Below are 1,142,632 nucleotides of genomic sequence, written 5' to 3'. Positions count from 1 at the left end.
AATGAGGAACTAATGAAACCTCACTTTCTCTGTGATAGCTAAGCCTGGTTGAATGATTCTGGTTGAATAATTCTTGTTGGGATAACTTTAAATAAATTATGCAGTAAACACCTTTTTCATTATCCACCCAGCTTTAGATATATCACTTTCATTTTCCCTGCTGGCTTGACTATGGGACCCTTGGCCAGGATAGGAATAAATGATGGCCAACTGCTGCTGGGACCATTCAGATAAGAGTTACACTTGTTTCATGGGAACATACACGCGCACACTGCATTCTAAAAATCAGGAGCACATGAAAACTGAAGTTACATAAAGAATCATTTGACATGGATGTGGATCATGAAAATTACTCTAATATATATTACTAGAACTAGCACACGTAACATAGATAATGGACTGCTTCATGTTGCTGTAGTAACAGTACCTTTTGTATTTCTTGAATTGTTTTAGGGATTTTAATTTAAAACAGTAATTTCTTCCCTTGGGTATAACAACACATTGCCATAGTACAAGACAAACAGGAGGTTGCCCATAGGTTATTATAAGAAAATATACAATTCAAAGCTGTGTACACTAGCTAGTAAAGCCTAACAGTGACAGATATAGTCTAAGGCAGGGGTTTTCAGGAGAGTACCCCTTCTGGTGAATACCCCTCCTGGGGTGTGGGCAGGGGGAGTCCCCCAGCAGCCAATCGCCAAGCAGGGGGGACATTCCCCTCCTTCTGGATGTGGAGCAGGAGTTGGGGGGGCCCTGGCGGTCAGTCACCAAGCGGGGAGGGGGGTCCCCTGGCGGCCGAATGTGAAGTGGCAGCAGCAGCACAGCAATGCGCGGGTGCATAGCAGCAGCAGCGGCGGCACTTCCCAAGTACCCCCACTTCTCTGCACTGCCACCGCATACCCCCTGGGGCCTTGCCAAGTACCCCCAGGGGTAAATGTTACCCCGGTTGGCAACCCTTTGTCTAAGGAGCCAGTTTACAAGATGAATGCTCAAAAACTACTTGTACAAACAGACATGTGCAATTATCAAACATTTCCGATTCGACTTCTGTGAGTAAAACATAAATTCAACCAGAAGATATTATCAGGGATGTTACTAGAGCTTCCAGGTTAATCAGAACCTTATCTGTGCCCGTGTAATACTTCAAAATAGTTTACTAAAATGCTATAGAATCATGAGCCCTTTACCCAGTTTAACTGGTTTAGTTAACAGCACAATACCTGGACTCCTCACTTTACCTAACAAGCCAGCTAGAATTTTAAATGCACATAGCAATATAAAAAGTGCTCATCTCCCATTTCCAGTCCGACTGTGGTGCTAAAAAAAGTTCAGATTTCATTATAAATTGTCCAAAGTTTAATTAAAAGATGTGCCTAGGTTTAACACACACATCCAAGTTCAGCTTTTATTTGCATAGTGCAAGCCCCTCAATTCATTCATTTAACAAAGGATGTGGCTTTGTGTAACCTTTTGTTCTACCTCTAAAGGCAGCCCTGATTTGCTTCTTATTTAGAGAATTTTGGAGAGCTCCACTAACTTCCCAGCTTTCTTGAATTACTGGTCAAGTCGTTGTAATAATTGTTTACAGTTTCATTGTGACACAGCTGAATCTCATCCTTAGTATTTGAAAAGTGCACAGTGGAGGTGGATTAAACACTCCTTGAAAAAGTCTTTCAAAGATATTAGTATAGACCAGGGGTAACCTTTTCAAAGCCACTTCGAAATCAGTGGGAGTTCAGTACCTAAATGTCTTTGAGGGCCTTAGGTGCCTAAATCTTATTGCAAGTTAATGGGGTTAAAGCCCCTAACAATTTTGGAGAAGGACCACAGGGTTCTAATCATCAACGCACTTTGAAAATTTTAAAGCTAAAAGTCGTCTGAATGGCAATAATTCACATGGCATCATCTCAGGCCAGGTTCTTATGCCTATGTCAACCATACAACGAACCCTATAGCACTTGGCATTAATTGTTAGCAGAGAAGCCAAGAACTCAATGAATTTGGAAACTAAACTGCATTCTCTCTGCTCCGTTAGCTGCAATCTCTCAACTCTGATTTCAGGCATATTAAGTAGATTGTGGGTACATCTACATGTGCAAATGCTTCAGGGTGGATTGAGTCTAAAGTAAACCTACCTCAGGCAGCTGCCTAAATGTGCGGGGAAGCAGAAGCAGATTTGCTGTTCATGACAGCAGTCTACTCCTGCCCCTGCCAGCCCTGCATCAGCCCCCTGCAGCAGTCAGAGGGAGCTCTAGTCACCTCCCGGCCCCATGACCATGGACCTGGCGCTGGGAAATCAGGATCTCCTGGCCCTGTGGCCCTGTGATTGTGGAGCGGGGAGCTCCCTGTGCCAGGCAGGCGGACATAGTCCCCACCCAGACTCCCATGGCAGAGCCTGCCCCAGCAGCAGGCAGCTCCCAAGGGCTGGGAACAATATCCCTCCCATACTGCCTGACTGACGAGCACATTTGCTCCCCATTGGCTGTCTACACATGCTGTACTGCACAGTAATTACTCCTGCATAAATTTGCTACTTGTATTTACAGTAATTTGTTCTAATCCCTAGTAAAGTGTCTCATGTAGACATGCCCACTGTTAGGGAACTGTAGGCCATGTCAGAGTAAAACATCATAAGCACTACAACTGCTTCAGAAAGCAATAAATAAAATGTTTACGTATGTAGATCCCTATTTATCTAGCTGTATTTTACTTAGTACACCTGAGTTTATATCCATCCAATATAAGACAGTAGGGAAATTATTTTCATAAGCCACACTAAGTTTATATAAGTACAGTAGCTGAAGAAGATAAAGAGATAATGATAATTTTGGGTCATGGCATCTCAAAATGCATTTAGCTACTAGTGCAATATATTTTGGAGTATTTAAAAAACTTGTACATTCTGATTAATTCTGTGAAATATCTATTATTTTGGGAACACTGGTATATACTGAATTAGCTGTTGCAGATGTCCCAAACCTGGACTTGAATGGTGTAACTGGAAAAATTAAGTCATTAACTTGAACAATATGATAGCTACAGCCTAGAGTTATCTATGTGGGTGAGTGGGTTGGAGCATGGGAAATCCTTAAACAGAAAAAAAAATTAAACTGTTAGAAACTACTGTTAAAAAGGGCCATACTGAGTGAGAGAGGACATTTTCAGTACCATTTGAAGAAACTAAAGGGAGTTAGTTCAGGAGTCAAAAGGGAATCCATGACCAGGAAGACTAAGTCAGAGGCATGGGGCCCAGAGGGATGGCTGAAAGTACTAGATGAATCCTGTAGAATAATCAGGGGAGTTATGAACTCCAAGGCAAGGAATAGCATAGAGCAGAAGTTGGCAATGCTTTCTAGCAGTTGGCCAGAATGACCCAACTCAGGTCCAAAGTGGGCCAGTGCTAGGACCTGGCTGCTGCTATTGCCATAACTTCTCCCTACCATTTATCGCAGCATGAGTAAAGCCCCTTTGGTGCCAAAACACTGCAAAATCCTCCTTGCTCAGTGGGCCACATCCAGTGCCTCCATGGGCTAAATCTAAATCTGGCCCATAGTTTGTAATGTTGCCAATCCCTGGTAGAGATTTTTCTTTTTTTCTTTTTTAATTATTAACAAATCCAACTGATCAAATAACAAATTGAGGATTTAGAAGATGCATCCAGTCTCCTAAAACAGGGCTGTCCAACTGGAAGTCTACGGGTTGCATGTGGCCCAAGAGTTAATATGCCTCCATGCTCCTAACTATCTGCTACTTCCCCTGTTTCTCCAGCTGAAGCAGTAGCTGAGATCTCTAGCCTCCCCCTCCCTCCTCCAGCTTCTATTTCCTGCCCCTGCCACAGAGGGACAGAATGGTACAGCATAGCCCATGATACTGGGGGAGCCCATGGCCGGGGAACACATGCACACAATGCAGTGGCAGGATTGCACTTGTGTGCATGGTGCAGTGTTGGGGGGTGGCATCTGCACACACAGTGCAATGTCAGGGGGTATAACTATGTGGAATGTGGGGGGAGGTTTGTGCTGGTGTGGCCCACATGGCATGTAGCCCCCGCTGGTGTGGTTCCCGGCCACTTAGAAGTTGGGCATCCCTGCCTTAAAATGTACAGTGCTCCCTTAACCCAAGTCAGTGTCCCCAGAAGTTGGTTGTTTTGGGGTTTGTTTGTTGTTGGGTTGAGGTGGGGGCCGGGTCTTCCTTTCAGTCTCTGACAAGTTTCTTGATGTTTCTGTCAATGTCAAGCTTTTGTATTTTTTCATCTCTATATAATAATTCATGCTCTTTTTTGTCTAAACTCTGCATAATACAAATCTCACTATATTCTACTCATCTTTGCTTTTAAATTTAGTCGTAAGTATTAGCTCCTAGAACTGCACTTCCCTTCAATATTCAAAAAACTTTCTGAAACTTTCTGATGTGGAGACAGGAGAATCTTTTTTTAGCAAATTTCAAGTGTTTCCACCAGATTTCCAAGTAAGCATCTTTTTTCCTTCTCGTCTCTAGAACATGGACTTGATCAGAGAACTTTTCTACTCAAACTTCTTTAAACCAATCAATGATTTTAGGGGTGTCACTTCTCTTCCAGGCTTTTGCAATTGTAATTCTTGCAGCCACTAAAAGATGAATGATCAATTATTTATGGCTCTTAAGTTACAGAGTTCTCGGGAATGTTCAATAAGAACATTAAGTGGTGTTGTGATAGTTATTTCTCTCACCATGTCGCCAACCTTCTTGCAGAAAGGTTTAATTCTGGGACACGTGTACCATACATGGTAGAATCCTCCTGACTGCACTCCTTCCAGCATTTGCCTGTTCCTATACCTTAAATATGTTTATTTTTAAGTAAGATATCTTTGATATAAGATTTTAAAATAACTTTCTTCTGATATTGTGCAGATGAGTATGTGAGCACCATTGACAGATATGTATTTTTCATAGATCTGTGTATTTCTTTGTGAGTAAATTGCAACTGGTTTAGAAATCCCACTGCAAATTTTGTGTATTGCTTGTTTTAACCATCATGCATCCCTGAAGGTTAAACTAAAATTAGTTAGAGTATCTGTGAGGGTGGAGCCTGGCAAAGGTGTTCGGTTCATAGGTTTTAGGAGATATCAAGTCTTCAGCATTGATCCTAGAAGCTGGAGCAGCTGAATTCCAGGGTCCCATTCCTTAGAAGTGGTACCAGCAGAGCCGTCCCTAGGGGTGCGTGGGGCCTAGAGCAGATCAGCCTGTGCTGGGCTGGGGGATGGCGAGTGGCTGGGGGGGGAAGCAGCTGGAGCACAGAGCCAGCAACCGCAGTGGGGCCTATACAACACTGTCCATAAGGCCCCACAAAGCGTGGGGCCCAGGGCAGTTGCCCCAGTTCGTGCCCATGTAGGGATGGCCCTGGGTACCAGACACACGTTGTCCAAGAAGCCAGAGACCATTGTTGGAGCTTGGCCAGATCCAGAGAAGTTTAGGAGCCCATGGATCAAGTGAGTGCATCAAACACAATGGCCGGATGTATGTCTAGCAGGGGAAGTTCACCCAGAACTAAAGCAGCCTATCATTTTACTTGAATAGCACTATTGATGCAAAGAATCATGAGCACAATTCATATTCTAAAAATATTTAATTTCCTGAATTATAGATGTCACTGGGCCTGCAATTAGCTAGGGACCAGAGGCTTAGTTAGCAAGTGGTCCACTCTAGACAGAGTGTATGTTGGGGGCCCTCAAAGACCCCGCAGCTGCTGCTGCCTTACCACACAACTGGCAGGGCAACATTGGATAACAAGTTGAGGACACTTCCAAAATCAGACTGTTTATACCTTCTGACCAAATGTTTTACATCCATTAGGTGAGAATTTTGGAGAGATTTTTTTATAATGTTCTTGCTTCCTGTATTTACAACTTGATCATATACCTGAACAGTCTATGAAAGCTTTTCCATTAACGTCAGTGAAAGTAAGATCAAACCCTTTGCTTCTTCCGTTGCTTCTCATGTAGCAAAAGCTTGAATGATCTTTTGGTGTTAAGTTTGTTACAGCTCTTTAAAGCCAGCACTGGAATTGCTGCTTACCCCATTTTGATAGCAAGTATATTATGGGTTTATTGTTTTGGGTTTTTTTCCAGGTCCAAATCAAAAGTTTATTCTGTGGCAGTCCTCAGACTAAGCTACCCACAAGATAGACAAAAAGGACCAAACTCAACATAACTGTGGGAATGGTTAGCTTGAAAACTCTTTTAAGATGGTTTGTATAGCCAGTGACCTCACCCCTTCTTTTTCTTCTATTCGGTCTATATTATCTAGCTTTTTCACTATGATCCTTTATCTTTCCTCCTCTTTCTATTAATACTCTCCTCGTTCCCCTTTATTTATTATACCAAAGTCTCATTTCTGCAGTTCTTTTTGTTTCCTCAGACCCTTTGTTTCTCATTCCCATGTGCATTTACACATTGCATTTGTCACTGATACTTAAACTACCTGTCTTGTGAATTAGCCTTCTCTAGGCAGTTGTTTGTTTTTTTAAATGAGGGAAAGGAGGTTGTGTGTCTTGTGACCGACTCAGTAAAGTCAATGAGTGGCAGATTTAAGGCACAAGAGGCAGAAACTCATTTTAATTTTTTTTACTATTTTGGACTTTGAGTTAACTATTTTTGCATTTAATTATAGATTTGTTGAAGCTGAAATTTCAAAGGCAAAACCAGGTAAACTGGTTGAGATGGAGAACTAAACAGAGTTTTGAAATCATGTTGAACCAATTCCAAAGCTAAGGAATGTGGTCTGCTATTAGGATAATAGTGACTGAGGGCAGTTTTACATGTGCTACAGGGGCGGGGACTTTAATTAGCGAGCAAGATTCACCTCTTCTGCTTCTGTTTAGCATCTCTATAAAGATGTTTACAATACAATAATAATTACAAGGGTATTTTGGATGCAGGTGTTGTGGTAGACGTAGTCTTTCTGGACTTCAGGAAGGCCTTTGACACTGTCTCTCACCCCATTCTCATTAAAAAGCTAGGCAACTGTGGCATTGATGCCTATACAGTCAGATGGGTCACAAATTGGCTGAGGGGCCGCCCAGAAAGTGCTGGTGGATGGGTCATATTCGACCTGGAGGGCTGAGAGCAGTGGGGTCCCCCAAGGCTCGGTCCTTGGGCTCGCACTGTTTAACCCCTTTATTAGCAATTTGGACGAGGAGGTGGAAAGCATCCTGTTCAAATTCACTGACGACCCCAAGATCTGGGGCGAGGTGGGCATGCTAGAAGGGAGGGAGAGGATACAGCTGGACCTGGACAAGTTATAGGGGTGGACAAATGAGAATAGGATGGGATTCAATACTGACAAGTGCAGGATACTGCACTTGGGCAGTAAGAACCAGCAACATACCCACAGGCTGGGGAACTCCCTTCTCGAAAGCACAGTGGCAGAAAAAGATCTTGGAGTCATTATCAATTCCAAAATGAACATGGGCTGCCAATGTGAGGACATGGTCACTAAGGCCAACCACCCTTTGTCCTGCATCCACAGATGCATCACAAGCAGGGCCAGGGAGGTGATCTTCCCCCTCTATGCGACACTGGTCAAGCACAGTTGGAGTATTGCGTCCGGTTCTGGGCGCCGCACTTTAGGAGAGATGTAGCCAGCGCCAAGAGGGTCCAGAGGAGAGCCACTCGCATGATCTGGGGACAGCAGGGCAGACCCTACGAGGAGAGGCTACGGGACCTGAACCTGTTCAGCCTTCACAAGAGAAGGCTGAGAGGGAACCTGGTGGCCGTCTACAAACTTACCAGGGAGGACCAGTGGGGAATAGGAAAGACCCTGTTCCCCCAAGCACCTCCCAGAGTAACAACGAATAACGGCCATAAATTGTTTGACAGTACGTTCAGGCTGAACATTAGAAGACACTATTTCACAGTTGGGGCGGGTAGGATCTGGAACCAACTTCCAAGGGAAGTGGTGCTCGCTCCTACCTTGGGGGTCTTTAACAGGAGGCTTGACAGTTACCTAGCTGGGGTCATATAAGCCCAGTATTCATTCCTGCCCAGGGTAGGGGGTCAGGCTTGATAATCTACTTAGGTTCCTTCCAACCCTATATCTATGAATTTATGAATCTATGAGAGCTATATTAATGCTTGCAGGTACTCAAATGAAAGTTGTTATGTACAGTCAGCACAGTTGTGTAAATTTCCAGAAGCGGAAATATTATACCTGATTTTAGTGAACCTGATGCAAAAAGGAGGTTGTGACAGATTTTCTTCTACATATTCTGCCTTTGTAGCAAGGACATAGAGGTACTTCTGAAGAGATAAGGCAAGATGCCATATCCCTTTCTCAGTTACACACCTGGTGCATCTACATGCGCATTTTTACTGCACAGTAACAAATTACTGCATAGTACAGGTGAGCATCTACATGTGCATGCTAGGGCTGTGCAAAATTTTGACAGGTGTTTTGTTTTGAAGCTGTTTCAACACATTTCGAGCTCAAAACAGCAAAATCAAAATGAAACAAAAAGCTTTGAAACAGCTTTTAAACTAAATGAGGGCACTCGAAATGTTTCAAAACTTTTTAAATGTTTTGAGTTTTGAAGCAACCCAGTGGTGGGAGGTGGGGGAGAGCCAGGGCTGTGCTCCAAGTGGCTTTGCCAGCCCCACAGAGCTCAGCCCAGTGGCGGGAGGTGATGGGAGAGCCAGTGGTGGAACTGTTCCAAGCACAGCCCTGGCTCTGAGCACAGCCCTGGCCAGTGGCTCTCCCCCACCTCCCACCACCACGCTCAGGTCCATGGGACTGCAGAGCCTCCCGCCACCAGGCTGTGCTCACCAGGACTGCGCTTAGAGTGCCTCTGCCACTGGCTCTCCCACCACCTCCCGCCACTGGACTGAGCTCCATGGGGCTGGTGGAGCCATTCAGGGTGCAGCCCAGCGGCAGGTGATGCAGAGAGCCAGGGCTGAGCCTGGGGCCGGCAGCAGTCTTCCCGGCACTGGGCACAGGCTGCACCCAGGACCAGTCCCAGGTGGTGGCAGCAGCAGCCTCCTGTCATCCCACATGCAAATCCAGGGGCCCACACCCCCAGAAGGAGTCCAGCACAGCCCTCCTGGGGGGTGTGGGCCACCAGATCTGTGCGCTGGGTCACAGGAGGCTGCCATTGCTGGCAAGTGACATGAGTTTTGCTTTTAGCAGTTTGATGTGCAGTTTCCTAGAAACCCCAGCACCTATCTCCTTGAAACTTTCGTATGATTCATGCCCTCAGAAGGGGCTCCCAACCCTGCAATTTTCATCCGAATCAGGCGAGAAATGAAAAAGTTATAGGCATTTTCATGATTCCCCATTATAGCCTGTGGGTGAAATGTTGAAACATGTCGAAACAGCAAAACAGTTCCAATGAAATTAAATGGAACAGTGCTTCAAAACAAAACAAAACGATGAAACAAAACACTGTCCCTTCGAAATGGTGAAGCAGAAGTCGAAATGAAACAGTGCTGTTTTACACAGCCCTAGTGCACACCCATACTGCACAGTAAATATGCAGGTATTAAATTTACATCCAATTAGTTACTGTGCAGTAACACACGTGTAGACGCCTTACTGCACAGTAACACTGTGTGTGCGCACTGACTTGGAATTAACTTTAGTCCTAAGTCAGTCCACACACAGCATTAATGTGCTTTAACACCTACACATGTAGATGCCAGCCTATTCCCACTTATTGGAAAGTAATTTACTGCGCAGTAAAATTAAGCTGGAGTAAATGCACATGTAGACACACCCATTGAGAGTTTCAGCACTGGCGTTTCATCATTGCTACTAAAGAAGAATGTGCTTCTTAGCTTTCTCTTTCTGGTCTATATATAAAAAACTGGAAAACAGAAATAGAAAAGAAAAAAGACTTTCTTCTTCCTCCCATTTACCCTGTTTGGGTCAGCTCTTGCAGCTCTTAATCACAGGCAGACTTTTGTTGCAGTGGGGAATATGCATTTTTCAAAGGAATGCAGGTGGGAAAGAGGCCGTGTCTAAACTTTGAAATGCTGGAATAAAAAAGCAAAAACTGTGTGCTGGAACTTGTGCAAGAAAAGTGGGGTGACAAGTGTTGCGATCATTTCCTCTCTGCAGGAAATTTATTTTCAGCCAACCTTGTGAGGCTGTCTGCTCAACTGGTTGGCATTTCTTTATCTGTTTATCTGCAGAAGGGTATTTTTTTCAAAGTTGCTTTCAACCAGTTCCTACATTTCCAGGAATGTTCTAGACATCCACAGGAAGAATTCAAGTCTTAGAAAAATCAAAAACTAACAGAGAGAAAATGGGGAACACAGATTTAGCACAGTCACATCTTCAAGAATCTTTGCAACTGTCCACAGAAAAAAAAAGGCTGACATTTTATTAAAATCAACATTAACATTTATTAACACCTTCCAAGAAAACAATGCCCCTAAATCATCTCTGCATATCCTCCATACCTGACAAGGTAAGGGGATGGGAAATGAAGGCATGCAACATAGCTACTGCATACAGAGAGAATGAGAAACCCTAAAATAGCGGGGAAAGGGAATGAGACAGAGAGAGAATGCCTAGTAAGAGGTGAGTGGGTGAGACTGGTATGTGGGCAAGGGGAGAATGTAGATAATGAGGAGAAGAGGGTGAGGGATGCACACAGAAACACTGACAAAGAGGTAAAAGTGGAGGGACTCTTGTAGAGCAGGAAGGGTGAATGAGAACCACTGGCAAGCAGAGAGGAGATTTGGGGCTAGGAGAAATTGCAGGGAATCCCTGAAATAAAGGGGGCTAGGAAAGTGGCACAGAGAGAGCTTGTGGGGTGAAAAGGATGGAAGGAGGCTCTGGTGTGTGCAATAAGCTTGACCTACGTTCAGAGGCTTTTAGCAAGCCTACACCCAACCTGCAGATGAAAAATGTGACTGAGGAATGGTGAAATCTCATGTTCCACTGAAATGTCTGAACATCAGAAATGTTTTAAATGACTCAGTGTTTCACTAAAATGTTTCTGTGACTCAACAGAAATGTTCCGCTTATGCAGACAAGTTCCACAAAGTATGGGATGAATAAAGAATAAGTTCCTTCTGGGAAAAATGAGCAATTCACTTCCGGGGTAAACAGATTCATATTTCTGAATATTGCTTACAATTCACAAGCCTCTAAACACAAGCTGATTTATTTTAAAAGAGGTTGTTCTTATAATGGAGCAGATGTTGCTATTTTGTCCCCGAGTAAATTGTACAATGCTATGTTCAAAATGAAAAATATACATTTGTAAAGATGATAATGCTGAACCATTTTAAGTGGCCCTCCATATGACATGAGTGTGAAAACTAAATAAGTTATAGAGGGCATGTTATATTGGAAAAAAAATGACTAATACCTCAGGTTATATTTAGTGTTGTGTTTTTGTGTGTTTTATTGTCTGCTTTTGGCCCTTTATCCTTAAGACTTTGCACAGGCAAAACTCCCAGTAAAGTCGGTGGGAATTTTGTCTAAAAATGGAGGGACTGCAGAACTGGACCCATTCGTGGCAATTATTTCATTTTAAGATAACTCTCACTATTCTGTTTTTCCTGAATGCATTTGTCTACCCATAGATGAATGAATTTACTACTTTTGCTAGACAGCATTATGTTTTGTGATCTATAAAATGCTTCTGCTTGCTCTTAATCTTACTAAGTTTCCTGATTCTACAAACTGTTCCATGCCCATGAGTTTTTATATATATGCAGCGCTCCACTTAAGTTGACAGGACTTTGTATGAACACAGGAAACCAAGCATACAAAATTGCTTGCAGGATCGAAACCTAAATCTTATTGAATAATAAACTAAGGCCTCAATTGTGCAGAGTTAGAGAGGTGCTTAGCCTGAGAACATACAAATAGAGTTAAAAATTAAATGTCTACCTAAATGTTTGCACCAGAGCCAGAACTGGGACCTGAATTGGTAAATCCTATTGGTAAATCCTTTTCATCCCTCGTGTATGTTTTCCTCTTATGGCACAACCATGTGGTTGGACTGGTGATAGGGATGAATACTATTTATTTGGAAGGGAACGGTGGGTGGTTCAAGAGTTGTTTCACTTAGTTGATGTTCCACTGCTGTGTTTAGATTAAATGAAATATATAAAATAATGAGCTTATAAAATATATAAAATAATTACACCTCTATTAGGATAGGATGTAACATGCAGGTCCTGGATACTCTACATATTAAGTCACATAAATCAGTATGTTCATGTGCTCAGTGTAACAGTCTATTTGGCGTGTTCCTTTTCCACCTGTATCTGCACTTTTTGAAGGATTGTTATTCTCAGCTCATAGAAACTGCAGAAAATCCACTTTCTTCCCAGAGAAATAGAGTGAAGAAATTATCAAAAGATATACTCGTTACCTACATAGTTTGAGGTCTGCAGCTTTGTGAAGGAACTTTGAAATTGGAAAATGAAGTTGACATCAAGACAACTGGCCCTGCTTTCTGATGACGGCTGTAAGACTGACACTGATCTACTCTTTGTCCCCTCCACAGTCCACTTGCTCTTTTTTATAACTTATTATGTTTCAGAATGAAGCAAGTGTCCACAAACTTCACCAGGAAGACTGTACATTCACTCACTGAAATAAAACCTTTTCTCTGGGTAGAGTGGGTTAAATCTTGAAAATAACCCTTCAAGTTTTCCGTAGTTTTGGGAGCACAATATTACAGATTTAGCATTGAACTGCTTGTCATCTAGATACAAACAGTGCTTGCAAATGTTTGCAAAGCATTTGCTTGCAAAAATATTTGAGAACTCATGGCGCTCAGGTGAAGTACCTGAAGACTGGAAGAAGGCCAATGTGGTACCCATCTTCAAGAAAGGGTGAATAGATCCCAGGAATTACAGGCCAATCATCTTGACCTCAATCCCTGGTAAGATTCTGCAGAGAATTATCAAGGAGACCCTTCTGGATAAGCTGGCTGAGGGCAGCATCCTGAGGGATAGCCAGCAAGGGTTTGTCATGAGTAGGTCTTGCCTGACCAATCTCATCTTCTTCTGTGACCAGGTGACGTATCACCTGGACAAGGGAGAAGAGATTGACATCATATATCTGGAATTTAAAAAAGCCTTTGATCTGGTGTCCCATGACCTCCTTATGGAAAAATTGGCCAACTGTGGCCTCGGATATAGTACAGTCCAATGGCTGGGAAATTGGCTCCAAAGTCAGACCAAGAGAGTAGTAGTCTATGGCAGCAAATCATTATGGCGCTCTGTGACCAGTGGCGTCCCCCAAGGCTCTGTCCTTGAACCAGTTCTCTTTAACATCTTTATCAACGATGTGGACATTGGTGTCAGAAGCACACTGGCTAAGTTCACCAATGACACTAAACTTTGGGGCATAGCATCCACACCTGAGGACAGGCTAGTGATCTAGGCTGACTTGGATAAACTTAGTAAGTGGGCAATCACAAACCTGATGACGTTCAATACTGATGAATGTAAGGTGTATTCCACATCAGGGGGAATAAACCCGCAGCATACTTATAGGCTCAGCAGCACTATGCTTGCTAGCACCACTGCTGAAAGAGATCTGGGGGTTTAACGGGGGGCCTGCTCCAGGCCGATCTCATTGTGGCCCGCCCACCTGTTCCTGGGCTAACTGCCCACATTCTCATCTGCCGTGCCTTGTTGTTAATTAATTAAAGATGTAATTAAGCGGGAGGCTGCCCATTTCCTGCCCCAATGCCATAGGGCGCTATCTGCGGCTCCATTCCTCCCCTACACCGCAGGCCAAGCCTCGCAGATGGCATCTTGATATCACTGGCCCCCCCACACTGGGTCCCAGAATCCTACTAATTGAACCCCGCCTGGATTCCTCTCCTCAGGCGGTCTCATCCGCCTTCATACTGGGCAGCATAGCTCCCTGAACCACTTCCCCTTCGGGTGTGGTCCCCCCGGGACCTTTGGCTCTACTAGCCCTGGCCCACCTCTAGGCCAGTCGGGACCCCAGGTGCGCAGCTCTTGGGCGTCCCTCGTGGTGGGCCCCTGGCCCTTTGACCCTTCTGGTCCTGGACCCAGCATTGACCAGTCAGGGGAAGTCCAGACAGGGCTGAGTCTATGGCCCTTTTCTCTCTCTCCGGGGGTCCGCCCTCCAAACAAGGGGTAACCCACCCAGTTGTGGGGGCTAAGGGTTAAGGTGCCCCAAACCGCCTTTCACCAGGGTGGTAACTGGCCTGGTATTTCCTGGGGGCTCCCACACCACTGGGAGCCCCACCAAGCCACCCACTCCCAGCAGGGTGCAGTTTTGGGTCATACCCAGGACCAGAAGCCTTATCATCCCCTACAGCTCCTCCCTTACCTCCAGATGATACCAGCAGCCCTCCAGCCAGGTGGTGTTATTGCCTGACCTCCAGCAGCAGAACTGCCCTGTTTATATGGGCAGCCCCAGATTCAAAATGGCTGCCCTCATCAGGCACCTGGCAGCTGCCAGCTCCAGGCCCTCAAAGTGGCAGGCACAACCAGTGCCCTGCCACAGGGGTCATGACTGACCACAAGATGAACATGAGCCACCAATGCGATGTCGCAGCTGGTAAAGCAAACAAAACCCTGGCTTGCATCTATAGATGCTTCTCAAGTAAATCTCAGGATATCATCCTCCCACTGTACTCGGCTTTGGTGAGGTCGCAGCTGGAGTACTGCATCCAATTCTGTGCTCCGCAATTCAAGAAGGATGTCAAGAAGCTTGAGAGAGTCCAGAGGAGAGCCACGTGCATGATCAGAGGGCAAGAGAATAGGGCTTATGAAGAGAGGCTGAGAGCCATGGGACTCTTCAGCCTGGAAAAGCACAGGCTCAAGGGGGACCTGGTGGCTCCTTATAAATGCATAAGGGGTGTACATTAGGATCTGGGAGAACATCGGTTCACCAGAGCACCCCAAGGAAAAACAAGGACCAATGTTCATAAACTCCTACAAGACCATTTTAGGCTGGACATAAGTAAAACTTTCTTTATGGTCCAAGCCCCCAAGACCTGGAATAGACTCCCTCCAGAAGTGGTGTAGGCACCTACTCTGGACTCATTCAAGAAATGCTTGGATGCTTATCTTGCTGGGATCCTTTGACCCTAGCTGACTTCCTGTCCCTGGTGCAGGGGTCTAGACTCGATGATCTTTGAGGTTCCTTCCAGCCTTAACATCTATGAAATCTATGAAAAAAAATTAGAGAAAAGAAGACTGAGAGGAAAGGGATTTAATAGCAACCTTCAACTACCTGAAGGGTGATTCCAAAGAGGAGGGAGCGAGACTGTTCTCAGTGGTGGCAGATGACAAAACAAGGTCTCAAGTTACAGCAACAGAAGTTTAGGTTAAATATTAGGAAAAACTTTTTTACTAGGAGGGTAGTAACACACTGGAACAGGTTACCCAGAGGGGTTATAGAATCTACACCCTTGGAGGTTTTTAAGACCCAACGAGACAAAACCTTGGCTGGGATCATATAGTTGGAGATGGTCCTGCTTTAAGCAGGGGGTTGGACTAGATGATCTCCTGATGTCCCTTCCAGCCCTCATTTGCTATGATTCTATTATGGAGCTTATGTGCAAGAGCGAGCACGGGGGTACATATTGCATGAGGTATCTATGCCAAACCAATTCTGCACACTGGCTGCAGCGCATGGGGTTGGTTTGTGGACCTGATCTGGCACAGCCCCAGAGTCAATGTGCAGGGCTGGCACAGATATCACATGTAGCACATGCCCTGGACTAGCAAAGCACATCTCCTGTGCCATGAGTAGCACCTGTGGCACCAGGTCCAACACATGCTGCGTGTGGCGCATGTGTCAGAGCTCCATGGGCCAGATCCAGCCCGTAAGCCATATTTTTATCACACCTGCAGTAGAGATTGGGTAACATCCTGTATATGTATGCCATCCAACTGGAAAATACAGGGATTGAAACTGATTCCTGGGCTTCAGTGTTTAAAGTAGATAGAAACAAGAAGAGCAGTTCACATCTAGAAGACGAGTCCAGGGGGAATATGAGCTGTAGGGAGACTTAAGTCACAGAAAGCAAAGGGGAATTTCTTTTCCTCTGCCTGTTTATAGTGAATAAAATAAATCTGACTAGTTTACAGATCAGAAGCATCTCCCCTTTAATTTTCTGTTCAATTTTTACATTTGAAACAGGTCTCTGAATATGCTCCACCCTGTTGTTTTTCTGAAGAGCCTTCTGGTTTTCATTTTAAATCCCAGCTGAGATGAAAGGTGTTCTGTTTCCTCAGTAATCTGCATTAGATGGCAGGCCTAAAATAAAGACTTCTCAGGTATTGAGAGAGACCTGTAAAGGGTTTGTTAAAAGAATAGGATGTGTGCCCTCTTACCTTATTTTATAATGTACAAAGCAAGTCTGAATAATTTTGCTTTGTTCATTTTAAAGATGTGTCACCCAGCAACTGAGAAGATAGTTCTATTTTTTTTTTTTAAAGGAAATTGAAATTGTAGAACCTCAAAAAATGGCAGGTAGACATAGGATCAAGCATAGTACTTAAAACTATCTTTTACTTTTTTCTTTTGCTTGACTAACCATCAAGTTTATGGTATCTGTTTATTATGTCAGTAAACAAAAAGAGCTTATTTACAGGCCTGCTTGAAGTTACCCCAATTTAGCTACATTTCAGAAAATACATTCTATTGCACAGAAGACTCTCTCAGCCAGTTAATATTGTACAAGGAGAGTAAAAGGGATACATTAAAATGGGTTAAGGCAAAGGGTACTTGTAAAGGTTAGCAGTTCAAGAATTCCAAGAGATAAAAGTCCAGTGGTCCAAGGATTTTGAGGCCCACTCTTGTTTTTCTTGTTAATAAATGATCATGTGAAGGTTGTTTAACACTTGTTTTATTGCCAGAAGCCAGGAAATGAAATCGGGGTGAATATCACTATAAAAAAACAAAGCAACCAAATTCACGGCTGTGTCAATTACCTTTTTATATATGTTTTTGGTATATCCAATTCATTCTAATAACCTGAACGTTTTAAAAATGAGACAAATACAACAATGTAGCTGAGACAACAGTGAATGGTTACAGTGGCAGAAGTGGCGCATGGCATCATGGATCGGGACCTGAATTGGCCCTGTCCGGACAACAGGGTGGAAGAGAGAATTGCTGAGGCTTAAAAAAGGCAAATTTAACAACTGAACAATCACAAGCCAACCGGTACAAATCAGATTGAGAGAATGATAACTGAAACTGCCTTCTTTAGAAGAAAATCCCATTAAAGTGTCAGTACTCCAAAATGTGTCCATCACATTGTCTAACCCAATAGATTAGCATGATAGTATAGATACAGAATCTAAAATTACACAGTGTAAAAACAATTTCCCCTGCCCCAAAATCAAAAACGTTAAGATGTAGAATCTTCCTACAGATACTGACATTCTGCATTTTCATTTCAAATACATTTCTTGCCTACATTATTATGACTGCCCTTCCTGTCATTTTCAGAGGGGTCTACATGAGCCAGGACTAACTATGCCTATTTTTAGGTGGGTGCTTTTAACCTAAGAACCTAGGGCCAAAAAACCTAGCACAAAACATCATCTGCAGTATGAAAAATGCTAAGTCTGTAAATGTATGTACTTTGCATTTAATTAAGAATAGATGTGTTAAATATCTTGAACTGAAATTTTAAAGGCTCTGAACTACCATAGCTGAACTGAGTAGTGAAGAATTCAAATGGGGGATCTGAAACATTCTGAACAAGTTGCAAAACAAAGGTGTCTTGGTAGGGAACTGAAGGGTCTTTGAACTGAAAAAGGGCAAGTCACTTAGGGCCTGACTCCAAACTCATCTTTCCCTTGAGTTGAGTAGGTTCAGGAGTTGAGCATGCCACTTGGGGATCAGTTTTTAATTTCTCAGTACATCTGTTTTCCTATCTACAAAATGGTTAGAAAGGTATCTCCCTCGCACGGTTACTATGGAGTAAAATTACTTAATGTTTGAAAAATGCTTCTGAGATTTTGTGATGAAAGAGTTTCTTGGATCCCTTTGAAATTCCATTTCCATTTCATGTTTGCTAATAGCTATTCACTGGAGATGATTGAATCAAGTATATGTTTATTTCTGATTTTGTACAAGAAAACCTCTATTCATAAGCTACTGTACAATTGCAAAATAACATCTACAGCAAATGGATGAGAACATGCACTTTAAATATTTTAAAGCTATAAAATGGCTATAAAATGGGTGACCCTGTTTTTGTAATCACTTGTGCACATGTTCATTTTTTACTTTCAAATTCAATATTGGACCCAGCTGTACCGCTTGTTGTTTAATCCCTCCCTGCTGTCAACACAAAGGGATAAACCCTGTCCTCCGTTACACCCATGCAATCCCTGTTGCACAGAAATAGCAGATGAAAGAATTTGGCCTGCAAATGAGTAAATATTGAAGCCCAAATCTGCTCCTTTCATGGAGAAACCCCATTGTCTGCAAAGGGAGATTTGGAAAAGAGCCCCCAAATCTGCATCTTAGCATTTAGCTTTTGCTCTGGTAGCAGGCCAAACACGTCCTGATGTGGGAATCATAAAAGACAAGGACTGAAAGGGTCTCAAGGTTTACTGGGGGTCTTTTGTGCGACTCCCAATAAATCAGGAACTACACAAATCCTATCAACAAACCGGGCTGGCATATAAATAAAACAGGGAGAACTGAATTCCCCAGATACCGTTTCAACCAATTTACGGGAAACAAGCCGTGCGCCGTACAAGTGCAGGTACGATCCAGATCACTTGTACCCCATGTTCCCCTTGCCGCATGGGCATCCTATTTATCTTGCACTGGGCAGGCGCCAGCTTAGGAAATGCCCTGAGGTTTGAAACAATCAGATAAAGAGGATGGTTCTGACCTGAAGCAGCTTAGGGCAGGGGCATCCTGCGGGGGGGGATAAATCCAGGCCAGCAGGTTTGGAGCTGACTCTGGGAGCTGCTGACATTGGTCTGGTTTGGGGGTCAGGGCTCCCCGAAGCAGGTAGCAACAGGGGCGCAGCCGCCCCGCCCGTGGCGCCCCAGCACGCTGCCGCGGGGCAAGAGGCAACGGCGGCGGCGGCGCTTCAGGGCCCGGGCGCCGGGCGGGGCGGGGCGGGGCGGGGGAGAGGCGGCTCCTCCCCCTCCCCCTGAGGTGAGATGCGGCGCGGCGCGGCGCGGCGCGGCGCGGCCGGAGCTCGTCCTGTGGAGGTGAGGACCGAGGAGGTGAGCGCGTCGCCCCTCGCGGCCCCATCTCCAGCATCCTCCTCCTCGCCATGGCCCGGGCCCGGCGCCGGGCCTGCCCCGCGCCGCCCGGCCGCGTAGGCCTGGTGCTGGCTGAGCTCTGCGGCGGGGAGCGTCGGAGCCTGGGCGCCGCGGCCGCGCCAAAGTCAGGCGCAATGGCAAGGCAGGGCAGGGGCAGCCCCCGCCGCGCCGCCCCGCTCCTCTGCGGGGCTCCAGGGCGTCCTGCCCCCGCCCAGCACGCGGCCGATGCGGCCCTGCCCCCGTGTCCCGCAGGCCCCGGAGCTGTCGAGGCGCCCCTGCTCGGGCGCCCGTGGCGCTCCCACCGCACCATCTCGGCAGGCTGCGGGCTGTGGAGCCGGTCCGCCTCCAGCGCCCATCGCCGCTAGCTCCACACGCGTGGGCCGCGCCGGCCCATCCTCGCCTCCCGCCCGGATACCTAGTGGCGGGACGCGCTCAGCCCCGTGAGGCTGCTTTGCGCCCTGCTCCTGAGAGCCACCCGGGACTTCAGCTGGTGGCTCCGCCACAGAGCTGTCCCCGCGGGAGGTACCTGGGGGGCTTCACGCAGGCTCCTCTGACCCCTGCCCCTTCTGTGAGTGGAGAGACCCTGGCACGTGTGGGGCTGCAGCCCCTTCGCCGCCTCCTCCAGCACCTCCTGTGGAGGTCCCGGTTGCAGGACTCTGGCATAGGTGTGTTCCCGCTCCCCACCCGCAGCCCCACCAAGGCCCGAGACCTCCTGGGCACCCTCCTCCTGGCCCTAGCCAAGCTAGCTATCTGTCTGGCTAGGAAGGAGGCCCTGGCTGGGAAGGCCCCCAGGGACTGCAGAGCCATTTTCCTGTCACTCATCTGTTCACATCTCCGAGCAGAATTTTATTGGGCAGTATACACTGGCTCCTTGGACTTGTTTGAAGGCCAGTGGTCACTGTCCAGAGAGATCTGCTTGGTGTACCCCCTCCCCCTCTTGGTGCACTGGTTTTGAACCTGTGACCTTCACTCCCATCCCTGTTTTCTCTTTAGTTGTCCCCCAAAATCAGTTGACATACCTAGTAGCTCCCATAATAACAGAAGAGGCTAACAGTTGCTCAGTGGGTATCAAGCCCACATTAACCCTATGTGTCAACTATGTCTCAGACTAAAAGCTTGTTTGTACCGCCTCCATGCCAAGTCCAGGATTGCCACCAAGAAGGGCCTCCTGCTCACTTGTCTCTCTTCAGTCCCCATCAAAATTCCAGAAATTAGGCATTAAAGTGGCCCTGAGTGCGCAACCCAGCACACTGATTGTCTCTGTCTTGAATGTGCTTCTTGGCACGCACGCAGCAGCTCTAAAATAAGCTACCTCTTTTTTGGGGGTTTAGTATATGCCGAGTGGATGAAGCATGCTTCCCAGTAACAGTCTTGGGCTCCTCACCTGGCAGGACTTGTAAAAAGCCAAACAAAGGCTGGTAGGGAGAGAGAGACAAGAAATGGCTTGTCCAAGATTATTCAGTGATCAGTGCCAGAATTGGAAATAAAGCCTAGGTCATCTGATACATACCTAGTGCCCTAGTCCAGGGGTGCTCACTGTCCAGCTCACAGGCCAAATGTGGCCCACAGAGCCTTGGTATCCCAACCACGGTTAATACTGCCACCCACCCTGCTGCCAAAATCCTAAGCCCCATGTGGTGGGTTGCAGCCAGGCCACCCACCCCTTCCCTCTGTGCAGCTGTTTTGGGGCCAGCCTGTGCCATCTTCTCCGCTTGGTCTCCCACCCCCACAGGTCCAAACCATGCTCCCTTCCCTCTGCCCAGCCAAGATGGGGTTGAGCCATGCCTCCATCCCCACCATGGGTCTGGGCTATGCCTCTTTTCCTCCTGCCTGGTTAGGTTGGAGCCAAGTCATGCTGCCTTCCTCCCACAGGGTCAGGCTGTGCCCCTTCCCTGCCTGGGGCTGGATCAGAGCTGGGTCATGTCCCCTCTCTTGCTCACTGAAGGTCTGGATTGGGTTTGGGCTGATGCCATTCTTCTTGCAATGCTGGATGGGGTCCTGTTTCACCTGCCCCAGGCTCTGGATTGGGTCCGCAGATCAGATCCAGCCCATGGAGAGACTGGGTACTGCCCATCAGGCCTAGTGGGTAAAAAGGTTGAGGACTGTTACTCTGGTCAGAAGACTGTAGATCACAAGTTATACCAGTATCACTGAGAAACTTTGGGCCAGTTGCTTGTAAGAGGGGAAATTGCTCTGGTGTCTTTTAGATCGGGGGTAGCTAACCTATGCAGATGTGCCACGGGTGGCATGGGTAGTTTATGTGCTTGGCACAGAGCAGACAGGGGAGGGGCAGGCAGCGCAGTGGCAGGTAGGGCAGGGAGCTGAAAGCAGAGAGGCAAATCAGATAGGGACCACAGGCCAGGTCCTTTTTTTCTCTGTTTTTCCCCTTTAATTTTTTATGTTCAGCATTCATTTTTTTTTCCCTATTATTCTGTCTCTCCCTTGAATAGTGAACCATTACTCTGTAGGAATGATTTTTCAACCACTTATGCAACAACCTTATGGTAATTATATTCAGACCATATTTCTTTACCTTGCTTGTGTGAATATCAGAACCCCTATGGAAATCAAGATACATTGTATCTACTTCTTTCACTTCACCCACTGAGCCAGTTACCCTATCAAACAAATATTAGATGGGTTTGATATGATTTGTTGTAATAAAGTTATGCTGATGTTTTTATCACCTTACTATCTTTTAGACACTTAACAGTTGGTTATTTAATAATTTTTTCCAGACTCTCCAGGGATTTAAGTTGGGCTGCCTGGTCTATAATTCCCTAAACCCTCCTTTTTCTTTCTTTAAAAGATAGGTACTATTTTTGTCATTTTTCAGTCTTGAGGGACTTCCCCTTCCACCAGTGGTTAAGAGGTTGCATGGGCTAGTTCCTTGAGCATCCTAGGATGATTTTCAGCAATTCCTGCAGATTTGAACATATTATCTTATTAAATATTCCTTAGTTTATTCTTCCATACTCTGGCCTGAACTCCTATCTCCTTGTAAAAAGTATTTTCTTTAAATATCTGGTCCAAATAAACATTTTTGGAAGGAGCAAAGCAGAGAAGGCATTGAATACTTCAGCCGTGTCTGCATCACTTATAATTTGCATTCCTCTGTTAAATAATGGACCTACTTTCCTTTATTATTGTCCTTTTAACACAGGCATGTGAAACCTCTTCTAATGGCCATGTCTCTTCCTAGCTGAAACTTTTTTGTGCATAGGCTTTCTGATTTTATCCCTACGCGCTTTTAATATTTTTATACTCATCCTTACTTATGTGCCCTTGTTCCCCTTTTTTAGTATGATTCCTTTTTGATTTTTCAGGTCATTAAATAGCTCCTGATGCAACTATAATGGTCTTTTATTATGTTTCCTATCTTTTCCTTGCATGGAGTATTTGGCTATTGTGTATTTAATATAATTTCTTTTAGTAACTGCCAGCTCTCCTGCACTCCTTATCCCTTAGATTATCTTCCCAAAATACCCTGCATACTAGTTTCCTGTGTTTGTTGTAGTCTTTTTTTTTTTTTTTTAAGTCCTCAGAAAAAGAAGGCATAAGAGCAACGTTGTAAAGACTTTGTCACCGCAGCTGAGTGGTCCCCGTCTCTCCCTGTGCTCTTCTGAATCATCTCATAGGAGTGCAAGGAGTAGGGCTGTTCTGCAGGGGTAGAGTCAGGAAGGTTCTCACTATGGAAGAATCCCTCCCCCACCCCCCAGCCAGTCAACTAATTGGCAAATGGGGGTGCATTATCTCAGGGTGGGAACCCTTCCCAGCAGTCTGTGGTAGCTGCTTCTTTTCAGCAGTGGCCAAGTGCCACTTGACGGCCTGTCCCCTTCAAGCAGAGGAGAGGACAGGCTGTCAGGTAATGGGCTCCCATAAGGGTGGAGGTGGCCCAGGGAGCAGCCTTCATGTCCCTGGCTGGAGAGCTTCCCTGTGATGCTCTCCAGCCATAGGGCTGGAGAGACATTTATACAGTCCAGTTTCCAGACCATTATTCTAGTGGAAGAAATTTCTCCTGGTAGAGTTAACATCTATACACAGCCTCTGAAGCCCATAGTGTTAATATCACATCTGTTGCATGCATGATTTGTCTCATACTTTGGCCTAAAGTACCATGTTTCATTCCCAGAGCAGAGAATGTTGGTTATAAAATTTAATGAGCCATTGTTGATATAGGCAATCCTTGAACTTACAACACAATTGGTTCCTGAAAACTGCGTCTTAAGTGGAAACATTGTAACTCAGAACCAATTTTCTCATAAGAAACAATGTTATAAATGGGGGATTGGTTCCTGAACCGAGGCCCAATACCCTATTTTCACCAAAAATACCCCAGAATTTTGTACTCGATCAATTTTAGAGTAATATGGCTACATTAACGTATTTATATTATAAATAGCAATCATGTTGATTTGGAAGGACTTCTTTGAGGTGACTTCGCTGGACTTTTTGCAAGGCTCTTAGTTGGACTTTTTGAAGGGTCCTTGGCTGGAGTCTTCTCAGGAGTCTTGGCTGCAGGTTTTTCTGGAGTCTTGCCTGCTTGCTTAAAGAAAGTGTCCAAGGAAGTTTGGACAGATGTTCTCCAGGGAGATGAGTGATGCAGCAAACTTGTTCGCTGGCATGGTATCGCATTGGATCAAGCATTGTAAAGTCAAAACTGATGTCATAAAGTTGAAACAGGGTGTCAATTTATAAATGTTGTAAGCGCGAAACATTGTAACTTGAAATGTAAGTCGAGGACTGCATGTATTTTAATTGGGTATTACCATAAAAATCACTTTCTTTACCTTGGAATAGTAAGAGTGGAAATGTTGAATCAACAATGATCTAGGAAATATCAAGAGGTAAGGCATTTCAGTGATGTCTTTTATTGGACTAACTGTATATTTGGGAGAGCTGTTGGACGAGCTTTCAGGTATCAGTTGATTAACTAATGTGGAACCTGACGGCATTATAGATAAGATATATAGATTGATAGAGGCATCTAGAGAAAAGTGGCCTAAAAATAATCATCAGAAAAATAGAAGTTCTTGTGGGTTGTGGAGATAGATGGGAAGACATAGTAGTGAGGGATAGGACCTATGTCAGATATACACATCAGGTACTTGGGATCTGCATTAACTGACAAAGACAACTGTGGTACATAAGAAAGAGAAAGGCTTAAAATAGGATGGAAGAAGTGGAAAGAAGTGTGTGTGACATTCCAAAAAAGATTCCAAAGAAGCTGAAGATAAAAATCCTTCTCATAGTGGTGAGATGGAGTGGAAACTTGGGTGATTACTAAGGAAGTATGAAAAGGCATGTGAGTGAATGAAGATGCTAAAAAATGTTGGGCATTTCACTTAGAGATAGACACAGAAAATAAGAGACCAGTGACCTGCTGTGCGTGAAAAACATTGTTGAGAAAGCCAGGGAGGTCCAATGAAAATTCCTAAGGAAATACAGAGAAAAGTGGGATGAAGAAGAAGATGAAGAGAAGAAGAAAAAAGAAAGTCTGAGCTCAAGGTGGAAAACCATATGCAGGGAAGATTTGAACAAACTGGGGGTAAAAAATGATTTGAAAAAATGGAGCATGAAGGAATGCAGAACTGATTGAAAGGGGGCGGGGGGTTTGAGCTTCTGTAAACAGGATGGCCTAGACCAGGGGTAGGCAACCCCTGGCACATGTGGAATGCAAAGGCATTTTGCTTGGAATGCGCGCCTTGGGAAAGGGGCCGGAGCTGTGCTGGCACAACAAGGATTGGACCCCTCACAACTCAGGGGGCACTTGCCTGCCTCTACACTAATGCCAGGAGCTTGGGGAATAAGCAGGAGGAGCTCATCCTCCTGCTCAGTGCAAACAATTACGATGTCATAGGGATCACGGAGACTGGACCATGGGTATAGATGGCTATGCCCTGTACAGGAGGGATCATGTAGAGAAAAGGGGCGGGGGTGTAGCTCTCTATGTCAAGGAAAGCTACGCGTCCCTGCAAGCCGATATTGGCAACCAGGGTGGACGGCTGGAGACCCTCTGGGTTAAAATCCGTGGGGAACACGGCACAGGGGACACAATGGTGGGAGTCTATTACAGACCTCCCACCCAAAGTCCTGAGCTTGACCAGGAGTTTGCCCAGGAACTGGCTGAGGCAGCTTGCTCCAGGACCATGGTTGTCATGGGTGACTTCAATTACCCGGACATCTCGTGGGAGGATCGCTCAGCAAAATCTGAACGGTCGCAGAGCTTCCTCTCATACGTGGATGACCTCTACCTGACTCAAGAAGTCTATGGGCCAACGAGAGGCAAAGCGCTGCTCGACCTGGTGCTGGCTACTGGGGATGACCTAGTCGGCAACCTAGTGATCGATGGGAAGCTGGGTGACAGTGACCACAAGCTGATCACCTTCACCATCTGCCGAAAAGCTGGCAAGTCGGTCAGCAACACGGAAGTCCTTGACTTCAGGAAAGCCGACTTTGACAAGCTCAGGAGGCTTGTCAGTGAGGCCCTAAGGGACTGCAACCACAGGGAGAGGGGAGTTCAAGAAGAGTGGTTGCTCCTCAAGGGAGCTATCCTCAATGCACAAACTAAGTCTATTCCATCTCGGAGGAAAGGCAGCAAGAGGGCACAGCAGCCCCCCTGGCTCTCCAGGGACCTAGCAGACCTCCTGAGGCTTAAAAGAAAGGCCTACAAAGGATGGAGGATGGGAGTCACCTCCAAGGAGGATTATTCTGCACTGGTCCGGTCCTGTAGGGAGCTGACCAGGAAAGCCAAGGCTGCAACTGAACTCCAGCTAGCTTTGAGCATCAAGGACAATAAAAAGTCCTTTTTCAGATATGTGGGGAGCCAGAGGAAAAGCAGGGGCAATGTTGGACCCCTGCTGAACCAGATGGGGCAACTGACAACTGACGCCCAGGAAAAAGCCAACCTATTAAATAGGTACTTTGCGTCGGTCTTTCATCAGCCCCCTGGGACGCCCATGCCTGCTACAGGGCCGGGAAGTCCGGGTGAGGGTGATCCCCTGCCCTCCATTAATGCTGACTTCGTGAAGGAACATCTTGAGAAGCTGGATACCTTCAAGTCAGCCGGCCCTGACAATCTTCACCCCAGGGTACTCAAGGAGCTGGCAAGCATCATAGCCCAGCCTCTAGCGCAGATCTTTGAAAACTCTTGGCGCTCTGGTGTAGTGCCCGAAGACTGGAAGAAGGCCAATGTGGTGCCTATCTTCAAGAAAGGGAGGAAAGTGGATCCAGCTAACTATAGGCCCATCAGCCTGACTTCTATCCCGGGGAAGATCTTAGAAACGTTTATTAAGGAGGCCATCCTTAATGGACTGGCCGACGCCAACATCTTAAGGGATAGCCAGCACAGGTTTGTTGCGGGTAGGTCTTGCTTGACCAATCTCATTTCCTTCTACGACCAGGTGACCTCTCACCTGGACAAGGGAGATGAGATTGATGTCATATATCTTGACTTCAAAAAAGCCTTCGATCTGGTGTCCCATGATCGTCTCTTGGAGAAACTCCAATTGTCGCCTTGGGTCCTCCACGATCCGCTGGCTGGAAAATTGGCTCCGGGGTCGGACCCAGAGGGTAGTAATTGATGGAAGTCACTCATCGTGGTGTCTTGTGACCAGTGGGGTCCTCCAGGGCTCTGTCCTTGGACCCATACTGTTCAACATCTTTATTAATGATGTGGACACTGGAGTCAGAAGCGGACTGGCCAAGTTCGCAGATGACACCAAACTTTGGGGCAAAGCATCCACACCAGAAGACAGGCAGATGATCCAGGCTGACCTGGACAGGCTCAGCAAGTGGGCGGATAAGAACCTGATGGTGTTCAACGCCGATAAATGCAAGGTTCTCCACCTTGGGAAAAAAAAACCCGCAGCATCCTTATAGGCTCGGCAGTGCTATGTTGGCTAACACTATGGAAGAAAGAGACTTGGGGGTCATCATTGACCACAAGATGAACATGAGCCTGCAATGCGATGCTGCAGCTAGTAAGGCGACCAAAACGCTGGCTTGCATCCATAGATGCTTCTCAAGCAAATCCCAGGACGTCATTCTCCCCCTGTACTCGGCCTTAGTGAGGCCGCAGCTGGAGTACTGCGTCCAGTTTTGGGCTCCACAATTCAAAAAGGATGTGGAGAAGCTTGAGAGAGTCCAGAGAAGAGCCACGCGCATGATCAGAGGTCAGGGAAGCAGACCCTACAATGACAGGCTGAGAGCCCTGGGGCTCTTTAGCCTGGAAAAGCGCAGGCTCAGGGGTGATCTGATGGCCACCTACAAGTTTATCAGGGGTGACCACCAGTATCTGGGGGAACGTTTGTTCACCAGAGCGCCCCAAGGGATGACGAGGTCGAATGGTCACAAACTACTACAAGATCGTTTCAGGCTGGACATAAGGAAGAATTTCTTTACTGTCCAAGCCCCCAAGGTCTGGAACAGCCTGCCGCCAGAGGTGGTTCAAGCGCCTTCATTGAACACCTTCAAGATGAAACTGGATGCTTATCTTGCTGGGATCCTATGACCCCAGCTGACTTCCTGCCATTTGGGCAGGGGGCTGGACTCGATGATCTTCCGAGGTCCCTTCCAGCCCTAATGTCTATGAAATCTATGAAACTCCCCTACTGTCCACCTCTGGCACACCAACATCTTACAAGTTGAGATTGCAGGTGTTTTTGGCACTCTGCCCAAAGAGGTTGCTGACCCCTGGCCTAGACTTTGCCACTGCTTATGTTTCCTAACTGGGCAAGCTAAGGAAGAATGGTATAACAGAACACAATCCAGGGCCAACAGAGTGGTGTGTTCTCTTGGTTCCTTTCCTGAAAGCAATAAGGAAGTAGAAGTATAGTTTTCCAATTGCAGAAAATATACTCTCAGGTAAAATACTCCTATAAGGATATTATCTTTTTTTGAAGTTCTGAAAAGATTGGTTCTTCACAATGGGCTACAACTTGTCAGCGCTGAATTCCAAGGTTAATAGAGACAGTAAAACTGAGCCACCATCATCCACCAGAAAATAGGCTGGAAATGGGAACAGTAAATTACTAAGAGTGTTCTACAACAAAAATCACCATACTTATTAGTTCTGCTGATCAAAGGGCAGTCCTCATGTCAGCCACTTGAGTAATTTAGTGGATTGGAGTGATTGCCTTTATAAGAAAATCTTTGTCCTGAGTGACCCACTTAAAAGATGTCAAATCTAAGAGGCCCCACACTTTTTTCTTTCATTTTCAATATGTATCTTATAGCTTGCCAAAACATAAACCTTTTAATCACCTCCGATAACACTGGAATAGAAAAAAATGGACAACACTGGGGGGTTTTGTCTTTAATTGTCATTGTTCCTTGAGATTCTGTGGTTGATCCTGCCTAGGTATACAGCATAGAAGAAATGGTTGACCTACACAGCTTGTTCTAATAGAGTTTAAATGTCACATAGCTGTCAAAGCAATGATTTTCTCTCAGTGCAGCCTTAGAGAAAAGAAATAATCCATTGAATGGTGTCCTAATGCATAGGGACAGAAGTTTACATTTTTTAAATATAATAATTGAACTGGAAAGATTTGTCTTGCTAAGTAAAAGTCCAGTTCTGGACAAGCGGTAAAGCTGGACATTTGTCTGGATTTATAATTATTTGCTATTCTTGTTCACAAATTCTTGTTAAAAGTTGCTTATTTAAATGGAAAAAAGGGTATGAATTTGTAATGGAAGAAATTACAGGAAGGGGAATGGGTATGAGGAAGATAGGAACTGTGCCTTTAAGGCCAGGCTGCGCTGGCCAGAAGGAGTGGGTTCTAGGACCACATAAGCATCTTGAGGAAGAACTTGGTAGATGGGCTTATGCAGAGCTAGGGAGAGGTACTCCCATGAAGAAATGGATCCTCAAGTGTTCTGGTGCACAGACTGTTTGTGATTTGGGGATCATTTGGGCTAGCGAGCCTAGGGAAACTGTTGAGAGGGAAGATCTGGCCCTGCAACTGCTTGGTGGGGGGAGTAAGGGGGAGAGAGTTGTCTGGCCCTGTGAACTCCTGTCGGGGGGAGGACAGAAACAAGGCTTACCAACACCAAGTATTGCACGGGCCTGAGCACAGACAGTTGTATGATATAAAAAAAATGAAAGAGAGGCATCCAAAGGTTGCTCTCCATTTAAATTGTTATCTACTTCTTAACAATTAATAACATAAAAAAAGATGCAGGTGAGGAAAGCTAAGCTGCCAGGATTTTGGACAGGCAGACAGATAAGAGCTGACAGTCTCAGCAGTAGACAACATTGGAGTCTTCATGAAGTGCATACTTTTTCTTTAAATTTGTAACTGCCTGGCAGAGGAAAGCTTAAGAAGCTTCTAGGTCAGGGGTAGGCAACCCCTGGCACACGAGCCAGAACATGGCATACAGAGGCATTTTGCTTGGCATGCATGCCTCAGGGAAGGGGCTAGGGCTGCACTGCCAAGATAAGGATTGGGCCCCTTGTAGCTCTCCTGCCTTCCACCCTGGCACATCTTACAAGTTGAGGTTGCAGGTGCTTTTGGCACCCTGCCCAAAAATGTTGCCAACCCCTATTCTAGCCAGATATTCTTTATTGAAAGAGGAAGGGGAAGTGAGAGAGGGAAGGGCTGAAGAGCTAGGGCAGTCATTCACAACCTTACTAGGGCCATGGCACCCTTCCACCACATCTTTAATGTGACAGCATCCCCAGATGAGAAGCACTGCTGGTGCTGCCTCAGTTTACTTCAGTGCTTCTCAAATGGGGGGTTAATGCCTGCAAATAAAACTGCCCCATTCCTGCTGCACACCCAGGCCAGGAAGGGCTGTGGCACATGTGCTTTAGGGCTGTGATCTAGGGGTGAAATTTAATTTTAAAAAATTACCTGTTTAACCTCCTTTATTTATATTGGATAAATGATTAACTAATAACACAGCTACTGCTGGGAGCCAGTCCCTGGGCCCTTTTGGTGGGGTGTGGGGAGGCCTATTTGATGTGCCATGGGAAGGTCATGGGACTAGGCCCATCACAGGAACTATAAGCCTCCCTTACTAAGGGAGCCCACTGGGGACACATCAACTAAATAAGTGGGACAACAGAAAACAGGAATAGGACTGAGGTCATGGGTTAAGAACTACATCATTGGATGAGGACACCGAACAGAGCACACCAGCCAGTACCCGCTGCCCCCTGAAAGAGTCAAGGAAGCCTGTGAATACCAACCAGTAAAACTCTGTCTAGATACATGAACAAAGTAGTACCTGAAAAGCATCCCTACACTCATCTGAGCTCCTCCAGGCCAGAGCCTCCTTCCAGGTCTTATAGAGGTGGGGTGGGGGGAGGAGGCTGTGGCAAACCCAGCCAGACTCAGCCCACCCTGAAAGGGAGCACCTGTGAAGAGCCGTTAATGGCTTAATTAACAAGTCATTAGGCTGCCTACTGTTTTCCTCTTTAATCTCCTGGGCTAGGAGTATTAGTCCATCCCTTCCCCTTTCCCTTCTCTTTGCTCCTCCCTCCTTCTTGCCAGCCTTGTCATCTGCTGGGGCACTGCCTGGTTTACCTTTCCCTCCTACCCTGCCAGATTGTACTCCGCCCTGTGCTAAACAGTAACTGGGTTTATCAGTTAAACAATCATTTAACCTTTCACATCCCCATTCTGATCAGCCTAAAGTAGGCAGGTGCAACCTCATACTCTGCAGCTCCCAGTCTGGCTCACTCTATACTTCATCCAGAAAGAGAGGTATGTAGGTGAAACTGTCCTCCATGCCTCTGTTTCTGGGAGAACATAAGAGGAGCCAGACTGGGAAGAGCTATAGCTGAGCCAGTTCCCGCTATCTGAGGCTGATCAGCAGGAGTGTGTGCAGGGCAGTCTTACCTGGATTCTGCAACCATGGCAATGCTTGAGAACCGCTGGGCTATGGGGTAATTTGGTTTTTGTTGTTCTGCTAGAATTTCTTGGTCAGTGTTACAAAACAGAGACTCTTCTTGATTTTTTTTTTTTTTTTTTTTTTTTTTTTTTTTGGTCATTCTCACATGATACTTAGCACTACTGAAAAAAAACTGACCAAAAATAATGTTCAGAGTCAATATAGATTTGCTTCAGCTGAAAGCATCTTTCATTTGTTGCAGTATTGCGTGAAAAAGTAATATAGTGAGCTATAGTTTTTTTAATCCTTTGGGCAACCTGTACAAATGCTGCTCATCTACTTGCTTAGGGCAAGTTAAACATCATTAGTAAGAGTTCATTTTTTTTTTGCTAGGCTTGAAAGTACTGAGTGATGAAGTATTGTTCCCAGACTGATTTACAGTCAGTCTTGTGGATGTGTTTGACCTACAGGTACTGCTGGTTAGTTCTTAACTTGGCATGCACCCAGGACCAAGACCAGTTTTGGAGATATCTCTGGATTTACAGTTTGAAGACTCTGACTTCAGACAGTAAAACTTACTACAACTGAGCTGTTCTGTTTAGATTAATGAGTCTAGTACTATTTTTTTAATATATACTTATCCAGCAGAGTCTATTTGAGATATAAAGAATAGCTTGTACATGCTATGAGAGACAAATTATCTCTGCCTTTCTGATAAAGGACTATTTAACCTCTTCAGTATTCATGCAATAGGATTCTTTACACAGCTAAGGTGCTAGAGGACTAGTTGGATTTCACTCTTCGTTAGAAAGCTAGGAGAGTCTGATGAGTCACATATCTTGCACTTACAAATTGTAGACTTACTTAGTTTTTGTAAGCTCTGTGGGGCAAAGACCTTTTTTTTTTCTGTGTTTGTACAATGAGTAATGAATTTTATTTACAGAGAAAGGATTATCAGTGTTAGCCTGAAATGACCAGCTGAGTCAGGGATACATAAGCTTTTGTGAGCAAGGGTTCACTTTGCCAAATGCTATGAAACAACATGAACAACGCAGGCTACCAAATAAGAGAGAGTAACTTGAATACACAAGACAGGGAAGGGAGGGAGCTTATTTGTCTTGTAGCAATCTTTGTGTTTTTGTAAGTGCACGCAGCATCACGTATATTCAGCATCCCGTGCTTCAAAATGGCAGTAGGGGTGCTTTAACTAAAGCTCATTCAACAAGCTTTAGTTAAAGCATCCCCGGTGCCAATTTGAAATGCAGGGATGCTGAATACATATGACGTGGAGGCTGCTGGAGCATGCTAATTAGTATACTCCAGCAGACTTGACTAATCAAATCTGCTGCAGCGTGTGCTAATTAGAACACATTGGAGCAGAAGTCAGTTATGTGTAAGTGCCCAATGATCCAACAATTGGGCCTTCCAAACTAGCTGTTTCACTTCAACACTAGATCTCTGGAGGTAGCCCAAATCTTGAATGCTATTGGAAGGTTTCTGAACAAACATTATAATCCAAATAATAGCAAATAAAATACTCTATATATGGAGCTTTGTCCATAGTTCTTATGACACTGATCCCACAAGGTTGGGAAAGAATTATTACCTCAATTTTACAAATAGGTTAACTGAAGTACATAATGGTTAAGTTCAAAGTTTTAAATCTGGATCCCCTTAACTAGGCCCTTAAAGCCATGTCTGGGCATCTATAGAAGCAGTTTCAAAGGCAAAGCTAATGAAGGGACCTGAAATTTATCCCAATGTAACTAAGACTATATTGTATAAACAAGAGCAGGATCTAGCCCGTTATCTTACGCTTCTCCTCTCCCCTCTGATCATTAAGCATCAGCTTCCTCCAATTCTCCACAAAATCTCATAGTTGTTAGCAAAACAGCACCTGAAATAGCAACTGTATCTCTCTCTGCCTCATTGCCTCCCATAGCATTTCAAATATATTTGGAAATACATATTCACTTCCTTGCCTTCTGTTTTAATTTTCCCTCCTCTGATATTTTTGTCTGCAGCTATATTAGTTAAGCAACTATAGCATGTTGTGTTTTGGGTTGTATTACTGACATAATACAGAATAAGTTTAATTAGTGCATTCTGTATAGAGGAAAGCAAATTAAACAAAAAAGAAAATGATAAGTTAATTAGACCCACTGAATTTGTTCTGAGGGCTGTTTTAACAATCATAGCATGTTGCAAAAATGTATAATGCTGTATATTTTTGTTTTCTTTCAAAGGAAATCATTGTAGGCTTGGTGTCTTGGAAACATGGAATCGATCTCAATGATGGGAAGCCCCAAGAACTGCAATGAAACCTTCTTACCAAATGGTGTCAATGGTATCAAGGATGCCAGTAAGATCCCTGTAGGCATAATTGGAAGTGGAGACTTTGCCAAGTCCCTGACCATTCGGCTTATCAGATGCGGATACCATGTAGTCATAGGAAGCAGAAACCCCAAATTTGCTGCTGAGTTCTTTCCACATGTGGTTGATGTCACTCACCATGAAGATGCAGTAGCCAAAACTAACATAATTTTTGTTGCCATACACAGAGAACATTATGCCTCTTTGTGGGACCTGAAGCATCTACTTGTTGGTAAAATTCTTGTTGATGTTAGCAACAATACAAGAGTAGATCAGTATCCAGAATCCAATGCAGAGTATCTGGCATCACTTTTCCCAGATTCTTCCATTGTCAAAGGATTTAATGTAGTGTCAGCCTGGGCGCTACAGTTAGGACCCAAGGATGCCAGCAGACAGGTACAGTTTGTGTTTTGCCTTCATATGATGTGTATGCAGGATGAAATCATAGCTCCCTGATGCCAAGAGGCAGAACTAGCACTTAATGTCCTCTTCCCAAACATGTCTTTTTTGTGTGTTTCCTAACACTTAAACAAGGATAGAAGCTGTATTTCCCAAATACTTTTGTTTAAATTTTAGTGATGCCATCAACTTTTGCGAAAGAGGTGCAGAAATTTGAAAGCTTGACTCCAGGTCTTGGGATATAAGTGGAAATGTAATTGGAAACAAATTGTTTAAAATTAGAAATTACTGAAGGCTTCTGGGCTGCCCCCAGTCCACCCAGTTAATGAAAAGGAAGGAGGCAAATATGGCTATATGTGACTGTTTTCTGATCCAACATGGCTTGAACACTTCTTGCTCAATGTATACTTTATGTGCCTCCAACAAACCCCAAAACACTCCTCCATAAAGTGGAGCAGCTTTAAATTTTCTTTCCTTTTCTGTAGGGGTGCACTGATACAGATTTTTGGGGCCGATACTGATAGCCAACTTTTAAGGAGGCATATCAGCCCGGCAGCTTGAAGAGCTGCATGCAGCTGGTAAGTCTGATGGGGTGGAAAGGGAGCGGAGAAGGAATGGGTGTGGGGTCACAGATCAAGGCCCCCACAGTGAGGGAGGAGTGAGGCAGGGCCTGGGGCATGCGCTGCCCAGCCAGAGTGGGGTGGGCACAGGATGGAGCTGCAGCTCATCCAGAGGGTGCAGGGAGGGGGGAGCAGCTCCCACTGCTGTGTGCCACTCGTACAGGAGCTGCTGGTCTGGCGTCTCATCTGATGGTCATCCAGGAGGGGATGGGGGGGGGGGGGGGAGAAGAAGATGTTCCCCTGGATCTGTGCCGGGTGGGACAAGGCAGGCTCTTTCTGGTGGGGCAGGGCTGCACACAGGGCTGGTAGTGGCAGAGCTCTGAGGGGGCTATGGGGGAGGAGGCTGCAGCCACCCCAAAATTTGCCATAGACCCTCCAACCCTCCTCCCAGCACCACTGCCACCCACCCCTCTGGGAAGACCTTGGCACAGCCCTGGTCCCAGCCCATTCTGTGCAGATGGGGGGCACACAGACCCCACCCTCCCCAATACCCTCCTGGACAAGCTGCCAGACAAGCAGCTCCTGCACAAGCGGCATGCAGCAGTGGGAGCCGCTCCTCTGGACAAGCCGTGGCTCCATTCGGTGTCTGCCCCAGTCCATCCAGGCAGCGCTTGCGCCACGGGGCAGTGGGTCTCATTAATTTATCATTTTCTTCTTTGTTCAATTTGCTTTCCCCTCACTGTGGGGGGTCTTGATCTGTCCCCTACCCTCTCCCCTTCTACCACACCAGACTTACCAGCTGCATGCAGATCTCCAAGTTGCCTGGCGATGCTCTTCACTGCCTACATGCTTTGCATGCACAGGTCATTTGTTGGCCAGATTATCAGGCATCTCAAGCCAATTTCCAGTATAGACAATTTTCTTTATATCAGTGCCGATCTGGTATCAGACCAATGTATTGGTACACCTCCACTTTTCTGGAGTTTTGTATGCAAGCTCAAGAGCCTGACCTTTGCTGCCGTTACTGATCGTGTTGGTGCAGAAGTAACTAACTTAGCATGACTCTCAGTGCCCAGGTTGACTTTTCAAGTCTGGCACTTAAAAAACAAGCATCCTTTTATTAAACTGAGAACATTTTATGTGGAATTTAGTCTGATAATATAAAAATAGGCCCCCATGTATGCCTTTTTTTAGAAGCCAGTTTCCAGACTAGAACTGTCAGTAGGTAACTTTTCTTCTAATCGGGATTCCATTGAAGTTGGTTTCAGAGCTGATGATAAATGGTCAGAAAAGGTGATGAGAAAAAGACAGTGCTGGGCAAAGTGTACAAATATAGATGATAAAGGAGAAAAATACAGAGCTTTAAAACAGCACATTTCTTTCTCTATATAATGAACTAGCTCTTAGATTCTGCATAGATGGTTGGGGGAGGAGGATATTCTTTTGCTTTTAAAGCCCTAGTGATTCAAACACACTTGTGGGAGTTGACTGTCAAATCAAATCATTGTTTAAAATATGATTAATTAAAAAAGAGAGGTCAGATATGTCTCCTGCACTGTTTTTCATTGCCGTTGCGTTTGTACTGGGGCTATCAGGTAAGCTTCCTATATTAAGGTAAAGAAGGGGGTCACTTACTTGAGGGATAATTTTAAATATAACCCTTTAGGTTTCTTCTAATCTGGCAGACATTTTAGTGTGGTAAATAGTAGGCATCTTGCAGTTAGCTTATATTAACTGAAGGGAAATAGCATTTTTATTTAGGTAATTTTGTCACTAAATCAGTTTGCTTTACTTTAACTTGAATTGTTTAGGGATTTTTTGTTGTTGTTGTTGTTCCAGTTTTCCTCTGAAGTTGTCTTGTGATAGTGATGAGTAGTTTGAATGTTAGTGCTCTGATTTGAGCTTGCATGCCTGGAAATTGTTGATTTCATTTTTAAAGGCATCTCTGTGACTACAAATAATTAACTTGACTTTTCCAATAGGTCTATATATGCAGTAGCAATGTGCAAGCTCGCCATCAAGTCATTGAACTTGCTCGTCAGTTGAATTTTATTCCCATTGATTTGGGAGCATTGTCAGCATCAAGGGAGATTGAAAACTTACCTCTACGACTGTTCACACTGTGGAAAGGGCCAGTAGTGTTGGCTGTTAGCCTGGCCACTTTTTTCTTCATCTACTCCTTCATCAGAGATGTGATACATCCATATGTGAGAAATCAGCAGAGTGACTTTTACAAGATTCCCATTGAGATTGTGAACAAGACTTTACCAGTTGTTGCTATCACGTTGTTGTCTCTGGTGTATTTATCAGGACTCCTGGCAGCTGCTTATCAGCTTTACTATGGCACTAAATATAGGCGATTTCCTCCTTGGCTGGAGAGTTGGTTGCAATGTAGAAAGCAGCTTGGTCTACTCAGTTTTTTCTTTGCTACAGTACATGTGGCTTACAGCCTCTGCTTACCTATGAGGAGGTCAGAACGATATTTGTTTCTCAATATGGCTTATCAACAGGTAAGACAGACCAATTTCTTTATATAATTAAAGTAGAGTTAGTTGGTTGTGTTTCTGACCTATGCCAGTATGTTTGAATGCATTTTATAGGAGGACAAGGTTCCTTGGGTGAATTTGATATCTTTTATTAGACCAACCCAAATGGTTGGATAATAGTTATTAAGCAAGCTTTTGGGTTCAAAAACCCTTTGTCAGGCTAAGGAAGCTTCAGCAGTTGGTGTGTGCTCTTCCTGGATGGAATGAAAAGTAAAGAAGCCAGGGGCTGGGTTGGGCTGGGCTGGGGAGTCAGTTGCCAGGCAGACTGTAATGTATCAAAAATCCAATGTCTATGTTTAGTCCCTGATCTCTAGTATCCAGCAGGTTGATGAAATGGAGCTCATAGGCTCGTCTCTTTATAGGAGGACAAATTTGTAGGTCTGTGTTTTGACTGATTGTTGCCCAGTGGGGAGGGAAGATACGTTTAGCCATCCCACCTGATGAATGTCTCATGTGAGACCAGTCACAACTAGGTCCCCACAGCAGGAAAAGTTAAGGATCTGTTCCTTCTTTTTCCCCATGAGGGATACACACATCATCCATTCCAAAAGAGGTTGGGAGAAAAGGTAAAATCAAAGGAGCTCTCTTAGTATCCAAGATATTTGTCATCTTGGTATCTAAGAACCTAACGGTATTTAAAAAGCAAACAAAAACATTAAGTTGTTTCCCTACCACTGTCATGGCAAGTGTGTCCTTATTTATATGTAGAAGCTTTAAGAGTGGATCCTGTATACACATACAAAAGCTCTATAAAGTGATTACTTAAATCCTCTACTGAATTGTGGACACTTTTACTACATGCCGGTTATTTAATGGTTCATAGCTACACTACATAGCAATGTAAAACAGGATTATCCCAAGAAAATGTGTGTTCCTACTAGGAGTGTAAATACCATTTAAAAAAATTATCCATTTAACCTCCTAATTATAGTACTTAAACAGTTAACTGATAGCACATTCCTATTTTAGTGACTTATGGTTGGAATAGCCCAGCCCCTTCTTCACTGTACACCCAGTGCTGCACGGGCCCTAGGCCACTGGTGGGGAGCCATGGGCAGAGGATGGTGGGAGTAGCCAAGCCACTGGGGGGTACTACCCTGCTGTGGGGGCAAGGGGTAGCCCTGACTCAATGGGCAGGGGCTGCAGATGTAGCCAAGGCTGCATACCTCTCTTGTGCCTGGAACCTACTGCCATGGGGAGTGAGGGAAGCGCCAGGCCCCCCCACAGGGGTTGGGCAGGGCCTTCCCCACCACAGCAGTGAGACTTTTAGCCCCCACAGTGGGTCTGTCCTGTGTCGTCGTCATCCCCCCCCCCCCCCACAGTGGCAGGGCAACAGGCTCCCTGCACCTCCTGTCATGCTTGTGCTGCAACAGCCCAGACCTGGAAAGCTTCTCCATGCTCTCAGGCTGGGTCCTTCCCAGCTTGCCTTATGGGAAGGGGAGGGTCCAGTCCCACTAAGACAGCCTCTGCTAGGCACACTGTGTCTTTCTTCCTCCCGCCCATGGCGCTGGGGCTGTGCACAGCTTGATCCAGCCCTGAGGCGGGGCTGAGCGCATGGCTGGCTCAGCCCAAAAAGGCACCATGTCACCTGGAGCAGGTGTCACCGGGTCTGAGGCTGCTGTTGGCCCCTCGCTGTGGGATCACGCTCACTGTGCATTCCTGAGGAGCAGTAACGCAGCAGGGCGGCCCGGCAGAGATCCTGGGGGGAGTGAAAGGGCTGCAACAACCATTTCCCAGGTTGCAGCTGCTGTGCTGCTGGCCCTCAGGAACACCCTGGAGCTGCGCTCACCACAGGAGGGGCCAGCAGCAACCCCTCAGTCCCAGTATTGCCTGTTCCAGCTGTTGCGGCGCCTTCTTGGGCTGGTGGGGGAAGGATGCAGTGTGCTCAGCAGAGGCTGCCCCGCTGGGACCAGGCCTCCCCTTCCACCAGGGTGAGCTGCGAAGAGGCCTTCCAGGTCCAGGCCATGGTGGCACAAGCGCACTGGGAAGCTCAGGGAGGCTATCACACTGCCTAGGCCCCATCACTGCAGGGGATCTGGGCAGACTCACTGCAGAGCCAGGAGTCTTGCTGCTGTGGCTGGAAGGCCCCGCCTGACTTCTGCAGGGGACATGGTACCTCCTTCCCTTCCTTCCCTCCCTCCCTCCCCATGGTGATGGGATCTGGGTGCAGGAGAGGTCTGCAGCCCTGGCTCTGTCCGCAGTCCGAGCCCTTGTCCATGGGAGCTCTGCAGCTGGAGAGCGCTCTTAGTGGCTCAGCCGCACGCATAGCTCCCTGCCTGTGACTCACCTGCCTGAGGCCCACGCAGCCCTAGGCATGCAGTAAAGACACAAGGGGCTAGGACTGGGGCCGTTCCTGCCAGGAGTTGCTAAATGGTAAACAGTATAAATATAATGATCGATTGGCTGTTTCCATCTCTAGTTCCTACTAGGTTTGCTTGAGAGGTGAACATTTTGACCCTCTAACTTTTTTTTCAGTCTATAAGTTAAAAAAAAAAAAAAATGTTGCTATGATCTGTGCACTCCAGTTACTGGCAACAGTTACTGACTCACCATACCCAGCAGCAGTTGGTTTTACTTATGCCCAAAACAATCTCTGGCAAAACAGTCAGCCAGCAAAAGGTCTGCTTTTCCAGTTAAAACTAAGGTTTCATAAAGTAGCATTTCCTTTCAGCAAATAACATTTGTACAGCAGACTGATGTAATAGGGCAGAATTAAAAGAAACTAAGGCAATGAAAGCAAAATAATGGAAAAAAATAAAGGGTTAAATGCACACATGTGGAAAGAAAGGTTAGAACAGGAGTGGGCAAAATACAGCCCATGGGCCAGCACTGACAGGAGCCAGGGGCAGTAGGATCCAGGGGAAGCCAGCAGGAATCAGGGAAAAGCCAGTCCAGCCCCGCACCCCACCCAGAAGTCTGCCCGTGGCTGCTTTCCCTGTACAAAGCTGCCCCAGTGCCACCTGGCCCCCAGCTGAATTGCTGGACTGCAGAAGCAAGTGCACCAGTACCAGGAGGGGTGTGTGTGTCTGCAGTGAGGTAGGGCGAGAGAGACCAATGAGGCAAGCACAGTGTGCATGAGTGTGTTTGTAGGGTGAGTCTCACAAGCACCCCCCACCATTTACCCATACCCCACCATTCACACATTCACCCATACCCCACTTTGCACTGCTATACATGCAGACCCGCCCCCCCCCACACACACACACACTGTCACACAGCCCAGCCACCCTCCCCGCCCATACACAGTCCCACACAGACCCACCTACCCACACACCACATATTCACACACACCCTGCCACAGCCCCCCACATCCCCACAATTTACAAGAGGAAGACTTAATTTTAAGCTATTGTGCAATCACCTCTATGTACAAACGCATGAAACAGGGACAAAAAGATTTTTTTGAATCAAATTAATGAATGTTGTAGATGTTTGATTTTTAGAATATAATTTGGTATTTTTCTGGTTCTGAGATTGCAAAACCCCTTGTTGAAACGAGTACTTCCAGGGGCAAGGAGAGGGACTTTTTGTGGCAAAGGTCGGGGGTTAAGGAGCAGGACTTCTGGTCCCAAGATGGCAACCAGGGCCGGGGCACCTGTCAGGAGATGGGGCTACTCATGTGGCCCTCAACAGCTTGCCAAAACTTGGTAAGCGGCTCTCCGCCTGAAATAATTAGCTGCCCCTGGGTTAGAATCATAGAAAGTTAGATTCATAGATGTTAGGGTCAGAAGGAACCTCAATAGATCATCGAGTCCGACCCCCTGCTTAAAGTCGGACAATCCCCAACTAGATCATCTGTCTAGCTGGGTTTTGAAAACCTCTAAGGATGGGGCTTCCACCACCTCTCTGGGTAACCTGTTCCAGTGCTTTACTACCCTCATAGTGAGAAAATTCTTCCTAATATCCAACCTAAACTTCCCCTGCTGCAACTTGAGACCATTGCTCCTTGTTCTGTCATCTGCCACCACTGAGAACAGTCTAGCTCAGGGGCAGGCAATTATTTTAAGCAGAGGGCCACTTACTGAGTTTTGGCAAGTCATCGAAGGCCATGTGACAGGCAGCCCAGGGCAGATTAATATTAATTTTCTAATTTTTTTAGGGGCCCTGTGGGCCGGATAGAATGGCCTGGCAGGCTGCATCTGGCCCCTGGGCCACATTTTGCCCACCCCTGGTCTAACTCTATCCTCTTTCAAACCCCACTTCAGGTAGTTGAAGGCTGGTATTAAATCCCCCTAAGTCTTGTCTTCTCTTCTCTATACTAAATAAGCCCAGTTCCCTTAGTCTTTCCTCATAAGGTCATGTCCCCCAGCCCCCTCGTCATTTTTGTTGCTCTCCGCTAGATTCTCCAGCTTGTCCACATCCTTTCTGTGGTGGGATGCTCAAAACTGGACATAGTACTCTAGATGTGGCCTTGCCAGTGCTGAATAGAGGGGAATAATCGCTTCCCTTGACCTACTGGCAACACGCCTACCAACGCAGCCCAGTATGTCGTTAGCTTTCTAGGCAACAAGGGCACACTGCTGGCTCATATTCAGCTTATTGATCACTGTACCCCCCCAGGTCCTTTTCTACAGAGCTGCTGCCCAGCCAGTCCACCTCCAACCTGTTCTGGTGCATAGGATTGGTCTGTCCTAAGTGCAGGACTTTGCACTTGTCCTTGTTGAACCTCATGAGATTCCTTTTGGCCCAAAACTCCAATTTGTTCAGGTTACACTGAATCTTAACCCTATCCTCCAGCATATCTACTACTCCCCCCACTTGGTGCCATCTGCAGACTTGCTGAGGATGCACTCTATGCCATCTTCCAGGTCGTTGATGAAGACATTTAACAAAACCAGCCCCAGAACTACCCTGGGGCACTCCACTTGATACCAGCTGCCACCTAGACATTGAGCCATTGATTTCTACTCTCTGAGCCTGATGATCCAGCCAGTTTTGTATCAGAGAGAGAAATAAGGAGAATTGGAGCTATAAAATACATAAACAGAATTCAGCAAGGAACCTTAACTGCTCAGGCATGTACTTTTCAGTGGACTTTTATGAAGTTGTTAAACTTTCTATAACATGAAAATATCACACGTCAACATCTGTAGCAGCCTCTTGCAGAAATTGATAGATAGTTACAGATTGTAGTCCCCTTGAAACTGGAAATCTATAAAATCTAATTAAGTATACAAATGCCTTGACAGCTAAAGAACTGAATTGTTTTTTCCCTCATCTGGATACCTTCAAGCTTATCCGTCTTCCTTATGTTTGACATTAGCGAGAGAAGACAGAGGGTAAATTGGCAATATACACAGAGAGCTGAAGCAATACTGGGAAATGATGATTTATTTTTAAATCGGCAAAATACAGAAAGAATGAAGATCCATCCAGCTTGCATTATAGAACTTAAATTGCTGAGATCTGAAACATGGACATTTTTCTTTAGAAAACTGCAGAATTACACTTTACTTCATGGGATGATTGCTATAAATATACAATATATCATGCTTCAGTTTCCTTCCCCTGTTTCTTTCTTAGCCTGTTTTTAAATTTAATACAGTTCTGGGATGAGCAGTGATGAAACAGAGAGCTTTTTCACCAAGACATGAGGAAAGCTCTAAAATATTTGACCAAATTTTGTTTATCCTGTTTCTATTCTGTTTTCTTATGAAACTAAGACTGGAGGTTTTTTTCTGAGCAAAACAACTTTAGTAGTGTTAAATATTCTAGAAAATAAATGGAATCCCTTATGCTCTCTCATCAGGTTCATGCAAATGTTGAAAATTCTTGGAATGAGGAAGAAGTGTGGCGAATCGAAATGTATATCTCCTTTGGAATAATGAGCCTTGGGTTGCTTTCTTTGCTGGCAGTAACATCCATCCCTTCAGTAAACAGTGCCTTAAACTGGAGGGAATTCAGTTTTATTCAGGTATGTTATTGTGTTCAAAAAAGAATTTCATTGTCAATAAGAATATATTTTAATATTGTTTCAAACCACAGTTTGCTGTACATTGAACAGTGTGTTTTCCCTCTGAAAATAACTAAAAATGGCACCTTCTTAATAGGCACACATTATTGAATATGGTAGGACACTTATATGTGGCCTTACCTCTGTGACAAAAATAAGTATTTCAAGGGTATAGGTTGTAGCCGTGTTGGTCTGACATAGGCGGACAAGGTTATTTGGATAAATCTGATATCTTTTATTAGACTAACTCAAATAGTTGGAAACATTCTTCCTTGCAAGCTTTTGGGTACAAATACCCTTTGTCAGGCTAAGGAAATGTCTGCAGTTGCTTCCTCAGCCTAACAAAGGGTATTTGTACCCAAAAGCTTGCAAGGAAGAATTTTTCCAACTATTTGAGTTGTTCTAATAAAAGATACCAGATTTACCCAAAGAACCTTGGCTGCCAAATAAATATTCAGCACTTTTCACTCCTGTTTGTATGAGAGAGCCAATACAGCTCAGACTGGATGTGCTTTTGATTGTTTCAAGAAGAGCCATTTGAACCTTTCTTCTGCCTTGACACATTTCCCTTCTCCTTCCTTGAACAGAGGTGCATCTGCAGGGAGACCTAACCAGCATGAGACAGTAAGGCATACACAAGACACGTAACCTCCATTAAATTCCTGAAAGGTGTCACCATTAATGAAATTATTTGTGTTTTTACTTCTGGTCATTCATCACTGTGGTCACTGATATGAAGTATTAGGCTAAAGGCAGACAAGGTTATTTGGGTAAATATGATATCTTTTATTAGACAAACTGAATAGTTGGGAAAATTGTTCTTTACAAGCTTTCAGGCGCAAGCACCCTTCTTCAGGCATAGGGAGAGTCTGCTAGTCTTTGTCTGCTCTTGCTTGTCAGACATGTCTTTTCTGGGAGACATCCTGAAAAAGTGTGTATTTTATTAAGGTTTTGTGCCCAGTAGAAGTCTTGTCTGATTAAGATCTCCTGGATAGACCCATTATAGTTATATTGCCTTTTTCTTAGTCCTGTCACTATTGGCTGATTCCTACCCACATAATATACTGCTTTAATATTTGCTTTACAAACTAGAGACATTTTAAGGGGAAGAACACTTCACTGAATCCAGGTATTCTGCCTGTAGGGGAACACCTCCCACTCTCTCCTTTTATATTTTGACCATTTGGGGATTGCAAATAAAACCTATTAGGAAAGATTGCTGAAAGAAAGTATCGAAGTAGTGTTTCTCATGACTGACTTGGCTGTTCCTCTCCCCGAAAAATGGTACTCGCTTTTTGACCCTGACTGAGGAAGGGATTATATGGTTATTTCATATTGCTGTGACTGCCCTCTTAGATTTTCTTCTTCAGGAGCTCTCTGTCTGGAACAGTTCTAGATCCCATATGTAGGTATGAATTCCATTAGTAAACTATGCAGTTTATATATTCTTTTTTTCCCTGTACCCAAATTTCCAAATTTGGACCTCAAGTCACAGGATAGAAAAGTACATGCAGACAAATAATTACATAATTGTTCTGTGGTTTTATAGCATGGCATACTATAGTTATTTCCACTGTAATAAAAATCCAGCCTTCACACACACAGCTCTGATTGATGGGTGAAGCAAGCATTCATAGAATAGTTGTGCGCCCCTTGAAATTGTATCACATACTAAAGAGGATTTAGACCATTCTGTTTTTTAATGATCATTTTTATCACCATTGTTTAGCCTGTAATGGCAATAGTGATTTAAACATGGGGGCATTTCTTTGGGATTAATAACCAACTACAATTTAAGGATCTAAGCTACTACTTAGGACTTTAGATGCTTCCCAAATAGCCAGACCAACACAGTTACAACCAACCTCCAAACTATCCATTAATTCTTAAGAAATGCCCCATGCTTCAATCTTTATTTCATAATAACTGATTTTATAAGGATCAATTTGCCAAAAAAATGGAGTTTTCCTTTCAAAACCAGTTGCATAATGATTTAAATTCCAGTATCATACAGAGTGCATAAGCAGAGTATGATAAAAAAAGCAGTACCTAGTAGAGCTCTTCTTTACCACTGTAGTACAGTACTATAAAGAAAATTATGTTAATCCTGGCTGAAGTCCGAGGCATGAGCAAGAACCAGTTATCTAAATGTGGCTTTTCTCAGAGGTGATGGTTGAGCAGCATGGCAGTAATTTTACTCCTGGAGCTTTCCAAAGCAAAGACTGCTGAATACCTCCCCTCCATGTTATGGATAACCTTTATTACAATAGGCATAGCCAGTCTCTGACCTCAGTGTTCCCCATCCTGGGAGCCATACACCAGGGAAGACACCATTACTTACTAGTTATACTGAGTGTAGCTTTCTTCTCGTTGAGGCATAGTCTACACTGCAGTATTGTACCAGTAAAACATGCCTTATGTCAACTTCCTTTGCATGGATTCAGAATCATTCTATAAAAGCCTTAACTTACCTTGGTCAAATTAAGCTGCATCCGTGAATAACATAAATTCTGTAATATTACTGTTCTTCCACTACAGTAATGATGAGCCTAAACTGTCTTATATGTACCAGTGCAAAAAGTCCTTCAGCCTAAATCCCATAAAGACAATTCTGGTCCCAGTTGTGAACTCTGCTTCCCAGGGGTCACTGTGTGGAATTTTAAAATTCCTAGTATGCTTCGTAAGTATCTTACTTCTGGTTGACCCACTATTGTGAACGCACCTTTGCTATCATAGCACACAGCTATGGCACCAGATAAAGCTGTGATGCAAAAAAGTTCAGGCAAGTCTCATGCTGTAGTCCAGTCTAGGAAGTAAGTCTTGTATTTCCCTTCCAAATAAGGAGGAGCAGTGCAAAGCAGGCTGTAGAGTGGCCTTAGGAATTGAGGTGCTTAGGTCAACATGGCAAGAGACATGCAAAAGCTGGGTGTGCAACAGTGAAGGGCAAAGGTGAAGGATCTGCAGCAATTGTACCAAAGGGCAAAAAGGCCAACAGATAACTTGGAGCTGCTCAGCATTCTAGCTCCTGCTCAGCAGTGCTGGATGACATACTGAGCAGGGACCCTACTACTGCAGTGTGAATGGCAGCTGGCAGATCAGTGTCCAGGGAAAGGAACCCCAGAACTGCACACAGGAGAGGAGGAAGAGAAGATGAAGACTGTGTGGAGAAGCAGAAACTTGTGAAGAGCTGCTGAACCAGACTCAGGCTGAGAGAAATGGAAATCAGGTAGGTGTATTAACACTTTTTCTTTTACTTCATTAATTTGGTCCAAAACTTCCCCTGATTACCATACATTCACTTCTGAAAATGGGGGTTGGATGCACATGGGCCAGGCATTGCCTTTTGAAGTTGCTGGTTGTATTTCAGGAGCATGAATTGGCAGTAATAAACAAAATAATTGAGAGAGAAACTACTTGAATCACCCCTAAACATTTTGAAATGTTTCCTTTTGCAAGGGCAGGCAGAATTTCTAGCAACCTAAATTAATGCATTGCAAACAGGAAAAGAAATCCACTGAAACCAATACTTGATCACACAAAGTATGTCAAAAATTTAAAATAATGGTTGCAAGCAGTCCAGTAGCTGTTTGCTTTGACAAGGTGATATTTATGAATGGAACTGTATAGTAAATATATCATATGAACATAAAAAAAACACTGTGCTTTCTTTTTTCCAGTTTGAGTCTAAGTTCCAGTGGCATTACTTGCATGTTGTGTTCAGATTCTTGGAGTAGGAATAGGTAGATATTAGGGCTGTGCAATATGGAAGCGTTCCGCTTCAACTTTTGTTTCGAATCGAAACGGCTGTTCCATTCCGTTCCATCGAAACGTTTTGCTGTTTTGACCCTGTTTCAGTGTTTCACCCATAGGATATAATGAGGAAGGTCAAAGCAGGCTATAACTTCATCATTTCTGGCCTGATTTGGATGAAACTTGCAGGAATGGTAGCCCCTTCTGAGGGCATGAAGCGTGCCAAGTTTCAAGAAGATAAGTGCAGGGGTGTAATCTTCCATGTCTTTCTCTGGTACGTCTTGTATGGGGATTCCTCTCTAACCTCGCCATTATTCTTAGGGATGAACAGCTTGATTACGGGAACGACTTCAGGTCGGTTCACCAAGGGGCCTTTCCTGCCACGTCTTTGATAATGATCGCTTTCAGATTGGGAGTACGATGCTTTGGTCCCATCTCCCCTTAGCGTTCCCCCTTGGTCGTTCCTGTTGCTCTGCCTTTGTGGGGCTCCAACCTCCCCTACACCCTGCCTAACGCCAACCTTGATGTCGTCATCTGCGTTGTTGAGGCTGATGTCCTGTGCCGTCTTTGATGCTCGGGTTCCTGAAATATGATAGCTGCCGGGTGTGAAAGATGTTGTTATCCCAAGTGCTTCCCCCGGCCTTCCTCCTTCCCAATTGCGTGTGGTCCGGCTTCAGTACCTGTCCGTCCCGCACTGCATTGCCTCTGCCCCAGGTTCGGTACTTGCCATCCATCCGACTTGTCTGTGTCCCAGCTCTGCTGAGTTCTGCCGGACTCCAGTCTGTGGACCACTTCTTGGGCCCCTTCTGGCCCTGCGCTGTCATGGAGACCCCTTCTTGGGGTATCCACCAGGTCCCTTCACTGGGACTGCTTATGTTCTCTGGCCCCTCTGGGGACGCCACTTCCAGTCCCCCCCCACTTGTCTTCCACTGGGCTTTTTATCCTTGATCTGGAGGTCTGGCTGCCCAATCGGTCCCGGCACGCTGTTACAAAGCATGCCTACACCGATGGGGTTGCCTATCCCAGCTCTCTTGGGCTTGGCTGTTTTTGTTTTTTTTTTCCTTTTTGAATTTTCCCACAGTGGCTCCGCCCGTTGCGGTTTCATTTTCACCACTTTGGTCTTCCCACGCAGCGTCCCGCTGCCTTCTCTGCCTCTCAGGTAAGTCTTTTCCACAAGGGGGTTCAGAGAAACTGCACCCCAAAATCCCGAATGCAAAACTCATGTCACATGTATGTGTTAAGTCACAGCGGGGTCAAAACTGCAGGCATGCTAGCCCCTGCTGCAGCCACGAAGCCTGCCAAGTTTCAAGGAGATAGGTGCAGGGGTTTGGGGAAACTGCACCTGAAGCCGTGGACAAGCAAAACTCGTGACGTGGGTGACTGTTTGTGTTAAGACGCAGCAGGATGAAAGCTGCAGGCCTGCTAGCCCCTGCTGAGGCCACGAAGAGAGAGAAGTGCAGAGTCCCAGAACCCCTGCAACTATCTGCTGACAAGTAAAACTCATTTCATGGGTGCTTGTGCAACTGTCTGTCTTGGGGCACATTGAGGGGGGGAAACTACTGCAGGCCTGGCTGCTAGGCCCTGCTGCAGCCACGAAGCCTGCCAGCTGTCGAGAAGATAGGTGCAGGGGGGTTCTGGGGCCCTGCACCCCTAGCTGCTGACAGGCAAAACTCATGACATGGGTGCTTGTGCAACTGCTGCCTCTCGTCAGGCAGCAGGACTGAAACTAGGAGTAATGGTCACAATCTCCTGGAAGATCGTTTCAGGCTCAGCATTAGGAAAAACTGCTTCACAGCTAGGGTGTCCAGACTGTGACCATTACTCCTAGTTTTCCCCAAGGGTGCCCTGGTAAACAGTTGTTCACCAAGCCCTAGATGTACGCTTCTGATGTAGCGGTAAGCTGCTACCAAGTCCCCTCTCAGCCTTCTCTTTTTCACGCTGAAGAGTCCCAGGTCCCTCAGCCTTTCCTCATATGGCTTGCCGTGCAAGTCTCTGATCATATGGGTAGCCCTTCTCTGGACTCTCTCAAGCTTTACCATGTCCTTGTTAAGGTGCAGAGCCCAGAACTGGATGCAGTACTCCAGCTGCGGTCTCACCCGTAATGAGTAGAGCAGGAGAATCACTTCTTTGCAATGGTTTTACTGGAGATGCATCAATTGAAGCATGCCAGCATATTGTTGGCCCTGCTGGCTACAGCATCGCACTGCCAGCTCATGTTCATACTGTGGTCAATTATTACCTCCAGGTCTGTGGTGGCAAGTGATGGGGGATCTTCAGTCCTGCTGCCTGATGAGAGGCAGCAGTTGCACAAGCACCCATGTCACAAGTTTTGCCTGTCAGCAGCCAGAGGTGCAGGGCTCCAGAACCCCTGCACCTATCTCCTTGATAGCTAGCAGGCTTCATGGCCTCAGCAGGGGCTAGCAGGCCTGCAGCTTTCACCCCGCTGCGCCTTAACACAAACAGTGTCACCCATGTCACAAGTTTTGCTTGTCTGCAGCTTGAGGTGCAGTTTCCCCGAACTCCCTACACCTATCTCCTTGAAACTTAGTAGGCTTTGTGGCCTCCACAGGAGCTGGCATACCTGCAGTTTTGATCCCACTGTGGCTTAACACATACATGTGACACAAGTTTGGCTCTCAAGATTTTGGGGTGCAGTTTCTCCAACCCCCCTGCGCCTATCTTTTTGAAACGTGGCACACTTCATGTCCTCAGAAGCAACTACCATTCCTGCAAGTTTCATCCAAATCTGGCCAGAAATGACAAAGTTATAGGCTGTTTCTACCTTTCCCATTATAGCCTATGGGCGAAATGTCATAACAGAGTTGAAACAGCGAAAAGTTTCGACTTGCCTTGTTTTGTTTCAAGGCTGTTTCGACCATATCTGTTCCATTTCGATTTTGCTGTTTCGACCTTGAAACAGCATCAAAACAAAGTTGGTGGCAAAATTTCACACAGCCCTAGTAGATATGTTTTGTTCCTGGTCTGGGGACTTGGTTTTTAATTTGCTCACAGCCTGAGACAATGGGGATGTTTTTTCTTATCTGCTAAGCCTTAAATCTAACTGTATCTGTTTGGAATGTTATTTGTCAGTGACCATGGGTAGGCTGTCCAAGAGAAACACTCCATCCACACCAGTTGAAAAAGCGACTAATTAAAAGGAAGAAGAAATGGACCAGAAAAGACATTGTCTTTGGGGTTGTTTTTTTTTCAAGAGCACCTTGTTTGGGGGGTACACAACAAAGGATGAAGAGAATGTGCACTGGAGGAAAGGCAGAAAGAACAAGAGATACACTAAGAACCAAGACACCATGCAACTCCTAAAACAGATATTGCGAACCATGAAGCAGTGAAACAACCAGACTTGCATCCAGCAGCCATTGCATTGCATGGATAATTCTTTTTGGGACCTAAGGTATATTAACCCTTCCCACCAAGCAAATGGTATTCCTTCCACTCAATCCCAGTGGAACATAAGATGAATAGATGTGAATGTATGTACACTGATCTGTGATTCATGTACAAACAATCTGTGTGTGACACTTTGTTTCCATTTTAAATATTTTAGAAGTATTCTGATGTATAGCACTGCTCAATAAAGTTTTACTTTTGTGATGTGTATGATTTCTTTACTTTGTCTTATAAACTTACCATGCAACTCACAAAACAGATTCACAAAATAGGTAAACGGTTCACCTATAACTTATGTACAAGTCAAATACAAAACATGCACAGAGGTGCACAAATTAATGTAAAGTTAGTACACCGCCTGACTAGACAGCACAGTGTCCAAGGCTGCCTTTAAGGCCTCCTTCAGCTGTACAGTGTCTCAGTGTGTTCTTACGTTTTCCTACATCTGGCAAACAGTCTTTCTACTTTCCTCTCTATCTTGTTAGTAAATTTCCCCTTTGGCTTTATAAATGTTGTAGGAAATGCAACATGGAGCATAAGAATAAGGATATTGGCTTATTGAGATGCAGCCTAGTCATGTGGCATCCTCTAGCATCCTTTCAGTCTACCAAATACGTACTCCACGATTCATCCTTTCCTTGCTGCTGTATCTGGATGACAGCTATTCCACCTTAAAGACTTTTCAGCATTAAACTGGTTATTTGCTTATTAATAGCAATCCAGGGTCTACAAGTTTCCATAATATAATTGCCACCTTTTTTTCCACTGGCAAAACAGCCCTCATTTTGGAATGAGCTTAATACACAATTGTGGGAAAATGGATTTCCACCTTTCAACATCTGCAGCTGTTGTGAAACTATTGATGATCATCTTAAATTTGCTTTGTTATCCAGTCAAATTACTCAGTGCTTCTTTCAGAGGACTGGAAGTACCTCTTCTCTCTGTGTAGTGGGTCAGCTGCTATCTGCTGAATCAGTTCATTCATACGCTTCAGTTTTCCTATTTTCACTGCTGCACAACCAGTCATTATGAAGTTGTTTAAGGTCTGCAAGAGAATCAGCTATCTTATCTCTGTATCAGACATAAGAACCCTTCTTCTGCTCATATCCACATTTCTGTCAGCAAGATGGCACTGAGTCTGAAAACTGGTACAAAGTACCTATGAGAATTTTGAAAAACAACAGAAGATTTTTTGCGTGGAATGGAGGGAACTGAACTGAACTCCAAGTTTCTGCAATTCACTGAGAAGTGCTAGTATCCCACATACTGCTGCAAAATCATGCCAAAGGGTTGCATAGGGGACAGTACATATCTTTGCTGATGCAAGGCATTCTAGTGAAATTACAGTGTCAGCAGCTGTATGCCAGTATAAACATTACTGGTAAAATTTCCTTTAAAGTGTGGGCATGGACCGACACTGTATGGAGAGCTTCCATTTATTTATTTATTTATTTTCAGAATATATGGCTACCCTCTGTGCACCTAGATATACCAACAGGCATAATTGTGTGGTTCTATGCTCCAAGGGGCAGCAAAACATGGGGTGGAAGCTGCAGGTGTGCTGGCAGCAGCCCTGGCAGCAGCTGGAGCAGCAGTACGTGGTCTGATTTCTGCTCCCTCTACCCAAAACTTGGTGCCCCAGTTGACTCCCCTCCCCAGTTGCTGGAGGAACTGGCCCATTTTGTCTAGTTTCTTTGGGTCTTTTTGATTTTGTTTTCTTTAAATAAATGATTTAGCACATCTAAAATGTTGATGTATCCCTGGAAGTTGTTTTGTATGGAATCATGCATAGAAAATGGCAGCTTGCAAACACTGAAAAATCTTGCCCCACCCTGTTCCTCTTATGTCACTGAATCTTTCTCTCTCATAAGTTTAGCCTCCTTCATGAAATTACATGAACCTTAGGTGGACTAAAATTAAATGTGTTGAAGTTAATTAGTTTCTCAGGTTGTTCTTTTCTTTAATGAAGAAGAGAGAGGTTAGGTCTCTGCCTCTTTGTTTTCACTGGAGTTAAAAAAACCTTGGTAGCCAGTTAACTTTTGGACTAGGGACAGAAGTTACACACAAACCTGTGTAAGTGATCAGAAACTGCTTTAAACCTGTAACAGAACAGAAGTTCAGTGCACATAAACCAGTTTCAAAATGACTGAAACCAATTTGAGATAAACCTGGTTGAACGTAATATCACACCTAACTAATTGAGGTCAAACAGGTTTGTGGAACTTCTGTCCCATACCCCTTTCTGGTTCAAGTTAAATCAGCATCTCAGCGTGCTCTGCAGCCCTTGGCTGGGTTGGGCTATCTGTTCCAGCTAAGCAGGGTTGGACCCCCGCCCCTCTTCTTCCTAGCCAGAGCGCTGTCACTGCTCCGGCTGGCTGAGAAGCGGGTGGGGGTGTGAAACCCTGCTCTGGAGTGCAGCTAGGTCTGCCTGGCAGGGGGGCAGCAGACTTTGCCAGGTGTACCCAACCCTGCCCCCCCACCCCCTCACTGCTTCAGGGCAGGAGTGGGGGTGTGGCCAGATGCTGGTAACCTGTGGGGAAGAGGGGTTTAATCCCCCCACTGCAGGCAGCAGTGGTGTGGGTACCGACACAGCGCTGGCTCTGTTCCATGCTGAAGATCCCCTCAGGCAGGGCCCACACCACAGTGCCTGAGCCAAGTCCCTCAGAGGAGTGGTGAGCAGTGCCCGAAGCCAATGCGTGTCCGGCCATGGGGAGGGGACAAGGAAGGAGGGACGCAACTCAGCTGCAGGTGTGAAGTGGGGGTGGATAATGGAGGGCAAATTATGGAGCCTGACTCACTGCTGCCTCCCACTGTGGCAGTGCAGCCCTAGGGAGTGGGGGTTAGCACCACCACCTCCAGCCCCACACGGGGGCTGCAGTTTGCAGGCAAACTGAATCTGGAGCGTGGCTCCACACCCCCTTCCCTCTCCTGGCAGCAGCGGTGGAGCAAAACATCTCAGTGGGCACAAGTGAAGCACCTGTCACCCACTGATTGATCATGGCAGCACTGGGCACTGCTTCCCCCTCTCCCTCCAGGCACACCCTGTCTGGGGCCTATGCAAGCCGGAGTGAGCATTTAAAACCCTCCCCAATCTTACTCAGGCCTGCTGGGGCCTGGCTACACCTCCCCCTCAGCTTAGTATCCCTCCAGCCAAGGGCTCGCTCTAGCACCCCAGCCCCCAGCTTCTGGCCTGAACCACTGCAGGCATGTGGCTGCATTTCCAGATTCAAAAGTGAATGCCTATTCACTTGCAAATTGGTTCAATCTACGCAGCTTAGACTAACCTGCAAAGATTGAATCAATTCAGGATTGGGCTTTTTGAATGTCTGTATCTAGACTTCATGTTCTCCATCCTAAATGAATGATGATTCTATTCATTTTTTTCCTAATGGAGTTAAACATGCCATCAGTTTTGGTGATGAAAAGTTTCTCTTCATATAATAAACTTCATGGTTAAAAAGACCACAGTCATTTCTAAGATAGTTTGGAAAGCTTAGAATGTGGGAAAATGCATTTAGACTGGAGTCTACAGAATTCATGATGGGTTGATTGAACTCTAGTGTTTCATGGCCTCTCAGAATTTGAGTCTGGATCAGGTAGGGAGCACCACCCCTACACTCCACGTTAGCCTGCGGGCAGGAAAGGCATGGAGAGAGGTGAGTAGTGGTCTCCACTTTGACTGAGCCTTCTATTTACCTGTTGAGCTGACAGTTATTAATGCAAGATGCACCCTTAAGGTTGTCATGGTTAACTCACCCCTTTCTCTCCAGAGAATGAGGATTAAGAGGAGTCCTCAGTTCTCCTACACCGCTGCACTGCTTGGTACTTGGGACTAAATAGAGCAATCTAGTCCTATGTTCTGTTTTAAAAAAAAAATCAGAACTCAGATCTGATATTGCAGCACACGTCTTATACTGATATTGTTCCATTAAATTCACAGGTATTACCCCTTGTTTACATCCATATGATTCAATTGACTTCTGTTAAATGAGGAGAATTTGGTTACTTCTTATCCTCAAATTTTAGATATGCAAAGTACAGTCAAAAGTCAGGGGTGGCTTAGTTTTCAGCGCATTTGAACCCAAGACCAGCCATATTACAACTTTTAAATAATGTTATAAGATTTTTGGTTTTTAAAAAAAGTTGAGCCTGGAAGAAATTTCAAAGTGGTATGCTCTAGTTTTCTAATAATGGATCAGATTTTAATTTCTGTTTCTTTTTCCTGTCTTTTTTCCTCCCAAAAGTCTACACTTGGATATGTCGCTCTGCTCATAAGTACTTTCCACGTATTAATTTATGGGTGGAAAAGAGCCTTTGAAGAGGAATACTACAGGTTTTATACACCACCAAACTTTGTTCTTGCCCTTGTTTTGCCTTGTGTTGTAATTCTAGGTAAGATCATTTTACTCCTCCCATGTATAAGCAGGAAACTGAGAAGAATTAGAAGAGGATGGGAAAAAAGCCAGGTTATGGAAGAAACAAGTGGAACTGTTCCACATGTCTCACCAGAAAGGGTAACAGTGATGTGATGACAACATAGAACTTATTAATACTATTATAGATGTTGCTGTTTCTGTTTTAAAACTTGTATTTTCAGGACTTTGTATAACTGAAGTGTAAAACTTGCTATAGCTGGCATATGATAAAAGCCCTTAAGTATGGTATGAACAATTTATTTTTCCTCAGACAATTACAAAAAATATTTTAGTTTTAAATTGCAAGAGGGCAAATGATATGAAGTCAGGATTTTTTTATGCTGTTTTGCACATTACAAACAAAAAAGTTTATTTTTTATTAAAACCTTGTTTTCCAGACAGCATTTCTTTAACTAAGAGTGTTATGTTCCAGACAGTGTTTTTTTTAATAGCATATTTTCCAGACAGAGCTTCTTTTATTAAAACTGCACTTTTAGTTAGTGAATCCAGAATGTAGACTAATAGATTTCATTAATTTAGAAAACAAACATGATGTGAAATAATGCAGATTAATTTATAAAGTGTTATTGGACATGTACAGTACATTTGTGTAGCTTGACAAGGATTTTTCATCTTTACATTACTTGAATATGTAATTTAAAAAATGAAATTATGTTCTAATGATGCATATTGTAACTAAATGGAATAGCACATATATATAGGATTTTAGACATTTAACTGCAGGTGACTTTAACCTAAAGCATCTAATGAAAATTCAATACAATACTTAGAAAGTGTTGAGTTACCTGTGTAAGTGTCAGCTAATGGTCATTGAAAAAAAAGGAATTTCAAATGCCAAAAATTATTTAAAAAATAGAGTTCTGAGAAATCTGCCACAACAAAAAAAATTCCAATCTCCTTGGTAACATTTTCAATATCTAACCAAGTATGGAACCAACATAACATTGCTGTGATTTCAGTTTCTCTGTTGGAGTTTTACTTCACATGAATTTTCCTGACTACATCTAATAACCTTAATATCTTTTAAATTTTCTTTTAGCAAAAATAATCTTCAATTTCTATATAAAATTTTCATTTTTACAGCCAGCATTTATGGAGCATGTGCTAATGTGACTTTTTTTAAAAATGCAATCAAAAAGTCCTATATATCAAAACTTTAACATAACTTGATGAACCTATAAAAAGAATGTTTTCCCTTTAATCCTTGAAATTCTGGTTGTCCAGGGAATTCTAAGGAACATTTGGAATGATTTAACCATTGCTATCATATCATGTTTTATTCTTCTCTAAACAATTGTCCAAACTCTTCCCCTTGCACTTCTGCTACTCATACTGAAGTAAGTAGAAGTTCTTAATGCATTCAAGTCTAAATTTGGTCCTGGTTTTATGTAAATTGTTCTTTTTTCTGTGCTTTAGCCTTATCTAGCATTTTCTCTTAGCTGTACTATTTTCAATTACTTGTCTTCATTTATACTGTCTGTTATATAACTATGATCTAGGACAGCATAGTATGTATGTTTAACTTTCAAATGCAAGTAGTCTCACAGGTTTTATTAGTCTTTGTTTGCAGTGAAATCAGCAGCCCCACAAAATGTATGTATCTGGGGCCAGATTTTGCTCCCAGTTACATCAATGTAAATGTGAAATAACAATTAAATGTAAATTATGTTTAGTTTCTTTACAAAGAGAAGAACCCAAAAACCAGATTTATCAATATTCAGTGTAATTTCTAAACTTGTCAAACAAAAGAAGGTTAGAAGCATAGGATCGTAGAGTTTCTCTAGGATTTATCAGAATCCTGAAAAATCTATTTCAGTTGTGGACCACTTTCACATGTTTTGTTTGGTCAAAACGCAAACTCACACACAAAATGAAACTCAGGGTAGAGATGCATGGATGCTGGGTAAACTGTTTGCATTACTCTACTCCAGGGGCTGGCAACCTTTAGAAACTGTGGGCCAGAACAATCCGGCTCAGCACAGGCAGGCTGGCTTCAGTAGAGTGTGTGTGGAGGTGGGGGTGGGCAGGATGCCTGTACCTGTGCCAAGGCCATGCAGCTGGGAGCTGCGCCCATGCCATTGCCACTTTTCCCTGCCCCCCACTCCCTTACTGTAGTGCAGGCACAGCGTCCAGCTAATTGGGAACTGAGCTAGGGCTGGGCAGCTATAAGCTACATCCATGCTGCTGCCACTTCTTTCTTCTCTTCCTCTCCCCCCCTTACGCCCTCCTTGTGCTGCAGCTAGAAGCTGCGCGGCTCCAGCTCATTTCCCCTCTGCACAGCAGCCAAGGAGTCAGGGGCCAGAGACAAGTGGCAGTTTTGCAAGTACAGCTTCCAGATGCCCAGCCCTAGTGCAGCTCCTCACTGCTCAGCGCTAGCAAAGGCATAGGTGGAGGCAAAATCATCTGGCTCCACAAGCCAGATCCAGCTGCTCCACAGGCCATATATGCCAACCCCTGCTCTACTCTGTTAAACTAGTTTTGAACATCTTTAGTCATCTTTCTTATCCAGTGAGAGCCCAATTAGAGTTTTTCACAGAAAAATATGGTTTTGTCATTTTTCCCTGTTAATTTCTTTTCAACTTTTTTCAAAAAAACAAAAATGAAAAAGGGGAGGAGGGTGTACATTTTTCCAAAATATTCAAAAATGTTAATTTTGGGAATTTCTGGGGGGGGGGGGGGGGGGGGGGGGTTCTGATTTTCATCATCATCCTTTTTCTTCACCAGAAAAGAAAGAAATAGAAAAGTAAGAACAATGCAGAAAACCCACTTTCTATCATTTTTTTACTTCCCTACCTTTCATGTCATGAAGCTGACTTAAAACTTCCACCGGAAAAATTCAAAAGGAGAGGAAGCAGTTTTTCTGATTTGCTAAAAAATTCCCCCTCATTTTCACTTGAGAAAAAGGGAGGAAGTAAAAAAAGTAAAAGACAAAAATTTAAAAATATATTCTCAATTGAATTTTTTATTTTGTTTATAAAAAATGTATCTTTAATTTATTAAAAATTGAAATTAAAACTATTATATGACTTAAAAATCATTCATGTATTTTAATTTTTTTAACTGGATCATCTAATCCTTTTTTCATGGGTAGTCAGGAAGTTCATGGTGGTGTTATTTCTAATAAAGACAGAAATGAAGTTTCTAAATTGCATAAGTTTCATTTAAAATGGCCTAGTTTTCCTTTATAGGCGATGAAATTTATTGCTGTGCAGAGGGCCAGCACAAGGCAGGTATTTAGGTTCCAATCTTAACTTTTGCATATATATGAAGATCTTTAGATATAAAAATAGTTCAGCTGCTTAGAGCTATTCACTTGCTTAGATTTGCTCATGTACACTGGTGTTTGCAATGGGTCCCATAAACCTTTTTTTTCTGATTCTGTGTGATGCATAGGTCTTGTTACTTTCTCCCTGCATGGTAGTGGGTTTCTTCCAGCATGCAGATGGGTGAGAAGCCACTCTGCTAAGCTGGGAAGAGGACTGTGCTTACTTGCCTGTAAGATGGTGAAGAAAGATTTTGTCACCATTATTCCATTGAATTCCATACAGGAAGCTAGTGTGAAAAGATAGGAATGTTTACCCTAAGTAAATTACAATAAATTCTAACATATTAGAATGTATGCTTCTAGCTACACATAGGCAACTCTTTTGAAATCAAGACTGTTAGCAGTGTAGCTCAGAACATGGCCATATATCTCCAAATAATTGTAGAACTAAAATTACTAGGTCAATATTTAATACACACAAATTATTTCATAGTAATTCCACTACTAATAAGCCACTAATTTCCATATCTTGTTCAATGCAAATGTGATGATGCTGGAGCAACAATTATGCATTACTGCCATAGTTTCTTTAGTCTGTGGTAGGCCATCCATACACTTGCAGTACATTTAGAAATATATTTGAAATAATTCCTATGCAAAAGGCATATTTAATTCTTAAAGAAAAATACCATGCCATGCAGCTCAAATTTAACATATTTAAGAAGTAATTAAACTATCTCATGATTGTGTTCTCTCAAGACTATTTAAACTCATTAGTTTTGGATCACAAGATGCTTCTTAAAGAAAATGTCATTTTTTGCTATATGTTTTTACCATATGTACAGGAGATCCAAATATGTTTCAACTATTTGAAAATTTAAATACTGAAGCATGAATAAGTAGATTATATTTTTAGTCAAATAAATGAAGACATTTCATTTGAAATGTGAAATAGTTATATAACATATGGAAAAACATATGAAATTGAAATAAGTAGGCTTGCTCTTAAATATTTTGTAGTGTACTCTATTTTGAAGACTGAATCTATTCAGCAAAAGAAGCTATACATTAATTCTAAGAGTAAAGTGACAGACTTTTACCACCAGCAGCAGTACCTTAATTTACCACACATTATGGATCACAGCATACAAACTTTTACTCATATAAAAAATCCTTATTTCACATCAATCCTTAATCATGTTGATTTCTTTAAATGATTTAGATAAGTACTTCTCAGATGAGTCAAGATTTGAAGATCAGGTCCTAAAATCAAAATGTTCACTATGAGTTGCCCTTAATTACGTAGCTAAATCCATTTTTAGATATCTCAACTATTTAGGTGCTAGATCTGTGTTTGGATGCCTTTACAACCATCTGTGGGAATCATCTATTTTTATGCAGCATTATGTTAACTGTTTCTTGGTTGTAGAGAGATGCTATATACGTAATAAGAAAATAATTTTGACTTCTCTTCATTAGAGCCTGACACTATAACAAAATACTGGTTAATATGCAATGCAATACCATTCACATTTTATTAGAAAATGCACATTTCTATGCAATAAATCATTGGAAAGGCATTTGAGAACTTGTTCTTTGTTGTTTGTGAATATTAAGGTATATTTTCTTATCCACAGTGTGTAAAATATGGTCTCATAAATATATTTCATATTTGTTCTGAATTTCACAGTGTAATTCTATAATGTACAAATTCTGATTAAATCAGCTTGTCAAACTTGAATTTTAATAGCTAAATGATTATGAGATTCTTTTGTATTTTGTTGTAAATTCATTGCCTACTTAGTGGGTGAAAATGTTGTATTTACTTGTATACTGGTGCCATGTCTGAATTTTTGTTCTAAAATTGTACAGTATGTGATGTGACCACTTGAGAATGTATGTTTACCTTTATTGATAAATGGGTTATAAAATATCTTGTACATGTTCAGTGTGTAATTAGCTATAAATGCTGCCCTAATAGCATTAATAAAAACAAATAAGGAAGATTTTTTTGTTCCCACATTTCACAAATATTAATATAGGTAGGAACCTGAGTTCTTCTAAATCTGATAAAATCAAAGGTCAGAAATTGTCAAGCACATAAGGATTAGATACTTGAGTATGATATTTTCAGCAGTTCACATGAATATGCTCAGTGGTAGTAGATGCATATGCATAGTTCTTTGCAAACAATGCATCTCTGAATAGAGAAGTTTTGCCATTATTGGGTGTTTATCCTAGATCTTATAGTATTTCCAATAAATGTATTAAGTCATTTGCAGTTCTGATATTGTACCACTGTGTACTGCTTGAATTAACTAGATTGCAACCTTTAAAATGGGTAACAAATTGAACTTAAGTAAAGAGTGACCTCCAAAACCATTGCAAATTATTTATCATGCCTAGCTGACGATGTTTTACAGTGGAAAAAATAAGTCTCCTCTGTGCAGCTTAGTAGTTCTCTCTATCTGTAGTTGTGTATTCACTCAGACTTTGTTGATGTGTTTGTGTTATCTGTCCAAACAGGGCTATTATAAATTACTGGTAGTGCTTTTGCATATTTTTCCATAGAAATCTGTTTTACACAAAGATGAATAAAAAGTTAATGTTGAATATTTGGCTTTCTTCTGCATGTTAACATAAGTCCTTATTTTTATTTTCTCTAAAATAAATTTGTTCTCTGGTTAACGTGTCCTTTGATAGGAACTGACTCTGAAGGCACAAAGTACTTCTGAAGAGACCGTTTTTCTTTAGCATGAGCTCAATGACAAGCGTTAAACAAATACAGTTGGGAAAAATTCCCCGTATCATACTAAAGGATTCAGTTCCTTTCTTTTCAGAGAGCACAAAAATGAATGTTGCTGTGCTCTCAATACACATTCAGTTCACTTTCCAGGATCAATGCACCTAAATCTTAGGTAGAGAGAGACTGCTTAGTATAAGTTTGTTTGCCAAGCTGTGTTTTTCTTCCTGTTCGGTTGCAGGTGTAAGAAAGAAGTAGTGCTTATATAGGAAAACAAATTAATAGCTTCTCAACTCCCACACTCCTCCTCTCTGAAAGTGTTATATATCCTTCATTTAGAGAGCCTTACTCCAGAATATGGGAAGAAATAAATATACATTTAAAGAGAAATCCCTCCCCTGTGAATACAGTAAAATGACTCCCACCAGGGTTATTGGAGCTAGGAGTTGATCAGTGCACAAACTAGTAAACTTGCCAGGTTTCACACTAATTGATGTAGCCTTCCCATACTGCTTCTCTCTGCAAGAGTATAGACCAGTAAAACAAAACCATCTCTTACAAACAATGGAACCCCGCTGTCTGATAATTTCCATATCCAAAATAAAGTTCTCTTCTTGGGTCTTGACTGTCATACTCAAGACAGTTTCTTCCTTGATGTCTGTCTTTTCCCAGTTGTTTCTTTTAATTTGCACATCATTTCCCTGTACATGATGGCGTTTGCTATTATGATTTTCTTCCCAATAGCATCCAGACATGGGCGACTGGTGCCTCCTGAATCTGGTGGAGCATCCTCAGTGGCCAATCGTGGGGAGGGGTGGGCCCCCAGTGGCTGATCACCAAGCCTGGAAACACCAGTGGAAGTGCAGCCAGAGGACCGACCCTCCACCCCCCACATGGGTATGTCACTGCAGGGCGGAGGCACGTCGAGCACCGGCTGACATTGCCAGTGGGGCAGTAGGGACAGCCCTGTCAGGGGGCACATGCCTCCCCATGCCTCAGCTATGCAACACCTATGCATTCACATGTTCCAACTGATATTAGTACCCTTTGTACTAGGTGCTGCAAAAGTACATCATGTAAAACAGTCCCGCCCTGAAGATCTTATCAGCTAAGTACAAACCAAGAATTGGAAAGAAAATAAAGGCAGAGAATAAATCACTTGCTTAGCAAAGTCAACAGCTGATTAGTGGCAGAGTAGGAAGTATGAATCCAAGTGTCATAACCTACCCATTAGATAATCTTTTCATTCCCATTGGGTTTTTTTTTAATTTAATTTAATGAAATTTAACTCAGGCACATATCTTCACACTCAAAAGAGAATTTGTGTACAGCCACAACGCAAACACTCATCAGTTAATATTTGTGAAGTGCATTAATATTTTCAAATGCAGTGCACTATAGAAAGTATAATTACTATTTGTTAATTGAGAAAGGTGGGTGTGCAATACAAAACAAGTTGGTTATTTGGAGCAGTAAATCGTTCATTAAATATTTGTGTGGTTGACTACTGGCTTCTTGGGATGGACGTTTTCCAGTTTTCCTAAGGCAGCAGAGCTTCTGGAGGTAGGTTGTACAATGTTGCTTTCATCCCACTTAAAAAAAAGTTTGGTTCATGAAGGAAGTACAGTGTGAGCAAAAGAACCCTTGCAATATGATCTTTGGAACACACAGCCAACAATTGTCCCATGACCTAAGCTTATAATTTACAGGATGTATTGCCCCCAACGGTCATTATACGTTTGTCAGTAAAGTGTACACTGTTAAAGCTATAATATACTGGCATTTTGGGGGGTTATTTCTTAAGCTCAGAAAGTTTACAGAAACATACACAAGACATGAGTAAATACCTGGGCAACAGCCCAAAAAGTGTCTATATAATCTGATTCATTCAAGGTTAAATTGGTTGCATTTCTATAAACACTGTTAAAATAATCTATATTGGGAAGACATGGGCAACTGGTGCCTCCTGAGTCTGGGGGGGCACCAGCAGGGCACGACCAAGAGGCAGAGAGGTTCCCCCAGCAGCTGGTTGCCAAGCACTCCGGTGGCACGGCAGCAACAGCGGCAAAAGTGCCAGCATTTCCACCACCAACGTGCTGCTGGTGGAGCCAGTTTTAGGGAGGCACAAGCACTCTCCGTGTCCCTCTACCAGCTGGAGCTCTCACTGTCAGGGCACCAGCACTCTCAGGAGGGGCACATGCCCCACCCATGTCCCCCCTAAACATTGCCTATGGAAGACATAGTTTAAAAGAAATGTCCATATTCAATAACTAAGCATCACTTGAATTTTAGACTGTACATCAAAGTGTGGTTATCCATTTTCAAAAAGATAAATTCAGACTTCCACAGGTGCAAGGAAAGGTTACAAGGATTGTTCAGGAAATGGAGAGCCTGTTTTATGAGAGAAGACCAAAGGACTCTAGCTTGTTTAGTCTAGCAAAATGAAGGCTGAAAGGAGGCCTGGTTGTTCTTTATAAGTATATTACTGAGTAAAATTCAGGAAGGAAAAAAAACGCTATTTAAGCTGAAGGGCAACATTACCATTGGGACAAATAGAAATTGATTGGCCCTCAATAAATTTAGCTTGATCAAAGACAGTTTGTAACCATCAGAGGAACAAGTTTTGTATCAACTGTATGATAAGAGGACAAAAATTATTTTGAGATGGGTTTGAAATATTTATGAATAATATATGACATAGTTGTCTACAATAGCAAGGGACTGAATTCAATGGCCCAGTCACATGTTCCTGTGAATGCACAGTGCATCTCAGAAGGTAAAGGGTGCTAAATTGTCTTTTGTGTTCCACAAACCAGAGTCCATTTGATGCCAGGCTATACTCCCAGAATATTGTAGTCATCAGGCCTATTCAGTCTTGGCATGTCTGCTAAGAATGCCAGCAAGGGGTGTTCATTATGGTGATTATTTTTGTGATGTGGAATCAGTGTTCTCTAGGACACCATTTTTCCATCCAGGCAAAATGATGGTAACATAATTTTAACAGCTGCTGAACTGAGCATGATACTAATGCAGTTCTCACTGTATAATCTTTAATAATTCATACCTTAATTCAGAGGCCCTCTCTTACAGAACATGATGTGCAACTTAGTCATGCCAGAGTTTATCATTCACTAGCTGGGTTTATCAAGTAGCTAAAAACCTATGTGGTTGTAAATATGTAACAGTGAATTCATCCTTCTGGTGACATTGTAAAAAAAGTCTGTGAACTAAACAAATCCCAACTCTACATCTTTAAGAGATTACAGAAATAGAGTAAAAACAGCTTCACAATATATGACAGCTGCTTCCATTGATTCAGTTGTAATGTAAATGAACAACCAGTTAGTTGCATTCAGTGAGATTGCACTAGATGCAGCCAGTATAGAATTTGGCCCTGTGTATTCTTCTGCCCATTACTAGAATAACAGTGGCAGCTCAAGGAGGAAAAAAGATGCTTCCCGTCTTGATTTTGGCAACTTCTCTGTATGCCTACTCATGCCAAGACAGCTACTGAAACTGGGAACTAAGTTGGTAGAGAGTGTGTTTGTGGAGGAGTTGAGCATATGTTTGTGAGAGAAAAGTCAGGAGGAAGTGGCAGAGAGCATGTGTTTATGTGGAGAGTTGTGTGAATATCTGGCGTGGGTTGGAAAATATGTACAAAGTATAGAGTGGTACATACAGTCTGGCATATATTTTGTGCATAGAGATAGAATGTGTGAAGCATATGCTTTCTGTGAGATGTGTATAGGATGTCTGAACATATGAAAAAAGTAAGATATAGGTGTTCTATGGGGAGTGTACAGGATGTATATGAATGAGACAGGGAGTTGTGTACAGAAAAGGGGTCAAGACTGTTCTAGTGATGGGTGAAGCTGGGCAGTGTTCCAGCTACCTTAGTGATTGTGGATTCTCCCGCTGCTGGAAACTGTTTGAAGACCCAAGTAGTTACTACTATATCAGTTACATTCAGTTTATATTTTCAGATTTTTTCTTTGCAACCATAAGCAACAATATTTCTAATGAGTGCTGAGACCAATATCTTTGTGTGATTCTGAAAACTTAGGCCAGATGGGTTTGTCTACACATTCAATTAATGTGCTTTAGGTAATGTGCATTAAATCTAGTGCCTCTGTTGTGAAGTACTAGAAAAATGCGCATTAGCTAAAGAGCATGGGTTTTTGGGGATGCTTTACTGTTCATTAAAATTGACTAATGTGCATTAAAGCACACATGTAGATGCACCCTATGAGGTCCATCTATCTCTCTGACCAGGTGTGGGTTGGAAGATGTGTACAAAACGTAGTATAGCATGTGCAGTCTGGTATATATTTTGGGCACAGGGATAGGATGTCTTATTCTGATCCCTGCCCAAGAGTATATCCAAATTCAACTAAGGAATTACTAAATCTGAGGAGCCCAACAGACTACATGCAACTGCATTTTGAAGAGCTCCATAATCTGCTGTGAGTAGTGTCTTGTGCTGGCAGACATGGAACTTAGGTTGAAGGCAAAAGATAGAAGAGCATACAGGTCAGGTTGATGCAACCCCAAAAAGGGATGCAATTCAGATTCTATACTGTCTTGAGGAAGATAGGGGAGTAAGCAGTATAACTGTAGATAATATCAAGGATAAGTCAACACATCTAGAGTTTCAGTCAAATAGCATGAACAGTAATGAGCAGCTGAGCAAGGACAAAATATAAGTGCTTCTACACAAATGTCAGAGGCCTAAAAAAGATGGGTAAAATAGAATGTCTGATATTAAATGGTGACTATGACATAACTGGAATCTCAGAGACTTGGTAGAAGGAAGTAATCAATAGGATAGTGTTATAACAGGTTACAAATTATATAGGAATGAGAGTTGGGCATGCAAGTAGAGAAGTGACACTATGTTAAGGATAGTATAGACAGTAACAGCATAAAAATCTTTCTTGAAAGGAAAACTACTGTAGAATCCCTGCAGGTAGAGATGCCATACTCAGATAAAAGGAATACAGAATTAGGATTGTACTAGCAGCCATCTGCTTGGTACTATTTGAAGTACCAATGAAGGCTACTATGAAATGCACAGAGGATTAGAGAAGCTGCTAAAATGGGACAAGCAATAATTATGGGAGATACCCTCACATAGGCTACGTAAACACCTCATCAGGGCAAGATATGGAGATAAAATTTCTGGATGTGATAAATGACTGCTTTCTAGAACAAGTTATCTTAGAACCCACAAGAGAAGACCTGATCCTGAGTAACACACTTCACACTGGCCACTTCAGGAGAAAAATGACTGGGAAACAACCAGGGTTAAATCACTCCTGGGAGAGTTTGTCCTGGGAAAACAAACGTCTGTACATGCTGTAGCTTATCTCAAAAGAGAACATAGTCCCCCAGCATTTCCTCCTCCATCCCATGAAGATAATAGCCCTTCCTGGATTCTGTAGCTCCAGCAGGAAGCAGAACACCCAACGCCCCCCTGCCCCCTTCACAATCCTCACATTGTGCTGCAGGGAGACAGGAGCTAACCATGGGAGAAGTCTGGGTCAGCCAATCAGAACTGTTGCCAGACAGACTGAGGAAGCCTGCATGGCACGCTGAGATGCCCCTACCCCTGGCTGTACAGTGGCAGCACTGCAAGCTGTCCGATTTTCAGGGATCAGCACTTGAATGCTTGTACATGTGGCTCTGGGTAGTTTTCTTTACCAGAACAAACCTGGGAGAATTCTCCCAGATTATTTGAATATGTGTATGCAGCCTGAGTAGGCAAAAAAATGGCAGCTGAACTTCAGTGTTGACAAGTGCAAGGTAATGCACATCAGGAAATATAACTTCAACTCTAGGTACACAGTGCTGAGGTCTGAATTCACTGTTACAACTCAGAAAAGAGAGCTTAGAGTCATTGTAGCTAGCTCTCTAAACACATCAGTTTAAGAACTGCCGGGGAGAGTACCGTTGTATGGGGGCAGAAGAATGTAAGGGGGTGTTTAATAATTTATGTGGTGGGAAATTAGATGTAAATCTGGAGGTGTGGAGGAGTGCTGTGGTGAGGGAGGACACATCCTGTGTAAGGGGACATGTGCAGAGCTGGTTGAAAGCTACGAAGATGCAGTTCAGTTTCACTATATTTGGCTTAATACAGTGCACAATACTGAATGCAAATGGATTCGTTCACACTAATATTTAGAGAATGACTACTCTCCATACAAATACTACCATTTGCATGGAAATAAGGTATTCAAAATTTCCTATATGGGCTTCTGCTGCAGTCAGCCAGTCAGGGACTGAATCAAGCAACTGCAAGGAACTAGGCATATGGTTAGCAGTAGAAGTGAGTAGATGGCAGGTATTTAATAGACTGAAGATTGCCCAAACTGTTTGCCAAATATTAGGAAGAGGGGAAACATAAACAGGAATTTGGATTGAAGAATGAAATAGTAATGCACTGAAAAGAGACCTATGTTCTTTGGATGGTTGATTTGCAACAAATAAGGCATAGACAGCAAGGAGGAAGATGTGTCAGGTGAGTTGCAGGAGATCTATCAAAGTAAAGTTACACCATATACTTAGATCACACTAAATCTACGGATCACATATGGTTCTTGAATGACTCACTAATTTGGACTTGATTTGGCTGATGTGACTTGGGACACAAAAGTTTTCCTTAACAAAAATTAAATAAAAAATGAAGTGGCATTAAAGTTAGAACATGCTGCCAGCAGTCTTGCTATGGGTTAATTGTTATGGGTTAATTCTGTTTTTTGCCTGCACAGCTCTGATTTGCCACTAGAGGGCTGAGGAGCAGAGGTGTGGCTATGCTTGGAGGGGGCAGGGGTGATGCATCCTGGGATGCTGGAGGACTCATGTCTGTGGAACCGACTGAATTTTCCTTAACGGGAGCCAAGTGGCATGGGCCAGAGTTTGCAACCTCGCCTGAAGTGGCCTAACTTTGAGATGCTCAGAGGTTACTGTGCACAAATTAATGAGCTTGAACATGCAGAAGCTCACATTTTAAGTGACTTTGGTGCAGTCTAAGTGTAACTTCACTCCCAAGACTCCCAGAGGCAGCAAGAAAAAGTTGGGTAGCGGTGAGGCCTTAAGAGAGGACTAACTTTGGTGGCAGGTGTTGTCCATCTTTATTAGGTCAAATGAGCGGGGAGGCTTGGGAGGGAACCTAGGAATAGACAGGTTCATGGGGTGGCTTTTAACTATGTGTGTGCGCTATGGATGTGTGCGCACACATGCACGCACACACACGAGAGATCCTTCAGGGCCAATCCCTGGCCCAGGTCTGAGGAAGCCGGTGCCCAGGGGCAGCTGCTACAGAAGAAGAGCGGGCTTCATCACCCCCTTACCTGAATGCGCGGTCAAGGGCGCCGGGCGGGGCGTGCTCGCGCTTTACGGGGCGCCCTTTCCGCCGCCTGGGAATGCGCGTTTCTCGCCGGGCAGCGGCTCTTCCGGGCTTCCGTAGGCGGCTTTCCCCGCTGCCATGGCGACGGCGCCCGGCTTGTGTTGGTGCCGCTGGGGCTCCCTCGCGCCGCTGCCATGTCCTCGCTGGCGCGGCCCGAGCCCGCCCGGCCCCTCGCCCTGGCCCCGGGCCTGGCCCCGTCCCGCTCCCCGTCCTGGGCCGCATCCCGCTCCCCGTCCCGGCGGGCCGGCGCGGACTGGCGCCGCGACAGCTCGGCCGCCCGGGCGGCGGGCGCGGAGGTCGGCGCCGGCCAGGTGAGCGCGGGCAGGGCGGGCGCTGTTGGGAGACTCTGGCGCTGGTCACCCGTGTGACAGGAGGGCCTGTGGGGGCCGGCGGTGTCCTCGCCGGCTTTAGAGCGGCCTCAGAGCTGCAGGGCTGACGTGGGGCAGGACCTGGACCCGGACTCTCCTCCACACCCTGTGGTGGGAGAGGGAGGCAAAGACACCGCCCTGGGGCTGCGGCTTCCCTCACTCCAATCCTGGGAGAGCCGCGGGGGGGGCCGGCAAAACTGGAGGGGGAAGAGGTGGAGGGTGGGAGGGATGGAGGGGGAAGTGGGGGGGAGGGGAGATTTAAATAGAAAAAGACTACAATCGTCCCTGTGTCTCAGTGAACTGGGATTGGGTAGGAGCAGGAGTGGGGTTGGGGGCAGTAGGGGTCGTGCTGCCTGGGACAGGGGAGCTGTCCTGGCCCAGGTGGGGAGACCCTGGGGCTGGACAAGCTCCAGGTCCTGCAGCTGCGTGGGGGAGCCGGGGGGAGCCTGCTTCTCTGGGGCTCTGAGCTCAGGCTGCAACAGATGAGGGCGCTCCATGCTTTGAGCAGAGGGGCAGGAGCTGGGCCAGAGGACAGAGTCCCCCAGAAGCAGCCTCCCTGGGGCTATGTTCTGGGGCTGAACTTGTGCTTCTCACAGCCAGACCATGTGGCTGGGGAGGAAGGCTTCCTGGGCTCCATGGTCTGTCTCTGCAATTAAGCTAAGAGCTCTCAGCAGTTGGGGAGGGGGAGGAACCACTAGTTTTGGAGGGTAGCAGGCACAGAGTAGTGGGAGGCTGTGCATCCTGGGATGCTGGAGGAATGAAAGTAAAGCATTTTATCTCCACTGACCATTCAAACAATACTCTGAAAAGACATGGGTAAAATGTTTCCAAAATAACCCTCCTTTTGAGTGGCTCATATTTAAAAATATTTATGGCAGAAATAACCACTTCACACATTTCCCTCCCCTTTCCCCCCTCCCCTCCTATCTTTACCCATTTTGTCTTCCTAACTTCCATTAATTTGCATTTTCACAGACTTGTTGTAATTTAGCTTCTTTTCTACCTTGGAGAACACATAAGAGCAATAGAATCTCCCAATGCCTGAAGAAGGGTGTTTGTGCCTAAAACCTTGCAAAGAACTTTTTTCCAACTATTTAATTGGTCTAATAAAAGATATCATATCTCCCCAAAGAGCCTTGCTTGCCTGTGGCAGTTTAACACCCCTTAACTAATGAGTGATCTTGTTCTGAATGCATTTATAACATTTTTAAAGTAACTTGTGCCTAAGCCCAGAGTGGCCTTTTTCTCTTTTGTTGTTGCTTTTAAAAGTGACTGGTCCACAGGATTGCAAAGAGTGTCTGGATTTTTGAAGCAAGGGCAAAAGGCTTCACAACTCCCTTTCTTTGTAAAATCTAGTCGGTTATGGCTCCCTGCAGAAGCTGACAGCAGTGAGCCTGCCAGACACACGGCTGCTGGGGGAAGCCTTGGCCTTTATAAAGAGGCAGGCTGTAGGGCTGATCAGAAGGAAGAGGGAACACTACAAAAACAGGGAATGGTAGAAGTGGGGAATCTCCCTTGTAGCAGCCAAGAGGGGGGATAAAACATGGTATAGTAGATTTCCCTGCTCTTCATATGGATCAGAAAGCTTTTGAGGGGGAACAAGAGAGAGAGTAAGCCCTTTCTTTCAGGAACTGAAGGGAGGATGCTTCAGACATGTGAAGGCAGGATTTTATGCAAAAAAACAACCCTAGCACCGGGACCTCTACAGCTCCAAAAATGGATTAAGTAGTAAAGGGCTGCAGCCACCAAGGTCTTAGTCTACACTTGTAACACTGATCTAAAGTTGAAACCCACCACTTTTCCTATGAATTTATTTTCCCTTTATCGCAAAAATAAAGTACTTAAGATAATTGCAGGTATTTATTTCAATGAGTGATGTTCCATATACATGGGCATGCTTGGGCCAATATGAAGTTCTGTATTACAGTTCCTTGTTATAACATGGGATAGATCAGCATTGTAAATGTGTAGTGTGATAATTTTAAATGTATTTAAGTTCAGTCATGGCAAAACAAAAGCTTAAGCCAACTCCATTTGTCCCCAATAAGGACCAAACCTGTATTATTTAAAACAACTTTTAGTTATCCAAGTATCAGTACAGAAGTCTCTAACATATCTAATAGAGTGGTTCTGAATGTTTTTTATACCAGGACCCATATGTAAACATTGAAGGCCAGTCCCGACCCAGTGCCTCTCACTCCCGACCCACTGCCCCAGCCCCCCAGTGTGTGGGGTAGGGGGTGGGTGTGTGACGCATGGGTGGCCCCAAGCAGCCCCTTGCAGGCTCAAACTGACAGCCTGCAGGAGAAAAGCCATGGTTTCCCATGTTTTTCTCCATTTTTAAAGTTTGTTTGCAACCATTTCATATATTCTCGCAACCCATGGGTTGAGAAACACTGATTTAATATAAAGTCAGTGTCTTGTGATCAGAAGTCTCAACAGCAGCCAAAAATAGAAAACCCACAAGTTCCAAAAACATTCAACGGTAGAAGCATGAGAGATTTCTCTTGTAATCTGAACTTTATAAAGGAAATGACTTCTCAGCTCAGCTGTAATTAGTGCAGTGCTTCCATTGGCCTTTAGAAGTGCCACCATCCCAGTCTTCATTTTTAGTTGCTAAAGTCTGAAAGGGCTGAAGATGTACTGTAGAAAACTTAAAATGTCTACACTAATTACAGATATTCTCACCAAGGAATTAATTCAAAGGCCAGTAAAATCCATGGGAAGATTCCATTAATTTCAGGAAACATGAATCAAGTTGTGAAGCCATAAAACCAATTATCTAGGGGATGTTGATGAAGGCTACAAATGAATAACAGAGAAAAGTGTAGCTTTTCTAGATAAGCTGGGGAAGTGGTAAATTAGGGGATGTATAGATCTGGACCTCCATCTAAATCATGTTAGAGAAAAGCCCTATTTTTGCATAATAAGACTATGATTCTACAAGACCCCTAAAGACTTGTGGTTAGAGCCACAAAGGGACTTTGTTGTGACATTTAAAATCATGCAGTTCCAGGAATAGATTATGCAGCCCTGTCCTGGGCACTTCAGAATAGCGTTCACAACAGCCAACATGCTGTCCTCTCCTAGGACTCTACATTGTACAAAATATAAAAACAGTCCTTACAGGAAGTACTGGAATCCAGTATTCTCTTCCGGAGTGTGACTAATCATTAAGCTAGATAATCATTCTCCTTCTCTTTGGCCTAAAGAATCTTGAATTTTTTGCTGCACATTGGCATAGCTTCAGCAGGGGGAGTAGGATAGAGAGTGCCCTCATCTACAGGCCTAGCAGGTGGGAAGTGGATTTTGAAGGTGGCAAAAAACAAAGGAGCACAAAGAAACCCATCTGCTGAACTATTTTAGCTATCACTGAAGTACTGTAGCTAGTTACTGAACTCTTGTGTAAAAAAGGTTTATCATCATAAGCTCTTCCTCCTGCAGGTGTGTTTAAAAGAGGTGACCAGAGCCACTGTGTTTTCCATGTAAATTAGCTCTCACTCTTCAGAGTATACCTATTCCACCTCTCAAGGAACATAGGCAAAGGAATGCCTATTTAAGGATTCCAACCAAGTATAGGCATGAGGTTAGGGCACCTATACATGTGCAGAGAGGCTGCTCTGAGTAGACTCGATTAATCATGTCTTCTGAAGCGTGGTAATTATCATGCTTCAGCAGACTCCAGCATCATGTGTATCAGCATCTACAAGCTGAAAAATGGTGGGGGTGCTTGAACTAAAGCTTGTCAAATGAGCTTTAGTTAAAGCGCCCCCACTACCATTTTTCAGTGCAGGGGCCCTGATTCACATGATGCTCCGGGCACTTTAATTAGAGTGGATCTCAGAGCCTCTCTAATTAAAGCATCCCCCATCCCCAGTCCCTGGAACATGTCTATAAACACCCTACATACCAACATAGACGTACTTCAAGGTATGCACAGAAACAGACCTTTAGAATAATAGAATCATAGAAAAGTAGGACTGGGGGGGGGCCTCTGGAAGTCTTCTAGTCCAGCCACCTGCCTGAACCAGGATCATCCCTATCCAAACCATCCTACACAAATCTTTTTCTAACCTGCTAGCAAAGCTACACAGTCAGCCCTGTTTTTGTTTGTTTGTTTGAATTTTCCATATTTCAAGCCAAAATGGTCAAAACAATTCCAAATCCATGAGTTATTAGAGCCACTTATGGTTCTGGACTACCAGCAAGCATCCTCCACCCCCACCTGGGGCAACAGGTATTCCCAAATCCTTTGGCAGGCATCCTACTTGCAGGCCTAAGCCTTGAGGATTGGGGTTCGGATGCCCCTGAGTTTCGCTTGCCCTTAGCCCCAAGGCCCCAGGAGTAAGCTAGGGAGGAGTTTCCCATTTCTTTAAAGTAAGCATAAAGCCAAGGTTAAGTATGCATTACCTACACTGGTACTAGTATTTCCCCTAAGTAAGCATAAACTATGCTTGATCTGAGCCTTCAAGCCCTGTTACACAACCACAAGGCATAGCACCCTAACCTGCTGCAGGTAAATCAGGAGAACAACAGTGGCCAATGTCCTTCTGTTATAGATGCCTTTTGGTAAGGTGCCTTCCTACTGAAAACATAGGTGCCTAAGGGGTCCACCAATGGGGCTTTTTCAGGATTGTAGTCTTGGATTTAGGCACCTACTAACTCCCAATTCAGGTGCCTAAGCCCTTTTCTGGATTTGGGCCTCAATTACTATGTACAACATCAGTAGAAATTTTCAGTGAGATTATAATTTCCCCTTCATATTAAACATGTTTAATTTAAGATTTTAAAATGTATAATTACTAGAAGAAATTAAGAACTATCTGTTTTTTGTAGGATATTCAGCTGCAGTCTCTGGATCTTAATCGCATCATCAAGCTGCTTGAAGAGTCAAACTCAGTAAGTACGGCCTGGGGGAATATATTTATGATACATTTTTATTGTATTTGATAATTAATAAGGTTAAATAAAACACTTGCTGTGCTTCATTATACAAGCAAAAGTAAGCTAGTCAAACTTGAGCTTCAGTGATTAGGACTACAAGCTATGGAACTGGAAGAATTATCCTGGTAGAATTACAGAATAAGACTTACTTTAAACATCTTTTTGCTGTAAGGAGGTAAATGTGCCCATAAGAATTTATGATTAAATACTATATCATAAATAGGTACCTTTCACAAAAAATTACTGTAACTGTACATTTATAAAGAATTGAGAAATGGCTATCCGGCTGGCTACTTGAAACCTACCATTAAGGAAGAATTACATCTAGAGTTGTGTAAGACATAACAGGAAAATTATAATTGCCCATATTAACTGCTAACAGTTCTCTAGGGTTTGAACTGAAGGAGAGAACAAAGCTCGGGAGTTGAAAACAAATACATTCAAATAGATGCACAGAAAAGCACCAGCAATTATGGCATGGACTCAATAGACTTTAACAGACTGTAAGGAAGTTGGACGTGTTTATGACTAGGTACAAGAGTAAAAAGTTGCAAAAACTGAATCATTTATAACTTTTAAGCAGGAGCTTAATGCATCAAAATACTAAGTTTTGGATTGATACTCAAAGGGAAACTACTCTCTTTTTCCCTTTTCATATACATCAAGAGGAAGCTGTATATGATTTACATAAGATACCTTGAGTAAAATTGTGTGATGCACCTTTTAGAAGTGCAGCATGCCATGATGCAGGAGGAAGAAAGCCTGCAGAATTCTGACTTGCCAAACAGCCCTGATAGTGCAGCTCTCTAGGGCAATCTAAATTTTACAGGAGCTTCACTAGGAGCCAGAGGTATCCAGAATAGTGAGAGGAGCATACTATAATTCTGCAACTGCTTTACCCTTAATCCAGGGGTGGGCAATAATTTTGGGGTCCTCTTGTGGACTGCATCTGCCCCCCTACCCCCGCCCCCGAGCTGTAGCATGCCCTGATTCTTTTTTCTCTCCCCCTCACCTCTTTCCCTCCCCGCACCTCTCTTCCCCACTTGCCCCCCTCAAACTGTAGCATGCCTTCATCACCTCTCTCTTCCTCCCACTCCCCGGAGCTCTACCATGCCCCAATCCCATCTCTCTCTCTCTGTCCCTCCCCCCCCCCCAACTCCCCACCCCCCAGCATAGCTGTAGCATGCCCCAGTCTCCATCCCCACCCAGATCCTGTCAGCCCCATCTGCTCAATGCAGTAGATACAGCCCAGGGTGGGCACCAGCATCAACTGTGGATGCACCCAGCAGGTTCTGGATGGGGATTGTGGCATCCACCTGGTTCCACAGCTGATGCCATGTGTCAGTGCTGGGAGGAAGCAGTCCTGCCCACCTGCCCTGGGTAGCAGAAGCCATCTTGCCTAGAGCCAGAGCCGCTGACCACCTGCAGGCCAGATCCCATGAGTTGGTAGCTGTCCACCCACAGGCTGGATACAGTCAGTTGGCATGCTGAATTCAGCACATGGGCAAAGTTTTGTCTACCTCTGCCTTAATTCCTTACCCAACACAACCCGTTTACTAGGATTTGTGAGGGGCTCTGCATAAGATAGCTACACAGATCATGTCCTAGGAAATTTCCAACAGCAAAAGGGGCTGGAAGGCTGTAGCAAAGAAGAAAATCTCTCCCAAAATGTTGACAGCTCTGAGGGAAACTTGCTCCTTGAAAAAAAACTTGTGAGGAAATTTGAGAATTAGGTTCCTTAGTGTGGGAGGAATAACTCTGTAGGATTACAGCTAATGGAAATTGCAATGGCAAATCAGAGGATGAGGCCATTCAACCCTTTATCCTCCCAGCAGAAATGGTTTAAGGCAGAGAAAGGTTAAAAATATTCCTGTTCTGTGGTTCATTTTTATATTAAACTAATTCCTTCTTGAACCATTCAGGCTGCTAGCCTGTTTCATGAGACATGAAATGTAATTACCTATATAGGACTTGATTCATCAAGCTACTTAAACACATCCTTAACTTTAAGTGTATGCATAGTCAAATTGACAGGACGTAATTACTGTACATTGCAGAGCTACAGATATTGCTCATTATAAGGCTATTCAGTATTCTTAGTCCAGCTATATAATATCTCAATTATCTTTTGAGCTATTGAGTTCCATAACTTAACTCTGTGTCCTACAAAGCATTATTTCCAAACATTAAGGATGTACCTAAATATTGAGACTTTGTGCATAACCTCCTTAATATTCAGTGGGTACATCTACACTTGCAATTAGTGCACATGAATAAACTCTAGAGCTTATTATTTTGGAGTTTTTTGCTCCCAGGTTCACCGTTTGAACGTGCGACCAGGAGCAATTAACTCCAGAGCAATCAACTCCACAGTTTATTTATATGCAGCATGTGGAACCTGATCAGAGCAGCCCCGGCTGGTAGTGGGCTCCGGGGGTCAGCCTAGGGCTGCTCTGACTGGGCTCAGTGCGCTACGGAGGGATTGGCTGGAACATGAGGCAGCTTCCCCCACTGAAGCATCCTCATGCTCTAGCCAGCCAGGTTAGCACCTATATGTGTGTTGCTGTGCACAGAAAACTCTAGAGCAGGGTAGTATTTACAAGTACTACCCTGCTGCAGAGTTTATTAGTTTTCTGAACCCTAATAGTGGTGCATACATACATACTGAGACATTTACTTTGGAGCTAATTAGTCAGCTCTACTGTAAATGTCTCATGTAGACGCACCCAGTGTTTCCTATTCAGCTATTCATCTTGCGTCTTAATTATTACTAGGGCTGTGCAAAGCTTTGGGTGCTGATTTGATTCGGAGAAGATTCAGCACGATTCAGCGGCTGAATCTCCGAATCTGAATCAAATCGGAAGACCAGTAAAAAGGTTGTAATCGATCTGAAGTTCTCTGGATCAATTCAGAAAAGATTCGGAGAGCTTTGGAGAGATTTGGAGATTTGGGCAGTCCCTGCCCGCCACCTGAGGGAGGACCTGGACTCTGTGCCGGTAAGTAGGTGGTTGGGGGGGAGGGGCTGCTGCAGCCCATTGACAGGGCTGGGAGAGTGGGCAGGTGTCGGGGGCCACTCGGGGGGGCTGGGGAGCAGGCAGGGGATGTGGCCTGGTGGGGGTCTCCCCATGGTCCCCTCCTCCAGCCCCCAGCGCTGTCCCCTACTTACCAGCATGGAGTCCGGGTTCAGCTCCCTGTGGTGGTGAGAGGGGACTGCCCAAATCTCTCCAAAGCTGTCCCAGCCCCATCGATAGCAGCCTGGCCTGACCCCAGCATCCTGGCTCTTTAAAAAAACAAACAAATAAACAAGCCCCGCACTCACTGGATGCTGCAGCAGCCATTGGGGCTTCTGGGGGCTCATGGCAGAGGCCCCCCCATGTAGCACGGGGTAGTGGGCTGCAGTGGGGATTGCCCCCTTGCTGGGCAACAGCTGGTGAGTGTGGGCCTTTTTCTTAAAGAGCCGGGACACTGCCTGTGCAGCAGCAGGTAAGGGGCACAACCCTGCGTCTCTGCCCCCCTGCTGCCATGTGGGCAGGAGATGCCTCATTAGGGCAGCGTGGAACTCACAGTGTCAACAAGCTTCCCCACACAGCCCTGCTCTGCCCTGCCCTCCGACTGTGGAGGCCCTGAGGGAGGGCAGTAAGGCGGGGAGCCTGAGTCCGCAGTGGACAGCTCGTCCCTGCCCCATGCACAGATCTGGACACCAGCAGGGCTGGGGGGCTGCGGGGGGGAGTGAGGGACCTTTCATTTTAATCATGGATTTTGTGGATTTTATCAGAGAAGTTGCAAGTTTTTTTTATCAGGGAAAACCAAGATCCCTGCTAATCAAACATAAGGTCATAGAATCACAAAAAAAGTAAGCCTGGAAGGATCTCAGAGGTCTAGTCCAACCCCAGGATCATCCCTGTTTAAGCCATTCCACTCAAGTGTTTGTCTGACCTGTTCCTAAAAACTTACAAGAATGAAGATTACTCAGCATCCAATGCTTAGCTACTCTCTTAGTTGCTAGTTTTCATATTCAAGACCTTTCACAAACTATCTACACCTGGCTTATGTTACTGAAATGTTGAAAAAACATGAGACTCTTGCCTCTAATCAGCCAGTGATGCCAACATCCACGTCCCACAAGCTAAATGTTCAAATAAGCTTCATACTTACTTTCATGTTGTCTCTCCTTCTTGGGGTTAGTTGCTTGTAAACATTCAGAAAACTATCCCATTGTCCCTCTTCAAATCCTTCCTTAAATTCCCATTTGCTTTAGTGCTGATCCAAGACTTGCCAATATGCTTTTTATTGAAAGGTGCAGGGTTATATTGTAATATTACTAGCCTGTGATTGAAAAATTTTCAGTGAAGGCAGACAAGAAGCAACAAAGGGTCATGGCATAACATAGTTACAGTGACAGAAAGCATATTCAGAGCAATAACCTGCCAGAAATGAATGAGAATATGTCACATAGTTGCCTGCTGTACCGGGAGACTGAACTTGATGACTCAGGAGGGCCTGTCAGTCCTCCTTCCTATGAAGTATAAAATTTCTGAATAAATCTTTGCTATATCAGCGCATCTTTAATTAATATAAAGATGACTAATTATAAAATTAAAATGCTATCCCATAATTTTATCAAGTCACTGTATTGATAATGCTGATGCTCTGCTTCACTCATCTGATAGTGTTGTTAACTAAAGGTATTGTCCAAGGATTTAATACAGTGGGACCCACACGTTCAATAAACAAGTCTGCTAGGTTGAAGAAATGTTCATCTGAAAAATGTGGTTTGATCAGGAATCTGATCCTGCTGCAGAATACTTTTCGGATTTCATATCTAGTGACTGCTTTATCTTTTTCCACTTGCATTTCAATGCAGAAAAGAATACATAAGCTTATTTAAGGTTTAAAGGACCAATGCAATCATAGCTCCTTTTTCCCCCCCTCAGAATAATTTGGAAGAAAAACAGCTGCAAATTCTCCAGAAGGTAGTGACGCACTTCGAGAATGGGCTTGTATCCTTTTTTCTACTCTTCGGAAAAATAAAGTTCAAATAGGATGTGGTGTTTTGTGCTTGTTAATATTTTAATTTTTCATCAAAGTGATTCAAGTTTAACTGTATTTCATGTAGAAAGTCTTCTCTAATAGCAGCTGTGTTCACCTCTGCTTTAATTATTGGCACAGAAAAGGATTTCACATGGACACAGCATCCCTAAGGTTGTTTAGGGGGAAAAAAGATTCTTGGATGCTCAGAAGCACCTGCCACAAAGCTTCAAAATCTCAGTCAGCATAATGTAAAATGTGATGACTGCACATCCAACTCAGAACAGACAGGTGGTCTAGTGCTAGAGTGATTAATGTTATGGAAGTGCAGATATCAGCAACAGTGACTGCTGGGCATAAGATTATATTTTAAAGAAAAACAAATCCAGAATAGCTAGCTGAGAGACAGTGTGAAAATTAACAATGGCAATCACAAGTAACAGATTTCTAGGAATTGCAGGTGATACTGCAGTGCAAAGATTATTTGTGTTTGGGACCAAGTTTTCAAAGTTGGATGCTTAAAATTAGACACAGTTCTAAATCTACCTTGTATATGCCTCCAAGTAAGTTTTGCAGTGCCTCAAATCTAGGAACCATGTTCCAACAGACTAAGGCATTTAGGATCCCTATAGAGTGAGTGGGGAAACCTAGGCACCTTCCAACCACAAACCAGCAGTAGGCACAGGGATGTGTCTGAACTCTACTCTTCCTTTGAACATAGATATCTGCCTCAAAGCTACATATTAAGTGCATATGTTGTTTCAGGATCCAACCCATCCCAAGTGGGAAGCTTACTTGAATCCATATGTCTAACAGACAGCAAGACTGACTACAGGATAAAACATAGCACCTTTCCTTCACTCGCGTTGCTTTGTAATGAGCTGCATGCATCGTATCAGCATCAAACACTTGCTTTGTGGCCATCTAACGAATCAGGGACTTAAGTATCCCTAGCACCAGTCTGGATTACAACAGAAAGTAGGTGGAAATTGGGTATGTAGGGGACAAATCTGGATTGTCTAAGGGGATGCTGACTGATTTGGATCACTTTTGAGAATTAGGTGCCTAAACCAGATTCGTTTTGGAAATTAGGTACTCAGAGGGCTAGAACAAATCAAGAACTTAGGCACCTAAAGCAAACCTAAGCAGAATTTAGGTATCTGAGTCCAAAATTAGAATCCATCTCCCCCTTTTCTCCTTAGTTGTGAAATAAATCTGGAAGCATCTTAAGTCAGTGGGTGCTTCCATGTTTAATTATTTTTTAAGTTCTATAGACTGCTAGGCCAAAATCCAACTCCATCTATAAAGTGGTAAGTACTATGCATGTGGCTAACTTTAGCTGTATAAGTAGCAGTTAGGTCTTTATACACAGATTTTAGATCTTACTCCCTCGGGGAGGATATGTAACTCCATGTGAATTGCAAAAGTGGAGGACGTGGATTCTCCTGCCTTTTAGTCTAGGGGCTAGGACACTTGCCAGATGTAGGTTCTAGGCCCCTAACAGCCAGAGATGGTTTGAATCTGTATTTCCAACTTCCCAGCAAAGTGTCCTATCTACTAGGCCCTGAGCTAGACAGGGCCAAGAGTACCCTCTACCTCTTCTATTGAAACTAACCCACTGAGTAATCAGGAGGAGAAGATATGTGGAGCTGGAAAGAGAGCCAGCCAGGGAGAACATTGTAGCTTTGTACCCTAACCATTAAGGTACAGAATGGTGCTGCTTGTTTCCTTTCTCTGGCCCAATTAATCTTGAATTTGCTGAATACTTGGGCACCTAAGTCCTTTGTTGCATTTGGCCAATAAACCCCCATTTAGAAGTGGCCCAATCAGAGTTGTTCAGTGCTGACAACTCCAAGTGAATTGGTAAGAAATTTAAATTAGATCTATAAATGCTACATAGCTCTTAAAATCACTAGCTGCCTCAATAAGAATTTACATGCCTCATTTTAGCCATCTAACTCTGAAATGTGGGCCGGAGTTGTTTCTTTGTAATGCTGGAGAATGTTACAGGAAATATATTTCCATTTTTATTTCTAATGCTCCAGAGTTCAAACAATTTAATTTTCCTTAACTATTAAATATTAAAAGCCTCTTAAGGACTTAGCAGAGATATTTAAAATTCTTAACCTATGTGCAGAAAAAATTCAAGACCGGGAAGCTTTCATTGAGCCTACATGTGAAATTCTTAAAATATGTGGGTAAGTACCTCAACTTCCCTTTAATAAAGAGCACCAAAATTTTATATCATATGTTACAGAAATAATTTAAAATGATTTACCCAGCACTCCTGAGATAAGCAAGCCCATCCTCCTGGTCCCCAATCTTTCCTTCTCATAAAATGATTTTTCCTGGGGTCTGATTTCTTTAGGTACAAAAAAACCAATTTTAGTAGCTCAGTAACTATGGAGCTCTGTACTGCAGCACTTTGCACTGTATTATAATTAACCCCTGGGTGCCAGGAAGCAGGGTTCCCACAAGCCTCTCATTGCCTGCAGTGGGTTAGTTTGGGACAATTGCCCACAAGAGATTAAACAATAAGTCTTGTTAAGGTGTGTTTTGTTGTTTCACAAAGCTCCCCAGGTGACTTAAAAGCCTCAGATGAAGCAGAGGGATCTTAATAGCTTTAGGTAAGCTTTATGAAATGACAAATCTTAGGTTGGTTTGTTACAGAGGGAAAATGCTGAAGCAGTTTGAGGTTTTTGTATTTAAAATCTACTTTAGACATCTGACTTTTAATTACAGAAGTTTTTTAACATCTGCAGTTTCACATAGTACTTCATATTGTATTGGCAGATCCAGAATTAAAGTGCCATTGTTATTAAACTCCCAATTATTAAATTGCAGAGAAGAAGCAGAAGAAAGTACTGACAATTATGAAACAAGTGACATTTAAATCCTGATTTGTAAAAATCTTTCTGCATTTCAGCTGCTAAATGTAACAGTTATACAACATTGCAACTAAATTTCTTACTTATTCATGCATAATCAGTTGTGCTGTTTTGCTTTGCTGCCACACAGTGGTAAATGAAAGTACATCATAAAGTTTTAATTTCCTTCTGTGTATAGTAGCAACCTGAGAAAAAGTCATGAGAAGTTGCATAACACAGAAAAAGTAGTATTAATTCATGTGAGAAGAAAATGGTAATCTTTTATAACCCAGGCTTTGCTTTAATTTTTGTCTGTTTGAACTTTTCCCAGACTTCAGTGCTTCTTCTAGATAGGGAGATGAAATCCATAGCTAAAAGGAAAAGATATTGCTTGGAAATATCTTTGAGCAGCTGGTCCCATTACTGATAAACTTTTCTACTTTTTCACTACTGCCCTTATTTGTCTTCTGTCTTGTCCATGCTTCTTTCTTTTTTCCCTCTTCTGTCTCCCCATTTGTTCCATTATTTTTCTCTCCTTTCCTTCCTTTCCATTCCCAATCTTTCTCTAGAAAATCTTACAGCACAACTGTCTGCATCCTGATATGCAGAGAGTTTAGCATAATGTTAGAATATTTATCTGAGTATTATGGCAATAGTGAGCATTTATGTATTTATGCAGCCTTCCAGCCCGTGGAATCTTAGGGTATTTATAGACATTCTCTGGGAGGTGGGGGTAGGGAGAGGGGCACTTCCCTATGGTGGGGGTAGGGAGAGGAGCACTTTCCCCACGGTTTAGGTCTAAATAGCACAGATCCGAGAGCCATGCTAATTAAAAGTACCCAGAGCGTCACATGTGCAGCACCCCATGCTGGAAAAGGGTGGCAGGGCACTTTGAGCTAAATCTCATTGCACAAGGTTTAGTTTAAAGCGCCCCGCTTCCACTTTTCAGCATGGGGGCGCTGATACATGTGACGTTGGAGTCTACCAGAGCACAGTGATTAGAGATTACCATGCTCCAGCAGACTCAATTAATTACAGCACGTCGGAGCAAACCTCCCTGCCCATGTATAGGAGGTTTTAATGTCACCTAAATGGTAATGCATTTGTTCTAACAATATCCTGTTTTAAAGAAAGGATAGTGTTTAAGTTAGGTGGAGTCAAATTAATGGTTCAAAGTTTCCATATTGCTGGAAGTCCTACCCAAATAAAGGTTCCTTTTTCTATCTCTGATGCACATGCTTGGCTGTAGCCTGGGACTTGTAGCAGGTAAGTTACAAGGTTTAGTAATTGCTTCCCTGTGGAAATTTTACATGCAAGTGAAATTGCTTTAGTGAGACTGTCACCTATAATGTCAAGTAGTACTGGAATAATTTACAATAAAGGCATACAGTAGAGAGAAAGCAAGTTCAAGTGAGATGTTTTTCAACTTTTTTTAGCAGTTTTGAAATAATATTGATTTATACAAGGAACACTGGTGTGTACCATGTTTATGGCTAAGTACAGACATTTGGTGAGGTTAAACTGGATTCAAAATGGCCACCTGATTCAAACTTAACTGATCTTGGTGCCAACCTTACTCTTACAGACCTGGTGTCAGTGACTTGCAGTCAGTCTAAACCTGTAACTATATAGCAGTTCCATGCACACAAATCAGTCTAAAAATTGCAGAACCCAGTTTAAGATAAATTTGGATCTATGTAGTATCAGACTTATTCGGTTTAGGTCTAAGTGGTGCATGGAATTTCTGTATACTTTCCTTGTGCAGCCCCTGGGTTGGGAAAATCCAGCCACTGGCCCTAGCCCTGGGGCTGCTCTTTTCACCCCACCTCCCCACTGGGCTATTTTTTGCCTCCATGGCCCCTTGCTTCCCCCTAGCCAGCCCTCTCAATCCCCATCCCGCAAGCTGCTCTAGGTGGAGCTTCTTTTATCAGTGTTTCCTGTCAGAGCTGAGCACATAAGTCCTGGCATGGGGAGGGGCAAGAGAGATGAGGATGTGGTTTGCTGGGGCGGGGAGGGGAGAACGGACATGACATCCTCCCACCCGCAGATAATGCAGGCCCCCCCGCCTGCAGGTTGCACCTGCCCCACTCACCCCACCCATGGGTTGTGCCTGCCCCCTACCCCACCTCCAGGTTGCACTGGCCCCACCCACCCCACCCATGACTTCCCCCCCTACCCTTCATGGGTCACACCTCTCTGCCATCCCCTAGCAGACCCCCAATCCTCTCCAGCCTGCTGGACTGCCAGCCCCACCTCTGGCTCCTCCCATCCTGACTTACATGATATTAGGAACCATTTTGATCTGATTTAACCTCCCCCTAATGCCCCTGAACGTGTGTACTTAGCTCATATGTCTACAGCCATGTATTTCCACATCCAAATATATAATGGTCAGATCATGAAAGCAGAATTAGTATTATAAAGAACACACTTATCCTAGGAAAAAATGTTTTAATTCCAAAAGAATTCCATGAAATAAAAATTAAGATATATATTTTCATTGACTTGCTGGCATTAACATTAGTAGACTTGTTTTCTGCTGTGTTTTAAGTGCAGTCCTAATAATTTGTTTTCACCATTTTTTGCAGGTTACCATTTTTAAAAAATAAATTATCTGATGAAATAAACTATACCAAGACAGTCTCAGAATCAATTGCACAACTTGGTAAGTTAAGATTACTATGCTTCAATAGCACCCAGTATAATAAAAATAACTACAATTGTTAGCTCTATTTTAATTTAATCTTAATATAATTTTGTTGTCCAATTCAGGTCATTGCAGCCTAATAAGCCAACATATGGAATTGCTTAGTATTTAGAATTTTTTTTTTTTTTTGCGAGCAACATTAATTGTGAATCTTTGCAAAAATCTCAAAACCCTCACTGACTATTTATCTTCTTCCCAGTAGGTGAGGCAACCCATGAGGGTTACCTACATATGCCTATTCCTGTAGCTTAATCAGCTGACTAAGTTCATTCTACTTTGAGAAATTTAGAATTGTAGGAAAATAGGGCTGGTAGGGACCTCATGAAGTCATCTAGTCCAGCTCCTGCTCAAGGCAGGAACATGCGTGACTAAACCAGCCCATGCAAGTGTCTAAGCTGCTCTTGATAATTTCCACAGATGGAGATTCTACAGCTTCTCTACATAGCCTGTTCTAATGCTTGGCCACCCCTATAGTCACAAAGTTCCTCCTAATCTCCAAGCTAAATTTCCTCTGCTGCAGTTTGAGGCCATTGCATCTAGTCCTGTCTCCTGTGGCCACAGAAGAAAGCCTATTTCCATCCTCTTTATAATCACTTTGCAGGTATTTGAAGACTTATCAAATCCTCCTCCCCACTCCCCTTTAGTCTTCTTTTCTCTGGACTAAAGAACCCTAGTTCTTTCAGTTTTTCCTCATAAATCATGCTTCTCAGGCCTCTAATCATTTTTGTTCCTCTCCACTGGATTCTTCAATCTGTCCGTATCATTCTTGAAGTGTGGGGCCCAGAACTGGATACAGTGCTCCAAGTGAGGCCTCACCAGTGCTGAATACAGCAGAAGAATTATTTCCCACGATTTGCAAGTAACATTCCTATTAAGGCAACTGAGTATGCTATTGACTTCTGTTGCAAAAAAAAAAAAAAAGAGCACACTTTCATCTGGGGGCTAGACCCAATGATCTGTAAGGTCCCTTCCAGCTCTTAACAGCTATGAAACTTACTACAAATCTTATGGTCTGCTATAAGCCCCAGGTCCTTCTCTGCAGTCTACAGCCAAGCTGGTCATTCCCCAGTCTATATTTGTGCATGCAGGACTTTGCACTTTTTTTGTTGAATTTCATCTGATTGATTCTGAACCATCTCTCCGGTTACCCAGGCTATTCTAGACCCTGGCCCTAGCCTCCAGTGTCTGGAGCTCCACCAAACTTGGTGTCATCCACAAATTTGCCAAGTGTGCACTCTAATCTCTTTGTCAAACTCATTGTAAATTATAATTTCCTTTTATTTCTGACAGGTTACTTAATGAGGGTGCCAAGTTCTCAAGTCAGGATACAAATTTGTAAATGTATCATTAGCTTTTATGATGCAAAACCACCAAGAAAACAGCTTTCAGGTAATATACACCATTTCAAAATCTCACAAGAATGATACAATCAAATGTCTGTGATAAAATAACTGCAGCAATTACATTTATTAACTATATAGCTTGGAAAATGTGTAATCAATATAATTTCAATAGGAATATATAAAATGTAACTTAAAATATCTTTCAAATATTACATTATCAAATATGTATCCAGTGACCGTATCTGACTGCTAGGAGAGTATATTCATGTTTAATTTGGTCCTGCATTGTTTATAACAGTTGGGGTTTTAGATTAAATGGTGCAAAAATTCTGGGGAGGAGCACAAACACTCTGAAACATGGGTGATATCAAAGGAAGGAGTAGATAGGTTTGAGCTCCCAAATAGAAAAAGGTTGAGGGTTTCTATTTTGGACATGTATTGTTTCGAGAGAGAGTGTGATCTCCTCCTGTTTATACCAGGTTGCAGACAGAGCTGGCTTTTGTGGCTTGCAAAAAAACTTTTGGCACCAGGTATCTGGAATTGTCAAAGTACATGTGCCAGTTTTTATTGTTAAAAAATAAGCTTCCTGTTTTGCAAATACATCCATGCATGCTTTATTTTACCCTTGTGAGTCATTTCCCTGACTTTGACTGAGTATTGAAATACTGGTTTATTTTTTTGTGCGTCTATGTTTAGAAAATAAGGCAAATTATCTCAGAAATAAGGAACTGCATTTTCCCTTGGTAAACACTATTCCCTAATGTGCATGTGTCTTTCCCCTCCTCTTCCTCCCAGTGGGATTGTGTATGTGTTAAAAGTTAACCGTGCATATAAATATTTGTAGAAACACAGTTTAAGTTGAGGTGTGATCCTGCAAGGTGCTAGGCATGCTGGCCCAGATCCAGAAAAGCACCAGCATACATTTTTACTTTAGCCACTTGGGTATCTGTATTGAGGTCAATGAAATTGTTTACATGCTGAAAGTTAAGCATCTGTTATTTAGCTGCATCAGAGGCAGAATGTTGAACACATGTCAAGCATGAATCCTGGGTGATTCATATTGTTGAAGCTATTGAAGGCATTGGGAAGTGGAAATGTTTCTAAAGAGGAAGTAATGGGATATGTTTGCCTAAAACAGAATCTTTTTTTAAAAAAGGGAAAAGTATTATTTTTTTAATTCTAAAAATATCCATTCTTTTAAGAAAACGTTCAGGCAATTTTGTATTGTTTGATAAGGTAGGCCAAGGTGGCACCTTACAGACTAACTGGTTCAGAGAGGCCGAGAAGGCAGCCTGTCCTACCTTCTGCCTGACTTCAGATTCATATGACTAACATGGCTAACCACCTCTTTATTGTTTGATAAGGTGGGAATATATAGAAACAAGCTGCTTTTTCCGATACTTCTGTCCCTTCTTCCGCTACAGAAGTGAAGTATGAATATGTGTACACATGGGCAAAAGAGAAACAAAATTAGTTGTAGAAATTCAGATTGTAAGCCATGTGATGTTGGTGAGTCATAGAACTACATCATGTTGACTAATGTGATTAATGTGAAGCTAGGGACCTGAAGAGGCCCAAGTTCTACTCCAGGCCTACTAGACACCTGGGCTGTTTGCAGACAGAAAAACAAATCAAAACGGCGCTTTAAACTTGACACACTCCTGTGCTGAGCCCAGCACCTGCCCAGAAGAGGCAGTGCCTTAGTTGCTTTCCCAATATCTGTAGAGATCGGATGCTTTAGTGGGGCTTTTTTGGCACTTTTATCTAATAGCCAAATGAATTGGTTTTAGCTAAAAGTGACAAAAAGCACCACTGAAGCGTCCAACCTTTACGGATGCTACAGAGCTGGGTTGAAGTAATGCACTGCTGCTTCTGGTAGAGCACATTTTTTGTCTGTTTGTTTGTTTTCCATGTCTATCAGGACCCCTGCTGCTCAACCTGGGACAAATCACTTCACCTCTCTGTGCCTGTTTCCCTTTCTGCCCTTTCTCAATATTTCCAAGCAGAGACTGTTTCTTTATGTTTGAAGAAAGAGGTGGTGTGTTACTCTGAAGATAGGCAGAATATAGGGCAGAGTAGCACCTTAGGAACTAACTGGTTCAGAGAGGCATGAGACTATCAGATACTAGGAATGGACGGATAGAAAGGAAAATGTTTTATAGAAGGCAGTGGCACAAGGAGAGGGGAGGCTGCTAAGAGAGGTAATCAGGAGGACTAATTAGTTCAATTAAGAGAAACAGGTTATTTAACACCTGGAGGGTCCTTGGAGTAACAAATAGTCTGGGTAATGGGATAAGAATCCATGGTCCCTGCTGAGACTAAGGTTAATAGGATGTCATCTGTAGATGATATTTGTTCTGCAATTCCACATTCAAGTTGTTTTTAAAGTTTTTGTCTGTTGGTTTGTTTCTTGCTGGGGTTGGGGGGTTTTTTGGGTTTTTTTAAGGACAGCGACCCTGAGGTCAGTTAATCTCTAGGGAGAGTAAAGTGTTTTGCCATGGGCTTTTGTGTGGTTTTGGATTTGATGCCGCATCTGTGTCCATTTATTGTTTTATGTAGGAACTGTGTTAGTCAGTATAGGAAGTAAAGCAGGGGTGGGCAAAATATAGCCCGCAGGCCAGATCCAGCCCACTAGGCCATTCTGTCTGGCCTGTGGGGCCCCTAAAAAATCTAGAAAATTAATATTTATCTGCCCCTGCCTGCCTGTCAGAGATGACAGGAGCCAGCAGCAGTAGGACCCAGGGGGAGGTGGCGGCAGGACTAAGCAGCCACAGCAGCAAAGGGACATTCAGATAAGAAGGGGGGAGGGTAGCAGGGGAGGACCGCAGGAGCCGTCCCAGCCTGGCTCCGAGGACTGGAGCGATCACCTGCGGTCCTCCCTTGCCACCCTCCCCCCTCCCTATCTGAATTTCCCTTTGCTACTGCAGCTGTTTAGTCCTACCACCAGCTCCCCCCGCGTCCTACTGCTGCTGGCTCCTGTCTCGCTGCAGCCAGGAACCACATGGTGCCAGAGAGGCCGGTGGGCGGGGGAGAGCAGGGAAAAGGGTTTGGCTGGAGACAATGGATTTAGTGGTGTGCTTGGGATGAGAGCTGGTAATGTAGCAGTTGGCTTGTTTTTGGTACAATGTGGTATTTTTGCGGCCATTGCAAAGTTTCACAGCGGTGTGCAAGAAATAAATTTGCAGGGTAAGAGTACTCAAAGGGTTAATCTGAGGGAGGGACAGAACTTGTTAAAGTCCTGGTAGAATTTCTGTAGAGATTTTTCCCATGCTTCCACATAAGGTAGATGTGTTTGAACAGCACATTGAGCAAGATAGAGCCATGATCTTAGACCATGCTTCTAGGCATTATTGTAGCACAAATGTGTACTACAATACAAATGTACTACAATACATCATCACCACTTTTTAGTTATTGGAAGTTTCACTTTTTCAGTAATTTTAGAACATTGAAGATTATCTTCCTTTTGAAGGCAGGATAAATATTATGTTAATAAGAGAAACTATGCATGTCTAAATACTTAAATTTTCAACATTTGTTTGTACAGGTTATCAGCGAACAGTTGCAAACTATAAGATACAAATGGCTGAATTAGGAGGATTAGCAGAAACTCTAGTTTTGTCACTGGCATTAGTTGAGAATCAACTTGCTGAGAAGTTATGGGTACTTAAAGCCTTACAGCATCTTTCCAGCTCTGGTTAGTACAAGATGTTCTTTTAACAATCTCATTATTTCAGATCATCAAACATTCTGTTCTTTATATACACCTAAAACAATTACCAAACTACAGGGAGTTAATTATTCAGACTTTTCTAATTCCAGGAGTAAATTGCAAACTTATGATGAAAGCCCAAGCAGCCAGTAGAATCTGTTCTCATCTAAATGATGTTGATCCCTCTGGACAACTACTGTTTCGTTCATCAGAAATCTTATGGAATTTATTAGAAAACACCCCCCAGGAAGAAATTGTTAATCAGCTCAGTAACTTGGAATGCATATAGTAAGTCTAAGGAAATATTATGTAAATAAGCATTGCAATTTTGAAACATTTTAAGATAATGTGTTTCAGGGGATGGCAGAATTGGGTATTTTGGGACGGGGTGGAGTTGTTTCAAGTATATTGAAAGAAGGGACAAAAGGATAGTGGAAGTCATACTCTTACCAGTAATTATTGCTGTCCTGATCTTGCATAATGGAATCACTGAAGAATCAGACCTTAAATAAATGAAGTATATTAAGGTTGAAGTATTATAAAATTGATAATAAATTATGTTATAAAATACAAGACTCAGTCTCCTATCCTTGCCTGGGGTAAATAGGTGGTTTCATTAATTAACAAGCAGAAAGAGATGGTTAGCCATGTTAGTCAGGCAGAAGGCAGGGTAGAGACTGAGCTTTCAGGAGCAAGAGCTCACTTAATAAGATGCTATGAAAGGACATGCAGAAAGCAGGCTCACAAGTAAATATCGCTCCTATGTGATAACTTGCTCTCTGCATGTCTTTTCAAAGCTTCAGATGAAGTGAGCTGTTGCTTATGAAAGCATAAGCATTTCTGGCTTACTTAGAATGCATTTTAATGAGGGAGCAAGGTACAATTAAGCATTCCCCTGCTTGATTAAAAAGATTTTTTAATAAATTCAGTGCAACACAAAACTATTCAATTTTAACTCAAATTAGGTACAACTAAACACAAATCATTATTATTTGGTGAATTCCTGAATTAGATATTCATTAGGCTGTATACAGTTTTTTTAAATAAAATATATTTTAAAATATATCATTTTAAATAATTTTTAAAAATTAACAGTTATTTGGTTTGTACCTGAACTCTAATCAAGACTTTGAAAAGTATGATGTGGAAATTGAATTCTTCAACACTGGTGCTATAAAAATAGAATGTGAAAAAAGGGTAAAGCTCTGACTTTCATTTTCTTCAAAGTGCCTTAAAGGAAGTATTTATGAATCTACTTATGCATGGTTTCCGCCATTATGATCGACAACTAAGAAATGACCTCTTAGTGATAGCCACCCTCATAGCTGAAAACCTTGAAGCACCAATGATTGTAAGTATCTCTGTTTTGAGTATTACAGGCTTGTAATCTGTCCATTTAGAATGAGTCCCATTTTCCTAGACTGTTCCTGTCGTATAGGGGATCTTACATATTGACTGGAAAATTTTAGGTTTATTTGTATTACAGTAAGCTTCCCGAGAAGTGGGAGTTTACCTAACTACACAGTCTCCTAGAATAATCAAAGTCATTTACTGTACATTTCAAGTTTTCTTTTCATTCTCTGTTTTGCAGGTTAGATTTATAATTTCTATGTAGAATCATCGCAGACTGAAATTAAGCAAACACGTTCCAGCATATTTAGATCAACTGCCTGCTATTTTTGGACTACATCACTAGGAGGCTTACATTCAAAGATGTTTCTGTGCAATTCGTATAATTTGAAATATAGCATAACAGTATTTCATTAAGGCTTCTTCTTTTTCCAGTAATCATTTTGGAATGTTCATTGTAATTTAAAAGTGAAATAAGCAACTATAAAAGTTTTAAAATATATTTTTGACTGCAGGTAGAGTTAGACGCATAATAATTTTTCCCTTTTCATCACACACAATGGGGCACTCCATTGAGATACCATATGTTTTATGACAGCCTGCATATCAACTCAAAGGATGCATCCAGGAGAGAAAAAGAGGAAATGAGTGCTGTCATTCATTCTGGGAAAAAACGTGTATTCTGTGATGGAAAAACAATCTTTTCAGTGTGGACTAGTTTTGTACTACTTATTAGGGATATGAAAGTTTAAACGATTAATCATTTAAATGATAAGTGCAATGACAATTGGTTATCTTGGTTATCTTTTAGCTGGGGTGGGTGCAGTCTATCAGGGAAGGGGGGAAGGGAAGCTGTGCAGTGCCCAAGCAAGAATTAAAAGGCAACAGAGCAGGCAGGAGAGAGGGAGGGAGGAGTGAAAAGGAGGAGAGAGGGAGGAGAGGAGGGAGAAGGGGGCCTAGTGCCCATAGCTGAAGAGGAAAATGGGGAGCAGTCTAATATCTTATCAATTAAGTGATTAGCTGCTCATTCACAGGTGCTACCTCCCTCCCAGCACAGGGCTTCACTTGGGCTGTGTTGTCTGACTGGGTTTGCCCCCATCCCCACCTCTCCCCCAGTCAAAGGGCCCAGAGAACCCAGAGCAGCTCCCAGCAGTAGCTGTGTCTGAGCTGTTGTGTTGTCAGTTAATCATTTAACCTACTGCTAATATAGTCATTTTACATTGTTTGTGGTGTTCATGCAAAAGGCGCAAGGGATGGGTAGGCAGAAACATTTTCTAACACAAGGAGTGGATTGAGTCTAGTTTTGGTAATCTCAGAGGAATTCTCTTCTGAAATTTTCACTTTTTAGTAATATGTCATCTCAGATAACTACACAAACCTCAAATTTATCATTTAACACAGGGGTGTTGAACTCATCTGGCAGGGCCAGATGAATGATCCTGGACTGGTCTATTGGCCTACAGATTCCCCCCTTCCCCACTCCCATATCAGATCCAGTAGCTTCTGCTCCAGTCAGTTCAGGACTATGCTGCACATGGCTCCTGCTCATGACTCCTTGTCTCTGCCAAAAAAGAACAGTCTGTCACTATCCTTTTTATCCCCAGCCTTCAGGTATTTGAAGACTGTTACCAAATCTTCTCTTAGTCTTCTCTTCTCCAGAGTAAATCATCTTGGACCTTCCAACCTTTTCTCATAAGTCTGTTTATAGACCTCTAATAATTTTTGTTGCTCTCTGCTAGACTCTTCCCAATTTGTTCCTGGCTTTCTGATAGTATAGTGCCCCAAACTGGATACAGTACTCCAGGTAAGGCCTCACTTGTGCCAAATAGAGTGGAAAAATGACTCCTTTTTGACTTGCAAGAAGCACTCCTATTAATAGGCTGGACGAACATCTGGCCAGGGTCATTTGACCCCAATACTCTTTCCTGCCACGGCAGGGGGTCGGACTAGATGATCTCCTCAGGTCCCTTCCAACCCTACCAACTATGAAACTATAATAGAACCCAATGTGTTACTGGGGGGAGTTGTCCAGTAAAAGCACATTTTTGGCTCATATTCATCTTATGGTCCACTGTAACTGCCAGGATCCTTTCTACAGTATTCCTGCCTAGCCAGTCATTCTCCAGTCTGTATCTGAGCATGTCATTATTCCATACCAAGTACAAGACTCTTGCACTTGTCCTTATTGATTTTTATTCAGTTAATTTTGGCCCATTTCTCCAATTTATCAAGGTCATTCTAAATCTTAATCCTACCCTTTGGCATATCCGCAACTACACCAAGTCTACAAATGTACTAAATGTATGCTCAATCCCATCTTGCAAATCATTTAGAGAAGATATTAAAAATATTTTACTCAAATAGACCCTGGAGAACCCTATTTGACACCTTCTCCGAATTAGACATTGAATCATTGAGGATCACTCTTTGAACATGATGATCCATAATACTAGTTATATACCATATTTACTCATATACCACCTGCACCTTTTTTTCCCCCCAAAAATCAACCCCCCAAAATTTGGGTGCATGTTTCAGGCAGGGAAGCTGATTTTTCTGCCTGGAATGGAAACACTTTGCCAAGCAGCAACAGTGGTATTTCTGTTCAGGCAGTTAAGAGTCAATTGTCTTAAGGAAACATTGGCTGCATCCAGACGAGCTCAGCCATATGATATGCAGTGCTGCAAACACATTTGCGGCATCGCATACTGCACATTTAGATGTTCTCCGCGCTGCTTTTTTTTTTTTTCCTGTGGGTTTTTTGATGCCTGGATATCCCGGGGGGTGTGGGTTGTCAAAAAACTCGTGGAGAAAAAAGCGGAGCAGCGCTTGCATGGGCAATACACGCTGCTCAAAAGCAGAGCCGGGCCGCCGGCTGCTGACTAGGCTCCAAGCAGCAGAATCACTGCTGCTGCAGCCCTGGGTAACCCAGGTAAGGCTGCAACCCAAGTAAGGCAGCTGGGTATAAATGGTAAGTTCAGGCAGGTACCTGGTGAATCAGGTACAACCTGTCTGACATCTGATTCACCAGGTACCTGCCTGAACTTACTGTTTACACATTTTTTCCCCTTTCCTCCCCTCCCCTCTTTTTCTACCCATTGCCTTCCTAACTTCCACCTATTTACTTTTTCCACAGACTGTGTCTTTTCTACCTGGGAGAACTCAGTACTCAGTACTACAGCAGAGTCTCCCATGCTTACCTTGTGCATTCCTTCACCCATTATTTTTGCCTCCCCCCCCCATTCACTAAGAGGAGGACATACTTGTAGTATTCCTTTTGCTTCTGACATACTTGTACAACTTAAGCTATCGCCAACTCTCCTGGACAGTTTTTCTTCTAAGATTTGTCTCCATGGGATCTTGCCCCCCAACTCTCTGAATTTGAATCCTCAAATGTGAAATGAATTATGTCTTGTCACAAGTAAATTGTAAAATTGCATGTAAAAATACATCTTAGACTATCTGAGTAAAATTCTTGCTGCTACATTGTAAAATTCTTGTATGGTAATCATTCATCAGTTTCCATCTGAGTTTACTAATTAATTAATATTCTGAGGAAAATATTAATGTTTAATAGGCCAGTACATTATCTTTGTTAAACAATTGTTAAATCATATATCATAAATTAAACCATTTAAATCATAAATAAATGGCCATTAAATTAACACTGAACATAGTAAAAAAACCATTTATTATTTTGAGTATTGCAAAAGTCTTTTGTTTTCTTTTAATCTGGCAAACAGACTTAGTAGTGATCATTGCAATTTTGTTCTGTTTACTAGAAGTGTGAGATTTGGGTCAGGCTTTGTTGCTGTTTTTTTGGATTTCAGATTATTGCTCAGAAAAATATAAGCACAGTTTTTCCTGGTTGCATCTTGAAAGTGAGAAGTGCTGACAGACATGTTATATTTCTTTTGATTTTCTGGGCCAGTTCTATGCTGGTCCTGGCTCTGTCCCTGTGAGTCTTGACCGTAAGCCCTTTTACTTATGGTTCCTATATAAGCATTGTTAATTCTAGTATTTGAAGGTACAGATCACATTTACAAGTATAACTTGAACCCAGATAAATCAAGGTGTGAACAAATGCATGCACAAAAAATATATGCTCACAAATGAACAGGGATTGAATCACTTAGTGATTGAACTATAGCTCATTGTCAGAGCATTGTGTTAGTCTGTGTTAGATTTGACCAGTGAAAGCTGATCTTTCTTCTGAAGCTTCCACATACTTGTATGTATTTTTTGTAGAATGAGATTTGTTTGTACCCTTAGACCGAATTAATAAGTGATTGCATCCTTAGTTAATTACAATGCTACAAAAATGTATTACCTATTTTTGGTAAAATACTGAGTGCACTGACAAAAGATGAATGACACTTTGAGGTATTGTCAAGAAGAAAGTAAAACATAAAATGAAAGTACAGGCACTGATCTAATTAAGCTTATTTATTTTTGTGTCCATTAGGAAAGTGGTTTTACCAAGCAGTTAATACTATTAGCAACATTTAGTGAAGGTAAGAAGTTTCGTTTTAACTAAAAATATTTAACATGCAAAATGCATATATTATTTCTTAAATGTCATCTTGATCTTTGTGTACTTAATTGTAATTTGGCTATAACTTCCTTCACAGTTAAAATCTATAATCACTTGTCAAGAGGATTTAAATTTACCTACAGTTACGAGGATTTTGAGATGAAAAAGTTGCTGTTTAACATTGTTGCAGTCTTAGCTAAGGATCTCTGTGCTGTACAGGTAAGTCATAATTGAAGAGGTGATATAAATAAATAAGAAAGGGCCATAGTGATCAGAGCAGTATCTTTTTACTATCCGTATCAATGCAGCCCATAAATAATGTGTCCCTCTAATTCTAGAATTCATAATCTTACAGCATACTTACTATCAGACCAAGTGCTGTCGCTTTAGTGTGATATATAGTTCCTATTTTTAGAGGTGATGCAAACCTATTCCACAGTAGGAATATTGCCTGTTGCTAGGAAGTGAGTGCAGAGCAGTGCTTAAATGCAGCTGAAGACCAGGACAAACTACATTCAGAAACCACAGTTAACTGAAATGGTGCAGAACCCGAACTGTCTTCTGTTTACATTTGCAATGGAACTGTATTTAGCACAAATTTAGCTGTACTTGTTCCTGATTTTCATTGCAAGCAGTGGGTAATTTTCCTGTGTAGACCTGTCATGTCCTGAGTACTTTCTTGCATAATAACATTATGCAAGAAAATGACTTAAAAGAAATTAAGAAAATTATTATCACTTATCATTTAGAACAATCTCAGTAGGAACAGGGCTCATCCACTGACTACTGATAGGATGCAATAAGCTAGGAACTATGTATCTTCCTGGTTGCCATTTGCTAGTTTCTGAAAGATGCTTTCCAGAGAGAGTTTGGGTTTTAAAAATTTCAAAGAGGGAATTGCAAATAACAGAGTTTAAAAGCTGCTTAAAAATAAGTAGCCTTAGATTTTTGCTTATTTACAGGTGACCACTTGTATCCTATTTCTCTCTTGAACCTGCAGCTACTTAGTGAGGGGAAAGTGATCCTAGCATTATTTTATTATGTAAAACCAAATGAAAAGCCTGGTGTTCATGATTGGTCTGCTGCCCAGTATGAAGAATTACAGCTTCATGCAATTGCTACCTTAGCTTCAGTGGCTCCTTTGTTAATAGATGACTATATGACCTGCCAAGGGAATACTCGGCTCCTTATGTTCCTGGAATGGTGTGTGGGCCAAGGTGAGTAGATGTCTATCTCCATCACACTCCATAGACCTGAAAATGCAACTCCTCCGGACACATTTATTTTGTTAGAAAAAGCATTACGACAAAACGCAGAGTACATTTTTATTTAAATGGGGCACATGAGACAGTAATCTGTTTTCCTATTTTTGAAAAACATTCAAATTACAAAATTAGTTAAATTATGATGAATTTTTGTACTGAAGAAAGCAAGCAGCTGGTAACACTGGCTAAATCCAATATGTCATTATTCAGTACTCTCCACTTTTCTACACACTGGATGTGTCTATATGTGCATATTAATACATATGAATAAACTCCAGTGCAGTAAGCACTGAAATGTATTGCTCCTGGGTGTGTTTTTACATGTGTACCTGGGAGCATAGCATGTTGAGCCAGGTAAAAGCAGCCATGGTTGGCAGGGGGTCCTGCAGATCAGCCTGCCAGCCTGGTGCTGTTCCCCCCAGCTCAACATGCTGTGGAGGGGCTTGCTGGGGCACTAGAGTGCTTCAGGGCAGAGCTAGCTGGCAGGCAGTCCTCACACTGAAGCACCCTTGTGCCCCAGCCAGCCAGGGCAGCGTCTACATACATGCTGCTGTAGAGAAAATTTGTTTACTCCAGCCTAATAGGGGCACACATGTAGATGCACGATGTTTACTGAGTAGCTAATTAGTCTACTGCACAGTAAATGTCTCATGTAAACATGCCTGATGCTCAGTACATGCCTGCTGACCTGCTTTTTTTATGGTCTTTTTGAGTACTTCCTTCACCTAAGTTTGACAAAATTGGTTACTTGTCTTTTCTGATGGGGACAAATAATCAGTGGAACAAGACTGAGATCACCAGACGCGCTTAATGTGTCATATGGGAGCACAGGTTTCCAGCTGCAGATTGTAACATTAACCGGCACTAACTAAATTGTTGGAATAATTAAAAACACATCTCTGTTGTAATAAAAACAAATGTTATCTTAATAGAATATGACATGATTAATAATATGAGAATCCCAAAAATAATATTATTAGAAAACTATTTTTAAACAAGAAAGGTTTGTTTAAATCTTGTTAGCTCTTGTAACATTAACAGTTAGTTATTTGGTTTTGGTTTATTTAAAATTTGTAATCCATCATCTGCCTTTTAACACATCTTTATTCTGAATATATGCTGTGTTACAAAGGAAGGTATTCATTCGGATTTTTCTACAGATCCCTTCTTTGGTCAAGGTAACAGTTTCCATGGTACAGGTGGTCGTGGCAACAAACTTTCACAAATGCGCTACAGTCTGAGAGTGCTGAGACCTGTGGTGTCCCTTTGTGACAATGCTGTGAACCTCGATCTCTGTGATCAGGGAGCAATTAGCCAGCTGTTAGGTAAAGCATGATTTATGTTGTCATATTTATAAAATGTATGGTTATTCCTCCTTTGGTAGTAGGATGCACAAAAATCCATCTGTGTTCTTGTGCTTTTAGTTTTTAATACTTATCAGCTGACTCTTTAAACATGTGAGTACACAGGCATACTATAAAAGCATTAAGACAGTCCATTTAAAATTTAATTTATTTGATTTATTTTAATTTTGTGGCATTTCAGCAAATACATTTAGTTTTAAAGCAATTATGTATAGAATATTTTCTGTATAAACTGATGGCAAACGTAATCATGAACAAGGAGACCCATTGTATTTTAGCTCTTCACAGACATCAAGCCAAAGGATTCTTCAGTCCCGTTGGGAAGAGGCCACGAGTGTAAGAAAGAGAGTGTATTACTATCCTCATTAAGTAATTCTACAAAGTGGGGGTGGTGTTTAACACATGAATACCTACAATAGTAAGTGTGCTGAGAATAGATTGCTTTAGATAATACTTTTATGCATACTTGACTGAACTGATATGAATCAATGATGTAGGTGGTGATTGCAGATATTCCTGGGTTTGAACCATCTAAATCGCCATGTAAATTTACATGCATGATTACAGCTGAAATCCTGTGTTTGAAATAAATGGCAGAAATCCTATTGAGGTTAGTAGGAACAGTTAGATACCATTACCCTGATACTCATTTATACTGTACTCTGGAAATGAAAAGGGACTCAAAATAAGCAGAAATTTAATTAAAGCTCACTTTACAGTCTGTGTGCGCTGTCAGATTGGTATACAGCGGCCTCAGTATAAATAAGAGGCTTGTGGTGTGTCTGTTGGCTAATAAGGTATGTATAGCAGAAAATAAATGAGTGGCAGAATAAAGGCTGTTCAGTCCTGAGACCTTTCCATATTCAGTAAGTTGCATCCACTGTCACATTATTTATTATTTTTAATACGTGTCAGTTCTTAAATTAAGAGTTGTATTAATTTTATTCTTTTTTAAAAATAAAACCTTTCAGTAATACAGTAGAGTCAGAATTAAAGAAATCAAGTATCAGAATGATCTGGGAATCAGGAGATGGCCTATAATATAAGGTCCATTGTAAGGAGAAAGACTATATCCACAGATGAAATTCTGGCCCCATTATAGACAATGGCAAAATTCCCATTGAGGTCAGTGAAGCCAGGATTTTGTGCCTTATATTCATCACAAAATGTTTGGATGCAACATTTCCATGGGAATTCTTATTAAATACTGTAAAAGCTCTGTTATCCAGCATCCATGGGGAATGGGGGTGCCAGTTAATCAAATATGCTGGTTATCTGAGAGCTTATCTCCAGTGGGTGGAGGCATCTTTGCCAGTGCACCAGGGCTTTCACTTCACGGCATCAGTGTGCCAGGGGACGGAGAGGGGAGCCCCGTGCAGGCTGCTTTGCCCCGGGCCGTGGTCCTCAAGGAAGAAGTGGGACTCAGAGAAACCAGAAGTGCCATGGTGGGACTTAGGGTTTCGCTTTTGCTGCATCAATCCACTGCCATAAACAACAGATGCCATCTATAACAGATGCCAGTTAATGGAGTGTTCCAGGTGGTAAAGTGCTGGATAACATAGCTTTACTATACATAGTTTAATTAGCTTCAGTCCACAAAAGTAAAGATTACAACCTAGTTGTCTTCTTGAGTACTATTCCTTGCTTAAGTGTATTCCTGTGAATGCAGGTGAGTGCACTTAATGGCTCAGGAGGTGCCCTTCCAGCCCTACATACAGGTTGCATGAACTTTTGGAAAGCTTAGGAAATATATATTTTATGGTGGATTGTGGTAGACTGGATTGGAAAGTTGATTTTAAAAATATGAGCCGTAGCTAGATACAGTTACAAAGGAACATGAGCAATAGGACATTCACATTAATAATTAATTTGTAGATCTCTTAAAGTATGCAGCAAACATATCTAAAGAAAAGGAAGATGCCATCATACTGGAGATTCAGACTGATATATTACTCATCCTGTCTATTGTTTGTGAGAATGATCTCCACAGAAAGGTTTGTATCCTTCTGCTTTATTCAAATAAGAAAAGTAAAAATATTTCTTTTCGTTAAATCACACTCTTGGTTTTCTTCAAAGGCAAGTGTCATTTGTAACTGATCACTTACAGGTTAAAGTTGATTGACAGCTAACATAAGAACAGGAATTACATTTCTAGCAGGAGAAATGCTGATTTCCTGCTAGAAACTGGGAACATATTTATGTTTGTGCAGTTTCTTTCAGGGGAATCCATGCTGGATCTAGGAGAAAGATCTTCCTTTTTCAACCAGGAAGATCTCTCTTGTGCAGGAGCAAGTGCCTGTACCCTTCCCCACCAAGATTGCCACCCAAGACAAATGAACTCCTGTCTGCAACCAAATATTTTTTACTAACACATGTTTTACATAATGTAAATGTAACCCTTCTTCTAGGACATGGACAAGGGCTAGGTTCAAACTTGGGGTTTAACAGCAACCATAATAAAAACATTGCCCCTGACTGCACCCTGTACCACACTGCCCCCCCCCACCCCGCCTTAACCCCACCAGCCCCACTCCCCCTGTCGCAGCACAGACCCCACCCACTAAAGGACTACTATCTGCATACCTACGCCTAGCAGCGTTACAGGCAGATGAATGCAACAGTGCCAGTACATGGATCAGAATTGGGGAAGGAGCTACAGACAGTCCCATGAGCCACAGAGCCCAAGAGCTCAGATTGTTGCACTCCTGTTCAAACACCAGATGGCTCTGTTGTGCTCTGTCTGTGCTTCCAGGCTGCCTCCCACAAGGAACACTTGCAGCTACTGCCATGGAGCTTCAGTCACACTCTGTCAGCTTTGTGGTTCTTATGGATGGCTCAATTTTATTTTTTTTATTTTTTTATTATTATTTTTTACAGATTTTACAGACAGGTGTTTTTAGCCTAGTTATTTACAGAGTGTCTCTAAATTTGTGGATAGTTGGCAACCCTGTTCCCTGTCACTGAACTTTTCTCCAGGCCTGGGACAAGTCAAGTGGAGGGAAAATGCTCCTTGCACTTTTCCTAGACTGGGGAACATGGATGTGGGGAGCGGTGGTGACTTGAATCCTTCTGGTTCTGGGAGGAGTTGAGCAGTGCAGAAAGGCTCCCCATGCTTCACCCTGGTCTGGGGAATGCATAGGGAGCAGCAGCAGATCAACTCCTCCCAAGACTGGTGGCAGCAAAATGTTCCTTATGCATTTCCCAGATCAGTCAGCTTGGTTTGGGGAAGGTGTGGGGAGGGTTTTCCTGCCGAGGACCAGGAGGAGTTGAGCAGCAGCTGATCCCCGCACTTCCCCCAAACCTAGTTTGGGGGAGGCACCCCAAGAGAAACAGAAAGAGGAAACAAGCATTTGTCCACATCCTAATTTTCAGTACACTTACTTTTTAATTCCCATTTTCTTTTTGTGCTTAAGAGAAAGAGACTGAACCTGACTAGAGTTCTACATCATTCTAAATAATGAATGGAAATAGGCATGTTTAGGTAGAGTGGTGAGTTTAGAAGAACTTTTAGAATCACTATCTGAAAAATTTTAAGTTAACACTTTCTATACAAGAAAATGTTTTTGCTGTAAGTTGTTAACAATGACAATTACAGGCACAGGGAACATGATTTTGTGTTTACTTCTTTGAGATTTTATTGGATGTAGACAAAATAGGAGAAAAAGAAAAAATTAGGAAGAATATGGCTTAAATTAATGTCTCAACAGGAGCTCTTTGGCTGTGAAGGAGTGGATATACTTATCCCATTACTGAAGATGGATCCTAAGAAGTTCTATAGTGGATTAGGTCACAATCGACTCCTTTTTAGCACACTGGATTGTTTGTGGTTAGTATTGAATGATTTTAATGATGATTGTTAAAAAGTAAGAAACCTTGTATTTTATCTTTGCTGTTGCTTTGCTGTTGCTGTTGCTCTTCTCTCAAAAGTCAATATATTTAGCTCACATTATATTCTAGAAGAGCACTCAGTCATTGGCTTGAATTCCCTACTCAGCAGGCAGAAAGCTGCCCAAGTAGAGTGGTCGAAGCAGTGTCTGGCACACCACCTCTGCTACCATTGGTATTGGCTGAAATCAGCATAACCTGGTCAAGGCCTGTTTCTGCCTCTACTGGCACAGTATTAGGTTAATAGAAAAGTGGTGTAGAGCTGCACTAACAGAGGATGTAATTTCTGATAGGCAAAGAGGTGCTTTCATCTAAACAGAAGGAAACAAATTGAAAGGAACTCTTTGGCACATGGGAGGTTGCTACTAGAGTTCCTCAAGGATTGGTCTTTTCATTAGTGAGCTTGGCATAAAACTTAAGAATGTGCTAATGATAGCTAACTTGTGCTACTACAAACTTGCCAATATGAAAGACAGCATCAATACAGAAGAAGATTATTCAGGAAGATTTGGATGGTTTTAATGACTGGTATAGAAATGGATTGAAATGTAATAGTACAGAATACTGTAAACTTACTGGCTTGGGTCCCAGTACCGGTCTGGACACAGTAGCTTGGAGTTTAACAGGGGCTGCTAAACCTGCCTGAGAAGCAGGGAAAATACTTGGGCAATTTGCCATGCTAGGCTCTGTAGTCATACAGCCAGATTGCTACAGGTACCTAAGATATAACTAGCTTTAAAACTAGCTCAGGTATGTCTACAGTACACTGCAGTTGCAGTGCCCTAAAAGAGGTTTGCTTATTTAGCTTAGCAAAATAAAGAGGATATAATTGCACTCTACAGATCAGGGGGGTAAATGCCAGGGATGGAGAAAAACTACTTAATTTTGACTGAAGAATAAACTGGTATAAATTAGACAGAAATATACTCTAGGACAGAAGGAGTTTTCTAACAGTCAAAAGAGTAAGACTCTAAACACTCTCCTAATATGTGAGCAAGCAAAACTCAGGTAGTTTTAAGATCAAAATCAACACATGTATTAATGAGGTTAAATCACATGGGTTCTGGCAGCTGCAGAAAATTAGACTCAGGGGGTGCTTCTACATGAGACGCTGATTACACAGTAGCCAAGTATTGCTGGTGATATGAAGCATTACTGGGCAGCATTCCTAATATGCTACTTTGCAGTATTATTAGGCTACTGTACAGTGTGTTATTTATTGTCCTTCGCCAGCGAAGAAGGTTGCATCCAGCGGGGTGGGGAGGGAAGAAGAGAGAGAAGAAATGGAAAAAAAACCGAGAGGGAGAAAAGGAGAAAAAAAGGGGAAAAGGAGAGAAGAGAGAGAGGAAAGATAAAGGAGGGGGGTGGAGGCTAGGTCATGTGGGTGCGTAGGTGACTTACAAGCCCAATCTTTGCCTTGAACAATCTGCTGCAGCAGGGGCAGGAAAGCGATGAGGACTGGGTACAAGAGGTTTTCGTTTTCCTGGCCACACGTTTTTTCATTGCTTCTGCCGTGCATTTCTGTTCAAAGGCCAGTGCTCCATTCTGGATTGATGACCTCCAAGATGGACGGTCATGAGTGATTTGCTCCCATGACTCCGGATCAATGCTGAAACTCTTTACGGGCACCTTTAGGGTGTCCTTGTACCGCTTCTTAGGTGCACCACAAGAGTGTACTCCATTTGATGGTTCCCCGTAGAAGATTTTCTTCAGCAAGCGAGTGTTGGGCATTCTTGAAAGGTGGCTGGCCCATCTTACCTGTGCCAGTTTCAGTAGAGTGTGAATACTGGGGAAAGCTGCACAGTAGTGTTACTTAAAAGGCATTCACCAGCACTGCTGTGCAGAAGCATCACTTAAAAGGCATTCACCAGCACTACCACACAATAATCAATGTGCAGTAGCATCTCACATAGTCACGCCCAGGGAGTCAAGAGGTCCCTGCTGTGAGCTTAGGGGAAATGGAAATGTGTTCCCCTGATATTTAGTATGACATATGATATTATTTATGTAGCTCAAAAGTGAATGATCTCCTGGTTGGTAGAACATCTCCTAACGTGAAAGGTATTCTGCACATTTAAATTATTTCCATTTAAGGTGCTGTGTCATGGGATGTTACATTGCAGAGGACTATTTTCTCGAGAAAGAGGGCATTTTTCTCCTTCTGGATTTATTGGCAGTAGGTATTATTGGGGAATAACAGCAATATTAAAAAACAGCAACTCCTTTTTGCTTGTTATTGTTACTTCTGGGGTTATTATGTCTGCGTGCAATATTGTGTGAATTACAGAGCAGTTAATTCAGAGTAAAGCAGGCAGACATCAGTTCACATGCATGTAAACTATCAGACACGTTTCTCGCTGATCTTTATCTTTGAAAATTAATTTTTCAGTATTAATTCCAGATCCAGTAAAAACAATTAATCATGTGAGGAGGGTTGGCACCTATTTAAACTGTGCAAAAAAAAAAAAGGCGGGTCTTCTGCAAAAAACATTTTGTTTTCAATATTAAAGACACTTCTTAATGTGTACTAAATATGCTGGCTAATTCATGGGGGAACAGCATGTACTCAGCTGTTCACACCTTGGCAAGGCTCATTACCTTGTTATTCAAGAGCGTCTTGCCTCTAATAGCGGCTTTGATATGACTGACCAACCCAGTCTTTTTCAGGACTGCCATTACAAGCCTTGAAATTGACATGAACTTGTCAGTTTTAAGGCTGTTTAATACTAGCGTGCACTGATAGTGGTTGATGACAGGAGGCATAAAGGCTCATCACACAGGTCTGGCAGTTTTCTAGTTGCCAAATTTACTTTGTTATGTACAACTTAAATTTGCATTTTAATGGAGCTTTTATGTATAGAAAAGTATCATAAGTCTTCATTCAGGAAAACATCCCTTTTCAGGTAAAAACTTAAGTTTTTAAGTCCCACTGAAGTCAGTAGGGATAAATTTAAGAATGTACTTAGATGTCTTTGGGTTTGTCTGCACCACTGCAGCAGTAGGTCCTGGCACCAGGAGGTCAGACGCATTGTAGCAACCCAAGTCCACAGGTACACTTTAAATCACAATTAAGTCAGTGAGACTGCTCCAAGCTCATCCCTAACAGCCATTCTTAGGTCCTCTGGGGACCAAGTGCTGAAGACAGCGAGCCCAGAATGGTCTTACTGTCATATTTTCACTTTGGAGAGTGTCAGCAGACTTGGGTACATGGAACAGGAGCAGGACATTCTTAAGCCCTCTGGTGCAAGGACTCACTGCTGCGGTCATGTAGACAAACCCTTTGTGAAGGAGAACCATTGTGTACTTGTGGCCAGATTTTAAAACAGGCCATCTAAACTGCTCAGGCACATTTGAGTGGATGTAAAAGTTTTGAGCCAGTAATTTTTTGTGGCAGTTTTTGTGGAATCATGCGCTAGGAGGATTTCTGTCTGTCACTGAAGGCAGAATTTCATTGTATTCCAAACAATTTATAGCTCTTTTCCTTTTTCCTTGACTAAGTTAAAGCAAAAGAACATGTGCAACTTAATCCTTGGAATATTGGTTGAATTTTGTGACAATCATAAAACCGCTTCTCACATCAACACCTGGCGAGGGCACAAAGATCAGACGGCAGCTAGCCTTTTAATCCAGTTGTGGAGACAAGAGGAGAAGGAACTGGGAGTCAAACAGGACTCAAATGGAAAAATTATTGGTAAGTGGTAGCAGAAATTTTAACCAATTGTGATGCAGTTCTATTAAATGAAGTGGGCAATTAAGTTTTTCTTCTTGAAAACAGAATCTTTTCAATACATATTAATTATAGTATATTCTGAACCTTGGCATATGGGATTGTGTATCTGACCAAACTCAAAATACTTACGTGAATGTTTCAGGGGTATAGGGTATAGCTGCGTTGGACTAAGGACATAGGCAGACAAGGTTCTTTGGGTAAATCTGAGATCTTTTATTAGACCAAATGAACTGAGTTGGTCTAATAAAAGATATCAGATTTACCCAAAGAACCTTGTCTGCCTATGTAAATGTTTGACTTTTGTTACACAATCTTGCCATTAGGTGGCATCTTCTGTTTGATGTAGGACTGCTAGTATCTTTAACTGTTCATTCATTTTGCATGCTTCACAGCTTTAAGTTTTTTTCCTTAGCTGTGTATCAATTGTGTGTCCTAAAAAACACTTATGCATCTCTTCAAAGTTTACTGGCAAAGTATTTTTTTCTGATATTGAGAGCTTTCTATGAATGGCATTTTGTAGTGATACAAATTATGAAATAAATCAGGAGGAGGAGTGATTTTATTATACCAGAAAGTTACCTAGCTATGCAGTATCTCCTGGGCCAACTTCTGCCCCCTCTTGCACCAAATCTGTGAAATTTAGTCCAGGTTTACATTGGTGTGCCCTTAATAGCATGGGCCTATTCCTTTTCTAGATTGAGTGACAAAGGATAAGTGATGTAATAGATTAGTCTATTTCAATAGAAAGTGATGTTTTTAACATGAATTATTAAAAGTACTGCATCACGTGCCCCTTGTTAGGACTTCTCTTATCCTTTTCTATGTTGTAAAATGATTAGATCCAAAGAAACCTTTGGTTACCAGTTTCCAAAAACAGCAAGGAGTGATGCCGATGTCTGCCAACTGCCCCAGCATTGCTATCCTGGAAGTCTCTGAGAATATGAGGGCAAAAATTTATTCTTTATTGTATAAAATAGGTAAGTGATATGAGTTGTATCTTTATTTTCCAGTTTTTAATTAATCTGTTTTTTCCCCCAAGCAATACAACAAACATCCTTTGTTTTATGATAGTTTCACATTCCTTCAGAGCACCACTTGTAAGGTAACAAAACAGCATGGCAAAAGGTTAGAGAAAATTTAAGATGTTTTTACAGCAGTCCCACTTGGGATACCCCTCTGTGAAACCATGTCACCTACCAGCTCTTTGATCAAGTCATGGAAAACTCAAAACCCAGAGTTAACAAATTTATTTTTATTCCATGGCATTCTCTGTGTTAAGATGTTTCAGTACTCAATATAACATAATGAAAAGCATGCACTAATAAATGCATGCTACATTTAGCCCAGCAGCGTATCTTGTAAATGAAATTCATAAAAAGATTTGGGTAAATACAGATAAAAAATCACTTAGTTATTAATTGGACACTTGGTATTCTACATGCACAAAGTAGAGAAAATTCAAAATCCCAATAACTGTATCTCGCCTCCTTCCTCTCTGCATATTTAGTCTTAGCAATATTATGTGCAATGTTGGAATCTTGATGTTTGAAAGGTTGAGTTTAGGTTTGGTACAAGAAACAAAGTCTCTATAATATTAGTTACTCTGGCTAAATAGCTCCATTCCTTCCTCAAGTTGCTTCATCCTGCTTCAAGTAAGGAAGGTCTGAGCCACATCTGTCCTTTGTGGGCAGTGACTTAATTTAACCATAGGAACACTTTCCTGGCACACTAGATAGCAGGAACAGGCAGGGCAGTATAAGTGCTCTGAAGGTTGTTTGTGCATTCAGCAGGGAAATGTTGAAAGAGATTAAGTTGGTTATAGGGAAGGAGTTCATTTATCACCAGAACCCAGCACAGGTAACTGAAAGGATTAGAAGAGTGACTGGAGGAGTGTGGTAAAGATGCTGTACATGTTAGTGAGATTATTTTTGCGTTTGGTGTTGATTTAAACTAGAAGAATTACATGTGGTGAAGTGCTCTATTTTACACAAACATGTGACATCATTCATACATTAATTTAACGAACGGGGATTTTTTTAGGCTTCGAAAATTTGCCTGGTTTGTCTGCTAAGGATTTTGTCACGCTTGCCATCATACGTCGTTATCTTGACTTTAAAGTGAGTATTTAAAAATATATATTCCTGTTATCTTTTTCAAATGTTAATAAATACAGTCCTTGTATTGCAGCAGCATATCTAACTTGAATATAGTGGATGGTAATAAATTTTAGTACAGAGGCTGTCAAAAGTAAACTTAAGAAGAACGAGGCAGAAAAAACGTGTTTTCACTTTGGCACAAGCACACCCCATGCCTGCAGTATGGCACCTTATAATGTGCTGTATTGTGGCTCCTGATAAGACTTGCTTTCTCTTGCATGATAAGATGTGGCTGCAGGGTATGAATGAGGTGTAGCAACTCTCAGGGGCTGGCCATTATATTCATAGGTTGCTTTAACTTGTGCTTTTTTGTGCCTGGAATAAACTTTTGCTTGGGGACAATCAGTGGAAGCTTTAAGTATTCTGTGGCCAGCAAGTTCAGATCTATAACTGATTATGTTCAATCCCCAAGATTCATTTATAACAACTTATTCCATTTGTAATTTGCTTGGCAGGTAGGAGGCTGGATATGTTCAGAGGGTAGGTGAGCTAGCGAGACAGCAAGCTTTGCTCTTGTAATGTATGGGCTTACAGCTGTTTACTTGCTCTACTACTTTTGAGCTTCTATGGCACCTCATCCTTTTGTGTAACTTGTATGAAAACCTACGATTGCAAAACCTGGGAGAAGATGTTTAGATCAAATAGACAAAACTTTACTAAAGCATAACTTTGAATAATGATTCTGAAAAATGACCTTAAACAAAAAGGGGAGAAAGAATCTAGTTGCATTTTATTTTGTATTGGGTAGGTTTAAAAATAAATATCAGCATTTTAAATACCCTGTGCTCTGTTTAATGTAAAGGTTGGGGAAGTCTGGAATGAAGTGCTTGCAGAACTAAAGGAAGAGGAGTTCAGACCAGTGACTCCTGATCAGGAAGCCTTGAAAGTTATTTCAGAGGTGACAGAAAGTGTTGGAAAGATGGTTGCTGCTCTTCAGACTGAAATGCTTGAAAGTCACCAACATCAGGAACTCCAGGAGGAAGAAAAGATTTATACAAAAGTAAACCAGGGAATATTTTAAGAGGCATTTGTAGCAGTGTAAATTATTTTGCTGATGACTTATGAAAATTAGATTGTCTCAATTTACCAAGTTCAAAATCCCATCATACTAGTGTTATTTTAAGGTATTATTTTCAGATAAACAGCTGAATTTAAATACTGTAGTTTAAAAAAGTAGCTGAATTTTAATTCTTTTGTTCTATATAATTTTGTAAATCATTAGGGATCAATGAGAGAGAAAACAGTTACGTAGTGCATCCACACTGGTACAATCAGAAATAATGATTGTACAACTGAACATTAGGGATAAAACCTATTTCATCTTTACACACCAAAGTGGCATTTGTGTAGCTACATCATTGCAATTGTTGGCACTTATACACAGTTTGAATTCTGTTTCCACATGTGGTGGGATCAGGATCACCCTGTGAGCAGTTAGGACACTTCCCTACAGAATGGAACCCATGTTCTAGACTTCTGTCTCCCAAAGACGTTTTAAACTAGCATCTCCTGCTTGCTAGCTAAGGGCATTTATATACATTTATACACATATATTGAGATCCAGTGCACTGGAGCAGGCACGATTAATCGAGTATGGTCTGCATGTGAGCTGACGCGCGCTGCACTGTGTTGCATGCAGTTGTATAAGTGGCAAAATGAATGTCAGTGCTGAGAAAACAGCAGCGGTACATTTTGAACTAAAACATCCTCAAAACAGCATGCCATCACCATTTTCTCAGCGCTGATATGCATTTCACCACTTATACAACTGCACGCGCCACAGCACTAGGTGCTTTTAAAAGAGGCCAGCGCTGCATCATAAGCATGTATACAAATGCCCTTTGTGCTCTAATCATCAAGTCATGAGCTAAGCCTTGTCCAAAGCACTTGCCAGCCTTTCTCTTAAAGCTGCCCCACTGTATTTGCACTTAATACTGGATAAACAGCAGTGGCATAATTTCTTCCCCATTGTAGGTAGGTACAGAACTCAGGCCTCCCTCCCATCTATGACAGTATCCATTTAATTGAGCTACCCTCGCTCCTACTTATTCTCCATCTCCTGACCCCACATATCTTCCTATCCATGCTGTCCAGTGGGCCAGCTTCCAGAAGAAAGCTGGGGAGTGTTCTGGGAAATGCTTAGCCCATGTCCTGGTGATTAGAGCACTGATCTTCATCTCCTGTTTCCCAGCTTTAAAGCCATCTCTGAGAGAAATAGGCCTAAAACTTGGGTCTTCTGCCCCCTGGGCAGGTACCTTAACTGCTAGGCTGTTGGGCTAAATTAAGGTGAGCATTCTTCTCTGTCAAGCACCTACCAGTTGTGTTTCTTTTCTGTGACTTTTTGAGATCTTCCTAGTGTTATGTGCATGACTAAGTGATTCTGTTCTACTTGGGCAGTCTGTGCAACCATAGTACAGCATTCTAGGTAGGCTCAAAATGGATATTCAGGGCATAGCCACTTGGGATCTAAACTGTGTAAGTGCTAACAATCATTTGCACAGCTACATAAGAGGCACAGAGGCATATAAATGTGAAATAGGACTTTGCTGTAAGTGAGACCCACAGCTGTCTAGAATCTATTTTCTGGGCATCCTGGGATATAATTCATATCATCTTCCAAACTATGGAGTATTTTTCAGAAATTGGGTCCATGTTTTGGAGTTTCCAGGTCCCTTCTCTGGGATCCCTCTCCTCCAGGTCAAGCTTCTCTTCTAAATCATAGGGTCTGTTTTCTTTCCCCTGCAGCTAGTTTCCTTTACCATCAAAGCATCCCCTCTCATCTCTACCTTTATTCCTTCCATGAGTCCTTTTGTCTGAACCCCCTACCAAAAGTTTCTTAGATTTTGCTTTTTAAGACCTAGCACTAATACCTGATCTCTTTCTTATGCTCAAGCAGAAAGTCTACCCTTTCAAACCTCAGCCCCTCGAGGAGATGTTGAAGAAAGCACATTCTTTTAAACCATACTCTAAGGATGTTCAAAGTCTTTTTCATTGTCCCTGACCTAGGAAATACAGAAATAGCTCTAATAGCCAGTAGATAGTGGATTCCATTCAGTAACTCAGGAAGATAATAAAATCAACCAGAATTCCTAAGTTGCCCCACAGATACCCCAAATTGTCACATCGTTCTGTCTAGGCTTGCAGGGGGAACAGTCCTCAAGATTTGAGTTTGGACCCTGTTAGTTATAAAGAGAATCCCAACAGTCTAAAGGACTGTATCTGATGTGCCAAAAATTGTGCTAGAATTTTTCTTACAGAAAAGTATTCTTATAGTTTGTTTCAGCAGATGGCAAGCAATGTGTGACAATCTGAAGTTAGTTTTAAATTTAAATTATTTGAGACATGAAAACATTAAGGTTATCATTAAGGCAACATTAAGTAAAATTAATTCATTAAAATGGCTCACAGAACACTTTTAATAATAAAATGTTGCTGGGTTTTTGGTTGTAGCCATGTTGGTCTAAGGGCATAGGCAGGGAAGGTTCTTTGAGTAGATGTGATATTTTTTATTAGACCAACTGAGTAGTTGGAAAAAAATTATTGGCAAGCTTTTGGGCACAGTCACCCTTCTTCAGGCATAGGGAGTCACTGGTGGTCTGAGTCTCCAAGGAGTCTCAGACCAGCAGTTGTGCTGGAAAAAGAGGGGTGTGGGGGGGGAGGCAGATCAAGGCCTCTGCAGTGAGAGGCTGTGGCAGGGGCAGGCGCTGCCCAGCTGGGGTGGGGTGGAGGGGTGCAGGACAGAGCCACGGCTCATCCAGGGGGCATGGGAAAGGGGGGGGGGGGGCTCCAGCCACTGCTTGCAGCTCATTCAGTGGCTCACTCACTCATCCAGCAGCTCCCGCCACTGCTTCCGCCGCTTGGAGGGCATGGAGGGGCATTTGCTCCTGGATCTACACGGGGTGAGTGGTGGGGGCACTGGGAGGGGGGCTATGGGGTGGCTACAGAGTTTTGGGGTGGCTGCAGCCCCCCCCTGGCAGCTCCTCCCAGCACCACCACTTGCCTGGTGCCAGCTACAGCCCACCCTGCCCATGCCCTGCACAGATCTGGGGCACATGGGCCCCCCCCCCATGCCCTCCCGGGGTGCGTGCAGCAGCAAGAGCCGCCCCTCCTCCCATCGGGCAAGTTGCGGCTCCATCCTATGCCATGCCCCGCCCCAGCTGGGCAGCGCCTGTCCCAGCCCCACTCCCTCCCTCACTGCAGTGGCCTTGATCTGCCCCCCCACACCCCTTCCCTTCCCCTGCCCCTTCCACCACAACACACTTACCAGCTGCATGCAGGTGTATTGAAAATCAGATCAGTATTAACCAATATGCCTCCTTAAAAACTGGCCATTGGTATCATCCCCAAAAATCTCTATCGCTGCACCCCTAATGAATACACAAGGGGAGGATTTCTTCCGTCTCAGAACTGCAGACTTCTCAAATGCAAGCTGCTGTGGTCCCTTCAACATTTTGTAGTCGGGCAGTGAAAAGGTAGTTTATAACTAAGGTGGCGTTGCTAGTTTCTATGATATCGTTCTCTAATATTCTACTTCTGTCGGGTACTAGAACAGCACTGATACCATTAAGTAGTTTAGACAAAAGAGGTGTCTTGCATTAGGAATTGTCAGAGGGGAGTCCACAATATCAGGGGAACCCAAAATGAGAAGGTACGCAAAATCAAATGTGCTGTCAGGAATAAGGAATGCAGGAGAACCAGTGGAAACAGAATGTGCATTACATTTCTTCAAACCTCTTTCATGTTGTAGATTCAAGCTATCCATAAGCAAAAAGAAATGGTGAATAAATCTTGGGAAAACTTTTTGACTCGGACATCAAATTATGAGGCTTTAAAGGTAAGAACCTTTTGTGGAATTTATATTGCCCATGTGGTTATAGCCATTGGAAGATTTCAAGCAGAATTGATTACTAGGAAATACAGTTGGATTTACACCAGACTTCAGTAATACTGTGATATACATAAAAATACAACAGAAATACAACAGAAATATTCATAAAAATACAACAGAAATTCTTTTTTCAGAGAAGACTTAGTGGCCAAACTATGCAGGTCCCTAATTACCCTTGTCCTAAAATCCCAGGCACAATATGTGAATTAGGAGCCAGAATTTCTTTAACTTTGTTTTAATTAAATTGCATCAAAATTGAAATATTCCTGTAGAAAAGCAAAACACTAATTGGCCTACTTCCTGTCCTGTAATGGTCTCATGTTTTTAAACCAAATTGTTTAATTTTCAAACAGATTTTGATTAATCAGGTATTATAAATAGCGCATTCACAATATTTCTATTTCATAGATTTACAGATTTCTAGATTTCTAGAGTCAGAAGGGACGTGGTAGATCACTGGGTCCGACCCCCTGCTCCAGGCAGCAAAGAGCGCTGGGGTTAAGTAACCCCAGCCAGATGCCTGTCTATTCTCCTCTTGAACACCTCCAGGGTAGGGGAAAGCACCACCTCCCTTGGAAGCCCATTCCATATTTTGGCAACCCTTACCATAAAGAATTTCTTCCTTATGTCCAATCTAAATCTGTTCTTCAGTTTGTGGCCATTATTTCTGGTAACCCCTAGGGGCGCCCTGATAAACAGAGTGTCCCCTATTCCCTGCTGGCCACCCCTGATGAGTTTGTAGGCAGCCACAAGATCGCCTCTCAACCTTCTCTTGCGGAGGCTGAAGAGGTTCAACTCCCTCAGTCTGTCTTCATAGGGTCTTACCTCAAGGCCCTCAACCTTATGAGTAGCCCTCCCCTGAACCCTTTCAAGGTCATCCACATTCCTCTTGAAGTACGGCACCCAAAACTGGATGTAGTACTCCATCTGTGGCCTCACCAATGCCACATAGAGGGGAATTATCACTTCCCTAGACCTGCTCATGATGCACTTGCAGATGCAAGAAAGAGTGCAGTTAGCCTTGCTTACCTCATCACACTGGTGACTCATGTTCATTTTTGCATTTTTATTAAAACCATATAGAAATGACCTTCATGTTTTATTTTGCATGTTCTTTGTCAGGCTGCATATGATGGAGTGCTGTTTTGTGATTAAAAATAACTTATTTTTCTAAATATCTTTAGAAAGCAAAAAGACTTCAGGAAAAATCAGTAGAAGCTTCTAGATCAAAGTCAAGGTCACAAAATGCAACCACCCACTCAACTGAAGTAAAAGGCCTAAATACAACAGTAAGTAAGGTTCCCTTTAATTCACTTTATCTTACAAATTAATAGAAATAAAATAGTGTAATTACTGTAGGCTTTACGTTAGTTGCACAGATGAAGTGTTCCCAGTCCATTTTTTTCCAGTCCACTATTTCCTGCTTCCCACATTTGCTTTAAGTTTCCTGATGATGAGGTCCAAACTTGTGAGATTAAAGTGCTGCTTCTGTAGCAGAAAGATGCCTATTACAAATTAGTGTATCTTGATGTCTTTGATACTCCAGGAAAAGGGCACTTATCAAAAGCCTTTTCCATCTGTGTGGCTATCTCATTCTGAACCTGCAATAAAGATAATAAAGATGTCCTGAAAGCATTCTTGAAGGAAGAAATGCTTTGTTCTTTTACTAAGTTGTCTATACAGTGCCCCACCCACTGTAGCTGATATGTACCTCTTCAACCTCTGATAATTCACAAGCATCAAAGATGCATAACTGGTCAAAGAGGAGGTAGGAAAGTCCTTCTAAGGAAAAAAAAACTCAGAGACACTAGACCTTTGTTTACTAAGAAGACCTGCTGAGCACTTAATCTGTTCATTGAAGGCTTCTTTTCCAGTTGTCCATTCCTTCATAAATGGCTCATTAGTTGCACCTGATGAAGTTGACTATGTACATGTGTATATGTTCCACAGAAGTGTTTGGCAGTTTTTTAGCATCTTAGGAGAATGACAAAATACCTGGATTTGGTCTCTTGACAATCTAGAAGACTTCCTGCTTGATTATTTTTAACTGAGTTGGAGTTAGAATTCCTATACCAATCAATGAGCACCCCACTGATCCAGCCTTGATTTCTTACTGACCTCAGTTTCTATGCAGAAGGAAAACAGCACAAATGTAGCAAATCTTTTAACATGGATATAATTACATTGTTGTTGTTGTTGTTGTTGTTATATAAAGAAATGAGACAATTTTGGTCAGCCTGAAAGGCAATGATCTCTGCACAGCATTAACCTAATTGTTATCAAGTTTGTTTAGGCTTTACAGCAAAGCAGGGCTTCAAGGAGGAACTTAAGCATGATAATAAGGGAAAGATCAACTTTGTAGATGTTTACAGGGAGCTTTTCCTGCATGTAAGAGGCAGCATGGAAGAAATCATGAAGATGCTAGGTCAAAAATGTAACAAGTAGGTGATGGAGTCTGGCTTCATAGATAATGCCCTAATCCAAAGCTTCTCAAACTGTGGTCCACGCACCACTACTAGTCTGCAAGCTCCATTCAGGTGGTCTGCAGAAAGGTTGTGAAACAATCGAGAATATCTGTACTTGGTCCTGCACTTGACCTATTTTTTCTGACAACAGAGATCAAAACTGTTTTGATGATGATGCAAAAAAAGTTTATTAAGTGGTCTGCCAAAACCTTCAGCAATTTTCAAGTGGTCTGTGAAAAAAAAAGTTTGAGAACCACTGCCCTAATGCAGAGAAGTAGCAGTTAGTATCTGGCAGTGATAGGATAGTGAATGAGTGATATCGTGGGCATAGCCATGAAGTATCTTGAAAGGGGAGACAAGCAGCTTATGTTTGATATGATAAAGAAGAGGAAGCCAATGAAAGACAGGGAGACACAGTCAAACTAACAGGATAGGAAAATGATATTTGTAGTAGAATTCTGCAGGGATATGAGTGGGACAACAATACAGAGATGCAAAATGGTAATAGCTCAAGACAAGAAATTTAGTGGTGTGAGTAAACAGGAAAGGTTGTATATTAGAGCTGTTATGCAAAAGAATCTGCAAGATTTAGATGCATCTTGGAAGAGGACCTAGAGAGAAGTATATTGTAAGATTTGATTATAAACCTTAACTGTAAACCAATATTTTCTGCATAATTTGTCAAAAAAATCCACCCAAAATTCACCAGAAAACTGTGGTATTGGTGAAGCTGAGACTGTTTCAACTTCCATAGAACAAAGAAAGTTCAAGAGAAATTAGTCCATTATGCAGAAGTAGTATAGTAAAAAAAATAATGAATTCATCAGTAGAAAGTCATGTTCATCAGCAGCACTGCATAGGGATTGTGAACTGCAGGCACGTTTAGCAATCTACGGTATCTAGTCATGGAACAGGTTTATCCTCCCTAGCTTGAACATCTTCATTAAGTGGAAAGAGAGGAAGCTAAGATTGTTTTTGTGAATCAACCAGAAATGGCCACTTATGCATAAGGAGCAGTTCACTTCCTGGTTGGTTTTGCGGGGGGGGGGACACATGGACAGACTAAAAATAACTGTGCAATAGTGAAGAATTCCAAACCTCCCCTCAGCTTCAGTTCAAGGTAGATTTGCTATTCACAGGCCTTAACCTGTTCTGTGTACAGAGTAGTAATGAGGTAGAAAGCTTGTGGGTGTGTTGATATTTGGGTCTTTCACACCCTTCTTCCAGATAATGCTCCATATTCTTTTCCCCAACTTTCTTCAGGAATCTCTCTCTCAAAATATAGTTTGTTCCCAACTAACATGACTAGATTAAGGAAAGTGATCCTGTTTTGTCTGCTGGGGCTTGTTAGTCCCCTATTCAGTGTGTGCCCTAGTGTACCTTCAGAGAGGGAGAGATCCCATTTTTCCTGCAGAAATGCAGATGCAAGATATTCCACTCATCCAAAATGGCAAAGCTTCTGTCATACACAGAAGCAAAACTTGTGGTGCCTAAGGAACATTATTGTTGAAAACGTAGATAATTGTACTTAAGTGGTTGGGTGGAGATTTTTGTGCATTGCCCTCTTGGACTTAGGCACCTAAATTCCACGTGAGCTTCATTTCAGGGACTGAGAGCTGCTTTGATCTAGCCTTCAAATATTGGCAGAGCAATAGATCCAAATAACAGAAGATAATGCACAGTATTCCATTCTTCTAATGAAGTCTTGGTTTTCTTTTCCTCTGTACTTGGGATTGAATACAAAGGCTGAACAGCATGATCCATAAAGAGACCAGCTGAGAAGCCACTCAATCTATATTATTGATGGAGCAATTTGTGTATTGAGTTTAAAGAGTATTGGAGAAGAGCTAGGAATCATTCAGAATGCATCTCCAGCTTCTGAGTAATATTTTCAAAAGGCTAGGCCTGTGATGAAACTCTCATTTCATTTTAAAGACTAACATGAATGTCAAACAATTTGTTTTGTTTTCTAGGTTGCATCTGGTCGCTTAGTAACTGTAGAAAGTACGCCTTCTCAATTAACTGGAGGGCCACTGGCTGATACAGACCTTTCTCTTGGAAAGATCTCTGTTCGTGGAGGAGCCTTAAAAAAAATCAAAGGAGTTAAAGTGTTGGACCCATTCAAAAAAGATTCAGTATCTATAAAATAAACACTGGCTGGGAGTATTTCAGACGGTGCTTTTTATTTTTTCTTATTCATACATATAGTATATTTTAGGCGGCCAAATATTTGTAAAATATAATCTATTTGTATTGCTTTGATAAAAATGCATAGAAAATACTATGAAATGAATAAGTATAGATTAAAATATATTTTGTTTTATACACAGTAATGGAAACATCAAGGTGTTTATGAATAAAGAAGTCCATGCAGTATGTCGCAAAGCTATTGATTCTGATCTTTGAAACCATGTGTACCAGAGAGTGTTCACTCTGACCTGGTCGGTACCTGGATGTTTGCCCCTCAGGGTATCCTACGCTGATATCTAGGGATGACTTTGAAGACTGTCCTCAGCCAGTCAGGCCACATATGCCACCCTGTTCATATCTATATCAAACTTTACATCATGCACCACAGACACACGTCCTGATGAGTGTGCACGTGGTTTGCAACACCTCAAACCGCGTGCAGCACACATGTGCACGTTCACATGTGCACTGCTAATTTGCAGCGCGGCAGGTTTTTTGACACTGGGCGATCCCAATGTCAAAAAAAAACACTGCTAAAAAGATGGCGAGGCGCACACAACAGCAGCGTGTGCCAGTCAGGATCTGAGCAAAACTGAGCGTGTGCCATGCTGTGGCTGCCAGTCAGGATCTGAGCAGCTGGCTCAGCACCGCTGCTGCCTTGGGAGGCCCCCCAGGACCCCAAGTAAGGCTTCTGGGACAAGCACAAGTGCTGGCCCCAGCCTCACCTACCCCACACAGGGCAATTTGCTACACACTGGAGCATGCATGCAGGGGGAATACCCAGGGACAAATAGCAGTGGCACAAATAGCCACAATGTGTCATTGCTATTTGTCCCATGGGAAACACATGCCCCTGCACATGCGCACACATTGTGATGTGCCCCAGTTTTCCATACTCCGCTGTTTAAATGCAAAGCTGATCGATCCCCTCTAGTAATCAGTCTTGTCTTTCCTTCTGTGCTTGTCTTCATAAAGAAGAAATGAGATGTAAAAAGACAGGAAACCCAGAACAAGAAATTATAGCATTATTGCTGGCAGACTGCCTATGCTTAACGCCTGCAATACATAGGTAAGTTCCAAACACACTGCAGAAAGTGGGGAGATCAGTGGTGAGTGAGGTCAGAGTTGAACTTATAGCCTGAAGTTCAGCAGAGCTTCCAGGGTTGGGATAGACCATTAGGGGTTTAATGTATAGATGGTTGGCAAATATGAAAATAGGGAGGGATTGAAGTCGACCTTACCTATAAGCATAGACCTGGCTTCAATTTCCCCTCTTGTCATAAAGAATGCACATTCCACATGTTGCAATTACAGACTCCTTTCCTTGAGGATTATAACAAATACTAGCCAATTGCCCAGCATGAATGACAGAGTGTTTCAGGAAGTGTTTACATGGCTCACCCCGCTCCCCGCCGCCCGCTCACCCTTTGGGGCTGGTCATGCAAATAGTCCCTCCACCGCCACCACTTCCTCCTCCAGCCTCTGGTGCGGCTCCCTCCCCCCCACCCGCCTCCACCTCCTCCCCCAGAGCAGCAGGGTTTCCCCCCACCTCCTCCCCAGAGCAGCGGGGCTCCCACCTCTCTGCCTGAGGCAGCGGCGGCTCCCTCACTGCCTGAGGAGGCGGAGCTCACGCAACCAACTGCTGCTGGCCCTCTCAGCAGCACATGCACAGCTGCCCAAAAGCATTATAGACAGACAAATACACAGACAGATAGACTAAGCCCTTTATTATATTAGAATATTTAATTCTTGACCCTTCTTGACAACTATGGTCCTTTTAATCTTTAGTGTGTCAGTGCTCCATTAGTTTGTTTGACCTCTTCCCCAGGACTACCCACCTAACAGTGGCAGCCAGGATTCAAAAACCAGTTCTTTCAGCTTCCAGTTGAAGAATCACTCGCAAGTTTTCTTGTGCAGGTGGTTTCTCTCACTCCTAATTTCCAGTACGCTGTTCTGCCAATGTAGCTCCAGTTCTGATAGAAGAACTTTCAGTATGTCCACAGTCAATTTCTTCTGTGGCGGGAAAATCTCTTACTGTCAGCAGAGTTGCACCACCTATCCCAAGCAAAAGAAGACTTCTTCTACTGTCTAAGAGCTGGTAAAAAGCATATGTAGATGTTCCTGGGCCTTCTGGTTTTAGTGGTCCCTTCTGCAGTTGATGCTTTCTCTGGGTACAGTTCATGCTGTGCTGGCCCAGATGACCCAGTGGAACTACACAGAGCCACCATGGATATGTATGTGCTCTGGCAGGTTAGCTGGGGAAGCTGGCTGTCTGCCAGTGCAACATCTGTCTTTCAGAACTCAATAAGGATAGACAGAGTCTAAGCCTGGAATACCCCTGGAATATCCTGCTAGTCTTAATCCATCAGGTCTTTGCTGAATTACCACAGACTCCTGGGCAAGTAGTTTTGCCAGTTCTAGTCTTGGCCTTTGTAAAGAGACCTATCCCATCTCTATGTTCCCTCAAACGAGCAACAGTACTTTCCATCCAAGTAACGTGATCTGACATGGGCAAAAGGGCCCTTCACCCATTACTGGTATTCCCTGTGACCCCATCTGACATTGCAATTTGCTGCCACCCAACTTTGATAGTAAGAGAAAGTAAAGCATTCACTTTGTAAAATGTCAGTAAAAATAAATGGGGAAAACCTTGACTTGGTTCTGCAGATTTTAACTCCCTACTGTAATTCCTAGGAAGAGGGGTATGTGCATGCACATGCAAGTGTGTGTGTTCACAGTCCAGTGGTTAGTCCAAATAGACATTTCTCACAATTCCATATAAAGCAAAATGTAACAATATAATACTTTGCACCAACACCATTTAATCACATTTAATCCTATAAGTACCTACCTATACGTGCCTTCCATTAAAGACAGCAGCAGTTTCTTGTGCGGAAGGATTGTCAGCATATGTCTAAAATATAGCATTGTAAAGCAAGGCGGATAGCTATGATTATTTCAGATGATTTTAGCTGATCCATGCCAGTCTACAGGGTCTGAGATGTGCTTGTTACTTGTTGATGCCATCTGATTTGCTCCATTAATTTTATAAGGGTGTGGGGGGGGGGGGGGGAGGGTGTTCAAATTCACCCTGCAGAAAATGTAGCCATACTTTATTAAATAAATATTTCTTTGCTTTCTTCATGTGAGAGAGGCAGGTTTTCTAATCTAGATGAAATCTTTGCTATCTTGTGAAATCTGTGTGCGGGATGACAGCAAGCTGCTGCTGCCACTGCCAGCCGGGGCCAGCACTGGGTTCTTCTTGATGCGGGCTGCACCGGGCAGACTCAGGTGCTGGCGCGGGCCCCAGCCAGCAGTGGCAGAATGCTGTCATCCTGCACGCAGATCTGGGGGCCTGCGCCCCCCGGGAAGAGTCCAGCACCGCCCCGCAGCCCTCCCAGGGAGCGCGGGCCCCCAGATCACACGGGATGACAGCAGACTGCTGCAGCCGGCAAGTGATATGAATTTCGCTTGTCAGCAGTTTGAGGTGCAGTTTCCCAGAAACCCCTGCACCCATTTCCTTGATACTTTGGCAGGCTTCATGCCCTCGGAAGGGGCTACTATCCCTCCAATTTTCATCTGAATTAGGCAATGTATGACAAAGTTACAGGCATTTTCATGATTCCCCATTATAATCTATGGGCAAAACGTTGAAACAGTGAAACAGTTTAAATCAGGGTTGGGCAATTATTTGGGGCGGAGGGCCACTTACTAAGTTTTGGCAAGCCATCAAGGGCCACATGACAGGCAGCCAGGGACAGATAAATATTAATTTTCCAAATTTTTTAGGGGCCCCGCGGGCTGGATAGAATGGCCTGATGGGCCATATCCGGCCCCCGGGCTGCATTTTGCCCACCCCTGGTTTAAATGAAATGAAACAAAACAGAGCAGTGCTTTAAAACAAAACAAAACAACAAAAAAAACTGTTTCTTCAAAACAGTGAAATGGAAGTTGAAACGAAACAGTGCTGTTCTGCACATCTCTAGTACATATCACTTGCTATTCCTAGCAACTAAACATCTGCTACATTTCTATAATGCATGTTTAGACATATATGCAGTGTTTAGTCCCCAGAAGTTGCTAAGCTAAAAGCTATATTAATTTACTGCTTGTTTAATTAACAGTTGACCTTAAATGAGAGGCTGAAGCATAAGCGAATGCTTTTTGCTTTTAAAAACCACAAAACAATATTGTGATCAAGGGTATTATATAAAAATACAGAAATGTGGGCAGGATAAAATAGGACTTCTAGTTCTGTACTGCATATCTGCCTACAGTTAGTACAAATACTTTAGCCCTCAGACTGAATGCCTATGACATCCCTTATATAAAATACAGAAATGCTGAATTCCCAAAATCATAGACAATTAGTATTGGAAGGGACCTTAGGAGGTCATCTAGTCTAACCCCCTGCTCAAAGCAGGATCATTCCCAACTAGATCATCCCAACCAAAGCTTTGTTGAGCTGGGTCTTAAAAACATCCAAGGATGGAGAATCCACCACCTCTCTGGCTAACCTGTTCCAGTGTTTACTACCCTCCTAGTGAGAAAGTTCTCCCTAATATCTAACCTAAACTTCCCCTGCTGCAAATTGAAACCTTTGTTCCTTGTTCTCTCATCTGCCACCACTGAGAACAGTCTAGCTCCATCCTCTTTCAACCCTCCTTCATGTAGTTGAAGACAGCTATTAAATCCCCTCTCAGTCTTCTCTTCTGTGAAGTCATGTGAATTATTTTATCTGTAGTTACTATGGCTTATAAAAAAGCATTAGACACAGCGGATTGATTTGCTTACATACATGCAAACCTTTGCATGTGTAATGGGGCCAAACCCTGTTGCTGAGAGTAGGGCTAGACAGTAGAGTTAGAAAGCTACAGAGCCCCAGATAATAAATGGCTGGCAGCTAATTAGGTAATGGCCTCCTGAGATGTCCTCAGTTCAAAGGGAGGAAGAGGCAGTGGGCTATAAAAGCTCTGCACCAGAGGCAGAATCTGTCTGACATTGGCAGTAGCTCCCTACTGGGAGTTAAGGGAAGCAGCTCTGGGAGATGCAGACTGGACCAAACAGTGCTCATTAAAGGAATGAAGAAGCCACATTGGAGACAGAGAACTGTGAGTACATCCAGGAAAGCCTGAGTTGGGAGATGCCATCATGACTTGAGTATGAGCTGGAGGAGAGGCCTGGAGAAATGTACCCCAGCTGCAACTGATTTGTTTTGGGCTGGATTTTTGTTAGTTATAGCTGCAAGACATGGGAGTGGGTGAAGGGGTGGAAGGAGGCCACTGAGGGCGCCCTGGGAAGGCACTGTAGTCAACAAGGACTATTAGAAGTTGGGGACTCAGCTTGATGGGCAAAAGCCAATGAACTGAACTGAGCCTGAGGAGTGCAATCCTGGTGAATTAAGGGGCTGAGGGCCCAGAGGAATGGAGTCAAGGAGTGAAGGAATCACTGTAGTGGTCTTGAGCAGTCTCCTGAATTTAAAATAACATCAAAGGCATGGCAGGAAAGCACAGAGGGGCATACCCTGATTAACTACAGAGAAGAGGAGATGGGATTATAGTGGCCACGAGGAGGTGCCACCCCCACCTTTTCACAGTGAAAGCTGTTACAGCAGTAGTCGCCAATCAGTTGATCGTGATCTACTGGTCAATCGCGGAGCCTTTTGACAGTTGATCTCAGTCTGGGGGGGATGAGTTGTAGTGGTTTCGGGAGCAGCTCAATGCCACTTGTGTCCCACCACTGGGCTGAGCCACGCCCCCTGCCCACCCAGCGACGGGACATATGTGGTATCGCGCCACTCCTGGAGCAACTACAGCGGGGCTTGGAGTGCAAAGCCCAGCATGCAGCAGCAGCCGCCTCCTCCCCATGCACAGATCGGAGGGGGCCTGCCCCCCAGGCCTCCACTGAGGTGCGTGCAGTGGCGGGAGCCTGTCCCGCGTGCCTGGACAAGCCACCCAGGCTCTGATTTTCCCACCACCCAGCCCGGCCAGGGCCCCACTCCCCCCCTGTCCCTGCCTCTGCCCCACTCCCTCCTTCACTGCAGGGGCCTTGATTTGCCCCACCCCTTCCTGGTGAAGATCCTGGGTCATACTTTAATTCAAAAAAGTGATCTGGTATTTAAAAAGGTTGGAGACCACTGTGTTACAGTATGCTAGTAAATACAGCAGGTTTACTGAAGTAGTCCAGTAGCTTCATTACTAAAAAGGAAATCTTTACCACTACACCTGTACTGCTATAGGCTATTTGAGTTGATTGCTTTCCCCTCCCTGCTCCCTTCTCTCCCACCATCCCCACAAACAATGTGCAGTCAGGCAATTGGGTTTCACCTGCATTTATACTTCCTGGTTGCTGTAATCAGCTGTGGTTGTAGGACTTGCTGCTGTTTCTTCTTAGGCTATCTAGCAAATATATGAAAATGTATGGCAGGACAGCCTCCTGGCAGACTCTGTGAGGAGAGGCTACGGGACCTTAACCTGTTCAGCCTTCGCAAGAGAAGGCTGAGAGGGGACCTGGTGGCCATCTATAAACTTACTAGGGGGATCAGTGGGGAATGGGAGAGACCTTGTTCCCCCGAGTGCCTCCCGGAGTAACAAAAAATAACGGCCATAAGTTGTTAGAGAGTAGGTTCAGACTAGACATTAGAAGGCACTACTTCACAGTCAGGGCAGCTAGGATCTGGAACCAACTTCTAAGGGTCATTTGACCTAGCTGGGATCATTTGAGCTCAGTTTTCTATCCTGCCCAGGGCAGGGGGTCAGACTAGGAGATCTGCAAGGTCCCTTTTGACCCTATATCTATGAATCTATGAAAGAAGAGATGGTAGCTGTGGTGTTCTATCTGTGATGAGATGAGGTGAGCTTAAGTCGTATGGGGGAGAAAGAAGCTGAAAACGAAAAATTATATTGAGCAGGGACAGGATCTGAAGAGAAGCAGACTGGGGCTGAGGTCAGAAAGGATCAGGAATACAGGAGGGACAGGGAAAAGGTGAGGGTAGTTAAGACTGAAGAAAGCAGATAAAGGGGAGGGCACACATTTTCGAGGAAGTCATGCCTTTTGCTGTCCCTGGGATAACTCCCCATTTCATTTGTGGCAATGAAAATGCTCCCACTTAGGACAGCACTAAAATAATTTGTCATGCCAAAAATCCCATTTAATTAAATTGTCCTTTTTAAATGTAAGCACTCTTCCCACATAAGAATAATAGTAAATGCTTTAACATTATTATTAAGTGTATTTATTGTTACTGGTCCTCAGACTATTTTATTAGGTATCCGCTCAATACTCTAACTTATTAATCCAGCCTAGACCACTTTGTAGTGGGACAACGGCAGCATGCTGAAAAAATGTTGGGGCCCATTCTACAGGGTGGTGAGCCTCTTCTTTACAAGCTGAAGTCAATGAGAACTGAAGGCAGAAAATGAAGTGTTTTGCAACATACAACATGCATTACAACTGTTGTTCAGTTCAGTAATTGCATGTAAATAAGAGTGACAGTTTAATATTTGTGCATTTTCAATCTGGTGCAAATGAAGTAGATAAAACAGCATTTTTTGATATTTAAGGATGAACACCAATGAGTTGTTGTGTTGTATATGGGTGTGTGCACATGCTAACTTTCTGACAGTTAAGCTGACTTAACTTTTTTAAGCCGTCTTAAGTATCAGCTTACACACATGTGGAGCAGAGTTGACTTAAATGTGGCACAAGATAATATACCAACGAGGTGACTCATCTTGACTCACATTAGTTAAGTTGACTTAGCTCATAAGATGGCTGCCCCCATGTCAAACTGTATGTGTGTACGCTCCAACATGGCTAACTTAAATTGCCATAGTTAAGTTGCCTTATTTTAAGTTACCTTAGTATGTGTGTAAACACTCTATATGACCAAACTAGAAACCTTAGCTAAATTGTTTTTATCCTCCAAAAATGGCACTTCATATAGTATGTCATTGGGGAAGCATACTATAACATTGCTTTTTAAATAGAGGCTCAAATTAATGTATTAGTTCTGCAGGTGCTGGTTTTAGATGCTTCATCAGTGATCACTGTATACCTAGCTGATAAATCAAAATGAAGACACCAGTTAAAATTCTTCTTTTGGTTTATGATAGATACAACAATTTGGAAATATTTTGTTGATTGGATATATTGCAGAATTCAACTGGTTTCTGTTTGTTTATTTCTTTTAACTTTAAGATTTCATATTTGCTTTCCACGTGTACTGGAAACTTATTAGTACATGCTAATTCTTGGGGACAGCGTAACTCGGGAATATTTGTATAAGGAAAAATTAAGTATTTTATATAACAAAGTTTAACATTTAAAAAAAAAACAAGGGCACCTTTAGAATATTTGAAGTACAGTATATAACCTCTAGCATGTCCAGAGCTTATTTATTTATTTATTTGTTATTTTCAACAGAAAAAAGGTGTACAAGTAGACTTTTAAACTTGCATTGTATTCTCTGATGATCAAAATCAGTTAGTTGTATTATACAGGGATAGACTGTAAACTCGCAGCGTGCCCTAAGGGGTAGCAAAATAGTTCTGCTGCCCATAGAAAAGTCTAAAGAACATATTGGTGTCTCAAAGTCATAGTTCATTACTGTTTCCTTTGCTCTGGGAGAGACCAGTAACATGTTACCTTCTCTTCTGTGCTACTTCATCTCTGCTAGTTACTATCTGGTAGAGAAGGCAAAACCTCTCATCTTCCCCACTTCTGCCCATGTATTTTATGCCCTTTTGCATGAGACTGCTTTCCCACTATGCTGCAATTAAAGATTGCAAGGATACACTATATCCCCTTAGTTGCCTACCTAAGTGCACAAGACGATGTTATACAAAATAAATAACTGGCCCCTTTGTGTATCAGATGTACTCCATTTGAAAATAACAAGATATACAAATGGACAAAAATGAGAGTACAACTATAACTCAGTCCTGGTTGCATAGAAAAATATTTTAATCTATAACCTAGACTAAGCAATGATAAAATATAAACTTTAGAGGCTGCACAAGATTCTACATCACATGTAATCTCTCCCTTTGAGTTAACATTGGTACTTTTTTATTGATCTTAAAAATGAAATGTATAAAATGTGCACGTTGCCATTGCACCTCATTGTTTAACATATAAAAATATATAGGGTTTCCATTGTCATTAACATCTTAAAAAAGAGAGTTATTTGAAAAGATGAGTCTACAAAAATATAACACCAGTTTAAACAGACAGTTTACCTGAGAGAACAAAAGTATTGACTCAAAATACATAAGCATTCACATTTGCAGTGGGGAAAAAGGCAACCTTGGTACATTTAAAGAAAAGGGAACATGTTGACAAAGTGTCTAAAGTACTCATCAACTTATCAATTATCTTAAGTACTTAGTTCAGCAGGAAAGGAAAAAAAAAACCTTAAAACCCATGAAAGGATCTTATAAGCATCCACAGTACATGCTGTGCATTTATGCTCCTTCAGTTTGATGTCATCTTGCTGAGGTATCTTCATTTTTTGTCTCCCCTTTTAACCTAAAATTGATTGGTGAAAGCTGACCCTGCAAGATTAGGAAAGAAAGCTAGTTATTGACAAAGAAATATATTTAGCTATGCTAGGGTAATGCTGTGTCCACTTTGACACACACATGTAGTTGACCCATTTTCAATCTAAAACCCTGTGAGTATGCATTGGAGAAACATTCTATGACAATAAATTTATGTTTAGGAACTTAGGACTGGAAGGGACCTCTTGGGCCATTGAGTCCAAAGAACATGCTAGCTCGGAGACTGGTTAATAGGATATAAAACTGGCCACCTGTAGGCTGTCAATTCAAATCCATCCCAGAGCCATACTGGCCAGCATCTGTTGCGATTGGATGATGCACAGTAGCCAGGTGTCCACATTGCCACACCAAGCACTAATTAAGTATATCTAAAATTTCAGGAGAAAGGATAATACTTGAATGGGCTTGAATCGGAACCTCACCTCTCATCCTTAAGGTGACCCCTCTGGGTCAGAACTGAAAGAAAATTGCTATGAATCTTTCGCTTTTTTAGTAATTTGTTTCCTATATGTGTGCTGTGAGTAAACAGAGGAGTTGAGTCTCTAGCCCTGGTAGTCTAGCCCCAAGTTTTTGTGAGCACTAAATTCATACACGCATTTTTAAAAAAGAACATAAATTTAGAATTACAACATCTTAAGCAACTATGACTTCCATATCATAAAAAGGCTTTAATTTAAAGAAGCAAGCATACGTTATTTAATGAAAGGTGGTCAAAGAACTTGATGGGGTTATTAGGTCAAGTTGGCTAAACAGAAGTGAAGGAACAAATATTTCAGTTTTAACAGCTAGCTATTTGCCAGGCTAGTATTGTGCAGTAAATTTACCTGCTGAGGTTCTATGTGAATATGAGGAGAAATACTTGGTAGATGTTAATTGTCTTCGGCCCACTCCATGGGACCTTGAGAGCACACAGTCTACATACATATCCCAGAAGTTCTGGGCCAAATCATTGAAGAGTTCATTATGCTTGGGCTTAGGCGATTCTTTTAAGAACATCATGAAGTCCCAGAGAGCAATGACAGTATCTGCTACCCTCAGTTTCTTCATTTCCATCAGCCCATGAGAGGAGATCTCCCAGCATTGATGGTCAATCTGACCTAGACTTGCAGGAGTTTCTTTCTGATATTCTGGACTGGCATAAACCAAATTCACCATTAATATCCAGCCCAGTTGAAGGTATAACTTTCTTCTATGTAAAAATTCCATGCTCCAACTAGCCACCTGAAAGAAAGTGCAAGAAGCAATAGTAACTTTGCCCTTGTTTAGCCCTGTCTCATATAGCTTTAAAAAAGGTATCCCTGAGGAATGCTTTCTAAATTGTGTTCATGGGTAACATTTAACATTTACATAGCACTTACCATTTTCAAAGTGCTAAATAAACATTAGCTAATGAATCCTTACAGCATGACTGGAGTAGCTCTGCATGATTACTTCTATTTAACAGATAAGAAAACTGAGGCAGAAAAGTTAAATGACTTGGCATAGGTCTTAGTGTTAGTATTAGAGCTAGTTTTGGAATTTATGAGCACTACCACTGCTTCTGCTTCTGCTTCTTTGCTTAGATTACTATGTCATCATATCTACTAGTTTAATTATTACTAGATGCTTAACAAATTGTGACAGTATTTTACTTAAAATGACTGCAGTCATATTGCAGTCATCAGGATTACAAAACTTAATTTGCATTGTTGGAATCCCTGTTTTTCACTAAATTATAATTCACACTGGTGGTAACAGAGGAGAGAGTGAACAGTTGCACATGTATGGGTGTGTGTACCAAATGAGCTTAGTCAGTGGTAGTTGAAGAATAACAAAACCAACATGGTCTTTTTTCAGCATTACAGTAATATTCAGGAAATGCTTATTACAACTCTTTGCAATTTATCTGCATGTGTAAAATCTGGAGAGATCAAGATGAAAGAGAAATTATCCCACAGTCATAATGAAAATCCCAAATGTTATATGCTACCCTACATACACTGTCATGCTCAACTGATCTCCTCTGGGAAATAACAACATGCAGTTCCCCAGGAATTATCCATTAGCACAGAAGAGGGTTCAACAGCACAAACTGAAGCACCTGAACTGATTTTATTTTTTTTCCTCAGCCCCTCCTATTGTTATGCTAAAGAAACTCATAAAAAGAGAAAAATGAATGCAGAGAAGACATGAGGAACAAAATGAAAAATATTTAAGCACAGTTTCCCACTTTGGTATTATACATAAATTCAAGTCTAAAGATTTATCTGTGGTGGCACTTATACCACATTCATCACTGTATCTGAGGTTTTTTGCCAATTCCAGTAGAGAGAACAGCAATAATGTGGGTAGGGGGTGGGGAGGATAGTAAAAAAAGGTTGAGGTGAGGAATACAAATAAGGATTTGGGGCATTTTTTCATTTACACAGAATTTGTTAAGATCCAACCATAGTTCTTCCAACCAGAGCAAGTTTGGAATCAACAATAAGAACAGTTCACACACAACTTTTTCAAAGTGCTAACAACACTCACTCTCACTGCAGCTATATAAGATAGATGCACCATGTTAGTGTTTGTTCTAATTCTTTTCTAAACTTTTCCTTGTTCTCTGTGTTTTAGAGTTCTGCTGGTTAGATTTTCTTCTGCCTAATGATATTTTACAAAAAGTTTCTCCAAGAAGCATTTACTTTTGGCTGTGTTATGAAAAACACATATTCAGTGAAGCTGTAGTGATGAATGTACCCCTGTTCCTCAATTTCCTTTTACTAGTACAAATGTTGACAGCAGCAATGTGCTAGTTCAGGGGTGGCCAACCTGCAGGACATACCACAAGTGGCACAAGAAGCCCCTGTGAATGGCACATGGCAGAGGACAAGAACAAGAAAAGCAGTCAAGCACCAAGGACAAGAAAAGCAGTCCAGCAGCAGAAAGCAGAGCATCAGAGCAGCCAGGAGAAGGGCGTCGGAGTAGCACTCATGAATGATGCAGGGCTAAGGTGTGGAGCGCCTGCCAAAAAAAAAACAAACTAGCCCCCACTGTGTTAGTTCATGGATTATGAAACAGTGCAAAAAATCCACCAGCTGTAAGGTCACTAGAATTATTTTTTGATCATTTGACTAAAGTAAAACACTAAAATGATAAATGGTCATTGCCATGCAAACACCTCAAGGAGCAAACCCTTTAATAGTCCTAGATGTCAACATTGTAGGTTATGAACTAATAATGTCTGCTACTCAGCCCCAGACAAATAATTTCACAAAGGCAATGACTTGAATAATAAAGTGAAAGTTATACTTACAGAGTTTCTAAGGTGCCAGAAAATATTCTACCCCTTGAAAAAAATGGTGATCAGCTACTTGAAGGAAGGAAATAATCCTGAACAAGCTGCTAGAGTAGACAGAAACTGGTAATGCTCTAAGGATGCTGGGATTATACTTCGCAGACCCCAGAAAGACACTGACACTGGCAGAAACAGCAGCAGCAACAATAGCAGCATTAACTCCAGCCAGTGTGAAAGGAGGGGAGAAGGGGCTATTGATCTGAAAGTCCCGCCTCTACCTACATCACCTTCTGTGACTCAGTCTTGCCAAAGTCCCACTCCTTTTCTGGGTGTGTGGAGGGGTAAGGCATAAAGTGTTGGTCAGAGGTGCAAAACTGTAATGAATAACCAATAGCTTCTCTTCAAGTATTAATATGTATGACGACTCCCCACATCCTGAATTTCAGCTTGCCAAGATATTTTCAAAGCTGCTCCTAGAACCCAGCTCTCCGACATAGGTTCTGTCCTGACTGATCTCTTCCTACAGAGTGAGCACAGGACATTTATAGTGTCTCATTTCCTATATATCTGAGCTGATCAGGGAAAAAACCCTTCCTCACCCAACCTCCCACAGTCAGGGTAGTAATTTCTTGCCTCACTTTTAAACTGGTCCTTCTTTATTTAGAAATCTAATTCTGCAAGAGAAGATGCACCTCCTACAAGACTTCAGATTCATGGAAAATGAAAACAGAACCAGAGAGATTGCATACAGAGATCCCATCCCAGTTTCTAATAGTGAAATCCTTAATTTGGGATTAGGGCAGACAAGGTTCTTTGGGTGAATCTGATATCTTTTATTAGATCACCTCAAATAGTTGGAAAAATTCTTAGCAAGCTTTTAGGTATAAATACCCTTCATCAGGAATTTAATTTGGGATTATTTTTTTAAAGGCTTCCCTAATTTTTTTTAGTAAATTATACAGCACTTTTAAAGGTCTCCAATCTCTGCCTCAGAGAGGTTAATTGTTTGCAGGTTTCAAAGGGACCATTACAATCTTGGTCTTGTATTTTTGCAACAGTTCCTAAATCTGCTCCACAAAACTGAAACAAGAGACCTGAACTACAGGTATGGGAAAAAGCTCCCCCACACAGCAGAAAGCAAACCTTCATGGGTGACTGATGCCTCCTGAGACTGAGGGGACATAGTTTGTGGCTGGCAGGGTGGCAAGCAGCGACCACTCACAGAAGCTGGCAGAGGTAGTGGTGGCGGCATGATGAGCAGCGACCACCCTCAGAAGCTGGTAGCAGCCAATCTCGGGGGGGGGCACATCCCCCCCCGCCCTTCCAGTCACCTATGCATAACGTCTACAGTTGTTTTTACTGATACTCTTTCTCTGTTGCTTATTCATTACTGTTGGCAGCTGTCTGCTGCAAAGAAAAGCTGATAGAATCATAGGGTTGGAAGGGAAGTGTCATCAGATCCAACCTCCTGAACAAATGTAGATATGTGGAGGAAAGAAGTTTGGAGTAACTAATATATTTTTAAAGCCAAACAATTTCTCTGGTAAAGTGGGCAGCATTTGCTACAGGAATTGCTTTGGAGTGTTTTATGTAACAACTTTTGCTGCTATTCACACTGCAGAATAGTCAGAGGTTTGATTCACACGTGCATTTGAAAGTGTTCCTTAGTGGGAAGAGAGGCTTCCTAAACTATAATATTGTACTGGATCCCCTGAAGTGAGTCAGGGCTCTGAGTTCATATGACTACTGCAGAATGCGTAACAACGTAGGACACAGAATGTTCCTAAAAACGTTATCATGGTGTCATTGTCATAGAAGCAGAGGAGGCCTGTGGCTGGGACTAAGCCTCTTCCTGGTTAAAAACAGGTAGTGTCATGGTACTGAATGAGACCATATGAGTAGTGGTTTCTTTGTGAGGCAAATGAGCCCCCAGCTTACTTAAAACTGAGCACTTCTTCGCATTGGATGACCCAAATGACTTGAAAGATATTCTATTCACTGAGGTTATTGAAGCACAGAGATATGGGTTATTCTTTATTGAGTAAAGAGATATGGGACCTATGCCCTGAATGTCTGCTGTGGGCCAGTAGGAAAGGTTCTTTGGGTAGATATGATATGTTTTATTAGACCAACTAAATAGTTGGGGAAAAGTTCTTTGCAAGCTTTTGGGCACAAACACCCTTCATTGTGGGCCAGTGTTGCCCAAGTCTTGACAACTCCAAGCAGGTGGGAGTTGGTTCTTGCAGAAACCCCATCAGGATTCACAAACTAAGCATTCTCTCATCCATCTCCTTTGCAGACCATATCAGTAGGCATTCTTTGGGCCTTGTTAAATGTTAACTTTAAGTGACTCCTGGAGCTCTTAACTCCTAGATTGTTCACACATTCACACCTGAAATTAGTTTTAAGCACACTTTAGGTGGCTTAACGTTATGCCACATCAGGCCAGGTTTATTTCTGATCTGTGTTACCTGGCTTGTATTCCTTTAATGTGTGACCAATCCCCACATATGAGTCTCTGAAATTGCAGTCCTCCAGCATCCTGAGATGCAGCATCCCTCCCCCACCCTCCTGTTCTGTGCAGATAAACTTTCCTGAACTCTACTCTGCAGGGAATGGTTCTGGCACCAAGACAACTCTCCATCCCACCCCCAGGGGTGTGACCTTACTACCCCAGGCATGCAACCCAATGCAAACAGCCTGCAAAGTACATGCCAGTTAGTCAAGTCACAGGGCATGGACAGGTCCACAAGTGGGATCTAGGGAGGGTGGGCAGGAACAAGGTAGGAGACCAGATCAGGTTCTCACAAGCTGGGCCTTCCTTCCCAGGACAGGGGCAGTAGCTTCCCCAAAAGTGCCTTCCCTCACCACTCCCACTCCCAGCTACTCTAGGAAGCATGATTCTAGGATGCATGCTTAGGGTTACCATATTCCCAGTTCCAAAAAAGAGAACATCTGTCATGCAGGGGAGGGGGGGCAGTGATATGGCAGTGCCCTGCCCTTCCCCATTCTGTTGCCCTTCACTCCCAAGCCCTCCCCCCAGTGCCCATCAGTCAGAAGCCACAGGCCCCCCAGCCTTTCCAGTGCCCCTCGATCCTGACCCACAGCCCCCTGTTCCCCCCCAGCTCTGCCCCTGAGAGCACAGGCACCAGTCCCAATGCCGCTGAGCCAGCCATGCAGCTTCCTGCTGCTCCCTCCTGGCCCTCTTCCCCCTACCTCTTCCCCTGCTGGAGGGCATGCATCTGGGGCATGTGCCTCCCCCACCCTGCTGCAGCCCTGGACCCACCCTGCCCACCACTCAGACACACACACATACACACACACACACACACTCCCGCCCCCACAGACCTACTTGCATCCAGCTGCCAAGCTATTCTCACCCCCTGCCTGGCTAAATGCAGCCACGTGTGTACACCGTGCCTCCGTTCGCCCTGCCCCTAGCCCCAAGCAGCTGCTTGCTGGGGCAAGCTGGGAGCAGAGCAAAATCCCAGACATTTGATCATATTTAAAAAAAACGCCCAGACCAAAATCAGAGGATCTAAAAAGAGGACATGTCCAGGAAAACCCAGATGTATGGTAGCCCTATGCATGATCCCCACCCTCACACTCCAATCCCAAATTATTAAAACATGAGACCTTCTTTAATTTACGTCCTCTTTATTGTTTTTTAAATTTCGTCACTTGTTTTTATTTTATCATTCAGGGGCTGAATTGCTTAATTTCACCACCCTCCCCCCTAGCCCACTTCCTTTCCATCTCCCATTTCATTATCCACCCCCAATCCTGTTAATTCTCTGCCTGCCAGCTTCATGTTCCTGTTCTCCCCCACCCCGCTTCCCCTTCTCCTCCCACCTAGAGCAGGGATAGAAGCCTGTCCTGGCTCACCAGCCCTGTAGTAGAAACTCACATCTGTAGCTCCTAGTCAGGCCCCTGCTTACCAGCACTCTAGTGGCAAGTCACAGCTGTGCAAGTTGAGAGACGAAGGTTTTTAGGTTTAAGGTAGGGGTGGGCAAAATGCGGCCCGCGGGCCAGATGTGGCCCTCCAGATCATTCTATCCAGCCCGCAAGGGCCCTAAATAATTTAGAAAATTAATTTATATCTGCCCCTGGATGCCTGTCATGTGGCCCTCAATAGCTTACCAAAACTCAGTAAGCAGCCCTCTGCCTGAAATAATTGCCTGCCCCTGGTTTAAGGTGTGTCTGCTCCCAACTTGAGCTAGCACTAATACTGATCAACATTTGAGCAGCTCAAAGTGCAACATGTAACAAGGCCTTTAGAATATGTCTAAACCAGGGGTTTTCAACCTTTTTTCATTTGCAGACCCCTTTGGAAATTCTGAATGGAGGTGCATGTTGACACTGGATTTACAAACCAGTCCTGATACCTTGTTCCTGATACTTTCTTTAAACCGACTACACCTCCGTCCATTTGATAATAGGCAAATTTTATTAATACACAGTGATAGAATATAAGAGCGTTGCAAGCAAAGCAAACAAAAAGATTACAGAATACAATACCAATTATTTTCCAGTCCCAGAATTTCACAAGCAGAATAGTGCGTTCAGCCGGTGTGTGAGCACCACCCCGTGGTTCTTTGCTTGAACGTCAGGCGTCAGCAGTCTTGGAGGTTGAGGGCCAAAGGCAATTTGCTGTTTTGGAAACTCTTCCTTTTGTATTCTTTTTTCCCCTTGATGACTTTTCATTTCTAGGCATTGTTGATCGGTTTCCCTGTGCTTGTCATACTGTCCATGTTTTGTCAGTCAAAATTTTATCTCCACAAACCCATCACATGCATACATCTTAGTCTAGTCATTTGCCAGTGTCTTAATTTGGTCATTTCAACCAAAACCGGTAATTGTAGGAGTTTTGCAACTGGTGACTGTGACCTGTTCCAGTTCTGCAGGTTCCTATCTCACTACAGGTTTTCAAGGAACACTGTGCTGCACGTTTTCAATTTCCCAGAATTTATGTGCCTGTTTGTCTGCTAGCTTTGGACACAGTGTCTGCTTCAAAGGCTGAGAACATGAAACTTTACTTTAGAAACCGATTAACCCTTGCTGTTTCCCTGGAGCATTGTTCTAATGCAATATTTATTCTACCTACAGGCCAGTTTCTAAAAACAGATTTCTAAATATCATTTTCTAGCCATCAGTGTGGAGCCCTTTGAGTTGTAAGTGTGGGTATTCACATACTTTTGATTGATCATAGTCATCTTTTTTGGACCCCCTAGACAGTCTGCAGACCCCCAGGAGTCCATGAACCAGAGGCAGAGGTGACCCGAGCAGGGTGTGGGGCCTGGGGCAAATCAGCCCATGCAGGGCCCTGCCCCTGCTCCGATCCCACAGGCCCTGGACCTGGAGAATCTGCTGCTGCCATCAGTGGCAGTGGGGGGGAGGGCAGCGAGCAGCCAGACGCAGAGCCACCGCTTTGCCCAGCTCCATGCCACCACTGCTCTGCCTGGCTCTGCGGGGCCCCCCAAAGCACAGGGCAGATTCTTCAGGTCCAGGGCAAAGTCACCCCAATTTGCCTCCCCAGGGACAGCCGTGACCACATGTTGAAAACCACTGGTCTAAACCCATGCAAGACAGTTGCCAGCAGCACTGGTTCCCCTTTTTACCCAATCTAGTGGCTAGAGTACTCACCCTGGATTTTGGAGACTCAGGGTTAAATCTCTCCTCGACCTGAAGGGATGTTAACACACATCTCAGATGAGAAATCAAACTACTGAACTACTCCATCATTTTTTGTGTGAGAGCGCTGTGTGTTTCTTGTAAACCAGCTGCATCACAGTCTCTCCTCAAAAACGTCCTTGAAGAGTTTCAAGAAATAAAGAAATAAAGAAAAAAAAAATATTCTGGTAGCAAGTCTATTTAAAAAACTGGTTTTAGTTGCACATCCAATCATTATAGTACACGTTTCTAACCAGATATTGTAAAGCACTTTACATGTTAATTACTGTTCATATACTGTATAGTAATTCAATAAACCACAGGTGTACTGCATGATGACAGCTTTATAGGAGATGTTGTAGAGAATATAGAAAATAGTTGTTTGGAGCACTGCAAAGACAAACCTGAGGCTGCCTCGTAAGCACAGTCCTGCACTTTACATTATTACTGGTCAGGGTATAATTATAATGAGTCCTTGGAAAGAAAGCAGCTCCTCCACAATTGCTCCTAACACCACCCTAGGTTGGCTGGTGCATTCTAGAAGTAGAAAAAGGTCAACATAAATACCAATGTCTCTTCTTGCAGCACCTGCTTTTCCCTGGGGTCTTCCATCCAAGCACTGTGCCAGTCAAACTCTACAACATGCGTATATCTGGCAAGAGCCTAGCACAAAATAAGACTGCTGCAACACAGGTGCCCTGCTCAGTCTCAGATGAGGTCTGATATATCTAACTCACTAAAACATAGCTGGTTCCTTTTGGAATTTCAGTGTGGCCAAGGAGATCAAGATAATAATTGAACTCAATTCCATTTCCATACCTTACTTTATATGGGCTTGTATAAATTAATAATAATGTATACATTATTATTAAGTATAAAGCATTTGAGGACACAGAAGATACTGGCTAACTTAGAGTTTCTGCCCCAAAGAACTTCCTGTCTGTAGTGGCATGAATTAATAAAAAATATGGGGAAAGTCTATAGAAAGACTAATGCTATTAAAATGTCATGTGGCATGAAAGACATGGGCTGTTCTTTTACATGGAACTATAATAATTCTGGGCAGAAAAACAACTTGCACAATACTAAAAATATAAATTCAAACATGCTTTGAAACTGATGATACTCGGCCCTAGTTATTTACTAGCAGCTTTTAAAGCATTAATAGACGGAAAGAAAGTAAAAACCTATTTGGGCTAACAGCTGGAAGGCTGATACAAGGACTCAATGTGGTCCTACCATTTGGAGAATTACGCAAAAACACCATTAGATGCAATCTTGAACTCCTAGAGATTAAAGCATTAGATTGTTGAAGCAACCTACTAACCAGAATAACAACATTCAGAAAAATCTCCTTCATAACACTAGGTAAAAGCAAAAGAGAATAGATTATTCTTCAAAGTTATCAATGATGTGTTTAGATGTGCTTTCTCTAGATAGCATCAAACACTACATTTCTGGATATTTGTGGCCTGGAAATATTTGCATATGTGTGATTCCAGTTCATTATGGGCAATTTTTACTATAAAATTGGGCCAGCTCAGTGTACAGTGTTCTGCTGTGTGTGATCAGTGTCTGACCTATGCATACTGGTTCTACCATATATAGGTCCATTAAAAGCTTTTATGCCTACCATTTACTTAAATCTGTCTGTTCAACCTAGGCTGACCTTCCCATTCAGTCTATAGGCAGAGATAATAGAAGAGCATAAACAGGCTATGTAATGCTAGCCACAAGCCACATCTCATTGTTGCATCATCTACATTTTTTAAATTTTATCCTATACTGTTTTTCTATAACTAGATTACAGTTTACCAAATTGAGGCAAGCTCTCTTTTTTGCTGTTTTGTTTATATGGTGTCAAAGCTACCTGTAATATGTTTGACCAATTTTAATTGCTCTTGCCCAAATTTCTTTGCATAGCCATTCCAATACTTATCTAAAATCCTGCCACTTATAAATGAAGGGCCAAAGGTATTTAAGAGAAGTTTGAGGTATTTAGACACGTAACACAAGGTACAGATAGGTGCCTTGTGGTATTTTCAAATGTGACTAAATCGCTTATGTGTATTTAGTTCAGTCTGGCCACTGATCCAGTCTGGACACTAAGAGAAGGATTTCCATTTACTTCAGTGGAAAGTGTCATACAGACTGTTAGCATACCTGCTTTTTTTTTAGCTCTAAGACTGGGCAGTACCCATAATGGAACTGTAGAGATTAGATTACTTGGAAATGGATTTTTCTTATTCAATTAAACCTTTCAAAGTAGTAAATGGAGGTCCTTGAAGGCTAATGCTGAACATTTGTTTCCTTGTACTACAGTATTATTTGTTTGACAGTCTAACCCTTATGCTTTATAACCTATGTTAGGTTTCCCTTTGCATAAAGGTGAATACTTGTAATCACACAGAGCGCCATGTTCACGTTCCAACTTCTGTCCTGTTCATGGCATCTCTACCCAGATACTGGAGTCAAGTTCCTTTCCAGATTGTTTTTACCAGTGAGGAAGCTTAAAATACATTTAACTTGAAAGTACTGTGTTTTCCTTCAATATATTTCTCTTTCATAGTCACAGAAAGCTCTGAAGATTAACCCCACATGACCTAATTTTGGGGCCATGGGGCCGTGTCCAAACAAGTGCGACTGTGCGGTATGTGGCACCGCAAACAAGTCTGCAGTGCCACGTACCATACATTTAGATGTTCTCCATGCTGCAAGGGATATCTGTCTGCGCGTGTGCTGTTCCACTTTTTTTCTGTGCATTTTTTTGACCCATGGATATCCAGCGCTCAAAAGAACTTGCAGGGGAAAAAAGTGGAACAGCACACGCACAGGCAGCACACACTGCTCAAAAGCAGACCCAGGCCCCCAGAGCTGCACTGCAGCTGCCAGCCAGGCTCCAAGAAGCAGACTCGCCACTGGTGACATGGTGCACCACTGTTACTCGTCCCCGGAAACCCAAACATCCACACTCATCTGGTTGTACCCAGGGGAACTTTCCTTGGTTAAGAATTGTCAGGCTGGGTAAAAGACAACTGTAGCTCTTATACTGAGTCTTAAATTGGTTACAAATGAATTTAGGCAAAATAAAATGTTTCTCTTCGAATTCTTCCACGCTAATTTTCTGCAGCATTGATTTTGAAGTTCTTTACTCTTTTTTTGTTCTTACTGTAATAGTTGAAGTAGCTCCATCTAATGATGAGTTACAATATTACAGGGCATATTCTTACCTCTGGTTAAATCTACTTTTCTCTGAAATAAAAAATAAATATGCGTAAACCTCATTTTAAAATAATCTGTAATTGCTTCTTATTTCACTCAAAGTCAAACATTTTGAATATCTGCTCTTTTTTTTTTTAGAATTTCAAAGCATAAGCTATGTCTACTTCCCTGCTTTGTACTGTGGTGTTCTGAAAGTTTTCGGAAAAGAGGAAACTAGAATATTATGTAATTTGTTTAATTCTGCTAGGTTTGAATACAAAGCTATGTTAAAAACACTTTTTGATTTAATTTTTTAAAAGTGAGCCATTTGTGTTTGCACAAAGTAAAATAAACTTGAGTACACAAGCTGCCAATTAAAGAAGTCGAAAACTGAAAGAGATTAAATGTCTAGATAGAAAGGAATTTATAATTTATATTTATTAATGACATGATAGAGCTCTTGCATAACCTATTACTCTTTTTATGGGAGAAAGGAGATAAAGTAGTAATAATTAAGGTTTGATATAGCATCGCCTTGGCAATTTTCCAGCTTTCAGGGTAGTGAAATACCATGTGAGGTTGTAAGCAAAGTAGAAAAAACAGGAGGGGATATGCTACATAATATAAAATACATGCATTTATTGCTGTTACATAAATTGCTTTGGATCATTTTAAAGAACTAATAGTTATCCGTATGACTGAATTCCCTATGCTTACACATCTGCACGGGGGGAGGGGAGTACGAGGGCAGGGGAAGCTGTGGGCCACCAAACCATGTGGCACCCACGAGGACAGCCCAGCCTGAAGAAGGAGAACATTGGGAACCTGAAAGCCATGGGGAGGCCAGCACAACAGAACAGGTAAGGAACAAGAAGGTAAGAAACAATGGGCCCCATGGGACTGGGAGCGGGGGGGCAGCAAAGGCGCCAGTCGCAGGGCTCAAGTGCCTATATACTAATGCTAGGAGCATGGGGAACAAGCAGGATGAACTAGCGCTCCTGCTTGCACTAAACACCTATGACTTAGTGGGGCTAACAGAGACCTGGTGGGATTCATCCCATGACTGGGCGGTACATATTGAGGGCTATAGATTGTACAGAAAGGACAGGTCGGGGAAGAAAGGGGGGGGGGGTTGCACTTTATGTCAGTGAGCAATATACATCAACCCTCATCAAGACAGAATCCGAGGCTGAGGAAGTAGAAGGATTGTGGGTTAGGCTACATGGGGGGCAAGGAGAAAGGGATTTGGTGGTAGGGGTCTGTTACAGACCCCCACACCAAGGGGAAGAAATAGATGCGGGGCTCCTGAGGCAACTCTCGGAGACCATAAAAGCTAAAGAGGCGGTAGTCATGGGGGACCTAAACTACCCAGACATCTGCTGGGAGACGCAGACAGCAAGGTCCCATCGCTCACGCAGGTTTCTAACTTGTGTACAGGACCTCCACCTGACACAGGAGGTGTATGGTCCCACTAGGGGGAATGCCATACTGGATCTGGTATTGGCAACGGGAGATGACATGATAGGGGACCTCCAGATCGGTAGCTATCTGGGAGACAGTGATCACCTTATGATAGAATTCAACATAAGGCGGCGAGTGGGTAAGGTAACTAGTAGGGTGAAAGTGCTAGACTTTAGGAAAGCTGATCTCATTGCACTCAGGCGATTAGTCAAGGAAGCACTGCAGAGTAGGAGTTTTGATGGGATGGGTGCCCAAGAAGGGTGGCTGTGCCTAAAGGAAACGATCCTTTGGGCACAAAGCAAGACGATCCCCGAGCGAGGCAAAAGAGGGAAAGGGGCCAGGAGGCTTCCATGGCTGACCAGAGAAATCCAGGGCAGCCTAAGGGCCAAAAGGGGAGCACATAAAAAGTGGAAACAGGGTGAGATCACTAAAGATGAATATACCTCCTCTGCTCGTGCTTGTAGGGAGGCAGTTAGGCGGGCCAAAGCTACCATGGAGCTGAGGATGGCATCCCAAGTAAAAGACAACAAGAAATTGTTTTTTAGATACATAGGGAGTAAAAGGAAGGCCCAGGGAGGAATAGGACCCCTGCTAAATGGGCAGAAGCAATTGGTGACAGATAGAGGGGGGACAAGGCTGAACTCCTCAACGAGTTCTTTGCCTCAGTGTTCCTAAGCGAGGGGCAATGACAAGTCTCTCACTGGGGTTGTAGAGAGGCAGCAGCAAGGCGCCAGACTTCCATGCGTAGATCCTGAGGTGGTGCAGAGTCACTTGGAAGAACTGGATGCCTTTAAGTCGGCAGGCCCGGATGGGCTCCATCCGAGGGTGCTGAAGGCACTGGCCGACGTCATTGCAGAGCCACTGGCGGGAATATTTGAATGCTCGTGGCGCACGGGCCAAGTCCCGGAGGACTGGAAAAGGGCTAACGTGGTCCCCATTTTCAAAAAGGGGAGGAAGGAGGACCCGGGCAACTATAGGCCAGTCAGTCTCACCTCCATCCTTGGTAAAGTATTTGAAAAAATTATCAAGGCTCACATTTGTGAGAGCCCGGCAGGACAAATTATGCTGAGGGGAAACCAGCATGGGTTTGTGGCGGGCAGATCGTGCCTGACCAACCTAGTCTCTTTCTATGACCAGGTTACAAAACGCCTGGACACAGGAGGAGGGGTGGATGTCGTATACCTGGACTTCAGGAAGGCCTTCGATACGGTATCCCACCCCATACTGGTGAACAAATTAAGAGGCTGTGATGTGGATGACTGCACAGTCCGGTGGGTGGCGAATTGGCTAGAGGGTCGCACCCAAAGAGTCGTGGTGGATGGGTCGGTCTCGACCTGGAAGGGTGTGGGCAGTGGGGTCCCGCAGGGTTCGGTCCTTGGACCGATACTCTTTAATGTCTTCATCAGCGACTTGGACGTGGGAGTGAAATGTACTCTGTCCAAGTTTGCAGATGACACAAAGCTATGGGGAGAAGTGGACACGCCGGAGGGCAGGGAACAGCTGCAGGCAGACCTGGATAGGTTGGACAAGTGGGCAGAAAACAACAGGATGCAGTTCAACAAGGAGAAATGCAAAGTGCTGCACATCTATGAATCTATGAATCTATGAATCTGACAATATAAAACATTATGTAAGTAGGACTCATTGCAGATAAAGAGTTGAGTCAACGTACTAGTGATAGTCAGAGCATCACTGATTACCAGTATGTGGCGTCAAGAAAAAAAATTGTGATTTTTCTACAATCAAGCTTGATGATTATTATGTCCCCAGTCCCGTTACAGAAGTTCTAATATGGCACACCCACTCAATGATTCAAAAGCCAATGCAAACAAAGAGAGGAAGATGATGACAAAATTGGTTAAACCCTGGCAAAAAAAAGTTATTTTGTAAGATCAAAAAGATATAGGGAAGAGGGTTTGACCAAAGCAGTAAAGTCAAGCAAACTTCAAAAACTTTGGAGTTTTAAATGCTTGAGCTATAATCTTAGCAATCTTAGCATCTTGCTTTTGGAAGAACCTTTGGAATGACTTGTTTCAAAGGCAATTATTGAATTCATGATCAAATTATTGTATTGGTGGTGGTGTTATGAACTTGTAGTGTGAGAGCAGATTGAGTGCTATTATCAGTGAACTTGATCCTATGATTTACTGAGCATCCTTTTAGTATTCATAGATTTAAATAGCCTCATTTTCCTGTGCTTGTCAGATTCAATTTTGATTAGTTTAATGTGGTAAATTTAACCTTACCATTATGGTTTCTCTGGAGTAGTCTACAGACAAATGTAGTTTGAGAGGAGTTGACTTTTTGTTTGAAGACAATGGGAACAGAGGGTACTCAGCATAAGGCCCTTCTAATAACCTCTAGAGAGAGCATCTTGTAAAACAAGTTGACTGATGCTATCAATAGTCATGATGACTCAATGGCATTAAAACCAAACAGAACTGAATGTGAAAGAGGAGAACAACAAAGTAATGAGAGCACTCAATAATTTGTACTGGAATACAAGTAAAGAACATGGGTTATGGTGCTACATTATTTATAATCATTAGTGAAGGCACTTCTCATATTGTGAAATGTATTTTGTACAATGTGATCTAAAAATGTTGTCTTGCTGTTGCATTTGCAGAACATTTCCAGGTCCCACAAAAGATTTTTACAAAATACTAACACAGAAATGTGATAGTTATAAGGATTAAAGCTACTTTAAGCCTAGACTACATGTATAGTTGATTGCTAACAACAACAAAAAATGGCAGTAAAAGCAGACAAATGATTATTAATGTAGGGAAAGGCTTTTCAAAGTATTTTTCATTATGTGTAGGTGGAAGGCAGTGGATCAGAAAAATGACTCAATTAATTCTCAGGCTTTCTACGTAGACTACTAAAAAGTACCTTTTCAATATGATGCTTAAGAAAGAAAAACATTACATATTGTGGTATTCTATTCAGTTAGGGTATTTTATTCATCATGTCCATCAAAAGACGTCAAGGAAGGTCATCTAGAAAATCAAGATTCCTGATGTGTCGTTATCTGCACAATAACTCAGTTGCAGAATAAACATAGCTTGTTTTACTTAAGATCGAGAGAGGAAGCATGGTCTACAGGGGCGAGCAAAATGGCCCACAAGAGATTTTATCCAGCCCATAGCAGGTCCCTCAGTCCCACCTGGCCCAGGCACAGGGGGCAGCCCAGGCCATGGGGCATGGTGCTGGTTCCACCGCCCCAAGCATAAAGTGGGGCTGGGGCGATACAGTATCAGACTCTGCTTCCCAGCAGCCCCAGCAGTGGCAGCTCTTTCTGGCTGCCCCTGCCTGTGTTGCCACCGCTGCCGGAGTTGGCCCCACTGCCTGGGAACCCTAGCCTGTTCACCCTGCACCTACTGCCAGGGATGCCAGACAGAGCAGGCATGCAGGGTCTGCATAGAGACTGGCCCAAGACCAGGCAGGGCGCACTCAGGCAGGTGGATAGGATGGGGCTGCAAGCAGGCAGGGAGTGGTGCCTGGGGATGGGCAAGAGGGGGCTGGGATCACGGCATGGTGACAGTGTGGGGCCATGCTAGGAGTGGATCATGGTTCTGCCCCAGGCCCTGGCCCCATGCTGTCACTGCCCTGCAATCCTGGCCCCTGCCCTGGCCTCAGCACCACCTGCCAGTCCTGCTCCTAGACATTGCTCCCCGCCTGCCCACAGTCCCATGCTATCCACCCTGCTCACGGGGGTCCTGAGCCAGTCTCCATGAAGACCCCTCCCACCTGCCTGCTCCATCCAGCGTCTAGTAATCTACCACTTACGGAGTTTTGGTGAGTTGTTGTGGGGGGGCAGACTGGCCTGCAACAGCTCACCAAAGCTCCTTAAGTGGTCCTCTATCCCAAATCATTGCCCACCCCAGCTCTATTGGGAAGCACTGGACTGGGATTCTGGGAACCTGGATTCTATTCTTTACTTCTCCATACATGTTTTTAAAAATCAAATGTTAAATATAAACTATGGAATAAAATAGTTTAACAAGGGCAAGGAAGATTTGAGTTGCACTGAGTGAAGAAAATATATTTAACTAGCATTTTTTTTAATCACTCTGGATTCATTTGGCAATCAGTAGAAAAAATGAAATTATAGTGAAAAAGTATAATAGGTGGTGGAAATATGAATGAATTACTTTGCATATATTTTGCATACTTCATTTCCCCACTCTGAAAACTCCTAAATCAGAAAGAGACAAAAACATATTTTTAGATGGTTAATTGAATTGGAGGAAAACATTTTGTTGGCTACAAATGTCCAACTCGGGATCCTTAAAATTCTGGTTTATTAGGCGGATTGAAGCACTGTAATGAAGTTAAGTCATAAACCTTGGGGCTGGTCCCCACACACACACACGCACACATGCACACACACACAGTAGCAAGCTATAAGAGTCAGGTATACCTATCCCACAGGTGCTGGAGTCTGCCGTTGAGGCTTCTTCCAGAGTGGTGTTATCTTCCAGAAGGGGGTCGCCGACTGGTCCTTCTGGCTGGACAAGTCGGGTGCTGGTCAAGTTGGAGATCAAGAGGGCGCCAGTGTGGGTCACTTTTCACTGCTCTTTATCTGTCCTTGGCAGACTTTGGTGACTCCCCAGTTTTCAGGTTTGCCCAATCCAGGGGTTGTTGACCCTCGTGGGACTTCCCCTTCGATGGCTACTGGATGGCATCTGTCAGCCCCAGGGGTCGTCCGCATGTACGTGCAGGTTTGGGAGTTCATTGATGAGTTTTGAATAGGGCTCTGGGAGTGGTTGATCTGGAGATATTCAACCCAAAAGTTGGTCCCTGGCGTTGATTAACTCAGACTAGGGCTTCTAGCCCTTGAACAGTGAAGTTTAGAGATTTCCCGGTTGCTACATTGTCTTCTATTGATTTCTTCCCTTGGTTGATCTGCAGCTTTCCTAGGTGTTAATTCCTTTCTGCTACTGTGTTACAGGGGTTTAGGTTGTAGCCATGTTGGTCTAAGGACATAGGCAGACAAGGTTCCTTGGGTGAATTTGATATCTTTTATTAGACCAACCCAAATGGTTGGAGAATAGTTATTAAGCAAGCTTTCGGGTTCAAAAACCCTTCGCCAGGCTAAGGACGCTGCAGCAGTTGGTGTGTGCTCTTCCTGGATGGAATGAAAAGTAAAGACGCCAGGGGCTGGGCTGGGGAGTCAGTTGTCAGGCAGATTATAATGTATCAAAAATCCAATGTCTATGTTTAGTCCATGATCTCTAGTATCCAGGAGGCTGATAAAATGGAGCTCATAGGCTCGTCTCTGGGAAGTGTTGTGTAAGTTTCCCTTGAGGATCAGGACTGAGAGATTGGAGAGAGAGTGGCCCTCCTGTGAGAAATGTGCCCCCACCGGTAATTGGGTATTTCTGTCTTTGATAGATTTCCAGTGTGCGTTCATTCTGGTGCGCAGTTGTTGTCTGGTCTCTCCTACATATCTTCCATCAGGGCATTTGGTGCATTGGATGAGGTATATTACATTTCTGGAGGTGCAGCTGTAAGATCCTGGGATGCTGATGGCTCTGTTGTGAGGTGTAGTAATAGTGGGGGTGGTGGAGATGTGTTGGCAGGTTTTGCATTTCTTGTCATGGCACGGTCTGGATCCTTTTGGTGTGTTCTGGGCTTGAGGAAGTTTGCTTCTGGTGATGAGGTTGGCGAGGTTCGGTGCTTGTTTGAAGGCTAGGATGAGTGGCTCTGGGAAGATCTTTTTAAGAATAGGGTCTCTGTCTAGTATGGGTTGCAATTTTTTGAGCATTTTCCGTACAGGTTCAAGGGAGGGGTGATAGGTCATAACCAGTGGTATGTGATTTGTGGGCGTTTTTCTTCTATACTGCAGCAGTTCTTCACGTGGTATCCAGGTGGCTCTTTCAAACGTGCGATCTACCTATCTGGAGGAGTGTCCTTGCTGGGTGAAAGCCTTCTTAAGATTGGTGAAGTGGAAATCCCAGGTGTTCTCTTCAGTACAGATGCGGTGGTATCTGAGGGCTTGGCTGTATATCACAGCTTTTTTGGTGTGTTTTGGGTGATTGCTGGTTCTGTGCAGATATGTATGTTGGTCTGTGGGTTTCTTGTATACTGTGGTCTGTATTTTACCCTTCTGGATACTGATCCTTGTGTCTAAAAAGGGGATGTTGGTGCTGGAGTATTCTAGAGAAAGTCGGATGAAGGGATGGTGACTGTTGAATTTCTGGTGGAACTCCATCAGAGATTGCAGGTTCTCACTCCAAATGATGAAGATGTCATCGATGTATCTTAAGTACAGCAAGGGCTTGATGGTGCAGTTCTTAGGGAAGTCATCTTCCAGGTGGTTCATAAAAAGGTTGGCATACTGTGGGGCCATTTTAGTGCCCATGGCTGGAGGAAGTGTTGATTATTAAAAGTGAAATTGTTGTGTGTGAGGATGAAGTATATAAGCTCAGTGATATCTTTGGGTCTGTATTCTGGGTTGTAATCTTGTTCCTGTAGATATGTAAGGCAGGCTTGGATGCCATCCTGGTGTGGGATGTTGGTATATAGGCTGGTAACGTGTTACGCATTCAATCACTGATTCACTCACTCTTTCAGGGGCCTGCCTGATACAGGGAAGCTGCAGTTTGACTCCTGCCCTTGTTAGCATTGTTATAGTGTATAACTTACTTCTGAAATTAAACACATTTAGTTGAAAGGTGAGGAGTATACAATATAAGCTACAAAAGTAATGCCATGGCACACAAATAGATAAAAATACCAAAATACAAGGGGAGATATAAAATGCACACATACGAATTTTAAAACACAATTCCTTATCTTAAAGTGAAAGAAAGAGGAAGGAAGAAAAGGTAGAAGAGGAAAAACATATCCAAGGAGGGGACAGCAACTGCAAGCAAGAGGAAAAGGGGGCTTTCTGCTACAATTTGACAGGGCAGGTTTTTATAACAGACTATGGTTTTATATTTACAATATCAATTCAGTCATTGCTCAGTCCACAGTGATCAAATGTTGAAGTCTGATGGTGGTTCAGTGTTTGAGTGAAATGATGTGTTTACGATCTACCTTTTCTTACATTTTGTACAGCAGATAACTAAATTATTGACCCAACTATTCAGGAACTGGGAAATGAACCCTTCGCTATTTCGAGGTGTTGCAACACCCCGGAGTTGCTTACTATCTAAACTAGAAAGACTCAGAAGATGCCTGCTGAACTGGGGAGCCTAGAGGAGGGACACTTTTAATATATGCTGTTATTCACTCAGTGCTTGTAAGGACTGTTTTTTCCTGAGAAAAATCCGTTGTGTTGAAAATACACCATGGCTGTGTATTGACATATTAGGAAAGACTTGTTAAGACAACACCTCCAAACAGCAAACGATCCGTTTCCCAGTTCCTACACCCGTTACTCCCATCACAGCCCCGCTGCTTGAACAACGATCTTGCACACTGAGCCCGAGACCGCGCCCGGGCCCGGGCCAGAGCAGACCGCCCAGGCCGGGGTGGGCCCAGGGGCGGTGCTAACCGGGTCCCGCCCCCTTCCGCCGTGATGCCACCGCGCGGGTCGGTTTCCGCCCCGCCCCGCCCCTCACGCGGCCCCGGCGCAGCATGGTGTGGGCAGGCCGCGCGCTGCTGCGGAAGGTCAGTGCGGGCTGGGCCGCGGCCTCGGGGGCTGGGCGTGAGGGAGCCGCGGGACGGTCTCCACTCCAGGCAGGTCTCTGTGGCCACGACATGGCGTGAGCCGCCCGAGGCGAAGCGGGCCGCGGGGGGTGGAGCGGGGCGGCCTCTGCCCGCGCGGCTCCGGCAGCACCGAGGTGTCTGGTCCCCAGCCCGGCTCCGCGGGGCTGCCCGCGCCAGGAAGCAATTTGCCCTGCCGCCCCAGGCCACAGAGGGGTCCGGAGCAGTGGGACAACAAGCCAGGATCACCTCTTGTGCCGCTGACGTGACCCCAGTTGTCTCCCTGCCCCGTGCGGGGCGCTGGACTCGGTGATGCTGCCAGGCCCTGTCCAGTCTTTGACTCTACGAGTCTCCTGTCAGGTGTCCACCCTGCAAGGCCTGGATTTGATGCCACATGCAACTGATGCAAATCAAACCTGCTGTCTGTTTTTAGCCCCGCATGCAGTACCAGGCAGTGATGAAAGCAAAGGTTTCCCTTAGTAGAAAGTGCAGAGCTCTCCTGGAGTGAGGGGGACTTGGTACTGGGGTCCTGAGCTGGTTATTGCCAGGATGATTCTTGTTATTAACCTTTTTATGTCCAGAGGCCGTGGAAACAGTCTCTGACAAAAGAGTGTGCAGTGTATGTTTAAGCAGTGATTAAAAGACTAATGAAAGAGTTCATGTTATTTGTCAGTATGGCAACTTCATAGATAATGTGAGAGTCCATGTGAAAGGAGGCACTGGCGGAATGGGCTACCCTCATTTCGGTGGAGAAGGAGGGAGAGGCGGTGACGTCTGGTTTGTAGCTAGAGAAAAAATTAACTTGAAGAGCATTAAAGCCCGATATCCCCACAAGCGGTTTGCGGCTGGAAGCGGAGCCAACAGTAGGTAAGGGTGTCACACATGGTTTGATGGAAATAGTTTTAATTTGGAGGAAAATACCCATTGTTTGCTTTTAACCCTGGTTTAACTTGTGATAGTGTCAGAGCACTGAAAGGTGATAAAGGAAAAGATTGCGAAGTTGATGTGCCTCTGGGAATTACAATCACCAGTGATGATGGAAAAAAGATTGGTAAGAACTTTCTATCCTCTTTTTAAAGCATCTGTATACAAGACGGGTGGCATCTAGAAATTAGTATCTAACAAAAATTTGGCATGCAGCTGACTAATGTTTCTTGTGAGCCGTTTAATCTTAAAAGACAAAACGGACAGATTTCTATGCTTAGACAAGTATGTTCAAGAGACAAAAAACACGTTGAGGAAACTCCCAATAACTGAGGATCCTTCCAGTAATGTAACTATTGGTCAATTTGTATCATTGGCTAGAGCAGTGTTTCCTAACCTCTTCCAGCCTAAGGTACGCTTACATTAATAAAAATTTTCTGCAGCACACCTGTTACAGATTTTCAGATGTTGTATACCATCGTTGGCACCAGAGGGGGTAGGGACAAGGAGTCCAGGGCATAGACAGTCTTTGCTGGTGTTAGATGCCAGTGTTAATGGGATGTTTCTGTGCCCTGCATGAGGCAGCCATCGGCACCACACTTTCTGGCGATGATGCCCCTGTTTTACTTGCCTGGGAGACTAGCAGCATGGCATAGAATCACAGCATCCTAGAGCCGAGGGGCTGGCAGGGACCTAGCCCAAGCCCTGCCTGTGCAAACCATTCCAGAAAAACTCCATGTGCAGAAGCTATGTCGTCACCTCTGACACAGCAGCGGGCATCACCCCTGGCATGTAAAGCAGGGGGACTACAACAGCCAGTGTTCTGCTGCTGCAAAGGTGGTGAATAGATGCTTGAGACACCCCAGGCAGAAGCCATACCCCACTGCAGAGGAAGGCAAACACCCGCCCCCTCCCCGCCCCCCCAGTCTGCACCAATCTGAGCAAGGGATAAAATTCCTTCCTGCCTGCAATACAGTGTTGGTCTGGCCCTAAGCACAGGGGCAAGACCCTCCAGCTAAGATGTTGCATGGCTGGTACCAGCAGGAGCATTGGCACAGGTCAGTCCAATCCCCACCCCCAGTGTGGCCTCTGGGAAGCACCCAATGGGTACCTCTGGCCTTACAGAGCCTAACATACCTCTGTAAGAGCCCTGGGTGGGGGGTGCTCAGTGTTGTATGGGACCTGCGTGGCCTCCCCACTTGCCCCACGCTACCCTGACTTGGGACGGGACCAGCCTGACTTGCATGTGCTGTGGCCCCTCAGCACCCAGCTTCTTGGTGGGGCCGGGCCTGGCAGCAGCTCCTTCCCCCTCCTCAGGTGATTCCCACTGGTCCCAGGCCTGCCTCCCCATGTGTTCACGTTGGAGCCACGCAGCAGCACTGTGCCTCCCAACCCCTGCCCAGGGGCGCCACCCCTCCACGGCCTAAGTCTGGATCCAGCTCTTTTGGGTTCACTGTGCGTCCAGGGCACGCAGAAGATCTGAATTAGATTCAGCTCCTTTGGATTCTTCCCTAGGCATTGGTGTGTGACAAGGAGCAAGTTCGAAGGAGTTGAGTCCGACTGAACTGAATCTGATTCGGGACTTTGATGCGGAACAAAGACTGGATCCAAATCAAATTCACTTCATTCGCATTCAGTTCTTGCAGCACACCAGGGAGCTTTTCATGGCACACTGGTTGAAAAGCACTGTGCTAGAGTACAAGAAAACGAATTAAAGGTTAAAACCAGGTTAGATTTACTCTGAGCCATTGATCTTTGGATAACTGTTGTTTATCTGCTACAAAACATGGTTAGAAGGATGAAGGTCCTTGCTGAATTTCTGCCTCTTGAGAGCTGTCTCAACTAAAGTTTAAGACTTACTGAAAAACAAGCACCTAAAATAGATTGTCATTCTCAAATTTGAAATATTTTGATTAATAAATTATAGATATGTCTAAAAACATTTCTAACATTGACATGTGTAGCTTTTCTTGTTCAAACAACATCCAGCTAACTTCTGCAGTTTTTATAACTTTTGCTATTATATACTTAGGCTAAGCACAGAAGTTGCATGTAGACCAGTTTAAGTGATTGGAAACTGGTTTAAACCTGTAACAGAACAGAAGCACATAAACCACTTTCAAAATCACCCAAATGGGCTTAAGATAAACCTGGTTGGATGTAGTATCAGACTTAACTGATACTACTCAAACCCTTTTATGGAACTTCTGTTCCAGATCCCTTCCCAGTCCATGTTAATTTGCATTCCTCCAGCATCCCAGGATACTTTGCAGCCCTGGCCTATGCTGCCTGCTCCATTGGAGCAGGGACTGCCTCACCCCTCTGCTCCGTAGCCTGCTTCCTGCCTGCATCTGTCAGCCCATAGGGGCAGGGGAACAGACTGCCAGATCCCCTTGGCCAGGGTCTACACAACACATGAGAGGAGGGAAAGCCCCTATGGTGGGTGCTTTTCAGATCGTGGCAGCCCTCTCCCCCTTCCCAGGTGCTGATTGCTTCAGCTGCTGCCACAAGAGAGGAAGAAGGAGTCCTCCAGGCTGGGTGCCTGCCCATGTAGCCTAGTGTGGGGTCACTGGGGAGCCCCTGTCTTGGGGGGCTTCCCCTTGCCCCAGCCCAGAGTAGCCCCAGGGAGCTGAGAGGAATTCTTCCCCTCCCAAACCTTGCCTTAACCTTTGCTGGTCTCAGGCAGCTTCAGGAAGCAGAGGGAAATTCTCTTGTTCCTCTGCAGCCAGTTTTCCCTTTGCTGCGAGTCTCAGGCTAACCTAATGCAGGGGAGCAAAGGAATTTCCCTCTGCTTCCTGGACTATCCATGAGACTCCAGCAGCTAAGGCAAAGGGCAGGGACTCCCCAGTGCCCCCATGCTGGACTGCAGGGACAGGCACCTGGCTGGGAGGACTGCTTCTCCCTCTCTCCTGTGGCAGCGGCTGAAGCAGTCAGCAGCAGGGAAAGGAAAAGGGTGGGATTCCTTTCAGCTCCCCAGGGCTGCCTGGGCTGGGGAACCCAGACTGGGAGAGAGCTCCTGAGGAGGAGGCTCCCCCAAGGTGGGTCAGCACCTGGACAGGGGGCTCCTCAACCCCCTTTGGGGAGACAGCAGGGGGTTGGAAGCATGTACCAGAGGAGCCAGTTGTGGACACTTGGCTGGGCTGGCAATGGCCAGCAGGCTGAGAGAGATGCTCGAGAGCTTCCTGCCTACTGGCCTGCGTCAGTGCAAACCTCCCCCTGCCTTTCCCAATTAAAAACTGAATGTCAGTTCAGCAGGTTAGCAGTTCAACCTGTGCAGCTTGGAGGAAGCTGCCTAGTTTGAATCAATTCAGCCTCAAGCTTTTTGACCATCTGTAAAGTAATATTTTGGAAGAGATCGTATTTTAAGCATACAGCTGAGTAGCAGGTGTTTCCAAAATACCATACTATTTAAGACTTTTCAAGGGGTACTAGCTTTAAAGTGAAACTTAACCTAGTAGAATTTAGTGCTGAGAATTTGAATTTTTGTTGCACGCTTTTTTTCTGATTTAAAAAAAAATACATGCACCATGACCCTGTACAAGGGGGCTTATATGGAAGCCTTGTAGAATTTCTCTTAGCAGATTTACTTACCAATCACGATTTGTAACTGTTGCAGAAGAGCTGTGTTGTTTTCTGACTGGTGACTTTTTTTCAGGAGAACTTAATAAAGCAGGAGACAGATTATTGGTAGCTCGTGGTGGTCTTGGTGGTGATTTGGTTACGAACTTCCTGCCTTCCAAAGGCCAGAAACGAATTGTTCATCTTGATCTCAAACTTATAGCAGATGTTGGCTTAGTTGGGTGAGTACTGTAGTTTTTGACCGTGTCTGAGAATTAAACACTTAGAATCAAAGGAGGTTGCAAAGAAGTTTTTAAATTTAGGGAACGGGTGACAGTATGGCTAAGTCTTACTATTTAATATTTTAAGAATTCATCATTAGGTGTCATGCTTGCTTGGTTTGGTTTTTTGGGGGTGTTTTCTACAAACATAAATTTTACAGTTATTGTGGCTTGGTCATAATGGTTTGAATAGTAACTAGGCTTAATACATTGGTTTGAATCCAGGTCTAGTTGTTGTTAGTGACAGTGCTAACAAGTGACTGTTCGGGGGGGGGGGGGGGGTGTATACAGGTGCAAATGGAATTGTGACTCTCAGTCCAAGCACTTTGATAGGAGAATAGGAAAGCTTGGGGTTTCTTATGTTTTTAGTCTGGTACTTCTTACTGCGACTAATTAAAAGACAACATTTTTAAATTTGTTTCTTAAGGCAAACCCAAGAAGTGTTTAACACAGTAAAAGTATGCTAGTACTGTTTATTTACCATAAATTAGTTGTGTTCTATTTTCTGTTTACAATGATTTGCCTGGAAAATTTGAAGGATGCATTTTCTGAAAAGCACTTTTAACTTAAAATGGGCCAATCCATTTACTTTTGATGCTTGGAAACTTAAATATAGGCTGGTGGTTTTACTTTGGGTTATGTGATAGTATCGCACATGGAAATGTTTCTTTTGTACTTACATTTTGTAACAGTGGTTGTGGGGGGTTTTTCTGTTAAAACCTAATTTTAAATTGTATTTTGAGTTGCTAGTTTCCCTTTAAAAGCATAGAAAGAATCAGTGAGTTTTCTATTCTGTTATCTTGCCCAGATTGAGTCAACCTCAGATATTCTGTTAGTGCTTGTACTTTGATCTTTTTTGAGTTTGTTACTCTTAGTTGTTAATATAATAAAGTGGTTTGCCATTAGATCAGACTAAAAAAAATCATGTTGTTTTGAGAGAAGATTGTCAGGGCTGGGTACAGATTGTGATGTATAAGAGAGGTTGAAATTTTAACTTCAAAGAGATTATATTTTTCCTCTGGAAACCATACCACTTTCTGGAAGAAATGGAAAGAGTGACATTTTGTCATGTCTCTTGGGGTTCTTCCAACATTGGAAAACATTATTATTATTATTTATTTGCTTTTTAGAATCAAATCCTGTCCTATCCAGATGGTCAGAGCAGCTTTAAATAAACCAGCATCTTACAGATAGGATTCCCTCAAACAATACCCCAAAACCCAAGAACTCCAGTTTTTCCTGCTCCCTACCACCTCCCCTCTAGTGCCCCCAAATATCTGTACTTAGCTTATGAGTTAGATTATTTTCTGGGAGAGGCAAGGATTTCTCAGAGCAGTATCTTTTATTGGACCAACTACATAGTTGGTCTAAAGTTAAACAAGCTTTCGAATGCAGACATTCTTCATCAAGCCAGTGATCAGCGACTTGATGCAGAATGCTTTGCATTTGAAAGATTGTCTAATTTTGGACAAACTATGTAGCTGAGTTAATAAAAGATATGGCCCTAAGAAATCCTTACCTCTCACAGAATATCTGGGCCATCATGCTTACAACATCACTCTTACACTACTGTTATTTTCTAATTCATTCATTGTTAACAGAATTAAGTTAGTTCTGATTTCAAGATGCTTATGAATTTTGTCATCTTCAGATTATGGGCTTGATTACTCCAGTACTCCCTTACTAAAAGCAATAGTAGCTCAGGTCTAATCAAAGGTGGTATTTGATTTATAGGTTCTTTTTATTGCTGAAGTGTTCATCTGTCAGTGGTTCTACATTGAATTTTCAGGGTTTTTAGCTAGACAGAACAACATTTTATTAAAAAAAATAGCAACAGGATGTAGAAATTGGACACACAAACCTAGAATCTCTCATACTCTCTTTCTTCCAAGTTACATTGGTGAAACTTCCTTTATAGTTATTACATCTAGAATGGAATATTCTCTTATGATTTTCCCTACAGGTGTAAGAAACAGTGGTTAAAATAATATTCTAATATCACTCCATAATTTAAATTTACCGTAAACAAGTTCATTTCTCAGATTTCAGGAAGTCTTATTTTGTCTGTGCTGTGCATAAATTGTAATTGGTTCAAATTAAAAAAAAAAAAAAAAAGCATGTAAAATTCTAGTATGGTAAATGCAGTAGGCACTACCAATAGTTATCATCTCAAAGGGCTTTGCTGTCTAAACAGTATTGACTTTAGATAAGAATTGGAGATCTTTACTTTAGGCATTCAGGAGTACAGAAAAATGAGAAAAGTTTGTTTTATTAATTTGATGCATCAGTGCATATATTAAGGTATAACATATAGCGAATAACTATTTATAAATATGAACTTTCCTTCTAGATTTCCAAATGCAGGAAAATCCTCCTTGTTAAGCAAGATTTCTCATGCCAAACCTCAGATTGCAGATTATGCATGTAAGTACAGTCTGTTTCATTGCTTTTATGTTGGTCAAGAACATACGGCGTTTCTTATGACTTGATTGCACACTTTCAAAAATAAAAGAGGAGTGGGGGGGAGGTTTCCAAAGGTATAGGAATACATGTGTTGCCTATCAAGGATAAGGAAATTTTAAAGTAATAAAAGTGTCATAGAGTTATAGCTTAGGGCACGTCTGTGGTTCTAGGCAGCAATAGAATAGCTAGAGGTGGTTGAAGAGGGGCCAGGTAGCAGGGGGGACAGGGGAATTGGTGGGAAGAAGTAGCACAGAATGGAGGCAAGGGTTCACCAAGATAGACTCACCTATGCTGCTGCTCCAGGAGTTACAGGCTTCAGCTTTGTGGACTGGATCAAGGATCCAGACAGTGATATATTGGGGCTCTTGGATCCTGGTGGCTATGTGCTCAGGAAAAAGAGAGAGCAGAGACAGCCCCCACGAACAAATTATGAATTTTATATCTTTGCTAATCATGGCACTTAATTTCTTGGCTGCCGGGACTCTAGGGCCCTCTTGCCTCTACCCCCTGGGACCCAGACACCAGCCAGAGACCATAACTGCAGAGTGCACAGATCTTACCAGATATGGCTCTGGTCCTTTCCCCACCCATCAGTGCCCAGGGCAATGAAGAAGCTTGCTATATAACACCAGACTGAGACACCCACATGTACTAACTCCTAACTGGAAGCAGCATAGCCCTGTACAGTCAACTCCCTCTTTTTCCATAAGCATTGCATGTGGAAGTAGAGTTGCCACTGGTAAATCATGCAGTAAAACAACACTTGTCTTCCATTACACTCCAGTACCTCCAAAAGTTGTATTTATTTGTCAGATCATATTGCTGTCAGTTTTGTTGGAGAATTTCCATTAAGCACTAGTAAGATGTTTAAGCAAATGCAGTAGTGCCTGCCTGCTGCTGCTTCTCCCTGTCTGCTTACCACTCATCAAATATGAAGGAAACAGGCAGAATAATTTACCATCTAACATGACTTCCATGTGGGATTATAAAACCTTCTTCTGCCAGTCATATGGATGGGACTAATTGGTGTCAAGGGGGCCAGTCCCATTATTTCACAACCCCCCTCCACCCCCCACTCCAAACTAGTCAAAGCCTTTAAAAACTGGTAAACTATGTGCATGGTGACCTTACCTGCAAGACTTTACTGGGGGGGGGGATAACAGTTTTGTAAATCCAAAAACTGCAGATTTGTTATCTTGCATCCATTTCTTTTACCTTTCAATTCCAGTCTCATCGGTTTTTGGACCCAGTCTTCATTTTAGTTCCATCTGCCTTTTTAAACGTCAGTTCTATCCAACTAAGAAAAGACAGCAACAAAAACAAGCAGAATTGCTGTGAGATACTGTACCTCACATTTTGTATTTATACATCAGTGTCCTGTAAGCTCTTTGCAATCCTTAAAAGCTTGGTGGAAGCAGTGTGAATGGCTGTAAACACCGTGGCTGCATTTTACCACTGACCTCTCAAAATTGACGGCAGCAAAAGGGAGACGGAAGAAAAAAAGGATAGTCACCATGAAAAGAATGGGGGAAAAGTTGTTGGATTAAAACTTTAAAAAGTGGCATTAATTATTAACAGTATTTTGGTTCATATTTGAGCCTTCATATCTGTTACTGAGCAGCAAAAATCGCTACAATGTCATTTTATCTTTCATTGTACAATAATTAAACTAGGGAAAATGTCACAGGAATAAGAGTAATTGATTCCAATAAATAAGGCATGAAGATTTTGTATTAAAAACTGAATGTTTTGTTTTGTTTTTTGTTTTTTTTTACTTCCTGCTCCAGTTACAACAATAAAACCTGAACTTGGAAAGATTATGTATCCAGATTTTAAACAGGTTAGTATAGAAAGTCCCTTTCTAGATGTTATACATAGCGTATAACTGACTAGTTAAATGTCTGTAGTGCTCCAAACCTATCAGTTGTTCTACTGTAGTGGAACCTAATTCTGGAACATAACCTTAAATTAACTGGGTTTTTTTTTTCCCTTTTCTTGCCAGAGAAAATTCTTGTAGTTTTTAACTGTGTGAAATTAGGAACTATTTTTCCCCCTCCCCAATAGACTTCTGATTCTTTCTGTTTACAAAGTGTTAGAATTTACTAATAGTCTAGCATCTAAATCCAGTCAGCCTTCCTGTTCCACCTGCACATCTAACAAATGAGTGCTTTTAAGTTGCTCAGTATGTACTAGGAATATATTACCAACCCAGAGTCTGAAAAAAAGAAAACTAAAAAATCTGTCCTGAGTTTGGGTTTCTTTAGAAAACAGCAGAAATATATGGGTTTGCTTTCAATATAAAACTAATAGTTTCTGTAGTATTTTGCCCTAGAAATTTGAAGTAACACTTCTTGACATTTTTGTTGAATAAAAATAAAAGGAAAGATTTTTTTTTTTTTTACCTCGCAGCCTTGTATAATCAGAGGAGAAAAACTTGCTACATACTACACATCTGAGTATCTGAACACTAGTGCCTTATTTCCCTGTATTAAAATCAGTGTAACATCACTTACATTTGCTATCCTTGTATATTCCTTGTCCTGCAAGGAATTTCCAGTGATCTCAGGAGAATGTTCAGGATCAGACCATAGATAATTTGACAATGACACCCAAGGGGTATGTGTGACTCTTGCATCTCCATATGTTTTTTTTATAGTAAGATAAGATTTGTCTAAAATATTATATAGAATGTCTGTTCACACATGTTTGGGTTTTGTATGTTAGAGAAATGCTAGGAAAGTAGAGAATTTTGATTTTGGGTGGTTTGGTTGCATGAAATATAAAACTGAAGCAGGTGTAGAGGAAACCATCTTACTTCAAGCAAAATGTGATTGTTTGTATCTTTTTTTCATATGCTACTGTTAATATTTAAAAGGTAGTATTTTTCTGATTGACCTAAAGAAAACCTTTATGCTATTCCTATGGAACTTGTTAATCCTAAATAGCTGATGAATGGGTGGTGGGAGTTTGACATCATGACTAACCACTTCATTTGTTTGTTTTCTTGTGCATTGATTAAAATACTTTAGAAAACTGAGGTAATCAGGCCAACATCCCTGCCCAAGATTTTGAAGGTGTGTAGGAATTCAATGCATTCCCTAAATTGGGACTATTTAAATCCGATGGGCTCTCAAAGCTGTGAATGGGAGCTAGGGTCTACCCTTCATGTGCACAACTCACAATAGGAATTAATCGTAAAATGTGTCCCATAATTGAAAGAGAAAATTGGCAACTTCTAAAAAGAGGAGAAATCTGAAACAGCCTAGACTTTTGCAACAGATAACAGAATAGTTTTTAACCCTGGAAAAAAGGGGCCTTCTGGAAATCAGTAACCATTACTGTCTGGCATATCTTTCTCCACTGAATACCCAGGGACAGCTTTTATTACCCAAAACTGTCTTATCACTAAATTCAGCAGGAACTTCTCATTAATTCTGTAATTTTTTCCATTTTTCTAAAACTGTGATACAGCGCTAATTCCTGTTTCTTTTCACTCACAGATGCTCAGTTGGTCTCTACATACCTTTATTCCTACCATAGTTTAAATACATAGATTATGTAAATAAATATATACAAATACATAGTTAATGTCTCTACTGGCCAGAGGCTAGCCTGATGGATGAGCAGGAGTTTGCTCACCAGCAAAGTGCCTCATAGAAGGCCAGTCCCATAGTTCTGGGGTTGGGGAGAGAGTAGGATGTTGAGAGTCCTAGCATATATTAGCCTTGGGACCTTCTCAATGTTCAGCCCTTAAATCAGCCTTTGGGTTTGTCTATATTGCAAAGCATCTGCTAGCAGACAGCTGTTGCTACAGGGGAACGCACCAGAGCTTGTTTCCTCGTGCACAGGCAGAAGTGGTTCCACTACAGTAGCTGAATTGTCAAGGACCCCACTGCATTTTGGTAGGCATCAGCTGTTCAAGCAGGCTGCAGCTGCTGGTAGAAAATCTGGGCATATCTACCTGTGTTTTCTAGCAGGGTTCCCATGGCAGGAGAATTGTATCACTTACAGAGTAGATATTGCTCTCCTGCCAGAATGAGAGCTCTCCTCTCGTAGGGATCTGTGTGCACTTACAGTGGATATATTTGCAGTTTGGCTGACAGAACTTACATTTTGCCGGCAAAACTACTGTAGCCCAGGCCTCTGGCTAATAAGGGTCGAGTAGTTTTGCAGCCCCTGTATTCCTGACTTCTGGACTGGAAGACGAATCTTTTGCTTCCTCTGCTTGCTTATTCCCATTCTAGAGCCCTGTAACTGAACTGTTTTCCAGATGGTGGGTAGTGGAGGGGTCATTTATCTCCTGCCTATCTAAGACAACAGACAAAAGAGCATCTGGCACTTATTTCTGATGGAGCTTGAAATTTTCTCAAGCAGCAGTAGTGTGAAAATGATAAGATTCTTGTCTGCTTTGACACTTAACTGAACAGTTCATTTTATCTTGAGAAAAAAATGAGTTTGCCCACAGACCCAGGAGGACAGTTCTGTCTAAATTCACATTTAGAAAAGTATCTCTGCAACTGTAAGGAACATGCTTTGTTTTCTAGTCCAGTAGCATTTTAAGTCCAGTCTGGACTAGTGGCCTAATCTTCCCAGTTTCTAGAGAGCTTCTCTTCTCTAGTGATAAATGAATTTTGCAAGACCTTGCTGAAATATTAATACTTCATTTTCTAAGTTGCTGAGAAGTAGCATCAGAAGTGATGTTTCTGCCATTTCTTTGTCTAAATTAGACTTATTTTAAATGTGTTGCAAAGGCTTGTAGATATTGCCAGTGAATAAGGAATAAATAGCTGAAAAAGTGTTGTCTCAGAGGTATTTGTGGGATACCTATTTTGTTTTTTCTCGTGAATATAGATATGTCTGGAGTGTTGACCATTTAAAAAATCTTACTGGGTACTGTTTTCCCTCTGAGTATCTTCACTTTTTGTATTCCTAGATCTCAGTAGCTGATCTTCCAGGATTGATTGAAGGTGCTCATGCAAACAGAGGAATGGGTCATAAATTTCTCAAGCATATAGAAAGAACTAAACAACTTCTCTTTGTTGTAAGTAAATATATTAATGTCAACGGCTGCTTGAATTTAGCTTGTGAATCTGTTTAACCATTTCTCCGTATTTAGCCTACCTGCTCTTTTTGGCACTGGTAAGGATTCACTTAGAGTAAGCATCCAATTTTGCACCCCATGTTTCAAGAAGAATGTGGAAAGAGTCCAGGGGAGAGCAACACAAACTATTAGATACCTGGAAAGTATGATTTATGAGGAAAGGCTGAAAGAGCTAGGATTATTTGGTCTGGAGAAGAGTTGGGGGAGGGGAGGGAGATTTGATAAATCTTCAACTACCTGAGGGACAGTTATGGAGAGGATGAAGATAGCCTTTTCTCTGTGGCTGTAGGGGATAGAACTAGGAGCAATGATGTTAAAGTGAAGCAGAGGAAATTTAGATTGGCGATTTAGAAAGAACTTTCTGATTTTGAGGGTGGTCAGTTATTGGAACAGCCTACCTAAAGAGGTTGCAGAATCTCTGTCCCTGGACATTTTCAAGAACTGGTTAGATATACACTTGGCTCAGATAGTTTGTTTTAGGGATGATCTTCTTGAGCAGGGGCTGGACTAGGGGACTTTATGAAGTCCCTTTCAGACTTATTGTCTTATCCTATAAAACTTATGATCCTGCAAGACTAAATGTGATGATTCTCAACCAGGATGCAGCACTGCCACAGGCTGTGCTGTGTAGTTTTAGCACTGTTGGATGTGCAAGCATGATTCACAAGATAAACCCAGAGATTTCAAATACAGATCTCTAAAATTAAAATGATTTTGACCTGTTGTGGTCTTTCTGAGTTCTTTGCAGCAGGAAAACTTCTCTGTTGTTTTTCTACAGTCAAAAAACAATAGAAAAATAAGACGTAGCATTTTGTGAAGGCACCTTGCATCTAATGAGAGATGCCTTGAATCTAAAAATGGTTGGGAACCACAGTCTTAATGTAACCAGATTTCAGGGAAAAAAATATTTCTTGCTGTTCTTGTGGTTTATGGTAAACATATAATTTAACACAGTGTGTGTTATGGAAATCTAAATAAACTGATGGATATTAATGTAATGAAGGCTGTTACAAGTTTATTAAGGATTGCAGAGGGCTGCACTTAACCCCAATGACCCAGATGGTCCCTTCTTCTCCTATGTTTCTTTTTTGCATTAAGATTCCTATAAAAAAGTATTCTTGGGCCTGGGTTTTTTAGACAATGGTAGGGCTTGTGGGGAGGTAGTTCCTCATGTTACTTTATCTTTCTTTTTAGGTTGATGTCTCTGGCTTTCAGCTCTCTCTTAAAACTATGTTCAGAACAGCTTTTGAAACTATTCTGCTTCTTACAAAGGTAATTTCTTATCTCCATAAATAGTAATGGTGTACCCTGCCAAGGAAGAGTACTGGATACTTCTTGTTTGAAATCTTAAAGCTAGGGGCAGATATTACACACAAACCGGTTTAAGTGATCAGAAACTGGTTTTAGCCTGTAACAGAACAGATGTTCAGTGCATATAAACCAGTCTGAGAATAGCTGAAACTGGTTTGAGATAAACCTGGTTGAATGTGGTATCAAACTTAACTGATTTGGCTCAAACCGGTTTATTCAGTGTCTGTCCAAGACCCTTGCTGGTTTAAGATAAACCAGACACCCCCAGCATCCTGGCAGGGCTGGCCCCTTCCCTCTGCTCCCTGGCTGCAGCTCCAGAGACTGTGGGCTGCTTCCCCCCTCCCCTCACCACTCCCTGCTAAGCAGGAATTCCCCCCTCCCCTCTGCCCTGCTGAGGAGGTGTCTGTGTAGTAGCTAGTAGACCATATGCTGGCTACTGTCCATGCTGAATCAACAGGTAGTTGGTAATGTCCCTCTGTTGTTTTCTTAATTGGATGATAAACACTATTATCAATTCCCTGCTGGGCTAATCAAAGCTCTTGCCTGAACCTAGCCACAGCCTCTCAGCTCCATGCTGTGGAAGGAAGGGAGGGGGTACTCTAGCACCCTTGGGCTTCTTGTCTGAGCCACCGCAGGTATGTGCCTGCATTTCTGGGATGTCTGTCCGGTTACAAAACTGATTTAGCCTAGCCAGGTTAAACTAACCTGCAAAGATTGGTTAGGCTCAGGGTTTTTGAATGTCTGTCCCTAGCCTAAATGTTTATTAGGTGGCCGCTGGGTTAGAAGATATAAATGAAGGCCAGCTAACAAGTAGCTGGATTTTTTTGGACTGATTAATCCTTTTTGCTAGCAACTTTAAAAGGTTTGGAGCAATTCAGGTGTGCTTTAGACCAGTGTTTTTCAACCCGTGGTTCACAAAAATATATGAAAGGGTCGTGAACAAACTTGAAAAATGGTTTCTTTTTTAAAGGAGAAAAAAGTGGGAAATCATTGCTTTTCCCTTTCAGGCTGGCAGAGTTCTAGCCTGCAAGGGGCTGCTTGAGGACCTCTATAACCCACACAAACCGCCCTGCCCCCCACACTTCAGGGCTGGAGCCTGGGTCTGGGGGGCAGTGGGCCAGAAATGAGGGCCACTAGGTTGGGACTGGCCATTGATGTTTACAAATGGGTCCTGCTGTAAAAAAGGTTGAGAATCATTGCTTTAGACACAATTGCTTCCTTACTTTCTATTATATGAAGTGATGCTGTGAAGTCAAGCTGAAATAAAAAAATTGCACGTTTTCAGTCGCATACATGACTTAGTTTTCTGAGGAATGGAAATGAGTATACTACTAAATCCTAGGCTTCAGCTCCATTAGGTCACAAAGTTGGTCCCAAGAGCCTGTTCGGTCTTCAGCTTTGCAGAAACATTTCCCTGTTGGGGACTAGTTCTGAATCTCATGCCTTATGCTGTTATGGGTTTTCATCATCACATGTGATTTTTAAATAATATATTTAAAGATGATGTTGAGCTTGTACTGATTTTTGTTTCTCAAGTCCTGTAACTTGTTTTCTGCGTTAGCGTATGCTAATATATATTTCCTTGCTGTGTGATTTGCATTTTTATTATTTTTGGTATGAGCCACAGAAGAGGGTCGTATACATTTTCAAATGTAAGAATATAGAAGATAGTCAAAAGTTTCCCTTCTTAAAAAAGTTGTCGTAGACTTTGTCTGCTGAAAGTTTTCTGAACTGTAACAAAATAGGAATAAATGTTTTATGTGTGTCCTAATGCAGATATGAATAAAAAGAACAAAGCTGTCCATCATCATTATGAGAAATGAGTCAGAATTGTATATGATGCATACCTACAGTGAATGCATGTAAACAAGGTGAGCGTGTCTACACAAGCAATTAATGTGACTGAATATACTCCAGCTTACTTTGAGCCAGAGTAAAGTAATTCCAATGTCACCGTCTACACATGCACTTAAGCACAGTAATTTATTATGCTGCCAGATAGTCTCATCAGTTACAAGTAGTATCTGGCAGCCCAGCAAATTAGTCTACTACACCCTAATTGCCACGCCTGTGTAGACAGTGACACTTTACTTCACAGCAAGTTAATCTGCTGCACAATAAAGGTTCTCATGTAGACATGCCCACTGAGTTTCAGTGAACATTTGGTTCTTTTATCAAACCACTCATGTGCTTCAGGTCAATGTACTAAAGTAAATTTCACTGCCTTGTCAATAGTATGATGTCCTTTCAGTTGATTGGGAGGGAGAAAAGAAAACTAAAAAGTACTTTTAAAGTGAAAAAAAATCTTACAAATGCAAATTAACCTTTACTTTAAGGAGCTAGAGTTATATGATGAGACACTTCAGACAAAGCCTGCTCTTCTTGCTGTGAATAAAATGGACTTGCCTAATGCACAGGATAACCTGCATGAATTTATGAAACAGTTACAGAAGCCTCAAGGTAAACTAAACTAATACACTGCAGCTTTTTTTTTTTTAAGTGACCCACTATATATTATAAACAAGTTGATTGTAAGTATTTTCAGAAGTATCTGCTACCTGGTGATAAGCTGAGTAGTAGAATAGGCAAACAGAGTCTTTAATTAAATTGATTTAAATATTACAGAAAAATAATGTTGCTCAGTTTACACCTTTGCTAATTAACAACTTCCGATGACAAGGAGATTATTTAAATAGCACAAATGGAAATATATTTTATTAGGGGCTGACTCATTAATTTTATACAAACAAAAAGTAAGTGTCCTTGGCAACTTTCCTTCCTTCCTTCTGCCTTCCCTTTGGGATCACAAAACAGCAGAATACACTGATATTTCTCAAACCAAGTGACCAAGAAACAAATGTAGGTAGGGGAGGGAGGTGAGTGTTGGAAAGCAAAAGACCCAGAAGTTTGGAGAGGGTTTTTTTTGTCCTGAGATTCTCTATAAACCAATGCAAACCAGTTCCTCATCAGTCCTTGGAAGGTGTCAATTAGACAAAACAGTAACACTGAAAAAGATTTCTTCATTTAAGGAGAGAATGGTGCCCACTACCTCATAAACTAATACCTTCCCCCCTCTGATATATACTGCATATATTACACAGTAACAACATTAAGAAGTTCTTTTTGCCTGCCTTTAGATATTTCTGGGATGTCTAGTTAGAACCTGAGTACAAGTGTTCAGAAGCAATACATAAACTAGAAAACATTACACAATTCAATAAATGCTATCAATACACTGACACAACTGCAGTATGTGCTAAATCCATATACAATTTTGATTGTCTAGTACATAAAAAAAACCTGTGTAAGCACAAGTAAACCTCACATACCACAAAAATGTGTATTTTATTCACTGAACATATATTTATAAGTGACAACAGTTGTATGGAAAGAAATACGTTCATATAGATGTACAGTGGAATCCTGATGTGAGCTCCACAAACAGAGGAAAAGTCGTTGTCCTCTCTGTCTGTTTAGGAAGGGTAAAAGGAACCTAAATGCTCAGTTTTTTTGGAGGAGAACACCCCCCCCCCCCCCCCCCCCCGGGCACAGACAGCTCCTAAGGATCTGCTTGAAATCCCTGTTACATAGGGATCATCATGTAGTCAGGGTTGGGTTACCCTCCTGTGGAGATTTGGGCAGCTACTTATAAGCTTGCTGTGTCTTCAGCCTTCATGGGTGTTAGGCTGGAGTGGGATGACAACATCCTAGCAGATCAACCTTGAATTGGGAGAGCACAAGGGTGGCTTCTGACTTCCTTAGTCCCTCCGTGTCCTTTGTGCTCAGAAGCAAAGATCAGAATCATATCCTGAGGGGAAAAAAACATACTTTTAATGCAAAGATATAACTGCAGTTACTAGAACTTCTAGGGCATTCCTGTCCTTCTTAAATTTGATATATTTTAAAATAAATATTTTACATGTGTATATATTGCAGTTGCAGGGGCATGTCTATATGTTCATTAATGTGTTTTAGGTAATGTGCATTAGATCTAGTACTAGATCCATTGTGAGATACGAGAAGAATGCACATTAGCCTATTTTAATGCACATTGGCTGAAGAGCATGGTTTTTTGTGATGCTTTAATGTGCATTAAAATACAGACAGTCCTCGGACTTACGACACAATTGGTTCCTTAAAACCATGTCCTAAGTCAAAATGTTGTGACTCTGAACCGATTTTCCCATAAGAAAAATTTTATAAATGGGGGGTTGGTTCCTGAACCAAGGCCCGATACCGTATTTTCACCAAAAATAACCCAGAATTTTGTGCTCAATCAATTATAGATGAGTAGTATAGCTACATTAGTCTATTTATATTGTAAATAGGAGTCATGGATTTGGAAGGACTTCTATGAGGTGATTTTGCTGGACTTTTTGAAAGGCTCCTGGTTGGACTTTTTGAAGGGTTCTTGGCTGGAGTCTTCTCAAGAGTCTTGGCTGCAGGTTTTTCTGGAGTCTTGTCTGCTTTCTTAAAGACAGTGTCCAAGGAGGTTTGAACAGATGTTCTCCAGGGAGATGGGCAACACAGCGAACTTGCTCTCTGGCGTGGCGTGGCGTGGCGTCAGATCAAGCATCGTAAAGTTGAAACTGATGTCAGAAAGACAAAACTGTGTCAATTTATAAATGTCGTAAGCGCTGTTCATTGCAAGTCAAAACGTCTTAAGTTGAGGACTGCCTGTAGGCTAGTGTTAATTAAAGCACACATGTAGACGTGCCCCCTTGTGAACAGCTTTATGCTCATTTAGCCTACAATATCCATCTAAAGTCCAGTTAGTGAAGATTTTTGCTTTATAGTTTAAAGAAATACTGTGCACTAACCATAAGTGTTGGGGTTTGTTTTTTTTAAGACTTTTTCCACTTGCTGCAGAAAGAGATGATTCCACAGAGCACCATAGAGTTTAAAGATATAATCCCGGTCTCAACACTTACTGGAGAAGGAATTGAGGAACTGAAAACCTGTATAAAAAACTCACTAGATGAAGAAAATGAGAAAGAGAATGAAGACTATCACAAAAAGAAACTTTGCATTTTGCAGGCTTTGGAAGTATAGCAAATAATTAAATGCTGGAATTCATTCTTGGGTGGATGCTGGCTTAATTTTTGGACTTCTGATTGGATGCCAAATCTATATGTTGACGAGTGTACTCGGCCATCATGAAATGGAACTTGACTTCATTGTTCCCTGAACCTGTGCCAGTATGGTTTGAACTCTTACCCTGTCATAAAAGCAAACCTGAAAAGTCTAACCTGGCACATGTATTGTGAGGATTACATTTAATTTTAAAACATTTCCTAACATTGTGAAGGTTTTAATAATATAGTACAGTAATATATAGTGAATTTTCTTAGAAACAAATGCATAATTCTTCATACACATGGTCTTGTTTTTTTTCTTAATCATAATGAGTACTTACAAGATTCTTGCACACTCAAGCTTTGATGGAGACTTCTTAAAATAAAGGCATTGTTTGGCCTATGGACTAAGATACAGCAATCACTATTCATTTAGCATTAAGAAACAAATGAGGTTTTTTCCTAAAGCATTTTAGCTTTAGAAGTTAAGTGCAGGATGATGACTTATGCCCTGTATGCCTGTCAAAGCACCTATGCTTTGGTTTCCTATTTTATGATTGCTAATTCTCTTTCAGAAGTGGAGAATCTGCAAATCTGATTCAGTGCAGAACATCTAAATACTAAAGGGATATTAATATATTTTTAAAATGTTTCCTAGATGAAGTATAGGGTTATGACCCCAGATCATTTCATTCCATCTCCTCTCTACCCTGTTGACAAGGTCAGCTCAACTGTCAGCCTGTGAGGGATTCAGTTGCAGCCTTGGTCTCCCACTTAGGTGCCACTGCCCCCCATTGCTCTAGCTGCAGAAGCAGCTGGGGTCTCCAGGCTCTCTCTCCCTGTGGCTTCCCCTACCTTGCTCAGGGGATGTGGCAGTGTAGCATGGCACAGCCTGTGGTGATGTGGGAGCCTGTGGCCTGGGGTGCCCAAGAAGCACAGCACAGTGGAAGAGCCCACGGCCAGGGAGCTGAGTTGAGATGGAGTGCCTGGGCACACAGTGCCTCAGGGAAGAGTGAGAGGGGGACCACAGGAGTATGGAGTGCAGTGGCAGGAGGGTGGGGGTGGCACAGGAATGTGTAGTGCACCCAGGGGTTGGGGGGTCACAGGAGCACGCAGTGCAGGAGATTGGGGATCTGTTGGGTTGCATGCAGTGCAGTAGGGGTCGTACTGTGCATTCCCAAGGACCCAGAGCCCTGCTGGTACAGCCTGTGGCTACTTAAAAGTTGGACAACCTGATCTAGAGTGTTTGGCTGCTGGGTAGAGCAGAGTTAGGCAGTGAGTTGCACCCTGGTTCTATGCTGGCTGCAGCCTCTACAGTTGGGCTTCGCAAGCTTTTCTGAATTTTGCCAAGTAGATGATAAAAATCCTAGCATTATCTGAGGAAAAGAGCAGAAACATGATAACATGCTGCAATAATGTAGGAGATGATTGCTCTGGTTCCATATTTCCTGGGGACTCCTGGTTCTCTGGGGGGAAGTTTAGCATGAGGACATGAGCAATTCCGCAGTGCACAGAGCATGAAGTGTAGGATCTGTTCTCCATCTTTTGCACAGAAATAAGTTTGTATTATTTGGGTGCCTTTTATGAACTGATAAAAATCTGATGAAGTGTAACAGGCTAAAGTTGGTGCATGGAAGAGGAAGACATGCTAAAGGACTTGAATTTTCCATTTCTGTTCGTATCTGGCTGCTGCTGCGCTCTACTCATAGCAGTAATACGTTCTGTAAGAACTAGGCTAATCTTTGTTTTTCAGATGGATAATAAGACTAAGTAAAATGTCCAAGGTCATGTTCAGTCTTTAATCAAAACTTCCAGATGCTGCTTATATTAAGGTGCGAGAGAGGATTACATCTGAGCAATGAGTAAACTTCCTTTTCTTGAACAGAACTATACTTTTCTCAAGAGTATTTGATTCAGATTTAGCATAAGGAACATGCACACTAAATGTTAGTTAAAGAACAGCTAAAAGTTCTTCATTGTACATTTTCAAAGGTCCACTATAAAGCAGCTGCAAATCAAAATCAATATTGGATACATCAGACTAGTATAATAAAAAGAAGTATGCAGATAAAATCCTCCCTCTAAATTTTTTTTAAAGCAATTACTGGGAAGGAAGGGTGACTAGTCATTGCTACTCAATTCTTTTATCTTTTATATGGATGAAGTTCTTGTTTCTTTCTAATTATCTTTTTTTGTCAATATTGGGGGTAATAGATGCTCTCAACAGGAATTGAGCACAGTGAGTCAAAGGCTCAGAGCACTTTCTTCATTGCAAGAGAATTTTTTACATGGGGACCTCATCATGCTCACTAATTTGCATACTGCAAAATGTGGGAAACAATGATTGCTTGAAGCTATATTTCAAGATATCTTGGTGAGCCCTATAGGATTTTTGATGTACATTTGTAGTTTCAAAGCCTTTATTATCAAAATGGAACAAAATCCAGCTGTTTATTGCATTAAATAACTGGAGAAAGAAGTTGCCCTGATTATAATTAGCCATTGGACATCGATTATGTGGGTGGGCCAATCTGCTGTTTTGTATCTTGCATTCTAATTAAAGGGAACTCTGCTGTAAAAACTACCTAGTGCAGTAAACATCCATATTTTATTGAACCCACTGTGGGAAGGAAAATCCTTTTGCTTTCATTTCAGATCTTGAAATGTTTGGGGGTTTTTTAAGTCTTTCTGATAACCTTTCCTTTTCCTGCCAGCTTGGTTGCCACCCTTACAGACAGCAGGACTCCTTTGTAGCTTAAAAAGTGCCCTTATGGAAATTGAGGTAGAAGTTGTACATCATTTTTTTTGCAGTTCAGATTTTTAAAGTGAGGTTTAAAACTGCCTCTCTAGCCAGTTGGCATGGGAAGCAGTGTTTTCTTTTAGAAATGTGTGGTAAAGAAAGCTGACAGGCTCTGACTGATACGGGGAACATCTTACAGCAGGACAGAGCTCTTGAGAGAGGATGCTGAGGTGAGAAAATAGAGAGGAACGCATTGGAGAAACAAGGCCCACTTCAATCCCTGCCTCATGAGTGGCTTGTATTGTGCTTTCAGATGATTTTGGAGGCAGTCCAAGACGTCAGTATCCCTTTCCTGCGTTTTATTTCCCCACCCTCCCTTTGTTCTCTACTATAAAACACAGGCACAAACTATTGACTCTTTAGGATTTTTATTGGAAGGTTTAAAATTCTCTTTAGTGTTGCTGTTGTGGAAAAGAATTTGAAAATATCACCCCTTTAAAATCTCAGGTATAACAAGGGGAAAGAAAAAAATAACCTAATCTCTAATGGTAACAGAGCTGGGTTTTTTGGGTTTTTTTCTTTTTAACTGCTGATACTGGAAAAGAAACCTGGCTGAGATAATCCAATCTGTATGCGTAAGAGGTGGCTTTTCCTAGTTTAACGCATGATTTATGAACAACAAAAAGCCTAAATCACTTTTAACAATCCTTGCCTGCTAACAAAGCAGAAGGCAGGGCAGGATGACACCTTAGACAATAATAACTGGTTCAGAAAGTCCTCAGCTTTCATAGGCAACAACCTACTTCACCAGATGATAATTTTAGCGCTTTATCACATTACGCAACAGTGGGATGGCAGGAATAGGCTGTAGGAGCAGATTCTCAAGGATGTTGCCTGGGAAATGCTGGCAAGAAAGCATTCTGGGGGTTGTAGTTTTTGATGTCACGAAGTTAAGCACCCTGGGAGAAGCAGGACTACAATCCCAGCATTCTTTGGGAAAAGCCACGACCTCAGGAAAGACTGGGAAAGAAGCAGCAACACCAGCGGCTCCTCACTGCAAATAAAGTGGTGTGTTCGTGAGAAGGTGGTATGTATAATTAGTAATCGTGCTTTGCAGTTATTTACTTGTGTTGCAGCCTTTTCTGTTGGAGATCAGGTGAATTCTGCTGTGTATAGGTAATGGAAAAGGGGGATTGTGTGCGCCCAGGGAGTGAAGCAGCAGAGCAGTGAAAACGGTGTATTTCTACACATCTAGAGAATGAGATGAAAGCTTAGCTATCTAGATTACCAGAGAGAACCAGGATCTCTCCTTGGCACTGGGTATTTATGTGGAAATGTAACTAAAATAATATGTATTGATGCCTTGTAATACAACCAGGCTGAGATTGTTCTGATGATTATTTCTTCCTGATTCACACTCTACCCCACACGGCACTGCCATTTCCCGGGCTGGCTGTAGGCTGTTAACCACAGTTTCTTCATCCCTTCATTGCTCATAACAGTGGGTGTCTACATTGTTGTTTTTACGCTTTGAAATACGCTCTTTCCTAATCTGGACTCTCAGCCCTGCTTTATTATGAGTTTTAGGTTTCTTATCCTTGCTGGTACATATTTAGTTTTTGCTGTATTTTTACCTATACACCCATTTACATCTTAGATCATTTGGTAAATTAAATGTACTTGGCTCTGTCTATTGAACATGGTTAACCTACTGAATAACAATGTTCCCTTTAGGCCTATGTCTCCGTATCTGTGATCCATATAACATTACAGTTCTTTAGTGGAATCAGAACCCGTGGTAGAAGTGATAGGCAGGCAAGGTTTTTTGGGTAGATGTTTCATAGTAGTTAAGGGTCAGAAGGGACCTAAATAGATCATCTAGTCTGACCCCAGACAGGTGTTCATCCAACCTCTTTTTGAATTTACCCAAGGTAGGAGCAAGGACCACTTCCCTAGGAAGTTGGTTTCAGATCCTAGCTACCCTAACAGTGAAATAGTTCCTCCTAATCTCTAACCTGAACCTATTCTCCAACAGCTTCTGGCCATTGTTCCTCGTCACCCCAGGTGCTGCTGGGGGGAATAGGGCCCTTCCTATTTGCTGCTGATCTCCTCTAACGAGTTTGTAGGCAGCCACCAAATCCCCCCTCAGCCTCCACTTGCCGAGGCTGAACAGGTTCAGGTCCCTCAGCCTCTCCTCATAGGGCCTGCCCTGTTGCCCTCCAACCAAGCGGGTGGCACTCCTCTGGACCCTCTCAAGGCAGGCCACATCCTTCTTAAAGTGTAGTGCCCAGAACTGGACGCAGTACTCCAATTGTGGCCTGACCAATGTCACGTAGAGGGGGAGTATCACCTCTCTGGACTGGCTTGAGATGCATCTTTGGATGCACAACAAGGTGCGGTTGGCCTTGCTGGCTGCGATCTGGCATTGGCGGCTCATGTTCATCTTGGAGTCGATAAAGACTCCAAGATCCCTTTCCGCCTCTGTGCTCACAAGGGGGGAGCTCCCCAGCCTGTATGTATGTTGTGGATTCCTTCTCCCCAGGTGCAGCACACTGCACTTATCCACATTGAAGCCCATCCTATTACCATCCGCCCACTTCTGTAGTCTGTCTAAATCTAATTGCCGCCTCTCTCTCCCTTCGAGTGTGCCTACCTCTCCCCACATCTTGGTGTCGTCGGCAAACTTGGACAACGTGTTTTCCACCCGCTCGTCCAAGTCACTGATGAAGATGTTGAACAGTGTAGGCCCTAGGACCGAGCCCTGGGGGACCTCACTATTCACATCCCCCCAGGTCAAGTACGACCCGTCCACCACCACTCTCTGGGTGCGCCCCATCAGCCAATTTCTGACCCATCCAACTGTGTAGGCAGCAATGCCACAGTCGCTCAATTTATTAATGAGAATGGGGTGAGAGACAGTGTCAAAGGCCTTCTTAAAGTCCAGAAAGACTACATCCACAGCGACACCATCATCCAGGGATTTAGTTACCTGGTCATAAAAGGCAATCAGGTTGGTCAGGCAGGACCTGCCTTTGATGAACCCGTGTTGATTTCCCCTGGGCATGATCTTCCCTGCTAGCCCCTCACAGATGTGATCCTTGATAATTTTTTCAAGGATTTTCCCCAAGACGGATGTGAGGCTCATGGGCCTATCATTTCCTGGGTCCTCCTTTCTCCCTTTCTTATAAATGGGGACCACATTAGCTAGTTTCCAATCTCCGGGCACCTGGCCCGTGGACCATGATCACTCGTACAGCCGGGCCAACGGCACAGCAATGACCCCCGCCAGCTCTCTCAAAACCCGTGGGTGGAGGGCATCAGGGCCCACAGATTTAAAAACATCCAGCCCTTCCAGAAGATGTGATTTCTTTTATTAGACCAACTAGATGTGTGAAATTTCCCCCTAAGAGAAACTTTACAATCTTTGCATTCTCCTATGCCTGAGGAAGAGTGAGTGGGTGTGTGCCCAAAAGTTTGCAAATAAAGAATTTTTTTTGCAAATATCTAGTTGGTCTAATAAAAGATATCATCTCTACCATGAGTTCTGATTCCTTTTGCCTGTAGACCAATATGGCTACAACCTGTATCCCTGAAAGATAGAAAGAAGAGTTCTGTAGTGGTGAATTTGACTGGCTTTTGCAAGCCTCATATAGTGGGGGTTTGGGTTGGCAGGTTATTTTTTTCCTTCTCCACTTTCTAGCATTGTGGCTGAATGCACATTGCGTACACAAGTTATTCAGCACCCAAAAGTCATGCAGGGGGTGACTGAATATTGGGGATAGAGCTGGTTACATACTCCTCACTAAATAATGCATCTTAAAAATGGTGTTTGGCACTAAATACATTCTTGGTTTGTTGGGGGTTTTTTTGCTTTTACCATCATTCATTCCACTGGATAGATGTCCAAATAATATTGACCTTTTTTAACTAAATATATCAAATAAACAATTTTACCAAATATCTGGCAAGCTCTGTTGAGGGTTTTTTTTTCCCCTACTATGGATCCTGGATCTTTAAAATATAAGGCCAGAGAAAATCTGATTTTTGGAGTGCTCTTAGCTTAGCTGATCCTCAACCAGGGTGCGAGGGATGCAGTGAGATGCTTTGAAGATTGTCACAGAAAGTGTGAGGAAATAAGGGAAGTGAAAGAAGATAAGCAGATAAGGACAGGCTCAGGCTATACCTGCCTGGACCCTCTGAAAGGAGGCAAGCACTGAAATAAAATTAGTTTTTGAAATAGGGTGATTCTCAATTCACAAAATTATGGAGGGGTGCCTTGAGTCTAAAAAGGTTGCACATCACTGCTTAGAGATTTGTGGGTCAGATACTAAAGAAGGGGATGTAAAGGGGTCTAACATCACAGTGAATAGAATGCACGGATATCCAGACACATGAAAAAACAGTTGTCTTCGCTACAACTTAAAACTAGTTCCTAAGCAGCTGGGATCTTTAGTTGTTCAGGATCAATGTTGTTCAGTCCAACAGTGACTGCCTCGACTACTTAATATGGTACAAGCTACTGTGTCTTTCTCTCCCTTGTGGAGTCTTTATTTATTTTAATTTTTTTAGCCTAGCAGCTAAATCAGATATGACCCTTGAACCGTTTCTTGATTTTTGTGTCTGGGGCAGGATGGAAACTTGTTCATACAGGAGGGCCTTCAACTCTGAAATCGGCTTTCTTTTTTGCTTAAATAAAACCTAAGATTGAATAACAGAAGTGCACATTAACAGACTTTTAAAATTAAAATATATATATTTATATCTATATATGCATCCTCTATCATAGACTTCCATCACACTTTTTTTTAAACCACCTTAAGAAACCTGCGCACCCGTTACAATAACCGCACTTGCTCCCCTGCGCCCACCTGCACCCACCCTCTGCCCTTCCCAGCCCAAACAGTCCCTTAGTCCAAACCCCAATTTGGGGTTTCCCTTCTCAGATCATTCTCTGTCCTTGTCACTGTTGATGTCATTGTCACTTCCGCTGTTTCTGATCCTGTTGTTGTCCTCCTCATTGTCTCCAGGTCTAGTTGTGTCATTGTCCCCTTCATTTTCCCTGTCCACTTCCCTTCCCAGGAGGACTGTGAATAGCCTGTGCCATGTGTCCCTTTTCCAGGTGGAATTGGCTGCATCCTCTCCCACCACTTTTCGGTAGTAGGAGTGGAGTTTGATCTGAAACATTTTAACACAGTCCGTTTGCTCAAGCTTAGTGTGTACATCAGGAGGTTCCTGCATTGCCACAGGGCCCTCCTGATGCATGATACAAACTGGTCGAGGTGGGTTGTCTGGGACCTCTGATGTTTAGTCAGGTGCCTGTATAGCACCTCCTCCCTTGTCATCAGCCTGACTCCTGTCACTTCCTCAAGGAGCTGGCTTACCTTTTCTCATGCTCCCTTGGCATAGGGGCAGAGCCAAAAGAGGTGGTCAGTGGCCTCGTTCTCACCTTGGCAGCTTGTGGTTTAGTAGGAGGCTCTGTTTGTGAGCATAGAGTCAGTTGGGTTCAGGAGCTATGGCAAAAGTTCTTAGTTTAGGGAAACTGAACATAAAAGTAATATTAAATGTACATAAAGCATATGTTTATAGATACCATTACCATATTCATTTTTTCATGAAAAAAATCTTTGGGTTAACAGCATGACGTGGCCACAAACACTTGCAGTTTTGATGTTTTCTCCAGTACAACAATAGTTCTTCAAATGTGATCTGCAGAGTTGTTCTGAGAATTAAAATATGCGGGACCAGGGCAATGGGTGTAGTGGGAGAAAAGGGGTCCAGAAAAAGCTATTTCTCTTCCAGTGCAGTCTTTAAGTGAAAACATTGGAGAACTGAAGAACAGAACAGTGGCATAATCTATATTCTAGCCAATGGTTTCTACATGCTGCCCCAATGCATCTTATTTCTATGGACTTGTTATCCTTATTATTTCAAGGGCATTTTAACACAAAACCTAAAAGAAAGAGAACAGTTTCCTTTTCTCTTCCCAACCATTAACTCAGAGAAATGTCATGGATTTGGAAGAATCAAATCCCTCAAATAATGACAAAATTGTTCTTTTAAGTTGTTTGTGATCTCCAATTTTTGCTTCTGCATGACTGCATTCAGCCTGGTCACCAAGAGTTAATTTGAAATATCCTTTATCCTACGTTCCTGGTGATAAGCATAAAGGATCTGAATAGCTCTGGTGATATCTGAGAGTTTCCATAGCAGTACAGCTTTCTTACATTGACATGCCTCAGTATCAGGGTGGGAGCTGAATACTCTTTGCACCTAGAGGGAATTAAGTAAAGGTGGAATGATCCTGGAGAGAGAATCTCTGGGAACAGGGGAGCGTTTAGGGTATTTTTGGGTTGGGTTGGGTTTGGTTTGGTTTTATATAGAAATATAGGCAACTTACAGGACAGTAATGAGCTTGGCCTGTTACTGCTGTGTTTGATGTAGAATAGGAACTCCCCTTATTCCACTTCAGTTGCTTCTGAATTATTCTGTTAATGCTATAACTGGAATTGCATGAAATTAAACATAAAATTGACTTTTTCTCATAATATTCTCTTTTCTAGATCCAATAGAACTTTTCTGCTAAGAGTTGCCAGATTTTCTCTCATTTGGGTATACTATTGGTGAGTATTTATTATTTCTTCTTATGAAGGTAACTAACCTGTTAAGTAGTATCAGCAATTCAAGCCATATCCAACCTAACAGTACCTTCTGTATAGAATAAATGTCTACTGTGTGTGATCCAAGATGCCTACTATACTGAACAGAATGGAGGAGTGAAGTGGTACCTGGAGAATGAAGAAAGTTATTTCCTTATCTCAGATTGGTTTGACTATACTATGAAGAGGGAAAAAGGGTTAAAAAGCAGATGCGTGTAGACTGTTTTCCCAGTCAAGAACTGTAGGGTTGTGTGAATAACAGACCTTTTCAGTTTGGCTTGCTGAACTGAAAAATTAAACTGCAGTTTATTAATACATGCATTTACATAATGTTGGGGGGGTTCCATTTCTCATTTAAAAGAAAAATGAAATATTTTCCTTTCAGCTTGAACAGTGTGTGTTTGACTCGTAACAAAAATGTTTAATTTTTATTTTGGACATTTTTAACAAACAACTGGAAATGGAGGGGTAGCCTTAGGCAGAAAGCACACTTTTACACATGCTCTGGGGGTGGGATGGGGGTGGCTCTCATTAGAGTGGCTCTAAGAGCCTCTCTAATTAAAGCACCATAGTGTCTCATGTATCAGCATCCCTGAGCTTCAAACTGGTGGTGGGGGTGCTTGAACTAAAGCTCATCCCCGGCCCCTGCTCCAGTCGGTGTCCCTGTGCTTCTGAATGGTATGGGGGCTTGAGCTTTAGTTCAAGTGCCCCCATCGCCATTTTGAAGCACAGGGATGCTGACATACAAGATGCTGTGGTGCTCAATTAATTTAGTCTGCTCTGATGCGCTGGCAATATTTTGTTAAGTAATGACAAGCATTTTGTTATTAGGATCTCAAGACTTAATATTATTTTTGTGCCCCCAGACAGGTGTGCAACAAGTGATTAAAAAGAATAGATATAATTTTCAGAGGTGCTGAAATGACTTTGGAATCTACTTCCTGTTGACTGTCAGTGAGAAGTCTTCTAGAGTACACTGATTTCGGTTATCTTGGAGCATCTATCTTGAAATACCTTAAGCAGGCGTGTTGTCACTATGTCTCTTGGTCTTTATTGAGGACTGCTTTCTGCCAGAGGGCTTCCTATAATGGGATACTTTATTAGGGTGTTTAACAAGGTTGCAAGTAGGAAACGATCAGAAACACAAGCATGTGCACAGATTAATGAATTGCCCTGCAACAAGGGCGTAGGACTCTTACTGTTTTGTTTTTCCAACTCCTTTGTTTAATAAAATGGTTTATTAAAGAATTGTGGTGGTTCTATGAGTCATGGGATGTGTATTGTCCACCCTGCTTTCTGGAAAGGATCTCAAGTTGTGTACCTATCAACTGGTAAACTCAAGATGTTTTAATCATTCTTTAACAGGACTTCAAAAAAAGATTGCAAATGTTACCCCGGGCTGCTGCTGCTTGGAGTGAGGATTAAGGAAGAAATGTTAGTACTTACTGACTTTAAAACTAATTGAAAATAGTGCATTAGGGTTTGATTCTCTGTGGCCTGGGACCTTGAGTTAGTGCTTCTGCCTGTACATAATGTGCACATTTAAAAACAAAAACAAAAAAACTTTATGCTTGCTTTTTACTTGTGCTGTGCTAAAGTAAGGGATGATTCAAGGTGCAAAACCATATTGAATTAGGCACTGAAGTTTTCTCTTCTGCTCTGCTTTGAAAGTCCACTTGTCGTTGAACCTTTTTTCTCTCTCAGGGGTTGTCATCTGGGGACAAACATGGGATGCCGGGATGTCCATGCAGCCACAGTGCTGGCCTTCCTCAGCGGAACAGCTTCCGTAGCAGGACTCCTTGCTGCAGTTTTACTCCCGAACTGGAGACAAATGAGACTGTACACGTTCAACAAGAATGAGAAGAATGTGACTGTGTACACCGGACTCTGGATCAAGTGCGCACGCTTCGATGGGAGCAGGGACTGTGTGATATATGACCCACAGTGGTACACAGCAGTTGATCAGCTAGATTTGCGGGTGCTACAGTTTGCCCTGCCACTTAGCATGCTCACTGCAGTTTCAGCTCTCTTTCTGTGTTTGGTTGGCATGTGTAACACAGCCTTTGTAACCAGCGTGCCAAACATCAAATTGGCCAAATGCCTTGTCAATAGTGCAGGCTGCCACCTTGTGGCCGGCCTCTTGTTCCTGCTTGCCTGTGCCGTGTGCCTCACACCATCCATTTGGGTCATTTTTTATAACAACTACCTGAACAAAATATATGAGCCAGTTTTCACTTTTGATATCTCAGTGTTTATTGCCATTGCCAGTGCAGGCGGCCTGTTTTTCACTTCAGTTCTTTTATTCCTGTGGTACTGTGCATGCAAAAGTTTACCTTCCCCTTTCTGGCAGCCCCTCTATTCCCATGCACCCAGCATGCACAGCTATGCCTCTCAACCCTACTCAGCTCGATCTCGGCTGTCTGCCATTGAGATTGACATTCCCGTTGTGACACACACCTCTTAAATGAAAGATTGTTCTGCAAGTCAGACATTCATGCTCCCTCAAACCTTGGGAGTTGCAGACTTGATTTTTCACTGTCTTGCATTGTGTTTTTAGATGCTTATACCTGGACAAAGCAGGGATAACATGCTACTATTCAAGAATCAAGGCAGTAGAGAATCGGGTCCATGCTATTAAAAGCCTGTTTACTTTTTACCGTTTCTGACCAGTCCCTTCCCTAAATTTACTACTGACAAAACTGACTGCTGCTAGTGCTGTACCAACTTGCTATTTACCCTGTCTTCTTTTATATAGGCCTCTTTGCATATCTAATTTTCCTCCTCCTAATTCAAACCAAAGGGCTTTCTGGACCTCTTTGCTGATACAATCTATCACAAGGCCCTGATTCCGTAACAAGGACCATGCTGACTATACCCTTGCACCCATGCACTGCCCATCAAAAGACAGGGGTCCAGCTTGGCACTTCTCATTGCAGGCTCAGGGAATAAAATTACACAATTTCAAACAACATGATCTGCTACTTGGAGCGGAAAGGTGGTTAGGAAAAGGGCCATGAAGTCTCACATGTACATGTGTTCTGGGATGTGATCTCCAAAAACAGCATTTGACAAACTAATTCAATTTAGTAGCAGTGCTTGGTTTTTTTTCCCATTAGGTGTACACAAAAAACACCTGCTTATGAACCTAAACTATGGAATTTGTGTCAAATTACCCTTTAATTTCAAAGGAGAACTTGATTTTAAAAAATCAGTTCAACTAAGAGTTGCATGTCCTTTGACCTGGGATCACTCTTTAGGCATAAGAGGTTGTGATTTTTTTTCCTTGCTCCTTTTCAGGGAATTCTCATTCTGCATGGATTTTGGTAAGTTGTTAGCCTTGTAAGGTCTTTCTTGTTTATGATATAATTTAAACACCACTTGTAAGTAAGCATACTGTTTAGAAACTTGAATATTGTATTTTAAAGCCATCATTAAGCAGAACAAGCCTAAAACGAGAACTGTTTTAAAGCATCATTCTATCCTGGGAAAGAATGTCATCCAGATTCCAAAGTGCAGTGCGTAAAACGCAAACATATTTGTGGACTATTCAATACTGTTTTGTTGTACTGCACTGTACATATGCTATCACCAGGCCTCTTTGAGAAGTGGGCTATAACCCTGGAGAGATATTCATCATGTTAGATGTCTTATGTATATATTAATGAAAATGAACTTACGTACTTGCAAAAGTGATGTTAATGGAAAGCTTTAAGCAGAGGTGGTTGGGCTTTTCAGGCTGCCGCTTATTGTTTTACATATAAAGCCTTCACATCTTCAGCCTTACTCCTCAGCTCTTCCCTGTTCAACTATTTTTGAATGAGCATTGTTTTCTAGGCTGCCTTTTTCTTGCCAACTCACATTTGAAGACGTGCACTGTCATCAGAAAGCTTCCATCTTCCCTACAGTAAGTGCCCCAATCACCTATGAGCATCATACACAGCCCAATAGGCCACGATTTTCAGAAGCAACCAGTAATTATTGGTTCCCAATTTAAGATGCCTTCAAGGGATTTGACTTTTCTTAAAGAGCTGAACTTTTCCCACTCCCTAAACAAGAGTTTCTCAAAATTGGACATCTCCATTCATTTTTAAAAATCTTGACCCTACACTACAGAATAATATTGTCTGTACAAACATTTCCGATGGATTCAGATTATGTTCAAGATGCGGTTCCAGTCTGAAAAGTAGCAGTGTGTTAGTGGCACCAAAATGTTCAGTGAGTGCTTGCTTCATCATGTCCTTAGTAAGTTTGCTCTGTTGACAATTTAAAAGAAAAGAGGCTTCTTATTTTTTGTCCCACAAATTCTGGGATCTGGGAGCCAGACTGGGATCTTTCCTTCCCCTGTGGTAGTTATAGACTGTGCAAGACAAGCTGTGCCCTTGTGTGAATTTCATTTCTAATGACAGTACATGGAGATGAGTGACACTGCCTTAATTCTTCGACTTAAGGCTAGGTTTGCAGGGCAGAGAATTAGAAAATAGATTGTTTGTGCCCTTAACTGCAACACACTAGATGGCATCATAATACACACAAAAACATGGGACCACTCCTATATGATCATTTTTCAAGGAGGAGCAATGTTTGATGTCATATTCATTATTCTGCTACAGACAGTGTTGCCATTTGCTTCAGCTGTGTATGCTGCTACCAGCTTGCTTTGGGCATTAAAGCAAAGGAGACGCTGACCACGGGCCCCTTTCCCCCATCTTCTTCCTGCATTTTGTATGCCTTACTCTGAGTTTTCCAGTAAATATTCCACAGCCCTGGCCCGTGTCTCTTCTGTTTTTTGGAGCCTGAACTTGCAATATGCGAAGCATTTTGGAGAGATGCTGAATGTCTTCAACTTCCATTAACTTTAAAAGGTGTTGCACATGCTCTGGAGGTAGTCAGCACCTTCCAAGTGAGAGATGTCAAGGGAAAAGAAGAAAATTGTATGGAAGATTGTCAGTTGAAAGCAAATGCATCTGGTGTTTTGATCTATATATTTATATTTTTACATTGGGGCTTTTCTGTTTTTGCCAACTGTTTTGCATTGTGCACTAAATTCCTTACTAGTATTAGTTGCTGCTAAGTTGATATAATGTAGCTCTGAAAATTGTACATTTCGAAAAATCTGAGATGGGCCTGAGCCATGGAACTCATGGATCCCAGTGTTTCATGGACTCAGATTAGGGTTTTGGTCAAGGCTATATATTAAAAATATTATGTTGCTTGTTTAGTTAATAAAAGCACGGCACAGTCCTCTAATAAAAGATGTTAATATGAGCTAAAGATCTTGTCTTAAGTAAGAATGAGTCAAGTGCTGTGCTGTATTTCTCTTTGTTTATGAAAATCTGTATTTTTCCAGGTAGAATTCCATTCTGAGTTTCAGTAATGTTTAATTAGAATGTGGATTCTTTTTATGTAAACCAGAAAATATGTATTTTTAATAAAGTGTTATACAGATATGGCTTATTTTAGGTGTTTTGTATTTTTCTTGTTTGTGTATGTATTAAAGCCATGTACTTGACCTTTCCCTAGTCATTTTAAAAATCTATGAAAATATCTGCATACTTTATTTTTCTATAAATTCATTCTGTTTGTTGTTGGTTCACTTACCGACTAAAAGGGTAGAGATTTTTTTTTTAATTTTATAATGATATTGACTAGGAATTTAAAGGGCTAATTCCCAGGATTTTTCTTTGGAAGATTTTTTTTATTTATTTAAATTTTTTGAATATTTCTTGAACTTGGGGACATTTTGTCTCCCACTATGATGTCAAAGGGCATGGTTTGATTAAAGTCTCTCCAAAGCTAATCAAGACTGCTGGGGAAACAGAAGTGGATAGCAACCTCAGCAGCAGCAACTATGATGCAAGTGTTGGGGAGGTCAACTAGGAGCCATGTCCCTCTTGATCTGCTGCTCACAAACAGGGAAATATGGTAGGGAATGTAGTAGTGGCTGGCAACTTGGTATCAACAACCATGAGAGGATTGAGTTCAGGGTCCTAAGGGAAGGAAGGATAGAGGGTAGCAGAATAAGAACTATACTTCAAAAAAAGCAAACTTTGACTCACTCAGAAAACTGATGGGCAGGATCCCAAGGGAAGCCAGTGTGAGGGGAAAAGGAGTCCAAGAGAACTAGTTGGACTTTAAAGAAACCTTACTGAGGGCACAGGAATGAACCATTCTGACGTGCAGGAAGATAAGCAAGTATGGCAGAAGACCAGCTTGGCTTAGCAGGCCATCTTTAGTGAGCTAAAACAAAAAGGAAGCTTATAAGAAATGGAAACTTGGACAAACTTAAGGAGGAGTATAAGAGTATTGCTCTGGCATGCAGGGATGCAATAAGAAAAGGTTTTCAACTATTTAGGGAAGCTGGACACATACTAGTCCATGGGGTCAGACGCAACGTACTCAAGGATGCAGAAGAAATTGGCCAGTGTGATTGCAGAGCTGCTGGTCATTATCTCTAAAAACTTTTGGTGATCAGGAGAGGTCATGGACAATTTGAAAAGGGCAAATATAGTGACTATATTTAAAGAAGGGAAGAAGGAGGATCTTGGGAACTATAGACTGGTCAGCCTCATCTGAGTCCTTGGGAAAATCATGGCACAGGTCCTCAAGGAATGTATTTCTAAGCACTTGGAAGAGAAGACAATTAGGAACAGTCGGCATGGATTCACCAAGAGCAAATCATGCCTGACCAACCTGATTGCCTTCTTTGATGAGGTGACTGGCTCTGTGGATGTGGGGAGAGCAGTGGACATGATATACCTTGATTTTAGCAAGGCTTTTAATACAGTCTCCCACGGCATTCTCACAAGCAAGCTAAGGAAGTCCAGGCTGGATGAAGAGACTGTAAGGTAGATAGAAAACTGGCTGGATTATCAGGCTCAGACGGTAGTAATCAGTGGGTCAATGTCAATGAATAATTAGCACTCTGTCTCAAATGGAGTGTACTCTTAGGGTTGGTCCCAAGGCTGGTTTTGCTCAATGTTTTCATCAGTGATCTGGAAGATGGGATGAGTGCACCTTCAGCAAGTTTGCAGATGACCTAGTTAAAGTAGAGGGGCATGAGTCACTGGAGATTATTAAGGGTTAAGTAGAAAGGTATTGAGTGCTACAGCAGGGTTGTTATCAGTTTTGCTATTTCAAAGAAAACTCTTCCCAGTAGATAACTGGCTTACATTCTGACTTTGGTTGGAATCCAGAAACCACTAACTATGGGCATGTTTTTAGATATCTAGATTTCTCTGATAAGCAAACATTACTCTGTGTCTTAATTCAGGGATACATCTGCTCATGTCTTGCATTATCTCCATCATTAAAGGGGAATAAAACTTTTGCTATAGTATTTTTTTTTCAAAAACAGAATTAGCCATTCATTTATCTATTCAGAGATGAAGAGGTTGGCTATACCACAAAATATGTGCAGTCTTATGACAACAATTAGATAAAGTTATACCAAAATAATATCATGAAACAACTTATCAAGGGGTTATTTGAGCTACTATTCAAAACATCTGACTTTTTTTTTCTTTTTCCCTTAAAGAACATTTTATCAAACACTTATTACTTCTAAAATCATGTTCAAACTTGAATCCTATTATTGTTTGGAGAGGAAGTTAACAAGTGCTCTTGTGATAAATACTGAAAATCTAAAGAAATTAAGAAAAATTAAAACAAAAATATCTATCTTCAATAAGAAAGTGCATTTTCAGTTTTGTGTTTTTCATTCACTTTTTACTTTTTCAGTAAGCAAAGAGAAGTAAAAAGAATGGAATAGAAAAACTAAAGATAAAACTATGATTTTGATGACAATGTTTAAAAACCTCTAAAAAGTGTGGTTGTTCTTACATCAGCTAATGCTGTACTATCAATTTCCTAATAAGGCAGTGTGAAATGGCACCATTCCATTTTGCCTTGAGTTTCGACGATTCAATGGAACAGCATTCCATTTTGAATTTCATTTTGAGTCAAAACAGCTGTTCCATTCCATTCAAACAGAAAGGCTGTTTCAACACTGTTTTGACATTATGCTGGGGATGGGAAGGCAGCCCAGCTGGGTTGCTTTCCCATTCCTGGGGCTAGATCACGCCAGGAGTGGCTGGCATGATCTAGTGCGGGGGATGGCGAAGCAGCCTAGCTGGGCTGCCTCGCTGCTCCCAGCATGATCTAGGGATGGGGATCTAGTGCAGGGGATGGGAAGTCAACCCAGCTGGGCTGCTTTCCCATCCCCGGCGCTAGATTGCGCCAGGGCAGGAGGCAGCTCAGCTGGGCTACCTCCCCATCCCTGGGGCTAAATCGTGCTGGGGCGGCTGGCATGATCTAGTACGGGGGATGGGGAAGCAGCCCAGCTAGGCTGCCTCCCACCTCTGAAGCAATTTAGTACTGGGGATGGGGATCTAGTGCTGGGGATGGGAAGTCAACCCAGCTGGACTGATTCCCTGTCCCCTGCCCAACCTTGCACTGAGGATGGGAAGTCAGCCCAGGCAGACTGACTTCCCATCCCCAACCTATGGTCAAAATGTTTCGACTAGTCTTGTTTTGTTTAGAGGCTGTTTTGACAGCCTTTGTTTCATTCCGATTTTGCTGTTTTGACCTCAAAATTGATCAAAACAGTTTCGAAATGAAATGGCCGGCGGAATTTCTCACAGCCCTGTTTCCTAATTCTGTCTGGTGCATCAGTCCCAGTTACCTAATAGTCAAGGTGGTCCCTGAAGCATCATATGATTACTTTCAAAGAAGATAGTGTCCTAACCAGGGGGACCCAAGAGATAGGGCTTCTGAAAACTATAAATCCTGATGGTGGAAATGCAAGCTGCTTACTATGCACTCCTAAGGGAATTTTCTGTCTACTTCCTTTAGAGCTATTGGTGTGAATGTTGGTCAAAATAGTTTTGGACCTAATGCAAATAGATTTGCATCCCTTTCTAGCATCATGTGGAGCTGAGCCCTCATTCCTACTATCAACTACTAGAGGACCTTTGGCTCAGCCAAAAGGAAAATGCATTAAAAAAGAGGTCTCATCACACCATTCAGAGAACTCCAGTGGTCTCATCACACCATTCACCATTCAAGAACCCAGTGATGCAGGTTTGGTTTATTCATTATATTTTTGTTCAGCATAAATGCTACAAAATGTCTCTGAATTAACTGAACAAGAATATAATGAATATACAAAACCTGCATCACTGTGGATTTTAGGTCAACAGTGCTTCCTTCAGCTTCCCAAGAAGAAAAGGGTCCTCATAACAGTTTATTTCCCTAGAAACATTCTCTTTTGTTCTAAGTGCCATTTATTAAGACTACAGCATGGCATGCAGAATTCTTGTGTCTCTCAACTGTCTTTACTATGCAAAGAAATTTCCTGGGTCCTAACTTCTCTTACTAACCCACCAGTACTTATCTCTCTTACAAAATACATGGTCAAATGATATATTCTCACTTAGACGACCCAGAATTAGTATAAGAGTCCCCCAGTTTCTGTACTGCCTCTCACAGACGCCACCCAGCACAGGCCTACAGCTGAATCTGCTTCAATACTATAGAAGCAGAAGTGTAATATTTTAAGTTTGTGCAGGCTAGCTGCCGAAGATAAAACTATACACTCTCTCTACTGGTAGTGAAACACTGTTTCTAGAGCTGTGTTTTCTGCTGCTTTGCATTGTATTATGATTTATAGCAGTGATTCTCAAAGAAGGTACTGCAGCACCCTGAGGTTTGAGATCTTTTTCAAGGGTGTTCCAGGGTTCTGTACAATATTAGCAGTAGGTATATAAACACCCACACGTGATCCACAAAATAAACCCTGAGATTTAAAATAGGAATATGTGTCAAATGACCTGTTGTGGCATTTCTGATTTTTTTACAACAGAAGAATTAATCTATTGTTTTTCCATAGTAAAAAAAAAATGAGTGAAAGCTAAGAGCCGGCATTTTTCAAGGGGTGCCTTGAGTCTAAAAAAGTTGAGAACCACTGACTGATTGTCTTTAGAGACAGCATGTGAGAACGCATAAGTGAAAGAAAAAGGACAAGAGTATTTTTTCCCTTCTTTTATTTCTGAGCAGGACTGTCACATGTTTCTCTTCATTAAATCTTTTCCCCCCTCTGCTTTAGTTGTTAGTATATGTAAACCAAATGTTTGTTTTTCCTTAACAGTTAAATTATTATGTAAGGCTTAAGGTAATTGTTTTACTTGCTGACAAGCTTATTCACAGTCAGACCACCTTAGTTCTGAGTGGGTAATGCATCTGAGGGCCTCCTTCCCCAGTTACTTATTCTGAGCTATTACTTTGTAGTGCCTAGACCAATTCAGGTAGTTGCTTTTGTTCCTTGATCTTCTAACCTTTGTGTGGGCTTGTCAGGGAGGTTAGTCTGTTCCTTAGTTTTGGGGTTTGCCATTTCAGTTCACCCTCCATACCTGGTTCCCTAGTTTCTATGCTCATCTAAGACCATGTCACCATGGTAAATTTGCCATCCCCAGTAGCAGCACATTGCATTACTCCAGGTGGAAGGCTTACATTGCAGTGTAGGAAACAGTACAGCATAGCTACAGCTGTATGGTGCAGCAGGCAAATTAATTAGTTTGGTGCAGACTAATAGACACTATTAGCCTGCACTCACCAATGCCAAGTAGCCAATCCAAAGCACACCGCTTCCATTTAGGAGGAAGCCTGCTCACAGCTCGGCAGCATTTTGAAGGCATTCCTACCAGGTATAGTAAGTTTACTATGTAGATGTAATCTCAGTTACTTTACTGCAGATCTAATTTCGTATCCCCTTCTACTACAGAAGGGGACAGATTCTTTTTTCATTTTCTTTCACATACACATCTTTTTCCTTCCACATCTCCAACTCTAATGTACCTTTTTATCAAAAGTAATGACTCTGCTCTCCTGAAAATATAAATGGTCTGTATGGACAGAAGGAGGCTATGCAAGTCTGCAACTCAAGGCCTTCCCCTGGAATTTGCATACTGGGGCATGGCTTGTTCCCCCTACCCACTCTTTTCCACACTGGGGGAAGAAGTCAGGGTACGTTCTCTTAACTTATGGAGCGTAGTAGCCTCTGTTGGTCTCTCTCCCCACAGCATAGTTTGTCTTGTTGTCTTCAATTGTACTGAGCTTCTCCAGAGGTTAAAGCAGACATTGGGGGATATAGAGGATCCCAGCTGGACCCTGTGTTGCAGTCAAGAACAGGATTTGAACCTAGTGCAGTTAAGGATTGACATAACACCTCATTCAATTAATGAGAGAAAGGCTTTAATAACTATACAACAAACAAGCTACAGCACTAAATGACAGAAAAAGACTCCTTTCCAATAGTCAATTAATGAACTATCACAAAAGTCCTAGTATATGTTAGCTGCAATAGTGTCTTTCACCAATGCAGGCAGGAAGCGGTTTCGGTTTTACAGCCTTCACTGGGCATGGATCCAGTGCCCAGAGTGATCAGCTGGGTGCAGGTTAGAGTCTTGCAGTGATTTCTTTCTCTCTCCTGGAGCACTTGCCAGCAACTCTGTTTCATTCTTATAGTCTTTAATTGTATAGCTTCAAAGCATTCCACCTTGACATTTTTTTGATTAAGTCCAAACAAAGCAGGTAGAAAGGGACCATCATATTATAATTGCTAACTGCTCAGATCTCCTTTTGGGTTGTCCAGTTGTGAACCTTGTTTTTGCAAACTTTTGATCAGTCCAGAGCTTATACTTCAAGCAAATGGCATGGGTCTTGATTGACTGAATGGGATACCTTAGGGCATCGATCACAGGACCCTGTTTTGAGTAGTTGTTTTAACAGTGGTGCAGAACCCAAAATATTCTGAACCGGTGATGGTCTCTGGAGACATTTGCAAAACCCCAAGCAGATATTGAATGCCTGTTCTGAGAAATATGCCTTAATCAAGGGAGGATGTGTCAACAAGAAGGATAGTCACATACGAATATGCAGTTATTTATGATTGGTTTTCCATAATAAAACATTGGGTATACTTGCAACTAGTACAGGAGGTTAAATCAATTGGGATTGCTTCATCTTGCATGGTCCCAGTCACGATCTTGTATTCTTGTGCAAGATACACTCTTATTTTAATTTGATCATTTGAATTTCATATGTGGGTCCAGCCAAGCTTTCACAGTCATCACCTCACCTCATCCCCTTGCTCTTTTGTTCTGGTCTTTTCAATCTGCAGAGTTGGAACACTTCAAATTCTCTGCAGAGAAACTTCCACATGATTGGGTGGAATTGGGAGCAGGCAACTCATCACCACTGTTCAAACTCTAGCTGTTGGCCTGTGCCACATCTGCATATACAGATGTGAAGGGAAACATGGGGCTGTTCAGTAACAAGACTAAACGGGACGTTGTTTTCTCCTAAAAATAAAAATCTCCAAGGAGCAGATAACCTGCTTTTTATCAAGTCTAGTGTTTACAAAGGAGTCTAAACTAAAGCAAGGCACTGAAACACAAATGCAAGGTACATAAGTTAACTTGACTGTTAATGCTTGTCTTGCCCAAGTATATGGACATCATTAAATTCACCAAGTCCTAAGTCATTGAAAAAATCATACTCCAGGTGCTGACTGGTAGGGTGAGGTCACTACCTCACCGCTAGTATTGCTGTTAATTTTCAAGGCAACAGTTCTGTTTCAGGTAGGGTTTGTAGAACTATATTGCTAATGCTGAAAGCAAGTATCATGTTAACTGAGACAAACTTTTCTTTTTCTTTTCTTCTTCAAAAGTGTGTGATATGGGCTACTGCTATGGTGGCGATTCTGGGTTAAATGATCCAGTGATGTGCTCTGTGTTGCAAATCCCATATTCCTATTTAAAAAGGCAGAATTTTAGTTTGCAAATAAGAGAAAACAGATGCTAATTATTTTTCTGCTTACTGCATGCATCTGTACAAGGAATTCATATAAAAAGCTGAGGACAGAGGGAAATAACTGAACATACAACATTTTTTGGCTGGAAAAACTGTGTCTGATGCCAAAAAAAAAAGAACAAACCAGAACTTTGTTCCAGAGTCTGAAAGCTTTAAAATCCTAATTTAGTATTAGACATTGCCTGCGCAAGTCCACATTTTTTAAATAAGAATCAGTCAGCCTTGTCTGCTGTTCGTTCTTTGCAAGCAAAGATGACCACATCCAGTGGGGAAGGCAGGGGTCAGGGAGAGAGAAGAGAGAAAGGAAGAGGCAAAGAAAAAGGGATTGGGGAAAAAGAGAGGAGGGGGGTGGAGGCTAGGTCACATGGGCACTTGGGTGACTTATAAGACCAATGTTTGCCTTGAACAATCTGCTGTAGCAAGGGCAGGGGTGTGACAAGGAATGAACATGAGAGGTCTTTGTTTCCTGGCCATGTGCTTCCTCACTGCCTCTGCCATGCACCGCTGCTCGAAGGCTAGTTCTCCACTCTGGACTGATGACCTCTAAGATGGATGATCATAAGCAATTTGCTCCCATGACAACAGGTCAATGCCAAAACTCTTTAGGGTGTCCTTGTACCGTGATGTGTTTGATGTGCCGAGAAAGCATACTCCATTTCACAGTTTGCTGTAGAAGATTTAATTTGGCAGGCGAGTTTCAGGCATTCTTGAAAGGTAGCCGGCCCATCTTGGCTGCACCAGTTTCAGTAGAGTATGGATACTGGGGAGAGCTGATCTTCTGAGCACCTCAATGCCCAGAATCTTGTCCTGCCACTTGATCTTTAGTATCTTTCACAGGCAGCACAGGTGGAAGTGGTTTAGTTTCTTGGCATGACACTGGTAGATGGTCCAGGTTTCACAGGCATAAAGGAGGGTTGGGAGAATGATGACTTTGTAAACCTTCAGTTTTGTCAACATTCCAATGCCTCTGCAGTCCCAGACTGACTTACAGAGTCTGCCGAAAGCCACGCTGGCTTTTGCTAGCCTCACATTGACTTTGTCGTTGATGTGGACAGCACAGGAGAACATGCTGCCTAGATAGGCAAACTTGTTGACCATTGACAGTTGTTGACCGTTAACTGAGGCGTGTGGTTCCTGGAGTGTTGTGCCAAGCACAGAATGAAAGCATCACTTCAGTCTTCTTCGTGTTGCTAGTGAGTCAAAAGCTGTTGCAGACTGATGGGAATAGGTCCATTGACCATTACATGTCAGCCTGTGAGCCTGTACATAACACGCAGTCGTCAGTGAAGAGGAAGTCATGAAGCGTGGCTGTCTGAACTTTGGCGCTCGCTTGGAGCCTGCGCAGGTTCAAGATGTCTCCATCGAAATGGTACCTGATCCTCAGCCTTGTCTAGCATTTATACATTTAGCATACATGGTTATCAGAAAACCCTTTGGCATCATTTCTTTGAAAAATTGGGGAGTCCTAAATGGTAACAGTCATTAATATGCTGCCAAATTCAACTTAAACATGAGGTTGACATTTGGCTTGTCATTTTAAGTTATATTATCTTAACCATAAATCTCACCACAAAATACTGTAATTTAATCAAGGGTTGAAATTCAGTACAATGAACCATTATGCACAACAATGCGCTTGGCAGTGGTAACTGACATGCAACATTTTTTTTTTAAGTACTATGCATATTTTTCAGATTCCTTAGGAAATCCTGACTCTGCTTTGTACATGTGACCGAAGTCTTAGCAATTGAGGTCAACACCGTTTCCAAGCACATCTTGCCGCCGAGGCATAAGAATGAATTGTTTTTACCTGCCTATTAGGATCACAGAGCGAAACATATTTGATATGTTTTAAAAAAGCATGTTTATTCATGAGATTCTAGCTAACTTACTGTGAACATAATGGGCAAATTTCATTCTTGGTTTAACTTCAATAATTACATGAGTGATAAATTTGACCCAATGCATACAGAAAAATTGTAAAATAAAGAAAATGCATTATAGTAACTCTTCCTCACAGTGCAAAATCTTGATCCTGCAAATACATGCTTTGTTGGGCATTTACAGAATTGGAGTTTAACTGGTATGGTTCAAAATATCCAGTTTATCTACATCAAATTATTTAGATAACCATTAATTACACAGTATTATATCTACATTCCTTATGGAAAGACGGTGGTTTGGTTAAGGCAATGGAATCAGTCTCAGAAGGGTAAATCTTGAGTCTGTTCTTTGTTTATACATGTTACAGGTCTTGCGCAATTAACTAGTTAATTGTACAATTACCTCAAGACCAGCTATGTCTGCAAAGTAGCTATCAAATGATAAAAAGCTCAAACCAGCTATTAAGTTTGACCTCAAAATGTGTACTAATGTTATAGCTGGTTGCTATCAAATTTAATTTGCATGTGTAGCAGGGTCTCTTCCCTTCAGCCACAAGCCCTGTCAACTGACAGTATTCCCAGCTGCAGGGGTACGCTTCCCCAGCATGAAAACTCCAAGCCCTGGGGATTGTAGTGCTGTGATCCCCAGAGCTGGCGGAGGGGGAGAGGGAAGAAATCTCCTGCCCACACGGGGCTCTTGTCCAGGTCCTCACCTGCAGCAGGGACTGGGAGTTCCACAGTTGACATATTGTGCAGTCAGGCATGAGAGCTGCAGGGTCTCTGGGCCCTGCCTGCACGTGGCCCCATGGTTGAGAGCTCCGTTAACAAAGGGGGCTTCCAGCCATGGGAGCCTGCTTCTTGCTAGTGCCAGGGGAGCCCAGGATTGGGGTCCCCCTGCACAAACAACATGGTGCAATTGGATCTAACGCACAATCCCACAATCATGTCTCCTGTCTTGCATGTGTAGCATGGCAGGAGGTACAATTGTGTGGATCACGCATTGGATCCAATCATGACTTTTATCTGCATGTATAGAGGTGACCACAGACTTTCTGCATGACCTAGGCAAATCATTTAAACTCTCTGCTGCACTTTCAGTATCCATAAAATGAGATTATTAATAATGTCCTTTCTCACAAGGCGGTGTTAGTTATTTTTCAAAGCTGAATTTATTCTTAAAGATGACTATGTAAAAATTGCTTAAGCACATCTGCTCTTTATTTGAATACTTTCATGTCTGGTGGCTCCAAATGGATTAATAGATGGATGTTTACTTAGGGGCTTAAATTAAGCAGAAACTTAAGTTCCCTTGATAAACTGACATTTGTCAGAAAAAATCTTAAACATGTACACACACTCCTATAAAACTGGAGCAACCCAGATGGGTGGAGTGGGGGGGAGGGAGAGAGTAAACTGGATTCTGATAAGTAATGGCCATTATCAACTGAATTGTTCCAATAAGTCTTAGCTACGTAAACACACTGAAAGTGATTGATTGAAAGTAACAGAACTTCATGACGGAGGACCAACTTTGACCTCTAGTTACCCTTGGCTCTGCAGAAAAAAGAAGCAAAAAAAAAATCATGTTAGATCTCAAAGCACAGGCTGAATTTGCAGAACTGACCGTTAAAGCATTATTTTATACTGGCAATTGTTTATCATTGCTTTTTCAAATACAAAACAGAAAATTTTTTTAGAAGTTCTGAGGGCTTTTGTTTGATATTCTCTTCTTATCTTTTTCTTACTGCCTGCTGCTAATTCTAAATCAGGTTTCCTGAGAAGGGATAATTTTTTCATATGTCTTTATTACATTCTATTAGGATTTATAGCTGTTGAAGGACTAGTTGCCCAATCAAGAGCAAAAAAAAAAAAAGGTGATTCATTATTATAGGTATAACTATTCTAAGAGAAATGGAGCAGCTCTTCATAAAGTATATTGAGTCTCCTACCAAGTTAAATCAGAAGAGACAGATAGTTATAACACTACCAAAGAATTCTTAAGTAGTTGTCTTATTTTAAGTTGTCCATGTTTGTCACATCTTTTGTTCCACTTGAAAGATGTTAGAACTAATGCATTAGATGAATATTAAAGAAAAAATACAGTCTCCACATTGAAATCTGAGCTGTGTTATGTGAAGGCATTCTTAAGGACACACACAAAACTATCTGAAACATAGCATTTAAGAGTTAGCTGGATGACTCTTGTTCTACTTCAGCCAGGACTCAGTACACAGAACTGAAACTTCAGCTGCGCTACATGTCTCAAATGATTCAAGATCCATCTATATGATGCTTATAAAAACTTGCATGGATTATACTTCTAACCAAAACATTATGGTAAAGTTAGCTTGAGGATATTTAGAGCTTCCTCCCTCCTGTAAGCAAATCCTAGTCAGTCTCTATGTATGTTCCTTGGTGTTTCTTTAACTTCTTTCCTCCCTTGCTTGTGATGATAACAATGTATATCACCTTTTCATCCTCATCACGCTCATGTGGTTGAGAAGAATGGGTCTGGTCATAGCAAATCTCTCTTTGTTCCACGTTTGTTCAGCACCTAGCACAAATGTGTTCTGGCCCAGTGTAAGGAAGTACAGCCTTCAGGAGCTGGAACCTCCGTGACAGGTAGGCAACAGCGTGTAAGCTGTTTGGCTGGAGGCCCAGAAGGCCAGCTGCTACTGAAGAGCATTAAAGCCGGGTGGAGCTACAAAAAAGAGTTAAAGTTCTGAGAGCGGAGTGCAAACGGAGATGCTGGTGCATAGGGAAAAATACAGAGCCTGTATCTTTCTTCCCAAGATATGAGGAAAGACTGCAAGTTTGTGTTTGGTTTTGTTTGCTGTTGGCACACTGGTTTGATTTGTTGCTTTCCTTTTACTCTGGGGAGAAGACCATCTCCTGTAAAATCAACTGGCTGAGAGAACTCCCTGGACATGGTGCTGACTGACCTCAATAAGGAAGTTGGGTACATGACCTGCTTACACCCAAAAATATAAATGATACTAAAATTGCAAACTCTTGACCATTCCAAAATCAGGATTTAGGCCCCAGTAAAATGTGACTTTGAAAAAAAAGTAAGATTGAGGTTTTTGCTTGCTTGCTGTTTTTGAAGCCTGCTCAGTATACTTCCTGTTCTCAAGCCTCGCTCGCAACCGTAAGTACTAGAACTCCTCTTAAAGTGAGAGCTCATACTTTGTGACTGGGGTGCTAAGAAAAATATAAAATGCTGTTGTGCTAAAGTCACAAAAGTTGACAGCATTCTTTTCATTGCCTTTTGTTCTCCAACCCTGGCTAGAAAACAGTTCTGCCTTCTTACAGGTAAGAAGCCCTGAGCCCCAGCTCTGCTCTGCTCTCCCACCTCTGGTCAGGAAGTTGTGCTATGGCTGTAACTCAGATATGACTCAAGTTAGTGCTATCTCTCTTCCTCCTGTCTATGATCTTGACAAAACATATAAGAACAATTGGTGTGTCGTGACAATACCAAAAGGAGTAAGTGTTACTTCAGATACTCGTTTCCTTGAAATAAATTTTGCAGTCTCAACCCTACCTACTATTATTGTTGCTATTGTAATTTCTATTGCTATTATTATACCATGCTTCCAGCACATCCACTGCTGCTTCAGTTCTACCCATTTCTGTGCCTCAGCCAGGTTACAGTTTTAAATATTTTCATCAGATTCGCCTTTCCCATAGTATGTGGTAACTGCTCCTCCACTCAGATCATCCCATGGCATCATCTACCACATTACCTATCATGGTTCAAATTTGAAGGAACTGTCTGAGGAGATAGAAAAGTAGACACCTAGCACCAAGCTCCATTATCCATCACCAGATGGAAAGCACAAAGCAACAGGAAATAAAGTTGATGCTAATGAACACCAGATCTTACCTTCAGCAACACGCATCCTCATCAGCGATGAAACACTCGAGGATAGCATGCATCACTAAGATCTGGCTAGATGACAGTGAGACCTGTGTTACACTGTTCTCCTAGGATACTTGGCACATCATAGGCCCAAACAAGACAAGAAGACAGGCTGCACTGCATTCATCTTCGCATCAAACATGAAAACCCAAGAGATTTTGCCTCAGGTAAGGCAACTTGTATTTCTTTCATCTGGAAATTTAAACCAAAACCAAACCGATCACAGATTTTATCCTCATTTACAGACTGCCACCAACATAGGGATTTATAAAGGAGCTTGCCAATACCTTGTAGTTGACAGTGGTGAAATATTCCAGACTTGTCATCCTGGGAGATTTCAACTGGCATATCAACAAAACTGCATATGCAAAAGCTCCCAAATGCATTTCTTCACATGTCTCTTTGGAAATTTCACAGCTGGTCTGTGATCCAAGCTATGTGGTGCCCTGGACCTCCTCTTCAGTCTCAATGTTAAGATCAAAGATGTTACAAGGTCTCCAGTAGACTGTGTTAAGTCAGTGGTCAGAATCTTTCCATTCTCACAAGAACAGAAAAGATCACTGAGTCTGATTTGACCAATAAGATTCATGTTTGCAGGGCCTTCTGATAAGCAGCCTCCATCCACAGGACAGAAATCTGAAGAAAGACCTACTGCATCACTATTACTGAACACTGAACTCAGCCATTGTTATGTTGGGCCCTTGGATCTCCCTTTTTCCCCCATCACCCACACAAATCTCCTTAAATGTCTGATACTGTGTGTTGGATGAAGAAAGAGAAACACAGATTCAAGTGCCACTGGCAGAAAACCAAAGCGGATTGAGACAGGATTAAACATGATCTCCAAACTTAAGCTAGGGCTGTTTTTATGAGACCTAGAAAACCTTCCTGTGCACTTCTACTGAAATTACCAATTCTATTCCAGAGTGTAGTGCTGCTTTCTCAATTCCAGCTGCCTACAACCTGCATCAAACCAAGGCACAACACGCTGCAAAGAACAAAAATCCTTTTCTGAAAAGATCATGCACATCTGAGTAAGCATTTCAAGAACCACTGATCTGCTCCATGCATACTTATCTACTAGGGAGCCTACGTTCCTGGAGCCCAGCAGTGAACACAGGGGAGGAGGGCGGCACAAAAATACTTGCCACTGCAGCTGGTCATGCCACGGCCAGGGGCAGCATGGTAGCATGTGTTGCTGCTGTCCAGGGCGGCATCCTGGAAAGGACTTCAAGGCGCCCCCCAACAGCCATTGCTCTCATTCCCAACTGGGTTCATGGCCAAGCTCCACGGAGCTCGGCCATGAACTCGTGTCACGGAGGCTGAGTGAGGACGCACCCGGTGCGTGGCAGAGGACGGTGCCTGGACACCAGGGTCGCTCAGCCAGGGCCCCACCGCTGTGCGCTCACTTGTGGGAGTGAGAGAACTGGGGGCAGTGGAGCAGGGGAGACAGAGGGATGTTGCGGAGAAGGAAGGAGCAGCGCAGCCCTGCACCCCTCTGCCGTCCCCCGCTGAGGCAGCTCCCGGGCGCCAGGGGCTGGGAGGCAGCCGGGCTCCCACGGCGCAAGCGCAGGCTTCCCCGGCGGACGCCGCTAGGGGCGCTGCGGTGTGCTCGGCACAGCCCAGCGGCCAGCTCCCAGTGCGCGTGCGCAGACGGCGGTTGGCGCCGGGATGGAGGCTCTGCGGCTCTGGGCTCTGTGTCTGCCGGGCTTGGCCCTGATGCGGATCTGCGCGGCCACCCGGACTCCCCCGGTGCCCAGCACAGGTAAGGACGTAAGAGCCGCCGGGCCTCGGGCAGCCGCTGTCGCCACACCTGCGTGACGTCAGGCTCGCGGGGCGAGCCGCGTCTGACGTCATCGCAGCGTGGTGAGGGGGTTCCTGGCCGAGGGGTGCCGCCTTATGCCCTCGACTCGGCCCCTCCGCAGCCCGCGCCTGCAGGGCTGGATTGGGGCCAGGCCACATCCTCAGTTCAGCGCTGAGCCATGCCCCCCACACCCGGGTTGTAGTCGTGCCGTGACTCCGTTCCCGCCCCGCCCCGCCCCTCCGGGCCCGGTCAGAGCTGGGCTGCCCCCGACCTCCCCTTGCGGCCAAGCCCTCCCCGCCGTGCACAATGGACCCAGTCCGCACCTGGACTGAGCACCATCCATCTGGCCCCAGGGAGGAAAAGGTTGGGCACTGTGGAACTAAACTCTTCGTAAAACTGCCGTCAACCCGATGCACTGCAAAACTAGGAAGAGTGTTTTGCGTTTGAAAGCTTGTCTAACTATCCCAGCTATGCTGTTGGTCCAGTAAAGGATATCCTTGCCTCTCCCATTAAAAAATGCATCTTAACCATAAAGCCCCTCGCTGCTTTTCTACATGCACAGGTTTTACTGTTTTAGCTCTGCTTGGGGCAAGGCAGCTCTTTCACTTTGTAGCTGTGCTAGCTCAGAACAAAAAGGAATGGGGTTGGGAACCAGGGCTCCTGGCACTATGAAAATACAAAGCACGTTCCTTTCTCTCCCCCCTATATCTCATCCAAAGACAAGACCTTAATCTTGTGAAGTATTGGAGGAATACTGCCAATTCAAGCTGTTTATATCAACGGTATTTAAAAAATAATTTCTAGGAAGTCCAGTGACATTTGAATTTCCTTACTAATATTTATTTCTACTTGCACTGATTGGTTGAAAGACCAGTGCAAACAGGGAATACTGTTTCAACATTCACAAGTAGTGAAAATGAACCTGAGCCAGGAGGTATAAACTTAAAGTGAGCAAACTAAAATGATGCAGAAAAGGAGTAGGTATTACTGTTTTGCAGGTTGTTCAGTCATAATAATAATGTTACAACTTGATGCTGTAACAACATTAAGTAAATATTTTTTAGTCAGCTGTGACCCAAGTTAAGAGACAATTCTAGTTTTTTTCCTATTGTAAATAATAGGTTGCTTGGTAGCTGTTGAAAACTGCTGCTTTGTAAGAAATGGTGGGTAACATGCACAGATTGGTTATGTGCTTTCATGTGTGACGTGAGTTTTGTCTGGGTGCTCTTTATCATTATAAATCTAAGGTAGTATTGATTGATTATGTTACTTAGGCCCCAGTCCTTAGTTTATTGCTGTATCTTATGGAACAGGAAGGGTGATGGGGAAATCACCCAAGTTTCTTGCACCCTTTTTGTTTTGCTTATCTTTACATAGTTGTATCTAGTGGATGTTTGATTGCTTCATTTTACTGTGAATGACTGTTGGTTATGGAAAAAGTTATCTATTTAAAATAAATTATTAAAAATCTATGATCGGCTACTGAATTAATCAGCTTTTTGAACTTCATGGTGATGAATTTTTGTAAGTGTAATTTTAGGCTTTTAAATCTTCCTTTAACAATTCCTGTTGTGTTTTTTGCTGACCAGTTTGGTCTCCCATCTTCAGAAAATGTTGTTTTGGTCCTTTTATCCCATTCCCCATTTGATTGAGTCCCATTAATAGGTTTTGTGTTTCTAAACTTCTTAAAAAAGAATACTTAAGACTTCTTATGGAAAGAGGCAAATTTATAAACAAAAATCATGGTTAAGTTTTGCTAGGGTTCTGCTTCCAAAGCTGCAGAACTCAGAATTTAATCTAAATGGAAGTAAAACTTTAGAATTTCTAAGAGATATACACAGTCTCAATATCCAATGAATAATTCTTCCATATTGGTTTGGGGAAAGTAATTCTTTCAAAGAGCTTTCTTTTCAAATTAAAGCTAAGCATGCACTTAACTCCCCCCCCCCCCCCCAACAGTGTGGAGATAGATGAGTGTTTCGTATTTTTTTTAGCTTTTATTTCAGTAAAATTGTAACAAATGTTGATTTAAAATATATTCTGTGTGTATGTGTATATACAGACCACAAGTGAGGTGGTATATACAGTAATTGAAATGTTTTCAAGGTATACTGATAAGTTACAGTATTTGACACTTGTAAAAATTGCAATATCATACTAATATATTTTCTTTTTTTGTAGCATGCTCTGATTTCTCCAACAAATCCTGTGAAGAATGTCTAAGAAATGTTTCGGTAAGTTTTAGCATCCTTTTTGGAGAGAAACTCTGGTGGTGATTACATGTAGCAAGATAGTATTGAAATGTCATATTTACAATAAAATAGTGACTACGCAGGATGGGCTAAAAGAGAGTGGAAAGGAATGTATGAAACAATGCAAATCTTTAGAAAAGGCTCTGTGTTTATGCAGCTAATGGAAATTAGGAATTGTATATTGGACGAGTGGTGCTGAAGCCATGATGGTTCAGAAACATGAAAGAAGTATGTTTTCAAATGGTAGCTATTCAAAGATACCATTCCTAACAACTGACGTGGAAGATTTGATTTAAATCAAATTGATTTAAACCATGATTTAAATCATTAGTCAGAAAGCCTTGATTTATTCATTCATTGTTTTCTGCGAAAAATGAATTCTTGTTGTTTGATATAGCCTAAATACATATTATTCACAACTTAGATAGATGTAGGTTTCATTTCTAGAAGGTACACCCTGTACATTTTAAAGCAGTGATTTATTTTGATATTTTTTCAGATTAATTTTGCAGCTACATCAGAGAACTGAAATATGACATTTAAATTGTTTTATTTAACTAAAACAAGCTTATGTATTTTGGATATTTTTCTTCAACAACAAACATGTATAATTATTTTTTACAAAACAAGCAATATATATTTTTGAATTTTTAACTATTTTAGTTATGTGAAATGTGTTTTTAACAAAAATCAAATAGATTATTTTAGCCAGGTCAACATGAGAAACTTAAAATACTGGGTTAACTTAGGCTTCACCTTCCTTTTCCTATTTAGAATCATAGAAAGTTAGGGTTGGAAGGGACCTCAAAGGTTATCTAGTCCAACCCCCAGCTCACAGCAGGGCCATCCCCAAATAGATTATCCCAGCCAAAGCTTTGTCTATCCAGGTTTTGAACCCCCCACCCCCACCCCAAGGCTGGAGCTTCTACCACCTCTCTGGGTAACCTGTTTCAGTGTTTTACTCCCCTCCTAGTGAGAAAATTCTTCCTAATATCTAACTTAAACTTCCCTTGCTGCAACTTGAGACCATTGCTCCTTGTTCTGCCATCTCCTCTTCTCAAGACTAAATAAGATCAGTTCCGTCAGTCTTTCTTCAGAAGTTGTGTCCCAGCTCCCTCACCGTTTTTGTTGCTCTCCATTAGGTTCTCTCCAATTTGTCCACATCCTTTTTGTAGTGGGGGGGCCCAAAACTGAACACAGTACTCCAGATGTGGCCTCATCAGTTGTGAATACAGAAGATTAATCACTTCCCGTGACCTGCTGACAGCACACCTACCAATGGAGCCCAGTATGCCATTAACCTTCTTGGCAACAAGGGCATACTGCTGCCTCTTATTCAGCTTATGGTTCACTGTAACCCCCAGGTCCTTTCTGCAGAGTTGCTGCCCAGCCAGTCGTGGGGATGGGATTGTTCCATCCTAGGTGCAGGACTTTGCACTTGTCCTTGTTAAACCTCATGAGATTCCTTTTGGCTCAACCCTCCATTTGTCTAGGTCACTCTGAATCCTAGTCCTATTCCCTAGTATATCTACTAGTCCCCCCACTTGGTGTCATCTGCAGACTTGCTGAGGGTGTACTCTATGCCATCTTCCAGGTCATTGATGAAGACATTGAACAAAACCAGCCCCAGAACTGACCCTTGGGGCACTCCATTTGATACCTGCTGCCAAGTAGACATTGAGCCATTGATTACTACTCTCTGAGCCTGATGCTCCAGCCAGTTTTCTGTCCACCTTCCAGTCCATTCATCCAGCCCATTTAATTCATATACTAAAACAGAAAGGGCAAGCATTCCTGTTTTTTCTCAGTTCCCACCCAATTTCTCAATTTAGAATGAATTAATCCAAAGGAAGAAAATACTTTTTCTATACCTTCAGAAGGGGCTACTGCTGTTTAAAAGCTGGATTATCACTTCAGCAGTCTCTGATGGATTCAGGTGCTTAAGTAACTTCCACCAGTTTACTGGTGTCACTTTCTTTAAAACCTCATCAGCAAACATATACAGTAAACTCTGTGTTAATTGGCACCTTACAAGCTGGCATGCTCTGTTAACCGGCATGCTGGCTTGTAAGGAAAAGTGAAACCGGAAGTGCTCACCGTGGCAATTCCAGTTTCTCCGAGCCCCCACGGCCCAGGGCAAAGCAGCCTGCTCTGCCGAGCCTTCATGGCCCAGGGGCGTAACGGGCTGTACGGGGCCTGCTTCCCTGTCCCATGGGGCCTGCAGGAGGGGCGGTGATGCTGTGGGAGGGGAGGTGGGATGCCCCAGACACAGTAGGAGAAGCAGCAGCCGGGGCCACTCAGCCAGCATATTTTGTTATCTGGCATCCCCCATTCCCAGAGCTTTTACTGTATTTCTTGAATGGTTTACCTTTAGCCCTGGAATTTATTGTAGTTAGTATTATGGAGGGATGATTGCTGGATGCCCATGTCATAGCCAACTCCTCTTCTTCAGCAGTTAAGTATTGATCCTGGTATCATGTATTGAGACTATTGGAAAGAAAATGAGCTGGAGGTAGTGCTTGATCCATTCATTTTTAAAATACCTATAATTTAACTCTGTCACTCTGTATTTCTCTTTTCAAGGTCTCACTTGGTTCCTTCCAAATTTCAACAGCATCAGCAATACAAGCAATTTCCTTGCATTTTGTTTAAGGCTACAGAAATAGGTTGCAGGATAGCAGCATACATTCTACATTTCTCTTTAGCCCAGTGTTGAGAACTTTGGCTGACAGCTTCATCTATTTTGTCACAATTTTGCTCACAAATTGCTTTCAGATTAGGCCAGTCCTCAATACATCGCTCAAAACAGTCCACTTCTGAATTCCACCGCACATCTTGTGGGATTGTTAGTTTAGTTGCTCCTGCTCTCCTCAGAGCAGCTGCTGCAAAGCGGTTGTTACGGAAGTATTTTGCAATTTCAACAACATTGGCCTTTATTTCCGGAGGAGCACTGAAGTCTTTGGCTAAGAGGTGCAACAAAGGTTGGGGCTGTCTTGTCTTCTAGATTTCTTCTCTTTGATACATTTGCAGCATTGTCTGTGACAGCTGTATACTAGACATCTGAATTGTTTTCAGTTTGTTATAGCTTTTACTGCTGCTGCTTGTAAGTATTCTGCTGTGTGTGCATTTCCTGATGTATCAATTGTTTCTGTAAGGTAGACAGTCCCTTCTTTTGTTGTCAAACAAGCACATATTACTGGATCATTGTGGACATTGCTCCACCTGTCAAGACTCAGGTTAACAATTTCCTCCTCTAGACTTTTTGCACACTTCAATTTCTTTCTCATACACTTTATCTAGCAGTATTGCCTCATACTATATCATTAGAAGTTATAATCCCTATTCTGTGATATCTTTGATCTTTAACATATCTTAAATTTAAAACTATCTTTATATGGGTTTATTTTTTTTAAAGCATCTTAAAAATTAAAAAATATGATTAAATAAAAAACCTGTTTGTTTTTTTAAAAGGTGATTAAATAAATATGGTTTACATTTTTTTTAAATAATTGATTTTTATTCACCCTGAAAACCGAGTGCCAGGATAGATCAGTCATTTTTGGTCTCTTTTTAATAAAACTAATAATCCTCTGTTTTTTTCCTGTACCACTATAGAAGTTTGTCTAGTGCTCAAAATGACAAATTTTAAAGCAAGATGAAATATGCTGGTTTTTGCTGTGTTGGTAGTCTCTCACTGTGTGTTACTACGTTCTGCTACCTACCTAAGTGAGCACAACAATAAATAAAGGTGCTCATCGTCTTTAAAACACGAGAAAGTAGATATGAGTTGCCAAAGATGAGCTAGTGAATGCTGATGAATTCATTATCACTGACTTGCCTCTACAGGCAGCTTTCATAGTGTAGCTGTAGCTTGTAAGCACTAACAAACTGGCATGTTGATAGGTGTATTTCTGATGATACTTGCACACAACTTTCATCAACACCAATGAGTTATGCACTCACACTGAGAAGGGAATAAATCCTTGGGGGAAGGGTGCTGAAGACACCAGGAAAAATATAGGCAAGCTGTGTTCAGAATATGTCAAACCATTGACAACACACAGATTTGCTTTGATGATGGAATGATGGATGATTCAGTGAGATGCAGCAATGTCATCTTGCTGACCTTGAAGAGGCAAATATAGATTTGATTTAGCTAATTTGCATGTACATGGACATAAAATACAAAGATAGGTTACTACTAGAATTTATATGCACAATATAAAAGCATAAGATCATTAAAAATAACTTCTTTTTCACTGTTAAGGTAGAAGAATACCCATGTCATACTGTCTGTAAAATTGTTGGCTGTAGATGACGTGAAATAGAGGCTTCCATTCTCCCTATTCATAAGCGTAGTGGTTGATGGTGACTGGAACAAGAAGTTCTAAAACAATAGATAAAAAGAATGCTACTATTTGACATTCTATATTTAGGTCTGTCAATTGGGTTTTTGTTCAGAGAAATTGGTTTTGTAAATTCTCACTCTTAACTATTCCCATCATGATTTATTTTGTTCAGAATTTAGTCTTTGAAGCTTATTACTAAAATCAATTCCAGATGTTTTTGGGTGGAGGGAGGGAAGCAAATTGGCTCTAATTAATTGTCGGGTGATTTTTTTAATAGTGATTATAATTATCTGTGTGACAGAGATAGTAGCTTTATGTATGCTGTAACTTTAATTACAAATAAAGTAGCATTTTGCAGTCATGAAGCTTAGATTTATTATCATCTATAATAATTATTAGTGTTTATTATCCAAATGAGTATAGACTAGGACCACAATTTCTCATTAATTTCGGTGGGAACCCACAGGGGGTCTAGTACTAGATCACAGTTTAAATTTGGGTCTTAAAATTCAATGAGGGCCATAGTATGTGATTGCTACCTAAACAAAGCAAAATATTTTCAACTTTTGGTTGCAGTCTGTTGTGAATTTGAGGCCCTATATTAACAGTTTGGTTAGCTTATTATCTAACTAAGAGGAACACAATAAAGCAGTTCCTGGTTTGTCATAAAAAATGAATTACTGGAAGACGTTTTCTTTCCTTTTAACCCATGGACTGATCGGATGCCAGATCTGCTTCTGCCTGTGTGGCTGTATGCATTTGTAGTTACATGAGCAAACTTGAGGAAAGTGGTGTAGTTGACTTTTCTGTGCTATTACTTAGTCACCAGTAGTTTAGCAGTAGCTCTCATTATCAGGCAAGCTTATACTAACTAGCCTGACTGTTCCCTATATTAGACAGTTCTCTCTGCATAAGTAGTGATGCTTATTTTGTTGACTGATTTCTCTAACATCTTCAGTTAAAATTGATTCTGTAAGGATATTTATTTGGAAGAAAATTAGGTTATTCTGCCTGCTTAGTTGGTAAAATACCTGTTATTAAAAAAAGGTTCTTTGAAGCAGTCACACACAGATTACGAACTGCTAAAATCAGTATATTGTCTTTTTCTCTTTCAACACTGCTGAGAAAATCATTATCTAGTTAATGCAGATATTCTACCTGAGGCCTACATGAGGCTTTCTGCTGTGAAGGGAACCAAATTATATATTGTTTAAAACTAGATAGTTGCTTCTAAAAGCTATTTTCATGGTGCTTCAGTTGCATCATTAGTTTAAGCGTAAAATTTCTTCCTAGCCTATGTCTTTTAAAATGTATCTAGAAATGCCTGCTATTAAAATGTCTAGGTTTATTTCTGCACTAGTTCAGTTGAGTAGTAAAGGGATTCTGAATTAGAATTAGTGTTATTTTCCTAAATAAAAGCTAAGATGAATTGGAATGAAGGAGAGGGTATGTTAATACCTTAACAGAGTTGTAATTATAGCAAACCCTGGAAATTCAGACTTCTGATTAAATTTAAAATGAAAGTCAAATGTTTAAAGCATGGGTGGCCCCAAGCATCACTGCAGCCTTTGTGTATGGCTTGGGACAGACCAGAGAAGGGACATGTAGCACAGTGGCAGGTAGGGCAGGAAGTAGGAAACAGAGCAGCAGATCAGGCAGGAATCACAGAGCAGGGATCAGCGGATTGAGAAGGGGACTGCAGTGGCACTCACGGAGGGTGCACAGCTACTTTGCACACCTGCCAAAAAGGTTGGCTTCCACTGCTTTAAGGAGTGCAAATGTACAGTTAGGGCAACAAAGTAACTGCTTTGTCCAGGTAGCACCTAGCCCAGATGAAACAGTTTTAAAAAAATGATGTTGTTTTTTTCTCTTTGTTTATGGTATTACATGACTAAATTAAAACAACTTGTAACTGTGCTTTTCCATTACTTAATAAGGTTCAATGATCTGTTTGTTTGTGTTTGTTTTGAATGTCATTGGTTTGTTGTTGGGATTATTAGACCATTCTCCTGCTATATTTACCCTTAAATTGTTGAACTTGTACTAAACCCTCAGTTGAATAGGATGGGGTTCTTATTTAGCAAGCATCTGTTTTGAAACTAGTAAAATTTTAAATACACAAACTAAGAAAAATCCAGATGACCTGTTGCCATATGAAAAGTATATTAATCTTATTTTCTTTTCCTCTTGAGGTCCAAATTCACCAGATAATGCTCTAGCTACTTTACCATATCATGGAATAGCACAAAGCAGTCCACATCCTGGCTGTCTTCCTGACTTCTTTGTTCTCCTGGTTGTGCATATTTCATTTTCCATTCCTGCTTTCTACTACCCCCTTTCTGTTGTACACAGCCCGCTAGTATTCCCTATCTGTCCTTCCTATTTAATGCATCTAATGTAGTGGATAGTTGCTAAATGTTTTTGAAGAATAAACATCATTTTTGGTGTTACTCGTCCTGATGGTAAGTTCCCTTTCCAGCAGAGAAAGGTGAATGTTTCAAGACAGGTGTTTGTGATTCACTGCCCTTGTTCAAAGTGGCTGTGTTCTACCAGTAATTTCAGTTAGAATGAGGCTGCAGACTTTTCTAAGTAATGACGTCCTCTTGTAGATTGACCATCATCTTGATTGTTTCCAGTGGTAAAAAAATGACAAAGTTGCCCTCAGGAAAGATAGTGCCCCCCATTTTGTCAGGAATCAATCATCTTAACAACTGGTTGGCTTGCTGTGTCTTTGGGATCAAATGGGAGGTTGTGACCATTTTTAAGGAATACATTTTTGTTAATGGTAGCCTGTAGCCTCATGTCTATAAAGAACAGTAAAAGAACAGATAATTGGGGAAATCTCTGTAGCTGATTTCTACATTATCTGAAGAAGTAACTTTAAATGGTTTTGAATAAAAGTTAAAAAAAAAAACCCAAAAAACCCACGTACTAATACAATAATGATAATGTACATATAATATATGTAGTCTAATATAAATATTTTTTTATACGTTATTCATAACATGTTATAAGGCTGCTGCACAGGATTTCAGTGAGTTTTAGCTGTATGTTTGGTTTGAAGGTTTTCAAGATTAAAATACGGTAATTTAAAGATTAAAATCATTTTGGGCAAAACCTCAATACACCGTACTAAACTTTATCTAAAAAAACTACTGTTCACTGAAATTATTAAAATTGTACTATACTTGGAGTAAGTGCTGCAGTTCTATGAAGAAGAGAGCATATTATCTCCATAAAACTCAATGGTATTGGGGGTCTTCATTTACAATTAGCTATATGGTCAGTAGGTATAATATTTCTGTATTCTTTTTTTTCTGCCCAGTGCCTTTGGTGTTACACACACAACACTTGTGTGGACTACCCTGTAAGGAGTATTCTTCCATCCTCTTCGCTGTGTCATCTCTCAGCTGCTCGGTGGGGAGTTTGCTGGTGTAGGTATAATTTCACTTTTATTAAGGATATGTGATAAATCATTCTTTAATGTTAATATATTCTTATTACAGTCTGAAATCATATTGACTAACAAACAGCTTTATTGATTCAGATGTCTCATACAAAGAATATCATTTTAAATAGTATGTATTAACAAATCCAATATATTAATACTTTATAAATACATAAACACAAAGGAGGCAGAAGAGCTGATTGAGTCTTGAAACGGGAAGATTTATAACCATAAAAACAATTAGAGCCTGGATCAGCCTTTCCATAAGAATAATGGGAGCAAAAGAAAACTTCCCTTTTAATGCAAAGCTTGATGAGCTTATGGAAGTGATGTAGTTTCTGTAATATGAAGGGACTGGATTTAGTAATTTAGTAGATCTCTTCATGGCCGATGTTCACAACCTTTTTATACTTTAGGCTTCCCTCAGAAAATGCCAGCTCTTAGCTTTCACTCGTTTTTTTTAACTGTGGAAAAATAGTAGAACAATTCTTCTGTTACAATGACTCCAATATCAGAATGTTTTTGGTACTTTAGGTTCCCATTTGGAATCTATAGTATAGATGTATAGATTCCTATTTGGAATTTATAATATACCTTCTCTGGGTTTATCTTGCATATCATGTTAGATGTGCAAACACCTACACAACTATCTGATGTTCACTGTTAGTTTCTTACACAAAATGGTTTACTGGAAAGACATGTTACTTCTTTCATATTTTTTTACTATGGAAGATGTTTGTAATTATTTTAGCTAGCATCTGCATTTTTAAATTAGCTGTAGCTTAAACACAAGATGAAAACTTCATGGTGGCATACCTTTTTCAGCAAAAAAACAAAACAAAAAAACAGTTGCCAAAAGGAGCATTTCCCTGGGAGTTTTTTTACAAATTCCCCACTGCAGTGTGCCGTACGGATATATGATCTCATTGAGTTTGTCCCCTTCAGATACAGGAGGGAACTAATTGCCCCATGAGCAGGATACTGTTATTTCTCTCAGCCGCAAATTAAATGAAGCAGCACCACTTACTTTCAGCAGCACTGAACCAGAAATGAACATGAACATTGAAAATGCATTTCACTGGTTGCATGTTCAGCAGCATAATGGTGGGAAGATGGGGAACAAATTGGTTCCAGATAAAACTATCTGGAACCTGACATGCTGATAAATTATTGGCCAATGGTGAAGAAAAGGAGGAAGTGAAAGAAATATCAGTTTGAAATAGTTTGTATTTTTTCCATGAATAATAAGCAAATAAAATAGGTGGGAGAGACAGAAAGCTGCAAGTGAATATTGGTATTATTCTGTTTTATTCTGTTGAAAAAAAATTCTGCATAGTTGGTTTAACACACAATTTGGCTCTTTGGTGCTTCACAGGAAGTTGCAAGATAGTGTGTGGTATGTTTTATGACAAACTTTATTCAGTTTCTGAATTGTGCGAGAAAATATTTTGGAGCATCATAAGAATAAGGAATATAATATAGTTGCATAGTATTTCAACTCAGTATCTGACTTGGAAATAGAAAGGGAAGTGGAAATATTGAATGATGAAAGATTTTTCCAGTGCTGAAAAATCAGTAAGTTTACTATAGAAGTTTACTCAAAGATTTAAAATATAACTATCTGTTACAAGAATAAGCATGAATGAAAGCCATAATCTTTAGTCCCTTGGATGTATTCCCTAGGATATTTATGTATGTAGTCCAAGATGAAAAAAACTTTTAAAATTGAGCTAAATTGTAGAGCCCATAATGATAAATTAATGTTAATAAGGATTACATGGGTATTGTAACTGTCCAAAGCCAAAAATTATAAAACGGGGTGGCTAGCCTGTGGCATGTATTCTACACAAGTGTCACGGGCAGCCTCTGTGTTGGGCATGTGGCAGCTTGGGGAGGGGACAGGCAGCAGAGTAGCAGATGGGGAAGGATGCAGAAAGATCAGGCGGTGGAAAGGGGTTAGGCCACTAGAGGAGGGGTAGAGACAGGAACTGGGGGACCAAGAGTCCCACAGGTGAGCAGGAGCTGGAGCCTGAGTTACCAGAATCCAGAGGCAGAATCGAAGACACAGGCCAGGTCAGAGTTCTGGGGTCAGGGACCAAGTCTCAAAAGCCAGAGTCCAGTGGCAGAGCTAAGTAGCAGGGCTGTGCGAAACAGCACAGTTTAATTTTGAGTTCCGTTTCGACATTTCGAAGGGACAGTCTTTCGTTTAGAGTTTTGTTTTGAAACCACTGTTCCATTTTGTTTTGTCAAGTGTTTTACTGTTTCAACACTGTTTTGGCGTTTCACCCATAGGGTATAATGGGTAAGCATGAAGCTGCCTATAACTTTGTCATTTTTTGCCTGATTTGGATGAAACTTTCAGGGATGGTAGCCCCTGCTGAGTCCATGAAGCCTGCCTGCTAAGTTTCAAGGAGATAGGTGCAGGGGTTTCTGGGAAACTGTACCTCAGGCTGCTGACAAGCAAAACTCGTGACATGGGTGACAGGAAGCAGGCCAGTTAAAACAATGCTGCCTTTTATACTGTTTCTCCATCCCTCTCCCAGAGCAGTGGGATTGAAAGGGACCTCAGGGAAGGATCACAGTTACTGGCCAGCTACAGAGTCAATGAGAGCAGTCCTTCCCTCTGCTTCCCTTCTCTTCCCCCTCCTTCTCCTTACTTTCTGTTTTCCTGCAGGCAAGCCCAGCTTGAGCTTTGAAATGTGAAACATTTCAAAACTTTTAAAATGTTTCAACTGCCCTTGCTTTGTTATGAGGCTGTTTCGAAGCCCTTGGTTTTGTTTTGATTTTACTGTCTTGAGCTCGAAACAGCGTCGAAATGAAACAGCTGGTGAAATTTCATGTAGCCCTAGTAAGTAGGGTCAGAAGCCAGAAAACCAGAGAGCATGAGATCCCTGGAGGTTTACCAAGGTGGACTTTTAGACAGAACTATAGCTGGCCTGCAGTTTTCTGCAACAGGTGGGCTGACATGAGGAGATTGCTATCCTCAGCAGCTGAACCAGAGGCCATAACAGAAACCCTCTGGTTCATCACCTGGGGTGGGGCAGCCAGTTAGAGCCTCAGACTGGTTTGGCCAATTAAACAATTAGTCCTGCCTGGGCTGTCTGTTAGGGCCCTTGACACTCGGGGAGCATGCAGGACAAATTTGTAGCAATCCTGTTCAAAAGGTTGCTTCCCCCTTCCCCTCCACTTGTGTTATAAAACAAGAAATGTAGAGTTAAGGTTACACTTATAAGAAATTTAAAATATACCGAGGTACAGAATTTTACAGTTAAGTAATTCAGGCAACCTCACTTACACTCTCTGTAGTCACTGTGCAGTATTGTCACTAATTAAGGCATTTTAGTTGTTTTATTGTTGTGCGAAACTGATTTTTGTAGACACACATTAGATCTGACTTGTATCCAAGTTTTTTTTCCCCTTGTATAGTGTTACCACAGGGCAAAGTTCAGGTGGTTTGGCTACATTAATGGCCATAACATTACTGTAGTATTACTTGTGTAGTAAAACTAGAGAAAATCAAAAGAAAATTAAAGACAATGCTATCATGGGATCTTCATAATGATTCATAGGTACAAATATTAATCTTGACTTTACAATTTTTTTAAATAAAGTGATTTAGGTGTTTGACCAAACTACCCTGCCTTGAGCAGGGGACTGGACTAGATAATCTTGTGACCTATCAAGGAAAGTAGTGGATTCTCCATCTATTGATATCTTTAAGTCAAGACTAGATACCTTAGGCTAAAGTATGCCTTTAACAAACACAAGTTACTGAGGTCAAGCTGGAACCTCAGTGCATGGAAGACTCTCTCTGTAGCATCCCCCAGACTATATTCTTCAAATCCCACCTTGTTGTTTTCTTTCTGTGATGCCTACAAATAGCTCAGCCATGGTTTGGCAGCTAGTGAGCTGTGATCACTATGCTGACTGGTGGTGTTTTATTGTGTCCTTGTTCTACCCTGTCTGGTATAACCGTCAGTCATGCCTGCAGTGCAGCGCTTGCTTTGGCATCTTGCTGTCTGTTATATATTGACTGAGGGTTCTTGTCCTTCATGGAAGTGTTTCCACATGGGCAAAGTAAGTTGGTCGTGGCCACATGCTTTGTCACCACAGGTCTGCAGCTCTTAGCCAAACTTCATGGTATATACTAGATATAGGAGAGGGAGAGGAGCACTTTTCTTATTCTGGTGTATCGCTAATAGTAGTAGAGTTCTTATTTGAAACTGTATAAAATACTGATCTTTTAACTAACGTCTACTAATGCTGGAGAGAATGTGGTGCTCAGAAACAAAAGGTGAGATTGAAAATCACTAAGATGTTTAGTCAGGGAAGAAAAAAGTTGTTATCGAGAAGCTGGAGAAATAATACTATCTTCTCACCTATAACTTGTACCTTTTCCCACAAGCCAGCTGGGAAAAATTGGGGTTTGTTTTATATAGGAGAAAAAAGGGCTCTCCACATGTCCAGAAATTTGGCAGAGGGAGCAGGTTGTTGGCAGCTTTAATTGCTGCACACTGGCTGTGGGAGGTATGGCAATTAAGGCTGCCACCACTCTCTCCCTCTATTCCACCTGCTTCACCACATTTCTAGATCTGTGGGGAGCCTCTTGTCCCCAACTTCATGTTGAATTGGGATGGCATACAGCGTTGGTCCACAACCAGACCTGACACTCCAGATCTAACCCAACACATGGCTCTAGAGCCAGTGCGCAGTCCTGGACTTGGCACGCAGCCCCAGAGCCAATGCGTAGGGTCAGACCCAACACACAGCACTGGTGTGCCAGATCGGGCTCCACTGCTCCATGTGGCCCCCAGCCCCAGAGACCCCAGATCTCTAGCACTTACCCATACTTCATGGTAAGATTTTTTTTTTAATTATTATTCCTTCTTGAGAGCTTTCAAAAATAGGTTGTGTGTTATTTTGGGGGAAGGATGGTGTTATATGCAAGAAAACATGGTGAATGTTAAAGTCTTATAAATTGTTTAAATGTTCACTTTACAGTAAACTTTGAGGCCCTTATCATCGCCATAGCTGTAATAGCAGGACTCATCCTAGTGTCCGTAATTGCTTGCTGCTGTTACTGCTGCTACTGCAGAAAGTCTACTCGGGGGTAAGTAGTTTTTTTTCCCCCTCCCCCGTTAACTTTGGTTATTGTGATAATTCATATTCCCTAATAGTCTGAGTACAACTCAGTCTGGAAGATTTAAAAAAAAAAAAGGAAAAAAGAGAGAGAGAAAATAGTCTTCTGTATCCTTCCGATAATAACATAACATGGAAAAGGTTATTAGTTATATTAATACATTATATTAATTTGGTTGTTACCCAGATTTTTTTCCAAAAACTTAAGTGAAATTTAAATATTTTTAAAACTTTAATATTTATTTCATCAAAAGATGTCATATCTATTAGATAAACTCCAGACTAATATTCTTTTGTTTAGCTGTGCATTAACATTTTGATTTAGTATTATTCATTTGCAATTGGGGAAACAAATTCATGGTATAGCTGCTTCAGTATCTGAAGATTGATAGCGTTGCAACATCCTTCACTTATTTTAAATGACTGTCATCTGAAGTTTAAAATGTAAGTTAATTGAAAAAAATCAACCAACACAAAAACAGGCTACCAACACAGGAGAATGCTTGGTTTTGCAGGAAACCATCTGGTGGTTCTTAACTGGGTTATGCAAGATCCTTTTGCGGGTGCAGCACAGGCACTACCATTGTGTTGGCAAGGAGAAACTGCCCCAGGCACCTCATATTCGTCTAAAGGAGGCAGGAGCACCCAATCCTGCCATAGCCCCATGTTCCTCCTGGAAACAGAGGCACGTGAAGCCGGTGGACCTGGGATCAGGACCTTAAAAGGGTTCAATGAGGCCAGGTGATTCTGCTGGCTTTAGGCTTATCTGGTTCTGCACAATGTGTGCAAGGCAGTTGTACCTGGCTGTGGTGTTGATGGCAAGACCCTGGTTGAGAACCACATGTGTAAGCTGAAGCAGCACAAAAGTGATTCTCAGCAGGGGTAACCCGAATCTAAAAATGTTGAGAACCACTGACTTACACCATTCCAAATACTAGAATGTGCTCTGTATATTATACAACAAAAGTCTGTGTGCTGGAAATCATTCTTTGATATAGGTACACATCCAGCTGAAGTATCTTGAAACTTAAACTAGTATGAATTACAGTACACTTCTATGAAATGCAAGCTTGGATTAATAATTAAAGGTTTGGCAGAACTTAAAACTTTTAAGCTTTAAATCCAAAGTACAATTTTACAAGTACATTTTGATATTTAAATGTGTAAAGTGGATTAGCTGGTATGATGTACTTGTAACTTCTAGGATCACATTTAAGACCATCTTACTTAAAATAGAGTGTTAAGTATTTAGTTACAAGTAGTATGACTGGAAGTAGAATTGCTCGCATTGATGCATTAAGTATTTTTCTTAGAAAGTACAGTATTCAATATCTATTTCTTCAGATAATACTTGATTCTTTTTTTAAAGGTGCCAGTGAAATGTCTTTGAATGAGAAATAAATATTTAGAGTCTAGACGTAATGGAACAAGTAACCTGCCAATGTCAGCTCTTGCCACAGCAAAAATGGGTCAGCATGAAAAACAAAATCATATCATTGGGCGGCATTGTTCATAGCATTTAATACTCAGACATCTGATTCTGCTCCAAAGTCTCTTAGCAGGCAGGTGGTAGAATCTCTTAAGAAATCACCTATTCAAGGAGGTGGTATTTTCTTTTCTTCAAGGCTATTTCTTGGGTAGTCTAGCTGTAAAACAATACCTTAGTAACAATACTTTAGGAAAAAGTTTGTGAGAATGCCTAACCAACTTGGTCTCAAGCAGATGTCCCTAAGATTCAGTAAGGAAGCGGTATCTAAATTGTTTTAATCCTATTTATATGTCCTTGCTTTTTTTTTTTTTTTAAACCCAGTTTATATTCACAGTGGGGAAACCCAGAAAGCATTGTTTATTGGGACTTCACAACTGTTCTGAATCTTTGAAACTGAAGGTAAAAGAGCAGTCAATCTCAGTTAGGTCTGTTCCTATCCCTAGAGCTATCAAGAGAAATAAGGGACCTACTTCCTACACGTGCAGCAGATTCCATGGTTTTGTACACCAGATAATTCATGTGCATTGCTTTGGTTTCAACTGTTTTGAGCTGTTACTGAATTTGTGCTGTTGCATAATTTTCTTGGTGCTAGTTCCCAAGTTAGTGAAATATGGTCTGTTTCTACTTCCAGGAAGTAGATCTGGATTATGTAGGTTTTTTTGTGTTTGCAGAGCACACCTGTATGTTCTGCCTGGTGGAAACTGAATTACCACACTGAAACTGTCGGTGTAGGGCTTTAGCATTTTAGGGGTCTATAATGCCAGGCACTGAGGCTTTAAACTTTTTGGAGAAAGAAGGCTTTATGTGCTCTGCATCTGTGTCCCTTGGCTCCAGAGGACCCTACTTTAGAGCATGAAGATCTCTGGGGATTGCTTTTTCAGTATCTCAAGTGAGGTCTTATTTTGAGGAGGTGTCAGTGCTGCTCTGTACTGCCAATCCAAACCAAGGTGGGGAAAGAATATGACAAGCTTTCAATGCCATGGAATTTGACAGGCTTAAAAGATGGAGGAGCACCATCAGCTTGAATCCAGAAAGCACCTTAGGAACTCTAATCCCTATTCTACTGGTGTTCCTCAAGTTCTTTTCCTGGTGCAGATACCTAGAACTCCTAGGTTCTCCTACTTTTTCAGTTGATGGACCTGTCTGGCACTTGCTGCACTTGCAGTCTAGCTCTCTTCATGGTTTTCTTCAATTGTAAAGATTTGCTAAACGAATGCCACATGTCAAATGAATTTGGTCAGTCTGCTAAATTACTTCTAAAATGCAATGTTTAATTCTAGATTAGTTGACTTATGAGGGGTTTGAAGTACAAAAAAAGGAATGCTTTTTAGTAATAACAGTAGAAGTGATAGTAGTAAATAATACTAGGTATGGTGGTCTTAGAGTGAGATTTAGAAGCTTTTTGGTTTTTATATATTTTGGAGTGAAATTGTCAAGTGAGACACTTATGTTGTTTCTGCCAGTATCTTTGATAAAACAGTTTTGCAAAACAGGTTTGAGGTTTTTGTTGTATGATAGATTTCACCTACCATAGCTGTTCCAAATACAGAATACTTAAATGGGAATAAAAGAAAATTTTATTTCATGAAAGGGACTGAACTTGTATTGGATAAAACCAAACTGTCCCACTTGCCATTAAAGATTACTTTTTGCTTCTTTTTTTCTCTTCTGTTAATGTGACAGGCCCACACAAACAGTAGAGTGGAAAATTAGACTCAAACTTACATTAACAAGTACATAATTCCCTGTAATCAAATTTAGTATTCATGAGTGTTGTTTTTAGGAATAGTAGGTGTAAACATTTGTTGAACTTGTGATTTGCAAGTTGAATGCCCCTAAATGAACAGTTAAATTCAGACTGCCACATTTGGTGTCTGTGTGCATCTCACCTCCATTAACACATTGTGTGACATGGTATAATTACTCTGTCTTAGCCACTGGGTGTCACTGTTGCTTCACTTAAATGCTGCTGAATGTGCACGTATCTGGTACTCTAAGTCTCCAATTTTCAATTAGCAGATGTTTGATATGAATATTTACAAAGTTTATCACATCTCCAAATGGTACATTCAGTTTTGTGAGATAAATAACACCTGGAGAAATATGGTGAAAGCACCCGTTCACTAAATCTAGATCTCAAAAGAGTTGCAATTGATTGTGTCAGAGGTGAAGAGGAGAAAAATAAGATCCTTTGGCATTTTCTTCAAATATGAGGTCTGGAAAACATTTATTTGATAACAGTATAAATATTCAAGTGTTGCAAAAACAAAAATACTTTAGATTGACAAATTGGTAGCATTTTCCTTTCAGCCCCACAGGACAGACTATAAGTGTAGCACAGCTGCAGTCTGTAAATTAGAGCAGACTAAAGCCTTTTCTTGAAGCCAGTTTAAGAAATGGCCAACACACATATTTTCAAGCATTGAAAAAATTGTCTTCCCTTCTCTGACCTTCTTTTTTCTAATAGACCAAGTGAAGAGGAAGAAAGATTAGCCAGAGATCGAGAAGAGAGACGACTGCAATCTCTCCAACGGTAAGTTTTGAAAACGTAATGAGTAACCACACACTTCTTGCTAATATAATTATTATTCAAGTAGTAACCTTAGCTATAAGGAACTGCAGTGTTCTAATAAGACTATAAATAGTTATTTCTGCAATAGTATGATTCTGAAGATAGATTTCAAAGGCTGGATAGAAGCAGGATATATTTGTTTCCATTTGGCTAATTTGGTGCATCTACTCCCAATTGAAGGCACCATAAAATGGCAAACCGGTCATATAAATGTTCTGCAAATTATTTAGAACATCTTTATGGCTGGCATCCATGTTATCTTAAATTGTGTGCATGTGTATCACCCTTGCCACTTATGCTCATATTTATCGTGGCATAAATATAACGCATGGAGGAGGTTTATGACAACCATTTCGTGATTTTTGTTTCAACTATGCAAACTTTATATAAATGCAGGGAGCTGAAATAGTTATTTAAAAAACAAGTTTCTTGTTTCCTTGTCTGAACTCTTTTTATTCCTGGCTCATCTAAGTCTAAATCTGCCCCTTCTCCCCCACAAATTGAAGAGCAGATGCATCAGTTTAATCACTGCTCAATTTAACCCACCCTTGGGGAAGTGGGAGGTAGCTGAAGTGCTTCCCCTTCTAGGGAGTGTAAATGCTGTGCCCAGCAGCTCAGGTGAATCGGCAATCAGCTGATTGCCTGCCCAGGCAGCTCTGAGTAAACTTGACCTGGGACTGTCCAGGATTGGGGCCAGCAATTGGCTCATTGTTGGTTCCGGTCCCCAGAAGGCTCTGGGTCTGGAGCTGGACTTGGGGCTGTCCAGGCTGGGGCTGACCATCACCTGAATATTGTCCCTGCCTGTGGGGCTGCAGGCACCTGGCTGTTAATTTGCAAGTACAGGGGCTCCTCTGGGCTCCCCCTGCACTGGCAAGTAGTAATGGTATAATTGGGCTCTGATCTCTGATCCCAAAATTGCATAGTCTGCCATGAATGTGTGGCATGACAGGAGGTGCAGTTTTGGGATCAGGATCAGATTCCCATCACACCATTAAATTAACATGTGCACCAGGGCCCCTAACATGCTAATAACCATGCCAAGGTAGTGTTTGTGTACATCTTTTTCTTGTTAAATTTGTAGTTTAATTTCATAGCTCTTATACACAATCATAAAATATTGGTTGCTATGGGAACATGGACTTCTGAATACCTAGCTTTATTTTTAACTGTACACTTAACATGTGCTTTACATTCATGTTTAGTTTTGGAAAGTAAGTTTTGTGTGGCTTGGTTAGTTTTTGAAAATCATGCCCTACTATTCAGAATAGGGAAGGGAATGAGTAGAATTTAGGCATTTTCCAAGTCGTCTTAGGATCAAAGAAATTGTGTTTTCAAGTTGGCTGGGTAATATATTTTTAAACCTGACTGTGCAACTAATATTGATATTTTGAACCCTTTAAAATGTATTAGTTGTTCATAGTTTTCTGCTTGGTGCAGACTTGCTTAAAAATATTAGCCAAGATTGCTAATCGATCATCTCAGAATGAAGTTTCCCCCACTTGTGTCCAGAGAAGAGTGGGTGGTTAACTAAGAAAAACTCATGTGTGGTAATATTTCAACATTTGTCTGTGCTGGGTTCTGATAATTGAAAATTCGATTCTTATGTGTTTTTTAACAAGTAAATATAAAACACTCTTTCAGTTAGCCTTCAGTTAAAAATGAAAGATGAAACAGGAAAAAACATCATGTAGTAGCACTCGTCTTTCAGTATTCATTGACAGGATTTGCACATTCTTGGTGCAACTACTTCAGTGCGACACTTAATCATGCAGATCCTAACTGCAATATCAGTCATTGCGAGCAGGGAGCGTATATAATGATGTGTTGGAGGGGATGACACTATAATTCATATTGCTGGGTTTGAGGTTGCTGGTGCACTTCAGTAGATTGGATGACTATTACCTTTCAATAACATCCTCTTTTTGTAGAGGTAGAAAACCAGGAAAATCATAGGGAGTTTTGTGTATGAAGGTAGGCTAGCTCTTTGTTTAATGGTATTATGTCACAGAGAATCATGGGCCATGTTTCTGTAATTTGCAGAAAATGTCCTCTGAGGATCTGTTCGTCCTTAGTAACAGACAAGATTGGGCCCTTAATGAAGAATGGCAAGTGACTGCTTTGAGTATGCTATACTCTTCAGGTCTCTGTAAAATTGTCTACTCCTTCCCTTCCCTATTGTATGGCTAAATAAGCCTATAAACCAGGACATAACTGTAATTGATAATAAAGGTATTCTATCTATATGTTTAACTGCTATGAACAAATAAGGTAGAAACATAAAAATAAAGTGGGTTGGGTGCCTGGTTTGAGAGATGTAACCATAACCTCAGTTTTTCCAGCATTCCATGTTAAAATTATATAACATTTTTAAGAGTTGATGTTCACTTAAAGCTGCAGACCTAGTATATTTCATGTGTTTGTTGCAATTTAAATGCTCCCATGATTGGCTGTTGAAGAGCTTCATCCTTGTAAATCATACTCTTTCACAGTAGGGCAAGCCTGATCTAGCTGACCTCAGGAACTTGGGAGCTGTGAGAGGGGAGGCAATGGGAGCAAATGGGCAGTATGATCTAGTTAGTTGCATACCCTGGTTCGTTGCTACACTTGCCCGCTGTGTTGTTTAAAGGTGTCGCAGTACTGCAGATCATATTGGGTCCTGAGAAAGTGAGTCCTTCTTTTGCAAATCTCTGTAATACCTCAACCTCAAGACTTCGTTTGTACACCTTAAATGTGACCCCTTTTTTATTTCTAATGCTGGCTGCTATAGAACTGTGGCTCATGGAAGGAAAGATTGAGAAGAAATGATTAATAGGAGGCATAAGCATCTTCAGAATGGGAGAAAACTTGAACTACTAATGATAGTGTTGGTCAGATATTTTTTTTTCTGAGGGAGTGGGATTCGGGGCGGGGGAAGCAGTGTTGAAAACTTCTTGAAAGTGGAAAATATCTTCTTGTAGATTAGCTAGAAAGATTGTGCTGTGCAGCAGTATTCCTTTCCCGCTGACTGACTGCAGTTTTGAAAACAGAGCTGTCTCCGAAAAGGCAGAGAAAATGTGAGATGCCATGAGAGTAATCATGGGGATTTGATGTGGTTTGACCCTAAGTGCTAGAATTCCAGTGTCTTCCAGTCCTCCAGAAGAAAAATTCCAGAATACCTAAAGGCTGGCAGTGGAACAAAGAACCATGAGATAGACATGTAGTGTTCTGGCTTGGTAAGTTGAAAAAGTCAGTATGTTGTATTACACACTGATTCAGAGGCAAGTAGATAATAGCTGCATGGATACTGATATTGCAGAATGGACAATCTGTTCATAAAACCATAAAATAAAATTAAGCAAACCCTAGGCAGGAAATAAGGTGCCATCTACAGGACTGCTTAGTGCCAGGTTGCAGCTCCCCAATCAATGTTGGAAGATGAAAGGGAGAAGAGAGGGAAACAAAGTGTATCTGCTAACTTCACTGTGAAAACTTTTGTGGTTTGATAAACACATAAGATTACCCATTTTGAAAGTACAAAGCACTGGTATGACGAAGTTGTGTTTAGGCACCAAACATTTGCTACCTTGTCAAAAGGCCGTGTGATTCTTTTAGCTCAGTCTGTCAAGTTCACTGAAAAAATGTTCAAACTGCCTTTGAAAATTTAAGTACAAGTATCCTTTGCTTTTGTTCTAGCCCATTATGTTTAGGGTATTTAGATTTTTTTGTTGTTGTTCTTTCGGGATCTAAATTCTGCACTTAGAAACACTGTTTGAATTTTAGTCCATTATTTTTGTGAAATAACTTATAAAGGAAAAACTTCAGAAATACAAAATGTTGTAGTAATTATTTTATGGGCATTAAGATTATTGTGTGGAATCTTTAATGGAGGAGAGGGGAAGGAAAGCCTATTTCAGACACTTGTGATGTCATGGCAGCCCTGAACACTGATTGTGATATTGCTCACCTGACCACCAGTCAGGGAATGAATTGAAAATAGTACTTTAAACTGGCTCCCTTCTTTGCTTCCAAAGAGTCTGTGATGAATGACTGCTGCTCCTTACTAAGAACTTTGACAAGCAGTCTTTCAGGACTCATTTCCATCACTGCTACTATTTAACATCATTAGATAGTCTTTAAGAAATGTTGTAAGTTGACTGGGACTGTGATGTCAACAACATGGAAAAGATGGGTAATTCTCTTTGGTCTTTTTTTCCCTGCCCAGACACCGCTGTGTCCTAGCTATTTCAGTGTGTGAGGAAGCTTTAAGCCTAGCTGAAACCCAGCTGGCAGAAACTGTTCAGTTTAGCATCTTTCCTGGATTCAGTGGAACCTTATGAGAAACAGGGGAGTGCTGTCATCCCAACTTGTACCAAAGGCATATGTTGTCTTGCAGCTGAGTGCACTCTGCTTGTATCATTCTGGAGTTATTGTTCACACTGGACTCTAGCAGCAACAGTTCCCCATGGCATCCTTTTTTAAGTCCCATTCATATCAGATGAAGTTTTATTTTCCTTGTGGGCAGTCACCAACTGTCGGAACTTCTGTATTTGTCTCTGGTCTACAATATTAATGCTTTTTCTCATGCCCTGAAATAGGGAGACTATTGTTGATCTTTAATGATCTTCTAAGGGTATGTCTACTCTGTAGTTCAGAGGCAGGCTAAGTCTGGCCTGCAGGCTGGATCTGGCTGGCAGTGGACTCCATTTCCCAACAGTCCCTGCCCGTGTGGCTGGGGCTGGCTTCCCTGGAGACTGTAGCAGTACCTGTGCTGTGATAGCATGGGGCTGGGGTTTCTGTGGAGCAGTGCTGGCAGGGTGCGGAGCTGCTCTGGGGCTGGGCTGGGATCTTGCAGCAGTGACAACATGGTCTGGAGCTGGGGCAGAGCTGCTATCTGGCAGCCTGCATGCTTCGGGCAGGGGCGTGCAGACAGCATATTGCAGCTCTGCCCCGGCTCCTTGTAGTTGTGACAACATGGTCTGGTGCCAGGATCTGCTGCCTCTGCCTGGAGCATGCAGGCTGCAGATCACAGCTCTGCCCCCGCTTTAGATGATACTGTAAGATCCCAGCCTGACCCTGGAGCAGGTCTCCACCCTGCTGGAGCTGGTCTTCACAGAAACTCCAGCCCTGCACTACCACAGTGCATCTGCTGCTGCAGTCTCCATGGAAGCTGGCCCCAACTACACAGGCAGGAGCAGCTGGGAAATGAAGTCCACCTGCTGGCCAGGTCTGCCATTTTACACACTTGTACTGTAGTTGCTTCTCACCAGGGTAAATTAGCCTGTAATACGCTCCATCCTGTTGCTAATTGATGCCAGTACCAAGCTAGTTAACTTCCAAGCAACTTAGTTATTGCTTCATTGAAGTCAAGTTATATGTACCCTAAATGATTATAATTGGATCCTGATGCTGGATTTGGCATAGATACCTTGCAGATCACCACTGCTGCTGAAATGCACTAGAAGACCTACAGTTTCTAGGTATACTGATTAGCTCACATAGTGATTTTGATCAAGTGAAAATGTAGTCTTGAAGAAGATATTTGACTATCAAAAGCTCTTTCTAGAAGTAACTATGGAAAGAACATATTTTCCCCTATAAAAAAACAGGGCCTCACTGTGAAAATTCCCAGGGAATTTGGAAAGATGACTTAGTCACATATTGACTACACACAAAAAAAATTCAGCAGCGGAGTCATTGTTTTGCTTCAGTATACTTGAAAGTGAGATGATAAACTAGCTGCTGATTTACAGGTTCAGCTTCATGTTTCACATGTGAAATACACTGGGGCTGCTTGTAGATTGTTTTGTATGTCTTCTTTTCGTGCTGTGTATTGAGATGATGTATTTCAAATTTCTGGATGCTTATGTTGCATCTGTATTTCTGGCAGCCTCCTCTCAGGTGTTTTCATCAAAACCATTAGCACTCAGGTGGGATTTCAGTGCATTTTGGAAGGGCCCTGGCACATGCTTTATTTAAGATGTGTTTAAAGTGTTAATGGCACCATAAACAGTAACCAGGCCACACATTAAAACCAGTTTAGATCATGATAACATAGCAGGTGAGCCACAAAATTATTCTACCTATGATGTGAACATCTCTGCACTTTGCTTGCATCACGCTTTAAATTGAACACATAGCATGTTGAAGCTGACCCACAATCCCCACACACAGATGAGCAAAGAGAGAGGTCTGGCAACCCAGAGTTTAGGATACAGCCATCTCCTACCTGATCAGTGGTATTGGGCTGGGGGCAGCATTGGGTCCTGGACCTGGTGCCCCTGTCTGTTTCTGGGAGGCAGATTTGGGGGGGGGAGGTATTAGAGGGTGTCCCTGATCTTGGGCTAACTGCCTTGGATCTTTAAAAGCAGGCGTACAGCTGGGAGCCCTAGCTGCACACCTGCTTTTTTAAGTTCCGAAGGCACTGATGGAAGCAGCACCTGGGGAGCCAGCAGCTTTACTTCCCAGCTGCAGGCACCGTTTCACAGTGGGTCCCAACTTGCCAGCTGTCCTTGCCCCACACTGTGCATCTGAGTCCATAAAGTGCTTTAAAGAGCACCACTGAAGCAGCTTCTCCAAGTTTCTCCCCAGGGACTTTAATCCCATGCTCAGCAGTGCTGGCAGCACAGGATCAATAACTCCCAGCAGGGTTTAAAGACCCTAGTGGAAGAAGCCCTTCAGCTCCGTCCCCACAGCCAGGAACCTCTGATCCCCTGCATCAGGCAGTCCAGTCAGAGCTTCAGAGCATGGGGTTTTGACAGTCAGCTAATTGTCAGCCCTGCCAGGACAGCCCTGGTCCCAGACCAGACTTTGGGCTGTCCAGCTGGGGCCAAGAATTAGTTGATTATTAGCTCCAGCCTCCCAGACAGTACCGGGGACTCAAACTGGATTACGATCCCAGGCTTCCCCTTCAGTAGCAAGTAGTAATGGCATGATTGAGATCTGATAGGTATCAGATCCCAAAATGGTGCCTTCTGCCCTGCATTTTGGGTTCAGGGATCACATCTGAGTATGCCATTAAATGAACACATGCGGGGGGCTTAAAACAATAATCCTGCACTGAAGCTTATCTAGCATTTTGTAAGATTCATGTTTTAATTGCTGAAATGAATGACCAACCAATGCATCTACCTTACAAGGGTTAATTAGACATGGGAAGCAGTGTTCAGGATTCCTTTTCGGACCACCTCCCTTATTTGGAGAGAGCACTGTTGTCTTCAGGAAGGGGCATTCTGATGCCTATATGGGAAGATATGTATGTTCAACATTCACCCAGTCCATGGCAAGTGTCCACCCTCCAGCCACCTTTGGTCAGTTGCAACTGGGAGCTCCCAGCAGCATTCTCTTTCTTCTTGTTGCCACTTCTGTATTGCTAGGGGCTTTGACAACTAATAAAGGCAAAATGTTGCTTTAATAACTTGTACAAAGAAATATATTCTTGTGTGAGGAGTTTGTTTAGGCCGTATTCCCTCTTCTTGTTACCGTGAGCCATCTATCTATTAGTTCAGTAACAGAGTTGAACAACTGACATAAATGCCAGCTTTTTTTTTTTTTTTTTTTTAAGTAAACTTCCTGTGGCTGGTTGCTATCCAAAGTTCTGCAACCTCATCTCTGGTTTTGAATCAGTTTCCTTCTCCTAGGCTGATTGTTGCATAAGCAACCAGCTTTCCTGGATTTAAGAGCTGGATGCATTTTCTTTCTCATAGGGCAAGTTGATCTGCGGGACCTTATTCCATATTATTTGATGCATTCTGTCCCACCATTAGAAAGAGATCTTTCTCCCTTCTGTCGCATGGAGATATCCCTTGTTGCTGTTTATCCCCAGTGTGAAGGTTAATTTAAAAATTGGTATGTTCAAAATTACCTTGGCATTATTAGCTTTAGAGTAAGAATGACAACTTGACTACCTTTGTGGACAGTTCCCATGTTTACTTTTATGGCCCATATACAATACTTGAATACTTTGACCACCTTTGGACTTGGTGGGTGATAAACCCCATCTATAGGAGAAGCACAGCTTCTGTGGATCTGTTTTTATTGTAGTAATAATGGTTCATAGTTTTAGGGACTGAAAGGGACCTTACAGACCATTGGGTCCAGTCCCCCTGCACGTGGGCAGGAAAGACTCCTGGGATCAGATGATCCCAGCAAGACGAGCCTCAAGACGTATTTTGAAGATCGCCAAGGTGGGTGACTGTACCACTTCTGGGGGGAGCCTGTTCCAAACCCTCGACACTCGGCATGTAAAGAAGCTTTTCCATATGTCTAGCCTGAAGCAGTCTTCAGTCAATTTGTGCCCATTATTTTTTGTCCTCTCCTGGGGGGGCCTTGGTGAAGAGACGCTTTCCCAAACCCTGATGTACACCCCAATATACTTACAGGCTGCAACCAAGTCGTGCCCCCCTCCACCCCCCCACCCCGAGTCGTCTTTTCGCCAGGCTGAACAATCCCAAGTCCCTCAACCTCTCCTCATACATCTGGCCTCTAATCATGCATGTGGCTCTCCTCTGGACTCTCAAGCTTCTCCACATCCTTCTTGAAGTGCGGCACCCAGAACTAGATGCAGTACTCCAGTTGCAGTCTCACCAAGGCCAAGTAAAGCACGAGAATGACTTCCTTTGCTTTGCTCAAGATGCCTTGGTGGATGCATGCCAGTGTTTGGTTAACTCTGCCAGCTACAGCATCACATTGGCGGCTCACGTTCATTTTGTTGTCAAATCATGATACCCAGGTCTTGTTCAGTTGTGGTGCTAGCAAGCAGACCAGTGCTGAACCTGTAAGTGTGTTGTGGGTTCAGGTGAAGAGATCTATTTTGTGTGCACTTGGGACATCTGGTTGTTATTGTTTGTCTAGTCTACTACTCAGGCTCTGGTGTTCACTAAAATTCTGCATGCATCTGATAGCTTTTGTTCTATTTTTCAAGAGAGCTACAAACCTGATCTGGCAATAAAATGATAGCAAGATGACACATACAACTTGTAGGGGAAGAGAGCAGAGTAGCTGATAAAGAAAAAGATGCAAAGTGAAAACTAACCACCACTGACAGTAGACAAAGTAAGACTTCCTATTGGTCTAAGAGGAGAGGCTTTTTTAAACAAAAAAAAATTTTAGTATTGCTTTGCAATATCTCCAGATTAATGCTTGAATGAATGATACTACTCTAATTGCCATGGTGCAGACTGTTAACAAACGGAGCTGATTGAACAACATGTCTTACAACTAACTTCCATGATTCAAGCAATAACATAAGATTTTTTTTTTCCTTCTTGCATGTCTAAGCTTGGAAATTCCACCAAAATGTAATTCTTCTTCTGGACAACTCTACAATGACAGATATAGGGAAAGAGAGTTCTCAGCATTTTTGGTGAGGGGGGAAGGCGGGTTGGGGGGAAGGAGGGGGGTGTATATGTGTATGTATATTGTAGTGGATATCCATTTGCTCCTTCTAAACAGCCAGTGTATCACAATGTGTACCCAATTTCTGTTTAAGAGTAACTGAAGGACAGTAACAGCTGCCTCCACAAAACACAGTTGATGGGCCTAATTTTAGTTCTAGCAGTATAGTGTCCCTCCAAAGGAAGTCAGAGATGGTTTATCCAGAGCATCTTCAGATTTGTCCTGTGTGGTCTACCCTACTTAATCATGCACATAGATGTAGTTTATTAGTATGATGTGTAGATTACTAATGCATATTTTAGTTATAACATCTTTTGAAAATAACATATTTTGAAATACACTTAAACAAATGATAGGGTACGCTTGCTGTTTTTCGAATAGTAGATGGATTATTAAGTTCCATTCTGGAGGAAGATGAATTTAGGTATAAGCTGTAAAGTTTTCACATAGAATCTGGAAGTATGGACTTTGCTATATACAGCAATGAGTAACAAGTGAAAAGTGAGGTGCAGCACTTGCCTTATTTTTGCCTGAGTGGCTTGCTTTATTCCCTTGGCTACAAATGATTTCTGTTTTTCAAGGAACAGAATCAGTTCTCAGTGCAGCATTCCCCAGGGGGAACAGGACCTGGCCTGAGTTTCATTTCAGACTTCTGTCAGTGTGTGGGCATTTTACCACATTATTGAAAAAATGTTATGCAATAAGTATGACAAATAGCAGGATCTAAGGTTCCTTATACTTGCAAAACGTTCTTACAACTTTCTAGCATTTAATTCCCATGTTTGGTATCTCTTCTCTGTAGAATTAGGTCCTGGTGATTTGAGAACCTGCTTAAAATACCATTAACTTGCAAATTCATAAGACATATAGATTCTGAGAACTGAAATTCTTGTTTTTGGAGGTTTACAGTGCTATGGAAGTTTTTTGTCATTTGTACTCTCTTCTGAGGTGAGCCATCGGAGCTCCAGACTCTCTCCCCACTATTTTGCCCTGTACCCATGGGGCCATGGGCAGATCTTACCTATGAAAGACTCCTCTTCCCCTGTCAAGCCTTCATCTCACTTGCCCCTGACCAGACCTTGCAGCCCAGCAGAGGAGAGTCCTGCCAACTCCTGTCCAGGCTCTAAACCTGCCGGGAATTTCAGAAGATCTTTGTCTCTGGAGAAACAGTATGCCTATTTATGTTGGTTACCTTGAAATCAGTTTTATCTTACAGCAGGCATCAAAGTATGAAATAGAACAGATTTATTACAGAAAAGCATGTAAAAAAAAAAAAAAAAAAAGAATTTGGTAGCTTTGAAGCCAGGTAAACAAAAGATTACCTCACCTTGCTCTTCCTAACTGGAAGAAGCCTTTTGATAAGTTCTGTTAGTGTTTCTAGCAGTCTAGCCCCTACTGGACAGAAGAAAATCTCCAGCTTCTTGCTAGAGCCCTCTACCTTTACTCTGAGATTCAGGGAGTTTTGTCTTTGGTTGTCCTTTGCCATGGCCTCCTCCCTGATTCTGTCGTAAGGATCATTTTTCAGTACCTTTTCCTCTTTCTTTTTTTAAATCCAGAGAGAAAGCCCACTAGCCCCTGTTTGGGACTCCCTTCCCCCTTAATATTTGGCTTCCTTGGTGTCTTTCTTGATATGCCTCTTAGTGGAATGGGATGTAAGTGGGAACTGTTATGTAAAGAGTTTTGCCTCCTCCCTGTCTTTTAGGCATTCAGCCGACTAATAGCTAAAGTACCTGTTTCACCTGATCTGGCTATAAAACTATATTGCTGGTCTTTTTGAACAAGTTATGCTACAAAAATGCAAAAATATAGAATAACACGATCCATACAGCCATAGAAGTGATAAAAATTAACACAGCTTATTGTTAGTTTTTGAAAAAGATCAAATATGAGCATAAATCAACTAGGAAGAATGCATCTATGCTTGTGGGAATAATGTGCCCCATAATTAATTATATGAGTAATTGTGACGTGTTTCTTAGGCCATGGGCATGTAAACAAATGGCTTTGAGGTAAACTAGAGTATGGAATTACAGCACATCAGTTAATTCATGCTAATTGTGCCCTCAGTTTGATCCGTGGTAACTGACATCATTTTCATTCAAGGGAAGCCAGATTCAAGTTTAGTACAGGGAAAGATTTGCACAATGTAAGTACTGCTGAGTAACTGGCACCAAAATTTGTTTTATAGCCAAGTTTACCTTGTAGTAACTTTTTTTTTTTTAGTACCCTTGTCCCTAGTTATTAGAAACTGATCTTCGAGGCATACTAGCAGCCTTGAGGGGATAGCATCTTGTGAAATGTAATGCAGTTGTGGAATTTCAAATGTGACCTTGTAATCTCAATTATCTGTTGGTTTATTGCTTGAATATTTATAGCTAGATGTAGCCATCTTGAGTTTAACTACTGTTCTGTGGGTAGTTGGCACTGCTGTTGAGTTTAGTTTGGAGCTAGCTTAGCAAGAGTAGAACAGGTGGTGCAGTTGGTCTTGCCTAAAGGCATACCCAGAGCTGTCTTTTACTTACAGTTACATCATAAGCCACTTGTATACAAAGGTAAGTGGGGTAGCCATTTAAATTGTGCAAGGGGCATTAGCCCAGGAGCCAGCAAAATATAGCCTGTGTACCGGATCTAACTCACCAGGTGACTTCATCCAGCCCTCGGGCAGGAGCCCACCTATCTAGGTCTTTGGCTTTTGGTGTGATTTTTGTGTGCCTCTCTATTTTTAAAGCTAGATTAATACTTCCTTGCCTTCCTTATGAGAGATTTAAACTATTGCACTGTTTTGAACACACAAATGGTATAATTATTATTATTTAATTTTTAATATGCTAGCTAGTATAATTGCCTTTTTACATGCAATTTAGAGAAATTCATTAGAAGATACCACATTAGTACAGTTTAATGACTGCAGTGATAACTCTTAAACTTTAAATAATGGCTTATACCCTGTATAAGCTAGTGAAATAGAATTGTGATTGTTTTCTAGTTGTATATGTTTGCATTGCATGTTTATTGCAAGGGGATGTTCTGAGGAAAAGCACAGTTGTAGTTGTTAAATAGTGCAGATGGCTAGTCATGTTATTGTTGTTCTGGAGGCAAGTTTCGTTATTTACAGCTCAAATATTGGTATATACTAGAAATATGAATTAAACATTTTAAGTTATTGATGGACTATAAAAGCAAGAACTGCGCTCTTAAGGGAATGAACTAAAGTACCATTAAACAGGTTAAAATCAGAATGTTGGGACCAATAAGGGAGAATAATGTATGGAGATATAATAAGGAATTGTAGCAAGTCCTATGATAAAAGTAATATAGAAAATGTGAAATCCTGGAGACTTCAGTCAGCAAGACATAACGTTAGGCTGATGGGAGGTAGTCTCTCTTGGAAAGCCATCTGTATTATAGTTCAATCTTGTGGATGACCAAGGGAAAGGAGGGATTATATAAGCAGTATGAGGTTCTCACTATAAATTAAGCAACATAAAAAATGTGCCCTTGACAAAAGATTTAGGGGAAAATTGTGAGGGCATCCAAGGACTGCTAAGGTCAGTAAAGCCAGGGAAAGGGAGGAAAAAGGAGTAACTGTAAAAAGCTATAATTCATCCTAAATGCAGGTTATTGACTAGTGGCATTAACCTCTGTTATCACTTACAGTTCCTAAATATCTGCTTAAATTAGACTCAAAAAGTACATTTAACTATAGGGTCTGCTTCTGCTTCCATTAGAAAGACTGTGATTACTGGCTGTGTTCCTGTTCAGTATTTTGTTTTAGGCTCATCATTCAGGGTGTGAATGTATGTGCATTTTTTACTGCACTCCATTGAAACCCTGCTTTGAATACAAGAGTATTAATTTACTCATGAGCATTTTTACAGGAGTTATTACCTGCCGCAGCATTGGAGTGCTTTGCAAATAGTAATGGTTTTGTCTTTCTTGTAGGGTGAGGTGATGGTATTCCTAATTGACAATTTAATAGCTCTTTATATCTTTATAGCAGAGCTCTGATTATTCGGTTGCTCGTGAGTATTCAACATGTCTACATATTGGGTGCAGTGTCACGTATTGGGCCCTCAAACTTAAGGAGCTTGTAGTTTATAATAATCTGACAGAAGTTTTTCTTAGACTTGTCCAGCATCACATAAACCTTGTGGCAGATGTGAGGATAGAATCTGTTTCCAGTGCAGTATTTGGTTAACCTTGAGACAGGTCTTTCCCTACTTACACACCCCTGCCTCACTTGCTAAACATCAAGGATTCACAATGCAAGCTATTTGGAACCATCTGCAAGTTGTGTTTTCCAGTGGAGAGCCATTTTGGCACATTCAATGTTACTGAATCTCTGGGCCACTGATGTTCCTCTGGTGGACAAGTTGTGCTTCTCAGTCTCTATTTTCTGCAGTGTATAAGAGCAGAAGTCTTGTAGTTAGTAGTTCCCTTCACTAGACAATCTTAATTCATCCCCAGAGTAAACTAATCCTTTTCACTGAATGAGGTGGTAGTTGTGTGGAAAATAGTGTTATAGTATAGTTAAAAGCAGAGTGATAAAGCATATGTCCAAGGGAGCTGACTTATGGCTACACTGGTAAGCTCGGTTCTAAATTTCTTAAGTGCATAATTTTGTGATCTTAACATTCCTTTAATTTAGTTTGAATGTAGTTTCCTGCTTTGGTAAAATAGCAAACTGGGGAAAAAAACACTTTTATCAGACGGACTCATAGTAACACCCTCTTATCTACCCCTGTTCTCCCCCGCATCATCTCCATGGTTGGGACCTTTCAAAGCACAGCACAACCCTCTACTATTTGTTCTGATGGAGTAACTAGTGATGATAATGTTAGTACTAGTGGAATATTGGGATTCAAGACTCTTGCATCCAAATCCAAATGTGTCTAGTGATTATGGGCCCCATGTCTTACCTTACACTTGATCTCTTTCATCCCTTCTCCCTTCACCCTCAGTCCTCCCTCTCTTCCCCTCTGTCCCCTTCCAACAAGTCTTTCCTTCCACCAAATTCCTCTCTGTCATCTCTCTTCCCTCAAGTTTCTGATACTTCTGAATTTCACTCTGATTTATTTTATGTGTTTCCTGGGCCCCAGCAATGTGGACATGGAGATCAAAGCTGAGAGAGTCTCTCTGCTAACATTACTAGTAGCACTGAATCTCCAGCCTCCCTGAAGGAACAGTTGCAGGAAAGGGCTAACTCAGTCCTACAGGGAACATGCTCAGTTCCCACATGTGCAAATTCTAGTTGGCAAATAGGAACTGGGGGAGGGAGGGTGAAGTATGTATGGAGTAGATGGACCAAGACAAATTTAGCTGCTAGTCAGTGGGCACATCTACATAGGACACTAACTGCACAGTAGCCTAATACTACTGCGCAGTAGCATGTCATGGCAAAAATTGTGCTAATATGCTACTGTGCAGTAGTATTAGGCTACTGCACAGCTAGTGTCACTTAAAAGCTGTGCATTGGCACTACTGTGCAGTATACTGCATCTTGATTTCATACGTGGTTATACAAGTACTAAACTTAATGTGCAATAACTATGGCTCATTAATGACTGTGTAGACATGCCAGTGAGTCCTTAATGAGCATGTGTGAACTTCAGTTAGAGGCTCAGTTTGGTGAAATGTGAATGGATTTTTATTGGAATAACAATAGGTACATCCCTGACACACGGTTGGCTCTTGCCAAGCATCAAGTCTCCACTCTAAAGCATAGAGGCTCCAGTGTGTTTTCATTAAAGAGTTGTAAAACAAAAAGTATCACTTCCGTAAATTTGTTCGTAGAAATGGCAAAAATATGTCCACCAACTATTTCTCCTCCTTCCCCTCTCCCCTGTGGTATCCACCTGAGGCAGACACTTGACATAGAAAATTGAAACATGCTTGACTAAAGTTTTGGAGCATCATACGCATCTGAAAATAGAACCTTATATAATTGGAAGTGCTAGGCAACCATAACTAGGCACATCCCTCCCAGTCTGACTGTAATGATGGCATAATATCTTTAATGTTGTTCTCCTTTCCATGTAGGACTGTAGACATCAGCTGTATTTTCATTTCCATTCACCATGTTGTCTGAACAGTAATCATGATACAGCATTCCTTCTTCTGGTAGATTTTTGTTGGTGTTGAATTAGGATTCTGTATGCCTACAGTCTTCATATAGTTGTAAAATTCACATGCTTCCTACTGGGCAACATAGTGATATCTGTGATGGTGGGTGGGTGGATGAATGGATCTGTCAATCTCTCTCTCAAATAAAAATAAGGGGAAATATTTAAATAGATCTAAAAGGCAATGAATTTACAGTCCTAATTAATTATTTGATTTGCTAATAGTGGTCAGTTTTAGATGGGAATGGTAAGTTTTTGGATTTGATTTTAAGAAAGTGTTAATTATTGCACACTACTAAAAATCATGCCAAGAGGCTGCCAACTAGTTGTAATACCATGCTGATAATATATCTTAAAACAACCTAAGATATTAACTTGTACCTTATTTTAACAATATTTTTAATAACCTTTATAGGAAACAGGAAAGAAAAGTGAAACATGATGAAATACGCAAGAAGTATGGTATGTATAGCAATCTTATTTCAGTATTTGGTATCTGAATAAACTCTCTTCCCTCTCTCCACATTGCCTGAATAAGATTGTTCTGTCACACAAGAGGTAGAGCTTTTCCCGTGTGGATCATTAGTTCTGTTTAATACCCTGGGAAGTCGCTGCCATCTGACTGTTTTGTGAGCTAAGTGCAGTAAGTTAGTTGAGTTTAGCCCCATTTGCTGTGGGTAATAATTTGAATTGTTGTTAGCATTCGTGGCACAAAAAACAAGGATTAAATAAGGTTTTGGAACTATTTTAATTCCTACAGTTAGCTTTTTAAAACAGATTTATAGCACAGTAGTGAAAACAGAAGGCATGACCATTGATTGTGCTCTGCTTTTTATTTGTGGAGTTTGTTATTCAGGACTGGTGCCGTTAGCACTCTCTAATTTGGCTTGTTATTGAACTGCTGGTGCCATGCACTCAGATATATATGCGGACAAGATGCTTTATTTTCTTATCATGTAAATTACACTGTTGTGAAAAGCAGTGACTCTGGAGCTATGAACACCACTCAAAACTGTTCTGATTTCCAGTGTCTTATTAAGCTGATTGGCAGGGGCTGGGAATGCCTGTGTCAGTCTGCTGCAATTCCTCTGGTTGATGCAGTAGTGTTGTAGATGAGCTCTAAAGGGAATTACATGGAGGGAGGAACATGCGGTGCTTCAAAAAACAAAGAGGCACTGGGAGAGAGGGTACATCATAATGACTCTTAAGATAGAAAGGGGGAAAATTATTATAGAGAAAAAAGGCAATTTTAAGGGTACTAGTTCACAAGCGTTAATTCCTTGACAGTTTGACATTTTTTTGACCTTGCCTTCAAACTTCTGTTCTATATGAAAATGTTTGTTTCAGTTACGTGACAAAGAATTAGAATTCAGCTTTTGGGTTTTTTTAGACTAATATGCCATTTGAGCCTATGTTTCCAGAGACTCCCTGGGGTCAGCCCTGCTAGGTACTAAGCATTCTGGCCAATTTCAACAAAGGATTAAATATTGCAGGAGTACTACCACTGACTTCATTTAAATTAAGCATTTTAGGTGCACTGCTAGATATGGTCAGAACAGTCAGCACCTTGAAGAATTTAGCTGTATAAGAGTGTGCACATGTCCATGTGTGTACTGGTAGAAATCTACCACACTTAAAAGCTCCTTAGTGTTCCCAGTGAAATCAGTAGTTCTGTCATTGACTTCAATGACAGCAAACTCTCACTGAAAGTATAAGCTTTGTCTTCTAATTAACATATCAGCCCTATCATTTCTGCACCCAGTTACCTTATTTGCAAATGTGATGCACTGTTTCTTGTAATTAATAGTCTTCTCTAAAGAGGTATCACACTGGTGCATGAAGTGTTATGCACGTAGTTGAGGAGGAGGTGGCAGAGTGAAAGGAGAGAGATTATTTAATGTCCTCAGCTGACATTAGACCTCTGCTAATATGTGGAACTTAGTCTGATATCAGAACTAATGCAGAATTGGTTGGCACAGCAGTCAAAATACAAATGCATTACTAATTCTCATCTTGAAATACTATTGTCCAAATAATTAAATGAAACATAATACAAAAATCTTCGGCACTGCCTGGAATCTTCTTCATCTGTCTTTATTTTTAGCTGTCTGGTAAATACATACGTTGGCATATCAAATAGTATAATAAAAATTGGTGCAGAAAATTGTGGAGACACTAGATTATTTTCCACACTTATGCATAGTAGAGAGGATTCACTGTTAAATAGGCAACAATAAGTGGCAGAATGACAATGGCTTTGTTAACCTGACTCTGTAGATTAAGATGATCATGCCTGAAATGTCAGCCCTTGGTTGGCTTTAAGGGAATGCCTTTTTCCCACTTCACCCACCCTATTTAAATGGTAATTACACATTTATAATGCATTGCAGGTGTCGCTTACTCTTGCCACAGTCCTTTGGGAGCACTGGAAGCAATAGAGCTTTAGGAACTGGGAATACTCATTTTGAATTGTTTCTTTGTTGCAAAATTTGTCCATATTTTTCATTAGCTTGTATATGAATGCAGTTTGATTGCTCAAATTATATGTTGACTATTAGCAAATTTTAAAGTAGAATTTAGAGTATTTTCTAGCTTTTACAACACACAAAGGAACTGTGATTTAATTGCCCCACATTTGCTACTATTGTACACTAAATGTACCATCAATAATATGGTGCTTTGCTCACCACATACTTTTGGATTTTGTCTGGTGATAGTGGAAGAGCCCTACCTCAGAGATAATAGAGGACATCCTTTTGTCTTCGGTTTTGCAAGTCGGTTCCCTTTTATAATTTTGGGGTTGCATGCTGCTTGCTGCTTCTTAAAGTGTGCAAAGGCTTTTGATTAGTCATTTTAATGATGTATAATTCTATTTCATTTCTTTTACGTATGACATTCATTTTATGTTCAGCAGTTCATCATAATAAAAACAGCTCTGGATGGGTATATTATGTTGACCTTATATGGTATTTTGAATGCATTGCAGTCACATAGCAGTGGCATCTCTTGTAAATCACATTCCTTTATTTTTTTTTTAATTATTTTTATTAACTTTATTTTAGGAATTGAAAGCCAGCAATGTACATAATGAACTTCAAGGAGGAAAACAGTGGTGTAGTCAGTTTTGAGGGGAAGTAAGCCGTCACTGAGAAAAGAGAGCAAAAGCAATGTATGTGTTGATCGCCCAAGTCCAATCCAGCTGAATTTTTGCAGCATATACATTGTGTTGCACGTTTGGATCAAATCTGTGGTTTTAACTACATTGGTGAAAGGTTGAAATGCACTCTCAGGTGATTAGCATTGTATGTTAGCTCAGAACTGAAGATTGTAAAAAGAGGTATTTAGACTTGAACATTTGCCTTGCCAGTTCCCAGCGGTTGAGGAGAGGCTTTGTCCTTTCAGCCTGACAGAAGAAGAATGCTTAACTGACCAATAGCTGTCAAAGACCAGAGCAAGGTAGCCATAGTAGTCTGAAGTAAGGCAGAGAGAAGTGTAAAGATGCAACTTGTAGACTAACTGAATCAGATTCATAAGCTTTTTGTGATGAGGAGCTCACTTCATAAGATACTGTGACGGCATCTATGTCCCTAATTCAGTTAGTCTGTAAGTTGCATCTCTACACTGCCTTCTCCTAGACCATTAAGGTAAGTAAAGGTGTCCAAAGACTTACTTCATAAGTCAGCTGAGGGTGCTCAACTTCTAGCTTGCGGGCTGAATTTCCTTCTCCCCCACCTTCTCCTGTTCTGCATGACATACCCATCCTGGATTGGATCCATTGGCTGGATCCAGCCTGCAGAGGAACCAGACACTGACCGTCTGGCCTGTAGGACAGAAAGGTTGAGCACCACTGAGTCAACTAACAAATTAAATTGGTTGTAAATATTAAACCCAAAGAGTAAACAAAGATAAGATTCATGGAACAGTCTGTTTCAGATTCTTACAAACTTTCTCTCTTCCAAACTCAGAAGAGGAACTTGGGACTTCCAAACTCACAGGTTACCTGGGAGGATCTTAATTTGTCTAAAGACACTGGCTTCATTGAGCCTGAAATATCAAAGCAAAAGATGGGTATTTACAACTTATATCGAGAAGGAAAAACAAGACTCAGAGAAGCTTCCTGTGCCTCGTTCAGGACAAATTGAATTCAGCCATTAGGTCCTTTTACCATTAAGCTATGATATTCAAGATGTACCAAATGGCCCTGGCTTTTTGCCCCTATACCATTTATTCTTATTTTTAATAATGGTTCCCCTGGTTTGGGGTTTTTTTTTGTTTGTTGTTTGTTTTAATTGTTGGTGTTCATTCATCATCCATGATACATTTTCACCATAAAAAGCCAATACAAGTGCCCCACTACTACCCTTTCATCCCTATCCCTGCATTCTCAGGTTAGTGAAAAAAAAATTTAAGTGCTCATGCATGAGGTGTAGAAGGCAGGAATGGGCTATAAAATGAAAACAAAGGGAACAAGACATCGAGGGTACGTTGCACCATGTGTTATTCCCTGTGGAAAGTAACCTTATATTTCTTCTCCTAATTCTTCGTCTCCTAGTGTACGTGGGCTATACTAGCAGGGGCTGCACCATTGGCATGCCTCCCACGCCCGCTGTGCTGCATCACATGCCTGACACGCAACATCCTCCTCCCCACTCTGTCATGCACATGGGCATCCATGCCATGGTCTTCCCCCAGCATTGTGGAGTTCACTGTGTCACCACCTGGGGCTGGGAAAGGAAAGGAAGAGGGAGTTCAGAGAACCAAGCTGCTTTTGCAGCTGGAGCAATAGGGGAAGCAGTAGCTGGATGGGAGCTTGGGAGGCCATAATATAATGCTTTGCAGGCCTCAAGTTGGATAGCTGTAATTTAGGGGATCAGAAAAATGAAGTCTCTGCCCCATTTCAGAAACTTATTTTGGGAGCATTTAATTTTTTCCTTCTAATCAGGCATGTTTAATGATCTCCATTATCTACTCTGGACCTGACCAGTAGGTTTAGTCCTCAGCTCTTTAGTTCCCCTACCCTGCCATAGCATAAAGAGGAAATGGCATTCCCTGAAGCAAAAATTGGTTACAAAATACAGACACCTAATTTGTGGAAACTAAAATTAAAGGCATTGTGAATAGCCTCTTCAGCAATAGTAGTTAAAGAAAAGATTACCTCTGCTATGAACTATGAGACCTAGTAGTCTGAGATGTCACTGGTTGCAGTTAGAAGGCTGCTTTCCCTTGCAGTATTGCGTAGTTAAATACCTTTCAAGACTCTCACACCTTCCTCTGAAGAATTTGGAATGGCTCTAGTGGAAACTATACTGTATTCTGTTAAATTTTGTCTATATAACCCGTCAGTGGCAGTGCTAGCTGTAGTTTTACAATATTGCTTTTGGATATATCATGTAAAATACATATTTTAAACCAGTTAGATGAAAAGCAGCTCTTAATAAGCATGTGAGGCAGGAGATAGAGCTAATAAATAAGAGAGGGGGGAGAATCCCAGAAAACTAAATGGTGTGTGTGGTGGGGGGGGAATAACGTTTCCTAGTGTTCATTTTTAGCTACAGCATTTGTCACTGCATCCAGCTTCCCACTGGTTGAGGCAGCTAAACCTTGATGTGAACCCTTTTGATTAGCATACGGTTATCTTTTTTATGAAGATTTCAAAGGATTTTATTTCATCAGGAAGATGCTTTCATCCCAAAGTTAATTCTGTCACTGGATCTTTATTCACTGTAAGGAACAGTTTTTAGAAGTTAGATTCTCAGAGTTCTATGTGGATTTTAATGAGTGCAGAGAATGTATAGTCTTCTGCATGAGAAGTGTAATAATACACTTTTACTTCTAGTATTGCTACTTGATCCTACATAACTAACTGTTGTGTAAGCTAGTGTAATTACTTTTTCTTAACGGCCACTGGCAAGGCTTATTTAGAAAGTAAAAGAAAATTCTCTTTACATTCAACATGTTATTCATTAAAGCTTTCCAAATTTGCATAAGGATATGATAATACCCATAATTTTACTGCTGTACTTAGATTGTCAAGGCTTTGTAACACTGTGAATGATTTCAGGTGATAAATTGCCTAATTGTATTTTTAATGTATTAATTGGAATATATGAGATAATGATGTAAGAAACAAGCATACCTGTTCTGTCAAGCCATGGACATTACTTTTATGGGTCTGGTGAATTGTTCTAATACATTGTCCAGCTGCCAAAACAGATGATAATGAACCCTTGACAAGTTGATGAAAATTCTGTTCGTTTTTATATATAGGGTCTTAACACATGTAGAAAAATGTCATATTTGTTTAGAGAGAACTTTTTTTGTCAACTAAGTTGGCCTTAAAAATTGAGAGCTATATTTCAGATGCTTCAGATAGTTGAGGATGAAAGTTAAAAAAATATATATTAGTCCAGACTGAGTTTAGGAAATAGGTCTTGGTTTTGCAGCGAATGTAGTCTGAGAATCTGAAAACCTCCAGTTTAATTCACAAATAAAGACATCAAATCAAATTTCATACATTCCTGCCTTTGAGAGAGAATGTTTTCCATATTGATCTATTTCTCTTAAGTTATGAATGTGTTAAACGCATCTAATTATCTTGATGATTTACTGAACTGCAATGTTTTATTGTATTGAAATCTATACAACCTGTGTACTTACATTTTTTAGTACTTGCATATCTAGTTTTAGCTGCACATTTTTGTAGTGCTGCAGAAAAAAAGTGAATTCTCCTCCCCACACATGGATTGGGCCATCTGTAATGCAAGCATTAAGGATCAAGTAACTCTAATAAAACATGTTTTTGTTATATTTTAGGTAACGTCAGTGAGTTTTAAATAATTTTATTACTGTATTCTATAGCCACATTCTTTTCAGAACATAAAATATGTAGTTAATATACAAAAAGTAACTTTGTTTCTTGTTTCTCTCAGCTAGGTCAAAGCAGAGTATATTCAATTTTCTTGAACAGTTTTGCAGACCAATTTGGATGATGCTTGAGTTTTTTAGTTAGTCTTCTATAAGTAACAGTCATTTTGTACAAGAGCTGGTTTTTTTATTCTTTATGAGTAAATCACATGAAATACTTTCAGTTTGAATGACCAACAGGGCTTGTAGGAATTTTCCATAACCAGTACTTTATGATTATATATCATGAGTTTTTTGCATCCATTTATTGAATATTATGTTAGTCCAGTGGTGTTTAACCTTTTGGCCCCATGAGCCAAATGAGTGGTTCAGGGGTGATCTCAAGGCTGGATTGGGCCCTGCACCCCAGGATCAGGCTTGCACTCCCAGATATTGACTATACCACCTCTGCCCAGCCACACATGATGAGATTGGGGCTCTGGGACCCTGCCCTGCCTCTACCAGGGTTCCTGTGGTGGGTTGGGGCTCTGGCACGCCATGCCACCTCCACCTGGCTCCACACATGGGGATCAGGCTCTGCAGTCCGATGCCACCTCCTCTGGTCTTACATGTGAGGTTAGGGCTCCAGGGCGTGTATTGCCTCTGCCAGGCTCCATGTATTGGGATTAGCCCCTGTCTGGCACTTGCACCCAGCCAGACGACAGGAATTGGGTTCTAGGGCCCCATGCTGCCTTGCATGCCAGATTTAGTGCACAGGGCCATGTCCCACAAGGCATCCCACAGACCCATGGGGAGCTCTGTGGGCTAGATCTGGCTTGCGGGCAGGGGGTTGAGCATCCCTGCACTAGTCAGTTATTATTATTGGCGTCGTTAATGGGGAGCTCCATGCTGTACATCGATAAGGCTTGAAAATGTATTGATCACTAGCAAGTAAAACTGGAGAATTAGGAGGTATAGTCCTATCTGACAGTTTGTTACATGCTCTATTTACTGTGCCTGAAATAAACAGGGTGGGCTGGACCTGTGACTGGAGCTCCATGCACTTATTTCCTTACTTGCGTCAGGCAGACCTGTGAAATGTTCAGCTTCTAGTTATTGGTGTGCATAGCCAGCCCATTTCTGCCCAGGGAAGACAGAACTTTTGGGAAACCTTGTGGGGATTGGGAGCAAGTGGTATGGTCCTGTTTCCTCCTTCCACTTCTCTGGTCCTGACTATTGTAAGATGCGAACTTCATCTTTCCATACTCTTCCTGGCCCAAAATAAATTGAGTAGAAAAGATTGTACCCCAAATCTTATAGACACCTAAGGAAGAAAAGCACCTGCATGCCTAAGGCTGATATGCAAGGTAATAGCAGACCTTTTGCTCCTTCATAACAAGAGTCTTCCCCTAGCACCTTTGGGATTTGTTCATCTTCAATATGCTCTTCCAGTCAGTGAATGCCTGTTATGTTTCTCAAGGTCTTCTTGAAAATTAGCACTGTATGGCATAGTGATTGTTGCTGAACTAAGCTTTAGAGAAGATTATATCCAGCGATTCAGTATATTTTTGATGGTTTTGCAACACTTTCCATGGCAATATTCTGTTTTTTTATGATGAAAGCACATAGTGAGACCTAGGTTAAATGACACATTCATTCTTGTCCCTAATACGTTTAGTGAGTTTATGGATGATTTATACCTGTCCTTAGAGAATATTGCCTTGCATTGCAAAATTACTGCATATAACTTATTAAACTTGGCAGGTTTTTTGTTCAGGAATGAAAGAGAATTAAGCCAGCAAGCTAGCGTGATAACCTCCAACCTTTAAAAAAGGATGATCTTACAACAAAGCAGAATTTATTGATCATATTGAAACTGCTTCTACTTAGCCATTTCCAGCTTGGTTTAGTTTATGACAAAGAAAAAATGCCAAGTTAGCTGGTGTCCTTCACAAATGAGAGATACTATTTCTCCTTGTTAGGAAAAAAACTTCTTTTTTTCATCTTTCTTGATGAATTATTCTTCGTATGGAATCCATGATTTTTGGCTAAGAAATAAAACAACTTACAAGTTTTTTTTTATTTCAGGCTTTACTTGTTCTTTTAGTTCAGTAAATTGAAGAGGTACATCTCCTACCATAAGAACAGGCATGTTTTATTTTATATAATGCCTTATACAATTAAGTCAATAACTAGAGGTCTTAATAAATGCTGTCTTATTTCCTCCAGGTCTTCTTCAGGATTCAGATCATCCTTACAGCAGATTTGAGAATGAGTAGAAACACCCACGGCTGTAAAATTTAGGATCCAGAAGAAGCATGGCCTTTTATTTTGCTTTTAAGAGGTCTTCAGGATCATTTCTTTTCCTCAAGTTTAAAATTGTGAAATTAAGTATTCATAAATCTTTACTAAAATATGTATTTTTATCTGTCTAATTTACCTTTTTAGCACTAATTTTTATGAATCTTTTTGATTCTTGAAATATTCACCATGTTTGCTGCCTGTAAATGTGAAATGTCAACTTTCCTCTTTTTATTTTTCCTTTAGGCATCAGATTTCTAAGGTTTATCATGTATTGGATTTGACACCTTAAGTTACTTTTCTCCAGAAAAAATATCTTTTGTTTCTATGTTTATAAATAAAATTTTTCTTCCTAAATCTGTTTGTACAGATAAGAGATAGCAAGAGGAGAAGAACTGTTTGACACTAGAGAAATATGTGGTTATTATTGTTGGCAAGAAATAATTACAGTAGACCAATTTTTCAATACCAAAACAGTATATGAAAGTAAAGATGGCTAATGTGTGAGGTTTCTTATTAAGTATAACTTGATATAGGAGTGAAAGTGTTGGTATGTCATCAGAGTATGCCCTTGATATGCAGAAAAAGCACTTCATTAGCAGGACTGACAAAAAAAATATTTGTAATATGTGCAAAATCTGAATGTATATGTGTGTCTACGATCGAGAGAAAATATCAGGCTGTGTAAACATTTTGTGCTGTGAACAAATCTCTACATTAAAATTACCATCTATTAATAAGATTGCTTCAGCTTAACCGTGTAATGATTTTGTAATGTTTTGGGGTTTTTTTAAAGGAAATTTCATAGCATTGTAAGTTCTTTCTTTATTAGTGGATTCTGTTCCATGTTTTGTCTCTTTATTAACAGGCCTTTGAGCATTTCAGATACGTCAGCAATCAGAGGCTGATTTTGACCTTTCTCCCCCTCTTTTCAACTAATGTGAATTTCCAAGTATTCTATAGAATTGAAATAACCTAATTTATTGTGTATTACCTTCTATTAAATAAATTTACAGTACTGAAGACCTGTATGTGGTGTTTTAGCAACCTCCCTTGAAAATAATTTTTAATTGAACATCTTGAATTCAGCTTCTGTTGTTTTTATGATCCTAAATAGGACTTCAGTGAATAAATACACATGAAGGAAACATTCAGTTGTAAGGTTTAAATAGAGAAGGATGGTAATTTTGGTTTTCTCTAGAAGAAAAATCTAACACCATGTATATGCAGCATGAAGTAAGTATTGCCTTAGGGTGATTAGGTTGCCATTCCTTGCAGTGTCGAGGTACTTGCGTATACTTCAGCTATCTATAGTTCTACAACCTGTCACTGCTCTCAGACTTGTTTTCATTTCCATCCTTTCACATTTTCCTTCTGAGAATATATTTCCAAAGTAAATATTGTTATTAAATAGTCCCTACTATGGTAATGGAAGTGTTATGAAATTGAGGTATACTCATTTTTATTTGCTCATAATTCAGCCAATGGCCAATATTGTATTAGTCCACTGTGCTTAGCTTCATATGTTTCTTGAACTGTCAACTGTTCTCAAGTCAAAAGTACTATGCAAGTGGCTGTCTTTGAAGAATGATGGTGGGTGATAAGAGCAAGTTGATAGTGTGAAAATAAAGCATGCTGTTTTCCCAAGATGCCCCCTGCAAAAATGATGGAGGTCTGCCTGCCATCTCGCAATGCAAACAGTGATATTGTGACTTAATAGAACAGCATTTTTCTTGTTAACCTCCTCCAATATCTGAGCAACTGTCAGGTACACCAATAAAACAGAAAAAAACAGTTTGATTTTAAAGAATATGCAGTAGCTGAAGAAGAACAATATTTTGTGCATATGGAACCTGGGTTTTTTCTACCAGCTGGCTGGATTTTGAATTTAAATATAGGGTATGGAAAACTGCTATCTCCCTATGAAGCATGTTAGTCTCTTGAAAATAGCAAATTATACCTTGATTAGCACATTAACACATAATGCATGTGCCCTTTTTGGTCTGAATTACTAAATGGCATATACAGCAGTCAAGTGTATATATAATTTCTTAGTTAAATTTTAGTATTGTGTGATCCTGCCTCCTTTGAGGGCCCAGCAAAACTCTTTCAGATATTAGGGGCATCTCTATGTGAAACAATGCAGTGCTGTGCAGAAATGCCCAAACTAGTTTGGACACTGGAAGCCAGTAGCCATGTCAGTGCATTTCAAGCTAGCTCAGGTATCTCTCCACAACATTGTACTGTGCAGATTAACCCAGTGAGAATGTTATGGATTGCAGCACCAAAAAACTAATAAAAAGTACAAATTCTTGACAATCTACCCAAAACACTTTTCCATTGCATGTGCCATTGCTGTATTGAGAAGAACTTAATAGTATGGAGCACATTGATATTTTATTGTGCTAATTTCAGTTTTCTTTATACTATTTTATATTTAAGTATTCCATATTATTGCTACCGAAAACATTAGTTTTGGCTTATCAAGATTGATGGTTGATGGTCTTTCTATTTTATTTTAGTTACAAATAGAGTGAAGTAGCTTTAGACAGATGTAACAACATTTTTGTCAGGTGTGTGCTAGATGCCTTTGTTCATTTTCAGTAACAAGTTTCCCCTCCCCCATTCTATGAACAAAGCAAATGATGAAAGTAATTTAAAGAAAACTAAAGGAAAAGGAACTATGTAACCGCACCTCTAAATCTGGTGATACAGTGTTGATTTCTAAAGATTCTCACAATAAACATCTTCCCTTTCATTTGCATTGTTTCTTGCATGCTTTTATTTATTTAGAAACTCTTTGCAGAGCATTTTGAAAATCAATGTGCTATAGGGATCATAGGGACTGGTCTATTTATTGTCCAAGTAAAATGCAAATATTAACCTAAAAACAGAAGAGTTATTAAAATATAAACATAAAATGTGTTAATCTAAAGAAGTTAACACAGTACATCTTTTTTTAAAAGGAACCTGGCAAGGTAAATCTTAAATTGAGTCCCTCACAACAAATAAAGTGCACACTGACTGGTTTCTTACACACACTGTTGCTTAGTTTTCAAAAGATGAGTCTAAGATCAGAGGATATGACCACAGCATTGAAAAGGCTAACACATCAAACTACTGGTAGTATACTTATATATTTAGAAATGCGAAAGTACATGGATGAATCTTCTTACTGAAAATGTTCTTATGCATGCATAGTAGCGATCTTGTGTCAGTGATTTACATATGGTATTTTTGTCATCTGGTCTTTCATTTCTTCCTCCTCAATTCGATAGGTTCACCAAGGTGCCTGAATGGCTAACTTGATACAGGCAGTCCTCGACTTATGACTTTTCGAGTTATGATGAATGTCACTTAAGACGTTTATAAATTGACACCCTGTTTCAACCTTCTGACATGGGTTTAGACTTTATGTCACTGGATACAGCTGTGTCCAGCTGGTAAGTCTGGTGTGGTGGAAGGAGTGGGGGGGGGGGTGCAGATCAAGGCCCCCCCCATGGTGAGAGAGGGGCTGGAGCTGGGACAAGTTGCTCACCTGGCAGCTAATCCGGGAGGGCATGGGGGGGCGGCTTGTGCCTCTGGATCTGCATGGGGCAGGACTCCGGGCAGGTGGTGGGTCCTATGGGGGGGGGGGGGGTTATGGCAAATTTTTGGGTGGCTGCAGCCCCCTGATAGCTTCCACCCCACTGCCCGCCCCAATCCGGGGTCACCCTCCCTCCCCCCATGCCCTGCCACCATTTGCCTAGCCAGGGTAGGGCAAGTGCAGGACAGAGCCATGGCTCGTCCGGGGGGGGGCAGGGGCGGTTCTTGCCACTGGTGCTGCTCATCCGGAAGCAGCTCAGCAACCCCATCCCATGCCGAGTGGTGGTGGTGAGCAGTGGGATGGCATAGCCCAGTGCAGCCCAGTTCAGCCCTGGCGCTGCCCAACCCGCTCAGTCCCCGCACAGATCCAGGGGCACATGCCTCCCCATGCCCTCCCGGGCAAACCACCAGACAAGCAACTTACCCCAGCCCCTCCTTTGCTGCGGGGGGGCCTTGATCTGCCCCCCACATCCCTTCTCTTCTCTCTCCCCTTCCACCACACCAGACTTACCAGCTGGATGCAGCTGTATCCAGCATCGTAAAGGAACCAATCCCCCATTTATAACATGGGAAAATTGGTTCTGAGTTATGATGTTTCTACTTAAGATAAGGTTTTCAGGAACCAATTGCGTCTATGTCTGAGGACTGCCTGTACTCCAGATTAATACTGAAGCCTTTCTCTGGATTTGCCACAGAGCTACTGCTGCACAGTGACAAATTATTCGTTGTGTAAGCACTCATTGCATTAACAACGTCTCCACTAGTCTCTATTGACTGACGGTCAGTTTGTTTTTCAGGGAAAGATCAAGAGTATCACTAATCAGGTTAACCTCCTGAAGCTAAGAGGTAGATATATGTGAGAGAACTTAACCATATCCTCCTTTAGAGCATGCATTTTGAACTACTGTTCTATTTTACATCTGCTGCTTTAACTGTCAAACTTTTGGTTATTAGTGGAAAATACTAATGTTGAAATACAATACTTAAAAAATTGTTCTTTCTGTTGATAATTATAACAAATAGGAGAAGAATAGGAAGTAAAGCTTTTAATGCTTGTAGGCAAATATTTACATTAGAAGAGCCTGAGCTGTTTTGGAAAAATAAAGTTAGAAATAAAGACCACCGCTCTAAAATTTTTGACTGCTAATTATTTCCATTTTCATCTTGGAATATTGTCAGCTGTAAGCAGATAGACAAAAACACTGAGAAAAAAAGGCAGCTTGTATGCATTATGAATAAAAACATGTTGAAGGGAAACATGGGAAAAGAGACCTGTATTTATAATGGGTAAAGCAAAGCCTGTTTGTAACTACTTGCTTGGATAAATTGTTTGGGATCACTTCAGCTGGGTGGAAAAGAATACAACTTGTATAATGCCATGCTTTAAAGAGATAATCTGTGTAAGTTTTAGTTATTTAAGTTTAAGTTGCCTAAGGTTAAACTGAGCTTGCCAAGATACTGTTTTGTCAAAAACAAAGAATAAGAGACTATTTTTAACTATTATTTCACCATTTTGAATCTTCAAGCTTATCTGAAATGCATTTGCCTTTCAAGAAGAGTGCATAGTGTTGCAACTGGAGTTCAATGAAAATGTATGAAATATCTGTTTCAGATAAACAGAAACCCAGGATCCTTTGTTAAAAATCACAAATTCTCTGAATTTTTTTGTTTATTTTGTTGTTTTTAAAGCGGATTCTCAGATTAAAAACCCAAAATCTGTGATTAAAATGAAAGGCCGCTACATATATTCAACTGGTATAGATCTATATATGTCGAGCTATATCAGTTGAATACAATGTTTTATTGATATATTACAATTTTAAAGCAATTTGGAAGCCTACCAGTGCCTCAATCATTTATAATAAAATAAATTCTAAATACCTATGTATTTTGGCATTTGATTTTGGGTTTTTCATCATGGAAAATCAGAGCTCCTGCTGAGACCACTCTGTACACCCCAGGGAATTATGCACAGAAAAATTCAAAATTATGTACAGGAAAACTCAAAACTATGCAAAAGTAATTACTTTTATTTATTTATTTATTTTACAAATTAAATTAAACTAAATGTAACATTATTTGAACCTTCTTTGAAATATATGCAGGTACTTTGTATGGTTGGGGTGGGTGTGGGGGTGGATTTTTAAAGGTGGGGGGATTTGTGGGTGAGGGGGGCTTGTGAAGGGGTGTGGTGTTGGTGTTGGTATGGGAGTATGTGGGATTTGTGGATGGGTGTGGGTTTTTGGGGGTTGTGAAGGGATGTGGCAGAGTGTCTGGGGCAGAGGTCTCTGGGCAGGTGTGAGGCTTGTGGTGCACAGTCCCCACCACCAGTGGCTCAGCAGCACCAGGTCCTTGGGGCACTCATGGCCATGGCAGACGGAGCTCCCAGTGGCACCTCTGGCTGATTCCCAGGGCCTGCACATCCTGGCACATGCCTTCACACCAGGTTGGGTTTGCTCCATGGCAGCACATGTGGATCATAGGCTCTGCACTTAGAAGCCAGTCACCATCAGGCTGGGTGGGCTCCATGCTTTCATGTTGGGGCTTCCAGCACTCTAGTGAGAAGCCACATGTGGAGGCAAGCAGGAGCCCACCTGGCCTCATGGCGTGTGGCTTGGTGTCTTCATGTGCAGCTTCCCACCTAGCCTGATGCTATGCAGCTCCCAGTCCATGCACCACTGGGCCGGCCCTCCACATGGGCATTCCAGCACTCCAGCAGGAAGCTGCACATGGAGGCACAGAGTCACATGCCATTGGGCTGAGTGGGCTCTTGCTTGCCGCTTCATGCGGCTTCCCGCTGGAGTGCTGGAAGGCCCACATGGAGGGCCGGCCCAGCCCTGCTTGATGGTGCATAGATGGCAGCAGCAGCTTGGCACCCACCCCAGCCTCCAGCAAGTCGCACTGTTCTTTGAGCTGCAGTGCCATGCTGTGGCCACTTGCCTTGCGGGAGTGGGCGGTAGGGCAAGTGCCCTGGCTGTTCAACACCACTAGGCACACAGATGAAAGACCCTGCCTGTCCTCCCATCCCTAGCCCTGGCAAGGCTTGGGATTGCTGCCTGGGTTCTCCTGTGCTGGCCTGGAAGTGCCTACAGACACCTTCCTGATCCTTCAGCCCTCACCCACACACCTCTGCTCTGGCCCTCACCTGCCCTGCTGGCTCTTCCTGCAGCCCCAAACCCCCACCCTCCCTAGTCCTGGCAGTTACCTGCATCTGACCCACAGAGCTCTCCCCCGGCCCTGTTGGTGCCTCTCAATCCAGACCTGCAGCTCCCCTGCTCCCCCCAGCCCTGCTGCGTGGGGTCCCCAGCCCCCTGTGAGCTTTACTTACCCAAAGGCTTCAGGAGGGGCAGTGAGCCTGAGCTAAGACCTGACTGACTCAAGAGTCTCAGGCTTTGCCCCTGCTGTTGGAGCCAGACCTGATTAGTCTCCAGTTAGAATGGGTCAATCAACAGCTAACCTAATAGCCCAGTACAATGGGGGCGATTTTTGGCCCCTCCTGTGTTTGACGAGCTAGCCAGAGGTACCTATCACCGCGTTACTAGCCCAATGACTTGGCCTGTGCTGTGGCTAATTAATAAAACTTACAGACAAGGGAGCTGAGCTGCAACAAATAAACGGTTTATTAAAACTCAGGTAAGTATTAACAGCAACGACAAGGAAAAAGGTAACACAGGTAAGCAGATCTCATCCTAGTATTTCTATATAACCCTTAACAATCCTAATAAATGCACAGGTAAGCCGATCTTATTCTACTATTTCAAGAGAATTCTTAACAATCCTAATAAATGCACACAGGTGTGTGGGCAGGGTGATACAGGTGCCTTTCATCTGTATTGCAGGGATCAGATCCCTGTTTCCTCATGCCCGGAGGAGAGGGGTTATACTTACACCAACAAGAGCATTGCAAGCTGCTACTTATGTGCACAGCATACCTAGGGGAGAAAGTCTGGGGAGCCAACTCAAGCAACCCTCAGCTGTAGATCACCAGGAGTAGGGAGATGGAAGTGTGCTGGAGTCAAATGGCGTGGACTTCTGCTGCAGTTGTCCGGATCAAAGGCCTCCCCTGAGGTGCTCTCTATTGCTTGCCTGGTTCTGCAGAACACAATGTAGGCCAAGCAACAACACCAAACGTTCAGCAGACATGACACTGCACCAATCGTCCACAAAGCCCACCTCCACTACTTCCATGCACAGACACTACCTTTACCTCTCACTGAACACCATCCGGAGACAACACACCCGCTGTCCCTCATGCACTCACTCGCCCACAGCCACATACATGCACAGTTATGTCAATCAAAAACCTTTATAAAAGGGCATGCCAGGGCTCTGCACATGGCTCTGAGGTTTGCACTGGGTACCATTTTCCAGTGGCTTCTAGGTGTTGCTGTGCATGCTCCTACTTCAGAGGTCAGAGAAGGTTCATCTCCTGACCTACTTATAGGGGTTGGGTGACAATACCATGGACTCAGAACCATTTTGGCTCCAATACTTCCCCTCTCCTACCCCCTTGGGTCAGGGTTAAGTGTTTCCTGCCCTTTTTGCAAGAAGCTCTTGCAGGCTGGGATTCTACCAGCCTGAAGAGAGCTCTGCAAATGTGGGAAATTCACGTTTCTCCCCTTAAAATGACAAGCTGCTTTTTTTTCTCAGTTAAAAGGTAAAATCTGCATTTTCTTTCTGTTTTTCCATGGGAAATGGAAAACCCAGATCCCTGCAGATAACACCATTTCAATAGAAGTGCCGCTTGCCTGTGCTAGATGTTAACAAATTTGAATCTGCAGAACCTTAAAACCCTGCAGCCCAAAGTAATCCTACAGTAATCCCTTTATCGAGGCACAGCTCCTTCCAGATCCCTGAAGGGTTAAAAGATTTTGTAGCCTGGCCCAACAGTTAGGAAATCCTGGCAAAGATAGGTTAAGTGAGAAGGGGAGAGAAGAAGAAGACAATCACCTCTTAAGGAACATTATAAACACAAGAGGTTTTCTATATATAATGTGAGGAATTGCACTTGTTGCACTGCTGCGCCCACCTGCGAGAGCTTGTCGCTCGCCGCCACCACTGCCACCGCACCTGCGGAAGGTCGCCATGCTGCCCCCCGCCTCTGGGGGCATGCGTCATTCATAGTTTCTGGTATGGTGTTGCAATATGAATCCCACACTGGCAGTTTTTTTCTAATGCTGCCCTATCTCAGATTACAAAAATGTACTTTGGTCACCCATGCGGTACATTTAAATACCTTTAAAACTTTCTTTTATTTTCAAAGCTTTTTAATTCTATGTCTATTGAAGCCTGTTAAAATGTCTTCCTTGTGTCATATTCACTTTGGACTCAGCATGAGAACAATAGTTTATTAAAAATTAAGTCATCCAGATTTTATATCACACCCTGAGCTCTCAATTTCCCAATTCTAAGAAAAAAAAAATTGCTTTCCCTTTTGCATAGGTCATGTTTGAGCCGCCTCATTGTTTTAGAGAGATTGCATTATGCCTTTATTGCTCTGCCTCTGTATTGTATTTCACCGAATACAAGAAATATTTAAATAAGTGAAATATGAGCCACTGGGAAATGTAAAGATGAGAAACGGGTATTTTACCAATTATTGTTGCGGCCAAATGCATTTGTAAAATGAGAATATACTTCTAGGTATGGCACACCTGTATGTATATCCTCATTTTTCAAATGCATTTGGCCTCAACAGTAATCGGTCAAATACCCTTTTCTCGTCTTTACATTTTATTTCTAAAAGTTCATATTTCATTTCAATATTTCTTGTATTGGGTGAACTATAATGTGTCTGTAATGGAACCCCTACATAAAAAGCTAATCCTGAGAAGTAAAAATGTTATAAAAGCTCTGTGTAACAGTAAGGAGAGGTTACTGTAAGCCTTTCCTGTATGAAGGTTTAATTTATCTTAATGAATGTTATATTGATCCAACTTAAAAGGGACCTGCTGAAGGAACAAACAGGAAGAATTCAGTGGCCCTAAATAAGGACACCCCAAAACACACTTGAAAAACGGTGGGCACAGTTATCAATTCTGAGGATCTTGCATCCTGTTTCTTAACAGATGACAGGGCTATATTGTCAAAAAAGTGACTTGAGCTTAGGAAGAGGGAATGATCAAAAGTAACAAGCAGGTGCATCTTAACTATTTTAATTTTCTCCTTAAAGCCAGCATAAAGAAGCAGTTCCTTGAGTGGGCTGAAGTTTACAGGAAATGGATCTGCAAGGATCCTCATGTGGAAGATGTTTAGTTTCTTGGTAAGCTACATGTGTGCATATGATGTGTTTATTTTGACTTATTTTTCTGAGTGCTTTTGCTCTAATAGGTAATATTTGTTTTTAAAAGGCTGTCTAGTCACTGGATACTACTGCTATTACCCTTGAAGGAAGAGAATTGCAAGGACAGGACATGTCAGACATGCTGAGGTAATTGCAGCTGATACACAGGAGACTCCAATGACAGAGGGCCTGTCTTGAAAGCAGGAGACTTGCGTAACTTCACCTCGAGGCAGGTGATGGTAAGAGGCCTGTGAGGGGGTATGTTTGAGGAGCGGAGGAGGATTCAGAGATGCAGTTCATTCTGGCACTGTAACAATAATGTTGCTATGAAGATGCATATTTACTCGGGCAATTAAACATTTCCTAATCCTGTTTGCTGTGCTTCCAGCTGGCACTCAGCATCTTGTCTGGCTGGGATAAAAGAAAAACAAATAAACTTCTGTTCTTGCACCTCCAATGACTGACTTTATCCTCTTCTTGTATCATACTTTACTATGTTAAAACATGCACAGATTAGACTTTCCAGTAATAGTAATATAATAATTATATCGCCATAGTAGCCCAAGGGATAGATCTGACAGAATTGGAAAAGATACTGAGCATAGACATGGAACTCATTTCTGACTATCTCCACAAGTGGCACTTAAAGCTGAGCATCAATAAATCAGTATTATCCCTCTTCCACCTGGACAATCTTCGAGCCAAGAGCACACTGAATATCAGTAGGCAACTACATCCTTCCCCATGAGCAGATCCCAACCTACCTAGGAGTTGCATGAGACCATTCCCTCACCTGTACACATTCAAAAAGTCAGCAGTAAAGTCCCTGGATGGGTAGCTGCTTTAAGATATGTAGTCGGCAGGACATAGGATGCCAACTTCAAAGTGCTCAGTACCACTGCACTTGCACTGTGCTTCTGTATGGTCCAGAAGTTGTCTCACTAAAAAGCTTGATGCTGTACTCAGTGTGGTAAGATTCGTAAGAGACTGGATCTCTCTCTCTCTCACACATACCCATCAGTACGGCAACAGAGGAAAGAGATGAGAATCCCCTGCTCCATCAACTGTTAAGTGAAGACCCAAACAGATGATAGCTTAAGAGGTTTCAAAGCTGTAAACCGTTTATGCATGAAGCCCACAAGCTCCCGAACTTCCCTTGCTCTAACTTGAGATGGTTGCTCCTTGTTGATGACAGAACAAGGAGCAATGGTCTCAAGTTGTAGCAAGGGAAGCTTAGGTTAGATAGGAAGATTTGTTTGTCACTAGGAGGGTAGTAACACTCAGGTTACCCAGAGAGGTGGTGGAAGCCCCATAGAGGTTTTCAAAACCTGGCTAGACAAAGCTTTGGCTGGAATGATCTAGTTGGGGATGGTCCTGCTTTGAGCAGGGGTTTGGACTAGATGGCCTCCTGAGTTCCCTTCCAACCCTAACTTTCTGTGATTCTATGAACCAAACCTATAGGCAGCAACGGAGTGGGTGGAGCATGGAGAAAGATCAGACCCATTCATACAGTGTTTCATACCAACACCAAACAAGTCCTCCCCCATTGAGCACAACCTTGACAGAGAAGTGTGGGTCAAGCTGAACTGAGATCTTGAAAAAGACTCTTCAAAACAGCGCTTCACAAAAAACAGCTTGGACAGTCCCCTGTGTGAATACAATGTCCAACAAACAGCACAGCACTTAATTGTAATCTTTACAAATGCCCAGATAGGACAGATGAAATCCATACATTGAGCAGTAATACCAGACAGTGACTCATAGAAGTTGATATCTGATGCCACATGATAGAGAGAGAGACAGATTCAGGGTGTACTTGATACTCAAAGTGACTTTGCTTATTCTAAAGCCTATTTATCTGCCAAGCAAGCACTTGACTCAAAGCGACAGCTCAAAAACTCTGCCCTCTGTTGCCTTTCCTTATTGAGAAGTAAGTGCCATATCAGCAAGAGAAAAGTCATCTCAAAATTATATTAATAGTCTATACTGATGGTGCAGGCATTCAATCGGGAGAGAGAAACTCATTAAACTGCTGAAATTTGTTGGCAGTTATCTAAGTCTGGATTTACCTTCAGTCTCTGCCCTTAACCTTTGATGTATTCAAGTGGCCTGGAAACCACCACCACTTAGCAATGTATTTTTAAATTGTATACTAAGAAGGGCCAGTTGTGTTTTGAATCCTTAGTTGTTCTTTGTACCACAGCAATCCCTCAAGGTACTGAGCTCCTCCTACTCCTGAGCAGAGTGAGAAATAAAACATCTACCTTGTGGAACTGGGACATAATAGAGATAAAATAAATGCTGAACTGTAAGCTTTGGGGGGAAAAAATCTGAGGTTTTATTCTGCTCCCAGGTTGCTCTATTCCTTATCTCACCCCCTGACCACCAAAATCTATACTACTTAATTCTGTCTTGTTAATACAGTTGGCACTTTGGCTGCTTTTTTTTTTATCTTGCCTCGATGCCCATTCTTCCTCCCCTCATTTCTCCAAAGCCAGTCCAGTTTCTATTCTTTCAGTGTCTATCATTCCAATATTTCAAATCCATGGTAGAGTCTAAGCAGATCTAGTCAATAAGTCAGAAGCATCTCAAAGTGCCCTAGAAAAGCCTTTAAGTCTGGGAGATGAGAGAGGAGAGTTTCTTTTCAAACTTGAAATATCTTTCTTAATTCTCCACAATTTCCTGGAAGGTGGGTTCTAGTGTCTAAGAACAGGAGGTTTTTGCAAAAAATCCAAGACAGATAGAACAAAGCTGAAAAAACCTGGCACTTTGTTTAAACTCAGTGGCCATGTCCAGACAGGCATGGACATTTGGTTCCCTGGGGACAACCAGCAGCAGGACACCTTGTGCCACTGCTATTTGTCCCCAGGGAACACCTGTACAAGGCATGCTCTGGTGCACAGCAGGTTACCCTGGGTGGAGTAAAACAGGCTGAGGCAGCCCTAGGATGGCCCCAGCAGCCTTACCTGGGGTCTTGAGAGCCTCCTGGGGCTGCAGCAGTGGTGATCCTGCTGCTCAGAGCCTGGCTGGCAGCTGTAGTGCAACTCTGGCTTGGCCAGGCTCCAGCGTCGAGCAGCACATGCTGGCCCCACATGTGCCACTCCACGTTTTTTTGGCATGGTTTTTTTTTTTGCCCCCTGGATATCCAGGGATCACACCCCCCTCCCCCCCCCCCCCCCCCCCCGCTCCCTTGTAGCATGGAGAACAGTTGAATGTGTGATATCTGGCACTGCAGACATGTCTGTGGCACCAGATGCCGCATGGCCACGCTCGTCTGGATGAGGCTAGTGTGTCCCCATGATGAGCCCCACACATGACCAGAAGAGGCAGTGCATTACTTCGACGCGGCTTGCCCAACATCTCTAAAGGTTGGGCACTTTAGTGAGGCTTTTTGACACTTTTATCTAACAGCTGATTGAATCAGCTTTAGCTAAAAGCATCAAAAAGCCCTGCTGAAATGCTTGATTTTTAGAGATGCTGCACAGCCAGGCTGAAGTAACGCGCTACTTCTTCCAGCAAACCATGTTTTGTTTTGTTCTGTTTTAATATCTGTAAAAAGCCATGATGGCTATGCTCTTTTCTAAGTCACTTGACTTGTACTTTTCCGCTGTTTCAGTTTATTAATGTCCAACTTAGCATTTGTTTGCTTCCACTCGTTCGCCTACTTGTCAGCCTGTACGCAGAGGATTGCTTATCCTGCTGGCTTTTGTAATGGAATTTCCTCCTTGAGGAGCTTCTCATCAAGGCCTCTAAAGCAAAGTTTAGTCCTTTAAATAAACAAACAACCCCGCCCCCCCCCCGAATCCTTCTGCCCTGTCATGGACTCTAGGGCCGCACCAGACGGGCCAGCACATGCCTGTTGCACGGTTTCAAAGCAATTCAAGGTACCACAAGAGGCATGCTGAGAACAAAAAAATGTTCTCTGCACTGCATATTTACAGTGCGGACTCTAAATTTGATACAAAGAAATTCTGGTATTAAAAAAAAAACGCTGGAAAAAAATGTGGTGCAGGGCACTCTCAAGGAGACCCTGAGACAACCAGAGGCTGGGTCTAGACACTCTAGCACGTGGCCAGAACATCTCTATGCCTGACACGTGTCCCTACTACTCCAGCATGCTGTCTCAGTGTGCTGGGGGAAATTGGAGTGGGGCAAGGCTACAGCAGTGGATCAGACCCAGGCTCTGTCCCAGGTAAGTAGGGACATGGGGGGAGGGTCTATGTGGGAGGGGTTGGTCCCCTGCCTGCCTGCCCCACCCCGCACAGCCCCCCACAGCAGCAGCAGCAGCAGCGGGCCATCAGGGCACTTGTGGCCAGCTCCTGGCAGAGACCCCTGGAGGCTACACATGACACACAGTGCTGACCCACTGGTGCATGCCCTTGACCAGGACTGGGCCAGCTCTTTCTGTCACCCAGGCTTCTGGCACTGCCTGCAAGACCCATGCACCTTGGGCTGGGCCAGTCCTGCCTCCATGTGCCCTGCGCACCATCAGGCTGGGCTGGCTTCTTGGAGGCAGGACCCAGCCTAGCCTGAGGGCGCATGCGGTTCCAGGAGCCCAGGTGACAGCAAGAGACAGCCTGGTTCTGTTTGAAGGCACATACCAGTAGGCAAGCTGGCACTGTGTGCCATGTACAACCGCTGGGGGTCTCTGCCAGGAGCTGGCCATGCATGCCCTGACAGCCCACTGCTGCTGCTGAGGAGGGGCACTGCATCATGTGGAGGGGGGTGGACTCACCCCCACACAGTCCCCCACACACCCACAACCCCCTACAATCCACCCCAAACCCCAGCCTCCCACCCACAAACCCCACACCCACAGACCCCCTGCACAAACCCCACACCGCCCCCACAAACCTTACTCCTACAAACCTTACACCCACCCACCAAATCCCACAACCACCCCACTCCTCAAAAAATCCACCCCCCACCCCTCTTCCCCCCCAAGCCCCACATCCCTCCCACAAATCTCACACTCTGCATGCCCAGCCGCCAGACAGGATGGGACCTGCTGGCGGGAGCCACGGCTTCAGAGGCAACTGCATTCCTGCCTTGTGCCTACACTGGTGCTGGGACATGCTGGGGACTGGGCACAGGTGCAGGGAGCAGAACAGCAAGGGCTGGCACTGCTCAGAGCCACAAAGCAGCCAGTGGGACAGATGCAGCTGAACTCATGTCCTGGTGCTGGGATGGAGCTGCTGCCGGGAGGAAGCTAGTGGGGGCAGACAGGGGCTGCGGGTCAGGAGTGAGGGGTACTGTGAGGGGCGGTGGGTTTGGAGTGAGGGGCGATGGCATGGGCATCCCAGTGCTGCTCAGTGCCCTGCATCCTGGTGAGTGAAGGGGGCAAGGGCAGCTCTGATTTTTCAATGATAAAAAAACAAACTCCAAAGTATATAGATATTTAGAATTCATTTTACTATGATGATCGAGGCACTAGTAGACCTCCAGATTGCTTTAAAATTGTAAATATATCAATAACAGATTACCCAACTGATCTCTCTATACACAGAGGAGTTTCCAGACCCAGATGGGGACCATACAGCCATCTGGGATGTGGTATGGGCACTGTAGCAGAGCCTTTTGAACCTCTGGGCCAGCTGCCAGTGGGCCATGTCTGCACAGTTGGTCTTTGTGCAGCACTGCTGTCATGTCTTCTAGTGTCCCCACTCTGCCATCTGGGCAGCTATTACCCAGAAGATGTACTTATTGCAGTTGCCGACTTTGAACTGTCAAAGTGTGTTCTCTTTGCCACAAATTGAGCAGGTCAGCTACCTCATCTGCCCTCCAGCTGGGTCCCTGGTGCTGGCCCTGGCCAGGCTCCTCTGCCCAGGTCTTGCCACTTGCCTCACTAGCAGAGATCCTGGTGTTTCCTGTTTAAAAATTGCACATTCTCTGATAAAAAAAACTGTCAAAAAACCCTCCCAATGACCTTCTGTCATTAAAATACCCCAAATCTGTCTGTGTTCTGCAATTAAAATGAAACACCACTATATATAGAGCGATCAGTTGGCCAATGTTTTATTGATATACTTAAAATTTTAAAGCTGTTTGAAAGCCTGCCAGTGCTTCTATCAGCATAATAAAGAAATTCTAAATATCTTTACACTTTTGCATTTGCTTTTGTTTTTTTTATCATAGAAAAATCATGGCTGCTCCTGCCCCCTTCGCTCACCAGGATGTGGGACACTGAGCAGCACTGATATGCCAGTGCCCTGCCCCTGCCCTTGCCCCTCACTCCCAACCCACAGCCCCTCCAGTGCCCCTCACTCCTGACCCGCAGCCCCTGCCTGCCCCCCGCTACCTTCCTCTTGGCAGCATATCCATCCCAGCACCAGGACATGAGTCCAGCTGCATCTGTCCCACTGGCTGCTTTGTGGCTCTGAGCAGTGCCAGCCCTTGCTGTCTGCTCCTTGCACCTGTGTCCAGTCCCCAGCGATCCCCATGCCATTCCTGGGAAGCCCCTGACTGGGCTCAGAGATTGGGCTGGGCAAGCCCCTGTACAGGCTGCTTTAGGTGGAGCAGAGGGACTCCTAAGTGTGGCTCTGGTGGTCTCTCCTACCCAGAGTGCTCCCCCACCCCATCCCTCTCTGTCTCTCTCACACACACACCCCTGCTGCCACCTCCCTCCCTCCCCCCCCCCAGCCCATCACACACCCAAGTGGTTCCTGGGACCAGGAGCCCTGACAGGCTGGGGCCGCATGTCCCAGCACCAGTGTGGGCACGGGGCAGGGCTGCAGTGTGGCAGTTGCCCCTGCAGCCACAGCTCCTGCCAGCAGGTCCTGTCTCATCCTGTCTGCCAGCTGGATATGCAGGGTGTGAGATGTGGAGGGGGTGGGATATGGGGTTTGGGGGGGAAGAGTGGAGGGTTGTGAGGGTGAGGTTTGTGGGGGAGAATGGGGCTTGTGCAGGAGTTTGGGGGTGTGGGGTTTGTGGGTGTGGAAGGGACTGCTTGGGAGGGGTGGGTCCTCCACCCGCCCCCGCATGGTGTACAATCCCCGCCTCCCCACAGCAGCAGGAACAGGTGTCAGGGTGCTTAGGGCCTGCTACTGGCAGAGCCCCCTCTTGTAGCGCAGAGATACTGGGATTTTCAGGTTTCAAAATTAAAGTCCGTGCTGCAAATATGCAGCACAGGGAACACTTTTTTGTTCCCAGCGTGCCTCTTGCAGTGTCTCAAACTGCTTTGAAACATTGCAACAGGCATGTGCTTGCTCATCTGGATGTACCCTAGAAAGGCAGCCTCTTTTACTCTGGCCCCAGCACAGCAACTTGGTTCTTCCTTGCAGCCAGCTGTTTGTACCAGGGCGCCTGCTCTTTTAAGGGTGTAAGCAGCCTGCCAGGCTGCTTGCAGGTGGCAGGTGGGACCTAATGAGGGACTCACCTGACAAGAAGAGTGCTCAGGCCTGAGCTATAAGAGGCCGGAGCCTGTGCCAGTCAGTTATTTTCTCCCCGGCAACCACGAAGTGAAGAGTTCTTGGCTGCAGGGCTCCTGAAGGGACTGGATTTTGCTGAAGGACTCTGCAGCGCTGGGGACAGAGGCAAGTTCCCTGGGTTGAGGAAGACTGGACTTCTACAGGCAAGTGGCCTTTGTTTGTGTTAAGTCTGGAGAGGGATTGAGGGTTGAGATGCTTCTTGTTTATTTAAGTTATACTGAGAGTTTAGCCTTGAGCCCTGCAGTGGCAGGCTCAAGGCCTATTTAGAGAGCCAGTAACCCAGGACCCCACAGACTGAGAGTAGGGCTCAGTAAGGGGTCCAGCAGCTTAGGAAAAGCTAAGACCTGGACCAGAGAGCCTATGTGCCTAGGGAAGGGCTGAGCTAGGCCAGAGAGTCCACGAGCCTGAGCAGGCTAAGCTGGACTAAAGGGTCCAAAAGCCCTGAGTAGGGCTGTGTGGGGGACCAGGGGTCCGACAGCTCAGAGGGAAACTGTAGAGGACCAGGGGGCCTGAAGACCCAAGGGGACCCAGTATACAAATAGTTAATATCAAAGAAAGAGAACACCTGTGAGGTTTAGGGTGTGGTGTAGGGGAGGAAGCGGAGCCATGCATTGAGCCCTTGAGGCTACAGGTGCCCTGGAGGGGCATAGATACGCATGAAGCCCTTGAATCTACAGGAGCCCTGCAGGGGCACAGGACAGCCAAGAGGGGCCACTGAGCTTAAGGGGTTGGGGTGGGGGGGAGGGTCTCAAGGTGGCTGAGTATCCAGGAGGGAGCCAGGGGTACTGTAAGTGGACTAAGGCTCACTCTAAGGCCCATGGGGAGCTTCCCTTATTTAATTTCTAGTAAGAACAAGGCATGTTGGACGAGCAATTAAGGGAGGGCTGTTATAGAGACTGAGCTGGACAGGGGTCACATGGCCACCAGGGGGCTTCACAGCTGCCCCTGGGGCACGAACCTGTCACACTTCCTTTCATAACCTGCTTACTGCTCTGGGAGCTTTGGGACTCTTCCCTGCTTACCTAAGTGCCCCACCGCTAGGCTCTCTTAACAGAGTTGACTGTTCCTCCGTAAAGGGACAGAGACCCATGTTACAATGCCTAATAGAACATTTGATGCTTTGTCAATTCAAGGGTCTCATTTCCCACAGGTTGAAAATATTGTCTAGTACCCCAAATATGTAAATACCCCCAGAATAGTTCCTTAACCATGTGTAACCCAGGTGGCAGCCTAATAGTTGCCACCCCTGCCCAACATCAGGGATGGTGTGATGAGAGTGGGGCAGGGCTTCTGGTCAGCACCAATTTACTTTCCAGCCATCCCCTGCTCCCTACAGAGCAGCCTGTGGTCCCAAGAAGATCTAACACTTAACTGATTTAACTATTTACAAGAATAATAGGAAAGGTTATTTACAAGGGAACTTAACTGGCATAACCAGAATCACAAAACAAACCAGAATGCATTAGTCAACCCTTGACTCGAGAACCACAGGTAGGGTAACTAGCAGCTTTCAGCCACTGCTGAGATGCTACCACAAGGAAGCAAGGTGTGCCCTCCCAGCAGCTCCAACAGGCTTCCCAATAAGTGACAGACTGCAACAGGTTAAGTTCTTCTGATCTGCAGCAATTAAATTGTATCAAACCCCAACCCCTCAAAGAGGCTGAAGTGTGACCCTCCCTGGCAACCAAAAAGGCAAGCAACAAAGTAGGCTCCTGCAGCAATCAGCATGACCCAAGCACAAAGCTCAGGGACTCCATCCAATGACAATCAGCTGCAGAATAAGGGACAGGACTGAGTCCCCTCTGGGGCAGTCAGTGACAGAGGGTCAGCAGCACAGGCAGCTCCCAGGGGTTGTTGCTATAAACCCCTGCTCTAGATGACTGGCTGGGCACCCCACACGCCTCGCAGCTCGCCAATCCCACTCTGAGCGCCAGCCTGTGCCCCGTGGGGGACCCTCGTCTTGGTGCTCTGCTGTTCCTCAGGGTCCCAGTGCCTTGCCTGCTGCTGTCCCGTTTCCCCAGGGAAGGGAAGGTGTTTCCTCAACTCACCGGCCCAGCTCCCTGCTCTGGATAAGGATGCCGCCTGCACTCCTGGCTGCTGCTGCTTCTTCGCAGTGGAGTGGGGGGGCCGACTGCCACCCCTAGCCTCCAGGATGCCCGGCACGTCCAGCACACTGCGATGGGGTCTTGGGGCACCAGCTCTCTGCCACAAGCCCTAGCTGCTGCTCCCTCTCTGCTGCAGGGCTGGAGGCACGGTCGACTGCTGCTGTCTTCTTCTCCCAGGGCCTTCGAGGCTCTTCAGAGGGGGTCTCTGCTCCCTCTGCTGGGTCAGCTCACCCCAGCTCTTCTTAGACCTCCTGCATTGTTCCCCAGAGTCACTGTCAGCAGCCCCCACATGCCAGTTCTGCTGCTGCTTTTATCCTCTCTGGCATACTTTGCATGGCATGGCAAATACACAGTTTTTTTCAATTGTATTGCATTTGAACTTTCTTAACAGTTCCTAGAATTTATGATGAAGAATTTAGATAATCTGTCTCTGCATATTATGTTGATTTCCAAAAGAAAGTGGACTGCATGGCTGTCCATCTCCATTAGTTTCCACTTATTAAATCTTATCTATGAAGGCATGATACATTTTTGGAGAGTGAGCAATGTTTGCATGCTGTGCTGTGTATCCTGCCTGCACACTATCATGACTAAGAAATCCTCTACTTAGAGTACAGTTTTATCTATTCCTCTTTACTGTTCACAAAATTTTAATTTGGTTGAGAGTCATGGTACCATACCTCTGTCTGTCTGCGTACAACTTGTGGAGTCCAGTTTAATGTTGAGATCTCTTTTGATTGAACAGATTTTATGTCATAAATTGATGTCGCTATATCTTATGAATGTCTCTTACTCTGTTCTGCTTCATCATCATCATTACTCTGTAGCAGGGGTGGGCAATTATTTGGTCTGGAGGACCACTCAGGGAGTTTTGGTGAGCTGTTGCAGGCTAGGTCAGCACCCCACCCTTCCTGCAACAGTTCACCAAAACTCCTTAAGTGGCCCCACGCTGTCACTGCCCAGAGGTCCAGGACCTGCCCCAGGGTCTCTGTGGAGACTGGTCTGGAACCTGCACAGGCAGGACATGCTCATTCAGGTAGATGGGATGGGGCTGCAGGCAGGTGGGGAGCAGCATTCAAAAGCAGGATGGGTGGCAGGGCTGGGGTTGCAGCTGGGGCCAGGATCACAGGATGCAATTGCTGGGCAGTGACACTGCAGGGCCCGGGCCCGAGGCAGAGCTGCAATCCACTCCTGGCGCATATCTGCCCTTGGAACCGGCGCCCATCGCAGGGATATGCGGGCAGTAGATTGTAGCTCTGCCCTGGTCCCAGCCCTGTGCTGTCACTACTCCATGAGCCTGGCCCCAGTTTCAGCACTGCCTGGAGCCAGTCTGGCTCCCAGATGCCACTCCCCGCCTCCCTGTGGCACCAGTTGATTGTGCCCTGCCCACACGGTTCCAGGCCGCTCTGTGGGGGCCCCACGGACAGCCTGCTCTGTCTGGTGCCCCTGGCAATGGGTGCGAGGTAAACAGGCCAAGGCGCCTAGACAGTGGAGCCAGATCTGGCAGCAGCAGAGATACTAGTGGTGGCAGCAAGAAGGAGCCACCACCATGGCTGCTGGGAAGAGGAGTCCAGCTGCCAGGCCACCCCAGCCATACTGCATGCCCCGGTGACAGCAGGACCGGCTGCACACACCATGGCCTGGGCTAACCACCCCCTCTGCCCCGGACCCCCCCTCCCCCGCACCTCAGCCAAGCAGGGCTGAGGGACCTGCTGTGGGCTGCATAAAAACTCTTGACAGGCTGGATCTAGCCCATGGGCCATATTTTGTTTACCCCTGATCTATAGGAATGGGGGTGGTACCAGCATCTTAGCTATGAAAAGACTGATTGTCCGTGATTTTTTTTTCCATCTTAGCTATGAAAAGACTGCGGGATCTAGCGGGGTGGGGCTGGCTCCCTGCCACAGCCCACAATCCTGGAGGCCAGGGGGGACCTGCGCCTCCCATACTTGTGCGTGCAGCAGGGGTGGGGGCAGGTGTGTGCTGCAGGCTTGGGCTCCCACCCTGCTGCCCTTCCCCGGGGCCGCCTCATCCCAGTGGGTACGACCCAGTGCTGCAGAGCAGAGCAAAAGCTGCTTGCAGCTGTGAGCTTCGTGCTACCCTGGCGACCTGCCCCCGCATACAGACCTGGGGGGGGGGGAGTAGCCCCCCCCCAGCCCCCAGAGAGTGCACGCAGCAGTGGGGAGCTGGCCCCAGATAAGCTGTCCACAGCCCCATCCCACTTCCTGCCAGAGCCCTGCAGCCATGCATTTGGAGAGATACTCTCTCCCTCCTGCTCTCCCTTCCTATGGGGGCCTCAATTTACCCTACCCCGCCCCCCACACACACACTTACCTGAGGGAGCTGCTCTCCAGACTGCCTGGGGTCATGTGCATGTACTGCCCTCTTCCCACTCCCCACAGACGCCTTCAGGCTGGAACTGTACCAGTCTGCAGACAGCTCGCTGCAAAACTGCAAAATACATGGGTTTCTCTACTAAAATGAGAAATCCACGTTTCACTCCAGTAAAGGGGGAAATCCTCATGTTACCCCATTTTTTCTGTGGGAAACAGAAAGCCAGGATCCCTGGAAATGATCAATGCCTTGGGGTACATCATCGGGTAATACCACCTCCCCAAGTAGCTTGTTGCCACTGGAATAAAGCCCGGGTGCTTTGCTTTTGTTTGGTGGGAGCAGTCCTCCAGCAGCAATCTCACAATGCCTTGAGCTGACTACTCTGAGCAGGAGTTTTGAACTCGACTGACTGAGATTAAATTGACTAGAAACCTACTCCCTCCTTTAAATATCCCCCTTGGTTTTGGAGAAACCAACCACCTGCTGGGCAGAAAGGTTCAGTAGTAGGGTTCTTATGCAGTAGAAAGAAAGGACCTCTTGCAGTAGAAAGAAATGAACACTGATACCCCATGCTACTGCCTGCAGCAAGAACAAGTGTCAGATCACAGCCTTTGGGAAGGAGCTGTACAAGTACCAGTGGGTGTACCAAGGGAAAAGAAGGTGACTCTGGTAAATGCTTCAGTGCATAGCATGTACTCCCTACCTGGTTTGAAAATGGGATGGCTAGAACAAAAGGAAGCCTGGGCAGCAAGTGCTGGCGTGTTTAGCAGAAGCCCACCAGCCAGTTAGCAGTAAAAATTCAGGGCTCCAAGTCGTCTGCTATGTAAGGCCTAGTGGTCCCCTACTTGCTACACCGGAATTTCCAGGTAAAAAATAAAGGTAGTGTGTGGCCGGGAATGACGGCTGGCGGTGTTCTAGAGCAGGGGAGACCAACCAGTGGCACAGGTGCCACAAGAGGCACAGGCAGGCCGTGTATGGCACGAAGCAGTTCAGAGAGGGGACAGGCAATGTAGTGGCAGATAGGGCAGGGAGCAGAAACCAGAGCCTTAGATCAGCTAAGTTGCACACAGCAGGGAGCAGAAAGCAGAGCTCAGGCAGGGTAAATGGATTGGAGCGGTCCTTGGGGAGGGTGTGGGCCTTACTTGTGGCATGCCTGCCAAAATGGATAGTCCCCACTGGTCTAGTGTGTGTTTATGGTTGAGGGCCACTTTGCTATCCTGCCACAGGCAGACCTGTCCATTGGGCTCACTTTGTTTTCGTTTTTACTGGGAAAAACCCCAGATCTGTAAATACAACTTGGTTGCAAGCATCCCAGACCTAGTCTCTTCAGTTCTGTGCCGTGCTGAGGTGGGAAGCAAAGGCAGCTGATGGTCTGTTGTGTTCCAGTTTGATTCCAGCAGGGAGGACTTTGCTGCTTGCCCAGTGCACACGTCCCTGCAGAGAATTTTGTTCACCTACACAAAAATGTCCTTTTTATTTCCTGAGACAACCTCTGGAGAGTACTCCATAAACTCCTGTATCCTTCTCTTGAGGTTTCTGGGTAAAGCTGGGTTGTTTTTTCTACTGTGCTACCTTCATAACTATTGTGTAAGTTGTATGCACACCCAAAAGCAGAAAGACATTTAAAAATAAATCTAGGTTTGTAAAACAAATAGAAACAAGGCAATTTATAGCTAGGGCTAAATTGCCTTCACCTTTTGATTTATTAAACGTTTTATATTTCATAGCATCTAAAAGCTTCTATTGGTCAGACCCTAATATGCTGGGCAACCTCTGCCATAAAGACCTTACTACACACATGCTCTTCCATTGACTTCATTGGAACTTGTTTATCCATCCTGAGAAATAAGACCAGCAAGATTTACCTTGGTTTGCCTTGTAATACCTAGAAACAAAAACAGTCTATGTAGCATTAGGGTACAACTTAGTGGTTATGCATTCTTGAAGGTTTAGGCACAGGCCTAAACCTTCTGCATAGCCACATAACAGGGGAGAGCAGGGATAGTAAAGGTATTTTTTGGATATCGTCCATTTTCCTTAATTGTGGTCCATCTGTGTATTGGGTTGGTCCTCTCAACTAAGTTAGTGCACAAGAGCAACTTGAACTTGCAATGAATACCAAAAGTCCCTGGGGGCAGTAAGGCAATTGTTGTGCAGAGCAGGCCCAGCTACAACCTTTTCTCTGGTTACAACCTGTGTGGCGGTAGCTGAAATGGGAGTTGGTGGTGTACATCCTTTTGAGATCATCATCGTTGCCTTTAGAGATAGTTTCATGGTGCAGCTGCACTGTAAGCTGGCTGCATTTCAGAATCCTGCTACTGAACCCTCAACTGTGAATTTACAATTTTGAGGTTTTGCTGAAAATATTACCACTCTTAATGTAGTTTTTATTGTACAATTTCCTTTGCGCAAGTCTAGCTACTTACCATGAACTTATAATTAATACAAAAATCCTAATAATCTAATCAGAATGTGTAAAGATATTGTAAAAATCTTTATTAAACTGTGTGAAAGAATGTTTAAAAAAGCCCTCAGCAATAGTGACCAGTCATTAAGGAGGGAGGAAAGATGTATAAAGATTTATTGTATGTAGATACATGTAGGTACTCTTAAACTGAACTTCAACGAACTATCCCCATTTTATAAATGTAATTGCTACACTTGGGCAATTATAAGACTATAAAGAATAAATTAAAAAATGTTATCTGTAGTGCATGTTAATCTATTTTTTTAGATTGGGACTTTAAATGAACACATGAAGAATTAAAAGAATTTAGGTTCTCCATATGACATTAAAATTAAATTTAGATCTTGTATTGATTCCTATTAAGAGCAGATTTAAATGCAATAGAGGAAACATCTTTTACTTTCACTTGGGGAAGAATTAATAAAATAAAATAAAATAATGAAGTAATTTAATTAAAATAAAGGGATTAATAAAATTAAATTAATGACATTAAATAATATATTATATATCCCAAGGTTTGACTGCTCACATGCTGCATTCCTGTTCCTGAAGAATATTTAACTCCTTTTTATAAAAGAGATGTGAAAACAGATTTTTTATTATTATTACAAATTATACTTGCCAATTACTTAAGGAGAGTTTCACTCTTGTAAACTTGAGGTAATTTTCCACTTTCAAAATTCTGGTTTCTCTTCACGTAGATTAAGAAGCTGGATCCCAGTGTTACTGTTGTTTGCTATCTTTGTGTGAAACGGTATTACTTGTATTGTACCAACACTGTAATAATTGCTTTAAAGAAAAATGCAAAGGTTTACAAAGAAGTTTCTTAATTATGGTCTAGGCGCTGGGTATAAATTCCATACTAAATGTTCACGGGAGTTTTTAACATGCTACTAAATTATACTAGATAAGCAGTAGATAAATGTAGACGTGTTCACACCTGAAAGCTTGCTTAACGTTTTTTTCCAACTATTTAAGTTGGTCTAATAAAAGATATCAGATGCACCCAAAGAACATTGTCTGAATTGTTAAATCATCATTTATTACTTGTCATTTATTACTTGTCTTATTTTTCAGGTAACTACATCTTGGTGACTACCATGATTTCTGATCTTCATTTTACTTCCATCCCTGTTTCCTCTTGTCACAGAGCACTGAGGTGCCCTGCTCCCAAAGAGGGGAAAACTGCTAGGGAGGAAGCCCTAACAGGAAATAAGGAGCCCAGCTGTGGGCTGCCAGGGCAACCAGGGAAGGTCAGCTGACCAGAAGGGGCAGGGCCTGGCTCCTTTATAAACCCTAGGGGCTGGGGCCAGAGGCAGTTCCCTGACAGCTGCCAAAGAGGAAGGAGCTCTCTGCCCTGGGAGAGAGGGGAAACCTGATACAGGAGCTGCACCCAACATTGCTGGGAGTTAAAGGGTCACTGGTAGGGCCGGGTGGCTTCTGTTTATGTTATAGCTGAAGGGCTTGCATTTATGTTGTTGTTTGTGACCGGTGGTTTGGGAGAGGCTATTAGGGGTTGGAGGAGGCCTCATAGGGAACTCACAGAGGAGTGTGAGGACCCCAGTGCCAGTGAGGGCGCAGCATTTGGGGTGCATAGACCCCAGCCCCAGAGAAGGGCAGTTGAGAATCCCCAGAGAGGGGGCATTACTGAGAAGCCCCAGTGAGGGCATGGTGAGCCCCAGAGAGCGGGCGGCCTTATTGAGAAGCCCAGTGCGGACATGTTGAGCCCCGAGAGGGGGTGGCTTGACAGAGAAGGCCCCGAGTGGGGACAAAATCCCCAGAGAAGGGGGCAGTTACTGAGAAGCCCCAGAGGAGGGGGCATTATTGGGGAGCCCCAGAGAGGGGCGGCGTAACTGAGGAGGCTCAGAGAGGACAAAAAGGGACCAGATCATAATTAGAATGAGACATAACATCTATTCCATCGAGGTGTGGACTGCGGTGTAGGGGAGGAAACGGAGCCGCAGATAGCGTCTCCTGGCAGCGGGGCAGTACAAGGGCAGCCTCCTGCTAATTAATTAACACCAATTAATCAATTAACAACAAGACATGGCAGGAAAGTAGGGCGGTTGCCCCCAGGAACAGGTGTGTGGGCCACGTTTAGGTCGGCCCAGATCGTGTACCTGTCACACCTCTCTGTTTTTTCTTTCTAGTGGTAACTTCCAATTCCATCACCAACACTTTCCGCTTGTTTCATCCCCAACTATTAACCATTCTGTCTCCTAAACTGGATGGCATTGCAGTGGTTTGTATTTCTTTTTTTAATAAAAGCTAAGATTCTATAAAATTAAGTCCTATATTAAGTGGTTCACATTAAGTAGTTCAGGTGTTAGACACACCAAAACTAGACAATGAAATCCAATCAAAGCTGGTGATTGAAAGATATATTTAACACATGTTGTCTTCAGTTTCATAGGCTAAATAATTTTAATTCAGTAAGTTTCTACTTTCAGCAGATATCAAACAACTAATTCCTATTTTAAAACATGTTTTTAGTCATACAGATGAAAAAAAAAAAAAAAAAAGGAACACAAATTGCATATATTTTTATCAAGGAGTATAAAGTCAGGTATTGACTAGGGATTAGGGTTTTCAAACAGAAAGGCCTTTTCCTAAATCTCTTTGAACACAACAAAGGAAGACCTTTCATAGAACCCTTCAAATTATTCTCTGAAAGATCTATGGTGCTGAACCTGAGTTAGATTATTTAATACAGCACACCCTTGAGTATTTGAACTCTCCATTATGCAAAGGGCAGCTAACTCGTGGTAACATGTAACAGAATGTTCTCATTTGAAGACTTATTTAATGTTACTGCATTTCTGCTCTGGAGTTTGATAGTAACTTGTAACTGTTGGGTTGTAAACAGATGTCTCATTTGAGGCCGGTCTAATTTGTCCTGGGTTTTGACTTGGATACATGGCATGCAGCCCATCCAAGCTGCATTGTTAGTCCTTTGGCAGTAGATGGCCAGGGGAAGCACACAGCCTGACGGACTTGTCCCTGGAATAAATGACAATTTAGTTTAAATGAGCCACAGTCAACAGGGAGGGAACTGCTGGCACATTTTACCTGGCATACTTCACAGGTACTTGAAAGTAGGACCATGGGTATGAATGTCTGTATGCTCTGGGGACAAAGGGCCTTTGTACATACCACAGAATTGAGCTTTAAAGCAGCTTAAATGCCCTTTTGCACTGCTTTTATGGTGGTGTTGTCTGCACACTCAGCGGCGTATTCTGCTTTAAATGACTTTGGTACATAGCAAGATAAAACACCTAGAAGGTGTTTTAGTTTGCTACCTAACAAAGTGCAACAGTGCATGGAGCACTGGAAGCTGACATGCTTGGGGCTTGGCGGGCCCCACGGAGCTCAGGGGTTGTGGGACCCGGCAGCAGCCCGTGCAGGCAGGCTTCACTGAAGGAAAACAAAAACGGGGAGTCTGATCTCTTTTTTGTTTGTTTTGTTTCTCTCCCAGAGTCTGTCTGCCTGCCTGAGCTGTGCAGAGGGCCTGGTGCTTCCCTCCACGGCTGCAGCGCCCCCTGTGACTGCCCAGGCTGGGTGCTAGCGGGCCGGTGCCGCCGGGAATCCCGCGCAGCTCAGGGACTGCTCGGCCCACTGGCAGCTCATCCCCCCCCCAGCCGCCAAAGAGGCATAAGGATCAGACCCCCCACCCTTGTGTACATGCTACGGGGGATTATTTTGGTTTAATTCCCCCTAAATTGAAGTGGTGTTTTTTTAAAAACCCACCATTTCAATTTAGGGAGAACAAAAACAAATTAAACCCCCATGGCGTGTACAAGCAACCAAAATATTTTTCTCTTGGGATAAATGCAGTGTCTGTTTACAGTAGTATTTATTGTATATTCTTCTCCTCTGAGCTTTATTTAATACTGCACCCTTACTTTTTAAGTTTGATACACTAACCTGTAACTGGCTCTCCAAACAAATTCAGCTCTCTGAACAACTTTTCAGTTGGTGCTTCCAAAGGGATTCAGAAACCTAGGGAAAACTGCTCAGATGACACATGCAGAATACAGTACAGCCTAAATTGTTATCAGAATAGACTGTTACGTTGCCATCAAGGCCAGGCCATGAACCATTGTAGAAGAGCTCTGTGGTTTAAAGTTTAATTGTGTGCCACAAGTTTCAGTTAGGTCACTGACCCACTAGAGTGGTGACTGTGGACCTCCACATCTTGATGCAGAAGCTGAAAAAGTTATGTGGTTTTCTTGTAAAACCACCCTATGACATTCAAAAATACTTTAAAAAGAAATCTAGTATTCCTCCCCTCAACTCAGTATTCCTCCCCTCAACTCAGTTTGGTTGAAATTATTAAGTATAGAGAGCAAGTATCTATCCCACAAAATCTTCAGGTTTGCACAATCCAGTGAGGCCTTTGTATGGGCACTGGGAGTAGTTAAAGTGTTTAGGAGATCAGTGCAGGCTTTGGGGTACATTAACAAAGCAGATGGCTTGCAGCTGTGGCTGTGTTCTGTGATCCTGCTTTTTGAAGTGCTCCCCCTCTTTGTCCAGGATGGCTACAGGGAATAGTACCTGTATTCATAGTCTTAGAGGAACCAGTTGAGACATGTGGCAGAGACACACTTGAGCAACCACAGTGCTGTGTGGAGCATTTGTGGAACCCTGTGGCAGCAAACAGATGGAAGTGAGACTGCTGACACCGCTGGTATGTTTGCTGGCTAATGTTCAATAACTGTAGGATGAGGTCATGCCTGGTCCTGCTGCAACAGGGATGCCTTAACAGATGGTGGAAATGAATCCCCATGGTCTGGTGGTTCCCGCTTTCCAGTGTTACTGGAAAGCATCCCTTCTCTTCCTGAATGACGAGCTTCAGGGTTTTATACTCTCAAGTTGAGGATCTTTGTGTGACTACAAAGGGATTACGTCTTCCAGGGACATTAGGTTCCTTTCTTCCCTTTCAAAAATTCTGTGTGTTTTTTGCTGTTTTGTGAAAAATATATATACCATTTAAACAATGAAAACTTTTGAAGATTTCTATTTTGTCAGTCATTCCCCCCTCCCCCCCTAAATTTTAGTCAAAATTTTTCAATCAACCCTACCTAACTAATTCCTGACTAAATCATTTCCTGGCTAAGAGTATTTATGGTGGTAAGAGTCACTTTCTTTCACATATCTCATCTGTCTTATCCCCATGGGATTTCCAGGTTATACCTACACTTCCCTGTTATGGTACTCCTATTTTAATCTCTTGTTGCTATAGCAAGGATGGCGCTATTTTTTGAGAGATAAACCAGCTTTCCATGTTCCGTTTCTGTGATTCTCTCCTACAAAGGAGAAATCAAACATTAACAATTCATACAGTGTAAGGCTGGTTTCTGTGACTGAAGCTACCTATGAGCAAGAAGAACTGAAAGAGCAGATGAGTCCAGTAGTATAAGTGATCTTGTTGGGTTTAATTGGGGTATAGTAACAAGAAGCTTAGTTCACTTCTTGTGGGATCTTTGGGCTCTACATGCAATTATAGAAGCCTCATTTTTGACCTCAGGGAGACCCTGTGCTGGCAGTGATTTGTTCAGAACCAGAAATCGAGAAACATTTTTCTGCAAGATATTTTATTTAGCGGGGACCTTGTCAAGCAAGGCATGCCCAGGAGCATTTCATTTTGCAGGAAACTTATCTAGGGAATCGTTCCTCAGAATCTGTTTTTCTTATTAGAGGAACATTTGTTTAAGACTCTGGATGAGTCTTAAGGAAGCATTTATTTTTTGGATTATTGAGAGTATTGATAGATTTGCACAAAATAAATACATTAGCACATAACAGATACATCTTTGGCATTGCTTAAATCACCCTCCTACATTTCTTCTCTTACTTTGTTAACTGGATCACATAGTACATCTTATGAGTTTTATCATATCTATAAAGAAAACGAGCATAAATCTCCAGGAAAACTAGAATAGAAAATGCTGCATGACTTCGCTGAAGTTATGCAAGGATAAGGTTGAAGTCTATGAAGGATACAGCCTTACACTTTGTATTTATTTCTTTCCCAGTGATAAGTGGAACATAGATTCTGGAATTCCTCTGTATTAGCATTACACAAAAGCTATTTTTCTATTTAATTTCCTTGTCCTAGTGGATCTTTTTTTTCTAAAAGCAAAAGGAAATCTGAAGCTGTTACTCATTTTGGGAGTCATACAGATCAACCTTTGCTGACTGAGCTTGTAAATTGCTGGAACTGAAAGTATTTGGCTTGTGCCTATACTATATAGCACTTTTGCTAGATCAATTTATCTAAGCACTTTATCATTGGCCTAAGCCCTATGCTAAAGTGCTTAACTCTGGGCCTCTTTGTGATGTTGTTATGAGAATAATAAAGCACTGATCTACGTACAGTGTTTCAAACTGTATATTTTACACCAAACTAACATTTAAAATGAATAATCCTATTTCTTAGGTAGTGTATATGACTACAAAATTAAGATCTTTAACATAGTTCTATAGTGCTATTCAAATTGCTGATGTTTAATCTTTTTATTTGGAATAAATATAACCTAATAGAAATTCCTAAGAATATATTGTGTAAATATATGATTTAAATAAACTAAGCTCAGTCAGTTGTGATACTGTGTGTACTTTGGGCTAAATTCACCGCTGATGTAGAACATGCATCTCTCTACTAATCAAAGGCTCTGACAATGATGAATTTGATCAAACATCTAATTATTTTAGGCCTTTTTAATATCTAATTAACTAAATCCACATTCAACAACTACCATTGTGGTACTGGCAACTCCCACTTTCATATGTGTTCATGTATTTAAAATTTCCAGATTCCTCCTTCCTAGGATCTCTAAGAGATGTTTTTCCTCTCCTCACAGAGCAAAAACAAACTCTCCATCTCATATTTTGATTGTTGTAACTACCACTTCTCTAGGCTTGACAAATGCTCCCATATAATCAATCTGACCACCTCACCCCCACACCTGGCTATCCTTCTGTCTGCTGGCTCCTCATTCCCCATTACATTCAGCACAAGGTATTTTTCTTTATTTTAAGACCTTTCACAGCTTGCTTGTGTCTGGCTATTGTTTGTTAATGCTGCTGAGCCATCGCTCCCTGCCTCTGGTCATCCTTATAAGCAAGGATCCAGGTTTTCCATTTGCCATGGGGGAAAAAAGCAGATTTATTCCTTTAAAGGAGTAAAATGTGGGAAATGGCAGGTTTCCCCTTGCAGGCTGGCAGAGTTCCAGCCTGCAAGGGGCTGCTTGGGGCTGGGGGGAGTGAGGGGGCAGAAGGCACCATGTGCATGTGTCCATATGCATGTGGCAGTCAGGCAGTGTGTGGAGAGCAGTTCTTGCAGCTTCCCTTGGGTAAGTCTATGGGGGTTGTTGGGGCACAGGTGATGTGTAGGGAAGTGGGGGGGCATAGGTGACACTTCAGGGAGTCATGGGTGATGTGGCGGGGGGGGGGCAAGTGCCCCCCCTCCCCCAGATTTTTGTGCCCACAGCAAGACGTGGGGCTGCAGCCTGGCTTGATCAGCTCTGGACAGAAGCTGCCCCCTCAGCCTTGCAGGTATGACCAGGAAGGAGCTCCATGCTGCTATGGTTGCCAAGCTGAGGTGCCCCCTACCCACTCAGCAGCAGCTGGGGGCACAACTCTGCACTGCTGGTGCCGCTACCACACCTCCCCTGGCAATGCCAGGACGGCACTCACTCCCATGCCTGGTCCTGCCCACTGGGCTTCCGAGGTGGCTCCTGCCCAGAGCTGTAGCCCTGCATCCTGTTGTGAGGACAGAAATCTGGGAGGGGCACGTGCCTCCCCCGGCCCCTCAACATATTGTCTGTGTCCCCCTTAAACCCCCCCAATGCATTACCTGTTCCCACACCCCTCCTTCCCCACACATCCACCCCATTCCCTACCCACTGGGGGGCTGGGGCCAGGGAGCAGTGGGTCAGGAGTGAGGGGCACTGGCAGGGTCCAGGGGGGCTGTGGCTTTGGAGTGAGGTGCAACAGCATGGGCAAGGGCAGGGTGCCAGCACATCAGGACTGCTCAGTACCACAGCAACAGGGGGGGACAGCTGCAGCTGGACCCGCATCCTGGTGAATGAAGCAGACAGGAGGAATTCTGATTTTCCATAATAAAAAAAAAACAAACACCACAATCAAATGCCAAAATATAGGTGTTTAGAATTTATTTTATTATAATGATTGAGGCACTGGTAGGTTTTCAAATTGCTTTAAAGTTTTTTTTGTGTGTGTGTGTGTGTGTACAGGCAGTCCTTGGACTTACAACACAATCAGTTCCTGAAAACCGCATCTTAAATCGAAACATTGCAACTCGGAGCCAATTTTCTCATAAGAAATGATGTTATAAATGGGGGATTCATTCCTGAACCAAGGCCCAATACCCTATTTTCACTAAATATACCCCAGAATTTTGTACTCGATCAATTATAGATGAATAATATAGCTACATTAATGTATTTATATTGTATATAGAAATCATATTGATTTGGAAGGACTTCTTTGAGGTGACTTTGCTGGACTTTTTGAAGGGCTCTTGCTTGGACTTTTTGAAGGGTCCTTGGCTGGAGTCTTCTCAGGAATCTTTGCTGCAGGTTTTTCTGGAGTCTTGTCTGCTTTCTTAAAGAAAGTGTCCAAGGCAGAGTGTGTGTGTGTGTGTGTGTGTGTGTGTGTGTGTGTGTGTGTGTGTGTGTTAGTGGGATTTCATTTTAATCATGGAAAAATGTGGATTTGGGATTTTAATTGGAGAATTTGGGACTTTTTTAAACAGAGAAAACCAGGATCCCTGCTTATAAGACCTTTTCCTATCAGACTAGTTTTCCCTCAGACACCTTTCTGCTCATCATGGCTGAAATGGGCTCTATGTAAAATGCCTCTTTAAAACTCATCTCTGCTATGATACTGATAGATCATTCCATCATGGGTATGTAGTTGTTTTGTTGTGATCACTGCTTATAGTTCATTTTACTGTTGTTTTACCTTTCTTCATCTGCTATAGCTACCTGTTGTATCGTATCATGTTCTTCAAATATAAGCTCTTTAGGACTTGGACCATCTCTTCCTTATCTGTATGCACAGTGGGGTCCTTATTACTAACTGGAACCACTAGGAGATACTGTGAGGCAAATAATAAATAAACATGTAAATCCTGTTCTGTGGGATTTTCAATCCGGGTTTGAGTTGGATTAATTACAGCCAATACAGTGGAAGTCTGTCAGTAATCTTCAGTACCCTGACTGCGCTTTTGTACTGCTTAATTTTGTGCAGTGCTTTGTTTCCAGAGTGATAGGAGTTATATAAAACTTTGAAGAGGGCTAATATCCTAGACCTCCCCTGAGCAGGGATTGGCATGTGGGTTGAATTATGTTTAAATAGCTTAGGCGCTGAGTTTGTGACAGAAATTAATGTACATCACAGTAACTTGAGCAGAGCACAAAAAGAACTGGGATGTGTGTCCTGAGGAAAAACTAAATTAAAATCTTTGGGCGTGAAAGGTGAGTAGCACATCTCTCCACACTGCAATATGTGCCCAGAGGCAGGTTTATTTTTTGCCTTCCCCTTCTTGTGGGTGAAGATCAGCCTTGGCAGGGAGCTGGCACATGATCTGTGCAGACTGCATTTCACTTGAGCCTTTTTCAAGTCAGTTTCACGTTCTGGTCCAGTCCTGCAAGATACTGAACAATCCTAATAGGGAGTTCATCAGATTCAGTCCCCACAAGGTCTAGGCCTACATGTTCTTTCTGTAACATTATTGGCAAGGAGAGGAGGGGAACTGGTATGTTACCTATGGTTTACTAACATTATTGAAAATACGTTATTCTCTAAATTAGTTTTGTTTTCTTACGATAACGGTGAAAGGGGATAATTTTAAAATGATCATTATAGCTTCACAGTTCACACCCAGTCAGTTGGGCGGTGTGCTTATGCACACACATACTTATAAAAGAGTTGAACTTAAATTCAAATTCAATTGTAGATGAAAAATAACGATTGTGTAGGAGGTGTAGGTTATAGCCGTGTTTTTGAACCCAAAAGCTTGCTTAAAAATTGTTTTCCAACTTTTTAAAGTTGGTCTAATAAAAGATATTGGATTCATGCAAAGAACCTTGTCTGCCGATTTGTGTAGGAAGCACCCTTCATCCAGTATTTATGATACGATGAATATGATTCACACAAATGCATCCAACCGGATCATCTTTAGTCCTCTTGCCATTTTATTTCACATCATCTTCATTACAAGAATATTTGTGGAGCATTTCAATGAGTTTAGAGCTTTGGGATCTGATGTCATAAGGGTTGAGGCCATTTCATTAGAAATCACATTTTCTCTTTAAGCAGCCCTTTATCAGAATGGCACAAGAAAATTAGCTGTTTAAAAGGTTTTTCATTTATTTCACAGGAACAACATTAAGCTGTAATATGATGTTGCTAGGTAATCTTAAATTAGAAAGTGTCTCAGCTTGCAAATTCCTGCAAACCTAATGTACTCATATTTGCTCTGTAGAACCCTTGAGCTTGCATAACTTGTACAGTCACATGATGTGACAGCTTTGGGGTTATAGCTAGAGTTCTGTTAATTAATTTGAAGTGTGTAGGTTTCTGACATAGAAACTCATGATTTTTACACTCTTTTCCTAGGCAGGGTTCGCTCTTTATCTGCTTTTTTGGGCCAAAACAATAGAGACTAAAATGAAGAAATAAAAGATTGGTCACTTCTGCTTGGGAAAGCAGCCTAAAAGAGAACAGAAATTAAGATAATCAGATGATAAAGGTGTTGTGACATACTGGAAGCCATTTTTAATGCTTCAAAAATAAGATAAGCACAAAGTAGAACATAAAAGACCCATATATCATGGTTCATAACAAACTGACCACTAGAGGGTACTACAGAGAGACCAAAAAAAATCATGATTGCCTCCAGCCAAGGGGGTCACATCTATCAGGCAGTCTTATCCGGTGGGGAAAGGCAAACTTATCATTTGTCCTTGGCTCATTTGTGAGGCAACTACCTCATTACCTACTTGGCATAGAGCAGGATCTGAACAAAGCTGTAATCAGGGTTGAGAAGATCTGAAAGGAACTCCACAGCCTGTTTGTACTGCAGTTATCAACAGGGATGCGCAAGGTAAAGAAACAAGATTTTTTTTTTTCTGGCAGATAAAGAAATATCATTACTTTGCAGCAGCCACCAACATGGCAAGGCAGCATACCTTTGGATAACAAATTAAAATATGGACATGGATTACTCATGTACTCTTCTACCATTATTGCTAAGTTTAATTTTTGTCACTAAAACCTTTTGTTAGTGAAGCTTAACAGTCACATCCCCAAGGATATAACTTGCTTTGTAGTATCAGACTGGCTTTTGCCTCAGGTAACAAGAAGTAATTCTGGATTAAGTCTTACTAAAGGGCAAAGTGAAAGGTGAGATGCTAACAGGGGGTAGTACTGTATTTTCACATTGATCGTAATTATAGGAGGGTCACTAAAGAATTGCTGCATTACCAAGTTAACACAGCTCCTAGCATTTCTAAACCCTACTGTCCTATCAGTATGATCTTTTCAAGGTGAGCAGTCTGGCCTAAGGGACCAGTCCTCAACAGGGGAGATTTATGAAGAGCTACTATGCGCTGTCAGGTAGAAGCCTGACAAGCCTGTGACTTCCAGATCAGCTGCTCCACTTGGCAGGCCTGTGCTTCTGTAAAGGTATTTCGTACCCTCTCTCTCTCTCTCTCTCTCTCTCCCTCCCCCAGAGTCTGTTCACCTTGGGTAAACACCTAGCCATGACTACTTGTTTTCCCAGCACAATGATCTGTGTGCACAACAATCAAAAGATTGAATTAACAAGTTCCTTAGACTAGCACCCTTTTAATTTGTTTATGCACAAAGTTTTGAAATCCAAGCGCTTGATTCAGTGCAAATATAACTATAACAGAAATGTAATCTACGTGCATCCCCTTTAAAGAATCCCAAAGGAAAAACCTTGCAAGTGGGAGAAGATGGTATCTGATCATTATGTGAAAGTGCAGAGCACATAAAACTACTTACAATCAATTACTAGCACTTACCTTGAAATCTATAGAGTGCCCACCTTTGTATTACATCATCAGTTGCCATCTGCACCCAAGGTCAGAGCTTTAGTTTTAATTGTCTGTATCTTACCCTACAAATAATGAATAGACCAATTTTGTACATGCAGAAAGGAGACTTAAATTATATTTACTGCTTGGTGTTTATCACTGATTTGTTTATGAGTTTGGACAATAGAGGTATTTCTATACATAACGTCTCACAATAAAGTGGAAAAACAAACTGCAGATCCTACTCATCTTCACTCGTAAGCAACAAAACCAACCCCTTCCCAACATGGAAATGATTAAGTCATTTGATCTATGTTATGCATTGATGCTAATATTTCCTCATGTCCAGCTTTGCAGTGAAGATCCTGGAGGTTTTGGCAAAAGTATGGGTTTCTCACCACACTGGTTAATCATTACATTTTTTTACAGTGATTCAGCTTGACTCAGCTGCATTGGCAGAATTCAAGATCTGGACTAGTTGAATTCTTCATCCAAACCTGGCCAAAGAGATGCTTGGGGTAAACAGTGACTGATTTCCCCCCCCCCCCCCCCCCCCCCCCCCCCCCCCCATTTGTGGATTTGTGTTTTTGGGGTGTTTTTTGTTTTTGTTTTTACTGTGTTTTTTTTTTTATAGATTGCTGCTAGGGGTGATACTTTAAACAAATCATTAGGTTTCAGGTTTATATAAAATCCTCTTTATTTATAAGTGTGTTAAAATTGTATAGGACATTTTTGATGAAGGATACACAAATGATGGGGTCTACTGAAATTATAGCAAGGCTGATGTTCATGCCTTTAGTTTTCATTTTTAATTTCCTTGGTACTCTAAGTTTCAAGGTTTAAATACACAAACTACAGCAGATAACTTGCTGTTCTGAGAAAATAAACAGTCACCATTACAACTGCATCATTGTGGCTTCCTAACTACACATTTGCATCTTATGGGTTTCCTGAACTGGGTGACAGAGAGGAAACAAAAGGTCACAAAGCTGCTTGCAGGTTTCAGAGCTCAATGAGTTTTCTTCCACCCTGGTGCATTCAGAAACCACAAGGATTTCAGGGCTAGAAGCAAGCAAAGAATTTTCTTTCAAGCAAAAAGACCCATGGCAGAAGAATAAAAATTGTAGCGTATGTGTGTTTTAAAGACTTCTGTACAGGCTTAAAATGGCCCTTCATCTGGAAGAGCATGTATAACCTTTCTGTTGGAATCACAGTGAAAGAGTAGTGGGTTGAAGACTTCTCTTTCTTCACTGCAATTGCACTTCAGTTATCAGATAGGCAAAGCTTTAATCAATTTAAAACAATGGGAAGGGGATTATCTGAAGAACGGATTGCAGAACATAAAGTCCAGAGCAACCAATACATGATAAATATAAACAGTACACAGCTTACTGTTGTCTTTTGCCTTCTTTAATTCCTGTATTTTTCATTTTTCTGATCCTTTCTGGCACTGTTCAGTGTTTGGGAAGAGAACCTGATCTCTAGCCTCAACCTTTTTTTCCCAAGTTAAACACATGAAAATTGATTGCACATGATCCCTCAAGTTTAATGTAAAAGAAGTATTAGTCACGCCCTCAAAGACTTTCTCTTCAGATGACTCAAGATTACTAACATGTATATTCATTTGCTTCCAAAAACAATAAGGGCTCTTGTACCCTCCCTAGAGAGCCTGAGAAATGTTCGGAGAATTTTGTACAATATATTCGATTAGTAAAGAGACACTGAAAATGTTATTCTATAAATGATATATTTTTAATTCCTGCTGCTGACACTTATGAATTTATATGACTTGTTATTACTGTACACCATCATTTATTTTTAAACAGTTCATATAAAATATGGACAAACAAAAAAACAAATAGACTATTTTGTTGTTCAAGTTTTAGAAACCTATAGGCTACATTTCTGCAATTCTTTAATTGTACAGGTCTTTCAAGGTTCTAGCTAATGTAGAATGTAGCTGCATATAGCTAATTAACCAGCACGTATATCTGTGCTCTGGTATCTTGCATTGCCTACTTACCCATCTCTAGATCAAACTGAATTGCTAGTTGCAATATATAAAGACCACATTAACACTCAGAGGCCTCAGTCAGGAAGAGAGGCCCCCACTGTGCATACTGTGGATGCCAGAGATGGTCAAAGTAGAAACTGTCCAGTTCATTATTTATGGTCTATGGGCAGAGTACACAGTTAGGGTAACCTACTCCCCTCTAGCTAGAGTAAGAATAAATGGGAGGTTTAGATAAAGACCAACAGTAAGACTTTTTCTACAAACTACTACAGAAGTACTGTAGAGTTAGCATATTTCCAGGTCCAAAAGAGGGGATACCTGTCATGCACTGGGGGAAGGGGAGGAGGGAATATGACAGTGGGGGGCAGTAACATGCTGGTACCCTGTCCCTGCTGTTGCCCCTCACTGCCAAGCCACTGACTCCACCCTGCCGCTGTCCCCTCACTCCCAAACCACGGTACCCTGCTCCCCTGAGCCATGATGATGCCCTTCACTTCCGACCTGCAACTCCCCCCCCCCCCCCTCCCCCCGTCCCTGCTGATGCCCCTCACTCCCGACCCACAGCCTCTTGCTGGAAGGGCCCCAGCTGTTCCTGTCCTGAGTGGGCTAGAGTGTGGTGGCTTTGATTCATGCAAGTGTTGTGGCTTGGATTCATGCAGAGTATGTCTGGCCCCAGTGCAGGGTGGAGGGAAGAGGAGGGGAGACTTGTGGCATCTCCCACCCTGGGATGGGTTTGCCATGCTGTGCCGGACAGCCTGGCCATGGCCCCCTTTGCCCTCCTTTCCCCTCTCTCCCCCCACCTGTCCTGGCAGTTTCTCTTGGCTGCTCTGCCCCTGCAAGCACAGGCACTGCCCTGGCTGGCCGCAGACTTCCCCGCTGCCCTCAAAGATTTCCTGCCTCTTTCCCCCACTGGAGGGGTGGGCAACACTTCTGCCCTCCCTGCCGTTTTGCAGCCTCAGCCTCTGCCCCTCTGCCCTGACCAAATGTCCAGGATTTTGCTTTGCTCTGCTGGTGGGAGCGGGGGAGGGCAGTTGGAGGCACCAGGGGGCACCACATGAGTCTGTGCACACCTCTGCAGCTGCAGGCTCTATGCTCCCTGCTGCCTCCCATTGCCCTCCCCCTGCTCCCACAAGTGGAGCAAAGCAAAATCCTGGACATTTGGTCAGATTTAAAAAACCCACCTGGACGGAGATCAGAGGGCTCAAAAAGAGGACATAGCTGGGAAAACCCAGATGTATGGTAACCCTATTTAATGTTAGTTTTAACATCACTCTGTGAGAAAAATTTGGTTCTCCTTGGGACTGCTTTTTCTGTTTTTCCCTTCCCACCCTCTGCTCTGTTCCTTCCTTGCCTTTGTATCTTTGTTCCTTTGTTCTCTGTGGATTTCCTTCACTTCTTATACCATTTCACATTTCCCACCTTTGCCTCTAGCAACTAAGTAGTTGACATGAAGGTATTGTATTAGTTGGTACTTCAAAGAACTCAACAGGGGACAACACATTTCACATCATTGAGAACCAGGTTTCACAGACAGAGCATGTCTCTACATAGGGAAACGTACCAGCATTACTGCACTGCTGTTGCTGTACTGGTTTACTTCTCTACAGTGTGAATATGTCCTCTGGAACACACAAATACATCTGGGTACGTACATATTGTGCATGTTATGGAAGCCTGTCCCTACCTCAAAGAGTTTAATTTTGCAGATGGCCTGTGCCCGATTACCTCAGTGCTAGTCTAGACAAAGTGCATTTTAAATTGAGTTAACACTTCTTAGTATCCAGCCAAGGTGCATGTTCCTATGAAACATAATTGTGTTAGTATATATCAAAATACAAGTTGTATACACTGGGGTTTTGAAATGTATTAGCTGAAAAGGTGGGTTTTTTTTAATATTTACTTTGTAACCTAGCATAGCCACACCCAGATTTCATCTCCATAGGCTGAAAAGATTCATTTCCCAATAACTCAGCTCGACTGAATCTGTTTAACATGATCAAAAGTCCTGGACACTCGTTATGATGGGAACTGGGCCGCTTAAAGCCACTGGGTCTATTTTTGAAACACGAAGAAGCCCAAGTCGGTTGTAATTGAAGAGCTCAGCGTGTATTGCATAGGCCTTGTGTAGATTATCGTCTAATCTGGGAAGAGATGGCTGCAACCTCAACCAAGCAGCAGCCTGCTTTGAAGTGAAGTGTCTGGGTGCACGAGCTGGAGTTTTATAGAGGTAGGGACCGGGCTCAGAGGGAAGAAGGGGACATGAAGTTGTGGCAAGGGCTGGACTTCAGGGGGCTGTTGCAGCTCCGAGTAGGTATTGGCTAAACCAAGGTAAGATGGCTCGTGTGGGATATGGAGGGGATGGAGGCACTGAGCCTGGCATTTTGTTTTCTGGTTTATGTACCTGATGACAGTATATATGTAAAACACATTTAATTGTAGTTGGGTAATACCTTTGTGTCTTGTTGGCCGATACTAGCTTTTGTATATGTTAAGTTGTACGTGATGTCGGTTGTCATGTTAGGTATTATATAATCCTTGAAAATTGTAACTTCTTCTGTTGCGGTCGTTTTAGATGCGTATTTGGTTTAGGTGCGTATTTGTTTTCTAATTAAATGTTAAAAATAAAAGTCCCACCCTCCAAGCAGGGAAGAGCCAGCGGCAGAGGACAAGGAGGGAAATCCCGGCCTCCAAGGGAGACCTGCAACTTCTGCCGGCGGGCCTGTGGCTCGAGGACCGGACTCTTCAGCCACCTCAAGCCCCGTCAGGGAGCTGCGGCAGGGACCGTGCTGCAACGGGGGACGGTGGGAGGTCGCTGCCCACAGCCAGAGGAGCCTTCAAAACAGGCTTGTTAGCAGGGGCAGCCAGCACCGCCCGCGAGAGCCCCGGGAGCCTGCGTCCTCCCCCCCTCCCCGGCGCGGCGCCGCCCGCCTTGTCTCCCCGCCGCCCGCCTGCAAGTCCGCTGAGCCGCAGGGAGCTCCGGCAGCGCGCTGAGCCCCGGCCCCGCCCCGGGCTCCCCGCCGCCCAATGAGCGCGGCGGGGCGGGGGCAGCCCGGCTCCGAGCTGGCTGAGACGCCGCAGCTGCTCGGCCCGGCCCGGCCCAGCGCAGCGCCCCGGCACGGCCCGGCCCGGCCCAGCCCCGAGCCCCAGCAGAGATGAGCGGGACGGCGGCTGCCTCGGGCACCACGTAGGACGCCGCCCCGCCCCGCCCCGCCCCGGAGCCGAGCGGAGGCGTCTCCCTGCCCCGCGGGGCGGCCCGTGTCGGCGCGCTCTCCGTAGCCCCCAGCCGCTGCGCTGCGCTCGTTGCCGGGCGGGCGGGGGCGGCCCGATGTGCGACGCGCTGGACGCGCCGGCCGCCGAGAAGATGGGCAGGATGAAAAAGTTGCGCCGAACTTTGTCCGAGAGTTTCAGCCGAATCGGTGAGTGGGGCCGGGGCCGTGGGGGGCGCGGGGCGGTCGGGGTGAGGGCGCCGTGCGGGTCCCCCGCTCTCCCCGGACAACTTCGCCCGCGCCTGCTTGGACTCCGCCGGACCCCGCTCACCTGCCGAAGCACAGCCCCGCTTTCATTACCCCCTTTCTTGGGTGTCTCTCGGCCCCTGCTCTCCGGGATCTGCTGCCAGTCTCTCCACTTATTTCCTTTTTTCTTAAAAAAACAACAGACCAAACCAAACCAAACCTCATCCCCTGAATAACGTTTGGGAAGGAACAAAGATCTCTGGGCTGCTGCTTCAGCAGGCGCCTGCTGCTGGACTGGCTGCACGTTGAGTTATCTCTGGTTTCTTTCTTTCTTTCTTTTTTTTGCAGTGAACCTTTCAGGGCTGTGCAGAGCGCCCCAGACAAAAGAGGTGGCAAAACAAATGATTCCCCATTCCCCCTCATCCCCCCTTTCCTCACAGGACGTCTCTGACATTCCTTCAAGGCTGAGGCACAGACAGCAGATGATAGGAGATCAGTGATAGTTAGGAGGGGAGACAAAAGAAGCCTGTCTGTCATCTCCTGCTGCTAACCCTTGTCAGTCTCTCCCTGAACTAAAACACCTAGAGATTGTGTTATTTTACCAACACCTCCCACCTGACCTTAGTTATCTTCTTCTGGTACCTCCAAGCTGATTTGTTTCTGGCACCCATTTGCTTTTTGCCTTTAACATTGTCCTGTGCCGGTCCTCTTGGGGCGCTTCAGTTTTATGCTCTGTGCTTAAATTGATCTTTTTCACTCAAATTGGCATTTTCGATTCTTGGTACAATAGACTGTTCTTGATCTAGCGTCTGAAGTCTGAGTCAACTAATATGTCATTGTTAGTTCCTGCTGACAGCATGAGACTAATCACTGACAGCCAGCAAGGGAGCAGTGCAACTTGGAGTTGTCTTGGCTGGCTTTGTGTCCCCTCCGTCCCGATTCTGAGCTGGGGTTAGAGCAGCTGGACGTCTCCTGGATGTTATGCCGGCTGCTGGTGGCCCTGAGGGGCTGATATAGCAGCCTGGAATGACTTGCCACAGCCACACCCCCTTCTCTTTGTCATTCCTCCGACACCAACTAAAGACACGAGGACGGCTGAAGAGCTGTTATGCTGTTCACTCTGCACCGCTCTGCCAGATGATTCCCATACAGTGGTTTGATCCTTTTGTGGTTGGCAGTGCCAATTTTAGAGGGGCTTTGTGCCAGAGGCAGAATATGAAGTGCTGCAATTCTCTCCTACATCCAGGGCATGTTGTAGCCTCTTGATAATACACATCAAAAAGATGTTGAATAGTATAATGCTGGTGTGCGTGTGTGTAATAATAATAATAATAATAATAAAAATGCAAGTCAACATCTTACACATGCTCATTTTAAAGAATTGCTGATATTTAAGTGAAAGAAAAGATCTGAATCCAGGCACTTTCCCCTCGTCTTTTTCTGGGACAAAAAAGGAGTGGAAAGAGCTAATTCATATTTGTGAAGAGAAGGGGAAAAGTGCTCCAAAGGTGAATGCCAAATTCCAAATCTGGAACAAATATTTATAGCCCTGTTTTATATTTTCTTGTATCACTGTGAAAATAGTATGTATTTATAATCACATACACATCCAGAGCAAATAATGTGCTTTTTAAAAATAATTTATGCTTGCTAATATATGTATCTCTTCGACCTGATTTATCAGGTAGATGATAGTTCAAAATAAATAATTATTGAATGGCTTGGCTTTGCTTTTTTTTTTTTTTAAAGCAAAGACCATTGTTGGTTTTTAACCAATGGTTGTCCAACACTGGGCTTCTGGGTAAAGCCCTGACTGTAAAGAGTTCTGTGCGAACTTAATTTATGCTGGGGGCAGCCCCATTGACTGCAGGTCTCTGCAGCATTGGAGCTAAAGTGAGCTGGCTTCTACAAGTTTTACTGCAGTGCAGCTTCTTGGTGACTACCTCTTTTGAGCATCAAGTCACACGGATCCTCATCCCGAGCTCATTGGATTCCTTAGTCAGAATCCAGTATTGTTTATTGGACTTTGAATCAGGCCTTTTTAGAGGAATTTTAAATTTAAACTCATCTTGGAAAAAATTGGTTCAATTAAATACATAAAGAATGAAGTCTATTAATCTTTGGAGACAGCAAGGGGTGTTACAAACACACAGCTACTTGTTATGTACTACTATGCATTTACTCATTAGTTGATACTGATATGTGAGCTAGTTTCTTGAGTTTATTGTCAAATCTAGGTTTGTTTTTCATGCGCTGATGCCCTCAATTGCTACACATTAGATGTTTGAATGACATGTTTTTAGAGTTCATGCCAACTGCGCTTCCCTCTTTATGTAATGCAACTTTATCTATTTATTCTTAAATATAAAAACTTTTTTTAGTTTACTTGGGATCTTTGGCCTGGGTTTGCTGCACAGATTTGCTGTATTTTGTTTGCGGTAATCCCAGCTTGCATAGTTCACACATCTCATGTGCAGGATAAAAGTTCATTTAGTAATTTTGTTATTAAAATCCAGCTACACCTATCAAACTTGTCCATATACAGTTAGTCATGTTTTGGCCTTGGCCATTTAGCTGCTAGAATGTTTTCAGTCACACTGGTATTCTTCATACATGAGTATGGGGTTTGTGGACAATCACTTTCGCATTGCCCAGGGCCCCAGAAACACACAGACACGTACAGCCCAGTGCAGCTTTGCGTTCAAATAACTTTCACCAATATCCCAGGAAGTTTAAAGTTAAGGTAAGTACTGTTCTGAACTCACACTTAGAGGCTAAAGACAGGAAAAGTAAAACAACCCTAGAAGTAGTCTTTTAAATTCTAATTTCCTGGGTTTTTGTTCATGTATGGGTTTTTTTGCCTTTTCCTGATGATGTAATATTTCCTGGTGGGATCATACTTTTAGTAACTTGTTAAGGTTAATATAATTTTGCTTTGTTTTTTGTTCTGAAATCCATCACTTCTCTCCAAATAGGCTGAATTCCAAGTATGGCAGGTCTCCCATAAATAATGATTTGTTAAAAGACCGAATGTTCTTTTTACCTTTTTTGTTGTTCTGCTGTAGTTTCTTTATGGGTTTTGCATGGTATTTTTTGAGTAATAGAATGAAATGTAAAGTAACACTGTAAATATAATAATTCAAATAATTTATAAATGTTCAAACTGTCTGAATCCAGTAGTTAATGACTCAGACCATGACACACAAGAACAGTGAAAGTATAAATAGTCATTATGAATAGTCATTCTTAGAACATTGATATAGTAGTTCAGATTTTTTCCTTTAATAGGTATTATTGGTGTAGAGCTAATGGCTTTTCAGAAATTAGTCACCAAGCATAATGGTTGTCATGTTGGAAAGCTGTAATTTACAGTTATCTGAAGGAGTTTATCATATCATATGAAGCTTTTTGCTAAAAGTTGCTTGTAGACTTCTTAAACCGTATGGTCTTTCTTTAATGTTAGTGTATGTAAGTGTTAACCCTTCTGGCACATTACTTAACTCTTGTTGAGAAAAGGGTGCCTGGAAGGTGTGTGCATTGCTGATGAAAAAGGCACCTGTGCCTGAAAGCTTGTAAAGAACAATTTTTCCAACTATCCAGTTGGTCTAGTAAAAGATAATACACTTACCCAAATAACCTTGTCTGCCTGTTGTTGATATAATACTCTGACTTTACGTGGTACTTTCTGGTGCATAAAATATGATAAAAAGTAAAGACTGCCCAGAAAAAAAGATGTATATTCATCCATGCAAATAATTTAAGGTTAGTTATTTACATATAAGACTTGACCCTGAGCCTTGGCTATGCCAGATCCTCCCTGGTGCAACCAGATTGGAGAGGAGCTATAAAACCATCTTTGTAATCTCCAGGGCTCAAGTTAAGGGGTCACTTCAGTGTCTAGCTTAAGCTAAGATAGCCTCTGGAGCCATTACAGTGTACTCTGCTCTAACATAGCATATGAACTGAAAAGGCCATTAACTTACCTGGAGTGCACTTTTCCCAACCCCAGTGTAAACAATCAGTGTTCCCTAAGTACCAAGTACTGTCAGTACTATGGCATTAGCAGCCTTGAAGCTGCCTAGCTCCCCTCCTTTTTAAGGTTTGTAATAATCACTATGGGGGCTGCTATTAGAGGCCTTGAAAATGAGGGGAGAGAGCAGCTGTGAAGCTGACTAGCTCCTGTCATTTCTCAGGACTGCTAATAGCAGCCCTTTGACAGCTGCTTCCCCTTTACTGTTTCTGGTGCAGTTAAAGGGAATACGATTACTTACAAAATGGATTGTTAAACTTCTGGTTAATGTGCAGTTAACTGGGGTATAATTCAGTTACAAAGTAGACAATGAATCTGAACATGCTATATACTCGAGTGGTTTATGCTGTTAGCCAGTACGCAGACAATTGGAGTTTGTGGCTGTATGAATAATAGGCAGCAAATAGAGACTTCACTGGGGTATGCAGTTAAGTGAATGATGCACGTATCAATATAATGCCTATAAGTGAACTTCCCCACCCCATTCATGATCCAGTGCCTGTGCTGCCTGCATAGGCACCCATTCTAGCTGGTTCAGGATCCACACCACACATGGCTGGTCCAGGATTGTGCCACATGTGATTTCTGCTTCAGCCAGTCTGGGACCTACATTAGATGCAGTGCACATGGATACCTCAAGCAGCACAGCTCCCAGACTGGCTGTAGTGGGCAACATGTGCAGCATGTGTTTTGGACTAGCCAGGGTGGGTGCCATGTGGATCATAGTCCTGGACTGGTGGAGTGGGTGGTGTATGCAGTGCGGATCCTGGATTGGCAGGAGTGAGTGCTGTGTGCCTCTTAGGCCCTGTGTGTGGGGCTGGTCCAGCAGTGTGTGCGACAACTTGGGCCCAGGGGCAGCAGTGGGAGCCAGATGATGGGACTCCACAGGCCATATTTGATCCGCAAGCCATATCTTTGATATCCCTGCTGTAGATGAATAGGATTGTTGCAACATGGTCCCTGTACTTGGGGACTAGCAGACAGTGGTGTACATCTCGTTCTGGGGTCAGCAACCTTTTCAGGCTGAAGGTTGGACTGACCCAGTTTGGGTAAGAGGTGGGTTGGTGCCTGGAAGATGGGTGTTAGGTTCTAGCTGCCACCACCGCTTTTCCCAGCAACTGTAGAGAGAAATCACCCAACACTGCTACTTTTCCCTGCAAGGGGCCATTGCTCATCACTGCAGAGGCTGGGAAAAACAACTGCTGCCAAAGTCCTGCGCTGCTGCAGGGAAAAAGCATTGGCCAGATTCAGTCCGCAGGTTGAAGGTTGCCGACCCCATGTCTAGTTATACCCCACCGTCTGTCGCTATAGACTGGCCCATAATATCTACAGTACCTGTTCTTGAGAGATTATTTCATTATGCTGGAACACATCTTGCTTCAAACAGTCTGTCTTTGCTCATTCATCCTACAGTATTTGCAGTCTGCTGGATGACAGTCTAGATGTGAGGTATACTGAAAAAAGTTTGTACTACTTGTGTGCTGATTTAAGACTTCCTGTATTGGGATTGCAGCTTTTTACTGTTCAGTGGATATTAAATACTATAATGTTTCTACCAGTTGAAAAAAGACATTGGTTGTAAAAACTATTACTTCTACTAATAAATGTACTAAAAAATAGAAATTATTCTTTATGATCTTCTAAGAAATATAAATATTTACACAGTTATTAGTTTCTTTTGCTAGCCTTTTGCTGTGTGTGATTTGGCAAACTAATTTGACCCTCTTGTACATGAAGTTCTAGTTCCTTGATTTGACAAGCAAAAATGTATAATCCCTTAAATTAATGTGTTCCACAGTATGGTAAATAATTTAATTAACTGCGCCTGTTAGTATTTGAACATCAGACAAGAGGTTTGACTGATTAAATGTGTGTCAAAAATAATATAACAATGAGATAATTATGATTATTTAGTAGAATAATGCTTTAAATGTCAATATTGTATGGGATAAAGTTTTTGTCTAACAACAACAAACAAGAACCAAATTAAAAATAATATTGGTATATTTATGCTAGAACCAAAACAGAAAAGACTTCAAAACATAATCTATGATTTGATTTGTGGGATTTTTTTTTAATGCTGTTCCTTCTGACATGGGTTTCTAAGTGGATGAAATGAAGGAAGACATTGCTGAATGTTTTTGGTAAATTAAAATGTCTGTTAGAATTTGGCAAACAAGGTTCTTTGGGTAAATCTGGTATCTTTTATTAGACCAACTCAAATAATTTGAAAAAATTTCCTTTGCAAGCTTTCGGGTACATATACCCTTCATCAGGCTGAGGAAGCATCTGCACTTGGTCTGCCTTGGCCTGATGAAGGGTATTTGTGCCTGAAAGCTTGCAAAGAAGAAATTTTTCAACTATTTGAGTTGGTCTAATAAAAGATATCAGATTTACCCAAAGAACCTTGTCTGCCTATATCCTTAGACCAGGGGCGGGCAGTTATTTTGGGCGAAGGGCCGCTTACCCAGTTTTGGCAAGCAGTCAAGGGCCGCATGGGTAGCCCTGTCCCTTGACAGGTGCCCCACCCCCTGGTCACCATCTTAGGACCAGTGTCCTAATGTCTTGGGACCAATGTCTCAGGGCCAGCACCAGTGGGGCCCAAAGTGGGGTGCAGGCTGGCAGGGGTCTGTGGAGCCAGGCTAGGCTGCACCAGCAGGGAGATGGGGGAGCTGGCCCAGCTCTATAGAGCCCCTGCCAGCTGGGACCTTGTATTCCTGCTGCCCTGCTCTGGGCCCTGCCGGCACTGGCCCCAGGACCCCAATGCAGGCCCTGTGCTCCCACTGACTCCCGCACCTGCTCACTTTCAGTGCACCCCCCCCCCCCAGCCCCACGGTACAGGTGGGAGGCAGCATTCAGCCCTGACCCCCTGCTCGTTGGCAGGGAAGGAGCTGGTGCTGAATGCGGGGAATAGTGGACCCTCCCCCACCCTGTGGCCAGTGCTCCCTGCTGCAGCCATTTGCAGCCCACGCGAGGCTGTCCTGGGCAGACACAGGCAGCCCCACGTGGGCTGTGAGCAGCTCCAGTGTGGGGTGCTGGCCACAGTTGGGTAGGGGCTGCTTTTCCCGCACTCAGCACCAGCTTGTAACCCGTCCCCACTGCCAGCCTGGGCCCCGCACTGGCTCTGGGCTTGCCCATCGGGACTGCGCTGTGGCGGCAACAGCTGTGGACCCCCCACTTGCCGCGCTGGGCAGTGTTTGCCACTGCTGCCTCTGGGCTGCCCAGTGTGCAAGCTCTGGGTGGGCAGTAGCAGCAGCAAACACTGCCCGGCGCAGCAAGTGGGGGGGCCACAGCTGCTACCACCATGTGCAGCCCCCGATGGGCGAACCTGGAGCCAGCACAGGGCCCAGGCTGGCAGTGGGGGTGGGTTACAAGCTGGTGCTGAGCGTGGGAAAAGTGGCCCCTTGCCCGCTTGTGGCTGGCACCCCACGCTGCAGCCTCTTGCAGCCCACGTGGGGCAGCCTGTGCCTGCTTAGGACAGCCCCATGCAGGGTGCGAGCAGCTGCAGCAGGTAGCGCTGGCCATGGGGCGGGGGCAGGACTGCTTTTCCCCAGGCTCCTTCCCTGCCCAGGGTCCTCCCCTGCCTTCCCCCTCCCCTCCGCCCCTCCCTCTTTACTTGAGTTTCCAGTGCTGATGGGGCTTCCAGGGCTGGGCGGGCCCTGCTGTTGCAGGAGCCCCTCTGGGGCTTCCCCTGGGTCCTACTGCCCCTGGCTCCTGTCATTTTTGACAGGAACCAAGGACAGATAAATATTTATTTTCTAAATTTTTGGGGGGTCCTGCAGGCCCGATCCAGCCCACAGGCCATATTTTGCTCATTCCTGCCTTTGACCAAAACAGCTACAACCTACACCCCTGTTACAATTTGGAGTAGTTAAGTGTAACTGCCTGGATATTAATTTCTCAGTAATACAAATCTTTATCACCTCAGCTAATAAGAATTCACATAGCTCATATACCTTTGGTCAGTGGGAACTAACCTTTTGGGCAGGCATGCTACAAATTAGCCCTGTACCCTCCTTGAGTGCCACTGTGATCCCCTTCTCTTGCCCAACCTGTTGTTCTGCTTTTTAGTCCCTGATCAAACTGTTGGTGTGCTTTATGCTCTCTGTCCAGTCTGCTGCTGTGCTGCCTGTCCTGTCCCCTATCTGCTGTATGACATGCACAGAGGCTGCCTGTGCCACTTGTCTTGGTGTGGCAGGCCACCTTTGGTGCCTGCCACTTTAAGGGCTTGATCAGGCTGCAGATTGGCTTGCAGGTGGGAGCAGACCCAATCAGGTCACATGCCACCCAGGAGACTACCTGATTGGTGTAGGGCTAGGCAGTCAGGGTATACGACAGGCCCTGAGAGCAGAGCTGGGCAGTTGCAACTGAGGAGCCAAAGGGTCAACATCTCTTGGCTGGAGTACTGCTGTTCCCAGAACACCTGGAGGTACAGGATAGGAGCTATGTGGATGGAGGAGGTTCCTGGTCCTGGGGCATGACCTAAAACTACACCCTGCTGGGGTTGGATGGTGTGGTGGGGCTGCCTGTGGCAAGGCAGTCTCCAGGAAATGCCACACCTGTGCCTCCCCAGTGAAAGGTGAGTGTGGGGCACTGGAAAGCCTCAGACCCCGCTGCCTTGTAGGTGACCCTGTGGGGGGGAAAGGCTAGGGGAGCACACCCTGACAGAAGAGCACAGGGCCAAGGCCCACAGAATGGGGTCCATGGGTTGTAAGGCCCAGAAGCCCTAGTGAGGGGGTGGAGTGAGAGCCAGGGGCCGCGAAGAGCAGGGTCCATGGGGGGCCTGAAGGACTGTGCATAAGCTGGTTGGAGTAGAGGCCCAGTGAGCAGCAGAGAGAATGAGTGAGCCAGTGAGGGTGGAACAGTGGGCCCAGGAGGAGTCCAGAGTGACTATGTGGTTCACAGGCTCGCAGAATGAGAATAATGTGTGGAGGGGCCTGAGAAGGTGGGACCTGTATGAGAGGGAGGGCTAGCTACCAAGAACTTACCTATAAAACTTTGGCTGGTCAATGCTGGGGCCAGGACCAGGATGGTCGAAAGGCAAGGACACCCACTGTGGGGGATGGCCAGAAGGTAGAGGCCTGGAGTCCCGACTGGCCTAGAGGTGAGGTCAGGGCCTGTGAGGCTAAAGGTCCCGGAGGGGTCCACTGCTGAGAGAGAAAGGGGTTTAGGGGGTTTTCAGCCCAGTATGAGGGCAGAGGTTAGGCTGCTTGAGTAGAAGGGATTTAGAGTAGGGTCCAAATATCAGTCTGGAATATAGTGAGACCTAGTATGGGGCTGGAGCCATGTACTGATGCCATCTGCGAGGCATGGGGCATGGTGTTGGGGTGGTACGGAGCCGTTGGCATCAGGACATTAAATGGGCAGCCTCCTGCCTAGGTTTTCAGTTGCGTCAAAGGCATGGCAGGTGAGTCAGGTGGGTAGACTGCCTTAGATAGGTGGGCAGGCCAACATTTGGACTGGCCTTGAGATAGCCCCCTGTCTTAACTGTTCAGGGGAAGTCAACAGAGAGCAGGCTCATGGAACCTAATTCCTGAATGATCTGATCACATTATGTAGGTAAATTATTGCATCCTTGACCTGCGGATTGACATACTTCCAGCAGGGATTTGAAGAAATTAACTATGGTTACATTTCAGGAGAATTATTCAGTAGATCCAAGGAAACTCTTTCAACTGATTAGCTTCTGCCAGAGCTGAAAAACTACTCATAACTCCCCCCACCCTCCCATTTGCATTGTTACTTCGCACTCCAAATCTTTTTTCCATCTTAACTTTTCCTTTATCTGATGTTGTTTGCATGCAAATAAACTAATGCCATATCTGATATTTGTGCTTCCACCTTAACATAAGTCAGAGAGTATGATGAATGCCTGTTACCATGCATGCTCCATTGTATTGGAATCATTGAGTTTTCTATAAACTGACAGCATTATTAGGTATATTTGATAGGTGTGAACTGCAGAACACTTCTTATATTTCAGTCAGGCTCTCCTTGAAGAGTTTTCATGCTCAATAGGAATTAAAGTAAAAATCTGTGGATTCTTATTTTCCTTCACCATGAGAAGATAGCTAGATTTGCATATTTATGAAAAATATTTCTTGGAAACATACTGTGCAATTCTGCATTCCATTTATAGTTTCATATTTTGATTATAAAATTGTTATTCAGTCTAGTCTCTTCTTTCCTATTACTACGGGAAAATGTTGCTCTATTTTTCTCTTTCTTGAAGTTGGCTACTTTATGCTTATTGAAATGCATGACAGATAACTATTTCTCTCTCCCTTTTATTTTAAAGCCTTGAAGAAAGACGATAGCAGCTTCGATGAGGTACGTTAAATATCTTTTTAACTTACCTAGTGCAGATATGTTTAATGGATTCATTTTTCTCACTAATGCTAGAAGTAACTTTTGGTCAATAACACTGCCATTTGTGTATGTATGTACAAGTTGATAATTTAAGGTTTGGTTTGTTTGTATTTTACTTCCTGAATTGTTTCCACATTGAGTCTTTTATGAAAAGCATTGAGCTGAATGCTTGTTTCTAAATATAATAAAATTCATGTTTTTATGTATATTACCTTTCATACACAATATTGCAAAATATTATGTAGACTGAATGAGTTACATTACTGTGAACCGCTCATAGGTAGAAGCCTACCAAGACTGGGGTGGCTGCCACCTAATTTCGTGGTTTGAGTGCAGCACTTGGCACTGTTTTCACAACAGGCACCCACCCCCCCCAATGCCTCTGGCTGAGGGGCCCTGGAAGTCCTGCCCCTCCATGGAGAATGACAGATGGCCCCAAACTGGGGCTTGTTAATGCATCAATTAATGGCTTCCCCAAGCTTAATCCCCTGATCAAGCCCATGGAAGTCACTAATTGACATGTTATTAAGCAGTCTAGGATGGAGTTAATGGTTTTTGTGGGCTTGATCAAGCCCATGGAAGCTGTTAATTGTAGAGGTGCACCAATATTGCCATCAGCACCAGTAAAAGGAAAATTAACATTATCAGCAACCGGCTTTTTTGGCCTGTGTAGCTGATAATGTCACTGGGTGGGGTGGGGTAGGTGGCCGTGGTGCTGGGAGGGGTGGGCTATAGTCACCCCAAAATTCCCCATAGCCACCTGTCTCAGGGCTTCCACTGCCTGCCCTGCTCCTATCTGCTCTGAGTGGTGCCCTAGCCTCCCCCCTGGTACAGGCTAGTGTAGCCCCTGGCCCTGAGCTCACAGTGGGCAGCCCACACTTGCCCTGTGCACAAATCGGGGTTGGGGGGGCATATGCCTCCCATGAGGGTGTGCGTTGGTTAATAATTGGCCATCAGTATCAACCAAGAAAATCTTTATCGGTTCATCCCTAATTAATTGCTTCCTAGGCTGCTTAATATTATGTCAATTAATGGCTTCCATGGGTTTGATCAGGGGATTAAGCCCGTGGAAGCCATTAATTGATGCATTAGCAAGCAGTCTAGGTTGTGGTTAATGGCTTTCGTGGGCTTGACCACACACCAGGAGCAGGAGGCAGCTCCTTGCACAGTGCTGCCAAAATACATGGGTATCCTGATGGGTGGGCAAGCAGGCAGTGCCAGGCTAGGCATTTGCAATGTGATGCAGTGCAAAAAAAAAAGGGTGGGGGGATTGGGTTTCTTTGTAAGCGCCCGGTCTGGCCCCTGATTGCCTCCTGGACTGAGCCTAAGTCATGGGCTCAGCCTCCGATTTGCTTCGCCTCTCTCACCTCTCCTTCCCACTATGCTTCGGGATGCCAGGGCTTCCTGCCGTTTTTTGTTTTACAGTTACCTTTATTTTTTTCTTTTCCTGCACTCACTTGGCAATTTTTGCATATTTTCATGAATTGCTTGCTTTTTTATGGGAACCAGGCTATTTCATGGGGACTGACTGAATTTGCCATCAGCACCAATAAAAGGATTTCCACAAAAATCGCAAAAAATATGATTTCGATAGGTTCCCTATTCATAGGTCTTACAATAAACAGTAGAGAAATATTGTAACGTAATAGAACGTGTAGATATCTTTTGAAAGGGGATTTCAAATGGAGATTTGTCTGTTGGGTTGTTGGTTTTGGTTGTATTTTCCTGAAATGAAACCTGAAGCAATGATTATTTCTGATTTTAGGAAAAAAATCAGAAATCAGTTTTCTGCCAGTTCAGTCACCTATATAGTAGAATAAGGCTGGGTAAGATGGTGCACTATAAGACAGTTAATTTTTTAAGGCAGCCACTGATGCATGGCATTTGTGGGAGTTATGCAAGTGGTTCAGAGTGAGTTATTTTGGACTACAGGCTTAGACAGTGAAGGCTGTATCCTTCAGCATGAGAAGATGCTCCCAGGGATCTTGGTTTTCTCTGATTTAAAAATATCCCTAATTTTTGGTTAAAAAAGTAACTCCAAATCCATATTTTTCCATGATATAAATGAAATGCCACTAATACATAGATGGCTATATAGTGGTGTTTCATTTTAATCATGGAAAAATATGGATTTGAAGTTCCTTTTTTTTAACCAAAAATGGGGGATATTTTTAAATCGGAGAAAACCAGGATCCCTGAATTACATAATCAATAATTAAGCCAATTATCAGGTGCTGCTTTGCTTTCCCTCTTAAACCTGTGGTGAAAGAGAATGGAAGTGTCTTATATTTCTGACAACCTGAATTATCTCCTGCATTATGTGGAGGGAATGAGAACTTGGATAATAACCAAAACATGCTTTGTATTTTAACTGAAGCTATCATGCTGTCATACAGAAATGAATAAGGGGGCAAGTAGATACTTGGCAATGGCTGGGGCTATATTCATTTCCTCCTAAATCATAGGGTTGAAGGGACCTTGGATCATCTAGACAGTGCTCCCTGTAGAGAGACAGGATTTGACAGACTGGACAAAACAGTTTTGGCCCTGCCTGTTCAAGATGTATATCTGTGGACTGGTACATTTTAAATGGAAGAACACACAGTATAGACAAGGTGAAATGAGAACTGTAAAAGAACAGAATGAGCTCTAACCCAGAAAATGCCCCATGCACCCTGTTATGCCCCCGAGCATGGGGGCTCAGCAGCACAGGCTGCTTTGTCCCAGGTCATCGGGGCTTGGAGAAACTGGAAGTGCCAAGGTGGGCACTTCCAGTTTCACTTTACCTTACAAGCTGGCATACCAGTTAGTAGAGCATGCCGGCTTGTAAACTGCGAGATAACACAGCTTTTACTGTAATTTACTCAAATAGAAGTTGACCCTGTTATAAGATGACTCCCCACTAATTAAATTCTATATATGGAAATGTTATAAATTTGTTTTAATTTTCCAAGTATAGAATCTAATTATTGGAGGTTTGCCTTGTCTACATCAAGGAAACTAAATCTGGGGAGTCAGGTAGCCCCTTTGCTCTCTGCTTTCCCCAACTTTTTCTCTCTGCAGCCCTTTTCCCCTCTCCTTACTGTGAGACCCTGCTGTCCTTGAATACATGGAAGTGAGAAGCAAATTTGAAAACAAATAAACTTGAAACAATCTTTATTAGCCATATATCCAGTAATAATGACATCTGTTCCTATGACTGGTAATACTGACAAGGAGAGAAATGATACAATTGAAATTCTCAAATGGTTGTCCCAAAAACATTTTAAAAAATGTTTTAATCGACATTACCATTTTCTTGCTAATGTGTATAGTACTGATGCAGCTGAAGCGGGGGTGGGCAATTATTTCGGGTGGAGGGTCGCTTACTGAGTTTTGGCAAGCCGTCAAGGGCCACATAACAGGCAGCCAGGAACAGACAAATATTAATTTTCTAAATTTTTTTAGGGGCCCTGTGGGCTGGATAGAATGACCTGGTGGGCTGCATGCGGCCCGTGGGCCGCATTTTGCCCACCCCTGAGCTAAAGGGTTATAGTCATTATGGAAAGCCATGGTAACAGGAGTCATCAATAGAGAGAGAAAGGTACCAGGTGTCCTCCTCTTTAGGTTCTGTAGGTCACCTATTGTGCTATGTGGCAGGCCAAGCAGCGAAATAGGAAATGTATCTTGTACTTTCAGAACTGTATGCTGCCAGTATAGAGCCATGCCAGTGGCCAGATCTTGTACCACAGCTAGACTTTATGTACAACTAATGCTTGCTTGTCCTTAGTCCTTTAAGGGTTAGGAGTAAAAAATGAGATATGATAATCTGTCCAGTTGGAGTAGAGCAGGGAGTATTTGGTGGTCCGTAGATACTGCAGATGGAGTAGATGAAACAAGGCAGGTGGTACAGCCCTGGGGATGCCTGCTCTGCTGCCCTGTCTGCTGTGTTGTTAATCCCCTGAGCTATTGTAGGCCAGGTTTGGCCCATGGGCCGTTGGTTGCCAACCCCTGTGTTATATGATGATTATTCTGTGCAGGTGAAATTAAGATTGAAAAATCATAAGCATCAAAGCCTATATGGATCAGCTATGTGAGATCTAACTTTTTTAGTGGATATAATATATAAATCATTGTTGACAAACATATTTTCCAGTTATTCTGGATATTTTTTATTACTGGTTCTGGGTAGGTACTACATTTTTTTTTTTTTTCCCCCTACCACATGCTCCCAGATAAGAACCACATTTTGTTTTGGTAAACCAGAATGAAGAGAAAAATATTTTTTCCAGAGTCATAGCTGAATGCAAGCCACAGTCTATTCTTCAGCATCACTTACTCTCTCCTTGCAAGCCCTGCAGCTGAAGCTTTAACTCCGTCTGAGCCACTGCTGAATTGGCAGCAGCTTTTGGCTGCCACATAGCAGTGGTTGTGCCAGGGTTAAGGCTGTAGCTGTGGGGCTTGCATTGAGAGGGATACTGAGGAGTAGACTCTGCTTTTCTTTCATATGGATGGGAAGGGAGCACAGGCCCTGGCTGCCATTCCAGCATCCCCATGACTTTATTTTGGTGCAGAAATCTCCTTCCTCATTTAAAATGTGCACCTCAGTTTTGGATAGCTAATTCTTGGGAGAAAGGTGCATGTAGTATGTCAGTAAATGCAGGCATATTGATCAGTAAGCAAAACTGTAATAGAAGGCTGAAATAATACTGTGAAAGAATTTTGAGTGCCTTTTAACTTTCATTTACTTTGGACATGAGCTTTTGTTGCAACTGTGATTAAACTAAGCTCTTTTTTCCCTTTTCCTTTTTAATGAGCCTTTTCTATATATTGTAAGCATAATCTTGCTTACCTTCCATGAATACCCTTAAACTTATGTGCAACTGTGTGTCCTAATTAATTCCATGACTCTCCCTGCGCTCTCATTGGGATGAATCATTTGAATAGGATTTGGACTTAAGTTGTACTGATTTGTTAATGTTCATAGTAATTTCAGATCCTGGAAGGTTCTGCATTGACATTATGGGGTTTCCCAAGAAATGTCCTGTAGTAATGAGATATTCTCTATCTCTCTCTCTAATTTTTAAAAAAACTGCAACTGTCCTTTAAGAGCTATAAACCTGCTTTGCCAGTACCTTTTTGATATACAAATCTTCTACTAGTTAGTAAACTGTATCAGCATTACTGTGGCTATGGATTTATAAGTCTGTTCTCCTAAGGAGTGATCTAACACCTGCTGAAGATACCTTCAGTTGGTTTCAGTGGTCTTCAGGTCAGGTCCGTATGGCTTAATATTTTTAAAAATCTAGAAAATTTAATATTTCATTTTATACTAGTTGGAATATTCTTTTATGTCATTATTACTGCCCCCAGATGTTTTTTTTTCTCTTGTTCATACACTGCCTCCCTAAGAAAAAGCTACAAAATAGTTCAAGGTCCAGTTTGTTTCCTTTTTAGAGTTACTTAAAGCAAAGCCAGGGAATGGCTTACTTCTGATCCTGGGTTCTGATGTGGCTGATTTAATTTAAATCCTGCTGTTTTGTCTCCTCCATTCTCCTTAGTTGGAGATTTCATTGTGTGGGCTCAAATCTCTCTCAATCTCAGAGTGAATAAACTTGTCCAAAGAAAACTGCTACATGCAAAGACCTGTTTGCAGCCAAGTTTTTAGGCCTGTGTATCTTTATGGCATTCATTCGACTGCCAGAGCTGTTTTACCCCTACGTTAACCTAAATTTAGATCAGATTTTTTAACCAGATCATTCTAATGAGCATAGTTTGACCTCCTGCATGGCATGTACTGTGAAATTTCTCTTATTAAATCTTGTAGTGGTAGGAACTAGTCTTCTTGCTCATATAACTGAACCTAACCAAGCCCACTAATGTCTCTCTTAGAAAGATGCCTTGATTTGAAGACTCAGGCTTTCAAGATCACATCCTTAATTAATTGTTCCAGTAGCTGATTACTCTTGCTGCATTTCTGTTTCTAGTTTGAAGATTTCTAATTTTAATCCCTAGCCATTGCATCTTATTCCTTTGTTATTGTGGGGTTCTATTGGCCTAGAAGACATCATTCCTTTATATAGATACTTGCAGACCTTGACCTAGTGACCCTTCAGTCTATTACTTAAACCAAAATGGCACAATTTGAGAATAAAAAAAAAATACATATTTTTTTCAAAGAATAAAAATCAGTCCAAAATATGAAATGGAAACGGTTTTTATAGTGTTGGAATGAGGTTGTAGTCATGATGGTCCAGGAAATACATGGGAAGCTAGAATATTTTTTGGGGGTGATAACTCTGCAGTTGGCTCAGTACATGTGTAGGCAATCTTTTGAGAGCAAAGTATTCTTCTTCATGTCTCTGTGCTTGAAAGCTTGCCTTACTTCTCTTTCAGCCATGCGCTTGGTGCAGCCAAAGTTTTCATCCCTCCAGATATCCTTGTGTTCCACAACTGTTTATATGTTTATAAATCAATGCATTTTCCATGTAACTTAATCAACTAAAGAATCTAAGGAAGGTCCAGCAGCCTGAATAATTTGCTAAAGGAAACTTGTTCAAGCCCAGAGCAAATTTGTAGTAAGATGGTTCTTGCTGGAATTCATTAAGCCAACCAAATGAAAGTAAATGTGACTGCACTTAAGTTACAAAGCATGTTACAAACTATTTTTGGGGAAAGAAGTTTATCTGAATGGTTTAGGTTATTGATAGTGGATTATAGCAAATTGTGCCATTGGCTTGCAATTATATTTTACTATTCCTTTAGTTATACTTAAAAAATTGTGAAGGGCATCCTGATGAGTACTGTTGCTGACTGAACACATCTAAGGCGGGGAGGGGGAAGAGGTGAAGGTGGAGGGGGGGTGGGGAGGGGAGGAAGAATCTTTCCAAGTTTTTTGATCTTGGAATAATCTATCTGATGGAAAGAAAGACAGCAAGCTGCTATTTCTGTACTTCATATAAGGTAATATTGATTTTTGTACGTGAACAATGTTTTTTTGTTGGTTTGAAGGAGGTCAGACTTGTGACCCTGTCCAGCAGCATGTCTTTAGGCACTCAGAAGTGAAAAGGGAGAATGTAGTGGCAAAACAAAGAACTGTAGTGAATGAGAGGAAGATGAATTTGAGTGTAGTATGTGGAGGAAAGAGCTGGCAGAATATTTTTTCCTTGTTTATCAATGTAGCAAAACTGTGTGTGATGCGGAAGAATTGCTTCCCTTGATTTGCAAGTGAGTACTCCTGTTAATATAACCCACTATTCCATTGGCTGCTTTTTTGCAACAAGAGCACACTGTTGGTTTCCTATTCAGTTTATGGTCTACTGTAACCCCCAGCTCCTTCTCTGCATTACTACAGCTTAGCCAGCCTTTGCACTTGTTGAATATTATTTGATTGATTGTGGACCATTTATCCAGAATGACCTGGATAAACGGAAACCTAGCCTTACCTTCCAGGAAGTTTGCAACTTCACTCAACTTATTGTCATCTTCAGACTTGCTAAATGTGCATTCAATCCCATTGCCCAAATCATTAATGAAGATGCTGAATCAAACCTACTTAGACAGGCCCCTAGGAACACCGCTTAATACCTCCTCCCAACTAGACATTTAGCCATTGATGACCACTTATTGAGCATGATGATTCAACCGTTTATGGCATCAGCATGTCTTCCTCTGGTGGGTTTTGTTTTCTAGCAAGCACTTAAGCATTTGCCACAGGCTCCATGGGAAATGGGCTGTTTGTGTCTGTAAGTTTTCTTCCCCATACGGTTATGTTAGTTTTCCTCTCATCCAGCTACTATTGCTGCACTAGTCCACCAGATCCTCCAAGGGAGGGGAGTCTGCAGGCAGTTGGTACTGCTGCAGGCCTAGTAGGTGTCACATCCCAGGACTGTTCTGGCAAAGTAGGAAACTGATACTCTCTACTTTTTTTTTTTTTTTTACTTTTGCCCTCATCTAGGATTATTGTGTTCAGTTGTGAGTACAAATATGTTTGCTTGTTGGTACAGCAATACCAGTAGAATGGAAATACTTTTACACCCTTAAAAGGTAATTTTCATTTGCTTAAACATTTTTCAGTCTACTTTTGGAGCTGAACTTTGGCATGTTCATTCCTTTTTACTTTTGAGCAAGAACGGTTCATGTATGTCTGAGGGAAGAAAGTGAAAGGAAAAAAATCTCCCCTTAGATTGGTGTAATTTTAAAAAAATAGGCTATAATGCTTCAGCAATTCAAGGCAGAAGCTTGAAATAGCTGTGCTGCACATGTGCCTTTTCCTAGTCTATCGAAAACTAGCCAACTTTGAAAGTTGTGATGACTTGAAGAAAAGAAACTTGCATGTTCTCACTCAGTGTTGTCATGTGAACACTAACTCATTTATTTACCAACATTTTGCATGGAACCTTCTTGCCCCTTTTTCCAGTAACAAATGTATTGCACATGGAAAGAAGGACTCTAAGATGTAAGTCTTGCAGGATAAGAATCTGAGTGGAGCAATCATAAAACCAATCAACAAGTAGTTGAAAGGCAAACAACTAGAGGCACCTGGATTATGACAATCCAATTATCAAATTCACCCAAGGAACCTTGTCTGCCTATGTCCTTAGACCAACACAGCTACAACCTAAACCCCTGCAGTTACATGGGAGCTTTTGAAGTTTTGAAATATGGTTTCATTCCATGTTAGGACAAACCCAAAGCCTTTCAAATGTATTTGCCAAGCCAGAATAATCAAAACGCCCCTTATCATTTGTAAACCTGAGCTTTTTGAAACATGGGTTCAAAGATAATATGGTTGAAGCCCTGGCCTGGTTTTTATTCCAGATCATCACATTTGATCAAGTAGAAGTCTGAGTCTGTCTGCTACATCCGAGGCCAGTTCTTTAAACATGGCCTAAGAAAAGTGATGCACTTTTTAAAAAAACTTTTCCAGTTGTGGTCTTAAAGTGTAACAGTAAAGAAACTTCATTTTGTGACAGGATGGTACATACTGGCAGGCAAATCATAACAATGGCATTATTACATATTCTAAATGGCATGTTCTGTAACATTGTGTCAGATCACTTTTCAATAAGTATAGACTATTTTCTTAGTATGAGACAAAATCGTAGAATGAATATCGTTAATAGTCAATAGTAACTGTGAGGTTAGTTCTTTTTTCTTATTTGTAAATAAAGAATGACAAGGATTTGTATTATTGTCTGATTATATGGCTTCAGCTATTTTTTTCCTCTGGAAACAAGGAGAGGTAGTTAGCTCTGTTAGTTTGAAGTCGAGCAGAAAGCAAGGCATGGTAGCACCTTAGACAGAGCTGTCCTTATGGGTGAGTGATGTGGGTGACTGCCCAGGGCACTGCAGTCAGGGGGGCAATACACAGGCATGTACACACGCATGTATGCACACGTGTGAGCAGCCTGCACTCACAGTAGTGCTATTGCCACCCCCCCCCCCTTGCTGTGGCCCACCCAGTCCCTGCCCCAGTCAGGAAGAGCGGTACCCAGCTCAGTCCATCCCCACCGCCAGCTGCTGCTCGAGAGGGGCTGAGCTGGGCACGTGCGGATAGGATGGTGCCTGCTCCAGTCTGCCCACCTTGCTACTGCTATGCAGGGAAGCAAGTCTCCTGATCCAGCCCAGCAGCTTCCACTTGGGCTTTATTTCTGAAACTTTTGCTAATACTATTGCATAGTTAAACTATGTACTAGGGTACATTGGGCACCATTTTCCCTAAGGCCAGCCCTGACCTTAGAGTACTTTTTAAAATTTGGTGGCATCCATGGTTGAAAACCACTGTTGTAGTGCCTCAGTTTAGCTCAGCAGCTCTCAACTCAGCTCAGCCCAGGGCTGGAAAGCATGCTGGGATGCTGGAGGACTGTGATTTAACTTGAACCAGGAAGGGGTCTGGAACAGAAATTTCATAGATTTATTTTGAGACATTCTGGAGAAAGAGATCAATTCTGACTGAGCCTCACAGTAAAATAGTCTGCCAGAGTAAGGACAAACTCTATTGTTAATATATGCCTTGATATGTAGGAGTAGAAATCAGTCTGAATTGCTGTCTTTGTGAGAGAAATCCTCTGGCAGTCTTGTCTAGGAGCTGGATATTAACATCATCTGTATTCTGAAAGGCTGATGGACTTTCCTGGTTGAAGGCATTGAAGGAACATTTCAAAAGTGGATAAATTTCTAAGTTTATTTTCTTCCCATTTGTGTGTTATCAATTGCTTTCAGATATTTTTGTCACTGAAGGTTAAGCAAGAGCCTGTGCATTCTATAGAGGCAAACTGAATACAGACTCCTGGCTCCATTGATATTGCGATTGTATGCTTATATAAACATCCTGGTTGTGCTGATTTGAGCTGTTCTTCCCCCATCATCCTCTTGTTCTCTTGCAATATATTACTGTCTTTGAAATTTAGTAATGATCATGTGAAATGTTTTGATTGCATGCTAAAACTTTTGTTGGCTTGTCAGTCTTACTGGCATTCATTTCAGTTTTTCTAAGTGTGGCAACTTTTTCTATTGAATGAGGTGATTCAAACTTTTTATGCCTAAATCTGTTATTTTTGAATGTACAATGTGAAAGAATACATACTGACTAGAAATGAGAATATTAAATATTGGAGCTACCTTGAATTCTAGGAAAAAAAAGAAATACATCTGTTTCCAATAATTGTCAATACATAATAACCAGAATCATTGGAAATTCATTAAGGTGCCTGGTTTCTCACATGTTAGTTATGCAATCAAAGAGTTAATTTCTTCTGTTGCATCCTGATGTTTAAAAAATTAATTTGAAGCCCTTGAGAATTAAAAAAAAAGAAAAAGAAAAAAAAAGAAAAAAAATTGGCTAGCCTCACTAATTATTCAATACTCACTAGGCCCCACAATGGTTAGTGGTCAACTGTCTGCTACTGATTCTTCTTAACATGTTCTACAGGCTTTATGTCCAGGTACAGAAGCTACACTTGTTGCACGGTAGGTGTGCAGAAATCACTCTCTAGGCATAAACAAATAGATGGTTCGAGCGTATTTAGTGCTGTAGAAATGGTGGATCCTGCTCTAAGGGCACCTATACATATGTCTGACACCTGCTTCAAAGCATTCTAATTAGAACTCGTGGCAGCAGACTTGATTTAAACGAATCTACTAGAGCGTTCTAATTAGATCGCTGCAGCAGCCTTAGCATTATTCAGCGTCTCCATGTTTAAAAATGGTGGCGGGCATGCTTTAACTAAAGCTCATCCAATGAGCTTTAATTAAAGTGCCCCCACTGCCATTTTGAAACATGGGATGCTGAATACATGAGACACTGTGGGTATTTTAATTAGAATGGCTCCTAAGTGCCGCTCTAACTGAAACGCCCCCCCACCCTGGAGCACATATAAAGACATTCTAAGATAACCCTGGTTCAATGGCGTATCAAATGTCAATGCTGTAAGATAGTGCTGTAACGCACGTCTGAACCACATTCCATCCCAACTCAAGGTAGGTTGCATTCTGCTGACATCCCATGGAGCATTGGGGTATCCTGCTCGCCTCCTTCCCAGGGTGGTGGTGTAGCCTAGGCCAGAGCTTGTCCTCTTCCTGAGCACCAGGCTGGCCCTTCCCCTGGGCTCTTACTGACAGCCAGCAAAGCCTTTGTCCTCAGCTTCACTGGTATTCTCCTCTGGGTAGCATAGAGTTATCCACACAAAGAAAACCGCTTATTGAGGAATTTCTCATATTGTATCTTACCATGGGTGCAGGTGAGCAAGTGCTGAATGTGGGTCTGTGGCTATTTGGCCTCTGCTCATAGTTGACCTGTCTTAAGTACTGCTTTGTCTGCACTGATTTTTGGCAATGGGCAAGTTCCCTAATGGAAGTAAAAAAGGCACTTGAACATGCTCAAAATCTGCAACAGCACACTTACATAATACCATACATATTGGTATGTGTATGTACTACTTTCAAACTTGTCTGGGGAAACCAAATGCATGTGTAAAACATAGATTGTGAGACACACCTGTACTGTCTGTGCCCAATACAAGATGCAGGACCAGAAACCCACAAGTCCAGCTCATAGACACGAAGTCCCAGAAACCTTGGATGTATTCAGTGGCCCATAAGGAAGTGAACAGTGTTTCTCTGTTTTCAGATAAATTGTCTTAAAGCAAATTTCTAATCATTTGGTCACTTGAGTAATGGTTTGGAACCATGTGCACTTGATAGAAAGCTGGTCCAGACAGTTTGTTACAGAGTTTGAGACTGGTGCTGGGAGTTTGATAGATACTTATGTAGGGCAGCTAGCTTTTTTTGTCAAGTTCCTACATTGTTTTATTAGTTACCGTTGTTCAGTTGTCACTTTTCCTGGCTATATGAATAGTAATATCCAATGGGAATACTACATTAAGTCTAGCAAGACCTTCTTAGAGCAACCCCCTCACCCCCATTAAAAAAATAACCCCCCCCAAAACCTTCTGGGGCACAGTGTTTATTGTTTAGTCCTTTAGGAAAAACATTCTTCAGTGGGAGGAAAGAAAACTTGTTCCCCATCATCCCAGTCTGCTGCCTCCAAAAGAAGTAGTGATCTTATTTTTTCTTCTGAACCCAGTAGATTTTTTTAAAAATCGGAACAGAATATTGGAAGCCAACAGACAAACAGTATCACTTTGCTGAAGCTCTAGTGAGTGGAGGCAGGTTCACCCATTTACCAGCTCATGCTCTGGAAAGGATGACTTAGGATCACCATATACTTGGTACAGGCAGTCCTTGACTTGCAACTTTTTGAGTTACAATGAGTGCATTTACGATCTTTATAAATTTACATACTATTTCGAGGTTCTGACACCGGTTTTGACTTTACAACGCTTGGCACAGCTACCTCATGTTGGTAAGTCCCTTTTGGTGGGGGAAGGAAGGGGCGTAGGGGGGCACATTAGTGCCCCTGTAGCGAGGGAAGAATTGGGGCTGGGGCAAGCACTGCCCCGCTGAGGCGGTGGGGCATGTGGAGGGGGTGGAGCAGGTCCTGCCGGTCTGAGACCTGCTCATGTGGTGGCTCATCCGGTGGCTCTTGCTACTGCTCCTCCTGCTGGTTCAGGAGGGAATGGGGGAGTGTGTGCCCCTGGATCTGTGTGGGGTGGGTGGGGCTGGGGCTGTACTAGGCTGTGCTCCAGACAGACTGTGGAAGGTGCTGGGAGCTGGGGCTATGCCCTCCTGCCACTCACCCAGATGGGGCATGGTGGAGCCACTGTGCTGCCTCTGGATAAGCAGTGTGCAGCAGTGGAAACTGCCCTGGCCTCCCTGCACCTCCCAGATGAGCAGTGGCTTTGTTCCGCAACCCCTGCCCCACCCTGGGCAATGGAATGGCAGCTATGTGGGGGCTGCAGTGACCCTAAAATTCATCTAGACCCTCCCCCCCACCCCTGCTACCTGCCTGGAGCGCAGCCTGGTGCAGCCCTGGTCCCGCCCATCCCACCCCAGTCCAGGGGCACATGCCCATGCCCTGCTGCCACTTGCTCAGCCAGGATGGGACAGGGCAGGGGTGTGCGAAACAAAACTGCTACTTGTCTGGGAGATTCGGGGAGCCTGGGGTGGTTCCTTCTGTGTGCGCCGCTTGTCTGGAATCAGTGCATTGGCTCCGCCCAGCCCTGGCTGGGCAAGTGTCAGGAAGGCATAGCCCCCGCTCCCAGTGTCTCCCGCCGCCTGCCCAGGGTGCAGCCTGGTGCAGTCCTGGCCCCGCCTGCCCTGCGCAGATCCAGTGGCACACTGCTCCCCTGCCTTGCCCCACCATGCCTTCCCAGACCTGTGGTGGGAGCAGCGGTGAGAGCTGCCGGATGAGCCTCCAGGTGAGCAGCTCCTGGACCAGCGGCTCGCAGTGGCGGGAGCCACTCCACCCCCTCCCCATGCCTCGCTGCCCTGGCTGGCCAGCGCTTGCCCCAGCCCCAATCCCTTCCTTGCTGTGGCCATGTTGATCTGCCCACACTCCTCTCTCCTTCCTCCCTCCCCCACCACAACAGACTTACCAGATGGACGCAGCTGTGTTGAGCGTTGTAAAGGAATCAATTTCCCTTTAATAACATTGTTCCCATGGGAAAATTGGTTCCGAGTTGCAACGTTTCGACTTAAGATGTGGGTTTTAGGAACCAACTGCATTGCAAGTCTGAGGACTGCCTATACTGTGTCAGCAGTCCATCAGTTCTTTTTTAATTGCCTCATTAGCTGGAGCCCTAACATTACCAGTCAATCAGAGGCATTGTATTATTGCAGGACAGTCAGTGGAGCCACGATCCCATGGCCTAGGACAATATACTGCTTACCAAGAAATTGTTTGAAGATTTTAAAAGCATTAAATGTTTGCACTCAGGGAAGTTAACACTTCCAAGTGTGTTTTTTCTTAAGTGGTCTAATGGATAATGCAGTGAACTTTAGGTTGTTTTCTTTGTTGGTTATTTTTTTAAAGTTTATCTCACAGTCTTTTAATTGCATGCAAGTTTTTGAAACTCTTTATTCCACACTTAAATCTGAAATTGGGGTAGATTTTCCTTGATTTCAAGTGGAGCAGGATTGGGTCTTTGTACTGTACTGTTTACTCTATAAGGTACATCTCTAGCCTGGTCTTGTTTTGTCTCTTTGCAGTGCATTAGAGACCTTGCCTGAGATGGGTAATTAAAAATACTACAGAAGAGGGAGAGAGAATATAGCACATTCAGGGGTAAATGAAGTCCACTAAGTCTTATCAGGTGAAGCTGGTAAGGTTCACCCCAGCTCCATGTGATTGTGATAGGGGGAGGGGCATCAAGGGGAGCAAAGGCCACCCCCTGCAGTCATAGCCCTCAGGCCATTATAGCTGAGAAGACCACAGAGGGGTTGGGACCCCCCACCACTACCCTCCCCTGCTGAAGCCTGGAGCCCAGCCAAGCCCCCCTCCAGCCCCACCTGCTTGGGCACTTAAGAGAGCATGTCCCATTTAATGGGATCATAAATCTGTCTAATTGATACGTCCTTACCATTTCCGTCAGGATCAAGCTGCAGTCCACAGGAGATTCAAGCCTAAGCATAGATACCTCAGGCACTTGAGTGTAAAGAGCTCCCCCTTCCCCCGAGGCACTAATGGAAAGGTATTGATAATGTTTGAGCTTAGCAGGCAAAAGGGTAAGGAGCAGTTTTGGCAGAGAGTACCTCCAGGTCAGGTAGTGGAGATAGCTATATGGTATGTCTGACAACTGCTGTAGAAATGATAAAAAGTTCCTTCCTTGTCAAAACCCCCCCAGAACACCCTCCCTCCCAATCCAGGAAAGGGAGACATGTGATGGAAAGATTCCTGCATGGGAACCCTTTTCTCAGCCGCTTGGCTCTTGCTGCCTGGGTGACTCCTGGGTTTCACACCTGGACGGGTTAGTCTTGGCAGGGATAGGCAGCCCCCTGGCTTGGGCTGGCTGCCTGACATCAGCCCTGGGCATTGGCAAGGGCTGCAGGTCCATGATCCTTGAAGTGGGGAGACATGGCCTCAGGGTCTGAGGAGCCCGGGGTCCCATGCTGGAGGGCCAGAAGTGTTCGGTGCCCACTGTGACAATGCCTCCTGCAGCTCTGAGACAGACATTGGGTCCAGGATCACACAGCTGTCCATTTCCTACACAGAGAAGTCCCTGGTCTTGACTGAAACCCTGAAAATAAGGTGTCAGGTCAAAAGCCCCTAACCCTCTCCTCCCCCCCAAGGTTTTGTGTATGTTGAGTTCAGGCCCGGTGGCATTCCCTGCGACTCCAAACCCTTTTCCAGGTTCTGTACCCAGTTTTCACCTCCGCCCTGCTGCTGCCGCCAAAGGTTTGCAGCTTTGTGTGAACTGGGAGTAGGGACCAGGTTCAGACACAGGCAATGCTCAACAGATTTTCTTTAATAAACAGAGGAAAAGTTTGGCAAACACAACATTTTAAACTGTGGCATGTCTCTTCCTCATGCTGCATTCCCCCACACTCTAGTATGTGCCCCTGGAAGAGGAACAGTGTCCAGGCAGTCTGCGTTGTGGGCAGCTATGCCCATAACACAGGGCTCGAGGAACCTGCGGCAGGAGACCCATGGCCCAGTGCCAGGTCATGGGCATTCTAAATCCCTTGGTCCTACTCACTGATATTGTATTGATCTTAAAATCAGAAGGTAACCCTATTTTGGAAATTCAATAATTTGAGGAGTTTGCTCTACCAATATGTGGAGAATGGATTTTCTTTCATTCAAAATATGTTGCAAGAAATATATTTTTGGGGCTCTGAGTCTTACTTTGGTTCATATTATCTTTCTGAGTTAACAGCTGAAGCACATTATTTCTTAAATATTTATAGCATTTGTCATTGTAATTAACTTTGGTAGTTACTCCCTTATATTGACTGTTTTTTTTTTTCTGTGTAGGAATTCCACATAAATTCCTACCACTTCCTTCCCTTTCCACTTTGTTGTTCCTGCATCCCTTTTAATTTGCAGTGATTGACCATTGCTGACATAAACAAGATTTCTCAAGGTTTCTTTTCCTTCCCATATACAAATATCTTAGTAAGGTCCTATTTTAAGATGCATTTTTTCTAAATTACTTGTCTTTTTTTCTCACTGTCTATATCTTTCAAATCCCTAATCTGTTATAGTTGTGTTGTCCCCTTTTTTTATTGAATTTTTATTGCAGTAAAGTGTCGAAAATTGTGCATTATATTTTGCATAGAGGTTCATAATTGTCAATCAACACTTGCATAAACAATTCTTTATTTTCTCTGAATATAGACTTGTGTTCTTTTTTCTTTATGGCTTAATCTTTATAAGATTCACTCAGTTTTCCAATATTCTTTGGCTGAATTTCAGCATTATGTAGTATTTTCCCTTTCTTCCATTTTACTTCATTGCAAACCTGTTTGCTTTCCATACCATGAAGATGCTAATTATTTATGTTGCATGTCTCCAATCACATCTTCTCCCTTGCTTAAAATTAAGGTAAGAATTGTTCTCTGCCTAGTTCCTCAGGTAAGGAATTCATCCTATGCAATTTTCCAAATTGTTTGTTCCCCTTGGTTATCTAAATGCCTGATATCTCCCATGATTTCTGACTTGGTTTCATACCTCTTTGATTTATCTTGGCTCCTCATACAAAAAAAAAAAAAAAAAGAATGAGGCAGACACCCAGGCATTCTAGATCATTAATGCTTATTGTTGGGATATGCAAGTCCTTAAAAACTGGTTTTGCCAGACAGAAGTGTGGTTTTACAGGATAGCTGGCTGTTTTCAAAAGATAACAAAGGGTCAGATAACATAAATAGGTGTACATAATTTCCAGGCAAGAAGTGACACAGGACTTAATGTTAGGTGAAAATGCTTAATGTTGTCCTGAATGGATAACAAAAAATCCATAAAGCAACAGAGAGAAGACATAAAGGGTTATAGGTTATATAGAAAAGCACCTTGAGAACAGCGCACTTCAATGTTGAGGAGGGTAATGCTGAGTCTTTGGATGTTCAGACTACAGGAAACTGTGGGGTAAACAGGATGGGTTGGGGCAGTATTCAGTGATGTGACATACTGGCATCTCTCTTAAGGTGCTTTATTCTTCAGAATCTCGTTAAGAAAACAAACAACTGAAACCCCCTTAAATGTTTAGTTCATGTGATTTGTGGAAAAAAAAAAAAACTTCATAAAGGTGTGAACAGGAACCTGGAGCAACATCTGAGAGGTCTGATCTTTCCCACTCTCACTGTGGTTTTAATTCTTTGGCAGTTTTAGGGTCAACATTTAAAAGTTTCTTTTCCTGTTTGCCCCCCCTACCCCTCACTGTCATCTTCCTCCCTATCTAAAAATAAAAAGAGGAACATAGGTCTTTGCAGGTTATTCTGAGTGGTGTCTCATTTAAGTGGTCATTAGTATGTTTTTTCCCTTCCCCTAGTTAAGAAAGAATTGAGCCTGAAGGGCATGTTCAAGCCCCAGTGACAGGGAGTTAAGATGAAGATGCTCACTGGTAAGACGAGAGTGTGCATGGACGTGTTTGGAACATATTTTCTAATGTAAGCAGTATGTCACTTTGCCAAGATGCATGGGTAGAATTTGACAGGATATCACCACCATTTTTCCTTTTCATTTTTATTTGTGGTGGGAAATAGAGGGATGGGATTAAATTCAGAGAAATGCAAATAGATTGAAAATGCAAATGACCAGATGACTGTATTTGCATTTCTTCAAAGACAATGGAGTTTGGTTTGAGAAATATTTAGGAAGCAACTAGTAATTACACTCAGCAGTTGCTTCTAACCTTTCCTTTTATATGTCTGTTTTTCTTGTTCTTCTGTTTTCTTGATTTTTTTTTTCTTCTTTTTTTAAACCTTTTTTTTATTAAAACTTTTTTTGGTTCTTAAAGGTTTTATCTTTATAAACTTAAAAAAAAACTGAACTAGAAACTCTTTTAATCTGTAGTTCATCCTTTCCTGACCACAGTACTTTTCTATCTTCCTGAGGCCCCTTTTGAAGACAAGTTTTCTAGTTCTGCTTGGCAATCCAGAAAAGCAAACAGTACAACACACATGGCTGCTTTTAAAAAGGTGATTGTTATCCTTTTTATTCCACATTGTAGCAGAAGTATAAAGGAGAAGTTACCATGAGGAAGACATGCAAGAAGAAAAGATCACTGTTTTCCTTCCTAGCAGGGTTTGAGCTATATTCCTATTTTATGTTCTTCAGTAATGTTGGCTTTTGTGGGAGTTTTTTGCATGAAAGATTATGGCATTTATTGATCTCAAAGAGTATTAAATGATCCCTTCCACAGGGATGAGCCTTAGCAGTTTTCCTTCATTTAGGGATTATATTGCTTTAGCATAGTCCAGCAGTTTTTTTGGGGTTTTTTTTGGGGGGGGTGGGCAGGGGGACTCAAAATGGCTTATTCACAAAGGGGAATGTTTTCATTCAAAAGCTGTAGAATAAAAATTGGAGTTTCCTAACAGAAGAATGTCAAGCTTCAATTTTTCTTTCTAAAAGACCTCTTTTAAAGGGGAAGAATCCAGAATAGGAGAAAAGGTAAAACATTTTTTTCCATTTTGTCACTGAGGATGCTGGCAGAGGTTAATTTACTTGTGCAATGGGAATTTCAGAATTTTTTTGCAGATCTGACCTTGCTTAGAAAAAGAGGGGTCTTGTGCTACCAGCTCTCACCAGAAAAAGAGGGGAGCTGGTGAGCTGACTTCTGAGCCTTCTTGTAGCTTCCCTGTCTCCAGGAATTCCCTATGGACAGTCCAACACAGAGCATAGTACTTGAAAAGGTGTATGGGCTGCCCCAAGGCTGGGGTTGCTTACAAGATGCTTAAGGGGTGCAAGAGCTGACTAGGGGGTGTTTGAACTTCCCCTCCCACCATAGGTGCCAACTTGTATTTTTGTTGGTGGGAGGAAGGGGACCTAAGATGATGGACATGTTATGCATTTCAGGTGACAGCCCTGTTCCCAAGGAGGGCTAGGGCTCTTGTGTCTCCATGTACTTGGCACATCTGCCTCCCACTGCTGCCTTTCTGGAGAGGGATGGAGGGAGAGCAGAGCACTGTAGGTTTGAGGAAGACCTAAATAACATACCAGCCAATAAAATTAGTGTGTGATACTTGTCTGTTGCAGAAAAGTTACTTATTTAATGAGTATCTTCTTTGAGATGGGTACTTTTTTTAGTCAATGGATACATTGCTTTAACATCTGTCCTGTTAGCATTTAACACCTTGTGCTAACTGTACAATAAATGTAACATATGCCAGCGGCCTGAAGCAGGTCATTGCTGGCTATGAGGACTGTTAACATTAAAATTGTTGCCTTTTATGTCCTGGCTTTTACATTGGCCTTGTTACATTTACCGAGATATCTTTTAAATTGGAGTCCCTCAGCATGTTTTCCAGCCCTGGGCTGAGCTGTGCTGTCTGCTTCAGCAGAGAAGGAAGGCACGGACTGCAAATCCCGAAGACCTTGGGGGCAACAGGAAGAGGAAGCAAACATACAGCATGCTGGCTATGTGCCAGAGCTGTGCTCTAGCACCCTCCAATTTCTGGCTTGAGCCACTGCAGGTATGTGGCTGCATTTCCTGAATCAAAAGTGAATGTTTGTCCAGTTGTTCCTCAATTTAATCTCTGTAGTTTAGACTAATCTGCAAAGATTGAATCGATTCAGCCTTGGACTTTTTGACTGTCTATACTTAGCCTAACTACTGTGATTTGTCCCACTGAAGTGTTGTTATTAGGGCTGTATGAAACAGCTATGTTTCAATTCGGTTTCAGATTCAGCCATTTCAGAGGGACAGTGATTCGTTTTGGTGTTTTGGATCACTGTTCCATTTTGATTGGGCTAAATCTGTTTTGGAGTTTTGATGCTGTTTTTGTGATTTGGCCATAGGCTATAATGCGGAATCACTAAAATGCATATAAATTTGTCATTTCTTGCTTGATTCAGATGAAAATTGCAGAGATGGTAGCCCCTTCTGAGGTCATAGATCCTGCCACGTTTCAATGAGATTGAGGTGCAGTTTCACAGAAACCCCTGCACCTAAGTGTTCAAAGCAAAACTGGGATTAGAAGGGACATCGTAGGCACTGGTCAGCTACAGGTGTCAATAGCAGAGTAGTCCTTCCCCACCATCTTCTCCTCCCTCTTCTTAGTTTCTGTTTCCCTGCAAGCCTGTCTCTGAAACTCCGACATTTCTGAAACATCTCCAATGGTTTTGTTTCGTTTTGGAGATGTTTCGGAGCTTTCCGTTTTGTTTTGGATTTGGTGTTTTGGGCACTGAAACACCGCCGAAATGAAATGGCTGCCAAAGTTTCGCACAGCCCTAGTTGTTATGCTACGTAAAGACCTGATTCTAAAACGATTCCATGTTTGGAATTCTTACTGAAAGCAATGAGAATAAATTGAAGAATTTTGCTAGTGTTCTTCACAAGTGCCTTCTCAGTGCATCTTCTGCCACATACCACATTTACTTGAGCTATGACAACCCCTCAATATTTAGATTCTGTACATAGAAAAATTATAAATTAGGTATCATTTTCCATATATAGAATCTAACTATTGGGGTGGCATCTTTAATTCATTCTCTCCCACTGCTGCAGTGGGGCAGGCCAAGCAGCTTGCCCCTGGTTTGTCCCCCCTCCCCCGCCCCAGCCTCAGGCCCTCCCTTCCCCCTCCACCTCTGTTCTTCCTCCTGTCCTTCCCCCACAGCCTCTGCTCTCTACTCTTTCAAACCCCCTTACACTTGTTCCAGGCCAGCAGATTTCTTCCCCATTCTAGCCTGGGGCATGGCACCAGCCCAGCCGGCATAGCAACCACTCCATCTGTGTGCCAGTGCTGCTGGGGCTGGGTTCTGTGCCCCAGGCTGCAGCATGGATGGAGCAAGGGTAATGGGGGGGGAGAGAGAGAGAGGCAGGAAAGGGGACAGAGGCTGCGTAGTTGGGGAGATGAAGGTAAGAGGCTTCAGGGGGGAGGTGGTGGGGTACAGAGGTGGCAGGGGAGGGGGGCCAGCAGCAGCTGCAGCTATGGCTCTGGCCCCAGGTAGGGGCTAGAACCCAAGCCACGTCAGCCACCTGCCTCCCTATTGCCCTCATACTCGCTTCTGAGACCAGGGGCTTACCCCCACCTTGTTAAATGAGGGTGGGGTGGGGACCTCGTTATATAACTGAGTAAATATGGTAATTTCTCCTCAAGGGTTGAACCTGGGAATTTCAACAAGAAAATACAGGCCTTTGTCACTTAAGTTAGAGTAACTCGGTTAGCTGCTGTTAATAACATACTCTTATTTTTATGTGGAGGGCTACAAGATGTGTTTAATCTGTTGGTTACACACGCCCACCTGTTTTTGAGGTCTGTAGCAGTCATATGCATAAACAAAGCTAAAATGCCCTGTTGTGAGGACTGCTTCTTTCTGAATCCACTTGTCCTGTGACTAGTTTCTTGCTAGAGTTAAATAAATTGTGTTCCTAATGTTAAACATGATATAATTGAGCTGCTGCCTGATCAGACTTGAGGACTTAAATTGGGGCATTAGTATTGTGCTGTAATACAATTTGATTGAATACATCTTGCATAAATTAAGAACAGGCACTGAGTTTATTTGCATTTTCTGTGTGGTGTTTTGGAAAAAAAGAATACTTGCATTAACAGCTTGCATGTTTATAATTAATTAATGACTCTCTGGAGATAGTTTTGCTACTAAAGTAGCTAATTATTGGGTAAAATGGTTAAAGTTTAATATCAATACAGAAAATAGAAAAACAGTTAAAGGGTTGTGACTTATTACCACCTTCTAATGTTGGCTTGTAATGGACCATTTTCTCTCTACAGCAAAGTTATGAACCCTCCCTCCCCCTCAAAAAAACAAAACCCAAACAAACAAAACTTAAAACCAAAAACTCCCACACAACAAAACAATCCTTGCCCCATAAAAAAATCCTTGTTAATGTGTTCTGGTGTTTCTAAACTAATTATTTTTGTTTTGTGCCACTAAAGACTCTGTTAAACAGGCATTTTTTGGGTGTGATGTGAGTGAATGATGATTTTCTTTTACACTTTTATCTTGAATGATGATGGTCAAGACAAGCCCTAAGAAGTCATCAAATCCAGAATCTCTGCCCTCTTTTGCATTATCATCCCTCCTTCTTTATCTTTTCATGTATCTGACACTTTTTTATCTTCTTTAGAGAAAATTTTAGTTGGCCTTTGAATTCACAATAACAAGCATGTCTCTTCTTATTTAGAATCTAGATAATGACATCCAAATACCAACTGCTCTGGAGCCTATGTACTTGTTGTCAGCCTTGCAGTTAAATCTGTTTCATTGTGAGGCCATCTAGAATAGATGGCTATATTTATACTTTAATTTTTGATCTTGCAAAGACAGAGAGAACATTTTCTTATCTTTGCCCACTCAGAGAAAGCTTCATGGATTTTGGGGAAGACGGGGTGGGCGCTACTCAGATTGTGTAAATCCATGTAGGATTCAAGCCTTGATTTGTAACGTGATATGGAGTCTGCGTGCTTGATCCTCTTATTGTTGTATCAGACAATAGCTCTTGACTGGGTTAACACTGCGTCAATTGCTGAGATGCATTTTAGCAGTCAGTACCTATGTGAGAGCTGATTAATATGACTGAGTGATAAATACTTTCTCTTGTATTACAAAATTCTTATTCACTGTATTTTTCTTTCAGGTATCCAGTGATTTATTTTTTTGTGGCAATAAAATGCTTCTCTGGCTATAATTCTTTCAATTTCAAATAAAGGTCACGTATTTTGGATATTTTGGATACGTGTCAAATTGATATCATTTGTACCCTTCAAGAGCAACCTTTCCAGACTTCTGGAGGAGGAGAGAAAAGGAGTGCATCTGCCCATATATCAGTTTTTCCCCACACACTGATACCTAAACACTAGAAGCATTATTATGAAATTAATGCAACACTAAACCTTTATATTACAGACTAATTTGTAAAGATTATTTACAAAAACACTTCCAAATGGGTAGGTCTAAATAAGTGCACTTTTAAAAAAGTACTTAAATTAAGTTGTAAATATTTAGAATACTATTTAAAATCTCTGACTGCATGAGATACTTTCAAATTTAGTTGTTTGTTTTGAACTGAAAAATGAAAATTAGATACTGGTTAAACAAAGCTAATCACCTGTGTCACTCATTTTAGGAAATTAGTAAGTGCAGTAAAAATTTGATGCAAACAATTCACTCTTTGTGTACATGAGTATACTGAAAGTCGTATTCTGTACTTTCAGTATAGTCATGTATAAAAACTGCTACAAATACCCACAAACTACTACCCCAAGTTCTCTATCTTTTGCTTCCCTCCAGTAAAATAGGAACAAAGGCAGTCCTTTGATACATAGATAATGCAAAGTTTGCTTGTGTGTTATTTAGAGGAATGAGTTTTTTTTCCCCCTATAACTAGCAAGCTCCCACCGCTTTGGTTGCAGGGAATCTGCCATAGAATCATAGAGAAGTAGGGCTGGAAGAGACCTCCAGAGATCATCTAGTTCAGCCCCCTGCCAGAGGCAGGATCATCCTTATCCAAACCATCCTATACAAATCCATAATCTAAACTCTTAGTAAAACTACTGCCAGCCCTGACACAGCATAAGATGTAACACTTTAACTTGCTACAGATAAAGCAGGGCAGCTAATGTCTTTTTTCATCTATAAAAAGAGATCCCAGGTAGAGAGCCATACCCTCAGCTACAGAGGAAGGCAAAACCCTCTATAGTCTATACCAATCTGACCATCAGATAAAATTCCTTCCTGTCCCCAAATAATGGCTCATCGGGGGGACGTAGGGAGGGAGGGGGGGCTTCCACCACTGTGCACACCCCTGGTGGGGGCATGTGCCCCCTGGATCTGCACACAAGGCCAGGGCAGGCTGCTGTCGTGGGCTGGGGGCTGTGCTTGGGGCAGGCAGCAGCAGCACTCGGAGCAGGGCTATGGGGGGTAGGGGCTACAGCCACCCCAGAACTTGCTGTATCCACTCCTCCCAGCATTGTTGCTGCCGCCCACTCTGAGCACAGCTCCAGCCCAACCCCACCGTTGGGAAGAGCCCAGTGCTGCCCCTGGTCCCAGCCTGCAGTGGCAGCTGGCCCTCGTTCCATGCACAGATCCAGGGACCACACATCCCCCAAGCCTTCCCTGGGGGTATGCACAGTGGTCAGAGCCACTCTGCCTTCCCTGAGCCCCCTGGATGAGCCACTTGCAGCTCTGTCCCGCACCCCTCCACGCCCTGGCTGGGCAGCATCAGCCCCACTCCCTCACCACAGGGGCCTTGATCTGCCCCCGTCCTGCCCACATGCCCCTTCCCCACAGCAAACTTACCAGCTGGATGCTGCTCTTTAAGCTGCCTGGCTGCATATTGGCAATCGGATTGGTATCAGCCGATATGGCTCGTTTATAATTGGCCATTGGTATAAGCCTAAAAATTCTTTATTGGTGCACCTCTACTGTTCACTTGTTAGGTAGGACCGAAAGGGTGATTTTTTTTTTTTTTTTTACACTTACACCCTTTATACTTTGCCCCAAATAGCTTAGAAATTAAACAGCAAAAGCCAACAAAGGACTAGAAGACACGGGGCACATCTACGTGTGCCATTGTGCTTTTTTTAATGCACATTAAATTTAGTACCTCCAATGTGAGGTACTAATTTAATGTGCATTAGGCTGCCCTAATGCTCAGTAGTGCAAATGCACATTTTTTAGGTGACACTTAATGTTCAGTAGCCTATTTTACTGTGCATTAGCATCATAGCATGGCCATGCAGTTGGTCTCATAAAAGGTATCACTCACAAAAATCCTTGCCTCTTGTATAATTCCTGGATCATCATGACTACACTACCATAATATATGAAACCTTTGCAAACTAAACGCCTTGTTGGTGCATCTAATTACTCTTTCCTCTTCAGATTTTATTTAATACTGTGTTCTTGCCTAGTAAAAAATCAGTTACCTGCCAGTCTTGGTCTGCTGTGCATTGGTTGTCAATGGGGCCAAGAACATGAGAAGGATGCAGCTGTTTACACAACTATTAGAGCTGGGTGCAAAATAATTTTCCTATCCCATAAAATATTTTGTCAAAATCTTCTGTTCTGCATCAGGATGGACTTTGGTCAAAATCAGAGGTCTGCCTTTGCACCCTGCTCAACCCATCTCAGTACAGCAAATAACCTAATGGCCCAGTGTAGCAGGGAGCCAGAGGACTCCTGTTACTTTAAGAGGCTGCTGCAGTGGGCTGAGCTGCTCTGTGAGGGCTGGCAGCTAAGAAGTGGACTAACTGCTTCTGAGCTAGCTATAGCAAGGAAGGAGAGCAGTAAGCTGCACCAGGGGAGGGATCTAGGCAGTTCAGAAGTATGGTGCCACAAGCCGCTGAGTTGAAACATAGTAAGAGAAGGTAGACAGGTCATCAAACTTAAAAGGAAACCCCTGTGGGTGGCCCAGGGAATCACCTGGTGGGAAGGGATGGGACTTAGTACCAGAGACAGGCGGGCAGTCTTGCCCTGCAGGTGACAGAGAAAGGAGCTCCTGCCCAGGATGGGTGCAGGAGAGTGGCTGGCTGATACCTGAGCTGCCATGGGACCTGCAAGTAAGGAGCTGTATAGCTCGCAGGGATGTAGAACCCAGTATGGGGATAATTTTAATTACAGCCAGGGGGCTTGTATTTTTGCTTAAGTGGCTGCTTGTTTTTGGTTGTTTGCTCATGTTTAGATTGGTGGACCAGAAGTGGCTAGAAGGGCTGATGAGGCTACTGTGAGGTGCCTGAGGAATGCATTGGGACATTTGCCAGAGTGGGGTGCTGGAGGGGTGCCCCAAAGCTTAAGCTGCAAGGGTGCCCGAGTGGCACATGGTATAGTGAGCCCTGCCAGGGGCTGGACTCACAACACTGGCAGACAAGGGCCCAAGAGTGGCAGAAACCAGGGCCAGGGGCCCAGAGCCCAAGCGGGGCGAGACAGAGGCTGGAACCTGGAAGCTGAGGTAGTCTAGTAGACCTAGGCTGAGGAGACCAGCCAGAAAAAAAGGGCCAAAGCCAGGAAGCCTGAAGACCCAATAAAAAGCTCAGAGGCCTGAGGTAGGCTGGCATAACTGGAACCATCTGTGAGGCATAGGCATGGCTGTAGGGGTAAAAGGCGGCCACAAATAGTGCTTAAGGCAATGGGTGCCCCAGAAACCCAGGTGGGCCAGGAGGCCTCACGTAGCACTAGAGGGGTAGGAATGAGTTCAGCAGAGACTGAGAGGGACTGGCTGGTTGAAAGATGTATGAGGACTTGCACTGGGGCCTGTTTACAGATTAAGTCATTACATCAAGATATGGCAGTTGAGAGAAAAGGGAGGGCACCCAGAGAGCCGGAGTGTGCCAGGAACTATGTGGCCACCAGGGGTTGTCATGGCCTATTCCTGGGGGCTTGAACTTGCTACACCTGGACACTCAGTTGGGGAGTGAGCATATGTCTGTATTGAAACCCAAGATAAATGGGAAAGCTGCTCTGAAGTGGGTGGAGTTGATGTGTAGAGTGTGAATGGATGAGTGGGGATTGCTAGGTAGAATGGGGAATGGAGCAGAGTTGTAGGGAAGTAGGGCTGGAAGGGACCTCCAGACCTAGTCCATCCATCCCCCTGCCTGAGACAGGATCATCCCTATCCAAACCATCCTATACAAACCATAATTTAAACTCTACATAAAACTACCATCAACCCTGACATAACATAGAACTAGCACCCTAACCTGCCACAGGTAAAGCAAGGAACCGTAGCAGCCATCATCTTGGTCTATAAAAAAGTTGTCAATATAAGCTCAGGAGGTCCCAGGTAGAAGGCCATGCCCTTCGCTACAGAGGAAGGCAACCCCCCCCCCCCCCCCCCCCACAGTCCATACCAGTCTGACCATTCCTTCCAGACCCCAGATATGCTGATCAGTCTGACCCAGAGCAGACGGGCAAGACCTAGCCAGGAACCTGGCTTTGGTCCCATCAGGAGCATTGGCACACCCCAGTCAAAGTCCCCAAACTTGGCTATAGCCAATACTCTCTGGGAAGGCTTCTTGTGGAGGAAAGTCTCTGAATTTGATTGGAAATTCCACCCTAAACTTAAGAAGCCTTTTTCTCAGTGAAAGCTTTTTTTAGTGGTGGGTTCCTATGAAACTGTAATTTGAAAAAAAGCAAAATTGTGTGTTTTTGTTTTGGGGGGGCTTTTTTGGCCAAAAACATTTCATTAGAAATTTCTTGACCAGTTCTAATTATTGTACATTGCCATTGCTTTAACTGGGACTAATGTATTTATGATCAGAAATCGCTTCATTACATGTTCATTATAACATTTTAAAATACTGTTTTGGTACCCTCAGCTTATTATTTTATCCTTTTCATGATACAGGTTTCAATTTTAGAGTCTCTTGTGTATGGTGAATTAAAATGTGTTGTAGCTGTAACATATGATAAGCTATTATGTTTTTCAAACAGGTTAGCCTTGGCATCTACATTTGATTGTCTGAAATACAGTTTCATTTTCTTTTTTTGTGTATGTTGGGGGTTATGCTTTAAATTTGGGGTGCAAGATAGATTTTGGGGGCTGATACTTATAGCCAATATTTAAGGAGGCATATTGGCTAATACCGATCTGATTTCTAATACAGCTGCATGTAGCTGGTAAGTCTGTTGTGGTGGAACGGTGGGGAAGGAAAGGGGCATGCAGTTCGATGCTCGCCGTGGTGAGGGAGGGGGCAGGAGCAGGTGCTGCTCAGCCGGGGTGGGGAGGGATATGGGATGGAGCCATGACTCATTGAGGGGAGGGCTCCCACCGCTGCGTGTACCCTGGGAGGGCACAGGGGGCATGTGATTTGCATGGGGTGGGTAGGCTGCAGCTGCAGGCTGGAGCTGGGGCTGTGCTGGGCTCTCTTTGGCAGGAGCTGGGCTCAGGGTGGGCAGCAGTGGCGCTGGGAGGGGGGCTATGGAGGGGGCTACAGCCATCCCAAATTTCACCATAGCCTCCCCCCTGTAGCCCTGCTCCCAGCACCACCGCTGCCCTCCCGGTGCAGTCCCAGCTCTTCCCAGCTCATGGGGGGAGGTGGGGATTGAACTGGGGCTGCACTGGGTGGGTGGCGGTGGCACTGGGAGTGGGGCTATGGGGGGAGGAGGGTATGGCAAAATTTGGGGTGGCTGCAGCCCCCTCTGTAGACGCCCTCCCAGTGCCGCTGCTACCTGCCCCGAGCCCAGCCCCCACCGAGAAGAGCTTGGCTCAGCCCTGGCTCCAGTAGTAGGAGTCGCACCGCTTCCCCACGAGCCACAGTTCTGTCCCATGCCTCCACCCTGCCCTGGCTGGGTAGCACCTGCCCCTGCCCTCTCCTTCCCATACTGCAGGGGGCATTGATCTGCCCCACCATGCCCCTTCCCTCCCTCCTCCTCTTCTACCACAACAGACTTACCAGCTTCACACAGCTCTCCCCGCTGCTGGGCTGTGCTCCTTGCTGCCTGTGTGCTGCGCTGCAGCTGCACACATGCATGGGCATTTATTGGCCAAATTATTGGCCATGTCAAGCTGATTTCTGATACAGCCAATTTTCTTTATATCGGTACTGATCCGATACTGGACCAATGTATTGGTGCACCTTTACTTTAAATGTGTAATATTTATCTGAAAAGTGAGCAGATCTTTTATTAAAGAAAATAATTCTAGATTGCAGAACTAATTGCTACTTCTTGTGTTACTTTAAAATATTTATTGCAGCTACATTCAAATCATGTACATTAGAGATGGCTTTTTAATATATTTAATATCTGGGTGCCATTTGCACTGCTGTCTTTAAGGATCTGTCAGCGTTTCCATTATAAATTAGCATTTGCCCAGGTTAATAACTCGGCTATAAAAAGTAGTTCTGAATAGAAATGTGGCATATAAAGGTTTAGTTTAGGTGGAAATTTAGAAAATATAGGCGCAAGGGGGATTTAGTTCTGTTTTGAACTTTGAAACTTTTATATTTTTCTTAATGTAGCCAAAGATTTACTTGCTGAGACCTTAAAATAGTTATTTTGATAAACAGCCCTGACCAAACTTCAACTACGGGTAGCAACCTAGTACATGTAGTAATTTTTAAAAGAAGAAAAATAACTTGTATTTGAGAAGAAAAAGATATACAGTGTACTTTTTACAATAATATAATATAAATCATTTACAGGCTATGGATTACCTGCTTCCCACTGCAATATCAGATGTAAGGTATTATTTCCAAAGCTTGTTAATTAGGAATGTTATTCCCATTTTGGTACTTCATATCGTTTTAGTTGTTAAATATCTGGAGGCCTCATAACTGTTAGTGTTAACAGAAAATCTATTGTGGAACTGGGCACTGAACCCCAATATAAGTATCTATTCATGTCTTAATTGCAAGACCATCTCTTTCTTTTTTGTTAAAATGTTGAAAATAATATTCTCCCAAATTAAGTAGGCCAGCAATTTAGTACCTGCAGGGAGGAAAGGGAAGAGGAGGGGGGAGGGCAGGCAAGGAGAAACTCTCCTACAGTTAAAAAAATAGAAAAATGATGGAATTTTATGATTTAAAATATTAGAAGTGACATTTGTATGAAGTCAGGAGACTTGACATCAAATTCTCTGACAATGATAATGTCATTATGGCACACACGCAAGCTGCTAGGATGAATGACTCTCTTTGGATTATATAAACTTGTCTATTAACTGAAGCCTGGATTCCCAGAAAGAGAGAATTAATTCTCCATTTAAGAACTTGTGCATTGTGAGTGACGAATGGGAATTCTCTTGTACCTCCAGATAGTAAATCATGCATATGAAGTAAGGCACTATGGAAAAGGAAGAATTTTCTTTCCATAATTAATGAGGAATTTGAAGGACCTTGTCTCTGGAGAGAATTTAAGGCTTTCTGGATTTGGTGTGGGTTTTTGTTTTTTGTTTTGGTCAGTTTAAGGTACATGTAAGCTACCACAACCAGAAAGTTGGCAGGCTTCCATCTGGGGACAGTGCTTAAGAGGGAATCATAGAAGTAGGGTCGGAAGGGACCTTGTAGATCTTTAAGTCCGACCCCCTGCCTGGGCAGGAGGGAAACTGGGCTCAAGTGACCCCAGCCAGATAGGCATTGAGCTGCTTCTGAAAGACCCCCAGGGTAGGAGCCAGCACCACTTCCCTTGGAAGTCGGTTCCAGATCCTAGCTGCCCTAACTGTGAAGTAGTTCCTACGGACGTCTAATCTAAACCTACTCTCCAACAACTTGTGGCCGTTATTGCTTGTTATCCTGGGGGGTGCTAGGGGAAACAAGGTTTCCCCCAAAGCCTTCTGGTCCCCACTAGTGAGTTTATAGATGGTCACAAGGTCCCCCCTCAGCCTTCTCTTGTGAAGGCTGAACAGGTTCAGGTCCCGTAGCCTCTCATTGTAGGGTCTGCCCTGCTGGAATGACTTTGAGAGATGAGATATTATGAGAGGTGATACATTAACAAGAAAATTTGTTTTTTAATCTGTAGAATTTGTTTTAACACCCTCACTGGTACTTTATGCTGTCTCTGTTTTGTTACTGAATGCGTATGACAGAGGTGAGGAGACATGTCAGTGTCTATGAGTATTAACTGGAGTTTCAAATATTGAGGAGCAAAAAGACACAGCACAATCCCCTCCCTTCCTCCCCACACCCACATGACTTAACACTTTTCATAGTGCTCTAAAATGGGAAGACTAGGCTTTCGTCTAAAAAATCCAAACAAAATCTGAGAATGGCATACAGTATTACAATGATTACTATTCCTTGATTTTCCTGAAAGTCACAAAGTCACAACTACAAGAACATGCATAACAACATCCCTCCCCCTGTTCCCCCCACCCCCCTCCAGTAAACCAACAAAAAACAAATCTTTCCTAAGTCTGTTGACAGGGAGTCCTATAAGATGTGAAAGTCTGTGATGTTTGATTTGGAGAACCTAGGACCATCCAGGGAGGACCATCTGTTGGCTCCATCTGATCAAAGACTTCTCTAGAAACGGATGAGAAATGAAATCTATCGGTTACCCCAGGCTTCTGCAGTCAATACAAGCCATGTGCTTCTTACTGGTAAATGGGGATGCTGCTGCAAGTACAGATAATGGTTTTAAAGCTGCTTTAATGAGTCAGGTAGCATACTGTACCAGTGTTTTACTTGATCTTTCCCATATCTTATGAGTTGCAGGTTTGAGAGCCTATCCCAGGAGAGCCATGAGTAGAATTTGTGAGACTATGTGATAAATCTATTGTTTCAAAATTTTGAGCTCTTCCCCAAATTGAAATATTAAAACAAAAGGATTTTTCTCCCATACTTTTGACAATTGCTTTTTATGTTAACATAATCAAATGTGAAAGAAGTGGGTAGCCAGGTTTACCATATAGTCAGGCAGACAGTAAGGCAGGGTGGTGCCTTAGAGAACTAATGGCTAAGTACAGATAGTCAAAAAGCCCAAGGCTGAATTGATTCAGTCTTCTCAGGTTAGTCCAAGCTGCGTAGATTGAACTTGTAAGCAAATGAGCATGCATTCACTTTTGATGCCAGAAATACAGCCATATGCCAGCAGTGGCCCACGCCAGAAGCGTGGGGGCACTAGAGCACACCTTCCTGCTTGACTGGAGTAAACAGCTTGGGCCAAGGTTAGCCTGCCCACTCTGCAAGGGGAGGTTTGCAGTGAAGGTGCAAAGCATCCTGGGATGCTGGGGGACTGTGAGTTAACTTGGAAATGGAACAGAAGTTCAGTAAACTGACTTAACAAATCAATTTAGACTGATACTACATCCACACAGGCTTATCTTAAACTAGTTTCAGCCATTTTGAAAGTTTGTGGAGTAAATTTCTGTTGTGTTACAGTTTTGAACTGTTTTCCTATCACTTATATTGGGATATGTGTAATTTCTCTCCCTAGCCAATTGGTTCAGAGAAGGATAAACTTTTGTAGGCAATAACCTACTTTGTCATCTGTGATCTTACAAAGTAGTGTTTATTTAAGAACTTGCCTTTCTGAACCAGGTGGCCCTTGAGCTACCATTCTGCCCTGCCCAATGTGAAGAAGAGTATTGTGAGTAGTGAACTCATCTTTGAGTTGGCTCTGTCCTTGGGTCAGCACTATTCAACATCTTCATTATGATGTGGACATTGGTATCAGAAGCAGACTGGCCAAGTTTGCCAGTGACACCAAACTTTGGGGTAAAGTATCCACACCTGAGGACAGGAGGGCGATTCAGGCTGACCTTAATAGACTCAGGAAATGGGCGGATGAGAACCTGATGGTGTTTAATACCGAAAAATGCAAGGTTCTCCATCTTGGGAAGAAAAACCCGCAGCATGCCTATAGGCTTGACAGTGCTACGCTGGCTAGCACTATGGATGAAAAGAACTTGGGGGTCATGAGTGACCACAAGATGAATGTGAGCCTTCAATTCGATGCTATGGCTAGTAAAGTGAGCAGAATGCTGGCTTGCGTCCATAGATGCTTCTCAAGCAAATCCCAGGACATCATTCTCCTGTTGTACTCAGCCTTGGTGAGGTTGCAGCTGGAGTACTGTGTCCAGTTTTGGGCTCCACAATTAAAACCAGATGTGGAGAAGCTTGAGAGAATCCAGAGGAGAGCCATGCACATGATCAGAGGTCAGGAAAACAGACTGTATGATGAGAGGCTGAGAGCCACAGGACTCTTCAGCCTGGAAAAGCACAGGGTCAGGGGTGATCTGGTGGCTGCCTATAAGTTTATCAGGGGTGCTCAGCAGGATCTGGGGGAACGTCTGTTCACCAGAGCATCCCAGGGGATGACAAGGTCAAACGGTCATAAACTTTTCCATGACCGTTTCAGGCTGGACATAATAAAGAACTTCTTTACTGTCTGATTCCCCCAAGGTATGGAATAGATTGCCACCAGAGGTGGTTCAAGCACCTACTTTGAACGCCTTCAAGAAGCATTTAGATATTTATCTTGCTGGGATCCTATGACCTCTGCTGACTTCCTGCCCCTGGGGCAGGGAGCTGGACTTGATGATCTTCCAAGGTCCCTTCCAGCCCTAATGTCTGTGAAATCTATGAAATCTTTAAATCTCTCTCCATATTTCTCTGTGCCTTGCATGATGGGGGTGATGGTCATGATTTCACATGCGTGGGTGTTATGGCTGTGTTCCAGGCAAATTGATATAATTTTGGAGTAAGTGCATCATCTAATGGAAGATGAAAAATTCAGACCTAATAGACTGGTGGGTCTTTGTAACACTTTTTCCATTTACAAATCTTTGGCAATGCAGTGACAAATGTATCTAAATGTATATTTCAGTGAGTAAAGATGACAGTGTTAGTATTTCAAAGGTTTTTTACAAGTGAATATCAGAACCCACTAAAGTTGAGACCCTCTACATGCTTGGAAAGAGGAGGATCATAAGCATCATTAGGTGTAAATGCTTTTACTTGATCATTGGGAAATATGCCTAAAATGATGTGACACGTATTCTTTCTTACATAATTTTGAAATGGATAGGGAGGGGATGAAGATGATTAGCTGTGGATGGTTTAAATTGGGGGGGTCCCAAGTTTCTCCACACTCTCCCTCTTTTTCATAAGAGTATTACCTATTTGGGACAAACTTATTTCTTTCAAAAGCAAAACAATTACAGAAGTAGTCCAGGAACTACAGGGATAAATTGTCCCTGGCAGTGAGAGGAAGGTTTCAGAGCTGGGAAGACATCTTATCATTTTTAATTTTGTAATGCAATATTAATAAGGGATTCCTGCAAGTTCTCTTTATCACTTACTCAATACTTAATATTTCTGTAGAAAAAAGTTAATGCCTATATGTGTTGCTTTTGTTTTTCATATCAGAGCAATAAGTGAAGCTTTTCCCTCCTTTTTCCTTCTGTATGCAATGGGTCTTCTAGAGATAAGTTCACACTCTCCCAGTTGTTCATTTAGCACGCAGTAAAATGTACTAGGAGTGTTTCCTCTGGCATTGGTAGCATTGTCAGAGGAAGGGGGTGATAAAATGTGAGGCGGGTGGGAGGGGGGGAGTATTTTTTTTTTTTCCTCCTTTTGTTCTGATCTTGGTGCCTGGCACACCTTTGCTGTTAGTGGTTTTGCTAAGCAAAAATGCACTCTTTGCTTGTAAGGTATTCTGTGAGAGTTGGTCATTTTGCAGGACTGATGCCAGAGAGTGTCACTGTTAATGGGTTCCTGGCAGCCTGATCAGCAGGGTTCCTGGTTTTCTTTGATTAAAAATTGTAAATTCTCTGATTGATAAGTCAAAATCCGTGATAAAAATTAAAGGCCCCCCCCCCTCCCCGAGCGCTGCTGGTGCTCTGCACTCCCTGACAACAGACACAGACATGCAGACATAGATGCACACACAGACACTGACACCCACCCCAGCAGGTAAGGGTGTGTGGGGAGGGGGAAGGGATGGAGCAGGGCTGGGGAAAGGGAAGGTACTGCGGGGGTAGATCAAGAAGGGGAGGAGTGTGCCCCTGTGCCCACTCCTAGGAGCAGGGCCAGGGGGTGAGGGCAGGGGTGCCCTCTGTGGGCCACATATGTGCTGGCCGGCCTGATGTGGGCTTTGCGCACGGAGGCTACCACTGCAACTCTGCCACTGTACCCTGCGCTACCATCCCATGGCCACCTGCACAGTTTTGTGGGGAAGTGGTGCAGAGTGTGGCAGCAGTAGTGCGGTGGCAGCCACTGTGTGCGGGCCACATATGTGCTGCCTGGCCAGGGGAGTGAAAGGGGAGCTTGCACACAGTGGCCGCCACTGCACCACCGCTTATGCCCCATGACTGGCTGCACGGCTCTGCGGTGGTGCGGAGTGTTAGCAGCTACATGCTGGCGGGGGGGTGGAGTTTTGCGGGCAATTGATGTGGGGTGCAGTGTGGTGGTGCCCGCCATGTGCGGGCCGTGCCATGTGCCTTCCAGCCAGCTGGCCAGGGAAGGGGGCGGGGGGCCAGCTGCACAGCTCTGTGGCCATGGCTCTGCAGTGGTGGCAAGGGTTGGTGGCTGTGGGGGCCGAGGGGGGCTCGCACACGGCGGCCACTGACACTTACCTGTGGAGCCATGCCAGCGGTGACGGGCACTGCGTGCAAAACCTCCCCGCACTGCTGCTGTCACTGTGAAGCCATGCCCACGGAGCTGTGTGACCGGCTGCAGGGTGGCAGCAGCAGTGTGGTGGCGGCCATGGCTGCCACACAGTGGGGATGGTGGTGGTGGCTGCCACCACCATCCCTTGCCACTGCTGCAGAGTCATGGCCACGGAGCCATGCAACCAGCCACATGTGTCCCATCCTCCTCCACTCCTGGCTAGCCAGCTGGATGGCATATGTGTGGCCCACACATGGCGGGCACCACCACACCATGCCTTGCATCACTTGCCTGCAAAGGTCCCGCTGAGGGGCACGTCTGCTCTCATCCCCTGGCCCTGCTCCTGGCTGCAGTGTGCCGCCTGGGGCTGGCAGCATCCCCTACTCCCCCAGCCCCCTTCCCCAGCCCTGCTCCATAACCCCCAAGCCCCACTTACCTCTAGGATCCAGGGGTGATGGGCGAGTCTGAGCCCGAGCCCAGCCTTGGCTGACTCAGAAGCACAGGCCCCGCCCTTCCCTCTCTCCCTTCCCATCTGGGTAGGGCTAGGGGTTTCCCTCCCTTTCTGCAATCAGCTCTTGCAGGCTGGAGCTGTGCCAGCCTGCAAGAGCTTTTTGCAAAAGCAGAGAATCCATGGATTTCTCTGCTAAAAGGGGAAATCCATGTTTTCTCTGATTAAAAACAGGGAATCTGTGGTTTTCTCTGTTTTTCTGTGGGAAACGGAAAACCTGGCTCCCTGCTGATTAGACATAGTAGTCCTGATGTTTTGTGGAGCCAAAGATATTTGGGGTTTTTTGTTTTGTTTTTTACTTAGTGCAGTTATATAAAGTTTGGTTCTACACAAACAACACACTGTTTGTTTTTAAGGCAATTTGTATTTCCTTATCTGAAGAGAGTTGAAGTGCAATTTGTTTTGAAGACAATATATTCTGATAACAGATCTCTTTATATTAAAGAGACTTCTTGAAACTCAGTGTAATCTTTCTTTCAATCAGGCTGATTATGTGATCTGCCTCTTTCTGATTCAGAGCCTAATTATTCAGGAAGCATCTTAAGATTCAGATGCATACAGTGTTTTGGACAAGTCTGCTGATGTCTGTAACAGACAGTACTAGGGGAAAAGTAGCTTACATTCATATTAACTTTCCAGGCCAGTGCTGGGTATCCTGTTTTTTGGCTAATAGGCCAACTAATCAGAGCAGGAAAATGGTACTGAGACACAAAACGGGAGAAAACCTTGCTACAGAGTACAGAATACATCTTCAGATGCTGAGGAGAATCCTGGTAACTAACGCTAAATGAGCTGTTTTTGGCTGAAGCTCTTGTCAGCGCAAAGCAGCTGCTAGTTTTGACCTTAAATATTGAGGCGTGATTGATTAAATAATAGCAGGGTGTTAATATTGATGTTGAAATGTGTATTAAGCACCTGTTAGAATGCATTATGAATGTATGCAGCTGCATTCTAGCATCTGAAATGGGTAGAGTGAAGATGCATGGCCTGCATTGCAAGTGAGATGGTGAATCTTTGCTAATATAAGACCAGATAGGTTACTTTCACAGGTACATGATGCACATACCCATTCGCTACTGTATCAACAGGGCTGTGTTGGGCTGACTTTATTTTAGTAATGGAATTTAATGGGCCACTATACACATGTTCATATCCTTGCTTCCTTAATTTATACCCATAACTACATGGGTATAATGCATTCATAGTTGTTAGTTTCATAAGCATGTGAAACTTCCTGTGCTAAACATTTGCTTATACAAATATTAAGTCTGTACCAAAATTTAATGTGTGATGTCCTCTCCATAGATGAGTCTTTTACAACAGCTAACTAAAGGATTAGCTTCTATAGTACAAGTAGTAGAGGCTCATGTATTTCATATTGGATGTCCTGAGTTCAAGTCCTGATGATGAACTGTAATGGTAGCCTTACTTCATTTGTAGTCAAGGGCTAGGGACAGAACTTACACATAAATTGGTTTAAGTGATCAGAAACTGGTTTAATCCTGTAACAACATAAGTTCAGTGCATATAAACCAGTTTCAAAATGGCTGAAACTGCTTTAAGATACTACATTCAACTAGGATTATCAGATTTAACTGATTTGGGTCAAACTGGTGTATGGAACTGCTGTCTCAGACCCCGGGTTTACATTTAATCATAGTTTCCCAGCATGCTTTTCAGCCCTGGGCTGGGTTGGGCTGCCTGCTCTAGCTAGAGCTCCAGCTAGCTGAGATGGAGGTGGGAGACTACAGGCACAGCAGCATCTGCTCGCTGCTCAAGCAGGGATCCTGCCTCCCCTTTCCTACAGAATAGACCTCAGCCAGTATCTGGCCATGATCATGCCATCTCCATGCTAGCTAATGCTGAAAGGTGTATGTGTGTGTGTCTGCAATTTTCCTGGGACAAAGACAGACAGAATAGTGTCCTCTTAGGGCTTTTTGGAACTAATCAGCAGGTCATCTAGTAATGTCACTCCATTTCTTCCTGGAAAAAGCTGTTTAAGAAGAGTTTGAACTAATGAGAGAGGCTTTGTTTTCTTGATGGGCTAATAAGCTTTGTGTTATCAGCTCCTTGCTGGTTTGCTTGCTTCAAAGGCTGCAATCTGTCAGTGCTCAAGAGGGAACAGAGAGAGGTGTGAGAAATGACCTGGTTTGCAATGAATGTAGTGCCTGTCAGTTTGCTTCAGGGAGAGGGAGATTGAAAAACTCAGTATAATCAACAGATGCATGCAGCTCCTCCACTCCCCTGCCCCCCACTGCTTTGCCTCATAATGCTAACTGGAGGCTGGGGTCTAGCAACACTCCCACCCCTTGAGCAGCAAGCAGGGGGGAAAAGCCTGGCAAGGGCTGCTTCCCCCCTCCCCCTCCAGGCACACCCTGGCTGGGGACTGTGCAGTCCAAGGTGGGGGTTTAAACCCCTTCCTAATCGGAGAGTCCTGCTGGGGCCTGGCCACACTCCTCTCCCCCCCCCCCCCCCCAACACTTTGGAAGGGAAGGGAGGACTCACTTTAGCATCCCACGACTTCTGGCCTGAGCCACTGCAGGTATGTTCCTGCATTTCCTGAATCAAAAGAGAATGTCTGTCCACTTGCACATCAGTTTAAGCTTTTCAGGTTAGACTAACCTGCAAATATTGAATCAATTTAGGCTTGGGCTTTTTGAATGTCTCTTGTTACGCATGATGACTACATGGAGCAATCGCAGACCACAAATTGCCATCATTCTGAGGATTCTCTACAAATGAAAAGGAGTTGTTTTTTAAGGCAAGTCACTAGGACTAGTCCACCAAATGCCATTAAACCATTCAGAGATTTTAGGAATGAGGGATAAGGCTCTATTAAAATTCATATGAACTTGAAGAAATGTTTAAGTTGTTCTACATTTGACATTGTACAAATCAGGATAATTTATTTTTAAAACTGAAATGAGACTAACGCTCAGCATATTTGCAGCGTAAATCTGGAGTGCATGTGCATAAATGTTGGTGAAAAAGAATGTTTTTCCACCTTTGAATTTCAGATTTATCAGTGGACATTTCTATTGACTCAGAATTTTTGCAAACATTGGTATGTGAAAAAGTAGCGCATTTAAATATTCAAGGAATACTGTTGTATTAACTATATAGTTTTCTTCTAATGCGTGTTTGCATAATGTATTAGTTTGGAATGAGCCGTAAAATCTGTTGCTAACTTTCTCCTGAAGCTGTGCACAATGGAACATTGCAAGTAAATTAGCTTTTTTCAAAGTGGGATTAAACAGCATTATGGAGAGGGGAATGCTAGTGTAGTGATTCAGACATTAAGCCAGGGAAGCACTGGGTTCAACTCTTTCAATTCTCTTCTGCATTGTAGACTATTTCTGACACATTACTAATCACTTGGGTTGTCTGTGCCCCAGTTCTCCCTCTGTAAATGGAGATATTGTAGGTTTCCTACCTCTCAGTAATGTGAAAATAAGTACTTTAAAGATTGAATGATACTTAGATACTATATAGATGGGAGCCATGTAAATAGAACTGTGGGAATAATTACATTTTTTGGCTCAGTGCCAAAATTAGTGAGAAAATAATATATAATATTTCTTTAGGGTTTTTTTTGATAAATCAAAAAATAATTAAGAATTTTAATTGGACATGGAGTGGAACCTGTGTGTCCCCTCTTTCCAGAATACCTCAAGCCTACAGAGATGTGCTTTTTCTCTTCTTCCTCTGAGAAAATTAAATTTTTTACACATGTAGTTCAGATTCAGCAGGAGACTGAAAATAGCTCCAGCCCTACTTAAGCAGAGAGGGGAGTTGAACCTTTGTCTCCCATTTGGTAAAAGGAGAGTGCTGCCATTTTCCCAGTTCCTTGATTTTATGCATGACACCCATTTCCCTTTGCATGTTTAGCCCCAAGATCAAAACGATTAGCTTAAGCAATTCTGAAATTGTTTAATTTCTAAATTAGTTTTGCTTGTCCCAAACATACATGTTTTAGATAATCATTTATTTGCTTGACAAAACCAAAAAAAAGGCCTAACTTTCTTTATAATTCTCTCCAATACCAGCTGTAAAAGGAGGGTAGTCAGAGTCTCTATGCTGTCCCCTGCCGCCTCCTTCACCGTGCCAAGCTGCCAACAAGCACCCTCAGATTCTCGCCCGCCACAACTTTGATGTCATATGTATTTTATAGGGAGGCTGCCGTTTGTACTCTTGGCCACGGTTCTCCTGTTATCACTCGTCCTGTTCCTGTATTGGGTGTTCTATACATCTCAGCCTTATGGGCTATGCATGGCTCCAACCATCCCTATACCACACCCCAAGCCTTGCAGATGTAACTGACGTTGTTCGGTCTCTCTCGCTGCGCCCTCTCTGGTGCTCGGGCTCTCCGCAGCCCCGTCTCTCTCGCTGCTCCCTCTCTGGCGCTCGGGCTCTCCGCAGCCCCGTCTCTCTCGCTGTGCCCTCTCTGGCGCTCGGGCTGTCCGCGGAGCCGTCTCTCTCACTGCGCCCTCTCTGGCGCTCGGGCTCTCCGCGGACCCGTCTCTCTCGTTGCGCCCTCTCTGGCGCTCGGGCTCTCCGCGGACCCGTCTCTCTCGCTGCGCCCTCTCTGGCGCTCGGGCTCTCCGCGGACCCGTCTCTCTCGCTGCGCCCTCTCTGGCGCTCGGGCTCTCCGCGGACCCGTCTCTCTCGCTGCGCCCTCTCTGGCGCTCGGGCTCTCCGCGGACCCGTCTCTCTCGCTGCGCCCTCTCTGGCGCTCGGGCTCTCCGCAGCCCTGTCTCTCTCGCTGCGCCCTCTCTGGCGCTCGGTAGTTGCTGCCCCTCTCTGGGGCCTCTCCGGCACTCAGGCCCTCCGTGGCCCCGTCTCTCTCTGCACCCTCTCTGGCGCTTGGCAATTGCTGCCCCACTCTGGGGCTTCTCGCTGCCCCCTCTCTCTCTCTCTGGGGCTTCTCGCTGCCTCGCCTCTCTGGGGCTAGGGTTCCCACACTGCTGCAGGTCCCCTATGAGGCCTCCTCCATCCCCTCTTACCCTCACCCAAGCCACTGGTTACAACCAGCAAACAAAACACAAGCCCCTGGGCTACAACACAAACTCCAGCTGTCTGGCTATAACATTAATCCAGCCACCCCTAGGGTGCTCCATCCTTTACCAGTCTCACTGCTGATGCATTCAAGCCTCTTCCCTCTGCTCGTGCAGGCAGAGCTCCTTCCTCCTTGTCTGCCAGCAGGGAACCACCTCCTGGCCTGCTGTCTGTGATTTATATAGGAGCCAGGCCCTGTCCCTTCTTGTCAGCTGGCTAGGCAGGTATGGGTCATTAGTTCCCTCTAGTTGCCTCAGCAGCCGGCACCTGTTATCCTGGCTCTCCAAGTAGCAGGCACCTTGCTACACATCTCCCTCCTTAAGATTCCAACTCACCGGGCTGGGTCTTGGTTCTTATCTGCTGCACATCTTCTGTCTCAGTTCTCTCAAGTTCAGACTCTTGTTCTTTGACCTCTTCAGCACGCAGAGGCGGAGGTTTTAAGGCGCCTCCTACCCGCCTTTTACCCAAGGTGCACCATGTGGGATTTTATGGGATGTGCCCCTCTGCGGGCAGTCCCCCCACATTAGCCAACCTTGGTAGGTTACGCTCCCTGTTGGTCGAGCTTCAGCCCGACTCTCGGTGGTTTTTCTCCCTCTCTCTACTCTGGCCCATCTATGTTCCATCCCTGTATACCCTGGTCTCTTTCCCAGGGTGAGTTGTGGGGTTTCTTGTCTCCTTATGCCTTTCTAGAGATCCTGAAGCTTCCCCCAGATCTCCCACTGCCTCCTCAATGCCTTCTGGATATCTTCTCTCCAGAACTCTACCTTACCTCTGTTGGTGGACCTTCTTCCCGGTCCCTTATACACACCTTCACATATGCTATGCTCCCAACTTTTTCTTCAATGAGGCTTCTTAACATCCACCACCTGACCTGTCTAGAGAGGCCATTTACATAAATCTGAGGTCTCTTCTCAGATTTTGATCCCCCTTTAGGTGGTAGTTCCCTTTTATGGGGCCCATCTTTGACCCGTATTGCCCCAGGCCCCGGGTTGCCTGTGTACAGTCCTGGCAAATTAAGCAGGAAGGCTCCCTCCTTGGGGTCATCTCTTCACCCTTCTCTGCCTCTACCAGGTCTACTTCCCTTGACTGCCCCCGACTTGATGCTGTACTGTTTCCCTTGGCTCGTCGTCGGAACAGTTCCTTCAGCTGATGTTTTAGCTAGTTCATCTCCTTTGCATGGTGACCCTGCCATTGGTCCCATCTCCGGTTCCAATACTCTAAGATTGCCAGCAGGGACTGCTTTTGTAGGGTCACCGAGTTCTCCCCTGTGGATTTTTCCTCCCCATTGTTTATTCCGGACTGTCCTGTTCCAGCCTCCTCCCTAGGATCCTCTGGGCCTAGGTCTCTGGGGAACTTTGTTGGCTCGAGATACTCCATAGTTCTTGATTGACTGATTTCTAACAGTGCATCTGCCTCCTTCAAGGACCCCTTCAATATTTCCAGCTCTCGATACTGTTCTTGATGTTCGTACTTGGCGGCCCCCAGGTGCTCCGCTAGTTGGGTTCCCAGAACCTCCAACCCTTCCCGCGTTCTGTCCATGGTATTTAAGGTTTGAGGTTTCTGGCCTGCTCCTACAAGGCTTGTTACCCGTCTTTTGTCTGACCTCTCGGCCTCCCCCAGGTCTTGGATCTTTATAGCCATCTCGTCATTTGCTTCTTGTAATTTTTTTCTCTCAGTCTCCAGCCCCTGGATTTCTTGCCTCATTGTTTGCACTTCCAGCTGTAACTGCTCATTCTCTACCCTTGTCCCCTCTTCCTTAGCTAGGCTATCTTCTAGAAGGGTTTTAAGGGACTGTACCTGTTGCCCAAGTTTATCTTTTTCCCCCTCCACACTCCTTAACTGGGTCTGTAACTGGTCATTTTCTCTCTCTCCTTGGTTTTTAGCTCCCCTTCCAGGGACAGCCTTTGCCTATCCAGCATCTCATAATTCGCCCTAAAATTTTCATTTGTTCCATCTCTCTCACGAGTACCTTGTCTACCTCTTCGGCCTGGGTATGGCTTTTGACCAGCTTTTCCTGCAATTCCTGTGCCAGATCTTCTGCACATGTACTTTTCTGTTGCCAGCTCTCTAGCTCCTCCTGCAATTCTCCTATCTGATCCTCCTGGCTATGGACTTCCTTTTGGAGGACTCCTATTAGGCCTCTGGCTACTTCTAATTTCCATAGCGCCTCCTTTTGTTCTTCTGCCTGTTTGGTGCTGGCTTTCAGAGACCTTGCCCCCCCGCTATCATTTCCTCCTGCAGTTTTTTTCAATTTCTCTTCCCTGTCCCGGCTCCTCTGAGCCTCCTGGGAAATGAACCGTTCAATTGTCTGCGTCTTTTCTGCTTCTATTGTCACTAGGCGCCTGATTTCTTTTGATCCTCCCTCTTTCTTGCCAGACTGTACCTGCAGCTCTAATGCAGCGACCTGTGCCTCTGCTCTCTCTCTTTGGGCTTTTGCTATTCCTAGCTCCCACTCCAACTGAGTCATCTTCTCCTCCATCTCATCCATCCTTAGTTGCCAGTTGAAGTTTTCCTGTCTGTGGTCTCCCATGCTTCCTGCCTTTCTGGGTTGGGGCCTCAGTCTTACTCCGTGAGACTCCTGGCAATGGGCTTCCTACTTCCACCCCACCTCACGAGCTGTGGCCCCCCTCCCTTTCTATAAATCCTTCTTCGGTTCTATTCTCGCCCACAGGTTCATTCTCCTTCCTTCTTTGTGCACGGCCAAGCTTTCCCGGCCAATGCACCACTGTAACAGGAGGATGGTCATGGTCTCTGTGCTCTCCCCTGCTGCCTCCTGTACCGTGCCAAGCTGCTGACAAGCACCCTCAGATTCTCTCCTGCCATGACTTTGATGTCCTATGTATTTTATAGGGAGCCTGCCCTTCATACTCTTGGCCACGGTTCTCCTGTTATCACTCATCCTGTTCCTGTATTGGGTGTTCTGTACACCTCAGCCTTATGGGCTGTGCATGGCTCCAACCATCCCTGTACCACGCTCCAAGCCTTGCAGATGTAACTGCTGTTGTTCGGTCCCCCTCTGGTGTTTGGGCTCTCCGTGGCCCCGTCTCTCTCTCCGTGCCCTCTCTGGTGCTCAGGCTCTCTGCGGCCCCGTCTGTGTCTGCGCCCTCTTTGATGCTCAACAATCGCTGCCCCTCTCTGGGGCCTCTCCGGCGCTCGGTCCCTCCGTGGCCCCGTCTCTCTGTGTGCCCTCTCCGGCGCTTGGCAATCGCTGCCCCCTCTCTCTGGGGCTTCTCGCTGCCCCCTCTCTCTCTGGGGTTAAGGTTCCCACGCTGCTGCGAGTCCCCTATGAGGCCTCCTCCATCCCCTCTTAACCCTCACCCAAACCACTGGTTACAACCAGCAAACAAAACACAAGCCCCTGGGCTACAACACAAACTCCAGCTGTCTGGCTATAACATTAATCCAGCCACCCCTAGGGTGCTCCATCCTTTACCAGTCTCACTGCTGATACATTCAGGCCTCTGCTTGTGCAGGCAGAGCTCCTTCCTCCTTGTCTGCCAGCAGGGAACTGCCTTCTGGCCTGCTGTCTGTGATTTATATAGGAGCCAGGCCCTGTCCCTTCTTGTCAGCTGGCTAGGCAGGTATGGGTCATTAGTTCCCTCTAGTTGCCTCAGCAACTGGCACCTGGGGAGTTATCCCGGCTCTCCAAGTAGCAGGCACCTTAGTGCCCTGCTACACCAGTTTCCATTTTGTTCAGATAAAGATATCTGCTATTCTGGAAGTCTGTATAATAGATATACAGTCAGCTAATTAAAGATCATTTTTCAATTACAGGTGGTTTCTTGGATATCCTGTATGATTACAATCTCAAAAGTACTAAATTTTTTATATTATTTTAGTGTGTTTTATTTTCAATTGATGTCAGCTATCTTTTGACGTAGCTGTTAGTAAGCTGTTTTCCTAAGGCTAAGAAACATCAGAACTGCTAAGAAGTTCAATTTTAGTATATGTGCTGCCGAAGCAAGCACAGAAATACACGTTCGTCAGGAGATTAAGGCTCAAATTCTGACCTCTTCCCTTCAAGTTTACTTATCCCAAAGTTTGTCACTGTTCTTTCATATAGTGCATTACATTCACATCTTTCTGATCTGTAGATACTTAAAACTTAAAATTGTGCTAGACATTCTTTGTTCCCCAAATTGTAAAAAGACTACCCAGGGAGAGAAGTCCACTTTAGATGCAGATAGGAGGGAAGCTATATAAAGAAGATACTGTACTGGCCAATTACCATTGCATAAGATATTTTTGGCTAATTGGAGAGAGTCCAAGGAAAGCAACAAAAAATGATTGGAGAATTGGAAAACATAACCTATGAGGAAAGATTGAAAGGGCTGGTTTTGTTTAGTCTAGAGAAGAGAAGAATGAGGGGACATACAAGTCTTCAAACATAAAAAGATAATGGCAGAGGCAGGTTATGAAATATGATCTTATCTCCAGTGTGCATGAAGAAGTAATGGGCTGAAAATTACAGAAGTGGATTTAAGTTGTATATTGTGAAAACCTCCTAAGAACAGTTCAGTGGTGAAATAGATTACTGAGTACCTAATAAAGTGGAATCACCTTATTAGTCATTTTTAAGAGTAGGGTAGATGAATCTGTGAGGAATGTTTGAAATTGAGTTGCTTCCTATCATGAGGTTGTGGGATTGATTAGGTGACTTCCTGAGATCCCTTCTATCCAGTATTTTTGGTTTTATGATTTTCAGGATACAAGAAAGTTGTGAAATCACAGTATTACCCACAGTGGTATGTACAGTTATTAGCCACATCTACTTAAATCTTGCACCACTTGAATTGAAGGTAAAAACATGTTTGGTGACAAAAAACACATTTAGAAGTCCAGTCCTTATAGCTCAGGGCTGACGTGCAAAAATTCTTATTCTTGTGAAGTCTTTACTGAAGTGTGCAGCATTCTCCAGATTCAGGCCGTACAATCTCAGTGAAAATGTGGTATTGAATACCTAAGAAATACTTGGTGTCTGTGTCAGTAATATGTAGTAAAGATTTAAACTCAGAATGTGGAGGTGCGCAAAGAAGAGGGACCAGGCAGCATTAATTATTCTTTAAAATTGGAATATATTGGCATACATCAAAATATTGAGGTAGACCACTGTAACTACAATCTAAACATGATGCAGTATAGACACAAAAAGGATACTTTAAATAACCGTGTGATTTTGTTAGGAGATTTACATAAAGCAGGTGGGGATGTAAACAAAAAAAGGAAGGAATGTAAGCAGATACAGAAATAGGACATTTAATTCACTTGCCATTTACAACTAGAGGAAATTACTTACACAAAGAACAAATAGTAAAGGACTGAAGAGTGGTGGAGAATAGGGGATATAAGGAGGATTTTGTGGTGACCCTGTTAGCACAATTAATGGCTGCATCCAGATGAGCGCAGCTCTTCAGTATATAGAGCCAAAGACGTGTCTGCGGTGCCACATACAGCACATTCAGCTGTTCTCCATGCTGCAAGGGAGCAGTGCAGGGTGGGATGGGGGGTGTTGGCCCCTGGATACCCAGGAGTTTCCTGGGGACAAGTAGCAGCAGCACAAGGTGTCCCGCTGTTGGTTGTCCCCAGGGAACCAAACTTCCATGCTCATGTGGATGCGGCCAGTGAGTTCTGGTCTACATGGGTTTTTCTTTTCTAGTTTCACTTCATGTAAGATTTGCTTTAGGCTATGGGTTAAAAATAACTTGGCACATAAATTCAGAACATAACTTCTTTTAAGGTATCAAATATGTGAAACTAGAGTTTGGATGTTTGCCACCAAAACCATGAAAACCATGTAGGTTTACTCTGAAGTTTTTTCGACCCAGATTCTCTGAAAGTTTAGAAAACTTTTTATGATCATGGGCTGACTTTTCAGTCTTGTGCTGAAACCCCAGGCCAGTAATTTTGAGTTGCTTTTGTGTTGTAAGTTGTACACAGCTGTGGCCACGTTATGCGACCTGGAAGCATTCTGGTCCCAAATTCGAGCAATGGGTACTGTGAATATAAATTATTTAAATAACACATATAGGTTTAATGTTATAAGAGACTGTATGGAGATCCACTTGAAAGTCTGGTCAGTCCATCTCTTCGGTATATCCGTGTGTGTGTTTTATGTACAGATAGATGGTACTAATATTTAGAAGATCAGAATTGTGCTGGAATTCAAATGTAAATCTTTTAATGTATAATATGTAAAGATGTTTATACTTTATACATCTTCCAGAAGAAAAATTAGTTTGGTCGGGTTAAATAATTTTCCAGCTGTTATTAACTGGACTCTTATCTTTCTAAAATGTTAAAATTTAAAAGTATTTTTAAGCAGATATTTCAATATGCATGATTTACTAATTCTCTGCAGAAATCATGATCTAATACATTAATCCCCTTACAAAAATTACTATAAAATTGATTTTTTGCCTTTGTGTTTCTAGAAAGTTATGAAGTTCAGAGTATAATGAACAAGTATAAAAAAGTTCTGTAAGAAAGTAAACTGAAGGCTTTTGGTGTTTTGTTGGCCTTGAGCCAGCAAGCTTGGCTTCTACTACAAGGAAGCAGTGATTTGTCTTTTAATGTGTCATTTTATTACCAGATCATATTAAGTACCTTTTATATGGTAAAGAAAAGCAGTGGCTTGCTAAGTGTAGTAGTTGTAGTTTTGTATTTTACATTCAGTGGATAAATTTGGCAACAAAGCTTTTTGGTGGTTTGAATAAGAATTGAAACATTGGGGCTTGTTCTTATTTTATGTAAATTTATGGTATAAAAAATACTGCAGTGCTCTTGGCTAATCCTATTCCAGCCATTATTTTGTGAAGGATGTTCCCGTATTATGTTAAAGTTTGATACACTAATGAGCACAATGTCCTATGGCAGTTTTTTAATTTAAAAGCAGTAGAACAAGCAACAAAAATCTCTTGCTGAAATTGGCTTCTCTTTTATATGCTTCATAAAATATTTGTGCATGCTCTGGGAGAATTTGGTACCTGCCTTGAGTTTGTGTTAAAATGCTGTCATCTCAATTTGAGGGCAAGGAACAATTCAACTTATTCAAAGTGTCCCCTTGCCTAAAAATGTCCATGAGCAGAGTCCATGGAAAAGGGACGGTCTTATCCCAGAGAATTTGTAAAACATAGGCTGGAACTCATTTAAAACACTTGGCATCCTGTTTGATTAAACTGCTTTTTGTTACGATTAGCAATTAAATGCCAGTTGATGATAAGATTATATTTTTGCCCATCATTGGTGTAGCTGAAATGGACAGGGAATTGCAGTTCAGTAAAGCCTGGTTGATGAGAAGTTGTTTCCTGTAATCTGTACTGTAGTCAGACTATATCCAGGGTTATTCTTTTATGCAGGATAGTGAAATAGTTAGGCTATTTCAGCCTAACTATTCAGTACAGACACAGTGCACACACCCATTTAAAGTGATCAGAAACAGCTCTAAACCCATAACAGTGCAGAAGTTCAGCACACACAAGACAGTTTCAAAATGGTGGGACCCAGTTTGAGAGACCTGGATAGATATAGTATTAGTCTTAAATAGTAGAGCATTATATTGAACTTCTGTCCCAGATCCTGTAGCAAATCACCTTAGTTTGCTGTCCTCTGGCATCCCAGGCCTCCCTCACAGCACTGGACAAATGGGGATGTCCGGCTGCTCGGCTGGGCTCAGAATTCTCTGGCAGCCAACTGGGAGGCATGTTGAACACCCCCCAGCCTGCTGGCCTCGGCCAGTGGAGACTGCCTCTGTGCATCTCCCTGCCCCCCCAAGGGTGAACGCGAGTTCTGTTCACTCCCAAAATTATCTAGGGTGCTTAGAAAAAGATGCAAAAATTAGTACAAATCCACCTTGAGTTTGTTGAACCTCTGTACCTAGCTTTAGAATACATTTATGCCATTCTGAAGATTTTTTGTTTTAATTAAGCCACTTGCAAAATAAATACTTACTGTATTTACCTGCATTAGCTGTTACTGGCCTGAGCTGAGGCCGGAGCAGGGCTGGAGGCTACCAGACCCAGAGGGTAAGTGGAAGGGGGTGATAGAAGTAGTTGGGGGGGGGGGGCACGAATGCTGGTTTATGTTAAATAGGGGAAAAAAACTCCCCTCTTTGATTTGAGTAAATATACCTTCATTTCTTGGAGGTTGGCATTGCCATAACCAACTGGCACTGTCCCACAGAAAATTATAAGTTCTAGGCATGCCACAATATTAGTGTTTTTGCACATGAATGGTGCTCTCTGACTAAGATGAAAATTTTTCATTAAAGAAAGAGTAGCGCACTTGGAAGGATAAAAATCTTGGTATCACACCAGAAACAACTAATTCCATTCTGAGTCTGCTTTTGAACTAGCTATGTCAGTTTTCCAGTAAAGCTGTGTACATTTTTCAGCACACCATTTACTTATCTTTTAGAGTGGGAACTAGCACCTAAGTTGTCCCTTGTTGCATATGGGTGATTTAACAGCCAGACTTTGTCTTGGACCTGATTCAATTATTCAGAACAGTTTCAACAGAAAAATTTGATACCCCTTTACAAGAATGCTTTAGGACTTAGTGGTTAGGGCATTCTTCTGAGCACTGGGAGACACAAGTCCATACCCTAACATGCCTCAAACACAGGATTTATAAGGGATAAGACCACCTTTCCCACTATTTATGCATTGTGTTAAGTCCCCTTTGTGGTTCTGGCTCTTGGTTTCCAAACTTACTTGTTTCTCCCTTTAAATTAAAAGAACACTTTAAAAGGCCAGAAATTGTTTTGTTGTTCTGTTTGAATCAGTTATTTGTGTGTGCTTCTTGCTTTCTAATTAAGCAGGTTAGTAGAACAAAGAGCCTTAAATGTTTAACCATTCTCACATCCAACTATGAGAGAGGTTTTTTTTCAAACCCAAAGCTGGGGTTTAGAAACAGGTAGACTTAAACAGGACTTTGCAAAAATGTGGTCCATAGCCGTATTTATACTAGTTGACCAACTTAAAATAAGTACCATTATATTTATTTTATCATGTATACTGAAGTAAAGATAAAGAAGCTAGGAAGAACCACTCAATACACTTGTAGTGTAGGAACCATTATCTATAGCTATATATTGATAAATCTTGTATTAAAAAGGAGATATTTTTACCTCTTCTCTTTTCCAGCTTTGCCCAGGCAATGCTACATTTTTCCTAGGCCTCATAAAGCATGTGTCCACTTTAGGTAATAGAACATGAATGACTAGTACCTCCTGAGACTGTTGGAGGTGAGCAGGTACTGCCTGCAGACAACGGCAGCAGCGGCAAGCAGGGACCACCGGCAGGTGGTGGTGTCGGCCGCGGTGAGCAGGGACTGCCTGCTGACACCAGTGGGGGTGGGGGCGAGGGTGGGGTGTGTGCCCACCGACGGTGGCGGCGGCCAATTGGGGCGGGGGGCACATGTCCCCCCATGCGTTGCCTCTGTATTAGAATGAAATGACTGAGACATTGTAGCAAACAGTTTGGCTATTTTTAGGTCTTATGTTCAGTAGCAGCAAAATGCTTTATTTAATATTGCACCTGGCTGCTTAAAAAACCCATTAATTGTCCCAATATCTTGCATACCTTTCTTCTCCCACTTACCTCATAATTGCACTTGTGTGTGTGCATACACATATTCAGTGTTATACACTCACTTTCCTCTCAAAATGCCTTTTGTCTTTCCCTCTCATCTTCACACATCTGGTTGTCCTGTTGTTTTTCTCTCAGCTTGATTACTTTCATTTTTAAAGCTCTGTTCCACAAAGTACGTAATTAAGCAATAAGACACGACAGGGTGTGAATAGTGTTGTATTAATTGAGGGGGAGAGAGAAACCAAAGGAAAACTAGAGAGAGAAAATACCAGCTGGCACTCCATAGGTATGTCATTTGCAATTCATTTAAAGGGAAGCTAATCCATTGGGTGGAATTTTACATTTAAAAGCGATAGCCAAACCTGTTCAGCATTTGAATGCTGCCACTTAGATCAGTATATTCATTCTACTTAAAAGTGGGCAGCATTTTATTGCTGGTTCTGCTCTTTGCTTTTAGTCTTAATTACTTTGGTAAATAATACTATCCCGTTACTACAAGCATAGCTTGTACTGTACAAGTGTATTGACTGCTGTGCAGAGATAGGTGGCTTATTTCAAGTGCAAGTGAATTGCAGTATACTTATAGCTGTGTACATGCCACTATTCTGCTAGTGGAAAGTAGACATCAGTAATGCTATCCTGTTTCCACATGGAGTGACTATAAAGCTGACTGAGTGGAACCAAATTGCAATGGCTGAAAATGAGTGCAACTGAAAAAAGCAAAGGGACTATTTTCTAATAAGGTTTGGTAAAGATGATACAACTTTAAAAACTTCTGCTTCTCTTTAGTTGAAATCCTGTAAATTTAAGTTGCATTTCTGAGAGAGAAGGAAGTGGGCAAATATAAACTTTTCTTTATGTAAAAGAGCAGGTTGGAAGCAATAGTGGCAGCTGTTAAAAGCAAATGCAAATAGCTGTAAGTAGAAACAGTTTGCTGTGTACAACTTTCATTGCTCCTACTATGCTTCTTATTTTTGAGTGCCATCTACTGGAACCTTATCTAGTAACTAGATACATAAAGATATATAGCACTTTTGTAGCAAGAGGCATCAAAGTCAGTCATATTTGTGAAAAATTATATAATATTACAAATATTATGTTCTGAATCAAGCTGAGTCTGTCCAGAACAGCTTTTTGGGACATTACTGTTTTGGGCTTCAGAGCTATCCAATTGTAATTTTATATGCCATAACTATGAATTAAAATGACAAATGCATGCAATTCTTTCTTCATATCAACAGATAGTTTAGCTCAGGGGTCAGCAATGTTTTTGGGCAGAGCACCAAAAACACCGGCAACCTTGATTTGTAAGCAGTTGGTACGGTGGGGGAGCTGCGAGAGGCCCAATCCTTGTTGTAGCAGCACAGCTTCAGACCCTTCCCCAAGGCACGAGTGACAAGCAAGATACCTTCATGTGCCACACTCTGGCACCCATGCCAGGGGTTGCCAACTTCTGGTTTAGCTTCATTTTGATGTTATTGAAAGGTACTGGTTTATTGCTTCTTATGAGCTATGAAAGTATAGAAACAAAGGACCAGAAGGACACTTAGGCTAGGTACAGACATTCAAAAGCCTGAGGTGGAATCCATCCAAATTGCACAGTTTTCTGTAAGTGACATAGTTTAGATTGGTAGTAAACAAAACACACATTCACCTTTTCATGGCTGGTTGCAAATCTTAGACTGGGCTCCACCATTTTTAAACCAGTCTACGTATGCTGAACTTTTGTTCTGTTATGGGTATAAACCAGTTCATGATCAGTTATACTGGTAAAAGTGTAATGTCTGTACCTGGCCTTAGAGGAGGATGATGAACACAGTAAGTTATTAGCTTGCAGCTAGCAACTCACTTCCAGAAGATACCCTCCTATTAGTCCTTATTGTCTTTTGTATTTCTGTAAACAACACTTGATTCATGCTCAAAAGACGACCTGGCATTTTTGCTCTTGCTCTTGTGTAGAAAAGTCTGACAGAAGGCTGAGAAGTGAACAAACTAGTGGGCTTCACCATGCCCTTCTAAATATCTTTCTTGTTTTACAAAAGCTGTTGCAGAGAATTAGTAACATGAAGGAATAATTGATGCATCCTAAAAGTTGGGCATGAAGAATAATTTCATAAATACCTGGTATGGCTTGTGGGCAGATGTGTGTGTACATACCTATTTGTATAGAATTCTCTTTATTCTTTGGCCAGTGTGTGGCAAAAATACGGGGGCCTGCAGAATGACTTTGTTTAGATGACAAGGTTCTTTGGGTAAATCTGATATCTTTTATTAGACCAACTAAAATAGTTGGAAAAATTCTTCTTTGCTTAGGTGAGAAGTGAGTGGTCCAGTGCAAGGTTCCTTTTTACTGTACGCCAGGCTTGTTTCCTTTAAGAAGCAGTGTGATTAAATTGTACACAAGCAGCTGTTCTTGTGGAAATCCCAGACAGGATACTCCAGCTTCTTCCCCAATAGCTGCTGTTTTACCTCTTCTCTCCAGGGACCCAGAGAGAGTCCTCCTTGCTCACTTTAACTGCTTAATAAACAGCTTTGTTCTAACCCTGTATTTGAGAAAAGCAAAACCCCATTAGCACTGTAATCCTTTGAGGCCATAAGGCCCCAAGAGGTGAGCGTGGGCTACTAACATCTAGATATTTCTCCAATGACTGAGTTGCCACCCAAGTTGTTTCTGGTTTTTTTATTATTTTTCTTTTTCAAGTAATATTTTATGTGGGCAGTGCTGTACTTGCTTCTGTACTTTTTTCATGGGATCCACCCTTTTCACCTTTTCATTTATATAAACACAATGAGTAATATTCAGCACAGTTAACCCCTATCCAAATCAATGAGAATTGCACGTGGCTACCTGTGAGCAGTATATGGCTATATTTTGAAATGTGTTGGAGTGAATTCATTTATTCAATGTACACTGCAGCGAAACAGCTTAAAGAGGGTTGTCTTAATCTCTTGAGAGAGATTCTTTTTATGAAATGAATAAATAATGAAAATAGCTAAGTCATATTTTTAATTAGAGCTAGAACAGAAAATTATAGTATTTCCTCAATAGTATTACATCCTGCACTTTGGAACTTTGAAGTATAGGCCTATGTAGCAAAAAAATGTTTTTAAAAATTTCTTCCTTACAGCACTTCTACTCAGGTTCTACGAATTTTGCTTGTTTAAAAAAAATCTGTCCATTTTGTTTGCCATCCCCCCTTCAGTTTTCTGTTTTTATGAGCATCCAAGATTAATTATGGGTGTAGCATTGTATTTGACTGACATGGGTAAGATATTGCATTTTTTGTAAGTACAGAAGTAAGAAGGCATATTTATCTAATGTTCTGACTTGCAGTGCAGATGCTGTTACATGACACCTGTTGTAAACCTACTTTATGGCTAAGTACAGACAGTCAGTTCAATGTGTGCAGGTTTTTCTAAGCTGCATAGATTGGATCAGGAGAGAACAGAACACATGGTTCTCCTTTGGTGGGGGGAGGAAACAGATGCCTGCACTGGCCAAAGACAGAAGCCGGGGCCGCTCCTACACACTTTTCAGCATGCTAGACATTGATGGCAGCTAAGCGTAGCTGCGCTGGGTCTATCCTTGATTGGCTGTGGGGCACATGCCCCCAACCCCCTGCAGTCATTGTGGACCCTCCCTGCTCTGAGCCCTAGGCTTCCAGAGCATGTCCTGGCATGCTTGGCAGCCCAGCCAGTGGTGGCATGGGGGAAGCAAGAGCAGGGGGAGGGAACTGAGGTGTCAGCTCTGTCAGACCATAGCCCCTCTGCCCAGCCGTGGCCCCCAGCTATGAGGGGCACAGGGATGGTACTTGGGGAGCCAAGATAGATGTTTCCCTCAGGATCTGCACAGCCCTGGCTGGGCCAGCACAAAGCCTGGAGCTGGTGGGAGGTGTGAGGGAGCCAAGATGGATACTTTCCTCAGGGGCTGAACCATGTTGGCTCAGCCAGAAGGCAGCCCAGAGCTGTTGGGGGAAGGGGGGAGCCAACAGCTTCCTGTTAACTCCCCCCCCCCCCCAACACTCCTTGCCAGCTTCTGGGTGTGTGCTGGCTGAGCCAGGGCCATGTGGACCCTGAGGGAAGCATCTGTGTTGGCTCACTTTGCACCCCCCACTCCGCAGTCGTCCACTCTGGGCTGTGTGCTACCCAGAGACGGGAGCCATGGCTGGGTGGAGGAGCTGTGTGATTGGCTCTGTGACAGCCCGGGGCAGGGCCAGCTAAGCACTGGGCTGGAGCAGCAGTGTGTGAGCTGTGTTCCAGTGGGTCTCCCTGAGGAGGGGCACCACAAAGCATCACGGGATGTTGGGGGAATGCGAGGTAAGTTGAGTCAGGAGGAAATCTGGAACAGAAGTTTGATGGACCAGTTTAATTTATATCAGTTAAGTCTGATACTACATCCATCCAGGATTATCTTAAACCAGGTTTGGTGATTTTGAAACCAGTTTTTGTGTGCTGAACTTCTATTCTGTTACAGTACTCATAGCTTATACTGGCTTATGTGTAATGTCTGTCCCTAGACTATGACAACTTAAATCTGAATAATGCAATGTGATCTCTAAAGCTACAGTTCTTATTGCAACAAGAACCGTAAAATGTTTTCTTCTTCACTGTTAACTCCTGTGGTCTCATGACTGGGAAATTGGTATTCTTGGATAACCGTTCTCTCTTTACCACTGATGTGCTGCATCATTCCTCGTTTCTGTATTTTACTCAAGTATATGACAAGCAAAATCATTTTCTGGATTTGGATACATCTTCATTTGGTCATCTGGTCATTTTCTGGATCTGGATAAGTCTTCATTTGTAATTGTTCATAAGATGGCTGAGAGGCTGGAAAGGCACCTTGGAAGGTCAAAGTAGTAAATGTTTTCTCCCACCGTTTCTTAATACTTTTTTCTCTTAAGCATTCTTAGCATTAAGGTTGACTATGAAATCTTACTTTTGGGGACTTTGTAGGGAGTTTGAGAAGGCAGGGAAAAACCTAACATGGCAAGAGACCTGAAAATGCAACATATTTGTGCCAAAGTCATGTAAAATTACACTGGTGTGCCCATGTAAATTATACCAGGAGCCTGCATGGACAGATGATTAGTTATTCCTGGTTTGCACTAGGCATTATTACAGTATTTTAGCACTGGCTGGTAGGGAGTGGGGAACCTTATAGTAAACAGAAACCCTGAGATGAAAGTGGACACAATACTTACACTGGTGCAGTTTTACTCTGGATTTTTCTGGGAAAACTCAAATACTAGACTCGAGTAAAGTTACATTGGTATAAAGTAAGCTTGTGCAAAGCAGCAAGTATTCAATTTGACTTTGGATTTGACTGATTCGGAGGGACAGTGATTCAATTTGGTGATTCAAATCACTGTCCCAATTTTGATTTGGCCGATTTTGGATTCAGAGATTAGGTCACCAAATTGGGCTGAATCTCCTCTGAATCGAACAGATGGTGGTGGCAGTGTTGGCAGCAGGGGCGTGGTGGCAGTGAGCTGGGCCCCACCCCCCACCTGCTCCCTAGTCCTCCCCATGGCTGCCCTGCCCGGACCCAGAGTCCCGGCACAAAAAGAAAGAAAAAGAAAGAAGCCCCACACTCAATGGCTGCAGCAGCAGTGATTGGGGCCTCTGGGGGAACATAGCAGAGCCCCCCCCCCCCCCCCCACACACACACACACACACACAGTGTGGGTCAGTAAGGATTGGCCCTCCCCACCTGGCACCCACGTGGTAGCTGTTGCATTGCATGGGTGCAGCGTGGCTCGGCAGGGAGCTGCACAATGCCCTAGACCTGGGGTGGATCCAGCACTCATCTAGAGCCTGGCAGCGCTCAGCCTGCGTGGCCCTGGCTCCCAGACAGTGCACGGAGCCCCTTGGCACCCTGCCGAGCTGCGGTGCACCTGCGCGATGCGACAGCTGCTGCATGGGTGCCAGGTGGGGGGCTAATCCCCACTGCCCCGTGCTGCACAGAGGGGGTCTGCCACAAGCCCAGAGGCCCTGATCACCACTGCTGCTGCAGCCGGTGAGCGCGGGGCTTTTTTTGTTTGTTTGTTTGTTTGTTTGTTTTAAGTGCCAAGATGCTGGGGCTGGGTGGGGCAGCCATAGGGGGTGCTGGGGCTGGGTGTGGGGGGGTGCTTGGGAGGGCCAGGGGGGATGGGATCAAGCGGGGGTCCCCCCATGGTCGTCTCCCTCCTTCATCCCCCCCACCCCCTACGTACTAACACGGAGCCCAGTCCAGTTCCCTGTGGCAGTGAGCGGGGACCACCTGAATCTCCAAATCAATTTGGAGGCTTTCAGTTCAATTCAGACCTTATAAGGGGTCTCCCGATTTCAATTCAGATTTAGAGACTCGGCTCCTGAATTGGGCCGAATCCCTTCCGAATCAAATCGGCTTTCAAAGCTTTACATAGCCATGGGGTGAAGTCTTTTTGTGTGTCTGGTCTTTGCTTATAGTAATGTAAATGCCAATTGCACTGATGTAAACATGTCATATATCCAGGACTTTAAATCAGTAGTTACCTCACTGAAGTAATTTAATTACACCAATGTAAAATGCAGGGAGAATCAGGCCTCAATGCTCAGTTTGTACATGTGGAAGTGTCAGGAAATCCCGGTTGCCATTGAGAGAGTATAGCTCTCAGTTTATACAAGGGCATCAGCTTCCTAGCCAATTTAGCAGACTTGGGAGACCACCATCTGGAAGAGAAATGGAGCATATCCAGCCATTCCAGGAGAGAATCATCACTGGTATCAGACACTGAATAAATGCAAATGGTGATTTGCTAAATTACTAAATAAAGGGCTGACACATCAGTACCTTGATTTTTCCCGTAGGGATGCTTTCACTGAAACATCACTCTTGTCTGAGAATAGAAGGCTGCCTAACAGACAGTAACAACTAGGTCAAAGTTTATGGATTTTTCTGTAGCTGTACTTGTCTCCAATGCATACTTGTATAATTTAGCTAGCTATTATGTCAGAGAATGAAAACAATGGATAATGAGATTGCTAGTAACAACACACAAATCTCCATGGTGGGGTAAATAAGGTCTGGGAAGTCACTCAGCTGTTTCCTTTCCAGACTTTCCAGCTCCCCACAATCCTATTTCACATCTCTTAGTCCCCAGACTTTTTTCCCCAGAAGCTACCAAGCTGTTTCATCTCCACCCTGCTCTCCCACTGTTGTGTACATCTCCTCTGGACAACTCCTGGATGTTGGGCAGCTCACCTTTTGTTGATATATCAGCAAAGCTATTCAAGTCCATGAATGCTAAACATCCATCTTGTATAGTTTTGAATGTCCTGTACATAGCCAGCCCTGGCACTCAACCTTTCATTCTCTGTGAAAAGAACAATGTGGTAAACTGTCATGCAATATTATAATTGTGTGGATGCAATTGACACAAATAGCACAATAAAACCTGTAATCCATCTCAGCTTTATAAAGGAGTGAACTACTTAGCAATAAATGTAAATATCCTATTTTACAACTTTTAGCCAGCATCACTTTGTCCCGTATATTTTCATTAGCAAACTAGATTGAACTCCTTAATTGTGTCATTGTAAAATGAATCTTACAGACCTCAAATCTTTTGTATAGCCTCTGAATCTATTCTTGCTTTTGTCCTTTAACTGTGGACATGAGAATTAGGCAAAATATTCTAATAGTGATTTTGCTGGTACCATCTAGAGTGAATCCTTTCCTTATACAATATTTCTTTCCTATTATGCACTTTCAGCAAATAATTATTTGAAAGCATTTTAATAAGACTGTCTATTCATTTATAACCTCTAAGATCATATGATCCAAAATTCTGCTTCCAGAAAAGATATTATTGTTTAATACTGATATTAATGGTAGTAATGCTTTTTTTCTAAATATGAAGCCTAAGAGGTTTGTTTTAGAGCAATGCCACATTCACTTATTAATATTTTTATTATTCTAATTTTCCATGCTTTATTTTTTTGTTGAGTTTTCATATAATTTCTTGTGGACAATGAGGATAACTAGGAGTTTATAATTCTTGAGAATACATGTAAAATGACATAGATAACAAATTGTAATTGAGTGATTGTTTTACTTCGGTATCAATAAGTGTTCTACAATTTGGAAACTTTAATCAGAAGAATGTTGAGGCAAATTTTGTCCCTTGTTCTACAGGTACAGACTCTTCAAGATTATTAGGACTGCAGTGTTCATTTGTAGCCATGAAGACATTCTAGGTATTTTGTGATGAATAATGCACATTTTGTGATGAATAGTGCACATTTTTGCACTGTGTAGTTTTGCTTTGTGATGGCTTTTTCTATGCTTTTGCTCAGAAAGGAGCTTACTGATGGTAAGGTTACTACACATAAAAATGGAAATAAGACAGTTTGGATAACTTTTTGGGATGAGAAGGTGACAGATTGTGGATGGGGGCAGAGCAATAAATATGATGTACCTTGACTTTAGTAAGGCTTTTGATACCATCTACCAAGACATTCTCATTAGCAAGCTAAAGAAATACAGACTACATGAAAGTAATGTAAGGTATATAACTGGTTGGATCATTGTACTCAATGAGTAGTCCTCAGTGGTTCATTGTCTAATTGGGAGGAGGTTTCAAGTTGGTTCTGTCCTGAGTTGGATATTATATTTTTGTTTAACGTTGTTTAATATTTTGGATGATGGAATTGAGTGCATTCTTAGCGAATTTACAAACAACAGCTTGTGTGGAGTTGCAGACACTCTGAAGGGTAGGGCTAGGATTGAGAATGACCTGAATATACTAGAAAAATGGTCAGAAAACCATCAGATGAGATTCACTGAGGACAAATGCAAAGTCCTGCACTTGGGACAGAATAACTGCATGTACCAGTACAGACTGGGGAATGACTGGCTTCAGAGAAGGACCTGGTAGTTAATGGTGGATCATAAACTGAATATGAGCCAACAGTGTGCTCTTGTTTCAGAAAAGGCCAACAGTATATTCTAGCCCCTAAAACAAGCAGCAGCAGTGGCAGGAATGTATGTCAGTGGGCATGTCTACATGTACATTTATGCTGGCTTAAACTTACTACACAGTATATTACTGCGCAGTATGCCAGACTAGGCCGGCATCTATATTTGCAGGCATTAAAGCGCATTAATGCTGTGTGGACTGATTTAGGACTAAAGTTAGTCTGCCAGAGGTACTTAGACTAAAAACGGTTGAAAACCCCTGTGTTAAGTGATTATTTCTTGTGCACAGTACTCCAAGAAAGCTTAAGTTAGCTTTAGGGCACAACAATTAATGCTACCTATACAGGATTGCCAACCCAAGACGCTTTTTTTTTTTTTTAATTTATAATCTGCAAACTTCTTACTGATTTGCTTTTACTGACATGTTTTACACAATGTAAATGTAACCCTTCTGTCAGGCCCTGGACAAGGGTAGTGTTCAAATTTAGGGGTTTAACACCAACTGTAATAAAGAAAAGTTTGGTTATCAGTAAAAAGATTGCAGATTGTCATTTAAAAAACATTCTTGGGTCAGCAGCCCTGCTTGACTGCAGCAGTGGTTTTAAACCCTTGTGTCCCTATCCCAGGGGTCTCCTGCTCCTCCCCACATCCTGACACCCATGACTTCTCTCCACATGGTGCTCCCCTCACCTCCCCAACTGGCTCACTCCTCTTCTCCTCCCCTCCCTCCCCCCAATTCTGGCACAAAACCCCAAATAATGACTGCTGTATGCCTTCCTGCAACGCGAGCTCTGTTACAGGCAGATAAGTTGCAGCAGCACATGGCTGAGCGTGAGGGAGGATCTATAGAGACTCTTGTGAGCCACAGAGCCCTGACAAGAGCTCCCTTCAGGTACTGTACTCCCATTTAGATACCAACACTGCCTCCAGATATTTTCCCCGTGCTGAAGCTTCAATCTAACTTCAGTTGCTTAGTGTTTTTACAGATGGCTCCATTAAAAATTTTTTTTTTTTACAGTTTTATGAACAGGCATTTTAGGCTTGTTTTTTATGGAGTCTCCTGAAATGTATAGATATTTGGTAAACTTGTTTGTTTACAAATGGGCTGGTTCAAACATTTTCAGGAGAGAATATGCATAATAGCTGTTGAGCTTTCTTGTTCTTTCCATTTTCCCCATCTCTGAATCCCTCTGCTTCATGTAACTTTTATTTGGTTCATTAGCATACAGTAATTTATTACTATTCAATTTCTGACAATATCCAAATTGACAAACAGGGTGCTTTAGGCTCTGCATTTCTGTCCATCTCTTTTCACATAAAACCTAAGATTCCTTCATTTTCTGGACTTCTTCAGAACTCAGTTCCATTTACCTCTCCTTCTCATTGCCAGAGCATTGTTGATAACCAGCCTTCAATCTTTTTTTCCCCTGCTTTTGGCTTTGTGCCACCTTTTTTGCTTCAGTTCCTTTTTCCTGGAATAATCTTCCAGTGAGCATATGCCAAGAGCTCCTTATTTATTTATTTATTTTTGTTCATTGAATCGTAAAACAGTTGAAATAGAAATGGATGGGACCCCCCCCCCCCCTATTTGTTCTAGTCCCCTGCTCTAGACAGAATCATTCCTAACTAAACCATCCCTTAGGTATTTGTTTTCCAAAGTCCCACTAGTGTAACTGTTGAATGATTTCTTCTAGCTACAACGACCATATGTCACTTAGGTTTTATATGTGTAGTGGACTAAGTAATGTTTATAGAACATTAACTCACTTCACTAAATAGGAAACATGTTTGTTTGGCATGGTTTTAATTTTCTACTTTGCTTTAAATTATGAAACGGTTTTACCAATAAACACAATTTAAAATAGCATGTGTATCTGAGCAGTACATATACATTAGGTATACTAATTGATATTTTGGAAGGTATGTCAGGTCTCTGTAAAGCTGATATCTGTTCTGTGCAAAAAGCAGCTTAATCCATTAGGATATCAGCCATTTGAATGGATAACATGTAAACAGAGAATTCCAACTATGCCAGCTGTGCAACTGAAAAGCAGCTGGAGCTGTAGAGGAGAACATTTGGCAAAGCTGAGGGATGGCAGAGGGACTTGTGAGTCAGCCATGAATGTAAACATTTGTCTAGTTTAAATGATTAGGAACAGTACTTCTGTACCTTGATTATTAGCTGATTAGAAAAAAATGGAGCTAGCTTTTTAACCTTCCTCTTTTCTTTTTGACAGGGCAGGTAGAAGCATTACATACATAGTACATTTGTACCTTCAGTGAAGTCTCTGGAGCAGAAGCAAGATTTATCTTAACATTGTTTCCTACACAAAATCTGTACATGAGCTTTAAGGATATGAATATTTAAATTCTAATTAGTTACTATTGTCCCACTAGTGTAGGACAAGTGTGTTTTTGAGCAAGAGCCTATTTTTGAAAAGTGCTATGGATTATGCAGGTAGGTCACTCTGGTAAACAGAGAAGTGGAATGAGAGGTAATTAAATAAAATGATCACCAAAATACATGAGGTTGTGCTGTTCTGCTTTCATTGGGGGGGAAGGAAAATATCCTGCAACCCAAACAATGAAACTAGTGGAGATCCAGAAAGAAACAAAAAAACAATGTAAAAGGGAGAGGTTAAGGGGCACAGAGTTTAGGGCAGGAACACTTATATGACATGCTGCCTTTGTCATTGTATTTCTTCAGAGGGAGTTTACTGTATAATTTCAAGCTCAACACATAATACACTTCTGAAACAAAGCAGGCATAGAGGAAATGATTGGAGAGTACATAGAAAAGAAACTTTATTTCTTTACTCTCTTGACCTTGTTCTACTTCATTTTCAGAGTCAATCAGATCAAAGTTATCAAAATATGTTTATACAGTTGTTTTAGAGCTTTCATTTTTACAAAGTTAAATGGAAAATATGATTTCTGAAAGAATGTTCCCTAAAATGAGAAAGGAGACTTTGAAGTATTTCAGAGGCTCCTGTGGTTGGGTTATGTATGTGCAGTTGCCATGCAAGCTATATGCTACAATCTCAAATCTCCTTCATGTCTACCTAATTAAATAGCATTTAATTTAAATTGGTGGAAATGAGTGAAGTCTAGCTTTTATAAGCAATGTTATTTCACATACATGGATGTTTGTTCATTATCTCTTCTGTATATGCTGCTGGAGGATAATCCTAGTCCATTTGAGAAGGACAGTGATGAAAGAAGAATACTTTAATTGGAATTGGATTTCAGGAAAAAAAAACTTTTCAAACTGTAAGAATAGTAGGATAATTGAACAAGCTGTCCTGTGAGGTTGCCTGAGGGTCTTCCATGAAGTTTTTCAAGAAGTAGCACTTCCCTAAGATGGTTTAGGAACAGCAAATCCTGCATTTCTGTAGGGCTGGAGTGGGTGGACTAACTGATCTTCTAATTTCATTCTGTGATTTGAAGTGGTTCATTCAGGTTGGAGATTTTGGGAAGAGTCTCATAAAGGCAGCTTACACCAGCTCCCACCCTGCTTGCTGGAAGCAATGTTGGCATCAGCTTTGGACGGAGCTGGCAGGTTCCCACTGTGGATTAGGGCATCTGCTCAAACCCCTGCTCAGTGTAGAAGGGCAGTCTGGAGTCAGTGCTGGTGGTGGGGGCCCCCGGCTGAGCTGCCCCTGCTGAAGCTACTGCCCATACCCACACCAGCTCCCTGCCTGCTAGTGGCCCTGTGCCACATAGGGAAGTTTGGTGAGCTGCTGTGTGGGGTGGAGGGGTGCTGACCTGGCCCATGACAGCTCCCTAAACCTCCCTACGTGGCTCTTGGGCCCAAATAATTGCCCACCCCTGGTCTAGCTTTATTCTCTTTGGAACTACCCTTCAGGTAGTTGAAGGCTGTTATTAAATCCCACCTCAAGTCTTCTCTTCTCCAGACTAAATGACCCCATTTCCCTCAGCCTTTCATAAGGCATGTGCCCCAGCCCCATACCCATTTTTGTTGTTATTTGCTGGACTCTCCAATTTGTCCACATCCTTTCTGTAGTAGGGGGCCCAAAACTGCACACAGTACTCCAGATGTGACCTCACCAATGCCAAATAGAGGGGAAGAATCACTTCCCTTGGTCTGCTGACAACACTCCTACTAATGCAGCCTAGTATGTTATCTTTCTTTACAACAAGGGTGCACTTTGACTTATATTTAGGTTACTGTGCAATGTAATCCCCAGGTCCTTTTCTGTAGAGCTGCTGCTTAGCCAGTTGGTCCCCAGTCTGTTGTGGTGCATGAGATTTTCTTCCAAGCTCAGGACTTTGCACTTGTCCTTATTGAACTTCATGAGATTTCATTTGGTCCAATCCTCCAATTTGCCTAGGTCTCTCTGAATCCTAGTTCTATCCTCCAGTCTATCTGCTATTCTCCCCAGCTTGGTATCATCCAGCAACTTGCTGAGGGTGCACTCCATCTCATCTTCCAGATCGTTGAGGAAGATCTTGAACAAAACCGGCCCCAGGAACAACCCCCGGGGCACACAACTTGATATCAGCTGCCAACTACACATGGAGCCATCAATTTACTACCCTTTGAGCCGGACAATCCAGCCAGTTTTCTGTCTGTCTTACAGTCCATTCATCCAACCTGGACTTCCTTAGCTTGCTGGTTAGAAGATTGTGGGACACCATATCAAAAGCGTTGCTAAAGTCAAGGTATATTACATCTACTGCTCTCTTTGCATCCATAGAGCATCATTTAATCAGAGAAGGCAATCAGGTTGGTCAGACATGACTTGCCCTTGGTGACTCCACGTTGACTGTTCCTAATCACCTTCTTTTCCTCCAAGTGCTTAAAAAAGGATTCCTTGAGGACCCACTCCATGATTTTTCCAGGGATTGAGGTGAGGCTGACTAGTCTATAGTTACCTAGATTCTCCTTCCCTTTTTTTAAAGATGGGCATTATATTTGCCCTTTTCCAATCATCTGGGGCATTTCCTGATTGCCACAGGTGTTCAGAAACAATGGCCAGAGGCCCCGCAGTCAGATCAGTCAACTCCTTCACCACCCTGGAGTACATCATGTCCGGCCCCATAGACTTGTACATGTAGATGTACAGCTTTTCTAAATACAGGCAACCCCCACTTAACACTCTTAATTGGTTTCGGAAAAACCAAGGAATTAATGTAAATAGAGATAATTAGTTACTGCCACTTCTTGCTGCAGCTTCTTATCACTGCCACCTCTTCACACCCCTCTGCCTGCCTGCCGGCTTCTCTGGCCTCACGTGCCAGCCCACACATGCCAGCCCTGAGCTTCTGCTGCTGCACCGTGGGCCCCCTCCAGCGCTATATGCTAGCTTCATGCTTCTGCCGCTCCACTGTGGGTCCCCACTGGCCCTGGCCTCAGGCACTGGCAGACGCCCCACACTCACGCCTGCCCCTAGCCCCCACTCATTGCTTCTCGCCGCTGCTGCTTCTCCCCACCCCATGTCCACCAGCCGCTCCGGCGGTGTGTGCCAGCCTAGCCCCCCCACCCTGCTGCCCTGCCTTGGGCCCCTGCCAGCCCTGGCCCTGTGGCACCAATGCAGGCTCTGTGCTCATTCCCGCCCGGCCACTTGCTGCCACTCACCACTTCTGGCCGTTGCTGCTGCTTTGCTGAGTGCTATAACAAAATTGGCTCAGCTCTAAGTGAAACCAGGTATTAATTTTAAATGAGTGCTATAGCGAAATAGCGCTAAGCGAAACCACATTAAGCAGGGGTTGCCTGTAGTCCCTAACCTGTTCTTTTGGTACGGCCGGTTGCTCATCTCTTCCCCAAACGTTGCTGCCAGGTGCAGCAATGTGGGAGCTGACCTTGCCTGTGAAGGCTGAGGTAAAAAAGGCATTGAATACTTCAGCCTTTTCCGCATCATCTGCCACTAGGTTTCCTCCCCAACTCAATAGGATACCCATACTTTCTCTGATCTTCCCCTTGCTGTTGACATACTTGTAGAAACCCTTCGTGTTACCCTTCACATCCCTTGCTATCTGCAACTCTGGTTGTGCTTTGGCCTTCCTGATTGCATCCCTGCATGCCCAAGTAATACTCTTATATTCCTCCCTAGTAATATGCCCAAGTTTCCACTTCTTCTTGTAAGCTTCCTTTTTGTGTGTTAGCTCATTGAAGAGTTCCCTGCTATGCCACGCTGGTCTTGTGCCATATTTACTAGTCTTGCTGTGTGTTGGGATCTTTTGTTACTGTACCCTCAGTAAGGTTTCTTGATAGTACAGCCAGCTGTCAGGGGCTACGGACAAATGTTACGTGGAAACTAGTATAAGTGATAAGAAACTGGTTTAGACTGTAACACAACAGAAGTTCAGTGCACATAAACTGCTTTCAAAATGGCTGAAACCAGTTTAAGATCAATCTGGATGGATGTAGTATCAGACTAACCTGATTTTAGGTTAAATTGGCTTATTAAACTTCTGTCCCAGATCCCCTCCAGACTCAAGATAATTTACGGTCCCCCAGCATCTCACAATGCTTTGTACCTCCCCCACAACCTCCCCCCACCCCCACAAGTTGGTCAGGCTAAGCTTGCTCATGCTGTCTGCTGCAGCCAAGCAGGGAGGCATGCTCTAGTGCCCCTGGCTTCTGGTCTCATCCACTGCAGGCATGTGACTGCATTTCTGCAATCAAAAGTGAATGTCCATTCACTTGCTTATTGGGTCAGTCAACACAGCTTAGATTAACCTGCAAAGATTGACTCAATTTGGCCTCAGTATTTTTGATTGTTTGTACTTAGCCCTGGACTCCTTTTCACTTCTGTGTAGGTGACTGGCCTCCCAGGGAATCCCGCCTATCAGTTCCCTGAATGAGTTGAGATCTGTTTTTTTTGAAGTCCAGGTCCTTACTCTGCTAGTCTCCCTTTCCTTCCTTCCTTCCTTCCTTCCTTCCTTCCTTCCTTCCTTCCGCTTTGGACGCTTCGGACCAGGCTCGCTTGGAGCTGCGTGGGGCGATCCCGAGCGTAAGACTCCCCGGCTTCCTATCTCTTTTCTTCCTTCACTCCCACCTCTCTAAAGGTCTCTAGCCTCTGTTTATTTCGCTTTCTGACTCTTTTCTTGCTTTTTTGCAGCTTTTACCCCCACTTTTCTCTCCTCTCTCTTCCCTCCCCCTCTGCTTCCGGTTTCTTTGTCTGTGAGACGCTTCTCGCAGCCTTCTCTTTTACTGTCTCTTTCCCTCTCTTTCTCTTTTTTCTGTCTGCTTGTTACGGGGAGTTACCTTTTCCATTAGCCTGCCTTCCAGAGGTGCTCTTAATTAACCCTCCATCCCCCCCTCACCCTTTAGTTTTCCTTTTCTTTTTTCTTTTTGCTGTTTTAACCCCCCCCCTCCTTCCCCTGCCGCTTTTTTCCCCCCCCCACCCTCCTCCCCCTTTGTGGGGAGCTCTCTATTATCATTTGCCGCTTGAGGGGTGCATTTTCCCCCCCCCCCTTATTTTGTTCTATCCACGCTTTTTTTTTTTCTTCACCCCCCAAATCCCTCCCTCCCTTTCAGTGGCTTATCTTCACTTTCTGTTTTGGCCGCATTCCCGGGAGCTTGGCCTTGAGCTCCTGTGTTTAAGTTTTCTTTTCATTCCCTTAGTTTTTTTTGCTTTGCAGTTTAACCCTGTCCTAGTGAGGATGGCTGCTCCTACACCTGGCAGTTGGCATGAGGATGTCTCTCGGGACCTCCCGCTGACGCATGGCCTGAGGGTTCATGCCCCTCTCCATGTGGGGCTTGAGGTTTGCATGGAGGCTCTGGCTGCGCTCCTGGGATGGCGTACGATCCGCTATGCGGGTCGTGTGAACACGGTCCCGATGATTTATTTGAGCACGCCTGCCTTGGTTGACAGGGTGTGTGCTGAGGGCCTAGACATTGCGGGCATCCACTACCCTGTCACGCCCCTAGAGACTCAGGCAGTGAGGGTGGTGATCTCTAACATCCCACCACATGTTTCTGATCGGGAGCTGGCCAGGGGACTCGAGGCCTATGGAGTTCTTACGAGTCCTTTTCGCCGGCTGCCGATGGGAAGCAAGGACCCTCAGCGGAAGCACGTCCTGTCGTTTCGGAGGCAGGTCTTTATGCTCCTCAAGGAGGGCCCCCAGTCTCTACCTCGCTCCCTGAGCTTCACGCTCGAGGGTCGGAGGTATATTATCTATTTGTCTGTGGGAGAGACTACGTGTTTTAAGTGCGGCGGCTCCTCCCACCTGGCTGCTCAGTGCCCTCAGGGCAAGGCGGCCGGACCATCGCCACCTGCGGCAGAGCCGAGAGACGGCGTGTCGACTTCTGGGACACGCGGCAGGCCCAGGGAAGCAGGGAGCTCTTCCTCCCAGCCTCCTTCCACCCCTACTCCATCTCAGGGGACGGGGGGCTCTGGTGTGAAACCATCGTCCAGTGGAGAGGCTGGTGCTACTACCCAGGCCCCGCCGCCGCCTCCCCCGTCTGTGGCGCCCCCTGCCCTCAGTGCGGGGGCCCCGCCGGCTGGGGGGGCAGGGCAGTCTGGCCCGTCCCCAGCACAGGGGCAGCTGCCCACTACCACCAAGAAGAAGAAGAAGGAGGACAAAGAGAGGAAGATGAGGGGGGCCTCTCAGGATGCCCTGCCCTCCTCGGCCGGTGCCGAGGGACCCCCCACTAGAGAGCCTGGCCCCGCTCTGGCTGCCATACCACCCACCCCGTTGGATGTAGCCGTCGGCGGGGTAGACTTGGCGGAGGGGGAGGGGGCTTCAGGGGTCCCTCTCCCCTCGCCTGTCCCCCAGCCTCCGGAGTCGGGCGGCGGCGGGGATGGTGGCGAATGCCTCTCTTCTGGTGGCCTGGCCTCGGGGGTGGCGGGAGAGTCTGCTACCCCCTTGGTCATGCCCCAGCCTGGTGGATTAGATGGAGAAGTTGACGAGATGGAGGTCCAGCTCACTGAGTCTCGCAAGAGGCGTCGTGAGCGGGATGGCCTCTCCCCCCCCAGGAAGACAGGGAATGCCCTCGTGGAGCCGGTCCTTGACTCGGACGATGAGAGGCGGCTGATGTGTCTAGACATCGAGGGTGTCGATGCTGCGGTTGCGGACGAGCTCCCGCCGGGGGTGCGGACTCGACGCTCTTCCTTAGGCAACATCCACCCCAAGCTGGCGGAGCCCCCCTGGGTCCCTCCAGACTATGGGGGACTCCTGTCCTTCTTGAAGTTAACTAAGGGGCAGAGGAACGTAGCAGGACGCATCACTCAGTGGTGCACAGACCCCAAAGTGTTCGTAAAGGGTGCCAGGGCAGCTGCCAAGCTCATGCAGCGGGATCTGGGCACACGCCAGATGGCTTACCGTTTGGAGAAGCTTGCCCAGAGGGTGAGAGCTGAGTGGGACTTGGGCGGGTCCCTCGACTAGAGTAGGGCACAGTAGGCCTTCCTTGACCTGTCTGTACTGCCTTGCTCTGCTCTTGGGTGCTCGTTCTTCCACCCGTACCTTGCTTTGCTCTTCCTCTCCCACACCCACATCCATGGCAGACACAATCATTGGCACCTTCAACATCAACGGCTGTCGAGACTCGGTGAAGCGCGAAGCCGTCCTGGAGCTCCTGCGACAGAAGAGACTGGCCGTCGCCTTCCTTCAAGAGACGCACTCTGACAGATTCAACCAGGCGGCCTGGCGGGCTGCCTGGCGAGGACAGGTGTTCCTGAGCCATGGCACCAACCTTAGCGCTGGGGTCGCGACTCTCTTATCACCACAGCTGCAGCTTGACGCGGCGGTGCCGCGGGAGGTCATCCCCGGCCGCCTGCTGACCGTCCGCGTCACCCTCGCACAACACCGCCTGCTGCTCATCAACGTCTACGCGCCTTCCGATGGTCAGGAGAGGGTCGTTTTCTTCGAGACCTTGGCTGCCCTCCTGCGCGACGCTAGCGAGGATGATGACCTGCTCCTCCTCGGTGGGGATTTCAACTGCACCACTGCCCCGCGCCTCGACCGCACAGGGCCTGAACCCCACCTGCCCTCCGCTCGCAAGCTGCAATCTGCCTTGGAGGGGGCAGACCTCGTGGACATCTGGCGAGCCCTGCATCCTGATGCGCGCCAGTACACCTGGGCCAGGATGGGTGCCGGTGGTGTCACCATGGCTCGCCTCGACCGCCTTTATGTCACCAGGCACCACCTGCCACTCCTGCGCAGCAGCTGCATCGCTCCCTCGGGTCTGTCAGATCATGACCTAGCCTTCAGTGAACTGAGCCTGCCGGGGAGAGCCTGTGCGCGGGCACCTTATTGGTGTCTCAACGTCAGCCTGCTTCAGGACTCCTATTTCCGGGACTGCTTTGCCCACTTCTGGAGGAGCTGGGAAGCTGCGAGATCGAGCCACTCCTCCTGGAAGCTGTGGTGGGACGTGGGCAAGGTACAGATCCGAGCCTTTTGCCAGCAGTACACCCAGCTGGCCGCGAACGAGACGCGCCGACGTATCCGGGAGTTGGAGGAGGACGTGGCGGAGCTCGAGGCTGCTCTGCTGGCCGCTGGCAGCGACGCGGCACTGAGCGAGAGCCTCCGGTTCCGCAGGAGATGTCTGCGCGACCTGGCGGAGAGCGCGGCCCGCGGCGCGAGGATCCGCGCCCGTTGCCAGGAACTGGCGGAAACTGACGCCCCGACCCGCTTCTTTTTCAACTTGGAGCGGCGGAGGGCAGCGAGCAAAGTCTTGGACCATCTCAAGACTCCTGAGGGCCGGGTCATTACAGAGCCCGGCGAAATACGCGAACATGCCGTCGCCTTCTATCGTGACCTGTTTGCGGCCGAGCCGTCGTGCCCCGAGGCCACGCGGGAACTCCACGAGGGCCTACCACGTCTCGATGCCCTGGAGGCCGGAGAGCTTGAGCGGGACTTGTCCCTGGAAGAGCTGGCGGCCGCCACGGCCGGCCTCGCCTCCGGCAAAGCCCCGGGCCTCGATGGGTTGCCTGCTGAGTTTTACAAGACCTTCTGGCCTCTCCTCGGCCCCAGCCTCCTGCGCGTTTTCCAGGAGAGCCTCGCCGACAAGGTCTTGCCGATCAGCTGCCGCCGAGCGGTGCTGACCCTGCTGCCCAAGAAGGGAGACCTGGGCTACATGAAGAACTGGCGGCCGGTCTCCCTGCTGTGCGCGGACTATAAGATCCTGGCCAAAGCGTTGGCCACCCGCCTCCGCACGGTCATGGCCTCTCTCACCGGGCCCGAGCAGAGCTACTGCGTGCCGGGCAGGACCATTCAAGACAACCTGTTCCTGCTGCGGGACCTACTCACGGCTAGCGAGCTCTTTGGCCTCGACATCGGCCTCATCTCTCTAGACCAGGAGAAGGCCTTTGACCGGGTGGGCCACGCCTATCTCTTCCGGACTCTGGAGGCCTTTGGTTTTGGGCCCCTCTTCACCGGGGCCCTCCGGGTCTTGTACCGAGACATTTCCAGCCTGCTCAAGGTGAACGGTGTGCTGTGTGCTCCGTTCCCCGCACGCAGGGGCATTCGTCAGGGGTGTCCGCTGTCGGGCATGCTCTACTCCCTGGCCATCGAGCCGCTGCTGCACACGCTGCGACGCCGCCTGAGTGGTGTGGCCCTGCCAGTGGCCACCGGCCCGTCCGCTAGGCCTCGTCTCCGGCTGTCGGCATATGCGGATGATGTCACCGTCTTCCTCAACACTCAGGAAGACGTGCGGGCCCTGGCGGATTGCCAGCGTGCCTATGAGCGCGCCTCCTCCGCCCGCATCAACTGGGCCAAGAGCGATACTTTGTTGCTTGGCGCATGGACTGGCATGCTCCCCCCGGACTTGCCGGGGGGGCTCACATGGCGCCGCGAGGGCCTCAAGATCTTGGGCGTGTTCCTGGGGCCACCGGCCTTCATGGCGCGTAACTGGGACGACCTCGAGGAGGGGGTGGAGGCCCGCCTGCAGCGGTGGCGCTGGCGCCTGCCCAGCCTTTCCTACCGGGGGCGCGTCCTTGTCATCAACAACCTGGCGGCAGCGACCTTGTGGCACCGGTGCGCCGTGCTCGACCCCCCACCGGATCTCCTGGAGAGACTCCAGCGCAACCTGGTGGACTTCTTCTGGGATGGGCGCCACTGGCTCCCACGAGCCGTCCTTCACCTGCCTGTTGCCGAGGGGGGCCAGGGTCTGGTTGACCTGGCCAGCAGGGTGGCGGCCTTCCGCCTGCAGGCCCTTCAGCGACTGCTTTACAGCGAGGAGCAGCTGCCATGGCAACAACTGGCGTGCCGGTTCCTACAGAGGGTCGGCGCCCTTGGCTTTGACCGGGAGCTCTTTTTGTTGACACCCACGCTCCTGAACTGGGCGGTGCTTCCGGCCTTTTATCGCAGCGTGGTACGAGCCTGGCAGGTCGCCTTCCGCCTCCAGCCTCGAGCCCGGACACTGTGTTTCCCGCAGCTGCTGAGGGAGCCTCTGGTGCACAACTCAGCCCTGTGGGGCTCCGTGCCGAGCCTGGCCTCTGCCAGCCTCACGGCCACCCTCATCCAGGCGCGTGTCCTCCGCCTGCACCATCTCCTGGACCCCGCTCGGTCAGCCTGGCTCTCGCCCGAGGCGCTGGCCGCACGGCTGGGCGTACGCTCCATCCGCACCATGGGTCATCTCCTGCGTGACATCCGCGCCGCCCTCCCGCCGGTGGCGGCGGCCGCCTTGGACGAACATCTCCGTGCGCGCCAGATCCCGCGGGCCGCGGATGCCGCGAGCGAGGCTTTCCCTTCGCTGCCGGTCACCCCGGCTGTGGCCGCGGAGTTGGCCGGTGGGCCGGGCACTCTGTTGCGGCTCCCCATGCCTCCCGATAGTGACACGGGTTGCCCCTTTGCTTCTCTATCGCGTAGAAGCTTGTATGCCTGGGTGGTCTGTGTCCGCCATGCTCAGGTGCTGGCGGGACGCCCCGATACACCGTGGCGACGGCGCCTGGGGCCACCGGCTTCCCCACCGGCCCACCCGGCGTGGCGCACATTGTATAAGCCGCCGACCGCCAAGAAGACTGGCGACCTGCAGTGGCGGTTGCTGCACGGCATCCTAGCCACTGGCACGTTTGCGTCCCACTTTGACCCAGCCGCTTCGACGGCCTGCCCCTTCTGCCCTGGGGGCGTGGAGGAGGATCTCTTTCACGCCTTCCTGGACTGTCCCCGCCTGCGGCCGCTCTTTGCCACCCTCGAGCTGCCGCTGCGGGCGCTGGGCAGGAGCCTCTCAGAGACCACCTACATATGCTCCTACCCGTACCGGGCGGCCGAGCGGGGCGCCATCTGCCTGGCCAACTTTTTGCTGGGCCAGGCCAAGATGGCCGTCCTCAAGAGCCGCCGTAACCGGCTTGCCGGCACCGGCTCAGACGATGCCCCGCGGCTCTTTGGCCTCCTAGTGCGGGCGCGCCTCTCGCTGGAGTTTGAGCACGCTGTGCTCCGGCGGGGGGTGCCCGCCTTCGAGGCACTCTGGGCCCTTGAGGGAGCGCTGTGCCACGTGGAGGACGGCCGTCTCAAATACGCGCTCTGATGTTGTGACCGGTCTGGGCGACCGGGCGGGCGCGGTGGCGGACTGTGGCTTCCGGCTTGTGCCGTGCCCTGGGCCCTCACCAAGCTGCTTTTGTTCATTTTCTCGGGGTGAGAAGAAGAAGGGTTTTGTACGTGTACTATGGGACAGGGAAGGGTGGAATTGTTCGTTTCTCGAGGGCTATATACATAAATAGCATGTTAGACACGATGTGTATTACTGCGAAGGTGTTTGTCACGGTGTGATGTTCTGAATGTCCGGGAATGGTTTCTCTTTGGTGTGGTTTGATGGTTTTTTTGCTTTCTGTACCTGATCTTTTGTGAAATAAAGTTGTCAAAAGTCAAAAGTCCTTCCTTCCTTCCGCTTTGGACGCTTCGGACCAGGCTCGCTTGGAGCTGCGTGGGGCGATCCCGAGCGTAAGACTCCCCGGCTTCCTATCTCTTTTCTTGCTTCACTCCCACCTGTCTAAAGGTCTCTAGCCTCTGTTTATTTCGCTTTCTGACTCTTTTCTTGCTTTTTTGCAGCTTTTACCCCCACTTTTCTCTCCTCTCCCTTCCCTCCCCCTCTGCTTCCGGTTTCTTTGTCTGTGAGACGCTTCTCGCAGCCTTCTATTTTACTGTCTCTTTCCCTCTCTTTCTCTTTTTTCTGTCTGCTTGTTACGGGGAGTTACCTTTTCCATTAGCCTGCCTTCCAGAGGTGCTCTTAATTAACCCTCCATCCCCCCCTCACCTCTTAGTTTTCCTTTTCTTTTTTCTTTTTGCTGTTTTAACCCCCCCTCCTTCCCCTGCCGCTTTTTTCCCCCCCCACCCTCCTCCCCCTTTGTGGGGAGGTCTCTATTATCATTTGCCGCTTGAGGGGTGCTTTTTTTCTTTTTCCCCCCCTCTTTTTTTGTTCTATCCACGCTTTTTTTTTTTTTTTTCACCCCCCAAATCCCTCCCTCCCTTTCAGTGGCTTATCTTCACTTTCTGTTTTGGCCGCATTCCTGGGAGCTTGGCCTTGAGCTCCTGTGTTTAAGTTTTCTTTTCGTTCCCTTAGTTTTTTTGCTTTGCAGTTTAACCCTGTCCTAGTGAGGATGGCTGCTCCTACACCTGGTAGTTGGCATGAGGATGTCTCTCGGGACCTCCCGCTGACGCATGGCCTGAGGGTTCATGCCCCTCTCCATGTGGGGCTTGAGGTTTGCATGGAGGCTCTGGCTGCGCTCCTGGGATGGCGTACCATCCGCTATGCGGGTCGTGTGAACACGGTCCCGATGATTTATTTGAGCACGCCTGCCTTGCTTGACAGGGTGTGTGCTGAGGGCCTAGACATTGCGGGCATCCACTACCCTGTCATGCCCCTAGAGACTCAGGCAGTGAGGGTGGTGATCTCTAACATCCCACCACATGTTTCTGATCGGGAGCTGGCCAGGGGACTCGAGGCCTATGGAGTTCTTACGAGTCCTTTTCGCCGGCTGCCGATGGGAAGCAAAGACCCTCAGCGGAAGCACGTCCTGTCTTTTCGGAGGCAGGTCTTTATGCTCCTCAAGGAGGGCCCCCAGTCTCTACCTCGCTCCCTGAGCTTCACGCTCGAGGGTCGGAGGTATATTATCTATTTGTCTGTGGGAGAGACTACGTGTTTTAAGTGCGGCGGCTCCTCCCACCTGGCTGCTCAGTGCCCTCGGGGCAAGGCGGCCGGACCATCGCCACCTGCGGCAGAGCCGAGAGACGGCGTGTCGACTTCTGGGACACGCGGAAGGCCCAGGGAAGCAGGGAGCTCTTCCTCCCAGCGTCCTTCCACCCCTACTCCATCTCAGGGGACGGAGGGCTCTGGTGTGAAACCATCGTCCAGTGGAGAGGCTGGTGCTACTACCCAGGCCCCGCCGCCGCCTCCCCCGTCTGTGGCGCCCCCTGCCCTCAGTGCGGGGGCCCCGCCGGCTGGGGGGGCAGGGCAGTCTGGCCCGTCCCCAGCACAGGGGCAGCTGCCCACTACCACCAAGAAGAAGAAGAAGGAGGACAAAGAGAGGAAGATGAAGGGGGCCTCTCAGGATGCCCTACCCTCCTCGGCCAGTGCCGAGGGACCCCCCACTAGAGAGCCTGGCCCCGCTCTGGCTGCCATACCACCCACCCCGTTGGATGTAGCTGTCGGCGGGGCAGACTTAGCGGAGGGGGAGGGGGCTTCAGGGGTCCCTCTCCCCTCGCCTGTCCCCCATCCTCCGGAGTCGGGCGGCGGCGGGGATGGTGGCGAATGCCTCTCTTCTGGTGGCCTGGCCTTGGGGGTGGCGGGAGAGTCTGCTACCCCCTTGGTCATGCCCCAGCCTGGTGGATTAGATGGAGAAGTTGACGAGATGGAGGTCCAGCTCACTGAGTCTCACAAGAGGTGTCGTGAGCGGGATGGCCTCTCCCCCCCCAGGAAGACAGGGAATGCCCTCGTGGAGCCGGTCCTTGACTCGGACGATGAGAGGCGGCTGATGTGTCTAGACATCGAGGGTGTCGATGCTGCGGTTGCAGACGAGCTCCTGCCGGGGGTGCGGACTCGACGCTCTTCCTTAGGCAACATCCACCCCAAGCTGGCGGAGCCCCCCTGGGTCCCTCCAGACTATGGGGGACTCCTGTCCTTCTTGAAGTTAACTAAGGGGCAGAGGAACGTAGCAGGACGCATCACTCAGTGGTGCACAGACCCCAAAGTGTTTGTTAAGGGTGCCAGGGCAGCTGCCAAGCTCATGCAGCGGGATCTGGGCACACGCCAGATGGCTTACCGTTTGGAGAAGCTTGCCCAGAGGGTGAGAGTTGAGTGGGACTTGGGCGGGTCCCTCGACTAGAGTAGGGCACAGTAGGCCTTCCTTGACCTGTCTGTACTGCCTTGCTCTGCTCTTGGGTGCTCGTTCTTCCACCCGTACCTTGCTTTGCTCTTCCTCTCCCACACCCACATCCATGGCAGCCACAATCATTGGCACCTTCAACATCAACGGCTGTCGAGACTCGGTGAAGCGCGAAGCCGTCCTGGAGCTCCTGCGACAGAAGAGGCTGGCCGTCGCCTTCCTTCAAGAGACACACTCTGACAGATTCAACCAGGCGGCCTGGCGGGCTGCCTGGCGAGGACAGGTGTTCCTGAGCCATGGCACCAACCTTAGCGCTGGGGTCGCGACTCTCTTATCACCACAGCTGCAGCTTGACGCGGCGGTGCCGCGGGAGGTCATCCCCGGCCGCCTGCTGACCGTCCGCGTCACCCTCGCACAACACCGCCTGCTGCTCATCAACGTCTACGCGCCTTCCGATGGTCAGGAGAGGGTCGTTTTCTTCGAGACCTTGGCTGCCCTCCTGCGCGACGCTAGCGAGGATGATGACCTGCTCCTCCTCGGTGGGGATTTCAACTGCACCACTGCCCCGCGCCTCGACCGCATAGGGCCTGAACTCCACCTGCCCTCTGCTCGCAAGCTGCAATCTGCCTTGGAGGGGGCAGACCTCGTGGACATCTGGCGAGCCCTGCATCCTGATGCGCGCCAGTACACCTGGGCCAGGATGGGTGCCGGTGGTGTCACCATGGCTCGCCTCGACCGCCTTTATGTCACCAGGCACCACCTGCCACTCCTGCGCAGCAGCTGCATCGCTCCCTCGGGTCTGTCAGATCATGACCTAGCCTTCAGCGAACTGAGCCTGCCGGGGAGAGCCTGTGCACGGGCACCTTATTGGTGTTTCAACGTCAGCCTGCTTCAGGACTCCTATTTCCGGGACTGCTTTGCCCACTTCTGGAGGAGGTGGGAGGCTGCGAGATCGAGCCACTCCTCCTGGAAGCTGTGGTGGGACGTGGGCAAGGTACAGATCCGAGCCTTTTGCCAGCAGTACACCCAGCTGGCCGCGAACGAGACGCGCCGACGTATCCGGGAGTTGGAGGAGGACGTGGCGGAGCTCGAGGCTGCTCTGCTGGCTGCTGGCAGCGACGCGGCACTGAGCGAGAGCCTCCGGTTCCGCAGGAGATGTCTGCGCGACCTGGCGGAGAGCGCGGCCCGCGGCGCGAGGATCCGCGCCCGTTGCCAGGAACTGGCGGAAACTGACGCCCCGACCCGCTTCTTTTTCAACCTGGAGTGGCGGAGGGCAGCGAGCAAAGTCTTGGACCATCTCAAGACTCCTGAGGACCGGGTAATTACAGAGCCCGGCGAAATACGCGAACATGCCGTCGCCTTCTATCGTGACCTGTTTGCGGCCGAGCCGTCGTGCCCCGAGGCCACGCGGGAACTCCACGAGGGCCTACCACGTCTCGATGCCCTGGAGGCCGGAGAGCTTGAGCGGGACTTGTCCCTGGAAGAGCTGGCGGCCGCCACGGCCGGCCTCGCCTCCGGCAAAGCCCCGGGCCTCGATGGGTTGCCTGCTGAGTTTTACAAGACCTTCTGGCCTCTCCTCGGCCCCAGCCTCCTGCGCGTTTTCCAGGAGAGCCTCGCCGACAAGGTCTTGCCGATCAGCTGCCGCCGAGCGGTGCTGACCCTGCTGCCCAAGAAGGGAGACCTGGGCTACATGAAGAACTGGCGGCCGGTCTCCCTGCTGTGCGCGGACTATAAGATCCTGGCCAAAGCGTTGGCCACCCGCCTCCGCGCGGTCATGGCCTCTCTCACCGGGCCCGAGCAGAGCTACTGCGTGCCGGGCAGGACCATTCAAGACAACCTGTTCCTGCTGCGGGACCTACTCACGGCTAGCGAGCTCTTTGGCCTCGACATCGGCCTCATCTCTCTAGACCAGGAGAAGGCCTTTGACCGGGTGGGCCACGCCTTCCGGACTCTGGAGGCCTTTGGTTTTGGGCCCCTCTTCACCGGGGCCCTCCGGGTCTTGTACCGAGACATTTCCAGCCTGCTCAAGGTGAACGGTGTGCTGTGTGCTCCGTTCCCCGCACGCAGGGGCATTCGTCAGGGGTGTCCGCTGTCGGGCATGCTCTACGCCCTGGCCATCGAGCCGCTGCTGCACACGCTGCGACGCCGCCTGAGTGGTGTGGCCCTGCCAGTGGCCACCGGCCCGTCCGCTAGGCCTCGTCTCTGGCTGTCGGCATATGCGGATGATGTCACCGTCTTCCTCAACACTCAGGAAGACGTGCGGGCCCTGGCGGATTGCCAGCGTGCCTACGAGCGTGCCTCCTCCGCCCGCATCAACTGGGCCAAGAGCGATACTTTGTTGCTTGGCGCATGGACTGGCACGCTCCCCCCGGACTTGCCGGGGGGGCTCACATGGCGCCGCGAGGGCCTCAAGATCTTGGGCGTGTTCCTGGGGCCACCGGCCTTCATGGCGCGTAACTGGGACGACCTCGAGGAGGGGGTGGAGGCCCGCCTGCAGCGGTGGCGCTGGCGCCTGCCCAGCCTTTCCTACCGGGGGCGCGTCCTTGTCATCAACAACCTGGCGGCAGCGACCTTGTGGCACCGGTGCGCCGTGCTCGACCCCCCACCGGATCTCCTGGAGAGACTCCAGCGCAACCTGGTGGACTTCTTCTGGGATGGGCGTCACTGGCTCCCACGAGCCGTCCTTCACCTGCCTGTTGCCGAGGGGGGCCAGGGTCTGGTTGACCTGGCCAGCAGGGTGGCGGCCTTCCGCCTGCAGGCCCTTCAGCGACTGCTTTACAGTGAGGAGCAGCTGCCATGGCAACAACTGGCGTGCCGGTTCCTACAGAGGGTCGGCGCCCTTGGCTTTGACCGGGAGCTCTTTTTGTTGACACCCACGCTCCTGAACTGGGCGGTGCTTCCGGCCTTTTATCGCAGCGTGGTACGAGCCTGGCAGGTCGCCTTCCGCCTCCAGCCTCGAGCCCGGACACTGTGTTTCCCGCAGCTGCTGAGGGAGCCTCTGGTGCACAACTCAGCCCTGTGGGGCTCCGTGCCGAGCCTGGCCTCTGCCAGCCTCACGGCCACCCTCATCCAGACGCGTGTCCTCTGCCTGCACCATCTCCTGGACCCCGCTCGGTCAGCCTGGCTCTCGCCCGAGGCGCTGGCCGCACGGCTGGGCGTGCGCTCCATCCGCACCATGGGTCATCTCCTGCGTGACATCCGCGCCGCCCTCCCGCCGGTGGCGGCGGCCGCCTTGGACGAACATCTCCGTGCGCGCCAGATCCCGCGGGCCGCGGATGCCGCGAGCGAGGCTTTCCCTTCGCTGCCGGTCACCCCAGCTGTGGCCGCGGAGTTGGCCGGTGGGCCAGGCACTCTGTTGCGGCTCTCCATGCCTCCCGATAGTGGCACGGGTTGTCCCTTTGCTTCTCTATCGCGTAGAAGCTTGTATGCCTGGGTGGTCTGTGTCCGCCATGCTCAGGTGCTGGCGGGACGCCCCGATACACCGTGGCGACGGCACCTGGGGCCACCGGCTTCCCCACCGGCCCACCCGGCGTGGCGCACATTGTATAAGCCGCCGACCGCCAAGAAGACTGGCGACCTGCAGTGGCGGTTGCTGCACGGCATCCTAGCCACTGGCACGTTTGCGTCCCACTTTGACCCAGCCGCTTCGACGGCCTGCCCCTTCTGCCCTGGGGACGTGGAGGAGGATCTCATTCACGCCTTCCTGGACTGTCCCCGCCTGCGGCCGCTCTTTGCTACCCTCGAGCTGCCACTGCGGGCGCTGGGCAGGAGCCTCTCAGAGACCACCTACATATGCTCCTACCCATACCGGGCGGCCGAGCGGGGCGCCATCTGCCTGGCCAACTTTTTGCTGGGCCAGGCCAAGATGGCCGTCCTCAAGAGCCGCCGTAACCGGCTTGCCGACACCGGCTCAGACGATGCCCCGCGGCTCTTTGGCCTCCTAGTGCGGGCGCGCCTCTCGCTGGAGTTTGAGCACGCTGTGCTCCGGCAGGGGGTGCCCGCCTTCGAGGCACTCTGGGCCCTTGAGGGAGCGCTGTGCCACGTGGAGGACGGCCGTCTCAAATACGCGCTCTGATGTCATGACCGGTCTGGGCGACCGGGCGGGTGCGGTGGCGGACTGTGGCTTCCGGCTTGTGCCGTGCCCTGGGCCCTCACCAGGCTGCTGTTGTTTATTTTCTCGGGGTGAGAAGTTGAAGGGTTTTGTATGTGTACTATGGGACAGGGAAGGGTGGAATTGTTCGTTTCTCGAGGGCTATATATATATATATATATATATATATATATAAATAGCATGTTAGACACGATGTGTATTACTGCGAAGGTGTTTGTCACGGTGTGATGTTCTGAATGTCCTGGAATGGTTTCTCTTTGGTGTGGTTTGATGGTTTTTTTGCTTTCTGTACCTGATCTTTTGTGAAATAAAGTTGTTAAAAGTCAAAGTCCTTCCTTCCTTCCTTCCTTCCTTCCTTCCCTTTCTCTGGGTCCTGAACTCAGTCATCTCATGGTTGCTGCTGCCCAACTTGCCATCCACTTCTACTTTTCCCACCAATTCTTCCCTGTTTGTGAGCAGCAGACCAAGAAGGGCACTTCCCCCTAGCTGGGCTCTCCAACGCTTGCATCAGAAAATTTTCAGGATAACTGAAATCCTCTATGAGAACCAGGGCCTGTGATCGGGACATTTCTGGTAGCTGTTTGAAGAAAGTGTCATGTACCTCATCTTCCTGGTCTGCTGGTCTATAGCAGACGCTCACCATGACATCACCCTTGTTGCTCTCCCCTCTGACCCTAACCCAGAGACTTTCAGTAGGCTTGTCTCCAGTTTCATACTGGAGCTCTGAGGAATCATTCTGCATTTTACATAAAGAGCAACCCCCCCTCTTCTTTTCCCCTGCCTATCCTTCCTGAACAGTTGATATCCATTCAAGACAATGCTCCAGTCATGCAAGCTATTCCACCACGTCTCTGTTATTCCAGTCACATCACAGTTCCATGACTGTGTGAGGTGTTCCATTTTTTCCTACCAGCTTCCCCCACACAGTTATCTCCCAAGTCCTTAACCTTTATCCATTAAGACAGGAAATACAGTTTATTCACTTGGGCCCCGGGCACACTTAATTTATGGCACAATTAACATATTTTTGTGCCATAAATTACAACATGCCACACATTCAGCCAATTTGTGGCATCATAAAATGATGAACTAGCCAGAAAATGTTCCATGTGTAATATAAAACGTTTTGTGGTTGCTTCACAAATTGAACCAATTTAATTTAAATTGAATATGTGGCATGTGTTGTATCCCAGACTGGGGCTGCCCCAATCCAGGCTGACAGTCATCTGATTATAGGCACTAGCTCGGGTCAACCCTGGGATTTGTGTAGGTGCAGCTTTCAAGTCCTGAACTGGGACCTGGAGCTGTCTGTGTCTGATCTCGATGCTCAGTCAAGCATCAGAATCAGGCACAGGGCAGTCCCAAGGTCCAGGGTAGAGTTGCCACCTGCCCAGTCCACCACCCAGCAGTGACACATGTGGAATACGAGTAAGTTTATGCCTGTCCGAAACCCAAACATTGAGTGTCCTATAATGCCTGTCTGGCATAGCAGGATACACAGTGTTTGGGATGGGACATGAAGTCCTCAGATCCCAATGATGCCATTATTTAATATCTGCTTGAAACCCTGGAAAAGTTAAAAATAAATAAACAAAACAAACAAACAAACAAAAAAGCTTGACAGAATATAAATTACATTCAACTTTGGTTTGAATGTAGGAGGAAAGGGAATATTGCTGTTTGTACAATACACTCAACGTATTGTATTAAAGTATTCTGGGGATCATGGAAATATGCATTATTTTTAATGCAGCTGCAGTTAACTTATTCCAAAATAGCATGCAACTGTTGTTTTTATTTCAATTGAGATATTTTAATTACATACAATATTACTTGTAATAAATAAGCCTATTTTAAATTTTTTAAATTATGATATTGTATGTTAAATTGTCAAACTTTTCATAATTTATTATGTTTTTAAAAATCTAAATAAAAATTCATTGTACTGAAGGAAGTCACTGGCTAAGCTCCTGCTGAAGTGCTCAAACAGTTTCTCACGTGCAATATCCTTTTTTGCATGTGCAGAGATGATGTTTTATTTTTTTTCTGTTTCTATTCAGCTAAATCAAATAGCACATTCAGTTGAGAAACTAATTGAAAGTCAAATAGACAACAGGGTAGCTTATTTTTCCTCTTCTAAGTTATCAGTAAAAATAAGGTCTGAGAGTATGAGATCTACTAATGCTAAAATCTTACTGCATATTGCCAGAAACCAACAGAGCTATTCATTAACTACAAGCAGTACTTCCTTTGTTTAAATGCAAAACATGTTTTAATACATTTTTATTCTGACTTATCTAAAACATTTAAGGTAGTCTTACATGCAAAGTACTGCATTTTTAATTGAATTCTAGTTTCCATCCAAACATGTAATCGTCATTCAGAATTTCCTAACATAATACAAGTAAATTGAAAATCTGAATAAATGTATGTAATTATTAATATGGTATATTCTCTTGGTTAGCCAAAAGAATGACTACATTTAGTGTAAAGAGCATAGCTTGTTGCATGACCATATATTTTTCATACTCATTGCTGTTTCCTAATAAGATTAATCTTGATGTTTTAAAGCAGGGGTGGCTAACCTGTCGCAAGTGCCACAAGTGGCTTGGGCCGCCTCTGTGTAGGTGCAGACAGAAGTAACTTATGGAGCTTTGCAATCCCCATCCTCCCTTATTCTGTGGGTTCCCAACCCTGGGGGAGTCCAATACACCCATCCCAGTTTCCAGCACTGGCTGAAAAAACCCCAACCAAACCCCCTTTGCTCTCTCTACCCCTTCCATTCTGAAAACAGAGCACGGGCTAAGAGGTGGTGCAGCTAGAAGTTACTGAAGCTGCTCCAATTTGGAGCATCTTCATCTGAACCCTCATGCAGATTCAGATTTTTGTGGGATTGGGCCCTTTTAAAGCACTTTGCAGCCATGCACTTCTGTTAGGTCATGGCTGTAGAGTGCTTTCAGGGGCTAGGTTGGCGAAAAGCTGTCACTTCTGTCTGTGCCTTGTGTCACATGTGGCAGATCAGTAAAGGAATGAACAGCACAGTGATAAGACAGATAGGGCAGAAAGTAGAGCAGCATATCACGTAAGGGAAGGGGATCCAAGTGGCACATGACCAGGATATAAGGCTAATTTGTGGCATGCCTGATGAAAAGTTTGGATCCTGATGACTTAAAGCTTGATTTAAGAACGGTAAATTAAGTCCTGCGTTGGTTTATGGTAAAATTGGATTTCCACCAATGGCTTTTATTGTTGAAGACTTCAAATACCTCATTGGTTTCCTGTAGTGGATCCCTGTACGTACCTGAAGTCACAGTGGGGATACAATTGAAGTGCTGTATATGGGGATGAAGATGATGAGTTGCAGTGCAGCAAAGAGACTGATGCCTGTGTATCATATTAAAGCTTTAAAAAATGTTCATTTGGGGCTTGGCTTAATTATTACAATCCATAGGAAAAAAACTAATTGATTTAATAGATTCATTCAATTCTGCATCTTCTCCCCAAAGTTGCCTTACTACTCCGAAGTGATAACTCTTGTGAGTGATAAATGTTTTTTCCTGAATTAAGTAAGTATATATGATTATTATATTTTCACATGTGTAAAGTACAGGAGATATGTTTAGCGTTCAACTGATCTAAGATGTTACACTGAGGTGTGATTTCAGGATTATGGAGAAAATGAGCCACTAGAGTTTATTTGCCTCTCTGCTATGATACCATTACACGTTGCAGATCTGTTAGGTGTGTTAATAATTTTCTTTAATGACACTTCTTTGTGATTAATATATTAAAGTTGCTTTTGTGATGGTCATAGCTCATTAAGACACTTCCTAAGTCTGTATCAATCAACATATAATTTGAGTTTTTCATTTGCAGTTCTTGCTTCATTTTGCCTAGCAAGATCCCTCAGTGCTGGGCTGGGGGATTGGTGTGGGGAGGGGAAATGTATACCAAATGAGGAGACAGGGTTGGATTAAGATTCATTGGGGCCCTGCGTGTGGGGCCACCCTGACCCGTGCCCTGCCCTGCAGCTGCGGGCTCCATCCCTGGCTGGCACAGCAGGAGCAGCGGCCTGAGTGGGACATGCTGCCTCCAAGGCCTGGGGAAGGAGCCGCAGCCGCCCCTGTCCCTACCTGCAGGTCCATGCTGGAGCTAGTGCTGGGGGTCCATACAGGCAGATGGTCCGTATACTAGCTATTGAGAAATGACCAGACATTGACATAATAGGATGCTTACATTTCTCTGAGAACTATCTAAGAATATTGTAATACATTTCCTCATAGGCTAGGTACAGACAGTCAAAAAGCTCGAGGCTGAATTGATTCAGTTTTTGCAGATTAGTCTAAACTGTACAGATTAAATTGTAACAGGAATGAACAGGCATTCTTTGATTCAGGAAATGCAGCCAGATGCCTGCAGTGGCTCAGGCCAGCAGCCAGCAGTAAATTTGAGCAGGTGAAGGGATGGGGTAGGGGGTGGGAAGGGGAAACGGGGGAAAGGAACATTGGGAGGACAGATGCTGAGTTGATGGTTTTCTACCGACAACCTTAATTGCACTTTTAAAGATAATGTTAAACCGAGGGAAAAATTAAGAATGTTTAGTAGAAAATATTTATATTCTGTACAGTGACACACGGAAGGAAAGTGAAGGAATTGCTGCTACTTGAGAACATAAAATCGAACAGTGGAATACAATTTGTGTAGAAGGCCAGTGCTAAATATAGTCATTGAACTGTGGTGGAAGACTGCACCTAAATTTACCTCTGGCTTCTGTGCATCTTGTGCTGTGTGATCTCAGACAAATCATTTAATTTCATTGTCCTTCAATTTTCAGACTGAGGGAGAAGTATTGGCTCTTGTTCTCTAGGGTATTTAGGATAAATTCATTAATGTTAACAAGGTGTTCAAACACTATAATCATGAGGGCCCTAAAATTTGTGTAGATTCATATTAAACATGTTTCTATGTATGTACATTTTTCTTTTTTCTGATGATGCAAAGTAGATTTTACTCATTTCCCTAAACCATATGACTACAGATTAGATGAGTGATAACTGATAAACCTCATGAAAGATCAGAAAATAACAAACCTATTTGTTACAATAGGACTTAATGGTTGTCGCTTGCTAAAGTAATTTTAAGAATGTGACTATAATTCTTCTGCTCCAAAGATGCAGATCTTTATCTGTCACATTTAGAAGAATCTTTGTTTCTTTTAGAAAATGAGTAACTTGGTTAGGGCTCAGGACAGAAGTTGCACACAAACCAGTTTAAGTGATTGGAAACCAGTTGCAACCTGTAACAGAACATAAATTCAGTGCACATAAACATCTTTCAAAATGGCCAAAACTGGCTTAAAATAAACCTTGGGTGAATGTAGTATCACACTTAACTCATTTAGGTTAAACAGGTTTATGGAACTTCTGTCCCAGATTCCTTCCCAATTCAAGTTAACTCAGTCAGGGGGAAATTTTGTACTTTTTTTTCCACAGTGCAAACAACCTTTATTCTCTCACATGTACCTTCTCTTCATCATCCTTGCTAAGACAGCAAAGGAAGGAAAAGAGCAGTGTCCTAAACTTTTTGTCAATGTCCTAAATCCTTCCAGCCCACCTGTTCTTGATGTCTTACACATATTAGAATATGCTAATTGTATCCACTTTATGGTTCAATCGATTCTTTTAGCACTTTAACTTTTGAAATCTAGTTCAATTATTTATAACAAGGACAGTATCATGAGGTCCACGTTATCAAGAAATGACCCTATAATTATGAACTTTGTTTTTACTATAAGGAATTCAAGCTGTTTTGCTTACAGTTTATCACAATGGGTATAGTTTGGATGGGAAATGTATTTACCAGCTCCATATTACACTTTCTAGCTGATTACAGAAATGAGGATTTTTTTTTAATATTCAACAGCAGAAAGAAAAAAAGTATTAGAAAATGTTTTATGTTTGAAATATCCAAATCCTTAAAAAAAGTTTTGGTAATTCAGTGAAGTCACTCACATGTTGTTGTCTTATAATGATACTGGACTGCTCTGTAAGCAAGTAGAATGCGAATTGTATCGGCTTGCTGCTGTGGAAATAAACATTGCGACTTTCTTCATGATGCATTTAATCTGTTAGCTGTGATGCTAGAACATATTTTGTGTGTTAAACTTTAACCTGATTTCTCTTACTACATGAATAGCAATCAGTCATATGTCCAAATAGGAGTATATTACCTGAGAAAATTAAATGGGTTGCCAAGGATGAATCTTCTGAGTCTGGCCCACTGAAATCAATGCTCCCACTGACCTTAGCAGGTATAAGATCAGGCCCTTTCTGCTTTTATAATAGTTGATAAGCTGAAAACTGTATTTGCAACATGGTTATGTCTTAAAAGAAAAGACTAATTTGGTTTTGCTGAGGGACATTGTGCAGTACCTTTTATCTCTGTCTCGTCGTGTTTTCTGTTCTCAAGATTATGCCTTCTTGATGCTGTTTACTACCATACTTTTTCCAGTTATGGTTTGGCTTCTGGTAAAAAGAAACCTAGTTTATTTGCCTGGTTTATTTCAATGTTTATATGCTTATGTTATACTTACTGTTTGTTTTATAATGACTTTGTGGTTTAAATACATTAGGTATAATTTGTACTATAATACTTTACCAGATATTAGGTTTCCCTGTCTCACATTTGTATATTAGGGTATGTTATGGAAATTTGGGACTGTTCAGTCTTAATTGGAATTCATTATTTTTATCACTGATTTAATGGTTATATTTTGAGGCTCTGGTTAAAGAACAGCTGTTTGATAAGGGGAATGCTTAATGTTGTTTATATTACCTGGGTATGGAATGAAAAGCAGCAATTAAAAAATGTAAATGAATATTTCTGGAAAATGACCCCAGGGATGCATTTGATGTATGTTGTTTCTCAGTGTGTATATGTAATGGAGGCATATTACACAATTAAATATTCAATAGTATTTTGCCCCCTGTGCTCTCAAAAGTGGATCTTGAGAGGAATACAAGCTGAGTAAGGGCAAATGTTTTAGTATTAATTTAATGCATCTTTGAAATACGCAAATATATCAAACAAAATACACCAACTCTGAAACCTGTAATTCCAAGGAATTATAGGTTATAGGAATCATAAGATGCCTACTTCTAGGAACCCCTCTCACAGTCCCTTCACATGCCTGACAACACCTCAAAGTCCATGTAACTTTTAAAATTCACATTGAAATAGCATAACAAATAACTGTGCAGATTGCATATTCATTGGTATTAAGTGGTTTGGAAAGCTGCTTCATATGCCATCTGATAGATAGCTGTTAGTAGGGTGGCAGAGTAAAAATAAAATAATGATAGTTAAACTACACAGGTATTGGCCAAGAATTTATTTCAGGTCTCTGTAAGCAGTTCTGAGAACCTTTACTAGCAATCGCAATATAAAGCAGTGCTCAGTAAACCAATGTTATTAAGCTATGCTTTACTTGTATGGTTTTGAATTGCTTGACTTTCAGTTGCCAGGCAGCTTTTTTTAAATAGGCTTTCAGAAAATCAATATGTGGATCATTTTTGGTTTTGCAATTGTTCAAAGCAGAAGCATGTCAATAGGGAAACTAATATAGGGGTTTGTCTGATTTAGGGATTACTCCAAAGTATCCTTTACTACAGAATGAATGCAGTCCTGGTTTTTCTTATCAGCTTTTACTCTCCATAGTTGTAAAGGTACAAAAATACTAGAGAACTGCTGCACTCCACTCCACGATAGAAGAGGCTTGTTAGGAAGCAGAGAGACCATAAAGAAAAACTTTACTCAGTCAGGTTTGCTTTTAGGCCATTCTTTGTGTCCATGTTAATAGATCAGGGGAATCGGTGTAGGAGTGACAAGACAGTCTTTTAACTGCTTGGTTTTGGTTTCCAAAAAAACAATCATAATCAAAAGCACAGCTCCAAGCAGTCAAATGACTGCTCTTGTTGCAGGCCAGAACAGGTGCACAGCTTGTTTTTTGAATGTTAGGCTCCCTCTATATTTAAGTCACAATTAACATGTTAATTATGGCATAAATGGCAACAATGCTGCCTGTGTCCCCAGTTTAAGGCACCATAATATAGCAGCCCAGCCATAAATACATTTTACTTTATATGTTGGCCCAGAAAACACTGAATGGATCCAGACCATGCCATGACAAGAAATGCAAAACCTGCCAACACATCTCCACCACCCCCACAATCACTACACCCCACAACAGAGCCATCAGCATTCCCGGATCTTACAGCTGCACCTCCAGAAATGTGATATATCTCATCCAATGCACCAAATGCCCTGATGGAAAATATGTAGGAGAGACCAAATAACAACTGCACACAAGAAATCTATCAAAGACAGGGATACCCAATGACCTGTGGGGGCACATTTCTCACAAGAAAACCACTCTCTCTCCAATCTCTCAGTTCTAATCCTCAAAGGGAATTTATACACTTCCCAGAGACGAGCCTATGAACTTCACATCATCAACCTCCTGGATACTAAAAATCATGGACTAACTATAGACATTGGATTTATGACACATTATAACCTGCCTAACATCTGACTCCCCAGGTACCTCTCCACTATTTATCCCACTCTCCCCCGCCACCCAGCCTCTCTCTCATCCACTGACTCCTCAGTTTACATCTTTACTGACTGCCTGTCTTGTATGCATACCAGCCCAGCCTCTCTGGCTTCTTTACTTTTCATTGCATCCAGGAAGAGCACACACCAACTGCAGAGACTTTCTCAGCCTGATGGAGGGTTTTTAAACCTGAAAGCTTGCTAAAATTCCCCCCCCCCCCGCCTCCCCTATTTAAGTTGGTCTGATAAAAGATATCAGATTCACCCAAAGAACCTTGTCTTCCTGTGTCGTTAGACCAATGCGACTACAACCTACAGCCCTGTAACATTATATGTTGATCATGTTTATGGCTAGTTTTTATGGGCTAGGGCCAGCAATCATCTAATTGTCAGCTTCAGCCATAGGACTGCAGCAGGGTCTTGAACCAGGAATGGTGTGGTTTGGGGCCAATTTGACCTGTTGACACCCAGCAGGGGAAGTCTGGAATCAGGATCCTGGGCTCCCCCTGCACCGGCAAGTAAAAGGATGTGTTTGGGATCTGATCCCCAATCCCAAAATGTGTGGCATAGCAGGAGGCATGAGTGTTTGGATCAGGGATAATATCACACAACATCTTTAAATTAACGTATGCTGGGTGCTTTAGCATTCTCATTAAGGCCAGAGCTGGTCTATAGTTAAAGACTGCCTCTTCCTTACCATTGAAAAAAACCCTATTTTAGTTGCCTTCATTTGTGTTTTAGTTGCCTGTGCTGAAAGTTTCCATGCTGGTTACCTGCCACAGGATAACTTTATTTTGGAAAAACTCAGTTAACATTTTCTAGCTTTTACAAAACTTACAGTACGGAAAAATGCATGGTTTTTCCTGCATCAAATCTCCCCCCCCCCCCCCAAAAACAAAACAAAACAAAACAAAACAACTTACCATTTTGTTTAGACATTATTAGCCCCAGGCCATGGAGAAAGACTTGAAAACTGGCAAGTGGGTTTATCTTGGTAGAAGGATTGTGTGGGACATGCCTCTTGCTGTCTGTGAAAACTTTCCCACGCTGGAGTCTTTGAAAAGTCTCAGCTGGCACATGCTCAGTAGAGACTTGTTAGAGTGCAGCTAAAAATCTCCAAAGAGTCAGTGCACACTGAGCATGTGCCAGCTTTTCACAGCTCTACACACCGGCAGAACTGTGTGTGTGCGAAGTTGATGACAGATGAACTGAGTTTCTCTCCATTCCAGGCATGCAGGGGCTAAGTAGGACTTTCACTGAAATTTCTTTTCCTTCCAGTGGACAATATGTCATTGATTGCATGATCTGAGAACAGGGAAATGGTCTTTCCTGAGGTCTCTGTTCCCATTTTATGGATGAAGGTAGGGGGAGGATGAAGCAGTCTAATATTAATCTACTGTACAAGGCTGAATGGGGGGAAATTTTGGGGAGGATTTTGGCCCCAACACAAGTTAGTACATAATTTTCCTTCTAATACTCATTTCCATATTGGGTTTCCAGTGTTTGAACTTTTGCAATTTAATCACTTTTCTAATGCTATTTGATATTTTTCTGAAAGCCCCAGCTCCTGGAATCCATTGTCTGCATGAGAACCTTGGTTCCAGTTATTTCTTAAGAGCCTTTATGATTACAGAAAAAAAGCCTGAATATATGATTAAAAATGTATCTCACAGGCTCAGGCACCTGACTGCAAATAAGACCCTAAAATTTGTGTGCATTTAATAAAGGTTTAAGTCAGTTGCATTTTTAGGCTCACCTCATGATTTTTGAATACTTGGGATTGAGGTTTACCTTTGTAAGAGTGGAAATATGGAAATACTAATTTATAGATGCTTTCTTTAAAAAAAAAAAAGAGAGAAAATGAATATTTAATATCAATAAGCCATCTAAGCACATATCTTAGTAGGCTATTAGGGCTCATGCATGTGATTCCCGTAGCACAAGGGGTGTCAAACATGCATCCATGTCATCTTGCTGGGCCGTGAATTTGTGGGCTGGGTGAGTTGACCTGCTGCCAGAATCTGGGGTACAGAGCCCTATTGGTGGCATGTCGGCAGTGGAAGGACGAGTGATTGCTGCATTCATCCCTGCAGCTCCCTTTCATTGCTTATCCCAGTGCTGCTGCTGGTTCCAGATCTGGCCCCCAGGTAGATCTGTGGGCTGGATCTGGCTGAGGGGCTGGGTGAGTTTGACAACTCTGCTATAGCATGACTGCACTCTACATTTATACTGAAGACATCTTTAAAATTTTGGGAAGAAATGCTAAAATAAGGACTACCTAGTTCAGTAGTTCTGTTATCTGGCATCCTTGGGGAATGGGGGGTGCCAGTTAAATATGCCGGTTATCTGAGAGTTATACTTATCTCTAGCCTAGCGGGTTGGAGGTGTCTTTGCCTGTTCAGGCTGCTGCCCCTCCCGCCGTGTCCAGTGTGCCAGGGCTTTTGCTTCCTGGCATCAGTGTGCGGGGGGACTGGGAGGGGGCCCCCCGCGTAGCCTGCTTTGCCACAGGCCGTGGTCCATGAGAAAGAAGTAGGACTCGGCTCTCGTCAGTGAAACCAGAAGTGCCATGGTGGGACAGATGCTGGTTAATAGAGCATTCCGGATTGTCAAGTGCCGGATAACAGCTTTTACTGTATTAGGTGGGAGGCACTTTTGTTTCTCTTTGCTATTAGTAGGTTGTTGCCAACTTCATGGTTGTGAAAGTAAGACAGTATAACTGAACATCATTTTATAGGCCATGTGTGAAAGAAGCAATGGTTATGGGATTAATACTCTATTTATAGAAAAATTATGCTGCATATGCAATGACCAGGGCTCTTAGGTGCTACAGTAATGCAAAAAGTTCATGGTAATGAAGTTTGTATCATTTAATTGGTTCTAGGGGAAGCAGTTCTTTTGTACAGTAAGTAAAAACACACAAAATATGTTGGACTTGCTTCAAAAACATAAGAGTATGCCCATGCTTTGACATACATAACAGGGTATAAAATGCAGATTCTAACACAAATAGGAACCTGACAGGAACATTCCTCATTATAAATTTTCTTGCTGTTTTTGTTTCTTAAAGTTATACACATTATCTCTTCATACCTCTGTTCACCAGTCGGTCTTGCCTTTCCTACATCATTCCTCTTGTTTCTGTGTTTTCTGCCCTGTCTATGTGGAAGAGTAGGGCAGTCAAAAGCAACCCTTTCTGCTCTGTGTTTGTATAGGATAATGAGTTCCTAGGTCATGCTGTGGCTTGTAGGTTGCAATAATACAAATAATAATAGGACATCTTATTAATTTGTGAGGGAGTTTAGAAAGATCCATCATTCTCTGTCATTGATCTCTGTTTAATGGGGAAAGTTCATCTATCAAAAATTCAAAATAATTTAGTGTTGGGTCTAAGCTGGGCACAAAATGCACATTGATAAGTTCATGCCATGATTGAAGTCCCCAGTTCATGCTGCTGTTCAACCTTTTCTTTACATAGCAGTTACTGTCCCATTGTGGGAAATAAGATAAGGTGTAGCGGCTCTCCTAACAAAGAACATTGCATATTATTCATTTTTATTGCAAGTGGATACTTATGGCTCCTTTATTATGTTACAGGTAAATATCCAACCTAACATTTTTATATGTACAAACCTTTTCTGTTAATCTTGTATAAAACCAGCCTATAATGAGGTACAGTGCATTCTTTTCAAAGATCTTACGAATGGGATTACTAGGGTATGGATTCTAATGATCAAAGTTAGCATGTGACCACAAAGACTGCCACACTTCAGGACGGTATTGTATTGATGCCTCATTTTAGTAACAGAGCAGTTTGAAATGATGAATATTTTTATATAACATTTTTGCTTAGGAACTCGGAAAGATTCTTAGTATTAAAACAGGAAGTATGCCTTTTTAGTATTGTAATACATATATCTAAGGATTAACCAGTGCATGTTTTTCCCATTGGGTTTTTGTTGATATTTTGTTTGGTTTTATTTTCCAACCTCTCAGACAAATGTCATCAGTCTAGGAAACCCAAAATTGTTGTTTAACTTGTTTCATATTCATTGGGAAATCCTGGCCCTGGTGAACTCAGTGGAAGTTTTACCATTGACTGTACTGGGACCAGCTCTTTTAAAAACTTTTGGCTAGAGATGGAAATTACACATAAACTGGTGTAAGTGATTGGAAACTGGTTCAAATCTATAACACAACAGAAGTTCAGTGCACATAAACCTCTTTCAAAGTGGCAAAAACCAGTTTAAGATAAACCTGGATAGCTGTAGCATCAGACTTAGCTGATTTAGGTTAAATAAGTTTATTGAACTTCTGTCCCTCTAGATTCAAGTTAATTCACAGTGCCACAACATCACATGATTCTTTGCACCTCCCCTGCAAACACCCCTCTTGCAGGGCAGACGGGTTAGCCTTGGATGAGCCAGTCTGCTCCTGCCTAGCAGGGAAAGTGTGTTCTAATGCCCCCTGCCTTCTGGCCTCAGCCACTGCAGGCACGTGTCTGTATTTCCAGAATCAAAAGTGAATGTTTGTTCACTTGCTTATCAGTTCAATCAGTGCAGCTTAGACTAACCCACGAAGATTGAATCGATTCTGCCTCATGCTTTTTGACTGTCTATAGTTAGCTTTTGGGTACGCTTTCCATGATTTATGGAAATGAAGATTCTAATTTTTTGAGGATGATTAGAATATTTATCTGGGTAGAAGAATGCAAGAGAGGGTTGTACCTTAAAAACTAGCTTGATTAGAAAGATATAAGCTTTCATAGGTAACACTATGCTAAGGTGAAAGGCAAGACGTTAGTTTTTAAGGTGCCACTCCTGCCTTCTGTTAGACTTCAGAATAACATGGCTAATTGCCTTTCTCTGGGTGAAAGAAAAATTGAGATTGTTGGCTTTATCAGGTGTCATATTTTGTTCAGATGCATACAAATTACTTAGTCAAGAAGGGAGATTTGAAACTACATATTTCAGTGGAAAAAATATAACTGATATAGTTGTATTGGAAGAAATCTGAAATCACTCTTTAAATCAAGTCAAAACAGAAACTTTTGTCCTCCCTCTTGCCCTTAATATTGTACAGCTAGATGCCTGTGTGGTAATTAATTATTAAAAGTGTGCTATCTCAATTTTATTGACCTCTTTCAGTGCTTACTGCCTACGATATGAAAGTAAGGCCCATAAAAAGCTCTCTTCTTAAGGTGGACATTTTGGGCTTTTTTAAGTATTTGAAGGACAGGCAAGTAAATGTTTTAAAGCTTTAGAAAGCTCATTTAGAGGATGAATCCTGCCCTAAACTCTGCACCTATAGGATTCTTCATTATGGTTGCTTGCAGATGTTAAAAAACAAACCAACAAACAAAACAGCAAAAAAAGCAGTGCTTTACTTAGACTTGATGTGTTTCCACACCAAGCCCATCACATGCCTAGAAGAAGCAGTGCCTTAGTTGGACCTGGCTCAGCAGCATCTGTATAGGCCGAGAGCTTTAGTGAGGTTATTTTGGTGCTTTTATTTAATATGTGATTGAATCAGATTTAACAGTGTGGGTGTGAGATTTTGCATCTGTGTTCAGTCAGTAGAAGATGATCTTTTTAATGTGGGGAAAAATGCCTCTTTTTTTTCTTAAAGTATGTGTCAGCTTGGATCCCAGTCTGCATCATGAATGCAAGGTCAGCAACTTTACTGAGTATTAATGTTAGTCAAGGCCAGGCATACATACACCTGCTGTTTCCTTATGTGCCTGTGTGAAGCTTGCAGAAGCTCTCTATGCTCTCATCTCCCTCAGGACTAATGGCTTGAAACAGAACCCTGCAGTACCTGACCTGGTATGTCTCAGTGGCCGATTCAGTGTTTTAGCAACACCTTTCAACGTTCTTTTTCAACTGAACATTTTAGAAAGGGGGAACCCACCCCCTGTTTTTCACTTACTGTACGTGCTACCATCCTGGTTCAGTCCAAGCCATTGGGTTTCAAATCTATTCTTTGTTTAGTCTTATGACCCTGATTGATGGTTACAGCAGATACCCTTTCTGCGTCAGGCAAGGAAATATTTCTGATAGTTGTTCAGTCTGCTTTTCATCCTTGTCCCACATCAGAAAATTCCAAGATATGAGCTCAGATTATATTTTTTTATGCAAGCAGTGAAAGCTGTGATGATCCTGAGCAGCCAGTAACTCCCAAACTGGTTTGTACCACAGCAGGCAGGAATTATACCGGTGTCAGCTGTGGAGAAGTGAACATTAAGAAAACATTGGAATCTATAGCACTAGCTCTAGCATCAGGGTGACGATTACCTTGTAATGGCTCTCTGGATATTGGTGGTCTTGGGGTTGTTAGGCTTGGCACTTGCCATGAGATAGGTAGATTTAGTGTCTCCCAGTTTTGGAAGATGCCACCTTCCACTGAACAGAAGCATAACCATAAGCATGGCTCATGAGCATTCTGTGGAAGTGTTTTGCTAGGAAGGCATGGAGCACTCATCCAGAGACAAGCTTTGCAAGCACCCTTTGGTACTGAAGCCTGAGGACAAGGTGCGTGAAGAGGGTCCAGGAGAGTACCAACTTTTAAGGGCTAGATACATAAGTGGACCCACCTCAGATGTGAGGTACACACTAGCAGAGAAATTACCATCTCTTGCTTCTGTAATAGAACAGAGACCGGGGGGGGAGGAGGTGGGGAGGGTCAGGATCTCCTAGTATTGTGAATGTATCCAGTGGCATGACTGGCTGGCCAGCATCCATTATGAGTTGCCCCCTTAGTTTAAGTGGCATTTGCTTTTTTGGGCATCTAGAAGGCAAGTCCCCTTTGCACTGGGTGAGAAAAAGCAGGAAGTCCTGATCACCTGTAACATCAGTTGCTAGGCCCAGCAATCCCAAGGGAGGACTTGTGAGCATGAAGAGACAATTTGAGAGGCACGCCATAAACTTTATCAGCCCCAAATGAATCATCTGCTTTATGAGATGGTTACACTGAACCCAGCTGATTCCACTGCTGATGATTTTGAGATTTTCTAAGACTTGCTGACAAGAATTGTCAAAATTTGAATTTGATTTGTGAAAATCTTGGTCCAAGAAAATGTACACAACCTCTTAGACATCCTCAGTGTCTTGGCATCATTGGGAATTGCCCCAATGATTATTTAAAGTGTTCTTGAGTCAGCAGGACTCCCACTCCATTCTTACTTCTACTAGGTTCAAAGTGAGTAGAGAGTATCTGGTACTCCCTCAAGTGCTTTGAACATTTTTATGCTTATGTCATTTTAGTGTCTTGGTAGAGTATCTGCAATCTAAGAAAGGACCAGGTCGAACACCAAAAAGATAAGAACCCTAGGACTGTTGCAGACATGAGGTGAATTTATCTGTTTCTCTTCAGCTTCAGATTGTGAATTACCGTAAACTTTTTGTGAAGTACAGCTTTTAGGCATCCTGAAAAGAAAGATAATCCCTTTTCTATGTAGGACCCCCTGGTTGTGGAAAAGAGATAAAGAAGTCTATCAAAAGGCAAAATGATAGCCAGACAATGTGATGCTCTGGGCAGCTCTGGACGTGTCTGATACAACCACTATCATTTTGATATGGTACGCCACTTGGGTGTGTGCAACCAGTACACCGAGATACAAACAACTGTAGAAGATTCCATCAGTAACAGGATAGTGATGGACTTTACTACAAAGGATTCTACAACTTATCCTTCTCATTCCTTCCAGCTGTCTTTGGGCGTTCTACAGGGCTCTGACCGTTTGCCCATTCTTTTCATGCCTTATTTCTGGGTAAGTCAAACGAATTGAACTGTCTTCCCTTCAAATAAAAGCCAGTAGTTTTCAGTTCATCTCCACCCTATTTTTATTTTCATTCAGCATCAGTGTTGACTTGGCCCGCTGGCCTCACGCTCATTTCAAAATTTGACATTTTTGTTCTTTATCTTGTGTGAATGCCCCATAAACAGTTGTGATGCTTCTTCATTGTTCTTCATATTCTTTATTAAAAGCTATCTTGTAACAAGGTAACTATCAGGCCCAGTCACCATGCCAGCCCACCTCCCTGTTTGGGCTGTCTGCCTGCCTATACTTTCCTGCCATGCCTTGATGTAAACTATAATTTGTAGAGGTGCATTGCTACATCGATTTGATATTGGATTGGCACTGATAAAGAAAATTTAATATATCAGAAATTGGCCATATCAGGCCGATAATTTGGCCAATAAATGCTCTGCATGCGCACAGCCGCAGCGCAGCACAGGCAGTGAGGAGCACATCCTGACAGCGTGGAGTGCTGCCTCCAGTTGCTAAGTCTGGTGTGCTGGAAGGGGAGGAGGGAGGGGATGGGGGTACAGATCAAGGCCCCCACAGTGAGGGAGGCGTGGGGCAGGGGCTAGGGCAAGCACTGTCCAGCTGAGGCAGGGCAGGGGCTGGACAGAGCTGCACAGATCTGCGGACAGCACCCCCACCCCCCCATCCTCCTGGATGAGCAGCAGAGGGAGCTGCCAGATGAGGAGGCAACTGCTGGATAAGCTGTCAGATTAGCAGCTTCTGGGTGAGCAGCGCACAGTGGTGGGAACTGTCCCTGTACCTCCTGGGTGAGCCGTGGTACTGTCCCATACCCACCCTGCCCCAGCTGGGCAGTGCTTGCCACAGCTCCCTCACCATGGGGGCCTTGATTTGCTCCCTCCTCAGTCCTGGGCTGGATATCAGAAATCGGATTGGTATTGGCTGATATGCCTCCTTAAAAATTGTCTATCGATATCGGCTGCAAAAAACCTCTATTGGTGTACCCCTAATAAGTTGTTTATTTTTAAAGCAGGAGGCTGCCTGTTTTAAAGCCTGATGCCAAGGGCATATTACATGGCTTCAAACTTCCCCTTATACTGTGTTCCATGCCTCACAGATGACATCCAAATTCCACCACCACTCCCCTTACGGGGAGTGCTTTGTTCTCTGGCCTAACTAGGCCTCAGGCATCCTTGGACTTGCCTTGGCCTTAACTCACACCCCCTTACTGGGGCCTCCACTCCAGCTACTCCAGTCAGCTTGTGTACAGTCCTTCGGACCGTCTTAAGACCCTACTCTACATGGCTGCCGGCTGTGGCTAGTCCAGTCAGCTCATGTGCAGCTCTTCAGACCGTCTTAAGGCCCTACTCTACATGGCCGCCAGGTCGCTACTACTCTTCCCCCTCACTAGAGCCTCTGGGCCTCAGGCGTCTGACTACTTACTTGGTCCCCACTCAGCCTCCGGCTGTTCAGGCCTCAAGTGTCTGTCGACTTACCTGGACCCTGCCCCAGGCCCCACTCAATGGGCCTGGGCCCCTGTGCTTTTCTGTCAGGGTGTGCTCCCCTAGCCTTTCCACTCCATGTGGTAACCCACAAGGCAGCAGGGGCTCAGGTTTTCTGGCGCCCCATACTTACAGTTCACTAGGGAGGCACAAGTGTGACATTTCCTGGAGGCTGCCCTGCCAGAATAAGCCCCAGTACACCATCCAGCCCCAGCAGGGTGTAGTTTTAGGTCATGCCCTAGGACCAGGAACCTCCTGCCTTCCCTGTAGTTCCTACTCTGTCCTCTGGGTGTTCCTCAGCAGCAGCTCCAACCAGGCAATGCTCTGCCTCTGGCTGCGTGCAGCAACTGCGACTGGCTTTACTGCGCAAGCCTGCTCTTACTGCTGGCAGCTGAGCCCTCTTCCCCAGTCACTGCTGGCCATGTGGCTCCTGACTGGAGAGTGCAGCCACCAGCAGGCTGCCTGTGCTGCCTACTCAGGCGCTTTGAGTGTCAGGCACCACAAGTGCCCTGCTGTAAGCAGGCAACTAAAGGTGCCCTGCCACACTCTCCTTTGCTGTGTTAGTTACAAAAATACGATAATGATTAAGCTGCTGATGTGCTGAGACTGCTGCTCATCATGCAGACTGATATATCATTGTTTCCATCTGTTGTTTTGTTTTACACTTTTATTGTAACTTCTTTGAGGCAGGGACTTTTTGTTTTGTTCTGTGAATTATTTTATTTTATTTTTATTATATTTTTTTCCATCCATTATAAGGATTGTTACAATACTAGAAAAAATAATGGGAGCCAGATGAAAGGGAGCTAGACTGGATCTTTAGATACCATCTTACTGCTTTCCTTTACATATGGTCCAAGATCATGGCCAGTGCCAGCAATATGTCGTCCTCCTGTATCCCAGCCCCCTCCCTCTATCTCTCTGTCCCTCCCCAGATGATCTAGCATACAGAACTCTGCTGTCCCAGGCTGACAGAGACCCAGGGAGAGCTGTGGGTAAGTTGGGAGCTGTGCTGCGGAGGAGATGGGTGAACAGGGAGGTGCTAGGGAGCTGTGGTGGTGGTGCAGGTGGGGGAATGGGGTGGAAGACAGGTGAGCAGGGAGCTGCTGGGGAGCCATAGCAGTGTTTGGGATGAGACAGGTGAGCCAGGGAGCTGTTGAGCTGCAGGTGTGGAGTAAGCAGGGAGCTGCTGGAGAGCTGGGCAGCCATGAGGCAGACATAGAAGATCTTAGCTATGTCACTGCTTAGCAGCCCTCTGCAAACAGGTCAGAGTTGAGCAGGTTAGAGTGAGTATTAACCCTTAATGTGTGACCGCTTGTACCACATGCTAACTTTAATACTGCCTAATGTTCTATAAAATCAAAATGTATCAAAACCATAATAGCTGCATGTTTCCTTATTTAGAAGAACGTAACAACACCCTTATTTTTAGCTTGCACATCACAAACGTACCACCACTTAAGGTGGTGTCACACATTCATTTGCGGCAGTTACAAGTCATTGGACTGCTTTGAGGGATTAAAGTTAGTACATGTTAGGGTGGTTTCAAATCTTCACTTGCAATAGTTGTAAATTCTTGGAATGTTGAGGGCTATTAAAGTTTCTGTGTGTTAAGAGATGACCCTCACCTGAAAAGGAACAATTTTGCAATGCAAAGGGCACTTAACACTGTTTGAATATGCATCTGCTTGTGTGTTAACTGCATTTAGTAAGTATAATGTTGAACATGGGGTGGGGGGGAGAAAATTCTCCCCTCTCCCTACTAACCTTCCAGGTGAGGTTGTCATGTGACCAGGATAGTGTGTTGTAAGAAACTTGCCATACCTTCACCCTGTGGATAATCAGGAATTAATTTATCAGGGTCTGCTTTTGTCAGCAGCATTTCTAGGAAATGGAGTTTACATAAATTTGAGCTATACAAATTGGCTTATTAAATAATGTCACATGGAACTGCACAGAATTTGTTGGGGGGTCTCATTTGAATCATTCTGTTCGGTAGGTGTTGGGAAGCTGATTGATTGTATCATCTTCATCCATTCAAATAGAGATAGGAAGAATGTGATCTGTTGTTTTATGCAGAAACACAAGGTTGCCCATTAAATATAAAGTAAATATCCTTAAAGTTTTCTTATGTGCTAACTATTTGCTCAGTTGGAACACTTGCTCCTTGACTGCATGTAGATGCAAGCCAACGTTGTAAGCTATAGCAATGGTACTTTTAAGTTCATTTAATGTTCTCCAAAGCTGATTTTACCACACAGTATAAGGATTACAGGCTTGTTGTCATATACCTCTTCATTCTCCTCTGGCAGTTTTTTTTTTTTCTTGATGGTGAATTTGGACAAAATGGGTTTAAGGATCAGCACCTGCTGAAGAATGTTTGAATAGAGGCAGATCAAAGGTCATTGCAAAATTGATACAGTTAGGTTTTCAGTATGCAACCTATTCCTACTTCCTGACATCTGTATAACAGATATGCATGAAGAAAACCTATCTTTTAGTTTTGTAATCACAGTAGCTTAAATTTATTCAGAGAATCTCTTTGTTTTCTAAACCACAGTTCTGAGATTACCTCTCTTTATGCCTGTGGAATATAGAAATAAATCAGTTGTCGTGAAAAGCATTGCTTTCAAGAGACTACCTCAAAAATGAGAAATGAGAAAAAGAAATCCAGGATATATTGTTAAAATACATTAGCATTTTAATGTATAGCATATTTAAACTTGCTATGGTGATAAAGATGAACCTTTCTTTTTGTGTCAAGTCTTACTTCTTTTATGGTTTGGCTTTCTTCTCTTAGCTACTTGAATGCTAAAGATGCCTTTGAAATGAGATCTCACTGGCTTTAGTCCCTGCATGAGATCAGCTGTAAGAATAGATGTAATTTGAAAAAAAAAGAATGTTCAGTGAGATGACCCCTTAAGTCTTGCAAGCATTTTGGTAGATACCACTAGTTCTTTAGAACTGTTCCTGAAAATAGAGATTTATAACTTTTATGTCTGCAGCATTCTTTCAAAACAACTGCTGTCTAAAGTGCTGATGTCTGTTCTTTTGCAGACTGCACAAAATTCTAATTGTGACAAATATGAAAATAGTACTTTACATACTTTTTAGGAGGCTAAGGTTTATGGAGATTGGTTGCTTTTCATTAAAGTAAATTGGCTGTATGATCTTTCTACTTGCCATCTTTCCTACAGTGAGTACATATATTGAATTTTACTGATTGTAAATTTCTTTGCGGCATTCCTGAGAATAGATTCCTGGCTAAGCCATGTGTGTGCACAGCTATCTCTCTGGCCAGGGACAGATATTAAAAAATCCTGAGCCTGAATTAATTCAATCTTTGCAGGTTGGTCTAACCTGCCTAGATTGAACCAGTTTGCAACTGCACAGACATTCCCTCTGGACTGAGGAAATGCAGGCAGATGCCTGAAGTGGCTCAGGCTAGAACAGGGGTGGGCCAGATGCGACCCACCAGGTCATTGCATCTGGCCTGCAGGACCTCTAAAAAATTTAGAAAATAAATATTAATCTGCCCCTGGCTGCCTGTCATGTGGCCCTTGATGGCTTGCCAAAACTCAGTAAGCGGCCCTCCGCCCAAAATAATTACCCACCCCTGGGCTAGAAGTGTGGGGGGGTGCTAGAGCAGCCATCCCTTCCCTTCCATAGTGCTGATCTGAGGGTGGGCATGGCCAGGCCCCGGCAGGATGCTTTGATTAGGAAGGGGTGTAAACCCCTGCACTGCCTGTAGTCCCAGACTTTTCCCCGCTCGCTGCTCAAGGAGCGGGAGTGTTGCCAGATCCCAGCCCCTGGCTAGCACTCTGAGGCAAAGGATGTTTACTCTGGTGCATAGCATGCATCTGTTAATGATATGGGGCTTTTCAGTCTTCCTCTCTTTGCTTCTTCATACTGTCTGCAAACCTGACAGGCGAGGGAGCTGGCAGGGGGCTGATAACGCAGTGTTTATCAGCCCATCAACAAAACAAAAGCCTTTCTCATTAGTTCAAGCTCTTAAACAGCTTTTTCCAAGGAAGGAATGGAGGGACATTACCAGCTGACCTCTTGATTAGCTCCAAAAAGCCCTAAGCGGACATTGTTCTGTCTTCATGTCCCAGTGAAATTGGACACACACACACACACACACACACACACATACCCACACCCATTAGCTAACATGCCTGGGGTCTGTGCTATGGGAGGGAGGGAATCCCTGCTTGATCAACAAGTGGTGAAGGGGGCGTGGGGCAGGGAGAAGTCAGGCAGACTCTGCTGTGCCTGCAGTCTCTGCCAGAGCTCTGGCCAGGGATCAGAGAGGCAGGGCCAGCCCTGTTCTCTGGAGCAGACAATCAGGGCTGCAAAGCATCTGGGTTGCTGGGGGATTCTGGTTTTACTTAAACCAGGAAGGGGTCTAGGACAGATACTGCATAAAATGATTTGACCCAAATCAGTTAAGTCTGGTACTGTATTCAACCAGGTTTATTTTAAACTGGTTTCAGCGATTTTGAAACTGGTTTATGTGCGCTGAACTTATGTTCTGTTACAGGGTTAAACCAGTTTCTGCTCACTTAAACCAGTTTATGTGTAATGTTTGTCCCTAGCCTCTGTCTAGAGCTCTAATCTTTTTATATGTATGCATGTGTGTATATGTGGGTGTGCATGTACACACCCATATACACATACATATTATATAACTATATTATATACGCCGAGATTTTTGGACTAGTGGTTCACACTTAATTTATCAAGTAACATGAATAGCTTGGACCAGAATGAGAGGCAGTATATAAAAGGAAAGCCCTAAGCTTTTACATATCTTCCTGCATTTGAATACATAATGCACTTTGTGCACTACAAAAATGTAGCCAACTCTGTAGTGAAATAATGCTGTAGTTGAACAGAATGTGCAGCTGTACAACATTACAGTTAAGTACAATAAGCGAAAGTGTAATGTATCCAATTGATAATGAAGGAGGAATTTAGCTAGGCAGGGTATAAATTATCCAAATTGGAAATTAACCACAAGTCCTATCCTTTTGTGAGAAGCATTGTACAATGTGTGACCACGGTGATTATGATCTTTGCGTTACCTCTTATTTAAGATGTGTACCTCAACAATATAGTGTTATTTTAATGCCATGTTGGGACATGAATTTAAATACTGTCCTAAAGAAAATACTTTCACCCTCTAAATTCCAGAATTTCTTTATATACATTTGTTTTTGGGTGGGGAAAAAAGATTAGTTTTCTAATTTGTAGTAAGGCTTACATCATTTGCAGTGCTAGCTGTTTCTTTCTTGGTCTCTCTGATAAGCCTCTGGCTCTTGTTGCCTGGAGGTGGAAGATCAGAGGTCTTTCTCTCTTTAGATGGAAACTTTTTATGGACATTTCTATTGAATTATAGGGTTGAAAGAATGATTGGGACCTTCAGGTCCCTGTTCAGGTGAAGGATTTTCTTATTCCTAAACCATCCTAGACAGATAGAAGTCCAACTTTTTTGAAAACACCCTATGAGGTAGATTTTACAGCATCTCGAAGTGGTCTAGGATTAGAAAGTTTCTCCTGAGATTTGATCTCAATCTGTTTGATTGTTGTTTAAAGCCATTGCCATATGTCCTGTCCTCTGTAGCAAGGGAGAACAATGTTTATGCATCATTTTTATGGCAGCCTTCCCAGTATATTGAAAACTGCTAATTTATCTCCTCTTTCTGTCCTTTTCTCCAAACTAAACATGCCTAATTCCTTCAACCTTTTTTCTCACAGCTTGCTTTCCAACTTATGTATTAGCTTTGTCATTTGCCTCTGTATCCTCTTCAGGTTTACTACTTGTTTCTTATTGTTAGTTGCTTAACACTGGCCTCAAACAGGTATTCGTTTCTAGTAGTATAAGTTTCAGAGAAATTTCCATTGCTACAAATCTTTCTGGGAGTGGAAGCAGTACGGGCATTCATCCTACAGCTACCCTGACTCCCCTGCTCTCTGTACCTTCCACAGATCAGAGTGAGCCTAGTTTGGGGAACGCACGGAGAGCAGTGGCTGCTTAGACCCCTCCTGTATCAGTCCAGGAGGGGACTAGAGCAATGGAGTAACCACCCCCAATCTGGTTTTCTAGATGGGAGGGAGGTTGGGAAGCTTCAGGGCTGCTCCAGTTCCCAGTTCAGGCTCGGGCTTTTTGAATATCTGTCCCTAGCTTTGGGGAGTAGGTGGGGAGTAGTAGATAGTTGTGCCTACTTTCCCCTCTTGCTCTGTGGGAGCAGCAGGAGCAGCGGAGCAGTGGACCCCCTGCACCTTCTCCAAGCTGGAGTTTTACCACAGTCTGGAGAAGTCAGAGGAGTCTTTCCCTGCCACTTGAATCCTTCGGGGGACCAGGAGAAGAGGAGCAGCAGCTTCTCATGCCTTCTCCAGACGTGGGTGACCTTGGTCTGAGGAAGGCACGTGGAACATTTTCCCACTACTCGATGAGTCATGTATTTTTCCTTCAAGAAAGATTCTCCTCAAGAGAAGGGGAAGATCTTTCTCCCACAGGAGGCATGTGCAAGAAACTTGTTGAACACCTGTACGCTTGTAGTTTCTATCACAAGAGCAGCGATTCTCCTGCTAGAAATGACACCTGTATGTGGCCACTGGCAAAACGCTGGTATAAAAGTGCTTCTGCTGAAATACTTGGTTTAAAAGACTAACATAAACTGTACTGGTAACAGCTGGAGTCAGCAACCAGCCCATGGAGCCTTCAGATCCAGCTCATGGACATGAGTCTTCAGTGGCATTGGGTGGCAGGTGCTGGTGGTGCTGGGGGAGGAGGCTTCTGACAGCAGTCATTTTCCCTGTGTTTGATGCAGGGACAAGTGGCAGTGGCAGATGAAATGGGAAGTGGGGGGAGGGGTAGATAGTGGCAGCAGGCAGTTTCCCTGTGCCAGCACAAAGGAAAGCAGCAGGTGTTTCCCATACTGGTGGTGGGGAAAACTGGCAATGGCGGCCAGGCGGGTCCTCTCAAACTGACCCATTCCTGACTCAAACTAGGTTAATCTGGGCTGCAGATTTAAAAGGCTACCCACCACAGGGTAAAAGCATTTTTTGTGGGCGTGAGCTGCTTCTGTGCTAGGATAGTGCAGCTGTCTTGAAGTAATCATATCAGTAAACCATTAACTTTTTATTGTTGACCCAACCTGAAAATTCTGGTGTTGCTTCTCCCTAGTGAGAACAGCCTAAAGGTATGGGGCTACTTGCTCAAGCACTGTCTGTTTTATAATCCTTACAACATTTACATGACTATTTAAAAGGGTTTTCCCTTTCTTTCTCTAGGCCTGTGCAAAGCGCCTAGTATTTGCTTCGTATTCAGATTTGGCCCATTAGGGGGACGTTGATTTGGTTTAGTGATTCGAATCACTGCCCCAAATTGATTCGGCCATATCTGACTCGGAGATTTGGCGGTGGCCAAATCAAACAGGCCACAGCCCTCACCTGCTCTCCCAGCCCTGTCAATGGCTGCCCTGCTTGGCCCCAGCATCCCAGCTCTTAAAAAAAAAAAAAAAAAAAAAAAAGCCGGCATTCACTGCTTGCTGTCAAACCCCACCGCCCTGCGTGGGGGGGCTCTGTCATGAGCCCCCGGGCCCCGCCCGCTCTCCCAGCCCCAGCGTCCCAGCTGTTTAAAAAAGCCCCCAAAAACCCAAAACCCCTCCAGTCACCGGCTGCTGCCAGGCAGGGGGGGCAATCCCCACAGCCCCCGCACTGCGTGGAGGGGCTCTGCCACGAGCCCCCAGAAGCCCCAACAGCTGCTGCAGCAGCCAGTAAGTACGGGGCTTTTTTTTTTTTTTTTTAAGGAGTCCGGAGCTGGGGCCAGACGGGGCAGCTATTGATGGGGCTGGGAGAGTGGGCAGGGGATGGGAGCTCATGGAAGAGCCCCCCACACAGAGCGGGGCATTGGGGTGTAGTGGGGATTGCCCCCCCTACCTGGCAGAGCCAGTGTGTAGGGGCTTTTTTTTTTTTTAAAGAACTGGGAGCTGGGACTGGGGGGAGGGGGGGTTGGGAGGGCGGGGGGTTTGGGGTGCTCGGGGGGCTAGGGGAGCAGGCAGGGGGTGGGGCCTGATTTGATTCGGATTTGGAGATTTGGCCACTGAATCAGGCCAAATCTCCTCTGAATCGAATCAGCACCTGAAGCTTTACATAGCCCTACTGTATACCTAATCCCCCGAGGTAAAAAATCCACTTTCCATTCATGAGACAAATAAACCACAGTAGTGTCGAGCCAAAGTGTCATATAATAATCATCAGGAGCACTATACATTTGTTACAATTTCATCTAACTTGTCAATTCTTGAAAGGTAACCATATATGACTGCATGTTTAATTTTCCTTGGTTTAGGTCACTATGGACTTTAGCTTTTATTTTTATGGTGCATATGGAGCACCATTATTTTTGTAGAAGTTTCTAATTAATATTTTTCAGTTGGATGATGTAACTACTCAACACTGACTATTAGACATGGAACTGGATTAATCTTATGTAAGTAATTAGTTAATTAAATTGATTAAATCTGAAAGTGACTTGGTCCAATAAAAGAGATCATCCTAAGGAATCCTTGCATTTCGCTTAATTTCAGGACCATCATTACTCTTAAACTACCAAAAATTATGAAGCATTTTATGTAGTTATACATACATGTCAGGGTTCTCCAAACCTTTGAACTTAAATCAAAAAAATATTTTGAAGCTTTTTTCAAAGCAAAATATATTTAGTCATGCATAAATGATTCAGAAACTAAACTGTATAAGATATTTATTTGTACCTTAAAGTAGCAAAGACATTTAACGATGAAGCATGACCCACAGTTGCCTTTTTACTGACAGTGGCTTTTTAAAGGAAGCATCATGAGGGAGAATGTAGGTGTTATGGCTGTGCTCAAATATTTGCTTTAGCAAAATAAGTTGAATAGCACCCTTGATTCAAAATAACTTTAAAAAAAAATGCAGTACATTCTCCTCTAATAACTGTATCATTGACAGTTTCTAGGCCAGGTACAGGCATTCAAAAAGCCCAATGTGGAATCAGTCTAAGTTGCACAGTTTTCTGTAAGCAGCATAGTTTAGATTGGTAGTGAACAGAACACATATTTGCACTTTGGTGTGATGGGGCGAATCTTAGACTGGGTTTCGCCATTTTTAAACCAGTCTGTATGTGCTGAACTTCTGTTCTGTTATGGGTATAGACTGGTTTTCAATCCCTTATACTGTTAAAAGTATAATGTCTGTACCTGGCCGTAAGGTGTAACTTGTACATGTAGGCATCTGTCCACTTTTGTCACAGTTGATTTTTCTTTTTTTTCTTTTTTGTGGTCGTGTCTTGTTTATTACATGGCAAAGGGTTTAATGAGAAGAAAGTGTGATCATTTTGTGAAAGAGATTATATTTCATGTTTTCCTGTGATAGCAGGCGACTGGGTGTGATAACCCAAAAAAGCCGTTATTGTCCTATGTTTGTAAATATTTTTCAAAGATTGTCTAGTTGTGTTGGGAATCAGTCAAGTTTCTCACTTTTTGTTCAGCATGTAGCCAGACATCTGCTATCTTTACTTTTCAAATTGTTGAGTACATCACTATATTTTTTTTTTTGACTGTTTGCTGCAACAGTCAAACTTTTGATTGAACATTGCTCTCCTAACTGTTCTTCCTTAGCGGCCATGAAATTATTTTCTATATGGATGTACAGAGACCACAACCTATCCTGATAACTATTATTGGAGTGCCCAGTGAGTTGCCCTTCTTTCTCCAACCCTGTCTTCCAGGGTTTGGAAAAAAACAACTCAGTTAATAGAAAAAGAAATTATGAAAACTGAATTTAAAAAATACGAACATACAGAAGTATTTTTATTGTCATTCTCATCACTATATTAGAAATATATTAACATATGCAGTATTAATAAATATTGCTATTATATTAATAAATCACGGATTGCATACTTGGTTGACTTACTGTCAGAGCTGTGCCATTATGTAGGTTAGAGCTGTCCAACTGGTGGTCCTAGGGCCACATATGGTCCATGAGCGGTTAATTTGCACCCCCTGGGCTTCCATGCAGTTATCCCTCCCCTTTATTACTCCAGGCTGCAGCAGCAGCAGCTGGGGTCTCCAGGCTCCCCCACCTTCTCCAGCTGCTACTTCCTGCCACTGCCTGGGGGCGCAGGGTATTGTGGTGCAGCCTCCAGAGCCCCTGTGTGATGTGGTGCAGTTGAGAAACCTGCAGCTGGGGACCTGAGGGGGGTTGAGGCTGGGGGAGCCACGTGCTGTGTGGCCCAGGGTCAGTGTGTATGCTGCCCATAGGGCATGTAGCCCCCAGCTACTTTGCTTTTATCCTATTAGAGTAATAAATTCTGTTGTAGTTCTAGTCAGTTTTTAGAAAACTAAACAAGTTTGGTGTTAGATTTTTTTTAAGTAAATGTGTTAGTTCACACAGAGAATTTCCTTAGAAATGTCCCCCCCCCCCCAACACATGCAAAGCCTGCCTTATGCAAACCTCCTGTACTACCAGGGCCACCTATTAGATAGGTTTCCAAATATCATTCTTAATTCCAAACTTTACTGGTTGTCATCCAGGTTTTCCAGCCCCACCTTGCATCTGTGGTACCATAAGCAGCACCAAAACATTTCTGTGCTAGTAGCTAAACTTTGTTTAAAGACAGTTGAGGAATGGGACTGGAAGTGTTCTGAGCTAGCTCTTCTATCATCACAGTGTAGACATACCTTTTGTTTTCACAGGTCTTCAGGCTGCCTGAAATAAATGCTGGGTATGTCACTGGCAGTCTGGACTTCTACCATTTCAGTGAAATTTGCTTTTCAGATTCCTTTCCCACCCTTCCCTTTCAGGTCCACAGCTGTTCTGCCAGGGAAATACAAAAGGTATAGAAATATGAAAAATATGAATGCTATAAATACTTGGCCTCAAAGTTTCATTCCATCCAGGAAGAGCACACACCAACTGCTGAAGCTTCCTTAGCCTGATGAAGGGTTTTTGAACCCGAAAGCTTGCTTAATAACTATTCTCCAACCATTTGGGTTGGTCTAATAAAAGATATCAAATTCACCCAAGGAACCTTGTCTGCCTATGGCCTCAAAGTAGGCTTTTCTAGCCTTTTCCACCTTAAACCCCATTTTCAAAGGCAGCATGTAGCATGGCATTTGAAAAGTAGATGAAAATAACTTCTGAAGATGTTCAGATGCTGAAGCAAGATCTTATAAAGTTCATATACTCATTTGAGTTTTCTGATTGTTACTGAAGATGTTGCTATCTGACAAATTTATTCAGCTCATTAACAAGTCTGGGCCTTGATTTAAGAAGCATTAAAGCCTGTGTTTAAATCTTACTGATTTCCGTGGAACTTGCACATATCAGAATGGAGGTGTACTTGCTGTATAATTGAATACCTTGCTTAGTTGGCAGACAAGGTTCCTTGGGTGAATTTGATATCTTTTATTAGACCAACCCAAATAGCTGGAGAATAGTTATTAAGCAAGCTTTCGGGTTCAAAAACCCTTTGTCAGGCTAAGGAAGTTTCAGCAGTTGGTGTGTGCTCTTGCTTAGTTGGGGCATCAGTGTTGAATCACTAGGATTTGATGAAGTTGGATGAAGAACTACTTTAGTCTACTGTAGTTTTTCAGAGCTATGCAACAATACTGTTATTTTGGGTAGGGCTTTGCCTTTGGTCCGAGTAAAGCAGAAGATATTTCCTTAAGTCATCTAGGGTGATCTGTGTTTAATCCACCTCTTGTATTTGGGCTTATGCCTTATTATTAACCCTCTGTCAGTCAGTCTAGTTAGTAGTCCCTTACCTCCAGCGTGGAGGTTTACTGCCAGTCATTATCAAGTATACAGTATGCATTGACCAGTAGGGGTTGCTATGAGAGCAGGGGATGCAGAAGATATGCTGCCTTCTTTTGAGATACCATAGTTGGCAAGCCTTGCCCACACTGACCTCTTTCCCATGTACCACACCCAGCTTATGTGGGGCTCAACAGTGAGTTCCAATCAGAAGGTAGATGGTTTGGGGGTTAGTTATTATTTTATTAAATTATTTTATACATTGTGAATTTTTATACATTGTGAATTTAATATTAAGTCGGTCATTACCCAACTTAATATTTTATTAAGCTGATAGCATATCCAAAGATAAAAGCATATCCAAAATGCGGGATTACCAAATGTATAGTTTGGTAATCCCACAATTTGGATATTCTTTTATATGAAATTTATAAAACAACTGTATGCATTCTTAATTAAATTGAGCCACAGTACCCCTACGTTCATTTCCAGATGCCCTTAGATTATTATTTTAACATCATTTGTTACTCATGAATTTACTGGCTTCCTTTGGTACTAGGACAATAATTGCATTTGGCATGATTAGTTGTATCCTTTCGATTAAATGGTTTTCCTCAGTTCCTATGAAATCATCATTAGCTATTTTGGCTCTAGTTCTGTGTTCTGTTGGAGCAGCACTACGCTGTAAATCAGTATCTTTTCAAAAAGACACTGCCTTAAATTGCCTAGACAGCATATGCATGGTTACTTTGGCTGCAATGCTGCTGCAGAGCCTGGATAGTCTGCCTTCCTGGGAACTCCACAGGCAAGTCCATCAGATTTGTAAAAATATCTTTTTAGAAAGAACATTGTATTGCTGATGAAATTTAGACAGAGAAATACTGTGCCTTCAGTATTCTTCTGTACTTTTTATATTACACTCTGCTGGGATTATTTTGTCTTTAGGGATTTCTTTGTTTTCTGCTTTAGATTTCCCCCTTTCTTAGCTGTAGTACAGCCGCATCATTTCAGCTTGCTAGTGCAGAAAGATGTTGTGAATTCAGTTGCTGAATGAGCCCGGCCTGACTGCAAACATTAACATTGCTAGAGACATGTTAAAGAGTTGCAGGTGAATCTAACCTGAGCCAGACAACAGCAAAACGGTAAGGTGGTGTTTGTTTAAAAATACAGGATTAATTGAGTGTTGGGGGTGGGTTTCTGTTAAATCTGAACCCTAGTTATCACATGCTTCCAACTTGAGCAGGATTCATTCTGTGCATGTCAGGGTGGTTTTCTCGGAATACTTAAAACCTAGACAGATGAAATGTGGTGCTTAGAATGCCACATGAGGCTACCGAGTGTCCAGCCTCGTGAGACTCCCCTCAATATCGCTTTTGGTTTGTGAATATCCATGAAAAGGTAGGAGAAAGCACAAGCTATGCTTCTTGTTGTTACAGCTCTGTATCCACCTCCCAAGCAGCCTTATTTATAAAGAGGATACTATAGACAATTTTGCTAATGTATGCTTGGCTGAATGCCCCCTGGGACAAGTGAGTGAAGGACGTGACCAACGACTTTTTCATCTCTGCAAACAAGTCTCTAGACCCTGCTAGATCTGACTGGCATAAATGTCTTTATTAGAAATTTGCTTAATGTAGGAAAATATGCTGGATACCATGTTGAAATGATCTTTAGGGGGATATAGGCTGTATGGTGGGGGGTCAGCATATTTTCTTGGCTTGATACCTTGTAGCTGTTTTATTATTATTTTTTTTTTTAGTGAAGGTAGTAATTTTCAGTAGTTGTTCTTGAATGTTTGGTGTATAAGTGTGTTGGCAGTGTTTTACATCTTAGTGGAATATTTCAGCATGTATGAAAGCTTGGGCAGTAGCATGCTTAAAAAAAAAAAAAAAGCTTGCCCAGTCATGAACAGGAGCTTTAGAATGGAACCATTGCATGACATTAGTTGTCAGTACCTCAGATCACTATGCTGATTGGCAGATAACATTTTTGAGTTGTACAACTCGAGCCATAGATGTCATTTTAACTGAAAGGTAAACAAATTTTTTAAAAATCTGCTCTTGTAGTATACTTCAGTCATTAAATGAGACCAGCTATGGTGACAATGACAGTAAGGAAATACATGTATTATGGTATTTCTGATGAGAACAAAAATGAATCTAATTTTAGGAAAAATATTTTGATATTATTTGCATGTTGCATAAAGAAAAGCAGGTTAAAATTAGCCATAGAAACAAACAGTAGGGGAGAGAGAAATTAGTAGTAATTTGATAATGAAGCATAGTATTAATATCTATTTGCTTTTTAGGTGCATAATGGATGAAGTTTAAATTGAGAAGGTTTATTCTTAGACACTGTTGAGTACTTTTAATGGGTAAAAAGTAAGGTCTGTCTCTAGATAATTTTCTAAAACCTTAATTATTCAAGTTGTTATCTAGGTAGTGCTTTCCTTAAAGGAAATAGAAGAATCTTAAAATGTACATCATCATGTAGTAAGTGAGAGTGATATAAAGTAGGATGTTATACACCCTATTTGAACCTTGATGTGGTTTTGGTCAACTAATCTAAAGCATTTCTGTTGAAATAATTACCTTGACTACAAGAAGATTTTTCTTGCTTCCACTGCTAGTCTTCATTTATAGCATAAAAATGCATTCAGATTTGCATTATCTTGTGATAGATTGAAGTGATTTAATTATTTGTGTTTACTTTCACTTTGTGTAAGGAGTTAAAGTCCAGAAACTTGAAAGAGAGCTTTTTGAGCAAATGTTAAAACAAGATTAAAATATATATAACCATTTGATGAACAACAGTGATATTTTTCATCTCCTATGCTTCTATCAAATGCACTATTTTCTCAAATTTCTTCCACAAAAACTTGATTTTTATTTTCTTATATAGAAAAATAAAACCAGCAGTTCTATTCATTGGACATTAACTCTCTTCAAGGTTTTCCTCTCTTGGTTTTTGGTCCTCTGAACTTGAAATCAGGGCTGTTCTAGAGCCTTTTACACAAGAATTTTATTTTCCTACACCACTGGTTAATTGGTGTTGATTCCAACTTGCTTTAAATTTAAAAGATTATATATAAAGGGAGAAATTTAGAGAAAAGTTAAATTAAAAACAACTTGGGTGACAGGAATATATCCGATGCATTGTTGTCTAGATAGACAATGTTGAATGCTGGGTTGAGATTATCAACATGTTCATCAGTATGTTGAGCCACTATATAGGTAGGTCTACTTCATCATGCTGGGATGTAAACAGCACACTGTATCTCTGCTTCAGATCCCCTCTTGTCACTTCAACCTTCTTTTAATGGACAGGGTGCTACAAAGGAAGTGAAAAAGACGAGATCCCTTCATCAGCCAAATTTAAATTTGAAAATAAAGCATTCAGTCACTGTCCCTCTTCTTGTGATCCCCAGATTATCCCTTATTAGCATCCTAGAGAATCTGGGATCTTCTGTATTATCAGACGGTAAAGATGGTCCTCTAGTTAGCTAGAATGAAGATAGTGAAAGGACCTGTTTCCATAGATACTGTCTTTAAAGAAAGGGATTTTTTTTTAGATTCTTTTTTGACTTCTCTGAATCAAGTGGGAGAGATCAAACTTTAAAAAGTTGACTTAAAAAAACCAAACCCCTTGGCATAGGTACAGCATTGCATCTTGCCCCAGAACCCATTAGGAAGCCCTCAGAAGGCCTGAGAGTCATACAGGAAAATGCTCAAGTTAGCATACTTCCCATTCATCTTACTGTGTAAACCCTGATAAATACTGGATTCTAAAACAACCATTTCTAATCATGTCTCTAGGCTGTAGGCTGTCCTGGTAAAAGCAAAACCTGAGTGGGGGTTGTTTTGAAGATGGACATAACAGTTACCTCCTGTATAAGTAAGCATTCCTTACCTCTAGTAGGCAATTTTTGTTTCCTGAGACCCTGTAGACAAGAAAATTGATAGTACTAGTAAAAAAGCTTGTGATTACTCTGCAGTATAAATATCCATAGCCACTCACCACTTGCTTTTGGTTCAGGCACTACTAGAATGAGTCACACAGCTTCAGTGGAATCCAGCCATCACAGGTATTAGATTATTATTGTTTAAGGAAAATCCTTGCTTGCTGCCAGCTGGCATTGAATTTTCTGCATTGCATAGCCTGAAGCATATTGGCCTTTGTCAACAAGTGTGGTCAGTAGCTATTTGTTGAAGAGTTCCTGTGAAGTGTTCATCTTCCATCAAATTGAGTTTTGGCAAATATAAGATGGCAACAGTCCCATATAAAAAGTGTAAACTTTCTGGAATAAAATGTAAAGAACTGTGTGTTTAAAAAATAGGTTCTTGACTTCAGTTCAGAGTTACCGACCAATTTGCAGACTAATCTCCCTTCCAAGTTCTTGCAAGGCAACAGAGTGCCAGGATTTGGCAAGCCTGGTTTGTGAACCCTGATTTTTCTGGTTTATTCTTCTGAAATTTCCAAGGAGTGTATCTCTGCCCATAATGGTGGTTAACTCGATCCAGACTTGAAAAGGCTGTCTCTCAAGGCTTCTGGAAAGGAAAAGTAGAGCATTAGATATATCTAATGTTACACAGGTACTTGTGATTACCCATATGTACAAAATGTCCCTAATGCTTATTCCTGGACTTGAGGACAGCTTAGCTCTTGATTTGAATTTGAAATTAAGGATTTTGTCACATAGATCTGCTCTGTTATAAATTGGCTTCCAGTATCTTTCTGGTACAAATATGCATGAAGAGGAATGTTTGTGATTACAAAGTCAACTTTACAGATAGCTTGTTGTGGGCTCTTTTCTTGATTACAGCCCCTTTGCTTCATACTATAGTAGCATATGATATTTCCCCCCTTAAAACAACAGTCTATTCCTTTGTATATTTAGAAAGCCTTCCTTTATATGTATATATTTTTTTCTTACAGTAAATAAAATTGTTCATAACAGGGGTTTTTTTTTTTGCATCTCTCCTTGCCTTTGGGTCAAGTTTGTCATCAATTTTCAGAGTTTCAGACTGCATCTTGTGACAAAAAATGAACGACATAATGCCTATCATTGGGGTAGCACATAGTCCCAGAACAATATATAGAGGAGAAACTAAAGATGTTGGATGGCTCTTTTTAAAGATAATCCCCAGATGACACTAAGCCTTCAAGACCACCCTCAATAGAGGCATAGAAGTATAAGTTGACAGTCAGCTAGCCTTGCCCTGCTGAGTAAAAAAAAAAAATAAAAATTAATACTCCTAGTTCAATGAAGCTTGATTGTAGGAAAAGTAAAACTTTTATTTTCTACCCTTACTCTTTTGGATGCAGTGTCATGCCCTGTGGAGTTGTGGGAATTCTGTAAAGTTCCTATCAGTGCTGACTCCTATCATGGTTTCTAATTGGTTTTCCTTAAAATGTCACGCTCACCAGAATGCTGACTCTTGAGTATTTTTGTGATGGACTGGAATGTATGGTTACAGTAGAACTTAATAGCTCCTTCCAGTGGCTATGAGGCTCACTAGAGCCCTGATAGAAAAAATTGGTAATGTAATAATGGTGAAACCAGTAGAATTTTATAAAAACCCAATAGTGTTCCATAATAATTAGTCTATATAAATGAATGGAGGATATCCATTTTGTAAGATTTTGAACCATTTATAGAAATCTGTAACAGAATACTTTTCTGTTGGACTATTATGGACTATTAAAAAAAAAAAAAAAAAAAAAGAACCAAAGCCCTGTAGAAAGGTGAATATTGTCTATTAAATTCTATAGGACTTACCCATAACAGAAATTACTGAATCTTTTTGATTTAGAAGGTATTTGAGCACACATAATTAGCATAATGCCCTATAAAATGTACTTTGTTAATGTAGTTTGACAATTAATGTATTTAGTGTTTGGATAGTTCTTGTTATGCTAGTGCAGAATATTAAATATTTGAGTTCTTGCTATCTCACTTTATTAAGTCCTTCCTGTTTCTTTGCAGTACATAAAACATTTTTAAAATTTTTTGGCAATGTATAAAGTATGGATTGGCTATACTTGACTCTGCAGTGTTGCATAATGGTACTTATAGTAAGCATTTATAAGTACATACTGGTCTGGTTGTTGGCCATGGAAGTAGCATTTCAAGGGGAATCCTATAAAGTACTGAGATGAACTGTTGGAAGTTGGAGCTTCCTCAGTCTTACAAAGGCAGTTGAGCAGCAATTTATTAGCACTGAATTGGCAGTATGACTCAGACTACCTTAAGTGATGCAAGTTACAAGATTACAAGTGGCATATGGATAGGGTAATAGACTTTTAGTGAATCTGAGGATTTGTTGTGTAAGTTGTGGTAAGTTTGTGTAAGTTGTGGATCTTATAATAAACTTGAAATAGGTTTGGAGGCATACATAAGAACATAAGAAATGACATTTACTGAGTCATCTGGTGTACCTTTCCTCAATTAATTTGTTGAATAACTTTTTGAACTGGGGTAAGCTATCAGTCTCCATAACATCTTATGGCAACAAGTTCTACAAGCTAATTGCAAGCTTGACCTTCTAATTTTAAATGAAAACCATGAGAAATTTAAACAGAATATTAATTGGAAACATGGGAATTTTGACTTCTTTTTTCTGTGTTTGGATTTTTGGAGTTAGTTGGAGGCTTAGAACTTAGAAGATACAGATCCTGGTTTTGGGGTACAAACCTGCACAGATTGGAGCCAGAGACAGTGTTTATCATCACCCCTACAAACAATATCTTCTGGAATTTCAGATATGTTCCTTATTTCTTTTTTCTGTTCAGCAGATTTGTAGCACATTAATGAGTGCATCACAATAGGTAATACCAGTGTAACAATCTAAAAGGCAGTGTTGTTTTCCCTCCTTTGAAATATCATCTAATTTTATTGGAAATCACATTGCTCATATACAATCTTTAAGCCATTCACAGAAGTCATTTAATAAGAATACAGCTGTGCTTACTTTTGATGAGCTCTTATTACAAACACCACCAATTTGAAATTTTATATATTCCTAAAGAAAAAAGATAAAATACAGGGCTTATGATATTCAATGTAACCTCAAATGTTACTGTTATAGTACAGCTTTTAGCATAGTCCTTAGTTTTGGGGCATGGTGTGTTTGCAGAGAATTGTGCCATTTCTTAGTACAGCATATTACATAATGAGAAGCCTATTTTATTATGGTAGCATACACTTTTTTTCTTTGAAAGTTGATGTGCTACTGCAAGGCCAAAGAATCTGCAGAAGCTGTTGGAAATTTCTGTTGCAACTTTTCCTTCCAAATCTGCAGAGTTCTATATCCAGGTCATCATTAATTGTTCAAAGTAGTCACTGTTTAAAAAAACATTTTATATATTCTTGAGGCCCAGACACTTGTGTTATTTAAGTATTTGTTCATGTAGACCTTTTATGTAACCTGAAGTCTCAAACTTTGTTTCTGCTTTGAACAGAAGAATTTTATGGCAGAAAACAGAACCAATGGTTCGGTACCATTTCCTAGTAGCTAAGATGAAAAGCAAATTGTCCCACAACTCAGAAGAATACTCAGATCTCAGATTTATGGATCAGTCACTCCTGTCCCAGGAGAAACCTAGAGTGTACCCATCCTCAGAAATTTTCTCCCAGAGAAAAAATGGCCAAGAGGAGTGAACGTCTGTACACACTCTTCTTTGAGAGAAGCTATAGCCATATCCGTAGCAGGTCTCCAAGGTGAACAGCCTGTGGCATTTTAGAACAGTGTAGGTAAAGGAAGTTGGCAAGCCTTATCTGTATCTTTGGGATATGGATTGTCTCTAAGGTCTGAGTCAGTCACGCTGGGGAGCAGAGCAGGGCTGGGCACAAGCCGTGGCTGGATGCTGTGCCTATCCCTCCTGGGGTGGGGGGGGGGGCAGGTGGTAAGGGGCAACTCTGCATATGAGCCGGGTCCTTCTTATGGATCACACCAGCTGCAGTGGGCATTACTTGCCTCTGCCCCTCCGCAGGGATGGGATAGCAGCTGACTTAGAACTGGTGCAGATCAGGGGAATCCAACTGTTTAATTAAAACAAAGCACTGCAAAGGCCTGCGGTAGGTATTGATGCAGTGTGATTCCTGCCCCATGCTCTGAATGTCAAAGTGAAGAAATTCAATGCAGTGCAGGTAAACGACAGGAGTAATTATGCAGCGGTTGCCTGGCAGGTGGGGTGGGGTGGCCAGGGGCTGCGCCCAAGGGGACTATTGGCGGTCCCTGATGTACTCCTGGGTTGGAGCCGGCTTAGGATGTGGATCGGCACCTCTGTTGTGGAGCCAAGAGTTGCAACTTTGTGAACCTGAAGGATACGGAGGATACCAACGGGTGGGACAAGGATTGAAAGCAGGCCTCAGCAGAGGGATAGCCCAGGATGGTAGGGACAGAGGGCTCACCAGAGTACAAAGCTGAAACCTTTTGGATTTGACAGTACATCATAGAGGCTGAGCCACTCTCCCTCAGCCTTGTGTTGCATGAAGTGTAGGAGGGAATGATGTTGGGAGTACAGAGGGCCTGGGCCCTTGTCCGCTGCTGATAGGGGTGATTCCTAATAACCGGTGGGGGAACGACAGATTTGGAAGCATATGCCGAAAATGTTTTCTCTGCCCAATATTTGATTTAGACGTGCCTGAGGCATTGGTACTGTGCTGTGAAGGGTGAAACCTGAAGACCGGGGCAGGATGGACTGAAGGGAAGATTTGCCAAAAATATTTCTGTATTTATATTAAGGGGGTTACCCAGACTTCGCCTGCAGGAGCTGTCCGCACCCCTAAGGCTGCCTGGGACTCAGGCCGTGGAGCCTGTTTTCTCCCCGCTCCCTACCAGTTGTGTTGCGATTCAGGCCATGGAGCCTGATCCTCAGTGGGGGAAAAAAATCTTGTAATTACCCCCCATCTGGCCGTGAGGTGTCATGGCTAGGTGGTGCATGACGACGTCACAAGGCTCTAGGCAGTCTAGAACCACATAGTCTCCTGCTCTGCAGCCGTGTTGCGTGGGGTGCTGCCTGAATCTCTGGGGTGGTGCAAACCCTTAGTAGGTGGTGCCATTCCTGGACACTCAGGGTTTCAGTTAACACCTAGGAAAACCGCAGATCAACCAACAGAAGAAATCAATAGAAGACAATGTAGCAACCGGGAAATATCTAAATGTTACTGTTCAAGGGCTAGAAGCCCTGCTCTGAGTTAATCAATGCTGGGGACCAACTTTTGGGATGAATATCTCCAGATGGACCACTCCCAGAGCCCTATTCAAAATTTATCAACAGACTTCCAAACCTGCACATACATGCAGATGACCCCTGGGGCTGACAGATGCCATCCAGTAGCCACCGAGAGGGAAGTTCCACAAGGGTCAACGACCCCTGGATTGGGCAAACCTGAAAACTGAGGAGTCACCAAAGTCTGCCAAGGACAGATAAAAAGCAGTGAAAAGTGACCCTCACTGGCGCCCTCTTGATCTCCAACTTGACCAGCACCCAACCTGTCCAGCCAGAAGGACCAGCTGGTGACCCCCTTCTGGAAGATAACACCACACTGAAAGAAGCCTCGATGACAGACTCCAGCACCTGTGGGATAGGTATACCTGACTCTTGTAGCTTGCTACTGTGTGTGTGTGTGTGTGTGTGTGTGTGTGTATGTGGACCAGCCCCAAGGTTTATGATTTAACTTCATTACAGTGCTTCAATCCGCCTAATAAACCAGAATTTTAAGGATCCCGAGTTGGACATATGTAGCCAACATTATTTGGTGGACAATGCGGGCACTATTCTAGGATTATTAGCGGATTGGTAACTGGGGAGACCGTGTCTCCAGATAGAACCCACGTCCACGGAGGTGGGTGGGCAATAGTTACCCAGGGGGGTGGGCAGACTCAAGGAGGGTCTGGATTTAGAAGTCACCCAAGGGGGTGGACTAGGATTTAGACTCGCCCAAGGGGGTGGGCAGACCCAAGGAGGGTCTGGATTTAGTAGTCACCCAAGGGGGTGGACATATCCCAAGGAAGGGATTTGGTTGTAGAACTGCAGGGGCAGGGGCAGAGTTGGTTGGGAGCGCAAGGGCTCACGAAAACTGACAGGCTTGAGGCATGTTGAGGAAAATGTCTTTGTTTAAAAAAAAAACAACCCTAAGGTTGGAACAGGAGGCCAAGAAGATAAGTGGGTATGGAGGGAGGAAATTTCCCCTCTCCATAGGGAGATTCTGAAGGGTGGACCCAGCCCATGGAGGGAAGATGTGTGCACCTCAGGCTTTTCCATAGGGGACATTGAAGCCCAATTTGAAGGATTTTGCCTTTCTGAAAAACCCTCAGTTCAAAGACAACACAGTGCCTTGGTGTGGCTACTATGGCATGCTGTAAAAAGAGCAGTTGAGGAAAAAGCTCAGTGAGCCTCTGAAATTGAGGAAAAGGAGGAGCAAATCCAAATTCTAAAAGATAGATGTGTCCAATTGGAAACCAGTAATCAAACTCTAAAGGGTTGTCTCGGAACTTGGAAAATGAAAATGATCTATTGAGAAAAATAAATCAAGACAATGCCCAACAATTGGAATTATTGGACCAAGAAAAGGCTAGCTGAGAAGCCTTGCAAAAATTGGTAAAGACAATGGCTAAAGACCAAGCCGAGAAGGGAGCCAAGGTCAACCATGGCCCCTGTCTAAATACTATTAACTGTTTGAAAGAGGAACTCCAGGAGCGCAGCCTGCAAGTAGCAGCTGTCATCCAGGGAGACCAAGCCAGGGATCCAGACATCCCCTTCAATCTGGGAGAGATTTGGGGTGGGGAGATATGGGGAGATCCAGAGGATGCAGGGGATCCCTCTCCAGAAGACCCTAAGTCAGATCAGGAAAGGACCTTGGTGCCCGAGGAGAGTGCAATCACGCGGACCTCAGTCACTCGGGATGCTCAGGGAAAACCCACGGAAACCACACAGGTAACGGTCCCCCTCAGTCGAGCTGATCTAGCAGCCCTGGGCAAGACCCTGGGATCTGCTAACATTAGGAATTTGGGACAGTGGTTGCAGAAATCCCTCAATGTAGTGGAGTGTAATGCTGTGGCACACAAATAGATAAAAATACCAAAATACAAGGGGAGATACAAAATGCACACACACAAATTTTAAAACACAATTCTTTATCTTAAAGTGAAAGAAAGAGGAAGGAAGAAAAGGTAGAAGAGGAAAAACATATCCAAGGAGGGGAGAGCAACTGCAGGCAAGAGGAAAAGGGGGCTTTCTGCTACACCTGCGGCTCACCTTGCTCATTATCAGGCTCTTCTTCCTGGTCTTCAGCCCCTATATTGTCTTTCTTTTCCTGGCCTGTCTCTCTCATTCTTTCTCTTGCTTCATCTCTTCTTCTGTTCTCTGTAGGGTGTTTTCTTTCTTCCCCAACCCTACCTCCATGTCTGAGCTGTTTGCTGCTCCTCCTCCCCTTCTATTCTGTCTCCTATCTTGTGCTGATAGGAGAAATTTCTCCTCCTCCTTCTCTGGTTCATCCTCCCATGGGGTTTCTCCCACCATTTCTACCTTAGTGCCCAACCCGTTCTCTCCTCTGCTGTCCTCTTCCAGGTTTTGCTCTTCCTTAGGGGTGTCTAACTATACTTGCAAAGGTTTTGGGGCACCTACAATACAAGTGTCCCTCTCCCTTGCAAATAGTGTATTTTAGGAACTCCTGGCACTTTGCTTTTATATGCCCCAACCTTTCACATCTGTAACATACCATGAGTGGACAGTTTTTGTTTTAAGAAAGCAGTCAGGTTCATGAGATTCTGTTTGTACCTTCACTTTCAAACTGTACTTTAATTATTTATTCACTTTCACTCTCCTTTAATTATTTCAGGTATCCTTCTCAAAGTTCAGTCATATCTTTTTTCCCCCTAATTCTTCAATAGTGTACTTCAGTTACTTTTTCCCTTTATTTTTAAAGCTACTGTGAACACAACTACTATAAAATCCCTGATATCTGGCATGAGTGGGGAATGGTAAAAATGCCAGTTACCTGAGAGCACAGGGTTTCTGCCTGGATGCAGAGCGGGGGTGGGGGGATTGGTGGTAGCCACATGGGGAGCAGGGGACAGGGGGTCCCAGTGGCTACATGTTGAGGTGGGGCCAGGGGAGGTTGCGGCAGTGGCCACATATGAGGTGCCCCCCCCCAAAGTGTCTGGCCAGCTGACTGGAAATTCTGGTTACTAGAGTGTGCCGGTTAGTAAAATCCTGGATAACAGGGATTTTACTGTACCTTTTCCCTATCAGGCTGTCCAGAGCTTCCTGACTGTTTTGATTTACATTTTTCCCTTAGTCTGCTTTACTAAGATAATTGCAGCTTTTCACAGGTTTCATATTCTTCATTATCTTAAACATAACCATACTGTTCTCCCAATATTATATGTAAGATGCTATGATATTATATACCAACTAGATTGCACACAATACACTGCTGCCTACCTTTTACCTGTGATATACTATTTCTTTATCTGGCCAGGGTAAAATACCAGTGTGGAAGGCAGCTGACTGAAGTTGAGCCTGAGTAAAAAGGGGAGGGGGGTAAGGGTGAAAGTTGGGAAATGTGGTGAAAGGAGTCTGCCTCCAGATTTGATGCATCTCTGTGCAGTCTAGAGGTGGTTGGGGATCCATTGCTGCTGGACACACAGACAGTGATGATTCCAAGAATGTTTTGTGCCATTTATAATTAGCCAGAAAATGGAATAAAATTAAATAAGCACTGGTCACAGTAATCCACCCCTTTGTGACTTTCAGACCGTATTGTTACACCTCACTACCTAAGAATGAGCACTACTGCATTGAAAGAGTTTCAGTTGGTCTGGAATACAGCAGACTACTTCAGCAATAGCTGCCAGCAGTCCAAGTGCTCTGCTCACTGCACCAGCTTTCTTACTGAACACGTGGCCAAATTACAGGCCTTTGAGTTGATTGTAAAAGGCCTTTCCCCATCTAGAATTGCTCCAAGATTATTTCAAAGAGCACTTTTTAAGATGTCGACCTGCTGTAAGCTGTGTCAGGAGCTGTGGAGATACTGGCTTCAGTGATGAAGTTCATTGGAACAGGAGTGGGGCTTTTGTGGCACCACCACTAAAACTTTGGATTTCATTAGCAGAGCAAAACATACAACTTAATATGTTTTATGCTACTCTGGAGTAGAAGTTCCTAATGGTGAGCAAGGTGAAAAGAGTCTAAGAAAGCTTTGCATTCAAGTCCTATTGAAAAACATTTGGGAACTATATATTAATTTGTGCCTTTTGAGGGCCTTCCCTGTTACAGTTACTCTCAGAATTTTAGCAAAAATAGGCATTGTCCCGTTAACACCTCAGACACTATAGTCTCTCAAATGTTAAATATTGTTTGGATGAGCTACTGTATTTTTGTGTGCGCTTTGAACCATTTCATGTTCTGAAGAGAGGCATGAAGGGTTAAATACAAGACCACTTTAAAATCAGTACTATTTAATATTAAAAAATAATAAATTAATACGACATTACTAATGATGCATGTACGGAAGTCAAATTGCAAAAACTTGAATAATTTTTGCACTTGCAACCATCTGTTACAACAGGCGGTTGAACTGATGACAATATTCTTGGTTGGGAAAGTGATTGAAAATATATTTTTAATCTTTATTTTTAAATGCTGTTCATATGGTTACAGAGGAGAATAGAACCAGTTACTGAGTAACTCGGCAAAGGAGTGTAGAAGCTTTGCAGTAGGCAAACTTAGATGAAAGAGGTAAAAATCCACTAATTTAAATTACATATAGTATGGAATGAGTTTGGAGTACAGAGACCTATTTCTGTGCATTTCTAAAACACTGTACAATCATTATTTGAAAATTGTACCAGCTATGAGACAAACTATTGAATTTCATTTTTATTGGTATGCATACCCAGTTAATTCAGTCAAGTTTCTGAAAGCCCTGTTAATGTAGTAATGTCAAACCTCTACCACTTTCTAGAGATTTGGTTTTATTAATGAATATATACATATATAATGGATATGTGTTTTGTCCAAAGTCACAAGGCAAATAAAATGTAAATTGATCTTGGGTGTCAGGAATTACCAGTTTTGTGCTTGCTTCAGATCACACTAATCTTTAGAGGCTATTGTAGTGCAGTAAGCATGTGCATGTAGTTTTTACTGAAGCTGTAGAAAAGGAAGCTGTACAGCATGCCAGCTAGCAAAAATTGCCTTTCGTGACTGAAGGGGTCCTTGATTGCTCCCTGAATCAAGTAATATATTGAATATGTGCTGTTAATGGATATGCCTGTGCTTGTCTATATTCACTTAATTTTGCAAAAGCTCTTCAAATCAGCATAATCTAACACTACATTAGTGTATCTTAAGACGTGGCAGAAGATATGAATGCTTCATAATAGAATTAATGAAGTAATTATCAAAGAAGTCCATGGGAGGTAATCACTGAAACCCAAAGAGCCAACAAATCTACCGTATCACTAACAACCTAATGCTTGGGAGAGAGTTTCTGTCCTAATCTACTTCATAGTTCAGTAAAGTTTCTGTAAACTCTGTTAAGGCAATAATGTCAAAACTCCACTGCTTTCTAGAGAGTTGATTTTATTAACGAAGAAAACAGTAAGATAACATTATCATAGCTTTTTTGGTTTGGAGTTCCTATCACAGGTCTACTGTGCTCAAATATTAGACTGTCATGTATAGGTCAGGGAATGAATCACCTGAATCTGTGATTTAGCTGTGCCCTTAATCTTAGCAAGAACAATACCTGTTCTCTGGATGGGTTAATTGAGGCAACCATGTAAATAGAGATAATAGAAAAACTTGCAGTTCAGAAGTTCTTCCATGTGGCAATTCAGTCACCTTTTTACATTTTGTATTCTTCTAGATCAGGGATAGGCAGACTTTTCTGGCTGTGGGCTGAAATGACCCACTGTGGGTTGGAGATACGTTGGAGGCTGGGTGCGAGGACCCTGCTGCCACTGCTGCCTGCCTCCATGATGGAACAGGTAAAGTGCCTACAAATGGCACTTCTCCCCATGGTGGCATAGGGAGAGCACCTGAAGCCTGTGCTTGTCTCTGCAGCCAAATGCTGCCAACACTCCATATCTGTGCTCTAGATCCAAAGGCTCTGCTAGTTGGATTCAGCCTGTGGGCTATAGCTTTCCAGCACCTGTTCTAGATGGCAGAGAATGTATATTTTTAACAATAGCTGTGATTTAAAAAAAAAAAAAAAAAGAACAGTAGTTACTGGAGTTAGCCTTTGACTTCTAAATCGCTGACCAGCTGGGCAGTGGGGCAGCAAGGGAGAGCTGGCAGGAGCTGAGAGATGGATCGGGAAGACTTTCCCGCAGCTCTGCTCCTGGGCAACTCTACTGCCTCCTCTGCTGGGGAGAGGAGGCAGCAGAGGGAGGCTAGTAGGAGCTAACAAAGCTCCCTGCTGCTTCCCCAATCTGGGGAGTGCCTGGTTTGGGGAAGAAGAAGGGAGTGGTGGTTGCTGCTCCCATCACCACCCAGTTGACAGGAGGTAGGGGAACAACTACTCCCCACACCTCAAAATTAGGTGGTCTCGGTCTGTGGAAGGCAGGAAGCATTTGCCTTAGCTTCACTCTTGGTTTCCAAGAAGTCCCCAGCAGTCTGAAGGAGTTAAACTGGAAGAAAATGTATAGATCTTCAATCTCCTAGAGGTGATTTAATCCTGTTCATTGCTGCATTATTTTTCTGTGAAAAGCCTCAATATATCTACACTTTTGGTTTCTGCTGGGAGAATGGCTTTTCCCAGTAAAAACTGAATGTCTGTGCCTGGTCTAGGTCAGCTGGAAGCAGCTTTCAGTGAACATCTGGTACTTCAAGCCTTGTCTGATACCTGCTATGTCTGATTTTTTTTGTATTTTTCCTTAACATTATTTTCTGTCTTTTAAGATTTCTGACCCAAGCTCATGTTGTCTATTTACATGCCATTGTAACGAGGTGTGCATCCATAAAAATTTTCATGGCCCATACTGATGGCTGATTATTAACCAGCCATAATAGCTGATCCAATAGCCGATTGACTGCAGCCCGGCAGCTTGGAGAGCAGCCTCCTGACAGTAAGTCTGTGGCGGGGAAGTAGTGTGGGGAAGGGAAGGGGTGTGTGGGGGGGGGTAGATCGAGGCCCCCACAGTCAGGGAGGAAGTGGGGCTGGGGCAGGGGAAGTGCTGCCCAGCCAGGGTGGTGAATGCCATGGGTAGCTTGTCCAGGGAATGCTGGCGGGATGGGGAAGGGAAGCGGCTCCCCGCTACTGTGTACACCCCAGGTGGAGGCATGGGGAGAATGTGCCCCCTGGATTTGTGTGTGGGGTGAGGGCGGGCTGTCTGTTGTGGGCTTGGGGCCAGGGGCTGTGCTGGCCTCTTCCTGGCAGGTGGGCTAGGCTGGAGCAGTGCTCAGGATGGGCTCAGATGTGTGGGGCAGGCAGCAGTGATGGTGCTGGGAGGGGTGACTATAGGAATTTTGGGGAAACCATAGCTCCCCAAGCCCCACCACAGTGCTGCCACTGCTGCTGCCTGCCTTGTGCAGCTGAACTCACCCTGTGCCCCCCTACCCTGAGCTCAGCCCCAGCCCTCCAGAAAGAGACTGATGCAGCCCCTGGCCCTGAACCCACAGTGGGCAGCCTGCCTTCCCCCTACACACAAATCCAAGGGGCACATGCCCCCATACCTCCCCCTGGGGTGTACACAGATGTGAGGAGCCCCCACCTCCCCTCCCTGGATGAAGCCTCTGGCTCTGTCCCACTCCTTGCCCTGGGGTTGCATTCACCACCCTGGCTGGGCAGCATCTGCCCCTGCCCCACTCCCACTTTCTCTGTAGGGGCCTTGATCTGCCTCCTCCATGCCCCTTTCCCCCAACAGACTTACTGGTAGGGCACAGCTTTCCAGGCTGCCAGGCTGCATTCCTGGCCACATGCATGCATGTGGCATTTATCGGTGACATTATTGGCCAAAAAAATGCAATTGTCAATAATGTTAATTTTCCTGTTATTGGAGCCAATCTGATTGTAACACTTATTGCTTCCTCCTAGCCCCCCTCAACTGGTTGTCTTTTTACCTCTTGCCTATCTTCATACCAACACACAATTTACCCTTTGAGCCACTTATGCAGACCTTTCAGAATCCTCATTCATTTTTTTGACCCATCTGTGCCCTCATTCTTACCTTCCAATGGTTAAATCTGTTTGCTGGAGTTGGTAATGTTGCCCTCATATTGCTAAATACATTTAAAGGAGCTCCTTGGGAGCTCTGCACTTGCTGCCACCGGGGTCCCACGGCTGCGCTCCCACCGCTGCTGTCGCCAGAGAGGCCATGCCCCGCCCCAGCTCGGTGGCAGTGTGTTCATGAATGCAAAGCCTTATTCATAAGTTTTGCCATTTGCGGGGGATACGAGAACGTATCTCCCGTGAATGGCAAGGGTCGCCTGTATTTAGAATCCTATAAAACTGCATAGTCCTAGCTTTATATTTTGTATTAAAGCACATTAGAAAATAAAATACTTTCAAGGTAAGAAAAATTGAAGACCAGATAGGAATTTGAGTGACAAATAATGTAGAGCTTTTGCTGTACAATTCATAATACTTATTTGACATTTCACTTGAGAAAATTTAAATAGTTTACAAAGCTAATTAGTCCTCATAGTTTCTGTTTGTGTTGGGAATATGTAATTTTTCCTGTCTTACAGATGAAGAAATAGAATGTTAAGAAGTTAGGTGACTGACTTCACGGCTTTGTTTTGGTTTTTTTTGCCTTAGGTGGAAAAAGAACTCAGATTCTCAAAGTATGTCATGTCTTTTCATAGTTATTCTCAAGGAACTGAGCAGACAGAGTAAAACTTCATAAGTTTCAGTTTGAATAAGTACTCCTCGAAAACTTCATTAGGATATACAATAGCAAAGATTTATTTGTATTAATAAAGGCAATGCTTATGTAGCCTTGGATTAAAGAGGAAAACAGGTCCACTGGTCCACTCTTTCCTTGGACATTTTCTCTGGATAGGTTTCTCTGAGCTGTGGAGAAATCTGGAGTTCCTTTGTTTAACCAGAGTATATTATTTAATGCAGAGTTTTTTCATATTTGTTTCTTTTGGGGCTACACCAATCCTCTTCCATTTTATACCTAGCAGAGTTTTTCCCTATTTGGTTATACTTTGGAAATACACCAATCCTTTTTCACTTCCTTATGTTAATGCATCTTATGACTATGCATGTTTAATGTCATTGCTACATAGATCAAACCTACATCAGGTTGTAACATGACACAACCTGTTACCTATACCCCATGAAACACAGGCCTACATATGTTATATATACTATCCACATACTCTGGATCTTAAAAATGGGAGAGAGTTACCCAGATCCCATTTTACAGAGATCAGAGATTTCAGGCAACAGAAACAAAATTAAGACAAACATCATCTTCAAAGTTTCATATGTATTGGATGAGGAAAATGCATACACTTCATTTTTGTTTTACAATGCTACATGTGGGAATTCAAAACCTAATATAACATGTTTTTCTAAAATGTATGGAAAGTTTCATAGTTTCATAGTAGCTAGGGTCAGGAGGAACCTGAACAGATCATCTAGCCTGACCCCCAGAGTTTGTACAACGTTGTGGCATGTTTCTTACTTCACTGATTATGATGATGTTAATGCATGTTTTTTAAAGTGGTAGAATGTTGAGTTTGGCAAAAATATGATCCTGTCCTGAAAACCTTGTTCTTTCGAACAGTTGCTACTAGAATTGTACCCCCCCTGCTGGACAAGCCACGGCTCTGTCCTGTACCCTGCTCCTCTGCACCCCGACTGGGCAGCACCTGCCCCAGCCCCAGCCCCACTCCCTCTGTCACCACAGCAGCCTTGATCACTTCCCTAGATTTGCTGGAGATGCATCAATTGATGCAAGCCAGAGTACTATTTGCCCAGTTGGCTACAGCGTTGCGCTGCCGGCTTATATTCATATTGTGGTCTGTTGTTACCCCCAGGTCCCTTTAATTCATGGTACTGGCCAGTTTGTTGTTGCCAAAACTGTAGGTGTGCAGGGGGTTTTTTGTCCTCAGATGGAGCACTTTACATTTCTCAACGTTGAACTTCATTTGATTTTGATCTGCCCAACTTGCCAGCCTGTCTAGGTCTGCCTGTATCTGCAGCCTATCTTCAAGTGTGACCATGCTTCCCCGTAACTTGGTGTTGTACATGAACCTGGCCAATGAGCTCTTCACCCCCACATGCAAATCATTGATAAAGATGTTGAAAAGCACTGGACTAAGCACTGACCCCAACTATGACTCATTTGACAGTCCAATACACATCATTGCAAGTACATCTATACACACCCCGTCACAATATCTGCACCACATTCCTGGGTGTCTGCGCATTTGCTTGTTCATTACCATCACCCTTGCCTGTCACATACAACCTTTCCCCTAAACCCTAAGCTCACCTTGTCTCCCACCCGGCTGCGTGCTCCCCTACGCCTGTCTATTTCTTAGTTCTTTCAGTTGTCACTATCATCAGTTGTTGTCACTTTCTTCTCTCTCACCATCTCTGCTGCCACTCCTGTCATCCTCATTGTCATCGCTCTCTTCAGGGGTCCCATCCCTGAATAGTCCTCTTCCATGCGATCCCTACCATATCCTCCCCAACATCTTCCATTGGTTTCTTGTGGTATCCTTGCATTTTGCTTATTTCCATTTTGCCACAGGCCTCTATTGAGAGATTTGTGCATCTGTGTATGAGCAGGTTCCTGGACTTCCACAAGGCATTTCTAAAGCAGGAAATGAATTGGTCAAAAGTGGGCCATTGGAATCCCCTGCTGGTTGGACAGGTGCCTGAACAGTGCCACTTCTCTGGTCAGGGTTTGGACGCTTGTTACTATCATAGTACAAATTTATGGGTTGTTTTTTTTTTGGTGTTTCTTTTTTTTTGCTCAAATATTTATTTCTACATCTATAAATAGATATATAACTGTACCTTTAACAACCTGTCGTGTGACCGCTGTGGTTCACTTTACAGTCCAAAACACACTTTTAGAGCTACACCACTCTCAGTCCCATTACAAAGACCGCACTGCATGCCCATGCACCCACCATTGTCACCCTTAAACTGGCACAATTATGCAAAGGACTACCTCAGTCCTTCCCCTCTCCCTTCCTTCCCTTCCCATCTTCCCCATTTGTTTGTTCAGTCCTTTCACTCATTGCCATCCTCATTGCTCTCTTTAGAGGGCTTGCCTCCGAAAAGTCTATGCCAGCCCTCTCTTCCATATGAGGCCTGTCATCTTTCCTATCGTCTTCTACTGTCTTCATGTAGTATCAGTACATCTCACTCAGTCCAATTTTAATACAGCCCTCAACTGGGAGGTCTGTGTGTCCGTTTATGAGCAAGTTCCTGGTCTTATACCGGGTGTACTTGAAGCAGGAGATGAATTGGTCGAAGCAGGCTGTCAGGACCGTTTGTTGCTTAGTTAGGTGTCCAGACAGAACTACCTTTGTCATCAGGGTTATGAACCCTATCGTCACCAGGTGTATGTGAACTCTTCAACACCTTTTTGGCATATGGACAGTCCCAGAAGAGATGGTCAAATGTTTCTGCCTCCCACCGGCACGATTGCCTGGGACAGTTGAATGGGCCTCTGCCCTGCACTATTTCATTATGCCTGCAAGAGGACTGCCCTGTGGACTACCTGCCGGTTCAAGTCTCTCTGTGCCTTCTGCAGGTCCTTGTGAAAGATTCACTCCTACATGGCCTGGCAGCTGTTACCAGGTAGGGCCATAGGAGAAACGTTACCACCTCCTGTATCTTGTGGTGGTTCACCAGGGCCTCTGGGGCCTTGTTGTGCAGTGTGTATTTGTCCCGGAAGTGTTTCAGGGCCTTGTAGAACCATGGGGACTCCATGGCCCACGGACTCACATTGGCTGTCATGTATACCTGACACTGTTGCAATAGTTGCCCTGCAAAATACTTTACAAAGCTGGCTGTTTGGAGTCTGTCCCTGTTTCTGGTTTGCAAATCTGGCTCTTGTACTTGGCTCAGAGGAACAGCCAGACATCTGGCAATTCTCCACCAGTGGATTCTCTGGGCCCACTCCTTCACCAGCTTCTGGCACACCCTCCCCAAGGACCCACATGAGCTTCTTCAGGCAATCCTGCATGGCCCCCAGGTCCTGTGGTCATGCAGTGTAGAGTTCCTGGTAAAATGCTGCTGCTATCTCCAGCATCTTGTCATTCGACTGGTTCTCTAACCCTGCTCTGTCTACCAGTCATCACTTCCTTCTCGGTTTCCTATATCTTGCTAAAATAAGCGGACCGCTTCTCCCCCTCCTCTATCCAGGGGGCCTAGTTTAGGAAGATATTCTTCCTGGCCTGTTCCCTATACCAGGTCCTGGCCTGTTCCTTATACCAGGTCCTAACTCCAAGCCAGCTGCTTGCACAGGCCCTGCAACTTGCAATTTAGGCATTCGTGCTGCCTTCTCTGGTTCCATGTTTGCCTGCTTCTGGCCTTCTGGAATAAGTCTCACGTTCTCTTTTTTAAACTACTCTGTGTGGTTCTGGTGTCTGGATCTGAGGGTTTTCCATCCTGTGTAGTGCTGTCTGAACTCCTGCTGTATCTTATCATCATCCAGAAGGGTCACGTTCATTTTCCATACACCCCCTACACCTCTGCCTCTCTTTGGTTGCCTCCCCATTTCTGCTTTTGCTGTCAGGAGGCAGCAGTTCAAGAAGCAGGCTGGTGTAGATTTGGCTGTAGCTACCATCCACCCTTTTGGGAGAAAGACAAAGTCTATACATGATTTAGACTGGCCCAAAGGTCTACTCGAGTGAAATTTCTCCCTGGTCCTTTGGCTTCTCTGCTTGCATCCACCATGCTGTTCTCATGGACAGCTTTTCCCCGTTGCCCCTGTCTCTAGTGGGTTATGGAATAGAGAAAATCCCACACAATTTACTGATTCGTTTGATGCACTGGGTGGGGAAATTTTTAGCTACTTGCACGATTTCACAATGATTACACACTTAATTCATACAACACAATTTTATTTTAAAATTCTTTGCTACACATATAACACTGCTTAGCTTTAAGAAATACCACAAACATTAAGAACACAATAACTACATATATCAGAAACAATGCTCCAAATGTACTTCCTTCCCAAACAATTACGATTACAACTCAAAGTTAAATTTGAATCAATACTATTATTTTCATAATATACTTACAATCCTAGAATTCTGAGAAGCCACACATCTAGATATGCTTTCATTCTTCAGTAGTACAATTTAATGGGTTGGCCTCAGTAGTACGGTTCAATGGGCTCGCCTCAGCAGTACGGTTCAATGGGCTGGCCTCAATACTGATAGGACTAAGTCCCCTTCCTTCAGTCCCTTTCGAGTGCTCCGTGGCTTCAGCGTGAACTAAGAGATTTGTGTTCATGGAGAGGGTGGTTCAGGTGATCAGTCTGATCCGGCCTACACTTGCGATTCTTCCTTCGTTGAGGTTACCTCCAAATTGGGACAGTAGGTTATAGTTTTTATTGAGTGAGTTGCCATCTTGGGCCCCTCCTACCCAAACCTGTCACTACTCCCAAATTTGGGCTCGGATCTTTCTCAACAGATTCTTTTGCTTGGTAATTAGTTTCTTTTGTTGATCATTTAATTACTTTGAGGAATTTCCATATCACTGAATTGACTTTTATTTCCAATCTTTTAAAAGGCTCCTAGGATTTGATTTCTTGGAATGTGGGATGTTTGCTTAAGGGTCATTTTTAGGTTAACTTTGTTAAAGGCCTGTAAAGATAAAATTCAAAAGTTAAGACTTTGAGCAAAGTCAGGACCTTCCGCACGTAGACCAAAACACTGGCCTAGATAAGAGGATAAATCTTGTCTTCTTCCTAAACTGGCTAATGGGCAACTATTACAAACATTCAAATATTACATTCAATATGACAGCCCCCCTCCCCCCCCATATTTATTTCTACACCCACACACACACGTGTGTGTGTGTGTGTGTATGTGTGTATATATATATATAACTGTACTGTTAACTTGTCATGTGACCACTGTGGTTCACTTAACAGACCAAAAACACTCTTTAACTATTTTAGTCCTATTACAAAGTTTGCACCCATGCATCCATCACCACTCCCTTGAAAACGTCACAGTTTCATAAAAGACGCCTTCAGTACCCTCCCTCCTCCCAAATCCCCCTCCTGTTTGTCCAGTCCTTTCACTCATTGTCGCATTCATCACTGTCATCTTTGCTGTCCTCACTGTTTTCCTCCTTGTTGTTCTCTTCGGAGGGCTTGCCTCTGAAAAATCTATGCCAATCCCCTCTCTTCCATATGAAGTCTGCCATCTGTTTCCTGTCATCCTCTTTTGTCTTTTGGTAGTCTCAGTACATTTTACTCAGTCTCATTTTAATACAGTCCCTGACTCGGGTCTGCGCTCCTCTTTATGAGCAGGTTCCTGGCCTTCCACAGGGCATACCTGAAGCAGGAGATGAAGCAGGCTGTCGGGCCCTCTTGCTGCTTAGTCAAGTGCCTGCAGAGGACTGCTTTTCTAGTCAGCGTTCTGAAACCTGTCACCATCAGGAAGGGTGCTCATACTTTCTTTGACACCTCTCTGGCTTATGGACAGTGTTTGTAGGAAGCTGCTTTTAGTCCAGAGCCAAAAGGCTTATAACTTACCATGTAGATCAGTGGTTTGGCCCTAGCAGAGTCAACAATGTTTCCAGCCATTGTGACCCCACAGCCCTGCACTGCTCAGTATATGTGTGCGCTCCAGATAATCCCCCCCCCCCCAAAGGATCCACTTGCTAATTATCTCCTCACTTGTGAATAGAACCAGGTGTTCTTTTCATGAGTCCCATTACCCTCCAAAAATTTATATGCAAGTGAGGTGCAAGGCTGCCTGGTCTACCTCTGCCCCATACAGGGTAGGGCTACACTGATCACATGTGACAGGCTGAGGGCTGAGAAAGGGGGCGACAGAGCCTCTCATCTACATAGAATTTAGGGGATGTTTTCCAGACATTTAAAGCTGGTGAAGAAAGAGGAATAATTAAAAATGGGAAAGAAAGGCACTGCTCAGCTATGGGAGTAAAGAGGAAGTTGAGATGTATTTGATGTAGTGGTTCATTGTTACTTGAAAAAAAGTTGATGCGGGGGGGGGTTGAGCACAATGAGCACTATATTTTATTCAGATGAGCTGTGCTGGGCTTGTCCTTGTGGTAAGTTCCCATTGTTCTTGGCCTTTTGGCTCAGATCCAGTGTAGACTGCAAGGGAAATACCATGATCACCAAGGTGGTTTTCCTACTGGCAAGGAAAAACCACGAATGTGGCAGGGGGTAGTAACATGAACATGGTAATGGATAGTTAGCCTCCCATTTTCACTTCCAGTGGGAGGATCTTGGCTATATGCTGACTTTATGGAAATGAGAGACTCCTCCCTAGCTTGCTGCTGCAGCCATACATGGCTGAGGGCAAGCAAAACTTGGGGACATCTGGACCCCAAGTCTCCAAACTTGGGCCTGCACATAGGATGCCTACCAAAGGATTTGGAAGTATTTGAAGCCCCAGGCAGGGGTGGAAGATGCTTGTCGGTAGCAGGGCCACATATGGTTCTTGAATGACTCGCAGGGATTTGGAATTGATTTGGGGGATTTGATATGGGACACAAAAATGTCCTTTTAAAAAAAAAAACAAAAAACAAAAAAAAGGGTTCCCATCAGCATTTTTGGCACCAAGGAAAGGGTATTGGGGCTTGTGCTGACCTGTCTAAGTACAGGTCTAATGTTGCAGTGCCTCCAGGCCCAGTGCTAGGATCCTTCCACTGGAAGTCGACTCCTCCAAAACCGTTTTAGGTTGGATGTAAGAAAAAATTTCTTTACTGTCCAAGCCCCCAAGACCTGGAATAGACTCCCTCCAGAAGTGGTGCAGGCACCTACTCTGGACTCATTCAAGAAACATTTTATCTTGCTGGGATCCTTTGACCCTAGCCGACCTCCTGCCCTTGGGGAAGGGGGCTGGACTTGATGATCTTTAAGGTCCCTTCCAACCCTAACGTCTATGAAATCTATGAAGTGGGAGGTTAACCATGAGGCTTTTGTAGGAAGTCCTATCTGCAAGCAGATAACTCTCCACTACACAGTGTCATTTTACTTTTATTACCTCAGTCAGGGTACTACTCCATGCCATGTTCGTGGCTTTCCCCTGCCAGTAGGAAAACCACCTTGGTGGTCACAGTATTTCAGCCTATCTGAAGGACAAGTTAGTGCAGCCCATCTGAATAAATCATATGGTAGTATCCATTAAGCACATTCTACCTGACTGCTGAGTCATGGTGAGCCACTACACTGCATACATTTTTACTTTCTTTTAACTCCCACAGCTGAGCTGTGACTTTGTTTCCTATGTTGTTCAATGATTCCTGTTTCTTCACCAGACTTAAATGCCTGGCAAACTTCACCAAATGGAGCCCCAAACATTTCACCCAGAATCCCTCTGTTGCCCCTTCTCTTGGTTTATTGCATATGATTAGTATGGCCCCAAACTCCATAAGGTAAAGCCAAACCAGGTTGCCTTGTGCCTCATCTGCATATACATTTTTGCAGCATTCCAGGTCTTGTGACAAAAACACCTGGTTCCAGTCATGAGTGAGCGTTAATTAGCTCATAGATCCTTTGTGGGTGGTATCTGGAGTACATGCACATACTGAGCAGTGGGATTACGATGGCTTAAAATGCTTTTGACTCTGCTACGGCTCAGTCCAATGAATGATGTGATAAAGTGTAAGCCTTTGGCTGGGGATCAATATAAGGCATAGTTTGTAGTACATAAAAGTAGGTGCAAAAGTGCTGCTGAGAAGTGGGTTGATGGAGTACCTGTCGTAAAACTTGCAGCAGTTCCCAAAAATGTTCCTTGCATCAATTCTGGATAAAACAAGTGGATGGGCACTATATGTAAATTGCTACAGTTACAGTCATGTTTGTTTGGTCATTGTTTTCAAATTTGGTTTTCACTTCCATGTTCTCAGGAAGAGCAGAGTATGACAGTAAGAAGAGGGAGAAGAGGCTGTAAGGGGAAAAAATTTGGGGGGAAGCAGAGAGCAAAGAGGCTACATAATCCCCCAGATTTATCTTCCTGGCTGTAGCAGTGGGAGGGGGACAAATACAAGGCAAACCTTCAATAATTAGATTCTCTACCAGGGAAATTATAACAAATAAATATATAAATTCTCTGTATATAGAATCTAATTATTAGGGGGTTGTCTTATAATCAGGGTTATATTCTATTCAGGCATATATGGTACTTAGTATTACATGTACCTCAATTTACCCTCCTGAGAGCAAGGCACAAAACAATGAGAAAAAGGGTATCTCTATGGAAAAGACAACTGGATGGGATGCTGATCAGGAAATGTCCAGTTGTTGGCTCAAGCCAGGTTAACAGGGGTTTTCTCCAGGACTGGGACCATAATGTCAGAGCCATGGAATTGTTAAAATCACTGGTGCTGGGAAATGTTAAAACATGTTTAGGATACAGAAACTGAGGAACCCTACCTACTTTTCAAGAAAAGGGTAAGATTTAGGTAAGGTCCGGGAATGTAGGCCTTTTGTTGTTTTTAACTGTTTTCTCAATTTGTTATAGGTTTTGGTGAATAAACAATAAATTGCTTTTTAAAAAGCTGTTTTTGCATCACTTTAATTAGCCAATATTTCCCCTCCAAACAAGAAATCTCCTTCGAAGCCAGAGAGAGCCCTATCTAGCTAATAGGGGGCCCTTCAACTAAGAAGTCAGGTTGACTAAATAAACTGAAAAGTTGTACCTTTGGGAAAGAGGTGAAGTCTGGATGCTGATCAGTATTACAGAAACACATAGGGCTGAGAGGGGGTTTTACCTCTGGAGTGCTGCAGGCTGTGTGGTTATGACTTGTTCCAATTGTCCTTTTATTTTGTTAGGCAATAAACCAATTGGTGAGTGGAAAGAATTTTCAGTGGAAGGCATGCTATAATTCACAATGAGGAAATTGAATTATGGTAGAATGCTGGTTAGATTTGCACCTTGCAGACTAACCGAAGTGCGTGTGTGTGCATGTGTGTGTGTGTGAGAGAGAGAGAGAGAGAGAGAGAGAGAGAGAGAGAGAGACCTAGTACAAACTTTTTGTGAGCTGAAGTTGACTGCATTAGATACTGTAAAAGGACATTCAGAAAGCAGAGTATAAGATGGAAAGACTCTTTACAAGAAGGTTCTGAGGGAGGAATTAAAGAACTGGAAGCCCATCACTGTCCTGAACTTTGACTGTAAGCTGCTGGCCAAAGTCTTGGCTGAGTGATTTAAATTCATCTTAGGGTCTATCATCTGCAAGGACCAGTTGTGCCTAGAGTTGGGACACCAGCTCCATGGTGCCCTGTTGCAGCTTCAAGACATGTTCCAGCTTCAATGGGAGAGAGGGCAGAAGGTCTCCAGATCTAGATTCAGCATGGAGAAGGCCTTTGAACAAGTATTCCACTGGTTTGTCTTTGAGACGCTGAGGAAAATGGGTGTTTCTTCAGCATTCACTGTCTGGATAAGGATGCTGTATACAAATGTGGGCAGTGAGGTGCCGATTAACCGGTTCCTGAGCTTGCCAATCACGGTAATGTTGTGGGTCTGACAGGGCTGCTGCCTCTCCCTGATCCTCTTTATCTGCGCAATGGAACCCCTAGCTCAGCAGATCAGGCAGGACCCTGGGATCAGTGGCGTCATGATCCCTGGTGGCAGTGGGGAAGAGACCAGGGTCCTGGCCTATATGGACAACCTCAGCATCCTGTACAGAGAAAAATAGTCGAAAGAGTGCCGAAGCACATGTAGGTCAATGAAGTGGTTGTGGGGGCCAACCTCACTGTGAATAAGAGCACCTGCCCAGCATTGGGCAAACTCAGGAATTTGTCTATGGGGGGCTTTGTCTCCTGCAAAGGGGTCAAGATCATCAGGGTAGAGTTTGACCCAGAGTTGAGTGGCTAGAAGGCATGGGAAAAGACAGAGGCCAAAGTGAAACAGAGGTTGGGTCTGTGGCACATGTGGCATCTCTCTATGAGGGAGTGGGGGGGCACATGGTGCTCATGAAGGCAGTGTTGGTACCAGTGCTTCTGTACACTGCAGGTGATAAGGGTTAAGAGAGGCAGCACTGTATATGTACCTGACCAGACAACAGGGGTCCTCATCAGACCACCATGATCAATTATTTTCCTTTGTCAGGAATGCCCTGTGGAAGACCAGGAGCCTCCTGACGTACTGGCACACACAGCTCTTAGTTGAGGACTGTGTTAAAATGTGACTGAGTGAGCTGCAGACCTACTGCCAGAGGACAGTAAGAGAGGATCACAAAGGCAGAGATCGCCTGGCAGAGTTGCCACTGGCATAAACTGTTCAAAGATATCTCCCCGGGGTGGGGGAGAGCGATGATGACGAGGAAGAAGATGGAGACAGAGAAGGAGAAAGCAAATCGAGTGGGTCAGGTGACATCAGCAATGAGAACAGTGACAGTGATGATGACAGAGACAATAGCAGTGACAGCACCAACAACAGCAATGTGAACTAAATGACTAAAGACTAGAGACTAAGGGAAGGAACAGAGGAACAGTATAATTGTGATGGTTAACGGAATACGGGTAGGTGTGTTTTTTTGTAATGGAAGCACTGAAGTGTGGGTGTGAGGATTGTAATGGGTGTGCAGGTGCATGTATTGTAACAGGTATGTGTTTTTATAAATGTGTATGAGTTTTGAAGACTGTTAGGGTTATCTTTCTGTTTATAGAAATATATTTTTCCAAAAGAAGAGAGAAATGAGAATGTCTTGCTGAATTTGTCCCTTTACATGGGATCTCTTGAGCATATATTGACAGTATTTCATACAAGTGGGACATCGGCTGCTGTGGTTCCCCTGCTTTACCTGTGGCAGGTTAGGGTGTTGGGTCTGTGTTAAGGTTGATGGTATCTACCTCATGTAGAGTTTAGATTATGGATTGTATAGGATGGTTTGGATAGCGATGATCCTGCCTCATGCAGGGGATTGGACTAGATGACCTGTGGAAGTCTCTTCCAGCCCTGCTTCCCTATGATTCTATGAAATTAGAGTATAGCCATGAAGAAAAGGGGTTAACAAAATGTTCCTGTTTTAGACCTGAATTATAAATTCTTCAGGGCTGGGACTCTTTTCATTTCATTTGGCTAGTACATTCCTGCACTATGAGTAAATGAATACTGTTGAATGAATACTGATGTCTCTTAAGATAGAGGTTCAAGTCTTATCTATGTGCTGAATGGAAAATTCTCCACATCTGTTCAGAACCTCATTGACATTATTGTTCGCTTTGCCTAGATGCAGGTGGTTGAACTTGCAGAGTTTATTGCAGGACTGGAACTTGAGCCACTTCACCTAAATCAGGGCTGTCCAACTGGCAACCCATAGGCTCCTGTCTGGTCACCACTTGCCCAGTCATTCCAGCTGCAAGCGCAGCCAGAGTATCTGGGCTCCCTATCCCTCCTCTAGCTTCTGCTTTCTGTGGTGGGGTGGTGCAGTGCAGGGAGCTGAGGATGAGCATGGGGCTGCATGAGTGCATAGTGCAGTTGTGGGGGGGAGAGGGGTGCCTGTGCAGCCCAGGAGGTCTGTGGGGCTCCTGGGCACTTACAAGTTGTATAGCTCTGCCCTAAATCAGTTGTGGCCAACCTTTGGCAGGCATGCCTGAAGTTAGGCCTGGCCCCCTCCTTGTCACTCTGATCCCTGTCCTGTAGCGGCATACCTGATATAATTTGTGTCCTGGGTACTGGAATGGAGGAGGTAGGGAGGCTCAAGCATTTGGCCACATGGAGTGAAGGGGGGATAGGACACTGATGTGAGACAGGTGTTACTGCTGAGAGCTTTGTAAACTCCTCCAGGGCCTTGTAACACCAACATTTTATATGACAAGTGAAAATCCGAAGGCCTGAATTCAGTGGCCACCCTTCTCTAACCTTGAAGCTAACTTGGCTCTCACTGGTGATCTGTACATCTCCTATCCTGCCCTTGCTCCACTCCACAGAGCTGAAAGCTTGAGCACTCTTGTCTCCATTTCAGTGCCTCCTTTTAGTAAACAAACACTCAGGGCTTGCCTGCCACACAGCAGCTGCGCATGCTGCAAGTTAGCTGTACCTGATTTAAATTTTTGGTGGTTTTACCAAAACCCCTTGACCTTGGCATCACACCAAATAATAGTGTGTTCTCTAAAAACAAATGTTATGTATCTAATGATTATATCATAATTTGAAGCTGTGTAGAGGTGCCAGTTGCTTTCAACCATATCAAAATTTAATGCGTGCCTATTTCTTTCCTTCCTTTCCACTCCTAGGAAGGACAGTAAAGAATAGAGAGGTCTGTCTTCCAGGTGCAACCATTTATGGAAATGACATCCTTATACGTCAGGAAATGTTTTTGGGGTGTAGTTCATGCTATGTTCCTAGTAATTAATAATGGAATCCCTTTGGGTTAATAGCACAAGGTACTGTCTTTTACTCTTCAGCCTCTTGTTTACTCTAGGGGAGGAGAGAAGGATTTAAAAAAAAAAGGGGGAGAAACAGGAACTGAATTTCCCTCCAGGCTATTGCAAGCTTCCTAGCAGAAATATCTCTAGTGAAATTACTGTGATCAAGCATAATTCATGTATTTAAAAGCTTTAGTTCTGACATGCGCCCTGAAGTTCACTTTCAATCGAATAGCCTTTTTAGTGAAAACTGCACATTGAATACAACCAATAGGGAAACATATTGCTTTGGTAGAAGCTACTGAAGGCGAAAAATAACATTTAAAAAAAGTTTAGTGTAACATGTTGTTGTTTAAATATTAATATGAAGCAAAAGATTCTCACTTTGCTATTAAAATAATCTGAAAATTGATTCTGTTTTAATTGTTTACTGCTTTAATCTGTTATGCAGTTCATAGTTGTTGCATGAAAGTTTCTGATGGTGAGGGTCACAGTTAATACAGAGGTATCCATTCCTGTGCATTGCCTACACTGTAGCCCTGATTTAACATCAGGTGGTCAGTGATTAGTGTAGCTGCACCATTGTTGATTCCTCACTAACAGTGTGCAAGGGCAAATTTGAGGCTTGAAAATCCTTATCTATGTTGAGGGATCAGTACCAGTGTGGCTACCCTAAATGCTGAATCAGAGCTGCTTCCAACTGTAAACCAGAACTAATTTTTATCTGGAAGAACCAGCATTGGCAGGGACCAGCATTGAAAGAAGCATAAAATGTATTTTAAGTGAGTTTTAATGTGATGTTTATTTTTTTATTATGTTAACACCTTGAAACCCCAACTGAGATCAATACCCCATTGTGCTGGGCATCAAATTATAGATTTATAGAGTTCATAGAGCTTAAGGCCAGAACATAGGTCATTATATTTCAACAAGTTACTTCTGCATTGAGTTTGACTTGTTTGGTTACAGCTTATTGCAAGAGGGTGGTCTGCCACTTTAAAGGAGAGCCAATAAACAGCCAACCTTGTGCTGCAGAAGGCATAGCTGGCAGGTGAGAGAGAGAGATGATACTTAGGACAGAGTCTAGCTGAGATGTTTAGAAGAACTCCAAAGGGGCACCGTGAGGAGGGAGGAGGAGAGTTGGTGAGGAAAGCTCTGTTGCAAGGTGATCGAGTGATCCTGAGCCAAGGCCTCTCTCCTGAGGTTAGGAAGGAGAGTTTACTTGGTGGGTTTACCTGGATGTCGTTCCTGTGTGTTTGAATAGCTCTTATATTTAGAGAATAAAAACAGTTGGAGAGGCTGCAAAATAGACCCTGACCAGGAAACTAGAGTCTGGATTATAGGCAACCCCTGCTTAGCGCTCTTAATTGATTCTTGAAAAACTGGACATTAAGTGAAACAAGCCTTAAATGAAACCAAATGTATTTGATGACCCAAGATGGCGACCACAGTTGTTTTTAATGACCCAAGAAAGCGACTGTGAGCATTATAGCGAAACTTGCTGAATGCTAAGTGAAATCAGGTATCAATTTAGAATGAACGTTATAGTGAAATAGCACTCTGAAACAGCAGTAAGCGGGGGTTGCCTGTACACACTTTGTACCTTACTGTAATTAGTACCAAATGAGAGAGACACTAACACTCCCATTGATAGTTTGTTCCATCTTCACTATAACAACGTGTGGCCTGTTTCCATTTTGGATTTGTCCAGCTTTGACTTCCAGCCACTAGTGGTTCTTGTAATGATAATTGAAAGACACTTCCTAATTTAGAATTGGGGATGCTTCTTCATTTAGGGAGTAGTAGCCAGTTACTTACCTAGTAAGACTAGAAGAGAGGACTGCAGAAGCTGGTTTATTGCTCCACAATGAAACTTACTGTTTAAATTCTTCTTATTTGTACATGACTGTCTTCATTAAACCTGTGATCATTACAGTTATGCTTTTTGTCAGCTACATTTAAACAGCCCGTTAGTATCCAATGTTTCCTCCTAGAAGTTACTTACAGGCTAGTCTCATTGGTACCATTCTGAGGGTATACTTACATGGAGCTACTGAATCATGAATGACCCGGCGGCAGGAGTGCAGCGGTGGTGAGCGGGGAGCTCCCACAGACAACGCCAACGCTGTCGGTGGCAGGGGGGGACCAGGGTTCAGTGACCACAGCAATGCTGTCCGCAGATTGCTCACCACACACAGTTGCCGCTGGGGAGGTGTTGGCAGCAGGGTGGCGAGCGGCGACTGTCCTCAGGCCTTTTGTAGGGGACGCCTTTTCGTAGGGGGTGCACTGCCATGCTCAGGGGGTGCACGTATACCCGTGTGCACCCCCTATGTGTCGCCCCTGCACTGAATGACTCCGGTTTTGGGTACATGTATATGAGCTGCTTTTAAACTAGTTAGCTTGGATAGTGCTAGGAGTGTAGCCATGGCAGCACAGAGCTCAGTTGAAAAAAAACCACTATTCTATGCTCTGCTGTACTGGCTATGCCAGCTGTAGTGTCTGTAAGAGCTAAATTGTTTTCCTGTTTTTATCCACTTTTCCCTATAGTTTTGTCCACTTTTCCTTATGTATATTTTTCCTTATACTTCCAAGAAATAAATTCCAACAGTCATCCTGGGAACTTACGTTGAGTTGATTGTGAGCTATGATCCATTAATCCCCTTAAGATTCTTTGCTTTCCAGAATACAGTCCTGCAATGTGTAGTATGGCTTGTTCCTGGATGCACAATTTCTTGTGTTTGCCTGTAGTAAAGCACATTCTGTTTGATTGAGTCTAGTTGGTCAAGTTTTCAAGATCACTTTATGTGGCTTCCACTCTGCTGCCTTTAATATTCTCAAATGCTGTTGGCAGGATTTTTTTGGTTGTTTTTTTTATGGTAGCTTACAAATCATTGATACAAATGTTGAATAGCAAGTATAGTACCGACTTTTGAGAAACCCCACTAAAACATCCCCAGTTAATGACTGTTTTCCATAGACCATTACTCTTTGAGATGTGTAAATTACTTGGTTCTTAATGCATTTAAAGTATACTTTAGTGGTGATGTATAGTTTTTAATTAAATGTCACATGGTATGTACATATACTTATTAAAAGAAGAATTTACAATCTGTGTAGACAATTGTAGATTAAACAGACACAATATAGGGGTGGAAAAAGGACTGTGGTCTCTTCTTATGGATAGAAAATGGAGAGTACATGGAGAGAGACCTCATGAAGGTAGCACCGAAACCTGTAAAAAAGCCCGGAACGGAATGCACAAGTCTTGAGAGCAAATCTGGTTCCTCAGCAATGGAGGATGCTTCCTCTGTGATGCAAAAGCCAACATGAAATATGGCAAAGTTCAGATGATTGCTCATGGTCAAGAGAAAGCTATGTCCCAGATCTGCTACAGTTTAAGATACCGTTTTGGTTACTCAACCCAAAGCCTGGTTTATATAAACAGATGTTCATTTGTACAAACCTTGTACAAATAAAATATATGAAAATTGTCAAGTATTTCTTATGTTAGGAAAAGAATGCTACTTTCAAAGCTGAATTAGGTTTGAATCTCTATATTCTACTGCATGGCATATGTGTGACCTAGTAACCCATCTGATAAAATGAAAGCTCTTTTCATTCTCAGGAAAAAGAAACTCAAAATAGTGTGCTAAGCTATATTGATATATATTATAGTCAGTGACTTAGTGTTGACATTTCAAACCTCTTCTTTTAGATTGCAGAAAGGGCAGAGTTTGTATGGGCATAATTGACTATATGACACACAACATTAGGAATAATGTACGTTTTGTTAAAATGATTCATTTGGTCAAATAGCATCCTTTTTTGAGGTTTTGTGAGGCAGATATAGAGCTGCATCCTTTGGAAAAATGCAGAATTCTGGTGCATGAAAAGTTTAATAGAAGGTTCTGTTGATCCCCAAAATGCTTTTTAAGCAGATATTGGTGAAACTCAGTAAACGATGCCCAATGGTCCCTTGGGCCAATCCAGACATTTGGGGAGGTTAAATCAGGTTCAAAGTGACCACCTGATTTAAACTTAGCTTGTCCTGGTGCCAACCTTACACTTACAGATGTGGTCTCAGGTTTAGATGGATTGTTCAGCAATCCATCTAAATCTATAACCGTATAGAAGTTCCATACACATAAACCAGTCTAAAATTTGCAGAATCTGGTTTAAGATGAACCTGGATCTATAGTATCAAATTTACTCGATTTAGGTCAAACGGGTGCATGGAACTTCTGTATACTTTCCCTGCACAGCCCCTGGCCTGAGCACCAAGCCACTGACCCTAGCTGCTCTGTTCACCACCCCCTCCTCCTGCATGGGGCTATGTTTTGCACCCTTCCAGCCCCTTTCCCCAGACCAGCCAGCCTGCTCAACCCCCATCCCACAAATGACTGCAGATGCAGCCATTTTTGTCAGGATTAGCTGCTGCTGGAGCTGAGGAAGTAAGTCCCAATGTGGGGGAGGGGAGGGAGGAATGGGTCTGTAGGTTTGCTGGGGGGGATGGGTCAGGGAGCTAAAAGTAACCTTTGATCTTTCCCCCACCTCCTCCCCCCTATGGACCCTGTGAGCTCCCCTGATCCTGCCAGACACTCCCAGACTACAGCAAAATCTTGTGGGTTGTGCCTGTCCCCTTCCCACCCTCAAGTTGTGCCTGCACCCCATTTGGGGTTTTGCACCTCCCCCTCCCCTCTGAAGCATGCCTGTCCCCCAGCCTTCATTGGTCATGCCTTTCCTCATCCCTTGATGGATCCCCAATCCCCTCCAGCCTGCTGGACCCCCAGCCCCCTTTTAGCCCCCCATCTTAACTTACCTGATATTGGGCAGCTATTTTGAAACTATTTAACTTCCCCCTAATGCCCCCAAATGTCTGTACTTAGCCTTGATGCATACACTGACCAGTTATTTTCAGCAGTGTATGGACGCAGCTGGTTGCCCACGGTAGAGCAGAAGTGGTGAACACGAGCACACAGCTGCTGGCAGCAGCCACATTTTTTTGCACCCCCAACACCCCACATAAATTTGTACCTGGGGCAGTTGTTCCTATTCATTCCCTGTGTTATGCCACCACTTACTGTTAGTGGATTGTAAACTTTTACAGAAGAGAAAGCACATTTATTGCAATTAATTAATTAATATGCTGAAGAACACACTAAGAAAAAACAAACACTTGCCTGTGAATGGATGTTTGATTGCTAAAACAAGCTAACGATGTACATCTTTCACAGAACAGACAGGACAGAAACAGTAACAGTCTTTGCTTTTCTACTTCACAGACTGTACTCCTCATCTGGAATCAGGGCATCTCTACAGTGAAAGTAGTAATCTTGTTTCTTTTCATTCCATAAGCTACTCAACCTCTACGAAAGTGACAAATTTGCATCTGTTATTGGTGGGTGTGTGGGGGTGGCTGTGGGTGGGTGTGTGTGTTTAGGTCAAATAAGTGACCTAGAGGTGAAAAAAATGCCCCTTAAGATTTCCAAACTATTTCCATTATCAACTGAGACAAAATCGATGGCAGCAGATCTGTTGGAAATGTACTTTATTTAAGTAATAAGGATTTGGGCCACATTAGAACCTCATAATGGAAGTTGATACATTTCTCAGCATAAAATAGTGGCAATAAGCAGTAATTTTGACATAATTATTTATATTATAGTTGCTGGTTTCATTGTTTACAGATGCCCGTTCTCAGTTTAATGAAGATAGATATGTTTTACTATCTTTTAAACTATTTGCTTTGCTTTGTTTTCCATTCTTTAGTTTATAATAGCTTGGAAATTTGTAAGGAATTTTTCCCTTTACTGATTTGTTTTCTTCTAAGTTTAAAGATGTGTTGATAAAACATGAAGGGAAATTTAATGTTGCTGTTTAAAACAACTTCAGCTTTGTTAGAAACATTTTGGTTGATTTACCAGCATCATAGGTTGGGAAAGAATAATGTGAAATATATAGAATAGCTTTTGAGTATGTGTGTGTATGGGAACGAGAGGGGAGGTTTCTTTAGAAGGGAAGGGACTTGAAAACATGTTTAAGAAAACCACTGTTTTTAAAAAGAAACTTATATCCGACAGCTTGTTAAATCCTTGGAGTTGTTAAAATACACTGCACAAATCTAGAACTCTTGGTTCCAAAATGATATCTTTTATTAGACTGACTGAGAAACCGCAGAAAAAAAAATATTTTTTTTCAATTTTCCAGTTGGTCTAATAAAAGATATTATTTTGGAACCAAGAGTTCTAGATTTTTTGCATTTCTTTTTGTTTCAGACCAACATGGCTACCACATACATCCTTAAAATATGCTGTACTTTCTCTAGTAACTTGATTTAAAAACAAAAAACAGGCATTTTTAAATTAATAGTTGCTTCTTCTCTTTGGTACCAGTAATGTTTTAAAGGAAGTTGTTTGTCATTGAGAGGTCATCTAAGTAAGATGAAATGTGAATCCTTGTCATTCCTGAGTTGTAATATTACTAATGTGCCTTTAATTAGAGTTGAACAGGTATGTGGTAGTTCAGATTGCTCAATGTCTATTGTCATTTCCTTACTTAAATATTTAATTAGGAAGTCTTTTGGATTAACATGTCACCTTGGAGTTTTTGGAGAAGTATGGTGATATGCAGGAATGTTATTATTTTTTGTGTTGTTGTTCTGAATTGTATCCTTTATTTCTATGAACAGTCAAAATAAATTGGATTCCAAGCAAGCAAGCCATAATTATAATTATAAACAATGTTTTGCTGTTGGAAAATGTTTGCTTGCATCAGTCAGAATCATAGAGGAGCAGGGCGGGAAGGGACCTCCATAAATCATCTAGGTCAGCCCTCTGCATCAGGCAAGATCATTCCTATCTGAACCATCCAATACAAAGCAGTTATAATTATAAGGTAGTCATCCTGTATAGACACAATGCTATAAAATTGATCTTGGGTATGACACCCATTTTATGTCATGCTTTAGGGAGTTTTCAGAGTATAATTAATGAGTTCTTGATACAGCATACACCTACCACTTGCTTACCCATAGATATGAGAATAATCATATTGATATTAAATTATCGCCTCCCCCAAACTCTTAAAGATTTTTTGTGCTTGTTTTGCATTGTAGATTCCTTTTCATTTGCTGCCTTTCACACTTTTAGGTGCCCTTGAGTAACTTTTTATACTTTTTGCGACAACCAGGAGGGCTGACAATGATCTAATTTTAAATAAAAACTGAATCTCTTATATGAGTTTAGGATACAAGGCTTCAAATTTTGCAGTCAAATCATGTAAACTGGAAATTTAAACTTGTGTGTATAAAAGGTAAGTATGTGTATAATTGTTTATATGGACAGGGCCCAAGGCACAACCATAATTAGTTCATTCTGAACACTCCAAGAAGAACAAATGAGAAGTGCACTTCTTTGCTTTAGCATGCTATTGAGCTGAAATCTCACATTTCAGTGCTCTGGTATTGATTTATTAATTTGATTTTCTGAGGCATATGGTGATGATGACACTGTCTAAGCAATATTTAAAAAAAATACAATAATTATATACTGGTATTGGATCTTTGCAGTGTGCCCCAAAAGTATGTTTGTAAACTGGCATCATTTATTTTAGTTTAGTCTCATCCAATTTTAACCAAATGGAAATCAATACTGCTTGTGGATATCAGTGACTGGATTGTAGAATTAAGTGAACTGGCATTGTTACAAAGAGCAGCCTAAGAAAAGTTTAGATTAAAATAAACTTGTATCAAGACATTTATTCTGAATTTATCAATTTATATCATTATGTGAATTGTATGTGGCTACCTCCTTTGTTTTCTTTTTCCCAATCTTCATCTATCCTGTATTACACATGTATAAACACAAGCTATTGTTTGATGTGTGCGTATGTGCGCGCATACATGTACGTATGTAAAATGCATGTTTAGATAATGGAATTGCAGAATGTAAACAGTGTTCCCATTACATTTGACATTTCTTTTTCTTTTTTTAATTTCAGGTGTGTAGATTCCTGTGGTTCTTAATGTCCATCATAATCAATGTATATTATTTGCTCCCCCCCCAGATATGTGTCACAAAGATGTCTACACGGAATTGCCAAGGAATGGACTCAGTAATCAAACCCCTGGACACAATTCCTGAGGACAAAAAAGTCAGAGTTCAGAGAACACAGAGCAGTTTTGATCCATTTGAGAAACCAGCTAATCAAGTAAAGAGAGTTCATTCAGAGAACAATGCGTGTATTAACTTCAAAACTACATCAACAGGGAAAGAATCTCCTAAAGTCAGACGGCATTCTAGTCCCAGCTCTGTAAGTCTTACCCTACCATCATTATCTGTACAAATACCAGTTTCTGATACTAATATACCAAATACTTAAATGAATGACTGTAGAAATCAACACTTTTGAAAGTCTTTTTTTCCTGGTATTAAACATACTGCTAAAAACATTGTTTAAAAGAAACCCTAACATTACATTTAATTAGTAATACCGTTTGACACTTTCCAGCTATTTGTTAGTTTCACTCATAATTTTCCTGATCATTTTCACTTTTGGTTTTGTGTGTGCTACTACAATGCTGAAACATATAGCTTGTTCTTGTTTTCAGTGGAACTTTAAAATACAACTTAGAAACATTTTCTCATAGGTTTAGATTTTATAAGAGTTCATTTTAATGAGACCTAAATCTTGAATCAATTTACAGTATTTTATACATTTTAAAATGTACTTTTATTTTAAATTAAATATAAGTGAAAAAGAATGTTATTTTGCAAAACAACCATGATTCATGTGTGAAGAAAGAATGAGAAGGGGGTTATTTTATCATATTAGTTTCTCTGTCCAGTCAAATGTAATACTTCAAAAGAAGCTAGGTAAATAAAATATCATATCTTTTATGAATCATGCCCAGATAGATGTACCACAGGAGACCTTCACAAATTATTGAAAAATTGTGTTTTCTTTTTTGCTGTAGGAGGATAAATCAATAGTAATGTGACCTTTTGAGAGAGAGAGATTATAAATTGAAGAAGAATGCTAAACATTTTGAAATTTGGGCAGGAATATAATTTAAAAAGGTTGATTGTCTTTCTGCTGTGTCCTCTGGATAAAACAGTGGTTTGACCAAATTCTCACTTTCTAAGAAAAAATATCAGAAATTTATCTTCTGTAGCTGAGCTTTGTTTAACTTGTATACTTTGCAGATAAAAAATTATGCCTCTAGGGGACTGTTCTTTTAAGGAAGGGTGACATTTTGAAAGGAGCTATCCATAGCAAAATAAATTTGCTTTTCTGTTGAAGTGTCATGTTCTACAGCTACTGCCACAGATGTCTCCTGTATGTTCCAAGTCGGTCAGTTAGAAGGTGTTCTTCAGATTGAGCATTTAGCAGCTAAAAAAATCACTACTATATCTATTCTTTGTTTAAAAATTTCAGAGTAGAATAGGGTGCTTACTATTTCTTCTTATTTTCCATTCCTTTTTAATAGTATTTTAAGGTAGTTCTGTGCAGGTTTCTCACTGCCTGAACTACATTCAGCATTCTAGCCTGAATGCTTGAAGAGTAATATATACCAGAAATGTAAAATATCTATCAGATAAAGCAAAATGTAAACAATAACCGAATCTCAGCTAAATCTCAGCTTCTCTCATTGAGGACAATTATTCAATTACTACTTCAGAATGGGCACCATTCTGCTATAAGTAACTGCAAAACTAAATATTCTTTTTAGAGCTCTCCAGAAAGGAAGGCGTGTGTTGGTGTTTGGGGGAAGGGGAAGGGGAAGGGAAAGAGTGGTCTTTCCAACTCCAAACACCACTCCAGACTCTGAACACCACTTCAAGGCTATCTCTGTGGAAAAATCACCTTGCTGTTGCTGTGTAGTTTTTAAATAATAACAGTTTAATTTGGCAGTGATCTGTTGGGCCTCTAAGTCCATCTCCCTTCTGATGCAGGATTGTTCTGCGTTCTGACTATTTTTTTTTAAAGTCCCAAGCAATAGGGCTTGCACCATTTTTCTGTGGAAGTTATACACCAGTCTAACCAAACACAGTGCTGGAAAACTACCGTAACACCAATCAACATTTTATTTTTCAGGCATTGCTTTTCTCTCTCTACTTTTATACTGCTTATGGCACTGTATATTTGCAACTTTCAAATACTGGAGAGCTTCTGTTATGTGTTTTCCCGCTTTCTCTTAGGTATGACCTAAATGAATTTTTTAAATCACTGACTTTTTGTTGCTAATATTCTTTAAAGTTCTGTCAGTTCATCCTTATCTTTTTGTTAATAAAATGACCATAATTAATATACCAGAAACCTTGTAATCATTATTAGGAGTCTACCCAACTCGAAGAGGTAGGCAGCTGATTTTGTGGGCAAATCACTGGGCCACTTGCCATTTTTGCAGGCTGATCATGGGGCCCACCCCTCACACCTCTGATTGCTGGAGAGGGCTGTCTGTCATGCAACCCTGCCCCTTGCTGCTAATTGGTGAAGAGGGCCGGGGCCACATGAGAGGCAGCCCTCTCAGTCACTCATCAGCAAGGGGCGGGGCTGCAGTCATCTTGCCTGCTCTCCTTTGTGCTGGCAGCCCCCCTCCCTCTTTCCCTCTGATGGGCTGTGCAGCCAGTATGACTGCTGCCTTCCACTAAGGAACCAGCATTTTATTTTTAGCAAGTTTTTTGTGGGGGCAGATTTCACGGACATTTCCCAATTTTGCAATATCTGTGAAATTGCAATTTGTGTAGGTCCCTAATCCTCCCCTCAGAGTGGGAGTGGCTTTCTTTTTTCTTCTTGCTCTTCTGTTGCATATAATTTGTTCTTCACTGTCAACCTTGGGTCTCATTCATCACTACTGTTTTCCAGGTTTCTCCTGCCCGTTGATTTGAATTTGACATGTTTTTACAACTGTATCAGATGGCCTTTTTTCAAACCTCTGATGTATTTGTTGTAGATCCCTTTATAGTAGTTATACACACATTTTTTTCTCCAGACAACCTGATTTTTAGCATGTGATCATGTTTCTCAAGCATTGAGACATTTTCTGTGTGTGGTTCCATTTGCAGGCTCTTTCTGCTGCCTATTTGTTCAAATTTATGTTCTCTATTTCCTTGTCTAAAAGCAAGTTTAAACAAGGAGCTCTACTTATTTAAAAAATAATATGCTCAGTATTTCACCGCGTCTCTTCATTAATTACATACCTATTCCAATTCAGTGTGTGGGACCATTTCTCTGTTGTGCTTCCTTTATTAGGTTACATCTAGAAAAGCCTGTGCCCTAACTTTTGATTGAAATTAACTCATTCTCCTTTTCCATTGCTCACATTTGCACTAGCAGACTATTAGCTGGTGCCTCTCACACTTCCCTATTTACAGTAAAATATATTTTGGTTTCAAACTTTTCAGGAGCCTTTTAATGAAACTGTACTGTTGACTATATGTTCTTTTAAACTCCAGCGTCTGTTTTTTTGGTCTCTCCTAGGATTCCCATCTCTTTGTTGATTGATTTTTCTGTTGGTTATAGTTTGATTTTAATACTTTCTCCACATATACTTTGCTGGATTAAAGTTTTAACTAGTAAACATACATTTGCTCTTAACCTCACACACACATACACTTCCACTAACTTAATTGGGATTTCCTTATGCTTATGTTTAACTTTTTGCATAGAGACTTGCAGAATCAGTCATTGCAAAGGTTTGACATGGGTTTGACTCTCTTGTTACTTAGCACACACTTGTGGTTTAAATCCCTGGGAACTTAACATTCTGTGTTTTGAGTTTGTGGCTGAGTTGCTCCAGCTTTCTTTTGGATTTCTTCTAATCATTTTGTTTTTTATATGTTGTATTTTTGTGTAAAGCATACAACCTCATTATGGAATTCTGGCTTGCTGGTTCTGTAAATACTTCTGGCATGTAGATTATACCCATCTAGATTGACATTTCAGATACAAGAAGCACCCTACTAAATGTGTTATGCCCTTTGTCATAATCACTGTAATTTCAGTTTCAGTTCTGGTTCTATGCGTTTCTTTTAAGCCTTCCATTTATTCACAGCTACTCTGACAGATGAATAATAACTTTATCCTTTTTTTCCTTGTTGTTGTTTCATACCATTTCCTATTTCTGTCTTGCTCAGTATTATTGAAGTGCATGCCAGATCATTTGAATCTGGCCAAAGTATTCTTTCATCCTTTTGCATATTACTGGTTAAAAGCAGCCTAGATCACCTCTTCTAAGAACATAAATAAGATGTGTCATGCTAGGTCAGACCAATCGTCCATCTAGTTTTACGGTGTCCTATTTCAGACAGTGGAATACAGTAGCTCTTCCCAGTCCACCCAACATGCTTCCTCCTGGAAGCAGAGACCTGGGGGACAGCACTGTCTGGGTGACCAGGGCATGAGCCCCGGGCAAACCATGAGGAGGTCATTGAAATGGAGGTCTGGGGAGAGTGGGGGGAGGGTGGAAGTGCTGGAATGACAGTAGGGAACTGTGCTCACCCAGAAGCTGTTAGATCCAGGTCGGGATTACCTTGGTAGCCTCGCTTCTCCCTCCTCTCTGTCCTCTGCTTCCTGACAACAGTTACTGTGTTAGCCTGTTCACAGACAAAATAAGACTGTTACAACCAGAATAAGGCTTTACATGCATATCATTGGCACCTCTGAGATGGTTAATGGAGGAGAGGGTGAATAAGGCTGATGTGGGGACATGGAGGAGAGTCTCTACTGTGAGCCTCCAGCCCCTGGGTGTGCCCATGCTTTTGCAGGTAAGATTCTGCTTGTTTGCCCTCAGCACAACCCACTGTCCTCTGTCTTCCCCTCTTCTGCCTTGGGCACAGAAATACCTATGATGAGATGACTCTGGATGTGGGGAGACCAGTGGATGTGGTGTGCCTTGATTTTAGCAAGGCTTTTGATATGGTCTCTCACAACATTCTCACAGGCAAGCTAAGGAAGTATGGGCTGGATGAATGGACTATAAGATGGATAGAAAACTGGCTGGAGCCATCAGGCTTAGAGGGTAATAATCAATGGCTTGATGCCTAGTTGGCAGCCGGTATCATGTGGAGTGCCCCAGGGGTCATTCCTGGGACCGGTTTTGTTCAGTGTCTTCATCAACAATCTGGAAGATGGCATAGAACCCTCAGCAAGTTGGCAGATGACACCAAGCTGGGCTGTGCGAAACAGCACCATTCCATTTCGACTTGCTTTTCAATGGAATGGTGTTTCGTTTCTCATTTCATTTCGGTACAAAATGGACAGCGGTTTCGAATCGAAACAAAATGCGAAACAAAACACTGTTACGTCAAAATGCAAGTTCCATTTCGTTTCGCTGAAACAGTTTCACTGTCTTGACGCTATTTTGATGTTTCGCCCATAGGCTATAATGGGGAAGCATGAAACAGCCTATAACCTTGTCATTTCAAGACTGATTCGGATTATACTTGCAGGGACGGTAGCCCCTTCGGAGGCCATGAAGCCTGCCAAGTTTTAAGGAGACAGGTGCAGGGGTTTCAGGGAAACTGCACCTTAGGCTGCCAACAAGCAAAACGTGACATCGGTGGCACTGTGTGTATTAAGGCACAGGGGGATGAAAACTGCAGGCCTGCTAAGCCTGCTGTGGCCATGAAGCCTGCCAGCTTTCAAGGGGATAGGTGCAGGTGCCTCTGGGGCCGTGTGCCTCTGGCTGCTGACAGGCAAAACTCGTGACATGGGTGGGTGACACCAAGTGTGTGCTAAGGTGTGCCCTCACTGGCACTGGGGCCTCTACACAGCAGTGTGCCCCAGTGGGGTCTCCTTCTCCCCTACAGCCTCAGTCCAGTCCACCACTTTACATGACAACAGGTATAAAATAACTTAGTAACTGAGCACTAGCATGGTAGCACCAGCAGCATTTCAGGTAGCCAAACTGTCAGAGCCCTTCTTTCCTTTCAAGTAGGAGCTGCTTCTTCTCCAGCATGCCTGTTAAGGTGCATCCTCTGTGTGTGTGTGTGTGTGTGTGTGTGTGTGTGTTACCCTCTGGTCAGGCTGGGGTGAGGGGAGGGAGGGGGATATAGCAGCACAGGTAAAAGTGGAGAGGTACCTGGGGAGTCAGATGTCTGGCAGGTTGTAGTGTGTCAGAATTCCACTTTCTATATTGAGTTAATGAGTTTCTGTACCTACTACCTAGGAGGCTGATGATGTAAAGTTCATAGGTCTGGCTCTGAAAAGTGGTTTGTAAATTCAAAAAAGCACCTAACCTCATCACCGGAACTGAAGCCAACTTCCTACAGCTCAAAACACAAAACCTGCCAACTATCTCCAGTACCCCCACAAACTGCACACCAGAATATATCAAAGACAACAATGCCCAACTACCTGTGGGGGCACATTCCTCAGCAAAAAAACACTGTCTCCAGTCTCTCAGGCCTGATCCTGAGAGGAAACAATTTACAAACCACTTTCCACAGCCGGGCCTGTGAACTTCACTTCATCAGCCTCCTAGGTACAGAAACTCATGGACTCAGTATAGATTAGACAGTGGAATTTTGACACACTGTAACCTGCCGGACATCTGACTCCCCAGGTACCTCTCCACTTTTACTTGCAGTCCTGCATCCCTCCTCTCCCCCTTTCCCCCACCCTAGCCTGTCCCTTACGTCCTGACACCTCCATTTCCATTTTCACTGACTGGCTTTCTTGCCTGCATTGCATGCCAGGCCAGCCTCTGGCTTCTTTACTATTCTTTCCATCCGGGACCAGCTACCTGCCTGATAGTGGGGTTTGGTGGTTCTGGACCGCCACTATAGAAGCCATGCCCTTGGCCCACATTGGCAGTGCCTGTGGTGGAGGAGACTGGCTAGTGGTTATGTATAAAAACAAATACAAATATCTTTCTTCCTATATACATTTTATAATGCATGATATATGCTGCAAAGCTTTAAATGTATAGAAATAAAGTATAAATGTATTTCCCTTCCTATATAAATTAAATTCTATAGTAATTCTATCCAACATAAGAATAAAATTAAAAAGAATAAATCAGTGAATAGACGCACCAACTGCAGGTGCTTCCTCAGCCTGACAAAGGGTTTTTCAGCCCAAAAGTTGGCATCCCAGGCAGCTAAGCTGAGCTCACCTGGAGTCTCACAACTCCATTGCAACCAGCAAGCCTCAGGCCTGTCAAAGATGTGACAGGCCTGGGATTTCCCCAGCCAGGACTGTGTGTGCATGAATTAGCTGGAGGTCATGGGGCCTCCTACCTGCCTTTCTCCAGGGGATCATTGGTCCTGGCATTTATGGGGCTGCCGCAACACCAGCAGTGTCACCAGGCCTCCCTACCCCAGCAGAGTGCAGTTTTAGTGGTCATGCCCAGGACCTGTGGCCTCCTCCTTCCACATAGCCCCAGCACATACCTCCAAGTTTGTCCTGGCAGAGGAGCAAGCTCAGCAGGGACATGTTCTTCCCCTGCTGGCTGGTGATGCAGTGAGTGCCCCTTCCAGCTGAGAGTGGGACATTAACTGGCTTTTAAAAAATGAAAAAAGGAAATAGGTGTGGACGGTGTGAGAAGAGTGGCATTCAGTCCGTCTTCACCTGGAGCTTGGGGAACCCCAGCAGCAGGAGGCTCACCTTCAGGAACACCAGCTGCTCCACCAAACTAGGATCCATGAGGATGTGGTGGGGTGTCCCTATATCCCCAGCAATGCTGAACACCCTCTCACTCAGAACACTGGTCAGTGGATAGGACGGGTGCTTGCGAGCAACCATGGCCGGATCCAGCCACATCTGGCCGCAGCTTGCCCAGTAGGTCAAGGGGTTGCACAGCGGTGCCTCCGCATCCTCAGCAAGATAGGCAGCCACCAAGGCCCGAGTGCTACCTGCCTGATGGTGGGGCCTGGTGGTTATGGACCCCACTATAGAAGCCATGCCTTTGACCCACATTGGCAGCGCCTGTGGTGGAGGAGACTGGCTGGTAGATGGCGTGCTAGCATGGGACAATGGATCCCTCTCTTCCATGTCCCCCGCCTCCGCCATTCTGCCTCCCTGACTCTCTTCACCAGCACCTCTGTCCACTGATTCAGGGTTTGCCTGCTGCATACACTGCCCTTCACCTTCAGGTCACACATGGCGGCCAGCACATAGACCATACTGGACCACAAGAGATTGAGCCATTTCCTGATGCCCTCTTTCAACCACCTCACTAGTGCCTGCACGTCTGGTGACAGTGGCTTGCCCCAGCCAGGAACATTGATCCCCTGGAAGCGCTCCATTTGGCTCTGAAGTTCCCTCACTATGGGAATCACCTGGCTAAGGAGGGCATCACCAGCGGTGAGGGTCTCAGTGACCTTAAGGAAGGGCTTAAGGACCACCCAGATCTGGGAGATGGTATCCTACTCAGCTCTGTTTAGGGGGCCACTGATCCCAATTTCCCTGAGCAAGGGCATCTCATGGATGGCCTTCTGTTGCTCCACCAGCCTCTCGAACTTCGGGTATGTGGAGTTCCACCGAGTCGCCACATCCTGCATGATTTTTGTGCTGCAGGATGTGTAGCTGTTCATTTGTCCCAGAGCATCTTGACCCCTTGATGCTCTGGTGGAAGTAGCCTGCCACTGTTAGGCCTTATGCCCTTTCTACCCTCTCACCCAGGTGCCTGTTACTGATACTTTCACTCTATGGCGTTGCACCGTTAGGCTACTGCCGCCTCAGCGATCCAGCTTCTCCTGAAACAAAAGTCTCACCGGGAAAAGAAATCCCGGGGCGTGCTCGACTTTTGATAAGAAAAAGCAGATAAACCGGTCGTCAGTTAGTCCGGGCAAAGCTTATCTACGGCAGTCCCATCTGGGGTGCCAAAAACTGTTAGGCCCCAGCCCAAGTCTGGGTTCGTGCCTGGTATGCAAAGGCCAGTAAAGATACCAGGGGTGAAAGTATAAAAATGATTTATTGCTAGCAATAAAAGGTGCGAGCGGAATAATCTCCCAAGACAAGCACAAGCACATTCAATACTGAGCCCCTTATATACCAGAGGTTGAATCTTCATAAGCATCCTTGTTTGCTAATTGGTTATAAAGGAGTGACGCAAGGAGTTCTTTACTGAGCATGTCTCTATACCTGTGTTTTAGCTATGTATCTCATTAACGTACATATATGTTCCATTAGCATATATCTTCCCCGCCTCGGGGTGTGATTTTTAGTATTTTAATGAGCTCTTTGCTCCAGTACCTCTGATTCTGTTTTTTGTTTTCAAGCTTCCTCTATCTAAGACTGTCTGCCCCTTATCATTGCAGATGGGCATTCGACACACAACATTCACTTTTGCTTAGGCTTTGCATAGTAGTTTCTAGGTCAAACCTTACACCACCTTCCTGCATTTCAAAATGAGTTTGCTGGTGGTGCTGTCCCCCTTCAGGGCATCCCTGACAACAAGGTGCAACTTGTGTGCCGCACAGCAGATGCCAACAAAGTTGGTGTTACGGACCGCCTTGACCATATTGGCCCCATTGTCAGTGACCACGAACCCGAGAGTGAGCTCGCCCTGCCCAGTGAGCCACCCCTGCAGCAAGCGGTTCAGGGCCCCCTTGATCTCTGTTGCTGTGTGGGACTCATCCATCACCTCAGCTTGAAGAAGTGCCCACTGATGGCCTGACTGGTTACACCAGTGCCCTGTGAGGGAGAGGTAGGCATGATCACCACCCTGCCTGCTCCCGATGTCTGAGGTAAAATGTAAGGCCACCTGTGGACCTGCCTTCCAGCTCCTCCCTCATACTCCCTGCATGCCTCATACAGGGAGGGCACCTCTGTTCTGCTGAAGGTGGTGTGTGCAGGCACTTGGTATGATGGGGCCACAAGCGCCATGAGCCACCTGAACCCTGGCCACTCAACTAAGGAGAAGGGCTGGCTATTGACAGCAAGCATCTCCCCAATGCTTTGGGTGATCTTGCCCCTTTAACACATCCCGCTTTCTGTCCACCTTTCCCCCACTGTTCCAGGGTGGCCTGCCTCTGCTTTGTGGGGACGAAGGCTTTTAAGTGAGAGGGCATGCTCCTGCTGGTGCCAGGCTGAGGAGGAGCAAGCGCAAGGGGGTGGTGCCTGCAGAGAAGCATCAGCGTCCTCATGGTGCTCATGTTTTGTTCCCTTGCCCCAGCTGGTTTTGGCTCAGCAGTGCAGGCAGATAGGGTATGTGGGATCATCTGCCAGCTCAAAATGATCCCAGACCACACTACTTGCTTGTTTCTGGGGTGCGGGTGCATGTGTGGATGCTGCTGCACATTCCTCCTTCTCAGCAGGCAGAGGCACAGCAAGAGGAGGAGCGGACTCAGCTGAGCTGCTTGCCTCCACCTGTACTTTAACCTCCTCTGAAGTGCCTTCTGGGGAAGGAGACCTGGCTTTAGGGGAAACTTGATGGGTATGGAGCACAAACTCAGATGATTCCCCCTCTCTGCCCAGAATTTCCCTTGCTAGGGCACTGAGATCCAGATCCAGCACCAGCTCTTCCTCTGGCACTGGAAGGCTCAGCATGGGAAGTGAAATAGGGGTGGAGTAGGCTGCCATGCTGGTGCTGCTGCTTGTTGTTGTCATGGTGGTGGTGGTGGTAGGGCGGGTTATTGCTGGTGCTCATAGAGGGGATGCAGTCTCAGGCACAGGCAGCGACACTGGCACTGCTCCCTTCTCCTTGCTGCTTGTAGCAGCCTCATCCCTTCTAGCTGGAGGAAAAAGGCTGCATCTCAGTTTGATGTGGGGGTGGAACTTACAGCTCTCCCTCTACCCGCTCTTCCGCCCCTCCCTGAAGGCTGACCACCTCCTTTCTATCAGGCTTCATGGTGTGTTTCATGTCTTCCTTTTCTATAAATATATAAATGTATTTGCATTCCTATATAAATTAAAAAATAAAGGTGTGGTGCAGTGAAAGAATGTATGAAACCAATAGAAATAGGTCTTTTTCCCTATATAACTTCAAAACTGTATATCTTTCTCCCTATATGAATTAAAAAATGTAGGTGTGGTGCAAAGAATGAGTGTATAAAAACAAATATAAATATATCTTTCTTCCTATATAAATTCTATAATGTATGATATATGTTGCAAAGCTTTAAATGTATAGAAATAAAATATAACTGTATTTCCCTTCCTATATGAATTAAATTCTATAGTAATCCTATCCAATATAAGTATAAAATTCAAAAGAATAAATCAACGAACAGAATAATAAAAGCAACTAGAAGAAAAAGGTATTCTGAAATCCCCCTTGCTAGGCTAGCAAGTAGGGACTCCTTTAGAAGATCAGTGCTGCTAGCCCTAGTTGTCTGATGCTGAGCTGCTGGAAGATGCAGCTCAGTAACTGACACTAAGGCAGAAAGGAGGGCAGTTGAAACAGTGTTGCCTTTTATGCTGTTTTTCCATCCCTCCCCCAGAGCACTGGGATTGAAAGGGACCTCAAGGAAGGATAACAGTCACTGGCCAGCTACACAGTCAATAATGAGAGCAGTCCTTCCCCACTCTCTCTCCTTAATTTCTGTTTCCTTGCAGGCAAGCCCAGTTTTAGCTTTGAAACTCGAAACATTTTGTTTTGAGGCTGTTTCAAAGCCCTCTGTTTCATTTTGATTTTGCTGTTTCGAGCTCGAAATGAGTCAAAACAGCATTGAAATGAAACAGCCGGCGAAATTTTGCACAGCCCTAGTAGATATACAGGAGGGTAGGGCTGGGATTCAGAGTGACCTAGACAAATTGGAGGATTGGATCAATAGAAATCTCATGTGGTTCAACAAGGACTAATGAAAGTGCTGCACTTAGGACAGAGTACTCCCTTGCACCAGTGCAGACTGGGGGCTGACTGGCTGGGCAGCAGCTCTGCAGAAAAGGACCTGGGGGGGTTACAGTGGACAATAAGCTAGGCTGCATTGGTAGCAGTGTTGCCAGCAGGTCAAGGCAAGTGATTATTTCTCTCTATTCAGCACTGGTGAGGTCACATCTGGAGTCTGTGTTCAGTTTTGGGCCCCCACTACAGAAAGGATGTGGACAAATTGGAGAGAGTTCAGTGGAGGGCAACGAAAATGGTGTGGGGGCTGGGACACATGACTTATGAAGAGAGGGTGAGGGAACTGGGTTTATTTAGACCAACTCTATAGCTGGTTTCTATCCAGCTTTAATTTGAATGGTGTAGCAGGGCCTGTTGTCTTCAGAAAGCTATCTTTTGAGTTCTGCTCTAAATTCTAGGATGTAGATTGGTAGGATTTAGAAATCAATGGTCAGAGTAACACACTGGCTAAGGCCCATCTTCTGTGCATCTTGAATATGAGTTGACAGTGTTCTGGGGGGTGGCTGTAGAACAGTGAATGGCTAACAGTTATTTACTGAGTCCCAGAATATAACAACAACTAAAGGGCATGCACTAAAACAGGGCGGGCAAAATGTGGCCTGCGGGCCGGATGTGGTGCATCAGCTTTCTATCCGGCCTGCGGGGCCCCTAAAACATTTAGGAAATGAATGTTTATCTGCTCCTGGGTACTTGTCGCACAGCGTTCAATGGCTTGTCAAAACTCAGTAAGTGGCCCTCTGCCTGAAATAATTGCCTGCCCCTGCACTAAAATCATTTGGAGGCAGGTTTAAAACAGAAGAGGAAGCAATTTTTCCACAGGGAGCACGTCTACAAGAGATGCTTAATGTGTAGTATCTTAATAACAGTGCGCAGTAGCATGCCAGGCAGAAACCATGCTAATACGCTACTGCACAGTAGTGTTAGGCTACTGTACAGTAAGCATCACAAAAAAACCTGTCCACCAGCACTACTGCACAGTAACTGTAGTTATTGCACATTTAGTTAGTACTTCATTAAGCAAGTACTAAACTAAATACACAATAACTACTGTGCATTAATGAACGTGTAGATGTGCCCAGTGAGTAGTTCAGTTGTGAAACTCATTGTCATGTGAGGTTCTAAAGGCAAATATAGCCAAGTTCAAAAGAGGTTTAGAAGAATTTGCAGAGGACAGGTTCATTGGGAAATATTAAACAGAACAGCCAGGCATATATCCTCTGAGAGCCCCAAAACTATGATGATTGACACTAGGGAGGGTATAACAAGAGATGGATCACTCTAGAAATGCCTTGTTCATATACGCTCCCTCTAAACCAGTGTTTCTCTACCTTTTTAGACTCAAGGTACCCCTCCATAACTTTTCCAAATCTGGTGGAACCCCAATTTAGAACCACTATTTCAACAGCATAACTAGTTAAAATCATAGGACATTTATACACACATTTTTTGATCCTGCAATGTACCAGAGATCTAGCGCTTTGGAGCAGGCTCGATTAACCTGTCTGCTCCACACACGAGCTGATGCGCAGTGCACTGTGTCGTTTGCAGCTGTAGAAGCTGCAAAATGTGTCAGCTCACAGAAAATAGCAATGGTACACTTTTGAACTAAAGCACCTTCTATATGTTTTAGTTCAAAAGTGTGCCACGGCCATTTTATCAGTGCTAACATGTATTTCACTGCTTATACAACTGCAAATGTTGCAGCACCAGGAACTTTTCAAAGTGCCCAGTGCTGCAGCACTTGCATGTGTAAAAAATGCACGCAGGAAATTTGGAAGGGACCTCAGGAGGTCATCTAGTCCAACCTGCTGCTCAAAGCAGGACCATCCCCAACTAGATCATCCCAGCCAAAGCTTTGTTTAGCCATGTCTGAAAAAACCTCCAAGGATAGAGAGTCCACAACCCCTCTGGATAACCTGTTCCAGTGTTTTACTACTTTCCCGGTGAGAAAATTCTTCCTAATATCTAACCTAAACTTCCTTTGCTGCAACTTGAGAAAATTGATCCTTCTTCTGTTAACTGCCACCACTGAGAACAGTTTAGCTCTGTCCTCTTTTGAAACCCCCTTCAGGTAGTTGAAGACTGCTATTAAATCCCCTCTTAGTTTTCTCTTGTCTAGAGAAGACTAAGAGGGGATTTTACTGTTCTACAGCCACCCCCCAGAACACTGTCAATTCATATTCAAGATGCACAGAAGATGGGCCTTAGCCAGTGTGTTACTCTGACCATTGATTTCTAAATCCTACCAATCTACATTCTAGAATTTAGAGCAGAACTCAAAAGATAGCTTTCTGAAGACAACAGGCCCTGCTACACCATTCAAATTAAAGCTGGATAGAAACCAGCTATAGAGTTGGTACACATTTTCAAGCACTAACTTTATAGCTGGTTACCTCTTTATACCTGGATAGTCACTTTTGTCCTATGATGATTACTTTGCACATACAGCTGGTCTAAATATATTGAGCAATTAACCAGTTAATTGTGAAATATATCTAACATCATAGGTGATGCATAGGGAGGCATGGGGGGGCACATGCCCCCCTAAAATTGGCCCTTGCTGAGAAGCACCAATGGCACATCTGGTTTGCCACCAGCACTACCACTAGCGGCGGTGATTGGCCGCTGTGGGACACCCTTATCCCCCCCCCATTGGTGATTGGCTGCTGGTGCCCCCCCAGAGCCTGGAGGCACCAGTCACCCATGTTTAACATGTAGTAGGGGCCAACCAGACCATCCATGAGAGGACATCTTTAGAACTTCCCATTCTTGTCTTACTAGCTAATACAGCTATATGGCAGTTTTCAATTTTTTGTGTTTCTGTGTGAAGATCAAACTGGCTTCACACGCATTCAGCTGGTGGCATTCTTCTTCCATGTACCCCGTACCTTCTGTTAATGTTAATAGGAGGTAGTCTTGCATGTTGTGAGTAGGAACAGTACACAGAGGAATTTGTAAAATCTGAAGCTCTGTTTCTGCTCATGGTTTCTGCCATTCAGATATTAAATACATTGTTTGTGATCATTAAGCACCTTTTCTCATTTAAATTAATATTGCACCTCTCCACAGCTATGCAGAACTCCTGGGCTGTTAATTAGTGCTGTAGCATATAATGAGAAATAAGTACATGAGTTGTTTTTTGGTCTGCTTAGAATTTGCAAAGGAAGCTTTTAACTTTAAAAACCTTGTGATGTGTATACTCATTTTGTTAAACTATGGTATTTTATTTTGTTCTTGTTCTTCCACTTTTATTAAAGATCAGATTTCCCTGCATACAATTTCATATTATTCCTAGTAGGACAAGTTGATGGTGTTTTGTTAATATACATTAGAATTCCTGTTTGGTTAATCTCAGTCTATTCCTTTGGGCATGACAAATCTGTACATAAAAGTATGCATATAGCCGTCTAGATAAATCATATTGTTCTTCATTCTAGGACAACATAAAATTTAGCAGGCAAAATAATGGGACTTAGATCAACTTGATCTAGTATATTTTGGAAAATGAATTCAAAATATTTTGATACTACACCTATCTTGTTAGTTCCCTCATCAGTCTTTTACAATCTAACTACTTTAAATAAATGCTTAACCTATCTATTGGGTAAGACACACACATGCACAAAATTATACCCAGTTATGCCATAGAAACAATAAACAAATTGGAGAAAAAGAACACAATTTTTTTCATATATATATATATATATATATATATACTCCTTAGCCGCCTCTTGCAGGGAGCAGGGCTGGGGGAGAGGGGAGTGCCCCATCCCCACCATCCTGGTGGCACTCCCCCGCTCCACCACCTCCTGTTCGGAATTCTCTCGGAGACCTCTGCTTGCTTGTTTCAGACAACCAACCAGAATGCAAATAAAGTGTTATGGACAGACAGACTAAGGCTTTCCTAATAGTAGAATGTCTTAGTTGAAAAAAAAGGATTTTCAGTGTTTGACGGCCAAATGTATGCTCCTTGGACGTTTGACCAAAACTATATTTTCTTAGCCTATTGAGAAGTATTCTTTACTTTGACAAATAGCTTATTTCCATCTAGAATGCAATACTGCATTAACTGGTGGGGTTTTTTTAGATCTAGCTAGTCCCTTTGTATTCCTTTTGCAACCTGTAATGTCTATGGCATTGATCTGTTAATTAGAAAACATTTCCAAAATGTGCACTTACTGTTTCACAGATTAAATAAAATTGATTTTATTATAACTAAATGCAGTAAAATCCTTATTTGCTGGTAGCATCGTGTTTACAGAAAATTTTAGCTGTTGTGCTATATGTTTAAATCAAATTAAATGGATAACCTACGTATAATGCACTACTGTGTTTTCTCTAGCACTTTCTGAGATTTGTTTCGTTTAAAAGGGGTTTTTGGGAAATAGAAATCTTTTATTCTGGTGTAACTTTCATTTTATTTTTAGCCAGATGCTGTGATTTTGAAACATTATATATGGTATTCATATAAAAGAAATGCTTCATGAATTGACTATTTTTAATAAACATTTGAAATTTGCTATATAATAACTTTTCTGTAATAGAAACTAAATCTGTAGAGTGGAAATAATCTTTCCTACTTGCAAGCTTGCTTGGCACTAAATTGTCAGTAGGAGGGCAGTGGAGAGCATGCTGTATTCGGAGCATGGAACCATCAGCTGCTACATACCTCTTGATTTTTAAGTCAGGGCTATCCAGCTTCTAAGCAACAAGGGCCACATGCTCCCCAGACATCCCCTTTACTGCTGCACTGTGTGCCCATGCAGGTACCTAAATCCACTGCTGCACTATGCACTCATGAGGCCCTGGGCTCACACGTAGTTCCCTGTGCCACACCGCATTGCACTGTTCCCTGTGCCACACCGCATTGCACTGTGCCACACCCTAAGATGGGCATGGAAAGTGGAAACCAGGGGAGGGAGGGGGAGCCTAGTGACTATGGCTGCTGTTGCAGCTAGAGCAATGGTGGTGGGGAGGGAGGGGGCGGGGGACTGTTGATTGGGCAGGAGCCCAGGGGTCACAAGCCCTTGCCAGAAAGATAGCCCTGACTTGAACATTTCCTATGTCTTTCCCTAATTTGTGGTCAATTTGTGGTTATTTCTGAGGGTAATTCCAAGCTCCAAGATATTCATCTACATATATGGTGACTTCAGAAGGGTTGCCTGAGAAAATGACCCTCAGGCAAATAGTTCAGCTAAATATGAGATCTGAGAAACTGGGCCTGACAGATAGTTCTGAAATGAGACAAGAAGAGTTGATCCAAAATCTTTCCCAGGCACTTTAGTAATCAGGAGACTAGAGGAAAATAAGTGGTAGCAAAAGACTCCCTCTAACCCTCTTGCAAGGCTAGGGACAGATGTTCAAAAAGCCTAAGCCTGAATTGATTCAATCTTTGCAGGTTAGTCTAACCTGGTTAGGCTACATCACTTTGTAATCACACAGACATCCTCTCTGGACTAAAAAAAATGCTGGCACATGCCTGCAGTGTCTCAGGCTAGAAGCCAGGGGGAGCTAGAGCAACCCTTCCTTCCTTCACAGGTCTGAGTTGAGGGGGGCATGGCCAGGCCTTGGCAGGATGCTGTGATTAGGCAGAGGTCCCTCAGCCCTTGATAACAGAGCATTTATCAGCTCTGTTATCAGCATTTTAGCACCCCATCAGAAATTAAAGCCTCACTCTTTAGTTCAAGCTCTTCTTAAATGGCTTTTTCTAAAGGAAGGAATGCAGGGAAGTTATTAGCTAAGCTGTTGATTAGCTCCAAAAAGCCCTAAGCAGACACTTTTTGCTCTGCCTTACACAGCATTAGATAGCGTACCACATGCTGGCTACAGTCCGTGCTGTGGGAGAGAGGAGGAAGGGATCTCTGCTTAAGCAGTGAGCAAGGGGGGCACAGGGAAACCAGGCAGAATGTGCTGTGCCTACAAGTCTCTGTCAGAGCTGCAGCCACGGAGCAGAGGGGAGGGGCCAGCCCTGCTGTAGAGCAGAGTGCCTGGGCCAGGCCAGAGAGCATGCCAGGATGCTGGGGGAATCTTATTTAACTTAAACCAGCAAGGGGTCTGGGACAGATATTGCATAAACCAGTTTGACCCAAATCAGGTAAGTCTGTTGCTGCATTGTACCAAGTTTATCTCAAACCAATTTCAGCCATTTTCAAACTGGTTTATATATACTGAATGTCTGTTTTGTTACAAATTGAAACCAGTTTCTGATCACTTAAACCAGTTTGTGTGTAATGTCTGTCCCTAGCCCAAGAGTTGAGTGATGAGCATTGCGGAGCTTCCTTCTAGACCATGACAGTCCTGAATTTGGGTGGGTGTTGGAGAAAGGGGTGAAAATGGGGAGTCAGAGCTCTCATTTGCAACTGCAGTTTGGCTATTCATTTCTCTTTGTGTCCCTTAGGCACTGTCCTTGGAAAAAGAGTTCATTGTAACAAACTGGCACCTGTGTTGGTTTGAAGTTGGCTTTATTTTGCCTTTCCCTTTTCTCTCAGATTTTCCATAAAATGGATTTATTTCTCTTACAATGTGTAACAAAAACAGACAGGTCTTCAATTTTCATTTTGAATAATTTACAGTGGATTTGTGAGCATAATATTTTTCCCCTGAGGATAATTTTTTATTGAAGTTTAATATCCTGTAGTTAAAAAAAAAAAAAAAATCTATTTAAAACTTAGGCTCAGGAGTGTGATTGTAAAGTGTGACATTCACAAGCTGTTTTGTGGGTATGAAAAATGCATGAGAACATAACCCACACATCTTGTATAAGAATAGTCAGGTGGCTCTGGATGTAATTTTCCATTAAAGTTTCCTTTACCAAACTGTACAATGGCTCTGAAGAGTTACTGGAGAAAAAATGGTGTTCCCATGGGAATGAAACACAGACGTCCTCACTACAGGATTCCAGATTAAATCTGTTCATTTACATACATTACAGGGTAATTAAGTGGTCATTTGAAGTGACAGTTAAATTGACCCTTCTGGGATGCTTTAAAACAGATTCCCCCCATTTCTTTTCATTTTAATTGCTTATAATACCACCCCTTCATTTCTCCCTATTTAGCATACTTTTTCTTCTCCCTTTTTTGCTTCAGGCTTCTGTGTTCTGCTGATCAGCAACAAAAATTACCTCTTTCTCATAAATCTGACTCAGTAAAGATTTCTCTTTCATTTATACCTGTGTAGCTTCTGAGCATTGGGTGGCTTGTCAGTAAATATTACGTTTTTGACCTCATCAAAATTACTCTTATTTTGGTGAAAGCCTTGGTGAGGGAATGCAAACAAGTCTATTTTTGTCAAGCCCGTGAGGTCCCTTCCAGCCCTGGTGTCTATGAAATCTATAAAATCTTGCTGTCATTCAGTCCCCTGAATTATAGCTGTGACCTTTGCATTCAAAATTCAGTTTAGTTTAGAGTATATGGTAGAAGTCACAACATTTGTCAAGGTGATATGGGCAAAGGAATTTCAAACTCAGATTCAAGAGGGTGAAAAATTTTCACCTGTTTTTAGAGAGACATACTTTAATTACATAGGTAACCTATGCACAAGGAAAAGAAACCTTGAACAAGACTATTTAAACTGGCAGATTCCTCTTCAAAGAGGGAGGGAAATAAACCTTGATCTGCTAACTTACTATCTATAATTAATACTTTTATATTTTTGGGACAGGTGGTAGATAAAAAGGTTGTCTCTCTCTGTCATCAGCCAAGGTAGCTAGAAAAATAAATAGGTAATTGTCACGGCGGGATCCTCGCGGAGGGCCGTGATCTCCTTGAGACCCTCTCACAGCGCTACTCCGGCCCGAGGGCACCCTCCATTCTCGCCCGCCACGTGTTGATGGAATATGTAATAGGGAGGCTGCCTTGTGTTTCCTCGGGCCTGTCAGCTCCTGGACCCCTCGTGGGTCTCCCCGTACAATGGGCGCTACCCAAGCGCCCTAGCCTTATGGGCTATGCGTGGCTCCTACCTCCCCTGATACCACGCCCCAAGCCTCGCAGATGTAATAGACGTTGTCCGGTCTATACGCCTGCTTCCCGGGCCTCCTCTCTAATGTGGCCCACTCTGGGCTCCCTCTCTTGCTGGGACTCTCGTCTGGCCCACTCTGGGCCTCCCCTGCCGGTGTGGTTCCGCCCCGGGACTCCCCAGCGGGCCTCCGGTCCTATGGGCCAACCGCACGGATACCCTCCCTGACTCTGGCTCCCCGCGCTGCTACTCCCTGTCTTCTCAGGGGCAACCGCAGCGCCCTGCCTTGGTCTGAGGGGGATTGCCGCACTAGCCTGCGGCCGGGCTCGCTATGCCCGTGCGCCCACACTGGGCTACTCAATAACGTACAAGGGCGTTCCCCCTCTCTGGGGGCTCGCCATGCCCGTGCGCCCACACTGGGCTACTCAATAACGTACAAGGGCGTTCCCCCTCTCTGGGGGCTCGCCGCGCCCACACTGGGCTACTCAATAACGTACAAGGGCGTTCCCCCTCTCTGGGGGCTCGCCGCGCCCACACTGGGCTACTCAATAACGTACAAGGGCGTTCCCCCTCTCTGGGGGCTCGCCGCGCCCACACTGGGCTACTCAATAACGTACAAGGGCGTTCCCCCTCTCTGGGGGCTCGCCGCGCCCACACTGGGCTACTCAATAACGTACAAGGGCGTTCCCCCTCTCTGGGGGCTCGCCGCGCCCACACTGGGCTACTCAATAACGTACAAGGGCGTTCCCCCTCTCCGGGGCTCGCCGCGCCCACACAGGGCTACTCAGTAATACCGCCCCTTTCCTGGGGCCAGGGGGCTATGTTCCCCCGCACGCAATCCGGGGTCTAGGTCCCCGTCCGCAACCTACGGGTTGCGCCCGCGACCCACTGTCTGCGCTCCTCGCCGCCAGCTGCTCGCTCAGTGGCGTGCGAGCTGCGCCTTTGTGGTCTATGTTCCCCCACACGCAATCCGGGGTCTAGGTCCCCGTCTGCAACCTACGGGTTGCGCCCGCGACCCACTGGCCGCGCTCCTCGCCGCCAGCTGCTCGCTCAGTGGCGTGTGAGCTGCGCCTTCGGGGTCTATGTTCCCCCACACGCAATCCGGGGTCTAGGTCCCCGTCTGCAACCTACGGGTTGCGCCCGCGACCTACTGGCCGCGCTCCTCGCCGCCAGTTGCTCACTCACTGGCGTGCGAGTAATTGAGGCCTCCTCCAACCCCTACAGCCTCGCCCAAGCCTCCGGGTGTAATAATACAAACACAAAGCAAAACCACAAGCCCCTAGGCTGTAACACAAATGCAAGCCGCATGGCCATAACTCCTCATCATAGCTCAAGCCTCCAGGGCTATCATGAGCTGTACTTGCAACTTAGGCTCCTTCCCATATTTCGGCCGAGGGAGCTCCTGCCTCTCCGGCTGCTGGCAGAGAACTGCCAGCCTGGCTTTGGCCCTGGGCTTTATAAGGGCCAGGCCCTGCCCCCTACAGGCAGCTGGCTCCCCTTAGTTGCTCTGGCAACCCACAGCTGTGCTCACTTGGTTCTGCCAGGGCTCTCTCCCTGGCAGTTTCCCCTCTCTTAGGAGCAGGGGCACCGAGGTGCCCTGCGATAGTAATCATACCAGGATCATGCTACTTTGTTATAGTTTCTTTTTTTCCCTGTTTGAAATAAGGATACATTCTCTGAGAAAAATTTCCTTCTAACATGGTCATTAATTCTTCATGGGCTAATCCTTCCTTCCAAAGTTGCAGGTTTTGTCTGACCATCAGGTTTCTGAAATACGGGAGCTGCAGCTTTAGATGCTTGGAGGTACAGGGAGGACTCTATAAACAGTTTTCTGGGAAATATAGAAATATATATGTATAGCTTGATGATTTTTACAACCTTGATTCTGAGGCCCTAAGTAAAGTTACCTGAATTCCTGTTTTAACGCTTGCAGTTACTTTTTCAGCTCATATAATAGGTCTGTGGACTTCAGCTTCATTGGAAGTACTATTGTCTCTTATATTATTTCTTATATATTTTAGATTCCTGCTTTTATTGTCAAGTATAAGCATCATCCAGGTTTTGATTAAATTCTCTATTCAAAATTGATATGGTAACCATACTTTTTTCTTCCTACCTGTTACTGTTTCATATTTCTGTTTATTTTCTTGATTTGGATTGATGCATTTGCTGTGATTTAGAATGGGAGAGTCTTTACTTTTGACCAAAAAATGGGCCAGGGTTGTGTTCAGTACATTCTTTTCTGTACATTAAGTATTTTTCCATTTGATAGAATAATGTAATTATTGAAGGCAATCTAATTATTTGTGAGGGGAGTTGCCTTAAATTCATAAAGTCATCTTGGATTCAGATAAATACAATATGTGTGTAAATCTCTACAGGATGTGTGACTTTATATCATACCTAAAAAAACATGTTTCTTGGAAAACATGGAAAATATTGCACAGAAGAAAAATGATTGATACACAAAGAAGGATCAATTTTCAGGGGAAGCAAAACTGTCCTTTTCTTATTCACAGTGAATCCTTCAATGCACAGCTGGAATATAATAAGCAATAAGGAAGAGTAACAGTGAAGGAGAAAGATCAGAGAATAATTATGGTTGAAGTCTTCTTACCCAGTGGGATAGTTGAATTGGCTGAAAATATCTAACTTTACAAGAGCTCAGGTCACAGGCAATGAAATTGCTTGCATGCAAAAAGTTAAGTCGGTCCGTTAAATCCTTTCAAGATCAGGGCTTTACCCAATAGGTAATAGCTTCAGAGTGGGAGATGCCTTTTGCTATGAGATCAGTGTTTTGTTTTGTTTGTTTTTTTTACAGCTCCTGTAAATCACTTTCCTAAATATTCACTTAAATTTTAAAAGGAAAATAATTGGGCCAAATTCAACCTTTAGATGAACTTTGCATATTTGTAATAACTTATGCTCGTGAGCACTGGTGACACATAAGGGTTGCACGTGAGTGCATGCGCACCCCCTGAGATCAGCCATGCACCCTCTGGAAGTGCCAGCCGTGAAACCAGAAGTGCTGGTGGAAGTGCACTTCTGGTTTTTCCACTGGCTCGGCAATCAGCTGCTGGGGAACACTCCTCTCCCCCCCCCCACTTGGGAGGCACCAGTCACCCATGCTTATTTGGGACCAAAATCAGTCTTCACATGTATAGTCAAAGGTACTTCTCATACAGAATACCTGTAGTTTCTTATCCACATATTCCCCATATTTTATGACAGCTGTTCTTCAAAAAGTTACAGCTTTGAACAACAATGACTAGAATATATCCACTCACTGTGGATTTAAGATGAGATTTTTTTGTTGTTTATTTTATGGGGAGGAATGAAGAGCTGAAAAGGGAAAGAAATCATTACAAAAATTTAGTTCAATAGATCAGATATGTTTATTCTAAGGACTTTTCAGTGTTCTGTGTATGACATTCCTATCTTTAGAATTGTCTTACTGTAACAAGTGAGATGAATTTTAAACAGAAAAGAGTTTATAATACACTAATACAGGGTTGTCAAATATATGGCCTGTTGGAGTCTTATAATATGGCCCGTGAGTCACTGGACAAGCCCTATGTGCTGGCCCCAGACCTACATGCTGCATGTGGTGAATGAGCTATAGACACAGCACCACACCTGGCACAAAGCACAGGGAGTTGATTCAGAGCACTTGCTGCATGCAACACCCTGGACTGACCCCCTGTGCTGCCTGCAGTGCTGAGTCCAGCCTGCCTGTTGTGGGCAGTGTACACCCTGTTCCAGCCGCATGTGCTACATGCCCAGCAAGCCCTGGGGTGGGTGTGTGCTGTATGTGGTAGGCTGGATCTGAGGCTGTAGGTGCTATGCAGGGGCCAGTTCCGATTCAGCTTGCAGATCAGCCCAATGACCCTTATCTGGCCCATAGGGCTGATGACTTTGACACCCATACACTAGTACAATAATGATATAAGAGTACAATCGCAATACAGAGAAAACCTGGAGGCATGCATTTTGCTCTCCAGAGTACTAAAGAATAATCTGTATAAAAATGAATAATAAAGGCAGGAAAGAAACAAACTTAGATTATCTGCATAATTTAGACTAAAAGTATGATAAAGTTTTACCAGTTGTAGAAATTCTTTTTTTTTTTTAAACATGTCTACCTCTGCATCCCATACAACCCAGATATTGCAGTATTTTACTTCTGCAGGGAAATCAAAATATACAAATAAATAAAATGGATTGTTAAAATGTATTCTGTAGAATCATAGAATCATAGAAGTAGGGTTGGAAGGGACCTTGTAGATCTTCAAGTCCGACCCCCTGCCTCGGCAGGAGAGAAACTGGGCTCGAGTGACCCCAGCCAGGTAGGCTTCGAGCCGCGTCTTAAAGACCCCCAGAGTAGGAGCCAGCACCACTTCCCTTGGAAGTTGGTTCCAGATCCTAGCCGCCCTAACTGTGAAGTAGTTCCTATGGATGTCTAATCTGAACCTACTCTCCAACAACTTGTGGCCATTATTTCTTGTTATCCCGGGGGGTGCTGGGTGAAACAAGGTCTCCCCCAAACCCTTCTGATCCCCCCTAGTGAGTCTATAGACGGTCACAAGGTCCCCCCTCAGCTTTCTCTTGTGAAGGCTGAACAGGTTCAGGTCCTGTAGCCTCTCATTGTAGGGTCTGCCCTGCTGTCCCCAGATCATGCGGGTGGCCCTCCTCTGGACCCTCTCAATGTTGTCCACATCCCTCTTGAAGTGGGGTGCCCAGAACTGGACACAGTATTCCAGCTGTGGCCTGACCAGTGTCGCGTAGAGGGGGAGGATCACCTCCTTGGCCCTACTTGAGATGCACCCGTGGATGCACAATAGGGTCCGGTTAGCCCTGCCGACTGTGACCTCATATTGTCAGCCCGTGTTCATCTTGGAGTCAGTGAGGACTCCAAGATCCCTTTCTGCCTCCGTGCTCTCAAGAAGGGAGTTTCCCATCTTATAAGTGTGTTGCCAGTTACTACTGCCCAAGCGTAGCACCCTGCACTTGTCCATATTGAAATGCATCCTGTTTTTGTCAGCCTACCCTTGCAACCTATCCAGGTCTTTCTGCAGTCTTTCCCTCCCTGCTAGCATGCCCACCTCACCCCGGATTTTGGTATCATCAGCGAATTTGAACAGGTTGCTTTTCACCCCGTCGTCCAAATCACTGATAAAGAAATTGAACAGCTCAGGCCCAAGGACTGAGCCCTGGGGGACTCCGCTGCCCACTTCCCCCCAGGTCGAATATGACCCATCCACCACCATCCTCTGAGTACGACCCTTCAGCCAATTAGCAATCCATCTGACCGTGTAGGCATCGATGCCACAGTCACCTAGTTTTTTAATGAGGATGGGGTGAGAGACAGTGTCAAACGCCTTGCTGAAGTCCAGAAAGACTACATCTACAGCGACACCTGCATCCGATGCTTTTGTGACCTGATCATAAAAGGCAGTCAGGTTAGTCTGACATGACCTGCCCCTAATGAAACCGTGCTGGTTCCCCCTCAGCATCACCCATGATGCCGGCCCATCACAGATGTGCTCCTTGATGATGTTCTCAAAGAGTTTCCCCAGGATTGAGGTAAGACTGATGGGCCTATAGTTGCCCAGGTCCTCCCTCCTCCCTTTCTTAAAGATAGGGACCACATTGGCTATCTTCCAATCATCTGGCACCTGGCCCGAGCACCACGAGCACTCGTAAAACCGTGCCAAGGGCCCTGCAATAACCCCTGCTATCTCCCTCAACACCCTGGGGTGGAGAGCATCTGGACCTGCTGACTTGAACACGTCTAGCCCCTCCAGAAGCACTGTAACCCGGTCCTCCTCAACCGTAGGTCTTGGGGCGTTCCCCTCGAGTCCATCTTGAATCATGGTGGGGGAGTCCCGGTCCCTGAACAAGAAAATGGAGGTGAAGAATTAGGTGTACACTAAGTGAAATTCAAACATTTGCCATCTTGAATTATAAAATGTAGTCTAGAGCAGGGGTGGGCAACCTTTTTGCCAGCGATGGACCCTGATTCCTCCCCTGTCCCTGCCACTGTGTGTTCCTGATTTTCCATCTATCCCCTATGGCAGGGGTGGGCAATTATTTTGGGAGGAGGGCCACTCACAGAGTTTTGGCAAGCTGTCGATGGCCTCATGTCAGGCAGCCAGGGGCAGATAAATATTAATTTTCTAAGTTTTTTAGGGGCCCCACGGGCCAAACAGAATGGCCTGGTGGGCTACATGCTGCCCGCGGGCCACATTTTGCCCACCCTTGCCCTATGGCTATAGAAATGGCTGTCTCCATCCTCTATATATTCCCCCTTCAGGTATTTGAAGACTGTTACCAAATCCTCCTTCAGTCTTCTTTTTTTTCTCCAGATTATGTAACCCTAGTTCTTTCAGCCTTTCCTCATAAGTCATGCTTCCCAGGCCTCTAATAATTTTTGTTGCTCTCCACTGGACTCTTTCCAACCTGTCCACGTCTTTCTTGAAGTGTGGATCCCTGTCTTGCACACAGTACTTCACGTAAGGCCTCAAGTGCCAAGCAAAACAGAAGACTTACCTTTATTTGCAAGTGACAATCTTGTAAATACAGCCCAGTATATTGTTGGCTTTTTTGCAGCAAGATCAAACTATTGGTTCATTTATTCAGCTTATGGTTCACTGCAGGCATGGATACAGAGGGGGTGCAGTAGTATGGATGTGCCCCTCTTTCAGTTGATGATGCTACAGGTGCAGCTGCCGGGGACTTAAAAAAAATAATTTAAAAAGTCCCTGAATGGGGTAAGGATTCCATTCCCTTTCTTTCCCTTCCTCTCCATGCTCAATGACACTTCCCCTCCCAGATCCTTCCCTCTCTCTTGCTCTTCTTTCCAACACTCAGGGCCAGACACAGACATGGGCAAACAGGCAGCTGTCTGGAGCCCAGACAGAAAGGAGTCCCAAAAATGGTAATTTTTTCCCATTGTCCGGTTATTATCACGGCCTCTGGCGAAGGGGGGCCCAATAAAAGTTTACCTGAGGCCCCCAGGAGTCTAGGTATGGTATTGCCATCACTGTTGCTGTCCCTGGCTGCCCTGGGGGCCTGGGGGTGGCGGGGCATGGAGGTAGGGGAGGCTCCAGAGGAGCTCCTGGCTGCTGTACCCTGAGCTCCATGGGGAAATGGTTTTAGCCAGGGACAGACGGGTTCGCGGGAGTGTGTTTTAGTTTAAAGGCTGTGCAGGTTGTTGAATATGGGTGAAGATGTGTGAAGAAAAGTTTGTGAGATGGTGTGTGTGTGTGTGTGTGTGTGTATATAGACATATATTTTTACAAAAAAAGCAGCTGCTAGTGATGGATGGAGCAAAGCTTCCCATGAGGCAGAGGCAGTCAGAATGGTCATTTCTACTGAATAATCCAGTAGATAAGGCCATCTTGTTTATTCTGCTAAAGTAAGATCTTTTTCCTGTCTAATACCTTGTGTGGCGAAGGCAGCAGGCCCCCAATTGGGGAGTGAGTCAGTTACGTCTTTAAACCAGTATTTTTTGGCAGCTTATGTATGGGCAAGTGAGTTTGTGATTGTAGGACTAATAATTGCTGATTTACTGTGTGATAATGGGTTAAATGCTGCCTGTTTCTTATTACTGTCTGAAAGCATTAATAATTCTTATGATGCCTATACTGTAGTTACTAGGACAGTAAATGTACTAAATGTTGTTGTGAGAATAAGCAAATGACATGGGAGAAAATGCAGGGAACCACACTATATGCTATAAGCTACTTGGAAATCTAGTGATGGAGGGACCTCAAATAGTTGTTTTGATGCTTTTACAAATGTGTATTGTATTTGGTAGGCTGCTAACTATCAGCTTCCCTAAGCACATGCTGCCTAGTGATAACCTCTCATAGGGCAGGAAGTAGCGGAGTAGTTGGTTGGATTGGACCATTCTTCTTTGGGTCTGGCCTTCGTGCCCAAAAACAAATTTTAGGTTAGAAGTTTACATATCAGGAAAGCTGTAATGAACAACTTAGTATTTCTACCCTTGCTCCAAATTGCTTAGGGTTTGGCTACACTGCAGACTACTGTATAGCCTAGAGCTAGCTCAGATGCTGAATGCAGCATAGCCACCCACAGCTCTGTGCAAGCTAATTGACTCTGCTGTACTTTCTATTTGGATGTTCATGAGACCTTGCCAAGCTAGTTTGCATACTAGGAGCAGTGGAGCCACAGCAGCACAATACTCAGGATGTGCTTACCATCCAGGTATTTATTTATCCAGTTCCTTGGGTAGATTTTGCAACCTGTATTGAGTTATACGTCACTTTGACTGCACTATTCTCATAACCCAGATTAACCTGGTATGTCTGTTCAAGCAGCAGTCACATCTTTGAAGGCCATGCAGACTTACCCTTAGTATCCTCCTATAAAAGAAAGGCTTTGCATTCCGTTTCAGTAGGAATCTAAGTATACTGAAAAGAACACTTGGCTTTTAACTAATTTAGGCACTGCACTGATGAACAGCACAGTGCTTACATACCTTTTAAAAATATGGGCCCCTATTCAATTTTCATTGGAAGGTTTTGCAAAAGACTTGAAAGAATCTTCTTTTTGTTTCATTTTGTTTTTGTTGTTTTTCAGTTTGTTAAAGTCAGATTATTAATACAGTGAAAGTATCTCTAGCACAGAGGATGGCAGTGTTTTTGGGCAGTGTGACAAAAACACCCACAACCTCAACTTGTAAGATGTTGGCATGCTAGGAACGGATGGTGGGGGAGCTGTGAGGAGCCAAATCCTTGTTGTGGCAGCACAGCCCCAGCCTCTTCCCTGCCATCTGTCCATAGGTGTGTGCACCTTCCACTGGCAACAAACTGGGTCAGGGCTCCATGGACCCCAGTGCCGCTGTGTTCAGCCCTCCTGCTGCCTGCTGTGAGCAGCTCGTGCTCCATGGCAGGTGGCAAGGGCCTGCCCAGAGCCTGGGCTGGCTGCGGCAGGTGGTATGGAGGTTGCAGGTGACTGCACTGGGGTCTGTGGAGCTCTGGCCCAGAACCAGTGGCAGGCGCATATGTGCCTTTGGGCAGATGGTGGGGGAGCCATGAGAGGTAGTGCACTCCTTGTGGCCATGCACCCCAGTCCCTTCCCCACCCTCTACTCCGAGGCATACTTGCCGAGCAAAATGCTTTTGCATGCCACGGTCTGGCATGTGTGCCGGGATTGCCGACCCTCGATCTAGCAAGCCTAATCCAGAATCAGGCTTTCATTGTGCTGGACATTATATAAAACCCCCCAAATTATAGTAATTTCCCCAGAGAAATCATGGTCACTGGACTTTGCAGCATTGTTCTTTCAAGCCAGTCTAGCTAGGAACCCTCTTTCATCCCCTTCCACTCCCCTGAGGATGAGTCCTTTAGAAGCAAGGGGTTTCCTATGTTGAGAGAACCTCTCTGGCTCTTTGGCTGGGGGGACTGTGTAAAAGTACAGTTTTCTAAAACTTTCCTATAACTATTCTTATTACATGTGGGACTTTCAGAAACTTGTTTATATCTCTTCCAAGGGTAGTTGAGTGCATCAAATGCATTTAATTTTTTTGTGGTTGAAAGATTATTTTTAATGAACCTTTTTAAATGGACCCAAGTTTCATTTATATTTTTGATTTTCGGTTTTTTGTTTTTACTATTTCTTTTCCTCAATGGAAAATTAAGATAAAGCTTTAAAAAAAGTTTTTTTTCCCTTTTACATTTTTCCCCTCTTTTTGAATTGGAAAATAGGCAAAAGAATGAGATAGGAAGGAATTTGGTAAAACAAAATCTGAAAATAAAAAACAGCCATAATATGATATTTATAATGAGGTTAATGCATAGAGCCAGTGCACTAAAATGATTGTTTGTAAACTTTAGTGCCAACTCATGGACCTCTTTGCTAGGCACTGTACAAATCGAGAATTAACAAAGATTGCTTTATACATGTTAATATTTTTCTGAATAGACTGTTTAATTGATGATAAACTATGCGTTTTAAGATGATGGGAAACTTATCCATAATTTACTTTTTCTTTTTAATTTTGGCAGTTTTAAATTGAATCATTTCAAGTAAATTTTTGAAGGCATGCTATGAATTTTAGCTCTGTTTGTTAGCTTTATTTTGGCTTGCATAAAAGCTTGTGCTCACATTTTCAGCTGTCACTAGAGGAAATAGAGCTAAGTCTACTAATAGAGCTGGACATCAGGAGACACTACTTTACAGTTAGGGCTGCCAGGCTCTGGAACGGACTCCCAAGGGAGGTGGTGCTCTCTCCTACCTTGGGGGTCTTCAAGAGGAGGCTGGACAGATATTTGGCTGGGGTGTTATGACCCCGGTACTCGCTCCTGCCTGGGGCGGGGTGTCAAACCTGATGATCTGTTTAGATCCCTTCCGACCTAAGCACTATGATACTATGAAACTGTTCATGGTAACTGAGAATCTGTACCATAAGTTTTCATTGAGTAATAATTTGTATTTAGCATTGTTCATTTGCCCAGACAGCAGATCTAAAGGATATTAAGAGACCATGCTGTATACATGTGCCTTGCAGGTAATAATTATATATGTAAACTAAACTTTAGTATATTTTGAGAAGTGAAAATGTTTCTTGGAGGGACCATTCCTTTAAGAGAGTTAGCACCTTCTGGAAGGCACTCAGTTCCCCAGTGCTGTTTAATATAGTTTTTACACTTTCATGTCAGTAACCCTGAGTGATCTCTTGGCCTATTTTATGGGACAGCTTAAAATATGTACTTATGTCTGTTAAAACAGATAGGTTGGCTTAGTCGGAAATGATCTGTTACTGCACGTAAAGCTCTTACATCAAAAGTGAAACAAAAACCACCTTTTGACTAAGAGCAAAGTCCTTTTGATGGTTCCATCGAAGCAAGACTATGGTTGAAAGAGGCAACTGCCATCTGGAATGTTGAATGATATTTATTTGAGTAGCCTATTAAACATTCTACATTAGCTCTGCTCAATGTCACTAGCAAGCAGCATTAAAAAAAATCAAACATAATCCCATCAGTTTCAGTAATGACATTTGATCTTTCACAGTTTAAAGTGGCTAATGTTGGTGTTCATTCTGAAAGTTCCATCCTTTTATTTTTGTTTAGCCTACAAGTCCCAAGTTTGGAAAAGCAGACTCTTATGAAAAACTGGAAAAACTAGGGGAAGGATCATATGCCACAGTATACAAAGGGAAAAGCAAGTAAGTTGGGTGTTTTTCATTTTATTTGGGGGGAAAAGGTTGATAATTATTGCATGTGCTTGGACCAGGATCCTGCAGTTGGATGCAGAATTCATGAATGCATGCTGAAGCACCATGGACTTCATTGCATCTTGATGCTAGAGTATGGGACACAGATCCCAGTGCAGCATTTAGATCATGGGTAATATTCTGTGTCAGACAGCATTAATATGAAGTGAATAGAATTTCATTTTGCTAATTTTCTATACATATGAATAGATGGGGTGGGATTTTGCAGATATGTGGTAACCTACCAAATATATAGTTTGGAAAATTTTTCGTGTTCCAGGTCATATTAGCCAGATCAGTTCTGAATCCTTTTGACTGAGCGAAACTCAATCGTTCAAACACCATATGTAGCACTGCAACCAGCAAGCATCCTCTAGCCTAGACTTTTCAGCTGGGGGGCTCAGGTACTTCCAAATCCATCAAGTAGGCATTCTGCGTGTAGGCCCAAACCCAGAGGGTTCAGATGCCTCTAAGTCTTGCTTGCCCTCAGCAAATGGCCGCAGGAATAAGGTAGAGAGGAGTCCCCCCACTTGCATAGAGTAAGTGTGTAGCCAAAATCCTCCCACTGGATACTGGCCGGTGAGAAGCTAATTACAAGACTTTCATAGTGTGTCCTGTCTGCAGTGCATTTGGACAGAGGTGCATCCTCCACTACGCAATGCCAATAAAATCCATTTTGGCTTGTGTACCAAACCAGTGCAACGACTACACTTTAGCCCACAAGAGGCCTACCATAAGGATAGATTAGTGCAGCCCATCTGAATAAGATATACCATTAAGTACAGTCCCCCTCAGCGCTGACTCTTTTTCCAAGTCATGGTGAGCCACTATACTGTATACCTTTTTACTTCCTTTTTATTCCCACAGCTGAGCCATGCCTATATTTTCCATTTCCAATCATTTCTGTTTCACCAGCCTTAAATGTCTGGCAAACATCATGAAAAAGGGTCCCAAACAGTTTACCCAGAATCCCTCTGTCTCCCCCCCTCTCTCTGGTGCATAGGATTAGTGTGGCCCCACACTTCATGAGGTAGAGCCAGACCAGGTTGCTCTGTGTCTCATCTGCATATACATTTTTGGAGGATCCCAGGACTCTTGACAAGAAGACCTGACTCCAGTCATGGGGGAGGGGGGTGGGGTAATTAGCACATTGGTTCTTTGTGGGAGGGGTATCTGGAGTACACACACATAAGGAGCAATGCTGAGCTGTGGGGTCACTGTGGCTTGAAATGTTGACTCTGGTGGGCCCCAGCTCCAATGAAAAGTATGGGCAATTGTGAACCTTTGGCTCTGGACTAATATCATTCATAGTTTGTACTACGTGTAAGTAGGTGCAAACATGCTGCTTGAAACTGTGGTCAGACTTGCATCAGTTAAAAAAAAAAATGACATGCATCAATTCTGGATGGTCTAAGTATATGGGTAGTATATGCAAATTGCTACAGCCATAATTAATTTCAATGTCATTTGTTTAAAAATTGCTCACTTCCACATGCTCAGGGAGAGCAGGGTTTGACAGTAAGCAGAGGAGGAGGGAACTGCAGTGGGAAAAAGTTGTGAGGAATCAGAGAGCAAAGGGGCTGACCCTCCAGATTTATTTTTCCTGGTCTACCCGGGGGAGGGGGGGGGGGGGGGAGAGAGGGTGATGACAAATTCAAGGCAAACCTTCAGTAATTAGATTTTATAACTGGAAAATTATAACTTAATTGTAAATTTTCCATATATAGAACCTAATTATTAGAGCGTTGTCTTCTATTTAAGTAAATCTGGTACTGAGTACATTAAATAAACTTTCTTTTGAAGTATAGATATTATGAGAAAACCATATAAATATTCAGCCTTATGGTTTAGCACCAAAATCCCATGATAAAATCAGTCAACTACTGTGCAGGTATAATTAGCTCATATATACAGATTTCCAATAAATCTGAAATCAAGAAACATAGTTGCAAGACATATTCTGTCAGAATCAATAGAAGTGACATGAAATTCATTTAAAAAAACCCCCAACCCTGGCTCTTTCAGTAATGAGCCATGAATATATTATATAAACTCAGATTGGTTAGAAATACTCCATTTGTTTTAATAGAATTAACCTACAGATCTATTAGAAATACTTCATTGATTTTAATGGAAGTGAATAATGAATTAGACTTTTTTTCCTAAATCTCTCACTTCTCCATTTTAGTGAATTCCAGAATCAGCACATGGATTTTAACAGAATTTTTTAAGTATATTACAAAAAAACCCCTGCCAATGACCATGATTTATGCTGTAAAGTCAAGCATTTGAAAGTAGGGAAATCTAAGGGTATTTAGATTGCCCTTAATGTTTTACTACTAATGCTCTGTGCACACCCAACCTGTGCATCAGAGGCAGTAGTCTTCCTGTGGGTGAGATTGTGTGCTTAAAAGTTTAGTTATTAATGAATTGCACAAGGATCACCAAGACACCTTGCAACTTGAATGTTTCTCCATCCAACCTGAATAATGTCCCTTTAACTGCATTTTAAACAGTTATGTTTTTAAGTATTATATAAAAGAGGAATGTTTGTAGTGGAGTTTAGTTCCAGTTGTTTTCTGTCCCATCTAATTATGCATCATCAGCAGGGTTTGGATCTTGTACCATCTAATAGGAAGAGAAGGCTGTGTCCCAGGATAGATCATAGGTTGTTGGGTCCACAGCTGCCCTTCGAAAAGGCAGGCAGGGGGGAGTACAAAAATCTGTCCCAGTATGGTTGCATCTTTGTCCCTTGAGGGATCTCTTCACTCATGTGATTTCCCCAAGGAAGGGTCACTAGGTAACAAGGTTTATGCTGGCTTTGCTGTTCTGTCAGCTTCCTGCTGGATAGGGTGGGTACTGTTGCTTTGATGCAGCATGTCCCTCAACTCTTTTGCTAAGTACAGACAGTCAAAAAGCCCAAGGCTCAATTAATTCTATCTTCGCAGGGCAGTCTAAACTGTGTAGATTGAACCAACATTCACTTTCAATTCTGGAAATGCAGCCTGCAGTGGCCCAGGCCAGAAGCTGGGGGGTGCTAAAGCACACCTGCTTACTTGGCTGGAGCAGACAGGTTGAGCCAAGGCTACCCTGCGGACCCTGGGGGTTGGGGGTGGGGGGGTTGCTGGGAAGGTACAAAGCATCCTGGGATGCTAGGCACCTGCGAGTTAACTTGCATCTGGAAGGGATCTGGGACTTAACTAAATCAGTTAAGTTTGATACTACATCAATCTAGGTTTATCTTAAAATGGTTTTGGACATTTTGCAAATGGTTTATGTGCATTGAACTTCTGTTACATTATAGATTTGAACCAGTTTCTGATCACTTATACTGGTTTATGTGTAATTTCTATCCCTAGCCTTTATGTTGAGTAGAGCTGATGAAAAAATATGGGATTGTTTTTGTTGGTTATTTTGTAAATAGCTTTCATATTTTTTGGTTCAAATATCTGAGTGTCAAATTGTTAACTAGTTCTAATGCTCACTTATTATTTTGCCAAAATATTTCTAGCAGTTGTCTTTAAAAATAGCTGTAGGAAACAGAAGAATATTGGGTCGTACTGAGGCAGTTTGAATAACAATGGGTGCAAGATGTTTGCTGCAAAGCTGACTGATTTAGCTCCCCTGTAAAGTGTTAGCATCTGCACGTACGGTACTATTAGGCTGGAGTAAACTAGTCAACTCCTCCGTAGGATAGTACTGCCCAACAGAAGTATTATATTATGGTGGAGTTATCTTCTCCGCTGCAGCACACATGTAGATGCTGACCAGGGCTGTCTGGGTCATGAGCAGGGATCCTGGTTTTCTCTGATTAAAAAAAATCCTGAATTTTCAGTTAAAAAAAAAAAAAAAAAAAAGTAACCCCAAATCCATATTTTTCCATCATTTAAATGAAACACCACTAATATACTTATTAGTGGGAAAACCAGGATCCCTGGTCATGAGGGTACTGCCTGCTGGCTAACTCCTCACTGTAGCACCCTGATGCTGCAGCCAGCCCCTCTGCAGCATGCTGAGCTGAGTTGGAGCAGCTCCAGGCTGGCAGGCTGATCCCTGGGCCCACTGCCAGTCAGGGCTGCTCTGCCCCAGCTCAATGTACTGCGGTCCCAGGTGCACATGTAAATGCTGCAGCTGGAGTAATAAACTCCAGCACAAGTGTGCCAAAGTTTGCGTCAAATTCATTTCACATGTATATGTGCCCACTATGTTACATCTCCTCCATTCCTCCAAAATTTCAGCAGAGTTGTTCCTACTATTTATCAGCAGGAAAACGTGGCAAACTATAGTCCAGGTTTAATGTTGTATTTTCTGAGATATTCTGAGCTCCAGCAAGATAATACAAATGGAGGCAATGTTCCCATAAGCTCCAGATGTGTTTAGATATACAAGTAAAGTACATATAAATGGAAGAATATTGATTATCTAGTACTACTGTTGGTTGGAAAGTTTTGCTGCTAGTGACATTCCTTGATAATAAAGAGCTTTCAAAGCTCTATGCTGACATGCATGTTTTTCAAAGATCCTATGAACGTACTCAGATAAACACAACATTTTGATTTATAAACAATGGCTTGTAGTTGTTTCAAAGGCAAATTGTAAAATTTCTCCAAAATTAGCACAAGCCTGCTCTCCTCTTCAGCAGTATTCGTGCAAATTTGTCATTTAACTTATCAATTTTTATATTAAACTTTTGGTATTGTGTACATGTTTGTCAGCTATAGATGGTTAGTGTTTCAGGACAAGGGACAGTTTCTTTTTCTAACTTCTGTCATCCAAATATTTATTGGTGGAAGTATAATACATCTTTCACTTCAACACTCTTAATGATCATGGTTCCTAGTATGAACTTTTTTGTATTTTAAGCATCACATTGGTATGCTTATATTGTGGTATGGGGTTTTATTCCTTGCTTGTCTGCTTTTTTTGTGTATTGCTGCTCATGATGCTCAGTGACACCAGCTCCAGTAACTTTGTGCTTTATTGAACAATAAATCTTGGTGATATATACATATGCCTTTCAGTAGTTCTAGTCCCAGTTTTTTCTTTTGAAATCTATGAAGAATCTTTTTTTCCATCTGTTGCTTCTCTTAAAAATGTTTTACATTTTGAATTAGAAACTGTGTTGCTCTTTTATCAGGGTATCATATTACAGTTTTAAAAACATTTAAATAGAAGTTGGTGGGGTTTGTACTAATTTACAGATTTAAATTAGTAAAACTTGGTTAAATGAATCTTTTCATGTCTATTTGAGAGAGGCACTTTTTAAGCTCTAGTGACCTGGGCTAGGGACAGAAGTTACACACAGATTGGTTTAAGGGATCAGAAACTGGTTTAAACTTGTAACAGAACATAAATTCAGTGCACACAGACCAGTTTGCAAATAGCCAAAACTAGTTTAAGATAAACCTGGTTGAATGTAAACTTAACTGATTTGGGTCAACTGGTTCATGGAACTTCTGTCCCAGTTCCCTTCCTGGTTTAAGTTCAATCAGAGTCCCCCCACATCCCAGCATGCTGTGCAGCCCTGGGCTGGGCTGTCCTGTCTGCCTGCTTCAGAGAGCAGGGCTGGTCCCACTCCTCTCCTCCCTAGCTGGACTGAGAAGAAGGTGGACACTGCAGGCACAGCAGCATCTGCTTGCCACTCAAGCAGGGATCCTCCCCTGCCCCACCCCCCCAGCATGGACCCCAGCCAGTATCTGGTTACAGTCACACCACCCCCATGCTAGCTAATGCTGACAGGTGTTTGTGCATGTCTCCAATTTTACTGGAACAAAGACAGAATGGTGTCTGCTTAGGGCTTTTTGGAACTAGTTAGTAGGTCAGCCAGTAATGTCCCTCCATTCTTCCTTAAAAATGCTTTGCAAAAAGCTGTTTAAGATGAGCTTGAACTAATGAGAGATGCTTTGTTTTCTTGATGGGCTGATAAGCGTTGTGTTCTGATACGCTTGTGCTGGCTTGCTGTCAGTGTTCAAGAAGGGACAGAAAGAGGTGTGAGAAGTGATCTGGTTTGCAGTGAATGCAGTGCCTGTCAGTTTGCTCCAGACACTATGAAGAAGCTGGGAGAGGGAGATTGAAAAGCTTGGTATCATCAACAGATGCACTCAATCTACATAAGCAGTTCTGCCCCCCACCCTGCCCTTTGCCTCAGCGCTAGCCAAGGTCTGGCAACAGTCCCACCCCTTGAGCAGCAAGTGGGGGCAGCTGCTTTCCCCTCCCTCTCCAGGCACACCCCAGCTCGGGACTGTGCAGGTCAGGGTGGGAGTTTAAACACCTCCCTAATCATATCATCTTTCTGGGGCCTGGCCCATACCCTCCCTCAGCTCAGCACTATGGAAGAGAGGGAGGGCTTGCTCTAGAACTCCCTGCCTTCTAGCTTGAGCAACTGCAGGCATGTGCCGTCATTTCCTGAATCAAAAGTGAGTGTCTACTCACTTGCAAATTGGTTCAATCTCTGCAGGTTAGACTAACCTGCAAAGATTGAATCAATTCAGGCTTAGGCTTTTTGAATGTCTGTCCCTAGCCCTGAAGACCAGAGGGGCAAATCAAGTTTAGGAGAATGAAAAAAGGAATAGGTAAGGTAGCTTTCATCCATGCTTTAAAACAAATTTGGTTGAGGCATCAAGGACTGAAACTTAGTTTTTTGCATGAAGTAATTAAATGAATGCTACCTTTCTTTAGTGACATTGCATTATTAGCTCCAATGCTATCTACTGCACGCAGACTTATGCAAGAGACTTGACAGAACAAGTCAGGAAATGTTCTTACTGCAGAGCACTTAATTATATCAGGCCTGAGGCTGCAAAGAATAGTGTGTGTGTTTAGTGTTACACACCTGAGCAGTCCAGTTGGGGCTGTCCACACATACAACCTTTTTTCAGGTGCAAGGACTACAAAGTGCTCTATAAGAATGGATACTATGTATTAAGGAAGGGTAGATGTATGAAAAAGAGAGGAAAGATTAAAAAATGGCCCTCAGTTTATAGGCACATGCTGCTGGAGAATGGTATCATTAGCATTAGAAGACTGGCAAAGGAATGCACAACTATAGCTGTGCTTACTTTACCCTTCTTTCTCAGCCTCCATCTACCAGCAGTCATTGGCTAATCTCTATTCCCGTTGTGTCACTTGCCAAACTACAGCTTTACAAAATGTTAAATTTTTCTTTTTTTGCTTTTTTGTTTGCCTTTAAGAGAACATTTGACAGCATTGAACTGTTTTAATATTTTACCTTGTTCAGGTTCCAGTTTTGTGTTAAAATGCTCATGTTGAAGTTTATTTCCTCTGTTTCCATGCTAGCTAGTCCAGTTCAGGAGTGATATTGTCACTCAGTAGGTTGGAAGATGCTCAGCTGATTCTTAAGTGAGCTATTTTGTAGATACAGTTCAAAGCAAGTAATTTGCCAGGCTTTAGCCATATGGCTACCTCTAACTTTAATGAGAGTTCAGTGCCTAAAATTTGGTTAAATGCTTTGAAAACTTATGTCCAAGGAAAGCATACAAGCTGCTCTTCTCTCAGCTTCCTTGAATAGACAGCCATGGAATAGCAGGTGCTGTAGTTTTGCCTTAGGCTAAATGTTGATCTTAACCTAGAGATGCATATGGTGTTTGAGGAGGGGTAGAACATTTGTTTCTCAAACGGTGACACTTTAAGGTCATTTGGGATTACTGGTCCTCACTCGTATCCAGCTCTTACTAATGGCTCCATGTGCCACACTTTGGGCAACCGCTTTCGCCCGTGGGCTGGACTTAGTAAGGGGGGAATTGTTCTTGTCATTAAGAGCTGTTCTCTGATCATCACAATTGGAGCTGTGATAGAAGAGGTTTATTTCCCAGTGGCAAGCTGGTGGACTAAGATGACAGTAACCATGACTACTGTCTTATGGATTGCCTCAGGAGAGGTGAAGGCTAAGGGAGTAAACCCTGACAGAAAATCTGGAGTGGAGCCCTTAAGGCGGTTAGGTGATTATTTAGTATTCTTTCTAGCAGCTCCTACAACTTTCCTGGTCCCATGTCATAGTGGGTCCACTTTTTCACTGAATAAGTTGGCAAAGTCAAAAGGGTGATTCTGATGCTTGGTCCACTTTTGATCACTTAAGAAATGCCCAGGCTTTTGCACTCTAGAGTAGTTATTCCAGTTTCGCCAATACGTTGAAACAAATGGGAGTCAGCAGTTACCGGTTATAAGTCATAGGTTGATTGGTGTAGTTCCAGGCACTAGGGGTTATTTTTTATGGTGGGAGAGGTCATTGCACCTCATTGGAAAACTACCACCTGCCTCAAGCTGGGCAATCCCCAGACAATAAGGTGTTTTCCTGCCACAGTCTGCTGCTTCAATGACTACTGTGGAGTTAAGAGATTCAACTTGAAAGCAGACTGCTATCATGCACCAACAGCTACTACAAAAAATGCACAGCTTCCCTTCTTTAGGTCTACCATCCTTTTGCTTGACCATGAATATTTCAAGTCAGCCTTCCCCTCAGTGTTTTTGTAAAAATGAAATGAAACATTTGAAGTGTGCTATTCAAGTGTGGAAATATGTAAAATATATTAAATGCATTATGGAAAAGGAACTTTAATATCCCCTTTTTGGTTCTTCAGGTGTTGCTTTGTTAACTTATAAAATATGCATCTTTTGGGAGCTTAAGTTTTACATTAGAAATGGGTTTTCTGAGCTTGCATGTTGTGACTGTTTACAGTTCTGGTTTAATAGAAGCCCATCATAAAATTCCTGAGTCTGAATTTGAGTTTAAAATCTACTTTAACAGAAATTTGAAGTAAAAGAATTTTGACACATTTTAGGGAATAAACATTATGGGACAAATTCCCTACTTAAAGGGATGACATTTGATCAGATAACAGTGGGACATTTGATCAGATAACAGTGGGAGGTAATGACAATTTATTTAGATATTGGCTAAAGCAGTTTTGGCTTTTTTGAAGGACTTCAAAGACTTAATTGTCATGTATTGCATTTCCAGAGAGGAACTGTTCCCTAATTTTTAAGGTCTAGTTTTTAGTTTTTAATTCATTACCTCCACTGAGTGAAGAATACTTTACAGTACCCTGATGTCATCTGTTAAGCTCAATATGAGCTGCTGGAGAGTTGAAAATGGGAAAATATGGAATTAAGAACATTATTTTTCAGGACATGATTTTAAAATTACCTTGACTGTAGAGTATTTCACATTTTCCAGATTCGCCTGGTTGCGACACAAAATAAAATAAAACAAAAACAAATATCCTTCCTTTCCCCTTTAAATTCCTATTCTGAACTTAAGCTGATAATAAGAATTAAGAAAAGCAAAGCCTATGCTCACAGTTTGCAAATCTATACAGCACAAAGTTGATGATTTCTTAACTGAAATTCATTATAGCATGTACAATAAACCAGCACGTAGGTAAACTCCTGCCTGTATATGTATTGCGTTAAGAAGGAGACAAGCAGGCTAGCCCACTCTTGGACTTGTTGACATACATATTTACATGAAAGGGCAGTTATTTTCTAAAGAAGAGAAACCAATGCTGCTTTTCCACAACTGGCCTTACATTAATAGGTTGGTGTGTTTCCTTGAGTATGTCTGTTGTTCTTCACACTCAGAGCAGGAAACCTCTACTGTGTATTTCCTTCCTTTTCTCTGCCAGAAAGTATCTGTTGGATTGTAATAGAAAGCCCTAACTGGAAGTGTGCATACCCCAGATGTTAGTTGAAATCTAGAATTACTTGAAATGAATATTTTTAAAAACAGCCTTTGATGTAGAGCTAAGATTTCTGCAGCTGCTTCCTAGAAAAATGATGGAAGTGTCACACTGTTTCTCTGAGCAATGCTGTGAACACATTTGTCAATTTTGCTTCTTCTAATCACTTGGCCTAAACTTACTGAAGACAGCAAAGGTGTTGTATTTTAACTAAAGCTAAGGATCAGTATGCTTTAATTCAAGGGTGGGTAATTATTTCGGCTGGAGGGCCACTTAACGAGTTTTGGTGACCCCGCCCCTTGACAGGTGTCCCTCCCCCTAGTCACCATTTCGGGACTGGAAGTCCCCACTTCCACAGGAACACAGTGTGGGGGGCGCATGCAGTTTCTGGGTTCTCCTCCAGTATACAAGAGTAAGACTTCATTTTTAGCTATTATGCAACTACCTCTATATACGTGATGCAAACGCACATAAATCAGAACAAAAATGTTTTTTGAAATAAAATTAAAATACGTTATGTATATGTTTGTTTTTTAGTCTATAATTTGTCTTCTTTCTGGTTCCAAGACGGCAAACCCCTGTCCCAAAATGAGCACTTTCAGAGGCAAGGGGAGTGACTTCTGGTGGCAAAGGTCAGTGGTTAGGGGTGGGATTTCCCATCCCAAGATGGCAACCAGGACGCAGGGTGCCTGTCAGGGGGTCGGGCTCCCTACGGGTGGGGCATCTGTCAAAGGGTGTGGGCCCTTGACAGCTCTTCAAAACCTGTTAAGCAGCCCTTGAGCCAAAATAATTACCACCCCTGGCCTAGACTGTACCTGTGTCAAAACGCACACTATGTTGCATATTGTTGATGACTGCTCACTGACTAAGCTCAGGAACTGCACATGGCCACTGAGGACACTATCACATGGCTTGGCGATTACGCACATGCTGACTGAATGCTGGTGGTATTTGCTTGCGCCAGACCACTGCCATTTGTTCTTCTATCGTTCCAATTCATACAGTGGATTTTCTGGATACATTGCTGATAGTAACATTCAAAAGCTGTCAAATGTTTCTGATATGTTATTCAAGTTTCACATGCAGCAGGCTAGGGATGGTGATAGCCTGGTAGACAAGAAGTTTGATTTGGGTCCTGATGTCGTGACTATCAAAGACATGATTTTGGAGGTGTCCAAAGGTATCACTGGCAGATGCTGTTGTCTATATCTACTTTTTGGGAAAGGTGGCTACTGAGGCAAGGAAATGCTTAACATTCTCCAAAGATTACCCTCTAATTGTAATTTGTAGAGGAGCAGCTGATTGGTTTGAGATAGATTGATAAAGTATCTTGGTTTTTGTGAAGTTGGCAGAGAGTCCAAGCATTTCATATGCTTCACAGAAGCAGTCAAGACTGATCTGGCATTCTTCAGTTGAATCAGCACACACAACACAATCATCAGCATATTGAAGATTAGTAATTCAAATGTTGGTTTTCTTGGATTTGTACTGTAACTTGTTGCTGGTAAAAGAGATTCCTGCCCGTGCAGTCCTGGATGCTGACTCGAGATGGAAGTCTATCAGCAATGAGTTGCAAAATATCTGTGATATAGATGGAAAAGTGTGGTGCAATGGCATGTTTTTGCTTGTTCTAATAGTGAAAGGGTTCATTTCTGAGCCATTGCTTAGGACTGTTGCTGTGATGTCAGGAAGGAGTCTGATAATGGTAACAAATTTTGGCAAGCAGCCAGTGGGAGGCAGCCTGGATGTCATGCAGGAGACAGCCAACACTGCGGATGGAGCACATGCCCAGCTGGGCGGTCAGGGCCTCGGGCGAGACCCAGGCCAACCAAGTAGGGTCAAAGAGATGGCCCAGGCAGAGGACATGCATCTGGATGAGGGTAACCGTGAGGCTGGCGGAAGCCAAGCTCAGCACGGGATGCTGCAGGGCTGGGTTGTGCACCAGGGGCTCCCTCAGCAGCTGTGGGAACAACGGGTGGTAGGCCTGGGGCTATAGGCAGAAGGTGGCCTGCCAGGCTTGTACAATGCCATGGTAGAATGCCAGAAGCACCGTCCAGTTCAGGAGCATGAGGTCCAGCGGGAAGAGCTCCCAGTCAAAGTAGAGAGCCCCCACCCTCTGCAGGAACCATGACACCAGTTGTTGCCAGGGCAGGTGCTCCTCGCTGTAGAGTAGTCACTGAAGGGCTTGCAAGTGGAAGGCAGCCATCTTGCTCACCAGGTCGACCAGGCTCTGGCCCCGCTTGGTGACAGGTAGGTAAAGGATGGCTTGTGGGAGCGAGTGGTACCCATCCCAGAAGAAATCTACCAGGAGGCACTGGAGTCTCTCGAGTAGGCCCAGTGGCGGGTTGAGTACGGTTCACCAGTGCCATAGGGTCGCTGCCACCCGGTTGTTGGTGATGAGGACCTGTCCATGGTAGGAGAGGCTGGGTAGGTGCCAGTGTCACCATTGCAGGTGAGCCTCCACCCCCTCCTCAGGGTTGTCCCAGTTGCGTGCCATGAAGGTCGGCAGCCTCAGGAACATGCCCAGGACCTTGAGGCCCTCACGGTGCCAGGTGAGGCCCCCCCAGGCAAATCTGGGGGGAGGGGTCATGCTGGTCCATGTGCCAAGCAGCAGGGTATCACTCTTGGCCTAATTGATATGGGCTGAGGAGGCACACTCATAGACTCACTGGCAGTCCGTCAGGGCCCACACATCTTCCTGGGTGTTGAGGAAGATGTTCACGTAATCTGCATATGCCGACAGCCAAAGCAGAGAGCCAGTGGACGGGCCTGTGGCCATTGGCAGTGCCATGCCTCAGCAGCCTGATGGCCAGGGCGTAGAGCATGCCTGACAGGGGGCAGCCCTGTTGGATGCCCGTACACATGGGGAATGGGGTGCAGAGCAGACCGTTCACCTTGAGTAGGCTGGAGATGTCTTGGTACAAGACCTGGAGGGCCCCGGTGAAGAGGGACCTGAAGCCAAAAGCCTCCAGGGTCTGGAAGAGGTAGGCTTGGCCTGCTTGGTCTAAGGTGGTCTCCTGGTCCAGAGAGATGAGGCTGGTGTCCAGGCTGAAGAGTTAGCTGGCTGTGAGTAGGTTGCGCAGAAGGAACAGGTTGTCTTGGATGGTCCCATCTGGCATCCAGTAGCTCCTTAGGCCCATTGATGGTGCGGAGGCAGGTCATCAGTGTCTTGGCCAGAATCGTGTAGTCCGCGCAAATCAGGGAGACTGGCTGCCAGTTCTTAATGCAGCTAAGGGGTCTTGAGGTGATCTAAGATTTTGTTCCCTGCCTGCCGCTGCTCCAGGTCAAAGAAGAAACAGGTTGGGGCATCAGTTTCTGTCAGCTCATGGCAGCAGGCGTGGATCCTCGCTCCATGGGCAGCACTCTGCGCCATGTCAAGTGGAACTGGAGGCTGTCGCACAGAGCTGTATTGCTGCTCGCGGCCAGCAGGGTGGCCTTGAGCTCTGCCACATCTTTGTCCAGCTCTCGGATATGGCAGTGCAGTTCATTCATGGCCAGCTGGATGTACTGCTGGCAAAAAGCCCAGATCTGTACATTGCCCATGTCCCACCATATGTTCCAGGAGGATTTGCTTAGTCTTGCAGCCTCCCAGCCCTGCCAAAAGTGGGTGAAGCAATCCCAGAAGGAGGAATCTTGGAGCAGGCTGACATTGAAGCACCAGTAAGGCACCTGTGCGCAGACTCTGCTGGGCAGGCTTGGTTTGCAGCACGCCAGGCCATGATCTGAGAAATTAATAAATCTGATTCCTTGGGGATCTGCTCCATAATTTTTCCAGGGACTGAGGTGAGACTGACTAGTCTGAAGTTCCCTGGATCCTCTTTCTTCCCTTTCTTAAAGATGGGCCCTGTATTTGCCCTTTTCCAGTTGTCCGGGACCTCAACTGATCGCCATGAGTTTTTAACGATAATGGCCAATGGCTCTTCAGTCACATCAGGCAACTCAGCACCCTCGGCTGCATTGCATCTGGCCACATGAACTTGTACACATCCAGTTTTTCTAAATAGTCTGTAGCCTGTTCTTTCACCGCTGAGGTCTGCTGGCTTCCTCCCCAAACTGTGCTGCCCAGTGCAGTACTCTGGGAGCTGACCTTGCCTGGAAAGACTGAGATAACAAAGGGATTGAGTACTTTGGCCTTTTGCTCATTATCTGTCAATAAGTTGCCTCCCCCATTCAGTAAGAAACCCACACTTTCCCTGACCTTCCTGTAGCGAAGTGAAGTGTTTGAGTTGCCATTTTTAATTGTGATATAATGGGCATTCTAAATTTTATTGCGACTTTTGGAAGCTGTAGATCTTTTTCATAATCAGGTCATCATAAATAGCTGCATTAAAATAGTCCTTAATGTATTGTTTATTTCAAAAGATCAGAAATCAATCAAAAGAATAACTGTCTAGATTTTTAAAGAGTTGCAGTTAAAAGTTTGTTAACAGTTGAACAGAGATTTTTTAGTATCACACTGTGCTTTTGAACACTTATAGAAAAAAGCAAAATAGTAAATATGTAAGCACCCCATTTCTGGAACAGAAATATATAGTATATATAATGTTAATAATATAGTCCATGTTTTCACAGGTTTCTGTCAAGCAGTAATGGTGAAAAGATACATTTTGCTATTGCAAAAACCAGTTTGTTTTCTGTCAGTTGTCTTTGAAATCTGACCAATTTGCATCTACACCAGATTTTACCGAAGTAGAATGCTGACAGAGGGGGGATTTATTAAAACTACCATCTATTTCCAGCTTTGAACATCAGCGTATAAAGTTACCTATAGAATTTGTTTTTGATGTTAAGGCATTTTCATTATATAGGAATTCGTATTTTTGATGCGAATGAATATCTCTGTATTTACTAAGATTCACATTTTTATACAAATGAGTTCCCTGAGATATGAAAGTAAAATCAGGAATGTTATAACAGTACAAATGCCATCTGCTGATTTTTCTTCCTTTACTGAAATGTTCCTAAACTCTGTGTTTGCTAGAGCTGTGAGCTAAGCTTCAGCTTTAGCCAGCAATAACATTCTATACGAAATAAACAGACTGAGGCAGATTTTATAGATTCATAGAGTCAGAAGGGACCTCAGTGGGCCATCTAGTCTGACCCATTTTATGTGAATCAAACTCCTTAAGAGTATTAAATTTAGGACATTCACTACATCTGAATGTAACTGAAAAAATTGTGAAAATATAGTATTGTTCCACTTTTACTTTTTTGTTCTTGTATATGCATTATCCTCAGCAAAACCAATTAGCCCTCAGTTGCTTTATACTCATTAGCATTATATTTTGTTGATGATGCATTGGAGCATTAAATTATTTGTGATCTCTTACATTTTCCAATAAATAGTAACATTTTCTCAAGGTAATTTATTTGGGTGGTGTTCCATTTGGTACTTCGGAAAATGCAGTATAGTGCATGTTAGTTTATTAAGGTTTTTGTTTTGAAGCATGTTGTTGAAATAGTCTGAAGCTCATTTATAATTTTAGAACACACATAATTTGTTGTGTGTCACATAAAATTTATATGAACCCCTATTTCTTTATTGTCTACCATGCAAGGCATACCAAAACAGTTTATAATAAAATTCTAAAACCTAATTATTTTAAAATATGGAAAGGATAGTAGCTATGATTAACATTTTAAATTCTCATGAGCCTAAGCATTCTGTTTGTCGGCTGATCATGATTTTTATACCCAGAGAATCAGAATGAACAGTGTCCCTATCAGAGAATTATTTCAAGTGACATTTACAGCTGGGAAGAACTCCTGTAGCCCATCTCAAAGAATATTTGGATAAGGGAGAGGAAAGAAGGAGTTAAGTGCAAGCCTATTAGTTTAGCAGAGAACAGAACCATGCAGTGATTTATATGTTAGAAGACCAGGATTTAATAATCAATATTCTGCTTTATAAGAGGTAGTAAAACAATTTGCATCATGGATGGGAGTTGCTGAGAAAAGAGAAGCAATCTGGCAGCAAAATTATTTACCATTCTGAAATGTTGTGAAACCATGTTTTGAGTGGGGAGAAAAGTGAGTATGGATTTGGAATTAATCCATCTTGATGTCAGAAAAGGCCATAACATGGCTTATTGTCAGGTTACCTAAATGGTTCTATGCCCATTAGTACTTTCTACTTAGGTTTGAAAGTAATAATCAAAAGTACTGAACACAAGGCACAGAACCTAAAGATTAAGTCATTCATCTGGGTGGTCTTACTAGAAAAGATTCTGTGATTACCATCCAAATAAATCAAGGGCTAATTTTAATAGGCTGGAGAGCTACTTTGCAGCATAACAATTTTCTTCAGTGTAGATTTTATGGAAATTCTATGATAGCCACATCTGCACTTTTGACAATGCATGGCAAGACTAAGATTGCATCACTAAGAACAGCTGGAGGATGAAAATACATCCACTTATTACTATGAACTGATTGATAATGTAGTTTCTGTTGTCCCCAAAATGCACATTAAAGAATACTCCCATTTTTGCCTAATTAACTGGAGCAAGATTAGGGTAACATTTGGGGGGTATTTTTTAAAGATAACAGATGGGTATCTTTGAAATAAATATTATAAAAAGGAAGACATTGCGATTGCAGAGCAACCAAGTGCTCCTTAGTTAAATCATTTTAACATTGGTGATAGCGGTCTAGCTTTCCATCAAAGCAATGACAAATAGCACACACAGTGGTAATGATAACCAAGGCACCTAGCAGATGTGCAGTTAAAGGCATGATGGGATTTGATGTGTGATCTCCACAATCACGCTTCCTGCAATGATGTGGCATCAGTTCCCAATTCTCCATATTGCCTGCACTGGAAAGTAGTAAGCTCCTGCAGCTGGGAGTCCCAGCAGCTGATCTGGTCTCCCAGCTGCAGGGGTGCAGTGGAGCCCTGATGTGCTGCAGGGATGCAGGCTGGGAGCACTGATGTGCTGCTCCTCCCAGTGGAGAAGGTGTATTGGAGTCAAGGCTTTCGGATGCACCCATGCAGCTAGGAGCAGCAGCTGATCATGGCTCCCAGCCTCTGCCACGTTGGAGCCCTTAACTCTGATGTGTCCCCAGGGCTCGGAGCAGCAATCAGATGAAAAGGAAGAAAGAAAAGGGCTCCCATGCACCCTGGAGATTGGGAGCCCTGACTACACATTCAGTTAATGGCGTAATAGGAACCAGCCATGAAGTTCTTACACATTTTTAGTGTAATAATGTTGCGGCTTATTTCTTGTTTTATTATGCTATTAATTGCATTAATGTGTGGCTGGGTAACCATCTAAGATGTGATTAACTGGTTAATTATGTCCTAAGTGTAACTTGTGCCAGGGGCCTAAGTGAGACAGTTCAGTTGCCTCATCTACTTTATTTGGCACTGGTGAGACCTCATATGAAGTAATGTACCCAATTTTTGGCCCAACACTTTAAGAAAGGTGTGGAAAGATTGAAAAGAGTCCAGCACAGAATGACAAAAATGACTAGGGGCATGGGAGGCAAGATTTATGAGGAAAGACTGAAACAACTAGGGTTATTTAATTTGGAGAGAAGAAGAGTGAAGGTAGGGGTGGGATCTTCTAAATCTTCAAATACCTGAAGGACAATTATAAAGAGGATGGAGATAGACTGTTATCTGTGGCCTTAGAGGTCAGGTCTAGCAACAGTAGCCTGAAGCTGTCTCAGGATATTTAGGTTGGAAATTTGGAAGAATTTTCTAACTATAAGGATGGTAGAGCACTGGAACAAAGTAGACAGACATTTGGCTGGGGTGGTTTAGTCATGGATGATCCTGCCTTGAGCAGGGGCTGTACTAGATGACATCATGAGGTTCCTTTCAGCCCTACATTCCTATGATCCAGTTTAAGAGCACTATATATGCTTCCTATTTCATCAATATTAATTGTGTAGTTTTCCTACTTTAATTTCTAATTGGTGGTAAAATTCCTGGGTACACAGAAGATTGACCAGTGGTTCTCAACCTCATTAAACTGGAGCCACCCCTTGTTAAACTGAAGGCACCCTTTGGAAAATCCTGGCTTTTACTTGCTTTTGACCATGGAAAAATAATAGAGTCATTCTTTAGTTGGAAAGAGTTCAGACCACAGGAAGTTCCAGAATGTTTTTGTCACTGTGGATTCCTTATTTGAAATCTCTGGGATTAGCTTGTGAATGGTACATCGTTCTAACAGTGCTGATATTTAGCGGTATCTTTAAAAGAATCTTATGGCACCCCAGAGTGCTGTGGTACCTTGGTTGTAAATCACTGAGATTAGACAAATAACCTCAGAATTATAAGAGCATAAACATAAACCTTCGTAAAACTACCTCCCCTATTTACTGTTTTTTATCTTGTATTGCAGTCTCTTAGCCTGCCCATCTCCTCTTCTACTAGTGGCTCCAACTTTAATATATTGTTTGTCTGCTTCCCTCTTTGTCCATATTGCCATATATAAATGGAATACCTATGATGATCTTCGGCTGAGAGACTCCCACCCTTGCCTCGTTTCCATCCTTCCTGAAGATTTGTTTTTCCATTGACACCGTTTGAAAATAATCCTCTTAGTCCGGCACCTGTATAATATGTATCTTCAGATTTTTATGTTCTCTAGAAAAGGCTGTATCCTGGGTGCTAAGTACCACAGAGAGTAATTGTGGTATATCTTCTCAGTGCATATGCCATATAGAGATACCATGTTAGTCCTGGCACAATGCCATGCTGTAGAATTTCCCAGGCTAATAAGTCTTGCTTTTTAGTGCATCTGATTACCCCGGGTGCAGTACCATGCTGGTATAGCTATATACTAGGGCTGTGCAAAACGGCACCGTTCCACTTTGACTTCCATTTCATCATTTTGACAAAACAGTGTTTTATTTCGAGTTTTGTTTAGTTTTGAAAGCACTGTTCTGTTTCATTTTGTCTAAACCGTTTTGCTGTTTCGACATTTTGTCCGTAGGCAGTTTCATGCTTCCCCATTATAGCCTATAACTTTGTCATTTCTAGCCTGATTTGGATGAATCTTGCAGGGATGGAAGCCCCTTCTGAGGGCATGAAGCCTGCCATGTTTGAAGGAGATAGGTGCAGAGGTTTCTGGGAAACTGCACCTTACCCCCCCCACTCACTGATCAGCCAGTATCTCCGCCGGGTGCTTGTCTACTGGCTGCTGGGGAACTCCTTCCTTCTTGACCAGCTGCCGGGGGTACACTGACCCAAAAAGGTTGAAAACCCCATGTATTATATAATATTACACATTATAGTGATAATTTAAAGTGCTAATAAATGTGAAACTCAGATTAATTTTCAAATTGACATTATGGGATTGTGTGCATGTCTACAATAGTAATTTACCGTGCTAAAAAGTTAACAGTTACCTCACTGCTTGGCACACTGCTGCTTCTACTTGAAGTACTGTGGCCACATTTATTCTGCTCTTCCCCAACCTGTGTAGTTCTGCTCACCTCACCGCTGCGCTCAGGCAGCTATTCTGTTTTCCAGCCAACAGGTAGCATGCAAGAAGCAGTGGGAACTGTTTCAACACTGCTGCCTGACACTGTGAATTAGCAGTTTAGCCATTCTCTTTTTTCCAACAACGGCTTGTGACTGGAAACATCACAGTTCTTGGATTCCCAATTGGAAGTACTATAAAGAGGCCTTCAAGTTCAGAAAGCTGCTGAACAACCCACTCCTTGCAAAACAGGCTTTTAAAAGAGTCACCAGTTTATTATGTGTTTGTACAGTGCCTGATGCAACAGAACTCAGTCTAGTTGTAACCTTCAGGTATTCTCATCACACTGTAAATGTTAAATACTAATAATAAATGTTAAGGGGAAGAAAAAATACTGTAGCAATCCTGTCATTGCAAATACTTTTAAGTACAAAGATTAAAAACTAAAGCCAAAGGGAACATTTAGATTGAAGATTTAGGAGATCAGCTGTTCATGTCATCTTGCTTTAAGATTCAGACCAACATATTGCAATAAGGAATAGCCTCCATAACTGCCAGTGTGTGAAAGCTCTGTAGGCTTGCTGGACTCTGCAGTTGCAAAGGCTATTTCTGCTTGTAAAGAAGGAAATGGTAATAATAATCACTCCTATTTGCAGCTATACAGTGCCATTTTAGAATCCTACACCCACCCTAACCATCCTTTTCAGACCTGGCAAATCTTTAAACGTTCTAAAACAAAAGCAACTTCTTGAGGGAGAGAATATAGAAGATGGCATTGGTTATCCAATTCCATTTTTGACAAGTTTTCACCTGGATACATTTTCTGAATAGACTGGATTTACAGCTAATGAGTCAATTTACAGTTGAATGAGACAGAAATGTTTTTAATAATATAAATGTTAGAAGCTGGAATAGAGTTGAAAAGAAGTTGGGTTCATTAGAAAACATTTTAAACATAATACAGGGGAGTCATTGTAATCTAAAACTAGTCCAGGCAACTAGACTAGAATGTACCATAAGGAAGAATCCTGCTCGCCCTAACGAGAAATGATCAGGATGACCTAATAGGTATTTTCCATCTCAAGTTTCCACGACTTAAAAGGTAATTATTATAGCATCTCATACAATTAGAAGAGCACAATAAATATTAAAATGAAGATACTGCATGTGGAATGACTGATTTGTAGTTATTTCTCTTGTACTAAATGATTGAAAGATGAACAGATATACTAAAGCCATTTTTCTACAATGCTATACTTTCTTTTAACAAAGCCTTCAGTTAAGTGCTATGAAAGAAAGGAAACAGAGACTGACTCATAGAAAACTGAGATCACTTCTTGGATTACATATGAGTGTGAATATTTAAAGTTGACATTATGAAGGTTATGAAGTGTTTTTTTGCTGTGCCACAAGTGAATCATTGATACTGACAGGAAGAAAATGAATACATGTGGGGAAAATTAGCTGTATTATTGACATATTTGGGTTTTTTTCCTTTTTTCCTTAATTTTGTCTGTTTCTCTCTTTTCTTCATTCCTCTTTCCTTCCCAGGGTAAATGGGAAATTGGTGGCATTGAAGGTGATTAGATTACAAGAAGAGGAAGGAACTCCATTTACAGCTATCAGGGAAGGTATGCACTCATGTTTAATGATTGTTTGTGGTTTTTGTTATAACATTGCACTTGTTCTTTTCAATGCCACACTATATTGAATAGCATGAGACTTTAAATTATATGGTTATGTTTCCTGTAGCAGGAGATTTTGGTACTTTAAAAATCGAATCCTCCCTCCAGTGTAGGAGTTCTTGTTAAAAAAAACAAATCTGTGCCCCTACTTTGTTTATAAGACCTGCTAGTGTGGGTGCAAATGACATCGTGAATAGAGCATGTGTGTGTTTGGGGTGGGAGTAAGAGTATCACTGATAAGATTTGAAGGAGTTTGGTTCAATATCAATGTTTATTATGAAGCTGCACCTAAAATAAGGACTGATTTAACTTTTTATTTACTTGAGGTTGCATTCCATGAATATTTCCCTCTTTTTTTCACTGAGGTCTTGTAAGGTTCAGAGATAAATATGGTAACCCCTTTAAAAGCAATGCTGACTGATTTATCTTCTTAGTTAACTTCCTGTGCATGGTTTCAGTTGTTTTGCCCCACTGACTCTGTTCTGTCTGGCTTAGGAATGACTCTTATCTAGCTGAGTATGAGAGGTCTGTTCATGCTTTCTGCTCCACTCCCTTTATCCTTCCTTGTCAGCCTCTCCAGTGTTCCCTGATGACAGCTTCTTTATCTGAGCCTGGCTGCTTCTAACTCCTTTTCAGAAGTCAGTGTACATGTCTTCTTTGTACAGGCCCACTGTGTTAGAAGGTACTAAAGATGGGCATGGGGGGATAAAATTACAAACAATTTACCTTGCAATCACTGATTTAAGTTCAGCTAAAGAAGTAGTAGCTAAAGTCAGAACTTTTTTTTTTTTTTTCCAGCTATTCAGTAGTCTGTCTAAAGTATGTTGATAACCTCAGTATAATTGCCAGAATAGGGAGGAGGGTCCAGAGTACATCGAAACGTCAGCCAAGATTGGTACTTTTATCTTGGCAGAATAAAGCAAGCCTTTCTTAAGACTGAGCCAACTTCATAACGAAGGTGATCCCCCTGCCCCCAGGAAGGAGGAGAGGGGAATGAAAAGAGACTCAGTGGGCACATCTACACATGTGCTTTACTGTGGAGTTGACTAATTAGCTTGCAGTAACGTATCCCCCATCTACACATACAGTGCTATTAGGCCAGAGTAAACTAATTAACTCTGCCATAGGATAGTACTGCCTGATACAAATACTATTCTATGGCAGAGTTATTTAGTGTACTGCATTGCATATGCAGACAGTGACCAGAGCTGGCTAGGGCACAAGAGTGCTACAGTGCAGGGGCTGCCTACTGGCTAGCCCTGTACTGTAGCGCTCATGTGCCCCAGCCAGCCCCTCCACAGCACACTGAGCTGGGGCAGAGCAGCTCTGGGCTGGCAGGCTGAGCCCCTGGACTCTGTCAGCTGGGTCTGTGCTGCCATGGCTCAATATGTAAATGCTGCACCCATGAACAATAAACTTTGGTACGAACTGTGCTTGAGTTTATTCAGCCTTCCTAATTGCATGTGTAGATGCGCTCAGTGATATGCTGTTGTAATGCTATTGTGATGCAGGTCTGCCATTGTCTCTTATCTATAGTACTGCTCGAATAATAATAGAGTAATCTCAGATACATACATATTTCAGTGCAAATATAAATAATATTTACTTTTAAATAGTTTTCTTATGGAGTCATATTGGTAACTAGGTGTATGTAAGACAACTACTTCAAATGTTAATATCATACTGTGATTGAGCTGCTAATATTTCAAGTCTGTAATTTTTTTGCAAGTTAGTGAATTTAGTACACATTAGACTCCCTTGCCCCACCCCCCAACAAGAACCTCCCAAAACAAACGGACCAAGGGTATCAAACATATGGCTTGTAGGCTGGATCCGGCCCACAGAGCCATATTGTCTGTGCTGCAGGGCTCCTAGAGGGACTAGGAATTGAAGTTTGGTGCTCTCCATTGAAATCTGGGGTACAGAGCCTCGTTGGGCGAATGACAGGTGCATTAACAGATGGCTACCCCCTGCACAGAAGGGACAGAGTAGGGAGAAAAGGTGGAGGGGTAGCTCTCTACGTGAGAGAGCAGTACACCTCTCTGGAGGCTGACATTGGCTTCAAAGATAAGCAACTTGAAACCCTCTGGGTCAAGCTATGGTGGGGGAGGACGACGACGAGGTGAGAGAAACCTAACTGTAGGCCACCAAACTACTACAGGCCACCAAACCAAGGGGAGGAGCTAGATCTGGAGTTCTCTTGAGAACTGACAGAGCTGAGCATGCAAGGGACTTGGTTGTCATGGGTGACTTCAGTTACCTGCACATAGATTGGGAGGAACACTTGGCTAGGTCAGATCGTTCATGCAGCTTCCTGACTGTGATTGAGGAGCTCTTCCTGACCCAGGAAGTGCAAGGGCCAACCAGAGGTAATGCTGTCCTAGACTTGGTCTTGGCCAAGGGATATGATCTGGTGTGTGGTTTGAACATTGAGGGTAACCAGGGTGACAGAGACCATGAAATGATCAGGTTCACCATCTGCCACAAGGTCGACAAATCAGCCAGCAGGATTGAAGTCCTGGACTTCAAAAATGCTGACTGTGACAGTCTCAGAGAATTAGTAGGGGAGGCAATGCAGGACCAGGAAAGGAAGGCAAGTGAGGTGCATGAAGAGTGGTTGTTGCTCAAAGATATGATCCTTGAAAGCACAAAAGAAAACCATTCCTGCCTCCTGGCTTAATAGGGACATTGCTGTCCTCTAAAAAAACAAAAAAGAGATGTATGCACAGTGGAAGCTAGGGATGGTCCTCAAGAAGGACCATACAACAGTGGCCAGCACTTGTAGGGAAACTATCAGGGAAGCTAAGGCGGTGACTGAGTTTAGGTTAGCCATGGGAGTGAAGGACAATAAGAAGTTCTTTAGGTATGTAGGCAATAGAAGGGAAACAAATGGAAGTGTGGGACCCCTGCTTAATACCTTGGGACAGCTGGTAACCGACATTCAGGAAAAACTGAACTCCTGAATGCCCACTTCAGTATTTCACTGGACCAAGGGGAAAGTCAAGCGAGATAAGGCTCATAGGGGATATGCCAGGACTGATAGCCTCCCCACTGTGGATGCTGAGTGGGTGCAATTCCAACTAGAAAGGCTAGATATTTATAAGTCAGCGGGACTGGATGGACTTCATATGAGAGTGCTGAAGGAGCTGACTGAGGTCATCATGGAACCCTTGGCAAAGCTCTTTCAGAATTTGTGGTGCACAGGGGAAATCCCTGAGGTTTGGAAGAGGGCCAACATTGTGCCCATCTTCAAGAAGGGGAAGAGGGAGGACCCGAGCATCTATAGGCCAGTCAGCCTAACCTTCATCCCAGGGAAAATCCTGGAAAAGCTTATTAAATAATCTATTTGTGATACACTTGCGGAAGGTAAGATTCTGAATGACAGTCAGCATGGCTTTGTCATGGGTAGGTCTTGTCTTACCAATCTCGTCTCCTTGTACGACCAGGTCTCTTGCCACCTGGACATGGGATACAAGGTAGATGTTATATACGTAGACTTCCAAAAGGCTTTTGGTCTAGTATCCCACAATATCCTTGTGGGAAAACTGGAAGATTGTGGACTCAGCTGCTCAATGGTTCAGTGGGTAGGAAGCTGGCTACAGGGTAGGACCCAGAGAGTTCTCATGAATGGATGTGTCATCCTGGCGCAAAGTGGCCAGTGGTGTCCCTCAGGGGTCCATGCTTGGACCTGTGCTTTTCAACATCTTTATCAATGATTTGGATGTGGAGTGAAAAGCTTGCTGGCCAAGTTCATGGATGACACCAAGTTATGGGGCAGTGTGGTCATGTCAGAAGATAGGTTGCAGATACAGGCAGACCTAGACAAGTTCGAGAGATGGGCAGACTGGGACCAGATGAAGTTTCTAAGTGTAAAGTGCTCCATCTGGGGGCAAACAACCCTCAACATACATACAGGCTTGGTGGTGGCAGCTTGACTTGCACCGTGGCCGAAAGGGACCTAAGGGTAATGATTGACCGTCGCATGAATATGAGCCATCAGTGCGAGGCAGTGGTCAGGAGAGCAAATAACATGCTGGCATTTATTAACTGATGCATCTCATGTAAAACTAAGGAAGTGATATTCCTGCTGTACTCAGCACTGGTGAGACCGCAGTTGGAGTACTGCGTCCAGCTCTGGGCGCCACACTTCAATAAGGACATGGAAAAACTGGAGCGGGTCCAGAAAAGAGCCACCCGTATGATCAGGGACTTGCAAGGCAAGCCATACGAGGAAAGGCTGAGGGACCTGGGCCTCTTTAGTCTAAAGAAGAGAAGGTTGAGAGGGGACTTGATAGCAGCTTACCACTATATCAGAGGTGTGCATCAGGAGCTTGGTGAACAATTGTTCACTAGGGCACTCCTGGGAAGACCAGGACCAATGGATACAAACTCTTGTAAGGCTGCTTCAGGCTTAATACCAGGAAAAACTCCTTCACAGTCAGGGTGTCCAGACAGTGGAATAAACTCCCTCCAGAGGTGGTACAGTCACCTACCCTGGAGGTTTTCAAGAGGAAACTGGACAGTCACCTCACTGGCGTCACCTAACCCTAGTTGTCTTCCTGCCTAGAGCAGGGGTGCTGGACCCGATGATCTGCAAGGTCCCTTCCAACCCCTAACAATCTATGAATCTATGAAAAACCCCTGTAGGTCCCGTCCCCCCTGCCACCCTCACAACATCCCTCACCTTGATGCCAGTCTGGCCCCTGAGGAGCTCCATGGTTCAGATCTGGCCCAGGGGATGGGTGAATTTGACCCATGTCTCCTAGGTTAGGTGTCAGCAAACTATAGCTCATGGGCCTGATCCATTCCCATTGAGCCCCTGGATATGGCCCATGGATGTAGGACTTTGGCTGCGGGTGTTGTCCTCCTATTGCCTCTGATCTGGGATGGGTCACTTTGGCTTGCAGCCAGGAAAGGTTGCCTACCCTGTCCTAGATTTACTTTGAACTCGGGCCTGATCAAGCAAAAAAAAAAAAGTTATAGCAGTGCATGTAAGTTAGCATATGCTAGTGCTAGTCCAGTATAAATGGCCTTAAACTGGTTTACTTTATTTTCCTTTTCACATCAGAATAAATTCTACTGGTATGAACTGCATACAGACTAGGGGGACTAGGAGGGTGAAGGAAATTTCCTGCTTTAGCTATACTTATACCATTAAATAAGAGAAAAACCTGGACATGTTGAGGGGAAATGTGAGAGGTTTGCTTCATATATTTTCATTTTTGCTGGACACAAATCTTAGCTCAGAACCAGAAAAGGTTAGCAAAATAGATTGAATGGTAATGTGGTGAAGATAATAATTATAAAGATGTAGCAGAACTGTGTCAATTGATAATATCACTAATTTTAGAAATAAAAATGGAAAGAACATAGATGAATAATTAATATTGCACTCTTGAAGATGCCTGATGTGCTTGACTGAAAAGTGTTGAGGCTATAAGACTATGAGCTACTTAGATCTGATTGAAGAGTATTTTTTGGGTCTTCACTTGCTGATTAAAGCCTACAATTTGGATTAGAATACCTGGAACTAACAAAACTACACTTTACAGATGAGATTGAATTCTAATTTCAGTTCTCTATATAGTAGTGTTATCTAATCTAAGGCAAAACCCTGTGTTATATCATCATGAGCCAGGGGACTGTGGGGGGCAGGGACACAGCACACAGATTTCTTTCTCAAGTCTTTCATAATGGCTAGGGACACATATTCAAAAAGCCTGAGCCTCAGTTGATTTCAGTATTTGCAGGTTAGTCTAACCTGGCTAGAATGAACTAGTTTGTAACTGGACAGACATTCTCTCTGGACTGAGGAAATTCAGTCACATGCCTGCAGTGGCTCAGGCTAGAAGCCAGGGGGTGCTAGAGCAGCCCTGCCTTCCCTTGCACCTGAGCAGGATGCTCTGATTAGGGAGGTCTGTGTTTACCATCCCAGGCTTTTACCTGCTTGCGGGAGTTTTGCCAGACCCTAGCCCCCTGCTAGCACTCTGAGGCAAGGGGAGCAGGGTGTGCAGTGCATGCATCTGTTGATGATACAGAGCTTTTCAATCTCCCTCCCTGCTTCTTTATATTGTTTGCAGCAAACTGACAGGTGAGCAAGCCAGCAGGGGGCTGATAATAGTGTTTATCACCTGATCAACAAAACAATAACCTCTCCCCATTACATCATACTGCCAGGATGCTGGGGGTGTCTGGTTTATCTTAAACCAGCAAGGGGTCTGGGACAGACATTGCATAGACAGGGTTGAGCCAAATCATTTAAATCTGATACTGCATTCAGCCAGGTTCATCTCATACTGGTTTCAGCCATTTTTAAGATGGTTTATGTGCACTGAATATTTATTCTGTTACAGGTTTAAACAAGTTTCTGATCACTTAAACCAGTTTATATGTAATGTCTGTCCCTAGCCAGTGTGAAAGCCAGACAATTTTTTTTTTGTTTGTTTGCTGACTCATGCTCTATTTTCTTATTTTTCAGTGTATATCAAATTCAGGCAGAAGTCCAGTTATTTATAAATTAAAACTGGTGTAAATTAATTGTTTAACATCTCTCATGGCACCTTGTGTAAAGCTGTGGGAGAAAAAAATGTGTGTATTGTGTTCTTGTTGGAGATGATGTGTGATGTTAATTAGAGGGAAGTTGCAGACAGAAATCTTGAGCGGTGCTCATGCTGAGGGAATTTTGTAGTTGGCTTGTGTGTAGAGAGAGGCATATTGTTGCCATTGTGACAGCAACAGAATGAGACTCAAAGGAAAACAAGGCAATAAGGAAAAAAGATTAAGAAATGCAGCAAAATAAAGGATAAAAAATGGAATCTGTGACTGAAGAAAAAATAAGTTACTGGGTTTATGCAAAAGCAGAAGGAAAGGCCAAGCTAGTTCTGTAAAGAACAATATATTGAAGAATAAAAATTAAGAAAAGCAAAGCATCATAAGAAACAGAAAATAGTAAAATGGTGAATTTGTGTAAAGGCCAGATGTGCCCCTAAGAGTTTCAGAGAAAACGCTTTGCTTAGAGAGTGATTCTGCTTACACAGCGTCTATTTTCAATGTCTTTTTTCCCATTTATCTTAAATAGAGATATTTGCATGAGAATAGGATCATGTTTACAAGTGCTCATCTGTTCTTGCTCCTTTGTTGTCTCTTGAATTCATTAGGGCAAATTCAGAAGAGGGTCTCTGTATGTGAGTTATCCCAACTAACACTTCCTAAGAGTTGTCCAACTTGCTTACTGATGTGCAGCTTTCTGGATCCATTCACCTCTGACTTCATCTCACTGAATCTAAGTGTTTTTTTTTTAATTTACTTCTGAGGAGCCAGAATAGAGATGATTATAGTAAGAAAAGCAGCTAACAGGAGAGTGTAAATAGATGACAGTTATAATAGGCCACCTTTTAGCCTACATCATCTTCCGGCTACATGACATCTGAATTACACAAACTCAGTACTGCTTGCCAGTATATAAATTGTCACCCTACTATTCCACTCTGTATTATGTCTCAGACATCCATGTTTTTTGTGGAAATGATTTATTTGCCTATGTTGTATAAAAGTTGTATTGGCCAATGAGAATGTTTTTGTGTTAAGTCAGGTACAAGTTTTTTAATATTGCAATCACTATCTCAGTGTGAAATATTGATATCACTAGGCGTCTCCAAAAGGGTGATATTGAAATCACCCTACAGCCACCAGGCCAAACTTTTATCTTATATATTATTCCCACTTAATTTCCTGTAATAACCTTAGCAAAGCCTCTGATCGTCTAGATGAATAGTTGAACTGTAATGGAAACTGTTTCTTGAAACAGCTTTCTTTCCTGATCTTTCTGTGGTTTTTTATCTTATTCAGTATTGAGTAATGGCATTCCTTATGATCAATATGAAACTATTTTTACAGGTTTTCTCCCTCTATGTATATGTGGACAAACATCTTCTGGTCTTTCTACTACCTTGCTTTGTGGAGCTGAGGGCCTTGATAGATGTCCACAAATCCCTCCCTAATTTACATTGGTTTTGCATACCGATATAAAATACATTGGGATCAGGACCAGCCTATCCTAATTTAGGATAGGCATGTAGCTAACCAGGTGCTTATTACTGCTAGGGACCAGATGTTTGCATATAGTTACCTCAGAATAGACATGAGCACATGAAATCTAGGCCCTGAACATATGGTACATTTATGCCAGTGTGATCGGTCCTGATACAAGTGTAAAGAAGGAGCCAACCCACGGCATATAGCCATAATCTGACGTAATTTCCTTCATAGAGTTAGCGAAGAAGAGCTGCATTAAAGCCACACTTGTGTAAGTTAGACCGCTGCATGGGATGTGTCTTCACTTCCATCCCAGTGTACCAGTTTGCTCAGTGCAAACAGGCTATTACTGTCTCTCTAGAACTTGCTTGCTCAGGCATCTGCCTGCACTGAACTGTCTGTGCGTCTGTTCCAGACATCTGTATAACTGACCCAGTATATAAAAGCTATGTAAGTTATACTACATTAACAGATCATGTGCCCAGGGCCTAAACTGGTGTAACTTACATTATTAGAGTTTTACCCTAATCCTTTCTCCATCAGATTGGGCAAAGTTGGGTTTTGCATTTGCTGTCCACTACATTTTTTTTGACACCATTGCAATGTTGTCAAAACTTGTGTAACCATTTAATCTCTCTAGGGCTTGACTCTCTTTTACTTTGAAGTTCCAGGCCCTTTAACTGAAGTTAATTGCTATGGCAATTTAACTCTGCCAATGCTCCCCTGCTGCCAGTTTTTCAGACCTGTGGGGATCCTCATGGGCTGCATGACAGCTCCACAAGTCACATCTGGCTTGTGGGACAAAGGTTGTATTTTGAAGCTTTCAGAGTGTGTGCCCACTGAGAACACCCTAGCTCTGAGTGGGCCAGTGGGTTGCCAGTGCATTACAAAATGGCAGTAATACATTCTAGTGTAAGGATTTGTTTGTGTAAGTGTCCTAGTTCTGCCAACTGCTTTGCATTGATGAGCACTTACTAATGATTCCTTTTGAAACTTAGTTCTTTAACCTAAAGCTTCCATCAGAAGTTCAGTTGCAATAAAGTACTGGTCACAGAGTATTTGAATAATTTTAGAACATGTTATGATTTATAGAAGATTGCCTGAGGACCCACTTGATTACACATACAAAGAAGATTAGCTAAGACCTTGAAGATACAGCTAGGAATATTATTTTTTTGTCTTGTGATACCACCTGTCCTTCCCAGGGTGGCACACCATATAGATAAAAAAAAAAAATCTACTGGTATGTTAGAAAAGTAAAAATATGGCATGTGTAATATAAAGTATACATTCCTTTAGATCAGATCGTTGTTGGCAATCCCTTGATTGGAGGAGGATCTCTACCATAGCTCATTGATGGGTCTTGAGGTGACTTAAGTGTCCAATCCTTGAGCCACAGATCCATCCACAGAAGTAGCAGGTCTACCTGCAGGGGAGAATAGGCAGCAAGCTGGGATACCTCTCCTTTTCCTTCCTCCGCTCTCTCTTCTCTGCTTTGAGGGCAAGACACCTTGAAATGGACTGTTGTTTGGTTGAGGTTGCAGTACCCTTGGAGTCAGTTGGCAACCAGCTTCTCCCAACTCTTGATGTTAGCATCTGTTTTCTTGAGGTATGCTTTCAGTGTGCCCTTGCAGTGGTTCCTCTGGCCACTGTGAGCTCTCACACTGTTACCAGGCTGGGAGTAGAGTACTTGTTTTGGGAGGAGTGTACATCAACTGTTCACCAGAGCACCCTTGGGGAAAACTAGGAGTGATGGTCACAAACTCCATGAAGACCGTTTCAGGCTCAACATTAGGAGAAACTTCTTCACAGCTAGGGTGTCCAGACTATGAAATAAGTTCCCTCCAGAGGTGGTGCAATTGCCTACCCTGGAAATCTTCAAGAAACTTGACAGTCACCTTGCTGGGGTCACCTGACCCCAGTTGTCTTTCCTGTCTGGTGCAGGGGGCTGGACCCGATGATCTTCTGAGGTCCCTTCCAACCCTACAATCTATGAATCTATGTATAAAACTTGGCTAGGAATCAGTGGTGACACATAGGGAGTGCATGTGCACCCCCTGAAGAGCGCTGGTGTACCCCCTGACAGCCAGCATTCCCAACCAGGGGGGACAGGAAAGAACGCTGGTGCCCCCCAAGAGTGCCAGCTGGGGCGCCAAGAGAAGTGATCCCCGTGGTCCCCTGCGGCTAATTGTGCCCACCCAGAAGTGGTGGCGGTGCACCTGGAAGTGCCAGTGGTGGACCGCTGCCACTTCCGGGTCGACGCAATCAGCCATGGTGGACTCCCTGCCTCAGTTGGTGCGATTAGCCGCAGGGAGACCCCCTCCCCAGTTGGCACGATTGGTTCTGGGGGACCCCCCGGTCGCTGACTGGCTGCTGGCGGGGGGGCAAGTGCCCCCGCTAACTCAGGAGGTACCAGTCACCCATGCTAGAAATGATACAGAAGAAACCTTAAATTTGGGGAATTTTCTGATTGAGTCTTCGGTTTCTCAGCAAAGTTTCTGTGATATTCACTTTTGCATGTTTATAGTTGTGTGCATCTGTGTATTTGCTTATGTATGCATCTGTGACACACAGAGATGTTAAGAGTAGAACTACTTGGAGCCTAGGGAAGTTGCAGAATCTCCCATCCTTGTGTGTTGTTTCCATCAGAAGCACTTCCCTCTCCCTTCAGGTTTTTGTTTTTTGGAGTGGATTTTTTTTCCTTCTTGCAGAATCCTTCCATCCTTTTGTTCTGAATTAGCTGTGAGGCTGGTAAAATGACTAAAATGGGCAGGTGATGTGCTGACAGTGTGTGTCTGGCCATCATAGGAGAAGATGGTTATTTTTCTTGTTGCCAGTTGGCAACTATCATCTATGTGGCTCCCCTCTGTTTCTGCTTCTAGTCCCACTTGGCTTCATTGCAAGGGGACAGGCCAGTGTCATTGCATAGCATTTTTTCAGGCTGCCAAACTGTACTGTGCTATTTGCCCCTTCTCTAATATACTGACTGAATGATTGCAGCCTCTATGCAGTTTCTTGAAAGCAACAGACACGGGATAGTGTCTACCCATATCACCTCTTTTGTAGGCTTTTTGCTGTTAATATTTGCAGCATTCACATTTGTTTTCACTTCCCAAGAGTCCCTGTTATTAAGTATATTTCACTTCATAAACATGAGACAATGAGGTTCTCCATTAAGAATCTGAACTTTAAACAAACTTTGCTAGGAAATGTCATTTAAGAGGTTCTCGTGCATCTGAAAGGTCTGAGTCTTCTCAAGATTGCAATGAAAAAATGCCTGATAATTTGCTGTTTCTTGTAGCTAAACTCACTGCAAAGAATAGGTGTTTTTTTTTCCAGATTATCCTACCCACAAAAATCATGACCTTCCTTTGGCTTTTGTTCAAGGGCTCAATTCAGGAAGGAAAAGAACGTGGTCAAACTTTTTTTTTCAATGGTTAAAAAAAACCTTTGTAACTTTGCAGTAGCAGGAATTCTTTCCTAGCCTCTTTATTTGCTACTTTAATTATAGGGTTTTTGGTCTGGTTTTCACTTCCTTTGAGGGAGGTGTTCTTGTTTCTTCAATGTGCATTTTGAATGTGAACTATAAAGGATCTTGTGCTGAGGCCAAACATAGCACATTACAGATCCATTAACCCAGGAATGCCATTAAGTCATCTGCTTCCCTCCCTTCCAGAAATTAATCTGAGTTATGGTTTTGGCCCAAATTTGAATTGCAAGGCTTTTCTGATTTATTGTTTAATTCTCTTGTCTTCCCAGAGCTATCTTTGTGGGGCAAGTGTAATATTTTCTTCTCGCTTTTAATCTGGGCATCAAAATGGTTGCTTCAGTCATTTAGAAGTGTTTTTGGGGGTTGTTTTTTTTTATACACTCTGGTTGCCTTCTATTTCCCTACTGCTGCATGAGTTGGAGGGAGCAAAAAGCTGTATTTGAGAACATGGAGGAGAAAGTCAATTATGGAGGCTGCTCCCTCACTTTGTGCAGTGGCCTTGCTATAAATATTTTTGCAAAACTTCTGTGTGATTTGCATGTATAAGTGGGAATAGATGAGAGGACAGGCATTCTAAGCTGTGGACAGGTTTAGCTTCCTTTGACCCTGTCTAAAGCCTACTTAAAAATAAAAGACATGTTAGCTCTGTTCAGATCAGCATTAGTTTCCCCTCTGCGCTCTCTGACCTTACCTCTATTTGAGAAACTAGTGTGTGCAATGCTGGCTGGAAGCTGATGGCAACAGAGATGTGAGCCAGTTATGCTGTTGTTACTTGGAACAGATAGGAGGAATAGATTACGGAGGAAGTTATCTTTTGATCACCAGTCCAAGCATTTGTGTGGACCCATGGTATAGTGACAAAATTAGCCCTTGACACCTCCATGGTCAAGACAAAACTATTGGTTCCACGTAGCAGTGTCCCTGGTCCTAGTCACTTTTTCAAGTTAGTGTTCCTTTGCTGTAATTCTTACATGTGAAAAGAATAATTTGAGTAGCAATACTGTTGGCATTCTGTTCAAGCGGTGATTGTGCACTGACCAGCATCCAAAATACTATTAATCTTTGTCAGGATTTCTTTGAATGTTTTATTTATGTTCTCCCACTGTTGTGTCCTCAACTTCAAAAGTATCCAAGCAAGATGACAATTAAGCTTTTTGAATCAGTTGACTTAACTTATAGTTTTTCCATGAGCCTTTTGTGTATGTTAAAAAAAAAAAAAAAAAAAAAGTAACAGGCAGCAGTTGAATCCCAGCAGAACTGATTTAAGGTTTAGGCAAACATCAGAATAAGCACCGTGGGAGATCTGCTTCCTGGGAGAAACCTCTGACCAATTGTTACTTTATTTTTTTTAAAAACATGAAAATCTGTGGCTATTAATTACTAACCACAGTGGGATATCAAACTGCTGAAATGCATGTTGTAATACAAATTTATATGCAGATTTAAAATATTGTCTAGGAGCCTTCTTTTCATTACCACAGCGTGCAGTGGATGAAAGACTGACATCATATTTTCACAAGGCACAATATTCCATATGGACTTGAAGGGATATGTTGTTGTGCATCTTGTATGTGTTTGACTCAAAAAAAAAAAAAATGAACATGGTCAAATACTTTGCTGACAGTTGTTTACTAGCCTTGATCAACATTGAGAACAGCCAGTAAGAATGAGTGGAATGTGTATGTGTCTGGCCAAGTTCAGGCTCTAGCAGTGACTGTGACACTCCCTGATGACCACGCAACCTTTGCCCTACTCTAGGATGCCCTTCCTTTTTTAACTTCCTTGCTCTGCCTTGCTGTATTTGTTTTATTAAAAGGAAGGCTGCCTAAGGGTCCTAGAGCAAGCTCCAGTTCATCTGACCACCAGCAGGTCCCTCCTGGACCCCTGCTGGTCTTGGTCCTACCCCCACCTGAGTGGGCCCTCTTGGCCTGCCTGTGCCCCAGGGCACCTGTACACTTAAGGGCTATTCACAATCTCTGACCTTCCCTATAGCTGTGCCCATGCCTTGCAGGTGTTATTGTACAACTGATCCCTTGTCAGGACCTCTTTGGCTCTGTCTGAGGCCCCCCGGCCCTGTCTCTGACCTGCTTGGGGTACTGAGACTACTTTAGATCTGTCTGGCCTCCCTGGCCCTGTCTGTGCTAGGTTTCAACTTCTTCCTAGGCGACAATCTCCTTTAGGCTTCAGCCTGCTCTGTGTTTTGAGCCCTTAGCCCTGGCAGGACTCAAAACACTCTTGTGCCCTTGGGCACAATTGGGGCCTCTGCCAACCCCTGGTAGATCCATCCCAAACTGCCAATTTAAACTGTAATGAAAGAATAAGCCTGCTAGCTATAACAGTCTAAACCCACTCAAGGTCCAAGTATCAGCAGTAATCTATGGTCAGGGCAGCAAGGCTTCCCTAATCTGTATCTCTCTGAGACACCAGTGTCCTACTAGCAGTTCTCCAGGCAGCTCAGAAGACAGCCAGGTGTCTTCCTGCAGTTTTTCTGACCAGGAGCTCTTCTGCCTGTGGTTTGCAGGGTCAGACCCCCACCTCCTTTGATGTGGCTCAGTCCCAGGCTTTTATGCTGCCTAAGCCCTGCCCCTTCCAGTCATGTGGTGCTTCAGCCTCACAGGTCTTTCTCGTTGGAGCCTGATGGCTGGTTGCCACAGCAGTTTATGACTGATGCTCTAGTGCAGGGGCAGGCAATTATCTCAGGCGGAGGGCCGCTTACTGAGTTTTGGTAAGTCAACAAGGGCCGCATGACAGGAAGCCAGGGCCAGATAAATATTAATTTTCTAGATTTTTTAGGGGCCCTGTGGGCCGGATAGAATGGCCTGTGGGCTGCATTTTGCCTACCCCTGCTCTAGCAGCTCCTTGCTGCCCAAGCCAGGCTCTGTCCTACTGTCCTATTGCAGAGCAGCTAGTTCTGCAATAGGCAGTCATAGCTGTTTGTCCTTAGCAGCCTATTCCCTTGCAGCCAATGTACACCAGGCAGAGTTCTCCTTACTGGCTGCAGGGGCATCACTTCACTCTAATAGGCAGCTTCCTGCCTGGGCAGCAGTGTTTCTTTGCTGCTTTCCCTCTTGTGGCTAACCCCTCTCAGCTGTATGGACCCCATCTGCTGCCATTTCTTCCCTTAAAATAAGAGGAGCCCTGGACTCTCTGTTACAGTATGGGAGGCAGAAATGGCACTTTTTATGCTCTATTTGAGATACAGTACATGACCAAGAGGCTGCTAGCAGGCATTCACGTAAATATGCAATGGGATCTGATCTTTGATTCCAACAGTCTTGCCTCCTACCATGCTACATGTTTGGGTGATTATAGGGATTAGGGACAGATCCCAATTGCATGACTACTAGCAGCTTTGCTGCCAGTTATAGAAGATGAAAGGCTTCTGTGGTTTCTCCCCACCAGGAGCTTAAACTCCCACTTCCAGCAACCTGTCCAGGGCTGCAGCATGCTGGGGCTGTCAGGCATCTGGGGTTTAAAATTCCCATTGGGGGGCAGCCCTCAGTTTCTCCTGCTAGAAACCTTTGTCCTCTGTATCTAGCAACCCTGGCAGCCTTGATCCTCTGTGCCCAACAGGCCAGCAGGGGTGGAAGGAGGAGCCCCTTGACTCCACCCACTCTGGGTGGGTTAGAGATCCAGGTCTGCCTCAGGTTGATGTAGCCTATCAGGCTCTGGGCTGGTTGGGGAGCTGGGACTGTCAGGGTTTGATTTCTCCATTCAGGTGATTGTCAGCATCAGCCCCCCACAGCCTTGGTTTGTAGACATGCCACACATTCAATTTAAGACGCTATACAAACTAGCCAGAAAGACATGGAATATCTTTGTGATTGGTTTGCTGTTTTATGACACCTTAAATTGTGTGAACATGTGTCACTGTTTCATTGCATTGCATTTATGGGGCTATTAACAACAGCTAATCATGCTACGTGTGCCAGGGGCCAGAGATCTGTTCTTTTCCTTGTTTCTAGATGCAGGCCTTAGTCATAAAGAAATAAACAAACTTCTTTGCAGTCTTATTCAGGAAGTTTTGCAGTGAGCTTTCCTTATGCAAAGTACATGCACTGTTTATTCAACAATGCAGCATGATGCCCTCATTCTTCAAACAGGTATAAATGGTGAGGGTAGAGATGTGTGCATTTGTTACTGCTGGGTGGCACAAGGTTTTATGAAATCTTTGTTTTGGTCAGTGCTTTTTAGTACATTGTGAGTTTGAATTCATTCCAAAGCATGCAAATGATAGCTTGCTTTGTAAGCAAAACCTACAGTTAAGGGGAAAAATGCATGCTAGGTACAGTCAGTAATCCTATTCCAAACCACAAGCATTATTCTGCATTAATGTCTACATACCTTCTTGTATCAAAGGGAGAATGAATCTTATTCACAGGAGATAGGGCTATGCTTTACATGGCAATTCCCGATAACTAGGAAAACAGGTAATCCAGAAGAGTACCTGTTTTCCATTTGGCTTTGTGGTTTTTTTTTTTTATAATTCCACCCTTTTGAAATGAAGAATCAGTTCTTCCTTGCCTGTGAAACCTACTGTTCATACAGAATCTGGGACTTTCTCTTTCAGAAACTTATATACATTCCTATATTTAGCTGGAGATTTAAATCTGTGCTGGTGAAATGAAGTGATCTGGACAACATTTTCAGCAGTCTGCTCCTTTGTACCATTGTAACCATGAGATTTTACAGCAGTGTGATATCATATTGAAGGAAACCTATACCACCAGTTCATCCTGCTAGGAAGGAGTCAGTAGTTACAGTCCAGAGTAAAAAAAAGCTGCAGCAAACACCTGTTATTAAATTTAGGGATAAACACCACCATTTCATAAAAGAAATTGCACGGTATCATACTATTTTCTCATTCCTGTTTTTGATATCTAGGATTCCTTTTCTTTCATTTAGGTTTTGCTGGCTGCTAGAGGGTAGGTTATGTAGTTCTTCAGAGCCATAGATAGGACCTTTTTCTTCTCTAGGGTTTCCTCTTAGACTCAAGATTGCCCAGCAAACATTTTAGGTCTATTTTCCTAGTTTTTGCCTACAGGCTGCAGTGAACCCCAGAATGCCAGGGACATGCTTGGAAGGCAGCTACAGAGAGCTGAAATACAATCTTAATATTGGTACAGTATGAAAGAAGTTACTGCTTTTCAGCGGTGCAGAGCTGCCTGAGACCTGGGGGCTGCACATGGCTAATGGAGCTGGCCTGGCCTGCTGGTGCATGCCTTCACACAGGACTGGGATGGCTCCTGCCATGATCTGGGGCTCCCAGCACTGCACACAGAAGCCGTGTACCATTGGGCCAGGCACAGAGAAGCTCAGCCCGATCCGATGGTGCACGGCTTCTGAATATAGTGCTGGGAGCCCAGGGTCACAGCAGGAGCTGTCCTGGTCCTGTCAGAAGGCATGCACCAGAGGGCTGGGATGGCTCCATTCTCCATGTGCAGCCCCCAGGGCACAGGCGGGGTCGCACTGCCACAGGGCTGTGCCTGCAGATGGCCATGAGCACCTCAACAGCCTGGCTGGCTGTTGCTGCCAGCAGCAGGGGCTGTGCACCATGGGTGGTGGTGGAGGGTGGGGTGGGGGCTGTGGCAGTCTCCCCTCAAATCTCTCCCACAAACCCCACCCCCTCAACCGCCCCCCCACCTCCTGCACCCCTTCCCCCACCCCTGCAAACCCCACATCCCCCTCCATATCTCACACACTGCGTGCACTGCTGCCATACAGGATGGTGTCCTGCTGGCAGGAGCTGTGGCTGCAGGGGCAGTTGTCCCCACATCCTGGTTAGTGAAGGGGGCATGGGGAGCTGTTTTTTTATGATAACAAAACCAAAAGCAAACATCAAAGCCTATAGGTATTTAGAATGTATTTTATAATGATGATATAGGCACTGGTAGGCCTCTGAACTGCTTTAAACTTGTAAATATATAAAAAAAAAAAATTGCCCAACTGATCTCTCTCTCTCTCTCTCTCGACAGGCAGGCAGGCAGGCAGGCAGACAGACAGACAGACAGATACTGGCATTTCATTTTAATTGTGGAAGAACATGGATTTTGGGGTATTTTCATGAGTAAATTTGGGATTTTTTATCAGAGAATTTGTAATTTTTAAACAGGGAACTCCAGGATTCCTGCTAGTGAGGTAAGTGGCGGGCCCCAGGCAGAGGACCCTGCCTAGGACTGGCATTGGGGACCCAGCTGGAGGGCAGATGAAGTGGCTGACCTCCTGGCCATTTGCTGTAGTGCCTGTACCAGAGTCCAGGTGGTTGCACGGTTCCCGTTCAGGTCTGCCAGGTGTGCAGACATGGGGCTGCAGGTCCAAGGGGCCAGATGCTGTTGCAGGTGTCAGCAGGTCACAGCCAGGTAGCAGCCCCTACCTGGGGCCACTCTAGATCAGGGCTGCTGCAGCAGCAGTCCAGCTGGCAAGGGGGGCTAGTGTCTTCAACACAGGGCTACTGGCCAGGCCTCAGAAGCTCCTGAGGGTGAGTAGCCCTGTGGTGCTCACCAGGGCAGCTTTTCATACCGCTGGGGCCATCACAGTTGCTGGCCAGCCTCTAGCTCCCCCAGGCTGAAGAACCAGGAGTAGCCGGGCAGGGTCAGTTTGCCCCAAGTGGCACAATTTGCCCCACACCAAAGTGCATGTTCAGGGACATGTGCTGAGGCACAAATCTCTGGCACAGATTTGGCTGCTGGTATTTGAGCTGCTGCAAGTGCACCTGCCTGCATGTGTGGACACAGCCAAGGAGTCCCTACCGCTGGAGGAGGGAAATGCAAATAATTCCCTCCTCGGATCCTGTGGATTTTACCTGAAAAAGATGCTAAAACTCCAGGTAATATGTTGTATGTCTCTCAGGCCAGGTAGCGGTATAAGTGATCAGAAATTGGTCTATACCTGTAACAATAGAAGGTCAACACACACAACTGGGTCTATACCTGTAACAGAACAGAAGTTTGGCACACACAGATTGGTCTAAAAATGGCAGAACCTAATCTGAGATTTGCCTTCCCCAAGGGCAAATGTGTGTTCTGTCCACTGCAAATCTAAACTACGCTGCTTACAGAAAACTCATAACTTAGATTGATTCTGCCTCAGGCTCTTTGAATGTCTGTACCTAGCCTCAGACTGCTCCAATGGCTTGACTGGGGCTTTTGAAGTCAAGGAGGAGTCCAGTCCTTGGTAGTAGGGTTCTTGTGAAGCTGTCCTACTGGCAAAATGGAAGCAGGTGCCCCTAGTATTCAGTGGAGGGGTTCTACCCTTCTCTGTACCATTCCAGAGTAAGGGAAAACCTCATATCCCCTCTGAAGTGGATGATATGGGAAAAATCTTGGTGAGGACTCTCTGCCCTTTTACCCAGATTCTAACATGAACACAGATTGTGCATCCTAAGATACTTTAACAAACTGAAATAGAGCTCTTGAAAAATGAAAAAAAAAGAAATAAATTGATAAATACACTTCAGACTTGTGTTTAAAACATTCAAAATGAATGATTTTTTTCATTTCTCATTTTTTTTTCTAATTTTATTAAACTTCTTTTAAAAATTTACTAAAACTCCATGTATGTAATTTTAAAATAAAACTTATACCTAGATGGATTTTTGGTTGACTGAATTGGAGAAAACAATATATTGGTATTTGGTTGCTGTGTTCTATCAGTTCCATTCCTAATAAAAAGGTAATAAAAACTCTTGTAATTAATACTTTAATTGGTACTCTCCCAGAAGAATATAGACTGAGCGGAATGGAATTACAAGCCTTAACCTGAGGAAAAACGTCCTATTACAGAGGACACTGAAAAGGTGTCCCAGTATATATGCCTAGGGTGACCATCTGTTCTGGGCAAACCTGAACACTTGCAGCTTCCCAGCTGGTTGGTCAGAAATCCCGGAGAAGAATCTGGTGGTGATGCAGAGTGGTATGGCGCATCAGGCAGGCTGCTGGGCAGGACTGAGGTGGGTAGACTGTCTGCTCCAGTCTGCCCATTTTGCCTGTCATGGTGCTTGCCTGCTTGGTGCACCATGCTGCTCCATGTCCCTGCTAGACTCGGCTCCAGGACTTTTGACCATCTAGCTGGGACCAGGCTACGGAAGCTAGGAGTGTTCAGATTTACCCAGGATGGATGGTCACCCTACATATATGTCTCAATTGATTCAGAGTTTTGGGGCTTGTTTCACCACATGATGAAGTGTTTCTCAGGAAATCTTGTTTGGCTGTAAAACTAACATGGTTGAAATATTGGCTTCACATCAAGATTGTTAAAAGAATTAACATTGGAATCACTTGAGGCTCTATTCACAAGGAAGAGGACTATTTACATAATAAAAAATGCATGATTTCACAAGTCATCAGAGAGGGTGAAGATTGTAGGCCTGGTTCACTAATAAAATTCAAGTGATCAGTGTTGATGTATTGCTTGCACAAATAAGCCTAAATCTATATTGGTTCAAACACCTATACTGAACACCTTCAAGAGTAAATTGGATGCTTATCTTGCTAGGATCCTATGACCCCAGCTGACTTCCTGCCCTTCGGGCAGGGGGCTGGACTCGATGATCTTCCGAGGTCCCTTCCAGCCCTAATGTCTATGAAATCTATATAAAGGCAGAATAAAAAAATTGGGGGCCAGTGCTAGCAGTGAACAGGCTAAGGTTGGAATTAGATAAACAGAATTCTCACTACTCTAATTATAGGTAAGAATTGGAGCATCTTTTACACCTGGGCTATGCCTTGAAGATTGCCTGTCTTTCTAAAAACGTGCTCTAGCTTAACCAGGAGATGGGAGGTTGTTGTTGAGATTACTGAATACAGTTCTGTGGCCTGTTTTATCCAGGAAGTTAGACTAGATGATCAAAGATTGGCTGTCCCAGAACTTCAGCTTATTCCTGTTTCTGGATTGGATCCATTAATTTTTGATCCACTTAGTCACTTACCTAATAAACACTTTTTACCCAAATGTCTTGCATTCTCTCATGCAGTGGCATTTTGGATCTTTTATTGGCAGAGGAAAGGGAGTAGAATTTCATGCTCAATAGTTTCTGACCAGATTTTATTTGCAATTTAAGTGTGCTGTGTGACTCCTATATAAACTAGCATAGAGTAAAAATCTGTTTTCCAAACTGCTTCAAATACTTTATTTTCATGAAAATATGTTATAAGATAGAGAAAGTATGATTTTAAATGTAGGGAATGCAGGTGCTGGCATTCACTTTTTGTCTGAATAGCTGTGATATTTACAGTTCAGCTATGCAGACATATCAAGCATATCAGTTGAACGTATTTATGGGAAAGCATTTAATGAGAACTAGGCGAATCCTCTTGGGAAACATGGAAAAACTTTAGCAGCAGTTACTTGGAACTTTTACTTAACAATATACTGTATTCTAAGAAATAATGTTAGAAATCTGTATGTGCCTGTCAAAGACATTTTGTAAATTGCATACTTTTATTTTTATGGGTCGAATGTTTAAGTGCTGATTTTACACCAAATGTGCAGCACATGGTATAGTTAATTATAGTACAGTTTAATTCCTTTATTGTGTGTTTGTTATTGATATACTTGTTAGTCTGAATGAGAGTAGTTATTTAAGAGCTCTGAGACCCCTCGGGGTGTTTAGAAACACAACTTAGCCCCTGCTTCAGGAAAGTAATTGAGCTTGTACTTACCAACAGTGCCACTGAAGTCAGTCATGCTGCCTTAACTTTGTAACATGAAATTACTTGACTTATTTTGTGACAGAAATTGCCCCCATGGCATGTATGGGAGAGTGCATAGCTGTCAGAAGGATGAGCACAGTGCTTCAGTTATTTGATTAAAAAAGAAAAAAGAATTAAAAGAGAACAGAACATGGTACAAGGCTGTTTGGTGAAGCTTTTGGCTGACTCCCATGACACTGATGACTTTTTAAGAGGATGGTAATTGGCATATAACCCTATTATAGTTACTGATATAAAATGGATACCTTTTTGGATTGAGGGGTCTCAAGTTTTGGTTATGGCCAGATATACAAGTTTTTTTCTTTTATAAAAAAGGTACTACTTAATTTTACAAGTGAAATCTATTGAAAAATATTTTCTATAATACACTTGTTAGAAGGGGAGGCTGTTTCCAGGAACCTATCAGCATTGTGGTGCCCATTATTTTTTGTGCAGCTGTACTTTAAAGTGTTACCCAATAGAGACAGTGGGTGCATCTACATGAGATGTTTAGTGCGGAGTTGCCAAATTAGCTCTACGGTAAATGTTTCGGCATCTATAGTGCTATTAAGGCAGAGTAAACTAATTAACTCTGCCCCTGCCATTTGGGGCTGCTCTGATCCAACTTAATGTGCTGTAGTCCCAGGTAGATGTTCAAAAACAGCACCCGGGAGCAATAAACTCTGGTGTGATATGTGCAGGAGTTTATTGCTATGCATTAATAGCATGTGTAGATGCACCCAGTGTGTCATCAAAGGTGCAAACAAACATTTGTAAGACCTGGCTTAAGTTTATATATCTTAGTTTAAATTGTGGGGGGCAGGACTGGGAGGCTTGGAGGGTGGTTGCAGGTCTGTGGTGGGGGTTGGTAAATCTATGGGGGTTGCTACCCAGTAGGGGGTGAGGTAGTCTGGGGGGTAAAAATAGCGCAGTTGGGGTGGGGGAAACAGCAGAGCGCTAGGGTTGTGGTGTGAATGCGTGCAAATGTTCTCTAGTCCAGGTTAACTATCACTAGATTGGGTTAATCCTTTAATGATCTAAAGTTAGCTGACCTCTGACCTGAACTAACTTTAGATCAAGCGTGCCATTTTTAGGGTAACCTAAGCCCTATTAACGCTTGAATGCCAGGGCATTTAGATTGGCCTAAACTCCGTTAGGATGATCTAAATGTAAAGCTGGTACGTACACAGAGCCTTTAAGGAGATTGTGAAACTAAATAGAAATTGCATTAGTCTCTGTCTCAACCACAATTTTAATTTATAAAATGTTATTTTTTTGTAGTCTGCTGTAAAACATGCTATTATGAGGTTGTAAGAAGGTGTTCTCTTTACAGTCCTTTAGCATTGTAAACAAAACAAAAAAGGAGGTTTTGATTCTCCATACACACATTAGGACTAGGGACATAAATTACACACAAACTGATATAAATGATGGGAAACTGGTGAAAATCTGTAACGCAACAGAAGTTCAGTGCACTTTCAAAATGTGCACATTTTTTGAATGGCTTTCAAAATGGCCACAACCAATTTAAGATATACTTGGATGGATGTAGTATCAGACTTAACTGATTTAAATTAAATCAGTTTATTGAACTTCTATCCAAGATCCCCTCCATATTCAAGTAAAGTCACAGTCCTCCAGCATCCCTGGATACTTTGCACCTCCCCTGCAAACACCCCTCTCAGGGTGGGTGGGCTAGCCTTGCCCAGGCTGTCCTACTCCAGGTGAGCAGGGAGGCATGCTCCAGTGCTCCCAAGCTTCTGGCTTGGGCCAATGCAGGTACATTGCTGCATTTCTGGAATCAAAAATGAATGTCTGTTCACTTGCTTATCTGTTCAATCTATGCAGTTTAGACTAACCTGTAAAGTTTGAATTACTTCAGCCTTGGGCTTTGTGACTGTCTGTACTTAGCCTAGGAATCCAGTAGGGCTGTGTGAAACCACCATTTTGTTTCAACTTCTGTTTTGCCATTTTGAAGGGACAGTGTTTCATTTCACTGTTTTGTTTCATTTCAAAGCACAGTTCAGTTTCGTTTCATCAAAACTTTCACTTTTTGACGTTTCACCCCAGGGCTATAATGGGGAATCATGAAAATGCCTACAACTTTGTCATTACTTGCCTGATTCAGATGAAAATTGCAGGGATGGTAGCCCCTTCTGTGACCTGAAGCCTGCCAAGTTTCAAGGAGACAGGTGCAGGCATTTCTGGGAAACTGCACCTCAAATTGCAAAAGCAAAACTCATGTCACTTGCCGGCAGTGGCAGCCTCATGTCATCCTGCACACAGATCTGGGAGGCTGCACTCCTGGGAGGGCTGTGGGACTGTGCTGGACTCGTCCTAGGGGTGTGGGCCCCTGGATCCATGCTTGGGATGACAGGAGGCTGCTGCTGCCATCTGGGACTGGCACTAGGCTCAGCCCATATCCAGCTCTGGGAAGACTGCTGTTAGCGCTGCCCCAGGCAGCAGCGGCAGCCTCCTGTCATCCCACACGCAGATCTGGGGGCCCCTGCCCCTGGGAGAGCTGTGGGGCTGTGCCAGACTCCTCCCGGGGATGCAGGCTCCCAGGTCTGCACGCAGGAGGCTGCCACTGCCTCCTGGGACCGGCGCTGGGTGCACCCTGTGCCCAGCTCTGGGACAACTGCTGCTGCCATTGGCCCCAGGCAGCAGCGGCAGCCTCCTGTCATCCCGCACACAGATCTGGGGGTTCATCCCCCCGGGATGAGTTTGGCAGTGCTGGGAGGGCCGGTTGAGTTCTGTCAAGCTGGCAGAGCTGCTCAGATTGGAGCCCTGGCTTTCCCTGCCCCTCACTACCAGGCTGCACTCCGAGTGGCTCCACCAGCCCCATGGAGCTCAGCCTGGTGGGGGGAGGCGGTGGGAGAGCCAGTGGCTTTGGCAAAGCCACTCGGTGCGCAGCCCTGGCAAACACAGCCTGGCGGTGGGAGGCTCTGCAGCCCCATGGAGCTGAGCCTGGTGGCAGGAGGCAGGGGAGAGCCACTGGCCGGGGCTGCTCTTGGAGCTAGGGCTGCGCTCAGATCGGCTCTGCCACTGGCTCTTCCATTGCTAGGCTGAGCTTTGTGGGGCTGGCGGAGCCACTCAGAGTGCAGCCCTGGCTCTCGCCCACCTCCCACCACCAGGCTGAGCTCCATGAGGCTGGGAGAGTCAGTAGGAGCACAGTCCTGGCTCTCTCCTGCCTCCCACCACTGGGCTGCACTCCAAGTGGCTCTGCCAGCCCCACATATCTGAGCCTGGTGGCATGAGGTGTGGGAGAGCCACTGGCCAGGGCTGTGCGCAGAGTGGCTCCTCCACTGTCTCTCTACCACCTCCCACCACCAGGCTCAGTTCCATGGGGCTACGGAGCCTCTAGCTGCCAGGCTGTGCTCCAAGCAGCTCTGCCACTGGCTCTACTGCCGCCAGGCTGACCTCCATGAGGCTGGCGGAGCCACTTCGAGCACAGCTGTGGTGAGCACAGCCTGGTGGCTCACGCTGCCAGGCTCAGTTCCATGGGGCTGGCAGAGCTGCTCATAGTGCAGCCCAGTGGTGGGAGGTGGGGGAGAACCAGGGCCACACTCCCAGTGGCTCTTCCAGCCCCATGGAACTGAGCCTGGTGGCTTGAGGTCGGGGAGAGCCACTGGACAGGGCTGTGCTTAGAGCCAGGGCTGCGCTCCAAGCAGCTCCACCACTGGCTCTGCGCTGCCTCCTGCCTTCAGGCTCAGCTCCATGGGGCTGCGGAGTCTCCAGCCACCTGGCTGTACTTGCCAGGGCTGTGCTCTGAGCGGCTCCACCAGCCCCATGGAACTCAGCCCAGTGGTGGAGGAGCCAGTGGCAGAGCCGCTCGGAGCGCAGCCCTCGTGAGCACAGCGCGGTGGTTGGAGGCTCCGTAGCCCCACAGAACTGAGCCTGGCGGTGGGAGGTGGGGGAGAGCAAATGACCAGGGCTAAGCTTTCCTTAGTAACCAGAAGAAGCAAAAAGTTTCTAGTCAATCTGTAACTTGAGTCTTAAAAACATTTAGGACATCTTTATTTTTTTTTCACGGAGACTAGGAGCACTGGTCTTGTGAAATAACTGGGCTGGGGGGGCATGGAATGCTCTTTCTGTTCACAAAGTTGCATCAGATAATTTACTGCAATTCCTGTCAGAGTAAAAAAATTAAATATAATGCACATTTCAAAATGGGTCTTGCTGAAAGTACCTGTTGCTGACGCCAAACCAAAAATGATACCTTATTGGAAAATCACTAGTGATATGTATCCTTTGGGAGTTACAACATCAAATCTGTTCTGAATTCTACTAAGGTTTGGAAAGCACTTTTGTAAAGATGAAGCGTCCAAGATAGTTCACCACCCAGAAAACAACGAAGATTATACCTGAAGTATACCCCAGGCATTGTAGTACTGTAGTAGAGAGTCAGTCTTGACAAATCACAAGGGTTTAGAAAAAATAATAAATGCTGATTTTTTTTTCTATTTGCATGTTTTCTTTGTGTCTTCAGCGGCTGTCTCAATTTTTCAAGTTTTTCTCTGTAACCACAGGGGTTAGAAACTTTTTCTTTTAATGAAAGTTGAGTTTTTCCTGTATGTACATGATTTCATGGAACTGGTAATGCTTCATCTGCTTGCCTTGGTTGCTTATTATGATTCTTCTGGAAACAAGATTTGTGAAGTAAAGTAATATTTTTATTGGACTAACTATATAGGTGGGAGAGAGGTTAGACAACCTTCTTGTGCCTGAAAGTGTGACATCTCTCCCACTTGTGTACTTGGTCTAATAAAAGATATTACTTCACCTTACAAACCTTGTTTCTTACATATTCCTTAGACTATCACAGCTACAGCAACACTATTGCATTCTTCTAGTTTACTCTCTTCAGTTCTCCCACCAGCTTAGTGCTTGCCTATTATGCTCCCACCTCCTTTCCTAGCAAATAAAATTCTGCAACCTCTTTTCTCCCCCACAGTAATAACTGTGTATTAGTTCCTTTTCCCTGCTAGCAGTTGCTAGTTGCCATCTTTTCCTGATCTGTTCAGAGCCCCTCTTACTTTTTTCCAAAAAAATCTTTTCCACCTTTCTTGCTTGGCTTCTTTCCTCTCTCTTTGCCTGTTTTGAAGCCCCTCTTCTTGCTGCCTACTTGGTTGGGGATCTCTTTTTCTGCCAGCTTTGTATTGCCCTGCTTCCTGCCATCTCCATCTTCCCTCTTCCCATTCTGTCCTCTCACTCTCTGTGTTTTCTCTTCTAATTGTCATTTTACCAGCTCAGCTGCTGTTTCTCACTCCTGTGCTATGTCCCATAACTCCTCATGTTTCCATTCTATTTAACCATTTGTGACCAACATATGTGATGCACACAGTTTTGTATATTTGTGTATTATGAACTCTTTATTATGCAGGGCTGGTAGTCATCCTGTAAGATGTTACCTCCAGTGCAAACCCTTTGTTTAGTCATGCCTCATCCTTCTTGCAAAAGAATCTATTCTTCCTAATAGTTTGCAAGTTGCTTTGTCTGGCATCTTAGACATTTGGAGCAAATTGGATAAAAGCTTGAAGGAAAGGATAAAAATGTTCGTTTTGTTTGCTTTGAGTGCTCTTAGGCAGTATCATTTCATTTTGGTGTAGGATCATTGTGATGAGCTGTTGAAATGCTTGATCTGACACAATAGGAAAATAGAGCCCTGCATATAACCAAATAGTAGGACAGACCTGCCCTGGGAAGTAGTGGGGATCACAGGCGTGCAGTTGTGCCATGCTGTCCTTGCCTTCTACAGTTCCCTCTCTGCAGCCCTCCCTGCTACTTTCTTTTGCTTGTGATTATCTTCACCACAGAGTATGCCCCTCTCCATTGCTGTTGGGGATGGGCCTTGACAGTGAACGTAAATGCAGGAGAATTCATTCTCTGAGAGGTGGGTGTAAATTTGACAGCCTGGGGAGAAAAAGGTGCCAGTTGTTGGGTTTGACAAACCTGACCTTTTCTTTGCAGGTGGCAAGCATTTTTCTTGGAACAGTGTCAGGCTTCTGATTTAAAAGATAGTCCTGCTTATGCTAATGAACCCAGGTGCCTATCCAGTGAGGATACTTAACTCTCTGGCTAGGTACGGACAGCCAAAAAGCCCGAGACTGAATTGATTTAGTCTTTGCAGGTTAGTCTAAACTGCACAGATTAAATTGAAACAGAAGTGAAGAGACATTTACCTTTGATTCAGAAAATGCAGCCACATGCCTGTAGTGGCTCAGGCCAGAAAAACTGGGGCGGGGAGTGTGTGCTAAAGCAAGGCTCTCTGGCTGTGTGTTCACTTCCTTTTCCTGCTGCCCCCAAGCTGTCTGGGATTTGCAGTCCAGAATTACAGTAGATCTCTGCAGGTTTGCTCATCACTTCCTTTTCCTGCTTCCAGGTGCCTTTGGCATTTGTAGTCTGTAGTTGCTGCCTGCAGTAAGTTTGAGCACGGGAAGGGGTGTTTAAGCTCCCTCCCTAGCCCCAGACCCAAGCTGGTTTGCTTGGGGGTGGGGTGGGGGAAGGGGCAGACTGGGTGCATCCCCAGCTGGGCTTGCCCCTCCCAACCCCCTTGTCAGCCAGCCCTCACTGTTCCAGCAAGAGAACAGAGGGCAGGGCCAGAGCACAGCTCAGCCCAGCGCTGGAAAGCATGCTGCGATGCTGAGGGACTGTGATTTAATTTGAACTGGAGGGGTCTGGGACAGAAGTTTCATAAACTAGTTTGACCAAATCAATTAAGTCTGATACTACATTCAGCCAGGTTTATCTTAAACCAGTTTCAGCCATTTTGAAACTGGTTTATGTGCACTGAGCTTCTGTTCTGTTACAGGTTTAAACCAGTTTCTGATCACTTAAACTGGTTTATGTGTAATGTCTGTCCTTAGCCTCTGGCATCAAACACTATTTCAATATGCAGATCTAGACTAAAATATGCCTTTGGCATATTGGACATAATCAGTTCCTTGATTTTTAAAGCAAAGCTTTCTGGCATATGTTGAGCTAGGGATATGATACTCCTCACTTAATAAGTTCCCGCAGAAGTGTAATTTATTGTTAAGAAGTCTCTGATGTAGCATGCACAGTAATTAGCCATGCTGGCAGAGGAGTGAAATTCATTAGCATCTGTGGGTATTTTTTCTAATTGAATTGCTGTGACTTTTTTCAGGTCAGGCTATGTTCCCTTGACAAAGACAGTGAAACCTACAAAATTGGGTGGCTTTCTTGAAGTCCTATTTGATTTATTCAGGATGAAGTGATGTGAAGTAAAGGTGATGTTTTGGCAAAGAGCTTTAAGAACTACATCATATTCTGGCCGGGTTTTCCAGCAGAACAAGATATCCTCATTGTATCTGAGAAGACTGGGAAATTGTTGAATGCCCTTCAGTAGCATCTTGATGATACAGATGAACTTGCTTCAAAAGTTGCTTTTAAAAGCTGATTACAGCAATATGTGTTGAGAAAGTTTTCAGATAGAGATTGGAGAATTACTTAAAGTGGAGGTAGCTTTCTTTTGAGATCAAGCTTTTAAAACTACACCACCACTATCAATATATGAATACTATCATTAACTATTCATGAGGGATGGCATTCTCATTGTATCACACCTATTTGGAAGGCTCATGCCTACACACAAATAGATATGTTGCCTTTTTCTTTGGCTTTCACTTGGCAGGATCGAAAAAGAACAGTCTCTCCCCTGCCTGTGATAAACTGCTCCTCCATTATTATTTCTCACTCACAATACAGTGGCACCCGGAGGCCCTGATCAAGATCAGAAATCCTTTGTATTGAAGCATTGTATATACACACTTAGGAAAACACTAGCTTGGCTCCAAGGTGTTTAGTCAAAGAAGTTTGAGTTCTTCCTTACCTTGTCTCCTTAGGGACTCTGTGAGATTGTTGCTAGACTTATTTATCTATGTTAAACAGATGTGGCAATATTTCATTCTCCCTGCCCAAGTCTTTGACAATTAAAAGCTGAAATTTTGGGGAAGCATATGAATCCACATGTGCTGTAGTTTCTTTTCCCTTAAATCCTCCACGGCCTGAGCACTACATTGTGCAGGCTGACCCCTCCCCCCCTAACCAGAAACAGCATAGCCTTGTTTACATCATGATGCAGATGGGTTAATTAGTGGTGTCTCTGAGTGGAGCTAATTAACCTGTCTGCAGTGCCATGCAAATATGGGTTTCCCTTCTCTTTCTGCTTCTTGGTTCTGTGCAAAGCATGTAAGTTCCTTTGTGAATCCTGCTTTTCATTTCCAAATTGAATTTGCTCTATGTAATAATACAAACGTCTGAAATCAAAATGGAACAGGTCAAACAAGGTGGATTTATTTTATGTTTTTATTCCTTTTGCAGTTCATTTATTTTTCTCAAGAAGGGTATCCTTTTTTTTTTTTTTGGTTGACATGACTATGAAAACCTAAAGATTTAAAACCACAGTTTTTACATTAGAATGAGTACATCTTTTCCTGTCTAGGACTTATAGCTCTACTGATTTATTTAAGCAATTATGTAGCAGAATATTTTCAGATTCTTATAAATTTAAAAATTTTAGTAGGTTTGAAAGTCATGAGTGATGTATTGTCTGTTTACAAGGTGATGCCATGATTTGCATCAAGGATTTCTGCTCATTGGTGCCTAGTATGTGGGGGCCAATGTCCCTGGGCCCCCTCAGGAAGAGGCCACCCATCCCTAATTCTGTGGGGCAGTCCTGAAATGGGAACATCAAGTCCCGGTCCCAGGCTGAATCAATCAGGGATTTGTCTCGGATTCCCAGTATCATGCAGATATCTGGGTTTTATTTTCACCATGGAAAAATACGGGAAACAGCGGGTTTACTCTCCCAGGCTGGCAGAGTTCCAGCCTACAAGGGACTGTGGGGAGTGGGATGCAGGGGATATCACATGCATGTGTGTGTGCACACACATGCACTTGGTCAGGAATATGGCTCCAGGCAGTGGTGGAAAGCAGCTTCCCCAGCCGCCTGCAGGTAAATCTATGGAGGGAGAAGAGGGCCCTACTGCTCTCCCCCCACCATGGCGAAGTGCTTTCTGCCCACCCAGCAGCAATGGCACGGCTGGCACAGAGCTCCCAGGGTGAGGGCAGCAGGGCAGGGAGCCCCAAACCCGCAGCAGGCAGTCCACACCCATCCCTGCTCCCTGTGGGCTCTATTGGGCTCTGCTCTGGCTATTTTATGGGGGTTGGGGGCGGTTATCTTATCCCGCTACACACTGGGAACAATAGCATTTGGTGCCTGTATCTCTGCTAGTAGATAAGTCAGTGGTTCTCTACTTTTTGAGATACAAAATGGCAACCATTGGCTTTTGCTTATTTTTTGACTATGGTAAAATAATAGAGTTCTTCTGTTGCAAAGAACTTGGGAGACCATAACAAGTCAGCATGTTTTTGGCACTATAAATTCTTGTTTGAAAGCTCTGTTTATTTTGTGAATAATGTTGTGTAGATGTTTTCACACCTAACTGTGTTATTAATGTACCCTAGAAATCTTTAGAAGGATCAGATGGGACTTCAGGGTGCCCTGCACCCTGGTTGAGAGGTCATGTGGGAACTTGTCAAAAGCCTTGCTGAAGTCCAGATAAACTATATCCACAGCATTCCCTTCACCCACTCAAGTAGTTACTTTGTCAAAGAAAGAGATCAATTTGGTTTGACACGATTTGTTCTTAGTAAATCCATGTTGGGTACTTGTGATCAGTCTTTGCTCCTCTAGATGCTTGCAAATGGACTTCCTGGGCACATCTACATGAGACGTTTAACTGCACAGTTGACTAATTACCTATGCAGTAAATGTCTCAGTGTCTACATGTGCACCCCTATGAGGTCACGTGAAACTAATACTCTCTTCAGTAGGCCCTGCTGCAGCGTTTTTTCATGTGCAGCAGTGCACATGTAGATGCTAAGCTGGCTGGCTGGGGCACAAGGGTGTTTTAGGCTAGGGACAGACATTACACATAAACCAGTTTAAGTGATCAGAAACTCGTTTAAATGTGTAACAGAACAGATGTTCAGAGCACATAAACCAGTTTCAAAATGTCTGAAACCAGTTTGAGATAAACCTGGTTGAATGTAGTATCAGAGTGAACTGATTTGGGTCAAACTAGTTTATGCAATGTCTGTCCCAGACTGCTTCCTGGTTTGAGTTAAACCAGATCCCCGGGATCCTGGCACACTCTCCAGACTGGGCGGGGCTGTCTGCTGGAGCAGAGCAGGGCTGGCCCTGCTCCTCTCCTTCCTAGCTAGAGTACTATTACTGCTCTGGCTGGCTGAAGGACTACAGCGGCTGCCACGCTTCCCCGCTTGCTGCTCAAGCAAGGATCCCCTCTCCCATCTTTCTCTCATGGCAGGGACCCCAGCGCAGGGATCTGGCATGTAGTCATGCCCCCCCACCCCCCCATCTTAGCTAATTCTGAGAGGTATTTGTGTGGATCTCCAGTTTCACTGGAATAAAGGCAGACAGCTTGTGGCTTTCCAAATGCACCCTGCAGATAAGAAAAGCTTGAGACTACTGTGAGAAATGTTTTCTTTCGTAGGGCTTAATGGGCTGAAACTTTGTTCTGTCAAACAACCTGCTGGTTGTAATTTGTCAGTCTTCAGGAGGGGGCAGAGAAAGGTGTTAGGCATAACCTGGTTTGTAGACAGTCTGAAGAAGCAGGGAGATGGAGATTGAAAAGCTCAGTATCAACAGATGCAGGGTCTGACAACAACATTTCCACCCCTTGAGCAGCGAGCAGGGAAAAGCCTGGGACTGCAAGCAGGGTGGGGGTTAAAACCTCTCCCTAATTAGAGGTCCTGGGGGGGCCAGGCCATGCCCCCCCACCAGCACTGTGGAAGGGAAGGGAGGACTGCTGTAGTGCCCCCTGGCTTCTAGCCTGAGCCACTGCCAGCATGTGCTTGCATTTCTTCAGTCCAGTGGGGATGTCTGAATGTTTACAAACTGGGCAGGTTAGACTAACTTGCAAAGATTGAATCAATTCAGGCTCAGGCTTTTTGAATATTGGTCCCTAGCCCTTGTGTGGGGGCTATCTGCTGGCTACCCCCATGCTGAAGCATGCTCATGTGCCAGCCAGCCCCTCCACAGCACGTTGAGCTTGGTCAGAGCAGCCCAGGGCTGGCAAGCTGAACAAACAGTCAAATTCCATTCTCATAATTTATTGTTGCATGGCAGCACAGTGGGGTAGAATTAAGGTTGCTTTCCGGAAATAAGTATGGGTTAATGTCACCACATAACAGACCCTCTGCCAGCTGGGGCTGATGCAACCCGGATCAATATGCTGTGGTCTGGGTGCATGTGTAAACAGTATGACCAGGAGTGTCCCAGGAGCAATAATGCTGTAATGGCACATGTAGACGGGACTCCTTAGGATATGCTCCAGTAGCTTCCCTAGTATTGAGGGTAAGGCTAACTGGGCTGTAATTCTCAGGTCCTCCTTTTTGCTCTGAGGATGGATACTTTGGGAGATTTTAGCGTTAAGTCTAGCAAATTTATACTGCACAAATGCTAGCTACAGTTTTTCAGAGGCTGATAGCCAAATTTGGGCAGATTTTCTCACGGATGACAACAGAAACAACCTTGACACAAAAGGTTAACACGTTTCTAGACCTTGCACTGAAGCCAGGAGTATTAGAGAGTTTTGGAAAGTTCACCTAAATTTGTTAATGATGAAAATCATATTTTCCTTAATTTTGTTGAGAATGTTAAACTGTTTGGCTGAAATTTCCAAATTAAAAAAATAAAATAGCTGAGGCAGATGAGAAAATTTCAGCTTGAGTAGCTAAAATGTGGCAAAGTTATTTGCAACTGAAAATAGGGCCATGTAATAGGAAGTGTGAGAACACCTTAATAATAGATTCTGCTATAAGCCTTGACAGTAATGAGTATAACCAATAATTATTATGAGTTTTTTAAAAAAAAAATTGGAAACAAGCAGTAAAATTCCATACTCATAATTTATTGTTGCATGGCAGCACAGTGGGGTAGGATTAAGGTTGCTTTCCGGAAATAAGTATAGGTTAATGTCACCACATAACAGATGGACAAGACCTTGGTTATTACATTTGTCTGTGTTAAAATAAAATGGTTACTTGCCATGTATAGTGTGAGTGGGATATCCTGGCATATGTCAAATATGTTCAACACATTTTCTCACTTTCTGTGGATTTGTTTTAATTGTTTCATTGTTCAAAATAGTCATATCATATGAAGTTATGTTAATCATTAGGTGGGGGTCATGTCATGGGCACAAAATTAGCTGTTTTTACATACTGGAAGAGAAGGACAGAAATAACTAGTTTACTTTAAACTGTATCTCTTAAGTATCACTTTATTGACTTGTCACTGTCAGCTGTGGCTGTCAAGTCTGTGAAACTGAGACATTCCTTCAGCCTATCAGTCTTGTTCCAGCACCTCCCTATTTTCCTCTGAGGGCCAGCTGTTTTTGAAATAAGCATCAACATTGTTTTTGCCATCAATTTGCTTGAGGGAAAATTGCTGGAATTTTTAGAAGCAAATTACAAAATTAAACTGAATAGCCCATAAGGCTTAAATATGTACATGGTCTCCTAAGCAGTGACACGATCATATCATTCTTCATTGTCATTTTTAAATATAACTTTACAAAGCCTGTAGCCAATCTGATTTTGTTGGGCAGAATTTATATTCTAGTGTTAATAAAAGGGAAAATAACATGAGAAAATAAAATATAAATCACATATTAATTTATATGGAGAGGCCTGTCTGTTCTTTTCATGTTTCTTACACATACTTTCTATTATCATTGATATATGCTATGAACCATGAGGATAAATGGCAAATGAATGACAAGGTTAGGATGGAGACAAGACCTAGAGATCACATGGAGCATCCATGTGAGCAAAGGATGCTGGACAGCACATCCATTCCCCATGTGTTGACAGATGAACCTGACTAGTGAGCCAATGCATTCCTTAGATATGTGAAAAGAATACTTAATAGCGTCTTTTGAAATAATAGGATTGTTGAGGGGAAAGAGAACAAATACGTGCAGCAAAATGTGTCTATTGTTGATGGAACAATATCACAAGCAATTACCACGGTAATATACAATGTCAAATATTACAGAGAATCATAATTAGAGTATTATTCAGGAACAATAATTTTGATATATATGTTCATATTATGCTAAATGTCAGAAATTGTGAACCCCTTCATGAATGAAGAATTAAGATGTGCAAAATGTATATGTTGAAATCAGGAGATGAGATGCAAAAGCTAAAATAGACACAAAAACTTGGCATTAGAATATTTCTATATTCCTAGTTAAATATGTTGTTCATCATCACCAAAACTGCTGTCCTTTGGAATTTCTAGCTCTTCTTTTATATTTATTTGTCATCCTGTCTAGCACTGAGTCTTCCTGTTTCCCTACCTGTCTCTTGTTATTATCTTCTGTTTCACCAACTATACCAGGGCCTGTTTGCCAAGCTTTCTGTATCTCAGTGATTTCTGTGTTTTTTCTCTGTATGCTCTTCGTTCTTCAAGTGGTCTACAGAGCCATTGTTTTCAGCACTTGGATTCTCTCAGAATGCCTACTTTTAGTATGACATGGAAGTTTCCACCTACATTATCTACTTACCTGGTTAATCTAGAGAGAGAAAAAAATGTACCAAGTCACCATTTAAATCTTACTGAAGTTGTCCTTGCCAAACTTTCTCATACTTTTTTCCTCTTTCTTAAGGACTCATTATTTCCCATGTGAAAATAGTTTCAAACTTTCTTGTCATATTCAGTTTTGAGGCATTTAGCATAGTGGTTCTCAATCTTCTTCGGTGCAAGGCATTCCTCATTAGACACAAGGCACCTCTCCTTGGATTCAAGGCACCCTTGGAAAATTCCAGCTCTTAATTTTCTTTTTTTTTTTTTAACTATAGAAAAATCATAGCGCAATCATAGAGCATAGAGAGACCACATGTCAGAATGTTTTTGACATTATGGATTCCTACTTGAATTCTCTGGGTTTATTTTGTGAAACATGTTTGCGTACTTAACAGTGCTAATATTGTGTGGCACCCTATGGCATCCTCAAAAGGATCTCAAGGCACCCTGGTTGAGAATCACTGATTTAGCAGATTGCATGATGAGGGAAAAAATATAATGCAAGTTTTGCCACTGGTAGTTATATTCTATACCTGGAAAATTATAATAAATTTATAAATTGTCCATAAAAAGAATCTAATTATTGGGGGAGGGGAGTCACCTTATATTCAGGGTCATCCTATATTCAAGTAAATATGGTAGTATTTTTTACTAATTATATACATTTGCAACCATTAATTTACTCTTAATGTACTTAATTTACTTTTACTCTTAATATAGTTATTATTCATGCTAGACTGTACTTTAATAAATCCCAATCTTTTCCTAATGTTAGTTCCTATTACTTTAATAGTAAACAAGATCAGTGTTTAATATTTAGTATATATAGTTTTTAAATAACTTTATAAAATAATGTTAATTAAATCCATTGCATTTTCCATCCACAGTGCCTTTCTTCTGACCTCTAAATTGTTCCACAGGAGCAAAAAATGATGTCATGTTAGTTCCAATCTTATTTTCCAGCTGTTAGCAAAAAGACATATTGAACCTTGCCCACCCATAAAAATGAAATTGACATCATCAGTTAAAGGTTTCTGTTTCACATTCATCCTAAAAAAATAGTAAAACATATGCCACACGTCTTTTTTCCTGCAGCCTGAAGTGTATGCTGACAAAAATAATATCACTCTGCATTTAATGCATTGTTTTTGCTGAAGGACATGCCTCAGTGAAAAATATAATGAAAAAGTAATTTTTAAGGAAAAATGTCTTTATACATAAAACTCTTAATCTGTAAGTAGGATGGTAAAATATGCTTGTAATTAAGTTTCACAGTAACCAATTTATGACCTTTCCTTTTTGGTCTAGGACATCCCTAGGTTCTTAAAGCTAATACAGAAATGTTTTACATGTGCACATGCATGCACCTACACATATACCCCCATTAGAATGTAGCTGCGACTATAGTAGAGTTGCAGCATTGTTGTCACGATGGCCCAGGAAGTAGATGAGAATCAAAGTTTTTTTTGGTGATAATCTCTTATTGAAACAACTTTATATTTGGGAAAGACAGACAAACTTTTGGGCACAAGTGCCCTTTTAGGTATGGGAAAGATCTGAAGAAAGGGCTTAGTGACGGATAGCAGGGACAAGGCAGAGCTCTTCAATGAGTTTTTTGCCTCTTAGATTCATAGATTCATAGACTGTAGAGTTGGAAGGGACTGCAATGGATCATCGTGTCCGACCCCCTACCCCTGGTGGGAAAGAGGAGCGAGGTCAGATGACCCCAGCCAGGTGACTATCTAGCCTCCTCTTGAAGACCTCCAAGCTAGGTCATAGCACTACCTCTCTTGGAAGCCCATTCCAGATTCTGGCCACCCTTACTGTGAAAAATTTCTTCCTAATATCTAACCTAAATCCACTCTCAACTAAGTGGATTTAGGTTAAGCCTCTGTCTAAGCCTCTGTCTTAAACAGAAATCTGGACGAACCCTCAATACGCATCACGGACATCAACAAGGGGAACATCAGCCAACAAACGGTCGCTGCCAATATGGTAAAAGGACACTTGGAGGGACTGGACATGTTCAAATCACTGGGACTGGAGGGACTTCAGCCATGGATAATGAAGAAATTAGCGAGTGTCATAGCCGAACCACTAGCAAGGATATATGAGCACTCATGGTGCTCGGGTCAGATCCCAGAGGATTGGAAGAGGGCCAGTGTTGTCCCAGTCTTTAAGAAGGGGAGGAAGGAGGATCTGGGGAACTATAGCCTTACCTCTATCCTGGGGAAAATCCTAGAAAAAATTATCAAGGAACACATCTGTGGGAGCCCGCTGGCTAATGTGATGTGGAGGGGCAACCAACATGGGTTTATAGTGAGCAGGTCCTGCCTTACTAACCTAGTTTCTTCTTACGACAAGGCCACCAAATGTTTAGATGCAGGAGTTGAGGTGGATGTTGTCTATCTGGACTTCAAGAAGACCTTTGACACGGTATCTCATACCATCCTTATTAATAAACTGAGGAGATTTGCCATGGATGATTATATGGTAGAATGGGTAGCAAACTGGCTCAGGGGTCACATTCAGAGGGTGGTGGTGGATGGGTCAGTGTCAACCTGGAAAGATGTGTGCAGTGGAGTCCCTCAGGGCTCAGTTCTGGTGCCGGTGCTGTTCAACATCTTCATCACTGATCTGAATGAGGGGGTGGGAAGCACCGTGTCCAAATTTGTGGATGACACTAAAATATGGGGTGAAGCTAATGCCCTGGAACGGAGGAACCAGATCCAGGCTGACCTCGACAGGTTGGGGAAGTGGGCAGAGAACAACAGGATGCAATTCAATAAGGACAAGTGCAAGGTGCTGCACCTAGGGAGGAAAAACTACCATCATACCTATAGGCTGGGAGGTGACCTTCTCAGCACCACTGAGGCAGAAAGAGATCTTGGAGTCACTGTTGACTCCAGGATGAACATGAGTCATCAATGTGATGAAGTAGTCGGCAGAGCCAATCACACCTTATTGTGCATCCATAGGTGCTTCACAAACAGGTCCAGGGAGGTGATTCTCCCTCTCTACGTGGCACTGGTCAGACCACAGCTGGAGTACCGTGTCCAGTTCTGGATGCCGCGGTTCAAGCGGGATGTGGACAACCTGGAGAGGGTCCAAAGAAGAGCCACTCATCTGATTGGAGGCCTGCAGGGAAGGCCTTATGAGGAAGAGCTAAGGGACTTTAACCTTTTCAGCTTCTCCAAGAGAAGGTTGAGAGAGGACCTTGCGGCGGCGTACAAATTCATAAGGGGGGAGCAACACAAAGTAGGTGATAATCTGTTTACCAGGGCACCCCTTAGAATAACAAGGAACAACAGCCATAAGCTACTGGAGAGTAGGTTTAGACTGGACATTAGAAAAAAGTTCTTCATGGTCAGGGTTGCCAGGATCTGGAATGGGCTTCCAAGGGAGGTGGTGCTTGCCCCATCCATGGGGGTCTTCAAGAGGAGACTGGATAGGCACCTGGCTGGGATCATATGATCCCAGATTTAGTGACCCTTTTCTTGCCTGCCAGGGGCAGGGGGTTGGACTAGATGGCCCACTGAGGTCCCTTCCGACCCTAGAATCTATGAATCTATGAAAGGTGTGTGCACCTGAAAGCTTCTAATATCTTTCAAACATATGGTTGCTTTAATAAAACAAAGCTGTCCAACACTAGCTCGCAAGCCATAGGTCACCCATCAGATGGGCTCCCCCTACCCTGCCTCATATAGGCCCCCCTGCAAGTCATCCGTTACCCTCTGATGCCACTACTGCACGAGCAGGCCCCCTCCCATCACTTTTGTGTGAGCAGCCTGAGGCTCCCCCTAACTTCTACCACCACAGTGGTGATCACCCTCCCCATCATGGCCACCACTGCATGGGTAACTAATGTCACCCCTAACTCCCTTGCTACTACTCTGCAGGCAGTCTCCCCTCCTCTGGTGATGCATTAACAGTGTATGCCTGCCACTGTCAGTGCCACCCATCCAAGCCTCATGCCATTCTGTCCTGCCTCAGACACCCTGGGCATTGCTGCCACAGCAGCCAGAGAAATAGGAGAAATGACAGCTGAGCTGGAGCCCAGGGACCATAATGTTAAACCTTTGTGAGCCAGATGTGACCCACAGGCTGCCTGTTGGATAGCCCTGCAAATAAAAATTATCCCCCCAAAAATCTTACCTTACTTCTCACTATGAATATATATAGCTAAGGGAATTTGTCACAGTTTGCTGCATCAAGGGAAAAATCCTGACCCCAAACTTGATTTCAGTGGTGGTAAGAATTTTGCTACCACTGATTAACATAAATTCATAGATTCATAGATGCTAGGGTCCGAAGAGACCTCAATAGACCATTGAGTCCCTGCCTAGGCAGGAAATAGTGCTGGGGTCAGATGACCCCAGCCAGATGCCTATCCAGCCTTCTCCTAAAGACCCCCAAGGTAGGGGGGAGCACCACCTCCCTTGGAAGCCCATTCCAAATTTTGGCCACCCTTACTGTGAAGAAGTTTTTCCTGATATCTAGCTTAAATCTGCTCTCTGTCAGTTTGTGACCATTGTTCCTTGTTACCCCAAGAGGCGCCCTGGTGAACAGAGCATCTCCGATCCCTTGCTGTGTCCCGCTAATGAATTTGTAAGCAGCTACAAGATCACCTCTCAGCCTTCTCTTGCAGAGGCTGAAGAGGTCCAGGTCCCTCAGTTTCTCATAGGGCTTGTCCTGTAAGCCCCTAACCATACAAGTGGTCCTTCTCTGGACCCTCTCAAGTCTATCAACATCCTTCTTGAAGTGCGGTGCCCAAAACGACGCAGTACTCCAACTGCGGTCTGACCAATGCCACATAGAGGGGATGCATCGCCTCCTTGGTTCTATTTGTCATGCATCTGCTGATGCATGATAAAGTGTGGTTAGCTTTGCTGATGATTTCATCACACATCGATCCTGGAGTCCACTATGACTCCGAGATCCCTTTCCGCTTCTGTGCCCCTTAGAGGGTCACTTCCCAGCCAGTAGGTATGCTGGATATTTTTGCGCCCTCGGTGCAGCACTCTGCACTTGTCCTTGTTGTACTGCATCCTATTGTGTACTGTCCTCTTTTCGTACCTGTCCAGGTCTGCCTGCAATCATTCCCTACCCTCTAGAGTGTGGACTTAACCCCTCAATTTAGTATAATCCACAAACTTGGACAGAGTACACCTCACACCCACATCCAAGTCACTGATGAAGATATTGAAGAGTACAGGTCCAAGGACCGAACCCTGTGGGACCCCACTACCCACATCCTTCCAAGTTGATACCGACCCATCTACTACCACCCTCTGGGTGCGACCACTAAGCCAATTTGCCACCCACCGGACCATGTAAACATCTATGTCACAGCCTCTTAATTTATTTATGAGAATGGAATGAGATACCATATCGAAGGCCTTGCTAAAGTCCAAGAAAATGACATCCACCTTTACTCCTGTGTCTAAGTATTTTGTGACCCTGTCATAAAATGAAACTGGATTGGTCAGGCATGCTATAAATCCATTCTGGTTTCCCTGCTGCATTATTTTTCTTGCTGGACTACCACAAATATGATTCCTCATAATCTTTTCAAAGACCTTTCCAAGGATGGAGGTGAGATTGACTGGCTTATAATTACTCGGATCCTTCTTCCTCCCCTTCTTGAAAATAGGGACCACATTGGCCCTTTTCCAGTCCTCAGGGACCTGATTCAAGGACCACGAGCGCTCAAACAGCCATGCTAGTGGTTCTGCTATGACACCGGCCAGTTCTTTCAGTACCCTCAGATGCAGCTCATCCAGGCCTGCTGGCTTGAACACATCCAGTTCATCTTGTGACTCTGCACCAAGTCAGCATTGCATCGACAGTTGGTAGGCTGATGTCCCTCTGATGCCCATCTAAGAGCCCATTAGGAGACTTATCTTGAGCCCTGTTCAGGAACACTGAGGCCAAAAACTTGTTGAATAGCTCAGCCTTGTCCCCCCTCTCTGTCACCAATTGCTCCACCTTGTTCAGTAGGGGTCCTATGCTGCCCTGCACCTTCCTTTTACTCCCTACGTAGTTAAAAAAAAGACTTTTTGTTGTCTTTATGGTTTGTGTTGCCAGCCTCAGCTCTGTTAGTTGCTTTGGCTTTTCTAACTGCCTCCCTGCATGTGCAGGCCTAGTAGGTATACTCCTCTTTGGTAGCTTCCTCCCGCTTCCACTACCTATATGCCTTCTTTTTTGCCCTTAGGCTCCCCTGGGTTTCCCTGTTTAGCTAAGCAAGTTTTTTTGGCTCCTTTCCTGCTTTTCCCTTGTACTGGGATTGTCTAACTCTGTGCCCAAAGGATCTTTTTCTCCAGCTACTTCTGATCTCCCACTTGTGCGGGCTGGGCCCCGAGCCCGCCCTCGTCGCCATGCGCGGCAGTGATTCTGATCCCATTCTGGCCGCCATGGGCAAGCCGGGGGCGAACCGGGGTTGTACCGGACCCGTCTCCGGTGCACGTGGGCTGTGGCCGTCAGCCTGGACATGCAGGGTGGGAGAAACTGCGGGATCATTTTGTGCACGCGAGTTAGAATTAGTCACGGAGGCATAACGGTTGATTGAAAAGATTGTTTACTTACACCCAAAGATGGTATCAGTGTAGGCTGGACAAGTTTCCAGGCACAGCTCCTGCTTGAACCCTTGTTTGAGGATTCTGACAAACTCAGTTGCTCCCACGGAGTTTGCTAGGCTCCGTGGGTTTTCTTATTCGGTTCCCAGGCCCCCAGAGCTGTTAAGACTCCGTGGGTTCGAAAATTGGGCTCGGTCCGGTGTCTGTTCCCTGGAGTTGTTGAAGCTCCGCGGGTCTGGTTAAGTTGGGTTCAAAAAGTTTCCCCGGAGTTATTCAGGTTCCGCGGGTCCGATATGTTTTCCCCGGAGTTTGCTAGGCTCCGCGGGGTCTGAAATTATAGGAAAGGGATACGTCCAGGGATTGTGCTCGGTGACGGGGAGAGGCGAGAAGCAAAAAGCTCCGTAGATTCGGTTCTATTGCTTCTCTTGCCTGCTTAGGGGAGGCGCATCTGGTCCGCGAGGGTCCATAGCGCTTGGAGATCTTCACACAGAATCTCTCTCTCTTCCTCCCTCCTCCGGCTTGGGCGGAAACTACCCAAGCCTTTTGTACGGCTAGCAAGCCAATCACTAGCCGCCACATGTGCCTAAATTAGGAGTCGGCCAATAACATGGCGTGGACCCTAATACAAATGGCGGGAACTTCTTTACAGCGTGTATCACTATGATTCAAAAGAGATGCACACTGCAAAGAAGCTGTAATTTGGCGGGAAATCCCCCGTTGCACCAGAGTTCTCTCTTGCAGCAGAGAGCTCTACCGTGCAAAGAAAGCGACTAAAATGGCAGGAAATAATTTAGCGGTTTCGAAGCACACACACAAACAAAAAATCACAACTTTGGGTTGTGACACCACTCAGCTTCTTATCTGCTCTGTTACCTGCAGTCTACTGGTGCCCACCACTTCCCATGATTCTTGAGGTGTGAACGAGTATTCAAATGACCTGACTTGGGTTAGGAAGCTTACTCTGAGTAAATCTAAAACTAAATCTGAGTTGGGTTCTGATAGGCAGGAGGGGCTGGCAGATCTGCGGGGGTTAGTGTGTGTGTGCGTGTGTGTGTGCGTGTGTAGCGGGGGGGTAACAATAACTCAGGGTGGGGGTAGAGGGGGAGAGGTTAAAACACCAGAGTGATCTAAATGTAATGCTTGCATATACCCTTAATATATTTTCTTTCCGTTCCCCCAGTTTCTCTCTCCCATCAGTTTCCAGTCACAGGTTTTAACCCTGACTCAAGGTCTGATTTCTTCATAAATTTTCTCTGTTTAAATAATCCAGCTTCCTCTTTCATTCTGCCTCTACCCAATAGATTGCTCATTTAGAACACAAAGGAGACAAATGCCTGAACCCATCACAGGCCAGGGCTGCAATTGCAGGGAGAGCTGTGTTAGCCCCAGGCTGGAGCACATCAGATGGGGCAGAATCTTCGGGGAGTTTAGCCATTAAAATGTAAAAAATCTTTACTGAGAGGCTTGTTAAAGGCTTATATCTTGGCCAAATTAATGCATATTTTCATGAGGATGACAAAAACCAGAAAGACCACCCCTGACAAATTTCAGGCATCTGCTCCAAAATGTTGGCGGTTGTGGGGAGCGGCAGGGGAACTAGAACTGTTCACAGGGAAGGTTGTTAGAGTGTTTTAACGTGTGCTAAATATTTTTCCCTAGGCTACTTTTGAGAAACAGCAGAATTGTTTTAGCTGAAGTTTTCCAAATTCAGCCTGAGGCAAAAGCCTTTACATGTAAAGTCTTATCCTGAACAGTTACAGGTTAGCAAAATGGTAAGCAATTGAAAGCATGGTCTTATTCAAAGAATCGAACACCCTGAATAGGTAATGCATCCAACTCCACTTACGATCTGTGCACATCCAGAGAAAAGTTAACAAACCCAGAGGTCAAATATGATGTGTCAGACTATTGCAAGAGATGACTTTGTTGTTTTATATACACAATAGACTGTTTTTATTTTACATCATTATCTTCTTGAATACTGAAGTGGATGATAAGCCATGACTGGTTGTCACTCAATATAGTTAGCATATTATAAGATTTTTTTTCTGGCATTCTGACTTAATAGGCAAATGAGATTTCATTCTTTTTAAACCTTCCTCTTTACTTGCACATAGTCTAATGCATAATCTATACACTACATAATGAATGAAGTTATATCAACCTCCAGCAAATGTCTGAATGTAATTCATTTAAATGAACGTCTGCTATTTTATATTTGTCTTATTATAATACCATATTTTAGTGCTTTGTAAGGATGTCACGACAAATCTATTACTACGTTGAAGCAATTTCATCATGGCAAGAGTGCTAGATGAGCAGGATGCCTCAAAGCCTTTTCCTAGAACAAATTGCGGTAAACCAGAACATATTCTTGTGCTTATCCTCATAAGTGTTTATATGCTGCCATTCTGATGGTTGCAATTTGGGTTCCTGATAAAGGAGTCTGATGGAGGTCTGTTTAATTTGCATTGACTCTATGTGAAAATATTCATACTTGGATTTGTTTACAAACTTTTGTTTGCTGCTGATTGTGCCTTAGATGCTCAATGGGAATTGTCAGATTGCTTTGCAAAATGCATGCTTGCTTTTGGACTGGCCATAAATCTCAGAAAGCCCATGACCATCTATTGGACTGCTCCTGCAAAGCCTTATGTGTCACCAGAAGTCAAAATTGGGAAGAATTCCACTCAGTCCTCAAATTTAACCATCCTGGTAGAGTTCTGACATGTGATAACTATGAGGCAGACAAAAAGCAAAGGCATTCTATTCCAGACCAAACTGAAAGTATACAACTGCCATATCCAAAATGTTGACTATTTATTTCTGGGCCATCTCCAAAAAGCTATGAAAGTGAGATGGCAGGACCACATTTAAATCATGGAAATTGTCCCGTGGGAAAAGATGATTGGCATTTGAAGCACGGTACAATGGTCCAGCTAAGGTTGTCAGATGACACCTTACCAGTGAAGCTTCTGTAGGTCAAATTGACCTCTGGCTAAGAAAATCATGGAGTAACTCAAACACTTTAAGCACTCTTACCTTCCCAGAACTGGGAGCAGCTTTCATGAAACAGGATGCTATAGCACCAGGTAGCCTAGTAAGATAGTGTTTTAAGCCTTTTTTTGAAAGCCAGCACATCAGAGATGCATAGCTGTAATATTAAAGAAACTAACTTGATACATCTTAATGGCAGGAAAGCCCATCCTTTTTGATGATGGAGATTGGTTAGGAAGAATTTTAGTGCTTTACAACATTACCTGATAATTTGTCAAAACACACAACCCCAGTTTACAGATGGATATGTTGAAGCGTAGTGAATTTTCCAATATGATAATCAGAATAAAGAGTAGAGCCCAAAATGCCTAATCCTACTCCAATGATCTCATCACTGGATATCCAATTTTTCTTGTATTATACAGTGCTTGTTTTAAGAATGTTGCACTGTCAGGGTTAGATCATCAAACAGGGACTTCACACAGATGTGTTTAAGTATAAAACCACACCTTTGCTTACTAGATATTAACAGTCTGAACCTTACCAGGCAGTTAATCACATCTAATGCTACTTTTCTTCAGCAAAATAGCTTATTGTTCTGAAAGATAAAATACCAGCAAATCCTTGATGTGAGGGGAATAAAGACCTTTTCCATTAATTATAATGGTTGTTGTTGACTCTTTACAGAAAGAATGAGGTCCAATGAGGGCCACTTTTAGATCTGGAAGAAGTCACTAGGATGAAATGACCTGTAAACAGGTCAGTCCACTGAAATCCCAGTTACAACCAGGCCCTCATGTGTTGCTTGTATTGCTGTCCCTTTCCTGGAATTGCTCACAAGTGTTTTTAAAATTAGTACAGCATCTCTTGCAAAGGATGTCAGACAATTACTGCCTCAAGTAAGGTAGCATAGAAACAAACTAGTTTTGTGCATCTGCTGGTAGAATATCTTGTATCCAGTCCCATTCAGCTAGAGGAATCCATGGGTTTATGTGATCTTGCCTGATGTTCAGGGTTTTAACTTAATTGAAATATAACCTGAGCATTTCAGGATGGTGAGGATCTCCCCTCGGTTATATTATACCAGAAGCGTGGGGAAGCAGTGTGTGGGAATGTATGTACTGGTTTTATTAGCAGGAAAGTTTCCTACAACTCATTTTCCCTGGTCATTACAAATGATCTAGACATGGGTCAACAAAAGCTTTATTTTAATTTTGAAGAACTTGGTTTGCCTATTTTAGTCAAACCATTAGAGTACAGCTTGGGAAGGAGGGAGAGGGGAAAGATCAGGAGAAAAAAGTTCTGGTTTGGGTCCATCCCTTGTAACAGTTTATTTTGAAGTTCTGATGTAGCTGTTTCATTTCTTTTTTGTTTCACTAAGCACTTTTACATATTCTTCCACCTTAACTTGGTGACAAAACGTCTGCATCATGAAATGTCATACAAAACCATAAACAAGTTTTTATTTGCACCTACATGTAGGTAAACTTCTGCAAGCTTCTGAAATGCTACTGTTCAAGCATGCTTTCTATTGTCTATGCTGCCTTAAACGTATATAATATAAAAAAAATCCAATCCAACAGTGATTTCTAGTATGTGTGCTTTAAGTGTGCAAATATAGATATAATAGGCAGCCTTTTTTATTTTTTCACATGCTTAGTAGGACAGTCTTCAGCAGCTCAGAATGAGCATTAGTATACCATCCACAGAAAGTAGTATGATGCAGTATCTTTCATAAGTGCTTTATCTCATTTTTTCCCACCCTCCTTGAATCTTCATCAATTCCTATCCTCTATAAAAATTAAGAACATGGTTTCATATAGGAAAAGCAGTTATCCTCCCAATTAATGTAATATTTTGCTCCCAAATACTACCTTTTTTTAAGGTTCTAGCCTCACGTGCCTATTATGCTTGCTTAAAATTCATTGGGGAAATGAATTAAAAATGCTGCCATCTGTTTACCTTACATTGGATGTGAGGCCAGAAAATGCCAACAGTATTAAAGTAATATAATAATTTTTTTCAGAGTAAATGTACAAATTGATGTTTTCTTCTGCTGATCTTATAGTTTTTGAAAGGCTGTTTCAATAATATTTTAATTTTTTTAAGGGAAAAAAATCTTTGCTGTATGATCTCTGTAAGTGATAACTTCCAGATTGGTTTGGCATTCTGGTGGAGAGTGTTTTGTTCTAGTTGTAACAGCATGAATAAGAGCACCTGATTCCTTGTTGAGCCCCAACAGCAACTGCACTGGCAGTTTCACAGCTAAATTCAGGTCTGTCACAGAGACTGATACTGATGGATGGTATAGGCTGCTTTCTACCGTTGGATTACTTGCTTAGCTTCATCCTTGAATTAGTGGAATTTGTACAGTTCTCTCCACCGCTGAACAAAGACTTGCATAAAATGCCTGGTGAGATTTCAACAGCAAATATTTGTGGCTGTTTATTTTGAAAAGATGTGTGTCTGAATCTCTGCATGCTCAAGGAATATCAAGATTTTGAAGTAGTTGTTTTGCAGGGGAGCAACAGTCCACTAATTAAATGATATGTTTTACACTTTGGGCTAAAACAGAGGGTTTTTTCTTTTAAAAAAATATATATTTTGTTATGTTTTACAAGGATATGTTTTCATAATTTGAGGAAAAATAGAGTAATGGAATTGGACTCCAGTACTGTTTCCATTGGTTCCACTGGTATAAATGCAGAATAAATTTCTGAGTTGCATTAGTTATTCTGATTTTTGTACTTTAAAGAAATCTTAATAAGGGCACAGAAATGAACCATCCCAATGCACATAGACCAGTTTGGCATAGCAGGGAACTCTTCAGTGAGCTAAAGCACAAAAAGGAAGCTTAAAAGAAGTGGAAGTTTAGACAAACTACTAGGAAGGAGTGTAAGAGTATTGCTTGGGCATACAGGGATGAAATCATGAAGGGCAAAGTGCAATTGGAGTTATAGCTAGCAAGGGACATGAAAGGTAACAAAAAAGGTTTCTACAAATATCAACAATAAAAAGATCAGAGAAAGTTAAGTCCCTTACTGAAGCAGGGAGGCAACCTAGTGACAGATGATGTGGAAAAGGCTGAAGTATTTAATGCCTTTTTTACTTCAGTCTTCAGAGGCAAGGTCCCAGACAGCACAGTTTGGGGAGGAGATGAGCAGCTGACCATGGCAAAAGAACAGGTTATGGACTATTTAGAAAAGCTGGACACATCCAAGTCCATGGGGTCAATTAGCTTCACCTCAGTCCCTGGAAAACTCATGGGGCAGGTCCTCAAGGAATCTATTTTTAAGCATATGGATGATTAGGAACAGTCGGCATGGATTCATGAAGGGCAAGTCTTGCCTGACAAACCTGATTGACTTCTATGATAAGAGAACTGGTTCTTTGGGTGAGGGGACAGCAGTAGATAAGATATACCTTGACTTTCGTAAGGCTTTTGATATGGTATCCCGCAACATTCTTGCAAGCAAGCTAAAGAAGTACAGATTGGATGAGTGGACTGTAAAGTAGATAGAAAACTGGCTGGATAGTCAGGATCAAAAAGTAGTAATCAATGGCTTGATGACTAGTCGGCAGCTGTTATCAAGTGGAGTGCTCCGGTGATCTGTCCCAAGGCTGGTTTTGTTCGGTATCTTCATTAACGATTTGGAAGATGAGATAGAGTGCACTGTCAGGAAGTTGGAAGATGACAGCAAGCTGGGAGGAATAGTAGATATGCTAGAGGGTAGAACTAGAATTCAGAGAGACCTAGGGAAATTGGAGGATTGGACCAAAAGAAATTGCATGGAGTTCAGTAAAGACAAGTGCAAAGTCTTGCACTTAGGACGGAACAATCCTATGCACTGGTACAGGCTGGGGGCTGACTGGCTGGGCAGCAACTCTGCAGAAAAGGACCTGGTGGTTACAGACAACAATAAGCTGAATAAGAGCCAACAGTGTGCCCTTGTTGCCAGGAAGGCTAACTGGGCTAATGCATACTGGGCTGCATTGGCAGGAGGGTTGCCAGCAGATCAAGGGAAGTGATTCTGTCCCTCTATTTGGCACTGGTGAGGTCACATCTGGAGTACTGCGTCCAGTTTTGGTCCCCCACCCCCAGAAAGGATGTGGACAAATTGGAGAGAGTACAGCAGATGACAATGAAAATGGTTAGGGGGCTGGGGGACATGACTTCTGAGGAGAGGATGAGGGAACTGGGCTTATTTAGTCTGGAGAAGAGAATACTGAGAGGGGATTCAATAGCAGCCTTCAACTACCTAAAGAGTGGTACAAAGAGGATGGCGCTAAATTGTCCTCAGGGGTGGCAGATGGCAGAACGAGGAGCAATTGTCTCAAGATGCAACAAAGGAAATTTAGTTTAGTTATTAGGAAAAATTTCCTCACTAGGAAGGTAGTAAAACACTGGAAGAGATTACTCGGAGGCTAGGGACAGAAGGGGCTTTTTGATCCCCTTTGCCCCAGCGTGCCAGACAGGCCGGTGTCTGGCCATACCCCCCGCCCTTCCTCTTGAGCAGGGGAAAAGCCATGGAGGGGCTGTTTCGCCCCTGCCAGGCAGTCCCTGACTCAGGTCCCTTGCAGGCGGGAAGCAGGCAGTTTAAACCTGCTCATTCCCTCCCTTAGTGTGCTGGCCTTGCCAGCATCTGACCATGCTCCCTGCCCCTCCACTCAGGTGGGCAGCAGGGGAAAAGCCAGGCAGGGGCTGCTTCAACCCCTTGGGGTCTCTTGCAGGGTAGGGGGGGGGAAGGCAGGTGCAAACCCTGTCACCACCCTCTGCCTCAGCATGCCAGCCTGGCAGTGAGTAACAAGAGGGGGCAAAACCTGGCAGGGGCTGCCCTCCCCACAGGCAAATCCTGGCTGGGGTCTGGGCTACAGGGTGTGGAGCCCTACAAACCCTGGCCGGGGTGTGGCCACACTGCCCACTCTCTGCTTGAGTAGGGGCAAAACCCTGGCAGGTATTGCCCCTCACAGCGGGGAGTGAGGGACAAGCCTGGCAGGGGCTGTCCCCCCAGGTAGATTAGGGCTGGAGTCCCATGTGAGCCAGGGAGGGGGGTTTAAAGCTCCCCTGGCCTCAGTATGCTGGCCCCAGGCTGGGGCCTGGCTACGCTCCCTCTGCTTAGGGAAGGAATGTCTTACAGGGCTCTTTCTTCCCTTCCCTTTGGCAGTGGCAGGGAGGTGTGCTCTAGCGCCTCCCAACTTCTGGCCTGAGCCACTGCAGGCATGTGACTGCATTTCCAGAATCAGAAGTGAATTCTGAGTTCAATTACTTCTTGGTTCAATCTGCGCAGTTTAGACTAACCTGCAAAGATTGAATCGATTTAGCCTCTGGCTTCTTTACTATCTGTACTTAGCCTGAGAGGTTGTGGAATCTCCATCCTTGGAGCCAGTTTTTAAGATCCAGATAGACAAAGCCTTGGCTGGGATGATTTAGTTGGGTGGTCCTGCTTTGAGTAGGGGATTGGACTAGTTGACTCCCTGAGCTCCCTTCCAACACTAATTTTCTATGATTTTACACCAGTATATAGCTGGTAGTAGAACTGATTCTAAAGTCTATTAAACTTGTTCTATTACTTATTATTTTTGGTAGGATTAATGGACAAGGCAATAGGTGAACCTGCGGCAGCCATTTTCTAGTTCTTGAGGTCTATAGAAATATTGATGATCCAGAAAAGGGGGAGGATTAAGATGATAAATGAGAGGGGAGATTTGGGAAGAAAGGAAGGGGAAGAGTGTACAAAGGGCTTTAAGGCTATGTTGTCAGTGTACTATTTAATTTTAATGACCCATGTAGGGAACTTAGCAATAAACTAATGGACAAGTGGAGGAGGTAAGAGCCTGAGATGATAGCCTGAACAGTAAAGTCTGACAGAGATCATAAATACTATTACAGTTCTGCTGAGCCTGGGGATATTTTTATGCTCCCAATTTAAGTGTGTGTGTGTGTCAATGGTAGTCAGAAAGGTATAAGAGCAGAAGTGCAAGAAGCTTAACTATCATATGTCAGTGTTTCCTTAAATCTATGGGAAGTTGTAAGAGGTTTTCATTAGTCAGAAGTGTGGGATTGGTGTTTAATTGAATGCACTTGACTTACGTCTGTATGGCTTTCTGTAGTCAAATTTTCCTTTTGATTGTTCACTTCTGTCAATTAAAAAATATTCTGTATGTGTAGTGGGTTTTTACCTACTATGTGTATAGGACCTCAGGACAATCTTCAGGTTATAAGCTGACAGTGCTATGAAAATTATACTGTGGTCCTCCTTGCTGCTTCTACCTAATCAGAGTTAATCTCTTCTGTTCCAGCTTCTTGTTAAATGCTATAAGTTACTAACAATGGAAATTCCTCTTCCTGCTCTTACTACCAGTTCACCTCTTGTGGTTTAAATAACAGCACCTCTTTTTATATACCTTGCCTTATTAGTATGTCCCACCACTTTGTTGATTCCTTGACTATAAATTGTCAAGGGGCAGGAAGGCAGTCTGGGGAAGGAGACCTGAACGATGTCTGTAGAGGGTCATTCAGCTTATTTTGGAGAAGCATTAAAAGTTAGCCTTTACCCCCAAAGGCTAGAAACTTCACCTTCTAGGCACTAGTGGTTATCTTTGGTGGTACTCCATCAAAATTCTAATAAACTTCTAAGGGTTAGCTAATGTCTTGAGTGATAAGGCTTTTTAAAACTATTACTACAATAGTAACTAAATAAATAGTGTAGTTTTTCACTGCCTGGGAAATTGCCCAACATGCAATTTCTATAGGTGATCATGACCTCTCTGATAGCATGTTTAAAACAGCTGAAATAGTGAGACTGAATTTTCCTGCTATCAGTATGCATGTCCTCCCATCCCTTTGATAAACTTTGCAGAGGAAAGGTGGGCAAAGGTAGAAGTATTAGCCAAGATTTTTTGTAGTATTCGTCCCTGACTTCTGTTAGGGGCCAAAGGTTGCCTCACCCTTTGTTCCGTATGCCACGAAGATATTCCTCAAGGTCCAGAAATATGGTAATATGGTAGAACCGAATGATTTGTAGGGTTGGGTGCTTTGGATCCTGTGTAGGTGTGGATGTGCAAAGTACCCAGCATATTTACAACTGCATCAAACAATTGCAGATGGAAGGTGAGGTGCTGAGTTGGCTGGAAAATGTTGCACTCTTGGATTTAAAAGCCACATTTAAATGGCTGTGTGGCTTGTCCTTGAGTCTGCAACCTGCTGCTAATTAAGCAAGTTGCAAATCATCTGAATATGAATAATCAGTTCTACTGTACTTGTAAGAGACCACAATTATCTATGTGTGGGGGACTGACAGTCAACTTGCTGTGTCCTTCTGCTTTCCAGTAGCATAGTTCCAATGTCTTGTGCTACAAGAACACTGTTAAATAGGATGAAGGTAGTGCTGTTCTAAAAGGCAGTGAAGTCTGTCTGTGGTTTTTTTTTAACCTTGCTATGGCAATCTTTTTTGGGAAATATGGAAGATGATGTGTTTTCTTGCACTCATTTGAAACAGTTCATATTATTCCTCTGTGGGTCCCAACCCCATGGAATATCATTTCCAGGATCATGGAGAATAAGTATGCTATGAAAGTATTTCTGAACCTCCTCATTGCGGAGCAGTGAAGCGCCTGCATGCAGAGGTTGGGGTCACAATTTGATGTTTCATTATTTTACTAAACAAAGGGGCCAAGGGAGAAGAGGTCAGGTAAATCACCATTGAAACAAGTCATTTATTGACATTATTATATTTATTGTTCATTTTGTTGTGGTGACTTAGTCTTTTTCAGATGTATACATGAGCTGACAAAACACCAATGACAGAATGATATTGGTGACAAAATGTGACTTGTGAGGGCATATTGCTAAAATCTTGCAGTACATAAATTGGACTTTGCAACAGGGGAGAGGGAAATCATAAGTAAGTTCAGTAGATAAATCTCTGTCATTTCTCCAGATCCCTGGTGTTAAGAAATGTGAACTAACATTTCTTTTAAAAAATTAGAAAATATTTCTCTATTGTCACTGTCTGTTATCAAGGCTAGGGCAGAAGTTGCACACAAACTGATTTAAGTGATCATAAATTGGTTTAAAACTGTAACAGGACAGAAGTTAATGCACCAAGGCCACTTTCAAAATAGCCAAAACTGGTTTAAGATAAACCTGGATGGATGTAGCTTCAGACTTAATTGATTTAGGTCAAACTGATTTATTGAACTTCTGTCCCAGATCCTTTCCTGATTGCAGTTAACTCAGTCCTCCAGCATCCCAAGATGCTTTGCAGCCCTGGGCTGTGCTGAATGCTCCTGCGGAGCAGAGCTGGCCCTGCCCCTAGCTGTCAGATCTGAGGAAGTAAAGCCTCTGCTCCCCAGCCTGCTTTCTGCCTGTCAGCTCAGCAGGATGGGTAGAGGAATGGACTCCCCAGATCCTCCTAGCACCCCTAGCTTTTTGCTCCCCCACCCACCTGCAGACCAGCGAGCCAGGCTGTGATATGCTTAGGTCCAACCCCTCCTTAACCCTCTGACTCTGGGGAATGCACCCCCCTCCCCTGGTACCGGCTTCCCAGCCACTGTCTGCCCAGCATAGGTGTAAGCACTCACTGGGGGGGAGGAGCTTTTTGCCCTGCTGCAGCTAGAGCTAGGTTGGGATCACACCAGCCCCCTCCTCAGCTGTGGGTCTCTGAGGAGGGCAGGGGGTAGGAATGCACCCAAATGGCCTGTCACTGGATCCCTACCCAGGGTCTGCCTGACACCCTGATACAGCTGGAGCCAGACTGGGATTACCCCAGCCCTGCTCCCTCCTCAACCAGATGTTTCTGATGTGGGGGCAGGGGATGGGAATGCAGCCCCCCAGCCTGGCACCAGACCCCAACCTGGGGGCTGCCTGATGTGGGCTGGAGCCATGAGCTGGTCTCCGCCATAGCTGGAGCCACGTTGGGATCATTCCAGCCCTGCCCTCTTGTCAGCCAGAGGAGGTGGGGGCTTCTGAGATGGGGATGGGTGGTGGCAATGGACTGGCACCTGACCCCCACCTGGTTCCCTCCCCCTGCCCTCTCCTCAGAGACCAATGTCTGAGGAGGGGACCAGGCTAGAGCAATCCCAGCCTGGTTCCAAGTACAGTGGGGTGAAAAGCTCCCTGGTTGGGGGCTTTCCCCCCATGCTGGGGAGGCTCCAGATGGGGCTCCAGTACTGGGCCATGGGGGTGCATTCCCACCCCCTGCCTCAGAGGCCTTCAGCTGAGGAGAGGGCAGGGCTGGGGTGATCCCAGCCTGGCTCTAGCAGGAGCATGGGGCAGACCCAGGTGGGGTTCCAGTGCCAGGCTGGGGTGATGGTGGTGGGGGCTGGTTGTGTTCCCATCCCCCACCCCATCCAGCTGAGGACGGGGCAGGGCTGGAAGAATTCCAGTCCTGCTTCAGCTGTGTCAGTTGGGGGGGGGGGGGCTTTCCCCACCCTGTGCCAACCCTGGCTGGTGGGGGGCAGTGCTGGTTTGGGGGTGCATTCCCCCCCAGAGGTGGGGGCTGTGGAACGATTGGCTGCTAGACGCATGCCCCCACCTCTTAGCAGCGGAGGGTAGAGTCAACAGACAATCAGGCCTGAACTACAGCTGATCTGGGTTCAGCAGCCTTAGGAGTGCCCCCAGGCTCCTGGCCTCGGCCAGTGTAGGCTTCTGCCTGTCTTGGCCACCCGAGCACTGAACGTCAATTCAGTTGATGGGTTCAATTTACACAGCTTAGAAAAACCTGCGAAGTCTGAATTGATTTTTGCCTTGGGCTTTTTGGGCCTCTGTAAATAGCCCAAAAGTTAATTCCATCAAAGCTATGCATGTGTGTGTACTTGTGGAAGTAGGGAAATGTGATGGTATTAAAAAGGATATACCCAGAATATAAATTTAGCTTTGGCTAGAGAGCCACTTTGCTACGTTTACTATGAAAAGAACATGTAATTTTGGAGACAAGAAAGTTCTTAGATTGTAAAATGAACATGCACGTTGGATTGGCCAGCACTTAATGTTTGATTCACTTAGCAAATGTTCTTTGAGCGATGCATCTGTAGTCTGCTCTTAATCACTGCTGCTTCTGGCCTCTGAGCAGAATTGAGTATGACTGGCAAACTGGAGAAACGCAATGCTGTGAGAGAAGCTCATGATCCTAAGGAGTTATCTACACACCTCTGTTGGACCACCATAAAGAAGCACTGTCTTCCCACTTGCTTCTGCTCAGTCTGTCCTAATCTTAGAAATATAGTATTATAAAAGGTTTAGTGTGGCTGTGGATATGTGCATTTGAGACACAGGAACTGGGCAGTGGCTGTGGGCACATGGTTATGACTACTCTAAATGGACTCCACTGCCTATTTCTGGCATTTGGTGTGTTCTGACTGGGGATGAATGGGGGAAGTGTGTTTCCCAGCAGCACTCCCAGAAGTACAGATATGCCTTTAGGCTTTCTCGTCTCAAGCGTGCTTCTTGGTGTGTGCTTAAGGCTACTCTAAGACAGCTGCACTAACTCATGTCTGGGATTTCATGTGAACTGACCAGGCGCCTGTGTGTGCTTCTCAGTGGCTGTCCCAGATGTGGCAGGGAAATAGTGTAGGTAGGGCCTAACAGGTGTTGAATATTGAAGCTGATGGAAGTAGATATTATTTTAGCATTCCCTAGGGCTAGGCCATTGATGGCTAGCTTAGAATAGGCTTGACAGGATTTGATTTTTATCGATAAACATAGATTTCACCTGTCATTCACAGACTGAAGGAAAACTATTTCCATCAGTAATCACTGAAAGAAATAGAAAAGAGATGTAAAAAAATAACCTGGGACGGTGGTAGTGAAATCTAGGGCAAGGGGTACTGTGTATGCAGGAGCACACACATGTGCATGCACAGGTGTACGCATGCATATGTGGGGAGGGGAGATTCCTCCTTCCACCCATACATGGGGGCTAGGCCAGGCATGAGCTCTGGGGACATGGGGAGAAGTAGCAGGCATCCAGCCTGGGGTAGGAAGTAGCTGCTTGCAGCTCCATAGGGGGCTGGCCCCACCTGGCAGGCATTAGTGGAGGGGCAAACTGGCTCTTTGACCACATCCTCCTACTCCTCTGAGCAGCACAAAAGCAGTGGCTGGGCCCTGGCACCACCACTATATGCCCTGGCTCAAGCATGTAGGAGCTGGGCTGGGCAGGAGCTCTAGGAACTTACAGAGAGGCAGCACGTTCAGGGCAGGGTGTGCACGGCTTAGGGTGGCCACTGATGCATCCTCAGAATACAGGACAGCCCCTTGGTGAGGGGCTGCCTCCCTCAGCCAATCAGCAGGAAGGGGTGGGGGCCACTGGGCCCCTTGGCCAATCAGCAACAAGGGGTGGGGCCACTACCTCCCTCCCTCCTTCCCTGGATGGCTCAGAACCCCTGTCCTCCTGGCTGTGCACTACTATCTCTAGGCACAGCCAGTAGAATCATGAGGACAAATGATTGACATGCATTTCCAGCAACAAACTGAAAAACTTGACGTTTTGCTGTCCGTTCCTTGTTCAGAAATGGACAAGAAACCGTGTTTTAAAACAGGATGGTCTGGTATAAAACAAGACCAATGGCCACCTTAGTGGGGGTGCCCCCAGGGTACAGCTGCTGTCCCTGCCCTGCCCAGAGAGGCAGGAGGCCATGGCTAGCAAGGGGCCAGGCTGCCCCTCCGCTGGTGCCTGCCAGGTGGGCTTGCCCCCCTAAGGGGCAGTGGGGAGCAGGGAAGTGCCTCCTGCCCTGGGCTAGGAGCATAACCCCGAAATTTTCAATCGATAAACATCAATAAAAATCGACAAAGGCAAAGAAATGCTAAAGAATATGAATCAATTATAGCCATCAAAATTATAAGGAAAAAATTAAAAATTCTGCCAGTGACCAGAGGCCATCCAATTAATTATTAAAATGAACTTATTTTAATCTTTTGCTTTAAAATATTTTATTCTCTTTCAAAATAACCTGGCCTCTATAATGTGCACATTTTGTCTTGCAGCTTCTCTTTTGAAAGGATTGAAACATGCAAACATTGTGCTGCTTCATGACATCATTCACACCAAGGAAACATTGACACTTGTATTTGAATATGTGGTAAGTAAAATTAAATTAAAGTTATAGTTCATGGTCCAGGGTACATTAGAAATCAGTGGAAAAGCCCTTATTATCTTCAGATCAGGCCCACAATAACCCATTGGTTTCACCAGGAGAATGGAAGGGTGCTGTTTTGTTCTGGAGTATACTAAAAACGAAAGGCTAACTACAGTACTCCTGAATTCAGAGTCAGTTAGGAGACTAAAGAGCACATCAGGTCACTGTAATGCTAAATTGACTTTTCAACTGGTTTATCAGTCTGCTTTCTGATCGTGGCTTGTTTATTCAATCACTTTCCTTAGTGTCAAGGTGGGAAGCAATTTTAAAATAGATGGAGCAAATAGGATTAAAATGTTCCACAGGTAATTTCTATATAAAAAATAATGTGCTAAATTAAAATGGTTGTTGTTGTGACTAACTAGTGCATAGTTTCTGAAAAACCTTCTTTAGTAAAAAGCGTCACTAAGAAAAGTCTGATGCATGCAATTTAGACTTCATAGATTTTTCCCCCTTGACTGGTGTTTCAGCTATTAATTAAAACTTCAATTTGCATAGTACACAATGTAATGATCTAATTGTGTTCAGAGTATTACTTTCCAAAGTCTTGGGCTTGAACTCCTAATTAATCTTTCTACATTTTTCTAAGACAAACATACGGTATTTATGTAGAACTATTTTAGCATTTAACTGTGGAATCACACTATGTACCATCATAATTAACCTTCCAGTTTTCACAGATGGATCTAAGAACATGTAATTTATAAGAAACAAATAAGTCTAAAAGAGATTTGATTTGAAATAGAGTATTTGTTATTGTATTATAGTCAATAAGGTTCTGCATTTGTAACATGAAACGATTATTGTCTGTTTTTGTAAATGAGAGATACCATGACTGATTTTACTATAAAATCAGTGACTTGGACCAATACTTGAGAGAGAGAAAGAGGGGTTTTTTTTGTAACATTTCTTAATTTTTATAGGATGAAGTATACTTTTTGTCATCTGAAATAAACATTCACTTTGCCTATTGACATATAAATGATTTTAATGACTCAGATCTTTGGGTATAGTAGCATACATAGCAAGTTTCCTACCTTAGGTGTAGAGACATTAGCTCAAATCTAACACATTTTCATTTAAAGCAGTGATTCCAGTGTCCCTAGCTTCTAAACTGAATTAGTATTGGAGTAGTGATTATATTTAATGTTCTATAATGGGCAATGGAGATTTATTGCCATTAGTTTACATGAATACAGTGTGCCATTATTATATCAAATACTGTGTGTAGCAATGGATAATGTTTTCCATGAAAAATTTAATGGAAGGTTTTGCTTTCCTTCTATAGTAAAGATTATTTAGGGTTTAATCCTGCAAAAATATATGCACTCATAATTTTATGCAGTGAATAGGGTTGTAAAAGGTATATTCACTGAATTCACTTTTTAAATTGATTTCCAAGGTACAGGCCTTAGGACTTGACCCTGTGAGGGATTGAGCACCCTTTACAACTTTTAAGAAGTAGAGTGTACAGGACCTTGCAGGCCTGAGGCTGTATTTTCTGGTTGCCAAATTACAGCACTCAATCTCATGAAGTCAATTCAATAACAAAATAAAGCCTCTCTGGAGCACTAGTTATGTGCTCCTGATGACCCAACCCTGTAAGAATGTGGGCTGCAGTGCTCTGCACCATATGCAGCTTTTGGATGGTCTTCGAGGGTAGCCCCACCTAGACTACTGCAATGCGTTTTATGCTCAAGGTTACAAAGGCATGAGAATCCAAGGGCGGTGCCTGTCACAGAATTCAGGGCTCCAGTGGGGATGGCCTTTGGCAGCAGGAGGCAACCAATGGCTGTGCTGACACAATGCCTTTTACCTTGCTATTGCTGGGCCCAGATCCAGCCTGCAAGGAGCCTTGTGGTCTGAATCCAGCCTGGGGGCGGAGAGAGGATGAATTCGACTTGTCTGCAGTGAGAGAAATTGGATTTGTGTCTAGTTCACTGCATTTGAGTTGGTTACATGAGTTGCTAAAGCTGTGCCATGCCTGCTGTTCCTATGTGTTAAAGTTCACGTATCACTTTTAACAAGAAGTGGGGTTTCTCATGCTGCTCTTGCTTAAATATTTTACCATTCTTTGGTACCATATGTTGCTGGCTTGGATGATAACTGATTACTCCAGAAGCAGTTGCATTCCTATAGAATATAATATAATGACTTGTTTCACAATGTTTTGAGTGTGTTTTATACAGGGCATTTAAAATAATTTAAGAGCAGTGTATCCCAAAGCAAATGAAAAATATTTTTAACTTAGTGGAAACATCTTTTACTTTTTGTATTCATTACTACTGAAAAAGCTGTATTGTGGCTTCCAAGGTTGCAGATGCTAACAAAAGCCTATTCACCAGCACACTGTGATGGAAGAGCATGACAGTTCATTCCAGAGTTGTTCCCCTCCCACATAGGGCCTATTCAGAAAGAGTATATATGACCTTATGGGATGTGCCAGCTACAAAAGTCTGTGTATTGATACTGAGCCAACTTAGCTAGAGGAAAAGATGAATTTTTCAGGTGAGAACTGCAAAGCTATTTGAACAAGGGTTCACATCTGCTCTGATTAAACTTGGCACTAGCTGCTATTAATAGTTCATTTGTTTGTTTAAAGGGAAGGCAAATTCATCTATGACCATTTAAACTACTTTTAACAACCTACAGAAATGTAGCTACAAGCTTAGTGTAATGCAGTCTGTAAATGGTAATGATATGTATAGTTTTACATGTACCAGTAATTATGGAAATACATTATCTGTAACTGGATGACTACATTATGTCTATACATGGCATGTGAAAAAGTGAACTTGTGTAACAATTCTTTTTATTATGCTTTTAATATTTATGAACAAGAATTGAAATGAGAACAGATATATTTATAAATGAAAATATGATTTGGAATGAGTAATAATTATATTTCTGCCTCAACTTTGCTATTAGCAAGAAAAAAACCCCAGATTTACATATCAGTGCAATTTAAAATCATGTATTTTCAGTTACCTTGCCTATTTTAATCTTTGTGTGTGTGTCTGTATTATTTTTTTAAATTATTTTCATTGAAGAAAAAAGTTAATTTTCATTGGTTAATTACAGGAGCTGAAATATAGCTTGTTTAAGCAATGGATTAGTTTAATAAATTACAGTCATTCCTGTTTTTTTTTTTTCCTTTGGCAAAAACAGGCAAATGTTTCTTGCCTGTTTGACATGAACATTGATTGGTAAATTCAACTGCATTGTTTGTTAAAATTAAAAGATCTAAATTTTTTAAACTGACTTCTTACATTGAGGGTCAGTATTAAGATACCTTAAAAGGTCCTAATGTAAGAAAATGGTGGCCACCTGCCATCTGAAAAATCAAGTCAAGCATTCTAACTCAGAGCTTCATAGAAAATAAAATTGGGAGAGACCTCAAGAAGTCATCTAGTTCATCCACTGCCCCAAGGTAGGGATAACTTTTAATGAAACTGTTCTTGACAGATATTTTTTAATCTGTTCTTCAAAACTTCCAATGGCAATCTATCATCACTTTACAACTTAGGTCAAACTATTATGACCTGTTTACTAGTCTATTCATTGATAATAAAGCTAATATTTAATGGTTGATATGTAGTAAAAGCAACATAAATAGATCATGCTTTTCAATTTTTGTGTGCCACTCCTAAAGGTCTCAAAGCATTTTACAGACAGTACATATTTGGCTGAAATCTGGCCTTGGGTGTCTGAGATCTTCAGAGGGTCAGAAGAGCTAATGGTATTGGATAAGGCCTCTTTCCATTCTTTCTTTGGAGGGAGCCAAAAGTAGTGTCTTCCTCATCCACCTTCATTTGTATTGTGGTGGAAGAAAGGGGAGGGCAATCTTTTTGTATATGAGCAAAAGTAGAGAGACCACTGCCTGGGAGCTATTCACTAGGGGTGTGCAAAGGAAGCAGTATTTGATTCAGATTTGGCCTAATTCAGGAGACAGCGATTCGATTTGCTGATTTGGATTACTGTCCCAATTTTGGTTTGGCTGAAACTGAATCTGAAGATTTGATTCTGATTCAGAGAATCAGCAATTCAGCTGTAGACACAGCTTTATATGTTTTTTTTACATACCTTGAGGTACTAGGTGCCGCTCATGAGCGCTGAGATGGTGGGGCAAATGGAGCAGCCCACAGGAGTTGGGGGGTGGGGGGGGTGGGGAGGTTCTCCACGTGCTTGGCGGGAGACCCAGAAGTGGACCGGAATTACTTCTGGTTCACTTCAAGGTCCACCACTGAGCATGAGGGGGACCCCCCCCACACTCCTGTGGGACAGTCCATCCACCCCACCATCTCCGCTTTCATGAACCATACACCTTGAGGTGCATAGAAAAAACATAAAGCCATGTCTATGGCCGAATCGTTGAATATCTCTGAATCTCTCTGAATTGATTCGGAGAGATTTAATAGGTCTCCTGATTCGATTTGGATTCAGAGATTTGGCCAATTCAGCGATTCCCTCCTCTGAATCGAATCAGCAACCAAAGCTTCTCACAACCCTACTATTCGCCCCCTTGTGTGGGGCTGCAGAGCTGATGTTCTGTCTGCTATTAGAAAAGCCTCAGATCCCCAGCTTTTAAACCAAATCTCAGCTCCTCCTGCTGTTTCCATTTCAGTTTACTTTTACTTGGTATGAGATACCACTTCAATAGCCAAAAAGAAATGAGATCTCTGGAGGAGCAGGGCATTCCCAAATATGAGCAGAGGGGAAGAGTTCTCTGTCTGCTTTCACCAAAGAAGGGAGACCCGCCTTTCTTACTTCTTTAAATCTTTGCCCCTAAGGTCTGTACACTGATGGTTACTATTTAAATTATACCACCAAATGAAAGAGGCACAGAATGAGGCCAGAGGGGTAGAGGGAGAGGAAATCCTATATATGGAGCACAAGTAATAAGGGAATACTGCTCTTGGGAAGACATTGTTTTTTCAAAACTTTTTTTAACGAGCAGGTATGAGACCAGAACCTGCTAATTCCCAAGTGCAGCCAGGTGATAAAAGCAATGGAAGTCCTTGAGGAAGTGAAATTTCAGACAGGATTTCTGTAGGAGGGAGAAGATGGAGGTGCAGTAGGAGTTGGTAGGGGAAAAAAAAGGAATGAAGTATGAAAAATAGACAATGCTGAGAGTGAGAGAGGATTAGGCACAGCACATAATTAAGGGCTTCCATGAGGCCAAAGGATAATGAAGAGGGTGTTTTCCCCCATTACAGACTTCATGGAATCTGAAGGGTTTCTATTGCTGTTTTCATATCTCCAACTAAAACTAGAAGCATTGATTAAAGCATTAGAAACTCTAGCAAAGGTCTTTTAGAAGTAATGCTGAAGACTTCTATTTTAACACTTTAAAACTGTTTTTTACATTAAGAATGTTTCTGAGAGTATCATCTTTACAGATATAATGAATAATAGGGCCTAACAGTTCAACATTTCATACATGTGCCTGACTCAAGATCCATCTATCTCTATATGCTGAGATTTTCTTTTTGCTCATTATGTTAATAGAGATGTTTATAAATAGCTCCTTAAGGATTGAATAAATGATTAATACATGTTTTAATGACTGGGTAATCAATTGTAATAGTCTAACAGATCAGCAAGTTGTTTGTAATGCCAGTTATAACAGTTCATATTGCCCTCTACTGATATTTTCATAACCCCAGTGAATATTACTTGTCTCTGTACTATGTTTTATGTCAATTACTAATTAACCTCTGTTACTTCTTAACCTTTTTATTAACTGTTTATAAATTTACTTAGTATAAAAATGTTACCCAAAAACTAAACATACATGGAGACTCACTGTATTTACTTGAACATAAAATGACTTCCCAATAATTAGATTCTATACATGGAAATTTTATAAATTTGTTATCTAATTATTGGAGGTTTGCTTTGAATTGTTCCTCTTCTCACTGCTACAGCAAGGAAAATAAATCTGGGGTGTTGGGTAGCCCTCTTGCTCTCTGCCTCCCCCCAGCTTCTTCCCCCTGAAGGCCCTTCCTCCCCTCCTTACTGTCAGAACCTACTTTTCCTGAGTACATGGAAGCGAGGACCAAATCTGAAAACACTGACCTTGAAAGAAACATACCTGTAGTAATTTCATAGATTTCATAGACATTAGGGCTGGAAGGGACCTCGGAAGATCATCGAGTCCAGCCCCCAGCCCAAAGGGCAGGACGTCAGCTGGGGTCATAGGATCCCAGCAAGATAAGCATCCAGTTTCATCTTGAAGGTGTTCAATGAAGGCGCTTGAACAACCTCCGGCGGCAGGCTGTTCCAGACCTTGGGGGCTCGGACAGTAAAGAAATTCTTCCTTATGTCCAGCCTGAAACGATCTTGTAGTAGTTTGTGACCATTCATCCTTGTCATCCCTTGGGGCGTTCTGGTGAACAAACGTTCCCCTAGATACTGGTGGTCACCCCTGATAAACTTGTAGGTGGCCATCAGATCACCCCTGAGCCTGCGCTTTTCCAGGCTAAAGAGCCCCAGGGCTCTCAGCCTGTCATCGTAGGGTCTGTTTACCTGACCTCTGATCATGCGCGTGGCTCTTCTCTGGACTCTCTCAAGCTTCTCCACATCCTTTTTGAATTGTGGAGCCCAAAACTGGACGCAGTACTCCAGCTGCGGCCTCACTAAGGCCGAGTACAGGGGGAGAATGACGTCCCGGGATTTGCTTGAGAAGCATCTATGGATGCAAGCCAGCGTTTTGGTCGCTTTACTAGCTGCAGCATCGCATTGCAGGCTCATGTTCATCTTGTGGTCAATGATGACCCCCAAGTCTCTTTCTTCCATAGTGCTAACCAACATAGCACTGCCGAGCCTATAAGGATGCTGCGGGTTTTTTTTCCCAAGGTGGAGAACCTTGCATTTATCGGCGTTGAACACCATCAGATTCCCATCTGCCCACTTGCTGAGCCTGTCCAGGTCAGCCTGGATCATCCGCCTGTCTTCTGGTGTGGATGCTTTGCCCCAAAGTTTGGTGTCATCAGCAAACTTGGCCAGTCTGCTTCTGACTCCAGTAGATTTGCATACAGTAGATTAGCCATGTACTTGGTTAATCCAGAATTGATGTATTTTACCTTTTTTCCCCCAAACTGCTGCAATTTTTAGCACAGGCACTCCAGAAACACACTTTAAAGCAGCACTTTGGCACCTACTTATATATAGTACAAACTATGCTTAGTCCAAAAAAAAAAGTTCATGATTTACCTTATAGTTCATTGAGATGGGGCCCAGAAGAGTCAACAACATTCCATGAGTTGGAAAATTCTTGAAAAATATTTGGACTAAGTTTCTTGCATTGCAGCAGTATCATGAAGTCACCCATTCCACTAAACTGTTGATTTTTGTCATTGTGTAAATAATTTTCTGTTGTTTAGACCAGATCTCCATTTACTATAAACTTTCTGAAATAACTCTTACAATCTCATTGTAGTGATTGGAGCACTTGAATTTAGGGGGGACTTGGTGGCAGCCAGGGAGGACTTGGTGGTTTCCCATAAATATATAAGGGTTTTACACCAGGAACTGGGAGAATGTCTGTTCACCAGGGTACCCCAAGAGAAGACAAGGTCTAATGGTCACAAACTCCAGGAAGACTGTTTTAGACTGGACATAAGGAAACACTTCTTTACTGAGTTCTCGAAGTCTGGAACAGATTCACCCCAGAAGTGGTGCAAGCACCTACTCTGGATGACTTTAAGGCACATTTGGATGCTTATCTTGCTGGGCTCATTTGACCCCAGCAGACTTCCTGCCCCTTGGGTGGGGAGTTAGACTCGATGATCTTGCAAAGTCCCTTCCAGCACCTAATGTCTATGAAATCAGTGCTATGGTGACCTCACCAGCCGCTGAGTATGTGAGCAGCTCAGCATTGCTCAGTGTGTGTGTGTGTGTGTGTGTGTGTGTGTGTACTCTAGATACCCTCCCCCCAAAAAAATCCACGTGCTAATTAGCCCTCCACTCATAATTGGAATTGTGTGTTCTTGTCACAAGTCCTAGGGTTCTCCAAAAATTTATATGCAGATCAGGTGCAGGGCAACCTGGTCTGGTGAGTGCGGCCACACTAATCATGTGTGACAGGCTGAGAGAGAGGGTGACAGAGGGATTCTGGGTGAACTGTTTGGGGCCCCATTAAGTGATGTTTGCCAGACATTTTAGACTGGTGAAGAAACAGGAAACATAATCATTGGAAATGGGAAAGAAAGGTGCAGCTCAGCTGTGGTGGTGAAGAGGAAGTTGAAATGTATGCAGTGTAGTGGCTCGCTATAACTTGAAAGAGTTGTGCTGAGGGAGACTGTGCTTAATGGACACTACCATGTATCTAATTCAGATGGGCTGTACTAATCTGTCTTTGTGGTAGGTTCCCATCAGTATGGCTACCCGAATTGAGCCATTTGTTTTTATAGTCATGTTCAGTGTTGTCTGTATTTAATGAACTTTATAGCGAGTTTCCATTACTTTGTACATGCTGCTTTTGACAGCAGTTTAAAGATAGACATTATTTTGAATGCCGTTTCCTTGTATGCAAATGTAGGACAAGGGGCTTTTTCCTTATGTTGATGGGGGGAAGGGGGCAACCTTGTCTTGTATTTGAGTAAATATGGTTGTTACTTAGCCATACGCATATTCAGATGAAATACTGAGAAAGAAGCCAGCTGCTCTGACTGTTGGCAAACCTCATTTGGAATTATTTCTTTAAATGCACTACATTTAGCAAGTTAGTTTCTAGTCTCTCTAGATACTTAAGCATATGTTTACCTTTAAAAAATATGAACACTTAGATTAAAGTCAGTAAGAATAGTCATATCCTTAAATGAAGTGCATGCTTAAGGTGCCTTCCTGGATCAGGGACTGCATTAGAAATGTATATTTGTTTAAACAGGTATTTTAAAATCATGTTTTCCATATCTGAGGTCCCTAAATTTGTTCTTTATGAATGGCATATATGCCACAAACATCATTCTGACTGCACCTGTCTTCAGTTTTCATGATAAACAATTGTTACTACATTCATAGTCTAGGATCAAAATTAATCTATTTTCTCAGCCAATACAACAGATAATTTAATCCAGGGGTTGGCAGTGTTTTTGGGCAGAGTGCCAAAAACACCCTTAACCTCGACTTGTAAGATAGTGGCATGCGAGGGGCCGGGGGTAGGGGAACTGTGACGGGCCAGATCTTTGCTGTGGCAGTGCAGTTCTGGCCACTTCCCCGCCTTCTGCCCCGAGGCACACGTGCCAAGCAAAATGCCTTTGTGTGCCACTCTGGCATATGTACTAGTGGTTACCTACTGCTGATCTAATCCAATGTAAGTTTTAAATAATGTTGATTATTACCATTGTTTGTTCCTGAGAATCTTTACAGTGAGAAACTGTATCTAATTTGACACAGAACTTTTTAACTGAATAGCCCTTTTGCAGTTAAAGGAAAGAAGAAATCATTTTGCAACACAGTTACTATGTTTCTGAATCTAAATTATGTATTTCTTAGAAAAACAAATTTTCTATATTTTATCTTTCTTGAAAGCAGCAGTCATTTTTCTTCTTGATTGGACTTTTCACATTCAGTTTAATCAGATTGACTGGAAACTTATACAAGAAAAAATCTTCAAATAAAAATTAAAAACCATCTGGTAAAATTTAACTAAGATTAGGACAAAAAAGATCAATAATTTCAATTACCTACAAGTTATGCCTTCTACAATTTAAAACTTCATAAAAAAGCCAAGCTACAAATGACAAAATTCAAATTTCAATAACAATTAATGTAGCCAGAACTTAAAAGAAAGATTTGTTCATTTCCTGGTCGTCTTTTTTTGTATGTTCTTCTACTTTGTGTAGCAGTGAGATAAGATTTGCATGAAGCATTTGTACTTTGAGCTCCCACACAGTCCAGAACTCAAAGCACATATTTCCTGAAAAGCTTGCGTCAACACTAGGAAGGTGCACTGACTATCAGAAACAAGTTGTAAGACAGACATGTGGCCACTACAATTTTGAGGGGTGTTTATTACCAAAACTTTTAGGTGTCATTCTGTATTTAAATCTTCGCCCTCTTAAAACAAGTATTTTCACAAACCTGGCTGTTCCTGTCCTGAAGACCAACTGTGATTCTGAAATCTCTGAGAAAACCTTGGTGAACTTGGTGATTTACTTTCCAGGTTCTTTTATTCTGTGGTTACTTGGTATAGTGGCTTTTACAGTTAAGTTTCTCCCAGGACTTTAGTTATGATAACCTGTTAATTGTAACTTTGTTAGAAATTCTGCTTTGGTGCTGAAAATTCTCAGGCAGCCTTTCAACTTAACATTCAGCCTTTTTTTCAAATACACTCTGAGGTGTGAAGCTATGTATTTTAAAATATGCATTTTGGTGAACTCTTAATTAAAAAAAAGACATGCTTTTTTATATCATAGTATCATAGTGCTTAGGGTCGGAAGGGACCTAAACAGATAATCAGGTCTGACCCCCTGCCCTGGGCAGGAATGGGTGCTGAGGTCATATCACACCAGCCAAATATCTGTCCAGCCTCCTCTTGAAGACCCTCAAGGTAGGAGAGAGCACCAGCTCACTTGGGAGCCCATTCCAGAGCCTAACTGTAAAGTAATGTCTCCTGATGTCCAGCCTGAACCTCTCTCTAAGAATTTGTGGCCATTATTCTTAGTAACCCCAGGTGGTGCCTGGGAGGACAGAGCCTTCCCCAATTCTCACTGGTACCCCCTGGTAAGTTTGTAAAAGGCCACCAGATCACCTCTCACCCTTCTCTTGTGGAAGCTGAATAGGTTCAGGCCCTTTAGCCTTTCTTTGATGGGCCTGCCCTGCTGACCCCTTGACCATGCGAGGAGAATTTCTCCTCTGTCATTTCACTCACTCCTACCCAGCTGGGACTTGAACACAGATCTCCCACACGGGAGGCAGAAAATCTACCACGGCCACCACTGCTATGCACGATATGCATCTTTCCAAATAGATAGTCTTATTGAGGGATACATTTGCTACAGTATATTATAAAATAAAAGTTATCAGCATGTAATAAAGACCTGTGGGTAGGTCCTCAGCTTGTATAAGTGTTACAGATCAATTGACTTCAAGGGTGATAGTTCCTGAGTTTACAGAAGCTGAGGGCTGGCTCACTGCTGTTGGGCATGCCAGGTAGAAATTCTTGCTACTTTCAGCTATGATCCTAACTGTCTACCTGTAACAGCATCATGTATATTTTTAGTTTAATCTTTTTTCATAATAGTGAAAAACAATGTTCTTTTCACTTTTGCAATATGCAGATGATCTCAAAATGATTTACAAGAAAAAGTGATTTTTCCTAAGAGGTGTTGGAAGGATATTACTATATGCAGCACTGGTGACGCGTAGCAGGTGCATATGATCCCCTGAACTTGGCGGTGCACCCACTGCAAAAAGCACTGCCAACACTGCAGGTGGTGCCTGTGAGCAGTTGCCACTTGCCACCACTCCCCGCCGCCAACACTGCTGCGGCTGCCCATGGGAGCTCACCATGGCCCCCACCCCAGTCTCTGGGGGCACACAATGTTCATGATATGCAAGGTAGGAAGAAAACAGGGTAGGGTGACATCTTAGGGCAGGGACGGGCAGTTATTTTGGGTGGAGGGCCGCTTACTGGGTTCTGGCAAGCTGTCGAGGGCCTCATGGGTAGCCCTGTCCCTTGATAGGTGCCCCAACCCCTGGTTGCCATCTTGGGACTGGAAGTTCTGCCCCAACCTCTGACCTTTGTCACCAGAAGTGCTTCCCCTTGCCCCTGAAAGAGTACTCCTTTGGGGAAGAGGGTTTGCTATCTTAGAACTGGAAAAAACAAATTATGTACTAAAAATCAGATACCCATAATAATATTTTTAAATTTAATTAAAAATATATATTTGTGTCCTGATTTGTGTGTGTTTGTGTTGTATCCGTAGAAGTGATTCCATAATAACACAAAATGCAGTCTTACTCTTGTATAGTGTGTGGGGTGTGCAGGGGTGTCAGGGGGTATGGGTGGGTGGGTGTGGGGTTTATGGGGAGCTCTGTGTGTGTGTGTGTGTGGGGGGGGTATGGTATTTCTGGGATGTGTGTGGAGGAGGATGTGGCTGTGGGGTTTGCGGGAAGAGTTTGAGGGTATGTGGGGTGTGCATGGGAGCCCCCTGCATTTCCCCCCCTGAGCCAGTCAGCACCCATCCCTCCTCTGCAATAGCTCAGAGTCCAAGTGCCCTTATGCAGCTGCTGAGATCCAACCTTGGGGGAGCCTTCCCGGCTTCCGGCACCCCATGCTGAGTGGTCCCTGCCGGCTTGTGCTGCCCCCAGCAGCCTTGGCTGCACCCCCGCACTGCCCTCCAGGCTGGCCAGGCCTTTCCTGGATGGCCCCTGGATTCCTAGTGGCTGCAGGAGCCCCCAGAACACAAAAGTGACCGCGAGCACAATCTTGCTCCTGGCAGAGCTTCCCTGTCCATCCTGGGGCTAGAGGGTGAGCTGCCATGGGCCTCCAGGCCTGTGGTGTGTGGGGGAGTTGGGCCTTCTTCCACAAGGTGGTGCTGCCCCCCAGGGCCAGCCATGGGGAGGGGCATCTGGGCACTTTCTGCCCAAAAGCCTCACAGCTGCTTTTGTACTCTGGTGGCTCCTGCCGCTGCCAGGAGGCTGGGGGCTGCTGTGGAAGCACCTGTCTGGCCCCGGGGTCAGCTCCGGGGCATGCCCAGGGCTGCTGGGGGTGGCATGAGCCAGTGGGGACAGGGTACTGAAAGCCCAGGGAGGTGGGGCAGAGGTTAGGTCATGCGCCTGAGGCTTGGGGCGGCAATGGCTCAGCTGCCTCCTGCCACAGGAGGCCCCAGTGCGTGCCACTGCCCCAGAGGGAAGGACTGAACCCCCCTGCACTGCAGGGACCGGCAGCCCACTGGCAACTTGCCCCTCAGCCCTGGGATGGGCAGGGAGGCTTCGCCAGGAGCAGGATGGGGCTTGCAGCCACTTTTGTGCTCCGGAGGCTCCTGTGGCCTGCCTGGGTTCTCAGCACCCCAGGCCGGGTCCCCACTGGCTCATGCCACCCCCAGAGGTCCCAGGTGCCCCACTATGCTGGCCCCAGGGCTGGACAGGAGCTTCCCTGGTAGCCTCAAGGCTCTTGGTGGCCTCAGGAGCCTCCGGAGCATAAAGGCAGCCATGGGCCCAACCCTTCTCCTGGTGGAGCTTCCTTGCCTGTCCCGGAACTGGAGGGTGAGCTGCCGGCAGGCCCCTGCAGTGCAGGGGAGGCTGAGCCATCCCTCTGGGTGGTGGTGCCCACTGGGGCCTCCAGTGGGGCAGGGCAGCTGGGCTCTTCCTGCCCCAAGCCTCAGGTGTGTGATCTAACTTCTGTGCCACCTCCCTGTGCTTTCAGTGCCCCATGCCGTGTCCCCACTAGATTGTGCCACCCCAAGCAGCCCCAGGCACCCCCTGCATTGCCCCCAGGGCTGGATAGGCCTTTCCCCAGTGGCCCCGGGCCTCCTGGTGGCAGCAGGAGCCCCCGGAGCATAAAAGTGGCTGCGTGCCCAGTCCAAATCTCTGCTGGTACCTGGCTCTGGGCAAGTACGGGGTGCCTGGGGTTGGGGCTTACAGCTGGTCCCCACCTGTACTGCAGGGCTGGGGTGGGGGGGTTGGGAGTGAGTGTGCAGGATTCAGTGACAGCCGGGCAAGAGCGTGGGGCCTGCGCTGGTCTACTGGGGCCAGTGCTGACGTGGCCCAGAGCAGGGTGGCAGGAGCACGGGGTCCTGGCCCATAGGGGCTCTGTGGAGCTGGGCCGGCTCCCCCTCTTCCTGCTGGTGCAGCCCAGCCTGTGTCCATAGAGCCCTGCTAACCCATGCTCCACACTCCTGGTACCGTGCTTTGGGCCCTGCCATCGTTGGCCCCAGGGCACTGGTGCGGGCCCCACGTTTCCACCTAGCTGTTGCTGGCTCCCTCGCACCCACTTTCTCACAGCCCCCCCACCCCAGCACCATGGTACAGGCAGGGACCAGCGCGCTCAGCCCCAACCTTGCACACCCCATGTTTGCCTGTCTGGGCAACAGGATCCTGGCTATTACTGGCTTCCACATGCCCGGTTGCTCCTGGCTGTGAGGCTGGATCATGGGACTCGGTACGAGCTGGTCTGGCCCAGCCTCGAGGGCTGGGGTGATTGCCCGCAGTCCTCCCCTGCCTCCCTGTGCCCCCGCTCTTACCTGAATTTCCCACGCCAGGCACAAACAGCACCACGGTCCCAGGCTAGAAGCCTCTGCTAGGCAGGGCTGAGGCCGGGGCCGGGTAGGCCTTGCTGTTCCAGGGTCCTGTTATGGCTTCCCCTGGGTCCTACTGTCCCTGGCTCCTGTCGGCTTTGACAGGAGCCAGGGGCAGATAAATATTAATTTAAGAACATTTTAGGGGCCCTGTGGGGCATTTTTAGAATGGTCCTGGTAGGCTGGATGTGGCCCGCGGGCCGTATTTTGCCTGCCCTTGTCTTAAAGAGTAACTGGTTCAGAAAGTGCTAAATGGGATCTTTTAGACTGAGCTCTGAGTCCCATTGGGTATAATGGTTTTCTTCAATTTTTACTAATCTGTAGAGGAGCCTTTGGGAACCCCATAAGATTGGGCCCCTAATATAGTCCATGGCCTGTTGTGACCTATTTATAAAACTTTTCTAAAAAGGTTACATGAATGTATTGTCTCAAATAGTATATAATGAGAAGTTATAATTCCTATTCCATGATGAGATCTTTGAACTTTAACATACTTTAAATTAAAACTATATAGGTTTATTTTTTGAAAAGCATCTTAACAAAAATAAATAAATACATATGATTAAATAGAAAAAATCTGATTTAAATAACAAAATCATAATTGATTTTTATCCACCCTGCTTTGTTTCTAAGGATACACACAAGTGATACATTTAGATTGACCTAACCTAGATTAGGTCAATCTAAATGGCCTGGTATGCAAGTGTTCACAAGGCTTAAATCACCCTAAAAAATGTTGTGCCTAAAGTTAGCTCAGAGGTGAACTAACTTTAAACCAGCATGGGTTAACCTGATTTTAAAATGGGTTAATCTATAGCACAGCCTCAGGAGTGGGAAAGCCCAGCCACTTTCTACAGCCTCAGATCTGTGTTGTTTGAACCTATTTTTCCCTTCTTGTGGACTCACCAGCCACCTCTATGCACTCATCAGCTTCCCCTTTGCCCCAACTTACTTAACTCTGGTTGGCTGTCCTGGCAAACTCCTGTACATGGCAGAACCTGACTCAGGTTAACATGATTCAGAGTTAACTGCCTAACCTGAGTAGGGTTGTTTGAAGGTTTGTTTGCAGCCAGGTTTGTGCCACGCTGTTCTACCTTCTACCCTGACTTTATACTAACACAACTAACTATATCAATACCCAGGAAAGGAGAAGTCATGAAATTAAGTAGTATCCCCATTTTCTGTATGAGCAAAGTGAAGAAAGTGATTTGCATGAGCTTGTAGTTAGAGGTGCACCAATACACTGGTGTGATATCAGATTGGTACTAATATAAAGAAAATCGACTGTATTGGAAAACAGCTTTTTTCCCTGATGTAGCCGATTAATGCCCTATGCATTTGTGCAGCTGCAGTGCAGCACATCGGTGGTGAGGAGCACAGCCTGGCAGTGTGGAGAGCTGTGTGCAGCTGTTAAGTCTGTTGTGATGGTAGGGGGGGGGAGGGAAGGGGCATGGGGGGGGTGCAGATCAAGGCCCCTGTGGGAAGGGAGGGAGTGGGGCTGGGGTGGGGGCCGGGGCAGGTGCTGCCCAGCTGGGTTGGGGTTGGGCATGTGACGAAGCCTTGTCTTGTCCAGGGGGTGTGAGAGGGTGGGGGTGTCTCCCACTGCTGCGTGCACCCTGGGAAGGCATAGGGGCATGTGCCTCTGGTTCTGCGCATGGGGGAGGGTAGGCTGCCACTGTGGGCTGGGGTTGGGGCTGCACTACACTTTTCCCAGCGGGGGCTGGGCTGGGCAACACTTACGGCAGGCGGCAGCGTTGGGAGGGGAGTTTGGGAGGTCTATGGTGAATTTTGGGGTTGCTGCAACCCCTCCTCCAAAGCCTCCTCCCAGCATCACCACTGCCTGCCCCAAGTGCAGCCCAGTCCAGCCCCCACCAGGAAAAGCCTGGCACAGCTTCAACCCCAGCCCACAGTGCGATCCCACCCTGCCCTGCACAGATCCGAGGGCACCCCGCCCCCCCATGTCCTCCCACGGTGCGCATGGTGGTGGGAGCCGCCCTCCCTCCCCGTGCCCCCTGGATGAGCTGCAGCTGTGTCCCATGCCCCGCCCCACCCTGGCTGGGCAGCACGTGCCCCAGCCACAGCCCCACTCCCTCACTCACCACAGGGGCCTCTATCTGCCCCCCCCACGCTCCTTCCCTTCCACCTCCCCTTTAATCACAACAGGCTTACCAGCCAGACACTGCTCTTTAAGTTGCCAGGCTGCGTATGGGAAATTGGATTGGTATTGACCAATATGCCTCCTTAAAACTTGGGGCTATCGGTCCCCAAATTTTCTATCAGTGTACCCTGAGTTATAGTTTATGGCGGAGTTGAAATCCTTAAGGATATGAGTTTTACAGATGCTAAACAACCTTAACTGACAAGTCAGTGCTCAGGACCTCCTGAATAATCAGACTTGAGCAATTTGAAAGCTCTTTAACAACATGGGCTGTGTGGAGATGAAATGAGAAGCGTGTGTGCATGACTCTTTAAAGTGGGCTAAATACTTTTGCACCGCTTTAATGGTGTCGGTGTTTGCATGCCTCGGCGGTATATTGTGCATTAATTCCAGCCGCTGTAGCAAATTTGGCAGCATAATGTGCCTTAAATGACTTGGGGTGCAGTGAACTAAAACTCCTTTGAGGAGTTTTAGTTTGCTGCCCTATAGCTGTGGAGTGAAGCACTGGGCTCCATGCAGCTTCATGGCTCTGCAGGAAGTCCTGCAGGCAGCCTGGCAGCAGCCCAGGAAAGCAGGCTCCACCGAAGAAAAGCGGTGAACCTGATCTCCACCCTGCCCCCCCTGGAGCTTGCCTGCCTGCCTGAGCTGCACGGGGCTTGCTGCTTCCCTCCACGGCTGTGGTGCCCCCCCCGGGCCCTCCCAAGCTGATTGCCTGCAGGTGGGTGCCACCTGGGGGGAGGCTTCTGCTGAGGGAAAGCACCAGCACCCCGGGTGCCATGAGATCTTTTAAAGGGCGTGCAAGCTTAGCCTTGTCCACACCTGGCCATTGCCCTACCCTTGCTGTCTGGCCCCTGTGCAAGGAGGTAAGCACTGTAATAAATAAATGGGGTGCTGCTCAATTACAAGTGTTATGGAGGGGTCCTCAAGCCCATAAACATTTTAAGAAACATTGTACTAGACAAAAGATAGTCACATTGCTGAAACAGAACTTTGAATTAAATCTGAGCTTTGTTCTTGAATCTATAACAGTCTTTCTGTGCGGTTTTCCTCAACTGTGAAATGTACATAATTAAAATTAATTTAATCCCCACCCCCTCCAAATAAGGATAAAATAACCAGTGTTTGTAAGTACTTTCACAACCTCAGGTAGAAGTTACTATAGAAGTGTAATGTTTTAAGAACTCTAAGGCATCCTCTTTACGTGCTATATTGAAGGAGGAATAACAAAAGGGAATTAAAATATTAAGAATAATGTTACTCTAATCTTGTTTTCTATTTCTACATATGGACATAAAGTTACAGTTCTTTTAACAAAATGTGTGTAACTACATTGCACATATACAATGTCTTCAATTTCTGTTTACCTCTTAAAATTTTCTGTAATATTCTATATTGCTATTTCCTGTGAGAACTTTACCTTCAAAGTACATTTGATTGCATTATATTCAGGGATGGATTTAGGAGTATAGTGGGGCAGTTGCGTTCATCTTTAATTCCTGCTTCACCTGAAGCTTAAAAGTGAGTTCCTAACAGTGGCAGCAACATTTCTATTCAGGTATCAGTGACTTAATGGCTCACTGTAATCTACCTGTTTCCTTCTAAACTCTTCATTCCACAGGTTTTAACAACTTTCTTTCCTTTTTAATGGTCTTAATGTTCCACAAATCAAACTATCTTTTCTTCTGCAGTTATGCTGTTAGCTGCTTCTACTAATGGAGCTTTTATTTCAGTCCTGCAGCCTGTTTTTAACTTTAGCTAAAAAATTAATTCAGGGTTGGAAGCATTAACTTAGGTGAACATTAGCTTCGGTATAGAAATAACTTTCAGTGAAGTATTGGATGCAGTAGTATCAAGGTGCTCAAGAAGGCTAGGTTTTGTTTTATGAATCTGAGAGACATATATTTAAATGTAATGGCTATAAAACTAATGAAACAAAATCTTTTGATTTTTTTTGCCTAGTTTGTGGTTTTTTATACATTATATATGACACAGCAAATTAATGCATATTTCAATAAAGTTATTTGTTTTTGCTTCAGTCTTAAACTGAATAATGTAGCCCTGTCCCACTAGTACCTAAATAGAGTTTCTAATTCCTTTTTAATGGGAAAAAACATGTATTGTTTTATATGTGATGGTACATCACACCATCTGGGCCCCCCTTTTCAAAATCCTAGATCTGCCCATGATTACTGTGTATTTTTTATTTTGTTATATAATGGTGTGTGCGTTCGTATTTTGAATGTATACTTCTAAACAGAAGAGTCTCACTGGGGGGCATAGCAGGTGAATAGAATATGAAGAAGAGGGACTTTGTATCCTATGGGGAAGTGTGAAGCAAAGCCTTTCGCTTCCTTGTTACCTCTCCAATTTTGTGAAATATGTACATATTGTAATTTATGTCCAGTAACTCCCTCCCAAGTGATGTTTCTGGCTTGTCTAAATACGACCTAAAACTGTGACACACCTCCAGGGGCTATTCATGTGCTTAAAGCAAAAATAGTGTGTAGAAATAATAATAATACATTTTTTTCAACAAATTACCCAAAATGAAAGAATCTTGTATCAACTGTTTTTTTCTGAGGCACATTCAGATTTGTTGTATAAATTATGTACTTTTTTCTTCTCTGCAGTAGCACTGTGTATTTCTAAGTAAATTTGTCCTTGCTGCTAGTTTGTGGGAATTCCAAGTTGCCAGAAACATCTGTTAGAAAACTTATTTTCATTAAAGGTGTCTTGTGTTTCTTTTCTTTTCTTTATTTTTTCATATCCCTCACATGCATCTTTCTCCTGCTGCCCAGCCCAGCTGCTGCTGTTGCCACCCAGTGTCTTTCTGCAGGTTGTTTAGGTCTTGGTCTCCAAAATAGCCTGCAGGAGGATTCTTTTTATTGGTATGGCTGATTCCTTCCTTTCCCATATAAGGCAGGAGAGCTTTGTTTTGCAAATATTTCCATTGATTTTCATTGTACACAATTCTATGTATTTTTTTAAGGCTCTAGGAACTTAAAACGTGATTAGAGCTGTATTTTGGCAGGTTGCTTAGCTTAAAACACACATTCCATTTAAAAATGCAAGTTAGAATAGATCACAGGCCAGTTAATTGAATTTAATGTTACTGAAACCATTGTTTTTTTTGCTGGTAAATTGTATTGTCAGTTTAAGAATTCGTGAGTGACAAAAGGGAAAGTATTTCAGTCAGTAAAACTGCTAGGGCATAAATAATGTGTGCACCCTTTTTAGCAGAAAAGAATAGCTTGCAACAGTCTTGCTGCCTCAGTGAAACAATACAATCTGTCTGCTGCATGATGTCATTGCCAGAAGCCAAATAGTACAGTTTTTGTTTTAATGGAAGGTCCCTTTCACATTACTGGTTTTACATGATGGGAATGTGGTTGGAAATGCTTCCTTGTTCCATTCACAAGCCCCAGGCTGTCCATGCATTTCAGTTTCAGAAATGACAGCTGAAACCAATTAAGCAATATTATGGGACAGCTAAGTCGCATGTAGATTTATCATGACTGAGGAAGAGGATGAAAAGAATATATTACATGAGAAATAGAAATTGAGTAATTTAATTAAGAGAAAATGGCAGTCATATTATTATAATGGAGAGGATGCTGAAGTAGAGCTCAGTTTATATGATTGACTGCATCTTTAAAAGAGATATTTCCTTGTGTTTCTGTGTGAACTATCTTGTATTTCTAACCTGGCTGAAACCATGCAAAATGTTTGGTATTTTAGAACAAATATAGGATACAAGTCTGAGGGCGTACCTAGTTTATGCTGGCTCATCTATTCATATTAGCATTCTTATTATAACCGGGGGGGAGGGGGGCTGAATCTTTAACCCTTGTGTAATTGTTTTAAATTTCCATAATATTTTTCTGTAGAAGTAGAATACATAAAGTTTATATAAACTTTGCTCAGCTGGATAAATACTGATTTCCTTTTTCCTTCACAATTGCTTATGCTTGCAAACTCTCACACGTGTGTCTGCAAACATAAGCCAGTATCTTACTGAGTAAGAATTACCTACTTATAGTTGCTTTCTGCCACAAGATTCAAGCAAATAAATTAATTACATTATAAAATACTGTCCTATGTGTAGGGAACCAGCCAAATCGAAATTGTACGGATTTCATGGAAAACACAAAATCGGGTGATTACCACAAAATCCATAGAAAAAAATACAAGAAACAAAAAACTTACTAAAAATAAAATTCTGGATCCCCAGTGGCAGCCAGCAGTTCTCCCAGCCATGCAGCTTGCACTGGGGAATGGTGGAGGGAGGCTGCTGGCACGGAGGATAGTGGGCAACATGGCTGCATCCCCCACCCCTTGCCATTGATTGGCAGAGAGGGTTTCCTGTTGTGTGGCCCTTCCCCTCTCCACCAGTCAGTGGCAAGGGGTGGGGTCACATGGTGGACAGCCCTCAGCCAAACAGTGGCAAGGGGAGGGGCCATATGATGGATAGTCCTCTACCAGTAACAGCAGGGAACAGGGCCACTGGGATCCCTTAGCCAATCAGAGCTGTTGGGCAGGGGGCAGGCCACAATAAGCCCTCAAAAATGGCAGCCAGTGACGTGATCTGGCTGCAAAATTGGCTGGCTGCCTCCTTGGGTTGGATAGACCCCTACCTATGTATCATTTACATTAAATAATTAAACAGTTTATTACAGAAAATAGCAAAACAGAGAGAGTCCAAGGAAGATTTTTTTAACTTTTTACTCTTTAAACAATTTCTTGGGACAAATTCTGCTATTAGTTAAGTAAGTACAGTAAGCAGTGGGACTCACCTTGGGATTAAGGGCTGCAAGTGTTGTGGAAACTGGCTTACTTCAGTAAGTGAGGCTGAAATACTGTACAGGAAACACCTTTGCTACTCCATGGCTTTGATCAGACATAGTGATGAATTTAATCAGCAGGCTAAAAATGTATTAATTGAGCACGTCTCTCCTCTGTTATCTGTCCAACCCTTTTACATACTTGGAATTTAATTGGGTCGACTGTGGGACTTAAAGTCCTTCACAATTTAAGCAACTATCTGTGGTTGAACCTATAGTGTTAATCCCCAGGACCTGGTCAGTTCTGAATTTTCTTGTTCACTCCTTTTGAAGGAGAAAAAGTACAGTCTCAAAAGCTTCAGTCATTTTAGCCTTCATCTCTTGTGAACATTAACTGAAGTTTGAATAAACTAAACATTTTCTTACTGCATCCTAATAATAAAATTCCTACTTATACTCCTACTACAGTGCTGTAAGAAAGGTGAAAATCTTCCATCCCCCTACCAGGATGATCCTTCCTGATCTCCTTTCTCTTGCTGCATCCTCATCCCCATGCAGGTGGGGATGAGTATCGGGTAAGGATTCTGATGGAGGTCCTGTAAACAGTGGTTCTTCACTTCATTAGACTTAAAGTACCCCTTGGAAAACACCAGATCCTAGTTTTCACTCTTTTTTTACTACAGAAGAATAATAGAACAATTCTTCTGTTGCAAGAACTTAGACCACAAAAGGTCAGAATGTTTTTGACACTGGATTCTTATTTTAAATATCTGGGTTTATCTTGTCAATCAGTGTTTGGTCACCTAAAGCACTTATAAAAAGATCTCATCACCCTGGCTCAGAATCACTCCACACAGTAAATGAAGTGGATCAACTGTGCTGGGATGTCTGGCACAGCTGATCTGCTTTACTGGAAGAAGCAGACATGCCCATTGTCCAGCAGCACTTGGAGCGTGCCTCTGAAAGTAGGGAAACCTGGGGTTCCTGTAAAGAAATTTGTGGGACACATTGTATTGGGCCCCTGAAGCCTTAGGAATTATTTGCCCAGGGCACCCCAGGCTGCCCATGCTTTCCCACATTAATACACACAAATGGCCCACAGCAAAATAGCAGTGCAAATTTATACTGTCTTTTATTGCAGCCACAAATTGTGGCACGACAAAGGGCATAGATATCTGTTTGCTTTTTCTTTATACTACTCTAAAAATGTTTGTGTGTTTTACTGATGAATAGGCTAATTAGCTGGAAAGCAAAGCATCACCTTCTGCATGTGCGATAGTATTAGGCCACAGTAAATTCATTAACATCGCAATATGATAGTACTGTCGGGGACAATCCTGTCTTATGCCAGGGTAATTAACTGTGATTAAATGCACATGTAGACACTAACTGTGGGCACCTGTACATGTCACAGGGTTTAGTCCTCATTAAATTAAATAGGTTTATAACATTTAAACTTGTTATTTTGGAGCGTTGCATCCGTGTTTACACATACTAGGCTTTCAAATGAATTAAGCCCAGTTCCCGGCCAGAGCAGGAGAGTGGGACAGTCCTGTGCTGCCCTCCCACAGCCCAGGGTCCCCCACTCTGTGCCCTGCCATACAGCTGTGGGAGCAGGGAGCTGTCACACAACACAAGAAAAAAAGCAGTAATTTTTAAGCAGCAGCAATTCAAAAGGGTGAACTACAAAAAAGTCGCAGTGCCACCTGCTGGGCAAAGTGGCTCATTACACATTTTGGAGTGCCTTTGTGTTTGCACACAACGAATCCATGGACGTGATGCTTTAATTCCCTGAGAGCCAAACTAAATGACAACCAAGGAGTCAGAACACCTGATTCCTCGGGAATCAAGTGTAGACACCTGCCCAAAATCACTTACTGTACATTAAGTGTTAGCTTAATGTGCAGTAAGTGATTTTGCTGGGATGTGTCACTTACTGCAGTCTGCTTTCCCTGCTCCCTTCCCAGGTGGGACAGGACAGGCTGATGGTAGCATCTGGTGCTGTGGCTTCAGACTTGCTCCTCGCCTACCACTGCAGGCCAGCTGCTCTACTGTGCTGCCACCCAGCCCATGGCGCCTGGGCTAAGGGCATGTGAGGCTTCTGCATTTGCAGGTATCAAATTTAGTCACAATTAGCCATTTTTACAGTGCAGTAAGGGCACGCATATGTAGACATGTGCCTGTACTATGCAGTAAATTAGCCTAATGCGCTTTAACATGTCTCATGTACATGCGCCCAGTGCAGCACAGTGGAGTATTTTTTAATTTGCTCTTTTAAGGATGTAGGATATTGGTTACAAGAAGCTTGTAAAAATGCATCATTAAGGTGGTAAAGGTCCAACATTCAGAAGTTGAAGATTACCAGGATTAAGGTTGTCCATGCAAGGTTAATTTGGCCTTCTTGTACCATAGTATTATGCTGGTCTAATATCTAATGTATGATCACTGAAAATTTGTCCACAGGATCTCAGCCACATTCAGTGCAGAGTGGATTTGCTCTGGGAATGAATCAAGGTTGTGCAGTGATGGGGACTTTTGTCTTGTTGGGCTTTGTCTGTGGAAGCTGGAATGTATGAAATAAATGAGGCTAGTGGTTGTAAAAAAGGGAAGAATTGGCTTATGGTTAAGCCTGTTGAGTGCTGCTCTGAAGAACTCGATTCCACCTCTCCAGTGTTAGAGTTCCTATGCAGTGCTGGATAAATTACTTAAAGCAGACATTTTGTAGATGGTCAGTAACTCTGCCTTAGCTACATTACTGAGTCCTGCAAGAAGATAAGTGAGAATCCACAGCAATGTGGCTATGTCAGACAGGTTTACCAGATTTCTGAGAGTGTGATAGATGCACAATAAGAAAGTCTTTGTCTTTTCTCCTATATTCTTCGAAAATCAAAATCCATTGAATTTTTTTCAAAGCACTTCAATTAAATGTGCATCAAAAAGAGCAAACACCATTGTTTATAAAGTCACTTAAAGTTAAACAAGGAGGTTTTATTTTGTTGAGAATATCATTCTTTTGCCATGACAGAAAAACATCAGAACAATTAAACAGGAAGAAACTTGCTCAGTAGAAGCTACAAAGAAATATTTGTCATTCCAATAATGATATTTCAAATGATATTTGCCTGGGGGGACACTAGAAATTTATGTCAATAGTAGTGCTAAATCAGTATTAATCATTCAACCACCAGGTGACCAGGTTGTTGTACAACTTTGTTTCAACAGTGAAGAAATATAATAATCAGTCAATGAAACATCAGTGTGAATGGGCAGTGTGCTAACGAATGCTGAAGAGTGACTGGTCAGTTCTTGTTTTGGTCTCCAGAATTGAAAATGAGGGAGGAGATGGATGCTTGCATTAACCTTTTTCTTTGTCACCTACTTCATTGATGTATTAATTGGAAGTGAACAGACACGTTACTTTTTTTAGCCTCTGCTTGGAAGAAAACTGCCTCCTGTGCTTAATATCACATACCAATTCAAATCTTCACTTTGTTTGTCCCTGTGATAGTCGCACGCAACACTTTGGTACTCAAGCAGTTTTCACTGAGCAGAGGATATTTTCTGCCTTTAGTTCTTAGATCAGTTCCTTAAAGAAATGTGCTAGTTTATAGCCTACTGAACACGTATCTTTTTACCTTTCATTTAAAAACTAAAGTTTTAATGAAATATCTTTGTATCTTTACCACTTTAATTTTAATTTTAGCAAAAAGATATTTTTCTTGTATCATATTTTTTAATGTGTATGGACACTTGCTGGATAGAGTAGTAGAGTAAAGGATAGCTTGAGTGTGCATACTGTAAGAGAGTTGTCTGAGAGAGTCACATACCATGGAATGGCTGTTAAAGCTAATTTAAATCTTATCTAGTGGAAACTTAAGTGGATGTTCATGGCAAGCTTGTAAATGAACATAAGAGAATGATTCCTGAGGTTGAATAGGTTGCACAGTATAGCCCAGGAGACCATTCTGGCTTGGAGGAGATTAGCTTCTGTCCAAGGCGCACCTTTAATGCCATTTTGCACAGTTGATCTTTTTCTGTACATGAGGCATACATTGCCAAGTACCTACTGCCGGAATGCATGTTGATTTTTTTCCCAAATGTGTTCCAGTTTTCTGAAGGGTGAGATCAACCCCAGTTTGTTGACATTTTTGGTAGCCAATGCTGCTGCTTTGTCTACCCTGACTTTAATTTCAGAAGCTAAGTTTAGGGATTCATACTGCAATCTGATTGGAAAAAAGGTTGCTTATTGGGAGGAAAATAAAGAAGTGTGAGGGGAAAATTTAAAAGAGAGCATTTTAAATGCTTCCTGCAGGAGTTAATAAATATTTATTACAAATTTACATGGAGAATTCAGTTGTCTTCTAGAGAGTTATTATGATAAATTCACAGAGACTACATTCAATTAAGAAGTGAAAAACAGATTTTAATTTGGCTTTAAGTGCAAATCTAAAGTAATCTTTGCTGTGAGGCTATTTCCAATATCTACATGATGATTATTTATGCATGGGCATGCATGTATGCTGTGATGTGCCTCTCTATTTCTTCGTTTTTATAGATTTTGTAGATTTTCAGGAAAAGCCACATCGGTACTCTGTTTTACAACTACTTTAGGAATTATTTTGTAAATGAACAGGGTCCCAAATCCTGCTCAATTTATTCATAAAACATTACATTTCAAGATTTTTGATGTGAGCAGTGAAAGTAGGATTTGTGATATTTTTCTTTATTTGCTTCCTTCACAGATGTTACCTGTAGGCATCACTGTTGAAATGATTGTGACGAGGTATACCATGACATACTGTGTGTGTTACTGACTGAGATTTAAATCAATAAATTAACCATGTATAGGAAATTAGAAGGAAACCATATATAGTTTAGATTTTATGAATAGTCTTATCAGTCAAGTTACAGAGCTGCTTAACTAAAAGAGAGCCTGAAGGAAAGACAACACGGTACAAGTGAGAAAATATATTTTCTACTTGTCTTCCATTTGCTGTGTCCAGAGGAGACAGTGACTTTGAAATGAAAGGATATTGATCTGTTGTGATCATGGGGATATTAATACATTTATTTTTCCCTTTTAACTTTCTTTCAGCATACTGATTTATGTCAGTACATGGACAAACACCCTGGAGGACTTCATCCAGACAATGTGAAGGTAAGAGTTGAAAAAGGACACTTTCAAGGAAAGCACAGTAGCAATAAACTTGTGATGAAAGTAGGGTGAAATAGTCCACTGAAGTTTGCTTGGTTATTAGACACAGAAAAGTGAGTTGCCATATGAATTAATTGTATTGATGTTGCCTTTTATTATTCCTTCCATAAAAAAATGCAAACGCAGATATTATTTAAACACTCCTACAACAGATGAACTGTTTGAATATGGCCAGTAGATGCTGAGCCAAAATAAATTGGAAAATATTATCCCAGTGTATCAGAACATTTTTCATTTCTGCTTGGAAAACAAGAAAAGAGTGCTCCTCTGACTCTCTTCTCAAAAGAAAACCTTTGACTGGAACATTTTAAATGGTTAGAATTAGACCTTCAAATGAGGTGAACCAGTGTAATCTCACTGATTTTAGTGTGTCTGTTTTGATTTACATCATCTGAAAGTCTTAGAGCTACCCCTACCCCTAATCTGCTATAGTGATAATATTTTCCTAATTGTTGTGTGCTTTTATCCTTATTAAGCAGTTTTAAAAAGTTAGATATTTAATATCATGCAGCCAAATGTGGGTTTTTATTGTTAGCATTTAATGGAGGGGTGAGATGGTAGAGATCTTTTGGGATATGATAGAACTACCTTCTGGGAAGTCAGCCAAATTATTTTAGCATAAAACAGAAGCCAGTCAGACATGCAGAGCATATCTTACATGTACAGACTATCCAGATTATATTTGTTGCACCAGACTGGTGCATTGTTGCTGTTCCCATTTTTGTTTTACTTTGGAAGTGTTTAAATCTTCACTCACCATGCTAAGAATTTTACTCCATGCTAAGAAATGTGGTCTTTTAAAAGAAGTAATACAAGAATTTGTAAAAAAAAATCAAAAAAAAAAATCCACACAGTGGTTTTCCTATGACAAATTTGAAAGGTTTTTACTTTATTAAGAAGAAAACAGTTTAAAAAAAGGAAGGAATCTAATTTTTGTAATATGTGATCACCATTGTACATCAAATAATAGTTGCATAATTGTAGTTTGGTTAATTTCCTCTGCTTTCATTAAAAATTGCCATTCAGTATATATAATTTAGATAAAATTATCTGTAAAATAAGAATGCTTTAAAGAAAAAAACAAACTCCTTTATTGCATTTTCTATACTTTTATACATCAGATGAAAGTGATTCTCATTTAAACTGTGGCCTGTCTATACAACAACAATAACAACATATTTAAAATATCTTTGAGATATGTAGTTATGGCCCAAATACATTGTCCGTGCAGACTGAACTCCCCTCACCTCCAATGTAGTGAGCACATTAAGGATTTATGACTACTAGAAACCCATTTATTGTTGGCAGCAACAACAAGGAATTGTTTCCTGACACAGTGTGTCAGAGTGGGGTATTAGAGGAGGGCATGCATATTCCTTAGCCTTCCTCCTCTCCCCTCGCAGCCCAAAAGATCTTTCAGAGCTTTAAGTGTATAGTGGTCCTGCCTGGTGACTTTGAGAAGAAACCATAGAGGACATATGCAGACAAGGTTCCTTGGGTGAATTTGATATCTTTTATTAGACCAACCCAAATAGTTGGAGAAAAGTTATTAAGCAAGCTTTCGGGTTCAAAAACCCTTTGTCAGGCTAAGGAAGTTTCAGCAGTTGGTGTGTGCTCTTCCTGGATGGAATGAAAAGAGGACATATGTCTTCCAAAGGCTCTTGGCTGCTATCCTCCAGGCTAGCAAGAAGGCTAAAACAACCAAGTAAGATTGAAACCTTCAGCTTACAGGTTGACAGATAATGGGGTATATTCTGGGCCTCCACTTTTTTACTATTTGTCTTATTGTGTGTTCAATGTCTGCATGAAGCTATTGCACTCTGTCCTTTTGATTTCTACCTAATATTGCTTGCGAGATGGCTGCCATAGTTCTTTGTGTGGCATTTTAGCTTTGTGCCATTTTGAAATTGTGGCATTTCTTGATAAAAGTAAATTTTAAAAATTCATCTCTGAAAAGATTTTGGAGCCTGGACATTTGAGGCAATTTTGACTCAACATCTTTGATTTAGCTGGTTTATAAGGTGCATCTCTACTGTGCTTTCTGCTTAATATAATAAATTACTCATGTTAAGTAAACTTTGGTATTCTTCCTCTCCCCCCTTCACCTAGCTGTGAACTTTAATAGAAAATGAAATTGTCTTGCTTTTGGAGAAATATGCTTCTTCACATAACTGTAAACAATAGCTATGTTTTCCTATTTGTGTCTGCATATTTTTGTTGGTTCCTTATAAATTCTTTCTTCCAACAACTCCCTCAGTACTGATTCTGAGAGTGCCTTCCAAAAAGTAGTCATTCTTTTACTCTCCAGAAAGACAATATCTCCTTATGCCTCTGGTGGTAATTTAGTTAAAATTAGAAAATAAGCTTAGGCTGGCTTCAGGTACAATGGCAGTTAATACTGTGATATTTACAGTTATAGAATTACACTCCCCTTCATTGTTTATTAAGGAAACAACTAACCACAGACATAAGCAGGGTTCCAGTTTTGTCTGACTTGTTTACTAGAGACCACGAATCATTTGGAGCTGTTTACTACACACACGTACATCTAGTAGTTGCAAAATATAGCGACAAGCCCATTAGTATGATCAAAACCTGTAGTCACATTATTTTGTTTAGTTTATAGCCCAAACTTCCTTCTGCCTTTTATCGTTTGCCCTTTCACTGTGGGGTATTGTGAAGAAACTGAATCATGACCATTAAGAAAAAAACCTCAGACCAGTACTCAGCTGCAGTAGCTAAACTGGGCAATAGGGAGCTGTTCAGGGAAGGGAGAGTGAGAAAGGCATGCATGCACAGCATGTACAGCATACAAAGGTATGCATGCACAGTGTCTGTGTGGTGGGGTAGAGGGGTGTAAGTCAGCTGAGTGGTGGGAGTAGGTGATCCAGAGCTGAGGGTGCAAGAGTTCTCAGTGCCCAAAGAGCTTATCCTAGAGTGAGCTACTCAGTGGTCTGGTTTTGCATAGCCATACCGTTCATCTGCATGGGTGCTGTGAATACTGCTCACCCTCTTTCAGTTGCTTCAGTTTTACTGCAAGGAGACCCACCTCAGCTATGGAGGCAGAGACGAGATTTTCCCATTCATGTATTTGTAGCTCAGCTTCTTGCTGACGACCACATTTCAAAACTGCTTAGCTGCATCTCAAGCACTGGTCAATGCTGCGGCTGGATTAGGAGGGAAACTGCTGCTAGTGCTCATGATACATTAGAACCTCAAAGAGAAACTGTTGGTTACTTTACAAAGCTAGCCACAGTATTTAGTCATGTTTGAAAAGCAGCTGAGTACCTCTGAAATACGTGTTTTAGTAGGAAGCTGAACCAGAGTTCTCATTTCTAAATTAAGAGATCAAGCTCAGTTGGAGCCTTAGGGTAATGGCAAGAGGAGAAGGAAGGAGGGGAGTAGAAATAATTTAAAGTTGCCTTTCTCTTTCAGATGATCTCCTGGTTTCAGCAGCACCCGTTTGGACATTTTAAATTCTCTTCTGTAGTTAACATTCACTTCCAGTAGTTGTGCACATATTTATTATTCTCAAATTATTTTTTTTCTTCTAGAAAATAGGAGCTGAAAATGACCAAAACATCACAAAGTGTTGGGAGGAAAAGTAGGCTCGTGGGGAATGAGATACAGGATCCCATGAGCCAAACAGGGCACCTGAAAGAAGAGTAGTTATTTACAAAAGGTACCTATAGGGCTAGGGACAGAAGATACACATACCCCCCACACAACATGTGAATAAGCAGTCAAACAGTTTTAGGAGAAACTTGGTCAAATTGTAGGAATTCTTTCTTATCCTTCCACTGTGAATTTTCTTTTCCTAATAATACTTTGCATACATTCCCATCAAAGTTAGTTTTTAATCATATTTTCAAATTAAGCAATTATACTCGCATAGCAGTAAACATTCTAGGCCAGGGCGGGCATTTATTTTGGGTGGAGGGCTGCTTACTGAGTTTTGGCAAGCCATTGAGGGCTGCGTGACAGTCAGGGGCAGATAAATATTAATTTTCTAAATTTTTAGGGGCCACTTGGGCCAGATAGAATGGCCTGGTGGGCTGCATTTTCCCATCTCTGTTCTAGGCTGTCTGGGCTAAACTCTAATACTAAGCCCTAGTGATCCTCTGTGAAAGTAGCTAAAGGCCCTAGGCCTTCAGCTGTGTTCTTGTGAAGTGTACCCACATCCTAGTAATTTACATTCTGTTGTGGTTTATTGCTAATGACTATAAATATGTAAATGGACTCTTATATGTACTTACACAGGAAATGCCTTCTCTCATATTCTATGTAATATCAATTAAAGTAATGTGCTGACTTGTGGTACCAGTAACTTCAGAGTATGTGGAAGAAAAGGCATCATTTATTAATGTTTTGGCTTCCCTGCCCCCCCCTCGCCCCCCTCCAGCCTAATTATGAACCAGATTTTATTCCTTATTTGCCAGCTAAAGACAATGCAGTTCTCTAGGGTTTACTCTTAGGAGAAAAAAAATGCAAGCTGAAACAAATCCAAATTGCTCCAATGGATGCAGATACTGTTGTCCACTTGGGTATTGCCTCTGACGTTACTGTCTTTCTTCATGATTCCATGAAGACTACTTAATGTCACGTAAACATTCAAAATAGTTGTAATATTTTGCTTACTTTTTGTATGTAAGTGCACATATGACTAATTCAAAACATGCACTTTTAAGAGTCTTGTGACACAACATTTAAGCACACAGAGAATGCTTTTTTTTGTATGGCATTTAGCAATTCAGGTGTGTGTAATTGTAATCTGCATATTTGTGCATATAATTATTTCAACCTCTCTCAATGCCTGAGTCAAAATATCAAAAGCAACATTCAGGTTTTAGAACCTTGAAGTGTGCATGGTGTGTAGACCTGGGATTTTATGTTAGGCCTGAGATCTTTCCATAGTGCATTTGGTGTACCCCAGCACCCTGAAAGTGTAAATATGTGTCATGGTGAGCCAAATGTATTTAGATGTCTCATAACATCTTTCTAAATTAGGAGGCAAATCCTGAACCAGAGGTGCTCCAGATGCTAGACCCTGGAGACTCTTTTAGCTGGATGGACAGCGAATAAATGTTCATGTTCCCATCTGGTAGTAAGTAAGCCTTTACCAAGGCCAGCAATAAAGAAATTGTTAACACGCAGGGTACAAAACTTTAATTAGATGGAGGGGGAAGATACAACTCAGTGAAACCTTGTGACAGTTTAATTGGGATGGGCAAGTTCAGGGTTTCTGGGGTCAAATCCTAAAGAGTTTCCTTGAAGTTCATCCATTGCTTGGAGGGAGATAAGTCGCAAGTGCTTGACCTCATAGTTGTGGGCTCGATTCTGCTTCTGGTGCTGCCTAGTAATTAAAGTTGATTGATAATATATTATTTTTCCCAAGAAAAATTTGGGCAGACTTTTTTTTCTTTCATTATGTTTTTCTCTGGAAAATATATGCATTCTTCGATTTTCCAAAAGTGGGGTGTCCCCCCTTTAAATATTTTCAGTTAGTCAGCAAGGTATCTTTGGGAAAACTGCTTCAACCAGCTCTTATTGCTGTTCCTTTAGATGGTTCATATTATTTCTCTTCTGCCTTGCTTCAACCTATATCTTCACTTCCTGCATATTTCTCTATGACAAATTACAGAACCTCATTAACCTGTTCAGACGATACAAAGCAAATATTCCTCTGCAGATATTTCCCATGGCCTTCTCTATGAATCTGCACAATTACTCCAAGCTTGGGACTTGTTTCCCCCAACAAATGTAATACTTCTCTCTTCAGTAATGGTAGCCTTACCCAGTTTTTGATTTTGAGGATGCCACACACTAAGGCTAGGGACAGAAGTTGCATATAAAAAGGTAAGTGATCAGAAACAGGTTTAAACCTGTAACAGAACAGAAGTTTAGTGCACATAAGTCAGTTTCAAAATGGCTGAAACTGGTTTAAGATAAACCTTAACTGATTTAGGTCAAATTGGTTTTTAAACTTCTGTCTCCGACCCCTTCTTGGTTCAAGTTAAATCACAGTGCCCCAGCATCCCAGGATGCTTTGCAGCCCTGGGCTGGGCTATGCTTTCTGCTCCATAGAGAAGAATTGGCCCTGCCCCTCTGCTCTCTAGCCAGAGCAGTGAGGGCTGGCTGACAAGGGGGACAGAGTGGTCTGCCTGGAGGTGGAGGAAGGCAGCCCCTGCCAGGCCCCTACCTCCTGGCTTGAGCGGAGAGTGGGGAGGCATGATCACAACCCAGCCAGGGGATCACAGGCTGAGGCAGAGAGGGACAGGGTTTAAGTCCCCACCTTGGCCCCAGACCCCAGCAAGGTCTGCCTGGAGGGGCAGTCCCTGCCAGGCTTTCCCCCCACTGTGCTCTGCTTCCCACTCCCCACTCTCATGAAGAGCAGGGGGCATGGCCATGCCCCAGCCAGGAGCTCAGAGGCTAAGGTGGGGAGGGAGGAGGTTTAAATCCCCTCCATAGCCCTGGACCCTAGTGAGGTTTGCCTGGCGGGGGGCAGTCCCTATCAGGCTGTTGCCCTTCCGCTCCCCGCGCTTGAGCAGAGAACAGGGGGTGTGGTCACCCTGGCCATGGGCTCACAGGCTTAGGTGGGGAGAAGGGATTTAAACTAGGGGTGCACCAATAAAGATTTTCTTGGCCAATATGGATGGCCGATTATGAACCAGCCATATCGGCTGACACCGATCCCATTGCCAATTTACAGGAATGCAGCTTGGCAGCTTGGAGAAAAGCATCTGGCCAGTAAGGCTGTGGACAGAAAGGGGCGTAGGGGAGGGAAAGGGCATGGGGGGGCATATCAAGGCCCCCATAATGAGGGAGGGAGTGGGGCAGGGACAGGGGTAGGTGCTGCCCAGCCAGGGTGTTGAATGTGACCCCACCAAGAATGGGACAGAGCCACAGGTAGCTCTTGTGGGGGGTGCAGAGGGATGGGGGTTGGAAGGGGTGTGGCTCCCCACCACTGCATGCACCCCGGGGAGGGCATGGGGGATATGTTCTGCTCTCCTCCCCCTCCCCCCAGATTTGTGTGCGGTGTGAGGGTGGGCTGCATGCTGTGGGCTCAGGGCCAGGAGCTGTGCCAGGTTCTTCCTGGCAGGGGCTGGGTTGGAGCTGGGCTCAGGAAGGGCAGGGGTGGAGTGGGCAGCAGTAGGAGAGATGGCTACAGTGAATTTTGAGGTGGCCATAGCCCACCCCATAACTACCCCTCATAGCACTGCCACTGCCCACCCTGCCCTGCCCCCCGCAGGCACAGCCCCAGGCCCCCAAAAGTTAGTCTGGCTCAGCTCCTGGCCCCGTAGAGTAGATTCAAAGTGCTAGCTGGCTCAGGAAGCCAGAAGACCAAGCAGAGTACAAAGTCAGAGTACAAACTAGAGGGAACAGCAAAGCAGTTTGGGATCAGATTGAGCCCTGGACACTTTCTTTTCTTGTTTATATGGTTTTATATGGGAGAAGTTGGGGTCAGCTGTTCCCAAACAGCCTCTGTGGTGACAGGGAGTGAGTGGAGAGTTAGACTCTGCTGGAAGCTTCAAGCTGTCTGGGAAACTAGCTGTAGGTTGGCATGCTGGGAAAAGCAGTGGTTGACCAGGCTGTGGTCCCAAGTTCGAGGCCATCGCCTGACACCCATGCATCACATGCACTGTGCCCTGGACTGTCCTGTGTGGTGTGTGCAGTGTGCAGTAGCCCTGGCCCTGTGCATGCTTTATGTAGTGCCCAGGGCCAGTTTGGCACATGGTATCCACCCCACACTGGCCCCATACACTGGATATGATGTGCTGGGCCGATCTCTGGTCCTCATTCAGCCTGTGGACTGGGCCTGCACTGTTCATCCATTCCATGGGACCTGATGAGTTTGGTGCCCCTGCTTTAAAGTATCTGAAGAACTGGTCCTGTTCTAGCCTATTTGATGCAATTCTGTTTGCCTCCTCATGTAAGCTAGGCTTTCTATTCCTTGTCAGCCCATCTTTTCTTTCTCCTTACCTTCCGTGATTTGTTGGAGACTCAGATTAGTAAGCCTTCTGCTCAAGTCACTCTTCCCCAGCTTGATATGTATGTTATGTGGTTGAATCCATTTTCTGTAACTCCTAAAACTGACAGAAGATATAGCACTTTGGTTCCTAATAGCCATACCTGGATTGCTTTTGCATCTCTATCTAAAAGAAGAACAGTTTGATTCTTCTTAGATTATCTGGGTTGAATGTGTGGTGAAATATGAGGGAGCTTTTTGAAAATCTGCTCAGTTTTTTCTTTTTTTTTTTTCTAAATGATTACAGGTAATTTTTAATTCTTGTTTATTTGAGTTCACAAGGTACCCGAAGATTAAATAAAGGTGATTTGTTGATATGAGCTAAATTTTGGGAGGTACAAAAGGTTATACAAAAAATGCCCCTCTTCCTATTCCTGTGCAGCTTTTCTCACTGCAGTTTCGTAGACTACTAGTGAATTGCCCATCAAGGATGACGGGGGAGATGGGTGGGGATGGAACACTGCCACCCACCATCCTGTGCCACCGCTGCCTCCCAGGAGCAGGGGTGGGGGGAAGCTTGCCCACTGTCCCCTCTGTCCCCCTCCACCAACACCCCCCGCTGCCTCCAGCACCGCTGGCCTCACCCCGCCCCCACTCTGGCTCTGTCCCCTCCATCACCACCATCATGGCAGTGCTTCACACTCTGATTAGTTGTTTCGCTAACCAGAGTGCTCCAAGAGCATTACGGACAGACAGACAGATGGACTAATTCCTTTATTATATAAGAGTCCTGGAGCATCAGTCCACTAGTGGCACTATCACACTCAGGGTAAAGGGACAGTGTTCTTTCAGCACTCCTCCAAGACCAAAGGTACTACATGGCCCAATCTTTTCCAGTCTCCTGCTCCAATCCAAAATTAGTTAGTTTTCTAGCTAACTTACCTTTCTTCATAGAGAGAGGTAGTTAGCCATTTAGTCTGATTTGACCAAGTAAAGTGTAGTCTATGAAAGTTTCTCTGAATGAGTTAGTCTGTAAGCTGTGATCCTGCTCTACCTTCTACTTATCTGTTATCATCATATAGGTTGCTTGAACTGAAGCAAAGAGAGCAATTGACTTGCCTGGAGTCTCCCAGCTATGGGTGCCTGCCTCTTGCCAGTGCATGGGGAGCCCAATCCCCCTACACCTACAATAAGGTGCTATTAGATCTAATGCACAATCCCACAATTATGCCTCCTGCACATGTGACATGGCAGGAGATGCAATTGTGTGGATCATTCATTAGCTCCAATTGCACCATTTACCTGCACATATAGAGGTGGCCTGAGAGATTACACAGCCCCTAATGAGATAGAGATGTCTAAGTGGTAAGATTCACCCAACAAAACTATGCGAGAATGTTGAAATATATATACAATACATGATAGTGCACATAATCAGAAAAACAGTTTTTACTGTCAGTTAACCATTTGCAGAATTCATTTATTGCCTTCTATTTTCCTCTATTATGAACTTTATTCCCAACTGCTGGTTACAGTTTTTAAAATAACATCTATTTTTGACAAATGGGTAATTTTAGCAGTTAATGACCAATTTGAAAATTAACAACCCGAGTCAAAGCCTTAGGGTATATAAGGCTTATAAATATTTATGTTTGTGAAAGGCATAACTGAAGTGATTACTACCTTAGTGTGGAGCCTGCGCCTCGCTCCACCTGGCCTATCGGGGTGTGGCCCCTCCCCTCAACTTGCCTGCCACAACTTGGATGTACTCGATTACGTTCAGAGGGGTCTCCAGTGGAGATCTTTATCCTGGGTGGGACCTCCCGATAGACGGTGTTACTCACGGTTACCGGACGCGGTGATCCACGGGGCTCCGCCTCCCCTACACCCCGTCCACACGCCAACCGCTGGGCGATGTCTTCCAGATGTTGCCAGGCCCAGTATGATGGCCTCTGACCGGTCCCCCGGTTCCCGGTCGTCCTCCCTCTGGCTGGGAGGGGTTTCTCCTTTTTCCTCCCTTAGAGGTAATACTCCTCCGAACCAGGGGGAGCTGGTGGGTACTTCCCTTGGTTCCAGCCCCCTCCTGGGGCCTCCGCTGTCTCCCCTTTCCTCCCGGCCACAGGGCGCTCCCCTGCCTCCTGGGCGTCTGCCGCTTCAGGACGCAGGGAGAGTGCCTCGGCGTGCACTTTCTGACTGCCTCTCGCTCGGCTGCTTGCGAAAGGCTTCCAGCTCTTGCCTACACTGCCTACTTGAGACCCGCAGGCGGGGTCCTCTCCGCTCCGTGCGAGAGCCTGCAGCACGGGCAGCACCCCCGTACTCTCTCTCCCTGGTTCTCGCTCCTTCCCTGTTCTGCCGGCATTCTTAAATCCTCCCGCCGCGGCCGCTGGGATTGGCTCAGCTGTTCGCCGCGCGGGGAACAGCTGTTGCCAGAGCCGGCGTAATGGCGGCTCGCGCGGCTGCAGCCGCGGATGCGGCTCTTCCTCCCTCTGCCCCTCTGCCGGTGCATATGCCCTTCTGGGGGCTTGCTCTCGGGGTCTGGGGTCTGTGGGTCCCCTTTGCTCCCCCTCGCTCGCCTGTGGGGGCGCTTCGCCGCCACACTTAGACTTCTCTGGAACATAAAATATAAGGAAGCATTTAGAATAGCTCCTATACTTTATTCAAATATAGCTTATTCTATTTGAAATATAACTTCTGAAACCACATGAATAAACACCTTCTGGCTTTTTTCTAAATAGAAAGTGGTATTGATTATTAATGCTAAATTATAATCTGTATTTGTTACTAAAACATTATATGAAGAGTGCACAACATTTTGTATTTCTTTGTGCTGTATAATTTACTCTAAGAAAACAGAGAAGCAGGTAAGATAAAAAAAAAAGTTTCTGACATGAAGACCCCACCAGTTAAGAATTCCTGAATTACACTCTGGCATGATGATAGGCAACAGCAACAGTGCCCAGAATTTTGTGACCTTTTGTGGAGCTGTCTTATGATACTTCATCACCTTAGTCAACAAGAATTTAAACAAACTACAATGATGTATCTGGCTAAGGTGGATTTAAAATCATATCCAGATGAAAATACACCTTGTTTTACTTACTCTATGGCCTCCTCATAGTTTAGCTGAAATATAGTTTTACTTCAAAAAGTAAATATAATTGTTACACTTCTTCTATAGCATTTCTCCAAATTACATTTCTCCAGATTAAATTTAAACTAGTGCAATGTGTCTTACATTTCTTTCCTATTCATTGAAATTAGTAATATCATTTTTGTGAAGCACAATATAAAATAACATACACACATGTGTATTAATAGATATGTCAAAAAGGATGATATGCTTTTTAATGTGGGTAAGGAGTTGTTATTTTTTGTTCTTTAGCCTGAGAACAAGCAGGTGTACAGCAGACAGAATAATGTTATGCCATATTAAGGTTGTCTTTTACAGATGGCTTTGAGAATCAATTTTTAAATGAGATTTTCTTGTGATCAGACATTAAATATGTCGTTGTGATTTCACTCTATTTTGTATCAACGTTGCTAGTTATGTACAAATGACTTGATACTATGCACAAATGTGAACATTAACTGCAGAAACTTTATTAATAAAGTAGGAAACATGCTAGGTTAATGAACTTATTTAATATGCACTGCATTTGGACAAACATGCACAAAAAGTCTCACTAAATCTGTATACATTGATATGCTTATGCTTCCATTAAAAATTAAAAAAATTAAAGAGAAAGAAATGAGAAAGCTTTTACAATAGAACTGATGTAGTAAATACACTCTTTAACTGCTGCATCATGTTAAGTGCATTTGCATGATAAAAGCTAAAAGGAAAGCATTTACTCTTGATCATGCTGTATAAAGAAATAACAATAATTGTTTACCTACTGATCATAAGTGACCAAGATGCGCATTGTAACTGATCAGGAGGGAATATCATCAAGGTTTGTTAATAAAGCACAGCTTTCCTCATTATGAATGACATAAGTTCTTAGAGACAACAATCAATAAGAGTATCAAAGAAAATGGGTCTTGGCCATAAGGGCTCCTATACATGTGCAGGGAGCCTGCTCCAGTGTGCCATAATTCCAGCACATTGCAGCAGACTCAACTGATTCTGCTGGAGCGTGGAAATTAACGCACTCCAGCAGCTTCCAGTGTCATGTGTATTAACACTTGAAAATGGTGGCGGGGTGCTTTAAAATTAAGCTTGTTCCACCAGTTTTAGTTCAAAGTGCCCCACCGTCATTTTCCAGCATGGGGCTGCTAATACACGTGCTGCTCCAGGTACTTTTAATTAGCGTGGCTTTCGGACCTATGTTATTGAAGTGCTCCCCCCATGCCACCTGGAGCACATGTATAATGCTCTCCAGTCCATTTTCACCACATTTCATTACAATCGAGCATAAATTTTTGTATATTGGTAGCAAGTGGATGTGATTTTTTTCATGTCTGGTGTTTATATTGTTGAATATTCCTGCATGAAATAGGTGGGTTTCCTGTGTGTGTAAGGGGTGCAGGACAAGGCTTTTAAGACTCTAAAAATGTGGTTGTTCTTGGAAGACCACTTTAAAAGTCTGTTCTTTGAGAATCCTGTCAATAGTTCTGGGGAGTTAAGAAAGCAGTAATTTCTACTGAAATAAAGCTTATTATGGTGGTGAAGTTCATGCTGACTCTACTGACTAATACTTTTAGTTAACTAAGTTCCCATTGTTAGTAAAGACATATGTCCATAGTCAGTCAGCACTTTGTTTCTTAAGTTTCTTCTCCTCACAGTTGAAATGAGAATCTTCAAAGCTTTGACCTAAAAAGCACAATACATCTCCAGGTTACTGTTAGAAATGAAAAATTACATTATATCTAATGGGTATTATCACAGTGGGGGGAAAAAACAATTGACAAACCTACAATGATAAAAGATTTCACTTGATTAGGTTTGGACACACTAGCAGAGGTCACATGGAAACATTTGCCATTTGTGCAGCCATTCATATAGCATTGCACAGATTTTTTAAAGTTTTATTTTAATGTTTTATTTAAGTATAATAATCCAAGCCTGTTGTGTTTATTTACAAGCTGTTTAAATTTACTGTACGTTTCCCACACTAACCTGTCTTTCAAATTACCCAGTGATACATATGAGTTTTCAGTAACCTATGGATAGTAGGCAACAGAAACTGGTTTCAAACATGAAGTGTCCTGGGTTTCATTACTGGAGTATTTAGATTTGATGGCCTATTAAGACCAAATATGGTACTGATTGATCTTGAATACTCAGAAGGGAATTGAAATTATTAAGTGATACACCATGGATACATTTTGATAAACATCATAAGCGTCGGTGTTACTAGGCAAGATAAAACGCGGTATCTGTGATTACATTTTAATAGTAGCTGGACTAATATGGCTATATGGCTCTGTGAATGAATTGACACGTTAATCCAGCGTTACTCTATCTTTGTTCCGAAGCATATATGCAAATGTAGAGCCTACCTTAGCTGTTCAGCTCTATTTGGGCCCCATGCTGTGAAGGAAGTGTTGTGAAGATTTACACCTCTGTGTATATTCTATAGAATAAAATATTTGGTGTAGTTTTCTGCTTACATAGAGCCAGATTGTCCCCTTCTACAATAAAACATGGGGAGGAGAGGGTTTAGATGCAAGATAATTTCAGAGGTCCTTCCATGTCATGTCATCAAGGAAAGGACCCCTTATGTATAAGGAAGTATTGTAAGGCTAATCCATAAATCTGTCATATCCCTGTTGAGTTTGCGGATCTCTGGTTGCCTCCCTGACAATGTGGTACCCAAGGCTGCTCTTGTCTCCCCCCAAGAAAAGCTCTGAAGAAAATATAATGCATCTCTATGTTGTTTTTCATATTGGGAGTGATAGAGAACTAATGATATGCATTTCTTTCCATTTTCCACTCACCCCTTTTACTGTAAGTAGTTCTCCCTCAGCCTTCCAACCTCTCCAGTCTTTACATCTGTGTGAGTGTATATCTTGGGCCCAACAAAGGTCCTTCTCGGGTTCTGGGGGGAGGGAGCATCAATGTGGAGGTGAGTGATCCACATGTAGACAACCTGCTGAGAGCCTGAGTCAAAGGGGGTTGGATCAGGCCTGGAGATACCTGTTTGAGAGAGAGAGCATTTTCTACTTTTTTCTTTTACATTTTAAACCTAGAAAACTCATTCTAATATCACAGTCCATAAAACTTTGAATAGGTTTGACTTGCATGTGACACCTTTGTTGTGGTAGCTTTTACTAGAAAAAAAAGTGCTTATTAAAGCAAGCAGCACATAGCTGTCATGCCAAGAATGTGCCTTTTTATGGTTGTATTCAGTAAGTGAATGCCTGAAATGAAGCTTTTTATACTACATATCTGGAATGTTTTAAAGACTATTGGACATCCATCATGTACCACTAGAGATTTCCAAAGCTCAATAATTAAAAATAGAAATAGCTTAATCTAAGCCAATTTCTCTTTTCTTCCTTTGCAACTTTCTATCATTACTATCTTTCATTTCCACCCGAATGTTTCAAAATTTCCAAAACTTCAGTTCTTACTAAAGATAAGTTATCAGCATGATGTCATGGTCTCATACTCATATTCTATTTGACAGTTATGCAGTCTAGGTTATTTTAATACTAGATTTGGTTTGTTTTATTAATAACGTGCCAAACCAAGTCTCACTTTCTCTCTATAATTCTGTGCCTTTCAGAAAGATCTATTATTCTATCTATTGAAGTCTGTAAGAGATTTGCTGTTGACTCATAGATTTCATAGACGTTAGGGCTGGAAGGGACCTCGGAAGATCATCGAGTCCAGCCCCCTGCCCCAGGGGCAGGAAGTCAGCAGGGATCATAGGATCCCAGCAAGATAAACATTCAGATGTCTTTTGAAGGCGTTCAGAGTAGGTACTTGAACCACCTCCGGTGGCAGTCTATTCCAAACCTTGGGGGCTTGGACAGTAAAGAAGTTCTTCCTTATGTCCAGCCCGAAATGGTCATGGAGGAGTTTGTGACCATTCAACCTTGTCATCCCTTGGGGTGCTGTGATGAACAGACATTCCCCCAGATCCTGGTAAGCACCCCTGATGAACTTATAGGTGGCCACCAGATCGCCCCTGAGCCTGCACTTTTCCAGGCTGAAGAGTCCCATGGCTCTCAGCCTCCCTTTATAAGATCTGCTTTCCTGACCTTTGATCATGCACGTGGCTCTCCTCTGCACCCTCTCAAGCTTCTCCACATCCTTTTCGAGTTGTGGAGCCCAAAACTGAACACAGTATTCCAGCTGCGGCCTCACCAAGGCCGAGTACAACGGGAGGACGATGTCCTAGGATTTACTTGAGAAGCATCTGTGGATGCAACCAAGCATTTTGCTTGCTTTACTAGCAGCAGTATCACATTGCAGGCTCATATTCATCTTGTGGTCAATCATGACCCCCAACTCCTTTTCGTCTGTAGTGCTAGCCAGCATAGCACTGCCGAGCCTATAAGGATGCTGCAGGTTTTTCTTCCCAAGGTGGAGAAACTTGCATTTTTTAGTGTTAAACACGATCAGGTTCTTGTCTGCCCATTTCCTGAGCCTGTCAAGGTCAGCCTGGATCACCACCTGTCCTAAGGTGTGGGTGCTTTACCCCAGAGTTTGGTGTCATCAGCAAACTTGGCTAGTCTGCTTCTGACTCCAATGTCTACATCATTAATGAAGATGTTAAATAGTATAGGCCCAAAGACAGAGCCCTGGGGGATCCTACTGGTCACAGGGCATCATGACGAGTGACTTCCATCAAACACCACCCTCTGGGTCCTACCACGGAGCCAATTGCCCAGCCAGCAGATCGTGGTGTGGCCAAGGCCGCAGTTAACCAGTTTTACTACGAGATGATCATGGGATACCATGATACCAGATAAAAGGCTTCTTTTAAAGTCAAGATATACAACATCAATCTATTCTCCTTTGTCCAGGTGATAGGTCACCTGATCGTAGAAGGAAATGAGATTGGTCAAGCTAGACCTACCCGCAACAAACCTGTGCTGGCTATCACTCAGGATGTTGCCTTCGGCCAGCCTGTTAAGAATAGCCTCTCTGATAATCTTTTCTAAGACCTTTCCCAGGATAGAGGTCAGGCTGATGGGCCTATAGTTTGCTGGATCCACTTTCCTCCTTTTCTTGAAGATAGGCATGACATTGGCCTTCTTCCAGTCTTTGGGCACTTCACCAGAGCACCAGGAGTTCTCAAAGATCCATGCCAGGGGCTAGCCAACTCCTTGAGTACCCTGGGGTGTAAACTGTCAGGGCTGGCTGATTTTAAAGTGTCCAGCCTCTTAAGGTGTTCTTTCACGAGGTCAGCATTGATGGAGGGTAAGTAAACTCCCTCGCCCAGGCCTCCCTGTCCCATAGTGGGCAGGGGTATCCCATGGGACTGGTGAATGACCAATGCAAAGTACCCATTTAGCAAGTGGACTTTATCCTGGGCGTTGATTGTCAGTTGTCCCATCTGGTTTAGCAGGGGTTCAATGTTACCCTTGTTTTTCCTGTGGCTCCCCACATATCTAAAAAAGGATTTTTTGTTGTCCTTGTAGATATTTGGAGTTCTGTTGCAGCCTTGGCTTTCCTGGTTTGCTCCCTGCACGTCCAGACCAGTGCAGAGTATTCCTCCTTGGAGGTGGATCCAGTCCTCCATCCTCTGTAGGTCTGTCTTTTTAGATGCAGGAGGTCCGCTAGTTCCCCGGAGAGCCAAGGGGGCTGCTGTGCCCTTTTGCTGCCTTTCCTCCGAGACGGGATAGTTTTTGCTTTCGCTTGTAGGATCGGACCTTTGAGGAGCAACCACTCGTCCCGAACTCCCCTCCCCTTTGGGTTGTGGCCCTTTAGGGCCTCTCTGACGAGCCTCCAGAGCTTGTCTAAGTTAGCTTTCCTGAAGTCAAGGACTTCTGTATTGTTGACTGACTTGCCAGCTTTACCGCGGATGGTGAAGGTGATCAGCTTGTGGTCACTGTCACCCAGCTTCCCTTAGATCATTAGGTCACTGATTAGGTTGTCCCCTGTTGCTAGAACCAGGTCAAGCAGCGCTTTACCTCTCTTCGGCCCATCGACTTCTTGAATCAGATAGAGCTCATCCACGCATGAGAGAAAGCTTTGCAACTGCTTGGATTTGGCTGAGTGCTCTTCCCATGAGATGTCTGGGTAGTTGAAGTCTCCCATGACAACCATGCACCGGGAGCATGCAGCCTCAGCCAATTCCCTGGAAAACTCCTGGTCAAGCTCTTGATCCTGGGTCTGAGGTCTGTAGTAGATTCCAAAGGAATGGGCTTACAGCATCCATAAAATTTGTGGCTTGTTTGCCTTTTTCCTGATGGAAGAAAGTTAGAGTGCTGGCAGACCTAGGAAGTGGTAGTGGTTCAGCCTGAAATTCATACTGCTTCTTGGAGCCCCACACATACGATCTCTGTAGGTTAAGACTCCATGATTGTTGGAATTGAGCACATTGGAGTAGGGAGAGAGCGAAGTCAGGAACAGCCACTTTAAGTGGCATGTAGCCCTGCCAACTTGGTTGATTTATCATTGGAATTTTGGGTAAGAGTTAGTAGTGACTTACGTTGCTTAACCCTGTTTCAGGGCTTCTGGTTTTCAGAGCAGGGTAAGTACAGATGTCAGGGAAGAGAAAGAGACTGCTTGTATGAAGGCCTCTGAGGAAGCTTTGTTGTGAGCAGGATGACACAGCTCATGAAGCATCAGGAGCAGTACTCCATAATAAGCTGTTGCAGTCTTGTTTCCTGTTCCTTGGATTTCACTAGGCCACCTTTCTTGCCAAAGATTAGAAAGCTCTAAAAAGGTAAAAAGAGAGCAAAGTCTGTCTTGTAAATCTTTCAGTAAGCTTTTCCCTTTTCCTGTGTGTATTTTCTCAAAAAGCACACAGTTGAGACCACAGTTACCCAGGCAAGAAAGTTAAGTTCCTTCCTCGTGGAATTTACCATGAAACCTACATGTGTGAGATTTGAATAAAGTTGAAAGTTTTCAGGTTTCAAATCTGCCCTTGTAGTTTCATTCCATTTACTGCACTGTGAAATTATTATTTTCTTAGGAATAGCACTTCAAGTCATTCCAATGCATTATATTAAAAGCCAGTTTTTAAAACTTTAAACAAGAGATTTTGGTTATGTTGTTTGGTAATGATTACATGATGTTTGGAGTTTCTTCGTGTACTTTATATTTGAAGTAAAATACCTGTCGGTTAATTTAGCAAACTGACCCTATATCATATTTTTCTGTTCACAACATGACTGCACTCATTTAATAATACAGTCTAAATGTTATGGCCATAATAAATGCCAGTTTTGTTTCCTGCCCTAAAACTAGTTTTTCTGTACTGTGAATTCCATGCCAACTATAATTCAAAGGGAATTTTGGTTATTTATCAATTCTCTGCTATTTTTCCTTTTGTTAGAATAGTTTGCACCTACGTTTCCTCAGCATATTGTTAGGCTAAACTCTGGCAAGAAAGCTGATTGATATGGCTCTTTGTGTCCTGGCTAAATAGCTAAACATCAGTATATTGTGTCTGCACTTGGGGAAAAAAAATAGGATGTAATTAAATCTGTTCCAACTTGAGTAGTGTGACATTTTCTGTTCCTTTCATGTCAACCTTTATTCTCTTCTCTTCTGTAATCAGATTTCATAACCTCATTTATAATGTTTTCTCATTTAAATAGTCTCTAAATATATGTAAAGGTTGTATTGCTAGCTAATTGCTGACTTTCACATGCCTGCATTGATGTTTTGAAAATTTTGGGGTTTTGCATGTGCGTCTCTCCCAAGCATGCAAGATATCTTTGTTCAAAAAGTGCTCAATTGCTAGGTAGAAAGTAATTCTGTCATACCCGCTCTTACATTTCTTGTCTTAGACATACAATGGACTGAATCATTGTTCCAGGGAAACAAGAGTTTTTCTTTTACAAATTGCATCATCAGGAAAGGCCTGTGTACCAACAGACATAAAATGTAAGAGGGCATGCTTAGCTAATCCCTGTAAAATCAGCAGTATAGATTTTTGTGACTACAAAGATAACATTTGCCATTCTGTAGTGGCAAGTGCCTATCAAAAGAGACTGAAAGAACCTGAATCTGAATTTTTTTTAGTGCAGGGGCCATAACAGTAAATTGCACAAAACCTCCCTAAATTCTAAAATGCATACTTAGAATCTGGTGCACAGCTAAAAAGAACACTAGCAAAGGGTTTTGGGTCCAAATTCAACCTAAAAAGTAGGTGGAAGATATTCTCTCTGAATTTCAATGAGAATCATTATTTCTTTAGATTAAAAATTCAACAGTATTCCTGTATAAAACTCTTGGAAGAGAAGCCTACCCATATTTTCTTTGTAGATGTCTTTAGGTTGGTGAGGGAAGAGATTGCTACTATATCCTTAATTTCTTCTTTTTCTTAGCTCTAGCATCTCATCCCCCAACCTAATTTCCTCCTATTATCACCATTCTAGCTGTATTATTGTTTTCTGTAATTAGTGAAGATACACATCTGTCTTCAGGCTACCACCTAATCTCTAAGGCCATATGGGTAAACAGAATATAATTGCTATTTGGTAGAAACTGAGCCTTCCATTTGTGGGTGTATTGTTCTCATTTTGTTTTAAAGCAGGTACGTTCAGTGTATGATGGTAGTAGGGATAGGTGATGGATTTCTTCAAAATTTATTCCTTTTTCTTATGCTTGAAAAGGTTCTTTTTTTCAATTTTTGTGGGGAGTTGGGGAGAGGGGATCATGATTTTGCTGCAATAATGAGAAATTGTTTTATTACAAATTGATAATACCCTGCAGATTGTGTAGAAGACTGGTGCATTGTATACATATATTAACAGAGGTCATCTCTTCTGTTTCCCTCTTTTTCAGTTATTTTTATTTCAGTTGCTGCGAGGACTGTCTTACACCCATCAGCGTTACATTTTGCACAGGGACCTGAAACCACAGAATCTTCTGATCAGTGACACAGGGGAGTTAAAGCTGGCAGACTTTGGTAGGAAAGCAGTTAATTTCAAGTCTCTCTTATAACATTGTAGGAATGTCAGACAGATGTTTCATTGATTTTACCCATTCCTTAGACACACCTACTTCATTGTAGATATTTGTAAATTATTCTCCAAGGCTAAGGCATTGATTATTGTCACCATAATGCTTGATTAAAACGAGCAAGTGGTTAAAAAAAGTATACTCTAGATCCCATGAGAGAGAATAAGTACAATGAAAGTAGTTCAGTCCTCATTGCTTCAGCACCTCAAGACTTAGAATTTAGAAGCAAACCTTTGAAAAGGCAAAGAAATTCAGGCCTCAGGGTATACAGGAGATACTAAGTCTGTGATCACTTATGTGTACAGCCCTTAGGACATAAGGATCTAGAAACAGGATTTACTTTTCATGAAATGGCCGCTGATTGATTGAGGCTTGTGGAAATAAAAAGAAATATTTCCCTTGAAGATTAGTGGAGACAACGATTATGTGGCCTACTTCAGTATCTGTTGTTGGTCCCTTGTTGGGGAACTCTATAAGCATCTCATCATGAGATATTCTGTGTCCCTTCCTTGTGAGGCTAGCCTCCCTTAGCAATGCCTTGACACTCTTTTTCTAGAAAATGTCCTTTTCCTATCAAGGACAATGTTGATGTAGGTGTCAGAAGATGTTAATGCTTTTTTGTTGGTATTAATAAAAAAAAAGAAAAGTTCTTTGTTTACAAGTGTTAGTTCCCGAATACAGACAAACAGTTCAGGCATTAGATGTAGCTGATGTAAATTATAACTCCATTGACTGCCGTGGACTTGCATTTCAAATACATAATACTACACAAGCTGGGAATATGGTCCATCAATTTCTTGTAATGTCTCTCTTTTTTTTTCCTACCCTGCCCGCCACACTGGGTTTCACATTCAATTTCCCAAGTGTAATGAGGGGGCCTTACACACTAATTGACAATTTCACTTTTAATTTGGTGGTGTTTTTGTCTTTTACTTCTAGTTACTTTGCTTAACAGCTGTGTATGCTTGCACACAGTCCACGAGAACTTGATTTGCTTGTAGATTCTGAAGCTGTTAAAGAAACAGAATCAGGAGTGAGAGATGTACTGTGTTATTCACCCTTTTTGTTGCTGCTTTTTGGTACTTGAAGGGTACTTGTTAGATTAAATTCTTTTTTAAATTTTAAATATATCTCAGACCTGCTAGATACTATGTTTTATATTCAGATTTTCCTAGAGAAATACATGAAACATTAGCTCTCTGATGGAATAAGCGTTGTTTGACTTGTTTCCTTGAGTGAAATTTCTAGTTTTGCAATGAGATGCATAAGGACACTGAATAGGTACTGATTTGTATTATGAGACATTAAACCCCTCAAGGGATTCTGATGAAATATTATCAAGTTGACTGGTAGTGAAAGGCATACTTATGATTGCTAACAGTTTCTGTTCTAATGCCACATTTCAGACAATTACCTTTTCTTTTGTGCTGAAGATCTGTGACCAATGGGAAATCCTACTTATCCAGTTTGAGTTCAAGAAGTTCATTCTGAAGAAAGATTAATTATGTTTCAGTACACATGGATAATAGGAAACCTAGCTGTAGTTTCAAACTTCTGACTTCGTGGATACTACTTTGGCTGTAAGCTCTTTTGGACAAAGACAGCCATACTGACATGTTTGGGCTGTGCCCAAGAACTAGTGTCTTGGTCCATGACTGGGTTCCTAGGTACTATTGCAATACCAATGAAGCAATAAGTAAATAATATTTTAGTTCTCTTCAGAGTTGCACCTTTGTTAGGTTTGTTGGGGTAAAATAAAAACATGCTTGTTTTCCTACTCAGGTGGTTATCAGATACAATTTTAGCAGGCTTTAATGAAGTCTTGTTCTCTTTATGGCATCACTACACATCCTCCCCTATATCTTCACAGGTGTAGATCTGCCAAAACAGTCGACATATCTCCTTGTAATGCAGGCAGCACACTCCTCTAAAGGTGTCCCTGAAAAAACAGGAGAAAATTGTGGAGATTTCTTTTTAGAAAAATGTGTTGGCAGAATGCTGAGGCCTACAATTAACTGCAAATTCCCCTTGCTTATGCTGCACTGGGTCTATGACACTCTTCTCCTTCCTGGACTAGTGAAATACATGTAGCTTACATCAGATATATACTTAACTGAGTTGGGACTATGAAATCACCAGTAACACTTTCCAGTATTAGGCAGGCTACTTGAACACCACAGTTCCACTTTCTTGTTCTCTTTAAGCCGTGGCATTAGGCAGTATATGTGGCATCTGCTGTTTTCACTGACTGCCTTCCACCTGCCGTGTGAGGAGATGCCTTCACTGTTTACCTCAGATGAAGTTCTGGCTGCATTCTCAAAGTCAAGCGGGACCAGGATTTCATTTCTTCATTAACAAAAATTCAATTTTTGAATGTAAGTCTTGGCGTAATGTATTATTTTGAAAGGGCAGAGTCTAGGTAAGGACCAGACATATAGATAGAAAAAATGCTTGCAATGCAGCATCCATTTTTTCTGTTGCTGTTTGGGGTTAGAGAGAATTTTTTATTACTTCCTTGTGTTTATTTTGTTTAACAAAGTAATCTGTATAATCCTGTATAACTGATATGCTGAGAGAAGATTATATTGTCTGCATTTTTCCAAGTTATTTTTTCTTGTGACTCATGACCTTGTGAAATTGAAAACCAGATGGATTTGGTTCCCCCTCCTGAAAACCAAGATGAAAAATTAAAAACTATGAGGTAAAAAGCTATAGGGTCATGACCTCCTTCACTGACAGCATGGGAAATGAGAAGGCAGACAAATATCCCTCTCTCTCTTTAATACTATGCAATTATACAAAAAAGGACATACTTTTAAAGATGTAAAATACAATCTTGTTCGTGTTTGAGCTCTATGTCCCTCAGGCTACTTCTTCTCTGGAAGGTTCTTATGAAGGAAGTTGGTGTAAATTATATTTCGGATTAATTAAAGTACATGAGAAACAAAAATGTAAATTAGAATTTTTTTTTTAAATACACCCAAGGCAGAAATAAAAAGCCAAGGAGAAATCAGTTTCTGTCAGAGATGGAATTGACTTTGCCAGTGTAATAAATATCAAATCTTAGACTAAAGGCCTTTCAGTCCCAGAGGAGAAGACCTTCAGAGTTTGGTTTCATAAGTTTACAAAAATCAACTGCGCTGTCCCAGTTTTTAATTCAGTGTCAGGTTTCATCCCCTCTGTTTAATGTATCAAATACCCACAAGTAGGCTTTGGTAGATCATTGTTCTTGTATAAACACGGTAAAGGAAAAGCCGCTCATGTTTCTTGGTGCATACTATTACAGCTGTAGAGGAATCTTTACAAAAGTGTAGGCACCGGCTTTTCTAGAGGATAGTTCCCAGATATTGGCACTTTCGTGTGTGTGAGTATCATTGTTCAGCCACTAGTTTTGCTTTTTAGTACTGTGCCTTTTACTGCAACATTGCAAAAAGAGCACTTATGAGAAGAGAGACCCAGTAATCGAAAGAAAAGAGGAGAATGGACCAGAGATGTTATCATAAAAAATTGATGAAGTATAAAAAGTTGTTTCAGTAGCACAATATGAAATTGAAGAATATATCTGGATTAATTTCAGCTACAAAACATAGACCAAATAAAAATGCCACTCTTTTACTTTATTCTAAACCTAATTAAAATTCTAGGGGAAGTTAGAATATGCCAGTTTTCCCTATGGAATGATTAATTGAGAGTAAGAATTAATTTTGAACCTCTTTGTGAATTTAGTTTTAAGGGGATTTTTTGTTTGTTTGTTTTTAGATATGTCCTTTCTAAATGGAAGTAAGGTGCTAAACCTATAATGAATAGAACCATGTGAAATTACAAATATGAAATTAATATAACTGCTTACTTTAAATAGAGAGGCCACGTCCAGATGAGTGAGCACATGCCTGTTGTGGCATCTCAAAGTGCAAAAGGCATGCTAGGAATGAACAAAAGTTCCCTGGCCTGCATATATGCAGCGCGGACTCTAAATTTGATACCAGGAAATCACAGTATAAAACCCCCCCAAAAAACACGCTGGAAAAAAAGCAGCACAGGACACACTCCTAGAACATACCCAGAGTCAACTAGAGGCTGGGTCCTCCAAGGAGATGCTCTGGCACCCAGCCAGAGTGTCTCTATGGCTGCCGTGTGCCCCTGCTGCTCCAGCACATTACCTCAGCATGCTGGGGAAAATAGGACCAGGCAAAGCTGCAGCAGCATCTTGGACCCATGCTCTGTTCCAGGTAAGTAGGGATGTGGCGGTGAAGGGACTGTGGGGACAGGGAGTCTGTGGGGGTGAGGGAGACTGCTCGGGAGGGATGGGTCTCTTGCCTGCCTCCTGCACGGTTCACAACCCCCCCTCCCTGCAGCAACAGTAATGCTGTTGGGGCTCTCATGGCCCACTGTTGGCAGAGACCCCCAGTGGTGTGGTGCGGTGCCAGCTCAGACCTGGCAGCTGCACATGGCACTGGCCTGGCTGCTGGCATGTGCTCTCAAACAGGACCCAGGCCGCTCTTGCTGTCATGCAGGGCTCCTGGCACTGCACACAGAAGCTACACGCCATTGTGCTGGGCCAGGGTCCTGCCTCCATGGAGCTAGCCCAGCCTGATGGTGTGCGGGGCATATGGAGGCAGCAGCCACCCCGGCCTGAAGGCGTGTGGCTTCTGCGTGCGGTGCTGGGAGCTGTGGGGGACAGCAAGAGAGGCCGGGTTTTGTTTGAAGGCACATGCAAGTGCAGTGGGCTGGCACCATGTGCAGCTGCCAGGTCTGAGGTGGCAGAGCACCGTCAGGAGACTGCCAGCAGTGGGCCACAAGTGGTCCAGCAGCTGCTGCTGCTGCTGCTTTGGGGGAGCTGTGTGCCATGTGGGAGGTAGATTGGGTACCCCTCCCAAGCAGTACCCACACACCTACACAGTCCTTCCACACCCACAAGTTCCCCCCAATCCATCCAGAAAGCCCCCACCCACAAACCCCACAGCCCCCCAAACATCCACACAAGGCCCACCCCACCACAGACCTCACCCCAACAAATCCTACAACCACCCACAACACCCCCACAGCCTTTCCCCCCAAACCCCACATCCCCCCCACATCTCACACCCTGTGTGTCCAGCTGCCAGATGGGTCAGGACCTGTTGGTGGGAGCTGTGGCTGCAGGGGCAACTGCCACACTGCAGCCCTGCCCTGTGCCCACACTGGTGCTGAGACATGCAGCCCAGCCTGGTGGGGGGGCTCCTGGTCTTAGGACCCACTTGGGGGGTTGATAAGCTGGGGGAGGTGTAGAGGTGGCTGAAGGGGTGTTTGTGTGTATGAGAGAGAGAGAGATGGGGGCGGGGATGGGAGAGCACTCTGGGTAGGAGAGGCCACCAGAGCCAGGCTTAGAGCCCAGCTGCCTCCCTAGAGCAGCCTGTGTAGGGGTAGGATAGCCTGGAAGAGAAGGGGCTTGCCCAGCCCAGTCCCTTAGCCCCAGACAAGGGCTTCTCAGGAATGGCATGGGGGTCACAGGGGCCTGGGCATGGTGCACATGGGAGCAGAAGGGCTGGCACTGCTCAGAGCTGCAAAGCAGCCAGAGAGACAGATGTAGCTGGACTCATGTCCTGATGCTGGGATGGAACTGTGGCCGGGGAGGAGCTAGAGGGGGTGGACAGGGACTGTGAGCTGGGAGTAAGGGGCAAGGGTAGGGGCAGAGCAGTAACATATCAGTGCTGCTCAGTGCCCCACATCCTAGTGAGCCAAAGGAGCAAGGGCAGCTCTGATTTTTCTATGATAAAAAACCCAAAAGCAAATGCCAAAGTATATAGATATTTAGAATTCATTTAATTATCATAGAGTCATAGAATCATCGGAAGGGACCTTGTAGATCTTCAAGTCCGACCCCCTGCCTGGGCAGGAGGGAAACTGGGCTCAAGTGACCCCAGCCAGGTAGGCATCGAGCTGCTTCTGAAAGACCCCCAGGCTAGGAGCCAGCACCACTTCCCTTGGGAGTCGGTTCCAGATCCTAGCCACCCTAACTGTGAAGTAGTTCTTACGGATGTCTAATATAAACCTACTTTCCAACAACTTGTGGCCGTTATTCCTTCTTATCCCGGGGGGTGCTAGGGGAAAAAGGTCTCCCTCAAACCCTTCTGGTCCCCCCTAGTGAGTTTATAGATGGTCACCAGGTCCCCCCTCAGCCTTCTCTTGTGAAGGCTGAACAGGTTCAGGTCCCATAGCCTCTCATTGTAAGGTCTGCCCTGCTGTCCCCGGATCATGCGGGTGGCCCTCCTCTGGACCCTCTCAATGTTGTCCACATCCCTCTTGAAGAGGGGTGCCCAGAACTGAACACAGTACTCCAGCTGTGGCCTGACCAGTGTCACGTAGAGGGGGAGGATCACCTCCTTGGCCCTACTTGAGATGCACCTGTGGATGCACGATAAGGTCCGGTTAGCCCTGCCAACCGTGACCTCGCATTGCCAGCCCATGTTCATCTTGGAGTCAGTGATGACTCCAAGATCCCTTTCTGCCTCCATGCTCTCAAGAAGGGAGTTTCCCATCTTATAAGTGTGCTGCCGGTTACTGCTGCCCAAGTGCAGCACCCTGCACTTGTCCATATTGAAACGCATCCTGTTTTTGTTAGCCCACCCTTGCAGCCTATCCAGGTCTTTCTGCAGTCTTTCCTTACCTACTAGCGTGCCCATCTCACCCCAAATTTTGGTATCATCAGCAAATTTGAACAGGTTGCTTTTCACCCTGTCGTCCAAATTGCTGATAAAGAAATTGAACAGTGAGGGCCCCAGGACCAAGCCCTGGGGGACTCCGCTGCCCACTTCCCCCCAGGTCGAATATGACCCATCCACCACCACCCTCTGAGTACAACCCTTCAGCCAATTTGCAATCCATCTGACCGTGTAGGCATCGATGCCACAGTCACCTAGTTTTTTAATGAGGATGGGGTGGGAGACAGTGTCAAAGGCCTTGCTGAAGTCCAGAAAGACTACATCCATGGCGACACCTGCATCCAATGCTTTTGTGACCTGATTGTAAAGGGCAATCAGGTTGGTCTGACATGACCTACCCCTAATGAAACCGTGCTGGTTGCCCCTGAGCATCATCCCCGATGCCGGCCTGTCACAGATGTGCTCCTTGATGATGTGCTCAAAGAGTTTCCCCAGGATTGAGGTAAGACTGATGGGCCTATAGTTGCCCAGGTCCTCCCTCCTCCCTTTTTTAAAGATGGGGACCACATTGGCTATCTTCCAATCATCTGGCACTTGGCCCAAGCACCACGAGCGCTCATAAAGCCATGCCAAGGGCCCTGCAATAACCCCTGCTATCTCCCTCAACACCCTGGGGTGGAGAGCATCAGAACCTGTTGACTTGAACACATCCAGGCCCTCCAGAAACACTCTAACCCGGTTCTCCTCAACCTTAGGTCTTGAGGCGTTCCCCTTGAGTCCATCTTGAAACACGGTGGGGGAGTCCCGGTCCCTGCACAAGAAAACGGAGGTGAAGAATTTGTTAAAGAGGTCTGCCTTCTCCTCTGGCGCAACCGCCAGATTGCCCAGCGCATCTTGCAGGGGCCCCACATTTCCCGGTGCCTTCTTCATCCTCCCTATACATTTGAAAAAGGACTTTTTATTATCTTTGATCTTGGACGCTAGTTCTAGCTCTATGTCCGCCTTAGCTTTCCTAACAGCCCCCCTACAGGCCCAAGCAGTGGCGGTATACTCTTCTTTGGAGATAGCCCCTCCCCTCCCCTTCCACCAGGTGTACGCCGCCTTTTTGGCAACCAGGCATTCCTGGACGTCCTTGGTGAGCCAGGGAGGCTTTTGGGCACTCTTGCCCCCCTTGCTTCTTGTTGGGATCATCATCCCTTGGGCCCTGAGTATCGTCTCCTTAAGGAACGACCACTCATCTTGGGCACTGAGTTCCCCTGCCCTCGAGAACCCCAGCGCCTCTCCCACCAATCTCCTCAACTCGTTGAAGCTGGCCGTCTTGAAGTCTAGGGCTACCACATTGCTGCAGGCCCTTGACACCCTGCACTGGACGATGAATTCCAGCAAGCGATGATCACTATCACCCAGGTGGTCAAGGACCTGGAGTCCCCTTATCAGATCATCGTCTGTGGCCAGGACCAGGTCCAACAGGGCATCTCCTCTGGTGGGACTGTGCACCTCCTGGGTTAAGTGGAGGTCCTGTATCTCGGCCAGGAACCTTCTGGAACGGTCTGACCTGGCTGACTGCTCCTCCCAGCAGATGTCTGGGTAATTTAGATCACCCATGACAACTACATCCCTTGCCTTAAGTGCCTCTGGAAGCTGGCCTGAAAATTCCCGGTCAAGCTCCTCCCCTTGGTTGGGGGGTCTGTAGTAGACCCCCACCGTTAAATCCCCACAACCCCCTTGTATATTGACCCAGAGCACTTCAGCGTGCCCCTCCTCTGACCCCATTTTGCTGGCAGAGGATATGTATTGCTCTTTGACATAGAGCGCCACACCACCTCCCTTCCTTCCTTCTCTGTCCCGCCTGTAGAGCCTCTAGCCCCTAATGCTAACTGCCCAGTCATGGGATGAATCCCACCATGTTTCTGTAAGCCCTACTATGTCTGGGTTTGAACTGGCTATTCTGAGGGTGAGTTCCTCCTGTTTGTTCCCCATACTCTGAGCATTGGTATACAGGCATTTAAGGCCTTGCATAGCTGTGCTTGCCACCCCCCCAATTAGGAAGACTATCTGGACCCCTGTTTCTTCCCTGGGCACTCCTTGCATGTGTAACCTGTCTTGCTCGGGTGGCGTCTCCTCGTCTTCCTGCGGCCCCCTCCCCCGGCGTGGTAGCCCACTTTGAACTGTGGAAGCATGTTCTCCTGGTCCCAGATGGCTAGGAGGTCAGCCACCTCATCTGCCCTCCAGCTGGGTCCTTAGTGCTGGTCCTGGGCAGGCTCCTCCATCCCAATTATGATGATAGAGGCACTGGTAGGCTTCCAAATTGCTTTAAAATTGTAAATATATCAATAAAACATTGCCAAACTGATCTCTCTACATACAGTGGCATTTTATTTTCATCATGGAAGGACATGGGTTTTGGGTATTTTAATGAGAGAATTTGGGGTTTTTAGTCAGAGAATTTGCACTTTTTAAACAGGGAACACCAGGATCTCTGCTAGCGAGGCAAGTGGCGGGGCCCAGGCAGAGGAGCCTGCCTTAGGGACCCAGCTGGAGGGCAGATGAGGTGGCTGACCTCCTAGCCATCTGGGACCAGGAGAACATGCTTCCACAGTTCAAAGTGGGCTACCACGAGTGATACCTGCCCAGCTGTTAGAGTGGGGGCACCAGAAGACATGACAGCAGTGCTACCTGAAGGTCAACTGTGCAGCCACAGCCCACTGGCAGCTGGCCCAGAGGTGCAGGCAATTCTGCTACAGTGCCCATACCACAGCCCAGGTGACTGTGTGGTCCCCACCTAGGTCTGGCAGGTGCACAGCCCTGTGGCCATGGGTCCAAGGGGGTGGATGTTATCACAGGTGGCAGCAGCCCCCAATGCCAGACTGCTGCAGTGGGTAGAGGTTGCATGGGCCACTCTAACTTAGGGCAGCTGAAGCAGTTTGGCTGGCACAAGGGGCTAGTGTCCTCAGATACCAGCTGGCCAGGCGTCAGAAGCTCCTGAGGGCAAGTAGCCCTTAGCTGCTTATGAAGGCAGCTTTTCACACTGCTGCAGCCAGCACCTGTGCTGGCCCCAGCCTCTAGCTCCCCCTGGATGCAGATCCAGGAGAAGCTGGGCAGGGTCAGTTTGCCCCAAGTGGCACAAGTTGTCCCACATCAAAGTGTGGGGCACATCCGCACATGCGCTTGCAGCAGCTCAAAGTAGCAGTGGCACAAATTTGTGCTGGATATTTGTGCCTCAGCACGTGCCTGGACATGCACTTTGGTGTGGGGCAAATTGAGCAGTGAATCTTCAGCAGTATAAAAGGGTCCACTGACAAGCAGCTCAGGGCTTCTTGCCCTCAGGAACAGTATCTGGGGGCAGTGACCCCTTGTACCAGCTCGACTGCTGAAGCAGCCCTAACCTAGAGTGGCCCCTACAATCTCTACCTACTGTAGCAGTCTGGTAGTGGGGACTGCTGCCCAGCTGTGACCTACTGCTACTTGTGACAGCACCCGCCCTCTTGGGCCAGTGGCTCCAAGGCTGTGCACTTGCCTGACCCAGACGGGGACCACATATCCACCTGGGCTGTGGTATGGACACTGCAGCAGAGCCTCCTGAACCTCTGGGCCAGCTGCCAGTGGGCTATGCTTGCCAGTTGGCCTTCAGGTGGCACTGCTGTTTTGTCTTCTAGTGCTCCCACTCTGCCAGATAGGCAGCTATCACCCAGATGTGCTCGTTGCAGTGGGCAACTTTGAACTATCAAAGAGTTTCCTGTTGACCCCAAATGGCCAGGTCAGCCACCTGGTCTGCCCTCCAGCTGGGTTCCCGGTGCTGGCCCTGGGCATGCTCCTCTGCCCAGGTCTTGCCACTTGCCTCACTAGCAGAGATCCTGGTGTTCCCTGTTTAAAAAGTGCAAATTTTCTGATAAGAAACCCACATTCTCTCATTAAAATACCCCAAATTTATGTTCTTCTGCTATTAAAATTAAATGCCACTATATATAGAGCAATCAGTTGGGCAGTGTTTTATTGATATGTTTACAATTTTTAAGCAGTTTGGAACTTGTGCACCCTTGCACCATGCTGGGTCTTGTCTGCATGAAGCTGGCCCTGCCCGAAGGCGTGTGGGGCATATGCAGGCAGGTCCTGGCCTGGTGTGAGAGTATGTGGCCCTGCCTGTGGTACCAGGACCCCAGGTGACAGCAGGAGTGATCCAGTTCTGGTCAAGGATGTACACGAATGGACCAGGCTGGTGCGGTGCCTTGTCATATAGGCGGCACCAGGTTTGGGCTCTGCCAGTAGCCCTGACAGCCGCTGCTGTGGGGGGTGGGGGGTGTGCTGTGCTGGGGTCCCACCCCTCCTGAGAAGTGCCCCCCTACACACACAGTCACCCACCCCAGTCCCCCCCACCTCCATGCCCCTACTTAGCTGGGACAGAGCTTGGGTTGATCCACTGCTGCAGCCTTGCTCCACTCTTATTTGCCCCAGCACAGTGACGCAGTATGCTGGAGCAGCAGGGGCACAAGGCAGCCATAGAAACACCCTGGCTGGGTGCCAGAGCATCTCTCTGGAGGTCTCAGCATCTGATTGCTTGAGGACACACTTCAAGAGCATGCCTTGTGCCACTTTTTTTCACGGTGGTTTTTTTTTTTGATACCTGGATTTCCTGGTATCAAAATTAGAGTCAGTGCTGCAAATATGCAGCACAAGGGATATTTTTTCATTCCCAGTGTGCCTCTTGCCTGGTCCCGAACTGTTCTGAGACCCCTCAACAGGCCCCTGCGCACTTGACTGGATGCGCCCACATCATGTGTCTAATTTCCTTTGGGCTCTGTTCACAATTTCTTCGCATGACTATTTGTACATTTTAAGACTCCAAGTATTTCAAGATGTATTTATTTGGCCCTTATGCAGAATTTCATTTGGGTGTATATTGATTTTAAAAAGTCTTTCAGAGCATTTGGGTTAGTGATGTGTCATTTAGCAGTTTTGAAAGCAGACGTATTTCAAGAATAAACATGCTTATCTTAACTGCAAGCAGCGTCAAATTATTATAGATTTCATAGACCTTAGGGCTAGAAGGGACCTTGGAAGATCATCGAGTACAGGCTTCTGCCCCAGGGGCAGGAAGTCAGCAGGGGTCATAGGATCCCAGCAAGATAAACATCCAAATGCCTCTTGAAGGCGTTCAAGGTAGGTGCTTGAACCACCTCCGGCGGCAGTCTATTCCAGGCCTTGGGGGATCGGACAGTAAAGAAGTTCTTCCTTATGTCCAACCTGAAACAGTCATGGAGGAGTTTGTGACCATTTGATCTTGTCACCCCCTGGGGCACTCTGGTGAACAGATGTTCCCCCAGATCCTGGTGAGCACCCTGATAAACTTAGAGGTGGCCACCAGATCACCCCTGAGCCTGTGCTTTTCCAGGCTGAAGAGTCCCATAGCTCTCAGCCTCTTATCATACCGTCTGTTTTCCTGACCTCTGATCGTGGCTTGTGGCTCTCCTCTGGAACCTCTCAAGCTTCTCCACATCCTTTTTGAATTGTGGAGCCCAAAACTGGATGCAGTACTCCAGCTGCGGCCTTACCAAGGCTGAGTACAATGGGAGAATGACATCCTGGGATTTGCTCGAGAAGCATCTATGGATGCAAGCCAGCATTTTGCTTGCTTTACTAGCTGCAGCATCACACTGAAGGCTCATGCTCATCTTGTGATCAGTCATGACCCCCAACTCCTTTTCGTCCATAGTGCTAGCCAGCATAGCACCGCCGAGCCTATAAGCATGCTGCGCGTTTTTCTTCCTAAGGTGGAGAACCTTGCATTTTTCAGTGTAAAATACCATCAGGTTCTCATCCACCCATTTCCTGAGCCTGTCAAGGTCAGCCTGGATTGCCCTCTTGTCCTCGGGTGTGCATGCTTTACCTCAAAGTTTGGTGTCATCAGCGAACTTGGCCAGTCTGCTTCTGACACCAATGTCCATATCATCAATGAAGATGTTGAATAGTGTTGGCCCAAGGACGGAGCCTTGGGGGACCCCACTGGTCATGGGACACCACAACGATTGACTTCTGTCAGCCTCCACCCTCTGGGCCCTACCACGGAGCCAATTCCCCAGCCAGTGGATTGTGGTGATGCTGAGGCTGCAATTGGCCAGTTTTGCCAAGAGGTGATCATGGGATACCAGATCGAAGGCTTGTTTAAAGTCAAGATATACAACATCAATCTCTTGTCCAGGTGATAGGTCACCTGGTCATAAAAATAAATAAGATCGGTCAAGCAAGACCTACCTGCAAAAAACACATGCTGACTATCTCTCAGGATATTGCCATTGGCCAGTCTGTTAAGAATGGCCTCTTTGATAATCTTTTCTAAGACCTTCCCCAGGATAAAGATCAGGCTGATGGGCTTGTAGTTTTCTGGATACGCGTTCCTCCCTTTCTTAAAGATAGGCACCACATTGGCCTTCCAATCTTCAGGCACTTCACCAGAGCACCAGGAGCTCTTGAAGATCTGTGCCTGGGGCTGAGCTATGATGCTAGTCAGCTCCTTGAGTACCCTGGGGTGTAAACTGTCAGGGCCGGCTGACTTGATGGTGTCCAGCTTCTCAAGGTGTTCCTTCATAAGGTTAGCATTGATGGAGGGTAAGGAATCACCCTCATCCAGGTGTTCCCGTCCCGTAATGGGGAGGGGCACCCTTTGGGACTGGTAAAAAACTGATGCAAAGTAGCCATTTAGTAAGTTGGCTTTTTACTGGGCATTGGTTGTCCTATCTGGTTTAGCAGGGGTCTGATATTGCCCTTGCTTTTCCTCCGGCTCCCTACATATCTAAAAAAGGACTTTTTATTGTCCTTGATACTTGTGGCTAGTTAGAGTTCCATTGCAGCCTTGTCTTTCCTGGTTCACTCCCTGCAGGTCTGGACCAGTGCAGAGTATTCCTCCTAGGAGGTGGATCCAGTCCTCCATCCTTTGTAAGTCTTTCTTTTTTAGACACAGGAGGTCCACTAGTTCCCTGGAGAGCCAAGGGGGCTGCTGTTCCCTTTTGCTGCCTTTCCTTCGAGATGGAATAGACTTTGCTCCTGCATCGAGGATCGCTCCCTTGAGGAGCAGCCACTCTTCCTGAACTCCCCTCCCCTTTGGGTCATGGTCCCTTAGGGCCTCACCAACAACCCTCCGGAGCTTGTCAAAGTCAGCTTTCCTGAAGTTGAGGACTTCTGTATTGCTGACTGACTTGCCAGCTTTACGGCGGATGATGAAGGTGATCAGCTCGTGGTCACTGTCACCCAGCTTCCCTTTGATGGTTAGCTTGCTGATTAGGTCATCCGCCGTTGCCAGTACCAGGTCAAACAGCGCTTTACCTCTCATCGACCTGTAGACTTCTTGAGTCAGATAGAGCTCATTCATGCATGAGGGAAAGATAATGTGTATCTGATGGAAGTATGAACTCAGAGAATATTAAAAATATTATAATTTGTCACAAAAATGTATATGCGATTATGCACTTATTGGCATAAGGGAAAAAATCTATTATCAGTTTAAAATCATAACCACTTTATCAAGCCCTTTGTTTTTTATCAAGCCCTACATAGCATGTAGCTACCCCTTAGCAAATCCATAGCATAAGCAATCCCATGTGCTGTTTTAGTGATTAGTTATTTTCAGATTAATGTAGGAAAATGCGACCTGAGGCATTCACAAGAAAACAATGTTTCAAAGACTGGAAGAAAATGTGTATTAAAATATTATAGCCCTTGTCTTGCTCAGTTTTGCATATAGAAGGCTTAACACTATATGTTTGAAATTCCAACCCAAAGGCCATATCTATACAGTGCCATTCTTTAGGCCAGGGCCCCTATCAGGAAATGAGTTCTGTCTACCAGCTGCTGCTCTATACTGTGCCAATCTTGGTAATTTGGCAGAATAGAGTGTTTACAAAGGTCCTGAAGCATGTTCTGTCTTGGGAAAGCCCGAAAGTGTTGTCGGAGCACATTCAGGATCCCATGAGCTAACTCGTCTTTTATAGAATCATAGAAAATTAGGGTTGGAAGGGACCTCAGAAGGTCATCTAGTCCAACCCTCTGCTCAAAGCAGGACCATCCAACTATATCATCCCAGCTGAAGCTTTGTCTAGCTGGGTCTTAAAAACCTTTCTAGTTACTGTGCTAGAGGAAGCAAATGAGTGAGGGTTGTCGCTTGGCAGTGATCCCAACTGGATAAAAAGGTAGTAGAGAATAGCCTTTGGGGTGGAATGTCAAATGCCCTCAGTCTGGGGCTTAACTTCTCTTGCACTGATGTCAGTAGGAGCAGGGTTATGCAATGCTGAGAGCACTTTTGAAATCCCCCTCTTAAATGTCAAGTGCCATCTTTCATTTCCTTATTCCAGTCTAAATTCAACTAATGTTGTGCTAATTACTATAGCACTGGTACCACTAAGTTGACTGCATTTCAGGCTTGGAAGACTGAACTGCTGTCCAGTTCCATAGCAGCATCTGATGTCATGATCATACTAACTAGTGGTTTATGTTTTAGTTTTGGTTGTGCTCTGTAAACTAGAGATATGGATTGGTTGGGGTGTTACAAGAAAAATGTAACCTTCAGCTAAGTCACATTTCTGTCAATTTCATATTGACTTAAATTTCAGTGTGTAGAATACTCAGTGTTTAAAGCTTATCAGTTACTAATGTTTTTTATTTATGGTTCCAGTAATTTATATGATTCTTATAGTTTTGCTGATGTAAGCCAAAAGTGCATGGAAAGTCAATTAGTGTAAAGTTAATATAACTAAAGGGAAAAATCTATCAGTATGTGTAACTCAAATATATTACAGTGAAGACTTAAAAACTTTCACAGAATCATTGAAAGTAGGGACTTGACCATTATCTGTCAATGTATTGAAAATTCCACTGGGCATGGGAATCTAGGAAGTAGTGACAGGTTAACTTGGCTACTATATGGGGGAATGATGCAACTTTATCAAATTGTGTGGTTATGGGAGAAATTGGCCACAGTATTACTGGGGCTATTGTTTTGTTATTTCATGACCAAAAATTTAATTCTAGGTGCTTGCTTGTTGATGAAATTTCCCAGGGACTGCCATTTCCTGTTGGCATTTTCCTTCTAGATGTGCAGTGCAGGGAAACAGCAATTACTTGTCTGTGGTTCTATCAACACAAGAGAAGGCAGAGACTCTCAGAGTCGGGATGGTTTTTTGGATTGTGCAATTATTGTAGAGCACAGGTGTTTGGTCACTGCTTTTAATTGGCACTTCATTCATGAAGTCTAATGAATTAATATTCCAGGGTTTGTAGGGGGAAGGAACGTAAAAAAAAAAAAAAAAATAGTGTTTTGTCCTGGGGTTTTAGTATCCAAACCATATTTTTTGTTATGAGAGTGGGCTTAAGGGGGGAGAAAATCTGTGCAAGGAGCTCTCAATTAATATTTCTGTGAACTGTTTGAGGGCGAGATGTTTCCCCTGCAGCTTTTCACTCAACCCTGCTACTTCCTTTGGGATCTCTGTGAATGTTAAAGATCTGCAGGAGGCTGGCCTCAAGTGTGGGGAGGATCTGCCCTAAGCTTACAGGGGTTTTTTAATGATAAATTAAAGAAAAGAAAATGTTTTCAGATAAATATGATTAAAACCTTGAGACTGTCCTTTTAGATATCAAGGTTGATTAATAATAGATAGCATGATCTAAGAGGTCTGGGGTTTGTAACAAAAAGAATTGTACTTAGTGGAAATGCAGTTTGAAAACTGGCTGCTGCACATTGGCAGAGACAGTTTACATGAATTTTCATAAGGATTCTTACTGTGGAGAGGATGTGTTGGAAATATGTCTCAAGGGATTGGCCCAGCACCACATAATTTACTGGTAAAATGATAGAAGTTACATTATTTAACTGAAGCAAATAAAAAGTTCCATGAGAAGTTTCTTTGTAGTGTATCATATATATTATCCCTACATGAAAGATTCTGTAAATATGCATAGATTCCTTTGTTTTGCTATGTCAATGGTCTATAGATTTTTTTTTTTTAATCTTGTTATGAGAGATCATAATGGTGCTCGAGGAGCAGCAACATAGTGTTGTCAGTGAGCTTGTTCTACTGAGAGTGTATCTACACTGCCGTTCAGAAGTGTAATTATGATCATATAGATGTATCCAGACTAGCTTTAACTAGTTGAACTTAGCTACTAGGAGTTTGCACAGCTGCAACAAGAGGAGATTCATGCTGGCCTGCAAAAGCAGCCTGGGTTCGTGAGTAATACTGATGCAGGTAGGCCATGCTGAGCTCTGCTTGACTGAATAAAGAATTTATCAATCCCTGAGCTAGCTAATATAAAGCTAGCTCAATTATGTTTCTCTTGCTGCACAGAGGATAATGTAGACCAGTGGCTTGAAGTTGCAGCAAAGTAAATTTAGATTCGGTATCCAGAAAAACTTCTTCACTCTTAGAATAGTGGGGCAGGGGAATAGACTGCCTAGGGAAGTTGTGGACTTTCCATCAGTGGAGGTATTTAAGAAGAGTTGGGACAGCCACTGGTCAGGGATGATCTAGGCATAGCTATGCCTATTTTCTACCATAGATATTTCCCATGCTTCTGCTTTGCTGGTTGTTCTTGCCCCCTACCTCCCTTTTTTCTGCTATACATGTCAGAATGTTTTTAAGTCTCCCCAGAGGTATTGGGTGGTGGCTACAGACAAGGCTGAAGTGTGCCGATTCTCCTGCTAGGAGCAAAACTGAGGTTGCTGGCCAGAGAATCTTGGCCCACCACTCAGGGTCAGACTGATTGCCATATTTGGGATTAGGAGATTTTACCTCATGGTCAGATTGGTATGAACTGTGGGGTTTTTGCCTTTCTCTGTAGTGGGGGGCACATTACTCTACTGGGGATCTCTTGAGTGTATATTGAAAATATTTTATGGAATCCAGACATTGGTTGCCACCATTCCCCTGATTTACCTGTGGCAGGTTAGGGTGTTAGGTCAATGTTGTGTTAGGGATGAGGGTTGTCTTATATATTGTTTAGATAATTTGCTTGTATGGGATGGTTGGGATGATCCTGCCTCAGGCAGGGTGTTAGACTAGATGACCTCTGGATGTTCCTTCTAGCCCCAGTTCTCTATGAGCTGCAGTTGCACCTTTGGACTGCAAAATAGATTTAAGGTATGTTCACAGCACAAAGTTACTGTGCCGGTCAGTGATGCATTCTGTCATGCTGCTGTGTTCCTCATATGCACAGCCTCCCAAACCAGAAGCAACATAGCTCTGTTCACATACAGCTGAGGGTTGACTGGGTAGTACTAGCAAGAGAGACTAGGGGTAATAAGTTGAACTGAAACCCCAATTGCTTTTCATACCCCCCCCCCCCAATGGAATTAATCTTTAGGTTTTGTAGTCTTGTATAAAACAGGAGCTAGGAATATTGTTCAGCGCAACATCTGGGCACAAGGCTTACAGAAGCAGAACTCTGTGTGTGCGTGTGTTTGTGTGTGTGTGCGCGCGCGCATGCATGCACAACTAGACCAAGCGAGTGAAAACACTCATAATGTTCCCATACTTTTCTGGAGTGACTAAGGCAGGGGAGGGTGAGGGAGGTCAAGGAGGCCATCATTCAGAAGCTATTTTGGTGGATAAGAGCCTAAAATCCCTTGGTTTTTGAAGCAAGACTGAATGTTCTGGTGTGTAAGGTTGTGAGTACTGAGCACCAGAAGGCTTGACAGGTTCACATGTTGGTCAACGGCTATTCCAGGACAACAGAAAACAGAAAAATCTCATTTGTCCTCAGAGTTGAGGAACTTTGGACAGAGATTGTTGCCAGGGAGAGGCTCTCTTCACCAATAATTGCCATATACTGTTTTCATGATCTCCTTTCATATTGCCCCAGAAAGATATGTGGTGGCAAGGGAAAGGAAGATGAATGTGTGGGTAGTAGGAAACTAATTTCTAGTCACAGCAGAATGTTTTCTATAGGTGTTTCTTAGACTGAATTTGGCTACTTGCCTATTGGTAAAATACAGCCACCTTTGTGGTGTAGCAACTGGCAACTGTTCTGCCAGTAAGGAGCTAGAGCTGAATGGTCCACTAAATAGGTCTTCGGTTAAAAGTAAATAGCAAATATAGGATCTATCCAGTTGCTATGATTTTCAGGTGGAGTTGGACTAAATACTAGGGCTGGTGAATAGATCCTAATCATCCAGTTCGAAATTTTGTCAGGACTTACCTGTGTCTTTTAATGACTTACAAATATGTAGGGTCTTAGATTTAAGTTTTGTTCTGTTCACAGGACCTCCATCTCAGTGCAGTGGTAGTTAAAGAAAAACTTGGGTAGTTAACTTATATGAAGATAAGGGTTTGCAAAGCAATTGAGGGTATACACAACCACAGCAAACACCTGTATAGGACCTTGGGTGTCCTCCAGCTGAGTGCAGAAATAGGCCCTTTGAAGTAAGAGCCATGACAAGCAGCTGCACAGATTGCTCCTTCATTCAGTATCCTATTGCATATTAAGTGGATTGCAAACCATCTCGGTATGAATGACTTAAGTTCTGTGGTGTCTACAGAATTACCAGCACTCCTGCAGTGTCTTGAAACCCTCTTCAGAGCTGCTGACCAAGTTCCTTCTTCAGTTTGTGACTTGAAGACATAGCACAAACAAATGTAACTCTTGCTTGTGGAAGGCAGGTTCATTCATCACTATGAATTTGTGTGTGTCTAAGCCCTGTGACTTTTTTTTTAAACCATGCATTTTGAAACTACATTAGAAACAGATTCTAGAAATGGTGAGGCTAGAAATGAGATTTCAATAGTGTAACAGGCAAAGACCCCGAGTGCCCCCCCTGGTGGTCACCCTGCTCCTGTTTGCCTTCAGTTCTGTAAGCACTCTCCCCTTCTCTAGTCCTCTGGTGAGGCCACACCTGGTATAAATAAGTATTTAGAAAGGGCGGCTGCCCTAGGAATCCCGGAGTGAGATTGCATCCACTGCTGAGCTTCGATCTCATTATTCAGTGCCTTAAGGTCTTATTACATGGCTTGAACTGCCCCTTATACCATGCCCATGCCTTGCAGATGTCTCTGTACAATTAATCCCTTTTGGGGGTGTCCATGCTTTCGGCCCCCACTCCTTTTCTTCGGCTGCAAGCCTTCAGCCCTGGCGCACTGATTCAGGTCTGATTCTCTTGGCCTGAGCCCTTAGCCACGAGTATCTTTGGACTTCTGTTACCTGTATTTCTTACTCTGGGCCCTGGCTTTGCCCTTCCTGGGCTGCTGGGCCTCTGGCCCTGGTTTCTGCCCTTCTCAGGCTGCTAGGCCCTAGCTAGGCTTCAGCCTCTTTTGCCGAGCTCTAGTCTTCTGGGTAAGCCTGCTCTGTGCCCCTTCTGATGCTGTCAGGACCTCCTTTTTCCCCAGACAGTTCCAAACCGAAATCACCAGTGAGAAAACAAACTGAAAATCCAGCTTCTGCCTTAACACAATACATCCCACCTTGAGGCACAAAACATATTTTGTCTCTTTAATACATCCAGCCCCAGGTCAGGCAGTGCCCCAGCCAGCAGTAGAACTTGCCAGCCTAGTAGGGCAAACAAGTCTGTCCAGGCAATGCACCCCTGGACTTCTCACTGCCAGGCTCCTGAAGTCCAATCCACTCCTGGGGTTCCTCAGCACTGTCTTTCTCTTTCCCCATTCCTTGTGAGAGAGCTCTGTTAGTTTCCGGGGCTTCTTCCCACAGCTGTGCTTCACTTTGCTTTTCATTACTCTGCTGCCTCCCTTGCTTCAGAGCAAGCCATTATCTCCATCTTCCCGTTATCACCCGTGGACAACTCCTTGGCTAGGGTTATCCTATGTCCAGGTTTTCCTGGACATGTCATCTTTTTGGATCCACTTATTTCCATCTGGGCAGTTTTTTGAAATCTGAACAAATGTCCAGGATTTTGCTCTGCTGCACTGGCAGGAGTGGGGGAAGGGCAAATGAAGGCAGAGGCACCATGTGCAAGTACATGCACACATGCATGTGGCCAGCATGCATCCAGGCAGGGTGGTGGGGGCAACCTTGGTAGCTAGATACTAGTAAGTCTATGGGGAGCAGGGGGTGGAAGGCTAGGGCTTGGGGACTGTTGAGGGGTATATGGGGGGCGGGGATGGATGTGTGAGGTGGGGCAGGTGCCAGGTGGCACTGGGAGAAGCTGTCCAGGCACCAGGGCTGCAGTGGGGGGGGGGGGGGGGGAAGGCACATGCCCTCCAGTAGGGGAGGAGGGTAGGAAGGGCAGGAGGGAACTCTGTGGCTGAGGTGATGGCACCAGGGCTGGTGCCTGTAGTTGCAGGGGAGGACAGCTAGGAGACAATGCTGGGGAGGGGTGTGTGGCCAGGCTGTGTGGCCAGACCATCTGGCACCTTGTTGGAGCCCCAGCCCAAGGTGGAGGGTGCCACAGGCCTCCCCTCCTCTTCCCTCCTGCCTGCCCCGGGGCCAGACTCGCTCCATCACCCCCCTCCCCACCACGAGTAGGAGTTGCTATGCTCTGGCCTGTTTGGGCTGGGGGCAGGTGGGAGCCCCCTCTGGCAGGGTTGTGGGGAGCAAGGGGCTGCAGGTTGGGAGTGAAGGGCAGTGGCAGGGCTGGCGGGGCTGTGGCTTGGGAGTAAGGGCATAGGGTGGGGGCGGGGGGATGTGGGTCACTGGTAGCACCAAAGGGCTGTAGGTTGGGAGTAAGGGGCACCAGCAGGGCCTGGGTGGGGAACTGTAGTTGGGAGTGAGGGCCACTGGCAGGGCCAGGGGTCTGCAGGTCAGGAATGAGGGGCAGCAGCAGGGACTGGGGGCCACAGGTTGGGAGTGAGGGGCCCTGGCAGGGCCAGGGGGGTATGGGTTGGGAGTGAGATGTTCCCCCGATAGATGTCCTCTTTTTTAGAACTGGAAATATCCGTATCCCTGGCCCCAGGTGATAGTCTTTCTAATTATGGAATAATGAGCAGTTCCCTGCTGTCTTCTCTCTCCTGCTTGTTTGCTCATGTAGTGACCCTTACAATAAGTCTGATCCTGTTTTGCAATGGGAGCCTCTGCCTCCCTGTTAGTTAGCAGAATAAGCTACAAACAAAACAATACAACCTTTTTAAAAGCATAAAACAAAACTGAGATACAGCTTAATGTACTTCCTTGCAAACTTCCTTGAAATGCTCTTCTGTTTTTAAAAATATACAGCCTGATTTGTTTTATTCCAGAGGTCCTGAGCAAGTGTAACTCCCACTGACTTCCACAAAAATAATGGTTTCTTAGTCTACCTCTTCAGAGTTTTGCTTCTAACCTGAAAAATGACAAAGTGTTCTTATTACTACAAACATTTTTCATGTGCTTAATATTTTATGGGTCTGACATTGAAGCTGTTGAATCAAGGTACCCTGTTTGACCCCCCCTCATGATTGTCTCAATCCCTTGGCATATTACTCTGATTAAGATTTTGTTTAATGAGCCTTTATTAGACAGAATGCACTGTATTTCATTATAGAAAATTTATGCAATGCATTTAAATATTTATAGTTAAATTGTAATATATTAATAGCTGTGCAAAATTATATTACATAGACAATAATTGACTGTATGAAATTAAAAGGTATCTTAAAGGAAAAATAGTATGGCTTAGAGAAGAAAGAGTTTATCAGTAGCAAAATAAAAATATTGATGTGCAGGAGAGGAGATTAGTAGGGAGGATGAAGAGTCCTTGTTAACCAATGTACTGTTTTAATATAAAATGAAACAATCGCATAATTATGATTGAATTTTTAAGAAATAATGAAAAGGATACCATGTTAGTTTTGTAATAAAATCCAAATGAAAACTTTTGCTTTAAATACTCTTTTAACACCTTTACAAAAGTTATTTTTAAGGTTTGTAACTTTAAATAATTTTATTTTCATTGTTACTGAATTTCCTCTAGATGTCCCAGGATTTTATTGTACATGCACAATTCCTGTTAATAGAAATGGGAGCTGTGCATGCAGATCTGCTGGCAATAAGATGAAAATATTCTGTTCCCCCTGCAGCAATTGGATTTCTGAATACCCAAAAGGTTGCAGGAAGAATTCATAACAGTAATTTTTAACACTAACCCTAGTGATTTACATTTTCAGAGGGCTGTACAAACATTAACCTGACATAACTCCTGCAATGCATTTTACAAATAGGCAAACTAAGATAGAGGTTAAATGAAATGCTGGAAGCCATGGAGGTTGTCAACATTAAGAGCTGAGATTACAAGTCAGCAGCTTCTGGCCCTCCTGAGCAGTGCTAAGACCAACAAACAAAACTGATGTGATCTCTGCACATGGAGAACATCATTAGCTTATTCTTATATTGAGCACTGAGAGAGATTTTTAGCATATATACATCACCCTGGTTCTTCAAATGCCAATGAAATGCCATCAATTTCCCTCAGTCAAGTCTTTTTAGCCACATAAAAACTGGCTTCTTTTTTCTCTCTGAAATTAACTTACATTCATTTTGCATTTTATTTCTATGTTTTTACTGTTCTTGATTTAGGCTTAGTTGCCGTGGGAAGGATTGACTGTAGAAGCAAATGCTTGAATCAGAAAAATTAGAAAAGAAAACCTTTGTACTCATATAGTTCTGACATAGCAAAGGTGTTTAACTCACCTTTGAAAATGTGCTGCACCCGCCAAATTAAATGTAGACCACAAAAAGAGATGGCTACCTCCTCACGTACAAATATGAATGTATATTTTTGTATATTTTTGACAGCTTTTTGAAAATATGGCATTGCCATACCATACTGTCTTCAAATATGCGTGAACATTGCCAGCTTTGCCATCAAGGTTATCTACTTCGATAATATGTGAAGCTAAATAGGGTGTCAGAATTTGACTTAGGTTTGAGCTGTTTGCAGTGTATATTTAGCTGTGCAAACCTTCATCAGAAAGATTATTATCTCTTTCCACATATTTCAGGTCATCATTTAAACCAGCAAATTGAGGCGTAGAATTTTCAGTTACCATCAAGTATGTATAGCTTGGGACTTCAGCGAAGAATAGTTTAAATAAAACTTTGATTGGCAAATATTTATATTGTAGCTGCCCTCTATTTTTCTGCATTCAGCATATAGTTGTGTGCCTCTTGGAAGCTACCAAATTATTTTTTTAAGAGTAGTATACCTCAGTCACTAAGTGAAGACATTTCTTCAACAATTATCTGTTGACTAGGTGAACAGATGAGATCCAACAAGGACAAGTGCAAAGTCCTGCAGTTAGGAGGGAATGCATGCACACATACAGACTGAGAAATTACAGGCTAGACTGCACGACTGCAGAGAAGGATTTATGGGTTAGACCATGCGCTGAATGTGAGCCAACAGTGTGCTCTTGTTGCAAAAAAAGCCACCCCCACCCCCGCAAAAAACCCCCACAAAAAAACCCACAGAACAAAATAGCAAACTGGGTTGTACTAACAGGATTGTCCCTTGTAAATCAAAAGAGGTGATTCTTCTGCTCTGTTCAAAACTAGTGAGGTCTTACCTGAAATACCGTGTCCAGTTTAGGGATCCACACTTCAAGAAGGATGTAGACAGTTTGGAAAGAGTCCAGCATAGAGTAACAAAAATGATTAGGGGCCTGGGAGGCACAACTTATGAGGAAAGACTCAAACAACTAAGGTTATTTATTCTGGAGAAGATAATACTGAAATGGGATTTGATAACAGTCTTCAAACTTGAAGGGCGAGTACACAGAGGATGGATATGGGCTTTTCTCTGTAACTGCAGGACACAAGACTAGGAGCAGCTGCCTCAAGCTGAAGCAGAGGTAATTTAGGTTGGTGATTAGGAGGAACTTTCTAACCGTGAGGATGGTTAAACATTGGAACAGGCTCCCTGGAGAAATCTTGCAATGTCTATCCTTGGAAGCTTTCAAATGCAGGTTAGTCAGACACTTGACCGGGATGGTATAGTCAGGGATGATCCTGCCCTGAGCAGGGGGCTGAAATAGATGATCTTTGAAGTCCCTTCCAGCTGTTTTTGAATCCCCTTGACATTTTAAGATGACAACTCATTGTTTGATTGCAGCTGTTTAAATATTAACAGAGTGTCCAGGTATTTCTTGTATCAGTTGCAACTCTATTCTTTTAGTGTAATTATTGTGTGTTTCATTAATTTTGCCTTAATAAAATGGATGTTTTTGTTGCAAAAGTATATTACCTGATTGGGTGGGTCTAAAATAATATGATCCAATTAATGATATAAATTAAAATAATCCTTCAAGTCTGGCTGTATTTAAATGTATTTTACTCGCATAAAATTTTGCCTTTTTAATTTGTAATTCAATTAAATTAGCATACTATATATAACATAAGTTTTGAAGAAGAATTAAAATAATCAAGTTATATCTGAGGACTCTAGAAGTTCCTTTCACACTTAAGTTGTGCCATCATGTCCTTTTGATGAAATTAGTCTGTGCAGATCATACAGACTTGCCATTTTTGGAGTTTTAAAAAGCAAAAGAAATATATATTCTAAATATGTATAGAGCATATAATTTTAGAGTTAAATTACACATTTATTGTCAACAAAATCTTAAAATGTAGCTTGTTTTACATTGGTATAGTTCTGTTGTCTTCAAAGCATTTCCTGCAGACTCAGATAACTGCAAATGAAATCATGATCAGGCCCACTGATAAAATGAGTTTCCCTAGTATTATTTGCAGCATAAATGAGCCCCCACAGTTCTGTGCTACTCTGGTTAGACAGCTTCTGGTATTCAAGCTAGTTCAGGTATTACTTTGCCATAGTGAGCAGCATGGATACATAAAAATTGTCAGCTTCTTTCTGTAGGAGTCTTATGAGTTGCAGTAGTGCCTGGAATCTCCGCAGTGTTGTGAGATCCTCCATGGACAAGCTCCTTATGTATGCTAAGATGCTATCCTTAGGCAGTTGCCTCTACTGCCTTGTCTTACCTTAACTAAAATGAATAATTGAGAACAAGGGCGATAATCACGCCCAGCAAATTGAAATGACAAGAATGCTAACTAGTGAAGCACTGTTTCTAGTACAATTTGTTTTCCCCTCCTGGTTTGCTTGTCACATTTTTTTCCATATTTTAGTTTTAATCTTCAACCCTAACAGTTTTGGCCCCCAAATGAACACAGAATCTCTGTGGCTACTTGATTGATAAAATACTTCAAAGAACCTGGATTGAGATTGTTGAGGTTTACTTTTTTGCTTTTCTACTCACAAAGTGCACTTGCTCTATGACCAGTTGTTGTCAAAGTCTTTGCCAGGACTGCCTAAGAGCTAGGAGGCTTATGAAAATGAGCCCTACACTTCACACATTTCCTTACATGTAGATGGATTATCTTGTTTTGCAGTTTCACCTATAAACTGCAAAACTCTACAACTCTCAATTCATATGGTGCTAATTTTTCAAACATGAAATAATTCATTCCTGCACAGAAACTCGAGTAAATAGCAGTCTCATTTGAAAAACAAACACTGCCAAGATGGATCTTTTTTAGATAAATAATATTATTTGTGTTTTGCTATTCATGTGCCCCCCTCCCACCCAATTAAAAATGAACTGCTTCAGTGGGCAGCCCTTTCATTATCTTATTATATAAAAATATGTACAACTAAACTTCTTCCATAACATTTATTCTCAAGTTAATTTACAGGCAGTTGACCATGCTTATAATAACTAACCATGGTTTAAAATATTTTCTTTCATCAGATTCCCTGGATGTTTTTACCTCTTTTTTAAAAAAGTGATTGAATATCAGAACAGGGCCATCTGTTTTAAAAGAGATGCTGTTCAAGGCAGTCCCCCAGTTGGAAACAGAAATGGTGATAGCATATACCGTTGTTAGAGTGGTCAGTACTACCATAGCTGTTCACTATCATTAATTAATAGGATGGGCAATTCATAGCCTTTGTGGTCTTGCATAGTTAATAGCATTTTATAGGTATTTGAGAACAGCTGTTTCTAATTGAAAGAAAACAGCATGCTTTCAAATATTTAAAGAATTAAATAGATATCTACATATAAAATTATGTAAAGGAAACTTTTATCTACTCTTTCTTGGGTCAGTTCCTAAGTTAAATTAATCACCACAATGGTTGAGTACATTACAATCTTCATAATTGGTCCATTGACTGATTTGATGTAAGACCATGATTGAAGGGTATCAATGCCATTGCTGACTCATTGTATCTAATAGGCTAAATTCTGGTTTATTTCCCAGCTCTTTAGTACCACCTGAGCAGCACAGTGGCTGGAGAGTATTTGGATCCTTGCACCTGTGAATTTCTAGAAGCGCTCTTGTGCAGCATAGAGCTTATGTGCTGCCCCAGTACCAGCCTGTTCCAGTTGACCCTGGTACAAACATCTAGCTGCCTACTTAGGCTATGCTGAGCTGATCCATAGGGCTAGGGACAGAAGTTGCATATAAACCAGTCTAAGTTATCAGAAACTGGTTTAAACCTGTAACAGAACAGAATTTCAGTGCACATAAACCACTTTTAAAATAACCAAAATTGGTTTAAGATAAACCTGGTTGACTGTAGTATCAGCCTGAACTGATTTAGGTCAAACCAATTTAAGGAACTTCTTTCCCAGACCCCTTCCTGGTTTAAGTTAAGCTTTGTAACCCTGGGCTGGGCTGTCTACTGCAGTGGAGCAGGGTTGGTCCTGCCCCTCTGCTCCCCAGCTGGAGCACTATCACTGCTCTGGCTAGCTGAGATGGGGCTGGGGGGTGGGAAACCCTGCTTGGGACTGTAGCTTGTGCCACACTTTTCCTTGCTTGGGGGCAGGGGGAGTGGCCAGACCCTGGGACAGCCCCCTGAGGTGAAGAGGAAGGAGGGATGTGAGATTTTATCCCCCATCCCTCCCCTCTCCCACCAGCATGGGACCCCAGCCTGCCAGGCTTTCCCCCCACACTTGCCACTCGAGTGATGGGTGTGGGGGTATGGCCAGATGCTGGCCTGAGCTGGCCCCCTGATGGAAAGGGGGGAGCGGGAGGGGGATTTAATCTCCACCTCCCTCCCCTCTCCCACCAGCACAGGACCCCAGCTGGGGTCTGCCTGGCAGGGGCACAGCAGCCCCTTCTAGGCCTGCCCTTGCTCCCTAAATGGCTAGCGGGGGGGAGGGGGAGAGGAGGAAGCCTGGCAGGTGCTGCTGTGCCCCTGCCAGGCAGACCTCAGCTGGGGTCCCATGCCCATAGGTGGAGGGAGAAAAAAATATTTGGAAGATTAAACACCCCTTGCTCCTCCCTGGCCATGCCCCCACCCCTGCTGCTCATGGGATAAGTGGAGAAAAATCTGGCAGCGGTTGCTTCCCCTCTCCCCCTCCAGGCACACCTCAGCTGGGGACTGTGCAGGCCAGGGTGGGGGTTTAAACCCCTCCCTAGTCATACTAAATGGCCTGCCAGGGCCTGGCCACACCCCCGCTCCCAGCTCAAGAATAGAGTGGGGAAAAGCATAGATGGCTTCTCTCCCAGCTTTTCTGCCACTGCCAAAGGGAAGGGAGGGTTTGCTTTAGAACCCCCTGGCTTCTGGCCTGAGCCACTGCAGGCATGTTGCTGCATTTCTGAAATCAAAATTGAATATGTATTCTCTTGCTTCCCAGTTCAATCTATGCAGTTTAGACTACCTGTAAAGATTGAATCAATTTAGGCTCAGACTTTTTGTATGTCTGTACTTAGCCTAAAAGACTATAACCAGCTGCTAGAAGTTAGTGTTCATTTACCCTGAAAGTCAGAGTCCACCTTGAATAGTGACTGTATATTTGTGTCTCAGTCCTGGTTTTAGTTACTCTGTTATGTCCCACAAAAAATATTAGTTCCTCTTTAGTGGTCTGAGCTCTTAAGGTATTTATAGATTATTCTATATATATAAAGGGCTTTGTCTGTCTGTCTGTCTGTCTGTCTGTCTGTAACACTCTTGGAGCACTCTGATTGGTTGTCTCGACAGCCAATCACAGTGCTTCCTGAACCCCCCCCACCAGCCCTGCTCCTTGGAGGTGGCAGCAGCACTGGCTAGCTCTGTCCCAACCGTCATGGTGCTGCTCTGCCACCCCACTCTGTCCCTGCTGTTCCCTCCGGCACTGGAGGCAGAGGTGGAGGCAGCACAGGGTGCTGGCAGGTGGAGCAAGCTTCCCCCTCCCTGCTTCTGGGAGGTGACAGCGTGCGGTAGTGGATTGCAGTGCTCTGTGCCCACCTGCCTGCTCCTCCCCCATCCCCCATCATTCTTAATGGGCAATTCACTAGTCACAAATAATTTGACTATTAGCCCAGGTATACATATGTGCCTCTTGCAGTCTTGTCACATAAATCCATTCCTCCAGCACACCTGGGTCATTTTCATTTATTTTCTCTGAACTTACTCCAATTTGTCAATATTTTTCCAGTAATGGGATTCTGAGAAATTGGAGCAGTTTTCCAAAAGTGGCTGCTAGATTGCTACAGGAAAATGGGCTATTGTCTGCCTTCTCTTTCATGTGACCTTTGCATATGCCTCTTAATTTCATTGATCATTTTTATAGTCATACCACATTCCTAATACATCTAAATTGCTGTCCAGCATCACCCTTTATTTTAATTCAGAGCTTCCCAAGTTTGTCTCTTTCATTGACAATGTTTCATATTATTATCCCACAGATGCATTAACTTTCATTTTTTTCCAAGATTAATTATTTTCTGCCCATGTTTCTCTATATCCCTTTGTAATAGTCTTGCAATTATTTGCAACTCCTCCTAATTTAGAACCATCTGTGCACTGAATTTTATTAACTCTTTGCTTTTACCTTAATGACTAATCTGCAAAAGGAGTGATTTTGATATATTTTCACTTATGGTCTTACTATCAAAGTGACATGTTCCTGCTGTGATGTTATTAGCAACAGAGGCTGTCATTTTCTTATAGAATATTTGCATGACAACAAAGTGAGTTTCATTAAAGGGGAAGCCGGAAACTGAAAAGCAAAATGTAAATCAGTCAACTGTTAAAATATTGTGTGCCCATATTCTGTATTCATAATGATTCTAGTTTCTTCATTAATGCACATGTTATCTTTGATGTGGAATTGCTGAATATCATGAGCCTGCATTTGTTTCTGTCCTTGATGTAGACTTTTTTTTTGCCTACATCATTATTTTTTATTTCCAAAGTAATACAGACATTTTGCACATGTTCAGACTGACCCATAAGGTATATTCTCATTGCCTAGCACGTGCAACATTTTTTCCCCCTTTACCTTCCAAATCACTGGTTTGAGACTAAAATTGCAATTATTCTCTCCACCAATGGGAAATGAATTAATTTGTTAATTGTGGTACTCTGTTCAACATTATGTAACCCTTTTGCCAGGCACTGGTCAGCAGCAAGGCCGAGATTAAAATTTCAGTGTACCCAAAAAGTTTTTAATGCGACTCGGGCCCCCACCCAGAAATGTGGGATCCCTGAATTTGGCTGGGTTGTCCCGCATAAATAAAACCCCTCCTCGCAAGTAGTGTAAACACAAAGGACAGATTTATTATAAAAAACAAAGGCAAAGAAAGCAAAAACATCAAATGCAGTTTGAAACACTATGACGTACAAGGTATAGTCTATAGGTTGCACTCTTTTTGGGAAGATTCCCACTTGCCTTGGCAGTCTGGAACATGGGACAGAGCTCACCCAAAGGGCCTGTACCTCTATACCTGCCACTCAGCATCAGGTTGGACAGGGGGGCCCACACCCGAGTCTTAAATGAGTTGCTCACTGGGGGTTTGCTGCTAGTGAGCATAGGTCCTTCTGTGGTGCAAGGGCCCCCTCATTGCTTTTGGGTGTAGGGTGCTGATCTCCACTTCCAAGTAGGGGCAATAAGGGAGTGACTGTGCCTCCAGTCATCATACAGCACCCCCATAATTTCTAGTCCCAGTCCCATAGCTTTTCTGGGGAAGAAGAGCTGCAAAAAGAACTCAGAGGGGCCCAGGCCTATCCTGCACCAGAGCCTGAACATACAGCTAGCCTTAGCTACACATCTAGGCTGAGATACAATGCTGCAGAGCAACAGAAGGTGCCAGACCTTTTTGCGTTAGGGCCTGGAATACAACAGGGTTCAGCCACACAGCTAGGCTGAGACAAAAGAGTACCCCCATGGTCAGCGCCATCCCTGGGGGGTGCAAATCGGGGCGATTGCTCTGGGCCCACACTTTGGGGGGCCCCACGGACAGTGCCGTACAGGCCCCACCACAGCCGTCATGCGCCACTGGCTCTGCCGCTGTCAAGCGCTGCTGGCTTCAGCTGCTTGCCACCCCCTCCCCCTCCCCGGGGCTCTGCATAGGCTGATATGCCCCAGGCCTTGCACACCCCGAGGGACAGCTCTGCCCATGGTCTTATCTCACTCAAGGCCTTAAGCCTAGCCCAAAACTACCAGGACTCCATTTCTGGTCATTTTTCTTCAGGGATTGATATCCCATTAGTATTATTCCACTCAAAACCCAGGAAAGACAAAACACAGGGGGGGAAAGAGGGAGAGAAGCTGAGTCTTAAACTCTGAGACAGACTTTCTCTTTCTTTACATTGGATTTCCGCTTCACATAGTTCCAACTCACTTCTCCAGTGAAGAGTGGGGAAGACCTGCCCCCACATAGGGAGCAGTTCTCCCCAGATGGCATTTAGCTTTTTAGTCCTCAGCAACCCCAAGAGAGAGACTAGAGCTTCAACTGAGAGATTCCTATATACCTTGGCATCACCCTTAAGTTTTCCAATTAGGGATTGCCATGCTTTAGTTTCTCTCTTAGTGAATTAATTTAAAAAGTACACTACACAAATAGCAAATCAGGCTAGGGTTTGATCCCCCTGCTACTGTGACTGAACCCAATGCTTTCTTGTTTACAGTACACAGCAGGATGTGTTTACAAAGGGCCTAAACAAAGGAGGTTTTTTCTGTGGCAGACAACACATTTCTTCTCAGTTTGACAAAGAAAGGAGAGGCCAATATAGACACAAACATGTTCACATTTCAACTAAAATATTATATACAGCAGCATGAAACTGGAACACCTTTGCAGTACAAAATGGCTTGCACATTTTGTGAATGTTGCACTTAGTTGGCTTTTTCAAAAATGACAAAACCTTTTTTTAAAGCATTTTTAAAGTGAGAAATAAACAAATCTTAGAGCTAAATGGCTAACAGCTCAAATGAACTCTGGGGATCATCAGTGGCCAGTCAGTAGCAGAACTCTTTGTGTGATTCCACTCATACATTGGCTAGGATTCCTAGACAGTAGGGTTGTGGAAAATCTTTGAATTTTTGAGAAGAGAAAAATGGCTTTAACAAGGAACTAAAGCTTCCTTTTATGACTGCAAAGGTCACTTGACTTTTCAGCACACTTTTTGCTGAACCTCTAGGCTGTCATATTGACAGTTGGATTCCATCTGCCCACTTGAATGTCTCTATCACTTTCCATTTGGTACTTCATGCGCTGTTACTTAGATGGTTTGTCATTTGTGTTAGAAAGAACCTGACAGGTAATTCTTGCAATAAAACAACAGTCATGTAGGGCCCAGGTAATTGGAAGGTCTAGTCTAGTGGCTTATTGGGCTAGTACAGTTAAAGCACACAGGCTACTGTAGCCAATGATACACGAGAGAGAGATGGTTCTAGCATCATATCTAGTTGCCTTTGACTCTCCAACCTAGGTGACGAGGTTTCCATTTACAGCTGGGTCTACTGAGCCTTCAGCCCAAGTCTAGAACAGTCAACCAAATCATAGTAAAATGCTTTGATTGCTCTGCCACCATGCTGCACATAGATATGCAGGTATTGGCTAATTGATTCTTGATCCCATGTGCTGACTAAGGCAGCACACACATTTGAATGATCTGGGAGAATTCTCTTCGGATTGTTCTCATGATAGAAATCCTTACCTGGGAGATGTGTGAACATACATTTGAATGCTGAGCCCCTGAAGGGCAGGGAGCTTGTAATGTTGACATTGTGCAGTTAGGGGCCTTCTGTGCACACATCTAATCATGCTCTGTAGGCTCTTTCAGTCTGCCTGGCAACAGATGGCAACATTGCATAAGACAGCCCTGATTGGCTGACCCAGACTACTTAGAGTCAGTGTGCATCTCACTACAGAACAAAGTGGGATTGTGAAGAGGGCATGCTCTGCTCCTTGCTTGACTAGAGTAGTAGAGTCTAGCCTAAGCAATACACTGGCCTAGGGGGTAGGATGAGGAGCAAAGAACCTGGGATGCTGGAGGATGGTGCTGTGGCTTCTCTCACAAGCTTAAGTTGTACAGACATTCTGGGAATGATCTAATGCTGGTTGTTCTCGGGTTATTTTTCTCTTGGAGTGGCTATTTTTGCTCTGGGAGAAAAATATTGAACATCTTGTGTTCAGTGACTCTCCCAGGAAAAACTGAATGTCTGTACATGAACTAAGGCTGATGGAAAAAAATCAGAACTCTAGCCTGAAATCTCTGTCAGCCATATGTGGTTATTTTCCTGATGGGGATAGAATGGTGTGACAGTGTTGGTATAACTTAAGTAATTCAAAGAGACCTGTATAGTTCTATATAAATTCTGTTCAGATACTGCTCAGATAACTTGGGAGTCTAGTTAGAAATGCCCTTCATGACCAGTGACTGGATAATTTGGGAGTTCAGGAGTGGCTGTGCTTCCTTAAGGAGGAAATTCTCACATTTCATAAAGAGACGATCTCCACGCAGTCAAAATGAGGGAAAGGGGCCAAGAGACCTGCTTGGCTCAACAGGACTATTGGGGAACTTTTGAAAAAGAAAAAAGAAGCATACAGGCAGTCCTCAGACTTATGGCACAATTGGTTTCTGAAAACCACATCTTAAGTTGAAATGTCATAACTTGGAACTGATTTTCTCATAGGAACAATGTTATAAATGGGGGGTTGGTTCCTGAATGAAGGCCCGATACCCTATTTTCACCTAAAAATAACCCAGAATTTTGTACTCAATCAATTATAGATGAGTAATATAGCTACATTAATGTATATATATTGTAAATAGCAATCACATTGATTTGGAAGGACTTCTTTGAGGTGACTTTGCTGGACTTTTTGAGGGGCTCTTGGTTGTACTTTTTGAAGGGTTCTTGGCTAGAGTCTTCTCAGGAGTTGTGGCTGCAGGCTTTTCTGGAGTCTTGTCTGCTTTCTTAAAGAAAATGTCCAAGGAAGTTTTGACAGATGTTCTCCAGGGAGATGGGTGATGCAGTGAACTTGTTTGTTGGCGTGGCGTGTTGTTGGATCAAGCATTGTAAAATTGAAACTGATGTCAGAAAGTCGAAACAGTATCAATTTATAAACATTGTAAGTGCCATTTGTTGTAACTCGAAACATCTTAAGTCAAGGACTGCCTGTATATGCAATGGAAAAACGGTTCAGCATCCGGAGAGGAGTCCAGTCATGGTGCCTGGGGTGTGGGGGTGTGTGCAGCCCACAGTTGATCCTTGCGAAAAGGCAGAGCTCCTAAATACTTACTTAACATCAGTATTCCTAAAATCAAATGGGAAGTGGTCACCTGTCTAGGGGCCCAGGGAATAAGGGAAAGACAACATGCAAATGAAATCAGTCCGAAACAGGTGAGGTTACTCTCAGAACATTTGGACGTTTTCAAATCTGCTGGGCCAGATGACCTTCATTCAAAAGTCCTGAAAGAACTGGCTGAGCTCATAGCAGGGCTTCTGGTGTAGCTGTTTGATGAGTCATGGAACTCAGGAGTGGTCCCTAATGACTGGAAGAGGGCTAATGTAGTACCCATCTTTCAGAAAGGGAAGAGGGACGACCCTGCAAACTATAGACTGGTCAGTCTGACTTTGGTTCTGGGGAAAAATCTTTGCAAAAATGATTCTTTGAAAAAATGGTCAAGGAGGCCATCAATCACAAGCTTGCAACTGGGGGATATTAAGAAGCAACCAGCTTGGCTTTGTCAAGGGTAGGTCACGTCTAACAAACCTGGTATCCTTTTATGACCAGGTAACTAACCAGCTGGACAAGGGGCATAAGGTTGACATCATTTAACTAGACTTCAGCAAGGACTTTGATACAGTTTCCCATGAGATTCTCTCAATTAAGTGGGAGGGTACTGGCCTAGACCAGTCTACAGTGAGGTGGGTTGGCAACTAGCTCAGAGACCGATCCTAGAGAGTTGTAATCACTGGGATGGCCTCATCCTGCAGGGCCATCTCCAGTGGTGTCTCCCAGGGATCAGTGCTTGGGTCTGTGCTCTTCAATATCTTTATTAATGACTTGGATGAGGGTGTGGCTAGCGCAATGATTAAGTTTGCGGATGACACCCAAGCTGTGGGGTAATGTGGGCATGTCTGAGGAGAGGGTAAGTATCCAGGATGACCTTGACAGACTGGTCCTATGGGCCGAATGCAATCAGATGAGGTTCAGTAGGGAAAAGTGCCAGGTCCTTCATCTGGGTAAGAAGAACCTTCACCATAACTAGACGATGGGCGGTGGTCCACTGGCTGACACTGCATGTGAAAGGGTGACAAACACACCCCCCTGCATCTGGGGGTGACAAACAAACAGAAGATGAATATCAGCCAACAATGCAATGAAGTGGCAAGCAGGGCAAATAGAACCCTGGTGTGTATCATCCGACGTGTTGCAAATAGATCCAGAGAGGTGCTCCTCCCCCTCTATTCGGCATTGGTGAAGCCACATTTGGAATACTGTCTCCAGTTCTGGGCACCACACCTCAGGAAGGATTTGGATAAGCTCGAAAGGGAACAGAGAAGAACCACCCACATTCTTAGAGGCCTGGAGGATAGACCCTATGAGGAGAGACTCTGGGAATTGGGTTTGTTCAGTTTGCGTAAAAGAAGACTGACAGGTGACTTGACAGCCACCTACAAGTATATCAGGGGTGAACACCAAGATCTAGGGGAGCAACTCTTCAGAAAAGCACCCCTTGGGAGGAGAAGGACCAATGGGCAAGAGCTAACTGAGGAAAAATTTAGGCTCGGCATAAGGAAAAACTTCTTTTCCGTAAGGGTATCTAGAATCTGGAACACACTCCCAGCAGAGGTGGTACAGTTGCCATCCTTGAAGGTGTTTGAGAGGAGGCTGGACAGGCACCTCTTTGAGCTCATTTGGGCCCAATAACCTCCTGCCCATGGCAGGGCACTGGACTTGATGATCATACAGGTCCCTTGTGGCCCTTCTATTCTATGATTCTAAGCACAAGAGTACCTGACAGCTGAAATAAAGCTTTGAATTGCAAGGACTGCCCACCGGGTTGGACAGTTGGCTATTTTACCAAAATAGTGATTACCCAAATTACTTGTGTTGTGTCCTGTTCTACTTTAGATATTCCCTAGATAAATGTGCCACTCCCTGTTCAGTAAGTAGGTTGACAGTGAGTGCCATTGGTAAACTGAAATAGGTGGCTTGTAATTACAGTAGAATAAAATAATGTTTAATCAGATGATTTGAAGAATAGTTATGATTGTAAAAGTTAGCTATGTAACACTAGTGGTACCTATTAAAATAATATTTGATAGCCCTAACAGGATGCGGAACTAAGGAAAAATAAAAATATATTTTAAAAAATTTTCGTCAAGGACCTATAAAAACCCTTTTGTTTTATCCAAGTCAAGATAAGTTGCATGCCAAGAAAATTCAAATGTAAGAGAAAACATCAGCGTATATAGTTCTGCATGGAAATATTCAGTTAAATGTTAATTAAGAGGTGTTTAGCATGCATGAATTTATGAAGGCTTTGATTTTTGGAATACTCAGAAAACCCACATTTGTTTACCTGCAAATGTTTGCCTCCTTTGTGCACACATAGTAGGTATGAATACACTCCTCCTGATTTTCCACACAGTGTTGACTAGAGAGCTGTTATGTGGCCATAGGGCTATCATGATCATCCAACAATCCTCTCTCAAAATAGGCTTCTAGTATGAATATAGCTATATCATCTTTTAACTGTAAATATAATACAAAAATATTAAAGTAATAAATCAGTTTGTGGATTTGACCATAAAAGGTAAACTCAGACACATTCTCATGGAGCCTGAGGTGTGAGATGAGACCAAAGGATAGAAAATTATATTTACAGAAGAAGGAAGTATCTTCATATGTGTCAAGCATTTTTTTTCATAATCATGAGACAACTATTTTTGGGTGATTAAAAATTATACCTGGATATCTGGGCCCTGAATGTTAAATGCTAAGCTGTGGGCATTGTAAATATTCCTGCAGAAAAGATTTACTATGCAAAGTTTTTTTAAAAAATTGTGCTTTTTCTTCTAAGGAAAGGGAAGGATTAGCAAGTAAAGCAATAGAAAGAAATAAGTTAATATGTAGAACAGTATGCTGAAGTGTTCTGACTATTATATAGAAGTTCCACAGTGGGTTTGATGTGAATTATCTTTTAATAACGTCATGAGTGCTTTGCTACTTTAAGAATAGGACTGAACCAGTAGGGTGTCTATATTGATGACCTTTGAATCTGTTGGAAGACACAGGAGCTAAAAGGCAGTTCACTAAACTGGCATGAAATCATCACTATGTCTTTAGGCAGCACTATGCAAATATTGTGTACTCACCTGGTGATCTCTTCCTTTTATCTTTTTTTATTCACATTGGCCATTAGGATTAGAAGTTTTGATGATCACCCATAAGCACTGTCTTTTTAAAAAGAGATTGTGACTCTTCCTGTAGGGTAACCATGGAAACAGACAAGGAACCCTTAAAGAAAGTGATCGAACATGCTGTGCTAATTAATCCTACCCTACAGTTTTCCTTCAGTTGAAGGATGCAGTTAAATAAATTTTTCATGAGTAAGCATATTTCAGTGTGCAAACAGTATAAAATATGTAACAATCTCTTTGCAGAAGGATATTTGAAAAAGCTGGTAACTGTCATCTATTCATACCTAGAGCATCAAAACCAGAAATACTGTAGCTTGTTAGTTTTGTGTATATATTTTTGGCAGTTTTGGCTTGAAATCAATTGTAAATGTCTAAAGGCTGAAAATATTTTTTCATGCCTTGAGTAATGCAATTTATATGCACTGATTTTGATCATATGAGTCCAAATACTCCTAATTGTATATGCATTATATGCACTCTGTGACTGCATTTGCTCTTGCAGTTTGGTCAAATATGCTAAGTACAGATGTTCAAAAAACCTGTGGCAAAAGCACTCTAACTGTTGCATTTTACTTAAAGTGCTGTAAGTTAGAGTGTACTAAAACCAAACAGACATTTGCCATTCCATGGGGAGAGGGGGCCCACACTGCCCAAGGCCAGCAGGTAGGGGGAGCTCTCCCATGCTTCCCAGTGTGTCCTGTCGACTCCATAGGTTGCTGGAGACTCCTAGGTGCAGTCAAATGGGCAAGTCATCCCTGATGGGCTATCTGACATGGGGGAGCAGTTCCCTCCTCTGCTTTTGTCAGTGACAGGAATCAGGGAATCACAGAGAAGCAGAGCTGGAAGGGATCTCTTTGCCAGGTTAGGGATGCCTGGGGGCCAGGACCCAGGTTGGGAAGCCTATCTACCAAGTGCCTACAGGGGCAGATGGGCACCAGCATCTCCCTGGAGCCACAATGGGGGCTGTGGACCAGGGGAGGGGATGGGTGAAAAGCAGGATCACTCAGGGAGAGGCTGAACACAGACACATCCCCCACCCCCTTTGAGCTCTGCTTGCTTTTCACGGCACTGGGAACTCTGTCAGGGGGGTGAAAAAAGAGCCCCCTTGCCAGGTGGACCTCCCCTGCTTCCCAGCTTGGGCCTTAGGAGGGGCAGGGCCACTCTCTGCTCCCCCTGCCAGAGCTTGCAGTGTGGCAGAAAGAGTCACTGCATCTTGTCTCAGCCCCCACTAAGACCTGAACTAAGAATCTTTGGGGGGCCTGCCCAGGAGGGGGGCTCCTTTCCCCTAGTTGCAGCCAGGAGCCCCTTTTCTCTCCCTCCACCAGAGTTCCTGGGATGGTGAAAAGTGGCACTGTGCTACAGCACCTTGCTGAAGCTTGGGGAAAGGAGCTCCCCTGACTGTGCTGAAGTATGCCACAGGGCCAGGGCTGCTGTGGGGACACAGAGCACAGAAACCTTTCCCTTTCAGTGTCCCCAGGTGGGCAGCAGTGTGCTGTGGGGTCAGGGGAGCTTTGGGGGAAAGGGATCTGGGCTCTGTCCCTGCAGCAACCCCAGCCCACAGCACACTGCTGCTTGACCAGGACTGCTGCAGGTAGGCAGAGCCCAGACCTTATCCCCCTGTAGTGCCTCTACCCAGGCAGCAGTGTGCCATGAGTCTGGGGTGGCTGCAGGGAGAGAGAACTCTCTCTCCCCTTCCCCCCCACTCTTCCCCCCTGCCATTAGGCTGTGGCTCACAGCTGGCTAGAGAGAGGAAGCAAGGCTGGAATCAGAAGCCATCACTGACTTGGGTCCTTGACAGTGGTGGGTGGGGGTCGTGGCTGGCCCAGCATTGAGGCAGAGCAAATGAGCTTTTTGTTCTAGCAAATGAGTTCTGCCTGAGGCTAGAACACAGCCCACAACATCACCTAGGATGGTGGTGATTGCACTCTTAAGTTAACCCTCAGTGGGATCTGGTACAGATGTTAAATAAAGTGCTGTAACAGAAAGTGCTTTAGTCTAATACTTCATCTGTTGAGGGTTAACTTAGCACAAGATCCACATTTTTAAAGTGCTCTAAGAGCTGTGAACATCTGTTCACTTATGTCTTTAAAGTGCTTTCTGAACAATTAGCATACAATAGGTGTAATATCTACCTAGCCCTAGTTGCCCTGCTGGTCTACATACACAAATAGGAAGCACAATACGAAGATCTTTCATTATATCCTCAGATTCAGTCAGTAACTTTTTCAGACGCATAAGATGCTAAAAACCAGCACAAAAATGGTCTCATCACATTTTTAGGGTATATAGTTTTCTTTCAAATGAAGATTCATGTATGCCTGCAATACACAAGCATCTCTCTCAAACAACTGCAAAACTAGGTACAGTCACTAACTTGTGATATGGTGGATTAGAGTTATAGAGCAGCTTTAAGGATAAAAGCCCAGTTGGCAAATGAACAAAGTCAAGAGTAAAGGACCAGCAGTGCTATTTGGGGTGAAGCGTACTGACTGTTAAAGTGTGTTTTTGGTTCAAATGTAGCAAGGTATGAGAGGAGAAGGCAGCATGCTGGCAGTAGAGGCTCCAAAACTGCGCAATTGTCCAATAAAATTGCAATTGTCCCACAGCCCTGGTAAAATCTGCGGGCAAGGAAGGAGCCCCCCAGGGGACACTTGCCTGCCCCCTGTACACAAATGCCAGGAGCTTGGGGAACAAGCAGGAGGAGCTCATCCCCCTGCTCAATGCAAATAATTATGATGTCATAGGGATAACGGAGACCTGGTGGGACTCCACCCATGACTGGACCACGGGTATAGATGGCTATATCCTGTACAGGAGGGATCGTGTAAAGAAAAGGGGCGGGGGTGTAGCTCTCTATGTCAAGGAAAGCTACGCGTCCCTGCAAGTCGATATTGGCGACCAGGGCGGATGACTGGAGACCCTCTGGGTTAAAATCTGTGGGGAACATGGCGCAGGGTACACAATGGTGGGAGTCTACTACAGACCTCCCACCCAAAGTCCTGAGCTTGACCAGGAGTTTGCCCAGGAACTGGCTGAGGCCACATGCTCCAGGACCATGGTTGTCATGGGTGACTTCAATTACCTGGACATCTCGTGGGAGGATCGCTCAGCAAAATCCGAGCGGTCGCAAAGCTTCCTCTTATGTGTGGATGACCTCTACCTGACTCAAGAAGTCTATGGGCCAACGAGAGGCAAAGCACTGCTCAACCTGGTACTGGCTACTGGGGATGACCTAGTTGACGACCTAGTGATCGATGGGAAGCTGGGTGACAGCGACCACGAGCTGATCACCTTCACCATCCGCCAAAAAGCTGGCAAGTCAGTCAGCAACATGGAAGTCCTTGACTTCAGGAAAGCCGACTTTGACAAGTTCAGGAGGCTTGCCAGTGAGGCACTAAGGGACCATGACCCCAGGGAGAGGGGAGTGCAAGAAGAGTGGTTGCTCCTCAAGGGAGCGATCCTCAATGCACAAGCTAAGTCTATTCCATCTCGGAGGAAAGGCAGCAAGAGGGCACAGCAGCCCCCCTGGCTCTCCAGGGACCTAGCAGACCTCCTGAGGCTAAAAGGAAAGGCCTACAAAGGATGGAGGATGGGAGTCACCTCTAAGGAGGATTATTCTGCACTGGTCCGGTCCTCCAGGGAGCATACCAGGAAAGCCAAGGCTGCAACTGAACTCCAACTAGCTTTGAGCATCAAGGACAATAAAAAGTCCTTTTTCAGATATGTGGGGAGCCGGAGGAAAAGCAGGGGCAACATTGGACCCCTGCTGAACCAGATGGGGCAACTGACAACTGACGCCCATTAAAAAGCCAACCTATTAAATGGGTACTTTGCGTTGGTCTTTCATCAGTCCCATGGGACGCCCATGCCCGCTACGGGACAGGGAAGTCCAGGTGAGGGAGATCCCCTGCCCTCCATTAATGCTGACCTTGTGAAGGAACATCTTGAGAAGCTGGATACCTTCAAGTCAGCCGGCCCTGACAATCTACACCCCAGGGTACTCAAGGAGCTGGCGAGCATCATAGCACAGCCTCTAGCACGAATCTTTGAAAAGTCTTGGTGCTCTGGTGTAGTGCCCGAAGACCGGAAGAAGGCCAATGTGGTGCCTATCTTCAAGAAAGGGAGGAAAGTGAATCCGGCTAACTATAGGCTCATCAGCCTGACTTCTATCCCGGGGAAGATCTTAGAAAAGTTTATTAAAGAGGCTATCCTTAATGGACTGGCCGACACCAACATCTTAAGGGATAGCCAGCATGGATTTGTCGTGGGTAGGTCTTGCTTGACCAATCTCATTTCCTTTATGACCAGGTGACCTATCACCTGGACAAGGGAGAAGAGATTCATGTCATATATCTTGACTTCAAAAAAGCCTTCGATCTGGTATCTCATGATCACCTCTTGGCGAAACTGGCTAGTTGTGGCCTTGGGTCCGCCACGATCCACTGGCTGGAAAATTGGCTCCGTGCTCAGACCCAGAGGGTAGTAATTGATGGAAGTCACTCATCATGGTGTCCTGTGACCAGTGCGGTCCCCCAAGGCTCTGTCCTTGGACCCATATTGTTCAATATCTTCATTAATGATGTGGACACTGAAGTCAGAAGCGGACTGGCCAAGTTCGCCGACGACACCAAACTTTGGGGCAAAGCATCCACACCAGAAGACAGGCGGGTGATCCAGGCTGACCTGGACAGGCTCAGCAAGTGGGCAGATGAGAATCTGATGGTGTTCAACGCCGATAAATGCAAGGTTCTCCACCTTGGGAAGAAAAACCCGCAGCATCCTTATAGGCTCGGCAGTGCTACACTGGTCAGCACTATGGAAGAAAGAGACTTGGGGGTCATCATTGACCACAAGTTGAACATGAGCCTACGGTGTGATGCTGCGGCTAGTAAAGCGACCAAAACGCTGGCTTGCATCCATAGATGCTTCTCAAGCAAATCCCGGGACATCATTCTCCCCTTGTACTCGGCCTTGGTGAGGCTGCAGCTGGAGTACTGCGTCCAGTTTTGGGCTCCACAATTCAAAAAGGATGTGGAGAAGCTTGAGAGAGTCCAGAGAAGAGCCACGCGCATGATCAGAGGTCAGGGAAGCAGACCCTATGATGACAGGCTGAGAGCCCTGGGGCTCTTTAGCCTGGAAAAGCGCAGGCTCAGGGGTGATCTGATGGCCACCTATAAGTTTATCAGGGGTGACCACCAGTATCTGGGGGAATGTTTGTTCACCAGAGTGCCCCAAGGGATGACGACTAGGTCGAATGGTCATAAACTACTACAAGACCATTTCAGGCTGGACATAAGGAAGAAGTTCTTTACTGTCCGAGCCCCCAAGGTCTGGAACAGCCTGCCACCGGAGGTGGTTCAGGCACCTACATTGAACACCTTCAAGAGCAAACTGGATGCTTATCTTGCTGGGATCCTATGACCCCAGCTGACTTCCTGCCCTTTGGGCAGGGGGCTGGACTCGATGATCTTCCGAGGTCCCTTCCAGCCCTAATGTCTATGAAATCTATGAAAAGATATCGCAAAAAATCCTGGCTTCTGGCAAGATTTTTTTTTCATCTCTCTAGTCTGTTTCTTTTTTGCTGTTGTTTGATTCATAGATTCATAGATGTTAGGGTCGGAAGGGATCTCAATAGATCATCGAGTCCGACCCCCTGCATAGGCAGGAAAGAGTGCTGTGTCTAGATGACCCCAGCTAGATGCCTATCTAACCTCCTCTTGAAGACCCCCAGGGTAGGGGAGAGCACCACCTCCCTTGGGAGCCCGTTCCAGACCTTGGCCACTCAAACTGTGAAGAAGTTCTTCCTAATGTCCAGTCTAAATCTGTTCTCTGCTAGCTTGTGGCCATTATTTCTTGTAACACCCGGGGGCGCCTTGGTGAATAAAACCTCACCAATTCCCTTCTGTGCCCCCGTGATGAACTATAGGCAACCACAAGGTCGCCTCTCAACCTTCTCTTGCGGAGGCTGAAAAGGTCCAGGTTCTCTAGTCTCTCCTTGTAGGGCTTGGCCTGCAAGCCCTTAACCATACGAGTGGCCCTTCTCTGGACCCTCTCCAGGTTATCCGCATCCCTCTTGAAGTGCAGTGCCCAGAATTGCACGCAGTACTCCAACTGCGGTCTGACCAGTGCCCAATAGAGGGGAAGTATCACCTCTTTGGATCTATTCGTCATGCATCTGCTGATGCATGATAAAGTGCCATTAGCTTTTCTGATGGCTTTGTCACACTGCCGACTCATGTTCATCTTGGAGTCCACTAGGACTCCAAGATCCCTTTCCACTTCTGTGCCACCCAGCAGGTCATTTCCTAGGCAGTAGGTATGCTGGACATTTTTCCTCCCTACGTGCAGCACTTTGCATTTCTCCTTGTTGAATTGCATTCTGTTGTTTTCTGCCCACTTGTCCAACCTAGGTCTGCTTGCAGCTGTTCCCTGCCCTCCGGTGTGTCCACTTCTCCCTGCAGTTTTGTGTCATCCGCAAACTTGGACAGAGTACACTTCACTCCCTCGTCCAAGTCGCTGATGAAGACATTAAAGAGTATCAGTCCAAGGACTGAGATCTGCGGGACTCCACTGCCCACACCCTTCCAGATCGAAACCGACCCATCCACCACGACTCTCTGGGTGCGACCCTCTAGCCAATTTGCCACCCACCGGACTGTGTAGTCATCCAAGTCACATCCAAGTTTGTTTGTTTTTCACCCTATTAATGTACCTTGCTTTTTCTCTTGCTATCCCTCTTCATTGTCTTGTTATCTCTCTCAGATTTTGGATTCATAATGATTTCTATACTTTCCTCTTCTTCAGGATTTAGGATCTAGCCAAGTTTCTCCATGCCTTGTCCCCACAACCCTGGCCTTATATGAGTTAGTCTTTGCCCCTCATTCTCTTTTCCATACATGTGGTGACTAACATGGGGCTTCTACTCCCTTTCCTCCCACTTGGCCTTTCAAAGCCTGTTAGCTCTTTATCTTCCTTTAAATTAAGTAATGCTCATTGCCAATCCAGGAAATAGTTTATTTTGCACTTTTATATGAACTCTCATTTTTCAGTGCATGATCTTGCTTTTTTGGCTTTCCCTTGATTTCTCTGGGTTATATGGCATCATAGTCTCCTTTGCCGTAGTAGTTTTGTTAACTTCTAGAAGAAAACTGACATTCTATTTTAAATGTGAGAATCCAGCTACATGAGCTATCGTGCATGCATGCCTATGTCCCTGGCTACAAGCATTATGAAGACAGCAACTGTTAAATTACAGCAGCTGGTAGTATTAAAGCAGTCATCAAATGTGGACCATACAGAAAGAGTTCTACCATATTGTAGTTGGAGCCAGTTGTACTAGTCCTAAAAGCCTCCGAGCCTTTGTCCCTAAATCATGGCTCCCTTTTTGGGAAGAGATAAAAGAGGTGCATGTTCTGTCTCCCAGCATATAGTGATTGCTTATGATATCTTGCCAGTTTTGCCCTAAATAAATTGCAGTTACCTTAGTTTATGCTGTACTCCATGTGTGTTCTTAAGGTAAGATAATTTTATTTACCTAAAGCAACAGACAGTCTTTAAGGGTGACCACTGACAATTCCATGTCTTTAATAGGTTATGGTTGTGGGGAGATTTTATTAGAAAATAAAGATTTTTATCTTTTCCTAAACTTTCCGTTAACTAAGTTCCCTGATTCTACAATGCTTATATTCTGGGAGGGAGGGAAATAAAGCTTTTGTATGTACAGTTAGTGAATCTACCTGCAGAATGTTAGCAGTGGTCAATGTAACTATGAGTATGTTCTGAGAATTCTTTGTAAATGAATATGGGCCTTGACTATTTTAAAATGTAACCTTAAATATATAGGCCGAGATTTTCAGCATCAGTTTTGGGATGCTTACTTCTTTGGCTGCTCTCAACAATTCCAGCTGTAGTATTGTTCACATTAGAGCTTTTGCTCTCTCATGTGCTCTCTCTCAAATGAAATGAAAGATGATCAGTGATGAAAACTTGGCTGAATTATGAGCAGTTAATGAAAGGACAACACTTATTTGTTTGTCTGCCATATAGGAATACCACAAAGCATTCCTGAAATTGTAAATATTTTTCAGTGTATTTTTTTCTCATGTGAATACATATTGATTGTCCCAGGGAAAGATTTAAGACCCTATAAAATCAAAGTGTTGTCTGGAGTTCTACTGACACGTTAGTTTGATTCTTGTTTCCTTTGAATAATTGACTATTAATGATTTATCTGATTTTTTATTATTTTTTTTAATACTGTGTTTTAAGAATGCTAAGAATAAAATTCTGAATGGTGCCAAATTTATTGCGATTCCTTAGTTACTAAAAGCTTGTATTTATAGTCCTTCCATAATAATTGTGACTTTGTTTAGTCATGTATCAAATTATAAATGTTACTGTGTTGTTTCCCTAATTAACTTACAGCAGGCGTTTTCAACCAGGGGTATACGTACTTCTGGGGGTACTTTGGAACGCCTCAGGGGGTACGTGGCAGTGGCATGGAGAAGCCAGCTGCACTTCCAGTTTTGCCAGTGGTACTTCTGGATTTGGTGCCATGCACTGTGCAGGGAACCCACCTCCACTTGTTGATCAGCCACCAGGGAACTCCCCCCTCTGCCCCACCCTTGCTTGTTGACTGGCTGCCGGGGGGTACCCCAACCAAAAAAGGTTGAAAACCCCTGACTTACCCCAAGGCCAAAAGATACAAAAGGCTGCCCTGCTCATACCATGTGCCCAGGTTCATGTTACATACAGGTTTTTAAGATATGAGGTGTATAGCAGTCCATTTCTTTGTTTTCTTTAGGTTTATGGCTTTTTACTGCGTTTATCCTACAGGTCTTGCAAGAGCCAAATCAGTCCCCAGCCACACATACTCTAATGAAGTGGTTACCCTGTGGTACAGACCTCCAGATGTCCTTTTGGGCTCAACAGAATACTCCACTTGCCTCGACATGTGGTAAGAATAACATCCTTACCCAAGATAAACCATCTAGGTGCTTTGGTTTTGACTTAGTCCAGACAAATAGCATAACAAGTATGTAGTAAGATTAATGGTGTAGGATAGTTTGTTTGTGTGCAGTACTCCTTGTGGATTCTCCTAGATGGTATTTCCTTAGAGGAACCCCCTCTTCACCCTCCAGCAGTTTGCAGCTGGTGTCCAGTAATGATACATGACTAGTATGGATAATTACAGTTTTCAGGAAAGCATGTTAGTCATGATTGCCTATTTTCATATCTTTATTCCAGAATTCTGCTTTGCAGAAGGTTGATTTTTACCTGCTAGCAAAGAATAAATGAATGGTAAATGCCTTGTAATCCACGTTACATTAATATGATACAGTACTTAGTACAGTGACAAAAACTGTTGTTATAAGCCTATGACTAATGAGACCTTGATTTGTCACTATGTTTTGACATTCACATTTGTCACTATGCTATAACATGTGCCATGTCCACTCAGAACTTCATAGTAACAGCAGGGGTAAAATCAGGATTTTCCTGATCAAAGCACAGCACTGTCCTTGATACTTAATCTACCTTAGTTGTAGTAATGCAGTGTGACACAAGGGTATTCACAGACATCTGGGAAAGTTAGGGGGAGGTTAGATCAAGTTAAAAATGGCCACCTGATTTAAGGGTAAGTTAGGATGTGGGAGCTAGCGAAGGGTCTTGGGGGATTCGGGGGGGGGGGGCGGGCGGGGGCGGAAGGGGAGAGCAAGTGGGGGAGATTGGGGGGATTGGGGTCAAGCAGGTTCTGTAGGGGTTTTGAGGAGATCAGGGGCACTAGTGGGATCTGTGGAGGCTTGGAGGGATCAGGGGGCAAAGGGATTGGCGGAGTCTGTGAGGGTTTGGCAGGATCAGGGAGGCTAGTGTGGTCTGTGGGGGAGTTACAGGGCAGGGGGGAGAGTCCCCCAGACCAGGGGCTGTTTTTAGCCTCCTGAGGCCCCCCTCTCCCAGACCAACAACTGTGCCCCAGCAAACCAACCCCCATCCCCGATTCCCCCTGTCCCTTCCCCCACCCCAGCTTAGTTCCTCGGCTCCAGGAAAACTGGCACCAGGAGCTGCTTGCAGGATAGAGGGGCTGGCTGATCTGCTGAGGTGGGGGTTGTCTATCTGGGGTTGGAGCAAGTGGGGTCGAGATATTATACTACTTGTAATTTCAGTTCGTTACTTTATAGTAAACTGAACCGCCTTTTTTATTGTCAATTTCCAAGCTTGTGGTTCTTTGTCCTACAACTAGTTGTTAAGTTCACCAGTACCTACATAACCCATGCTGCTTCTGCTGTTAGTGACAGCATCAAATATTTCAGGGAAAGCACAGAACCCTAAGGTCAGGATACTTGCCTGCAAGTGGAAGAGGAGAATCTTACTACCAATTTATTAAAGCCCTAGCGTTATCCAAAGGAAATGACTTTTAGTTGGGCTGTCTTAAGATTTATGTGTATGACCTTTTTAAGCCTACATGTGGCTTTTTATGATGTTTTTAAACGGTGCACAGTACTGTCTCAATTTAGTAAAAAATTACCAGAAATACCACTTACGTGTTGTTTCTCTGTGATGAATCTATTCATAAACAAATTTAGTACAAGGATAGGCTTTTTTAAATTTAGAGAGAGTCTTAAGCTAAAGCCAAAAGGGGGACTTATTTAAGTTCAGTTCTAGTGAGAAGAAGCAATATTTTCAACAAAATGTCTGAAATACTTGGCAGTACTGAACCTCAATTTTCTGCAGCTGAAAAGTGATGTTTTAAAACAGGAATATCCTTTCTGCCTGGAGGAAAATCTATGCATGACTAGTCTGTGGTTGCTCCTGAGGGTCTGTTACCAGGGAAAGCTGAAAGCAAATATTACTTTCCCCACCCCCAGATATATCATTTTTTCTTCCCCCAAGCACTATGCTGTTCTCCTTGCAGGTTTCAGCTTCCCAGGAGTAGAAGGCAGTATCTGGTATTATTGTTTCATTTCATGGGTTGTGTAGAATACATGCTAGAATATCTAACATTGTAAGCCAAAATGCACTGGTGCCTGTGGTACCATCCCTGATGTTTCAAGGCAGTTGTGTCATGTTAGAGCTCTTGGTGAGCCAGTGCTACGATATAATAACTTAGTGTACCAGAATGTTAAAGAAATGGATAGGGCTTCTGTGGAGCCCTATAGCTGCTAATTAGCACCACAGATCATATGGACAGAGATTTCTCTGTCATGTATGCTAGCCTCTTTTCCCTCATGTTGCCTTCCAATCTCTACTCAGCCTTCCCTACCTGCACGAAGCTGTATTCAACCAAGTGTCTCCACAGGCATGTACCCTCTCTGCCTGCTCTGCATCCCACTTATCATATAGGGTCTCACCTCTTTAAAGAGACACTCCCCATCACTCTCGACATGCAAACTAATTCTTGTAAGGGATATGAAGAATGCACTAGGTGAGGCAAGGCTGGCTGCATTGGGAAATTGAAGTGGTTGCTGGATCATCTAAGCCAATGGAACTAAACCTTTTAGAGTGTCAGGCCGGGAGTTTGCGACCCAGTTATACCGCTGGCCACTGCTTCACTCCAGTAGTGGGGGGGAGGGGAGGAAAGAAGGAGAGAAGAGAGGAAGGAGGTGGGTGCCAGTGTCAGAGGAAAGGGAGGGAGGAAGAGCTTTTTTCCAGTAAACTGCACCTACCATAGACTCTCTGGAGGGTGCTGCACTCCCACTTAGACACCAGGTAGTGCTGCTATGCTCTCTGTGTTCCTTAATATTGCATCCAGCTTGTTGCAACCAGGGATCTTCAATCAGCTCCAACTGCTTAGAGGTTTTCTGGACAGCTCAATTTTTTAATAGACTTTATGGACAAACATTCTTGTCTGATTTTGTACTGACTGTAAAGTTACAGATAGTTGAGAACCTTGGGGTCTGTGGGTGGGTGGGTGGGTGTGGGTGTGTGTGCATGCATATTCGGAGTGGATCTGTGAACACATTTAGCTACAGAAACTGAAAGAAATGCATGAATTCTTGTAGGTGATACCTTTTATTATAGCTTTATACCTTTAAATATAAGTAAATTTTGGGGTCATTTTAAATTTGTCCTCCCCATTGCTGTGGTAGGGAAAGAAGAAGCAGGGTTAAGGGGCCAGACCGCTACCCCTTTTACCCTTGCACCTGGAACCCCCCCCCCCCACCCGTGCCTTCACCCTCTGCTGCCTGCCCCTCAGTGCCTGTGCCTGCCCCCCCCACCCAGTTCCTGCCCCACGCCCCTTGCCCTCATGTCTGTGCCTGTCTCTCCCACCCCCTGGTCCCCACTGCAGCCCATCTCCTGCAGCCCATCTCCCCCACCCTACTCCCTGCCCTTCCCCTTCCCTTGTGCTGCAGCTATGCTCTTCTGGGCCAGTCAGTAACAGTGGTGGCTCTGGCCCTGCCCAGCCAGGGTAAAGAAGTGATGGCTTCCAGCCAGGCTGGAGGAACCAGAGCTGACACAGAAGGTAAGTGTGGGGTTCAGGTTCCTCATTCCAGTCTTACCCCATCCTTCCCTCTGGCTGCATGCCCCCTCCCCTATCAAATGCATCCTTGGAGGTTTTTAAGACACAGCTAGACAAAGCTTTGGCCCGGATGATATAGTTGGGGATGGTCCTGCCTTGAACAGGAAGTTGGACTAGATGACTTCGTGAGGTCCCTTCCAACCGTAATTTTCTGTGATTCTATGAAATGAGCCATTTCAGCTGAGGACAAGTGGCAACCTAGCTCTGGCTTCAGCCCTGAGCCTGGGGCCAAAGCTGAAGCTGAGCTGTCATCTGCCCCAGACAGGTACTCAAATTCAGGATGGGGCTTTCTCTTCCCCATGCTGTTTGGGGGGAAAAAACTTGTCTTTGATTCAAGTAAATATGGATTATAACAAACTGGGAAATAAAATTAAAGGATACATTGTTCTAATAAAGTGGTTTTAGTATTCTACATGCCAGCTTAACAGTGAAGTCACTATTAATGTCTCCATTATTATGCATGAAGGTGCTAATAGACACCAGTCCAAGGAGGACTTAACCATACATCTCTGGTCAATGTAAACATATTCAGTAAATGGGCCTCAAAGGTAAGGCAAGGACCCTTGCTAGAGGGCATAAAAAGAAATGTCTTCAATAACAGACAAAATATTGATGTCCCTTGATGTAAGACCTTCAACACAGGTCCAAAGGAGATCTGGAAAGCTTTGTTCTAAATGAAAAAAATGCGGCAAGTCTCATTCTGTGTGTCAAAGCTATATATCTGATGGGCAAATAATAAGCATTTCTGGATATCAAGTATTAACAGGATCACAGCATGGTTCACAGCAAATTCATATTGCACATGAAAGGACTGTACTGAGAGTTTCTTTTCAGCAGCAGTATATTGCTGAACAATGATTGAATTAAAGCTAAGTAGTGATTTCCCAGAATTGATGGAGAGAGTATCCTTGCTTATATCAGTTGCTAAGAGAATTCAGTTATCCAGAAAGAAGTGTGTGGGGTATTAGCATTTATGAGCAAGTATTGGTGTTACGTCCTTATGTTAAATCCTGTGTGCTATTTTGTGTTCTGGCTCATCGTGTACATCTATATTACAAAAACGGTCAGGGATTTCACTAAATATTTAAATAATGTTAATATAAAATTGACATTTGTTTTTTCCATTTAGAAAAAAAAAGATCACAAAGCATTGACTTCAGCCATGATAAATGACATTTAATGGGGATTCGCATGAAACTGAATGGGGGGCAGCAGAACAGCTGTACAAAAAAGAGTACGAATATTAACCACTGGACAGTGGCAGAGAAGCAGGTGGCAGTAGCTGCAGGCTATTTTTACACTTCATTTGCTATTGTAGGGCATTAGGATAGTAACTAAAACCTAATGATCCAAATACAGTATTACATTTTACTGCTTTCTGTTTAAATAGCCAGTGGCAATAAAAAAATATTAATGAAGACATACATGCATTAATGGTGTCAGCTAGTGATGGAAATCAGTGCAGTATGCAGTATGATTTACTGCTGTCAGCATATGATATAGTGGCACTGTGTGAATGTATTATTCAATTTGAGACTTCATCAAAGAGTTTTGATAACCTTTGATATGCTTTTATTCTTTGATGAGGGCTTACTGGTATGTAAGAGTACCATTTTTCCTTGCCTCTGGTATAACTATTCTTAATCCCTGTATTTTATAGTCCTTTGAAAGTCAATGCAGGGGTAATAATCTTTAAGCTCCTATACCTAACAGTTTTATAAAGCATTAAAAATCATATATCAGTAATATAAAAATGTAAGGGGCCTTTATACTTATGTTTTGCACATTTCTTACAAAAAGAACACACATTTAGTAATTGAGGTCACTTAAACTGGTTATTAGTGTCTTTCTGATTCTCACAGTACGTGCATTTCTACATCTGTTTTTAAAACAGAAAGTCCCTAGGGATATTTAGTTTTAAAATGCAGATGGTTGTAAACTATTTGACAAACAACAGCAGTTTTCTTAGTATATCTTATGCATATTATAAATTTCTTTGTTTTATAAGATTTGGTGGAACCCTGATAGGATATGAACTCTTAGTCAGAATTTAGGTAAAATAAGAAATGATGGTCCAGACTTTTCTTTTAATTTTATTAATTAACATGAACTGTCCTTATTGCTGTGGAAGAAATTGCTTTTAACTAAGCCTGTCAAATGTAATGCAATTGCCTATTAGATTGCCATTATCTACATTACATCTCTGGCTTCACATTTACATTAATTTATTTAACTTTGTAGCAGCTGGGTTGATAGATATGATCTCACTGCTGATCTGAGTCTAGGGAAAAGTGCTCAGGTTAAGTTTTTTCTCTTATATATGAAAAATACTGGTGTTCTTCTGGTAACATAGACTCAGTTCACCGTTATCTGACATTTTCTAATATAATTTCTCCTGTTTTCATGAATACATGTCTAATCTAGGCCTATGGCAACAATTAAGGTATTTATTATACAAAAATCATCCTTTCTAGGACACAGGTGCACTAAATTGTCTGTTTACACAGGGGACATTACAGAGGCCTCTTTATCCTACATCCCCTGTAAACAGTTTGCAGTGAAAGGGTCTGGGACTAGTAATCCCAGAACAGTCTAAAGAACTAGTATAGAAGACCCGAGAGAGAGAGAAAGAGAGCCCGTGCAGCAGGGTAAATTAGTTCTCTTGCCCTTTATGTGCTTTGTCATAATGACTTCCACTCCAAAGAAGTGGTAATCCTTAAGGCTAGGTGCAGACATTCAAAAAGCCTGAGGCAGAACTGATCTAAGTTACGTGGTCTTCTCTAAGTACCATAGTTTAGATTGGTAGAGAACCGAATGCACATTTGCCCTTAGAGGGGGTGCAAATCTTAGATTGGGTTCTGCCATTTTTAAACCAGTCTGTATGCTAAACTTCTGTTATGGGTATAAACCAGATGTATGTGTCAAACTTCTCTTCTGTTATTGGCATAGATTGGTTTCTGATCATTTATATTGGTAAAAGTATAATGCCTGTACCTGGTCTAAGAGATCAGGATTCTGTGATAACTATCAAAGTATTTTTAATTACACTTCTTGAGAAGACACTATCAATGAAAGAAGTCTTATCAGCTCTAGTCTGTTGAATTAACCTGCAACTAAAACATTCTTCTGGGGCCAGGTACGGAGGCATAATGTTTATGAAATCTTTCTTTTGTTAATAGGTATTTAAAAATTTAATATTTTCCTACTTTTTGGGATGCAAGTTTTACTAGAGCTATCAGCAGAGGTCTATCAACCTGGGAGGTTTTCATGTGTGACAATTCTACTGTACAATCTCTTAAACTGTTACAGTGTAACAGCTGCTGCACTTTCCCAATCCAACAGATTCCCTTTTAAAACATCCCCCATTTGATATGGCTCCAAATGTTTGTTTGTCCATATCCCATGAGTCTCAGAGTTTATCTATACACAGAAGTTGTAAAAGAGACAAGCTAAATTTATTTCAGGAAGTAAGAATAGTGTCCACATATTATTTTGATTGGTGTAACTAAATCAATATAACATCACACCTTTAGTCAAAAATTGTCCAGTTTTGTGCGTTAAACTGATTAGAGTACTTTACCAGGTGCCATGGGGCCAGTACTGTTCTGCGCTGTTCCTTAGTTGTTCTGAAATTTAAACAGTATTGTTTAACACCCCATTTATTGCTGGAAAATATTCACTCAACTTTAGCAAACACCCCCTTAGCTTCATACAGTCAAATGGCATATTTCTGTAAACTATCAAAGGAGTCATAGATTCTTAATTCCATGAGACAGAAAAACCTCTGCAAAATGGAGGTGAAAGTCCATTGAAGTGAAGACTCTTTTTGTTATTTAATTCAGTGGGACCTGAGTTCATACGAGAAGTTGTTTGTTTTTTCAGATAACCACATTCTTAGAGTCATTGGTAATCAAAACCAACATTTCATTTCTCCAAGCTTAATAATCAAAATAAAACATATTTATCCTTTACAGTAATTTATCAGAGGTATAATGAACATACACACATTCTCTAGAAAACAGTAGCTTTCCTCTGGGTAAAAATATTGGGTGTATATCACTTCCAATTTAATAATGTAGCTGAAAGGAAATCTGTGTAAAATTTTCTTTGTCAAGCCGCTAATGTTGGGAATGGAGGGTAGTGCTTTAGCTTTTTGATATATGAAGTATAGCTATTGTTCCTGAAGCGTTTGCATTTGGTATTTGTTAAAGCATTCAGTACTCCAATATTGCCTCTTGGTGGTGATGTAGAAAATGCCAAGCATATTTTACCTGCTGCTATTATAACAGCAGTAACAAAGAAACAAACAACCCCTCCCCACCATAATCTGAATTGTTCATTTTGTGAATTTTATAAGTATTGTTGTTAAATACTTATAAGTACTGAAATAATCACCTATATCTCATAGGGAGCTATATCCTGCAATCTTAAATAAGGCTTCATGTCAGATCTTCTGGATTTTTAAAACATAAAAGTCTGTTGTGTGGAGTGACATCATGATGAATGAAGTCACTTTTTAACTAAAAAGAAAAAACTCTGAAAAACCTGCCTGTTTAGGGCACAAAGTACAACATATATTATAACTAGGGTATCTAGCTGTCCCTACAAATTTTAACATCTGTACTTAAATGAAACAAAAAAAATAATTGTAAAAACAATCATTGAACAAAAATGAGACTATATTCTCATATGAAGCTCTTGAGAAGTAATAAACTATCAATTGTTAATCTTAGTAGATTTGTAGGTAGTGTTGTGTGAAGGAAAGTAATACAAAGACTTTAATAATTCAATCTGATGGATTGTAGCATTATGTCCACTGCTGTGTACAGGTATGTCTTCAGAATTCTTAAAAACAAATGCAACAGCCAGAAAATAAAGTTAGTTTTTACAAAATGGGGTTCTCAGTTTACAAGTACTCTGCAGAAAAATGAAATGTATTTAGATACCTCAACTTCACATCAGGTATTCATTTGCCATCTAAACTGAAATTTAAGAGTAATTCACTGAGTTAAAGCTTGAACTCTTATGTTGTATTATTCTGCATCTAATGTAGTAAGGCGACAGCTAAAATCCTAGGAAATTAGCCAGGACAGTGGTAGAGCTATATTAGACAGTATGGACTCATGGTTTTATCAATACATCAATAGGATTAGTCATGCTTGTTGTCATTGGAGGGTAAGTCACCCGTTTCAACATTAAATGGCTGTCACTTAAGCTTCAGTTATGTTTTCTTTGCAAGGTTATCCTACTTAGCTCATCAAAGATTCCTGAGTTGAATATTCCAAAAAACAGCCATTCAGCATAGTTCTCAAAATTCAGATCTTCCCCAAAGGGAATCAGAGCATCAAGATCAAGTTGATTAAACTATTGCTAATGGTCTTTGCTGATGCACAAATACTTTCTGAAATACTTTGCTGAAAACATTAGGGAAAGCTATACAATAATGGCTATAGTGTGTGTATGTGTGTGGGCCAGGGATATAGGGCCTCCAGCCTGCAGGCCAGATCCAGCCTGCAGCACCATGTCATATAGCCTGTGGGGCTTCCCAGGAGTCTAGAAATTTGGTGATGGGAGAGCAGGGGACACACACACACACACACACACACACACACACACACACACACACACACACACTTAAAGCAAAGGTTACTGCTTGACATGTGAAATATGAACAAATAATCTAGCATAGTGAAGATCAGGGATGAGAAAGATGTGTTAGCTCATCCTGTCCCATTACTTTTTCCTGCGAGATTGTTTTGAGCAAGATAGGCTTAAAGGCCATTTATACATGTGGTCCAGGAGTCGAGGGAGGGACCTTTAATAAAAGTGGCTCTCTAATTAAAGCAGCCAGAGTGTCTTGTGTATCATCATCCCCACGCTGAAAAATGGCACTGGGGCACCTTAACTAACTTGTCAAACGAGCTTTAGTTAAAGCGCCTCTGCTGCCATTTTTCAGCATGGGGACACTGATGCATGAGACGCTGGCGTCCACTCTAGTGTGGTAATTACCATGCTCCAACAGGCTTGATTAATCAGGTAATTGCAGTGTGTCAGAGCAGCCTTGCTGCTCATGTATAGGGGCCCAATATATTTCAGCAAGTCTGGTTTTGCGTGACTTTGGGAGACTTATTTGTACAGTATAAATGTCCATGCTTTTCAGTAATTTTCCCCAATGTCCTAAATTTTACACTTACATTTACCCATTACTCTGAGTTATACCCTCCTCTCAGATATATCTGCAGTACTTCAGACCAGTGAAATTTTAATGAATTCTTCCTTCTTTGCTATTCATACATTTCATATATATGTTCATATGGTTATGTCCTTCCCACCCCTTAGCCACTGTTGTAGCTAAGAGTTACTCAGTACATTTGATTTTTCCTTACAAGCCAATTTTTCCAGCAATTGAAAATTACTATTAGAATTTGCTTAAAAGTCATTCTGTTAACACTTTTTCTGTTCAGGGCTGCCTAGGAGTATACACAGAATTGCAAGGCTGTGTAGAGTTTTGATGTCTGTGTGTATTTACAACACAAAACATTGCTTTTGTTTGTTTGGCTTAATAATCATATTATATGCTCATTTTCAGTTTCCTGTTCATTATGGGCCTGATTAAAGCCAACTGAAGCTTTTGAACAAAAAGATTCCTGTTAATCCCGTGGTCTTTCTGTCAGCCTTATCACCCCCAAGTCCTCATCTGACACAGCAGCTTACAAGTAGAAAATTACCTATAATTAATTTTGTTTTTCCTTAAGATTTATTTTTGACACTATTTATTTTCTTGTAGTTCCCCAGGAGGAATCTCATTTTTATTTAAAATTTTTTTAATTATTTTTATTTATTATTTTTTGTTCAAATGTGTATCTTCTCCAGGGCCTGATCTTGCACAATTGGACAACTTTTATGCTTATAATTCAGTGTACATTGAAGTGATTTTCTAGATTATGGCTGGTGTGATCATAACTTCCAGATCAAGGCAGAAATCATCTTGTGGTTTCTCTCCTTAGTGATGTTTAACTACACCTCCTGCTTTAGTTTTATCTGTTAGTTCAACTGCTGTGCCTTTCCACCTTCTTTCAGTGTATTAATAAAATAAAGTGTTATGGCAGATATGTCCTTGTCATGCTTCCAAGTAGAGATCTTACTCTTTATTAAAATTTCTGTTAGCAATTCATCCAATTTTCATTCCATACCTGAGTCAAGTTCCATTGATTGTAACAGTAAGAGTCTGTGAGATTAGTATATAAAATTTTTGCTAACATTTTGTTTTTGCTTGCTTTTATTGCATTTCAGTACAAATGTGCTTTTAGTGTTTGTCTGTCTCTATCTGGACATGGTCTAAAATGATAAACTAATATAATCAAAGTTCTGTCTGGTTGCAAAAATAGAAGTCTAATCCTCTTGTCTCTAGACCAAATTCAGTTGTTTATTTCTTATCTTGAGTAAATGGCTCCTGTCCAAAATCTTGAAATTTTCCTTTCTTGAAATCTAAATACTGCTTATAAGTATTTGACTAAGATATATTGTGCTTCTCTGTGCCTAATGAAGCACTAACCAGAGTAAATGATGAGTGGCAGTTTAATCAATTCAGTTTCTTCAGTAACCAACGAGGGCATAAGGAACATAATTTTAATCCCTCCTTTTTAAAATCTGCTGGATGTGACCAGGGACAGATTTGCACTGTGTTGGCTGTGTTTTCTTCATTTTCTAGGGGCTAATGAAAATAGCTGATTGAGATATTTAATCTTTAGGAAATATAATTGAAAAGTAATGTTATATATAAAAAATCTGATTATCACACACAATTCACTTTAAAATTATATCAGTCAGTAGCAGTCATAATGATGTGCGATACGTAGTGTACTAATTATCTTGCTTAACTGGCATCTATAAATATTTGGTCATATTTTCTGACTTACTGAAAACATGCAGGATACGACCCCCCCCCCCCCCCCACTGTTTATATTCCCAATGTTTGACTTCTTGGGAACAAAGTGAAATTAAAGAATACGTATTTTAAAGGTATAGATTATTTTTTAGCAACCCATGCATTTAAGTTGTCATCCTGTCACCCATAAACAGTTGAGGATGGTACTGTGACATTAGTGATGAAGACAAAACAGTTTTGTATATTAATGATTTAACCTCAAGAAAATATTTTATCACATTCTATACTTTTTTTTATTTATTTATAGGGGAGTTGGTTGTATCTTTGTAGAAATGATCCAAGGAGTTGCTGCTTTTCCTGGAATGAAAGACATTCAAGACCAACTTGAAAGAATATTTCTGGTGAGTTCTTTATTTCTGAATTAATATGTTTGCATATAACATTTTGTCTTTCATAGTGAATAACAAAAGGTATTAAAAAAAATCAGGGTGTTAGCCCATTTGAAATGTTTATTCTTTTCTGTTCTGGAGCAAATGTGCCAAAAAAACCCAGCCCACAAGCCCAGCCCAGCCTGCTGGATATATTCTTGAGTATGATGTGGTCAGCATAATATTAGCTTTCATTAAAAAGGCATATTTCTTGCTCTCACTGTTGTGAAGACAGTCTTCCAGATGTGATCCCAGTGGAAAGAAATGCTATGTTGCTATCTTGAATCTACATACAAGCAGAAGTAATGACTCTGTGAGAGGTACCCCTCTTAATATTAATCCTGTTTTAATGTCTGAATTATATTACTCCTAATGAAATGGCCCACGGGGTAGAAGTGAAGCCTATGCACCTTGGGTGAGATGTCAGAGTTGCTGTACGGAAGGATATACTGGGGGGGTAAGACAAAGTGATGCAATGGGAACTGTAAAAGGAAGGAAAACAGAGAAGGAATAAATCTTGATCATAGTAATGTTGAGTGTTTTTCCCACTCATTGATGCTTTCTGCAACAATAAGTAACTACCAGGGCTCTCAATTAATCACTGTTAACATACACAATTAATGCATTAATTGGTTCTTGCATTAATTTTTTTAACACATTAATTATATACATGGTTTTGGAGCCCATGCCAGGACATCACTCTGCCACCATCACTGCTGCCTCCGGGCTGCCCAGTAGGGCAGTGGTAGCGGTGCAGAGGAGCTGTATAGCAGCCCAGGCATGGGTTCTGGGTGACTGGAGCAGGATGGTGGGGGGGAAGGAGGACACTCACACTCACACTCTCTCTCTCTCTCTCTCCAGCCCAGCAGTGGGTAGAGCAGCACGCAGCAGGTAAGTCTGTAGAGAGGAAGTGGGGGCAGATCAAGGACCCCACGGTGAGGGAGGGAGTGGGGTAGGGGCTGGGGTGAATGGGGCCCCAGGACCAGTGTGGATCATGAGACAGAGCTGCAGGAGGCTTATCCAGTGGCGCAGGAAGTGGTTGCGGCTCCCCACCACTGCATGCACTCGTGGGAGAGACATGGAGGGCATGTGCCCCCCAGATTTGTGCATGGAGTGGAGGCGGGCTGGCCTCTGTGGGCTGGGACTCTGCGCCGTGTTGCCTTTGCCCCAGGAGCCACGCAACACCATGTTGTGCTTCCTAAAGCCAGGTGGGCAGGGAATGCGAGGTGTGGCCAGTGTGCGGCTTCTGGGACAAAGGGCGTAGAGCCCCAGCCTGCAGTGAGCAGCCTGCCTCCACCCCATGCACAAATCTAGGAGGCACATTTTCCCCATGCCTCCCCTGGGGGTGTACGCAGCAGCAGGGAAGCGCACCACTCCCCACCCTGCATCCTTGGGCAAGCCTCCTGCAGTTTTGTCCCATGATCTGCTCCAGGCACAGGATCCTATTCATCCCAGCCCCTGTACTTGCCCCTGCCCCACTTTTTCCCTCACTGTGGGGGTCTTGATCTGCTTCCCCCTTTCCCTCTCCCCCCCGCACCTTCCCCTCCACAGACTTACCTTCTGGGCCCTATTCTACATGCTACTGGGCTGCATTTTGATAGGATTACCACATTTCCAGTTTTAAAAAAGAGGACACCTGTGAGGCAGTATAATATGATTGTTGGGGCAGTGATATGCCTGTGCCCTGCCTCTCACTCCCAAGTCATAAGTCCCCCAGCCCTGCTGCTGCCCCTCACTCCTGACCAACAGTACCCCACATCCTACCAGGGCATGTGGGGTCCTTTCCTCCCCAGGCTCCAAACCCCATACACACACCCACATCCCTCCATGCCTTCACAGATTCCCACCCCACACACACTGCACATTCACCCCCAACCATACAAAGTACCTGCATCATTTTGCCTAATTTGAGTTTTTATCCATGTGATTAAAATAGTGATTAATTGCGACTAATTTTTTTAGTTGCACAACTAATCGTGGTCAAATTTTTTAATCATTTGATAGCCCTAGTAACTACAAAGGCACCGGAAAACTGATGATAATGACTAACAGTCAGAAGGGAGTGTGGTCCTTAATTTTACATTTGCAACCTGCTATGCACTTTGTGAATACTTCTTCACATGCTCCACAAAGGCGGGCATATATTGCTCCTAATGGGCATATAGGTTATCACTCATTCTTGTTTTTTGCCCTAATTTTTGGATTGTGCTTTGTTGGTTTTCTGTTCTGTTGTTAAACCTACTCAAGGTTTGACCTCAAGTAGCTAAAAAATGCTTTTTAATTTCCCAGGAATATGCTAGGCAGTGAGTGATATGGACTTTCATTGTTATTTCAACCTGCCTCAAAGCAGCTGAGGAATGTCTAGGCAGATTTGCAGCTCTTTGGGTTCACTGAGGTAGCCATAGCAGTCTCAGGCAGTGACCATTTGACTGGATGGTTGCTGTTTGCAAGTGGCAAGCAGTGGAGGTTTCAATATCTGATACAGAAAGAAGCACCTCATCCTCTGCCTAGTCATAATCACTGGGTTGATTTAGCAGGAGTGAGTGCATAGCCCTCCCTTAAAATACTCTTACTTTATGGCCCTTTTTTGAACAGTAATGGTTTTATCTTGCCAGGTGTTTGTTAGGAAGGAGGAGCTATCTTAGCAGTTCCCTCCTTCTGTTTTGTTAAACCTAATAAGAGTTATAGACTTCACTTGAACCAAGCATCTGTTTATGGTGTCTTATTTACTGTGATGGCTGGGCCAATGGTTTTGACATTACAGTATTAAAATACAGTTCAGTTCTCAAGAATGACTCTCAAAATTGTCACATTTTTTTTGTAGTGTCTTTTGATTTTTTTACATCAGTTTCTCAGTTTGTATAAAACAGGGCTGTCCAATTGGCCCACTTGCATGCTGCCTTCTAGGGCTGCATGTATGAGCATTTGTAGTCTTCTCAAAACCATAGCTGAATTTCCTTGCCCCTGTGTGCTTTGTTTATTAAAATACTGAAATTTATTCATCCTAGCATGAATTGATTGCCATATTTTAGCTTAGAAAAAAGTTTTTAAATTGCAGCTGCAGTCATCAAGTATAGCCTCTGAAATAATTAAACATAATTTTTTGAGTTCGTCTCATGAGGTCATAGTGATCTTGTACAAACTTTAAAAGAAAGAAAGGGAGGCTTTTGAAGTGATGTTTTTATGGCATGTTATAAACTGGAATTAATTTTTAAATCTTAACTAAGACTAGGAGGTCATAATAGAAATATCTGGCCATCCTTAGTTAAAATGGTTCTGGTGAGGACTTCCATAAAATCCTGTAAGCATCATTAAGAATTTAAGAAGTTATCTATCTAAAAATTATAAAACAAGATATTATTCTTGTTTGCTTTGTATTTGAACATAAGGATTAAATTAATACATTCTCCAGTGAATTGTGTACAGTAAGGTGGTTAATAACTTCGAAGTACAAAATTAATCAGGTTGTTTCTCAAGATAACTAATACAATTAACTCCCACACACAGAGTCTTTATTCAGCTGTGAAAGGAAGTACAGATCAGGCAACAAAAGACTTTTTTTTAGTTCACATTTTGAATATCTCCAACAGTGAAAAGGTTTTATGCCACACTGTGTGGTATTCTGCAACTGGATACACAGTACAATATACCTTCCCTTTGATCCTTTAGCCCTGCAGTGTTTTGAGGTAATGTATTTTAAAACTTAAACTTTGCGATCTAAAATACATTAAACCATGTCTTGTCATTGTCCTTGTTCTCATTATTTGTATTACTGTAGTATGTAGGAACTCCAGTCAAAGACTAATGCCCCATTGCAGTTGGCTGAAATCTGATTTGATTTTAGCTTTCTTGGAAACTTGTATTTTGGAAGGAAAAGACAATGCTTGATAAGAAATAATATGTAGGACAACTGAACATAATTTAATGTAAACAGACTAATCCTATCAAGACAGCATTTGTGTACTTTTTAAATAGCTGGTCCTGATTCTATTGTATGTTTTCCTAGTATACATAAGTGCAATAAAAATAATGCATCCTTTCTTCTCATTATCCTTTCCACTGATTATCAGGTGCATATTAGAGTGCAACCTCTGAGTGTTCCTTTATAACTCCTCGCTAAGTCCACATAGTACTAAGCGCTAAGTACACATAGGCCATGTCCATACGAGCATAGATGTTTGGTTCCCTGGGCACAACTAGTAGCAAGACACCGTGTGTCACTAGTTGCGCCTGGGGAACACCTGTGCCACGCGTTCTCTGGTGCTCAGCAGGTTCCCCTGGGTGGGGTAGGGAAGGCTGGGGTCAGCACTAGGCTGGCTCCAACAACCTTACCTGGGGGCCTCTTGGGGCTGCAGCAGCAGCAATCCTGCTGCTTGGAGCCTGGCCGACATCTGGGCCATGGCTTCAGCCATCCAGGCTCTGGTTTTGAGCAGCGTGTGCTGCCCCCACATGTGCCACTCTGCTTTTTTGGGGGGAGGAGGGAGTTAACCCCTGGATAACCTGGGGTTTTTTGACCCCTGGGTATGTCTGCGGCACCACATACTGCACAGCTGCACTTGTCTAAATGTGACCATAAAGAGTAGAATTGGCTACAAAAAGTGCCTCCCTCTATTTAAGGTTATGAATTAGTTAATTACAACCACTGATTTGGTTGCAAACAAGTTGCTATCTATATCAGACTAGGATAAAATGTTCATCTTTCACATATATTTCAAGTCCTGTTTTTTGAGTTTTTTCCGTCTTTTTCTTAACATACAGGCATAATTTAGGTTATTTATACATATTAAGCCTGTTTTACATGCTTGTTTTAACTAAATCCAAGTCCCATTACTACAGTAGAGCTCCAAAGAGTTTATGCATGCATAAACCAAGAGTGACAGAACTGGGATTTCACTTGGTATGATCAAACACCATGAATGAAAGGTTGCAAATTACCATTGTCAAGTTGTGTGTCCTGGTCATTAATTAGTATGTGGATTTCTTCTTCTCACCTAGTAAAAGTATGAAGAGTCCTTATAAATAATCATGTGGGGCAGGGATAGAAATTACACATAAACCACTGTAAGTGATCAGAAAGCAGTTCAAATCTGTAACACAACAGGAGTTCAGTGCACATAAACCTCTTTCAAAATGGCCGAAAATGGTTTCAGATAAACCTGGATGTATGTAGTATCAGAGTTAACTGATTTATTTCAAATCAAAAGGCAGTGAGCTGCTGGGAAGGGACAGCCTCCACCTCTCTCTGCTGGGGAGGAGGCTGTTCTCAGCCAGACGGGCTGACCTGCTCCACTGGGCTTTAAACTAAGCCTGCTGGGGGAGGCGGGGACTACCTCCACTTCTGGCCCACTGAGGAACCCTTGCAAAGCCAGCAGGCCAAGGCACTTAAGGGAGCCCAGCCCTGGAGAGCATTGTGGGCAAGGCAAGAGCCCCCAAAGGGACACTTGCCTGCTTGTACACAAATGCCAAGAGCTTGGGGAATAAACAGGAAGAACTTGTCCTCCTGCTTAACACAAATAACTATGATGTCATAGGGATAACAGAGACCTGGTAGGACTCTACCCATGACTGGGCCACAGGTATAGATGGCTATACCCTGTACAGGAGGGATTGAGTGGACAAAAGGGGCAGGGGTGTAGCTCTCTATGTCAAGGAAAGCTGTGTGTCCCTGCAAGTGATATTGGCACCCAGGGTGGATGACTGGAGACCCTCTGGATTAAAATCCATGGGGAACATGGCACAGGGGACACAATGGTAGGAGTCTACTACAGACCTCCTGCCCAGGATCAAGAGCTTGACCAGGAGTTTGCCAGGGAATTGGTTGAGGCTGCACACTCCCGGTGCATGGTTGTCATGGAAGATTTCAACTACCCAGACATCTTGTGGGAAGAGTGCTTGGCCAAATCCGAGTGGTCACAAAGCTTTCTCTCATGCGTGGATGATTTCTATCTGATGCAAGAAGTCGATGAGCCAACAAGAGGTAAAGCGCTGCTTGACCTGGTTCTGGCAACGGGGGATGACCTAATCAGCGACCTAATGATCAAGGGGAAGCTGGGTGACAGTGACCATGAGCTGATCACCTTCACCATCCGCCATAAAGTTGGCAAGTCAGTCAGCAATACAGAAGTCCTTGACTTCAGGGAAGCTGACTTGACAAGCTCAGGAGGCTTGTCAGAGAGGCCCTAAAGGGCCAACCCAAAGGGAAGAAGAGCTCAGGATTAGTGGTTGCTCTTCAAAGGAACGATCCTGGGTGTGCAAGCAAGTCTATCCCATCTCAAAGGAAAGGCAGCAAAAGGGCACAGCAGCCCCCTTGGCTCTCCAGGGAACTAGCGAACCTCCTGCGTCTAAAAAGAAAGACCTGCAAAGGATGGAGGATTGGATCCACCTCCAAGGATGAATACTCTGCACTTGTCCAGACCTGCAGGAAGCGAACCAGGAAAGCCAAGGCTATGACAGAACTCCAAATAGCTGTAAGTGTCAATGACAATAAAAAGTCCTTTTTTAGATATGAGGGGAGCTGGAGGAAAAGCAAGGGCAACATTGGACCCCTGCTAAACTAGATGGGACAACCGACACCCAGGAAAAAGCCCACTTGCTAAATGGGTACTTTGCGTCAGTCTTTCACCAGTCTCATAGGACACCTTGCCCATTACGGGACAGGGAGGCCTAGGTGAGGGAGATTCCTTACCCTCCATCAATGCTGAACTCATGAAGGAACATCTTGAGAGGCTGGACACCTTCAAGTCAGGTGGCCCTGACAGTTTACACCCCAGGGTACTCAAGGAGCTGGCTAGCATCATAGCTCAGCCCCTGGCATGGATCTTCGAGAACTCCTGGCACTCTGAAGTGCCCGAAGATGGCATGAAGGCCAATGTGGTGCCTATCTTCAAGAAAGGGAGGAAAGTGGATCTGGCAAACTACAGGCCCATCAGCCTGACCTCTATTCCAGGGAAGGTGTTAGAAAAGTTTATCAAAGAGGCCATTCTTAACAGACTGGCTGATAGCAACATCCTGAGGGATAGCCAGCACAGGTTTGTTGTAGGTAGGTCTTGCTTGACCAATCTTATTTCCTTCTACAACCAGGTGACCTATCATGGACCAAAACTTCATGGACCAGTTGACTAATTTGATATAGTACAAGGGTGCCCAACCTCTATATTAGCCAGTCCATGGGGTGCCCCTTGGTTTCTGGAAATTTGGCACCAGGAGAGTGGTGACACCGCTCTGCTGCTGCCAAATATACAGACCCATGGGGAGCCCCAGGCTCTGTATGCTGGAGCTGGATCTGGATCTGGAGCACAGGGCCAGGAGGGGGCAATGCTGGGTTCCAAGGCCCAATTTCAGTGTTGGGGACTGGGAGGGGCCAGTACTGGCTAGCTGAGACCGAATTCTGACACATGGAGCATGGGAGGGGGTGGTACTGCCCTCCAGATCCCCCAGAGCACGGGTGGGAGAGTGCAGTGCTAGATCCCCAGAGCCCAATCCTGGCCTATGGGGCAGGGAGGGTACAGTGCTAGGCCTCAGGGCCTGTTTCTGGCCTGTAGACAGGCTATGTGCCATGTATCCTGCCTGGGTGATCAAAAAAGTGAGTGCCCCTAATACAGTGATTCTGATGTATATAATATTCCCAGACAAAGAAAATTGAGTGCAGTCAGCTACTGGCTGTTTTCCCCAGATGTGGAGATGCAGCTTCTAGCTATGTTTAAGCAAGCACTGCATGGAATGTGACCAAGGGAAAGGCAACATAGTTGGATTGATCCTGCACTTCAGCCAAGAACAGAAGCAATTTGGGAGCTCTTGGGAATTGGCATAAATTAGATCAGCCTTAAGGCTGCTCAAAATTATATTGAGTAGTAGTCTGAGATCTTGATAGCTCAGGAACAAAAGACACGGTGACATTGGGCATGTCTACATGTGTATTCATGCCGGCTTAAATTTACTGTGCAGTAAGTAGGAATAGGCCACTGTCTACACGTGCAGGCATTAAAACACATTAATGCTGTGTGTGGACTGACATGGGACTGAAGTTAGTCCCACATCAGTCTACACATACAGTGTTATTGCTCAGTAAGTTGTCTACATGTGCGTTACTGCACAGTAACTAAGTGGGCATAAATTTGATACCTATATGGTGCAGCAGGTATCAAATTTATACTCAAGTTGGCATAAGTCACCGTATTTACTGCACAGTATGTGCATGCATGTGTAGATGCGTGCCCATACTGCACAGTAATTTTGGTTACTGCACAGTAAATTCACATGTGTAGATGTGCCCATTGTGTATATTTCCTTCCCACAACATTCCTAACATACCTAAATGAGACCATGGTTAAATCTCGAATGCCATATGTTCTGGGCTACTTTTTCTTTTCTTCTAGTGAGGCATTAGAGCATAGATTTTTGTCTTTTAGCTAAACCAAGATTCTGGGAACAGTTGGAGGGACAGATGAATTAACTTCAGACTCTTAAATCTTCCTCTTTGGAAAATAATCACCATGTAAACTGAACTCTAGCCTGGGTGCTACCCACACCAAGAGCTGCATTCTGTCATAAAGATGACACACAAGCATCTGTGCAGATCTCTGCACAAGGACAAGAGAAATCAAACCAAACGCTGCTCGATCGGTAAATGTGGATTTACTTTGCAGGTGTGGTTATGGAATGAATATTTTAGTACATTTATTATAGCTTAGGGTAGGTACATTTAGATCCCTCTTGGTTAGGGGGTTTCTAAGGACGCCTATGTATATGCTCTGGGTGGGGGTGGGAGGGAAAGGCAGGGAGTGTATTAATTGCAGCAGTTCTCAGGAGTTGGTCTAATTTAAATGCCCATAATATCTTGTGTGTTCAGCGTCCTGCATTTCAAAATGGCAGCAGGGGCACTTTAGGTAAAGCTATTTTTGTTAAAGCGCCCCCACTGCCATTTTGAAATACAGGGACATGGAATACATAGACATTGCAGCATGCTGGAGCGTTCTGATTAGAATGCTCCTACAGACTCAATTAATCAAGTTAATTTAGTCTGCTCTGATGCATTCCAGTCAGAACACATCAGAGCATGTGTAAAGGTGCCTTAAATGCCTGGGTATGCAAGTGTTTGTAGGGTTTAGGTAGCCCTAAAAATGGCACTCCTGATTTAAAGAAAGTTCTCATCAGATGTGAACTAACTTTAGGTTGGCAAGGTGTTAACCTGACCTAGTGAATACTTGCATACATTTCACAGCATAGCCCCTGGGTCTGTGCTATTTTTGTTCCCTCTTCCCTACCCAGCTTGCTTTCCTTTGGCTGCCTGCATCTCCTCCCAGCAAGCAGCAAGTGCTTGCACACAGGACTCCTGATTCAGGTTTAGGCAGCTTAAATTAAATCACTAAAAGCCAAGCCAACTACCACAAATTCTTGTTCACACTTTTGCATACCATGTCATGGCTCAAAAACCAGTTCATAGCCAGGAAACTCTTTCTTCCCTAATGCATACTGCAAAACTTGATTTTCTCTGTGATATTGGATATCACTGTTGTATTGTGTTCTATCACATATAATATTAAAAAATAATAGAGAGAGAACAATATATGTTTTCCTCGGCCCAAAATCCTTCTATTGTGAAAGACTATTCCATTTTTGTTCATACAGTCTACATATATTTGTATTGCAAAATTATCGACTGTTTGAAATTTCTAAATGCTGGCTATGAAAATTGCTCTGTTCCTTTAAAGTCTTATGGAAGTTATACATCTCTTATTAGATGTCACAAGCTGGTAATATTTTTTTCTTTATATAAACTGCCTGCGTGAAGTATTTCATATCCATGTAATGAAGGATACTAGCATTTGCTTTGGGATCCTAATGTTAACTGGCATTTATAAATCTATTGAGGTGTCTCCATATGGTTCCACATCTGAAGAGGCTGCTTCATGTCAATTATATCTAAAGCCTGGAGTAATATTTTCAGCAGACCTGGATTTCTTTTAATCAACTGTTAGGCCAGAAGAATCTCTTTTTGAGGCACACTGTACTTATAACACCATTTAAGGAGCAAACAATGCAGAATCCTGTGGAATAATTCTTTAGCTCTTATTTGTTTGAAGTGTACCTATTAATGAGATATTGAAAGTTTTCTCAGCTTTATAAAAGTCTATTATTCCTCAGTACTTTTTATTGCATGTTTTGTTGTTTTTTTTGCTACTCATTAAAACTTCTGACTATCAAGTAGAGTGTGTTCAGATCAGATGGAACGCATTTGGTTTTGAGGCAGCTGAGTTTGGGTTTTAATCTTTTGTGTTCCTGAGGGGGAGCTCTGAGAGGAAGTTACACCCTGCCTGATCTGTTCTATGGTAATACATTTACCTGTAAAAGCTTTAGAATTTTTTCTATATTTTTGGGTAAAAAAAATGTATACTTCAGAGCTAAATAGGGCAGAATATATTATAGAAAATGATCCTTTATTGGCAAAGGCCAGGAAGTAAATGATATAAAAGAGCTTTCCCTTTCTACTGCCTATGTCTGTAGTATAGGATTGCTAAGAGGGCAAAGGAGTGCAATTTTTAAACTTGTGTAATAGTCATCTTCTGCATGTATCTTTAAAATGCTTCTCTTCTATATTTCAGTCTGGATAGATATATTTTAGTGACTGAGAAAAACAACTAGGACTGGCTTTTGTTTGTCTCTTCTTTTGAAAGCTAACTTTTCACCTACTGAAAATGTGTAATTAAAATGAACAAAAATAAGCAATATATGTGACTTCTAGTTTATTTCTGAGTTTTATATAGCTACAGAACTGTCACAGAAATACATTAGTGATGAAAGAATAGGTAGCCTTTCAATTCTTTTTTTTTTTTCTGGTGGCAGAACTTCCATTAGATGTACACACCAGCAAGCCAGCCCCTTCATAACTGGGGGGACATGCACAACAAAGCTCTGTTCTGGGACCGTTAAGTACCAATAGCACTATTGTATTTAATGTTGTTTGGTACATCTACCATAGAGCCATATTAGTGATGTCCAAGGATCCTGGTTTTCTCTGTTAAAAATCCAAAATTCTCTGATAAAAACCCCAAACCCATATTTTTCTGCAATTGAAGTGAAACCCATCTCTCTCTCGCGCACACAATGTTTTATTGATATATTTACAATTTTAAAGCAATTTGGATGTGTACCAATGCCTCAATCATTATTATAAAATAAATTCTAACTACCTATATATTTTGGCATTTGATTTTGGTTCTTTTATCTTTGAAAATCAGAGCTCCTCCTACCCCCTTCACTCATTTGTCCAGCTGCAGCTGTTCCCCCACGCTGCTTTGTGGCACTGAGCAGCCTTGATATTCCAGTGCCCCTCACTCCCAAGCCACAGCCCCTGCCTACCTTCCATTCACTCCCTCCTGGCAGCAGCTTCCCCCCTTGCCCCAGGATGCAGCTCCAACTGCAGCTAACTCCCCGCCCCCTCCCCCCCACTGCTTTGTGGTGCTGAGCGGCCCTGACATGCCTGTGCACTGCCCCTAGCCATGCTGATGCCCCTCACTCCCAAGCCACAGCCATCCCAGCTCTTCCAGTGCCCCTCGCTTCCAATCTGCTTCCCCTGCTGACCCCCCACTCCCTCCTGGCAGCAATTCTTCTCCTTGCACCAGGACACATGGGTCCAGCTGTGGCTGTCCCCCTTGCTGCTTTGTGTCTCTGAGCAGTGCTGGCTCCTGTTGTTCTGCCCCTTGTGCCTATTGGTAGCAATAAGAGCTGTGTTCAAGTTTTGGGACATCCCAAATAAATTTAGCTTCAGCTTGAGCCTCCACCCAGAAACCTGGGACAACTAGATTTAAACTGAGGTGTCGCGAATGAACAAATGTCTCCTTTTCAAGCAATGTACCAATTAAAGCCAGATTTATTGTAGAACAAAGGAGAAAGAAACACAAAGTACAGCTTAATGCACTTTTATACTCTCAGGCTTAAGTTCTGCAGTCCAGCCCCACCTGGGCTCTCCACTGTCCTCAGCCCTCCTGGGGCCACTCGCTCATTCCAGGGTCTACTGGGACCTCCACTTCTCCTACAGTCCCACCTACACTCCATCAGATATTACCTGGCCAGTAGCAGACTGTCTGCTTTGCCTTTTAGCTGGGGTTTATAGACTGCTAGCCCCATCCCTAGAGGGTCATGTGACTGGCCTGATTGACAGTTGCTCCCCTGTATCCTGGCTCCTGATCCACTCCTAAAGTGGCAGGTGCCCAGAGTACCCTGCCACACCCCACCCCTCGGGAAGCTTCTGCCAAGCCCAGGCAGTCTGGACTTGGGAGGTCCACCCAAGGGGGGAGTCCCAGGGCCTGCCACCCTGTACCAGCCTCACCATAACTGGCTGGATAGGCAGGCCACACCAGGGAACCCTATAAGCTGCTCTGCAGGGCAGCTAAATGGTGAGCTGCTGAAGTGTGCTGCAATGTAGGCTGCTCCTGGGGAGTCCCTGCCCCTCACAAAGTTACTATAGTGTGCTGGTCCTTGCTGTGATACAAGCTGCTCCTGGGAGGGTCCTCAGGGAGCTGTTGAGGTGTGATGGTCCTTGTTTCCACCTGGCGGCTGTTGTGGGGTGGTTGCTGACCTCTGCCAGTAACTGCACCCGCAAGTTCCTAGACCCAATCCACAAACTCCCTGGAGCAGAATTAAAGGCTCTCACTGGATGGGCCTTTCAGTGACTAATGCCTGTAAGGCCTTCTCCCTCTTAAATAAACAGAAAGCCTTCAGGATAGCCCAGGGCTCCAACCCAAATGCTTGCCAAATTGTTTTTTTTTTGTTTGTTTGTTTGTTTTTTAATCACTTTCTGAGTTAGTCCAGGTTGTTCAAATAGAGTTGCAGCATTCCAGCCACATTTTCCATGTTTCAGACATTGTCACTGAGCACTGAAAAGAACCCCTAGTTTGCTGAAACTTCTTTCCATGTCAGCTGAATTTACAGTCAGTTGGAGAACCACTGCGTATTTTACCAGGTTGGGAATGCAATCTTCAGCAGTCATCCAGAACTGAATTGGATCCTCAACTCATATTGTCTATCTTTGACAATCACTAAATACACTGGCTGTTCCATGTTGCATTTATTGGGCAGCTTTAATTCCTGTTTTAGTTTCATAATCTATATAAACAACACTGATTTTTTTAGTATCCAGTGCATGAACAGCATGGAGAAAACTAATTGCTAATTGTTTACTCTTTACCTTGTACTGTCTGAGTTTATCAGCAGCACTTGGAGCAGCTACGAACCCTTTCACATTATCAGTTGATGAAGCAAGATGCTCCAGCCATTACATCTAGGACAGTTTTTGGGTTTTGTTTTTTTTGTTTTTGTTTTTTTGTTTTTACACACTTTGTGTATTTGGCGTTTTGGGGGACTGTAAAATATCCAGTGCTGTCACAAGGTCTAGGGACAGAAGTTGCACATAAACCAGTTTAAGTGATCAGAAACTGGTTTAAGCCTCTAACAGAAAAGAAGTTCAGTGCATATAAATCAGTTTCAAAATTACCTGAAACTGGTATAAGATAAACCTGGTTGAATGTAGTATCAGACTTAACTGATCTGGGTCACACTAGTTTCATAGATGTTAGGGCCGGAAGGGACCTCAATAGATCATCAAGTCTGACCCCCTGCATAGGCAAGAAAGAGTGCTGGGTTCAGATGACCCGAGCCAGATGCCTATCTAACCTCCTCTTGAAGACCCCCAGGGTAGGGGAGAGCACCACCTCCCTTGGGAGCCCATTCCAGACTTTGGCCACTCGAACTGTGAAGAAGTTCTTCCTAACATTCAGTCTAAATCTGCTCTCTGCTAGCTTATGGCCATTATTTCTTGTGACCCACAGGGGTGCCTTGGTAAGTAGAGCCTTACCAATTCCCTTCTGTGCGCCCATGATGAATTTATAGGCAGCCACAAGGTCACCTCTCAACCTTCTTTTGCGGAGGCTGAAAAGGTCCAGGTGCCCTAGTCTCTCCTCGTAGGGCTTGGCCTGCAAGCCCTTAACCACACGAGTGGCCCTTCTCTGGACCCTCTCCAGGTTATCCACATCCTTCTCGAAGTGTGGCGCCCAAAACTGGATGCAGTACTCCAACTGCAGTCTGACCAGTGCCCGATAGAGGGGGAGTATCACCTCCTTGGTTCTGTTTGTCTTGCATCTGCTGATGCACGATAAAGTGCAGCTAGCTTTGCTGATGACTTCGTCACACTGACAACTCATGTTCATCTTGGAGTCCACTAGGACTTCGAGATCCCTTTCCACTTCCGTGCTACCAAGCAGGTCATTTCCTAGGCAGTAGGTATGCTGGACATTTTTCCTCCCTAGGTGCAGCACTTTGTGTTTTTCCTTGTTAAATTGCATTCTATTGTTTTGTGCCCATATGTCCAACCTGTCCAGGTTTGCCTGTAGTTGTTCCCTGCCCTACTGCGTGTCCACTTCTCCCCACAGTTTTGTATCATCCACAAACTTGGACAGAGTACACTTCACTCCCTCGTCCAAGTCACTGATGAAGACATTGAAGAGTATCAGTCCAAGGACCAAGCCCTGCAGGACCCCACTGCCCATGCCCTTCCAGGTCAACACCGACCCCTCCACCACCACTCTCTGGGTATGACCCGCTAGCCAATTTGCCACCCACCGGACTGTGAAATCATCCAAGTCACAGCCTCTTAATTTGTCCACCAGTATGGGGTGGGATACTGTATTGAAGGCCTTCCTGAAGTCTAAATAAACAATGTCTACCCGTACTCCTGCGTCCAGGTGTTTTGTAACCTGGTCATAAAAAGAGACTAGATTAGTCAGGCACAACCTACCTGCTACGAACCCATGATGGTTTCCCCTCATCATAATTTTTACCTGCTGGGCTCTCACATATATGTGAGCCTTAATAATATTTTCAAAGACTTTGCCAAGGATGGAGGTGAAACTGACTGTACTATAGTTGCATGGATCCTCCTTCCTCCCCTTCTTGAAAATAGGGACCACATTGGCCCTTTTCCAGTCCTCTGGGACCTGGCCTGTGCACCACCTGTGCTCAAATATTCTTGCCAGTGGCTTCAGTACCCTCGGATGGAGCTCATCTGGGCCTGCTGACTTAGTGCAGAGTCACTTGGGAGGAATGGACGTGTTTATCTCAGGGTCAACGCTTGGTAGTCTGGCACCCTGCTGTTGCCTTTCTACAATCCCATTGTGAGACTTGTCTTGCCTGTCGTTTAGAAGCACTGAGGCAAAGAACTCATTGAGGAGTTCAGCCTTGTCCCCCGTCACCAATTGCTTTTGCCCATTCAGTAGTGGTTCTATACCACCCTGGGCCTTCCTTTTACTCCCTATATCTGAAAAACAATTTTTTGTTATCCTTAACTTGGGATGCCATCCTCAGCTCCATGGTAGCTTTGGCCATTCTAACTGCCTCCCTACAACTGTGAGCTGAGGAGGCATACTCCTCTTTAGTGATCTCTCCCTGTTTCCACTGCTTATATGCTCCCCTTTTTGCCCTTAGGCTGCTCTGGATTTCTCTGGTCAGCCAAGGAAGCCTCTTGGCCCTTTTCCCCCTCATCGGGATCGTCTCCCTCTGTGCCCGAAGGATCGCTTCCTTAAGGCACAGCCACCCTTCCTGGGCTCCCATCTCACCAAATCTCTTACTCTGCAGCACGTCATTGACTAAATGCCTAAGCTCACTGAAGTCAGCCTTCCTAAAGTCTAGCACTTCCACCCTACTAGTTGCCTTTCCCACTCTGTGCCTTACGATGAATTATGTTATTTGGTGGTCACTCTTCCCCCAGGCAACCACTGATCTGTAGATCCCCTACCATGTCATCCCCCGTTGCCAATACCAGGTCCAGTAAGGCATTCTCCCTAGTGGGACCACTAGTTTAGGGCCCCCATGACTACCACTTCCCTAGTCTTTATGGTCTCCGAGAGCTGCCTCAGGAGTTCCCAATCTAGTTCTTCCCCTTGGTGTGGGGGTCTGTAGCAGACCCCTACCACCAAACCCCTTTCCCCTTGTCCTCCATGTATCCTAACACACAATCCTTCTACTTTCTCCTCCTCCGATTCCATTTTGATAAGGGTTGGTGTATAATGCTCCTTGACATAGAGCACAACCCCTTCTCCTCACTCTATCCTTTCTGTACACCTTATAGCCCTCAATGTGTACTGCCCAGTCGTGGGTAGAGTCCCACCAGGTTTCTGTTAATTCCACTAAGTTGTGTTTTCTGCAAGCAGGAGTGCTAGTTCATCCTGCTTGTTCCCCATGCTTCTAGCATTAGTGTATAGGCACTTGAGCTCTGTGACTGGTGCCTTTGTTGCCCCCCGGCTCTGATGCCCAATGGGCCCCTTATTGCTTACCTGCTTATTGCTTACCTGTGCTGTACTGCTGGACATCCTATGTATCCTGATCTTCTTCTTCTGCCTCCCCATCCCCTGTCTGAGCTAGTTTAAAGCCCAACGTAGGAGATTGGCCAACCTGTTGGAGAAAAGAGTTTTAGTTTATAAAATTTCTGACCCTTCCTGGTTCAAGTTAAATCACAGTCACTCAGTATCCCAGCATGCTTTCCAGCCCTAGGCTGGGCTGTCTGCTCCAGCAGAGAAGGGTTGTAGGGGGTTTGCCCCTCCAGGCAAACCCTAGCTGGTGCCTGGGACCAGGGAGGCAGGTTAAGCTTCCTCTCCTTCGAGTACAGAGCTGCCTTTTCCTGCTAAAAAACCCCACTTATTGGTAGGTAGCTGCAACTGTGAACTACAAATCCCAGAAGCACCTGGAAGCAGGAAGAGGAAGTGATGAACACTCCTGCAGAGCCCTGGTACTGTGATTCTGGGCTACAAATCCCAGAGACCATGGGGGTGGGGGGGGAGAAAGGGTAGCAGGAAGAGGAAACAAATACCCAGCCCATGCTGGCTATGTGCCAGAGAGCCGTTCTTTCGTGCCCCTCAGCTTCTGGACTGAGCCACTGCAGGTATATGGCTTCATTTCCTGAATCAAAAGTGAAAGTCTGTCCAGTTGTTTCTCAGTTTAATCTCTGCATCTTAGATTAACCTTTAGATTAACCTGTAAAGACTGAATCAATTCAGCTTCAGGATTTTTGACTACCTGTACTTAGCCCAGGTGCCCACAGTTTTCTGCAATGTAGTTCAGGTTAGTGTGCAGATCTTTTACTGCTAACGTGCTGGCTAGTTCCCACAGAACAGTTGTATCCCTTTGTTTTGTTCGTTCGTTCTCCACAAAACTATGGTAGAGCTGATACTATTATGAATCCATGGTAGAGCTGGTAGTATTGTGCATGGTACTTTACACAATTGAACCATGTATTCCACCTGCTCACAACTGGTTCAGGTGGAAGTGTTAGCAAATCACCACTCTGTTCCTTCAAGTATCTCAAAAACTGTGTACCATGAGCTGGAGCTTTCAGTAAAAGTGACTTAGATCGCGTTTGTTGCTTTGATTATTTGCTTGAAGGTATTTCACTAAGTATTTCCTGCCAGAGCAACTATATGTGCATAGCAATGAATATGTACACAGTTTGACCAGATTGCAAAGCACATCATTCCAAACCTTCACTGTGTAGCTCGCACTGTCTGTTACAAATGCCACTGAAGTGGGATGCTGAATTTCAGCATACAAGAAATCAAGGCCTGTGAAAAAGGAGGCATGATTACCTTTCCCCCAGCACATGTCTTTACCAGCTATAGTGCAGGAATATCAGCATGCCTAGGACAATGTACCTTGAGCATCTGAAAAACAAACAACCAAACCAAAAACAAACAAACAAACAACAAAAAACCCCACAACATTGAAAACTGGTCTATTTTGGAAGTTGGTTGTTTCATTGATGATCACGGCAATGATATTTCCTTCAAAGTCATTAAGAAGGTGCTGTTTTTCCTGTTCAAAAACAGCTAGTAGGTGGCAATATAAGTGGTCTGGCTTGGGAATGGCACTGCCTCTCAACATGCTTGTTCAAAAATAATCTCTAACAACAGGTAAGTGCATGTTATGCAAAAGGAAGATCTACTTTTAAAGCACATTCAAACAAAATCCAAAGTGACGGTGTCATGCTGGTCTTTGGCAATCATCGTGCATCGTTTCTTTACTGTTATTGGTGGCCTTGCTGTTTCAGCATCTTCTCTTTGTCTTTCTTCATTCTGTTCATGCTTAGCACTTTCCATGTGTTCTACAATCATCTGTTTTCGAATGTGATCTACAGTCTTGCTGAAAGTAGTGCAGAACAGCACAGTACCATTAGTGTGAAATTTATCTTTGCCAAACTGAGCAACATGGTCTTTACTGGTGACTTCTGCACTCTTTGCATCTTTTCTAGACTTGAATGTGATGCCTGGAGGCTAAAGTAAACATTGGCATGTATCAAAGCATGAGCCCCTGTCCATAGGGACCAATTCAAATTCACGATTGCCCCCCCCCCCACCAAAAGTGCAATATCAAATGTTTTCCATGGAAAAAAAAGCACTACAAGGCTGCTAGCATTATCTGCATGGCTCACCTTGGTGCAGCCTCTCAGCAGTTGCTGCAAGATCCCAGACAGAGACCATGCCCCCTCTGCAGAGGGAGGCAACCTCTCCCCCCCGCCAGTCTATACCAATATGACTAGGGGAGAATTCATTCCTGACCCCAGTGCAGTGCCGGGTGACCCTGAATCAGAAGGGCAAAACCCTGTAGTCAGGACCCTCCTGGGCCAAGTCTCAGCAGGAGCATTGGCACAACCCCAATGGGTAGCTCACCAACTTCTGCTTGTCTCGGGGGAAGAAGCAGTAATAGCAGCCTCCTGGCTGTTTCTTGCCCCCCCCCCCCCCGCTCTTGGGGAAGAAAAGACAGAAAGACAGAAAGACAGACTTTTGACTTTTAAGAGACCTTTATTCCCGGGAGGGTGATAACTCGGAGCCAGCAAAGAGCATGTACAAGGATGCCCGAAGCTCTGGGCCTCATGGACAAGGCCTGGGCTCATGGCCTGCAAGGCCTGCCCGTACACTCTAGACAAAAAAAAAACAACCAACACAACGAACATCAGGACTATTTACAGTATTTACAGTTCTGCCAGCAGGGACACCCATGGAGGCCTCCGGGGTCGACCCGCATGAGCAAAAGTCCAGGGCCTCGGCCCGCTTGACGCGTCTCTGTGGCTTGAGCAGTCGGTGGCATCACAGTACGAGGATCAGGCGTCCCGCCTCGACTCGGCACAGCACCCCCTCGAGGGCCCAGCGCTCCTCAAAGGCGGGCACCGTCCGCCGGAGGACAGCGTGCTCAAACTCGAGCGAGAGGCGGGCCCGCACCAGCAGGCGGAAGAGCTGCAGGGCGTTGACCATCCCGGTGCCGGTGAGCTGGTTTCGCCGGCTCTTCAGGGTGGCCATCTTGGCCTGGCCCAGCAGGAAGTTGGCCAGGCTGACCGTGGCCCGCTCGGCCGCCCGGTATGGAAAGGAGCGGACGTAGGCGTCTTCGGAGAAGTCTCGGCCCAGTACCCGAAGCAGTGCGCCCAGGGCGGCAAAGAGAGGCTGCAGCCGGGGGCAGTCGAGGAACACGTGGAAAATGTCCTCGTCCAGCACCCCTGGGCAGAAGGGGCAGGCCGCCGAGGCCGCTGGGTCCAGGTGATGCACAAAGCTGCCGGTGGCCAGGATGCCGTGCACGAGCCGCCACTGCAGGTCGCCAATCTTCTTGGCGATGGGCGCCTTATACAGCGTGCGCCACGCCGGGGTCCCGGGCCGCGCCAGGCGCCGCCGCCACACGGTGTCAGGGCGGCCGGCCAGCACCGGGGCGTGTCGGGTGCGCACCACCCACATGTAGAGGCCCTTGCGGGGCAGGGTGCCGAAAGGGCAGCCCGTATTGCTGCTGGGGGGCACCGGGAGCCTGAGCAGCGTGTTGGGCCGCTCGGCCAGCTCGCCGGGTACCGCTGGGATGACGGGTAGCGGTGGGAAGGCGTCTTCTGCGGCGTCCGCGGCGGGGAGGGGCCGGCGAGTCTGGAGATGGGCTTCCAGGGCGGTCACTGCCTCCGTCGGGAGGGCGGCCCTAACGGCCCGCAGAAGCCGCCCCGCGGTGCGGACGGAGCGCATCACCAGCCGGGCAGCCAGGGCCTCGGGTGACAGCCAGTCCAACCGAGCGGGGTCCAGGAGGTGCTCCAGGCGGGTGGAGCGCGCCTCGACGAGAGCTGCCGTGAGGCTGGCGGAGGCCAGGCTCGGCACGACCCGGTGCAGGGCCGGGTTGTGGACCAAGGGCTCTCGAAGGAGCTGCGGGAACCGCAGGTGCCTGGCCTGGGGACAGAGATGGAAGGCCGCCCGCCAGGCCCGCACCATGCTGCGGTAGAACGGGGGAAGGACCGCCCCGTTCAGGAAGGTGAGGTCCAGTTGAAACAGCTCCCGGTCAAAGCCGAGGCCCCCCACTTGCCGCAGGAATCGGCACGCCAGCTGTCGCCACGGGAGGTGGCCTTCGGTGTACAGGAGCCGCTGGAGGGCCTGCAGCCGATAGGCGGCCACCCTGCTGGCCAGATCGATCAGGCCCTGGCCCCCCTCGCCGGTGGGCAGGTAAAGGGCAGCTCGTGGCAGCCAGTGGCGTCCGTCCCACAGGAAATCGACCAGGAGCCGCTGCATTCTCTCCAGTAGCTCCGGCAGAGGGTCCAGCACCGCGCAGCGGTGCCACAGGGTCGCCGCCGCCAGGTTATTGATGACTAGGACGCGCCCCCGGTAGGAAAGGCTGGGCAGGCGCCAGCGCCACCGCTGCAGGCGGGCCTCCACTCCCTCCTCGAGGCCGTCCCAGTTGAGCGCCATGAAGGTCGTCGGCCCCAGGAACACGCCCAAGACCTTGAGGCCCTCGCGGCGCCAGGCGAGGCCCCCCGGCAAGTCCGGCGGAGGCCTGCCAGTCCATGCGCCAAGCAGCAGAGTGTCACTCTTGCCCCAGTTGATGCGGGCGGAGGAGGCGCGCTCGTAGGCCCGCTGGCAATCTGCCAGAGCCCACACGTCTTCCTGGGTGGTGAGGAAGACGGTGACGTCGTCCGCATAGGCCGACAGCCGGAGACGAGGGCCGGCGGACGGGCCCGTGGCCGATGGCAGGGCCACCCCACTCAGGCGGCAGCGCAGCGCGTGTAACAGCGGCTCGATGGCCAGGGCGTAGAGCATGCCCGACAGCGGACAGCCCTGGTGAATGCCCCTGCGCGCGGGAAACGGAGCGCAAAGCACCCCGTTCACCTTGAGCAGGCTGGAAATGTCCCGGTACAAGACCCGGAGGGCCCCGGTGAAGAGGGGCCCAAAGCCAAAGGCCTCCAGCGTGCAGAAGAGGTAGGCATGGCCCACGCGGTCAAAGGCCTTCTCCTGGTCGAGAGAGAGGAGGCCGATGTCGAGGCCGAAGAGCTCGCTAGCCGTGAGCAGGTCCCGCAGCAGGAACAGGTTGTCTTGTATGGTCCTGCCCGGCACGCAGTAGCTCTGCTCGGGCCCGGTGAGAGAGGCCATGACCGCGCGGAGGCGGGTGGCCAGCGCTTTGGCCAGAATCTTGTAGTCCACGCACAGCAGGGAGACCGGCCGCCAGTTCTTCATGTAGCCCAGGTCTCCCTTCTTGGGCAGCAGGGTCAGCACCGCTCGGCGGCAACTGATCGGCAAGACCTTGTCGGCGAGACTCTTCTGGAAGACGCGCAGGAGGCTGGGGCCGAGGAGAGGCCAGAAGGTCTTGTAGAACTTGGCAGGCAGCCCGTTGAGGCCCGGGGCTTTGCCGGAGGCGAGGCCGGCCGTGGCGGCCGCCAGCTCTTCCAGGGACAAGTCCCGCTCCAGCTCGCCGGCCTCCAGGGCATCGAGACGCAGTAGGCCCTCGTGGAGTTCCCGCGTGGCCTCGGGGCACGACGGCTCGGCCGCGAACAGGTCGCGATAGAAGGCGACGGCACGTTCGCGGACTTCGCCCGGCTCTGTAATGACCCGGCCCTCAGGAGTCTTGAGATGGTCCAAGACTTTGCTCGCTGCCCGCCGCCGCTCCAGGTCGAAAAAGAAGCGGGTCGGGGCGTCGGTTTCCACCAGCTCCTGGCAGCGGGCGCGGATCCTCGCGCCGCGGGCCGCGCTCTCCGCCAAGTCGCGCAGGCATTTCCTGCGGAGCCGGAGGCTCTCGCTCAGTGCCGCGTCGCTGCCAGCGGCCAGCAGAGCAGCCGCGAGCTCCACCACGTCCTCCTCCAACTCCCGGATACGGCGGCGCGTCTCGCTTGCGGCCAGCTGGGTGTACTGCTGGCAGAAGGCTCGGGTCTGGACCTTGCCCACGTCCCACCACAGCTTCCAGGAGGAGTGGCTCGGTCTCGCAGCCTCCCACCTCCGCCAAAAGTGGGCAAAGCAGTCCCGGAAATAAGAGTCCTGGAGCAGACTAATGTTCAAACACCAATACGGTGCCCGTGCACAGGCTCTCCCCGGCAGGCTCAGTTCGCTGAAGGCCAGGCCATGATCTGATAGACCCGAGGGAGCGATGCGGCTGCTGCGCAGGAGTGGCAGGTGGTGTCTGGTGATATAAAGGCGGTCGAGGCGAGCCATGGTGAGACCGCCGGCACTCATCTTGGCCCAGGTGTACTGGCGCGCATCGGGATGCAGGGCTCGCCAGACATCCATGAAGTCTGCCCCCTCCAGGGCAGCTTGCAGCTTGCGAGCGGAGGGCAGGTGGGGCTCAGGCCCTGTGCGGTCGAGGCGCGGGGCAGTGGTGCAATTGAAATCGCCCCCGAGGAGGAGCAGGTCATCATCCTCGCTAGCGTCGCACAGGAGGGCAGCCAAGCTCTCAAAGAAAGCGACCCTCTCCTGGCCATCGGAGGGCCCGTAGATGTTGACGAGCAGCAGACGGTGTTGCGCGAGGGTGACGCGGACGGTCAGCAGGCGGCCGGGGACGACCTCCCGTGGCACCGCCGCGTCAAGCTGCAGCTGCGGCGATAAGAGTGTCGCGACCCCCGCGCGGAGGTTGGTGCCGTGGCTCAGGAACACCTGTCCTCGCCAGGCAGCCCGCCAGGCCGCCTGGTTGAACCTGTCAGAGTGGGTCTGTCAGGGATGGGGTGTCCTGAGAGGCCCCCCTCATCTCCCTCTCTTTTTCGGGTGGTAGGGAGGATGCCCGAGCCCCATCATGCGATGAGGCTCCAGCACCGCAGTCCCCGGCCACCCCAGCCACTTCGGCCGGGGCAAGCAGGGGGCAAGGGGAGGCGTCCGCCTCTCCACCTGGTGGGGCTGCCGCACCGAGGGCAGGGGGCGCCACAGACGGGGGAGGGGGCGGTGGGGCCACGGTAGTAGCACCAGCCCCTCGGCTGGATGATGGCTTCCCGCTGGAGACCCCGGTCCCCTGAGATGGAATGGGGGGGGAAGGAGGTCGGGAGGAAGAGCTCCCAGCCTCCCTGGGCCTGCCGCGTGCCCCAGAGGTCGACGCGCCGTCTCTCGGCGCTGCCGCAGGCGGCGATGGTCCGGCCGCCTTGCTCCGAGGGCACTGCGCGGCCAGGTGGGAGGAGCCCCCGCACTTGAAGCACGTGGTCTCTCCCACAGACAGATAGATAATAAACCGCCGCCCCTCGAGCGTGAGGCTCAGGGAGCGAGGCAGCGACTGGGGGCCCTCCTTGAGGAGCATGAAGACCTGCCTCCGAAAGGACAGGACGTGCTTGCCCTGAGGGTTCTTGTTTCCCATCGGCAGGCGGCGAAAAGGACTCGCAGGAACCCCATAGGCCTGGAGTCCCCTGGCCAGCTCCCGATCGGAAACGTGCGGTGGGACGTTGGAAATCACCACCCTCACTGCCTGAGTCTCTAGGGGCGTGACAGGGTAGTAGATGCCCGCAATGTCCAGGCCCTCCGCACACACCCTGTCAACCAAGGCGGGCTTGCTCAAATAGATCATCGGGACCGTGTTCACGCGCCCCGCGTAGCGGATGGTACGCCATCCCAGGAGGGCGGCCAGAGCCTCCACGCAAGCCTCGAGCCCCACATGGAGAGGGGCATGAACCCTCAGGCCATGAGACAGTGGGAGGTCCCGAGAGACATCCTCATGCCAGCTGCCAGGCGTAGGAGCCGCCGTTCCTCGCCAGGACAGGGTTAAACTGCGAAGCGCAGAAAAAAAAAAAAAAGCCTCAGGCTGACACAGGGGACTGGGACTGGGACGGGGCTGGAAACGCCCCAAAATCGGCCTGAGGGGGGGCAGAGCAACCCCGCAGGGGCTCAGGGCAAGCCCCAAGGCAGGGGCAGATGGCAGGGACCAAGGGAAGGGGCCCTGGGGGAGGGAGGCAGCAGAAATCAAAGGGACAACTGAGGCGGGGGTGGGGGAGGGGCAGAGGCAAACGAGGCTGCCAGAGCCCAGGGGAAAAAGGCTCAGAAAGTGGGGGGAAGGGGCAGGGAGGGGGTCCCCAGGGACAGGGTGGGGAGAGGCAAGGGTTGTTTTGGGGGGGGGCAGGAAAAGGGGGGCAGGGAGTGCGAGGCAACGAGCTGAAAGCACCTGAGCTGGAGGAGCTTAGAAGGGCTTCAGCTGTCGGCGGCCATCTTGAAAGAAAGAAAGAAAGAAAGAAAGAAAGAAAGACTTTGACTTTTAAGAGACCTTTATTCCCCGGAGGGTGATGACTCGGAGCCAGTAAAAAGCATGTACAAGGATGCCCGAAGCTCTGGGCCTCATGGACAAGGCCTGGGCTCATGGCCTGCAAGGCCTGCCCGTACACTCTAGACAAAAAAAAACAACCAACACAACGAACATCAGGACTATTTACAGTATTTACAGTTCTGCCAGCAGGGACACCCATGGAGGCCTCCGGGGTCGACCCGCACGAGCAAAAGTCCAGGGCCTCGGCCCGCTTGACGCGTCTCTGCGGCTTGAGCAGCCGGTGGCATCACAGAACGAGGATCAGGCGTCCCGCCTCGACCCGGCACAGCACCCCCTCGAGGGCCCAGCGCTCCTCAAAGGCGGGCACCGTCCGCCGGAGGACAGCGTGCTCAAACTCGAGCGAGAGGTGGGCCCGCACCAGCAGGCGGAAGAGCTGCAGGGCGTCGACCATCCCGGTGCTGCTGAGCTGGTTTCGCTGGCTCTTCAGGGTGGCCATCTTGGCCTGGCCCAGCAGGAAGTTGGCCAGGCTGACCGTGGCCCGCTCGGCCGCCCGGTATGGAAAGGAGTGGACGTAAGCATCTTCGGAGAGGTCTCGGCCCAGTACCCGAAGCAGTGCGCCTAGGGCGGCAAAGAGAGGCTGCAGCCGGGGGCAGTCGAGGAAGGCGTGGAAAATGTCCTCGTCCAGCACCCCCGGGCAGAAGGGGCAGGCCGCTGAGGCCGCTGGGTCCAAGTGACGCACAAAGGTGCCGGTGGCTAGGATGCCGTGCACGAGCCGCCACTGCAGGTCGCCGGTCTTCTTGGCGATGGGCGCCTTATACAGCGTGCGCCACGCCGGGGTCCCGGGCCGCGCCAGGCGCCGCCGCCACGCGGTGTCAGGGCGGCCGGCGAGCACCTGGGCGTGCCGGGTGCGCCACCCACATGTAGAGGCCCTTGCGGGGCAGGGTGCCAAAAGGGCAGCCCGTATTGCTGCTGGGGGGCACCGGGAGCCTGAGCAGCGTGTTGGGCCGCTCGGCCAGCTCGCCGGGTACCGCTGGGATGACGGGTAGTGGTGTGAAGGCGTCTTCTGCGGCGTCTGCGGTGGGGAGGGGCCGGTGAGTCTGGAGATGGGCTTCCAGGGCGGTCTCTGCCTCCGTCGGGAGGGCGGCCCTAATGGCCCGCAGAAGCCGCCCCGCGGTGTGGACGGAGCGCATCGCCGGCCGGGCAGCCAGGGCCTCGGGTGACAGCCAGTCCGACCGAGCGGGGTCCAGGAGGTGCTCCAGGCGGGTGGAGCGCGCCTCGACGAGAGCTGCCGTGAGGCTGGCGGAGGCCAGGCTCGGCACGACACGGTGCAGGGCCGGGTTGTGGACCAAGGGCTCTCGAAGGAGCCGCGGGAACCGCAGGTGCCTGGCCTGGGGACAGAGATGGAAGGCCGCCCGCCAGGCCGAAAGAAAGAAAAGAAAAAGAAAGAAAGAAAAATAAATAAATAAATAAATAAATAAATAACAACCCACCATATGCATCTCTCCTGGCCCTAGGGGGAGCAAGTGTAACCTGGATACACCCAAGGGTGTGCCCTGTTCTCAATTGGATGGGATGGGTAGGCAGGAGGGGGTGCTGTGCGAGGGATGCCAGAATTTCAAGCAGATCTCTCTTTTCTCTATAGAGTTAACCCAAGCCCAAAGTTCTTAACTATATACAATTTATTGAGTTATAATATGCATAAACAAAACTAGATATATACATATATTTACACAGTGAACATTAACCAATAACCAAGGTCAAGCCCTAAATAACACTATTTACCCATCACAATAAAACAATTTCAGCAGCATCAACACAAAACAACATCACAATACAACATTTCAATTACAGAATATAAGGCGCAAACAGGAACAATCTTAATAACACCTATTCCTTAATATAGTTCCTGACCCATGGCAAGAGATAGTCCTTCTTCCAATGGGGTCCCTTGGGGGGTGTCTAGGAAGCACCAAGGGCCCCTCCCTTAAGGGCCTTGACTAGGCAGGGGCTGCTCACCCAGCCCCTTCTCTGGGTTTGCCTGCTCCAGAAGTCTCTCCTGTGGGACCCAAGGACCCAATGACTCACTTCCTCAGGTGGCTGTAGTCAGGGCACAGCTCGATGGGATCTCCTCTGCTGGAAACCCTCTCCAGGCCTCTCCTGTGCTGCTGGGCTCCTCCCCACCCTGCACCCCACTCTGGGCACTGAGGGCTCAGCTCCTCTCAGCTGCTGCACCACTGCTGCTGGCTCCTGGGTGCTGGGCCTCATGCTGCAGCACTACTATTTCCCTGTGCCCTGGCTCAGCACCGAGGGCTCTTTTAGCACACGCTGGGCCCTTCAGGCTCTGGCCATCTGTTCTTATGCTGGGTGGCTAACCCAAACAGCCTCCCTGGCTCTGCTCCCTTATGCGTCGCTTGCGCACCTCCCTGCCTGGCCGCCTGCCAGGGTTACTCCAAATGATGCCAGAGCTGCCCTGCCACAGCTTCCAAGGCATGCGCTGCTCTGTGCACTGTATGGCCTGCTGGCCCTTGGAGGTTGCGGGCTCAAGTTGCTGCTTGCAGCTCCCAAAGCCTCGGCTCCATGCACCAAACCGTGCACCGTGATGGGCCTGAGTGGTCTCACACTGCTCCCAGGGCTGGGTCTTTGTGAACCATCCCTGTGCGCTGTCAACAGCCCGAGCAGTCTCGCACCACTCCCAAGGCTGCTCCTCCAGTGGCAGCTTCAGGATCCTTGGGCCTACTGTCTGCTGGGGAGAGCTCTCCAGCTTTTCTTGCCTCCACTCTTCTTGAGTCCCTTGCTGCATCTGCCCCTTGTGCTGGGCACACAGCTCCTTTTATATGCTTGAGGGCTCCGCCCCTGAAGTCTTCCAGACCTGACAGTTTACAGTCTTCAATCAAGTCCAGGGGAGCTCTTCTCTCCCTCCTCTCAGGAAAGGGGCGTGACTTGATTTCTCTTGCTGCCTCCTGACTGGCAGATGGGCTCCACCAATCAAAACAGCAGGATCTCAAGCCTGGGACTCAACCCAAGCTCTGAAAGGGGAGCCTGCTACACAAAAATGAAAAAACAGCATCCTCCCAACCCTGATCCACCCCATCCCCACTGGCCCAGCTGGGCTGAGGCAGCTGGGTGTAGCAAGAGCAGAATGGAGCCTGGGGCTGTGATGAGCCCATGAAATTTAAGCCCCAAGCTCTGCAAATTAAACCTGTTGCTACCAGTCACCCAGCTCAGGAGCCCTGAGCCAGGAAGTCAGGTCTTGGAGGACTGCCATATGTTTCCCCTCCACCCCACATAGCCCAAACTGCCCACCCATACCCATCCTGCCGGCTTTCCCTGCAGGCCCCTCCCCCCCCCCAAATCCTGGCAGTGCAACCCACACCTGACCCACGGGGGCCCCCCCCCCAGTACTGCCAGTGCTGGTGCTCTTCATTCTTAACTTGCAGCCCCGTGCCCCAGCCAGCCTTACTTGAGTAGCTCTCCAGCTGTCCCCTGCCCCCAGTCTAAGCCCCCAGCCCCTACTTACCCCAAAGGCTGCAGGAGGCAAAGTGAAACTGAGCCAACCGTGGCTCGTTTCAGGTTCTCAGGCCCTACCTCTGCCCACTTCCTCTTTGGACAGGGTTTAGGGTTGTGCGCCCCTTTTTGCAAACAGCTCACTGCAGGCTAGAACTCTGCCAGCCTACAGAGAGCTGTTTGCAAAAGGGGGGACCCACAGTTTTCCACAGGAAACAGAAAACCCTACTGATGTCTCATATCAAATCAGGACTCTTTGGAAAAATGTTTGGAGGTTTCTGCATACCTTAAGTGACAGTAGATACTGTACCAGGTTTGTCCTTTAATTTTTTTCCCCCTTTCATATGCTTTTTGCTGACTTAGCTGAGAGTGGGGTTTCTAGGTCAGCACTTTTGTCAAGCCTGGTCAGAGTTCACCCTGCACATCTCTATGGAAATAAAATTATGTGGCAGGGCAGCTTGTAGAGAAACAGGATACCATTATTCAAGGACAGTGATGTCATCAGATCCCAATATTTTAGGCCTGCTAGTGGCTCTCACTTCAAATTGTGTTTTAGTAATTGCAGTTCATGATCAATCTGACCATCCTTTATCTCTACTAAAAAAATAGAATGGCACATTTACTTCTCCTTATTATGGCAACATCTGTAGAAATGGTGGCAGTTTGAACTAATGGACTTCTAACTACTATCCATATAAATCTGTATTTATACTGCGAAAAAACAGATAGATCTTAAGCTTATTTGGTGTTTGAGAATTGGTATTAATTTTAATTGGTGTTGTAGGCTGCTATGGGCAGAGTCTGGGCAGATCACAGCAGGGTATGTTTGGTCAAGCTAGTTGACTTGACCAGTTTTACCTTTGCTGCTGGCTTTGGCCAAGGACCCAGGGAAGCCACCCCAGGCTTGTTAACGATGCAAAACAAAGGAAGTTAAACATATAGTTAGCACTTACCAGTCTTCCAGTGTTTCTTCCAGGCTTGACCCCCTGGCTGCGTCTTATCTTTCAGAGGTTTTGCAGAGCCTGCAGGCTCATGCAACAAAGCAAATGATCAAGCAAGAAAACAAACAGAGAAGAGCCGTGCTCCAGGCTCTCCTGATGGCTGCTTAACCCCTGGCAATTCTAGACAGCCCACTCCCTTGCTAGGTGCAGCCCCTTGAGGTTGCTTTCAGTGTCTTTTATCCTTCCCACTCTGGGCTCTCCTGGTTAATCCTCTCTCACTCCCCACACCTGTGTCAGCTCCCTTGCTGCTGGATTCACTACCTTCCAGGACCTGGTTCCCCAGCCTCCAGCAAGTTCTCCCAGGTTTGGGGTGGGTGTGCAGAGGTGCTTCTCGGGTGTGGGGCTGTTCATACTCCCCCAAGCCCCTAGTAGCAGGGCAGGGCCCTGTTACAGTGTGTGTGTACAGTTTAGTAGGTGTTTCTGACTGATCCCTGGAAAATTGTCTTGCTTGTAGCATAGGTTGCAATCCAGGATTGTCAGTGGGTTTTAGTCCTACGAAGACATACAAAAAGACTGTTTTTTCTAGTGAAGATGAGTGGGTAATTTACTAAAAATTAGCTAAAATGCTTAAGAAGTGCACTCCATTGAAACATTCATCATCTTTCCCCACTAGAAAGAAAGGGTGGAACTTTACAGCCTTCACTTACAGAAGGGGCTCACTGAATTCTCTCAGAATACTTGCATGAGAATGAATGGAAGATATGCCCTGAATAGGTGGAATTGAAAGGTTTCTCAATTTTTTGTTTTAGTGCTTTAACTATACTTCCACTGCAGCAGGGAGCTGAATTCCTTCTCTATTCACCAAACTTAAAGAAGCAAGAGGTTTAAAAGTAGTGACCCTGTGAAAAATTGAGGAAAGATATTAAGTAACATTTCCCAACCATGCTTCAAAAGGGAAATGAAATAGAAGTTAAAAAATCAGAGCACCCAGGATACTACATACAAGGAAGACTGTAGGGAAAGCAAGAAATAAACCTGCAGATTGCATATACCTGCATTATATTTACAATTTCAGAAACAGGAAAGAGAGATATCTACCTATCCATTTTATTACTATTTCTAAATTTTGCTTCAGATGAAAAATAGAACTGACTAGGAAAGCTATATAGCCAACAGCATAAAGGAAAAGGTAGGAAATATTAGTTAATGCTTGATATTGGGTGCATCTACATGAGGTGTTTACTGTGGAGTTGCCTAATTAGATCTGCAGTAAAGTCACAGTGTCTACATGTACAGCCATGAACGCCTCATGCCTCCTGAGGCTGGGGAGGCACAGTGACTGCCCGTTGGCAGCAGCGGGGTCATGGAGGCTGTGAGCTGGGACTGCCTGCAGGTGGCCACGGTGACATTGGCGGCGAGGGTGGGCTGAGTGGGGACCGCCCACAGGCGGCTGTGGCGGTGTTGGTGGTGGGGGGTGGGGTGGGGGTGGTGAGCACTGAACAGCGCACCAGCAGCATCAGGGGGGGGTGTGTGGGGTGTGGTGAGCGGCAACTGCCCACAGACACTTCTGGCAGCATTGGCAGTAGTCAATCTCAGGAGGTGCATGTGCACCCGTGTGCACCCCTTACATGTCGCTAATGCATATGGCCCTACTAGCCCACAGTAAACTAATTAACCCCGCCATGGGTTAGTACTTGTAAATATAATTGCTATTCTTTGGCAGTGTTCTTTAGTGCACAGCAATGCATATGTAGATGCTGAACGGGCTGGTTGGCACATGAATGATGGGTAGCTGGCTAGCCCCCCACAGGAGCACCTTTGTGCCCCAGCCATCACCTCTGCAACACATGGAGCCGGGTTGGAGCAGCCCCAGGTTGGCAGGCTGACCCCCCCAGCTCCCTGCTAGCCAGGGCTGCTCCAACCTGGCTCAACATGCTATGGTCTCAGATGCATGTGTAAATGTAACTCCTGGGAGCAATAAACTCTGGCATGATATGTGCCAGAGTTTATTTTGTCGCATTGATTTTATATGTAAATGCACCCGTTATTTCTTGCTTTTAAGGGCTCAGCTGACATCAGGACTGCTAGATGAATAGCTTAACATACTACCTATAAAAATATTATTTCTTAATGTGGCCAACTTATCAAATAACAGATTTTACATTTGAAGATGCATCCCATCCCCTAAAATATACTAAAGACAGTACTAACTTTATCCAAGCTGACATCCAAAGACTCTTGTATTCTTTTACTCTCTTTCTTTTGGTCTCTGACAATGCTAAGTGTTTGTGTTTCTTTGCCTCTATAATAATTCACTCCCCACCTTTTTCCTTAGAACTCTGCCTAATACAAATTTCTCTATCTTCTACTCATTTCTGCTTGTGAGTATTAATTTATTCCAAATTTGTTCTCAAGTGTTAGGTCATAGAACTTGCACTTTCCTTCAATATTCAGAAAAGTTTCTCAAGTTTTATGATTTGGAGGCAGGAGACTATTTTTATTTATTTATTTATTTATTTATTTATAGTAAATTCCAAAAATTTCCATCAAATTCCACATAGGCATTTTTTTCCTTCTCCATTGTAGGCACTGACCTGATAGGACAATTTTTTCATTACTAAAATTTCACAAAGTTTTTGAAACCAGTCAGTCATTTTAGAGGTGTCACTTCTATTCCAGGCATTTGCAGTTGTAATTCTTGTGGACACTAGAAGATGAGTGTGGAGCCTGCGCCTCGCTCCGCCTGGCCTATCGGGGTGTTGCCCCTCCCCTCAACTCGCCTGCCACGACTTGGATGTAATCAATTACCTTCAGAGGGGTCTACAGTGGAGATCTTTATCCTGGGTGGGGCCTCCCGATAGACGGTGTTACTCACGGTTGTCTGACGCGGTGGTCCACGGGGCTCCGCCTCCCCTACACCCCGTCCACACACCAACCGCTGGGCGATGCGTTCCAGATGTTTCCAGGCCCAGTATGATGGCCTCAGACCGGTTCCCCGGTTCCCGGTTGTCCTTCCTCCTGCTGGGAGGGATTCCTCCTTTCTCCTCTTATACAGAAAATACTCCTCCGAATCCGGGGGAGCTGGTGGGTGCTCCACCTGGTTCCAGCCCCCTCCTGGAGCCTCTGCTGTCTCCCCTCTCCTACCGTCAGCAGAGCGCTCCCCTGCCTCCTGAGCGTCAGCCGCTTCAGGATGCAGAGAGAGTGCCTCGGCTTGCACTCTCTGACTGCCTTTCGCTCTGCTGTTTGCGAAAGGCTTCCAGCTCTTGTCTAAGCTGCCTGCTTGAGACCCGCAGGCTGGGTCCTCTCCGCTCCGTGCGTGAGCCCGCAGCACGGGCAGCACACCCGTACTCTCTCTCCCTGGCTCCCCTTCTCTCCCTGTCCTGCCAGCGTTTTTAAACCTTCCCTCAGCGGCCGCTACGGCCGCTGGGATTGGCTCAGCTGTTCGCTGCACCGGGAACAGCTGTTGCCAGAGCCGGCATAATGGCGGCTTGCGCGGCTGCAGCCGCGGATGCGGCTCTTCCTCCCGCTGCTCCTCAGCTGGTACGTATGCCCCTCTGGGGGCTTGCTCTCGGGGTCTGGGGTCTGTGGGTCCCCCTTTCTCTCCCTCACTAGCCTGTGGGGCACTTTGCCGCCACAATGAGTGATCAATTTCTTATGACTCTTGTGTTGCAAAGCTCTCAGGAAGGTTCAAGAGCACTAAGGGGATTATCTGATAGTTATTTTTCTTACCAGGTCTCCAACCTTCTTCTAGAACAGTTAAATTTTTGGGTATATCCACTAGGCCTCTGTGAAGTGGCTAGTATTCACTTCGGATTCAGATTTGTCCAATTTGGGAGACAGTGATTCAATTTGGTGATTTGAATCACTGTCCTGAATTGATTCAACCAAATCTGATTTGGAAATTTGGCCACCGCTGAAGTGGCTGAATCTTCAAATCAAACAGGACCCATTCCCAGCCCTGTCAATCGCTGCCCCGTCTGGCCCCAGTATCCCAACACTTTAGGAAAAAAAAAGACCTGCGCTCACCAACTCCTGCCGGGGGGGGAAGGGGGGATCCTCGCTGTCCCTCACTGCCCCATGCTGCATGGGGGGGCTCTGCCATGAGCCCCCATCTCCCACCCACTCTCCTAGTCCCATCAACAGCTGCCCCACCTGGGCCCAGCGTCCTGACTCTTTTAAAAAGAAAAAAAAAACAAACCCTCACTCACCTGACAGGCGGGGGGGGCAATCCCCGCTGCCCCCACTGCCCTGCGCTGTGGGGGAAGCTCTGCCATAAGCCCCCAGAAGCCCCAATGGCTGCTGCAGCAGCCAGTGAGTGAGGGGCTTCTTTTTTTTTCAAGCACCGGGTTGCTGGGGCTGGGCAGGGCAGCCATTGATGGGGCTGGGAGAGCAGACGGGATGGGAGTTTATGGCAGAGCCTCCCACACAGTGCAGGGCAGTGGGGGGCAGCAGGGATTGCCCCCTTGCCTGGCAGACACTGGTGAGTGTGGGGCTTTTTTTGTTGTTGTTTTTTTTAAAGAGCCGGTATGCTGGGGCTGGGTGGGGCAACCACTGAGTGGGCTGGGGTCGGGGGGCACTCAAGTGGGCTGGGGAGTAGGCAGGGGATAAGGCCTGGCAGGGGTCCCCTCTTGATCCCTGCCCCCCTCCTCCAGCTCCCCCCCTGCCCCCTACTTACCAGCATGGAGCCCAGGTCCAGCGCCCTGCAGCAGTGAGCGGGGCTGCCTGAATCACAGAATATTTCTCTGAATCTTTTCCAAATCAATTTGGAGGCTTCGAATTGATTTGGACCTTGTTATTGGTCTCCCGATTCGATTTGGATTCGGAGATTTGACTGCCAAATCGAGCCGAATCTCCTCTGAATTGAATCAGCACCCAAAGCTTCACACAGCCCTAATATCTACTATATATAGTGAAATCCTTCCAACCAGTTGCACCCCCTCCAACATTTGATTGCTCCTGTACTATAAATATGTTTAATTTTAAGTGGGGTGACATATCACTGATACAAGATTTTAAATTCATTTTCTTTTATTATTGTGTGAGGACTTTTGTTCCAGATGGTCTCTGATCCTTTAGCACTAATTTATGATCCAACATCATTAGCCCACTTCTTTATAAACAGTGTTTTCTCTTCTATATGGCTATTTAAAGTTACTTCATATAATGCAGGTCTGTGTGTTTCATAAGCATGACCAATATTTTCTCCAATTCTGTCACATTTCAACTGAGAAATTCCTTTTTTGGGGGAATGCGTTGAAAAGTGTCTCAATTACAGGTATTGGGAAACTGGCATTTTTATGTCTCCTGCAGTATCACATATTTTTTCAGAAGATTTAAATATATTTTCTTTGAATAATTGTCCAGAATACCAATGTGTTTCCTGATGTTGAAGCTTCATAATAAATGATTAGGATTAAATTCATTATTATTATTATTATGTGTAGATAAAAGGTGATGGGTATGAGCTCAATTCCTTATCTATATTATTGCAGCTTTTCATAAAGGGGTGACTTAAACTTGGTCTGAAAGATTTCTGTAGCCATGATAATACATATAGTAAGTTTAACTATTGTGTTATGTTTGCTCTCTTTGCAATACTTACTGTGAATTGGTGTTACCCAATCCATAAATTTCTAAGTTGGCTGGCTTCATAGGAATATTTAATGTTTGGAAGTATCAGTTCTCCTTTTGCTGAGTTCTTTGTAGGATGGCATTTGTGAATGTACGTTTCTTATTTCTGCAAATGAAATTTATCATAGTCTGCCATTTGTCTAAGAGGTTTGTTGGTGCTATAATAGGTAGAGTTTGAAACAGAAAATAAATTCATGTTAAAATATTAATTTTAACTGCTGCTATTTTACCTAACCAAAAAAATTCATATTTAGACCAGTTCTCTATTTTGATTCTTTTGATGAAAGGAATATAATTAAAACTGTACGAGTGCTGTCATGCTCTAGTAATATTTTCCTCTAAGTGTTTTAAAGAAGTAGTTACCTATTTATATTTGTAGCTGTGTTTTATCTTTTTTTGTGTATTTGGTCCTACACCAATACCTAAGAGTTCTGATTTTTCATAGTCAATTTTAAATCCTTAAATTTTGCTATGTTTTATTATTTCCTTTTATAGTTCAGACAGCGTGTTACTTGGTTTTGTAACAAATAGTATATCATCATCTGCACATAATACTAATTTATGTGCCTTCTTTTCTATGTATATTACTTGCATATTTGGATTCACTACTAGTTCTGATGCCTGCTCTCACAGAGGTGGCATTTTTTGCTTCTTGGGAGTAATTCTTACCCAGATGCTACTCTGAGAAGCCTAAAGCATCACTTGGACTTCAGGGTCTTGGCTCGTTGCCTGCTTGGCAGTGCAAAATGTGGAAAGCAATTGGCTATTGAAAAAGAAAACAAATTAAAACACATTTTAATGGAAAACAGTTGCCTCTTAAGTTTTCTTTGGAATAGGAATGTTTCTCTAGTATCTACCATATTTTAGTTGCTAAATGACAAATACGCTTTAGTCATAAAGAAACATTGTTTCATATCCGCATTTGCCTGTGGCATGCAAGTGAATGATTACAAGCTGTGTTTTAAAAACATGAGCCTGGATTCTCAGCTCTGGTAAATCAAGCTGTGCACAGATGTAACATTAAACTATTTTAAGATGGAAGGAGGGAGTTGCTGCTTGGAAGTGTGCATCAGCTGTTCAATTTAACTATTACATCTGTCCACTCCTGTGCTTATATATGTGCAGCTAAACTTCTATAACTTTAAACCTGAATAAAAATAGCAGTTTAGATCCTTTATGCTGGATTAGACAGATATAACAGTTATATCAGAAGAACTTATAAAAGTATAGTTCACTACTTTTTTACGTTATGTCTGTCTATATTCTCAGTGTAGCTCCATTGAGTATTTTTGTGCTCATATAATTGTACAGGCAGTTTTTTGTACACTGTTTCCTATGTACAAAGAGATGAAACTTACATACGCACACAACCTCTTTGCATGCATAAATGCTAACAGCTTACATGTTATATGTGCAAATGAAATAGAAAAATAATGAAGCAAACAGTTTTTGTGCATACAAATGGAGGTAATGTTGACAGAAGTGCTATTAAAAAGCAAATGATGACCTTAAGGTAGAGGTGTCCTGGTACATCAGTTCATATTGCATCAGCACCGATAAAAGCAAAATTGACATTATTGGCAATTGTTTTTTTTGACTGATGTGGCCAATAATGTTCCTGATAAATGCTGCATGTATGTGCACAATGTGGGACCTTGGAGAGCAGTATCCAGCTGTTAAGTCTGTTGGGGAAGGGAAGAAGAGTGAGGGGCAGATTGAGGGCCCTATGGTGAGGGAGGCAGTGGGGCTTGAGGCTGGGTCAAGTGCTGCCCAGCCGGGGGGGGGGGGGAGGAGCCATGAGCGGTTTGTTCAGGGGCCCAGAGAGTGGGGGGAGTCTCCCGCTCCTGGCGCACCCCAGGGGAGGCACAGAGGGGCATGTGCCCCCCAGATCTGTGTGTGGGGTGAGGGTGGGCTGCTGTAGGCTGAGGCCAGGACTGGTGCTGGGCTCTTCCAGGTGCGGGGTTTGGGCTGGGGCTGCATGCAGGACAGGTGGTGGTGGTGCTGGGAAAAGGGGCTTGGGGCTGGAAGGCTACCATGAATCTGCAGTGCCCACAGCCCACCCCATAGAACCCCTTCCAGTTCCACTGCCATCCGCCCCACTCGCACCCCTGGCACAGCCCCCCAACCAGGAAGAGCCTGGTGCTGCTCCCAGCTCCAGTGGCAGCCCACCCTCGCCCCACACACAGATCTGGGGGGCATGTGTCCCTCCATGCCTTCCCTGGGGTGTGGCAGCAGTGGGAACCAGCCCTCCCTCCCCACACCCCTGCATGAGCTGCTCATGGCTCTTTCCCATTTCCCGCCCTGCCCTGGCAGGGAAAAGCCTGTCCCTGCCCCAGCCCCAAGCCCCACTCTCTTCCTCACCATGGGGCCTAGATCTTCCCCCCTCCCATACCCTTTCCTTCTCCTCACCCCTTTTCCCCCAAAGACTTACCAGCCAGGCGCTCTTCTCTTAGCTGCTGGGCTGCATATCAACAAGTGGATCTGTATCACCCAATATGGCTCATTAATAATTGGCCATTGGTATCAGCCTGTGGCAAGGCACTGTTGGTACCTGCCACTTTAAGAACTCAGCCAAGCAGCCAGCAGGTACTTGATTGCGGCAGCCATTTTAGATCTCTGGTCGCCTATATAAACAGAGAATTTGCTGCTGACAGGCCAGGCAATAACATCAGCTGGCTGTAAGGCTGCTTGGAACATCCTGGAGGTAAAGGCAGGTGCTGTAGGGGATGGCTAGGAGGCTTCTGGTTCTGGGCATGACCTAAGACTGCATCCTGCTGGGAGTGGGTGGCCTGGTGGGGCTCTCAGTGGCATGGGAGCCCCCAGAAAATGCCAGGCCAGTTACCACCCTGGTGAAAGGTAGGCTGGGGCACCTTAATAACCCTAGCTCCAACAACCGGGTGGGTTACCCCATAGAAGGGTCAGGAAGGCAAACCCAAGAGAGAGCGCTATAGACTCAGAAGCCTGACTTGAAATCCCTCGAGTGGTCAATGCTGGGGCGCACTGCAAGGGATGGGAAGGCTCAAACGGCCAGGGGCCCACCACAAGGGATTCCCAGAGCTGAGAGCCTGAGGTTCTGACTGGCCTATGTATCCAAAGGTCCCGGGGGGACCACACTCGTAAGGGGGAACAGTTCAGGGAGCTAGGCAGCCCTGAATGAAGGTGGAGTAGGCTGCCTGAGTGGAGGGATCTTGCAGGGGTCTGGACTGGAGGGTTGTGGGGCCAGTGATGTGAACAACTGTGGATGCCATCTGCAAGGCTTGGGTTACGGTATGGGGAGGAACAGAGCCGCAGATAGCGCCCCCTGGCATTGGGGCAAGAAATGGGCAGCCTCCTGCCTAATTAACATCCTAATTAGATAACAACAAAGCATGGTGGGTGAGAAGGCGGGCTGTTGGGCCAGAACAGAAGGGCAGGGCATTGGTAGATCAGCCCTGAGAAGGCCCCCTGTTACACAGCCCAAAAAATCAGTGCACTCCTAACTTAAAGTGCAGTGAAATAGTAGTCTGTTATACTAAATTATGTACAGGTTAGTAATCCATTAGTAAAGTGCACAAAAACATGCTTTTATTTGGTAAGGAAGTTAATAAATGATGAGACACCAAGCTTTCAAAAACTATTGCTTTTTTTTCCCCACTGATAAATAAAGGAATAATGAAACGGAACCTTCCCCCTACCCCTCTGCCCAACTGTGTTTTTTTGCTTGAATTCAACTTTCAAGTCTCACATTTGAACCATAGGTGCTAAGTACTGTAGTGAATGCCAGAATTGGTATTTATCATCTGTAGCTTGAGTTTAAACACTCCTTAAATTAAAAAACTTGAAAAATCAATTTTAGACCATTTTAGCTGATGATTTTAGACACACATTCTGAGAATTATAGGTTGGTTTGATGTGACTGTCCCTGAAATGCTTCAGTGCTTAATACCTCCAGCCTTCTCACATTTGGTGAAAGCATAAAGGTCTATTTATTATCAGTCCCAATTCAAGAAAGTATCCTATTTCAACACAATTAATGACAGTTATGCTCAAGTGCCTAAAGTTAACCATTTCATCTGCCCTTATATGTCTCTGGATCTGTGCTAGACCTTGCAAAATCTGTGTGAACCCTGAACCCTGAAGGCTGCAGAGCTCTTTCTATAAGATGGAAAGTGTCTCCAACTCCCATTAACAAAATAAATTATCAGGTGAACTTAGAGAGTGCTACCATTGAAGAGCCAATTTAATTAAGTTAGGGCTTTCCTGGTTCATTAAAGTAGTAGTTAAATAACCTGGGTGTTAAATTTATCCTGTTTTGAAAATTTTCTAACATTCTCTTCTAGGGTTTAAATATGCATTTTAAGATTCTACCCATATAGTTGTGGGGGCCGAGGGGGAATCGAGGATCAGGAGCCCTTGGGAACACTAGCTGGGGTTGCGGCTGCGATCCCGTGACGGGCAGATGGGTACTCTCTATCACCGGAGTGGAATTAGGCACAGATGAGACACGTATCAATTGGAAAAACAGAGATGGCTTTACTTACACTGTAGAGTCGTATACAGCGCAGGCAATCGTAGTTGCAACAATTCTAATCTCTAGTCACTAATCGAGGAGCTCTTGTAGACTGGGTAGCTCGGGTCTAACTCGGGCATGCAACACGGAGGATACGTCGCAAGGCTTCCTCGACGGGGAGTCGTTGGCAGGTGATCAAGCTGCCGGAGTTCCACTCCAGGGGGAATCGCGGAGTTCTCCAACTAGGGTGGAAATGCCCCTAACCTTTTATATGGCTAGCGAGCCAATTGCCAGCCACCACGTGGGAATAATTTAACATCAGCCAATCGTGTTATGCAAATCTGCATTTCCTTGGCAGGAACTCTATCCATGCCGGAACTCTTCACCATGCCGAGACTTCCCCTGCCTTACCGTACCTTGTGCTGGAAAGTTCCACTGTGTCGAGGCACTAATCCAAATCAGCTCTGACATGCCCCCTCGCTGAAGACACAGCTGGGACTTGAAGCACGTGCATGCCATCCAAGTTATTGCTCCTTTCTAAAGATAACTGACTATGTACAAAAGTATACAACGACAGTAGTTCGTCCTCTATGGATCGAACCAAATAGTAACCAACACACATACACACACACATCAATATATTGGTCACAAAAAGTTCAATCACGAGGAGTTCAATAGGTGTCATGGCGGAGTCATGTGTCAGACGACCTCTGTGTCTCTCTTTCTGTCTCTGGATCCGCTTCTGACACGTATCTCGAACCTCGGGTAAACCTGTAGAAAAAAGAATTCTTAGACACTGTTAATCAACTTATATAACACTATCCATTTGGAGAGGTAATCAGATCTCTTCTCTTGGTTCCCCACTCTCCTTCAAGCATGTGACACAGGTGCTTGAACTCGACTCGGCTCCGGATGGCTCTTGCACGCCCCCAGATGCACCGTCACGAATGACGATCCACACACGGACACTGCGTTGTCCTGTCCTAGCACGATGAGGACGCTCCGGAGTTGCCGTCTGGATCCTTCGGACACTGGAAACCCAACTCATGGGCCAACTGCCATTGACCCTCGTCTCCCAGGATCCGCAGCTGTCGCTTCGTGAGTCTGGAGCGGTGCAACAGGAAACCAAACATAACCCTCTCCTCTGTCGTCCTCTGCGGCGGTTGCCACACTCGCTCTGGGTCATTCGAAGTCCCTATGTCTGACTTCATGAGCACTTGGATTCGCGGAAGCTGTCGCAGAAGGCTGCAGGCCGGTTGGCTGGCTAACGGGTTGAGGAGGGCTCAAAGGACGGTGGACCAACACACATCGTTCCTCCCTCCATACACCTCAACACAAGCCTCTATGCTGTCAAAAGTCACTGGAACAGTTCCAGGGTTTCGTAGGTGGCGATGCGGCCATGGTCTCCGCTGCTGATCCTCGCCGGACGACCCTCGTGCCAGACGTGGGGCTTGTGATCCACTTGACCTGCGACGAGTGCTGGGAGCGGAACAGGCCAGTGAGTATTGTACGTTAGCCAATCTATATCGGTGGCGTGTCCTCCACTCCACGAGGCTTGTCGAGTGAAGAAACTAGCCTCCTCCAGATCAAGCAGGTCGGATCCAAACTCCGTGACCAGATGTCCTAACCATACAGCCAAGGTCTCATCGGGCTTGATCCTCGACTCTTTGCACAGTTCCTGTAGCTCAGTCCAGGTTCTAGTGTGATGGGTAGTGTGGATTGTCTCCCTCACTCGGCTGCTTGCTGCTGCAGAACACGTAGCCGCTGTTGAGGCTGCCAATGCATCCGTGGAGAGGGGCGGATGTCCTCCGCTCACTGCTCCCTCCCCATGGAAAGGAGGCGGGGCTGCCGGAAGCGACGTCGCGTCGGTGGGCGGGGTCGCCAAACGGGTTCCCGCCGATTCTCCCGAAGCTCCTCCCTTCTCTTCCGGTTCCAGGCAGCTCACTCCTTTCTCGGCTCCATCTTGGAGTGGCGTCGACTCGGGGCTTCTCTCCTCTGCTGCTTCTCGTGCCACCGGAACGGCCACGAGCAGTCGGGCTTCTAGGTCTGCATTCTTCCGCAGCAAAGTTGTCACAGCGCGGAGCAACACATCCAACACTCTCTCTCTTTTATCCCTTGGGGCTACACTCATGTGGCCTCTCAACCTGAGCGCCAGCGGGGGGCTAAACCGGTTAGCCGTCATCGGCTCTTCACCCTCCCGTGCGAGCTGCACGCAGCAAGCGAACTCCTGGCTGAGAGCCAGGTTCACGTCGCCGGATTCCCATCTGGCGAGGGGTGCGGTGTTCCCTCTCTCCCGGGGCCTGAACTAGACTCTCTCGCTGCCCATCACACACCCGAACGCCTCGGGGTGCAGATGTGCCTCCCATACTTCCGATACTTCTTCTCCCTTTTCCTTCAGTGAAAGGTAGCCATCGATAAACCTTTCACCCACTCCACCCGCCTGGTGATACGCGATGTGGGCACCTAGTTCCTCGGAGCTGGCCATGTGGCGTCTCCCGCTACGCCAGGGGCAACTTCTCACTAGCTCCTGCTCCATTAGATCTTCCCCAAATCCCGACTCCGTTGATCCTAATCCCGATCCCGCTGATCCTGTTTGTGACGCCATGTGGGGGCCGAGTGGGAATCGAGGATCAGGAGCCCTCGGGAACGCTAGCTGGGGTTGCGGCTGCGGTCCCGTGACGGGCAGATGGGTACTCTCTATCACTAGAGCGGAATTAGGCACAGATGAGACACGTATCAATTGGAAAAATAGAGATGGCTTTACTTACATTGTAGAGTCATATACAGCGCAGGCAATCGTAGTTGCAACAATTCTAATCTCTAGTCGCTAATCGAGGAACTCTTGTAGACTGGGTAGCTCGGGTCTAACTCGGGCATGCAACACGGAGGATACGTTGCAAGGCTTCGTCGACGGGGAGTCGTTGGCAGGTGATCAAGCTGCCGGAGTTCCACTCCAGGGGGAATCGCGGAGTTCTCCAACTAGGGTGGAAACGCCCCTAACCTTTTATATGGCTAGCGAGCCAATTGCCAGCCACCACGTGGGAATAATTTAACATCAGCCAATCGTGTTATGCAAATCTGCATTTCCTTGGCAGGAACTCTATCCATGCCGGAACTCTTCACCATGCTGAGACTTCCCCTGCCTTACCGTGCCTTGTGCTGGAAAGTTCCACTGTGTCGAGGCACTAATCCAAATCAGCTCTGACAATAGTCACCAAAATGTAGAGTACAAAAAATAATCATTATTTTTAATTACTTTGACACTTTTGTTGTATATGACTGCAAAAACAAGTCATTAGAAGGAGCTCAAGTTAAAAGATGCATATTTCCCCCCATTTCTATGTTAGTATACTATAGTAAGGTAAAAGTGATAAGCAAAAGATCCATGGTAAGTGTATGCTGTCTTGATAGTAGGAAGATCAATAATGTCAAATGGAAATGCATAAAAACTACTGAGGAAAGAAACTGCAAATTAAGAGGCGACAAAGCAAAAATTAAGAGGATAAGTAAAGTACTTCACGAGTGATATAATGCAATGTTTGTTGTAGGGTGTTGGAAACCAGCATGTCAAAATAAGAGTATTTTAGGTAGCACTTGTCCATTGGTTTCTTCCTTTCATACTCACTTGAATACGCTTTCGCTGATTTTCTGGACTAACTGGCTAACTGCGAAACTAGTTTTCCTGTTTGGCATTTGCAAGAAACGAAACGTCCCTCTGTTTCAGTTTTGCTCTGGCAGTGGACAGCTGCCACAGTAGAGCATTATTATGATTGTTTATTATTATTACTGTTTTTTTCGAAGTGTTTCTAAGTCAGTGAACTAACAACTGTATAGTTTTCCAGAGCACAGATTAATCAGAATTATTCACAGTGCATTCTCTAGATAGAACACAATTGAATGGCTGTTGTGTAAAACTCCAAAGCCTGTCAGTGAGAGATGAGACAGGCAACCACGTGGGGTAAATTGTACCATGGTGCAACGGGCTACATACTCACATGAATGAGAATAGCATTGATGATGATGATATCCAGAGGAGAAATCAAAGAAAATGTTCTTTTTAGGTGGCCATTTGTTGTACTGAAAATGTACAGTTTGATTTTTTTGTAACTTTGTCAGCTGAGAAATCAGTTGTCTTCCGGGACTTAAAAAGGACACTCTCTATTTGATTAACCTTTACAGTGCACTAAAGTTTAACAATTATAATGTTAAAGCAGCCCTTGTTTAATTTTTAAAGATTAAAAAATATATATCCTGAAGGTGACCTGAATAAAATAAAACTTTCCAGGTGTGTTACAAACTGGTATAGTACTTCTTTCAGTGGGCACCCAATCACTGCCTCCCATCATCTTCCAAACTGATGGGGTTTTGGGTATGTAATGAGGTACATGACTCAAGGGCTGGAGCCCAGCTGCAGGAGTCCAAGGGATAGTCTACCTGCTTAGGAACACTGGGCCAGGTGATAGAGATAATTGGCTGGGCTCAGAGGAAGTAAAAAGCTCCCAGGGAGGTAAGCTGGGGGAGAGAGGAGGCTGGTATGAGGAGGGAAAAGCACAGAGCCTGGGTTGTCTCTCTTTGCAGTTCTGAAGAAAGACCTGAAATTTGATTTTCTGTTTGTTCTTTGCACACTTGCTTGTTTTGTTTGCTGTGGTGAGAAGTGTTATTATGCATACGTGTACAATAAATCGACTGGAACTGAGAGCTGATTGGACTTTATGGCCACATCCACATGAGTGTGTGTGTTGCGGAATCTCAAAGAAGTTTGAGATGCTACAAAAGGCACACTGCACACAAGAAAATGTTCCTTGTGTTGCATATTTGCATCACGAACTCTAAATTTAATACTGGGGAAATCCTGGTATAAAAAAAAAAAGCCTCCAGAAAAAAACAGTGCAGGGCGTGCTCTGAGAGCATGCCCAGAAACAACTGGAGGCAGCTGGCCCAAGTGTCTCTACATCTGCTGCATCCCTCTGCTGCTCCAGCATGCTGCTTCATGCTAGAGAAAATAAAAGTGTGGCAGCCCCTTTCCACCCCACCTCCACCCCCCATGGTGCGCATCTCTTGCCGCTGGCAGCAACAGCAGCAGCAGGTGACAGGCCCTCAGAGCTCTTGTGGTCTGCAGCATGCAGAGTCCCCTGGTGGCACATATGGATTGGGAGTCATGGGGTGTTGCATGCCATTGGGCCGGGTGGGCTGCTGGAGTGCTGGAAGCCCCACCTGGAGGCATGGAGCCAGCCAGACCTGGCCTGATGGCACATGGTTCCTGCCTGCAGTGCTAGGGGCCCCATGTACTGGTGCAGAGCCAACCCAGTTCAGCATCGTCCCCTCAAAGGCATGCACCAGAGGGCTAGGCTGGCTCCATGCCGCCACTTGCAGCCTACAGGACTCAGCCAGAGCCATGTGCTGCCAGTGCACTCTACCTGCCATGGACCATGAGCACCCTGAGGGCCTGCTGCTGCTGGTGCCACTGGTGGCGGGAACTGTGCACCATGGTGGGGGGCATGTGGCAGGGGCCACCCACACACTCTCCACAAACCACAACCTCCCCACACAATCCCACATCCATGCCCCTTGACAAGCCCCATACATTCTCATACCACCCACACCATCACCACAAAACCCACACACTGTGGGCCCAGCCACTGAACAGGATGGGATCTGTTGGTGGGAGCCGTGGCCGTATGGGTAGCTGCCACACTACATCCCTGCCCTGCACCTGCACTGGCCCCAGCCTGGTGGGTTTCTGGTCCTGGGAACTACTTAGGGGATATGATGGGGTGGCAGTGGGCATGGGTTGAGGTGGCAGAGGGGTCTGTGTATGCATGTGATGGGCCAGTGGTGGCAGCAGGGTTATGTATGTGTCTGAGAGAGAGAGAGAGATGCGATTTGGTGCAGTGTGCTCCAGGTAGAAGTGGCCACCAGAGCTGGGCTTGGAGCCCCCCTGCCTTCCTAGAGCAGCCTATACAGGAGAAGGCCAGCCTGGTAGAGAAGGGGCTTGCCCAGCTCAGTCCCTGAGCACCAATCAAGGGCTTCCCAGGAAGGACATGGGGATCACTGGGTCCTGGGCACAGGCACAGGGAGCAGAACATTAAGGTCTAGCATTGCTCAGAGCCACAAAGCAGGTAGACCAGCTGCAGCTGGACCTGTGTTCTGGTGCAGTGGGGAGCAGGCAGGGGCTGGGGGCAGGTCATAAGTGAGGGGAATTGGCAGAGCTGTGTGGTAGGGCACCAGCATCTTGGTGCTGCTCAGTGCCACAAAGCTGTAGGGACAAAGGGTGAGCCTGGTGAGCAAAGTGGGCAGAGGGAGCACTGATTTCCTATGATAAACAAACCAAAAGCAAATGCTAAAACGGATAGGTATTTAGAATTTATTTTCTTATGAGTAGTGAGGCAGTGGTAGGCTTATAAATTGCGTTAAAACTGTAAATATATCAATAAAACATTGTGCTCAACTGATACTTATATCTATGTGTATATATAGTAGTGTTTCGTTTTAATCATGAAAAAACAGATGGGGGGGGTTAATCAGAGAATTTGGGATTTTTATCAGAGATTTCACAATTTTTAAACAAAGAAACTAGGATCCCTGGTGAGGCAAGTGGGGGGACCTGGGCAGAGGAGCCTTCCCAGGGCTGGCATTGGGGACCCAGCTGGAGGGCAGATGAAGTAGCTGATCTCCTGGCTATTTGGCCATAGCTGTCCAGGTGGCAGAGCAGGAGTACTGGAAAACATGGTAACAGTGCCACATGAAGGCCAACTGTGCAACCACGGCCCAATGGCAGCTGGCCCAGAAGTGCAGGTGGCTCTGCTACAGTGTCCATACCACAAACCAGACACCTTGTGGTCTCAATATGGGTCTGGCAAGTGTGCAGCTATGGGGCTGCAGGTCCAAGGGGGCAGATGCTGTTGCAGATGGTAGCAAGTCACAGCCAGGCAGCAGTTCCAGCTGCCAGACTGCTGCTGTGGATAAAGGTTGCAGGGGCCACTCTAGGTCAGGGCTGCTGCAATAGACCAGCTGGCACAGGGGGCTAGTGTTCCCAGATACCAACTGGCCAGGCCTCAGAAGCTCCTGAGGGCAAGTAGCCCTGAGCTGCAGCTTTTTATACTGCTGGCTCCAGCCCCCAGCTGTCCTGGGTAAAGATCCAGGAGGACCTGGCCAGGGTCAGTTTGCCCCATGGAGCACAATTTGCCCCCACCAAAGTGCATATTCAGGCACATGTTCTGAGGCACAAATCTCTGGCCCACATTTGTGCCACTGCTATTTGAGCTGCTGCAAGCACACATGCTTGCAAGTGTGGAAACACCCTGTTAGCAAACTGGTTCCTGGGTCCAGCTAAAGGAGGGACAACCTGCCACAGGGTACAATTGAATTACTGGTTCTAGCTCTAGGTTCCTATGACACAATTCCAGATTAAGACTTTGCCTCTGCCCTTTTTTGACCCTCAGATAGATTTTTAAGAGCCAAGAAAGGTTTAAAGAGCCAATTCAACCAAAATTAAATACATGTAGCATAGATGTGTATTTTATACATTTGAATCATTTGCTATCTCAAGACATAACAATCTCATCAATATTTTAAAGCAATATACTCTTAGACTTTCTAAATCCTAAAAGTCTTTAAAAATCCTTTATCAGGTGGACAGCCCATTAGGAAAAGGACCTTCTTATGTAGGTTTCAAATTAAGTTTTAAAAGAGCTCTTATCTTAGTTCATCTGCAGATGGGCTATTCAGCAAGAACCCAGAATCTAAGATGAACCCAGATTTTTATAATCTATTGCTTGGCTAAAATATCAAAAATCTGTCTTACAGCTGCTATTGTAATATTTATATGCCTAGTCTTATCTCATATATAAACTCTGTCTTGTCTAAAAAATGCTTTGTCTAACTACTAAACATACTTTAAAGCAACCTGAGCAAGACCTCTAACCTTTTTTTTTCTATTACTTCATTCCTGATTTACTAAAATGGCTCACACCTGGTGTCAGAATTATAGAAGCATAGAAAATTAGAGTTGGAAAGCACCTCAGGAAGTTATCTAGTCCAACCCCCCTGCTTAAAGCAGGACCATACCCAACTATATCATCTCAGCCAAGACCTTGCCTACCTGGCCCTTAAAGTCTAATGTTGGAGATTCTATAACTTCTCTGGGTAGTCTGTTCCAGGGCTTTACTAATCTCCCATGAGAGCATTTTTTCTAATATTTAACCTAAACTTTCCTTGCTGCAACTTGAGACCATTGTTCCTTGTTCTGTTATCTGCCACCACTGAGAGCAGTTTAGTTCCATCCTCTTTTGAACCATTGTTCATGTCGTTGAAGTCTGTTGTTAAATCCCCCCTTAGTCTTCTCTTCTCCAGACTAAATAAGCCTAGTTCCCTCAGTCTTTCCTCATCAGGCATTTTCCCTAGCCCTGTAACCATTTTTGTTGCCCTCTGTTGTACTCTCTCCAATTTGTCCACGTCCGTTCTATAGTGGGGGGCCCAAAATTGGGCACAGTACTCCAGATGTGGCAAATAGAGGGGATTAATCACTTCCCTCGATCTGCTGCCAACACTTCAATTAATGCAACTCCTATTAGCCTTCTTCACAACAAGGGCACACTATTAGCTCATATTCAGCTTATCCTCTGTAATCTCCAGGTCCTTTTCTGCAGAGCTGCTGCTTAGCTAGTTGGTCCGCAGTCTGTACTAGCGCATGGGATTGTTCTGTCCTAAGTGCACGACTTTGTACTTGTCCTCATTGAATTTCATGAGATTTCTTTTGGTCCAGTCCTCTAAGTGGGGTCACTGTGGAAAAGATCTGGAAAGATTGCTCTTGAAAGTTAATTGAGAATTAGTGATTTCTGCTTGTATTTCCACAAAAGTTTGCTGTATTCCATGTACAGTCTTAGTTTTTTTTTCAGCATTCCAAGCAAAGTTCTCTCTCTTGCAGTTCCTTCTTATGTGTGGTGATCAGTCAGTCACCTACTCAAAACACTACTGCCCTCTTAAATATAGTCACTGACCAGGTCAGCCCCAAGAACTGTTTCCAGTATAGCATTGTTGGTCAGGGGTGCATCTTTAGGTCTCAATGCCTTAATATGGACACGGGTTTATTAGTGTATCAATACTTTTTCCCATGAATAGCTGGAGGTACATACAAGTATTACATGTAGATCTACCTAACCAGGGTAGATCTAAATCTGGTTTAGATCTACCTAACCAGGGTAGATCCATCTAAATGCCCAGTCGTGCAAGCACTTGCAGGGCTTAAATCATTCCACGCCTGATGTTATTTAAAGTCAGCCACCTAAACCTAAACCAGGTACTGCGAATGCTTGTTCATACCCTTTCTTTGCTCAGAGAACTGGTTAGCCTGTTATAAAGTTAAAAGCACAGTTTTACTAGTATAAGCCATACTTAGAAGATTCACAACTTTAGACTAGAATTCTGCTTTTTTGCCACATGCTGAACTAGAAAACCCAAGCCCCATCCTCCAAGGCCTTCTGTATAGAAAGGCCATTGTTTCACATGGGTAGTCTAAGCTGTTAAGAGACAATTAAATCCAATGGCTTTTCATTTCTAGTCCTTGAACAAAGTAGCAAGTGTGCCTTTGTAGTAGTAGCAAGGACTAGACGATTGTCTGGCATGTAATCCTTTAGTCTTGCTTTGGCACAAGTTTAGACATGTCTGAAGCATAATACAAACTTGAATCCATCTTTTCATACAAAGTACTTCACTCATAATGTGGTTTTTTTTCTCCTGCTTGTGCGTGCATTCAGGCTAGCTTTACATTCATTGAAGCTACTGGAAGCAGTGACTACTCATCATCTTTCATGCTCAGGCCAATAAATTTGCTGTAAGACTGGAGGGTTCTTTTTACCAGAGGAGCAAGCATCAATGTCAATATGAACATTTGGGAGGAAAATTGGAGCTGAATTTTTAAAAGATTTGTACTCTGCCCTAATTTAGCTCTATCATTATAAAATGACTATTCAATCTGTTTTCAGGTGGTTTATTTTATGAATCTTCCCTGAAGAGAAATAGAATTATTAACACACAAGTGGATTAATGTTCCCCTTATGAAGTGAAATCATTCAAAATATTGCCAGTGAGGGCACCATTGTCTTCCTTGACAACAGAATTCATTATATCATAACCCACTTCACTCCTATGCAATTTTAAAATGAACGTTAAATATTCTTCTGTATAACCAGCAGTTACTAATTAGCCAATCTTATTGCAGAGAAAAATGCAAAAGTTAATGAACTTTCTCATTATTCAGGAGGATTCTGTGTTAATTAAAATAGACCACAGACTGACCTCTTACTAAAATTAGAGTATTGAGTCCACAGATTTAATCCTTACTGTTAAAACTCATGACTTTCTCCTTTGGTTCTCATCTGTTTGTGGGGTGTGCATTAAGTTGTTTGGATTAAGAAGTGACTCTAGCTATATAACTCTTAAGGATCTTATGGCATTTTTTGTGCCTTTTTTAAGTATGATTAATGTCTGTCTCATGTCCGAATTCCCATTTGGATACCAGTAAACTTCTCACTTATTTTTCTGCTGTAGTTTCAATTGGATAGTGTGTTCTTTCATAGCCATCTGGGTTGTAGCATTACTATGTACTTTGCCCTTTCCTGTGGGGGAAGATTCAGGGTAAAGATGAGTCTGAATCATAGGTGGAGGAAGAAAAATAAATTGCAGGGGGGCTGAGTGCCCACATGCATGCACACACCCCCTCCCCGTGGGAAAGTCTGCAGAGGAAGAGGCGAGGGGAAAGAGCCACAGGGAGGAGTTGCATTGTCCAGTGCCGCACCACACCAGCCCCAGCCGCACCAGCTCTGACTGTCTCCCTGCCCTTGCCCCAGCCATGCACCTCCTGGGGGGGGGGGGCCCAGAGCCAGGGGCTGGAGCAGGGCCAGCCTCAGCTGCGCTGCTGTTCTGCAGGGGATGGAGCCCCTAGGACTCCCGTGCCCACCCCACCAGACCCTACACGGCCAAATCGGGGCGGGACAGAGCGCGGGACAGAACTGTGGGGCATGGGACAGAGCCACGGCTCGTCCGGGGGCACATGGAGGGGCAGTGGCTCGAGCCGCTGCACGCATCCCAGGAGTCATGGAGGCCGTGTGACCCCGATCTGTACGGAGCAGGGTGGGCTGATGCTGTGGGCTGGGGCCAGGGCAATGCTGGGCTCTTCTTGGCAGGGGGTGGGGGCTGCTGTGCTCCAAATGGGCAGTGGTGGCACTAGGAGCACCCCAAGTGAATCTTGGGATGGCTGCAGCCCCCTCCCAGCACTGCTGCCTCCCATCCCAAGCATAGTCCTGTCCCCGCTCCTCCAGGAAGAGCCTGGCCCCAGCCTACAGTGGCAGCCCACCCTGCCCCGTGCAGATCTGGAGGCACGCATCCTTCATGTCTTCTGGGGTGTGCTTAGCAGCAGGAGCCGCACCACCTGGACAAGCTGCTCAGGGCTCAGTGCTGCCCTGAGTACCTCCCTCTGCCCCAGCCCCACTCCCTCCCTCACTGCTGCCTGTGTGCCCCTCCCCACCCCTGCGGCAGCTGCAGGAAGCCCATGGCCGGGCTGCCTTGTGGCCCTACCACTGTCCCGCTTTTGGGGGGGCTAAGTCCAGTTAGCTGCACCCTTCCGCCACCTATGGTCTGACTTACCCCTCAGCAACACATCTCTTTGTGGGCTGTTCCAGTTAGCCGGTAACGCAGGACCTCATTGACTTGAGTCTGAATAACCTGAGTGCTACTTTTCTAAATTTCTGTTCTGTACTGTTCATAAAGAATGGTATCAGAAGTGGGTATTTAACTGAAAATCTAAAATAGTCATTTCACTCGCCTGCTTTCTGTTCTCTTATCCAAAGCAGTAGGAGGCAAACTTTTCTGTACCTTACTGCTACTCCTTCACTTAATCATATTTTACTTCTTGCTGACAAAAGTATTCTTCCTCGCTTTAATATTATTATTGCTATTTTATCTAGCCTCATAATAATTTCCCACTACTAATTCTTCATTCCTTCTTCAGCCCAAGAGATCCATTGCCCACACCAGGTTTAGTCTTATTGAAAGTTTGTTTTTTCTCTTTAATAAAGTCCTTAGTTACAGTTATCTGTGTTGTACTAGGATAACATTTCCTTCCTTTCAGATTCAATTATGTTTTTGAAATGTACCACTCTAGCACTTTAACTGTGATGCCAACAATGTCCCTATGGAAGGAATGAATGTAGTCATTATTCAATTCTGAAGTAGAAGTATGTACACTTTCTCATAGATTTGTAGCACAAGCTACACATTTGTAAATAGTTTGTAGCTATGCAAATACAGACTTATTAATTGTGTGCACTATTTGAGAGTTCATGAGAGCCTGAAGGGGTTTAGGTTGTAGCCGTGTTGGTCTAAGGATATAGGCAGACAAGGTTCCTTGGGTGAATTTGATATCTTTTATTAGACCAACCCAAATAGTTGGAGAATAGTTATTAAGCAAGCTTTTGGGTTCAAAAACCCTTCGTCAGGCTAAGGAAGCTGCAGCAGTTGGTGTGTGCTCTCCCTGGATGGAATGAAAAGTAAAGAAGCCAGGAGCTGGGCTGGGCTGGGCTGGGCTGGGCTGGGGAGTCATTTGCCAGGCAGATTGTAATGTATCAAAAATCCAATGTCTATGTTTAGTCCCTGATCTCTAGTATCCAGGAGGCTGATAAAATGGAGCTCATAGGCTCGTCTCTGGGAAGTGTTGTGTAAGTTTCCCTTGAGGATCAGGACTGAGAGATTGGAGAGAGAGTGGCCCTCCTGTGAGAAATGTGCCCCCACCGGTAATTGGGTGTTTCTGTCTTTGATGGATTTCCAGTGTGCGTTCATTCTGGTGCACAGTTGTTGTCTGGTCTCTCCTACATATCTTCCAGCAGGGCATTTGGTGCATTGGATGAGGTATACTACATTCCTGGAGGTGCAGCTGTAAGATTCTGGGATGCTGATGGCTCTGTTGTGGGGTGTAGTAATAGTGGAGGTGGTGGAGATATGGGGGCAGGTTTTGCATTTCTTGTCCTTGCACGGTCTGGATCCTTTTGGTGTGTTCTGGGCTTGAGGAAGTTTGCTGCTGGTGATGAGGTTGGCAAGGTTTGGTGCTTGTCTGAAGGCTAGGATGGGTGGCTCTGGGAAGAACTTTTAAAGAATAGGGTCTTTTTCTAATATGGGTTGCAATTTTTTGAGGATTTTCCATACAGGTTCAAGGGAGGGGTGATACGTCATAACCAGCGGTGTGCGATTCTGTACTGCAGCAGTTCTTCACGTGGTATCCAGGTGGCTCTTTCAAACGTGCGATCTACCTCTCTGGAGGAATGTCCTTGCTGGGTGAAAGCCTTTTTAAGATTGGTGAGGTGGCGATCCCGGGTGTTCTCTTCAGTACAGATGCAGTGGTATCTGAGGGCTTGGCTGTATATCACAGCTTTTTTGGTGTGTTTCGGGTGATTGCTGGTTCTGTGCAGATATGTATGTTGGTCTGTGGGTTTCTTGTGTACTGTGGTCTGTATTTTACCCTTCTGGATACTGATCCTTGTGTCTAAAAAGGGGATGTTGGTGTTGGAGTATTCTAAAGAAAGTCGGATGGAGGGATGGTGACTGTTGAATTTCTGGTGGAACTCAATTAGAGATTCCTGGTTCTCACTCCAAATGATGAAGATGTCATCGATGTATCGTAAGTACAGCAAGGGTTTGATGGTGCAGTTCTTGAGGAAGTCTTCTTCCAGGTGGCTCATAAAAAGGTTGGCATACTGTGGGGCCATTTTAGTGCCCATAGCTGTTCCCATCATCTGGAGGAAGTGTTGATTATTAAAAGTGAAATTGTTGTGTGTGAGGATGAAGTGTATAAGCTCAGTGATATCTTTGGGTCTGTATTCTGGGTTGTAATCTTGTTCCTGTAGATAGCCTGAAAGAGTTCTGTAAACCCACAAGTAGGCTACTGACAATTTTAGGAACTGTGAGTTGAAGAGAAAAGGAGCACACAAAGACAGTTTGCTCAAATAATACACACTTCTCATAAAGTATGCATACTGTCTTGTGTACAAACATGGATTTTTATCTTGTACTGTGTGTTAGTAAGTTCAGTTTTATCCAGTATTTTTGGAAGTATAGGTAATCTTTAAGTTTGTAAAGCTGTATTTCACAATACAGCAACCTCTGTGGTTTCAAACACGCGTGCTAGATTAATTTTTAATTAAGGTCTGTAGCCAGAGCTATAAAGTCAGAGCTGTGTTCCCCCATAATCCTCAGTCAGAGACCCTACTCATGGCAGCAGGGGTTCAGTATAAAGGTTGTTTGCATGCAAAGAAAGTTCTTACATTGTAATTGAACTTGTAGCTTAGTGTTGCATTTAGCCTTACTCATTGGGGAAAATGTTGTTGGGCACCATTTAAGACCTCTTCTATTTTTCTTCTTTCTTTCTTTACCCTTCCCCTTCAGTCTTTTAGTGCATCTCTTTTTTTCCATCTAAAATTCTCTTGTTTGTATTTGTAAATGGTTTTGTGTGTGTCATCTTCTGTCTCCACTCTTTCCTGTGTTCTCTCCAGTGGCAGAGTTGACCTTAATGTGTGTTTGTTTTGAAGTGTATTTCAGCAGCTCTGCATTTTCCCTTTTTAGGCTTCACTACTGATTATCCTTTATCCCATGATTACCTCATTCCAGGCCCTCTATTCTCTTAAAGACCTTAGGCAATGGGTCCTCACTTTCCACAAAAGCCTCAGCAGACCTCAGTACTCCACTCCACAACTGCCCTTTGTTTCTAGTTCCTGCTGAGATGCAGTGTATGGGAAACTAAATGAGAAGAGGAACAGTTTGAGAAGAGGGAATTGAAAAGGTAACTAGGAGCGATGTTTTTAGCAGTGGGTAGAAATCTCAGTGAGAAATGGCTCCTTTTCTCCCAGTAGCCTCTTCTGAGCCTCCTGTGAGCAATAGTTGCTCAGATGTTTTGTTGAGCAACTAAGTATGAACATGTAGGGTATGCACAGACAACATATTTATATAGACTTAAGTGAACTGAAACCAGCTTTAAAAAGGACAGGTGATACATAGCCATAAACTGTCATAAGCCTGGCAAATCAATGGAAATATACTTCAGGACTGTGTTGGCTACAAAGGACCAACTCTTGGGATCATCATCATAAATTCTAGTTCATTGGACAGGATTTGAAGTTACCAATAACATCATAAATGCAAACTTTGAGTTATGAGTGGTACTGGTCACCTTAGCGCACATACACACACACATGCACTCACTCAAACCCATGTCATTTAAACCCATGTAGTATAATGTATAGTTGCTGCTGTACTGATTGTGAGAGCACTCATGTCAGTATATCTGCCCATCAGAGGCCCTGGAGTCTGCTGTCTATGGTCAGCTCCCTTCAAGATGATGTCTTCTCCAGAAGGGGGTCGTCTGCTTGTCCTTCTGTCTCGGTAGGTCAGGTGCTGGAGGAGAGGGCGCCACTGAGAGTCACGCTTCACTGCCTTTTTGGCAGACTTTTGTGATCCTGCCAGCATCATTTTGGCTACCTAATCCCGAGGTTGCTGTCCCAGGTGGGTCTTGAGTAGTGCATGACAGCTGTTAGTCACAGTCCCTGAGGGTTTTGCCCAATAGCGTAGTTTTGGGAATCAGTTTGTGATTTTGATTAATTAACAATGGTAAGGGTTGCAGGAATAGTCAATAGGGTGGGTGCTCAGTCCCAGGAATCAGTTCCTTGGTTTGATTAGCTTAAAATAGCTTATGGAGTATAGTTTTGTAATGGTAAATTCATTTGGCTAGGCTATAGTCATTTAATTACCTACTGATCACCATACATACTTGCATTCACTCAAGGGGCCACACAATATAGCAGATTTTATCACTTTACAATTACAGTTATAGTGCAGTTTTTAACAATGGTCCAAGATGTAACTTCATTCTACAGGGAGTACATTCCTTAATGGATTAAAAATATAAAATATAAAATACAAAATGCCATGGTAAAGATGAGACAGATGAAATATAAAAATGCACTGTAAGAAATATATAAAAATGCAAGAGTGAGCTAGGGATGATCAAAGGCTACTGGGGGCAGTAAGTGAGTTAGTTTAGCATCAGGATATATTTACAGTCTTTGAAGTGCATATTTTAGTTCTTTTTTTTTCTTCAGTGACCACTGAGCTTAATTGATATGTAGATATATTTTCTAGGTTTCTCCTGCAGAAAGCCACTTCAGCTTTCTGGCTTGCTCTGAGCCTTGCCACACCTGTGCAATGTGTGTGTTAGGTCTCTGTCAATACAATGTGGGGTGCAGGCAATAAGGGGCTTCTGTTATATCTATGTCCAGAGGGAAATGTACAAAGGGGGCTTTCTGCTACAATTGAACCTGTATTGGTATAGAATATATGAGTTCAGATTTCATCTTGATCATATGACTATTGGTCATCTGCCCCTGTGAGACAGCCACCCTGGCTTCCCCCTCTGATCCTGACTGTTGTGAAGTTAGGGCCACCTGCTGCTTGACCAGCTTATAAACACGAAGAGGTTCTTAACCTCTTGACCCTCTAGGTTGCAGACATGGTTCATCAGACCCTTTGATGAAGCCAGCACAACTGTAGACTATCTTTGAGTGCACTACAGTGGAGATGGCTACCTGAGACCACATTTGGAATGGATAGCATTGTAGGTCTGGGGCAAAGACCTTAAAAACAACTACAAAAAACCCATGGAATGCAATCCACCACTCAGGTGTGAGGTGGGCTGCTCGTCAGTTTTGTGCCCTTGATACTTCATGCCAACTCTGGACAAGGTTCAGAAGATCATGATATGAGCATTTCAGAAAAGATCCCATGCAGTACTCAGAAGCATGAGTTAGTCCTCACTGAATGTTGGTCTTGTCTAAGCTACCATAACTACTGAAGCTTAACCATCCTCACTGTATTACTTGTGTGAGCTCATACAGGTACCAGAGGTGCATCCATACCAGGTACAGGAAAGCATGGGGTAGTTCTGCACAGAACCCCACGTGCATGAATCCATCTATACCTCCTGGCTATAGGAGAGCCTGAATAGATACATCATGACTGTTTTCTTGATAAACTTGCATACCTCATGAACAGGAGATATAGCACTGGGTTTTTCTCAGGCCAGACTGGGAAACTGGTTGATGATGGACCTGTGGCAGTTAAGATTTCTCAGTTTCAAAATGCTACCACTGCTTGCTTCTCCATGCTGAAGGGGACTCATATGTTGGTGGTCTGATTCCACAAGGGTCCGCTTTGAGCATATCTCAAAAGAACATAGGCTTTGTCATCCTAAAGTTCTCATCCCACTGCTTATCTCAGGTCTGTAACAGTATCTTTTTCCTGACAGTGTGTTTTTCCTGCCTGGTTTATAAGGTGTGAGGCTTTGGACATCTCAAGCCCAATTCACCATAAGGTACTAGAGTAGGTAAGCTGCAAGGAGTGCTGGAATACCTGTCTTCCTAGGTAACGGTATCCCATTTTTCACACCCTGTGAGAGTGCTAAATTGGCATAGCTGGGTGATGGTACTGCATCTGTTTTATTCTGTCACAGGACAGTTTTACACTGGCATACAAATTGCTTTATACTGTTCAAGTTTGAGTTGGTCTGTCTCCACCCCTAAATAGTGATGCAAAGAATTTCCTTGAGACTCCAAGCAGGAGCCCATGGAGTACAGTCTGTTATATCCTTGACCTTTATGTCTTTCTTGAGATCATGCCCTGTGGAAAAGTGAAAGAGGAAGCATTCTGTGCAAAGCAAGGGCTGCAATTGTTGCACGGTAGTTGCTCAGAGGTCAGGAGAGAGAAGTTTTTTTGGGGGGGGGAGTGGTCCCTCTGTCTCCAAAAGCCTGAGAGCTCAGTAGTCACAGGGAAAGAGCGAGTGCTAAAGTGAAAGTTAAACCTTTGCTGAAATTGTCAGTGTCAGCCTCTTCTAGTTGAGATATACCTATCAGCTTTTACGTTCATCTACTTGAAAACAAAATGAAAATCTTTAAACATGATGCATATTTTGTTTTAATAGTGCTAGATGCATCTCCCTTTAAAACAAGGTTGCCAAAATGATGTGTAAAATACAGCCATTTGAAACTTGCAGTTTTGGCTCTGAAGAATTTTCAACATTTCAGAATTTGGTTTTGTTTCAATTTTGATTGGAAACAGGGTCTCCCCTCCCCCAACTTTGCTGTAAAATGGAAATTTCCTAAAATTTTCATTTTGGAATCAGTGGCACACAGATGTTTCTGAAATTAAACGGCATTTGTTTTACACTGCTATCCAGTGGTGGGCAGCAGTGAAACTGACAGTTTCATTCTGTAGCTGTCGCTGCTTCTGTTTTCAGTGACAGCCCTGCCATGGAGACTTCTACAAGGCTCCAAGGCTGCCAGACTCCCAGGCTATCTGGCTTCCTGTGTTGTCCAACTCTCTCTGTATTATAGGCTCCCACCAGCTCCTGGTGGGTTGTCATTAAACTGTTGGAAATAAGGTAGGAAAGTTTTGAAACCAATCTGTCATCTATCAGGAGATAAAAAACAACATTCCAACCAACTCTAATACATGCGTTAATGCACTGGACTCAACTCAAAAGTCATGGGTGTAATTGGGGGCCCTGTTTCTGTCACTTAAGGCTGGTCCAGCTCCCATCCTATTCAATGGGAGTCTTTTCTTAGAATAATGTTCAAAGTCTCCCTGTGCCTCTGTCTCTCATTTGTGAATTAAGGATGATAATTACGTCATGCATAGAATGTAATGTTTATGAGTCACTCTGACTTTAGGAGAGAAGAGAGATTAGCCTCTTCTTGGCCATCCATCAGCCATATATAGGATGGGCTTTTTCCCCTCCTTCAACAGATGTGCTTTGTTACCAAGAGTCTTTGCTTTCTGCTGATCTTGTGCTCAAAAAGAGTATTCAAGTTTACAAGCTTCCTTCTTTCTAATACTAGAATGCAACTCTTCCATCTTTACTAGTCTTGCAATGAGCATTGAGCATGCGGGAAGCAGAGCAGTTTAAGATGGGGCCTAGAATTGTAATGGTAGGACTTTCATTGAGCTGTTTTTTAATTAGGGTATGTGATTAGGCCTATTGTAGGGATTACTAGGATATTTAGGCATACCAAAAAGGGCATGTATATCCACTTCTCCCTTCCCTTGCTCTTCCTCCATACTCAATTGAAACTCATTTATTAATGCTGTTTCATAAGCACAGTAATACTGATCTCTTGAGCCAACTACCAACAATAACTAAGGTTTCTAACACAACTACTCTGACTCCAGGGCATGAAAATCAAGTGTCAACCTTATATATATTATTTTTAAAGTGAAAAAAGGAACTTACTTGTCTTTTTTCTTCCAAACAACAGCTCAGCAGTTAGGTCATCTAGTGTATGTCAACAGACAACTATAACAGCTCTCTCTAACATTGTGAATGCATTTCTGTCATGTAATTGAGGTTCTGTTGTACTGTGTATGTGCTATTTTGTGCATGAAGATAGATGAGATCTGGTGGACCAACATAATGAGAGATCCCTCAGATGTGTTAGGACTAGGAATTATGCCCAAGAGAAAAGGATATCCAGCATCCAACAGCACTGTGTATCTTGCTGCTTTGAGTGGAATTTTTCCCTGGCAAAATGTGATGATATGCAAATTAGAAACCCTAGACACAATCTACATGTGCCATAAATTAGCATATTTCTACAGACATCAGTGGTGCTAGATAAATTCATCCCAGCTCAAGATCTACCTTAAAATGCGGTAGTTTGCACAAATGGTTTTTCTTTCTAAAACATTTATATTAGATTATACACAACACAACATTATTCTAGAGAAAACCATTTTACTTAGCCTTAAAGGTGCTTCATTATGACTTTTATAATGATTCATATTAATTAATACACACATAGTCAGGATATATTAGCTTTCAGGCTGGATCATAGTTTTAACTTTCAGTATCTTGATGAAATGGTATATCTTAGTCTGTGACAAAGAGATTTGCCACTATGACACCCAGCAGGGGTTTGTGTGTGTGTGATCTGTGCCAGCTTTATGGTCGTCAAAAATGGCTCTGATCCAAAAACAGCTTTACTCTTCTGATATGCCTTTATTTACAAAATAACTTGTACAATATATACTCCAGCAACGTCTAGTTTAAATGAGCTGGCTGCTGAGCCAGTGCTGCAGGGCTTGTGGAAATACATTTTGTAAAAGCCCCCTACAGCTTTTTTTAGGACTCTTGTTCAGCTGAAAGAAAATCAGTAGAGAATCTGAGGTGGGGAAAGTACCCCATTCAGGTAAGAACTGCTCCTGTACCTGTTTGGGGAAGGGCATTCCATGGTCGCATAAGCATGATGGCAAAGCATGATGGTACTTTTCCCTCTCTCTGCATTGTAAACCAGAGCTGGTTTTAAAGGGTGACAGTACATGTAAACAATTGTGCCTGGCAGGGATGTACTGTTTCACCTCCTCCAAAAGAGACAAATTTTATTCCTCTCCAGTAAGTGGGAAAGAGACTTTCAAAAAGTAGAAATTAAGAGCAGAGACACCAATCAGGGACTTCTATTTGTCCCTCTCCATCAACTCACTCAACAGTAAGGACTTGTTTAGGTTTGTCTTGAAGAAAAACAATTCCATCTCTTCCTAATTTGACAGTCTAGGGGCAATAATATTGGCCACACCCACAAGCCCAGCCTCTTCAATCTGGAAACAGGGAAGATAAATGTGGAGAGGATGGGCTGTAGGCTTATACATAAGTAGCTCTGACTTGGAGTCAGGTGGGAAATAGTTTCCAGGTGTGTAGAGGGCTGCCAGGTCATTTTTGTTCACTTTGGGTAAGTACAGACATTCAAAAAGCCCAAGCATGAATTGATTCAATCTTTACACATTAGTCTAACCTGTGTAGATTGAAACAGCAAGCAAGTGAATAGACATTCACTTTTGATTCCAGAAATGCAGCCACATGTCTGCAGTAGCTCAGGCCAGAAGCTGGGGGGGGGGGGGGGGGGGGGGGGGGGCACTAAAGCAAGCCCTTCCTTCCCTTCTGCAGTGGCTAGAAGGCTGGAGGGAAGCTGACCTTGGGGGGGGGGGGCATGGATGGGCCCAGCAAGCCTGAGTATGGTTGGAGAGGGGTTTAAATCTCTACTGTGGCCTGCAGGGACCCCAGCTGGGGTGTGCCTGGAAGGGGAGGGGGAAAGCAGCCCCTGCCAGGCTTTTGGGGGAGGGTGTGGGAGGGACTGTGGCCAGACCCAGTCCCTGTCTGGCACTGAAAGATAAAGCCCCCCTGGCCCTGCGGTGGGGAGGAGGAGAATGGGGAGAGCCTGTCCACCACAGTGGCTCTATGACTGCCCAGCCTGGCCTGGGTGTGGGGAGCTGGGAGCACACTTGGCGCACAGCTTTCGTGGCTCCAGCTTGAGCCTCAGCCAGCTGGGAAAGGCCCTGGCCCCATGGCCCAGCCCCTCCATGCCCATCCTCAGCAGTGTCTGTGGGCCAGCCCAGTTCAGCCCCACATTCCCAGCCCCAGGCAAGGCAGGTGGATGGTGGGGCCATGCCAGCTGGCATCTGGCCATGCCCCTGCCCCTGCTGCTGGAGTGGCGAGGGGTGGGGGAACCCTGACAGAGGCAGCAATCCCTGTCATGGTGTCCTGGGGAGTGCAAGCCTTTTCCCAGTGGTGGTGGGGGGGCTGTGCTGCGGGCAGGAGCAGTGCAGGCACAGCTATTGCAGCCTGTACAGGGCAAGCGGCAGCAGTGCTGGGAAGGGTGGCTACAGGGGCTAAGGTGAATTTGGAGTGGCCTTAGCCCACTCAAGCCCCACCTAGCACCACTGCTGCTTTGCCCCTCATAGCCACCCCTCCCAGCCCTCCCCTGCTCACCCTGCACAGGCTGTGGCACCTCTGTCTGACCCACTCCCACCTGCAAATGCAGCCCCTACAATGGGAAGAGGCTTGCACTCCCTAGAACACCATGACAGGGGCTGCTGCCCCTGTTGGGGTGTGTCGTCCCCCCACCCCTTTGCTGCTCCAGTGGCAGGGGCGGAAGTGTGGCCAGAGAGAAATAAACTGCCTCCCTGCCCACTACATCTTAGGGGGCCATGCCGGCTGACATCTGGCCACGCCCCTGCTGCTGGAGCAGTGAGGGGGGTGGGACCCTGATGGGCTGCTACACCCCAGCTAGGCAGACCCTGACTGGGGTCTCCCTGGGGGAGAGGGGAGGGAGCGGGGGGCTAATCCCCCCCCTTCACCCCTTCATCTCAGGCAGCCACCAGGGGCTAGTGTCTGGCCACCTTCCCCCTCCCTCCCTCCCCCTCGCCATTGGATTGGCAAGGGGGACGAAATGCCAGGCAGGGACCTAGCTGGGGATCTGTGCAGGTGGGTGACAGGAGAGGGGATTAATCCCCCTCCTCCCTCCCATCTCCCACCCGCACAGGTTAATCTCCCCTCCCTGACCCCTTCACCTCAGGCAACCACCCTGGACCAGCATCTGGCCATGCCCCTTGCTGCTCAAGCAGCAAGGGTGTAGGGGGGAAATGCCTGGCCAGGCAGACTCTGGGTGGGGTAGGGAGAGGAGAATAAACTCCATGCCTGTCCCCTTCACCTCAGGGGGCCGTGCCAGGCTGACATTTGGCCACACCCCTGTCCTTGCTCCAGTTAGAGAGCAGAGGAGCAGATAGCACAGTCCATCCCAGGGCTGCAAAGCATGCTGGGATGCTGGGGGACTCTGATGTAACTTAAACCAGGAAGGGGTTTGGGACAGAAGTTCCACAAACTGGTTGGACCTCAGTCAGTTGAGTCTGATACTACATTCAACCAGGTTTATCTTAAACTATTTTCAGCCATTTTGAAACTGGTTTATGTGCACTAAACTTCTGTTCTTTACAGGTTTAAACCAGTTTCTGATCACTTAAACTGGTTTATGTGTAAATCTGTCCCTAGCCTTTAAGAGCAGGCTGACTTGTTTTTGTTCTGAACATGGTTCAGCCTGATGTAGAGTATATGGAAGCTTGTGCAGATCATAAAGCCAGAGATCCTGAAATAAATTGGGCTCGCAGGCACTCTTAAGACTTTTGTTTACTACCCCATCTCTATTCTGGCATTTAATTGGTTTACTGGCATCAGAATTCTCAAGCTAATTTAATACTGTTGTTATTTGCTCAGTTCCAATGGGAAACATGTAAGGGAGAGTCCAATTAAGTTTTCTGGTATAGCTTGCTTACTTTAGGTGTTCTATATAAAAGTAATATGCAAGAATTGGCATTGAAAAGATGATGATGATGAGGTTTGCAAAGTAAAGCATTAGAAAGTTAGGAAATGCTGGAATTAAGTGTGCTTTGGGCAACCTCAGTTTCACCCTATGGTGAGTGTGCATTATGATGCAGTTTTTAATTATTGGCTCTCTCGCTAATTTTTTCCGCAGGATCCCTGAATTCATTAAGTGCACAGGAGTTCAGATGAGGGAGTATTATCCCAAGTTTTACAGATGGTAAACTGAAGCTCAGAGAGATCCACTCTTTTGGGTTGTCTTTTTGTGTTACCCCAGCCCTATTTTTTCCCAGAGCATTTAGCATGTACATATTCTAAATACAGTTCCTATTGACTTAATTTGCACCTTAGAGTATTCAGCACCTCTGCCAGCCATTCTCCAGTCCTTTCCCACTCCTCCACTATTTTTTTTTTTTTTTGGACAGTCTCCTTTGCTAATTTGTTCAGGTTCCTTCCCCAGCTCTCTGATATGTGTCTCCCTTACCCTGGCCTCCAGTCCTCTCACTACCTGTGTACCTATCCCCTCTGGCTCCCAGGCTTTTCCCCCAACCTGTGTTCACTCCCATGAGCTTCTTTTTTTGTCTCTTTGTTCAGCTGGAGTCATTTCTCTCTCCACTTCCAAGATCCATTTCAGATCTGTCTCCCCTCCTCCATGACATTCTCTCTATCCCATTTACTATCCTCCTTGTCCTGCCTGTCTCAGTTACCTGCTTATTGGCTTCCTGCATTCCCTCAAATTGTTTCCCTCCTTAGTTCTCAGAACACTCGATGATCTATTGAGGTCCCTTCCGACCCTAGCATCTATGAATCTATGAACACCACCTCTTTGCCCAGCTCGGCATCTCTACTTACAAAATAATGCGTTTGCTGCTAAACTTTAAACAACTCTGACTGGACAGGTTTGAGAAATGTTCACTAAGCAACGCTGAGGCAATTCAGAACTCAACTAATATTAACGTTCAAGCACTGTGAGAGTTTGGTTCACAGCTTGACATAACACAAAACAGAATCCCTTCACTTTATAGTACACAACGGTATATTTATAAGGGAACATACAGCTTTACTACAATAAATGTATACCCAGTGACTTCACATAGCTAAATAACTGCTTTACATTCAACAATATGCAGCTCAGTCTCACACCCAGGGTCTGGGTTGGGATGGAGAATGCTCGGTTGCTTTGTGGCAGTCTCATAAGCAGTCTGCTCAACTCTAAGGTCGTGAGAAACTGAGTAGGAATGCAGGCTTCAGAGATTTTAGCTATTACAACTAAAGCAAGCCTTTTCTAAACACATGCAAATTGCACTTTTTCAAAGCATATAATTCAGGCAAATTAAGGCACATTTTCACAGGGAGTGCAAAAGGCACATCCTTGACACAGAGGCCACCACATACCAAGCTTCATATCATTGTTCCAAAAGTTGGGGAAACTCAAATCAAGTTACCAGAATTTATTTTAACAATGATAAGGTATTTTTCCTGGCATTATTCTCAGGAACAGCTGAACAATTTTGCCTGAAACGAGACTAAATAAATAAATAAATCCGAGGCAGACGCACAGCATGGAAAATTCAGCCCAATTACGTTTAGTAAAGTTAGAAGTAACCAAAGACTGGATTTTATAATGAGAAGTATTCAGCAGTCTTATATGTAAGTGGTGCCAACACCCCTGCTTATGATGGAGATTATAAAGAGGAGGGAAGGAGTGATTCAGCCCAGTAGAATACCAACCAGTGATTTCAGGATTAATGCTATTTAACATTGAACTTTTCTTTCCTGTCTCCTCCTTTTGTCCACTGAAAATTATGGCGAATATACCCAACTTTGATCTTTCTTTTATTTATATAAATAATTATAAATAAATGCATAATATAGTTAAATATATATTTAACAGTGCAACTCACTGACAGAGCTATTACCACCAAAAAACCATAGATAAATTATAGGACTTTTTTCTGAAAATACTGTTTGCAAAAATCACTCACCCAGCTGAATAGTTAGGAACATATATGAGTTGGGCATTATCAGTACAGAACTATGACCCAGGATTTCTCATTCTGCTTTTTTCTGACAGTCCCACAAAGTTTTTAACCCAGGGGCACATTCACTGCATAGGCTGTAGACACGTGATTGCGTTAATCTGTGGTAACTCAAATTGTTCTCATTTTTAAAAGGTACGATATAATGCACCCTCTGAAAGCAGTGTAGTCCCCCATTGAGAGTGGCAAATATACCCCCATATGAATCCAAGGCAATTTAAAAATTTTTTCATGTAGCTGCTTTTCAATACACCACCTGCTCACTTCATATGCTTTCAGTCTCTTCATCTGGGTAGCACTGTGGCACAGTTTGCTTTAGGTTTATGGCTTGGACCTTGCCTCTCCAGTCACTGTGTCCATAGAGTGAACAGAAGGCAGGGTAGATTTGCAGTTTACAGACCTGTGGTTTTCTTCCTTTTTAGATTCGAGGTATCCTTGGATAGACTCGAGGCATCCCTTGAAAAATGCCAGCTCTTAGTTTTTGTTCTTTTTTTGCCTATGGAAAAATGATAGAGCCGTTTTTTTTCTGTTGCAAAGAACTCAGAAAGAGTACAAGTATGGATTTCTATTTGGAATCTCTGAGTTTATCTTATGAATCGTGATTATAAATCTAACAAAGCTAAATTTTTTTGGCATCCCTGATCACCCATGAAAGGATCTCAAGGTACCCTGGTTGAGAATCTCTGTCAACTAAATCAGAGCTGCATAGGATAAGCGTTCATAAACGGTGTGCTTACTTCATCAGATTCATAGAGTAGCCCGGGGCAGGAATTATTTTGGGTGGACGACCACAAACAGAGTTTTGGTGAGCTGTCGAGGGCCATGTGGGTAGCCTGCCACTTGACAGTTGTCCCTCCCATAGTCACCATATTGAGACTGGAGATCCTGCCTCCTAACCCCTGACCTTTGCCACTGGAAGTCCCTCCCTGTGCCCTGGAAGTACTCCTTTTGGGAGGGAAGGTGCTCCTTTTGAAACCGGACCTCCCCCCCCCCCCATCATATACAAAAAAAAAAAAAAATCTACTCTTAACTTATTTTAACTTTATGTAACAATATTTTTGTACTGATTTATGTGTTTGCGAAGTGTATCTAGAGGTGATTGTGTACGAGCTCAAACTACAGTCTTACTGTATATGGCGTGTGGGCAGTAAGGGGGTATATGTGGGGATGTGGTTAGGGAGTGGGGGTGTGGGTATGGTGGGTGGGTGTGGATGGGTGTGAGGTATGTGGTTGGGGTGGGGGCTGTGGGAGGGGGTGGGGTTATGGTGGGTGGGGTGGGGTGGGAGAAGGAGAAAGAGGGAATACAGGAAGCCCCCCCTGCAGGCCAGGCCACTGGCTATATCGCATGTGGTTCTCGCTGACTCTGTGAGAGCCTCATGTGATGCAGCCAGGCAGACCACACCCGCAGGCTCCACACTCCTGCCATCTCAACCTGGGTCCCTGCCAGCCCCAGGAGAGTGGCACAGACTCTGTGCTCCCACCTGCCACAACCACTCCCCCGCCATTACCCTGCTTTCCCTCCTGTACACCCACCTGCCACTGCTTCCTAGCCACCTTTCCATGGCCCCTCCCACCACTCCCCCCACCGCCACTTCCTGCAGCCCATCCGCTGCTCCCTGTTGCTGCCCCCGCCACTTTCTATGTCACTGCCACTTCCCAGGGTGCCATTGCCATTTTCTGCCACTCCTGCTGCCACCACTGCCCATGGTTCTCCATGCCACCACTTCCTGTGGCCCCCACCACTGCTCCCCATGCCACCAGAACTTCCCCTGCCCCCTCCCCTCCCCCCCAGCCTGCTCTGGCTCCATCCTGGCCAGCACCATGCGGTTCCAGGCTTCTTGGCAGATCTCAGTGGTTTCCTTTCCACTCACAGAGCAGGAGGCAGGGAACAGCCCCAGGGTAGCCAAGCCAGAAGCGTCAGGCTTCTGGTTGGGGGTTGGGGGTGGGAGGGGAGGTGGGGGGGCTGGGGATGGTGTGGAGGCAGGCAGGCCTTGCTGCTCAGCCTCTGGGTCCTGCTGCCGGCTTCCCTTGGATCCTGTTGTCACTGGTGCTGGTCACCTTTGACAGGCAGCAGGGGCAGATAAAAATTAATTTTCTAAAATATTTAGGGGTCCCATGGGCCAGATGCAGCCCACGGGCCATATTTGGCCCACCCCTGGAGTAACCATTCTGAAGAGAAAAGTGTAGTATAAATCTCAGAGAGTCTGGTGATGGGACCTTTGTAAGTATTGTACCAAGACGCATCTTGTCTCTAAATCAGTGGTTCTCAATCTTTTTCAACTCAGGGCACCCCTGGAGAGACTTGAGGCACCTCTTGGAAAGTGCCAACTTTTAATTTTCACTCTTTTTTTTTGACCACAGAAAATTAATAGAGTAGTTGTTTCTGTTGCAAATAACTAAAAAAGACCATAACTATGGATTTCTATATGAAATCTCTTGGTTTGTGTCTGGCACCCTGGCGGAAAATCACTGCTCTAGAGGTTACTGAAGTAGCTCTAATTTTCACTAATTTACACACATTCTTGTGTTTCATTATTTTGTTGTGTAGGAGCCTCACAACAAAAAGGGGGGAATCCCATTGTGCAGCCTTCAGTCTCCATCCTCTTACTCTTGCTCAGCAAAAATATGCTGGGTCCCTGCCAGTACACCCTAAAAATGGTTTCAGTTACCCCTACACAAAGAGAATTATGAGTGGTTGTACTGCTGAAGTCCTGTGAATGGCACATAGCCAGCGTTGGGATAAATTGCAATGGTATGATGTGGGTGAATACTCAAAAATGATTGGAATCAGTTTAAGTTTGCTAAAAACTAGGTGAGAAATCACATGGTAAAATAGTTTCCTAGTAACTTTCTGTTTTCACTCTGACAGAGTATGGCAAGAATAGATATTTTGTCCATGTTGCTTTGAAGTTCTGCTGTTGGTCTTTGCCAGAACCACAAAGCACAAATTGAATTTTAATTAATTTTGTATTCTGTTCAAGGTTTATGGGCAGGTCAGTATTAACTGTATCTGGTCTGCTTTTCTTATTCTTACTGACGTGGCACTTAAATCTTAGTTTGAATAGATTCAAGAATAAAACACCGTTCACGCGTCGAGGTGGATGTTTTTCATGTGTTGATGGGTGTTTTTTCATGTGATGGGATAACAAAATACTGCATAGTGGCTGAAAGTGTCAGTTTTATTTTAGATAAACGCATTTCTGTTTTTATTGATTTCTTCATGCTGCACAGGAGAAAATAGACTCTAGCAACTTGTATTTTTCCCCAAACAGTATCACTTCACTGAACAGCAGAAGAGAGCTTAGTAGTTGCTTTGTTGGTAAATGCTCTTTTCCCTTTTTATAGCCTGAGTCTTGCTCTTGTGGACACGATAGCCATTAGCAGCCTGTCAGTCAATACTCTATTTTCTCCAATTCACTGAAAGAATTTCAAGTTTCCTGAATAAAAGTGTTGCCTAGAGATGTAATTGCCTGTGTCTCTATGCATATATATGTGTTTGTGTGTACATTTTATTAATTTATTTATAACTATTTATCTATCTATTTCTATCTATCTATTTTTCAACAAAATATTTGTGCTAAGAATTCATCAAGTTTTTTGACCAGCCCTCTTTTTCTTTGGGCTGCCATTTTGAGGATCTGGAGCACTTAGCATTATGTAACATTAAATACATTCACAATATACTTCATTTGCAGCTGTGAGTAGTGAGCACCTGTGCCACTGGCTTATTGCATTGGCTGTGATTTAAAAAAATATTTTCTTCACATCATGTATCACTTGTAAATATTCAGTTATTGTAGTAGAATTATGCAAAGAAATAAAGTAGCAATAATAAGCAACACGTTTATAGTAAAATTAAAAAAAACCTAAATTTAAATATATTTTTGTGTCTAAGTCTAAGTCAAATGTTTTCCTTTCGGTTGCAAAATGAATGCATCTTATTCTGATCTAATGACTGTCTCCTCTGCATATGCCTAATGTATTGTATCGTCTCACAGTTTGTGCCTGTTAGGAAAAGAGATGATAATTGTGATGATGTTTAATTATTGACAATTAAGGAGAATGTTGGCTATTGTTTTACAATAGCACCTGGAATCAGGGCCTTATAAAGCTAAGTACTGCATGTGCACATAGTAAGAGACATTTCTTGCCTCATAGAGTTACTTCCTGAGAGACAAAGTAGACCAAAGAATGAAGAAAAGAAGTAGTATTATCCTGATTTTATAGGTGAGGAATTGAAGTACAGGGTAAATTTAAATAACTTGCCAAAGATAACATGGGCCAGGTACAGACATTACACTTTTACTGGTCTAAGTCATTGGAAACCAATCTATACCTGTAACAGAACAGGTTAGTACGCAAAAGCAGTCTATACCCATAATAGAAGTTCAGCACAGATAGACTCGTTTAAAAATGGCAGAACCCAGTCTAATATTTGTCCATCCCCTGTCTCTGCCACCAGGGGGTTAATGTGTGTTTTTGTTTGCTACCGATCTAAACTATGTTGCTTACAGAAAACCACATCACTTAGATTGATTCTGCCTTGGGCTTTTTCAATGCCTCTACCTAGCCATGGAGAGTAAGTCTGTGACATAGAAGGGAATTTAATTTGGTTCTCCTTCATCCCAGTTCTGTGCCTTAGCAAGTAGGTGGTGATCTATTTTCTTTTGTTTTAAGTTTTAATTAAGCTTAGATTCCTGGTTAGGGCTATGTGGAATCACTGTACTTTAATATAATAATAATAATAGAATAATGTTTTGATAGTTTTAAGTTATGTCAAGAACAGTTGAAACAGATATCTGGATGATCTTTTATTGTGTGCAAATCCAAATAACTAAATGTATGTATGTATGTATCCCCAAATGCTCTATTGCAATTATCTATTAATTAATAGTCAGTGTCCTTCCTATAGAAGGGATTATATAATTTTCCAGTTACTCTAGTGATCTCTAAATATCTAGTACCCTGCCAGAGATAAGTACTGCATATGGGGCAAATTTCTTTGCCCTATATCTAGTACCTGTGTAAGTGTATAATGCTAACTGATAGATTTATTGCCTTTTAAGGAGACTGAATGGCTAACCTCCTGACATACATGTACATGAAAAATAATGTTGATATTGAGACCATACCATCTCTTTCTCTCTCTCGTTATTATACTTGACACCTAACTCCCATACACCATGCCCTGCAGAGTAAGATAAGTAGTTGCAACTGTCAGTCAGGAGACTCCAAGTCAGCATATCTGTTATAGTGAAAGTTACTTCTAACCTTTTAAAATCCTTTCTCCAAAGACCAAATACGAATATGAAAAAGCAAAATTTGTATGTTACCCTTTCTCCTGTTCCACTACAATGTATCTCTTACTGTCATTGGTAGCAATATTGGTCTTATCATGGAAATCAGTATGATGAAACTTGCTGAGTATTATAATAAAGATGAATTATCTGGAGGAGAGCTTCACTGCAGTTGTTTTGCCTGGGACAGGCAGTTCTTTTCTCCTCCATTGTCTGTTTTTGTTTGTTTGTTTTTTAACTTAGTGCCATCTTCACTTTCTGCTTGTGCCTGTAGTTATGGGAGCACAACAAATGACCCCTCATCACTGAGGGAACAGATCAGATAAACTTCTCAGCAACAAGATGGGGATTTATTCACCAAAAGAAATGACCCTATGAGCAGGCTTTGCTGCAGTACAGACTGGTTGTGATAGTCCTAGTCTCAGCAGCATATATCAAGAGTAGTCAGGATGGCTTTTCTCGCTTGGAAAAACCTTCCGTATAAATAAAATGGTGCCTGCTCCTGGGCTTTTTACTAAATTAACTTTTTGTGAAAATGATATGATTTCTGCAGGGAAAAAAATCACCTTTTTATTAAAATACAAACACGTGAAACTCCATCTCTTCAGTCATACCATTTCTGACACCACACAAGAATGCTAATTTGGAAATGTCATTGCTGGGTCCTGGGGAAGGAGATGTTGGTGGCCTAATTCATGCCTTTGAACTGGATTGTCAAGACAGTCATAATCTCTTATGATGAGTTATAGACAGGAACTCTCCCAATGCAATGTGGTAAATCAGCAAGTAGGGTGGCCATGTTTGAAAGAATCTCTGCCCTTTTTGAAGGAAAATAATTAAAATAAATTGATTAAAAAAACAATTCTGTTTTCCTAATTCAAAAAATGAAGGTAATGCAATAAAACCCCATCGTTTCTTAATCCAACCCTATTCCTTAATACATCCCATATCTTCCCTGGGCAATCTGTCCATAATAGCTTCTTCTCTGTCATGGGTGGCCATGTTTGGGGGGGGGGGTCACCTCAGGGTGTGGGAGAAGCCAGGAAACCATAATCTGAGAGATCTATTTGGAGAATTGAGTTGGGGATCCAGAGGGTCAGGCAGAATGCAAGGTCAGAGGGCTAATTGGATTAGGGTATCTGGGAGATCAGCCCAGAACCAGGCCAGGTATCCAGAGGGTCAGGCAGAGAGTGAGGTTGGGAGGCCAGCCAGGTGAGGTATCCACAGAATCTGTCAGTCAGTAGCAGCACAAGCCAAGGGTGCAACAAACCAGGTACAAGATGGAACCTTGTTGGCCAGATACTTCCTCTACCTGCTCAGAGATTTTACACTGGAAGGGATGAGGGGATAAACTGACCCTGTCTGGCCACTCCAGTGGTAGGAAGTGGACATATGGCTATGTCCCAGCTAGAGGGTTCTGGCCACCTGTGCCTGTCCCAATGCTCTGCTGTGGAGGTGGCAGACCAAGATGAGTGATCATGCCAGGCAGGCTGGGGCCCCAGGTTTAAGGCAACAGCCTGACACTATCTGTATGGAAAATCAGCATTCTTCTCTTGTGCTGGATGCAATATCTTCTTGCATGCAACATGCACTTTTTTCCCACAAACTCAGCCCTCCAAAATTGGGGTGTGGGAAGTTGGCAAATATGAAGTATATAAACTAGGAAGTCAATTTTTGAATGGAATAGAAGCACTCTGCTTTGATTCTTTCTCCATAGTGCAGCAGCTGTTACGTGACTATTCAGGCAAGGACTCAGATGACTTAATGGCTTATTGTTTTTTACTTCAAAAGTGTTAACAGTTGTCCCTCCTTTTTAATGATCTTGATGTTCTACTATTCAAGTTAACCTTTTGTAAGGGAATTTTGATGTCTGCTAGCTGCTTCTGGTTTCTCTCTTTCTATTTTGTAGCCTTGGAGTCTCTTTAGTTCTTTTCAAAATGATAGATCCCTTCATAGAGACCATTCTTCAGCAACAGCTGGGGTTTAAATTTAGTTGAGCAAGAAAGTGAGGATGAGCCACCTGAATATTAGGCTCTGTCCTTTCTCTATGTAGCCATAACTATGGAAAAATATTTTTTCTTTACTCTGCTTTTCAAAAACAAGTCATGTATTCTGGAGCATGTTATATTCTAGAAAATATAGTAGGAAGCTGTAAGGAGCTTTCTGCCATCTTACATTAACATAAATGTGGCATTTAAATATGAACCAGTTTCTTTTCATGTAAATAAGACTAGCCTCTAGCCTTGCTTCTGAAAAAGAAAGAGAGATGGTGAGAATTAAAGTAGTTTGGTGGTAATTTCAATGGAATAAATAAGTCCAAAGAGCCAAAGGTATTAACATAATGCTGTAACCATACAATATCAAACACTTCAAAAGAGACCTCAGCCTGCCTGTTTCCATAGAACACACACTAGAAAATTCATGCCAAAGTTTGGAAATGTATGAGGTAGGGTACAAGTGAAAAAAGAAAATAATTGAAATATAAATGTAAAAGCATTTACAACTGAATAGTTAGGCAAAGCAAATGCAATCAAAGCCTCTCAGAGAAAAAATAATAGTCATTTTTGCTATCTAGCAATTCTTTCTAACGGGAAAGAAAAGGCTAGCTCTGTTAAACTTGCACACTGCAAAAAGTGGTTCCTTTTCTGCTTTTGATAAAACAGAAAGACAATCAAGTGAGGAGAAGAAAAGCGATAATAAAAAGGCAGGAAATATGGCTTTTGTTGATGTTCTCAGGATACAAGGTGTCTGATCAATCAAGGAACCTTGGTCATGACCAGGGATCCAGGTTTTCTGTTCACCACAGAAAAATTTGGTAAAACCTGCATTTTCTCGTTTTAAGGAGAAAAATCTGGATTTTCTCCTTTAGAAGAAAATAACGCTGGAAATGGTGGGAGCGGGAGGAAAGTGGTCAGGCAGGGATCTCCATGTGTATATGTGCATGTACACATGCACGTGGCTTCCAGACAGCCTGGAGAGCGGGTCCCACGGCTAAGTCTGGCAGCAGGGATGGGGGATTGAGGCCTGCATAGTGAGGGAGGAAGAGAGTTGAGCATGGGGCTAGGGCTGGGAGTGCTGCCCAGTTTGGGTGGTGCATGGGGCTTGGGACCTGGGGCCAGAATGTGTGGCTGCAGGGCCTGGGCAGGGAGTGGGACAGAGCTGTGGGTGGCTCATTTGGGGGGGGAGGGGGAGGGTCTGGCTGCCTGCCACTGCTCATATTCCTGGGGGAGGTATGGGGACGCGTGCCCTGCAGATTTGTGCACAGGGTAGGGGTAGGCTCCCCTCTGCACACTCAGGCTCCCTGCCCTGCTTCCTTCCCCCCAGGGCTTCTGCAGCCCAGTGGGAGGGACCCGGCATTGCAGGGCAGAGTGGGGTAGGGAAGCTCGGTGCCACTGCCGTAAGCCCCATGCTTCTATGATGAGACACCACTTGCCCACCTGGCAGCAACGGGGATGGCAGCATGAAGTTGTGCCCTTCACTGCTGCCAGATGAGCAGGGTGTACCTCGCCATGGTGGAACGGAGCTTCCAGTGGCAGCAGTGAGCTTCCTTGCCTGGCCCTGCTGTGCCCTGCTGTGCTAGGTCTCACCCACTGGGCCATGGAGGTCTGAGAGGGTGGGCAGCAGGGTGGAGAGCCCTGAGCCCATAGCGGGCAGCAGGCATCTGCCCCTCCCCACCCCCAATGGGCTCTGCTCCACCCATGCTGCCTGTGCGGAAGGGGCAGCCAGGCTCCGTTCTCCATTTCAGCACAGCAGCCACCGCCTCCCATGGGTGGCAGCCGGAGCTTGGGCACTGCTGGGGAACGTAGGGGACTGTAGACCTGGGTCCCTTGTCCCATAGCCCTGGCAACTGGGGGCTGCTACAGCAGAGGTGAGTGAGGGATACAAGCAGGGCCCAGGAGGCTGTGGGTGGGGAGTAAAAGGCACCAGCAGGGGGCTGCACTTGGGGAGTGAGGGACACTGCGGAGGTAGAGGGGCTGTGATTGGGGAGTTAGGGGTACCAACAGGGTCCAGGGGGCTGTGGGTGGGGAATGATGGGCACTGGCAGGGCTGGGGGGCTGTGGGTCAGGAGCAAGGGGCAATGGCATGGACACAACACCGGCATATCAGGGCTGCTCGCTGCCACAGAGCAGGAGGGAAGGGTGGGGGCAGCCACAACTGGACCCATGTCCTGATGAGCGAAGGGGGCAGGGGGAGCTCTGATTTTCCATTATAAAAAACCCAGAACCACATGCCAAAATGTATAGATGTTTAGAATTTATTTTATTATAGTGGTTGCACTGGTTGAGGCACTGGTAGGTTTCCAAGTTGCTTTAAAACTAAATATATCAATAAAGTATTGTATTCAGCTGATACCTATATATATATATATATATAGTGGTGTTTAATTCTAATAACTGAAAAACAGATTTGGGGGTTTAGAGAATTTGTGGGTTTTTGTTTTGTTTTTTAAATTGGAGTTTTTGCAGTTTTAAACAGAGAAAATTGCTGATCATAGCAGTTGCTATGGCTTCCTTCTCCGATTCCTTCTTTTAACTTGTTCTCTGGCTATTTCATCCCACCACCTTGGCTCTGTAGAGTGGAGTTTATCAAGTAAAAAGCCAAGAGAACAGAAGAGCAGAATGTGAAAAGGAGAATCAGGGAGAGGTTAGGATAGTGTGTCCATTGGGTTGGGGTCTTTGCTGGAGCTGCCATGCTTGCTTCTGTATATGCCTAGACTCCAAAGGCCCATCTCAATGAGCATATGTGAGTTGTGTGCATGCCATTTTTGCCACGTCCTTCACTTTTGTGCCCTAGGCAGCTATCTTCCCAGCCATTTACATCGGCCCTGGCTGGCACAGTGATGATGGTCAGACATCCTCACCAGTGTGCTGAGCTGGTCTGGATATCCTAACAATTTAAATTCACTCTGTAATCTTTGCCTGTAGTTTTGTTAGCTCCCAAGAGGCTCTTTCAACTTTTTGATCCCCAAAGCACCTCCTCCTAAAATTCTAAAGGAGGGGGTTGAAGGATAGAGGTCAGAAAACCCTGTGTCTTTTTAGCAGAAGAGCTGCTTCCAACTAAAGTAAAGTACTGTAGTAAAGTACTGTAGTTGTGTCCTAGTTTGAATAGAACCCATTTTGGAGCTGTCTTTTGGTTCTGGGAAGATGGGTTTATTAGAGTATATAGAGGAGCAATGAGTGAAAAAGGGTGTGGAGACGTGACAACACCATTTCAGTGCAGAAATGATCATACAGCAAAGCCAGGTGTGTTGGGCCTTGTGTCACTTTTGAAACCAGAGTTGCTGTTCATCTTTCTCTGACTCCTGTATTTCATAATCAAAGCCAAGTTCACCCAAGTTTTTAGGTTATTTTGGGAACTGGCTTCAATTTCATTTTGTTAGTTGCATGTGAATCTCATCTAAAATAATTAAAACCAATCAAGGTTGTAGAACATACAAAGTTTTCCCTGGTGTATACAGGGACACAGAGGGGTTCTTTTTCAAATTGCTAAGACATGCTGTAAAGTTTACCAAGTCTGAACATACACCCTGTTCAACTTTACAAGTGGAAAAATCTTTCTGTTTTTAATCTGTTGGCTCCCTCTGCTGGTCTGACAGAAACAATACACAGTTGCTGGTAGGAGCTGGATTTACACAAGCTGGAGTTTCTTAGGAGAAAATTGCTTTGTAAAGAACTATCTAAATGTTTTATTTAATCACAACACAGTGAAGTTGAGTTGTCTCCTGGATTTTAAACCTTGCCTTTACTGCCGTACTACACTCTTCTTAATCATTAACAGCAATGAAAAGAAAAAAAAGATGGGAAAGTGGCACTGTATGAGAGACACCTCTCTAGCATATTCTGTCTTTTTTTGAAGTGGTAATTAGAGATTCGTTTATAAATATTGAAAACAATGAATTACAACCAAAACATTAATGTAGTCATTAATATATGTATCCCATACCCCAGAGGCCATGTAATATTGAACTCTAGCGCTTGACTTTCCCTGGCTTCTGGCACTCAAATTCTCAGTATTTGCTCCTCTTGATTAGTATTTAAAATGCTATTATTTTGCATTAATTAGGTTAATATGCATCCACCAAAAACTTACTTTTTAGTTAGAAAAGTGTTTGGAGCAGAGATTTTTGTCTTTGTACTCATGTTTTAAATCATATAGGTTGGTGCTTTTAACACATCAAAACTTACTTTCTCCACTTTGTATGGAAGAATTATCCTATCTGCCAAACTTGTGGCACAGAAGGAGAAATTTAAGTGAAGCTGCCAAAGGTTGTGAAGTAAATCTGTGGCAGAGACAGGGATAACAGTAGAGGGCTCAGAGTCCTGGACCTTGGCTCTAAACATTTTTTCTTAAATTAAGGATATATATATATAGAGTGAGGGGTGAGAGGTGAGATGAGAGAGATCTATAAAACCAACTCCTCATCCCTCAGATGAGAACTTGGTCACCCTTATGTAATTTACTTCTCATAATATATATTCTAGATTGCTCAACCAATTTCAGCTCATATATGTTGCAGCAGGTGCAATTAAAAAAAATCACTATAATCTTTGTCTTTAATTTCCTTAGTTCCCAAGAGCCCCATTCACCATTTTGGTCTCCAAAGTAACTCTCTCTAAAACTCCGAAGGGAGGGGGTCGAAGGATGGAAGTCAGAAAACCCAGCATCTTTTTACTAGGAGAGCAGCTAGTAACTAAAGCAAAGAACTGTAGAGAGGTTGTGTCCCCATTTAAGCAGAATTCATTTTGTAGCTGCCTTTTAGGTGCTGTGGAGATGGGTTTATTAAAGTATATAGAAGAGCAATGAGTGAAAAAGGATGTGGAGAAGAGTGACAACACAGTTTTAGTACAAAAATGATTGCACAACAAAGTCAGGTGTGTTGGTCCCTGTGTTGCTTTTGAAACCGGAGTTGCTTCCTTGGTTGCACCAGTTCATTGTTCTCTGACTCCTGTATTTCATAATCAAAGCCAAGTTCACCCAAGTTTTTAGATTACTTTGGAACTGTCTTCAGTTTAATTTTGCTAAATGCATGTGAATCTCATCTAAAATAATGGCTAATTTAAAATCAATCCAGGTTGTACAATATGCAAAATTTTCCTTGGTTTATATAGGGAAGAATACTAAAAAATCTCTTCATGCTATTCACACAAAAATGGTCATTCTGACTCTGCTCACCTTAAAAGCAAATACTGGAGAGAAGAGATGGAGCTTTCTGTGAATCTTAACAGAATTTTTAATAATTGGGCTAAGAGAGGAATGAATTTCAAAGTTTGCAGGCCCTTAATGAAGACCCCTTGCTGCAACTTCATCATTTACATTGAGGGAGCTCCAGCTTGAAGACCTCCACGTATCTTAGCTGTGCTAGAAAGACATGGAGAAATAGTGACAATCTGTCAGGTCCCAAATCAATTGGGGTCTTTTAGAGGAAAACCAATAGTTTCAATTGCAGCTAGATCAGATCTTCAAACGCCACTGCAATTTGTGCTCAGCATGTAGCTACGTTTAATAAATAGACCACAGTGTCTTCAACTAATTTTGTTTACCTAAGTGCATAGTTCCAAGTGGAGTGCACTATGGCAATCCAGTTTTGAAATATCAAAGTATAAGTAACTGGCCAAGTGCACAATATGAAGGAGAGGTCATAGTATTCCTGTAAAGTTTGGGGATAGGGGAGCAGGAAAGGAGTGCTCTTTATTAAAGCCCGTATTCACACAGGTTCTGCTAAGTATTATGCAGAGTCTTGTGTACTAAACTAAACCTCCACCTTCACTAATATTTCTGCAGAGAATAAAAGTAGAACCTATTGCATGAGTTGATGCAGGACTGCATTTTTTATGACCCTTGCCTTCAGCTTAAAATTAAAATCTTTCTTTGGGCATGGACAGATAAACAAATTATATCAGGTTGGGGAGCAGAGGAGCCTAAATATGCATTAGTTAATACACAGTAACTGTTTTAGTAGTGTAACTAAGGGGGACCAACTGCAGTAGTAGCCCTAGTTGCTGACTTGGAATTGGGGGAGAGGATGAGGGCTGAAAATTAAGTCTCTACTGCTGCTGCCTGCTGGCTGCACTGCCAGAATCAGGAATCCCCACTGCCCCATGCACTGTTGCTTCCCCTGGCCCAGAGATACTCTATTACACCTCTGAACTGCTCTCAATTAACCAGCTGCTAAGTCAGAGTTGTAATGACATGGTCAGGTGGCCAGGGAAACTGCTATATAAAGAGACGGTGGTTAAGAAGCATCCACTAGCATGAGGCTTTCATTGACTTGGCGCACAGAGACCTCCAGCATCATGGAAGAGGCACAGCCAGAGAAGACTTTGGAAGACACTGGTTCTCTAGAAGGTGGAAGCGGGCAGCTTGTCACCTCTGGTAACAGAAAGCACTATTCTGAACCTGTGGCTGTCCAGCTGAAGAATATGTATGGAACACTGCAAAGGATAAGAAGGAGCCCACTCCAGTGACAGGGGAGGCCAAGCCATGTACCTTAGAGGAGGGAGGATCGAGACCGTTGCTATCAAGAAGAAGTGATGGGTGGTGATTGTTGGTGACTTCCTCCTGCGGAGCATGAAGACATCTATCTGATGCCCTAACCTGTTAGCTTGGGAGGTGTGCTTCCTGCCATGAGCCCATATCCAAGACATTATAGAAGAGACTCATCCAGCCCTCTGACTACTATTCCATGCTGCTTATCCACGGGGGCACTGATACTGCCAGGAGCAACCTTGAACAGATAAAAAATGACTACACATCTCTGGGTGCAAAGGTGAAGGGGACAGGGGTCCAGGTAGTGTTCTTGTTGATGCTTCTAGTCGAGAGTAAAGGCCTGGCTAGGAGTAGGCACATGTGGCTGCATAGGTGGTGTCACCAGCAAGGCTTGGGCTTCTTTGATCACAGAGTCCACCTGATGACACAACAAGGACACAACCTCTGATGAAGAGAGGGAAGAGTGTCTTCATGTCCCGGCTTGCTAACCTAGTGAGGAAGGCTTTCAGCTAGGTTCCATGAGGTATGGAGAGAAAAGCTGAGAGGAAAGTAAAGAGTCTGCAGACCTGGATAAAAATGTAGTAAGCAAAAACAGTGTTCCAGGGAGAGGATAGGATAGTCAGATACCTGAAGTGTTTGTACAGTAATGTGAGAAGCACGAGGAACAAAGAGAGAGAATCATAGGTCCCAGTACAAGCAGAGAATTATGATATAATTGAATTATGGAGACATGGTAGAATAGTTCATATGACTGGAGTGGTGCCTTGAATGGGTATAGCTTGTTCAGGAAGAATAGGCAGGGAATAAAGGAGGCAATGTTGCCCTATATAAAGTTGATGTACATGTGTTCAGAGGTGCATTAGAAGGTGAAAGGTAGGCTTGGTGAAAGCCTCCAGATAAATATCAGAGGGGAGAGCAGATGTCATGGTGGGTGTCTGCTACAGGCCTCCAAACCAGGAGGAGGAGGTGGATGAAGTCTTTAAACTAGTGATGGAAACTTCCAGATTGCAGGACTTGGTTTCTATGGAGGACTTTAAATAATGGGACATCTTTTGGGAGGAAAACGCAATAGTGCTCAAGCAGTCCAGCAAATTAGTGGAGAGTGTTGAGGATAACTTTTTGGTGCAGATGGTAGAAAGGCCAGTGAGGAGAGAAGCTCTTCTTGATTTAATGCTCACAAACAGAAAGGTAACTTGAGTGACAGCGACCATTAAATGATAGAGTTCATGATCCTGAGGGGGAGAGCAACAGAATAAGGACACTGGACTTCAGAAAAGAATCTGTAACAAACTCAGGCAATTGGTGGCAATTGGTGGCACTGGGAGGCAAGTCTGAGGGGAAAAGGAGTCCAGGACAACTGACTGTACTTTAATGAGGCCCTCTTAAGATTGCAGGAGCAAGCTATCCTGGTACGACAGAAGAATGGGAAGTGTAACAGAAGGCCAACCTGGTTAGACAGCAATCTCATCAATGAGTTGCAGCTCAAAAAGGAATCCTATAAAAAATGGAAACTTGGTCATAATTAGGACAGAGTATAAGAGTATCTCATGGGCATGCAGAAAGAAGATTAGGGAGGCCAAGATGCAGTTTGAGATACAGCTGGAAAGAGACATAAAAGGGAATAAAAAGGGATCCTACAAGTGTGTTGAAAGTAAGAGAAAGATTGGAGAAACCATAGGTAGTCTCTTACTGAACGCAGAAGGCAGTCTAGTTATGGATGATTCAGAAAAGGCTGAAGTATACCCTTTTTACTTCAATTTCCATAAAATTCCAGTGTGCCCTTGTTGCCAAGAAGGCTAATAGCATACTGGCCTACATTGGTAGGAGTGTTGCCAGCAGGTCATGGGAAGTGATACTTCTCTTCTATTCAGTACTGGTGAGGCTACATCTGGAGTACTGTGTCCAGTTTTGGGCTCCCTACCACAGAAAGGATGTGAACAAATTGGAGTGAGTCCAGTGGAGAGCAGTGAAAATGGTGTGGGGGTTGCGGCACATGACTTATGAGGAGAGGCTGAGGGAACTGGGCTTATTTAGTCAAAAGAAGAGAAGATTGAGAGGGGGTTCAACATCAGCTTTCAACTACCTAACGGAGGAATTGAAAGAGGATGGAGCTGGACTGTTCTCAGTGGTGACAGATGACAGAACAAGGAGCAATCATCTCGAGTTGCAGCAAGGGAAGTTTTGGTTAGATATTAGGAAGAATTCTCTCAGTAGGAGAGTAGTAAAACACTGGTACAGGTTGCCCGGACAGGTTGTGGAAAGTCCATCCTTGGAGGTTTTTAACACCCGGCTAGACAAACCTTGGCTGGGATGATCTTGTTGGGGATGGTCCTGGTTTGAGCAGGGGGTTGGACTGGGATGACCTCCTGAGGTCCCTTCCAACCATAATTTTCTATGATCCTATGATTCTTGTTCCAAAAAAAAAGGCAACAACATCCTGGCTAATAGGAGTTCAAGAGAAGCGATTCTTCTGCTGTATTCAGCACTGGTGAGGCCTCTGATCTGGAGTACTGTGTCCAATTTTGAGCCTCACATTTCAAGTAGGATGTGAACAGTTTTGGGCAGAGTCCAGCACATAGCAGCAAAATGTATTAAGATTCTGGGAAGCAAAATTTAGGTGGAAAGGCTGAAAGGCCTAGGATTATTTTGTTTGGAGAAAAAACTAAGGGGCCATTTGAAAAGTCTTCAAATAGGGCGAGTACAGCAAAGATAGATATGGGCTTTTGTCTGTGGTTGTAGAGGCAGGACTAGGAGCAGTGACCTCAAGCTTCAGCAGGGGAAATTTAGTTTGGTGATTAGGATGAACTTTCTGACTATGAGAGTAGTCAAGATTTGGAATAGGCTACCTAGAGAAATTCTGGAATCTCCATCCTTGGAAGTTTTCTGGAGCAGGTTAAACAGGCACTTGGCTGAGATGGTCTAGTCATGGATGATCCTGCTTTGAACAGAGGGCTGGACTAAATGACCTTGTGAGGTCCCTTCCAGTCCTACTTCCCTATGAACCTATGGCTTTTGATTGTTGCCACACTGCTAGAGCAATTGCGTGGCTGTGGCTGTGGCTGCATCTGCAGTAGCGGCAACCTGTTTTTTCCAGTGACCCTGCCTCCAAATCAGGACCCAGAGCGGCTGCCCCAGTTGCCCTGCCTTAGTTACACCACTGTGTTAAATTACTGTGATTTATCTTCCACTTACCCTGGATAGAACAGACATAAAGCAGCTAATGCAAATCTGATGATATATGATAAGTCTTTTTCCCATCTCTTAATTCAGTATAAACTATTCATCTGCCCCCCTCCTTTATATAATCTGGCTCATAATGCAGTCTTCATCTTCTGTGTACCTTTTCTGTCCCAACAGCAGTTGTGCAAGCTCCTACATAGTTTAAATTGTATGCATCCATTCAGTTTATTAATAAGTACAGAGATTTTTCTTTCTAATAAGCTCAAAGAACTAGTCTCTGCAATTTTTACTGTCTGTGATGTTCTAATAGGTTGACATTTGTCAATAGGAAACCAGCTTTACTATATATAGATGATTTAGTTCATTAGTGAAGGTTGAAGGAATGGGAGTTAAGAGCAGCTATATCTACTCTACTGTTTGTCATTGACTCATTTGTGATGAGTCAATTAACCTTTCTCTTCATTACAATATAAACTTTAATTAGGCTTCTATAAAGTGCTTTGAGATCTTTGGAAAAATGGCTCTATATATAATTGCCAAGCGTGCGCAGGCTATAAATTAAAGAGTCTTTCTCTCTCTCTCTCTCCTCCCCTTTGCTAATAGGTACTTGGAACACCAAATGAAGACACTTGGCCAGGAGTCCATTCTTTACCCCATTTCAAACCAGGTAGGTTTAAACTAGTTCTTAAGAATTCCCTTTCCAGAAATGCCTTTCCAAGTCTTACTCACCAGCTGACAGGAGTGTTGCGAAAAAGACACTTAGGAATTTTTGGCACATGTTAACATACTTGCTAGTGGAACTCTATAGCACTGTCTAAAATAACCTGTTGCACTGTCTAAAATAGTGTTGGAGCAAACGCTTTATCAGCATACAGCAGTGCATTCACTTTACACATGTCATTGTGCTATTTTTTTTACTTCATTTTATGCATCTCTGTGGGGGGTTTTTTTTCATTTTTGGTATAATCTGTACACATTAGACCATATTCAGGTAGCAGATCATGCTACTAAGCCTCTTATATTTCCAGTTGGTGGTAGGCCAAAGTGGTACAATATTGTTGGTGAGCAGTTACTTTGGAGGAAACCAACTAGATAAAGGAAACTGGAGATACATATCCTTCTGGTGTTAGATCCTCCCATTGCTAGTGTTTAGTTTGTTGTATTTTCAAACATTTTCACAATCTAGGTCTAAAATGGCATAACTCATATTGCTTCTAACATTACTTTGGAAAAACGTTTCTCCAGACTTAATAGATCTTTCTGTTAGGAAGTTTCTTTTGTGATTTAGCACAGTCCAAATTCTATACCTTGTTAATGTTAATAACTAACTAGTTTCAAATATAATTGTTCTCCATTCTCTATTTATTGTTACACTCTAGGGCTAAGTACAGAGCTTCAATAAACCCAATCCTGAATTGATTTAATCTTTGCAGGTTAGTCTAACCTGTGTAGATTGAACTAATTCGCAAGTGAATAGACATTCATTTTTTATTCTGGAAATGCAGGCACATGCCTGCAGTGGCTCAGGCTAGAAGCCAGGGGTGCTAGCGCGAGCCTTCCCTTCTTTTCTGCAGTGGCCAAGGGAAGCTGAGTTGGGGAGGGGTGTAGCCAGGGCCTGGCAGGCCTGAGTTATGATTGGGGAGGAATTTAAATCCCTCACCGTAGCCTTCAGGGACCCTAGCCTGGGTGTGCCTGGTGGGGGAGAAGCAGCCCTTGCTTGGCTTTTCAAAACTATGGGAGGGAGTGTGGCCAGACTCCGTCCCCCAGCTGGTGCCAAAGGGTCCAGCAGCAAGAGCAGGGGCACAGCCAAACTCCTCCTCCACCCCGTGGTAGGGGAGGAGCAGAAGGAGGAGGAGGAGGAGAGCCCTGCACACTGCAGCGGCTCCCTGACAGCCCAACCCAGCCTGGACACAGGGAGCTGGGTGCAAATTGGGCCAGGCCTGGGTGTGGGGAGCCAGGAGCAATCAGGGCTCACAATTCCTGTGGCCCCAGCCCAAGCCCCACCTCTGACTGGGAAGGGCCCTGTCCCCATGTGCTCAGGTTAGGCAGGCTGCCAGGGAGCTGCTGCAGCGGGCAGAGCTCTCTTCCTCATCCTCTTCCCCAGCTGTGGGGTGGGGCAGGAGGCTTTGTGCGGTGCTACCTGAGCAGCTCCCTGACAGCCTGGCTCAGCATGGGTGCAGGGAGTTGTCAGTAATCCAGGTGCACAGTTCCTGCAGCCCAAGCCCAAGCCACTGCTGGCTAGGGAAGGCCCAGCCCCTCTGCATCTGCCCTCAGCAGCACCCATGGGCCGGGCAGGCCCTAGCTCCATCCCCAGCCCCAGTCCCAGCCTCAGGTGAGGTGTACAGGTGCTCAGGGGTGACTTGGTGGCAGCCTATAAGTACATAATAGGTATGCACCAGGAACTGGGAGAACAACTGTTCACCAGGGCACCCCATGGGAAGAGGGGGTCCAATGGTTGCAAACTCCTGGAAGACTGTTTTAGGCTGGACATAAGGAAAAACTTCTTTTACTGTCCAAGTCCCAAGGTCCTGGAATAGACTCACCCCAGAGATGGGGCAAGCACCTACTCTGGATACTTTCAAAAACACATGGATGTCTATTTTGCTGGGATCATTTGAGCCCTGCTGACTTCCTGCCCTTTGAGCAGGGGGCTGGACCCAATGATCTTGTGAGGTTCCTTCCCTTTCATGTGTCCATGAAATCTATAGTGGTGGGGCTGGGCCTCAGAGGCAGGTCCCTTCCCGGAGCCCAGCTGCACTGCCCCCGGAGCCCAGCTGCACCATCTGCTTGGGGCTAGAGGAGCTGGGACTGGAGCTGAGCTGGGGTGAGAGGCATCGGTGGCCAGGTTGGGAGGGGTGGCTACAGGGGGCTAAGCAGGGGCAATTCTAGGAGGGCCACCCCAAAATTCACCTTATCCCCTGTAGCCACCCCTCCAAGCCCTGCCACCTCTGTTCACCCCTCCCAGGCTGCAGTAGCTCTGCTCGTCCTGCTTCTGCCAGCAGCACAGTCCCTTCTCAGCCCCCTCATTAGGAAGAGGTTTGCAGTCCCTGGGACACCATGGGGTTGCTGCCCCTGTCAGGATCCCTGTCAGGTCCCCTGGTGGGAGAGGAGAGGGAAGGATGAATAAGCCCCCTCCCTGCCCCCTTCACCTTAGGGGACCATGCTGGGCTGGCTTTGGGCCATGGCCCTTTCCCTGCTCCAGCTAGAGAGCAAAGGGGTGGGACTAGCCCTGGCTTCTGGAGCAGACAGCACAGCACAGCACAGCACAGCCCAGGGCTGAAAAGCATGCTGGGATGCCGGGGGACTCTGATTTACCATAAACCAGGAAAGGGTCTGGGATAGAAATCTGTTAAATCTGATACTACATTGAACCAGGTTTATCTTGAACCATTAAGCTATTTTGAAACTGGTTTATGTGCACTGAACTTCTATTCTGTTACAGGTTTAAACCAGTTTCTGATCACTTAAACCGGTTTATGTGCAACTTCTGTCCCTAGCCCAAAGGTTCTGTCAATCATTTAAGCATTTGAGTGTTGTTTATTATTTGTCCCATTGTTTCCTTTCTTCTTGTTTTTAAGATGCCGCCATGGCTCTTTTCTTTTTAACTTTGTATGTATGTGTTTACATAATTGGGGATCTAAGTAGACCCAAAGACCTATATAAAAAGGTGAATATAGAGCTGCTTGCCATAGTAGATCATAAAAATGTATGAAAATAAAATCTTTTAATAAGAGCATCATGTAGATTCATAGCACTGACCTTTTAGCCAAGCACTTTTTACAGTAAAAAATATATATTTTATTATATTTTTGCATTATATAGATATTATATAATGCAAAACTAGTTTTATGTAACTTTAACTCTTTATAGTTTCATTTGTTTTACTCTTAACACCATTTGTAACAAAATTCCAAAGATAAAACTCTTTTTAACACATTCAGGTTTTTCTGGCCCTTTTGTCAGAAAAGTGTTTTGAACAGCAGATGGCAGTCAAGAAACTTTTTAGTTTCATTTTATGTTTGGATTAGAAATGCATCAAGCAGTATTCATTTGTTCTTCCGGTTTCCACAAAAGGACATTTGGAAATAAATTAACAGTTGGTTTTTAGCAATACATAGCTACGGCATGTTGTTTTTAAAATGGCCATTGTTTTAGATTTGTTTTTGTTTCCTCCATTCCAGGGCATCGATTTTGCCAGCTATGAATATATATTAGCCATAAAAATACAGTAGTACAGTACAGTGGGGGGAAACAAGATAAATGCAAGGTGGTAAATGCTCACTCAACATTTTCCCTATTTCCGTAGGAGTTTATAGATTGTTCTTTGTCTCCTTCAGCCCTTCTCTGCCTCAGTGAAGTATGCAGTTTTGCAAGTCAAAGTAATTATCATCCTAGCTGGCAGCTATTTCATCTTTCTGGGGCCTCTTGTTGTAAGGTGTGCTGAGCAATTCCCATTTGCTTACATGAGGATCCTAAAAAGCACAGGAAAAGCCTCTTTTTGTTGGAAGTACATAGTGAAAGTGAAAGCTCAGAGCTTTCTTTGCCCTGTCCATTCTCCTTAGTGCTCTTTGTAAAGTGACAAAAAGGTTGCTTGAACCCTTCTAATTGATTTTAGAAACTACAAAGATGGAAAGGTTTTGTTTTATATAGCAATCTGTTTTGCCTGCAGATAAAAACTAAGTGTTTGGGTGTGCTGGTGAAAGGTGGGTTGATTTGGGGAAGCAAAATCTACAGTAGGGCTAGGTACAGAAGTTGCACATAAACCAGTTTAAGTGATCAAAAACTGGTTTAAGCCTGCAACAGAACATATGTTCAGTGCACATTAACCAGTTTGAAAATGGCTGAAACCAGTTTGAAATAAATCTGATTGAATGTGGTATCAGACATTACTGGTTTGGGTCAAACTGGTTTATGCAATATCTTTCCCAGACCCCTTGCTGGTTTAAGTTAAACCAGACTCCTCCAGCATCCTGGCATGCTCTCTGGCCTGGCCCAGGCTATCTGCTCCACTGCAGGGCTGGCCCTTCCCCTCTGCTCCCTGGCTGGAGCTCTGGCAGAGACTGTAGGCTGCTCCCCCCCCCACCAACACTCCTTGCTAAGCAGGAATTCCCCCCTCCCCTCTGCCTTGTGGAGAGATGTCTATGTGTTAGCTAGCAGACCACATGCTGGCTACAGGCCATGGTGTGGTAGACGGGACAAAGGCAGAATCAACAGGTAGCTGGTAACATCCCTCTCTTGTTTTCTTAATGGGGTGATGAACACTGAGTTAGGGGTGATAAGCACTGTTTTCAATTCCCTGCTGGGCTGGTCAGGAGTGAGAGAACCCCTCCCTAATCACAGCATCCTGCCAGGGTCTGGCCACACCCTCCTCAGCTCAGCATTGTCAGAGGGAAGGGAGGGCTGCTCTAGCACCCCCCGGCTTCTAGCCTGAACCACTGCATTTTTTCAGTCCAGAGTGGGATATCTGCACAGTTACAAACTGGTTTAGCCTAGCCAGGTTAGACTAACCTGCAAAGATTGAATCAATTCAGGCTCAGGCTTTTTAAATACCTGTCTCTAGTTTATAGGATCAGGACATGAAGCAAGCTCCACCCCATATCAGGTAGTCCAACCTGTGTGTAAGTAAGGAATATTATTACTTGTCCAGGCTATTAGGCCCATTGCATCTTAACATCAGAGACCCATTCCTGAAAAGCTGCCCTCCACACTAACCTTCCTAGAAGGCAGTCTCTGGAAAAAGCAGTGGTTGCTTCCTCTGCTTCTACAGAGGCTTAACTAGTCTTTCTTTCTTTCCTATGGGGCTTAACTTGTAGATGGACCCCCTGCATTAGGTTGAATTATAACTGATAAGAGTTTTTTTTCTGAGAGAACTTCACTGAGTTTAGTAAGTAGTATTTTTATAACAAATGGAGGAGTTAATGCTTTCCTTTTCAGATTTGAAGTTCTGAGATTCCTTGGTCTTTTTGTTTACTTAGTCACAGTATACTGTGTTGTGAATCGGAAATGGTCTTGCAGAATTTGAATTGACTCCATCCTTGTGAGTTTATTACTTTTAGAAATAGAAAGCACAGGGTAGATTCTCTTTCTCAAAGGGTCTCTTTAACACTCACATAACTGCTGTGAGAGCTCACTGGAACCCTAAGGGTCCCTCTAAACATGCAGGTAAAGGCAGGAGGAGATGTAATTCATGATCCACACAGTTACACCTCCTGCTATACCATGCCTGCATTGCAGAAAGTGTGACTGTGGGATAACAAATCAGATCCCATCATGCCTTACTGCCAATGCAGGGGGAGCCTGATCCTGAGCTAGGAGATTGCTGCAGCTGTGCTCTCCCAGCGACAGGGTGTTTGGGGCACCCCTGCAGCTGGGAGATCACAGCAGTTGTGGTCTTTCAGTCATGGGGATGTGTGGAGTACCCCTGTGGCTGGGAGCCCTCTCAGCTGATGAGGCTTCCAGCTGCAGGGACAAGTGCTCCTGTGGCTGGGAGCTAGAGTTAGCTGAGAGCTCCCAAGCTTGGGCATGAACATGGGTCTCCTGCAGCTGGGAGTTCTGATCAACTGATGGGGCTCCCAGCCATGGGAGCAAAAGCTACATGTGCAAATTGAAGCTAGATAAAAAACAAGCATAAATGCATAATGAAATTATTATGCATTTTCTAGCAATAACTTTATAGCTGGTTGGACTTTTTCAAATACTCAGGTAATTGCATAATACACACAAGATGTAGAGGGGTCTGTAACAAAATAACTCTGCATTTGACATGAATGTAGGAACTGTAATTTTAAGTCCAATAATTACTAACAGTAAGTATACTAACTTATTTGAAAGGAAGAAATACAAGGAAGGCACTGATGATAAAACATAAACATCTGCTTAAGAAAGACTTTGATGTTATAAGCCTTGTGTTTAAGAACATAAAACAATAGACATTGAGCAGAAGGTATCAGTTATAAACAATTTCTACAGTAAAACAAAACAAAACAACAAAACCCCCTTGGAATTAATTAAATATTTGTGGAGCAGCAAAATGAAATATTACGTATAATAATAATAATAATAATAAACCCTAAGCAGAGTTGAAAAAATATTTCATTTTATTTCTTGCTTGCATTCAAGTTTAGATAACTGTTAGGCTGTGATTTAACCATAAACAGCTAATCACATTTTACTAGGGAGAAACAACACCTAAAAAGTGTTGCATTAGCTGGTTTAAAAAATCTCTTCTCCCTTGAGGATCCATGGGTCCCATTTTTGCAGACTGTAGCAAGTGTGTAAATGATGACATAAGGGGCATTTTACAGAGATTGGTCAGGGGAAGCCCCCTGATGTCTTAATAGATAAATATACTTCTCTGAGGTTGAATGACATCCGTTTCTATTCTAGCCATGGAAAGCCCACGTTTAGCCAACAGTCTTGTTTCAGAAGCTTTCACAGCCTGTAAAACACTTTTTAAATTTATTTCACCTCTAAATGAGGCACTCATATAGGTTGTTTTCCCACCTGTTTGTCTTAGCCTGATGCAAACTTTTGTTCCTTTACCTCTTACAAATTTTGAAGATGTTGGAAAGTTCTTTGCCATGTTTAAACACATGTGCTGTCCCAAGAATAGACCCAGCCCCTCCATGCTAGCTCACCTGTGGTGGCTTCTGCATTAGGTAGGGGAATGGAAGGTGTGGATTTACTCATGTCTACCAAGCTGAATGCCAAAGTGGGTACCAGCTCCAAGGGAAGCCATTTTACTGCTTGCCTTGTGACCTGCAATATTGGTAACTCATGAAGGATCAGGAGGTGAGTCATGAATCTCCTCACTCCCTTGCATAGGTCCATTTAGTAGGTCATGGTTTTTTTTCATATTTTTTCCCTTTTACTAAGATATAATCCTTAAACACTGTATACTTATTCCCACTGGATGTACAGTACGCAATGCATAGCAAGGGTACTCAACCCCCAGCCCTTGGGCCAGATCCAGCCCATGGTGCCATGCCGTCTAGCCTGTGGGGCTCCCTGTGGATCTGGAAATTTGGCACTGGGGGAACAGTTGTGCTGCTCCCATACTGTCAAATTTCCAAACCCACAGGGTGTCTAGGGCCCGGTATACTGGATCAGATACCCAATCCCAGCTTTCAGGGTTGTACCCCAGAGCCCAATTCTGGTGTTGGGGGCAGGAGGAGGAGGTAGAGTTGCCAGGTTCTTGGGGCCCAATCCCAATGTAGGACGTGGAAAGGGACAACACCAGACCTTCGAGGTCCAATAGTGGTGGGAGGGGGTGGTGCTGGGCCTGCAAGTCTCAATGCTACCATGTGGAGGTGGTCCAATCCCAGAGGGAAGGGTGGTGCCTGGCATCTCTACCATAAGGCCCCTCTGGGGCCAGTTCTGGCCTACCAGGCAAGGAAGCGTCAGTACTGGGCCTGTTCCATGGGCCAGATGGAGCCCCATGCACCAGGAGGGGCTTTGGGCCTCTCATCTTGCCCATGGCAGTAAAAGGTTGAACACTACTGATGTAGAGCTTTTGCTTAAACATCTGTGTTACATTCAAATGAAATATGAGCTTAGCCTATTCTTTGTTTCAGGTTAAAATTAATGGGTGTTTATACACATGCTCTGGAGTGGAGGGGGTATGCTTTAATTAGAATGGCTCTGAGAGCAGCTCTAGTTAAAGCACCCACAGTGCATTTGTATTCAGCATTCTGTGCTTCAAAATGGCATATGGGGCACTTTAACTTAAACGTGTTCAATGAGTAGCCCAGACTACTGCTGCCTGTGCAGTGGTGGTGACGTGCCGCACCCCAAAGATCCCCATCGCATCTGGTAACCCGCCTCCCCACCAGCGCGCGCGCACACACACACACACACACTTCTGGTACCACTGAGGCCTCCACCCAGGCAAAACCCATGGTTCCAGCCTCCACACAGATGGGGCCCTTGGCTCTCAGCTGTGGGGGCTGCCAGGAAGGACTGTAGGCTACTGGGGTCAGGAGCGATGACACTTCCTCGTGTGAGGTTTGCTCCTCGTTGTTGTCTCTGAAGTGCCGGATAGGGGAGCTCCAGGCTGGGGTGCAGAGGCTGCGTGCCATCAGGGGTGGCAAAGAGGGGATCAACTCTTACCACCAGACTGTTCACCTGAAGAATGAAGAGGGAAGCGCAAGGATGGCTGGCAGTACAAGGATGGACAAGCGAAGCTCCCATGAAGTCCAGCTAGGGGATGCCTGGATTAAGGTTGACTGTGGCCCCTAGGCACACTGCACCAGGGTCACCAGCCCCTGGAACTTCACAAACAGATACAAATGCCTCACAGCAGCAATAGAGCCAGCTGAGCCACCAGCTCCAGCACTCAAGGAAGAAAGGCAACTTGCAGCCACCCCAAGGAAGAAACACAGAGTGATCGTCATGGGTGACTCCCTCATGGGGGGACAGAGGGAGCTATCTGCTGCCCCGACCCCTTGGCCCATGGGGTCTGCTGCCTCTCAGGTGCCTGTATTCAGGATGTAGCTGAGAGGATCCCGAAACTTGTCTGGCCCTCTGACCCCTACCCCATGTTCCTCATCCATGTGGGCACAAATGACATGCTTCGGAGCAATCCTAGCTGAGTTATGAGTGACTACAGGGCTCTGGGGGTGGGGCTGAAAGGGTTGGGGGCACAGATAGTCTTTTCCTCAATCTTTCTTGTTATGGGTCATGGGCACAGAAGGCAGAGAAAAATTGATGAAGTCAACAGAAGACTGTGGTGTTGGTGCTATCATGAAGGCTCCGGCTTTTCGACTATAGTCTGCACTTCAGAGGCGGAGGCATCTGTCTGTTGGGAAGGGACAACCTCCACCTCACTCCAATGGGAAAGAAGCTCTTCTCAGCCAGAATGGCTGACCTACTCGACAGGGCTTTTAACTAAGCTTGCTGGGGGATGGGCAGCTAACCACCAGTGCAAGCCCACCAAATGTCAACTGCAGAATCAGTAGGTCATGCAGCACAAGAGAATTCGCTCCTACTGCAGCCTAGGGACAAGACTCTTCTAGGAGTGCTGGGAAGCCTAGGGCCTCCAGTGGCAGGCCTGTACACAAATGCCAGGAGCCTGGGGAACAAACGGAAGGAACTGGCCCTTCTGCTAAACAAAAATCAATATGATCTAATAGGAATAACGGAGACCTGGTGGGACTCCATGTATCACTGGACCACAGATATAGATGGCTATACCTTGTACAGGACGGATCATATTGCTAGAAAGGATGGGGCTGTAGCTCTTTATGTGAAGGAGCAGTACACTTCCCTACAAGTGGAGTTTGGCACCCAAGAAGGGTGACTTGAGATCCTCTGGGTTAGATTATGGGGCCAACATGGTGAAGGGGATATAATGATAGAAGTCTACTACAGACCTAATTAAGGGGAAGATCTTGACCATGCATTCACTAGGGAACTGGCAGAGGCTGCATGCTGTCAGTGGATGGTTGTCATGGACTTCAGTTACCCTGACATCTCATGGGAGGAGCACTCTGCCAAATCTGATCAGTCGCGTAGCTTTCTCACTTGCATTGAGGAACTCTACTTATCTCAAGTCTATGGGCCAACAAGAGGTAAGGCGCTCCTGGATCTGGTTTACTGGCCAAAGGAGATGATCTAGTGAGTGGCCTGAGAATCGAAGGGAAGCTGGGAGACAGTGATCAAGAGTTGATCACTTTATCCATTGCAAAGCTAGAAAATCAGTCAACAAAGTAGACATCTTTGATTTTTAGGAAAGCCGATTTTTATAAGCTCAGGAGGCTGGTTGCCGAGGCCTTGAGAAACCATGATCTGCTAGAGAGGGGACCCCATAATGAGTGGTTGCTCCTTAAAGATGCAATCCTTGAAGCACAAGGGAAATCCATGACAGTCTGTAGGAAAGGTAGCAAAAGGGCTGGGCGACCCTCCGTTGCTAAATAGGGGTCTTGCAGATCTCCTGTATCTGAAAAAAGAAGTCTATAAGGGGTGGAAGTCAGGTAACATCACCAAGGAAGAGTATTCAGCATTGGCTTACATGTGTAGGGAGCAAACTGGGAAATCCAAGCCCAAAACCAAACTCAAACTGGCTATGGGAATCAAGGACAACAAAAAGTCCTTCTTCAGATATGTGGCTAGTCAAAAGAAAAACAAGTGCAACATTGGACCCTTGCTAAACCAAATGGGGAAGCTGACACCTGACACCCAGGAAAAAGCTAATCTCCTTAACGATTACTTTGTGTCGGTCTTCCACCAGCCCATGGCGATCACCCTGCCAAAACAAGATGCAGGATTACCAGGGTATAGGCAAACACATGCCCAGCATTGGTGAAGATCTCATGAGGGAACACCTTGAGAGGCTGGACATCCACAAATCAGATGGCCCGGATGATATGCATCCAAGAGTGCAAAAAGAACTAGTTGACATCACAGCATGGCCAATGGTAAGGATATTTGAGAACTTGTGGCATTCAGGAGAGGTTCCTGAAGATTGAAAGAGGTCTAATATGGTGCCTATCTTCAAGAAAGGGAGGAAGGACGATCAGGGGAACTACAGGCAAATCAGTTTGACCTTAGTCACTGGTAAGATATTAGTAAAAATCATCAAAGAAACCATTAACAACAGGCTAATGGAATGCAACATTCTGAAAGATAGCCAACATGGTTTCATTGCAGGTAGGTCTTGTCTGACCAACCTCATTTCTTTCTATGACCAGGTGGTGCATCGCCTAGACACGGAGAAGAGGTTGATATAATTTATTTGGACTTCAAAAAAGTCTTTGACTTGGTCTCCCATGAAGTCCTCATGGTTAAACTGGGGAACTGCAGCCTTGACAACCTTATAGCTCAATGGCTTGGGAACTGGCTCCATGGTCAGACCCTGAGAGTGATAGTTGATGGAATTGTCTCAGTGTGGTTCATGGTGACCAGCGGGGTCCCCCAGGGCTCCACTTGGGCCAGTACTCTTTAATATATTTATAACAGATCTAGATTCAGGTATCAGAAGTGGACTGGCTAAATTCGCTGATGACACCAAATTATGGGGAAGTGTGGTCACACTAGAGGATAGGCTGGCGATTCAGGCTGACCTGGACAGGCTCGCAAGGTAGGCGAATCAAAACCTGATGACATTCAACACAGAGAAATGCAAGGTACATCATATGTATAGGCTCAGCGGTGCTACACTCATTAGCACCATGACCAAAAAAGGCTTGGGTGTCACGATTGACCACAAGATGAAGATGAGCCACCAAAGTGATGCCACAGCCAGCAAAGCAAACAAAACCCTGGATTGCATGTACTGATGCATTTCAAGGAAGACCCATGAAGTCATCCTTCTTTTTTACTCGACCTTGGTGAGGCCACAGCTGGAGTACTGCATCCAGTTCTGGGCTTTGCACTTTAGAAGCGATGTGGAGAAACTTGAGAGAGTCTGGAGGAGAGCCATTCACATGATTAGAGGACAAGAAAATAGGCCTTATGAGGAGAGGCTGAGAGGCATGGGACTCTTCAGCCTAGAGAAGCGAAGGCAGCCTATAAGTATATAAGGGGTGTGCATCAGGAACTGGGAGAACGTCTTTCCTTGGGGTGCCCTGGTGAACAGACCTGGTCTAATGGTCAGAAACACTGGGAAGACTGTTTTAGGCTACACATAGATGATAAAAAAGTTTTTTCTTGAGTCGCTAGAGCCTGGAATAGACTCCCCCCAGAAGTGGTGCAAGCACCTACTCTAGATACTTAAGAAGCACTTGGATGCTTATCTTGCTGGGATTATTTGACCCCAGCTGTTTTCCTGCCCTTTGGACAGGGGCTGGACCCAATGATCTTGTGAGGTCCCTTCCAGCCCTAATGTCTTATGAAATCTATGAAATTTGCCTCAGTCTGAATTCTTGTACTTCTCTTCCCTTGAGTCTTGCTTTTATTTTGCATTCACTGACTTGTCCAATGGATTGTCCAGTGAATTCAGCTGCATATCTTTTTTGCTTCTCCCAGGATCTGCATTTACCTTTTAACTTCTCCCATAATGTATAGGGCCTGTACATACCATCACAACACCTTCCTAAGATTTAAAGAGGCAATATGAAAATCATTTGCAGTAGGAAAAATGGGAAGAGGTAAGACATGATAATGATTTTATTGAAGATTGGTGATGTAGCAACAACCATCCTAGCACTGAGGGTGTATGAGCAGTTGTTAGGAGAAAGTGATAGGGATACCTACAGTTTTGTGTTGATTTAACATACTGTTGTTGCCAAATAGCATGGGAGATTAAATCAATGCTTGACTGCTCTTAAGGAACAGGAAGAGAATCTAAACTTAGCAGAATCTCTAATATTATGATACTGCATGTGGAAATAAGAGTTTGTTGGGGTTTTTTTGAACTTTTCCTAGTAACTTTCACTGTAGAATTTCACAAAAATTCAGTTAACAATTTCTATTTTGCCCTGGGTCAACAGCTGTGCTATCAGGTCACTCAATGATTGTATCTATTAGAGCTATTTGAAAAAGGGGTGGGAAGAGTCAGGAAGGATTCCTGTATTTTTAGTCCCTTCTTTTTTTTTTTTTTAATTTTGACATTCTGAAATTCTGTTTATTATGATCTGTAGTATCCACAATCTGGGAGGAAGCAGGCTGATCAACATTATCATAAAATCTGGTTGAATTCAGCAGAGCTAAAAGTTAAAGCATCCATTGCATATGTGAGGGAGCAAGAATGTAAGCACCCCGAAGGGCAGATTAATCTCTGAAAGTGAATTTAACATGGCATTATAAGACAATGCTGGCTAACTGCCTAATATAATACCAATTACAACTTGCATTTCCTGTCTATGCTCACTAGAGGGTCTAAAAAAGAAACATACCGTCACATCATACTTGGTGTTTCTTGATAAAAAAGTAAGGAAGCTCTATTTATTTATTTTGATTATGACCAAACAGTTGCCAGTGACAAGTTGTAGTTCAGCTTTTCAGAAATTTCTTTCTGGAGACCTGGGCTTTCTCCCCTCAGAACGTAATAACCAATGCTGAAGGATCTTGCATTGATTTAAGATGCAACTGGCACTTTAGAAACCTGGATTAGGAGGCAAGACTTCTGCATTATAGTCATATTGTAGATCCGTAGAAGACGAAATGTCAAAATTGCAAGGTAGTGATTTTTCACAGTATTCTAAACTCACAATTTCTATCCAAGTTGGTTTGGACTGATTACAAAAAAAATTATCTGAGAAAGGAATTCATTTTTCTCCTGAATGCATAGTCCTTATGACTAGAGATTAAGATGAATGGAGTACAGATTTTTATAGACACAACCACATTGAATAATTAAAAGAAATGTAACCCTGGGCATAATGCTACCCACATTCTCACCTGAACAGTGGGGTCCTGGGGTACTCAGTAGCAGGTGGGCCTGCTCAGCAACCTGGGTAGCTGCTGCAGGGTCCCCAAGTGGAGAACCTCACCTTACAATCAAAACAACCTTGCAGACCGTTATAAAGCTATTCAATTATTTTCAAAATAACATATAACTAATACAATAAAACAAATAATGTTACACAACATAACCCGGTGATGGTGGCTTAAGAGTGAATGCTTCTCAGATACACCTTACACCAGGGAAAGGAATACAGATCACCCATGCTACATAAGGAACCAGTAAATAAATAAATAGATACACCAGCTAATAAACCATCAGTAACTTATGTACACACTCAATCTATAACTTGTATACCCCAGAGTAACTATGAGGACCCTCTGTACATTACCCCTTGGCTTGGTTTCTCATGGATCAGGACTGCATCCCTGGTACAGGAGCCATGGGTGGGTCCCTGCTGCTGGTATCCCTCTCACAAGCTCCAGGGGGTTTCCATGTGGCAAGTGGTGGCTCCTCCCCTGTGATCCCTGCAAGACAGCTTATTCCTGCCCCAACCCTCATCCCCTGGCACAGCAGGGAGTAATGCCTGGACTGCAGACTGTAGCAGTTCCCTCTGCCCAGCACTGCCTCACAGCACCTGGTAAATGCAGCCCGTCCCTGGGCCCTGCTTGCCCCCAGGGCTTCTGGTGAGCTGGGGCAGTCCCCTGCCCCCTCTAGCCCAGTGCTTCCTCCAGCACCCTGATCCTGCCCCTCCCCGGTGCCTTCTCACTCATGGAGAGAACCAGGGCAGTCTCAAGCAGTCTCTCCCTGGTCCTGTGTTCCCCTCCCCTCCGGGGCTTACCCACGCCACATAGAGGCTTGTAGCAGGGTCTTCCCTGAGGTCCTTTTCCTGGCCTCCAGCCTGTCTCTCTTTTCCCTGTTGCTCTCCTCCCCAGGAAAAACTGCTCCCCTTTTCAGACAAGCCCTCTCAGCCAGTCCTCAGCCTGAACTCTTCCTGGGCTTTTGCTACCTTTCCTCTCATTCAAAAACCCCTGCTGGGGTTACATCACTCCTTCAAAGAGGGCTGCCTCCAAAGCAGCTTCACTCACCCTCAGGGCAAACATCACAGGGGATGGGGATGGGAATGGGCTCAGGGCTCCACTGGTGTGGCCCCTTCCACTATGAGTTGCACCGGGCTCACAGAGGATGGGGCCATGCCAGCCAAGCGCTGAGCCTGGCCTTGTCTGCTGCAAGCAGTACTGCCAAACGCCGAGCCCAATGCCACTCACAGGGAATGGGGCTGGGCTCAGCATTCAGCAGCGCCGTTTATAGGAGACAGGACCAGGCTCAACACTCGGCTGGCACAGCCAAGGGAGCGCTGCTCACAGGGGACAGGGACGGGCTTGATGCTTGGCTGTTGTGTCTTCATCCCCTGCAAACAGTGCTGGAGTCGGTGTTTGTCTGGTGTAGCCCCATTCCCTGCGAGCAGTGCTGGTGTGGCCCAGGCAAGGTGGGAAGCAGTGGTGCTCGGAAGGGTGCTACGGGTGGGCTACGGGTGGGCCCCAAAACTCCCTGTAGTCACCCTCCCAGCACCGCTGCTGCCCAACTTACCCCCGCTCACCCCAAGTGCAGCCCTGGCCCACACCCCCCTTCAGGAAGAGGCTGACGCAGCCTCTGGCCCTGGGCCCACAGCAGGCTACATGCCCCTGCCCCATACACAAATCTGGGGGGCACGTGCCCCCGATGCCTCCCCGATAGCCCTCCTTCCCCCTGTTCCCCCCAGACAAGCCACCTACAGCTCTGCCTCACGCCCCACCCCACCCTGCCTGGGCAGACCCTGCCCCAGCCCCACTCCCTCACTCACCATGGGTGCCTCGATCTTCCTCCCCCCCATACTCTTCCCCTCCCCGCACAGACTTACCAGCTGGATGCTGTTCTCCAAGATGCCTGGCTGCATTCCTGGCCACATGCATGCTGTGGCTAGGCACATGCACGTGGCATTTATCGGTGACATTATCAGCTACACTGGCAAAAGGAGCCAATTACTGATAATGTCAATTTTCCTTTTATTGGTGCTGATCTGATATGGACCGATATATCGGTGCACCTCTACTTTGAACTGTTTATATTTGACTGGATAAAATTAACAGTGTTATTTTAATAGTTTGGGTCATAGTAGTTGCCAGTTATGGTTCCACAAAATAACCATGTCAAACCTAGGCTGTTAAATTAAATATAGGCTCTTAAGGCGCTTCAGTTAAACTTGTCTACTGTGATAGAGGCACTTATGTCATCACATTTCAGATGGGAAAGATCTGAGCTGTGCTTGGTGCAGACAGGGGTGAAAGAGCGTGTCATAGTCACAGGCAAAGATGCTAGAGAAAATTCTCTGGCTTCCCTGCAGGTTGGGGGCAGGTGCTGGGTGCAATGTTCTGGAGGGAGTGACAGGAGAGGGCTTCTTGTGAGGAGCGGTGGACTGCGTGCCTCCAGTGGAGGGAGCTAGATGTGGCTAGGTTGACCCTGGGGGATTTGACAAGGGCTAGGTGGTCATCTGAAAGTAGGGGAAGGATTTTGTCAGTTTTATTTGACCATATTCTCTTGTCAAAGCATTTGATCATTTTTTCTTTCTGTTTTATTTTTCATGTTGTTTGACTTAAGTGCATGTGGTACATTTGTGATTTCTGGGCAGATTAATAACCTGGGCATACCTATTTAGCAGAGTACAGGACCAATAAGCTTGCACAAATCCAGGGTGTATCTATGGGAGTACCCCAACACATTAATATAGCCAGCAGGATCAATGTCTGGTTATCACTTGCCTGAATCACTGTTTTCCCTTGAATAAATAATGGAATGATTGTACTTTGGAGACAAATTATTTTTTGTTGTTGTTTTTTTTTTTTCCAGGGACAGGCTAGAAAGAAACAGAAGGGAACATCTCCAAGTAAAATGAATCTGTAGCTACAAGCAGTGGTGAATTTGCTTGGGAAATTTTTATTAGGGCAGGGACAAGTGAAGGGACTTCAGCTGTTGAGGGCTGGTTTTGCCCTGAAGCCTTGTTCCTGTGCTTCCTGTATATACAAGTGGGGAATGTGTGGAAAGTAAGCTGAGAGTCTCTGCATGGTTGGGAGATAATGCTGCTCTAAGAAACTTGCTGTAAGCTTGTGGGACAACAGCAGGCAAAAGAATGATCCAAACTAGAGCTTACACTGAACTCAGCAAAGCAGATTGTGAAAACTGCCTAGCAAGAAATGTAAAGTGTGCTGGGAAGTCTGTGAAGTTGCTCAGGACAATGCTAGCCCATTATGACCTGAAAAAGGACAGGGTTTCTGAGACAAGTCTGGCCCAAGCCAGAGTAGATATAAGCAAACAGTTGCAGCTAGCATAGCTGGTAGTAGAACAGAAGTCGTTGGAGATTGAGCTACAGAGACTGTGAGGCTCCAGTTCTTCTCCCCACATGGTGTCCTTCCTGCACCATCCTTTGAGAGAATGTGCCATATCTACCATGTCAAGGATGAACACAAAATGTTCTAGCTCATACCCAAGCTGGAGGGGGAGGCCATGAGTGTCCTTAACACTCTGAAAGTGAACCAAATTTTGGATTACTTGCTTTGAGAGCTATGTTACACAAGTTTCAGATTACCCCTGAAATTTAGTAGCAAAAATTCAGGTCTATGCAGAAGCAGAAAGGAGTAAATTACACAGCAGCCCTGAACAAAATTAATGATTATTTGAATAAATGGGTCAAAGGCAAAAGGCAGAATACATGGAAATGACATTAGCTGACCTCAAACAACTCTATAACATATTTAGCAAGGATATGAAGGAGGTAGTTTCAAATAAGAACTCAAAGGATGCTGTGGAGGCTGCAAAGCAGGCCAATCTATACATTGAAGCCAAAGCAGGAGTAGTCAAGGAACTGTATGTGGATATTCTTATGGGGAACAATATAAATAAAATTCCAATGATTAATGTGATAATGTACAATGGCAAGGTTTTTGCCCCATGGGCCCTTGTGAGGGGTTGGTGGGGATGAAGGGACCACCATTTAAGTCTGGCAAAGAAACAAGAATCATTGGAAATAGGAAAGAAAGGCACAGCTCAGCTGTGGGAATGAAGAGGAAGTCAAAATGTATGTAGTGTCATGGCTTGCCATGACTTTAAAATGTGTTGGTGCTGATGGGGACTGTGTTCAATGGACACTACCATATATGTTATTCAGATGAGCTGCACTAGCCTGTCCTTTTGGTAGGTGCCCATCAGCATGTTTACCCAATATAAGCCATGTGTTTTATAGTTATGCTCAGTGTTGATTGCATATAATCAACTTCATAGCTGGTTTCCATTACTGTTTTTGGTAGCAGTTTAATGATAGACTGTGTATTTAATGCGGTTTCCTTGTATGTGAATGTAAGACCAGGAGTTTTTTCCCCCCATGTTGATTGGGGGAAAAAAACACCTCATCTTGTATTTGAGTAAATATAGTATGTACAGATGCCTCAGGTATAAGGGTTTGGGTCTGTACTGTTGCAAACAGGGGAGGGAGCTAAAAAGCCACCCCATTACCTTCCTGAGTAAAAACCTAAATCCCTATGAGCAGAGATACTCCGTGATATGAAAAGAGTGCTATATCATTATGTTGGTCTAAAACAATTGTAATACTATCTCTTTAGTCAATGATTTAAGGTCCTGGTGGAGTGGGATCACCATTGGCTTAGATCCATAAAATAGGCACCCAATGCTAGGATGCTAAGACGTTGATATGGAAATCATCCATATCAAGAGGGCTAGGTACAGACATACAAAAAGCCCAAGCCTGAATCAAGTCAATCTTTGCAGGTTGTCTAACCTGCATAGATTGAACTGATTTGAAAGTGACTAGACATTCACTTTTGATTCCGGAAATGCAAGCACGTGGCTGCAGTGGCTCAGGCCAGAAGCCAGGGAGCGCTAGAGTGAGTCCTCAGCTACAGGGAAACTGAGCTGAGATGGGGGTGTGGCCAGGCCCTGGTAGGCCTGAGTATGATTGCAGAGGGGTTTAAACCCCCACTCTGGCCTTCAGGGACCCAGTCAGGGTGTGCCTGGAGGGGGAAAGGGGAAGAAGCCCTTGCCAGGCATTTCCCACCCTTGCCCCTTGCTGCTTGAGTGGTGATAGGTGTGGCCAGCCCCAGCACCAGCCTCAAAGAACAAGGGACAGAGGGAAGTTTAATTTCCTCATCCCTCCCCTGTCCCGCTGGTGTGCTGGGGTCTGCCTGGCCAGGGTGGAGAAGCCCATTTCAGGGTCCCCCCACCACTTGCTGCTGCAGCAGCAGGGGCATGGCCAGGCGCTGGCTTGGCATGGCCTCCTGAAGCAAAGCGGGTAGGGAAGAGATTTATTTCCCCTCTCCTCCGAGGGAACTGCCTGGCTCAGGTGCAGTAGCCCCTGTCATGCATTTCGTCCCCCCCACCTCTTGCCACTGGATTGGTGGGGAGTGTGGCTAGCTTCAGCAGCAACCTCAAATGAACTGAAGACGCCTCCCTCCACTGTCCCATCGGCACGGACTCAAGCCAGGGTCTGCTTGGCCAAGGTGCAGCAGCCGGTGTCAGGGTTGTTTCCCCCCTCCCTACCCTCTTCCTCCTGGGGAACCCCAGCCAGGGTCTGCCTGGCCAGGGGTGAGCGGCAGAGGCTGGGAGCTGGCTGGCCCTGTCTGTGGTCCCCCAGTGGGAGAGGGGGTGGAGTGGCGAGTAAACCCCCTCTCTGCTCCCTTCACTTCAGGGGGCCATGCTGGGTGACTCCAGCCACGCTCCTGCCACTGGGGCAGTGAGGAGAGAGTGACCCTGACACAGGCTACTGCACCATGGCAAGGCAGACCCTGGCTTGGGTCCATGATGGTGGGACAGGGGAGCAAGGGGTCCCTGGTTGATATGAGGTTGTTGCTGGGGCTGGCCGTGCCCTCCGCTGCTCCAGTGGTGAGAGGTGGGAGGGGAAATGCCTGACAGGGGATGCTGCACCCCAGTCAGACAGACCCCGGCTGCAGTTCCCCAGGGGGAGAAGGAAGGGAATAAACCCCCTCCCTGCCCCCTTCACCTCAGGGCCATGCTGGGTCAGCACCTGGCCATCCCCCCACACTTGCCACTGCAGCAGCAAGTGGCGAGGGGAACTGTGACACAGGCTGCTCCGCCCTGGCCAAGCAGACCCTGGCATGCCAGTGGGACAGGGGAGAGTGGGGAATTAAATCCCGTCTGTGCCCCATTCTTTGAGGCTAGTGCCAGGCCTGGCCATGCCCTTGCCACTAGAGCAGCAGGTGGGGTGAAATGCCTGACAGGGGCTGCTTGCATCCCTGCCTAGCAGACCCTGGCTGGGGTCCATGTTGGTGGGACAAGGGAGTGGGGGTTGGGGTGGGGGGAATAAACCTTTTTCCTGCCCCTTTTGCCTTAGGGGGCCATGCCTACTGGCGTTTGGCTACACCCCCACCCCTGCTCTGACTAGAGAGCCGAGGCAGGGGGCCAGCTCTGCTCTCTGCAGCAGAGAGCACAGCCCAGCCCAGGGCTGCAGAGCATGCTGGGGGACTCTGATTTAACTTAAACCAGGAAGGGGTCTGGGACAGAAGTTCCCCAGGCTTGTTTGACCTCAATCAGTTAAGTCTGATACTGCGTTCAGCCAGGTTCATCTCAGACTGGTTTCGGCCACTTTGAAACTGGTTTATGTGCACTGAACATCTGTTCTGTTACAGGTTTAAACCAGTCTCTGATCACTTAAATGGGTTTATGTGTAAATTCTGTCCCTGCAGGAGGAGAGAAAATATAATAGCAAGTGCCTTATCCTGCTGTGAGGAGCTAGTTATGATGCCTCTGGAATAGCCCCAAGGGCTAACTTCTGCATCATCGTTTTTAGGGGGAGGGTGTCGCAGAGCCACAGACAGAGACATTCAAGGAGATTCTCTGGTTCCCCGGGAGGTAGGTGGAGGGGGCGCTGCATGGAGGGAGTGTCAGTTGTGAAGAGAGGTGGCTTGGAGGTCCCTGGTGGAGACAGCTACCTCTGACTGAAGGGAGGTTGACCCTGGGGGATTTTATGTGGCCTAGGTGGTAGTCTGAAAGTAGGGAAAGGTTTTTGTCGGTTTTGTTTTTCCATATTCTGTTGTCAAAGCATTTGATTGCTTTTTTCTTTCTGTGTGATGAGCTCTTTTGTTTTTTTCTGAAGTGCCTGAGGTACATTGTGATTCCTGGGCAAATGAATGATCTGGGTGTAGCAGGACAGGCCCTAGCAGCTTACTGCCTAGGCTGCAGTTGCTCCCTTGCTGCCTTCCCTCCTGAAGCTAACCCCTGTTCAACTGCCTGGGGCTCTTTCTGCTGAAGTCTCTCCCTTAAAGTAACTGGAACCCTGGCTCCCTGTTGCACAGGACATACCCAACTGTACCAGTAAGCATACTCTAGGAGCACCCCAGGGTTGTCACAGAGAGTATAAAATATATGACTATTTACTCTACTTTTTATGGCTTTCTTTTTCTCATTATCCTCTTTCAGTCCCTAGTGAAATGTATAGCTATTTTTTGGCAAAGAAAGAAAGGCAGAACCTTCAAGACAACTGTTCTTGCATTGTGTGGATCTGTTTCTGCTGATAAGTTAGGGTGAGGTGATGAGGTTTATTCATATTTTGCCTGCAAGACCAAACATGCCCTCCTTACAATGGCTTCTGTTCAGGAAGACACTTGAGTACAAATGCTTAGCTTTCACTGTGGCTTAAACACGTAAGTGCTTTTGATGATTTGGGGATAGTGTGTTTTCTGTAAGTCCATCCTTCATTGAAGGAGAAGATTTTCTTTCTGGAATGCACTGAAGAACTTCTAGGATCATACTGAGGCAAGGTCACTTCTTACCAGTCTGTCTGACACCTGCAAGACAGAACTAATGCATATCTATAAAATTAGCTACAGAACCCAAGTTGTGTGCTTTGTCTTCATACAGAACTTGTGGAATTTGGTGGTCTTCATGCTTACTTGTCTTTTATACCTTCAGCTGATTTAACAGCAAGAAAAGATCAGTTAATCTGAAGTAAGAAAAGGATGGACTATATAACAATCACAGATGCTATACAATATAATTTTCCAGTGTTAAAATATTTAATTTGAATAAAAAGACAACACAGTTGGAGAACCCTGTTTACTAGACTGTTCAAAATATTAATTATTTGATAAATATGTAAATATTTGCATTGAAACTAATCACATTTGGTTTTAAAAAGGAAAAACAGTAATCAAGGAATGCATATTAGCTTGCATGGTTTGATTAATAACACAAAAAATGCCTTGAAGACAAACTGTGTTTTAAGTTATATAGTTTTGGGAAGCTGATTACCAGTTTTACTGTAAATAAAGCTACCATAATCAAAATGTAGCCTACTTTAATTCCTCACATGGCTTTTTCTGCCTGTTCTAGATTTTTTTTCAAGTCAAATATATGGGAAAGGTATAATAGCTCATGTGTTTTTTGACTGATGAAAGAAAGAAACTCATCTTGTTTTATGTTACTTAAAATGCAAGCACTTATTTTTTCAATTCTCACAGCAGACCAGTAGCTCCTTGAACGGTCTGCTAATAAGCTCACTAGTGAGTTCTGCTGAAATTCTTTTCTGTTTGAACATGTCCTTGATGCAAGGCTGTCAGAGAGAGCCTATTTATCAGGCAGATAATGATGTTTGTGGAGGAGAGCATGTAGGTATGTGTGTGAGCACATGAGTGAATGCAAATACATAGGCATATGTAACCCACTTCCCCTCTGTTATGTTATTTGCTAGATTTTTAGACCCTAATAGTAACCTATAATCTATAAAAAATATTGGTTTTATTCTTCTTTCAGATGAGAAATATTACTATTAGGAAACTGCTGCTGTTAGCCATTCAGAACTCTGATCTGTTTACATAGCACTTAGTTATGAACAGGCCACTTCATTAGTTGCAAATTTGCTAGCTTGGACCTACATTTTCAGAATCAAATGTTAAACACATTTAAGTGTTTGTTCAATTTAAACAAAATCTGAAGTCACTTGTTCCTTTCTCTCTTGCTTCATATGACTGGAAATCATCTTTAACTAAAGAAATGCCATGGTTGCATGCAAGTCCATTCTTTTCTCAGTAAGATGTGCTTCACAATGTTAGTGATGAGGATGTATATTGTGAATGCTAATGAAGAAAAAATCTATTTTGCTGAATGTATTTATAAAGGTTTGGCAATCAGCTAAGTGTTCCTTTACAATTAATAATTTTCACACCCAATCCATCTTTTTTAGTTTTAAGTTCTCAAAAGAACCAGCATATTTGTCTATTAAACTATTTGTCTAGTAGACTATTTTTTAATTTATTTAGTAAAATGAAACTTAGCTCAAGGGATTTGAACCTTTATTTTCTGCAAAAGAACAGAATTATAGATGTTACTTGATAGTTTTCTATTTTCAACCCACCTGAGTAAGAGAGGCTTCAGTATTTAATCTCATGTTCAGTCATATCCTCCCACAGAAACTGATTTCACCTTCATTTGGAACTCATTTATGATCTCCCCCCTTCCACCCTGCCATTTCTACCTGGGATCCCTTCCCATTTAGTTATGTGGAAACAAAGGAGAAGAGAAAAGCGGTTTTTATTTCTTGATCTCAAGGCTAAGACTATTTGCCCTATACCAGAGGTGTCAAATGTATGGTCATCTGGCCCATGGAGAACCCAGAGGAACTAGGAATTTGAGGATGTAGTGAGCGAGAACAAGACAAGCTGCCAAAATCTGGGGTATGAAGCCTTATTAAGGATGCATGTCAGCAGTGGCAGGGGCTAGGGACAGACATTCAAAAAGCCAGAGCCTGAATTGATTCAAACTTTGCAGGTTAGTCTAACCTGCATAGATTGAACCCATTTGCATGTGAATAGATGTCCAGGAAATCCAGGCACATGCCTGCAGTGGCTCAGGCCAGAAGCTGGGAAGGCACTAGCGCATGCCCTCAGCTTCAGGAAAGATGTACTGAGGGGTGGGGGTGGTATTGCCAGTTCCAGCAGTAGCCTCAAGTGAACTGGCCAGGGAGGGGGTTTGATTCCCCCCTCCCCATCCCACCAGCACAGACCTGAGCCAGGGTCTGCCTCGTACTCCCCCATTGCTACTGCAGTAGCAGGGGCGGGAGTGTGGCAAGATGCCAGCGGCATGGTCCCCTGAGGCAAAGGGGACAGGGAGGGGGTTTATTTCCCCCTCCACCCTCTCTGCCTCTGGGGGACTGCAGCCGGGGTCTGCCAACCCTAATCACTGCCTCCACTGATCACTTCCTGCATGGGGCGAGTGGTGGAATACACCCCTTTCTGTCCCCTTTGCCAGATACTGGAGGGAGGGGGGAAATGAACTCCCTACCTACCTCCTTCGCCTTTATGGTACCATGCCAGCTGGCCTCTGGCCATGCCCCCACCCCTGCTGCTGAAGCGGTGATGGGGAAGCAACCGTCATGGGGCAGCAGCCCCTGTCATGGTGTCCCAGGAGCACAAGCCTCTTCCCAGTGTTGGGGGGCCATGCTGCAGGTTGGGGAAGGGTGGGTAGAGCTGCCACAGACTGGACAGGGTGAGCCATGGAAGCACATTAGGGAGGAGTCTGGGGGGCTATGACCACCCTTCCAAGTCCCAGTGGCACTGCTTGCCCTGCACAGTCTGCGGCAGCTCTGTACACCTCACTCCCACCCGCAGTGCAGGTCCTGGGAATGGTGTTCTGCATGTGGAAGCAAAATATATATAGACTAGCAAATTGACCAGCGGGAATGATGTGGGAGGAGGCAGGCAGGGACAGAGGCCTGCATCCGGCCCTCCCTCCCTCCCTCCCTCCCTCCCCTCCCCTCCCCTCTCCTCCCCTCCCCTCCCTATTGCTTCGGGGCTGGGGCTGGAGCCAGGGCCTCATCTCCCTGCTCCGTCACCACCTGTTGGAAGTAATCAACAGTTTAGATGGTAATATCCCTGCATTCCTTCTTTTGGAAAAGGCAGATAAAGTTCTTTAGGTAAATCTGATATCTTTTATTGGACAGAGTAAATAGTTGGAAATAAATTTCTTAGCAGGCTTTTGGGTTTAAAAACCCTTCATCAGGCTGAGGAAACATCTGTAGTTGATGTGTGCTCTTCCTGGATGGAATGAATAGTAAAGAAGCCAGAGGCTGGCATTTTCCTTTGGAAAAAGCTGTTTAAGAAGAGTAATGAGCAAGGCTTTGTTTTCTGATGGGGTGTTAAATGCTGATAACGGAGCTGATAAATTCTCTGTTGCCCCCTCACCCCTGATCCCTCCCTTATCACAGTGTCCTGCCAGGGCCTGGCCATGCCCCCCTCAGCTCAGCACTATGAAGGGAAGGGAAGGCTGCTGTAGCACCCTGCCCTGACTTGTAGCTTGAGCCACTGCAGGCATGTGCCTGCATTTCTGGGATGTCTATCTGGTTACAAAACCTGGTTTAGCCTTGCCAGGTTAGATTAACCTGTGAAGATTGAATCAATTCAGGCTCAGGCTTTTTGAATATCTGTCCCTGCTTTTTGAATATCTGTCCCTAGTCCTAAAGTGTGGCCCCGGGTGGTCGTCCGGTATGCCTTCCCCTAAAACCGCTACTAGTATACTTAGGAATAAAGAACGTAGGGCATATTTAGAAAGAGAAAATTCCACTTTAGAGAAAAAGTAAGTCTGAAAAGGACTAAAGGAGCATGGTGGGCAAGCAGCTTAATATGAACTCATAATGTAACACGGTTATGAATATTCCATGTATATGTCACTTCTGAATGGGTGTGAGGAGGTTATACTTTCTCTGTGACTGGCATTGGAATATTGTATCTAGTTCTGCCCTTCTACAGTTCAGGAAAGATTATGATAGATTTCAGCAGGTTCAGATGCCATGGAAATTATTAAAAACACCAGTTCAACTTTTTCGATTTATCAAAAAAGATAAAGCAGGAACTTTATCATAATCATAGAATCATAGAAAATTAGGGTTGGAAGGGACCTCAGGAAGTCATCTAGTCCCACCCCCTGCTGAAACCAGGACCATATCCAGATATATCATCCCAGCCAAGGCTTTGTCTATCCATGTCTTAAAAACCTCCAAGGATGGAGATTCTACAACCTCTCTGGGTAGCTTGTTCCAGTGCTTTACTACCCTCCTAGTGAGAGAATTTTTCCTAACAGGTAACCTAAACTTCCCTTTCTGCAACTTGAGACCATTGCTCTTTGTTCTGTCATCTGCCACCACTGAGAACAGTTTAGCTCCATCCTCTTTGGAACCACCATTCAAATACTTGAAAGCTGTGATTAAATCACCCTTCAGTGTTCTCTTTTCCTCATTCAATAAGCCTTGTTCCCTCAGCCTCTGCTCATAATTCATGTGCTCCAGCGCTCTAAACCTTTTTATTGCTCTCTGATAGACTCCCTCGAATTTATCCACATCTTTCCTGTAGTGGGGAGCCCAAAACTATGTAGATACATACAAGACTCCTAAGGTCTGTGTTGTTCAGGAGGTCTTCCTAAATTATTACAATAATTCCTTCTGTCCCCATAATCTATGAATGATAACAGTGAGGCTCTGGTTGGAGTGGGCATGTCTAAGAGTTTATTAATAATTTTCCTATATTTAAAAATGTAGGGTAGCATTTTCTTCCTGTATAGTTTTTTGTTACCTAGACATTTTACAGTTTAGTTCATGCAATTCTTGGATTGAAGAAAAGAATGTTAAGGCTAGGGACAGACATTCAAAAAGCCGGAGCCTGAATTGATTCAGTCTTTGCAGCTTAGACTAACCTGCGGAGAGTGCATTGGTTTGCAAGTGGATAGACGTTCAGCACATGCCTGCAGTGGCTCAAGCCAGAAGCCTGGGGGTGCTAGAGCAGCCCTCCCATCCATAGGAAAGCTGAGCTGAGGAGAGGGGGCATGGCCAGGCCCTGGCAGGCCCAACCCAGCAGCTCCCTGACAGCCAGGATTCCCAGCACACAGAGCTGCCCAGCCCCAGAGGGGAACTTGTCTCCCTCCTCCCTCTCCCCCACCTCCCTGTGGCTGGGAGGGGGGACCTGTTCAGTGCTGGGGGCGCTCTTCTCCCTCCTCCTTCCCCCCCATGCAGTGTGGTGGGCAGAGGAGCTATGTGAAGCTGCCTGGCCCCAGAGGGGGACTGTTCCCCCTGCTTTTCCCCCATTGCTGTGGGGTGGGGAGGAGGGGCTTTTTGGGATGCTGCCCAGCCCCAAAGGGGGACTCTTACCCCAATTCCCCCCCAGGGCAGGGGGAGGGTCTGTTTCATACTGGGGGGAACTCTTCCCTCTCCTCCTCCTTCCCCCAGAGGAGTAGCAGGAATGCAGAGCTCAGCTGGGCAGGGTGTGGGTGTGTGGAGGTGTGAGGGTGAGTGGGGGGGGTGTAGGGACCCCCACACACTCCCCCCATGGTGTGCAGCCCCTGCTGCCTGGCAGCAGCAGCAGACAGGGAGGTCAGGGCACTTGTACCCAGCACAGGTGTGGCTCCAGCCAGCGCTGCACGGGGAGGGACCAGAGCCTGCCTTATTTCCCAGACTCTCTTCCCTGAGCTTGCAGCTCCAGCACTCTCAGTGGGAGAAGCCCTGCACTGGAACCAGCTGCTTCCCCTGCCCCCTCTATGTAAGTCCCCGCACTCTGCCGGGAGTGGAGGGAGCCCCGCCCCCTGCTTCCCTGCGGGGTCCAGTGCAGGGCTTCCCCTCTGTGTGTGTGGCGCTCCAGGCACGCAGCTCGGAACCCCAGGGATAGAAGTGGCTGGGCAGGCTGCATGGGGCTGCACGCCTCACCCCCAGTGCAGCGCTGGCTGCCCCTATATCATGGGCTCCGCACCATGCTCCTACAGCTCCACACTCACAGAGGGAAGCCCTGCACTGGACTCTGTGGTAAAGCAGGGGGCGGAACTCCATCCACTCTGGCAGAGTGCAGGGACCTGCACAGAAGGGAGCAGAGGACGTAGCTGGCTCCAGTGTGGGGCTTCCCCTGCTGAGAGTGCTGGAGCTGCAAGCTCAGGAAACAGACGCGTGGGGGTAAGGCAAGCTCTGCTCCATTCCCCCACACAGCACTGGTGCCCTGACCCCCCTGCCTGCTGCTGCTGCCAGGCAGTGAGGGCTGTACGCTATGATGGGGAGTGTGTGGGGGTCCCTACACTCTTCACACTTCTTCACACCCTAAACGCCCATACCCTGCTCAGCTGAGTTCCGCATTCTCGCTGCCCTCCGGGAGGAGGAAGAGGAGGGGGAAGAGTTCCTCCCATCATGGAACAGAGCCTCCCCCTGCCCTCCCACACCCACTCTGGGGCTAGGCAGGATAACATGGAGCCTTCCACTCCAAGCCCTGCAGTGGTGGGAGGGAAGGGAAGGAGGAGGAAGAGTCTTTATCCAGCACCTCATAGAGTTTCCCTGGAGGAGGAAGAGGTGGAAAAGTGTCCCCCAGCGTGGAACAGAGCCCCCTTCCCCACCCAGTGGGACAGCCAACCCCGTATGGCCCCATTAAAGGTGAAGGGGGCAGGGAGAAGGGTTAATTCCTGACTCTGTCTCTTACTTGTACCTGGGGTCTGCCACCTCCAGGGGCGACCATTGCAGTCCCCTCCCCTCTGCTCCCTGGCAGACAGGCTGATCCCAGCTGTGGTAGGGGAAGAGGAGGAGGGAAGACTTAACCCCATCCCACTTTGCCTTAATGGGGCTATGCCTGCCAGTGTCTCCACTAGGGTCGGTCTCTGCTTGGGCTAGAGAGCAGAGGGGTGGGGTCAGCCCTGTGGCTAGAGCAGAGAGCCCCGCCCAGCCCAGAGAGCATGCCTGGGTGCTGGGGGAGTCTGTTCTGTTACAGGTTTAAAACAGTTTCTGATCAAATAAACTGGTTTGTGTGACCTAATAGGCTTGAGCCACTCTGGGAGATTTTAAATATCAATTATTAGGGGAAGCAGGCTACTTAGTAATAGACTGTGAAATTCAGGAGGGATAAAATCTTCCTTTGTAAAAAAGGGAGTTAATATATCTCTCATCTTAAGAGAACTGTTTGGACAAATAAATAATGTTACATAAAAGAGTGGATCTAGGGGGTGGGGGTTGCGTGCAGTGATGCAGTTGTCCCTCGCTTCCCCCTGTCCTCCCCCTCCCCCCCCCCTTTCTAAAATCCTAGATCCACTCATGGATACATAGAGAATTTCTTTTAGATAGGTATGAAACCAAGCAGGAGACAGTGTGAAGGAAAAACGTAAATTTTCAGTTTGCTCATTTCAGTCACACCTGCCCTTCATAGTATAATCATGGAAGGGCCCCATAGGGTCAGGTGCTAGGAGGCACCTTTTATCATATTTAATTTAACAATAGTTTATAGTTGCATTATATGATTGAAATTGGTCTTTGAAGGCTAAAATAGATTTTCAAAGGAAGTTAGATGCCCACCCTCTCTGGATCTATGGACCTAAGTCCCTTAAACTCTTCAAAGCCTCAACCTAAAGTTCTTGAATGTCACAAAGACATAGAATTAATATTATGATGGGTATTTAGTGGCATCCTGCTTCCCTCTTTTGTTATTTACAGACTAAAATGGCTAATAATTCTTTGCATTGCTAGTTCTGAACTTCCTAACACTGTTGTCATTATGGAGTTATATATGGTGGGTTCTGTTACAACCTTAATTCTTGCGGTTACTGGGAGTGAAGATTTTTTTTTAATCGTTTTACACAGTATGTTCTGATGGTATGTTAGTAAACCTAATATTAAATTCCAGTGCACAAATATATGTCAGTATCTTTTAAGGATGGGATCAATAAAATATGCATTAGTATTCTGTGTCATGGAAGCATGCACTATCAAATCTAATCTAATCGTATTTAGGCATTCATACTGCACTCATTACCATGGTTATTAGTTTGTGCAAGGCTAGGCAGTAACTAAAAATGATTGCAGAGTGAAGGAGGTTCCAAAAATTTTCACATCTTTTCATTAGCTTCAGTAGTACTTAAGATGATTATTTTTATATTATATTTGCATTTGATTAGTGTTACAAGCCCAGCTGTCCCAAATTCACTTGCTGGATGTAACAAGCATCCTTAAGTGTTTTGTTCAGGCAGTTTTGATCTGCAAACATAAGAAGAAACAGTTGAACAACTAGAACTGGACACTAATTCTGTCTCACAAGTTTCAGTGTGTACAATATTGTCATCTTTCCATATTCAGGGCAATGTTTTTCATTCCAGAGCTCTCTAAAGAAAGGACTGGGCATTCTTCCTTCTAGGTCAGTGCCTTCCCCACCAGACCCAAAAGCATGACTCTTTCTTTCTCACTATGAAAGCCTTTTCAGATGAAAACGTTACTAAAACCATCATGTCTCCATGAATCATGTTGGCTCCAACAAAATAATATATGTTGATTATTTCATCATCTAAATGTCCTGACCCTATCTATTGACAGCCTTATTTGCTGGTTGAAGGGTTTTGTTCTGTTATCTTTTTTCATTCCATTTGTTATCACTCTTTCCTGACCTTCTCTGGCTCTTTACTGTCCCCTGTATCTCTTCTTTTTATTGGGCGCTTTTCTGTTTTTTCTCTTTCTCTCTACCAATCTAGCAGAGTAAGCAGCAGTAGTGGGGCAGGCAGTGGGGGAGTCAAGTGGCCTGATCCCTGTCTCTTTTCCCCTGCCACCTGTCCCTACTGCCACCACTTGCCCCTCCCCCTGACACTTGCCCTCCCCCCTGACATCTGACCCATCTGCCTCCCCACCACTTTTCCCCCTGCCACCGGGTACCTGCCCTCCCTCTTGCCTGCACCCTCCTATGTCTCTGTCCCCTGGTGCCTGAACCCTCTGAATCCTGCCCCTCCTACTTATAACCCTGCCCACCTGACTCCAGAGCTACCATCTCCACAAACACTGCTGCATGGCTGTATAGGTGTCAGAGCTAACATGTGCTTCTTGCCCTGAACTGGAGTGCAGACTGGAGGGTAAGCTGCAGGGGTGGATGGGAACAGGGGCAGTGGGGGTGGGGGCAGCATCTGTGCCTCCAACTCCAACCCTGAATCCAGGTTGGGGCTTGAGTCAGAGCCACAGCTCCTGCTCCTGCCCCCTCCACCCCCGCTCCCTTCCCTCCCCCAGTTAAATCCAAGACTGGACTCTGTGGTGAAGCAGGGGGCGGAACTCCATCCACTCTGGTAAATTGTCCTCATGGTAAATGGAGGTGGGGGTTGTCTTGGATTGTATTTGGTAGATTGCACTTTCCCTGATGCTTATGCTGAAGACATTCATGGCCCCTATGTACTTTTTAGATGTACAGATGTAATATAATCCCTCCAGTTATTCAGGAAAGCTGCTTTTGGGGTTCATAAGGTAGCTGATAAACTCTTTTAACCTTTTACCCTTTTTTCTGATAGATAAGCTTGCTGATTATAACCATATTGTTGTAAGACAATTTCCTGTAAAAGATGGCAGCACTGAGTTTGTTTTTACCGGTTTTCCTGAAGAAAAAAAATATGCTTGCTTATTTTTAATGTAGAAATATCAAGACTATTTCCTAAAAAGTTGATTGCTTAGTTTCCAGTGTGTCCCTTGGTTCCCTAGCACTCCAGAGACCAACTTTCCTGCTCATTCAGCTTCACATATTTTTCCCCATTCAGCACAACGGTACTTTCAAATGTGCCCCAGAAAGGGACCAGTCTTTAGAACATTACTTTTGAGCAAAAGCCTGAAAGCTGACTAGAACAAGTAACCAACCTAAGGTTTCCTTTATGTAGTAAGAATGGAGGAAGTTCATTACCTAGATCTTTTGTCATCCCAGTCAAGCAAGTAATGCATTTGCCAGCCTACTCTAGCAGAGAGTCTCCTAGGCTGCTGACAGGTGTAACCTTCCCCCCTCCTCTCCCCCCCCCCCCCCCAAAAAAAAAGTGCTTTATTGGAAGAAGCGACATGTTAGTTCAACCAAGCCCCACAGCATCTGTATAGATTGCACACTTCAGAGGGGCCTTTTGGTACTTTTATCTAAAGCTGATTCAATCGGCTATAAGATAAAAACACCAAAAAAGCCCCACTGAAGTGCCCAGTCTATACAGATGTTGGGCGAGCTGGGTCAAACTAACGCAATGCCTCTTCTGGGCATGCGCTGGGTTTGTCACGGGGGCACACTGAGTCTAAAGTAAAACACTGTTTTGGGGTTTAATTTTTTTTTACATCTGCAAACAGCCCTAGTGTAATGTGGTATAGCTCTAGTGAAGTTTGTGTAGCTCTGTCAGTTTGCAGCAGCTAAGGATCTGCATGTACATATTACAGATTGACAGAAAAATCAAATTCAGCGGTTTTGGTTTTCTACATATTTAGGTTAGCTTTTCAGCAGTGTGTCAAGTCAGTTTAGCTTTCTTTCCACCTTCCACTTCCCTGTACCAAAATAGTCTCATGTGCAATTCTGCTCAAATATTGAACAAATGTTATTTCTTGAATACTACTTTGGTTTCAAAATTTAGAAATACACCTTTATTTTTTTTTCTATTTTATGCACTTATGCTTTCTTTATCATCAATTTGTTACCGTATTTTCACTTATATTTGTTGGGCACTGGGGCTAAGTGCAGTCAAAAAGCTTGAGGCTGAAACCAATTCAGTCTTTGCAGGTTAGTCTAAGCTGCACAGATTAAACTGAGAAGCAAGTGACAGACATTCACTTTTGATTCTGGGAATGCAGCCACATGCCTGCAGTGGCTCAGGCTAGAAGCTGGGGGGCACTAGAGCATGCCTCCCAGCTTGCCCGCCGCTGCCAAAGGGAGGGGATGAAGCTCCAAGGCTTTTCCCCCCACTCCCTGCTCAAGCGGAGTGGTGTGGCCAGCCCTCAGCTCCAGCCCAGGGACTGAGGCAGGGGGAAGGGGAGCTTTTAACCCACTGTGGCCTGCATGAGACCCCAGCCTGGGTCTGACTGAGTGTGTGTGTGTGGGGGGGTAGCGCCTGCCAGACTTCTGCCCCACCCTGCTCCCTGCTCAGGGGTAGGGCAGCTCCTGCCAGGCTGAGGAGGGGATGGGTGGGGAAAAAGGCAGTGGCATTGAATTCATAAAAGCTGGAACAAGAATAGTCCTTTCTCTGAAGCAAGCATATATTGAACACAGCAATTTGAACCTCAAACACCTAACAAAGAACATCCAAAAATTTTGCCTAAGCAAAGATACACCTAGTAAAACACAGTGAGAGCACATACAGCTTAGTCTAATTTAAAATGGAACATAATAAACCAAAAAGACAAGACAAAGCCTTGCATAAGTCGTATGTAATCCTGGGGGCAGAGTGTTTCCGTACAGCCAGGTATTAGAAAGTCCTTCTTTGGGAATCAGCAGGTGGTGTCAGGTGTTGGAGTGGAGATCCCATGGGCCTCAGCTCTACTTGGGTTTTTATTGATGAACTTGCACCCCTTCTCCCCTTTGGGTGTCTTGACATTAGTATGCTTGTCACCTATAGCACCTTTGGCAAGACCCTCATGCATTCAGTATCTTTTGTCACTGCTTAGGTATTCCAGTCTCCCACCTTTTACAGGTTCTGCTTCATAATGGAAATGTAGTTCTCTGCTTTCTTTTGGTCACACCAGCCCAAGCAGTCTGGGACCCTCTCCCATTCCCTTACCTCAATCTCCAGCACATACATGGGATGATTGTGCTAGGTCTTTGCCAACACCTCCTACTTCTCAGTCTGGTCCTGCAGGGCTTGGCTCTGTGCTCACAGGTGGCAGGCAGCCATCCCCTCCAACTCTGGTTCCTTGGCCTCTTCCACCTTCCCCATGGTCTGGGGGAGCTAAAGAGAATCATGCCCCCTTCCCTTCTCCCTCCCCTTATCAACTGCTTGCCTGCCTCAGTCTCTGCCAGTGGTGGGAAGAGATGGAGTCTGCTGGTTTCCTGCCAGCACTGTGCCTGCTGGGGAAGGGGAGATTAAAGCCCTTCCCAAACCCCAGGCTCCAGCTGGGGTTTGCCTGGGGGGCAGTCCCTCCCAGGCTGTTGCCCCCACCCCCACACCCCGTGCCCTGCTCTAGTGGAGAGCAGGGGATGTGGCCAGCACACTGAGCTGGAGAAGGGGGGATTAAAGTCCCTCCCAGACCCAAGCTGTGGTTTGCCTGGGGAGGCAGTCCCACTCAGGCTTTTGCTCCTTCCCCCCCGCTGTGCCTCTGCCTACACTCCCGTCCCCTCCACTTCAGCAGGGAGAAGTCTGGCAGGGGCTGCTTCCTGCCCCCTGCCCCCAGGCAGACTCAGCTGCGTTCCCCAGCTGGGTCCCTTGTCAGCCAGCCCTCACTGCTCCAGCTAGGGAGCAGAGAGGTGGAGCCAACCCTGCTCTCTGGAGCAGACAGCATAGCCCATCCCAGGGCTGCAAAGCATGCTGGGGGACAGTGATTTAACTTGAACCAGGAAGGGGTCTGGGACAGAAGTTTCATAAACCGGATTGACCTAAATCAGCTAAGTCTGATACTACAGTCAACCAGGTTTATTTCAAACCAGTTTCAGCCATTTTGAAACTGGCTTATGTGCACTGAGCTATTCTGTTATGGGGTTAAACCAGTTTCTGATCACTTAAACCGGTTTATGTGCAACTTCTGTCCATAGCCCAACAGTCACTCGTGTCAGACTCCTGTCATGTCTGGTGCAGTCAGCATTGAGGGTGGAATAGTACTGGTCATTTCAGGCTCCCTCTGTTTGGATGTTTTTTGTGCACTGTCAGGATACCATTGGTGATACTATAATACTACTAGGAGTACTTTTAATGACCTTATTAGTTGTAATTAAGAGAGTACAGGCCCTCATTCTTAGTAAGAAAGATTCTTTGGGGCTTATTGGTCCCAAACAACCAGACACTAGCAGTATACATCAGGCTTGGTGCCAGTGAGGTTTATTTGCAAGCCTAGAAACTGGCATGAAATATACCCATATTGCCCCAAAGTATTCAGGGTTTCTAGGTCTCTTTTATAGATTGATCAAAACAATCTTATGTTTACAACATATGCATTCGAATCCTTACCAGTCACTAAATGTTTTTAGGTTACATCCTTCACTCACATCCAGTTTTCACCGGACATTGTGACCTTCCCGCTGGAGAGGGGGGTCTGTTTAAGAGGACACTCTGGTGTTTTGTTCCCAGCTTAACTCCTCATTTCCATTTGTTGGTCATCTGATATGCCTAGAAGTTAATATTCCTAACTTTTCCAGCATTTTTGTTTAGGCCATGTACGGTCTGCTTTCCAGACACCAAGGTCTATAGCTCAAGCTGTTACTGAGGACTACTTAGGTTCATGCAGCTAACAGGCCTATTTGATTTGATCAATGGCTGCACCAGTCCGCGCTCCAGCAAGACATACAGTATTTTTAAACTTAAATTCAAGGGTTTGTTCCGGGCCCTCCCTGCTAAATCCAGTGTTAGCTTTGTTGTTGTCATTTGGGAAATCAAGACTTTACCTCAACAGTGATTGAGCCATTAAGCAATGGGTCGAGTTTAGGAACTTAGATTATAATGCTCATTTCCCAGTTAATTTTGTATTAAATTCCATGGCTGATATTTTGCTTGAGTCACTTAATTTGTAAAGTATTTAATTCAGTCCTACCTCTTTCTCTCATATTCTGTTATATTTTTATATCTGATCATGGACACTGCTTTCATATCATGATATTTCCTGTGGGCCTCCATTATCTTGAATGTAGTAATGATTGTCAGTACTTACATCCTTCAAAAATCTACCATAATTAGTGTCTCTTTCTACAGTCATATATGCAGCAGTTGCATTACATGCATTATGCAATAAAGATAAAATATATATATAAATATTTGTTATTTCCCATAGTTTTATTCAGTGTACCTCAGAAGTAAGATAATTTAATTGCAGTATATGCACAGAGAGAACTGGAGTAGAAACTCTTCACTTGCTACTTTGTGCAATTATGTACACAGTAATTTCTCACTTCTCTACTCTTCCTCTCTTTCCTTAACCCCTGCTGCTGTGTATCTACCACAGTATCAGAGCATAATGGAAATAGGTGAAAAATCACCCTGCAGGTTTAAATTAATTGCACTTCCCTGTTACGCTACAAGCTAGTGAGTGCCTTAGATAATATGCTTTGAATTTTCTTCAGTTTAACCATAATTGGAGTGGGAAGGCACTTTAGTTCTTGGTACAGTAATTTACTAAACTTTTTATAAGACTAGAATAACAAAGATGTTCAGCATTGCAGTATTTCATCTGAGCACCACTCATGTAAATGCTAAGTAAATGTAATAGTGTTTTTAGCAGGAAATCCTCTTGGCAAATGTTTTTACTGTTTTAAGGTATGCATCATATACGTGCATATTTTAGTTTTATAAGGTATATTTGTTGAGGAACGTACTTTTACTGCTAAAGTATTAAAAGCCTATCACTTATTACTTTAGGCAGGAAGTCTCAGAGTTAAGGTTTTCTTCCCAATATTCTAATCTGAAAAGCAAATTAAAATAAAAATAATACATAAAGCTAACATAAATATAGTGAGATTATTTGTTCCCACAGATACAGTATAGCAAAATGATTTTAGTTTGTAGGGTAACTGTAAAGATGGTGGCTTGTTCTATAGTTATTCTCTCAGAGTTATGTCTCCTTTCTTTGCTCACTAAAATATTTTCCTACTTCAGGGCTGGCTAACGTGTGGTAGGGAGCAGGCAGCACAGTGGCAGAGGGCAAAAAGCATTGCAGCCAATCAGGCAGGGATCACAAGGCAAGGACCAGAAAGCAGAGCAGCAGATTGGGAAAAGGGATCAGAGTGGTGCTTGGTGCGGGCAAGGGCTAGTTTGTGGCATACCTGCCAAAAAAGTTTGTCCCTATTGTCCTACAGTTTACTCCCCTTAGTACTCCAGTGCCAACATGGGAGCTGTTCTAATAAATGTATTACCTACTAAATTGATAACTATATTCCAAGACCTGAATTAATATTGTTGGCAATTCCTAAACGAGCCAGCTAGTCTGTATTTTTATATCTGGGGCATGCTTTGCTTACCCTTTAAAGAGAAATGCAATATCTGTCCCTCCCACTTTTCTAAGAATTCTGCACTGGCCAACTACAGTCCTGCAGAGGAAGAATGGGCAGTAACTGATTGAGGCAGTATTTACACACAGACTTTTGAAGAAAAGTGTAATGTGTGGAGATAAAGAAAGAAGCCATCACTATACTTGCAGTGTATTCAGTTACATTTATGCACCTTGTAAAAAGAGGATTTTCATGCGACTGTCAACATTTTTAGCTATGTAAATGTATATCACAGAAAACTCAGTTAACTAGTATAAAATATTAACCTCTGAAATATGGTATCAGAAAACTAAGATTGCCAAAAATGTTTTCATGATAAAGAAACATAAGGTCTGTTTTTCATGTGCATTTAAAACCTGTTTGTACCACTTTAGCAGTATATAATGGCCTCAAAGTGGGTGTAAAAATTGTAGCGGTCGAGTGGTAGGCCGGGAAACGGCAGGTGGGTAGTTTCCCGCGATGGAGCAGAATTAGGCACAGAAGCGTATCTATTAAACCAAGATTATTTTACTTACACTGTTGATGGACTCAGTGTAGGCGAAGAGTTAACTTCAGTTACAGTTGCAAACCGAACGAGAGCTCTAGAAACCGAGGTGAGATGTCCGTGGACAATTCAACGAGCATGCAGGACACGGGGTACGTCGGGAAAGTCGATGATGGGGAGTCATTGGTGGTTGATCAGTCCGCCAAGTTCACTCCGAGATGGGCGCGGAGTTCTCCGACTTGAGCGGAAACTGCTCTAATTTTTATACGGCTAGCGAACCAATTCCTAGTCGCCACGTAGGAATAATTTAGAACCGGCCAATAATGGTGTGCATATTTACATAAGGATGGCAGGAACTTTTCTGCATCGGGGTTCTCCACCGTAGCGGAAAATTTCACCGTGCTGAAAAGCTTCATTGTGCTAGAAAATTCCACTGTGCCGAGGCACTTAACTACTGAGTTCTGACAAAAATAAGCATTGTTTCTGGTATAAAGTGACTTCGCTGTAAATGAGTTACACCTACAAAGTCTGTTGTTTATAGTTTTTTTACTATGTCTCTTCCCTCCCCACTCCCCATTCCTACCTTTGTGCCTTTCAATATTTAGCTCATAATAGGGCAGATTAGGAGTAATGCTAACTAGCAATAACTGCTACTAGTTAAAATGTGTTCATATACTTTTTTTCTTTTTTTTTTTACTATAATTAAACCAAAAGATTAAATGTCATTATTTTTGTTACAGAACGATTTACCCAGTATGGTCCTAAAAACCTTAGACAAGCATGGAATAAGTAAGTAAAAAATTTTTATACAGTGTTTGACTCTTCAGCCTGGAATTACTGAAGTTAACTTATGTTGCCCTTTGTTCTTTTCATTCCTATAGTAATATGGAATCATTACAGGATTACCTACTCCTGTGTTTATCAGCTCTGAACTTTCTTTACATGATTTCTTTTCAGCTGGAAAAAAATATTTTTCCTCCTCACCAAAGCAAATGTCATTTGTATGCATGTCACTTTTTAAATCAAACAGCTTTGGGAAATACCAAATGTTAAGATTAAACTTGATTTTTATTTATTTACAACATTGTGGTCATTTAGCATGCTAAATATATTTTTATGCTAGAAGTACACATATAGGTCTTTGGACCATTCGCTACAATTTGTGTATGTCTATCTCTTGTCCTAAAGTCATGATTTAAAATATAGGTGATACTGGGTTCCTCAATTTTTGGATATCCATTTTAGGTTGTCTTTAAATGACCTTATATTTAGAAAATGCTGAATAATGCTCACTTTGAAATCAACTACAGGCAGTCCTCAGACTTACAACACAATTGGTTCTTGAAAACCACATCCTAAGTCAAAACGTTGTAACTTGGAACCAATTTTCTCTTAAGAAACAATGTTATAAATGGGGGATTGATTCCTGAACCAAGGCCTGATACACTATTTTTGCTAAAAATAACCCAGAAGTTTGTACTCGATCAATTATAGATGAGTAATATAGCTACATTAATGTATTTATATTGTAAATAGCAATCATATTGATTTAGAAGGACTTCTTTGAGGTGACTTTGCTGGACTTCTTGAAAGACTCTTGGTTGGACTTTTTGAAGGGTTCTTGGCTGGAGTCTTCTCAGGAGTCTTGGCTGCAGGTTTTTCGGGAGTCTTGTCTGCTTTCTTAAAGAAGGTGTCCAAGGAAGTTTGGACAGATGTTCTCCAGGGAAATGAGCAATGCAGCAAACTTGTTTGCTGGCGTGACATCACATCGTATCAAGCGTTGTAGAGCTGAAACTGACGTCATGAAGTTGAAACATTGTGTCGATTTATAAATGTTGTAAGTGAGAAATGTTGTAAGTCAAGGACTGCCTGTGCTTTAAACTAGCTGTAGTCAGCATCCAAAGTCATTATTAACTTTGGAACTCTCTGGCCTATGAAATTTGTCTTCTAGAGCATAAATAATTTGATAGTGATGTTAGTTGAGGCACCCATGAACTGGATTTCCCTTTCTGTAAACAGGAAAGCCTGCTAGCAGTGTACTCATTGTGGAGATGGCCATTTTTTTTTGCAGATACAGTCATTACAGAAGAAGTATCATGGTCATCACTTTGAACTATCAACTTTGTTCATATTTTCTTTCATCCAGTTCCAGGCAAGCAGAAGCAAGGGGCAAGGCTAGGGAGGGGAGGAGGGGAAGGAAAAAAGGTCAGGTAAATTGACTTCCCTACCATCTATCCCCCTGCTACTGCTTGCCCTGCTATAGCAATGGAGGAACAAATTTAAGACCCTCCAATGTTTAGATTCTATACATGAAAAATAGTAACAAATTTATAAATTTTCCATGTATAGAATCTGATTATTAGAGGGTTCTCTTAAATTCAGAATCATCTTGGATTTGGGTAAATACAGTGCTTCTTATCAGAAATGAATTATCAACATATATTTACTGCAGTCTGATACCAGTGTAATAGTCTTGTGCACAGAGTATAGAATGGCGTCAATACCTTCTGTACTCTGAAATGAAATTAATAAAACCTAGAATTGGTGGGTGGGAAAAGATGTTTTCCAGAAGTTTGCATTTGTGAGGCAAAGAAGTTTTCAGGGGAGACTTAGGTTCTTTTGAATGTGCTTTGGTTTATTCTGGACACACTTTTTTTGTAACAGAGTCAAAACTACCAGACAACTGGCATCCATATAAAGCTACCATTTTGTTGGACTCAATTGGCATTCTTTTGCAGATAATTTTACCAGAGAGACCAAGGGCTAGGTGAACAGAAGACTGAATTATTTACCAGGTACATCTGTAGCAAATCAAGGATTCTTAGATGTTAGGGTCAGAAGGGACCTCAGTAGGTCAATGAGTCCAACCCCCTGCCCTTGGCAGGAAAGAGCGCTGGGGTCAGATGACCCCCAACTAAGTGCTTGTTCAGTTTCCTCTTGAAGACCCTCAAGGTTGGGGAGAGCACCATCCCATTCCAGATTCTAGCAACCTTTACTGTGAAGAAGTTATTTCTAATGTCCAAACTAAATCTGCTCTCTGTCAATTTGTGGCCATTGTTCCTAGTTACTCCAGGGGGTGCCCTAGTAAATAGAGCATCTCCTATTCCCTGATGCCCTCTGATGAATTTATAGGCAGCCACAAGATCACCTCTCAGCCTTCTCCTGCAAAGGCTGAAGAGATCTAAGTCCCTCAGTCTTTCCTCATAGGGCCTTGCCTGCAGGCCTCTGACCATATGAGTGGCCCTCCTCTGAACCCTCTTAAGGTTCTCCGAATCCCTCTTGAAGTGCGGCACCCAGAACTGGACGCAGTACTCCAATTGCAGCCTGACCAGTGCCGCATAGAGGGGAAGCATCACCTGCCTGGACCTGTTCATCATGCTTTAGCAGATGCATGATAAGGTGCGGTTAGCCTTGTTGATCGCTTTGTCACATAGATGACTTGTGTTCATCTTGAAGTCTACTATGACTCCAAGATCCCTTTTCACTGCTGTGCTGCTAAGAAGGTCATCCCCCAACCTGTAAGTGTGTTGGTGGTTCTTTTGCCCAGGTGCAGCACTTTGCACTTGCCTTTGTTGAACTGCATCCTGTTTCGTTCTGCCCATTTTTCCAACTTGTCCACATCCACCTGGATCCATTCCCTACCCTCTGGTGTTAACGTTGGCCCATAATTTTCTGTCATCTGTGAACTTGGACAGGCTGCTCTCCATCCCCTCATCCAAGTCACTGATGAAGACATTGAATAGCACCAGTCCAAGGACTGAGCCTTGGAGGTCAATATTGACCCATCCACCACCACTCTCTGGGTGTGACCCTTAAGCCAATTTGCCACCCACCTGACCATGTAATCATCTGCATCACAGCCTATCAGTTTATTTATGAGAACAGAATGAGATATCATATCGAAGGCCTTCTTAAAGTCTAAGTAGATGACATCTACCTTGACTCCTGCATCCAAGCATTTTGTGACCTAGTCATAAAAAGAAACAAGGTTAGTCAGGCAGGATCTACCTGCAGTGAATCTGTGCTGATTTCCTTTCAGCATTATTTCCCCTGCTGGGCTCCCTTAATGATTTTTTCCAGAGTTTTCCCAAGGATAGGGGTGAGACTAACTGGCCTATAGTTTCCCAGTTCCTCACTCCTCCCCTTCTTGAAAATAGGGACCACATTGGGCCTTTTCCAGTCCTCTGAGACCTGACTGGAGCACCACGAGTGCTCGAAAAGCCATGCCAGAGGCTCTGCTATGACACTAGCCAATTCTTTCAGTGCCCTTGGATGGAGTTCATCCAGGCCCACTGATCTGAACACATCCAGCCCCTCCAAATGCCCTTTCACTAAGTCTTCACTAACAGTTGGTGGGCTGGTGTCCCTTGTGTGTCTGTCTATGATCCAGTTGGGAAATTTGTCTTGGTCTGTGTAGGAATACAGATGCAAAAAACTCATTGAAGAGCTCAGCTTTGTCCCCCCTCTCTGTCACCAATTGCCCTAGTTTGTCCTGTAGGGGTCCTATACTACCCTGAGCCTTCCTTTTGCTCCCTATATACCCGAAGAAGGACTTTTTGTTGTCCTTATTTTTGTTGCCAGCCTAAGCGCTAATCCTGCTTTGGCCTTTCTAACTGATTCCCTGCAAGTGCGAGCTAGGGAGGTATACTCCTCCTTGGTAGCTACCCCCTGTTTCCACAGCCTGTATACCTCTCTCTTTGCCCTTAGGCTTTCCTGGACTTCCCTGTTCAGCCAAGAGGGCTTCTTGGTCCCTTTGCCCCCTTTTATGCACAATGGGATCGTCTCCTTCTGATCCCATAGGATTGCTCCCTTAAGGAATGACCACCCTTCCTGGATCCCCATTTTGCCAATGTTCTTGAGATTTAACGCCTCACTAACTAATCCCCTGAGCACACTGAACTTGGCCTTTCTGAAGTCTAGCACTTCAACCCTGCTGGTTAGTTTACCCACCCTTCACTAGATAGTGAATTCAATCAATCGATGGTCACTGTCCCCTAGGTTACCTTGTACCTGCAGATTCCCCACCAGGTCATCCCCTGTAGCTAACACCAAGTCCAGCACGGCATTTCCCCTAGTGGGATCGTATACCTCCTGCATTAGGTGGAGGTCCTGTATGCAGGTTAAGAACCTATGCAAGCAGTTAGATTTGGCTGACTGCTCCTCCCAGCAGATGTCAGGGTAGTTAAGGTCACCCATGACAACCATATTTCTCAACCATACAGCCTCTGAGAGCTGTCTGGAGGATTCCAGGTCTAGCTCAACCTCCTGATGTGGCAGTCTATAGTAGACCACCACTACCAAGTCCCTTTCCCCCTGACCCTCTTGTTTCCTGTCCCACAGTACCTTGGTTTGGCCCTCCTCTGATCCCATCTTGATTATAGAGGATGTATATTGTTCCTTAACATAGAGAGCAACCCCCCCCCCCCCCTTTTTCCCCACTCCTATCCCATCTGTACAACCTGTAACCCTCAATGGCTACTGCCCAATTGTGAGTAGGGTCCCACCAGGTTTCGGTTAGTCCAACCAGGTTGAGTTGTTGTTTGCAAGCAGGAATGCAAGTTCCTCCTGCTTGTTCCCCATGCTCCTAGCATTAGTTTAAAGACATTTAAGCCCCCTGATGTGTGCCCTTGGTACCCCCCTGTCCTGATGTCTATCAGGCCCCTTAGTGCTTACCTGGGCTGATCCAATGAACCTAGCTTATAGCTCTTCAGAGGAGATCAGCCAACCTGTAAGAGAACAGACTCTTACCTTTAGAAGAGAGATGAAGACCATTTCGTCCCAGGACGCCTCTCTCATGGAAGCGCAGATCATGGTTGTAGAAGCCAAAACCCATATGATGACACCAACTCCGGAGCTCCAGGTTGACTTCCCTGATGCAGGTGTCCTGATGCTGACAGTGACCACTGACCGGAAGGATGGACAAGAAGACCACCTGTGTCCCTGACTTCCTAAGCCTGACCCCCAGAGCCCTGTAGTCACTCGTGACATGATCCAACCTAATCCTGGCTGCATCATTCATGCCCACATAAACAAGCACCATGGGATAGTAATCAGAGGGCTGAATGAGGTTGGATATCCTCACAGTGATGTCTTGGATCCTGGCTCCGGGTAGGCAGCAAACCTCCTATGCCATGGGATCCGGCCTGTTCGTGCCTCTCAGGAGGGAGTCGCCCACCATGATGACACAGCATCTCTTCCTCTAGCTGCTTGGTTGAGGATGAGGCACTTTGGTGAAGTAACATCCTTCTTATAAGGAAGATAGAACTTTGCCCTATGGGTACTGTTTCAGTAATTTTTTCCATACATTTACTTACCTATTATGAATAGAAGACATGCAACAGTAGCTCAGAGATTCATGGCATAAAACCTCGGTCCAAAATTCAATGTTTATAGTAATTCTGTAGTGATACTAAAACAGTTTGGCTAATTCTCTTCTTTTCTACAAAAAATATGAGGTTCAAGTATTTATTGCCCTTTTTTAAAAATATATGTACTTCTAACTAAAAAGGTAGAAAACATTTTTAATCAAGCAATAGCCTGGATAAAATTAGATGTCTGTTTGGGAACATTGTGCCATAAAGTATGCTTGTCCTTTGGGCAGGGATCAGGGGGAATGCTGTGATTTTTTTTTTCTTTCTTTGCATACTGCGCCTTTGTCTGCCCTAGAGTTGGATCTGTGCCATCAAGGCTTTCCCTTTTTCAGAAGAATTCTTAAGCATCCTTTCAGAGTAGGTTTCTGGCTACTGAGGAAGCTTAAAAGCAGATAGAGTTAGGGCCAAAACATTATTGTCAAAAACCTACTCTGAAAGGATGCCCTGAGTAATTCTGCTTCCTTTTCTTGGCTTTCTGATATTTGAGCCTTTAGGATTCATATTTTCAGGTTTTCTGCTGCAGATATAAAGGCCAGTAACTTACTGATTTTCGTAAAATAAAAGCTTTCATTTTTATGCAAGCACATAATTCCAGGAGGTGGGCTTTGAGACTGATCAAATGCTGAAAGACTTTTAGATGGTGATAAAATTTGACAAAGCTGTTTTGGCCCTAGCTTAGCCTGCGTTTAAGCTTACTCAGTAGCCAGTCTTGGTAACTTTTGTTTTGCTGTGGAGGCACCATAGGTTGAAAAGCTGACCATCCATTCAGTACTCAACCCTAATTCTGGGAAGAGGCAGTCATGAATGAGAATCAAAATCACAGCAAGATAGATGGAGAAATGGGTTAGGGCAAAGACACAGCCCTGCTTGACACCAGTATAAATGGTAAATGGTTCTGTTGCTGATCCATTGCAAAGAATTGTGGCAGTCATCCCGTCATGGAGTAGCCTGAGGATGCTGATGGACTTCAGTGGACAACCAAACCTAGCCATCACCTTCCATAAGGCTTCAAAATTGATGGAGTCGAAGGCCTCGGTTAGGTCAATGAATGCCATAAACAGCTCCTGGTGTTGCTCTCTACACTTTTCCTGGATCTGTTGTGCAAAAAAAATCATGTTGGTGTTATCCCGTGATGATCTAAAGCCACACTGAGATTCTGGAAGGACATCTTTGGCAAGGGGGAGGTAGCAATTCAGAAGGATGTGAGTAAGAATCTGCCCAGCAGCAGAGAGGAGGGCAGTGCTTCGGTAATTCCTGCACACTGACTTGTCCTCTTTCTTGGAGATTTTCACAATGTTAGCATTCTTTAAGTCAGGTGGAGCTTCTTTGTTAACCTATGTTTTGATGAGAAGTTGGTGAAATTTTCTCACTTGTGCTGTTCCCACCAGCTTTGAAGACCTTTGCGGAAATGCCATCTGGTTCTGGTGCCTTATTGTTTTGGTCTGAGTGATGGCACGCCAGACTTCCTTAAAGGAAGGGGGATCAGCAAGAGATTCTATTACTGGGTGTTGAGGGATGGGCTCAATGGTGGCAGCTGAGACCTCAGATTTGCGGTTGAGTAGAATCATGAAGTGCTCCTTCCAGCATTGTTTAGTGGGTACATTATCTGTGAGAAGGGTGAAACAGTCCTGGGATTGCAAAAGGGTAGAGCCATTGAAACATGGCCTATGGATGGCTTTTATTGTTTGAAAGAAGCTTCTCAGGTCATGCTGATTAGTGAAACTCTGGATCTGCATGGTCTTTGCTTGCCACCACTGGTTTTTGATATCCTGTAGGCTCTTCTAAGCTACAGCTTTATGCCAGTGGTAAGTCTCTTGTTTTTACTGGTTGGAGGGTTCATTTTGCCAACTGCAGAAAACAGTTCTGTTTTAATGGATAAGTGCTAGGATTTCCTCATTATTCTCATCAAACCAATCTTCGTCACAGTAAGTGGAGTATCCAGTTGATTCAGTGCATGCCTTATGAATAACGTTCCTAAGTTCCTCCCAATGTGCCTGGATAGCCTTGATGTCATCAGGTAGGTCAGAGAGCCTCTCAGTAAGGCGTTGCTGAAGAGCCTCATATTTAGCTTGGTCTTGGAGTGTCTTGGTATTAAATCTCTTCCACATTACTTCAGTCATTTACAGTGTTGTGGTACAAGCTGCATGTCCATGATTGATCTGACTAGATGGTCCATGCAGCCATCATCTGCACCTCTCCAGACTTGGGTGATATGGACATTGGTACGATCACGGGCTCTGACAATAATATAGTCAGGCCTCTCTTTGGACCATAACCTTATCATGGTGGAGAGGCTTGTGTGTTCCAATGACCCTCAGAGCTATGTTGTCTGGAGTCTTGTACTCCTGGTAGGGTCTCCCTTGGTGAATAGGTTTGAGGTGAGGTCCCAGACTAAGCATGATCCAAACTCCTGAAGACCCCAGTGGCGGAACAGGCATACTTGAGGACATGCTGGCTCTCTCTGGCTGCAAAGGTGGATGAGGTCTGCAGTGGGATGGAGGTCTCTGGTTGTCTTGGACATCTTTGCAACTGAGTTCAGGGCTCCATCCTGTCAAGTTTGTGTGGCTGATGCTTGCACACCGGCTTCCCCTTGTTAAAAGATGTCATGCTCAGTCCTCTACCAGGGATGTTAACATCTCCCACAAATCAAGTTCCATGGCGACAGATATGTGGTGGCGGGGACAAAAACAGTGATCTCTGGGAGTTCCTAGTCACAAATCTGAACATAGGCAACAGTCGTGTGATGATCGTTATGCACTTACCAAGACACAAGTACACAGATGTGGCCATGACTGAGCCATCCTCTTTAGGATTCCCTATGCTCACTCTGAACACAGAACAGGCTAGAAAAGGCGCACTAAACAACACCTGTCTCAAAATCTTCTGGCTGGATTGCCACCAGGGGTGTGCGAAACGGGCCTTATTCGATTCAGATTCAGCCCGAATCAAGGACAGTGATTTGATTTGTTGATTCGGATCACCATCCCTGATTTGATTCAACTGAAGCTGAATCTGAAGATTGATGCTGATTTGAAGAACCAGTGATTCAGCCCTAGACACAGCTTTAAATGTTCTTTCTACATACCTTGAGGTACCCGGTGTGGGTTGTGAACGCTGCGATGCTGGGGCAAATGGAGCGTCCCACAGGAGTGCGGGGGGGCACATGCTTGGCAATGAACCTGGAAGTGGACCAGAAGTACTTCTGGTCCACTTCTGGGTCCACTGGGAGTGTGCTGGGGTGTCTCCCCACATCCCCCCAGCTTGGTGATCAGGTGTCCCACCAGACCCACACTCTCATGGACTCCCCCGAACGGTGTGTGTCCTGAAAGAAGAATCACCATAGTAGCTAGAAAACTTGCAAGATATGACATTGATATTGTTGTCCAGAGTGAGACTCGCTGGGCAGATGAAGGCCAGATGAAAGAAGAAGGAGGTGGCTACACCTTTTTTTGGAAAGGAAAGTCACCTGAAGAGATGTGCATTCATGGGGATGGCTTTGCCATCAAGAGCAAGATTGTCAGTTGGCTTTCAGAACTTCCTGTGGGCATTAATGAATGCCTTATGACTCTATGCCTCAAGCTCAGTAACAACCACTATTCTACAGTCATCAGTGTGTATGCCCCCACACTTGATGATGAAGTCAACCAGGAACAGTTCTAATGCATTCTTGATATAGTCCTGACTGCCACTGCCAAGGAAAACAAGCTCATCCTCATGGGTGACTTCAGTGCAAGAGTTGGGCGACACTCCGAACTATGGAGTAGCATTATTGGGAAAGAGGGGGTGGGGAAAGTCAATTCCAATGGTATCCCCCTCCTCAGCAAATGTGCAGAACATGATTTGCTCATCATGGATACTATCTTGAGACAGCACGACAAATATAAGCCAACTTGAAAACACCCACGCTCCAATATCTGGCACCTGCTTGACTATATTATTTTTTCCATAATAGCAATCATACTCTTAAGTGTTTATAATTCAGCTATAAAATTAATGTGAAAAAATCCTCAGAGACTAGCTGAGCCTAGAACTGTTTCTTTATTTAGTAAAACAGAGTGCAAATGTGATTTCTAATCTAAAACATGCACTGTAAAATAACACTAATTTAATTTTTAATTTGTTTTTCATTTGTATAACACAAATATGGGCTTGTTAATTTAGAATGGAATAATCTTCAGGCTAGTTAGTGTGCGGGCCGGGAGCGGTCCGAGGCCCTTGGGGGCGTGCGGCGGGCTGTGGCCAGCAGCCCTGGCATGCGGGTCGAGGAATGCAGGCCGGCGGACTAGAATTAGGCACGGACGCGTAGCAGTTGATTAAAGATTATTTTACTTACACCGTAGATGGTCGCGGTGCAGGCAGGAAAACTTGCTTGAGTTGCAGTTGCAGATAGGAAAGAAGAAAAGCGGACAAGAGTTCTAAACTTGCGAACTCTAGCCCAATCCGGCTGAAGGCTCTAAAAACGCGAGCCCGTCGTGTCAACTGACGAAAACAACTCAGAGAAGAGCTCTGGATACACTCACACGAAGTTTGCTAGGCTCCGTGGAACAAGCTTGCAGGGAAGGGGTTCGTCGAGGGATTGTGCTTGGCGACGGTGAGAGGCCAGAGGTTGATCAGACCCCTATAGCTTTCTTAAGGTACATGCTGGGTCCGTTAGGCTCCGCAGCGCTTAGAGTTCTTCACGAAACATGAAGTTCTCCTCCTCCAGATAGTTGTGGAGTCCTCCCTTGCGGGGTTCTCCTTGGAGTTCTCCAACTTGGGTGGAAACCGCTCAAGCCTCTTATATGTCTAGCAAGCCAATCGCTAGCCGCCACGTGGGAATAATTTAGAACTGGCCAATAGTGGGACACAAATTTGCATGCGGGTGGCGGGAACTTCTTTGCACTGGGGTTTTCTCTTTGCAACTGAGAAATGCACCCTGCAAAGAAAGCTCCTCCTGGTGGGAAATAATTTAGCAGTGCCGAAGCGTGCGCACACAAAATCACACCCTTGGGTTGTGACAGTTAGAATTAAGAACAGGCTCTTAATCATTTAAAAACTAACCTGATGAGCCAAAAGGTTATCATTAGTTTTTCATGTGTGGCTTTAATAGATGCATTTGTTTTATTGTTTGGAACCTGGTCTCTTCAAAGCAAGTCTAAGGCCACGATCCTGCAAAGGTATATGCATGTGCTTGACTATACATACTGTGAATATTCCTGTTCTCATGGCATTTAAAATAAAGCATGTGCATAGGTCCTTATTAGGATTAGAGCCTAGCTGGGAAATATTTTAGAAAGCCTTGAAGCTGTAGTTCAATTGGAGTCACTGTACTGCATCAGGCAAGCTTGCCTATAGAAAGATTCTAATGTGTGGAGGGGTGTTTATAAAAAAGTACTTTGTAATAATTTTGAAATTATCTTAAATTGACAGAGAAGGGTCCTTCTCTTGACTTAATCTGGTATGTGTTCATTTCCATGTTCACAAGATTCGGTGAGCGCACTTACCCATTTTGGTCAATATTAAGGAGACATGGGATCAATTCATCCTATGTTTTGAGTAATTGTTTGTGTGTAGGAATTTATCACACCCCAAGCTTCAACTAGAGATTTTTTTTTGCCTTATGAGTATCCATGGAATGCCTTTGAAAGTATTTGAAAGCTTCTCCACCTCCACCCCCCTCATTGTTTAGGAGGCTTTTGGCCTCCTGAAGTCCTTTCCTATAGCCCTTTGGGCTTCTTATTGGTGTCTGCACTTACCCATCCCCCTTCAAAAATAAGATGATGTACTGAGGCAAGCCATTTTGTCATTTGATCTCAAATGCTCATTTAGATCCTATGTTCTTCTCATTTACCTCATTAAACTTATTTGAATTCTCTGTGGTTTAGACAGGAGTGTCCCTTTTTCAGTTGGCTTTACTCAGACTTGCTCAGTCTCCAAGGTTTTGCCCATGCCCTTTCTGTCATACCCAAATACCAGTATCAGATGACCACAACAGGGGTCTTTTTTATTTGGGGGTCTAATGAAGATCAGCATTCCTGATGGCTGCTCAATATTTTGGTTATTTAAGCCAGGAGTAAGAAAGAACAGAGAGCATAAGCTTCAGCTTTTTTTTCTCTCCTCCAGGGACTTCAGCCTGAAGGTTTCTGACTAGAGAATCTTGCCTGTCCTCTCAGGGTCAGATTGCCATTTTTGGAATCAGGAAGGAATTTTACCCCATGGTTAGCTTGGTAGGGGCTGGGGGTGGGGGGTAGGGGGGACGGGTTCTTCCTCTGTAGCAGGTGGCATGGCTCTGTTCCTTGGATCTCACAACACAAGAACTGGGAGTCACAAAATTAAACTAATAGATAGTAAGTTTAAAACTAATAAAAGGAAGCTCTTTTTCATGCAAGATATTGTGGAAGCTGAGAGTTTAGAGAAAAATGGTAGTTGATGATAAATTAGCTGCACTAGCCGTAAGAGAGGCAAATCATAAAGTCAAAGTAAAATAGGTAAATCAATAACTGACAACTTGTTACCTCTTTAAATATCTACTGAAAGTAGCTGCTCAAAATAAGGAGATAAGCAATATAATACATTTAAAAATATGCACTAGAACCAATAGAACACCAGAAAGAAACCAAGAATGGCTGTTAGAGAGCTACTCAAAAAAACAGAGAAGTGAAGTCAACAGGCTTAGTATGTGAAAAGTCAGATTTCCTAAAGCTCTTAAATTAGGTACAACAACTGTGACCCATTTAATTTTTGAGTGGTTTTTAGAGAAACCAGAAGAAACAATAAGTACTTTAGCTAAAAACTTCAATTTCTAGAGTCCACAGTTATAAATGTTATGCAAGACACGCAGTGTAAAATCACATGGTCTTCAGTTCTATGGCAGAGGTTTCAAGAGCCTAACAGCTAGGCATCCAGCTTACATGGTTTTTAATAACACCTTCACCATGTATTAGTATGTTGGGGATGTTATTAGAATACATTAATTCATAATTTGGTGTTTCTGAACTGTTTTAACTTTGTTCTTTCACTGTTCAATTCATCTCAATTATATCTATGTTACTGCAGTGACCGTTAACCACTTTGCCTTTCAGCTCACAGTATCCTAAGGTTAAATATACTCTTACAACAGGATGAGAAGAGAGAACTATTCATACCAGAATATATTTGCTACATATACCTGTAAAGTTCACATATGCTACTGTTGTGGGAGCAATGCATCACAAGAAGTTAGATGTGCTTCCATACGAATGAATTCTCCAAGGTGGTATAATTTAAAATATACATGGGACCTTTGTTTGTACAATGGATCAACTGCTGGAAATTTCTACTTCTTAGAGAAGGCAACTATCGATCCTCTGGATCATGGTGTACATGTAAGAGTTCTATTCAGATGCCTGATGAATCCATTTGTGGCTGACAAGCCCAATTCAAGAGCGACATAGCTTGTTACAAGTTTCACAAATCCATATATTATCTAAGTTGAAGTCTAAATTTACAGCATACTGCTTTCTTCTTGCTTTGCTTCCATCCTCTGGATCAAAGCCACTTCATGTTGAGATGCAACCAGTGCCAGATTGCCAGATGTTACCTGTGGATCAGGTGGGATTCTGCATGCTCCTCCCAGCTCTCTACATTGATGTTGAACAACTTTGTATTTTTGCACGTGACACGGTACTGCCATAGAGGGCGAGTCCACTTTATAGAATCATCTTGACTCTCACTATACAAAATATTCTTGGGGATATGGTCTTCTCCCATTCTCCTGACATGGCCAATCCATGACAACCTCCTCTTCTTGATAGTGGTTTCTGTCTCAGTCCTGCATGCTCCTCTGTCTTTGGTGTTCTGTCTTCCTGCTTTATTTTCAGGATCTTACACAGATGGCTTAGGTAGAAACTGTTCAGTCTCTTGATATGCCTTGCACGTGTAGTCAACATTTCTGAACCATAAAGCAGGGATGACAGCACACAAGTCTCATAGATTCTCATCTTCACCTTGGCTGATAGTTTGCTGTTATCCATGTACATTTCTGTAATAGCCCAAAATTTATAGCTGTTTTTCTGATTCTGTTAGTCAGTTCAGTCTGAAGGCCAAGATTCCTGCTTGAGCATAGAACCTAAATAGCAAAAACTGTCAATGACACCAAGAGATTTATCCTCCAGAGTGATGTCAGGTATTGGTTCTTTCACTCCTTGGTACATGATCACAGTTTTCTTGAGACTAATTGCCATCCCAAAGCTCTTGCATAATTCAGAAATTCTGCCCAAGAGATTTTGTGGGCAACCAAGGTCATGTCATCCACAAACAGGAAATCTCTCAGAACAAATTATTTTACCTTGGTTTTCTCTGTCGGCCTTGCAATGTTGAACAAGCCTCCATCTAGTCTGGTTCAAAGATAAATGCCATCATTGCTGTCCTTGAATGCATGAAGAAGCAGGAATGAAAAGTAGATGTTAAAGAGCATGGGGGCTAAGACGCACCTGTTTCACCCCATTGTTGATGCCAAAGATATTTGATTCTTTGTTTTCATACACTATCATGGCTTTCATACCTTGATATAATGAGCAAATGATGTTCAACAGTCTGGTGGGGACAACCCAGTTTCTTTAGAACAGTAAAATGGCTCTGTCTGTTGGTTGTATCAAAGGCAGCGGTATTCGTTTTTCTCTACAATTCTCTTGCAGTTGCTTGACCAAAGATATCATAGCAATCACACAGAGTCCTGAGCAAAAAGTGCATTGACTTCTGAGGTGAAAGAATCTATCCTGAGAGCATGATGTGAGTGACAATTTCTCTGGTACTGTTCAACAGGGAAATACCTCCATAGTTGTCTCAATCACTTCTGTCCCCTTTGTTTTTGTATAATTATACAAACTGAGCATTTTGAAATCTTGTGGTACCACTTCCTGTTTCCAACAGAACAGTATTACTTTATGAAGCTTTTGAAGTAATTTGTCAATGGCACATCGGTAGATTTCAGCAGGCAAACAGTCCTTGCTGGATGCCTTGTTCCCAGGAATCAATTTAACGTCTTTATGCAAATCTTCTAATGTAGGCTTGTTGTCTAAATCCATCATAACTTTGAACTGTGGTAATCCTTTGAGTTCCTCATGTTCGATTTCAGTCTTACTGGAGTGTATAATTCCATAGTGTTCAATCCAACACTTAGGTTGTTTTTGTTTATCAGTAATGACATTTCCAGTTAAGTCTTTCAGTGGAGCTGTTTTTTCTTGACTGGACCAGTTGTTCATGTGATGCTTTTGGACATTCCAGGGCAATTACCTGTGTCTACTGCTTTCTGAATACAACTCAGAAGAGTTTCAGCCAAAAATCTTGAGCATACCCTTTAGCTTCCTTTTGTATCTCTTTGAGTCTTTCTCAGATTTTCTAGGGAGATTTCTAATAGTTGTAGAAGAGTTCCTACTTCTAATAAAAAACAATCACTGGGGATGAGGGCTCCATATTTATGACTGAAAAAGTTAAAGACTAGGATTCCAGGGGGTAGAATCATACATTTTATGATTGTGAGTCAGTGAAAATCATGCAATGAAGTAAGAGTGATTGTACAAACTTGCTCTTCAAATATATAGGCACCACTTTAAAAAAAAAATTCAGGCTTTTGAGCACAGTGGGAATAGTAAAATAACTTTATTGTAAATACAACTTCTCCCTTTTTTCTGTACTTTGCTGAGTCAAACCAGGTGATGGGGGTTAAAGGTAATCCTGCACTAATGGTCTGATGTGCATGTTCTGAGGTTTGAACCTATGTTTAAGTGCTTTACCTTGAAAAAATACTATTTATTGGAGATATATGAGTCTAGTATTAGACATATGAGTCTAATCCAGTGGTTCTCAAACTTTTTAGACTCAAGACCACTCCTCAGAAAGTGCCAGCTCTTCAATTTCACTCATTTTTTGAGTAGGGAAAGTGTCATAGTCTTGCATACAGCACACACTGGAATATAATACATGTCTCGCTTTCAAAAGGCAGAATGAAAAAGAAAAAAATTTAGAGTTATGGCTTTCTAGAGAAGGACAGCTCCTAATCTTCAGTTGACTCACCTCCCCTTTCCTACTTAACTAATACTGAAACCCTAGCTGCTGCTCTAGACTGGTCTGCATGGATTGAGCTATGATTCTAAAAAGATCTATAGCGTCTCAAAGGCTGTGAAATAGGAGGAGTGACCAGAAGAAGATATAAGACAGCAACTTTGCCCTAAGAATAGTTAGCTTGGTAGTAGAACATCAAGACCTTTAAAAAAGGAGAGACTAGCATTAACATCCCTGGAGTGAAGAACAATTAGCAGTTAGGCCAATTGATCCCATCAGCTGCCTACATAGTAATGCAACAGCTGCTGCACTGTGGAGAAGGAATCAAAGCAGTGCTTCAGACTGTTTTCAGAAAATTGACTTCCCTTTTAATACATGAACCCCAATTTTGGGAAGCTGATTTTGGGGGGGAAAGGTTTATGTTGTATGCAAGAAAATGTGGTAGTAAATCAATTCTTTTGTCGCAAAGAACTGAGAAGGAACACAACAGGTTGTTGAAATCTCTGGGTTTATCTTGTGAATCACATGTAGGTGTTTTCATGTCTAACAGTGCTGATATAATGAAGCATCTTGTGGCACCTAGGGTTCCATGGAAACCTGTTTGAGAATCATTGGTCTAATCCATAGTTTTTATTTGCTTGCTGCTTTGTGTGGTCTTGCTACATCCTAAATGTTTGTGGTGTTTTATTTCTGCAAAATTCAATAACTGTTTAACTTCTTGGCTGTTTCTAGAGCCAATGCTCTTATCAGTCTATTATCTTGACATACCACACCATTAGGAAATATACCAGTACAGATTATACATTATTCATTATGCTGCAAACAAATACTGCCACTTAATATATGGCAAAATTAGTAATTGTTTAATTTAAAAAATGTCTAATGCTTGTGTCCTGTATATTTCTTTTTAAGTGCCACATTGCTATCTTATTTTCAGGGGTTTACTTTTAGTACTGCAATGTGCAGTATAGGTACCACCTGAAATAACATTTAGTGGACCTCAGAAACATTAGAAAAATGCAGTTGAGCACTTGAGTTGGCACACTTTCTTTTAAAGACCATTAATAGGACACCATCATTTATGTCAAAGGACTGTTTTATCACTATTACTTCTTTTATTTCAGTACTGAATTCAAACTTTGTCTTTAATGAATAACCAGCAGTTTTTTGTAGATTCAGTTCAGATATTTTTCATAATTAGTATGTTGGGTTTTATTCTCATTTACACTTAGCCCCTTAGTTTCTCTGGCACTGTAACTTACACTCACTTTACACCATCTTGCATTGTTCTGTAAAGGAACCTGAGTTTAAATGAGAATCAGACCCGTTGTATCCATAGACCAGTTTATCAGATCTGGAGTTGCCAAGCACTGCATGAGGACTCAGCATTGTAGTTGTTATGAAATATTTTACATTGAAACCAATAAGAGAAAGACCTGTGTAGGATCTGTTATCTGAATAATTTTCTCCAGTTTATTTTGAGTGTTTCTTTCATTCTAACTAAATGACTCAAATGATGAAGCATTTATCAATTCCTTTGGGAGTCTATTCCACAGTCTACCAACCTCCACTATTAGAATATTTATCCTGACATTCAGCCACAGTTGATCTTTGCCAAACTGTATCTTATTACTCTTTAAGTCTGATTCCTTATGCTACCCTTAGCCATCACTGTCTTGTGATGTTCACAGACTTTGTGTAATTTATACCACTGCATTTACTTCGTTAACTAAATCAATGCATTACTCCACTTCTCTATTAACCCGCCCCCCAAACCCTCCCCCCGCCAAAAAACCTCACGACTTTCTGTCACTAATAATTACTTCATATATTTTCTTAGGTACAGTTTTCTCTGTACCCTTTTCTAACTTGCCCATCTGTGATGCCTATAGAAAGAGAGCCCAAAACTACATTAGCCTTTTTTCCCCTGCCATATATCATATCATATTTCCTGTTTGCTCAATAAAAATAATTTAAAATCCTGTTTTCTGTTGGATTAGAGTTTGATGGCATTATTGTTTTCCTAATATCTCTTACTTTCGCTGAATTCCTAGTTACATTTGTTTATAGTTCTCCATGCTGAATTTTGCCATGGTATTTTTTCTTTTCACATATTTCATTTCTGCAGGCCTCTTGTACGAGTTCTCTGCCTTCTCTGGGGTTTCACGTATGTCCCGATTTAGTTTAACCTGTGAACTGAATCATTATGCTGTTTATCCCTTAGTCCAGTTCATTAATAAAGATGTTTAATAAAACTGGGACAAACACTAATCCTTCTGGCACACAGCTGGACACAGCCAGTTTTTAATCCATGTGACACTGCTCATAATTTGAATTTCTCCATAAAGCAAGGTTTTGGGAGATATTATTTAAGTATTCAAAGTCCAGTTGTGTTTATATCTATTAAATTACGTTGATCCCTAAATGCTTAAGTTCATTTTAAAAAGTGATCTGCTTTTTTATTTTTGTCATTTATTTATTGTTTATAATTTCTTTACTGATTAAATATTTACAGATTCTTTTCTCTTACTATTGTATATGTATTTTAATGGGATTAGTATTTCCCAGGCAAACATTCAAGATTGCTCTCTTTTCTTTTGCCTTACATTGTTGTCTCTGCAATTACTTTTCCACCAAAATAATAGTATTTCCAAATTCACAATGAATTTAAAAAATATTTTGCATTGATTTACTAAATTCATTAGATAAATCCTTCAAATCTTGAAATCTGTATTTCCAGACAAGCTGGTTTGTGTTCATTCAGTGCTTGCAATTATGAGTTTTCCACTATACGTTCTTCTTTCATATTCTCTTGTAGTTTTAAAATGTTAACCTGAATGGTCATTTTTGAAGGAATATCAGTTGCTCCTGCTGCTTCACTTCTCTTTGCTATATTCTGAGTACATCTACACATACAATTAATTCGAAGCAATAAACTCCGGAGTAGTTTGAGTGAGAGTAAACTACTCCCAAAACAGCAGTTGCACATGTACCCAGGACACCAGCAATTTGAGTATGAGTGGAGCAGTTTATGCCAGGGCCAGAAGTACAAGGGGTCAGTCCCAGGCACCCAGTGGTAGTGTTGGGCGGTATTGAGGCTTACTGGGGCACAAGGGTGCTGAAAATGTGGAGATGTGGGTAGGTGGCAGGCAGGAATCTGGCCCCCACTGGTTGGGCTGGCCAGGTGCAATTCATGCCTGCGGTCAGCATCTACACATGCATTTAATCTCAGTTAATTATCCTGCGGTGCTGTTATGGTGGTGTTAATTTGGTAACTGCAGTCCAAAAGCATTGCAGGTATAGACAGTGATGCTTTACTTCGCAGGTAATTAGTCTAGTCCACAGTTAAGTGCACATGTAGATGCAGCTGCTGATGCTTTATTAATCCCTGAGTTGTCTTTGTTGCAGGCTGTTGCACATATACTGCACTTGTTTGTGTACTCATTTCTTATTCTGAATTCTGGAAACTCATGGTCCAGTTTTACTGCTCTAGTCTGTATGGCTGACTTATGATTATGTGGCCCAGGTTCTTTGGGGTCTGTTTTCACTGTCCATTTGCATAAAATGGAATCCTATGAATAGAGCTTTTAGCTTTTTGCATTCATGATATTTAAGTTACCACTTTTATACTCTAGAAGTTCTTGTGACCACGTCACAGAATTCTTTGTACTTCATGGCAAAAAAACCTTAAGGCACTGTTCTCTCATTGCTTTCTCTCCTATATTTCTGACTGTTATTTCTTCATACTCACGTCTAAGATCTTTAAAAGCTGAGCCATAGGACCTTTTTTAATAAAGTAATGTCATGTATAGCCAATACACAGAGTTTTTTCATTAATTTCCTTCAAACTAGAGACATGTTAACAAATGGGATTGTACAGCCTTCTCTGTAGGGTAATGCTAGGCAACTGAAATTCATCAAGTGCAAAGTTCTGCATTTGAGGTGGAATAAATACAAACATGCACAAATACAAACTGGAGAATGATTGGTTAGGCTGCAGTACTGCAGAAGAGGACCTAGAGGTTCTGTTGGACCATAAATTGATTATGAACCAACCATGTGCCCTTGCGGGGAAAAAAAGACAGTGGCACATTGGGGTGTATCAGCAGCAGTGTCGCTTGCAAATCAAGGGAATTAATTTTCTCTGTTCAGCTCTGGTAAGCTCTCATTTGGAGGACTCAGTCTGGTTTTGGACCCCACACTTCAAGAAAGATATGGATAGATTAGAAAGAGTCCAGCAGAGGGCCACAAAAGTTATTACAGTCCAGGGAAGCATGACTTCTGAGGAAAGTCTGAAAGATCTAGAGTTATTTAATCTGAAGAAAATACAAGGGGGATTTGATATTGGTCTCCAAATACCTAAAAGATGATCATAGAGGGGATGGAGGTTAGCCTTGTTGCCATAGCTGTAGGGTACAGACTAGGAGCAATGACCTCAAGCTGTGGCAGAGGAAATTTATTTTGGAGATTAAGAATTTTCTGACTACGTGGATGGTCAAGCACTGAAATGGGCTACCTAGAGAAATTGTAGAATCAGTATCCCTGGAAATTTTCAAAAGCTGATTATACAGATGTTAGCTGAGATGGTTTAGTCAGGAATGATGCTGCCTTGAGCACAGGGCTGGACTATACCTTGTGATCTCCCTTCCAGCCCTTTCTTATCATCTTATAATTAATGTAAAACAGTGATTTGTTTCAAAACTTGAAACACATGTATTTAACAGTTTTGCTCATTTAATTGTTAGGTCTTTTAATCAGTATTAAAAACTTTATGAATTTGCTGCCTGTGGGTAGATAGGCAAGTGTATCTAGATTCAGAGTCCCTGTGTCTTGGTTGTCAAAATGAGCCAGCCATAAGGTAATTGGTCTATGGCTACATTAAAATGGAGAGAGGATAGATTATATATCTTTAGCAATGCACTGTGAATAAAGAGACTCAGCAAAGCATTGGTACACCTGTCACTGCTTGAGGGCAAAAAGGCAAGTGATTCCAAAGGGAACTGACCTTTTTCTTTTAGGTGCAGAGACAATTCCATATCCTAAGGCGCACATTCTGTGTTAAACTTATTATAACCCTCTTGGTATTGCTCTTAACAGCAGACTTCTCTGTTGCTCTAACAAAAAGCTCATAACATGCTCTTTTAAAAATTAGCTTCATAGAAAAATGTCTAATTTTGAAAGTAGTTACTAGGTCAGTTAACTTATTCTCTGATTACAATGAATTCTAATTTAAGTTTAGGTTAAAATGCTGTTATAGCTATCACAGTGATTCTCAACCAGGTTGCTGTGGAACCCTAGGATGCCTTAAGATTCTTTCAGAGATGCTCTGGGGTACCACATAATGTTAACATTGTTAGGTGCAAACAAATTAAACCCAGAGATTTCAAATAGGAATTGACAGCAGTAGAAATTTTCTGACCTGCTGTGGTCTTTTTTGAGTTCTTTGCAACAGAGGAACTGCTATAAAAACAAATGAAAACCTAAGAGCCTGCCTTTTCTAAGGGGTGCCTTGACTCCACTGATGGGTGCCTTATGTCTCGGGAGTCCTTTGAGTAAAAAAGGTTGCAAACCTCTGGCATATTGGGTGAGTTCCCTCACAATGCATTGATACTTAAATGGCAAGTATTATCAGTAAGTGAAAAGAAGTGTTAATTCACAGAAAGATCTGTCTCATTATAAACAGTGTAATGTATAGTACAGTATGTTGACCATCTGCTAGTTCCTCAGCTGAATTTACTCCCACAAGATCTGATTTACAAACAATGCCAAATGCACAACTTTCCTTTAAATTATTCACATCTCAGAATAATTGATCTTGCAGAGTTCCAGCACTGGAGAATATTTGATCATAAATTCAATGAAATCAACCACTATCTTTGTGATGTTTGTCCAGCTAAATCCTTCAGCGAATAAACTAATAAAGATGCCAGCTGTGTTTGTTTTATAATACTCAGTCTTGTAAGAGTAGGTTTGTAATAAAAAATGAAGAAGACTAGTTACATTTGTGAATTCCTAAGCTTACTGCAAAAATTGTAAATGGAGTAATTTGAAAATTGTTAAATGCCTATAAAAATAATGTAATTTACTACTTTCCTTTGTTTGGAAACCCAGAATGAGTCTTCTAATATGGTTGAGCTTGTAACCTTAACTGACAAAAATCAGGAAATCTGAGTAAGAATTGACAATCTTTAGGACTTTTCTTTAGTTTCTAAATTCTAATTCTAATAGTTAATTCAGTCGTCCTTTTGAATGATCAGATTACATGACACCCTTCCAGCTGTTGTTTTCTATTGGATTACATGAGGGTGCCTCAAACAACTACAGCATTACTAAGCACAATATCCGAAAATCATGATTAAGGTCTGAAATTAATAAGATTGTGAAGGGTTTTTTTGTGGGGGAGGGTACTGCTTTTTTTCTTAATAATAAATTTAGTATTTTTGTGGTCGAATTCTTATTTTTTGAGCCTTTAAATCAAATCTGCAAGCTTTATTCTGCAATCTTTAATAGCTGTTTTTTAATGTAAACTTCTCAGGTTAATCACATGCTTCCAAGTGCCTAAGACTTTACCAGGGGTGAAGTCCTCTTCCTCTTCCTGTTTCTCTTCCTCTCCACCAGCTTCGGTCATACGTATCCTCTTCTTCCAACTCTTTCTCTCCCATGTCCCTCTCCACTATCTCTCTCCATCTCATCTTCAGTCCTCCTCTTCCCCTTCTGTCCAGTAGTGCCATTCTGGTAACTTTTTTTTCCATGTATTCTTCCTGACTCCTTTGAATATGCCCATACCATGTCAGTCTTTTCTCTTGTACTTTCTTAGATACCTCCACTACTTTTACCAATTCTCTGATGTAAATAATTCCTCACTTTATCTGTCTTCATCACTCCACATACCCACTGGAGCATTCTCATTTCTGCCACGTTCAGTCTCCTTTCTTGAGTTTTCTTCAGGGGCCATGTCTCTGCTCCATACAGTAGCGCTGGATGCACAAATGTCCTGTAGACTTTCCCCTTCAGCTTCACTGATACTTTCCTGTTGTATAATATTTCTGTTGCCAGTTTCCAGTTGTCCACCTTGCTTTTATTCAATGGTTCAGCTCTTCATCTAACTCTGCATTCTGCTGAATGGTTGACCCCGGATACTCGAACTTGTCAACTTTTCAAACATGTTTCTCATTGATTATCACATTTCCAAAATCAGGTACCTCACAGAAAACACAATGCATACATTCCATTTTGGATTCACTAATCAACCAAGGGTGAAATCCTTTTATTCAATTAAATGGCTAAGGAGCTAGGATTTCTGGACCACCAAATACCAAGAGACGCATCATGTTGGAAACACTGAAAATATTAGTATTAGCATTTTCTTTTTTTGTTAATCCTATTTCTTTTTTTTTTTAAGTTGCTGAGTAGAGGCACAGCTGGTGAACTCAGACTGGTGGGGAGGGTGGAACGTCACACAGAAGCAGGGTGGAGTTTGCAGCCAGCTGGGAGTGGGGTGGAGAGAGGTTTGCAGCCAGCCAGGCACTCTGGCTGGGAGCGGGAAGGCTACAGCCTCACAGCTCCCAGTGGCTACAAACCCTACCCTGCTCCTAGGCAGCTGTAAACCGCTCCCCCCTCATGCTCCTGTGTGACGTTCCACCCTCCACACCAGTCTGAGCTCACCAGCCACGCCTGCCCAGATTCCATAGATTTCACCTGGAGTTGTAGTAGTCTCAACAGTTCTGAAAATCAGACCGATGATCATTACTGGGCTAATGGTTTTGATGGGTCTATGTTGTCTCTAATATATTGGTCACAATAGTATGTAGGTATCAACTCAAGAAGAGGCCATAGATTCTGAAAAAGAAAATAGATTTCCTACATTTCATGTGAGTTTTCAATAATAAATGCATCCAATAATTAAAATAAGGTTTCTACAGAATTAGAGTTAGAGCTTTAAAAGTTTTGCCAACAGCAGCATAATGTAAAAAAAATGTAAAATTAAAATCTAATACTCAAGTAGTTTTGAATTTTGTACAAAAATACTTGTCCAAAGAAATCTTATGTATCCTACTTTGAGACGCCAGTTAGGACTTCTCACACAGTGTGTTTAAATTTCAAGTGGTCCTCAAAGAACCACTTACTGTATCACTGCTGTCAGCACATTTGCAAATTTTCATTGTTAAGTGAATATATTCCATAAGTAAAATGAACAACTTTCTTAGAGACATCTGTTGCAGGAAGACTGCACCCTTATAATCCAGCATATTCAGGAAGACGCATAACAACACAGCTGTTCCTGAAACCAGGACATCATCTTGCACCTATGCTGTGCAAGAAAAAAGAAAAGTTGTTTCAGAATGCTCTTCTAGAATGTTCTTGAGACCATCTTTTGCTGATCACTGTACAAACACATAGCACAGATTTTACTGTGTACTAAGAATTTACCAATAGACAAAGATCTTGAGGCTCTAAGAGACCGCATCATCCCCAAAGTCACAGAAGAAGTCAGTGGAGGAGCTGGATGTAGAAGCAGTCTAAGCTCAATCCCTTTGCTGGACCAGATCATGTGGGCACCATGGGATATTGCCACTGAGCCCTTTCTCCAGTTTCTAGTGTTGATTCCCCTAAGTCTTTCTCTTTTGGTATCATGTTATTTCTTTAAACTAATTTTCAAAAACAGTAGGAAAAAGTGGGTGAAGTAAGCAGAATGAGCAGAGCATGGATCACCATGATTTTCCATTAAATCCAATTAAATCAATCGCTATCTTTGGTGGTCGAGATCAGATTTATTAGCACTGGATTACTGTTATGCCAGTGAAGCATATTGTACTGGTTCACTTTTAACTTCTAGATATCTCCCAAACAACAGTGACCCTGAAAGTAGCATAAGTTGGAATGATGGGATAGCAGGTATTCAATGGGAACCCATATTCAGCTCTGCCCAGTCCATATACCAAATAGCCAGTTTTAACCTTCCATGGTACTTCCTACAGTTGGGAAATCCTTTTTGCTCCAGCCCAACTTGATCCAGCTCATCTTTTGCCCATTTCAAATATCAAGTTGAGAACTGTACAAACCAAGTCATCTTCCAAACTAATGGCATCATGAAATATACTGCAGGGTAAGGTCTCCAGTGTGCCATGTTAACTTTTGTCTGTTTACGTAGCCAAAGTAGACTTAAACTCTTTGGAAATTCTTATGGGAAAATTTCCTTTATAGAAGGCATCTTCTTCAGCGTAAAGCGGAGAAATGCCATGGATAGTTAGGGGCAGGAGTTCAGAACCAGCTGATATCATACCTGGTTGGGCTGAATTGAATTGGGACTGTGATCCAAATCAGCAAATCAAATCACTGTCCCCTGAACCGGGCCAAATCTGAATCGAATACTGCCTGCTTCGCGCACCCCTATCCCACATTGTTTCAATTTTTCATCATGTCACTGCTATGACTTATACTTTAATTCTGCAAAGACCTGTATACCAGATTGATTTTACATAATGCCTCACTAAATTCAACAGGCATGCTGACATGCATAAAGTGAAGCATGCCACATGTCTTAAGAGCACTGGGTTTTTGTTTTGTAACCTTATGGCATTGGGGCACTCTCTTTTTGTCCAAATCTATATCCATGTTTAAGCAGCTATGTAAGTAATACATAGCGCTTATCATTGTTCCATACCCATAAAGATTTTTTCATCTTGAAAAGCATTTGTCATTCAAAAGATCAGATTGGTCTGGCTTCTTAGGAAAGGATGGAATGAAGGGACAAGTAGCTGAGTACAAGTGGTTGATGGATGTGAGGCCCAGGTTGGGCAGATTTGTAGGTTAACTTGTAATTAATGTTCTTTGGCTTCAGTGACTACAGAGAGGTCACCCTTTTCAGGACACTCCCTACATTCTGCAACCTTGCCACAAATTCTTGTTGGAGTACTGAACAAACAGGCCAGTTCTTATCTACATTTTAATGAAATTAAGGCTTTTTGAACCCTACAATGTTAGAACATGAAACAGGAAAACTGGAATTTATAACACATTGCTAATGTTTCTTTACTAGGAGCTGGGAAGTTTTTAGACTTCAAAAGGCAGTAAGTCCAGAAAAACATCTTTATTTATTTATTTTTGAAGTCCTTTAGTAGGGAGAATTTTGCTACCCCATCAGCTGTACCCACTGACAGACTGAAACTCCAAAGTTTTGTTTTTTGGAGGTTTGTTTGTTTATTAGTTTGTTCCTGTTTGGGTTTTTTTACTAAGATTCCTTCTGAGAGCAGCAGTCCAGGTTGCTTAGAGGAAAAAACACTGACTGCATAGTGTGCCAAGGATTTATTTCAGCTAGTCTTGTGTTGTCTTTTTTATTCCCCTCTTTTTCGTTACACTGGCTCATGTCCAGTCAGTGAGGAAATAAATATGTGAAGAAAGAATGCTATGGAATGTTAACTGCACTGGCGTATTTTCTTCCTTTTATCATGCCCCAAGATTCAGTGAAGTTGATATAAATTCACCATGCCTTCTTTTAAAAAGCATAACAGAAAGGCATTCTTCCTTTAAGAGTCAGACTGTAAAAGGTGATTTTCTTTCACTCAGTTTGGTTTAAGCCTGTAAAAAGCATTAAGTGAAAAATCTGATATATTTGTTAGAGCATTTATTGCATTACTAACTTATATTTTCAGTTCTCAGTGAAAGGTTTATAGAGAACATAAACCTTGGAGAGTTTTTGTTCAGGATTAAAGATATATTTTCCCCATTTTCTGGCAAAATAATAGCTCATAAAATGATGGGGGTTTTAGTAATTATTTTTAGCTCTATTTATTTTCCAAGGATACACTGTTCAACTTGCTGTGAGATGCATGAAGAAGGACTTTATAAAGCACTATCCTGATCAGAAGATTCATGCCCTTTAAAAGCTTTCAAAGGAATAAAAAGCTTCTGATTAAACTTAGCCACCAAGTTGTAGTTTTTCATTAATTACATTTACCGCAAGCAAAGAACTTCCAATAAACTTATAAATCTAGCACATTCTGAAATATTCTGTCATGGTACAAGTAATCTTTTACATGTCTGCCCTAATGAATATCTTTAATACTGGACTAACTAGGATTCTGAAAGAATTTAGATAACTGATTGATGGTGGCATGCAAAATTGAAAAGAAGTAATTGCTAAAATCTTTCTGAGGAAAAATGGTGAGGGAAGCTATGATTAAAATTTCTTAGGAAATACTTTTCCCAGGAAATATTTTTCCCTCAGAGAAATTGATTAAAATTGCAAGTAAAGTAAAATATGCAATATTTAAAGGTGACTTACAAATACATGTCTGTGTGCTCAAAGAGTTTGCCACAAATATGAACAATAGAAGAACACTACAATAACTCTTTAAGCCCTGTGTTTGGAGCTCAAATCAACCGCATTTTATGATATCTGTGCCTTCTATCTGAAGATCACATAACATACTTAAACACTGAAGAATTTAGCTTTGCAGTGCTTCATAGATAGGATTATTTAATGTTGTAGCTGAAAAAAGCCACAGTTATCTCAAAAGTGCTAGTCTAGCAAGGCATCTAGACAAGTCCTCCACTTCAAGCAGAAAACCAATTGGCTAAGTCCTCCTGCAGGCAGAGTTGCACAGAGAAGGAAGTGTGTCCTGGTGACTGTTAGAAACCTAGACTTAGACATAACTTTTTAGCCTTCTGCTTGTCTGTGCAACATGGAGAAAATGTTTTGTAAACTGCTTTATATCTTGGTTACCTACAACTGAGTTTAATGATCAGTATTGAATTGAATTGAATTGAATCAAATCAGTAGATTTTGGATTTAAAAATTCCTACAACCGTACTTTGCAAAAGAAACACAAAGTAGTGCAAATGTTTTAATACAGTAATTGTGTCTAGGGTGAACTCCTGGGTGGTGCAGTGGTGCAGTCATACTCTCTACCCCCTTCAATTCTTGGTCCACCCAGGCCAGGGACAGAAATTACACATAAACCAGTTTAAGTGATCAGAAACTGTTTTTTAAACCTGTAACAGAACAAATATTCAGGGCACATAAGCCAGTTCCAAAATGGCCAAAACTGGTTTGAGATAAACCTGGATAAAGCCTGGTATCAGGCTTAACTGATTTGGCTCAAACCGATTTATGCAATGTCTGTCCCAGACCCCTTGGTGGTTTAAGCTAAATCAGACTCCCCCAGCATCCTGGCATGCTCTCTGGGCTGGGTGGAGCTCTGCTCCAGCCACAGGGCTGACCCCGCCCCTCTGCTCTCCAGCCCACCAGCCCTAGTGGAGACACTGGCAGGCATGGCCTCACTAAGGCAAAATGGGTGGGGAGGGGGTTAATTCTTCCTACCTTGCCCTCTTCCCCCCACTGCAGCTGGGGTCAGCCTGTTTGCTGGGGAGCAGAAGGGATGGGGCTGCAGTGGGGGCCCCTGGAGCTGGCAGACCCCGGCTACAGGGAAGGGATGGAGGGAGGAATTAACCCTTCTCCCTGCTCCCTTCACCTTAACGGGGCCATGCTGGGTTGGTTGTCCCACCGGGTGGGGAGGGGGGCTCTGTTCCATGCTGGGGGCATGCTTCCTCCTCCTCCTCCTCCTCCTCCTCCTCCCAGGGTGAGATGGGGGACTCTGTGAGGCACTGAATGGCGACTCTTCCTCCTCCTCCGCTTCTCCCCCCCCACCACCTCGGGGCTTGGAGGAGGGGGCTCCATGCGATGCTGTCTGGCCCCAGAGTAGGGGCGAGGGGCAGGGGGAAGCTCTGTTCCATGCTGAAGGGGAACTCTTTCTCCTCCTTCTCCTCCCCCCAGAGGGACAGTAGGAGTGTGGAGCTCAGCTGGGCAGGATGTGAGGGTGGAGGGTGTAGGGACCCTCATACACTCTCCCCATGGCATGCAGCCCCCTCTGCCTGGAAGCAGCAGCAGGTGGGGAGGTCAGGGTGCTGATGCCTGGTGCAGGTGAGGCTCCAGCCAGCACTGCACAGGGGGAGGGAGCAGAGCCTGCCCCATCCTTGGGGCTCTGCTCCCCGCACCTGGAGCTCCAGCACTCACAATGGGGGAAGCTCTGCACTGGAGCCTGCAGGTCCCCGCACTGCACTGGAAGTGGAGGGAGCCCCGCCTCCTGCTTTCACACGGAGTCCAGCACGGGGCTTCCCCTCTGTGTGTGTGGAGCTGCAGGTGTGTGGTGCAGAATCCCTGCAATAGAGACAGTCAGTGCTGCACTGGGGGTGAGGAGCTCAGCCCCGCACAGCCTGCCCAGCTGCTTCTATTGCTGGGAACATCTGTCCTGCAAAGATTGAATCATTCAGGCTCAGGCTTTTTAAATGTCTGTCCCTAGCCCCATAGTTTAAAACCAACCGTCTGGCAGGAGTAGCAGAATTTCTATTAAGGCAGCAGTGAGGGAGTCACATGACTGTATTGCTGATGCCTTCTAAACCCTTCATTCTGCAGGTGTTAACAAGTATACTTTTGAATGGTCTTGATGTTCCATTAACCAAGCTATCTTTTCTTCTGCAATTTTTCTGGCAGTTAGTTGCCCCTTATCACGTAGCTCCTATTTCACAGTTCTGCAGACTATTTTTAGCTCTATCTAAAAACATTAACTCTGGTAAACATCAGCTCAGGTGTGGAAATAAATTTAATTGAAGCATTGCACTGTCAACATGCTCAAGAAGGTTATATTTTGTACTGTGAATCTGAATGAGATGTAGATTTAACTCCAATGAAAGCAGGGTTAAAGAAACAACATCTGTTGATTATTTTGAGGAATTTGTTGTGGTTTTGGTACATAATATATTATATAGCTAATTAATACACATTCCAATAAAATAGTTGTTTTTGCTTCAATATTAAACTGAATAATACAGTCCCCTAGTATATTTGCAAAGCTTCTAGCTTCTTTTTAACTTGAGAAAAATGTGTGTCATGTTATGTGATGATGCACCATACTATCTGCACCCCTCTTTTCAAAATCCTAAATCCACCCATGATTGTGTCCCTCATTAGTTCTTCATCTATGCTCCCTTTTTTCATGATACAGTATTCATCTTGGCTTCTCTACAGTTAATGGCATCTATGTGGCTGTTAAGTGAGAATTAGTTCAAAAAGGTCAGACCTATTACCTTGTTGGAATGCAGTAAATTAACTCACCTACATGGCTTTTCTAAACAGAACTCTGACCTTCTTGAACAACTATATTAGTGGCAGTACAAAGAAATCTAATACTTTAGACTCGTTATAATCTACAAACACCATAGAGAAAATGGCCATTGATGACCAGTGTGGCTTTTATTTTGATGATTAAGACTTTAACAATATTTTCAGCACTTTACAAAATAAGAATGTTCTACTATGCTAGCTTAGTTAAAAGAAAACTGGCCTCAAAATCTCCAAACTTGTCAAAATCTTGTAAAGTGAATCTTGTGATCTCTCAAAACAACAGAAGACTAAGGAAGGGCTGCTTCAACTTTTACACAATTTTTGCCCCCTTTCTCCCGGATAATCTATAGGATATAACATCTTATAGGGGTAGTAAGTTAAACTAGGAGAGATAAGGAACATAGACTTTTATATAACAATTTTAGATTTTTGTCACAGTCTTTCTAGGTTTTACGTTTTATCTGCATTAGAAGTTAAAACCATCCAAAAGAGAGAACAATATTAGTCTACTCCTTTTTATGATGAGTTCATTAGTAATAATAATGGCCAAATTACATCTTTGATATAAGTCAGTTTACAGTACTGGAGATACAGTAGGGATAAAATTAGCCTAAACATTTATACTTACATGGCAAAATACTATACTGTGCATATTAAGTATGGTTTCACTGAAGCAAATATAAGTTCTCTGCATACCTTCATGGCAGGAAATGATCCATAATATTTGATGAAAGCTAGCATTACTAAAGTTAGGCCCTCCCCTGGTCCACATGTTTAACTGTGAGTATTCCTTGTGAGGTCACATACATGCTCTAAAATGCAAAATGATTTAAACTTGTATCAAGGTTCTAGAAGAAATTTGTATTTTATCTAGCCATCATTCAAATCCCTTTATTTCAAATTTATCTTGTCTAGTCTTAACTTGGATAGAAATCATAACAGTAAGAGCAAAAACTCCAAGGCCATCTTGAGGCTTCAAAGTCTTCGACTGAGGCCATTCCATTTAGAACGGCCCTGGAGCTTTTAGCTCTCACTGGGCATGTCTACACTTGCATTTAGTGCACCTGGATAAACTCTGGCACAGTTTGCACCAGAGTTAATTGCTCCTAGGTGCACCATTTGCACGTGTACCTGGGACTGGGGAACAAACAGGAGGAACTGACCCTTCTGCTAAGAAATAACAAATATGATCTAATAGGGTTAATGGAAACCTGGTGAGACTCTACCTATGACTGGACCACAGGTATAGATGGCTATACCTTGTACAGGAGGGTCCATGTGGGGAGGAGGAGCGGGGTGTAGCTCTCTATATCAAGAAGCAGTACACTTCCCTACTAGCTGACATCGGCACCCAAGGCGGGCAACTTGAAACTCTCTGAGTTAGAATACGAGGAGAATGTGGTGAAGGGGATATTACTGTTATGGGAGTCTATTACAGACCTCCTAACCAGGAGGGAGAGCTCGACCATGAATTTTCTAGGGAACTAACAGGGGCTGCACACTCTTGGTGCATGGTTGTCATGGGTGATTTGAACCACTCTGACATCTCATGGGAAGACCAGCTAAATGTGATCAGTTGTGCAGCTTCCTCACCTGCATTGACAAGCTCTATCTGACTCGTGAAGTCCACAAGCCAACAAGGGGTGAGACGCTGCTAGAATCTGGTCCTAGCCAAAGGGGATGATTTAGTGAGTGACCCAAGGATTGAAGGGAAGTTTGGTGACAGTGATCATGAGTTGATCACTTTCTCTATCCATTGCAAAGGTGGCAAATCAGTCAGCAATGCTGAAATCCTTCACTTTAGGAAAGCTGACTTTCATAAGCTCAGGAGGTTGGTTGTCAAGATCCTGAAGGATCATGATCTGACAGAGGAGGGAGTCCAAGATGAGTGGTTGCTCCTTAAGAACCCGATCCTAAAATCCCAAGGGAAGTCCATTCCAGCCCATAGGAAAGGTAGTAAAAGGGCTGGAAGATCCCCTTGGCTCAATAGGGAACTCATGGACCTCCTGAATCTTAAAAGAGAAGTTTATAAAGATTGGAAAATGGAAATACCTCTAAGGAGGACTATGCATCACTGGCCCACGCCTGTAGGGAGTGGACCAGAAAAGCCAAGGTCCAAACTGAGCTCAAACTGGCTGTGGGAATCAAGAACAATAAAAAGTCCTCCTTCAGATACATGGGAAGTTGAAAGTGAAATAAGGGCAAAATCAGACCCCTGCTGAACCAAATGGGGCAGATGACATCCAACACCCAGGAAAAAGCTACTCTCCCTAATGATTGCTTTTAATTAGTTTTTCACCAGCTCAAGGGGATCACCCTGCTTGGCAGGACACAGGATTGCAAGGGTACAGATGACCACATGCCTACATTTGGTGAAGACCTTGTGAGGTAACATCTTGAGAGGCTGGACACCCATAAGTCAGTGGGCCCTGATGAAATACACCCAAGAGTACTAACATAGTTGGCTGACATCATAGTGTGACCAATGACAAAGATATATGAGAACTCGTGGCACTTGGGAGAGGTTCCTGAAGATTGGAAGAGGGCCAATGTGGTGCTTATCTTCAAGAAAGGAAGGAAGGAAGATCCAGGAAACTACAGGCCAGTCAGTTTGACTTCAATCCCTGGAAAGATCATGGAAAAAATTATTAAAGAATCCATCAAGAATAGGCTAACAGAAGATATCATCCTGAGAGACATCCAACACAACTTTATTATGGGTAGGTTGTGTCTGACCAACCTTATCTGCTTCTATGACCAAGTGACACGTAACTTGGACAGGGGAGGATAAGCTGATGTCATTTACTTGAATTTCAAAAAAGGCTCCGATTTGGTCTCCCATGATATCCTTATGACAAAATTGGGGAAATGTGGCCTTGACAACCTTATGGTCCAGTGGCTGGGGAACTGGCTCCGTGGTCAGACCCAGAGAGTGCTAGTCGATGGAACAGAGTCGACATGGCTCATGGTGACCAGTGGCATCCCTCAGGGTTCAGTACTTGGACCAGTACTCTTTAACATATTCATAAACAACCTGGATTCAGGTGTCAGAATCAGCCTGACTAAGTTTGAAGATGACATCAAATTATGGGGAAACGCAGTCACACTAGAGGATAGGCTGGGGATTCAGGCCAACTTGGGCAGTCTTGCAAAGTGGGCAGATCAAAACCTAATGACTTTCAACATAGAGAAATGCAAGGTGCTCCACTTTGGGAGAAAGAACCCGCATCATACTATAGTCTCTGCAGTGCTACACTCATTAACACTACGACAAAAAGAGACGTGGAGGTCATGATCACAAGATGAATATGAACCACCAATGCGATGCTGCAGCCAGCAAAGCAAATAAAACCCTGGCTTCTATCTACCAATGCATCTCAAGCAAGACCCAGGATGTCATCCTCCCACTTTATTCAGCCTTGCTGAGGCCGCAGCTTATAGATGTTAGGGTCGGAAGGGACCTCAATAGATCGAGTCCGATCCCCTGCATAAGCAGGAAAGAGTGCTGGGTTTAGATGACCCAAGCTAGATGCCTATCTAACCTCCTCTTAAAGACCCCCAGGGTAGGGGACAGCACAACCTCCCTTGGGAGCCCATTCCAGACCTTGGCCATTCTAAATGTGAAGAAGTTCGTCCTAATGTCTAGTCTAAATCTGCTCTCTGCTAGCTTGTGGCCATTATTTCTTGTAACCCCCAGGGGCACCTTGGTGAATAAAACCTCACCAATTCCCTTCTGTACCCCCATGATGAACATATAGGCAGCCACAAGGTCGCCTCAACATTCTCTTGCGGAGGCTGAAGAGGTCCAGGTGCCCCAGTCTCTCCTCGTAGGGCTTGGCCTGCAAGCCCTTAACCATACGTGTGGCCGTTCTCTGGACCCTCTCCAGGTTATCCACATCTCTCTTGAAGTGCAGTGCCCAGAATTGCACGCAGTACTCCAACTGCGGTCTGACCAGCGCCCGATGGAGGGGAAGTATCATCTTGGATCTATTCATCATGCATCTGCTGATGCACGATAAAGTGCCATTAGCTTTTCTGATGCCTTCGTCACACTGCCGACTCATGTTCATCTTGGAGTCCACTAGGACTCCAAGATCCCTTTCCGCTTCTGTGCCACCCAGCAGGTCATTTCCTAGGCAGTAGGTATGCTGGACATTTTTCCTCCCTAGGTGCAGCACTTTACATTTCTCCTTGTTGAATTGCATTCTGTTGTTTTCTGCCCATATGTCCAACCTGTCCAGGTCTGCTTGTAGCTGTTCCCTGCCCTCCGGCGTGTCCACTTCTCCCCACAGTTTTGTGTCATCCACAAACTTGGACAGAGTACACTTCACTCCATTGTCCAAGTCGCTGATGAAGACATTGAAGAGTATCGGTCCAAGGACGGAGCCCTGCGGGACGCCACTGCCCACACCCTTCCAGGTCAAAACCGACCCATCCACTATGATTCTCTGGGTGCGACCCTCTAGCCAATTCGCCACCCACCGGACTGTGTAGTCGTCCAAGTCACAGCCTCTTAACTTGTTCACCAGTATGGGGTGGGATACCGTATCGATGGCCTTCCTGAAGTCTAAGTATACGACATCCCCCCCTACTCCTGCGTCCAGGCGTTTTGTAACCTGGTCATAAAAAGAGACTAGATTAGTCAGGCATGGTCTACCTGCTACGAACCCATGCTGGTTTCCCCTCAGCATAATTTGTCCTGCCGGGCTCTCGCAAATGTGGGCCTTGATAATTTTTTCAAAGACTTTGCCTAGGATGGAGGTGAGACTGACTGGCCTATAGTTGCCCGGGTCCTCCTTCCTCCCCTTCTTGAAAATGGGGACCACATTGGCCCTTTTCCAGTCCTCCGGGACTTGGCCCGTGCACCACGAGCGTTCGAATATTCCTGCCAGTGGCTGTGCAATGACGTTGGCCAGCACCTTCACTACCCTCGGATGGAGCTCATCCGGGCCTGCCGACTTAAAGGCATCCAGTTCCTCCAAGTGACTCTGCACCATCTCAGGGTCTACGCATGGTAGTCTGGCGCCTTGCTGCTGCCTCTACAATCCCAGTGAGAGACTTGTCTTGCCCTTCACTTAGGAACAATGAGGCAAAGAACTCATTGAGGAGTTCAGCCTTGTCCCCCCTGTCCATCACCAATTGCTTCTGCCCATTTAGTAGTGGTCCTATTCCTCCCTGGGCCTTCCTTTTACTCCCTATATATCTAAAAAACAATTTTTTGTTATCCTTAATTTGAGATGCCATCCTCAGCTCCATGGTAGCTTTGGCCCGTCTAACTGCCTCCCTACAAGCGCGAGCAGAGGAGGTATACTCCTCTTTGGTAATTTCTCCCTGTTTCCACTTTTTATGTGCCCCCCTTTTGGCCTGTAGGCTGCCCTGGATTTCTGTGGTTAGCCAAGGAAGCCTCCTGGCCCCTTTCTGTCTTTTTTCTCGCATTGGGATCGTCTCCCTCTGTGCCTGAAGGATCATTTCCTTAAGGCACAGGCACCCTTCCTGGGCTCCCATCTCTTCAAAACTCCTACTCTGCAGTGCGTCCTTGACTAATTGCCTGAGTTCATTGAAATCAGCTTTCCTAAAGTCTAGCACTTTCACCCTACTAGTTACTTTACCCACTCGACGTCTTATGAAGAATTCTATTATTTGGTGATCACTGTCCCCCAGATGACCACTGATTTGTAGGTTCCCTACCATATCATCCTTCGTTGCCAATACCAGGTCCAGTAAGGCATTCCCCCTAGTGGGACCATGTACCTCCTGCGTCGGGTGGAGGTCCTGTACACAGGATAGGAACCTGTGTGAAGGGTGGGACTTTGCTGTCTGCATCTCCCAGCAGATGTCTGGGTAGTTTAGATCCCCCATAACTACTGCCTCCTTAGTTTTTATGGTCTCCGAGAGCTGCCTCAGGAGCCCCTAATCTAATTCCTCCCCTTGGTGTGGGGGTCTATAGTAGACCCCTACTACCAAATCCCTTTCTCCTTGCCCCCCATGTAACAACCCACAATCCTTCTACTTTCTCATCCTTCGATTCTGTCGTGATGAGGGTCGATTTATATTGCTCATTGACATAGAGCGCAACCCCTCCCCCTTTCTTCCCCACCCTGTCCTTTCTGTACAGCCTATAACCCTTAATATGTACCGCCCAGTCGTGGGATGAATCCCACCAGGTTTCTGTTAGCCCTACTAAGTCATAGGTGTTTTCTGCAAGCAGGAGTGCTAGTTCATCCTGCTTGTTCCCCATGCTCCTAGCATTAGTATATAGGCACTTGAGCCCTGTGACTGGTGCCTTTGCTGCCCCCCAGCTCCGATTCCCAACGGGCCCCTTATTTCTTACCTGCTTATTGCTTACCTGTGCTGTACTGCTGGCCGCCCCATGGCTTGCAGATTCCCAATGTTCTCCTCCTTCAGGCTGGGCTGTCCTTGTGGGTGCCACATGGTTTGGTGGTCCACAGCTTTCCCCGCCCTCATCTTCCCCTCCCCCCGACGAGCCTAGTTTAAAGCCCGCCAGAGGAGATCCGCCAATCTAGAAAAGAACACACGCTTACCTTTGGGGGACAGGTGAAGCCCATCTCAACTGAGCATGTCCCTCGTCGTGATGTGCGGGTCATTGTCCAGGAAGCCAAAGCCTGCCTTGAGACACCATTGCCGAAGCCGCCCATTGGTCTCTCTAATGCAGTTCTCATGCTGTCTTCTGCGTCCGCTCACTGGTAGGACGGAAGAGAATACCACCTGTGCACCGACCTCCCTCAGCACGCCGCCCACAGCATTGTAGTCCATCATCAGGTGATCGGGGCTTGTCCTGGCCGCATCATTAGTACCCACATGGACTAGGACCATGGGGTAGTAATTGATGGGCTGAATCATGGCCTGGATTACTTCTGTCACATCCCAAATCTTTGCTCCAGGCAGGCAGTAGACCTCTCATGTTGAGGGGTCCTGGCGACAGATGGGCCCTTCCTTACCTCTCAGGATGGAGTCGCCTATGACGATCACTCAACGCCTCCTTCTCTGGGTCCACTTGGATCTCTTGACCTGTTCGGAGTGTGGAGAATGTGGTGTTGCTTCCTGCCCAGAGGTTTCCTCCTTTACTTCCATCTCCTGCAGGGTCACCAGGGCCTCGTACCTGTTTTCCAGTTGGACTGGAGGAACTGGTACCAGTTTGCTGCGAGCAGCTCCGGTCCTGGATGTGACCATCTGCCACTCTGCTGTGGAGGGCAGTCCCCAGGATGCTTCTTCCTTAGGTGCCTGGTCCTGCAAGGAAAGGAAATAACTGTCAATTTCATCCTCTGCCTCCCTGATACCCCTCAGCCTGCTAACCTCCTCCCGGAGCTCCCTCACCTGCGCCTGCAGAGCCCTAAGATGGGCACCTGCCAGACAGGTGTGGGGGCCCCCAATCTCTGCCCCCCCCGGCCCTGCTGGGGATCCCCTGCAGGCCAGGAGGCAGGGGGACATCGGCTCCCCCTTGGGCTCGGTCTGGGTGGAGGCCTCAGACCAGCCCCAGGTAGGCATGGCCCCCTGGGCAGAGGCCCTACCAGCACTCCTCGTCGACACCATTCTATACGCTGCTGTTTGTTAGATCTGTGTGGTGTCTATGTTCTACCCATACAGGAGTCTCTTTCCTGGCCCTTCCTGCTCACCTGCGCTGGAATACTGCATCCAGTTCTGGGCTCCACACTTTAGGAAGAACGTGGAGACCTCAAGAAAGTCCAAAGGAGAGCCATGTGCACAGTCAGAGGTCAAAAGAAAGCAGGCCTTATGAAGTCAAGAGAGGCATGGGACTCTTCAGCTTGGAAAACCATAGACTATGTTGGGACTTAGTGGCAGTCTCTATCAAGGTTGTCTGTCAGGATCTGGGAGAATGTCTGTTCACCAGGGCACCCCAAGGGAAGACAAGGTCCACAGATCACAAACTGCTGGAAGACCATTTTAGAATGGACATAAGGAAAAACTTCTTTGATGTCTGAATCTCCAGAGTCTGGAATAGACTCCCCCCAGAAGTGGTGCAAGCACCTACTCTGGACACATTCAAGAAGCATTTGGATGATTATCTTGCTGAGGTCATCTGACCCCAGCTGGCTTCTTGCCCTTTGGGTAGGGGGCTGGACCCAAAGATCTCGCAAGTTCCCTTCCAGCCCTAATGTCTATGAAATCTATGACTGCAGCACATTGAGCTAGGGCAGAGAAGCCCCAGATAGCTGGGGCCCCCAAGGGTCAGCCTCCCAGCCCAGAGCTGTTTTGACCCAGCTCATTATGCTGCAGAGGGCCTGGCTGGGTCACGAGGCTGCTTGAGTGCGGGGCTAGCTGGCAGGCAGCCCCACATTGAAGCACCCTTGCACCCCAGCCAGCTCCATCAGCATCTACACATGTGTTGTGGAGGAGTAAATAACTTTGCTATAAAATATTACCTATGTCTGGCAGTACTATGCTACAGAAGAGTTAATTAGTTTACTCCATCATAATCACATCACATGTGTAGATGCTGATGTTTTACTGTGGAGCTAATTAGGCAACTGTGTGGACTCCAAGATGAACATGAGTCGGCAGTGTGACGAAGGCATCAGAAAAGCTAACGGCAGTTTATCATGCATCAGCAGATGCATGACGAATAGATCCAAGGAGGTGATACTTCCCCTCTATCGGACGCTGGTCAGACCGCAGTTGGAGTACTGCGTGCAATTCTGGGCACCACACTTCAAGAGGGATGCGGATAACCTGGAGAGGGTCCAGAGAAGGGCCACTCGTATGGTTAAGGGCTTGCAGACCAAGCCCTACGAGGAGAGACTAGAGAACCTGGACCTTTTCAGCCTCCGCAAGAGAAGGTTGAGAGGCGACCTTGTGGCTGCCTATAAGTTCATCACAGGGGCACAGATGGGAATTGGTGAGTATTTATTCACCAAGGTGCCCCCGGGGGTTACAAGAAATAATGGCCACAAGCTAGCAGAGAGCAGATTTAGATTGGACATTAGGAAGAACTTCTTCACAGTTCGAGTGGCCCAGGTCTGGAACGGGCTCCCAAGGGAGGTGGTGCTCTCCCCTACCCTGGGTGTCTTCAAGAGGAGGTTAGATAAGCATCTAGCTGGGATCATCTAGACCCAGCACTCTTTCCTGCCTATACAGGGGGTCGGACTCGATGATCTATTGAGGTCCCTTCCGACCCTAACATCTATGAATCTATGAATATTATTTGCCATATAAGACTGCTGAGTGATAGGATCCATTTACAGGATCAGTAAAGTAAATTTGAAAAGAACTGGCTTAAATTGTAACTATCCGAAAAACATTTAAATTTGAAATCTTGGTATGGAATTATATAGCAATTTTTCTATGTGGCTGGTATTTTGACTTTGTATATCCTAAGACTTAATTTTAAACATTTACAGAAAGAGTTTTTTCCTTTCATTGAACTTTTTAATATTGTTATAATATAAGAGCGTTGTATTTGTCAGAAATATAAATAGAGATATATCTGACAGAAGGATTGAGTGACTTGACAAAAAAAAATTAGGTGTTGCATACAATGTCTGCACTGAGGAGAGACTGAAAATTAGAATGAGGAAGAAATTATTCCTGGGTCTGTCACAGGAAGTGGTGAGGGGGAGAGGAAGGAGCAGGAGGAAGCCAGGCAGATGCCACTGTACCTGCAGTCTCTGCTGAAGCTGCAGCCAGGGGCCACAGGGGAGGGGCCAGTGCTCCTGGGCTGGAGCAGAGAACAGAGCCCCACCCAGAGTTGCAAAGCATCTGGGATGCTGGAGGATTCTGATTTAACTTAAACCAAGAAGGGGTTTGGGACAGACATGGCATAAACTGGTTTGAGCCAAATCAGTTAAGTCTGATACTACATTCAACCAGGTATATCCATGTGGCACAATGCACTGCCTTGCACAGCTATAGAGCTGGCTTGCTTAACAGAAGCTATATCTTTGCATTATCAGGATGCTCAGCGTGGGTTGGTTAGACCTGTTTATAAATAAGTATAAACAGACCAAGTGGGGTGCTGTACTAAGATACTTATACAGCTTCTGGTGTCTCTACCTGTCACTACACTGTGCCATGTAGTGTGCACTGTTCCATAGTCTATATAGGTTGCAAACTCTTTGAAATGAAAGTTCTGGCCAACCACACAGGATTTAACACAGCGAGGCCTTGTTAACAGTTTGGGTCTCTTGGCACAAGTATAATAAAAATAATTAACGAAAAAAGTGTCACAGTATTTTCTTATACCATTAAATAAGGATGCAGATCTGGGACTTTTGAAGGGATTAAAAAATGTAAGTGCCTAACTCCTTTAGGCTCCACTGAAAATGCCAGTCAAGAGAAACCAATTAGATATGCCATGATATTTGTACTGTCAAATCACAACTTGTTTTGGAAAATGCACATAGAAAACAAAATGTGTATACCTTAGCAAATGAAGTAAGTGCTTTCCATCAAAAATGCATACACAAAACAAATCTGTTTGTTTTTAAATGCCCATGTTTTAATTATTAATATGAATTTGACTCTCACTCTTATTTAATTTAACAAGCAAATCACTATAAGTTCATAAGTTCACTGCACATGTCTAAATATCTTGTTTTTTCCTCAAAAACTTACACTAAACTTAGTGATCCTAGTCATGTTCTGCTTGACCAAATACTGACCCTCCTTTGCAATAGAAATAAATTTAAGCCTGTTTTTTTCAAATTAAATCAAATTCTTCTAATCCAGTGAGATTTGCAACCATTCAAATTAGTCCTAGTCATAGGCATTTAATGTGAATTAAACTAAAATGACATTTGTTTAGTTGTTAAAGTGATACAGTTTGAGATTTTATTTTAAAAGATGTTTTGTAAATATTGACAGATTCTTTTAAAAGTATATTTTAAATCATGGCATATAATTTAATGGTTGGTGCTTAATACTTTACTGTGCTTTGCTGTATGCTGCATTTTCTGTTGAAATTATGTATGCTGTCGTGGCCAGTAACCATTCCTCAGTGATTAGTGTTGAAGTAAGTGAAGCATGAATATTGAGACTTGCCGTATCATGCATGCCAAGTTACTATATGGCCCAACTGCTGTGAGACAAAACATGCTATTATGTCTTGGACACAAAGCCATATTGTATGAAATTCTACCCTATCGCCATCCCAAAGGTAGTGTATTTAGGAATCCAGAACTTTCCTTCTTCCTTTTATTTCTTTCTATACTTCTATACAGTATGTAGTGCCATCATTCAATATCCCTCAGAAAAGCTAATCTTTCTGTCATCCATGTTAAGAAATACTGTTTGAAACAAATAGTTAAATATTTTTAGGGGAACCTTTCAAGAGAACTCCTGTTAAAGAGCACCAGTGTTATATATCAAATGAGATTCGTCAAACAGATCTGAATTAGTAGATGCATCAATACCATGTATATGACCGGACAGTACATTTTTCATAAATTGAAGAATAGCTTGTCCTTAAACAAAGAAGAGAAATTAGTCGCACATTCCACTAATGCATCAGTTTTAAAACTGTCTGTTCCAGGATTTCTTATGCGTATTTCCTTTAGAAATGTCCAGCTGATCTTCATAATTGACTTTTGTGAAATAAATGTTCATGAAAAGGCTTTCTGTACTGATGATCAACTTATGTCAATAAAAATATTCATTTTAAATACATTTGCAGATATAGTCTGCCTCAATGCAAAGTAACAAGTTTGGTAGAAGAATTACTGGGTGAACGTCTCTGATCTGTGTTATGCAGGAGATGAGATTAGATTATCATTATGGCCTATTCTGGATTTAAATCTATAAATGCATAAGAACGTGGTAAGAGCATAGCATCTGAAAGCTTCAAAGTGTTGAACAGACAACTAATCCTCATAACACAGGGTAGGTACAGGTAAATTGTACTACCTACATTGTATTACCTCATAGCCTTCTGATTTAACCATTATGTTTTCTTCACTAAAAATGCTGCTGTTCTTGGTCGAGATTTTTGGAGATAATTAGGGGATTTAGTCATCCAACTCCAATTAAGATGAATGAATTGCGTGTCTAAATTCCCTAGTCAGCTTTAAAAAAACTCTCATTATTCCATATTTGTATTCCAATTTAACCATTTTTTTGACTGAAATACTTATGGCAGGCACTTTGTGCATGTAAAACAAAGACAGTCTATGTCCCAAAGTGTTTACTAGCTAAGAAGTATAAGCTATATATAGAACCATAGAGAAGTAGGGTTGGAAGGGACCTTTGGAAGTCCTCAGATCCAACTTCTTGTCTGAGGTACGGTCAACCATATCCAAACCATACCATACAATTCCCTGTCTAACCTGTTACTAAAACTACACAGTCAACCTACACAGAGCTACAGGGCATAGCACCCTAACTTGCTAGGCAGCAATGGTGGTCAGTATCCAGCTGCTGTAAGGTTTGTTAAATATGCTCCAGACATCCAAGTAAGAGGGCCACACCCCCACTACAGAGGAAGGCAAGAACTCTTACAGTTTGATCATGAGGTAAAAGTTCTTCCTGATCCCAAATGTTGTGATTAGTTTGGCTCTGAGCAGAGGGGTAGGGCCCTCTAGCCTGGAACCCCCAGGTTTTAGTCCCAGCAGCTAGGGACAGACATTACACGTAAACTAGTTCAAGAGATCAGAAACTGGTTTAAACCTGTAACAGAACAGATGTTCAGTGCATATAAACCAGTTTGAAAATGACCGAAACCAGTTTGAGATAAACCTGGTTGAATGTAGTATCAGACTTAACTGATTTGGCTCAAACTGGTTTATGCAATGTCTGTCCCATACCCCTTCCTGGTTTAAGTTAAATCAGAATCCTCTAGCATCCCAGATGCTTTGCAACTCTGAGTGGGACTCTGCTCCCTGCTCCAGCCCAGGGGCGCTGGCCCCTCCCCTGTGGTCCCTGGCTGCAGCTTCAGCAGAGACTGCAGGTACAGCGGCATCTGCCTGTGGACGGGTTCATAGATTCATAGATGTTAGGGTCGGAAGGGACCTCAATAGATCATCGAGTCCGACCCCCTGCACAGGCAGGAAAGAGTGCTGGGTCTAGATGACCCCAGCTAGATGCTTATCTAACCTCCTCTTGAAGACCCCCAGGGTAGGGGAGAGCACCACTTCCCTTGGGAGCCCGTTCCAGACCTGGGCCACTCGAACTGTGAAGAAGTTCTTCCTAATGTCCAATCTAAATCTGCTCTCTGCTAGCTTGTGGCCATTATTTCTTGTAACCCCCGGGGGCACCTTGGTGAATAAATACTCACCAATTCCCTTCTGTGCCCCCGTGATGAACTTATAGGCAGCCACAAGGTCGCCTCTCCACCTTCTCTTGCGGAGGCTGAAAAGGTCCAGGTTCTCTAGTCTCTCCTCGTAGGGCTTGGTCTGCAAGCCCTTAACCATACGAGTGGCCCTTCTCTGGACTCTCTCCAGGTTATCCGCATCCCTCTTGAAGTGTGGCGCCCAGAATTGCACGCAGTACTCCAACTGCGGTCTGACCAGTGCCCGATAGAGGGGGAGTATCACCTCCTTGGATCTATTCATCATGCATCTGCTGATGCACGATAAAGTGCCATTGGCTTTTCTGATGGCTTCGTCACACTGCCGACTCATGTTCATCTTGGAGTCCACTAGGACTCCAAGATCCCTTTCCACTTCCATGCCGCCTAGCAGGTCATTCCCTGGGCTGTAGGTGTGCTGGACATTTTTCCTCCCTAGGTGCAGCACTTTGCATTTCTCCTTGTTGAACTGCATTCTGTTGTTTTCTGCCCACTTGTCCAACCTGTCCAGGTCTGCTTGCAGCTGTTCCCTGCCCTCCGGCGTGTCCACATCTCCCCATAGCTTTGTCTCATCTGCAAACTTGGACAGAGTAAGTACATTTCACTCCCTCGTCCAAGTCGCTGAAGAAGACATTAAAGAGTATCAGTCCAAGGACCGAGCCCTGCAGGACCCCACTGCCCACACCCTTCCAGATCGAAACGGACCCATCCACCGCGACTCTCTGGGTGTGACCCTCTAGCCAATTCACCACCCACCGGACTGTGTAGTCATCCAAGTCACAGCCTCTTAACTTGTTCACCAGTATGGGGTGGGATACCGTACCGAAGGCCTTCCTGACATCTAAGTATATGACATCCACCCCTAGTCCTGTGTCCAGGCATTTTGTAACCTGGTCATAAAAAGAGACTAGATTAGTCAGGCATGATCTACCTGCTACGAACCCGTGCTGGTTTCCCCTCAGCATAATTTGTCCTGCTGGGCTCTCGCAAATGTGAGCCTTGATGATGGGTTGTACTCAACCTGACGAGATGTGAGCAGTGGGGTATCCCAGGGCTCTGTCCTCGGGCCCACACTGTTTAACATCTTCATCAGCAATTTGGACAAGGGGGTGGAAAGCATGCTGTCCAAATTTGTGAATGACACTAAGATGTGGGGCGAGGTGAACACACTTTAAGAAAGAGAGGCTGCAACTAGATTTAGACAGACTACAAAAGTGGGCAGATGAGAATTGGATGGGGTTCAGCATAGACATATGTGGGGTGTTGCACCTTGGGAGAAGGAATCCACAGTATACGTACAAGTTGGGGAGTTCCTTTCTTGAAAGCACAGAGGTGGAAAGGGATCTTGGAGTCATTATTGACTCCAAGATGAACATGAGCCGCCAATGCCAGATCGCAGCCAGCAAGGCCAGCCATACCTTGTCATGCATCCAAAGGTGCATCTCAAGCTGGTCCAGAGAGGTGATACTCCCCCTCTATGCGACTTTGGTCAGGCCGCAGTTGGAGTACTGCGTCCAGTACTGAGCACCATGCTTCAAAAGGGATGTGCGCCAGCCTGGAGAGGGTTCTGAGGAGGGCCACCTGCTTGGTGAGAGGGCAGCAGGACAGGCCCTACGAGGAGAGACTGAAGGACCTAAACCTGTCAGCCTCTGCAAGAGGAGGCTGAGGGGAGACCTAGTGGCTGCCTACAAGCTCATCGAGGAGATCAACAGCAAATAGGTAGAGCCCTTTTCACCCCAGCACTACCTGGGGTGACAAGGAACAATGGTAATAAGCTGATGAATAATAGGTTTAGGTTGGAGATCAGAAGGCAATATTTTACAGTTAGGATGGCCAAAATCTGAAACCAACTTCCCAGGGAAGTGGTCCTCTCCCCTACCTTGGGCAAATTCAAGAGGAGTTTGGATGATCACCTGTCTGGGGTCTTGTGAACCCAGAATTCATTCCTGCCTGTGGCAGGGGGGTCAGGCTAGATGATCTGTTCAGGTCCCTCCTGACCCTAGCTACTATGAAACTTCCCCCTGCTCCTTCCTCTCCCCTTCACCACTTCCTGCTCAAGCAGGGATTCCCCCCCCCCCCCGCCTTACACACACACCTCTCAGCATTAGCTAGTATACCACATGCTGGCTACAGTCCATGCTGTGGGACACAGGACAAAGGCAGACAGGACAATGTCAGCTTAGGACTTTTTGGTGCTAATCAACAGGTAGTTGGTAATGTCCCTCCATTCATTCCTTGGAAAAAGTTGTTTAAGAAGAGCTTGAGTTAATGAGAGAAGCTTTTGTTTTGCTGATGGGCTCATAAATGCTCTGTTATCAACTTTCTGTGTAACTCCCTGCTGTGTAACTCAATGCTCTGTTATCAAGAGTGAGGCGGGGGGGGAGGGGGAGCCCCTCTCTAATCAGTCCTTCTGGGGCCTGGCCATGCCCTTCCCTTAGCTCAGCACCATGGAATAGAAAGGAGGGCTGCTCTAGTGCCCCCTAGCTTCTAGCCTGAGCCACCTTAGGTGCCTGTACACAAATACATGGAGCCTGGGAAACAAGCAGGAAAAACTGTAAGTCCTTGCACAAACACAGAACTATGACATGATTGGAATAACAGAGACTTTGTGGGATAACTCATGTGAGTGGAGCACTGTCATGGATGGGTAAAAACTGTTCAGGAAGGACAGGCAGGGGAGAAGAGGATGAGGAGTTGCACTGTATGCAAAAGAGTGATTGCTCAGAGCTCCAGTATGAAACTGGATATAGGCCTGTTGAAAGTCTCTGGTTAGGGCGAGAGGGGAGAGCAACAAGGGTGATGTCATGGTGGGGATCTGTTATATACCACCAGACCAGGAGGCTTTCTCAAGAATGAGGAATGGTAGATGAGGCTTTCTTCAAACAGCGTAAGTTTCATCATCACAAGCCCTGGTTCTCATGGGGAACTTCAGTCACCCTGACATCTGTTGGGAGGGCAATACAGCAGTGCACAGGTGATCCAGGAAGTTTTCGAAGTTTTGGTGACATCTACTTGGTGCAGGTGCTGGAGTGGCTAATTAGAGGCCAATGTCTTCTTGACCTGCTGCTCTCAAACAGGGAAGAATTGGTGGGCAATGTAGTAGTGAATGGCAACTTGGGCAGCAGTGACCACAGTATGATACAGTTCAGGATCCTGAGGAAAGGAAAGGTGGAGAGCAGCAGAGTAAGGACCCTGGACTTCAGAAAAGAAGACTTCAACTCGGGAAACTCATGGGCAGGATCCCCTAGGAAGCCAGTCTGAGTGGGAGTTGAATCTAGGAGAGCTGGCTGTAATTTAAAGCAGCTTTACTGAGAATGCAGGAACCAACCCTCCCGATGTGTGGGTAGACTAGCAGGTATGGCAGAAGACCGGCTTGGCTTAGCAGGGAACTCTTCAGTAAACTAAATCTCAAAAAGGAAGCTTATAAGAAGTGGAAATTTGGACAGATAACTAGAGAAGAATATAAGAGCATTGCTCAGGCATGCAGGGATGAAGTTGGAAAGGCGAAAGTGCAGTTGGAGTTGCAGCTAGCAAAGGACGTAAAGGTAACAAGAAGGGTTTCTACAAGTGTATGTTGGTTGCAAGAGGAGGATCAGGGGAAGTGTGGGTCCTGTTACCAGATTTGCCATTACTTTGGGGTGTGCTCATACATTAGGGATAGTTTCTAGGGTCTTGGTAATTCTGTCAATGTGCTGCTTGTGTTACTATACGGAGCTGTGTCTCTCCCCTCTGCAAGCCCTCACCCCCAATGGAGCTATCTTGCAGGACTCAGTTTCAATGTGGCTGGGTTCCTCCAGTCACCAAATCAGTCATACACACAGATTAACGTGACATACCTGACCTGGCCGGGTTGATCAGCATGGACAGGCTGACACCCTCATATGCCAAGAATCAGTTCATCAGAGCAACAATAAACTGCAGTCAGACACAAGCACACAGGTAAACAGAATCCCTCTGAATCCGGCTGGGTGTCCAGCTGACACCCTCATGGGCCAGCATTCAGTTCATAAGGGCACGTCTGAGTCAAACTGGGACAATCAGCCTGTAGAAGCTGATCCCCTTATGTGTTTCAAACTCAGCACGTCCCAGTCTTTGGCCTCTGGATGAGCAGACCCCACAGTATTTTTGGGCTTCACAGGGATCTTTAGCTTAGGTAAAAGAAGCATTGCTGCAGAGCACGGGAGGAAAGCGAAACAGAGAAGGAAAAATATACCCAGTTACTACCAGTTTGACTATAAAAGTTATTTATTGCTAAGTATATGAAATATATAATGGTACTAATAGTAATAGACATGCAAAAGAAAAACAAACAATTACAGTACTACCCTAGTTTCACTAAGTATTTGGGGAAACTTAGCTCAAGCTTAACTGATACAGTTCAGGTTCAGAAGTTTATGTCTATAGAGAAAAGAGAGAGAGAGAGCGCTGGGATCTCACCAGTCCAAGGTACTCAGGCTGCAAAGCTGGCAGGCACAGTCCGTAGCACAATTCTTGAAGAGAGAGACGATCTGTTCTTCCAGCGTCCCAAGAACGACAGGGGATGGTGTCAGCACAGGAGTTTTCTTCTTCTTTCTTCTTCTTCCTGAAGCACCTCTCTCTTCTTTTTCTTTCTTCTTTTCATGCACACACTTTTTACAGATTTTTATACCCTCAGTTCAGCTGCTTCGAAGCATCCTTAATTGTGTAAATCATTGTCTTTTCTATTGACAAGGGGTTATCTGGTTTGGAACATCTCAAGAAACTGATTGATAATCAGGAAACACTTGAGATTAGGGAGTAACCAAATACTTGGGAGCCAGCTTGAAATTCCTATGGATGGCAGATATACTGATGGGATAGCTCATGGTTTCTTCAGAAACAATAGATAGCTTGCAGCATCAGGATTTTGGATTTTTACTTGTTGTGCACAAGCCTCAGCTTAGCATGACTTTTCCAGATCTTACTATAGTCTTTTAACAGACTTAAGATAATTATTGGGGTGTTCATAACCTTTTGTGGAGAGGACTCCCACCAGTCGTCTCGGGAAAAGTATGACAACACCTGTGATTAGGGCTCCAACGGGCTGGACGCTGTGATGAACCCTTAACCATTGTTCAAATGTTGCCCATTCCCCCTCTGACTCGGTCTCTTGCCTCAGCATTCCCTAACCCGGCAACCGAATTTTTAGTCAATCAAGTTTAAATAGGCCTCCCATAGTGGGACCGGGGAATGTACGGCCCGAGATGCCTATTAAACTTAGAGGTGTGTGTGTGTCTTGGGGGGGGGAAGTCCTTAGTAAATCAAGATTAGAACTGGTCTGATAAATGCTGAGCTGGGTGTGTGTGAACATTTGGAGCACAGATTCCCTATCATGCAGTGCTCCCCTGCTTCTCTGGTCCCAGAATTCACTGCAGTCTCTGCTTCAGTCTTTCTTTTCTTCATCTCTCATGTAAATGAATGGTCATCTGGTTCCATCTCGGATGCAAATGAGACCTAGGGCAGTTGTTTCACTCTTGTCACCCTTATCTGGAGGGTTTTAGGTGTCTCTCTCACTGCATCTTAATCAGTTTCATTTATGTAGAGGAGGGAAGGGAGGGGGGCGGGGGGTGAGTCAGACAGACTGCATCCTGTGCCAGGGTTTCCAAGAACACACAGCTGAGATGTAACAGTCCCTTACTGAATGCAGGAGGCAACATTGTGAGAGGATGCAGAAAAGGCAGGTGTACTTAATGCCTATTTCGCCTCAGTTTTCACAGGCAAGGTCAGCTACCCAGACTACTGCACCAGGCAGCACAGTTTGGGGAGGAGGTGAGCAGCCAACAGTGGTGAAAAAACAGGTTAGGGACTGTTTAGAAAAGATTAACATATACAAGTCTATGGTGCCAGATGGGATGCACCTGAGGGTGCTGAGCGAGTTGACTGATGAGATTGCGGAGCCACTGGCCATCATCTTTGAAAACTCCTGGCAATCAGGATATGTTCCGGATGATTGGAAAACAACAAACATAGTGCCCATATTAAGAAAGGGAAAAAAGAGGGTCCAGAGAACTACAGACCAGTCAGCCTCACCCCAATCTCTGGAAAAATCAAAGAGAAGATCCTCAAGGAATCCATTTCAAAGCACTTGGAGGAAAACAAAAGAAAGTGATTAGGAACAGTTTGCATGAATTCGCCAAGGGCAAGTTATGCCTGACCAACCTGATTGCCTTCTATGATAAGGTGACTGACTCTGTGGATGCGGGTGGACCAGTGGATGTGGTATACCTTGATTATAGCAAGGCTTTTGATAGTCTCCCACAACATTCTCGCAGGCAAGCCAAGGAAGTACGGCTGGATGAATGGACTGTAAGGTGGATAGAAAACTAACTGGAGCATCATGTCGTTTGCTAGAGGGTAATAACCAATAGCTCGAGGTCTAGTTGGCAGCTGGTATCAAATGAAGTGCCCTGGGGTCCATCCTTGGGTCAGTTTTGTTAAATGTCTTCATCAATGACCTGGAAGATGACATAGAGTCACCATCAGCAAGTTTGCAGATGACACCAAGCTGTGGGGAGTAGTAGATATGCTGAAGGGCAGGGCTAAGATTCAGAGAGATCTAGACAAATTGGAGGATTGGGCCCAAAGTAATCACATGAGGTTCAACAAGGACAAGTGCAAAGTCCTGTGCTTAGGATGGAACAATCGCATGCACCAGTACAAGCTGGGGGCCAACTGGCTGGGCAGCTACTCTGCTGAAAAGGACCTTCAGGTTACAGTAGACAATAAGCTGAATATGAGCCAGCAGTGTGCCCTTGTTACCAAAAAGGCTAATGGCATACTGGGCTGCATTGGTAGGTGTGTTGCCAGCAGGTCAAGGGTATTGATCACCTCTGATGCCCAGCAGAAGTGCCAGGCTCGATGATTGGGCCACAGGGGTTGATTTCAGCCTGCAGGCTATGTGTTTGACACCCATGCTTTAAACTCCATACCTCTTATTATCTACCAGCAAGCCATGTGGATGGGGGTGCTCCTGGGTTTCTAACTTTTGTTCTTTATAGAGCACTCCAGGCATAGTTACTCTTAGATTATCCCTGACCAATACTTATCCAAACTCCTTTCGAAAACCCTCCCCAGCTAGTCTATTCTACTGTCTCACTCTTATAACAGTGAAGATGTTTTCCCTCATAGGCAATCTAAGCCTACTTTGCTGCAACTTCCAGCTATTGGTCTGTATTGTGCTTTCAGCAGCAACAGAGAAAAGGTGTTCTCCATCTTCTTTATGGCAGCCCTTCAGATATTTGAAGATGGCTATCCTATCCCCTCTTAATTGCCTTTTCTGAAAGTTGAACATGCTTATTTATTTTAACCTCTCCTTATATGGCTCTTTATCTCTCTTGTCACTAACCTCTAGACCAGGGGTGGGCAAAATGTGGCCCATGGGCCGGATGCGGCCCACCAGGCCATTCTGTCCGGCCCACAGGGCCCCTAAAAATTTAGAAAAATAGTAATTTGCCCTGGGCTGCCTGTCATGTGGCCCTCGATGGCTTGCCAAAACTCAGTAAGTGGCCCTCTGTCCAAAATAATTACCCACCCCTGCTCTGGACCCTCTCTAACTTCTCCATTCTTCTCCACATCCTTTTTAAAATGTGGAGCCCACAACTGCACACAGTATTCTAGATGAGGCCTAACCAGTGCTGAGTAAAGAAGCACTATCACCTTCCATGTCTTGTACCTAATGCCTGTACTGATGCAGTCCAAAACTGCATTTGCCTTCTGTGCAGTTGTTTCACATTGCAGGCTCATATCAAATCTGCGATTCTTCCTGATGGGTAGCACCTACATTTGTCAGCATTGAACTTCATTGTGTTGGCCTTAGCCGAGCTTTCCTATCTGTCAGGATCCTTCTGAATTGTGCTTCTATCCTTAGAATTCTTTCCAGTTTTATGTTGTCTGTGAATTTGCTCAAGCAGCTCCATTTCAGCATCCAAATTGTTAATAAACATGTTGAACAGCAGTGGACCCAGCACAGACCCCTATGGGACTCCACTCAAAACCTCCTGCCATTTGGGTATGGTAAATAGGATTTGATTTTAGCAGTTGGTATTTCATAGCCTTTCAGAAATGTTTACTGCTGTTTGAAAGCTAAGAATTTATGTCTTAGGTATTCTAATAATTTGTTTCCATCTCCAGCAGTTCCAGGCTATCAGCCTATTTAAATAAAATGTGTATTGGAGGAAAAAAAGCAAAATGATAATCAAAATAACATGCTTTAAGAGCTCTTCATTCATAAACCTCCACTGATAGGTGAAGCATATATGATGCAGAAATTACATGCTGTGCAGGGTTATGGCACTAGTGGTTCACAAGAAACTGGTCCACAAAAGTCTCCTCAGTCCCTCCCTTAATCTAAGAATTGTAGTTGTTTGGCCTTGATCCAACACTGAATATAGCAAGTCTTTGAACCGGTACAATTGTCAATCCTTGTATCCAACATGTAAGTTTCTATATTTTTACTGAAATTAAAAATTACAATAAATATTAGTAAAGTGAGTAACCAGCTTGTGCGTTTGCATTTTTTCTACTTCTTGCTTGTGTTTCAGGCTAAGCTACATGAATCATGCAGAAGATCTGGCCTCCAAACTGCTCCAGTGTTTCCCAAAGAACAGATTGTCAGCACAGGCAGCCCTGAGCCATGAGTATTTCAGTGATCTGCCCCCACGGCTATGGGAGCTAACAGATAGTAAGTATAACAAAACCTCCGAGATGAATAAAAACAGGATAATCAGGGGGGTGGGTGTGTGTGTGTGTGCGTGTGTACATGTGTGCGCTCATGTGTTCGTGTGTCTGTGTAAAATTCTGTAGTTAAAATTGAACAGTTTGCTTAACACAGGAAAAATGGATTCTTTTTTGCTATCTCTGCTCTGCAGTCTGCAGCTAGCTATCTTTGTATTTGATTATGTGTGCAGCCAAGAGAATTATCTGAATTGTCATAAAGCAAAAGGAAAAATACAATTTACATATTTAGTGCTTTTCATTTCATAACATACAGTACTTTTTAACTAGCTGCAGCACGCAGGATAAAAATCCAACAATGTTTGATTCTCAGACACTATTACAATAACCTTTAAAAAAGACCTGGCATTTGGAAGACTGGAAAACACAAAGTAGACAATTGGTCAGTTTGCTGAATTGAAATGTATAAGACGACTTGCAGCTTATTTTATTAGCTGGGAATACTTTCAGTATTCACACACATCTCTTTGTCTTTTTAAACAAAAATGCATTTCAGTTGTCTTAACCAAAATGCTCCTCTCAACACACATGCTGTTAATTGCTTAAATTTTTGTGAAGTACTTATATCACAGATGGCTTTATCTTTTTTCCAGAGTGCTAAAAAAATCACAAGTATGAATTCTGGCAAAAAACCTATTTTGAATGCACCATAATGATGTATTTTTGATTCAGAGAGCGTTTTGTTACCATAAATAGGTTTTACAGGGGAATTGTCTTCTGATTTTTATTTATATCAATTTTATTAAATGTAATCTTGCACTGTAACCATATATACTGTGCTCAGTTATCAAACACAAGCCCCTTAGTAGGAGTTCCAGATCCAATATGAGAATGTGACTGTAGCATTTATGAGCCTAAACATTGCTGATTTGATCTATCAGATATGAGATTTGGGCATTTAAGTTTGGAAAAATTGCAGTAGTAATCAATAATAGATTTTGTTTCCATCACTAAAACAACCTGCCATCCAGTAGTGTAACTAGGGTGAGGTACCCAGGGTAGCCTCCCCAGATGCTGGCTGGGTAACAGTATGTGTCGGGGGGGAAAAAGGCTGCTGTGCAACAGCAAAATTGCACTGACAGCATGGTGACAACTGTAAGTTAAACCTGGATACCAGGCCACATCTTCACACCTCTGTTGCCATCTTCTTCTATATTTGCTGGCTCGAGTTCATAAGTACACTTTGATCCATCATGATAGACTAGTGTTCCAACAAACCTACTCAATAAGACACAGCTCCATTTTGTACAATGTAAACGTACAAACAAATGTAAAACTTGTTACTTTTCACAGGTTATATTTTCCACTTCATGCTGCACTGCAAGTAGATTTTCAGTTTATTTTCAGATTTCTGGATTCAAGACCCTCACATTCTCCCACATCAGCCCTCCTACCAACCCACCCAGCTTTTGACCATTGCACAAGTGCTGCAAATCCAAACATTTCAGTGCAAGTTAGTGAGGCTCTTGAGAAACTGTCTTTGCTTGGAAGTATGATGCAAAGAGATTCATTAGTTCATGACTAACGAAACATCAAACATGACAGTCAGTTACCCCTTTTCCATTGGAAAACAAAAATCACTCTGCATTGGTGACATCTCAATCCTGTCTGTCTGTATGATATAGTCAAGCCAGGATTTTGATAGTCTATGAATTCTGAATTCTGTAGTAGTACTTTTCTGTTAATATGGACTTATTACCCACTTGCCACTTAGTTTATCAGTCAGTGGTTAAATCCAGTTCTATCAGTGAAGTAAATGCCTACACATTATCACTCTGCAGCAGGCTGCCAACAGAGACAGTCTTGTCCTAGTCATTAGCAAGCACAATGTATGCAGAACACCAGAGGGGAATTAAAACCACAAAAAATACCTCAGGGTGGTATTTTTAATATGAGAATTTAATTTGTAATTTCACAGATTAAGAATTTTTGCTGCATTAATCCTTTTATCAGCTCACAGCAGGTTATTTGCAGAAGCATAACCATAAGGCGATATTCATTGGCAGAAACACGTCTTTGCATAACGTTAAACATCAGGAGCAGTGAAACCTTTTGAAGGGGGGAGAATAAAGATGAAAAATCATTATATTTTAAAGCAAGGTTCTGCTAAATGCCTCCAGTAAAATTTTTGAGTTACAGAAAGACTATTTCTGTGTCTAGTAGATAATCATTATGAAGCATAAATCCAGATGCAAGAAAGGACAATCCCAGTATCAAATAGTACAATCATTTCTATTTAATACAACTTGGATATACTTGTAAACATATTTACAAAACAAAGAAATCATATACTTTGGAGAAATTGGGAAAATATTTACTTTGTACTGAAATGACTAGTTTTGGTAGTTTTAGTTATCTAGGTTAATACTTTATCTAGGCTTCTGGAAAACTTTTTTTTTCGATAAGTTCAATAGCACTTCACACGCAATACAGTCAACTGCCTTGCATTCAAAATGTTACAACATAGATTTTCAAATCCATTCAATAGATGATATTTAGCATTATTCAACAAAGTCCTAATGCTAACTTTGGAACTCAGAGATCTAGCAAAGATGATTTGTGAAGAATTACAAATGTGGGAGAAAAGAAATGGGTTTCTAAAGTTAGAACTGGTTTTGAAAAAAAGTTGACCTAACACTTTCCCACTGGAAATATAAATCACTGAATTTGAAAAAGAAAATGCTTTTCTTTTCCTAAAAATCAAGTGTCAAATAACATTGTTTCAATTTGCTATCTTTTTTACTTTCATATTATAAAGTTTATGTTGTGTCTATCATTTTAAGTGTTCAGTATTTTATATTATACTTCTTTTACCTTATAAAAATAAACTGTTTTTTTCATTATCAACATTTTGACTTTCTATTCCATTTTGGAATAAAAACATTTTTAAATGTCATATTTTTCCTATGGGTTGGAAACTCCAGTTTCAGGGCAGCAAATATACTGAATCAAATGCCTCAAATATTTTATTGTGCTAGAAACATAAGCTTCTTGCAGGCATTTAAAAAAATGGTACTTTAAATTCAGCACATCCCCATGCTGAGTCCCACACATGCCCAGAAGAGGCAGTGCCTTAGTTGGACCCAGCTCACTCAACATCTGTATAGATCAGGCACTTCAGTGGGGCTTTTTTGGCACTTTTATCTAATAGCTGATTGAATCAGCTTTAGTTAAAGTGCCAAAAAGCCTTGTTGAAGCACCTGATCTATACAGATGCTGCAGAGCTGGGGTGAAGTAATGCACTGCTGCTTCCAGTAAAGCATGGTTTTGTTTTGTTTTTTAACATCTGCAAGCAGCCATAATGAACACATACAATGGAAAAATGGTGCTGGGAGACCTACCTTAATATACTATAAACTCTAGAAATATAGCACAGTACATTAGTGCAACCAAGACAACACAGCCTTGTAATCACCTCAGACCCATATATTAAATGTGTCAAATTGCATTTTCTATTAAAAATAATTAACTGTAGTCTTCACCCTTTTCTACTTTTATGCTGAAGTGAGTATATAAAAATGTAGTTGTATAAAATACATAAATATAGCAAGGTTAGGGTGATATTGTAGCCATGATGGTCTAGGAAAAACGAGGCAGAGATTTTTGTAGGTGATATCTGTAATAGGACCAGCTGTATAGTTGGGAGGGATATAGAGACATTTTTGGATATGAACGGTCCCTCCCAACTATACAGCTGGTCCAATTAAAGATATCACCCACAAAAATTCTTGCCTATCTAAATAATTTATAACATTTTGTCTGATTTAAAAAAAACCAAGAAAACAAATAATATTCAATGTGTGTTATTAGTACCATAAATGGGGATATGTAATTTCAAAACTAGGGGTTGAAGTGGGCAATGCAACACTGTCTCCAGCATCTGGAGGACAAAGAAAATTATAAGGTTCTCAGTCTAAACTCTAAACTCACATGTGTAATTTTGCTCCTACAATCACATGTGAGCCCATAGATTAGATTTTTGATAGTAACAATCTTATTATACATTGGCACTAATGTTTGCAAAAAAGTATCAAAAGACTATGGTTTCTCTCAACCAGTCTGAAGAACTGGGTTTAATCTCATCAGTTTTTGCTCTTGACCATTTGCATTCTTTGACATTCTCAGCCAATATTGTCATGTCCATTAATAATTACTTTCCTGACATTACCCTGAAATTTTGATCTAGATTTGTCTAGTTTATCAGTTACGCATCTGAAAGAACAGGCATATATTCTGTAGCTACATTTATTTGGTTTCCTTTCAATTATAAACTACCTATTTTTAAAACATGCCTTAATGGTCCTTACCATAGTAGTTTTCTCCTTTTCAAGCAAAAGAAGGTAAATATGGATAATTAGTTCCACAGATAGTAAAGATTTGAAAACAGAATATATAAGGTCTGTTGACTAGCTCTGTCTTACTTTAGACATACTGCTGTGTTTTAAAGGTACTTCAAAAATTATAGAAAAATGTGAATCATACACTTGAGTAAGTGAACAAGAAAACAAACTGGAAACCCAACTTGTTACAACTTTGTAACCTGTCCTAACACAACCTTCAGCAGAATCCATCCTATTTCCTTGTCACTGAAGATTTAAAAACAGTTTTTTGAAAAAGTACAAATACAGCTGTATCTGCTCATTTTTTGATGTCTGCCTTGAATATTAACTGAATATTGTAAAGAGAAAAACTGTATAAGAAAACAACAAATGTAACGTTTTAAATTGCCACTTTTCCCCACAGTGTCCTCTATTTTTACTGTACCGAATGTAAGATTACAACCAGAGGCTGGAGAGAGCATGAGAGTCTTTGGGAAAAACAATAGTTATGGCAAAAGTCTATCAAACAGCAAGCACTGAAGAATACTTAGACTTACTACAGAGAGTGCAGGTAAGACGTGCTTATCTAGTAGAATTTCTGATTGCAATGTTTAATTTAATTTTTGTTTGGAGCTGAGGAAAAAAAAGGTTAAGTCCACTTCTACTGCAGATGACCTATCCTCAAGGACTGAGCAAAGATTTTTCCAGACACATGTAAGTCCTAGGCAAAGAGAATAGGTGGGTTGGAACAATAGGACTAACAGCTTGGGATGTTGTTCTGTTGAGTTTACAGAAGCCAGTAGGAAGCTTCTCACTAGTGCAGCAGGAAGGCTTTGTGACGAACAGGTTCATAGAGAGAGCAATTGATTCCTAGAGAGGTATTGACAAAAGAAGGCATTTTTTGCTACTTCTGCTAGTTGGCTTGTGTATAGGGATAAATGAGTCCAGTTAAACCAAGTTTTTACCACCATGACCAATGGAGGTCTGTTACCCCTAATGGGAGGAGTATTGCCTATCAGTATGCTTCCTTTCCCACTCACATGGCTTTAGTTTTGCTTGGGTTTGGTTTGAATCTCTTGCTCCTCAAACCCACATACTTCAGCACTGAAATTACGCTGGTTACAGTATCAGATAGTCTAATAGCACAGTAGGGATGTAAGTGCTTCCAGGATAAAGGAGATACCTGGCATGTTGCAAATGTAAGTTAAATTCAATGGATGGCTAATTTCCTATTAATTTGGAAATGTCCATTTGCATTTTGTCCACCCTGTGGGATTAGTGGGACTTTCCTCTTTCAAAGCAGCCGGTTGCACCAGCAAGCCTTTTGCCATCTTAATACTTCTTAAAAGTGAAGTTAGACACCTTTTTTTCATAGTCACAGAATTCCAAATCTGTACAATGTTGGCAAGACTTGTATTAGCACTCAGACTCTTAATAATTTGTGGAAACATCCAGTGCATATCTCATGGCTGGCTTTGTTATTTTAAAATGTAACCCATTGATAAAATGGTCAAACAACAGAATGCATTTACCTTGCCCTTCTATTTTTGAATGTTAAAAAGATCTCTTGCTATTCTTTAAAATTGTTGGCATCAAACATTTAACAAGGTACAAATGAGAAGTGAGGGAAATTGAAATGCTGGTGTATCACCTGTCATGAATTAAACCCTAATATATTATGTAATCTATTATGTATATTGTTTAATTTTATTAGGTATCTAGGGATGTCACCCTAGATCCCATTATCAGATATAGATTCTCCCCAATGAATTGTATGTAGTTTCCACAATGTAAAATTATGTGAATATCTATTTTTTTGCCCTGTGTTAAGGGTGTGTGCCTGGGGGAGGGAGTCTTGTAAGGCAAATAGTGACTTTTAAAGACTGAAGTGATTAGATTTCAGTCCTGGTAGCTTGCCCCAATTATTGCACATGCTCTTCTCTAGCAAATCATTTAAGAGTTTCTAATGGCAGAAATGAAGCTGCCTCAGAGCAGCCTGTTTACATCTTTATTGACAAGCTAATCCCTATTTTTTTCCTGGAGCTGTGTCCCTGCAGATGTCTCTTCAACCTTTCCTGTTTCAATGTGACACATCATTCATCTAAAGTAAATTTTGAATGTGCCCATCTGTGCTAAGACCTTTTGTTTGGAAGCTTAGGTACAGCCTCTCATTTCTGTTACCTCCAAACACATTTCATCTTTCCCTTGTACAAAATTTGCAATGAAAGATCCTGTCTGAAAGCAAGCACTTAAATAATGCGAACACAGAAATGTAGATAATTTTTACTGAATACCTACATGAACAGAAATAAGGGATTTCTCTTTCCAAGCACAGTCCTGACACAAAAGGAGCCTGTATGATGACGTTGGTACACTCCTACAGTAACAGCTGATATATATACAGAATAGTAGCATTAATCCCATAAAATACCAAAACACTTGACAAATTTTAATATTGCAATCTAAGTATAAGACAATCCACAACAGTTGAGTACAACAGATAGGCAAAGCACAGTAAAAATGAGACATTACAAATAATGGTCACTTTAACAAGGGAGGGATAACACTAGAAGTGAGGAGGAGTCGGAAAACAGTTGTAGACATGGGCTCTGGATTTGGACTGATGGAAGGAAATGAGGGGAGCAGTAGGTAGCTCTGGCAGAAACTGTAGACAAATAACAGGAAGGGGGCAATGGAATGAATGGGAACATACATACCTGGGAATCTATGTACCTGTTTCTTCAAGGATGTTTCTAGGCACCACTAACCTATCTCTCAAAAGTGCAGGCACCCAAAACTCCTGTTTAAATAAATAAAACCTTTGTTGGTGGAGACAGTGTTCATATAAACACCTATCACAGAGAGACTGTAATGCTGAGCCTCCCCCATATGCAGTGAGGGAAGCTTTTCACTATAACCAACCATCCAGTCTTTGGAGGTTTACGGTAAAGCAACATTTTTTTCCTTCTTGCATGAAATTTTTAATCAATATATTATTATATATATTTTAGTGGGGGGAAAATGTGCCAGTTAGTACCTATGAAAGGAAAATTGGTGGTGTCATACAATTCCCCCTTGTTAAATTCTGCCATGACCAAATAGGAGTACAAGAAAATCTGCAGCCATTTTTACCCTTTCATGAGCAAAATTATGCCCACAGTAGTTCAATGATGAGTCCAATAGTAATCCAAAAGGCAGAACATTACTTGTCACCAAGGTGGGATGTTATGTTCTTTGGTGGTAGTTTAGAATCTTGAGTTATGATTGGTTGGGCAAAGACACAAGGTGTTTCTGAGTTGTTATGTGCCTCTCAAAGCCAGAGTGCAACAATCTATGCTTTTAAAGTATTTACCCTGTCTTACCATAGTGAGATTCCCTGGTTTGCTAAATCTCTTTGACAAGGCTATGGAACAAAATGAAAAGTTTTGATTGCTCACTTACTCAAAAGTAAGATTTATTTGCATTCCTTCTCCATAGCACCAATGTATTCTGGCAATCCTGAATTCCAGATGCATGGGCTGAATTCTTTCTTCTGTTTCCATTTAAGCAGAATTTGATATGAGCCCAGGCAGTCAAAGAAGCTATATCATAATTCAGGTCATCTTAGCTATATAAAGCAAAATAAAGCCTAGTGCATATCATTTATAATTAGGGCATGGTTTAAATCCCAATTTTACACCTTTCTTGAAAATCATTAAATGAAGTGATTTTTCACCAAAAAAAATGTGATTTGCAAGGAAACTGCTTGCTGGGGAGTTCCCCAGCAAATGCCCATATCATGTGTCATTTCCTTGCACTGCCGGGGAGTCCATCTTCCCCTCCTTCCCTGCCCCCTCCCTTCCTCTCAATCACTAGTATTGTGGTCCAATTGTAGGGTGAGTGCCACAATCTGGGTGTGAAAATAGCATCCTCTGCTATGATTGGGCCACAATACTAGCAAGCTGGGCCTGCAATTTAAACCAAGCCCTATTTATAATGTTAAAAACTGCTAATTTTTGAAGAGTTGCAACACTGCTTAGCAATGCTCAGAAACTCAGTGTAGTAATATATATGTAAAGCAAACAGGGCATGGCTCATTTTTACTGTTTTTCTTAACCTTAATATTTACAAATTATGGAAATGTTTTTCTTAACCTTCTCCAGCCCTGTGGTGTCTGAATGTCATTTTTGGGAGCTTCAGCCAAGTTAAGCTGTTAGGAAACTATGGATCAGAAATATATGTTGTCAGTCAGTATTGGAAAGTCATGTTAATTCATTGGCTCCTTGTTTTTCCCTGTTCTCTGTGTCCCATAACTGCTCATTCACCACAGAGAGATGTTCTTTCATTCCTGATCTCAACAGCATGTGGAGAAAACTATTGTAAAAACAGCAAAAATAGATTCCTCCATGAGCTAGCAACACTTTGATTTTGTAGTTGGTGTTGATTTAATCAAAAGCTGAAAGCAACCCATATCATTTTGCACTTCACAGTTTTTCTAATTTCATACAAACCTGTCTTTGTAGGAAAAGTAATGGTTATAAAAGCACAAGTGTGCACAATGCTATTTTAAAGATGCACCTTTTTTTCTTAGCATTGGATTCAAATAGACATAAAGAAATGTTAAATGTACATTGCAATCGAAAAGATGGAGGACTAAGTACTGCAGATGGGGTGTTTAAAGTCTTAATTTCTTTTGCATCTCTTAAAAGCAAATGAAGTTGATGGTTACTTTAATTATTTAACTAATAATATTGGATTTACATAAATTGGCTTTAGTGAAAAGGCTAATAAGATGCAGTTGTGGAGGGCAGCTGAAAGCAATTTGTGTTTGAGTCCAGTAAGAAGTTCAGTACTAAATGGAGTTGCAATTGTAACACCAATGCTGTAGGATGTTTGATTAGTAGTGAATTTACAGAGAGAACTGCAGGTTCCTAGAGATTTTTTTTGTGGCTTTCTAACACTATCATTTTAAATAATAGTAGTGTATTATTACAAGCATTATATCATAGTGCAGGTAACATAATAGTTTTGTGGGGCTGTTCCTACTTTGTTTTAGTAGGTATGAAAACAATAAGACCTCCACATTGCTAGGAAAAGCCTCAAAAGTTAATATATTTATCAATTTGTTTAGGAAAGCTTCAGACATTAAAATATAGTTTCATCTTGAGGCCTAAGGATTTATTTATTTTAGTCCTGTTAGTATGGAATGGATGCTATAGATCAAATGCTGCTCTCAGTCCAACCAACCATTCAAACGCACCAAATTCAATGAGCTGATTGTGTCCATTACATGTGGGTTCAGAGTGTGATATTTGCCCAGGGTGCAGCAAGCCACCCTAAGGCCATCTAAATTATATATACTCCAGACAGGAGCTATTTTGGGTGATAGTAGATGGAGCACCTGCCAATAAACTAACATACCACCTCTACAGCAACCTGGGAGTTAGTGGGTGCTTCTGCACAAGATGCTAAATGCACAACAGACTATTTCTACTGAGCATTAGTGCGTCACAGCAAAAACCTTGTTATTGCGCTAATGCGCAGTAGAATTAGTCTACTGCACATTTGTGTCATTAAAAAGGCGTGCACCAGTGCCACTGCACAGTCGCACAGTTACTGCTCATTTAGTAGCTGTTAGTACAGATACTAAATCTAATGTGCAGTAACTACAGTGCATTAATGCATGTGTAGACATGCCCAGTGGGACTTAAGCATGTTCTGACGTGCTTTCCTGAATTAAGGCCATAGTTAGCATCTTCTACTTTAATACTGAGTCTTCAGCTAGTGTTTGATCAACATGCTGCACAAAGATGGCAAAAAAGTTATGTTTATTTTTTCAAAGTCTTGAACTATCATGAAACCAGAGTACAAAATATTTTAGGGAAGAGAAATACTGATCATAAAGTGGACTAAATAATTTCAAAACTGACTTCCAAAGCCACGGGTAAGATGTAATGATAGGTATAATGCGAGATGCCTCTTAAAGGTCTGCTGCTATGGGGAGAAGGGAGGTTCTGTGAAAATTAAGGAAAAAGAGCAGTGAGGAAGGTGAAATTGGAAACAGTGGTTCTCACCTTAGTTTGTTACCTGCTACACTTGCCATGACTAGCATTTCAGATAACTGAGGCTAGGATCTATGAATTTGATAGTGTGCTGGTATATCCTGTATTCTTCTTTGTTGAGAACTTATGTTTGCATATTTTTAGGTATATTTTTGAGTTTAGATTTTTTCGCAGTCAAGTCATTTACACATCTGTCAGACTAGGCAAGAAATATCACTAATATTAAAGTTGAACCTGAGTCAAGGGACATTAGTATATTTTTATGCATTTGTTTAGATGCCTATTTTTAGTGCATTTCTGACTGATGATAACTTGCCTTTAAGCATTATGCAGATGCAACTTTAATTTTTTGTGTATAGGTTTTTAATTTAACAGAGTCCTACATAATACAGTTAAAGAGTGGAGATATCTGTGGCCTTTGCAATAATGCACATGCTCAGATAAGCTTGTTTATCCATCTTTTCATTTTATGTTTGTTTGTTCTTGGATTTTGGATACAGAAGATGGAATCTTCTGTGCCCTAAGTGCACTGTATTGTATTATTAATATTAGGATAGCAACCAATTCCCACTAGACAGTCTTTGTGGTCCGTTGATGCTCTAAGAAGTGTCTAGGCATAAAAGGCTGTTTGAGTTGAAGTGGGCTGATAGTCTGGGATGACATTTGAATGCACAGAGGACAATGTCTAAATGACAATGACTAGAAGTGAAGTAAAAGAATCTCTAAACTGTCCCTATTCTCTCATGGACGGTCACCTCTCCTTTAGGATTATTTTGTCACATGATTCCTCAGTTGGGCTTTGTCTAGAGGCAAAAGTGGAACCACTGAAGGGGAGAAACTGAGGTTCCCAGACAAAGCAGAGGCTTTTAGTGCTGACACATGGCCTGTAACCTATAGAAACAGCAAATCTAATGAGCGGCATTGCCTCAGAGGCATAATTTTGCAACATTCAGAATTAATAAAACATTTACTTTTAGCAAAGCCATGAAACAAAAATCTGTTAGCAACCCTTTCTGAATGTTACAAACCAACATTCCTTTTATGAATAAGTATTTTAAGAGCTTTGTATCAATATTTTTATTGCATAGTTTGGTGTTTGCTATTCTCTAAAACAAAGAGCTAAGCCACAAAAGGCCAGACCCCGCCATCATATCAGTGCATGCAAAACCTAATGAAGTTCATGGGAAATGAAATTGCTCGGCTATGGGCAGAATATGACCCAGAAATAGAGTGATATTTTTAAGAGCCAGTTGATAAAACTGCATGAGTTTGATTTATAGCAAAGCCTAACTTTTGTTTCCATGCTTCCATGACACTAAAATAGTTTTAAAGGTATAAAGGGTAAAAAAAAACAGAGGTACTCAGAATAACACATAAAATTCTCCCAAAACCCAGATACAGTAGAACAAGTTATCAGAGAAACTGGATCATCTGATTCTTTAGAACTGGGAATTTAAGACTTAACTGTACACTTCCATAATTTTGTGGTCTGTTATAAATTATTAATACTGTTTTAGTTCAGTTCTGAGTACATACATATTTTGACTTTGTAAATGTGGATGATCATGTTTATGTCACGGGTAGACAGCAATTAATTGCGCACATGAATTGCTGTAAATATATCTTGTTCCTTCTGTAAACTAGGAAGGAACAATAAGACTATAATGTACAGTATAGTATATATGTATTATTACAGCATAATGACAACATGGTAATGTTGTTATATAATCCCTTTATAAATGTATCAAATGCCTTATTACCGGAAATATGTATTATGGAGTTCAACACCTAACTATTTCATGTTGTTACACACACACACACACACACACATCTAAATCTATTAATTTGCAATCTGAGCTGTTCACCTACTGAATTTGTTTTGGAATAAAATTAATGTTAGTTATACAAGAGCAAAAAAATCTTCAACGTCCTTGTACAGTTGAATAATTCAATAGCACCTAATCTGTCACACAGTCAAATGAACTAAAACCAAAACAAATCAGTCACTGTCATAACCACCGTGTTGGTTTCAACCCAGAAGACCTCATCTAGACTGTAGAAATTGCATTTGTTGTTTTATGTATCTCTGTGCATACATTTGTACACACAGGGTGTAAATGTTGTCTGCATGTAAATTAGGTTAAAAAAGGCTATTTATGGCTTACATCGGCAAAAAAATATTCATAATCATCCCTAGGTGCAGACATTCATTTAACAAGCTTAAAGCTCCTAATTAATTCTGTAAAGAACACCACTTGGCAAAGCAGAATTCTGAGGCTTGCATATTGATTGTGGCAGAGAAAACAGATATATTTTCTATTTATATGATAAAATTTACTTGTATTCTTTAGAAAATGGCACATCTCTGAGGTGTTGCTCTCAAAAATGATCTCAGGATGGAAAGAAATCAGTAATTATAGAGCCAGGCATTCAGTTCTGTCCTAATTTTCCCACCAGTTTTTCAATGTTTCAGCTGCCTCAGAGACTTAAAGTATTCTCATTAGGTAGCTGCAGAGGCAGCTCGCATGCCTACTCCCTCATTCTCTCACTAGCGTTTTCTTTTTTTTCCTGCCTTGGGAGTGACTGTGAAGATCATTTGCCGGAATGATTGGCAGGTTAGAGGATTCGATCAGATGAGTTCCTCTTAGTGCAGGTCAAAAAGGCTAGTTAGCAGGAGCTGTCGAAAAATGCCAGTAGCATTCGAAATGGGAAATGTCATGACTTCGAGGCAGGGGGTGCCACCTGGAACAGAAAGCCCCCAGCTCATTAGCAAGTTACAGGATGCAAGCTTAACTGGAGGGACCAGAGGAGGAAAGATAATACCCAATAGGGAAAATTATTGTGAAGTGGAATTGATTTCATGTATAATTTGTTTATCACTAGAGGGGACAAATGCTGTCCTCCTGACATGTGTGGAGGAGTGTGGACTATGAATGAAGCAATTTAGCATAATCTCCAGGTTGAGCTCTGGATTTAAAGAATGCGAACTTCTTTCTTCCTAACTGTGGAAATGAGCAGGTCATGTTGTATTAATTAAACCTGACATATTCACCAGTGGTTTATCTGGGCAATTGTAACAATTTGGTAGAGCCTGGTAGATATGAGCTATATTTACTATAAATATGGGCTGGTGTTTTTGTTTTCTGGTTGCGATGATTTGTTATTTTCTTTTTCTTTCAGCTACTGTTGTGAGAAATCTGAGTTGCAGGCTGAATTATAACACAGCTCATGTTTATCTTTTAATGGCTAGTCAGACTGCATAAAATCAGAATATAATTCCAGTTTCACAAGATAATTTCATTTTCAGTAAAAACCACATGCCTTCAAAATGCATATATTTTTCAAAAATACTGTTTAAAATTTTCTTTTAAGTTTATCCTATGAAATTAAATGCAACTCTGCAAGGTCTCTTGCCTGTTTTTTACTTATATAAAGTCTCAGCCATATAAAATGCTCAGCATTCTTTGAAACATTCTGTGATATGAAAATATCAGGCAGAACCTTCATCCCAATCAGTTTAGCTGAAACTTGATTATTAATGTTATTAGCAATTCATTGTTTCACCATTGTATATTTGAATGTCTAGATAGTACATGTCAGAGAAAATGAAGTTACATAGGAAAAAATATTTTGAAAATTATCGTATAGTAAACTATAAGAAAATAATATTGCACATGCCAATGCCTACACATTGAGCCCAATTCTCTTCCCATTAAAGAAAATGGGAGTAGCATCATTGGTTTAAATGGCACCAGAATACGCTGTAATCATTTTTAGACACAGTAATACTGTTTTAGGGTGAGTAAACAGGTTGTAAAAGCAACAGCCTCTTCTTAGAATAACTTCTCCCACAAAATATACTGGTCTTATGCTATCTATTTTATTTTACTCATGCTTCTATCTAATAAGGTTACATATTATTCCAGGTCAGAGACAGCACTGCTTAAATAGTGTTTTGATTTAATTCTAAGGTATGTTTGCTTAGTATTCAAAGTCTCGATGTATTTTTCTTCAACATTTTTCTCAGTTGATCCTCCTTTTCTTTTATAAGGCAGATGTAAGTTTTTAAGTTAGCAATGAAATAGGCAGGGATTGTTTTATTGAATAACCACAAACTGTTGGATTTTCTTTTTGCTACCTAATATGGATCAGATTTTTGTAGAAAAGATAATAGATGGATAACTTACATTGTATGCCCTGCATAAAACTAAACTTAAGCATTTAGTTATATTAACACTCTGTTAGTTTACCTAAGAGAGGAGTTAATACAGCACTGTAACTGCAGAATTTTTCTAGTTTTCAGTTAATAACAGTGCAAAGTTCTTCTCTCAGATGCACATTATGGATATCATTACTACCTCCTAGTGGGTTTCCTCAGGGAGCAGGCAAGAGAGCCACAGGAGAAGGTAGTGAGGCGCCAAGGCATCCTCGGCCATAAAGACTTCATCAATTCATTGCTGGAGGAGACTGTAACATGTCAGGGAAACAGGGTGAAGCCCCCTGTGGCTCTGTGACTGAGCCCTGTTCCACCACTAGGGTGCCACCTGCCATGCCTTGATGGAATAATGATCAATAGGGGGGCTTCCCCTGGACCTTTGCATAGCCCCAGTTCCACTGAACCCCTGCTAGGGTCCCTGGCACCCTGCTGGTCTTCACTGGACCCCAGGCCCTTGGCTGAGCTGCTAGTCAACTGTGCCTGGCCAGACACCCACAGCCTTAAGGGATAGTTGCATAGCTCCAAATCCTCCCCTTTACCATGCCCCATGCCTCACAAGTGTTACTGTAATGTTGTTCCCTGTGTGGGACTTTGGCCTCTTCAGCGTCTGCCTCTTTAATCTAGCTAGGCTTTCTAGCCTGAGCCCACTGAATCGAACCTGACTCTGAGGCACTAGTTCCCGTTTGTCCCTTCCATCACCAGGCCCCTGGCCCGTGTCTGCTGGGTGCCAGGCCCCTGTGTGGCTGCGCCTTCTCTGGTGCTTTGCCTTTTTGGAGCCCAATACTCACTAGAGCCTTGAGCCTGCCCCTGGCTGGGGCTTCTGACCCAGCCAGGGTCTGACCCAGCCAGCTTGTGACCTCTGGCAGGAAACAGAAGTCTTCCTTTCTACTTGCAGCAGTTTGTCTGGAGAAAAGATATGGAGCTCAAGCAAAAGAAGAGAAGGAGCATGTTCCATGGTGGAAGAGGCCAGGCCAGGCATCCCCAGGGTTGGGAGGATCAAGACCCCTGCCACCAGAAAGAAGCGATTGATGGTGGTGGTTGGAGACTCCCTTCTGCAAAGGATGGAGGCATCCATTTACTGGCCTGACCTTTTGTCTCAGGAGGTCTGTTGCTTGCTTGGAGCCTAGATTCAAGAGGGATTACTGAGACTCATCCAGCCCTCTGACTACTGCCCCATGCTGCTCATCCATGTGGGCACCAGTGATACTGCCGGGGTGATCCTGAGCAGATCAAAAGTGACTACAAGACTCTGGGTGTAGGGGTGAAGGGCACAGGGGCTGAAGTGGTGTCCTCCTCAATCCCTCTGGTTAAAGAGAAGGACCTAGGTAGTAACAGACATATCCTACAGATCAATACTTGGCTGCACAGATGGTGTAGCCAGCAGAGCTTTGGATTCTTTAACCATGGGATGTTATTCCAAGAAGAAGCGTTGCTGGGGAGAGACAGGATCCACCTCATGAATAGAGGGAACAGCATCTTTGCAGACAGGTTCACTAACTTAGTGAAGAGGGTTTTAAACTAGGCTCACTGGGGGATGGAGACCAAATCCCTGCAGTAAGTGGGGAAGTGGGTGACATGGAGGAAGTAAAGGCAAGAGGGGGCAATGGGGGATGCCCTCATTCTTCCTGAGAAGGCAGGGCAGTCGGCTGGCTACCTCAGATGTCTGCACAGGCAGTCCTCAGACTTCCGACACAATTGGTTCCTGAAAGGTGCATCTTAAGTTGAAACGTTGTAACTCGGAACCGATTTTCCCATAGGAAACAATGCTATAAATAGGGGATTGGTTCCTGAACCAAGGCCCGATACCCTATTTTCACCAAAAATAACCCATAATTTTGTACTCAATCAATTATGGTTGAGTAATGTAGCTACATTAATGTATTTATATTGTAAATAGCAATCATATTGATTTGGAAGGACTTCTTTGAGGTGACTTTTCTGGACTTTTTGAAAGGCTCTTGGTTGGACTTTTTGAAGGGTTCTTGGCTGGAGTCTTCTCAGGAGTTTTGACTGCAGGTTTTCTGGAGTCTTGTCTGCTTTCTTAAAGAAAGTGTCCAAAGAAGTTGGACCGATGTTCTTCAGGGAGATGGGCGACTCAGTGAACTTGTTCACTAGCATGGTGTCATGTTGAATCAAGCATTGTAAAATTGAAACTAACATCAGAAAGTTGAAACGGTGTCAATTTATAAACATTGTAGGTGTGAAACGTTGCAACTCAAAACGTTGTAAGTTGAGGACTACCTGTACATGAATACACAGAGCCTGGGAAACAAGGAGGAAGAACTGGAAGTCCTCACACAGTCAGGGAATTATGATGTGATTGGAATAACAAAGACTTGGTGGATTAGCTTGCATGACTGGAGCAGTGTCATGGATGGGTATAAACTGTTCAGGAAGGACAAGCAGGGGAGAAGAGGAGTAGGAGTTGCTCATTGCTTAGAGCTCCAGTATGAATCTGGAAACAGACCTGTTGAAAGTCTCTCTGGGTTAGGGTCAAGGGAGTGAGCAATAAGGGTGATGTGCTGGGTGTTTGCTATAGACCAGGAGGATGAGGTGAATGAGGCTTTCTTCAAACAGCTAGTGGAAGTTTCCAGATCATAGCCCCTGGTTCTCATGGGGGGACTTCAGTCACCCTGACATCTGCTAGGAGGGCAATACAGCAGAGTGCAGGCAATTCAGGAAGTTTTTTGGAGAGTGTTGGAGACAACTTCCTGGTGCAAGTATTGAAGAGGCCAACTGGGGGCCATGTTCTTCTTGACTTGCTGCCCACAAACAAGAAAGCATTGGTGAGGAATGTAGTAGTGGATGGCAACTTGGGTAGCAGCAGCCATGAGATGACTGAGTTCAGCATCCTAAGGAAAGGAAGGAAGGAGAGCAGCAGAGTAAGGACCCTAGACTTCAGAAAAGCAAACTATGACTCTCTGGGAACTGATGGGTAGGATCCCCTGTGAGGCCAGTCTGAGGGGAAAAGGAATCCAAGAAAGCTGGTTGTATTTTAAAAAAACCTTACTGAGGGCACAGGAATGAACCATCCTGATGCCCAGGAAGACTAGCAAATATGGCAGTAGACCAGCTTGGCTTATCAGGTAACTCTTCAGTGAGATAAAACACAAAAAGGAAGTCTAGAAGAAGTGGAAACTTGGACAGATAACTAGCTAGGAGTATAAGAGTATGCAGGGATAAAATCAGGAAGGCCAAAGTGCAGTTGGAGTTTCTAGCAAAGAACATGAAGGATAACAAGAAGGGTTTCTACAAGTATGTCAGCAACAAGAGGGAGATCAGGGAAATTGCAGGTCCCTCACTGAATCAGGGAGGCAGCCCTAGTGGCAGATGAAGGAGAGAAGGCTGAAGGACTTAATGCCTTTTTCACCTCAGTCTTCACAGGCAGGGTCAGCTGCCAGACTATTGCACCGAGCAGTATACATTAGAGACTTGCTTACTTGGTCTTTGAAGTTCCTGGCACAATTTGGGCACCAAAAATAGTGCAGAAAAATAACAATATGGGGAAATTCAAGATTATGTTTTACCAAGAGTTTGTTACCATTTTATATTGTTTCCATTTTATTTGGCACAACTCATTTTGCAATATGTAAGCCACCAAATATGTTGGTCTCTGTGTCAAGACCAGCAATTTCTGCATCTTGCATCCTAACTTGGGCCCAAACTGGGGAAAGAGTGCAATGTGAATAACTTCATTTGGTAGTTCTAGTTGTTTTTTTCAGTGGGCTGTCATGCATTTGAACCAGGCAGCTCATCACTTCCTCACTTTCTGAAAAATGGCAAAATTCCAGGAAGTCATAAATCTAGTGAGTAGGCAGATGCTGTCAGACCTTCACTTGCTTAATTCAGAACATAATCAGATAATTACAGTTCTTACGGACAGATTTTGCCTTTTAAGGTAAATGATCCATATCAGGTTCCCAAGATGTAACACCTCAGTGGTGCTATGTCTGTTCTCCATCTACGATCAAATTTTTCTTTGCCTTTTCTGTGTGGTTAGAACCACTGAAGTCAGTGGGACTGGTTGTATGCATTTTACAGAAGAAAGAATAATGTTTAAAATGCAGCAAATAATTTTTTGAGACTTGAGGCTGGTTGAGTTAGGAAAATTCATTACTTTCCTGTTATCCAAATAGATTAGCCCATCATTTTGTATTAATAATACTAGATTTATTCTACTTGTTTAACTTCTCTGTCTTATCCAACTGAATAGCTCAGCACTGCTGTGGGGTCCAGTATCCTATGGCAATCTTTGCCTTTTGAACTATTTACATCATAGGTTTTCTGCAGCTCCCTTTCTCCACCTCCTTTCCTTTTCTTTACTCCAAATGTTTCCAGGGAAGAGGGAAAAAAAGAGAAAAGAAGGAGGAGGGGAAAAAATAAAATAAGAGTGCTATCAAAAGAAAAAGTTTAAAAGAAAATCAGAATGAATGCTTCACTTGTTGGCTTTTAGCACAATTACCATACCTTAGGAAATATGCAGGGAATAGTTAATTATGACTAAATGAGCTCCTTTTAGAGTCCATGGCAGGCCCCAGCATCCAACTGTCAGTGTTGTGAAAGATACTGAATTGGAAGGCTGGTCTCCCTGTCAGCCAGCAGGATGGTCTGCCTGAATAAAATAGACAGTGAAAAGATAGCTGGTTTAGAGTAGCCTCAGACAAGGGAACCACGTACAGCATTTGCATACTTTTCCTGCAAAGGGGGTTTAATCCGAAGAAAGAAGGAGATTTCTGTATTGTCAACCAAGGCTTTGTTCAGGGTGAAGAGTAGAAGAAAATCTGATGAAGGGGTCTTTCTGAAAGCTTTACTCTCAGCCTCCTTCTTGAGGTTGTTCTAGTAAAATATCTTTGTGGATTGTTTACACACTGTGGTCTATTTGAAGATCTTATAAACTGAAAGGGCTCAAAGTATTCCCTTTTACTAATTCAAAAGCAGGGAACTTATATGGTAAAGATGACTTGCACTGCAAAACTGAGCCAGCTCCTTTTTATTATGTATATAAAATTCCTTTTTTTTTTTTCTTTTCTCAACTAAACCCATATACCATAAAAAGTTTGCTGACCAGAAAACAGGCTGGAACCATATTCTACAAAATCTGAGATACTGAAAGAGACAGACTCTCGTGGAGTTTATGTAAGCCAATGTTCTCCCTGCCCTTCAGTGCAATTAATTATTAAACCAATGCAATTTCCTAGGAGCTAGAAATTATATTTTAAAATTTAAAGAGGAAAAAACCCCCCAGCAAATGGAGCACCTTTGTCACAACTGAAAAATACCTGTTTGGATGGTAATCTACAGCAGATTTAGTCCATTCCTTGAAACTTTTCAGATAAAATAAGCTGCGTTTCAAAAAGGAAGTCTATTTAAAAGATGTACTGGTGTTGGCAGGTAAATTTATGTATACTTCGAACATCTCTCCATTTTCAGCCTGTAATGCTTTCTTATAAACCTGAATGATCCTAGGGATGGGATTAATAGGCCATACATTACATTAAATACATTAATACAACCATAACAGCACCTGAAGCATATTGCGTTTTGTTACCTGTTGCTGTAATAATATATCCCTGACATAGAACAAGAAATTAGCCAATCTTTTATAGTCCATAATAGATAGTATTACGTACTGTAGACTTTTCTATTTTACAAATAGTTTCCAGAATATTTTGCAGCTCGTACAGCATTCAGACATGAAATTAAGACCTTTAAATAACTAAATGTCTGGGGCATTAACCTATTTCAGATGGCCCTTGCAAAGCAACATTGGGGGTTCTGCTATGATATATTAGTATACTAAAAGAGTAAAGTTCGAATAAAGTTTTAAAAAAAATCTTGGATTGTCTGTAATAAAACATAAATAAAGAATTCTCTTCTTTCACGCTTGTTCGGAGATCCTAAGGACCAAGGACTGGAACATCTACTAATAGCAGTTTCCATTTTTTGAAGAGAATATACACTGGTTTTGCAAGTGTACGTGTGTTCATTTTTCCGACAAACCAGTCTTAAGTAATAAATTATTATTGTTAGGACACAGAAGAAAACAAGATTTTAGTCCACTTCCTAGCCAGTCTATAAGACAGTGATTCTCAACAAGAGTGCCAGGGCATCCTTGGGTGCTATGAGATGCTTTAAAAGGTGCTGTGGAGGTACTTTAAAGGGATGAAAAAAGTAGATAAGCACAAGGCTCAGGCTTGTCCCTTCTTGGCCGTTCCTCAGCCCCCACTGCCTAGCACCTCTGCAAGAAGGTAAACACTTTAATAAATAAGTTATTTTTTGAAATGGAGTCTTGTTTAATTCACAGAAGTTTTGGAGGGATACCTTCAGTCTTAATAAGGGGTGTCTTAGTGACTAAAAGGTAGAGCATCACTGCTCTAAGATTTCTATTGTCACTGCCAGCACAAAACATATGCATCCTACCTCAGAAACACAATCTTTTTTCACTGCAGAGGTCAGTACTATATCATAGCTCTCCCATTGGGTCATGGCCACAAACAGCCTTATTTGGCTCCAGAGGACAATTCTGTTATGCAGCCTCAAACCTGTCCATCATGGCAGGATCTAGGTCAGTTTTACTTGCTAAGGGGAGAAATGTTTACCTGAACCAGTGCACCTTAATGTCTGACAGCAGAATTTACTTCAATGGCAGAACAGTGCCTAGTGGTTAAGATGCTTGTCAAGCAAGAGTTCTGGGCCTTCTCATTTCCCAGGAAGCCATGACCCTTGAGCTATGGGCCAGGCAGAGCTGAGGGCATCCTCCATTCCTCCTGCTCAAGCTGGGTCTTCATCTTTGCTATTAGTTAGGAGGGCCAGGAAATAAACAGCTTCAATCAGGCACTCACTGTCTCAGCTGGACTTGAAAAGAAGCCTGACTACACTTGAACTTTGGGGATTTATACACGTGCTCCAGGCAGTGGATGGCAGTGGGGGGTGCTTTAATTAGAGCAGCTGTGGGAGCTGCTCTAATTAACGAGCCCAGAACGTCACGTGTATCAGCATCCCTGCACTGCAAAATGATGGTGGGGGCGCTTTAGCTAAAGCTCATCAAAGGAGCTGTTTTCAGCACTGAGATGCTGATATACATGATGCTGGAGTCTGCTGGAGCTCAGTAATTACCATGCTGTACTCTGACATGCTGTAATTACAGCACATTGGAGCAGCCTCCCTGCATAGGTATAGGTGCCCGTTGTTTTCATCCACTCCATGTTGAAACCCAAAAGCAGGGGGCAAACATTAGCAAAAACTCCTGCTCCTCATTAGGTGCTTGGGGGGTCAGCTGACACAACCTGGTGTAAATTTGTACCTGTCATTATCAACTTGGGTGAATCTCTAACTAGGTCATTAAAATTAGCTATCTAATGTACCCTTTTGGTTATTTATAAGAAAGTAGTCACAGCTAAAAAACAAGATAACTCAGTCCATAAAATCTTTGACTGCTTGTAAAGACCTAGAGAAGAACATCAAGTCAACCATTGTGAAGTGTTTAAATATCAAGTACCTTTTTATTAACTCATCACTTTCGGTCTTCATAAGAAAATGAAAACATCCTCAGCTGCAGTCCTCACCCATCCTTAAGGAAACAAGCAAATGTGAATTTCTCATGTGCTGGAGAACTTGAATATAGACTTCATTGTTCAAAAAGAATAAAACCCCCTCAATACATCCTACAAAGCAGGGTCGGGGGTGGATGGTATCACATGCAGTAAAGATAAATATGCCACTTCAACCTTACCTGAAAACATTCCATTTTTTTATCCAGTAGAAATATTTTAAAGGATAATTAGACTTTCAGTGATACAAAGGGTGAGGCTGTTCTAATGCACTCACGCTCTGGGCACTGATCCCATTGAGGGTAATGGGGGAGCTGCATGCAGAGATCCAGCGTGCATGTTCCCCAAATTGTTCTTTGATATTAAAGTTAGTTTGTAAAAAATATAAAACAGGTGGACTCCAGCATATGAATAAGTATATTTGTGAGACCAGAGTGATGGTTTCTGCTGTTAATTTGTTTCTTATGGTTTTGAGGGAGAGGTACAATCCCCTATTTTAAATTAGCCTTTGCTAGAAGTAGTAAACTCCCCTCATCCCCCTTTGCATTTTTCCTGTGAGAAGCGTGTCAGAATTTGGGGAAACTAAATATACTTCTTTGTTGCTGAGCTTGTCAAGCACAGCACTGTGTTCTCTTTCCCACCAGGAAGGTCAAACTGCTGGGGGGGCATTCTATTTTCTGAAATGATCCCTACTGTCTGTCCATGCTGTCTGACAGATTGAAACAGTTGTCTGTGTCACTGCTTTCAATGCTTTCTAAATGCCTCACTTTCCATGAAAGAGGTAAGATATGTTAGCAAAGGGGGAAAAATTAAAGGAAACCATACTTTTCCCTATACTGAAGTTAAAAAATATTAATTTTCTTCTTTAAAGTAAACATAATTAATTTTGTGCAAAGGTATTTACCAACTGATTTAGCAAAAAGTTGTTCTACAAAAACAAATAGATAAGCTATTGTCTACATGTTCTACTTCTGAAGCCGCCTTTTAAAATTAGGGTAATGAAATTATTAAACATACACTCTTTCAATAGAAGAAGTGAAATAGTAAGTTTCCTTTGTTCACTCATATTTCAGTTTAATATATTTTGATCTGAGGTATGCATAAAGCCTGAAGAAATTAGTGCTGTGCTGAGCCTTCAATACTCTCCAGATAATTGAACTAATTAAATCTTTACCAACATTAACACAACTCCAGCATTCCTTGGACAGTGGTTAATTATTGCATGAACATGGCAAGCTTAAACTAAACAGATGAAAATAGAGTCCTGTGGAATGGGTATTGAGTTTATTCTTTATTCATCTTTTGATAAGGTTTAATTAAAACTGCCTCTCTCCATTGTGGTGGGCATGAATGTGCTTGTTTTCTTAGTGAAAGCCAAATTATTCACTTCAGCCATGGTTCAATAATCAAAGCCTTTGCAAAGTTTTGGGTTATATTGTAGCTGTGGAGATATAATTGCTGCAATTCTCTACGAAGGCTTTATCTTTTTATTACATTTTCTTTTATTTTTTTAATTTATTTGAAAAGAAAATCATAGGACTCTTATTTGATGCAGTTTTTTAATTTAATGTTTTTTCAAGCACTGTATATGGAAAACAGTGGGTTCGATCTTGAAACTCTTATACTAAGACATTATTAAAGAGTTTTTACGACAACAATTTTAAAATTATTTTTGCATACAAGGGAATTTTGATACTCACTAACAGCAGACAGTATCATAATGGAGATGGCAACTACAGAAATACAAGACACAGGCAACAAGCATAGAGCACAGATCCACACAGACTATATTTTGGTGCACGTCACTCCTATAATGCACCACACAGAGCAGCTGACTGTGGGCTTCCACCACACCGATCGCATAAGAGTGAATATATACCACATATAACAAATTTTTGGTATAAAAAGGGCCATCGCATAAGAGTGAATTTGCACATATAGAATCTGCATAAAACAAGGGAAACCTGTAAACATTATTATCTTTTAAAAGTAATGCGAAAAATTTAAACATATACCAAAAATATGTTCCCTGGCCACAATGGAAGTAGAATGTTAATAAAGAAATGGTCACTTCTATTAATTAACAATGATGTAGGATAAACATGGTGACTCCTCATAGTGCTGATAGGATTTGGAGATGCTGTCTCTCTTCAGCTTTGTTAAGTATGACATTTGCCATTACCTGATTCCATGAGTGAAGAGAAAATTTTAGGAAAAGTATAGTAATGGAATGAAAAGAAAACAAACATTTTTTAAAATTTTACATTTTGAATGCAGAAGAATAGACAGATTTTGTTTCCAAAATTATAAGCATATGTTCATGTGTGCATGCACATAAACTGCCTAATCAGAGGAACAATCAGGTATTTAGAGAGGCATAGTAACACTTAGGCCCCCACTTCATAAGTTATGGAAGTGGGCCTTAACTTTTTAAACAAGTGACTCAAAATGAAAACCAAAATTCATACATTCTATATTGGTACAGCACACAGGAGATGGGTGAATTCTTATGCAGAACAATTTATGACTATCATGGCTAAATAATTTTGTTGCACCAAAAGAGGTTCCATCAAAGCACTGTCATATACTTCTTAATTTTTGCCCATTTGTCTTTTCACTTGTTGTAATAGCTTCTTAGAAGCATGCCTTTCCCCATTGGGTTTCTACTTCTCCTTTTTGGGAAAAATAATTTTTCTCTCTCTGATGATAGATAAGTCATAACTCAACATAGTTTTGTGATGAATGACATCCGTGTTACTGTGAACACATTCCGAATTGGCAACAATATTGTTATTGAGAGAATTGAGAGAAGAGGGCTTGTTTCATTCTGAACATAGGCTCATGACCCTGAAGTATTAATGTCACTGGCATGTGCATTATAGAATAGGGGTGAAATCATGTGTAGAAAGCAAAGACAGTCTGAACAGAGGACCTCTACTGCTTACTCCAGTAGCAGAATAGATCTATGTGCTGGCCTTTAATATGCCAAGATGGAGAATGCTTAGGGAGGGTGAAGAATATAGTAGAGAGTATGGTCGCTGAGTGGGTAGCATATCCAGTGCCTCAACCATTATATGTTGGGTAACAAGGTACGACAGGCACCGCTGTAGAGCATGGGCAATAATAACATGTCCAGAAATGTAGAGCCATTATTGTGTACACTGGAGGAACCTTTGAGGTAGAGATCAAGAGTTTGGCCTTGGTAAACTCTCACGCAGTTCTGTTAATGCATCTCAGTCCTGCGCAGCGGGTATAAAGATGGTTAGTTTACTTGTGCTGTCTTTACATTTGACTCTGTGGCACCAAAGTCATACATGACTACATATATTCAGATGGTTCATGTTGCATTTTAATAACTTGCTGACAGAGTAATAGAGTATTTAGGAATCCAAGCTGCTGTTACAGTGTTCAATTGGGTCATATCTTGTGACCAGAAGCTCCACATCAGTTATTTTTAAATAGGGCTTTTCTGTTTTGTGAAGTATATTTTTATTTGGCATAAAGAAAACTTGTATTTAAAAGAGCTGTTGTTTTGTGTGTTCAACTTTTCATTTGATCTTTCAAAGCATTGGATATTTATTGTTCTAGCATATTAATTTCTTTACTAATTATTTTAAGGTCTTTATTTGTTTGGGGTTTTTAAACTTAAGTTCTACATATTTCTTGCAGATAGAAATTTCTCCAGTAATTTTTTTTCCCCAGCAGTTAGTATAATTCCTTCCCAAACCTTCTCTCATAATTTCCTATGCCTTTTTTTTTCATAAGGATCTCTTGGAGCATCTTCTCACATCTGGTTATGTTAAAATGATTAATATTGGGCAGTTTATTTTTAAATGGTGATAAAAATCGTGATATAGATACTTTGGAAAAATTCAGGTGTCCTGGAAATATAAGGATTTACTATCTGGAGATACTGAAAGAACTTCTTACTCAAAAGATAATAATCTAAATGGAGTGATGGATTTGAAAATACCTTCTTTAAAAATTGTTGCATGTTAATGAGTTCTGGTTGATAGTCTTTGGCTTTTAAGACTCAGAGGTACCATATACTGAGGCAGATCTGCATATGATTCCTATATAGCAAGATTTCTAGGCACTTGCCTCATGTTAAGCATGTGATCTGCACCACTGAACCATTTTGTACATTACTTATTATATTTTTTAAATTGCTATATTTCTAGCTGAAGGGAACTTTACCTCCTTCAAGTGCAAAAGGACAAGCTTGGATAACTTACATTACTTTCTCTCAAATACTGAGTCAGGTTTGACACAACAAAGTAATTTTTTTGTAAATTCAAGAGATTTTCTACTGTGACCTCTTCATATTTACATGATTCAGATAGTTGTATAGGAAGAATGTAATTATTCTTGCTTCTTTTTGTTTTGGAGAAACTTTTATAACTGTGCAAGAGCTGTTTTCTCTATACAATATTTATGCACCTAAACTTGATTTCTATAACAACAGACCTATATATACTTACAGAGTTACTACAAATATAGCTAACATGTAAACTTGAAAGGTCTAACTTGCCTCCAGCTACAATCCTTTACATGATCATAAATTGTCATCTTTTTACTGTCACCTATTGATCATTACCTTTCAATTAAATCTGATGTGATTTTCCCGCATACTTATTAAATTTGCCCAGTTTACCTGATTACCAGTCTTTGGATTTGCAACAGGTGTGTCATTCTAATTAGTCAAACTTCTCGTGAAGTTTATCCTGAACTCTAGGGCTAAGTACAAATGGTCAAAAATCCCAAGGCTGAATTGATTCAATCTTTGCAGGTTAGTCTAAGCTGTATAGATTGAACTGATAAGCAAGTGAACAGATATTCTCTTGATATGATTCCAGAAATGCAGCCACATGCCTGCTGCGGCTCAGGCCAAAAGCCAGGCAGGCCACAAAAACATGCCTCCCTGCTTGGCTGGAGCAGACAGCTACCAACCCTGTGAGGAGGGGTTTGTGGCGGAGGTGCAAAGCATCCTGGGATGATGGGGGATGATGAATTAACTTGATCTGGAGGGGATCCAAGTTTATCTTAAACTGGTTACAAATAATGTGCACTGAACTTGTGTTGTGTTACACATTTGAACTGGTTTCTGATCACTTATACAGGTTTATGTGTAATTTATGATCCTAGCCTAAATATACCTAGTAAGGTGTTCCATTGTTTAATGTATTTGTAGGGTATTGTTTGTCATGGCTGCCATGATTTCAGCTTTTTTTGGATCCAGACCTGTCACTAATTTAGATTGCTCCAAAAATGTTTTATATAAATGTACAGGGACAACCCCTGTATTTATTTAACATTTATAGGGCAGTAGTAGTTCTTGAAGGTTAGAAACAGGTTAGATCCTATTGTGCTAAGTACTGTACAGGCATATATTCAACGATAATCCTCTCCACAAAGATTTTCTCTTCTCACAAGTTTGGCAGACTGCTGTAATTGTGTGCATGAAATCGGCCACCTTGTTCAGGTAAGTCATGGGCATTTCAATTGGGATTCTTCCACACAGTTTTTGTGACATTAAGATGTTGCAATCACAGAGTTATTTATAGGCATAGACCCTGAGCATTTACTGAATCGTTGTACCATGTAAAGAGAAACTCTAGCATATAAAATAAGGAAAATAGCAAATGGAATAAGACAATGGTCTTGGCAATTTTACAAAAGTTTATTTTAATGATATTTCACATTACTATGAACAACTGGAAACCTTTACAGATAATAAAGGTACCTAATTACTATCTAATATCAACTCAACTTCTTATAGCTCTCTTTATTTTGAAAACTTTTACAGCAAAGTAAGCAGACAAAGCATTTTTTTTGATAGAACAGTACTGCTTTTGAGCAAGCCTCCCCTCCTCCCAGGCTTTTATAGATGTAATAAAGAATATCACTCTGTTTTTTTTCTTACAGTGATAAGCAATGAAAGTTAAATGCAGACATTATTTTCACTTGCACTTTCGGGGGCTGATTCCCATTTAACTAAGCATTCTCTGGCAGTGTGAATGACATTAACTTATCCAATATTGGTATTCAACTAAAAAGAAAATCTACAAAGCAGTTATTTTGGATGATATTTGAATCATAAGAGTTCATAAGTACATTCTGTTAATGTTTAAAGACCCTTCACTACTGTGAAATGGGATGTGAGTTCAAGGGTTAGGTAAAACTACCATGTTAGGCAGGTGAAGCATAAAGATACTAATATCAGAAACATATTGTGTCTCAGTCTTTTCCATTCAGCCCACAATGCCACCCTCAATATATCAGTTATCCAACTTCTATAAACTGTATCTGCTCTTTCTAAAGTTCATGTTTATATACACAGAATATCCTATCTCACCTGGTCTGTATATTCTGTCCAATGTAGGGAGTCTTCTTGGTTTTCAGCATCTTTGAAGCTTGTTAAAATAAAACAGCTTTTGTCTACAATACATTTAACTGTCATGTTGATTAAAAAGGTGTTGGTAGAGCAGGCAGTGGGGACCAGTAAGGATGCAGGCAGTGAAGGGGGAAGGTAGTGTAGGAGGGACTGGGGCAGGCAGCTTGCTCCTGCTGCCTGTCCCCACACATTTACCCTCCATTGTATCTGCCCCCCACCTTTTCCCTCCTCCACACTGCTTTTGCCCCTTAAGCCTCAGGTCCCTGCCCCCCACATGCCTCCTGTCTCCCCCCACAAAGTCTCTTTCCCCCCACCTGCCCCTCAACCTGCCCCCCCCTTACCTTTGCTTCACACTGGCAGATTCTGTCTCTGCTCCAGCCTGGAGTACAGAGCATAGCGCCAGCTCGGCCCCATAGCAGTTGTGTTGAGCCAGCACTGCTGCAACAGGGCTTGGCTGGAGCACATGCTCCATGCTTCCTGCTGCAGAGAGGATGGAGCCTGCCAGCATGGAGCAAAGGTAAGAATGAGTGCAGCAGAGGAGGAGAGAGAGGGAGAAGGTGTTGGGGGGAGAGAGACTGAGGCTGTAAGGGAGGAGTAGCAGGGCATACAGAATACAGAGCTAGCAGGGGGCAGGCAGCAGCTGTGGCTCTGGTCCCGGCCCCAGCTGCCCTGCCCCTCACTGCCTTGTACTTGATTCCCCCCCCCACCCCATATTAAATGGCGGGGAGGGGTGCTTATCTTCTAATCGAGTAAATACAGTAAGTCCCTCTGCTGGAGACCAGCTACCAGTAATAAGGGCAGTAGTGGACACGTATTGAATAAAAATGGGATACATGGGAGTTCTAGTAAGGAAGTCATCTGTATTTCTTTCCCTCAAATGGACGATAATGGACCAAGGTTAGTAACGGTTATACCCTGTAGACTCTAGTGCACTGGTCTTAAAACAGAAATATTGTTGATGGCAAAAGAACAAGTTGGAGTCCTGGCTAATGCAAAAAGATGATTTGTTGTTCAGTGCCAGAACACAGTTCAGCAGTATGTTTGCTGCTGGCATGGGCAGAAGATATTTTGCCTATCTTCTGCTCTGTATGCACTTTTGAGGACTTATGGATAACCTTCAACTTAAAAAAAAACACCAAAAACTAATCACTGTACCGTACTCAAAGTAGCCTCCTGTCCCACTAGGACATAGGAAGCTGAGTCTGGGGCCACTTGGGACTTGAGATGCTGACCAGGAGATGAATGAGCAGAGTCTGAGGACTAAATGGGTCGGGAAGCCAAAGATCAATCTGAGAGTGCAGCCTAGGAGTGAGTTGAGTCAAAAACCTGGGGGAGCGAGCAGAGAGCGAAGACAAGGAGTAAACTGGATGGAATGGCAAAGCAGTCTTGCATCAGGTTGAGCATAATTGCCTGGACAGTTCCTGTTCCAAGCAAAGAGGTTTATATAGGGGAAGTGGAGAGTCAGCTGTCTCCAGTTGGCCACCCCAGTGACAGGGAGTGAGTGGAGGGCTAGGTCCCGCTGAAGCCTCAGGCCAACCTTGACCAGCCTGGGCAATTAGCTGTAGGGTGGCAGACTGAGATGAGCAGCTATGTTGGCTACAACCTGATAGCTCCTGAAATTTGGCAGTTGTTATGATGCATGCTTCTGCTCTGTAAGGTTGATACCCGATGGCAGTAGAATCTATATGCTTGCAAGTGCATAAGAGGTACAGCTTATACTGAATCAGATTCTGCTTCAAATTCTTTGGAATCACTTGGGGTGGGACTAGCAAAATGCGATAGATTGTGCTTTTAAAGGAGATATCAAGACCCTTTTGTTTTACTAAGTGGAAAACTCAACTCTGTTTAGCTATAGAGTTTTAATAGAAGTTAATACAAGTTTTCCTACTGTACTGTAATTTACTTTATCTGTTTGCCATCTTTTAAGATAGTTAATCATTTTAGCCTGCTATAATATTTTTTGTGCTCTGAAGTGCCTTAAGTGCCATTGGCAAATAGCCCATCATAAATAAAGTATAATATTGTTTACTCCTCCTCTTTGCTGTCTGCAGTAACTGGTAGTTGTCTAATTTCTAACCAAAATCTGTGCCACTTATACATAAATAGAAACTTAAGGGAAAGTTGACATTTGCTTGGAAACTGCATGGAATGATCCAAACATCTTGTTTTGTATTTTTGTGCATTTGTACTTTTTCCAGTATATGAGAACTGCACACTTTTTTTTACTAAAATCTTCTGTAATGAACCCACTTTGATATTACTGTCTCTATGTAAAATGTTTAAAAAAAATAGCCTTAAGTAAGCAGGAAGGGTCTTGTATAGCTCTAACCATTGAGCACAAAGGGAAACTATCTCACCTCTGCTTGCATATGAGATGAGGGTTCTGACTCTCTTCACACTTAAGTTAGGATGATCAGGAATAACTCCTGTGGCTTTATATAAGTGTAAACATATAACAAAGGAAGGAAAGAATGAAGTCCTAGGCATTTCAGAGGTATCTGTGGAATCATCCAGGTAAGATGCTGGTCATTTGACTATGCAGCACCACCAGCCAACATGTAGGAATAGTTTGGGGAGGGCAGGGAAGAGGCATATACCCAGTTCCAACTGCAAATGCCAAACTAGAAAATAAAATGGAAATAGTTTGAAAATAAATGGGCATCTCCCAGCTTCAGCAGTGACACAAAAAGGTCCTTTGAAAAAAAACAAACAATTGGACTCTATAATAGAGGAAGGAAGAGTTCAATGCTTTGGGGACAAGATAAATTTACTGGGTTCATGTAGGTTTGTGTATGGGATAAATTGGCTCCAGGGGTTTTAGAAAATAATTTGAGTTAAATAATGGGTCTTAGGACTAAATCCATATATAAATGGATCAAATCAAGGCCATTTTGTGTCACATGGATTACTGATACTTAATATTATTTTTTACCACCAAAAGTATGTGAGGGATTCCAGCTGGAACTTTTTAAAGTAATACATCACAAAAGAAGGTTCAGACATCTCACTGCTGTTGCTTGGCCAGAGACAGTTTGGTGTTGGAATTGGTTATTAGGGCAATAAAACCTTGTACAAGTTAACTTCCCAACAGAATAATTCCATAGATCCTGCAGGAATCATTTTTAAATATAACTAGATAACATAAATCCTATACTTGTGGATTATAGATTTTTTTAAATGTAAGCAAGTTATTATTATTTGTTAAAGTGTATTATTCCTGCAGGCAGTGTGCAGCATAGTATGAATCTGATGAGACAGGTGGTTGCTTACAAAAGCTTTTGCCTTGCTGAACCAGTTAGTCTCTAAGGCTAGGGACAGATATTCAAAAAGCCTGAGCCTGAATTGATTCAATCTTTGCAGGTTAGTCTAACCTGGCTAGGCTAAATGAGTTTTGTAACCAGACACACATACCAGAAATGCTGGCACATACCTGCAGTGCTCAGGCTAGAAGCTGGGGGGTGCTAGAACAGCCCTCCCTTCCTTCCACAGGTCTGAGCTGAGGGGGGCATGGCCAGAGCCCAGCAGGACCCTGTGTTTAGGGAGGGCTCCCCCACTCCTGAACAGCTCAGCAGGGAATGTTTATCACCTCTGACTCAGTGTTTATCACCCCATTAAGAAAACAGAGGGACATTACCAGCTATCTATTGATTCTGCCTTTGTCCTGTCTGCCACAGCTCAGAGGTAGCCAGCTAATGCTGAGTGGTGGTCTGCTAGGTAATGCTGAGAGGTGTCTCTGAGGGATGGGGAGAATGCCTGCTTAGTAGAGAGTAAGGAGGGGAGGTGGGGAGCAGAAGCCAGGCAGACGCCTGAAGAGACTGCCGGAGCTGCAGCCAGGAAACAGAGGAGGGGAGCCAGCCTTGCTGTGGAGCAGAAAGCCCTGCCCAGCTCAGAGAGCATTATGGGATGCTGGGGGAGTCTGGTTTAACTTAAACCAGCAAGGGGTCTGGGACAGACATTACATAAACCAGTTTGAGCCAAATTGGTTAAGTCCAATACTACATTCAACCAGGTTTATCTTAAACCAGTTTCAGCCGTTCTCCGATTGGTTTATGTGCACTGAATGTCTGTTCTGTTACAGGTTTAAATCAGTTTCTGATCACTTAAACTGGTTTATGTGTAATGTCTATCCTTAGCCTGAAGTTCCACCCTGCTCTGCTTTCATTCTGTATTACAGATATATTGCAGGGTTGCAATTTTTCTAAAACAGAGAAAATGTAGATGTGTCTGTGGGCTTCACGTGAGGGGCTATCTATACTGCCATTACAAACACCTGGTAGGAACTCCTTAAGTCTACTGTATAAATGAGGAAATTGTTGTGATACCAAACTATGATAGATGTTTTCAGATCTGAAGCTGAGGGCCACACCTAAAGCCCTGATGGTTCTGGAAAGCAACTACGGTCCTGTATACAAAACAAAGCAAAAACCTTGCTGCAGTTGAGTTAGAGGACAGTAACATGTAAGGATGTCTCTTGATATGGTTGTAATTGTAGAGCAAGTCAGGCATTATTCCCAAGCATAAATTTTATCATCATAGCCACCATACCTTTATCTAATCCTACTGCCAGCTAATTAAATGAATCTCAATTTGCGATACAATAAAAATATTATCTAAGGAATTTAGCAAGTTAAACCCTGTCATTTGCATTTACCCGGAACTTAAACTAAACTGATATAATTTTTTTTTAAAAAGGAATATTAAAACTTGAGAATGACAAACAGAGTGTGATATCCATAAGTGATTATTTAGGCTGCATGGATCCCTTTGTTATTAGCAGTTTGGTAGTGTATCAGACAGTATTCAAAGCACAGTGTTAAACAATACAGTTCTTCAGTCCCCTAGGCTGTATAAAGTATTTTTCTTTTCCTGAAACAATTTTCTTTTACAATAGAGACAAATTTACAACTTGGAGTGGGCTTCCTTTCTCTTGTTAGTCTATGTGCATTCTATTTCATACACTTTTTCTTCTTGTTGACCCTAGCGTACAAATCTGTAATGAAAAAAATTGATTGACTCATAGTCAGGGATTGCGATGTAGTGATTTCACGCTCAGTTGTTGTCTAACAAGGCACCGTAGTTTTTATTTAGTGAGGCCCAATTGCAAAAAGATGAAGAATTGTGTTAGGCCCAGCTGCCAAGGTTACAGAGCAAGCAGCTTAAAGGGCTTCAGGGTTCCAAGTGTGAGAGGAATTGTCTCTGCCCAGCAGGTAAGGAATAGATGTAGACAGAGTCTGTTGTGCACAAGATGCTGACTGACCCAAGCAATTCATAAATCCCAAAAATTACAACGTTCTCCTCTCATCAGTAAATGGAGCAGACACTCAGCTCTGTAATTAACCTTTTGAGTGTCATATATATGGTGCAGCCTGCCTGCCAGGCAATTGCAAAACTTTGCAAAGGCCTCTTCCTAAAATCTTTCTGTATAACAGTCTAGAGAGACTATTTATGCACAATGAATACAGCTACTACTGACAAATGGCAATTATATTTTACAAATGCATCATAAAAGGTGTTTCTTCTTGGTGTTACATTTCATGTGCAGCTTTCTACATGTCACCTAAAATGTATTGTACCACATTCTTTGGTCTGTCTTAGCTGCCCCCACCAGAGTACCAAAAGTTTGAGTAAAATTTGCATTAGGTTTGTAATTCTTCTCCAACTAAATACCAGTTTGATCTCCTGATATTAATTCTAGCAGCTGGGAGGCTGTCCTGAATTGTGTCTGGTACCATAGCTTGCTAAGCAGCTGTTCCAGCAGTTAATGATAAGCTGAGGACAGGAATGCCCATGCCTTTCCTCTTTTTACCAATACATGTCCCATATACTAGGACTAGAAAATAGACTATTTGGAATTAAGAAAGATGCTCCAAAATCTTATTAAAGAATGCACGTGAATATACGTTTACAAATGGCTGACCAATAAGTAGCCTTTGCCTTTAATATTCTGCCATTTGTCAATTTCTGCCACATTTTTTTTATTTTTGTAGTTACTATATTCTCTTTTAAAAACCTACTTTTAAATAAAACCATATGAAAAAATCCTCAACAGCATGGCAGCCATCAGACTCTACTTCTGTTGCCATCAAGAACCCACTTCAGATGGAAAAGGCAAAGAGAAAAAGTAGGTAGATAGCAGGCAGCTACTGTGGTGATGCAGAGATGTAAAGCAAGTCTCTGATAGAAAAAGAAGAGAATACATTAAAGTAGGTCTATGTAATACCTAAAATAAAAACAGGCACATTTTGAATTATAGAGTAGTAATCCTGGTGACTACAGAAACTGCCCAGACTTTTCCTCTGATAGTTTTTGACCTCCATAGCACACCCAGTTGAGATTAGAGCCTTGTAGTTCACAGATGTCTGCTATTTATTGTGCATACCAGATAAATTTTTTCTGTCATGGCAGTATTTTCTTCATATTGTGTGATACCCCATAACTAGCAGTTTTCAGAAGAATCTGTCCTGATTTGAGCACATGTAATTCTCCTTTTTATAGATTTATTTTAAAATTGTAGTTTATGGAGCGGGCAGACATGTTAAGAACAAAGGAAACATTTGCCCATCTTTTCTCACCCAGCCATTTGAACGGTAAATCTAAAGAAGTCTGTGTTACATATCTTAAGATGCTTTTGAGTCAAAAAGCTGATATCCGATCTAATTTTCGTCCTCCTTTTAATTCAGGTTCACAGATTGTACTATAATCCTGTAATGGAATTTTGTGAATTCCCTGTCCCATGTGTGCTCCTTTTGTATATTTTTACAGTACCACTATTGATTAACCACTCAAGCATTTCTTTTCTCAAACCAAGCATATCCAGCTTCTTAAGCCATTCTTCATACAGAATGATTCCATTCACATGCCATGCGTGTCCAGTTGGGTGCCCTTTGGACTTTCTCTAAGATGTCAAAACCTTTGTTAAGTTCAGTGACTAATATTGTCCCCAATCATTCATATGAAGCCAAAATGATGCTTTATATAATGAAACCATTTTTTTCCTTTTACTTAAATGTAATTTCTCTTTTTAACCATATTTATTGAAGTAATAGTCATACCTTTTAATCAAAATTTTACTGGTAGGCCATGGCCATTTTGCACATGCTAAGGAAGACTGAGGAAGTAGCAGTTCTAAATGAACATTGCTGGGTTTTTGGTTGTAGCCTGGTTGGTCTAAGGACATAGGCAGGCAAGGTTCTTTGGGTAGATGTAATATCTTTTATTAGACCAACTGAGTAGTTGGGGAAAAGTTCTTTGCAAGCTTTCTGGTGTTTTCTTTGCAGCCCTTTGTGGGCCACGATTCCCAGATGGTCCTTGGGAAACGGCCTCAGTTGCGTGTCGAGTGGGGCACCGGGTGGTGACACCAACCCAGACATGCTCGGGGATGCCAAGTGCGAGAGGGGGATGAGATAAGCACCACAGACAATGAGGTTTGAAATAAAATTTGATATTTACTTACAGAACTGTTGACACAACTTGAAGGGTGATATAACTTGGAGGCGATGAACTATATACAGCAACGAGGGACAGGTGGTGGGTGGCGGGTGGAGACTGCACTATACGAGTACGATGTCTGGTTGGGACAAAGTACAGTGCGTTCCGGATTTAGCGATGCAGTAAACTATAATGCTCGGAGCGACTGGAGCAGCTTCTGCTATAGACCTAGGGGTCTGGCCAGGTCCCAAGACGGGTGATCAATCCGTCCTGAGAGTCAGAGCCTGGGGACCTCACACTGAGGCGTGCGGTCCCCTGTATAACTTTTTCAGCCAATCAGGAAGCTCCCCTGATGGTACATTCTGGAACCCATGGACATGCTGGCCAGCCAGCCATGCCCATTAGGTGGTCTTTGATTGGCTAGACCACAGGTGATCATGCCCTGATCACGCATCGCTCACATGTTGGGTCAAATTGCTGATACACTCTGCCACCGCATCACTATTTACAATGGTTGCGTCACTTAACACTTCGATACAATAATCTGGCGGGGTCACTTTGCTTGTTGACACCCTTCTTCAGGCCTAGGGAGTCTTTGCTGTTCTGAGATTCCAAGGAATGAAAAAAGCTAAAAATGTGACAGGATGTCAGTGAGAATGTAAATAGGTGGAAATTTGGAAAATAAAAGGTAGAAGGGAAGTGAGAGGAGAAAACGAGGGAGGAAAAAAGCCAAAGGTAAGTAAGGGAGACTACTGTAGTAGTTTTCTAAGGTAGAGAAGAGGCTATCTGTGAAAAAGTAAATAGCTAGAAATTAGGAAGAAAAAGAGTAGAAAAAGAGGGGAGGGGAGAAAGGTGTGGGGGTGGAGAAAGAAAAATGTAAAAGGTCAGGTCTGGCGGGTACCTGGTGAATCAGATATCAGGCAGGTTGTCCAAAACACCTTTCATAGACAAGCGTACAAACTTCACTTCATAAACTAACTGGATACAAAAAATCATGGATTCAATATAGACATTGGATTTATGACACTTTACAACCTGTCAAAGGTCCAGCCATGAGTTGTGGCTCTTACGTGAGCAAATATGTTATCTATGCTAGTCTTAATTCACACTTTCCCCCACCTTTCTGACATAATTCACTATTACTCCATTTTCCCCTCTAGTTCTATTCTATCAAGATAATCTTTTCTTTTGCTATGTAGCTCTATCTGTGTACTCTCTTATTAGTTAAATGTGACACGCTTCCACCACCTCCACAAAGTCCCCACTCTATCATACGCATTTACTTCCTTGCATTTCATTATCACTTACCCTTCACATTTGCATTTATAAATCATGTGTGAAGCTCACTTGCAAATCCAGCAGCCTCTTTCTTTCTGTAATATCCTTTACTGTACAGTTAATATTCTTTAACATACAGTGGTGTGCCTTTGTATCAGTCATATAATGTCCTAGTTACATTTTTTTAAATATCTACAGGATTGTTCAAGTATTTAAAAAAATGAATATTGAAGGCCATTCTGAGAAGCCTGAAAAATGGCTTTTTTATCTTACGCGCTTGCCAAATTTTTCTTTTGAAACTCAAGCCACTTAAAAAAATTATATGCACACAACAGAAGCTTTTATAACCAGAGAAATTTCAATTTGTTTTGTGCTCATATCACTTAAAACCAGCTGAAAGAATATTTATATATTTGTTTGAAAAGGTTTGCATCATGACTGATATTTTGCAGGGAAAGTTCAAGCCTTTGTGAGTATTTTTGAACCCCTGGAATGTATCGCTTACTGTATCTGACATAGTTATCCATTTGGGCAAGCAAAATAAATTAAGCAATGTGTTCTTTCTGATTCTATGATGGAAAGTGTTATTTTTCCTTAATTAAGTTTTCCCACAGTTTCTACCTAAGGTTGTATGTTTGCATTTCATTATCACTTGTTATTTAAACTTGTATCTCATTTGACATTTGCAAATCTGGCAGCCATGTTTTGCATCTAGTATAAACTATTACTTCATTTCCCATCTCATCAGTTATAACAAGTCTTATTTTTAATGCTATTTTCTTTCAAGTAATGTATCTGCAGCTCTGCATTCAATCAATACTACCTTTACTTTCCGTACAAGTTTTGTTGGATCCCAATAATTTTGTTACTTTTGATTTACTTTCCCCATTCATATCGCATCCTGATTTGCTGTCTTCCTCTTGCTGCCATAGTGTACTTCTGTTAAAAACACCTCCCGGTTTAGTAGAGAATAACTGAAAAGGAAGGAAGTAAGAGAAGATTTATGGAGTGAAAAGTATATTGGTTTGTTTAAAAGTTGCAGGGGGAGGGTTCTGGTTAGTTTCTGTAAGCTAAAAAAATACCCCCAGAAGTTTCTAGCTCATACCAAGTTCTTTCCTTAAAAAAAGGCTGAGAAGTTATTACCAAACAACAAATAATATATACAGCTTCCTATTTGATAAATAATGTTACTTGTTTACAGAAAGATTTGGAAATTATCAGGTGCTATCATTAAGTTATGTAGGAGATCATTTTCACATTTGATATTATTTGGAGGCTGGTTGTTTTCTTTATCATAGCATGCTCTTTTCATTTGTGGCGTTCTCGTTCTCCCTACTTTTCCCTGTCCCTGAACAATCCTTATATCACAGGCATTTGCAGTATACTTTAATAATGATGATGGCTGAAACCAAAATTCTAGACTGAACTCCAGGGCTAGGGACAGACATTACACATAAACCAGTTTAAGTGATCAGAAACTGGTTTAAACCTGTAACAGAACAGATGTTCAGTGCATATAAACCAGTTTGAAAATGGCTAAAACCAGTTTGAGATAAACCTGGTTGAATGTAGTATCAGACTTAACTGATTTGGGTCAATCCGGTTTATGCAATGTCTGTCCCAGACTCCTTCCTGCTTTAAGTTATATTAGAGTCCTCCAGCATCCCAGCATGCTCTCTGGGCTGAGCTGTGCTTTCTGCTCCAAAAAGCAGGGCTGGACCTGCCCCTCTGCTCTGTAGCCTGAGCAGGGGCAAGGATGTGGTGAGACATCAGCCAGCATGGCCCCATTAAGGGAAAGTGGGCAGAGAGGGAGTTAATTCTTCCCTCCTTCCACCCCCCCCCCCCCACAGCCAGGGTCTCCCTGCCTGCTGGAGAGTGGCGGAGGTGGCAGAACCTTGCTGCGTTCCCCAGGGGCAGAAGGGAGAGAGGCAGGAATTACCCCCATCCCTGCCCCCTTCACCTTAACGGAGCCATGCTGGGGCAGCGTCTGGCCATGTCCTAACACTGGAGCAGTGAGGAGATGAGGAAGGGCAGCAGCCTCTGTCAAACTGTCCAGGAGTGAGTTTATTCTACACCCCAGTCTTACCGGCAGGGACCACAGCTCTCTCAGCATGGCCCCATTAAGGCTAAGGGGGCAGCGAGGAGGTTAATTTCCTCCCCCTCCCACTGGGGGACTGCAGCCGGGTTGGAACAGCTTCCCCTTCCTCCTTGCTCCCCCACCACCTCAGAGGGGGGAGCGGTGCTTTGTGTGGGGCTGCCTGGCCCTAGAAGGAGACTCTTCCCCCTTCACCATGGGGTGGGTCAGGCTCTCTTTGGTACGGGGAGGAGACTCTTCCCTCTCCTTCTCCCCCCCCACCCCCTGCCGCCACAAGATGGGAAGGGGGGGCTCTGTGTAGTGTTTCCCAGCCTGCCCCAACCTGGACCAGCATGTATGGGTGGCAGCTGGCCAGGCAGTAGGCTACCTGGGCCAGCTTAGAAGTGCTGGTGGATGCAGAGCCCAGCAGCCGCCCACCACAGGGGCTTGCTGCATACCCACAAGCCCCCATAGCACCTCCACTGCCCAGCCAGCTGCTGCCCATGCATACTGGGCCAGGCTACACTGCTGACAAGTCTCAGCGTCCCCATCGCTGAGCTGCAGTTGCTGGGGTGACCCCTCCCCCATGACCCAGCTTGGCCTTGCAGTGTGTCTGCCTCAGCTGAGGCTCAGCTGGGTTGAGCCAGGTCATGGGGGCAGGGCTACCCCTAGGGACTGTGGCTCAGTGACAGCTGCTCTCTGTGCCCAGGCTGGGCTGGGCCAGGCTAGGCAACCCTGCACAAAGACCTCCTTCCCTGCCCTGTGGCAGTGAGGGAGGAGGAGCACTGAGCAGACCCCCCTCCTCCCAGCCCTCCAGGGAGAGGGGAGGAGCAGGAAGAAGAGTCCCCCTCCAGGGCTGGGTAGCCCTGCACAGAGTCCCCTTCCCTGTGCTGTGGCAGCAGGGGGCAGAGGGGAGGAGGAGGGGGAAGAGTCCCCCCCCAGCACCGAACAGACCCTCCCCACTCAGCGGAGAAGGGAGAGGGGGAAGTGTCCCCCTCTGGGGCTTGGCAACCTGCACAGAGCTCCCCTCCCTACCCCATGCTGGCAGAGGTGGGCACAGGCAAGGCAGTGATTGTGTGGGTGGATTTTCTGCCTGGAAGGCTAGGGACAAAAGTTACGCATAAACTGGTTTAAGTGATCAGAAACTGGTTTAAACCTGAAACAGAATAGAAATTTAGTGAATATACATCAGTTTCGAAATGGCTGGAACTGGTTTAAAATAAACCTGGTTGAATGCAGTATCAGTCTTAACTGATTTAGGTCAACCTGGTTTATAAAACTTCTGTACCAGACCCCTTCCTGGTTCAAGTTAAATCAGAGTCCTCCAGCATCCCAGCATTTTGCATCCCTGGGCTGAGCTGTGCTGTCTGCTCCAGAAAGCAGGGCTGGTCCCATCCCTCTGCTCCCTAGCTGGAGCAGTGAGAGCTGACTCACTGGTTGGCTCACTATCAGGCAAACCCTGAGTAGGGTCTGGGGCTAGGGAGGGGGTTAAACTTCCCACCCCCCAAGTACAGAGCTGCCCTGCTCTGCTAAACTTAATGCTGGCTGTGACTGTAGACTACAAATCCCAGAAGCACCTGGAAGCAGCAAGAGGAAGTGATGAGCAACTCTGCAGAGTCCTGCTGCTGAGAGTATGGACTGAAAATCACAGAGACCATGGGAGCAGCAGGAAAAGGAAGTGAACACACAACGCATGCTGGCTACATGTCACAGAGCTGTGTTCTAGCACCCCCCCAGCTCCTGGCTGAAGCCAGTGTAGGCATGTGGCTGCATTATCTGAATCAAAAGTGAATGCCTGTTCGTTTGCTTATTGGTTCAATATATGCAGCTTACACTAACCTGCACAGACTGAATCACTTCAGTCTTGGGCTTTTTGATTGTCTGTACTTAGCCCAAGAGAGCTTTAATTTCTGCTATGGGATTCCAGGGAATTCAGCCATGAAGGTATGATGTACAGATATCTGGGCCAGCTTTACTGAATCTGGCCTGAGGACCAGAGTATAGAAGCAGACTGCTTTTATAAAGGGCCAGAGAGCTACAGGACCATAACAGATGGCACAAAAAGGAAGTGAGTAGGTCAGAATGCAAAATACATCCACTGCATGTATTCAAATACAAGAAGTATGGGAAATAAACAAGATGAGGTAGAAACTGCAACCTGTAAAAAGAACTATGATCTGATTGGCATGACTGTGGGATGATACTGATGGGAAACTTCAATTTTCCAGACATCTACTGGAAGAACAATGCATCCAAGCATAAAGTGTCAAGCTGGTTCCAAACCTGTGTGGAGGACAACTTTCTGAACAAGAAAGTAAAGGATACAATTAGGTGATCATCTATTTTGGATCTTGTCCTGACCAACAGGGAAGAACTGGTGGAGGAGGTGAAGGTGATGGGTAACTTGGAAACAATCATGATATGATAGAATTCCAGGTCTTGAGACAGGGAAAGCATGAGATCAGCAAAATTAGGAAGCTACATTTCAAAAAGGTGGATTTCATTCAACTAAAATTGTTAATCAGCATAGTGTCCAGGGAGGATAGATTGAGGGGAGGACTGGAAGCTTTTAAGGGGTACAGTATTGGAAACCCAACAAGAAACTGTTCCAACATGATAGAAGCATAAGAGGAAAGTCAAGAGACAAATGTAGGTGCACAAGGAGCTTCTAAAATACCTCAAATGCAGAAGGAAAGCATAAAGACAATGGGAAAATGGGCCAATCACCAAGGGAGTATACCAGGAAATAGCAAGAACCTGCAGAGACAAAATCAGGAAGGCAAAAATAAAGAACAAGCTGCATCTGGCAAAAGAAATTAAGGACAATGAAAAAAGATTCTATAAGTATGTTGGCCAGAAAAGAAGGACCAAGGAAGCTGTGGGTCCTCTGTTAAGAAACCAGGGGCACTCCTAACATAAGATGCAAAGGAGGAGGATCTACACACCATCTATTTTGCCTCAGTCTTCACAAAAAAATAAAGCGACACCCAGAAACCTGCTCAGGATTATCTGGATAAGGAAGGGGGCAAGCTGAGGGAAAAGAAAACAAAAAGGACTGTCAGAGAGCTTTTGTTGCATCTGAATAAATTCAAGTCAGCGGGACCAGATGAGCTTCATCCTAGGGTACTGAAGGAACTGGCAGAAGAGATCTCAGAGCCCTTGGCAATGATCTTCATGAAGCCACGGGAGACAGACCAGGTACCAGAGGACTAGAAAAGAGCCAATGTAGTGTCCCTCTTTTAAAAAGGTAAAAAGAAGGACTTGGAGAGCTACAGATTTGTTGGTGTCACCTCAATACTTGGAAAGTTACTGGAGCATATCCTAAGAAAGAACATTTGCAAACATCCAGAGGATGAAAGGCTAATCACAAGCAGCCAGCATGCATTTATGAAAAATTGTCAAACAAGCTTGATTTCCTTTGACAAAGTAACTACTTGAGTGGATGAAGGGAATGCAGCAGATTCTGGATTTGTATCTGGATTTCAGGAAGGCTTTTGACAAGGTCCCACATGACTTTCTCAAACAAATTGGAGAAATGTGGGCTAGATAAAACTACTATAAAGTGGATAGATAACTGGCTCAATAGCCACAAACAAAGAGTAATTATTAACGGGTTCATGTCAGAATGGTAGGTGTTTTCAAGTGGAGTCCCACAGAGGTCTGTCCTAGGCCCGTTGTTTATTAATGATTTGGATGCTGGCATAGAAAACTCCTTGAGCAAGTTTGCAGACAAAATGGAACTGGGAAGGATTGCAAACACGGTAAGATGGGAGCATAATTCAGAAAGATCTCAACAGGTTGGAAAGTTGGGTTAGAGCTAACAGGGTAAGGTCAATGCAGACAAATGCAAAATGCTACTCCTCGAAAGGAATAATCAAAACCACAAATGTAAAGTAGATGACACCTGGCTGGATGGCAGCACTATGGGAAAGAACATGTGAGACTTGGTGGATCTCAGACTCAATTTAAGTCTGCAGTGTGCTCTAAGTCTGTAGCTGCAGAAAAGGCAAATGTGGTTTTGGGATGCATCAGTAGAAGCATTAGGGGCAACACATGGGAGGAGAATAGTGCCTCTCTACTTGGTGCTGCCTTGAACTCATCTGGAATACTGTGTGCAGAAGTTAAATAGGGTCCAGAGGTGGGCAACAAAAATTATCACAGTCTTGTATGGCGAGACATATAAGAAGAGGCTGAAGATGCTCTTTCAGCTTGCAGAAAAGGCGCTTAAGAGGGGACATGATGGCAGTCTTTAAATACTTGAAGGACTTGTGCATAAAGCAGAGGGAAAGAACCTTTTCTCTCTTGCTGCAGAGAGGACAGACCAATTGCTTGGAAGTTGCAGCAAAGTAAGTTTCAATTGTATATCCAGAAAAACTTCTTCACTGTTAGAACATCAAGGCAGTGGAATAGACTGTGTAGGGAAGTTGTGGTTTCACTGGGATTTTTTGAACATATATTGACAACATTTCATAGAAGCAGGACATTGGCTGTTGTGGTTCTCCTGATTTACCTGTGGCCGGTTAGGGTGTTAGGTCTGTGGTATATCAGTGTCAATGGTAGTCTTGTGTCGAATTTAGATTATGGATTGTATAGGATGGTTTGGATAGGATGATCCTGCCTCAGGCAGGAGATTGGACTCCAGTCTTTCCCAACAGTGGTGTGCCATCAGAAATGAACAGGTGTGCCATGGAATTTTGCCATGGCAATGAGCTACGTTGAATTCATAAGTATGGGGATGGGAAATGCCTAAACAGGTGTCCCATGGAACATGTTTATTAATATAAGTGTGCCTTGGGCTGGTAAAGGCTGGGAAACACTGCAGTAAACCTCTGGAGGTCCCTTCCAGCCCTACTTTTCTATGATTCTAAAGTCTAGGAAATTAGCACCTTTAGAAAGGTAAGTTTAGCTGGAATACAGGTGGAGAGGCTGAAATATTTGCTGTAGCAAATATAGATAGAAAAAGAACAAAGTAGGTATATGAGACCTTGGTGTCTTGAACTAGCTTGTAAAGATTAAATACTTAAACTATATAATTGAAGGCTGCATATAAATAATGGAAACCATGTTGAATTTCAGTGTCCTTACCCATTAAAAAAAAACTATTGTTTAAATATCTGTGAACATTTTATTTAATATTCAACAAACATGTTGGCAACAGGAATGCTATATTATAAATTTGTGCTTTGAATTAAAGTTACAATGCAACATTGATCTTGAAGTTATTTGACTTCGGCAGCAGTTCTTTTAAATGGAAAACAGCAGTGTTTTGACAAATATTTTCTGGCACATTCATGTTGCTGTTAACTAAAAATATATAATATATTGACTTAGTGTCATGCCTGCTGAAAGCTATATGCTAACATTGAAGATTGTATCACTTGGGAGAAAATAGGTGGAAATTTAGGAATTTCTCTATATTAAGTATTTTTCTGACAGAAGGCAGTGATATGAGGTTATAGAATCTTAGGAAAGTAGAGCTGACAAGGATCTCACAAGGCAGGATCATTCCCAACTAAATCATCACAGGAAAGTGTCTGTCTAACCTGCTCTTGAAGACTTCCAAGGATGGGGATTTCAGATTTCCCATTTCTCTAGGGAGCCTGTTCCAATGCTTGACCACTGTTGTAGTCAGAAAATTCCACCCCCAGTTTTCAACCTAAATTTCCCCTGCTGAAGCTTGAGGCCATTGCTCTTACTCCTGTTCTGTACAGCCACAGAAAAAGGCCCATCTCTATCTTATCTGTAATTGTCCTTCAGATATTTGAAGATTGTTATCAAATCCCCCTTCAGTCTTCTTTTCTCCAAACGAAATAACCCTAGTTCTTTTAGTCTTTCCATATAAGTTGTGCCTCCCAGGATGTTAATTTTTTTGTGTTATTTTGTGCTGGACTCTTTCCAAATTGCCCACATCTCTTTTGGAGCATGGGGCCCAAAACTAGACACAGTACTCAAAGTGAGGCCTCACCAGTGCAGAATAGAGTGGAAGAATCACTCCCCTTGATTTGCAAGTGATGCTTCTATTACTATAACCCAGTATGTGCTTGGCTGTTTTTGCAACAAGAGCACACGGTTGGCTCATATTCACTTTACAGTCTGCTGTAACCCCTAGGTCCTTCTCTGCAGTACTACAGCCTAGCCAGTCACTCCTTGTTCTGAATTTGCACATGCAATTATTCCATCCAAATGGAGGACATGGCACTTGTCCTTGATGAGTCTCATCTGACTGATTGTGGACCATTTTCTATACTATCCAGGTCATTCTGAATCCTAGCCCTACCCTCAATAGTGTCTGTAACCCCACCCAACTTGGTGTTGTCCATAAATTTGCAAAGCATGCACTCACTGCCATCATCAAAATCATTAATGAACATATTAAACCATACCTGACCCAAGACAGATCCCTGGGGACTTCCACTTGAACCCTCCTCCCAGCTAGACATTGATCCATTAGGGGCTACTTGTTGAGCATAATGACCCAACCAATTATGTATCCACCTTACAGTAATTTTGTCTAGTCTGCATTTCCTTAGCTTGATAATGAGAATGTTGCGAGAGTCTTGCTAAATTCAAGGTATACTACATCCACCGCTCTCCCTTTATCCAGAGTCTGTCACCTTATTGTAGAAAGAAACCAGATTGATCAGGCATGACTTGCTGTAGATAAATCTATATGGTGGCTATTTGTGATCAACTTGTTCTCATTTAGGTGCTTCACATTCAGTTTCTATGTCTAGTAGGGACAGACCCTATTGAGATATAGGGGTCTCCCTCACTGTTAAGTCTTTACCACTATAACCATGGATAAACTTGAGTAAGGAGGGTGGAGATCTTACCATGTAATCTTAACACAAGTTTTTTTCTCCATATATTCCACTAATACCCTCATCCTACTATATCATATTTACAATCAACTAGTACTAAGGTGACAGAAGAGACTTACGGGTCATTACAAATTAAAGAAAATACATCTGAGAAGACAGCCCACCTGTGCACCACAACTTCCTCATTGACAAAAAACATTCCCTTCTGAATATTCTTTCTTAAATGGTCTCAATTTTTTGTCCCTTATTTTGCAAGTGTAGGTGCATACTTTTGTATAATACTTGTTAAGAATTGACATTTGAATGGTCTGCTACTTTTGCACATCTGCAATCTACAAGCTCAGTTAGCATCTATATCCTAAAATTGTTGATGCACTTCAGTCACTCACATGTCTAAGCATGTCAGTGCCCTAGCCAATAAGATAGAGAAATGTAAATGATGTAAGTTGTATCTGTAGTAATTTGCAGGTGCAAATGGTAATAACTGGATACCTAACAAACTGATTTGTGGACACACATATATAATGCTCAGTTTCTACTTAGTTCACTGGTTATCACAGAAAATCAGATCTTTGTGTATGTAGTTCAAACAGTGTCTATTTATTATACTATAGGTACTACATTTCTTACACGGAGCTTACAGGGAGCAAATTTACATTCTTTTAATTAAAATAATTTGGTGTTTTGCTGCACAAAAATGAAACCCACAGTACTGAGATCAGATCAGAGCCTGTGGCTAAATTTTTCATAGTAATTATTGTTAAGGAATTAACCTTCATAATTTACAATTAAAATCATAAGGAATTATACTTAAGGGTCACTAGCAAAATACATACAACCAAGCATCAGAAAATTGAGTAAATATCAAACAAATTGAAATATAATTGCAGATTACTATAGTGTGTCTTGTAAATTAATATAACCAATGCAAAGATAGAATTAATCTGTCCATAGTTTTTACATTGTTTACCCCTTCATGGTCTCAGGAATAACATTGTTCATTTAAATTAGAATTTCTGTAGTTCTTCCAGCATATTGGAGTCTTATCGTCCCTTTTTTTATTTCCAGGCCCCCAGTTTCTTCTTCTTTCTCTTGTCTGGACAGCCTAATGCTGCCCTTCATTCCTTCTTCCAGTGTATCTACTATATTGCCACTATACTCTTCTTTGTGCCCTTTCTAACCAGTTCCATAAATTCCTCACTTTATAGTACTAGCTGCTCCTTGCTTCCTGAAAGTCTATTCAAGAGCTTTGTTATCCCATTCAAGACTGGAAGAATTAGGCTTCAGATTAACTATCTACTCTACTGCCTTCCCATTCCTCTTCTCATCCATTTTTCTGTCTTTCTCATAACAGTACAAACTCCAGTCATCCCCTTGATAAAGTGTTCACCACCTTATAACTTATGCGATGTGTTCCTGTGTTGCATTGATGACTTTTTATGGCCCACCTTCTAGCACTTCTGTGTTCTTTTCCTAAACTGCTCCTTGAGGTAGGAACTGTACAGGGCAGGCAAAATACAGCCTGCAGGTTGGATCTGGCCCACCAGGCGATTTCATCTAGCTCACAGGCAGGTGCCTACCAATTCACTGTATCCAGCCTGCCCCCAGGCTGCCCCTGCTGGGCTCGCATGGGGCCAAGCCCCACTCACTCCCACAAAGGCAGTGCATGGTTCTGTCCCACCCTCACCCATGGGATGGCCCTTACCCAGCCCCACAAGTAGGGAAGTGGTGGTGGGTGGGGAAAGTGGTGGCAGTGGTGGTGTGGTAGGGGGGAAGTGGTGGTGGCAGCAGGTGAGCGGAGATAAGGGAGGGAAGGGGGTGGCAGGCAGGTGGGAAGGTAGGGAATCAGCAGAGGAAGGGTGGCAGCAGGGGAGCAGGGGAAGTGGTGGCAGTGGTGGTGGGGCAGAGGCAGTGGTGGAAGTGGTAGCTTGGCAGGGGAATGGTGACTCTGGCAGCAGGCGGGAGTGAAGTGACAGCTGGGCGGGAGCGCAGGACTTGCACCAGTGCCCCAGGGCTGGGGTCAGAGCCGGCAGGGAACCAGGGTGGGGAAACAGGAGCATGGAGCCTGGCACGGGCACAGGGTCTGCCTGGCTCCATTGTGCGGGACTCGCATGCAGTTCCTAGGTTCTCACCCAAGCTACGCACCTCTGGGGAGCCCCACACAATGGTACCAGCAGCCCAGCCCTGCCCACTGCTAACACAGGTCATGGGGAATGGCAGGGAGCTCTGCGCTATGGAGCCAGGCCAACTCTGTCCCTCTCCCTGACACTCCTGTCAAGCCTCATGATCTCCACTGTTGGCTTCATTGTGCAGAGCTCCCCCCAGTGGTGCAAGGCTTGGCATGTAAGCCTCACACTATGGAGCTGGTGGCCTGGTCATGTGCAGTCCTGGGGCTTACTGGGACCACATGCCAGCAGGGAGCTCCACCTGCTGCTGTGACTGGCAGCAGGGGCTGTGCACTATGTGGGGGGCATGTTTGTAGGGGGGGCACGCACACACACACACCATCATAGACATGCACCCACACCCCCACATTCCAGCCACCCTCCCTTTCCACACAGTTCACAACCCCCCACACACACAAGTAGCCCCCCACAAGCCTCCCATACCCACCCACAGCTCCCACCTCCTCACATCGACACCCTCCCCACACCCCACATACACACACACATGCACCCACAGCCCCTCACAAACCTCATACCCACCCACCCATATCCCCCATACCCCTCCAGAATATACAAGAGTAAGACTTCATTTTGAGCTATTATGCAAACACCTCTATATACAGGATGAAAACACAAATAGGACAAAATACTTTTTGAAATAATATTAATACATGTTATTGTAGATGTTTGATTTTTAGTGTATCATCTGGGGGGTTTTTTCTGGTTCCAAGATGGCAAACCCCCTTCCCAAAAGGAGTACTTCCAGGGGCAAGGGGAGTGACATCCTGTGGCAAAGGTCAGAGGTTGGGGTGAGACTTCTGGTCCCAAGATGGTGACCAGGGGGCAGGGCACCTGTCAAGGGGTGGGGCTACACTTGAAGCCCTTGACAGCTCACCAAAACTCATTAAGTGTCCCTCCAGCCAAAATAATTGCCCACCTCTGAACTAGAAAATCACAGAACCATGGGACTGGAAGAGATCAGTAAGTTCACCAAAGTCATAGATTCATAGATGTTAGGGTCGGAAGGGACCTCAATAGATCATCGAGTCCGACCCCCTGTATAGGCAGGAAAGAGTGCTGGGTCTAGATGACCCCAGCTAGATGCTTATCTAACCTCCTCTTGAAGACCCCCAGGGTAGGGGAGAGTACCACCTCCCTTGGGAGCCTGTTCCAGACCTTGGCCACTCGAACTGTGAAGAAGTTCTTCCTAATGTCCAATCTAAATCTGCTCTCTGCTAGCTTGTGGCCATTATTTCTTGTAACCCCCGAGGGTGCCTTGGTGAATAAAACCTCACCAATTCCCTTCTGTGCCCCTGTGATGAACTTATAGGGGGCAACCTTCTCTGGCGGAGGCTGAAAAGGTCCAGGTTCTCTAGTCTCTCCTCGTAGGGCTTGGTCCACAGGCCCTTAACCATATGAGTGGCCCTTCTCTGGACCCTCTCCAGGTTATCCGCATCCCTCTTGAAGTGCAGCGCCCAGAATTGCACGCAGTACTCCAACTGCGGTGTGACCAGCACCTGATAGAGGGGAAGTATCACCTCCTTGGGCCTGTTCGTCATGCATCTGCTGATGCACGATAAAGTGCCATTGGCTTTTCTGATGGCTTCGTCACACTGCCGACTCCTGTTCATCTTAGAGTCCACTAGGACTCCAAGATCCCTTTCCACTTCCGTGCCACCCAGCAGGTCATTCCCTAGGCTGTAGGTGTGCTGGACATTTTTCCTCCCTAGGTGCAGCACTTTGCATTTCTCCTTGTTGAACTGCATTCTGTTGTTTTCTGCCCACTTGTCCAACCTGTCCAGGTATGCTTGCAGCTGTTCCCTGCCCTCCGGTGTGTCCACATCTCCCCATAGCTTTGTGTCATCTACAAACTTGGACAGAGTACATTTCACTCCCTCGTCCAAGTCACTGATGAAGACATTAAAGAGTATCAGTCCAAGGACCAAGCCCTGCGGGACCCCACTGCCCACACCCTTCCAAGTCGAAACCGACCCATCCACCACGACTCTCTGGGTGCGACCCTCTAGCCAATTTGCCACCCACCGGACTGTGTAGTCATCCAAGTCAGAGCCTCTTAACTTGTTCACCAGTATGGGGTGGGATACCGTATCGAAGGCCTTCCTAAAGTCTAAGTATATGACATCCACCCCTCCTTCTGTGTCCAGGCATTTCATAACCTGGTCATAAAAAGAGACTAGATTGGTCAGGCACGATCTGCCTGCCACGAACCCGTGCTGGTTTCTCCTCAGCATAATTTGTCCTGCCGGGCTCTCGCAAATGTGAGCCCTGATAATTTTTTCAAAGACTTTGCCAAGGATGGAGGTGAGACGGACTGGCCTATAGTTGCCCGGGTCCTCCTTCCTCCCCTTCTTGAAAATGGGGACCACATTGGCCCTTTTCCAGTCCTCCAGGACTTGGCCCGTGTGCCACGAGCATTCAAATATTCCCGCCAGTGGCTCTGCAATGATGTCAGCCAGTGCCTTCAGCTCCCTCGGATGGAGCTCATCCGGGCCTGCCGACTTAAAGGCATCCAGTTGTTCCAAGTGACTCTGCACCATCTCAGGGTCTACGCATGGAAGTCTGGCGCCTTGCTGCTGCCTCTCTACAACCCCAGTGAGAGACTTGTCGTGTCCCTCGCTTAGGAACACTGAGGCAAAGAACTCATTGAGGAGTTCAGCCTTGTCCCCCCTGTCTGTCACCAATTGCTTCTGCCCATTTAGCAGGGGTCCTATTCCTCCCTGGGCCTTCCCTTTACTCCCTATATATCTAAAGAACCATTTCTTGTCCTTTACTTGAGATGCCATCCTCAGCTCCACGGTAGCTTTGGCCCCTCTAACTGCCTCCCTGCAAGCACGAGCAGAGGAGGTATATTCGTCTTTGGTGATCTCTCCCTGTTTCCACTTTTTATGTGCTCCCTTTTGGCCCTTAGGCTGCCCTGGATTTCTGTGGTCAGCCAGGGAAGCCTCCTGGCCCCTTTCCCTCTTTTACCTCGCACAGGGATCGTCTTGCTTTGTGCCCGAAGGATCATTTCCTTAAGGTACAGCCACCCTTCCTGGGCTCCCATCTCTTCAAAACTCCTACTCTGCAGTGCGTCCTTGACTAATCGCCTGAGTTCATTTAAATCAGCTTTCCTAAAGTCTAGCACTTTCACCCTACTAGTTACCTTACCCACTCGACGTCTTATGGTGAATTCTATTATTAGGTGATCACTGTCCCCCAGATGGCTACCGATCTGTAGGTCCCCTACCATGTCATCCCCCGTTGCCAATACCAGATCCAGTATGGCATTCCCCCTAGTGGGACCGTGTACCTCCTGTGTCAGGTGGAGGTCCTGTACACAGGTTAGAAACCTGCGTGAGCGGTGCGACTTTGCCGTCTGTGTCTCCCAGCAGATGTCCGGGTAGTTTTGGTCCCCCATGACTACCGCCTCTTTAGCTTTTATGGTTTCCGAGAGCTGCCTCAGGAGCCCCGAATCTATTTCTTCCCCTTGATGTGGGGGTCTGTAGCAGACCCCTACCACCAAATCCCTTTCTCCTTGCCCCCCATGTAGCCTAACCCACAATCCTTCTACTTCCTCATCCTTGGATTCCGTCTTGATGAGGGTCAATGAATATTGCTCATTGACGTAGAGCGCAACCCCTCCCCCTTTTTTCCCCACCCTGTCCTTTCTGTAGAATCTATAACCCTCAATATGTACCGCCCAGTCGTGGGATGAATCCCACCAGGTTTCCGGTAGCCCTACTAAGTCATAGGTGTTTTGTGCAAGCAGGAGCGCTAGTTCATCCTGCTTGTTCCTCATGCTCCTACCATTAGTATATAGGCACTTGAGCCCTGCGACAGGTGCCTTTGCTGCCCCCCCGCTCCGAGTCCCAAGGGGCCCCTTATTTCTTACCTTCTCGTTTCTTACCTGTGCCGTAGTGCTGGCCGCCCCGCGGCTTGTAGGTTCCCAATGTTCTCTTTCTTCAGGCTGGGCTGTCCTTGTGGGTGCCACATGGTTTGGTGGTCCACAGCTTCCCCCGCCCTCATCTTCCCCTCCCCCCGGCCAGCCTAGTTTAAAGGCTGCTGGAGGAGATCTGCCAACCTAGAAGAAAACACACGCTTACCTTTGGGGGACAGGTGAAGCCCATCCCAACTGAGCATGTCCCTCGTCGTGATGTGCGGGTCGTTGTCCAGGAAGCCGAAGCCTGCCTTGAGACACCACTGCCGAAGCTGCCAGTTGGTCTCTCGGATGCAGTTCTCATGCCGTCTTCCGCGTCCGTTCACTGGTAGGATGGAAGAGAATACCACCTGTGCACCGAACTCCCTCAGCACGCCGCCCAGAGCAATGTAGTCCGCCATCAGGTGATCGGGGGTTCTCCTGGCCGCATCATTAGTACCCACGTAGACTAGGACCATGGGGTAGTAATCGGTGGGCTTGATCCTGGCCTGGATTACCTCCGTCACATCCCAAATCTTTGCTCCGGGCAGGCAGTATACCTCTCGTGTTGAGGGGTCCTGGCGACAGATGGGCCCTTCCGTACCTCTCAGGATGGAGTTGCCTATGACGATCACTCAATGCCTCCTCTTCTGGGTCCGCTTGGATCTCTTGACCTGTTCGGAGTGTGAAGAATGTGGTGTTTCTTCCTGCCCAAGGGTTTCCTCCTCCCCTTCCATCTCCTGCAGGGTCGCCAGGGCCTCGTACCTGTTCTCCAGTTGGACTGGAGGAACTGGTACCTGTTCGCTGCGAGCAGCTCCGGTCCTGGATGTGACCGTCTGCCATTGTGCTGTGGAGGGCATTCCCCGGGCTGCTTCTTCCTTAGGTGCCTGGTCCTGCAGGGAAAGGAAATAACTGTTAGTTTCATCCTCCGCCTCCCTGATACCCCTCAGCCTGCTAACCTCCTCCCAGAGCTCCCTCACTTGCGCCTCCAGAGCCTTAAGACGGGCACCTGCCGGACAGGTGTGGGGGCCCCCAATCTCTGCCCCCCCCGGCCCTGCTGGGGATCCCCTACAGGCCAGGAGGTAGGGGGACATCAGCTCCCCCATGGGCTCAGTCTGGGTGGAGGCCTCAGACCAGCCCCGGTTAGCCTTGTCCCCCTGGGCAGAGGCCCTAGCAGCACTCCTCATCGACACCATTCTAAGCTGCTGTTTGTAGATCTGTCTGGTGTCTACGCCCTACCCATACAGGAGTCTCACTCCTGGCCCTTCCTGCCCGCCCGCCGGCGCGAACTCCTGCGCAAACGCCGGCGCGCTCTTACAGAGTGCGCCTGTTTGTGCGCTTTGTTCGCGCTGCGCGTCTCGGGAGCACGGCTCCCTACCGACTCAGCTATATGGGACCCGGGGGGCTTCCCCTCCGGATCCGGCTCAGTCCCCTGCCATGGGTAGGAAGTTATTGGGCTCACACAAACTTAACAAGGTGCCTGTCGAGCCTCATCTTGAACACCTCCAAGGAGGGTGACTGCACCACCTCAGCTGGGAGTGCGTTCCAGATTCTGGTGACCTTGTAGAGAAAGTTTTTTCTTATGTCTAGCCTGAATTTAACCTCTATTAGTTTATGCCTGTTAGTCCTTATCCTCCCTTGAGGTGCCTTCCTGAAGAATTGCTATCCTAGTTCTTGGTTCTCATCCCTGCTGTACTTGTAGGCAGGCTGTCAAGTTGACTCTCAGCCTTTTCTTACTCAGACTGAACAGGCCCAGTTCCCAGTGTCTTTCCTCATAGGGCCTACCCTCCATGTCCTTGACCATACATGTGGCCCTTTTTTTTACCCTCTTGGGCTTATTCACATCCTTCCAGAACTGGACACAGTACTTCAGCTGAGGCCTCACCAATGCCAAATAGAGAGGGAGGAGCACCTCTCTGAATCTATTGGCCACACATCGGCTGATGCACACCAGAGTTCTCTTTGCCCTTCTGGCAAATTCATCACAATTTTGGCTCATATTCGTCTTCTGGTGAATGAAGATACCCTTTTCCACATAGTCTACAAAGTCCTTGCACATTTGAACCCAATACAAATCACTACTTATACTAAAGTTGTACAGTGGTAGCAGGAATCCAATCTTTAGCGGACTTTATTTATCACAGTAACTTGTTTTAACAAAAAAATCATTGCGAACTGGTTAGTAGAATATAATTTGTGTTACGCTGTTACTTATCTTGTTATGTGTTCCCACTGTGCTTATCTTCTTATGCTTTCCCAGTGTGCTGTTTTGGCTCAGGTCAAGTGTAGTCTCGGCCCCTTGTGAGCTAAAATCAAGTGGGGGCATCCAAATCCCAAGATCTCCAGGCCTGCACATAGGATGCCTGCCAATGGATTTGGGAGTATCTGAAGTCCCAAGGTGAGATCCTGGGATGGGAGGATGCTCACCAGTTGTAGTGCCATACATGGTGTTTAGAATGATTGAGTTCTGCTTGCACAATTGATACAGTTTTTGGAATGATTCAGTTCTGTGCAATCAATATGATTTGGAACTGATTTGACTGATTTGACTTGGAACGTGAAATATATTAATAAAAAAATATATTGTGGTAGTCATTAGTGTGTCATGGGTCTGCCCATAGTAATCTAGCATAAAACACTACTGTAGCCTGTTGTTTGATTTGTGTCTCTCTAAATATAGATAACCTGTGCCATAAAATAGATGGGGAGATAGACAGAATTACTTATCTTTTAAAATATTTAAGAGTTTAGACAGGTAATGGTAGATATGTATTTACACTGGTATGCTATAGTCACATCAGAGAGCCTAGATCTCCTATCACTTGACCTGAAATTAGGATTAACTCCATTGATACCACTGATATAAACCAGTGTAAGCAAGAGGCCCATTAAATACATTATATTATTTTATTTATGGTCTTATAACTAATGTCTAACTAAAGTAGATATTATCATTTCCAAATCCATAAATCCATCCAAATTAATAAATGTAATTGCTCATAAACTCTGGCCCATAAACTTCAGTATAGCAGATTTATGATCTAGAAAAAGTGTACATTATCAGTAGCAATGTCAACTCTGAATCCATAAATCCTGCCAATTCATAAATTTGGTGGCTACATTTTTAAACATTAAACTCTGTTGGAAATTCAGAACAACAAATTTGTATCTTACAGTGTTTCTAGATCTGTTTTCCTTTCCTAAAATTACTTACTACAGTAGTACAAAAGTAGCTTAACTCAGAGAAAATTTGTAATTGTCATAGTCTTTTGGCTAAGGGATTTAAGTGTATTGTGTAATAATGATGGGTTTTCACCATCTCTTTCTGAGCCATTATATAATTACTGTTCTTCTGTGCATGTATTTACTAAATAAGAGAAGAAAGGTCACAAATGCTTATGTACCTGGAAAATCTGAGTCAAGTTTGTAAAACATTGTCAGAACCTTTATAGTCTCAGTGCCTCCCAGTGATCCGAGGTTGGGGGTCTAAAAAACAAAACAATAGAGAAGAAGCAGACACCAATCTGCCAGAGATACATGAGCAATCTAGAAGATATTTCTATTTAAAAGAAAGACAGCTGAGAAACCGTTATTTGATCCCTGCTGCTTGAGGGACAGTAGGGAAAGAAAGGTATTTTTGTGATTACTCTTCAGTGATCCCTATGCAGCTTGGTTCCAGCAGTTATAACAAAAACCAAGACTGTAATAATAACATTGCAAGAGGCCAGAGTTATGTTGCAAGCATTATGCACAGTTGTACTTAGTGTTCACATTCTGTTTGATTGCTTCCAGACCTATGACACTTAGGTTTTTAAAATATACTTTAACTGGAAAGAACTTGCACAGCAAATAACACACATTAACAACTGTGGACTATATTCTGTTACCCTTGCTCACATTAAGTAACATGAGAGATCTTATTCTCTCTGGAGATTGAAGCTAGGGACAGAAGTTACACATAAACCAGTATAAGTGATTGGAAACCAGTTCAAATCTGTAACATAACTGAAGTTCATGCACATAAATCACTTTGAAAATGGCCAAAACCAGTTGATGATAAACCTGGATGGATGTAGTATCAGACCTAACTGATTTCAGTTAGATCAGTTTATTGAACTTCTGTCCCAGATCCCCTCCAGATGCAAGTTAACTCATAGTCCCTGAGCATCCCAGGATGCTTTTCACCTCCCCTGAATATCCCCCCTTTTACGGTGTGTGGGCTAGCTTTGGCTCAAACTCTCTGTTCCAGGTGAGCAGGAAGGTGTGCTCTAGCACCCCCCAGCTTCTGGCCTGGGCCACTGCAGGCATGTGTCTACATTCTGGAATCAAAAGCTGCATCAGATAACTTTTTTGACTCAGGAGGTGCAAGGGCCAACCAGAAGTAATTCTCTTCTAGGCTTGGGCATGGCCAAAGGAGACTACCTGGCCAAAGATGACCGACTTAAACATAGAGGGCAGCCTAGGCGACAGTGACCATGAAACCATCATGTTCATTATCTGCCACACAGCAGACAAAATAGATAGCAGGATTGAAGTTTTGGACTTAAAAAATGCAAATTCCAACAAGCTCAGGTCACTAGTAGGGGAAGTGCTGTGGAACCAGGGACTGAAGGCAAAAGGAGTACATGAAGAGTGGTTGTTCCTTAAGGACATGATCCTTGGAGTACGAAGGAAGTCCATTCCCATGCAGAGGAAAGGTAAGAAAAGGGCTGGGAAGCCCTCTTGGCTAAACAGGGAAATCATGGTCCTCTTAAGAAAGAGGAAAGAAGCGTACAAGCAATGGAAGCTAGGGGCATGCCCCAAGGAGGACTATACAACAATGGTCCTCACTTGTAGGTCAGTTAGGTCTAATACTACTTGTAGATTAGAAGGGCTGAGACAGCAACTGAACTAAAATTAGCAATGAGGAACAAAGACAACAAGAAATCCTTCTTTAGGTATGTAGGGGACAGGATGAAAACAAATGGGAGTGTGGGACCATTGTTCAACAACTCAGGACAGTTGGTTACTGGCACTCAGGAGAAAACTGAACTCCTGAAGGACTATGTCACTTCAGTCTTTCACAGGCCTAAGGGGAAAAACATGCCAGATAGGGCACAGAAGGTACAGGGTAGGAATGACCACCTTCTACTATTGCTGTAGAGCTGGTGTGTAACTATTTAAAAAAATTACAAATATATAAATCAGCAGGCCCAGATAAACTTCATCTGAGGGTGCTGAAGGATCTGGCTGAAGTCATAGTAGAACCCCAGTGAAGCTTTTCCAAAACTCGTGGTGCTCTGGAGAGGTCCCTGAGGACAGGAAGAGGGCCAATGTTATGGCCATCTTCAAGAAGGGGAGGAGGGAGGACCCAGGTAACTATAGGCCAATTAACCTAACTCTATCCCAGGGAAAATCCTGGAAAAATTCATCAAGGAGTCTATATGTGATAGGCTTGCATAAGTTAGGGTTCTGAATGACTGTCAGCATGGCTTCATTGTGGGCAGGTCTTGTCTTACCCACCTCATCTCCTTTTATGATCACGTAACTCGCTACCTGGATAAGAGAGAGGAGTTTGACATTATATACCTTGACTTCCAAAAAGCTTTTGATCTGGTATCCCATGATGTTCTCATGAGAAAATTGGAAGAGGGTGGACTTAACTGAGAGACAGTTAAGTCTCTCAGGGTAGGTACAGGGTAGGACCCAGAGAGTTCTACTGAATGGATCTGTGTTGTCTTGGCAAGAAGTGGCCAGTGGTGTCCCTCAGCGGTCAGTGCTTGGTCAAGTGCTTTTTAACATCTTCATCAATGATTTGGAGGTGGGGGTGAAGGCTGACCTAGAAAGTAGGGCTGTGCAAATCTTTGGTAGCTGATTCGATTCGGAGACAGTTCAGCCCGACTTGGTGGCCGAATCTCTGAATCCAAATTGAATTGGGAGACCCATTAAAAAGTCTGAATCCATTTGGAAAAGATTTGGAAAGATTCAGAGATTTGGAAGGCAGACATGCAGGAAACAGAAACTGAGAAGTGGGGGGTGAGGGCTGCTCTGATCATCCCCTAAGTTCCCTTCCAATCACAGTGCTGTGGGGGAGGGACATAAAAACAACATATAAGGCTGTGTGTGAAGTGATCTGTACCTTTTGTGAGCTGTCTCTCTTGGACCAGCAGTGTCTGAAAGGCTCTGGCTTGCTATCTAGTTTCTTGGTAGCTAGCTAATCTCTCTTCTTCTGTGTTTTCCTTGACAGTGTGTCATCACTGTGCACTGCAGGAAAGCACAGCATATATTACAGGAATATACACATTTTGCACCACACAAAGCCATTATGAAGCATGCTGAAAAGGCAGGTGCAAGGTCTTCTGGCAAAGGAGGGAGAGGGGGCAGAGGGAGAGCTGCAAGTTCCCTCACACCCCCTGAAACATAGATGCACCTTCTTTCCTGGCAATGATGAGTCTTCTGCTGATAGTGGGAGCAAGGAGGTGGGAATAGTGTCTGCACCTGCACCAGTTTCACTAATACCAGCAATAACTACCAGCACCAGCATGACAGTCTTCACCCCAATTTCAGTTCCCAGCATGAGCCTTCCAGTGCCAGAGGAGAAGCTGAATCTGGGAGCAGTGGAGCTGAGCAGTGGAGCCATAGGAAAGGAAATTCTGGGGAAGGAGGGGGAATCTGAGTTTGCTCCACTCCCCTCAAAGTTCCCCTGGAGGCAGGTCTTTTCTAGAAGGCACTTTGGAGGAGGTTTGGGGGAGAGATGTCTCAGCTTCTCCTGTTGTTGTGCCTCTGCCTGGTGAGGAGAGGGATAAGTCAGGATCCCCAGCAACAACCCAGAGACAGGTGGGTAGTGTGGGATCATTTTGAGGTGGCAGATGATACCAGGTATGCTACCTGTCAGCACTGCCAAAAGCAGATCAGCCAAGACAAGGACGAGAAACACTTCACCACCACAGCAGTGCTGCTGCATCTCAGGAGGCAGCATCCCCATGCCCTTGTTCTTCCTCAGCTTGGCACCAGTGGGAGTGTGCCCAAAAAGAAGTCCCCCGCTCACTCCAAAGCCCCCATCCCCAAGAAGCAGAAGCAGGCCACTCTAGACTAGTGGGTGCAGAGATAAAGGAGGCACGTGAAGTTCATAGGCTCATCTGTGAAAAGTATTTTGACTTTGAGGAATTCCCTTTGAGGATCAGGACTGAGAGATTGGAGAGAGAGTGGTTTTCTTGTGAGCAATGTGCCCCCCACTGGTAATTGGGTGTTCTTGTCTTTAATACATTTTTGGTGTGCATTCTGGTGTACAGTTGTTGTTTGGTCTCTCCTACGCATTTTCCATCAGGGCATTTGGTGCACTGGATGAGATGTACAATGTTTCTGGAGGTGCAGCTGTAAGATCCAGGAATGGTGATGGTTCTGTTGTGGGATGTAGTAATTGTGGGGGTTGTGGAGTTATGTTGGCAGGTTTTGCATTTTTTGTCATGGCATGGTCTGGATCCATTCAGGGTGTTTGGACCGTAGGAAGTTTGCTTCTGGTGATGAGGTTAGTGAGGTTCGGTGCTTGTTTAAATTTATAAAACACTTTTCACAGACGAGCCTATGAACTTCACTTCATCAACCTCCTAGATACAAAAACTCATGGAGTCAATATAGACATTGGATTTATGACACATTATAACCTGCCTGACATCTGACTCCCGAGGTACCTCTCTACTTTTACCTGCTACATCCCCCTGCCCTGCCCCCCAGCCTGTGTCTCACCCCCGATGCCTCAATTTACATTTTCACTGACTGGCTTTCTTGCCTGCAGACCAGCCTCTGGCTTCTTTACTATTCAGTCCGTCCAGGAAAAGCACACACACCAACTGCAGATGCTTCCTCAGACTGATGAAGGGTTTTTAAACCCAAAAGCTTGCTAAGGTATATTTTTCCAGCTATTCAGTTGGTCTACTAAAAGATACCAGATTGACCCAAAGAACCTTGTCTGCCTATGTCCTTAGATCAACACGCTACAACTTACACCCCTTAACACACACAAGTGATACGAGTTTTGCTTTCAACAGTTTGAAGGGCGCTTTCACAGAAATCTCTGCACCTATCTCCTTGAATCTTGGCAGGCTTCATGCCCTCAGAAGGGGCTACCATCCCTGCTGTTTTCATCCAAATCATCAAAAGAATGACAAAGTTATAGGTATTTTAGTGATTTCCCCATTATAGTCTATGGCTGAATCTCCGGATTCGATTCGACCGAATCGAATCCGGACAGTGACTCAAATCACCAAATTGAATCACTGCCCCTCCAAATCACCCAAATCTGAATCAAATACTTGCCCCTTTGCACAGGCCTACTAGACAGACTGGCAATGTGGGTGGATCGGAAGCAGATGAGGTTTGACATTGAGAAATGGAAAGTGATCCACCTGGGGCTGAACAATCCCCTACACACTACAGGCTTGGCAATGCCAGTCTGACCACCACTATGAATGAAAGAGACCTGGGGGTAATAACTGACCACAGTATGAACATGAGACAGTACAGTGCTGTAGCCAGCGGGCAAATAATACTCTGGCATGCATCAATCGATGCATCTCAAGCAAAACCAAGGAAGTGATTCTTCCACTCTACTCAGCATTGGTGAGACCGCAGATGGAGTACTGCATCCAGTTCTGAGTGCTGCACGTCAACAAGGATGTGGAAAAGCTTGAGAGAGTCTAGAGAAGGGCCACCCGTATGATCAGAGACTTGCATGGATCATACGAGGAAAGGCTGAGGGACTGGGACTCTTCAGCCTGAAGAAGAGAGGGCTGAGAGGGGACTTGGTAGCAGCTTACCTCTACATCGGGGCATACATGTTCACCAGGGCACCATTAGGGAAAACCAGAAGCAATGGTCACAAACACCTGGAAGAACGTTTCAGGCTCAACATTAGGAAAAACTTCTTCACAGCTAGGATGTCCATTCTGTGGAATAAGCTCCCTCCAGAGGTGGTGCAATCACCTACCCTGGAAATCTTCAAGAGGAGACTGGATAGTCACCTTGCTTGGGTCACTTGCCTCCAGTTGTCTTTCCTGCTTGGTGCAGGGGGGCTGGACCTGATGATTTCATAGATATTAGGGACTGGAAGGGACCTCATGAGATCATCGGGTCCAACATAACAGAAGTTCAGTGCGCATAGACCAGTTTCAAAATGGCTGAACCTGGTATAAGATAAACCTGGATGGATGCAGTATCAGACTTAACTGATTTAGATTGAAGTGGTCTGTTGAACTTCTCCCCCAGATCCTCTCCTGACTCAAGTTACCTCAAAGTCCCCCAGCATCCCAGGATGCTGTGTGCCTCCCCTACTAGCTCTCCCTTGCAGGGTGGGTGGACTAGCCTCTGCTGTGCTGTCTGCCTCAGCTGGGCTGGCCCTACCCCCAGACTGTCACAGAGCCTCTGTTCCTCAGCCTGCAACCTGCCTGCACCTGTCAGCCCTGCAGGACAGTGGCGAGGGTGAGGGGTGGGAAGTGAGAACAGAGCCCCTGGACTTAGCACCAGCAACTGAGCACTGGTCTTCCCAGCTTCTGGGAGCCCCATGCCAAGGGTGATTTCCCCCCACTCCACTCAGTCAGGCTGCTGCTCAGCCCCACATCCACAGGTGTGTGGCGGGGGGAGAAGTTCTTCAGCCCCCACAGCTAGGCGTCTGCCCCCACAGAGGGAACCCCATGCCTGGGGGGGCTCCCCTCCCTGGGCCAGAATACACCAAGCCCTGGTGTGCCTTGCCACGGGAGCCCAGGGAGATTCCCCCCCACCTCCTCCCCCATGCATTTGGGCTGCTGCTCAGCTCTGCCCCCGCAGGTGGGTGGGGGGCTTCAATCTCCCAGGGCAGTGCTGCCTTCTGCAGCCAGGCATCTGCCCATGTTGGGGGAACCTCACACAGCCCAGGGTCCCCTGAGCCCTGGTCTGCTCTGCGGTAGATGTCAAGGGGGATTCCCGCACCCCCCATCTCCTCCCCTTCTCAGTCAGGCTGTGGCTCAGCCCTGCCCCCACAGGTGGGAGGGTGGGAGCAATTCCTCCTGCCAGTGCCAGCCCTGGCAATGTGGTGTCTACCCATGTCTGTGAGGATGGGACTGAGCAGCGGTTCAACCACACGGGGTAGGGGGTGAGGTGGAGGTGTGGGGGAATTCCCTTTGGCTCCCACTATAGGGCAGACCAGGGCTTGGGTGACCCTGGCCCAGAGTTGGGGAAACTCCCTGAGGCATGGGGCTCTCCCTATGTGGGCAGATGCCTGCCTATGGTGGCTGGCACTGTGACTTGGGGGGGTTCCTTCCCTCCCCTGGGGGGGTACAGTAGGGGAGAACAGTAGTGGGGGTGGCATATGGGGAGCAACTAATCAGGTATGGCCCCCACTTGGCTGGGTTCATCAATGGCCAGCAGGCTAGTAGGCATGCTCTAGTGCCCCCACTGCCTTCTCGCCAGGGCAAGTGTAGGCATCTGGCTGCATTTCCCAAGTGAAAAGTAAGCATGAGTTCAGTTCATTATTGATTCAGTCTACACAGCTTAGAGAAGCCTGTGAAGATTGAATCAGTTTCACCTCAGGCTTTTTGATTGTCTGCATTTAGCCTGTGTATGCAGACATGCGAGTTTGTCCAAAATGCTTTCCCCCCCCCCCCCCCCCTTTTCGGTGTATAGACAAATGCTCGTGCAAAAATGTGGGCTCTAAATTAAAATTGTGTAAATGGCCAGTCATGTTTGTATATGTACTTATGGAAATTTTTTTTGTAATAGATAGATAGATAGATAGATAGATCTCTCTCTCTCTCTCTCTCTCTCTCTCTCTCTCTCTATATATATATATATATACCCTGTGTGTATAACAGATATGAAATGCACAGTCACATGGTTTTTCAGCATTCATTTTGAAGAACAACCTAACTTATCTGTGGTATATCCATTCATGAATAAGAATACTATGCCAAACTCATGTTGATAAAACTTCAAAGTCTTGTGACACCATTGTACATTCTCTATATGCCAAAAAAAGTTTTACAAATACTCTAACATAGCATTTTTTAAGTTTCCATAAACAAAAAATGTCCAGTTTTGAAGTCTAATGTCTCTCACCCTTGTGAAGCTGGGAGCAAGTTCTGGCCCTGTTTTGAACTGAGGAAACTCCCCTTACTAATTGCTTGGTGGTGTGCTACTATCCTTTCAGGTTTGTTAGATATTTGGTTTTAAAGCTGTGGTGTTTCTATCTACAGAAATTCCATTTCTGGTCCAGGGCTGAAGTTTTAGGATGTCATCTCCCACATCTTTAGCCTGAAGGGAAACTGTCACTACAAGGCCTCTCTGTATCCTTCATTTTCTTTCTGACACTTAAAGACACACTGTGGTATCTCCTGTCAAAGCAGAATGTCAGAAAGCAAAAACAGTGGGAAGGGAAGAATGACAAGGCAAGGGAATGAAAGGAGGAGGAAAGTATGAAGAATAGGGTTTGGGGAGGAGAGGAAGGGAGGGGAGTTAATTATCTTAGGGACTTTCCCTGAAAGCTCCTAACACTTGCAAATAATGTTTTATATTCCCTGGAAAGGTATTAACAGCATTACTTCCATGAACCCCACTTAACCAATATAATTTGATTTTTTTGACATCTCTAGATTTGCATTTATAAACAAACATAATACATTTCAAGGATCCCATGCATCTGTTATGTAGGCAAAGATAACTGAAACAGCATTAATCAGGAGAATTCTCTATCCTTCTCAATACATGCATGTCTATATTAGTAGTAGTAGACTGCCATATAGACATTTGTTGCACAATTGAATTTTCACATGTACAATAAAAGAAGAAAATATTATTTTGCAATTGGAGATTGCTCTTGTTAAATGCTGCATGTCTGTAATGAAACACTGAATATCTTTACCCTGACAATCCCAGTGGGTCTGACCTAGATGAGCACAAGTACACCACTGAGTTAACATTTATTTTTAATTTATTTTTAAATAAAATGAGTACATAAATGCCACACTCATGTAAACCTTATTAATCAGAGATTTCCTTCTTAATTTGAGGTAAGAATTCATAGGTGTTTGCTAGGGCTGTGCAAAGCTTCGATCGCTGATTCAATTCGCCAGAGATTCGACCTCTTTTGGCGGCCGAATCTCTGAATCCAAATAGACTCAAGAGATCCTTTAATCTCCAAATCGATTCAGAGAGATTCGATGATTCGGACATAGACACAGCTTTATATGTTTTTTCTATATACCTCAAGGTACCAGGCAGCTTGTGAATGCTGAGATGGTGGGGCGGATGGAGCATCCCACAGGAGCGCAGGAGGGTCCCCAGCACATTCAGTGGTGGATCTGGAAATGGACCAGAAGCACCCGCCTCCCAGCTTGGTGACTTGTGCCTCCTGGGTCTGGGGGGCATCTGGGGTCCCCCTGCGGCCAATCGCCGAGCCGGTGGGGCATGGGGGGAGTCCTCTGCTGAGCTCCTGTGGGACACTAAATCCACCCCACCATCTAAGCATTCACCAGCCACACCTTGTACCTCGAGGTATGTAGAAAAAACATTTAAAACTGTGCCTATGGCCGAATCGCTGATTCTCTGAATTAGAATCGAATCTTCAGATTCGGATTTGGCCGAATCGAATTGGGACAATGATCCAAATCAACGAATCGAATTACTGTCTCCCAAATAGGGCCGAATCCGAATTGAATACAGCCCGCTTTGCACAACCCTAGTGTTTGCTGACTTACCATACACACATACAATATACCAAAGACAAAACTATATGACCTGGATTCTGTGAATGCATCCAGATGTAAGAGTCATTTCCTAGCACAAAAGAATTATAATTTCTAAAATTGGCTTTTCAGTTAGAAGTTTTGGTCTTCATAAGGTTTTAAATGAATTGTTAGTGCCCATGAAAGAGAGAACTGGGGATTGATGTTCTCTAAGATAAAGCCAAATATATAGAGGATAATCAGTGGAAGTTTATATACACTGCCCTACTAGTGCATTCAAACCCATTGTGATGACAGACCACAGGCAAGGGCAAATGAGTAGCTGAGTTTTGATGGTCCATTTAATCCTTGGCCTCTCTCCTGAGATTACCAATCAGGCATGTCAAATTGTGCCCTCTAGGACTGGAAAAATTACTGTACATACATCATATTTAAATACTATGACCTAAAATAGAAGCCTATATATCCTGTTCTCTGAGTCATTCACTCTTCCTATAATTTTGGCAGCTTATTCTATAGAACTTTATACTGGTGTATTTTTTTAATTATATCTGATGTAATTAATATACATATGAAATGACTTAAGGGCATTCTGGACAGTGTGCATTGGTTATATATTTGGCTTGACCTATCTGGAGGAAAAAATTGGCATACTGCACAGGAAAAAGGAAATACTTTACACAGCAAAGTTGCAGAACTGGTATGCGGATTCCATGCAGTCCGTATACCATAATTTCTGTTCTTGTCTCCAGAAGGTACCATACAAACTATGAGAAGGGCTAAAGCCCTAATGTTAATGTACTACCTGTTTGTGGGTGCAAGAGAATGTGTGTATGTTAATTCAACTACAAGGAGGAATGTGAGGAGGAACATGTGGGTGTGTGTGAGCATGTGGTTCTGTGTAGGTTGGGCAGTATCGGTAGGTATTTATAGTAATGGTGAGGTGTCAGCCTTAGATGATACATTTTCCAAGAATCCTGCAAGAATCCTTGAAGCCAGCGTTTCCCAACCCAAAAGTGGGTCACAAGAATGTATGAAAGTGTCACAATCAGACTTTAAAAATGGTTCAACCGACTTTAAAAATGAATTCTCCTTTTAAAGGAGAAAAATGTGGGAAATCATGGCTTTTCTCTTGCCAGCTGGCAGAGTTCTAGCCTGCAAGTGGCTGTTTGGGGCTGGCTGGAGCCTGGGGGCAGAGGGCAGTGGATGAGGAATGAGGGGCGCTGGGTCAGGGCTCGCCTTTGATGTTTACAACTAGGCACAAGAAAGATTGAGAACCATTGCTTTAAGCCAGCATTTCTTAACCCATGGGTTGCAAACCAAAAGTGGGTTACAAGAATATATGAAAGGGTCGTGAACAAACTTTAAGATGGATCAAAAAACTTTGAAAATGGATTCTCCTTTAAAGGAGAAAAACATGGGAAACCATGGGCTTTCCCTTACAGGCTGGCAGAGTTCTAGCCTGCAAGGGGCTGCTTGGGACCCACTTCTGCACCCTCCCCGCCCCCCCCCACCTCTGCCCCCGCCCCCTGGGGGCAGGGGGCAGTGGGGCAGGAGTGAGGGGCACTGGGTTGGGACTGTCCATCAATATTTACAAATGGTGCAAAAAAAGTTGAGAACCATTGCTTTAAGCCATATTGTTTGGGATACCTTCTGCCTTGTCACTCTTCACAAATGCTAATTTTTATATTAAATTGGCTTTTAGAGGGGATGTGGGGGGAAGAACCCAACAATATTCTGTGCTTCTGAACTGCTGTGGGAAAATAGCAAGGGTGGGGAATGAAATTTCATAAAATTGCTCCCATAATCACTAATTTTTAACCTTGAAAACAGGGGAATTTAGTTGGATAAAATTATTCCCCAGTGACATAGCTACCAATTCAACTCATGTCCAGAGTCACTGCAAGTACTTTCCAACTGGGAGAATAGAAGTTTTTGTCCCATTCATTCCAGAGTTCAGCAAAGGAAAATTCTTCACTGTCCATTTTTCACCTATTAATCATTCCATATTCTTAGCTTAGCTTGCTAGGGGACACCGTTTTCAGTTGGTTCTACAAGAGGAACTCAGACACTTTGTGATAGAGGAAAAAAGTATCTACATGAAGAGGATTCTGAACTGTCTGAGACGGTATTCAGGCAAGAAAGAACCTGTGACACCATCTCGGGGAAGGGGCAAGCTTAGACCTGTACCTAACCCACAAATTAGCACTACATGGCTGTTTCCAAGTAGAATATTCTGTTCAGGATAAGGAACGCCCTGAGCACCTAGCTGCCTGTCCTAGAAAATTTGAGGAGCTCTAATGAGCCAGAAATCACAAAAGCAATTTTAGGGTTAGCTAGATCCCTAGGATGATAAAACTGCTGATTTCATTCACCTGAAGTTTCACAAGGAGACAGTAATACCACATTATGGGAAGGCATTGACATACGTATATAAAGACATGCATTTTATGGCTATTATTTCATAAGCTTCAGTTAATGTTAACATCTGGTTTCTCCTATTATTCTCTCCTGCAAATCAAGTTGATAAGAATTGTTTGATCTTGTCAGTGTCTGAGTTGAAGAATTTATGAAATGTAGAACTCAGTCAACACATCTCTGCAGTGTGTACACAGCCAACATGTCTTTGTGAACAAAAAATCCATCTGTTTAAAAGACATTGTGAAATTCTGTGTTAAACTGTGGTCTGCTACACACATGTCCATTTTCCATCTATTTTCTTTGAACATGGAACACAGTAAAATGTATTGTACAGCTTACCAGTTTGATATCACTTTGATAGACATGAAGTGACCTTATATACACACTCCAATGTACTCTAATCTGTGGTCTCCCAGCTCCCACTCTGCAGGAATTCTGAGATGTTGATGGAACCCTGTGATTTAACAGAGCAGCTGCAGTGACCCTTCACCCTTCTCACTGGTTCTGACAGCTGCCTACCATGTGTAGAGGAAACCTCACAGACTAAAATCTCTGTCAAAAGTAAAGATCTTTAGATAAACATGCAGGTCTGATCATGCTATTACTTTAAAAATAAATATTTTAAAACCTGAACTTTCTCTTTGTCTGAAAGAATGGTACCTAGATATTGACAGCATCATCTATAGTAAAAATAATGGGTACATAAAGCAACATTCCTCTTTCTGTTTAAAAGATTGGTCACTATACACAGTGAAAATCATAAAAAACCTAAGCAAGCTACTAAATAAATTGGTTAATTGGTCTCCTAAAACCAGTTCAGCTGGCTTTACAAGGTTCATCAAGTTTTTCTAGTTTGTTTTTAAGTGCGGTGTCATAACAGACTTCAGTAGGAAACTGCTTAGAATTTGTACCATTCCATCCACCAAGCAGGAGATAGGTTTGTATTTAAGTAGCAGCTTTTATCCTTATAGTAGACTTATTTTTATCAGGCCTTTTTCTAGCAAAAGAATGAAAAGAAATGTTTAAAATACAAGAATAGACCAAAATATAAAGTTGGTTAAAACCCCTATTATGGGCTAGACTACCAAGCCGTCTTCTACTTCTAAGCCATTCTGTTCACATACGGTACTTGGAGTTATATCATTGCTAATGTTTTCCTGCTGAGCTACCATCATCTTTTGTCTCGCTGTCATAGTATTAAATTGATATACCTTCCACATTTGGGTAAAGGTCATTATCCTGTTGCCTGGTTGCATTGCCTCCTCTGAGCAGGTTAACTGCTTGAGGTCTTTTATCTAGATAAATGTTTCACCAGCACTTTTGCTCCATGATGACACAAACTGTTCTTCAGAGGTCAAATACAGATGAATTAGCAATGCTATGATAACTTGTTCCCTATACATTTAGAAATAGATTCATACCCATGGGAGTAAGTTTTTAAACTCCATAATAGGAATAAAAACAGTGTTAGATGGCTGACTTTCCTCAAGAATTGTTTCTCCTACATATTTGCCTGTTTCTCTTTACAAGAAAAATCAGTGCAAGATTACTATTGGTTTATTAAAACAATGTTACTTTGCAAATAAATTTACCAATAACGTTAGGAATAGCCACTTATTACAAATAACATTAACAAAATATTTGTATATTAAATTGCTCACTTTTTAAATGTGCTGTCTGCTTTATAAATAGTTTCTTTGTAAGTGCCAGCTTCTCTCAATTTGAGTTGGTCTAATAAAAGATACCAGATTTACCCAAAGAATCTTGTCTGCCCGTGTCTTAGACCAACACGGCTACAACCTACATCTCTGTAACTTTTTTAAATAATTTTTTTAAGAAACCATCAGGCCTTTCCAGGAATTTTCTTTATTACATTTGTTTTGAGGGCAAGTCTTACTTGGAGACAAGAATAAGAAAAAAAATGTCCTGAAGTGTGGTCACTGGAAGATTTTTATTCTCTTGGTAACATGTTTACTCTGCAGGTAGATTATTAATGATATGAAACAAAACACAGTTAATGTAACTATTTGTTTAAATCCTTTTGAGGGGACTAAAGCTCAAGAAAAAATAGAATTGCAAATTACAGTTATAGGCAAAATGCAACTCTATCTTGAACAACAAAACACTAGAAAAAGTGATGGGAAGTAGTTATAAAAGCTACTTGCATACTACATGTATTGTTTCTGCAAAAATGAACCTTCCCAAATTGTTTTAAGCATATTTTAAGCGGGAAAGCTGATTTTTTTTTCACTGGAATAGAAGCAGGGAGGAATAGAAGCAGGCATACTGCTGCAAGATGACTGTCATGCTTCTCCCTCTGCCAGCCTGAGGAAGGGAGAGGGTAGAGTTCATGGTCAGAGCCACAATGTTAGCAATCTCACAGCCACAGCCACTCTAGTTAGGATCCTCTGCCATCTATATTCAGCCATGATTGGAAAAATCTTTTTTTCTTCATTCTGCTTTCCTATATGGAGTATATTTTATATATGGGTGTGTAATATGCTATAAAATAGAGCATTTCAGCTAAAATGTTCAGTGTTCGTGCATCAACATTTCTTGCATTCAAAAGCTTGTCTAACTCTATCACAGCTATGCAGTTAGTCCAGTAAACTATATCACCCAAAGAAATCTTTCCCTCCCAACACTGTCACAAACAAAAAGGGAATGTGTTCATAAAATATAATCGAACCTTCCTTTGAAGGTTTCTGTTGGTTTCAAATGGTATTTGATTTAACCCATTAGGATCCAAATTATCAGCATGCAAATTTTTCATAAAAGGAAAGGTTTATCTTCTCATTTTCTGTAGATCTAGGTGCCAAATTTGGACTGTACTTAGGCACCTGATTAAAGTTAAGTTCTGCTGAAGCAAATGGTACTTTAAACATATGTGCTTATATGTTATCCTAAGTATCTGACCTACATTCCCTTTCATTTAAAAGGTACTCTTACTTTCAGAGCCACAGATTGAGGGTCAAGTTTACCTAACCCCCTCCCCACCCCAAGATTTAAAGGGGCCACAACTGTTTTGTATTATCTTTCTCTTTATTACTTTAATTAGTATTGAAGTTACTAACATATGAATTTTATTCAATGATTAATCTCAGACATATGCTAATATAAGATCTGATCCTCCTATAGATTCCTTGGGCGTGTCCCCACAAGTGCACATATACAGGGGTGTGCGTTTCCTGTGGGCCAATAGCAGTAGCATACATTTGTGCTACTGCTGTTTGTCCCTGGGCATGCCCCTGTACATGTGTTCCTGCATGCAGCAGGGGGACTTGGGTGGGGTAGGAGAGGCTAGGGTACCCTTGCTTGGAGCCCCAGGGGCCTCCTGGGACAGCAGTAGCACAAAGCCAACTTCTCAGAACCTGATCAGCAGCCAGATCATGGCTCTGGCCGACCAGGCTCTGCTTTCTGGCGGTACACTCTGCTACCATGTGCTCTGTGCCATTTTTCTAGTGGTGGGGGTTTTTTTACACCAGGATCTTCTGCAAATTAGCAGAGCCATGCCTAGGTCCACATGCATGCTTGTGGGGATGTGCCCCTTGTGGGCAAACCATACTGACATCAGACAAGCTCTGGATGGGCACAAAATCCACCTGCCTAGATTCACCCGGAGGATCAGAGCTATGGAATTTGTAGCAGCATAAAAATTTAGTGTCGATTTTATGGGGGAAAAACTTTCTTATCTCGTATGTGTATAATGTGTGTCTTCTGCTACCTCACTGCACATTGAAGTACATCTCTGCACTTCAGACAATGCTTTTTTGACCACTGAATCAGTGTAGTGATTTGTGTCAAGCTGATTTTTTCCAATTTCATATGAGGAATCTAGGGAATCACCAAAAAACAAAAGAAAACCTGGAAATTTATTCTCTGCATGAGTTTGCTTTTTCATACAGATATTTTTTGATCCTATTCTTTTGTGGAAACAGACAGTTTAGCTAGATTTGAAAAAGAATTGGACAAATTCTTGGAGGAAAGGGGCAACAGTAGTTATTGAGCATGGAAATTAGGAATACAGCCTCTGAATTAGAAATTCCTAGATCTTAAATGCTGAAGGCTGCAATTATGGTGGGGGGGGGGGGAGAATGGGAAAATGGGGGAGCACAACCTGGTCGTAATCAGTTCGCTGTCCCTTTCAGCACTTACCCTTTGCCACTGTGTGACACAGAATAATGGGCAAAATGCATCTGTGGTCTAACTCAGTAAATGGCAATGCTTATGTTCTTTGACTCTTCATTATTTCAGTGAATATTAGACTGTAATCCACTAGGGCTAGGGACAGACATTGCACATAAACCAATTTAAGAGATCAGAAACTAGTTTAAAACTGTAACAGAACAGATGTTCATTGAACATAAACCAGTTTGCAAATGGCTGAAACTGGTTTGAGATAAACCTGGTTGACTGTAGTATCAGACTTAACTGATTTGGGTCAAGCCAGTTTATGCAGTGTCTGTCCCAGACCCCTTTCTGGTTTGAGTTAAATCAGAATCCTTCAGCATCCCAGATGCTTTCCAACTCTGGGTGGGGCTCTGCTCTCTGCTCCAGCCCAGGAGGGCTGGCCCCTCCCCTGTGGTTCCTGGCTGCAGCTCCGTCAGAGACTGCACCTACAGGGCAAATGCCTGGCTTCTGCCTACTCTCCCAACCCCCTCACCACTCCTTGCTCAAGCAAGGATTCCCCCTTCCCCTCTGCTTTACGCAGATACCTCTCAGCATTAGCTAAAATACCACATACTGGCTACGACAATGCTGTGGGAGAAAGGACAAAGGACAGTGGTTTAGGGCTCTTTAGAGCTAATCACCAGGTAGCTGGTAATATCCCTCTGTTCCTCCTTTGGAAAAAGTTGTTTAAGAAGGGCTGGAACTAATGAGAGATCCTTTTGTTTTGCTGATGGGGTAATAAATGTTCTGTAAACCCCTGCTGGCTCCTTTGCTGACCAGCAAGAGGGGAGAACTCCTCCCTAATAAGAGTGTCCTGCAGGGGCCTGGCCACGCCCTCCCTCAGCTCATCATTGTGGAAGGGAAGGAAGGGCTGCTCTAACACCCCCTGGCTTCTAGCCCAAGCCACTGCAGGCATGAGCCTGCATTTCCTCAGTCCAGAGGGGATGTCTTTAGGGTTACAAGCTGATTCAGCCTGGCCAGGTTAGACTAACCTGCAAAGATTGAATCAATTCAGGCTCAGGATTTTTTAATGTCTGTCCCTAGCCTGGGAGTGGTAAACCCACTGGGGCTACCAGAGGTATTATGGCCTGAAGTAGCAGTCATGGCACAGACTGGCACCTTTTACTTTCCATTTTGAGGAGTTTATTGTATTAGTTTTATCATATCTGTTATTTGGTACCAAACAGAAAGTATAGTTAAAGCTACCACATCTTAATTTATATTTGGTAATGTGAGTTTATTTAGGAGACATTTTAAGCCACTGACTGCTGAAACCTAGGGAAGTGTCTGTTGGATATCTACTTAGCAGCAGAGCCTCAGTTTCTCAATGCAGTCTTCATATAACCTTTTAATCTCATTTATGTCTTTGACTTTTTGTATTTTTTACATTTTAACCCCTTGTTGCAGATATTTTTCATTAAGTGCTTTAGAACTCCTGATTCACTTCCTCAAGGGATTAACTAGAATTCTAATGCTCCTGCTTTATCTACATTAATTTATAGTCTATTTATTTCAAATAAAATATTCTAATAAATATGTATATCATATTACTCTGAAAACTTTAAACCGTGAAAACTTTATGCAGTGAAATAAAAAAATTAAGCTATTGCATGTTTCTCTAAATTTTGTTTTAAATATTAGCCTACCAAAGCACGGTGGATTTATATTCTCCAAGCAAGCAAACCCCACCTTTGAGGTTTACACTGCAAAGCTCTAATTTTTAGTTGACTTATAAGAGGATTTAATCAAACTACAGGATATATGATTCAAAGTAAAAATGTAATTAAGAAAAATCCTTTTTCTGTAGGCAAAGAGCAGCTTGTTTTCATGAATTTCATGAACAATTTTATTTTTCTTGGCTGAAAACTTATACCCATGAGAAGAGAGAAGATTCATGGAACAGTTTACAATATCATACAGGTTTTGTACCTCAAATCTATTATGGCAGCAGCCACTAGCGTACCTATTGCTAAAGGTTTATCAGACTTCCTTTTTTATGAACTCCTGTTTTCAGGATGGACTTTTACCCAAAGATTAGCTGTGAGCTAAATATAGACAGGCAGACTGTCAGCCTGAGGAAAGCAGATACATAATATACTGAATATTTACATGTAAGTGTGTATATTTAACATCATACCATTTCCAACAAAATATTTTGGGGAGCTTAGATTACAGGAATAAAATTGAGTGAAAAGGCAATTAAGCCTTCTATTTCTGTATGCTTTGTTGTTGTCATGCCTTATTCATGAATATGGCAAGCTCTACAGCCTTCACTGAAAGGAATAGTGGAGAAGATAAGAAGCATATTGTCTGCTGTCCTAATCCTGCAAGGTGCTGAATGCTTCTTTTGAGGTTTGTGAACCTTCTTAAACACTGAGGAGCTGTACATTGTGCCAACTTAGATTTCCTCATCCATGGTTAGACTGCATACAAGAAGGCCTAGTGGATACTAAGGATAGATATAGACATTCAAAAAGCCCAAAGCAGAATCGATTTAAGTTACGCAGTTTTCTGTAAGTGGTGTTGTTTAGATTGTTAGTGAACAGAACACACATTCGCTCTTTGGTGGAGAGGGCAAATCTTAGACTGGGCTCCACCGTTTTTAAACCTCTGTGTGTGTGTTGAACTTCTGTTCTGTTATGGGTATACACCAATTTCCAGTCACTTATACTGGTAAAAGTGTAATGTGTGTACTTGGTCGATGTTATTGTAAAAGTTTAACAATGTGTTTAAAAGAGTTTAACAAGAGTTTAACCATGCTATAAATTACTTTTGAACTTGGTTTCTTGTTTGAACTACAGATTCAGCTTTAACTTATCCTTTCTTTGACTTCTGTAGGGTTAGGCTGAATGTTGCATTACTTTATTGTATCAAATGGCACACAGTACCTACATAGTCCCTCTAAGAACAGAATCTTATGAACAGTAGTGAAACACATGCCTTAACTGAATGGTTTTTTTTTTTCCATAACATCAGAATTTGTTTAGTATCATGGTAAACAGAAAAATTCATGGTTCAGTGGTTAAGCCTCTGAACTGTCTCCCCAACTGTTCTTGGCTGCCAGTATTTTACTTACTCAACAGGAAACTAATTAATACAAAGAACAGGACAATGCAGATGCCTTTATATAATTTCTTTAGGTTTTTAAAGGCTAGGCATTCATACTCTAAGTGCAAAAAGGGAGAGATTTCAAAGTTCACCAGATATGCTGTATTTCCTTCTGTTGAGGAAAAGACTAATATTTCACTCTTTCAAATGAAAAATTATAGTTTGTAAGATAAAAATAGTTATTTCTTTCAGCTGCAGTTTGAAAATGGGCATCTATTTAAGTCAAGCTTTTAGACTGCAGTACAAATTTCTCTTGTATCACTATTAATGATTATTTCTATTTTGCAAGTAAATGAAATGATTAATCAACCACTTCTTTTTTTTTATTACATAAGGTGAAAGAAAAAAGAAACCCCCATTCAAAGAACATTATTATTATTAACATTTCAAAATTAAGCACTAAAAAGTTAAGACTGCCAAAATTAAAGCTGCATATACAGCCTTAATTTGGATCTCTTGTATAGGTCCTTATTTACATAATCACAAACTATTTTTCTGCAGGGCCTGTGCCCATTCAGTAGATGGGATAATGGGCGGTGCCTGAATGGGTACCTCTTCCATATTTCTTTTTATGTGCATTATCCACTGTGTAGTCCAATATGCTATTTTTTGTAACTCATTCAAATCCCATACGAAATACAGAATTACTTACTTCCTCCTGGTCTTTTCATCATTATATCTGAATTCGTTACAAATTACATCTGAATTCATTACAAACATAAGTTAATCAATCTTCACAATATCCCTCTGAACTGAAGTGGCATTATCATCCATATCTTACACATAGGGAAGTAAGGTATAGAAATTAAACCCAAAGTTATAAAAAATATATATATATATAAATTTGGGGTACCTTGCTAGGTAGGTCTAGGTTGGTCCTGAATCTTTACAGCATGTTCCAATAAACGTATAAAATACTGATTTATTATAAACTACACTTTGTATTGACCCTGGAAATGACAATGAATACTCAACTTTTCTGCAGCTGTCAAACTGTGGACCTCAAAAATGATGAACGCACAGTGACCACCTGTGGAAAGCTGAGTTCATGTTACTTGCCCAGCATCACAGAGGACTTCTGTGACAGAAATAAGGATTGATCCATTTCTTCAGGCATTCAGCTGCCTTAGCTCATGAGGCCATTGCTTCCCTTCCCACAGACCTTTCAATTTCTGCAAAGAGAGAGGCAGGGATAAACATAAGCTACATTTAACTCTGCATGTTTCTTCCCCAGAATAATATCCATTCTGCGCATTGAATGAGTCCTTTAGGGAAAAAAGGGGAGGGTGGTTATTAAAAAGTAGATGGATAATACCACATATGTTCAAGGCAAAAAAAAGGCAACTTTCATTCTAGCATTCTCTTCCTCCCTTTTTGTGGAGGTAAATTCCTACGGCTGTTTGTTTGTTTTCAATTAATTAGTGAGGAGAAAATAGTTTCCTTATTTAGAAGCATATTGACCATCCATATGGGTCATTAGTAGGAAGGGACAAATTTAGCCCCTTCCTACTGATGCCCTGTGGTGCACTTGCTCCCCACTTTCCTGGTCCACCCATGATTTAAAAACAACTATCTGATGGGGCAGCAGCATTTCTATTGAGGCAGCAGTGGAGGCAGAGGGTCATTTGGTTTCATGGTTCATTATAATCTGCCTAATTCCTTCTAAACTCTTCATTCCATAGGAGTTAACGACACTCCTTCCTTTTTAGTTGCTGTCTTCTATTTCAAGAGCTCTCCCTTTGTCTGAGTTTTGTTCTCTTGCATGTTCTGATCTAATATTGGCTGACTCAGAACATGCCAAATTCTGGCTCTTCTAGTTTAACCACCATTAATTGCTTGACACTGCATTTGGGGATGTGTGCAAAAGTGAGAGCCTCCCTCTATGCACGCTGGTTCAAACTGCCAGGCTATTTCCTTTTCCAGCCTCCTCACTTATTAATATTTAAATTTAATCAAATCAGGAGGCAGAATTGGATCAGCTGATTGGGTGAAAGCAAACACGTTAATTGTTCTCCTGCTGATTTGCAGCAAGGCTGCCCCCTCTGATACGCAGCTTCAGCTACTTCAGTGTGATGACATATGGGCCTTAAGGGGAGGAATTCATTTTTGTATTTTAGCCAAGTTTCTGTTTAATTAAGTACAGCTCTGTGCTTCCCTTTTACATTGTCTAAGCCTCTGCTGATAACTATCTTCTTGCTTCTGATTGCCTATTGGCTGCTTTACTGCACCTGTTTTCAGTCTCACCTGCTCACTGTTCAGCTGTTGACCATGCATTCTGCTTCCAGCTATTCTGTTAACCTGGATCTCCCAAGCCATCCGTACTATTGAATGTCAAGAAGCAGACCAGAATTGTGAACTTCAGAATCTTCCTGAGTCCAGGAAAATGAATGGAGGGAAAGCAAGCCCCTCACACTTCTTCAGTGAGAGCAGTTTCTCAAAACAGTGCACGTAATATTTTGCTTCTGTTCTTAAAGAAATAGTGTACAACCTATGTTGTCTTCAAAGATATGTTATGCATTTCAATCTTACAAAGGTCAAATGAAAAATTAGCTGCTTCATATTCACAGAAATGTCACTGTTTGGAGTGTTAATGTTCTGAAATTTCCCAGGATATAGTTTCAGTCTCCGCATTGCTAGTGGTATCTGTTTTTCTTCTGCTTGATGAGAACCTCGGGGCTCTACACTAAAACTGTGGTAGAGGACCCCAACAATTTGAAATTTCAGTCAATTTTGTAAAATGAGTTATTTCAGATTTCACACTGCTCCTTGATTCTCTCAGCCATGTTGGAGGGTATCATCTCCCCTTTTTCATTTTTTCTCCTCTTTGGTTAATATACGAGAGATTACAGAGGAAAACATGAAAATGACTACACTGTATGCACAGTCCTGCCACATACACAAAAGGCACAGGTTAAAAAAATACTATCTTTTCTCTAATCTCTTTGAGTTTGCTGTGACTTGATAGGTGTTGCTTTTGTCAACAATAGATAACAATTTCCACAAAAGCAAGAAGTTTAAGCTGTTGATGTTCCTATAAAATGTTTTCCCCCACCTGTTTTCAACTTTAAAGAACCTTGTTTCATAATATTTTTTTTGGTCTCACACTACCTCCAGACCCCTCTTTCAAACTCTGCTATGGAAGGCAGTGAGGTAGAGTTGGGGAAAGCGTATTGGTCAGAACATATGACCTAATAAAAACAGAAGGTATTTCTTTCTATTTAATCCTTTGCATCACAAACTATGCAAGACCTTAATCCAGGACTGATGCTGTGTGGCAAGCAAAGTAGACAACATAGCACCCCTGGAATGATGACCATGACACCTTTAAAGTATAATGAAGAGCTGAGTAGGTCCTTGAGAAAACTGACTATGGTCACAAGCTTGCGTTGATGCTTTTGTGGGAATTTATCTTCAAATGGGAAGGGGAGGTATATTGGAGATAATACTCCCTGTGTGTAACAACCTGCAAGAACATTGTCTTTCACCCAATTATGATATAATAGTGAATTGCAATTCAGTAGTGACAAGTTCAGAATGGCATCAGGAAGTAGAAAGGTGCCACCTACTGAAGAACTGCAACCCCAGAATAATCCATCACGCCAGAACAGATGTGATATCACCATGTGGCTTCAGATTCAGGCTGTGGTGCACCTGTTAACAGCATTGCTAGTTCTGCAGCAATCTTTGGAGTTGTGTAGTAGCAGGATTTTATTCTGCAGTATAGGATCTGTTCATCTCTTGTTAAAACTTGATTGTTTCTGTAGTAGATAAAATACAAGATCACTTTTCCTGTACCACCCAGTTTCTTTGCCACTAGAGGTGCTAAGACTTAGAAACACCACTATCACTTTCAATCCAAAAACATGGCTTATTTATCCATTTGTTTTCTGTAAACATAACCTCAGACATAATAACCTAATTACTATTTTACTTATTTATGGTTATAAAAAGTATTATTATAACCCTTAAATGCAGCATATATTTCATTTCCCAATTAAATTAAGGATAAAGACAATTTGTAAGGGGATTGTGACTGCATTCGTGTATATTTCAGTCTGCAAGCTCACATTTGAAGGTGGAAAATCTGTAACTGTGTATACAAAAGTTTCCATCACTTCTGTTAGTAAATGTTCATGTTAGTTTTGGCAGGTGAACACACCTTCCACTTTTTCTTTGGAAGTCAGACCTGGTAAGCTTATCTAACAGAAATCACTGCAACAAGTTATCCTTGTTTTATATCTGTTTTTTTAGAAATATTCCCCATCTCACTTTTTTGTCATTCTTTCTAATTCTTTTCTGTTTCCCATGATAGTTTAAGCCTAATACCTTCAGTATTTTGAGAGATTAGCTACATTTTTTGTGACCTGTGAAACAAGTGCAAATTAATCAGATTCAGTTTTATTTCCCATGAACAAAGGGGACTTATTGCTGTTGTGTAATGCTAGAGAAGTTTCAGTTTGAGAAAAATCTGTCATAAATAAATTTACGTGCCCACCCAATTGTTTGAAATTAAAATTATCCATGAGTCCCGGCTGTTGCTTTGACTACTGAGTACTTACAAATAGGCTTATTAAACATGTTTGTTTTCTTTTGCAGCTGTAAAAATACTTAAGCTGCCACACAATTATTTTTTATTCGATTTATTTAAAAAGGGTTAGGTAAAGATGCAATTTAAGTGGAAGGTTAAAGGGTTGAAAATCCTATTTAATTAACTTATACCCACTTGGGAAGTAGCCAAAGTAAAAGAATGCGGTAAAAGTAAGCTTCAAATAATGTGAAATCTTTGAAAAGAACTAACCACCTTTGGTGAAAGGCTTTTCTGTTCTTAACCTTGTGTCATTTAAACTATTTAAATGAGCCATGCAAAACCTTACATTTAATATATAATGGGGCTTCAAAAGAAAGATTAAATATTTCTTGACAGTTACAAGAAAACTGATGCCATGCCACTGAAAGAAAAGGTTATAGGTACCTATTTCACCAGCGTTCCCATTCTTGCATACCAACTGTATGTACAATGTGTAATCTGACATCTCTTATTTGGGTCTGACCTGTACAGTCTATAAAGTGTGTTATGGTGCTAGTTAAAAACATAGGCCAAGACTTTCATAAGTGACTTGTAGTTGTGTGTTCTTAGCTCTTGACCTATTGAAGAAAATCTGGTTCATAGAATGGGATCTGGGACAGAAGTTTGATAGATTGTTTTAACAAATCAGTTAAGTTTGATACTATATTCATCCAGGTCTTTCTTAAACCAGTTTTGGCCATTTTGAAACTGGTTTATGCTCACTGAATTTCTGTTATGTTACAGGTTTAACCTGGCTTCTGATCACTTAAACCAGTTTGTGTAATGTCTGTTCCTAGCCCAAGTGCTCAACTTTTTTTTAATATTAGGCTCTTGGAAAGTGTTGCAAATCAAAGACCCAAAGTTACTTGTTAGATGTGACTATCTTAGGCATTGACTTGGAAAACATTCCTACCTTAGACAGAAAAATGACGGACTGCAAGAAGTAAAACTTCCATGCTATGTCAGGCCCCCTTCATTTCTACAGATTAATGGTCCCTAGTCCTGCATCTGTGCCCACAGTAGTGTCACTCCACCTAATTCTACAGAAGCTCTTCTTGTGGAGTTTTGCTGTTCAAGTGTTTTGCTATGCAAGATTTTAGGCTTTTAGTAGGAGGAGAGTAAAGCAGATAACCAGCAGCTCTTTGTGGCATCCCATAGATTTTCAGTTAGACACTCAAGTAGGAATTAATGCTGCTTTTCTTGGGAACACTGGATTGACCAAGAGGTGATGCCATTGTACAGTCATGAGAGGACTCAGCTCATGGCAGAGATAAGGAGAGTAACACAGAGAGGAGGAAACATCTATGCACATGCTTCTGCATCTGTAAGTGGGGGCTTCTTTTTCATAGATTTCATAGACATTAGGGCTGGAAGGGACCTCGGAAGATCATCGGGTCCAGCCCCTGCCCAAGGGGCAGGAAGCCAGCTGGGGTCATAGGATCCCAGCAAAATAAGCATCCAAATTTCTCTTGAAGGCATTCAATGTGGGTTTTTGAACCACCTCTGATGGCAGGCTATCCCAGACCTTGGGGGCTCGGACAGTAAAGAAATTCTTCCTTATGTCCAGCCTGAAACGGGCTTGCTGGAGTTTATAACTGTTTGACCTTGTCATCCCTTGGGACGCTCTAGTGAACAAGCGTTCCCCCACATCCTGGTGAGCACCCCTGATAAACTTATAGATGGCTTTCAGATTGCCCCTGAACCTGCGTTTTTCCAGGTTAAAGAGCCCCATAGCTCTCAGCCTGTCATCATGAGGTCTGTTTTCCTGGCCTCTGATCATGCGTGTGGCTCTTCTCTGGACTCTTTCAAGCTTCTCCACATCCTTTTTGAATTGTGGAGCCCAAAGCTGGATGCAGTACTCCAGCCGTGTCCTCACCAAGGCTGAGTACAATGGAAGAATGACGTCCTGGGATTTGCTTGAGAAGCATCTATGGATGCAAGCCAGTGTTTTGCTTGCTTTACTAGCCGCAGCATCGCCTTGAAGACTCATGTTCATCTTGTGGTCAGTCATGACTCCCATAGATTTCCAGGATCTACAGAATTGGAGGAAAACCTCAGCTTCAAAAAGTCCATTTCAGGGACTTCCTGACTAATTTGTCTCCTTTTTGTTGCATTCTCAATGAAAAAGAGCATAGTCTCAGGGTTTGAATTTTGGGGGACCTGATCCCCCCACATAAGAGATGAGAGCCCCCACATGAGTTGGTCAGCATCCCTTCCCCTTCCCAACAGCCTGGAGTCCATATGCCACCACACACAGCCCTCAGCTTGCCCCACACCTTTCTAAGCATCCCAGGCAGCAATGGCTCCTTCTGGCTGCCACCACTGCTGGCCCCAGCACTGTGGTACTGGCAGAGACCTGTGCACACAGCTCCAACCCAGGCTAATTTTTTTTTTTTGCAGAACCCCCAAGAGTGGAAGTGTAATTTGAACCTATGTAGCAAAAATGGTTACCTTCTGCAGTGTCTGTTACTTAAAGTTGGTATTCATTTCCTGTACCTAAATTGTGGGTAAGAGCCTCATGATTCAGCTGTGAGCTTTTCATTGTATTTAATTGCATATATACTTAACTAGCCAATTGCCCATCAAGAATGATGGATTTCAAAGGAGTGTTTACATGGCCGGCCCTGAAGGGTGAGTGGCCCGGGGGGGGGGGGTATGAAAACATTCCCTCTGCTGTTTCTGCCACCTCCTCCACCCTCGAACGTGGGGGCTCCCTCCCCCCACCTGCCTCTGCCTCCTCCCCTGAGCAGCGGGCTTCTCCCCACCTCAATGCCTCCCCTCACCGCACCACTCCCTTCCTTCATTCCCCACTGCCTCTCCCACCCTGCTAGCTGTTGGTAATAAAAGTTGTGGGGTACATGCATGTTTCGGGCACCCCACCCTGCTAGGCATGGGAGGGTGTTGGGGCTGGGCGGCAGGGGCGCTGGCACCGTGACTCTCCTCTTCACCTCCCCCCACCCTGTGCTCAACTGGGCCCGCACAGCCAATTGCCACACTCTCAGAGGCACAGCCACAGCTGACAGAGTGTTACAGACAGACCCATAGAAAGACAGACAAAGTCCGTTATATATATAGAATGGTTGCAATGCTGTCCTGAAGAATATATTTTAAGTTATGTGACCACTTTAGTATGATGCTCAGTCTCTGAAAAGCCATAGCACAAATAGTTTGTATAGCCAGATAGATCTCACAAAACAGCGGCTTTCAACTAGGACGATTTTTTGCTATTGAGAATGCAACTGTAATGATGTCCCTTCTGTCAACTTAAAAACATAACTCAGCGTTCCAGATTAAGAATTCCTCACTGGTCTCAAAAGTACTATTTTTTTTTGTAAAGAAATTCTAGAAAGAACATTAGCACAAGCAGAAATATGAATGACATTATTCCTATGCTTCTACTTTTCTCTTTCCAAGTGCTTCTTCCCTACTCCACCAAACACTTAGCTTCTTGCCCTGCACCCCAAAGAAGGCAACTTATACAATTTATGAGTATTGAAATGGAGGTGATTGTTAATCATATTTATGATTCGAACTGAAACTGCTGTTAAGTCTTTAAAAGTTCTTGTTTATTTTGTTCAAATCAGTTGGAACAATTATCTTGCCATTCCTGAGACCTTCCTGCAGTTCAGTCTCATCAAATGCATCTAAATTCAGACAGAAGTTTCCTTGATTATTTGTCACCAAGGCCTTTAATTTGTTCCAAGAACACTGATTTTTCAGGAAGCATCATGGGCAATATTAACAATCATGTTTGTGGATGATATTAACAATCATGTTTGTGAAGTGCCATATTTACTATTTATAGATATCTTTGGCTCCAAATAATGACCCCCTAAAACTTTTAAATGGAGTTGAATGCCAACAACTCATCAAGCATGCAGTTTATATTTAATTAGCTTATATTCAATTTTTAACTGGCAGATTGTGAACCCATTACTTCAGCAGTGTACAACCTTGGCAAAACTGCAGGCTGCCTTGGCAACTTGCCAAAAACCAAAGGGCCACCCCTAATTTGCATCTACATTTGCATATAATTTTGATCAAACAAATGTGCAGTTATGTTTTGGAAGAATGCTCTCTATATGGGCACAATGTTTGTCAAAGTACAATGAAAAAATGTACTTGAGAGCTACAGTGGAGTAAGTAGTACTATTTTTCTGAACTTCAGTACCATTTTGATCTGGGAAATAGTCATATATATTTTCACATGAGACTGAGTCTGCTATTGTAGTCTGAGTTTTTGCTCAGACTACAATAGAAAGATTGTACTTACAAAGTACTTGTAAAGAAATTGGCACAAATACTAACTCTATTATGTAATACTGGATTCTGGTTACTTGGTAGACATCTGTAGAAATTCAGTAAGTTTCATTCATGAAATCTGGATTGAGGCATGGTTAGTCAATCTGTTCTCCTGGAATTTTAGCTTTATAATCTTCTTTCAGCTGGAAACTTGGCACCAGAAAACTTAAACACTTTTCTTTCCATTTGAAAACCTAGAAGGTATGATTGATTACATATATATTGAAGCTTGCCATCCCTCTAACTCACAACTGTTTTACACTTCTTTGAGTATGTGCCAGGAAACCAGAAAATGAGAAAACCCATTCCACTGAATATACTCTAAGAAAACCCCAAAACTTTCAGCCAGAAGGGTAGGCCCCTAGTCTTCTCTGATTTGCTGCTCCACCGCATGAAGAGACTGGACTTATTAGGCAACTTACCACGTTAATAAACTGCCCCAAAGTGTTCCTAAACTTTTTGGGTCCATTCTCCTCCTTGGTCAGTAGGCCGTTACGTAACCAAATTTGTGTGGCCTCTAAGGGTGCCTATACATGTGCTCTGACACGTTCTAATTAGAGTGCTCTAGTATCACTGCAGCATCGTTGAGTGATCTTTAGTTAAAGTGTCTTGCAGCCATTTTTAAATGTGTGGGGCCTTAATATACATGAAACTCTGGTGTTTTAATTCAAGTGGCTCTCTGACTACTGCTGTAATTAAAACGCTCCCCCTCCATCCCTGAGCATGTGTATAGGCACCCACACATGGTGCTGAGTTAAGATATTCACTGGATGTCTGGATCCCTGAAAATGATTAGCATTTTTGAGTTGAGAAATTCCTTCAAACTTTAAAAAGGTGAAGTCCTGCTGTGAGTAATGTACTGAAGAATGATTGTCGATGAAGACTGAATCAGCACAGTCTCCTTCAACTAACTGTTGTTGCTGAAACTCTCAGCCCTGTTCACCATTCTCCTCAGTTTGCTTTGAGCAATCAAGAACTTTCTCATCTGTTCCCACTTCTGCTCCATTCCTTCAGGGGGGAAAGATTCAAACCAGGATCAGCTAAGCGCCCCATTGCTGATTTACTAGGTTTTTGCTTTTGGTTCTGGTATGTGCAACCATACCTGCTACGCCTAATCAATAGTGAAAAAACAGAAAAAAATAAAAACACTTGACTTTTCATTTGTTAGAACTAACCACCAACTTTAATATAAAAATGTCCTTGTTTCACAGTAGCATGAAGGTGTCCCAGCTGTAGGTTTAGGTTCAGGGAAATGTAATTGTGTTAGTTCATATTCTGATGGTTCCCTTTTTGGTAGCTTTTCTGTAAAAGCATAAGGGTTAAAACTGAGGAAACTGCCACCAAGCAGAATGAAAGAAGCACTGCTTTAGACTCTATAAATGCCTGTGAGTTGTTACCAGTGTTCATGCTGGGCATATATAGACATGCTGCATCTATAATTAGAGCAGCTTTGAGAGAAGCTCGTTGAACCAGTGTTAGTTAAGGTGCCCCAGCCACCATTTTTCAGAGTGGGAGTGCTGATAAACGTGACACAAGTCTGCTGCAGCACAGTAATTACCACGCTCCAGCAGACTCGAGTCTGTTCCGACGCATTGTGATTACAGTGCATCAGAGCAGCCTCTCTGCATGTGTATAGGCAGCCACTAAGCCTACATGCAGAGTTGACAAATCAGTAAGCCATGGTAAGTGAAAGCAACATGGCTGGGGCCTGAAGATCAGGAGGAAGTAAGAAAGCCCTTTATTGTGTGGTTTGAAATGTACATTCTATAAATCTGACCACATCAATAGTATTTCTGTAATCTTGTTGTGTACCAAAATCATGGGGTGCTTGTACACATCACAAGGGTTTAGTCCTTCAGGGTTAAATTCTATGTTCCCTAAATTGAAACAGTGATTTTTTTTAATTGAAATGGTGGGTTTTATTTTTCCTTCACTGTATACACATCATTGTCCTGCTGGCTGTAAGCAACTGCTGAAGGCAAAAGCAGTGGGGCACCTGACCCTTTTTTTTTTTCCGGCAGAGCCTGCCTACCTCTTCCGTGGCCTGCCAGAAACTCGCCCCTGGCTAAGTGGGCCCTGAGCTGCAGGAGGCCCTGGTCCTTCCATCTGCAGCAGCAGCACCCCTTGGGAGCCAGCTTGGCAGGCTGCTAACGGACCAGGTGCTGCCTCAGCTTAGTGGCGCCTGATACAACTCTTCCCTGACCCCACCTGGGCTTCCAGCACCCCATGGATCATCCCCACCACCTTCTTCAGCCATCAGCACACCCAGCCACCCTCCTGCTGCCTCTCTGTGCTGCCCCAGGGGCAAGCCAGCCTGTTCCCGGGTGGCTCCAGGCATCCTGGTGGGCACAGGCACCTGCTGAAGGGAGAAGCAGTAAGGGGCCTCATCCTTTTTTTCGGCAGAGCCTGCCCGCCTCTCTTGCAGCCAGGGAGTGAGCTGACATTAATGGCTGCAAAGTTCCAACATTGCAAACTAAACTACATCGGGCTGTGGTTTGGTTTGTGATGATGCAAACTCATTTAAAACCCCAAAACTCGCATATGTATAAAATGTGACATCATTAAGCCACACAAAAAGAAATTTTCTTCATGTGTACATGACAACAACATCATGTGTACAAGCGTCCTTGGTGTCTGTTAAATCACTTTTCCAGTTCAAAATATGACTCCAATGTTTTTTGCTTGGAAACTATACTGAAATCACTGAGACTCCTATTTTTGCAGCACTACTTATTCTCAGAGCTCGCTTCTGGAAGGCTGTACTTAATTGCCAGAGAGTTTAAGACGTAGTAGATTCTTTCTTGGCCATTTTTCATGTGAAGTGTTATTCAAATGGTAATTGAGAAAGTCTTTGTACACTTTGTTCTCTAGTCAAAGAAAAAAAAAATAGCTTGGGGCCGTTTGGGGTAATGGAGGATGTTTGTTGAAAGATTCAGAATAAACCTAGTTTAGAAGTTATCACAGCCAACCAGAAGTTAAACATGCACTGGGTTACAGTACAAAATGAGTACTATTTATTTTTGTTTCATTCTAGTAGTTAATATGCAAGTTAGTTAAAATATCTTTGGGAGATCTATGTACAAGGTATCCTAAATCTTGTATTGAGAGTCAAATGCCCCAAGATGGTTGTTCTGAGGCTAGTAGTATTAATTACTTAGCATCTAAACGTCTCATTGGGGAGTCAAATCTTTATTGTGATAGGCATGCTACAGAATCAGTGTTTGTGAAATGCTGTGCTAGGCACTAGGGTTGTTGGTTGTAGCCATGTTGATCTAAGGAGATAAGCAAACAAGGTTCTTTGGGCAGATGTGATATCTTTTATTAGACCACCCAAATAGCTGGAAAAAATTTCTTTGCAAGTTTTTGGGGACAAACACCTTTTTTGAGGCATAGGGAAAGTCTGTCGGTGTTTGTGTACTTTCCTGGGTAGAATAGAAGCCAAAATGCAAAATGCAGATCTGTGAAAATGCAAATGTATGGCAGTAAGGTTCAAAGGGAATGGGAGACAATAGGTGTGAAACGGTAGTTGAGGGAAGGGAAAGGGGAGAAGGTGATAAAATGTAGCTGGTAAATGCAGACAGTTAACCAGGGGTTATCAGATGGCATGCAGGTTATAATGTGCCATAAATTCAATGTCTTTATTTAGTCCATGCTTTTTTGTATCCAGTAGATTTATGAAGTGAAGTTCGTAGGTTTGTCCATGCTAGGCATGATACACAAACACATTCTTGTAAGATTATAACATAATTTAGACAGAATATAGAGGTTAAGTGCCTTGTCTCAGACCACATATCTATTAAGTGACAGAGTCCTTGTCTTTTATATCCTAGTCCAGTGCCAAGTCTTCTTTACCACACTGCCTATTTTGGTGGCTCTTTGTGTCATTTTCTTAATTATATTTATATATTTAAAATATTCAATGTTTTATATCAGTATCCTTATCTATTATATTGTCCAGGTAATTTATTATTTATGTCTGGCAATTAGTCCTTTTGGTCTTATTTTTAATAAACCAAGTCAGTGACCCTACAATGACCTCTCTACAAGTAGACTTCCTATGCATGAAGCTATGGGGTTCTGTATGGGGGGCAGAATTCCACCAAAGAGTTCTTTGCAGGGCTAGCAACTATAAAACTCATCACTCTCTATGTTTTATTGTTATACATAAATCAGAACTTTAAAGGTGGACTGAAATACAGTCTCAACTAGTTGGGACCGAAGTCTGGGAGACCAATTCTGGATTATCAAGTAAACACAATTTAAAAAGTATGGTACAGTATGGAAGAGCAAGGAAAATGCATCAGCAAACGTTATTTGTCAAATATGGTTTAGTTTTAATAACTGGTATTATTATGATAATAATGGCATAAAAGTAGATCCACACACGATTATGTTTTATGAATAAATAACAGTCTTTGGAGAGATGGCTAATCACAGAGCGCTTGTTCTTTGTTGATAATTGTTAAACCTTCACAAACATTACTAAAATAAATTCAATATAAATTGAACTAAAAGGAGTGTGGCCTAGGTGACTGAAAAGGAGGTGCCATGCTATTTAGTCAGATGTGGGCCATCGTAAGAGGCAATTTCACAAACACTGCCCTAATATATTTGTTAAATATGATTAGGTCTTGCACCTTGCCTACACATACAGTTTGCACCAATTCATCTAAGACTTCCTTCTAAATCACTTCAGTGTTTACAGCGTAAACACATTGTATTTAGAGTACCTGTCTACCCAGGGTTTGGAATCAATGTTAATAAAATTGATTTAAAAACACAACTTGAGTTAAACTGGGACAAGTCAGTGTATAGACAAGTATATAGACAGCATTCTCCTGATTCAGAAATGGTAAGAGACTACCAGCATTCTTTGGATTCTGAGAATTATAAATTATGCGGGCCTGCTCTTACCCCTAAGCAGCTTCTGTAAAATGGTTCTTTCTAACATTACTAACATGCTTAATTTTTAGTGTCACATAGAGTTGTATTTTAAAATATATATATTTTTATCATAATCTTATGACTTGTCTCTACTGTGCATGGCTAACTGAATAAATTACAGCTTGGTAGAAAGCATTTTTCATAGTCCTTTTTTTAAACCCATAGGATGATATTCATTAACAAACTATATGTACAATTTACTCTGTGAAAGTCAAGTTTACAAAATAACTGGGCTGAATTATATACTGAAATAATCACTAATTCTGAGCTAATGCCACTGGAGATATTAAAAAATAAAACTTAACAGGCATGTGTCTGTACTGATCCTGGTCTGTGGAGAAATAAAGGACATGGCCTGATATTACTGCAAATAATTTCAGTTCCATACACTACAAAAAGTATTTTTAAAAGCTTGCAGTAGTGCAAATGCTTGAGAAATAAAGCTATCTCACAGCATATAGCTTTATGTATTTTAAAGCATATATTTATAGATATTTATGCATGTTACATATGTACATGTATTTTATGTATATTTGGACCCATATATATACTTGCCATTTGTGTATGTGTGCATGTACGTATGTATATAAAATAAAATATATCTATAGATATTTGAGGGGAAGAAGAAGTTATAGGAAGCTGGCCAGATTTAATTTGTCTGTTTGCTTGTATTTAGCACTTAAGGGCTTATACATTCAGTTTGCACAAAAGAGTGATGAAGTACTTCTTGCTTATGCCTCAAATCAGAAATGCATGAAGTGCAGCTGCAGAGATAATACATTCTCCCCAAAGGCTTTGGCTGAGCAAATTAGGTGTCAATGGGGTGCCTGCGCAGGCAGTACTCTCTCTAATTAGTCTCTTGAGCCTAGTTGGTGGCGAATATAAGATGATCTAATCAATTGGTCTGTGTCTGATGGTACGTGTAAAAATCCTACCAGGCAGAGCTGTCTCCCACAGGTCACTCACCTGCACAGCAGGAACGCTCATTTTCATTTTTCATCTCTTCCATCACATGATGCTGACAGTTGGTTTTAAGAAAATTGAATCCAAAAAAATATCTAGTTCATAGGGCATGTAGGTCAGAATAAAGTTGCATTATGGGTATCGGCGATCCAATTAATTAGCATTTATAGAACGAGCTGCATGTAGATATTACCTGAATACATTTTTTTTTAATAATATTTGGTTTTTTTTTAATGGCTTTACTGGTAAAGATCGGAAAAAATAGTAAGGGAGAAAAATGCACCTCCTGGTAAAATTATATTATTTTACGGGGGGGAAGGGGCAGGGGGGAGGGATGGAGAAAGAGGGGTGGGTGGGCATGTGTGTGTAAGAGAGAAAGAGGGATGATATATTGTTGAGACATTTAAATTATGACATTTCATCTTGTCGAAGATATGGTATCCCCCAGTTGTCTGCTTGCTTTTATATTTAAAATCTGATTTCAGAGGAATGAACAGGCTAACCCAGCTGCAATCTAAATAGACCTGCCCTTGGAGTGTGTGTTGCATGCTAAGGGCTCTGCAGGAATACAACTCCACCCCGATTTATACTTTATACCCACGTTCACAGGACCTTGGGAAGGATACTGAACCCACCAAAAGGCATCTGTGTGAAACTGGAGAGACACACTTTAAAGGGAAGAAAATTATTTTTCTCAATTAGAAACAGACAAAGTCTTTAGGAAGTAATATCCCCTTACTCACCCTGCCCTTCTCCCTGCCTTTAAATTAGAATTAATATTTAAAATACATAGCTTTTGTATCTTTCAATTGTATTGGTGTTATATCTTCAGATTTAGCATCATGATAATTATTTGCTTATTTTTAAGATGAATTAATACATACTTTTCTGTCATTGGAGGTGTGAGAGAGAATTGGATGTGCACAGCAGAGAATTTCTCTAGATAACAAACACACAATTATGTTGCTTCATTTAGGTCACTGAATATATCAGATTCATCATTAACTTGCTTATAATCTTCTGTTACTTATAATAGAGACATTATTAAATCAAAATTGCCTCCTTCTGCAATGCAAAAGTACAAGTTAATTTTTAAAGCAGTTTGTTGCATTTCTGAAGATTTTTGTAAAGAGAGCAGAGGGGGCCCTGGTTTGTTCTTGCGAAATGGCGAGTGGTAAATATTCCATTTTGCAGTTTATGCTTTTCTAAGCAAAGCTGTGACTAGAGGAAACACAATCTGCAAAGTCACCCAGAGAAACCTTGATTTGTCTAAGCATGGAAAAACTAGCAAATTTCAAGCAAAGATTTTTTTCTGAACTAAATCTTTTTTAAAAAAATGCAAAAGCAAGGTGCTAAGCCATAAGGAAATTAAACTAGAGTGCAGTGTGGAAAACCCTGCTTCAGGAGCAGCCCCAGGTCTTAGGGCTATGTGAAGAATTGATTTTTTTTAGTTCAGCAGCCAAACCAAAAAATCAGAAAAAGTGATTGGGTCAGATTAAGCTGCATTTTTTTTCTGTTTTGTTTTTCTTGCCAAAGCAAAAAGCAGACTACAGTTGCGTTCTGTTTTTTTGTGAAACAAATGTTGTTTCATACATTTGTCAGTAAAGCAAAGGAGAAGGAGGATTAGATTCCTAAGGAAGAAGGTGGTGGCGGCCTTAATCCAAGAGGTCAATGGTTCAGATACTTGCATAGAATGAGGGTACCCAGGTTTAATTCCCTTAAGTGGAATATTCACTTGAAATGGTCTGCATGCATTCACATCCCTGCCCTGAATCGGGCAAAGAGAGTATTTGGAAGGCTTTATGACCATCTCTGGCAATTTTGTAAATTTAGCCCTGAATTTTTTTCCATACAAAACAATTTGTTAAGATTAGTCCAAAATTGCAATGTTTGGCAAATTCACTCAACTTGATCTTAAAACTCTCCATGCTTGATTAGCAGAGACTAAGGAAATGGGGCAGTATTGGTCATGTTAGTCACAGATGCCTGTACATGTGTGGGAATGTTGCTCCAATACACTGTCCTAATTAGCATGTTCCACCAGCCTCCATGTCTCATGTATTCAGTGTGCCCATGCTTAAAATGATGGCAGGGACACTTTAACTAAAGCTTGTCAACTGAACTTTAGTTAAAGTACTCCCGCAGGCATTTGGAAGCGCGGGATGCTGAACACACAAGACACTGCAGGCACTTTAATAACAGTGGCTCTCAGAGTTGCTCTAATTAAAGCACCCCATCCCACCTCTGGAGCACATATAAAGACTCCTGTTTTTGGTATAACAGGAAACCAGACATCCCAGCCTGAGAACTGAAGGAAAGGTGTTTCTGAAGCCAGCAAAACTGAGGATGGGATAACTAGTAATAAAATCCATGGTGGGTTTATGCTAACCTCAGCAGAAAAAAACAAAAGAGCACTTATTGGACAGTTCTTAACATCTACCATATATGTTTATCACCACCACTGTTGATCTTTATGCCATAATAAATGCCAAAGTGATGCTGTTAGTGGTTGTTGCTGTGCTTCTCCACTACTGTTGTTTTTCTTATACACTCCCAAGGACTTTAGTACTCTAGGGCTTGATTTTGTTCAATAAGGATAAATGCAGAATGCTTCATCTGGGGAGAAGTAACCAGCAACATGAATATAGGTTAGGAGAAGATGTCCTGGCCAGCACAATGTCTGAAAGGGACCTTGGGGTTATGGCTGATCACAGAATGAACATGAGCCACCGGTGCGATGCTGTAGTCAACAGAGCTGATAGCATACTAGGATGCATTAGCCACTGCATTGTGAGCAGGGCTAAGGAAGTGATACCTCCTCTCTACTTGGTGCTAGTGAGTCCCCAGCTTTAGTACTATGTCCAGATATGGGCACCACACTTCAAAAAAGACATGGGGAATCTTGAAAGGGTCCAGAGAAGGGCCACAAGAATGATGAAGGGCCTGGAGGACAAACCTAATGAGGAAAAACTAAGGGATCTAGGACTGTTCAGCCTGGGAAAGAGAAGACTGAGGGGGGACTTGGTGGCCATCTGTAAGTATGTAAGGGGTGAATATTGGGAGCTGGGAGAAAAACTGTTCACTAGGGCATCCCAAGGGAGGACAAGGAACACTGGCCATAAACTGTTAGGCTAGGGACAGACATTCAAAAACCCTAAGCCTGAATTGATTCAGTCTTGCAAAGTGAACTGGTTTGCAAGTGGATAGATGTTTGGCACACGCCTGCAGTGGCTCAAGCCAGAATCCCAGGGGCGCTAGAACAGCCCTCCCTACACCCGCACCCTACCCAGCTGAGCTCCGTGCTCCTGCTGCCCCTCTGGGAGGAGGAAGAGAAGGGGGAAGAGTTTGCCCCAGCATGGAATAGAGCCTCCCCTTGCCCCCTGCCCCTGCTCTGGGGCTGGGCAGCATCGCATGGAGCCCCCCCTCCCAGCTCCTCAGGGGCAGGGGGGGGAAGCAGAGGAGGAGGAAGAGTCCCCATCCAGTGCCTCACAGAGTCCCCCTCCCCGCCCCGGGGGGAGGAGGAGGAGGAGGGGGAAGAATGCCCCCAGCATGAACAGAGCCCCCCTCCCCACCCTGCGGGACAACCAACCCAGCATGGCCCCGTTAAAAGCAAAGGGGGCAGGGAGAAGGATTAATTTCTCCCTCTGTCCCTTCCCTGTAGCCAGGGTCTCCCGGCTCCAGGGGCCCCCACTGCAGCCCCCTCCCTTCTGCTCCCCGGCAGACAGGCTGACCCTGGCTGTGGTGAGGGAAAGAGGGACTGCCTACTTTGTCTTAACAGGGCCATACTGGCTGGTGTCTCTGCTTGGGCTCATCTCTGCTCCAGCTAGAGAGCAGAGGGACCGGGTCAGCCCTGCAGCTGGAGCAGAGATCCCAGTCCAGCCCAGAGAGCATGCTGGGTTGCTGGGGGTGTCTGGTTTATCTTAAATCAGCAAGGGGTCTGGGACAGACGTTGCATAAATCAGTTTGAAACAAATCAGTTAAGTCTGATACTACATTCAACCAGGTTGATCTCAAACCAGTTTTGGTCATTTTGAAACTGGGACAGGTCCTGATGTGCAGGGAGTCCAGCAGAGGGATGCTGCAGCCTGATGCTGAGCTCCCCATGCACTGGGACCTGTCAAAACCATATGCACCGCTCAGTTAGCTGTCATATGGGGCTAATACAGCTCCCCATGCACAGGGAGCCTGGTATCAGGCTGTGGCAGCTCAATGCCAGGCTCCCCATATACCAAACTGATTATCAGCTAGGACTAGGAACTGTTTTGCGTCCTGGCCCCAACTGACAATCAGCTGGTTGGCTTTATCTGTGCCATGGGAGGACACACGATTGTTGGATCGAGGATTAGATCCCATCACATCTTAAGCTGAATGTCTATCAGTGGTCTATCTGTAATATACACTCGTGTTACCAAATCCCTTTTGGGGGCAAAGTATGAGGGAAACGGTTGACAATCTAACCCTATCTGAGATGCCCTATCAAACGAGCTGCCACTAGAGAGATCACTTAGTGCTTGACAGGAGAGGATTAAGGAAAAGAAGCAGGTATATCTTGTAAATTCCGAAGTGTGCAGCAATAACCAGCAGGTTACTCTCTACTCACGTGGTGCTTGAACATCTTTGCTGCAGAGACAGCACTCTGTTACCATAAATATTAGTGTACAAACTCAGTGGGAAATGTGGGTGCCCATGACAGCTGAAGATCAAGTCACTTTTATGTAGATGCCTCTGTCTGGATTTAGGTGCCTCACTTTGGGCATCTTATTTAAAAAGACTGACGTTTGAGTTTCCGTTTTGTTGAAATGTCTTGTCGAATGTGTGTTGGGCTTCTTTCTGTATGTTATTCAGAATTGAAGAAAAGAGGCTGATTTGGGGAAAACTTGTTGTTTTAGGTTCACAGATCATGAAATGATGCAGCTCATAAGTCTTATTATAATTTCTGTTGTTTCATTACAGGATTAAGCTCACCAGTCTGAAGGAAGGGAACAACATTTAATGAGGAGACCAGTAATATGAAGGAACCATGGCCCTGTTTCCTTTCTCTCTCTCTCTCTCTCTCTCTCTGTCTGTCTGTCTCTCTCTCTCTCTCTGTCTCTCTCTATGGTGGATTTCATTCAAAAGAAAATTGAAGCTGGCAAGATACTGTTTTCCCCTGCAATTATTTAAAACCTTGCACGCATTTGGATACCTTGTGATTTCGGAGAACTATGTGAAGATTAAGCTTTTGCTTACTGATACATGGCATGTACTCTTTTCAGTCTTTTGTGTTTGATTTTGTTTGATTTTCCACAGCAGTGTAACATCTTTGTAAGGATTTTTATGCTTTCACCAGCAATGTCTTAAATACATTAAGACAACACATTTGGTGTTCACACTACTACAGTAATGTCTGTACATAAAAAAAATAGTGGCATAAAAGAATGTGTGTTTTCTTTGAGAAATATTTTGCAACCTACAGGAAGACTATTTCTAGCTAGTGCAAGCCCAATGTGATGGATTGATTGACAATTACAGTACCGTGCCACTACGCCTAAAATGTCCTGTCCACCCCCCTTCCCCCCAGCTTCCAGAGCATTCAGATCCATTTTTTAAACATGGCAATAATTGCATGTTTATTTAGAAACTCAGAATTTGGTTAATCTGCTTAAACTATGTAGCATGTCAGTTTTCAAAATAGGCCTGCATTGAAAACAAACATGCATACATACAAAAAAAATTACAAGACATATTCCCTAACAGATACAGTGACACATTTCTTATCCTTTTAGTTCCATTAAGAGTATACAGTATTCATTAATGTTTTGGGGCCTTGATTACATCTTTTACTTTTTCCACACTATTTTTCTTCTGGAATATTTTCTGAAATAGATGACAAGGAGAGGATGAAAGAGAACTGAGATGACTTTAGGGCAACTTAGGACAACTACTTGGATGTAGAAACAGTATTTGCTGAATGAGCCATTAGAACTAGCTTTGTTTTCTGCTTCTTAAAAAGCACACTGAAAAGTCATCCTAATCCAAGACATTTGCTGTTTCTCACCAATGTACCTTTCCTTAGACATTCTGCACTAGAAAACACTTAATTGCTTTTTTCTTAATGAAACATTTAAATGCACACTTTGCAAACAGTGCAGTACATAATTTTTAAAAAGGATGGCCTGCTACCTCTGGCTGGAGGAGAAAGGCTAGGTGTGAGAGAAATTTGTAGAGTATGATGGCTCCAATGTAGAATGCAGAAAACTGAACACAGATACTGGGAATGGAGCAAATTCTACTGTTGAGTTACAATAGTGCTTGAAAGGGAGTTTCAAGACTTTTTATTCAAAATATAAAGGTTTCTTTACTTCCTGAGTTCATGTGCTGTCATAAAAATGCATTGGTTTAGCATTTAATGTTTCATTTGGAAGGAGGAAAGCGACTCTGATTAATACCCCTTAATCACATTCTAGCAGTGTTTCTGCTGGGAACTACTAAAGAACACCCAATAAAGCAAATCCTTGATTGTTCAGAAGGTACCAGTAGGTACCAGGTATGTCTTATGAACCAGTATAAATATTATTCTGTACTTTCAAACACAGTTAAGGTGTGAATATATACCCAATAACTGCATAGCCATTAAAACTATAAGTCCCCTGTGACATCTTTGCAGTTCAGAAATGGAAAGTGACTGAAATCACACTCTGGTTTAAAACTTGCTACAAATTTTCTCCCATGTTTATAAGGGAAAGAAGAAAAAATCCACTGAACTTCTGAATTTACCACACACAGAAACTGTCTTATTTATAATTTACTTTGAGTTTCATGTTTCATTTTTTTGTAAGAGGAAAATCTTTTGTACATTATCTATGCTACTTAAATCATAAGCCATTCAGTATTTAAAATTAGCTGGTTTTTAAAGAAAAAGGCTTTACATTACTGCAAAAATCTGAAGATTTTTTGAAAAATGTAACAAAGGTTTCAGTTAGTAAAAGAAGTATAGTTTCTTAGACATAGATCTACTTTGGCAGCTTAAGTAGGGAGGTAAACAATTCTTCTCAACAAAACATGTAATGATTTGATGTAGAGAGTAATTCCTCAAACTGTTCCCTTCACAGGGTTACAAATCTAGCACCTTACTATACATCTTAAATTAAACATAGCATTTGCTCAAGTTGTGTGTGTGTGTGTGTGTGTGCGCGCGCACACGTGTGTGTGAGAGAGAGAGAGAGAAAGAGAGAGAGAAATTCTCTTCTCTCCCTAGCCCTACATTTAAACAACCATTGAAATCATTAAAATTTGTAGCCAAAATGATCAAACCCGAGTGCCTGAAGTGAGGCACATGAATATAGATAGGGTGTAAATAGAAAGTGATTCAATTTTTAGAGGTTCTACGCGTATCTGAACTACCAGCAGAATTTGGGGCAATTTGAAGAACCAGTTCACTCAGTTTTGCACCCGACTTCAGGCCCCAAGTTTGGGCTGTGTTCATTCACAGATTTATTCTTCTGTTGAGGAAGCTCTGGAATGCATGTGTGAGTTTTGCTCTGGAGGGAAGGGATGTTTTGTATCCAGAAATCTGACATGGTCAAGCATAGGCTATTACAAAAATGTTCACTTGGATCCCCAAACCCATCCAAGGTTTAATGAAGCTCTAAATGTTGTTCTAGGTCTTGAAAACTCCCAAGCTCTGGCTGTGATGATTACATGATGTGTTCCCTGTTCCTCTCCTTCCAGAGCAGTCCCTACCTACCTCGTTATCACCTTTCAAAAACCATCAGCTAGATCCCATACTAAATATGAGATTCTCTTTTTATTGTTATTTGTGAGGAAGGAGGGGGTTGGCGGGGTCAGTAACATACTGAACAGGTGTTTCCTCCACAGCTCTCCACAGAGACACTGGCTCACCATCCTCCTGCTGAATGCTCTTTAGGGGACATTAGGCAGGACAATGGCTGCTCCCCAGTCAAGTCTAAATCTGTTCTACCTGGGGCAAGAACAGGCAACCTAGCTCTGAAAGAGTGCTGTAGGGACCAGGAAAAAGTCCTGTTCCTGCTGTCAGCCACTTCTGTGTTACACTATGGGCATGCAACGTAGCATTTCCTATTCCTCTTGGCTGGTTTAGCAACCAAGCACAAGCAGAAACAGTAATCTCTGTGCTTGAGAAGCTGTTAGACATTATTGGTCCCTGTTCACCCATAGTGACTGATGGCAGTAGTGGGATAGCTTTCATTTTCCTACCACATGGCTGTCCCTTGAAGATGCTGTTCAAAATTGATGGGAGCTGATGGCTTTACTTGAGAGAAAGGAGGGAGCATCTGTTTAGCATCCTTGAAATTTCAGGGCAGCTGTACCAGGCACATGAAAGCAGAAAAGCATGCTTTAGCCCCCTGAAGTAAGTGGCTGATAGGGGGAGGTGGTGATGTGGATGGTCTGTGGGAAAGGAGGATTCTTGGGATGTTTAAGTTCATATGTCTGAACTTTACAAGTTAACCAGCTGGAGATGGAGTAGTCCACAGTCCTGTAGGGTTAGGGTCACCTAGCCCTAACACATCATACCTAGCAGAGGGTTGCACAGCACTGGTCAGGACACTCTAGCACTGTGATAGTATCAACTGCATCATCACTGCATAGTATCCTGAATTGGTTTGGTCTCTTTATTTTTATATATATTTTTAAAGAAAATCATTGTGTAGGATAGTAAATCTGCACATGCAGCACATGAAAACTTTACCTGCAGTGGCTAGAGATGCTGGGGAGGCATTCTTCCCTTTGGTGGGTGGGAGATCCTGACTTAGGCAGCTCTCACTAATGCCAAAGGAAATTAGAATTGCAAATTCCTGCTTACTAGTGGGATATCTATCCCTCAGTGTGCTCTTTGGAAGTGTACACATGACTGAATGTATAGTCAGTGCTCTGTTATGCTTCTATAAAAATACTCATCTGTGAATATTATTGGTTTTGTAATCTTTGTTATATAAAATGTTTAGGCTGTACATACTGGGGAGCAAAATACTGATACCCCATATAAATAGAAATATTGCATTACTGAGCATAACAGTAGCCTACCCTACTTACGTATAGGGGGAGGTAAATGTATATGTTACTGCCTTGCATTTTTGACATAAGCAAAATTAATTTAAAGGATGCACTATAAAATCCCACCCAAAAATATATTTCAGCAGTGCAGCATAAAAACTCCTGGCTCACCAGCTGAAGTTGGGTTTTTTGTAGGATGCACTAAGAGGTGTTTCTTTCAAAAGGGGTTTGGTACATGAAAACAATGTTAATGTAATTAAGTATATATATATACTTCAGAATGACAGCATAGTAAGCAGTACGGTAAAATTAATGTTGCATTATTTGTTACAACTTGTAATTTGTCTGTATTTTGGAAGATGTGATGGTTTGTCAGCTGTAACTGTTGTTTTCTTGTAACATGATCTTGAATAAAGTGTAGCAGAATCTCTCCTCTCCTTGGTAAATGCTGTATAAGCCTAAAATACAACAGATGTTCAGCTGATATTTTGCAAAAAACCACACAAGATAATAACTATAGATGGAATATATATTTTATAGGATGGACACTACTGAGAAGAAAGCACTGTGTACAAGGTCGTTACCTGAAAAGTCTTTGACTCCATATCAGCCATACTTAAGCATGTGTTTAGATTTAAGCACAAAATTAGTTGCATCCATTTTTAAGAAAAAACTTGTACAGGTTTAAGCAATGGGACTTAGGCAAGCTTTCAAAGTCAACAGGACATAATATGCTTAAGGATAAATATGTGCTTACATATTTTCCTTGAAGTAAATGTAAAAGTTAAGTGAAGTTAAATTCTATATTTGTTCTCTTTTCAATGTCCTATTCCAGAATGCTTTGGTGATTTTTGGATTAGGGTAAGAAGCTGCTATTAAAAAAAATTAAAATTACACAGCAATACTGATTACACAGAGCAGAATATTACACAAATTAAAAATTCTCTATCTAGATTTAATATTAAGTGTGTATTTCTTCATTTTGTTATAAACATAGTCCTGTTTATAGTCCCATTCATAGTGCTTTGCACAAGTATAAAAAAGATTCATTTCAAGTGGAAATTAGGCCAGCTTTCTAGCAAAAATTTTTGAGCAAACAAACCCATTTTTAGAGGTGGCATTCATATTGAAAATGTACCCCAAAATACAGGTTTTCAAACCAATTCTTGTTCAAAATTTTGCAAAACATTCTGATTTTTATAGCTATATTAAGCCATGCGAACCTGAGTTACCACTGCATTATTCCAGTTCATTCCATGCTCATACTTATTCCGTTACTAAATCATCCAAACCTGCAATATTGCTGCCATATTTAACTTAATAATTATGCAATTGCTACTTTGGTTTTTGGTTGGCTTGTTTGTGCACTATATGAATGTTTGGTTGGCCTGCACAGATGCAACTGTACTGTACCTAGATGGGTTTTTTTTAATGTATCTAGAAGGGCTGTACTAATGTTGTTTCTGTTCCATGCTATCAGTATCCTACTAGGCCTCACCAATAGGAGCTAAATAGATGCAACATGCATTCATAACCAGCAGCAACCAGAAGTAGATGTTCTCACAACATTTTTGACTAAATGAAAAATTACCAAAGTATGTTGTTTCATCAATCCAAAAACTTTTTTCCCAATGCATTGGTTTTAACAAAATGTATATCTAAGAAGGAAAGAAGACAAGCTGAATCAAGCAGAGTAGAGACTTAAATCTGAATATCAGGCTAATACCCACCCACCGAAAGATGCTGCATATGTTCAGATTTTGATCCCAAAGTGGACATTTTGACCCAGTTCTGTTCTTGCAAAAACATGCAAGAAACCATATTTTCAATTCAAAACTTTGAAATTTGCCACAAAACAGAATTTTCCTCCTCTGACCAACTCTACCAAGAAAGAGCAGCACAAAACCAAAACCCAGGAGCCTACAGACATGCCAACATTGACCTATTTCTGCTGCACTCCTCAGCTAGGGCATGTTTGGGACGATACCACCATTTTAAATCTTTGTACTGTTGTACTACTTTGTTCTTTTTCACTGCCAGGGATTTCATTAGTTGGTGTTCCTGGCTTGCTAGTGACAGGGCAGTTGAAACCTATCATAATATCAGATACAAATGGAGACTAAACATCATTATCTAAAAAATGTGTATAGGTTAAAATAATATAAAGATACCAGCATGGGCAGAGTAAGCTTTTAATTATACAGTATGTGCTGTAAAACATTCTTATTTTTCATTTTAATAACCTTTGCCTCAACTCCTTTGGGGACCTAAATGTTTTCCTCCTAAAGTAGTCTGGCTGAAACAGCCAAGAGAGAGATGCACTTACTATAATAGCTGTGCCTCTTCCCGCCCCCCCAGAGAAAAGAAAAATCAGAGGGAAGATGTTTGAGCAAGCTTGTGCCACTAGGTTAACATGTACAGTTGCAGAATAATGGCCATCCTTATAAACCTTTGCAATGAGACCCTACAGTGGCAGAACAGCCTGCTGCTACCAGTGGGGGGGGGGAGAGGGGTGGTATGGACATTAGCTTTGAGAAGCTTACATAGCACATGAGACGGATAAAGGATACAAATCAGGGGAAAACTGACAAGATTAAAAAAAATCCAGGGCCAAGTATTTACTGTTCATTCCCCTTGCAAGTGGTGTTATATATTGTCTGCAGTGAGTCATGCTGAGAGTGAGCCAAGCACAATAATAGTTGAGAGCAGCCCGGCAGCCCCACAGTCATTCCCTGCTGATGGTGGTTTCTGAGTTAGCAGAGAGAATGATTCCAAAATTATCTTCCTTTTTTTCTCCCTTCCCGAAAAATGACCAATAACTGTTGGGGACATACTGTGTAGACACTTTCCTAGGCTAAGATCAAGTATACATGTTTTAAATTAATTGTTCACGGACCAATGTAGTAATTTGTGTAAAAGATGCAAGATGTAAAATGTCAAGAGCTAACCAAGGAATCCTAAAAGTGTAAGGCAGTATGAGTGCTTGAAACTTAAGAGATTCCTTATGACATCATGGAAACAATAAGTCTCAAGTTCATGTGCAATAATCATGCACTCCCAGAGTGAAGTGCAAAAGGGCTAGTGAACTTTTAATTGTAATACATTGCACCTATCTTCTTTCACCTGAGGATCTCAGAGCCCTACATGCATTAATGAAATGAGTTCTCAGTGCAGCTGTGAGACACAGAGTCAAGGTCTTACAAAGATCTTTGTATGATTATAAAACATACGCATACACACAACCCAACCTACCAAAGTCAAATGGTCTGCTAAGCGTTTCACCTGGGAGTCAGGGCATGTTTGGGCATTTGAGATATTTTCAAAACAGCTTGTCACCTGAGTGTTCAAATTCTTCTTCATATTATAATGCATAATGTCCTAATATAACTATTAGGAGAGAAGTGCTAGCCATAGTTAGCACTAAGTCAGTACAGAGTACAACAAATTACATTCAGCTTATTGGTAAAAACTAGTAAAAAATCATTTTAAGCTTTCAGAGGACAGGGGAATAACAGATTCTTTTGAGAATCCCTCAGGTTTCTTAACAGACACTGAACCTCAGTTAGAATGCAAGTAAATTCATATAGCATAATAGAAAAAAATATGTATATCCTTTTATAATGATGGAATAATAGTGCACAGAAATAGCACCTTTCCATTCACCTTCCCTGTAGAGGGCTGCCTCTTTATAAGCATTTTTCCCAACACGCCTTTCTGGAATCTGGCTTTTTAAACTTAACAAACACAAGCTGCAATGGCCCTAAACATGGCTGATTGTTGCTTGCTTCTTGCTATTTTTTAGCTACAAATATTCTGGATTACAGCATGTTACAAATGTTCTGGAAGTAAGTGTCTGTCATGTCTTGTATGTACACACATACCCACTTTACTTAGTTCTCTTAGAAGTCTGTCCAGGGAAAGATATTTTGCTATACACCATTGGCAACGTGTAGGGGTGCACATGGGTGCATGTGCACCTCCTGAGCTTGGCGGTGCACCCCCTGCAAAAAGGCACCGCCGACACTGCTGGCAGCACCTGCGAGTGGTCGCTGCTTGCCACTCCTCCCCCCTCCCCCACCACTGACACTGCCAGCAGCATCTGTGTGGTCCCCAATTGTCACTCGCCACTGCTGATGCAACCAGTGGCATCTGCGGGTAGTTGCTGACAGCCAGTCGGTGCACGCCACCCCCCGCCTGCCACTGACAGCGCCATGGCTGCCTGCAGGAGCTCACCACTTGCCACCACCATGTTTCTGCCACCAACAGCACCACTGCCGCTTGCAGGACCTTGTCGTGTGTCCCCCCCCCCCCCCCCCCCCCCAGCCTCCAGGGGTACATGGCATTCATGCTATACATGCATGGTCAGTAACAGTGATTTAAGTGTCTGAGTGTGCTTGGATTTATCTTCTCTAAGGTGTATATAGACTGTGTAATCTGTAGTAGCGGGGGACCACAAGGTTGGGAGCCATTCCCCAGGAAGTCACATGTACCTGCAATTCAGATAAAAAGTTTGTGGTTAACCTTTGGTTTTTCAATAGTGAAAATACCTGACACCACTTTCTTCCCCTGAGACCCAGCTGGACGTGTTGATGCTTCCTGCTGTCTTCCATTTTCTGCTGAGACTTCTGAAAGGACAGGAAAAGTGAAGCTGCTGGAAAGTTGAGTCTGTCTGCTTGTTCAGGGTGGAGATGGGTAGGGGTCAGTCGGCCCTGCTTGCTGGCTATGTGCCTGGCTTTAGAGACCAATGCACTGATTGCTGCCTTGTGCTGTGACCGTAACAGTAATAGTAGCTGCTTCCTGTCACTGCTTCTGACCCACTAATCCCTTTCCCCCTTGTGCATGTGAACACACACCCATGCAGACACAAGTGTAGTTGTAAGACATTGCTGTGGGGAAAATGAATGATTAAACAGAAATGAAGGGTCTCCAGTGGTCCCTGAATATTTGTTAGACAAGGTTGTAAATTTGAGGGACCACATCATATCATTGTATGAGGAACATGGGTGCTCTAGTAATACAGGAAGCTTTAAATAATGTACGTTACATTTTTCAAACCCTAGGAATATTGTTTCCAACCTCAGTTTCATGTACCAACATTGCTGAGGTAAACTACAATAAAATATGAAAGTGCCTGGTTTGGGAAGAAGGGATGCAGATTTGTGATTAAAATAAGACTCAGCACTGAGAAATGCTAGAAGAAGCAGCAGTGCTGTGGGTGGAGAAGGGGTAGGAAGGAGCCAAAGGAGGCAATTCTGTTTATTTAAAAATAGAAAAACCAAAATGTAAAAATCCTTGAACAGCACATGCTTTATACTGGAGAACTAATTATAACCTGCTTTCCCTCCTGTCTTCCATTTTCTCTGCTGCTAGTTATGAGCTTTGTCTAAGTTATTAGCAGGGATCCAGGTTTTCTGTTTCCCATGGAAAAACAGAGAAAACCATGGATTTTCCCTTCTTATCAGAGAAAACGTGGCTTTCTCCTTTTAGCAGAGAAACCCACAGATTTCCCACTTTTGCAAAGAGCTCTGCAGGCTGCAAACAGGGCAGGAAACCCTCATCCCTGCCCAGAACGGGGAGGGGGAAGGGTGGGGCCATAGGCTCGCAGTCAGCCGAGACTTGGCTGGGCTCAACTCAGCCTCACTCTTCGCTCCTGGAGCCTGTGCAGTAAGTAGGGATTGCAGGGGGTTGGGCTTGCTGGGGACCCTTCTGGCAAAGCTGGGGGATTGCGGGTCATGGCTGCGGGGCACTGGCAGGGCTGGAGGGAGCCAGGAACTGGCCCTGCCCCTGCCTCCACTCCCACCCAAGCTGGCAGCAGCAGTGGGGGAGCTGGCTCCATGCTGCTTCTGCTGCAGCTCCCTGTTGGGGGCAGGGGACTGTGGATTTGGGTCCCTGCCCCATAGCCCTGGGAGCTGGGGTGCCCCTTTTGGCAGGGCTGGGAGGAAGGGGTTGTGGGTGGGGGGCAAATGGCATGACTAGGGTGGGGGGGCTGTTGGGGTGGTGAGGGGCACCAGCAGGGCTCAGGGGGCTTTGGGTGTGAGTATGGGGCACCAGCAGGGGCTGGGGGGGCTTTAGGGGAGCAGTGAGAGGCACCAGCAAGGGCTGGGAGGGCTTTGGGGGCAAGTGAGGCGGGGCAAGTGGGGGGGGAGCTTTGGGCGCACCAGTGGGGGGGGGGCTCTTGGGGCAAGTGAGGGGAACTGGCAGGGCTGAGGAAGAGTGAGGGACACCAGCAGGGCTGGGGGGGGTGGTGCCAGGGGGCTTTTAATTTTAAAAACGGATTTTGGGGGTTTTGTCAGAGGATTTGTGGTTTTTTTATCAGAGAAAACCAGGATCCCTGGTTATTAGGCATAAATCAAAATACACTCTTTGTGATATAAAACATCACTTGTTAACTCCTGTAGTTCCTTATCTTGTCTGATGTGACTAAACTACATATAAAATAATTTTCTTAACAGAAACTTACCAGGCCTGTAAATACTGAGCTCAATGAGAAATTGAGTTGGGAATCCAGCTGTTGAGCTACTTTCTCACCAAAATATTTTGATTGCAGAAATATATGTGTTTTGAATGTCTCAGTAACAGAGAATGGACACATTTCACCCTGGCCTTGTAAATGTTTCTTCAGATAATGTGTTTTCAACAACCATCCATTTATCAGAATCTCGGCCAACTCAGACCCAAAAAGCCTACCATTTAGGTTAGGGACAGACATTCAAAAAGCCTGAGCCTCAATTGATTCAATCTTTACAGGTTAGTCTAACCTGGCTAGGCTAAATCAGGTTTTGTAACCAGACAGACATCCCAGAGATGCAAGCACATGCCTGCAGTGGCTCAAGCTAGAAGCTGGGGGCCGCTAGAGGGAGCCAGGGGGCTCCCTTCTCTTGCACCGAGCTGAGCTGAGGGAGGGCATGGCCAGGCCCCAGCAAGATGCTATAATTAGGGAGCGGTGTCTCCCACCCTCCTGACCTGCCCAGCAGGGAATGTTTATCACCCCTAACTCAGTGTTTATCAGCCCATTAAGAAAACAACAGGGACATTACCAGCTATCTATTGATTCTGCCTTTGTCCTGTCTGCCACAGCTCGGAGATGGCCAGTATGTGGTCTGCTAGCTAATGCTGAGAGGTGTCTGTGAGGGACGGAGGAATGCCTGCTTAACAGAGAGTTGGGCGGGGGGGGGGGCGGGGACAGGGACAGGGAGCAGAAGCCAGGCAGATGCTTGTAGAGACTGCCGGAGCTGCAGTCAGGGAGCAGAGGGGAGGGGCCAGCCTTGCTGTGGAGCAGAAAGTCCCGCCCAGCTCAGAGAATATGCTGGGATATTGTGGGAGTCTGGTTTAACTTAAACCAGCAAGGGGTCTGGGACAGACATTGCATAAACCAGTTCGAGCCAAATCAGTTAAGTCTGATACTACATGCAACCAGATTTATCTCAAACTGGTTTCAGCCATTCTCAGATTGGTTTATGTGCACTGAACTTCTGTTACATTACAGGTTTAAACCAGTTTCTGATCACTTAAACTGCTTATGTGTAATGTCTGTCCCTAGCCTAATGTCACTTAGGAAAGGCCACAGTAAATTGTTTCACAAAATACATGGCAATAGATGAGAAGAAAAAAAAGTAAAAGTCTTAAAGGCATGCACAAGAGATGTATCATAAGATACTGAATTCTGAAGGGAGTTGAAAGGTATGAATTGGAATTTATGAATGAATTGCCATTGAATTGAAACAAAAATCTAGTGTGACAGGAAACTACTAAAAACTGTCCTATTGCCCTTTGACCAGGCACAAGGACTTATCTGCTTTTCCTCTATTGTAGCCTCTATTTTAATGGCATTTTAATACATTCGTTTGATGTATTATACAGGTCTGTTATACACTTTGCACTAAATAGCATGGAATATTCGCTCAGTTTTTTAAAGACCCATACCGTTATTAAATAGATGGATCCCTGGAACAATTAGGACAACTCAATATTATAATTATCCAACAAAAGCAAAGAATGATTGAGTGGTGCCTTTATTTAAACTAGCCATCTTTAAATATATTATCCTCTGTCACTGGCTGGTTGGTCCTTTAAGAATGGAGTCAGGCTCAGATTTGCCTATGGTAGACCAGCTATGCCACAGCTGAATCTTCCTGGCAGGGGATCAGATACCCTCAGTCAATTTTTAATCAACTGAGGTAGGTGATTCCCTAACAGCTTGGAGCAGAGCGCTCTTGAGGCAGACCTTATAGTACCAGTTTAGCACTATAGGCCCTAGAGGTCCTTGGCTGTATCCATTCCCATCTGTTGTATGCCTTCATCCTTCTACCTTTAATTTCTGTAGGTCTGATACTGTATCATCTATTCTTCCTGGTCTTGGTCTTCCAGGTGACCTGTGGTGATCAGTGCTAATCATCTAGCCCTCTTCGTCTTCCAGGTGATCTTCCGGAGGCCTGAGGTAAACCCTGGAGAAGGCCAAACCTCAGGTAGACTGGGGATAAAAATCCTGTCTATGGAGAAGCAAAGAGGATTTGGTTGAAGAGCATTCATGGAAGAGAGGAAGGACTTTGTTCATTATTTCCTTTGGGATTAATCTTCACATTTGTTATTACTCTGCTGCTTGGAGTGGTTAGAAATACCTGGCAAGAGCTGCTCAGAAGGAAAGCTAGGCATGAGTCAGGAAGGCTAGAAGAGCTGAGGTAACGTGAATGGTGCCAGTGCAGTTCCTATGGGGTTCCTATACTGCGCCACACACCTATGGCATTACCTACAGAAGTCAGAAGGCAGGGTAGAGATGCACCTAACAGACCAACAGAGATGCATAAGTAGGGGTCTACCTAAATTGCAGTGGAAGTTCGCAGTGCAGCAGCACCTTTAAATCTCGCTCTTCTCTCCACGCACCCACCTCCCTGTTGCTGAGTGGCCGAGAGACAATTAATGCCATGATTAATGCAACGGCAGGGAATCACGTGGCAAAAAGTGCAAGATAAAAGGTGTCGCTGTGCTACAAACTTCTGACATGATTTAGGTAGGTCCCTAGGCATAAGCTGTCATGAGCAACAGCTCACTTCATCAGGTGCTATGAAAGGACCTTTCATGAACTGAAACGAAATCAGGTGACATGTAAATAATTCTTTCATAGCATTTGATGCAGTGAGCTTATGCATTTCTAGTTCAGTTAGCCTACAAGGTACATCTCTACCCTGCCTTCTGCCTGACTTCAGACTAACACGGCTAACTACCTCTCTCTACAGAGCTAATTATGAAAGTGAAGGAGAACCTAGGGATTGCAAGAAATTGTGTTAGAACTTTCAGAGCAGAATCTTGCTGGAGTATCATGAAAATGGGGAACTTCAGAGTATAAAGAAAAAACGTGGGAGATTTTTTTCAGGTTTTTCTCTTTCTTGCTCTTTTTTTAAGACTCATTTTTGAGTGGAAAAACAAGTTTAAGGAAGTGGGAAAAGACATCAACACTCCCTCCAAAAATCAAATACCAAAATGTTTTCATTTTCAAAAAAGATAAAGTATTGCAAAACTCTATATTGATAAGTAATAATGTAAATGTTTATTCCATTTTGATTTTTGAGCAAGCATGTTTCTATTTTTATATATTTTTAAATTTTCAGTGATATTAATTTAAATCTTTCATTAAATAGCTTGTGTGCTTACCTATAATATCTAGTTTCACTGCTTAATCATGAATCCCAAGTTTTCAGCTAAATATATTTCAGAAAAAGGAAGGACTAAATATTACATTGAAATTCTTCAGATCAAACAAGTTTCTTTAGTAAACTGGGGTCCAATTCTGCCCTGAGATTCACCTATGGAATTCCCACTGCCGTCAATGGGATTTAGGCATGCACATCTGAAGGCAGAATGGAACCAAAGCATTCAAAAGGCAATGCTGACAGCTGGCTAGTATTATAGAAACACAAATAAAGATCCTTCTTACACTATTGATACACTAGTTGCTGTCCAGGCAGGTATGAAATAGTCACTTCCATTAATATAATAGGTATTTAAAAGTTCTTGAGTATAACTCGAATGTTTATGCATAATGTCCATGTTTTCAAATATATTCAGTCCTGTTGAGTATATAGAAGTCCCAAGGCCATAATCTGTCCTCGAATGTATTTATGTAACCCCTAATAGAGTAAATGGGGGTTGTGCTAGTACATGAAAGTCTAAGGATAAAACTGGGCTCTGTGTCATCTATATAACAGGGTAACAAAGTCCCAGATCCTGATCTTTTATTAATTTCTTCCAAACAAGGAAGAGAAGGTTGCAGTACTGTTCTTTTAAAGGGATCCCTGGAGCCTGAGTTAGAAAAATGGCCTTAGGTGGGGTTTTCTTAACAGGCACTTTCCTACAAAGAAAGAAAGGTGGTATTTAATCTTTATTCTTAGGAATGCCTTCATCTCAACCTGCTTTATTTTCCCCGTATACAATTGCCTTTATTCTTCTACGTTGTTTTGTAAACAAGCGCTTTACAAACAAGGATCAGCTCTAATGCTCACATTCAATTCAGAAAGAGACAAAAATGAAGAAACTTAACTTCTCTGACACTGCTTCCAATGTTAAAGAGCTACCAGCAAAAATCTGATCTATAGCTGCTCTTCTCACATTGCACTTTGCTTCTCATTCCTCTTGAGATCTTCCTCTGTATTTTGGCAAGTCTCACAGGTATTTCTTCAGCCTTTTGGTTTTATTTAATTGTTTTCACAGCTTAATTTTGACTTTTAATTAGAGGCATGAATGTCTCACAGCTTCTGAGGCTGGGGGGGCATGGCGATCACCCACAGGTGGCAGCAGCAGCGGTGTGGCAGCAGCAAGTGGGGAGCTCCTACAGGTGGCCGCAGCAGGGGAAGTGCCAACCAGTGATCTGCAACCAACCTCAGATGCCACTGGCAGTGTTGGCAGCAAGGAGGGATGGCAAGCAGCAACTGCCCACAGGTGCCACTGGCAGCGGTGGTGGCAGCCAATCTCAGGTGGTACGTGTGCACCACCTACACATCACCAATGATTAGAGCTGATTTGGAGTTTTCCAGGAGAACAGTGTTTTTTAGAAAATGCTGATTCATTCAAAGAGAAATACTTTGCAAAAGCCTTTCTGTTTTGGTAAAGTTTACTTACTGGCAGCCCATGGTGGAGCACAGGTTCGCAGGGTCTATGGCTCTGGGATACCCTCACCCTACAGATTGTACTGGGGGTAGGGACCCCGGAGTTTTCCAGCTTCTGCCATGGAGCTGGGAGCATAGAAGTCCGTTGACAAGCTTCCAACATCTGAAGAACTGGGACAGCCTCACATGAAGTGAGGCTCAGAGCCAAAGACTCCAGAGATTCCAGACCTGTAGATAACTGATTCCCTCAGTTGCCAGAATCACACAGCCAACTCTTCTGAGGGTTGGGCAGTCTGAAGAGTAATAAGGCTTGGGAGTCTTTGAACTTGACTGTATCATGTCAGCAATGGGTTCCAGGGAGGTTGGAGCTGAGCATGCCCATCAGAGTCTGCTAATATGCTTCAGATCTAGAAGTTCTCCAAGGGCATGTCTACACAAGACGTTTACTGCAGGGTTGCTTAATTAACTCTGCAGTAAATGTCTTGGTGACTACACATATGGCCCTATTAAGCTGCAAGAAACTAATAAACTCTGCAGCAGGTTAGTACAATCCTGCTGCAGTTTTTTCATGCCCAGCAACACGTGTAGATGCTGACCCATCTGGCTGGGGCATGAGGGTGTTTGAGTGTGGGGGCTGCCTCCTGGATAGCCTCACACTCATAGGCAGTGGAAGGGGGGGCAAATGCGGCTCAGCCCCCGCAAATGCAGGGCAGCAGAAGAGTCACAAGGAAGCCTGGCTGTGGGCTTCTAGTGGCTGCAGCAGCGGTGGGATGGGGGGAGGAGCAGGTACTGCCCAGCTGGCAGCACGAGACTGACCTGCAAGTGGTTCATCTGGTGGGGTGCGGCTCCTGCTGCTGCAGGGTGACCTGGGGCTGGAGCTGCTCCAGGCTCTTCCCAGCGGGGGGAAGGGGGGTGGTATGCTACACTGGCGGCATGTGGTGGCAGCACTGGGAGGGGGCTATGGGTGGGGAGGGCATCTGCAGCCACCTCAAGATTTGCTCTAGCCCACCCAACCCCCCCTCCCAGTGCCACCACTGCGTGCCCCAAGGTAGCATGCCCCACCCCGCTGGGAATAGGTTGGCACTGCCTTGGCCTCAGCCCACAGCAGCAGCCCACCCTGCCCCATGCAGATAGGGGGCACGCGCCCCCCTGTGCCTCCCGGGATGCGTGCAGCAGTGGGAGCTGCCACCCCCTCCCTCCAATTCTAGGGATGGCTGCATGGGCACAGCAGGCCTTGGCTCCAGTCCCAGGCTCAGCTCCACTCCAGTCCCTCCCAATCCCTGCCCAGCTCCAGCCCCATTCCCTCTCCCTCCTCCCCCACCCCTCCCCCCACAGACTTCGCTGCCTGGACTCATCTTAAGCCCTTATTCTCAAATATACTGGAGACCAAGGACCAGTGAATACACACTAGGGATGAACGAGGAGCAGTCTTGGTGACAAATTTAAGGCTCTGGAGCACTTCAGAGGATTTGAGCAGGCAGGGCAAGCTCAGTCATACACTACCTGGCCCTCACGCTGATCCAGCATGAACAAGGTTATAGATTCATAGACATTAGGGCTGGAAGGGACCTCGGAAGATCATCGAGTCCAGCCCCCTGCCCAAAGGGCAGGAAGTCAGCTGGGGTCATAAGATCCCAGCAAGATAAGCATCCAGTTTGCTCTTGAAGGTGTTCAATGTAGGTGCCTGAACCACCTCTGGCGGCAGGCTGTTCCAGACCTTGGGGGTTCGGACAGGAAAGAAATTCTTCCTTATGTCCAGCCTGAAACGGTCTTGTCGTAGTTTATGACCATTCAATCTATTCATCATCATTGGGGCACTCTGGTGAACAAACGTTCCCCCAGATACTGGTGGTCACCCCTGATAAACTTGTAGGTGGCCATCAGATCACCCCTGAGCCTGCGCTTTTCCAGGCTAAAGAGCCCCAGGGCTCTCAGCCTGTCGTCGTAGGGTCTGCTTCCCCGTTCTCTGATCATGCGCATGGCTCTTCTCTGGACTCTCTCAAGCTTCTCCATATCTTTTTTGAATTGTGGAGCCCAAAACTGGACGCAGTACTCCAGCTGCGGCCTCACCAAGGCCGAATACAAGGGGAGAATGACGTCCCGGGATTTGCTTGAGAAGCATCTATGGATGCAAGCCAGCGTTTTGGTCGCTTTACTAGCCGCAGCATCGCACTGCAGGCTCATGTTCATCTTGTGGTCAATGATGACCCCCAAGTCTCTTTCTTCCATAGTGCTAGCCAGCGTAACACTGCTGAGCCTATAAGGATGCTGCGGGTTTTTCTTCCCAAGGTGGAGAACCTTGCATTTATCGGTGTTGAACACCATCAGATTCTCGTCCTCCCACTTGTTGAGCCTGTCCAGGTCAGCCTGGATCACCCGCCTGTCTTCTGGTGTGGATGCTTTGCCCCAAAGTTTGGTGTCATCTGCGAACTTGGCCAGTCCGCTTCTGACTCCAATGTCCACATCATTAATGAAGATATTGAACAATATGGGTCCAAGGACAGAGCCTTGAGGGACCCCACTGGTCACAGGACACCATGATGAGTGACTTCCATCAATTACTACCCTCTGGGTCCGACCATGGAGCCAATTTTCCAGCCAGTGGATCGTGGAGGACCCAAGGCGACAATTGGCCAGTTTCTCCAAGAGGTGATCATGGGAAACCAGATCGAAGGCTTTTTTGAAGTCAAGATATAGGACATCAAACTCTTCTCCCTTGTCCAGGTGATAGGTCACCTGGTCGTAGAAGGAAATGAGATTGGTCAAGCAAGACCTACCCGCAACAAACCCGTGCTGGCTATCCCTTAAGATGTTGGCGTCGGCCAGTCCATTAAGGATGGCCTCTTTAATAAACTTTTCTAAGATCTTCCCCGGGATAGAAGTCAGGCTGATGGGCCTATAGTTAGACAGATCCACTTTCCTCCCTTTCTTGAAGATAGGCACCACATTGGCCTTCTTCCAGTCTTTGGGAACTTCACCAGAGCGCCAAGAGTTTCCAAAGATCCGTGCTAGAGGCTGGGCTATGATGCTCGCCAGCTCCTTGAGTACCCTGGGGTGAAGATTGTCAGGGCTGGCTGACTTGAAGGTATCCAGCTTCTCAAGATGTTCCTTCACGAAGTCAGGATTAATGGAAGGCAGGGGATCACCCTCACCCGGACTTCCCTGTCCCGTAGTGGGCATGGGCGTCCCATGGGGCTGATGAAAGACCGACGCAAAGTACCTATTTAATAGGTTGGCTTTTTCCTGGGCATCAGTTGTCAGTTGCCCCATCTGGTTCAGCAAGGGTCCAATGTTGCCCCTGCTTTTCCTCCGGCTCCCCACATATCTGAAAAAGGACTTTTTATTGTCCTTGATGCCGAAAGCTAGTTGGAGTTCAGTTGCAGCCTTGGCTTTCCTGGTATGCTCCCTACAGGACCGGACCAGTGCAGAATAATCCTCCTTGGAGGTGACTCCCATCCTCCATCCTTTGTAGGCCTTTCTTTTTAGCCTCAGGAGGTCTGCTAGGTCCCTGGAGAGCCAGGGGGGCTGCTGTGCCCTCTTGCTGCCTTTCCTCCGAGATGGAATAGACTTAGTTTGTGCATTGAGGATCGCTCCCTTGAGGAGCAACCACTCTTCTTGAACTCCCCTCTCCCCGTGGTCATGGTCCCTTAGGGCCTCAATGACAAGCCTCCTGAGCTTGTCAAAGTCGGCTTTCCTGAAGTCAAGGACTTCCGTGTTGCTGACCGACTTGCCAGCTTTTTGGCGGATGGTGAAGGCGATCAGCTCGTGGTCGCTGTCACCCAGCTTCCCATCGATCACTAGGTCGCCAACTAGGTCATCCCCAGTAGCCAGTACCAGGTCGAGCAGCGCTTTGCCTCTCGTTGGCCCATAGACTTCTTGAGTCAGGTAGAAGTCATCCACGCACGAGAGGAAGCTTTGTGACCACTCAGATTTTGCTGAGCGATCCTACCACGAGATGTCCGGGTAATTGAAGTCACCCATGACAACCATGGTCCTGGAGCATGCGGCCTCAGCCAGTTCCCGGGCAAACTCCTGGTCAAGCTCTTGACTTTGGGTGGGAGGTCTGTAGTAGACTCCCACCATTGTGTCCCCTGTGCCGTGTTCCCCACAGATTTTAACCCAGAGGGTCTCCAGTTGTCCACCCTGGTCGCCAATATCGTCTTGCAGGGACGTGTAGCTTTCCTTAACATAGAGAGCGATACCTCCGCCCCTTTTCTCTACACGATCCCTCCTGTACAGGGTATAGCCATCTATACCCGTGGTCCAGTCATGGGTGGAGTCCCACCAGGTCTCCGTTATCCCTATGACATCATAATTATTTGCATTGAGCAGGAGGATGAGCTCCTCCTGCTTATTCCCCAAGCTCCTGGCATTTGTGTACAGGCAGGCAAGTGCCCCCTGGGGGGCTCCTTCCTTGCCCACAGATTTTACCAGGGTTGGGGCAGGGGTGGGCTCCCTTAAGTGCCTTGAACTGCTGGCTTTGCAAGGATTGCTCAGCGGGCCAGCAGTGGCGGTTGTCCCCCCGTCCCCCAGTGGGCTTAGTTTAAAACCCGGTGGAGCAGGTCAGCCAGTCTGGCTGAGAAGAGCCTCCTCCCTAGGGGAGAGAGGTGGAGGCCATCTCTTCCCAGCAGCTCACTGCCTCTCTCGCCAAAGAGTGGGCTGTGGTCATGAAAGCCAAAGCCTTCCCGACGACTGTAAAAGGTATTTACAGTATTGCCAATTCTCAAAATTTTTGGCATTGTTCTTAAAGGCTACACTTTGGGAATGTGAACAATTTGGCTTTTTCTTTTATATATATAAATAAGTATAGACTTTAAGAACAACGCCAAAAATCATGAGAGTTGGCAAAACTGCGTTTGAATGCTGACCAGCAGGACTGCCCTGCAGTGATGTTCTGCTTGCCATTGAATCAATATGATCTTTGTCAATTTTACACCACCCTAGCATTAAATAGCTGTAGTTGAACTGAACAGAGACATGTTTCTACTTCAGTGTGCACATCTACATGTGCATATTAATGTGCTGCAATAAACTCTGATACTTTTTGCACCACAGTTTATTGCTCCCGGGCATGCATTTACATGTGCACCTGAGATCACAGCACATTGAGCAGGGTTGGAGCAGCCCTGGCTGACAAAAGGGCCTGAGGAATCAGTCTGCCAGCCAGGGGCTACAACCCCTGGCACAACGTGCTGCAGAGGGGCTGCCTGGGGCACAAGGGTACTTCAGCACAATGCAAGCCAGCAGATGGCTCCCATATTGAAGCACCTTTGTGCCCTAGCCAGCAAAGCAGCATTTACATGTGTGCTGCTGAAGTTTTTTTACTTCACAGTAAGATAGTACTTGTATTTACAAGTTCTATACTGCTGCAGAGTAAATTAGTTTACTCCTGCCTAATAGGGGCACATGTGTAGAAGCCAAGATGTTTACTGGTCAGCTAATTAATCTATTGAGCAGTAAATTTCTCATGTAGACGTGCCCATTGTTTCCAAAACGAAATATAGTGGGATCTTAGTTCCATGAAACATTATGTGTTGGCAGTTTTTCTTGATAGAGGATGAAAAAAATAATGAAAACCTGAAAATGATTGTACCATAGAAGTCTGGTTTCTAAACCAGCTCGATCTTTAATTTTATTTTAGGGACTTGATTGTGTTCTATAGGTATCTATATGAAAAACAAGATTTCTTTTTGTAACCAATTCTTTAATCTAGAATATGGTATAACAAAGTCCAGCAATTCATTGGAAATTCAAATTCAGGGTAGAAAGTGCACATGTTTATAGTGAAGATATTTAACTAATAGAAGAACTTATTTTGGGATATGATGTTTGCCATCAGTTAAAATCTCTGAATCAAGACTGGGGGTGAAATCCTGGCTTCATTTCCTGGTAAATGGAAATTTTGCCACTGACTTCAATGAGATCAGGATTTAATCTGGGATATCTTTCTAAATGATGTGCAATAGTGTAAACAGAATTTCTAGTACCAAATGCTACCCACTTAGTGAAACCGCCTATGCCAGAAGATCAGAATAGATTATACTGATCATCCTTCTGGCCTTAAAATCTATTAATCTGTTTAATGATTCTTATGTAGTTAAGTTCTATATCTGCACAGAAATCAGCATGGTATTATATGAAACATGAGGCTGGCACAACCCCATTGCTCACCATTGGTGAATTTGTGCACCTGGTTTATGCGGAAAATTTATTTTAGAGATTTTTTAATTCATTAACTTAATATTTGTATTAATTAAAAATGTTGATAGTACATTCACCTGGAAAACCATGTCAGTGTCTCAGCTACTACAAGCTCAACTACAGTTCTGAGAGAAAGAAACACAAGGGACTAAAGGGTAGCCTAAAAAAAAGTGCTTTCATACACATTATAGTATGCAGTTTTAGGTCTTACTGTATTAGGACCTTCAGCTCTCTAATATGGAACTCCAGTTTGTATCCCTGAAAAGAGCAGGTTGTAGAGCCACCAGTGGTGCAGCACTAAATACTGTCCATCCTCATCCTCAGGCTTGTGTAATACTGCAAGGAAAATGGGAAGAAAAAGGCATATGTTATGTTGATTTTTTTAAACAGCAAATGTCTGATGCCTCAGGGGGCTTCTGTTAGGTATGTTTCAGGGTAGTCCCCATGGAGATGGCTGAGTGGGCCAAATTAAGTGAGGTACACAAAGTTTGGTGTGATTTGAAGTTTGCTGACTCATGTCTCTGGAGACTGCAGTACACTTGGGAGACTATTGCTTGGGAGACAGTGACTATTTCTTAGTAAATTATCTAACTTAAATGGAAAGGTTAGCTCATGAAACTGTTGTGGGCAAACACAATATTCTATTGTATCTCAAACAGAAGGATTAGGTAGTATATCAGAAACTCTGAGACTCACTTTTTGTTACAATATAACATAATAATGAACTTGGAAAAAAAAGAAATCCTACATGGGTAGCCTAGATAAGGGTGCCTATTAAAACATATGTGCTTCATTCATAGGGGAAGAGTTCTATTCCTACTTGCTGCTGTACAAATCCCATAGTGGTTCTCGTTTTATTATATGGGCTATGCCCAAGGGAATGAGACAATTCTGTACACACGTTTTCATATATTTTTATATTCTCTGTATAATTTACGTTTCAGTAAATTATGTAAAGAATTTCAAGGTTTTGGGGTTTTTTTAGATGCTCCAGAGTTCCTTTTCACTATCACCAGGGAACCTTTGCAGCATCAGCCTTATTCCTCAAGGAGTCTGCTACTAAGACAATCATTTGCTGAGCAAAGCAAGGTCTTACATTCAGCTTAATTGTATTTCTCTGTTGTTTATTAAATGTTGAATACTGAATCTGATCATTTTCAAAATTTCAGAGTCTGTTCTGGACACAAATGGACAGAAACTTACTGGTCCTTGTGAGCATTAAATATCTGGAAAAGTCTGATTTTCATTGGTGTACATGGAAGGATAATGAGGCCCTCATAGTGTCCCTGACTGAATTAATATGTTGTTCTCTCTCTTTGGGTATACAAGTATAATAGTGTGAGATCATAACATTCTCAAGAGCACTGTCTGATTGTCTGAAAGGGCATTAGGGAGGTCTAAGGAGACTTTTGAGCTTCATGTTTAAGCCAGTTCTGGTCCTATTGAAGTCAATAGGAGTGTTGTCACTAATTTCATTTGGATCAGAATTTGGCCTGAGGAATATAAATGTAGAGTGTTTTCTGTGAAAGGGGGTTCTTTGCTTGGTGGGTCTTAAAGAAGTATAAATAAGCAAAGCTACTTTTATGACTGAATCATGTACATTTTAGGCAGTACAATGCTCTTCTATTCAGTCGCATTTTCCATAAAATGTATTATTAGCATGTCCCACAAATTGAAAGTCATTGGAGTACAACCCAATGAAACAGCAAGACCTATGAATTTTCTCTCACTGTACATACAGAATAAGAACAAGATAATTGATGGCAAATGTTCTATTTCTGGTAAAAGCAAACCTTTTTGATTCATCCTACCAGAAAAAAATCTTCCATTCTACCTATTTTGTATACAGCATATATCATGGTGATGTCAAAGTACCAGAGCAAACCAAATTGATTGCATATGGTTATTTTTCATTTTAAAATGTATCTGAAATGTAGGTACAATTTACTGGGATTTGCTGTCAATTCTGAAAGCAATAATTCACTGAAATAAGCCACTTTTTAAATGCCTGGCAAATCCAAACAGTGTTGTTTGATCATGATTTACATCACCAGGGCCCCTGCCAGACATACAGGTAAGGAGGTGATAGGATCTGATGTGCAATCCACACAGTTCTGCTTCCTGTCACACTTGTAGATATTGTGGGATCGAACATCAGATCCCAGCATGCCTTATTGTTGGTGCTGGAGGATCCCAGGATCATGATCCTGGGCTCCTGCACTGGCAAGTAGCAAGCTCCCATGGCTGGGATCCCCCTCACTGATGGGCTTCTAGCACAAAGGCACACCTAGCCATACATTCAGTTAGTGGTGTGATAAAAACTAGCCACAAAATTCTTACACAGTTTTTGTGGAATAACTTTGTGGGTTATTTCTTGTTTTATGACACCGCTAATTGTCTTAATGTGTGGCCAGATGACAACTTAAGATGTGATTAACTAGTTAATCACATCTTAAGTGTAACATGTGGCAGGGGCCTAGGGATAAAGGTCAAGATTCACATGAGGATTTATATACCATTTTCAGAACAAAGGAGGCAGAGGTCCAATTTAAATCCAGTAGCCCCATTTCAATCCAAAATTCAAAAGCCTTCACTCCCACCCACTCCCAAACACCAATGTAGGTGATCCAATTTCAGATCCCAATTCCAGTTGATTCAAAACAGGGCCTTGAATCCAGGTTTCAGAGCAGTGTTCTAACCGTTGGGCTGTGGAGTGTCAGGACTGCATCCCCAGCCGGGCTTGCCCCTCCCCACCCCGCCCTTGGCAGCCAGCCCTCACTGCTCCAGCTAAGAAGCAGAGGGGCAGGGCCAGCCCTGCTCTCTGGAGCAGACCACACAGCCGAGCCCAGGGCTGGAAAGCATGCTGGGATGCTGGGGGACTGTGAATTAACGTGAATCAGGACGGGGCCTGGGACAAAAGTTTCATAAACTGGGTTGACCCAAATCAGTTAAGCCTGAAACTACATTCAGTCAGGTTTATCTTAAACCAATTTCAGCCATTTTGAAACTGGTTTGTGTGCATTGAGCTGCTGTTCTGTTACAGGCTTAAATCAGTTTATGATCACTTAACCCAGTTTATGTGTAACTTCTGTTCCTAGCCATAGAGGTGTTGGAGGCCCAGGTTTCTTCAGATCAAGCAGAGAGGGGATTTGAAACCAAGCTTTTAACAACACAAGTGTATTGATGATATGGTAGGAAGAGACCAAAATTGCCTCCTTCATTTTATGAATAGTGCTTCTGTTCCCCTGGGTATATAACCTGAGAAAATGGAACATTTTATTTCAGAAATGCCAGGATGAACCATTTCAACATTTCCAGCTTGTTTTTAATTTTTCAGCCAAAATTATTCATCAGGCATGACCTACATTTGCAAATAGCTGCATCTTTCAGTGCATAAATGGTTTGCCAAAAAAATAAAAAATCTTTGCCCAGCTGTAGTTTTAATTCTGATGCTGTTTTCCCATTCTTTGTTTCTGGTCTGCAAACTCCCAGGATATTGTTCTGATTTTCAATTACTCTTTCTCATGATGGGCAGGGGGATGGGCTAACATGATAGTGTTGTTGCACTTTGCAACCAACTATTTTCTGTGATAAATGTCTGAGAACCAGGAAAGCATGGCTTTAATCTTCCCCTTTCAAAATTTTCATCAAACAATGTTTCCAACGTATATTCTTCTCTGTCAAACATTTCATTTACTCTGTAATCTGGGGATAATTTAAGAATGGGTCTTTCACCTGTGTTGCTAAAAGCAGCAACCATTTTGCTTTGTTTCCACTGAGAGACGCATGTGTTTATAGCAGATTTGATTTTTGGGCTGCTTCTAGCTGAAAGTGCTGTCATCAGCCTCCTACATGGCCTGTCACAGGCAAGTCATCCAGTGATCAAACTTCACTGAGCTGCTATCAGTAGCCATGATTTGATTTGATTTCCGTACTGCTTTCTCCTGTTCCAGGTTATTATAAATAGACAAGAGCCAGAGTCATAAAGTTGGGATCAGGATTTGGCCTTCCTCAAAATGTCAGGGTATAGGGGCCTGGCTGGGGAACTTTTTGGATTGTAAAGTACTGAATCCGACTGTCACTCACACTGTAGGACTCCCTAGTCCCACTGAGATGTTGCCTCATGCTGCAGAAGTTTCACATGCAAATTAGGGTTGTGCCATGGCCCCATCCCTCAGACAGACCCTCTGATCTGCTGCAGACTGGGCCTCTCATTAAAGCTCCTGCTGGAAATATGAACTCAGTTGGTGAGGTCTGCCTCCTTTTCTAACTCGCTATAGACTGCATGTCTCAAAGCACAGCAGACGCAGGTGATTTGGCCCCTGCTCTCTTCAGACAGCTGCAGCTTTGGGAAACCACAGGAGGTGTTTCCCGCAGCTCCTGCTCTCCACTGCCTGCAAACCTTGTTCTACAAAAGGCCAAGTTTTCTGTCTTGCTCCCAAAACTATGTCTTTGCCCAATCTGCTGTACATGGGTCTCTGTTGCTGCTTTTGTGCTGTGATTCTTTTGGAATCATGGCATCCTCTTAAAGCTGAGTATCCACTTCCTAAGGCTGGGTAGTTTTGCCAGGTACCAAAATGCAGCCGCAAGAGCCAGTGCTCTGAAAGGATGCTTTGGTGCATTCAGCACTTCCTGTGTCATCCGTATGTGCAGGCCTCGTCTCTAGAAACAGCAAATTCTCTTTCCTTCCCTCAGTACAAATGTTCAGATTGCTTGACCCCCAAGCATCCAGGAGCCTGAAAAGTTGAAGGATTTCCTGGTGGCATAGTGTTGGGCTGTCGCTTGAAATAAACACAGTAAGTGATTTTCACAGTAATCAGATCATCCTTAATTCAGGGCACAAGTGAGGCATTTTTTCTTTTAGCAATGCATTAGCTCCTTCCCCTTCTTTGTTTCTATCCTTACTAGGTGAACTCTGTTGTTTCTCTGGATTTTTTAGTCAAAATTCCTCTTTATTTTGGTCAGATGTCAAGTGCCCTTGCCCCCTCCCCCTAGGCTGGACTGGACCATGGAGAGCCTCACAGGCCAGCTCCAGACCCACCACTGGTGGTGGGGCAAGCAATGAGCAAATCTGGAGCTATGGGGATTAATGTACCTGTCACTCTTCCACCATCAACATGCACCACCAGTGGGACTCCATACACTGGTATTTAGTGGTGGGCCTCACCTCTGCTTGCTCTGATGCCCATTTCCTGGCCCTTCCAGGATCTCCATGGGCTGTATCTTACCCCTGATTTGGGGCACATTTTTAATGAATGAGATTCTTTTCTCTTTGTGCTGGAAATTTTAATTGACACAGGCTATTTATAGCAGTATCTGATTTTCTTTCTCTGCAGATCAGATTGTCTAATGTAGGAGACTACATGGCAGGTTATCCTCCCTTGGTACTCAAACTGCAGACTTGTACCTTGCCTACATTTTTTATGTTTCTCTTAGGTTTCAGGGCAAGGAATAACTTTGAGCCTGAATCCATTTTTACTTAACTTATTGTAGTGACACTGATGCAAAACTGCTATCAGTGACAGCAGAGCAATCCCTATGTTTGCAAATCCCCACAAAAATGTACATTACTCTGCACTAATCACAACTAAAGATCTAATGTGATATGTGAATTGTTATTAGAAAAAAAAGACAAAAGTAAAAAATAGCTTTGGAGGCTCCTCCTCTCCAGCCAGTGAAAGGCCTCCATTCAGTCACTGCATTAGCTTCAGTCTCATTTAGAGCTTGAGTCTCAAGTTATAGAAAGTCATATCTTCTTGCATCAGAAAGACTTAGTAACACTCCTCCAGTTGCGCTAGAATTTGGAATGGGTGTATTCCTTCTGTTCGTCCCTCCTTTCTTCCTTTTTGTCCCTTTCATTAGAGAACCAGATGCTGGCATTCTCTCTGTTTGTATTCCCTGTAACTCTTGCCCCTAGCCTCACCCTTTGCCTCTCACCCACCTCTGTTCTTCTGGAAAATGTCAGGTTAGAAACGTCTTTCACCAATAGCAAGTGAACAAAACATTCAGCAGTGCTATACACAATAGCTGCACATTGCAATTCATTCCACTTTTACAGCAGGAATGGAGCTTGTATTTACATACGCAGCTCTGGCTGACAAGAGATTGGAGGGAACACATTCCTGTTTGCAAAGCTTTTCAGAGGTGCCAATTTTCTATATGCAATCATAGGAATTTCTGTATATAGCCAGATTTATTTTGTGACCTGGGGGAAGGGAGGGTGGGGGAAGAGGGGCGGACATCAAAAAAGCAGCATTTAACAGCATTATTTTTTCACTATAGCTGTCAGTCAAGGGTAAAAGGAACTCAGCCTGCAGAGTGTACAACTGTTTTTATTCTTTCTCATTTAATTTTTACAATAAAATACATCAGAGGTAAAAAGAATGCACTGACAATAGGTCATGCTTGATAAAGCAACCCATTTTTATCAGAGTGAAGGTGTTGGAGAGGAGGAAGGGGAATTACTGCCATTTGCCATGCCTCTCCCAAGTATTTCTAGAGCTTCAGCATATAGACTTTACAAATTTGATGAAAACATCTCTGAAAAAGTTGTCTTCTAAAAAACAAACCCCCAAGCCCCTGCAGTTTTCAAGCACTCCAATAGTTAGGGAGGCTTGAGCTTGGATTTTGCTTTCTCAAGAATGGTAGAGGAGGCCATTTGCAAGATTTGGGCCATAGAGTCATAGAGAAGTAGGGCTGGAAAGGACTTCCACAGGTCATTTAGTCCAAAGCAGACGCATGGGAAATAACCATGGTAGAAAATAGCCATAGCTATGCTTAGATCATTCGTGACCAGTGGCTGTCCCACCTCTTCTTGAACACCTCCACTGATGGAAAGTCCACAGCTTCCCTAGGCAGTCTATTCCCCTGTATCCAAAATGTCCTGAAATTTACATCCCATCTCAAGGAACACATGTAACTGTAGAAACAGTCGGAAAGTGGAGTGTTCTGCCTAGAGAAGCTACTTAAGGCATTTTCTTTACTGGAAGTTTTCAAGAAGAAACTGGATAGGCATCCATCTGTCTGGGATAGTTTAAAGGTTTTGACCCAAGTTTTTAATTCTTGCTTTTGAAAAATCTTGTTGATTTTTTTCAACACTTAAGTACCAGCATGTTTCTAAAGGATTGATTTACTGAAATGGGCTTTTCATTTTAAATGGGTTTGACATTTGTACTATAACATGTATTGGTATGGGTCTTTATGTTCCCAAGTGCAGCACACTTCACTATGTTGCCTGAGACTCAGATACACAGTCAGACAGATCTGCTGAACACATGAATACTAAGGAAGTGGTTTCCCTAGTAACAATAACCATGTAACAGCTCTCAGAACTTCCTTCCCTTCCTTATGGGATTTTTTTTGTTTGTTTGTTTTCCACTGGGTCAAATAGAGTAGACACCAACACTGGAGATGGCTACAAGCTGTCCAGCTTGGACGCGTTAGCTTTCCTGAAGTGGAGGGAACAGGACAGGACAGCTATTGCATTTGTAAATGGTGCCATGACTGTTAGTGTGAAACAAAACAAAGCAAATTGTGGTGCTTAACCATCACTGCTACCACGTGTAAAGTGAAGAAACTCTGTTAAGATGAATTTTTGGATACAGAATGGTTTTGCCTTTTTGCTGTAATAACGATAGTCATAGTGGATTAAGCACAGCTCTAGCACAGTAATCTGTTAATGGAAAGCACTGTAGGGAGAGGAACATACTCATTAAGTGTGCACTTTTAGTGCAGGGCCTATTGATAGCTCTTTAGAGAAGGCTCAGTTCATGATCTTAAGCAGTGTTTTGTGACAGTGATGTGCTTCTGCCTGTGAGCGAGACAAAAATAATCCTGTCTGGCTGTAGAAGAGGAAGGGAGAGCTCTCTCTGATTCATTGAAAAGTATTCCTTTAAGGAAGCTACAGTATGGCTATTAAGCAGGGGACCCCTGGTATTTCTACAAGGTACAACCCACTGAATCAGGACACTATTTCATGCACCAAATTGTTTACAGCATAATATGAGAAAGGTGGAATAATGCAAAATACTAATCACAAAAATTAACTTGCATCTCAGGCATGTCACTAAAAAGTTTAATCCTTGGCTTTCACCATGTGTCTATTTGTATATGTTAATTATTACAATCACATTTGTCATGTCTTTTTTTTTTAATTAAAAGGGTACTTTTGTCCAAGATTAAATAAAAAAGGTCATCTGTAACCTTCAAGGCTCTTTATCATTTATCTTGTGGTTTCTTACTAACTGATATTCCCCTACCCCCCTAGAAGGAAAAACGTATAAGTACTAAACTACAATCAATTGTGAGTTTATTGTTAAGGCAATATTGGGAGCAGATATTATGCAATATAAAACAGCAATGCTTTATTTTTTTCAATATCTTTGACAACAATGAAATCATGATGTTATCTCCAAATTGGCATAGGTTCTGTGAACTCCAGTCATATAAGGAACAGTACAAAAACACACGTTTACACCTAATGTGGACAAGCTTGATCCTGAGTGATGTAGAGCACCATCATCTCCACTGACTTTCATGCCAGTTGCAGATGTTTAGCACCTCGTGGTCAGGCCAAGAACCTTTCAGCAAATTGCCTTGTTTTCAATCACCACAATAAAAGGAGAGAGACAAAAAACTATTAACCTTCACTGACTGAGATGAAGTGGCTCAGTAAAGCAGACCAGTTCCTTTAACAAGGATACAATCAGCCCCAATAAGACTGGACAACACTCAGTAGTTCAAAAGAGCTGCAGATATAATCACTTACCATGTTTATAATTAATACCTTTGTGACCCTGTGAATGAATGATGAATAAAGAATCACAGACTCATAGAAGGGGCATGAAGGGATCATCTAGCACAGATGCAGGATGTACCATTCCTAAAGTATCCCTGGCAGGTGCCTATCCAGCCTCTTCTTGAAAATCTCCAATAACAGAGATCCCACTGCTAGGCAGTTTGTTCCATTGTCCTACAGTCAGGAGGTAGAATACCGTTCTTCCATGGGAAATTTGAGCTAAAAGTATCTTAGGCAGCAGTGCTAGAGCTCTGTCATGCAAAACCCATGTGCTGGAATTACCACTGTGTGTCAGATGCATGCAGATAAGGTTTGCAAGATCCACTCTCTTACGTTTCAAATTTGAATAAATTCATACAATAAAAATTATTGTTGCACTGTAAGGTTTTGTGTTGCACAAAGCTAGTGTCCTTAGGACACATTTACATCACCTGTGATCCTTAAAGTCCTGATTTACACACGTATGGACTCACAAGGACAACTAACATGTGTAAAGGGCGGGACAAACAAACCAGCAGTGCTAAAAGGGGTGGGGGAGCTGCTTCTCTGGAGTGTGCATCAGCTGTTATAATGTAAGTGTTGCATCTGTATGCAGCATGAGCCTGTAGTGATACAAGTTAGCTATATCAAACCTAACTTTGACCCTGAATGAAACACTATTAAAGTTGCAGCTTTTTGGCTACCCAAGTAATGCTACGGAATGTATTTATGTGTTTATTTATTGTTTAACTTTATATCTCTTCCTATCCAAAAGGCTGAGAGCAGAATGATGCAGATGTATCGGTATAAATGTTTCATCTGTCTATACCCCTAGTGTTTGCAGTAACATGGCAATATTCTTTAAATAGTAGGCAATAAAGGTAGTTTTATCAAGATGAGTGGGACTTTGGGCCAACACAAATGCTTGTCATATGTGATTATGGAACTTCCCACCTTAGAGGAGATTTTTAATTCACTTTCTCTTTGTTTCCTACCTTAGAAATGGACTATAAACAATTTACTGTAAGTAGATGAGCCCTTCTACAAACATCAATTCTCCAGTGTATTGAGCATGGCTTCCATTCCTTTGCCTTTGATGCTTTTAAAATGGGATTTTTTCCCCCCAGAACAACCCTCTATGCCAGCACTAGTAAATACCAATTTCATTTCCATCCTATTATTTTTCTAATCAAGGGTTTGTCATGCAAAAGAAGATCTGAGGTGACTGTGTTCTCCATTATGCAAAGTATTCCGTTATGATAATGGCTTAAGGACAGTTTCATAGAGGTGTCATGGAAAGAAATCACAAACAAGTGCAATGAAATAGTAGACAAATCCTTCATATTTTGTCCTCCCATTTAAAATTCAGGCCACAGAGTTCACCTTAATTTGCCACACACACATTTTCTCTGACATTTCCAATCTGTACATACAGTAAATATAAGAATTGGCAGCTTTCACGGAATAGACTTCTGTTAAGTGCTTATCAAAAGAAGTAGAAGAAAGGGGTTGTAAAATGCAGTCATATTTAGTACACCCTTAGCTTTCCTTTACTTTCTCTTCTAAACCACACTTAGTAAAATCTACAGTCAATGAAATTTACCTTTTGAGCTCAAGTTGTTTCTATTCAGAACAAAGTAAAAAATATGCCAGCAAAGAAAACCTGGTATTTCTTAGAAACTCTCTTTTCTTTCTTATGCCAAATCCCAAGGGGCAGGGCTCTACAGAAAGGGAGTTTATTTTCTAAATCCTTTGAACACAAAGCTTTTACATTTTCTAGGGCAAGATGTTTTCCTAGACAAACTCAACATTATACCTTTATATTAATACTTTTGTCATTGCGGTGAATGTACATAAACATACATGTATACTTAATATCCATTAGGTGTCATTTGAATTATTCTAATATATTGGCTTATAAACAAAACTGTTGTGAAAAGTCTTGGAAAGTAACATTTTTTCAACTATCTATATAGTTAACTCTTTCCTTGTCTCATCTCTTCCCCTTTCACATACTTCAGCTACATGCCTGCAACAGAATACAAAAATATAATATGTCAGGATTATATATAACTCTTCACAGAATTATGTAAAAAAAACCCAAAAACCCACAACTGCTTATTTCTCAAGATTTCAGGAAAAAAAAAATCTCAGTTGATTTTGTTGTACCCTGAAGCTGGAAAACTTTTTTAACTGAGGAACCTATAGCAATTTCTTAAAACCTTAAAGATAATAATGCTCAGATTTAAGGAGTCATCTTCCATTGCTCATTCCACAGCATCCTTGCAAATATGAAGAGCGGGACAGCATTGTTTTTTTATTCCTGTCTAGGGCTTGTTCCTTCATTAAGCCCTTCTTGGTAATATCTCAGCATATAATGGGGGGTGGCCACTTATTTGGTCCTGAGGGCCACTTAGGGAGTCTTGGTGAGCAGGTGCAGGCCAGATCATTTAAAACAAAAACAAACAAACAAAAAACACTAGCTGCTTTTTGTTTCATTTATACATTTGCATTTTGATACCAGGTATAATCAGTCCATAGTTTAATCAGTTTCTGTGCAGCACTTATGGATATGGCACATCTCTTTTCAAGTTCCTCCTAGACAAAACTTTTGGCTCTCATAAAACTTCCAAAGGATGTATAAGACTCTGCTTTTTCCTTAACTTCATGCCTGTTGCATTTCAACACCTTGTATGCTAATAAAAGGGATAATAGATATCACTTCATCATCTTAGTATTTAAGTCCAAGTTGCCTATGTTAATTTTCCACAGCAGTGAGGAGTATCATCACTAATTTTAAATGCATCTGTCAGTTGTCTGATGTCATCAGCATAAAATAGGATGCTTAAATACAGATGAACTTAAATCATACCATTCTTTTTACCTAAAATTCTTACTATCCAGTTTAAAAACTGGCAAAAAGAAGTGATGATGATTCCATGCTACCTTGTCTTACACCAGCCTTGGATTTGAATCAGTTGCTTAATTTTCCACCAATTACTATGGGACTGCAGAAGCCTTCATAAAAAGATTTTGCAATTAACTTAGCTGGAATGCCATACAATTTTATTACTCTCCATAATGCTTTCATCCAAAACTAATCAATTGTCTTTGTAAAGATGATGTGAAAAACATCTTTCCTCCTAATTCTTGCTGTTTTTCATCAACTGTCAAGAGTAATTATCTCATCAATGCCACTTGCACATGGTCTTAGGCTTTCTCACACCCACACCCTTCCTAAAAGTGGCTTTAAACTATTGACTGTTCCTTTCAGGATGGCATTTTATGGTACTGACAACTAGACTCTACCGCTATAAATTATTTGGGGTGGGAAGACCTCCTTTCCTTAAGGTGTATACAGTTATTGTCTTCAACCAGTCACTTGGTACTTCCTCTTTTTCCCATGCCTTCTAACACAGGGGTTTTCAACCTTTTTAATAAGTGTACCTGCAGTGGCCCTCTTTTTAATAAATGTACCCCCCTGGGCGGGGGAGTGAGCAGCTGGATGCAGCATGGTGGGGGGTGGTGAGTGGCATTGCATGGCGCAAGGTGGGGGGCGGGGGGGCAAGCAGCCAGATGCAGCGCAGGCCAGAGGGGGGTGGGTGCACAGCCAGGTGTGGAGCGGGGAAGTGATGAGCAGTGGAGAGGTGGCAGTGGCCCTGCTCTCACCCCGTCCTGGCCCTGCTCATGTGAGTCAGCAGCGTGGGGTGGTGGCACTCCATCCCTGCCAGCCCCTGTATACCCCCTGGGACCTTTCAAAGTACCCTCAGGGGGTATGTGTACCCCTGGTTGACACCCCCTATTCTAACATCATTGTTTCTAACATTTGGTTGGCACTGACTTTTAATAGCTCAGCTGTTCCTGCAGCTCTCCATTTTTTCAAACTACTTTACTGTTCTATTTCTTCAGATTTGCATAGAAGGAATATATTGACTAACACACCTAAAGTGATGTTTTCCAATCACAGTCGTAAAATATTTCACAACCATTTTTTAATTAAACCTCAAAACACTCTGTGAGGTGGGTATGAATTATTAGTGATATTTTACATATGGGTAAACTAAGTTACAGAAAGTTGAAGATTGATACACATAGGAAAAATGCTTCAACCTCAATACTTAATCTTAGTAGCTTCTAAATCAATAACTATGAACTGAATAAAGGGGCATCGCCAAAAGGGCTAGATTAGCAAAATCATTAAATTCCCTTTCCCAGAGTGGTTCTGCATCCATGTTGAACTAATTAGTCACAACTGAATTTTGATGGAGTAACTAAAATATTGAACCTCCTCAGAAAGAATAACCAGTTGGCAGCCCTCAAACTGTGCTTTTCCAAGTGTCATAACAGCTTCCTCAATCATATCTGCTTTCTTCCATTAAAGCAAGAATGGCCCATCTTATACTGCGAAACCTGTGGCTGCAGGGGGCCCCACAGCTAAGCCCCCTCCCACGCTCCCCCCCCCCCCCGGTGCATAGACAGTGGAAATGGGGGGGTAACAGGGCTCAGCCCTCCCAAACACAGGACAGCAACAGGTATTGCCTTAGGGCAGCCTGGATGCAGGCTCCTAAAGCAGTGGGGGAGGGGTGGACATGCTAAGCTACCCTATGCCCTTGCAGCTGGCCCAACCACAGGCAGGTAAGTTTCCTTTAATGTTTTTTTTATTTTCATGGGCTTGGGGGGATGGCAGATCAAGACCCCCACAGTGCAGGACAGAGTGGGGTAGGCGAAGGGCGAATCATTCACCCCTGCCCCTGGTCCATTCGCTCCTGTACTGTAGGGATTGTCCCATGACCCAGCCCAGGCCCAATTCATCATGACTGGACCCCCAGCCTGGCTGTGTCATGGGACAATCAGAGCCCGGCAGCCTGGGGCAATATGTAGGGAGTGCATGCAGATGCATGTGCACCCCCTGAGTGTGGTGGTGCACCTGCTGTGAAAAGGCGCTGCTGACACTGTCACCGCTCACCACCCTGCCGCTGACACTGCCAGTGGCATCTGTGGGTGGTCAGCAATCCCAACTGGCTGCTGCTGATGCTGCCAGCAGCACCTGCACGTGGTCACCGACCCCTGGTTGGCACTCTCCCCCCCCCGCCACTGACAGTGCTGGCAGCATCTGCGGGAGCTCCCCATTCACCGCCGCTGTGCTCCTGCCACCGCCAGTGTAGCCGTGCCCCCCCCAGCTGCTGGGGGCACACACTGTTCATGCTGGTGGCTCCTCCAGAGGCTCAGTGCCAGGCAGTCAAGGTGGAGGGGAAGGCATGTGGCCCCCCCAATCTTTGCATGGGCAAGGGCGGGCCACACCCACAAGCTGGGCTCAGCTTCTGCTCCATGTCTCTGCGCCTTGCTACCACCACTTTGAAAGGGGCGCCCACTGCTATGGCCTCGCTGCCCAGTCTGCCCAGTGGTGGGATGCACATGGTGGTACCCACCACTTTCAAAGCAGTGGCAGTGAGGTGCAGAGACACAGAGCGGAAACTGAGTCCAACTTGCAGTTGTGGCCCATCCTTGCCCATGCAAAGATCAGGAGACCATATGCCATCCCCTCTTGGCTGCCTGGTGCCACGCTTCTGGAGGAGCCACCGTGCTCTTCCTGGGGATGATGTGGAGTGGGGCAGGGTAGGTGCAGGGGTCCCAGGGGCTCCATCACCTCCAGCCCGGCAGTGAAGCCAAGGCTGGTCCTGTTCTGGGACCTGGCTTTGGGCCCCCCCAGCCAGTGCAGGGAGGCAGCCAGGACCAGAGTGGGAAGGTGGCCAGGGCTGGGGCCAGTGTAGCCAGGAGGCAGCTGGGCAGCTGCTGGGGCTGGGAGGCAGCCAAGGCAGTTGGAGTCAGGGCTGAGGAGGGTGTGGATGGAGCTGGGAGGCAGCCAGGGCCAGGGCTGGGAGGAGGCTGGGGTGGTGCAGTGCTGGGCAATGCCACTCCCCACCCTTGTCCCTTTCCCCTCCTCCCTCAGACTTTCCCATGAGGGGGCACATGTACATCCAGCCGCTCACCACCCACTCCCACCCACTGCTGCTGCTTCTGGCTTCTTTGATGCAGGGGTCCCAAAACTATTACTTGCATGGGGCCCCAAAACATGGTAGGCTGGCCTTGCATTAAAGAATAATATTTGAGGACTTCTTTGCTTCTACCATCATGTGTCCCAGTATCCCATTCCTTCCAAAAGCTGAGTGAAATAGATGGGCTTTGAAACATACTCCACATCAACATGCTTTGAACCAAAGAAGGGCCGAGATAAAGTGCTTCTACATTTCATCTACAGCACAGGGGGAGACGTCTCCAGTAAATGCCATGTAAGATGATTTAGGTCCAATCCAATGCCAAAAAATCATCAGCCAGCGTAGGTAACAGAGAAGCAGTGTAATAGGATGTTGTGAGACGTTACTTTTCCCACATGTTAAATGCTCTTAAGACAGGAGTGTCCATGTGTTATGGCCAGAAAAGATGAGCTAAGTGCCTTGTAAAGATACCCAAAGCATAGTAACGTCAATGAGATTTGCCACGTACATGAGAGGATAAAGTCTGTATCAGCTTCAGTTTCTGCGTAAATGTATAGTCCCATTCAGATCACATTGCAGTTATTCAGTGTCAAGGTGACAAAGGCTATACCAAATAGGACATCTTTAAAGAAACAGGTGCAGCTTCTTGGCTACATGTATGAAGAACGAGTTGTTCTGTCCATTTTAACACCAATATTTCTTTCTGTAAAATATAAGGAGCAAGGAATTTATCCAATTCATTTAATATTATGTTATGTAAGCATGATACTATATTATGTGCTAGAAGAAATTAGGGACCCTCCATCATGCCCAGTTTCTGGTATAATTCCAGTATATGTTATAGAATCTGGATGATTATAGTATTGGATTTCCAATAATTTATGTTATTTGGTTCATCTTATGTTTTCTACACTGTGCTAGAGGTATTTGGCCTCTAAGAACAGCTCTTCATGTGTTCCTCATCATGATACAAGCTTGATACTTATGAATTGTTTGTCAAATAGTCCAATGCAAAGATTCTCATGCTGTATATACTGAGCATCCTTTTAAATGGTGCTGCTAATCTTTCAATATTTATCTCTTATAAATTATCACCTTAATTACAACACTTAGTAAAACTGGTTTGTGATTGCAAAGTAGGTGATTGCAGCAATTTTTGTTTGTGAGATAATAGATCTCTTTCTTGGTGGGGTTAGGGTAAACAGTAAAGTTACCTCTTCTGGCTGCATATTCCTTTAAACATCAAACCACTTTCAGTTGCCACAGCTCTTTTAACAATAAATGGATCTTTAAAGTTACATAGCCATTGTAGACCCAGAACAAATTAGGTTAGTTGACAAAAATAATGTTGTTTTCTGAAGTATATTCTTATGTAAGTGCTCTCTGCATTCATCTGGAGTTTATACTATGGCCCCAATTCGGCCATACTAATGTCAGAAGGACTGGTGTATACCTACACAGAGTCTGGAGCTTTGATGAAGAAGTCTGATCAGATGTTATAAATTGAATCACCCAGGGCCTATTATTATAGAGATTCTTCCAAATTTGCTTCTCCCCAGTAGCCTGTCTGTCTGGACTTGCAGTATCTTTCAATTAGCTTGCCAACATTTAAGTAAAGTGGCCCATTTGTGGCTAGAATATGAGGACTAGTACACATGTCCAGCCCATTCCATTTCTAATTTGGCATCCTTCTCAGTGGAAAGCTGGGTTTCCTGTAAGAATGATAATTTTAGCTTTTTTCCATTTTGAGAAAAGGTCTTTTTCCTTTTAATAGGATTATTTATTCCTTTAACATTTCACAAGCACATTCTAAGTCCTGTATCTCTTATTAATTTCTACAGGCACTTGTTCAGCTGAACACCCCACCCTGTCAGAAGATATTGATCCTGCTGGGAAAGGTTAAGTCAGATCTGCTGATTTAGAGACTCATGCGACTTCTGAATTCACTGGAATATAAGGGCAGCAGAAATGGCTTCCTGGAGAGGAATGGAAAAATTTATACTTCCTGCAACTATTCTTAACTTTTTAAAGCAACACAGTGCACATCACAACTCAGGAACTATTCCTTGATTCTGTGCCATGTGTCAGTCCTATACCCTATACTCCAGTATCTGGAGGGCTGCTGCAAGGTATACCAGCTGTCAACAGCTCCCAGGGCAGCCAAGATTGCCAACAGGTATAGAACCCCTGGCTATGTTCCCAACAGCTGGCATAGGAGTTGGGGTGATCCTCCAACAACCTGCTATATCAGTGCTCCAATATGTGCCACAGTAGAGTACAAAGTTAGCATGCTGCTGGAGAGAACTTGTTCTCTGTTTTATGTGGGAGGTTTCACCTACACAAACATTTACTCTGCATGTCCTAGTAAATCACCATTTACTGATAATACAATGCCTTCCAAAATAAAATTATAAAAAGGCCAGCACAGATGAGTTGTAGACAGAAGTCAGCACAGGTGAATAGACAGTAACTGGTTTCATATAGGGCCTTTATAACTAGAATAGTGCTAACTATATTCAATGTTATCTGTGTGTTTCTCTTCTGACAAAGTATGAGATAAGCATATGGAAGTGTAGGATCGTTAAGTGATTTAAGTTTCTTTTTGTTCAACTTCACTGAAGTTCTATGACTTAAAGATGGAAATGATTGCATTACATGACATTAGTAACCTATTTTATAAATTATTATCCCAATAAAGTACAATAGCCTTGTAGGTTGCAAAATGGAAATCCCAAGGATAGTGTTCTCCTATTGTATCTCTCCAAAGCCTACCTAGAGTTTCTGAATGGAGATGTACTGTTGAGAATACCTTTATACTCTCCTGGGAAAAGGATAGTGAATATCTTTTTGAAGTAAAATATGTTGTTTCTGGAAATCAGGTGGCTAATTTTTTGCGTGAAATACCTTCTTGTGAGGATCATAGGAAAACTATGTAGTTATGGGTAGAATTTATTTTGATAATATATGTGTGGTTTCTGTTTGGGGGGCAGAGGCCCTTAAAGTAAGTTATGAGTTCATATTAGTTCCTCAGTTACTTGGTAAAAAAATCCAGAATATTTTAAGAAATGCTGAGAATAGTGGAATAGTTGCCATGAAGGGTTAGCATGGAGAAAATATTTTTTAACAGGTTGCTAGTTGTTTTCTATAGAAGAATATTTCTGCTGATTATGGATCTTATGTTCATTACATTAGACAGAAGTCAACAGAGATCCTTCAAATAATATGGCTATCATATTTCTGGAATAGCATCTAATTTACCATCACCATAACTGGCTTGGGGAAGTTAAAAGTACTTCAAGTGATAGAAATTTGTACTAAGACCTAAGATAAACAGGGCCCACTCTGAAAAGATTGGACCTTTTTGACTATTTAGAACACTGGCCCTGAAGCCATGACCATAATGTTGATCTTGAATAACATTATGTTATTCAAGATCTACTACTGTGTATGATTTAATCATCCCTTCATGTTACATCTGTGGTGGGATCCGTGTAACTGTATGGGCTAGTAGCAATAAGAACAACCACAACAGTGTATGTACAATAAGAGTGACATTTATAGACAAAAGCAAAGTTATCTTGGCCAGTCATGGAGGTTCATCTTCTTAAGGCAAGCCAGGGAACTTCACTGCCTATATTGGCCATCTTTGGGCAAAAGTCACAGACTAGATTAGATGATCTTACAGGCCATAGGACACTAATGTCCTTCTGTCTAGGCCAGTGCAGTGTTATGGCTAGAAAACCGGTTAATATCTCAGATAAATAGGGCCCTGGCATTTAAAATGAGACAAACCTGTTAATCATGCTATAAATAGTAACCCTGCTGCATGTTCAGGGAATTAATGGCATGTGGTGATATAACTTGGGAGGAGGGAGGGGTGATGGGGCAGCTGCCTCAGGCACTGATTTGGAGAATGAAAAAAGCAGCTGCTGCTGGTACCCACACATTCATGTTTGCAACTGCAGCGGCAATTGGAAGTTGCTGCTTCTGCTTTGCCCTAGGCATGCAGCCACATCCCTACACTGCTGATTGCATAATGGAAAACCAACCACAAAAATATTCCACAAAATATGCATCATATTTTGTGGTTGGTTTCTGTCATGCCTTAAATTGAATGTGTGGCAGGGGAATAGCCATGGCATGTTGGGGCTTGGTTGGCAGCTCCCAGTGTCAGCCTTGCATGGAGCTGCACCCTGCTGTTTTCAAGGTGAGAACATGAGGGGATCTCATGAGCTGAGCCAGGGTGCTGAGTCATGGGGAGCCATGACTCATAACATGACCTGGCATTGTTCTTGTCTTGCCCCACAGCTGTGGTGGGGGCTGAGGAGCAGGTTCGGTTCTGGTACTGTCACAAAGAGCCCTGTGACTCTCTGCAACCTGGAAGGCTGACTGTTTTGTCCTGAAGCTTCCAGGGAGCTGTGGAGCAAGCACTTGACACATCCCAGCCAAGGGGACCCTGGGATAGAGAAGAAGTTCCAATGCCAGGGTTCCCATGTGCTGGGACATTTAAGAATTGTGTGTGCAGTTTCCTGACATCTGGGTACACCGGGCTCTAGGTCCTGGAACTGGGGCTGATAATCATCTGATGGTTGGTCTCACCCACAGGATTGCATCAGTCTTGAACTAGCTCTGATCCAATCAACTGATTGTTGGTCTTTGCCCCAGGACCAGGTCAGTTTATGCCAAAGTGTGGCAGAAAGGGATCTTGGAGTCATTATTGACTCCAGGATGAACATGAGCTGCCAATGTGAGGAAGCGGTCAGTAAGGCTAACTGCACCTTGTTGTGCATCTACAGATGCATCACAAGCAGGTCCAGGGAGGTGATCCTTCCCCTCTATATGGCGTTGGTCAGGCCACAGTTGGAGTACTGTGTCCAGTTCTGGGCACTGAACTTCAAGAGGGATGTGGCTGGCACTGAGAGTGTCCAGAGGAGGGCCACTCGCATGGTCAAGGGGCAGGAGGGCAGGCCTTACAAAGAGAGGCTAAAGGGCCTGAACCTATTCAGCCTCCACAAGAGAAGGCTGAGAGGGGATCTGATGGCCATTTACAAACTCACCAGGGGGGACCAGTGGGAATTGGGGAAAGCTCCGTTCTCCCGGGCACCAACCGGGGTTGCTAGGAATAATGGCCACAAATTGTTTCATAGATTCATAGACATTAGGGCTGGAAGGGACCTTGGAAGATCTTCAAGTCCAGCCCTTTGCCCCAGGGGCAGGAAGACAGTAGGGGACATAGGATTACAGAAAGATAAACATCCAAATGTCTCTTGAAGGAGTTCAAAGTAGGTGCTTGAACCCCCTCCAGCAGCAGTCTATTCCAGACCTTGGGGGCTCGGACAGTAAAGAAGTTCTTCCTTATGTCCAGCCTGAAATGGTCATGGAGGAGTTTGTGACTGTTCACCCTTGTCATCCCTTGGGGCACTCTGGTGAACAGACGTTCCCCCAGATCCTGATGAGCACCGCTTATAAACTTAAAGGCAGCCACCAGATCACCCCTGAGCCTGCGCTTTTCCAGGCTGAAGAGTCCCATAGCCTGTCATCATAAGGTGTTTTTCTGACCTCTGATCATGCATGTGGCTTGTCTCTGGACTCTCAAGCTTCTCCACATTCTTTTTGAATTGTGGAGCCCAAAACTGGATGCAGTTCTCCAGCTGCGGCCTCACCAAGGCCGAGTACAATGGGAGAATGACATCCTGGGATTTACTTGAGAGGCTGGATGCAAGCCAGCATTTTGCTTGCTTTACTAGCTGCAGCATCACATTCATGGAGAGAAGGTTCAGGCTGGACATCAGGAGACATTAGTTTACATGTAGGGCTGCCAGGCTCTGGAATGGGCTCCCAAGTGAGGTGGTACTCTCTCCTACCTTGGGGGTCTTCAACAGAAGGCTGGACAGATATTTGGCTGGGGTGATATGACCCCAGCACCCATTCTTGCCTGGGGCAGGGAGTCAGACCTGATGATCTGTTTAGGTCCCTTCCAACCCTAAGCACTATGATACTATGATACTATGAAACTATAGGCACCTGGTTTTCAACTCACTGGTGCAGGGGACTTCCAGGATCCTAAGCTCTCCCTGCACTGATAAGTAGTAATGGTTCAATTTGGATCTGATCCCTGATGTCAAAATTGTGCATCCTGCCATGCACATGTCAGACATGTAACTGAGGACACAAGTAACCTCAGATCAGAAATGTATAGGCCATGTGGCTGTGCTTCCAAATTAATATATAAGCCCCTCACACTTTTAACCTTTGTGAACAACTATACACTGTTAGCATAATCTTATTTAATTATTAATGTTGTGGTAGTGCACAGAAGTCAATTAGAGTAAATCACTGTGCCTGATGCTTTTCAAACACCCACCTAACCAAGCACATGTCCCTACTGGGGAGTACTGACGTTATTACTTAAGAATGTATGGGGCTTATATCCCCATTTCTCTGTATAGGCCAATATCTCTGGCTAAACTACATCTCCTCTACTTTATGAAAGACAATTTTTTACAAGTTTGCCCTCCCATGGGAAGAAACTTGGTCAAAAGAAGTTCTCAAAGCAGGTCTGATACGATGCATTTATTTATTAAGAACATGCAATCTAACAGTATATATTTAGTGTCATACACTATAGGAAGAGTGGCCAAACTGCATCCAGCTCCTGAGTAGTTTAGATGCAACTCCAGAAGAACAAGAATTAATTAAGTACATTCTCTTTCACTGTGTCTGTTCATTTATATCCTATTTTTTTATTTTCTTCAGTTTTTGCTTATTATTTGTTCTAAGAATTCATTAAACAACAAATAATTTTATGAACTGTGGTGCTGTGCACAGATTATTGACTCTGGGATATGGGTAGGGTGGCCATTTGTCCAGTTTTATAGAGGACAGCCCAGTTTTCTGCTACTCTGTCCCACTGATATGAAACCGGACACCTTTATGTCCTCTATTTTCCTATGCAGATTTTGACCAGTCTGACATAAAGGCATCCGGTTTCACATCACAAGGACAGAGTAGCAGAAAACTGGGCTGTCCTGTATAAAACCGAACGAATGGCCACCCTAGATATGGATACCTTGAAAGTTCTTCATCTTGTTGCTCTTGGCCATGTCAAACATGTTCATCCATGTTGTCATGTTCAATTCACCGAGGTTCTCTACCTAGCAACATTCATTTCTGCAACCATTTAACCATGTAGAACAACTTCCCACAACTACTATAAACAGTGAGCAAACATGCCTTCTAAATGTACTGGTAATTAGCTGCTTTCCCAAGCCCACTTTGCCTTGGTGCTAAAGGAATCTCTGTCAAGTGCGGCCTCCTCAAGGCTCTTCAGCCCTTCTGACAGTTTCTTCAAATTTACAGTATCTGGGGTGTCAGTGACTGCTGTGACAAAATCAGAGCCTTAATCATTATTCCTTGAAGTTCTGCTGACATCAACTTGTCACTCCAAATGAAGAGTACAAGGGGAGAAATAAAATGGTGTTGGCTTCTCACCACAGCATACATCAACTTCCCACTTAGTCTAAATTAGAAGTGTTTTAAAGTCACAATAGTTAATTCACAAGATTTGATTTGAAACAGTTTCATGTAAGAGACTTCAAAGGGAGAAAGGATGGCCCAAAATTTTGGACATCAACTTAGAGATTAGACTTCTTAGGATTCAGTTTCCTACCTCACCACAGACTTCTTTTGGGTCTTTTATCAGATCATGTAATCTTCCTCTGCCTTACTTTCTCATCTATATAATGGGGTTAAACTGTTGTTCCTACCTCACAAAGTAAATACTTTAAAGATGGTGAGGGATTCATGTCTATGGAAATAGGAGCCCTATAAATCCCTTAGATATATCTTCACACAATTTTCAGCAGTGATTCATATTTATGACTGAGGCTGCCTTTATAAATTCTATTCTATATCTGTACTGTGGATTTTAGGTTTTATGTTTCCTGTGTGTTGTTAACTCCTATGTTCATGTTTTACTGAATCTATATGGTAACTGGGCTTCCAAATAACATAATTTTACTATAAAAATAAGTATTTTGTAATATACACCTATTTTTCTAGCTTCAAAAATGTGTTTCAACTATGCTGCATGTTGGAATATTGTCCAATAGTATTAAAATATTTTGTGGCGCAAAACTTGGAGTTCAATAAATATGACATAGTGAAAAAACTGCCAGGTCTCGATTGTAAGTCTTTACCTTGCAAGCTGTCACAGCTGAGCATTTCTCACTACCTTCACCACAGAACTTAATCCTGACCTGAAGGGCTCAATATCAGCTTGTCATAGCTGACAAAGTCCCACGATGATCTTTATGTTGGCAGTTGTGCTAATATGTACATTTTTATTTGGAGCTATAACGCTTTTTTTAGAAGTATCTTGCAATGTTCCCTCTAAGGAGTAGTGATCCATGAGCACGCCACTCAGTCGGTGAGCACTCCGCATGTTGTAAAGTTCCCACTGGGTCTGAAAAAGGAGCCTGCCACATAGACTTAATTTAGAGTTGGCTTTTCTCTGAGACAGCCTTGAACAAAGGGCCAGTGCTATTCTGAAGGCTGACCCCAGATTGAAACAGGAAGGCCAAGCAACAGGAAAATCCCTGGCCTGGATTTCCAAAGCGTGTACAGGCTGGTGGGGCCAACCTGAGAATGCACCCTGCCCCCAGGCACCAGCTTTCCCAGCAGGGACCAGGCCCTCACACTTCTCCCAGGATGGGAGGAAAGCTCCTTTGAAAGGTATATACATGCTGAGGTCACTCTCGCTGTGACTCAAATATGTGTGAGTGGCTCTGAGCGATTCCCCAGCATCAGAGGCGCTCAGACAAGTCAAGGGAGTGTGCTCTTGCCTGAGCTGTGCAGGCCAAAGCCTCCTGAATGCTTGGGGGTCAAAGATCCCATGCCAATACATATATATTTCCCCCCCACTTTGCAAATGAACTCTGCCTCTGGATGAATTCCAAAGCAGGCAATTGCTTTCAACCTACCTCAGGTTGAATCTACTTCAGCCCCCGTCCCCGTCTTGCCTCGGGGAAGAGCCGTTGCCTGCTCTGCGCCACTGCTGGCACAGTGAGAAGCAGAGCAGAGTGGGCCCTGCACAGCTGAGTGGTAACTTACCGCCAGTACGGTGTCTCGCGCCGGCTCCAGTGCCTCCACCACACTCCACACCCAAAGTTTACAGGAAGACGCAGCCCAGCTCCTCTCAGGGTGGGCGCACGGCATTAAAAAGTTTGTGCGCAGCGAGATTTTTTTATTGTGCGTGGCCACTCATGTGCGCAGCTTAGTGGGAACCTTGGTATCTTGATAGTCCCGTGAAATGTCTTTGTCCCTAATCTGTGTATAAAAACACTAATTTAAACATTATAGAATGATAAATTGTTTTGTACACATATGGTCAAGTAGGATTAGGTGACTGTTCTGATGACTCAAAACTGAGATCAGACCTTGTATGTTTGTAAGTGACAATATTCACTAGAATGAAATAGCACCCAGGCAGTAAGGATTTGTTTCCTAAAGCAATAATTACATTAGCAGCACATAACTTATTAAGGAAAGAGAGCCTTGTAATTGCAGTACATGACCATAGGACAGGACACCTCAACCAAGATAATCAAAGGAGACTAATAATATATGTTATTTCTACCTTTCTAGAGCCACCATAAGATATCAGAAATAACCTCATTTTCTGAAAGTGAGACACTAAAATGATGCATTTAAAACTAAGGTACCCAAATCACTCGTCTTTTTCTGAATATTTTGTCTCTAGGGTTTATTCCTAGCTCTGCTTCTGACATCTTGTTTGGTCACTCAGCTTCTCTGTAACTGGGTTTGCTCATTTATAAAATGAGGATTAAGAACACTGATGGTCAGAGATTGTAAGTTATTAAAATCTGTAACCTGCTTTGAGAATACTAATGGAAGTATAAAGTGTTTTTTACTTATTAAATATACTAGCGTTTTCATTAACTAAAAAATTGTATTGCAGATTTTTGTGACTAGGACTTATCGCTGAAAAAACTACTGGTTGGCAAAATCAGTTTGGAAACAGATCTGGTTACACCATTTTACTAGAAACAGATCAGTGGAACACCATTTTATTTTGGCTTAAGCTCCCCTTATTGATTAAGTTTGCATTGGCAAGTAATCAGCTTTTAAACTGAAACTGGAGTGGCATACAAATTTAACCAGAACAGTATCTAAATTGATTTAGTTGGATGTGGTGCATTTTTTTCATATTGTTAATGCCTTAAACCCCTTATTGGAAAAGTGGTACATTTCAACCGAAAAAAAGGTGCAATAGGAGTAGCAATGTGGAACTGGCAAAAACTTCTCAATATTAAATTTGTGATGATTGTGATGTTTCTTCAGTGTGTAGGTGTTAATGATTCATATGGAAACCAAGTCCTATGGGAGTTTTTAAGGCATGAAGCAAAATTAAAATAACATGAGAATGAGGCTTAGAGCATCTGAAGTTCCATTATGGATGGAGTACAATTGTGAAATATTTACATTTTGCAGTCTGGAGGCAGTAAACCTAACCTTTGTGGGAAGGAGGTAAAAGTGCCTCATGAGGCAGATCAGTGAACCCCTTTAGCCAATATGAGGGCAACACTGACAGAGTTCAGAGTGAGCCACAGCTAGCACTACCCTGCCCAGAGGAATAGTTAGACCTTTAACTCTTACACTGCCGGTCAAATGAATGTGTAGGAGGGTGCACTGTGCTACAATTAAATTTTCACTCTAGAATAGCAAAGCAAAAAAGAATAATGAGAATTCTAGGTAGGGATCAAATAAAATCTATCCTGTAGCTGCATGGAATAATATGGTGTTTCTTTAGAATCATTTTACTGCCAATCACAGGCTATTAAAAATATATATTTTAAAATAACATGTTATTTCAAAATAATACAGTCTGGGCATGTCTACATGTAAGCTTTAATGTGCATTAGCCTATTTTAACATGCATTAAAGTGTCACCAAAAAACCATGCTCTTTAGCTAATGTGTATTAAAACACGCTAATGCGCCCTTTCCTAGTACCTCAGAATGGAGGGTGCCTATACATGCACAGCAGTGGAATTCCAGCACCTCAGAGCAGACTCAATTAATCAAGTCTGCTGGAGCCTGGCAATTGCCATGCTACAGCAGCCTTCTGCCTCTTGTGTATCGGTGTCCCTGCACTTAAAAATGGTGGTGGGTGCGCTTGAACTACCTTCAGAGCATGTGTAAAAGTTCCTGGAGGTACTAAATTTAATGTGCATTACCTAAAGTGCATTAATGAACATGTAGATGTGCCCACTGACTAACAATAATTTGCATTTTAAATAGCCAAGATATATTTAAATAAGCTGAATTGGGAAAAGTAAGTAAATCTACCCTTGTGGAGAAGACTATTGCAGAAAGACTATTTTTCCACTCTACTTTTTTAGCTACAAGGCCTCCAAATAAAGGTACCATTTTCAGGTTGTCTCTTCTACTTTTCAGATGGTCAGAGCAGAAGGTCTAGAATGGCAGAGTACTGGACAATACTCTACACAACCCCAGCTACAATATGCTTCCAGAGTTTTAACAGAGTGCTGCATCACAGTTATTGCCTTAGCTTGCACTATATGCAACATAGTTGTGTAAAACCCTTTTTGTCCTTGCCCCCCCAAAATTACAGTATTATTATGGAAAGAAATGGGCTTGGCATTTTGCCCAGAAAGTGCTCTGGTCTGTGATCATCCCAATACTCGGTTCATGGGCCGGTGCTGGAGTGTTTGTCTCTTGTATAAGAGTTGATTCCTGTCCATCTGTTGGGGTGTGCTTGTTTGTCATATTATTTGGTTTAATTCCATTAAGGCTTCAAAGGTGAGACACAAAACCTTGATTTGGGCCCAGTATTTAATAGGAGCCATTGAAGAAACAGCGTTGGGATAATATATTTTCAGTAGCATTCACACAAATGGTCTTCTGCGCTATGTACTGTCTAAACAGCACCCTTCTTAAGGTCAGCAACTCCACACCTAAATAGAGCGAGTAAAAATAATCAAACCTACAGGTAATGAATTAGTGGCTCTGTATGGCAAATCCAAATCTAGATTTCATAGATTTCATAGACATTAGGGCTGGAAGGGACCTCGGAAGATCATCGAGTCCAGCCCTCCGCCCAAAGGGCAGGACGTCAGCTGGGGTCATAGGATCCCAGCAAGATAAGCATCCAGTTTCATCTTGAAGGTGTTCAATGAAGGCACTTGAACAACCTAGTAAAATATAGTCTAGTAAAAGATTATACAATTTTCTTAGTATTTACAATGAAAAAAAGGAATCTGCATGGCTGTGGCTAATTGTATATCCAAAAGGGTGAACATAACAGCTGAAAACTATCTTAATGATCTTTTAACCAGGTGTGGATTCGGGGAGGGGGGGCAGTGCTGCTGTTGTAGCCCTATCCCTTTGATTTCTATTTCACCCAAACTTTAAAATCAAGTGCCTCAGAGGGACAGTGGTATTTCTATTCAGGCAGGGTTGGGGGTAGATCAGATGACTCCATGGCTCATTATAAGCTACCTAATTCCTGCTAATTGCTCTTCACTCTGCAGGTTTTAACAACTGTCTGTTCTTTTGAATGGTCTTGATGTTTGGTTAACTAAACTATCCCTTCTTCTGCAAATTTACCCATTCCTGATAATCTCTCTCCTATTTCACCACCCTGAAGACTTTTTAATTCTGACTAAATACCTCAACGCAGGTGTCGTAATTTTAATCACATGAACATTAACTCAGGTGTGGAAATGAATAACAATGAAGGGTTGGATGCTCAAAAAGGTCAGATTTTATATTACAAATCTGAATAAGAGATGTACATTCAATGATTGTGACTACTGGAACAGATTACCCAGAGACGGGGTGCAATATCCATCCTTGGAGGTTTACAAGACCCAGCTACACAAAGCTTTGTCTGGGATGATCTAGTTGGGGATGGTCCTACTTTGAGCAGGGGGTGGGACTAGATGACCTCCTGAGGTCCCTTCCAAACCCTAATTTTTAGAAGTGCACTGATACATTGCTCTGATATTGGATCAGCAACAATATAAAGAAAATTGACAGTATCAGAAATCAGCCTGATGTGGCTGATAATTGGCTGATAAATGCCTGTGCATGTGTTCAGTCGCAGCACAGCATGTAGGCAGCGAGGAGCACAGCCTAGAAGCTTGGAAAGCTGGGTGCAACTGGTAAGACTGTTGTGGTGGGAGGGAAGAGGTGTGTGTGGGGGAAATCAAGGCCTCTGCAGTGGAGGAGGGAGTGGGGCTGGGGCAGAGGCTTGGGCAGGCACTGCCCTGCCGGGGTGGGGTGGGGCACAGGATGGAGCCACAACTCATCCAGGGGTGCAGGAAGTGGGGGCCTGCTTCCACTGCTGTGTGCAACCTGGGAGGGCATGGCAGGAGGGGCGTATGTCCCCAGATCTGCGTAGGGTGCAGGCGGGGTGGGCTGACACTGTGGGCTGGGGCTGTGCCAGGCTCTTCCTGGTGCATGGAGGGGTGGGATAGGGCTGTGCTTGGGGCAGGCAGCGGTAGCACTGGGAGGTGCGTGAATGAGGGGACTATGGCAAATTTTGGGGTGGCTCCAGTCCACCCTCCTATAATGCCCCTCCCAGCACTGCTGCCACCACCCATCCTGAGCACAGCCCAGCCCAGCCCTCGCTGGGAAGAGCCCAGACCAAGCCACAGCTGCATCCCACCCTGCTCTGTCCCACACAGATCCGGGGCACACATCCCCTTTGCCCTCCCGGGGTGTATGCAGCGGCGGGAGCTGCCCTCCCTCCCCATGCCCCCCAGCTGAGCCACGGCTCTGTCCTGCACACTGTCCCACCCCTCTCTGTCTGGGCAATGCCTGCCCCAGCCCCACCCCCTCCCTCACCTCAGGGGCCTTGATCTGACCCCCCACTTCCCTTTCCTCCCCCCCAACTCCACCACAACAGACTTACCAGCTGGATGCAGCTCTTCAAGCTGCCGGGCTTCGTATCGGAAATGGGATTGTATCGGCTGATATGCCTCCTTAAAAATTGACTATTGGTATCGGCACCCAAAATCTCTATTGGTGCACCCCTACTAATTTTCTATCATTCTACAGAAGTAATGAAACAATATCTTTTGACTAATTTTGTCTAGTTTGTTATATTTTTTAATACATAAGATGTAATCTAGCAAATTTGTAAACATTCCAATAAAGTTATATTTAGTTTTTAATTGATCTTAAACTGAATAATATAGCACTGGGCTCCTAGCATATTAATAAAGCTAGTTTATCTTTAACTGAAGAAACACATGTGTTGTGTTGATGCACCATGCCATTTGCACCTACCTTTTCAAACTCCTAGATCTGTCCATGGATATGAGGTCAGAGACTTTCAGTGGAGAACAGTGATGCAGAGGTGGTAAAAAACGTGATTGTTTTATGAAAGGATTGTTATTCTGTGGATGTCTATAATAGTGGGTGACTGAACCAGATGACCCCAGAGGTCACTTCCTGCCCTATGTTCATTTGAGTTTTTTAACGTGTTTCCCTTTCCCTCCCATGCTGTTGAAGCAGTTGTTAGGTTGGAAATGATGAGAGGATGCGTTCATTTCCACAAGCACTATTACAGCTGCTGGTGTGGGAAACATAATGGATGAATGTTGCCTAATATCCTGAAGTTATTATTCATATTGTCATCTTGAAGACTCTGAGAAGCTCTAGCAAGGAGGTTATTTGGCTTACAACCCAAGCTCAAGTAACATGTCTTATATAAAGTGTGTGTCTTATGACACAATGATGTAAGTGAAGAAATCATTAGAAGTGGATCACAACGGCTCATTCCAGTCAGGCCACCTAGTCAACTGGCAACTGTTTGCACTTGTTTATATTTTCAAAACTCTCTTTGCCAGGACAAGGGCTGAAAATTTCTTTTTAAAGAATCTCCTTAGTAAGGACTAATCTACTTTCTGTTAACAGTGACATCTACAAGTTCATGAAGTATCTCCTCTAGTACATAAGTAAATCTGATTTTGTCCCAGATGAGATATTGGGACTATATCTACATATACCACACCCCCCTTCCTTCCTGCTACAACTTTTTTTGATACTTGGGAATTACAGTTCAGAGAACATGATCCTAACTTCATTTACAACTATAAATCAGGAGTAAGTCCACTGAAGTCAATAACTTTACACCCAGTAGAATCAGATGTGTCAGATTAGGAGCAGTGTCAGCTTTACCTGTCAGTCAATTTCTTGCTCTATCCCACAGCCTGACAAAGCTTCACCTTTGTTTCAGTTACAAAGCACTTCCTTTGTTTCAGTTAAATCAATAGGTATAGTCAGAGAAGTCAGGATTCCAGAATCAGGCCTTAAATGCACCATTTGTAAGTTAAAAGAACAATAAAATAAATGGTAGTTTTGAGGCTCTCTATATCATCCTAAAAAATTAACTTAAAATAGAGGATGAAAAGGAAAGAGAACAAAATGCATGTTTCCTTCCAAACAAAGTGAACTGCGAGCTGCAATTGCCCTTTTAAGAATCCTGAGTTTTTCTTGTTCTCCAGAAAACTTCTTCCAGCACAGGAATGATTACAGTCCCAGCTTCTCTCTCATCCAATCAAAGATTGCACTGGAAAGCACAGGCAGCATAAGGCTTTAATTTACAAGGGATCATCTACATTTCTTCCAAAAAGAAAACAAAACAAAATAAAACCTTCCTCACAGTCAATACTTATTGCATTTAGTTCAAACTACTCTATAAACATTATTAAGCAACAATGTTGTGGGTACTGTGATGAAAAGATTTTCCAGAGTTAGCTCTGAATGTGCATAACATTTCTCCTTCCCCCTCTCTGAAGTATGAGATATAAAAAGCAGTATAATAATGTTTGACTTTCAGGAGTGCTAGGAAAAAGTTTGATCTTTATTTCTGGCCTAAATTACATGATGAAGGACAGGATTACAATAGGTGTCACATGGCAGGGGTAAAGTATCTTTGACTTTAGGGGACTGGAGTTGAATCTTCACTTTTTTTTTTTCAAACCAAAGAGAAATAAAGGGTTATTTCCACAAACATGACAAATTAATGCATCCAACAGCTATGGTAAAATACACCGAGGCATCTCATAGATAATAGAGAATTAGTCTGCAGCTATTAAATGCCTCTTAATAAATACTGTCTGTGAACCTTAATGGCTTTCTGATTGCTGCAGCTTTTTCTGGAGTGGTTTGGCTATTAGTGGTACCATCACCTGGGCCCCATGTTTTCTGCTTTTGGTGATTATTTTGTTGTCAGGGACTGGGTGACAGCACCAGAGCATGTACCAGGTGCATTCTGGTTGTTCCAAAATTCAGAGAATCAGAATCAAACTTAGGCTTTTAAGTTTTTCCTTTCTCTGGTCCAAACAACCTCTTTGGAGTATTATGACATACATCATAGATGCAAATGGCTAGTACTTTTTCAGGTTTCCAAGCATCTTTTCTGTTTGAAGTCTCTTGTACTTTTCAATGAGGGTTACTATTTGGGATCTTTTAATAGTATATTTTCCATTCCATTTTTCACATATAGATTTTCTGGACCTACCTCAGGGCTAACTGTCTTTGGCTCAAGACAGTTGTCTTTTAACATGTCAACATGTTTGTTACATATTGACTAAGGTTTTTGTCCTTCTCATAAGTCTATGAGTAGTCTAATAAAGTATGGTGTACTGTGAGTATTCTACTATTATTAGATTATATTACAATGCTAGGTAAAGAACCCCTAAAACAGCCAGGTTGTATTTTATCATGTTTTGCTATTTGAATAGACTTTTCTACTAACAGTTTGACATGAGTAAGAGCTTGATATGATTACAAGGGAAATGTTTATGTCAGCAAGAATTGGCACTGAATTGTGGGGCACTATCTGCGTTTGCAATAGGTTTCCAGCATAGTGTTCTGTGATGCAAATTTCATACTTAGATGCTTTATCTTTGATGGCCATGTTTATGGATTCCCAAAATAGGACATATCGAGATCTGTTCTTACACTATGGATGGACACAGGCTTATTTATCATTTCTGACCTCAGACATTGTTCTTTGTGTAGAACTCCATTACATGAAGCAATTTAATCTCCATGATCTCAGTAAATTTTAATGTTTATTTTCATCCTGCTGTATTGTCCTTTCAAAACTCTTTGCATCTGCAACTAAAAAATATTTAACTGGTCATCAGGCACCACTAGTTTTTAATTGTAGTCAAGATTTATTCAGGTGCTTAACTTGTTTCATTGTATTATAGTGTTAGCATGTCTATCTACTGATGGCTGAATTCATTGAACTCTGACTCCATTAAACAACGTATCAAATTATTTGAGAGTATTTTGCTCTTGTTGGGCACGTCTACACAAGACGTTTACTGCACAATAAACTAATTAGTTGCACAGTAAACTTCTGGGAATCTACACGTGCGCCCCTATTAAGTTGGAGTAAACTAATTTACTCCACAGCAGGATAGGTCTTCTAATTACAAGGACTATCCTGCTAAGGAGTATAAAACTCTACAGCAGCACACACATAAATGATATCCCAGCTGGCTGGGGCATGAGGGTACTTCAGTGCAGGGGCTGCCTGCCAGTTAGCCCTGCACTGAAGCACCCTTGTTTCCCAGTGAGCCCCTTCACAGCACATTGAGCCAAGGGGAACAGCCCCAGTGGGCAGGCTGACTCCTGGGGCCCCCTGCCAGCCGGGATTATCCAACCCAGCTGAATATGCTGCTATCCCAGACACACACTCTGGAATTAATTGTTTTGCATTAATTGCACGTGTAGACATGCCGCCAAGTAAATACATTCGTATATGCATGTGATAAACTCAATGTAAAAGTTAGACAAGGTTCCTTGGGTGAATCTGATATCTTTTATTAGACTAACCCACCAGTGGTCAATCACTTATCTTCTTACATATACTAGCTATGGTTACTTTATAGTATCTATGTTTTGCCTTTACTTTTTTATTTTGTTACAAACAATGTGCTGATCATTTCAAGGGTTAGTATCTATTTAATCATTCCTGTTACAAGTAGCAAACAAACATCTCTTTTGGGTGAAGAGTTGAACTGTCTTTTAAAAATCTGATTTCTCTACTGTTACATTTGTCAGTTTTTCTATTTCTTTCTCACAGGCTATAAACTACGCTTTCATTGTAAGGAAAGAAAAGTTTGTTAATGTGTGTTGTTTTTTAAATACTCTACTCTTTATCTCCCACTGGGCCTTGTACAAATGTAAACATATATGCCTGCCCGTCAAAACACACTGTAACATAGATCTAACTCACCTTTACAGTGTGATAATGTGCAACACTTCTACATACTTGAGGAATTCATAATTAAAGGCCATTTTAAAAAAATGCTGATGTAAAACCAACAGCAAAATAATTATTTTAGAAATATTGTTGTTTAGGATAAGCGTGCTTTGTGTTCCTTAGAGAAGTTGTAAGAATACTTTTGACTAAAGGTATACTTCTAGGGAGGAAGATGGGTAACTACTAAATATTTTAACATTTTAACTACTAAATGTTTTAACATTTGTGCTAAATATCTAAATAGGATACAGGATAGATTCAGCATAAACTCAATTTGAAAACATTTTTTAACAGGAGAAGATTGAGGATGAATTAGATCATGCAAAATTTCCTGAACTGAAATGTTTTGAGAAGAGGATTTTTGAGAGATACTATTAAGTCTTGATGAACTTTTCCAGCCTGGGGAAAGGCAACTGATGTGGGAGGCTGTGCTATTTCTAATCATGCTTTTGCTCCTATAGTCATTATCTGCTGTATATATTGCCGCTAACTTTGTTTGAATGTGGGACAGCACTGCTGGGAGAGAAAAAAAAAAGTGGCCTAAATATTAAGTCAAAATTATCTATAACCACCACAGGTAAAATGTGCTACCTGCAACTCCACATGACTGCACAGATTGAAGGATCCATATGTCTCATTAATACTTGGTTTTTCGTTAATAATTGTCACCTGAAACACTTATAAACATATCTTAGAGTAGTCCCTTTCCAAGTATCTCTTGTGCACAAAGTAAAACTGGCCATAACACACTGTGAGTCATCAACTATTTAAGAAAAGAGAGGCCATGTACTAAGAAGTCAGAGCAACAGACTGGGAGTCAGGATACCTGGTTTCTGTTCTACAGGGCCATATATTTGAAAGCTGGTCTGAGTCTATCCCAATTATGCGGGTGGTCCAATAAAAGATATCACCCATGAAGATCCTTACCTCTCCTGCATACTGTGGACCATCATGGCTACAACATTGCTCCAACACTTGACTTTATGTTGGCATCCACACATGAGGATTTTAACTGCCAGAGCATAGAGCTGTGCTGAGGCATGGGAGTTTGTAAACTGTGCTGCAATTCTCCTCATTAAAAGATTTGACAAAAATATAATTTATTATGATTATTACTAAATTCCAGCAAGTAGAGCAAGTTCCTCACCCAGCCTTCTCCAGGGGAAAACTTTGCAAATCTATTTTGAAAGAACCAACAGGATTTCCACTGTAATTACCCTCTTCAATCTTCAGAAAGTAGTGAATGTTTTTGAGAAACCATTTTGAAATACTCAAGATACTTATAAGTAAGGTGGTATTCATCTTAAACTGACCCAAAGTTGCTACCTATTGTAAAAAAACAAAATTGTTGTAAATATTACTTTAATATTTCAGGTTATTACTGTGGTCTTGGCTTCTATTTACACATTTGTCTAATACCATTAACTTAACACTGTAAAGAAAACAATGTCCTTTTCAATAAATGTATGGGGTTTTTTATTGTGCTCCCATTAGATCAGCGCTATTTCATAGTAGCTGTAACTATGATTCCAAAGTGCTGAGACTCATTTCTATGTCATTTCTATCCCCCACCCTCCCTGCCCCCTCACAAAGAAGATGAGTACAAAAATCTTCAGTTAATATTCATGGTTTTTTACTGTACTCCCCATTTTTTGTATTCATCTTTTGGAAGCCAGTCAGTAATGTTGTCCTCCTCCCCAGGCCTCTTTCTCTCCCACCCCTATGATTGTATCCTTTTCTATTTGGCCAATATTGATTTCGCCCTCCCCATCCCCTGCTGTGTTGTGAATAGAGCTGAAATTAACACAGCTGCCTTTCCTTAAAGGGCTGCTGTCACATTTGATGGCCCTAAAATGTAACATACATTAACAATTCAGGGGGTTTTAAACTGTCCTAATCACAGGGACTCCATTATTTCCCCGCCACCCCGAAACGGCCACCACGCTCCTAGAATCTTAATGTCTGCGGTGGCCCCGACATCGCTACGTCTTGGGTCTGTTACACGTTCTTCTTTTTCTGGCTTGATCTGGTTTACTTTCATCTTTGTTGCTTGTTGTGGCGGGGAAGCTGAGCGCCAGCATGTGCTCGCACTTCACCAGAGCCGGCTGGCAAAGCAGGGGAAGAAGGTTGGGGATGAGCACTGTACACCCAGGGGGTAGGGCTCCTGTCTGGCCGATGTGCTGAGCAAACAGGAGCCCGGCAACGTCTCTCCGGGCTGCAGCACGGGTGGGGGTTTCCCTTTTTCTCTTCGGTTACTGAAGCCGGTGGGCCAAATTCATCTGACGTGCGAAGGGCACCAGTGAGGGCTCTGAGCCCTTCTTATTTTTTGAAGCCCTGAGACAAGCAGCTGGTGAAGGGGGCAGTGGCTTTCTTGCTTGGGCTTGGAGTTTGGCTCCTGGTTTTCAGCGGTGTGCTGAGCCCCGGGTTTTGTGTCGGGACCTCAGGGGCGGCTGGCACCAGGGGAGCCCCCTCGCGGGGAGCGGGAGGTTGTGTGCAGTGGCAGAGCCTCGCCCGGGCGGACTGCGGACTCGCTCGGCGGAAACCCGAGGAGGACCGCGCTGCCCCGCTCTAGCCAGGACCCCTTCCCAGCATACGGGGCTCTTCTCCCTCCGCGTTTCAAAGCGGACCCCAGCGAGCCCGGGCTCCTCCGCGGCAACCGCCGCCCCCCTGCCGCCTTTGTGCCTCGGCGAGGTGGCCCCGGGGCGCTCCGTCCTCGCCGTGCGCCCGGCAGCGGAGTGAGGCGTTGGGCGACGCTCCCTTACGCAGGCCACTCCGGCGTCGGTTTCAAGGCCCCTCCCTCCCGGTGAAAGGCAGACTGCGGGGCGCCTGGAAACCGGTCCGAGAGAGAGAGGCGAGGGGGAGAGGGCTTGAGGGATTGACACAAATGGTCAGGCGGCGGCGGCGGCGCAGGAGGCGGCGGCGGTAGCGGCGGCGGCAGCAGCAGCAGCAGCCCGGGCTGCCTCTCGCGAGGGGGAGCCGCGCGCTGCCTCCCTCCGGGCTCCGGCGGCCCCAGCGCGGCGGGCAGCGGCGCCCGTGCCCCCCGCCCTGCCCTTCATGAGGCTGCGAGCGGCAGGCGGCGGCGGGCGCCCGCGGAGCCATGGCTGAGCGCGGGCAAGTCCGCTCCGCGCGGCGGCTGCTGCTGGCGCTGGCGCTGGCGGTGGCGGCGCGGGGCCAGGCGCCGGCGCAGCAGCAGCAGTACAACGGCGAGCGCGGCATCTCCATCCCGGACCACGGCTACTGCCAGCCCATCTCCATCCCGCTCTGCACGGACATCGCCTACAACCAGACCATCATGCCCAACCTGCTGGGCCACACCAACCAGGAGGACGCGGGGCTGGAGGTGCACCAGTTCTACCCGCTGGTCAAGGTGCAGTGCTCGGCCGAGCTCAAGTTCTTCCTGTGCTCCATGTACGCGCCCGTGTGCACGGTGCTGGAGCAGGCGCTGCCGCCCTGCCGCTCCCTGTGCGAGCGGGCGCGCCAGGGCTGCGAGGCGCTCATGAACAAGTTCGGCTTCCAGTGGCCCGACACGCTGCGCTGCGAGAAGTTCCCGGTGCACGGCGCGGGCGAGCTGTGCGTGGGGCAGAACACGTCGGAGCGCGGCACCCCCACGCCCTCGCTGCTGCCCGAGCTCTGGACCAGCAACCCCCAGCAGCGCGGCGCGGGTGGCGGCGCGGGAGCGCCGGGGGCCGGGGCCGGCGCCGCCGCTGCGGCCGCGGGGGGCGGCAAGTTCTCCTGCCCGCGGGCCCTCAAGGTGCCCGCCTACCTCAACTACCGCTTCCTGGGCGAGAAGGACTGCGGCGCCCCCTGCGAGCCCGGCCGCCTCTATGGGCTCATGTACTTCGGGCCCGAGGAGCTGCGCTTTGCCCGCACCTGGATCGGCATCTGGTCGGTGTTGTGCTGTGCCTCCACGCTCTTCACCGTGCTCACCTACCTGGTGGACATGAAGCGCTTCAGCTACCCCGAGCGGCCCATCATCTTCCTGTCGGGCTGCTACACAGCCGTGGCCGTGGCCTACATTGCTGGCTTCCTGCTGGAGGAGCGCGTGGTGTGCAATGAGCGCTTCGCTGAGGACGGCTCGCGCACGGTGGCACAGGGCACCAAACGCGAGGGCTGCACAATCCTCTTCATGATGCTCTACTTCTTCGGCATGGCCAGCTCCATCTGGTGGGTCATCCTCTCGCTCACCTGGTTCCTGGCAGCTGGCATGAAGTGGGGCCACGAGGCCATCGAGGCCAACTCACAGTACTTCCACCTGGCTGCCTGGGCTGTGCCGGCCATCAAGACCATCACCATACTGGCCTTGGGGCAGGTGGATGGCGACGTGCTCAGTGGTGTCTGCTTTGTGGGCATCAACAACGTAGATGCCCTGCGCGGCTTCGTGCTGGCCCCCTTGTTCGTCTACCTGTTCATCGGCACCTCCTTCCTGCTGGCCGGCTTTGTGTCGCTCTTCCGCATCCGGACCATCATGAAGCATGATGGCACCAAGACAGAGAAGCTGGAGAAGCTGATGGTGAGGATTGGGATCTTCAGTGTCCTCTACACGGTGCCTGCCACCATCGTCATCGCCTGCTATTTTTATGAGCAAGCCTTTAGGGAACAGTGGGAAAGGAGCTGGGTCACCCAGAGATGTAAGAGCTATGCCATTCCCTGCCCCAACAACCACAGCAGCCACCACCCACCCATGAGTCCTGACTTCACTGTCTTCATGATCAAGTATCTCATGACCTTAATCGTGGGCATCACCTCAGGCTTCTGGATCTGGTCTGGGAAAACGCTCAATTCCTGGAGGAAGTTCTATACTAGACTCACCAACAGCAAGCAGGGGGAAACCACCGTGTGAAGCCCAGCCCCACCCAGCTGAGGGAAACCTTTTGCCTCAAAGGTGGGTGAGGGACCTGTATCCAGCTCGCCATGTAGCCACCATTCTAGCTGGGACGGGGTGAAATGCTTGCAAAACAGTCAGACTTTCTGGACTGCAAACGACATCTCCAGCCTGCAGGGAACTCTGAGAGAACAGAGGCAGGTGGGGAAACTCCTAAGCTGGGACAGACTCTCTCTTTCTGTTTCTCCCTCTCTCTCTCTTTTTCTGTCTCCTATTGGAACTGAACATACTGTGTCCTTTGGGGAGAGGGTTGTAAATAGTCTCTGTAAGATTTTGTAAGTATATTTGTACTGTATTTAAATTGCAAAGATCTCTCACTTTTTTTAATTATTTAGGACATTTTAAAGCCATTTACAGATATCCCTCCCCCCATCCCCCCACCCACACACACTTTAAAAAAAAAAAAAACAACTGGTATTGGATTTTATTTTCTAGTGCAGGATTGAATTTTTTATTTTTTTTTAAAACCAAAACAGATCCCTCTCTTCTCCCCCAGACAGGTTGGCTGATTTGCTTGGAGTTTTAGTTGCATGAACAGCAGGGCCTGCACTGAGGTTGCTGCAGCTGTGCAAAGGCTCCTCCTGACCCAGGCAACCTCCTGATCCCAACTTCCTACCTAGGTATGGGGAGGTGGAGAAGATCACCTGTCATGATCCTGCCCCAGATGCAGGGACAGGTTGTTTATCCCTTATCAATTGTATCCTGAGGGAAGAGAAGAGAAAGCAGCAATTTGCTGCCTCTACCAGCTCTGCATGGTAGAAGAGAGGATGAGAGCAGAGGAGCTGATCCCTGCTGCCCACCAATAACTATATGGTCTCCTTGTCTTGCTGTCTCCCCAAAGACATTCAATACCAGTCACCCAACTGCCAGGGGAAGGGGCGGAAGAAGTGGGAGGACCATTTTGGTTCTGTCCCAAACCGTGCCTCACCTCTGGGGCCACAGCAGCAGAATAAACAACTTTCTGCCAAGGTTTTGGATTAGATGTGTGTTTGGAGGGGGGAGGGGGTTGGCTGTCTTCTGGGGGTTTTTTTGGGGGGGGGGGAGGGTTTCTCTCTCTCTTTTAAAAAAATTATTTAACTGTAGCTAAAGGAGAATTGTGGTTTTTTAATGGTCAAGATCAGAGGTCTTAACGCCACCTGAACCTGTAGCAGGTCTGATGGCTTAAAAACGAGAACATGGATATTAAACTTTCCCTATAAAGTTATATTTTAAACCCCCCGCAAAAGGAAAAAGCAAGAGATGACTGGTCTGGGTGATCTATTGGCTGTCACCGTCACAAAAAGTTTAGCATTGTGTGCAAGAAAGAGAGACCAAGAATAGTTCTACTCCTGATTCTAATTGTGTGCTCAGTTTTAGCCATCTGCTTCAGCAGTGAGTAAGCTTGTGTATGTTTATGATAATATTATTCTGGTAATGAAACCGCTGAGGGAGAACTACCTGGAATGCTTTGTTGAGATGCTGATACTTGCTTAGATTAACAGACAGCTCAATATAAACAGGATCAGGAAATATGAACTCAGTAAAAAGAGTTCTATCAGAATGAAATGCAGCATTCAGATTTTTAAAAATTAAAACTATAAATTGACTTTCCAGTTTCAAAATGTTTAAAAACATTAACCCTCCTTTGAATTCTAGTTTATGTGTTTGTTGTTATGAAGGAAGGAAGGAAGCTTTAGACTACTAGGAGGGAAAAATGGTTAAACAATCTGGTGGGCTATGAGACCTTAAGGAACCTCTCCCTTTTTTTAGCACAGTAATTACACTGCATACTGTGGAGGTAAGAAAGCACGCATGCAATATGTCTACTATCTCATATTGCTCCTGGATAAGTGTGAGGGGACAGGGTTAAACAGGTTTAAACAAGATGCATCAAATGTAACCCTTGACAGCTTCATTTTAATATTTAGTCCTCTGTATGAAAAACAGCAGACTGCTACAATGCTACACTCCTGATTGTATTGTTATAACTTTTTATATAACAAGCACCTGTATTTAGGTTCATAAATGTTATCTATGGCTCCCATACCCTGAAATGCAAAGTTATTTGAATTCGGTATGCATTTATTTCTGTTCATTATCACAAGATCATCTATATTTATAGAGGAATAGAAATTTATATATATTAAATACCATATTTTTAATTTCTCTGAAATAAATTGAGGTTTTGTACAAAACCATCTTGTCCTTTTGCATATTCCTGACAGCGATTTCAATGTATGTAGTATGAAAGCAACACACACACACATTTACAGAACATATGGGTTTTTTAACCAGGTTTACAGTACAAGACTATTCAGTTTAGGAATGCATTATGCAGTTTGGTTTTTATATCTACGCCAGTTCAGATTAATCCTTCAAAAGAAGTAATGTAAACTATTTAAGATCCATGATAGGAGATGGTTGGTGGTCTGAAATCCAAGAAGAGATCTGCTGTGTGGCAAATATACCTGCTATGTTGCAATTTTTTTTCTTTTGCAGAGGAAAGGTTAAATTGGAAAAACGCATTCAGTATTTGCTGTGGGGAAAAAGGAGTGTTTCTTGCTGCCTAATCATATTTCAGTTATGTTTCTAAAATATGAGCAGAACTCTCTCTTTTTTTTTTTTTTTTCCAGAAAAATTAAGAAGGGAAATATTTTTGTTTTGCCTGAAATATTTAAATGTTTTACTAACCCAGGTTATTTCATATGTTAATGGAAAATATTTCAATTAGATTTATGATAAACTATATACATGCTATAGTTTCTTACCAAAATACACTTTCTCACCCAAAGTACTTTTTTTGAGGCGTGGTTCTGGAATAATCGGATAACTCTGAGTTTTTTGATTTTTTCATGTTTTCTAGGATAGCAAACTAGTATTGCGTTCCATTATATCAAATTCATTATAAATACAGGATATATAGATACTTTTTGCCTGATTTCCCCCTCCCCAACAAAATAGCATATAATATGAAGGAAGCAAGACTTGGAAAATTATAGGAAAAATTTCCTCTCATTTAGACCTAAAGATATGAGAATAGAATTTAAGCATGTTTCCTTTAATTTTAACAAGTGTATTCTTCATTTTCTTAAACGTGGCCTACATGCAGTTCAAGTCTCCATTCTAGCAATTAAAATTATACTGTTCAGTGTTCCACCTTAATGGCCTAACTCAGAAACCATTCAACTTCACGCACAGTGCAGTAATTACTTACATTTAAGCCATTTTAACTAAAGCTGCATTTATTTATTTGTGATCTGTAGAAATTAGTGACAATGGAATTGTAAATTCTAACTGAAACAGAATTTTACTAATTCACATACTGAATACAGTATGCACCTAAAATGGGTCTCACTACTTCTCAGATTTAATTGTTTAATTGTAGTACAGATGTTTTCACGTTTCATCATGCTTTGACAAAACATTCTGTAGTGTGTGTGTTAATTATTAGGACTCAAATTGTTTACCTAATACAAATGAGCAAGGCTCATTTTATTTATGCATTCCTGTTTTTGTTCTTCATCTGCATGCTCACTTGCAAAATTGAGTTATTCACAGTGGCCAGTCATTAGTGTTTTATTCATACTTTGCATATTTCAACTGTACTCATTGTCTGAAGTATTTAAGACTTCATAAAAAGTAATGTGTAATCTAGATTAAAGAGATATGAAGGTGCCTTTTGCATGAGCATATTAAAATAATAGCTAATACTGCACTGTAGTATAAAAACAAACACATCTGCTGTTCTATGGCTCTAGGGAATTCAGAAAGGATTTCTGACGATACATTTTGTATAATTGGCATGAGATATTTATGAGGGGACCATATCAGGCAATAGAACAGTGTTGCAAAATTCTTATTTGTGCTTGATAAAGAAGATGATATAACAAATGCTTTGGTATGACAAAGTTTGATAACAAAATTTAACAGTATTTGTAAATGGCATTCTGTAATCAATAGCAATGCTTTTTCTTTTGGAAAGTAGCTGATCTAAAATGACAAGGCCCACACAAATGCACGTATTCCTCTATATAGGGCAATATTCCTGGAAAACTGGGGATTCTGTCTTTTGCACATTGCAGCACTTTAGTTAAACCATTTCCTGTTTCCCTATCAAATCTAAGGATTCTAATGTGTTCATGTAAATTTTTCCCATAGTTATCAGTATAGGGTTAATTTTCAAAAAATCAGTAAAAGGTTAATTTTTAAAAGCTGCATTCATGTAGGCCTGAATTCTCCTGTAACACTGGGTTGTACACTTCTCTTGTCTCTGTCATGATACCTGCTGCTGGGTGCAATTACAAGTTTCCTTCTCCAGATGAATGGCAATTGGTATCTTTGACTTCTGGTTTAAATGTGCATTGGTGATTTTTTTTTCCCCTTGTATATTCCAAATATTGAGAAGCTAACTCTGAAAGAGGCTATTCTGCACTATCTACTCTCTTTTGAAAATTGAATCCTGGCCTATGCCACTCCTTCTGTCCTTAATTGGCAACGTAAGTTACTTGCTCATATTGAGTAATAGTTTACTTTCCAGGGAAGCCCACTTGTCCTCTTGGAATATGGCACTATCTGCTATAAAAAAACCTACATATGTATCTGTCCATAAATATGATGTCTACAGCACAGTTTTATCCAGGACTGTGTGAGCCTGCTCTTCTCGAACTACCATACTTTTTAACTAACTTCATGCTGTTTGAAAGAGCTGTTGCATTACTGATGGCAGTGTCCAAGAACGTTTGAACTTGAGCGCATAACTTTCTCTTCCCAATGTTGTATGGGACCTGAAATAGCTACTTGAAGACTTCAATTTGTCTGAAGAAGTATTAAAAGTCTAAAAAAATGTAAGCTAGAAAAGTAGAGAAACTAAGGTGTGGCTATCATTTCATCCTTAACTCACCCTCTAGTGCTCAGATACTGTAATTGCAGTATGCTAAGTTCGTAACATCACTGAACGTGCTAAGACTGCTGTGATGATAGCATGGTGATTGCTGATCAATGCACACTGATGCAATGCATCAGCATGATGTAGTCTTGACTATGAATATCTTTACTTTGGGGTTTTAAGACTGTTAATTTTGTACCATTTATTATTTGTACCCACAGCTCCAATTAGGATTAGAACCCCGTTGAGCTGAGTACCGTGCAAGCACAGAAAGACCCTCTGCTTTTTAGAGATTACAGCGTAAAACCATGCCTTGCCTGCCTATGATCCTTGTGAAGATACTTGTGAACATTTCTTTCAGGAACTTGTTCTTCTCCCCTGGAACCATATCACAGGCAAAGTTCACCAGTCAAGTTTATGCGTAAATGATCTAAATAAAAGAAAGGACAGAAATCTTTCTCTCTCAAACACCGTGTCCCTTCCTATCTTACAAGTGTTTACAGTACAGAAGTGTGACTACAGTAGAACATTTTTTGAAGTTCTTTATCAGTTTAAGTATGCTAACATTTGTTTTATAAATGGATAAACAAACGTAAGAAACAAAGCTAGTGACTTAATGGATAGAGATTCCTCCCCCCACCCCCACCGTTCAAGACTGCTTACTTTTTAAAGCTGAGCTAAATTTGAGGAAATTAAATGAGCTTTTAGAATGTCTAATGCTTCATGGGATTGGGCCCTTGATGTTTTATCTTTATGCACAAGATGCCTTGGGTTATCCCAACAACTGTATCATATCAGCCTAGATAACACTGACAGGAATGTCTTGTAAGTAAACAAAGAACAAATTCTTCCATCCTTAATTGCATTTATCTACAACAAACATTCATATTTTATACTCACTTGGAGCCCTGTCAGTTGGTGAGGCTAGGTTAACTTGTAACCTGATAACTTTTAAATGAAGGTTTGAATAGCAAAATTTTAAAAGGTAGAGCAAGCTAGATTTGTGTCTTGCCCACAAGAAAGACTTGAAGAGACCAGTAAAACAAGTCTTAAGCAATATAACTCTATAGGTGTTAATTCTTAGCTAAAAGAAGACTAAAAGCAAAAACATTTTGAGAGTTTGATTGTAAGGAATGTTTTTTAAAAAGTACTTAAGGCTTTTAGAAAAACGTTCTGATTCTGAAACATTGAGTTGCTTGTGAATTAGATCTCCATGTGGTTAAATGTAATTTCCAGTGCAACCACATCAGCGAATCTTCCTCCACAGAGGGTCTTGCCCTTTTTTTCATTCAAATCAGCAGTATTTACTTGCTTATCCTGAGACTAAACAAATAAACTATATATTCTTGTCCTTCAGTCAGACAGCTCTTTAAGAAGACTCACGTGCAAATACCAGCAGAGAAGAATGGAATGCTGATGATTCAGTCACAGATGAGTCTTGGTGTTTTTCAACCCATTTCAAGGTTTGGTTGCAGTGAGAGGAAGTGAAAAAATAATACAACTGCTATTGTGTTTGAGTTTCTAAAGCACTACTGCAATTGGAATATAATTAAAAATCTCTCTCCATATTAAGAATTTCACTTTTATGTAATGACTGAATATAGTAAAAATAGTACATTGTCAGCCAACACACAAACTATTTAATGGTGTAAAACTTAAAAATAACTGTTGTAGACATTTTACTGATCTGATTGCCCTTGTCGGTCGGGCTGAAACTAACTGCCTAGTGAACAGTTTCATTGATAATAAACTGCAAGGGCAAACAAGGCTGTATCTCTGTATATTTCGATAGTATTGTAAATCATGTAATCTTTTTTCATGTTACCATGATGTCATTATGCTCATTAGTGACTGCAAATAGTCTGTGTAGTTCTAGCACAGATTTATTCATGCAAATTACCTTGTTGCATTTTAGATTACAGATGTTGCACATATTGTAGGATCTCTTGATGACATAGTCATAGAACAAGTCCAAGAGACCCTAAGCTGATATGCCTTTATATTGTTGCAGGTATTATCTTTAAAAAGAAAATATAACATCCTAACCAGATACTGTACCTATTTACATCTTAAATTGCAATGGCATATACATTAGTCACAGTACTGTGCCTTAGTGAGAGTGATACTAGGATTTGGAGCATAAGATTAGGTTTTAATATGATATTGATAAACTAGAAAACTAGTATGGAATTAACTGGATGAAATTGAGTAAGGGACAGGGATGGAATAATCAAATGCTCAGATACAAATTGGGAAATGATTGCTGTACTACAGAAGAGGATTGGGGGCTACAGTGAATCACAAGCGTAATAGGAGTCAACAGTGTTGTATTGCTGATGGTAATAGCCTACTGCATTGTATTAACAGGAGTGCCACATGCAAATCCGGGCAAGTGATTGGACTGTATGAACTCAAAAAGCAGAGTCAATATCCTGAGGAGTTTATGTACAGGTTTAGACAGACAAGATCAGATCTGTCCTCCCTGACAACTTTCATATGATTGATTCATTGAGTGCTTCTACATCCTGGGGAATGGAAGATTTATAACCTCTAAAGGACGGTATACCAATATTCCTGGAACAGTTTAGGGGTGTCCTTTTGACAGAAACTATGCTGGAGGTATAGTGATCTAGCACGTCACTGCCTGTCCTAGTTACATACTGTTTTTTTCCTCACCCACGTAGGGAGGAGGGTGTCCTGGCTGCTTTCATGCTCTGCATTCCATTAAGGGAAGTCACAGCTGGCCTGTCTTGTAGACCAAGGGTGGCCAACCTGGGGAAACGCCATGTATCCGGGTCCATGAAGCCAGTTTTCCTTAAGAGCCTGGGGGATAACTGTTCTTCTGGTGTGGTTTAGCACCTGCTGAGGTGTTGGGTCTTGAAGCCCACTTTATGGAAATGGAAGGCTTTTCCTTAGCTTGTCCCTGCAGCCATATGGCTCCCTAACTTGCTCCTGAGGTAAAACTTGGGGGCATCCAAACCCCAAGCCTCTGGGCTTAGGCCTGCAGTAGGATGCCTGCCAAAAGACGTTGGAAATATCTGAAGCCCCTGGTGGGGGTGGAGGATGTTTGCTGGTTGTAGGGCCACTTATGGTTCTGGACTGACTCATGGATTTGGACTTGATTTGGCTTGGAACATGAAAAATTTCTTAAAAAAAAAAGGGGGGGGGGTGGCCAACCTGTAGCACAGGCAGCCTCCCTGTGTGGCATGCAATAGATCAGGGAGGGGACAGGCAGCCCGTAGCAGATAGTGCAGAAAGCAGAAGAAGAGAATGAATGGGTGGGGGGGCACAGAATAGTGAGCAGAAAGGAGAGCAGCAGATTGGGCAAAGGAAGGAAATCAGAGTGGCTTTTTGGGAAGGTGTGGCTAATTGGTAGCATGACCACTAAAAAGCTTGGCCCCCACTGCTGTACTGGAGGAGCAATATTTCTAGAATAGCTTATGGCTGCTGCTTGTTGTTAATTACATGAATGTGAGAGAGGATGGCAATCTTTATTTTCATTTGGGCAGAGAAATTGCCAGGGCCGGCTCTGGAGGAAGCTGCAATCAGCTTGTGCCACCACCGCCTATTTGGCAGACTTTTAGTTGCTAATGTCCCCTTGGGAAACTTACTGCTGTTGGTTGTACCCACTAACCCCTGTTATCTGTAGTTAAAGTTTCACTATTATAACCAATGGAAGAGTGTGAACCATCAGGTGCCAATACAAGGCTGAAGAAGTAGACTAGTCTTAACGTGAGGTCATAAAAGCATTTTGAAAATGAGTTGAGGAAAGGAGACTTTTTGGCAGCTCCATTTGAACCAGCATGAAAAATAAGTGACTTGATCTGGAAATGAAATGTTCTGACAGCTCCTGCCACTCGCATCTTCTTAGTTTTAAATACAAACACAAATACCTTCCTAAAACAATTGATCTTGAGTTAATACTAATTAAAGTAGAGGGATCAAATCAGCATTATCCACTTGCTCAGAATCAAATAAGACTTATAAAGAGCTGATATATCAGTAATACTGGCATGATTTAAGAGCAAAAAGAAACATCAACTCCTACCTGATTTTGCTTTGGGAAACATGAGAATCTTTCTTTATTTATAACCTAGATCAGTATAAAAGCACCTAAAATAACAACATGACTATGAGTGGGTTTCTCAAAATGCCTAATTGATTTAGGTGTGCAAGTTTCATTGAAGAGTAATAGGTCTCATGATCCTAAGTTGGAAAAATGGTTTTGAAAAATCTCACTGTATGCTCTTTCCAGCATGAACTGAACAAATTTGCTCCTGGTCAGCCCCGGCACCAGCGGGCCACAGGGCACAGGGATCTCCCCCAGTCCTGGTGCTGCTCAGTTGCCAGCTCCCTCCAGGAGTCAAGCAGCTCTAGGACAGGGTAGTTCTCTGCCCCAGCCTGTCCTGGCACTGCTCACCTTCTGCCTCTCCACAGGAGCTGGGAGCTGAGTAGCCCCAGGACTGGGGAGTTTTCTACTTTCCTGCACAGTCAGGGGCTGGTCAGAAGCTGTCCTGCTTCTGGGGCTGCTCCCAGCCAGCCCCTGGCTGGGCAGGGAAATGCCCAAGTAGCCCAGGACTGGCCAAGAACTGTCCTGCTGGGCATAGGCCTTGTCCCCAGGTGCACAGGACTGGGACAGCTCTTCAGTGGCAGCTGTCTCCTGGCCCCATGCACATCAGGACCCCTCCCAATGTCCATAGGGATAGGAGACAGCTGAAGCTGCAGCCAGCAAAGCTGTCCTGGTCCCACGTGCATCAGGGTCGTGCTCCCTGCTAGCCCCTGGGTTAGCACTCTGGGGGAGCCTGGAGCTCCCCCTGGCTGCTGCAGGAGACCAGAGCAGGGTGGGAGCAGCCCTGTACCAGGCTGCTTCCTTTGGGAAGGCTTACTGTACAGGTTTACTGAGCAGACTCCCAGGGAAGGCTTACTGCACAGTAAAATACTGCATGTGCTATTAGTGCTATAAAGGCTTGATGCACAATAAAATACTGCACAGTAAGCCTTTATAGCATTAATAGCATGCCTAGATGTGCCCTTAGAATAGAGAAACTAAAGTGGGCCTTTACCTTTTGTCCTTCAGAACAAGTGCCTAGCTGATCCGATCCACTTCTGTTCATGGAAGGAGAGAGTGCCATCTGACCAATGTGAAAAGAGCAGCTGCTTTTTGAAATATCTTGGGATGCTCCTGAAGAAGTCCTCATAGTAGCTAATACAGTTTAATACAGAATTAACTCCTCCACTGTGCCTGTTGTCCCAAGTAGGGCAAGGGTCAGTTAAAGATCAGAGTTTGTGGTTGAGCTTGATCTGGCTGCATGACAACCATAAGATTTCAGTCTGGTTCCCCATGTCACATTCAGTCTGGTATTAGAAATCCGTCTCTTCAGAGGTAAATAGGAGACAAACTCTGAAGTGAACTTTGCTGCTTTCTAGCTCACATTTTCTATGAAGAGTAGATAACTGGGCCTGCTGCGATTTAAGATCTTTGACATCAGGAGTGATGCTCTGGCCCCACTGAAGATAGCAGCAGAATTCCCACTGACTTCAGCGGGGAATGATCTCAGGCTCAAGATATACTAAAAATAGTATTTTTAAGTTTTTGAAACATGGGTAGGGTCAAGGGTAACTTACATACCTCTCTTGTGAAAACAAATCCCAAGTCTAGTTAATTTAATTAAGCCCTAAAAGCATCTCTAATATTCTTTAGGTCCAATTTATTCAGAATATATGGTTGTCTTTCACTGGCAGACCATTTATCTAAACATCTGGGAATCTTCAGTACTACTGTCCTCCTACTTCCAAACAGAAAAAGGAGTTCAGCATTAGTATCTCTGAGACTATCAGCCTTAGGGAGAACATATTAAACTTGTGTCTGAAGCATTAACCATAATTTATTTATTTGAATTTCACAGCCTTCCTAAGGCAAGCTGTCAAACTAATTGATATGGAGCTACTTTTGTTCCTGTACTGACCAATGACTAGAATGCGTAGAAGTGTCCCTCTGTCATTATGTATTGTTCCAGCTCTCTGTAAAAACAAAACAAAACCCAAAGAACCCAAAACAAAAAAAGCCATATTTAATACTCAGAATATGAAAAGCTACTTTTCTTCCAGCAGGTCTGGAAATAGCTTTCTGTTGCAGTCATTAACAAAACTGGTTGCTTCCATTAAGTGGAAAGTGGGTGTGGTTGAGCTAATAAAGGCAATATGACTCGTGGAATTAATGCCTCAGGTTGACACCCATTTGAAATATTCAAAAGAATGACTCAGCCTGCCAGTGTGGCACCAATGGTGTGACTTGGCCCTGACAAACATTCAAGAAGCTACTGAGCCTTAGTGCAGGTTCATATGAAGGGCCTAGTCTTGCCATTGAACTCAAAAGGAGCTTTACTGCTAATTTCAAGGGGAGCAGAATGAGCTGCAGTCTGAATGGAAGTATGTCCAGTGGGAAATCTTTTGTGTAATTAAAAAAAAAAGAGAGAAAAAAGCCAAAAAAAATACTGTTGTATGTTGCCTCCCTCTGTTGCTTGACATTCTTGAATGGAACTGGAATGTAGAAACCAGGAATAATTATTGGGATTGTTAAGGTCCTGAATTTGTTTGTTCACAAATGCCCTCAGTGCCCATTGGCTTCAAAAGGCATTACGCATAATTGACATTTCCAGGTGCTCATCAGGATGAGGGTATTTATAAATGTTTTTCTTAAGACTGTAGAACCCTGCTGAAAAGATTGGATTGAGCAATCATGGTTAGTAAGTATTATTAAAAAATGACTTGAACAACAATGAAAACTGAAAATGGTATCATTAGCAGTGGTTATCTAACCATATAATGGTGTCCCTCAATTATCTGTCAGAAGGAAAGAAGTTTGTGCATGAGTTTATATGGAAGAGAACCATTTATTATTCTTCATGTTTTAGGCTGCCATTTCTTTTGCAAAGTGCCATTTTTCACTCTTCATAACTCAGCTGTCTTTCAGTTTCATGGTGTAAATAATGAGGAGTAATTTCTGTTTATGTCTTGTAATCTTTTTTTTTTTTTTAAATCATTAATTTATGAATTCCATGGCCATGGTTCTACAGACTGTAGTAATTCCCAAAGAGAGCTGGACATGGCAGTGACCCAGTAGTGTAATAAGCAGAGTTGGTGCCTGGAGCAAACTCTGTGGGAGCGGGGGCTGCAGAAGGGATGCTGCGAGTGGAAGGGGGGGTGGGGGGCGGTGAATGGGTTCCTAAAGCAGAGGTGGGGATGACCATGGATTCTGAGAGCTGGGGAGCGGGGTGTGCCAATCTTACCTATGATGGGAAGCCCCAAACACTACTAGCTGTGCTGCTGCTGCCACACACTCTTCTTTGGAGTTTTTGCGTGGGTATGCTTCTGGAGCATGGACTCCATAGGGCTTAGGGAAGAAAGAGATTGTTCCAGTTTGATACTTGTGTATCTGTTTCCTTTGTCCCTTTGCTGGGAGTGGAGGTGATTTCTTATGAAGAAAGGCCCATATAATAAAAATGGATATCATACAACCAACTACTATCACTTGACACCAAATGTTAAACAGATTAAACCTTTGGCTTAGAATGGGTAATGTCCTGACTAATCTTTTGATCAGTGACTGAACCTACAGTTGGGGGTGAGAAATCCCTTGTATGTTCTTTTTGTGGTTTCTTATATTGGGAGGTTCAGTTTTCTATTTCAGTGCTTTAGACCTAAGTTTTCTACACTCTAAGTATGTGGAATAATCATCAAGCTATTGGCTATTTTGGATTTGCTCTCTCTTTCTCTCTCATTTTTCATGAAAAACTTCAAGCCACCTTGTGCTCCTCCTGATACCGAAAAAAAAAATGAAATGCTGTTTTCCTGGGATGGACGACCAATTTCCCTCCTACCTCCCATTTCAACACCTGACAGCTTAGACCTTTGGTTCATCTCTGTGTCTATGCACTCTATTCTAATTTTATCCCAGTGTCAACAGGAAGTCATAGATACTTGTGAAAGTTATGGAAATAAGCTATACACTTTCAAATAGTAAATGACTGAAAGAACAAGCAAGGGATTTGGAGTCTTTAAATTAATACTAAATGTCTTTCCAAAGGATAAATTCTTGTACCACCACAAATTATTGTGTTTGATGCAGGAATTACTGGTGACATTCTCAGGCTTATTGTAGACAGAAGGTCATATTAGATAACTCTAAACGTCCCTGCTGGTATTAAACTCTATCTATGAATTGCAGCTGCACTAATTTATCTGGGCCTCCAAATGCATTACCTGACGATTGGGAATTATCCCCAAAGTTTTTGCTTCTAACACCAGTGCCATTCCAGAATGTATAGCTGTACAGTTGTATAATGTACACTAACATCACTAGTGTTATCATGGCAGGAGACTACACTATCACAAGGCTCAGGAAAGTAACAAAACAAAACGTTTCATTCAAACAATGTTCCTCTCCTGGAATACTGAGGATCAAGAGGTAAGTTTGTCTGTCACACAAATACTGTGACAATTTGTTAAGAAAGAAATGTGCTCTTTCAACATGCTTCTACTTGAAAAGAATTATCTTAAACAGCCGTTAAAAATCATTGGCAAGCTCTACCGCATAACAAAATTCTTCATCCTTGAGTCTATTTCCTAGACCATTTTATTATTGCAAGTATCCTAATAGCTACTGAAATGCCCAGTCCAAGTTAACAATCTAGCCAGTAAGCTACAGGGTCCTATTTTTTTTTTATTCATTGAAAAACGCTGACAAAACTGCAAACATGTGTTTTTGCTGCTAAAGCTTAGTCTTATCACAGTTGGAAAATGTGGAAAATCAATTACATGCTTTGAATTACTCCCTTTACTGTTATAAAAGAATTTCTTCATTCTTTCAGGGTAGTGTACACTTCGTAACATCTACCACTAACAGGCTGTTAGGACTTTCTGCTAAATTAATACACTACAAGTAAACTAAACAGAAAGCCTGTGGAATGCTAAACATCTACTTTCTCTTCTGTTGTGGCTGTGCTGCAGCTTGGGAACTCTCAGCCTTGTTGCTACAACATCTGGACAACATTTGGGGCTGTCTCTTAAGTACACGGGTGTGCACCTCCGGTGAATTTTAACTTTCAACATCTCTCTGCCTCTAATCTATATTTAATGTTTCATGACTAGTAGTCAAAGAAACTTCAACTAAATATCAGGTTGGAATGAAAATGATCCTTGGGAAAACATTCATTTTTAGCATTCACCAGCAAAGTATCTGTGACAGAGATGTTCCCTGGAGATTTGTAGCCCATTCTCTTGCAGTAATAATAATTAAGACTCATGATTACTGTGCCCACATAATCAAAGATCACTTCATAAAATGTACTTCCTAAGGGGAAGAATTCTCTGTTCCTAACTGGATGTCAGTCATAGGGATCAGCACCCCCAGGGATCCTGAGTCTTTTGCTTGCCCTTTTCATTACAGTGTTGTGAGCATTGTGTTACTTCATATTCTTCTTAATGCAAATGAGTAGGTAATCATGTGTAAATCGTGCCCTCCAGAAGGCACATGTGGTGAGTTTTTTTTTCCCCAAATCTACCACAGGGATTTCTCACATGGAACATAATTACATCTCTGCCATATGGGCTCATTTATATTCTATTACAGGTTAAGCTAATACGACTCAGAAATATGCTAAAAATACCTCAAAGTATTATGAGCACTGTCAAAACACTTGTCATTTCTTGCTCGCCTGTTTGATTGCTAGTGACTTTATATTTATTTAGGAATCTGTAGAGCCAAGAAACTCTCGAAAAAACAAAATAAGGTCAGTGCTGTGGTGTCCAGTTTGCAATCAGGATAGTAATTCTCTCCAATGCTGTGCTCCTCAGATTTGTGGCATGTGATCAATGATGATAAAAATGAAAAACCTCTAAGACATATTTACCTGAAGCATTGCCTTTGTAGATATTAGGTTTCCCTGGAGGAGCAGAATACAGATTTCAGATGTGTAGTTTTGTCATTATCAGACTCTATCACGTCTCTGTTTGATGCAATTACTTTGTCTTGAAAAATAAATATCTACAGTTTATACATGATAAAAATACAACCAACCTATTTGTCCACCTCAGAAAAGCTATTTTAGAAGGAATGGTAAATTGTCACTTCTTAAAAGCACTGTGTTAATATAGGAATAGGTCAGTAGTAAATACTTAAATAACCAATTTAATATAGAAAAATTAAAGTATTATTATTTTTTTAAATCATGTTCTATCTCATCTATTTCTTTCTGAAAATATTTTCTCACTGATTTCTAAAAATTATGTCACAAAATTCAGGGGTGAAATGGTAGTCCACTAAAGTCAACATCAGTAGGTCCAGTATTTTACTGCTACGTTTTATCTTTATCATTGAAAGTTAGTAACATGAATCTGAGCTCATATACTAGCTTCATTCCACTCTGATTTCAACAGTATTATACCACTATATGTAAAAACTTTAATGCATTAGTTTCCAGCAGTTGTGCACTGATGCAACCTCTGGAACCAAGTACAAGTGGAAGCCATCACCATCATACAAACACCTCCCTAGCCTGCAAGCACATGCTAAAGAAAACCAAAAAACAGCGCTTCATGCTGAGCCCAGTGCATGCCCAGATGAGGTTGTGCATTAGTTGGATCTGGCTCACCTGACAGCTATACAGAGTGGGTGCTTTAGTGGGGCTTTTTGGGTGCTCTTATCTAATAGCTGATTAAATCAGCTTTAGCTAAAAGCACCAAAAAACCATGCTGAAGTGCCTAATCTATACAGACACTGCAGAGCTGGGTTGAAGTAACATGCTGCTTCTTCCAGTAAAGTGCAGTTTAGGAATGGGGGAGGGGGGGGCATTTAATGATGGCAAGCAGCCAAAGTTTCTAGGTTGTGACAGAGACTGAAACTTAATATGTTCTTTCCATTTTAAAAATGGAATACTGACTTCACTTTCAAGCTTCTTGGATTTGTATAGAGATCTAGCTAGATATTTATAGTCCTTCACAAATATTTGGGTGTGGAAACAAACAGCCACACCTAAATGATGCCCTAGGCTTTCAAGATTTCATAAATAAGGCAGGAGAGGAGGTGGCAGATTGGTATATTGTTGTGCAAATTTAGGAGGATTAAGTCAAAGAATGGTGGCAGACTAGATTGGGCCCTTTACTTTGTCCTTCACCAAAAGCCTTGCAAAACCAGTGTTTGGCTTTAGTTCCTAAAGAGACATGCCCTGAAAACTGTGGAGGGGATGTGAGTACAGCAAGCGATTGAGGGTTTCCAAGGATTGTAAGGTAGGTTGCGGCCGACATTTTGTAAAGTGTTTAGAGGTTCTCCCCAAGTGAAAAGTTCTACATGGATTGAAAATAGTATTACTAGAACTAGGCAAATAGTTGACAACATTTTGATGTTTTCTTGGTTTTTAAAATAGGGTGGTCAATGTTTTCTAAAAATTTAGTTCAGGAACATAAACTATTTGTGAAAACCCTTTTTTGCATTTTTCAACTAGTGCTTCTTATTACTGACTTGAGGTTTCCTTTGCAGGACCTCCATTCAGTATAGAACTTAGGCAGCTAGCTGACATTGGTCACATCTACACCCACACTTTACTGTGGAGTAGATTAATTAGCTGTGAAGTAAAGCATCACCATCTACATGTGTCGGGGACAGTACTACCTTACACTGGGGTAATTTGCTGCAATTAAATGTACCTGTAGACATTGACCACAGGCATAAATGTCAGCCCAGCCAGCCAGGGACCAGACTCATTCCTGGTACCTAGCCACATAGCTCTGCACTTTCAGCACCCTTGTGCTTCAGACAATCCCTCTGCTGCCCAACACTGCCACCTGAAGCCTGGGGCTGATCCCCCATGCTCCCTGCCAGTCTGGGCCTGCTTTACCTTGGCTCAAACTGTCCCAGGTGCATGTGTAGATGCTGCGCCTGGGAGTAGTTTACTCTGGTTCAAACTGTTCCAGAGTTTATTGTTTTGTATTAATTGCACATGTAGATTTATCCATTAAGTACAACAACAATCTCTTCAAGTAAAATACTTAAGTATTTTGTTGAATCATGACCTGTGATTGAGCAATAGGCATATACCTGCAGTGCAAGCACCTTCAGCTCCCATTCACTTCAAATGACTCCTGAACATACCAGCTGTGGGAGTTCAGAATGCCTGGCACCTTGAAGAATTAGCTGAAGCTCTAGGTTTTTTTGGTCAGAGTTGAGCATTCAAGCAGTGATTAACTCTAGACATGAAGATTTTTCAGCTTTGTCCTTTCTAAAATAAATGGACTTTTGAGGCTGGATACAAACTTCTTATCTAAGGAAAATATTATTCCAGTCCTGTCTCTTCTTGTAGACAGCAGCTGAATTGATGGCTAAGTGACTTTTGTCATAAAGAAGACATTAAGAAAAATAGGCTGTCTTCTGAAAAATTTCTGCTCCAGAAAAGCAGTTACTGGAAAACAGTGAAACAAAGAAAAACAAACATCTCTGAATTGCTTTGCTGAAGCTATTTGATTTTTTTTTTTATTCCGTTCCAAAGATATTTGATTATAGAAAAAGTTGATATGATTTCTGCTGCAGTCTATCAGCCCAAAGCTGAAGTATCCCCAACCAGCTCCCAGATAGCAAATCCTAGCTTAGGTGTGCAAATGCCAGTTGTGATCCGTTTATATTTGGCAGAAATAAATTCTGTGCCCTTGTGTGAAGATTTGCCGCTCAATAGTTACATTAATATTTTTGAATGATTCACCTATGAGAGAGATATCTGAGCTCATAAATACCTTGGGTCTTCTTCATTTGTTGTTGTCACTCAGTTGTTGTCATTTTAATCATTATTGCTACATAAATCTAAAAGCCTTTGCTGTGTAATAATAATATCAAGCTATGTGAAATACCATGTAAACAATTGCAATTTGTATAATTGGTTTGGCTAATACAGGACATCTGCTTTTCAAGCTGGTATAGATGATCTCTGCTTTTGTTCCTATACAAATCAGTTCAGAATATCATGTTCACTGTTTATTAAATGTCAGATGGGTTAATAATACTGCAGTACTTAACAATGATGCTGGACTTAACATAATCATAAACCAGAGGAACTTTGAAATATGAGAGGACACCTTTGGGCTTAGTTCCCCATTTCACTTCTGTTTAGTTTAAAATAATATGTTCTCAAAGCAAGGCTGTCCAACTTCTAAGCATCCAGGGGCTGCATGCTGCCTGGGCTGCATCAGTGTGAACCATGAACTTCTAGGCCACATGCCCACCCTAGCTTCACCCTCAACTCCCCACCTTGGGCTCCCCCACAGCACCATGCCATACAGGCACCTAGGGGTGCAGACTCCCCAGCTACCATGGGTTGTGCTGTGTTGTTTTTCCCTGCACCACCCCTTGGCACAGGAGCAAGAAGTACAAGCTGAAGGAGGGGTGGTGGGGCTGGAAACTCCAGCTGCTCCTGTAGCCAAATTGATAGTGGGAGTGGCATATGGGTGGGATCACAGGCTGCCATTTGGACAGCCCTGTCCTAAAAAAAACCATATTGCCTAACTGTGGAGTGCCTACTCATTTTGGTGAGTACTTAACCACATGACTAATTCCACTGAAACTAATAATAAAAGATCCCTGTGGTGTGCACAGGGATACAGTCTGCTGGAGAGTATTTTGATACTTTATCTCAGTGGTGTTCATCCTCTGACCCCACAGATGGGATCTGGCCCATGGACTGGCACCACACCACTCATCCAGCCTGTGGGGACAGATAGGTTTACTACCACTGCTTTATCTGGGTTTGCAGTAGCCACCTGAGGGATATGGACATCCAGATCCCAGTAGAATCTTAGCAATGGTTTCTGATTCTGATTTCTGATTTATAGTGATATAAATTAGGAGCAATTAAATCATTGGAGTTTGTGACAGGCTTCATAACCACAATACCAGCCTATGGGTGTGACCTGTGATTGGTAACCATAGGTAAGCTCAAAAGGTGAAAATCCTGTGGAAGCTTGGAGGTTTTCACCTCAGATAGTGAACATCAAGGGTATCAGCATCTGGTCCCATTTCTTGGGGTCCCCCTCTATGCATTTCCTTAGCATCAGCTTTAAGGTGCAGTTGAACTGCTCGTCCAACCTGCCAGTCTGGGGATGATAGACTGACATCTTGAGGCGCTTCACCCAGAGTACCTTGCAGACTCCCCTCATTGCCCTGGCCATAAAATTTGTGCCTTGATCTATCAGAATTTCTTTAGGCATCCCCACCCTTACTATCCATTTAAGCAGTTCATCTGTGATCTTTGGGGACATCATTGAGCACAGTGGTATGGCTTCTGGGAAATGGGGTGCGTAGAACATACTGATAACCTGTGCTGCTCTTTGGAAAGGGGCCCATGATATCCATAGTGATTCATTCAAATGGCTTTTCCACAATGGGCATGGGGATCATGGGAGCTATGGGGGGTTGTGACAGGAGGGCCTTCTCTGGGCCGATCTCCACGGCCCGCCCATCTGTCTCTGGGCAACCGCCCGCCTATCTCGCCTGCCATGCCTTTGATGTTAATTGGTTCAATTAAGATGTCAATTAAGCGGGAGGCTGCCCATTTAGGGCCCCGATGCCAGGGGGCGCTCTCTGCGGCTCCTACCTCCCCAATACCGCAGCCCAAGCCTCGCAGATGTAATCACCGTCTTTGAAGACCTCTACGCTCACCCTTGTGCCTCTGCTTAGTGCGGCCCCCACTCTGGGCTCGCTGTGCCCTCCTTGGGCCTCGAGTTGCCCCCTTCCTAGGGCATTGTGCCCACACTGGGCTTACTGCCCCCTCTCCGGGGCTTGCTGTGCCCACGCTGGGCTTCCTACACCCACGCTAGGGCTTCTCAATAGCGCCCCCTTCTCTAGGGCTTGCTACGCCCCCGATAGGGCTCCTCAATAGCGCCCCCTTCTCTAGGGCTTGCTACGCCCCCGCTAGGGCTTCTCAATAGCGCCCCCTTCTCTGGGGCTTGCTACGCCCATGCTGGGCTCCCTAATAGTGCCGCTCCCCTCTCTGGGGCTGGGGTCTACACACCCCACAAGTTGCGCCCTTACTGGCGCTGGGGTCCTCCCACTCCCTTGTGAGTCCCCGATGAGTACGCTGCACCCTCCTCAGGCGCTGGGGCCCCTCCTTCTCTGGGGGTCCCTATGAGGCCTCCTCCAACCCCTATAGCCTCACCCAAACCACCGGTGTAATACAGACACTAAAGCAAACACAAGCCTCCTGGCTATAACCAAAACACAAGGCACTGGGCCCTAACAACATCATCATTGCCCCAGCCTCTGGAGTTCTCGCAAGCTATACTTGCAATCAGGGTTCTATCCTGGCCGCGGGAGCTCTTGCCTTTCCAGCTGCCAGCAGGGAACTGCCAGCCTGGCTTCAGCCCTGGGCTTTATAAGGGCCCGGCCCTACCCCTTACCAACAGCTGGCTCACCTTAGTTGCCCCGGCAACTTGCAGCTATGCTCGTTATCCCTGGCAACCCACAGCTGCGCTCGTTATGTCCTGCTAAGGCTCACTCTCTCTCCCTGGCAGTTTCTACTCCCTAGGAGCAGAGCACTGGGGTGCCCTGCGACAGGGGTGTATATCAGTTGTGGACACCTGGCACACTGTGCATGTTTCACAGCAGTGCTGGAACTCCTTATAGACCTCTGGCTAGAAGAACTGCTGCAACAGGCTGGCCTCCTTTTGGCCGTGCCTAGGAGGCTGCAAGGGATGAACTGCTTAAATGGATAGCAAGGGTGGGGATGCCTGGGCCACGTTGCACCTAGGTCTATTCACCTGCCATAATTTGTTGTTATACTTGGTTTTACCTCCAGAGATGATGCTCAGTGGTTCCTGTAAGGACCCAGGGCAACTCTGCTGGCATATCTTCTGTGGGTCTCCTCCTCCCCTACACCCCACCCTTTTCTGCTTGAGTGTTTAGGATCAGCCTGGATGATGTGGTGATGGGGCCTTATTCTGCGTTAAGGCCCGGTGATGATGATGGCTGCAGGGGGTCTGGCTGCGGTTCTGTATGTTTGTGAAAATTACAACATAATCACAACAGAATTACAATATAATGATAATTCAACTAAAATAGCTCAGGTGATGCTGTGGGCAGGGCAATGAAGCCCCTGTGTCAAGCGCTTTCCTTCAGTGTGTGGGTGTCGAAATGCCCAACACGCCCTTCTCCTACAGACTATTAAGTTAACGATGCCCCTGGTCTGGATTCTGCCCAGCTCGTTATGGTAATGCTGTGACACTTGCCACTCTGGTCCTGCATTATGCTCATGGTTCCATGAATCCCTCATTGGGGTGCTCTGGGTTCATGGACACTTGGCTGGGACAAGCAGTGTGAGGGGGACTCTGTGTCAGATTCTCCCCTTGGTAGGCTCTGGCAGTGCTGACTGGGCTGCCCTCTCTCAGTTCTAGCTGACCTGCGTGTTCCTGTGGGGGGTCGTTGTGGGTACTGGAGAGTGGTGTTGGGCCTGGGCTGCTTGGCCTGCCATCTGTGACAATCAAGCTGGCACCTGGTCAGATCCCCAGTGCCCCATGGCTGATCAGGGCTTCTAGGGTTTTTCCAGGGAACCTAGTCCTGGGGAGAACAACCAGCTTCCTGCCAGCTATGTAGCACACATCTGGGTCTTCCCCAGATGCTTCAGCAGCAGGTTGGGCATGTGTTGCCCCTCTGGCTGTGCTGACCCTGAAAAGACGTACAAGGTCCCTTCCAGCCACAGGGAGAACTTCCAGCTTTGTTGCTGGCACTCCCATGTGTTCCACCCCCAGATCCACTTCTGGGCTTGCTTTAAGCCTGGAGCCTTTGGGTGCTGGACCAAGCAGTGGAGCTCCTTCTGGCTACATAGTGCTAGCCAGCTCACCTGCAAATGGGCCATGTGGATGCCGGCACCGTGTTGAGTAGGGATGGAGCCTGTCACAGAGTTGTTTAGCTGTAAAACTAATATGAAATCAAATCTGGGTCAATTGATTTCACTGTAGTAAGCTCCTTCAGTACTCCTATACAAGGTGTACAGAAGAGAGAGAAGATTTTTTTTGTAATATCTTTTACTGGACTAAGTGTATAGTTCGGAGAATTATTAGATAAGCTTTCAGGTATTGAAGGCCCTTCCTCAAGTCACTTTATACATAACATTCATTTTAAGCTGCAAAAATATCACCCATTGCAAATATTAACTTAATTAAACAAGTATTTAGAAAGTAAGACTATTCATCATGTTTACCTTGGGCCCAACTTTGGATAGTATAATATGTATCTTGTAAAATGTCATAGGCTTCTACTGCATTTATGTTTATAATGGCATTGTGCTCCTTTTAAAGTTGATAGTTATTAACACACTTCATTGTAATCTTCCTTATATAAGTCTATAATGAATATTGCTGCATATATATTTCAGTATAAACTGTTTAGGTGCATTTCAAAATACAGTTATAATAACAAAGTTTCTTGATAAGGAAACTACTGTTAGGCAATGTGAATGTCAAAGATACATTGCTAAAGTTGTATGGCACAAAGCGCATACTGTATGGTAAAGATCACTGTCAGAGACAGGATGGAAATAAAACCAGAATCATCATGGTAGCACAACAGCAGAGTCGTGATTTGGAGCTTGCAACTACCTGAGGGCAGTTCTGTGTTTGGAGACTGAATTCCTGCTTTTCTTGGTGGGTGAAAAGTAGGATTTTTTTCCTCCTCCTGGCCATATTTAGAATCAATGTTAAAATATGTAATGCTACTAAACTCCTTTGGGAGGAGAGAACACCGGGCAGACTTGGTGTTTAAAATAAATATTTTAAAGAAAATTCCTCTCAAATGAGGAGTTGTTCTGTGATTTCAGCATTCAGGTTTTGTAGGAGAGGAAGGATCTTCTGGTGATTGCCCAGGAATGGGAGACGGGTGATCTGAATTTTGTGTATGGTAAAAATAAAGACCTCCAGTATGACCTCTCACACATCACATAACTTCTCTTTACTTCAGATTTTGTAGAACAGTGGTTATGAAATATAACTAACATTTGTAAGGCTCTTTGAGACCCTCTGGGGAAGGATGCTACAGAAATGCAAAGTGATACCATAATATTAGTGCATATATTTATATAATATATGCACAGAAAATATATTACAATAAACACACATAAAATATTATATTACACGTAAAATAACTGTTAGTATTAAGATTCCAAATGAAGCACTCAGATGTTAGGAAACGCTCCCTTGTGACTGGCATAATGATAAAGTGCTTATGCTTTTAAATTACATGTGCATGTGCTATTTTTAACACCAAACCTAGTACAAAGGGGACAGATTCTTGTGTTTTCTTCTCATAGCTCAAGGTGTGAACATAAGGCTATCCTTATTTCCTGTACACTATTCTAAAGATGGAATTACTTTTCTCATAGACTACTGTTGTAGTAAAGTGCTTCACAATTATTATGGTAGTGTAAGAGTGATGTTGTAACTATGATGGTCCAGAAAATATGTAAGAGGCAAGGATTTCTTAGGGTGATATCTTTTATTGGACCAACTGTACAGCCGGGATAGAGTTAGACAAGCTTCTGAATGCAAATCATCTGTCTTCAAGTGTGACCAGAAAAAGCCAAGCCCAGAATAGTCTATATCTCTCACAATTATTAATGATTTATGTTAACAATGCCACTATTTGCTGAGGGGAAGGTCTTATCCCAGTTTTACAGATTGGGAAGCAAAACACAGAGAGATGAAGTTCAAAATGATTCCCTGATTTTGAGTGTTCAATTTCAGCTTAACTGTTCAGAGTACTTGGCACTGGCTGCATCTACATGAGACACTGTACTGTGAAGTAGCATAGTTTACTGCACAGTAAGCATGCGTATCTATATGCACATATGCTTATTGCGCAGTAAATTTTGCTACTCATGAGTAAATTTGCTACTTGCATTTGCAGGACAACAAGTTATTGCTCAGTAGTGCACATGTAGACATCAACTGGGAGCAGATTTGCCACTAGGGGCCCAGTCTGAGCTTAGCCCCAGGGCCCTGGGGTTAGGAGTCTCTCCTGCCCACCTCTTTGGCAGCCCCACAGGCATTTTGAGCCCTGGCACACAACATCAGGGAGCCTATGGGGACTCATGGCATCTGTTGCTTCTGCTCAGGTCGCAGGCTACCTCGGCCAGCTTGCCTGCACCCTGGTGCCTCTGCCTGGCACCACAGTGCCATGTGGCTGCCAGGCCCATTCCATAGACCCCTGCAGGGTACTAAAGGTTCCTGCCAGGTCTACTAGCACTTGGACCTAGTTTCAGGCAGCTCATGGCCACTAGGACCAGTGCCAGCTGTCTGCAGCCAACCCTAAGCAGCCTGCCGGGACTCTGCAGGTGCTACAGGGCATCGCCTCACCATGCAGCTCCTAGTCCTGTGCTCTTCCTCTGCATTGGGTGCTTGTAGGCAGCTGCCAAGGCCTGGCAGCACAGGGAAGGTCAGACGGAGGCCTGGAAAGTCATCATGGGCACTCCAGTAGTTTCATCACTGATGCCATATGCTGCCACCCAGGCCCCAACTACTCACAGGAGGAGACTGGTGACCTCACAGTGCTGTGGGGTGAGGCAGACATGCAGTGGCAGTTCGTGCAGAGTGGGAGCTCCAATGCCCACATCTATGAGGGGCTATCAGGCTGGATACAGGAATGTGGGCAGGACCACTTGACATGACTTGAAAAGTCAAGGCCTTGGAGGCACAGTGGGTCACCATCACTGACCACAGTTGTTGGTCAGGGTGTTCCTGAAAGTCCATGCCCTTTATGCACCAACTGGACACCATCGTTGTGCCCCAGGACCCAGACTGCAGTCTTGCTGTGTACGGCAGCATGGGCAGCCTGCCTGAGCCGCTGCTCTGGCCTGGCACCTGCGGTGATGTGTCACTGGAGGAGCCAGTGCTGCTTCTTTGGGAAGCCCACAGCCTGTCCCACTGAGCTTCTTGCCCTCAACCTCTACCAGCAGCTCAGGGAGCCTGGGCCAGCACCTGCCCTGACAGCTCTGCAGCCTCAGCCTCAGCCCCAGCCATGAGACACATCCAGCCCTGTCATTATTGGTTGTCATTATTGGTTGCCATCCATGGCAGTAGGTGCTTCCAGGGGCCAGGCATGTCCGGCCTGGGACCAGGGCAGGGAAGACAGGCTGCTAGGGGCCAGTATCCAGCAGACTGCTGGCCCCTGGGGAGCGAATGGGGATGGATGGCTCAGCGGGTAGCTGCCTGGGCCCAGATCTGCCTGGGTGACTGTCCATGAACTGTGGGTTCCTGTGCATGCCCAATCCCCAATCTGAGGGTGCGCAGTGCATGGGCCCCTGGTACAGAACATCTTATCTCAGAAATGTTGCAAACTCTCTCAAACTGCTTCTTTCTCTTGGCTCTGCAGGCCCTGCAGCTGCACACAGGGGAGAGGCTTTAGTTGGCATCTAGAATGTGGCCTCAGGGTCACCAATCCAGAGCAGGGACTCTGCAGATGTGCCACCTCTCCAGGAGGAGGACCCAGGATTGCACCCTCCTCCTGGACCAACTGGTGACAGCCATGAAGGACCAGCAGGTGGACGTGTGGACATGGTGGGTGGAGGGTGTTGCCTGGTGGGACAGGTGGTGGGTGGAGGATGTAGTTTGCAAGGATGTATGGGATTGGTGCGAGGAGGTGTGGGTGGACCAGAAGTTCAGGGTGCAGCTCCTGGCCTTGGAGCATAAGCACGTGGAGGCCCTGTAGGAGCAGGGCACAGTTGTGGCTAGGGCAGTGCAGGCCATGGAGGATGACTACCAGGTGCTGGACACAGTCTTAGCCCTTGCAGTCACTTTTGTGCTTCCTGCTGCCATACCCCTGACTGTAGCCCCACCTGGCCCCTGGCAGCTACCCACTGCCCAGTAGCAGGCCCCCCCATTGGCTCGGGTGGAGGTCCAGAACTACCTAAACCAGCCAGGAGCCTCTGCCCTGGCCCTCACCCTGAGCCTGTCACCACTCAGCCCCCTTGCCTGGGCCCAGGCCCGTTGCTCGCCCCAGCTCCATGCAGGTGCAGAATGAGAGCTTCCTACAGCGGAGCCAGGACCATGTACCAGCCCTGCTGGCCCCAGCCACCAGATGCCAAAGGGGGGTTGCCCAGACTGTGGGACCAGTGGCTGCCATGGCCCTGAGCGAGTTCCCCTGCCTGCCAGCCTTGCTACTGTGGGCACACTCATGGGGGAATGGCCAGTGGCCAGGGTGCTGGCTACCTGTCCCCAGGCTCCATACCCACCCCATGGAACCCTACCCCAGGAGGGCGCACACACAAAAAAATTGTAAATAGTTTGCACAGGCAAGAGGGTGTTTTATTGTTGGTGGGTGGGGTGGGTGGTAGAGAGGCTCTATTGTTGGGGAGGGAGGGGGATCTATTTGTTGTGAGGGCAATAAAGTATTTTTCTGAGAGCTGTCTGCAGTGATTGTGGTGCTGGGGATGGGGGGTGCAGGGGTCTGTGGGCAGGGGCTACAGCTGGGGGTACAGGAGGAAGTGGTTGGACAGCTCCTCTTGCACCCAGTGCCCTGGGCCTCAGTGGTGGGTGTGTGGCTTGCCCAGCGCCTCAGTGGGGGAGGGGGAGGGGGCTGCTGCTGTCATCTTCCACCCACTTCAGCTCCACCACCCACACCTCCCAGAAGAGCTCTGCCTGGCCTCACAGGTTTTATACAGCACACAGTCTGTGATGATGACCCAGGGGATGTTGTCCTTGGTGAACTTGAGGCAGGCAGTGAGGGTGCACCAGCATCCCTTGAGGTGGCCAAAGATGCACTCCACCAGGGCATGGGTCCGACCCAGGCACCTGTTGAAGTGGGTCTGGTGGGAGTCCAGCTGGCTGGTGTAGAGCTGCTTGAGCCAGGGGAGTACTGGGTAGGCAGAGTTCCTGATGAGGAGGGGCAATATGACTATGGTGCCCACCTGGAGGTCTGGCACTCACTGGTGCAAAGCACCCACTCTGCACAAGGGTTGGCAGGGTGGAGTTCTGGAAGATGTAGGCATTGTGAGCACTGCCTGCCCAGTTGGTGCTCACATTGGTGAAAAGGCTGGAATGGTCAAAGATGGCCTGGAGCACAATGGAATGAAAGTCCCTCTGGCTGTAGTAGGGGCAGTCACCATGGGGCAGGTAGGTGACAGGGATGTGGGTCCTGTCCAGGGCCCCAATCCACTGGGGAAATCCCAGGGCATGGAACCACCGCCAGGGGGTTGTGCACGCAGAACACCATGTGACCCAACATATCCTGGAGGGTGCCACACACCTCCAGGAGGGTCTCCCCAGCAATGGCCTTACCCACAACGAAGAGGTGGCTCATGTAGTAGAGTTGGTAGGCATGGCCAGTTTCAGCTGGGCAATGGCCAGCTGGGTGTCTGTGGGGAGGGGCTGCCACATGGTGGTATCATGCTTCTCCAGGTGCAGTCACAGCTTCTCCAGGAGATCCAGAAAGGTGGCTTTTCAGCCACTGCTCATTCCAGGTGGCCTGGATGACATGCAGTCCCCAGTCCTGGCTGGCCCGGTGGGCCCAGAGAGGGTGGGGCTAGAGGCCCAGGAGGGTATAGATGGCCCCAGTGGTGGTATCCAGAAGCCTGTCATTGGTGTCCCTAGCTGGCTAGCAGAACCATGTGGCAGCCCCTCCCCACAGATGGGAGGTGCATGGCAGCAGCGCCTCTGGAATGGCCCAGTGCTGCTGAGCCGGTGGTCACTGCACATGGGGGATGCCAAAAGGGCCCAGAGAGCCATGGGCCAGCTGGTGGTCAGCTTGGTGGGCCAGCAGGGTCAGTGTGGTGGCCAGCAGGAGCTTGGGGTGCTGGGCATTGCTGCCAGGAGCAGGGGTTGGAGCAGCTATAGCATTGGGAGGCAAAGACTGCAGTGAGATAGCTGCCACATGCTGTCTCTGTGCTCTGCGTGCTGCTCTTGGCCAGAAATGCAACTGGCCAGGGAGCAGGGAGTGGGGCTGCCTTTTCAACATGGTCTCTGGCTGCGGGCAGCTGTGGCCAGAACCTCCAGTTCCCCCTGGTGGAGGTAGGGGCTCATTGAAGGGCCCCAGGAAATAGGAGCAGTTTGCTGCCATGAACAGCAAATCTGCCCCCACTTCCCTGCACATGTAGATGCCTGTCTGGGAGCATTTACTCATCAGTAGTTTACTCACAAGTAAACTGGTCCCGCATCAAATGCACATGTAGCCACACCTACTGAGTAGTACTTTTTATGCTCAAGGTATGAATCCTATTGACTTCAGTTGCAGCTGTGAATGCTCAGCCTTTTTGCAAATTAGACCTCAGGTCAGGTACAAAGAATGAAGAAAACAGTTACCGACCGCTTGTGAAAAGTCTGGCTTAACTGATTTGTCTAGAGTCCCACAGGAACACTATGGCGGAGACAAGGATAGAATCACTTCTCGGGCAGACTGAAGCATGAAACTGTTCTCTCTTCCTGCAGTCACTACACACTTTCCAAATTCTGCAACCAATGAAGTAGGGCCCCTATAGACAGCAGCTTCCTTTACTTCATAACTCTGATTTGTACTGTAGAGCACGATCATCAATACACTAAATGATCCTGTGCAAAAAATAGTAAGAGATCATACAGTGAAAGAGTGTTGCATAGGTAGATTTAATTCTGGCATTTCTGAACCTTTGAGAGCTTGATTTTTCAGCGTTAATGTTCTTTTTGAATATTTTTGTATAATTTCCTAACTTTTTTTAAAAAAAGGAAAAGGAAAGGAAAAAGGGAAAGGAAAAATATCCCAGGAATTCTACTATGTGGCATCATAATGATATTCACATACATTGATAACAGAGTTGAAACCTTTGGATCCATGGTACAGACCACAGCCATTTGATGGAAGAACTAATAGCAAAAATAAGTTGCTTATCTACCATTAGGTAGATAAGCACTAAAAGGGAACAGGACACTTTGCCAACGAGCTTCAAAGATATTTCATGACAGCAGAGGGATGGTGAGGCTCAGGAATCTCTGGCCTCTTCCAGGTTTTGGAAGGGAATATTCTCTGATGTACATTTCTGTCCCTCTTGCCCTCAAGGAAACTCCCAGTTTCCTTAACATTTTTCTGATCTCCAGTCCCAGTTTCTCCTCAGGCTGGTCATCATAATTTATTTCCCACAACCCTTCCAGGTCCATCTCATCCTTTTTCTTTGCATTCAAACTGGGCAGCTCTCTTCTACATCATGCTTGGAACTAGCAGATGGAGGTAACTGGGAGCACAGAAAACAGTCTCTTCTCTCTCCAGGGCCATCCTGGGGGGGGGGAGGGTGAATCAGGGAGACTGCCCCAGGCCCTGCACTTTGGGGGGCCCCGCGGAGCCAAGTGGAGCGGCCATGGTGAGTCGATGCTGCCTCTGGCTTAACTTCCAGCTGCTTGGCAGCCCCCCACCGCCAAATCCACTGCCAGCATCCTTGTCCCAGGCCCCACACCCTGCTTCAGTCATCTCTGTCTCTCTCTATTCTAATCTTGGCCTCAGACCCACCATAACCTGCTACAGCCCAGAGCTGGAATTGCATGGGCTTTTCATAGAATGTAGTTGCTAACATTTAAGCCTCTACCGCACATGTGCAACTGATTTTTTCCCTGAAGACTTATAATTTGGCCAAGTTATATTAGAGCAACAAAAGTCAAATTTAATATCCATACTTCAAAGTAAACTAGGTCTTTTCAAATATGAGGTTGCTAGAATATTTTAATATTAACAAACAATGTGCTTTTCCCCAACCTTGGTTGTTTGACAGTTGAAATGTTGTAGCTGAAATTTTCTAAAACGTTGAGCCAGAGACAAACACTTAGAATTGAAAAGCTTAATATGGTTAAAGTTTGGAAACCAAAACTGATAAATGGGAAGTGTTAGGTAACTTTAATAATAAATAGTGTGTGTAATACATATTATTTTGGTGCCTGTAATATATATTAATACTTACGTACTATATATTATTCCTACCTATAATATATATTGCAACTTAAATTAATTATATTCATACTATCTTTCCTTCTCTTAACTAAGAAGATATCCCAACCCAGAAACCATGTCTTAACCATAACAGAGTAAAATATATGATTCAAATAATTAACCTGATTAATCTAGCTTCTTCTCTTCTTGCACTAACTATCTTGCTTTGTACAATTGTAAATTGTTTAAAAATATTTAAAATAATTTGATGATTGATTTATGGAAACTTTGTTTGGCTCAGAAAGGATACAAGAAGTATTTACTGCAACTATGTTTCCATCTATTCATTTTTCATAAATCAGTATTTGTACTTCGTGACTGGACCTCTTTCAAGACACATAAGGCCAGATTTTCAAAATAATGCAGTATCCAAAATCATAGCTACATTATTCAATAGTGCAGCTTCCATTTAAGGACTCAAAAAAGTAGCAGTCTTGTAAAGAAATCCACATAGTAGGTGCTGAGTAGTTGTCCCATGGTGTTGTTGCTGTTTCCTGACACTCAGACCTAGAAAGATTTTTCCATAGAACCAGTCTGAATACATTCTGCATGAATAGTCAAAACCTTTCTCCCACTTGACTAAAGTTTGTGCAGATAAAATTTCACTTGCACTGAATGTTCACAAGAGGTGAATGCAAGGGTCAAAAATATTTACCAAGTACATTTGCAGATTTTTATTTCAACTAAACTTTTGCAAATTCTTTATCAGCCCTCCACCACTGTTGTGACTGATTAGCAGGGATCCAGGTTTTCTGTTTCCCACAGCAAAAAACATGGAATTTCCTTTTACCTGAGAAAAATGTAGATGTTTCATTTTAACAGAGAAACATATGGATTATGCTCTTCTGCAAAGCTCTCTCTGCAAGCTGGCAGAGTTCCAGCCTGCAAGGGGCTGTGGGGAGTGAGAGGAGGGAGAAGGGTCAGGCAGCGGGTGCCATGTGCATTGTACATGCACATGGCTGCCAGGTAACCTGGAGAGCAGCTCCCACAGCAGATAAGTGTTTGCAGGGGACGTGGAATTGAGGCCCCATAGGGAGGGAGAGAGGGATTTGGGCAGGGCTGCGGCTGCAGCTGCTTCCCAGCTGGGTGATGCATGGGGCTTGGGGCCCAGGAGTGCAATGTGCCACTTCAGGGCCCCAGCAGGGAGTGGGACAGGGATGCGAGTGTCTCTTCAGGGGGGGGGGTGTTGGGTTCCTCGCCACTACACACTCCTGGGGGAGCGAGGGGGGCAAGTGCTCCTCAGATCTGTGCATGGGGTGGGTGCAGGCTTCCCGCTGCAGGCTCGGGCTACCTGCACTGCTGCCCTGCTGTTGCACTGATTGCCCGCCCGAGTGCAGCAAGGAGCACAAACTTGCACCACTGCCCCCACTGCTCCAGGGTGGGTAGGAGGCATGTCACCAGGGTAATGTGGAGTTGCCTCACTGAGTCCCATTCACTGGGATACAGAGGCCCTGGGGGAGGCCAATAGGTCAGGAAGCCTAATCCCTCAGTGGGCAGCCTACACCCAACCCTGCCACACACACAGATCTGGGGGGCATGTGCAGCCAGAAAAAAATTACAATTTTTTTAATCAAAGAATTTGCAATTTTTTTTTAATTAGGTAAAACCAGGATCCCTGCTAGCCAGGCAGCAGGAAAACTGGCTATTTCCATTTTCCCTCATTTAAATGGATGTCTGGAGGACAAAGACTTGGCACAACCAGGCCTATGCTATCATTTCCCTATTCCATTGCAATCTAGCCCAGGGTGCCCAACTTCTAAATGGATGAGGCTGGTATGCCATGTGCACCGTGCTAACAGGGGTTACATGCCACATGGGCTGCACCAGTGCTAGCTACAGGCCACAGCAACTGTTTGGGACTTGGGGGCCACAAATTAACCCCTCAAGCCCACAGATTTATACCTGTAGCCTATGGGCTGCCAGTTGGATGTCAAGGCAATGTCACTGAAGAAAGAGAGATATAGCAAGAGTACTGGCTGTCAGAATGGACTTACGAAGGCTACTGGAGCCGAGTATGAGTAAGGGTTCTGTAACTTACACTAAATGCTAGATTGGCCTTGTGATCAATCAAGAAATAGAAAAAAAAGTGGCATAGTAACTTTTTTCTCTCTTGCTTTCCCTCAATGCTTGTCTGACTGTTACAGCAAGTCTAGCTCAGCCAGACTCAAGGATCTGGCCCAACATCTGAGCATATCCCTCAGTTGCTTAAAACAGATGTAATTTTAGTTTAGATGTCTCTTGCATTATATGGTATCTTCCCTATAATGTAAAATATTTCCTTCAAGGAAAAAAGAAACTCAGAAGTGCCCAGCCTGGTTAGTATAGTAACATAGGAATTGCAATATCAGATCAGGTTTGTGGTCCATGTAGTCCAATCCCCAACCACAGATTTCAGACCACAGAAACGAGATACCCCAGAGAAATAACCTGCTTGAGGGAAAATTATTTCGATTGCCTTCAGTCACTGACTGCACCTTGAAGCATGAAGGTCCTTTTATGTCATTTTTTTTTTTTTTTATCTAATCTATTGAAACTGAGGATGTTTTTATTGACCATATGAATATCAAATACTTGTTTTTAGTTCTTTTCAGATCTTGGCCTCCAGATGAATCAGGAAAGCTTGCTGAACTCTGAAGAGTAAAGATTCCTGTAAAATAACAGAATAAAATACAGTGTCAGGGTAGAAAGGAGATACATTTGGTACAGGGGCAGCTGTGACCAACACAGGAAGCTGATATTTTCTGTCTTCACAGTGATTCAGACCTTTGGTATCCAAGGCTGTGTGTAGACTAAATGAGGGTCGTGTGTGCCCAATACTTTAAAGTGGGTTAAATGCTTGTACTGCTTTAATGGTGTTGTGTTTGCACACATCAGCAGCGTATTGCACAGTAATTCCAGCCGCTGTAGCAAATTTGGCGGTGTAATGCACCTTAAATGACTTGGGGCGCAGCTGCAGAGTGAAGCACTGGGCTCCATCCAGCTCAGGGGCTCTGCAGGAAGCTCATGCAGGCAGCGTGGCAGCAGCCCAGGAAGGCAGACTCCATCCAAGAGAAGTGGCATGCCTCATCTTTTTTTCCCTTTGGAGCCTACCTGCTTGCCTGAGCTGTGTAGAAGCCCAGTGCTTCCCTCCGTGGCTATGGTGTCCCCTAGGACCACCTGAGCTGGGTGCCTGTGGGTGGGTGCCGCCTGTGGGGGTGGCTACCGCAGCCATGGAGGGAGGCACCAGCCCCAGCACAGGGACCCAGACCAGCTTGCCCTCCCAGCTCCTCCCCACCACCAGACAGGCAGGTAAGCTTGGGTGTGTGCACGACACAAGGGTTTAAGGGCCCCTAAATTGAAGTGTGTTTTTTAAAATTGATTGTTTCAATTTAGGGCCCCTGTTTCATCTACACATGCCTCAAGGTGCTATTTAAGTAAACATAATACATTTTTGTACTTCTCTGGCGGTTTCCAAGCATTAGTTAAGCCTTACTTCCCTCTTGCCCTGTAAGGAAATATTGCCCTCATTCCCAGAGAGGGAAACTGAGGAATATAGAGGATGTGGGGCTGCCTGAGGTTATACAGGAAGTTGGTGAGATAGCAGACAACAGAACACAGGTCTGATTCACATTTCCATACTTACCCACAAGATCATTCGCCTTGTTGAGGGGAAGTAGTCAGAGCTTAGAGAACATTAGAAGGTAAATCAGGGAGTCTAAATTGAAAGAAAAGGAAACATCTAGTGAAGAAGTTTGATAACCCTATGAACCTCATGATAATAAGCTTAATATCTTCTCCCTGCAGTTGTAGCTAAAGAACAGGGATCATCAGCCTGAATCCAAATTGCATTAATACTTAGTTTTCTGCCCAGAGGACATTTCCCCTCATCTTTTCAAGGGTTTTTTTTGTTTGTTTGTTTGTTTGTTTTTAATCTTTGATTAGCTCCTTTAAGTCACTTTTTTGTCCTGGCTCCAAATGCTGTATTATGGAGAAGCCCATTCCCAAAGTTGTCTGGGGATAAATTCAACTTTTGCCTTAGTGCAGGGGTAGACAATTATATAGGCCAGTGGGTCACATAGGGAGTTTTGTTGAGGTGTCGTGGGCCAGGTCAGCACCCCCTCCCCCTGCAACAACTCACCAAAACTCCCTATGTGAGATGGGGCCACAGGCAGATTGGGACCAGTGTTCAGGAGTGGGAGGGGTGGGTAAGGCCATGATCATAAGACAGGGTTGTGAGGTGGGGAGAGTGGCAGGGTAGGGCAGGGGGCCTAGGGCAGAGCCATGATCTGCTGATTGCATATTCTGTGACAGGTGGGGGTTCCACAGGTAGGGGCATGCAGGGAACAGATTGCAGCTCTGCCCTGGCCTAGCCACACACTGTCACCACCCCAAGATCCCAGAGTCTCAGTGGAGACTGGCTGGGAGCCACGTGTGCAGGGTTCTCTGATCATGTCCGCCCAGCAGAGCATGCTCCCCATTCAGTTCCCAAACTGTCTCCATGGAGACCCTGGCATCTTGGGGCACTAGTAGTGTGGGGCTGGGCAGAGTTCCCATTTTGTGGGCAGGGACATGTGCTGAGTGCATTGTGGGTCTGCCCAGCCCTGCATTGTCACCACCCCAAGATCCTGGGGTCTCCTTGGTCCTGCCCATCCCACTCCCAAACAGTGCTTCCCACCAGCCCGTGACCCTAACCCAACTGCCCAGCTGAGCATCCAACCCACATGGGTCCTAATCCTGGTATTGGGTGCAGGGTGAATGGGCTGGGTTGCCCAGACACTGGGGCTGGGTTTGGCAGCAGCAGCAGCCAGAAGGAGCTGCTGCCACAGCTGGAGCTGCCTGGAAATGGATTCCAGCAGCTGCATTGCCTGATCTCCACTGTATGCTGGGCATGTACCACGCCCTGGGCTGTCCTCCTTCATGGGTTGGAGAGACTGGGCAAAATTGTTGCATGGACCAGATCTGGCCCATGGGCCATGTTTTGCCCACCCCTGCCTTAAGTGGGTAGAACTTCTGCTAACTTCAGTGACAATTGCATCTGTTTAAAAAGGGGCTGAATTTGGTCTGAATGGGTGCCAATACACATGCATGGCAGGCATTTCCAGAGGCAATTTCTGTCATTTCAAAAAAGTTCTAAATTTACCCTATCTTAAATTATGGTCTCATGGCACAGGGTCCTGCAGGATGGTCGTGATTTCCCTAAGGCCCCCTTACCGTGCCAAGTTGGGGCAATGGGCACCCTTGATTCTCACCTGCCACGTCTTTGATGGTAAACATATAATAGGGAGGCTGCCTTTATGTCATCTTGGACACAGTTTTATTGTACTCTCTGACCCCGTGGGCTCCTATTCTGCAATGGGTGTTTCAGGGCACCCTAGCCTTATGGGCTATGTGTAGCTCCAACCACCCCCTTACGATGCCCCAAACCTTGCAGATGGAACTGACGTTTGGTCTGTGCCTTGTTATAATTTGGCCCCCTGGCGCTCAGGCTCTCTGCAGCCCTGTCTTGCACTGCACCTTCACTGGCGCTCGGGCTCTCCCAAGCCCTGCAAAGGGCTGCACCTTCACTGGCACCGGGGTCGGTGCACCCCAAATACTGCACCCTCTCTGGTACCAGGGTCCCCACACTGCTGTGGGTCCCCTATGAGGCCTCTGCCATCTCCTAATAGCCTCACCCAAACCACCAGTCTTAAACAGCAAACAAAACACAAGCCCCTGGGTTATAACATAAATTCAAACTGCCCAGCTATAACTTCATTCAAGCCACACCAAGGGTGCTCCATCCCTCACCAGTATCAGAGGCTGTACCTGCAGTCAAGCCTCACCCCTTTGGTTGCTCTGGGAGAGCTCCTTCCTCTTGGCTGCTGGCAGGGAACTGCCATCTTGGCCTCAGGCCTGGGGTTTATATGTGAGCCAGGCCCTGCCCCTTCCGGTCAGTTGACCACAGGCAGGTGTGGGCCACTAGCTCACTCTGGTTGCCCTGGTAACCAGCAGCTGGGGCACCTCACTCACTGCTAGGGCTATTTCCCTAGCAGTTTCCACTCTTTATAGGTAAAGTGCTCTGCGACATGTGGCTTTAGAATGCTTTAAATGGTGAAAATCATCATGTGTATAGGCACCTGATGGATTTGGTTTTAAAAGTGCTTGATCAAGGAATATTCCAAGTATCGTTATCTGCTTAGGACAGACCAGTAAAGAAGTTATGCAAAGGGCAAAAGACTGAGGCAAGTACATAATTCTGTCTTGAAGAGGTGCACATAGCTTGGTTTGGTATAAGAGGAGATAAGGTTGAGGCGAACCTTGTTTTTTAATTAAGTCTATCACAGTTAATGAGCAACAAAATACCACAGAGTTGGAACAGAATGTAATTATGTTAGGTTGTGTAAGGCTAAGTGGTGTAATGAGCTAGCAAACTAGCTGTTACTCAAGTTCCAATTTAAAATGAGGTTAATGGAGATACATTCTTTAATGTTGCCAAGGCACTGATTGACTTGGCAGCATGTACCAAAGGGTGAGCCGCAGGTTGAAACTCTCCTCCCAGTATCTGGCTGAATTCAAGACAGGGCTTTCAGCTTTTCCTTTCATATGCTGCAGTTGTAAAAGAAATTGCAAGTGATACTCTGTCCTCTGGCACATATCACATTTATGGTGTAATCAACATGTTAATCAAACCATCAGTAGTAACAATGCTGCACATGCAGCTGATTTACGGCACCACAAAGTGGCAAACCAGACACAAAGATATTCCACAAAATATATGGAACATCTTTGTGGCTTGTTTGAAAAGTGCCATAAATAGAAACCTCTCTGGATGATCAGTTGATTGTCAACATTGGCACTGGGATGGGGGTCATCACTAGAGCCAAGACAGCCCTAGTTCCAATGCCAAAAATGGCCTGCTCTGGGAATAGTTTGCAAGACTCCCTTATGAGAAGAGAGATATTCCCCACCAGAAACTTGGAAACCAGATCCCTCTGGACCTGGACCCCAGTCCTGCAGAGCAAGGCACTTGAAAACACCCTGCACTTTAAAAGGAAGACGCTTTAGACATCCTGGTGTAGCAGGACACTAAGGTGCCTGCTACTTGTAGAACCGGAATAAATACTCAGGTGCTGGTTGCTAGGGTAACCAGAGGGAGCTAGTGGCCCACACCTGGCTGGTCAGATGACTGGAAGGGGCAGGGCCTGGCTCCTATATAAACTCCAGGGCTAGGACCAGGTGGGGAGTTCTCTGCTGGCTGTCAAGGGAGAAAGGAGTGCTGCCGGAGTGAGTATAGAGAAAAAGCCTGAATATCCAAGCAGCTCAAGATGATGAGAGATGGAGCACCCCTGCTGTGATGGGAAGAATGTTAGAGTCAGAGGGCTGAGATTTAGGTTATAGCCTAGGGTCTTATGCTTTGTGTTTGCTGTTTGTAACCGGTGGTTTGGGTAAGGCTATTAGGGGTTGGAGGAGGCCTCATAAGGGGACTTAAGGTAGTATGAGGACCCCAGCCCCATGTCTCTAGTGGGTTGTGGAATAGAGAAAATTCCACACAATTTACTGATTCGTTTTGATGCACTGGCTGGGGGAGTAGTTAACTGATTGCACAATTTCACAATAATTACACACTTAATTTATACAACACAATTTTATTTTAAAACTCTTTGCTACGTATATAACACTGCTTAGCTTTAAGAAACACTACGAACATTAAAAACACAATAACTACATATATCAGAAACAATGCTCCGAATGCACTTCCTTCCCAAACAATACTATAAGAATTAGTGTTACAAAAACAACTACAACTACAACTAAAACTTAATTTGAATTAATACTATTATTTTTCATATTATATTTACAATCCTAGAATTCCGAGAAGCCAAATACCAAAATATGGTTTCATTCCTCAGTAGTACGATTTAATGGGTTGGCCTCAGTAGTACGGTTCAATGGGCTCGCCTCAGCAATACGGTTCAATAGGCTGGCCTAAGCAGTGATAGGACTAAGTCCCCTTCCTTCAGTCCCTTTCAGGTGCTCTGTGGCTTCAGCGTGAACTAAGATTCGTGTTCACAGAGAGGGTGGTTCAGGTGATCAGTCTGACCCGGGCTACGCTTGCGATTCTTCCTTCGTTGTTCTACAAGTATACTCACCTCCAAATTGGGACAGTAAGTTACAGTTTTTATTGAGCGAGCTGCTGTCAATGGGCTCCTCCTACTCAAGCCTGTCACTACTCCCAAATTTGGGCTTGGATCTTACTCAACAGATTCTTTTGCCTTTGTTGAGCATTTTAAATTACCTTTGGGAAACTTCCATATCACTGCAAATGCCCTTTTCTTACCAATCTGGTTAAAAGGCCTTAGGGTTTGATCTCTCGGAACTCAGGATATTTGCTCTCTTTGTAAAAGATTTCTAAAGATAAAATTCAAATTAAGACTTTAAACAAAGTCTGGACCTTTTGCACGTAGTCCCAAAACAATGACTTAGATAAGGAGATAAATCTTATCTTCTTCCTGAAACTGGCTAATGAGCAACCTTTACAAACATTCAAACTATTTCATTCAATATGACACCACAGAGAAGGGGGCAGCAATGTGAGAGGTCCCAGAGAAGGGGGCAATGACTGCCATAAATCCGAAAGGGTAGGATCGGGAGTGTGCTGACACCGAGCGCTAAAAGTAGCACAGCAGCAGAAGTGGGCTGACCCTGAACGCCTGGTAAGGCAAAACAAGAAAAGGTCGTGTGGAACCTGAATGTCCAGGGAGGCGCAGTTACAAGACCGGGCTGCGGAGAGCCTGAGCACCCAGTGGAGCACCACTGAGAGACCGGGCTGCGGTCCTATGCCCTGGGCTCCCTACTGGCAGTGGCACAATTGGGATTTAATCCCCAATTCCAACAATTGTGTCTTCTGCTATGCCAGATGCATAGTAGGAGGCATGACTGTTGGGATTAAAGATTGAATCCCACTGTGCCATTAAGCAAACATATGCTAGCTCCCTGTCTTTTGGAGTAAGACAATCAACCCATTTCATTTACCTCTTTGGACTCGGACATATTATCTTTTAAGACCTGATTCTGCAGCTTCTCCCTTGAATAATACAAGAGTCCTCCTTCTGATGTCCTGAAGTTTTATTTGAAAGTATGAGCTGCAGAACTGAGCCTTCCCTTTTTAAACTCAGAGTGTTACATCTTTTGAGGCCATACATTGGTTGCCAAATGTAGACTTTTGACAGGGAGTATCACTGCTTCTGCACTTCTTTAACTTTCTGAGAAATAATAAAAGCTCTGGAGCTACCTGTCTATTTTCCATCCTTTGCATAACTGACAAAGATGGGTTTTGCAGAGGCAAACCAGAGTTTATTTGCTTTTGAGAAGCTCTGTTACCTTTCTTCCACTTCAAAGTTTCAAATATTTCACAAGCCTGTGAGAGTCTGCATGCTACTGGCTTCAAATCCAGGCTCTAAAAATCTCATAAAAAATGGAAATATCCTTCTTTATTCAATCTTCTCACGAAATCTGTGCAAAGCCTTTTGTAACTGAAAAGGTATTGTGGCTTTCTTAAGGCACTGTGGGAAACAATTTCACATTTTTTAAAGATACTCAGAAAGTCACCTTATGAGATTTAAAATAAGAGCATTTGGGGGATTTTGTGACTCTCTCAAATGTATAGGCATAATTTATGTTAGTACCTGTGTTTTAATACCAAACCCTTAATTCCTTAACCATTCAGTGCATTTTTAATGGTTATGTAACTTTACTCCAAAACTTGTTAATTAAAGAAAATTCACCAGAAATGTTTCCATTATACATGATTGGAATTCTTCAAGAGGAGACTGGACAGTCACCTTGTTGGGGTCACTTGACCCCAGTTGTCTTTCCTACTTGATGCAGGGGGCTGGGCCTGATGATCTTCCAAGGTCCATTCCAGCCTTAGAATCTATGAATCTTACAGCTAGAGTATGATTTTTTTGCTCCTTGTTTTGTCCTTTACTTGCACTGTAAAAAAAAAAAAAAAAAAAAAAAAAAAAAAAAAAAAAAAGTGGGACAAAGTGCTACAAAACCAAAATGGTAACACCTTACAGTTTTTTGGCATTCATTCTGCATTGGTGGAAATGTCTGCACAAGTGTAAGGTGATGGTAAAACCAGAACCATGTATTATATCTATTGCAAACTGTCAATAATAATAATATATAATCACATATGGCTAGATGATATGTAATGCTATGCACAGTTGTGTCATAATGATAATAACATAAGTGCCACAAACATTTAGATAATCAAAAAGCAAGAGATTACTACAAGAGGCAAAAATTTTATTATAGTCTTGGTATTACAGATAGCCTTGTATTATGTTTTAACTATAGTTGAATAATAGGGGTGTGTGTAGCGGGGCATATTCAATTCAGATTCGGATTTGACCCAATTCAGGGGACAGTGATTCTATTTGCTGATTTGGATCACTGTCCCGATTCAATTAGGCTGAATCCGAATCTGAAGATTTGATTCTGATTTGGAGTATTTGGCCATAGACATGGCTTTCTTGCCCTGTGGAGTCAGGCCAACTCTCAGGATCTCAATATTGTGCTGTTAGACAGGAGGGTGTGACACAATTGCACATATACAAACACACACATCAATTAGGTGCGCATGCGCACGCACTACCAGCTTAGGTACATACACATCCAAACCAACCTAGGCACATGCCTATCAGCAATTCAAGCACATACACACTACACACTAAAAATTAGACAAAAATCAATTGTCAATACCCACACACTCAGTACACATACACAGATCACTAATTGGTATATCATGCACATAATGAGATATATACACTCACCAGTTCACACACATACAACCCACCTACACATAGGTAAGTTTCCATCTTGGATGGTATGGTATGCATGTGTGTGCTTGGGATATCTGGGGGAAGATTAAGGTGAAAGAGAGTAAAAGTGCAGGGAGTTAAAGCTGCTAGAACCAGGACTAGAACCAGTGGACTAGAGAGAAGCTGGCTGAGGAACTGAGGCTTGGGTTTATTTAAGATCAAGTGGCCCCAGGATTACTCCAGGTCACTGGTGCATGGGGGGGAAGAAGCCTAGTGGCAAGGAAGAGACAGCCAGGAAAGAGAGAGAGAGAGAGAAACCTGGGAGCTTGGGGCTGGAAACTGAGGCAGACAGCTGAGATATTGGGGGGGGGCAGATAAGTGGTGGCAAGAAGGAAACAACCAGGAAAGAAACTGAAGCAGAAACCTTCGTTGCTCAGGGGAAAAGGCAGTGGGGATAAGACAGTGGCAAAGAAAAAGGGAGTTTGGAGGCAGAGAGGAGCTCAGGACAGGTGTTGGAGGTGACAGTGAGCCAGAAGCAGGAGAGGGAGAAATGAGACAGAAGTTAGAGGGGTGAGGAGCAGAGATTGGACCAAGGCTGAACCATAGTAAAGCAAAACCCAACTCAGGGGTCCAAATAACAGGTTTATTAAACAGACAACACACTACACAACCCCATGAAGTTATTGGTTCACACATACACAAGCACTCACAATAGCAGCAGGAGAAAGAGACTCAGTGGAAGGGCTAGAGTCCAGGTAGGGAAGAGAAACCGAGTCCAAGTCCTTGGTTGAAGAGAGGGTGGGGGATGATAGCTACCTATCCAGGCTAGAAAGGGGTCTTTGTCCAGCAGGTGTTGTCCAGTGGGGGGGGTCAATGGCAGGGCCTCTGGGTGGATAGGTGGTGTGGCATGATGTTGGTCCAGATGGAAAGGGTGTCCCAAGGAGTCAGTCTTCGCTACCCCTTTTATAGGGCAGACTACCTCTGATCTCCCATGGGGAGGGCCTGTCCAGGCAAGATCAGTCCTGTTCCAGAGGGCTCTAAGTGTTCTTACTGAGCATGTGCAGCCTGGCACAATGGTGGGTTGCCTCATCTTTTGTGTCTTGAATGCTGAGCATGGCTCTAAGGGCTGGGTCATTGGTCCTGGTATTGGTGTTGATGGTTCAGTCATTCAGAGGGAGCTATTTTTAGACCTACTGCCATTGTCTCTCAAGCACCCTCATTCATCCCCATTCATTCAGGAACCAAGTTACACAGGAGGGGTAGGTATGAGTCATGGGTTACAAAACCAGGCAAGGGGATAAGATGGAGGCTTGACATTACAAGATGGAAACCTGACATGACTTATGCTAACTTACATATATAGGCCTAAAACAGTAATCACACAATATAAAAGCAGTAAAAAAAAATCAATACAAAACATAATAATTATCACTTATAAAACAGTGGCTATCTATATCAAAATACCAGGGCACTTATTTGCAAAGAGGGGAGAGAAAAATAAAACCTACTACCTAAAATAAAATGTTAAAGCTTATCCTACATCTTAGCTTACTTATACTTATCTATAGGGAATAGAGAGGGAGAGAAAAAGTCAGAAATGGTTGGAGAAGGGGAGGGAATGCATTTTAAAAGAAAAAAAAGAAAAACTGGGAGTTTTGCTATAGCTTTATATGATTTTTCTACATACCTTGAGGTACCAGGCATGGCTCATGAATGCTGAGATGGTGGGGCAGATGGAGCATCCCACAGGAGCACAGGGGGCCCTGCGTGCTCGGCAGTGGACCCGGAAATGGACTGGAAATGGTTTAGCAGTTGGCCATGGGGGGACTCTGGGTGCCCCCCTGGACCCAGGAGGTACTACTCACTGAGCTGGGAGGTGGTCTCCCGCGCACTCTGTGGAGGACCTGGAAGTGGACTGGATGCGCTTCTGGTCCATTTTTGGGTCTGCTGCCAAGCGTGCTGTGGACCCCCCCTCCCTCCCACGCTCCTGTGGGACCTTCCATCTGCCCCACCATCTCAGCATTCATGAGCCGTCTGGTACCTTTAAGGTATGTAGAAAAAAACATATAAAGCTGTATCTATGTCCGAATCATTGAATCTCTCTGAATCTCTCCGAATCAAATTGAAGGCTTCTGATTCGATTCAGAGAGATTAATGGGTCTCCTGATTCAATTCAGATTCAGAGCTTCAGTTGCCAAATTGGGCCAAATCAAATCAGCAACTGAAGCTTTGCACAGACCTATTGAATAAAGCTTCTGACACTATGGCACATGGACCTGCAACTAATTTTATGTTCATTGAGGCATCCTATGACAGACTTTCAGATGCTGCTTACTTAAGCTAGATTTGACTAGTGATCTAATGGTGAAAGCTCTGCATTTTCTCTTCTTCTTGATGTCATTTACCAACAGACATTTTATTTTATTCTATCTAAATTCTTGTACCACATCCATCACTGTGGGACCTGAATGCTTTCCAAGACCACACTAAGTAACGTGATTAGGATTTTTTGTGGGGATATATGATATGCTATGTGTTTTTACCTGAAAAGGCAGGTCATATTGTGAGTTTTGCAGTGATTCTCTGATTCTGTGAGGATTTAATTTAACAGTTTTGGAGCTGCTTCCAAGAAAACTCTGTCTCCTGCACAAGAGATTTACCCTTGCTTTAAATAGTTCCATTTTGCAAATGTAGCAAGGTTGTCAAACCTGGTCCTTGCCCTAGATCCAGGTAATCTTTTAAATATTCTGGTCCCAGTTTGTTGAGTGACTTCAAGATGGTTGGAACTCAGATTTTGATTTTGATAATATACGGAGAGCCAGAATAATAAACACAAGTCAGGTTTGATTAAATCACATTGATGACAGGATGCAAGGCTGTATTATGATATTCATAGCAGGATTCCTTAAACTTGATAGTTTCTTTCTTAGCTGACAATGTTGTTATAGAGCAGCATATATATATATATATATATATATATATATATATATATAGTTCTCATGTATACCCCCTCACAAACATAATTTAATGAACATTTAATGACCTGCATTAGTTTGTTCCAAGGTCAGTCCTCAGTTACACCTTTACAATCTCATTGATGTCCAGAAGTTTAATACAGGTCAGATATTGGCCTTGTATATTTGTTTTGCAATGTCTCCCTTATGACATAGTTGAATGATGCCAAGCATTTGGGCTTTTGCTAAACATCGGTCCATTTTTAAACAATATTGAATTCTTATTTAGTTCTTATGAGATTAGTCAGTTCTATTTTATGAGTAATTTCATGGGCATAAATGCCTGGCTTGACTTGTGTATTCATAGTGTATCAGGGTGTTCAAAGGATGAGTTATAGGTGGTATAAAGGTCAGTAGAAATATGGTCCCATCTAAGAATAATTATGCAGTGATATAGGAGGCACATACATTGAAAAAGAAGTTAAACACTTGTGAGAGAGGAAAGTTATTGCATGTAGTTACATCTGGTACAGCTAGATAGGAGCTGGCCTGTGCAAAGAGGCAAGTATTGGCTGAGGATTCAGATTCAGCCAATTTGGAGGGACAGTGATTCAATTTGGAGATTCAAATAACTGTCCAGATTCGATTCAGCTGAATTGGAATTGAAGATTCGGCCATAAACTAAACAGGCAGCAGTCCTCGACACTGGACACAGCTGCCTCCAGCTGGTAAGTCTGTTGTGGTGGGCAGAGGGGGGATAGAAGGGGTGTGGTGGGGCAGATCAGTGCCCCCACAGTGAGGGAGGGATTGGGGCTGGGGCTGGGAGCTGGGACAAGCTGCTCAGCCGGGGTGGGGGGCGCGGGACTTGGGGGGGGGGTGCAGGAGTGCTTGGAGCAGGGGCTGTGCCTTACTGGCAGTTACCCAGCTGGGGTGGGGGAGGTGCTATGCAGGCACGGCTTGCTCCGGGCAGAAGGGGGCACGCAGCAGCAAGGCTTAGCCCCTGCTCCCAGCGCTACTCTGCCCACAATCCATGCCCCCCACCCCAGCTGGGCAAGTGGTAGCCTGCTGCTTGACCCACCAGTGGGGGGGTGGGATGCGGGTATTGCTGCCACTTGCCCAGCCAGGACGGGGGGGCGTGGGATGCAGGCACTACCGCCACTTGCCCAGCCGGGGGGTGGGCACAGGATGAGGACATAGTGTTGGGAGTGGGGGCTATGCCCTGCTGCCCCTTGCCCAGCTGGGGCAGCAGGGGTGAAGGCACAATGCAGGCTCAGCTCACTTCAGGTGGAAGGAGGCACGTGGCAGCAGGGCATAGCTCCTGCTCCCAGCACTGCTGTGCCCATATCCCACACTTCCCTGCCCCAGCTGGGCAACCAGTGACCACACCTGCATCCTACACCCCCTCTGCCCTGGCTGGGCAAGTAGAAGCTGTGCCCACATCCTGTGCCCTCCTACCCCCCGCTCCCTTCCCTGAGTCCCATGCCCCCCGCCCTGGCTGGGCAACTTGTCCCAGCCCCAATCCCTCCTTTGCTGTGGGGGCGTTGATCTGCCCCACCCATGCCCCTTCCCTCCTCCCTCCACCCACCACAACAGACTTATCAGCTGGAGGCAGCTGTGTTCAGCATCAAGGACTGCTGCCTGTTTAGTCTATGGCCAAATTTCTGAAATGGTGCTGAATCTTTTCTGAATCGATTCAGAGGCTTCCAATTCGATTCGGGCCTCTTAATTGGTCTCCCGATTTGATTTGATTCCAATTCAGAGAGATGGCCACCGAATTCGGCCAAATCTCCTCTGAATCAAATTGGCTACCGAAGCTTCACACAGCCCTAATAGGAGCATATAGTTTTAGGAAATTAGATATACATCTGTGATATGGCCATCTTTCCTTGGTGGATGAGATATGTAAAAATTGCAGACAAAACAACATTAAGTAATTTAGATACAAGCACCAGTGTTGTAACAACTACTACGTTTCAGTTCTTTCTTGCTGTGGCTTGGAATTTGGAAATATATTTAATAGAATGTGTCATATAAGTTGCAAAAGTGGCTTTCCCAGGTTAGTTACTTTTCATTTCAGTTTAAGGGGACCAGGAAAATTAAGAGGAAATATATCTCTGACTTGACACCAGAGAGAGCAACATAATGCTTCCTCCTCACTCTGTAGCATTCTTTATCTGAACTAAAACATAACAGCTGCCACACAGCTGCCCTTGCAGGGGGGAGGGATATTCTTTTACAATTAAAGATTCAATACAGAGTACAGCAGAATGATGGCATCCTTTTTCAGCATTATACATATCTACTTGCCCCTACCACGCAGGTGTGCTTCTTTTTCATGTTTTCCTACTTTTTCCTTGCCTAGACTGGCTTCCTGAAGCTTTGTTTTCTCTTGTGTCTTTGTCTTTGTTTTGTCATTAGGAGCCTGTTACCTCTTCAGTAGATTATTTGTTTTTCTTCATAAAGTCCTAACTCATTTTGTATTACTTGAAAGAGTTTGATGGATTTGAATTCATGCATATGTAGCAGAAGTCCATGAACTGACCTGTTTTTGAGACATAGAGGGGACTTTTATACACGGCTTCTGTGCTGTGTCCAGGAATGATTCTGGGAAGTGTTGCCTACTCACTCCTACTTTTCACATGCCAAATCTTAAAAAAGAAGTGATTTAGCTGCCTTAGCTCAGCCCTGAATACAATTGTTAGCACCACTCTTTAGCCCTTTGTTTCAGGTGTTGCTTATGGCATGTGATCAGAGCCACTTTAAGGCGGCTCCATTGCTCCGTTTCTTGGGTTGTGTGTGTGTAAAGGGCATGGATTTCAGCAATGCTATTAAGCTTAGCAGGGTAGGCAAGCTCAAACTGCTTCATCCAATAGTATAGGTCACCTTAGCTATTTTGTGACTGTGCCACCACATAGAACAACAAGGCTCTCTGCTTGTGTCCGTAGATGTAAATCACTGAGTGGTACAGAATGGAGGTTGTTATTTATTATTTTATGTTATACTATTATCCAGAGCTCCTAGATCTTGAAGCACCATTGTGCTAGGCTCTATACTAATGCCAAACAAGAAGATACCTCCTGTCCAAAAATGTTTTAAACTAGATGTAAAAGACAAGACAACAAGTAAGCACAGCAAACAAATAGTGAACACAAGCGAATGTTTATATAATGAAGTCACTGCAATGCCTTGTTAACTTTTATTGGTCTGTGCCTTTTCCCTGCAGCATCCATCTTTTGATTTCTCTCCATCTCAACCCTTCTGAATTTCGACTTACTTTATACCTCAGTTGTAGAATCAAGATCACTAAGCTTAGCAATGCATATAATGCTGGAAAGAAAACATATATTTCCAAAAAAGCAGAAATGAATATTCTTCAGTACAATGTTGATTATTTAAGGTCCAATTAACAGAAATACATGATCAACTATAAGAAGCCAAGTCCATGAACAGTGATGTGATCCACTCAGCCTACACATTATTTCTCCAGAAGGTTTTAAATGTCTTCAGTGTATTTTGGTCAAGAGTTTGTAGAGTTGGACAACATTACTGACACCATGATAGTCCTATAGAGGTATTGAAAATAAGCTTCCAAAGAACATCCTACTGTATGAATGTAATTGTATGTGCATTTGCTTGACTTGTTCTCACATAATCCATTAACATCTTCATAAATAAAAAAGGTTGAATCAGCCATACTAATAGAAATTCCTTTCCGGCTGTTGTTTCCACAAAAAATCAACCACTTTGTTGCCAAGGAGTACATGTTTCTTTGTTTTACGGGGCACTTGCTGAATTTGTTGTTCTTGTGCAAGTAAAGGTTTAATAGCAGCAGTTAAAAAGAGACATTATTCAGTCAGAACCTGGGCTTAGCCACTAAACTTTGGTTTGTTTCTATTATCTCACTGTGAAATTTATTGCACGAAGCAGGAAGGAGTGAGAGAAAGAAAAAAGTGCCATAACACCTTGGGAGAAAAAATAAAAAATACAAATACAAAATGGCTGACACCTGGCTGGATGGCAGCACCACAGGAAAGGACCTGGGAGTCTTGGTAGACCACAGACTTCATGATGAGTCTGCACGGCAGTGTGATGCAGACACACAAAAAGATGAATGTGGTTTTGGGATGCATCAATAGAAGCATTAGGTGCGAGACATGGGAGATGTCAATGCCCCTCGACTTGGCACTGGTTAGACCTCATTTAGAATACTGTGGGCACATCTACGTGTGTCACTATGGTGACATTGTTACTGTGCCATCATTTAGTACTTCCTTCTGGAAGTATTAAAGTATGGCACAGTAACACCCCATACTGCATCATGTGCACCATGCATAGTTATTTTTAGGCACTACGTCACCGTAGCAATGCGCTATAATGGGGGAGCGTATCACTATGGCGATGTAGCTGCAACATCACAGTTTGTGACTGCTGACACTATGTCACCATAGCATGTTGCTACGGTGATATAGCTTCATGTATAGACGTGCCCACCATGTAGTTTTGGGATCCACATTTTAAAAGGGATGTGGAGAAGCTATAGAGGGTCCAGAGGCAGGTGACCAAAAATGATAAAGAGCTTGGAAGACAAGCTATATGAGGAGAGGTTGAAAGAAATAGGCATGTTCAGCTTGCAGCAAAGGCACTTGAGGGCTGCCATAAAGAAGAGGGTATACACCTTTTCTCACTTGCTGCTGGGTACGGTGTTATATCTTGTGTTATGTCAGGGCTGACTGTGTAATTTTGCTCAGAAGTTAGACAATGGACAACAGAGCTGTGTAGGATGATGTGGATAGGAATAATCCTGCTCAGGCAGACAATTGGACTACATGACCTCTAGATGTCCCTTCCATCCCTATTTTTTTTTTTATGATTCTATGAAATGTATGTATTTGGACCACAGACACAATTATATAATAATTCACAAGTAGAGTACACCATGATTAAAATGCTTTTGCTTAGAGTTCCTGACCCCTGAGCTAAAGAAGAAGTTTAGCTGGTAATGCCAATGGTAGGTCCTTCATCCTCTCTGTAAGATAATCACTAAGACTGCTTGCAGACAGGGGGCAAAAAAAATATGCTTTAGTTTAAACTTGGCTTGCTCCCACGCTGAAACCAACGCATGCCCGGAAAAGGCAGCCCCAGCCTACAGCAACAGCCTGCTATTGTCCCATGCACAGATCCAGGGGCATGTGCCCCCTGGGAAGAGCCCGACACAGCCCCCTAGCCTGCAGCCCTCCCAGGGGGCACAGAGCAGCAAGAGTCACCCCCCCCCCGACAGTTCATTCTACAGCTGGCGCCTGCCACTCCCGGGGCCACTGCATCAGGGGCTAGGGTGAGTGTGGACAAGCTGCACTGTGCTCCATACCACCCAGGGCTCTGCTTGTCCGCACTCACCCCAGGCCTTGCTGTAGTGGCCCCAGGAGCAGCCGACACCAGCTGCCTGCACCACAGTATGCTGCATCCCAGGAGCTGGGGTGAGTGGGGACAGGTGGAGCATGGTGCAGCTCAGTAGCTGCAGGCAGCTAGTGCTGGCCACTCCCAGGGCCACTGCAGCAGGGGCTGGGGAGAGTACTGCTCTGTTCCCTCTGCTTTGCTCCCTTGTGCAGCCCTGGGAGTGGCACCCCTCCCCTCACCCCTTCCCTATCCCAGTCTCCCTCCCTCACCGCTATGGGAACCTATCCCTATTTGTTACATTATAAAGTGGGCTCGCTTTATGCAAATTCAATTTATGAGCCATTCTCCGGGAATGCATGTACCACATAAATTGAGGGAAACCTGTACTGCAGCAGGTCATTCAAACATGAAAATTGTAATTTACATGGACATTACTTGGAAACCTCAGCAAAGGTCTCCTAGAAGAAGCTTATTTCCTAAGCTAAATAAGAAAGTATGGCTACTAATAAATTATCTTATGAAATTTCATATACAGGTTCAGGTTTCTTAGGAGAACTCACTAGCCTGAGTGTGATGGGACAGTGAGTTAAGAAGACCTCTGGCCTTCCTCTCTTCCTGCTATTAATGCCTTTTAAATAGAGTTAATTATAAATACACACCTGCATCATGCAGGTGGCACATGGTTAGATTTTGCGGCTATGTCACTGTAGTGGCATGCCATAACCAGGGAGCACGCTACTATGGTGATGTAGCTGGCGATCATGTGTAGACCTGTGTGATTGCTACATTGCCATAGCACTACATCTCCATAGGTTGACATGTAGACACACCCATAACGTGGATGCCTGCAAATGCAGAAGATAGGTCCTGATGATCCCAAAAGGCCCTGGCAGTCCCACTTTTTTATAAAATAATCTTTTCGTAAGGCAAACAGATACAGTTGCAATAAGTGTGGCACAAGAAACTGAACAGAATGTTCTTACAATTGGAGATCAATAATGCCACCCATTTACTATTTATCAAGGGTACCTGACTGAAAGGCACCTAAGGGCAGAGATTCTGTGGTGTATTTTTTTTATCCTTCAAATGGGGTTAGCCCAAAGCAAATGAAGGTCTTTTTACTTCTAAATCAAAGTGTGTACATAGGATTTTAGAACACTATAAATAATGCTTTTTACATTCCAAACTTAAACTTAACTTTTATGCAATCCCAGCCCAAGGGGACTGGGTGGGATAAGATGGCCTGAAGAGACTTCCTTATCATGGTCTGTGCTAGTGTGAGGTGATGTCCTGAGAAAACCTTAGATACTCCATAGGTTTATCTAATTTTGGCAACCTCCCTGGGCTAACCTGTGGACTTCAATATTTCCAAGAAACTCTGAAGTGCAGCATCCCGAAGGACCACCAGTATGCCACTTCTGCCACCCACATATTTCTATGCCAGGGCTGGGGACAACTTTATGAATATATCACTGTCCTGCCCTGGGAGAATCTTCCTTCTGCCAATTCAAAGGTTTTAGAGCCATGACAGGGTGAGGCTTTCGGCCTTGGTTCCTATTCACAGTTGTGCTATTCACCTGGACCTTAGGTTCCTGTTTTGGACCACTTTTCACTTAACATGAGATAATACAGATTGTCTGTAAGGAGTGGTGGCATGGCAATATTAATCTTTAATTATCAGAACATTTTCTTTAGTTCCTTTCACCACCATAGTTTTTATCACCATAGTTGTTTCTCATCACTGTCTGCATCCACTCACATCTGGCATGATTTCTACGGAACACGGAATGTCTCTTGTTGCATTGTGCCTAGCATGATGGGGCCTACTCTTGATTAAAGGCCTCTAGGGATCTACTGTTATGCAAATAATATTTTTTTCTCTTTCTTGTTCCCTTTGTTAACAATATAGCTGATGATGATATGTATGGAACAGACACATCCCTTTGTAGAAATAAAGCAGCTGTGCAGACTGTTACTCAAAAAGGGAGGAAGAGTAAGCCACCCACACAAAAATGTTTATAAATGTTGAGTGCATGTTGAAAGAGAATGAAAACAGAAAACTTTCAGTGGTTTGGTTTATTTTGCTGTTCAAAACTGAACTTCTCTGTGCCAGCTTCCCTGCAGTCTGCATTCCAGAGTGAGCTCCACGCCTAACTGTGTGATCATATTTTTAGGATTATTACCTCCCTGTTTCTAGAAGGCTATTTATTAAAATATATTTTAATGGTTGAAATGTACTATTTTCCAATAACATTACTTGGTTGTCTCATTCATGGCACTATCTACTTCTTTCCTATTCTTCATGTTTTCTCCTTTCCTTACTGTAAAAGTTTTGCCCTAGAGAGAAGATTTGTACTCTTTCCTTATGTTGAGCATTGAGTAGAAAACTATTAATTATTGCATCTTGGACATTTCCTGGACTATCACAGCTACATTCACCTTTATGTTACATGGTAATAATAGAAAATGGGGAAAAAAACCTCATTAGTCTGACTGAGTTCATAGGTTGTAAGTTACTTGCCGGTAGGGACCATCTCTTTGTTCTGGACTTCAGGAGTAGCTAGCATAATGGGGTCCTGGTCCATGACTGGGGCTACTATTACTACCCTTCTTCATGGACTGAGAAATTGTAGTGGTGGGGAGGCTTTTGTGTCCCAATGACCCTCAGAGCTACGTTGCCTGGAATCTCACGCTCCTTGATCTTTTTTGGAGAAGCCTACTGAACTCTGGGCCTCTCTTTCAAAATTAACCTAGGCCTTGAATGTCGCCCTCCCCCACCTCCCCAGATTACCATTGAGGGAAAGATCCTGGAGGTAATTGACAACTTTCCCAGCTCGGTAGCCACATCCCTCAGAGAGTGAACATTGTTGAGGAGTTCCAGCATAGGATCCAATGCACAAGAGCTTTCTTTGGGGAATTGCTTTGGCATGTCTTCATTCATTGTGATCTCTGGAAAGACACCAAGATCCAAGTCTACATCATCCCCACTCTCCTCTACAGATGCAAAATGTGGGTGACCTACCATTATCATCTCAAGAGCCTTGAGAGGTATCCCCAGCAGTGCCTCTGGATATCAAATGGGAAGATCAATGCACAAATGCCAGCATCCTTGCTGAAGCCAAAGTTACCAGCACTGAGTCAGTGATCCTCAAACACCAATTTAACTGGACCAGACATTGTGTGCAGATGCTTGATTCTCAACACATTGAAAGCATACCTCAAGAAAGCAGATGCTGACATCAGGAGCTGGGAGGAGCTGGCTGCCAAACAACTCCAATGGCACCATAACCTCAACCAAGCAGCAGCCTGTTTTGAGGTAAAGCATCTTGCCCTCAAAGCAGAGAAGAGAGAACACAGGAAGATAAAGGAGAGAAGTCCCAGCCTATATCCTACTCTCCCTGTGAAAAGACCTACAACTTCTGCGCACAGGTCTGTGCTTCAAGGATTGGACTCTTAAGTCACCTCAAGACCCATCAATGAGCTATGGCAGAGATCATCCTTGAATCGAGGGGCCAATGATGAGTACTACTACCAAAAATAAGTTATAGTAACAAATAGTGTCTGTCAGTTGATGCCATGATCACAGGGCCTATGGGTTCTGTGACTTCATTTCTTTTTCTTTTTCTAAATTGTCATAGGAGATCTATTTCCTCTGTTCTACCCATAAATCAATGGCTGAAGAAGTACTGTTCTATGAAGGGAAGGAGGCTTGTATAACAAGTGGAAACTTCACTCAATTTGCTGCTCCTCCAACTTCCTATTTTGGTAACTTGAAAAACATGTTATAAGAGACCTCTCTACCATTAAAGAAACCACCTTCTTTGAAGACCACAATACAGCCTGGTGTAGACCTCTTCAATTTACTGTCTGACTCCTTGAAGAGAAAATTTCTGTGAGGAGAAAAACTTGGCTGCTTAGTTTCCTAAAGGGGGGAGTGATAACCCTGAATTTAACGTCCTGTAGAGTACTAAACAGTTTTGACTCCAGAGCACATTAAATGATGTTTCTATACTACCTGCAATGTTTTATTCATGCACCCATGAAGGAAGCACTTCTATGGTTCAGTCTAGTCTATCTGTTGGGACTACCAATAAGGAGACGAACAGTGATTTGGCAGCAGTTTCATATATCCACGTGGAAATACAGAGGTTTTATTGCTAACCCTACTAGCTCCGTCAGTGGTTCTCAACCTTTTTAGCTTCAAGGCATCCATAAGAAAATGCCAGCTCTTTGTTTTTCACTCATTTTTTGACTACAGAAAAATAATAGAGCATTTTTTCTGTCTCGGTGAACTTACACTACAACAGGTCAGAATGTCTTTGACACTATGGATTCTCTTTTCAAATCTTTGGATAAGTGCTTGCACACCTAAAAATACTAATATTGCACGGCACCTTTAAAAGGATCTCATGGCACCCCAGGAGGCCGTGGCACACCGGTTGCAAATCACTGCTCTACATACAATTGTAAAATACTGTCCTATGAATCCAGAAAGGCAAATGGAATTTTATCTATGTGCTGTCAAAGGTAATGTTAATATCACATTGGATTAAATGATAATAGCAGGCAAAATCTTTTAATAAGATATTTAAAACATACTGAAACTAAAGCTTTTCTGAAACAAATGCATAATGATTTTAGAGTATCAGAGAAGAAGCTTGTACTGAATTTTTCAGCCACCTTTGTTGGGAGATGATACAGCTGTTCAGCACAGCTGTTAGTATTGTAAAAACATTTACTCATGCATTTAGATAATAGGGTTAATAAGGCTACAGGCAACATATTTGTCCTGGGAGAAACCATTTTATTCTGGGAAAAAGTGCAATTGTTCAGATGTCCATTGTCCTGGGGTCAAATAATTCACAGGGTAAGAAGTACTAACAATTTATCCCAAGACATTGCAAAGTGTATTTGAATGATTATCCCAGGATTGTATCATTGAAGCAAAATAGAAAAGTGGAACTGCATTCAGCTGCTCACTAAATCCTGATTAGAAGGGTGATATATGTACATGCTGCTTCTAGGAGATTTCTGTTCCAGGACAAACATAGGCACAACTTGTCCAAGGACAAATGCAAAGTCTGTTCCTAGATAAGAAATAAACAGATCTACTAAATTCACTTGACTATTTTGTTTCTGAAGGTGAGTACAGATGAGATTTTCCACCTCTGAAATGCTTCCTAGAACACAAATTTTAGTGTACTTCATTCAACTTTGTCTATTTTCTAGGAAGTGCTACCTCTTTTATCTAAAATTCATTTTTAGCTTTAAAATGTATTTACAGGCCTTGTTTAGTTAATTTGATTTTTTTTAACTTTCTTTCCCTTTTTCCTTTTTTAGGAAAAGTGTGGAAGAAGCCATTACAGCTGTTAAGCAGTATAAATGCATTTTTTTTTCCCTTGGAAAGAATGTTGGAATAGTGTTTAAAAAGGGGGAGTAATTTGAAGTATTTTTTCCAGACAAAACATCCATTTTCCAATTTTTAAAAACATCCTTTAAAACCATAGAAATAATAGAATTCAGAGAGAAGTAGGGCTGGAAGGGACCTCCAGAAATCATCTAATCCAAACCCCTGCCTGAGGCAGGATCATCTAAACCATCCTATACAATCCATAATCTATTTTTTTTGTAAAACTACCATCAGCCCTGACACAGTACAAGACATAACACCCTAACCTGCCACAGGTAAAGCAGGGGAGTCTGGGCAGCCAATGTCCTGCTTCTGTCAAAAGTTTTTAATATATCCTCAAGAGATCCAGAAAGAGGGATCTGCAGAGGAAGGCAAAATCCCCCGACAGTCCACACCAATCTGACCATGGGTAAAATTTCTTTCTGACCCCAAGTATGGCAATCAGTCTGACCCTGAGCAGAGGAGCAAGGCCCTCTAGCCAGGAACCTCCAGCTTTGGTCCCAGCAAGAGCATTGGCAGACCCCAGTCAAAATTGCCAGCCCTGGCTGCAGCCAATACCCAATGCCTCGAGGGAAAGTTTAAAAACACTCTGAACCATGTAGCAGAAAAGGGGCAGGGGTCAATGAGCAAACCCAGAAGCATGGAAAATACCCGTACTAGACCATGGGCATAGCTATGCCTAGATCATTCCCAACCAGTGACTGTCCATCCTCTTCTTAAATATCTCCGTTGATAGAGTCCACAACTTCCCTAGGCAGTCTATTCCACTGCCTCACTATTCTAACAGTGCAGAGGTTTTTCCTGATATCCAACCTACACCTACTTTGCTGCAACTTCAAGCCATTGGTCCATGTCCTACTCTCTGCAGCAAGAAAGAAAGAAAAGGTGCTTTCCCTCTTCTTTGTGGAAGTCCTTCAGGTATTTGAAGACTGTTATCATGTCTCCTCTGAGATGCCTTTTCTGCAAGTTGAGTATACCTACCTCCTTCAGCCTCTCCTCATGCGGCTTGCTTTCCAAGCCCTTTTTGATCTTTGTCACTGGTCTCTGGGCCCCCTCTAACTTCTTTATGTCCTGTTTAAAATGTGGAGCCCAGAACTGCACAGAAAATGTTTAAAAAATCCTCAAAATTTAAAAAATCCTCAAAATTTTGACTAAATGTTATTGGGAATGTATTACATAAATCTCTGTTCACAAATTGTGGAAAAGACCTTATTCTTAACCACTACAGCATCATTCCTATACAAACAGTAAAAACTATATTCTCAATCTTTTTTATCATGGTCATCAAAATATAATTAGCTTTTATTGTCCCACTGCTTAAGAAAGAAAGAAATCCTCACATAGAAATACATATGATCATGTAGAACTGTTGATCCTTATATATATGGACAAAGCTTTCATCCCTGATTGGGTGTTCTTAATAAAATGATATAGAATTTAAAAAGATTAAAACTATTTTATTTTTAACAAGAAATATCCCAGTTCAGTTAAGTGGGTGAGTATGGCCTGCTGTAGTTTTTAAAGAGATTGCTGCAATCTAGCCAAAGACATTTTCTTGTTCAGAACTTGTAACATATAAGATGAAAATTAACTTAGATTTTTTTTTTTATTAAATGTCTATAGTGGGTGAAGGATTTTGGTGTTCACATAATTGCCTATAAGCATTTAGAAAGCTATTTAGTTCACTGTGTTTACAACTACTGTTTCCAAATAGCTGTGGTCTAGCCACCTACTTAATTCCACTGATTATTAAATCCAAATTATATAGCCATAAACTCCATCCATCATAGAGCATATATTGTAGGTTTATTTTGTAGTGCCCAGATCTACAAGCTAACAAAGGTAAAGGCGTACCTGGGCAGTTCCTAGGTGGCGGCAATACATGGAGTCATGACTGCTGCGGAGCACCCCAAACCCAGAATTGGTTTAAAATACTTGTGGATACTTTTTTTAAAAATGTAGTTCAAATTTTGCATAGCTCTACACATTCAGTTTCTGGCTAGAGTGACAGAAAGACTACTGGCATGATGTATCTGAGTGGAAGCAGGAGATGCAGGATATTTCAATAGAATCCCAATTTCTCATAGTGGTAGGACTGGAACAAATCCAGTATAGTTGGAAGAAGGATTTACATGTTGGAAATCTACCTGAATCAAACCTATAACTTTGAGGCTCACTCATCATGTCTACAAGGAAAAGGATGGACCAGTGATGGAGTTTAAGCAGAAGGTGAAAAATAGAACAATTATTTTACAATTCTTTTAACTTCTTTATGATATCCACCTAAACTTTATATTCTCCTTTCTTAATCCCATTGGCTTTAGTGGAGATTGGAAGCCCTTAAATGACTGTAGCCTGGCACTGTCATTAATTTTTAATTGCAAACAAAGATTTTCATTTAGTTTGATCAATAGATCTATAATTGCTTTATGTCCTCAAATGCCTGGCTCTCATTCCTGACAGAAATGGAAAAAATCTGTATTGATTATATGTAGCCTTACTCAGTAGATTAATTTGTGGGCATATTGCTTCCAATTATTATTTTTTTATTTTGTTTTAAGGAAACTCACTATTCATTGGGTCTAAGATTTCATTAAAGCTTTTCATCCTATTCTAATAAACATTGGAACTGATCTAGGAAATTATGATAGAAGGTCAGTCTCTTGAAAACAAAAAATACTATAGTTAAGCTACTTGCTGCATCTGCAGAGTTAGTTGAGTTATTATCCTTTTATATATGAATTGCTTTGGGATAATGGTGCTTTCTACTTGCTTATACATTTTTCATCAGACAAATCAGGCAAAAAGGGTCATATCATACAGATCTGTTATAGTAGCTCCTTTCCTGTCCTGTAGCTGCAAAGGAAAGCTGAGATACATTTTTATACTTGGAGAAAAGAGGTCACAGGAGGAAAAAGGAATGAAAGTGGATATAAGCAGCTAGCCCCTTGATCAGGTGGTAGAAAACCATTGGAGTTGTGGGTATAATAGACAAAAAGATATAGTTGAAAGAAGAGAAACAGGTGGAAAAATAGCAGTACATTTCTCTTCACCAGGCATATAACAGCTGACGTATCATTGTTATTAAATGTGTGTAGTGGACTGTCCTTCCATGTCTGCCAGTACAGACAGAATCCAATTCTGACTAGGATACCAAAACTCATTTTGATGGAACAGCTCCATATTTTTAAACTGAATGCATGTGGGGCTGTTAGCTCTATTTCTTGTTGAGGAGGGCTGAACCACACCCATGTTTGGCAGCTTTCCGCAGCACCTCGCAGTTATGAGATCAAAGATCCATATTTGAATGGGGAAAGATACCAGTATAAAACCACCTTACAATCCTGTCCTCCTATTGTGGGATGGATATTTATTTTAGTTTATAAAAATATTAAATACAATTATTCACTTTAGAACTTTAGGTTCTGCTGACATCCAGGTACAGTGACAAATCATAGACACAGCAGGTTGAAGCTATCACTTCCCCCCACAACAAAAAAGTCAGTTCAGAACAAACACTCCCACAAGTCCTATCCTTGTACAGGCCCCACTACTTCTCTCTTCAAAAGCCTTAGCAAGCATTTATCCTATGCAGTATCTCCTGAAAATCTATTATCTTCATTAGCTCAGAAATATCCAAACTGCATACACTTTTTTTTTTAATTGAATAGGGTTTAAATAATTAGTGCTGATAAATTTATATTGTTGGAAACCAGCACATTTCATGTCCTTTGTCTATATAATAAGTAATAGTTTCAGTTTTGTACATCTTAGATTAAGAGGGATGAACTTGACCTTGTGAAAGCAACTGCATAGCCCTGTGGTACATTGTGAACTGTGCCAATATAGGCAGATTTTTTTTGTGCAAGAACATCATTTGGAAACAAGAAGTGAGAAGAAAGACCAGGATATATTAGCTGATCATAAGATGATTATGAACCATCAATGTTATGTGTGATATAGCCATAAAAAGGTAAATATATTTGTAAAATAAGCAGAGGAGGTAGTTACAGTAAAGATAAGGAAGTATTAATGCCATTATATAGTATGAGTACATAGTGATAAAATCAGAAAGGCCCAGGTACAAATTGAGATATAGCTAGCAAGGGACATGAGTTAAAAAAAAAATTAAAAATACATTAAAGGTAAGAAGATGACCAGGAATGTGAGGGTCTCTTACTAAGTTGGGAGGGTAAGATGAAAAATGGATTATGTGGAGAAGACTGAAGTATTTAACACTCTTCTTACTTTTTCACAAAAAAGATCAATTGCCAGATGACAAGAACAATTAAAAGCAAGGAAAAGTGATAGGTAATCAGCCTACAATGGGACAGAAAAATTTAGATATTTTTTAGATAAACTAAAAGTTTTCAGATTGGTAGGGCCTTCGGAGATTCATTATAGACTATACGGGGAACTGACTGAAATAATTGCAGAGCAACTGGTGTTCCTACTGAGAACTCATGGAGGTCCCACTAGTCCCCAGAGGACTGGGAAAGAGAAAAAAAGAAGCCACAGGGAATTACAGACCAATCAATTTAAAATACCTGGAAAGATACTAGAAATATCATCAAACAATTGATTTTAAGTACTCAGAGTATAACGAGTTGATACAAAACAGGCAACATGGATGTGTCAACAGCAAGTCACACCTGATCAACATGGCGTCCTTCTTAGCAAGGTCGCAGGCCATGTAAATATTGGGGACAGCGATGGATGTGATATACTTCAAATTTAGTAAGAGTTTCAATACTCTCTCATGTCATTCTCTTAAGGAAGCTGAGGATATAGTCTGGATAAGTTTAGGATATAAGGGCACTTTTACTTGTGCTCTGAGGGGGGTGGGATGGGGATGCTTTAGAGCAGCTCTGAGAGAGATCTTTTCTGAATTGATTTGGAGAGCTTTGAATCGATTCAGACATTTTAATTGGTCTCCTGATACAATTTGGATTCAGAGATTGGCTGCCGAATCGGGCTGAATCTCCTCCGAATCGAATCAGCACCTGAAGCTTCGCACAGCCCTAATGTATGTGTGTGTGTATATGTATGTATGTATATATGTATGTATATAAGTATATGTGTATATATGTATGTATATATATATGTACGTGTGTGTGTGTGTGTGTATGATGCTTTCAAAACCTCTAAGCAGCATAACTGTAGATCAATTTCCCCAATTGTTCCAAGCTTTCCCTATAAAGAAGATAGTGACTGATTGTTTTCTATGTCCATCTGGGACAGGACTGGAAGTAATGGGCTTAAGTTATAATGAGGTTGATTTAGGTTAGATGTAAGAAAAACATTCTAATTATGAGGGTAGTTAAACACTGGAACATATTACTTAGAGAAGTTGTGGACTCTCCATCCTTGGAAGTTTGTAAGAGTAGTTTTGAACAAATACTTGACTGATACGGTTTGGATAGGGCTGATCTTGCTTTAAGTAGAGGGCTGGACTAGATGAGCTCTTAAGCTCCTTCTGTCCTTTTTTCTATGATGTTATGATTTCACATAGTGATAAGAACTTCTCTGGAATACTGTGTATAGTTCTAGTTACGTTCAATTGTGTATAGTTCTAGTTATGTTCAAGGAGGATGAATTAAAAATGGAACAAGTACAGAAAAGGGCTACTACTATAATAGTCAGAGCCTATTTTACAAGAGAAGACTAAAAGGGCTTGGCTTGCTTAGCTTAGCCAAACAAAGGCTGTGATGATATGAGCAATGATATGGGATGTGACTCTTCTTTAGAGGTACATTTCCCAGGGGAGGGAAAGGAGTATTGAGGCTAAGTGACAATATTGGCATAAGAACATATGGGTATAAGCTGGCCTTAATAAATTCAGGTTGGAAAGCAGAGGAAGGTTTCAGCTATCAGAGGAGTAAGGTTCCAGAATAGCCTTCCAATAGGGATACTATGTTTCAGTACAGATATTAGAGGTTAGCAATCTAACAAGTTTTAAGATGCAACTTGATACATTTGTGAATAGAATTTACAAATTCCTGAGATTCAGCAAATCCTTTCCCTGAGATAGCAGGGTTCTGGCTTCAGAGACTCACAGAGCCTTCTGATCCTATTTTACATTTTCCTAAGATCAGAAACCCCATATAAACAGATATTTGATGTACAGTTGAGGGGTATGGAGGGTCTCAGATCATGCTTCTACCTGGAACATAATACAGTTTTTCTTCTATTCTGTGGGGAATTGGACAATGATTCAAGCATTTGTATTTTTACTTGTTTAGAGGGTCCTACTCAGATCCTGCTTCCATCATTCTCTCCATATATTCTTCTGGAAGCTGGTTTTACAAACATTTCTGTGGGTGACTCGATCTCAGAATGCATGTAGTTTTCCAAGATGTGTCATCCAGCACAACTAATTAAAGAAATGCAGCTGTGGTGCCTATTAACAATTTTTAAAGAGACATGGGAAGAATTTATGGAAAAATTATGTTAAGTATATGTTCTGTTCCGTTACCTTATGTATTTCCTTTGTTGCCTCTCTTTTGTGTGAGATGCTTTCTTTTTCATATGAAATAAAGATGCCTACATGCTATTAATTAAATTAATTTATAGGGAAGATGTTGCCAGGGGAATGTAGGCCTGTGTGTAAATATGCTGCGAGCTAAATTAAATGATTAGTTCTGTGAGAAGACATGTTCTTATTTTACATACTATTCTTATGAGCATGTTATTTTTTTTACAATATCTCTCTTTGGCCTCCTGTGCTGTGCAACTTCAATGGAAAAACTATAGCCAGGTTTTGTGCTATTTTATGTGGACTAATGGGCAAAAATATAATAATCTAAGGGAAGAGCTAGTAAAAAAGGGAAATTGAAGTAATAAAAAATGTGGTGACCAAAATAGACTTGGCTCTGAGCCTTAAGGACACCCTCCTTACGACTCTGATATTTTGGTATTTATTCTAGATATTACTTGCAATCCTTTTCCTTCCTCCCTTGAAGTCCTACATTATGAGCAGAAATTCTAAAAATCAAGTTCATAAAATGTGTTTTTTTTATGCTAACTGACCTGCATAGGTCACCGGTAGCAGCCTGTAAAACAAATGGAACAAAAAAAAAAGGAAAGATATGTGCATGTGATATATATGCACCAATATATATTTATTCATTCTTAGAGAGAAGTGAGCCAAGAACATGAATCTCCATGCAATTACTCTGCTCACTGAAATAAAAAAGTCATTTCCACTGCCAGAGGCCAAAGGAGGCCATTTTCTTCATTACTTGACAATTCTTTCCACAAAGACATATGGGTTACCTGACATTTCAGGAGCTCCCAAGGTATTAAAAATGAACTAAAATAGTCTCTCCCTCCCATACATGTTATTTTGTTTCATGTTTAGAAACTGCAATAACTGAAACCTCAGTCTGTTATTTTTTTGGTTTCATGGTACTGAAGAGAAAATGTTTCATCTGAAAACAAGCCTAAAAGAAAAGAAAAGCATGAAAGGGATATTGTTGAGATTGATAAACCCGAGACCTACCAGCTATGCTGGTTTTGTGTGCAAATACATGTGTATTGTGCTGTCCCACCAGTTATACTCCAGTCTTTCAAAGCATGAGTAGTAGATTACTTGTGTGGGTGCAACAAACAGATAGAGAGAACAGCATCGCATGTTCATACTCTGTTCATGATCCTCAAAATGTTCAGCTGAACATATTGTAGTGTTTCCCAGTAAAGTAGTTTTATATTTTATTTAACATTCCAGCCATCATTTCAGGGCACAGGGGAGTGTTGGTTAGACTAAGAATGTGGTTGATGCTTTCTGGGTTATGACAGAAAAAAATGGTAAAGTCTGTGAAAGTTTTCAGCAGCTATGTTAAGAGGTTTTTTCAATTAATTATAATTGTGCGTTTGTGGCTCTTGGTCTTTGGATTGTCTTCCTGCATCTCCTTTGATTAGACATTGCAGCAACATAATTATTTTGTGGCTTCCTGGTTAACTACTTCACATGGGTATGGTAGCCTGTTGGTAATAAATCAGTGTGAATATTGTGTTACAAAGGCAAATAAATGAATCATATTTGTTTTTCAATTTATGCAGTGCAGCCATCTAGATGGAATCAAAATTTGGTTACAAGAAAACATTGTGAGATTAATGTCCATAGTTTATTCACTTGACCATGATATTTCTAATGGAGATTTGGAAACATAACATAACATAACATAACATAACATAACATAACATAACGTCATTATAGGGTTTTACATGAGATGTTTTACTGAGAAGTAGTGTAGTTTACTGTGCAGTAAGCATGCACATCTACATGTGCACATGTGTAGACTGTGCAGTAAACTTCATTAGTCATGAGTAAATTTACTACCTGCAAATGCAAGTTGCAAATTTACTCGCAAGTAGTTACTACACAGTAACACATGTGAAGACGCTAACCTGCAGCTCCTGGTCAACTCTGCCACTAGGGGGCCAGCCTGAGTTCAGGCCCAGGGCCCAAGGGCTGGAGCCTCTCCTGCCCCAGGGCTAGCCCCCCTCTATGGCAGCCCCAACCATAGGCCCTTTAAAAGCCTGCAGGCATATTGAGCCCTGGGTCACAACAGCAGAGAGCATGGAGGGAGAAAATCTGCTCCCACTTCTCTGCATGTGTAGATGCCTGCCCGGAAGTGTTTACTCATGAGTAGTTTACTCACGAGTAAACTGCTCCTGCATCCAATGCATGTGTAGACACACCCAGTGTAGCTAGAATCAGCATACCATTAAGGTGGAGCTTACTAGATATATTTTTTAATGAATTTCCTTCAACAGAGCTCATCCATATATAGTGATAAATTTTAGGCTTTTTTCTCTGCTCTTGTTTGTGGCAAGGTAGGAAAATTCTTTTTTGAGGCATTAGGATATTAGAATAAGGAGTCCTCAGTGAGTCTAGAAGTGCTATTTTAAAAAATGTTAATATGATAGGGATTGGGAAAAAAAAGAAGCAAACTTTGCTTGTTACCAATTTTCCTCTTTTCTTCTTGCTTTCTAAAGGAAAAATCTCTCAAGCAGTATAACTGTACAATATTGCGCAAAGACTACAGGTGGACTTTAAGAAGTGGGGGTGGGGAAAGGGAAGAATTCATGAGACCTACAGTAAAGGGAATTATTAATCTGTAGAAATATGTGCCTACGTTACTGCTGTCTCTGTGAAAAACTGATTTCACATGTTATAATGTGCCATTTTAAACTTAAAAAATAACATGTTGGCAATAGGAATGGGTGTGGAAATGTACATTTGTACAGCACATGAACCCTTTGATCTCTTAAGAAGGCAGATGTAAAAAAAGAATTAAACTAGATTTGGAAAAAAAAATGCAAACCAATGAGAGAATCAAAATTAAAGACCAAAAGTCAGGTCTTGTTTAACAGTAAGACTTGGCAATAGTCTGTCTGGGCACTTCTGAAAAGGAGAAGTAGGATGATCAGTTCAATCTACAGCCTTCAATATAAATGCTACCTCAGTACTCCTAGTCCAGTCTAAAAGCTCCATTACTGTCTGGGAAAGTGTTAGTGTATTTCTCTGTAGTGATGATTTGAGTCAATAGTTTATTCAAAAATAAGGAAAATATTGTGAACATTATTTACTTAAGTAGGGCAAGTAGAAGTAGAGAAATGTGCTGTGCTAACAAGGGCTTTTTCCTGAATTGTTCTAAAATGGCACGCAGTGCTTTGTAGATTTGCAGTGATGCTACTAAAAATAATGCTAACTCCCTTGTAGCTTACAGTAGCACATCTGGTGATAAACTGTTAATTGTTGTATTACCAAGTTCATAATACATATGGTAATACTTTTTATGATCCTGGCAATTTACAAATGGACTTAAATGTAGTAGTTCTAAAACTATGGCCTATGGACCGGGACCACAGGAAATTGTGCCGGAAGTGCGTGGCATGACGACTTCTTTAATCTTGCAGTTTCTCCTGCTTGCTCCTGACTTCTGGGGAGGCAAAAATTGCAGTTTTAAATATGTTGCAGTTTTTGCCTCCTGCTGCTAATTGTCAAAGGGGCCCCAGTGGCCCTGCTGCTTGCTGCTGACTGGATGGGAGGCAAAAACCATGGCATATTTAAAACCACAGTTTTCACCTCCCAGTCATCAGGAGCAAGCAACAAGCACCAGAGCCAATGGGGCTCATCTGCCAATCATCAGCTGGGGGACACAGAGGGGGAACTGCAAGATTAAAGAAGCCACGGTGCTGCACACTTCCGGCACGAATTGCAGTGGGCCCTGTGAAGTACTTCTTGCTGATTTACGGAATTAAACACTGAGTAATGGGAATGAGAAGTTTGGGAAAGGAGATTAATCTATGAGAACTTTCCCTTTCAAAGTGAAAAAGTACAAGGCCCCATCATCAGCTTAGTATACAAAATGCGTCTGTGAGTTAAGTAAGTAGTATATATTTTTTGTCTATGTGATGAAAATGATGAGACAGAGTTATTAAGAGATCAATTTCCAAAAAGCTGCCTCTGAAGCTGGGTACATCAGTATCTGTGCGGCCAGTATAAGACATTTTATGCCCAGTTTTGAAGAGCACTGAAAAATGGCATTTTGTGTGCTCAGTTCTATCAAAAAATCACATCATGGATGTGTCAGGATGTGTTCACAAAAACCTAAACCCTCCAAATCAGAAGCATTCTGATTAGACCCTATGGCTGAGTATAGACAGTCAAAAAACATGAGGCAGAATCAATCCAACCTTTGTGAGTTTCTCTCAGCTGCAAAGAATGGGCTGAGAGAAAAAAGAGCTCACCAGCTGCAGGGCAAGGCAGGCAAATGCCTGCACTTTCCAGGCCAGAAGACAGGGGGCACTCCCGCACACCACCCAGCATACTGGACATTTCTGAGGGCAGTTGAGCAGGGCCGTACCTGACTGGCTGTCAGGCACATGCCCCCAACCTCCTGCTGTCACTGCAGACCCTCCTCTGCACCCAGCCCTAGGTTTCCAGAACTGGTTACCACAGTATTCCCAGTAGTCCTAGATGAGGGTGGGCAGGGGAGACATCAGCCCCTGCCCCAAACCTGGCCCTGGCACCCCACAGCTGGAGTGTACACAGCATGTGGATGCCCACCACAGCAGGGTTTTTTCCCCCAGCTTTCAACGCTTCAGGCAGGCTGGGTCATTGCCCCAACCTTGCTCCTGCACCAGACCGGGCCTCTCAGCTGTGGAAGGGGAGGGAAATAGAGCCAACTGGGCTGGGGAGCAGAGGCTTTATTGCTTCAGCTCTGTGGCAGAATGAGGTTGGAGTGGTTAGCAGGGACTGCAAAACATCCTGGGATTCCAGGGGACTGTGACCTAACTTGAGTTGGGAGGGGATGTGGAACAGAAGATTGATAGACCAGTCTAACCTAAACTGATTAAATCTGATACTACATCCATCCAAGTCTATCTTAAACTGGGTTCCACCATTTTGAAACCCATCTATGTGCACTGAACTTCTGTTCTGTTATAGGTTCAGATTGTAGGGGCAGTGAGGGGCTGGGCTAGATGCAATTAATTGGTGGGCCCCTGCCTTTGGCCAAATGAAACTGGCCTGCAGGCAGGCACCCACCAATAAGTCACCTTATAAGTCAACGGGAGCTTTCCTACTTGTTAGTGTGTCAGCAACACTAAATTTTATGTATGTTCAGAAGTCTTGCCATCTGGATAGGATATGAAGTCGAAGAAAAAGCTTTCTTATTTATCTTCCAAGACATTTATAATGTGCTCATCATTTTAGCATCTATATATTTTGGATCAAGATGTTAGTCATGTGGGTGGACACCCCATAATATCCCACTCAGTCAAGTATACAGCCCTGGAAACTCTGAGGAAAACTCTTCATAAAGTGGAATATGGGCAAGCTGGAGATAGTGATAGCATTTGAAAATATGCACTCTATTAACATGTCATTCATTCCTTTTAGATTTATTCCTAAGAGATATCCTGCATTAAAAATACACAAAGCTTTAGCTATATAACCTCTTCCATGACTAGCTATAACATCTCTATTTGTGCATTTTCTGTATGGGTTCTGATACCTTTGACTCACAAATAATTGGCAGGCTGTCATGGTAATATTCATGATTCCTAGATTAAACCTTGAATCCTTTGTGACAACACATTTCACATTTGGATTATTCTCAGTGAACTCTGCAAATGGAAGCTGCAGGATATTTGTACATATTCAGAATGATACATGGAGGGTTTTTGTTGCCACTGTAAGGTTGCTCATCTTCATTCTGAGGTCCATTATACATTTTGCTTAATGGTAAAGTGGCTGTCACTGAACTGGGTCTTTAAAATGCATTTCTATCTGTCAGTTCTGATGGGTCTCACAGCAGCATGCATTAGCTTATCATGCTTGAAAGTACAAAAAGATTGCACTGTGGTGAAGTGTTAACAAGGTCATATCATATATACTGTAGCTCATTGCACTTTTCTTCCTTTCATCGTTCCTGCTAGGCATTATTCCATGCCATGCATAAATAATAGTACTCTAGAGAGAAAGTCACTGTAGTTTATATTACTGGAGCTAATATACCAGCAAGACTGAACTTCTGGAGAAAGTGTCTGTTCATGTCACTTACCAAATTATTGGTACCTAGCCATCAGACAAAAACATGCACAATAGATGCATTCATGAATATAAGATCACTTTTTGTTTTGGATCAGTGCTGCAGTTAACATATTGAGATAGTTTTCATATAAATGAGGTTTGGCAAATCAGTGTCTGGTCTCATGCATCTGATTATTACAAGACTATTCGCAAATGTCTGACAGACTGTACAGGCTCCATATGAGAATGACCAAAAAAACTGCAGTGAGGACAAGTTACCCACCATAGAAATATTAACTATCTTAAAGTTTCAGCCACTAGAAATCCTAGTAGTAAGTCAGAACTAAACAATTTTCACTTGGCATGTCCTGCAGCTTGGTAGTTAACAGGCAAATATCTCTACCTAACAGGTCCTGGGTCTCCATGTCAAACATTTGTCAGGGTCACTTTTTCCCTTGGTTTAGCAGAACCCGGGGCTTTCCATTTCAGGTCTGCTCACCTTATAGCCTAGGTTCTGTCTGCCTCAAACCCAAGATCCTTCTGGCCAGGCATCCATCCCAATTTCTTCCTTTGTATACCCTCCAGGTGGAAAGTCTGTTTTTCAGGCTTGTTATTATTACTGGTAGGTGTTGCTGTGGGAGGCCAGCTTGATTCCCTGACTCTAAGACAGATCAGCATCCGAGTCTTGATTTAAAATGTAAATAGAAGCAAATCTAAAATGATCCATAGGCTTTTACTTTAGGTTCCATCTCACATGATTTCTTTATTTAATATCTTCTTTTACCATCATAAGAAATAAATTACATAGGGCTAATGTTTAGGTCAAAACCTAAACCTAAAGCTGGTTAGAATCCTGTATGACAAATATTGCATTTCTACAATGTAATGAATAGTGCTGCTGGCTAATAATAAATGAATTCAGAGATGGCTTCACAGGGTGGGAAAAAAACCCCTGCATTTCATAGTCTCTCGCCTTGACTTCTACCTCCAAAATGCTCTCTCTTTCTTTATATAGCTAATCCTGCTTTGTTATTCCAACTTTTATGCATAAATAGGCAATTAGTAATTTTATTCTACTCCATAGTTCTGGGCAGACAAGGGGAGGAAGCTAAAACTGACCCATGCAAAAATCAGCTTCAGAATTATTAGCCTGATGTATTTCATTGATATAAACAGTTGTGGGGGGGGGGGGGGTAGTTATATGATAATTAACAACTCAAACGCCCATCTGTAAGGTTCCTGGCTCCTTAGAAGGAGAATGCAACCAGGTGGGTGTGTCTACATGTGCTATTAAGGTGACTGGATAAACTCCAGCACAGTTCACACCAGAGTTTATTGCTCCTGGGTGCCACATTTATACATGTGCCCAGGACCGCAGCACGTTGAGCTGGGTTGGAGCAGCCTCAGCTGGAAGGGGGCTGGGAGGTCAGCTTACCTGCCCAAGGCTGCTCCAACCCAGTTCAGTGTGCTGCAGAGAGGCTGACTGAGGCATAAGTGTGCACTAGTGCAGGGCTAGCTGGCAGGCAACCCTCACACTGAAGCACCCTTATGCCCCAGCCAGCCCTTTCAGCATCTACATGTGCATTGAATCACACTAAATAATGGTGCCATAGGATAGTACTTGTTTTGACAAGTACTATCCTACGGCAGCATTTATTAGATTACTTTGGCCTAATAGGGCTGCAGACGTAGACACTGAGACTTTACTGTGGAGCTAATTAGTGAGCTCCACAGTAAACGTCTTGTGTAGACATGCCCTGTTCTCCCTTTTTTGCCACCACTCCCTGCCATCTTTGTTGCAGGCATGATGAATTAAATGGTTCTCTTTCTACAGTATGGATAAGGCTGTTGTAGCTGTTCTAAAGTTGTTACTCATGGAGCATTGCAGTTCTTGTCTATGATCACTGGGAGCTGTTTGAAATCCAGAATTTGTGTTCCTTGGAAAATTGAAAACAAAACGTTTTGCTTTGTTTTGTTTTTCCCAAATGGAGTGAGCGCTAGAAATTCCCTGTAGATAAGAAATTTTGGGGGGGAAATTTATAAAAACTCAAAAAAAAATTGCCTTTAATTCTTTTCTGAAATGAATGGAGCACCCACTGTCCAACCCCTCCACAGCACTTCCAAGAATCACTGAGAGTTGAAGGCAGACTCCCTGCTTTGGAGTGGGCAATATAGAAACTTAGCCTTGGCTCAAACCAGGGCTGCCTCCTGCCTTGGAACAGGGAGCGCAGAAGCACTGAAACCCAAGCTCAGTCTAGGGCTTTTAGGGCTTACAGGGTCTTTGCTGGGAGCTGGCAGCCTCAGCTTTGAGACCACCTGTCAGACCCAGAGCTCCCAGAACTTCCATGCTCCCAAACAGGGCCCCTAACGCAAGACCATTATCGCTTCTGTTAGTGAACTCCAGGAGCCTGTAAGAGAGTACATTTCTGCAAAAAAGTTTTTGGTTTTGTCAAACAAGGAATTTCCTGATGAAACCATCTCTTGGTAGTCAGTTCTATGACTAAGCCTATTTGTGCTGCAAAGCATAAGACGGGGCTAGATCAGGATGTTTGCCAATGACACCAAATTGTACAGTTTCACTTTTGCTTCTAGGTTCTAATAGAGCTGTATAGCAGATGGAATTTTGACATTTTAACATGTTTACATCCTAAAACAAGACATTTCAAAATGTTGACAGTTTGATTTGAACGTAAAGCTCTTGCTTCAAATGTTCCCATAAAATCATAATTTTTCATTAAAATTTTTACTGGAAAAAAACTGATTTTGATAACATTTTAAGTTAGGAAAATGTTCAGTGGGGAATTTTTTTGAGCAGATTCTGTTTCCAACATAGTTCTCGTTCTGTGGCTTCAGTATTACTAAAATGCTACTATGTTTGACTTGCAAACGTGGCATAAAATGCCATCCTCTGCTCTACAGGCTTTGCTAAACTGAAAACTCATGGATTTTTTTAATTGATATTAACATTCATTAAAAAGTTATTTTATAAAATCTAAAGTGTTGGCCTCCATTGTGTCTTGAAAGAGTAGGAATGATCTCATTCTGCTTTCATCTGGCCACTGTATGGATACTGGCACAATAGTGGGGTCTTTAAAATAGCATTAAACAAAAGGGGAGTCTGTGAGCCTGATATGTTTTAGGATTTACTGGACCTCTGGCAAATGAAATACAAGAGCTTTCTATAATATGAATAACCACATTTGGAGATTGTGTATGCATAAAACATCTTGCTACATGTGGACATACAACATTGACAATATGTGCAAGTCAACAGCATGCATTTGCTATGTGCAGCGATACAACTGAAACCTTGGTCTCTTTTGGTTCACTTGGGCTCTTGCTTGCATATATTTTGCTACATCATAGCATTTTTACATCTCAGTCAAAGAATACTCTATTTTACAGTCTGTCATGTCATCTGAGAACTTATAATGCTTATAATGCATGCCATTTCTATTTTTTGACAAATGTCTTCGGCTTGGGATTCTAGATAAGCTTAGGCCAAGACATATTGATTTCTGTAGTCTCTGCAGTAAGGAGGATTACTAATGGAAAGCAAAGGTTCAGCTTTCTTACTAAGAGAGGAATTCTGTACACCTTGTGGAATATTTGTGGCTACAAGAATATAACAAAATTGTGGGACCATTTATTTTCCATGGCTGATTTTGATTTTTGGGTACTGCTGAAGTCTTTTTTGTGTATTTTTAATAGTTAAATTCAACATTAATCTAGAGGATCAAAGCATAAAGGGCCAAATATTACTCCCAGATGTACATATTTGGCTCCTATTTTTGTGGGTTCCTCTAAAATTCTATATACACTGTATTACACACAGAGAGCTTACAGCTGCTTTGCATATGGGTACTTGCAATCACAAATTGCAAAGCTATGCACTCTGGGCTAGCACCACAAAAGGATTTAGCCCTGCAGAGAAAATACTGTATACTGGAGTATCTGAACAGCCGTGCTTATATGGAAGATGTGCACCTGACTCAAGCTTCACATTTGAGACTTCTGTTCACTTTGGATCTTGACTACCTATTCCTCCTGTTGAGAGTAGGCACGAATGATCAGATGTGACTGGCCGTTTTACCTAATAGTCTACTGGGTTACCCGGGAAGTGGGAGACCTGGGCTGTAGGCCTACAAGGATTCAAACCTGTATCTCCTATATCCCAAGAGAGCAAAAGTCACTGCTCAGACAATGAACAAAGAAAAGAGCCTGACACTCACCTGCCAGTGAGGAAACTGCGAGTTCTGCTTCCTAGATTGTTTCTGTATTTTTACATTAGACAGTTATCAAATAAAAATCACAGTAAGCCAGGCAGCTGGGATCAGAACCCAAGTCTTCCCTGTGACTGTTCTAGCCTCAGATCTGTGGCATGGAAAGAAGTTTATGCACCCCCATAGTTAAATGATAGGGGAAGAATGTTGAGTATCTAAACATTGGCTTTAGATACCCATGAACTTTTGTAGATCTAGTCATTAGGAATCTATTTGTCACTTAAATACTTTAGGCACCTGAGTCCAAACTTTTGGCCCTCAAAACCCCTACATTGCTGCCACTTATTCCTGGAAGTACCTAGGCTAGGGACAGAACTTGCACATAAATCAGTATAAGTGATTGGAAACTGGTTCAAATCTGTAACACAATAGAAGTTCAGTGCACATAAACTGCTTTCCAAATGGCAAAAATTGATTAAAGATAAATCTGGATAGATGTAGTATCATACTTAACTGATTTACATTAAATTGATTTTTTGAACTTCTGTCCCAGATCCCCTCCAGATTCAAGTTAACTCACAGTCCCCCAGCATCCAGGATGCACATCCCTCACACCTCCCCCCTTCACAGGGTAGGCAGGCAAGCTTGACCCAAACTGTCTGCTCCAGCCCTGCAGGGAGGCATGCTCTAGCATCCCCAAACTCTGGCCTGAGCAACTGCAGGCATGTGGCTGCATTTCCAGAATCAAAAGTGAATGTATGTTTACTTGCTTATCAGTTCAATCTATGCAATTTAGACTAACCTGTGAAGATTGAGTTCATTCTGCCTCAGGTTTTTTGACTATCTGTACTTAGCCCTGAAGTCCTTAGGTGCCTACATTTATGCCAGTAATGTTCTTTAGGCACCTAGATGTCTGTTTCTGGGTACACCTGGAGCTGCCTACATCTTGACAGCACTGAGCTATTCCTATCTTGCACCTCTCTCTCCAAAAGGGCCTGATTCTATAGGCATTTCTAAGAACAAACTTACAAGGTTAGGCCTTGCACAAAGCACAGAAGGGGGAGGAGGTAATATCTTCTGTAACAGCAGCCAGGGCACTTGCCCAATGGATGAGTGATCCAGGTTTAAACTTCCCACTTAATTAGGAGGGTGAAATCTGGGTTTTAATCTCTGGTCCAATTAATATTTAAGTATTATATATGAAGTGTCTATTTAAGTAATGGAGCAGAGACTGGAGCCCAAGTCCTCATCCTCCCAGGCAAGTGACCTAACTGTTCAGGGAACTGATGACACTAGTCTCCAAAGTCCTGATTTCATGCTCTGTTCACTAAGTTAATGGGCAAAAGTACATATCCCAGCCATGCTTTGTGGGAATGGGCTGGTTCAGGCATGTAACTCTCAGAGAGAGTGAATTCTCAAGGTGCAGGGAGGCATCTCCTTACAGCCAAGAGTTAGCCTGAAGTATTTTCCTCTGGTTGGCTTAGGGGGCACTCTGTTCAGAAGGCTGGCTTTTGTGTGTGTGTCATTCTGAGGTGTCTAACTTTCCTCATGTATTGTAAAGGGAATCAAGGTGCCCAACTCAATGTTGAGAATTTTGCTAGTTAGCAGGGTGCCCAACACTGCTGAGCAGTGCACCTCTTAAGTTCTTTGGTGGATCTAGCCTTGGGCTCTTAAGTTTGGGTGAAAAAATACAGATTATTTGCAAATTTTCTATATAAAGATATGCCCTGAAATTCTAAAAATATTCATTTGAAAAAATTAGGAAGCAGATAATTGGTGCCCAAATTGTATGCCAATTGGTTGCAAAGCTGCCCCACCTAGGTCCATGCAGTCCATGCTAGTGACTGAGCATTAATTGACCTAGCTAGGGTTGTGTACAGTTCTGAGCACCAGTTGGCTCTGGCATGTGCAGACAGAAAGAACTGAAAAAAGAAGCAAATGGGAAAGAAAACACAAAGGAGATAAAGATGATTTGTGGGGAGGAAGAATAAAAGTAGACCAATATGGAATGGGGTGGAGATGCAGGGGGCATAAGTGGACCATGGCAAAAACAGATCTAGAACTAGTTCACAATGAAGCTGGGAGAAAGGGATCAAAATCTGATGGGGGAATGGAGGAAAGAGATATGCAAAAAATGGATGTGGCAGCAGTTTATTGATACACGAACAGGGAAATTATAGGGATGGGCTGCCTTATGTGTGAAAACTTAAGGGACAGCAGGAAAGTAATAAATAGTAAGGGAAAAAATTTGGGAAATTTTTGGAATGGGGAGCAGGAGTTACAAGAGCAGAAGGATGTGATGGGAGCATGACATGAAAGCTTACTCAGGACAGCAAAATGCCTAGGGCCAGCCCTGCTAACTCCATTTGGAAATGGTCTATGAGCCATAGAGTTTTAAAACAAAACCTTAGCGCTTAAAAAACATCTGTTGTGGGTGCCTTCAAATCATTAGCTGTGTCTTGTTTTGTTTGCCATTTCATGTCATTAAATTTTAATGAAAAATTAAAAAGAAAATGTTTGAGTCATAAGTGCAGTTATCCTTAGGCCTCTGTACTTTTTGTCCTACCTCTAAAGAAGGTTAATTAAGGTTTCTCCCAAAACACATCATTAGTGTCTAGGGTCTAAACAAAAATTTCTTATGTATGCTAAGGGAATATGGTGCAAGTGAAACTACTGTAGAATAAATGCTTAACTGGCTAGGTACAAGTACTAAAAGTGTGGTCATCGATGGTTCAAATGCAAACTGGGAGGATGTATCAAGTACAGTCCCTTGTGGCCTGTCATGGGTCCAGTGCTGTTTAGCATCTTCATTAGTGGCTTGGAGAATGGAACTGAGTGTATACACATTAAATTTGCAGATGACATAAAGCTGGGTGGAGTAATAAGCATGTTAGAGGACACAAGTAGAATCCAAAATGACTTCGAGACATTGCAAAAATGGTTTGAAATAAGCAGGATGAAGTTAAATAAGGCCAAATGCAAACTATGCTTAAAAATAAACAATTAAGTTCACAAATACAAGTCACAGGGAGTAATTTTGCCATTTTATTCAGTACTGGTGAGGCGTTACATTGAGCACTGAACTTCAGAAAAGTTGTGGACAAACTGGACAGAGCAATAAAATTAGCTTTGTTATTAGTTAGCCTAAAGAAGTAAAGATTGATAGGGAATTGGATTACAGCCTTGAAAGAAAAGAATCAAGCTCATGGCCATCAATTGTTCTTGATGTCCACTGGGAACAAGACAAGAAATAATAGGCTTAACTGGCAATAAGAGTGATTTAGGAAGAACTAACTAGCTATGAGGTTGGATAAGACTGAAACAGATTACGTGGAGAATCTCTGTCACTAGAAGTTTTTAATTGTAAGTTAGACAAACTCTGCTCTGGGATAGTTTAGATAGGAATATTCTTGCTTTGTGTAGGAAGTTGGATTAGAATTCCTATTGAGGTTCCCTCCAGCCCTATTTTTCTATCATTTTAGGAATATTATAGATTGATTTTTCTGACATTCAAATATCTAGATTTAGACAAAAACTATTTATCATAGTATGGTTTGCTGTAAGTCCTTCAGTTTGGGTTTATTAAAAATATTGACAAGGGTTTTAATATTAAATAAAAAGGTTGTCTTCTTCTTGGAAAAATCTAAATGTACTATTCAAAAGAAAAAAAGATCCTCTTTTGGGTCTGGATTATTTGTGAGTCATACTATGGATTATAAATTCTTGCAATATAGAACAATTCTAACATGTTCAAGGTTTATCAAAATCTTTCCAATAAGGGTGTGCCTCTGAAATGTTAATGTATTAAAGACATTTCTCCTTCAGTTAGACTCCAACAAGCCATGAAATATTTAAACACAAAAGTTATTTCTCTGGCTACATGGCAATGCAGTTCTATAGTTTAAATATTAAAAACAATAGTGCTCAAACATTCTCAGCAAAGCTCAAGAGTTCATTGGCACCAGGCACCTCTTTTCTTCACTCACTGCTGTGGCAAAAAAGATACTTTTATTATAAAAACAAAGATGAACTATTGAGGAATGTACACTCCCTGAATTCTTTCTTAGCATAATATGAAGAAGAGAACTATCATGCTGATTTATCTATCTCAGTATTTATAGATCCTTCATCATGGTAATATCCCAAATGCAAATCGAATTCTTGCTATCCTCCCTATGGGGAATAATGCATATGTAAAATAATAGTGGGGCATTTAGGGCATAATCTCACTTCCTGATATAAATCAACATATTGACATATTTCTCTTTAAAGCAGTATATTTTTACTTGTGTTGTTGTTGGAAACAAAGTAAAAAGAAAAACAAAACCAAAAAAAATATGTGAAGTGCTGTGAACTAAAGATGGAGGCAGAATCAGTCACATAACATTGAATTCCATGACTTGGAAGAATGTTTCACATAGTCATCCACACTGTAACAACTCAGTGATGCTCCCTGTTTACAAGGTAAGGCCATTATGCAGAATAAGTGGTAAAGATATTTGCAAGATAAATTCTGAGGCTCACATACAACATTTAGTATCCCAGGTTATGGTTATTATTACTGAGTTCAGGAAAAGAAACCTTAAAAGCAAATGTACCAAACCCCACAACCCCAGGAACTGGCACAGGAAACCAAAAATGGAAGTTCCCCCTTTTACATAGAAAATGCTAGGGGTTAGGGTCACAAGCCAACAGGCTAAGGAGAAAAGGAAAAGGTACAGGTAAATAAGCATTAATACTTAGGAACTAGGTAACAGGTAATAAGCAGTAACACTGCAGTGAATTCACTCAAGAACATGTAACAGATAGTGAGTGCTACTATTGTGGTACATATAAACAAGAAACTTTAAACCCTCCCACGTCTCTGCAGGTGCTTCAGACCAGCCTTTAGTCCTGAGAGTGCTCAATTGCCATCTGTGTGGACTTCCACATCCAGGTCCTGCTGCTACAGCCTGCAGTCCCAGCTCCATCACTCCTACAGGAGCTCTGGTCACGTTTCCTTTTGCCACTGCATCCTCCTGTCTGCTGCTGCTTCCTGCTTCCTTTTCCTTTTGTCTCCCTGTCCCCAGTGTCTGGGGGTTATCGTCTGCATGCATGCAGCACAGTTCTGCAAAACTGTTCCCCCTGGAGACTCCTGGGAGTCGTAGTCAAGACACAGGCAGTGGAAGGGGTGGGGCTAATGGGGCTTAGCCTCCCCAAAATGTAGGGCAACAGTAGGGCCACAAGGCAGCCCAACCACGAGATTCCAGCGGCTGCAGCAGGGGTGAGGAGGGGCGTGTGCACAGTGGTAAAAGAAGGAGTAGGGTTGGGACTGGGCTAGTGCTGGGGGAGTGGCAGGTGCTGCACAGCTGGGGTGGGGCAGGACTGAGACTTGAATGGCTCATGCAGAGCTCACAGCTCTTGCTGCTGTGGGGCATGTGCTCCCAGATCTACATGGGGCAGGGCAGGATACCACTGTGGGCTGGGGCCAGGGCTGCACCGGGCTGTTACCAGCGAAGGGAGATTGGGCTGGGCTGGGCTGGGCTTGGCTGCACTAGGGGTGGGCCTCAGTGGCACTAGGAGTGGGGTTATGGGGGGGCTACAGCCACCCCAAAATTTGCTGTAGCCAATCCCCATCCCAGTGGGCACAGCCCAGCCCAGCCCCTAACTGGGAAGAGCCTGGCACAGCCCTGGCTCCAGCCTTCATTGGCAGCCTGTCCTGCCCCACGCTGATCAGGGAGACACATGCCCCCCATGCCCTCCCAGGGCATGTGCAGTGGTGGGAGCCACTACCCCCTCCCCACGCCCCCCAGATGAGCTGCTTGTGGCTCCATCTTGCACCCCACCCTGGCTTTGCAAGGCCTGCCCCATCCCTACTCCCTCCTCCCACCCCATGGCCCTTTCTCCTCCCCCAACCCCTTCCCCTGAAGACTTACCTGCTGGGGGGCATGCTCACATGCTCAGCTTCCCTCCCCCCCGCCAAATAATTTTTTCTCCCTCCACCTATGAGTCCAAATCCAGTCAGCAGGGCTTCTTCCCATGCTGTTGCACAGTCACAATATAGTGCATTACGTTAAGTTCACACTGTATAATACAAAAGGAACAAGATCAGTGATGTACCCTTTTGATTCCATTAGAACTATCACCCTTAAGTGATGCTTAAGTCAGTATATTTGCCGATTGGTTGCTTTGATTTTCTCTTGCAACTGTCCAACCACCATGATTTCTTTGATCCCAGTTTTGCTCCCTCTACCCAGGGATGGTTGGGGGGGGGGGGAGGGGGCAGTGGCACAGCTGCATTCCTCTTTTGGATTGCACTGCACCGTGAGAGCCTCTGGGGATTTTATGAAGTCTCTAAAGCAGGTGAAAATCCTCACTCCCTTCCCCTTCCTGTTCAAAGGCACACCCACTCCCTGACCCTTCCCTGCCACCGCCATTTGCCTTTCCCCTCTGTCCCAGGGGCAGGGAAACACCAAGCTGTTCCCACTGGCTACATGGAGGCTGGCCTCAACTGGGGATAGGGACAACAGCAGCAGGGATGGATGGGGTGGTTTCTCTTCTCTGTGCCTACTCTGGGCTGTGTGGTGAGTACTCTTCCCCCACACTATTGCCATTGTTCCCTCCACAGCTAAGTTCAGCCAACGCTCCTCCTGGCTGGCTCTTGAGCTTCCCCACCCATGAGAAGTGAAGATAGCAGCAGTGGTAGGCAGGAGATTATGAATTGGAGGGGAGGAGCATGCTTCTGAGCAGAGACACAGGATTTTCAATTTTCAATTGCTTCCGGAACTTAAAAAAGTCTGCCCACACTAGTGGGGGTGGAAAAGGCAGGGGGCATGGCATGTGGTCAGAAGTAGGGCAAGGAGGGAAAGAACCCCATGCAGTTGAAAGGAGGAAAAGGAGCCAGAGACCTGCCTGGCTCAACAGGGACATTAGGAAACTTCTCAAAAAGAAAAAAGAAGCATAGAGGCAGTTGAAAAATGGTTCAGCATCCAGAGAAGTGTACACTTATACAACCCAGGCCTGCAGGTATGAGACAAGGAAAGCCAAGGCATGAATGGAGATAAAGCTGGCAACTGAAATAAAAAGCAACAAAAAGTCCTTCTATAGGTACATAGGAAGCAAGAAAAAAATCAAGCTCCACTGTGGGTCCCCTACTGAATATGGAGGGGGAGCCCATAGCTGATCCCCGTGAAAAGGCAGAGCTCCTTAATTCTTACTTCACATCAGTATTCTTGAAACCAGGTGTGAACTTATCACCTGTCCAGAAACCCAGAGAATACAATGATGACAATAGTCCACATAAAATCAGCCCTGAAAAGGTGAAGTTACTCTTAGAGCATTTGGACGTTTTCAAGTCAGCTGGGCCAGACAACCTGCACCTGAGAGTCCAGAAAGAGAGCCCTGTACTCATAGCGGGGCCTCTGGCAAGGCTGTTCGAAGAGTCATGGAACTCAGGAGTGGTCCCAAATGGCTGGAAGAAGGCTAATGTGCTGCTCATCTTTAAGAACCAGAAGAGGGATGACCCTGCAAAGTATAGGCCTGTCAGTCTGACTTTGATCCTGGGGAAAATCTTTGAAAAAATCATCAACCACAAGCTTGTAACTAGTGGGGTGTTGAGAAACAATCAACATGGCTTTGTTGAGGGGATATCATGCCTAACAAACTTGGTGTCCTTTTATGACTAGGTAACCAACCAGCTGGACATGGGGTATGAGGTGGACATCATCTACCTAGACTTCAGCAAGGCCTTTGATACTGTTTACTATGAGATTCTCTCAATTAAGCTGAAGGGTACTGGCCTAGACCAGGCTACAATAAGATAGGTTGGCAACTGGCTCAGTGGGCGATCCCAGCGAGTTGCAATTGATGGGGTAGCCTCATCCTGGAGGGCCATCTCCAGTGGTGTCCCCCAGGGATCAATGCTTGTGCCCATTCTCTTTAACATCTTTATCAATGACCTGGATGAGGGAGTGGGAAGCACAATGATTAAGTTTGTGGATGACACCAAGCTGTGGGGACATGTGGGCACATCTGAGGGCAGGGCAAGTACCCAGAATGACCTTGACAGGCTGGTCCTATGGGCAGAACGCAATCAGATGAAGTTTAATAGGGACAAGTGCCAGGTCCTTTATCTGGGTAGGAAGAATCTTCACCATAACTATACAATGGGTGGTGGCTCACTGGCTGACACTGCATCTGAAAGGGAGCTGGGGGTGATAATCGACCAAAGGATGAATATGTGTCATCAGTGTGAGAAGGGCCACCTGCATAATCAGGGGCCTGGGGGATAGGCCCTATGAGGAGAAACTCTGGGAACTGGGCCTGTTCAGTCTGAGTAAGAAGACTGAGAGACAATTTGATAGCCACCTACAAGTATGTAGGAGCGAACACTAAGATCTAGGGGAGAAGCTGTTCAGAAAGGCATGACTCAGGAAGATGAGGTTCAATGGGCACGAGCTAGTTGAGGAAAAATCTAGGCTAAACATAAGGAAAAACTTATTTTCTGTAAGGGTAACTAGAATCTAGAACACACTCCCAGAAGAGGTGGTGCAGTCGCTATCCCTGGAGGTGTTCACAAGGAGGCTGGACAAGGACCTTGTAGAGTTCATTTGAACCCAATTATGTCCTGCCCATGGCAGGGGACTGGACTCGATGATCTTACAGGTCCCTTCCAGTCCTTCTATTCTATGATTCTATGCAGCCATCCCTGCAGTGTGGGGTTGCTGCTCCCACAGCCCCCTTTGGGAAATCCTGGATCCACCCCTGCCTCTACCTACCATGCTTCTCTCATCTTCCTATTTCCTCTTCCATTTCTCTCTCCATATCCTCCTTGCTCCCTCCTTTTCCACTCTTCCATGTCCCATTCTTTGTTCCTGCAGACTCCACATCGTGCTGGTATCCCTACTTAAACCCACATAAGAGGCCTTAAATTTTCAATTAACAAACAGTTCTACCCTGAAAAGCTGCTATTTAAAACTGCAGCTTCTACTCTGCAGTTTTGCTGCCTGTATGTATTCATTGTCAGATTTGCTGATTTAGTGACAAAAATAACATGTTATGGCTTTTTTCTCCTATTAGCCTTCCTGAAGCAACATAGCTAAGAGAACATGAGATGAATTCTATGCTTCAGTCTATGCTATCAACAAAACTGCTTATAACATTCAAACCAGTAACACCTCTGCAAAGTCACTGAAAGCAGTGGGGTTGCCCTAGCAAAGAGGTGGTGTGTTGCAAAAGCCATAATTTGAAAAACATCAAATCAAACAGGTGTAACTAAGGCCCTAATCTTCCTTTCAGAGTCAGGCACCACCCACAGATCTGGGGGGCACGTGTCCCCCATGCCTTCCATGGGGATGCACACAGTGGTCCCACCCATGCCCCTGGACAAGCTGCCTGTGGTTGCATCCTGTGCCTCACCCCATCCCAGCTGTGCAGTGCCTGCCCCTGCCCCAGCCACAACCTCTCCCTCACCGCAAAGGCCTCGATCTGCTCTCCCATGCCCCTTCCCCCCCAACAAATTTACTGGCTAGATGGTGCTCTCCAAGCTGCTGTGCTGCACTCCTGGCCATATGCATGCTGCGGTTGCCTCTATGCATGTGGCATTTATTGGTGACATTATCTGCCTCGTCAACCAAAAAAGCTAGTTGCCAATAATGTCAATTTTCCTTTTATCGGTGCCAATATGATATGGACCGACGTATTGGTGCATCTTTACATATTAATACCAGAGCCCATTTCTTCTGTGTCCTAGTTTAGTATCCTATGTGCTCGATAACACTGCCTCCCAAAGCATGCCCCTTTGTAAGATGGGTAGAATAATATCTATTTCTAGGGATGCTTGAAGGTTACTTGCTGTAATATTTATGAAGTACTTTATGATGCTAGAATAAAAGGTGTGCTATACTGTACGTGCAAAGTATAATTAAAGACATTGCAATAAAAAAATCATAAACCTGATTTTACAATTTAACCCATTTCTTTCTGGTTTGCCTATAGCAGGCCCAGTAAGCCCAACGTTTCATACTCTGGATAATGCTTTCAAGCTTTCCACAACAGTGTAACAAACATTTATCCAGAGTGCTTAAGGATATGAGAGCACAGCCAGTTTGGGAATATTGTTAGCTAGGCCTCATTAATAAAATAAGGTTAATGATTTATTCATATCCAGGACAATAAGAGGACAATGATGAGCAGTTACATTAGTGATGAGTAGATGCTTTGGGGGAAAAAATGTGAACACTAACAGAAATTGTCTCTGCCTGTTTTGGTGGCTTGCAAAAAACAGTATGGGTGATTTTTCAGACCAAATCAGTACATTAGGGACCCAAAATTCCCTATTCTGCATATTAAGATAGGAACCAGGAAATTATTCAGATTAATATAGAAATATATTATCACTTGCATGTTTGAATAACTCTCTCAATCTCTTTGCCCTATAGGTAATATTTTCACCCTCGCTTTCCAGATGTCTTGAACTTGACATTGTAATTATGACTGCAGACATTAATGCAGTGAAAAAAAAATTATAAAACAGAGCAGAAAATGACTTTATTTGAAATTACTGCGATTGAAAGATGACTTAATTTTATATCTGGAGTAGTACAAAACGCTGTGTTAGTTGTACCCTTCCAGACTATGTTTTAAAACTGTCAAGTTCCAAACAGCATTTCTTCAAACATTGTTGATTTATTTCTTCAGTCAATAGAATGAATGGGACCTATTTTGTTTATATGTCTGTGGCTCAGAAGCAGCTGATATCCTTATGCAGAAAAAATAATCCCCAGTCAAAGTCTGCAGTCAAAGGCAAGTAAAGCATTCATACTGTCTGCTTATAAATGTACCAGCAAACTACTTTTTTGTGTACACCATACAGCCATTTTGCCACCCTTCCAGAGAAAAGATCCTCTTGTAATTTCACACAAAGCTCCTTCATCATTCATTTTTTGAGTGCTTTGCTGCTACATTTTCCTTAGTAGCCAACATTTGAAAGGGCTGATTTGGCTGAATGTTGCTTCAGCTCCCTCATGCCTCCCTCATGCAACCTTATCAGTCTGCTCTTCTGGACTATTTATATAACCCCTCCAGGTAAGTAATCTCTGGTAGGGATAAATAACAGTATCCTGAGTTCCATCAAGAAAAGGGAAATCATATTACAATGATTTAATCTATCAATGTATTACAACGGTAGAGTCCCATTCACATTTCTTGGGTGGATGAAAGAAAGTAGATCTTCAAAGAGACAATGCAACGTGGCAGAATGCCATCTCTGTCTCTCCCCCAAACTCTGCTATCAGGTCGATGCCTAATCTGACAATTTGGTTACCATAGTCACTGCAGAGGGCAGACACCTCTGGCCCCATCAGCTTCAGTTAACCCTGAGTTGTAACCTGAGCTGGATACACTCCTGAGGCAGGGGGAAACCTGTTCCCTCTGTCTATGTAAGTGGCATCACACATCTGGGTGGGGGCTTAAACTCCCTATGCAATGTTCTAAGCAATGTCATCATGACTGGGAGGGGGATAGAGACCCTGCCAGTCTGCCCGGCAACCAATGATGCATTTCAAATTGGTTGGCTGGCAGCCAACAATTGCTGGCCTTCATTGGATCAGATAAATGAGGTCATGAGGTCTATATAAGTTAAGGGTTGCCCAGGATGCAGGGCACCAGCTATGATGGGAAATCTCAGAGAAGCTAAACCATCTGAAACTTGCCCTGTCCTTTGAAATTCATGGTCAATGAACTGCTTGCCTCCAGAGGAAATCTCCACCTGCCTCGGGATGATACTTGTGAGTAAGCTACTTGAGATCTAACTAGATATATATCTTGCAGTAACACAGATGCGTAATCAAAGGATACCATTCCACTGTTTGCTGTAAGGTATTTCTCTGATATTGCTCTATCCTGTACCCAGTTCCATACCTATGCCTTGTAACCAGTAAAGTTCTCCTCTGTACCTAGCATGGCAGGCTTATTAGGAGAGGGCCTAGGTTATGCCTTGGGGTCCCCTTGGTTCGGTTGACTAAGGGAGACCACTATTTGTGCTTCAGACTTACGGAAGCACCCCAAGTTGTTGCAGTGAGTCAAGTACTCCTCAAGGACTACAAGGCCTGTGTTTCCAAGGTAGCGCAGGGTCAAGATCAATCCAGACCATGGGTGGTGGCAGCATTATCCCCAGGCTTGCTGGTGTGCTCCAGGTAGGGGGTCAGCCGGATGTGAGGAGCCCCCAGGGAGGCACTAGGAGCCTGGAAGGTGGTCTGGTGCAGTGAGGCGGGTGGCTCAATGCTGGAGCACCCCCTACTGGCTTGCCACATGACAATGATTTAATCTACCAATGTATCACAATGGTAGAGAACCATTCACATGAAAGAAAGTTGTTCTTCAAAAAGACACTGCAGCAACAGTGAGCCATGCAACATCTGTATTTTAGGCATCTTGCTGCCTCCTCAAAGTTCTGGTCCCATATTAGGTTTGAAGGCTTGCTATAAATGAATGGGAAGAGTTGGGTGTTCAGAAAGGATCCACAAAAATCAGTAGGCTGAGCAAGGAGTCACAAACTTAGCCATTAGGAAATACACAAACTACTTTTGGGCTTCAGGGAAGCCATTTCCATTACTTGGGATTCACAGACCTGAATGTTCTTACTTTCTTATGTAAGTACTAAATGACTGTGCAGTAACTGGTGTTACTGCACAGTACCATTGCTGCATGGTTTTTTTCTAGTGCTACTGCACAGTAGAGTCTCACGTATATGCAACCAGTTCTTCTGAACCCTTAACTTATAGGACAGATAGTCAGGTAAAATGGAATCTGACTAGGAAGCCACTAAGTCTGATTTGACTGGGTGACTTTAAAAAATGGATAAGCAATTTTGCAAAACATTAAAAAAAACCCTGAAGATATTCCCATTTTGCAAGTTTTGCATAGAACAATTTCTCACAATTCAGTTTCTCACAATTGTTTAGAGAACCATCTCTCCCCACTTTTGGTCATGAAGTACAATACAAAAAATGATATTTAGAATTTATTGGCTGATAACAAGAGCTTCTTCACTTTTCTTTTTCTTTTTGCTACCATGAAAACTTTTCAGACTTGGAGAACATTTTAAATATTACAAAATAGAAGAAGGACATATGTATATTCCTTTTTATAACTTTACAATTTTTTGAAGGAGAGCAAGTTTGGAAAATTAACTCAGTATTAGAATGGAAAAAAGAAAAAAACTGCAGACCTCAATTATTCTGGAGCAATCAGTGGGAAAAATTGGGAAATTGAAATTCAAAATATTGAAAAAAAATTAAAACAGAACAAAATTTTGCAAAAAAATACAGCTTTTTACATAACTTTGTCTACTTATTTTTTGGAGAAGATGGTTATTTTTTGTGGAAAAAATGCAAATGAAAAATTTAAACCAACTCAAGTACCAGGACTGGAACATGGAATGTCAACTGGCATACACCACCGGTGTCCCCTTTACTGAGGTCTTGCACTGACCATAACTCATATGGATTACACAATTTGCCCCACAGATGTCATTCCAGATCTAAATGACAGCAAAAATGTGTGTGTTTATCTGTGTGTGGAGGGAGGGGGGTTGTTCCCAAAGTTTTGGTTTGGGAGCATTTTAAATTATTGTTTACATGATCAGCTCATGCCATGAAAATATATCTTTTTTTTTATTGAGATTTATATCTCATCTCTCTCCTGACTAAAAAACATGGACTCCACTAAGGTCACTGGGAAACTATACAGGTGTTCAGTTTCCTCTGGGAGAATGGCTGCTCTCCTGAAAGAAAATACAAGTGTGCAGACATACCAGCTTTTTCTCCCTGAGCAAAAATGGCCATTCCAGGAGAAAAATAACCCTACTACAACCAGGTAGAAATAACTCCAGGGAGAGTTTCTCCCAAAAGAATGAATTTCTGCATATTTTCCTATGGCTTCACACCCCCTGGGGACCAGGAGGAATGGAGCCATCAGAGAAAGGTTCCTGTGCCTTCCAGAGATGGGGGCCACCTTGATTTCTTGGATTTCTTGGATTTCTTTGCTAGTGATGAAGTCTTTCTATGCAATGCCCAGAATCTTTTGTAGGCATCTAGTTTCATGTGTAATGCTTTGATTAATCACCAGCTAGCTCCCACAATCATATATTAGCACTCACATTATATTTGTTTTTGTTCTGGTGTTGGTTGTCTTTTCTAACCTTGTTGTCAATTCTCTATTGAGATTTCTGTTGACTAGTGCGCTACTATCCAGATAAGTGAAGTGTTCTGCCTTCTGGACAATTCTGCCTTCTAGTATGATGGGTTCTGCTTAATATCTGGGTTTTGAAGATGTTTGTTTTGGCATAGCTGATTTGAAGCTGGGGTTAGCTTATTATTTTTGCTAGGTTGTTGGTCTTTGTTTATAGCTTGCAGAAACATTGCTCAACAGCACAATGTCATTAACAAAGTCTAGGTCATCTAGATGTTTGCCAATATTTGCATGGCCTACATAATTTTATGCTTATCTTGCATTTGATCACTATACAACTACAACCAAATCTACTTACCTGAATTCTTACCAGATATATGTAATGAACATTATTAAAGCAGATAAGGAGCTATATTAAAACAATGGAAGAAAAAGGATATACAAACATAATTTATGTAAAAAAGAATCACTGAAATACTATGGAAATTCATCACAATGCCACCTAAATTCTGGTAGCATTGTGAATATTCAAGACCTTGTGGTTATGTCTTATACATTTGGGCAATGATTTTAAAAATGTCTGAACTCATCTTACAATGTTGCATCTGCAAACATTTATAATGGCAGAATTTTACAGCATGCAGATATTTAAGGTATTCTTTCTAACTTTTATAAAACACACCCACATCCACATTCATTTTTATCAACAAAATTGTTCTTGTAATTTCTTTGGAGATCTCATTTCATAATCAAGTGTTAATGTTATTTTCAATTAATTCAATAAATTCATTTCTTGTTGTATAACTGTCCTGTTCACCAGAATTTTTTAATGCTTTCATTTATAGCTGGCTATATTTTTAAAATAAGTTAATGACATGAGTAAAATTCAAATATAAAAATATGGCTAAACAACTGATAAACAGAAATATATTTACAAAAGAAATTGTTCAGGATGGTTGCAAAGTGGAATTGTGAATATAATAATTTTGAATGTAATAATATTGTTTCCTTAGTAAAAATTATATTTGGTCAGTACATGGTTTTTAGGGTTAATTAGGCACATCTATATGAGACGTTTACTGCACAGTTAAGTAATTAGCTCCACAGTAAACATCATGCATCTACACATGCCGCTATTATACTAGAGTAAACTAATTTACTCCATAGCAACTCATGTGAGGACACTGCCCAGGCTGGCTGGGGCATGAGGGTGCTTCAGTACCAGGGCTGTCTGCCAGCTAGCCCTGCACCTTTGTGCCCCAGCCAACCCCTCCCCAGCATGTCCGATACAGTACTTTTCAACATCTTTATTAATGATTTGGATGTGAGGGTGAAGAGCTCACTGGCCAAGTTTGCAGACTTCACCAAGTTATGGGGAAGCATGGTCACACTTGAAGATAGGTTACAGTTACAGGTGGACCTAGACAGGCTGGCAAGTTGGGCCAATCAGAACCTGATGAAGTTCAACATCGAGAAATCTAAAGTGCTCTACCTCGGGATGAGCAATCGCCAACACACCTGTAGGCTGGGTGACACCAAACTGATTAGCACCACAAATGAAAGGGAACTAGGGGCAATAATAGACTACAGTATGAATATGAACCAGCTGTGCAATGCTGTAGCCAGTAGGGTAAATAATACTCTGGCATGCATCAATCGATACATCTCCAGCAAAGCCAAGGAAGTGATTCTTCTGTTCTACTCAGCACTGGTGAGACCACAGCTGGAGTACTGCGTCCAGTTCTGAGCTATAACAAAGAAATGGACAAGCTTGAGAGAGTCCAAAAAATGCCACTTGTATGATCAGAGTCTTAAAAGGCAAGCCATATGAGGAAAGGCTGAGGGATCTGGGACTCTTAAGCCTGAGGAAAAGGAGGCTGACAGGGGATCTGGTAGCAGCTTACCACAACACTAGGAGAGTACATCAAGGGCTCGGTGAGCAAGAGTTCACCAGGGCACCCAAGGGGAAAACCAGGAGTATTGGACACAAAATCCTGGAAAATTGATTCACGCTCAACATTAGGAAAAACTTCTTCATAGTCAGGGTGTCCAGCCTGTGGAATAAGCTCCCTCCAGAGGTGGTGCAATCGCCTACCCTGGAAATCTTCAAGAGGAGACTGGACAGTCACCTTGCTGGGGTCACCTGACCCCCAGTTATCTTTCCTGCTTGGAGCTGGAGGCTGGACCCAGTGATCTTCCGAGGTCCCTTCTGGCCTTATAATCTATGAATCTACGTTGTGCCAGAGGGAGCAGCCCCAGGCTGGCAGGCCAACATCCCAACCCCCTGCCCACAGGGACTGCCCTGACCTGGCTCAATGTGTTGCAATCCTAGGCACACGTGTATACATGCACCCAGGATCAATAAGCTCTGGTGTGATAAGCCCTGGAATTTATTGCAGCGAATTAATATTATGTGTAGACATGCTCATTGAACTCTGAAAAGCACTGTCTCTCTGTCTTCAAGGCATTTTAACCTGGGGTTGTCTGGGTTTGAAGCTGATTCTTGACATTTAATTTTAAACAAGTTGTATTTTTCTGTCTTTCCATCTGGTCACCAACAAAATGTTTTATTTTGATTTGGGGGCTACTTTTTAAGGTACTGGCACAAAACCCCAAATTTGCTTTTGTTAGCTCGGAGAATGGTGTACTGTGTATCCCATGCAAACCCACCCTACTGTGTTCCAAAGTAGGTTGCAGTTCACCTGAGGGGAAGCATTTGACTACTTCCCCTTGGAAATTTTCAACATCTAGGGCTAGTTTTTAACTTTGCTGTGAGCACCACTGAGCTCATCATGCCTTCTGCTGTGAGCTCATCATGCCTTCTGTTAGCTCATTTAGTGCAAGTCACAGCTAAACTTCTTCCAGGGTTCAAAGAAAACCAGGTCACTTATTTTGAGTCTTCTTTTGACACAACAAATTCAGGCCCCTCTGCCTAGTACCCTGAACAAAGGAAATCGGAAGAGAATAACATTGCCTCAGTTCAGGCCATAAATGTTCTCCAGCTTCTCCAAGGACCAACAACCTCCTTTTCTCTTTCTCTTTTTCTCTCTCTTTCAGTGAGGGCCCTTTTTAAAATGCTCCCAGTTGGGCATTTGCCTAGGGGTCCGATTCCCCACACCTGTACCACCTTACCAAACAGAGCTAGCTACATCTTTTATATCCTTAAAGATTTGGATCTACCCCTTGTTACTAAGCTGAAATCATAACCATGAGTGATGGTCACTCATAGGCTCTTTTAGATAGATCGTGCAATGCTGATGTGTATTTTTACACACCTAGGTAGAAAGATTCTGAGAGGATACATTGAATCAGATTATCCTTTACGCTCCCAGCTGTGCTGATTCTTAATTAATGGGTGCATCTATATGAGACATTTACTGCAGAGTTGACTAATTAGCTCTGCAGTAAACATCGCGCATCTACACGTGTGGAGCTATTAGGCTGGAGTAAACTAATTTACTCCAAAGCAGGGTAGTACTTGTAAATACAAGTACTATCCTGCTGCATAGTTTTTGACTTCACAGCAGCACACATGGAGATGTTGCCCCAGCTGGCTGGGGTATGTGGGTGCTTCAGTGCAGGGATTGCCTGCCAGCTAGCCTCACACTAAAGCACCCTCATGCCCCAGCCAGCCCCTCTGCAGCATGTTGAGCTGAGGGGGAACAGCCCCAGGCTACCAGGCTGACCCCTGAGGCCCCCTGCTAATCAGGGCTGCTTCAACCCAGCTCAATGTGCTACAGTCCCAAGTATATGTTCAAATGGCGCACCCAGGAGCAATAAACTCTGGTAGGAATAAGCACCAGAGTTTATTTCTTCACATTAATTGCATGTGTAGACATGCCCAGCATGGGTTACCGCCCCTGGGGGAAAAGAAGGTCAGAGGAACTTTGAGTCACCATAGGTCCTGTGCAGAGACCTTGCCCAGTGTCTAGAAAACTCAGTACTTATCTTTTAGAGATTTATTTTATATAAACAAATGCCAAAATACATCAGCTTTGTTTATATTACATTAAAAAATAGCCTATTTCTAGGCTGAAACTTGATAAGTCTCAACCAAACCAAATTCTTACATCTGAGTTTTTATAAACCCTTAATGTTGGCAGTTCTAATAGGAATGCTAATACCTATTTAGACAATGGTGCTGTCAGGTAGAGGTAGTGGAAGGATGGGCTACACATCACAAGAATGAAAAAATGCACCTAGACTGATGGATATAATGCTAGTTACAAAACAATGCAAGAGGATTCCAGCCAGAAATCTGAACCTAGGAAACATTTATTTTTAGGCTTTCAGTTTATAAGGAGAGCAAAAGAACCTTGAGGGGAAAACAGTGTCAACAGTTCACACAAAGTCTCTTTTTATGTTTGGGAAAAGCCAAGTTACACTGAAACTATAACTATGATGGAATTTAAGAGAAGACACAATAAAGGCAGCAACAATCTATACCTGTTACACAGAAGGTCACTTCTAGGAGGTTTTGATGTAGTGAAACTTGAAAAATATATTCATTTTTGCCCAAAGGCAGAGGCTGGTATGGTAGCTTGGGGACCATGAAGGTAATTGTTCCTAAGAGGGAAAAGAAAATGTTCCATAAAGTTCCAATTGCCTTTAAAAGGGAGAAACATTTGAAGGACTCTTCAGTGCTGTTCTAAGTTCAGCTGAATGAAACCTTTTGCACAGTACTGCTTTCATCAATAGGTGTTGCTGCAGTCAACAGAAATTGCTGTCTATAGAGGGGATTGGGTTGGGGGTTGGAGGAGGGTAATATCAAAGTGACAAAGCAGAATTGGTATATACAGGACTTTAAAAACAAACAATTTATCTATAAGATCCTGAGCATTTTAAAAATCAAATGCTGAAAAGAAAGGAAGAAGAGGGGAGGAGGCATGTTGAGATTCTTTTTTTCAGAAAGCTGGTCTGTCTGTTATTTTTCTGCATTGTTGATTAATATAATTGAAGTATACATAACTGAAACAGAAAAGGAAATAAGACTTCTTCAGGGACCCATTAATTTCTTAAAGATAAAGTGTTTGAAGGTTCAAAGGCTTTGTTAAAGCTTATTTTAAATTTAAAATTTCCATTGCCAAGGGATTGATTACCATTCTTGCTTTAGCTTTGTCAAACAATAAGTTGATCTCAGTCCTTTCAAAGTTTCATGATGATGTACTTACTATATTCAGTTAACTGTAAAAAAGAGAGGAGTGTCTTATATATTCTGTCAAGGACAGTAATTTCACAAAATATCTAAACTGAAAACATTGAAACCTTGTAAATCTAGACTTGTCTTTCATTGCAAGTCATAGTATCTTTGAGATACTGAGCTAATTTCTGTGTGTTTCAAGCCCTCTTTTGAAAAACATATCTAGCTTTATATATTTTAGTACATATTATATGCAATGCAGTTTAATAATATACATACTTTTCACAGCATGTAATATAAATTATACATTTCTGAGAATCTTTATTTTACAGTGTTTATGGCAAGCTCAGATATCTGCTTTCTTGCTAAATTCCATTATTTTATTTCATGACCTCTAGCTCATTTCTCTCCTGTCCAACACTGAATGTAAGCCCAATGGCCATGGAAAGATTTTTTTTTTATAGTAGCAAGCACAATACAACCCCAACCATTGATCAGGGTTTCAAGGCAATATGGCAATAAAAATAAATAAATAAATGCATTGCTTGTTTTTATTATTTGTACAATACATTGGGTTATAGTATCTTTTCCTGAAGAAAAAAGGGCCTTCTTAACCCAAAACTCTTTTTCTGAAAGGGATTGTTAATAACTAAAACATGTTTGGTTTGGGTGTTTTTGAGTTTTCAACAAGAACCGAAATATAACATACATCTGCAAAAAAATCTGTGTTTGAGATTAAACCTAATGATTCAATTAAAAAGGTTTGCATGAAGAAATCATTGGCCTACTCTAATTATGTAACATTTGTATTATCATTACAACACCTGTAGCCTTCAAGTGCAGTATTTAACTAGCTGGAGTTTAGGGAAATTCAAAATGGTGTTTTCAGCTTTTCAATCATTATTCTTCAGCTTCATAGATCATTTTGCAGCATGATTATTTCTATCTGCCTACATGCCACCAGCAATAAGGAACAAAATCCAAGCTTTGTCTGTAGAAAAATTATTGAATTTTTCTGTCTAAAGAACAGCTTTTCTGCTCTTCATTCCCTGGACTTTAACATGTCAGGAAGGGAACTGACATTGGAGACTATGAGAAAAGATCAGTCTGGGTGCAGCTACATGAGATGCTAACTGTGCAGTAGCATAATAACACTGCGCAGTAGTGTGGAGGAAAAAACCCACGCTAATACACTACTGTGCAGTAGTTTTAGGCTACTGCACAGTTAGCATAAATAAAAAGCTGTGCGTCGGCACTACTGCACAGTAGCACCAGTCACTGTGCGTTGATTTAGTACTTGGTTATGTAAGTACTAAATTTAATATGCAGTAACTACAGTGCATTAAGGAATGTGCAGGTGCACCCTCTGTGTTGCAAAATTCAAATTCTTATGATTTTATTGTGAGTCTCACAGGATTTGATATTTTTCTTAAATCCTCAGCTCCTGAAGACAAATCATTCTCAGGTTTCATTTTAGATAAAGTTTCTAGTTCTCATGATTGTTGAGGAGACTTTTAAATGTGACCAGAGTGGAATTCTTGTGGTTCCAAAATCAGAGTGCTAATAAAAAGAAGTAAACATGTATTTTTGAAAAAATATTGTGATTTTTAAGATTGTCTCCCAATGTTGAATCCTATTCCGGATTTCTGAATGGTTGGCAATTGCAATATTAAAACTGTAATATGAACTGTCTTATCATTGGTATCATGAGCAGCAATTGGGAGAAGGAGGAGGAGAAGGAGGAGGAGGAGGAGGAAAGTATACTTTGAAAGAAAAAATGTCTTTTTATTTGGACATCCAAAACTCTTGAGGAAGAGGTGATATTTTTTATTAGACTAAGTAGATAGTTGCAAAAAGTGTTTTTATTTGAAAGCTTTTGGGTTCAAACGTCCTTCTTTAGGCAAAGTAGAAGTCAAATATTGTAAAATTTATCTCAGGTGAAAATGAAACTTCATATTGCGCAGGAGAGCAGAAGGATATTATGGGGCTCCTGGTTGGAAAAGTTCAGTTGTGAAAAGCTGCTCCAGAAGTATGCAAATTAGGCTTGAACAAAAGCAGAAGCATGTTGTTTACCTTAAAAGTGTTGGATGGTAGGCAGGATGTTGAATTTTGCTTCTTTCTTGTTGTTGTTTATATTTCACAGGAGAACCGAGATGGTACGTTTCTCCTGGGTAAGAAAAGTCATTTGTGAAAAAGTTGCTCTGTGAATATGCAAATTAGGCTCCAACCAAGTCTGGAGCAGGTCGCAGGCAGGAGACTGAATTTTGCTTCTTTCCTGGTCAACAGAAGTTTTCTGCTTGGAGACACTGATTGGGCACATGTACATGGGACACTTTGCTGCTCAGTAGAGCTAGTTACTGAGCAGTAAATGTTCATGTCTCTATGTCCGTGTCTACATTCCTGCTTGGTGCTGGACCCAATGATCTTTTAAGGTCCCTTCTGGCCTTACAATCTAAGAATCTATGTGCAGATACTTACTGCACAGTAATTGGCTCTGATTGTGAGTAAATTTGCTACCTGCAGATGCAAGTAGCATATTTACTCAAGATTACTTAGTGTGCAGTAGCACCTGACTGGGAGCAAATGTGCTTCCAGTCAGCCTGGTACCAGGTGACAGGAGATTGCTCCCTGCCCAGGGAAGCTGCATGCTGCCAGGGTAGGCTCTGCTACCAGAGCCCATGTGTGGACAATATCCTCCTGTCCTGCCAGCAGAGAGCTCCCAGCCCTTGCTCCAAGTTCTTTATCCCCTAGCTTGAGTCCCATGGTCACAGGGCCTGGGCTGTGCCCAATCTTCCAGCACTGGCCCCACAACCATGGAGCTGGCACTGGGAGGTAAGGATATCCTAGTGCCAGCCCCATGACTGCAGAGCTGGCACTGGGAGATAAGGACCACAGGAAGTGGGAGCAGTCTGCTGCTAGGAGCAGCAAATCTGCTCCTGTGTCCCTGCACATGTACACACATGCTTGGGAAAGTTTTTCTCTTGAGTAGTTTACTCATTACTCCAAGATTATTTGCACATGTAGATGCACTCACTTCCACCTTGTCACAGATTTGAAATGTGGAGCAAGAAGTTTGGAGTGTAAACAAGCAATAAGGTGGAAGAGAATGGTACTTGGTGATAGCTGCACAATTGAAGTACCTTTTCATATAGCACAGAACCAAAGTGACTTCATCTACTCCAAGTAAAGCTGGTGACTGTATTAAAGGAAATGATTCGGGTACTGGAGGCACAACTATCAACCCTATTTGGGAGTGAAAAGAATGTAAATATTCTGGAAAGGAGGCACAAGAGGCTGAAAAACAAGAAGACAAGTGACATCATGTGACTGACAGAAGAAGAAAGATCCCTGGGGTTGAAAAGACAGAAGGTGAACTAAGCAACTGCTTTCACGTTCTCTGTATGGGATCTTCTGAAGAGAGCCTGGGAACAATGGAGAGTAAGGATCACAGTTACACTACATAGATGAGAAGGCCCCAAGGATGAGGATTCTATGACCACCACACTTGAAAAGGGGGGAGGAAGATGGTAGTGGTCATGGACTTCCTTCCTGTCAAAGAAGACAGAAGAACCAATTTGTTATCTGTCCTTGGAGACTCATAAGTATACTGCTGTCTGCCTGGAGCCCTAATCCAGAATGTCAAAAAGATTGCTGGAGCTCATTTATCCCTAGACTACAATCCCTTCCTGCTTGTCATGTTGGCACCAGTGATACAGATGATAATGACCCTGAATGGATCCAAAGAGATTGCAAGGCTCTGGCAGGAAGATAAAGGTATTTAGAATGCAGTAAGTTAGTCTTTCCCATTGAAGATAGAGGCCCAGGGAGAAACTTTAACACTATGGAGGTAAATACATAGGTCAGATGGTTGTTTTGACAGGAAGGTTTTGGATTCCTTCACAACAAGTTGATGTTTTGGGAAAAAAGGATTTCTGTCCAGGGATGAGATCCATCTGATGAAGACTGGGAAGGGCATTTTCAGGCATCATTTGGCTAATATGAAGAAGACAGCTTTACACTAGGTTTTACAGGAGATGACAAAGAAAACTCATTGGTCACTGTTCCTCCGATGCAAACGAATAAGATCCAAGAAAAGAGGGAGAAAAAGAGTTGAAAGATGAAAACCAGTAGGGCAAAATGCAAAGTATTTTAGATGTTTATATATAAAAGCAAGGATTAATGGGAACATGGTATTACAGAAATTTGATGGAATAACACCCATGAAAACTATAAACAAAAAGGGACAAGAAAGCCGCATACCCTCAGAGGCTGGGTGGGTCATGGTGAGGTCCTGCAGGCAGCAGTGGCACTGTTGGTGGTGGGAGCATGACAGTGGTGAGCGGTGAGCTCCCACAGGCAGCCATGGCACTGTCAGCGGTGGGGGTGGCAAGCACCAATCAGCAGTTGGCAACCACCCACAGATGCCGCTGGCAGCATTGGCAGTGGCCAGCAGCAATCGGGGACCGCCTGCAGATGCTGCCGGCAGTGTCAGCAGCAAGGGAAGGGGTGGTGAGCAGTGACAGTGTCAATGGTGCTGCTGGCAGCTTTGGTGGCACTTTTTGCAGGGGGTGCATGTGCACCCCCTACGCATCACCAATGTAGAGGGATATACCTTGTTTTGTATGGGTAGATTCAGAAAAAAATGAATGTAGTACTGCACTATGTGTCAAAAATACATAGACTCATATCTGTTGCATTCTTCTTTCTGGTCCTAGGAACAAGTATATCTAGTTAAGAAAAGATTAAAAAGGAAAAAGAACAATAGTCATAATATGGTGGGGATTACTATACACTGCTACATCAGGAAGAAAAGGTGAATGGAGACATTCTTCAAGTAAGTAAAAAGAATATCCAAATCTCAAGAGTACTAGGGGTGATGGTATTAATGAGAGGATTTTAACTCCCCTGATATCTACTGGAAGAATAATACAGCAAAACATAAAATGTTCAGTAAATTCTTAATATATGCAGAGGATAACTTTTGTTTCAGAACACTGAGGCTACAACTGGGGAACCATCCACCTTGAATCTTGTTCTAACCAATAACGAGGGATTGGCACTGAAGAGTAAACAGGAAACTTGGAAGGAAGTGATCATGAAAGGGATCTAAGAAGGGAAGGTCTGAGATTAGCAGAACAAGGATGCTAGACTTCAAACGGGCAGATTTCAATAAACTGAGAGAAGTAGTAGGTAAAGTCGAATGTCTAGACAGAGCTTAGGATAATGAAGTCCAAGAGGGCTAGCAGCTTGTAAAGGACATGGCACTGGAGGCTCAACAAGAAGCTATTCTAACATTATGGAAAGATAGAAGAACCACAGAAGATTCAGCTGGCTACACAAGGAGCTTCTTGGCTGTCTTAAAATTAAAAGAGAAATAGCCCGTCAATGGAAAGAAGGGCAAATCTTTAAGGTTGTATACCAAGGAACAGCAACAACTTGCAGGAAGAAATAAGGAAGGCAAAAAGATATACAACTGCCAAGGAATATTAAAGACAGGAGGAATAGGTTCTATTGTGTGGACAAAAAAGAAAAATTAAGGAAACTGTGGGCCCACTGCTCAATAGCCAGGTGAGCTATTAGCAGAAGATGCAAAGGAGGTAGAGCTTCTTAATGACTATTTTCCTCAGTCTTCACAAAAAAATAAAAAGCTGTGATCAGCTTGTTTTCTCTGTTAAAAAAACTCCCCAATTTTCAGATAAAAAAGTAATATCTATATCTAGATATAGATATAGAGTGATGTTTCATTTTTAATCACTGAAAAATGTGGATTTTGGGTTACTTTTTTTAATCCAAAAATTGGGAATTTTTTTTTTTTTTATCAGAGAAAACCAGGACAGATAACAAAACTACTAGAGATGAAGAAGAAGAACTGTAGATGTATAAGTAAAGAAGCATGTCAGAAAGGTTTTGATAAATTTCAATGAATTTATGTTGTCAGATCCTGCCAAATTCATTCCAGGATGCTGAAGGAATCTTGCAGCCATGGAAATATTTGCAAAGTCATGGAAGACAGCAGAGGTCCCAGAGGACTGAAAGAGGGCTAATATAGTGCCCACCCTTAAAAAGGAGAAAAGGAGGGCCTGGGGAATTATACATTGGTCAATTTAACTTCAATACCTGGGAAATTAGTGGAGCAAATTATAAAACAATTATTTTGCAAGTGCCTAGAAGAGGAAGGGGTGATCACTAGCAGCAAACGTAGATTTTTTCAGAACCAAATATGTCAAAGCAACTTGATATCCTTTTTTAACAATGTAACTAGTTTGGTGGACAAAGAGAATGTAGTAGACATAATTTACTTAGTCTTCAGTGGGCTTTTGATTTAGTCCAACAAGATAGTCTTATAAGTAAACTGGAGAAATGTGGGCAAGGTAGTATTATTGTTAGGTGGACACATAATTGTCTGAGTAACTAAGCAAAGAGTAATTGCAAATGGATGAGAAAGGAAAGAAGTTTCAAGTAGAGTTCCTCAGGAGTGTGTTCTGGATCTGCTGCTGTTTAATAGTTTTATCAATAACTTCAATGCCAGAACAGAGAACTTCCTTGTTAAGTTTGCAGATGATACAAACCTAGGAGCAGTTTGGAGATTATGAGTAAAATTTAAAAGAATCTTGATAACTTGGAGAAGTGGGCTACAGACAACAGAATGAAATTCAACAAAGACAAATGTAAGGTGCTACACCCATGGAAGACCTAGGAAAACCAAATGTACAAATACCAAATTGAAGATAACTGATTAGGGCAGTATTAGCAGCATTGCTATGAAGGGTATCAGGTTTTGGTGGATCACAGACTCATCATGAGTCAGCAACATGATGCAGTTGCAAGAAAAAGCAAACGCAATTTGGGGGCTGCATTAGCAGGAGTATTGTAAATAAGACATGCAAGGTAGCACTCTACCAGCACTGTTTAGGCCTTTGCTGGAGTATTGTGTGAAGTCCCAGGCTCTGCATTTTAATAAGGATGTAGAGAAACTGAAGAATACCCAGAAGCAAGCAATAACACTGATATTGAATGCAAGCCATATTAGGAAAGGTAAAGTGTAAATACTTTATCACTGGATAATAGACTAATAATAAATTGTTTATTATTAGGAGTTCATGCCTCTAATACATACACAGATAAATTTACATTAATCTTACAGTATTGCCAAGAAAGCTTGGTAGGCCAAAGATCTACTGGCCCATCCTTAGTATAAATATCAATACACTGGCTGCCCAATAGGTATTGATGTTACTCGCCTTTAGTGTGGGTATTGGAGAACAAGGAATATGATATCTACCTTTTACCTGTTCCACTGTTGAACAGAGGCAGAATGAATAGAGCTCCTTCTGCAGGCCCAAAAGTATTACAACAGCAACTGCCTTTCCTGCCTAGCATCTGTGACAATGCTTTTACAATTGAGTCATATTAAAGGGTCTGTTATTATTGTTTTTTGGTTTGGGGTTCCTGTTTGCTTTCCAACCATAGTGGCTAGAAACTGCTTTAAAAAAAAAAAGCTTTGGTTCTGCAGAAGTTGATGACACTTTACATAGGCATTGGAAAAGCTGCTTCCTCATTCAAAGGTGGAATTTCCCAAAGCCCATGTAGATGGCTTAGAATAAGTATGATCTTCATGTCAAAAACTGATTTTTTGATTGCATTATTTTTTCCTTAAAAATTAAAAAAAAACAAAAGCCTTCTCCCCAACCTCCCAAACAGCATTAATTTGGAATGGGCTAATTTTATGTTCTGAGTGGGTCAGTTTAGTTAGCCAACAAGGAAAGTGTCTCTTTAAACAAACTTTCCATTTGAACTCTCCATGGGATATGGTCATCTTCTCCGCTAAATCAGAAAAATGTGAAATTAAAAAACCCCATGGACTTAGCTTGCCCTTTATCGATATGTCTGTTAACACAGTCAGAGCAAAGTGTCCCACAGTGCTTTCTAATCCATTGGTGGCCACTGTGACACAGCAGTAAAAAAAAAGCTCAGCTCACCTGATGAGATTCAGAGAAGCCCTGTAGGAGGCTCAGACCAAGATTTATTCTTTTTTCACTTACAGAAATGTGCAACACCCCTTGTAGTTTGGTGGCCACAGAAATGAGTACAGTCAGTCTTTCCCTAAGCAATAATCCTGTCCTGTTAACCTCATTGGGATATGTTACTAGGATTTTCCATCTGAGGAACCAATTATTGCCTTGACAAATTGGTAACCTGGCCTGTTACCCTTATGTGATGAGAATAGTTGGCATGGCTTATTAATATTATGTCTCTAGTGCTATGCATCACACTTCCCATGTGCAAAGGGACCAATTATTGCCCCAAGGAGTTTATGATTTAAAATGAGTAAAGGCACACATCAAAAGAATGACTGTATTGGAGTATGGAAGGAAGACAGAGAGAAAGAAATAGTGTCCAGGAGTGTGTGTTCTCCTGGAGAGAGTAGCTAACACATATATTTCCTGTCTTACAAGCCTTGTTAATTGTTATATAGCTAATTTTAAAGAAATGATCACACTTTAATATGGCATAAATATATCTTAAAACAGAAATGGTAATGTGGGCTATCAAAATTCTGTGCCTTTGCAATATTTACAAATGGTAGCAGCAGAGGAGACCAATGAATAATCAAAGCTAGGGCCCTAATTGTGTCCTGTAAGTAAGGCTGCAAAATAAGTGACACCTCAAAACTCTGTTAGTCAATTATACAGTATATGGAAGTTAGGGGGAGGCTGTATTATGTAACTCAAAGTCATCTGATATATAAAGCAGAGCTGGAGAGGTTCTAGCCATTTATAACACACAAACCCAAAACAGTACTTTTCAAAGAAAATATAGCCCATTAACAACCAGAATAGATTAGTTTATTAGTCACTAGATTGCTTTTGCTGCAGGAACTAGCTTGCTTAAAACTAGTTTGGGAACTTCTACACTATATGCAGCCATACCCATTTATCTGATTGACACAGAATGTAGGTGCTAATTAACTCCTTGAGGTAATTAAAGATTAGTTTTGCTTGTTATGTAATGGCATCAACAGACCAGTGTGCATGGAGATAACTGATGCTAGACACAGTACAGCTATGCATGGGAGAAGCCTGGCCTTACATGTGGACATGTGAGACCTTCCTGGATTATAGATCTGAGCATGAGGGGAGAAGGCACTATACAACCTGCAAAATATGGGCAGGTAGGAAGCAAGCAATGATAGGAGAGGAGGGTGGAACCATGGCAGAGTAAATGGTGACATAACAGGGCTGGTTCCTGCAAGGGTGGAGCCATTTGACCCTGATCCAGTAAAACATAGTACATGATTAATTTTTAGTAGGCTTATTGCCACATTGACTTAATTAAACTACACATCACAATTTCTTCCTGGAGCTCCTCCTGATAATACAGCATGTGATGGCTCTTACAATGGGCTGTGTCTAAAGATCCACTAAAGGTTGGCAACCTTTTGAAATGACAGGCAGCCTCATTCAAGCTAGCTCTGAACATGAGCTACCACTTCCAACACCGGCCAGCGCTGCCATTGCTTCTCCTGCCACCAAAGTGCATCATCACCATGCACTCCCTGCACACCTCCCATAGTGCTGACCTCCCCACAAAATTGTTGCAGACATCTCCTGCAACCAAATCACCACAGATACCCATGCTTCACAGGTTGGATTTGATTGTTTGGCAGGCTAGATCTGGCCCATAGACCATAGGTTGACGATACCAATCCTAGGTCACTTCTCTATCACTCAGCTATTGAGCAAAAGTATATTGCAGGAGGCCTCAGCTGTGTTTTTCTTCAGTGCTCAATCCATTAGGCCTGCTCTGAGAATGTCTATCAGATCAAACATTATAGGCACTAGAGGAACACCTAGGGACTGGACACATGGCATGTGGAAACCAATGTAACCTGTCCTTAGAACAGTATAAAAAAAGGCCTGGACACACAACATATAGCCTATCTCAGTGTAACTTACTAGGATCCAATGGGTGCATGTAGAGGAGACATTTACAGTGGAGTTGCCTAATTATTTCCACAATAAGGTCTCAGCTTCTATATGTGTAGCCCTATTAGGCCACAGTAAACTAATAAATGCTTCCATAGGTTAGTACTTGTCAAGCAAATACTATCCTATGGCGGCATTTAGTGCACTGGAATGCACGTGTAGACACTGGCAAGGCTAGATGGAGCATGAGGTGCTTCAGTGTGGGGGCTGCCTGCCAGCTAGTGCCACACTGAAGCACTGTCGTGCCCCAACCAGCCCCTCTGCAGCACATTGAGCCAGATTGGAGCAGTCCTGGGCTGGCAGACTGACTCTCCCAGGGCCTCTGCCAGTCAGTGCTGCTCTGACCCAGCTCAATGTGCTGTGGACCTGGGCACATGTGTAAATCTGGCACCCAGTAGCAATAAATCCCAGCATGAACTGCACCAAAGCTTATTCAATTGCATTAATAGTATGTGTAGATGCACGCAGTGTAGCGGTAAAGATGTAAAATTACACTGGTACAAGTTATACCAGTAATGGTGTTTTGTATCTGCTTCTTTCCCAGGGTGGCTTTTGCTCAATGTAAAGAGGCTATAACTAGCTCTTCTGCCACCAAGTGTCAAGGCAATGTAATAGTGGCTATCAGGGTTACCAACTGTCCATAAATTTAAGGACAGTCTGTAGGGGAAAAAAAGAAGCTAAAACACTTGTCTGTAAAGTCTGTAAAAAAATTGAGACACCCACAAAAAAAAAAAAGAAAAAAAGAAAAAGAAACTGCAAGCTTGATAGAAGATCCATTGTTGGAATGAGGCTGGAGGCAAGTGTTATGGACAGAAAATGCAAAGCCTGGTGTCTAAACAGAAGCACAGCTCAGCACCTGCAGGGCTTTGTGACCCACAGAAGACTGTGTAGCCCCTTTTCCCTTCCCCTTCACCCAGCTATGTTTTGCTGCTGCATCCTATTCCCTGCCTATAATAGCTGCTCGCCTTAAAGGAGCCAGGGCCATGTGGCCCTGGGTAGACTGAGGCACCAGGCAGGACTGGGAAGGGAGCAGTGTGGCCAGGTTGGAGCTGTGGGACCAGGAGGGTGAGAGGCAGTGAGTGGGGGTCTGTACTAGGGCAGAGGCAGCGGGGCCAGTGAGGGTAATGTTGGGGTGTGGGCTGTGGTGCAAGTCGTGGGGTTCAGTTGGGGGTATCAGGGTGTAAAAATGAATAGGGGAACCCTGGGGTGGGGGCAGCATGGCCTAAAACTATTGCTACAGTCAGGTAAGACTGAGACTATTAATTGGTTGGGTTTTATTTAACGCTTAATGGTTGAGATTTATCTCTAAGGTTGCATGTTTGTTCTCTTTTCCCCTGTAATAAACCCTGTTTTGGATGAACATTGGTTGTGAGTGGGGAAGTTTATTAGCATTAGAGCACCCAGTTAACATTTGTTGTCCCAGGTTTCTGGGTGGGAGCTTGAGCTGGTGTTGGTGTTAAACTCCAAATTTGAACACAGCCCTTGTTACTGCCATCCAGGGTCTGGCAGATGGGTTATATTTGCATTATGTAAAGTATATATCAGTAATAACATTTTGTTTTCAGTAAAAATCTTAAGATTATTAGTAATTATTTTTTTATTAGTTTGGCAACCCTAGTGGTTACTGTGATTGCTAACCTGGGAAGAGCTGGTAGTTAGTCCTTAAAGACAGTGGTATAACTTACACTGGTGTAGAAAACTCATGTAAGTTATACCAAGAGTTGGCGTTCTAGGTCCATGGGGGGGGGGGGGGGGTTGACTATGAGAAAAGTACTGAGCTGCTTAGAATTGTGAAGACAGAAGTACTGTTGGGCATGTTCAGAAACACCTGTAGGATTAAGCTGTATCTGAACAGGATTTTTTCAGATTTTACATTTCTGACTTAGATACCTGAAATCACAGGGGCCTCAATATATTTGCAGATATACCCTTAGTGTAATGGTAGTTCTAAAATAATTTATGTTTTATAAGTTTGCTAAAACAGCACCAACTGCAATCTCTACCCACCTAAGCATTTTAATGACTTTTGGCTAAGCCTTCAGAGTTAAATAGCTAAATCACCAAATGCTTCGTAAAACAAATTTGCAAACAATTTGCTAGTTAATCATCTATCATGAGCAGAAGTGCACAGCTGCTGAGATATATAATTGCTATTTCATCAGGGTTGGCTATTTTATTTACATAATTCCCTTACTGATCTTAATGTAGATTTTTTTTTTCTTTTTTGAGAAAGAGATAGAGAGACTAATATATTGTCTCATTAAATGCAGGAAGTTAAAGCTACAGCTCTGGTCACAGCTGGTGGATAACAATAGCAATGCCCTTTGATGTACTTTCCAAATAATTGAAAATTCTCTGTATACAAATGTTTGCATATGCATAGAACTTTATGTGTAACACACACACACACACACACCAATAATATGAATATGTGGCCTAGGCATGTGAATATATGTTAAGGTATTCAAATTAAAAAATGTTTAAAAGTACAGAAAAATAGGTCTTTATGCAAGTGAAAAAGATAAAACATAACCAATAAAATATATATCAGTGTTTTTTCTTTGATTCTGTGCAGTTTTCTTGATTAAAGAGAATATCAGCCTCACGTAGAATTAAAGCTGAAGGAATTAATATGCTTCACCAGGAAAGCATATTAAGAGGTTTTTTAGAGAGACAAAAATTCTAATTAGAAATGGAATAATACACCTTGGTGATATTTGTAAGTGAAAGTGATAGAATAAATAATTGCTTTCTAATTTTATTGTTTTATACTCAAGTTCTAGGAAGCTAATAAAATTACACTGAATCTAGAAAATCAGAACACTCTGAACAAAGGAGCTATTATAACAGCAGGAACAGCACAGGTAATAACTTTGATACCTAGAGTCAGCTTACTTACCCTTTCTCTTTCATAGTGGGACATACATTTACTAGGTATTTACTGTACTTGTACTACAGTAGCAAGGTATAAAGAGAGGGAAAGTATAGTAATTAGTTTCCGGTTTTGCTTTTTTCTTTTCTTCATTTGCTTGCTTTTGGTTCGTTTTCTGTATTCTGCTTTTCCAAGTCCAGGAAGGAAAGGAGGGAAAGCTTTCTTTTACAAAACTATTAAGATAATTATTGTTTAAAACTTCAAAATGGCCAAGCAGCCTGTACAGTAATTTGAAGATGTTTCCAAGTTTAGGAAGTAAAACTAGTAAAAACATTAAGGTGGGCTGCTGCATGACAAGGATGCTTCAGCTCCTCAAACTTTCCCATATTCACAATCCAAGGAAGCTGAAAAGGTTCCACTTTCCAAGAGACAACAGCATTGTCTTCTGCTACACAGGGGGCCAACCCAGAAAAGTTTTGCTTTTCTTTTGGTTCAAATTCTGATGGTGCTTACAAAGAATAGGCTCCAAGCGCATACATCCCCCACCTCAGTTCCTCAGAGTAATTTATTAGGTCTCTCTGTGATTTTTTGATTAATATTTAAGTATGCTTCTCAGGAGTGCTGGAAGGAGGAAGGTGGAAGTCTGTTTTTCCAATGAAAAGTTTAACATGGGTGACACCTGTTCCCTTCTCTACCCTATTAATAGCCCTCAATTTTGCTAGGAAGGGACCACATTTCGGACTGAGAGGTTAGTATCGTCTCCATGCCCAATTAGCATTCGGATTCTGCTGGAACTGCCAAGAAGGGTACCAGTTACTATCAGTCATAACTGAAATTTGTAATGTCTGCTAGAACTGGATGGAGACCATCAATTTATTTCAAGTAGTCTACTGAACAACACACTTCAGGGAATATTGGCTCAGTCACCGTTCCTGAGCTGAATTTGAAGAGCAACTAGATAAAAAGATACAGGATTCTAGTATGGCACTTGTCACACAGCTATCTCTGATATGCCTGTCACAGTTGTATACATTTATATGGGTATATTTTTAAACACATACACACACACATGCATACCTGGGAAACAATTTATTAATAGACCATTCAGGTTGCAAAATCAAGAACTCAAAAGTTAAAATGTGCCAGAATTAAGATTGCCTATACAAGCTTTAAGTCACCCCCTTTGAACATAGAAATAGAAGTACAGGCTATTTAACTGCATAATCGCATTGTTTTTTCAATGAGATTCAGTCATTCTTTTTATTCTTATCATTCAATATCTGGTAAATTGCCTTACTGACTACACCCCAGCCAATCTTTGCACTGGATAAAGATTGATTTGGTTCTTGTGGATTTTTCTGACACTTGAAGTTTTCACAGGGATTAATGAATTCCATTTTACAACAAGACTGTGTGACGAGGTTGTATCAATGTTTATTTTTCAGACCATCAAGGCACAGATGGTGCGTCTACATGTGCACCATTACTGCTTAGTAACTTAGGTGCTTAGTAACTTAGTAATTGAAAATTACTGCACAGTATGGGCACATGTCTACACAGTTAGGTACAGAGAGTCAAAAAGCCCAAGACTGAATCAGTTCAGTCTTTCCAAGTTAGTCTAAACTGCACAGACTAAATTGAAACGGAAGTGAATCAACATTTACCTTTGATTCAGGATACCTTTGACTAAGAATGTCATTTTCCTGTTCTGCTCAGCATTGGTGAAGCCGCAGCTGGAGTACTGCATCCAGTTCTGGGTGCCACACTTCAAGAAGGATGTAGAGAAGCTGGAAAGAGTCCAAAGGAGGGCCACAAGAATGTTTAAAGAACTGGAGAATAGACCATACAAGAAGAGTCCCATGTCCTCCAGCCTGGACAAGAGAAGACTCAGGGGAGACTTGGTGGCAGCCTTTAAATTAGTAAGGGGTGAACATCAGGGGCTAAAAGAACATTTGTTCACCAAGGCACCCCAGGGGAAAACTAGGAATAATGGTCATAAACTGATAGAAAATCACTTCAGATTAAACTTTAGGAAAAATTTCTATACAGTTTGTGTGTCCAGGGTGGTACAGTCACCTTCACGGGAGATCTTCAAAAGATGACTGGATGCATACCTCGCTGGGGTCATCTGGCCTCAGCAGTCTTTCCTGCCTTAGAGCAGGAGTGGAGGCTGGACCTGATGATCTGAGGTCCTTTCCAGCCAGTATTGTCTATGAATCTATGAAATGCAGCCACATGCCTGTAGTGGCTCAGGCCAGAAGCCAGGGGGTGCTAGAGCATGGCTCTCTGTCTGTGTGTTTACATTTTCTACCTACTGCCCCTGAGGTCTCTGGGATTTGCAGTCCACAATCACAGCAGTAGGACTCTGCAAGGTTGCTCGTCACTTCTTCCTGCTTCCAGGTGCCTCTGAAATTTGTAGTCCATAGTTGCAGTGAGCAGTGAGTTTGAGTGGGGGAAGGGGTGTTTAATGCCCCTCCCTGGCCCCAGACCCCAGCTGGGGTTTGCCTGGGGTGGGATGGGGCAGTCCCTCCCTGCAGACTGGCCTGATCCCCTCCCCCCCCCATCAGCCAGCCCTCACTGTTCCAGCTAGAGAGCAGAGGGGTGGGGCTAGCTCTGCTTTCTGGAGCAGACAGCACAGTTCAGTTCATGGTTGGAAAGCATACTGGGATGCTGGGGGACTCTGATTTAACTTGAACCAGGAAGGGGTCTGGGACAGAAGTTTCATAAATTGGTTTGACTCAAATCAGTTGTCTGATACTACATTCAATCAGGTTTATCTTAAACCAATTTCAGCCCTTTTGAAACTGGTTTATATGGACTGAACTTCTATTCTGTTACAGGTTTAAACCAGTTTCTCATCACTTAAACCAATTTATGTGTAACTTCTGTCCCTAGCCCACATGTGTGCCCATACTGTTCAGTAACTATGGCAACTTATGCTGCCTTGGCAGTAAATTTGCTACCTGTATCATGCAGGTAGCAAATTTACTCCTGAGTAGTTACTGCACAGTCAGACACATGTAGATCTACCTTACTATGCAGTAACCCTGTTTATGTGGACTGACTTGGGAGTAACTTTACTGCATTGTAATACCTACACGGGTAGACACAGGTCTAAAAATCACTTACTGAGCTGTAAATTACTGTGCAGTAAATTACTGCGCAGTAAATGCACATGTAGACATGCCCAGAATATAGGTGATTGTGCATTTCAGGGTCTCACACAAGAGCCTGATAGAACTGGTTGTGCTGTGCAGAGGCCTTTGTTTTGCTGTTTATTAGAACTCAGACAATGAATGAAGCTGACTTCTCTCAGATCCATTGACTCTGGATGATTTCTGTTAAAGTTAAAGCTGAAGTTAGGGACAAAATGTTGAAAGTGTCTTTCTATCTGAGTTACTGATTTTTTTTCCTGAGTATTAAAATTTCTACAGTACGTTATATAACAAGCCCTACTGTCTTCTTCAGCAGTTGTAAGTATTCAGCATTTCTGTAAATTTGATACCAAACTACTTAAACTGAGTACCCAAAAATGAGAAACACAATTAAAGGTCACCTATGTACAGTCTGGTTTAACTGATTTGCTCAGCAACACACAAGATAGTTGAGTCAAATGGAAAGCATTAAGCATTCTAACAGGCAGATGTGGCATAGGGCCCCAGAGCTCAGTCCTGGTGTGCTGAAGGCTTGGGGCCCTGAGGCCTGATCCCAGTATGTGGGGCTGGGGAAAGGTGGCATGAGGCCTCAGGGCCCAATCTCAACATACATATCTGGGCAAATATGGAGTTGGACCCTGAAGTCTGATCTCACTGCACAAAGGTGGGCCCAAGATCCTGACCCTGGGAAAGGAATCCTGCTGGGCCCTAGGGCCTTATCCTGGCATGCAAGTCTGAGCAGACATGGTATGGGGCACCAGAACAATGTGCAGAGGTGGTGCAGGACCCTGGGGCCTGATCCTGACACACAAGACTGGGCAGAGGTGGCACAGGGCCCTGGGGTCCGATCCCAGTGCACTGGGTGGGGCAGGAGCTTGGGACAGCACACAGGGGCAGTGTGAGGCTTGATACTGATACACAGGAGCCAGTGCAGGCCCTATCCAGGCATGATGGCTCAGTCACTGAGTCTGATCCAGCTCAAGGACCACCCCTACGCCACTCATCTTGTCTACAGGGTCAAAAGATTGAGCACAACTCCTGTAAGGGGACTCTGTGATGCCTTTTTTCTCCAGTTCTCTTGTCTTCTACTGGTCCTCTCTTTCCTAGGGCCTTGTTACATGTTGTACTTTGAGCTATACTAATATTGATTGGATTAGTGCTAGCTTGCACACCTTTAGTCTAGAAACTTTCTCTGACTGTCCTCCACTTGCACAGGATTTGCCACTAGAGGTCTGGTGAGCAGGGAGGTCTCTTGCAGCCCTACTTCTCTATGATTCTCTATGCTTCATCTGTCCCTCAGCTGCCACAGCAGCACCATTCTAGACTGTAGGGAGGAGAAGGAGGCAGCAGGGGCCCCTCGAGAGTGAGGCTGAGGGACTCACTGGGGGGTTGTGAGGGAGGTCACTGCCTGCCTGGCTCCCAGCTCCTGGCTTCCAGCTCCTGGAACCCATGTGCTCCAGGCTTGTTGTCAGACATGTCTGGCTGTATCTTCCAACCACACACATCCCTTAGGCTGTTCTCAGCACCAAAGCAAATTTAGCCTGAGAGGGGCTCAGCTCCTGCCTCTCCCTTCTTCCACCCACTCCCCCTCAGCTCTGCTTCACATCAGCCATGCCCTCCCCCCACACCTCCTTGGTGCCCTCAGGCCTGGCAGGAGCAGACAAGCAGTGCACAGGGCAAGCAGACAGACACCCCAGACATTGGCCCTGGGAAGCTGGTGGCAATGCCAGTGGCAGCTAGTACAGCCAGCTCCCCTGCAAGTTGACTTTGCTCAAGAGCTGGGAGTGGAATCTACCCATGTCCACACAGGCAGTGGCAGGGGCCTGCACCCACAGCCCAGAGTCACCTGCAGCCACTCTGCCTCAGAGCAGTGGCTTCCCCAGCAGCAGACTGCCCGCCCTCCTGCAGCAGTCTCTGCCAGTTCCCACTGGGCTGCATATGGATTGGGTGCATGGAGCAGGGCACTGCTAGAGCTGTGGGACTAGAGTTTGGGACTTCCCAGAGCCCGGCCAGGTCTGGGGCTCTATGAGTCTGGCCACACTCCCCTCCACTTCCCAGAGCTTGGTGGAGGGTTGGGAAGGATGCAAAGGGTTCAGCATTGGCCACTCACCCAGACAGGCTCAGCACTAATGGGGATAGTTGCCTCAAGATGCCATTCCTGAACTGGGGGCAGCTGGAGGCCAGGGGAAATAGAAAAGCTGTGGCTCCAGTCCCTGGGCCACTTCATTAGGCAGACAGGGATGTGACAGCCCACAGAACAGGAGGGTGGGGAAGGAGCCACTGTATTCTGAAATACTGGAGGACTTCAATTTAAGTGGCACTTCTGTGGGGAGTGGCCACACTTTAATGGAACAGGATCTGGGGTGTGCAGACCAGAGATAATCCTGCCTTGGAGGGGCATAACATTAAGCTGCATAATGAGTACTTTAAGCCACTTAAAGAGGTTAACATTTGGGCAATCCAGGGGTTCAGAGTTCCAGGAGCCACCCAAAATTAATGTGTAACAAGGCCCCTAGTCTGTCCTCCACTCTTATCTCCCTAATCATATATCCTAAACCTAGTTCTCCTCTTAGCCCTCAGCTTACCTCTATTTCCCCTTCTCCTAGATTCACCCAATCCTGTACCACCTGGCCTATCCCTTTCCTTTGAGCCTTCCTGTTATGCACTGTAGTCAGAATGCTTTAGAAACTCTCACCCCAGCCCCACCAGCCCCTCTTCAACTTATGTACTTCTGGCTGCCTGTGCCTCATTCTGATATGTGATGATCCTGTGCCTCATTCTGACATGTGATGATCCTGACTCAGGTTTAGGTAGCTTAAACTAAGGACCTAGCTAAGCTGCCTAAACCTGAGCTGGGTCCTGCAAATGCTTTTTTGCATCCTCTAAGACAGTGGTTCTCAACTTTTTTTGTACCAGGCTGAATTTGCAAAGATTGATGGCTTGTCCCAACCCACACCCCCTGACCCTGCTGGTGCCTAACCCACAGTGCCCTGCCCACCCTCCCCACCCTACTGCAGCCTCAGTGCCCAGCCACCCAGCCACCTTCCCCCAGTGCCGGCAGGTACCTGTCCCACACCCATCCCCTCCACATACACATGCACACACACATACACACATGCACACACACACTGCCCCCACCACCCCAACAGTCCCCAAACCCTGGCCCTCCAACCCCTGCTCCCCATACACTTACCTTCATCTGGCTGCTGGCACTACTCCCATGACCCTGCCTGGGTGCGTTCTGGCTACATCCCAAGCAGCCACTTGCAGGCTGGAATGCTGCCAGCCTGCAAGGGGAAACCTGCACTTTCATATATTTTTCTGGCACTTGCTCACAACTCTTTGAAATATTCTTGCGACCCACTTTTGGATTGCGACCCACAGGTTGAGAAACACTGCTCTAAGATACAGTTTCCATTCTTTTTCTTTCTGTTCACAAATTTCATGGCAGCCCTGGCAGTCAGAAAGAATAACTAGGAAAGTCTGGCCTAGCTCTGTGGAACTAAATGTTGCAGCATTTGTTGCTATCTTTTGCTGAGTATTTCCAAATAGTAATTTCCAAAGCTCTATATAATTTAGCTACAGCAGAAACACAAAAAGGCACTTCTTTGACACTAGGATGAGTCCCTTGCTGAATCTCATCAAACAGAAGTCTTATAAAAAATATTCCTTACAGCAGATATGTTCATTGGAATTAGTGTGCATGAAATATGTAATTACAAAAAAGCTCCTTTAAGATAGACAAGCAACTGAAATACTGTATCACTCCATGTATTTTACAGTAACACTGAAAGGCAAATGCCCATTTTATCATCTCAATCATGCAGTGGAAAGTATTCTTGCATTGTAAGCCCTAATTTAAACCAAGAAAAAATAGACATTTAGAAAGAATCATTTACAGTGTCACAATGGATTTATATATATCCTACAACTAGCAACATATACTTCTACTGTTTTTCAGGGGTTAGTTGGCTATGTCATGTTTTCATGATAAAGTAAGACCTTTTTTACTAATGTATGACTTTGCCTCATTAAAATCAATAATTATAAGCCTCCAAAAGACAACTAGAACCTATTTTTGTTTAGCAACATGGTCACATATAGCTCTTAACAGGATTTTTCTGATTAGTAGCAGTGCTTCAGAGACAAATGTGTCACTTTCCCCTATCCCAAATTTTCTTTATGGTTCACATTTCAATGTAAGTGTGACATATTTACACAGGGCATTTAAACAAATTGGTTGTGTCTCTTTTGTCTGGTTCAATTGTTCTCATGATCTTAAACTGTCTAGACTAATACTAGCTGACTGCTGATAGAGCTGATTTTCTGTAGATGTCCAAGCTGCTGAAATCAGCCAGCAAGCTGCTCTCAACTCCAGCAAATATTTTTGCTTTTAAGTTAATGGAAACTTCATAGATGGATATATCAGCTACAGTGTTACAGACCTGGCATTCCACTTCTGATGAATGTAATGTCTTGTATGAGAGACTCCTTAGTTCACATAGCATTCACAGAGGAAGAAAATATTTGACAATTAAAATCCTCTCCTCCATTTCAAAACACATATAATGACAGTAGCTCTATTGCTTCCAATAGTTTTACCCATCAATCACAGTAAAGCAAATGTCCCACTCAGTGTAAGTTTATAATTCCATTCTACTTATCTAATTCAGAGTTCACAAACAGAGTATCAAATGAGCTCTAGGCCTTGGGCCCTTTTTCCATCACCATCTCATGTTCTTACAGTTGTAGAAGCTACAGAAGTTATAAAAGTACAGTGCCAAATATTATATATATATAATCAAGTGTCACAAGCTGTGCCAGTAGCACAGTTTCATTCTACTGAGGAAAATAGATTTTGCAAGATCCTCCAATGCGTCTCGTAAAAGGAGATCTTGCAATTATTTCTGTTCACACTGCAATGGTTTTAAAATATTATCAGCCAGATCTTTATGTGGTTTAAATCAGTTGTTGATATATGATGCCTTTTTTTAGCGTGTATGCTTATTAGGATAAGGCTTTGATAGTATTATGTTAAGCAGTTAGCCAAAAGCCCACAATGCTTTGTTATATATGTTAAGGGCCTAGTGTCCTTCAGTGTAGCTATAACCTGGTCTATGCTGTGACTATGCTGATTTCCTCACCTGAAGATCTGTCACACACACACACATATACAGAGAGAGAGAAATTTTGTCACGCTGTTCATGAAAATAACTAACTTTATGTAACCCAGGTACACCCAAGGGTGTGCCCTATTCTCAGTTGAATAGGATGGGTAGGCAGGTGGGGATGCTGTGCGAGGGATGCCAGAATTTGAAGCAGATCCCTCTTTTCTTTATAGAGTTAACCCAAGCCCAAAGTTCTTAACTATATACAGTTTATTAAGTTATAATATACATAAACATAAAACTAAATATCATATATATATATATATTTACACAGAGAACATTAACCTAAATCACAATACAACATTTCAATTACAAAATATAAGGTGCAAACATGAACAATTTTAATGACATCTATTCCTTAATATAGTCCCTGACCCATGGCAAGATATAGTCCTCCTTCCAATGGGGTCCCTTGGGGGGTGTCCAGGAAGCACCGGGGCCCCTCCCCTTAGGGCCTTAACTATGTGGGGGGGCTGCTCACCCAGCCCCTTCTCTGCGTTTACCCACCCCAAACGTCTTTCTCCTTTGGGACCCAAGGGCCCAATAAGTCACGCTCCCTCAGGTAGTGGTGGTCAGGGCACAGCTTGATGGGGTATCCTCTGTTGGAGCACCGCTCCAGGCCTCTCCCGCTCCGCTGGGCTCCTCCCCACCCTGTGCCCCACTCTAGGCACCAAGGGCTCAGCTCCTCTCAGCTGCTGTACCACTGCTGCTGGCTTCTGGGTGCTGGGCCTCACGCTGCAGCACTACTATTTCCCCGTGCCCTGGCTCAGCACTGAGGGCTCTCTTAGCACAGGCCGGGCCCTTCAGGCTCCGGCTAGCTATCCTCACACTGGGTGGCTAACACAAGCAGCCTCTGCAGCTCCCTGGCTCCCAAGGCTCGGGCCCGTGTGTGCCCTATGCACCATGGGACCTGGCCGCTTGTTGGGAGATGGGGCCTGAGCCGCCTCACTGCAGCCCCCAAGGCCCTGCCGGAGTTGCAGGCTCAAGCCACTGCTTGCAGCTCCCAAAGCCTGGGCTCCGCGCACCAAACTGTGCACCGTGATGGGCCTGAGCAGTCTCACACTGCACCCAGGGCCGGGTCTCTGTGCACCATCAACAGCCTGAGCGGTCTCGCACCGCTCCCAGGGCTGCTCCTGCAGTGGCAGCTTCAGGAGCTTGGGCCTATTTTCCACTGTAGGAGAGCTCCCCAACTTTTCTTGGCTCCGCTCTTCTTGAGTCCCATGCTCCTTTTATATGCTCCAGGGCTCTGCCCCTGAAATCTTCTGGACCTGACAGTTTACAGTCTTCAATCAGGTCCTCGAGGGAGCTCTTCTCCCCCTCCCCTCAGGAAAGGGGTGTGACTATTTCTCCTGCTGCCTTCTGATTGGTGGATGGGCTCCACCAATCAAAACAGCAGGATCTCAAGCCTGGGACTCAACCCGAAGCTCTGAAAGGGGAGCCTGCTACATTTATGACAGGCCTTAGTGTAGCTGCCATTCTCATTACTTTGGGAAGGGAATTTTCCAAGTGCTAGCATAAAGAAGAGGAAGCAGTCGTTATAGGAAAAGGAAACAAATACAAAATTGTGCTGCCTGGGTTATTTCATTCCACTCTTATTTGTGCTGTGATTATCCTATGAGGGCTTCTCTATGAGTGAAGTTATTTTATTCTCATGGCATATTAACCAGCCAGATAACATGTATCCTGTAGAATAATCCAATGCATATTATGTACCTTGTGAACTGAGCTTGCATTAACTTGACAATTCTCCTGCTGCCATCCCACACTGCTTTTTATCCTGTCAGAATTGACACATCTACTTAAATGTGTGCCCTTTGCTGCTTAAAGGGAAGTTGATCCAAGGAAAGATCCTGCACAAACAACTAGTCAATGTTCTTCTTTTACTGCTGCTGCTGACAGGACAGCTGCTGTCAAAACTTCTGCAAAAGCTGCTTTGTCATCAACATTGGTAACAATCCCTCAGTTCAAGGATTATCTCTACCAGGGTTCACTGATGAGCCTTGAGGTGACTTAAGAGTCCAATCCTTGAGACATAGATCTGTCTCCAGATGTTGCTGGTCTTTCTGCAGTGGAGAGTAGGCTGTAGGCTGGGAGTTCTCTCCATTTTCTTCCTCTGCTCTCTCTTCTCTGCTTTGAAGGCAAAACCCTTTATCTTAAAGTGGGCTGCCACTTGATTGAGGTTGTAACACCACTGGAGTCATTTGGTAGCAAGCTCTTCCCAGCTCTTGATGTCAACATCAATTTTCTTGAAGTATGTCTTCAATATGCCCTTGTAGTATTTCCTCTGGCCAATGTGAGATTTCAGGCTGCAGCTAAGCTGTGAGTAGTGCATTTGTTTCGGGACACAAGAGCTGGACATCCACACTCAATGGATGCTGGCATTTGTGTGGCGATCTTCCCATTTGATGCAGAGGATTTTCCAGCAGCATTGTTGGTGAAATGACAATGGTAGGTCACCCCCATTTCACATCCTTAAAGGAAAGCAGAGATGATGACTGGATTGTAGACCTGGATCCTGATGTCTTTCTGGAGATTTAAATCAATAAAAACATGCTTAAGCAATTTCCCAAAGGAGGTGCTTGTGCACCAGATCCTCTGCTGCATCTCCTCATCAATGTCCACTTTCTGAGAGAGGTGGCTATCAAGGTAAGGGAAGTATTCAACTACTTCCAGGCTCTTTCCCTCAATGCTAATTTTTGGAGGGGGTCACACTGATGGCCTGGAGAAGGCTGATAGAGCACTTTAGTTTTCTTGATGTTGAAAGAGAGATTTCAAGTTTGGTAGGCTTCTGCAAAGAGATCCAGAGTGAGCTGGAGGTTTTCCTCAGTATGGACAAGAATGATACAGTCATGAGCATACTGACGGTCAAGAATGGTTGTTTTGAACACTTTGGTCTTTGATCGAAAAATATCCCAGTTTGAAGAGCCCTCCATCTGATCAGTATCCTTTGTTGATTATGGAAGGGAAGAAGTCCATAATGAGAGCTAGGATAATGGTAAAAAAAAATGGAGAACAGAATTGGGGGAAGATAGTAAGGTTTCTGATCTGCAAACCTGAAACTACTTACTAGTGAGATGCCAAATACACCTTCTTGAGCCTCACAGTATTTGTGATGACCAATAGCATAGCATGGTGACCTTTTAATCAACACTTCATTAATTAGAGCTATAAACCAGCATATGGGAAACCTAAGGTCAGCTTCTTTCTCTCCCTGAAGGAAATTGTTTCCACATTTCCCACAAGACTGTGGGACAATCTGTACTGAGGGAGTCTGTATGATCTCCAGGAATCCTGGTTTTCTCTGATACCACCACCCCACCCCCTCCAATTTTTTGGATTAAAAAAAGTAACACAAAATCCACTTTGTTCCTTGATTTAAAAAACAGTGTGTCATTTTGATCATGGAAAAATTTGGATTTTGGGTTACTTTTTTAATCCAAAAATTGTGGAGGGCGAAGGGGGGAGTTTATCAGAGAAAACCAGGATCCCTGATGATCTCATTTCCTCCTGTTACAGTTGCTTCATTGGGCCAGAGAGAGAATTACTGTGTAGCCTCATGCTTAAGGCAGTAACAAAGGAGCGGGCATCCTGCTCCACTGAATGCTTTGAATTCACATTTTCATTCCTGAAACCTTGAAAATATCCTAACCACTAGGTGGCCACAATATGTATTTTGTATTAAAAATTCAGAACTAGAACCCAAGACTTCTCATCACTAGGTCACAAAGTCTTATTCCTGTTTGCTTACTTTTTCTCTGGTCCCATGAATTTTGCATTCCTTATTACTGAGCAATACAGAACAATAGGAGAGATGAGTGTTTTCATACCAGCCTCCCTCTAGCCTAGAAGTCTGAATATTCCCCTGGGACATGATAGATGTTAGCTTGAACCTCTCAGACTGAGAACTCAGAACTCAAGTCTCTCACTTCCTTGAGTGAGTTCTCTGTCCACCAGAGTGTTAAAATGTGGGCACAACTGTCATTATTTCCTGATGAAAGTGACTATGACTCCCATGCTATATGTTGAACTCAGTTCTGTCAGGTCTGTTACGTGCACACCTACTAGGTCTGTTAGGTGCACACCTAGACTGTCTCTCTCAGGGAACATAGGTGTAGGGATGGCTAATTTGTTAACTCCAAGTGGATTTAGATAGGCGACAAATGCTGTCTAAATTGCACATTGGCACTTATGTCCTTTTTTTTTTGGATCTGGATCTAACCAACTTGTTTCACATATTGTAGATAATCCACTTTGATAGTAAGAGTTACACTGTATTATAGAACCTACATGATAAAAGGACAAGTTTCCACTGTTAAGAATAGCTTCTAGATGGGGTATTGTGCAACCACTGATGATTATTCTTTTGGGTTTGTTTTTTTTCTTCTTCGTTTCCCTCTTTCATTTTCCCATCCCCAGCATGGCTTGCATGAAGTGGTAAATGAAGTGCATGAAACAGTAATTTAGCTTATTGACACAGGCTAATTGATGGGGACAATTAGTTTGTGTTACATAAATGCCAGTTTGAGTATTAAATAGATATTTATTGAGACTGAACAACTGCGTAATAGCTCCCAGATCCCACAGTGAAATACTTAGTATGTTCTCACAGCATTACTTTTACAGTAAGTGACAAAGAAAGAGAATTCTGTCTCCTCAAATCCATCTGATGTTATTAGCTCACCCCAGCTCATGTGTACTATTCCTCTACTTCTTTCTTATTCTAGTTGTGATTTCTTCGATTTTTCTACTGAAGGACTAAATTGAAATTCAGGAATATTGCACAGGTGGAGACTACTGTTCACCCCTACAAAGTGTGAGAAAACCTGGGGTAGGTGGCAAGTCAAGCAGACCAGTGAGAAAGAAACATTTGCACATATCCTTTGGTTGCACCAATAGCACCATTTGTAAATCTTTGATCTGGGAGGAAGATCTTTATAGGATATAGCTATAAAGGTGGAAAACATCAGAGGAATTTTGAGGACTTAGAGGCATGTAGAAAACATTCAGAAGGGAAAAAAAACACAGTTGAGGAAATATTTCCTGTCCCTGGTTCACATTGTTCTTGTCCTCACATGTGACAAATGCATATTAAATTGTTTGGAAAAATTATTGTAGTTGATCTTTTGTCCTTCTCAACTAGTTAGATAAGCATTTTGAAGAACTAAATAATCTATCATATTTATTCAACTATAAAATGAGATTTCCCTCCTCCTCCCAGTTAGCATGGGGAAACAAGTTTCTCCTTTTATATTTCCATTCAAGGAAACCTCATTAAATACATTGTATATCATTAAACTGCTACCAAAAGCAACATGTACTCAGTAATGGAAATCAACTATAAAGCTGATTAAATGCAACCAGTACTGAACAAGACTTAAAAAACATGGCTTATATTGGGTAAACATACTGTTAAGAACCTAGCACAGGGGTAGGGGAGTGCAACCTAGCTGAGTAAGATATATATTGCACAAAGTGCCCCTCAGCACCAACTCTTTTTCAAGTCATGATGAACCACTACATTAAATACATTTCATCTTCATTCCCACAGCTGAGCTAAGCCTTACTTTCCCATTTCTAATGACTCCTGTTTCTTCACCATCCTTAAATGTCTGGCAAACATCACCAAATGGGGCCCCAAACAGTTCACCCAGAATCCCTCTGCCACCCACCCCCCTTTCAAACTGTCACATATGATAAGTGTGGCCCTGCTGTCCATATTCAGCATTGTCTTATATTAGAGTAAATATGGTAGTATATTGTATTCAATCTTACAGTAAGAACATAACATAACAATTGCCATTTGCTGGGTCTGACCATAGGTCCATCTTGCCCAGTGTCCTGTGCCACAAAGTGACAGAAAGTGGATGCTGAAAGGGAGAGTGAACTAGGTGGTGTCTATACATGCATTCCATGCTGGAAGCAAGGGTCCCTCTAAGGTGCGCGGCCACGCACAACTAAAAGTGTGGCCACGCACAGCCTTTTCAAGGAGCACTTTCCCAGAGCCCGCAGAGCCTGCGTCAGCCCCCGGACTCTAGCCCCTGGCTCCTGGCTCTGGCCCCTGGCCCCCCGGCCCCCAGCCTCCAGCTCCCAGCCTCTCGGCTCCAGCCCCTGGCCCCAGCCTCCGGCCCCCAGCTCCAGCCTCCGACCCCTGGCCCCAGCCTCTCGGCTCCAGCCCCTGGCCCCAGCCTCCAGCCCCCAGCTCCAGGCCTTGGCCCCAGCCTCCAGTCCCCAGCTCCAGCCTCTGGCCCCCCAGCCCCAGCCTCTCAGCTCCAGCCCCCAACCCCAACCTCCAGCCCCCAGCTCCAGCCTCTGGCCCTAGCCCCCAGCCTCTTGGCTCCAGCCCCTGGCCCCAGCCTCCAACCCCCAACTCCAGCCTCCAGCCCCCAGCCTCCAGCCCCCAGCCTCTCAGCTCCAGCCTCTGGCCCCAGCCTCCGGCCCCTGGTCCCCAGCCCCAGCCTCCAGCCCCCAGCCTCTCAGCTCCAGTGAACTTAGTTTAAAGCCTTGCTCACTAGGCTTTTGTTTTGTTAACAATTCCCTTCTTAATAATCCCTAACATTTTGGTTGCTTTTTTGATGGCTACTGGGCCATGTTTTCAGTGAACTGTCCACAATGACTCCCAGATCTCTTTCCTGTGTGGTAACAGCTAATGCAGAGCTCCTCATAATGTAGGAATAGTTTGGGTTATTTTTTCCAAGGTGCATCACTTTACATTTATTTATATTGAATTGCACCTGCCATTTAGTTGTCTGTTCATTCAATCATACCAGATCCTTCTGTTGTTCCTTACAGTGTGCCTTGGTCCTTACTACTTTGAATAATTTTGTATGTGTGTTTCCCTTGATGTACTGTCCTGGGATAAGTCAGGACAGAGCAGTGCCTTAGAGACTAACAGATTCACAGAAACGTCTCATAGGAAAGCTGAGTTCAGCTTTTCACAGGAAAGCCTCAGAGAGTTTGAAGCTATAGCTCCTATATCACAACAGTGTGCCCCAACCTTCAAACTATGGGGACAAGGTATCTGAAGCACCTTTGATGCCCCTCCTCTTGAAGCTGGCCCACTGGTTATCTAGAGGGAAAGAGGTAAACCACAGCAAGCAAGAAGTTCATCTCTCTGGTTCCAGGATATGGGTTTTGTGTTATTCTACTCGGAAAAGGAGGAAATCTCTATTTTTAAACCCGCTTATGCATTTTCCCCTATGAATCTCAGATGCTAAATGTATCAGATGCTAAATGTATATCTGGAGTTATGCTACTGTAAGTCATGAAACTAGTCTAGACTGCAGTTTAATACTAGGGACAGGATCTGGCTCAATGGAATTTCATCTGTGCAAGATGGGATTCTGGACTACAGGGCATAGACTAACCTGAAAACAAATGGATTACCAATCCTCAGCATGCCCATTCCACCCTCCTGGATAAGATGGTTATGTTCATAGATGTCCCAAAAGGAGTATGACTCCAGGAGAGATCTGATAATGGAAAGAATTAGCTGATATCCCATTAGGCTGGGCTGTCCCATGAGCAGTGACAGATGGTTGGAGAAAGCCAAGTGCTGTACTGGTATGGGCTTTCATTTTCTGAAAGGAAAGCCAAAGACCTTGAGGTTTGTATTGGAATTAAATTGACCACATCAGTGATTCCAGTAAAATTCCTGCACAAGTCCAACAGCCAGTAGCAGTTATACAGGGCTATCCAACTGGTGGCTGGTTGGTTCTATGCACCCTACAAGGGGTTAAGTTGTTCCCCCCGGGCTTTCACCCAGCCAATGCTCCCCTGCTCACCTCTTCCCCCCCCCTCCCCCCACCCATCACTTCAGGATCCCTTCCTTCTGCCAGCTACCACTTCCTCCTTCCATGCCAGGGGGGCAGTACAGTGCAATGCAGGAAACTGGGGAGAATTTGGGTTGTAGGGAGAAGAGATTGGGGCTGCAAAGGGGGAGAAATCTGCAGGGGCCTCCGAGTGCAGCATTGAGGGGGTGCCTGCACCCCCGTGCATTGCAGTTGGGAGGGTGGGGGGGTATAGCACCCTGTGTAGCAGTTGGAGGGTGCCCACACAGGTGTGAAGAGCAGAGTGAGGAGAAGGGTCTTGTGTGAATATTCTAAAATACTATAACAATTGCTCGCTGCATATTGGATGTCAGTGTTACAGCATTTACAAATGATTGCACCGACATGGCAGTTATGATTACAAGCATTTGATCAGAATACTCACAGTTGGGCTACCAAAGGAGATTTTAGTTGTCCCACAGTGCTTGGTTCCAGTAGATTCAGCTCACATTAACAAATAACTAATTTCTCTTGCTCTATTTTATTCCCCTAGGGTATGGACACAGGAACACTTAGAACCGTTTCAAAAGGGGGATGATCCAAAAGGGCAACAGCTGGTACATTCTGTTTTATGCGAACAAGCTGAGAACAATTCAAATGCAGCAAACCGCTCCAACTTTAACACTCCTTCATCCAAGGTTAAAGTTGAAGTGGGTTTGCTGCATGGATTTCTCATTACAACATGTTTGTCTGAGTTCCAGAAACTGATACCTCAAAACTTCCATGCAGGCCTATCTTGCTGTTTCCAAAACTTGCCTTGTGTAATCCATTCTTGGTGGGTTTTTGTAGACATACTGGAGCCAAGGGGCTAACGCAGCAATCTGCTTGCCATAATCTACTGCTTTGCCTCCTAGATTTAGTAGCTCCTTTCTTTGTCTAAAGCTTAGAACCTCCACCTTAACATTAACATTTTTACAGTCTCTTTTTCTCTGTTTTTCTTTCTTTCCACTTAAACCATGGATTCCTGAAGATTTGAGCCATGCTTAGTACATGACAATACAGTATATTCAAACATACCATCACCTGTTACATAATACATTTCCTGAACTTACTGCCTATGCCTACATTCCTACAGTTTGTCACAACGAGTACCCCTGCTTTCTTTCTTTTCTTCAAGCACAGGCAGTCTCTTGCTTATTAGAAATTCTGGATCGCACCTTCCAACAAGCATCTCCTGGACAAAGAAATACTGTAATGGGGAGCCTCACTAAAAGGCTTTCCCAAGAGTGCAAACAGCTTGTCTGGAAACTTCACTAACAGCCCACCACATTCCATTCTCACATCACTCATTCAAATTTTCCACTACCAGTACCAGACAGGAGGCTGTTCCATCATCAGATTTAGCTGTAATATTTCTGGAATGCTCTTAGAGCTAAATATAATTTTTATACCTTTTGAAGAACACCTAAATTCAAGGTGTTCTGTCTACTCTTCAAAGGTCTTTCAGATGAATAAAGTGTAGGCCATCCAAGATTAGAAAAGAAACAAAGAACACAGTGTCAAGTAATCAGTCACACAGTTCAAGACGGAATTTCCAATAGTGAAACAAAAAATGATTGTGGGAACGTTTGGTAAATTCATAGCTTGAAATATTAGGATAAACCATAAAACAATTTTGAATCATGGAAATATTTGTAAAAATTGTGACCAGCTGGTATACGCTTTCTGAATAGAAAAAAAAGATAGCTAGGCATTTGAGGAATAAAAGCTTTGTAACAAATAATTCAACTATTAAACCCAACCCAGAGAAATTCCCATTAGCAAAGAGTATCTTCTGGAATGAAGTCTGACAGTACTTCACAGTATTGGTAGAAAGTTATGTTTTTAATTAACTTTGCAATCTATTCAGGAATACATTTTTTTGTTTGTTTTATTCTTTATTTTATCTTTTTACAATGTCCATATTGGCTTTAGCTTCATAATCAAAACAAATAATTTATTAATTGTATAATTATAATATTGGGGCTGCAAAGGGGGAGAAATCTGCAGGGGCCTCCGAGTGCAGCATCCCAAATTATATTATTTGGGTCCCCTCGGGCTCCACGGCCCCCCCCTCTGGCACCTCAGAGACGGCCACCCAGACGGAGCCCCTGGTCCCGGGCTCCACGCAGACGGAGCCCCTGGCTCTCGGCTGCGGGGGCTGCCTGTCCCTTTTTCAGGCTCTGGGGCCTGGGAGCATGGCGACCTCCCCTTGCGGGGTCTGCTCCCTTTTGGGGTCTCTGGCGCGCCAGCTGGAGGAGCTCCAGGCCACAGTTCACAGACTGCGTGCCATCAGGGACTGCGAGCAGGAGATAGACTCCTACTGCCAGGCCCTTCTCCCCCAGGAGGCAGAGGGTAGATCGCAGTCTCCCTCCAGGCCAGAGGAGGACTCTGGGACCTCCTGCTGTGTCCAGCCAGGGGCATGGACCAAGGTGGTCAAGGGCCCTAAGGCCCGCCGCACCAAGGCCCCTCCCCCGCCAGACCTGAGCAACAGGTATGCACCTCTTGCTGCCCCAGCAGAGCCTGCTGAGTTGCCGGCCCCCACAGGCAACATGGGCCTAACTGCAACTCCTGCCCCTGCTCTCCCCAAGACAAAACGTAAGGTGTTTGTTGTGGGAGACTCCCTCCTGAGGGGGACGGAGGGGCCAATCTGCCACCCTGACCCCTTAGCCCGGCAAGTCTGCTGCTTCCCAGGGGCCCGCATCCGGGACATTGCAGAGAGGCTCCCCAAGCTCCTCAAACCCACAGACCACTATCCCATGCTCCTTATTCATGTGGGCACCAATGACACGGCTCAGAGCACTCCCAGCCAGGTCATGAGGCGCTACAGGGATTTGGGAGCGGGGCTTAAGGGTCTGGGGGCACAGGTGGTGTTCTCGTCGATCCTCCCAGTCTCAGGCTATGGGCTGAGAAGGGACAGGAGGATCTATGTGGTCAACCAAAGACTGCGGCGCTGGTGTCGTCAGGAAGGCTTTGGCTTTCATGACCACAGCCCGCTCTTTGGCGAGAGAGGCAGCGAGCTGCTGGGAAGAGATGCCTCCACCTCTCTCCCATGGGGAGGAGGCTCTTCTCAGCCAGACTGGCTGACCTGCTCCACCGGGCTTTAAACTAAGCCCGCTGGGGGACGGGGGGACTACCGCCACTGCTGGCCCGCTGAACAATCCTTGCAAAGCCAGCGGATCACAGCACTCAAGGGAGCCCGCCCCAGCCCCAGCCCTGGTAAAATCTGTGGGCAAGGAAGGAGCCCCCCAGGGGGCACTTGCCTGCCTGTACACAAATGCCAGGAGCTTGGGGAATAAGCAGGAGGAGCTCATCCTCCTGCTCAGTGCAAACAATTACGATGTCATAGGGATCATGGAGACCTGGTGGGACTCCACCCATGACTGGACCACGGGGATAGATGGCTATACCCTGTACAGGAGGGATCGTGTAGAGAAAAGGGGCGGGGGTGTAGCTCTCTATGTTAAGGAAAGCTACGCGTCCCTGCAAGCCGATATTGGTGACCAGGGTGGACGGCTGGAGACACTCTGGGTTAAAATCCGTGGGGAACACGGCACAGGGGACACAATGGTGGGAGTCTATTACAGACCTCCCACCCAAAGTCCTGAGCTAGACCAGGAGTTTGCCCAGGAACTGGCTGAGGCAGCTTGCTCCAGGACCATGGTTGTCATGGGTGACTTCAATTACCCAGACATCTCGTGGGAGGATCGCTCAGCAAAATCTGAGCGGTCGCAGAGCTTCCTCTCGTGCGTGGATGACCTCTACCTGACTCAAGAAGTCTATGGGCCGACGAGAGGCAAAGCGCTGCTCGACCTGGTGCTGGCTACTGGGGAGGACCTAGTCAGCGACCTAGTGATCGATGGGAAGCTGGGTGACAGCGACCACGAGCTGATCACCTTCACCATCCGCCGAAAAGCTGGCAAGTCAGTCAGCAACACGCAAGTCCTTGACTTCAGGAAAGCCGACTTTGACAAGCTCAGGAGGCTTGTCAGTGAGGCCCTAAGGGACTGTGACCACAGGGAGAGGGGAGTTCAAGAAGAGTGGTTGCTCCTCAAGGGAGCGATCCTCAATGCACAAACTAAGTCTATTCCATCTCGGAGGAAAGGCAGCAAGAGGGCACAGCAGCCCCCCTGGCTCTCCAGGGACCTAGCAGACCTCCTGAGGCTAAAAAGAAAGGCCTACAAAGGATGGAGGATGGGAGTCACCTCCAAGGAGGATTATTCTGCACTGGTCCAGTCCTGTAGGGAGCAGACCAGGAAAGCCAAGGCTGCAACTGAACTCCAGCTAGCTTTGAGCATCAAGGACAATAAAAAGTCCTTTTTCAGATATGTGGGGAGCCGGAGGAAAAGCAGGGGCAACGTTGGACCCCTGCTGAACCAGATGGGGCAACTGACAACTGACGCCCAGGAAAAAGCCAACCTATTAAATAGGTACTTTGCGTCGGTCTTTCATCAGCCCCATGGGACGCCCGTGCCCGCTACAGGGCTGGGAAGTCCGGGTGAGGGTGATCCCCTGCCCTCCATTAATGCTGACCTCGTGAAGGAACATCTTGAGAAGCTGGATACCTTCAAGTCAGCCGGCCCTGACAATCTTCACCCCAGGGTACTCAAGGAGCTGGCGAGCATCATAGCCCAGCCTCTAGTGCGGATCTTTGAAAACTCTTGGCGCTCTGGTGAAGTGCCCGAAGACTGGAAGAAGGCCAACGTGGTGCCTATCTTCAAGAAAGGGAGGAAAGTGGATCCGGCTAACTATAGGCCCATCAGCCTGACTTCTATCCCGGGGAAGATCTTAGAAAAGTTTATTAAAGAGGCCATCCTTAATGGACTGGCCGACGCCAACATCTTAAGGGATAGCCAGCACGGGTTTGTTGCGGGTAGGTCTTGCTTGACCAATCTCATTTCCTTCTACGACCAGGTGACCTATCACCTGGACAAGGGAGATGAGATTGATGTCATATATCTTGACTTCAAAAAAACCTTCGATCTGGTGTCCCATGATCGTCTCTTGGAGAAACTGGCCAATTGGGTCCCCCACGATCCACTGGCTGGAAAATTGGCTCCGGGGTCGGACCCAGAGGGTAGTAATTGATGGAAGTCACTCATCGTGGTGTCCTGTGACCAGTGGGGTCCCCCAGGGCTCTGTCCTTGGAACAATACTGTTCAACATCTTCATTAATGATGTGGACACTGGAGTCAGAAGCGGACTGGCCAAGTTCGCCGATGACACCAAACTTTGGGGCAAAGCATCCACACCAGAAGACAGGCGGATGATCCAGCCTGACCTGGACAGGCTCAGCAAGTGGGCGGATGAGAATCTGATGGTGTTCAACACCGATAAATGCAAGGTTCTCCACCTTGGGAAAAAAAACCTGCAGCATCCTTATAGGCTCGGCAGTGCTATGTTGGCTAGCACTATGGAAGAAAGAGACTTGGGGTCATCATTGACCACAAGATGAACATGAGCCTGCAATGTGATGCTGCGGCTAGTAAAGCGACCAAAACGCTGGCTTGCATCCATAGATGCATCTCAAGCAAATCCCGGGACGTCATTCTCCCCCTGTACTTGGCCTTAGTGAGGCCGCAGCTGGAGTACTGCGTCCAGTTTTGGGCTCCACAATTCAAAAAGGATGTGGAGAAGCTTGAGAGAGTCCAGAGAAGAGCCACGTGCATGATCAGAGGTCAGGGAAGCAGACCCTGCGATGACAGGCTGAGAGCCCTGGGGCTCTTTAGCCTGGAAAAGCACAGGCTCAGGGGTGATCTGATGGCCACCTACAAGTTTATCAGGGGTGACCACCAGTATCTAGGGGAACGTTTGTTCACCAGAGCGCCCCAAGGAATGACGAGGACGAATGGTCACAAACTACTACAAGATCTTTTCAGGCTGGACATAAGGAAGAATTTCTTTACTGTCTGAGCCCCCAAGGTCTGGAACAGCCTGCCACCGGAGGTGGTTCAAGCGCCTTCATTGAACACCTTCAAGATGAAACTGGATGCTTATCTTGCTGGGATCCTATGACCCCAGCTGACGTCCTGCCCTTTGGGCGGGGGGCTGGACTCGATGATCTTCCGAGGTCCCTTCCAGCCCTAATGTCTATGAAATCTATGAAATCTATGAAATTAATATAATTCTACTTAGTAAAGTCCAAAGCAGCTATTAAATATCTACTTTCTTTAATTTAAGCTACCATGCCAACAACCACAGTATTAGACATACATCGTACATTCTTTTAGTTTTTGATCATAATGTCTGAAATAAAAAGAAAATAAATGTCTTTTCCAAAAAGGTAGCCTTAGAAGGTGAAGTCATAGTAAAAAATGGAACTCATATTTACTTAGTCAACAAAAAATGGAAGTCATAAAATGGGTTGCAAATATTCTTAGCAAATCACTATTACAGTGACTAAAGGAAGGAAATTTGTCAGTGGTGATTAATAGTTCTTAGTTCTTATAAGGTGAAATTCACTCAAGTTGCATAAACCCAATGTAAGTGAATTCTGTGTGCATAGAATGAAAAGAGGTTCAATTTCTTTTTGCCTCAACATAGAGTTCAACTTCATCACAGCTGCTACTCTGGTCTATAAGATAGGCAAGCAACTTCACCCTCTCCATGCTAGCTATCCAGGGAACTGGAGCCATATACATGAATGAATTCACAGCTTTTTTCTCCAGACCAGTGGTTCTAAATGTTTTTGGACTTGAGACACCCCTCACTGGACTTGAGAGAGCCCTTCATAACTTTTGTGAATTGCATGACACCTAATTTCAAAAACTAATTTATAGATTACAGTTCTTACCTCCTTGCAGAGGGTCTGGGGCAGTGGGGGTAGGGGAGGAGTAAGGCAGGGACAAGCTTGACCCCGCACATATCTGCTTAGCTTATCTGCTTCTTTCCTGAGTCCTCACTTATCTTTCTACACATCCTGGCACCCTTCAAAGGATCTAATGCCCTGTTACCCTGGTTTCGAATCACTGCTCTGAGCCAACTTCTCCAGACCACCTTCCAAGTGACTTTCTGTGCCAGTCCTATAGCACATAGAATGGACATTTTTACACATGTTCTGGGGTGGCAAGGGGGTGGAGGGGCGTTTTAATTAATAGATTCATAGACACTAGGGCTGCAAGGGACCTCGGAAGATTGAGTCCAGCTCCCTTGCTCCAGGGGCAGGAAGTCAGCAGGGATCGTAGGATCCCAGCAAGATAAACAGCCAAATGCCTCTTGAAGGCATTCAAAGTAGGTGCTTAAACCACCTCAAGCGGCAATCTATTCCAAACCTTGGGGGCTCGGACAGTAAAGAAATTCTTCCTTATGTCCAGCCTGAAATGGTTCTGGAGGAGTTTGTGACCGTTCAACCTTGTCATCCCTTGGGGAGCTCTGGTGAACAGACGTTCCCCCAGATCCTGGTGAGCACCCCTAATAAACTTATAGGTGGCCACCAGATCACCCCTGAGCCTGCATTTTTCCAGACTGAAGAGTCCCATGGCTCTCAGCCTCTCACTATGAGGTCTGTTTTCCTGACCTTTGATCAAGTGCGTGGCTCTCCTCTGGACTCTCTCAAGCTTCTCCACATCCTTTTTGAATTGTGGAGCCCAAAACTGGATGCAGTACTCCAGCTGCGACCTCACCAAGGCCGAGTACGATGGGAGAATGACGTCCTGGGAATTGCTTGAGAAGCATCTATGGATGCAAGCCAGCATTTTACTTGCTTTACTAGCTGCAGCATCACATTGAAGGCTCATGTTCATCTTGTGGTCAATCATGACCCCCAAGTCCCTTTCGTCCATAGTGCTAGCCAGCATAGCACTACCAAGCCTATAAGCATGCTGCAGATTTTTCCTCCCACGGTGGAGAAGCTTGCATTTTTCGATGTTAAACACCATCAGGTTCTCGCCCGTATATTTCCTGAGCCTGTCAAGGTCTGCCTGGATCACCCTCCTGTCCTCAGGTGTGGACGCTTTACCCCAGAGTTTGGTGTTGTCAGCAAACTTGGCCAGTCTGCTTCTGACGCCAATGTCTACATCACTAATGAAGATGTTAAATAGTATAGGTCCTAGGACAGAGCCTTGAGGGACCCCACTGGTCACAGCACACCACGACAATTGACTTCTGTCAACCACCACCCTTGGGTCCTACCGTGGAGCCAATTCCCCAGCCAACAGATTGTGGTGAAGCCGAGGCCACAGTTAGCCAGTTTTGCCAAGAAGTGATCATGGGATACCAGATTGAAGGCTTTTTTAAAGTAAAGATATATGACATTAATCTCTTCTCCCTTGTCCAGGTGATAGGTCACCTGGTCGTAAAAGGAAATAAGATTGGTCAAGCAAGACCTATCCGCAACAAACCTGTGCTGGATATCCCTCAGGATGTGGCCATCAGCCAGTCTGTTAAGAATGGCCTCTTTGATAATTTTTTCCAAGACCTTCCCCAGGATAGAGGTCAGGCTGATGGGCCTGTAGTTTGCTGGATCCACTTTCTTCCCTTTCTTGAAGATAGGCACCACATTGGCCTTCTTCCAATCTTCGGGCACTTCACCAGAGCACCAGGAGTTCTTAAAGATCCGTGCCAGGGGCTGAGCTATGATGCTAGCCAGCTCCTTGACTACCCAGAGGTGTAAACCATCACAGTCGGCTGACTTGAAGGTGTCCAGCCTCTCAAGGTGTTCCTTCATGAGGTCAGCACTGATGGAGGGTAAGGAATCTCCCTCACCCAGGCCTCCCTCTCCTGTAATGGGTAGGGGTGTCCCATGTGACTGGTGAAAAATCGACGCAAAGTACCCATTTAGCAAGTTGGCTTTTCCCTGGGCATCGGTTGTTAGTTGTCCCATCTGGTTTAGCAGGGGTCCAACGTTGCCCTTGCTTTTCCTCTGGCTCCCCACATATCTAAATAAGGACTTTTTATTATACTTGATATTTGTAGCTAGCTGGAGTTCCGTCACAGTCTTGGCTTTCCTGGTTCACTCCCTGCAGGTTTGGACCAGTGCAGAGTAGTTCTCCTTGGAGGTGGATCCAGTCCTCCATCCTTTGTAGGTCTTTCTTTTTAGGCAGAGGACGTCCACTAGTTCCCTGGAGAGCCAAGGGGGCTGCTGTGCCCTTTGCTTCTTTTCCTCTGAGATGGGATAGACTTTGCTTGCCCACCTAGGATTGCTCCCTTGAGGAGCAACCACTCATCCCCTTCGGGTTGTGGCCCTTTAGGCCTCACTGACAAGCCTCCTTAGCTTGTCAAAGTCAGCTTTCCTGAAGTCAACGACTTCTGTTTTGCTGACTGACTTGCCAGCTTTACGGTGGATGGTGAAGGTGATCAGCTCGTGGTCACTGACACCCAGCTTCCCTTCAGTTGTTAGTTCACTGATTAGGTCGTCCCCAGTTGCCAGTACCAGGTCGAGCAGCGCTTTACCTCTTGTTGGCCCATAGACTTCCTGTGTCAGATAGAGCACATCCACGCATGAGAGAAAGCTTAGTGACCTCTCAGATTTGGCCGAGTGCTCTTCCCACGAGATATCTGGGTAGTTGAAGTCTCCGATGATAACCATGCATTGGGAGCGTGTGGCCTCAGCCAATTCCCTGGTGAACTCTTGGTCAAGCTCTTGATCCTGGGTAGGGGGTCTGTAGTAGACTCCCACCATTGTGTCCCCTGTGCCATGTTCCCCATGGATTTTAACCCAGAGGGTCTCCAGTCGTCTACCCTGGGTGCCAATGTCAGCTTGCGTAGTGTAGCTTTCCTAGACATAGACAGCTACACCCCCGCCCCTTTTGTCCACTCAGTCTCTCCTGTAAGAGGGTATAGCTGTCTATACTTGTGGCCCAGTCATGGGTGGAGTCCCACCAGGTCTCTGTTATCCCTATGACATGGTAATTATTTGTGTTTAGCAGGAAGACAAGTTCCTCCTGTTTATTTCCCAAGCTCCTGGCATTTGTGTACAGGTACACAAGTGTCCCTTTGGAGACCCTTACCTTGCCTACAGATCATTCCAGGGCTGGGGCAGGGGTGACTCCCTTAAGTGCCTTGGCCTGCTGGCTTTGCAAGGATTCCTGAGTGGGCCAGCAGTGGCAGTAGTCCGCCCATCCCCCGGCGGGCTTAGTTTAAAGTCCGGTGGAGCAGGTCAGCCAGTCTGGCTGAGAAGAGCCTCCTCCCCAGAGGAGAGAGGTGGAGGCCATCCCTTCCCAGAAGCTCACTGCCTCTCTCACCAAAGAGCAGACTGTGATCATGGAAGCCAAAGCCTTCCTGATGACACCAGTGCCACAGTCTTTGGTTCACTATCTCGATCCTCCTCTCCATCCTCAGCCCATAGCCTGAAACTGGGATGATTAGTGAAAACACCACCTGTGCCCCCAGCCCCTTAAGCCCCTCTCCCAAATCTCTGTAGAAGAACTCTGTAGGTTCATGACCCAGCTGGGAGCACTCCAAGCCGTGTCATTTGTGTCCACATGGATAAGGAGCATAGGGTAGTGGTCAGTGGGCCAGAGGAGCTCAGGGATTTTCTCCACAATGTCTCAGATTCTGGCTCCTGGGAAGCAGCAGAATTCCTGGGCTAAGGGGTCAGGGTGGCAGATTGCTCCCTCATTCCCCCTCAGGATGGAGTCTCCCACGACAAACATTTTGCATTTTGTCTTAGGGAGAGTGGGGGCGGTAGCTACAGTTGAGCCTGTTGCCTGCAGGAGCTGGCAGCTTGGCAGAATCTGCTGGGGCTGCAAGAGGTTCATACCTGTTGCAAAGCTCCAGTGGGGTGGGGACCTTGGCGTGGCAGGACTTGGGGCCCTTGACCACCTTAGTCCAACCCCTTGGCCTGGTCCTGGCCCTTGACCACCTTGGTCCTCCCTTGTCCTGGAAGGTGACCGTGGTCTACCCTCTGCTTCCCGGGGAAGAAGTGCCTGGCAGTATGTGTCTATCTCCTGCTCACTATCCCTGATGGCGTGCAGTCTCTCAACTGTGGCCTGGAGCTCCTCCAGCTGGTGCCTCAGAGACCCCAAAAGGGAGCAGACCTCACAAAGGGAGGTGGCCATGCTCTCAAACCCCAGAGCCTGAAAAAGTAACAGACAGCCCCCGCAGCCAAGAGCCAGGGGCTCCATCTGCGTGGAGCCTGGAACCATGGGATCCGTCTGGGTGGAGGTCTCTGAGGTGTCGGGGGGGAGGCCGCAGACCCCAGGGGGACCCTCGGGGTGCAGCACATGCCCATCCGCATCATGCTGCTGGTAGGCTGGCTGCAGCTGGGACTGCCTACCCTAGGGGGCTCACAAGCACGGCTGCAGGTCCTTCTGCTCACCCTCCTGCACAAACTTCCATTCTAACTCATGCACCGGGCCCAGGAGTGTGCCTATTTGTGCATCCTGTTTGCGAGGCTCCAGTCGTGTGGCTTCCTGGAGGGCTGGGTGAAGTAGGAACCGGGGGCAGGGGGTGACCCTCCTCAGCCCACTCAGCCACCTCCCAGCTGTCTACATCCCTCCTACCACGGTCCCCTGCTTACCTGCGGGCAGGCCAGGGCTCATCAGGGGTTCTGGGGGGTCCTGGAGTCTCTTCTGGGGTCTCTGGGCTCATGGGGGTGCAGCAGGATTTCACCTGCGCATCTCACTCTGGAGCCGGGACCCGAATGCGGCTTCTGCCATTGCTGGGCCCTTTTTAAACTGTGTGCATGTGCAGAAGGGCCGGCTGGTGTCACACTGCTCTCAGGGGGCTAAGGGGGGACCCTCCCCCCCACCAAAGGAGTGGACAGGTAAATACCACCCACAACCTGGCTCGTGTGCCAGCAGCCTGGTTGCATGGCTCCTTGTGGGGCTGGGCCAGCTAGGAGCCATGGGGGATGTGACCCTCCTCAGCCCACTCAGCCACCTCCCAGCTATGTCCCTTCCACCATGGGCCCCTGCTTACCCGTGGGCAGGCTGGGGCTTGTTGGGGATCCTGGGGGGTCCTGGGATCTCTCCTGGGGTCCCTGGGCTCATGGGGCCACAGCAGGCTTTCACCTACGCATCTCACTCCACAGTTAGGACCCGAAATTAGAGTGGCTCCAGCATTAATTCAGTCTGCTCCGACGCATTCTGCTCTGATGCCCATGTCTGCAGACAGACCTGTGGAATTACTCCAATGAATGATCACTATGTAGATTTAAAAAGTGCTGGTAGTTTTAATCCCAGACTGGGAGTCACATTTCATCCATATAACAGTATTCATCCAAAGATCTCCAAGCACCTTACAAAGAATAGTATCATTACACCTCCTTTATACACAAGGAAAGAAGGCGCACAGATGATGAGCCTGCTAAAGTGCATACTTACTGTCAGAGCTATTAACACAGACCATTTCTCCTAACTACTTGTCCACTGTTCTATATCACTGGACTCTGTTACTTGCTACATGAATTATTTAATCATAATAAGCAAACTTAAAAGTTCACAGCATTAGGCGGCAGTGGAGATGGGAATTCATGGTTTCTGTTGAAATTAAAGGGCAGCTCTGAGAGCTGCTCTAATTAAAGCGCCTGCAGAGTATTGTGTATTCAGCATCCTGTGCTTCAAAACAGTGGCAAGGGCACTTTTACTGAAGCTTATTGGATGAGCTTTAATTAAAGTGCCACCATCATCATTTTGAAGTGCAGGGATGCTAAGTACATGAGATGTGGAGGCTGCCGGAACATGTTAATTAACACACTCCAGCAGACTTGATTAAAGTAGATACAGCACATCAGAGCTGCATCCCCGCACGTCTACAGGCACCCAAAGAGTCCAGATATATTAAGAGCTGAAAACACTGAAGTACTCCTATCTCCATCCTTGCCATCTTAAACTGCTTTTAAATTGCTCAGATGCACTGTTTTTAATTAATTAAATAGTTTACCAAAAAAAAAGAGCCCTGCAGAGTGGTGCACAAAAGCAATTAATAAATTATTCAGATCAATCCCATGACTTTGTGCATTAATACATGAAGCCTCTGACCCCCTACAACATGAAGGTTTTAGTGATTAAAGAGGCATTCTGGCATAAATAGGTCACAAGCAGAACTAGGGGGCTTCCTGCACCATCTGAATCTGTGCTGGGAGTCTTTCTTCCTTAATTATAAAATCCCAGAAATTGTGGGAAATACAGAAATGCCTAAAAATCCTATAAATAACACATAGCAATGCCTGACTTCATTGGGGCTTCTCAGGTGTTGTCATGTTCTGAACTGTACAGCCAGCATCCTTCATGCATTAATAATCAAGAAGAGAAACATTAAAGTAAAGAAAATATCTGAATAATACAAGAGACAAGGGGAAGAATAATGAAAGCAGATGTCCTTCACCTAACACTGGACCTGATCCATCAGTCTCTGGGTAAGTACATCTCCAGTTTCAGGATTTGGTACTAAAGCCATTGGTACTGATAAATGATTTCTAAAATAGAGTTAGTTCTGTTTCAAGATGCTGGAAGGCTGCTCTGGGTCAGTACAAAGGATTGGTCTCATTATAATAACTGCATCGGTAAACTAGTAAAAAATTAAGACAGATAAATTTTCAGTTTTCTGTTTTGAATATTCTGATTGGATTCTGATTAGATCTCATCAGGGCAGACTCGAATAATTGAGTCTGCTAGAGTGTTCTAATCAGAATGCTCCACTGTGCTGCAGCGTCTCATGTATTCAGCATCCCCACATTTCAAAATGGCATCAGGGGCACTTTAACTACAGCTTGTCAAATGAGCTTTAGTTAAAGGGCACCCGCTGCTATTTTGAAACATGGCATGCTGAATACATAAGACGCTGTGAGCATTTTAATTAGAGCAACTCTCAAGAGCCACTGTAATTAACCCCCCTCAGCCCCCATCCCCAACCCAGAGCACATGTAAAGGCATATTAGTTTTCAATGAATTGGTCATGGTATAGTGTAACAGGGGGCCTTCCTGGGGCTGGTTAGAGTTGGCCTGCCCACCTGTTTCTGGGCCAACCGCCTGCCTCTCTTTCCTACCACGCCTTGATGGAAAATCATTAAGATGGTACTCAGGTGGCAGGCTGCCCATTTAAGACCCTGATGACTAGGGGTGGTATCCCCAGCTTCAAACCTTCCCCTACACTGGGGCCCACAGTTGGTACCCTAGGCAGCCCTTCTCCCTTCCTGACTGTGGTCCCCCCTCTGGGACCTTTGGCTCCCCCTTAGGCCCTGGCCCCAGCCCTGGTCGCAATCCCGAGCCTCTTGCTCTGGACATCCCTTGCGGTGGGCCCCTGGACCTTTTGACCCCCCTTGGGTCCTGGCCCCAGCCTGGACCAGTTTGAGGGTCCATCCAGTCAGGTCTGAGCCACTTGCCTTCTCTTCCTCATAACTCCACTGGATCAAGTGAGCCTCAGACCTCTCAAAGATCTCCCAGGTCTGGGCTTTTCCCAGATAGAACTGTGCAGATACTGGAAATTATCAGGCGCTCCTTGATAGAAGGCCAGCCTAATCTGATAACAAACACCAGTACTTGATAAGCAGAACAAATGATGGCTAGTGGGAACTTAACTAGTCCCAGCAGAGAGAAGCTGGCAGTATCAAGGCTCATAAAGGAATGCTATCTGTCATGCATGGGAGTAGCTACCTGTAACTAAGCACAAAGGCATTGTCATCCTTCAGATTCCTCTGAACTCACTTTAGGTGTGGTTCCTGCAGTTATATAGCTGGTGTGCTTAGAACACTTCCAGGTACATGATCAATATCTCATTGTGTCTGAAAGGTGGACTCTAACCCTACATTCATGGAGTTGTTTTGACAAGACATTGACTGATGTGCTTTCGCCCATTAAGGTATATTATAAAATGCTGGTGACCATTGTCCAGTGGGGAAGAAACCTAAGGATCTGGAAGTAGATGTAATCTGCTAGGGTTGGAAGTGACAATTTGTAATATAGATGTCTTACTTCAGTGTATCTTCTCATCTTATGCCCCATTTAAGTATTTAAGTGTTCTATTTGCACCTTAAAATGGCCTCCTTCATGACCTCCAGTTTCTTTCTAGGATAGCACTTTTCCTGCTCGATACTTGTTAACGTATGACTAAATAATTAAGGTTCCTAATCAGAGGCATAACAAGCACAGTTTGTGCCCTAGGCAAACTCTTCCAGATAGCAAGGGGGAGTTGGGTGGGGAGGAGCCCCTGAGGGGCTGGGGTACTGAGAGAAGGGGGGTTCCTGGCTGTTGGTCCTACAGAAGCATCCTTCATAGATTTATGAGACATTCGGGCTGGAAGGGACCCTGAAGGATCATCGAGTCCAGCCCCCTGCTCCAGGGGCAGGAAGTCAGCAAGGATCATAGGATCCCAGCAAGATAAACATCCAAATGTGTCTTGAAGGCGTTCAAAGTAGGTGCTTGAACCACCTCCAGTGGCAGTCTATTCCAAACCTTGGGGGCTCGGACAGTAAAGAAGTTCTTTCTTATGTCCAGCCCAAATTGGTTTGATGCAGAGTTTGTGACCGTTCAGTCTTGTCATCCCTTGGGGCGCTCTGGTGAACAGATGTTCCCCCAGATCCTGATGAACACCCCTGATAAACCTGATAAATCGTGGTGAGGTCGAGCCCACAGTTAGCCAGTTTTGCGAAGCAGTGATCATGGGATACCAGATCAAAGGCTTTTTTAAAGTCAAGATATATGACATCAATCTCTTCCCCCTTGTCCAGGTGATAGGTCGCCTGGTCATAAAAGGAAATAAGATTGGTCAAGCAAGACCTATCCGCAACAAATCCATGCTGGGTATCCCTCAGAATATTGCCATCAGTTAGTCTGTTAAGAATGGCCTCTCTGATAATTTTTTCCAAGACCTTCCCCAGGATAGAGGTCAGGCTGATGGGCCTGTAGTTTGCCAGATCTACTTTCCTCCCTTTCTTGAAGATAGGCATGACATTGGTCTTCTTCCAATCTTTGGGCACTTCACCAGAGCACCAGGAGTTCTCAAAGATCTATGCCAGGGGCTGAGCTATGATGCTAGCCAGCTCCTTGAGTACCCTTGGGTGTAAACCATCAGGGCTGGCTGACTTGAAGGTATCCAGCCTGTCAAGGTGTTCCTTCATGAGGTCAGCTTCAATGGAGGGTAAGGAATCTCCCTCATTTGGGCCTCCCTGTCCCACAGTGGGCAGGGGCATCCCATGGGACTGGTGAAAAACTGATGCAAAGTACCCATTTAGCAATTTTGCTTTTTCATGGGCATCAGTTGTCAGTTGTCCCATGTGGTTTAGCAGGGGTCCCTTGCTTTTCCTCCGGCTCCCCACACATCTAAAAATCCTTGTTTCTGTATATGTGGCTGCTGCTGCAAAAACAGTGCTGTGGAGCTACTTCTGTTGTTGGGGTGCAGACCGCATGGGGATGGGCATGCAACACTTAATTGGTGCCCAGGGCTGGTGCCCTGCTTGTCCAACTCAAGTTATATTTCTGTTCCTAGATGCACTGACACTGTGTATTCTTGCACCTCAATATTAGGGTTGTGTGTTTCCACAAGGGGAATTCAAAAAGAAGAGTTATGAGTCCCAGGTCTTCATGCCTTGATTGGAGACACCTAGGCCCATTTTGGTTGGGATTCAAGCACCAAACACAATATTCCAAGGGGTTCATAGACCACCTAAATGAAAGTGCAGAAGAGGAGCATGTGTCTGGAACCCTACCACTTTCCTAAAGTTAAGCAGCATTTAGGCAGTTCCTGAAGCCATGATTAGTGAATTGCTGATAGATTTGGATTCAGTGGCATAAACTTCTGAAAGACCAAGGCACAAAAATTCACTCATTGTTGAACTGGGCAAGAGACTCATGACTCCATGTGATTTTGTGTATTGTTTTTAAGTTATTATCATGGAAAAGTAGGCTGGACCTCAGCCATGAGCTCTCTCCTTGCTCCTTAGGATCATTGAAAGCCTTTTTTATTAGCTCCTTTGCTGTTGCATTTTACTCATCCCACTAGATTGTCATGCATTTTGCTTTTGTTGATGGCATTATGCACTTTTTAGAATTATAGAATGAAAGAAAAATAGAGATGGAAGGAACCTCAAGAAATCATCTACTCCAACCCTGTGCTCAAGGCAGGATCATCCCTGTCTAAATCATCTCATCCAAGCATTCATAGATTCATAGATGTTAGGGTCGGAATGGACCTCAATAGATCATCGAGTCCGACCCCCAGCATAAGCAGGAAAGAGTGCTGGGTCTAGATGACCCCAGCCAGATGCTTATCTAACCTCCTCTTGAAGACCCTCAGGGTAGGGGAGAGCACCACCTCCCTTGGGAGCCCGTTCCAGACCTTGGCCACTCGAACTGTGAAGAAGTTCTTCCTAATGTCCAAACTAAATCTGCTCTCTGCTAGCTTGTGGCCATTATTTCTTGTAACCCCCAGGGGCGCCTTGGTGAATAAAAACTCACCAATTCCCTTCTGTGCCCCCGTGATGAACTTATAGGCAGCCACAAGGTCACCTCTCAACCTTCTCTTGCGGAGGCTGAAAAGGTCCAGTTTCTCTAGTCTCTCCTCGTAGGGCTTGGTCTGCAGACCCTTAACCATACGAGTGGCCCTTTGCTGTACCCTCTCCAGGTTATCCGCATCCCTCTTGAATTGCGGCGCCCAGAATTGCACACAGTACTCCAACTGTGGTCTGACCAGCACCCAAGAGAGCGGAAGTATCACCTCCTGGGATCTATTCATCATGCATCTGCTGATGCATGATAAAGTGCCATTGGCTTTTCTGATGTCTTCGTCACACTGCCGGCTCATGTTCATCTTGGAGTCCACTAGGACTCCAAGATCCCTTTCCACTTCCGTGCCACCCAGCAGGTCATTTCCTAGGCAGTAGGTATGCTGGACATTTTTCCTCCCTAGGTGCAGCACTTTGCATTTCTCCTTGTTGAACTGCATTCTGTTGTTTTCTGCCCACTTGTCCAACCTGTCCAGGTCTGCTTGCAGCTGTTCCCTGCCCTCCGGCGTGTCCACTTCGTCTGACCTGTTCTTAAAAACTTCCAAGGATGAGGACTCTACAATTTCTCTAGGTAACCTAAAGATTCCCTTATCTGAAATTAAATGAGACATACTGTTTATAACCTGGAAAAACACACACACATTGGACACACACACACACACACACACACATGGTAAAACAAAGAGTGCCCATCATATATTGAACATGGCTGTTTTCTAATGCAAGTAAGTACCTTACTTACTCACACATCGTAGTTAACAAAGTATTATTCCAAAAATGGCCAAGGAGAATGGCTCATGAATTCTTGTAGTCACTTGAGATATCCTGCCTATCCTCCCAACCCTCAGGGAGTTACAATATACAGCAGAACATTCTAATGAGGAGAGGCTGCAACCTCACCTTATCCCCTAGTAGTGTCCTCAAATCCTGCCTCTGACTCTCAGGAGTGAAACCCTTTATTTCAAGTGGATCATGAAGGAAGGGCAAAATTTGCCCTTTAATCAGAATGACAACCTCTTTGAAATTTTTGTAATTTGTACTCACTCCCTTGCTTTCTTATGCAGTAGGAATACTCCAAGCTGCTCTGTCACTTCATTTCTTCACAGAGAAAGATACAGAGGATCTTAAATTCATCAGAGATGGGAGTGCTAAAGGCCCATTCACTTGTTTTGCCCTCAGGTAGGGAAACTCAGAACCCTAAAGGTCTTCTTCACTTCCCTGCTTTTTATGGCCATGTTTCTATTTACATAATCAACATTCAGTTTCAGAGGTATTAAAACTAATATTCATGTCAGGAAATGCTTTGCATGTAATCAACACCTCAGGAAAATGTTCATATATTGGTTGCTTTATTTATTTATTTTAATTAATTAATCAAACGATCAAAGAGACATTTGGGTGCAGAATAAAGCTTTCTTGTGTCAGACTTGGGGGTGTTGAAAATGGCTGATCAAAATTCTGGCTGTTTTCCTTGAGTGATGTGATGACAACTTTTCAGAATTAGAGATGCTTACAATGAATCAACACAGCCCCCTATTTTATTATTTAAATCTGTTTCCCAGTGTAAGTCACTAAAAAACTGACAGTGACCAAATCTCACTGGAAATTAATTATTCAATTATCGTTGAAACAGAATACCCGTTAACTAAACTCCTCTGGGTTGTCATGAAGCTATATAACGTGATACTATACAGTACTGCACATTTACATGACATCTTCAGCCTAATAGACAAGGCTTATTGAGGAAACACTGACAAAAACAGAACAAATGGCAACCTACTTCATATATGAAATAATATAAGATTTTCTACCCAAATGCACTTCTCAAGAACATAATTAGAGTGCTGAATTTGTTCTGTACCTGATCTACATCAGGAAATTATCTATGCTGGTTGAATTTGGCACATCCTTTTGATTTGGGTTTAGCAACTGCTAGTGTTTGGTTAAAACTAGCTATTAAATCTTCTTAAGAAAAGGGTAAATCATTTTAGTCACTATGAGACATTAGTTCGGGAAGAGAGTGTGAATGCTGCCAGAGGGAAAAACAAAGAAATGCCACATGATAAAATAGATACATTTCTTGATCCCAATGCAACCACAATCTCAACTGGGAATGACCTTCTCGGAAAAAACTACACCACTTCTATTTAGAAACGGGTCAGCTGCAAAATTTGAATTCAGATTTTGAGCAACACTCTTTGGCAGAATATGGATCAGGGTTTTTGGTTTGACCAGTTATACAAATAGATTCCAGTGGGGAGTATCTGTTTGCAAGCAAAATATGGGTTTGCACAAGTAAATGACAAGTTATATATGCACATCCATGCTTATTAATCAGTAAAAAGTGGCACCTGTAAATTTTGTAGGCATGTTTTGAAAGCCAGCTGAACATATGAACTCAGAACGGATCTAAAAATATGTAAATACAACTAACAAGAATAAATACCTTCCTATTCCATTAATAATATAGCTCTTCACTTTATACTTTTTATGATATTTAAGAGTCCTCATGGGCAATTTTTTTAGATTACTTGGAGGAAACTTAGGCATTGTGGAAGATCCTGGATCTGAGTTTTAGCCTTGGCTGGGCCTTTCCTCACTAAATTCTGAATCTATTGAGAACTTACAGGTTACTTTTTTACTTCATCCAAACACCAACTCTTGACTTTCCAAACACAATATGTGGACTCTCACAGCAACAATAATTTATTTCTAAATTTAAAAAAATCCCAAAGCTCATTTTTTATTTATCTGTGCTGTAGGAAGTCTACACTAACTGCCCTTTGAACATTTAGCAATGAGTACATGTGCCTATTACTCATGATTTGTAGACTTATTTACGGCATTTTATTCTGTTTCTCTATCTACAGGAGGTGCTGTGATGTATTGTGTAGTATTCCTTTTGGGTCATACCCATGCTGGATTGAAAAGAAAGCAGAAAATGGGTGATGGAATTTATTACATGGTTCATTTGCTCAGTAGTCTATTCACTAAATTGAGTTGCCTTTCAAAATGAGGGTGTGGTGGGTTTATTTAGCTCCTCTGCAAATCTCTGAAACTTGTACATATTCAGCAGAGGAAATGGCTTTTTAGTGTTCATTGATAATGAAGCTATAAAAAAAAGGTATGGTCACTGCATTTAGATGTATTTGCTCTTTAGATGTTATTAAAATAGATATATAGATAAGCTATATTTCTATTTAAATATCTTTGCTTTCATGCTCAGTGTGGTATTTCAGTGTTTATTTATTAACACACCATCTTCCCAAAACGTGTCATTATTGACTTATTTCTTTCCATGGCAAATTTAGTCTGAGAAGGTTCATTACAGCTTGCATTCTTCTCTATATTAGGACTGTACTCACACCAGTCATTGAATTAATGAGAAGAGGTGTCTTTTTGTATTTCCTCCCTCCTGTTTGCCCTCCCCAACCTCATCCCCATCCCCCCATCCCCGCGACTACTTTCTTTGACCAGGGATCTGCCACTTCGTTGTTCATGAATAATGTGCTACTTTTCAACTCAATTAGTACACCATATCTAACGAAGTTTTTCAGGTAACGTTGTACACACACACACACACACACACATCCCATTCTGTATATATCTATTGGACCAGACATATCTGAGCCAATACATACATACAGAATTTGTAACTGGTAAATGAACAGGATGAGTCATATTTTATGCATTAAATATAAAGATTTCTAATCAAGCCTGTGCAGAGATATTTGGGCACACATTTGTAAAGGTTTGAGAGCTTTCCTTGGCTTTAAATCTCATTTTTGTAAAACAGGAAAAACCTAAGGATTGGATATACATATGTAGTACTGAGATCTAGCACAGCATTTCCCAACCGGCATGCCACGGCCCGCTGGTGTGCCATGAAGCATGAGCAGGTGTGCTGCAGAATATTGAGCAGCTACGCCCCATCTGTCTGTCTGTCCATCCACGATAGCTTAATAATAGAGTAAATTTGCAAAAATAAGCCCCCACATAAAAATTCAATAGTCTGATATATAGGCATGTTAAGCTAGATTTTAAAAAATCTTTGCTTCAGTATAGCAGCTCAGAAGAATGAACTCATACTCATCCAGTATGGTTTAAGAAAGTAAGCAGCTTGTGTGGAAAAGGAAATATCTTGGAGACTGAAAAATACAGCACTACTGAGAGGAAGTGCTTCTGGACAGGTAAGGATGAAAGTACTAGGACACAAAAATCAACTTTTGCTGTAAAATTGGTTTTACACATTATATGAGTTTGGGGCTTTATAACAATCACTTTTTGCATGTTTTCTTATTAGGAGAGTTGCAAAGTACTGTAGGTAATAATACTGATTCCTTTTGTATTTACAACTTTGTATCGGTGACTTGGAAAAAGAAAAACAAGTAACAAAATGAACAGCTTTAAACTGGGGAAAGAATGCATTAAATTAAATGGACAGTTTTTAAAAAGCAACAGACAGTGGTAGCTGTAAATGGTGGCTGGGACTATGTGTACACCAGGAGAATGCATTCACCTCCTCGCCTTCCCCTTTCCTCTTTTAATCCCCTCCTCACCTTAGAACCATCACCACGGGCTCCAACCTTGGTTGAGCTAACTGGAACGAACTGAGTCCATGACTACTGTATATTCTCAGCACAGTCCATCAGAAACAATGCTTGGAAATGTCATTCTCTGTGAGGGAATATGCCAATTCTCTTCTGAAAAAATCCAATAATATAATGCAAACTTAAAGATATTCACTATGAAGCCAGCATATATTTACCCTGTGTAAGAACTTCAGGGCTTACCCCATGGATATTTTTATTCATCTTTCATTCTGAGACTGTATGCAATGAAGAAGTGGAAGCCATCTGTTACCAGGAAACTCTGACCTAACCTAGAACTGATTGATTTGCCACCAAGTGTAACTTCAGAAAGTGGTTTGTGATCATTCTGCAACCAGTGAAGCATCTTCTTATAGCTTTTCTCAGAAAAACAAATCAATTCCAAATGAATGAGCTGTGGAAAACTCTCCCTTTGAGCCTGACTGATCACCTTTGATGAATGTTATTTTAACACTTGCAATAACTAAAGCATACAGTTGTGAGCACACATACTCCATGTTTGAAAATGAAAAACTGCTTTGTGAAATGGAAATACAGTATCTGATGACTATCTTCTGAGGAACCACTTCCTGAAACATGAAATATTTTGCTTTCTCTGCTCCAAGTATACATCTTTACATAGCTTTGTTTCAATACTACATTGCACAATTACTGATGCACCAGGAAGCAAACACTGTGGTTCTTGACACAAGTACAAAGTGCTCTCCCCAAGAGTCATTTCCTACTTGACTTGCTCAGGGTATGAAATGTTTTCAAGCTTATCTCCAGTGCTGTAGGACAAGCAATAGCAGATGGGCCTGTCCCCAATGCCTCTTGAGTCTTGGGTGGGGCACCCACAGAAGCCAGTGGTAGCGGCAACAGCAAGGACAGGGCTGGTGAGCACCTGAAGAAGCCAGTAGTGGGGACAGAGCTGGCAAGCACCCGCAGAAGCTGCCAGAGGCATCAGCAGTGAAGACGGCCCTGTCGGGGGGGGCACGTGTCCCCACCACCTCCCCCTACCAGTCGTCTATGGGCCCTCATCTATGTATTTTGGATAATTCTCTTATTATTAAATGCCTCAGGATCTATAATAATAACATGCTTATTCTGTCTATCCGGAGCACTCTGATTGGTTGTTTCAGTAAGCATTGTGATTGACTACCAAAACAACCAATCAGAATGCTCCAGACAGACAGAATAAACCTATTATTATTATAGATTGATGGGGGATGTAGAAGTGGATGGCAAGTGTCACAACCCAAAGTTGTGATTTTTTGTTTGTGTGTGTGCTTCGGCACCGCTAAATTATTTCCCGCCAATTTGTCGCTTTCTTTGCACGGTAGAGTTCTCTGCTGCAAGAGAGAACTCTGGTGCAACGGGGGATTTCCCGCCAGATTACAGCTTCTTTGCAGTGTGCATCTCTTTTGCATCGTAGTGATGCACGCTGTAAAGAAGTTCCCGCCATTTGTATTAGGATTCGCGCCACGTTATTGGCCCATTCCTAATGTAGGCACACGTGGCGGCTAGCGATTGGCTTGCTAGCCGTACAAAAGGCTTGGGTAGTTTCCGCCCAAGTCGGAGGAGGGAGGACGAGAGAGATTCTGTGTGAAGATCTCCAAGCGCTGCGGACCCTTGCGGACCCGACACACCTCCCCTAAGCAGGCAAGAGAGGCAATAGAACCGAGTCTACGGAGCATTCGCTTCTCGCCTCTCCCCGTCGCCGAGCGCAATCCTGGACGTATCCCTTTCCTGTAACTTCGGACCCGTGGAGCCTAAGTAACTCCAGGGAAACTTTTTGAACCCAACTTAACCGGACCCGCGGAGCCTAGCAAACTCTGTGGGAGCAATCAATTTGTCGTGTTCCTCTAGTGAGGATCCAAGCAGGAGCTGTGCCTGAAAACCTGTCCAGCCTACACCAATACCATCTTTGGGTGTAAGTAAACAATCTTTTCAATCAACCATTACGCCTCCGTAACTAATTCTAACTTGCATGCGCTAAACCGCCCAGTGGTTCTCTCCAGCCCCGTGTGCCCGGGCTGCTGGCCACAGCTCGTGTGCAACGAAGACGGGTCCGGTACGACCCCGGTTCACCCCTGGCTCGCCCATGGCGGCCAGAATGGGATCGGAATCACCGCAGCACATGGCGATGAGGGCGGGATCGGGGCCCGGCTCACACAGCAAGTTGGACAGCAGTGACCACAAGATGAGTGAGTTCAGGATCCTGACAAAACAAGAAAGGAGAGCAGCAGAGTATGGACCCTGGACTTCAGAAAAGCAGATTCTGACTCCATCAAGGAACTGATGGGCAGGATCCCCTGGAAGCCCAATCTGAGGGGGAAAGGAGTGCAGGAGAGTTGGTTGTATTTTAAAGAAAACTTACTGAGGGCTCAGAAACAAACCATCCTGATGTGCAGGAAGAATAGCAAATGTGGCAAGCAACTCACTTGGCTTAGCAGAGAACTCTTCGGTGAGGTTAAACACAAAGGAAGCTTACATGAAGTGGAAGCGGACAACAAACTTGGGAGGAGTGTAAGAATATTGCTCAGACATGCAGGGATGAAGTCAGGAAAGCTAAAACGCAATTGGAGTTACAGTTAGCAAGGGACATGAAGGGTAACAAGAAGGGTTTCTACAAGTATGTTAGTAACAAGAGGAAGATCAGGGAAAGTGTGGGCCCCTTCCTGAATGGGGAAGGCAACCTAGTGACAAATGATGGGGAAGAGGCTGAAATACCCAATTACTTTTTTACCTTGGTCTTCAGAGGTAAGATCAGCTCCCAGACTACTTCACCAGGCAGCAAAGGTTGGGGAAAAGGTAAGTAGCCATCAGTAGTGAATGTATACAACCTGGATGTGTATAAGTCCATGAGGACAGATGCAATGTTTCTGATGTTACTGAGGGAGTTGGCTGATTTGATTGCACAGCCATTGGCCATTATCTTTGAAAACTTGTGGTGATTGGTGTTGGCACTGGATTTACAACCCAGTTCTGATATGCTGCTCTGGGCAAGCACAACCTTCAGACCAACCACAACTCCTCTGGTTGATAATAAGCCAATGATATTGATACACAGTGATAGGAAATGAAAGTAATGCAGGCAAAGCAAGCAAGATGATTACAAAATACATTACCCCACTGCCCAGAATATACACAAAGTGAGCAGTACATCCAGCTGGTACACCTTGAGGTTCTTTGCTTGAATGTCCAATGTTAGCAACTTTGGAGGTTGGGGACCAATGTCAATGTGTTGCTCTGAAAACTCCTCCTTTTGTATTCTTTCTCCTTTGATGACTCTTCATTTCTGGGTACTGTTAATTGGGTTCTTGTGGCCGTCATACTGTACACATTCTGTTTTCGACAGCCAAAATCCTATCTTCATAAACCCATCACATGCACACACCTAAATTTGGTCATTTCGTTCCAAACCAGAAATCCCAAAGATTTTTGCAACTGGGCATTCTAACCTTGGAGCCCTAAAGCCAGGCCTATCTCTATTATGGAAGTAAAGTTTGGATGTGGCTAATTTCTCAGGATGTGTATACCCGTTGGCCTCAGACACCCCGTATGCTTTGAAGGCTGTGAAACTATGTAACAAACAGGCTTTTAGAAATCAATTAACCCTTGCCATTCCCCTGGATCATTGTTCTAATGCAATATCTACTTTACCTACAAGCCAATTCCTAAAAACAAACCTCTAAATATCATTTTCTAGCCATCAATTGTGGGAGGTCCCAGACAACGGGAAAAGGGAAAATATAGTGCCCATCTTTAAGAAAGGGAAGAAGGAGAATCCAGGGAACTACAGACCAGTCAGCCTCACCTTAGTCTTTGGAAAAATCATGGAGCAGGTCCTCAAAGAATCCATTTCTAAGCACTTGGAGGAGAAGAAGGTCAGCATCGCTTCACATAGGGCAAGTCATGTGTGACCTACCTGATTGCCTTCTATGATGAGATGACTGGTTCTGTGGATGCAGGGAAAGCAGTGGACATAATATACCTTGACTTTAGCGAGGCTTTTCATACTGTCTCCCACAGCATTCTTGCAAGCAAGCTGAGGAAGTATGGGGTGGATGAATGGACTGTAAGGTGGATACAAAACTGGATGGATTATTGGATTTAAAGAGTAGTAGTCAATGGCTCAATGTCTAGCTGGCAGCCAGCATCAAGTGGAGTGCCCCAGGGCCAGTTTTGTTCAATATCTTCATTAACAATTTGGACAGAGGGATGGATTGCACCCTCAGCAAGTTTGCAGATTGCACCAAGCTGGGGGGGAGTGGGGAGTAGTAGATACACTGGAAGGTAGAGCTAAGATTCAGGGTGACTTAGAGAAGTTGGAGGATTGGGCCAAAAGAAATTTCATGAGGCTCAACAAGGGCAAGTGCTGCACTTAGGATGGAACAATCCTATGCACCAGTTGTGGGGATTGACTGGCTAAGCAGCAGCTCTGCAGGAAAGGAACTGGGGGTCACAGTGGACAATAAGCTGGATATGAGTCAGCAGTGTTCCCTTGTTGCCAAGAAATCTAACAGCATACTGGGCTGCATTAGTAGGACCATTTCCAGCAGATCAAGTAATTATTCTGCTCTATTCCTCACTGGTGAAGCCACATGTGGAATACCATGTCCCATTTTGGGGCCCCCACTATAGAAAGGATGTGGACAAATTGGAGAGAGTCCAGCGAAAAGCAACAAAAATGGTTTGGGGGCTGAGGCATATAACTTATGAGGAGAGGCTGAGGGAACTGGGTTTATTTAGTCTGCAGAAGAGAAGACTGAGGGGGGATTTGATAGCAGCCTTTAACTACCAGAAGGGTGGTTCCAAAGGAGAGGAGATAGACTGTTCTCAGTGGTGACAGATGACAGAACAAGGAGCAGTGGTCTGAAGTTGCAGCAAGGGAGGTTTCAGTTGGATATTAGGAAAAACTTTCTCACTAGGAGGGTGATGAAGCATTGGAACAGGTTACTTAGAGAGGTGGTGGAATCTCAATCCTTGGAGGTTTGTAAGGCCTGGCTTGACAAAGCCCTGGCTGGAGTGATCTAGTTGGGGATCATCCTGTTTTGAGCAGGTGGTTGGACTACATGACCTCCTGAGGTCCCTTCCAACCCTAATTTTCTATGATTCTGAAAAACAAATTTGTCATAATTTAGGGGTGTAGGGAGATTCTCCCCTTCTCATCATCTCTGTTTTATGGAGAGTACACAGGCTGAAACATCTATTAAGGGTAGGCAATGTTCTTCTTTATGCACCAGCCTGCAAATACCATGGACTATATGTAACTTTTAAACTTTTTAAAAATTAATTGTGCCCTGGTCACTGGCCTTGGCCTTCTCCATTGTGCAGGGCATGAAGAACACAAAAGGCATCCACTTGTGCAACCAGGACAGGGCCAGGGACAATATAACCCCACATACAGGAACATCACAGATACCTTGGTAAAGTTAATTTCACCTCGCAACACTCATTGCCAATTTGTAATGGTGGTCAGTAGAGTGTTTTGGACTTCCTTCTATATGTGACTTCTTTTAAAATAAGAGCACTGAAAAAATGTATGGATTATAAAATCTTCAGGTATCATTACAATTCTCACTATTCTATAAAAGGATTAATCCTGGATTTGGATGTTCAGGCCTATCTTAGATATTGGGTATGTACAGTCATTTGGGAAGCTTAGGGGAAAGTTAGATCAGGTTAAAAATGGCCACTCAACCTAAGATAAGTCTAGGTAGGGGGAGGGGTGGGTGGGATGAGGAGGGATATTCAGGGGGACTTGGAGGATTGGGGGGGCAAGTAGGGTCCACAGAGGAGTTGGGGGGTTGGGAGAGTTAGCAGAGTCTACAGGGGGGGGCTTGGAGAGATCAGAGGGAGGCTAAGTAGAACCAGAGAGGCTGTCCAATCCCACAAAACCCTCCCAGACCCTCTGCCCCCAGACTCCTTCTTCAATGGTGGTGAACTGCCTCTGATCCTGGAAACTGCTTGTAAGACCAGTTTTACCGGTATTCTCCTATCCTGGGAACCTGACTGAATGAAGTCAGCATGTGGGGAGGGGCGGGAGAGTCTGGTAGCTCCATGGGGAGAGATTTGGTGGGATTCAGAGAGCTCTCCATCCCTGGGACTAGGGGCTATTTTAGGTCCCCTAGTCAACCAATCCCACCCCACTCCTGATCTTGCCTGTCCTTCTCCCCACCCTGACTTTCTCCCTGCACTCCTGGCACCAGTAAATGCCAGTAGAACTGGCTCCAGGAGCAGCTTGTGGGATTCGGGGTTTGGCAGGCTGGGGGGTGACTGGCTGGTCTCAGGAAGCGGGGTTGGAGGGTTGCCCATCTGAGGATGGGTAAAGGGGCCATGGAGCTAAAAACAGCCCGGTGCTGGGGTAGGGAGGGGTAGGAAAAAAACAGCCCCAGGGCTGAGGCTAGCAGCTGGGCTTTTCCAGCCCTGGGGCTGCACTGGGAACACGTACCTGTTTTTTCTAAGTCTGATATAGAATCATAGAAAATTAGGATTGGAAGGGATCTCAGGAGGTCATTTAATTCAACCCCCTACTCAAAGCAGGACCAGCCCCAACTAGATCAATCCCAGCCAAAGCTTTGTCTAGCCAGGTGTTGAAAACCCCCAAGGATGGAGCTTCCACCACCTCTCTGGGTAATATGTTCCAGTGTTTACTACCCTCCTAATAAGAAAATTCTTCCTAATATCTAACCTAAACTTCCCTTGCTGCAAATTGAGACCATTGCTCCTTGTTTTGTCATCTGTTACCACTGAGAACAGTCTAGCTCGGTTCTCTTTTGAACCCCACTTCAGGTAGTTACAGACTGCTATTAAGTCTCCTCCTGGTCTCTTCTACTCTGGACTAAATAAGCCCAGTTCCCCCAGTCTTTCCTTATAAGTCATGTGCTCCGGCTCCCTTACCATTTTTGTCGCCCTCTGCTGGACTCTCTCCAATTTGTCCACATCCTTTCTGTACTGGGCCCAAAACTGAACACAGTACTCTAGATGTGGCCCCACCAGTAATGAATAGATGGGAATAATAACATGGACATGAAATACTAAGACAATCCCTTGCCCTGCTTACAGCCAGTGAACTTCTCCATATGTTTGGATAACTGTATTGTGGCTTTAGGGGAGAAGAGGACGTGAGAATCTCCAAATGGAGTAACTTGAAGGAAAGGAACCTGCAAAAGGAGTGGACTGTGATGGAAGTGAAATAAGGGAAAATATAGAGGTGATGTTTGTTATGTATGCCTATTTCAATGAGTAATCACATATTCAAGTCAAGTAATACTTCTGCTAAGCTCAGAAGATTATTATGCAAAGTACATACTATATAATAGACCACATTTCACAGTCCCAATAATATCAGTGAGTTTGACCCAGCATACAATTTGTATGGAGATGACCTGGACAGAATTATGATTTGCTTTACATCCATGTCTGTAGAAATTATTCATTTGCTACAAGCAAAAGAAAATATTAGTTGGGCTAAATTTTATCTGGGAAGAGCTTCATTAGAGGATGTGAAATGTGGAGTGTTGGCTTAAGACTGAGCTGAGTCATCAAAACTCATTGCACCCAAAGCATTGTAGCATGTTATTTTTTCAGCCAAAGTGCCCAGAGGTGAAAAGTGAGTGCTTTTATTCAGCAAACCACGCAGTCATCTGAGCAATTACTTGGTTAGCAATTACTTGGCAAATGATGTTCAGATACCATAAGATAATAAAGTTAAAAGTCAATTCATTAAAAATATTTTCTCCTTCAAGAAATAACTTGTTTTTTTGAAGTAAATTTAACATAAAAAGCAGGAAGGAAGAAGAAAAATGTAAAATTTTATCATATCATTTTAAGTTTGATTATGTCACAGAAAATGTAAATGGCAATAGAGTATAAAGGAACCTAATCCATAAAGGAAGTGAAAAAGGTTAAAGAAGTCAACAGTAATTAAATGGTGATTGAAGCTGAAAGAAAACTGATCGGTGTTAGCTGAAGGCCATTCTTGCCTTTTGGGATGTTATGCATTGGTGAAGAGGGGAAAGAAAGGTTCTTACTGTTTTGATATGGAAATATATGTCACATCTTCTTAGCCTATAGTTCTGTGACTCAAGACTGAAGTGAATTTTTGGTACGCTGATTCTAGTGTCCTATACATCCTTTTGGGCATTGTGTAAAGATAAGATGCTCTAACAAAGCTCGGTGAGGTCAAAAGTCATGGGAGCTTCAACAGTTTGCATGCCATTTTGTTTCAGGCAAGAAAGAAAAGCATCCTGAAGCAAGAGAATGTAAATAGGGGTTATACTGACAGATCCATCTAAAAACTATGCAATATCCAGAACTTATAATGATGCAATAATACAGCTAGTTATTCAGATCTGAAAGTATGGTATTGTATTTGAGACAGATAAATGCTATATTTGTTTATACTGAGTTTCAAAGGAAGTTTAAAACATTAACATATGGCCATTTTCAGCATTTTAGAGATTTGGGGTATCCCATGCTAAAACTTCAGGAAAAAAGAGGTTGATAAATGAGTATATTCAGAGTAAGCACTTGAGAGACTGCTGTGCTTAAGTTCATGAAGAATCAAAGCTAAACCAATCAGACTAGTCAACTTTCTATTGAGAATTTTGCTTTTCAGATCATGCAAAAAGAATCATCTTCCATGGAATTCTGCTATTTTTATCCAAAGACCAAAGCCTTCTCCAGATAAGCATCTACAGCTTGACACTCCCGAATGATCAACACCTGCAAAGTACTGAGCACCCTCAACCTCAATAGATGCCACAGGTGATGCTCAGTACCTTGGAGGACCAAATCACTACAGGGTCTAAACTGGATTATAGCTTGTACATGGTAGGTATAGCTGATGGAACACCACATCATGCCACTGAATTACAAAGCCACTAACACTTACTGACTATATGACAAAATCTGACAGACCTTCCTCAGTCACTGTCTCTAATAAAACTGACTTCAATCAAGTCAATTTTTGGATGATTACATTCTGAATGATTAAGGTCATGGTGTGGCAGGATTTGGCCCTGGTTGTGTTGATTTGAAAAGATTAGTGAATTAAAATGGGAACATCAAGTCATTTGCATTACTTAAGGAATAACAGACAGCTTCTAAATGATCTTAGCTACAGTTTTTATGAGCTTTTTGTCACTAGAGAGAGCTGTAGATGCATACAATTAATAACATTTATGTTAAAAAATACATTAATTCCTCCCTCAGTGAAGAATTAGGACAAATAACAAATAAAGCATGACAACCTTTTCTCTCATAAAAATCTAGTGGGAATATTTTCCCTTCTGCAGTTTATGTGGTGTTAAATACTTGGCATTGTCTTGTTCAAGCTTGTCAACTGTGACAAAGATAATAATCTTTTGAAGGGGCCACTTCAAAAACAACTTAAAAAGGAAAGCAAATTTATTATAAAAAAGACATTTGCGATCTGTATTTCCTCCAACCAGGGGAAACAGAGACATTTTACATTTAAATTAAGACCTGGGTGAATATTAGCCTTCAGGTTTTCACCAGTTAAACTGGCATGTCTTTGAGAAAATTCTTCATGTCAGTCCTGGATGTGCTGATATCTTAGTTGAAATTCTGGTCTATTCACTCAAGCATAAAACAGCAAACGTTAAATCTGTGGCTCAGTAAGCGGTATGGCTTTAGGCATCTTCTAGTTCAGAGGTCATGTATGTTTCCAGCAGCCATATAAAAATTAGTTCATATTATAATAATGAAAGGATTTAAGTATTAATATCAGTTTTCAACAGTTATAACTAAGTAAAACATTGACTCTTATTGACCTAGCCATCCATACATTGCATGACCCTGATCCCGATTAGCTACTCACAGATGCTCCTCTGCTGAGTTCAATGAGGGCTTGTTTATATACCTAAGCTTTGGACAATTAGGTTCTTAATCCATGTCTCAAAAAATATTATTAAGGAAATGCTAGAATTAAAATCTTTACAACAGTATGGTAGAGTTACAAGAGAAACAGGACTGCACATGTGGTAGCTACATAAGCGTCGAGTTCTGGGATATTAGAGCTGTCTTATCATTTAGTTAATCATGCAGACTACATTTGCCTGGGGTAAAGTAATTAAGAAATTTTCATACAACGCTATGGTAATGAGACAGACAAGACCCAGAGCATGGTAGCTGCATTACTACATTGTTGTCATACTGAAAGGTATTCTTAGACATTGATTTAAACATGCAGTCTACGTTTGCCAGGGTGAAGTATTGTCCATCGGTCTTTATTAGAGTCTGTGGCTTACGGAGAGAGAATTTTTTTCAGTCCATCTCCCCACTCTCACTTTTAGCAAGTGGTCTCAGGTGGCTCTCTTCATGTTGAGAATGGATGGTGATATAATCAATGCAAATATCCCATAACCATCTGACGGTGTTTGATACCATGAGCCACCTGAGAGCATTGATAGGGCACCCAATCCAATCTCCCTTGCTCCACATTGAAGTATACTTCCAGGAAGCATGCAGACTTAGGTAAAAATGTGCTTTCACCTATGCTTTTTTAAAATAAATACATAAATAATTAAATAATATCTAATGGAAAAATGAAAAAATATTTTTCCAAGAAAAGCATAGGAAGTAATAAGGGAGGCTGAAGCCATTTGGTCAGATTATAAATAACATCCTTTTTACCTCTAGTTTGTTGGTTCAAATCCAAACCAGATTAAAGGTGCAAAAACTATTTGTAGTGAACAAATCAGTCAGTGAACAGCTAAATACACAAAAGAATTGAGGGAAAAGATGCCCTGCTACCCAGCAGAACTTTCCGACCCAAATAAGGTACCCAAACTACTTCTGTGGAGTAATCATGGACCCCTTGTCCTCCATGAGGACCAGGGGGCTGTATTAAAGTTATAGACAGTAATAAAGTTTAGACAGCCCTCAAGGAGGGGCAGATTACAGCACACATGATGGCTAGATGTGCCTCTGTCTCCCTTATACCGTACGGTGTCAGAAGTTGGCCTTATCCCTCTCTCTTGGGAAAAAAAAGAGAAAGAGGGAGAGAAAAAGGAACTCTCAGACTTCCAGAGTGCAGGCGGAGTAAGGGAGAAGGTGTGTGTACTAAAGCAGACAGGAGTCAGGCTGAAAGCCCAGCACAGCTCTGGAGGACATAACACAGATGGCTCTGCTACAGAAATTTCACTACAGGAATGCAGTTGACTGGCCTTGCTGGATTAGAAGTTTTAAGAGGTTCTCTATGGTTTCAGAACACAAGAAAACCAGGTAAATACCTCATCTTTGCTATGGAGGAGGCTAGAGATGATATTTTCTGTGCCCTCACCCTCACTGAGGAGGAAGAGAAAGACTATTAAAAAGTGAAAGAGATTTTTGATGCACATTTTATAAGTAATATAAATGTTATATATATCTCAAATTTAATATGACATACCAGGGAAACACCTGTATCTTTTATTATTGTATTATACACTCTTGCAGAGCACTGCAATTATGGAGTTTTGGAAAAGGAATATGTTGTAGGCATTATTAGCACTGGGTTTAGGACCCAGATGCCCTGTTCTGGGGGGACCCAAAACCCTTAGACCGACCACAACCTTTCCATTTGATAATAGGAAAATGTATTGATACACAGTGATAGCAGAAAAGAATAATGCAAGCAATTCTATAGCTACCAATCCTATGGCTGTCATCAGAGTCAAGATACATCTGGTCAGGAGGCAAACTTCACTCTGAGGTTCTCCCTTGAATGTCAAATGGCAGCAGCCTGGAGCTCAGAGGCTGAGCTCTGCCTCCCCCCACCACAGTGGGGTGGATGAGATGGGCTGGTGGCATGCTCGCTGTCCATGGTGCCTTGGATTCCCCTCTTGGGGACAGGGACCCTTCTCAGGGACCCTTTGTTGCTCTAAAATCCCTCTTTTATATTCCTTTCCCCTCCTGATGACTCTCCATCCATGGCTATCACTGACTGGTCTTTCTGTGGTCATCATACTGTCCATATTCTGTCTTGTCAGAATATTCCTTTGTTTCATAAGCCCATCACATGCATACATCCTAATTTGGACTTTCTGGGTCTTTTCCTAATATGGTCTGTTCCCTCAAAATGGAACCTCGGGCCCCTCACTCTCTTGGGCCTTGTGAGCTAGTGCCACCTTATCTCATGTTATGGAACAGTATGGTATATGCCCACAATTTTCCAAGCTAGTGTATATCTATTGGCTTTATTGTGTTAGACACCCTTGCTGCCTTAAAGGCTGTGAGAACTATGTGGCTGTGTGACCAGGCCTTTACAAATCAATTAACCTTTGCTACCACCCTGGACCATTATTCTAATGCATATATATATATTACCTATAAGCCAATTTACAAAAACAAACCTCTAAATACCATTTTCTAGCCATCAGAGATGCCAGTTTCTCAGCAAAACTCAGATCCAGAACTCAAACTAGCAAAAGTCATAACAAAAATTAAGATGCAAAAAACAATAAAGAAACAAACAACAGGATGTCATACAGGCTAACTGTACCTAAAACTTCATCAGATACAATTGACATGGAAAAGAGCGAAGGTCTTAGAGGTGAAAGGAACCTCATATACAAAATACTATATAAAACTAAGGCAAAAAACGAGGCAAAAACAATCAAGAAACGTTAATAGTGAAAACAGTGAAACGTGTGGCAGATGCAGCAGAACACCAAGCTACCATTGGCAATAATTTTCAGCAATAAATACAGAATGCATGAGATGCCACAACAAAGGATGTTTTTCAAGGCAGGGCAGATCATTCAGGTTAGTAGAAAAATTCAGGAGGGCATCAGATGACAATGTGTCTATGCTACTAGGAACTATATTCTCAATAAAAGAATCCACAAGTAGGTACACAGATATAGATCTCAATAGTCAAATCATTAAATACAAAATGGATACTGGAGCTATAGTTATTGCCACCCTTGCAAAATATTATGATTAATCCTGGGACAGAGATCTGCAAAGGTCAGCTAATATTCTCAGAGGGACAAGTAATACTGGATTAAAAGTGTGTGGCCAGTTCAAGGGGAAATTGGAAGAAAGAGGAAATTTATTTTCACAATCTATTTTGGACAAGGGTTAAGAGTTCCCTTACTGGGATTGCCAGCAATACAAGGACTACACCTAGTATGGAAACTGGACTCAATAGCAGAACTTAAACCATACAAGACAGGTATCCTCAGGTCTTCACAGGCTTGGGGAAGCTGTCAGGGAATATAAAATGAAATTGGTGAAGTCACTAACCAATTGCTCTGACAGGTCCTTGGTGCATCCCCATTCCTTTGCAACAGAGAGTTAAGGAAGAATTAAAGAGAATGGAAGCAATAGGAGTTATTTCCCAAACTGTTGAATCCACAGACTGGTGTGCAGAAATATTTAGGACTGAAACTCAGTGGAAAAGTTCACATCTGTGTGGATTTTACTCAACTTAACAAAAGTGTATGCAGGGAAAGATACATTTCCTGCAGTAGAACAGACATTGGCTCCACTGTCAGAGACTAAACTGTTCTCAAAATTAGATTCTACAGTACATTTTTTTTGTAAATCTTCTTGCTAAATTAATTACTATTAATTACATTCATTACCCCATTGGGGAGATATTCTTTCCACCAGCTTCCTTTTTGCATATTGTTAGCACCAGATCATTTTCAAAAATGAATCTCTCAGATTGTGATGGGCTGCCCAGCATCCTTTGCCATGCAGATAATGTGTTGGTATATTGCAAAAATAAATAGGAACATGGTGAATGTCTACATTTTGTTTCGCAATGCTTTCAATAATTTGGTCTCTTTGAATGAAAAATATGAATTCAGGAAGCAACAAATAACATTTGTTGGACATATCATTAGCAAAAAAAGAATTCAGTCAGACCCAGACAAAATAAAGCCACTACGTGCCCTACCTAAACCCTAAGACATTCCTGCCAGAAGACAATTGCTGGGTATGGCCAATCAGTTTGGAAAATCTTTGCTGAATTTAGTACAGTTAATAAAACCCTTAAGAGATTGCCTTAATGGAAGCAATATATGAATGTTTGGGGAACACAGAACAAGTGTAATTCAACAGAATTAAGGAATTATTGGCATCACCACTTATCTTAACACAATATTCTGTAAATGACCTACAGTAGTCATAATAGATGCATCACCATATGGTTTAGGAGCAGTACTCATTTAAACACAGGCAGAAGGACACCAGAGGCCTTTTGTATTTATATCAAGATGTTTTACAAACACTGAGCAACACTATGCTCCAGTAGAAAAAGAAACCTTGGCAGTCACTTGGGCATGTGAATGGCTCAGTTCTTACTTGCTTGGCTTGAATTTTAAAATAGGAACAGATCTAAATCCCTGGTGGCATTCCTGGGATCCAAAGCCTAGGATGACCTTCCACCCAGAATTCAACGATTTCAACTATGACTAATGCGATTTTCTTTCAGTATTGAACTTTTACGAGGGAAACTGCTCATAGCTGCAGACACTCTATCCCTAGCATCAGTTAGACAGTCAGCAACAGAAGCAGTAACCTTGGGGGGGAAATAAATAAATAAATATAGACCATGTTCTGACAGCATTGCCAACATTTGTTACTAGACTTGAGCAAGTTAGAATTGAGCATGAAAGGATGGCATCTATCAGAAACTAGTTCAAAACATGGGGCCACAGGACACAACTTCCAAAAGACCTACAACAATGTTGGCAGGACCAAAATGAGCTCCACATAGCCAATGGTCTGCTCACTAAAGGAAGATCCACTGTGATCATTTAGGGGCTTTGGGAAGAAGTGATTTTGAAGATCCATGATGGATAACATGGTATAAACAAATGCAGGGCAAGAGTACAACGGTCTATATGGTGGTCCAGGCTGAATAAGCAAATTTAAATTTTAGTAGAAGGTCATAAGGAATGCAACAAAGAAAAAAGACTGTTTCTGGAGCCATTACTTTCTAAAAAGATATCAACTAGACCTTGACAGGAGGTAGCAACAGCTTTACTTTTCTGGAAAGGACACCCATATGTTATTGTACTTTAGCCTAGAAAAAAAAATTGAGCAGGGAGGCACCTAAACTAGCCAGTAGGAAAAACCAAGGAGATGGGCAGGGCATAGACCAGAGGTGGGCAAAATGGCTGATCTGGCCGGCAGCCGGACTCCATTTCCCAGCAGCCTCTGTCTGCATGTCTGGGGCCAGTTTCCATGGAGACCCCGGAAGCAGCTGCATGAAAGGTCAAGGCTGGGGTAGCCATGGAGACCAGCCACAGCCGTGCTGGCAGTGCCTGCAGCAGAGCAGGGCAGGGGCTGCTCCAGAGCCACTGGGATCTGGCAATGGGGACAGTTTGCTCCAGAGCCAAGGCAGAGCCAGGGTCTGTAGCCTGCATGCCCAGGGAAAGCGCACATAAGCAGGGAATTGCAACTCTGCCCTGCGGTGACAGCCTGGTCTGGAGCGGGGCAGAGCTATGATCCCCTGCTTGCGCGCCCTGCCCAGAGCATGCTGGCTACAGATCCTGGCTCTTCCCTGGCTTTGGGTCTGCCCTGACTTTGGAGCAAGTTGCCCCCATCGCAAGTTCCCAGTGGCCCACAGGCTGCCAGCATGGCTGTGGCTGGTCTCCATGGCAATCCCAGCCTTGAGCTTTCCTGCGCAGCTGTGGCTGGGCTCTCCATGGAGACCAGCCCCAGCCATGCACAGGGGCAGCTGGGAAATGGAGTCCACTTCTGACCAGATCCAGCCCATGGGCTGGACTTTGCCCATCCCTGGCATAGACCCTGCCCTTCAAAGAAAGTTAGGCGTCTTTCTCCAGGCTGGAGAGAACTATTTATCTGTATATAGGATTCTCAGAGGTTAACCCTCTCCTGAAGCAAAGTTCCTACACCAGGCTATAGCTTTCGTACCAAAAAAAGAAGGTTCTTACCTCATTATACCAAATAATCAAATTATCAGGGCACTTGTCAAGAAGGTCTGTTTTCACGTTGTAGTCTGCTTGATTTGGAGCAGGGACTTGAATCCAGATATTCCACACCCAGAGAGCATAAACTATGGATCTGAGCAGAGAGACACACCATGGGTCAGACAAAGTCCCTATGCTAGCCAGATCCAGCCCACAGGCTGTATTTCGCCTATCTCTGATTTAGTATGTCACACTGGAGGGCACTTTTACATGTGCTTTGGGGATGAGCGGGGTGGTGCTTTAATTAGAGCAGCTCCGAGAGCCACTCCAATTAAAGTGCCATTGCATCTCCTTTATCAGAACCACCACACTTAAAAATGGGGGTGGGGGTGTTTGAACTACAGCTCGTTTGATGTCAAATGAGCTGTAGTTCAAGCACCTCTGCCACCTTTTTTTAAGTACAGGTGTAACCCGGGTACACCTAAGGGTGTGCCCTGTTCTCAATCAGATGGGATGGGTAAGCAGGATGGGATGATGTGAGAGAGATGCTGGAATTTTGGGTGGATCCCTCTTTCCTCTATAGAGTTAGCTTAGGCCCAAAATGCTTAACTATATACAATTTATTGAGTTATCAACATTTATATATAAAACTTTTATGATAGATATAATTAAAGATATAGATACAAATATACATATAAAGGTCTGTTAACAAGAGGAAGTCTGCCCTAGGGAAAGCATTCGGGTAAGTACCCGTGCCTCAGGCCCAAAAGAGGGGTGGATCCCAGGACAGTAAATCTAGCAAGTTTGTACCACAAGTGTGTTAGCTAATAAAGACATCCTTACAGATCCCATTATACAGAATTAATACACCCAACTATTTATAACACTAACAATAAAAATAGATACCAACTAGGAAACATAAGTATACCAGATATTAGACGCACCCTACCTGGATTCCAACCACTTGGTCCCTCAAGTGGGATAGGGTCTTCTCCCCCTAGGTCCCCTGGGGGTTCCACAGAACCCTCCCCTGTGTATATTTGGGGTCACTTCACCTCTGACCTTGGAGAGCAGATGATGTGTGGGGCCTTCCCCCCTGCCCACTCCTCCTGCAGGACCCGGGTTCCCAGTAACTCACGGTTCTTCCTCTGGGGGCTCTCAATCTGGCCTCTGGGTCCCCACACCATCTCAGGCCTCCTGGAGCCATTGGCCTCAAGTTGAGGGTCCTTTCCTCTGGGCCCTGGGCCCCACGTTGGACACCTAGGGAGCTCCTATGGGAGCTGAGCCCTCACTGGCTCCAGTTCCCCAGCCTCACACTGGGGGGTCTTTCCCCTTTCCAGGCCCTGCTCTGAGCACCAGGGCTCTTTTAGTTTAATCATGAGTGTGGCAGTGCACAGTGTGTGCCTGCCACTTGCAACCAGTGGGTTGCGTAGACCCGGTGTGAGGGGGCGGTAGTGAGAGGCCCTGGCGGGAAGGGGGCCACCGATGAGGAGCCCGAGAGGGGCGGTACATCGAGCCCAGTAAAAGGCCAGCACAATGATAGGCCTCGAGGGGGCTGGTTTCTGCGGTAGCAGCCCGAAGGGGAGAGTACCCTCGACTGGCCCATGCTGGGGCCAGGACCAGGATGGTCAAAAGGGCCATGGGCCCACCGCAAGGGACACCCAAGAGCCAGGGGCCTGGGGTCCTGACTGGCCTTGAGGTGGGCCAGGGCAAGAGGCCGAAGGTTCCGGGGGAACCACACCCGAGAGGGGAAGATAGCTTCGGGGGGGGTGAGGTAGCCGAGTTGGCGGCGGATTGGCCGCCTGAGTAGAGAAGACCATAGTGGGGTCGTGCATGGAAGATTCTGGGGCCCAGGGTGGGGCCGGTGAGGTAGAACACCATGATGCCATCTGCGAGGCTTGGGCTGTGGTATTAGGGGAGGTCGGAGCCACAGAGCGCCCCTTGGCATCGGGGCATTACAATGGGCAGCCTCCCGCTTAATTGACATCGATATCTGAATCAATTATCATCAAAGGCGTGGCGGGCGAGATAAGCGGACGGTTGCCCAGAGACAGGTGGGCAGGCCAGAAAGAACTCAGCCCTGAGTAGGCCTGCTGTCACGGTGACAGGCGGGCGGGCCACAGAGTTCGGCCCCGGGGGCCCCCCTGTCACACTGAGCTACACTGTGGGGCTCCGGTTATCTGGCATAGAGCTGGGGCTAACTTGAGCAGCCTCAAGCTGCTCCCAGGACTGACTCTCCATATGCCAACCTGCACACCATGTGGGGCCCAAGCAGCCACAAGCTGTCCGTGCGCTGATCCATGTACTGCCTCACCCAGCCAGTTGCCAGGTTTGCAGGCACAAGTCACCTTGAGCACCTCCCAGAGCTTGAGCACTGTGCGCTGATCTGTGCACCGTCGAGGCTCAGGCAGGATCCTGATGATGATCTTCCCTGAAGCTCCTCTCTCCTCACCATCCCTCACTACATCTGCCCAGCGTGCTGAGCACAATGGGCTTTTATTTACACCGAAGGCCCCACCCCTGAAGTCTGCTGGACCTCCAAAACTAGTCTTCAATCAGGTCCAGGGGCTCCTCGCTCCCCAACCTCCAAGCAGGGGTGGGGCAAGCCCCTCCCAGCTGTTGCCTGACTGGTGGAAATGTTTCACCAATCCAAAGTGTCCTTCTCCAAGCCAGGCTTGCCGGGCAAAAATAGCAAGCCCACCACACAGGGATCTCAATTAATTGAATCTGCACTGACGTGCTGGAATTCCCTCTGAGTACATAGCCCCCGTGACCTTAAGTCTTCGAGTCAACTACTCATAAGTTTAAAAATAAGGTTGTGCTGAAATATTGCAACCAAATTCTTTCCCAATATACATATTGAGTAGCTTTTTCCACTCCTGTTGAAATAAGGGAATTATTCAGGAAAAATTATTCCCCACAATTATGTGTGAACCATAGACGATGCAATGATAGTTTGTCATCTGGAGCATGACAAAGTTATCTTAATTCTGAGGGGCATGTCCTGGTGGGTCATGTAAAATTATTCACAGACACACATTATTTTTAATAAACAATCAATGATATCTGAAAAATGTTGACGGCCACAGCTACAGCTAATCAAAATGATTCATTCATAATTTATTAAAAAATGAATAGGCAAAAGTATCAAAAAGCTATTTATAAACATAACATGGTCAGTTTGTCAGGAATGTGCATGAGTGCAGCTACCATAATGGTGATGAACAGTGCAGTTTGTGTATGAGGCCACCATTATTAAGTAATCTCCTGTCATGACAGGCAGCAACCAAAGCATTCCTCAAGTGTACATGGAGCAGGTCTGCTCTATATTTATCAGTAAGCCACCTCCATTAAAATGTTATTTTTGCCAGTTCCTAGAATTACATTTTTAGATGGGTTTCACCATACATGGGTTCAGCCATAAAACTCTAGTACAGCAATTCACCATTAATGATTAACACTAATATATTAACAATATAGGAGTTTAGTGCTTGTTACTCCCCATGCACCACCCTGAAAATGCTCTCTGACTGTTAGTGCCTTTGGAGAGCAATTGTGATCTGAAGAAATGCTTCATTCTTGAAAGAAGTCTTTTTATTCACGGTGGAACACTCCTGAATTTTACAGATCATCACAAAAAAAGTTTTTTGTTAATAGTTGGTGAAATAAGCCTAAGGAAAATGTGTACCTAATCCTATTAGCTGACTTAATATAGAATTATTAAAAGCCTAGATACACAGGATTTAACACAATCTTTCTAGCAGGGTGTGATGTAATCTATTTTTGTTCCTCAGCTAGCAGATGGCTTACCTTTAAGTAATTTCCAATATGTTAGGAGATCAAAAGCCATCCTCACGCCACCGAAGCAGTAATCGTTCCTCTCTGCTGGGGGTTGCTTGGTACTGCGGTGGGGATATGCAAAGGCTGCTGGCATTTCCAAACATAGAAGGCCGACATTTCTTCAGACTTTGAAGTTAATAATCCTTCAGAAGTTGAAAAACTGAGAGATTTTCAAAACCCTTTTAATGTTCTATATGCCATGTGCTAAAGTAAATATCTGTAAGTAATCACTGAAGGCTAGTGCAAGGAAGTACTTTACAACACCAAGTGCTGAAGCCCAGTGCATTCTATTCCAGAGTGTGCAAAGCACACTGTGTTTTGCTGTGGTAATGGTATTCTTAGAAAGAGGAAAGCTCTGACTATGTTGTATAATCCATTGTCAAGAATATTCTAATATGCCAAATGCACAGAGAAAGGCTTGACTGCAGCTGTATCAGAAATACTATAAACTAGCCCTACATGTGGCCTCAAAGTGGTTTGCTTTTATACGCTTTTCATTGTGGAAGATTTATTTGTGGTATACGACTTATATTAAAAATTCTGTTTGATCATTTCCTCTTTTCAGAGAGAATAATGTTTTGTTTTCCTACAGCCAGGAGACTTGGGCCTAAAACACATTTAATGGGGCTGTTTCAGACAATAAAGTGAATGCGATTAAGATTGTTAGTGACAGCCTCATTGATAGTACACTGCTAAGTCTCCAATGCAGACATATTAAATTAACTCATATCTGCACCCATGCCAGATTTAGATCATCATTTTGATATAGGTCATTTTAATTTCCCTTACTGGATCATTTACTCTTCAGCTTAGAGAAAAAACACCTAGGACTTGGAAGAAATGAAATACCGACATGTTGAAGAACACTGTCTGATGTGGGCATTGCCCTTAAACCAGGGATTTTTCAGCTTTTTCATTGTGTGAACCACATCTCAATCAGGAGGTTATCTCATCAAAGCCATCCTACCCATTTCTGATCATATGAAATGTTTGTAACACTACAGTTAATGCCTACATGTACTATTTGGAAGTTAATTTAGTTGTGACTCCTTTTTAATATGATTTAGCAGCAGGAAACTAGATTAAGCAGCACAATGTGACCAGGAAGATTTTTGTTACTTAAATCCATTGGGCCAGAAGCTCTTCCACCCTGAGAGTCCCAGAAAAAAACAACAACTGTTAATACGAAGATCGATAGGTTTTCCTGCTCCTTGCTTCTTTTTGGTGATTCATTCTGAAGGGTAAAAAGGTGATTGTTACAAAATTAGATGCATTAATGGATTTTCCAGGACTTGAGCAGGGTAGAATAGAATTACATTTAGGCATCTAAGCAAATTACACACCTAATAGGTAGAATATAATCTGGCCCATTATTCTCGTTAAGAATAAGTGTATTTGAAATTATGACAGTGTATACTAAGGTCTAAATTTATAGAATTCTATAAAATAATTTAAATTTTAAAAATATATTCAATCATCCAGCATTTGCTGCTAAAATTTTAAAGGAAGTCAAACCACTTAGTTGAAAGAAGCCACTGAATAAACACTAAGATTTATAGTTTGTTGAAAGAACAACTGGCTTTTGACACTTGTAGCCTCTTCTGCAGGTACAAAGAGAACAATTCCTGTTTAATCTGAGCAGGCCCAGATGTGCTTCACAGATGGTGGTACAGACATCTTTCTTGTAGCTCTTACAACTTCATCCTGTATGACTGAACCAGTTTTAAATGGTTGGTTGTGGTATAGAGTTTTAAAAGTGCCACCTAATATGCAGATCATCATAAATTCTTTAAGGTCTGAGAAATCTGACCTCTAAACTCCTGTTATATTCACAAACTGTCCTATATTTCCCCTACTAGCCACTTGAATGTATCCACCAATCCTAGAGCCTCTGCTGTTGAATATACACCTCCTGCAGCATCAGCTTTATATAGACCCTCGTTCTTCTTCCATTCTCAACTCCCCCTGTTATTCTTATGTGCACCTCTACAATGATCCCTGGACAACCTGTCTGCAGTTCCTGTCTCATTTCCCTAAATCTTTATACACCCCTTCTTTACCACTATGAAGTGCAAGGCCAAGAAACATTCTCATTTAAGCCTTGGGATATACGTACCTTGCAAGGGGTTAACATGAGGCCCACAAGGTCCCATCTGGCAGCCACTTCACCCATTGTTCTTGAGTCAGCTGGGGTCTCTAGACTCTCTCTCCTATCTCCAGCTAAAATCACTCAGTGAGCACATCCAGACAAGCACACATGTGTGGTCTGTATGCAGTTCACATGCAACAATTTGCTGTGCTGCAAACTTGCGGCATGGTGCCAAAATTTGATACCAGGAACTCCCGGTAGATCAATGTAGGCTGTTCACTTTCTTCATTTCATCACAACACTCTAAGACTTATTCTACAATAGATGTAGTGATTCTGTAAAACTAAGGGGCCATTTTAAAGTTTGGTTTGTCAGGGAGCAATGGGTATGTGTTTTAATGCTGTAGTCTTTCCCACTATTACTAAGCAAGTAGCATGAATCCAAATAGGAAAAAGTGAATCCAGCTGCCCAAATTCACAGGCGTGCTTATAAATACATCTACTTTGAAGTAATGATTTAACAATATCCAGTATTCAATCAAGATTTGAACAAAACGAACAAAATCCTTTTTTGCCCAAATTGCAATAACCATCTTAGTGTCTACAATGTCTACTGAGCATAGTAGGCTGTGTTCTGGCCAGGCTGGTATGAGGCTCCATGAATAACTCACCAAATTCTAGCCCAGTAAAAACCAGGTAATTGCCTACAGCTCGTAAATATTTCAGAAGAATTCATTTGAAGAAGCACAAGGCCAAAATTCTTACACAGAATTATCATGGATTTGTAAGTCATTCTTTTTAAAAGTACCTGGTTCTTAGGTAGTGTTTTTCATCAGCAGATTTCAAAGCCCTTTTGCACAGGAGGTGAGATTCATTATCTTCATTTTAAGAAAAGGATATAGAGGCATAGATAAGTGACTTGTCCAACATTACCTAGAAGGCTAATGGAA

At 43.7% G+C, this 1,142,632-nt stretch overlaps 8 protein-coding genes and 3 long non-coding RNA genes across 19 annotated transcripts; 7 read left to right on the top strand and 4 right to left on the bottom strand.

Moving 5' to 3' along the window:
• Positions 1-19,112: 19,112 nt before the first annotated feature.
• Positions 19,113-60,370, top strand: STEAP2 (STEAP2 metalloreductase). 5 transcript variants are annotated; one of them, XM_019497949.2, is made up of 6 exons: positions 19,133-19,190; positions 33,314-33,836; positions 36,382-36,909; positions 42,695-42,859; positions 45,974-46,124; positions 49,739-50,264. In XM_019497949.2, the coding sequence occupies exons 2-5, from the start codon at positions 33,345-33,347 to the stop codon at positions 46,079-46,081; spliced, it is 1,293 nt and encodes a 430-aa protein (XP_019353494.1). In that variant the 5' UTR covers positions 19,133-19,190; positions 33,314-33,344; the 3' UTR covers positions 46,082-46,124; positions 49,739-50,264. The 5 variants fall into 5 exon arrangements, with proteins under 5 accessions (XP_019353493.1, XP_019353494.1, XP_019353492.1 ...); XM_019497948.2 differs by lacking the exons at positions 45,974-46,124; positions 49,739-50,264 and adding an exon at positions 54,301-60,370 and having other exon boundaries at positions 19,113-19,175; XM_019497947.2 differs by lacking the exons at positions 45,974-46,124; positions 49,739-50,264 and adding an exon at positions 54,301-60,370.
• A 7,468-nt stretch (positions 60,371-67,838) lies between these two features.
• On the top strand, positions 67,839-116,887 carry CFAP69 (cilia and flagella associated protein 69). Of its 2 annotated transcripts, XM_006259628.4 has the most exons (23): positions 67,839-68,216; positions 73,110-73,172; positions 78,152-78,217; positions 80,334-80,443; positions 83,701-83,777; positions 85,110-85,208; positions 88,710-88,859; positions 88,985-89,162; positions 90,102-90,225; positions 94,690-94,738; positions 94,856-94,977; positions 95,759-95,975; positions 97,184-97,348; positions 99,263-99,381; positions 101,095-101,213; positions 103,367-103,448; positions 104,771-104,963; positions 105,842-105,979; positions 107,043-107,119; positions 107,961-108,158; positions 111,906-111,992; positions 113,231-113,335; positions 116,485-116,887. In XM_006259628.4, the coding sequence occupies exons 1-23, from the start codon at positions 67,854-67,856 to the stop codon at positions 116,659-116,661; spliced, it is 3,078 nt and encodes a 1,025-aa protein (XP_006259690.3). In that variant the 5' UTR covers positions 67,839-67,853; the 3' UTR covers positions 116,662-116,887. The 2 variants fall into 2 exon arrangements, with proteins under 2 accessions (XP_006259690.3, XP_059585006.1); XM_059729023.1 differs by lacking the exons at positions 78,152-78,217; positions 80,334-80,443 and having other exon boundaries at positions 67,969-68,216.
• On the bottom strand, positions 70,098-80,648 carry LOC109285812 (uncharacterized). Its single transcript, XR_002093671.2, has 3 exons — positions 80,524-80,648; positions 77,373-77,543; positions 70,098-73,183 (listed from the first exon to the last, which is right to left on the bottom strand). It is a non-coding gene; the product is annotated as an uncharacterized LOC109285812 (long non-coding RNA).
• A 10,175-nt stretch (positions 116,888-127,062) lies between the features above and the next one.
• Positions 127,063-127,467, bottom strand: FAM237B (family with sequence similarity 237 member B). The gene has a single exon (XM_059729362.1). The coding sequence runs from the start codon at positions 127,465-127,467 to the stop codon at positions 127,063-127,065; it is 405 nt and encodes a 134-aa protein (XP_059585345.1).
• Positions 127,468-147,373: 19,906 nt separating this feature from the next.
• On the top strand, positions 147,374-166,637 carry GTPBP10 (GTP binding protein 10). The gene is made up of 10 exons (XM_006258929.4): positions 147,374-147,475; positions 148,185-148,378; positions 148,471-148,562; positions 152,091-152,235; positions 154,625-154,698; positions 156,525-156,577; positions 159,671-159,778; positions 161,033-161,110; positions 163,486-163,609; positions 165,999-166,637. The coding sequence occupies exons 1-10, from the start codon at positions 147,443-147,445 to the stop codon at positions 166,199-166,201; spliced, it is 1,104 nt and encodes a 367-aa protein (XP_006258991.2). The 5' UTR covers positions 147,374-147,442; the 3' UTR covers positions 166,202-166,637.
• Positions 166,638-169,494: 2,857 nt separating this feature from the next.
• CLDN12 (claudin 12) lies at positions 169,495-181,074 on the top strand. Its single transcript, XM_006258930.4, has 3 exons — positions 169,495-170,051; positions 175,525-175,584; positions 177,325-181,074. Exon 3 carries the CDS (start codon positions 177,347-177,349, stop codon positions 178,082-178,084), a length of 738 nt encoding a protein of 245 aa, XP_006258992.1. The 5' UTR covers positions 169,495-170,051; positions 175,525-175,584; positions 177,325-177,346; the 3' UTR covers positions 178,085-181,074.
• Positions 181,075-186,845: 5,771 nt separating this feature from the next.
• On the bottom strand, positions 186,846-195,954 carry LOC132250935 (uncharacterized). Its single transcript, XR_009462656.1, has 2 exons — positions 194,577-195,954; positions 186,846-194,481 (listed from the first exon to the last, which is right to left on the bottom strand). It is a non-coding gene; the product is annotated as an uncharacterized LOC132250935 (long non-coding RNA).
• On the top strand, positions 195,931-241,003 carry LOC102566512 (pituitary tumor-transforming gene 1 protein-interacting protein). The gene is made up of 7 exons (XM_006258931.4): positions 195,931-196,054; positions 198,275-198,327; positions 206,020-206,128; positions 211,144-211,252; positions 215,238-215,303; positions 231,252-231,298; positions 239,909-241,003. Exons 1-7 carry the CDS (start codon positions 195,961-195,963, stop codon positions 239,956-239,958), a joined length of 528 nt encoding a protein of 175 aa, XP_006258993.2. The 5' UTR covers positions 195,931-195,960; the 3' UTR covers positions 239,959-241,003.
• A 40,368-nt stretch (positions 241,004-281,371) lies between these two features.
• CDK14 (cyclin dependent kinase 14) lies at positions 281,372-957,790 on the top strand. Of its 4 annotated transcripts, none has more exons than XM_059729021.1 (15): positions 281,377-281,700; positions 292,065-292,096; positions 440,375-440,620; positions 471,158-471,252; positions 491,978-492,057; positions 548,519-548,613; positions 574,951-575,013; positions 594,951-595,074; positions 641,173-641,293; positions 653,050-653,143; positions 735,076-735,139; positions 772,999-773,047; positions 824,585-824,724; positions 829,521-829,667; positions 957,072-957,790. In XM_059729021.1, exons 1-14 carry the CDS (start codon positions 281,610-281,612, stop codon positions 829,634-829,636), a joined length of 1,410 nt encoding a protein of 469 aa, XP_059585004.1. In that variant the 5' UTR covers positions 281,377-281,609; the 3' UTR covers positions 829,637-829,667; positions 957,072-957,790. The 4 variants fall into 4 exon arrangements, with proteins under 4 accessions (XP_019353464.1, XP_059585004.1, XP_006258994.1 ...); XM_006258932.4 differs by lacking the exon at positions 957,072-957,790 and adding an exon at positions 919,100-923,588 and having other exon boundaries at positions 281,378-281,700; XM_019497918.2 differs by lacking the exons at positions 281,377-281,700; positions 292,065-292,096; positions 957,072-957,790 and adding exons at positions 402,858-402,940; positions 919,100-923,588.
• Positions 957,791-975,604: 17,814 nt separating this feature from the next.
• Positions 975,605-980,619, top strand: FZD1 (frizzled class receptor 1). The gene has a single exon (XM_059729020.1). It carries the CDS (start codon positions 976,661-976,663, stop codon positions 978,401-978,403), a length of 1,743 nt encoding a protein of 580 aa, XP_059585003.1. The 5' UTR covers positions 975,605-976,660; the 3' UTR covers positions 978,404-980,619.
• A 35,297-nt stretch (positions 980,620-1,015,916) lies between these two features.
• Positions 1,015,917-1,139,994, bottom strand: LOC132250934 (uncharacterized). The gene is made up of 3 exons (XR_009462655.1): positions 1,139,565-1,139,994; positions 1,135,779-1,135,908; positions 1,015,917-1,018,233 (listed from the first exon to the last, which is right to left on the bottom strand). It is a non-coding gene; the product is annotated as an uncharacterized LOC132250934 (long non-coding RNA).
• Between the last annotated feature and the right edge of the window lie 2,638 nt (positions 1,139,995-1,142,632).

The sequence above is a fragment of the Alligator mississippiensis genome, chromosome 5 (genome assembly GCF_030867095.1).
Source record: "Alligator mississippiensis isolate rAllMis1 chromosome 5, rAllMis1, whole genome shotgun sequence".
NCBI lineage: Eukaryota > Metazoa > Chordata > Crocodylia > Alligatoridae > Alligator > Alligator mississippiensis.
This window is presented reverse-complemented; position numbering and strand designations above follow the sequence as displayed.

Excerpts from the sequence above, each read along its gene's own strand:
- STEAP2 (XM_019497948.2), top strand. The coding sequence starts at position 33,345 with ATGGAATCGATCTCAATGATGGGAAGCCCCAAGAACTGCAATGAAACC. Across the intron at positions 33,837-36,381 it reads CCAAGGATGCCAGCAGACAG|GTCTATATATGCAGTAGCAA; the intron begins GTACAGTTTGTG and ends CTTTTCCAATAG. Across the intron at positions 42,860-54,300 it reads GGGAATTCAGTTTTATTCAG|TCTACACTTGGATATGTCGC; the intron begins GTATGTTATTGT and ends TCCTCCCAAAAG.
- CFAP69 (XM_006259628.4), top strand. The coding sequence starts at position 67,854 with ATGCGCGGTCAAGGGCGCCGGGCGGGGCGTGCTCGCGCTTTACGGGGC. Across the intron at positions 73,173-78,151 it reads TGCTTGAAGAGTCAAACTCA|AATAATTTGGAAGAAAAACA; the intron begins GTAAGTACGGCC and ends TCCCCCCCTCAG. Across the intron at positions 95,976-97,183 it reads GGAATGGTGTGTGGGCCAAG|ATCCCTTCTTTGGTCAAGGT; the intron begins GTGAGTAGATGT and ends ATTTTTCTACAG.
- FAM237B (XM_059729362.1), bottom strand. The coding sequence starts at position 127,467 with ATGGAATTTTTACATAGAAGAAAGTTATACCTTCAACTGGGCTGGATA.
- GTPBP10 (XM_006258929.4), top strand. The coding sequence starts at position 147,443 with ATGGTGTGGGCAGGCCGCGCGCTGCTGCGGAAG. Across the intron at positions 152,236-154,624 it reads GCAGATGTTGGCTTAGTTGG|ATTTCCAAATGCAGGAAAAT; the intron begins GTGAGTACTGTA and ends CTTTCCTTCTAG. Across the intron at positions 159,779-161,032 it reads CTAAACAACTTCTCTTTGTT|GTTGATGTCTCTGGCTTTCA; the intron begins GTAAGTAAATAT and ends CTTTCTTTTTAG.
- CLDN12 (XM_006258930.4), top strand. The coding sequence starts at position 177,347 with ATGGGATGCCGGGATGTCCATGCAGCCACAGTGCTGGCCTTCCTCAGC.
- LOC102566512 (XM_006258931.4), top strand. The coding sequence starts at position 195,961 with ATGGAGGCTCTGCGGCTCTGGGCTCTGTGTCTGCCGGGCTTGGCCCTG. Across the intron at positions 198,328-206,019 it reads AATGTCTAAGAAATGTTTCG|TGCCTTTGGTGTTACACACA; the intron begins GTAAGTTTTAGC and ends TTTTCTGCCCAG. Across the intron at positions 215,304-231,251 it reads CGACTGCAATCTCTCCAACG|GAAACAGGAAAGAAAAGTGA; the intron begins GTAAGTTTTGAA and ends TAACCTTTATAG.
- CDK14 (XM_059729021.1), top strand. The coding sequence starts at position 281,610 with ATGTGCGACGCGCTGGACGCGCCGGCCGCCGAGAAGATGGGCAGGATG. Across the intron at positions 281,701-292,064 it reads CGAGAGTTTCAGCCGAATCG|CCTTGAAGAAAGACGATAGC; the intron begins GTGAGTGGGGCC and ends TTTATTTTAAAG. Across the intron at positions 595,075-641,172 it reads GTTAAAGCTGGCAGACTTTG|GTCTTGCAAGAGCCAAATCA; the intron begins GTAGGAAAGCAG and ends TTTATCCTACAG.
- FZD1 (XM_059729020.1), top strand. The coding sequence starts at position 976,661 with ATGGCTGAGCGCGGGCAAGTCCGCTCCGCGCGGCGGCTGCTGCTGGCG.